The following is a 1,094,356-nucleotide window of genomic DNA, read 5'->3' as shown; positions in this document are numbered from 1 at the left end:
CATCTGGTCGTTGTTTACGAGATTTGTCAGCATCGTTGTACGTAGAGTTTAAACGTGTTCTTCTCGCAAACTCAGTCTGGGGTTTGCCGACCCGTTCAATAGAATCCAAGAGCTGAAAGAAAAAGGAAAACCCTCATGAACTAGCAGGCTCGATCTTTTGTTAAGAGGGTGTTTCGGGACTTCTCCCTGAGGGGGATAAGCTGACAGTTCCCACCCCAGACCACGCGTATATAACAAACTTGTCGATGTTCTTCAAGTCGGCTTGGTCTCGGGGAATGGGGGTTTCCCGAAGGAAGCTAACATCCCAGTAAAAGGATGGCCGTTGGTCTGTAAAGCCACTAACGGCCCAAGTAAGAGTTAAATGATTAGCGGAGAAGTTGCTAATGACAACAGAACTCAAAGCAAGCAACGAAAACTTTTTTCAGTCTTTAAGAAACGTTGCTTACATTGGACTAGCCAATTATGATTAAAAGTTTTACGACTTAATGAAGAGACGTAGGTCTGTAAATGTAGAGTTCACTTCTTCTTCGTCTTCTTTATTTTTTTGTTTTAAGATGTGTTTCGAACTTAGAAGGTTATATGAGGAAATAAAAATGAAACATTAGACATATTTCATTAAAACATAAATGTTCTTCATATCCACTTTCGTATACGTTATGTGCAAAATGGTCGGAAAGCTCGTGTCAAACAAATGATTTGACGAATAACGTGGCCGAAATAAAATAGTTCCTGAAATAATTTAGAACAATGCGAACAAAATTCGTCGCTTGATTTTATGTATCTTATTGTGTTTACTCAATGTATTCATTAATTTGCTCCTCTCTTATTTAACGACATTGTTTTTGTATGAGCGATTCTATGGCAGTTCATGTAAGAGTAAAGCTACTGCTGAGTATCGTTTTAGTATTAGAGATGTTAATTCGTTTGTTTGGCGTTTTTAGTTGGATGTTCAGTCAGTCCGTTAGTCAAAAAACTGTCGCAAAATCCGTTTAAAGTTCGAAGGAAGAAAAGTCGAAGAATATTAAGGAGAAGTAGCAAGAGGCTAATAAGTGGAGAAGATAAGAAAAGAACAGCATCTTCATACCTGTAATGTTCAGAAAACGATCAATCAACAAAAACTGATTTCTCCGTGACGTGGGTCAACGTGGGTTACAAAAAGTCTGTATATATGTACTTGAATGAAAATTTGGTACTTGTGGGTTATCGGGACACATCGCTTTAAAAATAGGTTAGGTTAGGTTAATGTGTGTGGATAAATGACATATACTTGAAAGTTATTATATTTTTCAATAAATGACAACTAACCTAACCTAACCTATTTTTAAAGCGATGTGTCCCGATAACCCACAAGTACCGAAAATTTAAACTCTGAGAAAAATTAAACATTTAGTACGGATCCTTCAAGTATTTACGTATTACCAGAACTGAACGCTAAAGTTCATTTGTCTTACAACTAGGCCTGGAGAAGGCTGCACATCGAAAATAAGGGTTTCAAGTAGATCGGCTCACACGCACCCCAGGGACCGACACGAAATTGCTGCCGTCGCATGACGAGGAGGTGTAACACGTTCGGAAATCAGATTGATTCCACCACTTCGATTTGGGAACGAGGGGAATCCCATGCGAGACCGACCAGGAGGTCTTCGGGTGCGTGTCGCGTAGAAACTACGGGGTGACGGTGCTGTATTACGTGCAGAGAACAGGAAAAACAGTCGCATATACTTAGGAAATATTCATTGTCGGGGTATCGTGTTTGTAAGCCAAGTTCTCGACATTGGAAATTTCTTTGATGTGATCTTGTTTGGACATTAAGTTCATCATATGCTCTGAAGAACGATGTTTAAGCCATGGGTTTGTTCAGTTCCTCCACCCTAGGAACCTGGTTGAGTAATAATGAAATTGTTATTTTTTCGTAAGATAACTGAACAGTTCAGCTAGAAGGATCTTCCTCAGTCCTTCCTGTCTTATGACATTAATACAGTTCACGACCACTTCCTGCTATATCTTCCATTTCATTCATTTTCTGCATACCCAAATCAACGTTAGATAACATACGTAGACTTACCTAGATGTAATAACCTCGTGTTAAAGCTGCATTGAGTCATATTACTTCCTTAATTAAATTCTGGAACTGCAGAATAAATGATTTATTTAACTAATAATCAATCGTATGAATGAGTATGAAAAATTGGGACATCCACTTCGTTTGTTGTCGGTTCGTTCCTTCGCATGCGTCAGAGGCGGTGCACATGTAGTTAATTTTCTCTCTCACAGATGGCACCTCGTCTTTATATCTGGCGAGAGATGGAGTACTAGACGCAGATTATGCAAATTGCTTGACTCAATGAACAACTTTCTATGCAAATTATCTTAACGGCTTGCATGGATTTTGCTCGTCGTTTGAATATGCATTCCACTCTACATTGAATTATCGCACCCTGATAATCGCCCTGGTAAGAGAGACGCCGACACTTACTTGATAGGCACAGACGATTTTTGTAATTACTCGTCTGACGTATTCGTGCGATCCAATTTGTTTCCACATTGACTTACATCGCTGTGGGCTTGAATAATTTAATGCGACATCCTACAGCTTATAATGTAAAGAGAGCTGTATACCCCCTTCGTACCTCTTAGCCAAGAATTTGATGTCGGTTTCGGGGATAGCTCTCAGACCACAAAATATTCCTCATAATATGTTTGCAAATTATTTAAATGCTTTATATAATTGTATGGATGCGTCGCATGAATTTAGAACACATTAATAACGAAAACTAGAACAATTATCAGATAAATAAGGGAGCTGCGTTATCTGAATTTTGTATTAATTTTGTGCTGATAATTGATTTTTTGCGAGATTCATGACGCAAATACAAATATCTTAGGAAATCCTTTAGAATGAGTATTCTAATACTATTTTCACACGTTTAATGCAAATTATTCCACTGAAAACTTTCTCTAAAGCGCACGTATAAATAGAAAATGAATTTTATCATTTGAAGAGCCTAAAATATTTTGCAACATTTGCAATGTTTTAAAGTCCGGATATAGATATATACAAGTATACAAACATTATATACATATATTGTATTTTCAGTGTGGCTGACATAAACATTTAATAAATATTTTAATTCAAACCAGATTTCACATAGGCCCTAATTTGATAGAACTTCAGTCAGCGACATTAGTCCTAGGAATAAACGTGGATTTCGCACTGTCGCTTTGTTCCTCACCATACACAGGATTATTTAAAGCTGAAAAAATTAATTTAGAAGACCTTTGAATTTCGTCTACATTTGATGTGATAATCTCACACTGCCTGGCCGTGTTTTCGTTCCCAGCTAACAAATTCAGGACGTTCACTGCACCGGCGATGATGGTGACAGAGGTCCGGAGGTTGGTTTCAGTGTCATAGAGATATTGTACGGAAAGTTACCGGCTACTTTAATAAAAGCAGGCAGAGTAAACAGGGTATGGAAAATCTGAATTGTTCAATTAGAAACAAGAACAAACTCTGTAACAGAAACCAATAGGCAGATGACTATTAGCCTAATAATGCTTACGTAACTGTCAGTTCAATAGATTTTATGACTTTCACCGAACGCGTTAATAGAGCGTTAGAAATGGTGAACCGTATTCTGCATGCCCCAGGTTTAAATCTCGGCCCGGAGATCGGCTGTCTTGTCCGAGGTTTTGTGAGTTTTCTCAAGGACTTTTACCTTAAATTTGCCCACGACCACCTCCAGTTCGTTGTTCATTAATAATCTACCATTCAACGCCATATTTTCTGAGCTACTAACAGCATCGTTACATAAACCTTGAATAAATAAACTAGATAACTGTTGCCTTGCAAATGACAGTATCTGTGCTGGAGGGATCTTAAAGGGGTAAGTGTGTGCGGAACAATTTGGGTCAACGACTTCATCTGCACAGTTTCTATCCCCCCATTTCTTCCCTCTATATCATCACTTTATCTTATTTCTTTATGGCCACAAGTGTTGTAGGGCAGTAAACAGAGGTAGTATATTTTTATAAAGCCTTAAAGCATCAGTGTATTCTTCTCATTATCTCTTATATTTATATGATATGGCTGTATATTATAACGATGCCTCAACGTGTATAATCGTAAGAGGAAGTTTAGTGGTTACGTGGCTGATTGCAAGAAGGCTTCAACGTATAAATACTGCGTTTATGTTTAATCTTACGAAGATACAAAAAGTCCGCAAACTGTGATCTTTGCTGAGACTTTAGATTAATTTCTTTTTGAGGTATATCTAAAGCCGAGAAATGACGTTTTTTAACTTCAAACTGTCGCATTGTTATTTATAAATTTACTTGATTCGAACTTTGTATCTTGTCTCTATTTTAAAGAAGTGTCATGAAATGAACTTTGGCAGTAATTAAAAACTTTTAAATCTTCATGTGTGATTCTGGAGATAAGAAATTTATTTGACCTCAGTGTGTTATTTCATTGTCATACACAAGCCTAATTTTAATGGTTTTAAGTGGAGTATAGAAGTGGCGATAAATAGTTCTGTTCTGTTTCCCATATTTTCACAGTCTTCGTTCTATCAATTATTTTAAATATGAAAGCTACCGTACCTACGAAACATCACGTTCAGTCTTATTATATGCCGTTTGAAAACGAACATCTCAGTTATGTCTACATAACCGCTATCATTAAAAATTACATACAAAGAACATTGGCTGTTCCTTGGAAATAAACATCAAGCAAGAAATTGCTAGTATGGATTTTAGGCTTAAAATATGTGAATAAATATATGCGGAATCGCATTAAATAAATTTTACTGTTGCCCGTCAAAACAATAATCCAACCATTTCTTTAGGCGATGAATGCATTAAGTACACAAACTATAAAGAATAGCAAGTCCTTTCTGTTTACTTTGATGTTCGTATTTAACGTAATTGTAAGATTTCATAATTATGACGATATCAGTAAAAAAATAATGTTAATATGTTAGACACTTGCCCCCAAAATTGCAGTATAAGTTTGTTTTTATTATATCAACCATTTGATGACCATGCGAGAAGAGCCTTCCTCTGACATCACTACATCCTCTCGTCCTGCACCAGCAGTGTTAGACGTGCACATTTATTAAGTCGTATAACGTTGCGTGATTCCTATTTTAGTATTATGTGCCTTGTGAATGAAGTCGGCCCGTAATTACGACGTCATCTGAACATCATACAGGCATAAACACGGAGATGTTTTGTGCCTTAATCATCCAAATAATGACTTTGGCTCTACATTTGTGTCAGTTCGGCTGTCTCTATAGTGGTTCTGATTTGCTACGTATCATAAAACATCTAGCAGATTCAGTGTTCCGCAAAATTAACCCATCTAAATTTTCTGCTATATAGTGCGACCTTCACGAAGAACTTTCAAAATTATAGTTTTCTGATGAAAGAGGCATTACATTTGAGGGGAGTAATAATGGCCATACACAGTTCGCTCCTCTCACTGACTCTTGAAACGTTTTTTTTTTGTCCCAGTGTGTGTATTCAGGGAATTACATTTTATTTACAGATGGCTGCATATGTCATTTCATGTCTCATTTCACAAACCCCAAAACTAAATGGAGATACCAAATTAAAGGCTAATATATCTGAACTAATTAACTCCCTTGCATTGTAACAAATTGACTAAATTTAGGGGTTTATTACATGGTTTTATAGGTGCGAGTGTGTATGTGTGGCTGCATAACTAGGTTGGAAATTGTTAACAATCTGAGGCGAATTTCATATGGCTGGCTGTACACATACTATGAGTTGGAAGAAACTACGACATATTGACATATTGAAAATGATATAATGAAACAGTACTTGAAGGTCTGAAACTTTTAAGGCGACTAAGAATGATAATATAACCTGGGATGATAGTGTCTGTTCGGAACAGAAGTTTATCGTTTCGAAAATCGTCTCTCACCGTCATCAATGAATGATGCAATGGATGAATACCCTTGAGGATAGAGCTTAACAACATTTAGAAACCCACCTTCAAGGATAACCATTAACCTATGAACGTTGACGGACGGAGTCATTGTACGTAAACTGATCACGGCATCTTGTTCTTGAGTTTTCGCATCTGAGACTAATGTACACTTTGTCTTTATGGGATAAGCTGTGGAGAATATTGAAGTGTCAGTTTAGGAAACATAACAGTTGATATCTTCAGTGTGATTGCTTCCAAATCCGTTAAGACACCTTGACCGTGAAGATGGAAACTGCATTGTCCGTCGAAACGTTGGACAGCTTCAACATTCTAAGTGAGTTACTCCGAAGGCTGAAATCGCTCATGTTAGCATCGTCGTCATCGAGCCAGAGTGTCTCATCTCATTACTGAATGCCAAAAATATTACGTGTCATTACATTTATAGAGTTTGTACCTGCAAATTTTGAACGTACTACTTTAGTTAATTCTATTGCATTATCAAAAGTTATTGCGTGATGAAAAATATAGGTGAATCTATTTGTATGGCTGGGAACTATTCATGTATATCGTAACAGAGGAGCACCGCTGCTGGCTCAGTATGTAATCAAAATGTTGTGCAAATTGTGATAAAGTGCAAATAACGCGGCCAACGTAACAGAATGTAGGTTTGCGGGTCATGCAGTCACTACAACTGATACAGTCTGATAATGTCTATCCTGAGCCATAGATGGTCGACCTAGTTTTCTGGGTCAAAATTTACACCAAAAGGTATTTACCAATAAGAAGTGGTGCCATATATCCTACAGTACCGCCATGCTGGTTTTAATGACATGTCTTCCGTGCATATTTTTGGATACTTCTTTGCTTGAAGGTGACAGACTTCTGGGATATTGCGTCATGCAGTTTCGTAGAATTTTCCTGGCAGAGGTGCCTACTGTCTCCATCATCACTGCGATGTGTGTCGCCGTGAGAACGTGAAATCTTATTTAGTTACATGTTGCCTTGAATATGGTCCACTCGTTTAGCTTTTAAATGTGATTTGGTATTGATCCCTAAATCCCGGATGAAGAAAAGTGAAATAATAGGTATCAGAAAGAAAATGGAACTTTCTCTTATAGGTATCGTCTGGATAACCATAATTCTTGATATTTTTGGTTGAAACATATTATCAAACGTATCAACAGTCCTATGAAACATGTTTAAGCATATTTCGACTTTGCACATAATGTAAAACTGAATTTTTCTTTAAAAAAAAGAGGACATGTATCATGTGTACCATTTGAATGAGAGTTTTTCACAAAATTAAATTCCTGACTGACACGTGATATTGCTCCGGCCAGTTGTTGCATATGCAGCGTAGACGTTCTGTTCTGAACTGAGGTCGATATCGATCGAGAAGTGTAGGTTACGATATGATATTAGAATGCAGGTTGCAGATTCGTTCCGAGTCCAGGGGATTATATTTCTGTTCGGTTTCTTCTATACTTTGTAGGTATAAAGGAGGGAAGAGGATAAAGAATTGTACGAAGAAGGGAAGAAAACTTTGTGGCTGCAATTATCAGGTGACTTAGAGTCTGGAGCTTAAATCCCACGTAACCATAACGCTAGTCCACCAGGACATGAAAGTTTTGAGCCTGGGGCTACGTTCCCTTACCAACAGTCAAGTTGGGACCAAGAAAACTATTGTTTTATAGTTTAACGTCAAGAATTGAAACTCTTTGACGCTTTGGGGACTGTAAATCGAAAATAGGTTTGATGTAACGGGATGTAATTTTTACCCCGACGTGGTATAAATCCGATTACATTACGAGACACTTGATTGAAACACAACTTGACAGATCCACTAGCCCATTATTGCATTAAAATTTGCATATGATTTTCTTATCGTGTTTAGTTTCTGAACTAACTCCGTGAATCAGAGTTCTTGAGAATTTACGACTTCCATCACCTGCTCAAGGAAATAACCCCCCCCCCCACTCTTTCATGGAGCCGAAGGTTCAGTAACACTTTTGCAAGAGCCCGATAAATGCAGTCCACACCCTCCAACCCTAATTCTGAAAGATTAATTTTAATATTATCTTTACATCAATGTCTTTCTTTCTTGCAGGTCTCTTACTTTCAGGAATCCCATGAACAGTTGCGCGTATTTCCTGTATACCCCATGCATGTGACATGTTTCTTCCATGCCATACTCCTTACTCTCCATTTTCTTCGCCTGTCACTAAGAACATTGTCATTTCGTCTGTTTTAATTTAGAATTAAATCTGAAGCCATGAATCTTTCAGACATTTGGCTTGTCTACGGGGTTAGTGATTCTGACCTATCGCCAAGGCCTGTGTGTGTAAGAGGTAACACAGAATGAAGCAAGCGGGAATAAATCAGTGCCTTGAATGGGATTCGATCTTGCTGTTTTAGTGTCTGGGCGACCCAGGACCGCTCAACCAACTTAATCGGCAGTTGCTATCAATTGATATTTACGGTTGCTATTAATAGGAAAGTGTAATGTTTAGGATTGGGCTATGAGAGGGATATAACTTCGCTCAAAATATAAGTATTGGAATTCAGTCTATATAATATAGCTCCAAAAAGTAATGTCTGTTACGTGCCTGATAAATGCTGAAGATTTTGATTCACAGAACGATATATTAAAAGGAGAGACAGTGGCTTAATGTCAGGGTGTTGAGAGATGACAAAAGCATACTTAGTCTCCTTGAATTTAATAACATGGCTTCTACTTATCATCCGCTCTCTACAGAAAGTTTACTTTCTTCAGCTTAACACTGTCATCCATCTTGAGGGGGAAAGGTGAGGGGAAATGAAAAAAAATTAAAGTCATCGCTAAAAGAAATTTTTCATTGCAAGCTCCAGAATCATTATAGTAAAAATTCTACTGTGCCGTTCCGTTGGGAAATAATATAGGTCGTGTCTGTAATCCACAGTTATAAATGAATTCTGCCGTTTAAGTATAAGATTATTTCAAGCTTGTAGGGCCAATGCTACGTAGCAACTAAATTCGAAAGGCAACTATATGGAAGCATATCACCAAACACTTTCCCTTTAGTATAATGCAAGGTTTATGGAGCGAATGAATTTCTTTTTGCAGTTATAACGCCTTTTTTCACGAACGTTTAGATTACGGGGATTTTCACCCCTGGCACTTTTCTTTATATTGTTGTGTTCTTGGTTACGAAGGGTAAACATGGGCTGAGACTAGGGTAAAGTAGGGACGGGGGTTTAAAAAAGGTTAAACCAGCAAAAGAAAAAAACACAAGGGAGAGAAAAAAGACATACTGCTGGAGTCATCCATTTTCTCTTTGCCTCCTAACTCGAGGATTCGCCTTCTTGAAGACTGCTTCGTTTCCTAGCAACCAAAATTCGAAATTGCAGAGGACTGAAATATGTTCAGCGCTTTTGTCTTATTAAGACGACTTTGCCAACACTAACCGAACAGCACTCAATAATCTTGAATCACTACTATACCAATATTATGGAAACATATACTTCTTGAATCTAAAAGGAATTTAATTACACAAATCTTGGTTTTGGAATCTCAAGTATTTTGTTATAAAGGAATATTTACAGATATTATCCTCTTCAGAAAACAATAATGCATTTGCAAGTCCTGTTCTGACACAAAGTGGCGTAATTCGCTGAAATTTACAACGTTTAAGCTCAACACAGGTTTGGACGCCATGGGAAAAGAAAACTCTTTGCACTGCCCAGAATCGAACCCTGGACGTTCAACTCGTAGCCTGGTCAGTATATTGACTGAGGTGCTCCGACAGAATAACGGTTTTGCAAAAAAAAACTATAGTAGTAATTGTTTTCTATGTGAGTAGTTTTTGAGATAAAATAATAATCATATGAACATAGTAGACCTTTATCATATTTCCGCACTTTTATTCAACTCGAAGCCTCATTGATGTGGTTACAAGAGCCCGCTACTAGTCCCTGATCTCAGATGAATTTAATACACTCCCTTACGTCCATTTAATATTGTCCTCCCACGTACCATTACGTCTTCCAAATGTTCTCTTTCCTTTAGGTTCTCCACCAAAATTCCGTGTGCGTTTATCATTTCCCCCATTCATGGCACCTGTCTCGCTCATCTCATTCTCTTTGATTTGATCGTCCTAATGATTTGTGGTGAAGAGTGTAAATTATGGAGCTTGTCATTATGCAATGTTCTCCCTATGTTCTCAGCTACCCCTAATCTCTTTGTTTCCGTAACGTGAAAGACCAAGTTTCATAGCCACAAAAAGCAATAGACAAAATTAAAAATTTGTATGTTCTAAAATTAACGATTTTGTGTGGCAGACAAGAAGGGAATAAGATTTGGGCTGTGCGATATCAAGCATTCTTCAGATTTAATCTGTGAATGAGATTCTGTTTTGTAACTTTTGTCTGTAAAATTCGAAATTTGCCGCATCTTAAAAGAATTCATTAACTTCTTTTAGACCATACAGTATAACGGTTTGGTTCTTCAGTCTGGTGTCAAGACGTGAACTAGTTTTCTCTGCGTTTACTTCTAAACCAAGTTTCTTACTAATATGTAATAGAGCTTCTGTGTTTTTCTTTAAACGTATAAATACATTAATTAAACTCCAAAGTGAGGTTGGAATTAAAGCCTGTTTAAACAGAAAACGGACTTTCGGGTACGCAGTGTAAGTTTTAGGAAAGAAGTAGACTGATTAAATATGTAACTTTTCACAGAAAGGGGGCACTGAAACTTTCGTGTTCCACGGTGATTTCAACGTCAGTAAAAGTCTTACAAGTTTTGAGATCTTCACATTCCAGTTTATTAGGAAAAAAATAATAAATTTCTATACGATGCCGTGGACGAATGGGGCATTATCGAGAGTAGTTGTCTTTTACGGAATTTATTGCATAATAAAGTGTCATAGAAATATACTATACGAATGAAAGAATATGGAATCTTTAATATTTGTATTAGTATACAAAGAAACAGTTCATTCAAATTCTAACTATCAGCTTACACTATTCTAGTTTCCATATCCAAAACTTAGTATTATGCGCTAATGGAACTTGTTGAGCAAAATGTATATCAGCGTAATTAATTAATCCTTCTGTCAAGTACCAAGCCATATAATAGTCCGCCGTGCCATTACTGAAACCTCTGTTACCCTCTTCGTTCGGTCACAGTGACAATGGCGTCGTCGAACAATAGAAGGACATGAAGACTGTAGAAACAAAGGGTATGACAATATTTCAACTAAGTTGTTGAAATTATAATCAGGGTATCGCGTAGAAAGTCTCTTGTTTGTTTATTACAGATTTCAAAGAAATGATCCTAATTTTGTAGAAACTTTGTGTGGTTTATAAAAGTGATGAGCGTTTTCAGTTAGCTGACGGATTGAGTTTATGCTGTGTGTACTAGGCGTTAGAATGTCACAGTAAAGATGCTGAATAAGTGAACTTGGATCCGGATGGGTGAGGTCATATCGCCCAGCTATTGCAACAAATTCTTCCTGAGTCGAAGCAGTTAATTATGAAGCAGTAAAAGTAAAGTAAACTTTGTCCCACTTTACGCCATGTAGGCGTTTGGGGTGAGTGGAGGTATAGCTCCTCTCCTCCTTGACCCCGGCACTAGATGGGGTGAGTGGTCAGCATCACGCCCCGGCCGGCTTTACCCCCGGGAAAGGACCCCCGGTACCCATTGGACAGGAGGCTGGGTGGGCCCCAGAGCCGGTCTGGACGCAGAGGCTAGAAGAAAAATCCTCTGCCCCCGTCGGGAATCGAACCCCGGTCGTCCAGCCCGTAGCTAGTCACTATACTGACTGAGCTTTCCCGGCTCATAATTATGAAGCAGTGAGTTATAATAATTCTAAAAAGTCTCATATCGCTTCCCTTAGGGCATTGTTTCTTAACCAGTGTGCCATAACATCAGTCTAGAGTGGCCATACATAAAGAATTTAAATGCTATTTCACAGCTGTTTCAAAAAAGGTGGTCATAGAAACTGCGTGTATTTCGGCCCTGTTTTATCATCCCACGTTCCTGCGCGGCTGCTTATTTTGTAAATTGTTGGTGCCAGGATATTTTTCATATTTATTTGTATCTGTTACATTCTCATATTTTTTATATTAACCGTTTTAATTATTAATATTATATTTGTATATCAGCCATATTACTGCTGCTGATGATAATAATCAATTCTTTGCTGGTATTTAGTTAAAGAACCCTTCTCCTGGTAAGAGGTGTGTATTTTCTTGTGGTCGTAAAATATCTGCTGCTGAAAAGCCAGCGAATAGTGATCAGCCTCACACAGTTCAATAAAAACTTTATTTGCCACCTGAACATAGTCTAAGTTAGACCGAAACGTATACAAGTATTATGAAAATAATACGATATTAAAATAAAAGTTTGTAGACGGATATTAACGAATAGTGACTTTGGATTTTAAGAGACGGAGAAAGACTGCCTCTAAAATATATTGCCACGTTAAGTTCTAAACCGTGAGGGCCAAAGCTGAGAAACAGTATATTTCACTCTCAGCGTGGAAAGGTTCCATCTGCTAAATGTTTAGCTGAACTACAGTGCACGTTACAAAGACTTCAACATAACAAAATATGAACAAGCCTGTGAATGCTTACATGCTTACACAAATACATAATACATAAGTACATGTCTACACGTACAAACACAACGTAGAGTAAATACATGGTTTGGTGTATCATAACATATTAAGAATACCTGTGCGTGGTCACATAAAGAGCCCGATAAACATTAACAAGACCTGAGACATAGAAAACAGTTTGGTGTAGTGGTAACAGTACAAGTCTTTGTAGTGACGTCTGTGAAAGTTTCAGTTTCATAACAATAAGTAAGATTAAAGAAATATTTACTGCTCAGATAAGACATATTAGAGAGTACATTCGTTAGTTAATTAATTTTGTTTCGCTGCGTTGTCTGTCATTTCGCCCACCGTGTCTCAGCCGTTGGCTATTTTTCCCCGAAGTGCCTAACTAGAATCTCGACGTGTTCTGTTAAAGGACTGTGCCTAAGAAGTGAAACATTTCTTGAGGACACTGAAATTGATAAAATATGTCTCAAATGAACAGTAGTCTCAGATGTGCTAGAGCTAGACTTAAGTATCTGTAATAGCTTTTCCTATCCGCGATTATCGTCCAGATTTTCCGAAAGAATCTTGGTGATCCATAAATCTCAGAGCTTTTGTGACGTGGCATGAATGACAATTTCTACACAACGCCTGTCTTCAGTGTCACAGGCTTGTTTGCGTTGAGTACAGCCAGGTCTCTTCGTCACTCCACCGCACAAGGCAGTGGTTGACTGACGGTATCAGAGCATAAGAATATTATTCTCCCAGAGATTCGATAACCCAACCTTGCATCACATCCGAGATGTGCAACACAGCCCAGACAGAAAGCTCTCGATTGGATCCTACGAAGATCCACGTCAATCCACTTACAATAACAACCTACTCACCTCAAATTTGCTATAGACACACAAAATACAATACGATGCAGGCGTAACACAGTGAGGTCTTTATTCAAGAAGTCATGGCTTCAAATCTCGACCTACAGACCAGATAAGTTGGGTTCTTGAGGTTTTTCCCGCTTGTTCCATAAAATGATATCGTATTGCGTTAAAGTAGGCCACAACGTCTACCTTTGATATAATACGTTAGAAGAAGCGTACGCGTTGTTAAATTTATTATTATTTTCAACCCAATACATGTCTTAGACTAAAATGATATAGTCATCTTTATGTAATTACTTTTCATTGTAAACGAGAGACAAAAACTGTGGTTACTAATCCAATGGCGCTAGAAAATGGTAAATAAAAATTCGGCCTATGAAAGAATAGGCCTGGATAATATTACTGCTCGTATGGTCAATAAGACCATATGTTGCTTAAAAATATAAGTTTGCAGTTTCTGTAAGAGTTTTGTTCGAAATAGATTTAAATTTTTCGGTAATTAAGTTTTAAATGTGGTCGGTTTTTGTGTGCACAAAACTTGGCACGTTAGCCTAAACGTTATTCCTCTTTAGTCAAAACTTTAAACTTAACTTAATGCATGCAGCTGAATCCTTGAGAATCTGACAGACACAGCTAGTCAGCCAGCCTGTTTGGTTACATGCATCCAGTACCTACTTTAAAGAACTATATCCCAATTGTCTTTTGTTTCTGAATCATTTTATTGTGCATTTGGAAAAGAAATTTCGAAAACCATTCGGAATGGTAAACCTATAATTTTAAAGAGTTGCTGTGATTTTAGTTTGGTTTGTGCCATTATAATGGTTTCTTTACGTAATGGACTACATGTCCTTTTTAATAAATCTTTCAGATGTTTCGACATGCTTTGATAAAATCTGATTTTATTTTTATTTTATTTTAACAACAACTTTTGTGTGAGGCACAAATTCATTATCACGTGTATGTCATGAGTAATTTGAGAGATTAGTTCCATACACGTCAGTTGTATTATAAGAGTAAATAAGCGAGTAAGTTTACTTAAATTTATTGTAGGGATAATTTTATTGCAATGTCAGTAAAATTGCACATGCATTTTTCGGTAATGTCACGCAGGGGTTCTCCTTTAATTTAACTTGGACATCAGACATACGTTATGCGTATACAAAATACGCCATCTTCATGACAATACTGAATTCACGCGTTACTTTTGGCAGTTCTGTAAAGATTGTAATTAAAAATATTAAGCTTGGAACATAATGGCCTGCAGATTGAGTTCAGTGCGTTACAGAGTTGTAACATTTTACAAAAAGTAACTTCACGATGCACATCAGAAATGTGTTGTATTGAATTCAGCTCATTCCCTTATTCGGAGTTTTGAACTTTGAATACAGGTAAATCAGTTTGAAGGAAGTCTATAGACTTGCTTCAGGCACGATAAGAGCGATGGTTTCCGAGGTATTGACAAGCCGATAGATGGTTCCACGTGGTTAACAATACCGTCACGCAGACACCAAAATAAGAATTACTGAAAACGTAACGTACTCAAACTAGCCCTTCGTTGAGTGTTTATTTTTATTTTTCTGAAAGAAAAAAATGTATTGGACAACTTTCGTAGGTTAGGAAGGCATGTACACGTAAAAGAAATTTCTTTCTGAACTGAAAAACAAGTTCAGTTGCAGTTTGGTTCTTTCATCGCGCGTAAAAAGATTCTGTGCCAGACATAAATGTACTCAAAATTCTTTCTCAGATTTTATGTGTGCTACTATTCGCTTCTAGCAGTCTTCTGAGAAGGGATACTTTTCTGCATTGCGTTTTAGGTATTGTTTCTGCTAACTGATTCAAATTAACGCATAATAGGGAGGTCGTATTTATCTATACGGGCGATTGTATCACTTTGGAAATTACTGATGGATTTCGATAAAATTTAGTATTTCATGCGAGTATTGAATTTGTTCGGATTTTAATTCCGATTATTGTCAGTTTGTCAGTTTGAGTTGAATTATAACTGTAGCTCAAATCCTACACTATCATTTTCTCAAACCCTTTTCTTCGGACGACGTTTCGAAAATGATAAAATATATATAATAATTATATAAACGTGCTTATAAGCCTATACATACACACTGTAGAATAACACTGTTGAATATTATGAATTTGTTTTTCGCAGTAATGACGCTAAATGGTAGAAAATTCGATTTTACAAATGTTGCTACATTTAGGCAACCTTTAGAAATGCTTCTAAAGGAGATAAATTTACAAACATCACGCAAAATGAAGAAGTGAAGTAATGTATGAAGTTACGAAAGAACGTATTCTCCTCAGATTTTATCTCCACTAGCATGCTTGGATATAGTTTACTTCAGACCTACAATTTCTATTTGAAAAGTTATTTTAAATTTAGTTCAAATTTAACATAATACAGCGGAAATAGTACGCAGATATTTTGTATTCTCAATACGGTACACATTTTTAAAATTTTATCTTAAACGATTTACAACAATAATTTTGTTCGTAGCTTTGAAAAACATTATTTTCTGTCTAATTTATCAGAATTTCAATTCAGCCGCGTTGAAGGAACGGTTGACGAACTCGTGAGGCAAAAATTCTCAGAGGAAGTAATTTCTGTTTATGCAAGGGCTGGAAAGCTTCGCCATTGTAGCTTACACATGTCTGTCACTGTCAAAACCTCAACTGACTCGTGTTCCGTCATTGACTGTCTGTCCATGTTTTAAGTACATACTTCGCCATGCGGTCAGAAGCATTCAGTTTTATTCGATATGATAAAGGAATGCGTGGAAATGTAACTGGGAAGAAATTGCAAGTGGACTGTGTTACGTAACGCAAGTCACATCCCGTTGCTTGTCACTGCACACCTCTGTGTACCTTCCCTTGAGCCATTTCAATCGCAAAACTAGAACAACATGGACGAACTCCATAGTGCAATTTCTTAGAGCTTGCTCAACCTCTTCTCCACATTCCACGCACACAAGACATTTCCCAAGAGAGCAGCCCTGTAAATAAAATATAGAGTTCGAGGCGGGTAATCGAGTTGTAGGGGCAGCAAGTGGCATAGGTCTTATAACCGGCGATCATACTCCTCCAGCCCTAGGGTCCAGAGCCCTTGATGGACATCGGATAAGCCACGGCCTGGCACCTAAGTCAACGTCCCTTTCTTACGTGGAAATGCAGAGATTGGTTAAGGTCAGTAGTGTGGGAGGGGTGGAAATTCTCTCCCACCTTACGTTAATCTCCGCTTCACCCCTTGTTTCAGGCCGTACAACCACTTCATCTGGGAAGAAGGTACAAGACGATATCAAATGCAATCAAAGGGATTTAAGATTGCATTCTCGAGATATGACTGGAACAAGCATGTAATTATATTTGGTGGAATTGCGTAGGAAAAGTAGGGTAAATATATTCTCTGTAAAATTAGTAGGGCGTGTCCCTTCATAATTGGAAGGGGAAAGAAGAGTCTCTTAGTAGATACGAACATTCTCCTGGAAATTGGTGTGAAGGTTTCCGTCCTAAAGCAAAGTTACATTCCTAATTATGTTTTGCAATATGCATATTGGATTTTATTAAATTTGTTCACAATTTCTCACATTTGCATAAGCGTGGCTTTGAAGGTATTACGCAATTATCTCCATACATTACACATTAAAAAAATATTTTCTGCTCTGACTTTTCGAACATAAATCACATTCATATAAGTGCATATTCGTGATTTGACTGCAATAAAATAATGCGTGACTTTAATTTGTAAAAGATGAATAGTGATGGCGTACGGTAACGAAAATTTTGTTAAATATCGATAAAAATGTTTCCTGCTACTTGTATTACCTGAATGATTCTTACCACATTTCGTTCACTTAGTTATAAATAAAATGGACCAAATAACATTTCTGTAAGAGTGTCTTAGTAATTAGCTAATCTCTAAAGTATTTGCATACTGAGTACACAAAATAAGTGTAACGACACAAGTCTTTTAACTAACTCAATTAAAAATCTGTTAGTGATTTAAGACTATTCAAGATATTTCCGGCCTTTTGTGGAATTTAAAGACTCATTAAAATATTCACAAGAGCCCGCCACCGGTTCCTATACTGAGCCAGGTGAATTAAGTCATATCCGCCCACCCAACTTCCTTAAGGTCCATTTCCTTGTTATCTCTCCATCAATGCTTAGGTCTTCCGAGTGGTCGCTTCCATTCAGAATCCCAAACCAAGATTTTGTGTACTTTTCATATCCTTTATGCATGTTACATCACTCCGCTCATCATCCTAATAATATTTTGCGAGGAATACAAATTTTGAAGCTCATCATGAGCCTATGCAATTTTCTCGACTCTCCTGTTACTCCATCCGTCTTGGGTCCGGATATTATTCTTATCACCCTGTTCTCGAGTATCCTCAATATACGCAAGAACTCAAGTTTTTACCCAAACAAGACCACAGGTAAAATTATGAAAGCGTAAAATACCCACTAACATCTCCAGGTGACTTTGTTTCAAGTTATTCCTTTATTTGTCTTGTTTATTGCAGTTGTATCTGGATATTAGCTCTCTTGAAGACTTATTGTATTGTCTGGTTGAATTCTCATCTTTCCGATGGCTATTCTACGTTAGGTAGAAACTGCAATGTCCATAATTATCTTCTTCAGTGGGCCCCAAGACGTCCGTCTGCACTAATGACCTATTAGATTACGTAATCCAGTGTTGCAGTGTGCTTCGTTTTACGCGCAGTAAAACTAGCAGCTTAGATTTAATGATGATCAGGGGGGGGGGGGGTGAGGGGACGTGTAGAACGTGGGACAGCAGCAGCTCCAGGTTCAATTACAGGAACATTATTATAAGTTAAAGGAGACAGATGGCTGTTGGCTTCAGGAAGGGTGGCTTTTGTCTTGCTTAATTTTGTGAAAGTGTAAGTAGGTGAGATAATAAAAAAATATGGTCGAAAATTTCGTCCTTTTAAACGTATTACTGGACTGAATTAAAATTGTCGAGATAGATTTATATACAGATGAATAAATTGATCGGATGGTCTTGGGTGATTTTATTTCAGCCTGATCCTGAGAGACGGCAAGTTCAGTTTGCAGTTATGAATGTCTAGCGTGTTTGTATTGATCGTCATCTCGATAACGTTTCTAACTACTACCTCTCACTGCACATCTCCCATCGTCTGTCTCTCCCGTCGTTTTATCTTCTTCTTGAATTTATATTTCTTTTAAAAAAAAGAACTTTTAATTTATCGGATTTCAGTCTGATACAAATTCATATTTGTCGGAGACTTTCCAGTCTCTACATGTCATAAAACAGAAGAATACCACGTCCTTGACTCTGTCAAGCACGAAGTCTACATAAGTATTCTTTAGAATTTCATTTCTTACCTCAAAAAGAACTCTATTTTTCTCCACACTCCCATTACAAAGACCAAATGGTAAATGCTGTTTAAGGAAACAATGGCTGTTCAAACTGAGAATCATCAGAAACACATAAATACACTCTGTGGACAAAAGAAAGCTCTACTGATTTTTAAGTTGGTGGTACATATAGTTATCACTGTTGTTTAAGGGGTTAAGGTCATTCTGCTTTACAGTATACCTGTATCTAAAATATCTAACACATTTTTCAGACGTTTTTCGAATGTTAGAATGTTACGTTTGAGCCTGTGTAGGACCCTATATTGTCAACTAACGGCTTGGTGGGGGGGGGGGGGATGATTTTAGAGGTAATTTCGAATAGAAAAATATTAATACAATAATGCACCATTGGTACTACTTCAAACCGTTGCAGGGGCGTGGAAGATTCAGAACCGACAAGTAAGAAATGCCTACTTGTGTTTAAATCCATAAATAGCAACGCTGATGATGGTTTAGGTTAAAGATATTACAACCCACTTGTGTACGTCATCGCTAAGTTAAGTTGAGGTTACCCATTCTTTACTGACACCTCTTTGAAACTGGCGGATACACTGCGTAAGAAATCTAAGAATAATTGCTCAAAGCTTTGTTATAAAGTATCATGTGGTCATTGCCTTATTTCGGAACTTTCTTTGACAGACGATAGGCCTGTAGCTCAGTAGTGGTCTGAATCTGTAAGTGTCAAACATAGAATGTTTAAAAGACGAAGCGAAAGCGATTACTTCTACATGGCTGAATCGGGGTGTTATTTTGAAAATAATAATCATGAAACAGAAAATCATGCTTGACTCGATTTTTTAAAATATATAATTAAAGGACCGAGAATTTTGGTCTGCACCGAAATGCACGTCAGCGACTTTAAGATGTGGGTCCTATTGTATCACTGCACGTATTCTCAGTGTATTGATGCTACTAACATCTGATGCCTGATGCGGATTGCCGTCTTTTATTGTCCGGACATGACGCTCCTATTTCCGTAGTACTGACGCTTTCATGGGCCCCTCAACAGATGGGATTTGAGATCCTTACGGCTGGTAAGATGTCAGTGTTGATCTTCTAGGTTGCAAGCCGTGTGGACCTTGGGTAGATACCAACGTTTCGCAGGAAGACGCTGCCTCTTCATCATTTCTAATAACAGGGGCAGTATGTTCTATATTTTAATTTTTAGAAGTGTATTCTATGACCGAGTTGTTAACAATTCTGCAATGCACTTTGGAGATCTAGGATTCTAATAGCTACAAGGAGAGGTTTTTGTGTGTGGGGAAAAGAGTTCTCTTCGTTATAATTCCAGTCCGTTTAATAATGCTTCGGACATTCGACTTTACATAACCTATGCAGATGTTGAAACGCCTTTAAATAAACCTATAATTTTCATGGAACTATATTTCAAAGTTATGGTGCGTTTGGAACATTTTACGTAGTAAAATGATACTCTATTTTGAACCACTATCTAAACCTGGTATCTCCAAGATTCAATTTTAGTTCTTGACTCAGGATCGTAAAGCTGCATTCTCGTAGGATTGCTATCAACTAATCAATGGTAGCAACGTAGTCCCGACCCAACGAGACTAACAATGCGGTAATGAATGGCGATCCGGATTACGCGGTGGTTTCAACGAAATGACGTAATCACAAGACCTCGCTCCGTGGCATATGTATCACTGATTAGCAACAGCCATTGCTGATTGTGAGCGTCAGATTAATGATTAAGCTGTTTTATGTTTTCCGTCTGTGAGAGAATATACATGAAAATATAAATGAATTAATCGTATACGTCTCTAAAATTGTTACATTCTGCACTAAATCATGTCATACGTCTGCTGTTACACTTATGAAGACAATGAATGCATGAAGGTAAAAATTAATAGATATCAGTAGGTTTCATGCGTGTAAACAGGGATTATTTTCTTAAACAGAGAAATCGAATTGATTTATTACGATGACGAAGTGTTGTGTCTTCTTCACGGTACGGACTGAATCCTTAATTATTATTTAGACGAGCTTCGGCTTCATAGGGCTACGGCGACATTGAATTCTTCTTAGGATGCGCGTTATGATAGACTGAGTTTAAAAGATTTATTTTCATATCGAGATTAAATGCTCAGTCACTTTAAATTTCCTTCAAGAAGGATGTCGTGCTATGAATCTAAAACCTAAAGATTTTATGTAGGCAGATTTTGTACATATAGAGAGAATATTATGAAATTTCTGTTGGCCGTAGTGTGAAGCAAGCTCTGGTGAACGTCATTTCCATTTGGTTAGAAATAAATTACTTTCTTGATCAGGTTTTAGGTTATTTCATCACTGTAATATGTGAATAGGTTTATAATCTAGCTTTGCTCTATAAAATAATATTTCGTCCCAAGAATTACAAAAACGTTTTATGTTTTGAAAGCTATCAATTTTGGATTTACTTACGTCAAACGTCAGCAGTTCGGATGGAATCTTCAAGTATGTTGGTTTTCCCCACATCCTCTCGCCTTCATCACTCACAATTGCACTGTCTGTCTTCTGGAGCCACGTGTTTTCTGTGGTTTACAGACTTTACTAAGCTGAACTAGGAGCAGTTAACACAATCTCGCTCAGTTTTTGTTTGTCGCTCTGTTGGGATTGAATAAAGGTAAGATTGGTTTAGTAAATAATACGGTGATTTTGGTAAGATTTCAGTTTCTTACGGCAGAGATAATGAAAATGATGAAAAAGACTGGCTTTGGGGGTGTTACGCCATGTTGTCTGGTGGGGGTTTGCTGACGTTTCAAAGATGTTCGCTACCTCCATCCATGTGTGTCTGCTAGTATCTCTTGCTGCTTTTCAGTAGGCTTATGTGTTAATTCTGTTGTTCGTATGTCCTAAAGTTTTCACTACAAACTACTGTTCAAACCTATCTATTATCGTTACATATCCTGTCGGGAGTATATTTAACATGCAGCGATATTTATAATTTTTGTGATTGTGGGTTATGCTATTTGACAGTTTTTAAATATAGTGTTAAAGTCGTATAAATTCCATTGATATTTTATTGGTCAGTTTGTAGTTCCAGTTACTTATTATCAGATATTTTTACAGTTAAAGGACATCATCAAACTATCTGCTGCGAAAATAATTAATGAGGAATTAAAATTAAACAACAGAAAATTGACTCCGCGATTCACGTGTGGTTCACGCGCCGTAAATTCTTACCGTGTTCTGTTGAAGTTTGTGGCTAATGAATGGGCAACCATCTGACAGCTCACGCGCTGTCAAAAGCATATTGCATCTTTTCTCTTTGTGTTCTCGTCATTATCCTGTCGGCTCTCTTCTGCTCCTGAGCATCACCAAGTTCTTTGTGTGGACTGTACCGGGTACGTCAATAATTAAGTGGTCCAGATGCTCATTAGTTATCACGGTATGTAATATGAACTTTATTGGAATTTGTGTTTTCAAGTTATGAGGATGATACTAAAGAAGTATCTGGAAGCAATCGTGATATTGAGTAGTTGTCAAAACAACCTGGCTTTAACTTAATAAGCTTACAAGCAGCGTAATACGCATAACAAAAGATAAATTTACTGATTGAATATGTTTGTATAGTTCTGATGCTTTGTTGGAGAACAACAGACTACATGAACTTATTGTGTAGGATGAAACTACCAAACGCATGTAGAAAGAAAGTTATTTGCATTACATTTAGTTTCGATATTAGTAGCCGCGGTGGTCTAGCGGTTAGAAAGCTGGCCTTGTAATCCTGGGGTCTCGGGTTCCATTCCCGGCGGTGCCCGAATTTATAACTTCTGTTGGGCAAGGCCGTGGTCTAGGCAACATGGAGTTTTCCTCCGGGGGCTTCCCCGGTTTCTCCGTGGCATCCCAACAATTACTCCATTCACACACAGAAGAAGGCAATGGCAAACCACTTCTGGATCATCTGCCAAGAACGTATATGAACAGGTCCCAGTCCGAGAAAAGGATGGAAGGATCCTGTTCATATGGACCTGTCGTCAGACAGAACACTAAATAAATAAATAATAAAATTATCAGAATCGACAAAGTCGTACTGCAGTAATGAAAGATAAAACTGAAACCTATGTTGTTGGTGTGATGAAAACCCACCCACAAACTTTGCAGCGCTTGAATGTCTAATATGTAATTACATTCCCACTTTCATTATGTTTGTGCCGTAATTTATAAAAGAGGATTATTTAACAGAAATACACATTAACACTGGCAGATGAAAATACACGGAATCTAATTTCTTCACCACTGTGTGCAAATTAGTGTTTAATTCGATGTTATCTAAATGCTTAATTTACTCATAATTAATTTATTTTCATCAGCGAAATTATCTTCATTCATATGTAAAAATGTAAATTTCGGTCACAGGATTTGGAATTAAAAATTCTTGTTTTCTGAACTGTGTCTGCGACGTTAATATTCGTTTGTAGTGTAGTATTTTTTGTTGTTTAGAATACAGAGACGTTGTGGTTAGTGTGTAGCGGTAAAAGTCACGACTTGTGGTCGAAATTGCACACTTTAATGTAGACTGGTATACCAGCTATTACGAGTGAAGTTTTTCTGCTTTATACCTCCATCCCGCCAAGTGAATTCAAGACAGCACCTCCTACATTCGATGCTGTATATTACATGCAGCTGATACAACTTTGCTAAATAACCTACGAATTAATTAATTAAATAATACAAAAAGTAATCAAAATCAAAATGTTAATACGATATTCAGTTGATTGCTTCGTAAGATTACAGCAGAACACAACGACATTATGTGTGAAATATTTTTTTATCTTCTCGACGCTTTTAATATAGTTTCATGTACAAATTTAAATTCACTAAACAACAGTGCTGCGATTAGATTTACAGTCTTACTTTTCGTAAGTACACGCAAGCCTTTACATGTCACTAAAGTAAACACGTTCCTTTACAAAGTACATAACAAACCGTGTTGTTTGAACTGTGTAATGTAACGTTGTGAGTTTTGCTTTCTGGATATACAACATGTAGTGCCATAGCGCCTTGATGTAAACAGTTAGTTGCACATAAACCGGTATTGACTGACGAAGTTACGTCACTTATATGTAATTAGTTCACCCTTTCTTTAGTCTGTTGCACGCAGGAACAAATGTAATGAGCCTACACAACGAGAACTTTGTAGTCACTAGCAGAAAAGCATAAATAACTATATTATTTCGGTTTGTTGATTTATCTACACTATTTCTTTATTCTGCAGCAGAATAAATAGTATACGAAGTACATAGCTTTTAATGAGAAAATAATGTTTTCTAATAAACATCCCTTATTTTATTTACTGCGATACTGACATTTTATAGTTCGGCACCGATCTTATGGTTCACGAAAATGAACGAATTTTCACGAACGCTTGGATAAAGAGAGAGTAGGCAGTCCTATCCATACGTGCAAGAGTGGCTGACGTGAAATTTGTTCTGAATGCGTATTTTGTTTAATATTTATGTGTGAGAGCAGTACAAGTGTTTTATTGCATTTACCTCAGTTTATCTAAACGTGTGAAGTTTAAAAACTGATCCAAATGCAAACTGAAATCGTTCTACTATGAATTTGGTCACGCTAAAATCTTGATGCTTGGTTGCTTTGTGGTGCTTAGTCACACAGCCGAGTGGAATGTCGTACTATGAGAGTGGCTGAGGTGAGTAGACACGGAGTTTACGTTTAAGTGGGTTGAAAGGGGCAATGTGTTATGATGTTCAATTTAAAAGTTTATATCGTTGAATATTAAAAAATTAATAAAATATAACAACAATACTATGCGATGCTAACATCTAATGGATATATTTGAAGTTTTGTTGTATGAAAAAAGGGTAATGTACAACCAGGATTTTACGAAGCTACGAAGCGCTGTCTTAAATGGCCGTTTTTAATTTTACACTTAACCCTACCTTAGGTCTGATTGAGTTGGTTTACTGTAAAGTGAGGAGAAGTGTAGTTAGATTAGCTTAAGTTAGGTGAAGCCATCCTCATGCTTTATCGAAAAAAATTGTGGTTGTGATGTAAGGAACCACACCTAATTATCGAAAACAGATTTATCGGAGTCAAAAAGTTATAATTTATAATAGTTTCTTTAGGAGTTATAAATTAACCTGTTTAAAAGCAGACGTATACTTCACGTATTTTAACGGAATGTACCTTTTATAGAGAAAAATCACTGTTGTCGGAAATTTTTCTCGAAATAAAATTTATCTAATTGTAGTAGATACAAATTCAAGTGAAAACACTTAGAGTAGTCGTCACCAAATTGTATGATTGAAGGCCACGGAAGAACTTCACCCCATCCCAACCTCCCTTTACCACCCGATTCCTAGTCAGAGCAGCGTTGCTAGCTTTGGTACGCTGCCTGTTCTAAGCTCCATTCTCTCTTCTGGGCTCCCCTGTTTGTGTTGCAACGTTGCACGATATTGCCTTGACCTTAAATAATGCAATTTGATGTTTCTTGAAACTTTACATGATTAACTTCTGTTACGCAAGAAGGCATACTTATAGCCTTCTGTAACTTGCGAGTGCTTTTTGAGTGTCACTTATTTTAAAGCAACTTTTCTTGTGATGTAATTGAGGTTCTGCTTAGAGGCCTGCGCGGTCTGTCTTTCGATAGAAGTCGAGGGAACTTGAATCAGTACTTGTGTTATGCAGGCCATGTGTAAGGTGTCAAAATTGTTACTTAACCCTTTAAAGTCAAGAGGTAACTATGCGTACCAGTTGCTTAAACAATCAGTAATACTACATTTTATTTTTATGCGTTTTGTATGACTCTCAGTGCAAACAGAGATAATTTACTTAAACAGCATTAACCACCTGAACTTTTCAACAGTGAAGTTTTCTATGCGGTACGGACTTATTTCTTAAAGATTATTTATTATTATGCCGATAAAAGGTGGACTGGATAACAGTTGTTCACACGGAGAGGCGCACGTCATGAAATGGACACACAACTCATAGATTCGGAACTCTTTTTGTCTTCCAAGAACTCCATTACGAAGAGAAAAGTGCCGAAATATTTCACCAGCATTTGTTCTGAGTGTGTAATTTCTTAAAAGTTCGGATATTGACATCGATTTTTGTGCTCGCTAGTGACGTATAGGTGACTCGAAACTCCCCAGCTTTGAAGGAGCTGCAGTCACTTTCAGACTGAGAGCGTTATAAGTCAGAGTGGATTGAGAACGGATCTTTTGCTCCTGCAAAATGGAGGCTAGAAGTAGAGAGGAGAAAGCTTTATCGTCTGAAAATCTGCCTCTAAACGGCCAACTATTTTTCAATTTAAAACCTTCATTAATGCCAAGCGACATTGATATCTTCAACAATTTGTGGCATGGCTCGTTTCTGACACAAATAGGTGACTTTGTAGACCTAATTTATTGCCCAAGCATTGAAATACTATTCTGAAGTTTGGTATTTGTGATGCGTATCAGGAAATAGGCAGGAATATAACTATGTATGTAAAGATGACCCAATTTATTATTTATTTCAGAGTTTATATTATAATTATTATTATTTTGTGTTATTATTCAGGTATTTTGTTTGTTACATAGTTTTACATAATAACCATCTTAATTTTATACATATATATTATATATTTATCAATGTTGTCATTTGTAAGTATGTAGTTCTATAAATTATTGTTAAAAATTTATATAAATGAAATGCGTAATGAAGTGTGATGAATAAAAGGAAAACATTTTATTAATACATACATTGAATACGTGTACATAGATGAAATGCGCTGTACATTATAAGGTCACAGTCGTTCAGCTGGTTGTGAAAATCTCCATAGTTCATGGAACCCTCAGGTTCATTTCAGTGTTTACAGTAGCTCGTCCTTGGACTCTTATCTTGAGCCAGTTATATCCATTTCACATCACTAAACTCTAATATCCTGACGACACAAACCTTTTAACCACCTCTGCCTATGTTCAAATAATATGTGAAAAATAATAACGAATTAATTTAGTCCGAAATTAATTAGCGTGAATCTGTAAATGTTCCACTTTTTAGGATATTTTTGTCAGTCACACTTTATACCAGACAAGGTTGATAATTTATAGTTTAACGTATTTAACATCGCTTTCTCGACTGCATAGATCATCTATCGCAGGGTGTGGTGATGTCTGGTTAGGCTGTAAAAGAAATGACAGAGGCCGATTTTAAGAAACTATAGCAGATCTGCCTAGACGCTCTGAGGGAAATCATGAGGCGTCGTAGTCAGCTGCCTTCCGGATCTAAAAAATAACCCTAGATATCCATAATAAGGCATAGGAATTCTAACCATTGAACGGCGAAGTTTATACCGATATTAAAATGAAACAAGAAATATTAAAAATTGTTTTGTCTGGCATCGGTACACATTTTTGTATCCTGAAGCACGTAATCATAGTAAAATATCTACCTAGTGTCCTGTATTTTTTTAAAAAATAGCGGTCATAAAGTGTAATATAAAACTTAAGTGAATTAATAGACAACCATGCATAACCACTGTGTGGGGATTTATCGCGGTTCAAAAATTCCGACAGAGTTGTCAGATTCATACAATAAATTAATCCTGACACAGATGTGTTGTACTGCGAAACATGCTATCTCTTTACAAAACTGTATGGTTATTTGGACTTAAATCCGGAAAGTGGAGTGGAAAGGATCTATCTGGATCTATAACAATTGTGGATCGAAAATCCAATTATACAGTGAACTTGGCAAACGGCGTGGAAAACCTGAAGGCGAATCCTCATCCAGCATTGGACGTTTGTTGTGGACGAGGGTTTTCCATTTGCTGGTTGTAGTATGAGAGAGAGAGAGAGAGAGAGAGAGAGTCATCGGCTTTGCGACGCTCCAGATAGCGTAATCCTTTTGCCTTATCCTACTCCAACGTAGCTCGTACAACTACAACCTTGCCCTGCCTTCACCACGTTGCCTGTCTCCTATAACAGATGTTGTAGGAATGAATTTACTTTTCCCCACAGTCCATCCTTTATTCGCTAATCCCGAGCGCAGGACGTTGAAGAGCTCTAATATATTATCTCGTTTTATTAAATTGTTCAGATTCTTTAGAAGGGGCCTCTAAATCGTAACAACTTAGCACGCTGGTCTAGGCACGTATGTTGGTGGTTTTTCGAGAGGAAATGAATTAACTCTGTGTTTATGAGGTGTGGATTTTAACGAATTTGAAGGAGGGTGGATTTTTCAGACACTTCCACCAAGATGATTTTCTAACGAAGCTGTGAATAATCCAGGACGTTATTTTAAATAACAGAATAATGCATAGAATTCAGGGAACAATTTGTCCGATAAGAGAGGATGCGAAAGAAAATGTTTCCCCTACATTGTTTTACCTAGCTGCTGTACATCTTCGGTGTATACTGAATAGCTGAGTGACTAATATAATTTTAGGTTCTCACGACGTTGAATATGAATATGTCTGCCGTCTGCAGCTGAAACGGGCATTTCCAAGAAAGATGGTATTTGGATCGCCAAAGTTTTTCTCTCCCAACGACTATAATTACTTAATTGTGTACTTATTTAAGTTGAGACGATAGTTTCTACATTTGAATGTTATCTATAGGTTCTACTATTCTTCTTCTTTTTAAATTTATATTGTTTTTTGTTTTCCTCAGTCATCTTTCTAGCTGTTACCAAACACTTCAGTAAACCAAGTTAATTAATTATTAATTAATTCAACAGAAAAGTAGGCAAAATGAGAACTTTCTCTTCTTATGCACACCATCAAGAAATTAGTCGCAACCTTGAACCCTGAGGCAGTTATAACACTTGGACAGCCCCTCGTACCACTTTGTAGGTTAGTAGGGGACGTGATGCAACCCACGGGACTGCGTTTCCAATGGCACACCAGTTTCATCTTCGTACGTCGTTTTCGGATCGAGTGTGTTTGCTTACCTTGCAATATGACGTGTTCAGCCCAGTCGTATTTTACTGGATTTAACAATATCATAGATACCGGTGTTTATTAAATTGTTGTTATCCGTAGGTATTAAATGTCGTGTTGTCTGTCTCTGTCTTCCTCATCCTCTGCTCTCTTCTGGCTACCGATTAGTGATTCCGATTGTATCAGATTATCTCTACCTGACCGAGCGGTTCGTCTCTCATCGCCGGACTCCTGACTGGATGAGAGAGATTAGCGTTGCCTCTGCATTCTTATACTGCAGAAACATCTCTTGCAGATTTTGGATTTTTACCAAAAATTCAAAGTCGGTTCTTGCTAAGAGAGTCATTGATTAATCTTGATATAGATAACGACGTATTTGTGCTTTAAAATTTTTTACTACAATTTTAGGCTAGTGATTATTTTAAGTATTTCTACAATTATTATGCGTGTAGGAAGCGATTACATAAATATGAAATTTATGGAACTAGAATAAGTAGTTTTGGGAACAAGCATGATACCGAATTTTCTTAATTTTCTAGAGTATCTTTTGTATCAAGTTCATATTGTTAAATCTACTTAGCACCTATGTCATTTTTACGGTTTAATTCATAAAAGAATAGTTAAATACGTGTGTTTATGATTTGCGTTTCTTTGTATTTGTCTTTATTTATTTAGTGTTCTGTCTGAGGACAGGTCCATATGAACAGGATCCTTCGATCCTTTTCTCGGATTGGGACCTGTTCATATACGTTCTTGGCAGATGATCCAGAAGTGGTTTGCCATTGCCTTCTTCTGTGTGTGAATGGAGTAATTGTTGGGATGCCACGGAGAAACCGGGGAAGCCTCTGGAGGAAAACTCCATGTTGCCTAGACCATGGCCTTGCCCAACACAAGTTATCAATTCGGGCACCGGTATTTGTCTATGAAACTAAAAATTGAAAACCTGCTAATGTTTGTGAGGTCATGATGTTTTATATTTCCCAGAGTGTAACTGAGTTACATAATTTTTAAGAACCATTGTAGTAACTACATAAACCAGCGCTATTTTAGCTTGAATTACAGAAGTTCAAAATTCGCTTATGCCTAAGCACCACAACATGAAGGCTTATAGATGATGTAGAGGCACGTGACTGGTCTTCTGGGTTTTGGCGCCATGTAGACTCGACGGTAAGTTTACACGTTAAGGAGAACATGCTGTCGCCTTCTTCAGGATTGAAGACCCTTCTGTATATGCCGTTGTGGAGAAACATACATTATCCACTTTCAGCCCTGAATATGGCGGCAGTATGTTCTCCAAAACGTTTGCATCTACTGGCGAGTGTACACGACGCCAAAACCCAGAAGAATATCATCATCATCATCATCAACTACATCGCTGAAAAGTCCTGAAATCTTATAAAACCTGTTTTGATTAAGTTTTTGGTTCATGTTCTGGTCGAAAGCAGTGCAGTTAAAGTCTAGAGTGCCAGTTCCCGCAATAGGAGCTTCTGCTGAGAAAGAAGATTGGGCTTAGCACAGACAGAGATGACTTAGTGAGGCAATATCCTGCCTGGCTGTGTCCGACACTCTGCATATTCTCTTCGCTGTGGCCACACAAATTAACTCCCGTGATGCATTGCGCCGCCTCTCCGACACTCACGCTCAACTAACTGTTCACTTATTAAGGTACACCCACTAGCCTATAAAATGGCAACTAAATAAATACACCTAAAGCGAATCGTTTTACAATAATTTCTGTAATTTAAATATTAACCGATTCGACTTTGACTCCGATTATAAATAAGATTATACTTCTCCTATTCAGACAAATTCGCCTTCTCACAACTAGGACATTAGAATTCCGTATGCAGTTTGTATTGCACAGAACTTTCGCCATTTCTCCCATTTTCACGCCTTTGACTAGTGTTAATTTCTGCGGCAAAATTTCCCAGCAAAGAACGGACCAATCAAATCCCACTAATGTGATGGTCGGCTTCCGGCCTAGCCAAAGCTGAAGTCCAGCACAAATTAAACAATATAAGTCTAAATGAACTTTAACTAACATAACAGAAAATAAAGATACGAGAATATAATAAACATGATCTAGTACAGATAATAGACAGAGTACGAAAATATTGTGGTATTTAGGCAGTCGATTTGCTTTGAATTCCACTGGTATCCGTTATTATGCAAGGAAAATTCATTTAGCGAGCAAGTGCACAATCAATCTGGAACCCTGTGTGATCGGAAAGTGCAGACTGTTATTAGTAAGGGCAATGCGATAAGTACCGGCTTGCAATCACTTCCTCTATAGGGCATATTGAGAGATTTAACAGTATGATTGAATATTTAATTCAGCAAAAAAGAGTGGACTCTGATTTTGGGTCTGTGTGTGAGGTACGATATTAGGTTTTTCTATGCTAAATATCTGATTTCTGTATTTAAATCCTATGGTAGGTTTGTAACGACCGAAAATTTTATCAATCTATATCATGGATTAAATACAAAGTATCTGGATACTGGTACTCTAGATCACAGTGATACGAAATGTCTTGAACTGTGGACCACTTGTTAATAGGCTTAGCCAACTGCGTGAGATTCAAGGAATACAGATGTTTGGTGGTGTAGAAAGTGTCGCACGACCGGTGGAATCTTTTGAACCCGTTGCTTGCAGGCTAGACCGAGCGACAGAAACCGTGGAAACCACGTGCTCTGTTGTACAGGAGACGTGCGTGTACAATGCCAGGATGACTGGGATTTATCTGCCGTCTTTATAGCTTGCGGTGGTTGCCGAGGTTGTACGATTCCCCGGTTACAGGATTCTTGGAGATGTTTGGTCAGGTGACAATTGTATGCAAATTAACTTCTCTCTTGAGGATATTCCAGCTTTGCTATCTGTCTTGTATTTAGTATTATTGTTGCACTCCTGGCTTAGATTCACTGCTCTGATTTCCTTCTATGTCCAAGATGTCTGCTGATACTGAGACTGCCTTTCAAGATATCCGAGGATACTTTCCGATTTCCACACTTCACAGGAGTCCGGTTCAAACACGGTGTAAAACGTCACCTCATTTCCGGCATTCCAGACCAAATCTTTGCACATTTAACACGACTCTGTTATAACATTTAACTTCAAACGTCAACGCAAATATAAGAGCAATAGCAGTACGTTCGTACAGAGAGTTATAAAACTTTAAATGCACAGCCTAGCATGCAAACATAAGCCTCTGGCTTTTTATCGCTTCTGCAAGTGAAGTTTGTGGGCGAACATTTGCACTTGTTTTTATATGTATATTTGATGCTTATTATATTTAAGTTTTTCAACGATAATAAGCCAATTTGTAGGTCCCATACCTAACGTGATATTTAAAATTATGTATCCTCCGACAATGGGATGCTAACATTATCGCATGTTTAGGAACAATAACTTAAAAAATTTGAAATCATCGAATAAAAAAGTTACGTCATTTGTTTACTCTGTATTGTTGTGTTGGTATATTGCCTTCAACAATCCCCTTCCGTTATTACTTGTAGTATTTTAACAGACAATACGTCTTTATCGAAGATTGGCAAGGGGAGTTGGAAGTAGAAAGTTGACTGACCAAGAACAGCTGGCCTCTGAACAGCGACGTAAAGAACTAAAACATCAGACCTTTGAACAGCGACGTAAAGAAGTAAAATATCAGATAGTAAGTTAGAAAATTTACGAGCGGCATAACAGTTATTGTGCGATTGTTTTGTTTCTGTCTCTACATTTCCAGTTGATTGTAGTTTATCTTTCGTTGCTTACTTATAAATAGCTTTAATAGCTGAGAAACTATCATCTTCTGAACTGTTTCTTTGTTTCATGGAGATAACATGTCTTATTGTGCTAGTGCGGAAAATTTCGTAAATTGCTAGTTGTACTACGAATGGCATGCAAGGGAATTTGTAGACCTATCTGTGAAATTTTAACTCCATGCTGTGTCCAGTTAAGTGTATCATGTTATTTGCGTCACCAGCACTTCAGCAGCAAAATTGTGTAATTTTGGAACATGGCGCACACAAAAATGAGACCCCGCTACAGATGATGTTCAATAGCACCACCATCGCCACCCCATGGCACATGGCATCCAGATATATGGGAACCTCACGCTCATGTAAGCACCAGAGTGCACCCTATTTCCGCGGCAATTGTCGGTCTGGGTTGTTACCACATGGAATGAAACTCCATGTGTGTATCCGTGTTGTATTTATGTAGATGATGTGGCAACCCATTGCATTGCACCAGAACGCATTGATATTTAATTGGATGGAACTGATATGCTTTGTTGAAAACTGCATTTGTTTTTACCACGGAGTGCATTCTATGTGGGCATTTATTTTGAATGTTTTGTAACTGCTATTACCGTACGCCAAATCTAAGTGTTTTGCTATAAAATACTGTTTAACTGACGTTTTCATAAACACGTATCCAACAACACAAGTTGCTTATGTTACCGTTTATGCTACCAAAGTTACTTACAATTTCTTTGATGATACTCTCATTGACATAAACAAAGCATGTCCTATTTTCACATGCATATAGCGGTTCTAGACCGCAACTTTTGAAAATAATTTAAAGTTGTCAGTAAAAATATTTTTCTTTACGTTTCAACTGACTCCCAGACACTGAGTATAGTTTGCCTGAAAACCTGCATGGGCGATACCAATTGGAGACTTTGGTAATTAGAGACTGAAGGAGTTTATTAAACCTTCAGTACTTCTGCCCTACTTTGTTCTTCGGAGACAGCTCTGTTTTGTTACACACTTGTTTTCCCAAGATGGTGGTTTTTCCTAGTCACTCCATATGAATGCCGATTTCTATCAATCACCTACACTTTCAGTCACCAACTGTAACTAACTCCATTGAGGAGAGTCCTTCTGAAGCTAACCTTAGGTTATTTGGTCGATAAATTTCCCGGTTTTACGAAATTCAGTTGTTAATTACGGTGCTCGCAACATCCCGCCGCTGAACCATATACTGAGCCAGTTGAATCCAGTCACAAACCTAACAATATATTCCTTTAAAATAAATTTATAAGCTAATTTGTGTTCGTCCCTCTGTATCTTTTATCTCCTAAGATGGTTTTAGAGTGAAGTTTGATAATGTGGGTCTACACAAACTTATCTGATTAGATAAATACTATTTTAGTTCTCATCGCTCGAATATAAGACCTAGCTGAATTTTATTGATGTCAGAGAATAAGTTAGTATATAGTTCTTCTATGTACCTAAATATAGGCCTATATTACATCGTACGCCCTAATGAATTGAGAGAATATTTATAGTTATGTTTCTTTTGGAGCACTGCGGGCTTTAGCAGCACACAAGCGTGCAGCTGTACGAATCCCTCCTAATCCTCAGTAGCAATTCGCGCTGTCGTTGTCACACAATAAATACTCAAAACAGAGCCGAGCTTCAGACTGAGAGCCACACTGCAGATAAACATAATTCACCAATAATTTTACTACAATTATGTGACGCTAGTTGCAAAGCGCGGAAACTCTCATCGCTGCCCTGAGTACCCACAACAACACATGCGCCATTGTGTGCGTGCGTGCGTGCGTGCGCGTGTGTGACAGCACGGAAAAACGAAATTTTCTCGTCTGTATAACTGACGTGTAACAAAGTGTCCGACTGTCGAATGAAACGTCGCGTGTTCGGAAGGTGCTGGGTTTAGAGACATGTTGTACTTATTGAGGTTTGTCGTATTTTATCTCAGTCCGTCCAGGCAAATACCTTAATGGACTACGATTTCTTCCTTCCACAACCTTTCCAATTCATTATTCATTAATCATCCGATGCTATGTAAACGGATATATTGACAGCGTCGTTGAATAAGGCGTTCGTCTACCCTCTTGTACGACACTAATAACGCCCTTTCGAGAGAGGACCGATTTTTGTGAGATGTTCTATTCAGATGCAACAGTTTAGTCTGTTAATAGAATATTAGTGGAATCTGCGAGCCTTTATCGTGTAAAGTGTTGAAGTGAGAACTTTCCAGCATGAGCTAGTGTTAGAATCGTTAGAAAATAAAGTTTTTACCAAATTAGAACTATGATAATCAGATGATGGATTCTTTTTCATCTTCCGTGTCTTGTGATGCTTTACTCGCCGACGTTTCGTTTAGGTTCTCTAGTCTATTTGTCTTTGTTCTTCCAGTTATTGCAATTTTTTATTCGCATTTATTTCTGTTTTTCCACTTAGTGTAGTTGGTCTCTGCTTATCTCCCTTCTTTCTCATTCTTATTCTGTGTCTGTATTTCTCTAGGATAAATCTGTCCTTCTCTTCCATTTCTTATAACCACCTCTTTGTCGTCATATCTCTCTGATTTTTTAAACAATTGTCTTTTTTTTCGTTTCTTTCAAGTGCTTTATTCTTTTTTTATCCTTACAGCTTCTGCTAGTGTTTTTACTACTCTGCAGATTATTACTTCCATTACTGTTACATAAAAAACAGCTTATTTCTTAGTTGCTGCCTCCCTCCTCAAAATATTTATAATTGTCATTGAATTGTTTTCAGCTTTAAGTAATTGAAACTGTTCTCTCAATGACTGCACCAAAATAATTGTGGGGCTGACTATAAGAGTAAATTCTAACGGAAACTCCATAAATGGAGCTTACAGCTAAAATTACTGTAGTCTATGTACACTAGTCGTTCTGGAACTTGCCACGCACCACGTGTTATTATTCCTCCTCTCACACATTATTAGAAAGCACTAAAATTATCGCATTTTTCCTTTTTGTTCCTTTCTCATAGTTAATAAACTTACACTTTAGCAATAATAACTTCACATTCTAAAAATATAAGAGTCATGACAATTATTAGCCAGACGTAGGCAGCATGGTTTATCGGTCAGCAAACCATATGGCCGGAAATCCCTTAGCGTCGTTACCATGGGAACGGGTTTAACGATTTTTGGATTACACACACACTCACACAAGTCATAAACACTATCCAATTAATAGGGTCTATAGAAGATTTTCCTTTTTATGTGAATTAAAAACGTGGGCTGGACTTACCTGTTCACATGAATACTTCGACGTAAGGTATCAACTCATTTATAAGGTTACTGCTATTGATTGTAGACCGATTTATTAAATTAATTCCAAGAAGAAGAGTCACTGAGAGAGCTTACAATCGCTTAGCTACTAAATAAATTCCCCGTTTTTCTATATGGGTCCAGAAAAGAGCCTGGATCTGTTCCTTATTCTGAGTTAGAAAAATCCAGTGCATACCCTTCCTTCCTCCCTCTCCATTACTTTAAAATTAATTTTAATATTACACTTTTCTCCATTGCACTTATCTGCAGAGTAGTCCCTTTAGCTTCTGCTTCAAACATTGTTCACGTCTTTGTAGTCTCTGCCATGCGTGCTACGTGTCCGAAAATTCTCTGTCGTCGTTGGTTTGTTCATTGTAACGATGTTTCACGAAGACCTCAGTTTTATGCAGTTTCATGTTACATCCAGGTATTTTCTTCTGGAGCCGATTTTCAGACATCAGCAGTACTTTTTCACCAGTTAATGAAAGATACCACGTTTCGCACCGACACACAGCAGCAGGATTATAAAGGGACAGAATGCTAAACTTCAATTCTTAAAGCCGGTGTGAATAATTTTTTTCTAGGTGAGATTTGAGATTTTTACGGCGGTAAAGATGTTATTTTTTCAGGGTTGTGACGTCGTGTAGACAAAAGCGTCTTTATCCCTACATAAATTTGTGTACTTCCCACCATAGTCACTTCAACTCTGAAGATGGAGACGGTATGCTTCTCATAAACGTTTATATCTTCTGCGGCATCACAGCAGATATCGTCATCAAACTTAATGATGTTTGAACGTGACAAGAAGAAGATATATTGATACGTATATCCGAAAATAAGTTTATAGTTCTCATTTCAGAATTACGTATTTTATGTATCCTAATAGTGAGTTTAATTTATCTTCCCTGCTTGGGTACTAGACATTACTCTGTAATAGAATACATTTTGTTCTCTCGTCTGCCTTTTCTCTGTAGAGAGAGAGAAGCTGACGGTCGGAGAAGAGGGGATTGTACGTGTGAAATGTCACCGAGGATTAGTGTTGTCTTCTCTTTCTCCCTTAGCAGAATAGGCAATTTAGCGATGGCGGTCGGTCCTAGCGCCATCACCACCAGCAGGTAAAATATGCAAAGCGCATACACAGGGACCACAGAAGCATGAGCTCTACCATAATTCTTAACCAGCGGTGGTGGAAGCTCGTGTCCGGTTTTATTGGGCATACATCCCCCTTTCCCTTTCCCTTTCAGTCCCATCTTTAAGCATCCCCCATACAATTCAGGAGAGTTACCCTTCCCACCCATCCACCCCCTCACCTCCAGCTACCACTTACAGAAACAAGACTGCCATCAAGTGGCAATAAATGTAGCAACAGCTAACGTACAGACTCGTCACAAAATTTAAAACTCACGCTATTTTTAAACTAATCTCCTGCCACTTTAAACTTACTCTCAATCCTGAACTTAACACAGACATTTGTCACTGGCATTGAAATTGATACTGTGGTGTGTAATGAGTATTTTTCTTGGTTACTGAGACATTACAAATACAGCGCAACGTGCTTTATATGAATGAGGTACTTGTACCCCATTCTGAGTAATGTAATTAGATTAAATTGGCTGAGAAGAGTATTTGGGCCTCAGCAGGAGAATGAAGAAAATGGCGTAACAAGGGGTATTAAGAATGACCAAATAGGTTTGACACACACCTTCAGTTTTGTCGACCTCGGTGTATGCCAGGACTAAAGATGGACTCAGCATGTTCCTCACGTTGGTGTCTACACACGAGTGCACAAGGCGTCACAAGAACAACAACGTCGTCATGTGAATTGTACAATTTTTGATTAGATACTCTACACCCATTTTAATTAGTCTGAAAACACATAAACAAATGTATTAAATTTTCCACTTTCTACTATGATAACACCGTGACTTAGCGTCTTGCTTTCTTATATACCTTTTAATTGCACCAATGTTAAAATTCCTCCATTAATGTGCCTATTCTTAGGCTAAATCACTGAGGCGTGTGAGGTATGTGGTTTGATTGTACGCTAAAAACGAACGTGGAATATTAATAACGGAGTCTTTTCCCTTACATTTCTTTGTTCTACATATGCGTAGTATAACTCACATGCATAGTATTGGCTATGATTTACCGCTCCTCATATTCGCTTTTAACGTTTTGTCTCACTTTTTTCCCTCTAATTTTATGTCTAAATTTACACCATACTTCAAACGTGAAGGAAAGCATAACGCATTCAGATTTCTATAAAAAAATATTTTAACATATTATTTCTGTCCAAAGTGGGATGTGTGAATTGGATAGTTGTGATTAAAGTTAAATTAACATTGAAAGATTTGAGGTTTTCACAGCTGTGAGTATGAAGATTTCTGTCTTCTGGGTTGTTGCGCTGTGTAGTCTGGTAGATGTTTACCAACATTTCAGAGGTCATACTGCCTCCGTCATCAGGGCGATGAGTATGAAGATTTCTGTCTTCTGGGTTGTTGCGCTGTGTAGTCTGGTCGATGTTTACCAACGTTTCAGAGGTCATACTTCCTCCGTCATCAAGGCGATGAACATTCTTATACGAGATTAAACAAGTTATTTAAACAAATGTAGGTTATGTATGAGTTGTAGGGTTGCATTATGTTCAGAAGAAATTTAAAACTTTCGCATAAGATGATATCACAAATACCCTGTTACCATAAAACTAGAACGTTCGTTAACACATGACAAACTGTTTTATAAGAAGGAAGTAGCTGCTTTATTTAATTAGCATCGGCGAATTTGCAAGATAATTTTCCTTTTTCGAAGAATATTTGCTATAGTCCAGTACCGATCATCATGTGCGACAAAAGTAAATTTATTTCTGTAAGCAAATCTCGTGTTTCTATATAAAAGTTATAAAATTGTTAGCAGTAGTTAGCTTGTGAGTATCAGAAGAAAAAAACAGTTTGCTTTTACGTTGATATTTCAATAATGTAACGTATAGCAAATGCTGAATTTGGTGTTTCGAGATCCAAGCCCGTTACTTGGCATGGGATGAGCTGCAAATCACCCTGATGGCCTCCTCCCTGCAGCTAGCAAGTGTAGCAAGCACCAAGGTGATCTGCCCTACTCGTCTCTTATCTTGTTTCTCAGCTCTTCCGCCTTCCCATCTCTCCTGAAGCAAGAAGGCTATTCTGCTAGGCCATAAATGGCAGCTACTAGCTCTCCTAGTGATGCCTAATTCCAAATGTAATTTTCATCAATGGCAAAACTTTGTTTACCTCACACTCTGTTAGGCAATTATTTCTTTTTTTTTTTTTGTCCAGAACTTTTAGTTATCAAGGGTGAACAAATTATAAGCTGTACTGATTTTGAGATTCCGGGTTTCCACACAAAGTCTAAAATAATTCATAGTGTACGTGCTATTACGGTCTTAATGCGGAACACTCAGTTTCTATCAGTGGAAAACGTTGTTCACTTCACACGCGATTACGAAATTTTCTTGCCGAATCCCTAAGATGAAGTAATTTGGCTCTGATGATTCTAGGATTCCGGGTTTCCACACAAAGTTTTACATAGTCTGTAGTGTATACGTGTTAATACTGTCGTAATGCAGAAATAGTTTCGCACAATAACATACAGTGCAGTATCCACGATAGAATATTTTTTGTGCCATTTAAATTTTCGTATGGATCTATGTTTTCCACATGGCATTCTTTCATTTTCTTATTCTGGCGCATTCTCTTTACCCACCCGTTTTCCTCCTCTAGTCCTAAGTCGGTGCCTAACATCCCTTTTTATATCCATAGTTTTTAGTCTCCCTGTTAGACCATGGCGTTCTCCACGTCTTCTTTTTTCTTTTAATCTTTTTGCAGCTTTTCTTTTCGTCGTAAGGTACTTTGCAGTTTTTGATAGGAAAGTTTTGAAAGACAAAATATATTCAAAGTTGATGTTAACGTTTTGTTTTAAACAAAAAGGCGGCATATTTCGAACACAGACAAGATATTGTACCTTGTCTCTTCTATCTTCAAGTGTTTAGAGTCGAGGTTTCTCTCTGTCCACAAGTCCTTTCTGGGGTTCGGGTGCCTAGATTTATTCGCTCGCGAAAGGATGTGCTTTGTAATGCCGAGAAGCAGGACGCTAGAGCCACGCTTGTAATACGGACAGAATTTCTGAAACTATAAATTCGTTAGACATTTGGTGGGATTCTTTTGACGGCGGATCGACCTATCTCCTAAACGAGATTACTGAAAAGCAGGGCACTTATATTTTCCTGTTAAGTGTTCGTGTACTTGTCTTAAGACACAAATAAGAATATAACAAACCTTAAGCTCTTAGTGGGACGATGAAATGTCATTATTACAGTTCATATTCATTTTGTTAACATTAAAAAACAGTGATAGTTATATGTATATGCCACCTGCTTCAGCGTTCAGCAACCCATGAATTTTGTGGGTGTTGTATGGTTCCTAGAATAAGCATCTGTTATTTCACCTAAACAGTTTATCGATCCTTGATCCTTGTTGTGCTACTGACTGAGGAAGAAACGGAATTTCTATAGGCTGTGTAGTGTAGACTGGATCCCTGCTTGAAAGTATTAACTGAGACGACTCATTTTGTACGCGGTTTTATTTGTTATTTGCGTACGTATTTGTTGGTCTGTATTTATTGGATTTTAATCTGTGCTCTCTTTGTATTAACCTGTTTATTTTAGATTCCTATAGCTTATTCATAATGGAATACCGTATTCAAATATTTATAACATGTTCGATAATGACGGACATCTATAGAAAAAGTAGGAGCTTCAGTGGAAATGAAAATGAATAATTTTTTTATATTACAATGAAATTGGATTCTGGGTAGTTTATTAATGCCTTGGATATAATAATGTTCATGTTTCCTGCACGACATTTAAAACTTTTCAGCTTTATAGTAACAAACCGTGTTCAGGGTTTGGAACAAATGCTGACCGGGTGGTTGCGTTAGTAGCTACGCGGAGAATGAATCTCTCCTAACAATAACTCTATTGTAAGAGCCCCATACCAACTCGCTGATGTTACAGGCTCGCGTGCTACTGGACCGTGAAATGACGCTCCCCCTACTGCTGCTGCTATTTTGGCAACAGTTTTTTTTATTTTGTTCTCTTTCGATGTTGAACATATTGCATTCCACAAGTAATAATGGTACCACTGGTCAGATTATATTGTGCTCAATGTAGTAATTATTAGGTTTTATTTTAAAATGAACTTTGCATTAATATTGTTTGAAATCCAACATGCAGGACACAGTAACGAGGTTCTGCGTAATAGGGTCAGGATGATTTGTTTAATTTTCATTTGTGTTACCTAGATACAGGTGGTTGGAATATAAGTTCATTTGTATGAGCTAGAAAATGTAACGCCGATAATCTCAGCTTCAAAATTACGTTTATAAGGTACAACTCGCCGTCTATAGGTAGCATATTTTAAAAACAAGATTACAAAATTATTTAATATTTACAGACTACACAAATATCGTGTCTGTATATTTTGTCATACTGAAGGAGTCCGAAGATCATTCGCTACCGATGTGTTTTTTTGGAGTTCTGAAAAATTTAAAAATAGACAAATTTTCGCTGTAAGTATCCACCTAGAATTAACATGTTTTATTTATAATTGTCTCTTCACAAGGAGCTTCAAGAACGTTTAAGCTGGCCAACATCAGTTTCCCCAAATGTTACAATTCCACATTCATCACAGCTTATCACAGGAATACACAAATATTTGGGCAACATTTATGAAATGTTACTATGCAAATTTTGTACCTTAAGTTACAGTGATTAAAAAAACATTAAATGTGTATTAATATTGCAAACGAGCTATGCACTTTCGCGAGTTTAACTATTCTGTGACGAGTTTAGATCAGTATAGTGTATACCATGCATATACATTTACTTCAGTTTCTATTGGAAAGGCTGTTGAAAATATCTTGGTCAAAATGGCCGGTTCCACAGCTCGAAATAAATTTCGGTAACGATCTAAATATCAGCAATTTGACAGGGAGGTGCACTTGCTGTAACAACCAGTCTTTTCTTGAACCTTTATGGGGATAAAGTATCGTAAATCGGACTGACCTATTGAATTGACCATTCGGCCTATTGCTATGCCAATCTACGTGGTGAAACTTTTTTCTAGTAGAGCAATAGCAAGATATGAATTTTTGTATTTTTCTCTCTCTCTCCTGCTCTGAAGATTGGACGTCCCTAATGTGATGTCTGTTATGGTTATGTATTAGGTCATCAGACGGAATGCAAATGCGTAATGCTCCCTGTAGAAACATTGCTCTTTTTTGGAAAATAAATATCACAGAACTGCTTATTTTACAACATTTGAAGTTGTTTAAGAGTAGTCTTCCACTATACATTCTTATTGAAATGCCATAAATTGAATATAATGTCTAATACGCATATAACTTTGCTAACGACTATAAATTACGAGTAATAATATTACAACCAATCAAATCCTGTACTAATGGGATGCCATTCTATATTGTTTAAAACTTTCGCTTAGTTTTAGTTTCAGTTTCCATCTGGTTAAGAATTCGTATAATAAAGCGAAACTCGATCACGATCATAAAATATATAGACATCACATGACGTGTTGTAGTTATTCATATGCTACTTGTATTGATATATTATGGTAGTTAAGTATCAAGTAACCAGTGTGTGTTTGTGCTCTATAAATTCCAGTTTATGATCAAATGCTTTTGAATTAAATTTTTTTTAGGTTTGTTAGATGTAGGCTGAGCTGACGTTGGTGCCTCTGTAGCCGCGATTATGTCACAAGCAGTGCGCCTAGTTTGTTGACAGGGAACAGAGAGGAGCTCTGGTATGCTTCATACCTTCAGAGGACTCGTCATTATTAATGCTGAGTCAGTTATCTCGCACTTCTTTTCCCGCCCCAGGACGTTTGCTGTTCCCTGCAGGAATATTAAAACTCCCCCCCCCCCCCCCCGTCCTCACATTACCGCCCGCTACTCACTCGCTGTACGGCTGCAGTGTTTTCGAGAAGCTTTAAAATATTGTGCTGTACCAGAGGAGAGATCTTGCTACAGCTTCTTATAATGCGCGCTTTTACTGACTTACCTTCAGCCTTAACAACAGTTCCATTTTTTAACACAAAAAGATCTTGCCTAGGGGTCGATGTCGTACAGTAGGTTCTAAATCCTGTGTTCCAGAAGTAGCGAGGTATAAGATTTGATGGGCTTCCGTCAAGAGGGAACATGTCATATTCTCACTTTGCAATCCGTATCACGTATTCTTTTTAAGCAAATGTGTATCCTACTAGATACAACATCGTTTACAAAATTTTGGATTAGCGGCTGTGTAGTATTTAGTGCTGAGGCTAAAATGTGTGTTTTAAACTTTTCAAAATAAATGTTAGGGAACACGGAATTGAGCAAAAGAGTCCAAGGAAGAAAGAGACATTAACATTGACTCCGTTTCCACCAGTTTTTTTTCATTCTCTCTGTCTTCGGAGACCGGTGGCTAAGAACTCTAAGCGGATGTGATTATTGTTTTATGCTTGATATTACTAAGACCTGTAGCCATAAAGTATATTTGTTTATATGAATGTCGAGAACATGTAACTTGTACTGGGAGGGGAGGTTGATAATAAATAATAAATGAATCGCCCTGATGACGGAGGCAGTATGGCCTCTGAAACGATGGTTAACATCTACCAGACTACACAGCGCAACAACCCAGAAGACAGAATTCTTCAAACTCTTCGCCCTGATGACGGAGGCAGTATGACCTCTGAAAAGTTGGTAAACATCTACCAGACTACACAGCGCAACAACCCAGAAGACAGAAATCTTCATACTCACCGCTGTGAAAACCTCAAATCTTACATTATTTAGATAAGCTTCTGTTTTAAACTGTTGTTTATGTTATCTAGAACTCTAAAATATTACGTTCGTAAGGGATGAAAAAAACGGACTGGTGATCTCACTATTTCCCCCACCAAGCGTATATGAAGTACTAGCGCATGGAAAATGAACCTGCAATTTAGCCACCTTATGCACTATTGCAATTAGAGCTCCTGTGGATTCGTGGAGTTTTAAATTAGTTTCTGGTTGCAATTTTCATAATCGAATAGTGACCAGCAAACTTCCTAACAACGCTAATTACAACATCCATCTGCAATAACAAAGCCATAAAGGATGCACGCCTTCCACAGAGACAAAATTACAGAGATGTGCCATGGAAATTAGGCAAAAGCTACGCATTGTGCATAATTTCAGTTAGCGGACGCTGTTTCAGCGGTTCAGGTTTTGTTCAGCCTAATGTGATGTACGACGAAAGTAGTAATTAAAATAAAACAGTTCATCATATAAAATATCGTATATTGTTATAAAAATAACTTATTTCCGAACATGTTTTTGTGTTTAAGGTACTGCCATTTTATAGCTAATGATTTTTGTATAAATGCTGTGTACTAAATTTATTGCGATAACACTTAAATATGTAGATTTTTCTCTGAAGTGTTTCTTTTTACGGTAACATAACTTAATATCACGAATCAACGCGCAGAGGTTTCTTTGAAATATTACATTGACAGTACATAGTTAACACGGCCGTAGTAGTCAGTGCCAGAGTTCGTTAAATAAATTATAAGATATTGACCATATTTTTTATCCAAAACTTTAAAGGTAGATGAGATTTCTGGGCATAGGAGTGGAGGACTTAGAATTCAGGTGGAGACGCTAGACGAAAAAGGTTAAGAAACACTTACGTAAATTAACAACATGTTTCTTAATCGTGTAATGATGGACACATTTCAATCACAAAGATCATATTCATTGACATGTTCATGTACAAATTAAAGTCGTGAAATAAAATGTGTAAAACAAGCGAAATACAGTGTCTGTAGTTTGTGTATCTGTGATTGTGTAAGAAAATGAGAGCGGATCATGACACTTCTGTATTTCTACGTGTTTTTATTGATAAGGTCTGTTTGATTGTGCGTTGTGCAGAACACAAAATAAGATCTGCAACTTTTATTTTAAATATACCTATAACTATTTAACGTAGATATATTTGTATTCATAATGATATCCAGTACAACGATGGGTTTATATTAGCAACAAGTTTAAATAAAAAATAAAATCAATGACGTAATCAAATTCGCAAGAAATGCGTTTGGAAAACGTGTACGTCACCTTTGCTTCCTCTCGTGTTACAATTTTCACCTCATTAACCTCTATAATGTAGGTGAAGTGCTCAGCTCAGCCTTACATGAGGTACTCAGGGTGTTTGTCTTCGTATTCCGCGCAGCTCCTCTGGTCCCAGAAGACACCGGCAATGTTTTCCAACAGGTAGTAGGCCGAGGGGAGGGGGAGTTCTTCCAGGAAGACGGTAACACTGGGACACAGAGGGGAACGTTTTGGGGGACAGAGGCAGTGGTAAGTGAAGAGAAAGGATGTGATGCCTGGATGTACTGGGAGAAAGAGAAAACAAGTTTTAGAGATACTACGGGGAAAGACAATGAATAGCAGAAACAGACAGACTGTGCAAGAAAGCGTGCAGAGAAGAAGACAGCGGCTTCATAACGTGATCAGAAACAGGCTGTGTGAGAAAACCTCGTCTACTTGACTTCCCCGCAGATAATTATAATGAATCCCCGTGATGGTGGGTAGAGAGTGTGTAAAATGTCTGAATGATCACGTTCCTTAGCTGTAATAACGATTTGATGATAGTGTTAAGATCCAAATGAACACTCCGCTCGCATTTATCCTTTCCTTTAGCTGGTACCTTTCCCGCAGGGCCCGCGTCACTGACAAGATGTTGTAATTAAGAGGTTGCATCGTAAATTCCTTGCGGGATCGTTTAATCCTTTTAAAAGAATAAAGCGTCTTTCCACCGGCAAAGATAACACAGACAGTCAAGCTTTTATGGCGATGTACCATTTACTCAAACTGAAATTCGAGTGAACTAAATAGCATGCTTCGTCAATGGAAATTATTTGCTTCACTTATCATCTAATCAGTTTCTCTTGCCTCTACGTTATCTGCAAGAAACGTATTCTGTATATTGCTGAATTGTCTTCACATAAACAAGTAATTTTCTTTTAAACTTCTGTGGGCAGAAACGTGAGGCAAAGTAGTGTCACTATTCAGTTGTCCAAGGTTTGATTTTCAGTCAGAGACCGGTTACCAAGACTTAAGATTTTACTGATTAACTTCATTTGGCCTAGAAAGGGCTGGAGTACTACGCTGATTGTAAATAAGAGAAAATGCAATCCTATTCCACATAATTTCCTGTTTATCATAAGTGTACATGTCACAGCAACGATATTTACTTCTTCGGGCTTAGTCGCTCAGATGGACGAGGGCAGAGGGGTGAAGCAGCTCAGTTCGTTGCTTGCTTTCTGTAAAGTAAATCGCCTGGTAACGGTTACACTACAGAAGTGCTATCTGCATCCTGAGAGGAACCCTACAGCATCCCCTTGCCTTATCCTCCCTCGCTGAAGAACAACGTCATTACACGTTGACTTAACTCACTGCGACATTCTCATTGTCTTTGCAGGGATTTACTGGTGTACGCCTTTGCGTGAGAAAAAGGCGGCAACACTATTTTGGCTTATCTTGATTTACTTGTCTATAGTTTTGTGACAATTGAAGGGTTCAGTTTTTTCCTTGTTTTACTGTTTTATTGATAGAGTGTTTGTTTGTTTGTTTGTTTGTTAGTTCTGTAAGAAATCGGGGAGTACATATGTCAGTTCAAATATTTCAGCAAGATTGTCGGAAGAACTCCATATATATTGGAACAGCTAATGGCTACTGATAATGATTGATTCTTTTAGCACGATCTAAAACTATAATTTTTACTTCTCCTATAAAAAGAATTCAGAGTTCCCTAGACGTAAAGCGAATGTTAAAGTCATACAGATCTGCTTTCTTATAACCAAGGAATTACTCAATACTGCTTTGAAGATGAGCGGCTCCTAAAAACTTGTTCTTCTCTGTATGAATTTGTGAAGTTGTATTACATCAAACGGCAGATGGATGTGGCGTTCTGATAGTGACCTGTTTTAAAATGAGATAATAGCATTCATCTGAAAGGAATATGAACACAAAGACATTAATTTCAGGAAACTAGTGTCGTTCAGATTTTCGAGCGAAAGAAAGATCCTTAAAGGCCAATGCCAATTGTCGCGTAAAACACGTGTGCCCTCCCCGAATTTAAAAGCAATGTATGCTGCACAGTGTTGTTATACGGCATTATACATGAAAGAGAGGGAATTAGAATTACGTACTAAAGGGTAGGCTTCACGAAAATTAATCGAAATGGCTTCTATGTGCCTCATGCTGCAGAAATTTGGCGTCAGTAGTAACATTCTTGACGCAGACGTTCGATCTTGTGGGTTTCCTTACTCTGTAACTGCGTTCTTCTCTTATCAGGCAAGTAGCAGAAGTCGTAATGGGCCGTTTGGCTGCAATCCCACGTTCTTTAGGTGATAAAACAGACTTGTTGGTGGAGGGAGGAGAAAGACACATGCAAATAAAATGTTATATAAGTGGGTCTACACATGGAAGGGCCACCAGATATAAAGCTTTATTCCTTTATGCATTTCCTTTTGTTATATAGATTGAGCAAGCCCATTTATTTTACAACGACAACAAAATAAATGCAAATGTTCGAGATTTAACCCTCGAGGCAATGACCTTATTTCTTCTGTTCTCTTTGTCTTGAACGAAAGAAATCATGGTTGTTTAAACTTTTGAGTTGTTTCTACTGCTACTCCTTTTTGGTAGACAGACTTTAAAGTATTTTATTTTTGGTATCCTATTTTTGGCATGGTAGTTTAGGTGGAAGAAAGAGAGAGAGAGAGAATCTCTTTTTCTCTACATTGCGAGGCGAAATATAGTAAAATGGAATTGAGTTTGTGGGCGTCTCAAAGAGACGCGGGCTGCGATCAGCCAGAACATGGCCTAATACAGACACATTCGCAGCTACTTCGATTCATAGATCTGAGCACAGTGTCACATCAAAGTTTCAGAGAAATAAAAGCTAGTGACTAATTGAATCCAGGAACCAAATTTCCATGCTCCTGTGCGAGTTCTTATTGAATATTCGAGTCTTACTTTAGAGACTCATATAATTGTAAATAATTCACATGGAATAGCTCAGTAAATGTCATGACTGTTTACTGGTTGGACGACAGAGATCGATTCCCGAAAAAGGCAGAAAATTTGTTCCTTAGCTGCCGCATCCAGACCGGCTCTGGACCAATCCAGTTTGAATTGGGTGTCCTTTCGGCGGGCTTAAGGCTAGTCACTCACCTCCATCTAGTGCAGAGGCCAAACACTGCTCCAAGCGTCTTTACGGTGCGGTCTTTAGTATCAGAGACAAATTTACCTTGAACGTAACTTGAAACATCTTATGGGGAGGTGTGTTCTGTTAGTGGCGTTTCAGATGCCAGACCGTCAAGCATCGTCAAAAGGAGCACAGAATACCTTGTGCACCTAGACTTTTGAATAAGAGTAACGAAACATGGATAAATATACTGCTTGGTTTTCCTTTATACTTTTTTCTGATAGGTGGCAGTCGCTTCCTTCCACATCTTATTTTATGATTCATGAGCGTGCCGTCAGTCTATATGAGCAGCTAACAAAGCGTAGTTAGATAAATGACGAGGCAAAGACGCCACAGAATACCTCTATTTCTGTACGAAATTGAGGTCCTTATCGTAGTGATTTTAGACGTAGACATCGATACTGGTTTCCTGAGATGTAATGCTGTGTGAATTTGTTGGCAGATGGCAACGTTTCGGAGGTACATACTGTCTTCATTTTCAGCCACGAAGCTTTCCGGGCAGGAAATTTGTCCGTACCGTTGGTATCTACCTAGAAATTCATGCAGCGTTGTAACCCAAAAGACCGACATCGACATTTCTGTTGCTGGTTCAGGGAAAAGTTCTGATCAGGAAATTGCAAATGGCGCTGAGAAGCTTCCTCGTGTCTTGGATCCGTGACTATAGATTATAGATGTTGACACATTAAAAAGTACGCATTTTGTTATATTCCTGAGAATTAAATTAAATATAATCGAAAAATTGTATAATTTATTTCAGGTCAGTTAAAATCAGGTTATAAAACGCCTACAAGAATTGAATTATAAAATTTGGATGATTGAATATTTATTACAAAACATACTTAGTAATCACTATTTTAAATAAATAAATGTTGATGTTGATTAGTTTAATGCTTGTTGTCACTTTAGTCAAAATAGATTTTATTATTAAATACAACTTAAAACTACGCGAAGGATCCAAGTTGAAATCTGCGGTAGTGATAATTACATAAATGTACTGTGCACTACATTTTTAATTATTAATTGGTGATTTATAATATTCTTGTCATATGGCCTAAACCATTTAAAGGCAAGTAAGTAGGTGGTATAAGTCCTTCCCGGGACATATTTCGCCCAACATTTAAGCGAGACATTTATTTCAGACACTCTATGAATGATATTGCAATCCTTTGGAAGAAATAGGTAAACAAGAACTTTCTGCTCCTCTGTGTTTATTTGTCGGATATTCTTAAAAATGCCCTGTTTTTATTTTCTGTTCTTGCAACTACAGAGTGAAAAATGTCATGTTGATTCTCTCTCACTAGGGGCAAGAGTATTAATTATGCATTGGCGAAAATTACGAAATTATATTTATATCCGCTTAGACGTGCAAAATATTATTAAAATGTATCCGGTCGTATGTGTGCCAAACACAATAGAATGTTTATGCCATATAAATGGAACCAATATGTCACTACATTCCCGTCACAAACTGGTCCATTAGAAGTAGTCACTGTCCCACTGCGCTGTTGTTAATTGCTTCATAAATATCCCCTCGGACTTCACTCGCCGTCAAGGCTTGCACGGTTTTTTTGTAGCATTAGTTGTGAATTTGTTGTGATTTGCTAGGTGTAACGACCCATCACCGCCAGATTCATTTCGAAACGTCGTCAGATTTACAGGAAAGAATCATAATGCATACACAAGCACTTCTACTGTAATATGTATGTCATTCAGATAGACGCGTTAGTGAAAAATACAGCTGAGGTAATTAACTACAGTAGCATTTTCTAGCCTTCGTAGTCGAGTTTAACTGAGAGGCGTGCACTATATATACGGTGATGCATGTATCAGATGCAAGTTACGTGAATTATCTAATATCTGAAATTGACTTGCACAGGTCTCCCCAACGCACAAGAAAAAAGTGAAAATGAGTGCGATATTAGTGTTATGTTTGGCATTTTTTGTAATGTTTGTGTAAACTTTATCTGGAAAAGCTTAAATAAATTTAAAAAATTGTCAGAAAATTATTGATATTCGTAAGATAACTATTTGGCATATGAATAAAATATGGTGGCGTGGGACCAAGAACCTTATATAGGAATCATAAAACGTACTTACGGCCCCAGCTTGTATGCATGAGGTGTGCAACATTGTCAGTTACGACGTTTGGTTAAGATTAGTATAAAATTCTTTGAATACAAGTCATTAAAGTGATGCATATTCTTGGATATTTCCCTTCGTCCGGGATTTAGATTAGAATTTTCCAGCGAGCCTGTCTGATTAGGTTATTCACGTGATGACGGAAGCAGAACTAGCTTCCGAAACAAACGCACATTTTATGTGAACCACGGGCATTACCGACAGAGGAACTGAGGTAGCAAGCCACAAAGTACTGCCGCTGGGAAATATTGTTTGTATTGCGGACAGTACATGATCCTTTTTGCCCCTTCTGCCCTTCTGACCCCTTTTGATTTTGATTTTAACGGATGTAGAACGCACATATTCGTCCCGACTATACAGTATAATGTGTAAACTCGATGCAGAATTTTGTTAATATCCAGTTTTGTGTTGCGATAGACATGATAGAACACGTCATAAGGTCGCCAATTTTTATAGGTACTTGACAATTTTTATCACAAGACTGTATCTGGTTTGGGACGGACAGACGTTATCGACGACATCCTAACTCCACCTATATTGCCAGGTTTTGAATTAATAACACTGGCTAAGCCCACCCCTTCCCGCCATTTCCTCCCCCTTTATGCAGTTTCCTGGTTTTCATTTTTATCTTCTCTTTTTGAATATATTCCGTTGGATCAGTGTTTCGAGACTGGGGTGAACCTGGGGTAGGAAAGTCGACAGCGAATTTCGAGCTGTGATTGAAACATGACGGTACGCGGTGAGGGTTCTTTCCGGAATTCCATTCTGCTTCGGGGATACTGAGATTATTGGAAGCCCTCGTTAACGTGTTACTAGAGTAAGTCTCATGAACTGCCATGAATTTGAAATTAATATAGGCGAAGGTTGGAAGAGTAATTCTACAATACAACTCTGAATGACGAATCAGACTCCAATATGTTCTATACATACAAGTAGAACCATGCAATACATCATCATGTGAGGCTCTTAGGAACGACGTATGAAATTTCACAACATTTGTTTTTATCCCTTGTCTGATTTTATCTATGTGTAAGTCCGCTCATGTACTTCCGAAGCGCCTTTTAAGATTTTCTCTGCCCGTCTTAAGCATGTAACAAGTTTTGAATCGCTTAACAGACTTGCAAAAGAAATTATATTGGTGAGTATTTTTACTATGATCTTTTGACGTGTTCCAATTATAGTTAAGATTGTACAACTAAAGACCGACATTAAAGTCACTGAGTGGAGAATTCACAAGCGAGGAATTGCTATGACTTTCTGAAATGTCAGATCCTGGCGAACGTGTCGGATTTGTTACGCTAAGCGCACGTTTCCTATCTTCTTAATTACGTACATAAAGCTGTGCTGGTTTGTAGTCTGGAGACAAAATTTGACTCTAAAGTAGGAGATAGGTTATTCTGACAGTTTTGTGTTAAGAACTAAAGTGTGCTTTAGCTGTCAAGACAGACATTAATTTTTTACCAAACGCGAAATCGAATTCCATTCACAGTGAGAAAACAGGGAGATGATGCGAAACTTCCTGTGTCGTTGCGTTGTCAGAGGCATGTCAGGGTGTCTGATAACAGTTTGAAGGATGCTGGGTAGTAAAGCAAGGTATCTGCAAAGACCGTCCATAACATAACGCTGATTACTTTTATGTATCAGTAAAATTAAGAGCGTGCTCCAGCTTTCTGTTAACATAAAACAATATTTAACGATTGATATATTAATTGTAACTTCAGAAATAAAGCAAAGTAGCACTAGATTACTCGCCGGTTAATTATATGAATTTTATTCTTTTTTTACGAATTTGGTATTGTCAAATTTCGATTGATAAACATGAAAACCAAAGTATTTTGTTTTAATATTATATTAAAAGCTGAACTTGATTTTTTAATCTTATTGTATGGCCGAAATAGAATCGTAGTCCTTGTTTTAAATTAATAATTAGATGAATTAGATTAATGAAAACATTTTCAATAACATTTAGGAATGACGAAGGAGAACAACGCTTATGGACGCAGAAGGCGGCCATGGGGGTAGAATCGAAAGAAATTTCTTCTTCTTTTCTTTACGGCTTTCCACTTCCCTTTCTGGCAACTTCCGCATAGTACCCCCCCTCCCCCAATCTCTTTGAAAAAATTTGCATATTGCTAAAGTATTGAACAGGTTGGTGCTATTTATATGACATGCAAATCCACTGCTGCTTCGCGTCAGGGCGATGGTGACAACGGGAACAGTGTGGCAGGGGGAACTCGAGACTGAGACAGGGGGTGAAAACGACGTTTTAATGTGTAATGAAAACTTAATTTAGCATGGAAATTCTCCCTCCGCACGAGCATGTAATAATTCTTTCTTTTAGCTGAGAAGATGAAGATCGGTTCTTTTCTCTTCCCCTATCGAAATGCTTGTCACAGGAGATGAAGTGGAATCTTGGTTGAAGTGTCACAGGAATTGCACCTCAACAAGAACCTTAAAATGTCCGCTTGAGTTCTGATATATTCCAGTTGTCAAATATGTACGCTTACCTAAAAATTTTATATTGATCATTTTTTACAAGTCTGTGTTTATTGTAAGAAAAATGGCGGCCTTGAAAAATGACGGTAGCGAAAATGTGTAAGTCTGTTGTTGTCAGAGATTCACAGAAGCGTACTAATGGTAAATATGCACAGATGACTAGTTCTTAATAATTTGCAATCTCTGCTACATGTATAGAGAATTGCCTACATTATGATTTCCCCAAAATATCATATCATTATTGATTAGGACAATAAAGTTATTATCGGTTTTAAAAATCACTGTTGTTTTATATGTACATGCTGTTCTGAACAAATTAAAACCAGTTTAACAATCTGTACAACCTGATTTAACATTCATGACTCTCTGCCTTTTGTACACAGAGTGTTATATTTATTGCTTTTATGTTATTCTCAGAATAAATGTAATTTACAAACTAATCCTTATAATGGAGCGCGTTATATTTTGTAAGCGGTAGGGAATTAATGTTTAGATATTAGGCCTGTGCAGATGGACTTCAGCTTCAAAGCTTAAGGTTTCGAAATAATTTCTCATTTAACTTTCTTCAGTTCAAAACATTCGAACAGATTACGTCATCAATAAAGCATGGTACCTGTGTTTGATATTTGACAGAACAGATCAGCCAGAAACATGTCATGCTGTTTGTATTTCATGTTGATACTCAGCACATCCGTGAGAATTCTAGATAGTACTTTCAGAATTGCCGTAAATATTTTGTTCTAAATCCGTGATGGTTCATCTTTAACAGTACGTCTGTCCTGAACCCTTGATCTGTCTGAAGAATTTTTTTTCTCGGCTTTTTAGAATATTTTGGACAATTGGAAGGAGTATTTTGGCCTAGTGAATTACCTGTCGCAAGGTCTAATATAAATGTACAGGACGCGTACACACGTCTATACCGCAAATGGTATTCGAAGACCCATGCCTTAGAGCAAGCAGCCACTGTAATTAGCCTCTGATTCATCCTGTCTCATATAGAAGTCCACGTATTTCACTAGCCGATACAGTTTTGTTAGGTCTACATGACCTGCGGTACAATTTATAAAACTGTTAAGAATTTAACACTAAGTCATACCTGAATTACGTAAGTGTAATGCTTTATGTGAATTATTGAGTTTGTATGTATCCGGGTACCATTACCTGCATTGATGCATTACCACGCATGATTTAGAAGGGAGGACAGTGCGATTATACTTCATTGAAAGCGTTAGACACAGTCAGCTTGAAAGGTTCTGCATTGCGTGGGTAGGAGCTTGCGGTCTCTTCTGTGACTGTGTTAATTAGTAATTTTGTAAGCATTACCGTTAGCGCAGTATAAATAAGGTCGCGGTACGTCAGGCTGTATTGGTCCCTAGGTGATTGGCTAATCCGTGGGTTGGATTAAAAGTTACGTACTCTGACCTCGAATATAAGATACAAACAAAGGCGATTTTGTGATAAATATTCTCTGTACTACTGTTCATATGTGACTCAGTTCAGAATATAGAATGCTTACCAGCTGCAAAGTTGTTTGTTAAATAATATTTTTATTACTGAATATATGTAGCGTTTTTATTAACAATTTAGAAAATGTGCGTATATAGTAACAATTTTAGTGCGTCTGCCAGTATCAAGTCTTTGGCCTTTATGAATGGCAGGGAAATTCCCCAGGTGGAAACTTCCCATCTTGTCACTTGGAAGCGAGAAAATGTAGATCTTCACGCAATGTGCCCGTTATTGTTTTCCGGTCTTAACCAAAACTGGAATTTCAGTAAAACTCCGCAGCGTAAAATTTCAGGAAACACTGTTCAGTCTTGTTCGAGCTGTGACATGCACACGGACGGTTGTACTTTATCAGGCGCTTCGTAGGGATATGAGCAGGCCAAACATATTTGTTACGGTTTAATTATAAAATTCTATGAAACATAAGTTCTAAATTTTAATATGACGATATATATTTATATTCCAAGGATCGAATTTCCAAGTGTGTCCCATAATTTGTGAGCAGCTGATAGTAACATTATTGTTAATAGATACTTCATTTACTAAACAGTAAGCTTCGCCCTTTTTTTAGTGACAGTAAGGTTGCCGACTCTCTTGATAAAATTTATTGGCTGTTTTCACAAGTCTCTTCATAGAATGTCATGTTATTATTTTCAAACACATCACGACTCCGTGAGTATAAAATTGTTATTAGAGCAACACAGACGTATAGACTAACAACTAATTATATAAAGTTTTCCTGTATGATCTGTGATCTGTTGGCACATACTCCTTCGAAAGCCAGTATTTTAGTTTCAGAACTGTACGCGTTAATTAATTTACGTGTGTTCGTCTTTTCCTATAACGCGATGAAGGCTGTGTGGGGGAGGTTACAAGTCTCCCACAAAAGCTGCATGCTGCAGGATTACAACAAAACCATTTTCGCCTGACACCATTTATCTCTCCGATGCGGAAACCACACGTTTCTGCCGACAGGTGTCTCGTTATAGTTGTTTTCACTTTCAACAATTCATAGATCATAATATTAACGTCCAGTATCTCTAAGATTAGCAACACTTTATCGAATATTATTACTGGTATTTTTAATAAACCTATAGTCCATTTTCTTGTCTAAAATTTGAGCTGCTTGCTGTCGACATCTTCTAGGAAGAAAAACAAAACAATTATGAAAGCCTGTCTTCACGATCTATCGTACGTAGGATCTTAAACAAGACGAAGCTGATCAAAGTTTGCTCCAGTTTACCTGGGGCGATAATTAAAGATTTCAAGATACAAGTCTGGTGCACCTCCAGTTAACAACAGCAGAGTGCAAGACATAACAAAAAGTACCACGTGTATAAGAGAGCGATGCAAGGCGAATAATGCAGGAACAGTCATATTATAATGATAAAGGCCAATTAAACTTTATCATGAGGGCGATATTGAATGTGACCTGGAAAGTTGATTAAAACGTAAACCATCCCTTCGCAGACTATAATCTGGAAAAAAATAAAGATTTTCTAAATCAGTCAGTCAACCATGGCAAACGTTTGAGTGCATTTAATAATAGAGACAATGTTTTTGGTCATTGATTGCCACAAATCCTAATATAACTGACTTCCCAAATACCTACGACTACCACTTCCGAGCTTTTTTCTGTGTTGCGTGCGTCCTCTGACATCACACAGAATCCCATTCAATTTGTAGACGTAGTTTATGAGACAGTTCTTTATGCAATTACATTAGAGATTGATGGTGAATTGATAAGCAGAAGTATTGTGTCCTTTCAGGACACATTTAGAATATTGGTTGCAGTCCTTGACCGGGGGAAGCTTTCTACTGTTTTTATTCAGTCCATTCCCAAACAAACACCAGGCATTTTAATCTTTATTTGAGCGAAATGCTGAAGGATCCTGGTTTCCTACAGCGTCCCAAAATTTCGACTGTTACAGAAAAAGGAGAACGGTTCAATTTTGTATGTCACTGTATGTTCCTTCCGAGTAAATTGTTGGGTATGAATACAAGTGAATTTAATTAACTTTCAGTTCTGAGTTTGAGATGTGACTGTTTATTCACTTTGTGAATAAATTTCATCTTTTAACGTCACCTCAGTTTCACCCAGAAGAAACATCGCGATTAAGTGATTAAAGAGGAGGGAACAAGGATTTGTTGCCCAGCGTATAAAAGCTGTCGCTCTGTCCTTTCAGATTGCTCCTGGTGAGTCACAAACACCTTTTTATTGTTTGTAACATGTGCAGTAAACCAAGGGTTTGTGTTCATTGATTATTACGGAGCCCCACAAGGATAAACTGTTACCGTTTGTAAGTTTTTTTGCTGGAATGCGGCAGAATCCAAAGGTTCTAGCGTTCCCACTAACCGACCTATAGCTTCTCTCTATACATAAAGTTTGTTAGGCCCTCGTTGCAGCCTAATTGCCTTCACCACAAAAGTTGTAGCAATGACAGATCTCTCAGAGACGTTGGGATGGAGGGAAAACTTTGAACGACAACTTCCACTGTGTTTGAAGCTTCTTTAAAGTGACATGCAGAAAGAGAGGAAGAAAAATAAGAAGAAGAGGAAAGGAAGATAGAAAAGTTTTCTTTTATTTTTTTAGTGATGAATGACTGCGCGAAACTTGTCACTATCCAGGAAATAAAGCTTTCGTTTTCAAGAACCAAGTAATCAATCACGTAAAAAAAGGCATTGGTTGAAATTCATAAACTTTTTAACTTGTTTTATTTCCGTTTCATTTTCTCCGTGATGAAAATTGCTATACATTTTATCTTACTTGATAAACGTGAGTCTCAATTTTGGAGAAGAATGCTCCGCTTTTACGTGTTTTCATAAAGTTTTCGCTGCTTTCCGAGCATAAAACATTTCTCGGTATTCTTCCGACTAAACACGTAAATTGAAACTGGTGTGCGATTGCTTGTTCATAATTGAAAGAAGTTACCAATACAGACGTCGCTCCTGTAAGTATGTATACACTTTTATTTTTCATCAATGGCTGAGAGTCTAGGCAGGTATTACTTGTCGCTCTTCGTCCGGAACCCACAGACGCTATGGATCTCTGTCTGCATCCCATAAATGTCGCATTGCAAAGTTTAAAGAATATTTTATGTTTGTGATAGCTTTTAGACGATGATGGCGTATACGCGAATGAAAACTAGAATATGAAATTGAATGTTGAATATGACTCGGTTTTTTTACACGCTCGTACAAGAGAAAGTACGTGGACATCAAGACAGTGCTCTTATGTTAAGTGGGCTGTGAAACTGCACGACCTAAATTTAAATGGCCGTACAGCTCTCTTGCAGCCGTATCTTGTGTGTAGACAGACGGACGCCGTAGCAATTACAATTGGCGGCCCGCAGGATTGAGAACGAGCAAAAAGTCTTCAGACGTATAATCGTAAGTGATTATGTTAGGAAGCAAGTTTTAAAAATGTAATTTTTGTCTATTTAGAGAATAGAGTAGGCTTACCAATTTTCTTCAAAGTCTACATTTTTGAAGTGAGTAATAAATATGCAAAGTTACCGAAAGCTTCTAACCCCATGTACGGGTGGTTGTCGGTGGCTGGGTTGACTATAAGAACCCCATTTAAGTTTATGTTGGGTCCTGAATCAATACCAGCCCAACACCGGCCTGCAAACAAATGTCTACGCTTGAAGATCTTATAGTATGTTTTTTTTGGGGAGGAGTCGACGGTCTGTAGAGGATTAAATGACTCTTAATATACAGAGTGTTGCCTGAGTGCGCTGTAAGGTGTTTTTGGAGGGGTGAAGGAACTATAAGTAGCATTTTCGGAATATATGAAGTGTACATTCTCCAAGATATTGGGGCAAGGATTGTGAAAGTTCATCAGCGACTACGCGCGAGTATAATCGTGTGTTCGTGACAAAACCTAATACCAAAAAAATGTTTTACAATTAATTATAATATCTGCAGCAAATCATTATGTAACTAACACAACACAACAACACCCCGAGATATACAAAAATCTAAATATTTTGTATTTTATAGTTTACTGGTCTCTGTATAAAAATGTTATTATTTCTAATTGAAAACGAATTATGACAACACTGCACTTTTTCAATAATATATTTGTCTTTCTCCTTGTTTGAAGGCAAAATATCAGAAAAGCGAATCGTCATCGATTTTCTAATGGCTCTTAAAACAAGCCCTACTAATAAGAAACTTGAAATGGATGTTAAAATATCACCATATCACCGAGCTTAAGAAGTAGTTCAATAGGGTGTACAGGAGATTGGAGATACATTTTTAACTTTGGTGTTAGAAGGAGGTGAATAATTAATCCGTTCCGTGCTGCTTGATTTACACCAACTCTCGGGAAGAGAACCCGGTACTGTTAGGACTTCGTCAGTTGGTAGTCTCTCATATGTGCTGTGTGCAGAATGAACGGACAAACCTAAAAATGATGCTACACATAAAAACAATAACGCACTGGAACATCCGGTTAATAAATGTTCTTGTTCAAATACAAATGTATGCTCGAAACATGTTTTAAAACAAGCGTATCAGACGGATGTGATTTGAGCTCATGTATGTTTGCATACACCATATTTTAATTTGCGTCTTAATTATCTGCTTATTGTTTTATAAAATACAAAGTAACTTGCCAGTACACTTATGATTCGTACAAAGGGACACATAATTATATTTTTGTTTTGTAGATACTAACTCACAGCATGCGCTAAGTTTTGGTTCTTCGTGGTAACTTAAGTTCACCATACCGAGGCAGCTCCACAAGGAGTGGTAATTAGCAGTTCCTTCGTTACTTCTACTGCGCCCTCAGAGTTAGCAAGACAATGCCCCCTTTGTTCACACCGCACTTAATTCGCTAATTTCTCAGCGGAAGGGTGATTTAAACAATAGTATGTGTTTCTTGTAACAATAGTCAAAAGAGTGAATTAACCCAAAGCTAGCACTCTCCATTTCTAATTTAGAATTGAAAATTGTAACAGAATCGCCATTAACATCCAGACTTAACTATTTACAAGTTACTGTCTTAAATTAAGGTTGTTTCGTGACTCTGTGTTATATTTCGTGGCTAATTTAACGTAACTTTAATTAGTTCAAATATGCAGCATTTTAGCGTTAAAAGTAAGGAAAATTAGTGAGTAATACATCGAAGAGGATGCTGGCCTAACTTAAAGCACTTCCGAAACTTGTCTGGTGGGACTACATCAGGGAAATCTTATCAGGATAATCGGTCTCAGGGCCGAGATTAGATCTCGGGAATATTTCCCCCCATGCAGAATACGAAGCATGGGTGTTATCTACTCGTCAGCGATGCCCGGTCCCAGTGTATTGTGTATTTGATTTGAAGTAATTAAAATTATTTCGTCGATGTTGGTGTTGTCAGTTGTAACTTCGTGTGAACCAGTTGGCAGATACCTACATTTCGGAGGGGCAACGGAGGTCATGATGCCTCCATTTTTAGCAACCCTCAGCTCTGAATATGGAGACAGCACATTCCTATGAAACGTTGGTACCCACATGCAAGTCCACACGGCGTTGCAAAGCCCGCCTCTTTACTGCCATGAGGACTTCGCGTTTCAAAATAATGAAGATTTGTGGTGTTTTGTGGCACGATACAGCATCGACTTTCATTACATTCGGTCTATCGGTTAAAAGCATTGAAGAGGGAAGATACCCATAGGCACAGAAATGGTGATATCGTAAGTCTGCCTGCCTGCCTGTCTGTCTGTCTTGAAGAAACAAGAAAAGCATTCGAGCTGTAGAGTACATGTTTCCAAATTGCGGTTTGAGAAAGAAATGGTATGTTTGTATACAAGTAGGATTTAGTAAGATACACAAAAAGAAAGTAGACCTAGGTTTCATGTACATGTACTTTGTTTTATTCATAGTTTCATACGATTTGAAGGGTTAGAGAAACATTCATTTTGTAATAAAAGAAATACGAGTTACTTAAGTCTTTCTGAAGGACAAAATACCTCTTCTCTCACATACTCTATTGTGTGGATACATTTACAAATATGCTCTCGTTAAAGAATTGTTTCTGTGATTTCAAGCTGTCTGGGAATTTTAGTAGTATGTGTGTGTTGTGACTGACTAGGAATTTCATGACCAAACTGAATTTCGAATAAAATGCTTAATTTCTATTAAGTTTGTGTGTAGATGGAAGGGCTTTTCCTTGTATTGAGGAGAAGCCTGCACTATCCGCGTTCGTTGTAACATTCGTTCTCTCCAGACACGACTCTAGTGTCTCATAACAGTGTTAATATCTTCCAGTAATCATCATTTATTTCCCCTGTTCATTACTTCATACTTTACTACTTTATAATTATTTCATTATTGACCAATCTGACTATATTTAAGCCTTTCTATAACTGATCTAGTAAACTGAGATTGTTGTGTGTTTTGGCTTGTAAAGTGCACAGTTGATTCCGGAAAATTATAAAAGAAAAGAGTTTATTATAGGGACAATTCGTGTGCATTGCGTTGTTAAATGTATTGCACCTTAGGAATTTGCGTGTTATCTATAAATTAACGTAGCAAGAAGTAAAATTTGCTCTGGTGTTACAGAAAATCAGAGATACAGAAGCTCTTAAGTCGTGTAGATTATCGTTAGATGATATTACACATTTCGGCAAGCTGACAAGCTGTTCTAATATTTAAATTATTGTTCACAATAAATAATGTTGAAGAAGGAAACTGAGTTTATGTTTTAACAGATGTAAGTTCTTTTGGTCCTTTTGTTGATTGCAAGACGAAAGAATTAAGTGAAAGAGTAACGTGTTTCTCGCTTTCATACGGAATTCGTGTATGAACCAACGGAGCAAACTATTCGTGATGTGACGCTAACATACGTATAATTAGGGCCGTTGCTTTTCTGTCAGTACTAAAGGTTGGCTCGGGTTAAACTTTAACAGTTCGTAATTAAGCAATAAGCAATAGAAACCATCTCCACTGCCAGTCATGAAATAACACGATACTTTTGAACTTTTCACAGAGCGTAATCACTTTGTTTCGTTGTGAATTTGCAAACTTCATGGAGTGGAACAACGCGTGTTTGTCACCACAACTGCGACAGGAAAGAGGGTGAAGCTTACGAGAGACACACGATTTATACAGTAAAAGTTGTTACACATTTACCAGTGTGAGGGTCACAGTTCGATATCGGTACGAAATTTGTTACCCAAAATAATCGTTTGAGAGCTAATGTGTTCGTTCTGAATTACGTATTATATAAATGAAGCCTCTTCTTTCCTTTGTATAGCCAATTTCGTGGCTGGTCAATTCGACGCGAGAAAATATACGAACGATCCCCACTCGTCTCCATACACAGCTGACGAAGTGTCGAATTTTGATGCTTTGCTGTTATGAATTATCTAGATTTCCTGCTATTTGTTGCAATGTTTCGATCTTCGTTGAGGGACGAGAACTTCTGGCCTTGCGGAGGACGGCTTGGATTCGCAGCAGATTGCGTCTTGTGGAAGTTGTAGAGGCCTGGGGGGTCTGTCTGTGGTTGATTCTGTGCGATGGGGAAGCCGAAGCAACTTTCAGACAGGGGGGGAAGAGAAGGAGAACGTTTGGCGTTTATTTTGGGTGTGTGCCAACTCCGGAATCCGGGATGTACTCAGCTAGCGACCGGAGGCAAAGAAGATGAAGAGGAACAGAAGGAAATGCGTAAAATAGAAAGAGAGATTGCGGGGAAGAGAGGTGAAAGACTACGTGAGGAATACGGTGGAAGTTGTGAAAATGTACGGAGGAGACGGAAAATGAGAGGGATGTTTTTTGTCCGCTCGGATCCGGCTTCTACAACACCAAAAATGTTTTTATCGTTTGGCGACAAGCAAGCAAGGAAGTAGAATGGAAAGAGAAGGGAAGGGACAGACCCCCTGAATCTTACACACCACTTGGTGTGGAAAACTCACAATGCTGGCGATTGCAAAAACAACGGTTTTCGTGAAAATCACCCACACCTAAAAAGGGACAGAGTCCAGAATGGAAACTTGTGTCTAATAGACTGCGATGTACTGATAAGATATCCGCCAGTTGAGTACTCTTAGCTTCTGCGTAGTTTTACCATAAATAGAAAACGCTACGTAGTAAATATTATGTTTTGTAACGAAGGGCTTTGCAGTAACATAAAGTAATCCAAAGTTGTCAGCAAAGAAGAAGGTCTCATTTTGTAGTCAACTAAATGCATCGCACTAATAACTATACGATTTATTTTTATTAAGATTTAACAGTTGTTTGGGTAGAATGAGGGACAGTCGCTTGAGTGGCAACTTGTGAAGAAAATGTCTGTGTTCTGTTTCAGCCATTATCACCCTCTTAACCTAGATGACTGACGAAACGCACAAACATTTCAGACAGGATAGCTGATTCTAGTGCCAAGATTTAAACGGGAAAATTCCCGAAGTTCAACATGTTGTTTAATTATGTGTGTAGCAGCAAACGTTGAGATAGTTCCATTTGCGCTTTACAACCGTATGTTCAAAATTTATGGTTTTATTAAAATTGATTTGAGTTTATTAAGATTATTTCTTATCAGACGTCCCTTGTTTGTTTTGGAGGTCTTCTTTAATTTATTCAGCAGAATCAGAGTGTAACACCGTAAGGTATGGTGCGAGTACACAGCATATCACGTGTCACTAACTGACAAAAACAAGCGAACTTTGTATAAAATGATAGTAAAAGTCTATAATGGGTGGAAAGGTCTCTCACGAGCAATTTAATTTGTTTCAATAGTTCGGCTTCAATTTGCCACATTCTTCTTCAGAAGCATCGTAAGTTGAAATTTATGCCGGAAACTTAGAAACGCGACATGACACGTCCATTAGAAGTTCGGGTGAGTGGGATCGGGAACTCGGGTAGCCGCAGGTCACCTCTTGTTGTTCGGACGGGTCACAGCAGAAAGTGCGGGCTTCGTCTGTTTCACGTTATTTTAAACACCACTGCTAGAGTTTTAATCGAACGGCTTTGGTTCTTTGTGTTGGATATATTTTACGATTTAAAGTCCTGTAACCAAAGGTTTGTGCTTCTTAAAACTTGTTTATTAAACGACAGTTAGTTTTATAAACATTAATTCTCGAATTACTGGATAATACGTAAGAATGAGGAATATCTTTGTTGGTTGTATAAGATGCCCCCGTCCTATAGTCTGAGGTCACAGTAACAGCCACAGGAAAGTCTCGTACTGTTTGCTTCTCCTTTGAATAGCGGATATTATAAAGCTCTTTATTATGTAGTTGTCTTTAACGTTCTATTTCCTCCTCCCTGTCAGCTTCAGATAAATCTGTTCTCATAGGCACTTTACTTTTAAATGCCAATTGGCGTTCTTATCTTCTAGTGAAAACCAAGTTTCATTCCTGTATGATATAAGCACAATTTTAAATGTTTTTAATTATTATAGTCTTTGAAATTTTGAATAGGATATAGAAAATGAAAGATCCTGGACTGGATGAAGGCAAGCATTTTCCGAAATCGGGTTGCGTTTTAATTCCATTAATGTAATCTGTATCTCTTACTACTTACAGCTACGTGCTGGTACCTAATTCTCACACCTGCAAATTAGTACGTGAGATGTACGTGTTTTGAATTTGTAATATTTTGATTAGTAAACCTCGGTAGTTGACAATAGAACAAATTCGCCCATCGTATTTATGTGTGTGAGTAACATGTTTTTATATGTCTATGAAAACATCGAACCTTTCATGCCTTGGAATCCTGGTCCATTAACTGTCACGTGTTTAAATGTATCTGGCCATCTTGTTTTAATATCGCATTTGTTTATATGTGTTTGATCTTTAGCAACTGATGCTGAAATAGTTGCAGTTACTATTTTTTTCAGTTGCCATACGAACTTAACATTTACTGTATGTTGACATAAACTAAACTGAATGTGGTGGAATTTGATTCAAGCACATTTCGGAATTATTAGACAGGCATGTATATATGTTTTTCATCTAATTGGGATTCAATACAGCTTCATAGGTCCTATCCATATTAGTAAATTTGATCTCTATAATTGAAATAATTACTGACTAGAACTTCATTAATTAAAGTAACGAAGCTAGGGATGTGTAGTATAACCAAATGGTGTAGTAGAATGAAATTTTTAACTGGATTTGATTTTATATGAAGTAATTGTTGCGTGTTATAGATTACGAACAAGTGAAATTGTTTGCTTTAAGTCAGATTTACAAATGCGTGTTATTTGTATTCTGTAAAATATTTTGTGAGTATTTCTGAGCCAGAATATAATAGGATACCAGCAACGGTGGTGGGTTTTGATCTCAAGAGGGGCCAACACTTTTTGGTTAGTAGCTACGCACGTCTAGGACGTCTCTGTGTCAATTCCAGGACGCTTTCTCAAATGATAATGCGAACGGAGCGTAAAGCTCTCTGCATCCCACGCAAGACATACCTTAATGACATGGTGCTTAGGTACAGAGAGCTCTGTCTCTTTCCCGCTGATCAGATTAATGAAAACTAAACCTATAGGTACTAATATATTCTGAAGTGTTCTGACGATGGCTTAATAGAATGACAGTTGGGTTCTAGGACTTTGTCCATCGTATGATTTAATAAAATTAGCGTTTCAAGGGCTGGATCTGTCTTCGTCTTCAGGTGTCGTGAAGGCTGCCTACTCTGTGTGGTCCGTTAGAATGAGCTAATCCAAATCACTTCACCAAACCTGAAGACGAAGACGGATCCAATCCTCGAAACGTTAATTTTATAAAATCAGACGATGGTAAAAGTCCAAAGACTCCAAAATTCTATCCCATAGGTTCTTTAGCTTATATACGGGCTCAAAAAATGTTGGATCAGTTTTTCAGGCTACAAAATTCTTCTCTCTAGACATTTCCTCCACAAAAGTAACAGTCGTGAACAGTTGTTGATGGCAATCAACTGATTGCGTACACAGTGGAGAGGTGTGTTAACTACTGTCGAACAGGTGTCGAATCTGTCGTACTAAAACAGAGCGACTGATCGTTAACTCAGTAATGAGTAAAAACAACAGGAGAATTAAATTTCACTAATTTCCCCCTCTGCTTCCTGACGCTCAAACATGTCAGTGCCGCATTAACAAAGGCCGACGCCAGATAAAATTACTGTTCGACATCTCTGGAGAAATCAGAATAGGGAATCAGAGAGTTTATTAATGGTTCACTCGTCATCCTCAATTTTTTGCTTGTCACTGACCAGCAGTTGTGAGTTTTTCAAACCCTGACCGTGCAATAGTTTATGCAAATAAACTAAATAAGTTTCTGTTATCAGTACCAGGTGGTACGATATATAAATAGAAAAAAATAGTCATTCTGCACTATCGTCAGAAGGCTCAACCCAGTACATATCACAGAATCTTTCTCTTAAAATTCCTTTTATTTTTTGGCCAAATTTGGTTTCTTGCTCTTCGATAAATTAGCCCCAACGAAATGCCCATTTTTCGTATCTAGCTCAGGATTCTGACTTAATTTCATGTCCATATCTTAAGACTACACCATAGTTAATTTGATGTTCCATAATTCTTGCATGTCTCTTAAATTTTTAATCACAAATACAGAAATAGCTGATGTGTAAAATGGAATCCGAACCTCGTGATTTTGTTTAAACTGATTTATTTAGTATTGTTTTCATTGTGTAATTTGACATATGAGTAGTCCACAGATAGTAATAGTTTCATGTAGGTCAGTTGTTACACGAGAGAGAAGTCGTATCTCTCCTCTTATGACGTAGCTAAGCAAGTCTATAATCACTGTATAAACATCTGTTGTTGATAAGCAGGCTTGCAACGTAATGAGCCTTCCTGCGGTATCTATTTGAACGTGTTCAGGCGGGGTTGATACTAACTGCAACACATGTGTACACACAAATTGCATAGTGTAATTTGCTCCTGGTGTCCTCAGCTTTGTGGTCAGATGCAGTGGCCAATCATGTACATGTCAGGTCAGCGTAAGCCCGTGTCAGTAATGTCCTCAGCACCTGGCTCTCCTGGGAACTGTCGTCTCTCGTCACCACGGGTTACGTGGCAGGTAGCGGTTGTGTCATCGCTGGGTGTCCGCTCGCTTTAGCTGTCTCGTTGTTGCAGGATGAGAAGACCAATTGCTTCTTGCTGTTTGAACAAGAGGCTCAATTTATAAAAGTAACAGAAAGCGTCCAACGAAATTCCGTGTCCATTACTGGTTTTGTGCTGTAAATTATTGATGTGTATTAGTGTAAGAAAGGCTTTCTTTTTATCATCTGACACTTCGGGTTAGTCGTTTCTGTGAGATTTTAGGTTCTCACGGGTGCGAGCATGAAGGTGGCTTGTCTTCTGGGATGTTTCAGACGTATACCAGACTACAAGGCGCAACATCACAGAAGACTGTCATCTTTAGTAATTTATTTTTTTCCTTTGTGAAGGCATGTGATTGAAGGCGTTCTGCTCTGCACAGACTCGGATTGAAACGGGTTTGAAATATTTCTACTTGTCATGATGCATTAAAATTTTTGAAAGTGTTAGGCCCTATATTTTCTGGAATTGTCTTACTTCCAGCGTTCTGTACATATTTATAACGTTAGTTGAATGTAATGAACAGAGTCTTTCTTATGAAGCAGATAGTCACTCATATCTTGAAGATATTTTGATTTTCTCTGTGGAAGGCAGAGTTTCAACACATTGTTCACAAGAGACCGGAAGACCAAAAGTCTAACATCGACATCGTGAAACTTGTCAATGTTATGTTTCTTTGTTTTTTTACGTTCAAGGAGGAAATGACGAGTCTTTGAATAACTCTGAGTGGATAAATGGCTAGTTCCACCTCTGCCTGCAACAGTGCCAGTTTTAGTTAAAACAGAAGGATGGGGGTTGTGTCATGTTTACACGAGTCTCGTCATCTGTCTGGCATGATTCGGTGGGCATCATGTTTCCACTTTAACTAACCTTGCGGCGCTGTGCTCAGTTGTCATTTCGGTTTCATTGTGGCACATCAAATTGTCAGATTGTAAACGAGGTGGGTGTCTGTCTGGACAGTCGCCAGTGTCAGAGACAAGATCACTGACTCGGTGGCTGGTAACGCGACCAGTCCAATTTCGTTCACTATGTCACGTTTCTTGCTTAGTAGGTTGTCTGAAACACTTTGGTGCTCTGATCGGTTCAGAATCAAATCTGTTCACATTCCATAGTCATTACTACGACACATGTAAAGGCTGTGGAATGTCAACTGCGACAAGAAGATGAATTTATAGCAAGTGGAGAAATGGAAGGAAATGTGAAGGAAGTGGCCGTGACCTCTTTAAAACACTGTCATTGTCAAACGAAGGAACCGATGGAGACTACGGAGACATTAGTCAACACACATGATAGCATGATCAAAACTTGAACTACTGTCCTGAAAGTAAACCAAATGCATTACCAATTCAACTACGCCAGTTGGATTTTATTCGCGTTTAACTTTGTCCTCGGTGGGGTCGATATATGGAAAGGATACAGTTATATCCTTAATTATGCGTTATCTGTTTTGTCTTTTTTTGTATAACCGGTGTTCACCTTAGGAAAATCCTGTCTTCTTCCTACATGCATCGAGACCGACGCCTGTCTCTCATTTTTTTTCGTTTGTTTAGACTTAACCCTTTAAAAGTGAGTGATAATTATTTGCCACATGCGTTTACTATCATAACTGTATATGTGGAGCACAAAGTCTATTTATATGTTTCGTTCTCATAATAAATGAGAATTAATCTCATACAGATCATTAAAATAAATTTATAGCAATGATGTAGTGTGGTTTCTTGAATGTAAGAGCTACCATTCCTAAATACTTTCAGTTGAATTTTACAATGTAAAGAGTTAAGAAACTTTCAGTTTCTCGACAATGCTTGTGTCATCCTCTAAATCTCTCCCAAAAATATTTAAAATATTGTTTCTTCCACTCTACGCAAGTTTGTTACACTCGTGTAGTGACATGTTATTTCAAAACAAATTCAGTCATATTACAATTCGATCCTTGCAGTTAACACATTTGGCAGACTAAAGGGTGTACGATAAGTAAATAACAGAACTTAGAAACTTGTTTTATAAAGCAGAGTCCAACTTTACACGCTAAAACTCACTTGCAAGACCAAGAAAACTTCAACGTTCTGTGAACTCTGAAAAATCATTATCATGTTTACAATAGCCAGACAGATGATTCTGTTTGGAATCAGTTTAATCCAATCAAAGTCGTCACATTATGTTCCTTCAGCGTCGATTTTGACATTACCTTCTTAATAGTTTGTTTTGCATTTATCGTCTCTCCGTGCGGGGTTACATGGGCTTCCCTTTTACCACATCCTCATTGACCTCATCGCCCTAATAATAAGTTATGTGACTAAGAGTCCTCCCTTTACTGCGTTCCCGCATGGTAACAGGCTTCGATTTCACAAATGTACACGGATCAAGCAATAGGTGTAATATCAGGCCACATGGTGTTGAAACACGTGGAAGATATTTGCAACAAGCGATGTTGGTGTCACTCCATGTACTTCGTAACTCAGAGTTTTTACTTATAACTGAAGGAGTGACATCAAGAGATGGATGACGTAAACCGTGACGAATTTTATTTTCAAATACACACCCCAAAAGAGGGATGTAGAAACCCTTTCAGCTCTCTCGCTGTGACACTTTCTACCCAGATTCATATAAATTTAGGGATGCATGAGCGATGGTTTGGCCATCATAGTTATTTCCAGCCTGACCAAGGGTTGCCGATTATGTCGGAGGGCGCTCGTCAGTGTTTACATCGAACGAATCCTCCTGAGAGGAGCAGAGAAGGTTAGGTAGAGGCTAAACCTACAGTACTGTATACATTGTGTAGTTTACGCTACCAGTCAACAAGCCAACGTTTTTGAACTGCACCACTGTAAATGCTTGTTTGTACTAACCTTTGTTTCACGACAAAATATAAACCAACTACAAGAGCAACTGTCTATCGCATAAAATGCTCAGTGCTTGTGTTGAAGAGTGATTGTAGAATGTGAGAAGGGGAAATAACAGATCTGGTCTAGAAGAACTTCATTGGCCAATTTCAGTAGACATTTTGACCAAACTGCATGTTTTATTTTGTGTAGGTCAAACTATTGAAAATGTAAGCACAATGACAACAACAACAATAATATGTAAGATTTGAGGTTTTCACAGCGGTGAGTATGAAGATTTCTGTCTTCTGGGTTGTAGCGCTGTGTAGTCTGGTCGATTTAACCAACGTTTCAGGGGTCATACTGCCTCCGTCATCAGGGCGATTTCTGGGTTGTTGCGCCGTATAGTCTGGTAGATGTTTACCAACGTTTCAGAGGTCATACTGCCTCCGTCATCAGGACGATTCTTAGTATGAAGAGTTTTGTCTTCTGGTTTGTTTCGCTGTGTAATCTGGTCGATGTTAACCAACGTTTCAGAGGTCATACTGCGATGAATCGCCCTGATGACGGAGGCAGTATGACCTCTGAAACGTTGATAAATATCTACCATACTACACGACGTAACAACCCACAAGACAGAAATCAACAACAACAACAATAATAATAATAATAATCAAGCAAAAACAATCCCAATAGTTATAGGAGCGACAGGAACTGTCTCCAGTTCACTCAGGAAATATTTGACCAACATCTCGGGCAAACACGACATCAGGGAACTGCAGAAGACCGCCATTTTGGGAACATCGTATATCATCCGAAAGACGCTGGCATAAAATAAAATTATATAATACATGTGGCACTTGCTAAAAACAATATGTATCCCGGAAATAGCTGCTGCCCTATGTACCTTAGGGACAAGGTCTGTCTCGGGTACATGGAAGTACGTACCCCATAAAGTGGTGAAGAGATGGGATAATTATATTATTATTATTATTAATAATAAAAATAATAAAATGTCGTTGCATTTCTTTATCAGATCGTATTGATAAGTCTAACAATTCATTCCAGGCCTAACATTTCGTAGTGAATGCTGGTTCTTCTACGCTGTTCTTTGCCACTGATGTTACTATCTGTGTGTATGAAATTATGTATAGAATCACCCTAAAGGCAGCCATTGGATGTCGAGATATCTGATAGCTTATAGAACGTCATAAGGCATTAGGTCGTTGTAACGGGGCAACGTTCATCGTAGCACAAAGGAAGGACGTTCTAAAAGTTTTGAGTTGTATAGACGCAACGCAGACACACATACACGTGATAAGCCGTGAAACCGCTAAATGGATTGGAAGCAGTGGTACAGTATCATCACTGCCAGCTTTGTGCTTCAAGCTTACATTGTTGTTTTTATGTTCAGTCTCGTATTTTCTCCCTCTATCTGTTTTTTCCCCTCTGTCCCTATGTCTCACTCCCAGTTCGTTAGTAACTGGAAAGCTTAATGAATGGAGCATTTCCTGCTGTGATGAACAAAGAGAATTCATCCCGGTCATGCAACAACAGACCGCTCTTCATGTGAAAGATCACACGAACTTAAAACTCCGAGTGTTGGAGTGGGTAGAACAATCGTTCAATCGAAACCTACCTCTTCCTTTTTGTAGAATCCGATTTTCACATAGTAGGAATTAATTAATTAGCTCACCCCAGCTCATTGGCACTCTGTTTGTCAAGCAAAGAAAGGAATTTCAAAAACTCTTCTTCATTATTTGATTTCGTTGAAAATGATACATCAAAGGGGAAAAAAAATGTATAGCTTGGAGGAAAACTGTGATGGTATCAAAGTGAAATGTGTGATGCATGTAATATTCACCCAGTTAATATGATTTTAAAATTGCAAAGCACACAAAAGCTAAATTCTGGGACAGTTTTTATAAAACAAACCGCCAATAACATCGAATCCCTGAGGACATAGGAAATTTTCAAGTGGTAAGTTTACATAAGTTTAAGCCGCTAGTTTCGTAGTTTTAATGAAAGTGATGCTGGAATTTCATTTATGATCGGATCTTAACTAGAAATGCCGAATATGCAATTTTTTATTCAAGTTCATGACTAAATAAAGTTTATAATAAAATATGTTTTATGTAATTCTTTACGGCTGTAAAATTAAGTTTTGGACGCAATAGTGTTAAGCAGTATGTATGAAAACGCAAATTGTGTGTATGTTTCTAGCTTCTTGTCGTCCTGTTTATGTTTAAAATCTGTGCATGTAGATATCCTCACACATACGTACTATATTATCTACTTGTACACTAAGTCAGTTTCCCCAGTAGCAAGTATTTGACGGTTTTTGCAACTGCAGATCAATTTAAAGGCCTCTATTATGATTCATTTTACCATCTTGTTTGTGCATGTTACAATTCTGATATTTATGTCACACAGTAGTGATTAAAGTCGTGATTTGTAGCAGAATCAATTATTAGGCTTTATGGGAAAATTAACCGCTCAAAATCGAAAGAGAGAGAGAGAGAGAGAGAGAGAGAGAGAGAGAGACCGTAAACGTGATAGAAGTGATGCAGATTGATAAAAATTCTTTACTTTTCATTCAACGTTTTGGTTTGAAAAGCGTAGAACTGCAAGTTTTATTTCTTATAAACATAATCCATTACACTGATGAGAATTTTTATACCGGTACACTGAAGGTTCATGGTATATATAAAAGTTTACTTGTCGTAACGTCGTATTAAATGAGATTTTAGGTTTTCACGGCTGTGAAGATGCCCAGGTTACTTTCCTGTGTTGTGACGTCGTGCGGGCTTACGTGTGGGTGTTAACGTTTTGGAGAAACATATAGCCTTTGTCTTCAGGGCTGAAGATCAAATTCTGACACCTACATGTAAGTCGCTCGGCGCCAGAACCCAGAATACCAACACCGATAACGTCGTCTTAATTCTGTAATGATCAGTACATAAATCGAATTTGAAATACTGTTATTAAGACAAGCATTGTAACTTATGTTTATCCAAGAAGTGAGACGGTGGGAGTAATTTTATCGCACTGTTTAAACTAACAAAAGATGACAAAATTAATCATTACCCGTGAACACTTAAACATGGTTAATTACTAAATACCAAGCATTTTACGTTAAGAATTAAACCACTCAAACTATGCACTATAGATAAAGGAATTCCTCTGTAACAAGGAGACTGCATGTAATTGGAATGCTATGCCCCGCTGAGACGTTTCGCTGTGTGTTTGTATGCTGCTTTAATTAAATAATCATCATTTGCTTAGTTGCAACGGCTGGTGACACGAGTTTCCATGTACGAGGCATAAGTAAATTGTAACATGATTACGTACTGTTCTCTCGTAATAAAACAACTTTCATTTACCACGCAAAATTATTAAATATACATTTGTTTAAACAATTAAGAACAAGAATGTAATAAGAGGAAATGTGACAAAGCGACTGACTTAAAAATCATTATTATCGATTAAGAAACAGTTGCTCTTCAAAATGTGAATTTTTCAAGTTTATGGATCAACACATTGGAAGCAAATGTTTATGTCACAAGTTTAACCAACTTGAAAGTTGAACACTCATAATTTGAAACAACCCTGAGCCAGTTCTACCTACAGTCTTCACACACTTCTCTAAAATTTATTTTAATGTAATACTATTTATACATAGGTTATCAAGTTACCTTTTTTGTTAGATTAGAATTTTATATTCGTTTGTATTCCCTTGTTCCTACATGCTTTAATTCTCACCTTCCTTGCTTCGATAATAATACTAGGTCAAGAGGATAGTTTATGACACTATTCATTATACACTCCCCCCCATAATTCTTACACTTCTGTTAATAAGCGCGTCTGTCTTTGTGCACTGTAGGTCCAGAATTACATGTTGCATGTTGCTCTGCATAGTTGATTTCAACTACAAGAAAATATACTACTAATGAAACGACAAACTGAGTTGTATCTGTGACAGATCCAGATTGCGAATTTGCAAAATGATTCTGTATAAGTGTGGGCAACATTCTGTTCAGTATTATGTCTCAGTTTCCCCAAGCTTCAAACGTGACATGAGCAATTCAGTTCAGTTTCTACCCTCCGTTTCGAAATACCTTATTTACTGCCACCACGATTCCAGTCAGTGGCGAATCCTGGTCTAGAAGTTGGGTCGTGTGGAAACGCAATATCAGTAAATCCCCAACCAATCCCACCACAATGCTAAAGTGTTTGTCATAACATAATAGCCAGTGTCTGTGACGTTTCACTGTGCGATGTGAGGAAACAGAAAATTAAGTGAAGTTCTGACGGCGATTCTGTCAGCAAGGAATTCGAACGAGGCGTCTTGGTGGCGTTTGGCGGAGTCTGGAGTCGAGTAGCTAGTTTTGTGTTGGTGTTTTTAGCAGGAACCTGATTTTAGCCAACGTAAAGAACTTTTCACATTTAATTTACGCTTTAAAGAAATTTTATAAATGTTGTATTACATTCAGTGCCGCGGTTTACAAAGACATGTTGCAGTCAATTATATTACAGTTTAACACACAAAAAGTTAATTTCCGTCAACTTCTATAGGCCGTAAGCTGGGCTAGTGTTACTGTAGATGATATTAATAAGTTTATGCCACTGTTGGGTTATATTAATATAATAAAATATTTCGTATATATGACGCAAATTTTAGATGTATTACTAGCCAGGCAGGAGTATTCGCTACTGATTCCAGATGGCTAGCGTTGTTATTTACAGTCGTGATGCCTTATATTAATATGCATTAAACAGTGCTCAAAGGAACTGAAAACTGCGTGGTTAATTCGCCTTTTTTGATTATACAACCGAGTATGATCTATCAGCGGTACGGAAACACAGAGGTGGAGGCCACTGACCCAATGCGAAATGCAGGGAGATCCCCGTTTCGCCCAAACCGTATCTGTACCACGCTATTAGCTTGTGAACAGGATGAACCATTGTCAGTGCCAAATTGCATTATTTGTTTATCTGCGTGAACTGCTGGTAGACGGCGCATTAGTCTTTGGTATTGTAGAACCTTTTTGACTTGTATACGGCCCGTATTCTTGAGGGCTGGGGTGAAGGAGCTCTGCTTCCGTTGAAATTCCCTCAAAGCCAAATTAAATTTTCATTCAACGCCTTAATTAATTATTCCCCTTGACTTGTTTGTTTACTGCAGCCTGGAGTCGCGTTTCCTTATTGTATGGAGCGTTTTCAATCCCACTTGACCGTTATTCAAACCACAGCCCACAGTGTGTAAATAGGTAGGAATGGTAACAGAAGAAATATGTTTAAATTGCAGAAAAAAGGGAACATCTTAAAGTATTGATTGATACCACTGAACGCTAACAGAGTTTTTGCTATGTTTAAGAGGCTATGAATTTTACGTTGTAAGTAACGAAATGGGTTGTCCTTTCAGAAAATAAACCAACTTCCCTTGATGTAAAACTTTTTTACATAAGACATTACATAGCGTTTTAATTCGCATTCGTTCCGAGTAAATTAATAAAATAAATTTAAATTTAGTTGACCTCATAGGTGATTTTTGCAGCATTAAAAACGTGGCACGTGTAAATAATATAAACTTTCCCTTATTTGCATCTAATTAATTGTTATTGTTTTTCAGTAGTGAGATGATAATCAGGGCTGCTCCATCGACGGTATGTACCAAGAAGAACAACGACCTATGTCGCAATTTTTGTTGTTAGAGAGCATTGTATTTTGTGTGGTTGCAATTTACGTTAGTACATACAAAAATCTGGAACAAAAAAATTGACAGTTTATTGATATTAGTGTGATTAACGTCTTTTGAATGGCCTTCCTATATATTCGTATCATTTAGCTTTGTTCTCAACGTTGGAATTTAGAAGATTTCTGTCGTCCGTTTAGTTAAGAGGCTTCAGAAAACTGCGCGGTGTTTTACCGGATGAAGAAGTATCTCTCAAGAAGTATTCTGATCCATTGGCTTTGTTATCTGTTGTTACTTTCGTCGAGTAAATACTTAGTTCTTTTCCATATATCTTCATTTGTAATTAGGCTGTGCGAAAACTGTATTGTCCTCGTCATTTATCTTAACTTCTGCAGAGTGCGGCAGGGGGCTTTCGGGAAGGAGGTCAGAAGGCCCGTAACATGCTCTGCGCATGCTTTGCTCAGTACTGCCGTGCAAAATAACATCCGTTGTAACAATGCACTTGTAACAAGAGAGCGAACATAACAAAGTCGTATTTTTCGTGATTGGCTACTACCTAATTTGCCGCCCAAGCGGTAAAGAGCTAAACCAAAATTCGTAATATGGAGTACAGACGTCAAGTAAACTGATGTAGACTATACATTGTTGTATGCATTGTTTAAATTATTCCTCTACTCTTTAAGTTATGTAAATCTTTCAGCCTGGTTTCATAAACGGAGTATCCTCTTTAAAAGGCTACGTAACTTTAATTAAAAACAACAGAAATGAAAGCTATTGTATGTGTAAGGACTAGTAGCTTGTAAAGTTTCTACAGTAAACATAATGTTTCTCTGTACTCTGCCTGAGCGGCCTCTCCTCATTACTTTCTGCTGCCGGAGCCATTAACAACACACGAGTTGTGGGGAGATAAGTAACCCCCCCCCCCCCCCAAGAAAAAAGATATGCCTATAGAATTTTCGCAAGTTGATATCTTCACATTGTCGGAAAGACCTCCTTTTAACTGCCTAGCACATTGTCTTGTCCACATTTGTGTTTCACAGTAAAACCGATTCTAGCACCGGACTAAATTCATGGCACATAAAGAAACGAGTCTTAATTTTGGAAAAAAATACTTTTAACAATTGTTTAAGCTAATATTCACAAAAGATTAGCCAGCACTAAAATGCGAATATCAGTTAGTCATTCAATTAGAATCGTACAACGTTGCAGCACAAAAAAGCGGACCCTAGACGAGTGAAGATGTCTCAGAACTCGCAGCATACCAAAGCTAGAAACGGTGTAAGCTGAATTATAATCGATCAGTAAAGAGGGTGAAGCTCTTTTATGGCCTCTATTTATTTCTTCGAAGTTTAACATAAATTTACATTTACTAACATAATTTACTAACATAATTAATGGATAGGTTCAAAACAGAAATACGTCCAATTGGCTTACTTGTATCTGTCTGTAGTCTGTATATGAACTGTATTTTTGTTCTTAAAATTAACACTCTTGAGTGTAAAATTGACGTTTATAACATACGGTTTTCTCCATTCTTCCAAAATTGACGGGCGTGCACGTAATTGTTTAACAAGCACTCTGCAAAGCAAACGAATTTAACACCGAACGCCTGTAAACCAATCCATCGTCTTGAGTTCATTAGAGCTTTTAACACGAGGAACTAACGCAGTGAATCGAAGAGGTTAGGCCCTAGAAGCTTGAACCGCAGAGTCTAAGAGGAAATTCTTCAAGTTTGTCCAAGCTTAAATCCCATCTCTTTGCATTGGATTTGCATTTTGCTGATGGAACGACTCCCTCTGGCCTCCCACCCCGAACAACGTCTCCGTTAATAAGGAAATAATTGCAGTAAATAGCAAAGTTTTGACGTCGTCTTTGGCTTAATTTGCCCCCGGGATGTAATTCATTACTATGCATGAGCTAGACTACTCTAAGGCGGAGTTCCTCTGGCTGCTAGCTAGCATATTGCTTCGGATGCATACAAATTTAAATAGTTCATTACAGTGGTTGTCATCGGCTTTATTTAAAAAGAACCTCTATCTCAGTCAATATGAAGCGTTTATACACAGGATGAATACCTTATACTTTCCGCATCCAAGACAGTAAATTCTAAATTACATGTCTGCGAAGAAACCACGGAAACATACACTCATGTCTATGAAATTTTAAAGTGATTTAGTTCTGAAGATTTTTGACTTTACTCCGGTATCCTTATTTTAGAATTTTCTCTGGACACTTGTTTGTCTGGATAGGCGATTTAAATTGCTTTTCGAAGGCTGGGTCTCTCTTCGTTTTTAGATAATCCTAGACCAAGGATCAGCTGCCTGAAATTTTACCCGCCACAGGCTTAGATGGCAAAGGTACCTATCTGCTCATCTGTCTTTAGATACAGGCACCTTTTTATCATATGCCAGTGAACTTTTATTTAATCTTTGTAAATACGTGCAGGCCTGTATGCAGTAATATTCTACATGTAATTTTAATAAAGAAAGTGGAGAGTTTCTGTAAACCTCTTCAGTGACAAGTGGAAATTTAGGCATTTAAAAACCAATGCATTATAAAAATAATAAGTTACTAATAGTGTGTCATCAAACCAATGATGCAGTAAAAGTCTAATAAGAGTGTCTGAAACCAGACAATCTTTTACGAATTCTTAATTACAATTCTTAAACAAAGTCTGACATCAAGATACAATTCCTTGAATGTACGCTTGGATTTGGTGTGTTGAACTAACACCAAGCATGTTTGCCACAGTGAAAATTTAGAATATGCCTTTCTACACCCAAGCCAAATTTCAAATTCACACAGTTCTAAAGCAAATATATGTAACTCAAAATTTTAAAAAAATAAATAGTAATTTAGATATCCATATATTAAAAATACAATTTAAAATTAATTTTTTATAATTTCTTTTCATTTGTATCTCACACTTAGCATCCGTTTGCCTCAAGTCTTGTCCAAGACATTCCCTCAGTTTATTGATACAGGCTGTAGGAAATGTTTGGACTAAATAGGATTAGTACGAAAGTACAGACAAGCCAGTTTCAGTTCTGAAAAAGAAGGCATGCTGTTTTGAGTACAGCAAACAACAGAATGGCGTTTATACTTCTTGTTAGGGTTGTAGGCGACGAAACTTTTTTTATCACATATAAAGGGAATAGGAGCTACATTTTTCGTCCACTTTCGTAGTGGTAGGAGTATAATCCTGTGGGGATGGGATACAGCTTGTATCCTTTAGGTGCTAGACGTGGACCATACATCACGTACAAGAGCGCAGAGAGCTGGCAGACTCCTGGCCTGCCCAGCTTTCATTCCTGTTCCGATTACTCGACCATTACCCGCGTTGCACCAAGCCCCGGTCGTATCTACTTCACGGGACAGTCCATTTCCAACACCCATGGCTCCCGACAACGATTCCTAGAAATCAAGTTAAAAAAGAGATAGAATTGAGAACTCTTCATTGACTAATTGTTACTGGCCTCAGGAGTAAGGATTACAGTATGTGAAGAAAAGCACGGTGATATTTGAATTAATTGATAATGAGAGTCAGTTCTTCAAATATCTGATAAAATACCAGTCTCGTGATGAGAACAGTTCTACTGATGTTTCTTAAGCTAGAGAGTTCTTCCTACAAATATTACTAAAACATTTGAAATATCTGTGACGTGATATTTAAATACGACAGAACTGCTGTCTGCTTCTGATATAATAGCCGGTGTCCGTCACACTTGATTGTATGAATGCGCCGTTTGCGATGCGGGAAAAATAAATTTAAATTAGGTTCTGATGGTGGCGGCTCTGGTATCAACAATTGTAAACGAAACTGTAGTGTGGTTAATCATGTTCTCAGAATTTACAACTGATGTGCCCTGTTTATCTTGGTGAGTTTCGTAGAGACATTTTTATTGTATCCGATTATTATAATATGTTAGTCAAAATCAGGAACTACGTGGGACGAGACTTGTTCTGACTCGTATATTTTATAAGCTTTCTGTTCCGTTTTCCATTTCATTTGTCAATGTTTTGGCAAAGAAAGTGTTTTGGTTTATGCACATATAAAATGCACACACACTACGACCCGTTTAAACACGCGGGTCCGATGATCTCGCTGAAAGAAGAATTATGGGGTAGCGACGACGACCACGAATATAACCGTCCAATACAATTCTGCAAAATGTTCTAAAAGGTTGTAAGCTACTTCTTAGGTCAGAACGTGCCAACGCGTTATTTCTGTTTTCATCACGTCGATGTAGTCTTGTTTTAAGAGGTTTCGTAATATTTGTCTGTTCTGCATACACTCGACATTAATTCTTTATAACACATGTCGTATCAGCCATGCCTGACCTATATTTTTTATCTTTCTGGTATTATTACTCAAAAGTTGGGTTCGTTTCAAATCAGAAGGAAAATTATTTTCTTAAGACGTTCTTCGTCTCAGTATCCAGCCGACGTGCACATTCAAATTATTTCGGGTACGTTATTTAGATTACGTATGGCATTTCCCCTTTTGCTCTAGAATAATTTATTCGAGTTAAAGATTTCCATTTCATTGTGAGTTGCATTGTTATGTAATGTACATAATGCTCAGTTGCATGGTGGCTGAAATACTCATCGCAGTATGTTCTCTAATTGTGCTGATAGGATGCTGTATATTTGATCTCATGGTGGAAGTGGTCTTATGAGCTTATTAGGGCCTTCATTACAATGCCTGCCTCAAATTATCCGACATTCCGTTCTAACTATTTAAGAGAATTTCTAATTCTAACCGTGTTCGTGATGCTCATTCGAATGCGATTTTCCGTGATTTCTCCTGTTTTCTGTAGCGGCACAGCCCTAATTTGACCGAACATCATGGTGTTATGACTCCTCTGTCGTTTGGAGGTTTCGGATTTAAATCTCTGCCCGTAGACCGGATATCATGCTGAGGTTTCTTTGTAGTTTCACTCAGTCCGTGAAAGCAAGTAACGAAACAATACCTTAAATTAATCATTTTCAATTAACCATTCACTAACCATAATCATCATTTATGGCTTTTTAGTCTAAGTTACGGCGTTAATTAAAAAAATTATAAATCTGGCGGACTGTGATATTACCATAAAATATTCTGTGGTTGCGTCATCCCATAAGCTACGAAAAAGAATATAATTCTAAGCGGCTTGTTATTCCTCAAATTCTTATACTTATCCGCTGTAATTGTTATATATTGTTAAATTAGGTAACTCCATGATGCAAAATCTTTCTTCAGAATTTTGATTTGTTACTCCTTTAAGAATTCTAGGTTTTCTGGAATCCGTACATTTAACATAGTATTCACAAAATCATGGTTCCTCTTCTAAAGCTATGTTTAATATAGTCTTTACTTCATATTCCGTTTCATTAACATTAATTTTAATAACATTATCGCTCCTACACTTAGGTTTTCCATTGAATTTTCCCGGTTAAAATTTTGTAAGCACATTTATAACGTCTTCAAAAAATTAATCTTGTGTCCAGCTATGAGGATTAATATGTGTCTTGTCATAAGGAAAATTTGAACGCAAATCCACCAAAAAATACTGCATATTAAACGTTAACAACGTCGGTGGGTGCAGTTAAATCGCAGTACAATAAACATGTGTACGAATTTATGGTGATTCATTTCACAGAAAGATCGGCTGTACTTAAAGAGTCACGCACTGTAGAGAATACTGACCTACGGAATTATGTTTGGGGAACTTTGGCATATCTGAAGACAAGATGGCTCGTGTTGGGAGTCGCATTATAAGAAAACAGTACCTTCACGCGTTCTTTGTAACCCGTTTTTTTGTGTTAGTAAATCACCTTGGATCTTGTTTCGAAGACAGAGACAGGTCATAGGGCAAGTATAAAGGAAAGATTTTCGTAGAACGCCAATCTGTAGAGGCAGCGAGCCGTGAGTGGGTTCATGGGGTGTAACAGGACGATATGGGGTCATTTCCCTTCTTAGCTGCTATCCCCCACCGTACGGTTCAATAACGTAACTTTTCTGAAGTAGGAAGCAACTTCTAAAAATATACAATACTAGAGTTTGTCAGTTTTTTGCGTGGGGGACGGTCTTGAAACACGTGTTTGCGATGCGCCTTCAACACCTTTACTGCCGATTCGATTGTAGTTATTTCTTGTTACTTGGTTTAAAGATGCAGTCTGTAACGTGGGAATTGTTACAAGTTTCAAATAGAGAGGTTCAGAAAGGCGAAGAAAGGCTACATTTATTTCTGGCACACATTAAGCACCTTGAGTTGAAGTGTGGGGTAGTGGAGATATAGTATCATTCATTCTTTACATTGACATTAGATGGAGCATTACGCTACGCCCGCTTTAACCCCGGGGGAAGGTGCCATAGGTACCCGATGGATACGAGGCTGCGTCGGCCCCAGAGCCATTCTGGACGCTGAAGCTAAAATATTTGTTTTTATTCTTGCCGGGAGTCGAATCTCTGTTATCCAGTGCCCAAATCATGAACGACAAAATGATGATGATGAATATCATGTCTGATTACGAAATTTTATGAAGAAATATGGTGAAATTCCTCGTGGCATAAAGTCCTGTAAATTGGCATGAGATAGTTTAGAACTGCAACAAAAATGTTTAGCTAGTCGTGCGTAATACAACGTTAATTACAAATTATACTGCAGTGTTCAGGTCTCCACGGAATTAGCAGCTGTCACCAATGCCAATTCGTAAGATCGTAGTGATTACAGGAACCTATTTTATTTCATGAAAGTATACTGACACTGTCCTTGGCGCAATAAAAATTTTAACCTTTAATTTAAATCAGCTAGAAAACAACACTGAAAGAGGAAAACTTTGCTTCCCTTTTGTGGAAACGTTCATACTCGGTATAAGGGTCTGGAAATAATATTCGTTATATTTACTTTGTGTGGTGCTCATCTGTTTCACGTAAGTGTGTTTTACGTAGCTGACAGAAGGTCAGTTGCCGCGAGATAAATCAGAGCATTGGAAGGGAAACAACCGCACATCGTGTTTACGACTTCTTCGACATGTATAGCGGGCGGTCTCATCGTACGCCACAGGCGTTAGCCTTGTCGGTTGTATTATTCCACATTTTACTCTTACTACAGAATACATACATACAGTTCAAAGAGAAATCTGTTTTGCCGTGTATTTTTTCTGCGTGTAATAGGACATTTGTGTGTAATGACATTTGCTGATCCACAATAAGCTGTCTTTGTCCGCATACGCATGCAGTAAGCGTATTGGACTTTGAGACCTGACCATAGTTTATTCTTTATAGCAACATTATATTGGGCATTGTCCATTTTCTAGGGTGTATTTTATATCATAACAGTTGCCTGAAGACGGAAGTAGAGTTAACTCCCGAAAAGTCGTTTACATTAAATATACCTCTGACAATGGACAGTGTCCAACATAATGTTCACACTATTTATACTGTAATATTTCGTGAATTTCACACAACACCGACTAATTTTGTGAGATTTTATTTAATAAATTTCTTTGAAGTACGCCTATATTACAAGATTATGGGCGAATGCATAATGAGTATGTCCATAAGTTGTACATATTTTATTAAAGATCAAGAAATAATATTGTTTACAGATAGATCTTACTGTAATATATAGGTTTCTAGATTGCATAGCTGCATGTGTAATACTGCTTTGTCACATTTTTATGAATATATATTAGATACATTTATTTCACAATTTTGCCATGTATTCTGGTGATGAGACTTGATTTAGGCGTATCAATTTTATTTGAATTTGCTTCGAAATCAACCAAGCAGGCACAGAGATAACATTTAAGTGCTTGCGTCTTTATCTTGAAACAAGAACATGGAAATATGACTACGTGGACGATGTTCCTCAAGTGTACACGACGTAAGTCCTTGCAATCATTGATTTAGTTTAAGCTTTCCCATTGGGCAGTGTCGCAGTTTCATGAATCGTGATTGACAAGAATATGGCAGGCATTACAAGTTCAATTATTATCTATCATGTTCTGTCAGTCTAAATCAAGTTCCGCGCTTGTCAGGTACACACGAACCGAAGTCAGATACCTTTTGACAGTCTTGTCCGATGGTACGTCTGTTTGTTTTATCGTACGATTAGACACAGTTGTGTTTTTGAAGGTTTTTGAAAAAGTCTGAAATTTTAAATATTTACCACAGGTAACGAAGTATTTAAAACCAATTATACCAGCATATGGCAATGACGTGGATTTTTAAATGAAACAGGTCTGCTTTAAATTCTGTTTAAGATTCAGAATATTTAGGTTTTTAAAGAATATAGAGAAAACTTTTTTGGCGAGGAAATAACTTGTATTTGAAAAATATAATTGTTATGTAAAGACGTAGAAGTAACTGCAAACGTAGACGACGGGATGTTGTGGAAAAATTATTGTTTATTCGTTAATTGAATATAGAATGTCAGTTGCTATTTGTATTCTCATTTAACTGCATAATATTTAATATAAAATAATGAGACAAAATAAAGTTCATGATAAATATTAAATTATTTAGACTGCATATTTCAAGTTACTCTTTTTTTCTTGTTTCCCATAGATAGTTTCGAATCCTTAAAATAAAATTACATTTATTATCCCCTAATAAATATTACTATTGCTAATTCTTGCTGCCATAGGCTTATGTATTATTTGCCCACAAAAGTTTTCTGAATAAGAATCAGCACGTACAGAAATTCAAGTTGTTAGGACTACAAAAATATGAAAGGCAGGTGAAGTGGCTACTGTGGGTTAGCACCATGCCTTCGAGGCGTGTGGGGGGAATGGAGGTAGAGTCCCAACATTATGCAACGAAAACAGACGAAGGTGATCAGGCAAAATAATGATATATCTTCGGGGAGACTATAGAGAATAAGGAATACGTAGAAGATAGAACCGTGAGTTTTATAATTCTGTTTGTACCTGTATTAAGAAGACGGTGATATTCGTGAATATTAAAGAATACTGGAGCAATGAGAAGGCCAGATGAAGGAATGATGCGGGTTATTCTTGGTCACCTGGCGATTATTCCGCTTCGTGAACTATTCACGAAGCGGTTTTGCGTCCAATGCCTCCCTGTAAATGACTAGATATGAGGCGGCTTTTGCTTCTGTACCGGAGGTGCAGCGACTCGTTGAGCCAAAGGAGATACAGTTTTCTTGCGCTGGTGAATTTGTAAGGGAAATTAATGTGATGTAAAGGATTATTCTAAAGAAAAGTAAATTCCATTATTCTCATTCGTGGCAATTTGAATTTCGTTTCTACGAGCACACTGGAAATATCTGGTCTTTAGCGTTGTGAAGTGGGAAATTTACTTGAGGATTCTAACTGCCTTTCGGGGGAAATAAATTTTCACGTGTAATTAACGGCACTGGATAATTTACAATGTCTATTTCTTTACTTACAAATCTAGTCGTTTATTTTATAGGTCAGTTTATGCGCAATTGGTCTGTGTCTTTATCGCCTTGTGGAATATATTTTTGACTACGTTATAAGTCCTTAATAAAACAGGTGAGCATTACGTAACACTTAAAGCAACTACATCCTTGTATTTAATTAGGCATGATTCCTGCCTAGAATAGCTCTGTCAATGCGGTGACTGGCTGTTATCTGGAGGACAACGTATCGAGTTTGGCAGAGCATGGATTTCTTTTTCGCCACTCTATTATTCATATTGAGGACACTATTATGTTTTACTATAAATAATGATTGTAATTTTTGTATGTAATTGTACATGCAATATAGAATGTGCTATGAGAAATAATCCTGCGGGATAAAGTGACCGGATTGTGACGTCAACCACTCACAGCCACCCAATTCCAAGGTTCAGAAGTCGTGAAGCTATAGACCTATGTACATCGCCCCCTCCTTCACATTACGAAGTACTTACAGATAATTATTTTAATACAGCTTTTCGGTTATATATTAACAAGATCTAATTAATTGCAAATATAACTTCATTCCGTCAGACGAATTATCATTATCATCAATATCACCATCATTCTTTGCCGTATTGAGGTCTTCCAAGCAAACATTGTGTAAGAATTTCTTGTTTACCCTTCTTAAAGTTATAATTGAATCATCCTTTTGGTCGGTATGTGTCTTGTTTGATTTCCTAATCATCTTAGATTCACTAATTGTTCTGAGAACTCTGTTTTAAAACTACTGAAATTCATAGTATTTATCTAGAGAAAAGTGTGATGTTTTAGGCACGGTAAAAGGATTTCTTGTGTCTTAATTTATCATGTGTTTGAAAGTACAGGACAACGCCGATTTTCCGAGCCCAATTATCTGCGGAGTGGATTATTTAATATGATGTTATATTGTTTTCTTAATTACACAAACACCATATACTTCCAGCTGCTGAAACATTACTTTACTTCATTGAAAATCAAATGACGTTGTGCTGGCCTTTTCACATTAGTGGGTACAAAAGACAAATAATAAATAAAATATCCCAGCAGAAAAATTAAACAAAACTTACGGACGTTCTCTTAAAATTAATTCAAGAAAGAATGTTAAGTAGTGTTTACATGTTCTGCTGTTTGAATACGGATATAAGTTGTGTTTTGCTTACACGGACGATGATAATTCTTGTAAAACGTTCCTTCCATTAACCGTGTTTGCGCATATATAACTCCATGGAACAGAGCCCTTCATGAAAAGCTGACTGTAATTTTTGTAAAACCCAAAGATATTTTCCTTCGTTCACAAGAACACGCCACAGGCTGTTATCCTAAGCGGGATGAATCTAGTCCAAGCCGACATCTCCTGCTCCTTTTAGACTAATTTTAGTATTATCTTCCATCTACGTCTACTTTTACGTTTGCTTTTATTTCCTTTCAAATTTTTTTATTTTAAAATGTGAAATTTACTTCTCATACCTTCCGAACCTGTTACTTTCTCTGCCAATCTTGTCTTTATTTAATTTCTCGTCCTAACAGTACCTGGTGGATGACACAAATTACACCGCTCCCTGTGACACAGTTTTTCCGTCTTCCTACTTCTTCCTGTCTCTGAGGTTAAAATATTTTCTTAGTTTCTGTTGTTTAATAGCTTCAGTCCATGTTCTTTTTTGTATGAGGGACGAATTACAAAATAAGTAAAATGATTACTTTTAATCTTTGCGTCTTCGGATAGACAGCAGACGGGAATATATTTTTGTTTTATGATTCTCGTACTTGCACATGTGCATACATAAACGTGCACGCTTCCTGAATATTAAACAACTTTGCATCTCGTATTGCATATGAATTTACGATTTTTTGCAATCAGTTTTCACAAACGAATCTCTTTCTTTGGAATAGATTCTAATTTAAATAAATTATGTCACAGTATTTGTCGCGTTAGAAATGCGTTTAACACACAGAGGTACAAACTCGTGTTGGATTCATTTTGCTTCTTGCATAACTATTGTTAACGTGAAACCTCTTTATAATGGAATGTATTTTAAACCCACTTGTATAGAATCTCATTTCTGCCAGTTAAATGGAAACTCTCGTTTAATTTACAGAACTGCCGAAGTTTCCAGAGGAATTGAAATCATTATACGTTACACCCACGGGTATTTCTTGCCTACCGAACGTTAAAACGACTGGTACACAACTTCGTTTTGTCTTCCCCTCTTGTTAATAACTTATATTCTTGACACCCACATTTGAATTTCCTCATTGGAGCTCGCATTATAGTCGTTCTCATACGTAGAAAGTTAACAGTTTAATGTTGTGCATATTTATTAGAAGACACGTAGCCAGCGTAGGCCTAGTTACTGACGAATATTTCCAGTGAAGCGATTTAATCATTCTTCGCAAGCTTCTTGTACTCCGAACGAGGCACCGAAAATGTTTTAACGTAATAAAACATATAATAATATGGGCTAAACAATATTATTTCATGTTGTATATTATAATAACCTGAAATGTAATTAATATGTCGTTATGTTATGTAATTGATTTGGTATGTGGTTAATACTACATCGATTGACATAATTTAACGCTTTCTTAAGTAAGCTTGCGTTTGCTGTGAAGGTATGTGTCTTATCTACTAACACACATAAAACTATAGGCTATATGTTTTATACTAAAATGAAATTTTTTGGATTTCAAACGCAGTAGAAGAGCAGAAGTTATTGTAATTTGCTGAGAGGTTAATTTTATTGTGCGGAATTAAAGGGTACATAATGTTACATCACTTTACGAATGTCTATTTAAGAAATAACTTTACTTACCTGTTGTAAAGAAATGAGAAATACTTGTAGGGACAAGTCGGTGCGGAATCATTTAAGTAGAACTATTTCGCGCTACGATCCCGAGAAGAATTTATTAATTTCTAAACTCTTCAAAAGAAGGACTGTATTGAAAGAATAGCTAGGACTCTGTTTTTAGGCGTATGTTTGATACAATAGTTGCAAGCAGAATACGAAGTTCTCGATGAGATGCGATGACATTTTGGCTTAATCTGAGTTGTCGATACGATTTTTACATTTTTTAAGACGGTAGAAGTATTTTTCATTTTTAGGAACGTCGAAAGGAGACTGTGTTATGATCTTGACAGATGAAAATCGGAGAACTATATTAGAAACAAAATAAGTAAAGAAATACGGTTTTCGTCGTCAGTCCTGTACAAGATTTAATCACGAGAGCCGGTCTGTATTCATATTCAAAACCATACTCGGGACAGTTGATTGGGAAGTCTTGATTAAGATGTGGGCGTAGGTAAAGCAAAGCTGAAAGAAAGGACACAAGGAAAGTAAAGAAGAGTTATCGTAGAAATGTGTGCAGTGGTACAAATAAACAAGAAAGTTTGCTGTTCTTTTGACCACAAGTAATTAAAATGTTTCCAACTCTTTCTATCTATGTACCTTTGTACCAAGGAGACGAAAAGATAACGCGTGTAAGAACACAAAGAAGAATGAAAATATGGTCTCTCCTTGAGTCCTTTCGCACCTTCTGCATTTAAGAAATCACATTCTAAACTCAGGTTTCAGGGACTTGAACTTCAGATGATGATTAGAGATCGTTCACTTCTTAACTGGCGTTCCTGCTTCGCATTGGACAGGTCTCGAGTGGAGATTTGGGTGGTTTTACTCAGTTTTTCTAGGCAAATACTGCGATAATACCTGAAACTTAGCCACGCTCACTTCCTTCACCATCATTTCCAATGCAGTCTTCATTAACCATCCTGAAGATCATTGTCTTCCTGGACGCTGTGATGCTGTGTCGTGTGAGGTCCTTGCTGCCTCCATCATCAGTGCACCCTATTGGTGGAGGCAGCAAGGACCTCTGAAACGAAGGTAGAATTCTACGCGACTACACTGCGCAACATTCCAGAAGACAGTCGTCTTCAAGGCAACTGTTGTTTGGACTGACAGGTAGTTTGCCACTATTACTTGGAATGGACATGACGAAAGTAACAGACGAGTTAGAACTTTTTTCTATAAATGCACTTGAGAACTTTAATAGACACCCCTTCCACACAAGATCCTGATTCTTAGGTAACTCTGATGTTACTGAGGCGAATTGCAAAGATCATATGTCATATTTTAACGGAACGTGCAGCATCCCGTAACTATTTAAATACGCATTAATGTAATAAAAATCTAGACAAAAACAGTGCGAATGCGCCCTCTTTCTAACTTGTTCCGTGTTATTGTGCTCATATCACAATCGTTTAGACGGTTGAGAGAAGTGGGGTTGACTGGAGGAGGGTTTTGCCTCTCAGAGGCATTTTCTACACAGCTCACGCCTCGTGGTGACATTTATTCGTTCGTGAGTAGGATAACTTTGGGCTTCTCAGCCCTGTTCCCTCCTAAGAGATTGTCAGGACCCTTGTCCGGCCTCCTTCCCAGTTAGTCACCTTCGGGGAGACGTTGGTGAAGCCTAAAGTATCATACAAGGGTTGGCAAAACTTTTCTGCAACACCATCACTTTTATTTTCTCTTCTTCCTTCGAAGCTGATTAAATTAAATTGATTCTTCTGTCGTTAAGATTTCTTTCGTACTCTTTCTGAACTAAATAAACATTAATTAAAAAATCATGCTAAGCAATATGTTGTCCCTACTCTTTAAGCTTATATCTTACACTTTGAAACTGTTGTGTTGTTTGTAGCATTGTTCTGTATTCTATGTTTCTGCTCCTTTTTTGTTTTTTTAGTATCCCTTTCCGTGTTTCTCTGTAACTAACTTCTTTGTTGTCAAGTGTTTTTGATTAAACTGAATTGCAGAACGAATTTTACAAATGCGTGAAGTGTAGGCAATTTAACTAAATAACAAGTACATAATTACACACGAAAAATGAACATTTCCTTCTAAATAGGAATCATAAAATCATACAGTTGTTCACGCTAATAGGTGTGGTTCGTAATTGTCTATTATTCTAAGAATTTTCTGTTGATATTAGCGGTACTCAGTGTTGGAGCCTTCTGAATTCTTGTGAAACTATATCAAACAATCTTAGTTTATTTCATTAATACTGATGAATTCTCAATTCCTGTAGGCAGATATCAGGTCTTGAATTCTGGCTTTCGTAGTTCATGCTTACGTTTTGTTACGTTACTAATATCGTCTATCAAAATATTTTCTCGTCGCACAAAATAACATGAAACTTTAAATCTGTCAAGCTCCTTAACCTTGCCATTATTTTAATTAACAATGCACCAAAATTGCGGTTATTTTACGTCATCATATCAGCTCACTATTTGTATTGGTCCTACGCGGCAGTTGACACAGGTTAACCCGTAATATACAGATCCCCCTGTGGCGCTACCGCTGGAGGTTTTCGTAACTGCAATGGACTCTTCAGCACGAGTGCGGTCTGCTCCCACAATACAGACAACGTGTGGTTTTTTTCAATTCCAAAATATGGACAGTGATTTTCTGTTATGCGGTATTACTCGTGCCATTTTTGGGGGAAGAGTTGAGTGGGGAGAACGTTTTTATGTCTCTTTACGACCCGGCATGCTGGATGGAGTGGGCCACAGATTGCTGGAATGGCAAATTTGTGGAGAGAGAATGAAGCAAAAAGTGTTTTATATACGTCAGTAGAGAGTGGTGTCGGAAGTGGACAATATTTTATCTCCGATTCTTAAATAAATCTTGTACAAAAAAAAACACTCTGTACCACGAGCTACAGAATGTTGTTTATTTCATGCGGGTGTGGAATCTGGTTTTATTTAGCACTTCTTTTAAAGCTCTGTGTAAATTTATTGGTATATATAATCCTGTGTTTAATTTTTATTATTAATTGTCAGATTTGTTCATTTATTTATTACACGTCTTTCAGAACAGCTGTGACATTCCGATAGGATGGCAAGTTCGCTGCTATAGTTTAATTTTTTTTATTTTCAAAAGAAAATGAAGTAAACTGCGTGTCTTATGGTGTGTTATAAATACTGCAAGTTATAAACCAAAATGTTATCGCTCTATGAATTACCAGGCAAACATATAGCCTTAGTTTGTATATGCAAAAAGCGAGAACCATAGACTTTCATGAAATGCATTACAAAAGATATTCACATAGTATATTTTGTCTCTTCTCTTGTATAGAAAAAAGTTGGCCTATGTCCCTCGTTTTGTTCCCGCTAAAGGCTTCTTCATCCATGCATAATGTGCGTGCTGCATGTAATTCATTTTAAGAATCTGTAAGTTTTATATCTTGTGGCACCGAAAGTCATGAATAAAGTAAATCGACATTGAGTTATATACACACACAGAGTCCCCTTTGAGACAGATTTCTTTCAGGAGTACGGTAAAGTAATAGAAAACATAAGATAGATTTCTCAGACTGAAATCCTAACAGAAACCTTACACTCCTAGCTCCAGAACAGAGTTCTTTCTGAGGATCTCGTAGCCTTTAAGGCAGTCAAGAAATTCCAGCTCTTTATATTCACAATGGCACGTCACTGGAGCCAGATAAATTCAATTCATACTCTCAGCCCTTTTCTTTCAAATACAATTTAATATTATCCTCTCATACATACCTATATTTCCGAAATGGTAGCTTTAATTCATTTTTTGTGGCCAGAATTATGCGTGTCTCGTGATTGCTCTCTGTTGCTGATTTTTTTAATCTTCCTTCACTTTATCACCACAGTATCTTTTTATAAAGTTCAGGCCTAGGAATTATGAATGTAATTAGTATTATTATCATCGTAAGCACCTCTAAAACGCAGGTAAACGTATGCCAGACTAGACGGCGCAACAACCCAGAACCGATTGCATGGAATATTGCATAGTGAGCTGTGTGTACACGAGGTTCGGCTTGGAGCAATCATTGCCTGGTTCCCCGTGATATTACTTGACCTTGCTCTCCCCGGTTGAGGTCTATGAAAAGATTTACGGGCTCAAAGATTTAGCGCACAATGACCGCTATAATGGCGGACCTTTCACTGCGGTAATAGAGCGCGGCCCTGGAGCGTTATAGTCCCCCGTTCAGTTTATTAACACTTCACAAAAGCGCTCACGAAGGAAATGCCTGACGTTTAGGGAGCTGTTGATTCATTTATTACTGCAGAATATTGTATTGCAGGAATATTGGCAAATATAATTGCCGCATGAGGGCATTAAGTGTGTTATCCTGGACAAAGAGATAATGACAGAAGTTTGTTATTGGTAATTTACGGACGTAGTTTTTCTGTAAGTTTATGTTATAAGGAGAAAATATAAAATTGGTAACACCGAGCGAAATACATCATGAAGTTTTGATTTTTCACTGCGGTGGAGACGTTTATTGTGTTCTTTTGGGCTGTAACTTCGCGTAATCTTAGGGCGGCCGCACACCAACTGCGTCAAGACAAGCATCAAAACATGAGACAAAAGACGCAGTCTTGCTTCATTCGTGATTCAGACTCGAGTCCGCACACCGAAGTAGCACGTGTCTGCGTCTTATCATATCTTCTCTAGTTGAATCTTGGAACGGCTATAGCGTGTAAACCTAATAAAACAGACGCTATAATACGGGCAATCTGTGTCCTCCATAACTTCATCAGGTTAAAGGACGGCTTATTTAGCGAGCAGAGTCTAGGTGAAGATGATGATGACCATGACAAACGCAGTTGTGAATATATATTCCAAAACTTGCAGCCCTGCTGCAGAAGAGCAACTACTGAGGCCGTTGAAATGAGGAACCATTTGTGTTCTTACTTTTTGAAACCAAATGTAGCTCTTCATTGGCAGAACAAGTACACTTTAACATAAATCTTTTCGTTTTTTGTGTGAGTGAGTGCAGACTTGTACGAAACTAGCTTAAGCTCAATGTGTATAATAGTTAATTCAGTCATTAGCTCATTAAAATAAAATTAATCAGTGCACTTACCATCTATGTTTACTTCTTTTGAAACTGCATGCCAAGCTTTATCAACCTTCTCCTTGTTTGAGTGGCCCGGGGTCGAATAATCGTATATTACCGGGAATTTCTCAACCTTCTGCACTATCTTAATATTTGTTTACTCTTCACTCATGTCGATAACGTACACTGGTGCCGTTACTTGAGTACTGATGTCTCAGTAATGACGCACAGAAAAGCAACATGCCGAGTTTCGCTGCACGTGTTTGCAGCATGAAGCTGACGTCAGCATCATGACTCAGATCGGTGTACGGCGGTTTTCATAATCTCATTCGTTTCAACTGTGCTCCTTTCTTTGCGTCATGTCGCAGACATCGTGTCTTGACTGTTACATGCCTTGACGCATGCCGGTGTGCGGCCTACCTTAAAGGTGCTTACAACTCGGATGGAGATTACGTTTCTACCAAAATTTGCCAGTCAATTACAGAAGTGTATGACGTCACAACCCAGAACAACATAATCCAGAAGCTCCAAGCCGAAGTGTTAATATACATGTAGGTCTATAGTATGGGTCCTCTGTAGTATATTACATTGATGTCTGAAGATCTCCTAAATTGTCAGACGTAATCAGTGAGATTCACACGGCGGTAAGGATATAATTGGTAGCGCGTTCGATGGTAATATTTTGTAACCATACATGATAAGATGAAAGAATTATTTTGTGGTACACTTGTCTTTAGAGTCCAGCTTTATGGAGAAACATGCTGTTTACATCTATAGCCCTGAAGCTGGGGCAGGAGTTGTAAAGAACCGTAACAATTTCATCACTATAAAACACCTAGCTATCGACAATTTAGTTCTTTTGGAGCATATTTTCTGCTCTCCGTGTAAGTGTGTTTGGACCCTATGATATCACAGTACTGTGATAGACGGAACAGAATAAGAATTTAGATGGTCTTGAAATCCTTTATAGTGGCAGAAGTTTTATAGTCCGCAAGTGTATAAATATGATCTGACGACAAAGCTATTCCTGTGTGTGAACTTCATAAATAGCATCTAGTGTACGTGCAGGGTAGGACAAATAGTGTAATCAGAACTCTTTGCTTTATCAGTATTACACCGCGCAGTCAGGCGTAACAAATTCTCATTATTCGTCTACGAACTTACCATGCAGTCGCTTATTCTGGTGAACGTAAATAAAAAAATCACAAAACTAGAAGATGGCTGTTTTATGGAACGTTACATCGTGAAGTCTAGTGGGAGTTTTCAGAGATTTCAGAGGCACTCTCTGCCTTCATCATCAGGTTGCCCTGAAGGTAGAATTAGCATACAGCTTCTAAACTTCGGTAAAAATTTGCCAGAGTACGCGGCGCAACATATCAGAAGACATTATTACTCGCCGGTGTGAGAATATGAAATCTTATTGATAAGTAAGCACGTATATTTCCTTCAAATGGGCCTGCGTTCTCCGGTCTGTCACAAATAATCAATGTAAATACATATACTAGCTGTCTTAATATAAAAATACTTTGTTATGGCAAACAGACGATATTTATTTCCGCATTTCGTTTGATCCTTCATTGTTTACCCAAAAGTGCACTTGCGTATTCAGTTTATTCTTTTCAGCAATGACGAGGTTCTTTTTGTTAATGTAACAATTGATTTTCGCAATAAGCCTTTCTTTCACTTTCTTCTGAAACGTTTATCGAAGTAATTTCTTTTAGAGGTCTGGCGTCTGAAACAAAATGAGCAGGGAAATATATATTCAACCAGATATTTGACTGAAAATTTAATCACTTAGGAGGTATATATGCGCGGTTTGTTTGCACAATAAATTTGTCTTACGAACGCGACTTCAAAACGCCTTACATTTCTTGTTTACCTGAAAGTTTACGTACCGCTGTCTTCCCCTATATTTGATCTTCAACAGGCGATTCCTACTCACAGCTCTGTTTAATAGTCATTGATGGCAATTGTATTTACAAAATTTAGTTGCGGGTTCGAGGAAAGCATTTACACCGTACGGGATGTGCTTTTAAAAGTTGCTTATAATAAAAAATTAATCACAAAAAGTGTTATTACAAATAGACTGGGTTTAGGTAAAATTCTCAATTTGATCTCTAAGGCTAGATATGTCAGAGTTGATAAAGATATAACTCAGTAATTGGTAGTGAGGAGTGGCTACTCGCGGAGTGGATACAGCAAAACTGCCAAGGGCGTTTGGTTAACTTCATTACTACTCTTCGAAGGACTCTTAGACTCGTCGATGATATTCCAGTCCAGTTGAGTGGGTTCAGTCCTTGGGCAGTTCTCTGGTACAGAGAAACTTATAAGGCTTGTAAGAGGGAAATGTAGCACGCATGGACGAGTTAGCGAATGCTTACATAATTATAGTCGAAATACTTGAAGGAAAGAGATCAGGTTGGGAGAACTGGGAATAGATGAATATAAAAATGGATGTATAATATACAGAGTATGTAGCATACCTAATGAATTTATCATATTCAGAATAGGTTTCAGTGTCAAGCTTTTGTTTAAGTAGAAAAGGACATTTGTGTACCCCATACATGGAGTTTATTGACCATCTGAGTGGCTATAGGTTGAAATCTGCTCCGTGAAGTTAGATGGATATTTGTTTTGGTATTGGTATTGATAATCGTGCAAGTATGTTTGCAAGAGTTAATATTTTTGGTGAGTTAATGGAATACACGTGTTTGAAATAGTTTATGAAATATATTATGCTTTCCTTGTTTTTATCGAACGTAGAGGTATTGTGGTTAGCACTTTTGCTTTCTACTCGGGATATCCAGGTCCCAAACTTAGACCGGCGAACGGTTGTTTAACTACCTTTACTAAGATCTTTCAGGAAAATACTGCGACAGTACACTGAACACTGTCACGACCGCTTTCTTCAACTTAATTTTAAATATATTGGTCATTAATAATCCTATCATTCCACTTTATTATGAGCTAAGCCACTTAAATAAAGCAAGAAAATAAGTCACTGTTTTTGTTTAATCAGATTATTTTCCAGACCTAGAGTCACAGTTGATTAGTTATGATTCAATTATTGTTTCCTTATCGCAGGATTCTTGGCTCACATCTGTAGGCCATTTCACAACTTGTCTGCTTTTATGTAAAATTAATTTGTTTTTGTCTGAAGTAAGGAAAATTAGTTTTTGTGACTAAGTAGTGCGAACTGTAAGCATTAAAAAAGACGTGCTTTACAAGAATAAAGTTACGTCTGCATGCTCTATATAGCGAAGTGTATTATGCGAATATGCAGAATCATTGATCACTTTAGTTCATTTGCTCGTCACACTTAAACGTGCGGCTCTGCTGTATAATTTCCCCATATTCTGTTAATCTAACACGTTTCTTAGTTCTTAGTACAATTCATATTCCGTGCAGTGATTCTGAATGTTTTGGTAAACTTTGGAATAAGGATTTCACGTTTTAGAACACAATAGCTATGACTTAATTAAATACTATGTGTGCCGCGTAGACGCTGCTAATCAGCAGTTACTAAACCCAAAGATTCCTTATTCAGAATCCGCTTCGAAGGAGAAAACGTTCTGTGAAATGGTAACACGGGAGAGAGTGTGACCCGCCAGTGTTGCTTTCAAGTACCTACCATTGTCAGGGCAAGCAGAAAGGGACATGATCACTCCGGATAAGATCTCTGCTCAAACTCGATTACCCCACCCAGCAGTATACATTATTTATCCGCCGACCTTACGGCGCTACCTTGGGGTCGGAGGGGTAGCTTCAGGGAATGGTTGGGGTATGATGGAAGAAAATGGAGCTTTGCAATGGTTTTAGGGTGGCTGGACAGAGTAGGGAGGAAATTGGAGCGATGCCGATGTCGGGGTAGACCACGGCGTGTAGACTCGCCCTGGCTCGCCTAGAGAAATGGACCGGTAAATTTACCGAATCCGTCGCTCTCCAGTTCTGTCCCCTATCCAGCGATAGTCTTTGATACAGGAACACGGAATCAGAGAAAGCAAAGCAGAGACGCTTCTAAATCGCAAAACGTTGTCTAACGATAGGATGCATAGTAGCGAGATCGTATACGGAATTATTGTTCAAATATGCCATGGGGTAAGTGATAAGGATCGTATCGAGGGTGGCTATGGGTTCACCGGCTAGCAGACGGAAGGTTTTTTTTTCTCCTCGTTGCCATGTCCAGACCGGCTATCGATGCCACATAATCCTCTGTCCGGTTGGTACCATAGGCTGGCTATTCACCCCAGAATAAAACTGATCACTCACTTCCATGTAGTTCTAAGGTTAAGAGTGCATGGAGGTATAACTCCACCCCGTACATATTTTTCCTTCTCTGCCATGCTTACTGCATGCCCAGTACATCTTATTTTCTCGATTTAATTATTGTAATAGTCCCGCGCCGTAGCCACGCGGTCTGAGGCATGATGCTTTGGACCGGCGATACGGAATGCGCGCTGGTTCGAGTCTCGGGGGAGAAGAAATTTTCTCATGAGCTTTTAACCAGTGTATGGGGCCGGTGCCAACCCAGCATCGTGAGGAAATTGGGGAGCTACAATGAGTAGCGTAATCCGGTCAGGAAAACTAGCAATGGCTGGGGGTTCGTCGTGCTGACCACACGTCACCCTATATCTGGTTGGATGATCGTTCACCTCTGCTTAGGCATGTGAACGTGAGGTTAGCGGTCAAGCTAGTCGGCTTTGGCTCTCTGGAGCTGTTACTCCACGGATTTAATTTTTTGATTATTTGATGAAGTCAGCCGAGACCTATGTGTATTATGGTGTCGCTCTTTATGTGATGTTCTCAGGTGCTGTTCCCAAAGATCTCAATCTGTGGTTTGTGCTTAACTTCACATCCATGCAAAGCAACAAATTAAGCGCGCTTGTGTGCGTTTGAATATTTTCGTCTTTTATTAAATACGCGTCAGTATTAAAGTGGGCTGTGTGAACAATTTTTTGTATTCAGATAAGAATTAGTCTTCGTGTGTAAACAGTTTCAGCACACTTTGAAAGCAGATTCACTTCGTTTAACTTTTGTTTGGATCTTAGTGAGAAGGTCGATACTCTAATGACTTCTTTCCTGATTCTATTTAACCGTCTATTTTAAAACTAGGCCTATATATATGCGGTCTCTTTACACAACTTCTAGAAGCCTTTGTCGTTCTACGACCCTGTGCTGAGCACCGGTACATGTAAATTAATCCTATTTTAATTGCTGAAACCAATATATTAGAAAATTACTCTGCGTCCTACCGCAATGTCTCACACCCATTAGAGTACTGTGCTGAAAGTACATTACGCTGTAACAAAACATTCCTTTGTAGGTCGTTCAGAATTAGTTTCAGCCACTTCCTCTCATTAATATAATCTACCGCAACGCTGCTGCATGTAAATATATTGTAGTTGACCTATACGTCTTAAACTGCTGTATACAACACATCTAGAATGCAGCAGAATGGACCATATTTACGTATTTCTCGGTTTAAAATTCGGTTAGGTCGCAGGTTCCGGAAATGTTTTAGACAAAAAGCTAGAACGTGTCTGCCCTATTAGATTAATACGTAGTCAGAATACGTAACCCTTAAAGATGCAGAGCTTTGTTATTGCTTGTCTCGCTGGTAACAACATTTCAGATCTCAGATGCCGTGTGCATTCTCTGCAGTGTGCGTCGTAGTTTAGCTCCTCTGGGTGCTCGTGTAAAGACCGGTGTAGGAGACGCCTGCATAGTCATTCTTCTGCCTTATGTATCCCTCCGCACATCTGAAGTTGCACAAATATTTTACCTCTCACTTTCATAATGTTAAGAGTTGTTTTCACTTTGATACATTTAAGAGAATCACTTGATTGTTCTTTTGACCTCTTATCAGTGTGTATATGTAATATATACACACACACACACACTTGGATACGTGATATATAACCAATGCATTTTTTGTAGCGTGAATTTGGTTTGTTTATATGCTGGTATTGATATATAAAAAGAGGAGGGAAGGAGAAATAGCGAGGGCTTGTGGTCAGTTTGGGGTCCATTAAATGAGTTCAGATTCGGGACACCGGACTTTGAAACCCAGACCGTGTCGTATGTCCCAAGCAGTAAAAGCATGTCTGTAGGCTTCATTAATTTCCTCTAGCAGCCTTCGCCTTTACCACCGTGGTCGAAAGAAGAGCCTCTGCTCCTGTCACATGATTAATGACACTTGGTCTCGCCTGACGTGAGTAGGAGGGACCGACCATGCTTTTAACACGGACCAAATTCCGGTTCACCGAACTTCATGAAAACTAAACACACACTATAACAATGTTGCAACATACGAAATGGCTGTTGGCTGGCGATGATGTTAGGTTTTCGTATTCCACATCTTCGTCAGAAAATAAGGAAGGATTAGATATAAGTGTGGATCTGACATGAGTGAGTATTGTTATGCTCCGAAAGTCTGTAAGGTTTGTAAGCGGTACTTGTAGCATTAGCATCATATATCCTGTTTATCCGTGCTTTGAACTGCCAGGGTTTTGCCCATATAGTCATTTGCCATGAGGGATATCGTTGGCGTGATGAGACTTAATTTCTAATTCAGAGTATTGTAAAGCCTCAGAGGATTATCCGTCAACTGCAGTGGTGCGCTTGCAGATGGGGCTACGCACACTCAGGAGCGATACAATTAATTAGATCAGTATAGTGAACTCTATTGCTTCAAATGCTGCTTCTGCTGTTACCAAGACTTACGTCCTCTTCAGCTTTCTCATATTGGGCCCTCTGGCGGTTTCAGATACAGAATTAATTACGAAATTATGAATTATAAGACATTTGATAAAACTCTTGTACATTGCAGATCGGCCCAAGATGCCACAAGGGCAACACATCACAAAAACGGCTGTGAGAAATATTCGATATTGGAAATTTGTCTGTGGAATTTCCGAATTATATTGAAAGTTTTTATATGTATAGACAGCTACTTATAAAATGAATTAAATAATTATATAATGTGCTTAGGAGTTTTATTTGCAGGTAGTGCTGTACTGTACAAATAAGTGTTTATAGTGTTGTGCTATACTACAACCATTCAGTAACAAAATGGCAAGTTAAATTTGGACAGGGTCGTACACTAGCCGGAAACTACGTAGTTCTGCTTTTCACCTTTAAATTTAGTTCTTAAATTGCCTTTCTTTTAACAGCATTTTTATGTGGCATAACATATTCGTAATTTCTTTCTGGTGTCGATAACATTTAAGGACACTGCGAAGGAAACCATTTGTTTGATAGTAAAGTGGGACGGGGTCGTGCTGTCTTCACAAATAATTTATGTTCGGTCTGTTCTCTCAGCGCGTCTCTTCTTATACCACAGGCTCATTTATGTGTTATATTTATTTCAATTTGTAGCCTGCAGGTAGATGTAAATGTTGTGGAAGTTTCTGAATACATGGGAAAAGAGTTACTCGTTTCGTAGTTAATTTAACGACGTATTCTCAACACTATACGTTATAAAGGGTTGATTGGGAATTTGGAAGCGGCCGTGGTCGATTTTAAGGAACTTTTCCAACATCTTTCTGGCCTCGCTACTGAGGAAATCACAAATAAATCACGAGAATGAACCTCCGCAATTTTGACTTGACCGCAAATAAGTAGCTCCAGATAACTTTACGTTTTCTGTTGTGTCTCGGGTCAGGGAATCAACGGATTTGTCGAGCGATTTATAAATGCTGAGTCGTCGCTGATGGAGCAATGGCTAATAAAAGAAAAAACTTGAATGAGATTTGTAAACTATACATTTTGTATAACATTTTAGCCGAATCATTTTACTGGAAGATTATTGTCAATTACCGGCCTCGGACAATATTAAGAGCCATTTCGATTCTGTATATTCTATGACACTACGGTTCTGAGATTCATTTTAATATTATTCTCTCACGCTTGATGTATTCGCCATTATAGCGCCACGTAGAAGAACACAAAGAAGGTATTTGTTGCGTTACTTTATAATTTTACCATGTATTTCGTCCATCTGAACAAATTTCTGAGAGAATTATCTTCGCCTATAAGTACATTTTGGAATATTAACAAATAAAATAAATAAATTGTGAGTAGACTGGATTCATTTGGTCGAAGATAGGGTACGATGTAGTTGTGGAATGTCGTGATCACAGTAAAGCAACTTTGGGTTCCATTAAAGATACATTTCTTGATTAGTAGACATAATTTCATTTTTTCAAAGACTTCTCTATGCAGTTAGTTACTTGGGCACTACATTACTGAATATTAGCTTTGGTTCTACTTACTCAGTAGCCGGTACAAAACTGCGCGCTTCGCCTTCGTCACTAGTTTGCGGGTGTAAAAACGCATATGCTGTGTGAACCAAATACATAACCGGCATAGAAAATGATGCATCGACCTATAAAATCCTGCAGCTAGGAAATAATGTTTAGCATGGATAGCATACTCACCTTTGTCTGATAATACTCCCGTATTTCTAATCCTCTTGTGTTTTATTTGTAACGGACGTGGAACGCAAGAATAGCCCCGACTACTGTCCGTGGGTTGCTACACGTCAGCAGCTGTTCTCTTATGTATTGTGGAAAGCAACGGAAAGTGTAGTGGTAGAATGAACTCAGAGAGAATGCGAGTCACATCTCACCTCTGTACTGCAGTGAGATAGAATTATCATCAAGAATCACATTGATGAAGCTGCTGAGATCTGGTCCGTTGCTGTCTGCACTGCGATTAGTTTAATGCGACCTAAGTAACTGAACACAATAAAACTCTTCCTGGAAACACGAGTGTCGTATTAGGAGTGAAATAAAAGAATCCCCACACGTCTGGCCCCCCACCAGTTTACGTATTCGACATGTCTGTCCTGTCCCATACTAGAAGAAGCGTGCTACGTCTTCTAACATTCCTGTCAATGTTTGAAATACTAGACGTCTAGGAAAGTGCAGTATCTTGTTTTACGTTACATTTCGTGGGGCAAGTCCTAGTGAATCCCCCGAGGAATACACAGTATAGCTGAGTGAGAGTCGTTTTGTTGCCGTTTCTGAAGCATCCAGATGGCACTTCCTTACAGACATAGAGGAAAGGTATAGACTGAAGACAGCGAGCTGCTCCTCCGGTGTTATGCAATGCTTAATGCGTCTCTTGTAATGAAGGGGCGAGCGATCTACTGGGAAGTGGAAAGACAACTTCTTGTGTGCACCGAATTAGTAGCACGACCTAATGTGAACGGAATGTTGGCTGTGTACTTAGCTGCGAGTTGTGTTAGGTTTATCTTCGGGTTACTCAGATACGATAATGCTTCCGTTACGCGGTAGTAATAGACTACCTGAAAATTGTTCTTCACATTAACTCGTAATTTTCGAAAATGAGCACACATTTCACGATAACTCTCACAAACCTTCGAATTTTATCGCAACTAAAATTGCTGGCCCCCTTCCATGGTACCCTATTGCCTGAGAAACAAGTGTTTATATATATATATATATAAATTGATTTTGAGTCATAGCAGACCACAGTGCACAACATTTGGAAGGTGAAGAATAATAACAAATTTTAAGTAGTAAATGAAAATTCATTGTGAGTCCTTAGTGGCGGTGGTAAAAATTTTATTCCGAAACTAATATGTATCCATAATTGAAATTGTTATCCAGAGGATATCAAAATATGCCTCGCTTCTATAGTGTCTTGTACTGAGAATGATGTCTGTTTAAATGTCGGTTGAAAATACAGCTACACAAGTCCACTGCAATTTGACACTACCTGTTACTATCTGAGTCTTATCGACAGATACTAACGTCACGGGGGCTGGTCCATTGGACAGAGACAAACGTATTTCTACGCCTGAAACAAACTAAGAGTTTGCTTGAGTGCATCAGAGAAAACCTTGTAGTGTGTTTTGCTATTTCTTCTCTGGTTCCACTCTTCCTTCACTGGCCGTAATAGCATTACAACCATCATCCGTCTTCCCGTCATTTTTAATTTGGTCACCCCTAGCAAGATCCATCAATCACATGCTTTCTCTCTAAATGAGCTTGTCGGAAGTTTGTGACAAGTTATATTGTAATTAGTGTATCTCACGAGTGGGGTGAGGAAAATGGGAACATAAACAACCAAGTTTTGACTTCGCAGCTTTTTGTGTTCCGAATTTTTGTAGGGTTTCGTTATATAAAACATACGCCTTCTTTCTTGCGACAGTGTGTAGTTGCTGATTAAAACCCCAATACAAAATAAATGATTTCTTATTGGAGTTTCTGCATTGTGGTCTCAATGAAGTAGTGAAGAACAGCAAAAATAATGTTGCTGCAGTGTGTAAACATTGAGCCATGAAGTGGTCTAGGGGACATGGAGGTAAAAACCTGTTCATTCTGTACCTTTCCACTGCTTTGAGCGAGTGACCAGCTTCATTGTCCGGCCGCTTTAACCTTGGAGAAATAATCCCAGAAAACCATTGAATAAACTCCAATTGAAGGTCTAGATGCGCTGGCGAAGAGAAAATCACACAACCTACCGTGATTTTAACCTGTCTTCCGTTGCTAATGTCCGGATAATTACTTCAAATATTCAACTACAGTCTGTTTTGAAATAGGAAAACAATTAGTATAATTTACGATGGTTTATGACGCGTTAATAGCGTTGTTAAATGACAGAATAATTAATGAAAATGAAAATTATCATGTAGTAGAACATGACTTTTCAACACCAATCTCCAAAGCCACAATTTTTCTCATCCTAAATCAATTCATTTCACCTCCAATCCTTACAAACTTTTTCCTTTGAATTAATGTTAATGCAAAACGAACATTTGATTCTCTGGCTTCATACGAGTCACAATGTTATTCTTCTGGGCAGTGACGCCGTGTAGACGCGTAATAAAAACGTTTTGGAGAAACACCATGCCTCCATTTTCAGGACCTTTTCCCAAGATGCTTCCCCAGTAAAAATGTGTACAAATCCCATGTTCCTCATATTCTTCCTACATTTCAAGCCCAATATTTATACATTTTACTGTCCAAAAGAGAAAAAGAAACTAGATGAACTCTATAATCTAAAATGTTCATTGTTACGTAGACTAATTGGATCTGTCGTAAATTGTCCGCTCACTTGTCTCACCCTTCTCATTATTCATTATTCAATATTTTTATTGTTACTTTTGTTGTAAACACGTAATTTATGACCTTACCTCAAAGAAAGATAACCACGTTTCACAACTCAAAAAATGATAAAAAATTTCGGCTCACGCACGTGATTTGATACTTGGCAGCATGAAGTACGGTTACCGGAAGGTGGCAGGCAAGTCAACAAACAGTCTGTATCAGAATGGATACAGACTCTCTCGCCTTGGGGCCAAACCTCAGCGGTTTTGTGGCTCTCCCCCCCCCCCCATACACCCCCACAACTCCCATTTAACTTCCCGTTTCCCTCCTTTCTCCTCCCCCTCCTCCTCTGTTTGTTCTTTGCCTGCTCTACTACGGAGACCACAAATCATACTTCGAAATATTGGAGAGGTCCACGTTGTTGTTTCCAACCAACTGCACATGCGTGCAAATTGTTATAAATAGGCCATATTGCCTTTAATGACAATTAAAATATTATTATTATTATTTAGTGTCCATCCTTTCCATATACGTTCTTGGCAGATGATCCAGAAGTGGTTTGCCATTGCCTTCTTCTATGTGTGAATGGAGTAATTGTTGGGATGCCACGGAGGAAAACTCCGTGTTGCCTAGACCACGGCCTTGCCCAACACAAGTTATAAATTCGGGCACCGACGGGAATCGAACCCCAGACCCCAGGATTAGAAGGGCAGCGTTCTAACCGCTAGACCACCGCGGCTGACAATTAAAATATATACTTAAATCCAATTGCAACGCTCCTCAAACGTCTGGTCTCACACAACAGAAGACCATATTTAATTTCTACCTAGAAGTAAAGGAATAAGAATTGAAAATAAACAATTATAACACAGGCTTAGGCTTCTTTGTTCTCCTTAGGACAGACAACATTTATTCCAGAATGCCATAACTGTGTAAAATGTGTTTAGAAAACAAACAAAGAAAATACAAAAAATAAAATTTGAAACAAAACCTGTCCCAGTGATTCTGGTTAAAACGCACGTAGTACAAAAGCTGTAATTAAGGTATTTTGACGTTTAAATAAGTTTTACGACTGCTTCTTTAAAACAGGGCAGTGAAATCAAAGCAAAGTACCGAAGTATGTTACTAACCCCTGATGTTGTGAAACGGACAGAAAAGTAATAACTGCTTTATGAAACACGAACCGACAGCTAAGTTTTCCTTAGTCCCACCTAGTTTAAGGTTCCGCTACGTGAGGACTATGAAGGAAAAGAAGAAAGTTCATCATCCCCCACCCATAAGTTTTTGTTCTCCCACCAACCCCACGCAACCCCTAAAGCTCCGCGCTCATGTTTTCGTGAGAATTTACTTTCGTTGCAGCCGCGTGTGAAACAAAAGATCTTACACTTGGACTGTATGCGTATTTCTATACTTGGCGTCATTCTGTACGCGAACAGACTGTGGGATGTCGTTTCGGCAAAGCTGATCTTAACACGAATGAAAAGAGAAAGCGACGATGTGCCCAGAAGGAGAAGAAATGGATACTTTTGTGAACTGACATGAGCGTCGCTGTCTGTGTATGAAAGCAGCGGATATGGTTTTGATCCTCTTTGGCTGCGTGAGATTTGAGGTGTTTCGACGGAGAAGATGTCGATGTTGGTCACCTCGGTTGTAAAGCCGCGGACTTTTGAGAACTTTTAGGTGAATACAAATGTTTAGACGAACAGACTGGCTTTATATTCAGCATTGTTTCCTCTTTATCATTGTATTTCGTAACCAGGTCTTCACTCCATACAAACCATCATAAAATGCCACTGACATTTATTAACTCCGCTTCCAGTTTTATTTCCACTTGGTGGAAAGAACTATTGCGATGAGGACAACCAACAGACAGTATTTTGTTCTTCTCTGGTGATTGTTTGCAACTTCACCAGTCCTCTGTTCATTTTCTGTGTTCGTAGGAACTTTTTTAAAGCTTTTTCAGTAGATTTTCTGTATTGTTTAGAATTCAGTATTGTGAACCGTGTAAGAGACGTAGTTATAACTATTTCCTAAGATTGTCTTTTCATCTTTTCTTGCTTCTAGATGTAAGTACTTTAATTGTCTTTTGTTTAATTAGCCTAAAAAGACTATCGTTATAGTAACTGATGACATCACAATAGATGAGCCCTGTTTCTTACTAGGAGTTTACGTATTTGGGACTAATGACCGTGATTAACAATTCAGATTTCTACACATTATCTCAGTAAAGGACGAAGGGTTTATTTGGAACTGTTTTATTCTGCTCAAATTCTGTTAAAATTTATGTTGAGGCAACTAAGTCCAAGAAGAATAGTCCTTTAGAAGCTAAATAATTTATCACCTAAACAATAAATAGATAACATTTTACGAAGCCCATAGTTTTATAAAAGCTCGTCATTGGTCCATAACACGAGCCGGATATATCCAGTCTAACTACACTTGATCCCTTTTTAATATTACACTGAAACCTATGTTCTCCAAGTGGTCTCTTTCTTTCAATTATTTTGATTTTAATTTTGGGGACATTTCTCATCCTTTACACACAATTTACATGTCCTTCCTATCTTATCCTGATTTATTTTGGCCAGCTTGATGTAATTTTGTGAAAACTACAATTTATGAGCTCTTTAACATGAAGTTTTCTGCATCCTTCTGTTTCTTAATATCTCTTAGATACAAATCTTCTCCATTACAACCTGTTTTCTAACACTCAATATTAGCGTTCTTCTCCACGTATCAGAGACCACATTTTACACATCTGCAAAGGAACATCTAATGAAATACCTTAGTATATATTGTCTTTGTGCCTTTGAATTAGACCGGAAGGTAGAATACTGATCTGATCTTTAGCACTCGAATTGAATCTGTTTCTGTAATAACTTGTATATAGGCTGCGCATGAAGTGTTATAAAAAACTATATTTTTTCTTGAATTGATAATTAGACTTTTACTCATTTTCGCTAAAATTCTCAATACAAACGTTCTTATAATAATTCACAGTAGAGTTAGGCGTATTACATGCATTAAAGCAGATAGAAGGATACAGGGCTATATAATGTTTGCTCAATGTTTGCGATTCATTACCTAAAATGTATTGTAGTTTCCTGCAATAGTCATCTGATGCAGATAATGAGGCCTCTCACGATGTAATCTCTGTGTTGAGCATTTAGAGATTTTGTTGTATAATTTGTTTTTTTTATTTTGTTTTGTTTAACTGTGCGTGTGGGGGAGATAGCGATATTTGACTCTTACAAGCTGAAATCGAATGTTTCATTACAAAGCCAAGCTATCAATTTTTTAAACTGTGTAGTTAGTATCAACGTTCAAATAATTTGTCTCCTTGCTGTAGAGTTAATTCGTACATTTTATCACATCAAGTAACTATTTTCTCTCCATTACTTGCCATGTACCATTGAAAAGTATTGATATCGATTAACAAAACGGATTTCTACAAAAATACTTTCAAATTATGGCCTGTGTATTGCAGGGAACCATATTTCTCGCCAGTACAGATTTATAATACAAACTTTTTTTAAATTTAACTAATTGGTTCAAGTTATTGTGTTGTTCTTCTCACTTTTTTCCCATTCTTTATTTATATATTTGGAATTGTGCTACGTTGAGTTTTACGGGTTGTATTTGCTTGTGTTGACTGGAGTTAAGGGACTCGATAATTGGCTCGTGGTCTGTCCGTAACGATATCTGAACTGTGTTGCCTGAAGCTGAAGCTGATTCTGGACACTGATCACTGTTAATTTAACAATTGTAATTAGTTTTTCACCTAAAAATTGTATTTTCTATCCTTTAAAAAGCGAGTTAATGCATATTGTTTGAACCAGCTTTGTACGTCAAAGGATTAAAAATACGAAAATTAAATTTATACATATTAGAAATCTTTTCCAACGCTTTAATACTGAGTTTACGCAAGGGGATTAATGGAAATTTGTGAAGCACTTCGTACGAACAGACGAGGCTTGAAAACGAAATGACTCTTCTCGAGCACGAAGAGATAGTAACACCAACGTCACACAGCGTCTCGAATACAAAGATTGAATGCTGAGAGCTGTCTAAGAAAACAGTCGATATATATTCTGAGAATCTTACCAAACACGTAAATGAAGTCTTTGGGTAAAATACAAAATAAATGTTTGTTAAGAAAGTGGTACATATACTTTAAAGTTGTGCTCTAAATGTTTAAGCCATCTGAATATGAAAAAACACAGCTTAAGTAATTTGGATTAATATTTTGAAACAAATTGGCAATCGATCAATGATAATTTTTATACGGTTTCAGATTTAGATACAGACTCTGTGGAAATAGTGACCTTAAGTAATCGAACCATTGTAAAGTACTTTGTGGAGGAGAAGAGAGACCACAGGTGCAGCCATTTCAGAACGATCAGTGTGGGATTTGACCAACAATACCGAAGCCGTGAGGATTTTTGCTCATTCCCTCTGCAATTTCTAAAAAAAAAAAGCATGTTTCCCGTTTCTTCGATATAAAAGGAATAAAAACGACGTTTGGCAATTATTGAAGCTCGGTTTTAGTGATGATCCACAGCCAGGCACTGAAAAAAATGAATCCTTCGCGGCCCCGAAGTTTCCCTCCCAGCGGTGGGAGACAACCGATTCGCCGATTCGGAAGATGTGGCCCACCGGTCCGGACCAAACTCAAACACCCAGCGGGCAAATATATCACATGGCAGCAGGCAGGGGCTGCTCCATCCACCCCATCTGTATCCCTTCCGTAACCACCAATTTGTAAAAAAGAGATTTATCTTCAAACCAGAACCATTCCCAAAGTTTCCTCCCAGGTGAAATGCTCAACTTGGCTTGCTTCAATACCGCAAAGTATTTATGAGATCGCGTCACACTGAGGGTAGATACCTGTTCCTCTTCCTCTTTTCTCCCCATTCCCACCCTTTTCTACTTCAGAATGTTTTACTTCTATGTTGCTTGTGGAGAGGGAGGTAATTAGGGGATGAAGTGAGAAATGAGGATCCAATATCATGGTTCCCCTTAACGTTCCTGATCTTTCCCTTCCAACGTTTAGTCATTCGAAAGAAAGGCGTATTTCATATGAATTTTTTTTTTTAGGATCATCTTTTTCTGAGGTTTCAGTAGTGACCAAACTTAATCATTTCGTTTATCATCAAATGATTCAGTAAATTTCGCAAAATCGCTTTTTCAAGGGAACCGATTATTAAAGACGAAAGTAATCTGCACTACAGTCAGAGCACGCATATTTGAAACGGATGAATACAAGCTCCTATTTGGACAACTTGAAGGGAAGTTTATAAGATATAGGCGTGGGTAAGTGGATAATGTTAAGAGAATCTTAAATTGGGTGTAAAGATCTGGACTGGATTGTGTTTGAAAGGAGAATAGGGACCAATGGCAGACGCTTGTGATAACTGCAATGAACTTTTGAGATTTTATGAGACGCGCGACATACCTTGACTACCTGATTGACTAATAGTTTCTTAAGTAGGTTTGTGCCCTATGGAGTTAGTTTCCTTGGTTTGTTGTGTGGCTTATGGAGTTAAGGCAATATGAGGCCCAAAACGGAAAAAGCTTATTATTTTTATGTGTCTGAGGAAGAGTCAACTTATTGTTATAGAAACACTTAATTCTGGGCCTAATTTTGTGTCGTAATAATCCTCTGCTAAGTAAAAGTGTTTCAGATTACAACCTCGACCCTTACAATTACATAATGCATGTCAAATAAATTTGACTGAATCAGCGTCCGGATTTTTGATTAATTATTTGGTTAATTAACAAACACTAATTTATTGTGATATATGGTTTTAAGAGGGCGTGACAATATCCGGCTGTGTCCTCATTCAAGGCACTATTCCGAAAATTTCTTAGAGGGATGGAAGAAACCATGAAAACCACCAGTCAGCATATCAGGTATCCAGGCCAAGTTTCGCTGGATTTCTCGAATATGAAGTTGGAGAGCTGCTCATTTAATATCTACGTTTGGTCTGCTTATGAATCTTTCAAAAGTTTGTAATACGTGCAGCAGAGAATGATGTGTGAGATGCTTAGTTGCAGGGATAAGACGTAACACCTGGATGCCATTAAACACGAGGTTCTCTCCTGCAGAAGCAATGGCAGCGTTGTGTGAGGTTCGTATCTCCTTAAATTTCTACACAGGATCCAGTGAGAAGCGTGCCTAGTGAGAGTGTGTCGTATTTAAGTGCAGAGCTTTGCATTGGCGAAAGATTCGGTTTCTTGCATCTAGCAGACGACATAGACAGAGGATGTCGATGTTGGTCTTATGGGTTGTGAAACGGTGTGAACGTTTATGTAGATATCAACGTTTCGGAGACACACTGCCTTCATTTTCAGTGTTGAACCTCAACAAAGTTCCTTTCATAAGGATCCTTGCTGTAGATTTTTTAAGTTTGTTAAAACGATAATGAGAGAAATGGGTGTATGAATTTGACGTTTGTTGCTGTTAGGAAGACGGTGGTCCATATCTTGTTTATCAATAGAATGTCTTAATTAGAATGAATTAAGTGAGGAAAACCATGATAAATCTTAACAGGATCTTACCTGAATATCTAGAATACAAAACTGGACATGTGGCCACTACTACCAAATTTACTATTTATTTTTATCGGTATTATAGCAGGTTGTTTGACAATATTTTGCCCCAATTTGATTGTATAGATTTGAAAGTTTTTCAAGGTATTGCGTATTGAACTGTGGGAAATGTTTCAATGTCATTCATGTACGATTTGCGCTAGATTGAATGCCACATAACGAAGAAATGTGAAATCGGTTAATGCAGGAAGTGCATTCCTGAAATTCGGGATTCTTATTTTCTTCAGTCTTATGTGCCTCTTCTTATTAGGAAGGTCATAGTTTGCATATCAGGAGAAAAGCAGGGTATAAAACACTTGAGCTGGAATAACCTATAATAAAATTATTGATCGAGCTATCTGAAAGAAGATATTTCTGGCGTTTCTGCAATCATGCGGAGACGCTAGCGGGAGAATTGCTCTGAAGTCGTTCAACGAATGGGCTATTACCGGTGTCATCTGCAGTCGGCACTCCTCTCCCCCCCCCCCCCGCCCCCATCGCCCCCGCGTGCTATCTCTCAGTCCGCAGTACCCCTTGCCAAGGCTACCCTCCGCCCCATCTCAATTAGAATTCCTTGCAACTGTATTACACTCACATATATACATACGAAAGTAGGATAGTTATTAAATGTTATTGTTATTACAAATGATATGCATTTATGTATGATGATGTCATCACAGACCGTTCCGTAGTAAGAAGACAGGGAGAGAATTTGACCCAGAATTCGCGTTCTTTGAAAATAAGTAAGAAATGTCCTTATCAGATTTAGACGGAACTAGTTTTAATTAAAACACGTTTTCATTCGGAACAATCAAGTGTCTTGAACTGTTTATAAGTCGTGGTTAAGTGTGCACTTTATATTAAATTATTCTGGTTCATAAGTTGTTTCATCCGAGGTTAGTGTCGTTATGTATAGATCTCCTGTTATTTTTGGAATACTTTGTCCGGCAAGTCGGTAGACGTATTGAACGACGTGCGTGTATATATTTACATAAAGTGTCATTTCGTAATGCTTAAACTGAATGTACCTTCTCTCCAAGGACATCGGGTCAGAGATGCTCCTTGGTCTGTCGGGCTGTCTTGTACCGTATGGGGAAAGTCATCTTTTTATTTTTAGTGTTCTGTCTGGCGACAGGTCCATATGAACAGGATCCTTTCATCCTTTTCTCGGACTGGGACCTGTTCATATACGTTCTTGGCAGATGATCCAGAAGTGGTTTGCCATTGCCTTCTTCTGTGTGTGAATGGAGTAATTGTTGGGATGCCACGGAGAAACCGGGGAAGCCCCCGGAGGAAAACTCCGTGTTGCCTAGACCACGGCCTTGCCCAACACAAGTTATAAATTCGGGCACTGCCGGGAATCGAACCCGAGACCCCAGGATTACAAGACCAGTGTTCTAACCGCTAGACCACCGTGGTTATTGGGGAAAGTCATCGATGGATATAAATCAACAATGGAATGATGATACACATGGGAAAAGAATGTTTTGACCCAAGAGAGAACACGAAACAAGAGGGTGGACAAAATTACATAATAAAGAGATTCGTTAATTATACCATTCACCGGATATTGGGAAAGTGAGTAAATGGAAAATAATGATATTAGCCAAACAAGTGTAACATACAGAGTAAAGGAGGACTATCTGCAGTATTTAACCTAGTCCCATGTGGGTTGTGAATTCTAAGAGGAAAATACCTTTGCGGGGTTTGCAGTATTTTATAAGAATAGCGCAAACATGAAACTGATTTTAAATGCCACAATGGAGATATTGTAATGGGGGGTTGTTTCAGATTCCATTGGCACAGGATAGATTTTAGCAACGGACGTTTGTGGTTATCGTAATAAAAACTTTGGTTTCCATAAATGTGAGGAATGACGTAGGCGAAAATTATTGTTATAGTAAGAAGCAGAAAATAAGGGAAAGGCGAATATAAGTGTGTATAAAACTCTTTCAGAACAATGTATAACATAAACGTACCATTGCATTCAAATCGTAAAGTTCTAGATTTATTGTGGGTTAGCTAGAGGCTGTTTGAAAAAGTACCAGTAGGCCTATAGGCCTATGTTTAGCCAAGTTGTTAACGGGAATCGAACTGAAGTTGCCTCGTGGCTGGACGATGAGAGATTGAAAACGTGTGGTAAAGCTAATCCTATTATACGCTGTTCTGTAATCACCTCTCCGACGGGACTGAAGCGTATTGCCCAAGGCGACGAAGCTTAACCGAGAGATCTGCTCTTCTGCAAAGCTTCGACGTAGCTCGGCAGAATGAAGTGTCCTAGAAATCGGTGCTGTTGCTGTATCTATAGAAAATTCCTTGATTTATGAACCGACTTATTATGAAAACGTTTTCTTCTTTGCATTTTTAAGACTATGGCCTTGCTACATGAAATGCTGTGCGTATATATGCACAGTAAACATACACTATAGAATTCGCATGATACAATGTTATAAAGAAAACAGATAGCTTACTTTAATATACGCGATAAAACACTCGGAAAATTTGCATTTCCAATAAGAAAACAATAGTCAGTTCTTTAAGTGACTACGCAAATGCTCTAGCATCAGTAAGTTCCTGAGAATAAAAATGGAAGGAATTTCACATTTTTTCAAACTAAGAAAATCCAAGGTAGCTAAATTTTTCACGGTTTTGGGCTTTGTATTAACCGGAGCTAGGTGAATACGCGTTTGTTTTTTCCGTTAATAATTCTGAATTTTTTATTAACTTCTCTGAAAGACCCATCGTATTCGTTACTATTACGTTCACGAATTAGGACTTATAATTTTGTTTCTTTACGTGTATAATATTATCCATTTACATCGAATATTTTGGCGTGGGAGAACGCATATTATAATTGTCTCGTTAAATGGAAATTTTTGTCCGAAATTATTCTTGCTAGTGCTATCATTAATTGAATAATCAGCCCGTCTTCCCCCGATTTTTATTCTGTAATATCCCTTCATACTCCGTTCCTTTAATTTTCCTGGGCTGTTTTCGTGAAAGAAAATAAATTAATTGGTATTATATTTCTGTCTTCTTAAGAATTTTTCTAACTTCTCACTTCAAGTTTTTAATTTTTTTCTTAGTGTCAGTGGAAAAGAAACGTGTTTCTTCCCATTTACTGTCTGAAAACGATACGTAGGACGTATCAGCTTCCTACAACTCACTGTTCTGACCTCAGATATAACTTTCGAAATACTTCTCTGCCCCCACAGAAAGAAATGTAGTGTTTGTTGTTTAAAAGTGGAGCCACAGAACAGCCTACACGAACGTAAGGCATAAAACTCAACAGGCTACAAGAAAAAGTCCATGCTTCTGACATTTATTTTGAAACTCTCCACTTCCTGACAGTGACTCATGTTTCTGAGTATCACTCGAATGGAATGTACACGGCATATTAAATGTATATGAAGGGGACACCAAGAACAGAAATTGACAATTGAATTTAGTGTTTACTACAGAGCACTAATATGACGACTGTCTTGTATTGGTTAAGTCCTATATTCTGTAAGTCAATAGACATACTAAACGAACATTCTACAAAAAACGTGAAGTTCAAGTACCGAAAGCTTTTAAGAGAAAAAAAAACACTCCAAGATAAGTGGACTTTTCTATTAAATGCGACATATTGACAGAAAATAGTAAGTAGAGGTACGATGCCTCATGTGACTCTAGAACGCGAAACCTTTCAGGTGTGAAAAATGTCAAAATAATGCTTATTCAATAATTAGAAACTTAAAGGAAATTATATATATGACACACATATTGGTGTGCAGTAGGTGGGTATTAACACATTCTAGTTATGCCTGTATTTGTGTCTCAGAAAAATCACGCATTCTAATAGAGTTGTGCACATATGTATGGGGATAAATAAATGAAGAAATCTGAATTTTTTATATTTCGGTATTAAAACGAAATTTTTTCGATAGTTAGCTTAATGATCTCTCTAAAAAAAAAGAATTTGAAATAAATCAGCAACGTTACATTAATAAGCGTGTGAATGGAAGTAGATAAATTAAACTTATGATACGCTTTTGGCGTGACTTATTTTAATTTGTTTAGCCTTTTAAAGCCTAAGTTCGCCTAAAATTATTACACGTGATTTTGTGTTTGTGGTTTTAAGTATTTGTTCTTTTATAAATCGATGACGAATGAATCTATTTTTGCAAAACTTAGCATGCCTATTCCTTTAAATCAATAATAGACCGTAATGGGGCCAAAACCTCTGTGTTTTTGAAGACGACGAGTATATATTTAAATACACGAATGTGTGGACACTTACTGACCGTTATCAATTAAATACAGAATTAATAACTGTAAAATAACTGAATGCATTAATTAACTACTATGTAATATTTGCCACAAACCACTGAGATGCTCTTGTTAGGAAAACCGTGTTTACTAGTAATGCGGCGGGATTATTTTGTTTCGAATTGGTTTATAAATTAATTAATATAACAAATTTCAGTTTATATACAAAAATATTTAAATATATTAACTAAATGTCTGTCATAAATTACTTTCGAGATGTTATCGGCGGTTCCAGGCGTCATGCAGGCCTGACTGTAACAACTATTTAGAACATCGAATACCTTCCACTCTTTCCTTTAACGTCGTTCAATATCTCCAGAAGAGTGTTAACCTCTACGTAACATAGCAACTTTAAAGCCCATATATGGCCTGCACTTCGCGACTCGGCTAATACTACTTTCCATATCGCATAAACATCGCGTCTCACTCCACAGCTACACATCACAGAATACAGATAGCAGAGTCCCTGCGCTGTGGTGTGAGGTTGCAGGTCGTGTAGAAACTCAGAGATACCCAGTCGTCTTCAAATAACATCGTGTACAGTTGGGGCACGTTCTTACATTAGATTGATTCTTCCATCTTGATACAAGACCGATACAAATCTTGTTTTGAAATCTAGCTTCCTCGAGATACAAGGCTGGCATCCACCTCGTAATGCAATATTAATAGTGCTATAGTTCCGTACGTAATAGACGTTATGTATCTAAGTATAATACTGATAAAAATAAATTATAACCTATACGACTATACCAATAGATCTATCAGCTGAGTATTAAAAATTAAGTCCATACATGTGGTTTGAGGACCTGGTCAATTGATATAAGTCTTAAAGAGCTGAGATGTTTAAGGAACTGCATTAAATGTTGTAGGATTTGAAATCTTCACGTTGGTGTGAGAAAAATTGTGGTCTTCTAGGTTGCTACGTCTTATAGTCATCTGACTAAAAACTAACGTTTCGGAGTGACATACTTCCATTATATTCAGGGTTGAAGTAAAGAGAATTAGTAAGTGGACGGTTAAAAAATGTTTAGAGGAGAATGAAGCCAGGAGAACTGAAAAGGGCGCTTTCCTATGGATAGGTCGTATGGGTCTTAATGTGTGGAGTTTGCCTCCATTATCATATGACATTTTGTAACACGGTTCTAAAATACTTTTCTTTCTCACAAAATTATTTGCATCTACAGAAAATCAACACCAGATCAGTAAGATAGTTTCATATGATTCTCACTGCAAACAGGGACCAGTTCTTGAATAACATTAACAAAGTGATCTTTGTTATGGTGTTCTCTTTGAAGTACGGAGCAAGTTCATGAACGGTGTTATTTAGACAGACGTCGACTTCAGAGGATTAATCAATAAGACATATAACCATTTCATATGCGTACTCCCTTCTTTATTCAGAATGCAACGGATTTCATATTATATATAATTATGTTATACAATTCTTAATGCTATATGAACAACGCTGGACACATGCACGACTTCGTTGGAATCTTACACATCTCGGCCACTTATTTGTCAGTGTTTACAGGAATAGCATGTCAATATGCATAACTGTATTCCAATTTGGTCGTGCTACATGATGGAAGATTATTATACATATGAAAACTACACACGCTTAATCGACACATATGTTTACCTATAGTTTATCACTACATAATATCAGTTCTGCTGCACAAAGCATCCATCAGCTGCAAAAAATATATTTTAGCCTATGTAAAACAACAACGATCGTATAGTACGTGAATATATAGGCCTATATATAAGTCTACTAATCTCTACAAAGAGTACACATTCTCTCTCGTAGACTCGTACGTCACACAGCATTCTTGTTGCTGACCGTTACCTTTCGAATGATAAGTATCTTCTTAGGATTTGAAGTTCTGACGGCTGTTAGTACGAATATGGCTGTATTGTGGGTTGAAGGATCGTGTTGCGTGGTAGAATTTTACAAAAGTTTCAGAGGTCCTTGCTGCCTCCATCATCGATCTGATAATGGAGGCATCAAGGACCCCTAAAATGTTAGTAAACATATATCAGACTATGAAGATTTCTGTCTTCTGGGTAGTTGCGCTGTGTTGTATGGTTGATGTATGTCAATATTTCAGAGTTCATACTGCCTCCGTCATCGCCCTGATGACGGAGGCAGTATGACCTCTGAAACGTTGGTAAACTTCTACCATACTACACAGCGCAACAACCCAGAAGACAGAAATCTTCATACTCACCGCTGTGGAAACCTCAAATCTTACATATACCAGACTATACATCGCTGTAACACACAAGAGAGCCATCTACGCAACGACCCTCTGTTTCGTGGTTGTTTGTAGTAACAGTTGATTCATTACATAGAAGTTACATTCGGCATTGCCTGTAGTCTGTGGTATATTTAATGTACATTAAGATCTCAGGGAGTTGACTGCATTCCGAGAATGTTCACTGATTGTGCTTAACCTGATATTATTAATTTCTTGTACCTGTGTCGACGATTGGTATCGATACCGAAAACTTTTGATTAGTCTCGTTCACTCTAGAAGCCGTCACCAAAAACCAAGAAGGACTTTACGCCGCCTTACCGAGTTAGTCTTAGTCAATGGTACAGCGAAGTTAGCTTTGATACGCTACGAGTTTTGAGTTGTCTTCACTCTCCTGGGTCCCGCAGTTCGTGTTGAAAATTTTTACTATTTTTCCGTGACTTTGAAGCATACAATTTTGTGATTGATATTATTATTCATTCAAAGGCGGGAACAGAGCCAACTCCCAAAATGTTTATTTTTATTTTCAAATATACCTCAAACAGTGTAGAAGGTCCAGCATATTATTGAGAAATGTATGTTTTTAAATGTGCAAGACATAACTGGAAATGTCTATCACAATTGGAAACTTTGTATCTATTCATCACTGGTCAGGTGAAAATTGGACTCCAATTTTAGTATTACTGTTGAATATTTGAGTTTTTATAAAATGTGGAACCGAGCCCTTTTATCCCATTGAATTGGTGTGCTAGACTCGAGTACTACGATTAATTCGTATGAAAATGCGAGCGAAATCTGCTAAAAATGTTTGTGAATTGAATTTTAGCATTATAAATTTTCCTTCTAAATCTTTGAATAATTATTTAATACATGTGACCCACTACTAATGCAGTGATAGATAAAACAGTAATGCCAATCATGGTTTCAAATAAATCCGAAGTTAGTCTCGGTGTTGGAGTTGTTAGTTGTGATTTTAGTGAAATATTTTATTGAACGGTAACATTAAAATCTTTTAATTTGAATATTTAGGAGTGAAGCTCGATTTAAATTAGACTTTCTATAACCTCAATTAAACTGAGAACGACAATTGTTAATGCTTAAATAAGTGCTTAACAGTAAGTTAGTATGTAATAATCACTATGTTAGATTCAATAATGTGAATGCATCGGTAAGCATCATCAAAGCTTGAAAATTATATTATTAAATTTTGGTTACTATTTCTATAGTTATATACTAACATGATACATTTTAAATGTATTGTTTTACTCCTAAGGGTGTTTCGTAAATATTTTCTGGCTCAAGAATGTTGCGCTGAAGTATTAATATGTGGTTGTGAAAATTCATGATATTTAATCACTTTACATTCGATTAAAATCGAAAAAAACACAATTACGGCATCAGAATTGGGTTTTGTTTAAAAGTTCTTCCATAGTTTATTAAGTAAGCGCTTTGTTGACATGTTATTGAGATTCCCTAGTTATGTGATTTACAAGTTTACGTTTTGAGAACTGTTTCAAATTCATTTTTACGTAGATCAGTGGCAGTCAATACTTTTTTTACAAGTGTACTAACGATGTGATAACCAATTACCGCCATGACCAGAGACCAAAGCAGTTTGTCATTTAAGAAACAGCACTTAATTTCTTGCGCCTTGGTACTTCCTTACAAATGGTCCACACCACGAGGAACACTCCTAAAAGGAATAGAGGAATGTGATGCAACTAAGGACAATTTTCTCTGTACGGTGTGTTACGACATCTGATTATAGGAATCAAAATTTTCTTTCCTCGAAAAAAGCCTATTGCATTTGAAATACCATAATAAAATCTAATTTGCAGAAATTATTGTATAGAATATTTCAAGGACTGACAATGACAGCACTGATTCCAAGGAAGTAAAATGTACTAATTTTAAGGTAAAATTTATTTAATTGATTAATAAACACCCTGCCTCTCAGCATTCGGACTGCTGTCGATCGCTGACTCAAATTACTTACATCTGTTCCAGAATGAGTACATTAGCACTTCAGTTCTACATTATCGATAGTATAATTATATGCAAGTAGTAAAGGCTTTTCACAGGCTAGCAAGTAAAGTATTTAAGTACAATTTTTATATATGTAATATTACACAAAAATAACTTAGAAGAAGCTTCTCTTTCTTAATAGCAGGCAACTTCCTAAGATGGCTTTTACAAAATCCTGTAGTTTTCAGACAGTCTACGTCACATAGGTCTATAATAATTATGTTTTAATTGCGGATATTTTAAATAAATACGGGGGACAGCAAGTTTCTTTACTTATGTGTTGCATGTTGAAGTATCCAAATCAGTACCTGATGTTGTAATAATTAAATTGTCTTGGATTTAGAAATGGACGCAGCGAAGAACTTACTAACGAGCTAATGAAATTGGAAGACCAGTTGGCCACACAACAGAACATTATTCCACCACCTCGTCAATAAATCGAAATTTGTGGTCAGTGTTGTTAGTACCAGCGACTTTCGGTAGTTTAAACTCGGCGCCTAACTATGACTGCTGTTTTTATAACGTGTTTATTCCTCTGTATGTAATTATTTTTCACACGTTTTAATCAGCTTCATTGGCAATTGCATACACATCCTTCTTCGGATGATGAACGTTTGGAGGAATCAAACTGTAACAGAGCATAAACTTATATATATATATATATATAGTTTATATTTAGAAGGTTGATTAAGTTTAAGGGACATGCTATCACACTTTTAAGCTATTATCTCTCTCCCTCACAATGACCGCTGTAGTTTCTGTAGATATTCTTATCGCATATTTTAAGTTGAGTCTTATCCTATACGAACAGTGAATTATGTTATCTTTTTTTAAACTTATTTTTGTGGAGCTACGTATTGAAATCCGTTCTCTTATTATGAACACCCTTACCTAATAATGCTTGTTAATAATATAAAAATGCCTTTCATTACCATCTACATACGTATGTACCTACTTTCAAATCCAGTTGTCGTCGCATTGATGAGATGAATTACATCACTTGGCTAACTCATTTCTGATTTACAATTAAATACATCACTAATCACCACATAGAACACGACTTTAACACAATAAATGTGTGTTCGACAATGACAGTTAAGCATCTGTTTAGGAAAAGTCTGTGTTGTGATAAAAATCTAAGATGCTTCAGTAGTAATTCTGAATAATATTCTTACTTGCAGAAATTGGTTCGTCTCAGTCATCACTTTTTTTTCTGTCCCTGTATTTCGGAATGTGGGCGTTACAAAGAATTTGTAAATGAGTTTGCAGAGCACATACACTTTCGACTGCACACTGTTCTTCTGTTTTAGTGTCTTGTTGTGAGTATTTGTTCGTCCATCAAACACTTTGTCCATGAACCACTATAATTCTATAATTTCTGAAGACAAGTTTTATTGACTCTGTCATGGCACATTGTGTCCGTTGCATGATCAGCTGTAACCACTGTACAGAACAACCCAGCAAATGAACCAGGTGAGGAACCAAGTTCCGCTTTTCGTACAGACGCATGGGGGGCATGTGGTAGCTGAACTGCGGGCCCCAGGATACCTAGCTGGCGGAGGCCCGAAAGACGGAAGTGTGTAGTCGTCATCGTAGTCTGGAACACACGAAAATGTCAGTGAGATTATACAGCGCTTAAAGTTGTTTTGTACTGGATGCGAAGGAGTCCATGTTACCACTTATGTCTGGGTCACGTCATTTGCCTTTCCTCGAACAAACATATCGATATGTTAATACGTATACCTCTCAGAACATCTGACTAATACTGCATATATTTACATATCAGGAATTTGTGTATCTGAACACTTCTCGTACTACCAACGAGATATGTCGCTTTGAAGAAATCTCTGTTCTTCTGTTCCGTATATTTTATGTATGCGGTATTATAATTGGAAATAAACCTTTCCTACAGGCTCTTCACATTCGAGGCAAGTGATTTGTAGCATATTACAAAGTGAATGTATTATTCCTAGGTCCTTACGTTCTGCTATGAATATCGTACTTATTTTTAATGTCGTTTCTAAGTACTTGACTTTGAATAATAATTATCGAAGGATTTGTTATAATTTGTTGTGAACGATTCCATCTGTTATAAATCAGCATGTTTAGTAGTCATATAATCTCCTTACATAAGAGTAAAGACAGCAGGAACGCACAAACAGTTTAAATTTAAAGCTTATTATTTGTGCACATTTTCATGGGATTATTTTCCACGCAGTCTAAATCCTTTCGTATGAAAATACGTTTTTCGTAAATAATTTTGCATAAATGAAATACATATTTTGTTCACTAAATGTGAGGCTTGTTCGTGTGCTATTTTAAACCGATTTGGATCTGATGCGATAAAAATGACAACAGAATATTGTAAATAGCGACGTGTGTAATGCAGTGCTTCGTGTTTGTTTGAGACTGATTGCCATTAAATCCGAGAGAGAGATTACGATTATTGGCCATCTGATAACGTTATGAAATGTGATTGTATCATAACATTGATCTCTGAGCCGAGAATCTGACACAGCGTATTCTCATATAGCTAGTTCTAAGTAATTAGAGGTAATTAATGTAATTGAATTACGTTTGTTGAACAAACAGAAATTAGTTTAGCTGCGTTTATTGGTGTTGTTCTTATGGGTTGTAACGCCGCGTGGACTAACATTTTAGAGAAACATGCTGAATCAAACTTGAGTTTATAGTTTATTTAACGCCACTTTTTCAGTACATCAGACTATACAGCGTCGAATGAGAGGATGATAGTGAATAATAAATTGGAAAGAATGTGGAAGGAAGTGGTCGTGGCCTAATTTAAGGTACTATCCAGACATTGCCTGGAAGGACTGAGAAAAATCGCGAAAAATTGTAGTCAGGATAGACCAACAATATCTTTACTGCCGTGAGAATCTCAAATTTTACACAACTAAGTATAGAGTTACTTTGTTGTAAAGTGTAAGTGCCCCTCCAATTATCAGAGGCAACTGTTGGATCCGATAGAAGGACCTAACGTCAAATATTGAGGTCCGATCTTCCTCCTTGACAGGACGTGAACACCTTTAGTTTCTAAGTAGTTTAATCATTGTGTTCTTTTGAGGACGTTAGTGCCAAACGACAAAAAAAATATCTAAATAAAGTAATAGCAATATCTAAAGAAATTATTTAATTTGAGTACTTAAAATTTCACTGTGATTGTAAATATATTTCTTCTGTTTATTGTATTTCAAAGTTAACCAGCATTTTTTCCGGAGCTATTGTAATTAATTTATTTAATTACTTTAAAATATCACTGTACTTCCGAGAACTGCTGTGGCTTACTATAATTAATTACTTGTACTTTAAGGAGCGGTAACCTGATAGATAAATAGAACCATATGTTCAGAATTCGTCAACATTTTTCACGCTTTCGATAAATGTGTTGCCAGAGTACAATAATTTGGATGCTAATCCCTGACAAGCCATCTTTACCACCCATTTTAAGTGTCTCGTACAAATATCACACGAATCTAATTACCTTCCATGTACAGTGTTACATGTAGCTTATTTGACAGTTATGCATGATAATTAGTTTGTAACAGTTAAGACAATTTGATTAAATGTTGACTGTAAATAACCCATCATAAATGAACCAAAAAGGATTGATTGTAGTTCCAAAAAGATTACAGAGCGCAGAATAACCTCTACTTTAGGGTGTGTTTATATTTAAGAGTTATTGTCAATACTGTTTATGTATGTGTTCCTCGTGAGTAAATCTTATAATACCAGGCTTAATAATCAGTGGTGTGTACATATCAAAATATGTCAGTGTGTAGTGTAGCATAAATGTTATTACACATGGAAAATAGTATTTTATTTGCCAAACAGTTACCTAGTCTCTAATCTCAAAAATCACGCTGTGAGATAAATAAGTGAATTGAAATAATATTTTGTACTAGTTCTTATGGGATTGAGAACTGTGTTCTACGGAAACTATGTTCTGCATCTTTTGCCTCGACGAAAATTCAGCATTTGTCAGCAGCAGAGAGCCGAATAATCGATTTTCACACGGGGAAGTGTATTCTACATGAATTATTACTTTGCCAGGAGAACCCCCTACACTGTTTCACATACTCGCCGTGTTTCAGATGCCATAATTTCAGAGAAGAACTTCAGGCAATCTGTATTTTAGACACTCCCGATTGTTTACATTACTACAATTATTATTTCACTGCAATGGATCGTAATTCAGTGAATGTTATGTAAGTTGTGATGTCATACGGTGTTTATTCTACATGGCGGTAGAAGAAATGTTTGCGATTTCTGTAATTAGATAGAATATTAAATGATTATTCCATTTTAATACCATTTTCTGAAACCGAACAAGAATGTTTTTCTTATTTATTCAGTTTTATACAAGATACACTGATGCTTCTTTATACTTTATTAAAACAGGATATTTCACCAGCATGCAGAGTTACATTTTATCTTTTCTATGCAAAATACAAGTGATACAGGAGTTGTAAATTTTACTGATATTCCATGTTTATCGCACTAAGTCTAGCAAGATAATTATGGTCGCTAGTTGCATAGATGTTATGAGTTCCAGGAATAGCATAAGGGGATATCATTAGCGTTACGTAAGTTAGAGATGAACTTCTAATAAGATATTTACAAAACGAAACTTTAATCAGGAATGCTCACACTGGGAAGACATTTTAATTGCGCTCAATTCCGTATTTACAGAACATTAAGGCTACTTCTCTTCTGGATTTAAAATAACTCCAAGTTTGTTAAGAGAGAGAGGAGTGGAGAATATAGGAGAGCTATAAGCGTTAGTCTTTTTAACACAGTTGCAGTATCTGCGAAAATCAGTTTGCCTCCGTATTTATACGCAATTACACAGGAAACGTCTTATGTGGCCATAGATTACAGAAACTATGTAACTTATTTAAAACATTGTTTCTCGAATGTGGAAAATTAGGACATGGATCAAAGTGAACTGCCACGGAATGCGTCTTAAAGTGCCTGTAACATGACACTTTAATTTAATCAGGGGACGGATTAATAGACGTCATGACTAGACACACACAGCTAATTAATGGGTTCACGAACAAGTTAGGAAATATATGTATTTCGTAAATGATTTTGAAGTAGTTTTCAGGATTTGAAATTTGGCCTTTGTGAATAAAGCCGGCGACTTCAGTTCTCTGACGTCAACGACCTGAATGGTTGGGGGGTGGTAGTGCCTGTCTAGCTGGTTTAAGGCGTCATGAAGTGGGATTCAAAACGCGGTTGCATGCTGCTAGGGACTCCCCACTCTGGAATACCCCGGCTGGGGATTCCTCATTCGCGAATTTTCCACCCAGTGATTTTAGTTCCCAGACGCGTAAATTGCCAGATATTTTCATCCAATGTTAACCAAAGTGGAGTGTTTTACACATTTTTGTAAAATAATCATCGGGAAGACCACTTACATTTCTGGTAGAAAATTTAAGCGTGCACTATTGTGGCTTTGTACTTCATATACATTCGTGTTTTACAATTGAGACTTTCGCAAGTTCAGTTTGTGGGTTCTAAAACTATGTTGCACAATGAAGTTTCGCTTCATTTTTGTGTGTTATCTTGAAAAGGTATAGGCTTTCCAAGGGGCTGATCACTCATTAATTTTACACCGTGTTACTCAGAATTAATTATGAGGTGTAGCAGGCTAAAGCAATCAATCACTCATAAAGAGGAAGAAATGCAAGAAGAAATTAGAAAACTCACAGATACTGATATGAGTTTTAAGTAAGTTCTGTGGATACAAGATGGTAGCTTCTCTGAAGATGCTACATATACATTAGGCGTGCTTCGTAGTGTACGGATAAAGTAGAAACTTTCCAAGATAGTCAGAAAATCACGAAAACAACTTTTCAACCTAACACGGGTCTACATTTTTAGTACAGTACTTATTTCTTCTTAGGAATAACTGTATGCCTGTGGAATACTTATTTTTTGAATACAATAAAAAGTTTTGTGGCTTATCTACTATGACGGTCACACGGATGGACATTTATTGGACATTTTCATCGTGCATGTGAAGTAGCGGAATATGCATAATCAAGATTTCCGTCTTCTGGGTTGTTGCGCTGTGTAGTCTGGTCGATGTTACCCAACGTTTCAGAGGTCATACTGCCTCCGTCATCAGGGCGATTCTTAGTATGAAGATTTCTGTCTTCTGGGTTGTTGCGCTGTGTAGTCTGGTAGATGTTTCAGAGGTCATACTACCAGACTACACAGCTCAACAACCCAGAAGACGGAAATCTTCATACTCACCGCTGTGAGAACCTCAAGTCTTACATGCATAATCAACACCGTGAAGTACTCCCAAAGAGTTACGAGTCTCAAATTTGTCCTTCCTAACGCATCGAGAGGTACAAATTACTCCATGTCTTAACGTTGTCCCTTAAGAATGCTCCAATTGTTACATGTGTTTACCTGAGACCCTCCAACCCTCCACCTCGTAGTCTAGTTGGTTTTCTGAATGGCGTTGTTTCCATTGCCGGCCACGACCTGTAAGGTGAGCAAATAGTCACATTATAATGCTTTCCGAAACCACGCTTTCCAATTTACTTGCACTTGCCCACACGAACATGCATGTAACTTGTCATTTACGGCCATTAGCAGACGAGCGCTGAGAATATTAGATGGTAACGGTACGCGAAATTGCAGAGGATGAAATAAAAAGGAACATTAAAACTTTCTGTAAAATGAAGCATAACTTCGAGTTTCTGTGTAAGAGAATGCCACAATATCAACATACGTCTTCGATACTTCCGTCATACTGTTAAAAATATAACAGGCCTGCCATCCTTATCCATGATAGGCCTACTTTGATTTACTAATTTCATTATGTAAATACATGGGAATCTTTTGTATACGGATAATAAGTCTAAATGGCTATAAAATATAACATGCCGTTCATTCTATTGTAGCGATAAAACTTTTTAAATTAATGTAAAGTTCGATACGTTTATTTAGACCATCTTCAAAATAAGATTGGCCAAACTGAAAATAATAAAATCCTATGAGATGCGCTACTACGTATTCAGAACTTTAAATATTCCGACGATAAGTTCCCTCTTCTGTGTTTTCATTTACACACATCCCAGTGCCTTTGCCTGAGACACATTTGATATACACGACGATTCGAGATTTAAATCTTCTCTCGTTTTAAGACGATTGTTTGTCACTTGTATTGTTATTAATGGCAAATATTGAAATTGAAGTCGGGACCTTTTGAATATTAGGCTAGTGTGCTACCCACTGGGACCGACGGAGTGGCGCAGAAATAATTACAATGTTTCTCACCCTGTTTTCCTAGTCGAATCCATACAGAAATTAAGTCGAGGGTTAGTTGACTGATGCCCTGTTCTGTAGCCCTGAGGAACACTTTTTCAGTGTCCTAATGGTTCCATTTTCTTCTTTGTGTATGATTTATGCTTAGACGTAAGACCCAAGAATTGATATTTGATGCTCTCTCAGCGGTGAAGATATCGATGATGTTTCTTGGGTTGTGAAGGCGTGTAGATTCGTGAAGTTCACCGACTGAGATGGTTACGCAGTTTTACTCAACCGCCCGTTTTTACTACACGTGCCAAAATAAATGCGAATGAGAGTTGGTATGACCAAAGAGTCTCTGCTGTACGACCCAAGTGAAAGCTGATGTCACGCGGAAATGGTAGTAGAATGCTAAGGTCATCTGTTCCCCTACAAAACCTGTCTCGACAACTCCTAGTCAGTGGACATTTGGTGGGTACTAACGTTTCGAAGAAACATGCTGTTTCCATTTTCAGGGTTTTTTTATGGAGACAGTCGCAATCCAGAAGAACATCGACTTTTCTTGCAAAGAAAATTGTACTCAGACACTACACATCATAGACTGGGAACCGATGTCTTGATTTAGTTATATGTGTATATATATATATATATATATATATATATATATACAGTACGAAAATGTATTTAAAGTGGAAGTTTCGACTTAATTATAGACCAAAGTATAACGCACCAAATACTTGCAGGATGGGCCGTTATTAGAAAGTAATACATTTTATTTGAACTTAATGTAACGTAGGGATTATACTGTATGGGAATGGCACCAGCTTAGTGTAGCAAATTTTAATATAATTCCGAATTTCGTATTGAGTAGTTTCATGTTGAAATAAACGAAAATGCGGACGGCCACGACTTACCTGTTAGAGGGTGAGATTTAGGTTCTCACGGCGCTGAGTATGAAGATGGTTGTATTCAGCATTGTTGTGTCGTGTGTTCTGGTAGACCAGGGGTCGTCAACCTGGTCCCTACCGCCCACTAGTGGGCGATTCAAGCTTTCATGGTGGGCGGTGGGGGTTTTTGTTCTTCCATATATCGAATACATTGCTAACAACTTCGCGAGTTTGACTTTTTAAAATATGCTTTTGTAATTTACTTTGGAATTCCATCTCTAAACTTTGAATATAGATAATAATTCACCGGACACTTCTCGAAGTATACTCGTGGACGAGGGAGCAACGAATGAGCTCCGTAGCTAAAGGCACGAGTTTAGTGCGAATAACGAGGACGGGGCTTATCACCGGCCATCACTCAGTCTTCGAGCTGTACCTCTTTCATGGTGGTGGGCAGTTCGTGCGGCACCGGTGGGAGGTAGGTATAAAAGGTTGACGACTCCTGTGCTAGACGTTTCAAAGGTGCTAGCAACCACCCTGAAGATGAAGGGAGCAAGCACATCGGAAACGTTGGTAAACTACCAGACTACACGGCGCATCAACCCGAAGACAACCACATTCCTACTCATTACGAGTTCACTGTGTATGTACTTAGTGAGTTAACACGTAAGAAAAGGATATCCATAACACATACATACAGGACACATATATGATATTATAACCATTTCTAATGTATTGACCTTAAGTAAAATGTGCAAAAGAGAGGAAAACTTTAATAGTATAGACAAATGAAGCATAGTTTAATTAATAAACTAAAAATGTAAATGACGGACACCAACATCGATTAATAACCTGACATTCCAAAGAATATATAAATATCCTTGAACTAGATATCAGCGTTTATTCCTTCATCAGAATACATATAAAACTGTACCAGCAGTACAACACGAACAAAATCAAGATATCGTACGCGCACCCCCCCCCCCCCCAAGCGCATATAGTATAAAGCAGTGGTATTCAATCTGGGGTACGCGTACCCCCGGGGGTACGCGAAGACATCTTAGGTGGTACGTGAAATTTAAAAAAAATTATCTTATGTAAAACACTGAATAATCAGTAATTTAATTTATTTTAGATGTAGATTATATACTATGTATAATTTGAATTATACACCAACAACTTTGGGGGTACAAAGTTGAAGAGAAATTATATCTGGGGGTACGCGAACAAAAAAGGTTGAATACCACTGGTATGAAGAACTGAAATTATGTATAACCTTCTACAGCAACTATGTAAATGGGATATTTAAAATACGACTCTATATTTTACAAAAAGATAACGCGACACAAATAAGTAGCCCAATTGTGCATGTGGTAATAACGATTTTATATATTCTAGTGGTTTTATAGATTGAAACAGTGTGAATATTATTTACGTTAACAGTGCATGGACTAATGTGCGAGAAAATTCGCGTGTCGAATCTGATGATGATTAAATCTTAAGCGAAACATATAGTTCAGAATGACACCATAGAACTGAATCTAAACGAAAGTATGACTCAGTAGAAATTTTTGTGTGCAGTGACGGCAGTTTCGAAGGATACTGACACTCATAATGCAGTGTAATTTTTGAGCTGCACATCCTGCCCGGGGGGACTCTATTCGAAAAGGCCCATTTGCAGTAATAGCGTTAAATGCTACTCTTTTCATTTTGTCTGTTCAGACCGGAATTTAGTTGACTTTTTGTATTTATGTATGTTGTAGTGGAATGAAATGGACTCTCTCAGAAGTCTTTGTTAGTAACAATCGTCAACAAAGTGTGTCACGCCCAAGGTTTCAGTTAAATTACTCGGGCAGTTCACTTGTTTGACCGCTTATTTAGACTAATTGTGTCATAGAGGCTTAATAGACGTCAAAGTCTAAATCTCCATTCATTCTCGTAATTAGTAATTTCGTTAAAGTTTTTGAATTGTGCGGGGAGTTAAACATATATTTTTACTCGAAACTTGACCGTTCCACGCCCCCATTCAAAAATCTGTTGAATGTGTCATAGCAGAGGTATGGGGGTTAGCATATTTACTACAGCTTTTTACGCTTTCTGATTGGTTCTGTTGAAACAGGTTACTTCCTGTTCTCTGTTGCGGGCTTCTCTACACACGACTCTGACCTGCCCGTACGTATATGTTGATTTGATCCAGAGAGCATGAAAGTAGAAACAGGTATGGAGGGAGGGGAGGATTCCCATGGAAGATCAATATTGACTCATTTCCCATATTTATATTCTTGGCCGCTTCAACCTTTATTCATATATGGAATACGAAACAAGGACAGTATTTCGCTACTTCGTTAAAGGCGTGATTCTGCTATTGGATAATGGGAATTTCAGATCAGTGTGACAGGTCTGTTAAAGATAAAAGCAGCTACGAGTAAAAATGAACTGAAGTTTCACGAATAAATGCCATCACATCCTTTGCATTAAGAGACGCGCATTTGTTCTTTCGTGTGACAGATTAGTTCTTGGTGTGCGTATATTAATTCTGAATTTCAATTTTTTAAATGCTGTATATTTAATGTAGATAACTTTTGTCGTCTTGTCAGTGCACGTAAAGTGTAATGGTACTGAATCCATAACTTATTATGACCAAGCTGGCAATTGAAAATGTAAACCAAAAATGATAAATTAACTTGTGGAAATAAATATTGTTTGTTTTCGTATCATTGCAGCTCCTGGTGACTAATTCTGTTACAATATATAAATAAAAATCATATAGCAGTTGGACTACGTATGAATGATTGGTTTCTGAAATGCCATGAATTATAACTGGTCCAGTTTATCGTGACTGATTTGTACGTATATTTTCTGCAGTCTAATACATTACATTACAGTTCATTTGTCTATGCAAGGAATAAGTCTCTTCAAGGGTGCTATGATATTATTTTTGCCGCTAACGAAATCCATCTGGTTAATGAAATTCATGTTCACAAAAAGACGAAATGAATAATTTGATTGGATATTATAATGTAAAAATAACACCAACTCGCCCTTTTAATTAATAAATTAAGTAGTATATGAGTGTCTGAAGAAGGACAGTACAAATTATAATTAGAATATGTACGGAAACGGCGTGTCAATATGCTAAACTACTACTGCTACTACTATTGCTACTAGTACTACTACCACCACTACTACTACTACTACTCCACTACTAATACTACTACCACTACTAATACTACTCTTCTTCTTCCTCTTCTTGTTTCATATAGCTTTCCTGCCTAAGCATAAATTTTTCCATTTGTAAATCCTTTGCATAGGCTGCGTAGGCATTATTTTACTATTCATGACCACCTTTTCATATCTTTCAACGCTGTTTGACCTACATAACTTAAAACATTAGTAAATAATCTAGGAATTATAAAGAATATTGTCTTCTGGCTTGTAACACCGTGTAGTCTGGCAGACGTTTATCTTGAATATGGTTGTATTCTGAGTTGTAACGCCATGCAATGCGATAAATTTCTACCAGACTGTACGACGTTATGATCCAGAGGACAGCCATCGCCATACTCTCCACTGTGAGAAAATATAATTATACGACCCCGGAATTAAAATACGTTATTATGTTTGTGGTGCCCGAAAAGTGATTTAATATGAATACATAATTCATGCAAAGGCAACCAAGGTGAATTGTCTTTTAAAGGATAGAAAAAAATGGCATCAATTATCTTCGAATATAAAATATATCAATTTACGAGGATCGCTGCTCTTTATAGTCTGAATTAAAAAAAAGACGTCGTTAAATAAACTATAAGAATAATAATGATAATTCACAAGGATCGAAATCGAGAATGTTGTATAGTAATTTAGTGTATGAAAGGAGCAATTTACAGCATGTTTAAGGACTTATACAACTAGTTTATTTTAATGGTGGACCTATAGTCGCTTTTTGTTACGTGTATAACGAGCACAGAGCGAAAGAGCACATGAAAAATCTTACTACAACGAGCACGAATTAAATATCAGGTTACTTAATTGAACACACCGTTTAAAACGGCACATAAGACGAGCATTATCGTAACATATTCTGAGAGTGCCTGTGTCCATTATGTAGTTGAATCTTCTGTTCTCTGAGACACAGAAAAACAGACAACAAATTCGAGGGTGCCAAGTGTGTTTCCCTCTCTTTATCAATATGATCTCCGTTCTTCGTTTTTTGTTTGTAAAAAGATAGTGCAGTTTTATGTAATCCTAACTTTGTACCGAATGAAACAAAAAACAGAATTTATAACTGAGTCGTTAAAATGGTGAGAATTCTACACTTCTAAATACTGTTAAGAGGAAGAAAGTAAATGAAATACAGTGAAAACAGCATATTAATGAACTTCGTAATTTGTAGGTGTACTTTTCATCAGTAACATTCTTAGTACGATAAAATTAAGGATGGTAAAATGGCTGTGTCATATTTTAGTAGGCTACGCTAAGGGAGGCTTGTTGGTAGCCCTTGTCATAGAAGAGGAGATAACAGTCAAACAAATCTGAAGTAAACAGGCGTGAGTGTTTGAACTGGACAGATCTAATTCCGAAAAGAGATCAGTGGCTGAAGATTTCTGTCTTCTGGCCCTGATGACAGAGGCAGTATGACCTCTGAAACGTTGGTTAACATCGACCAGACTACACAGCGCGACAATCCAGAAGACATAAATCTTCATACTCATCGCCCTGAAGATGGAGGCAGTATGACCTCTGAAACGTTGGTTAACATCGACCAGACTACACAGCGCAACTAACCAGAAGACAGAAATCTTCATACTAAGAATCGCCCTGATGACGGAGGCAGTATGACCTCTGAAACGTTGGTTAACATCGACCAGACTACACAGCGCGACAATCCAGAAGACATAAATCTTCATACTCATCGCCCTGAAGATGGAGGCAGTATGACCTCTGAAACGTTGGTTAACATCGACCAGACTACACAGCGCAACTAACCAGAAGACAGAAATCTTCATACTAAGAATCGCCCTGATGACGGAGGCAGTATGACCTCTGAAACGTTGGTTAACATCGACCAGACTACACAGCGCGACAATCCAGAAGACATAAATCTTCATACTCATCGCCCTGAAGATGGAGGCAGTATGACCTCTGAAACGTTGGTTAACATCGACCAGACTACACAGCGCAACTAACCAGAAGACAGAAATCTTCATACTAAGAATCGCCCTGATGACGGAGGCAGTATGACCTCTGAAACGTTGGTTAACATCGACCAGACTACACAGCGCAACAACCCAGAAGACATAAATCTTCATACTCATCGCCCTGAAGATGGAGGCAGTATGACCTCTGAAACGTTGGTTAACATCGACCAGACTACACAGCGCAACTAACCAGAAGACAGAAATCTTCATACTAAGAATCGCCCTGATGACGGAGGCAGTATGACCTCTGAAACGTTGGTTAACATCGACCAGACTACACAGCGCGACAATCCAGAAGACATAAATCTTCATACTCATCGCCCTGAAGATGGAGGCAGTATGACCTCTGAAACGTTGGTTAACATCGACCAGACTACACAGCGCAACTAACCAGAAGACAGAAATCTTCATACTAAGAATCGCCCTGATGACGGAGGCAGTATGACCTCTGAAACGTTGGTTAACATCGACCAGACTACACAGCGCGACAATCCAGAAGACATAAATCTTCATACTCATCGCCCTGAAGATGGAGGCAGTATGACCTCTGAAACGTTGGTTAACATCGACCAGACTACACAGCGCAACTAACCAGAAGACAGAAATCTTCATACTAAGAATCGCCCTGATGACGGAGGCAGTATGACCTCTGAAACGTTGGTTAACATCGACCAGACTACACAGCGCGACAATCCAGAAGACATAAATCTTCATACTCATCGCCCTGAAGATGGAGGCAGTATGACCTCTGAAACGTTGGTTAACATCGACCAGACTACACAGCGCAACTAACCAGAAGACAGAAATCTTCATACTAAGAATCGCCCTGATGACGGAGGCAGTATGACCTCTGAAACGTTGGTTAACATCGACCAGACTACACAGCGCGACAATCCAGAAGACATAAATCTTCATACTCATCGCCCTGAAGATGGAGGCAGTATGACCTCTGAAACGTTGGTTAACATCGACCAGACTACACAGCGCAACTAACCAGAAGACAGAAATCTTCATACTAAGAATCGCCCTGATGACGGAGGCAGTATGACCTCTGAAACGTTGGTTAACATCGACCAGACTACACAGCGCAACAACCCAGAAGACATAAATCTTCATACTCATCGCCCTGAAGATGGAGGCAGTATGACCTCTGAAACGTTGGTTAACATCGACCAGACTACACAGCGCAACTAACCAGAAGACAGAAATCTTCATACTAAGAATCGCCCTGATGACGGAGGCAGTATGACCTCTGAAACGTTGGTTAACATCGACCAGACTACACAGCGCGACAATCCAGAAGACATAAATCTTCATACTCATCGCCCTGAAGATGGAGGCAGTATGACCTCTGAAACGTTGGTTAACATCGACCAGACTACACAGCGCAACTAACCAGAAGACAGAAATCTTCATACTAAGAATCGCCCTGATGACGGAGGCAGTATGACCTCTGAAACGTTGGTTAACATCGACCAGACTACACAGCGCGACAATCCAGAAGACATAAATCTTCATACTCATCGCCCTGAAGATGGAGGCAGTATGACCTCTGAAACGTTGGTTAACATCGACCAGACTACACAGCGCAACTAACCAGAAGACAGAAATCTTCATACTAAGAATCGCCCTGATGACGGAGGCAGTATGACCTCTGAAACGTTGGTTAACATCGACCAGACTACACAGCGCGACAATCCAGAAGACATAAATCTTCATACTCATCGCTCTGAAGATGGAGGCAGTATGACCTCTGAAACGTTGGTTAACATCGACCAGACTACACAGCGCAACTAACCAGAAGACAGAAATCTTCATACTAAGAATCGCCCTGATGACGGAGGCAGTATGACCTCTGAAACGTTGGTTAACATCGACCAGACTACACAGCGCAACAACCCAGAAGACAGAAATCTTCATACTCATCGCTGTGTCGCCCTGATGACGGAGGCAGTATGACCTCTGAAATGTTGGTAAACATCTACCAGACTACACAGCGCAACAACCCAGAAGACGGAAATCTTCAGACTCACCGCTGTGAAAACCTCAAATCTTACAGATCAGTGGCTGGTTTCTGACAGTATCGATTACATAAAAGATGGCGAATAGTCGACAAGTATTTGGTCTTTAGTTTATAAAATTTCTCCTTTCCTGTTTCTCGCAACTTTAACCTGCTCTCCTAGGATCGCTCTTCTTTGTTACGTGTGGGGGAAATATTTTTTCCTGTCTAAAATCATTTTTTAATTTATCGGCTATATACCGTCTGACCAAGGGCTGCCGATTTGGGCGGTGGGAGCTCGTGATTGTTTACATCGCACGATGGCTCCTGAGTGGAGCTTGGAGGCAGGGAAGAGGCTGCTTGCACCGTGCTGTACAGCTCCATAGCTTACGTCACTAGTCAAGCAGCCAGAGTTTCCGTTGTGCGCCAATGGCTGCCCTTAGACGGGATGCATAGTGAGACACTGAATTCCATGGTTTAATGTAGATACAGTAACCGATTCAAAGAGATCGTCATGCGAGTGTATGAATAACAACTAATTTTTACCTTTCTTTCTAGCAGTCATTGGTGACGTCACAGACAAAACCGTCGACGTTGAGGTAGTTGAAGGAGCTGGTATCTCTGAAAAGGTAGGAAAATATTCTTAATATTATTGTGTTCTAGATTAGCGTGTAAAATGTACACTGATAGTCCTCATATTATTTTAACAGCTGGTGACTAAATGTATTACGATGCATTTGAATCAATATAAATAATATGATGTTCGAAAGCACAAAAGAGATACAGAGTTTGATAATCTGCTTTAAGTTGTAGTGGAATTGAGGAGAGTTGTCGCTGACATAAAAAATAACTTCTAGAACAAGTTCGTGGAGGGTAGACAGAACAAATTTCTATGTGGATGAAATTGTTTCAAAACGATAGTGAAAGGACTATAGTCACACGACATCTTCGTGATCTGATCCAAATTTGGTCGAAAAATTGCAGGAAAAGAACACAAATAAGGACACTGCAAGATTTCCCTAACTAAAGGTATAAATTCAGAAATACATATCAAAATTCTACTTATAAATTTCAGCGGATAAGAAGAAGTTGGAAGATGTACGATATCCGTGTTAAAATCAAATTTCAAATTATGATGATCTTCTTTGGATGCCAAACTTATTATTTACTACAAATTTGTTCGTCTGTTTCCAACAGTCTATCAGACATTTTTCCTTCATGTTTCAGACGTTAAGAGTTCGCCTTTCTATACATAGAAATTCATGACAACGAAATTTTATTCGAAATGAAGGACCCGTGCTAAAGAATCTGCTTCACTTGCCTATTTCGTTCTGTGTGACTTTATGCTTTTAAAATAAAATTATTTTCAGCAACATTTCAAGGGATAGCCTACAAGAATCTTTGAAATGTGTGCAGAGTACCTAGTCAGAATTGGAGCAATTGGAAAGTGAGTACACTTACTGAATATTGTGTGTTAATTCTTTTACGCAATCAGTCTATTTGTCAGCCCTAAAAATGTTATTAAGGGTACAGGTCTATAGGTAGGCTTACCATATAGTTTTATGACTCCATCTGTCTCTCCCAACGAGTTCTTGGCTACACACTTGTATGATCCAAAGTCACTCTTGCTTGCTTTGCGTATCATCAACATCATGAATTTGTTATAGCCGTTGTCAGTCGTCACGGCTTCGTGTTTGTCTCCTGTAATAAAAAAAGAAAGAGTCGTGTTTCCACACGTCAACGGCAATGTTATAATTCTCTAAGGTTTGTTTGGATTTCCGAACAAATTTAACTTCGTGAGGCCCAAGCTGCTCTGCATTTTTTGTGTTCAAAAACTGGTATTTGAATCTTGACATTAGTCAAACGAAGCCATTATTTTTGTGGAATTTTCAGATTTTACGTCAGCGAGCATGTAAATTACTAACTGCTGAAATATTGCGCCGTGTACTCTGGTAGAAAATGTAGGCATTAAGTACCTCTGGAGGTGACTACTACCCCCATCATCAGGGCGATGAGTAAGCGCCTCTGAAATATCGGTTAACTTCAGTAATAGAAATGTCTGCTGAACTCCCAAATTCATCGATGTTTGCTGAAATACATTATTCAAAACCGAAGGAAGAATTAGTGTTCATTCAGTACTACAATGTTTATGATATTTCTCCGTGTCTCGTTATAAATAGTGTCTGATGTGTTTTTATAAAGTAGGACAGTATTATATATTTATTAAATGTAACGATCGTTTTAAAGTCTTTTCTTTAGAGTAAAATAAGGCGCCATGATATTTATCCTGTTGATCTTCCGCAGTGGTCTTTGTTCCACTCATTTCTTTTGTACTTTATTCAGTCTCCTTCAGCTTACATTTTGGAACTCATTTTGACGTTTCTGTAAAGTGGTATAAATACGGAGGAGGGAATAGGTTTTGAAGTTTCTTACAGTTAATACAACAAAATGGTTTTAGAAGAGCAATATTATCAACGTCAAAGTCCAGTATTTCAAATTGCTGGAGGCTACGAGCCAGCGAGATTAGTTCTGTAGTCTTCAGATCTTCGTCTTGTGCAGCCAAGGGAGTTCTTTCATTCCATCTTTATTTTAGAACAGTACTGTATTAAATTTTATTTCTTAGTTTCTATTTCTGACCCAAACAATGAATTATTACTTATATTTAGACGTTTAGAAGAAAACTATATAAAATTATCTTAAATATTTTGTAATTATACTGTAATTTTACAAAATAATTACTAAACATCCGTAATAGGATCTGTATTCTTTCCTCAACAAAATGAGAAAGTTCATCGATTTTTAAGTTGAGTCTGTCAGTTACAAACTCAGCTTAGAGAATGACATTCTTCACTCGTCGATATATAAAAGTGGGTTAATAAGAACAAGTATTTATCGTAATGATAATTTACTATTACTGAGACCAGTGACCGCAATGAAATTATTTTTTCTTCATGTTCAAATATTAAAATTTTTACCATCTCTTGGTGTAAATTGATTCTGGGAATTCAGAGAACATTCATTTTCCACTCCGAATACTTTACCATATCACAGCGGCAATCTAGAACCAAATACCATCGAAATTGAAACGGTACAGGAAATTAAACGATCATATTCGAAGCGCTCGCAACAAACGTGGAAAACTTACAGATTGCATTTTTGTACCTTTCCATTTCTCATTTCATCGCAGTCTAATCCCTACATCCATATCCAAGTTATTACGGAGCAATATCAGATATAAACGCTAGCTAATTAATGCATTTTTCTGTGCTATTTCTTTTAATCGCATTGCAGTAAAACATTATTCCTTGTCACTGTACAGTGGGAAATCTTTTGTGGTAAAGGCAAGCTATATGTTAACAGGTTCAAGAAAAAATTTTGTTCATTATAAATAATTATCAGAAAATTCCCGCAGGAGTTCTCGGGGAATGACTTTTTATTTTATCTTCTTCACTCTCCTTCTTCCATGTGTTTATCCGTTTTGTACAGCGATGTAATTTCATCGTGTTTCCTTTCTACTGTCATACTTTTCCACCGCCTTTAGTTCAGAACAAAAGTATGTATTAGCCGTGCTATTTACTACGTCATTTCAAAGTTTTGTCCAACGTATTAGAAGTACTTCTAAAACCTGTTTAAATGGATCATGGCTTGTAACGTAGAACAGGTTTTAGCGTCAAGTGTTGTTATTGAAAAATTTAGGCCTCTAAGTGCAAATATGCATCTGAACAACTAAGTAGGAAACAGTGATTTGTGCATAATGCCCGTATACGATCTTTACAAATATAATCTTCTATTTACAACAGCGCGTATAAGGTACAGTTGAAATATCAGATTGGAATAACACAAAAGTTTAAATTTGGCACCAAGGTTACAGCCCTCTGCGCTAGATAGGCCCACATCGCAAAACAGTAAATTTATTTAAAACCATTTTACTGTGTAAAATGTCTCTGTAACACGAATATTTACCTTATTTATATCAACACATTTATAAATTTTCGTAACGTTTAACCACATAAATATCGTACAAGTGTTACGACTTTGTGTTTTAAGGACTGGATTTTTAAAATAATAATGTTTTACCACGTTTTATTTTGTTTCACTTCTTAATGATATACATTCTTAGCAGAGAAAACTTCTTTCTTAAATCACATGATTCGCCCGCAGGCCATATATTTATGCGGGAAACATAAAGACGTACCATTTTTAGCAATTTATGCAAGTAAGTCTTTATGTGACTTGTACTTCTTTTTAATACACCTTATATTTCTTCGCAATGTGAAAAATATCGATCCATTATCGATATGTTGTTTTGATAGCACAAGGTATAATAATGACTCAATTGGAAATTAAGTACAGTGGATCATATTGGGAAGTGTTAAATAAATTTACGTCATTTATTATCAGTGCTACATGTAAGCGAAGGAAAATCTGGTTTGTTCACTTCGTTGACCAGATACCGGCTTCTGATAGAAGTGCATTAAAGAAAGTAATTCCAGTAATCGTCAGTAATTTCCTGTGTTTAATGGATCAGATCGCTGATCAAATAATCACATATAATTAATTTAAATTACTTCAGTTCCCGAATATTTATTTCAAATAGATCTAGCTATAGGTTTTTGCGGCACAAACTCGGTAAGCATTAATGGCATATTTTATTCAAAATTTGAGAAAGTATTCTAAAAATACGTAAGAACTATCGAATGTAGTCTCACAGTACCACAACCTCCTCCTATAAAACGAGGCACTGCCAATAAACCCTTTGGGACATTACAACATCGCACTCTGTTTATTTAAAATTAATTTTAACATTCTAAAGCTTAATATTTTAACTATACAAACCACATGATATGATATTAAATATCTAATTTTTCGTAGAATGTGTTTATATGAATCTTAGAATAAGCAACAATTATTTTCTCAAAACACCATTAAATGGCTGGTCTGTGTACTATGACACAGACATGTTGTGTTTGTTTTGAGGTAAAAACTATATGTATAAATATTAATTAGATGAGCTTCGGTTTCAGAGCTTTAATAGTATTCTCCACAATTCTTCCAGATGAAATCTTCTGAGTCACGTACGATAGGCATTCTAGTCTCATTCATGCATGCTATATTATACCTACTGTCTCTGAACAAATTTGGCTTAAATGTGAAGGCTATTGGTTAATCAATCCAACAACTACCTGATACTAGAAGCCAAACAAGCTTTAGGATCGCTGGAGAAACATGTTTGCTGCTTGTAGTGACTTCTGTGTACATGTAAGCCAGTAAGACAGCCAGGAAGTGAACTTAGTTATACAGGCAAAGGTGTGTAAATGCTCACTTTTCAGAGAGTTGTAAAGTACTCACCCGAAACAATCATGTCTCCTCTTTCCGTAGTCCAGTAGTTTATGGACGTAGGGTAGGCCTCGGTGTTGCACATCAAGGTAACGTCTTGGCCTACGTAGGCTCCTTCGAGCTGGTTCGGTATGGACAGCATCGGTGGAACTGAAAAGAAAAACGACAGGGCTATTTAGGGGCACAGTTAATTAGTGTAGTTTCAGAAATGTACTACTTGAATTCGTTTGGTTGTGCCTAGCCTAACCTCGTTTGAAAGCACGAAGTTAACACGGGGGAAAGCCGATATTGTAGCAACCAATTTGAAAATAAATCTGCTTATTTAACTGTTGCCAAGTGTATGTATAATATGGAAATGCTGGTAATAGTGTGTGAGTACTTACATTGTACCCGGAGCTGCACCCGTTTACTCATAGAGGGGGGGACGCTGTTGGACGCAATGCAGAGATACGCGCCCATGTGTAAGCGACTGACTTTCGTAATGTGAAGAACTTCGCCGTCCACAACATTAACTGAAACCAAGAGAGAATGGTAAATACCTAGTAAGGAACTGAAAGTTTCTACAAAGCTTGCCCAACAAAAACTGAATGTTCTGTGCTTCGGTGTGATACGTTATTTCCTAACCCACGAACCTTATTACACAGTGTGTGGTATTGGCTATTTATTTTAAAATAGTAGAACCCATCGTTGTAAGTAGAAACATTCGTGATTAAGAACGTATTAACCAAACTGAATGCGGGGCCAAAGTGGACAACATGATTGCCAACATGGACATTTTCAGAAATATTAAGCACTTCCAAAAATATTTCAAGCAAAATATATAGCACTAACGAATTTTTCACATGTTTTCTTTAGATAACATACCATTTTAAAGAATAAAAGAAATAAATGTTCTATGAGATTCAATAGCCAGATAATTCACGTGTTATCTCTTACTCAACTTAGAAAATGATACTAATGACATGTTTTGTGGATTAATTTAGAGTTTGGGATGGGATAATTTGTTAGTTTTAGGTTTCTGTGTTTACTGTAGAGTAGGTCTGATAGTGTGTAGAAGACTTAAAGTGTAAGGAAAGTGAAAAGCGAAGGAGATTGTGGCGTAGGATTAAACTTGCCTTCAACTGAGAGGAGAGGATTACAGTCCACAGAGTTGTCATCGGTGCACCGCTGGGTGTAGTCGCCAGTATTTGCGTTAAACAGCAAACGGCTTAACTTTAAATACCAGTTAAGTTCGTGATACGATGAGACGCGATTCCAAGTTTGCTTGCGTTGTTTAATGACCGCAATATTTCTACTAAAAAAAACTACACATACGTACTGGTCTGCCTGACTTGCTGTGGACATGAGGCTTTTAACGTAAGCACTGGACACTCATACGAGACGTGAGTTACATTAGATCAGCGTTTATCAACCTTTTTGCCCTTGCGGAACCCTTGAAATAATATTCATGTCTCAGGGAACCCCTACATAAAAATTATTATATATCATTATTGATATCTTTCTTTCTTTTTTATAAACTTAAAGTTCATAAGGAAAACTTAATATATTTTTTCTGTTAAAAAGGCATAAGATAAATCAAAGCAAACTGTCATATGAACAAATATATGTGTCAATGATATGTTATTTTTGAAGCCAATTTAAATAATAAAATTTACTTGAGTCACTCGATGATACGTGAATCCACCACGTAGAGCTCCTGTACACTGACCACTAAAGGCGGTTTCACGCTGGCGCCGTATAGACGTCGCTAAATATATTTCTAAATGACATAACAGGTTGAAGACTTTATTATAATACACAAGAATTTTCCGAGAATATGTCGTACGTGTATAGTAAAATTACGAATGTGAAATTAAGCGTAAAAATTACTCAAAAATACATTTACATATGATTAGCATATTCATCACTATTTCTCGCGGAACCCCCAGCGATTGCTCGCGGAACCCTAAGGTTCCGGGAAACCCCGGTTGAGAAACGCTGCATTAGATGTTCGGGGTCACGGATGATAGACAGGAAGGCAGATGGTCAGCATAACGTTCTCATTACGGGGCATTCTATTCACTTGATATTGATTATTTATAAAGGCTGGTCCCATGTTAGGTATTACCGAATTTCGTTACAATCTTAGAAGGCCATATTTAGTTTTCTATTTGCATTATTCACTAGATATTGTTAGGATTACCGAATCAAGGAGGATGAAGTAGGCAGGGCACGTAGAACGCATCACGTAGATGAGAAATGTATACAAAATTTTGGTGAAAAAGCCGAAACGGACGGGACCACTCATAATGCCTACGAGCTGATGGGAAGACAATATTAGAATGGTTTTGAAATAAATCAGATAGGTTTAGTGTGCAGTGGATTCATCTGGCTTAAGATAGTGATCATTGAACACACTAATAAACCTTCTAGTTCCATGAAATACAGTAAATGTTTGACTGTGAGACTATCAGCTTATCAAGCTTATAATATATTTTTGAACAACTAACACAGTGTTGTATAAAATTGAACACGGCTATTGATATGCAAGATTCTAGCTTTCAAAAATCTGACCTAATAATTTTCAGAACCCAGTTCTAAATGAAACATCCGAACAAATTCATCAGTTCTTTAAGATTGGTCCAATAAAGTTTTAACATCCTTACTCTTCCAATTTTATTGTCTGTTCCTGTGTGACCGTTAATGTAGGTCGTGACGCATGTTTCTGCACTTGTCGCGTGAAGTTGGGCTGACAATCGTCGATCTGGATGCTAGACTTGATAGATCATCGTCCTGCTGGCGAGTGTCACAGTGACAGTGCACGGTATTGGGTTTGTTACTCTCGTGAAGACGTTTCTTGGTGACAGGTTGATGACCAAGCAGACACCGAACGGCGACTTGTAGACACGAATAAGTAGACTATCTTCCCCATTCCCCACTTGCGAACGTTTTTCCCTGAACAGACATTCGACTCTGTTTGCTTTCATGCGGTTCAGATGAGAATCTGTTTTAGTAATTACGTGTCCCACCTGCTATAACAGTCGGCGACGCAAGCAGCTTGTATTTTGGTTTTCTTATCATTCTCACTGATATCAGGGATTATTTCGTTAAACAGCATTAACCATTCGTAATGATGAAGTGCGGTGTTTTCTTTGCGGTACGAATTGAATTATTTAAAATCATTTAAATGAGCTTCGGTTTCAAATGGTTAATGTGTTTTTGTATAATGAAGTGGTTTAATTACTGTTTTATAAATAATTATTTTAAAACAAGACAATAGACGGGCGCTTGTTTATTGATTAACTTAACGTGACTGGGAAATAAGATGGTTAATATGGAGCAGATAAGGATTGGAAAGAAGACATTCTTGAACTGTTTTAAGATACTATCAAATAATGTTGATGGGGAGACCAAAGAAAGGACTAAATTCATAACATAGGACATCTGATTTGATTTTAAATGGGAGGCTATGCAGATGAAAGAACTTCGGTGTTATTAATGGAGCAGCTGCAGTTGTACGCAGTCATGACGTTTAATTATCATCATTAGCATTTTTATCATTGTTTGTGCGTTAGGCTTTAAACCTGTCTGACTGATTGTAGTCTAGTCATCGTGTTTCTGGGCGACAGACGTCTCATTTTAATACGAACCATAACTTGCTAATTGTTGCTTGTTCCAAGCTTTGTTGTTACTGCTTCAACGCTTTTCTCATGCTAAATAGGTAAGGGAAAATACGGATATCCGAATACATTTTGCAAACATGTTTATTGTACTGTAAAATGATTAAGTCACCTATTCATAACAGGAAGCGACACACCGGAAATTGTTCTTGAAAGCTCAGTGAATGATGTTAATTGAAGAATATTCTTACATGGGATAAGACAAGCTACACGATACCAAGAAACGAAGGTCAGAAAATGCAATTATTAAGAGAAAGTATTCAGTTGCTTAGGAAACGAAAGAGGTATATGATATGTAACTTTGTTGGAAGTTCGAGTCTCACCTAGCAAACGTTAGTTATTCAGACATTCGTGTAACTAAGAACGTGAAGAAAAACAGCTGTAATGGTTTTATCCCTGTAGAGAATTATTGAACTGAAAATGTTGCCTTTGTATTTTCCTTCCGGCGTAGTTCTGGGTAAATTTAATCCGACGTGGAGGAAAATGAAGTTCGTAGTTTACAAAAACTTTATAAGGAATTATGATCGTACGTAACAGTAAATTAAAATGTTACTTATTTGCTGAGCTTTCTTAAAATCGTACCTGTTTCTTAGTAATTAATCTGAAAATTAAATCTCATTACAGTTGAGAACATGTATTGATACGTAATTTTAAGTCAGCTCTACTTGAGTGTTTGCTCTAGCCATGAACTGAAGATGTGGGTAATTACATATGGTGAAACGACAGTGTAAAATTTATCTGCCTTATATAATAATTTCTGATGCACAAAACATATATTTTGGATTATCTGTAACTATGAATCATATAGGTAATAAACTATTTTTAAATCGCATTGTATTTAAATATTGGTTAATTGGAACAGACGGAGAACAACAGATTGAAAACAACAACTAGATTCTTAATAAAAAGACAGGTGTCCTGAATACGACTTGATTCTCCTCCAGTCTTTACCCTATAAGTGATACAAACTGTACGTGTCATAAGTATTCTTCGAGTATCACAAAACCCTTTTCACCGATTCTCATGTGTGAAAATTTGTTTTTGTGTATTGTAGGCGATTCTCTGGAGAATTTATCCAATACAGGAGACATTTGTTTGCGTTAGGTTTACAGTACATGCTGCTGCTTCACCTGTTCATGTAATCGGGTTTTTGTAAATTTGATTTTAGACGGGGACTACGCGCGCGGGATAGACTCTTAAGTTTTCTTCTCTCAACCGTTCGTTCTCTCTCTCTCTCTCTGCCACTTCCTTTCTTTCTCCTCCATTCCTTCCGTTTCCTTGGAGGAGCAATCAGGGGGAGCATCTGGTAACTTGGTTAGCGAGTCTGTGTGTTATCTCCACGGCCCTCGGAGGTGCCTTCCCGAGGGACGTCTGGTTAGTTTACAGAGAATCCGCTCCAGGACCAACTTATGTAAGCTAAATTTCTCTACTGCGGAAAGTTGGCTGCGACATTTCCCATGATCATAGGAGCCATGTGGCTATATTTTAATCAGTGGCTTATTTCAAATCCTGTCTCACATCGTACACATTCTAGTCTTTGTCGCTGTCTCGCTGTAATTTTCTTCCCAGTGCCACGGATAAGCCTTCGCCGTTTTGAGATGCCCTTCTGTGTCCTTTACAGAGAATGCGAATTACAGTTCAGGCAAGTTATCATGGTTGTAAAATGAGGGACAAACGAGGTGGGTAAGAACGCAAAGAGATGTCTGTACGAGTCTGGTAGCAAACATTTGCCCCGATACTTCGACCACTTCTTCATACTACTGAGTACGATGACAGACGTCAGCACATGCAGGTTTAACAAAGTAAATCACGTTAAGGACAGGGGGGATTGTCAGATTTGTAATCTTTTGTTGCGAAGATTTTTTATAAGTCAGTAGAATGCGTAGTCGCGACTTTGACGCAGCCTGACGAACGAAGGAGGTACTAGGAAGAAAATTGTCAAGATTAGTTGCGCACGCATTGCGCAATTAGGCCAAGTCCGTGTTCGGAATAGAATTGTAACAGTAAAACACTCTCACCAAATGTTTGTGTTCATTTCTTAAATTGAATAAGCGCAAAGCATAATGGTTAGGATTCCACTAATTGTTTCATATTCCAGAGATGTGTAAAGTGACTGTCGATGCAGATATTTTTGTTTACCCCGTTGATGTAGCCAAATTTAAAAGATTGCTGTCTTATGGGCTGTTCAGGGCACCCTGATGACGGAGGCAGTATGACCTCTGAAACGTTGGTGGAAATCTACCAGACTACAAGGCCCAACAACCCAGAAGACAGCAAACTTCAGACTCACCGCTGTGAAAACCTCAAATCCTACAAATTTAAAAGACCTTACCAGAAATTTAAACAGGGTGAAGAGGGCTTATCTGTTGAGTCTCCTGATTGTACTAGCTTCAGACCTGGACCAGATCGGCTTTTAACAAAGACCAGAAGTAGAATTTTACGCTAATTGTGTTCAGTTTAGTTAGGCTTTATTTACAGACCGGCATGTATCCAACCTAAAGGCTAATTCAGTTATCGCTTTGCTCCTTCAATTATACTTGGGGTAACAGCAGCTGTAGCTTCTAACTGTTGTAGAGATGTCAGTTTTCATAAGCGCGATTTGTTTATAATCCCACAAAGAAAAGTCTGATGCACTGGCACGATGTGAACGGAGCTATCCGTGTCTGTCCAATTATTCGGAGATTGAAGATTCGTTATGATTTTGGAATACATTGCGAGGGTCAAAGTAATTTGGTTTCCGCTCAGATGTATGTGTAAATGTATAATCGTTTTGTGCATGTCTCGCTACTCAGGAATTTGGGTTTCATTAGTTTCGACATGACAGGAGGAGATTTCCAATAAAACACCTCCCATTCTGAGGTTGGTTATGAAGTCATCGTTAGTACAATTTAACAAAGACGGCACTATGACAGATATTCATTTTGGAGCTGACCAGGACATGCGCTTTGATCAGACTTCTGATTCAGACATTTCACATTCAGTATTCCATCACATTCCCGTCTGAACAACTGAGATACATGGATAATCTGTCATGATCAAACGTACATATTGCTTTCCTTTTGTCGTGTTTATATTCCAAAAGCTACAAACGTACAAAGCAGGAGACCAAACGTTTGTCATCATACTTAATACATGTGACGTAAAGGATATTGCTAGGAACACAAGTTTCGAGAGCACACACGACTGAATGGTCATGACTGTAAACACTTTTGTTGTCACGGGCCTGATTGTGACTTGAGAGTTGCCGATCTGTTGATTCTCTTTTGGCAGAGAGCTCATGTGCCGTACGAACTGTGTGTGGCATTATACTCTCTTCTCTGATGAGAATTTGAGCATAGAATTCACGACAGTATGGGTCTATTTAGGGGGTTTATTTTTACGACGTCTATAAGACCTTTGAAAATCCATGAAATTATTCAGAAATTTAACCTAAAATATCATATAATATCTCTAGTTTTCTCCACCTTTTATTTGCTCTGTAGACAACGACAGACCGATTTTTATGGTATATAACAATCCTCACTGTTGTTTCTAACAGGTTTTGTAGAGAAAAGTTCTGTTTTCACCACTGTGTTGCTTGCCAACTGTTTAACGTGTGGAGAGATAAACGTTACGCTACTGCGGCAGTAATTTCAAATACCTGTGACGTCATAAATTTCTTTTTTTCTGTACGGTTGTTAATCAACGGGTGTGCATATATCCCAGAAGCGGCGCTTTCATGTTAACCGTGTTAACACTTTAAAAAACGAAAAATGAAGTCTCTCGTCTTAACAAAATGGGAAAGTGGTATTCCATACTCTGGAAAATAGCAGAACAGGTAAGATAAAATGCGTCGTTAGCCAGTTCGAGCCTGCAAGGTATTGCTGCATAGCTAGTCGGCAATTACGCTAACTGGGAACCCAATAATTTATACACGCGTCTCAGGAGCTGTTCCAAATTCTGTTAAGCTCTCCACGTGTGGTAGCCGCGATGTTAAAGCTCCTGGTTTCTCTTACGTATGAAGTAACAAGCCCCAGCTTGGGCAGGGGGTTTCAGCGCGGTTGTGACCTTTTTGCTTGAACTGCAGTCGTGTAACCTTGCGATAGCAAGGTTGCATAGGTCAGGATACGTAATAATGTTACTAGCGGCAAGAAAAAGTCATCAGAGCTCGCAAATAAAAAACAAATATCAATATGCATGGAAGACACGTGACCGTCGGCCAATGCTGCTGTTAGTAGATAAGGTGACGCAGTATGTACTGATCCCAGATTAGCCATTTTCACGTGAACTTACCGTTTTCGCCATTGTAGTTGATGTCTTTGCCGTCCTCTCTGCGCCACATGACGTAGGGTTCCGGATATCCCGTTGCCTTGCAAGTGAGTGTCACATTGGCAGATTCGCGCACTACCATATCCGTACTTGTCTCCCGGTCCACAATACTCGGAGGAACTGGAACACACAACATTGTAAGGATAATGAGAGAACAGCCATGAATGTCTCTGAGTGCTGTATATTTATTGAAAGTTATTACAAAACTTCCTTTCCGGACAATGAATGAACTGGCAGCAGTCTTGATAAACGCGTATAAAATGTATGTTGCTGTTTCTGTCCTCCGATGGGCTAACGAGGAACTTCAGCTGCTGCGTCAGTGAATAATTGTTGTTAATTTCATGGCCGAGTGGACCCGTGAAGTTTTGGAATCCTGTTATCTACCAGACCGTGAATGAATCCGAAAGGGCTTTGAGATCATAAACAGAATTAATTAAATTTTGCTAAGCAATTTGGTTTATGGTTGACACGAGACTTCTCAAACTCTCTTTAATGATCATATTGTTTTGTCAGCGTAGTACTTTCTTAGATGGTGGTTCCGGTCCGACTTCAATTCTCTGCACCATTTCTAAACCAATTAACATATTCTTTTATATTTTAAAACGATTGCCACATAATTATTAGGAAGAACTTTTGTGCGTTTGTAGATTTTATTAATAATTATTGTAGTATAGTCGTAATTTTTATCAGTTTTGGTTTATTCTGTTATTCATTTAAGCTCGTGCAGTGCAGAATTTTTCACTGAATACACCACTTTTACATTAATAAATAAAGAGAAGTCAGTAACATACGTATACGAATGTGAAACATATTTATATGTATAGGATTTGAGACTTTCGCGGCGAGTACAATCAATAAAATCTCGGGCAATCAGCCGCGTCAACTGATTACCGTAGTAAACCGACGTTTCGGGAACCAACTCTGTCCAGTCACATCAGAACCCTAATGATGGGGACAGAGTTGGTTCCCGAAACGTCAGTTTACTACGGTAACCAGTTGACGCGGTTGATTGCTAGAGGAGAATTTATTGATATTTATATGTGCATTAAGCAAACAAACAAACATATTCTATTAAACAATTGTAAGAAATGAAATAAGGGATAGGTGGAGATTTACGATTATAGCATCAAGAATAATCAGAATATGATGTTGGTCGTGATACGTAGTAAGAATTCTAAACAATTAATTTGTGTCTAATCACCAGTAACCTGCTGCTACTTAAAAATACCGTATTTTACTTGAGGCAGAAAGTATTTTATCCCGAATTTCTTTAACCCCTCACAGATTAAGAACTGTGAGTGTAACTTGTAAACGTGTATTTATAAAGAAACGGATTTTATGAGGCTGAAATAATGTTCTTAACAAACCATAAACCTTGCATACGAAAGGATTTCAAATACCTGCCTTGTCTCTGTTGAGCTAAAATGACAGCTTAAATGGCTGAAGTACAGATAGAAACATTGCATGAGGAGAAATGTTTAGCTTAAGCTTATATTTTGTCAATTTTACTTAAACATTAATAATGGACAATAATTTATATGAAAATCCTGAAATCTCTTGGTGAAATGTTTTTTCTCGCTTAACAAACATAGCGGTCCTCCCAAGTCCTGTCAACGAATACACACCCCACAGTCTTTTGTTTCAAAAAGAGAGAAACATGTAGCGGATTGTCATCAACTTAACAACCGCAGAATGAAACTAGGGGGGGGGGGGGGGGGTAAGTAAAAAAAAAGCAAGGGTACCAGACCTTGTATTGTCCCTACGCCATCCATTGGCTGACGAAGTGATAACATCTAGCGCTGATGACGTGGCGAGAACAAAACGTAACGTTACAATTCGAAAATAAATTGACATGGACGTTAACCGAGCCAGATAATTTTGAACTAAATTATGAAGCACTAGGGACCACGTTGTCTCCTGTTTGTGACAGTTTCTATTATCATTCCACACGTTTTTTGACTCAATCTCCTTTGTAGTTTTCACGACCATTTGTTCCCTAGTGACGTTTAACCTGGAAATCTACGAGTGGGTTTTGTAATTTAGTCTTTTTTTCGATGTTATGTTTTTGAGCTTTTCTGTACAATATAGCTTAAAAACGACCATCGACACATCTAGATTGTTCGTACGTTCGCATAAATATACTCTAGATACTGAAAAAAGAGTTCTATGAATATAATAGTGAAATTAATTGCACTAATATGTACTGTTCTGTTGGCTTGACAATGGACGCGTAATAGCACGTAGCCGAGGCGAAAGAAATGAACCGTAGAAACACTGAAGTTGTGTAACTTGGTAACGGTTTCAGGATGACGGCTTCAAAAGGTACAAAGGTTGACGAAATATTCATTTATCTTCCTATGACAAACGTTCGATATATCGACGCAGCTATTTTCCTGTCCATTCGTTTTGAATGTGTAAGGGTAAGGTTAGGAATATGCGTCGAATGTGTTACACTTTCATCCATTATGAATATTATTATAATTTTGTAATGGAAATAGATACTTATCATCATAATATTCATCACGTCACGTGATGTCACTGCTTAGTACATTCTGTCTGTTCTGTCTCCGGATTTAAGATCTGCTTATCCATTGCTTCTTTGGTGTTAGAATTTGTCTTGTTCTTAACTTAGGCCAGTCTGGGCTTCGTTTTAGATTTTTGTTTAGGACGTGTTCTAACCAATTACTTCGTAGGGGCTGTTGGTATTTGTAATCTCATTAAGTTTTTATTTTCTCGTTATTTTTAGGGTCATGTAATATGTATCCTGCCAAGGATATCAATAATTTTATTTCTGCAGCTTCGATACATTTATTTTTCTGAACAGCCATCTTCCATACTTGAGAACAACATAAGTCTATTTGTTCAATTCTCATTAATTTCTTCCACACTAAGCTTTTAGTTAACGCACATAGTGACCATAAGACCACGGATTAAAATTCGCACTACTGCGCTTTAAATTTCACATCCTGATATCTCTTATTTCCTATCTTGTGATTGGTAATATTCCCTAAGGTTCTACATGTCTATTCGAAAATAGTTGTGGTTATTATAATTATATAATTCTGCTTGGAGTAAGATCCGCGTACACAGTGCTGCCGCTCAGTGCATTGAACCCTTTCACATCATAATAAGATTAATATAATTATAACGGGTGTGTGCAGTTTGATACCCACTCCTGAAGTCGTGTCAATAATTTCACCATTGCTCCCGTTATGTTGAAGTACAATGAGTAAAATTGTCACGTTTTACACAAATTTATATATGTATATATATATATATATATATATATATATATATATATATATATGCGTTCTATGATCACTGCAAAAAGATGATCACAAAAGTTGTGACCAGTGACCCATAAAATTTAAACCCTGACACATCTGCTGTATAAGTGAACTTGGGCTGACGTGAGGTGGTAAGATAAAGTGTTTTGCTACTGAGATTTTGTATGCAGTAATCCAGATTCTATTCTGGTAAACCGGTTTTGTTCCGAAATGTTATTATAGACATGTCTTATTTAGGTTTAGTAGAACACCATTTCTATTATATTTCCATAAATCTTAAGGGATTAAGTTGGGGGCGTGACGGACAGTGGCTGTTATATTAGGAGCGGATAGGTTAATATCGGGGAAGGTATCTGTATATACAAGAGCGCAATCTGATTCTATGAGACACAGTTTCTTATGCAATTAATGCAATAGTGGGTATTGATGGTGGTGGTACTTACCGACAACTTGCAGGTAACCCTGGCGACTGCGCATGGGGTCTGTGTTAACCTGGCACATGTACCACCCCCGGTCTGCCTCTTGAACGTTCTTGATGTGCAGGTACCAGGACCTGTGGTCGTTGTATGAGAGCGAAATTCGGGGGTTCTGGGTGATCACGTTATGATGGATTGACAGAATGGTCTGCGTATCAACACGCACCCAGGCCACCTGCAAAAGACGAGAGTACCTTGGACTAAACACTTGTTGAATTCCGGAAAATGCTACAATAAAATCCAGTAACCCACCTGTAGTATTTTTTCGGGCGGAAGGTCACAGAAAATAAACTGAAATGCGTATATAACAGTCTACATAATTTAATAAAATTGCTATTCTGTAGTTCCCACATGGGTTGTGTACACATGTGTTTCATTTTGAAGACTTTGTGCACATATCTCATAACGGCAGTACACATGTTAAAATTTCGATATTTTATATAGTAACTAAGTATTAGTGCTGTATGTTAATATTTTATAAGTTTTCAAACGTTGTGTTTGTAATATCTGGTGTACCTCCACGTGACGTACTGCCTCCATTAACAGAAGACACGTTTGCATGTAATTTACCATTCTCATTCTCGGTCAAAACGAGCAAGATAGCCTACAGTAGTTTCTTATAAATAACTCCAGATGTATTAATCTGCATGAAATTATCTACCACTTTCATCATACTTGACGTCTCTTTCCGGTACAAATTGCTGTTTCTTTTTATTTTAAATTGCCCACTTTCTGTTTTGCACGCACGTATCGGGCCTGCACTTGTCTTGACGGCAGCGTTTCCTGTCTGATTTATGGCGTGTCAGCACGCCCGTATTCAAAGATGGCTACTGACTTGCCGTACCTTGAACATGTCCGAGGACACCTTATTATTAAATTATTTTTTAACTGCAGCTCAGTTTTCGACATACTCTTGTTGTTTCATTAATATTTAAAATTAGATTATTCGCAGTTGAATCTCTTGTATGCTATCTTTGCAAACAAAGTTTGTATTACAAAAGATACTAGAATATTCTATGGACGTGTAGCCCATATAATGAAATATCTATAGATACAGAATTTTACAGGTACAGGTAATATATTTATTTGTAGTTAATTTAACGACGCTGAGAGTAGCTTAGATTATATACCCTCGAATCATACGATGATTAATAAATAATGTAGAAGAAACTGCTGTGTCCTAATAAGGTACGATCCCAGCATTTGCCTTAAGGTATTGAGTAAAATCACAAAGCACCCAGATAAAGATAGCCGATTTCCGTATTATAATGCTACAATCTCCCACACATTTGACCAAATAAAAGAGAAACTGTGCTAAAAGGAAAAAAAATTCACGTTCGTTCTGTTTTCAGTGCAATTATCGGTAATGATAAAATATATTTTTCATATAAATTTTCGTCAGTTAGTAAGTTAGTTAGTTCTGCTTGGAAATGACAGGTATCTTTGTAAGATGACTGGGTGGGTGAATCTCAGTGCTACGTTTGTTACTATGGCAAAAGGTAAAATTCTGGCTAATGTGCGAGAATTGTTAAGCTTTAGCACATTGTCCCGCTTACCAGAAAGGGCTGATGTAAATATAGATGCCAAATATTTATACTTTTCTGTGTAGTTTGTGAAATCAGTACTGGCTTCATTCAGCACCAGTCTAGTGAGTAAGCCTAACAAAACCTTTATTCAGGTCTCACGTTTTCTGAAAATTTGTCTGGAAAATGATACGTAAAGCAACTTGCCTATTTCGAAACCTTCGCACAGTACAAATGAAACTATAAAACGTAATCAACAGGAGAAAAACAAGTGTGTATTATTATTAGGCTTATGTAGAACACAGTTCGATTGGAAACAACATTAATTTGCATTTAGATTAAAATTCGGTTGCAAATTTAATGCATTCCGTAATGGTATGTGCTCATGTGCTTCGGGACAGGGACCTGTGGCGGCCCTTATTAAGACGACAACGAACCTCCTGGTTTCATAAAAGACGAGGAATTCCTTGACCAGTTGAGTGTTTTTAGCTTTGCAAGAAGGCCTGCGCATCAAGGAGTTATTTTTATTCCGTCAAAAAATACACAAAGAAGAATACATAAAGACGGGGAAGCATTTTAATTTAATTAAGGGAAAAATTCAAAATATAGTGGGTTGAAGATGGCTGTCTTCTGGGTTGTAGCTCCGTGTAGTTTACGACGTTTCAGAGGTTTTATCTGTCTCCATCATCAGGGCGTAACGACCCAGAAGACACCAGTCTTGATACTCGTTGCCTTGAGAACTTGAATATCAATTTTATACTAGGCTTTTTACTTAATACCTCGCTGTTAATACCTTATGTTGTTTGGTTACGTACTTTTTGGAGGGTGTGTGTCAAAGAGAGTAAGTGAGAACCTCTTGTAGTTCGATTTGAAGTTGACGTTGTAATAGACTTGAAAAAGTAAAGGTAGCGATTTCTTTTCTGTAGAAAGTAGCTGAAGTAAAGCCTCATATAAACAGGAACAAAAAATCGGTTTAGTGCACGAATCTGAACATATTGGCATTTTATTCAGATCAAGCAGATGTTAAACAAATGTTGACATTGGTACCTTCTTGTCGGATAGCTTACCAATCTCTCGCTCTTCTAAGCTTCACACGTTCTGATCGAGTTTGGTTTAGAGTTCCAGTCGATCATGATGTATATGACAAAGAGAGAAGAGAATTCAACTCACGGAGTCTTCGTCGTCTGTCCTTCCTATCCGCTTACTTCTATCCTCCTCACCTCCCTTCTTCTTTCCGATTCTTTCTGTCTTTCCTTTATCTTACATTTTATCTTCTTTTTAGATGTAATGTCATTACTTTTTCGCCGATCTGTGTAATCGATTCCAAATACAATCTTTCCCCTCGAAATGCGTTTCCTTCTATTCTTTTTATGGGGATTTTCACAAAACGTAGTTTTAGGCGAAATTTGGTGTCATGTCCTATAGCTGGGTTTTGAGCTGTGTCAAGACGCAGTGGAGGAACGCTGGCATTTTATCGCAAACAATCTGTCCTGCTTCTTTTTACTCGTCAACTCATTTTTCATACAGCTAAACTCAAGTGTTGTGCCGTTAGAAACTTTTAGTAAGGGTAAAAGGAATAATACATCAATGTTCTACTTTATAAGTCACATTCCCCGTACATTTCATTGTTAAGTGAACATTTGCGATATAAACCGTCTATAACGAAACGACACATAAGGTGGAAACTAAATATATCATTTGTCTTTTGTTGAAGATTTGCCAAAACACTAATCGATAAACGGTCTTGTAGGAGAGTTACTGAGATTTCGTATTTTATTAAGTTATATTTTTGGTCAGCCAGTTTAAGGATATGCATATATATATATATATATATATATATATATATATATACATATATATATATATATATATATAAAGTAAAGTAAAAAGTAAAGTTTGTCCCACTATACGCCATGTAGGCGTTTGGGGTGAGTGGAGGTATAGCTCCTCTCTTCCTTGACCTCGGCACTAGATGGGGGTGAGTGGTCAGCATCACGCCCCGGCCGGCTTTACCCCCGGGAAAGGACCCCGGTACCCATTGGACAGGAGGCTGGGTGGGCCCCAGAGTCGGTCTGGACGCAGAGGCCAGATGAAAAAATCCTCTGCCCCCGTCGGGGAACGAACCCCGGTCGTCCAGCCAGTAGCTAGTCACTATACTGACTGAGCTATCCCGGCTCATATATATATATATATATATATATATATATATATATATATATATGCCGATATGCCATTTTAAAACTAAATTTTACCTTTACATCTGTTTGAAATATGCTACTTACATTCATTTTTATTTCTGTGTTTATGTGAAATATAGGTCTATTTTTACAATTATGCCACATGTATAATAACGCAACAGTTGTTTATTTTAAACGTACTTTTACCTACATAAATTCAAAGCACAATAGTGACCATTTCAATTTTATTTCAATCATGGGCTTCCGTATGAGTTGTCACATACGTTACGAGTTTCCGGAAACCGTTCGTCTGGGAAGGCAAGCGAATTCGGCTGGTAGGTTTGGCCGGAAATAGATCCTCGAATAAATATGTATTTGCATGATTATTTGCCTAGAGATTCACACTGAAATTTACAGGTCGTAACGTGTGTGGGTAAATATGTGGTAGAGGTAGGACTTGCAGTCATCTCGATCACCTTAAACTTACGTTAATTCTTTCTTAGATTATAATTATTGGTTGTGATGGCCGACATGAGATCGTAGCTTCTCAAAATTCATAGAATTGTACGCGCCATGTTTGTACGACGTAAGAAACAAGCGGCAATCCAACGAACAATTGTACAATTCTGTGCATTCGGAGCCAATTGAAAGCGTGGGATCTCAGAGAGTTCAGGCTTAACTTCCTAATTAATCTTGGAAAGGAGGCCGACGACGAGTCGAAACGTGTATGATCATACCTTGTTTGAAATATAAAAAAGGAACCTGCACTGTTAAAAGTGTGGATAACGTAGTTACATAATTTTTATCGGAAAAGTTTCGGTCATGTATATTAATGGCTGTGTAGGACTGTGAACGTTTAAGTACGCAAATTGTTAGTCGTAAGTAATCCGTTAGTCAAAATTCATAATTTGTCTTACATTTATAAATCCGACAATTTCAAAAGCTGAGAAACACAAAAGCATATAGAATATTGACAGAGCTTTATGTTTACATTTTCATAAACAAATATTGGTTAAAGCATATAATATGCAAGTGTGCAGTTTCAGAAGTTCCAGAACCAGAAATAGGTTTAGTATCCCTACTTCATTATGTAGTTTGTATAGAATATCAAACGTTCAAGAACAATTTGGTGAGTTTATTGAATAATTTTATTATTTTACATACAACTGTCCTACTCTAAGATTAATGGATACAGTGAATATTAAATTGATACTTTTAGAAAAGTTTTATTAAGTGGTTATTTTATATTAACTTCTATCTTTTCTAGTTGAGCTAGCAGAACTGTTATTTAATTTAAAATAAAACATTATTTAAAAAGAAAATTTAACTGGGAAGCAGTGGAATTTTTTAATTCAAAGGAATGGTACCGCATGTCTCAGTAAGCACAGAATCAGCTAATAAAGCCATGCATGTAACAAAATACTGACTAGGCCTAAGTTTTACACAAAATTCCCTAGGAAGTTAGACAATTAAAAATACCCTGCCAATAAACTGTGCAGAGCGCCGAAAGATTAGTTACAAAACAGAATAGAGTGACTGTGTTTCTAAGACCTCAGTCGGATTCGCTGAACGTTATATTGCAAGAGCTACATATCTGCCAGTTCTGCGGACGTGCATTCTTCTGATTTTACCGGCAAGATGACGTCGTTGTGACGAAGCCTGCCACTCTGTTACCTACCTTATAGCCTCGCAGGTTGTCTACCACGCAGGCTAGAAGGGCATCACGGCCAATGGTCACTGTTACGTTAGGAATAGGCTCAGCGAAACGTGGTAACAGCGCCTCTGGAACAAAAGAAAGAAAGGAAATCATCTTATTGAAGTCGTTGCTGAGATAACGAAGGCGTTAGAGCCAAGCTCATTTGAAATTTACGTGACATTCGTAAAAAGACTTAATTCTTGTGCAGAGGCTTGAAGGTGAATGACTACAAGCTTTTTCTTTAAAAAGCTCCAAAAATGTCAAGTACCAGTTGACATTAACATTTAAGGCCGAGTAGTAACTTTGTATCTCACTTACTTCAACAGTTAATAACTATTAATTATGGATTTTGTACGATTATCACTGTAAACAACATTAACAAATTGATCTTTGTAATGATTAAGAGTTGCATTTCCTTTGCGGTAGGGACTGAATCCATATATATTATTTAGACGAACTTCGGCTTCAAAGTATTAACAAGGGGTTTGTGAAAGTAGACAGGAATTAATTTTATAGAGATAAAACACTTAATGACACAGGAATTAAGTGAAGAATAAAGAAGGAAATGCAAAAAAAAATGACAATAATATGTCTGAAACGACACAGATTTTTATCCGAGAGATAAAATTAAGTATGTGCGAATATGTATTTGTTAGTAGTATTAAGTCATTAAAGCTGTGAAGTCATGGCCGAATGTAATTGCTACAATCATGTTCTAGAATTATCTGTCGTTTTCGATTCTTTTTTTTTTCATTATTGCAGCATCATGCCTTAAGTAGGCCTAACACTAAGTAATGTAGTGAAATATTCATTTGAGTTGAATTTATTTATAAATATAACTTATTGCGTGATAGAACACTGCTTAACACTTGTATACACAAAGTAGTGTAGTCATTTTGTATATAGCCTTTGTTTGACTCAAGTCAGTACCGTTTGCCGGAACTAAATTTCATGCTGCATGATGTTAAACATTCAATTTTCATTATACCTAACTTCCTCCCTGAAACAGAGTACTTCTTAAGAATGTCTGTCTAGAAACACGTAAGGAAACGTTTTTGCCTTTTATTGAAATCGAAGCTTCATTGCCAATGCGCACTGTTCTGAACCAAATTCATTTACTCCGTGTGTTAAAATAATACTTTCTCAAGATTTACTTTAATATATTCCTTCCGTCTATGTCTAAGCCTCACAAGTGGTCTTTTCCCTTCAGGTTTGACGACCAATACTTTGTACTCATTTCTCATCTCTTTCGTACGCTACATGTCCCAGTCTTCTCATCCTTATTGATTCAATCACTGATAATATCTGACACGAACTATGAAGTTCTTATTATGCACTTTTGTAAAGCTCGCTGTTACTTCCTCTCTTCGCATTTATTGTTTTCCACTAATTGGTGAAAGTAACGAGATGGCAGGCAGATGAAGGGAAGTCAAAATAAGCATTCCTCCTTAAAGAAGTTGGTCTTCCTGTCACAACGCAGCGGGTGATCATTAAATATTGACTTGCGTTCAGACGACTTGACCTGTGTATAGCAGTTCTTAACGAGGTCGGTCGCTGTTTTCTTATTGCGTTCGTTATGCTCGACGCGTGTCTTTTCCATACTTTAGAAAAATCACAACTTTCGACGAACAGAATTTACATCGTTGTGAAGACGTTCTCTGGCGAGCTGTCTGGAATGATCGCTCCCTTGCTTCGAGGGTCTAGTACTTATTGCTTTTATATGCCTTGAGTGACATCCCTAAGGCTTGAGCTGAACTCATCGGTCTTAACAGGACGTAAATTCGAATGGACTGCAAAGGTGATTTTATTAGAGGTGAGGTCTATTTTTACCCCAATGAAATAAGTATAATTACGTACGAAAATTTATCAGAAATAGAAAAAATACGTAACACAAAAATATTTATGATTAAGTATTACACTAACAACACAAATTTTGTAATATTTATTTTAGACACAATTTAGAGAAATATATTTTTATGTTCAGCACTTCACGGAACTATACATTTGGTTTAAAATAATTGTGTTCTTCTGTACTTGGTTTTCCGAAATGGATAACTTGTTTTACATTAAACTGAGGTCAAATTCTCTCTTATTCAACACTGACTGGATTCTTACACGTTGCACAAAATGATCTTGCCTATGCTTATTGCACATTCGACTGGTCAAACGAAATTTATACTAAAACGCATAATAGGGTCCAGTTGCACATCGATACACAATAACATTACTAAATAGAATCATGCTCTAGTGAACGCGGTAACACACCTCCTGAGTTCCATAAAGGACGCGGGATTTATTGACTAGTTGAAAGTGCTTTTGGCATTTCAAGGATTCTGCGTCATGGAACTTAAGATAAAACTGTTTTGTGAATGATTTATATAACTCATTATTATGCACGCATAAGTCACGTTAAAATCGGACAGCATTAGGTACCCACGTTGACTGAGCATTCGCAAATCGATTGTAAATAAACGTCGATCTTGCTAAAGAAATTAACCAAAGACAGAACTTAGAGGACTCTTATCTGAATATCATCATTATATAGCCCACTTTTTTGGCAGAATCGTGCATTGAAAACAAGGAAACAAATCTTCGCCCATATGTTGGAAGAGCCTGTTTGAAATTCCGTACGATTGACCAGATATCTAGGCTTAACGGATTAACTTATTGCAGTTTCCGTCAGCATTTAGAAGCGCTTTAGACTGCTCTTCAAATCATGCAAATTGTCTTGATAATCAAAATTCGATTGTGCGAACCTTCTGCATCTCATATAGGATGTTTAAAGTAATCTTCGAATTCAGTACGTTTAGCACGTGTGTGTGTAAAACACATTGTATGGAAAGTTGCGAAGAAATATTCGTATCATTTGTTTCTGAAAGAGGTTACACTTTTACATGTTGCACATTCCCGTACACAGATCTTGGAATCAAAAATAGAGTTGCCTATACAGGCATACCTCGTTTTATTCCGCTTCGCAGATATTGCGGGTTTTTTTTAAAAATTGAAAGTTTGTGACAACCCTGAGTCGAGCAAGTCTATCGGCGCCATTTTTCCAACTGCATGTGCTCACTTCGTGTCTCATGTCACATTTTGGAAATTCTTGTAATGTTTTTTAGACATAATGCTATTGCACACTTAATAGACTACAGTATAGTGTAAACATAACTTTTATATGCACTGGGAAACCAAAACAATTCGTGTGACTCGCTTTATTGCGGTGGTCTGGAACCGAACCCGCAATATATCCGAGGTATGCCCATATAAGACTAATTATGAACCTGCAAACGATGTAAACCAAACTTAAGTACAGAAATGACGCATGGGGTATCCGGACACCAGATGTTAATGCGCTTAGCAGTCTTATTACATAACTTTTACAAAGTCAAGAAAACTGTTGCCTTAATTTTAATATCTCTAATAATACTCTAACATTTTACTGATACATAAACATGATGGCCGAAAGCGATTAACGGCGTTTCTTAGGTGAAAGCTTTTTACCAAACAACCATTTAGCCGTTATTCTTTAGTAACCTTCAGAGTAGAGAGACTGATATAGCCACATGGTTCTGCCCGTTGTAATGTAGAATCGATCCCTCCAACCGGGTGTCACTCAACTTCACGCTGTCATCATGAATAATTAAACATAAGTTGTAGATAATTCAATGGGCGTCGACATTCCCTGTTTTCCGGTACGTTCCATCCTTCGTAGGGCAGCCTAGAAAGTATTTATTTCTGTAGCTGAATGTAGTTTGGCCCCCGCTGCAGAAGACATGAAGCCACGACACGGAAGCAGAACCAACAGTGTCGAAGCTTTATACAGACAATGGGCTATTAGTATACGAATAGTATGGTGTGTAATTAACTTCCTGATAATAATTATGTTACTTTGTTTGTGAGAAAATGAGAGAGAAAAAACAGGAGTGACCACACATATCTACGGAAGAAGCATACCACCGTTATCTATTTTCAGTTAAAAACCACATTTATGATATATGCGCCATTTTAAGAGACTTGTTTAAAATTGCCCTGTGAAGACGATTAGTCAATTAAAACTATTATAAGTAAGATCTGTGACTTTCATGGCGGTGACATTGCATCTACTGTTTAGTCTACATACTTTCAGAACCTTTGAAAAATATCATAATAAAAATTCCAATATATTTACAACATGAACCTAAAATATAATGTTAAAATATAAGTTTTTCAGTTCTATTTATTCATACGTCGTTAAAATGTTTGTTGACTTATGATTCTCATGTGTTCGAGTTTAAATTTGGACCACAGTATATTTAATATTCAGGAGCATCTACCAAGTTTTCCATATCATATTATATATACAGTGTCCCAAACGATTTATACGCACAAGGTTAATATACCTTATTATAATGTGTATACGTGTTTGTGGGACACTCTGTATATATCCCTAATAACTTTACTGATGATTACAGTGTTTTCGAAATAAAAATGTTCAACGTCCTCAATAACTAATTCGGACTATTAGGGGGAAGGGGTTCTGTTAATTAGTGAAAAACTCGAATTATAAAACATATGAATAGCCTATTTGTAAATGTTTTCAAGTCGTAGTTCATAGAAAAAAAATTGTTTCAAAAGCCAGCAACACATGCTAACTTACATAGCTTTGAGACACAAACTTTACTAAAAAATGAAATTTAATGAAAATATTTATATTATAAAAAGAAGTTAGGGAAATCTTGTTTTTAACAAAGAGAATATACACTTAAATAAAGGCTGTGCGAATTATATGGGGTCTGATTAGTAAGGTTTAACTATACATTATTTTGTCTCTAGTGTAAAATTATTTTAACGTCCGATTTGAACAGAATTTTCAAGACAGAGTCGTAGCGTTATTTACGGCGCGTAGTAGATCCATTACCGTCATCAATCCTAACCTAGAAATGCACAATAAAACTTTAAAGTTAAATTTTGCTTTCCTGTCCTTTGCTCTTGGAAATCGAATATGCTTTGTGTTTTTGCTGTAAAATTTTGTAATTTCCGTTTCTACCTGTAATTTTAACTACATTTCACGTCCAATTAAGGCCTCATTCAGGATATTAATTCTTCTAAAGGTATTGGTTGCAGCAATTAAAAATTATTACAGGCATCTGTAATATTTTCACTTCGTGGTTGTCAGCCTGGAAAGTTAGTCTGCGCGCCCCACGACAAATGCGTAACCATGGACTCTCGAAAAATGTCAGATGTAAATTCATTGATAAGATATTTAACGACGTTGTGTCACTTTCAGATTTAATTTACGGTCAATCTAACTGAAATTTGGAAAAGGGTTCTACAAGAACTCGCTGAATTCTAAAAATATTTTGGTAATTTGTCCATTCTTAAATATCCAATTCCTCGGAGTGTAGTCGTATTCCGTCCCTTCTGAAGAGCGTCACATGACTTAAGGTGCTCCTCCTATGTCTTTAATGAAGAAAACCTCTCTATAAAGGAATCAGAAGAGACGTCAAATTTTACAGCATAAGAGAGATTTATGTTTAACACGAGAGAATGTTGCACAGAGCATACTCAATGTATCCATGATAAAAATCGCAAGTGAACATGCCCTGTCTGACACGATGCAGTCTCTACCGTTACTGAAAGTAAACATGTTCAGTTTTTGTACTTTCTTATTATGATTTTTGTTGCTAAATTAAATTCCGTGGTTGACAGTTTGTCGACGGTTCCGCTTAAGTCTTTCCCTTCTTGACACAATATTTCCTTTTCAGATGAACTTCAGGCGGCGTAATGTAAAACTATGCATCCTATCCGTTAAACTTTTGATTAATGTGCACGTTTTCGCGTTAAATTATTTTCGTTTATCCGAGGTTTTCACTCTGCATTCACGGGTGCTGATGCATTTTTCAGTGAACAGATTTCCACTTAATTTAGTCTGGATTTACTGTGTGTTTATACATAGACCTGAATGCACGTACTAGTAAAGGGACACTGTAGTAATTGAACATCGCGGTCAACGAAATTATTACTGTTTCACCATATTTATGCGGTAAGCGACTTTAAAAATGCAACTGTGTATTAAAAAGATGTACTGGAGTGCCGACACCGGGTTTTCTTGAGAATCCTGTAATTTATATAAATTTGAAATTTAAACAAATGCATTTAATTTAACCACAGTTGTTTATGATCATGCAAAACACAAATCGCGTTGTTTGTCGGATTTTGCCTGATTTTCGAAAATTCTAGTTTGTATCTTGAACAGTTCTGAGTCCAAAAAAAAAGCGAAATAAATACAAGTAGTTAGGGTGTTGTATTTATTTCTTATATGTTTATAGACACACTAAGTTTCTTATATGATCTGCATTGATTAGTACATAATGTACTGGGAAAATATCGAAAGGATTATTGGTAACCCAATTTAAATTAATATTTATGCATTTTCACTCTGCTTTCTCTGGTACAGGTACATTTCTCGATAAATAAAAAAATATTCATTTAATTAAGTTTCCTTTTCAGTTGGAATTTGACTGAGGAAAGTCACAAAAGACCTGATTTTGTAGCTGGTCATTGGAGTGTCATATGTCAAAATACGAGATACTTGGACCGAATAAGTGATTAGGTTTTAGAGTTCTGGCATGCGTGTGCGGACATAATTAAATACTTTATATACTACCACTCCGTAGAAACCTCCATGGAGAAATTCAATTTAGTGTGGAATAGTCATGATAACAAATTTTATTTTCTTGTAGCTGACTGCTATAGGAAGTGCAGTTTCCGAACATTTTACAATAGAATTAACTTTATCAGCTCTTGTGTGTGTTTTGTCAGTGACGTGGCGTGACTTTCAGACAGACTTCTGCTAAAACGTGAGGAGTTAGGAAGTCTGCATCCTTGGTTTTAAATTTAGAACACAATACTACATTAGGCGTAATGCCTGTTACAAAAATCGATCGACGCCTGTGATTTTTACTGAAAGCTTAGGTTTTATGACGCTATCTCTGCTTGTTATTGTAGCCTACAGTTCTATAGTAATTTTTACATGTGTAGCTAACGACGCGTTTGAACTGAGAATTTGGGTGGATGAAAGGAACACCCAGGGGCCGAAGTACAGAATATACAATTTAAAATGGAACCTAACAATAATCACATACTGTGGGGAAAAAGAAAGAAACAGGCCTACCCCGTGCAACAGACTGTCCCGCGACACTCGAGACACAAGAAGTGTTTGTCTATATTGGAGAAGTGGTAAACATTTTCTGCAAAGTTGCCTCCTTAACTCTTTCTAATAAAAGTAAGAAGTAACTCGTTTGCCTTGTTATATCGATGTCACGAAAGTTTACAATAACTGTCGTAGTTAGCGCTGCCTTCTTAAATGTACTATATATTTTAACGTTACTACCGAGTAACATGAAATTTCATCTTTGAAGTTAACAATAATATTGTTGAAGTGACACACACAACACATTTCAATACACTCTCTGGAAATAAAGAAATATAAAATAAACTGTAATTTTGCCTGTCGTTTTTTATGGATGTGAGAGAAGTTCGGATTGTTAGAATTCAAAGTGCCAAGAAGAGTATAAGCAGCTTATAGATACGAAGTAAGATGAAGATTTGTATGGATAATGAGAAACTTCTTAATTTGTGCAACTCACCAAATACTATGATGACAAACGAATAAAGAATTATTAGATCGGGTGATGGGAAGTCTATAGTCGTAAAACCAGGAAGGGCTACTTGGAAGACATAAGCATAGGTGGAATTATATTATTAATATGAATTGCAAAGAAACACTGTGTGATGAAATGGTTTGGATTTTCTGGTTCCTAATTTCTTCCATTTCGGACTTTTGTGAAACCGGCGTTTCACAATTAGGTTTTATAAATGACAAAGAATGTATTAGAAGGCTGAAATGCAGAAAAGGAAAATCGGTTATTTTTAGTACCTTGGTTGACCTTAAAACTGTATTGATGAGAAATGTATTAATATAATATTGATGTAATGGAACAAGACATGAATATAAATATGTATATATGTATATATATATATATATTTGGTTGCGAACTCTATACAGTGATCTGTGGCCGCCTAACAGTGGCATTATCGTAACCAATGAGGAACAGGACATATACAGAAGGGGAAGCTGCCTTATCGGTTGAAACCTAAAATCCTACACAGCCTTAAAGGCTCATTCGAAGGGTGTGAGAAATCTGTTCACAGACTTGTTGCAAGAACAGAGGACAACACTGAAAAGAAAAGTAACAAAGGGAAGGGACAGAAAGCAAAAAAAGAAAGTTAGATGTGTGAGTTGTATTATTACGAGAAAAGAATAGACGAAACTGAAATGTGCGCTTAACTTTGGTAATGATTATTCTCGCGGTGTGCCAGTGAAATGAGTTTAAAAACTTTTTGTCCACTTCTTTAATTTATTTAGCATAAATTTGCATCATAACTTTTCGAAGTATTACAATACAGAAGATTCTGAAATGACATATATTTCAGTCTAGATAATTGACATAAAAGATTCTGGTTGAGATTTGCGATTATGGACTCGTCATTGCTAGCGTAAACAAAATACTACTTTCCTTTTGAGTAGCCCACGACACACCCCTGTTACCCTAAAAGAGTGAAACAGCAGCTCTTGATTTTCTGCCCTGAAAAATAAAAGTTCGGGTCACTTTCGAACTGCCTTTGTTATTAATTCTTGTGAGTTCCTGATATTAACGTGCGTTGTTTGGCAGTGCCCTGTGGGCGGCAAGCAGTGACTATCTCTCAGTAATAAACCAGTTGTTTAAAATATTTTTCCAGTAACATTTCGTCAAGCTGACAGCGATAATGATATAATGTTATTGATAGTTCTTTACGGATTTCGTTGACTGTCATGGTTTCTGTTTACACTTATCGGTGACATCATTACTAATAAGAGAGTCTGTTATCGAATTGCAAATATAAGTGAAGTATTTTCGGTGACGCGATACGAAACGTAAATAACGAGGTTGGACGCTTTTATAAAAATAAACGACGCCATCTAGTATCATAAAATTAGACAATTACTTTTACGTAGGATTAGTGGAACGTGTAATTTGTGATGGGATGACGATGTTGTTTTTATGGGCTGTAATACCAAGTAGATACCATTTTCACCACCATGAGAATACCATTTCAAATGAAAAGGCAGGAAAAAATGTAGAAACTGAATAAAGCCACAACATTTTTCTGGAAAGCCAAGATCAATACAATTCGAATCCAGTGTTTGCGAATTATGAAATAATTAGGTCTAGTATAACAGTGTTTGATTCCAGACTTTTGTTAAAATTTGTAAATTAGTTTCATGTTGCAGCTTCATTTCATTGATTGTACAAAAGAAGAAAATATATTCCAGTAGGTCTAAGCATGAATGTATATCTTAAAATTACAATACGTAATTCAAAGTGTTTTGATGTGGTTGCATTGTTCATTGCTCCCAGTCCCGATTTTATGGTATAACATTTGATTTCATATCAAAACTCGATTCGTTGGTAAAGTAAATCGGTTACTGCAAGGTTTCAATAGAAAGAGAACAAAAAATTCCTCAAGCCACAAGTTTGAAGTTTTAAGAAAAGAACCAGCCGAGAAAAGTAGAGGAACGAAAAAAAAACTTGGTGGTTCGATTTTTAAAACCCCGTTAATTTATATTCAGTAACTGTATTCGGTGAGAGCTTATGTTGGGCCTTCTGCTTCTATTGCCAAGTTGAGGGCAATCAGTCTGCAGGAAAACGTGAGTTCCGCAAGTGGCTTTGGGTTCCGGGTGGAGGGGGGGGGGTTCCTTCAGGGGTTTCAGGGGATTGTGCATGGTGTGAGGTTAAAGGGAACCGCCATGTCACGGTAGTTACCTTGCACCTACCCTAACCGCCGCTACAAAGTTTGAGTTTCACTTACAACGACATACTGATCAGGTTTAACTCCCCTGAATGATGGTTCCTGTATCGACAAATGCTAGGCAGACAAACAGAACACGGCAGGATTTTACTTTGTTTTTTAAAAGTTGGACTATAACACTGATCGATAAGTTTCTGCAAATAAAATAATACAAATTGAAATTTTAAGTTCTCACAGTTATGAATATGATGTATGTATACTGGACTGTTGTCCCATGTAGTGTTTTAGACGTTCGCCGACGTTTCAGAGGTGCTTGCAGCGAGCACCTCTAAATATTCGGTAAACTTCTACGACACAACAAAACAAAGGACAGTTATCTTCAAAATGAGACAACATGATTTTTACTCTTAGAGACACTATTCGCCAACTGTCTGTGAAATATCCGATCCATAGACAGAATTTGTTTTATGAAACCTGACATCCTGATTTTTGCAACCTATTAATAAAACTTAGTAATCTCAAAACATGGGACTGGAAATAGTAAATGGTAGCAGATTGTTTCAAAGATAATAGCCATTTTTCTCTCACCTCAGCCTATACATTTGCACCCGCTCGGTTTATCGCTACTTTGTGTAAAACAAAGAAAGACGTAAATTTCTGGTCAGTTAAATTTATAACGTTTTCGCTTTTCAAAATGACCTTTGCATATAATGCTTTCAGAATTGTATATAATAGAAAAACCCAAAAGATTTAATCTCGGAGAGTACTTTTGTTCCAGTTTCAGTGGAAACGTTTGCATTTTTCATTTCATTAGGAGTTAGATTTTTTTGTACAAATTTACGAAGCCTTCCACTTGAATCTTGGATTACATTTCTTGGAAAAAGGCCAGTATTGTGCAGCGGCCGTGCTTCTGTGTGTGCGCGCTGTATAGGCTAGTGAACGAACCTAAAAATCATGAATATTTCGTTGTAGCGCTGCTACAACAAAGAATATTCTGCTTCAGTTCTTCACAGTTAACATTGTTCTCAAAGAAACAGTAGGTTGATGAGAATGCCTTCTAGCCTATTGCTAAGTGAAAGTTGAATTATCCATCGAAAAATACAACATGCAATACATCCCGCATAAAATATATTAAGACATTTAGTTTTATATCGTGACTCAAATTATTGACTGATTGTTTCGTAATCACTTTCTCCAGAGAAAATCCCTTCTTTCATGTGTGTTCTCGGGTATGTATATTCCCTTATAATCTGTTAGCGATATGGAATTTCCGGGAATGAGGAAAATTTTAATGAGTTACAGTGGCGGTGATCTGCAGTCCATAAGCTTCGTAATGTAAGTAAACAGATTATGTTAGTGTCTCCATGCATTTATAAACATTCAACTACTCTGTTACTTTCTTCTCCCATTGTACTTATTTACATACACAACGCAGAAGTTTCAGCGATAAATCTTCTGCTTTTATTAGTTAGGTATCCAGTTCAAATCCAGGCACGGCTACCGGCTATTCTGATTGAGGTTATCGTAATATTTTTTAGTCTGCTTAGGCGAATGTCGTAATTGAAAATAGGACACCTTCTCATAATTTATGATAATGTTGCCATCTCTGCTGTAAAACTTCTGCTTCTGAAGAATTGTCATTAAATGGTAAAAAATCATATCTAGTTATGAATAATTTCACTTAATATTGGCCCTATCGGCCAAAATGTGCGCTAGCAGATAAGGCTACCTTGGTTTGCAGGACGAGGCAACACTACAATTAGATTGATTTTTAATCTGATTGTAAACTGTCTGTCTGTCCATTGCTGCTCCCATATGTCGCGTCATAGAACAAAGTATAACGCAAAGAAAATGTTACTCATGGAAACAGAATCCCCCCAAAAGTATAAAGATTTTCTTGTTTCCACAATTAGGCACAGGAATGCCTGAACACTCATACAAAGGAGGTTTGTAAAAAAGTGGTGAGTACAAAGAAACTTTATTTTCGGAGAGACAGGCCCCGTAAAATTATTGGTTCCTTTATATCAAAAATTACGGAGAATAGTGTCCGAATATCTTGTTGCTTGTAGTAGAGAAATATTGCATACTTTTTCGCATGCTATGAGGATTTTGTTTTTAACTAGAGTAACATTTCTTTAAAAAATATTAGCTTGAATTTAACATATTTCGAAGTTATATTTTATTTTGTTATGTTTTACTTTAAATTACAAGTGTTTTGTATTTGAGATTTAATTCATCTAAAATATTTCCTATTCAAATTGTTATAACAGCATGCTGCCTCTGTACCTCATTGCTAATAAGAAATTTGTAGTGTAATTGTAAGGCTTAGGAAGGCGCTGTTTGATTTTAAGAAACGTTTATTTAGTTTAGTAAACATCGTTTATTTTAAAATGTGAAGATTCAAGTCCAATATATAACGAGTTATTTATGTTTTAGAATTCACAAATTTCAGATTTTTTTAAGTAAAGAAAATGTAGGGAGGAAAGTTAATAGTCTCCGTTTGCTATCAAATTTCGATTTCTTGCTCTTTGATGTTATAACAAATGCCCCTGTTGCATGCTGCGTCTCTCGAATAAACGTGATTAATGACAAAAGCAAAGCGACGTTTATTTATCCATCGCTCACTCGAAATTCTTCCTACACGCAATACCCAAGTCCACTACTGAACCAGTGCAGACAGGGACGAGATTACCGTAATAAGGTTTACGTGTAATTTGTCAAGAATTTAGTACGTCTACTTGTCTAGAGAAACTGAGAAAACTCCAAGAAGGGCCTTGGTTTTGGAGGATAAAAAATGATACCCCCTGCCTCACAAATTCACAAGAGTAATTTTTACGAATGACCTAAGAAGACAGGGAAAATCAGCCTTCCCTAAACACAATTAGCATTTTTGTTCAGTTCCAGAGTTCTTATAGTACGTATGCAAATGTTCCAAGAATAATGAAAACATAGTGTTAATTTAATGTTGATATTAATTACCAAATCCACAATTTTTTGTGAGCTTGGTAATATCACTGCTGTAGATTACTTTACTGTGAATTATTGCCATCTTTAGAATTAAACTATATTTTCAGAATGTATTTAGGAAGAACACAAATGACACAGAAAAAATATAATTTTAGAGTCAGGAGTTGGAAAGGATATCAGAAAAGGGTCGTGCAGGTTGTCACATCACATTATTTATCTTCACATACGAGAGTAACCATGTGGCTTTGATGCTTAACTTATCATAAATATATTTACCTCGTATCATTGCTATTTAAAGCTATACATTAATGAAGTATCTATACGATATACCTCACACGTTTCTATTAGATTTCAGTGCTGTGCGAGAACGTTTTGAAATCAATCATCCAACGCTGTAGTTTAGGATCAAAATATATATTGATAATGAGGTATCATACTAAACTTTGTCACATAGATTATCTGATTGTCAGACGCACGTTTTCTATGTCATAATATTCGTAATCACACTTAGAATTCTCCTAAACGGATGACACAAAATTATATTGATAATATTATAATTGAAAAACCAGTAAGTTAAAGTCCTGCACAAGAACTGCGTACAATTCTAGAACATTTTGAATAATAATTAAATTTATTTCAAGAAACGAAGGGACACGTTGATTCCCATCTCTTGAAGATGTAATCAAATGAGAATTTTAAATCTGGGTGTGAGCCGTTACTACTATTTACTGCTACCACCAATTGCGAAATGTTAACTGGTTGGAGGTTGTAGAAATCTGGTCTGTCTCTACGTCTCATGTTACAACTCGAGTAGTTGATCGGGTGGGGGGGCCTATTATCTCATCACACAGATGAAGAGCGGCTAATGGAGTCGGTGAGCGCTGTAGTAGTGGCATTGCCACACAATCAATCACCTTACCTACCGGTCGCTTGCAGCGCCCGACTACCCACTCGAAAACCATCGGATCCAAAGAGACAAGTGCTAGTGTGCTGGTCGGATATTAAAGTAAACCATCTAACCATCTCCTACCTCATACGTGCATCGTGTTCGGTTGCAGGACGGTTTGGAGGGTCAAATTTATCAAAGATTTAACTACACTCACCCAGTAATGAATTTTTGTATAAACGAAATCTAGAAAAAGTGTTGACTTTGTGACCACTAATTGAAACACCTTAGGAACATGAGTAAAATAAAGTAAAAGATAATACAAGTAACCCCATAAGATTCTAATGGTTTGTTAGCCGAGAGGAATCCCAGTGAACAAGTACACTATAATTAAGTTTACGTGCATTTATTATAATGACTATTCAAAGACTTATTAATACAAACGTGCATCTGTGTTTTTGAAGCCGTTTACTTTTAGGCAGCTTATGTTTATCTGCTTCTCTGACACACTGTAGTATAATAATGAGTTGTAAGAGGGAGATCCTTGTTAGCAATTTATATCATTTTATAAAAATAAAATAAAAATTATTAACACTCCTGGCTTCTAATGACGCGATATCTGTCCTCTTGATTGGCGTTAAATCGTTAAATTGTATATTAATTCCCTGCTTCTACATTTCGCTCCCATCCGAATATATATCCGAAAAGAGACAACGGAATCTTTGGAAGAAAATATCTTATAAATGTGAAATGAAGTCTGTACAAGGTTCACAGTTGACACAGTTTCTTTGGATTTTAAAAAAGTCTGTATTAAATCATTATTTTCATATTACAAACAAAAACAACATATTATCCAGTAGTTGGTGTCCCTTTAAAATATATTATGTTAGTATTGCATTATTATTCATAATTATTGACGAGTTTACGCATTATTCTGCATCATCATAAATGCCCATGAGCCGGTGCTGACCGTTGTCACTTAAGCTCATTACATAGTAGCTTCTGGAAAATACATTTAAAATTAATTTAACTTATTATTATATTTACCCGATTTTATTTCTTCAAGCAAATAAATAAATTCATCGATTTATTATTACGAACACGATGATTATAATAACTTCGGGTATTTAATGTTATTTTCAGTTAGTGCTGTGGTTGACTACGTAGTTGGGACTTATTCAAGCCATAATTATTATAGAACTTAATTTTGAAGTGTGATAAGTTATGAGTTTATATGTCACATAACTATTTATTCTACCGTATGTTTATATGTGGAAATGTATACTTTGTTCTTTGTTGCTGAAATATTTAAAAGTGACACATTATTTAATATTTAGTGCTGATTTAGAGGTATTCATCTTCAACTACTACGCTGTTTTACTCATGTACATTTATGTCGCACTTCTCACTACTGCTCATGACTAATTCTCGCCACAAGCATGGAATCTGATGTTTTTTTTCGGTTTTAATTATGACATCCTTCATGCCATTGTTACCTGTCAGCTGCCATTATTAATGCCTCCAGTACTGTGCTTTTCGGAAGGAAATTTATTCGTATATGAACGTGTTGTTGTAATACAGCTGCATAGGGACTCGATGTATTCAGTTAAGAACCTCATATTAAAAGCAGACTCATGCATTATTTGGTTGATGTACCAACAGTAGACGTATCTCATCTGTTTTATTTCTCACTGCGTTGAAAGCATTTGGGTTAATGGCTGATAGACGCGACTTCAAGAGGCTGCCGTATCAGACAAGGCATAGCAAAGAATTTGATTTTAATATATTTATTTTGAATTGATGAGTTCATAATAGAAAAGTTATATATTCAACTCAGGAAAAAGTGATAGTGGAACCACGGTTCCGAAGAATTTGACGTAAATACGTCTATACGGAAAGGAAGTTTATATATTGGCTTTATTCTAAATATTTCCTTTATACATGCTTTACAATTGAGGTAAGTTTGATTAAGACATTGCTTATTCAACTTCAATTAGTTACGCTTGAAATGGTAACTAAATTGTGTACGCAGTTTAAGAGTTGTCGGTATATAAGTCTTCTGGTTTGGAACACGCGTGGACTTGTAATTATACAACAACACACTGCCTCCTTCTTCAAGAGAGGGTTGAAGTTAAAGGAAATATTCTCATCCGAAACGTCGGAATCTAACTACAAGTCCACGCAGTGGTACAACCCCGAAAAAATATCTACATCTTCACCGCCATGAGAACTTAGTTTTAAAATAAGTCTATGCCTGCTGATAATTCTAATGAATGTGTGTTAATATTTATCGTAGTTAAGTATTTGAGTCCTTTATATTTGAAGAATGTAACAGAAGATCAAATTTTAAAAGAAACAAACGAATTATATACAATACGCTGCACCTGAATTTCTGTCAATATACAAAAATAAATGTCTGAATGTAGTTAAAACAACAAAGTAATATAATAACGGTTTTATATTGCAACTAATTACATTTTTAGGTACGATCCTTATATGTTCTTATCTAGTGAAGAAATTTTCCGCCTTTTTAAATCCAAATGTTAATTACCCTATTACTGGACTCTGTCCTTTAAAATGTATTTTGTTTGTTTAATGAAGGATCGTATTCACAGTCAGAATAATAATAGACCACAGACTCTCTCGTTGAAAGGTTCTTATATTCTCCTGATGGGAAACCCCGCGTCGTCTGCAATAGGAACCAAGCACAATTTGTTCCGCTTTTTAAATAGCTGTAATGATACTGATGACGATGGCCCCTTCACCACGAATTGCCGGTCAGGTACTCTGCCTGAGAATGCGGTAACGCTAACAATGCTGATGTACGGAAGCTCTTCTGACGAATATTAATGCACCATGTAGAGCAGGAACCGTGTTCAAGCTTTAGAAGCTCTTCTTCAACTGAATACCTTAACAAATGAAGCACTTGCGAAACGCACTCTCGTTTTAGACACAGAACAGACTCATATAACCTAGATCCATCCATTAGACGTTACTAATTATTTCAGCTTGTACATAAGAGGCTTAGGTAACTTGTAATTTCACTGCAAGTTACACGTTCGTGTATTATTATCAGATGACGAATGTTTCGGTCAACGATAATTAGTAAATACAGACAGTTTTTGAACTTATTTTAACACAATCAATCCTCTGCCTTAAATAACATACTTAGTGATAGAGTGTGACCATTCCAATTCCAATTAAAATTTATTAACATATTACTGTACTTGTATGAAACTCCATCACCCACAAGTAAAAACTACAATTATGCGTCATATGCTGTTTATATAACAACGCATTAAACTCTTCTGTTTAAAAAGCCAGAAAACGAACACACAGACCGAATGCGGTGTATTCAATATCAGGCAATAAATCCACTGTCTATAATCCAGAAAACTAATACATGAGTCGTGTGCGCTGTAAGGTAAATCCTGTTTTAACTCCGCCATCTACCAGCCACAAAACGAAGAGGGAGATCATATTTACTGTATTCACAACCTTGAATTAAATCGAATATGGCTGTTTTCTGCGTTGTAGCGTCATGCAGACTGTTAGAAGTTTACCATCGTTTCAGAGGTCCTCGCTGCTGCCATCAAATGGAAGTAATATCCATCCCAAACCGGGTTCCCATTCATACAAAAAGATGTTTTACCCGATTCCAAATCTTGTGTCCATGTTCTAATTCCAAGGTTAACGGACCCGTAACACAAAAAGAAATTGCAGATTTTCTGAACTTTCATATGCTAATGTCAAGATTAAGAGCTGTATCTTGACTCCGTCACATGTCTGCATTGCGCGTTGTGCTTAATTAAGCTTCAGGGGCAGCTTTGTTTTTACTAACGTACTTGGTTTACTTTTCGAAAGGAATAGACGCAGGTGATTTTAATATTCCAGATGCTTTTGGGGTTGTCCAAAGAGGTAGTTCAGGAAGCATTAGTCCATACGTTTAAAGTGCAGATCTTAAATTTATTTTGCATTGTTTTAATAGCTTTATAAACGAAAATTTGTTATAAGTTTGTCAATACAATATAAACTAATTTGAAGAATCATTACAATTTTAACTATAATACAGCTATTGCCACATGTGTATGAGATGAAAAATATTAAGAATGTCAGCATTTCAAAAGTCTCTCTTCAACAGCTCAGCTGTAAAATCATATTTTAATACACAAGAGAAAATTGTAGAAGTTGTATTTTATTGTAACACAATTTTCCATAAATTTAACAGAAAATTAAAAATTTAACTACGTATATCTGCTTTCGAAGCCCATTTTTAAAGGTATTTGTAAGAGTACGCATTTTTTTAAACAGGGTCTCAGAAACGTTTCGTATAAAGGCTGACATAGTTTGAGACCTCGAAAATATTTCTACTGAAAATGGCCTATATTTCTCCAGACACGCTGTGCAGTTACCTAACTTGTTCCGTCACATTATCGCCATCTCCCCCTTTTCTAATCATCAGGCGCGTGCAAGCCAATATTTTTAATGGGAGGGTAATTACCTTCTTGGCTGAGAATGTTATCCGAACATTGCCGAAGAAAACTTTTAAAAAGTTTAGAGGAGTGGGAGAGCGGAATGTTGGCACGATAGTCGTAATTTTTCAAGAAGAATAAGTTTGACGGAAATTGGCTCCTCCACTTGGAATATGTCTGTGATATAGATTTATATCTCTCGTAAGGAACTGCTACAAATGACCAGGAAGTTCAATTTCCTTGTTGGTATGATACCTTGGCCATATTCATAAATTATTTCGTACTATAACCCCACTGTGCAAGTAACACAGTTTCTATAATCTCGAAGCCGGACCAATAGCCATTAAATGAAATAATGTAACGATACGACCCAATGACATCTGCCTATTAAACTGGCGAGCAAGATGGCAAAATGTTAGCTTTCAGCTAACGCTTTGTGGTGGATGTCTGTCTACATCACACGCAAATTCAGTCAACTATGAATTTAATAAATTGCCGCAACAGAATATCTGAACCGTTAGTGACACAACGAAGTAGCAGAGGGGTCGTACCGGACACTGCGTTTCAACAGGGGTCACGACCCTGAATCCTACGTTTTTTTTAATTTTCTGTTGCAGGTCTTACTGCAAACATGTTTTCAAAGTGCGCTTAATGAGTAGGTTGAAATGTTTATATGAACGTAGTGGAAACACTAACGCACTATTTTATGCTCTTATGAAGTCCTCAGTAAACTTTTAAGATCTACGAAAGGCGAGGAATATCTCGGCCAGCTGATCGACTGTCGTTTTCTCAACAAAGACTCTTAATTAAGTATCATATCGATTGTAACTTATACTGAAATTTTTGAATATGAAACACCTTTTCTATGTGAATATTTAACGAAAAACAAGAACCTAACCCAATTTATCGCTCTAAATATAGTGAGTAGCTTTGTATTAACGCGCGTGTCTCTGCAGACAATGGATACTACACTCTTATCTGTTCTGCGACGTGTACGTGTTTTACACAAGCCATTTCTGGAAAAGATAGATATAGTTAGATTTTATTTTAATCGAAGATGAGGTTGATATGAACCAAAACTAATTCCATCCATGACTTTTAGTACACAAATCAACAACAGAGAAAAACGAAATCTGATAAGCAGTATCGGAGATGAAATTTGCAGACACGGACAGACAGACTGATAGTTAGAAAACATCGTAGTGGTGGTTTATTTGTATACAGATGACCTACAATGAACTCAGTTTCGGGCAGTCAACGTTTAGTAAGAAATTAATCTGAATTCTCCACAACCCTGTCAGTATCCATTAAACTTGCATGATTATATGAGTGTGTTGTTACGGCTGAGTAATTGTTTGTTTCCTTTCGTCTGTAGTTAAACCACTATTCTTTATTGGATTCAGTGAAGTCCCCCCGACCCTTACGCCGAATACTACCCCTTCTGTCCATGACATTTATTTCTTCTTTCGTCTCCTTCAATCTCCTTAGATAGGCATTCATCTTGTCCTCCTGACAAGGGAAAAATCTTCTTTGAAGGATACACAAAGGGACCATTGAGACGGAAAGAACAATAGTTTTCTTTTGTAGTGGTACTATCCGTTTCGAAGAAGGAAACCTGCTAGATGTGAGCTGAGAGATTGAATTATTGATCTGCCATCTTCTTAATAGTGCCACATATATTAATCAAAGCTGGCGTGTGCGATTATATTAACCTCTTATGAAAGTACGTGGATAATAGACAAGAAACCTTATACTTTAAGGGATTTGAAAAAGATTCTCGAGCAGATATTACTAAATTACACTTGTATGGTGTTCAAATTGTTAAATTTATACTTTTAATCAGTCCCGTTTGAAGAAGTCTCTCGACTCATACTGATAAAAGAATAAATAATTAACTCATTGTAGCAGAATCATCTTTGAGAAGCTAATAGTCGCTCAGACAGTTTATAATACGAAACTTCGTCCTTTATTGAACCCAAAGGTTTGTTACCGTTTATGAAATAGCCTATTACTTGAACCTGTTCAGAACTAGATTAATCAGGGCAAGTGAAATCCATTTTAGTAGTTTGTCAAACTGTTCGTTTTAGTTTACCGACTAAATAATTATATTAATATATAATCTTCCATTTTTTCTGTATGTATCACCAATCTCATATGCCTTAATTCATTACAATGGCATTTGAGATTATTACAATGATGAAGCTTGTCAGAATTTAGTTTCCCCCACTCCCCGGTTAATTCCTCTGACTTAAGTACCCATATTCACATATTCGTCTTCTTCACGAACACCTGCATTTAATTCCATTACTAAGGAACGCCAAATTTAACACAAAATAAATTATTTGACCTAGTTTAATATTTACGGAAAGACAGATGAGTATGAACTGATCATCTAATATTATCCGTCCACAACTTGTTCGTGAATGTTACGTAATATCATCCCTGTTTCTTGCTACAGAATTGCTTGAATCCAGAACAACATTCTCTGCTCTCAATACTTTCGTGTGTATTATTACCCGTCTCTCTCGCCTGTGCATTGCCAGTGACGTAAGTTGATAGAATGTTTACCCCAGCGGAGTTGTGAACGTGTTCGGAAATACGGGTGATTACATCCGTACAGGTCACCCCGGGCGTGATCCCGCTTAACGTATACCTGCCTGGGGTTAGGTTCAAGATATCGAATTACCATAGCCACTTGAATACATTTGAACACATGTTCCGTTTTATAAGTAATGCACATAACTATATACGTGCGTATATATCTCATTGAAATCATAATTAGTGATATAGAGTGTTAAAGTGAGAATTGGATTAAAGTAGGTCTGGATAGGGTCAAAACGAAAGTTCTCGTAAATGTGACAACGAACCTGCGGGCTACATAATCGTCAGGAAATTTCTTTACCACCTGAGTTAATTTAAGCTTCTTAAGGAAGTCTGCAACTGTGGACTTAGTTTAGAATCTCGCATCTTGTGAATATTTTTTTAAATATTAAAACGTTTCTTGAATTAAACTTGGATGAAAATGAGCGTGTTCGGAAAGTCTACTTTTTGCTGTTGCAGCAAATATGTATCATAGGCTGGGGGATGAATAAACAAGGAAATTAGAGAAAATTATGTTTTACTTTGTCGTCATTCCCGCTTGGGGAAAGCGTTACACATTTCTTTTAAAAAATACGCTTATTCCTGATTTCGTAGGTCTGATGCGAATGGGGGACAATGTACCCACACAACCTCACCAAATTGACCGTGTCTGTTAGAGCGTTGCTTCATAAACTTCGATCTTGTAACGTGTTCACGGCGTTGAATCACAGAGCAGTCGTATATTTATCTTGTCAGAAAGGCGGAATGAACTTTTCGCATTGTTTGTCCGGAGGACAGGTGGACAAACCAGCCAGCCGGACGGTAAGTCAGAGAAACGCCCATAATAGGGCGAGAGAGGCGATCGAACTGCAGCTGAGTTGTAGAATATACTTGTCTGCTGCTCTTCGGTACGCGCCGGGAAAGAGAAAATAAAATACAGTACGGGATAAATCAGGATTGTGTCCGCTCCAAGAGAATCCTCCCTTGGCGCACAACCAGTTCACACAAAGATCAGTATCCTTTCTGCGACATTGAGGGCTGTGTGGGGAAAAAAGTCACTGAAAGCCACCCCCGTTACATCCGTTAAAACGACGGACTGGTGGCTTCTACACGGTACATTTAGGAAGTGAACACAGCAGGTTCATAAAATTTCCATTTTCACAGAAGAAAATTTTGTAGATTTACATTGATCATCATTGTGATCACACGTTAGTATCATTCAAAGAGCGGAAGTGAAATATTTAATAACGTTCAAGAAGTTTACGGATTAGATACTTTTTTTAAAAAAAATTTGTAAAGGTAGGAAAATAATCGAAAAAACAAATAAGTACAGAGAATGTACGAGATCTGAGGTTCTAACGGCGGTGAAGATGGCAGTATCGATCTCTTTTATTACAACGCTGCGTCGACTTGCTTGTATATTTAATCGTTTCAGAGGAAAATATTGCCTCCATCTTCAGGACTGAAGACAGACATCAACGACTGCAAAGAACATTTCTTCCGTTAAGAGATCTTAACGGAATAGACAATAACAAAATCAGTATTTGCTCTTCACGGGTTTACAGCCATAAAATTGTTCAAAAGTTGGCTATGAAGACGGAAGTTGGTTGATCCCAGTACTTGCAGAAGGATAATCGAAATTTCTTTACGAAAAAAGAAAAAATCTTAGCTTCTCAGTGAGAACGAGTTACGTGAACAGAAACAAGGTTTGCCTTAAGTCCGTCTCTTTAAACACGAAATGTATATTTTAACTATGAAACCAGGGTCAGTTTAAACCGTAGTGCGTTCGACGTGCCTATTCCAACTTCTTGCTATCTTTTCTAAAAATCATCGATGGTAAAAGTGAAATTGAAAGTGAGTCCTATAATTTAAGTTAGATTAGATTTCCATGCATAAATTATTTCCCTTTAGAAACGAAACTTCTCTGTGCTGAATTGCTTTCCGATCAGACGTAAATAAAGAACTTCCCTTTCTGAAGTCTGTGTCTGATTAGCTCACTGGCTTTAAGATGGACGTTCGATTTCTTACAGGACGTGTTTTTTTTTGTCATGACTTTAAAACGAATTTTATGGCCAACTCAGTTATTACAGGTGGCTGTTTCCGACTGATAAGGCGGGAAGTCCTTGAAGGTTACTACATTTATCTAGTGATGAGGTTAACATCTACCTCCATTCTTCCACACATCAACGTGGCGTGGTGCTTAACTAACCATAGGGCCAACTTGACCTTGAAGTAATTTTAGAGTGGTAAGCTACACAACTTTATTTCATGTGTCTGAAGTGTAGTTTAATTATTTTACTGGAAGGGAAATTTAGAATGCGAAACATCACATCTTTAAAATATGGCGTTGCTTTTCATAAGCCGTTGTCATGACAGTAATGATAGTGATATTTTTTAGGAGAGAAACTCGAGATGTACTTGAATAATATATTTAGAAGCGCGCAGATTTGTAAATGTTTCAGGCAGACGGGTGGAGCTCTGAAATGTCGGCATCAAAACCATGAATCAGTTTGTGTACACATAGGTCTAGTTCCAAGAGTGGCAAATTGCGTGTGCAGTCCCTGCTTTAATATGTGATACAAACAATCTCTGGTGAATATGAACATATGGACGTTAAAGCAATGCGCGCTACTTTTCTACGTAAGAATTTTTCGTAATTTGTTAAATAAGAATTTTAATATTCCATGCCGTTTGTTAGTGGCAAAAATGGAATTGCTGTGCTTACGGAGCAGCTGAAGAAATTGAAGTAGCTGGCGTTCTCTACAGTTTCTTTGTATAAAACAATTTCTTCGTTGCTGAATCACGTATACAAGGAAATAAGTTCTTCTAATATAAATTTTCCGCAGCGTTCAGATGAATGGTTTATTTTGTCTACAGTCAAAGAATTAGGTATTTATAAGATAAAGTAACTGAGCGAAGGGAGTAAATTATGTCGTAGACGCTCTACGAAGTAGAAAGTAGAATATAAATCATAAATTATATTGAAATTTCAGAATTGTTACTTTCGGATATTATTAGTATCTAAAATTATTGTTTGCTTTATTTTATTTTATTACGAAATTTGGGGGGGGGGGGCTTGTCATCAGAGGCGCTGCTTTTGCTAGGTGTTGGCAGAAAGAGCATTGATGCTAACAACATATATATATATATATATTGGTTTACTGAGTTTTTATGGATGGCGGTTACAATATCTGAAAAATTGATTAACTTATTTATAAACACCGAAGGTTTATAATTGTACACAGCACACGAAAGGAAAATGAAATATTTTTAACATTTAGTTTTATACTTAATTACATGAACACATTATCACCTTCTCTGTATTACTTTTATTTTGTCGTATTGAATATTAAATGTCATAAAACATGTTTACTTATCACAAGTGTAACTTCATTCGTTAGAAGTTTTGAACAATCTACTGAGCAGAAGCCACCTTGTTAACTTGATACTCGCTCAGCTGGTAATGAATTCAAAGGTTCATTACTGTGACCATAAGCAAATAACACTCAAACCTCTCCTGTGATAGTTGAATGCAGTCTACGTCCTAGGTCTCACATATTGCTTGCTCCTTGCATGTTTTTCGGTTGTTAGACAAGACTCGATTGCAAGAGAAAAATTGCTGAAGATTTTCCGCATCTTACAAAGTGAATGTTTTGTGTCAGGTCCATTAGAATTTTCTTGTAAGCCTTCACAAATAAATACTAAAACTACTTTTCTAACATACTTTCGCACAAGAAGCTTGTGGGTTGCGCTTCTATAATCCTCTTATTAATGTTTATATAACGGAATTAATTCTGTGCGAGAAGAGCCCACATTTTCCAGCAGTTTTAATAGACTAGTTTCTGACTGTCCAAAGTTACAACCCCATCAAGTCGGTAATGGTGCTATATCTTTGTTAGAAAAAACATAAAGTTATTATTCGTTGTGGGACTAATTATCTAGGTAAATGGTGTTTTGTAAATGAGTGTAGAACATTGTATTTGCATTTGGTATGTTTTGACCCAAATTAGATTGTAGTTCAAACGAGCGTGCCTAAAGAAACCTTCCAATGCATTACACGATGATGCAGACCAGCCAGTAGATGCTTGATAATGTTCGTACAGTTAACCTCCAGAAGCTACGCATAGGTGTTGGCGGTATGCGAAGAGAAGAGGCGGGTATGTTGGTAACATTAGCGACCCATTAGCCACTCCATGCGCCAAGATAATTACTAACATGCGGTTTGATGGTGTCATAACATCCAGCTGGGTCGACACTATCCGTAGTCCAGCCTCGTAATCTAGGAATGCTCTAAGCAATTAGCATAAGGCAGAAACATTCAATTGATTTCCAGTCCGTGTATGGTCAAAAGGTTGTGTAATCCACAAATATTTAACCAAATGCTGTAACAGCAGGAGTTCAGTACCAGGGCGGCTATGAGATGTCGATTTTCATTCTCTTCAATATGTACAGTAATAAAGGAAATACAATAAGGAGTACTCAACTGGGATACTGGGAACGACCCGTTCTTCAAGTGCCTGACCACTGCGGGTTCCAACTTTCGTTGACTTTGTTCTATTTGTCAGTTGGACGAGGCATCGGCCCGTCGCAAGGCCTCTACCTGTACACAGGACAACACAACACAGAAAAACGCGGACAAACATCCATGGCTTGAGTGGGATTCGAACCCATAGTCCCAGCGACCAAGCGGCACAAGGCCCACGCCTCAGACCGCGCGGCCACTGCGGACTCCAAGGAGTACTCACTTTATATAGTTTATAATTTTATTATTATATATGACTCGTCATACGGAAGTTTTTAAGTAGCCTCTAATGTAAAAGCCAATGATCATCACGTTTTATTGTAAGATCGTGCATTTCGTGCAATGGGGAAAAAATTGAAATCTGTTTTGACTGCGGCAGCTCTGGTAGCAAGAAATGCAAACGAGGCTGTGGTGGCGTCTGGTGGAGCCTGCGTTTGACGGGAGTGTGAAGTCGGGCGGTCGGTTTTGTACCGGTGCGTTTTTCAGAAATCTGTCTTCAATCTCATTGAATTTCTTTTCATATTCAACATGCCCTACCAGCATTTTCCTGAAGAATATGAGTATAACCACTAAGTCACTTGGTTTCCAGTATCCTGAAGGATCTGGGAACTGCGCAGGCCCGCAACAGTAGTGTAGAATGTCACTCCTGGACTTCAGTACTTGCGAAAAGGAACAATCAGACGGTAAAAATAAAAGTTATTCTTGGGATCTTAATGTGTGCTAATTCAATGCAGTCTATGTATTATAACCAATTTCACTGAGACTCATTTTAACTGTATCCTTCGCGTGCGAATTTATAAAGTAAGGTATCTTTTCCATGATGTTTTCCAAATAATTTACTATTCGAAGATAATTCTTCTGGGTTGTTGCGCAGTGCAGTCTGGTAATTTAATGACGTTTCAGAGGCGCTTGCTGCCTCCATCATCAAGGTAATGAGTAGCCTAGGCCGTGCCAATTAATCAATGAACCCAAAAGCTAATTAAGGTAGGAGATGAGTTCACTAGCTGGTTTTCTGGTTGGTTGGAAAGGCTTGCTTATTGCCCTAATGTTAGGAAGAACGTTTGAAACGTCAGTTTAAAGTTCTGTTTCAATGTTATTAGATTATGAAGGACCTTTCCAACGAAAAAAGGTTTGTAAATTGGCAAGATGATTTATATAGTTCTCAATTTATTAAAATAGTGGAAAGATGAATAGTTATCAGTAATTCTTTTTAGATTCTCCAGTTTAGTCTTTTGAACTTCGTCGAAAATTCATGGAGGTCAAGTTTAATTTATTGAGTGTTTATAAACAAGGCTGGGAATCACGTATCTGACACATCTCACATAGACTTATGTATTTAAGAGAATAAATATGTTGAGGGAAGGACACTTCGTAGTCATGTGTGCAGCTGAAGTATCATAACGATTATGCACTTCTTCTGATTGAAAACTGGCTGGCTCCTGTAGTGGGATGAAATATTTGACAGAAGTTATTGCTAGAGTTCTTTAATGAAATGAATATCCTACTTTTGACATATTCTCTTGTGTTCACGTATGCTGACGAATTACAGAATCGGTTAATGTTTTCACTTTTGTTTCTAAATCATAAGAAACAAAACTTTAGAGTATAAGAGGATGTTAGTGTGTGAAATTCATTCAAATGATTCAGGACAGGGGTCTGTTGACGGACTTTTGCAAACACGTTAATGAATTTTCTGAATGTATAGAAGGCGAAGAATTTCTTGAGTAGAATAGTGGTTATCATTCCTCATTTTTTTTTGTTTCTCCATTAATGCGTTGTCAATTTAGTTTTACCCCCTTCATTAAGTTCTAAGGCCTGACATTGGCTATACATTTTGTAGATCAAGCATGTCAAACTTAAAGGCTAACACGGGCCACATAAATAAGGTTCAAGTTTATGCGGGCAAAAGTAAAAAAAAAATTTAAAAAATAAAAAAATTGATTTTCATAGAAACGTAGATTTATTTCGAAAAGTATAGTATAAAAAAAGAACAAAAACAACGATAAAATTAATGTTTTCTTCCTGTCACTTGGCATCTCTTCTCTGCTACTATCTTTCCTACTTCGGGGGAAATCTTGTTCGCAGCGATTACTTTCAAAACTAACCCAAGGTGAATGTCAATAATTCTGGATCTGACAGGAGACTTATTTCCTTTCATAATTGTAAATAACTGCTCACACCGATAAGTACTTCCAAACATGGAAATAATTTCATATGCAAATTTTCGAGTATTTTCAAACCTGACAGGTAAATATTTGTAAAATCCAGGCACGCCAACTTCACAGAATTTTGCCTTCAAATTAAGTTACGAAATTTTTATTAGAACGTTTCATACATATCGTTATATTGGCTGGGCCGCAAAAATATTCGTTTTGGGCCGCATGCGGCCCGCGGGCCGCGAGTTTGACATACTTGTTGTAGATGTATGATAAAATTACCTGTTTAGATGAATGCAATGCTGATAAACCTCGCTTCTGTAGATCTAATCTCTAAACGTGATTAACTTGCTCGCAGTAGTTCCTAAATACAAGCATAATGTTTAACAACATCTCCTGGGTCCAATTATCATTTCGTCTTCATGGGCTTGTGCCACCTACAAGTAGTATGAATAACACAAACTAAATGACGTGCTTTTACGTGAGCCGCCGTCTCGTGGCAGTTGCCATAACCTTCTGCCTCAGACCTCCCTTTCATTGCACTTCCCATCACGTCAGAGGCTTGTACCATGTTCTAGATATAAGTTCGTGGAACATAAAGCTGGCTCGTAAATCTTAAATCGTAATAATGTGTAATAATTCTGAATCTTTTACACGTCTTTCGGTCATGGATGTTAAAGCACTTCTTGCTGTAATTAAGGTCTGATATCCAGTACACACAGATAATATCTTTGTAAATGGTGAACACACTTACTTGAATACTGGAAAAAAGCTTTTAAAATTTTTCCTTTATTCCTCATCTGTTAATGAATAAGACAGAATATAAATGGGAAAAATCGATAATAGTTGTTCTGTTTCCAACTAAAAAGGGCAATCTACATGCAGTCCTTCTTGAGAAGCTGATAGTCGCCTATAAGGTTCTTAATGGTTATATTTATTCGCCAGTAACAGTGTAAAGAGTTGTAAGTCCGAGAATTACAACCGAAGTATGATTGTTACTTTATATCCTGTATTTCATATTACTGGTAATTTTAGCGAAATTATGACTTTATCCTTCCATTTTTGTAGAAATTGTATAATCATATTTCTGTTTGTTTTGAAGAAATCAATACGTATTATTTACGAAAACGTTCTTAAATTTGTTTTTTGTTCCGCGGACTCCAAGGACTTACACCTATTTGCTCTGTAATCGTCGAATTGCTTTCTTTTCAGGACAGAAGAGAAAGCGGATTAGCAGTTTGATGATATTCTAAAATGTCTACTTGAGATCAATGGGCAAAGTAAATGTTGTGGTATGCGAACGACCCCTGCCGTTCCTTGGAGTAATTTTTCAACTGTCTCTCGTGCGGTGGTTCCTCCAGGATTGCTCGATTGAATTTGGTCACGTAATAGGCATGCTTGGGTGAGCCCGGAACGGATATTCACAAGGTAGTTGTCTCTATCCGCACCGAAGTTTATACAAGAGTAGCTCAAAAGGGGTAATTTATTTATGATTTATTTAAGGACGCTGTCGGTAACTCGGGAGTCTGAATGTCGAATGATGGGATGATTAATGAACAATACGTAAACGTATGAAGTTGTTTTAAGGTTTTATCTGTCTGAAACTGGGATTAGTAAAATTGGTAAGAATATAGAAGATTTTTTTTTATTTCTTGAAGTTACTGATGAAAAGTAGGAAAAAATATGTCAGGATAACCGCTCTGCGGGCTGATATTTAAACCCGGGGGGGGGGGGGGGCTTCCGAATAAGAAGCAGCAGCACTAAACCGTTCACAGCAATGAATGAGAGGAAGACATTGACCCATTGTCGTGCGCAGTAAAAATTGTTTCTGCAGACGCCAGAGATTTTGCGTATTACGAAAATTTGTCACTAAAGTAACACACCTGAGAATATAGCCATAGCATATCTGGATATTGCGTTATCATTCTTAAATCTTGGAAGCTTTTCAGTCAAATGTTCAATGGGAAAACTAAATATTTACTTTTTTAAAACAGTCCCTAGCATTCCGGAGATAATCGGTACTACTGGGCGTCACCTGACAGGTAATGAGACTGTAGATTACGCGGCGTCAGTAGAGCATGCTCAAAGCTTAATTTCACTAATAGATTAGAATGTCGCGTCTGACGCATAATGCTGTTGATGACAGTATTATAGTTATTAATATCATGATGATGTAATGAAAATGGACGATGGTAACAGGAAGATGGTGTGCTACATGTGAAATGCGACAGACAATACAGAACAATTGTCTAATATTACTGTATTTTAATAATAAAAAATTGTTGTGCTAAGTTCACGTCTCTTCTTTAAGTTCACATTCTGTCCCACATACACGTTTGTAAATTGACTGACACTCTGTTAGCAGAAATTGAAAGTTATTGTTTAAGTATGAAATACTTTTTAATTTATAAATTTAAAATTATATTTTTTTGAATTTGTATTTTATGGAACAAATAAGATATAAAGTCTGTTACAGATATGGATAAATGTGAATAGTTCAGTGGGGATAAATATTAAATATCATAACTCATCAGCTAGAAAACGTATGGATAATAATAATGGTAACGTGAGTATAGAATTCTGAAATTAAGGTATGTGATGAAGGGGATCTATACTAAAGATCATGGTCTATACATTAAGGCATTATTTTAGACTTAGACAGGAGCTTATAAGTAAAAATAAATAAAACCTCTGGATGTAGGGGATACAGACCAAGATTTGAAAAAAAATGCAAAATCGACATTTCCCATGGAAACAAAATTGAGATGGAGGCGATACGTTTATCCCAGCGCCACTTTTCCCCATGACAAATATCCCGTGTTGACTGCCCTGGGCGTAAAAGAAGGTTTTCGCGCCTAGAAACTAACCGCCTGAGCTACGGAACAACCTTGCAGACAATTAGTAACATTTGTTTTGTTCCCCTCGTTCAGTTTGCTTGATCTCTGGCCTAGTCAGCTTCATCCATTCCATTGTTTCGTTTTCCCACCAACGGCCACTCTAAAATGGAATCATTCTCAGTTCGACATTCTGCTTTGTCCAAAAAGCATTGGGGTGGGCGGTATACCTTTACTGCTTGAATTTCAGATGATCATCGTTAGCCAATCACAATTTTGGCTAGCAAGGATAAAAGCATTGGCAATGGAAACGTACATTTTCAGGTCAGGCATGAGTCATAATAATTGCACACAAATTAGTGGATACAAAATTTTGATGCACAGGTAAAGTCGGCAGTAAAAAGAATTACACGACGCCATTCCAGTAGTACGAGTGGGCTATATTTTAACAAATAATTTACAGAGCCCCGAGTAGGTTTAGTCTAATTGAGTCGTTTGAAAAATCATTTCAGGTTCCAGTAATTTTCGTGCTTAATATAAAACACATTCATCTTCCACTTACTTAAGTGGACTTATCTCCTTTGTGGGTTAAAACTCGTCCGTGATAACTTTCTGTTCGGATTATGCAACTTCAGCTTGCTTGTAAAAACGCTTTGTAACACCACAGCTTTGTTCAACTGTTGACTAAGTTCAGTGATGTAATGTCGTACTTGTGATTATTGTCACAAATGAAGGTAAAGTTATTTTAAAGTAGGATTTGAGGTTTCCAAGGTTGTCGCGCCTTGTAGTCCGGTATAAGTTTGCCGACGTTTCAGAGGTCTTTGCTGCCTTTATCATCACTCATTGCCCTGGTGGTGGAGGAAGCAGGAACTTCTGAAACGTCGGTAAACATCCATCAGACTACACGGCGCAGTAACCCAGGAGACAGCCATCAAAGTTATTTCTCCTTGCAGACCAAAGTCAAAATAATTAGAACAAATTTTATGTAGATCCAAAATTAAAGTTTGATGGAAATCTACCGTTTAGTTCCTCCCCCATTACTTAGCCAAGATGAGATGAAACAACAAGTGATTTTTGGGTTACCTTTTATAAACCCGCTCAGAGACTATAACCACTAATTCGGAATTAGTAAACAAAAACTTTGTGAAGCCCTGGGTGTTTTCGAATAATCTTAAACTCATCCTAGACTTCATAGTTTAGAATATGGACAAAATACCATCCACAGAAACATTTATAACATTTATATTTATCTTTCGGTCGTCATAAGGGATATAGTATCGAGTTTTAATAATGTACTTTATTAAAACAAAATTAAATCTAATAAATTTGTTGCCCATTACTAGTCATGGTAGTTTTATTTCAGCCATTATAATTTGCAGGTTTTGATCGTTTTTTATTTACAATATTCAGTGGTGACTTTTTTTAATTGAACATTTAATAATTACGGTTTATGGAATTTCGTCTTGTTGGCTACCACTCCGATATATTTCCGCATCTGATGGCCATCATATTGTCCAAACTGTCGATATGGAAGTATCCCCGATTGGCTTGTGGCCTGACAACTACTTTTAAATTAATTTAAATGTAGTAATCACTGTAAATAATGTTAACACGCCGATAACTGACAAATCAGTTTAGAGAAGCAAAGTACAATTGGTTTTATTATGAACACATCTACAGTTTTTATTTAACTTGATTCGTATTTTATAAATTCGATATACATTTTGCAGTCCAAAATACGATCGTACCACATGCAGGCCTGTAAACTATTCATATGTTCTTCGTTGTTCTTTGTCTTATTCATGATATACAAATGTAATCATGACTACGAAATAGAAACTTTAAAGATCTCAAACCCCACGACATCCTCGTCTTCACAGGGCAGGGCGGCTTGTAAGGCAGATCGAATATGCAAATTATGCCGTCTTTCGTCGACTAACATTAACCTATCAGTTGAATGGTTCATATAGAATGGTAACATTTTGATTACTGTAAGGTAGAGTTTCTTTTTAATATTATCCTTTTTAAGACCTTTGTTCTACAGATGAATAACTTTTGCCCATTCCGTGCACAAGATTAGGCGTTGAAGCAAACCGAACGTTTTGAGAGCAGGGTAGTATAATGGTAAAAACCTGGAAAAAAACCCACTCTCATTACGCACAGTTCATTCGTCCATTCCTTGAAGCATGCAAATAAGCCATAAGTCTTACATATTCAACAGCGTGGTTTCTACTTGCGCAACGTATGTAGTAGGGTCTGGATTCGATTCTCTGCGTGAAGAACGACTATCCTGACATTCGTAATTTTTACTCGGTCTAGGATTGTACTTTTCTCTAGCCACGACCCCTTACCTTGTTAATTAACAATTCCACCGTTGCTCTAAACTCATCTGTTCCCGCCCGCCCAATGTGTTGTGCCTTAGCCCTGGCCAAGTAGAAGATTTTCGTACTCTCTGCCCTAAGTTTGGGACTTCATCTCCGAAACGGCACTTGGCTTGTGTCGGAGTGAAGACGGTAGTTTGGTTTATGCCTGCTGCCAACCTCGCAGGCACATCGTAAAAAAAGAGAAAGGAAACTGGGGTGACGAAAGGAGGAAGATAAGAGGAAAGGAAACACAAAGATAGGAAGGAAATTAAAGTTTCCTTAATATTAAAATAACCTAATGTTATAACTTGCGAAGATTTCAGAAGTTTTACCTAAGATCCAAATACTGTCTTCCATAACATTTAAACTATGTCTCCTGGCAAGGTAGTTAGGCGAAAGCTCGTCTAACAAGCATTAAAAATTCCTGACCGAAGACTGAAGTTTGTGTACTTCCAGAGTCCCAGCAGCGTCATATAATGACTGAAGAACAAAGAATTTGGATATTAAATTCTATAAATTAAAAATGTTGGCACATTAATAAGATATTAACGGTGTTCAAGTCAAAATCTTCGATTTTGGGCTGATCGCTTGACAGGATCATACCGAGTTTAAAGTCGGTCAGTTAACGTTTTCAACTCGGTCGCTTTTTATTAATTAGACGTACAGACGGATGCAGGCAGATCCCCAAGAGAATCCGGAATGTGGTCTATTGTGTCACCTTAGCTGGTTTATCTTGTGTAATGGTGAAGCCGAGTATCGTATTCTGACATTTGGTTATAAATTTAACTGTTAGTTGTCTAGAAGGGTGTTGGGACAAACCTTCCGTCAAGCGATTACTGAAGGCTCCTTCCTCGGGGGTAAAGTGGCCGGGACATAAAGCTAATAGCTCACTTTCTTCCAGTTCCAGGGTTAGGAACGCATGGAGCTGTACCTCCAAACCGCCCCCCCCCCGTTCGTAAGGTTTCCTGGCGTAGTATTTTACTTAATTAGCATGAGGTTAAACCTGTGTCTTCTTGATAGGGTATTTCTGTCGCAGTAATATTATGTTACATTATAATATGCTGTGTAGCGAGGGGAAGCTCCGAGGATCGTCAGGTAGAGTTAATTATGCGTTACATTACCGTGAGGTGCACGGAGAAATTACGTGTTTGTATATGGAATGGGTAGAAATCCTGGAGAATGCCGAGTCAGCCCGCGATAGCTGTAATCTTATTAGAGTCATGTTCCTTCCTTAACACGTGGAAGCCGAAGAGAGACAACGAGGTTTTAATTTTCTGATTTATGTACTCGTGTATTCAAGTCTAGAAAGATAAGCAATTTGATGGTCTCCACAGCAAAGAGGCAATATTACTTTCATTGCATTTTATAACACACCCCCTCCCTCAAAGAAAACACAAAAGTCGCTATTACAAACATCAGCTGATTAAATCTGTTTATGGAAACATTAGCTGTTTACTCCGATAATCGCACGGAACCCAAAATGATGAGCTATTGATTATAGTAGCAGGTAGCACATAGCAGTTGCCACTGACGTTAAAGAGTTAAAGAGGATGAAAAATCATCCGGAAAGTTTCTTACATCATTTCAGTTGCCGTCACATTTTCATTCTAGGAAATGTTTCTCTCTGTACTTTTGATATATCTTCAGTTTCACGGGCCCATTTCGAGATTCGCTCGCCGTCCCGCCTCCTACAAAACACCCAATAACTCAGCACTGCCCATTAAATTTTCAAGGTCTTGTTTTCGTCTTTATGGTCCGAAAAAATAAAAACCCATGGCCTGCCTCGTCTACAAGCTGAAATGACATCCTATATGTTTTACCCAGATTTCGTTTCTTGCAGTCTACCAGCTAAACAAAATAAGCTCTCTGCAATACATTATTTTCAGTAATATGAAAGAACAACAAGAACCGTAACACAAGCATTCCGTCGCCTGAGATGAAAACTGTTTCCTGTGGGTGCATATTCCCAAAATTCGCCCTACTCTTCACATCACATATTCATCGTTCCATGCAATGCGGTCTTGATATTTCCTTTGTTTGTCCTTCCATTGAAGTACCCGGCAAAAGCCACGATGAAAGCTGGAGTGAGGCCCTGTAATATCTAAAAGACGCACATATTGACAGGCAGAAAAATTAACTACACGGGATTTGAGGTTCTGAGAGTATACCATCGTTTTGTGGAATCGTATTGTCTCCATGTTCAGGGCTTAAATAGGAGTGTTAGGAAGTGGATGGTTTGAATAGGGTTGGGGGAAGGATCAGGCCATGGAGATTGGTCAGTTGGAGGCAATGGATGAGGAGGGGTGACTGAGCAGTGTCAGGGCGCAAAAGAAAAACCCTGGATCGCGAGACAGGAAGAGGAAACCATGTTCTTTAACGCAACGCAAAAGAAGTTAGGACCAAAAGAAAGTATTGTTTTTGGAGAGAATTTTCTGCGAACAAGGGGCTTCCATGACGTCGTTGTTCTGGGTTTTAACGTCGAGGATACTCGTGGGTAGATACCAACGTAACGGAGATAAAATACTGTCTTTGATGAGAGACCGTCGGATTTCAAGGCATACACAGGACAGCGCAACAGAAATATACATTGGACAGACATACATTCTTACTGCTGAATTGAAATCCGTGATCCCTGTATTTGAGCGGATCAAAATCGTGTATGATTCACAAGAAGATCGTTGAAAATTAATTTATCTTGAAATGTTCTTTGCTTCTTTCGCTAAACGCTGGATTATTTTCTTCGCTGACTCAAGATAAGGGCTCTACGTTCTTATTAGTACGAGCTTTTATTTGTAAAATTAAATCACATAATGCATTAATCTCGTAATTAGTTAGATTTATTTTAAGAGGTTCGGATATGTTTAAAATTTATTTTGACTGACATGTTTATAATTGGTTTATCCGGTCAGAGATGTGGAACTAAACTCCAGAATAAGCAAGTTGTTTTATGTCTGAATCCTAGGTAACTGGATGATTGCGCTGTTACAAATGTAATGTCATCAATAAGAAATTTCGCTTTGAGATGGATGGGGTACCATATTGAATCATATATCAGACACTGTGACCACAAAAATCCAAGTGTTTCTGCAGTATCAACCAGTGAAATAATTCTTTTAACTATGAAAGTGTTTCACGAAGGTCTGCATTTATATTCCTCTGAAAATTCATCCTTACGAATCTTATTACGTTGTAGGCATAAGGAAATGATTCTTAGTTTGCAACCAACTGTATTAGATCAGTAAGTCGTGAATGCGGACGGGCGAAATATGCTGAACGAGACGAGAGGGATAGGATAGAATATTTGAATTGGAAAATAAGTTTCTTTTTCTTATTCCCTTAAGAATATCCCGTTTCGGGAGGAGAGAGAAAAACTGTTGAGTCGATCAAAATTCGGGTTCGCAGATGAAGACATCAGGGGTCTTCGATACTTTGTTTTAGTGCACGATGCTATCTTTTATTCATTGCTCCAGTAGGCCGTTGGTTTCAGGGGGTGAGGGCGGGGTGAGAGTGAGAAGAGAAGTCTAAGTGATGCCCTGCCTGGAGGCTGGAGTCAGGAACCACTGCGTTCTGGATCAACGCATAAAAGCGCCTCAGGGAGATTTAGTAAGGTGAAATAGAGCCCCTTAGAATCATCCCGGTTGTGTCTGAGCTCTCATTCAAATTTGAGATGTTCTTCAAACTCTCCACCCCTACGCCCTTTTGTAACAAGGGGACCATTATAACTGAATACTGGTATGGAAACGTCCATCCTACAAAACTTCGTGGTAATTTGAAACACGTGCGTTACTGGCAAGGCCTCACTAAAAATACAGAACATTTAATGGAGAAGCAGCGTACCGTTTTTGAAAATGTTCTGTGATGCACGGAGGAGGCAATGAATGCTAACACACGATATGTGGACCAAACTTAACCTTTATAGCAGAATTCTATTAGGAAGGTCGATAATATTTTAGCTGTTGAAAAATGTATATAATTCATGTAACCAGGAAGTTCCTTAGCTTGTTAAAATGTGTCCTGCTCTCCACTGTGCCTCGTCCAGAGCCAGATGAATGTAGTACACAAGTTTTCGTCCTATTTGTTTAAAATCTTTATTAATATTATCCTCCCATGTACTCTTATGTGTCTGAGGTAGTCTGTCCTGAAATTTGTTGCATGTTTTTCTTATTTTCCCTGTGCGGAAGTGTGGGATATTCTTTAATTAAATACATATAATAATAATAATTTCTATGTTACGACACTTTGGGTCTCATGTTTCTGATACCTCTAGATGAATGGCTATAAACGTATTTGAATTATATTAGACTTTCATTTTAAATAATCATCTCTGAATAATGACATTAAAATGCTTACTGTATAACGTAATTAATCTTAATTTCCAATTAGTTAAACATGGAATGAATATCACAGACTTAAAATCTTTGGAAATTTCAGTGTAATAAAATCAGATTATAAATTTTAATGTTTTAAAATATTAATCTCTCAGTAATTGTAATGAATGTAATGAAATTAAAACATATGCTGGTTTATAATAGATTAAGAAACCAGCCAAGAAAGCAGAAACAAATAAAAATTAAGTTATTTTGGATAAAAAGAAAGTCACAGTAAGCAATTTGGAAAGAAAATTCACATATTCGGTGTACAGTACTGAAATAGAGCTTATCAATATACACCTTTATTCTGCAAACTATATCTGCCTAGAGTCTGAAAGGAAACTTATTTATCACTGTTATAAACGAACTGTTTCTGTAACAAGTCTCGCCTCAACATGGACCCAGTTAATATTATATTTATAGGGGGAAAATTGCAGGAAAATCCGACTATAGTAGAGGGCAGCTCATTTGCCCTGTCAAGACCATTCGCGTTCTTCCCCTCCGTTCTTGTACTAGCTTCTCCATTTCAGTGTCTACAGCATCCGGAGTTATAAGTGAACGAATTAACGGGTCCGCGTGAGCTTGGGCTTGCTACGTCACGTGCTGGGGGGGGGGGGGGGGGGGGGGGAAAGCAGCGATCTTTAATTCGCAGCGATTCGATTTCTCTCGAACCAAAACAGTATTGTGCAAAATGCAAATTCATAGAAGCCTATTGTCTTCCAAGAATCTTTATAGCTGGCTTCACTTACCGTTCGTGAACTCTTCTATTGCTGTCGGGATACCGTTCGACTCCAAGTTCCGAACTCTCCTACCTGCAAATAATAAAAAAAAATGTAAATACTTATTTCTTATTACAAAGTCTGACATTGGCTTAACACGTGCCCGTTTTCCTCGACTTCAACTATAACTTCATTATAACTACGTGAGAACACATATTATAGTGCTGCGAAATCGTTTAAAAGAAGAAATTTTAACTAACTCCCTGGTAACAGTACCCGCAGGTTCAACACCGATAGCACCAAAGCCTGCCACCGGCCAGGATCCTGAGCCAACTCCATTCATTTGCCATCCCCACAGTCCACCTTCTTAAGATCTATCTTGACGTTATCCTCCAATCTCCTTCTTGGTATGCTCAGTGGTCGTTTTACAGATGGATTCCCTACCCAAATTCTGTATGCACCCCTTGCCTCTCCCATTTGTGCTACATGCCTAGCCAAACGGAGCCTCCTAGATTTCACTATCCTCACTATGCTAGGTGACCCGTACAATTTACGTTAATAATAACAATAATAATAATAAGCAATACCAACTGACAGGAATGTGATTAAGAAGAAAGCGGAGAATATTTTGAAATACAAATACCTTTTCATTGAAATACAGCGAATGTGGAAAGTAAAAGCAAAAGTATTTCCAATAATTATATGAGAAACTGGAACTGTCTCCAAGTCACTCAGAAAATATTTGGCCTACATTCCGGCCGAACACAACTTCAGGGAACTTCAGAAAACTGCCATTTTGGGATCTTCATACATCATTCGAAAGACGCTGTCGTAAAATATGTAGTCATCTCTAATAATAAAACTATATAGTACAGGTAGCATGTATTAAAAACAAAATGTATTTCGGAAATAGCTGCTGCACTGTGTACCTTAGGGACAAGGTCTGTGTCGGGTACATGGAAGTAAATACCCTATAAAGTGGTGAATAGATGGGATAATAATAATAATAATACTGAACTCAAATTGCTTGTACAAGTTAATAGTACTCTGAATGGGTGATGGGAGAGCGTACAAGTGGAACGTCAATGGATGAAATTGTCTCGCGTGGCAGGAGTTAAAATAATTCTTAATGTTCATAGTTGCATTAGAAGTGGTCTTCTTCTATGGCTCTCCGGTCCGTATTCGCTCCATGGCCTCCTCTCCTCTTCCATTCGGTCCTCTGTTAGGTCCGTCTGTCCGAGGCTATGATTGAGGTTTCGGAACATCTTCATTTTTACGGTGCAAGGTTGTTATCCTTGCGACCAACCCCCAACCTGGAAGACCATGGTACCTATCTTAGTCTGACCTTTTCCCCTCGACCAATGTGGCTAGGGAGGTCCTACCAGTAGCTATGCTACCGCCAGCATAGCTCTTGGGGTCGCTGAGGTACTCAAGCACCACCACCACGACAAGGTGCAGGTACCATTACGTGGGCATTAGAAGTGTTATATGATATATTCTTCAATCACAAGTATCTGTATCCATGGACAGGAGTCTGCCTCGAGAAGCTGATAATTACTCGGCTGATCAAGACATTTTCTGTATTTTATGGAAGACAAAGCTTCATATTCCTGATGATGAAGGAAGTAAGGGCCCCTGAAACGTCCTCAGTTATTTGTTAGACCACGGTACCATTCGAAAAAGTGACTAACGAATAACAGTTTCTTCGAAAGTGTAAAATAATGCAAAAGCACAAAGAGAACTTATGATCAATGCAACAGCGCTTTGCATTTCTAATCAATAATATTTTCGTGGTATTCAGTCATACAATAGTAAGAGAAACAATGTAAATATTGTGTGTTTCAACGGCATTAAAATTGCGGCTTGAAAATTATGGAGGTTTGAGGTAAGATTTATTAAATACAAATTAATGAAGAAAGATGGCTAATTTGTGGGATGTCGTGTCATGTTCAGAATTTGCATTGTAAGTACCAGATATTATCAGACTTTGCTCAAGTGAGCGAATCTGTAGACCTAATTTACTTCAGACTGGAGACGAATTCAAAGCGCACGGCGTAGTTATAAAACAGGCCTAACACAAATAGAAGTTGATCCCAGCTCCCTGATTGTCTGTGATACTGAATAAGCAGTGCAGTACAAGCAAACAGCCCATGGGTGTTGCCAGAGGGTTGGTTAGTTTGGCTGTAGTTCAAACGATGTGCTGTGTCGATAAACCGACCAGAGAAAGAACCAATGTTTCCTCATGAACCTACATCTTGTCATCGGATAGGGATTCAAGGATCTGGCACGTCTAGTGAACCTAAGACTCAGCCCCAACAAGTGACAACGTGTTCGGAATCGATATTCATGAGAAGGGACGAAACGAGCTGCTCTGTAGAGGTACGAGAGAAAAACGTACAGATTCATGCTGTTTTTGCATTGGAATGAGACGCTGCCAGTGGCCTGGTAGGGTCTACCTCAAGATCTTAGTCGGTTCGCCGGTAACAGAGAATTTGGAACGTGATTCTTAGCGGGGAATTCGAAGAACATAATTTTCATTGACTATAAATTTTATGATTGGTTTTGTACTTAATTCTTATTATATCTGAAATCATAGTAGAGGCGACTATAGCCTACCATCTTCATGGCTGTAATTTATGCTGACGTCATTGTACTTCCATATTGTTTGTATATATTTTTGGTTTATTTAAGGACGTTTTAACAAGCGTTTGCTGACGCACGTCGACAAGCGTTTTGTCAAAGTCTTGCAAACTTCAATTATTTTATAAATCTGAACAAAAGTGCTTTTGAAAAATTCATTTATTACGTATGACACGAGGTCTTCGTAAGTTCTTATTTAAAGTTTACATACGCGTTGTAATTAAACAGGAACTGAGAAAGGAATGGAGCACTTGGTTCAGTGTTCTCATTCGCCACCCGGTCGTCTGTCTTCGACATTCCACAAGCCAGTAGGATTCACAGTTGATAGACTGCTACAGAATTTGCCTGCAGTGACGGGAAACGCATTAGGAACATCTTACAGGCTAATTTAACTAGAAGGTGAAATTGCCACTGGAGACGACACTGCTTTCGACGTGCCTCTATGAACCATACAACTTCATCGCCGACTGCCAATGCACTGGGATCGTACTGGATAATCAGAGATCGAGGACAGATACGGGCTTCTGAAGTTTATCCTTCATAATATGTACTTATACATTATGGGAAATGGTTTCAGGGGTGGAAGTGTGGTCTCCTGAAAGCGGTTCATATTTATTGGCATAACAACTAACTAAACAGAAAATCGCCGAGAAAACTTCACTGAAGACGTAAGAGAGAAGCACAGGAGACGAAATTTCCTTTCGAACCTCGATTCTATATCAATTCATCATATCAAATATTACAAATGTTTAAGCATCTAAGTTCTTTGGCATATATTGTCGAAACATTTATGTGAGTTGTAAGGGAAAATGTACATTTTCGGATTCTATGAATAGAGTTTTACTATTTTTTTCGAGTACAATAATGTGGCTTTAGGCGTCTGTATTTGTCTTGAGTCTGTGGCTTCTTGAATTGCCGTATTTATGTCTATAACTTTTATTTAATTTTATGTAAGTATTTTGAGCCCTGGACGAAACCATATAATGAACTGAACACCGAAGTATGCAGTGTTCGTCCATAGAGGGATTCTCCAGTCTGTAAATTATAACATTAAATTTCAAAAGAAGTTTTATTCTTGTAATTTCATTTCATTCTACTGATGTGCGAAATATTAATTAGGAGTGTGACCGCGAAAAATAAGTATATGAACCCCTGAGAGTCAGGGTTTGGTAGTAATTTCAGCACTGCTTCAATACCAGTTACAGCAATGACAGTGATTTTTATGGGAAACTGTAGTTCTATATTTCGTAGAAAAACTTACAGATTACAGAAAGGAGCTCAAATAACACGTTTCGTATGTTTATAAAACTCTTCTTTGCATTTGATGGCATGCTGTAATTTTGTATTTAATTTGACTGCATTCCGTTTTAATAAATTGTTCTTTACGCAAAGTAAATTTGTTATTAAACTTCATAAAAGATGTCTGAAAGGGTGTTCAGCTAGAAATTATGTAGGCCTATCCAATTTGGAATTCCTTTCAACAAGACTTTAATAAAGACGTTCAGAATAACATTCACTTTAAGTCGCTTCATATCGATTATATTACATTCCATACTATCAGACGGAAATACAGGGTAAAGTAACAACGCACTCTTACGGCCTGTACGAACCTGTGCCGCCATTACGTAAAACGTTAACATTTAAATAATTTAAAAATATACAATACCGTAATTGTTACAGCCTAATGGCATAAATGTGTCTCGAATGCGATAATTTATATGTTGTACAAATGTCCACACATTTCCCGGGCTTCGTACGTCTTCTAATGATAGTCACAAACTTTGCTGCAAATCAAGTCAGAACACGGCAAACGTGAGTGGTTAAATAGTTAATACGCATAATGGACTAGCGCTGTAGGATATATGGCCAGCGTTTGGGAATGTTGGTTCATCATATGCAACTGAGGGAAGTCCTGGCCTACTCCGAGCTCAGAATTCTGTCTGTATGAACGAGGAATGTAAACCTGTTTTATAAAATAATACGTTTACACAGTACACACTTAAGTAATTTTGTTTGTCAATAAAATGAAATTTAAGAAGTTTAACAATATACCTGTAATAAAATTTTAATACAGTCTCTGTATGTGCTCGGTTAGGCGTAGATTATGGCTGTATTAATTTTCTAGTAAACATTACTCATTCAGTGAATTTGAATTCATGTATGTATCTGTGTGTATATAATCATTAGGTTATCTCCAGACGCTGTGTTAAAATGCAGAGAGTATGGAGCTGGGGTTGTGAAATTTAAACACCCTGGAGCCACGTACACTGTTCCTCACAAACTCGCGAGCAGTCGGGTAATATTAATGTATTGGATGCTCCTTGTAAATTATTAAAAATGTTTCTGACTGATATCACATACAGGTTCAGAAATTACTGAATATCTTGTTTGTCATATTTTTATTTGTTGTTATTACCAATTATTCACTGAAATTAAGGGTTGATATCAGAAGTACTCACGGCGGTGAAAATGGAGATTTTGGTCTTCTGGGGTGTAATGCCGCGTGGACTTTCAAGTAGATACCAATGTTTCAGAGGAACAGACTCCCTCAATTTTCGGTGTGAAGCGAGGTTGGAAATAGTATGTTCCAACGAAACGATGGTAGCTACCTAACTAAACCGTACATCACTCACAGCCCATGAAAACACAATCCATATTTTGATCTCAGTGAGGGATTAAAATATAATTAATTAAATACGACTTTGTTCCAGAGATTATATTAGGCTGTTTGTAGCAAGGTTCTTAAAAAATGTGTCACATAAATGTACCTTAAATCTTGACCCAGGAAAATGGGAAAGAAAAACAAAAATTAAAATTCTAATATTTATTCATCTGTTTCGTAGAAATAAAGGAATCGGACGTACCATCCCCGAAATCATAATGACATTTTTAACAGCACTAAAATCTTTTCCTTCACTCAGTTTAAATTGTAGGCTTGTAAATAAATCTGACTTCTTGATTATATATTCTAGATGCTTATAAATATATTCACACAAGGGGTAAGGCTAAGTATAGGATAAAATATTAAAATATATTGCTTAATTTTTCTTTTCTACGGTTTGTTTTTGGGGATTTTCAACAGATAATATGCTATTTGTATACCTGCACATGTCGAAAATTGGTAACCAGAAATTTCAATCACAGACTTAATCTGTTACATTTGTGTTGCCTATAAATAACTAAGCTGTGAATTATTGCTGAGATTCTCCATGATACTCATCAGAGATTCTGATGAGTGAAATAATAGTTATGTTTATTTTGATATTTTACAAACAGAATCACTGCTTGCTCCCTAGCATACATCTGTATTTTGTTATCGAGTATGGTCTAATCCCTATCAGTGGAATTAACATGGTCCCGTTGAAATTCATGTCTGATATAGCACATTGCATCAAACAGCTTATGAATACAATGGCCAACAATAAAGAGGTTTATCGGTATATTTTTACGTAACAAATCTCTAAATTGAAACATGCCATATTGATGAATTTTGCCACACGTTTGAATTAATCCCAGATAATCAGCAGGGGAATGGAATCTACAACTCTTTGAAACGTTGTGGGTGGACTTGGAAGAGAATTTTGATGGGAAAGCTGAAACATGATGATGATCGTGTCTAGACTTGTACATACGTAATCCGCGTCTAATCGTCGAAACAGATTTGTTACAATTGCAGATGCAAGTATGACCATCACACAAAGTACCTCTTGTGTAATAAATCAAACATTCAGTAGCCTGATAAATAGAACATCAAAGACAACCTACACTGATAATTAGTAGAAATACATCTACTATGAAATGCTATTCTGAATTAAAAACCGATTAAAATTAAAGTAATACCTTGTGTAAAATACAAGTATTTAAGAACTGTACGTTTCAGTTTGAAAAACTGTTATCTTTTATTTCACATAATCTCTAATAATTAATTAGAACCAATTATTTGTTGTATTTATACCGCAATAAATCACGATATTATGACATTGCTTCCATAATTAATATCTTGCGCTTTTGCACTGAATTTACAACAAAATATCAAACAGTTTCAATGCAATTCACAATTTACTATTTACCAAAGGTTCATTTTAATAGTATCATTATATTTCAGGTAATCCTTACGAGATTTTCATACAAATGCTTTGCAAACATATTTGTTTCATTACTGGTAAAATTACTTCTTTATTTCTGTTTCACGCTACGTCTGTTGATGTCAAAGAGGTTAAAATTAACCGATCATTACTGATCTCATAGAAATGTATTGATTTTACTACAGAATCAGAGGGAAATTTCTTATATTTTATGAGTAGATCTTTGGCAGAATTTCTTTTCTTCGGAGCTGTTAAAAGATACATAATAAAGAATTAGGCTATAAAAGCAACGAAGTATTAGAGAAAGGTGGGAGTAAATGATATTAATACAATGATATGAGGAAGTAGGAAAACTATCCGGAAATTTGGAGAGAATACCAAATACTAAACCTTCTCTACGAATGTAAGCTGATGAGAAGATGATGTTTGCGACGCAGGCAAATACATAGAATAAACATTTTAAATCATTGAACAACAAGCCAGGGATTTATCCCGGGATATTGGTTATCAGGAACAGATATATATATATATATATATATGCGTGCCATTAGATTTTATATTTTGTACACTTAGTTTACAATGATCTACAATATAATGGTGCCAACTGATTAGAATAATTCGTGCATGTTATTGCAAAGAAACATCGTCTGTTTCACGTTAATGACTGTTTGTTAACTAACATTTTCAGTTTATTTTCTTCCCCTGTTGACAGTTCTAAGAATCGACTTTATACTCGTTGCTATGTTAGAAATGGAAATGGTGTTACAATCGTTTCAATATGCTTCATTAATCTCATATACACTTTCTGTATATTACAGTATTTTATTCGTTCAGCGATGCTTTTCCATTAACGAGTTCATAACTAATTCCATTGCTTTCATTCGGAGCTGGACGCTCGTACTCCAGGTTGGGCGTCCGATGAGAACAATGCAGTAGACGTATCTGTACAAATAGATCGAGCTGTTCACAGTGGGATGATTACATTATGGAATTATAACAGAAACAGGAAGAAAATGGTGAACAGATTGCGAGTTAGTTAAGTCCTCCTCGTAGTGACTGCGGATAAATTTTATCTTTTCATAAAAGAAGAACCCCAGAGATATAATACGCAGCTAGTTTTCAGTTTTTCACCCCGGAGACTCGAGTTCATTTCCCGGTGTCTTAAAGTCAGATCTGTGGTGGACATAGTGATATCGGAGCGTTGGTTTATTAAGATATATTATTTTCCCCCCGGTAATTGTTATTTCATGGTTGATCCATTTTCATCTATTCCCGCGCAGGGGTGTTCGAATCAATGACCAAGCAGCACATTATAATTTCCGCTGTCCTAAGTCAAGAGTTTAATCGTTAACTCAGCGTTTGGCTGTTGACAGAGTAAAGTTACTTTAGTTGAGAAACAAATACTTAAGACGTCTCTTTTCTGGGATGCTGCACAGTGTAGTCTGGTAGATACTGACCAGCGTTTCAGAGGATCTTATTGCCTGAATAATTAGATTGTTGAGGCCTTACGCTCTTCTGAAACATCGTTCAGTATCTGCCAGACTAAATGATCAACGTCTAAGAGTGCAGACATCTTCATATTCCTCACAGTGAAAACTTCAAATCTCACCAAGTATTTGTTTGTGATTCAAATGTTGTGTGTGTTGTTTTTTTCTTGTTGGCACAGTCACTAAAATGACATGGGTAAGAGAGTGGGGTTCGACTCACAATATTTCATTTTAACCACTACGTCATCACCTGTGGCTTCCATCCAACCACCTGTCCTGTGGGTAGTTATTTTTCTGGCGATGAGATTTCTATGTACTAAGCTAATGATAATATTCTGTCATTTTCTGAGATCGAGAATGTGTATGAGTCTCGAAAATGTAAAATCAATATTTTGTCGCTCACACGTCTGTAATATGTTTCTAAGGGCAGATTTAATGCTGAAGTTTTCAGTTGTGGCAATGTGAGGATGAAAAGAGTGTGGCACTCGCCTGTATAGCCGTGCACCAGCGTGTGGCGAGTAGATCTTATTACGTATTGCGAACCCCTCTAGTTTCGAGTCAGCAGCCAGCCAGCCAACCATAAAACATAACCCGCTTGCTAGCTCTCAGGCTAGTGGCAACAAGAAAGATGCAAAGAAGAGGGCTCCCACAGCGTGATGAGAATGAGAAAGAGGAAACAAAAGGAGTTCGTAGGAAGATGAAGTACGAAGCGGCGTGAGAAACAAGAATCTGGGAGATTTTGTGGATTCTCTCGGGCATAAAATGTTTGGGACTCAGCACACAAAAAAGTCAGTGGTCAGAAGAGGTATAAAACAAGAGAGGAATATAAAGCCCTTTTCACTGATACTGTGTGATACCTTTTTTCGTAACAAACAACTATCTCGACTGAAAGTGAAGATTTTTATGCTTATCTCAGAGCTTTTGTTTGTACTGGATTGTGAAGATTGCTAGTACATCGCAAGAAGATGTGTACATATTCTAATGGACCATAGAAGCAGAGAATATAAATGAACAGTTTTCCCAGCAAGTTATGTAATTCATCCTTCTTTGCACGCTGGTAAAAGGAAAATATAACAGAATATTTTTATTGCTGTCTTCTATATTGTAGCGCCGTTTAGTCTGGTATAAGTTTACCGACGTTTCAGAGGTGCTTTCTGCCTCCATCATCAGGGCGATCATTGTGTTGATGATAGAGGCAGCATGTAGCATTCAGTGTCTACTGACAGCCGCATGAAAGAAGGTGAGTGTTCAGGAGCGATTACATAGGTCCGGAAAATCATTAACGATTAATTTTAGTAATTCTAAATTAAAACTAAATACATATTTTTCGTTTCTCTGCTTTCCCAAAAGCTTGTACAAATGCTATTTTATTAGAACTAGTTTTTACTTTAGACTATTTAACTGAAATATAAAACAATTGTTTAACGTGGATTAATAAATTATTGGAATTGGGACATTTAGGGTCGTATAATCATATAATTGAATAACTGAGTCGGGCTTCATAAAGCATAGAAGAGAGCTGCGAGTCTGACACGTCTGCAGTAGAATTTTAAGAAACCATGAAGTTTACTCTATTGGTATACAGAGGTAGAAGAATTTTCTGAAAGTTACCCACACTGTTCTGCCTATTCAGTTAATGTAGAAGGCTAACTAAATAACTGAACTAAAAATAAAGGTTATTTCTTTTCAACGGTTCCAACTAGCGAGGTTTTTTCCACCTTTTCATGTGAGGACGGAACATTCAGCTTCTGAAACGCTGCGTTCTTTTCAGAATGCCAAACGACGGACTATCCCAGAAACACAGTAACACTAAAACCCCAAACCCTCCACTAGCTGCACAGAGAAGTTCTCTGGAAGCCAGGTCGGTGTACAGTTGTCGAGAGGGGTTTATGGCAAGCTCATGTCCCTGATAGCGTGGAAATTGGAAGGGGAGAAATGCTGCCAAGCGTACATTGTCACCACCGATGTCGCACGGTAGCCTACCACAGTACAGACTGCAGTCAAATTCAGTATCCTCAAAACATCTGCATTAAACGCCGCCATCTTAGTAATTGTATATCGAAATACGAGGTCTTCTGTTGGTCTTTATTGAACTGTAAACCGCATCATATTTTTGGGTTGCAATGAAAGTGAACAAATTTCAGCATCGCATGAGTCTGCTAATAGTACATTAAAATCCTTGTTGTCTGAGGTTTATTTAATTATGGTACATAGTAAAATTAAGTTAAAATAAAACCAAGGTGTATGTTCACAGTGGTTCTGTTGTGTTCACTGTACGAAGTAACCTGAGTTTGCGAATAGAGACATCCTCTTAATATGAAGGTTAGCCAATAATTTAATGTAACTGTGGACTGCCGACAGAGAAACGACCTCCTGTTCGGAAGTTGTGCGGGTGGCTAACAACCTTCTTTTCGTGAAATTAAAACATGTTTCAAAATATTGCATTTTCCAAACTATACGTTATGATTATTGGACAATTTTTATCTTCAAGATAGTTTTCAGCGTTGGCTTGTGAACACCGTAATAATCTTCTGAATTCAATAAAAGGAGGGAAGATTTTGTTTAACATTTAAGCAACTATTAGCTTCGCAAGAAAGGCCGCACTCCAATGAACTACAAATATACAGCCTACTATTCGACACGATAAATATTCGATTCGTTCCTTTGTATCAGGACCAAGGGTTGCCAATCATCCACTCGTCTGTGATGAGGAAAAAGTCAAAAGGAAGAGCGAAACAAAATATTAATTTTTTGTTAATATCATTTCCTGTACTCTTTTTCTGTTTCTCAACCGATATCGGGCAGAACATTTGTAATTGATGAACTGATGTGTTTATTCGCCATTATGATTAATTAGTCGCTTTGTTTTTCTGCGACTGTTTTGAGACTTTAAGAGCTTCTGATGATATACGTAGTCTCCCCTCTCAACTACAGAGACCAGTTGTGATCAATCATTTCATTGGATGTAAATACCTGGCGAGTCGAACTTTTGCCTCAAAACTGAACCAAAATTCGTTCAAAACTGATTATGGTTATTAATTTCTGCAGAAGTTAACATTCTCCGTTAATGCTCCAGGCACTACGTTGTCCACGCTGCTTGCACCTCGAGATACCCTGCTGATCTTATTGAGTGTCAGGGAGAGTCGGCGAACTCTGGTACGAACAGTCTGAATTTTGCATTAAGGGATTAGACTCACATCTCCAGCCAATGAGAAATGCGAGGAACGGGAATGAGACAGTTGCAGCCATTAAACGATTACAGGACAGCCAGACGTCTGGTTAAATATGAGAAATTTTCGTGGCAGAATAACGGTCACGTGATTTGTTCGGAGAACGTTCCAATTTACCCTTATAAGCCTTATCTTGCTTTTATTGATTCTTTATACTGCCTAAAAATTTGTGTAACTGTAAACGTTTGGGTTAGTTTAATGTTCACGTAAACCTGTCAGTTTGAAAATATGATGTACCTATACACATACTACACTGTACATTTTCCCGTGTTAATTGTAATTTGTGTTTTCTGGTACATTATGTGTTTAGGAGAATATGTAACGTAGACATCTTTGATAATGTATATTTAATAAGAAGCAGTTTTTATTATTACATTGAAGATACAACGCTGTACTAAGTAGTAAGTACACGAATGGTTTAAGTCCACCTATTACTTTTAATTTCTCTTAGTGAGACATGCGAGAAATTTTATTCCCTATAAATATTCAGCGCTTAACACACACTTGTGTTCTTTTCGAAGTAGAACTAGCTAGTTTATTTTAATAAGTAAACACGATGTCAAAAATATGTGTGCCTTTCAAAGAACACGTTTATATTTAGAGTCTGTACTCCATATGATGTACCACTAAATCCAGTAATTATAACAGATATGACCTCTTCAATAAACCTGCGTGTCTCATACAAAGCGTAGTCTATCTGGATCGACAGGTTATTTCGCTCTGGTTTCCGTGATGTTACGACTGTCCTCACATAAAAGACAGAGACTTTTATCTGCTCATCTAGTGCACAGAGAGGACATCTGAGTCGAATTATCCTGACCGACACTGAATAATTCACGTGGGGTTGAAACTGCGAGGTTGGGTGTTCCAGAAAAATAGTTGGTCGTATTATCAGATGGTCAAGCTAGTGAGGAGTAACCTCTGTTCTGTGAATTGAATATACTGAAATATACGCTTCACTGGTTGGCGTTTTTTGATAACATTAACTGAGATATCAGATAAATAGCATTGAAGTAGCGTATTCTGCTCATGATAAACATTATTTTCAACTAAATGTTTTTACGACATCCTGAACACATGCACGAAATGTTTTCTAAAAATCATGAATAGGAAAAAGATTGACTTTGGCTTACACAATTATAATCAGGTTTTACCTTTGTGAAAATATTTCCATTGAAGTAATTTTTTCTGCAGTAAAAACATGTTGGTTCACAGAAGTTCATTGTTAAAGTAGCCTACATTTATTCTACATTTTTATCGCAAACTGCGTATGAAAATACAAAAGAAGCCATCTGCGAACTGAGATGATAGTATCAGCTGGCATTAGTTAAGTCTCCATTAACACGTCCTATAGGCCAGAACTGAAATTGCCACGTGTTAAGGTGTTTCAAACAAAATCAGATAAGCAGTAAAATGTACAGATGCAGGATCTCGTGGACTACACATGTAATTTATTTTCACTTTGTTGTGAGTTATATTAGGAAATTTATCTTAATGAACAATTTTGAAATCTCTTTCACACACACACGCACATACACACATACACAGAGAACTCTCCCCACGTTGATGATAAATTCCAGTTACACAGTGAAGTAAATTACTAATTGTTCGAAAGAGTTTACTTCGTCACATGAAACCAATCCTCAAGCTGTATCTCCTCAAGATTACATCTAATTGGAAGTAATATTATGCATGTTTACATCTTCTGTTATCATTAGATTAATGTTTTGAAAAAATTGTGATGATGTTAATGTGTTTTCCTTAATATTAAATGTTCTAAAACGAAGCTGTGGCATTCAGAATATTTCTGTATAATAATTGTAAGCCCCCATAACCCAGGTCCCATGTCATGGGTCATTGAAGGCCGCGGTTGAGGAGATGCTGTTTGGTTCAACTTGTCAAGTAATCTTACTCCCAAATTGTCTGCTACGCGCATAAGTCCCCGCGCAGATTGGTGAAGGGTTGCGTTTCGTCAGGGGAACTCAACAATGATTAAATTACTACCCTTCCACTTCTCCATCATTTTGACTGGGTTCATTTTTCAGACCTGTCTCCAAGTAAAAATGCCAAGATAAACTCTGTGTATATGCAGGAAATGTATCAAGTCTGCCAAGATATATCTTTCCAGCAATCATCATGACTTTGCTTGGTCAGCTGATTCAGAGAGGTTCAGAGGTGAATGGAGAACGTTGTTGCTTGCGTGTGTTCTTCAAATAAGGAACTCTTGTTTGAACTTTCTTCAGTCAGCTTCATCAATAAGAAGAGAAAAATCATAAAAGAAAGAGAACAAAATGGTTTAACTCTCCGATGCCAGAAGCATGTCTAAATAATTTTAAAGATTCAGATTTTACGTAAAATAAATCTCAACTCATGTCCATTACACTGTAATCAATTTATTAACGTGTTTAAGGAAATCATAGCTTTCTCACGGCAGCGGGTATGAAAATTGGTGCTTTCTGGGTTCTTCGGAAGTTACTCGACGTTTCAAAGGTGACTGAGACCTCCACCACCGCCTTGATGATTGGAGGCAGCAAGAACCTCTAATTTTTTTGTAAACTGCTACTAGACTACGTGGCGCAATAGACCGAAACATTGCATCTTCTTTCGGTGTTTGTTTTTAAATTCATGCAAAACCAATGAAAACACGCTGCGAGACAAATGCAGAGTCAGTGAATGTTAAAGTAAGTACAACTGTACTTCAAGGGATTACACAAATTGTAAATTTATAACATAAAGTCAGTGTATGGATTTGTAGTGGAGTCGTACTCCTGACTCTGATTTTCAGTTTGTTCCGATAAATAAATTATAGCAGAACATAACAGTAAATGAGTGTGAGATAATAAAGCATTGTATTGTTTTACAAACATATGTACATGTGTTGTGTTTTATAGCACGGAATGGTAGTGTGCGCGTTAGAACCATTTTATCGTATTGAAAAATAAATACAACGATTCATGATCTTAATTGTAATTTCAGAATCATGATGTTCGGATAATCAGTGTAATTATGACTGTTTTATAATATTAATCACTTGATGAGTGGCCCATAGCATGTGTTTCTTGTTAGCAGAAATCTAAAGGGAACCCTATAGGTTACCATGAGCTGGTTTAGTCTAGTCGATTTATTCTTTGTTCCCATCATCTGCATTCTTGTCTCTGGTACGTTGTCAACTTCAACATAAATTTACATTCAACAGTCTTAGAAGATTTCTGTGTTTTCCACGCGTTTAATCTCTCATAATTAATTAGGCAAATAATATATTGATGATGATTACAAATTAGAAAGTGTCTTTACATAGTTGTTTACCAAACTTCTACTCGTTATTTTATGCTTCCAAATAACCTAAAGCCTCTTTCACAACAATATAAAACAACGATAAAATTATATCAAATAAACATTCTAATTTTCGCTCTTAGAACAAGGATATGCTATATTTCATGAGGTAAGTTTTCTTGTTTTGTCGTCAACATTAATTTAGTTTAAGTCTCTATCAACAGTAACAAATTTCTCTGTGATTTATGCAATATTTAATTATAATATGTCCGATGAACAGCTAAAATTAGTCTCTTATGCAAAAGCAATTAAACGTAACAGGTTTCTTGTGCAAGATTTATAGGGCTAATTTTTAGTAACTTTCTTTTATATTTAGTTTATACCCTCTGCATTCGATACACCCCATTTAATTTACAACAGCCCCTGTGAATTTTGTTTGGTTAAAAAGAGTATGGCACTCCAAATATATGAGCTACGCCATATTTGGTGTTAGCGTCAATGCACTGCATGGTTTTAGAGTATTTCTGTCAGAGGAGAGACGTTATCTCAAATGACAAGCTAATTATAATCAAATAATCGTTGTTTGTGCAACATATTTTATAGTATGGGATTTTGCGAAAAATAACCTTTACTTGTGGGACACCAGCGTCATGAAGATAGCTATTTTCTGGTATGTTACACAGTGTAGTATGGTAGAAACTGATTCACGTCTCATAAGTGCTTCTGCCTTCATAATCAGGACGATAATAATAGAGATAAGACGGTTATCTGGTACTTTGGTGAATTTCTACCAGACTACTCAGCGCAAAATCCCAAAGACGGTTATCTTATTTGATGCCGCCATAAGATAAATATTTAGGTGATATAGTTACCAGCATTAGAAGGAATATACAAGGATCTGGAATTAGGAGCTGCTAAAGTAGGGCTACAAGGAAGACTAAATGGATGATACAAAGTAGAGATAGACAAAGAATAACGATCCAGCCTAACATGACATTGGAGATATTCCAAGAAGTACAAGAATTTAAATATCTTGGAATAATCCTGACAAGTAATAATGATGAGTTGACTGAAGTACAAAGTAGAATAACAGCAGCAAATAAAATATATTTTGCGTTAAAAAGGATTATGAAATCTAATTGTGTACATAAAAACAGTAAAATAAGGATATATAAGACCATCATCAGGAGTAACCTCTGCTATCCAAGTGAGCTCTGGACACTGACAAAGAAAACAGAAATGATGCTGGGCGCACTTGAGAGGAAGATTTTGAGAAGAATCTTTGGACCAGTTCAGGAAAACTCGAAGTGGAGGATACGCTACAATCATGAGCTATATAGACTATATAAAAGTGATGATATAGTAACTCACATTAAACTGAGAAGGTTGGAATGGGCTGGACATGTCTACAGGATGGAAGAGTATAGGTTACCCCAAAAAATATTGGAAGGAACAATATATGGGAGAAGGCCAGTGGGAAGACCTAAAGGTAGATGGCTGGATGCAGTGACGACTGACTCCAGAAATCTCCTTGGAACAGTAGCTTGGAGAAGGATAGCGTTGGATAGAGAGGATTGGAGGAAGAAGATAGAGGAGGCTAGGGCTCGATTTTGGGTTGTTACGCCATAGTAGTAGTAGTAGTAGTTACTTATGACATGTCGTCAACAGAATAATCCATGCAGAAAGAAATATAATTCAGCCATAACAACCATATTACCATGTACGAAGTGTTGCATAGTTAATTTCTACACGGGATTGTTTTAAAATGAAACAATAGCCGTTTAGTCTTCAGCAACTTTTTCATGTTGTTATCATTTCCCAATTACGATAAAATCTGTATATACATTACAATAAATGTATACATTTCTTACGAAAGGAAGCTCGTTCCAGTCTGATCTGCGTTCGTCTGCACAGAGGCACACACAGGAATTTTCATGAAATCCGTTTGAGGTGTAACGCGAAATTTCCTGCCCTTCCCATTAAGACATTAAGATCCCCACTTAGAAAGGGATTGTCGGCCACTCATCAATCAAGCCCACCTTCTCTTCACTGGAAGCTCCCATTGCGGTGACGTCAATGTGATTACCGGAAACTGAACCCCTGGTGATCGCCAGGGGAATATTAATGAAAGAAGACGTCGCGAATTATAAGATCGCTCTCCGACGCTCCCACCCGTCTCTCCTCCTCTGCCCAATCTCTTCTGATTTGTGACGGTGATGTGGGTGAAACTTTTCATGCTTGGGGAGGAAGGTCTGTCTCCCACACCCAGAATGAAGATCTTATTACAGGCAATGAAAACAAAAAGTTCTTCCTTATACGTTAAGTCTTAAGTCGGAGCCGTGGTCTGTCTGTCTGTCTGTCTGTCTGCCTGTCGAAGTTGCTAGGAATAGTCTGGCTCCAGGATGGATGAGGTTATACAGTACGTGGCTGTGTGGGATCTGCACGAACTAATTCTTTCATTGGATTTACGTCCACTTAACACGCCATTTGACCACAGCAGTACCGACCACTTGTGACCCTGAACTTGTGTTTAAACATATGAAAACTTGCAGCCAAAATATTTTACAGCGGTGTCGATTGCAACTTTACTTTGCACAATGCTTAATCTCTCTTAGTTCATTACCTTTTACCCTTTTCGTATCACACATTTAAAAACGACATTAATTTTCTGCATTAGTTTCTACGAAAGCTACACAGTAATTGGGCATATAAAACATTTCACGTTCATAGTTTTAAATATCCTATAGACGCTGACTACTGCTTTTGATACGCCATATTCACTCTTAATTTTGAATAGTCGGAAAACCTTAAAGAGGAGACCAATTGGCAGGGCTACACATTGATGGAAAGATAATATTAAAATAAATTTTAATCAAATATGGTAAATAAAGCCCCCGTCATTCACCGAACATGAATTTTTAATATCGTGTTATACTGCAGTCTTAGCCATATTAATGAAGTCCACAACGGCTAGTAATTTCGTCTTTAAGTTCAAATCATGTTTCATGAGGTATCATCCAGGAATTGTCATTCCATTTCTTTCTAAAATGACCTTTATATTTTCCTCCAGTGGGTTTGTAGTGCAATAATAACCGCAGATTATTTTCTGCATTAGTTCTCCACTTTTTCTTATTTCTTGATAACCACTACGATATCCATTATATTGTGAATTTGCAGTTTTATCTTGTATCTGTATCTATTCTTTGATGGTCCAGTTTTGTAAATCCCACTAGTGGATTTAGAACAAATGATCCTGACCTCATTCAAGGGAAAATTCACGAAACATGTAAGTCAAGAGATCTGGCGTCTGGTGTCTTATCTGTGCTGCTTCCAAGCGGTTGTTGCATCTCGATATCAAAATTCTCATGGTTGCTTTCCAGAACATTTAAATTTTTATAGTGGTTCTGTTAGCTTATCGTGTGGTATAGTCTTACACGTGTTGTTAATCATTTTAATATTTTTTGAATGTTTTCGTAATTTGAATACGTACATTCTTAGAATGTTTATTTTACAAACAAATGCTGTTCGCATACATCTTTCATAACCATACGTATGAAGATTTCTATCTTCTGGGTTGTTGCGCTGTGTAGTCTGGTCGATGTTAGCCAACGTTTCAGAGGTCATACTGCCTCCGTCATCAGGGCGAAGAGTATGAAGATTTCTGTCTTCTGGGTTGTTGTTCCGCGTGGTCTAGTACAATTTTACTGTTGTTTCCATCATCAGGGCCATCGCAAGAATCTGTGAGACGTCGGTAAAATTCTACCAACCTACACGGCAACAACCCAGAAGACGTGTATGATTTGAGGTTTTCACAGCGGTGAGTATGATGATTTCTGTCTTCTGGGTTGTTGCGCTGTGTAGTCTGGTAGATGTTAACCAACGTTTCAGAGGTCATACTGCCTCCGTCATCAGGGCGAAGAGTATGAAGATTTCTGTCTTCTGGGTTGTTGCGCTGTGTAGTCTGGTCGATGTTAGCCAACGTTTCAGAGGTCATACTGCCTCCATCATCAGGGCGATGAAGATTTCTGTCTTCTGGGCTGTTGCGCAGTGTAGTGTGGTAGAAGTTTACCAACGTTTCAGAGGTCATACTGCCTCCGTCATCAGGGCGAAGAGTATGAAGATTTCTGTCTTCTGGTTTGTTGCGCTGTGTAGTCTGGTCGATGTTAACCAACGTTTCAGATGTCATACTGCCTCCGTCATCAGGGCGATTCTTAGTATGAAGATTTCTGTCTTCTGGGTTGTTGCGCTGTGTAGTCTGGTAGATGTTTACCAACGTTTCGGAGGTCATACTGCCTCCGTCATCAGGGCGATTCTTAGTATGAAGATTTCTGTCTTCTGGGTTGTTGCGCTGTGTAGTCTGGTAGTTGTTTACCAATTAGACTACACAGCGCAACAATCCAGAGGACAGAAATCTTCATACATACTTTATCTACGAAGATGCCTGGTCTCTATTTTATGAGGCTTTGACATAAGCATATTTTGAATACATTAGATTACAGGTTTTCCTCAGTCCCGTGTGATAGTCTCAAAATTCCTTGGAGTTTTTTACGTCAGACCCCTTCAGCGCCAACCAGCCGGACGAAGATAAACCTACAATCAAATATGCTGCAGCCACCATGGCACTGGGCCTCAAAGGGATATGCAGTCCCCTCCACCAAGTTACGCTCATGTGCCTAAAACTGTACTAAATAAAGTAAGAACTGTTTGCATATACTTAGCTTTAAAGCACATTAATTAATGATTGCACTTTCTTTGTGTTGCAGGTGAGTATTTGATCGTCACTTCTAGTGTTCCTGTTGTGACGTTAGCGGTTACTATGGTAACGTATTTCGTACAAAGGATCCAAGCAGCTTGCTCTTTGCCTTTAGTCTAGCTAAGTGTAATGTCAATAAGATCAAATGAGTTGTAATGTCCCGAATGTTTAGAGGAAGATAAGAACTCGATTGTAACTGGTCTTGTAGACCAAGAACAAAGAGCCATACTTTTGTGAATTAGGGAATTACAGTTTTTATGTGTCGGGAAAAGAAGTAGATGTAATATCGGTTTGCTACATGAATGAATTTATTTGTTAATTCATTCCTTCTCTCTTGTATCTCTTTTTAATTCCTTTTGTTTCATTTCTTGCCTCATTATTTTTAGGACTTTACGCTGAGCCTGTAAATTTCGTTGAGGTTAATTATCTTGCAGTAACATTTTTGACTCATTTTGCAAGATGTTTTGGAATTCTATATTACTCGCACACCTGAAGCACAAATTTTAGAGGCGGGGTTTCGAACACAATGGCTACTGAGTCACACATAATATCGTGTATGTTTCACTCGCCGATAAGTGAGGTTATAGTAACGCCATGCCTAGAATATTATATAAGTCCAGGGAGCAGAGTGTTTCTTCATAAGCTGTTAGTCGCTCACCTAGTCAAGACATTCCCCGCTTATTATGACAACAGAAGAATCATTACCGTGCTCACAAGAATCCGCCACCTACCCGTGTCTTGAGCCGGATAAATCCAGTTCACACCTCTCACCCTACGTTCTTCGATCCCCTTTAATAATTTCAGCCTATCTACTCCTAAGTCTTCCAAGTTCTTCAATCTTAATTCTGTACGCATTTCTCATCTCTCCCATGAGTGCTGCGTGTTTGCGTCCATCTAATGGCCCTTGGTTTGATTATATCATTATATTGATTTTTATATTATTAACATTAAAATATATTAAAATTGTCCGTCAATCACAATAAAGTAATATAAGATAATTAAATGGTTAAATTATTATCTTTTGTTCCGTAAGTTTTGTTCTGGTAAGTTTATACGTTTACTTTCATTTATTTATTTTGTTTTTTATATATTCAATTTCATTAATGGTTTTGAATCCTTTAATTCACAGACCAATATACGCAGAATTAACATCACTCCGACAATACGATTGTATCAATGATATATAATACAACAACAAATGTTGATACAATGTGAAAAACGAAGAAATGATAAGAAAATTAAAATTAATAATTGAATTAAGAGTTTATAACATACACCTGATGACGGCTCAATAAAAGCCGAAACATGTCGAGAATGTTCCATATGTAAATCGAGTACTCGATACGGAACAAAAGATAATAATTTAACCATTTAATTATCTTATATTACTTTATTGTGATTGACGGACAATTTTAATATATTTTAATATTATTTTTAAATAAAATCACAATATGACGCACCTACAATATCTTATTATTAACATTGTTAATAGCACGTTATAGCTGTGTTCTATTATAAATAGAAATACAACAATGGCGAGTAAACAAATGTTTGTTTGATGACTTCATTTTTTGGCTACAAATAGGTTGGCGACGACGACAAATCACAAATTTTTATAATAAATAAGAATAGATAGAGAAGAAGATTAACATTGTTAATAGCTTGAGCAGAAGGCCGTCTGTAGCGGTCGCCTTTCTTTGTTATTCAGCTTAATCCAACTGCTGTCTCGACAGAATCAAATCCCCCACTAAGTCGGATAAAACGAAATGTTGTATAACCGAAGATCGGAGAATCTGGACTAACTGAATATGGAATATACGAATTTGAACTGCGCTTTCAGCAGGTGTTTTCCATTTCACACTTCCATCTCTTTAACACCTATGCAACTTGTTTTAGCGTTGAATGAATAACTGAAACAGAAGTATTTGATTTCAAGCAAAACTTTTAATGCAAGGATCCTGTGTGTTTGTGTGAGTGACATGACGTAGGATTTGGTGTTGTTCTTTCATCTTGCAGACAGGATATCGGATCGAACAGCGCAATATTTAGCGAATTGCCGAAATACGAAAGCATCAGGTGTTTGTAGCAAGTGGCGGGTGGGTTGGCGGTGAAGGGGGGAAGGAGTGGCTGTGGAAGAAACTGACAGCTACTAAAACGTGAAATATTATCTCTGTAAATTCCGAATGTGTAGTACGGAAGTCTGCAACAGCAAATGAAATATAAGTACAGGAATGTGACAGCAGAACGCAAAGTGATATTCCTTTATGTTCTTCCATTTGTGCATGGAATGCTTTAATCTAGGATTTTGTATCATTAGTTTCCTGCGGTATCCATAACAGACCCACAGACACTGTGATTCATTGGGTTCTATCCCACTAGTAAGTCATATGACACTAAATTCTTTCAAAAGCGCAAAGCCACTGACCAAAATCTGTGGACTGAATCTGTCTCATCTGTTGTATTGTACATACGCAGTTTTGTCTTTAAACGCTCACTGGTGTTTTGTTTTGTTTCTGAATAAATACATGCATGACTCTGCTCTGATAATTTATTGTTTACTTTGTATTACAGCATAGCCTTCAGTGTCCCTTCGCCTAATCTAAAAATTATAATGCAACGAACAAGACATTTTTACGGCAATTATATACATTTGAACATATTTGTATAATAATAGGTGATTTTAAGACATTATTCATGAAGTTATCTTCTGGTCACCACCCTTTCGCCTGATAATTCTAGTGCATCCATTGCCACTTTTAAAAAAGGCGTGTAAATATGTGAACGGACAAACACACAAACGCACAAACGTTTTTGCATCCATTCTGTCTGACTCAGATCGTGCGATCATATCACTATGATGGATATTTCGACTGAAAGCCTCGGCTTATGGCTTACATGTAGATTAAGGTATTATTCTACATAATTTAGTATTTTGTTGTCCTGTGTAGGTAGAATCCTTGCGATGGGCAGATCCTCCGTCCGTGGAATCCGATCAATGTGTGAGGCATTTATTGTTTAAAAGGAATTATGAATGTAAACAGGCTACAAGATATACTGAGGGACTGATGAAAAAGATGTTTTAAAACAAGCAGCTCAGCTACTTGTTAATTATCGTAATTTTGTTTTCTCAGACGTGTTTCAACTTTGTTTCATTGATGTTTTAAGTTATTAGCTTGTCTTACTATTGTTTTGCTCGTAAACACCTTAGTTTGTGCAGACTACATGGGGTCTTTTTACATCGTGTCTAGCTATGCAATGTTACGTAATACCGTTATGAGGACGGGACGTTTGAGCCACGCCGTACTTCAGTATTCTGATACGTGCTCCTCTTCCAACAATTCAGAAATTCAACCGTTATTCGTCTCTACAATATTTTTATTCCCGCCTGGCTTCCCTACCTGCAATCTGATCACGAATATATCCCTCCCCGATGGTTCGTTTCATTAGCTGGTTTTGTCAATAAACATTTTGTTTTTGTTCTGCGGATTTGTGACTGCAAGTTTTTATATATGTATGAGGTGAGGCCCCATGTCGATATATTAATTTTGATTCCATGTAACAATAGAATATGCGGTTACCATGGTCGTTGAAGTGTGGGTTTTCCGGTCTCATTTCGCTTGGTCGCAGGTTTGAATCTCACCAGAGAATTAATGTCACCACCATTCCCATGTTTTGGTGATAATGGAATTGGCCCATTTCCGATTATGGCAGAAACTGAAATCAACTTTAACCAAACAACCAACTAACAAACTGACAAACTACATTGAACAGGATCCTTCTTGAGAATCTAATAGCTAGACAAAAAATCCCCCGTCTTTTATAGAATCAGAAGATTCATTACCGTGTTCACAAAATCTTTCCATCGTTATATCCACGAAGCCAAATAAATCCAATCCACATGTATGTATTCTATCACAGAGGCCTTAGCGACACTCGTCTGTCTATGGAAATCAGTTACATTTTATTTACTCTACTGATTTATTTTTATTTATTAAGAAGCTTTATAAATTTTTTACAATATATTCTAATACACTACACGGTATGCAAAGTTTTAAGATTTTTTAAAAAAAATTACAGTTTGGAAGCTCTGAGTAGAAAAATTGTACTTAAGGGATCTCCTTTGTTATGTTACGTTATGTTGTGGTAATAGTATGTATTTAGCTTAATAAATGATATGGAGGTTAACCTAAACAGAATGTATATAATTATGTCTGGTTTAGAATACGTTTAATCCGAGTGTGAAGGGCTCCGTGTTCGCTTTGAAGTTAGCAACGTAATAGGCTGAAGCCATTTCATTCTACGTCCACTTTGTATGTTTCGCTGTCTCAGAGAAGATACATTCTTATAGATGCGCTTTGATTTCGAAATGGCAAAATCGATACTTGCAGGGCATTGTAACGGGAATAGTCGATGGGCACATTTGCGTCTATTTACCTGTTATCTCATTAACGTGAAGCTTGTGAGATAAAAGATCCTGTGTGGTGTCACAGCGACTAGCATAAGACTCAAAATGCTAGTCAATATTTGATCTTCAGGTATCAGCTAATTGATGCGGTTGTTTTAAACCAGGCAACATATTTAATCAAAGTTCTTTACGTTGTTGAACTAATTAGGTTTCCATAAATTGGCGAGACGTAGTAAGAATTGTGGGGACTGTTGTGTTTTATTAAATCTTAAAATTATGCACAAGTTTATTTTTTTCTATATCATATCACGTGAATATCAATGACCCAACTTTGCGAGTGATTTTTATGGTGGTCAAACTTATTCTATTTCAAGTTTGCAAAACTTCATTGCAGCCAACATGAAAATCACACAGATAAAATACAGTTTACAGTTTTTGGCAATATAAAAGTCTGGTTACGGTAAGTATTGTTATGTTTTATGTAGGTTTTATGTTGTGTTACGTATTACACCAAAATTGTTCAAAAAAATATTTAATTGGCAATTAATTCCAAACGAATCTGCCCCGAGCTGCTTTGTCATATTTTGCAGACGGACTTAGTGGGGAAGAAATTATAGGCTCCTGCATCATTAATTTCCTACATATCTCATATAATTTTATTTAAAACACGTTTCCGCCAAGTCTTATTCCCATATCGAAATGTTTTCAGCCAGTAAAGTGTAACATTTTAATTGAAAAACTCTCCGAAGGTAGAACTGGTCCTGGAACATTTCTCAGAAGCTGGGAGTCTTGTAACATACATTTCGCAATGCACGAGATATCTTAAGGGCAACGCTCATTACTAACAATCCGGCAGCCAAGTGACCGTTTCCCTTGGGGATCGCCACAACACAATGTGCCCTGACCCTCCACAGCCCAGAGCTATGAAAAGGAGGCGCACACACGCGCGTACTGAGATGAAGGATCATAATCTGAACAAATTGGCCGTTTCCACATAAACGTTACTACTACACAGACTACTTTGTATGTATGGGAGATGCCCATCGCAAGCTGTAAATACGAGAAGATTCATAGAAAGGCTCTACATTAACATTTTAATGATCACGTAAAAGCAATTGTTCTTCTCGAAGCCGGCACGAATAAGGCAATTTCATACATATTTATTGAGGTACCTCGTATTACTAACACAACTGTTGAATTATTATGCTCTTATAATTAACTAACTCCATGGAACAGTCCGTTAGGAGATTCTATTAATTGTATAGTTCATTAAAAATTCCCAGCCTTTTATGGAAACATAATGTTCATTACCTTGTTGACAAGAGCCAGACGCTGTGTCATATGATTATGTAGATAACGGTCCGTATTCTCAGACCTTTCGTCGGCTTTGTTTTTATATAAATCAGAAAATTTTATGAGAAATAAAAGTTATAAAATGTTCTTGGGTGATCAACTGCATCAATCCAGAGTAGAAACCGTAAGTTTTGGAGATATACCTCGTTTTATTGCGCTTCGCAGATATTGCGTTTTATTAAAATTGACGGTTTGTGGTAACCCTGCGTCTAGCAAGTCTATCGGCGCCATTTTTCCAACATCATGTGCCCACTTCGTGTCTCTGTATCACATTTTGGTAATCCTCGCAATGTTCTGGCATTGTTTTTTAGACATAATGCTATTGCACACTTAATAGACTACATTATAGTATAAACATAACTTTTATATGCACTGGGAAACCAAAAATTCGTGTGACTGCCTTTATTGCGATATTCGATTTATTGCGGTGGTCTGGAACCGAACCCACAATATCTCCGAGGTATTCCTGTATATCTATCGAGACCTAGCCCTTGTGAATAACCACTGATTCATGAAATAATACCAGTCGAAGTGGCGGCGTAAAACCCATGCCAGCATCTTGAATTTCCCTCGATTCAGCTGGATTATTTTTTCAGAGTAATCCTAACCTGACAATGAACGGCCCAATGGCCTAATTTAAGGTGTTATCTCGGTATTTTCCCGTACGGTCTGAGGAAAATCTCAGAAAACCTCAGTCACGGTAAACGGTGTAGGGTCCGACATTTTAAACCGTGAACTCCCGGAAACTAAACGGGACATCTACTCATTTCGCCGCAGCGTTCGAGGTGTATGTACATTTATGAAGCGTCGTTAAATAAACTTAGAAAAAAGTTGTCAGTGGAACCACGGTTCCGGAGAATTTGACGTAAATACGTCTATACGGAAAGGAAGTTTATATATTGGCTTTATTATAAATATTTCCTTCATACATGCTTTACATTTGAGATACGTTTGATTAAGACATTGCTTATTCAACTTTAATTAGTTACGCTTAAGATGGGTTCGTGGTAGCTCAATATAATGTAATGTAATTTAATGCATTGAAATGTAATGTAATGTAACGTTTCTTAGGTAACAACAATGCCGAGTAAACACGACGTTCCCTAGGTAACATAACAATGCAGTTACACTTTTTCGTTTCCCTATTTCGTAACACTTTTTTGCCGAATGACCCTTCCTTATAGACGTATTTACGTCAAAAAGTAGCACTAAATTAAGTATTGAATAGATACTGTTTTTATTCTATTATTCTTCAGTTGAGACTGTGACTAATGTTTTCCTAGTGCCTTAAACTGAAGAAATAGAATAAGCGGAAATTTATTGCGTTTCCGAGGCAACAAAGAATCTATATTGATCACTTTATCGATAGCGTAAACAGAGATGCAATCGTTTCACTCAGACGGACGTTAATGGATAAGTTACATGTTAGAACGGGCAGAGAATCACCGAATACTTCTTCTTCTTCTTGTTAACCTCCAGCTAATGTTGAGGATCGGCCACGGGTTTCACGCAGCCTGACGTAGATTGAGGTGGTAGGAGATTTATAGCCCGGTAAATTAACTTGAGGACGAGCGGAGCCAGCGATGTGTTGCGTCTCCACTACCAGCTCTCTTAGCCGGCATGAGGAAAGAAATGAAAAAATGTTATTTCAAATCAATAAAAAGGCACTGCACGTGAATGTATATGCGATTTCTGTTGGTCGTATTCGCTTATGATAGCTAGTTGACCTCTTAACACTAAGGTATATAACTTGGAGTCAAAATTCTTCAAGTCTTCTTTAAAGTTCTTTACAATTCACATACTTGTAGCTTAAACAATTACTTCTTTTTACAATATAAGACCTTTATTATTATTATTATTTTTATTATTATTATTATTATTATTATTGTTCTTCCAGGGCTTGAATATTGATCTTTCGCCTTGAAGTAAAACCAAAGAAATATTTGTGATGTACTGAGAACAGTTGACTCAGGAGATTGTTTGCACCAAAAACGTTGAAGTGACAGGAAGCTGCAGAACATTTTGTGCTGAATTCCATAATCTGTTTTGTCCACCTCTTTGGTTGCTCAAATCGACTCTTTTCAGGTTAGATTTTTTTAAGACGAATCTTGACTTACACTTCAGTGGCAAATGCTCCGGTCCGGATCACTAAAATTATGGAATACAGTTATGGAATACGAAAGAAATGTTATGGTGTGTAATAAAGCAATTATATACCATTATTAAAATACCCAAGCACTGTGATACTATTTGGGGGGGGGCGTTATAATGCTACATTTCCCCACGGCCTGATTTCTAGTACAGAATTCGCCACTATTACGACTACTAAAAGCGTATTCCATAATTTTTCTCACATTTCTCATTCCCTGCCCACTTTCTTCTCAAGTTAATTTATCTTTGCGTTTTGACACATTCTTTATTGGTGTATAATATCTGAAATTTAAATGGTTTAATGTACTAAAGAGCATTGTTGCAAATTACTAATTGTTTAAGGACGAAACAAGCTGATTATATTGGGATATTTGTTATATGTTCTTATTTAGCATTTTTAGTGGCTGAACCATTCTAAACACCTATTTATATCTATAAATTCTATAGAAGTGAAAGATTGTTACTCAGACGTAACGATACGAACATCTTGGAAAGTTATTTTTTTTAATAGAAAGGACTGTGGGCCATTTTGAATTTGCGCGGTTAAAAAGGCGGGGATTGTGTCCCAGGTCATTGAGCCCCAGGACAGGTATGCCAAACTTTGAAGCCACTATGTTTAAATATGTGCTCGGAGGTTAAACATGATGGATATTTTAAGTTTTGCAAAGACTTTTATTGTCACCTAAGGCGTCTACGGAAGAGAACTGAAATATTTATACATTATGACATTTAAAGATCTCAAAAAGATTCTAAGCCCTTCGTTGTAGAAGGCCTCAAGTGAATAGGATTGTATAATCGCGTTTTTTTTATGATTTATAATTCGGTTTACTATTGCATTTTACTCATTCATAAGCAAGTCGACATGTCCAATTACATTTCGTCATGGCTAGATCGCGTCTAAAATTTCATACCAACAATCTACGACAACTGGTAGTTATGTACCTCAAAATCTGGGTTGTGTAATGTTCTACTTTGAGTAAGCAGACATGAAGTCGTAATAACGTATGTCTGGTTGCGCCTGAGATAGGAAAGTATGCAGTTTTTTAAAAAAAACAGCTCTCAATATTAAAGTGTCAGTTGTTTGAGATTTGAGTGGGAAATATACCTAAATACGTAGGACAAGCGATATCACATCGCCTGCAGTTTCGCAAGATTGCTAATTTCTATAAATTTTGTTGAATAATGTGATCATTGATCTTACATATTTTTTTAATTTGCATGAACATAATATTTCCTTGTTCTTCAGTAGTTATGATGACTTTCTACTGCGATACGCGGTGCACATGATGAAACATTGGATGATGCAATAAGTCACTACAAGCAACCTCCGTCCACAGGGGATATTTATCACTTAACGATATAGTAAAAATGTTGTATTTGACACGTAAACAAATAATTTTGAAAACAATATTGCTATAATTTTGGTGTGAACTGTTCACATTAAAATGGAATGTCTGATGCTTGTTGCTTCGGTGTAAATCCTGCTTTACGTACAAACATACTTAAAATGTTACCTAAGAAATACCGTTGAATTCAATTAAACACTTTTATATCCGTGACAACAAATTGGACTTCGATGAAACTCGTTACCAGAAATCTTAAGGGCTGATTTTCCAGTCCAATTATTGACTCTGAGTTGTGTTTGAAGGAACTGTCGTGAGAGCTTTTTCCGGTGAAGTCACGTAATTGCATTGTCCTACTGGACAAGTTGACTGCATCATTGACGCTTGTGATCAAGGAAACTTAACTAGAAGTGATAAGTGAATGTTCACATACTGAACGTAGTCACTGAAGCATGAGAAACTGGACTGAAACTTTATTAATTTAGTCACAGGTTAACTGACTTTTACGCATTTCAATCGGAATGTGTTCCGTATAAATTTCCGTGAAAGCAGAGACCGGCCGTCTGAATGAAGACTGTCTGGATGCTTTTATTGCACAGTGACAGGCTACCGGTTTCTCCTGCTTTTGTCACAATAAAGTGTCAGAAAACGTTCTTTGGATCTTTAATTTCAACACGAATAAAAATTGCCTACCACGAGAATAACACAATTCAATTAAGAATATTTTATGATTTAATTGTTTCCAGAAAACAAATTTAAAAAAAGTTGTAGTAAAACATGTGTTTCCTACGCTCGTACAATTTCATAATTTAGCCCTTCGTCCGTTTTATGACACGGCACTGGAGTACTCTGAAATCAGAAACGAACTTCCTGAAAAAGTCTGGGCCTGTATGATATAATACAACGCAATTTCGCCTAGGATCTTAATTACAGAGTTTACGATCGTTGGTAACTGCCTGAGTGTCATACGTAGGAAACTCGTTACTTCTGCGCACAAACTCAATAAGCCAGGACTTCGGTTGCTACGTATTTAAGTATGCTGATTCAGTTAAAAACTGTATTAATCATCACAGGTTAAATAGAATCGAATCGGAAGGGTGTAGAGGGCAATGAATTCGTAATTCTTTCTAAGTAAGCAGACACGGCCTATTATAAGGCGGTTTCGCACAAGACCAAGAACGACTGAACATAATCGTAGTTATTGTAGCCGGTTTGTGCTGGGATTTGAACGCGAGACTAAAAGATCCAGATTGATTACCCTACTCAGTGAAGAGTACATATCTTGAGCCACTCTTTAACGTACAGCTTTCTAACCACCCATTAAATTTACGAGAGAAATGGTAGAATAGCAGAACAATAATGCATTAGAAGACAGTAGTAGTTAAACATGCATACTATGCTGAAACTGTGAATAATATTAATTTCTTAGGTCATGTACTCTGAAGCAGCCCTATCGCTTTAAAAGTTTCTTGTTATACGAGGCCATGAAATCAGTTCCGTTCTGCTTCCAAAACTGTTACATGTTGGGGAAGGTAGAACCATGGAGCCCCTTTCGGGTTTGGTGTTGTACTGACAAGGCGAGGAGCAAACGGACTGTAATTTTCTCGCCAGTCGCACACGTGGACGTTTAATTTATGTCTTTGCACCTAACTATGAAACATAAAACACACACACTCTGCAAATAACAGCTACTCATTCCACACGACCGCTCATATAATAACTAACCTAGTCATTTTTCTAAATTAAGACAGCAAGTCGAAATGTTAATTAATCACAAAACGCCAGGGCCTTATTTGCATGTTTGGTCGAAAACGTGACTTCATTTTGCTATGCACAGTACAACCCCGGTCTTACATTATGGCGTGAAATTATTGTAAAGAGAATGCTTGCAAGAAAGATGAAAGCTGTTGGAAGGGCCCTTATATTAAGGCGAAAGAGGCAGAGATCAACTTGCTTCTCTGCTTACTGTGCCGTATTTAGATTTTAAGTTCACTTCTTTCACACGCCTTAACATCGCCAAAAGTATGGAATTCATTTCGGCAGCTTACAACCTACTGAGAAACACGCTTGAAGCACGTTTCGCAACAAAGAACTCACACGCATGTTTAAGAAACTGACGAAAAACATCTCCTACAAATCTTACGCCATTTGTTTTGATTTGAAAAATAATGTTTTCTTTTATATTTTTCTCTTTTGTAAGAGAAATTTTCAGACCTCGCTCTTCATTTATTTTGACTGACGCGACATGTTTCCACGGCAGCGTGTCTTTTATTTCTGTTTTATTTTTGTTCTAACGTTATTCCTTTTTCGTACCTACCATTTTTTTTTGCTTTCGTCTTTTCTACATCGAGCTGTCTTTAGAAGATTCAAGTTCCTTCACACAATTTCGTGGTGAGATTATTCCACTCCCTACGCTCTTCATAACATCAGACATCGCATGTCGCATCATCGGCATCACAAAACCAAGAAACGCGAAAGAAATTCTTGTTAAAGGCTTTCTTTACTGTGAGTTGCCCTTCAGCCTTTGGAACCGCATTTGTTTCTTCCCCAACGCCTCTTCTTTGAGTATCCATTCCATCTTCTAGTGTGTCTTGTAGTTGTATAAGCGTATTTGCCACTCTTCATCTCCAAATCCTCGAAGGCTTGGCTCTAACAGGAAGGGTTGGCCGTTACAAGTTTATTTGGCATGGCCACTCACAAGACTGTTTTCCTTTTTGAGTTCCGCCCTAAGACTAACATCTTCGCTTCCGTGTCTCTTCTGACTCTAAGCACATTTGCTAGCCTCAGAGCCGTCCATTTCCGGCTTGTTTTTACAGGGTAGCCCAATTTGGGCTTTTCCCATGCCCAAACTTTCAACAAAATATTTGTATCTCTAGTTTCTAAAGGAAAACCAAAGAATGGGATTTAACACAAAATTTCACAACTCTAGAATTATGTATCAAGTATGGCTAGTATAATGTTGTAAAAGGAGCTCTCGTCTTACGTCTGGGAGATCGTCTAACGCTCGTCGTCATTCCATGTTCTAACACGGGTCATTGTTTTGTCCTTGCTTGTGTTTAAGTTCCACTTTACAAGTAACTGATCCCATCTACTAAATGTAAATTGAGTGGGATTGAGATAAAGCAGCCTTAATTTTGATGATACTCATTGCACAGTAAGTTTTAATCTCAATATACCCACTAGCTTTAAGAAAGTGCCGATCATTAAGGCTGTGGAGAAATTCTATAAAGGAAACACAAAGTTTGTTACACAGTTCAAATGAGTCCCGCTCTGTGCCATGATACAAGCCGGTATTATAGTATTCTGATACATTTATCAGAATACGAGTTTTTGTAACGTCATTGAAACCTTTGGTGATATTTAAGTTTCTGTATTTTTCGTATTTTTTGGTGCAGCTGAGTGTACCGATGTGAATGGTAAAATTTGTGAACTCTCTACCTGTGCTTATCACCAGTGTCTGAAATTATTTTTCATTTGTAATGCATAAAAATCAAGTTGGAGGCAAAGTCCCTGGGTTTTGTTCTCTTCCTAAATGTTCTGATTTATTGAGGTCTTGAGCCTATAGTTTTGTTGTAGGAAACGTGTTTCTGAGTGCCCCTGTCTTCCACACGGTCCCGTTGTAGCCGTTTATTCTGGTTTTCAACAGGCGGCTAGATTATATTTACTAATGCCTGTTAGCGGTTAACTAGAGAATATACACATGAACGGCGATACAACTTTGGTCATTAATAATACCTATAATAGTGAGTTTCTGTGGGATTTCATGAATGTGGACTGCAGTTCTCACTATATTAATGTGTTTTATGAAAACAGCCTATGTCAGCGCTAAGAGCTCGCGACATTTGAACTTCGCATTGATCAAAGCTGTCGATTTAACAGCATTTCCTCGCTTTAGCTGTCCCCTGAGTAGTCGAAGGGAAAACACTGCGATATCATTTTTTCTTTCTGTTTTTTGAAATAGGATTTTAAAATCTGCTTAAAATATTTCATCATATAAAATTTATTAAATATAAACTTTAATGCTGTTGCTAGTATAAATCACTTAGTAATATATTTGAAAAAAACATTATTTATTTTATTTCTAATTAGCATTACGAATCAGAGTTGTTAAAAAGCTGATAGTTTAAATAGTTAATAAATTATCCGACGTGTTAGAAGTTGAATGTTATTTTTCACAAGAGACTGCCATTAATGCATATCGTGAAGAAGATAACTCCATTCGACACATTTACATATACCACCAGCGTAGTTCAAACAGGCCTATGCTGCAAAGTGTTCTGGGGATAGGCTACAGTTGTTATTTAAATGTAGGCTTATAATAATTTGGCGACCAATATATTTGGGAAGTCAGCAATATTTTAATCGCTACTTGAACACATCTACAACACTGAAATATCAAATTATAGTTTACATTTATAAATAATATAATTTCCGCTTTGATTTGAACATCGCAAGAATGTTGAATAAAGAATACAAACTATGAGGGACATCATCATTCAGGTTTCCTCAACCTCCTGTTACTTCCTGTTACGTCTAAATATTCAATTCAACAACCTCTTGTCAGTTACCTTCAACCTGTGATCTTCCCTCAGTATGAGAGACTAAATTTCATAGCCAGAGGAAAGAACATCAAATTATGTTTTTATATGTTTCAACATTTAAATGTATTTATAGGAAACAAAAAGTGGTAGATTATAGAGTGAGTAGTGGCAATCTCGGAGTTTAATCTGTTTTTAAATTCTTCTTGACTTTAGTTTTCGATGTCTTAACTTCAGACTTTTTCTTTAGCACGAACTATAAAAGGATGTGTTGATACTTTATACGAGTGCAGTTTTAAACTTACGTGCAAACATAGAAGCTATTGATGACTAAGATGCAAAATATAGGCTTATCGTAGATGGTGGGAAGACGTCGATGTATTATAACACTGGGACGACCGAGGATAATTTATTTTTAGAGTAAGTAGTAAAATATGTCAAAGAAGGTTAGATATTGAAGTAGAGAAATAGAGATGTTTTATATCTTAAAGCATACATGTTTCGCAATAAATAATTTAATACTTGTATGCGAAAAGTTAGGATGTTAAAAAAAACATGCTTACGTATGGCGTGATTACATTACGTTTAGTTTGTCTGTAGTTATTTCATGCTGTATGCGACATCAGCGTTAATGTGATCACGACAGCTCGTTGTGGCCTTTTTAATTTTCCCTGGGGGTTTCAAAGGCGCCATATTGTAAATGAGTACCTTTGCAAAAACGAAATGTGTTACAACTTTGAATACTAAATTAGGAATATTTGCAAATATAATTTCCATAGAAATCATGGCATAGGATATTGAACTGCTGTCTGTACGGGTAGATGTCTTACGAAAGGTTTGTTAACTCACGGCTAAGACTGTTCATTCCCTTTGTGTTCCTGCTGGAATGTTGTTTTTATTCAACCAGTACGATTTGCTTTGCGACAGTAGATCTGTTGTCGCAATAAACCTACTTGAAGGACAAGGAGGTTCGCAAAGAAGAGTTCCCGTGTCACGTGAACGGTTTACCACACGAGATACAATTGATTTGATTGGTAGAGGAGAATCGGGAAATGTATCCCTAAATTCATTGCGGAAAGTTAAACAAAAATGAGATGGTCAGGCAATGCTCGACAGTGAATACTCGTTGCACTTGTGAGAAAGACGTCCTTGTACTTCGACTGTTGAAAGACAGTTGAAGGACTGGCTCGAACAGGTTATGACATGACGTGACCTGCGTGGGCTCTTACATAGTCACAGCGATACTCTGTGTTCATCAGTCCAATCGAATTGTATTGAATTACAGCCAATTATAAATATTGTAATTCCGGTTGATTGACTTTTCGATCACTTTGTGTATTTACATCGGCTACGGCTGATATTTATTGCCAAATTTCCTTCCTATCATTAGTACAGGTCTTGATAAGAGTAGGTTTTTAACCTAGAGTGTGGGCATCTGCATAATCGTTTATAAACGTAACTGCATTATTAGATTGATTTTTAAAACGTATTTTTCAGTGCAGGCTTTCGTTTACTGAAAACAAGAGAACACGTAAAAAACTATTTGCAGTTTGTTAATATTTTCTTTGAGATTGGTCTTACTGCTGAATGGAGACACAAGCAAGTACCAGACCAAAAGAATTCGCCGCCAAATTGTATGCCCAAAGGCCACGGAACGCGAGAGTTGTACTACGCTGCGGGTTCTGAACTGTCTTCTCTTGCCTGGGTTCCGCTATTCGTGTTGGAACGTCATAAGATTTTGTTGTGGCCTTGAAGCAAGCAATTTGGGGACGGCTGCTATAGTGTTACTCAGTAAACTTCTTATTTTCAAACAATTTTAAGCACTTTATACCTGACTTTGCTTGTTTCCTAAGGGAAGAGAAGCAAATGATAAACCAGCAATCATATCGAATTTCCTTCCCCTTTACTATCGTTTCGAGCATCTGATGTACTCGTATAAACGTCGAACTGAAAGAATTCTTGCTTCTGAACTACGTAAATTTGTGTCAACAGTAATATCAGCATGGAATTCTTGTGCATTTCTGAGTTGGAGGGGCAGTGCTCTGAAACATTGAAGTGATATGTCAATATGTCATTACCTAGTGTACTGCATTACTATAATTTGTCCATAAATTTATCATCGACAGAACTGAGTACCTTATGTGCATAATAACTATTATTTAAATCGAAGATGTACAATAACTTTGATAAAATTTGGTACAACCTGACGCTGATCGTTATCGTTTGAAACATGTAGTTTAACATTACGAATATTTGTAAAATAGTGGAAAAGTGACAGTGATAATGAAGTCAAGAATACTTAAGCAAAATATCGGGATGCTGCATTACAGTACTACTAAAGGATTTTCTTATAGCAACATTAACCCAGCAGTGATATCAGTTCCAGTTTTCGAAACTGCGTGGAAGCGGCTAAACTGTTCTGCTACCCGGTAGACAGTTACGTATACGCCATAGAGGCTTTGTACAGTCATAGCAAAAATCAGACGTTTCATACACGCTCAGTTATAATTGAAACGGATACAAATAACGAAATATTATATGAAAGCTTTACCCAGTTCTTTACTGAAAAGATCGGAAATTAACCAATTTGTTTTTATAACAAAAAATACCAATTGTCGTTAATTACAACAGTGTTTACGAATCATATTAACCATAATTGTCCCTCAGAATAAAGTACGTCCTAGTGTAGAATTCTGTTTACTTTAAAAGACGAACGTTTACAGGAGTTACCGAAGTGCCCCCATGACATGAATGTTGCTGTATAGACACTGATTCTTCGCTATTTACTCAATTTGTGTTACAGTCTGTCTGCATTTACTCCTATGCTATGAGAATGTGTAAACTCATTCGTGTCGATAAAAATGAATCTGTCAAAGCATAAAAAGCAAATTACTGTTGTAACAGAACAAAGAAACTAATTTATCTTTGACATTTGCAGTCACTACCAGGTTTGATATAACTCAAAACAGTGTAATTGCTTAATTTGGATTTTCTATTAAAATAATATTTCTATATAAACTTTGTGGTCTTCGGCGACTTCTATCACGTTGTTAGACAAATCGTCCTGTTAAAAAATTGCCCTCATTTATCAGGCGGAAAAGTATAAGGTTTTTTGTGAGGTTGAATCAAATAGACCGGAAACATAATTATTTTATATGATTGGTTATCACGTAACAGAAATGCAAAATACAAATTCTGATTGATCACGTATACACTTAGTTATTAACATCGATGTTAGTACCGACTTTGTGTTCTTTGTATCTTATTATAAAAAAAATTACATGTCTAGTCGGATTTCTAGCGCCAGCGATCCAGTAACACCTTCTTCCGTAATATATAATTGATTCAGAATATGGATATGACGTCTGAGAGCGGTTTTATTCTTCATCGTAAACTCGGTTTGTTTTCACATAGCCTTTCCTTTTTTTAATAAGCGCTTTTTTAAATAGTTCACACTTTCTGAGAATGTAATCTCCAATAAACTTAAAATATATGCATTGCAGAGTCTGATAAATTATTTCTACTTAAAATAACACTAAGGAATCTCAACACCTTTCTTCGACTGCATAAATAAGTGAATAAAATTGACCCAGTATGAAATTTGAGGTTGTCATGGCAAGTGAATTTGTTGATATTTGTTATTGTGGCACGCACACATAAATAAATTAATTGAATTATTATTATTATTCAAAATTCTTCATTTTGACCATATTTTATGGTATTTAATCTTGTAATGAATTGAATTATTGTATTACTTAGACATTTTAATTAGCCCATTTTCTTTTGAATTATCACACAATAAAGGAATTGAATTTAATTATTATTATTACTAATATGATACATTTTTATATTTAGTTTCATTTGTTTGATTTTGTATTTGTAATGTTTTACTTTTATTATTATTGGAATGAATGTAATCATTGTATTATATTTCGTCCTGTAATGTTGTTCAGTGCTTGACTGTTATTGGCCTTACCTGGCTGTTGTCAAGCACTTAAATGAATTAATTGAATTGAATACTATGTTGACTTACAGATAGATACCAACGTTTCTTAGAAATGTACTGCCTGTTTCTTCAGGGTCGAAGTTCACACGGCGCATTTAACCAGAAAACCAACGTCTTCAAAATTGGTTCAGATTTCACCACATTGTTATCCAGTTAATAATAATTCAGTATGGATATTACAAACATAATAGAATATTCAAGTAAAATAAGGTAGTAACAATTAAATAAGTTATTACCTCACTCTGTAATCATGGTGTGAAACAGACATAGCTATTGTTATTCAATCATTCAAATATATTTGTGACATATCTCATGAAACAACAGAACATCGATTGGGTGGAATCAGTGACATACTCCGATATAATATTTTGTTACAGTGCCATTTTTGAAGACGTGTTGCAATAAATCTGCTATCGACAGCAACACAAACTCCCTCAAATTATAACATATGGTCTCATAACTAATTCTCCCATTTGCGTTAGTAACTGTACCATAATTGTACGATTCTTTATAATCATATACTATAAATCATTCTTGCTTGAAACTGCGGCAGGAAGAAATTTCACATAGAGACCAAAAGATTGATGTGAGATGCAAAATTGTACGTGTACGTCTATACAGCGATTATACCACGGTATCTAACGCAGGAGTGCCTTAACATTAGAAGTGAGTGTACTTCGAAGACATGTTCCAAGGCGAGGCACTGGTGTGAGTTAGCAGGTGGGTTATGTGGTAGAAGAGTACTCGTAATAAAGATATATAAGCGACAATTTAGGGAGTTACGTATAGCAGCAGTTAGTAGCTGAGAAGTTAAGATTGGGCCCAACTGAGCGCTACCGTGGTGGCGAGAAGTGGAGAGAGGGTAAGTTAGCTACGATGGTATATTCTGCTGCGTGGACATACGTTGAAACGGAATGGAGGCACGCTAGGTGGGATAACCGAGGTGGTTTTATTTGGATGGAATGTGCGTCTCGAGGAAAAGAAAACTGAGGGGGTGGAGGACGTTTAGGTAATCCAGAAACCAACTAAGACACCCTATAAATGTGTCAAGTAGAACCTCGTTTCGCATTATCGTCCCGTTTTTATTCTTAGCAGATAAAAATAACCCATACATTGCGGACAATACAAGTATTTAAGAATAGTAACAAATTTCGTCCACTGACACGATGCAAAAAACAAAGAATTATGACATTTTATGTAACTAATTAATTTCCTGGTAGCATAAACCGCGGGTCCAACACCGACACACCAAAGCCCGCCATAGGCATTTTTCTATTCTTCATTTTTACGTTGAAGGGTTGTTTCCCTACGCCCAACACCCAAACTGGAGAACCACCCATTATCGGCTGTTCGCGACTGCTTATTCTATATATTCTTAGCTAACCTCTATAACTGGAGGCTGTTACTCCATCCGCAACCTGAGAACGAGCCATGCCATGGTGATAGAGACCCACCAAACATGGTCTCACATTTTATTTGCCAGTTGTAATGAAAGGGTTATGATTTTTATGTGTGTTTGCAGAGCGATCTAAAACAGTCTGGCTGAACCTGGATTCAGTTTCATTATGAAGGGCACGCCTAATATACTGCAACATTAAACCGTAAAATATTTACATTCTGTATGTTTAATATGTCAGTGAATTTTAACAGGATCGAGGCCACTCTAGTTAACAGAAAATAATATTAGAAATTATAATCCTCAGATGGTTAAATAAACAATTTGTACTGAGCAATGATAACTATTTCATGTTCTTAAACGTTTTTGTTAATGAGTACTACAATGACACTGCATTTTATAAGTTATATAATTACACGTCAAAATATCCCCCAGCATCTCAGATTCATTTATTTCATCAGACATGAGCTTGAAGCGAAAGTTATATAGTATTTATTACACTTTCAATATGGGCCTATCTTATACCCACGACTAGTTTTATTTCAAGCTTTGTTTTTGGGCTACGTGTAGATGCTTTGTGAGGAATGTGTGTGTTTGACGGAGAGAGAAACACAAATTTCATTGACTCGTTATGATCAAGTAGGCCTGAAATCTTTCTGACATCTCAGGTCAAGATATCTGCGTTGAGACCAGCTGCCTTTGCTGACACGTATCGTGATTTTGGTAAATCATTTATAAAAAAGCAGCTGTTATCTATATTCTGCACAGTCCACTTTGACTTCGTGCAGATAGAAAATGTGTTTGTAGATGACGTCATTGTTACATATCTCCCAGGTCTCGATCACATTGATGACCATTTTAGTACTATACAACCGAAAAGCAAGCAATATTATAATAGTTTTTAACAAGTTGCTTAAAAAAGCTCTTTGTAATGGATACACGAAGTATCTTCATTCAGTCAGAACTGAATTCTTAAACGCAATTTAGAAAAGTTTCGTGCTTCAAAGTGCTAAACCAAAAGAAAATCAGAATAAATCCTCTTCCTTTTGAAGAGTACGAATATATGCAGGCACGACATTGTAAAGTTAAGCTTACGAACTTTAAGGTGACTTATCTTTAGTGGGTCCATTCCCCTCTGTGTGAACCGCTTTTAAATTTTACGTCTGTGATTATTAAATAAGTGATGTCTCAGGGAATGTGTACTGCAAATATTTTTTAATGTTGCTCTAAAACTACATTTTCTTTACACAATCATTTAATTGCATTTTAGGTCTGTGGTGGTATTTTACCACATTTCATACTGAAAGTTATAATGTGGAATTAATATAGGCGTGATTTTAATGACATAACAGCGTCACAACGTACTTGTAACAGAATCGAGAATCCATTACTAACAAGTGTTGCCAATCACCATCTTCATCAGTTATTTACAATGTTTTAATGCGTTATTATAGGGTGGGGATTGAACTTGTATCGGCATATTTCGGAGTCCGCTCCTCTTTGCAGGCCTGCCAACTAAACTATAAATTGATGGGATCTCGTGGCAGCTTGTCAACAGTCTACCACCGTCACCGCCACCATGAAATCAAGTTTTGTAATTAAACATTCATAGTTTTTAATCACGTGACTTCACACAGCCTCTCTCTCTCTCTCTTTCGTGCTATGATCATTCTAACAGCATATTGCAGGATACTGAAAATGTGATTTTCAATCAATTGGTGACATGATGCCGTAAACATTGGGTGGATTATTTGCCTAATTATTCAGCAACATGTGCTGATCTGTGTACAGGCCCCATTTCGTAACATCCTTGTATGAAAATAGTACGATTAATAATCAGTTTCGACGAAATGTGGTGCCTGTTCTGTCACATTATGTAGTCACCCTCATCATGCCGTGCGTATCTGAATTTTACGTGGTGTAAAATACAATTCGGAAGTATTTACGAAACTTCTTGATCAAGGTTTTCGAGAGATCCTGGGGAAAATTTTGATCTGGATACCGACTGTCATGGCGGAAGTTTTCCTCAGGCCTTCCTGCGAAATTTGCGGGATGGTACGGTTCTGTTAAAAGCGGGTCAATGCTACCATCGCTTTGTTCTACAGTCTTTCGAATTTATGTTCAGTAAAAATTTTATAATTCTTGTAACTGACTATGTCATTCATAATCCACACTAGTACGCTTAAATAAAATATAAGAAACATTTAAACACGGTTCTTTGCTTTATACAATAGCAGCACGTTAAGGGAACATACGGAATTACAAACACAAAATACAGTAAAGCAAATATATCTACTTTGTCACCGTGTGGGTGCAAATGGGCTACTCTGGAGGCTAAAAATTAGACGTGGTGATAGTTAGTATTTATTTAAGAGACATTTCGTTGTTGATGCTTGGTAACATTCGGTGGTTGTCTTGTATATTGAAAGACACTTGAGTTTTATGATAAGAGAAATTTTCTTTAAGACAATAATAAAATTCACAATTCACTAACACTCATGAACTAAATTTAATTAAACTCGACTAAAATGAAATAAATTTAAATAAACTGACATAAACTTAATTGAACTGAAAACTGAACTAAACTTAATATAAGTTCTGAATTGAATTTCAAATTCGAAGTAACTATAGCACTTTATCAGCATCAAAAATAATTTTTGTTTGCATTTCGTTCTCTACCATACCATAAAGTGTAATTAAAATTTGCTACGAATCTTCTTAGTTATTACACCGACTTTAATCAGTAAAAGCCGTCATATGGTTGAAGGTACAAAATATAATAAAGATAGTTTAACATTATTATATGTATAAATTATTGCCAATCAAACATTTTAGCCTAATTCTTAAGTCCTTTTCATAAAACTGTTGATTTCAAGAGAAAAATCCGAACAACTATAAAGAATATTACTTCGCCTCTTCGTGTTCTGTCTATAGTTGCAGGGGATAAACAAGTGAGTGACAAATATGCATTTGTTTTTAGCAAATTTTAGTAAAACTTCCTTTCGCTAATTATTTACACAAAATACTTAAACAATGGAATAATGTTGAAATGAACGTTCAACAGATCCTTGACAATCTGTAACTGATTAAGTGTGTTTTACAAGAAATAACTTTTTGTCGTGGCAAGAAAAGGAAGAAAGAGACAGTTTCCACCATGAAGCTGGTTTCAATCGATTTCAAAAGTTGAGTCGTTAGCTGTCACATTTTATATAAATGAATGTCATTAAGCTGTCTGCACTAAACTCAGTTAGATAGGTCAACATAAGCAGTCTTGAGGTATTAAAGAATAAAATCTCTCTCTCAGGTCACATAGTTAAGTGAATCAAAGCAAAGAGACGTATATTAAAATAATCTACAACAAATACATATATACTTATATAAAACGGATAAGATGTTAATTTTTTAAATGGATGAACATGATAATAATTTAATTGAACATTCATAAATCGACGAGTTGTAATAAGCACGTTATTCTCTGAGTTCGGACTAATTTGTTAAAGAGTTTGTGGCTACGTTACTGATAGAGCGGTAGACCCATTTGAGTGAGTGTTGATTTTAAATAAGACTTTAAATTATGGATATTCTCTAACAGTATTTCAGTGTAACGCGAAACCTCTCCTATTCTGCATATAAATTAGGCACGGTGGGTATTCTGTCGGGACACAGTGATTGACATGTTTTATTTAATAATACGCCCAGCCGTGAACTGGTGTTGATTGTCGGTACATACTGCACCTGATTGGATTACTGGGATCCGCGGGTAGGAGTTACGCAGGCTGGAATTAGCATGATCTCATCCCAGAAATTAGAATCCACGTGCCGAGCTGTACAGGTGAAATATTCTCTTGTTCTGGGTCATTAGTTTGACAAATAACACAATATTAAAGAATAAGAATAATGGGAAATTGCATTCAGATATTTCAGTTTTGTCAGATACTGTCATTTGCAAAATTTTCAATCAGTATATGAGATGTTTTATATCCCTAAAAATAATGTTTACCACCATAACACGGCACTATATTTTCCTCAGTTTTTAACAGCCAAAATTCCCATTCTTCGCCACAGGAACTTTTTGAAATAAATTATACTAAAAATCATAAGAAAACGCATATTCTACTAACATAGTTGATCTAGAAGTAAACGCAGAGAAAAGTAAGTGTACGGTCAGGTCGTAATATAGCTAAGGTGGTTAGTCGTCAGACTGTCAGGGTGGAGGCCTAGGTTTGCACCAGGACTGTTCTTGGTGGAGAAATTGGCATTGGGACAGGTCTTTCAGCGAGGCCTTCGATTTTCCCTGTCATTATCGTCATTCGTAAAAGTTGGAGGTAGAGTTCTTCCAGGGTCTAACGCCGTGATATGGTGAGCAAAAACGTGCTCCACATATTCTTAACATCGACACTGAATGGAGGTGAGTGAGCTGCTTTTAGAGCGCTTTATCCGATGTAAGAATCGCACGGGGGGCTGAGGGGGGTGTCCCCCTCAGGGCCGACCCATATTAACAATAAGTAGCGACTGCCTAAATGTTTTGTGAAACGTGAGTTAATACTACAGCCTGAAACAGGCTATACAAATCGATTATTTACTCGTATAACTTCTGAACTTCAGCTTTAAGATGAAATACTCTATCTTTATATCTCAGTTTTTGAATGAAACAGTTTGACTTTAATTGTTGGTATATGAAAGTAGTGGAAAATTTTCGATTCTTTGTCAGTTACGTCTTCGAAAATCGTAAAAGTTCTCCTTTACCTTTCTGCTTTAATAAACGCGGATGAATTAAAATCTTTTTTTTTCACGTCCTCCGTCTTGAATCTTACATTTACCAACAAGTTATTGTATTGGCGCCAAATATTTTTGGCTAAGCTTTTGTAAATTTTAAAAAGTGCGATTGCCTGTGCTCGTACCTAACATTCAGTGCCAGCACTTTTTCCAAAGTCCTGACCGTGAGGTTAGCATGAGCTGAGGCTGACCGAGATATCCTTCACCTCTTAGCCCTTTAGATATTCCAGAATCTAATATTCTAGCGATAAAGAAATTGGCATATCATTCCTTGTAATTAATGTTAATAATTTCGCTGTGCAAACAGAAATTATGGAAATACAGAATTATAATAAACATATTGACTATAATAACGAACAAGTTATCATAAAGTTTTTCTGAATGCATTATTTCTAAATCGGTAGACTATTTTCGTTTAGATTTCTTCACCAGAATTTCGTGTTTTCTTTCATCCTCCGTTGCTTAATTTTAAGAATATATTTACCTTGTCTCCCCAGAAAGGACTTCGTGTTTCACGATCAGAACTTCTAAAACGACGTACTTCTATTTTATATCTACATTACTAATAATCTCAGAAATATTTCATTATGTGTGTCATAATAACTGTTTGTACATCACCCCTCTGCCACTGAAGTTTCTTTCAGACATTTCTGAGTGAGAAGGAGCTATATTAAATCGCTGCTGGAGGAACATGGATACAGAGTTAGTACACTCACACGACAAAGACCGTAATCTGAAGATGAATTTACACAGCAACACTGAATTCGCACTGAAACTTTCAGGGACGACGTAGTAAAGACATTATTTGCTTTTTTTAGTAATATTGTAGGCTACCATTTCGTTTGTCTGAAGACTTTTGAAAGTTTTTTCATAGTTTATTTAACAACTTTTCCAGTTACATAAGTTTTATGATATCGAAGGGGAGGATGACTGTAAACGATGAATCTGAAAAGATTTGTAAGGAGTCTGTCGCGACCTGTTTTAATGTAGGCTCACTATCAGAGCATTTGCTTTAAAACCAACAAGAAATCAGTGTAGCCGGTGTCAGGGCCGATAACCGAATCCGAGACATCCAAGATATGAATCTGAAATATGAATATCTCAATCGCTACGTTCAGTGCTTACTGACAGAAAAATCAATTAAAGAACAACTTCTCTGTGTTCCTATGAAGATATGAGTTATGATATTATGCTATGCAGTAGCTATACCTCTTCAGAAAGAATATACAACGTTAATTTTAATTTATCCGTAATATAAACGCGTACAGAATGATTTAATCTCTTATTATCTAAAATAGAACGTAGAGAATTCTGTAACTTTGGTGACCAGACAGTTGTTACGTTTCGTGTTCGTTCTGAGTATAAAATGACGAGACTGTATACATATATACGTAAAGAGTAATTTATTATAGGCTGATTAAGTGTAAGTTGGTCTACTGGGGTGTTACGCCTGTGGACTTGTAGGTTGATATCAACGTTTCGGAGGTACATACTGCTTCCATTTCCAGGTTTCATGATGGAAGCAGTATGATCCTACGAATTTGGTATCTGACCACAAGTTCCCATTGCGTTCCAACCCAGAAGTCCAACATCTTCATCGCCGTGAGAAACTCAAATCTAACGTACGCTTATGAAAACTTTTAGCAATGTGATAAAATTTTTGTTATATTAGGTGTTTTAGCGCGATAGAATATTACTTTGTATCGTGAAAATACTTATGAAGAACACTTGTTTTAGTTGAAAGGTCAAATGTATGGAATTCTTATAAACCGCTTTCCGGGTGGTCCGTAACATCGCTGTCTTTTTGGCTGTCCACGTGTAGCAACAATTTTCATGTGTGAGAAGTGAACGTGATATGTCTCTGGTGCAGCGTTCATCGTCGGAAGTTCAAAGGTGGTTCTGTTGGCAGGCCATTAGCTTCAAAGTAATTTAAAAGACTGAGACTGTATTGCCTGTCTGTATATTTCGTTTTCTCCTCGTAACCGACGTGTGGTGAACTGCAAGGAACATGCTATGACTTCTTACCGGACACGACAACAATGAAGAATATGAAGAGTGATGCTACGAGCCGGCGGGCGGACATGGCACTGTCAGCGTGCCACTGCACCGGTCCACTGAGATCATGTCAGGACAACCCACCCACTGAACACAACGCTCGTTCACTTGCTCACAGTCACTTGTGTCTTCGGAGGACGTCGCGAGTCGCGGTCGATCGGTCGGTCGGTCCGCCTGTGTCCCTCGGACGACTACTGCTTTGGACCGTCTTTCGGCCTCCTTCCGGCAAAGCGTTGCTCTGTACAGGCAAGCGCACTGACTTCCTATAGACGAGCGTAACTCCACCTACTGCGCGGGTATGCACCAACTCGCCACGTGCTCCGCAGTCTCTCATAGACACAAAAGAACGCGCTCGAACATTAGCTAAAAGTAGAAACTAAGCCCGTTCATTTCTCTAATTGCAATGTTAAAAGTACTTTCTAGACTGTAATAAGCCGAGATCTCCGAAGGTATTAAAAAGACCGCTTCCCTATGAACACATATATCTAATTTAACTTAAATTAAAGTAAAAACTCATGGATTTTAGGTTCAGCCGGTGTTGCCTTTACAGGACCTTTAATTATATTTCTGCTAATTACAGTATGAATATTTCCCGTGAGAAGTAACCGACATGCCTTCCATTACACCGATACTGCAATTAAACTCCTGAAAATAGTTCACAGTTGTTAAACTAGTACGGAAATAAGGTGTTAAAGAGTTAGTGTTATGTAATTATCTGTGCACTTACGTTCCACGTGATTTGCAAGAGCATATATCTGTTTCTCAGATAAACGTCTGCAGCAATAGCAGAGCCTTTTAAAGGTCGTTAAATGTGAAGATAAATGAGTTCATGAGATGATTTTACACCAACATGGAGCAAAACTCTTACAAACATATTAGGGTATCCCATTACGATAGTCTCCGTCGGATTCTGCTTCTGAATCTATGTTTTCATAGCTCTGCAGATTAATTAGAATTGATAAGACAAGGCATTTGATTTCTTATTGGATTTGAATGTATACTTCAATTTAAGGAATGGAGAGCACTTATTATCGTTAGTCATTAGACATTATCAGATGCTTAATAACTTAATAACTCCATTGTACCTACGCTGACATACAAGCATCGTTAAATGAAATATAAAGAGTTATCCATTCGTTTGCATATATATTTTTGGCGCTGGAGCTTAATTTGAGTCTTATCATCTGATAAAATGTAGATTATTAATAAAAGATATGTTAGAACTTTGAAGGAAAACAACTTCAATTTACGAAAAAAAAAATCGTAAACGTCAGTACTTAAAATGTTTAGTATGTGTGTATTACACATTTCAATCACTTATAGTGAGTTCCGACGATGGCATAAGTCTAAGGCAAATATTAGGCTCGTTGTAGAATTTCTTAGTTTTGTCCAACGTCTGTCATTCCGAAATAAACAAACATTTCGGAAACTGGATAACTTACCGCCTTTGCGTGAAAAGGTTGGGTGTATTGAAATAGCTATATTACTGACAAGCGTTTATGAGACTCGATGGTTTACAGATAACGAATATCATTAAGACATTTAAATTTCAGTAGGAAGGAGTTAGGTTATATTGCCAATATACAGCGGTAGTAATGTGTTAATTTCTGTAATGATACTTTTATCAAAACCGCCCGGTGGTCTAGCGGTTAGAACGCTGGCCTTGTAATCCTGGGGTCCCGGGTTCGATTCCCGGTGGTGCCCAAATTTATAACTAGTGTTGGGTAAGGCCGTGGTCCAGGTATCACGGAGTTTTTCTCCGAAACTTTCCCGGATTCTCCATGACATCCCAACAATTACTCCATTCACACACAGAAGAAGGAAATGGCAAACCACTTCTGAATCATAATTGCCGAGGACGGACCTGTCGTCAGACAGAACACTAATAATAAAAATAACTTTTATCAACTGAACATATATATTAAATGCAAAGGCTCAGTTGGGAAAGATGCGAAAAGAGCGCCTTGTGGATTGCATTATTGCTTCAGTTTTGTAGACGTACCAAGCGCCAGGCGTGACTCAGAAAATCCTCTAGTCAGATTGTTCCGGTCTTAGATTCTGAATAGTGAAATTCCGAATAAGAAGCAGTAATTCTGACTACAGCGTCATAGTGCATAGATAGGCTTTAGTAATGAAAACTCTAAATTAACTTATTTTTAAGTAGGATTTGAGGTTTTCAAGGCGCTACAACACAGAAGACAGCTTCAGAGCACTTTTAGTTGGTCCGTCGAGCACTTTGGTATTCGAACGCTTCCAGACGCGGGACGTTTTCAAATCACTGCTGTGATTTAGTGTCGTTCTGCTGCAGTAATCCAATTCGACCTCCTGAGAGATTTCCTTATGGAGGCATCAAGCCTAAAATGGACTGTACGAGAGAGGCGAAGCCCACGAAGTAAGTTGATGACGCCCATCTGGGGTAAACGACTCACGCTCCGTAACGCCCGCAAATGGAAGGGCGCGAACTTTCTGACGTGGCGAGGTTAAAAATACAGTATTTTGTTAGTTTATGTTGTAAGTGAACATAGTCTAACGATTTAACGTAATCAGGATTATTCGTCCCCTGTGATTTATCAGCGTGTTGTGTCATTGTATAATCCTTCCTTCCTTCCTTACTCCCATAACGTCTGTGAGGGTAAGAAAAAAACTTTATTTAAATATTTAGTAGGACATTCCATTTGATTACACTTTTTACGTTTCTCAATAAATATTTGTTTTATCCACATAAAAAGCTGTCGCATCTGTCTGTATGTGTCGCATGGTGCATAGAAAATAAATTAAATTGTTTTATGATTATATTTTATATTTCCACGTAAATTATTACGTCATTAGTTCATATAGTAAGAGAACGTCTATGAGTTTCGCTATTGTTGTGAATATTTCAAAGTAAAAGAGTTAACTATATTAAATTAACCCTATCTTTGGAGATTTGTGGTTTCTAGAAATGCCACAGATTTCAGTATTTGGCAAGGACTGTAAACATTTAAACTTATATCCACAAGAAACTGAAGAATAGAATAAATTTTACTGTCAAAAATACCCGGGCTAGCCATTACATACAGAGGACTTCTTTGTTTGTAGGTGTAGGGTCTTCGCATAAATACTTTAAATTCTAAGAACCTAAAGGCTCGCGCTGTTTCCTAGTTTTACTTATCAACGCTCAAGAAGTGTTTATTAGAAACCTCTTAGACATGCTTGTAATTTCCCGTCGTTCCAAATACAGTGCTTTTAACTAAAGTGGTTCATTACCTGTTTCCATAGTTACCGTGTATTTACTCCGAAACTGATTGTAGAACTGAAATGATTCAGTTACACGTGATAAGGGTATTGAAAGGGAAGTCTTCCTTGTCAACTTAGAGGTAAGTCTTTGTACTTATCCGATTCTATCTCCTATATACAGAAACATTCCCTTGCGAAGATCCCCCAAATTAAACGAAAGCTCAGGTTAATGAACCTGTTAAATTCTGACGGAACAGCCGTCAAACACAAAGGAATTCGGTTTATCTCCTTTCCATTTAAATAAGACCAACAACGAAGTAAATTTCTTAAAGAAAAATAAGTCATACATCAACATTAGACTATACCAGGGGTGGGGAACCGTTTCATGTTGGAAGGCCGCATTAATTTAGCTGTAATCAAATAAGGCCGCATTCAAGAAACTTCAATTAGATATACTTAAAAATATACATTATTTTGTAAAATTCTAACTACTATGTACTTAATGATATCAAAAAATGAAAACTATTTGTTAATTTTAAAGATAACTAATCTTTTAATGACTTTGTTGTGTCTGCTTTTTGTTGGAAAGCATTTGAATGTCTGGTTGCAGCATGGAGGTCCGCAGTTTCAGTTGATCCTCTAGATGGGTATCCGTCATTTGTGACCTTTAGGGCGTCTTGAAAAATGTATTAATAAAAATAAAAGCATTTGTTCTGTAAAATTTGGATTCAGTCAAAAGGCCTCACTTAAGGACCTAGAATGCCATATGTGGCCTTTAGGCCGCAGGTTCTCCACCCCTGGTCTATACGCTTAATCACTTTTATTGTATAAATTTATTTTGTGACTATTTTTCACCATCTGAATTCATGATTTGAACATTCATTTGCATATTAACATAAGATAACAGATCAAAGAACATAAATAACTAGTGGATTTTAAGTACAAAATAGAAGTAATACATTGTTTTGTAGACGGTATTAAGTATTTTGCTATAATTACACTTCGGTAAGCGTAAATAACGTTTCAAATGCGAGAACGAATGTTTATTATACATCATCTTCAAGATATTCTGCCACATTCTTGGTTATTTATTGTAACGTTATACCAATCTGTACCCTTCCTGCGTGTTGTATAGGTACCGGGTTCGATTCTCGTCCTTAAAAACGTGACCGTTTATCCTCAGTTCCTTCAAGAAACTTCTCAGACAACAAGCATTCAAAGAAACTGCATCCCCACACAACTTAATTGCGTCTGATACAGTTATTTTTCTTTTATTAGTGATGTGATTATTTGTGTTTTCTCTCAATAAGTTAACATCATCAGCACAAACAGGAAACTGTTGTGTCGAAGCTGTTTTGTTCATGAAGTGATAGGTTTCCATGAGCAGGAATGTGTGCAAAATCAAGGCAACGCAAATATTTTTAAATCTCTAGGTACCTTTCTTTCTTAGAGGCAATGATCATGGACCGATGATTCATCTACGCATGTTGATCATGCGTGATCAATGTTTAGCTTGCAAAGTTTTGTCGCTTCGTGCAGTATTCTTCCGTTTAAGCGTCTTTCAGTAGCAAATACATTCACATTAACAAGTTTTTAAGTTCTATGCAATTTTGTTTTAATTACGCTGTTACCAATCAATAGCGATCAAAGATATCAACTCTCGCGTTCGAAAATCACAACGGCCGCTGGATGAAGTGGACCTGGAGGTGCAGATAAAACAGTCCCCTCCTGTTACAGCTACTAGATTCTTTTTCTCAAACAGCTCCAGAAATAGGACATAAAAATTCAAATGTTGCCTTAAGCAAAGCGTCTCCTTATGAAGGGGACATGGTGTGCAGAGCGGGTAGCCCTACCCGAGGCGTTGGTTTTTTTTTCTTATATATGCGTCACTCTAAAGAAAGAGAAATGCCTTTCATTTATGCAATCTACCCCCCTGTTTCCGAGCTTTCTCTCATTCTCTCATTCTCTCCGCAACTGTTCCTATTACTGTCAGAACGTTTACAGAAACTGCAAGAAAAAATTGTAAAAAGAATTTAGTAAGAGAGTAGAGAAAATTTGTTGAAATATGAGGTCGCTGTTCTCTTGAGGACGCTTGTTTTCAAAAAAGCAAGAACGACAATCTATACAAATAAACGGGCCTTTGAAGTTCCATTTACAAATAATAATACATCCATATAAATATAGACAAGTGGGCCTTACATTTGCACGAAGGGGCAAGCAGTCTGATGATTTTGTATTTTCTTTGACATTCCAAATAAAATGAGAACCGTTTTGGAGTCGTAAACAGGTACTTTAACAAGCTCTTCGTCATTTGATAAAGGCTAATAAGACTAAGTGTGTGCTTTCGACAACTTCTGGTACGTTTGTCTAGGGACACATTTTCTTATTAATTAGATGTGAGTTTTATAAATTTTTGAAAGTATATTTAACTTTATAATTAATTGGTTAAGATGTCTACATGATATTGTGGATTATCCCCAGGAAAAATATTCCCTTCCCCATTCTGCTTTGTCTGTAGAGTTCATTTAAGTGCACTTCTATGCTCCGTATCCCTATTTATCACAGATACTGTACATGCTTGCCAAACCTTCACAATTAACAAGAAATTGATGTTATGCCTCACATTTTAAGACGAAACTCTTTCAGTCTTAATGGCTTGTGAAAAACAACGCTCTACATAGTCTGCGATAAATAAACTTATCGCATCAGTCTACATGCAGCAGAAAAAGCATAACTGTTAATACGTCTTTATTCGTGTTGATGTGGGAGTGAATTGTTCCGCCTTCACTTGACGCCTCGTGAATTAAAAGTAAGAGGTTCTCTGCTAATTAAAAATTTCTTATCCTAATGGCAGCATTTTACTTAACTATCTTCTCTGTATCAGAACCATCAGTAGCTAAAAGTGTTTACCGATTTTCTCGTCTGTGGAATCCATTTCGAAACTTAGGCTTAACAGAAATTAAAATACCATTGAAGATGGCTGTCTTCAGGGCTGTTACGCCCAGCAGTGTAGTAGAAGTTCACAACCCATTTATTTCCTTCCCACTTGTCATATCATACATCAATTCCTGCGACGTATTATTCATATTTTAACTACCGTTTAATTGTGATTTATTTTTATTTGTAGTGTTCTGTCTGACGACAGGTCCATATGAACAGGATCCTTCCATCCTTTTCTCGGACTGGGACCTGTTCATATACGTTCTTGGCAGATGATCCAGAAGTGGTTTGCCATTGCCTTCTTCTGTGTGTGAATGGAGTAATTGTTGGGATGCCACGGAGAAACCGGGGAAGCCCCCGGAGGAAAACTTCGTGTTGCCTAGGCCACGGCCTTGCCCAACACAAGTTATAAATTCGGGCACCGCCGGGAATCGAACCCGAGACCCCAGGATTACAAGGCCAGCGTTCTAACCGCTAGACCACCGTGGCTGGTTTTAATTGTGATATTTAGATGTAATTTATTTAATTTTTAATTGAAGAAAACTTACTCAGTTGTCAAAATATGCTTCTCTTTAAACACGTACGTATATTTTATTTGACAGAGAGAATAAAGAACGGCAGCCAATTGTCGGTTTTATTACAGTGCAGTTACAAATACAAGTGCAGACATTAATGTGACATGTTTCGCGTCACGGATAAATTGTGTACTATGAGTCGTTTCTAGGAATACCCATGAATTCGACTTGAGTTTACGTAAAGTAAGGTTTGTGTTAACAGCTACGAAACGGGATTAATTTTGCAGGATAGGTATTTGTTTAAATACCAAATACTAAATTCAAACGAAATCTTGAGCTGTAACATGGAGGCTCTGAGGAAATACCTTCCCTTTACTTATTCACTTTATATAATGCATACAAAAAAATAAAAAACAAAGGATTGTAAGTAAGCCGCTTTCATTCCATAGACATTTTAATGAATTATTCACAATTTTCAGAAGTTATTAACTTAAGGCCTGACTCTGGAATGCTTTTTATGAGTCTGTCATTAATACATCATTATAAGAAATAAACTTGAATCTAATTATCTTTAAAATCCTGCAGGCTCTGATATTGAAACGACGTGTTGCAAAATAATATTGGAGTGTAGTTCTAATTAGCCATGCATTGGCATCAATGACTGATCCACTAAAGTGTGTCTGTCTTTTCTTTACAGAGACCAGTATGGCGAAAAAGAGGTAAGTTATTGGACCATTTGTAAAATATGAGTAATGTTTAATTAAACCCCTTTGATTTGTGAGTCCTTTACAGTTAACTGTATTTTTCCCTTTATAGTTCGTTCTAAATGTCATTACTTTGTTATAAGCTACATCTTAATAATTCAAAGCTTTTGATTACTAAGTCTCGCAGGAAATAGAATTCCATACACACGCTCTTCAACGTCACTAGAACAGTGTACTGCGTCTTCACCGAAACAAAACAATGAAATGAGCAAATTAGGAAACGTACCTACAATTGTTTGCTTTACTCGTAGAGCAATGATATCGTATTCTTGGCACCATTGTATATATATTCATATTTCGCTTCTTCCTATATGCAGAACGGATGTAAGGACGTGGTGTAGAAGAGAATATTATTATCGTTATAGCGTGAGTCCAGAAGTACGAATATAGACGCATGCGTTGTTCATTATATCACTTTGAAAAGAACAGAAGATGGTAGCAAACAAGCAGTTACGAGCGCTCTCTGCATCGTCGTGGAATTACTTGCTGTGTAACCTTATTGGCACAACTTTGTTCTGAAGCAGACTGGCACAACAGACTAGTGAAGACTGAGATATGTCTGTTTGTCTTCCACTGCAGTGGAAAAATACTTTCTCTGCTCTAACTCAGCAAGGAAGCTGTTAGGTCTATCTCCCCATATGGTCTTTTGTTATTTCAGGTTGTGTCAGAATGTACGTGGGTCTTTGAAAGGTTTTGTCTTTAAAGTGTGCTATTAATTTTAGTAAAATATCGCTTTATATTTTGTGCTGAAAATCGATTTATTTTAAAGACAATAAATGGAAGCAAATAGTCCTATTCTTAAATGAAATGTTACTTGGTTATTGAAGATTTCTGTGTTCTGGTTTGTTGCGCTGTATAGTACGGTAGATGTTTACCAACGTTTCAGAGGTCATACTGCCTCCGTCATCAGGGCAATTCATCGCCCTGATGACGGAGGCAGTATGACCTCCGAAACGTTGGTTAACATCGACCAGACTACACAGCGCAACAACCCAGAAGACATAAATCTTCATACTCATCACCCTGATGACGGAGGCAGTATGACCTCTGAAACGTTGGTTAACATCGACCAGACTACACAGCGCAACAACCCAGAAGACAGAAATCTTCATACTCATCGCCCTGATGACGGACGCAGTATGACCTCTGAAACGTTGGTTAACATCGACCAGACTACACAGCGCAACAACCCAGAAGACAGAAATCTTCATACTCATCGCCCTGATGACGGACGCAGTATGACCTCTGAAACGTTGGTTAACATCGACCAGACTACACAGCGCAACAACCCAGAAGACAGAAATCTTCATACTCATCACCCTGATGACGGACGCAGTATGATCTCTGAAACGTTGGTTAACATCGACCAGACTACACAGCGCAACAACCCAGAAGACAGAAATCTTCATACTCATCACCCTGATGACGGAGGCAGTATGACCTCTGAAACGTTGGTTAACATCGACCAGACTACACAGCGCAACAACCCAGAAGACAGAAATCTTCATACTCATCGCCCTGATGACGGACGCAGTATGACCTCTGAAACGTTGGTTAACATCGACCAGACTACACAGCGCAACAACCCAGAAGACAGAAATCTTCATACTCATCGCCCTGATGACGGAGGCAGTATGACCCCTGAAACGTTGGTAAACATCTACCAGACTACACAGTGCAACAACCCAGAAGACAGAAACCTTCATACTCATCTCCCTAATGACGGAGGCAGTATGACCTCTGAAACGTTGGTTAACATCGACCAGACTACACAGCGCAATAACTCAAAATACAGAAATCTTCATCCTCACCGCTGTGTCGCCCTGATTATGGAGGCAGTATGACCTCTGAAACGTTGGTTAACATCGACCAGACTACACAGCGCAACAACCCAGAAGACAGAAATCTTCATACTCACCGCCCTGATGATGGAGACAGTATGACCTCTGAAACGTTGGTTAACATCTACCAGACTAAACAGCGCTCTGAAAACCTCAAATCATACATGGTTATTGTTTATCCCCGATATTCATTAAGTAAATTACCTAAACTATGCATACATCTTGAAATCAGCAAAGGATGGAAAGAAATTTGTTGTTTTCCATTTTATTCTAACATTCTTTGTGACGTAACTCAGCTGCAGAATTATTCATCCGAGTGGCAGATACTCCACAAACACGCCAGAGGCGAAGTTCTTCATTACACTGCTCTAGTGTTTCCTTGTCATCGTCTTCGCCGTCGTCACTTTGTGGTGAGGTCTGATGTATCAAAAGGGATGGACTCGCCATTGTGGCCAGGGAATTGGAACACTGTTGAAGGGAGTGTCACATGGCAGAGTAAATTGTAAGTCCTTAATTCGAACACAGCCGTTCAGATTATCAGGGCACAAAATTAAGTCTGCTTGGCAGACTATAGCAATGCAGACTACATTGCTGAGCCGGGTTTTATCACGTGGATTACTATCGGGAGTGTGGGTCTTACAACAGTAAATCTTTGTTTTTTTATTTAAGCCATGTTGCATTAAAGACTGCCAGATCTAAATTTTAAGAAGAGAGTTTTATGACGTTTTACTTGGCACCAAAATATCTTAATGTCGTTCCAACCTACTCAGCTGCAGAAACCTTGTTAGTGATGGAAGACGAGCTGGAAAGTAGACCTGCTCATTTTGTTAAGTTTGTCTCTCTCTCTCTCTCTCTCTCTCTAAATGACAAAGTAATACCTACCTTACTGTCCTCCTGGTGGTGGTAAAGCGAAGGTTCAATATCGCTGATACTGCAGCCAACCATGGAAGACGAACAAGAGTCAGTTCCATCCAACTGTCACCCTAATAACCCCCGTAGTTACGAACAGTCTGAATGTTATCCTCTTTATATCCTTCTCACTCTCTCCCTCTCCCTCTCTCTCCCAAGTGGCTTGTCACCAAGAGCATTTCTTGTTTTTTTTCAGTTCGAGGTTACTGTAACTTCGTAGATTTGAGTTCCTAACCTTACAAAAGTCCTGTGTTAGTCAAGAAATTATATAATATAATCGTATTTTAATATTTTACTCGTTATTAATTACCAACTCGGCTTCAAATAGCATGATACTAGCTAAACGTATATAGATTGATTTAGTATGTGAAATCGATAGTTTTTAATGAGATTCGGTGTATATTGTGATAGTTAATAAAATAAGGTACTGCTCTTAGTATGAAGAAGTTTTGATATAATCATGTCGTCTGAATCCTGTTTTCTATTTTAGAATCTTGATTGCACTAGTGAAAGTTTACACTTTCATTCTCAATCTGAAAGTTATTTAAAATTCCAAAATAAGCGCTATTGTTATAACAGTGTACATTGTTTAGCGGCTTCAACAAAGGGCAAAAATAAGAGAACTTTGATTACTTAAACGCTTTCGTAATTTGTTAATATAACATTTTTGTCAGCGAAAAGGTAACTTGGGCCAAGAAAGGGACAAATATGAGATGTGTCCATTATAGTCCGAATTTCCTGGTTGTTGTATTTTGTAGAACACAGAGGTGGGAACAAGCAGAGTTGCGGTTTACCAATTAGGAGCGTGAATGATAATAATTTATTATGAAGGCGTATTTGAGGGGTTATGTTTCTTGGTAAACTCTATACTGTGCCCCAGTATCTCTAACATTAATGGTCGTTGTGTTGAAGAGATTCAGACAAACTCCATCTGAAGGATCTAGTTACATCAGAGTACCCTTAAGATTCCTGGGTCAAATATCAGATTTAAAACAGGTCAAGAATTCTTTTCTTCAATTTCTCTCTATAGTGATCTTAGAAAATAGAACATCATCGCCGTTCCATGACGTAGGGAACACGTCTGTGTGTACGCCGAGAAACTCTCTCTGATTTAAATTGTTTCATAGCAAATTAGGTTATATTCATTAATCGACATACCGTAAAAATAATTGTTATTAACCACTCTAATGAAGTTCATGTAGTGTTTCGTCTGTTCATTGGCCCGCGTATTTCAGAACCGGAACTAATAAATGGGTTTCGATGAAATTTGGTAATGGGGATCTATATCGTAACAAAACTAAACTGTTCCCATTGAACAACTTCCGCTTGACAGGCTGCTCGTCGCTAAGCTAGTAGACGATTTTCTCGTTTTTATGAAGCTCGGCTGTTATATTATACCCACAGAAGCGCACAGCTGGGCCCTATACTGAGACAGATGGGTCTAGAATCAAGACTCATCTGTCTCAGTATAGGGCCCAGCTAAACTCTAGACTCTAGACTCTAGACTCTAGATTACACCCTGATATCTCATATTGGTTTTAATAATTATCTTACCATCTGAGCGTATGACTATCAGGTTATCTCTTTCTTTCAGATTTTCCGACTACATGTACAAACATTCTTTGATAGGAATGTAGGATACGTTAAATGTAATACGAGACATGATAATCTCTGTCTCGTCGCAGCGTGTGGTATGTAGTGTGATAAGTTTTGTAAAAATATGTCTGTGTTATCAAGAAAATATTTGTGTCTTCAGCAAAAGTGGATATGGAGACGAATGACGTTTCTAAAAATCACAAGGAGAGCATTTAGGAGAAGTTTACTCCATCTGCGTAGATGTAGAAAAAACATACCAAAAAGTTGTATTCCATCAATGATGTTTTAGGTGGAAGTAAATTAAGAGGGCTGAACCCTCGTGAGAGGTAAATGCCCTCTTGACGTATGGAGTAATCACAATTTTAAAGGTTTTAAATCAGAAGAACGTTTTTTTTAAGTAGGAGGGTTACAGTAGCCTCAGGAAAGAACAATCATGCGTTGAGAGTAGTGATGAAGGGTAGTTCGCCCCCTCAATTCCCTCTACCCCGCCAATGTCATCGCCAACGGGTGCCGCCTCCCGCTTCTAGACAGATGGTCTAGTTATTGCAAAGTCCAGCTTCATGCAGTAAGACGCCCCATGGTAGGGATCGCGTGTTTTCGCGCCTGGCGATTTATAGCGTCACATCTCACTAGCAGGAGCCTTGTCCAAGTGTCGCATGGAGGAGGGATCTTCTTGCCCTTCATTTCCCGTCCGTCCTGGGCTCCTGTGTCTGTTCGTAGGTTTACCACTTAATTTGGCCAACCATTTAATGCTACCACAAATTCTCTCCTTAACCACACCCTTTATTGCCTCCACTTACATTTACAGTCAGTGATGAAATGATCACGTCATGTGATGCAATACCTACAAAGTGAAGAAGCCTCATTGACAAAGGAATTTCGTTTTTGGAAAATCGTGTATTACCGATGCACTAATTTAAAATTGTTCATTAAGTAATATGTGATTAATAATAATTTAGTTCTTCTCGTCTATTACAGTGTTTGCAAAGTGCCTACAAACGTTGGCAATTCTGAGAACAGCGCACAAATTGAGAAAGGTTTTGACATTGCACTTCAATAGCTGTGAATGTGCCTTCCAGAGGGCATACTCATTGAGTTTAACGAACAAGGTTGTTGTAAAATAATAACACTAACAACTATACAATTGTGTTCAAATGGATAAACGAAAATTATTGCAAACAGGACTTTGACCAGGAAAACCCTTGGAAAACAACGATGTTGTTTGCACTTAATCATCTTATTCTACTAAAAGAGGGTTAGTTTTAAATAATGAACAGTTTTCTCTGGTGCTTATCTGCTAACCACCACACCGGGCAAATATATATGGGAGTAAAGGTATTGTTCCATGAATTCATAACCTCGGCACGAGACGGGGTAATGTTTAGCTTCACGTTCCGGCCTCTATATCCGCCAAGACAGAACCCCGATGTCCACTGGATAGAAACTGGGTTGGCCAATCAGGTCTGGACGTTCTGGTTATGAGAACAATTCTGCCCTGTCAGAAATCGAACCCCGATCGTCCAGCCCGTAGCATAGAAAGTATGGTGTCTTATTTACCTCGGCTCAAAAGGATTAGCTTTAATACTACTAATAATAACAACAACAATATTATTATATTGCATTAGGTCGAGGTAGACTGATATAATGTTTTAAATAACTGGATTTATTATTCCAAGTGACGTGTTTCCGAAATTTTATAACACACACGAGATGCCAATAATAATTGAAATCTAGTGTGTTTTATAAAATTCTTCCGAATATGATTATTAACTTTTACTGAACGGACGTCCTACTTCTGCGATAAAATTATTGTTTCCTTTCATTTTTACTATATGCGACTACGTACGTTAATTGCGTTGTCACGATCGGTGCGCCAGCCGTCGTATGGACTCGCCCTGTGACTTTTCCACCCGGAAAGGCCGCCTCGCTGCGCTGCCACTCAAGGGACACAGATGCACTGGAGCAGTGAATGTGATTTTTCACTACGAAGTGTTGTTTATTTTCTTTCAGTATGTTGCGCAGAATAGAACCAAGTATAAGGAGTCTGCGAAGGCCCCTTCTTAACTTTTTCGTATTGTTATGAATAAGTAATCCCACGCCCTTCACTTCGTTTCCTAATGTATAGACATCCAGCGTAATGATTAAAATGTAAATATTCTGACTTATCTGTTATTTCATATGGATGCTTAATTTATTTTCCTTAAAGAAATAACATACCGGGTATTGGTTGGGAAGCCTGAGGGGAAGAGACAGCTGGAGAGACCTAGACGTAGATGGGAGGATAATGTCAGGCGGGATCTAAGGGAGATAGGAGTTGAAGGAGACTGGATTTTGTTGGCCCAGAACAGGGTCCGGTGGAGGGCTTTGGTTAATTCGGTGATAAACCTTCGGGTTCGGTAAGCCATCTAGTTAGTTAGTTAAAGAAATAACATATATTGATGATGTGTGGGAAGTGATGACGAAGATAACACACATTTGGACTAAGAGACAAAGAGAAAATCATTGAATTTTGGAATAAATTACATAAGGAACTTCAGAATTTATGTTTCGTTTCATATTATTGTAATAGCCAAATTAATTTGAGTGAGTGTAGCTTACAAGGTGATTGTACGAAATACTCGCATTGTCTTAATTGAAAAAAGTTTTCATTTGTTGTAATTATAACTTTTTGGTGAATACCATTCGTATTCTTCTCCAAATGAATACACAATTTGACGCATAATAGTTGCAATAACATGCGGCTAAAATTGGAGACACTAGAAGAGCATACATAATTTTGGCGAGAAAACCTATTGGAACCGCTCTTTAAAGTTTCCTTGCTTGCCTAACACCTTGTTTGTTCAAGTTACATTATTAGTATACCTCTTCATATACTTCACCTTAAAGTTGGTAAAAGGATTTAAAATCACAAGTAACCAATCTCAAAAACGTTTTCTCAGAAATTCCAATGTCTGTAAAAGGGGACGAAAGAAATGACCTATCGTTTTGTTGCTTCAAATAGAGTTGCCGAGCAGGGAGTGAGTTTTCAAACGTCCTATAGTGCATTTTCTGGAGAAACTTGTTATGAAACAGGCAGGTAACACTCGCCCAGCAAGACTTGATAACGGGTGTTACCGATTCTCCTCGCAGTGTAAGCTAACACCTCGTTCGTCTTGGCGCCTTCTGGTGGACCGGCCGTCAAACCCAGCTGTGCCACCGATCTAGAAGTAGAAACCGAGCCATCCCCCATCCTGAGTTCAGTCACGATCTTCTGTAACACACCCAGCCCCAAGCTACTTTCATTTTAGTTTCTGTGCTACCTTAAGTCGCCGTATGGATTCCTGTCGCCCGCCACCCACAATTCTCTTCCACTCAACACTGACTGCAGACTGCGACATAAGAAAGTCAGTATATACCAATACTGAAGCAGATTGTAACCCAGGCACGGGCCGTCAACTTGCGCCGTGGATTAAAGAACATGTCTTACACAACGGCGTTTCGAAAAACTTGTTTAAATTCAAAGACACCTTACTTGACTCACGTACGTTTTCGTCCTGTGACTCTGTGTTTAATCAGAATTTAAATAGCTCGACAATTTTTCGTAAAAAACACAGATTTCAGATATCGTAAAAAACCGTTCAGGCGTTCTCGTTTTACGGACTGAGCTTTTCTAGTAGGCGCTCCGCAGGGATGTGAACTGAAACATGTGTAGGGCGGCTATAAATGTTTTCTTAACGCTTTTAAAATACGGCCGTGTCAGTGTCCATCTATTCAACGAGTTTAGACTCGACATTTGAGAAATTACGTGATCATTTGTAGCTAAAGTTACTATCCCAAACGTTAAAATAAATTTAATGTAATTAATATTATTAAAATTCCGTAAAATGCTATACATGTTTGTTAAAATAAAATGCATTTTAAAATTTATTTTGGGTACTATCGTGTTATATGTTCAGCGATTTGTGCTATTATCTTCAAACCGATGAAGACTGCATATTCAGTTGTTCTGAAATTCATCGGCCCACACTCTCCTCACAGACTGCAGCAGAAGAGTCAACATATGGCGGTACAGATATTACAAAATAATTGAAAATAGATGAAATTCAGAAATTTGATTTAATGTCTACCACACTAGGTTTTGGTCCGAAGGAAGATATGTATATATTTGTAAAATAAAAGCAAAATATTTTCTGAAATTAATTTGCAATGCTGCGGTAAAATATATTGTCTACATATTTTAAAGCATACAATGTACTGGTTAAGACAATTAAAAAATACGGTAGTGATATATTAGCTGACAGAAGCAAACATTAATATGAAATGATAAATTTAAGATCCTTTGCTGTCTATACGCGAACCTTAATGCGTGAGGAATTTCTGATCCACAGAAGACTTGGAGAGAGATATAAGTCCCATGTATAGGTAGAATGAAGGAAGATAAATGTACAAAGATAACACTGATAAAGTTCTAATAATAAAGCTAATGAGATGTTTAAAACTGTGTTCCTTTTGCATTACTTTGCATAATAGAGAGAAAAATAAATGTTAAATTATGGTAAGTTCAACGAATTGGGCTATCATATGAGGCGAGTGTTCTGCATGCGATACTCCGTATATCAGTGCTTGTTACGACTGGAAGTTAACTCGATAATACGGAGTCATATTTAAGGAACAAATAGAATTATTAGCTGTGTTTTAGATCTCAGCATGTATTCCATTTTTTTACTAATGCATTTCTGCATTACCTCTTCCGCACAGCAAGCATTTCAAGGTACTTCAGTAGTATCCAGGATAAGCATTTAGAAATACATTTCTAGATTATATTTGTCCTTAGACCTCCAGGGTCTATTTGAGGGGGTGAGAGAGAAGTCTGTTTGCTGTAGTACGCGGATCGTGACTTGAGGGCGAAATCTTATGATTAGACAGATCTGTTTCAGTGGAAGAACTTGCCGACGGTACTGATAACACCCATTAAAGGAGATTCGTCACGTTCAGTTGTGTGAAGCTTCCATACACAGCACAGTATAAATGACGAGGACGTAACACAGGAAGCAATTCAGTCACTAACGGTATCATTATTACAAGTTCTAAGGTTTCTTAAATTTCTTAAAGACGTCTAATGGAAATTATAATGCTCTTTAACTGTCTCCATGCAATTGCGTCCTGCTTAAGAAACTGATACTAACATTATTAAGAAATCTTCGTCTTTTATAGAATTATGGAATTATAAGATTAATTAACGTGTTCACAAAAGCCAGCAGCTGGTCTTTATCTTGAGTCAAATGAAACCAATCCTTTACATCTCACACTATTTATTTATTGTCCATTAGGACAGCCAGTGTTCAGATCACATCAGTAACACTGACTTCATTATAATATTTGGTTTTCTTCCAAGTGGCCTGGTTTCGAATCCAGAAGCTCTGTAGACAACGTTTTAGAGATTTATTATAGCGTATAGTTTTCAGATGAAAACACATTACGAGTATCGTGCTATATTGGCATCGCTATTATTTTACTCATAAAAGAATCTACATTATAGCCTACATGAAAATCTGTCTGTAAATTTTCTCGCTCATTCTTGTTTCACAGATTCAACGCTTAGAGAATGAGACAGATAAAATCCAATGCTCGAAACTACATTGAGTATTAGAATTTCCATACTGAAGAGGGTGTGGCAAGCGATGGAGAAATAATAAATGTATAAGAAATTTTTATTGTAAAACTTGAATAAAAGAGACTATTAAGGCGACCTAACGTAGATAGTGGGGTACTATTATGGTAGAGATTAAGAAAGAGGTGTAGTCTGAATCCGTATGGCTCAGGTATTGTCCAGCGTCGATCTCCTCTGGACACAATCATGAATATTTGGATCGCGTAAAAGACAAGGAATTTTTGACTAGCTGCACCAAGTTAGCTTGTCAAGAATGGCTCTGCTCCGTGAAGTTAGACGTATCTCTGAATGTTATTTTTTGTCAAAAAGCTGCAATACAGAAACTAAGTGACAAGACAAAAGGAGTGGAGAAATCGGTTTGCATCAGTTACGTTCATGTCTCGTAAAAGGTCTTTTTCGTATGAGTTATAGCATCATAACACGGCTGGATAGTATTTTATGGAACTTTTCTTACAGTTGCTTGCTCTTTATCGGCAGTCGTATCATCCACAATATCACCAAACTGTTGGATTAATTGCACAGTATCTACTAAAATAGATACAGAGTTATATAACGTATTATGAAAGTGTGCTTCGTTTTTCCACGAAGAGTGATCTCTTCCATACGAGTTAACCGTTCCCACCAAACCATCAAATTCCTACCACAAAGCAGACGTCAGCACCGAAGCTCTCATTACGACTGTATTGCCATCACACGTCATAAATCAGCTCCTTTCCTTTGATGCGTCTACCAGAAACGTGTAACGTCACTTAATTGAAAAAATGGTCTGCTTTATTTTTTCTGATTATAGTCTTAGTTATTAGTCGGTTCTTCATTAAATGCTTAGGTTATTGAATCGTAATTCTTGAGTAATCTTAGCATTTTTAAAAGTGAGTTTAGTCTACCAGATTTATAATGTGTATTATTTCCACGCTTTATATATTTTCCCTGCTTTTAGGAACTGAGTAAATAGGCTAAAATCAGTACTTCAAACATTCTTATGTTCATGAGACAAATAGATTTAAACAAATTCTTATGTTCACATATTGAAAAATATCTACCCTTAATATCTTCAGTATGTTACAATGCATGTACAGGGCAGTATAAAGTACTTACAAGAATACATTACGAGGCACTTCAGACCAGAAAATTGTTATAGACAGAATTTTTATCCGAATTTAATTCTTTCAGAGGGAGACACATTTTATGTTGTACGTTACGATTTATAAGTTAAGTGCTATACTATAACATGTACGGTTATAGTTTACAGCGTTTCTGGGCCTGAATAGATTACGTAAATAAAAATGTAAATTAGAATAGATTATTAATTTAACAAATGTCACCGTTATTTTTATAAAATTGGATTGGTTTAATGGGATAACTTATCTAATAAGAGGAAAGTATGTTTATATTTTTATGATTAATTTAGATATCACTCTATGATGACTCAAAAATTAATTTAAATGTTTCTAGAAGAGACATTATATTTCTCATTCCAGCTAGCAACTATAAAATCTCGTTGCCTTGTATATGTATTGACAGTTATCCTGTTTTGATTCTAAAAAATACAATTTTTCTTACATAAAAGAGTAATGCTCTTTACAATCATAAGTTGAAAGATGTAACTGTTATGATATACACAACAAATTGTTTCACAAAGCTTTAGAGAATAATTGATTTTCTTTGCAAAGAATATGTAAGCGAAAATTTTATAAAAAATCGTCATAGAGCATCTGTTCTCTAGAGCAAAACTTGTTGATGGAAATAATTTCAAGGTTTATTAACCTTTGTTCTTAAGTTCACTCCTACTGAAATAGAAGGACTTAATAAAACTTATCTTTTCCTACGGAAATCACTACATGCTCTCGGATACAACCAGTGTTATTCTTACATAAGTGCATTTTACGTATGTTTTATGATACACGGTGTTAAGTCAAACATATATCAGATGGTGTTTCCAGTCAGTCATTGCCAAAAACATTTCTTTTTGGCCTAAACGTGCGTTTAATTCACAAGATTCGCTATCATCTTCCATTTGTTGATAAAATCGCATGTCTGGTATTCACATTTTTAATTAAAATCATATTGATTTTATCAGAACTAAAAGTTTATAAAAGTTTTGGCGCTTTCAATCTCTGAGAAGACTCGGAGGATAATGGGTTTAGTCGGCTGGCACGCTAATTAATCATCAGTATGTATATCAAACTCAGCTGATCCATATTATATTTTTCCGAGACTGTCTGTCACAGTTCGAAAGTACCATGTATTCCGATAGGTCCTTGGAAAGGACTCCTGAATTAGATGTTACCTCTCTTTCCTTTTCCAATTTAAAAACTGTCTAAACAAATATTACTTAATTTTACAGATAATTTAAAATGTTTATGAAATTATTACAGGCTTATGCGTGGCACTGTAGTAATTAGAAAGGCGTTATTTTATAGAGAGGAGCAAAGTGTTATGAGTAAATCCGCGGAATCAGAATTGATGTCTGTATTCAGACTTGGAAGCTGAAAAACCTGGCTGGTTAAAGAAGAATTGAGAATGCCCCCCCCCCCATGTAAGCATACAGCCAGTCTACAGGCTGTAGAGTAGGCTTGTGGCCCATTGGTTATAAAAGTAGAATGCACGTCATGTATCTTACTTTTGGGTAGTTTTTAGGAACAAGGAGAATAGGAGAGTGTATAGTGGTTGCACATTCATATAAACAATTTCCTGTATATGTTATATAAATTAAATACAAATAAATAACTATTTAAAATGTGTTCTGTTGTCTTCAGTATCATGCCGCATACAGATATCACAGCATATATATTGAAATATCGTTGGTTTTTTGGACTTCATTTATATTTTAATATTCTAAAAAATAGACAACACATATCGGAAGCAGGCTTTGCTCCCGTCTTTAGGTGAAATTTACATTCTGATGTCTCCGACAGAACGGGCTAATCGCATGGATTGGGTTCCTTTCTGTTCCCCCAGTGTATGTTTCGTCCTTTGGCACTATCAGTCGGAAGAAGTAGTTGGGTGCTTTCGTCATGTCAGATAACAAATATTGAACGTATATACCACACATAGGCCTACTGTATTAATTTACGTACACACCGACACTGTCGAACAGACTTCAACACCAAACAGACGGGAAACAAATTTGTGTAGAGATTCAAATAGTAACAGATTTCCTTTTGAGTGTATATCAAAATATACTGAGAATAGAAAAATGTAAGTTGCAAGTTCCTATTGGGTCCATGTAGTGCCAGTGATGTGGAGCTACAGAGATGTCAGACAAAGGTCTTTGCGCCAGAGCGAAATGAAGGAGACTTCTACTGCTTGTATTAGAAAGAAGTAATCACAAGAATATCAAGAGTATAATTTTGCGGTTCGTCTCAGAAAGTTTAATTACTTTTCCCGAGTCTTACCGTTAGTTATCTTAAAACATGTCTCTTTCATAAACTTTCAAATATTGACTTACTTATATTTCCATATCCCACTGAGAGATAGGGAGGGATTATATACAAAGGCTGTGAAGAGCAAGCTTATTGCCAATGGATTCATTTTCTGCGAAATGTGACGTCCGCATTGGCCAATTCATATTGGCCACCCTTAATGTTACTAATCATAATTTTTTTTATATAAATGTTAAAGAATTAAATGTAGAAATAAATAAATTAAATTATATGAAAATAGGCTAATTATTATAAGTCGAAACAGAATACGTGTTTATAAAGGTCTGTATCTTTGCCTCTTGTAACGTAATTACGAGGTACACCAGCCTTCTACCGTGGTCCGTGTCTTACATTAAATCTGTATAAATATTCAGAAGCCTACATACCCAGAATATACATAAATATTATAATGTATTGACCACAATTTCTACAAGCCCGTAGAGGATACACAGGCCTGCATAATGTTCCAGTTAACAAAGATGGCAGTTACAATAGTGTTTTCATATTAATCACCAAACATGAATAATTCTCGTGAGGACTATTTTGCTGATTCCCAACGAGCTACATTTCGGCGTGCTGATATGGCATCTATTTCGAGTCTATCAGTTGGAAATGTGTGTTCCTAGCTGTGTTATACTTATATTTACATTTGAACATTACTTTTATATTTACTTTTGGGATGCAGGAAAGTCGACGTGTTTTTATATTAAGAAATATTTTACTTCTCTTGAAAGCCCTCTTTAGTTTGTATACATTGCTTCCCCTAAAAAACAAACACTTGTTATAATTATAAGGGGAGGGCTTTCCCCTTGTGACAGGGTGAAGATCTCGTAATAGACGAAGCCAGTTTGAAGTTACTAGAAACAGGGTACGCACAGAGTGGAAATATTCGGAAGGATGTGGAGTATTTTAGAGTATGGGGCCTTACATCAAATTCAACAAAAACAAAGTATCTATCAACCGGGAAACATGTACACCGTTTATCTGTTGAAAGAAACGACTTTATCGAATACAGCAGGAATTAAAGTCTAAGTACTTAAGGCGATAATTAATAAAATTGGAAAGCATGATTAAGAAATTCATGGGGGAGCAATTTTGGAATGTAGGCAAGTTTGTCGATAACAAGGGATAATAAATAAATATATACAAAACAATAAGAATAAAAACTGAATTTTATATGGTTCAGAACTGTGACAATTTATGAAAAAAACAAAAATTATGTTTTATTCAAGTTGAATTTTTGGACTGAATTTGTAAGCAGGCCCTTACTATACAACACAAAAGTAAGTTTTCATGTTGAAAATCTCGAGGTAAATGTGATTAATTCAACATAATAACTGAGCGAGGAATATGTCTGTCAGTACAGTGACTGGCTACGGGCTTGACAACCGGGGTTCGATTTATGGTTGGTGTAGGAGTACTTCTCTTCGCCGCTATGTTGATACCAGCATTTTGGCCTGCCCAATCTTCAGTCCAGCTGGAATCAGAAGACATTCGCTCACTGTAATATGACCGGAGCCTTGTCCTATCCACTCATAATGTAGTATTTATTACATTTAACAATGTATAGTTACAGACTACAGTGAAATAGTGAAACACGAGGTGTGATATTTTATTGAAGATGGAAAGTAGACATACTTAGAAACTCACGTGATGTTTCTATATTTTAACAATTGTAAACAACCTTGCTAGCATGATACGAGATGTTTCGTAAGCAAAATACAGCGGCCATTTCTCACACAAGTCTCTCCTGATTCACTGATAGATGGCTCTGGCAGTCAAATCAGGATTGAGTAGAATTTGTGCAGAATCATTGGGCTAGTCGCTCACTACTCTTAAATGCACACTTTAAGGACTATGAAACCACCTAAAGGAGGCCCTATGCTCCACTTAGAAGTTACAGGAACTATCAATCTATCTAAACACAGCAATTATGAGAAAATTTTGTCTGACAAGTTAAATGCATTTCTTCTACTGAAAATCATATATAAACGTGGACCTTTGATTATAAAAGGTAAAATTTCCCCTGGTGCTTAATTAAGCACTGCGCCAAACATAAACAGGAGTGGAGGTGTAGACTTACGCACTATAGGTAGAGGTGAGTGGTTAGATTCACCCCGCGACCTGGGCTGACCGCTGAAATATTTCGAGCGTTGTTGCGAAAGAAAGAAAATCAAACCCCGAAAAATACATTCCTCGTTTTTATCCCCCTCAACCAGCGCTTGTAATCGTAAGGTAACCACGAGAAATATGCGGGTACATAGGGATTTTTGAATCATACTGTATAATCACCTTATTCTACATACATTTTCCGCTGGTTTATGAATCGTTTCTTCATGTTATAGTCTTTAATTAAGCGCAGAGAAAATTGTTAGTTGCTACTAGGTCATTGTGGAACTCAATTAAAATCGAAGTTTATGCAAACAGCCGCTTTCACGCGTCCTTAATCTGTGACCTGTTTTCCAGCACCGAATTTCCCATTGCCCCTTGTTATCAGGCACTATGCTACACCTCACCACGACACAGATGTTCGCCTATTGATCAGGGAAGCGTATTTCAGTTTCAATATCTGTATTTGTATTCGTTAACATTTTACTCTTAATGTCCCGTAATTAAAATGTCAAATGACATGAAGCATTATTCTATATGTGTAAATTTGAATTGAAATTATAATTTACATGAGGCTTTAAAAGCATGTTTATCCAGACTAGACATATCCCATAATAAAAACCTGTCTTGTACTATCCATTATTATAGACCAATGAAACGATTTATTTTGACAAATTAGAGAACATTTACTGCCAAGAACTAATTAGAAAGTGTCCAATTTTAATCAGTTACAAAATCGTTTAATGTCTGTCACATGTTTATATGTTAACTCTCTTAGAGAGTCTTTAACCTTGGATTTCTACCTGTGAGGCATTCTCAGAATTAGGTTTGTTTACATATAAAAGTCAACGTATTGGAGCTGTGGGCTCAAGTACAACGGACAGTGGTAGACATGAGGATGACGTCACATGTGCTGCAGTGTACGACGGTCGTGGAGGCTCGCGTTAAAACATTGAAAAGATCCATGACGGTATTCAAAATTTAATAAAAACGCCTTTGAGTATTGAGCATTAGGTAATAAAATTTCTGTTATAAATATGCTTATGTCAGTTTTTCCGAGAGACTTGAGAAGTCTAATACATCTTATTTGTGTTAAATGAACGTAAATAAATAATAAAATAAGTAGATAAATCCGTCTAGTGCCTAAGTTAAAAATTCTTTGAGCTTTATATTTGAAAAGATACGGCCGTTGTGAACGTTAAAGTAGGTAATGTGATCCCTTATTGAACTGAATTTTTGTTCTTGCATCAAATTTTTTCAATCATTTTTAATTATGTGTATTAGATTTGAAAGTTTTACACGCCTGTTTTTAATATTACGTGAGGTTGAACAAAATTAGGCTGATGTCTTGCAGTGTCCACCGCATTGTCTGTAGAAGGACTAGTTCTCTATCTGCCATGATTCATAGTACAGAAGATTACACTGTAAAAGACGTTGAAGTATGTTTGCGGGCAATGCAGCCATGATAGTCCCCAGTGAAAGAAATAAAGAAGGGGTTTCCTGGAGAATAAACAAGTCCCAGTTGCAAAACACGCCTTACTCGAAGCAGCATCAACGAACAGTTGTCAGATCCTGCAGATAGACGGAAGCTGGATGTGGCCCAAGATGGCACCAGACCTTGAACACTTGCCAGAATGGCATCCACTGCGTATATTCCATCGCCAAATGGAATATCGCATGTTACCATAACCCAAGAAATGAATGCAATATATTTCGTTGACAAAGAAACATTTATACACTTTGTGTTAACGTTGTATCTTGTAAATATTGTTAGAGAAGAATCTAAGTTATACAAAAATTTCGTCTCAAAAATATGAAGTGTTTTGGAGACGAGGCTAAGTTATTAATTCTGACTAAACATAGAATAATATCAATTACATTTATTATAAAAGCCTTTCATTATTTCGCGATATGATAAAGAAATAAAATGTATCACAATGATACATTTATAATTTAATACACGGGACTTTAAACTAATAACTGAAATTCTATTATTACTCTTACTTTTGTGTCGAAGCACCTTTTTCACAGTTTGCACTGATGTTAAATGTCTGCTTTCGAATTTGATATTGCATCGAAACGTGCAGTAATTGAAGTTTGACAGAACTGTTGATGACTAATTTTATTAATAAAAACGCGTAGTCTAACACCAAAAATAAGACGTTTCACGATATTGCAAAATATTTGAAAACAGAGAGATGCGTCAATTGACGGCCCTTAAACAGGAAAAATAAAAACTGACAACACGTCAGCATGCTACCCTACAGAATTGTATTATTGTGTTTGTTCCATTTCTTGTTAGGCTAATGTATTCTATCGTTTTCCTATTTAGCCTGGGCGTCTCAACCGGTTGTTCGCCTTCAGAATTTTGTACTGAACTTCCTTTTCTTAGAATATTTGTTCAAAATACCGTACCAGATCTTTCATAGCGGAACTTCGGCTTCGAGTGGTTGGCACTCTTACTTCGCATACAGGAGGATTCGGTTTTGAATCTCTGTTCAGAGAACGGCCTAAATGATTAATGTTCTCCTGGTTTTCCTCTGTCACTCCTGATAATGCTTTGATAGAATATGATACCCGGATAGAATATTCCTTCTATAGGCTGCAGGTTATATCAAGTTATCATTCCTAGTCCGTTAAATTTTATAAAATGCGTTGTAAATTAATCCAAAAATCAATTAAACAACGAAAGAAAGAAATAAACTCCATTTTAATTCTGAAATTCTGAAAGCTTTTCAAAATAGGCATTTATTTCAACGAAGATGTAGAATTTGTGATATTATCCAATATCGAAATTTAGCCCTTAACATAGACTGTGGCCTGCGATGATTGATAATTATACATGACAAAACAGAAGAAATACAGAATAAATAAATCATGACTATAAAGAACAATACTAACTTCTACACACTTCTTTCTGTAATTGGCACTTCTTTGAACTTGTTATTGATTTAAAACTGTGATGTTGTTCTATCCTTGGGTCTCCAACATTCATATCGTCTTTGAAATAAAATTCATAGTTCTCTCATGTGTTATCTTTATTTATATTCTCAAAATTTTATATTGAAATAAATAAATTTGTACATTTTGATATAATAACATATACAGTATTAATATTTTGTTTATTTACTTCCCATTCCGCATTGAAAGCAATTAATAACTCGTTCTTGTTTTCCAATTATATTTAATATGCAGTTTACACATTCAGTAAAGCCAATGCGCTTTATATATCCACTCTTATGTTCTGTTCACTCGTAATTGTGTTTCTTTTGTAGAATTATTGTAAATATTAAATTTTAATTGATTCCTTTGTGATTTATTTCTATTATTCTTTTCATTTAAGGGTTTGTTAACAGTCCTTTTAGAGCTTTGTTTCTGGTTAAATGGCTAATGATTATGTAGCATAACTGGTGGCATGTTTCAAGTTTGGGATAAAAATAAAGTACAAAATTAATTTTTAATATCCTGCTTACCAAACGATTGAAATTCTAAATTTTTTGTCCCGTTGAGGCAATGTATTGAGTGTTACATTCGTAAAAAAATTAAGCATGAACAAAAATAATTGTCTGATTACTAACCAAAAACTAAATGTGGAATATAATATTACACATTTCCATCTGTTGTGAGAAACATAAACTGCAGATGAATCCCAGCATGAGATCGGCTTGAGTGACACAAAACTGTTATCGTTCTCAGGAACTCCAAGAAATTTAATTAACAAGACAGTAAGAAAAACATGGCTGACATACAAGTTGTTTTATTTGAAGCAGTATTTAAACTCAACCAGATTTTATGATTGTATAGTCAGAACCTATGCCGTTTTTCCTCACAGGAGATCCGGGTTCGAATTTAGAACTAAGACCAGTTACTATCTCTGAGAATATTCGTTGTTTTCTTAGTTCCACTAGGACAGTGCTCATAAACGTTTTTTACCGTCGGCACATCTTAGTTTGTCAAAGACAAAGACAGCACAAAGTGATAACACAAAAACTATAAAACAAAATTCAGCGTTATTATTTGTAACAAAGAGGTAAATATAGTTATCACTGTATTTAAGAGGGTTTATAATGCTTCAAAGTTTTATTGTGGGAAAACAGAAAATTAACATAATAAGATAAAACTGATTTCTCACCAGTCTAAACTCAATAAATATAAAATCATTACTTCATTTGTTGTCTTGTTGCGATCTTATGCTAAAATAACTGAAGGATTTGTTTTAGCGTAGAATATGATGTGATAATATTTTATGTTCTTGTGTAAAATGGTCACTTAAATTGTCCTACATGATCGAAAATTAAGATATATTAACAATATTTCTTAAAACACTCCAATATTGAGTTCAATCGAAATCAGATTATCTGTTATCGTGTTTTTAACATATTCGGACATACAGACAGACAGACGTTGCGTTCTTAATGGCGCTTCTAAAGGTTTGTAACACGTCATAAAGGGCGTTACAAACTGTGTTGAAAAGTGCTAAGAAAATATGGATAAACTGTTATGTAGGCAATGGAACATGACTAAGGGTTATGCAGGCGAGTTCTATAAACTGCGCACAGTGTTAATTAATATTACCAGTAACCACAGATGAACCCCCTGCTATAATGTAACAGAACAGCGTAACTAACTGGTTACCGTATCCAACTGTAGGTTGCTAGGCTGACCAGCCTCTGTTCCTGCTCTGGAATAGTTATTGCTTGTTCCATTATTAACCAGAGCTAGAACATGCACTACCCTGCCTGTTAGTGCTCACCGCTTTGCACCCTCTCGTTTGCACGAGCTCCAGTGAAACTTTAATGGTTCGTTAAGCGTTAACAAAGGTCTCATTGGCACACCGTTAAATTGAGCGATTCACCAACAGAAATAAGGTAATGCGGACTGTAAAGAGGAAGTATATTTCAACAGTTGATGCAAATGTTATCTTGGTTATATCCCAGGATTGTTCTATAATTATGTCTGTTTCTTAAGTTTTCTCGCTTAAAAAATGTTTGCCAATAACGTAAAAAATATATCCCACAAAAGTATAACCGTGTTTAGTGCAGAGATATATGAATTATTTTAAATTGAAAATGAAAGCTCGTATGAGTTACAAGACGGAGACACAAACACATTTAATTAAGCCCTAGTGTTTAGTTTTTTAACTGAAATTGTTTCCTCCATATGTAATGAGATATATTGATATCAAAATCTTAACATTTCCTATCCCGGATCACATTGCAATAAATTGAAGTACAACCATGCATTTATTTGTTTATTTTACGTAAACTGAGTCTTGTAAACAAAAACATAAAGATCTCGTCGCTTTTATTGTCAAAATATTTCACGAAATTATAGTACAATTGTCGCTCTCATAATGCTGCATAAATTATATTATTACATATTTGTCGAATAACGAGAAATATTCAAAATTCTTTTCATGAAACCGGATTAGAATGTATTTACAACTAATTACAAATAAGCTTCTCCAACACATATTTAAACTAGTACGTATAACGGTTCTGATAACTTTGAAATTAAAAATGTATCTTAACTATGTTCGTTTCTGATTAAATAACTGTCGTGACTCTAAAACATTATCCAAAGTCCAGATTATACATACTACCAGTTTCTTTAATTAATAAATTCTTATTAATACTGGGTCTAGGTTAGAAAATTTCGTATGCAGCATAATAATACCTCTTGGAATTATGTTCCAACAATGAACCAAGTTCTGTGGGAGGGGGGGTAAGCACGAAGAATGTGGAATATCTACCAGATATAGATATACCAAGTTTATGTATATATCTAGGCCTGTGTATGTAGATGGTTTGGGATCAAGTTCATTGTAACGTACTTCTTTTCCGAGAGGAATAATGTAACACATTCCTCGGATTCCACAACAGAGGAGTCAGTACGCAATTCAACTGCAGAGCAGCGCCATTATTGAGAAACTAACATGTCTCTACCACAATGGAAGAAACAAATCCTTTCAAGGTTAAGGAATGCACACATAAACGTACTTGTAACGAAGTCGCAATGGGCGTGAACTTTTTTCCGTTTTACGCGTTACAGTTCATCGCGGGTATTTCCACATAGAAATATTATATTTTACATAGTCTATGTCTACATATTTATTGTTTAAATTACAAGCTAGAAATTCATACTACGCTGATTCAGTGCTATATTACAGGGTAATTCAGATTTTAAATAGTTTATTTTGTTTCTCCCTCTTTCTGTTTTACACAGGCTTTATTTTAAACTTTTACTATTATTTTATGTTACGAGAGACCTAAATGACAGGGAGTGTGTCTGCTCTTTAATTACCATAACAGACATTCACACATCAACGAGTTATATTTTCGATGTATATAATGTCTCTTACGTTCAGGGCCATAGGAGACGCTGTTATTTGACAAAATATCGAAAAATGTTTTTGATTGATCCCAGTTTGTTCAAGAACGCATTTTTGAATGTATATATTTATAGTTCTGGACTAGGTGGTAATTAGGTTATTAATGGTGAAACATAAGATTCATTGTGAGACAATTATGTCTTCTTTGAAAGTACAATCCTGTAATTTACCTAGTTGGACTGAGAAGAACCGCGGAATACGTTATTGGTATAACCGATAAACTAACGGAACTTAGAATCAGGTTCTTCTGAAACACAGATCTAGAACGTTATTGTCTTACCATCTATCAGTAATAATAATCGAATAGGGTGATGACAGGTTGTTGGATTAATCTGGCTCAGGATTAAGATTCTAATTACCACGTAATTAATATTTGGATTCTATTTAGAACGATGAACTTACGTATGAGCTAGGCCTATAAGCTTGGACGAGTGTTATAATTGTTTTACGATCTATTTAATTCGTTATACTCCTGTTAAATAGACAGTAAACAGTCAGAGTTCATATGAGTTTCATGTAAACCTACAAAAGGGGCTGAAACGAACTAAGGTTACATTCATCCCTACAATTCATATGGGAATTACTTTCAATTAAACATGCACTAAAATTACATTTATTACAAATATCATGGGTATCATTGAATTAGCTTGTTACTGCGTGATTTAGATTATTTGCAGTATTATTCTAACGTAAAGGTATGCGAAATTTCAGTGTTCGAATCGATATAGACATACTACAATATGAAAATATTAATTATTATACATGTAAATTATCTCTTTTACTTAAAGTGTTCACATTTATCTCACTATATGCAATACGCCATTATTAAATTTTGGTCCGAGAATCCAGGAACAGTCTATTTTTCTTGACATTAAAATAAATGCATGGCAGATTATTAGTTATTATATCTACAACTGGAGTGCATTTACCTAAATACCACATTTAATCAAAATGTTTTCATTAGTTTCGAGGATAAAATGGGTGGACAATCAAAAGAACCTGACCTTTCCTACATTAGTTCAGCTCGTGTACCTTATTCAAACGGTATCCATTTATTATGTACAAATCAACATACGTTACATCCACGGGCTTGTCACAAAAACCGACCCGGTGAGCTGTTGTAGGAGGACGTGCAGTGGTTTGAAACATCTCACTGTCGAAAACAATGCGCCACACAGTAGCTCTCATGCATCTGTCAGCTGTCCAATCTTCAGCAGCAGCTGTCACAGTTAACTGAAAGCTCTGGGCCAAAGCGAATTGTCTACCTTATTGACATGTGACGTAGTAATCCAAAAACTATACAAATTAAAGCGACTAATTTCACCTGGTACCGATTGTCGGGGTGAGAATTAACCTAATAACATCGCAAAGCTTCAGAATATTAAAATAAAAATTATAATACTAATCGCTTCACAGTTCATTTGAGAATATAAGTCTCGATGGATTTAAGATTCTACTAATTTGATGGTTGGTATAGATCTCTTTGTGCCTGTCGAAGTTTAAATAATCCACTTGTAATATATTTTGGGTGTGGGATTGGTAAGAGTAAATGTGTGTTTGTGTGGTGTCTCATTGTTTCTCGTGTTTGTGTTTGGGGGTTGTGTTTTGCAAGGGGGTTGGTGTGAGTGAATCTGACCAGGACGTCCCCACAGGGACAGAAAGCAGGAAACCCTGACCGGGTTGTATGCAGAACGGGTGAAGATGAATCGCTAGGTAAAACACAGCGGAGACGATTAATCGTAGGCAAGACACGGCCAGTCGTGGACCTTCTAAACACTGGACAATAAATTTTGTGTCCTACGACCTCTGCTGCTGTTGGCTTGAGCCGCTGTTAAGTCTTTCTGTTCTGTCCTGTTGCAGAGACTGGTTGTTGCTGTCAGTGTAGGACTTGGTTTGTTGTGAACGTTGTGAGTTACTTTTCGAACTTACAATGTTACTGCAGATATTTACTTTGAAACATTTACTGTTCTAAGGAGAACCTGAAAGCCAGACTGGAGTGGTCGAATTCGAAGGGTCCTGGGGTTGAATTTGGCTGTCCTGACTTGAAATTTTTATTCTTTTCCTCAGTCCATCAATTCAAACGCAGAATTAATAACACAAATTAGGTCAAGATCGTTTCCTTCTATATTCCTTCCATTTATTTGTATTATTCGAAGTTGTGTAGTTTGAGCTACTGGCAGCATCGTTAAGTAAACTATAAACAAATAAGTAAATAAATGAACATATTATTACAAATGATTAGGGAAAGTAAATATAGAAGGAAGTCACGAAATTAATGTGATAACTCCCTTCCACATTGAGTTCAGTTTAATGAGAATCGTATCTTAACATCTTCGCCCTGTGCACTGTCTAGTGGCTTGGTGTTTCGTTCAGTTGTCTATTTTGCAAACACGGAAATTATGTCTCCTACTTACAGTGCCCTTGTAAAATTAAACAAGACCTAGAATGAGCCTACAGTCTCTGGATTGGGAAGTGACCTCCATAAAGTCTGATATTAGTATCGTTAAGATGATCTGTTGAAATTACTTACTCTTCGTAGAAATGAATAGTAAAATGTACATCATTTTCTCTAGTCTGAAATGACGTACTCCTGTAACTGAATGTTCCACGGACTTCAGACAGTCTACATTTTACTCTCAGAGAGTATTTGTGTGATTCATATGATTCTGAAAGTTAGCAGCTAATATTTATCGAAACGCCATTAACCATTTGATTTTTTTGTACTAAAGTCGCGTTCTGTCTTCTTTGTAGTAGAAATTAAAATTTGTTAAATTATTTAGACGAATTTTATGGTTTAAATATTAAAGCAAATAATAGGTAGAATGAATAAAGTCAATAGTTTTACAGCATTTATAGGCAGTAGATTATAACTATGGTGCAGAAACTTGTCATAAAATATGTTTTGAGTACTTTTATTATGTTAACACTTGCATTAAATTTCTCGTTAAAGTGAGTGTAATTCTGATTTTAACCCTTCATAGGTAAGTCTTTAATGAAATGGAAGGTGTTTCAATTGGACAGAACAGCTTCTAGAATACCTTTGAAGCTCTGTCATTCGTAAACCTAATTTCCACTTAATCTTTAATAAAATTATGGACCATCTCTTAGTCTGTGAAATCCTCTCGCATATAATAATGGGTCCCCGAGGATTTGCAGTCCTCCAATCACACCAGGTGGGTTTGGTCTGCTCATACATTTCACGGACATAGCAGGTTAACAAAGCTCACTTCCGGGGATTATCTGACCAACTTAATCCTCTTACTCATTCCTGTCTGCCTTGCAGCTTTGGACGTCGTAAAAGAGCCGCTCTATATAGACTCAAACGTCTTGGCGAGTCTATTTCAGAGCTCGGAAATTCATATTAACACGCTGTTTTAAATGCTCCGTAAACTGACTTTAAGCTATTTAACCATGATTGCTAGAACATATTATGGCGTCTTGAGGTTTTAACGGAGAAGAAAATTTATGCATTCTTCAATACGAAAGAGTCTCTATTCAGCTGTTTAACGCTTGACTGAATATACAAGGTATGTTATGTAGATGCCCGTATTATTTTTAAGAGTTTAAATTCCACTGAGGTCTGCCTGTAAAATATTAACATTTAAGAATAATTTAAAAGTAGCAATTTTCTCCGAAGGAGCTCTAACGATTAACATATTATTTTGTCGTTGCATACGATATTATACAAATTCAATTTAGTTCATTTCCTTTGATAGAGTGTTTTCCAACAGGCAAACATTAATAATAATAATTCAATTCAATTTAATTCATTTATTTAAGTGCTTGACAACAGCCAAGCACTAAACCAGAGTACAGGATAAAATATAATAAGTAATTAATTTATTTCAATAATAATAAAAGTAAAACAAACAAACAAATGAAACTAAATATATAAATGTACCATATTAATAATAATAATAATTAGATTTATTTATTGAATCATATTTCACAAATAAATGGGCTAAATACGATACCTAAGTAATATAATTCAATTTAATAATAATAATAATAATAAAACAGCAGTATATAGCCTTAATATATTTTGTGTCCCTTCCCCAAATTGTACATTGTCAAACTCATCATACCTCAGATGTACTAATAATCTGAGAAATGTAAAATTTACGTATTTTATATACATTTTTAACTGCTTATGTTAGTCTGTGAAGTTTTGTGTGTAAGGAAGCGCACAGCCCTTTCTTCCACTTCTCCTTTTATCTGATGTCACCCACTGGCACAGCTCGATTCAGCGCGGTTTATGTAACATTTGAGACGTCGGATGCAGTACTTGTAACATTTTCCTACTATATGTTACTAAGTCCTTCAAGTTGGACTTCCTACTACCTTAAGTGTACATGAGATGAACCTGTGGTATAGTCACTTACCGTTCCATAGTAAGTGTATGTCTTTATCATTCTCCAAGTCTAATGTTCCTGGAAGTTAGTGATTCTATGTTCTTTATAATTGCGTTATATCTGAAGTCAACACTTAAATCGAGTTTGGGAAACAGTAACGATGGCATGGTAATGCGTTGGTTTAAACTGAATTTCGGGGTCATTAAAAACATACAACTTATTTAGAAATATGTAGATTTATCATCGAATTAGTCACTTAGGGTACCACAGTTCGTAATAATGGTAACTGATTTTCTCTCTACCTCAAAGAAAGCGTTTCATCACATGAAGAAGTTATTTCACGTCGAGTATGTCAGACTGTCAAAAGAACACATGCAATTTATGTTCAAAACACTATGTTAATTATGCAAGATGGTCAATTGTGTCCAACCCCAAAAGAAGACGATTAAGAAATCTTTACTAACCTGAATTTATTCAGAATTATAAGCCTGGCACTGTCCCTCGACTGAACCACATGATATCAGATGAATACGGTGTTACCTGAAAACTGTGCACATTTTAAGATATCGTATATTTTTAGTGTAGACCTACATATATAAATACATTCGTACGTTTCCTTTTTCAGAAATAAAAAAATATTCGGCGTCATTTGTAATCTGTTGGAAGTAGACCATGTTCAAATACTATTGGCCCTAAAGTATTTTACCGTGATTTTAATATCTGAAGTTTCATCCTTAATTTGAAAATTTGAGAAAAATAGATTTTGGGAAATATAGATAATAAATAAGTACTGTTTGAGAATGTGGACTGAATAGATCTGTCTCGAGACAAAGTCCAGGGTCTGTGAACACGATAACGAAGCCTTTTGTTTGATAAAAGGCGAAGAAATTCTTTACTGGCTTAGCGAATATTAGCTTATGAAAAAGGGTTCTGTTCCGCGGAGTTAGTAATTTACTTGAGCTCTATCGACTGTTCTGAACCGTTCAAGAGATGAAACAAAGCAGTAAGCAGAATGCAGTGGGCCCGTAGTCTATATGCAGTCTTTGCCTCTCTTTCTACTCCCAAAACATAGCCCCAGCTTCCGTGTCGAGCTCAGCGGCTACCCGAGGCGATAATTAAAGGTTTTAGGTTAATTACAAGCAGCAGCCGTACAACCTCCACAGTGATGTCATCTATTGAATGTCTCTGTGGTTTGAGGCAGAACTACCAAATTGGGTCTCGAATGTACATTGGGTGTAACTAGATTAGAGGCTTTTGGTACCAAGGAGTCAGGAAATCACAGCAGGGTTCTTTTATAATTTCATTCCTTTCGTCAGCTTAATTGCTAATACTAAAGGAAGCTTTATTACATTTACTAACCATTAGCATCTTCTTAAGTTGTGAGCAAAGGGATGATGGTTTGAATACAGACATATTAATTATAAGTGCATTTATGTTCTATGGATTAAATAATGTGGCTTCAGAATTAAATATCTGATTTATGTTTAAGTTTCCGTGAGTTGAGATACGGACATTTGCTATGAACATGTGTACAGTGGCAGTAAGACGATTACACAGTGACAGATTACAAATTTCCAACGACATATTCAAAGACCTATTATTTTTAATATAAAATCTTTCAGCGAAAATAATTCTGCTACTGTTCAGCCGTTGTGGCAAGGTATAACCTACACCTACACCCACTTAACAAGTACAATGTACACTGTTTTCAGATGTAATAGCAGAACAAAGCATTTTGTTATTAAAGCTGTCCTCGTATATAGCTGGCTCCTACAGTTCGCGTATTAAGACAATGGGTAAGTGCGGACGTGTGAGTTCTTCCTCTTACCCTAGAGGGACTGAGGCCGGAAGCTTGAGTAGCCCATTTCCTTGCTTATAACTACAGTGCTACTGTACACAATTAATTCGATTTAATCATTGTACAAGGTTCTCTTCCAGAACGACATACTTTGTTTTAACCCTCTGAAACTGTAGTTCTTCCAAATAACATTTGAAATTTCAGTCCGTACCGTAAAGAGAATACCACACTTCACAATTAAAATTTTTTTTGATAATGCTGTTTACATTGACAATGACATGATCCTAATATACTACATAGGAAAAATACGGAGTTACTGGCGTTTGAAGTGGATGGTACCTATAGTTACCATTGAGATTTAAAGCCTTAATATGTTCAAGATGTACAATTTCATAAAAAGTTGGTGATTAATTATCTAGTTATGAATCTCGCTGCTTTTATGTAATTGAGATGAAAGGACAAGAATATAAAAATAAAGGAAAAGAAAGGAATGAAAGATGAAAATACTAGAAAGAGAGAAACAGTACAGAAATAAAAAAAACAGATGCACTTTTGTTAGAATTTAGTATGGTATTACAGTTGCATTTAAGATTGAAAAATCTTTCTATACGTTCAAAATAAATGCTGGTTCGTGGAGAAGACACAGGTTGTATTTTTAATTACTGAAATCTTCTAAACAACGCACAACGTAAAAGTGACTGTCGCTCATATGTTCTAGTACAGAGTGTCTAAAAATGTGTATACATTTTGACAAAGAAAAAATTCGCATTACATAATCCATAAAAGGTCGATATTTGGTAGGTGCAGATATTTTGGCACATGGGAACTATCGCAGACGTTAAACATTACAAGAGTCAATAAAAGTGGCGAATAATCGAGTGTCAAACGTTCAGCTTGGGATGGCTAAACACGATTGTTCAAGTACATGACTTAGTCCTTGCTGTGTTGATGGTTTAGACTTGTACACCGAATCCTTCAGGTAAGTTTACATATAAGTCAAGTGGAGTTAAATCAAGTGAATGCGGTAGACACCCAGTACATCCTCTTTGGCCAGTCCACCGATGTGGGAAAGTGTCATCAAGGTAGACCCTGGCATCATTATGGTAATGTGGGAGTACCCTTCTTGTTGGTAGTAAATTTCCCGATCTTCCTACAGCTGATGAATTGCCGGCACAATGGATGCCTCTAACATTTTGATATATGCAGCATGAAGCTCTGTAAGATTAGCTACGACTGTAGGAGACATGAGAATGCAGAACAGATCAATAAGCAGTGGGTGTGTAACCTCGTACATTGTGCAGGTTGCTGCAATTAATGGCAACTGACAGCACAGAGCATATTCTTTGAGAAGTTAATAAATATTTTCTGTTCAATAAATTACCCGCCATTTTTGCATCTGGAGGTTATTTCTCGTATTTATACAAGCCATCCACAGGTTGCCACCCTCAAGCTAAATGCTTTCTGCTCACAACCTTATATCCTGCTTCTTTAAGGTGTATTTTAATTTTATTCTCCTGTCTGTAAAGTGTTGTTTGTAAAGTCTGTTCCTTTCTTGGAGATTTTTCAACTAAAACGTTACACTGCCATGTCATCCTTCATTTGACCACACTGACAAAGTCTGGTAAGTACGTAATACAGATTATGGATTATTTATTAGTATCATCTACATAATTATTTTAACAAATATTAATCATTTATAGACATTCGTAGCTACATATTTCGATGTTAAACATAACATATTTGGGTCACATTTTTGGGCTATTGCTAAAGTACGAGGTGCGATCGGAAAGTTTCAAGACTGTGTCAATAGAGGGAAAACCGGATGCAGTACGAGCTTCTGCCTTTAGGGGATGCGACCTACATTCATAGTGAATCAGTGTGCCAGCCGGCATCATCGAATTAGCATTTGTTTCTTAGTTACGGGCGTATTGGTAGTGCATTACACCGACCCTCCTGCGATTTCGGAATGGCGTGTGCATCAAATTTTGCCAAAGACTCGCCAAAACGGCTACGGAAACCTATGAAATGCTAAAGCAAGCATTTGGGGAGTCCGCAATGGGTCGTGCACAAACTTTTGTGTGGCATTCACGTTTTAAAAATGGCCGAACCTCTGTCGATGATGACGAGCGTTCTGGACGACCATCTTCGAGCACAACGCCCGAAAATGTTACGAAGATTCGGCAGGCCATTCACGAAGATCGACGTCGTACCATCAACGACTTGTGCGACATTGTTGGGATAGGCTATGGGACCTGTCAGCTGATTCTAAAGGAAGAACTCCACATGCGACGCATCATGACAACGCGCCAGCGCACACCGCCCTCAAAGTTCGGTAGTTTTTGGCCTCAAACACCATGGCCGTCATCCCGCACCCTCCTTATTCGCCGTGTGACTTCTTCCTTTCCCAAAGATGAAAATTCAGCTAAAGGGAAGGAGATTTGAGACGATAGAAGAGATTCAGGCAGAATCGCAGATGGTGCTTGACAGGCTGACAAAGAAAGATTTCCAGGGATGCTTCCAGGCTTGGCAGCGGCGCTGGGATCGTTGTGTTCACTCCCAGGGGAACTACTTCGAGGGTGATGGATGAATTTAATACCTGAGATAAGTGTACGGGGTTTTATACGCGCAGTCTTGAAACTTTCCGATCGCACCTCGTAACATACTGAGTCACAAAAAAATTGAAGCCCTCTGTTGTACAGTTCTTTCAAAACTCCTGTCATATCCTTCCTTTAAGGCCCATTTTCTTCATCGGCATCCTCTTATCAAACATCCCCAATCTTCATTCTCCCTTATTTCCATAGAAAGATACTATATTGACTGGGGAATGGGTGACAGGATAGAATTAGTTGTCTGGCAGATAAAGTAAACATTTCTAAAGTAGCTTATACTCTTTCCTCCATTTCTGCTATGTGATCTTATTGACGTATTGCAGCAGGTAACTATGATTCCCGCCGTCTTGAGCAAAAATCCATCCAGGAAGGTATTAGCTTCTATAAGAAACTGGAAGCAAGGAAGTCTCTGAGAAGCAAGAAATGTGGAACTCGTTCTTATGTCCCTTGAGGCACATTGGATACAAGTTTAATTAGTCACTTCACTGGCACTGCTATCGGTCTCTTGAGAACGAGTCTACCTACTACACAACGCCAAGAATTACTGTGTTTTCCATTTAAAACGGAACCCTAACTACACCAGTGTTTGGAGCTTTGGTGACATCAATATAATAAGACAAACGAGTTGATTTGTAGTTTTCTATTTTTCCGGAAGTACTTAACAGAACGGCTTTACAGCAGATGTTAAAATGTTCGCCATATTCTCTAAGACAAGCATCTACTCAAGATATTGTTTCCAGTTGGTGTATTGTTGTTTTATTCCTTACTTCCATTGTATGCTTTACGAACAGCAGCAAACGATTTCGTTGCTAAGTAATATTGCAGAATGAACATGTGCTCTGCTGATGTATACACCGTGTTCTCTCGTGTTCAGTTTTGCGGGCCTGGCGTAGCAGCGGTCTAGCAAGATTAACGTTTACTCTAGTGTCACGCGGGTGATTTGTAGTGAATATTTCACGGGTTTGAATTTCAGTCTGATTTCAGTTTGTGTCTTACCTTATAATTTTCTTTGGATGCGTTTTAAATGATTCGCCATGTAGTTAAAGCGTCCGGTTACGAGATACTCCAATTCGGTGAGAGCCGCGGTTCTGGCCATGATGTCGAAGTTACATGTTGAATTCCTGCCGCGAAAACCTGCGGACAACAATGAGATACCCAAGTTTACGTACCATTTTATAAAAGTAGAAAAAACTGCAATTGTAGTAAGATCGAAGATTGTAACTTTTTCATTCAGACATATTTCTATTGTTGTCATCAAAGTTTCTTGTTTGTTCAATTAAGTTTCAATAAAAATTAGTTTTTAGTTGAGTTTCCTTTGATAGAGGCATTAATTCTATGTACAGAATGAATTCCGTTCTATTCGAAACAGGATTTAATTGGTAATCATTCACTTGCAACATATAACATAGGCTTACGCGTAATAAAGAAACATCTGGGTCTAATTAGTTTAGCTTTTGCCGATTTTAAATTATTTGCTTTATGTATCTCTGTCTTCCTTCGGTCCCTCTGTGTTTCGTTTATTGATACAGACATTTATATGAATTTTCATCCTTTAATGCGGCATAATTGCAACTCTCTAAAGTAGCCTTGTACTAAAATATATTTTATTTTTATACCAGGTTTGGGACATCTAGCATAATATAAAATCAGAAACTGAAAATCGTAATTCAGTCTCCGATTTATTCGACAAACGCTTCGTAAAGGTCAACATTTTTCGTGTGAGGAATATCGCACAGTTCTAAGCAGGAGGCCCACAGTTTTCGTGATTGTTATTTGATTCTTGTGTGATAAAAGCATTAAAATTTACAAAAGTTGAAGCTTAAATTTGTTTTTCTAACGACTTTCGGTGGTGCTGTGTAGGTTACTCTGTTTCAGCTGACTTATATTCGTTTCTAGAAACACTCATCAGTTTCTTCGAATTAATAAACAAGCGACGTAATTGAACTAAGTAGCTAAAATGTATTAATATAATGAAGTTCTGGGAAGAAATTATGTATCTCAGATGTAAAACTCTCTGTGTACACGCTATTGTAACGTTTAGGACTAGAGGAAGCACACATCGTTCTAATTTCCCTATTATGATTTCTACTTTCCTTCAAAAACTTTATATCTAAATTATCAGTTAGACCTATCCAATTTAGTGGTCCATTCCTGCACATAATTTCCAATAGTGCCTACTGACAAGACATTTCGGTACTATGTAAAAATTGGCACTAGTATTTTTCACATTTCAGAAATTGGCACGGCCATAATGCTAATAATGTTGATGGCGGTACATTAAAAGAACAACAGTAAGATCAAAAGCAAGTTTTATATACTGTATAGTGCCTTAAAATATTATTATAAAGCAGTTTTAAATGATTCCATTTTCATACGAAGACAAGAGAAGGCTTGTGAGGCGATAAAAATCAGCTTTCTTCTGAAATAATTTTTCAAGAATTATTACTTAAATTTATACTATTCGTTTGATTTAATTATCGCAGGTTTATAATTAAACGTGTTTTAGGTTTTGCAAAAAGCACGGAATTTCTTAACTAGTTGAGCTATCATTTACACAAATTTGACATTGCTTTATGAGTCAGATGGTTGTACAATATTCTGACGCGCATATAAATTAAGTGCAACTGTATTTTATTAGTCACTGTCAAATAATTTTAAAATGTGATAGACGATTGTTACTACAGAAAGGAAGAACAATTTCTTCTGTATTCAAATTGGAAGACAAGTCTCAAAAAGTAGTACGAAAACAAATTAACGTGATGCTTGAGTAAGTTTAAAGAGGTCGTGGGAGCAGTGGGAGAAATGAGCTGTGATTTATTAGACCTGAATCTCGTCGCGAATGAAGAATACGACGAAAATTTTATAAGGGTATGGAAGAGAATAGAGAGATTATTAAATAAATCTGTAGGTTAAAATAAAAGGAAAGATATTTTATTTAAGAGCAACCAGATAACTGCAGAAAGTTGAAAGGAATCTCCTGTAAAATAAATATCCGTGAAAGAATGTATGGTTCATTTACGCTCAACTTGAATTTCATGTGGTGAAAGACGTCGCAGTTTTACTGCTCAGCATGACGTGGGTATAAGACGGGATGTATCTTTCAGCCTCAGAGTAACAGAAGGGTAAACTTGCATCCATGTTTAAATGCCAACAAGTCACAAAGATGCCACGAGGAAGAATTAGGAGGGGAGGGTGGAGGTCAATGACGAATTCTTCGGTCAGGCTAGGGACGCGTCGTCAGACCACTTCAATTTGTAGAAAGAAATATAAGGGAAAAGTTTTACTATGTAACAAAACAGCACAATAACGGTAATAATATCTTGTCAATGCGATGTGATTGGTAGAGGGATTTAATAACGTTGCATTTCTTCACGACCTGACGTCTAGATCAGGGTTCATCGCTGGTGGGGGCACAGTTCACGCGACTTGGTGACTTGGAGACAAATCTCTGCCCTGCTATTTTTTATCCTCAACAAGGAAATACTAATCAAGCTTCAAAGTGATATCTATGACTTCCATAATAATGCGTTATTATGGGTAATTGGATAACTGAATATTTGAGAACGACAGTAACAAATGAAAATTAAAATATCGAAGAAACGAAGACCAGATTTAATCGAGTTCTTGCATCTGATCAATTTTATACTTTTTCTCTACAGTTTTATGTTTTATTAACGTCAGGGGAAAATTTTGGTGATACTTCGTATCATGGTCTTGGCAATTCATGGAGATGTGGCCTTAGTTTCCTACTTAGGCTGCGTTTTATAACCCTGAAGCAGGCAACGAGTGTAAGGAACCCATATTTTCCTGAAAGTAATGGTGAAGTAAAAGACCCTGTCGGGAAGTAAACATTGTCGTAGTCTCGTATTCGTGTAGCTCACTAAGCTATCACGACCGTCAGCTTCAATTATCAGGATGAATTTTGTTACACTTTTGAGACTCGTGTCCATATTTGCACAATCATTGAATTCAAATGTACGTTGCCACTAGAGGCCTCTTAACTTCTCTGATTTCGCTGTGCGTTAGGAAACCCTCTGGAGGATGTATCGAAATTGGTTGATAAGCATTTAAAGAGATACTATAATACACCTTCAGAACATTTCCTATTTGTACTCTGATATTCAAGATAGGAAAAGAATATTGGCTTCAAAACTAGTACAATAGAAAAATGGTGTTAGAATTTATACTACCGTGTTGTAACTACTAACTCACTCACTCCATTGAAAACAAATATTCTTGAGAAGCTGACGGTTGCTCAGCAGCCAAGAAATAATTTTCTCCATCCTCAGGGCTGAAGGCAGTATGTTCATCTGAAACACTGGTATATAGCCAAAAACTACACATCACATGCCAGAATATCGCTCGCTGTGAACACCTCAAATATTGTAATATAAATCCAGATCAGGACAACAGGTAGCCCATCCTAGATTTTTGCTTTGAAGTACATTTTGTCATGAAGACAAATGTTTATTGTGTCGTTACAGACATTCAGAATGAATCTGATCATTTATTCGTACTATAAATACTCTAATGAAGTTTATTTCTTTCGGTCAGTGTTTTATTGTCCTAACAGGATTAATTATTTCTGCGTCGCGTCCTCTGTGACACGCCGTTGCGTGATCTAATCAAGGGACGCAATGAATCAGATCTTCCAATATTCATCTATCTTGCTTTAAATACATTTGGTGTGCAATCTAACCTCAATCCCTTATGTTAGGTCACGTACCATAGGGGTCGAGAACTGCAGTATAGGTCGACTCTAATATCGATTGTAGCAGTTAAGGGTAGGGGTTGTCCGGTTTGTCTGTGTGTGTGTGACTGTGCTGACTACATCAGACAGCCACCCTCCTCGAACAAACAACGACTTCAACGGAGTACGAGATCACTTCGCTTGACTTTATCCTCAAATTAGTACGCTTATTGCCACAGGATTGTGTCTGCTGTTTATATGGGATTTATTTAGTATGAAGGTGAACGATCCACTGTCTATACAGAAACACACAGGCACAGCTTAAAAATTCATCCGCAGATGTTTCATAAAGTAAATCAATATCCTCTACAGCCTTTGGATTCGTGGACATTCGACTGTAATATTACTGAATCCGACAAGATCTTCCACTTTCATTTATGGGAGAACAAAGTACTTGCACAGTGCGTTTAGTGATAAAGTTGAACATAACTGTCACTTCCCGGCTCCCGGGTGAAGCTGCTCCGATTCACCGCTAGGCGCTACAAGGCTTTCCCGATACAAGTATAGTATCGTTTCATAAAAAACAAAAAAACCCACGTGCCTTCTTAAAAGTAATTCCTGTCGTGACCTGGGAAGTGACAATTACGTTTATCTTTACCAGTGAACGGACTGTACCAAAACAGTATAATTTATCATAATAGGCTACTGTATTATATTTTACGTTTTCTCGGCGTTGAAAAATTGGATAGTTATCTTCTGGATACGACGTCGTGCAGTCTTGTAGGTTGTTACCGAAGTTTCGGAGAAACATACCGCCTACATATTAAAGGATGAGCTCCGTCGAAATGTTGGCAAGCACCTACAAGTCTAACGACGTCATAACCAGTCAGACCATAATCGATACACATTGTTATTTGCAGAATTCATGGAACGAGAATTGAATTACTCGCACAGTCATGAAATACAATGAGCCTCGTTCCATGAAATGTTCTCATATACGTAACTATTACGAATTTAACACCACATTAAGTGTAATTTGTGGCACTATAGTTTTCACATTGCACTCTTACTTCAAGAATAATTAAATCTAAAATATTATATTTGTTGAAAAGAAGGACTTAGTTTAAGTCTAACTCAACTTATTTCTTGATATGGACATAAAAATAATTTCACAAACAAGTTTTGGTATTAGTGGTGATTATAATCGTGTTCTTCTACGGTGTTCGTTAATCTGAAATAACTTTATAAAAACCAGAAAGCAAGTCGGTCTGAACACGATGGTAGTGGGAAAGAGATTAAATAAATGCGATAGTTAATGATCTGTTTTTAACCACAGAGACAGGGTAATTAGATGTGAGGAGAGTTTTAAGTATGAAATGAATAACTATCGTACATAGAAATAAACCATGTCTCCTCCATATAAATAAATTACGTTTCAAATTTCACGAAACGTAAATAAGCAAAGGGAAACTAATTTACTTCTTATCTCCAGTTACAAATCCTGATTAGGTTGTACTTATTTACTTTGATGAACTGCACTGTCACGAAATACAACATTAATGGATAGAATTCAAGGAATTTGTAAATGTCTACAGTGGACAAGCGTCCTATTGAAGGGAAAGTGTGTGGGACATCAGTGCGATCAGAAGAAAACTCATCAAAAAGCAATATTCTTGTTAAATTTAGTAATTTGAGATACGATAAATAAACTACAAAAGGTCACGTTAGGCGCTTAACCATCTGTGTTATTGAAAGAATGGTTTCAACGGATAGTAATATTAGTCTGTGTCTTGTCCGTTCATAATGTTTAACATTTCTCTTAATACCCCACACTTTTTATTATACTTAATACGTAATTTTATTATATTTAATACGTAAATATTTATTTTCGAATATAAAAAGTGCATATACATACCTTTCTCGCAGCCATTTAAATAGCGCCTGTACATAATTAAGAAAGAATCACGGAAGTTTTACATATTTATAAAACGACCTTTAGTCAGATGGCAATATATGAAACAAGCAGGAGAACCCTATTAAAGTGTAAATAAATAAGTATCTATATTATTAAATTTGTACCGAAATATTGTTATTTTATAATGTAACAATATTTCGATACATGTATTTATTAAGTTTTTATTAATATGCACTTACATGATGTGTGTAACTACAAATAAATTAAATTAATATATGCATACATAATAGACTTTGTAAGCAATTAAATAATAACAGCGTGAGACTTCGGATTTCCGCTGCTGCAGGCATGGCGATAACATTATTCTGGGTCATTGCGACCTGTAGTCACTTAGAAACTGACCGACGTTTCAGATCTATTTACTGCCTCTATCATAATTCCGCCCTGATGATCTGGTAAGTAGGGATATCTAAAATGTTCGTCAACGTCAATGCGTCTGCACTGCACAATATCCCAGTAAGCTATCATCTTCAATAGCAGCACACTTTAATTTCTTCATATAACCCAGATATATTCCGCAACTAAAAACCTAAGTATGTGACATCAGATGTGGATATTTTATATTATTTACGCGGTCATTTTGTGTCGCATAAATTTTTTTATTTGTAGTGTTCTGTCTGACGACAGGTCCATATATTATGAACAGGATCCTTCCAACCTCTTCAGGTTGTCAGGGACCTGCTCATACATATATACATTCTTGGCAGAGATGATCAGAAGTGGTTTGCCATTGCCTTCTTCTGTGTGTGAGTGGAGTAATTGTTGGGATGCCACGGAGAAACCGGGGAAGCCCCCGGAGGAAAACTCCGTGATGCCTAGACCACGGCCTTGCCCAACACAAGTTATAAATTTGAGCACCACCGGGAATTGAACCCGGGACCCCAGGCTTACAAGGCTAGTGTTCTGACCGCTAGACCACCGTGGCGGTAGCAATAATACCAGTAAATAATAAATAAGTTGTATTCCTTTGTGCAATAAAATGCGTACGGATCACTAAAAACGAAACGTATCTTTTTGTAACTAGGCCTACAGGTTAAATAAACTACTGGAAATAATCAGGTAACCATCACGGAAGTAAATATATGTAACAGAATAGTGGTTAAATAACTGATATACTGGATACTGTTAAAATATTTAAAAATTACAAATTAACATTGTGTTAGCAACAGTATATGCTATTGTTAAAGTATGTTCTATTTAATACTGTTGCTTAACAAATAATAAAATATTTTAAATGAAAAAGTGTAAATAAAATGAACTTGGTTTTCCTTAAAAACTAACACTAGTGTTAAAAAAATGCTATTTTTATTAAATATTCAAAGGCAACTGATGAGTCCAGATGGAAATGATATCATAGGATCGAAACTAGGTCACTGAATGCTTAAATGAAAGGAGTAATAAAACAATATTGATCTTTGTCTTCGGTCACAACATTATATGTCGTTATGAAATGATCATCCGGAAATATTATATCGACTCCAGCAAAACCAATATAATGCCAAGTGGTGATCTACAGAAGGAAGTGGGCTCTGATGATTTTCTTTTAAATTTCACCCATCCCATTTTGTCGCCCATTTTTAAACTTTTCTACGACACTTTTCCGATGTCTGTTTCATAACATTAAGATCTTAAGTCCTTGCCAGGGCCGTCCCTTCTTCCGAACCCAGACGAAATACTAACAACATTGTAGAGCTCGCTCCTTTCCGATGAGTTTCTCCCTCTACATTACAGGGTTCATCATCTCAAAGCTCTCTCGTCTCTAGACCTCACCCTAGCAGTCTCACAACTCCATAAACACAGGCGTTACAGCGTCTCGCCCTTATATTACGATATCATAAACTGCTTTATTGATATTTTTTCTGTCAGTCTTTTTACAACAACAGCAGTAGAGAACAGAATTCTTTGTCTACAAACTAGTGTCCTATTATTGCTTTAACGACACTTCTTGCTACTGCAGCTACTGAATTTTATCCAGGAAAATAATAACCTTTTATTGGCGTCAGGGTTTAAAAGTTGATGTTCAGAAAGCAGATTTGTTTTGAATAAAAAATGTAGCATCGATGTAATATACTATATCCAGCACAACTACTTAGCTTGATTGCAATAGAAATTAGTGAGCCATAATGCATACAATGTGGGTACCAGTAATAGGCTGTGGGACGTAAACCTGGCTTAAATCATAATCGTATTATTGTCACATATTGTTCTAAAAGGTTTGTGACAGTGACTGATTTATTGCTCCAATATTACGTTGGACTATCACTATTTTACATGTCGTTATAATAAAAGTTTGTAGTCTTTTTAAATTACCATGTATACAAATAATAGACGAATGCCATAACCCCATGATTTGTGTCGCTTTAAGATGTAAATATTTTACCTGCAACATCTTATATAAAGGTAAATTAATAAAGTACAAGGAATACATTCTATTTCTGTGTACAAATTGATAATTCGATAATTTAAAAAGACTACAGTTGTATATTCATTTTGTGGAACATGGTATCCAATTAATTATGCAAAATAGTAAAGAACGCACTTATAAATATATGTTCTTCCATGGAGTACACCGATCACTCGTGTGTTTTTACAGGATTCCTAAAATGGCGTACAGATGGAATCCAAGTAGATCAGTAGGACATTTAACGTACATACATTAGCTGATAATTCTTATATATTCTTCCATGACGTTAACACTAGTTACACGGCAGGTATGATGTTCTTGTTACAAATACGAAGATTGTAAGAATCAATTTAACACATAAGCAATTGCACGTATACTGTTCTCTTCTGATAAAAATTACTAAATCCATTCCTGACACATGTTCTGTTTGTCAAAGAAATAAATTGCATTCAAATCAGAAAAAAAGACATTGTCATATCAAGTTTCAAAAATGTCCACCGCGTTCATGGATGATTTACCTCGTGTTTTATGCAACCCGGAGAAGAATTCCTGCACGCTTCCTGTGTCTCGAAAACGGTTCACGAGACGATGTATTGTCTACGTATTTTGCACAGGAGAATCGGGAAATGTGTCCCTAAGTTAATTCTGGCAAGTTAATTAAGAACGAGATGCCAGGTAGAGTTCGACAGCGAACACTCGTTGCAGATTTTGATAAGACATCCTTCGCTCGTTGACTCTTCGAAGACAGCTGGTGGACTGTTGCGATCAGGTTACAACATGACGTGTCCTGCGAAAGCTGTGCTGAAGTGCAAACGTACAATAAATATTTTAATTTCGTTACTTTTCGATCCACATATATAAACTTAATGACATCTAATGGTATAATAGTGTGCAATCATAAACGTCGTACCAAGTGGATGTTAGGGGCATAATTGCATAGAATAGTCTGTTAGTTAATCTGTCCCTCATTAAGCGACTTACTAGTATCAGATTCCCTTTAAGACCACAGAGTAATAACGAAGTTACAATGGTCAGTAGACCAATAAAGTTTTAGAGCGTTACAAAAGGAAACTTTGGAAATTATTTCTAACTGTCGTGTTAGTAGATTATTGAGGCAGCTAGCATTTATTTTACATGAAATTGCTCTTCTAATCTACATAAATATCAGCTAACTGCAAAGATGGAAATATTTATTGCCAACATTAAGTTTTCTCTATGCGTGTCGTTCAAAAGACGAGTACCTTTCTATAATAACATTTATGCTTTTTCTAGACGGTATATATTAGATACTTTGTTTAATACAATACTTAATTTGTTTATAAACGTCTCCTAGCACCTAGAAATTTCATTTTAAAACCACAAATATAGTCTCATATACTGTCATATTGTGTAGATAAACTGTGCTTGAATCATGCATTACTTTTCCAATTTAACCGCGCGATTAAGGCGTAGGTCTTGGTGTGTCAAACAGCGGCATTGTGGGTAGAGAGACCTTCCGACTAGCCGATTCCCCTCCGAGAGGACCCATCAAGTGTCTAACGGAGCCAAAATGTTATGATTATTTGTGAAAAGGTACCAGCATAATTCTTAATCCGTAAATAGTTGGAAGAATGTTGTAATTTAGAAATTTGTATCAATATGGTTTTTTAGTAAATGCAGTCTTCTTTAATTTAAAAACATTTTAAAATGATGCTATAATTTCGTTTTGTAACTAGTCCAGTGATTTAGGGTAAATTAAAAATTGAAAAAAACCCTTTATAATCCACATATTTTTATCAGGTAATTTCACGCTGGATATCCATTGTGACAAGTCCTAGGAAGTATTTAGAACAGTTACTTCCTTTGAAATCTTTCATTGTGTACGATGAGGGTAGGAACAATAATGTATTAATAATTATACAACAATTTTACTCATTAATGTGCGTATTTTCACTGGTGGGCCTGCAGATCACGATTAAGTAACATTTGCCAGGTATTACTTCAAGGATTATCACTGTCACCATATCTGTTATTTTCAACATATAAGAAAGTCTTATACAAAAGTGTGTGTATTTGAAATGTTGCAAACCCATGGGATTACATAATTATTATCACAAAATTACACAGTCTAACTCCAATTGTTAACTGTAAACAATCATCAAGTGGATAACTGGAAGTCTAAACAGGCATAAAACTATCATCTCATAAATCTTTTAGACAGAATTTATAAATACATATATTTATTTTTCCAGTCTATACACAAACTTGTTTTAAAATAATGTTGTTAAAATTATTTATAACATTTACAATATAAATTGCATTACGTTATATTTTATGTCGTCAAAATCAAAAGCGCTGTGATAGATGTAATATTATACGACACAGAAAAGCGCCATAAAATATAACATAATGCAATTTATATTGTAAATGTTATAAAAATTTAAACAACATTATTTTAAAACAAGTTTTGTGTATAGACTGGAAAATAAATATATGTATTGATAAGATATTGTAGGTGCGTCATATTGTGATTTATTTAAATAGTATTAAAAATATATTAAAATTGGCCGTCAATCACAATATAAGATAATTAAAAGATTAAAATATCATTTTTCGTTCCTTATCGAGTACTCGATTTACATGTGGAACATTTACGACATGTTTCGGCTATCAATAGAGCCATCATCAGGTGTTATGTTATAAACTTTTTAACTGAATTACTGAATTTTGCTGATTTTTTAATGATTTTTAGTTTTCATTTTTCTTAACATGTTCTCGTCCTTCATATTGTATCTTCATCCGTTGTTGTGTCACATGTCACTAATATGATTGTATGTCGTAGTGATGCCAATGTTGTGTATATTGGACTGTGAAGTAAAGTTTCAATACTATTAATGAAAATTGAATTCAGTTATAAAGTTTATAACATAACACCTGATGATGGCTCTATTGATAGCCGAAACATGTCGTAAATGTTCCACATGTAAATCGAGTACTCGATAAGGAACGAAAAATGATATTTTAATCTTTTAATTATCTTATATTGTGATTGACGGCCAATTTTAATATATTTTTAATACTATATGTATTGATATAACACAAACATGACGCAATTAAGATATAAATAGAATTTATAAACTTTAGTGCCTAAGAAGAAATTGGTAGCTGTCGAAGACGTTTTTCAGTACTCTCCGTAGGAACTCTTAGTGTCGCCATTTTCATATTTTAATTGTAGGAATACTTCTAATATGTTGTAGCCTTTGGTCATGATAATAATCATAGGTACAAACGATAGTGCGTGATAACTAAGAATGAGTATTATATAAACTTAATGTCATTCGAAATTCTTGTCTTGGTAAGAACTTACCAATTCCAGGTTGCATATACACACACGAAATAAACCAACCCCTTGAAAAGCGTACGAGGTTTTTCCCTCTAATGAAGAGGGATGCTGCGACAGCGTGACGTCGTCTTTTCGTCCCTCCCTCTCTCAATCTCTCTCTTTCTCTCTCTCACTGTCTGTTCAGAAGAATGTCAGCCCCCCCCCCCCAACCTTATTTCTTTCCATGTGCAACGTTAAACACATTGAGTTGATAAATGGTGGGTTGTAAGACCTATGAAAGGCAATAGCACGATCAACATTGATTGACTTGTTCCATCATCCTTTTTAGATACCAGACATGAATGTTATTAAAATGTCCTTGAATATATTCATAGTATAAAACACCGGCATTTTAGAAGCAGAGGTTCTTGGTTCGGTATTAAAATTAACGGGACAGTGAAATGGTTGGTACAAATTTATCACTCAGGTGAGTGTACGCTGCATTATTATACAGATTGAATGATAAAGTGCTGTTATTATTATTATTATTATTATTATTATTATTTAAACTTTATTACATTTATGTGTTTGCCTGTAATTGGTTACTATACTCAATACGGGAAATGTTTGATGAATCTATTATATATATTCATTTATATATTTAGTTTTCTTTGTTTGTGTTTCGTATATGTATGTATTATCAGTGTTTTCCTGTCATTGGCTCCTTGCTGTTGCCAAACACCTTAATGAATGAATTGAATTATTATTCCATCTATTCAACAATTTATAGGGTATTTACTTCTATGTATCTGAGACAAAACTTGCCTCTGAGGTAGATAGGGCAGCATCTATTTCCGAAATATATTTTGTTTATAATATATGTTACATTTATTATATAGATTCATTGTGAGGAATCTCTATATATACTATATCTTTTACATCAGAGTTTTTCGAATGATGTATGATGTCCCTAGAATGACGGATTTCTGAACTTCCCTAATGACGTGTTCACCCGGGATGTTGACCAAATATTTTTTGAGTTTATTCTTATCATCAACATCATTGGAAATTTAGGCATGTGCAACGATATCTTGTACATAAATAATTGAACAAGAAACCCAGTTGTTCAACTGCGCTAAGGATGCTACGCTAATAGCTACCTTTCTTATAACTTATTTCCATTTTATTCTGTTTTATATTTTCTTTGCGTATTCATATTATTATACGAAGCGAAAGTTTAATAAGAAGTTTCTTAATAAAAACTCTGTATTCATGAGTTTATTTACATGTGTTCGTATCGATAAATTATAATAATTACGTTGTCCGTCTTCGGAATTTAGTAAAATGTTTGTACCCTTACTGTAATAATCGATAAGACTTTTTTATTCCTTTGCGAAATGATTGATCGTAACTAATTTAATAACATTTCCAAATAGCATACAGAAGTTATAATTATATTATATTACAGTGACCGATGTTGCCGCCTTCAACAGCTCAGTATTTCGTCACTATCGAATAACTGTTTTCATGCACAGTGGAAGAAACTTATGTGATTTCCAATTTCTACAAGAAACTGAGATCACTTTCCATGCTGTTAGACTGTTTCTTGCACCAGCTTATTTGTTTATTAATTTCGGATTAAAACTGAAGTTCATTCCAAGGATTTAACTGTATAAAGTAAAGTATTTTACCGCTCTCAAAGACGTTAGAAGTAAATGATTTGCCATCGACTTCGCAAGAATTTCGTGCAGTTATTACATACTACCATGTTAAATATTAGTTATATTGTCCTTAATTACTTGAACGTAGTTCTTTTATCTTATCGCTTGGCGTTGACATTTTGTTTCGAGGAACATGGAACTAGTTAGTTGGTTCGTTAGTTAATTATAAACTACAAAATACATAAAGATTTAATAATTATAATCCTTTAAAGGTTCTTTATATTAAAGTATGCGAGTATACGCAATTTTATTCCATGTGAACGGCTTTTTCTCAACTCTTTAACCTAATTCAGTCTGTAAACAATTTATGTACCTATCCGGGTGTGACGAGGTTCAGCAACTTGTAAGCAAGTGTTTTGGGAAGGGGGGGGATGCACAAGTGTGCACAATTTTCTGCCTGCAAGTGTAGAGTTTGTGTAGAAATCGTGTTTCGCTTGAGAGTGTGTAATTCAATCTGCAGCCCGATGTAATGTCTCTGTATAACTAACGGGTGGAATCTGTTTGCTCTAAAATTTGCCCTGGAGCGATAATTAAAGGATTTCGAATAATTACAAGGCATTCGCTTTCGTGAATCCCCTCACGCTACCCTCTACACGATTCTGTGTAAGAGTTACAGAAACAAAGGAGGTTTTATGTGTTGGGTGCCAAAGGGAAATCTCGGAGAATAGACTTTATTTTGGCGTGATTGCAGCTGCTTTCAGGCGTCTGAATTCAGGACGTTCTGAGTTTCAGATTTTGTTTACCGATTTGCAGTGCTTACAGTGAAATTTGTTTCTGTAGGTTGTGGTTAAAAAATTCGAAAATCTAGTGCGGAAATAAATTAAATCCTTGAAGCATAGTTTCTTCTTGAGAAGCTAATAGAACGCTGTGATAGTTAAATTTCTCATGATCTGTGGAACCCGAAGGTCTATGAGAAACCACCACCGTTTAATATCCTAAGCCAGATATTTTAAATCTACACCCACCAAACTTATGTCCCTAACATCAATGTTATTACAATGATTTTATCTACGTTTAATTATACTGTGTAAATAGTGCATTTTGATGGTATATTTAGCTTCCTCTCTGCATTCGAAAGTTGTTTGATATCTCTTTATAAGCGATCAGGCGCGACTATTCATATCAGAAGGACCAATCGCTCCTGATTACTCGAAATATTTTAACGTTCAGCCACGATAAAATTCATATCTCGTACGCTATGGATTCGTTTGATAGGAGGGTAGGATTTCCTCCGGAACGGTTGTGTCTACCTACGATTTCATACCGTGTTATAACTCAAGTGACCAATCCACATCGACACCTTCACTGCGGGTGAGAACTTCAAATCTTATGTTATTTACTGTGATAATGAATTTTAATAAAGTAGTAAATTATTCCTCTGCATTAAGTAATTTCTGCATTAGTACGAAGTAATCGTACTCTTTGCTCTGTAGGCAGTGAAAAGTAATTGTATAAGCATTTCTATAGTAACCGTTGCATTTATAAAATGTAAGCATAGTGATATACTTCTGGTGCCTTAGCTGTTATTACCTGAAGATTTTCACTTCTTGAATGACGTTTGATGCTTTACTTAGCGTGATGTAGACAGGTCGACGACCTGATCAGCGCAGTGGTTCTCGAGTTATGAGACAACAAAGCTTAACGTTGCTTTTGTATAATTGTCCCAAAAACCGTAAGACTTGAGGAAAATGTATATTTGGCACAGAATGTGTGTTAAATTTTTACTACAACTTTCAGTCGAAATATTTCTCGCTCTGAGAAGTTTCTCATGAAGTTTGGTCGAGGTGTCCACATAAACACATGTAGTTCTTTATGTACGAATGAAGATTCGATATTGTTGTCCGATTTTAACCAGGATCGGAATGCATCGACAAATATCAATAAAATTCTTCATTGTCAGACTTAATAAAACTCTGTTTAGCGGTTCTCGAAATGTTATATATAGACAGACAGAGATATAGGAGCTGTTAGAAATATTTTTGCAACGTTTTTTACACACCTAAAATTGGTGTAGATAATAATTTGTTTGGTGTAAACAACAATACTCCACATTATATTTTACCACAGACAGTTTTATAAATCTCATATATAACACGCCATCCTAAACCTAAAGTGAAAGAGAATAAACCTCTAACAGAAATTGTTTTTCTGTGTAAAATTTTAAAACAAGAAAGAATCAATGGACTTTCTCACACACGGAGCTGATGAACTGGTACGTTTCTGATATGTATGAGTTCTAACTGTATCAATGCCCATTGTCATCATGACGTCACTGACTACCTTCTGCTGTCGCTGACATAATATATACGTGGCAACTTGCATTTGTTTGGGATGTAGAGGAGTGCTACTCCCGTGTCCCACGGGCTACACTTTAATTAGTAACCGACCATCGTTGTGATTGGACCCGCGAGAGAGCGCATAGCTCGGTGTATAATATGACTACGGCAGAATTCAGAACAACCTCCCTGCTTTAGGTTTCTCTGTGGGGAAAAAAATGTTTATATATACACACACATTATATAAATGGAGCTTCCACAGTTAGGTTTATTCTCTGTTCTCCATACATGGCTTTTATTTCTGCAGACTTCCGATCAAATGTCCCTGTTCATTAGCGATGTCCTTCGGGGAAGTTAGAGAATGGTAATTTTTTACCCTTTTCTACTCCCACTGGAAGCAATAATCCCGTAATTCTTGCATAACCGATACAGAAACTGAAGGGGTGAAAAGAGAATAGAAAGATGAATGGAAAATGCTGAAATGGTTTGTTTTTGACTATTTGACGGCGTTGGATGTGATTGAATTCAGTTCGAATGATTTTGGGATTCATTGTCTCATAGTCTAAACGATCTGAGTTTCAACTCGGTGGAACAGGGGACAATACAATCTGGAGCCTATTGTCGGGTTGTAATGTGAGAAAGAAACATTGTTTCTTTCACTGCAGTTTAATTTCCAGAGAGCTGAATTGTAATTTATTTACTTAATTAAATAAATTCCAGTAATCTAGAAGAATAGATTATATTAATAAAATAGTTGTTACCGAAATTTAAAGATCGGATGAAAATTAATTTTGTTTGTTATGGTTTAAATTAGATAAAGGAAAATGTCTTCATTGGGTTATATATTGCTCTATCATATTGATATAAACATCATAGAAAGGAAGAGAATTTATTTTCACATTATTGTCAAATAACCTTCACGTCTAGAAAAGTATTTTCCGCTTCTGAGACAGAAATCTAACTCTCAGAATGTAAAGTGTTAAAAGATTTTAATTTAATTTGTGTTTATTGCCTAAGAAAGAAAGCTGAAAACTTTTATGAAAAAAATTTAAGTGTGTTTGAAAGTATCGTGTAACAACTCAAAACTCAAAAAGAGAAGAATACAAAAAGCAGCAGCACATGAATTTGGTTTTTTCCCTTCCTAAACTGTAGATAACTGACTGATTGAAAAATTACAAACGTACAGGGTTTCAGAAAATAATTTATTCAATAATGATTAAATTTCATATTGCAGGATTATATTTTTCGAACTTTCCAGCACATTTTGTGTAAATCACGTACCTAACCTAACAGTCTGATACTTTCCTAACAACTGAAGGTCACTACTGTGTATTTAACAATTTATTTCGTATTCTGAAGGTCCCGGACTCAAATCTCGGCACAGAGATCGATTTTACTGAAACGTTTCTTCGTGGGTTTCGTCAGTATCTCAAGACAAATTCCGGAATAGTATCATAAGCCACGAATGCTTCCTTCCACATCTTTCTCAGTTCATTCCTTATTAATCGTCCTCTCATTCGACGACGCTGTCTGTAGTCTGATCTACTGACAGCGTCAATTAATAAACCATTTTTAGAAGAGATGCATTCTTATTAATCCTTTGTATTCAGTTACGAGAAGACAATTTAAAATCCTTAGATATTTGCTATGAAAATTTTGCTTCTTCAAGAATGAATATCGTTTTCGGAAGTTGCCCTTATTTTTTCGCAACATCTTTCATACAAGCTTTAAAAATTTGATTAAGTATCTTGCTTGGTTGACAAGAGAAGCAATTTGTTTATCATTTGTGGCCAAACATACCACTTTCCAGTGTAATTTATCATCTTTGTTTTCTTTCAAGCACAGTAGAAGGAGTTTCTTACTTTTCAACTAACATAATGATGCTCTTATTTTTATGTTTATTCTTTAGTTTTGCTTTATCGCGATGTTCGCTTCTGTTCTCAACATGTTCTTGATGAGTTTACATCTACACACTTTGCATTGTAATGCGTCTGAAATACGATTGTAATCTTTTTTTAAATTATTGTCCATTCTGAGGGAAGTAAAGTTTATCACCGTATATTTGCTGGTCTTTCGTCTTAAAATAAAATTTGAATCAACTGAATTGCCAAAATTTAACTAATACTGATCGTCAGTACCAATGCACTGAATTTTCTACCATTAATAGACAAAACATAGCTTCCGAGCTTCTTTTTAAAAGCATGCGTTCTTTACTTTTTAAGACATCTTAAAACTTTGCATACCGTGTAGTGTATTAGAATATAGAGTAAACAAACCAACAACTATTAACACTATAATAGACACTTATGACAATAGTGTCTATTATAGTGTTAATAGTTGTTGGTTTGTTTACTCTATATTTTTAAGACATACCATTCTTTGAAATTGTAGAAAGCGTTTTTAGTTTCCTATAATTATAAATGATCTTAACATTATATGAAATCTATCTACATTATCCAAATTCTATAAGATATTATTCCTATCAACCTCTAGAAACAAGTAAATTCCACAAAGTCTTGGTTCTTAAAACTTTTGAAGCAAGACACAGATTGTCAGAAACTTCAGATGTAATTCCAACGGACCATCATAGTCATAAAAATCTAACTTCTTTCGTTACAAGCAACTTTTGCTTAAGCGGTACGCCCTGAAGACTTGTAACTTAGTCGAGGCAAAGTTTCACTTATTTTTGGCCTCGGACCTACATGGAGGGGAACTGTCAGCTTCATGCTCCGGCCTCTTTACTCTGTGGAAAGAGCAGTCGGTTTGAATTAACTAGGATACTGTTTTGGTGCCAGCGACTGTCTGAATAGAGTAGGTAAGAGAAAAATGTCCTGCTTCTCGTGGACATCGAATATCAGTTAAGTAGGCAGTGAGTTATTTATAAGTAGGGTTCGGATGTTCACAACATGTTGTATTTTTATTGGGGCTTCTATTTTGATTCTAAACTGAAATGAAACACTAACTGGGTTACCCTAATCACAATTATGCTTTTCTTATTTTGAATATAAATGCATATTTAGGTCATTTTTATGTTTTTGGTCATATTTATAGATAAACGCATTTTTTTGTTATATTTTGAGGATAAAATTTATAGTTTGGTTATATTTTGGGTATAAAATTCTTACTTGAAACTACATTTCTCAGATATTTACAGTGAATCCTTCAGTTAGTTAAGATGCCGAAAGTGAAGTGTTCTGAAAGTGCGAAGTTAAGAGGTTTCGTTAAAGATTTCGGTGAGAAATGTTTTAGTTCTGATGGAACAAGGTATAGAAGAAACTGAAGGCAGCACAGAAATGCAGAAACAGTAAACATTAAATAGTGGCCGAGTATAAAGAATCATAGCATGTTTCTTTGTAAAACGGACAGGGTCCTTTTTTAGTAATAATATGCCAGTAGTTAATTTTGAGAGCGTTCAATGTACCTTCATTAATTCATTCTTGTGAAACACTTCTCCGGACCTTCTACGGCACGAAAAGAATAATTAAATTTTGCGTGCGAAAGAGACAAAAGGATTTTTTTATCTTAGCCGAGTGCATTATCTCTTTGGAAAGTGTCGTTCTTTCGTGCGTGCGTGATCTCCTCATATCCACGTCATGACTGGAAAAGGCGTTGAGCCCCGTGCAATGTAGGCAACCCATCGAGTCTCCTATTGTACTGTTAAGTTTCACTATGCTAGTTTCTTCATTGTTTCATTGTCTCTGCATCAGATGAAATGTAGTACAGTTGCCACTGCTGTTTGTGAACCAGATTTATATGCTAATTAGTCATCAACACTAGAGACATTATTTAAGCGGCTTGTGTGTACCAGAGTTGTTCGGAGTGTTTGCTCTCGAAAAAATATGCCACAAAACCAACCACTGAGCCAACTCGCGTTGGTGTTTTTTATTTGTAGAATTTTATTTGCTCTTATAGAAAAGAGTGTTTTACCCTAAGTGAAGAACATTGATACACTCAAGGGACAGTTAAGAAATGAATACATAATTTTAGTAGGGAAATGTGAAAGGAAGATATTATTTGTGCAGATGTATTTTGAATAATAAATTTTAAGTGTTTCTAAAAATTATAGAATATGTTGAAAATATGGAACATTACTTATTCTGAGCACAGTAATAAAGCTTCATGCTCCATAGAAGATGGGGGAATTTCTCGACCAGCTAATCGACTTTCAGCTTCTAAAGAAGAACCGACAATCTTTTAGATGAAATTGATAGGTAACTTGATTCCTCTCGTAATTTATTAATTATTTGTTTCCGATTGGTTATATCTTTTGTTAAATGAATCCTGTTTCGCACGATTACCCAAAGGAAGTTAGGCCCACAGATTGAAGTATTACGACATATAAAAGCCGAAGGTAAAGATGTATAACAAATGACATTTTTTTTATCAAAGATTAATAAATATAAAGTTTCAAAACATCTGATAATATAGAGACTATTAAATTAATTTGATACGAATGAAACTTAAAAGAACTGTTGAAAAAAGTGGGGAAAGGATGGTCGTAATCCGTGGAAGGCAAAATATTAATAATAATAAATAAAGTATTCTCAACACAGCTGTAATTTAATTTGAGAGAGATTATAATAATAGTTCGTTTTGAAACGCAGAATATCCAATGGCTATAAAACGGATAGAACGAGAACATCACAGAATTGGCACAGGAATACGAAATTCCAGGTGCCAGAGATGAATTATAGTATTGAAAGCAGGAGTGGCCGTCATTCGGTACCCAGAAAGAAAAAGGAAAAGAAGAAGAAATAAGTCGGGGGAAGTAAAAGACGAATAAAAAGAGATGCATGGTTTCCACTAATATGACGTTTGAAATATGGTGCAACTCAGGTTAAGGTATGAGGGGGTGAAATAGAGAAAAGAAAGTTGAGAAAAGGAAACGGAGGTGGAACATGGAGGCCAGTAAATCTCCATAGCTGATATCTCCCCTGCGACTTGACCTGGATGCCACCGATTGAAGGAAGGCTTCATGTTCCTACTTGCGGGCTTAGGTTAAAATTATTATGCATTACTCTCGAGGCCGCGTAAATCTTCTTTTATACTAATCGTCTGAGAATGTATGTTTATATAGATGTTTGTATTCTACCCAAAGATATTTTTCTGCTGTTTTATTTTTCTCAAATTTGGCTGAAAGCCTATTTGAGATGGTGTTTAGATACAACTCTTAATGTCCATTATAGTTTTGAATCATGCCGAGGTCAAGAATGAGTAGGAGCTATACCTCCACTCCCCCCAACCGCCTACATGGCGTATAGTGAGACAGCTTTACTTTACTTAGCTTACAAATTTGGAACACACACACACACACATCTACTGCCAGCTGACTCGGTAACATTAAGGTGCGAATTTTTTCCTTAAAAGCTTTAGTAAGTTGCTAAGATTTTGTTTAATTGAACTCTGTGCTTAATTAACACTGATTTGCCCATTATTTAAAATTATATGCACAGATGAATATATATAGAGTGACCAAGTTATTTAAACGTTTCACGATTCACTTGCAAATATTCAAAAATGCGGGTCTTACCTCAAAGAAAACAAAGCACTTCTCCTTTATAAATATTATTTGGTGAATGCTAGTTAGTGAAGTAATCACTGTTTCTTCTGAGAATCGAACAAAACTCATAAACGCACATTGTTGGGAAGACGAAGAATTAATAATTGCTAACTCAGGTGGTAAATGTAGCTACCATTGGATTTTAAACGGTAAACTACGTTAGGATTTAATCAGATAAATTATTGTAAAGTAATATGATACTTTTACTTGGTAGAAAACTTCTAGCAGTAAGGAAAGTAACAATCTTCAGACTAAAATAACTTACAAAACCGAAAGTTACCCTCTCCCAAAAATTTAGATGTTACCTATTGATGAATCTAAAGAGAAACATGAACGTTTACTCGGTAACATAAGTTACTCGTTAACAAGAGTTATGAATGTATTTTGCTTTTAGTGACGATATTTTCAACCAGGACTGTACTCAGAACAGATTAATTTAATACGCATATTATTCGTTTGTAATGTTATTTCTGCACAGTCTGCGTTATTTGTTCTGTCCGTGGGGGGATGCCACTTGGCAAAGAGGCCAGAAAATCCTTTTCAAAGGTTATTTCTCAATTTAGATATAAGGTTTGGCATTTCTTGGCCACAAAGACTGATGACAAATAAAATCCTTGCACTTTACTTCACAATAGAAGAAAGAACAACTATGGCTTTACTAGGAAATGAGATGTTTCGACTTCTGACTGTGAAGAAATTCTATGGCGTGGCAACCATTTAAATGGTGAAGTAATGTCTTTCTTCCTGACTGTGTCTACAATTAATGATGGCGCCCATACATTGCAAAGTTAACTTAAAGACGTGAAGCATTTGCGTGACTTTTAGCTATCTGATCTCGGTACGTGAATACCACTATGTTTAAAGTATGATATCGTATATTCTCATTGTCGATGCCGCCCTAATATTTATATTTCACATATTTCCATATATATTTCCACATACCATATTTTATTTGGAGCAGCTACATATAGGAAGCTAAATATACATTTCATGCAGTCACACTTTTGTTGTAACGTTTCAGAATCTTACAGAACCTTATAGAAATAAAATTAGCGAAAAGAAAATATCTCTACGGGAAGAGATTCATGCGGTGAATACTCACATGTAAATGATGCATTGATTCTTAAGAATTATCTAGGGGGTACACTGATTGTTTTTTTTTGTTCTGATTTATTTACCTAGTGTCGCTCGCGAATATATTCTGTTGTTTTCAGCGTGGAATTTCAGATATGGTGTATGTGTTAGCGGGTAAAATTAATAAATTTAAATATCTTTGTGTATTATAGAACCAGACGTTCTCTTTAACCACAACTGGGTAGGTCTTGGTCAAATATATTATTCTATTCTGCCATATGAAATTATTTGTATTCAAAATTTTGAGAACAACTGGACAAAGTTCTCTGCGAATTTAGTGGAAAAAGACACCTGCAGAGGGTAAAAATATTTCTAAATGAACAGAAAGTGAGTCGTGTGAAGAGGCGTGAGGTGGTTGGAAGTGTCGACAGACATCACAGTTGTGGTGGTGGTGGGGGTGGGGCGATAAATCTAACAGAACCGACGAAGGGAAGGAAGCAGTGTAATAGGGAGACGGGAATAAGATAAAGAGCAAATGACAAATGACGGGGGAAGGATTACAACGTAATGGAATGAGTTTCGAGAGTGATACCAGTGTAAGATAATATGCAAGTCAAGACTGTCAGTGTTGGAATGTAAATACAAGCATTGCATAAAGCCGACCGTCCTGCCATCACTCGGCAGCGTCTGTCAGAACGTTACACTGATTCTGTGGTAAAAAGAGAAGGATAATAAAACAAAACTGATGACATTGAAAGTAGATCTTTCCCTTTTCTCGCCAAAGAGAATACATCAAAGTTTTAAATTACACTGCATCACTTATGTAAATGAGTATCCTAATGAAGTCTTCTTATCTTTTTACGCTCAAGGTGTAATGCATTCGCCCTTGTGGTGTTTTTTCAGCTCTGAAACAGGAAAAACGAAAACAGCTTCAAAGAAAGGGAAGACTACGTCACTGAAAATTCGTCATTTAGAACCTTGAAGATTGGAATGGTTACAATCTTTGTGGTTTGTAACATACAAAAATGATTACCTAGAATTCTTATGAATGTTTATGATATATCTGTACACAGAATTTGGAATATCTGACTGAATAAGTCAAAATGAAAAGTTAAACATAGATTTCGCGCGCCCGTTATGTTCTTCTGTTTATCTTTTTTCTGTTTACTTGTTCCTTTCTTTATTAAATGTCAATCTCTGTTCGATTATGCATCTCGGAGAATTCTATACATTATGCAGTTATTTAATTCTGGCTTTGTAACTCCACTGCGAAAGTTTGCCTTGTCTTGGTATAAGACAGAATTTCTCTTATAATAAGTACATGATTGGCAACCTTAATTTTATTCAGTTCCTGCCAAAGCAGGTGGTACGTATATTTGCATCCATGTAAAACGTTTCCTTTAATAGGCTACTATAACGGTAATAATGGCAGACTGTAGAAATGTATTCCGCTCGTCGGATTCTCAGCATGTTCCCTTTGAGGACATTGCAAGGGCGCGTGGAAGGCACATTCTTTGCCACCGTACTGAAGTAAGGAATACATAACACTGTTGTTTGTATATGTTACGGTTGAAGACTTGATCTTTCCATTGTTAAGATTATATTAGGCTGGGTTAGGATAATATTTTCCAACAAAAGAGGAAAAGTCCAGCAAGGACGTTTAGGACATTTGCCGGAAAACATAACCCAGCCTAAAGTAATACAGCCTAACTTATTATAATCTAACCTAGCCTAACCTAACCAATGTGAACTCTTATAACGTTTGTAGTCTACGCTAACACCCTGGCGCTCATGTGCCCCATGATCAATACAGAAATACGGAAAAAGGAATACGAAGGGGACAAATAAAAATGGTAGTTCGTGGGTGTGAACTACCAAGAAGTGTTGTATTAAAAATGAGGCAGTGACAAAATATATCCTATTTATTAACTAAGCACCTATGAACGTTTCAAGGAAGATACTGTGAAATGAGATATTTATTGAATTGTTAGTTGTATGATAATTCTTAAACAAAACATAAACAATCTCTTCATGTGTTTAGGGACAGGAAAGAATAATGTTAAAGCTTCATATTAAGTTTCACACAATGTATATCGGGGTTGGAAACAGATCAGTTGTAATACAGAAGCGTTTAAATGGGAGGATTATAGAAAGATTGGCCTGAACCTTCATAAATCTAGCTCGTGAGAGTGAATTATATTTTTGAGGTCATGTCATTGTCTTGTTTGCAATGCGGCATAGAACATGTGGTGGGTGATGCATGATAATTTAGTATAAGCTCTGGAGAAGACCGTGTACCTACTTTGATCAGCCATCATTGCACACATGAGTGAAAGCGGGTTAGCATAGCTGACACCATCACTCCCACAGATGGGATCCGCTACCAGAGCCTCGGGCAGAACTTGCAGTTTTTCACACGGACTGTCGCTCCGATGACATGGGACTCCTATTCGGATAATGGTATCTATAGCAAGAAAAGAGTTTGTTTCAGTACAAAAAACTAATAAACGAAAACAATTCCATTGATTTTAATGTTGGTAGTCAACAGAGACAACTTGGAGTAGTCGTTTAAGTTAGACACCGTTTAAAACAGTATGTAGTGATGATGATGATAGCCTTCTGACGTTTCTCCATGTTTTGTGGTAAAAGTTCACCACCATATAAGAGGTGCTTGCTGCCTCCATCATCAGGGCGATGTATCATAAGGTCGTTACTTACATTGGAACCAGCCGCCGTTGGTCTTCACAGCACATGCGTAGTTTTTAGATGAATAATAGGATATGCCGTCAGACGCGCAGAACAGAGGCTGGTCTGTCCTATTTAGGGACGCGATGGCATTTTGCTTCTCCTGGCACGGATCGTACTCTTTCTGTACTACCTCTTCTTCCTCTAAATCTTTCCTACAATTTCCCTCATGCCGAACCTTTACATCTGCAACATTTAAGTCAATACAGCACTTTAATTTTGAATCTTAACATTTTCGTCATGCTTAGTGCATAAATAATACGTGAGAGTTATAATTATTCCATCATCCTACTATTAAATTCAAACTCCAATTACATTGCTGTATTTCCTTAGTAGCATGTTTAACAAATTTGATATTTTGTGTGTCTTTATTTTGGTGTAGCTTATCCCCCAATTGAAGTTACTTTTATGAATACATTCAATATTTGTGTCATAATGTCGTGTCGGGATTTACGTTAGAAAAGGCGTACGTATTACTGAAACTTTTCAGAGTAACACTGTGAAAACTGGTTCCCATTCCGAAGAAATTAAGACGTCTGTAGCATTAAATTGAGATAATTCATTGAAGAATCTCTGTATTTTAAAACATTTTAAGGATATCTGATACCTTTTCTCAGATTACAAACAACACAAAAAGTAGGACATTCTTTCTCCGTGAAAATTTATTTTCCTTCTTTGCCAGTGTTATTGTGAAACTGAAGTTTACAAATCGCCTCTCACTTACGAAACTGAATGGAGATTGGCTTAGTACTTCTAATTGGAGGACTGTTACTTGTAGGTAAGGTGTGCTGATGAAAAAGTATTCGAATTCAGGACTCAGCTACCCCAGAGAGCGAGCATCACAGACCAAGACCACCTTGTAGCAATGTGATTAAAAAATAGATGTTTTAAACGTAGTACCTCCGGACACCACTCCTCTTTCTTTTGCACACTTTAGAACAAACGGATTGGGGTACGTTATATTATTTGAACCGCAAACAGGCATCATAATTGCGTTATTATCCGCTAGGTGACATGTTTGTTTTACATCTCTTGGAAGGACGATGTCTCTATACTTGCAAGGTCCGTCATGTAGAATGCGTAAATCTGAAAGAATAATTAGAAACTGTTTTGAACTTGTTTTAAAGTTGTTTGATTGTAATTAAAGTTACAATTCGGAATTGAGCAACAGTCAGCTTTGAATCGCACCATGGTTGTAGATTCGCAGGCATGCTAGCGAGTTGTAGTGTTCGTAAGTGACACCATTATTTGCACAAACAGGATTCGTCGGCCCTTTGTATCGACTGTTTCTTGGTGGCTGGCAAATGGATGTAATTAAGTCTGCATTCCAACATGGGCCTTGCTTTTTTAGAGTAATGTCTGAAAAGGCCAAAGAAAGCAATACAAAATCTTAATTATGCTGTCTATTCTTTCTGTCTCAAATCACGTTTTGCAAGTTTTTTGTGACATATAAGGCTACTTTTGAAATGACTTCTAAAAAGTTCTTATATTTTATAGAAAAATCTAATTAGACTAGGAGTTTTAATTTGTGTTCTTAATTGTCAAACGTATGTCGTCTCATACTTAACAAAGTTTCTAAGCGTACTAACTTTGCCCCTTTAAAGACGAAAATATATTTTAATGACGAACTTCACGCTGAGAAATTGTAATCTGTAAGGTTGGATTTATGGAGAAAATGCTTTTGCAGGAGGTCGTATTACTGTAAGGGAAATTCTCAGTAGTAAAACAAGAAAACTTGTTAAAATTCAGTAAGATTTGAGGTTTTCACGGAAATGAGTCCGAAGATGACTATCTTCTGCTTTGTAGCGCCGCATAATCCGGTCGCCCTGATGATCATCAGCAGCAAGGGCCTCTGAAACGTTGGCAAACTTCTACTAGACTACAATGCGTTACAACCCAGAAGACAGACAACCGCTTTATTAAAATTTGTTTCTATACTTACTTCTTTCCGGATTTCTCATTGCAGAACATTTCAAAGCTTCCATGTTGGCGTAAACTACATTTTCCGAACTGCATACTGGTTTATACGCGAGGGACACGGTGCACTGGGCCCTACAGAGCCCTTCGTACTGGACACTGTTCCCTAGAAACAGATATTTAAAGCCGTTGATTAGCACAGGAGCCTACAGCATCACTTATTCTAATTACCTTCATCATAATCTCTGCCATATTCTCAGGATTGTGCGTGTAATTTTTTACTGTAACTGAATCATAAAATACAAATAATAGAACAGAGCAACAGATTTCGTAGAATTGCCCCCGAAATAATGCAACCTCAGCTTTGCGTGTGTTTTCAAAACAAATGAAAGCTATTTTACAGCTAGGCAATGTTACTTGGGGTACTCACACATGCGTAGTCGCTGTGCCTCACACATCATTTCCCATACGCTGCTGTACGTGACGTTGTCCGAACCACAAACTGGACGCCACACGACGAACGATAAGACGCAGTGGTCCGGTTCTGGATTCGTGGAGCACGCCCCGTGTCGTACTGATAACCCATGCACTGCAATGCGCAATTGAATGTCGTCGTATCAACTGAGATGGAAATATGACTAGAATTTATTTGTCGGCAAGGATTTAGAAAGAGTCGGTCTTCACTTATTTTGATGTTTCGTCTCAGAATTCATTTGAATATAATGAGTAAAATTTGAACAGTCAAGTTATGCTGTTGAAATTCGAACTGGTTCTTTTTGAATGCATATCTAGAGTGTTGGCTTCCGGTGATACACCTATGTGAGAATTTATAAGCACTTACATAACTCATAATCTGAGTTTGAATAATGTAATGGTTCCTTTAGATTCGGTCTTGTAAGCTAGAAACTCAATTCGTTTTAAAATTTTAGAATTCCAAATGCTCTTCATTAATATCATTATCGGATATACATCGCCCCGCCTACACAATCAACACTGTAGTTGAGGATTAATATATACAAATTATTTTTGTTATTAATAAAATTCAAAAATATTTTAGTTAAAATATTTTAAGTTCTTAATTTGTGTAGGCTGTAGTGTATTTGTAGTTCGATTAATACATAACCTAATTGTTAAAGCTGTGATTTTAAAAACCTAGACAAATTACTTTTATGATAAAACTAATGTATAAAATTCACTGTATTCTTTACTCCTAGTAATGTTTGGATTATATGATAATGGTATGTGGATGTTCAGTTAAGTGAAACATGTACCTCTTATCACATAATAACAAATTTTGCTTAAATACGGAGTAGTTTTATATCTGGTTTTAATTATTACATATTTATACAACAGGGTGCTGCGATAAAATATTACTTTATCTGAAATTGATCATAAGACGGAGATATGCTAGTTGAACACGTCATATGCACATACACTAGTCGTATAAAGACCAACTTGAAAATAAAGAATATTTATAACACTTGTTCACTGGGTTAATTTGACAAATTAAAGGCAATTAAAATACAAAACAAAAGCGAAATATTTTGATATAATTTAAGTAAACTTACCATCAAAATATCGTATGAAACACTGAAACGCTACAAAGTTCTGGAAAGTTTGGTTGTTTGATGCACACAAAGGATCGTAGGTAATGTTCTTTGCCGCTTCGAGACAGATAAACTCGCCCTTGGTGTGCCAGTGAGACGATGTACGGACCACAGCTGTAATGAAAACTAGCACAAACGTTCACTTAAGTGCCATTGGACTGACATACAAAATCAACTAAATACAACTCCACTGGACACATTCGAAAATGTATAAAATAAATATTTGTAAATTAGGCCTACGAATCAAAATGTAGAATGGTTTTAGGAATATATATATATATATATATATATATATATATATATATATATGGGGTGCAAAGTAGACCTACCTCCTTGTGGTGCACCCTGGGCAACGTGTTTGACGACAAAGTGGTCTACAAGCTTGGCAAAAAAGGGTCAAAGATGAAATTCTATATACCTGCCATTTGACATAAATAAATAAATAAATATATGAATCCAAGATTTGTATGAAGTCAACACTGGCTTGTTACAACAAAATCATGAGTGAAGGTTTTGACAGTGGTCGATTCGTTACACTACGATTGCGTCGACATTGCACATTATCATAGATCAGAGAAATAATAAATACACGACGTTTCGGGAGCATCTAGGTAGTTGAATTGTTAAATAATTTCGAATTATTTCTTATGTACACTTATATTTGGTATAAATAAAATATGACGCATAAAATAATTAACATTGTAGGTAGTTTGCATACCAAGAAGCGAAGTCACGATCATGGCTGTTTTCTGTTCACTTGTGTAGAAGCTTGAACTTCCTTCCAGCAGTTTCTTGGGCCTACATCACAATACACAAATCACATCACGTAACCCGTCAGTTTGGTAATAAGAACTACCGCTCTTTGAGTGCCATATGTGACCCAGAAAATCCAATAACTAATCTTCTCCTGACGTCAGTTATATTTAATATTAGCGCTTTTAAAAACGCAACGTTATGTTTACTCTGACATTTCCTGTTGGTTTCCAGGATGTTAAATATGTAGGATAAGGTCAGACTTTATTCACGCATTTCGAAGTGTAACGGATGTAGAATTTCACATAAAAAAGGATTGGTGTCCCAGCTGACGTCTGATGCGTAAATGAAGCTAATATTTGTCATAGAATCTGCACGATACCGGCCGTTTTACAGCGTATGATTCACAATAAGGTCTTTGTTCTCAAATTGAATATTGTTGTGATGGATTCAATCGGCCTAAGGTTATGTGTTCACAGACGAATATTCAATCTTATACAGTGTCGATTCTTCTGTTGCATATGATTATGAAACTAGGGTTTTTACCCCCAGAGACGAAAGCAGATTGAGAGTGTTTCAAAACAAGTTTCTGGGGAAAATATTTGCAGAATGGAAAAAAAAAAACTACACAATGAGAAGTTTTATAATTTGTGATTTTTATCAAATAGTACTGAGTGATGAAACAAGGATATGGTATTGGTGTTGCATGTAGCACGCATGAGGGCGTCCATAAAGACATACGTATTTATCAGAAAATGTGAAGAGGAGAACCAATGGGAAGTCCAAGAAGTAGATTGAAATATGGTATTAAAATATATCTAATTTGTTGGCATTTGACTAGGTTTGGTTATTCCTATGGTAGGCGCCATCTTAAATGTGACGTGGGGAGAGGAAGAGAGAATCTGCTAGCGATATCAAATCTCACCAAAGCACCAGGAGTGGCGTATAAGATGGCACTACTGTACAAGTTTGTCGTGAATATCAATCTCACCAGTTCTCGATTCTCTAAAGGCTATGAGTCTAAAATATTATCATATGTGAGAAAATGTGATATTTTCACCAGATGGAACCGATCATAACGTTCGAGTACAAAAAAGGAAAGACAGGCTTGATACATGGCGTCAATATCTCTGCTCTCTGCCACTGTCGAAAAGAAAGATAACTCTTCTTCTGTTTTGGAGTGAACGGAAGTCAGAGCGGGGGGGGGGGGGGCTGCTCTGTGTTATTAGTTTCACTTCTCACCGCCCAGCCTCCCCTCTACGTGAAACATCGCTATATATTTCCTGATAGGAGGAACATAGGAAGTGCAAGAAATACAAACGACTGTCTAGAGATTTTCTTCTGTAACCGTCTTGTCTGCTGTTGTTGGTTTTGCAACATGTCAGTTTTATTTTACAATTAGATGCAATTTACGTTCGTTTGTAAAATATTTTGACACTTAAGCTACTCACGTTTACATGAGTTCAAGAAATTCTTACGTAACTAAGAGGAAGAGTGCCCTGACATTTTCTGTTATCTGCCACCCAGTTGTTGGCAGTGTTTCTTGAATATGAACTTTGTTCTTCAGCCTGATATTTGAACAGAGGCCCGATAATGACTTTTCGCCATAAAATGTTTGAACGGGCGTTTATTATAAAATGGTAATTAGGGATGTAATATTAATTTAGATTTTTAGACGATAGAGCAGAAGAAACCAGTGGTTTGACCAAGATGAACGGAAGTGGGCTATATAAAGTTCTAATAGTTGTAGAATCCAAATAAATGGAGATAATCTGAACATCGAAAGACATTAAATCACTAGGGCATGCGGGAAGATAAGAGGAAAGCTTGTAAGGATAAAATTAATAATCTTGAAACAATAAAACAAAACTAATAGAAAAATGTTTTAGTCATAAATACATTTATAGAGGGAGAAGGAGGGAATATTTTAAGTGAATATGTTATATTTAGGTTAATTATGTGTCTGTATAAGTTATCTAGTTAGCTTCGTACGGGCAGACATTTATTTGACTCATTTTTATTTCGCATTGGTCTCAAACAAGACGATGATTTATTCCCAGTGTTTTATTCATGCCATTAGTATAAGCCAAGAGAATCAGGAACTGTCGGTATTAAATGACAAATATCGTACTTCTTTGTAACAGAGATGTTAATTTGATGATTAAAAGGCTTAAAAATTAGTTGGTTTATTTTAAAAAGGAACTGTTATGTGCTTAACTATATATAATTACTCATTTGTCTAGACTGTGGCTTTCCTGTACTTCAGTTACAAATCCAAACTATTTAAGACGTAGCATACAAGCTTGTTTTGTACATATATATCCTTTGTTTCTGTAATATGGGTACTGAAGATAACTTCAATTAGTTAAACGTAAGTTTCATTATGATTTCATGCTTCTCGGAGGTGTGTCGAGAAGCAGCAAGGCTTGATGTAAATTCCGCCTTTATGGAGGATGCGTGTGACAGTTGTCCCATAACAGAGCCCGACGTCGTCTTGGCTTTGCCCAAGAGAATACAACGGTTAGACAGACCCTGCGTCTTCAAGCTTCGGCTAACAGAGTTACTGCTCCTTCTCCAGATTGCTCTGGAGGAAATGAAACAGAAGCGAAACCAGAAGGTATCTCACAAATTGCATTACCCATAAAATTAATTATTATCGAAATAAAACGGATGGATCTCGAAAATCGTTAATCTAAGCAAATTTATGCATTTCGCTGAACGCGGTATGTGCACTTGAAAGACCGACTTAGATTAGGTGGGTGATAATGAAATCTCTTTAAGAATTAACACGAAATCTGTAAAAAAAATTAAGGCAGATAATGCGCTGTCTTGTAAAGGTTAGACTTTCTGATGAGGTCTAATTCCAATTGAAACAGGCACAATTTTTCAGTATAATTGCTTATTAAAACATTATGTAACATAAACGTGCACTGACTGAACGTCACAGGCCTACAGATTTTAAAAATAAAAGTTATAAAGTGCCTGCAGATATATTGATGTATATTTTTATAAATGTAAAACTCTGCCCCAAATTATATTCGTTATAAAAAATATGGAGAAAGGGAGGAAAATGAGAAGACAGGAATGTAAAAAGGAAAAGAATAACCGAAAATGAAAAGGAAGTGAAAAAAAAAGACAGATAGACTGTAGGGCCTATGTCAAATTAACATTTATTATTTGTATAATATGTACTGTGCAACTTGTAGATTTTATGAACATGTAATATCGAATTTCTGAAAGTTAAAGATATATCAGTCGCTTAATTAAGCACCACAACATACGAAATTATCGATCAATAAGGTTTATAAGTGTTTGCACATTTTGACAAAAAGGAAAACCCTGCTTTGTCGGAAATACAAGCATTCTCGCCCAGCTCTTTTGGATGTAATTTGGGTTAATAGTAATGGACCTTCATTTTACACGTATTTCTGTCTATTACTACTTAAATTGTTCTGAGAAAATGGTAAAATTTCGTCATATATTTATAACGCTGCTTTAGGTTTCAATTTAAATTAGATAAAATATTTTTTTAGAGGTTTAACGTGAAGTATAAATTTTTAGGAACTTAAATCAAAATTGCTTCAGACATGTTCTTTAGATTTATTCCTGTAACATATAGAAAACAACGGGTTTTATTATTAAATAATATTAAGCTCCTGTACAGTAACAATCCACTATTAGCAGTCAGTATTATCTGTGACAGTACTCCATAAGCCCACATAAAACCTTTAAGTTTTATTTATTCCGCCATAGACTTCACCAAACCGCCATGGTGGTCTAGCGGTTAGAACGCTGGCCTTGTAATCCTGGGGTCTCGGGTTCGATTCCCGGCGGTGCCCGAATTTATAACTTGTGTTGGGCAAGGCCGTGGTCTAGGCAACACGGAGTTTTCCTCCGGGGGCTTCCCCGGTTTCTCCGTGGCATCCCAACTATAACTCCATTCACACACAGAAGAAGGCAATGGCAAACCACTTCTGGATCATCTGCCAAGAACGTATATGAACAGGTCCCAGTCCGAGAAAAGGATGGAAGGATCCTGTTCATATGGACCTGTCGTCAGACAGAACACTAAATAAATAGACTTCACCATCCTAACAATACCAAAATATTATATATTATTTTAAATTGTTATTAGGCTAACTGTCTCATTGTCGCCGATAATAAGTTTGATTAAACCGAAATTACCTTGCGTACAGCAACATGATTCAGATTCATTTCCAGTAGTAAATTGTTTCACAAATAAGAATTCGATTGATAAATATTTACACTTTTAAGCGTGTTACATATTGAATTAGTGATGAAGAATGAACACACTTAAGAGGACTTAACTGGACCCGACTCTCTGGAATACGCGAGAGTCTCAAAGATTTAAACTTGAAAGGTTCAAAAGGTAGGTCTCTCGTCGCGATTTGACGTTACAACCTGACCCTTCAGTTTATGACGCATAAAACGCGTTCTGCGGCTCTTAAAGTGTCCATTACCGAGGCTTTTAACATCTATAGTCGTTCCCCCATCATGTGCAATTTTATCGCGGGCGCAGAGAATTCACCGCGTTGCTCACAAAATAAGTCACACTCTGCAATGCACAATATAATCTGGAGTTCTTTAATTGTTTAAAGTAAGCGAAAAATATTTTTCATATTGTTTAATTAAAACCAACTATAAAATGATAAATATTGCATGAAGTTTTACAACTTAAATGCATTAATGCATTTTAAGTTTATTTAAGATTGCTCTCACTGGCTCAAATTCTATAGCGTTGAATATTATAAATGTTAATGAATGATGAATTGGAAAGGATGTGGAAGAGATCGGTCGTGGCCTAGTTTGAGTTATTATTCAGAACTTAAATAGAGAGAAGGGAAAATCACACAAAACTTAATCGGCATATCTGAAGTAAATAAATATACGAGAAATAAACAAAATTGAATAAGTATGATATTTAGTAGGAGTACAGTATAAATCTTCTTCTTCTTTATTACGCCGTCTCCTTTACAGGAGGTTGGCGACATTATGAACAGGATCCTTCCATCCTTTTCTCGGACTGGGACCTGTTCATATAAGTTTTTTAGGCAGGTAATGCAGAAGTAATTGCCTTCTTCTGTGTATGTGGAGTATGGAGTAATACCACGGAAAAACCGGGGAAGACCCGGAGGAAAACTCCGTGTTGCTTAGATCACGGCCTTGCCCAACACAAGTTATAAATTCGAGCACCGTCGGGAATCGAACCGGGACCCCAGAGTATACATCTGTACTGTGAATTTATTTCTTGTGATTGGATCATACGTACTTGCAGTGGCTGTGTACTATATGTGGCAACCTGAACCGTGCAGAATAGGGGCTGGCAATCTTTTCACTACCGCGGGCCGCAGTGGCCGGCGGCCCACACACAGAAAACGATATTTACAGTAAGCTGGTACTCACTTGAAAATGGACAATAGTTGTATTTCTCAGTGAAAATGAGTTTACTTTAAAGACGTTTTTACTTTCAGTTTCGATTTCAAACAATTCTTAATAAAGAATGTGATTATTAGCACCGCAATAATTTTTATAATGTTTTGTTAAATTTGGTTTAAACAATGTAAGACTGTACCTCAATGCAATAACGACATTTTAAAGTTACAAGCCTCCATTTACAACGTTTGTATTCAGACTCATCCAATCTATGGTACAGGATAATTTTTGAAAAATCCATTGTATACTAGGCTTGTCAAAGAATAGCCACTTTCTTTATGGGACCCGAAGGTTTATCACCGCGTCCACAAAATCCCGCCACCGGACTCTATCCTGAGCTAGGTGCATTACAACATTTATATAAGTTTCATTAAATATCTTTTTTGCGATTCCTAATTCTTGCGCTTAGATAATGAAAATTTATTTTTTGACGTAAATACGTCTATATTGAAGGGTCATTCGGCAAAAAAGGGGAACGAAAAACGGAAACGAAAAAGTTTAACCTGGTTACCTAGGAAACGTCGTGTTTACTCGGCATTGTTGTTACCCAGGAAACGTCAATTGTTTACTCGGCATTGTTGTTACCTATAAAACATTACATTACCTTACCTTACCTTACATTACATTCAGCTATAACAGACCCATCTTAAGCGTAACTAATTCAAGTTAAATAAGCAAAGTCTTAATCAAACTTTACTCAATTGTAAAGCATGTATAAAGGAAATATTTAGAATAAAGCCAATATATAAACTTCCTTTCCGTATAGACGTATTTACGTCAGATTCTCCGGAACCATGGTTCCTCCACTGTGAACTTTTGTTCATCCGAGTACAATTTTTGCCCTTGTCGCACTGGCCAATTCCCAAATATATGACAGGCAGCATGAAAAGATTACGAGGGCCACGTTCCACGTGCGGGCCGTAGGTTGCTGACCCATGGTGTAGAAGGTCGTATGGATCATAAATAAATACGTGTGTAATGTCGTCGCTCCAAAACGTTCCGGTCCGTGTATAACCGACCAAAGAAGGAAAGATATTTTAATCTGCTGCTCTCATTCCCGTAGGAAGTGGGCCTAATAATTATTTCGGGCTTGTGGCTGTCCTTGAACACTTCTGTCATGGCGTGGTTTCAATGACATCGCCTAAATGTGCCAGACGGATGTTATACAATTTAGCACATGGACCGCCTGCATGTTTCCTGTCTGGTCAACAGATTATGCTATAGATATCGTGTTTTGGAAACATAACATACACTGAATTAGCCGTGTAATAGACGTGCATAACATTATAATTAACTCCGTGGAGGACTGTTTTACTTAAGAAACTGTATGTCGCTCAGCTAGCTAAGATACTAGTTTCCGTTAATGGAAACCGAATGTTTATTTCGGGTCAACAAGAGCCCGCCATGGTGATCTATCTTGCTATGTGCACGTCTTAATACTTCGTATAATCATCTGCTAGTATTTATTGTCGAGCGCAGATAACGAGGATTTAGCTCATATCACCCCACGTTAGGACACTAGCTGCAGTACAGACCTTGTTTTCGAAACAAAATCATGTTACAGTTCTTCGCGTTCTTATACACGAGATGGATAGATTGTAATGTGAAGTGAGAGAAAGGTAACAAGAATTCGTTAAATGTGATCTGGTCTTAATTGCTTTCTAAATGTAGTTTGAGCTAGTTGTTGGCTTTGTATATTTTCAAATAATCGTTTTATTATTCGTGTGTTAAATTGGTCTCTATTCGGTAGGCACATAATTGCAAGTCTTCAGCATGCAGAGATTGGAAACAAGGTTATTTATGTCAGAGACGTTAGCACGGGTTTATGAAATTTATTTACATGATGAGAAGTGATTATAAGTTTGGCGATGTTTCGGAGACAAATATAAATAGAAGTAAATTTCCTGTTTTCTAAAATATAAAAACTTAATAGACATTTTGTATTGTGATGTTGCCGAGCCCTGGAATAACGAGATATGTGGTTAATATTATTTATGTTTACTTCTAGATCAGGTTCTTAAATACTGGCATCTAGCCTAGTAGACGTTCTCTGTTTTCTTTATGCTATAAGCTTTGCTTTGTCAGATTAGGATAAACAGGTACATTTGGAAGTTTTGAAGTAACATATGGTAACTTTCCACAGATTAAATTCAAGAGCACGGCGGTAAACAAGGCGTGGTACTTCTCTTTATAAAAGCTAGGATGAAAAGGGTTACGGAGACTCAATATGACCACACGATACCTCATTCAAATCTGCCATTCTCCGTAATCGTTCCAGAGGAAGAATTCAGAGATTTTATGGCGGGGTTAATGTTCTAAACAACTCTTTCTCACTGAATATAGACAAGCAATGCAACAGTAAAGTCAGAATGCGTATTTCCACATGTAGACTGTGATGTCACTAACTACAAAGATAGTCAATGTAACTTAGGAACTTGTAAACAGGGCTCAGTCTGGATTACACTGATTGTTTACACTTGTCTTCTGTGTTACCTTATTTAGGATTGCACTCACAGAAGGACTAATAGGCAATTAGCTTAACGTTTCTGTACACTTACCTGGCCATCCGTGTAATGAGAAGTGTTGACAGTCGGCTTACCTTACTCTTTGCGCTGCGTCTTATCTCACTGCAGAATTCCAAGCTGCAGAAGGCGGGTCGTACTAAAACAGGCATTTCAAGAGACTAAGAATTTTTAAAACACACAAATTCCTATATTTAATAAAACCTTATATTATTGTTAATATAAAATTGCACAGATTTTGACAGTTGCTTGAAGCCATACATTGCATACTGTTGAGGATATGCAATAAACAAACTTTAATAACATTCTAAAGTGTAGTGGACGTAATTGAGCAGAAGTCAGTACGAGATTGCAAAAATGCATTCAGATGAAGCGATCGGTCACAGGACGCATGAAAACAAGTAATAAACGGAATGAAAATATTACACAAATAATGAGAGTAGCAGACTGGCCTATGAACACCACAGTTAAAATAAACTACTAAAGGAAATGACTAGACATTTGGAAAGAATTCCTAAAAACGGGACACTAAAACTGCTCCGTCAACGGAAACGGAACAGCAGAACATGCCTTGGACTTCCGTCAGATGACTGAGAAAACTGTTTTAGTCATTGTAAATGGAAGAAGCCAACATCTTAACCCATGATGTTGCCGGTGACTATTGGTGTCTGACATTATTCTTTTCATTTTAATTGTCACATTTATCCAGGAAAGTGGTCATATTAATTCTTAATTCTTAACGAACTGTCAAAAATTTGATGTTGTAAGTCTCGCAGTTCCCATGTGCGTAATGAGGATTATACTGTGATTAACGCCCGCATAATACCACGTGGAATTTAACGGAAAAACCACAAGATTTACAGTTTGACGTAGGTTATAAATCTTGCACAAGTCAATTTGGAATTTAGAAGTAGCATACAGTAATAACGTCAAAAGTGTAGTTTAGATTCAACATTTCGTGGTAAAGGCTAGTCTAATAAAATCTGATTAATTATTCAGAACCACAAAATTAGACGTACATAAATAATTAGTCCACTCCACTTCATCCGCTGACTACATACAGCTAATTAAAAGAGTCTCACTATTCAAGCTAGCTCTTAATTTCCTCCTACGAAATTAGTTGGGCCCAAATAGAAGTATAACATTTTGTTTTTATGACTCAACATGTAAGTGAATATATTCAACACTTATTTATGACACATAAAGTTGACAACCTTTTACTCGTTTTGCTTTGAAGATAATCTCTCACTTCGACGAAGTCCCTGTAGCATTAATTTCTAGAGTTATATTCTGAAACTACTTATTTCGAATCTCGGAATATTAATGGTTTTTCTCAGTTCTCGAAACGAATACTGAGGTAGTATCTTTACACAGACCGAGACTAGCTAATATGGTTCTTCTCTTTTAGTTGATGTTAATTTTCAGCTGAAACAGCATTATTAAATACAATGTGAATCAGGCAATTAGCAAATATCTCCCCAAAATGATTAGTACTGATAAGGGAAGATTCATTATTCCATTTAGATTTACTGGGACGTTGTATGACTGATAAATTTTGTACCTTTAAGAAGAAATAAGGCTTTCCTTGGTTTAATAAAATGAAGGTTCCGTGTAGAGTAGTCTAGTACTGTACGGAATGTAGACATTTCGTATAAAAAGGTATTATAATCATCACTGACGAAGAGCGGGTATTTTAACTAGTATTCTAAAGAGAACATGAAATTACAGATTTCTGTCCGACCAGTCTATGAATTGTACAGTACAGAAACGTTTGAACAGTGGTCAGTCTACCACATCTTCTTAATTATTTTAGAACACCACATGTTTTCAAACAGTTCCATCTGAACCGATGGATGTATCTAGTTCACAGCTTCATGATTCTTCTTATATTATTTCCCATTTATTTTTTGGTTTGTCAATATAATCTTCTTCCTAAGATCGGATCACTTCTGCAGGACCTGTCGCCTAAGAATATTATTGCAGTCTATTAGAAATCTTTGTTGTTTATTCTCACTGTGTCATTTGTCTTTCAGTACCTCGCATGACGTTTGAAATTCATATACATTGTTTAACAATTTCATTACATGCACATAACCAAACGACAGCCCGAATTTATAACTTGTGTTGGGCAAGGCCGTGGTCTAGGCAACACGGAGTTTTCCTCCGGGGGCTTCCCCGGTTTCTCCGTGGCATTCCAACAATTACTCCATTCACACACAGAAGAAGGCAATGGCAAACCACTTCTGGATCATCTGCCAAGAACGTATATGAATAGGTCCCAGTCCGAGAAAAGGATGGAAGGATCCTGTTCATATGGATCTGTCGTCAGACAGAACACTAAATAAATAATAAATGACCAAACGACAAATAAATAATGAATATTTTCATGCCCGTTGTTCTGATCCAAGTATCGAAGCTAGACGAGCTTTTACATTGAAACTGTAAGCAGTGCGTTGTGCTTCAGCAGTAAAAACGTCGACTATTCTGTAACGTGAGTGCATGTTTATTCATTTCTCAGCAAGAACCCTCCTGCTCAGGTGTTTGTGGGATGCTATCCACTCTTCAGACTGCCTGTCACCTAACATTATAATAGAAGATGGATGTAGCTTAACATCACACCTTGATTGTTGTACTTCTGAATGTCCGCAACGTTTAACAATGCATGTTCCTAGTCATTTATAACCACTGACGTCCAGATGTACAGTATTTGCGACAAAGTTGACGTAATTAAATTTTCAAAATTAAATGTCGTGTAGAAAAGTCTCTAACTCTTCTCGTAGTACTAATTTCAAGCAACAATCTTCTTTAATTTGTCTGAAATTATAATTGCTGTACGATGCAAGTTCATCTGTGGGAATTTTAAGGTAATAACGAGTCCTTGGCAAAATTTTGTACTTATCTGACGTAATATGCCACAACGTTAACAGCATTCACCAGGAAAATAAATGTTTGTTTCTACACTACATGTTACAGGACTCACAACTTTCTCCTAATGAATTAGTTTTGCAAATTGAGGAAAATAATTCACTCATACATAACACTTCACAGACGGAACACTGGTGTAGTTACTGTAATAGAACTGAAAGAACCTCTCACTGCTTAATGCACGTTCACAATAAAAATTCCGAACATGATTCGTTATCCAATAAATGCAACTGTCTCCATTCTTTGAGCTTCGTGCATCGGCAAGGACACTTCTCGTGTACTTTTACCCTCCAGGGTAATGGCTCTAGAAACCATTCCCTTACACTGATTTTCCTTCCATTTCAATAGAATTAATCCCACATGCTCTTAAACTCCTCCCAATACATGGCATGTCTTTTCAGCAGACAATCTCAGTGCTGTACATTCTCTGTTGGTCGGCTGGACGGTAGACGGCTGACCATTGAGAGCTTGTCAATACTTTGTAAGCGTAGACGACCATTCCTTCTCGTGCCACTGGAAGAGACGGGCACAGCTTCTACTGCAGCACAATACTTGCTTACACTATTCAAATTACCTCCCTTTTCAACAAACCATGTTCAATAACAGGGGTAACCATGCTATTCCTTTACTTTTCTTAAAGTGCTAAACACCATTTTTAATTACTCCGTTGTACGTCTACCGAGAAATAATATAAAGCGTATAAAACTGTGTATATAGGTCTTCTGTCGTGTGTTTTAATATAAGTAGTTACTTTAGATATCAAAGAGCCAAGACGTTTAAGCATTGTAATTTTAATATCATCATACGGAAGTAATATTTATTAAAAGAAGGACACTAGGATTCAAATTATCTTTCATCCAAAATTTCTCTAAATTCAAGTAAAATATCCAAATGTTTTCTCTTAAATATTTGATTTGATATCGTTTCAAAGCCGTAACCAGCTTCAAGGTATTCGAAGACATACAGCCTTCATTACGTTCATATAAATAAAACTTTATGTAAAAATTTTAAAAAATGCAAATAAAATTCCTCATTAATTACGTAAGTAAAACAGGTCCCAAGATACTCTCATTATTTACAAAACACATTTTAAAATAATAAGAACGCCTTTGTTAGCTTCTAGCATTAATGGATTTCAGATCATACACAAATACATCGTCGGGCGCGAAGATCATTTGACACTTGTCATGTATAATATGTCTAAAAATACTGAACCAGGAGAGCTATAAATGTGTTTTATATCAAGGTTTTACAGCATTACATATATCATAGTATGAAATTTATTTTGTAGTAAATACAGATGTTATTGATGTCAGATTAATTTATGTAAAATAATTATTTACATCTCATTTACAGCCTCTGAAAAGAATGAGTTTTGATGCTTGTTTTGTAACTTATTAGTTATATCTATATTATTTCGCATATGATAACTGCTTATAGTGGAAATAATATCCTCAAATACTTTTAAATGTAATAAAAATTATAAATAATACCACTACAGGAACTTGAATTTAATTAAAAAATATAATAACAATTAGTGATGTATTTGGTAGAGGAAATATATTTTATTAGTCAATTGTGACGGTTTATATTTTAAATCTATGTTTTTTAAATTTAATTTCTTTCTGTGCCATATTTAGGGTCTTTAATTTTGTCTAAAGGAATTACACAAATTGTCACACAAAACAGTTAATGATCACCTTAATATTGACCATGAAATTAAGGAGTTTTGAATTCAGGACTTGCAATTTAGAACGCGGAACTTAGAACTTTTTTACTGTTCCGTTGTCGTCGTTCTTATGTGTATACCCCTGTTATGGCATGCGTATGACATAGGTGTCTTCGGAGTTCAGTGAAGGGCTTTCTTAGGACAGAGCTTTGAGAAGTTTAAAAGTGAGCGTTGATCGCGTAAGCTCTTTCAACGTAGCCTCATTCTTACTAAATTCGCTTCTCAAAATCTTATAATCCTCGCTGAATTACGTCCAGCAACTTCTTTCTCTTTTCTTTCTGAAGAAAAGTGTGAATATTTTGCAACGAATAGCAGAAAATCCTTTCCTGGGTTATCCCAGACAGAAAGACTTATAAGTTTGTTGAAGCGTTGTCCATTAACAAGTTAACATAAACTGGTTGACTTTCTTCGTGATGTAGGGCGCTCCGTAAAGAATGGAGTTTGCGCTGGCAGAAACGAATGTGTGAGCAGAATATGTTAAAAGTGTAAAAAACACTTGCGAATATTAAATTAGTAACTCTCTTACTGCCTTGTGCTGTGCTTTGAAGTCAAGCAGTGTCCAGATTTACTGTTAACAAACATGTTAAATTATTTGAAGGTACCCATTTTTGTGTTTAAGAATTCTTTAGAATAACATGCATTGTCAGTGTTTCTTAATTAAAACACGATATTTTGGAAATAAAATATATATTCGAAATGTAACAACGCACACTGGTGATTTGTTTATATTTAACGATACATACATCCGTACTGGTAATTTAATAAGCAGAAACTTAAAGCAGGAGCAAAACTAGCCTGTAAGCGCCTTTCATACTGTAGTCAAGCATTTAAATTAGTAAATACATAAATTAATATAATTGAATCGAACTGTTATTCTAATTCTCGTTTGTTTAACTGGGGCACTGCTGAACAATTAAACAGATTATTATAAGATATCAATGTCGGTTGAAGTTCAGAATGGAATATGCCAAGTATTAACCATCACAGATTTAAGCTAGCACACTGTCTATTTAAATTGTTCTCAAAGTGTAGGTAAATATTAGGCCGAGTCAAGTTACGCTGGACGTTTGTCGATAGAAGCATTATTTCTTTATTGTTTCGAATTTTATTCTTTAGTGTAATGCTTCCCTGTCGCCTGATACAGAAATGATTCTGTGTTCAGATCATCAGCGGCTCAATATTGCATACTTTGCGTTATTGATACAATAGTTCACAGTAGTTGTTAACGTCGGTTAGGAGTGACAGACATCGATTAGCAGCGAGTGAACTACTAGCGGCTGTAATTATCTGACTCATGTATAAATAATGAACATTACAGTCAAGATCATTTCGAATAATTAACTAATACAGTGTGTTACGTATTAATGTGGCTTCTTAGACAACTATAACGTAATCACCAAATTGAGCCCTTTATTTGATTACGTTACACGTACGCTACGTAAACATGGCTAGAACGCTATATAGTTTGTTAGGATATCAAGCTTGTTAAAATACACAGTTTATTCAGCCATGGGTAAAATGTGCTACTGTTGAGTGAAAAATGATAACTACGTGTTCCGTCTCCTTTAAAAGTCAGTATTTTTCCATTTTTACACAGTGTATTTATGTATTTTCGTCAAGTATATGGGACTCAAATATACGGAATAAAGTTATTAAATATCAACTCATTACCAACTACTACAAGGATTGGGCCCATTGAACTGTTCTGGGACAGTTGCGCAAGGCACGTTTACCTTGTTAGTCTTGTAGGGTGCATTTGAGTAGTGAGTGACAAGCTCACTGCCTCTGCTCAATTTCTGCTCAAACCTAATTTGTTCGCTAGAATCAGGAGAGACGTGGGTAAGAAATGGCCACTGAATTTTGCTTACGAAACATCTCGTATCATGAAGATTTCCGTCTTCTGGGTTGTTGCGCTGTGTAGTCTGGTCGATGTCAACCAACGTTTCAGAGGTCATACTGCCTCCGTCATCAGGGCGATGACGGAGGCAGTATGACCTCTGAAACGTTGGTAAACATCTACCAGACTTCACAGCGCAACAACCCAGAAGACAGAAATTTTCATACTCATCGCCCTGATGATGGAGGCAGTATGACCTCTGAAATGTTGGTAAACATCGACCAGACTACACAGCGCAACAACCCAGAAGACAGAAATCTTCATACTCACCGCCCTGATGATGGAGGCAGTATGACCTCCGAAACGTTGGTAAACATCTACCAGACTACACAGCGCAACAACCCAGAAGACGGAAATCTTCATACTCACCGCTGTGAGAACTTCAAGTCTTACATCTCGTATCATGCTCTTAGGTTCTTTTACATGACGTAAATCTACGGCATGGGACCGTCGGCTTTACTCCCCCTCCGAAGGAATTTGTTTTAAATAATAGAATATAAATAAAGTTATTAAATGAGATTCAGTTTTACACGCTTCTTCGAGGCAAATACCAAAGTAGTGTCTTAAATTGGGTTCTGACAACTTTCTTCCTCAGAATTTCCTATTCATTATTTATTAATTATCCTATATCCGACGCCATATGGCCTTGGCTACTGAGAGGGTTATTAAATAAAAGAAAAATAAATAAATATAAGTAAGAATAAAATACAAGAGGACTCTTTATTCGCTTATACTCGTACTTTGCATTTGACGCTCCCAGGTGATCAGTAATGCAGTATATGAAGAGGAAATGTAATTATGTTCGCCGACACGCGAAGAAAACTTCGTGACCCACAGTTCTCTTGGGACCTTTTGTTTCACTACGTAAAGGTGAAAAGGCTGAAGTTGTCCCTACGCTTAATTAAGAACCGTTTTATTAAGACCCTTTTGTTTCAAAACGAATTATATGCTGTTTTCATTTTACCTCGAAAGTTCTCCAACAGGAATTTATGAACAGGTTAAGTTATACCAGTGTTTGCTCTCTACATTATACGCGTAACTTGTAGATAACCCATTTTTATTCAATATTCTCATCGAAAACACTGTTGGTTTTAGATGCTTTATATTTGTTTTATCAATAAATGTGCAATAACGATAAGTAACGGAGGTCTTAACACTTGTGACTACACAATTCTAATAGGCACGTTAACCCATAAAAATTCAGTGGTAAATATATATCATCTATATTACGTTTAGTATTCTTCATGATGTCGACAGAATGTAATTATGGGTTTCATATGATTCTGAGAATAAGCAACGATTATTTTTTTTATCACATCGGCAGATTAATCATTCTAATAAAGACGTATTTTTTCCTTCGGTTTTAAACTTTTATTTTAAACATTTTTTAGTTGAGCTTCAGCTTCAAAGATTTACAATTAATTTATTCCAACTTACGTTAAACCTACGTATGAGGTGCGATCGGAAGGTTTACAGACTGCGCGTATAAAAACCCGTACACTTATCTCAGGTATTAAATTCATCCATCACCCTCGAAGTAGTTCCCCTGGGAGTGAACACAACGATCCCAGCGCCGCTGCCAAGCCTGCAAGCATCCCTGGAAATCTTTCTTTGTCAGAATGTCAAGCACCATCTGCAATTCTGCCTGAATCTCTTCTATCGTCTCAAATCTCCTTCCCGTTAGCTGAATTTTCATCTTTAGGAAGAGGAAGAAGTCACACGGCGAATAAGGAGGATGCGGGATGACGGCCATGGTGTTTGAGGCCAAAAACTTCCGAACTTTGAGGGCGGTGTGCGCTGGCGCGTTGTCATGATGCGTCGCATGTGGAGTTCTTCCTTTAGAATCAGCTGATAGGTCCCATAGCCTATTCCAACAATGTCGCACAAGTCGTTGATGGTACGACGTCGATCTTCGTGAATGGCCTGCCGAATCTTCGTAACATTTTCGGGCGTTGTGCTCGAAGATGGTCGTCCAGAACGCTCGTCATCATCGACAGAGGTTCGGCCATTTTTAAAACGTGAATGCCACACAAAAGTTTGTGCACGACCCATTTTGGACTCCCCAAATGCTTGCTTTAGCATTTCATAGGTTTTCGTAGCCGTTTTGGCGAGTCTTTGGCAAGAGATTCAGGCAGAATCGCAGATGGTGCTTGACAGGCTGACAAAGAAAGATTTCCAGGAATGTTTCCAGGCTTGGCAGCGGCGCTGGGATCGTTGTGTTCACTCCCAGGGGAACTACTTCGAGGGTGATGGATGAATTTAATACCTGAGATAAGTGTACGGGTTTTTATACGCGCAGTCTTGAAACTTTCCGATCGCACCTCGTAAAATCGTCCAACGAATAAGAAATTTAAATATATTACTAATTAACCTGCGTAGAGTTAGAAATACAAAGCTACGCCTTTGAATTTCCAACTTTATGTAGCGCTGTTTCTTTTTACCTCGCTGTATTTTGAATATGAGAGTCGTAGCGCATGTAAATCAGGTGCCCCCTCCCCCTCAAAATGCCAACACTTTGTATGCTCACCCGTATTTTGCCGCAAGCTTCTTCTGTTGGGATTTGTTTTCGGATCCGTGTATCGAACTTAAGGTATCGTCCGGATTTCAATCTGATTTCGTTACGTGATTCAAATGCACACGAGAATATTTTGCTTGTATCCCCTCTGTTCACCGTCCGTCTGGAGACTTTTCTCGATATATTCCCTTACCACGCAGTACAGCGAAGTCATATTATTCATACGATACCAAACGAAATTGTTCTGTTTTTAGCCAGTTGCGAAGCAAATGCGTGATGTTGCGTGTTTCCTCTCGAGAGGCAGACAACTAAAGGCCGTTGTTGTGGTCAGGCACCGTAGGAATCTGAAGACGACGGCTTGAATTTCGAATTTATGTGATCGGTAATAGCAGGCATCTGTAAACTCTTATCTAGCGTGTTTAAGTATCGAACAGGTACAAACGTTTCCGTATTTTGTTTTGGTATATTTTTTTGGTTATTCGTGAAAGGCGTCTATAAATGTTGGTGTTGTATCGGTGTATCTGACTATGCTTTATGTACGGAATCAAAATACTGTAACCAGTAAACTACGAAATGGTGTTATTACCTGCAGTGAAGCCAGTAACTACTTGATGTGATTGAAGGTTCCAACGGCCAGAATTTGTTATTTGACATCTTCTTGTTTCTATGCCGTAGTTCTTACAATATTTTCTTAGTGTTTCATTTCTTAACTGCAATTGTATTATGGCCTCTGTTTGAAATTAATGTTACACACATACTTCCAGCATCCTAAGCCAGGCACTTGGGCGTGTGTTCTATTTTACATTCGTAATTTTAGTTTAATTCTTACGGTAATTTACACCGTATAATTTGATTCAGGAGCCATAATTATTAGAAGTTTAGATCTAAATATTGTTTCCTGATAAAACATAGGATCCGTATTCCATATAAGTAGCTGTGTGCGCGTGGGATTAAAGTGTCTTGAAACATTATATCACTTGAATTAATTTAATGCTTACCGACGGTTTCCATATTCAAGAAATGAGAGGCAAAAAAACAATTGCCCAGATAACCCTCACAGTATTCTTCCAGAAAACACCGACGTATTTTTCGCAAGTAACCATTTTATAACGGAATAACTGACACAGGATCTTTTTAAGGGTATTATGAAAAAACCCAACCGAACAACGCCTTTAGGAATTTATTACCTCAGACAGGTTTTAACTATTGCTTCTAGAGTAATTTATCTCTTGAATTCAAAAGGTCTGAGGCATTCAAGAGCGATGTAAGAAACTATTTGGATGTCATGTTACAATGGGATTTTGTCAGCAATTCCTTATGAATCATCCGCGGATCGACCACTGGTTAGAATGCACCTGTCAAAGTCGATATTCCCTTGCTTGAAATCATAAAATATTGGATTTTGATCTTTTCCTATATCGTCTTTGTAATGGAGAATAAGGTTCTTTATGCTGCCAGAAGTGTTTTGAAGATACCTTTTAACTACACACGGAGCGATTTGGACGTATTACGAATTAAAACACTATTATCGCCATTTTTCATTCTCCTTTTCATAAAGTGCACGTACCACGGAGATATTTGACCGTCTGCAAAAGGCCCATTATCACGTTAAAGCACAGTGGTGACTATATGACCAACCTTCTATAATATTCAATAACCGAGCGGGTATTTAAAAGTTTCATATAATTTTTCTTAAATAACATTAACATATTTTTGTTTTTAATGGAAACGCCTTGTATTTTCTTTGAAGTACAAAAGTGCATTCTTACTATTGTGACTCCGTGTACATTGCAAATCTGCCTCATAACACAGAAGACCATTATCGACAGATTTGTTGATCGAGTTCTTATAAAATCTCACAAATATATATAATGTGCCATAAGGCGTCAATGTTGTTGCTTCACGTAAAGAACGCCTCAAAAATATAATTGTATCAACGACGTGTATTTGAAATATAATTGTGATGATAATAATAGGCTGCTTTCCCTTTACGACGGTCAGTTCTATTTTCTATCAATAAAATACACAGTAGGGCGGCTTAAGTTTCCATGCACATTAAACAGCTAACCGGAAACATCCCAGAACAAGCTTCAGATTCCTATCTGCTTCATTAATTGAAGTTCTCGCCTGTGTTACTTGATTACGGGTTTGGGGGGAACCTGAGTTGATTTCTGTTACATGTCCGTAACTGTGTAAGGATGTCTTCCAGATCTGAGTTACGGTGTCCTGTTTGGTCACGTTGAGAAGGATTTCAGGTGAAGCGTGTGTAGCCTCTTGGGGTTTGCTTCAGTTCCGCCGAACAACATTCTGCAAACTTCAGCGTAAGGACAGACGAATGTCCCTTCGGGTGACATCATTCGTGTCAATTTACTTTGTGTTTGTACTTCGCAGTAGTTGTTTTGGCTTTTTGTGGCTTGATTTATACAAAGGAACGACCAAGTACGTATTTACCAATCAAATAACATGTACGCGACGGTGTTCGCTCCATTGTTTCACGTGCACAATGTAATACCGTGCACGCAACGGAGTCATGTTATTTTGGGACGGCAGTATTGAGCAGAGCATGCGCAAACTGTGTCATACTAACCTCCCTCCGCTCCTCTCACTTCCCACACTTTTTGACACGTTTTACAGACAATGGGAAAATATTGAAATGATTATAGAAACTATTGTTTCAAGACAGAGTTTCGAATTGTGGCCCACAAGATGAAAGGATTGTTTTCGGGCCAATGAAAACATTGCCTAGCCAAAGAAAGTTTCATTGGGCCTGAACCTTATACTATAAGATGATGACGACGACGATAATAACGAATTTTATGGGGCTGCTCGAGCCATAGTTAATAATGGCTCCATGATTTGTCTGCAATCACGACCGTCCTATGAATTGTATAGTTTCTCATCTTCTCTGTGAATATTTATTTTCTTTCAACTAACTTTGCCATGTTTGTGTTGTGTAAGTGAGCATGCAAGATGTTACACTCGAAACCAACGCGAGTGTTCTTATCTACTCTTCAAAGTTAACTTTAAGAGGGGTGGGAGAGACGTGTCAATATGAATCCATTATCTGATTTCTGAAGAGCGTTGTTCTACAAGGTTGAAAGGAGTCGTGAGAAGAGGAGTGGGGAACTTCCAGTGGAGGGAGAATGTCATCAGAGTGCCTCAGGCTACGCTTAATAACGTTGTTTGGAACTTTTTGTTTAGTCAGTCTTCACTTCATACTAAAACGAAGATGGAGTCCTTCTTTCAGAGCATTTAGTTCCAAAGTCTCCATCAGATTACTCGCTATGCTAGATGATTCCTCTCACCACAACATAGTTTCTAAATACACCGGTAGATGGCTGTCCATGACTGGTGCCTATCGATTCGGTTCTCGATACCTCTAGATGTCATAGTTGTCCAAAATAGTTATATTTTTCTTTTTGTAATTAAGTAAAGAATATATATGGTATAACAGAAATATTGGGATGATGAATTCGTACATTGTCTAATGCAGAGGTTCTCAAAGTTTTGCTGACCTGGGACCATGTTATTCCTTTCTTATCGATTTATGTACTGCAAGATTTAAAGAGGACAGTGATTTTTTTTTCCATGTTGGATTTATGGTTTTCACGGCGGTAAGTACGCAGATAGCTGTCTTCTCGGTGGTAGGGCCGTGTAGTCCATCATCAGTTAATTAATTTGTGCTTTGAAGATGGCTGTCTTCTGTGCTGTTGCGCCGTGTAGTCTATTAGAATTTTACCGACGTTTCAGAGGTCATCATCAGGGCGATAATGGATGCAGCAATGACCTCTGGAACGTCTGTATACTTCTACCAGACTACACGGCGCAACAACCCAGAAGGCAGCCATCTTCGGACTCACCGCCGAATAAACCTCAAATCCTACAAATTTGTACTTCGTTTTCTTTGGAAGTAAAGACTACCAAAACTTCAAGTGTCCAGAATTAATACATGGATCTAAATACAAATTAAAGAAAAACCGTGCCTGCAGGGTTAATGTGAAGATAAGTTGTAAACCTAACATGCACAGTTCATGATGTTATATTTGACCAGAATTATGTCCTGTAGTATCAGCCGACTTACAAGCATTTACACGTGTCACACAGTACCAGTTCGACCTTAACGGAAATTGACGAACTTTTACGAAGGCTTGACCAAAGAGACAGTAGACAGTCGCGTTCGTACGTGCAAGAGTGGTTGACGTGAAGTTTGTTCTGAGTGTTTATTTCGTCTAATATTAGTGTGTGCGAGGAGAACAAGGTGTTTTATTGTATTTACTACAGTCTATATAAACGTGTAAAGTTTAAAAACTGATTCAAATGCAAACTGAAATCGTTCTACTATGAACTTGGGGACGCTAAAAACTTAGTCCGTTGGTTGCTGTGTGCTGTTCTGCCACGCAGCCGAGTGGGAACGTCGTCCTATGCGAGTGGCTGAGGTGAGTAGACATGGAAGAAGTAAATCTGATATATGTTAACGTTAAGTGATCTTACTTAAATCTGAAGATTTTAATACATTTAGTAGGTACCTGTATACAAATTACAATAACGACGACTCCGAAAATTATGCACAGAATGTACAAATTTATTACGCGCTTTCTTTTGTACGTTCACAGACCCTGCAGATTTATAAAACACGGAGTATATGTAATTTTTTATTGATTTTTAATAAATGAAATGGCACTTTTCCCATACAAAACCGGGAGAGAAGTCCTTGGTGTTACTGCTCGGAGCTAGTCTCACACCGTGGCTCAATCTTCGTTCTATCAAATACCAGAATACGCCCAATAGAACATGGTCCTTGCGTCGACTCCTTATAACACCTGTTGTTAGGTGGCCAGTATATGAGGTCATCACAAGCGCAGTGGGATGCCCAAACTTGGAGATATTCTAATTGATCTGGAAAGAACAGTCTGTCGCTGGTCTTCACGTTGCAACGAAAATGTGACAGAGCGTTCGCCTCGTTGGTTATCAGAGCAACAAGTGTATTGAAGAGCAGAAAACTATATGATGTGGGAGTCATCCTTAAGCAACCGGTCATGATGGGCGATCCGTATTTCACAGAGCCAATGACCTCGACTCTTAGAAAGTAGTGCGACTGCTACGTAACCTGGAATTTGAAAAAGTATAGTCAGTGAGGATGATTCAGAGGTGGTCTCAGACTGAACTGAGTTGAGCTGGTCTTAAGAATTAAATACTTTACAGTATCTTGGGGCACTGAAATTCTCATAGAAGTGTAACGATTGATAATCGGGCATTCGATTAAATAAATTACTCATTTAATAACATTCTGAAGTTTCGCACACGTTTCGCGGAAGATTTTGTGTAGCGGTGATTTAATCATAGTAGGGTTATATGACGTCAGTGAATAAGGAATTGAGAAGGATATGGAAGGAAGAGATAGTGGCATGATTTCAAATACAATCCCCGTATTTGCCTGGGGGTATAGCCAAGATTTGAACCCACAATCTTCCAAATAAAAAGGAGGAATGTAAAACATTCGACTGAGACTTTTGTTATGTTGTTTGTGACTCATCTGAACAGTCCGAAAATAAACTCCGGTGTGTGGCATTAGAATCCAAGTGACGTCACAGTCTCACGCATCGGACATTTGTAATTACAAAATATTCAGGAGACACTTGCGTTTGTCAGTATTTTCCCTTGGAAATGTAATGTAAATAAAAAGCAATTGTAACTGGCGTAGCTAATGAGTCTGTGTCTCCCCCACCCACAGAGTAGCAATTTCAACTCGAAGCTATTAAAAGGAATTTTATGTTTTAGAAATTTAAACACATTCTGTGTATTTCAACTTCTAGGACTGCTTATAGCGTTTATTTTTACGCAGTCTATAGACCCGCCATCAGGTTTGCATTACAGCAAATAGTATACGAAATTAATTTAATTTAATTAACACTGAACAATATCTGAACGCTGTTTGGTTCAGCTTATGATAACTTAATTACATGCATGGTTAACGTACCTGGCCATCATTGCCCCACTGGTTTAGTCGTCACTGATGAGTATCGACCTAACGTCAGAAGTTGCCACACTGAACCCGTGTAGTGACTGACATCTCCTGGTCAGCCACTGTTTTATACTGAGAAGTCACGACTCTGACTCGCGAACCGGAACTTGGCGGCACTGCCTTCTGCCAGGGGTCTCAAACCTGTTTCGTCCTTCAGGACTCTACAGAGCAATTTATTTGAAATTGCATGCAGCAGTGATTCAACTTTTGCACGTGGCGGCCTACGCAAAGTATATTCAGTATCACACTCAACTCGTGCACGTAAGTACTATTACAAAATGCCTGTTGAGATTAAACGAGAAACTTTCGTGTCTCCATCCAGTACATTTATTTAACCTCTACGTGTCTTCTGCCCCTCTATTCTCCGTATGTCTTTTAGAACCCCATCGAAGTAAGACAAATGTCTGCCGTGCAACGTACATCACTATTTATGCTTCTAATTGCTCTCTAACTTTAGCAGCAATTGTTAAGATACTATTGTTATCCTGTGCCATTATAGAGAACTCTTAAGTTTCTTCGGGCGTAACAAAAAGTGACAGTGGAACCACGGTTCCGGAGAATTTGAAGTAAATACGTCTATACGGAAAGGAAGTTTATTCTAAATATTTCCTTTATACATGCTTTACAATTGAGATAAGTTTGATTAAGACTTTGCTTATTTAACTTGAATTAGTTACGCTTAAGATGGGTCTGTGGTAGCTGAATGTAATGAAATGTAATGTAATGTAATGAAATGAAATGTAATGTAATGTTTTATAGGTAACAATAATGCCGAGTAAACAATTGACGTTTCATGGGGATCCAGGTTACACTTTTTCGTTCCCTTTCTTGCCGAATGACCCTTCAATATAGACGTATTAACGTCAAAAGATGAATCGAAACAAGCAAACATCCAAACTGGGTCATGTAATTACACGGTGTGATCTAAGCCTATTTTAAAATGCTGTTTGAGATATTTTCCGTAAGCACTGTGGAAAAAGCACGGAAAACCTGAGTCAGAAGTCTTTTACTGCCGAGACTCTAATACGCGTCACAAGTTCAAATCTGAGGTAACGTGCTCAGTAGGTTGATAGTTAGACGAAATGCTGAAAATATGACATCGGAAAACATGCCTCTGACCTTTGAGGTCGAGTTTCTGTCAGGTCTGGTTGTTACTCGACGGACTTTTTCAACCTCAGGTTGTTCCAAACTCATTTAGCTGCACGTTTTTAAAAATGTATCATTTATGTAGCGACAACAGGGTTTTGAAGGATGTGCAAGGAAGGCGTGTCTGATGGAAATCACGAAAGCATATCCGGTCCTGCGGCAGCGAACCTAACCCAGAACCTCTCGCCGTTACATGGCTTGAGACAGAATTCTCAAGCGATTACTTCATTCAGTGGTGGTGGAAAATCCTTGTTAATCGTGACGCAAGAGGTACTGGAAACTTCGATCGTTTTGCAGTCCAGCGTGTCATTTATTATGCAGTGGCCAATCAAGCGAGGGGAGGGAGGAAAGGCGTCTTAAAGAAGTAACCTGTTTCCTTGCTACACGGCCATTCATAACAACATTCAGTTCCCGGTGTGAGTTGGTGGACACTTACGGCAATGAAGCAACTTTACTACGAATGATACCAGCAGCTGAATTACGAGCTATGGCAGATAATGGGACTAATATTTTGATGCAGAAACTAACTGAGTAGTGAGGTGTGTTACGGGCTGGTTAGCTAGGGTTTTATTCCGGGAGCAGGCAAGAGAATTTATTTTTCCAAAATTAAAGCGAGAAGCCGAGAATAGGGACAACTGGAGAGCTCTGTTTGGGCAGAGCAATGGACCTGTCGTAAGACAGAACACTTAATAAATAAAAATAAATAAACCACGTCCGGACGGGCTGTGGGGCCCGCACAGCCTCTTATCAAGTGAGCACTAGCGTCTGGTGTCATGGTTGTAAGGTGACCGAAGCGAGAAGCTAACCACTAGCACCGAAGTTAAGAATGCGCTGCGTTGTGATTCACTTCCCTTGCACATTTATGAACAGCATAACATTTTCCTTTAGATTTTCTGTGTGTAAAGGCGAGGGGTTTAAGTTTTCCTGAGAATAGAGTAAAACATGTGGTATGAATTTCAATCAAAACCAATCCACCGATTCTTGAGTTATACGAGAACACAGCATAAAATACCTTGATTTTTTCCGAAAACATTAAAATTTTAGTACACCTCTGTTGGAATCACTTATTACTCCGATCAACATAAAGCGAGTTACGCTGGGTCTGGACCCTGATTATTATTTATCGCCGCTTTCAGTGGCTCAGACTGTATTCAAGCTGATTATACCGTTGAATTTAGGATGCTAATAAACAAGGAATAGGTTGGGATTGGAGGGAAACCATAGTATCCACTTTGAACTAGTCCTATCCCGGAATTTGTCAGAGGGGAATAAAAACACTAAAAATCTCAATCAGGATTGCCGGTCTCTGGACAGAGTTTTGAACCCGTGATCTCCAGAATAGAGTGTGGCAGGAAGCTTATGTCTTGTACATTCCACTGTGAATCTTTCTAAATTATGCGCCCTAACTCAGATGTGACACAAACAAATAACTAGGTGTAAATGAGGAATCGGGAATCTACCGTGTGGTCCAATGCAAATACGCATTAATCACACGAACGTTTCATATAAACAGCGGGATAATGTTTGTTGTCGCAAGCAGACGGGCCGAACGTAAATGTCGTTGAGAAGCACTTTCCCTGCGTCGTATCGAAACTCTGTAGTAAATTAAAAGTGCGGATAGAACTCATTAATCAGCAGAGGATGGGGAATAGTTGACAGGCAGGTGGAAAGCGGACATCTTTACTGACGAACAATATGCTTTAAGACTTAATGTTAGAAGTTTTCTATCAATACATTGTTTCAACTTTGCATCCCAGTTCATAACCAGGCACTGCATGTTTATGTTTCATTGTTATAAACGTCAGAGATGAGTTGCAACAACGACAGGATTTGTAGTCACCTCAGATTCAGATGTTCAAAACATCTGTTACAAAAACTTGCTTACAATTTAATCATTAGCGAATTTGTATGATTATTCACTGGAAAGCTTGTTTTAATGAAAATTAAAAATTCTAGTCAGGCGTGAAAAGTGTGCTCTGTTACGTATCGCCGTCATCTTACCTGGTTGTGTGGACGTTAGTGATGTCGTTAACTTACGTTCGTCAGAAACGCCTAAATTTATTTCAAACAATTGATGTCAGACACAGAGTTGTTTATTTGTATATTTATGTTGTCATGCAATTTGTTAACATGGATTAGAAACTTAAGTGACCAATTCAGTCCCAGTTCTCTTCCTTCCTTAGCAATTTAAAAAACAATCGGAGTGAATTATTTCGCTGTATACCTGGCTGTAAATAGGAAGTGGCACATAAGACAAATATTTACTTATACGCGCTTCGCTGATAGTTTCGTTTCAACACATTTCGATGAGCTTAACCAGTTTCACGTGTATCCAGAATTCAACGAAAATGTTTCTGGCATATAATACATCTGTCCCAGATGAATCAAAGAATTTCTTGCTAGAGTAAGTCAGAAACTTTTGTTCAATATCATATTTTGGAAAAGGAATTCCATTTATATTTCCTTCTGTTGGTTTAAAGGTAGTCGATGTTGTAAATATCCCAGAAAATATATACTTCCGTTTTAGGGTAGAGTAATCTGGCCGTTGTAGGAAAACCAGGATATAAAAATATAAAATAATTTGTATAATCTACTATTAAACAAGACTAACCTATCAGTATTTTTTAAATATGAATGCATTAAAAGTAATAAGCCTACTACATGGTAATAAATCACTCGTTTAGACATATCAAATAACCCACGTGTAGAGAACAGAAGCATTCTGGCGTATGGGAAGTTCACGGCACTCGATACAGAGTATTCAATTAGTCATGTAGTTCCTCTTGTATGAGATCCATGCCCTGTACTCCCTGTTCATTGATTCACATAATTGACGCTCGTGTAACCGAGTCGATTTGACCCGGGATCACGTAACCTGTCCCCTCTGTTATACTGCGCCCATTTACGTCATATTACGCTGGCTGGAATCTCTCCTTTCCACATTAAAATCGGTTCACATAGCGTCCCCTTTTCACTGCAAGATGACAGAGCATGTGGGAATAATATAGGGCATTTTCTTTTGATTCTCATAAACTAAACACCGTGCATTTGTTACAAGTCTACCGTGGAGGATATTTTAAGGCTAACTGAATTATTTTTGGTAGATTTCGTTTTTACATGAACTATCTTCATGACATACGCGGTACGTCAACCACTAGCCGGTATAGAAGTGCACTGATTTTATCGACCACAAATATTTATTACCGTATTCATAAAAGCCAGCCAATCGACCTTATCTTCAGATAATTTTGTTAGTCTACACGTCCTTCCAAGAAGCCCCTTCCTTTGACGTTTTTTCTGTAAACTTTCATACGAATTTATAATTTCTTCCGGGAGTGTTACAGATCGTCTGTCTTATCCATCTTATGCTGTTGTACTAAATTTGCGTTGCCACTCTGATAGAAATTTATGTACTAAACTAGAAAACTGCCACTAAAACAAATCACGAGTGTGTTTCAAAATGCTCGCATCACTTACTAACATCGAAACTCTGAAGGTGTGTCACAAGCATGGATTTAAAGAATGGCCAATTTCAGAATTTATCATTTCGGAGACCGTTATTTATTATGTTTTTTTCTCATAATCTTTCTCAGTTCCCCATAAAAATTATTTTTGCAATAACTAATATAGGTTGAAATATTTAATATTATATCTTACTTAATTTCGAAATGATTCCGAAGACACAGGACCACAATCAAGTAATCGGGTAGGAAATATTCCATTAAAGTTGGTAGTTTTGCTGATTAGGTGTTAAGTTTCTTTAAGTCTCAGAGAGGTGTCACTTCCTGCCATCTGTTAGATTTGTAGCGTACCATTTCAACTGGGAACTTGCGTCATCAATATTTGGCTCCTGTGTATGCAACCCGCAACGAAAGATGGAAGCACGTTTTGTACTGTTCTTGGCATTTCGTGGACGAATGGACCCTCACTATCAGAGTTTGTGTGTGCATATTGTACATCCTGGTTGAATGATGAAAGATTGCGGCATTCAGTAACGCAGGAAGCAAACATTCCCCAGAATCGTGGAATAAATCCGTAGGTAACACTGGTTATGGTAACTTTCGAGTGAATTTTCATGAATATTTAGTCCGGTGTGGTTACAACAACGGTTGTGTCAGTATTTGTTTGAATTTCATCTGATGTTTATTAGACCTATACTTTGTTATTTATACAGCGTCGCTAAGCCTTTACATGTTGTTTATTATGAGATGATAAAGTTGCGTCATATTGTGATAAATATATATTTGTTTAAATCTTGTCAGTCTAATCACAATAAAATTCCTATTAAATATTAAAATATTATTAAAATATTACTATAATTAACATTTAAATATTTAAAATACATTAAATGATGTTCTCTATCGAAATGTTCGATTTACATTAGAACATCACTTTTTACACGACATGTTTCAGTTCTAAAAGAACTATCTTCAGGTGTATAAATTATATAAACTTAAATATAATTTCTTAAATCGAACATTTCGATAGAGAACATCATTTAATATATTTTAAATATTTAAATGTTAATTATAGTAATATTTTAATATTTTAATATTAATAGGAATTTTATTGTAATTAGACTGACAAGATTTAAACAAATGTTGTTTAATATAAAAACGCTAAGTCATTTGCAAGTTTAGTGACTGTTAAATTAAATTAAGATAGTTTGACTCGACGTGAACCACTAGGCAATGGAAATTGTCCGAGAAAAATATCGTAATAATGTGTGATGAATGGTTCAAACTGCCTTCTACATACGTTTTTCCCATGTCATTTGTATGTCAATGTATCGACTTTGAATGTTTCTTCCAAATCTCCTCGATATATAGACAAGTATCATGGAGTATTCTGATAATGTTTAATCAAGTAATTACATCTACACTGAGCGCTTCTGTGACCGTAGAAAATGTAGGTTACTCTAAAAGATTAATATAATTAGCCAGTGGACTACTGTCAGATGATTGCAGTGTGGAAGCTGCAGGGTTTTTGTAAATTAAAAATTCATAATGGGCGAGACACATTATGTTTGCCTTATTCCTGCCACACGTTTCTAATTTATATGGAGAGAATCCCATGTGATTCGAAAACCAGCTATTAGCATCCTATGGCTGTTCTCCGTGTGACTAACTCATTTTATGGTAGCTCGCTCGGTGCTGCTGCCGCATACTGTCCTAGCGGGTTCCACGTTAAATAGGACACCTTCTAGATTCGCCATAAGGAATACAGCACTTACCGCTTGTCATGAATACAAAATGGCGTGACTTCACTGTGTTGTCTGTTACATCACGTGAACTTTGATTCTGAATGAGTTGATGAACAAAGCATTTTTAAAGTAAAGTAGGCGCTCTTTTTTTCTCTTACCTCGTGCATGACACCGCCCATTCTTCGGGAATTACGTCATCGATTATAATTCAGAGTCGTGTGTAGTGTTAATATATTGCCCTGTTGCTGTTGGTTGTATAAGACTGAATTTATTTATAACGGATATCAGTTACGTTTTTAATTATGCTGTAAAATTGGATTTATTCTTCGCTTAATCCTGTGCGTCATCTGAGTTTGTAATTTATTAGCTGAACGTGAACATCGCATACTCTTTGCAGCTTTATTTGACAAAAAACAAACACTTTATCGTAATTAACACTTTTCCATCCATCATCTTCAACATTTTATCATTGGTCCGTTAACTAAACCTGTCTCGCTGTCTCCTAGGTGTGGGTAATATTTTGGTGTCGTTGTTATCGTAAATCTGCTGCCATATACATTTCTTGACATTCCTCGGCTTGGCAACTCAATATCATCATCTGTCCCTAGATGTACACACATGAAGTGTGTGTGTGTGTGCTGACTTCATGTAACAGGTTTAGTTTACTATGTACATAAAGAGGGGAAGATACAGCGCTGTTGGACATCAGAATGACTTCGTTAATGGAACTGGAAATTTCCATTTAGTTCGCAGTGTACATACACATTATACAAACGCAAGCAGGTGAATGCGGATTTCTGTCATCCGTTCAGTCTTCAAAAGTACCGCTTAAAATGCTATCTTGTATATAGTTACGCTGTTAAGGACAGTGCTGTTTTAACAACGGACTTGAGGTTCTCAAGGTGGCGAAAACAAAGATGGGTGTAATCTGGGTTGTAGCACCCATGCAGTCTGGTAGAAGTTTACCAACGTTTCAGAGGTCCTTGCTGCCTCCATGAACTTGGCCACCTATCATCATCATCGTCGCCCTGATTATGAAGTAGAAATAAATTGGTTTTAATATGTTTACCTGTGACGATCTTGAATAAAACATTACAGGTGTACTGAAGATTTGTGTGTTTACTATTGTCCTCACAAGAATGGAAAAAATTGGCGCTGCTCAGATAATGAATTAACCAGCTCTTTTGACTCGACTGGATTCATATCATGAAATCAAGAACATTATTTGGTACCAAACTTTTCAAGATTTTGTATTATTAAGAATGCAGAAATAACCAGCTTCAGTCATTTACGTAAGATACTTGAGGTGTTTTATTAATTTAAGGGAGTGCCCATTTTACAGATTTTAGAATTAATTTTCATCTTTCTTTGTTCACGTTTAAGTTACAGACCTTTGAAAATTAGTTAATTTGCCTAGTCACCTACTTGTTTAAATTCCAGACAAGAATATCTGCAGTAATTGTAAACTGACAGTTTTGAAAACACTCCTTACTCTTTCAAAATGTTCCCTTGGTACTGGGAAAATCGTATATATTTTCATAAGACTGGAGAAAGCCAGGTGTACTTCGTAAACGAGGTATAAAAAGGTATAAAAACACGGTAAATGTAAATTTATCCCGCGCATATGCATCGCGCCATGAAGGCATGAAGACGGAGTTAAGTAAACGTTGGCGAATTCTTAACCCGGGAACTAGATAGAGGTGTGTTGTCAACTTCACGCTGCTCCTTCTCTGCTGTCCTGATGAATGAGCTTCTTTTTCCGGTTGGATGTGCTCCGTGTTCGCCGTGAAAGTTTCTGAGACGCGACTCGCCAATGTCGTAAATCGAAACCTGGCGAGATATATTGTTTCGGAAAAACACTATAATGGAACGCGCGATGATAATCCAGTGAAATTACAAACCTCAGTTTGTGCCATTTATAATTACCGTTATGTATTCAATACCTCGGAATAATATAATAGCGTGTGTTCTGATGACTGATCGCATTACGAGACAACGAAATAGTAATATTATCCTGTACATGTTACAGAAAGCTGACTTCAGTTGGCGGAGAAATCTCACTAGTAATATACGTAAGAGATATTACATTATTATTTAAAATTTCCTTCAGATAAGCTAATACGTACCTTGCAGGGAAACCAGAAATCGCACTAAACTCTGGGGAATGGGTTTGTGCTCACGGCATGAGTAACAAAAGGGCTTTAAATCTACAAACATCCTTTGAGCAAAACAATTACGTTCTTAATTGGTTCTTCCCGAAGCGTTTTTGTGTACTCCACAGCCCGAAGTGCCCAACAGTGAAAGTATTCCTACATTCTGTGAAATTTGACGAAGGTACATGAATCAACTGATGCAACGACCCGCTTATTCTGGGCTTCGACAATAAATGGAATCATGTTCTTGTCGGATTTAAAAATCAGGGCTTTGGTTACTAATGCGTAACGTGTTTCCTTAAAAAAATCTTGTCTTTGTAGACATTTAAGAATAATGTATATGTTCCTGTCAATTTTTGTTTGCATTTTAATTCTCTAGCAATAATTCAGTTCAATTAAATTAGTTTAGTTTATTTATTCTTGTGATTGACAACCGCCAAACAATTATAAATACAGCCGATCGCTGGAAAAATTAAGCCTGGTGCATTAAATAATGTAATAACTCCTACATGTAACGTAAAAGATGAAGAAATGTCATGAACAAATTAAACGGAATAATGTTTAAATGTACAATATGAATCCAGCAGAAAATATACAAATAAGAGCAAAAATAAATTTTAATTACAAGAAATGTTATAAAAGTCTGTAAGCGAAATAATCATGTTTGTTGAAAACTTTGTTGTTCGTAACAAGCAACACTGGCAGCAGAAACACATCTAACTGGAGGGCTGACTTTTGAATTGTGGTTAACCATAAATGTAGAGTGCTCTCTAATTATTCCTTTATACTGACTGACAGAATCAATTTGGAATAGAAACTAATTTTGTTCTGATATACATTAAGAAGGAAAAACGCATTTAATGAAGTGTTGAAAGATTCAGTCTAGTTTTGTACCTTCATAATTATTGCAACATACACGCAATAAACTGCTACAGCATATGACAGCGAATTTTCTTTGAACTCTCGGTTTTTGCACGAATCCGTCGTTTTAATTGAGACTCTGGCATCGAATAAACTTTCCGATTTAAGTTGTAGAAGGCTGCCGGCAGTGGCGATGATAACAACAGCAACAACAATAATGATAATTTTATGTTTAGTTTCGACGAAGTGTGTGTGTGTCAGTGGAACTTTGACCGATCGTTATAAATAGGATAATCCTACAGACATTTTTATGAACGCTTTTCTGTGAAAGTGTTCGTGTTAAAGAGGATCGCACTCTAGCCAGTAGCAAAGGGGAGGGAAAGGGAATTACAAGGGAATCGAGATTTCATGTTCCCGCTGCGGGGTTCATTCAACCGTCACACATTTGCTCACTGCTGGAAATAATGTCTAAAAAAGTAAAGAAGAATTCTGCTGTGAATAATGGATTTAACTTCAGCTAGAAATTCCTGTCTGTTGCTAGCGTCTTCTATGGCCTATTCACATAATATAATAAAATAAAAATTGAAGATATGTACGTTGCTGAAGATTCGTATGTAACATGGCGTAATGGAACACTTCAGAATGGTTACAGAAGTTCCAAGTCATATTTACTCTGTAATACCGTCTGCTAATTTTAGTAGTTTATTGAAGACGAAATATTTTCATTTGCATGCTGCTCCAGGTATCGAAGTCTGCATATTGGGCCGCATTCTTCAATGACCCCCAAACACACGGCTTCACACGAGCCTTTTTAATAATCCATAGAAGTTTTGAGCAGAAGATGGCCTCTCACAGGCTTCTGTGTTTCATTAATCTGTTATTTGCCTAGATCAAAGCATCGGTGGTATCTGCAGGGCGAAACATACTGGAACTGGAACTGGATTTATCTTTTTATAATTCGTATATTAACGTATATTGTGTGATAGAAACTCTTTTCATATACTCGCGCTTTTTTCAATGTGGGTTGACTACGCTTTCAAATTGGCTTCAGATGGCTGTCTTGCCTAAGTTTTTTTACACTCTTGCAGTTTTTAAGTTTTATAATCATCATTGCCTTTTAGTTCTTATGACCACTGTAGTTGGAACATCGTCGTTAAGTAGCCCAAGATTCAATCAAAACCTGATGATTTTAATTGTGTAATAGTCATTTAAAATTATTCTTTGTCAGGACTTTTTCCATCGTGTGTTCTTTAAAATCGCGACGTTTCGGAGGCTTCAGGTGAGAGGTACCTACTCTGTTGGGTCCCTTAGACAGAGCTAGTCTCTGTCACAGAAGCAGACTCCGAAATGTCGTGATTTTAAAGAACAGACGATGGAAAAAGTCCTGACAAAGAATAATTTCAAATGTAAACTACCATTGTCAAAAACATTTAGAATTGAATTAATAGCTTGCGATTTTATGCAAGGTATTTACGTGTGGTCGGCTTTTAATGGCGGGGCGTGATGAAAGAATGGCAGAAACGAGGATAACTTCCACGTTCAACACATTCTCCGTCAGCGCTGTAAACAGAGACTTTGTAATGAAGCTAAAAATCACCATTTTGCTTAAAATGATGAAATAATTAAAAGTTTAAAACACGTAACGCTGAAATAAGCCGATATAGGTCTACTGTTTGACAGTACCATTTTCCACATTAAGAATAACTGGAGTTATTTTAAACTCCAGTCTTTTAAAGTTAGAACCAAATGTTTGTTAGTCTACGATAAGCCGTAAGTTTTACATTTAACTGAGAAGAGCGGATTTAATTGTGTTCTTGAGATGACGATTTCGGAATATGCAGCTAATATACCCAGCTTGTTATTGCTGTTATTATTATTATTATTATTATTATTATTATTATTTTGATATAACATACGAAATTTTATATACTTTATATTGCGTAGACGAAGCTGTATTTATTTCCATGTTTCAGTGCCAAGAAGTTACAGGTTACTAAAGCTGGCCTGTTATTTGAAGTTCTACGATTATACTAAATGTTCAAAGATGGCTGTCTTTTGGATTGTAGCGGTTGTTGGATTTATGATTACTTTTAAGTAAAAATATTAATAAAATATTTATATGAAAAATTGTACTATTGCGGTTACTGATAATTATGGTTTGACAAAACGGGACTGTGGAGTAACTGATACTCGTTTTTATTGACAGTTGCTTCACAAGTTATTTTACAGCGCAGTCGTTCTGCATTAGAGCTGATTGTTGAGTCGTAGTCCAGAAGTTGTCGCTGTCTTAATATCCCATTTAATATCCGAGCACGGATTTACTTTATCGACTAAAAATTTGCTGAATTGTGCTCGAAGTTTCAAAGTTAACTTGGTGGGAGTCTGTCCAATTTTAAATTAAACCATTTTCCAAGTAGGGTTTCTTTCTTGTCTCATATAAGAATTAATTATGACATTCTAATCATAGGCATTAGTGACCCTTAAAGAATTGTTCATTCTTTTATAGTGGCATCCAATTGTAATACGTTGCGACGAAAAATAACACAGAAGTTTCCTTGAAACATTCTGAGTTTAGTTGTCAAGTTACTATTGTCCCCGACTTCCTGTGAAAGAAAGTTTACTTCATTGTCCCATCCGAACTGATAGTTCTTTGTTTTTTTCATTGTCCATTTCATCTACTGCAACTTTGAATTTCAGTAACATAAACTCAAGATTACTTTTTTGTATTTAATCCGGGATTTATCTCACATGATTCGTTAACTCCGTTCTTACCATGACATAGAATCTTAAGTAGCTCACAAGTGGAGACAGAAAACAAAACTTATTTAATAGAACATTAGGTCAGTTGTTACTTTCCCAGCACATAAAATGTTTTGTACGTATTTATAGATGAGATTTATTTTTATGCTTATTGGAAAAGTCAGCAGTAGATTCCAGATCCACTGTTCATTATCTTACAGGTTTATCTTAGATTTCAGAAATCTTAATTCGATTGTAAAGTTTCAGAACTATAGTTTAAGTCTACTAGTCGACCACTAATGTACTGTAACATGACTTTCCGCCGCTCCTTTCTCTGGGAAGACTAAGAATTAGTGCTATTTTAGATAAATCACTACTGCAGAACACTAAACTTGAAAAAACCTCATGTCATAATAAAACAAATAGGTCTGTTACAGAACAGTGCATCAGTCCTGTCAGTAAATTCCCTTATTGTATTTAACAGGTGAATTGACTGGAAACCTGAGTTTGTAAACAGTTTTTAAATTATAATAAGCCAATGGATATTACGCTACTACCTAAGCTGTTAAGTTTATTTCACATCAGTAAAAATATTTAAAGAATTACTATTAGTTTTTTTTAGTTGCTTTTAAATTCATAATTGTTTAAATCCGTTTTATAAACAAGCCGCAAATGCTTGGCTTTCTTTCAACCAATTTGCTAACACAAATCAGAAGACAGGAGTTATATATTTGTTGTGGGAGTCTGAAAATCTTTGACGGTGCAGCATTATAAGTAAAATTGTTCTGTTATGCTTTGTCAGTCGTCTAAATTATAAGATTATAAAACTACAACTTTTGAAAGCTGGATTTCACTTCCGTCCTCAGGTAAAAATATTAGGGAAAGAAGTTTCTAAATGACTTCCAGCGAGATTTAAGTGCAGAGAATTTAATTTGAATCAGAAATAGGTGTAGGAGATGGACAAATTTCTGTAGGAGTTTTAAAGATTGTATGTTTACTTACCTAATGTGTGTGTGACTCGACTTCTTGTTTATATATTCGGCATGAAATAAAAAAAAACAGAAGATTTCTTTCAAATGCACGAGTAAAGAAAACTTGCAGCAGATAATTGTTTTACAAACTCGCACAAAAATTTACCAATGCATTACACATATATGCACATTCTTGTTATAAGGGAATTTTTTGTAAATACCATAGAACTCAATAACCAACTATGATAACAATCTCGAAATGTGTCAGAATGACGTGCCTCAGTTGTTTGGTAAATTTGCTTCCGTTCCTAATTAAGTCACGGAAACAAATGAGACCTACATAGTTTTTGACGTTAAGCGCTTTCACACCTTAAATAATTCGTCACCCGGGTTAGAATGCGAGGGATTTGCGATGAGATAGAACGTGGATCCATATATTATTCCTTTTTTAGCTGATTGCGAGGATATAGAACAGGTAGTGTAATTACAATTATCAAGATTTTACTGCAGGACGCCAGCTTGGATCAGTAAAATCCCCGAACATCCAGACAAAGCTTTTCCAGTATTTTATCCTTGCAGTTAGAGGAAATTTAGTACGAAGAGTATTTCAGTCAGGAAACACGTTTCCTTCAACACATTATTATTGTTAGTGTTCCGATTTTAAGAATCTTTTTAGCCATATTACTGTGTTCAAACTCAGTACAAGGTTTTAACGCTACAAGTTACTCTAATATTACCTGGATTACACTTACATTTTATTTGTGTTTGCAGAAATAAGAACTCCTCCATTAAAATGCAATGAAACATGTCTGAAGTTGAACTAGGATTAAAACGTTAAACCAAGCTAAGTAAGAAAATTCTCTGATTATCTAGGATACAGAGCATAACGAACGCACAATGACTAATGTATGCGAAGCTTTTAATTATGAATCGTAAAACAAAAACATTTTACCTGTAATTGTTTACTTTCAATAGTCAAAAGCTTTCTTTCCATATAATTTTCTTGCCTAGGATCTGTTTGCGAATGTACATTCCTGTCAATTCAGAAATTATGTAGACCAGTTTAGTTCCTGGTGAAATTAAGTACTCTTAAATGAGCAGATATTTTAATTATAGCTACACATGATGAGACATGAAGCTGTTAATTTTACAGCGATATTGCTGGGCCTCATACCAGTTTGTGTTCATATAATTAGTACTCCAATTCATGCTCTTTAATTGCATTTAAACGAATTTACAAATCCATGGCACTTTTGTGGACGCCATCCGACAGGATGTACCATCGACAACAATATTATTTTAACGTCATCCTTGTTGACGCTTCTCGTGGGAAAAGCAATCTGAACCCGCAATAGGATATGTGAGAAATTTGTAGATTTCATTAGCTGGTTTTATGCGTGACAAGTACCACAAAATTGCTCCCATATAATATCACGTTTTCGTTTGGAAGCGAAAACTGGATTTATGAAAATATGAACAGAGCCGTTTATAAACAGACCTAAAAGTTTTGTTAGTAAACGTGATATGACAATGGTGCCAGAATTTGAGGCTGTGTACGAAAATATTGAGGAATACAAGGTGTGCTCAGAAAAAAAAAAGTTTGCAAGTTTGTGTGATTATTTAAATACAACCAGTGAGGGCAATGATCAGATGTAAGTCCTTAGGTGCTTATAAGGACAGTTTAAGTCGTAATTTTTATTCAGAATTTGGCGTTATTTATTATCTTTTTCTCAGGGATATCATATATATATCGTAACAACTGATAGTTTGGCCGATCAGGCTTAATAAACATAGTCATAAATTTATCCACGTGATGATATTAAAATGTGAACATGTCCTTGAAATTAGACTACGGTCGTCCGTTTGGTTCCCTCTTCGTGGCAGAAATTCAACTTGTTGAATGCAAATAAGTATATCAAATCTCTGCTATTGACACCTCTTAACACAATTACAATTATTATATCAATTTAGTAGTTCTATTATTATATTATTCCACTCAAGCCATGTATGTTTGTCCGCGTTTTTCTGTGTCGTGCTGTCCTGTGTACAGGTAGAGGCCTTGCGAAGGGCCGATCCTTCGTCCAAGGAGTCCTACCGAATGTCTATAGATCAAGCCAACGAAAAGTTGGGACCCGCAGTGGTCAGGCACTTGAAGAACGGGTCGTTCCCAGTATCAAGTATGACTATATTCCTGGAGATACACGAAACAAATGATCTTAAAAATTTCACCGTCGTTTTAAGTTATTGATTTCTCCACACTGAACTTAGTTTTTCTGTTTTACCATTCAGTGACGGTAGCCTTTTAAAGTGTAACCTACCTGTGAATGAATGAGATTCACGTCTCATTTACCTTGTGTATATGAGATGTAGAGGACAGCATCATATGATGACGGTGAGGTCTGTACTAATTACGGATGCCGAAACTAAAGGGGTACTCTAAATAGGGCACAGTTGTGCCAGAAATTCTGCTTTATTTTCATTGTTGTGATTGAGATTAATTTTTCTGAGTCACAGCACGTTACAGAATGTTCCATGACCAAATCTTAATCAGAAACTTACCATATTGAAGAAAGGAAGTCACACATTTGTTCTTCGCTTTACTTATTTTACTCTGAATCATTATATTTCACATAACTATAAAATTTACATGTGTTTTATTTGTTTCAGGAATAGAGTTTTACGTGGTTTTATTTCTGTTTACAATAACTGATTTATTACCATATTTAACAAACATCTCGTGAAGCCGAGTTCTCCCAATCAGTTTCCACTTTCATTAAATTAATTACTAATAAATTATGGCGTTCACAAGATTATTAATTCTTGAAATTAAGTATAGGAATGATTGTCTTTTGACATGTTAAAGTTAGAGAAAATAAACAAGAGATTATTTTTATGTACGATGTACATAAAACGAGTTAACATGCACACTACATCTATAAAGTAAGTAAGACTCCTTTCTGTGGGCGGGACACGGTGATAACGAAGACGTTTAGGTGGATATGAAGTGAATGACATAGGAATATATTTATCTCTCTTGACCTGTTCACGTATGTGTGTAACACCATTTAAAAATTTGACATTACTTGGAAGAAATATAATAATTAAATGCAAAGCAAATATGAGTGTAAAGTGACTTTTTCTTGAACTGTGTTAATATGCAGATTATGTTACAGCCCAAGAAATTAATTTTTCATCTTGCTTTCTCACTTTCAGCTATGTGAAAAATATATTTTAGGCAAGAAGAACTTCTTAAATTTTACACGCCTTTTTAACAAGGTAATGACAGTCATTGCACAGGTCACGTTGTTGAGGCAGATTTAATGTACATTAATTGAATGTTAAGGAAAATATTTTCTTTTAGCTTATCACCTAGGTCGATATATATAATTTAAATAATTATCGGAAATTGTATTTGTTTGAAATTATATTACAATGCCAGCTCTCAAAGAGCTATTAATTCTCATATTTTATTTTATGAGGCATAAAGACTTGTATTAAACACAGGTACAGAAGTTCTTCTTGTCTGAGGTCTGTATATCACAATAAAGATGATAAATTTACAACTTCTTAAAAAGAAAAATGGCTTGTGTTCAGTATATACGAATTAGTATTAAGTACATATCCACATAAGTCACTGCTCACCTCTAAAACGAATAACTGTAATGATTCACAATGTGTAATTCCTTCGTTCATGAATTTTTTTGTGGCTGGAGAAAGTGCAGTAATTTTATCACACACGGATAGGTACATAGTAGCTTTCCGAACACAATCTTGCACGTCTCACAGCCATTACTCACCATCTCACTGTACGTTGCGTTCAGATGTACGTCGAACCGTATCGCCTTCCTTTAACACTTCTCTTTAAGCCTCCAATTTCATCACGATCAACTTCGTTCTTACGTTCAACTACCGGCCAGGCCAGGGGTATCCAAAATGCGAGGACAGTGACTTGAGGTAACAAGCTTAGGTCGAAAAGTCTAACAAATATTTTATACTGATTTTAACACGTGCATTTAGTTTATATAAAATGATTCATTTGTGTAACTCACAATGTTGAAATTTCAGACTCTTTTAATGCAATATTTTGTTTACTAAATTCTTATTTATGTTAAGTATATTATTCAGAATAAGCATATCCTCATAACAACACAGGGTTTAATTACGTTTTACGAAGTATATATTCTATATAGTATTAAATAAATGCAAATAAACCTACTGTGTAGGTAGTATATGACTTTTTTCAATTTGACTTGCTGTTTGACGGTAAATTTTGTTATCACAGTGCTTTGTTAAACATGTATTGTAATGCAATGGAATTTGATTGAAATCCCTTATATTCCCATAACAAGTACCCTTTTCTACTTGCACTGAAAGACTTTAATATATTAGGTGTATGTGGCTTATGGAATTATATTACAACTGCTCCATCGCCATCACAAATCTGAATCTGCAACACAAACCATAAATTTCACAAATACCAAATTTACAACATTATATGGTTATTATATGAAAGGGAACGGCGTTCTTTAATATAGTCGCACACTAACAGACATTAAATTAAAGACGAAATCATGTAATTGTTTTATGAGATTTATATTTTTGCCATAGCTTCGTTTGTTTCCTTTAAATTTGTTGCTAACTAATTATGAAATGAGAATGAATTAAGTTTTGGAATGTGTAAGATCTTTTGTTTTGTGTTACGTTCTGAATTCTGCATAAGTTTCGTATAGGGTATTGAAGCATATACTTCGTGCATCTGACATGTAAAATGCAACCCTCGGTGATCTTATGAATGTTCTGGTAAGTGTCATTGATGTTTCGGTATGAGCCATGGATTGTAGCTGGATGCTTTGTGATCGGAGTGATAACGTGATAAGTTTACATGTAAGGGTTTTGTGATTAGGGCATGTTGTTAAACTTAATTTGACTCACCAGTCCTCTAATTTTCGGATGAAAACAAAGTTTTAAAAGCTAGACTCTGCTTCAATAATTATATGCGAGAGTGAAACGTGTTTTGTTGGGTCCATTGGCTGGAAACCGTATCCATCCTGGGTCGTCAACAGTGGTATTCATCATTGTATATAAATTAAATGGGTCCGAAACGTCTTATTTTATCAGACGATGCAATAATTGAAATGGTCTAATGTATGTATTCTGATCTTCAATAACGCTTTTATAATTCACTGTTTCAAGTGTCGTTACAGAAATATCAATGTATTGAATAAGTATTTAGACAAAGTTCTTATCAGTTCTGCGTTAAGGCAAAAATTCCGAGTGGGAGAAAGTAAGGTCAAAAATTAGAGTGTTACTGAACCATAGAGGAAGTGTGGGATTAATTCAGATTTGAAACTGTGTTTTGGAAAACTGGTCTACGAAATCTTGCGAAAGAAAACTTTTCTATGCTGGAATTTACTGCTTACTGGAACAAATCGTTCTCTAAATGTGATTTAATTGGCGTACAAATTAGTTCAAATATTTAAACATTTTATGGTCTGTATTTATTCTGCTTTTCACTTTGAAATTTCCACAATATTTTCATGTAGCAAATACGCACCACGTTATACTTCGCCAGTACTTATATTATACCAAAATAAATTCCTCGACAATGTTAAAAGATATGTTGTTTTCGTAAAATTTATCTTCCTGTCTCCATAAGTAAACACCTCCATTTATACAGTAGACATAATTTACAGTAGCCAACGTATTAATATTACCAGGACCTTTATCATAAACCTGTTAGTATGTTTAAATAACTTTTATCACTGAATTTCGAAAAAAAATATGTACACACACAAACGCGTTATAAATCTGTTTCAAATATCTCTAAACCAATTATTTAATTACACCACATAAGTACAATTCCCACGTTAAAAGCAGTGTTCTCATGCATTACGATGCATTCATTTAAGAAATCTGAATATATAACATTGTTTAATATCTGAGCAACATGTGAATAGTTTGTGATCCACACATAAGCCCGAGTAAATTAATCTGTAATTATACTTTATTGCCTGAGTTAAATTAAGGACTACAAGGAATTAAATGCAATATGGACTATACCGTGCTAGGCTTGTAGGTTGTGACGCCGTGTGAAACTGTAGCTAAATATCAACGTTTTGGTGGAACATATTGCTTCCATCTTCATGGTTTGGTGGACTCAGTGCTTTACTCTGAAATGTTGGTGTGTACCTTCAAGTCCGCAAGACGTCGCGACACAGAAGACCACCACAGACATCTTCATGTCCGTGCGAACCTCAAATCTCATGTATTAGACCAGTCCTTAGTAACTGTTGGCGTTTGTGAAGAACCAGGATCGTGTTTATAGGACGTGTATTACAAGGTATAAGACACGTATTGGAGTTCCGAGCGTGTAGGCGCCTCTAAACATTGTTGAATAACATGCGGATATTCTCTGGATAATAATCCAGGTTGTAATTAATATATTGTCATCATTTATTAAAATATTTTTGGTGAGTCATAATGCAACGTTTCAATGTAAGTAAACAAAATTAATGTGAAAGCTGCGTTTGTTTTGTTAAGCTTATATAAACTGTTTGGTGCGGAGATGGATGCTAATTGAAGTCGGAAGCTATATGCCGAGGGGCGATTTAGCAGTCTCCAATGGCCGCCCCATCATTCAGTAGCTGCAGGACATTTTCATTACATTCCGTTCCCAATGACATACAAACGTCTACACAAACATGCAATGCCAAGCGATAGGAGCCCAATGTCAGCGGAATTAGTTCTGATGCCAAGACCCACAGAAATAGTTTTCAGATTCGAAATTAATAGTTTTTTATGTTGATGTTATGCTTCTAATACTTTATCTTAGCGATCTTTTTGCTTTGAATGTAGTGTTCTGTTATGGTGAGGAGAAACAGGTGTATAAGTTTAAGTGTTCTCTCTCTGGAGATGTAATATTGAGACAGATCTCTTAGTAGGTCTGTTTACTTTCAAAACATACTTCCAGTTTGCTACAACATAAGTAGAAGTTTCTTTTTATAAAATCTGTGTCAATTTTATGGAGCTATACCTCTCAGTTAACTGTGAATGTGTGCTGAATATTGTCATAGAGATTTTCTTACAGATTCATTAATTGTGTTTTATAGAATGTAGTGTTCACATTACTCACACTTGAATTATTATCGCTTCTATCTTTTTCGATGTACGTTCTTTGACTTTCTTCTGATGTGCTGCTCAAAATCGTATAATTTAACAGAAGAAGATGACAAGTTTCATAAAATTGCACAGAATCTGTGTCGTGTTGCGTCGCTTGTCAATAGCAAGGTCCCCCGATGTCCTCAGATATTATAATTTGATTATGTAGTAGGCGAAGTAAATAAATTGTAGGCCTCTTTTCCTTTTGTAAATTCCACATTGAATGCTTATTATATGGTGGACATGCGTATTTCAGCAGTCTAGTATTTTGTAATTTAATTCGCGTATATAATGGAACAGACAGATTCGTAGGAGCACAAACACGTGTCACTAAGTTTGTCCCGAGGTAATTTCCACTTTAAAGTACTTATTTCAACGAAAAACAATAGTACCCACCATTAGCCGTTTTAGAGCCGAATTATTATTAAAAATGTGAAATGTATTTCAAAATATGTGTATACACGTGTCACGTGTTTGTGTGTGTGTCAATCAGTGAGTGTACGCCTTGTATAAGCATAATACTCTTACGTAACAAATTTTAATTTTTCTAAAAGTATTTATATGACTTAGTGGTCGTTATGATAGCTAAAATTTAAAACACGTGCATTCCATGAACAGGTTAGTTATTAGCTTGCCAAATAGTGAGAATTTCTTACGGTAAAAATGCAGCTTAATAATTAGTTATAATAAGGTGACAATAGAGGCCTCTCATTATCCGGAAGTGTCGCTATTTTCTTTTCTACCCGTCCACCTCTGTAAAGATGTGGACGACAATAAGAAACAGTGAATTATTGTCTTGGTAACGACACGATTTCAGTTGACTTAATTCCAGTACACCTCAACCGAATATGCTTGACCATACTAAAACTTTAAGGACAGTGGATTGTCTTTATCATAAAATGAAATTTTCTTAAGTGTCTCTCTTTCACTTACCAGAAAGAAAAATCAACCTGGACGGATATTGTGCTGCAATTGTTTATCTGTTAATCAGTTAGCCTGATTAGGGAGACAGCCCAGAACTTGAATATGTGCTGAAATTTTAAATGGAAGTAAACAAGATGCGTTTGTTTCCATGGAAGTCGCCTTTTTCCTTAGAAAATGCGGGTGTACTTAATTTGTCATACTCCATACGGCAAAGGATAACAGGGTTTCACTTGACGTGTTGGCTTACTGTCTTTCTGCTTGAGATGAAAGCACACGTTTGTTGTCTTTACATATCGATACAATTTCTTTGCACAGCTTCAGGTTACTCGAGTGTTCGGCCCAAAGTAAACTGTCTTAACAAAAGATCTTACAGCTTAGTAGTTCATTCCGATCATGCAGTTGTATATATAGTTATATCTGATGGAGTAATTGTTTGGTATTCTAAACTGTAGCATTATATAATTAAATTCTGATTTAAACTAGTCTTGCAAAACTCGTGCTTTTAATTAAATTGTTGTGTATAGTATTAAAAGAAATGTTGTACTTTGCAATTATTCATATTTTTAGACACGTTAGTAAAAGTGAATTTTGGAGTTGTAAATTATCACGTATTTCGATTATAGTTTACATACTTCAGTATGGGAATTTTAATAATTGTTGTATCACAACATTAACACACGTCCGTAGTTCGTGTTGCTATAAAATCTACATTCATTAACGAATTTCAGGAAAGTTTGGGGTTTTGTCATTTTGAAACATTTCTAAAATATGTTAAATTGAAGTAGGTACGCAGAATCTATCTAATTGTTGTTTGTATCCGGATATGACCAGCCCTAAAAAACTGCCGTCAGTGCAAGGTGACCTTTAATTTTTTCGAACCTGAACCAAGAAACCGTTTCTGTTGTATAAATGAACTTCGATTCAGAAAAAAGGTTGTTTCACAAATATAAATATCATTTATTATTCGCATTTCAGAGCTTCCATTTATATTTCTGCATTAGACCAAAATATATCCGTAATTTACATCTTTCCCTTTAAGTGAGCTTTCTCTTACCTTACTGGAAATTACTGAATTTAAAAATTATTAAAAGTTACAATCTCTGCATTGCAAAAAATAGTGTATAATTTAGTTTTAAGCTTAAAAGTTTTCCGCATTTTCAGAATTCACTTTTAATTTTAAAATAATACAATTCCTTTTCTGTTCGCCATGTGCCGTTTTAACACGGATCTGTAAAATCGGATGTGAAGTTGATGCTGATTTTATATAAAAAAACTACTCATTATTTCTTAACTGAAATAAATACCTTTCCTGTTTACCATAATTTAAGAATGTTGGAAGCTGTCAACAAAACAGTTCACAAACAATAACTAAAATGCCGGCACACAAACAAGGTGTTGTAACATACACGGTATGTTAAACATTATAGGTTCTTCTGCCAAAGCCGAGATTTTCCTGTGGGAAACGTCCTCTCATTTCATAGTGTTTTGTGTGAACTGCACGGTGCCAGATGTTCTGATCGTGTCTGTACGTCTATATCGCGATATTTTGTGTTTACGTTATTAGGCCTTAACGAAGTTACAATAAATTAAAATTGGTTTAACTTTCCCATAGTCTGTTGTTACAAGACTACTCTGTTGGTTATAATATATTGTTCTTGGCGTAAAGTCTTAAATCTACCTATGTACCTTCTATCTACAGCCACTATCTAGTTCCAAACGCATTTACCATTGCCCCTCTCACTTCATGCAGTTAGCTGATTTGGTACACAAATATTCAACAGCGTGGAACATACATATAATCACAACTATAATAATTTACATTCTCATTAAAAATTAAATTTGAGCGAACTTCGAACAGATTACACATTGTTTTTTGTACGTAAAGTTATTTCCGTTACTACTAATACAAATTTAACACTCATAAATGGTAACTTTTATATTTTTCCTTGGGGCTTTTAGCACTTTAATAACATCTTAAGCAACGCGGTACTGCAAACCATTACCATCATGACTAGCTATTTCATTCTACCTAAGCCATTATACAAAATTGTGGAATGACTTGTTTGGATCATTGTATTCCATTTACTGTCTTATTGTACCCCTTTTTGGATGTGGAATTTAATTTTCTCTTTATTTTAGAAACTTTAAACTAGAAGCCACTGTAAAAATTTGTTCTCACTTTCAGAGACAGATTTTAGGCTATGTACAACAGTTATAATCTGTTTTACAGAATTCTTTCCCAGATGTAATTAATAAATCATTAAAGTAAAAATTCTATCCGTAAATAACGTTTTTCTTTCTAGTGTTCTGTTAAGTTTGCAGCAGCTTCGTCTGCACTTCGTCCTACTGCTTATTATATGTATCTGATTTGCACTGAAGCTGTCTCCAAACTTCCTTCGAAACTCTAAGAGCCCTGGTAACGTTTCTCGGAAGCTAACAACACTTTGTCCATTTCTTATATCCGTACATATTTCTTCCTCATTCTATTAGTCATATTTTTAAGTTGGTAACATTTCACTTGACTAGTAATGTTATTTCAGTATATTTTCTACGCTCTGAATGTTGGTAACACTGAACACATGTGACATACAAACGTTGCCGAGGTCGGTCCTGACTTGTTTAGACCACGAACGTGATGGAAAGATGGATTGATTGCTTCTGATCTTGGAGCTATCTTGCAATATGGCCGCCCAGTATCAACAGCAGAAGATGGACAGACGCTGCTAACCGCCATGACGCATTCTGTGACGTAACTGTAAGCCCAAGAAATTAAAAATTAACTGGAGTAGTATGACCCGTCAAAGTTGACGGGAATGAAATATTTTTGTGTTGAACAACAATAACATTTACTGCAACATTATATTTGAAAATCACATTTAAAGAACAAAATTTATAAACTCTCGCTATGGAGTAAATTCAATTTGGAAACATCTCCACGGCGACTGAAGCCAGATTTGAGCGAAACGCACCAACATAAAATCGATCGCTTGACCCTGGACTCCTTATCAGACGCAGACTCCACCAGACCCACAATAAGCATCGCCATAGCCTAGTTTGCATTTCTTGCTACCAAAGTCCCCACCGTCACAACATAATTTCAACTATCAAATCTAAAACTTCTTGACGGTGGTGAAGAGTCAATTGAATAAAAATTTTCTTGGATATTATCCATCGTCTAGTAAATATAAAACGTAAAACGACGTTTCGGAGATGGAGCTCTATCTCCGTCTTCAGGTTCCTACACAGTTGGGCCCACTAGATAGAGCTAATCCCTATCTCCGAACAAAGTAAAAAGTGAAAGTCCCCCCCCCCCCCAAAAAAAGGCATTACCATTGGGACTTTCACTTTTTACTTTGTCCGGAGATAGGGATTAGCTCTATCTAGTGGGCCCAACTGTGTAGGAACCTGAAGACGGAGATAGAGTCCCATCTCCGAAACATCGTTTTACGTTTTATATTTACTAGACGATGGATAATATCCAAGAAAATTTTTATTCAATAATTTCAACTGTTTCCACATTGCACGAACTGCACACTCGTTCAGCGTGACGAACGTTGGCTATTGTGTTAGGACTAGACGTTCATGTTTGTGGAGAGAATAATAAATTTGTTTCATAATTTGGTTATTATTATTATTATTATTATTATTATTATTATTATTATTATTTTACATCTTTGTATACTTTTTGTGCTGTGTCTGTAATTGACTGTTGATGTGGCGCACTAAAATAAAGAATTTAATTTAATTATTAACATTTATTTTCGCGTAAATAAACACGTCAGAACAATTTATTACCTCTTAACTGTCGTAATGTAGATGCACAATGAAGCATATAAGATGAATGTTATTTCTTTTCGTACTTAATGTTAGTAGCTCAGTGCTTGAGATGAATTTGTAGGATATATGATGAAGAAATAAATGCGTTCAGTTTTTACTTTAGCTCGAATGTGGGTAATAAAATATGGCAAAGCTGAGTAGCGTCACACATTTTTTCCTGCTGTTCTCAGCTGGAACCAGCGCAAGGTTCGGCTCTTCGGCGAATAGTAATAATACGAAGATATTGTGAAGGTTAATTGTGACCACGAGCAGCTGGAAAAATTAAAGTTCCTGAACGAGATATATTTCCCGCCGCCCCGTACCGCCATCTCGCGTTACTAATCCGTACTTTGGCTTCTCCTGCAAGACTGAAGTCAAAATTTATGCACCGGCGTATTGAAACTGAAAGAACGACGGGAGTAATTGAAAATATTACTCTTTTACGTAAATTAAAAAAGTTTTTTGATCCACAAAATGCATAATTGGCGTTGAAAACCCCTCCACCCTTATTCGCTTCCCGTCCTCTCCACCCTCCGACGTTACTGTCTGGCTGGTTTGGCTGGCGCCTCCCCGCTAGTGCAAGAGATCTTAGAGGAAACGGAAGGTCCTGAGAGGCAATATTTTTAGCGTTAAAAGTGAGGTCGAGTCCTTCTACCCACCCCATTGGCCTCTGCTGTCTACTTTAAGGCTGCAGGATACAATTTGAAACAGTATCCCATCACAGCTCTTTTCTGTAAATAAAAAAGCGTCACTTGAAGTTTCGAAACGACGGTAATCCTTTAAAAAGATTAGGTTTGTGAAGAATTTTCGTAAAGACGTGTTATATATTGCATCACTTTGCTAAATTACGTTTGTGTCTGGGTAGCAATTAAACTGATTTAGAATGGATGAAACTGATAACATTACGACTTGCCACAAAGCGAAAACTCAGGCTTTTGTCAGCAGAGGTGAAGCACATCGCTGACTTTCATGACGCATTAATGTGAGGGGAGACTGAAGAAGAATTACTGGATATAAATTGTATAGGATGAATGCAGAATAATGGTATAATCAGTTTGTTAACCAGGGCTCAAAATGGAGACTATTTATTCTGAAACTTTGGTATATACGAACAAGTCCACACGGTATCACAACCCAGAAGACCAACATAGACGGCTATAATCATTGTAACAGTATAAGTGTTCATTAGAAATACAATCTGTAGTTGTTTAACTACTTTCAGTATGTAATATTCACCCAATAAAGCGTAATGAATCAGTATTACTCAGTAAGGGAAAAATTGTGCCAATGTAGCGTAATTTTCTGTTCTTTAACCATCTTTCACAAGGAGATTTAATATTTAAACTAATTAGGTCCAAAAACGAGTTTCATAGAATGTGTTAGCAACTGCTAACCTTGCAGAAATATATAGAAGCAAATACATACGCATACATTTAATGTCTTGTAAATATGATGTATTCCCATATGCGTGTTATATATTATAACTTTTAAATTTTGTGACATTTAACTTAATGTATGAAATTTTTAGAATATCTATCGTCGTAAATATACAGAGATTATTTCTGTAGCATCTAGATCACAGTAATGATGTTTTGACAGGTCTGTATTTAAGTATGTAGCCGAAGTAATTTAGCGTACGAACATGTTACTATATATTGATCCCTCATCTTTAAAGCCGAACCGTAGTTGCTGAAATACGTCTCTGTTCTCCCTCGGACTTACGCTACCCAAGTTTAGCGATCCGCGGCAAGTGAATAATGTTCGTATTCTTTGATTTTAAATCAGTACTTCCTCAAAAATCCCTAACGATAAAGAAAACTGGCTAACATAGAATTTCGACTTGTCTTGGATAGAGACTGAAACACAGTTATTCTTAATTGAAGTGAAATTTCACGGCCTGGTATGAACTGAAAACAAGAATTGTGATATTCTAATTTCAGTCAAGTGCAAACTACAAAACGAAGTGTTAGGCCTAACGTGCCGGTTGGTCAGGCCTGTCCCATGCTTCGGAGGCAGTGATAGATGAATGTGGGGTTTTGGGGTGGATTGATGAATTGCAAGCAAAACAAGAAGCCCTCGAAAAAAAATCACCCAAGTGCCACATTTTTTCCAACAAATCGAACATGTACTGTCGTGGAGTTGAACTCGGACCTGTGGTATGCCGTGATTTGTCTCACAAATGAAACCGCGTTAAGACAAATACACTAAACGCAATCCGTGTGACGTTTTCCTGTGCCTTACGCGTGTAAAAGACGACAGAACGCTTGTACTATATATATTTGGCACTATTTATTTAGTTTTAAATGAAGTGAAATATTTTACCGTCTAGTATTCTCGGTAGAGTTTCTGTGTGGAACATGGTTATAGGTGGATCTGTTCGACATATGGGCTACTTTTCCCAAAACTCTGGTGTAATGAATAAATATGAAGGAATTTAATATTCCTTTGACCTTAACCTATAGCTCCCGACCTCTCACTGTGATAACAGTTACAAATCCTTGTACTGTAGAATCGATATATGCATTAAAGAGCAGAGAGGGCAGACTTCTTTGCGTGGATGCTCCACTGCCGATTCGTACTTCATTATAGCGGAGTTTTGTCACAAACAATCTCTGCAACTCCCTCACAGATGATCAGTTACTTTCTAGAAGGCATGAAACATTTATTGTGTTAAATTGTTTTTTGAACATTACCCATCTTCTTAGTTTTTGTTAGACACACAGCGCTTTGTCTGCGATTCGGTTGAGGGTTATAGATTATTGTAAGTACTGGATAATGATTTTTTCTTGAGCTTTTCAGTAGTGATAATTGTGAAATAACTAATTTCAAATATATCGTTTATTTCAGACGATTGATGGATATATCTTGTACGGTAAAAATAAAACAGAGAATGCAGAGGGTACCCTGGAAGCTGCTTGGGGTAAGTGACCTTAATACAAGCTTTCTTTACCTCGTCTTCATGAAAATTATTTTCTGTTGTCACAATTTTCGTAACTTCAGGAGCTGCTATCAACAATTCATTGTTTGTATAAAGGGGAAAACTGTTTTAATATTTCATTACCGATCGTGTTTCTGATATTTCTGTAAGGTACAAAGTATTTCGTGTATAAATTACGTAATAAAGCCAAGAAGTTACTGTTTTTTGGAACCCAATTGTGGGTTTTCGCCGCCTCTTTTTCGGAGGTTTCGTAGTCTTTTTAAATGTGCATTTGCGAGTAGTGAGTGACCAGCCCACTGACTAAAGCCAAGAAGTATTTTGATTTTATGGGAATCTCGAGTACATCTACCTGCCGATAGTAGATATTAGATTACAAGAAGATGATAACTTCTTCGAAGAATTTCATAGCACCTGCATTAAGCAGTAATGTCTTTACGTCGACGTGGCAGAATTCATCAGCAATGTTGAACCGTGACGTTTCAAAAGTTAGAAACGTGTTGTGTTATCTCACAAGCTTAAGGCATGGAGTCGATAAACACTGTTAGACGAACGTTTGCTTGAAACAGATTATTCTCATAGTAATTTGTAATTTATCTTAGACCGCAAAGTAAATGTTGCAACTGTAGTGGCTATGGATGAGAACAGTTACTTAGGAACAAGAAGACTTTTTTATTTTGAGAAAAAGTCGTAATGCGATTTGTTATAACGAAAAACTGCGTAAAAAGAATATATGACTGTAACGTAAATATTTTTGGAGAGTGTTAGAACTTCCGAAAGGACGTCATTATAATAATTCTCTTCGTTCAGACAGAATAAAATGGTTTCTGGTTGGCTTCAATCCATTCCTGCGTCGCTACTTTCCATGACATGCTTACTTCACATGCAGTTTCAACAATACTGATTCTTCGATCTGCTCCTTACCCTCAACATATCTTATAGCTTACGGTGGCCAAGATAGCAAGCTAAATCATCAGCAACAATCATCCACCCTCATTGGAATATCCCCATCCATTCGAAAACTTTTCTCTGACTTATACAGTTATTGCCATACTGAACTATCATTCTTTGGCGAATTTCGTTAGTTTTTCACCCTCTGACCACATGAAATGCTTGTTGTTTAGCACAGTCTGTCTACAGGCAAGCCACTTTAAACGCATATTAGTATCGTATCTACTGACAAAAGACACTAAAGTCAAATGAGGGGAAATTTATATTATATGTCCATATATCCGCCATATTGCACCGTGCTGTCAACATCGTATTTGACTTAAATTATAGTTGTCTTTACTTATCTTCTTTCCCTGGTATTTGGTTTTTTAAGTACTGTGGGTGGACCCACTATTAAGACAGAATAAATATAAAATTGTATAATGTCTTATTAGAGGTCACGCAAGGTGGATGCAAATAAATATATCATCAAAGCAGATGTAAGCGATTCTGTAGAGATGCTTGTCAGATGAAATAGGAGTGCCTGGCCTATTAAAGGTGCTGTACCGGCATTTATTTTGAGACGGGGAGCTTCATTCCTGTTTATTTGAAATAATTTAAAGGCTCATAATACAGATATGGCCTACATCATTTGACATTTTTCGATTCGAAAATATTTTTATTTTGTTAAAAAACAGATTATAGTTTTATCCTTGTTCGGTCAATTACTTTTAGTTCACAGAATTCCGTTTAATAAATAATGAGTAGTTTGTAAATATATTAATTCTGTCTCGCTATAGAACTTGTTAATTTTATTCAAAGTTTATCGTGTTTATTACCTATCAGTTATTTAACATAACCTAAAAATTACGTTGGCTGTAACGGCATTTTAGAGAATAAATATTAAAAAAATTTAAAACAAAATCTTATGTAGACTCTTATATGCCTATATGTAACATGAATGTAGTCTATAATTAACTTGGCTGTGATTAAATTTACAGAATTTTTTCAGTGTAAAATCTCATCACATTACTGCTGTTTTAGATAAAATAGTACGACCTGTTAGATAAGCAAGAACTCTCTAAAAGGCGATTTCACACAAGTCGCTGCTTTGCCCGAGAATAAATTTCGACCAATTAGTAATTTTGTACTTCAAACTTTCATTTAATTAGATACCGTTTATGTATTGCTACATGTTTTTACGTATGTTACATAGAAACCAATGCTACAGCTAATCTGAATGACAGTTTTATAGTTCTTAATTATGTGAACACTTTATTTTTCAACTAAAAGACAACGGGGATAGTTAATTCATTTGTTGTTATTATATAATGATAATGTTTTTTATCGTAAGAAATGAAACTGAGAGGTTTTGTGGCTGTGGATTATATATTTAACGTTGACATTGGAGGTAAACGTAACACAATGGAACCACGAGTACACTGCCATCTCACAGTAAACGTTGTAAATGTTTACTTCACCGGGAATGGATCCCGCTGTGCTCGGAAACATTTATTTTATAAGACGTGTGTTTTTGCCATGTTTTGCGCAACCGCAGTGAAGTGAAGTAGACAGAGCATGATTGTTATATTGAGTGAAACTTTAGTCCCTGCAGTGGCGAAAGACTTCTGACCCCTACCCATGAAAGGCTTGTTTATGGCCTTTGGAATCTTCACACACCGTCAAACACAATCTCATCGGAGAGGCTTTGTCTTCACTCCCGAAACAGAAGATTAAGATCAAACTGAATGAATGATACACGCAACAAAGGCAACATGTTTTGATGCTGATCCGTGAGAAAGCTGGTTTTATCAAAGTTGAACGTTGGTTGGTCTGAAACTTTAGCTTGTATCAGATAATCCACTTTTTGCCTTCGGAACGTATCCTATTTGCTGTAGTCAAGCAAAGTTGCACTCTGCAGTCCCGCGGTAAAACCTTTATAACGTCTGGAATATTAACGTTCGCATACTCAGCACCTCAACTTTAATACAAGCTTAGAAATTGAAAACTGGATTAAGTCGAAACATGTAAGTGCTGTTAGAGATACAGGACTTCGTATAGGCCTATTCCAGTAAGTTGGTTTTATCATACGCAAGTTTCTGTTGTGTTCTTCCTTCCTTTCGTGCAGACCTCCTTCGTGTCAACCACTTTTGTAACTCAATTGGAAATTTTCGTTAGGTCGACGGGAAAGTGTAAAGAAAGTCTTTTCAGCTCGTCCTCCTAACTTCCCCCTGTAGTAGTTTTACCCCGAACTCATAGAGCGACTCACTCAAAGAGAATTCCCAGCAGAAAATTGTCAATTATTGAGTTGGAGAAGTACTTTGACATGGAGTATAGGCAACGAAGGGAGGATGACGATCCCATCACGATTTTGGATCAGAAATTACACAACTTTTTAAGATGATTGCTGTACTGTCCAGAGTTTCTTTTGCCTTTCGCTTTCACGTTTGTAAGGAACCTAGAAAATTGATTACAGAAGTAACAAAACACGTATATTTAACAACGTCACACATTGGAAAAAAATTTATTGGCGAGTACTGGAAGCTGGCATTTCGTTTCTTTTGACTGAACGAAAAGAAAGTCAGAATGCAACGGATTTAAATGCGATCCTCCGTATAAAGGTAATGAACTCAACATTCTTTGTGAAACGACGCTTCAAATGGAAAGTACTGAAATATGACTGTCACAATAAAAAATAGAAACAGTCCTTTTGTGTTAGAGGACACATTTTGTATTATGTTTTAATGGTTTCACGATGAATCCCTCCTCAGATTGAATGGCGTAAAACCCTAGTGAAAGAAATGGATTTATTCTATCTTTACGAAGTTAAAGTTGCTTTCCTCGAGATAGCGGTGTGAGGGATCTGAAAATATGGAATTGATGATTTAGATTTTGCCTCGGATTTAAATAATAACTTGGAATAATATAAAGTCTATTTCTGTACTTTGTGATTTTCAGTATATATATTTTTATTAATGCAAACAGCATGAAACATGCGCGCATTTTCTGCGTAGACCTACATTTCTAAACCACGCTGTAATTATGCTCAAATATGACATTGAACGCGTACTGCAGCATAGAATATGGAAGTTTAGTGGTTAGCATATTGCTTCCTGTTCTGAAGTTGCCGGGATCTTTAATTTGGACTAGAATTAATTGATGTAATGAAAATTATAAATATTTTAAAGGAAAATAATTTCTGTACGTTTGGACTATACATTTTACAAAAGACTCAAATCTAAATGTCTTAGTAATCATTCATTCATAATGGAATTTATTAATGTTTACATTTATGGAGTTAGGGTAAATTTAGAAGGTGCCCCTGATATGTTGATGAATATATCTGACAGTTAAGTTCTCATCTTGTTTAAATGTGTCAGTCCCTTTATGAAAATCTTACGTATGGAACAGGTATAGAGTTCATGTAGTTTGTTTTCCTTGCGACTCGGATAGATTAATCTTCTAAAACGCGGTTTTAACTAAACGTACGATCTGCATTACCATCCAATAACTCTGCATGGTTCCTCGGTTGTATTTATGGGGTCTGTATAATTATCTAAATAAACCGATTATTTACCTGAAAAGCTTGAATAACTTGATTTTCGTGATGTAGACGCGTTGTGCTTTTTTTAAAAAAAAATATGAATGTTTATGTTATTTAGATGAACTTCAGTTCTAAACGGAGATGACCATCAAGATTAAAGTAACACGTGATGTAGGACGGTTTGTAAACTTGATGGGAAAGAAACCTAAGGTTGTTATTTCCGCGTCAAACGCAAAGAAACCGCTGGAAATCATATCTTCACAATCTTAAAAACAAAGCGGCAGGGACTAACTAACGATAGAGCTCGCGTATTGACATTCCAGACCGCTGTCACGACTGAACTTTCTCGCTCAGTCGTTCGTCCAATCGGCTTCAGTGGGTTAGAAAACAATCCCTTCAATTTAAACGTGTCGCCTGGAACATTTGTGTCTTCGACTAAAATATTCGACGTTGTTTCTAATTAAATAAAGGAATTGACAACAACATAAATTTGTCTCGAACTTACAGCAATGCTACGTCTCTCCTTCCCCTTGCAGTGGCTGTTTCATAATTGAAGATCTGAGAGCAACAATGAACTAAACCGCAAACTTGGAAAATATTGAATAATGATACAGATGTAACCTATAACCTTTTTCTATACTGTACGCAGAGGCGGGCTAAGCCAAATGCTATTTGTTTTCTTTAAATTTCAGTTACTCGAAATTTTTTAAAGTGGAATTATAGAAGCAATGTTTAGTTTTTCTCAGTCTTAATAAAGTGTGCGTTAGTTCACTGTTAGTCCCAGGCGGTCAGTTCTTTTTTTTTAATTATATTTGTCCACTAGACAGAAAACAACCAACCAGTTGTCTGGACACGGTGATGGAGTCCACCCTCATGGCATCCTGCTTTTCCTTCGTATTGTTCTACTCTTACAATGTAGGAGAGAAATTAACTGCACTTTTTTACAGATACGGAGACAGGAAAGCGACGAAAAATTGAAAAACACGAAATTTCCATTTTATATTAAGATTTTTCCATCAAGACATCTCGTATCCACTATTTAGATTTGTGACCTTGTAGCATAGAAAATGCAAGATTGTTTATTTAGCTCCTGTTATAAACTCATATTCTGAGGGCGTCGTTTTGACGTAATTTAGTAGCCATGTATTGAATAGAGAACCTACACATGGTATTTTTTTTAGAAAAGAGCAATGAATTTGAGAAAGAAAATTAAAGGGACTTGACTGCCAATATCTAGAAGATGTATGGACGGAGCAGCTTTATTGATCATTAAAATGTGACGGCGATTGCGAAGTGCTGTTATTCACACGATACCTGGCAATCGAAGTTTTTTTCTCCGTGTTTAAGACTAAAATCGTAATTAAATTTAATGTTGTATCACTGATGGAAATATTTTCTTTCATGAATATGGCTGTCTGATGGGTGTTAGCTCCGTGTAGTTTTGGCGACCGTAATATATAATAAACATTTAAATTCGGTTTTGTAAATTAAAAATCGTTTCTTTTTTTACGTTTTATTTTAATTTATATCTTGAAGTGGGGGTGAGTGATTTACATGAATCGAATAAACAGGTAACAGGTGTTGAATATGCATGTAATGGTGCATGTGGTTGGTGGAATATGCAAATATAACAAATACAAAATAATAAAAAAGTCACGAATGTTTACTATTGCGGTGTACTAATCTTTCGTAGCAAACGCCATGACGTTACTGGTCAGAATTCATGCACCACACGAAAAGCAAACAGCGATGTGCAACGGCTACAGCTGTCCGTTTTAGAATCAGTCCGACAAGCGTAATTTCTAAACCTCACCCATCGGAAAATTTAAATAGTGTTCTGATTCTTCAGCGTTTCCTACACTTTTTGTGCCGTTATTAGGTTCAATATGATAGTCATCTTCATGAACTAGTTGGGTTTAAGCCATATAAAGCCCGTTGCATCAATTCTAATCCAAAAACAGTATTTTATCTCTTTCTTGGACGACCTATATTTCCTTTGCTAATGTGTTTGAGTACAGTGCTAAGTTTGGTTATCTATTTGTCTGCAGTTCGTGTTTTTAAACTCTTTTTGATAGCCACTTCGGTTCTGAATTACATTTTGAGCTTGAACTCTTTTCGTTATATCTGTTTTTTATCGAATTTTGTTAAATCACGGCACTGTCCTAATAATGTCATCTGTGTTGCTTCCGAACGTGGATTTTCTCTTACTTCCATTTCTGAATTAATGTTAATATGTGTTTTGCAGCGTAAACATAATTTAGTCTGGTCTGCTGAAATTTCTTTATATTATACCGTTAATTCATTTGAATGTTCGCAATTTGTACTCTTAAATTCTGAAATTCTGATCACCGAAAAATTTGAATCCACATCTTTTCAGTGACCCTTCCTTCTATCGCTTATTTAAGCCTTATGATATTATAGTCACGCGTTTCCATTGCTTCTGTTTTTAATGCTAAAATTTTAAATTGTGTTTCTTTCCAGTTTTATTTAAATAATATTCAGAAATATATGTATCTTTTCTTATGATTTTGAAGTAATTTGAATGCAGAATTATATTTATATTGTGTCTATTCGTTAGTTACACTCCATCCATTTGTTCTTAAATCATTCTTTATCCATATATGCACATATTTTATAACGGTAACGCCATTTACAGTCTCCATTTGATACAACGTATATGGCCAGAACTTCAAAACGTTTATTGACTGTTCCAAACAAGTTCGTTAATATGGTGTATGCTGCAGGCACTAATAATGTGAAGGTTCTGAATATTTTCTTTGTTGGCCAGGTTATTTTAAATTATTGGCGCCCCGGGTAATTTAACAGTGTCTGAAGGGTTATACACATACATCAGAGTTCGACACTTTGAGGCTATAAGTTTCTGTAAAAGAGCAGTTCTGACGTGTCACTCTGCGCGTTGATGTGTCGAACAAACGTTTTAAAAAATGTGGTATGCAGTTTGGATTAACCTCAGTTGTAATTCGAATTACTTAAGTGATTCAATGTGAAGTCTTGTGGGGACATGTAACATTCCTAATATCCAGTAGAGAAAGTAGAAGTTTGAAGCATCTGAGTAACTGTAACCAGTAGTTAGTAGAAGAGGATTATTTATTTATTTATTTATTTATTTGACTGCAAATGGGTTTTTACCCGGTGGCAGTGGTCCTACAATAAGACACAACAAAACATAAGACAACAAAAACAATAAGAAACAACAGAACAATGAGACAGAACAAAACAATAAGACACAAAAATCATAAGACAACAAAAACAATAAGAAACAAGAGAACAATGAAACAGAACAAAACAATAACACAAAAAACATAAGACAACACAAACAATAACAATAAGAAACAACAGAACAATGAGACACAACAAAACAGTAAGACAAAAAGACATAAGACACAACAAAACAATAAGACAACAAAACAATGAGACACAAAAAACATAAGGCACAACAAGAACAATAAGACACAACAAAGCAATGAGACACAACAATACAGTAAGACAAAAAGACATGACACAACAAAAACAATGAGACACAAAAAGCATAAGGCACAACAAGAACAATAAGACACAACAAAACAACACACCACACTCAAAATAAAACAGCTCATAATATTACAAAACCGTATAACCTAAAGTACATAACTTAAAAATTAATACCAACTAGACATAAGTCAGTAACAGTAATGAATCACACGTTTCATCAGGACCTTCTCTTCACTTCACTACACTTATGAAACCTTCCCATCCTCACCCCAATTTACCCCCCTTCACTGCACCCACCCATCTATTCCCTTTACTTCACCTCATTTATCACTTTCCTAACCTTCTTCCTAAACGTACTTGGTTTACAGGAGAGAGTCCCTAAAACCTCAGCAGGTAGCTGGTTCCAGAGTTGGATGGTCCTATTTACAAAGGAATATTTTCCGATATCTGTTCTTTGTTTTCTGCTCCTAACTTTCCGAATATGATCGACTCTGCTCAGGTAGTATGGCCTTTGCAATCTGACACCTATAGCTTTCCATGCCCGATCTCCCGTGTACGCCTTGAAGAGAGCACATATTCGTGCTATCTTTCTACGCTGTGCCAGGGTTTCCCAGTTCGAATCGCTCCTGTGATATGCAAATTTACATGCTTTCCTTTGCACCCGTTCTAACGCATTTATCTGCCCCTCCCTGTAAGGATCCCAGCACGCCGCCCCATATTCCAGAATCGGACGCACTAGTGATGTGTAGGCTAGACTTTTAGTGTTACTATTCCCCTTTTTGAGAACACGCATTGTAAAATGAAGTGCCTTCCAGGCTTTTTTCACCGTATAATTTACTTGATCAGCCCAGCTTAAATCGCTGCTTAAGATAATTCCCAAGTATTTACAACTGCTCACTTCCGGAATTATTTGGTCCCGTAACGAATAGTTTAGTGGTTCCTTCACCCGACTTCTCGTGAAACTAACTGCCTTACTTTTACTTGGGTTAATTTTCATATCATTTTCAACCGCCCACTCCCCCAGACTGTTTAGATCCATCTGCATCTTTTCTATATCTTTACTATTTATAATTTTCCTATATATTATACAGTCATCTGCAAAAAGTCTAATAGTCGATTCAATGTTCCTCCAAATATCATTTACGTACGCGAGGAATAGAAGTGGACCCAATACACTCCCTTGCGGTACTCCTGATGTTACTCTGACTTCCTCTGATAATTGCCCTCCTACTCTAACTCTCTGCGTTCGGCCTAAAAGAAATTCTCTTATCCATACGACTATCCTCGAGTCCACGCCCGATGCCGCGATTTTCATAAGCAGCCGATCGTGAGGAACTAAATCGAAGGCCTTCGAAAAATCTATTATAATCGCGTCTAACCTTCCTCCGTTATCCAGTGTGTCTGCAATGTCCTGACAAACCGTGATTACTTGACTTTCACATGAATATCCCGGCCTGAACCCATGTTGACCCTCGAATAACCAATTCTTTTCCTCCCAGTTTTTCCTCAGGTACGATGCTATAACGTGTTCCATTTGTTTGCAGACCACCGATGTTAAACTGACCGGTCTGTAATTTGTGACCAATGATCGATCACCTCCTTTGTAAATAGGAACCACTATGGCTTTTTTCCAGTCCCTTGGTATAGTGGCATTATTAATTGTTACGTCCAATAATCGCGCCAGGTATGGAATCATGGCTTCCCCACCCAGTTTTAGAATTTCCCCAGAAATGCTGTCAGGCCCTACTGATTTGCTTTTTCCCATCCCTGCTAGCCTTTTTCTAATGATTTTAGTACTAATGGCGAAGGGTTCGCCTGAGTTATCGCATTGTATCTGCGGGATGCTACGCTCGCAGCTAAATACCGAAGAATAATAGAAATTAAGGGAGTTGGCCTTTTCTATCGAGTCAGTAATGAGCCGTCCATTACCATCCTTGATCGCCGGAATATTTTCCCTGTTTCCTTTACGTCGTTTTACATACTTGTAGAAATCGGTCCAGCATTTACCTTCATTTCTTAATATTGTCCGTAAAAATGTTTCCTGCGCATTTTGTTTAGCTAATAGCAACTGCTTTGATAGACGTTTCAGTTCCTCTTGGTGCTGTTGTCCTAATTTTCTGCTGTTATATGCTTTTCTCACCCTTGACTTTAACCGTTTCACCTCCTTATTGTAGTATTCAGGGTCCGAATTTTTTCTCAGTATTTTATGTGGCACAAAACGTTGGATACTCTGGAATATTATATTCTTGAAATTATCCCATATCTCTTCCACGCTACTACCATTTCCAGCCCACAATTTAAACTTTTCCCGAAGAAAGGTTTGTAAACCTAAAACATTTGTTTTGCTGTACACCGGGACACTTCTTTCTACCTGAGGTTCACAGCTATTTTCTTCCCATTCCACTTCTAATAATACCCCACAGTGGTCACTGATCCCCTGTACTATGCTGCAAGAGGTGAAGGAACTTTCAGGCCGGACCAGGTAAACATCCAGCAATGCATCCCCTCGGGTTGGCCTCTCTACTACCTGCGTGTACCCATTTTCCCATACCAGTCTATTTATAAATGCCTGATTTCCACTTGTACATTGCACGTTTCCATCCCAATCTGCATACGGCAAATTTAAATCACCTCCAATGATGCTACGCTTCGTAGAATTTCCTAAATAATTGGTTCGGGCTGCCAATCTTTCCATAAGTCGCATGTCCTCGTTCGGAGCCCTGTAGATGCCTATAATATCCCATGTGAATTTAGGGTCCCTACCTTTCGCTTCAACTGCTAACATCTCAAAATCCTCGTCCACCCATAGTTCCGCGCAAGCTATGTAATTTTTTACACAAATGAACACTCCGCCACCTCGTGCATTTCTATCTCTCCTGAAGGTTGTGTAATCGTCCCTAAATACTTCGGCATCACTAATTTCCTCTCTAAGCCATGATTCCGTGCCTATTACAACATCGGGATTGTATGTATCAACTAAATTCCAAAAATCCAAAGACTTATTTAGGATACTCCTGCAATTTACCTGCAGCAAAACCAGCGAATTTCTCTCCAACTGCTCTACTCCTCTCTTGGCTACCCCATCATCACTTATCCCGCCTTCTGTATCGTCCCTAGCTTGAATTGCCCTCGCTTCCTTCCTCCCGTTATGGTATATTTTACTTTTTATTAAGGGCACAAGAAATTTATGGGATAATTTTCAGTGGGAAATTTCACCATTAATTACAATTAAAATATCATTTGACTACGAACCCCGCAAAATTCTAAAATGTGCGTCAACATATACTAACGCTGCCGTAAATTACACCCGTCTTGTTAAATTTCTTCCATAAATTATAAGTATTAGATCTATCCTGATGTAAAAAAATATTCTTGGTTTTTATGTTTCTACAGTTATTTTCTTTCACTCAGCTATTAGTTAAACATTATCATGTCGCTTAGAGAATATGAGAAATGTATGTGGCAATTCGTGACGTTAATATCCCAGAATATCCGCGAAAATGATTAGAAGCAGAGGCGGAGACCATCGCTTGTGATGGAAGCGTGTAACGTACCCCTTTCAGGAATAGGTTCTCTGGCCCTTGCGCTCAGATGCACTTCTGTCGTCTGGCGGTACAACGTGGCTACGTGGGCGGTGCATTTGAGGACGAGTTGACCGTTCTGATAATGCATCGGGTACAGTGTCGTTGAGAGGGAAAGGAAGCTCATCTGTTGAGTATCTGGCATTGCTCTGTATTGACGGACTTCAGGCACACCCACCTGAAAATGAACGGATATTGAAACATATAGAAAAGAACTGCAGCGAAACGGAACATATTGTCCTGAGATTTTATCTAGAGTTAATTAAAAATTTGTGACACCACAGAATTTCGTAAACGACGTGGTATTTGGCGGTGAAAATTTTACTTAGTGGTTTAAAAATCCCTGTGCGCCTGTAATAAAAAGTTATGGAAGTGGATTAATAGTTTCTGTGCACACACACACACACTCTAGATAGCACACGTGCTCTATGGCAAGTTTGTGTGTGCAGATTTTTGAGTCACTTCCAACAGTTGTTCTTACATGTGTACAAGGACTTTTGAATGTGTCGGTATAGGATACAGTTTTTATAATACGCAAGCGAGGTGTGAGAAATATTTCTTTTACGAGAACTAACCATTTTAACCAAGTATAAAACAGCCCAATATATAAATGTATTTGATAAACAGTCAAGGATATTTAGGCCTGACATATATTCGGAAAGTCTGTGGTGTGTTTTTTGAAACACCGTTACTGAAAGTTGTAAGTTTTTGTGATAAGTTCAAGCAAAATCTGAAATGTTAGTCCTAATTACGTTTTAATCGCCCTGCTGTGTGCTGTGTATACATTACATGTATTGTAATAGCTAGGGCATACGTTGCCTTTAATATATTTTGCTTTGTTTCAATACCGTAAGGCAATAAGAAAATGTATTGAAACTTAATTTACGTTTTTGTATTTTTAAATATGAATTTTATATTTAATTAGTAAAACCTTATATTCTTCCTACGTTTATGTTCTTTTGGCAAGAACACAGATAACCATTTGTCTGTATGGAATTCAGGACTATCGTATGCAGTATCGTGAAGTTGCGATAGAATTCATGTTCACGGTGTTAACATATATTTATTTATATACCGCTACAAACATTTTCCTGAAAAGTGACACTGTTTCCATGACAGTGCTAAAAATCTGAAATTTTATATGACACATTACAGAACTAGGCTAAATGAGGAGTCATTTTTCATAGGAGCTCCGCCAATTTTAAAACCCACTTCAAAAAAATACGTGCTCTTCATCATGAAAGGGGTCTTCATTTTTTCAGAAAGAAACACAATAGTATTCAGTTTTGATATTGTGGAAGATATTACGATAACTAAAATATATTATACTATAATTCTGGAGTATGTAACGATTTGTGGTTACATTACAACATGCTTTCTTAAACCAGTTGTAATTAACACTAAACCATGGATTATCCTAATTCGATAGTATGGGGTAAGTTGGAATTACCCAAAAGGATTCCAATTGTGTTTAGATATGTGAAAAATAATTTAGCTGAATAATACAAGTTCAATGTAATAATATCTAGCAGGTATAACAAACCTGTATTATGACAGAGCCATGATTATCCTGTTGTTTATTACAGGGCGAGCTTAAACAATATGCAGGCTTAAATGAAAATCTGTAAATGTATGTAAGCTTATATTAATCTGTCTTTCTGCAATTATACCTCTCTTGTATATCATGGTTAGAGGGAGACATGGCAAATAAATTAATATATTCTAATAATATGCATGGTCTACGTTTTTAAATTTGTTACGTTTATACATGCGCTGTTGTCTTTTGAATTTAAAATATTGTTTTCTAAATCAGTATACTGTGGTGTCAGTACCTCGACCTGGACTGTACAGTACTCTGGGTACCTGGGCCAGTTGCAGTTTTTATTGTCCGAACTGATTATGAATAGTTTCAACTGTAGAATTTTTCGCTTACTTGACAGTAAGAGAAATGAAGCGTTTGTAGTAAACAAAAAATATCATTAATTTATGTTCCACTTGACTTTGTTAGAAAGAATATGTTTCATAACACGTAACTAAAACAACTTTGGGGTGTGTAAACAGATAAAATTTATTAATTTAGTTTTCATGCTCTTGGTATAAGGACTATCTTAAGTATAACCTTACATACACCTGAGCTATTACGATTTTAAAGTCTTAAAGAAAAGTAGCAGATACTTCAGTTTAAGCATAATCTTTATTATACCCTATTACTTTTGTACTTGACTAAAAATTAGGCCAGTATATCTTGATTTTATTATTTATAAGACAGATAATCTGTGTGTAAGAGAAGTTGTGTAATTTCTGTGGAGGAATATGCTCTATAGCTGTAGGAAGAATTTAAGGATATTTGCAGAAGAATGAAAACGAAGGAAAGTGCACGAAGGAGAAAGAAAGAGACAAATGAAATGGTTCCTGACCGTCATGGCAGCAGCTAAGGGGTTGTTGATAATGGCAGAGAGCTTTACGTTGCTTCTGCTGCAATAGCACCACCGTAAATAACATTTGTAAAACTTTCAGCGAGCCTTAATTACCCCCAAGACCCCATTTTCGTCCAGACAACAAAATTACTTTCAAACCAAGATGACGCAAGTGCTGACTTGGTTACGAATACTTTCATATTTCTTCTTGATGCAGATATGGAAGTTGTCATAAATATTAACCTCTGAAATATTCCTTTAGCATTCAACTCATTTGTAATTACGAGTTTGAAGTTTTAATTTAAACAGTCTAGTTTATATTTTATGACCGTTATTGAAAACATCTGTTTAATTAGGGAGTATGCCATAAATTCCAAACACAAAATCTTTATTGGATTATACATGAAGAATTAAATGCAGAATTCATTTCGCGATGTGCCACGTATAGTCAATAATGATAAAGCCTTGACATTATGACTTATTGCAGTCTGAGGAAACTTTATATTTCCCCATGTCCTTAAACCAGAGGGTATATCTCTGACTATAACATTGGCTATGTAATATAGTTACAATCGAGAAATTCAGTAAGCGTCTTAAAAGATTCGTCGGCTGGTTTATGAATTTATTCGCGGAAGATTTTAGTTTACATCCATTAAAATATTTAAAATATCATCATCGCTTGAATTATTCTTTCGCCTGTGGCAAGCAGAAACTAGCAAGTCATTTTATCTTAACAGACATTGCTTTAGCTTTCCAAATTTATAAATAAAATTTTAAATGTTTTAAAATTGATCTGCTTCGTCACGGAATCAAAGTTTACACGAATTAATTAAGTTGTAATTGATCTTGAAAATTACGTATTGAAGAAAAGATAAAATCTGCAACAATAAATTAAAAGAAAGGTTTACCGTTATGAATCACGCGTAGCACTCAAAACCAGTATTACGCAGAGATGTAGGAGTTCTGAAGAACAGTGGTTGTTTAATGTGAAAATTGAACAAGCATCATTACGGAGTTAATGTTGCATGTTGAATTTTAGTTCAGACTTAGAAAGTGATTAAATTGTATCAGGTGATTATCTGTCTCGGCTGAGGTTTTATGAACACTTTCATGAACCCTTGACTTCTGTATGAATCAATTTCTTCCGTAGCTGAGTAAATATTAAGTTGTGGAAAAATAAGTCATTTGAGTGTCCTATGCACAGTATAGCTGTGTTGATAATATATTTGTATCACCACAAGCCATTCTAATAGCTAACTGGAATCGTGCTACCAGGTCTGGCGAGCAAATTGAAATATCGCTATCGTTAAAGTGAAATAAGCTGATGAATGTGGTGTTGATGAGGTTTTGATTACGACAGATGGATGCGCGTTGGAACATCGTAATTTGTTCAGTGTCATACCAACCTTGTGTGACGTATAATTGTGAACGGTACACTCACTGGTTTTCATCCCCTGTAATTTCGAAAATCGGTGTCCTCTGCCTATATTTTGTTATCAGAAGTTTCAAGGGTCGCCATGTACCGATGATTAAGCTGTCGTTATGGTCGATGTGCAGTTTATCAGAATTTGTGATAAGAATAAAGTAGCATGAAGGATGCATGTCATGCGGGAAGAAGATGAATCTAGAATGATATAAAGTTGTGGAAGAAAATAGAGTTTTACTTTTTATCATTGTTATTAGGAAGCAGGTGATGAAAAAGTCGATTATAAATAATTTGAGGCTGAATGCAACCATTCGTTGACGTGTGGTGTACGGGTTAGAATCTCGGCCGGTAGAGTTGCTATACTAACTAGAGTTTTACGTAGTTTCACACAGTTTGTGCAGGAGAAAGCTATGTTTGTGAGTTCAGTGAGGACGCAATTTCTTCTTCTTACAACTAACCTGTTATCATTTGTTTCAATTGTCACTTCTGAACTCATAATAATCATGTCTATGACGATGGTATATTGCGCGTTTACTGACGTTTTAGAGGTGCTCTCTGCCTGAATCATCAGGGTAGCAAACATCTGTGAAATGCCAGTAAACTTCTACCAGATGACGGCGCAAAATCCCAGAAGGCAGCCATCCTTATATTCACTGCCGTGACGACATGAAATCTTACATTATATATATTGTTATTTAAGGACGCTGTTTCAAACACAGAGGTTTTGCGTTGTGTCACATGGGAGGAGTAGGTGATTATAAATGTTGCATGAGTAAGGATTTAGACGTGGGTAATGGCGTATTTCTGGATAGTATTAATATTTATAATTATTATTGATTATATGTTTATGTTGATAGAATACTGAAAATATTCTGGGGTGATTCCGTTCGGATTAATTTATTTTAATTTAATTGTACTTTGTTTTGAACAAATGGGCGTGGTTATTTGAGCTGAACGTAACGTGAAACATGTTTATTTCAGAATTTAGGTGTATGGTGCATATCGAGTCGTGCTATGTAAAGAAAATATAGTTGTGACCGTTGTTGTAACAACCGGAGTAGGAAGGGTTGTTTCAACTTTTTATGTCCCGTCCTTGTCCTTATCGTCGTCTTATCTTGTCACGTTGTTTACTTCTATCGCTGGTAATTATTTATCTCCTCTCGCCCTTACCCCCGCATTCTTTCCACAGAGTACCGTATTTTGACGTTTCTGTGTTTTTGGTTAGGTTTTGTTGTTTTTGTTCTAGGGAATGGATAGTAGAGTGGAGAAACAGTTCCTAGGCAGGCGAATGTTTCCTTGTGTTATTGTCCTCCCTTGTAACATGCTGATGTTCTCTAAGCGTTTTAAATCGCGAGCATTACACTTTCATTTTGTTCGGTCTATGGCACTATTTCACGCCTTAATGGTGGCTGCAGTTCTAATTCACGTCTGTCGCTTGAAGACAGAACTTTATGTAACAATTTTAAAAATGCACAAACACATAATTTTGAAAAGTAGAAACATTTAACACGGTGTAAGGAAGAAGCTGTAAATTTGATGTACGAGTTTGTTTCAAAAAGTAGGATATAAGCGCTCCAATATGATGAAACTTACTGTTGCATAAATGCATGTGTGATCTGCAAAAGTACTTTGATGCACAGCAGGTTTTCATCAAAGTTACTACAGGTGGTTTAACATTTATTTCTCCGTGACACTGAGGTACCTATCCCGACGTGAAAAAGATAATTCTGGAGCGCCATTGGCCAGGAAATAACGGCATAGAGCACATACCGTTCGAAGCCAGGTGCTATTACTTGAATTAATTACCCGTTTGATTTTACTTTAAGAGAAAAAGTTTTAAGATCCGTTTGTGTAATGTTCTTCATTCTGCTGTCAATTCTTATTAATTGCATTAAAATAATTTCCTCTTGAAACAGCTGCGAGGGCTCTCAAATGTGCTTATACGTTTTAGCTTATAATGACAGGTTTTAACATAACCTGCTGGTTTTACAATATTGAATTAAATATGTAATGTGTAGCCAGTGTTGAAGGTTTCATGAAGCCGAAAGTCGTTTGGCAAGTAAATAAATAAGTAATCAACAACTTTGGTAAAAGAAGTTGGTTTTACGTTTGATCTCCGTGCTTTCTTCTCAGACATCTTCATTCATTATCTTTGATTAAAGCGATAAATCTTTTTTCTCGCCCGTATACGAGAATAGTTTACGTGGATGTGTCACAGACTATGCATTTTGGTCGCTAGGCTTGTAGGTCCGAGACTTACTGTAAGTTTGAAGCTACTGTGTTTAAGTAATGCCTGTAATTACCGTACACTCGCTATAACCTGTGGATTGTTGTTCTGCTGTTGGTGGTTATGCCTCAGGCACGCTACTAGTCTGGTACCTACCTTCAGCAGCTAATGAAATAATTCATGTCGTGCACACGGGTAACACATGACCGCTGAGAACACGTCAACAGTTATGGCTACTTCGCTGTCGACAGTATATACGATGTCTGTAATTACTACACACAACTCGACAACCGTACCCATTAATATTGCACAAATTAAATCAGTTTAATCCTGAGTGTCCATCTCTGGGGAAACCGGATTTATTTGCATTCATGCGATGCCTGATTCGAATTTCGGTTGAGATATTCTAAATTATTACGGGGATTCTAACGCCCTTCAAGACAAATTCTGGGATATTATTGTGAAATAGACGACACATATCCCGTATTTTTTCGATTTAACTGTGAATGGTTTTTTATCGTTCTAAAACAACATATAACGTTAATCAATTATTAAATATATAGACGAATCATCAAGTTTGATGGAGCTTTTCTAAACTGGTGAGTTTAGACTCAGTTGAACAATACTAATTTATTCGAAAGGTCATGTGACTATAGCTTATACTTTATTGTTACAAGACTGTGGTAATTACGGGAAATTTTGGCACGTATTTTCCCAATTCTATCCGTCTCGAAGTTACAAGGAAATAGTATGGACACTAGTAACCGTGAAGTTGGGTATGGACAAAGATATTTCGTTATTTGCGTGTAAATACTTATCAAGGTCTCTGTAATAAATGGAACGTAAGATTCAGAACACGAGAAATACATATTTATTTCTCTCCACTACCAGGTGTGACAGCACAAGTCTGTTTATAGTAGTCTGTAGTCGGTAAGCGCTATCTTTGGAAATTATAGAAACTTCTGTACTTTGTTCACTTTACTTACTGTGTGGGATGGGAACAATTCCTTAACTGATACAGTAGCACTGAAACTTGTGAGACGCAATTGAAGGGCACGAAGATACTCGAAAGAAGAGACGGTGACGTAACAGCTGGAGAAACAGAACGTTTGATAGTAGAAGGAGCAGAATTCAGTACAAAAACAGAACTATGCAAGTGATTAGTCAACTTTCAGCATTTATTGAAAAGCGGGCTTACCGATTTGACACATAGATGGCAAATGAATATCGTAAGAGCTTCTGCTGTAGGGATTTGGTAGGAAACATTGATTTCTGTGGACACGGTAGAAGGTATGGAAAGCAATGAAACAGTAGCGACCCATCAACTGCTGATTTTCTTAAAAAAATTTGAATAAAACATTACTTCAATCTGCGTGTCAAAACGAATTCAATAACATGTTCTGGTTGAACGGTTATGCATAAAACGTAACAGTGGCAAATTTTGTTAACTTCTTGGCAACCAAATTTAATTTTGTTTTCTATGGAAAGTTTCTTCTCTCACGATACATGACAACTTTTTCACAACTGTCACTAAATACAGGAAGGCTGAAAATAATTATGTAAAATTCAAGTACAAGCTTAAAATAATATTTTCAATTTGATATATTTATAAGCAACAGTGTTTTATAAGGACATTGTAGTTAACGAAATGTGTAGCCTTAAGAATATTATTATGTGTTTAAATCAAGAATGGCTTTGGAAGGTATTTATTTCACGTATGGGGAAAATAAGAAATACATACAGGCTGGTGTTTTCCTACTGGACTCGATTGTAGGAAACCACTTCATAGATCTATATGTAGATGGGGATGATATTAAAATGGATGTGGCGCAGTTATGTGGGCCGAATTTATGTCTTAAAAGTTAAATTGGCAGGATTTTGTGAACACGGTACTGAACTTTCGAATTCAGTAAGACAGGGGTTTCTTGACCAGCTGAGCGCGTGTCAGCGTGTTTACACTGGGACAATTTGTTTCCAGAGCGTTATTAATTTAAATTAGAGTTCAGGTATATTGACGGAAGTCGCGTGTAAAGTAGTTTAGACTTGCTGAGACATGACCCATCGTTCATTACACTGGAAATGTCACACGTGAATGAGAGTAGAAGTGATTTTTCAAAGACGAGAATAAACTTAAGTTTAATAATTTATGTTGCAATGGAGTATAATAAGCTTAATTGACATTGGAAGGAATTGAACAAAATGGAATAGAACTGAATTATATTCTGGCGGCGCGAAATGGAGCTAAGTGAGGTAGAAAGAGCTAATCGTGAAAGCGAAAAAGTAACAGATGAAGAAGAGAATGCGACAGGAGAACGTTACGAGTAGGAATTTTCTCCATTATCATGAGTGTTCTTTGTGTCTGATCCACCGTCATCAATTATTCATATTTTAATTTCCGTATAAAAATGGATTTTTTTTCAAATACTATAGCACTCTTTGTCTTATTGTGATGTGAAGTGTACATGCTGTACCAATTTTGTTTTCAACGGGACACTTTTTAATAACAGGCATGTAAATTGTTAAAAATATTACAATCTTTATTCACTACCAGTGCCATTTAATGTGTAGGAAATGCATAGCGTTATAATTTCCACCAGGCTTTGATTCTCTTTACGTGTTTAAAATGCGCTGTTGAAAAAACTTAATTTACTCTCAGCATCTCAAACCTTATTAACGTGCCTACAAAACTGCCGTGCGTTATATCTGGTATACACAACATGATTAAATACAAAAGATGAATGTCCCCATAAGCCATTCTTTTTGGTTACTGCACAAAAGCTCAATTATTTTGGAACGCTTCGGCGTGTAGGGTGTGAACAAGTTGTTTGTATGTGACCCAGACATCCGGTGGTAAATGCCTTCATATATTTCATCCCCTCTTGTTTCTTCTGTGCTAATGATGAATCGCCCTTACACCACGTCGCCATCTGAGCCCAGCTGTTCTTTACTGTTAAGAGCCTACCCCTCCCCTCACCATTTAGGATAGGGCACAGTCAGACAGAGACATCCAGTGTTTTAACACACGTTCAAGTTTTAACAGATATAAGTACATATTATGTATACACACGGCTGGCAGAGATTTGAACGAGGTTTTCCGGGCTGCAAATACAGGCTTGTGTTATGTGAAGCCACGCAGACGTAATACGTCACGACTGTATTGGTCTTCTAGGCTATAACGCCATGTGGGCTAATAGGTAAGTTTGAGAGGAACATGCTCCCTCCATATTTGGTGTTGAAGAAGGAGGCAGTGTGTTTCTGTGAAAGGTTGGTGTCCGTGTGACGTAATTACCTAGAAGACTAATATCGAGAAGGCTTTGGTCCGCTTTTGAGGAAACTCTTTAGCTACACAAATACATAGGTTTGCTGTCAACTAATTCCAGGGAGCAGAATCTCCTTGGGAAGTTGGTGTGCGCTCAGCTGGCAGAGAAATTGCCCTCATTTTATCAAAATAGGATGGTCACCGCTGTGTTCAAAGGGGTTATTCACTAGACCGTATCCCCAGCCAAGTAACTATACCCAGGCCTTGTTTATCCAAAATCTATTTTGATATAACCGATATCCTCCGGAATTTAAAGAGACTTGAGCGACATCTTCCATTCATGTTCTAAACATCTCTCATTTCGGAAATGCGTGTTACATGCCCCTCCACTCTAATCTACTCTAATCCTTATCTATTTTATTAACTGTACTCTGATAATATTTACTGAAGAGTACAGATTATGGCGTTATTAATTATGTAATTTTGTCAGTATGCTCTTACTCCATCTCTCACGCATGCAAATATTTTTTCTGCATCCCATTCTGAAACATCCTTAGCACATGTTCTTTCCTCAGGTCGAAGACAAGTTTAACCCATACAAAACAACAGGTACAATTATACAAATTATCTCTAAAATGTAAAGATTAAAATGTTTTATGACGTGTTCAAGTTGAATGCCATTGTGGTATTCAAGACATTTAGATTCATACGAAATCATTTCTAGAATATGTGGTATTCACTCATAATTGTTGGGTTAACATATTTGTCTCTTTTGTCTACCAGCTGCAAGCCAATCAGTGGTCAAGGAACTTGCGTTTGGCGTCAGCACACAATTGAGCTGGGGGAGCTGCATCTCTTTAGTCTTAAGTTTACACTTCCAGAAATTTCATTAATATTAATCTTGGGGCTGTATGAAATTAAGACTTTAAATGTCTCAAAGAGACGTTCTCGTTTTATTTTGTAACAGAAAGAATAAATACAGTATTAAGGAAAGCCCAATAATTGGGTGCTTGTGTTTGACGTTTCTCCGGTCTTCAGGGGCGTGTCGTTTTAGTATTTATTTTCGTTAACAGTGCAAGTGAAAAACCGAAGAGCAGTCATTAACGTGCAGATCTAGTATTTTTAAACTTCATCGAACTTTGTTACCTTCGGGCAACATGGACTATCCAGCGTTGTTTCTGTACACGTTAACCTAATGATTGTTAATAATGATCTGACATTCTTGTGGAACTTCAGTGCGTTTAATCTAGTCTGCGGAAAGCGTAGATATCCGAATATCAAGCCGTCAATAAAACAGGAGGTAGGAGTCCTTCTAGAAAGTCTGCGCGTGACTGGAAATTAACTATCCCTTCTAAGCCTTGAAGTAGAGACACGTTCAGAAGTCAAGTAATTAATTTCCTCATTCTTCTTTTCCGTTTTTGCCCTTCAGACTCCGGGGTCGTTACAATATTTGAAGAGCCAAGTGTGCTCGAGGAAGCTGCTACATTGTTGATTATAACTCTCCACTCCAATTATTATTAATTATAATGTTTTATTGAATACGTAAGCAGGTTATTCTTGGATTTCATGTGCCATATAACACTTTTCGAGAGTTGAACTGACTTCTTCGTGTTCCAATGGTTATTGGTTCGTTTAACAAGAGATGCAGTACTGATGGTCAATCGAAGATTTCTATTTTGGTTTTATTTTTTATAATTTCATATAAAACATGACTAATTAACTCAATGGGGCATATTTTTTATTGTGAATGTAGTAGTTAGTCAGCTAATACTGCTGCTGTAATACATTATACCGATGAATCGGTCCTCACCCTTGCATCTAGTTCTTTAAGATCAATTTTAATATCATTCTCGTGTCTATTGTAATGTATCCTATATTTCTTCTTCCCTTTAGATTGTCCGACTAAATTTGCATTACAAACCCCTTAGAATGTTTGTCGGCCACTCTGTATTGGGACAGGTAATTTAGCAATGTTCTCAGATAACGCAAATCGTTACAGAGGTACACAACAAATTAAATGTTTTTATCGTAACATATATTTTATTTGTGAAACGAAATTTTATTTTGAATCTTTGCGGTCAGAAGCAGGAATAATTCCCAGTGTCACTGTTGTGATCATTTCATACATTTCGGTATCATATTTAAAATAATTATTTAAGTCATTCATAGACTATTAGAACAGTAATTAGGCTAATACTGTGTGAGAATAATTCATAATACATATCTGCTTACTGGTAAGAACAATTACAGTGGATTATCAGCCATATGACAAAGCTGATGTGTACCGTTAGGAGTTTCTGTTTGTCATTATGGTTGCGAGTTGTCAGTAATGTTTTGTACCGTACTGTTACCATATTGTATCCATGTTAAACACCATTGAACGTGACATTTAGTTTAACACAACGTATGTATTGCTGAATGACCTTTGGACTGTTCGTGCTCTGTGAATACTGCTGCTCGCCAGATTGTGGGAGTAGTGACAACTCACGAAATGTGTTTTATTAAAATTTAACCCCGATAATAGTCAGTGTATGACATAAAGTTGGTATAATTAGGGCTACTGCGTAGTGAGTTAGTTGGTAACAGTGTATCGCTTGCACTTGCTGTTTGATACAAAATGCCCTCAGGTATTTCAACTGCCTTTCCTAAATTTATTTTACATTGTGGTTTATGTGATTGTGGAACTAACATGGTTAAAGCAGCAGGTTTTTCTTTAAGGACGTGTGATAGTAGGGATTTCAGCTTTTTAAATTAAGCATAAAATATTTATTGCAGCGTATGACGTTTCAGCTTATTATGCCTGAATAAGAGCCTAAACATTCTTTATTTTTTCTGAAGGCCGTTATCCGGATATTTCCGACATTGTTGCTCCTTATAGTCAAATCGTCCTAGTATCACTTTCAAAATTCTGGAATTAAAATGGGGAGGTTACAAATACATATTTTCATTTGAGCGTGAATTTGCGTTCGTACGTTTTCAAACTGATGCACGTCTTTACTTGAGGGCACCAAACAGTTCGAATGAAGAACTTGATGTGCGTTTGCTTATTTAGTAAGCGGTAATGATAATACGGCTTCAGGAATGTCTGGAGGTGGGATCGTTATTTGCGGTCCACTCCAAGTTTCCTCCGCTGTTTCCACGACAAACAGCGCCCGTCGCGTTGGAGCGGGGTGGAGTGTTGCGGGTAGTATACAGACGAGGGGCGCCGGCACGCGTGGCGATCCCAACAAAAGCTCCCATTAGAGCAACGTCGCCAACGACGGAGAAAACGCAGCAGTACGTGAGGAAGAATTAGAATCTCTTATCTCGCTTGTCAGCGTGATCCCTTTTACTTACAGTGTTCCCTTCAACACTTCCTACAACCCCTCATTACAATGTAATATGCATACACAGACTCGTCTTCAAGCACTCTCTGGTGTGAGCCTGGTGTGTGATTTGAGTGTGAAAGAACACGTGGTGCAAGTGCAGATTGCTTTTCAGCTTTTCTGTAGTTTTCCAATTTAAACCACATTAAGTGGGTGTGGCGTAGGCCTACATGCCTCGAAGGAATCCATACGCCACCTACAAGAATTTTAAACAATAAGTCGATGGAGGATTTACTTCTGCACAACATCGTTCCCATAACTTGACAGAGTCTTAGGGTTGTGATACTCACAGTATATTGTATTATCATAATTAATATTGATATTATTATTATTTTGTGCAATGTTGCCCGTGAGCCATGGGAAAACCTTGCCCCTGTGGCTCTTCACATAGCAGTTTTTGGAAAAGTTTTGAAATTAGCGAAGTGTTGCATCAGTACCTTTACGATGAATGGTGTTCTCAGAGTGGCTGTCTTTCTATAGTTCTATATAAATTTCAATATATTTTAGCCCTGAAGAAGCCGGAGGGGTGTCTGATCTGTTACATCAAGAAGGTCAGTAATTTTGATGTGATGTTAATCGAGCACATTTATTTTTGGTAATCGAGACGGACCGTAACATATATTTATACATTAAGTTTTGAGGTGGCATTTAATCTATATAAAATGTTAACTTTAAACATATAAACTCCGTGTGAACTGCTGAGAACGCGTGGCCTGTAGGAATCGAACCTTGTTTGTTGCATGGAATCCTTTATTACAAACCTTTCAACGGGAATAAAATTGAATAGATACGGGTTGATATTGAAATTAAACGTTTGGTACAGGTATTGAAAGTTACATTTTTGTAATTTTTCCATACTGGATACATTAAAATAATTTTATATGTACGATGTCGTGGTACAACAGTGAATTATTCCTATACGTTCCACCCCCTGTTTCGTTGTCTCACAGTTAATTGGCTTATTGATCTTCTATAAAGGTAATTAAAACTGAAGTAATAACAATTTACTGATTTATGAGCACCGTAGGATCGTCATTGTACCGTGATTATGCCTATCATATGATTATGGTATAAGTAAGTATGCTGAAATAGAGTAAAATACTAAAACATACAACGAAAGAAAGAAAGAAGAAGAAAGAAAGGTTAGAAAACTGACAGAGAAAGAAGTAAACATTAATTTTAATACTTGTCATTCTTTTACCATATTTGTTTTATCCAGAAAGTCGCCTTTCGTATTTTGTCAAAAAATGTAAAGACGAAAGCTGCCTGTCATTTTGCTCGGGCAAGAACCTGATTGAAAAAGAGAAACAGGAAAGGGGTCAGACATATGAGAATGTTGGACCGTAGTCGACAGGTTATAAAGAAGAATTGATAATAGTTTACATTGTACAGGGAGAACAGAAAACTATGCTAGTAACTGCTGTGTTTCATCTTGAAAATGCACCAGTACTAATAAAATATAATCAATTAAGCAAATATATTATTATTATCACATCTCTTCACCACTTTATGGGGTACGTACTTCCATGTACCCGAGACAGACCTTGTCCCTAAGGTACATGGGGCAGCAGCTATTTCCGGGATCCATATTGTTTTTAGCAAGTGCCACATATATTATATAATTTTGTTTTATGAAAGCGTTATTATTATTATTATTTACAGGTGTATTATCGAAGCCGTCGTAATGAGATATTTTTTCTCAGGGACGATATTTATAATAGTACATCATATTGTCTATCGAAATTCCTGTATTTCTATATCTCTGTTTAAAGAGGAGGATGAGATTTATTCTCTTCCGCGCCGAAGTGTGACTAGATAAAAATAATTTTCTTACATTTTATGTAATCTTGACGTAGTTTTAACGTTCGTTGTTAATAGCTTTACGAGTTATACCACTACATTATTCAGTATCGATTATTGGGTTTGGAAGTTGTTAGGAAGCAGCATATGGACATGGCTGCCCCTTGAAGCGTCTCCTCTTATTGAAGAACTCTCAAGAGTTTGGAAGTGGAAAAAGGGTGGAAGGAAAGTCCTCGAGACCCACAGTAAGGCACGAGCAGAAGAATAGTCTCTAAGAAGCTGAAGGTGAAGAAGATCATGAGACACTTCAGAATGTAAAGAATGACGAATAATGCAAAAAAAGGGAAGTTAAAATAAAAAAAATAGTTGCTGTATCAATTGGCCATTAGATCCTCAACACAAAAGGTTTTATACAACATAACGAAAGTGCAAGTTGAAACGTTCAAAATTACCAGAGAAAAGGAATTTTCGCCATGAGAATATGTAACGCATTTTGAAATATGGTTTTAAAACAGATGGTTTAGAAAGAAATGAGACTGTCATAAATAGGAACATAAGCTGGGAAAGTAACAATTAAGCAGGAAATTTGAATGTAACTTGTAAAGTTCAGGAATATTATTAGTGGCGATATTTTCAGTGGATAGTTTTATTATTCAGTAGTTCTTACGTTAGGTCTTATATACCTGTCTTGAGGTCTGTACTTGATGGAAACATAAAAAAAAATCAGAGAGTGAAGTCATAATTTCGCCCTTCAAAACTCCCAGCGTATTTTGAAGGTAGTGCATTGCATGCTTCTTCTTCGAATGGATGCGAAACATATTCCTTCTCCATATTTTAAAAAGCTCTTCTTCAGATATCTCCTAAAGCTCCCAGTTTACTGCCTACTTAAACATTCTTTGAATCCACTGCAGTTCTTCAACTTTTAAATCACAGGCTTAGCGTGCCGTGAATACGAAAGTTTTTACTGTCTGAATTTCAGCGCAGATCGACGTATTTGTTGTCAATTGTGCGGGATGTTTTGTCAAGAAAAAAACATTTCACCTTACGCATTATATTCCTCACCAAATTTTTGGACGGCAGAGATTAACAGTTGGATGCAACTACAAATCTTTTTAACTAACTTTATGGTGCACAGTAGTTCTGAAGCAGCTGATAGTTGCTCAGTTTTTAAATTATTTCACACATTCAATAAAATGTAAATGTTCACCTTACTGGTGACAGCCGCACGGTAAGGAGGTGAAGTGCTACCATGACATCGAAGCATGCTTTTTCGAATACTGCTTTGTTACTAAATTTCACTCAATTCAAAATGAAATATATTTACACCTTATACAGCCAACGGTCATTATTTATACATTTCTTACACAACAGAATTTCAAGTCGTCATAATGTGACCAAATTAACAAATTAAATTTTGTTTTATATAAACAAAAGTGATTTCTTGTGTTTTAACCTACAGAATATACTTTCCCTGCGACTAGGATTATAGTATACTTAAGAAGATATTAGTGGGGCAATATTTGGGGTCCAATTTTAGTTTACAAGATGCTATCGCATCTTTACGATAAAACATATATAACTTAAAATCTAGGACACTGCTGTTCACGTATAATTGCCTAAAGCGCAGCTCTGGCAAATGCCTCTGTTAACACAGCAAATAAATGATACAAGTTGTAATCATTGTTTTCAAATTTCGTTCACGTTTTTGCTCTGTAATATATTTAATGTCTCTTGGTAGAGGCAGGGAGTTTTTGTATTCTAAGGCCATAAGGCGTTACAAAGTATCTTCCAGTATGCTGTAAGAATAAGAAGCTTGATTTATGAAAATGACCGCCTTTTGGACTGTTGTTCGGTTTGGTCCGGTTCAGATTTACGGACGTTAAGGAGTTATTACTGTTTTTATCACCGGGGCGATAAGAAAGTAACTTACTGGCCTGGTGATATAGGCAGTAAGCACCTCTGAAACGTCGGTAAACTTATACCAGACTACTCGGCGCAACAATTCAGCAGGCAGTAATTTATATTATCGATGAAGTAAATATTTAACTAAATGTAAGGGCGAGCACACTTTGACCTTGGTCTGTTGTGATGTCTATTGTGTGGGTACCTTTACAACAGTGTGTTTGTATGTGCAATAAATTATCATCAGGGCCGGTGATATGTGGAGAATCAAAATGAATGTATTCGGAAAATATATATTTTCAGACTTACAGCTTTTCTTATTTGACTTGAACGTGTCATGGAGAATTGTAATTTCGCATTCTGATTAGAAGACATGCTTCATGACTAACAATCTCTATTCACTTAGCGTCTATCCTCTTTAAAGCACATAGGTAGCTTATTTATCCGTAGAACGGCAAATACTCGTTTGTTCCTGTACTAAAGCTTCAAGCGCAGAGAGCTCTAATTTACTGGTAGTTCGCTGTGTTTGGCGCCCATGGTTCGTGGCTCTTGATGGCTTCAGGTCCGCTGTAACCCTGGACTCACTATACATTTATTCATGTATTCAACAAGCGACATTTTGTTACCTCCGTAATTCATAGAATACGCAAGTTCAAAATTATCGCACTTTATGTTTAACTGTGACCCTTCCTACGCACGTAATATATCGCAGTACTGACAATTTATTCGCTTTTTCGCTCCCTTTTTTTGCTTCACGTATCCTAAATTTATCAGTTCTTTTTTCCCTCGTCGACCATCCCCTTTTCACTCATTTTCTTTCTCTCTCACCCATACGAATATCAGGATACATTCTTCTTTTATTTTGCCAACTTTGCCGCGAGAGGCAAGTCACGTCCAATCAGGTTTCGCGATAAGGAAGGGCCCCTGCAGCTCCCAGGATCCTCATCTGTCTCCGCCAAGACAAGTGGCAGCTAGTGCCCGGCTCTGTGACGTCACAGTGGCTCTGTATAACACTTTAGGTTTTATATGCAAATGCATATTTCCTTGTGTCCAAGTGTTAACTGCAATGTTAATATGAAAATGGGCGGTATTTCATAGCGTACTGATAGCAAAATTTAATCTCAGCGGACAGCAGTAGAAACTGTGAACTATGGGCTACCACGGTCTCGGTGTAAAACATATTTATTTGAAGGTGGAATAGACAGTGGAATTTGTGACTTTATGATATGTAATTTTGAATAATGGGTAAGGGGGTGATTTTTATTCATTTTAATCGGATGGGCTGCAGTAGAAACTTGGAACTTGGGAACCATCTCACCATTTTCATGAAGACGGAAAACGAACAAAGTAACATACATCGATTCGACAAATTGCATGGCCATGACCTTTCGAATGCATATTAATACGAACAAATTCAGTTCCCATCTCAAAGAAATCACAACACGCCTAAATTACAAAGATGAGTTTGTTAATTTTGTTTAGAATAATAACAGCTATTTGTTCTTAGAATCATACAGAATTATTGAATGTTAAAATAGGTGTTACATATAGTTACCATTGTGCCTTAATGGTCTGAACAGCAAAACGATAACTAGTATCGAAATTAGAATGCATTTTAAACAACGTAAACATACGTTAGAATGTTTACGTTATGTAACATGGTGTTCCTCATAATGGGTACGAAGTACCGGGCACTGGACGTAGTGTTAAAGAAATCGTTGTTACTGCTACGTATTCGGGGGTTTCCTGAGTCCAATCATAGCTGGAGGCCGCCTTTTCTCAGTTCCACTAGGCAGATGCTGTGAAAATAGGGTGTAAATTGAAATAGTCTACTAACGCATCATTTAGATTTTTGTAAATCTCTGTTTTATAGTCATCTTATCATTTTCAGGTACATAACATCTGCAATTGAGAAAATGTCGCTAAATAAAATAAAAGTAAATGAAGAAGTCGTCTGTTTTAAATTATACTAGGCAGAGACAACCATAATGTATAAAGTTTTAAGTGTGTTGATTCCTGGAAGAGATGGGTGACGAGAATTATCTCTAACTCAGTTATTTTTAGTTGAAGCCCGGATATTCAGGCCATCGCCAGACTGATAACCGACAAGCCCAACGAATTTTCATCACAGCACATACAAATCACGGAATTAAAATGATATTTAAATTGAAATTTGTAATGGAAAGAAAAGCTCTTTGCAAGTGTTTGTGAGTTTGAGTGAATATAGGGACCTATAATTAAATTTTCATCTCAGTTCTTTTAGGGTTCACGTAAAACATTCAATACTGCATTGGAAAATGAATTATGAACTAAAGAGGTCGGCGTGGAAGGAAGGTTCAGTACATGAACAAATATGCTGTATGTTTGAATTTATTGGACGTGTCAAAGCCGTTAAGCCAAAATGTAAGGTTAGGTTTGGTGTGTCATTATTTGCACCATTAACATTTCTGTAGCAGAACAAGGAACGGTGTAAAAACTCTGCGATAAGAAGTTAAGAAATTCTAGACGTACTGCTTCTGAGCGAAGTGTGTAAGATTAACGTGGTAGCCTTTCTTGAAAATAACGTATTGGGCGAATAGCTATTTGTTTTAATACAGGTGAGTGTTTTTATACACGAATGTTGCGTTTATGCGAATCGCCGCATGTAATAAGGACGCGTAACACGATAAACGTATAAAAATTGCTATTTTAACGTTAAGCTAACGCCAGAAATTTTTATGCTAAGCTTATCGCCTGCAGAACGTTCTCTGATAATCCTCGGGAAGGTTCGACGCAGGTTATATAAGCTATAAAATTTGGCCGTTGATCGGATATTGATTACGCTCTTAATACTGAAATAAATCCGCGGATAGTGAAAACGCGCAAAACGGTATTTACCTGTGTTAAACATTCCGAGTTTGTTTGAAGATAATTTTATTTTTTCGTTACGCCACTCAAAAATTAATGTCAGACTTATGTGGTTTCTCTGAAAATGAGTAAGCATACTTATAGTTATAGCTTAAAGCTTTTATATTACTCTCCCGATCAAAATGGTCCGTAATAGTCAAGGGTTTTTAGGGTCTCTTTCCTTCTCTACGATTTTTTTATCGATTTTCAATGCAGTCCATTACGTCATGGCTCCAGGACCTTGGCACGGATTTATATTACGATGGATCGATGCGCTATTGCGCAAATACGTCAGGCAACCGAATAAATTAGAGATATGGCCCTGCTGAATAAATGTCAAGCTCTAGTTTGCCTAAAACCATCTAAATTCATATGGGAATTCTTTTTGTTGGAAAACCTACGTTTCGAAAGTTGGCAACATGTCTTTTACATCAATTGAAATTCTATTTGATATCATAAACGGATGTTTGCTTATTTTAAAGGAACTGAAAATATAACGCTTAGTGTGACTGGTAGACTTAAAGGTTTACGCTTGTGAAGTAACATGCGGTTGAGGAAAACTACGTAATAAGAAAACAATTTGTAAAAAAATATCGAAATTTGTACTGTTTTGGGGTGATAAAATCAAAGAGTATGAGACTGGTGGATACGTATTAAACATACAACATTTTAGCTGGAATACCTTAAGGATATACCAATTGTGAGACCTGGGTATAGATGGGATGGTAATGAAATATATATCAGAGAAATATTACCTGATGGCTGTTGTCTGGTTTGCTGTGCCTTGTAGGCTGGGAGAAATTTACCGACGTTTCAGAGATGTTTCATTCCTCCATAATCAGTTTTTTTTGATCATGCAGATGATAGAGGCAGTAATAACTTCTAAAAGCCGGCCATCTAAACATTGTTGGTTTGAAAAGGGTTTAAGGATTACACGCTCATCCAGTAGCAGTAGAAAACATACAGACATAAATTCAGCATATAGCAGACGCCATGTCAACACTCATCAACACTCACACTACAATGAGGGTTCTGTAAATTGAATAGTAGTTTGCATTTATGTGAGGAATTGGCTATCGCACCCAATAGTTTCTTGGATGTCTGTTTTACCCGAGACTTGAGCCTCCACTGAAAACACTGCATGTTTGTCTTTGTTGCACTAATTGATGTAAAATGGGTCATTATATAAAATGCCTTAAATCTCAGAACTTTAAAATGCTAGCTATTGTTCCAAGAATATCTTTCAGGCCAAAACACTTCTGAGAATTATGGCCCTCTCTGCTGGGCTTCGAGCAGATGTTGCGTCTACAAGAATCTGATGTTTTGTGTATTTGGTTGTCTACAGCTGGGGAGGAAAGGTCAGGGCTGTAGTTTCAGTGAAACGATAGTAGACAAGAAAAATTGTTTGTTTGAAATGTACATACACATTATACAAAACTATAAATATATGTCGCCAGTAAATTCAAAGTAAAGACAATGGCTTATTTTTTTAAAGAATGTCTGTAACTACAGAACTTATCGTTAATGTAAATGAATTTGAAGTGAAGGCAGAGATTTTTCTTTTTTTAAGACAGTATCTAACCACGGAATCTCTCATTAATGTGTGTATAACTCGCTAGTAATACGAGTCTACCAACTCTGAAAACGGTAGTAAGTACCTCTGAAACGTCGGTAAACGTCTACCAGACTATGTAAGACTTGAGGTTCTCACAGCGGTGAATATGAAGATTTCTGTCTTCTGGGTTATTGCGCTGTGTAGTCTGGTCGATGTTAACCAACGTTTCAGAGGTCATACTGCCTCCGTCATCAGGGCGATCGCCCTGATGACGGAGGCAGTATGACCTCTGAAACGTTGGTTAACATCGACCAGACTACACAGCGCAATAACCCAGAAGACAGAAATCTTCGTCTACCAGACTACACTGTTACAACCCAGAAGACAGTCATCTACATATTCCTTGGTTTATTACGACTGACTGCCGATTTATTAATGTATAGATTTAACAATCCTGTTCCAACTGTTGGGATAAATTACGTGAAAGAAGTAAAAAGCTGATCGTGGCTGATAAATAAGTAAATATTTTTAACGAAGCTGCCGTGGCCTATTTCGATGCACTGTCTTAGAATTTGCGTAAACGGACCTGGTACTCAGCCGATATGCCCCGAGTACGTGCCTGGAACTACTTTTTCCTGCTTGGTGCAACGCTCTGCTGATTGTGGGTTGGCATCGGATTACATGTGAAAGGATACAAATGGTTGGCGAAAGACGTGGAGGGAAATGGTCGTTGTATGTTTTAAGATTATCCCGTCTGACAAAGGGCTGCCTATGGCAAACTTCGCAAGCTGCCTTGTTGGCTGGTGACGTAAGCTACACAGTCTATATACTGCACTGTGTCGTGCAATCAGCCTCTCCATAGCCTCCTCTGCTCGTATCAGGAGCACCCTCCGACGAAATCGACAATATTTGATCAGGCAGGATTTTATGTTCAAAATTAACTGGACGTAATGAAGCCAGAATTATGCATAATTCTCGTAGGATGTTCCTTTCCAAGTACATCGACACAGCGTACCGATCTAAATACGTAAACATTTAAATGTAATATCTAATTTTTACCTCTGATTTTGTATGGTTGTGGAACTTGGTCTCTCAACCCAAGGAAGAAACAGAATCAGAGAGAAAGAGAGAGGGTGAGGGAGACAGAATAAAGACGTTTTACAACGAGGAGCGTTATAATTTGTGTTCAAAAATTATAATTTACGATGGGCAAAAAGCATGAGATGGATGGAGCATGAATGGCATAACAAATTCATTCAAAAATTTGAAGACAAGAGACTAATTGCCTGATGTAGGCGTATATGAAAGGGTAGTAATTTTATTTTAATAGCGTGTGACTATGTGGACGGGATTAGTAGGGTCCAGGATGGGATAGAGTTGCGGACTTTAGTGGACACAGAAATGGACCTTCGGGTTCCATAAAAGACGAATAATTACTTGACTACTTGAGAGACTATTATTTCATTAAGACTAAGCCTTCTCTGCAGTGTTATAACACGTGATATTTTTCTATGTCCCCCGGTGTATCTGCAAGTTACCCTCAGCATTTGGCTAGTAAATCAGTACACGTGTAGTTATTGTTTAAATTCAGTTTTGTTTTAAATTCAATTGCAAGAAAAACAATGACAGTCATTCTAGACCTGACACGTAACAGGCTGTTGAAGTTGACTTGACCGCGCACTGAGAGATCCCACCTTATCGAACCTACTGTTGCAATGTTTATACGATTAGAAGCTTACATAGAGAACATATCCTGTACAAATATCCCCGACAAGCAAGAGGTACACTGATATATGGCACCTGTGACCCAGGACCAACACACATGTAATGGCGGCGTTTAGCTATGTCAGTATGCGGTATACTGCATTATCTGAACTGTTGCCTTCGCCCAGTTTTTCCACAATTCTTCAGAGCTTCTATTTTCTGTGTTAGTTTAAGAAGAATGTACTAGACCATTAGTTGTATTTCTTATTTTAAAGCACTGTAGCGTAGCTAAGGGTAAAATCCATTCCTGTAAACTCAGTTTAATTACAGGCGTCATATTGGCGATATTAACTGACAAATTTTTGCCGATAAATATCACGAAAGGAAACCATTTTCGTTAAGTTTTAACTTCGTGTTTTTAGTGATAATAACATTGTGACTGTCTCTTCAGTGTGGGTAATTGCATTTTTGAATAACTCCATGGAAGCAGAGTCCCTGTTGAGAAACATATTCGCTCAGTTACAAATTTTATGGAACCCGTACGTTAATTACTGTATTTACAAGATCCGCGACTGATCCCTGTCTTATTCCAGCTCACTTCAATGCATGTGTGTACACACTGTTTCCTTAAACTTCATTTTAATATATTTTTATCTGTGTGTTCCAATTGATTTCTTCCTTTCATGTTTTCCGATTTGAATTTCACTTCTCACTCGTTCCACCTACACGTATGACCATTCTCATCATCCATGTTCTTCACTTAGCGTGAGAATCCAGTTTCATACTTAGCAAAACAACAGGTTATGGATGTTTCGTATTATCTTATTGTAGACTTCCTTCTGCATCCAGAGATGTTATTGTCGCTACTAATTCTGTGAGTTTTATCTATTCAGTCGTGTGTTGCAAGTTTAGAAAACCTGATGATGATGAATTTATATAAAATTGTTCATATACTGTTCTTTGTTTGTGTCAGTTTAGTAATGTTTTTTTTTGTCTTTTAAATCTTCTTTTAAATTTTTCTTGTTACAGTTTCAAATTTAATCTTAGAATTTTATTATAAAATATTTATAACGTTGCTTATGGCTAAAGCCGGCTTCCGCATTCCAACTAAAACTTCCCATTTGACTTCTTTAATTTGGTTCGTTGTCATATAATATAATATTGGAACAAGGGAAGTTCCCCTCTTTATAAACATTTGATATATTATTGTAATCTGTTTACGTAGTACAAGTTTTGTTATCAATCCAGTTCGGTGACATTAAATACCCTGAACACACGTTTGTATAGAACGCTTTAGGCACATAATTACTTATTGTAAACTAGCTTTAAAATTTTTTTAAAAGGCAGCCTTCTTACATGCTTTATTGGAACTTGAGGCTAGTCTTAAAATTCTGCAATATTGCACCTTAATTTCCGGTTGCAGAATTACATAAAATTTCGACTTAGATTGCGGCAAGCCTCCAGCTTTTACAAATCAGCGTGAAATGGAGGTATGAGTTTTTACGTAGTCATATTTGGTTTGTAGGCGCTTCGTTCTGAAGTAATGTTGCAAAACAAAGCTTATGTATCGGCTGTACGTGCCTACTGTGTTTGTTCTATCTAAACAGGTGATCTCTGTGAAATTCAGTGTATGCCGTGTAGTTGTCGGTATATGCGGGCCTATTGTCTTACGCAGCGGAGCAAGCAACTGCTGGTTGCCATCAGCAGTAAGTGCAGTGAAGGTGTAGAAGGCTGTTTTGTGAGTTACGCGAACATTTTTCATCTTCTTGCGGATCGATTTCAATTTTCTTTATGTAATCAGCTTACAATGTCGGTAGCCTTGCCTTATAAGTCTCAAGAGGATCTTCACGAATCGAGGGGTTATCCGTTCTAGGTACACTAGTAGGAGTTATTTCTAATTCATCAGATCCGTTTTCTTCTCGCTTTTCACAGCCTTCCGCTAGGTTTAATTCCCTTAACAATATTTCACTTCTTGCAACAAATGACTCCATCTTAATTCTCTTATCTCTTGCTATTTCTGTGTACATGGTAGAAACAAACTTCTACTTTCAGTGCGACTACACCGAGTAATACGAATACTATACTTGACTATCTTCGTAGTGAAGTATCTGAAGACGCTGTTAAACGTCTTTCTTAAAATTGTTTTCTTACGTCTGTTCTAGAATTTATTGAAATTTTACCTTTTATAAAACATTGTTACAGGTAAGAAAGCCTTTTCAACACTTTAAATGGCTCTGCTTATAACCTCATAAGCCTTAAATAATTTTAAGTTATAAAACAGTTTATGGTGTAGGAATGCAAGTAATTAGTACTTCTTACATGTCATATTTATTGAATAAATACTCTATAAATATGTATTAGGAAACTTTTATGGTGAAAAAATTAAGAAAACTGAAATCAAAAGAAACTTTTTTGCACATAATTGCAAAACTGTGTTTCACATACTGTTTTCGCTTGTTTATTACGTAATTTGGTAAGTTGGAAGAGGTCATGTTAGCAACCGACTCCACCATTGCTTCCCCAAAACAATCGCAATCTCTTCCTTATTATTACTGGCAAAGACTACTCGCCATTTACGTGTACATATTTTTATTTCATAATTCATGGACTCAGATTTTACGTAATGTAACTAAAATATCTAAATTGAGAATGATACTGTTTTTGGCTATTGACCAAGTCCTCAGTAATGACGCTAGATAACAAAATGTTATATTTTATGAGAGCTGCTACCATTAGGCAGCTTTTATAAGTAGTTTATCAGGAGATAATTCACGAAATGCGTTCCATTAGTCAATGTTTTGTATAATTCAGCCTGATGATAATATTTCATCTACATTATTGTTGTGATCATAGGATTTTGAGAAAAATCAAAACAATTAAAGACGTTGAGAAAAACATGTGAAATTGTTATATCGTCAGTAACTGAATTCAGTAAGTTTTCGCTTTCAGGAGATATACTCGTATACACACATAAGAACATCCTCATGCAAATTTTGCTTGATGTATTTGTATGAAAAGTCTCGAAGGGGCACAGCCTCCCTCCGCCTCCATCCAGATATCCCCCTGTTCATGTGCCAGTGTTTAGTTTTCCCCCACACTGAAACACAAACATCTTTCGCTCAGTTAGCGTAAAATAACCTTGGTACAATATGTCCACAAAAGTTTCACAGTGGGAGACCAAATCCCCTCACGTTGTGTGATATTTCCCTAATTCTGCCACTTAATTGTTCCATTGTCCGTGTAGTTATATAATTAATTGGACGGGAAATGGGAGCCAGAACGGTATCTGAGGCAGATATTCTTGAAATGCGGTTGGCGGACGTGTGGGGGTAGAACGAGACGGGATCTACTGCCACAAGTCAGGAAGCTGACCACCAATGCTACCGTGGCCAGCATGTGCCAAGACCATTGTTGCGCGGTCTTTATGTCACACAACTTTGCAGTAACATCTGGTGCAATGAGCAGATCCGTTTAGTTGCTTCGAATTTAACAGATAAGGAAGGAAACATGTTTGATGCTGCTAAAGTTGGTAATGAAGCCTGCACACGTGTAGCATACTATATATATTTGTAAACTTTAATCGCAACTATACAACTTTCGCTTTCGAGGATAAGCCTCGTCAGTTGGTGAAGGTGTGGCAACATTTCGATAAACCTTACAGTAATTGTCTTCAGGGTGAATATTTGTGGTAGGCTAACTGAGCCCTTAAATAAACATATCTGGCGGTAGGTGTGTGGTGTGTGTGAGCAGAGAAGCTGGTTGATACCCCATTGTATTTTTTATTATATTATATATGACTGCTAAGCAGTAACATGAAAGCAAGCAGATATGACAATTGGTTTAATTTAGATATTACCTAGACGATCTGTGTATCTAAAGACTTAAGTAGTTAAAAAGTTATTTGTACAATATTTATGTCCCAGAAATCCGTAATTGAACACCCCTTTATTCTTTTATAAAGTAATTAAATTATGAGTAAGATTTACATTAATTTAAAATGTCTTTCAGGTAATTAAATTGAACTGCCACCTTAAAATTTAAATGAGCGCAAATCGTGGGTATCAGAGAGTTAGTTGAAATGTGTGTTCTAAAATGTGAAGCTGTAATACCTGTTGGTTACAGGTCCTGCGATTTCTGGGAGTGAAACTCTTGGTTATGTGTATATTCCATGTGGGAACCGTTTCATATTAACTGTGTTGCCTCAAACGAGGTACTTAACAAATTGTTGGAGCTTTATCCTTATTTAAGTAAACGTACCGCTTGTATTTCTGTGGTTACAAAGCGATGCACAATTATCTAGATTCCCCACCGTCAAATCCGTTCGTATTCATTTAGCAAATACCAGCACTGCAGCTGGTGTCAGTGCTGGTATTGTTTACTTAATCCGTGCGAAGTTTAATTTAATTTAAATAATTTTTAGAATATTTTTGTATCCAATAAAAACAACATTGTTTCATAACAAGTGGTCAATGCTCCTAACTGTACACAAGTTATAATTGGTATTTTACCTCTATATTTTTATGTAATTTTAAAAGCATTATTCTTGAAATGTAACATTGATTGATTGGCCACAGAAAATGACCCCTTGGAGTCGAAACGTTTTTGGCATATTAATATTCTACCCTTCAGTGTTAATAGTTGTTGGATATAAAGCGGATTCCTGTTAATTCGGGCACATAGGGACTATAACACTTTGGCCCAATTTAGCGTCTGCCCCAATTATACAAAGTTCCACGTAAAGAGTTAAAAAGTTTTGTTCTTTAAGATTTGTCCCAATTAAACGGCTGACCCAATTAACCGATGACCAAGTTAACCGGAATCTACTGTATAATTTTATATTGATGATCATTCAGCTGGCCAGCAATTCTCTATATAAAATTTGAATCAAAGTTCATTATCGTTTTCACAAGATCTCGACAGCGGAAGTCTTCAGAGACACTTTAATTAAATTCATACCTTCAGGTTTTGTTTTAAGCTTACTTATAATATTATCATCTCGTCTACGCCTAGGTTTTCCTTCTGGTCTTTTCTTTTGTTTGAATTCATATATTTATAACATTGTTTATGATTATATGCTAAAATTCGACATTAACGTTAAAATTTGAAAGTCATGTGCTGATATCGATGATAACAGTATGTAATGTTACTATAACTCGTAAGATTTGAGGTTTTCACAGCGGTGAATATGAAGATTTCTGTCTTCTGGGTTGTTGTGCCGTGTAGACTGGTCGATGTTAACCAACGTTTCAGAGGTCATACTGCCTTCGTCATCAGGGCGATGAGTATGAAGATTTCTGTCTTCTGGGTTGTTGCGCTGTGTAGTCTGGTCGATGTTAACCAACGTTTCAGTGGTCATACTGCCTCCGTCATCAGGGCGATGAGTATGAAGATTTCTGTCTTCTGGGTTGTTGCGCTGTGTAGTCTGGTCGATGTTAACCAACGTTTCAGTGGTCATACTGCCTCCGTCATCATCGCCCTAATGATGGAGGCAGTATGACCTCTGAAACGATGGTTAACATCGACCAGACTACACAGCGCAACAACCCAGAGGACAGAAATGTTCTTACTATAACTCGTTTCCTCGTCCGTCATTGATGACAGTGATTCTTTTCAGTTGAATTATCATAGAAATGTTATGCTCTTGCTAACAGATATTGTATAAATTTCTGTAGTATTAAGCAGCACTTAGAGCCAACTAATAGATAGCAAATAACTTACCTCCACCACACGTAAAGCACTCTCGTATCTTGTTAAGTTAATCACGACAAGAGTAACGAAATGTATACGTCCCATAACTTTGTGGAGGAAAGATAAGAAGTTAATTTTAAGGAAGTGCAGTTGGTCCAAGTTTTTGTTCTGTTCCGGAGACGGAGGCGAACGTTTCTACGCTGAATTTCTGTGCATATGTCTAGAGACGCTCTTCCCCTTTTAAAGAAGCGATGCCGCGAAAACTTGACGCAGATAAATTTTGTAAGACTCAGCAAGCACAAATTGCCGCATACTGGGGCATATCTTGTAGATGAATTCTCGTGCATGTTTTACGATTGAAAGTATTGCCCGAAATCCCCTGCACCTATGTGACATTAGAAATATTTGCCACAACTTCAAATATTGATTTATATGTATGTGTTCATGTGATGTTTGAAATCATTTCGTCATTTTTAACAGAAATATTTACAGATTTTTTCTAATTCTCTGTACTTGATCTGGTTGTATTTTCGAATTTTCAGTAGTGTACCTCTTTTTTGTTAAGAAGAAAGCATATTCATAAATGTGCCTTAATAAACAATCCATTTCACTATTTCAGCGTAATTTATTTTAAGAAAACAAGGAAAAACATAGACGCTTTCAATACTATGTATATTAATGTGTGTTAATAAATTGGATACATACTTTGGTCCTTAATCCAACAATGTTTGTCGCTCATTAAGACAGTTAATTCTACATAATGCATGCGCTATACATTAACAGATATCGCAGCATAGCAGGGTTCGGTGATAGCCCATCCACCTTCATAGTGTTCTGGTGCTCCGGGTATGAAAGCTGAAGAAGATTTTGGCTTCGTACTTGCGTTGTCATTACCTTATACACACAGAGTTCTCAGCTACGTACCAGTGAAACGCATTCCCTCTTGTGAAATGGTAGCACACAGTACGAAACAGTGGAAATCTTCTTAATGAGGAAGGTGTATGAAACGACCTACTTTAGTCAAGTGTGTTTTCAAAGGATCAAGTTGCACGTAGGTTCTGTAGTGGAATATTAAGTTTATCGCCCAACTATTTCCGAAGTTGTTGATTACGACGCTTGTTTTGGATGTGTTTTGCGTACAATTATCATGGCTATGTCACGCCGCTGGTGGAATGAATATTGAGGAAGTAAGTTTGCTCTCGTTATTACAGTAACACGAGTGCCTGCGGATATAGTCCTGAGTGTTGGTGGTTACGGCTGTAGTAGGAACTCTATGTAGTGTCTGGAAAGGGTAGCTAGTCACATAGCCTACACCAGAGAATTGGTTACAAAAGGAAATTTCTCTTATCGCAGTAAAGGAGAGTACCGGAAACCCACGATATCCACAATAAGAGACATACTGATTTATTCTTTGGGTTTTGCTCGTTCGATCATTTTATGTAACTTTTTCACATTTATGAATTATTATGGATACTGATTAATTATAACAGTGTCATAGTTAACTTCTCGTTTACTTATATCTTTTCAATTTATTCAATGACACTTTCTCAGCTGCATAATTACGAAGAATCTAGAAGGATAATTATGATTGATAATTTCAGAAGGTTGAGAAACGAAGCGATATGGTTTGTTGTAAGATAATGCTCCGACATTTGCTAGGAGGTGCTGAGGAAACCAACGAAATCGATAGCTCCTGGGCCCAGAAATTCCTGAATATGACCGAGAATGACACAGACTAACAGCGTGTTCGGCATATAGTTGATTAGTTGGCTTTAATTAAAGACTTGAGAGGTTTAAATTATCTTGAATGTAATATAATCTGGAATGTAACAGAAATTATGTTTGTATTACTTTTTTAAAGCATTCTTTTTATATGTAAATTATATATTAACTTTTATGACTACCTATATATACGCAATTGGAACTACGGGATACACTGAAAGCTACTGTTTCCGGTTTACAATTTTCCGTACTGTGTAAACGTAACACGGACATAAATAACATAAAACAAAGATTGCTGTTTTCTTATTGTGTCACCATGTAGACTGATAGATGTTGCCCTGATGATGGAGGCAACTAGGACCTCTGAAACGCTGGTAAACTTCTATCAGTTTACATGGCGCTACAACCCAGAAGAAAGCCATCTTTGTGCTCACGGCGGTAAAAACCTCAAATTTACCATAGATATATATTTATGCTATAAACAGAGATCTTATACATGTGTTGAAGACCGCGTGACTCACCGGAATGTTGTTAAGGAAGAAGCTGAGACTGGCTGCCGGTTTGGAGGGTGGCGAAGTGCAATTTGCACGCAGAGTGTCTCCTGGTTCATAGCGGTCGTGTTCCGTGTGGATTACAGGAGGGCTTTCCGGCAGCGCTGTAACACAAACACCATGCATGACACCGTGATGACCACACAACAAGCACTCTCTGGGGACGCAACCCATTGATGCAGAGAAATCTAATGAGCGGTAACCAAGGCCCGGAACCAAGCCTGATACACTGAAATTACTGCCATGGGCCCCCTCCGTACATGTTTACATCGAACTTTGTAGAAGACAGACAGGGAATTTCCCTGTGTGTGTTCTTACCGGTTATGACTGACACACCTATTAAAGATTCTGCTAGCTTAGACGCAGAAATAAGATACTATGTTTTGTAAAAATTTAAAGTCAGTAGTTATGAATGAATCAGTCGGTGATTAAGAATATTTCTTTAGTTTCGAATCTCACGCGTTCGTTATATGTTTAAATTTTCAATTACAGAGAGATAAAGTGAGAGGAAGCTGGGAGAAATTAAATAAAATCATAAATTTTTATTGTTTACCAAATTTTGCTATTTTGAGATGGCGTGGCATGTTGCAGGCTTTGGGGGTGCGATGATAAATACGTACAAAATGTTGGCTGGTATGCCTGAAGAGAAACAGAGTTCGGCTTTCCAGGGTATACATGGGAAGAAAATATTGAAATGGTTCTTTGAGAAATAGTGTGATAGGGCATGGACTGGATTCAGCTTGCTCAGGATAGGAAGAGGAGTCCGACTCTTGTAAACACATTAATGAATATTCGCATTTATAAGAAGATGGAAATATTTTGACCAGAGTAGCGTGTTATGAGCTTCCCAAGGACTCTGCACTACGGAGTTAGTTATTTGTTCCTCATTCTCGTTACGTGAAATTTGAGTGTAAAGTGAGTGACATTTGTGTCCTTTGTTTCCATAACTTTCCCCTGCTTTTTCAATTTAATTTATATTCAACAAGATATAGCCTACTTAAACATAAGTTAACCCTTCAGGTAAAGTGACAACCCTAATTACATTACTTTAATTAAAACATTGATACAGGTGCTGAATAAAAAATTGCCTGAATCCACTTAGATATATTGTATGTGGTTATTTGAAGACGCTCAGATTATGTAGCGTCAAATAATAGGATGACCTGTAAATAATATATTGCAAATGATGTGGAAAGAATTGATCCTGGTCTAATTTAAGGTTTGTCCCAGCATTTACTTATAGTGGCTAAGTTAATGTACGTAAAGCCTCAGTCACAACAGTCGGTCTGGAATCCTACAAGAATATAACTGATGGCCAATCAGAATTTGAGGAAGACGTGCTTACTAGCTGTGTTAATTAAGGTTAAATTTACAAATATTATTTGAAGACGTTATTGTATTTCAGAGTTTCAAAGCTAATAATTCGTTTCACCTTGGGTGATCCAAAATGTACTCGGCTTTTACAGACTTTCACCACATTCGTGAAGAAGTAAGTACCCTGATCATGATCTTATAAAACATTCTCGCCTGAAATGTCCCCAGCTGCTTCTGTATATCTCCTTAATGTTGCTTCCTTGGTTGAGGAAACCTGTCGTTTGATATTACCCAGGAGTCAAATTGTTGTTGACACGGCATGGCGTTAAGTCAGGTATGAATAAACAGTTGCTTTCAAGCGAGTTTATAGCAGGTTCCATCTGAGAGTGCGAGCACTGGATAGAATCCGATTACCGCTGTCACTCCGGCGGTAGTAACAAATAAGTGCACTTCGTTTCCAGGCCGACAGAGTTATGAGTAATGCCCGGCTCCTTTGAGTGGGATGCAACGAAACCCGCCTTTTTAATGAAAAATTCCTGATCCCAGATAGTGTAAGTCAACAAATGTGATATTAATTAACTCTAATAAATGTAGATGGGCGAAGCATGCAGCAAAAGAGATAAAATGTATAAAAAATGTCTGTCCGCAAACCCTTCGTTGTCGGGGGCTTATAGAGTCTGGATGTTCGTTTCCAGGAGTTTATTTCTGGAATTCATCTGAGGTCGCGCGTATGGGAGAGAAGAATAGTTTAATTATCTACTAGAGAAAGTGCGTAGGAAAGAGTAAAGAGGAAAGACAGCCGAGTATTATTGATGCTATGTTACAGTGCTGTGTACATACTTTGAATGAATTTCTCTGAGTTGTGATATGAATCATAAATAGATGTGGTTTGTGCTGTGAAATGTTGAAGTAAGTGGGTGTGTTAGGCGGAAAATAGTCTGGAAGGAAAACATGTTACCTTTCCCTTTGTATTGTGATATGAGGTGTACATGGGCATGACCAATCTCGCTCTATGCCTGAGGGAGGGGTGAACTCACGCCGAAGTGTGTCACATCTTGATTGATCGGATTCGAGTACGGAGAGACACAAATGAGGAATTACGGGATTTGTAGTAGAAAATGAGAACATTCTTCTTCTTTCAGTGTTGGAGTTGCCATTGGAGACACCAGAAAATGTTCCAGTTTTGTTTCAATTGTTCGTCATAATCCCATGATTATCGAAATTTAAAAAAAAATCATTTTACGTTAAGAGGGAGAGTTAGCCTTTAGGTTTGGCAGACAGTTTTACTTTTAACAGCTCACTTACGAAATGATTACATTTTTTCGCCGTTGATTTAGAAGGTTTAATTGCTTTGTTATTAGCAAACGGAGCTCTAATATTTTAATTATGAATGGGGTTAATTACCAAGAGTTCAAGGCTTCTTTATAAATGGAAATTGAAATAACTTGGTAGCATAAATCATGCTCAGTTCAGTGTATGCGCACGCTGTTAAATTGTAAATAATTTAAATAATTTTTAGTTTTGGATAAAGTTCTGGATACAGATGTTTTTTAATCCTGAGACTTTGTATTAATTTTCGAGACACGGATTCGGGTCATTTCTTGCTCGTCGTGATGAGCGAAGCCAGAAGAGAAATTTGAATTTTGAAAGTGTGATTAACGCATACATAATCTTTCCACTATTAATATATTTCAAGTTCTTGAAGTAGGCATTTTATTAATGATTTAACAAAAGATTGATATCGCTTTGCGACATAGTATTAAACGACGTATGCCCATAATTAAAAATCAGCTCGTCATTGTTTACTTATTCTGTACACCCTCACGTATTATATAGACTTAAAGTCCAGAAAGGCAGATCTTATTTTGGCGTCTTCAGTGGTCCATGTGGGGGAACAGAAATCGAATGAATGCAGAGATGGGATTTATGTGAAGGACAGAAAGTTATAGCCTGAAGGATTTGAGATATTCAGATAAGTTCGTAGAGAAAGGCAAGAAATACTGCGTGGACTGAAGAATAAGGTAAGAAATATGACTAGAAGGAAATTGCCAAAGAACAACCGGAAAGGGGGGAGGGAGGTGAAAGGAATTGCCTATGAGCTCAAGCAGCATACGTCATATTCTGTGAACTGAGGAAAGAACTTGTGGAGTAGAGTCATTGAGTTGAAGTTTATTCTACTGTGTCTTATGAAAACTATCGGATATCGTACCTTACCACACACTCATAGGACCTGGCCCAACGCGACTGGGGTGGAATAAATGTTTGTTATTTTAACGTTATCTGTATAACGTGTACCATGCAACCGAAATTTGTGCATTCAGTACAGATGGTAATAATATTTAAACTTGCCTGTGGATTATGTGAGATTTCACGGCGATTGAATACAGTCGTGTCTTATCAGGCAATGAGTAGGTTTAAAATGAAGTTGTGATCCAACGTTTCGGAGACTGTTATCATCAACCCTGATGATCATTGCAGAAACAGTCTCCGGAACTTTGTTCTCACACGCATGATCGACCGATAAGACTTCATTAGCGAAAGATTGTATGCGCAACTTGCAGACCTATTGAACCGTAGGCCTATGTATAAATGCGACAAAACTAAGCTCTCATATTCCTTGTAGACAGACTGAAGGAACGTGTACTCCACCCTCTCTATCCGTCTGTCTTCTTGTATCCTCATGCGAACGTAAGTATTACATTTTCTTTGGGAATTATCCGATTTTTATGTTTCCTCAAACATTATGGCTTGGGCTCACAGACCTTTTCCAGACTTTGATATATTCTTCCGACCTGTCTTACGTGTAACTCGTGAGCTTTTTCCATTGCCGCCAACGCTGGGAAAGCCTGTAGTTCAGTGAATCTGACGCCGAGGCTATAATCGCTAAGCCTTCAGGCAAGCTTCCCCGTTTATACCCCATGGGGAGGGAGGAATACTGCTTCTAGTGGATATGCCAAACGGGAAAAGAATATTTTTGTATAAAGATTTTAAATTCTAAAAGTTGTAGGTATGTTTTCTAACGGACCATTCAGGACATTCATTAATCTTCCCCTTTATTGTATTCTATTTGAAGGAGAAGGGAGTGCTGGTCCACAAAACATCGAATTTCTTTTAGGGATTCATATTTTGAATCACGGGTGATGGATAATGTTAAAAGAAATTGCTCGGACATTGACGGTACCAAGTTGTCACCAAATAGTAGAAATATATAAACAGGCATTGCAGATACATACACTTGTTACAGACACAAATTGAAAATATTACATTAAGCTGTGTGTGCTCTTGAAGTCGTACAAACCTTGGATTTTTTCAAATAGCCTACCTGCCTTAACAATACTAACATGGCGGTCGAGAAAACTTGTAGCATGGTAACTTTATTTTCATTGAATGTATAGTTTTTAAATTTAGGTTATGGCATTACGTAAATCTCAATAATATATTACTTTTTTCAGATAATATAACACTTTATTTATTTCTGTGTTACTAGACGCCGATAATAGTAATTCAGGTGGGTTACAAGATAATTAATAAATACTGAACTGAGATACTGGGAACGACCCGTTCTTCAAGTGCCTGAGAACTGCGGGTCCCAACTTTTCATTGGCTCGATCTATAGACATTCGGTAGGACTCCTTGGACGAGTGATCGCCCCGTCACAAGGCCTCTACCTGTACACAGGACAGCGCAACACAGAAAAACGCGGACAAACATCCATGGCTTGAGTGGGATTCGAACCCACGGTCTCAGCGACCAAGCGGCACAAGGCCCACGCCTCAGACCGCGCGGCCTTACGGACCCTACCGAATACTGAACTGGAATGAATGTGGTAGGAAATGTATCGTGACCTAATTTAAGCTGCTATCTCGGTGTTTTTCTGACCTTGCGGCCGTTAGCCTTGCCATACGGTCTGACCGAACTGGTTTCATAAAGAGTTATATCGGCGTAGCTCCATTAAATTGATTTGTATATATTCAACTTCTGTCTGATGGGGATAATTCTTATGTCACTTCACTATATTATAAATTGTATTTAAATCCAGCAACTTTTGGTATTGGAAAGTCAGGGATATTCAGAATAAAATCTCAACAGACTACATTTAACATAAAGGTAATGATATTTATAACGGATGTAGCATTCAAAGTGTTAAATTTTCATGAGATATAATATGTAACGGAAAACGGAAGCTTATGATGTTACGGAATGACAGTAGAGTCCCGATGACATAGGATTAAGTCTTAAGGACAGAATTTCATAACCCACGTTAGCGTGCAGGATATGTTTTTTGCTGTCGTACGCATATGACTACGCCAAATTTGACGTAAATCTGTGAGAATGAACCTGTTTTTACAGCTTTTTAACATTGACTTACGTCACCAAAACCGAAAATGTCCTAATCGTTGTACTGTCTGTTCGTTGTTAAAAGACTGGAGTAAAGTGTCAACATTTTAAATGATTCTGATACGTGTGTTTCGTACGCAGTTCACAGGAAACAGGTGAAAATTTCAAAAGGAAGAGACTCACAATTTGTAATCTTCGCCATATATATTGTTAGGATAATCAAATAAAGGAGAAAGAGATAGGCGGATCATGTTGCACGCATGGATGCGATAAAACGCGTACACAATATTGTGTGGATGTTTGAAGGGAAGAGACAAAGACAAAGCCTAGATAATCCTGGTAAGATAATATTAAAATGAATGACAGGGAGCGATTGCTGGAGGGTGTGGATTAGATTCATCTGGATGAAAATAGGTACAGGTGGAGAGCTCTTGTGAACGCGGTGATGAACCTCCCATCTCATGATAGTCTCTGCTACATTGAATAAACCATATATATTAACATTTATCAGATACATGATATAATATTTATATGAAAGTTTAAGTAATATTAGTTTCAAGAAACCACATATTTTTATTACAGTAGCAGTATGTATTAGTGTTCTAATTGTGGTATGCCTTAATGAGCATCCATACGGTAGGCCTACTCTAATTTCAACAATTAACGGTAGTATATGTAATCAACTGATACTATCGCTTTTCTCGTTTTACCCTGACTGCTATCCTAATTAACACCCAGGAACCTAGTAGAGATGCACAGTACGAAACAAAATCTAATACCCCTATTACAGTAGGGGATCGAATCATGTATTAAACGCAAAATCATCAGGTATCGACGCTGATAACTTTTTAATTACTCTTGCTTCAGAGTAACTTATTGGGGATTGTAATTCTAACTCAGTATGGGCTACTATTACCGAAACGTTGATTATTGTATCGCATTATGAAGAGTCCGAGTTCGATTAAAAACGCAGGCAATTAAATGATCCCTGTGTGTGATATTCGTATGTAAGATTTATTTAATTATAATAGAGTTGTCTGCTATGTGGATGAAGAACCAGGATTAAAAGTTGAGCGGATCGCAATTGTACAGAATGATTCAAAAGTAGCGCAACCCAAATGATAATATCACATATATTACGTGAAATTTTTGAACGTACGTAATAATTAAAAGAAAAACGCTGTGTGGTTACATTAGATGCTGAAAGTGTGCGCCATGCCCTTGAATACAGGCACATACGTTTTGACCGCGTTTGCAACAAGTAACGTCTGAAATTGAAGCCTCTACATTCGCCTTAAGTTCCTTCAAGGTGTTTATTCTTTGAGTCAACCTCACGGAATGAAAATTTGAGCTACGACATTCTGGAGATATCGCCGAAGAACTCCCACAAGAAGGCCAAGGTTCTATCAGACGTCTGACACAAGGCCTAACAGACACTGAAATACGTACTACTGCAATTAACTACGTGTCTATTGAAATGATTTTATTCTCAGCGCTTTGAATTCCTTACCACAGAGTATAGGAGCCATTAAAAGACCTTTTATGCCTTCTTCCGCTAGTACCACCATCCTCTGAATGGTTTCCTTTATTTAAACAAGTTAGGAAATGTACGCATAGCGGAAGTTAATGTAGAGATGGATGGCATATGACCTGAATGTCAAGGGAATTCCTGGAGAGGGTAAAAGAATGTAACATTTCATGTAAAGTGTTCGTTATCGTTGTTTGATCTTAACTGAAATTTTAAAGTGCGGTATTATTTAGTAAAATATAATATATAAATATAAAATTTATATAAATTTGTTTTCAGCTATTCTCCAGTTGTTACACGCGTACAGACTGACGGAAACACGGAGCGATTTTTATTAAGCGATCTATAGAGGAGCTGGAACATTGTTATGTGGAACGGAAGATAAAACCATTGCGGCCACAAACACTGTACATTTATATTTTGGCTTCATGTCGGAAGCTGATAAACTTGTTAGCCTACAGATAATGATACGAAAGCGGATATTGTAGGCCGACGAGTTTACAAAACGTTTGCAGTTCATCTTTTTCCGACGTAGATTACAAAAATGAAGACTGATCGAGTGTGTGACGTTATGTCTGTTCAAAGTCAGGCACTGGAAGTTTTAACGGCGAGCATTTTAAAGGGATGGAACAGTATAATTTTCGAAATTACTTTTTAAGTTCCTTTGTAAGTATGGAGGGCAAGTTAAACCATTAAATAAAGTATTCATAAAGAACGTATGAAATAGGACAATTGTCAAAAATTCTGACTTGTACGAGGGATTTTAAATTTGCAGACCTCCAGACGATGGCCGCTGGATGCCACTTTTGGGCTTAGAACTTGGATTGTTGTTGGCGTATCAGGCGCTGGACTTCAGCCTGGACTGTGCCAGCACTCAAAACCAGGTCCAACATTAATAATGAATCGCCATGAAAGCTTGAAATTCAGTGTTGACTTCTTTCTTCAGTATTAAAAAAACAGTTTCATGTGTTCTGGCCCTAGAATAGGTCTCCTCGAAATTAGATTCTAGCCATAAAAGTAGTGAATTTTAACAGAAGAATCTATACAAACAATTAAACAATTTTATCAAACCCTCAGCACGTAACAGAATTTAGAGTGATCTCAATTTATTAGTGTCATAATCCAGTAACTAAGTGAAATAACATTATGTATGTGCTTGTAAAGATATTTGAAAGGGAAGGAAAGAAAGGTTAATAAATAAAATTAGAAATTGTAAGGAAGACGCATACTCATATGTATTTTCGTGTCATGTGTGTATCAACTTCTATAACTTTCTGTATTATTGAGTCTTGAATACGAGTGTTAGAACTAAGTACGACTTCGGAACATTCATTACCTGTAGCACGTTACGGTTTACAATTGGTATTCGTTTTTATCTTCCAAACAATTTGACTAAGCTATTTAATATAGTCTGCTCCATGGGAAAGTTAACTTTTTTATATGGAACGATAACAAGAGTTATTACCGAGGCTTGAATATATTGTGGGTTGGAAGCCTTAAGGGAATCTTTTCATAGGGCTAGTTACCTCGCGGGTTATAAGCTGGAACAATTGGGTGGTAATATGATGTATTATGCACGTGGCACGTGAATTGTTTAGTGATGCTTAAGAGAATAAAACACATAATACGTGGAGTGTTTGGAGGAAATTAATAAAGGAGGCATTTTATGGAATATACTGGCGTCATATATCGTATGGTTTGATATGCTAATGTGTGTGGGGGGTCCTCATGCACACTTTTGTCCTGTAGCATTTTATGAATTAACCGCCTCTGAATAGAGGTAATAATGGCTTTAAAACAGCTAAATTAATTCTGCTCCGCAAACAATTGTTTTACATTTGTAGAAAACGTACAACCGCAAGCACGTATATTGGACACACGGAAACTTTTTAATATAATTTGGAGTATATTTATATTTAAAGAGTTTGGTTGTGTTGTTTCCACTTAGTACACACCCACATTAATTTATTCGTTCGAAATGTGGCGAGCCATACTAAGCATGAGGAAGAATGGAGTTTCAGTCGTGTTAAATGCCGTGTGTCTATATAGTTCTGTGTAGTAGTGAATATAACGTGCTGAGGTGTTTCTTTCTACATATACTGTTATATTCAATTTTCTGAATTTGGTATTGACACTTTTACAAAGTATCCTGAGTTCGAATCCCACTGAAGCCATGAATGTTTGTCCTCATCTTTGTGTTCCGCTGTACTGTGTTGGTATAAGCCTTGCAATGGCTGATTACCTGTAGAAGGAGCCCTGTCAAATGTCAAAACTGATTTATAATTACAGAAGTAGTTCTGAATTTAAACAGGTTACAGGCCTGATCCGTAAGACCTGATAATTATGTTGATACAAATTTTTGTAAGCTACTGCAGCATTCAGCTAAACTTTAGTCCATTAAAGTTGTTTCTTCCACCTGAGAGGTTTGTACATACGACATAGGTACTAATATAATACCTCCACAATCTAGACCAGTGGTATTCAACCTGGAGTACGCGTACCCCTGGGGGTACTCGAAGACATCTTAGGGGGTACGTGAAATTTAAAAAAAATATATATTATTTTATAATAAACACTGAATAATCAGTAATGTAATTTATTTAATCTATTTTAGAAGTAGATTATATACTATGTTTAACTTGAATTACACACCAACAACTTTCGGGGTACAAAGTTGAGGAGAAATTATATCTGGGGGTACGCGAACAAAAACGTTAGAATACCACTGATCTAGACGGCTGTTGTTTCAGAATTCTGATACGGAACATCTTTGGTAAAACGATGACTGGAATAGAACAAGGTGGTAACCTATAATTGACTCGTCTTCAGGATGGACGTGGAGGAGACGGCTCTACGTATGTATGGTAACTGCGAATGTATTCAATAAGCTGTATGGCCGAGAAGGGATGGTCCTTCCCTGGTTGGAAGAAGGGGTTTAACATCTTCTAACTTTATAAAGATACCAATTTACAAAATAATACATAGAGCCTCAGAAATGGACTCAGGATAGAATCAAATGTTGGGCTCTTGTGGAAACTGTAATATACCTTCGAGTTTTATGAAAGGGGAGGGTAAAATATATTGACTATCTGAGCGATTTCTCAAGGACCCTGTTCCGCGGGGTTACTTAATTAAAATGGAATGAAATTCTCTGATAGGGAAAAGTTACAGACTGTTTCAACTCTATGACGTAGTAATAACTGTTACAGCTGCTTCAACGTTCATTAACTCGGCATTCTCGCCACAGGGTGTATTAATTGGGTTTCGTTAAAATAAGCAGCATAAGCGGCCAACTCATATTCGCGAGGGAGACGAGGAAAGCCAGATTATTGGCTGTAAAGTCAGTATGCGGCATGAATGTCCTGCCATCGACCATCATCATTTTTCTTTGTCGTAAAGCAAATCAAGAAATGGTCTAACATACATTTGCTTTTCGTGTAGCTCTCTCGATTTCTTACGTACAAATCAATATCAGTAGATATATATCTGTTTAAGTCAATCACTTTCGCCCTGCCTGTTTTTCGCTTTGTTTCCTGATGGAATATTCTAAAGCAGAATAACATTTTCTGGATTAAACCCCTCCTTTAGCCAGTTTTGAAGTAGATAATCATTCGATGCGTGGGTTGAAGTACTCTAGAGAAGATGTCACAGTAACTGGTGGCAAAATTATAGGTTTTTTAAAGTAAAGGCCTTGTTCGAAACTACGTTTGCCGTTTGAAAATAATGTCATTTGCGAATGGCGTTGAATATTTTAAAGGGGTTTTTCGGCACGGTTTTGTATTAACCTTAGCGTAGATTATATTCATAGCAAATTAACGAAGTTGTTTTATGAAAAATATTTTCAGATCAATATCTTGTTTTAATCTGCATTCTTATACGCATACTGTAATGTTAATTCTAAGTCTTTCCTTGCAAAAGGTAAGCGCGTTTACAATTAATTTGTTACATTGAAATCTCGCTTACTAACATTAACCCCATATAAATTCGATACGTTCACTGCTGACTCTAATAAAGTTTACTTTAGTGTAGCTATGCCGACTTCATTGATATTTAGTGGCTTTCTCCTCTAAACTTCAGGACTACTATTGTATAGCGTACGTTCTGCAAATATTGTAGTCACAAAATGTGTACAAACAGCTATACACAGAGCCATTAAATTTAATCCTATTGAGTGAACTGAAGTTGCAATACAGAGACTAAATGATTCAAAGTGATTCATAGATTCACTAAGTGAGATTCATTCTGCGTAGTGTAAGCGACAGAAAACCTGTCAAATTGCCTATTCAACCATATCCTAATAACATAATTAACCCTTTCAGGTCGAAGCTTGTACAAATAATATTTAAGATTATAGTCCGTACCGCAAAGAAAGCACAGTACTTCACCATTGCATCGATTAGTTGGTTAATGCAATTTAGGGAAATGTCGCTGTTTATTCTCAGATCGACAAAATACAGAGTTACACGTTGTTTCCGTTGATGAAATCTGGATTGTGATATTCTGCATAATGACGCTGTATACTACTGCAAAAGTTTTAGAGGAAACTGTTTCTACATTTTCATTGTAAAGGATGGATACGATGGATGTCTGCAAAATGATGGTAACCACCTACAAGACTACATAGCGCCATAACCCAGAAAATCACATTCCAGTAAAATTACATTCGGCAAGGTTACTGCTACGGTTTTCTGTATTTATTGGTTACAATAAGAGGAATGCTTTTTTCGTTTAAATGATATTACAGCAGTGATTTCTGACCGACATAAATCGTGCTGAATCATCGTCTTCACACATTGCTGTATAGGCGAAGAAGTTTATTGCGTTTTGATAAAGAAGGACGCTCTGAAGTACCCGGTTACACAGCTTTTGTTTTTATACTTCCGGTTGGAAAAAGCCAAGGTTTATTTTTCCCCAACTTGAAACATCAGCGTGTTTTTATTGCTCCATAGCTGTCGTTGTAAAGTGACCGCTGCTGTATTTGCCTGACTGCTGTGTGGGTGTTAGAAGGAACATTTTATCGCGGGTGGGGCTGTGGCTAGATGCAGCGGTCGAAGAATGGACAGGAGCTAACTCTTTGCTTCTACGCACGGTTAATTTTACAACAGTTGAATGACACACCAGCATTTTGTATGTGGGAATATCACTTCTGTTGTGTAAGATATGGATTATAGCCGAGTGGTAAGTATATGTACCATCATCTTTATCAGTCACCAACCGCATATTGTTATTGTGAATTTTGTAATAACTTTTTTCTTCGTTGGCTCTTCTCTTCTGTTATCCTTCCTAATTCTCTCTGTCTTCGGCTTTAAAGGATTAAGAGAGATAATCCAAGGTTCGTGATATGTGAGGAGGGGACAAATAAGAACCGATTAGGAGTATAACGCAGGTAATGAGTTGGAAATACACAGAACGGGGGCTCTGTGTTTCTATAGAATTAGTCCCTTGTGACAGACTGTCTTTAGACCTCCGGTGTTATACATGTGTACATGATGGAACTGTATAGTGTAAATGCAAGATTAGTGGCGGTGTAGTTTGGTACCAGCTTCATGTATACCTACAATAAGGGCCGTAGAAGACGTGTCTGATTGCAATAAACATTCCCGTAGGCACAGAATATTGACAAATCAGATTATAGGCAGCTTCAACATAGGCAGTCATGTGACTGATTTACCGATTTCTTCATAACTTGCATAATGACTTTGTGTCATCTGAAGAATTTATATAGATTTGAATGTGATGTTAAAATTATTATAGACGTAAGTAAGTGAGGATATAAAGGAGAGATTGTGGAACATTTCGAGGTACTTCCCAGTCAACCACTCGAAAGCATAACAAATGTGAATATCCGATAATACCGTCGGAATTCGAATCGGGTACCTCCCCAATGCTGGGTTGTTCGTACGAAATTTTGATGAAATTCTTACGTCACTGCGTAACACAAAATGAAATTAATTTTAAAAAAACATCACTTTTGTTTGAAAAATTATTCTATATAATTAATAATTAGTGAAGGAAAATAAAATACTTCCTGATTCCATTCGAAGTTTGATATGTATTGTGATAAACTTTTTAAGAAATCCTTTGTGACTGTAATGATTTATTGCTACCCTCAATAAATAAATATCAGAAACCGTGAGGTACTCAGTATTGCATTCAAAGCATTTTAAAACTTTCCGTACTCCACTGGAGTAGGAATTGCAGCCCTTGCAGAATTGGGGGACGAAGCAGCTTGTATTACTCTTTAATTTTACGTTTGTGGTAAGAATATACATCCGCCGAAAATTGAATAAGTGATTTCCAAAGTCTACCAAGTAAACAAACATTGAGGTTACGATTTTAACGTTTTAAAATTCTTTGTTACTCTTGCCTGCCATAGGACGAAGTATTTCGTACAAATATGCCGTGATAACGTAAGGAGAAAATTTGATTATTTTAAACCTACTACGCTTGCTTATGTTATCTATGCGCGCCAGTGAAAACGCTGTATTTCCTCACATGGTGCTTCAAAAACTTACCAACTCCAAAGGACGTAACGAAAGAAGTGTATCGCAAATGAAATGAAGAAGTTCATGAACGGTGACTATTTTAGAAGTAAATAATAAAATCCAGTAAATGGTTTTCAGAATCTGAACACAAAGGACGACTCCTTTAAAAGAAAATTTTAAAAAAAAATACCTAAGCAGTTTTCGGAAGTGGCATATGGCTCTACGTTTCTGCGGTAAAGATTTGACAATTTCCAGGCGTCGGAACAACGCGTGCTTCGGACGTTAAATAATGCAGGTGGTATTTCGTCCCCCATCAGCCATGTCGATCTGCGTTTTGACATTTATTTACTGATTTATTATAAAACATGTGGCATTGGTCTCATGACATGAATGTAAACATGTCTGCTTGTCTGTTTGTCATAGCCTCTCACTAAATATCATAATTGTGTAACATGCTTTTCCACTCATAGTCGCTAACAAAATAATGTGATTATTGTACTAATTAGTTGTTATAACGTGATGCATAAATTAGACTTCCATGACCAGTTTCAAAAACACATGAAATGTATTCCGATGTAAATACGAATGTAATGATAGATCACAACATACAACATTAACATAGTTTCTAAATTACTTGCGCTGTGGCGTGGCGTGTCGTGTGATTGTAATGGTTATCTAGTTAATAAAGTACTTATAGTTCAAAGTATGTTTGAAACTCTCAATAGATCATGAAGAGAGATGAGTCTAGATTAGGAGAGGAGTTGTTACAGATTCGATGTATATTAGAAAGCTGAACTTAACTTATTAAAGCCCAGTGGTAACTACGTATACCACTTCTTTAACAATTAACACTGCTGCATTTTGTATTTATGGGTTTTGTATGATTTGTAGTGTAAAGAGGAATTATATCCTTAAACATCATTAAATAGCTGATCTTCATAATTACCAAGTACTTTGTTTTCTTTGAGGTACAGACTGAGGAAACACCCATAGCCCATTTAAAAGCACTCCCAGCATTCTTCCTAGAAGGATGTAATAGCGTATAAGAAAAAATAAACTTGTAGATTGAGTACTCCAATCTCTGACTTAATGTCAGAGATTAGAGATTAATTACTGAATGTACTTGTTGTTTTGTTGGTAAACTTTGAAGTATAAGACAAGTCTATTTATGTACTTGTTTTATTTTTTACAGAATGTTGATGTTTCATTACGTCACATGGATAGGAAGGTGATTTTATCTGATATTAACAGCTCAGTCTTCAGTGTGGTATTTCAATTTGAATATTGATCTTTATATTCCAACTTTGAGTTGTCTCGATTAAATGATCCTTATTTTAGTATGTCAAAAGTATTTACGTATTGGTTAATGATATGCATTTGTGAATTTTATTAGGGTTATAATATCGTAGAACCTTTCCTAGTACAATATGAAATATATGTCATTTTGGAACGAATTTTTTAATTGTGACAGTAGCATATATTTTCACTACTTCAGAGAACAACATCCCTGGATTAATGATAATGGTAAAGGGCTTCATTTTAAAATGAAAGTTGCTATAACGATTCGCTAAAGATTAATGCGCTACTATATCTGTCTCACATACCTTATAGCAAAGTAGCAGAAAGTTAAATTTTACTTGCATATCCAACGGAATATTTCCTATAATTTGTGTAATAAATTGTTAGATGTGTGACAGCCTAAAGTTCATCTTGTGTTCTGTGAACTAAAATGCACCCTCGGCATCAACATGGTTCCACTCTGCGTCTCTGTGAATGACAGACAGCCTTGTTTTAAATACAGGCTTTGTACGCTGTCGGATTTTGTAGGAAAGGGAGGCGTACCCACGAGGTTTTAATAACACGAGCATCTCAAATGCCACAACAGCAAAAACGTTTTCTGTTTTGCTTTGGGAGAGATTCTGTCAGCGGTTAATTTTAGTATATAAGCTCTCTGAAAATGAAATTTCTCTTAAGAATAAAGTAGAAAACAAGATCTCCCGCTGTGTTATTTCAGTGGTCTCTTTTTAATGGATGAATAGTATAGACCCTATAAGATTTACTTGCAAAGTGGAATTGTATATTTGCGCAAAAAAATACCCTTCACTCTCACGAATATTGATTCAAGGATTTGAGAGCTGGCGCCTGGCATTGCTGTGTCGCTCCACGGAAGAACGTCTGTGGCACAGAGGATGACTCTGAATCCAGAGGAAGATAGAAGGCAGAAAGGGACAGGCATAGTGGAACGAATCGTTTGTAATTTGAGCCACAATGGCGTTACGGGTTGGCCGACCGAGTGTCTGAAAACTTAGAACTGCTTTGTATTCGCTTGTCACACATTCCCAGAACAGGATTTTCCATGAATTCCTCATACAGAATGTCTTACGGTGTAACCGAATCCTACTTCACTGAGGTGATGCCGCTATCCGGTTACAGGTGAGGTACAGGAAATCATTAAAACACGGTAGTAAATCTATTACGTTCATTCTCTGTACCGACTGGAATTAATGAAGCAAAGGTATATGGGCTCCTGATTGAACGTGTAAGGTAATGATAGTATAAATCGCCATTTAATTCCTATTTCGGTATTCATTAAGGAGTTTGTTACATTTCTTCGTAAGTTATCTCACTTTTCCGAAACTGATGTTGAGATCTGTTTTGGTTAGAATCCATTCAAGTTTAATAATAATTAATTCAGTTAACTAACAAAGTTTTATATTTAATTTAATCGTTTCCTAGGTCCTTGCTGCCTCCATCTTCAGGGTGATGACGGTGGAGGCAGCAAAGAACACAACCAGACTACACAGTGCTACAACCCAGAAGACAGCCATCTTTGGACTCATCGCCGTGAAAACCTCAAATTCTATATGATATTAATATTTTATATTATATATCGATATTGAAATTTTTCATGAAATATGATGTGATTGCAGAGAATACTTAGAAACGTGTTATTTTGAACTATTATTTACAAGACTAAAGGCAGAATTGTTTCACAAGAAATGTGTAAACGCAGTTGCTAAGGGAATTCAATTGAATTGTCTCGCTTGAGCTTAATTCGAAATATTGAAATAAATAAATAACTATAAAATGTCTCAGGTGGGCTACCCATAAATCAAAATATGACGTTGAGTGGAATTTACATAAGCCAACTCCGATTGCTAAGTCGTTTTGAGTACCTGACACAAGTAATTGTATTCTCAGTATAAGCCGACCACAGACTTTGCACCTGAGATTAATATAAGTAAGTGTGAGAAAAAGATTTATTATTCTCAGTTGAATTGGCTTTTTCTTTATCCCATTAGTCAGAAGAAACAGACAGAGACAGATAACGGGAATTTGTGATACTATAGCGTAATTAAATTTGGTTATTGTAGGGGATTATATCACAGTCTGTTATAATCGTAAGACTGTGGATTTGTTTACTAAAGGTACCCTCTTCGAATCCCACTCAGATGACCTTCCCTTTCCGTGGTTTTCCTTGGTATGACTCACTCTTTCTATATGAATGTCAGGGCGGTGTGACTTTTCTTTAAAGCGACTACAATCGTTTCCTTTCAAATTTATACCTATTCAGATTTATCTTTTTCATAATCAAGATCGTCATGATCGTCAGATGATCGAATACAGAATCAAACATGTATTTTTGCAGGGAAAGAGGTGACACATATATAATATTTTACATCAAAACACATATTTTAATTACTCGATAAATTATGTTGGATTTATTTTATCTTCATGTTCTGGCTCTGTATTTGACTCCTGTAGGTTTTGTGTCAGCACATGAAAATAAAAAAAATAAATTAAATTGAAAATCTTAATTGAAGGCGTTAATGTATGGTACTAATTTTGACATAGTTTCCTGCGTTTGGAATATTATTTTTATAGTCATATTTATCTCCGGACCCTGTTTGATGGCTTCTCATCTTCGACTTCTTACACTACTTCCCAAACTCAATATTCTTTGCTGAATTTTGTACACTATTCCTGTATTTAATGAACTGAAGCAAAATTAAAGTGTTTCGTCGGTGTTACGCGTCTGTTTCTCAACACACTGTGCTATGTCTATACGAAACGTCGTTTGACCTCTTAGCCCACTGATGTCATTCAGTTTATTTTATTTACGCAAGAAAGCTACAATTAATCTTGCAATTTTCGCCGTCACTTTGCGATCACGTGATGATTGAAGCACAAATGTCCTTATGTGTACGTTGTAGGGACTTCATTTGAATATGTTGCCCTTGGGAATACAATACGTTGCTGTTCATGACGTAGCACAGAATATGAAACGACCATGTCCCTATATTGATATCACTAGTAAAAGCTGTTTGATCTTCTCTAGTGTTGATTCTCGATTGTGGTACATCCATTTCAATTTCATTACTCAACACAGAGATGTACATAGATGGCGTTTACTAATATATTCTGCCGACTGGAATAGGCTGTTTACTGCTTTTAAAATCTGGGAGAGTTTCGGACCGTACATGAACTTCAAAGGTTCCTTGACTCCTAGCAATGATAATCCTACTGTATACATTTATTACTAGACCTGCTCACTAATCTACCGGCGTGTTTCAGAACGTAAACTATTCTATAAAAAATTTCTTGGATATTATCCATCGTCTAGTAAATATGAAACGTAAATAGGGATTAGCTCTATCTAGTGGGCCCAACTGTGTAGGAACCTGAAGACGGAGATAGAGTCCCATCTCCGAAACGTCGTATTACGTTTCATATTTACTAGACGATGGATAATATCCAAGAAAATTTTTATTCAATTGACTCTTCACCATCGTCAAGAAGTTTTAGATTTGGTAAAGTATTCTATTTCAAAATTGAGGCAAGCCTCAAGAAAATTGTTTCTGGAATCATACGTTCTGTTTAAAAATATGCAGTTCTGAAACACGAATATCGGAAAGATAATTGTTATGGGCTCAGTAGAACAAGGTCACTAACAAATTCAGGGGTTGAATTATTGGATCCAAAATTATTATTGTATTCAGAGTTTCTCAGAAAAGTGTTAAAATGAGTAGGTAATAATAAACAAGGTGAATTGGATATTTGTCATAAAAAACCTATCGCTTTTCTTGTGTCATAGTTCGCCTACTGAAGTATTAAAGTCACCGATGTTATGTCTAAAACCGATATATGCTTGTTAGTAGGCCCAAACTGTTACAGATAATCGAACTTCAGAGGTTGCTTAGAAGTGCATGAGTTGAGGCGATTGTCTTGATGTACGTTTTTTGTTTACCAAAGCTGACAGTAGAGCATCGAGGAAAAACGAATAATGAATTAAAGAGGATATGTAATGAAGCGGTCATGACTTATTTTAATGTACTATCCAGGCATTTACCTAGAGGGAGTGAGTGAGGAAAACCAAAATAACTTAGGCAGGATATGCAGACTTAGGGCTGAGATTTGAGTCCTGGGCCTCGTATTCACGGGGTCCTGGACTCAAACCTCGGCCGCAACGTTCGATATGATGGTCCTATGTTTCGAAATTAAAATTAATGAGCTGGAAGCGGTCATGGCCTATGCCAGTGTTTTACCGTTGCTCTGGCATGGAAGGGATGAAAAACGTTTGTCTAGACAGCCAACCCTTCGGCACAGACTCGAACAGAGTGCGCACCGAATATAGATTGTTCTCGTTACAGTCTGTCCCTAATTATTGTGTACTTGTACGCCGTCTGACGGAAGCGTATTAACGCGATTTAACTCAAGTACTGCAAATAATCAAACAACGCATTTGATAAGAGGAGTATTTCGAAAGCCAGAGCGATTGAAAGGGTTGATTTTAGTGGCTTGGAAAACGCGGACGGTACAATTAAAAGACTCGTGTGTTTGTTTTTGTTACAGAATTTCTATATCATGCCATTGGGTAAAACAAGACCCCCAAGGCATTGTACCTCTGGGAATCGATGGAATTCTGTTTCAAAGGTCAAAGATTCGGTCAGGACTTTCAGTCGGTCGTCATGGACGGTCGCGCAAAACGAGCATTCTTTACAAATGTTAAACAAAGTGAAACTTAAACATACTTTTATCTGTATTTTTATACATGATAGATTAATTTTCCATGTAGGTATACTTATGAAAATTAAGTAAATATAAATTTGTTTGTAGGGAAACTTTGTTTTTTCTTGGCATTACAATTGGAGACATTCAAATGGGCTGAGTACGTAGAACGACGGACAGTACTAAATTATATTTTTGGTGTTTATGTCACTTGTATACAAAATTTATTCCACTGACACAGAATAACTTACAAAGGCACAGAAGCTCTAGCTGCGGGTAGTTTTGTATTGTGCGGTAGAAATAATTGTTAGTAGGTAAGTAAATATTTATTACAACATAATACTAGTTGTAGCCATGTGTTAGGTCTGTAATTTTACGCATTTTCATACGAAGTGCATAAAACTTATAAAGAAGATACAGTCCTTCCGTCTATCTGCATGTTGAATTTTTGGAAACTAAGCGAAGAATTTCCGTAAATGTTTTTTGAGCCTTGTTAATATAAATTTGAGTAATTAAATTTTAGTCCATACCAATCGAATATCGGCCTTGTGTAATACGAAGGTCAAATCAAATATTTTCTGTTTTTTCACACAAATTGATACAATATTGGTACATAATCATAAACTTTAGATCTCACAGAGATCGATTTTAAGATTTTATTCATAACATCTTTGATGAGGCGAGTATTTAACGAAATACAAGGAGAAATAATTTTGTGATTGTCATGTGATCAGGTTTGAACCAGCACATTTGTGTTTTTAATAAATGAAAATTATGGCGAATTGGTGCACGAAATAGAAAATAACGCGTTTGGAAGCTAAAAAAGTACTTAGTTGCAGTTCACCTCTCGACTCTTGAAGAGTGGTAGAGGAAGATGTGTTATTTCTTTAGATGTATCACCTTGAAGCTCTTTCAAGTAGCTATCATATGCTTGTAAGAGTTTCAGTGTTCTGTATGACTTCGGCCTGCAGACTTAATGCATTGACACCTCTCCACTTTGATGATAGTGTAAAGAGTCACAAAGGACCTCTTTGTTATTTAAGACGTAGTTAAGAACACAACGGAACACCTCTGTTTGAACTTTAATTAGCAGAAAATTCAACACCCCCAAGACTTTCGACACAACGATGGTAATCACATCTTAGCTCTTTGTCAAATGACATTTCAACGTCGCACTTCTTTAGCCTTCCAGAGATATGAAGTACCCGGCGCCACTCAATTCCGATTGAATTTCACTTGTTTTGTTGCTGACTGTCATGGCGTTCCGTTTAGATTCCCCGCTACGTTCCAAGTCTGTCCGCGCTTCTAATATCGGCCACGGGAAAAGTTTAGTGGATTTCTGCATTCGCTCCCGGAAAGTTTCTCGCTAATGGAATACCTTAAAATACATTGGAATTACTTTTTCTCGATTATTTTGCGACACACAGTTTGTAGTTTTCGCAAGTTTTTCCCATATGATCTCTGAAGTCAAGACATTGTCGTTGCTAATATCAAGAGGCTGTAAGCTACTAGTTACGTGTAAGCGCAAGAAATTTTCCATAACCGTAGGTTATTTAACAACGCTGTATAATTTTCAGAGTTCATGTAGATTAGAATTGTGTGACAAGAATTGTAAAGAAGATTTCTGTCTTCTGGGTTGATGCGCTGTGTAGTCTGGTCGATGTTAACCAACGTTTCAGAGGTCATACCGCCTCCTTCATCAGGGCGATGAATCGCAGACTACACAGCGCAACTACCCAGAAGACAGAAATCTTCATACTCACCACTGTGAAAACCTCAAATCTTACAAGAATTGTAAATATTGATTAATAGGAGTTGGGAATAAACGACAAAGTTACACTTAAAGGCACGCTTTCAGAAGTCTGCCTATGGAGACTGAGTGAAACCACAATGATCCTCGGATTAGGCTGACACAGAACCTCACGAATTATAGACCATACCCTTACCTAATTTACAAAACTATTAAATTGTACATGTATTCTGATTGGTGGTAGTCACAACGGCTGTTATCATACAATACCCTTGCTTTCATCGCTGTAGAAACTGTGGAACATATAGCAGTGTTTCTGAGATTTCATGAGAAGATATTTACCAATTCTTTTTGTTTCCCAGCATTTTGTTCCTTGACCACGAAATGGCTATTTGTATGTCTAAAATAATATTTAATATTCTGGGAAGTTTTGATATTTGATAGGAAAGTGGTAGACTAGAATTTTAATTTTATATATTTACTTGCAGAAACAGTGACTTTGAGACCATGATGAAATATAGAAGAAGCAGAATAAATTCAAGGGATTCGTATTAATATTCACTCCAGAAACTTCTATCTTCTCAAGTTGGCCTGTTTCCCACGGGGATAAATTGTAATGGGTTATCTCGTGTGTGGGATGGAAACTTTGGATTGAAGTCTGTAACGAATCTTGTTCTCTACGTGCGCATCTCGCCACATTACTTGCTCTAATTATGGTACATTTTATAGGATTAGTGTACATAAGCTACTTTGTGTTTAATGCAGTTCTTTTAATATCAAAGTAATTACCCCTCTGTAGTTAATATTTGCTTTGGCGCCTTGTCGTCAGTTTGCTTGTATATGGATGTTCCTCTCAAATACCGATTAATACTCATCCGAAGTACTTTTAATATAATTAGTTTAGTAAGCCCATGAACTTGTATATAGGAAACAATAAACAAATACGAAACTTTATTTCGGAAGCTAGTACATAAATCATTTTGGAAGATGAATGTGGGTAAGTGAGGATTCCTATTGAAATGTAAAGTTTTGAACATCCTTGGAGATCTGTATATAGCATGGAGAATTCTGAAATTTATCACGTGTGTTACTGGACGAAGCTTCCGGAATTTTGGAGGACTCTACTGGCGGCTATCCTCAGTATATAATATTACCCTTAATAAAATGTACTTGTTTCTCGGTTTAGTGAAAAATTGCAGTAAAATACAACAGAATGGAAATTAAGGTCAAGCTGTTATTGTGCCTAAATATCACAGCATGTATTTGGGGCGTTTTATCTCACCGTCATCACTCAATGTAACATGTACCAAGTTCTCATTTTCTAAGTGACTGTTGCACTGATAGGCTAAAATCCGAAAGTTCAACATCATTGATAAAAATGTGGTTGGACAAGATCCTCATATATTTCCACTACCATTCTCAGAGCTAATCTCTGGAAGATGTTATCATCCCATCTCCATTTTGGTCTTCAAAATGGACGTTTCTCTATAAGATCTCTCATATAAAATAATTTATACTTCCCTCGTTTTCCCAGTTATGTCCGCACACTTATCCTCTTAGAATTATATGTCCTTGGAGTACCGACACGTTTGTAGGTACCAGAATTACTTAGGCAGTGATGGTGTTGTTAATGGCAAAGACTAAATTTGTCATGTATCTGCAGGGAATCTGTTGTCTGTCGCCAGCTATGTACCCTGTCACATACATGTTTGGTTTTAATTGATCGCGGTATAGAAAGGTGTTCATATAAAATGAGGACATACTGCCAATGCAAACATAGACAAATAGATACCATCAGGAATATGTCCATACGATTTCCAGCAGTTTTGATTTTAAAAATTTAATGTAATTGTTAAAGCATTGCCAAATTAAAAAAAATAAACGAGAAAGGAAGAGGGTGGGATAATGAAAGCACGTGTGAATTACATTTGCCAATAGAGACCTCCCTTGGCATACACTGGTGGCTTCCAGAAGAAAAGCTTTACTCCCACATACAAACTGTGCTGACACGAATTCCCTTAACAATATGGTGTCGAGAAGGAAAACTTTTTACTTTAAATTCGTGAAAGGCGCCTCGGAACACCGCAAACACGCACACACAGGATTAAGCATTCGTCAAAGGTCTGTGTATAAGGTAGTCATTATAATATTGTGAATATACTGAGAATGTTTGATAACTGGCAGAATAAATAAAAAATATTACTGAGGAAATTACATAATTAGGAGCTTTGTGATATGCCTGTCTCGGATATTATCATGGAGATGAAATGACTACGTCTAGTAATATGATTAGACCTGGAGGTAAGGGGCCAAAGAAGAGACAGAGGAGTAGATAAAATGATAATATTGAATAGGGAATTAACCAAATATGATTTTAGGGTGGATTCCTCTTGCTCGAGGTACGGTCCTGTGGTTAGTTCTCTTCAGCTCTCAAGGAATCTGATCTGTGGTGTTAATTAATATTTACGCCAATAATTGGAGCAATTTTTATAATTCTGTCTTAAAAATCGACGTGTATACCTGCTTCTGTGTGTTAAATTCTATCGAATCTTCTTAGTGTGTTTAATTAGGTCTTATTATCAAAATTCTGTATGCATTTCTCCTCTCCGCAATCTGAGCTATACAGGTTGTCCCAGGAGGAAAGGTCAATATTCTGGGAGGTCATAGTATCGGTCATTCTAAGCAAAAAAGTGTATATGTGCATGTGTCCTATTCCGAACGGTTTCCGAGATAGAGCTATTTCACTGTACAGTATTTCGAATTTGGCACCCAAAATTGTCCTACCCTATTGGATGTTATCGCCCGCATAAACGAACGTCAAGGTGCATTCAGGCGAGCAACGCGCCATGTCCTTACACGAGTTGTAAAGTGCAGTGATGTTGACGGTGGAATTTTGGAAAATGTATTATACTAGGTAAACTATCAACTTTGTCACTTGAACAATAAATACCGGTATTGGAAACAGTACGTAATATATCTTTCTTTTTTGCAACTGTACAGTGAAGTAGCTGTATCTCTGAAACCGTTCGGAATAGGACACATGTACATATTCACATTTTTGCTTAGAATGACCGATACTATGACCTCCCAGAATATTTACCTTTCCTCATGGGACACCCTGTGTATCGAGTAAATCACAATGTCAGTGTTCTAACTCTAAATGACAGGTACAAATAACAAAGTTACTCGTTGAACTGGGTAAGCGTCTACCATACAGAAGACCCCCCACATTCATAATTGTCGTCGTGAGAATCTCAGATCTCACTAATTTTCACCTTACGCTCTCAGCTTTGAGTACCACACCTGAAAAGTCCATAGTTACGAAATATCACAGCTTGTAGCCATGCGCGACCTCTAAGTTTATCATTTATTTGTACGTTTTTAACGACGTGTAGGTCCATGAGAGAAGCAACAATTTACACACGTTTGTTCTCTTTCGACAAACAGTGTTTATTTGGCTCATCGGTTACTGTACTAAAGTAATATGAAGTATCAGATTATTTATTTTTGTAAGGAAGCATTTTTTCTGGTCCTTTAAAATGTGTGTGAGATTATTTCCCACATAATATTAAGCTATACAACGTCAGAGTGGCCGATTTATGTCCAAAGTCAGAATCAAGCGTACAAAGTTATCTTTGCACGGAAGTTAATGTTGTAATGAAATTCGGTTTCACTTGATTGGGAGACCAACGTAGGCCTGAACTGTTCCATTGCACTCTCGACCTCACAGCGTGGTTATCTTAGCTCTGGAAGCACCACTTTCCTACTCCTCGCTGCCTATGCCACCTGCAGTGAGAGGTTGTGGTCGAAACGAAGTTGTTACTCGAAAAATCGTTTAGACTGAGCACGACTTCGACAGCTGAAGCTAAAACATGCTTAGATGTCGTATTGATCAGCAAAACACATTTTGCTTGGGAAACTCCGTAGAAAAATGTCGCTTTTACAAATATCCATCTGATATTTTTACATTATCCGTATTAATATCCGATCCTGACAGTGTCTTAGGCTTTACTGAAACCGGAGACGTATTTGATGTTTTAACGTTAAATCCTCCTCGAACTTATTCTGATATTACACGTCTCCATGTTAGAATTTGCTTTAAAAATGACGTTACCTTAGCTGTAAGTTAACAAATAGCAGTCAGCAACACGTGGCACAATTAAAATGAAAATCTTCATAGCGATAAGAATAGAGTAAACAATCTTTTAGCTCGAGAATCGAAAAAACCGAGTGACACCAAAATTAGAAAGCTTGCGCATTGATGCCGGGAAGAGATATCAAAGGGATTAAAACTCAGAAATTTTTCTGGATTCGAACCCCTGTGAGGGTGTTCACCATAGTTGGAAACTAAGCACGATAGAAGTGCGTAAATAACATTTTTTCGGCGAGGAGATTTTCGGACATGAGGTGACAAACCCGAGAACTGCCCTGGCTTTGAGTCTCGGTAAAAATGTTGGGTTTGGGTATTATTAAAATGATTAAACTAATAATTTCTGTGATATCGAACGAAGCGTGTCGAATGACAACGCCTAGTTGAAGCTTTCAGGCAACAAAGACATTAAAAAAATGTAAACATTTATCGAAATTCTCCGTAGTAACACTGCGGGACAGTCTATTAATTAATGCTTGATATTTGGAGCAGAATTCACGTAGCTGAATGTTGACGTTGCTTGAAATATCAATAACTGGTATAGTTTACATATTTTCTGCAGACTGATTTATCGTATCTCCGAAACAAATACGTCAACCGTGAACCCTTTCTTCTCATGATACTACTATACAGATCTCAGGGAACTGAAGCCATTGTGGTAGAGTTGAATCGAATGAGTGGCGCATACGTTAAATAGCTCAAAGTATTCGTCGATATGGTTTGATTGTGTGTGAGGAGTACGTACTAGTTTCGGCTGCTAACGCAAACAGCTGTGCATTGGTGAGTAATCGGGCGTGAAGCGGTGAAAATTCTGGAATACGGCTATGTAATGCGATAATTTTATATCAGAATGTTTTCAAGCATTCCTTTCTGTTGAATGGCCACCTTCCGTCACAGAATTTGAGGTACGAGATGAGAAGTAAAATTATTGTGGCTGTCAGTAGGTACGTAACACTCATTGAAGTTATTTCGATGCCGTAGTGGTATGAAATTTAGTTCCCGCTTTTGCCAGTGTGAGCTGATTTTGGATTGGTATTATTCACGTGATATAGCATCTGAGAGTCGTGGCGTAATAATTCCTTTGTGAAAGATATTCCATCATTTCCCACATAAAACACGAAAGACGCTTTGCGGTCGTGTTTAATCCTTTGAAGTCGAATCTCAACTTAATCAAATTTGAAAATTCAGTCCGTACCTCAAAGAAAACAAGACTAGTACCCGTTGCAAAAATTAACTGGTTAACATTCTTTAGGGATATAATAACGGCTTATTCTGAAAATCATACGAAACCCATTTCTGCTCTATGGGGAAAAGCGGAGTTTGTGATTGTTGAAGATGATGGTATGTACACTCGCAGTTACCACCCGGCTGTAAAGAATTACAGTGAGAATTAAGGATTACGTTTTCATTAACGTAAAGTAATTATCAATGATGATTCTGTAATTAATATTAATGTAACGGTATATTTATAATGGTCGACTCTGTAGTGTCAGACACTGTCGACAAAGGAATATTGAAGCAAAGCATCACGTTAGTGCGCTACTACATTTGTCAATACACAAGGAGAAGTGAGGTACTGTTAATTATCAACCGACAATTGCCTTACTTAACTCTTTCTTTTTACATGAATAAATGTTTTGTCTCTGATGTCAGAACGTTTTATTTTCATCTCATTCTCTGAATTCTTTTCTAATATCCAATTTATTTTCGCGTCAGAATTCTATAACCAGTCATTTTTCATAATTCTTTATAGTTTTACTTCGAACATTTTTTATCAGTGGCATGGAACACAATGCGTTTGAAATATGACTTCTTTTGGATTGTGCAAGAAGGACTGCTGGGCCGTTTCAGAACTCTCTGGAGGAAACGGAGAAAAAAAGAACTTAGGTCACGATATCTTGTATTTCTTCCGTACAATATTTAACACGCTTAACTGTATTTTGTGCCACTTGAATAACATGCAGTTTATCATTGTGTTAAATACTTTATTACTTAACGTTTCTGTTTTTATGGGATCGTTTTGTGTTTGTCGTAACGGAAAAAAGTTCTTACGAATGCCTCAACAAGGTTCTTCCTATGCGTCAGTCAGTCTACATAAGTGTGTAGGGCTATATGCATACATACATGCCTACTTACATACAGAATTTCACTGAGAAGGGTACTTTTAATACGCTTATAGTCTTTCAGCTGGTAAATAAATTGCTCACCTGTTGTGGAACTCGTTGGTTTATCATCGTATTCACAAGAGCCCGTCACCAGTCCATATATTCAGCCATTGAATCAGTTCCACGCTCTCATATATTACCTTCTTAAATTCACTTTCATGATATCCTCGTATTTATGTCTAGATCCCTACAGGTATTCCGATCAAAATTCTGCGTACATTTTACAGCTTTCTCATGATCCATATCACCTCAATCGCGTGCTCCTTGATTTTATTACGTTTATAATATTCGGTGAAGAATACGAATTATGACGTATCTCATCACAAATATTCTAAATCTTGTTCTTTCTCCTTAGTCCTAAACATTCTTCTAAGCATCCTGTTCTGAAACAGTGGATTTTATTTCTTTGAGGTGTGAGGTCCAATTTTCACACGCATGCAGAAAGGTACTTCAAACATACATTGAGTCGCGTATAATAAACGCGCCTGTAAAATATATCAGCCACGACAGTTCGGTATAAAAGTCCTACAGCTGGCATATTACACTCAGTGACTGACCCATGGCCCATCACGTTGGTGTGGAAAATCATACTTTCAATAACTGCAGGCTTTAGCTTAATATTATTTGTCGTTCGTCTATTATCCCAGAAGCAGACACAAACGTTAATTTAATTTAAACATTTTATTTAATTTACATTTAAGACAGCGTTAGACATGTAATTATTTGACGAGAATTTAAAATTTATTAAATTTGTGGGCATTTTGGGAACCATTTTGTTCAGCAGATCTCATATCGAACAGGGCCGCTAGGTTGGCAGTCCTGGCCTACAGTTAAGATCAGAGTGGACTCGATTGAAACTTGAAAACGGTGTTTCATGGGCTTCATTCAAATAAAGTGCCTTGGAACAATTGACACCGTGCATTCTGTATGTATGTTTTATGCCAGCATTACATCTCACAATGGTAGGAAATATCAGTTGAATGAAGGCAACAAAAGTTATAACATTTTATAACTTTTATAACTGCGTTTAATTCAGAAGAATATTTTGATGTATGTTAGAACCCAAAAAGTTAATAAAATTACATATCAGACGTGCCTGAAGAAGGCATAGATTGAATTTCCATCAGAATATAACGAAGCTAAAGAGCTTTTTATTCACGTCCATCCTCTTTGCCTCGCAGTGGAGAATTTTGCAGTGTTCGGAACTAAACCTTGCGAGAGACGGAAAATAAAACCAGCAGATACACCACGGTGCTGGCGGACGTTACTTAATTAAGAAATAGGGATGTTCTAATGCAACACCAACCTCCCCCCCACTCCGTCTTCACAGCCATTATCCATTGCTACAAAACCTTAAAAGCGTTGCATTACAGAGGTTGCCACATGAACGTCTCAGTGTGATGGATCGCGTCTGCATCTGAAGATGACTGCAGTGATACCAGCTGATTTTATCATACAATTATAGTAGGAACTGACCGTGTTTCTATTACTGGGATACTGGAATATTGGGAACGACCCGTTCTTCAAGTGCCTGAGCACTGCGGGTCCCAACTTTTCGTTGGCTTGATCTATAGACATTCGGTAGGACTCCTTGGACGAGGGATCGGCCCTTCGCAAGGCCTCTACCTGTACACAGGACAGAACAACACAGAAAAAGGCGGACATACGAGGTGCGATCGAAAAGTTTCAAGACTGTGTCAATTACGGGCGAACCGAATGTAATACGAGCTTCTGTCTTTAGGGGGTTCGACCTACATTCATAGTGAATCAGTGTGCCAGCCGGCATCATCGAATTAGCATTTGTTTCTTAGTTACGGGCGTTTTGGTAGTGCATTACACCGACCCTCCTGCGATTTCGGAATGGCGTGTGCATCAAATTTTGCCAAAGACTCGCCAAAACGGCTACGGAAACCTATGAAATGCTAAAGCAGACATTTGGGGAGTCCGCAATGGGTCGTGTACAAAGTTTTGTGTGGCATTCACGTTTTAAAAATGGCCGAAACTCTGTCGATGATGACGAGCGTTCTGGACGACCATCTTCGAGCACAACGCCCGAAAATGTTACAAGATTCGGCAGCCCATTCACGAAGATCGACGTCGTACCATCAACGACTTGTGCGATATTGTTGTGATAGGCTATGGGACCTGTCAGCTGATTCTAAAGGAAGAACTCCACATGCGACGCATCATGACAACGCGCCAGCGCACACCGCCCTCAAAGTTCGGCAGTTTTTGGCCTCAAACACCATGGCCGTCATCCCGCACCCTCCTTATTCACCGTGTGACTTCTTCCTCTTCCCAAAGATGAAAATTCGGCTAAAGGGAAGGAGATTTGAGACGATAGAAGAGATTCAGGCAGAATCGCAGATGGTGCTTGACAGGCTGACAAAGAACGATTTCCAGGGATGCTTCCAGGCTTGGCAGCGGCGCTGGGATCGTTGTGTTCACTCCCAGGGGAACTACTTCGAGGGTGATGGATGAATTTAATACCTGAGATAAGTGTACGGGTTTTTATAGTCGCAGTCTAGAAACTTTCCGATCGCACCTCGTACATCCATGGTTTGAGTAGGATTCGAACCCACGGTCCCAACGACCAAGCGGCACAAGGCCCTCGCCTCAGACCGCGCGGCTAATGCGGACCCCTCTTTATATTAGTAAACTAAATAAAATTTAAATTTGTTAATTATCCGTCAGAAAGCCTGTTTATTCGCTGTTTGAGAACAGGTTGCTTAGGAAACCTAAGAGGGATTAAGTGACTGGAGACTGGTTAAAACCGCATAATATAGAGGTTCATAATTGATACTATTCAATTAATATTATTTGGGTGAATCTAGAAGGATAGATGGCGAGACATGTAGCACACGTAAATTACACGCACAAAATTTTGGTTGGAATGTGTGTGTAGGGAAGAGATCGTTTGGAAGACGTAGGCAACATAATTTATTTTAGAGAAATCAGGTTTGAGGTTGTGATTTGGATTAATCTGGTTCTGGGTAGGGACCGGTTACGGGATATTTTGAAAACGGTAATGAACCTACGATTTCCAAGAAGTGCGATGAATTTCACGACTTTCTGACTGTCTTTTAGCTTTTAGCAAGCATCCTTCAAACGTCGTTAAACGTCTGCCAGACTACATGGCACAACAGAATGTGTTCTTAATATCTTTGCCCCATATCTCAGCTGATGGCACATAGGAAAATCACTAACACTGACAGCGAATGTAGCACGGCAGAGATTATAATCTGGTTCCTCACACAAACGTATTATTATTAGAATTTAATTAATTATAATTTAAAAATATAATTATGAACTGTATGTTCCATTCGTTACTGTGTTTTGTTTTTGCGATTTCGATGTCATCGAACGGTCGATAACTGTGGAATAGTAAGAAGTGGCGATTTAGTTATCTAATAAAATTTAGATATATTCATAGAATTAATTATTAAAAAATATTATATTCTTCAACAAAGACCCTCAGAGTACGGGTCAAAAGAGCCGAAATTTAGATGCAATACCGGATCAGCGAATCAGGGTGCATGTTATATGTAAGATTTATGTGATCTGATACATACGCGCGAGTATTTATCTCCCAAGGGGTCATGTGAGTGTTACTCTTATGGCCACCGCAGGCAATAAGAAACTCACATTTTTCCATTTTCAGAACTCTCCTGTCTGTACAGCCGTATTCTACATCCTTGTGTAGAAAGAGGTAAAGAAAGATAGAAAGTCGATCTCAGGAAACGTCTCTGAAGATGACGCAATGCCGGGAAATAGGCCCCGCCGACTATTCCCAAGAAATTCACATGTTCGCAAGGTGGCAGTAGAATTTGAACCATTACTATCACCACCATCCATCCACGGAGCTTATAGAAATGTGAGCAATTTTATGGGATGTGGAAAAAAGGACGGATAGGAAAGAAATACGAGGGAACTTGACAATATTATGTGTCAAAATATTTTATTTCCCATCGTGAAAATACTGCGAAAGTTTTATATGTAAATATTAGAATATGCTTGACGAAGACGTTCCGCGTAATTGCATTTGCATGTTCAAAGTTTGGAGTAGTATTCGTTGCTTACATTAGTGTGTCTGAGGTAGTTTTCTTGGTTTCCCCGCATTTGTGTTTTGCTAATAAAAACTTCGAGCAGGCATCACGCTGACATATGCAAACTGGAGTCTGTCGTGTGTGGATGTGCTGTCGTCTTGAGGACATGAAAGTGACAGCGAAGTCGCGAAGTTTGGAAACAAACAAACAAAGAATCCTTGGTATTTTTATTCTACTGTACGGGTTTAATGTAGGTGTACCTCCTTTATAATAACTGACGTATCTACGAACGACCAGCGATCCATTGTTCTTTGCGTATATAAATCACGTATATTAATTATTTTTCATTATTTATTTTTCTTTATTTACCGTGCTGGTTCTTATATCGTCCAGACCGGTTCTGTGGTCTACCAAGCCTGCTAAACACTGGATAACGGGGGTCCTTTCTTCGGAGGTAAAGCACGGCCGGAGCGTGACTCTGATCTGTCACCCCTATCAATTGCCGAGGTTGAGAACGAGTGTGAGCTATAACCTCTCCCCCAACAGACATCTGCATGGCGTGTAGCGGGACAGATGTTTAAGCACTATTCCGATGTGTAAGTAATACTTCATTACCATCACATCTTCGGCTGTGTGTTTGCTTCAATTTTATACGATTAAAATTAGAAGAACTCGTCTCTGGTTACCAGCTTTGTCTGTTGTGCTCATAACCCTTTCTTTACCAGTGAGCTTTCTGTAGACAAACAGGTTTTGGCTAAAATTGCTGTTCATTTTCAGCACCGATTTATCTTTAGAGTTTAATAAAGCTGGAGTGTGTATTTTCTATTTGTTACAATAGTGATAAAGAATGTTTTTACGTATAGAACTGCTGAAATGAAAACATTCGCGTGATAAACAAGAGGAAGACAGAAATCATAGCAAATATCCCTTGGCTAGTATTTTAAACATATACATAAATAATTATATGACAGTACGGATAACAGTGTTCTTTGCTTATGGCAATTGACTGCATATTATTGTTTTCATAGTTGTTGTTTATTTAATTATTTTATTTGTGGTTAATAAAGAGTCGCTGTCAATACGGCAGGTATACGTCGAGTGATAGGATGATTAATGAAATTGAAATTATGTGAAGGGAAACGTTTCTGCACTAATTCAGGGTAATAACCTGGCATGATGTTGGAACGACTGAGTAAAACCACGGACTTCAGTCAGGACAGCGGGGTCTCCAATGTAAATCTCAATGTCTTATTTATTATATGTCTGTACTTTGGTGTCAGATATTTGAAGATGTTCCTGTTTCCGAAGCTGTCCTTGACAATACACTTCTTATTCCTTTGAAATCCTGTCTAAGTCTGCAGTTCCCACATAATAAAGACAGACTACTCACTAGAAATCCGTCCCATTCCAACAAGACTTCTCTGAAATTATCCCACCACCTCGCAAAAGTTAAAGAAATAGATGACGAAGATAGGGCGGCAACTTATCAGATGAAACGAAGAACTCTCTAGAAATAAAAGACTAAATTGTCCAAGGAGAAGCAGCAGTAGAACGAAATAAGAAGAGTAATAAAGCAAAATGTCAAATATTCTCTCAATCCCTACTGGCGAAAATGACTCCAGCTGCAGACGTAGAGAGCAAAGCGTCAGTCTGCGAGAGACGTAGATGATTCAAACCGGGATGAAGAAGGAGTTTCCTGCAGCTTTTGAGATATGAAGAAATCTCTTCAGAAGGGAATTGGATTCGATGTCAGCAGAGTAGCACACGGTCTTGTGATATGTAGTTAAAAATAATATCGCGTTACTGATCACATTTACCCTATACTTACATCGGGATTTCCACGCCGATGTTCGTATTGCTGCATTTTGCACAACCGGTTCTTAATTCGCTCTTGAAAAGTGATCATTTGATTTCATTCCACTCGTTTTCAATAAAACTAAAACGCCGTGCGCGTCAATATTGTAATAATATTTTTGCGTGGAATTTGGGTAGTGAAATTGAAATGTTACAGTATTCGTGAAATATCTTAACTCTTCACAGAGCAATTGGGCCTGTGGGAACTACCCTCTTTAATGTTCAATAACGCGACAGTTTGGACATAAATTGTATTTATAAAATGGTTGTCAGTTTAAACAGGGAACATTTATCTGTTACATTAACAGATGATCTTCGTAGCAGAATACTGCCTTGTTTCCTGCGAGGTAGGAACGAAACTTCAGACTCATTGTCATCTTCCTTTAATCAGACGTTTTGCTTTGTTTCTATTATTATGTTATGCGTTTGCACAGCGTGCATCAAAGGAACATACAGGGACCATTGTGTTTTCTGTCCGTCCGTCCGTCCGTCCGTCCAACCTCGCCCGTACGTTTTCCCGCGTGTGTGTGAACTGTTCAAGAATGGTTATAATATTAATGTTCTTCTGCAACCTGAAGGTGGAGACAGTATGTTTTCCCCCGAAATGACAGTGTTATTTACGAACCCGTACGACGTCATTTCCCAGAACAACAACATCGATATATTCATCGCGATGATCATGTTTCCGCATGTTTTACAGGGCATCGCGATTAAGTGATAGTTTCGTTGCTTGTAGTAAAATAAATACTTATTGCACGTTATGTAAGTGTTATGTTTATTCGATTAACAGAAGAACTACTACGGTTTTGGTCATAGATGGCGTACAATTCTAAAAATTTACACAGTATTACATGTTAACTCATCGTGTCTGAAGTAGCAAGATTCACGTTTATATTTCTCGTTTTTTTTGTGTGTGTAGAAATTCGTGCCAAACATTTCGTACTTGAATAATGTAAGGGGAAGGAAGTTGATCAAGGGGAAACATTAAAGGGTGGTTTTGAAAACGTGAAAGTTTCACACCGTTGCAGTGTGGGTTATTTTCAGCAGACATGCAGTTTCCCCCCATAAAATGTATAGACATATTTATAATCTCCGAAAATTTCAAAGTTCCAATGGCTCATGTGTATCATAAACACCGCCATAAAACTCAGTGCATTTTATATACGCATTTCGGGCTATTTAATGTTCTTATATCCCGGTGTATGAAACCCTTAGTGGTAACGCCGTGTTTCCAGTGTTCTTAAATTAACCCTAATATTACCCCTGCTACCTATCGCCAAACATACGAGTTAACATTTACCAGTCATAGCCCTGATAACGGAGGCAGCAGGAACCTTTGAAACAATGGTAACTTCTACCACATGGCGCTACAGCGCTGAAGACAGTCATCTTCTTTAACAAATTACTTAAGAGATGTAATTAATTTTCAATCCGAAAGATCGTTTATATTGCATGTCTTGATAAATTGACTAATCGGTATTAACTCGTCGTAGATTAAGCTTAATAAGTTAAGAGATGGAAAGATTGTCAATTGTATCCGTGTATTGCGGCTTAGTGTAGGAAGGGGTTCATGTTAGTGAGAGCGGGTAACATACACACACAGGTACCAAGCCCCAGGCCTGGGGCGCCGATTTAACAGAGACATGTTGCGAGTTTGCAGTAGTAGAAAGTCTTCTGTGAAATGGCTTGAATAGTGCGTGTGTTGTCTGTGATTCGTTGGCAGTAGCTCCCCCCTGGCTGTGTTGTAATTATGTAAAATATATTGTGTATTCCCAGCAGGTACATATACGTATTCATGCTGTACCATTCTACCCACTACATATACATGTATTTTTAAACATGGATGAATACAACTTTATATTCTGCATGTTTAAGCTAGTAGCATCATTAACTATTATTACAATACCGTTTTTTTGTTATTTAATTACCGCTGACGTGTATTCAAATATTAATTACCTCGAATACAATCAAATTGGGATTTTTTTAAATATCAGCCCTTTTTAATAAATATGGATGTTATGTTCAGGTAGACCTTTGCGTGTACGTAGGATACAGTTCACGATATATTACAACAGTAAACGTCACGTTTTAGGATTGGCTGTGCAGGTAGTAGGAACGAGTTGTTAAAGTAGAGATGTTTTCTTAACCGAAGGCATCCTATACTGTGTAATACATTGTGACGTCACGGCGTGCGAGAGTAAACATGAGCAAAAGACAAAAGTTGAGCTGTTTCATCTTTATGTTCCTTTGTGTTGGTTGAGCTTCGTGTTATAATTGAAGTGTTTTGAATTTCTGAAGTTTGACGCTTCTGATTTGGAAAGTTAGGTAAGTTTTTTATTTGTGTTAGAAGATGGATACGTATTTGATTAAAATGGTGTCTATTCTGGAGCTTTGCTGTTTTCCTGGGAATCAGTGAATGCCAACATTTTGCACTGAGAATAAAAAACGTTTTATTCTTCGAATATAATAATTGGACAGGTGATTTGTAGGGTTATTTGAATAGCTCTTCACACCTAACGAGTTTATGTCGAACATCGGCTAGGAAGCAGTATATGGAGACCATTTGCAAGCTTCATAGTTCACATAACAATTTGGACTTTCCTGGAATTTTCAGCGGGTGTCATAGCCCTTCTACATGAGCATTGCAGGGAACTATCTTCCATGAAACTAATTAATTTTCGGACCATACAGGCCAAGAATAATTTATTTGGTTCATTAAATGACGTCATCACAGTACAACCACATTTTTTAAAATAAACAAATACTTTCTCTTGTTTTATTTTTAGTTGCATTGCTGTTTGCTTCTATCAGACTTAAAATACCAACATCTTGCCTTATATTCGTTTACAAACATATATCTGAGAAGCGTTGAAAAAAATTAAATCATTGTCATTTATAATTTAATGAGTCATTATGAAATGTAGTTCTATATACACAATACTGTGTCCGCCTGATATCGAGTTAGATCGACATAATTCTATAAAGGATTTAGACATTTAATATCGATATTCTGAAGTGTATACAATTATTTTAATATGTGAAGAACCAGTTTATGTAATATTACATACTCGAATTGTTTGTTTTATTTTAAAAATGTATCTGCACGGTTTGAAACGGTTGGGTAATGAGTTCACGAGTTTATCTTATGAGCCTGCCATTTGGCGTGTTTTGTAAGAAGATATTGTGAAGAAGGGGCCAATAAACCTTGTGGCTTCGACATAGATTCCTTAACACAAATACGCTTGCAGGAACTGTTTTAAAAAAAGATGCAGACGACACAAGGAACTAATTTGCGATGTGCGGGCGAGAGACGTGAGTGGGTACGATCAGCTAACCCGTTGTGTGGGTTTCGTACAGCCGTCTGAAGAGGTCGATTCGCGAGGCGACGTTCTGCGTCATGTTCAGACGACATTCTGATGGGAGGGCGAGTGATAGAACGTGCAGTCGACAGTTTTCTTCTCTTCACTTAGTTACACACCATCCCACATGAGTTTAACCTTACGATACACGCCTGGACAAACGTAACCTTAATTTTAACATCGCGCATTATTTGTTATGAATGAAGTATTCTTTGTGTGCTCTTGCGCTTTGAGATACAGTAAATTGTGTTTTAACGAACAGAGGTCGCTTTGTTAGTTCATCCATTGTGTTTAAGAACACCACCGAATTAAATGAAAGCAAAGATGCAAGGTCCCTGAGAGAAGCGAGGGTTCTGGTTCCGATGTGGCAAGCTGATTCGATTGTCTCCCGCCCCTAATCAGTGTCCTTGTTCCCAGAACTACAAGAAACTCGCGTGTAAACAGTTTGAAAGAATAAACATACTTGAATTAATCTGTACAGAATTATTCAGAAACCATACTATACCATACTCAGCGAGACATGGCATTCCGTTGGATCATCCCGTAGCTAAATTGTAAGCTTTGTGTAGATATTCATCTCTGATTCATGGAAGTAGTTAATTATTAGCAGTAAGACTTGTGATAACATGTACTAGATGAATTTGCACAACTCGAAGCAGCAGTTCTAGGTCTGATAAATACAAGTCTGCAGTAAATGTATTTATATGCTTATACGAGGCGCGTCCCAAAAGTAAGTTTCCCTGGGGCCGTTTACAGAAACAAAACACAATTTCATGGAAATATTTATTGCAACAGATACAGCAAGTGTCCAGCTATTTTTCAACATATTCGCCACCGGAATTGAGACATTGGTCATACCGTGGGACCAACTTTTGAATACCTGTGTCGTAGAAGTCTGCCGCCTGGGATTGGAACCACCGTGTGACAACCATCTACGCCTCTCTGTCATTCTCAAAACGCTGACGCTGACCGGACAGGAATTTCTTGAGGTGTAGGAAAAGATGGAAATCACTGGGAGCGAGGTCCGGGCTGTAGGGTGAATGATTAAACACCTCCCAGCTGAACTCCTGCAGGAGACTTGCTGTCCGTCGAGCCGTGTGCGGCCTAGCGTTATCACTGACCGCACTTCACAGTCGGCGGGAGCTGGAATAAGAACCTCCATCTTCAACAGCTGCAACGATGCTACTGTGAGAACGCGGGAAGTACCGTTAGTGCATGCGCCATGCTACGTCATTGCTCTATCACGTATGCACAGTCGCTTCGCTCAATATAAGGTTTGCTAGCTGTGGGACGAGTGGGAAACTTACTTTTGGGACGCGCCTCGTAGATCTCTTTCATAAATTTCAGTTTTTTAACGCAGTGACCGAAATAAGAAAGATAATATTTCTTGATCTCTATACTACAGTTTATTCCACTTCAGACCACGAGAAAGTATAAAGAATCTCACAAACATGATAATTTTTTGGACACTTCCCAATTTCTTTCCTCCATTGTGAATTGATGACGGACGTAGATGTTTTTTGAAAAGTCATATTTGAAGTACGCTAAGACATAGTCCTTCAGCCAGGTGCGTAATCGCTGCAAATGACGTATGTAAATCTTTTGACGTATTTAGCATAAAGATTATCTCCCTTGAGGACACGTTCTCAATAAGGGAAATTATCTAGATAGGTTGTCTTGGTAGATGATATAGCTAGGTTATCTGTTTTTTTGTATTTCTTTAACGTTTTACATTTATATTATTGTTCCCTGCGTGTATAATTTGTTTTTATTTATATTTCTAAATTTATTTTTCTTTGTGTATAATATTGTTTCTATTTTGGGCTTGCCTGTATTTGGCTGTTATATTTAATACTGTACATGTATAAGTTTAGTTAATCTGTTTGTGTAATATTATTCATTATTATTTCATTATTATTGTATGTATTATCAGTGTTTGCCTGTTATTGGCTTCTTGCTGTTGGCAAACACGTAAATAAATTAATTGATTTGGATTGAATTATGACGATATAAAGTGCACAAGGGGACTGTCGTGTTTGTGACGACACACCAGCATAATCTCGGCCAGAATCCTGAACACTATACAGAATAATAAAATATGTATAAATAATTTTTAATCGATCCATTCCTATGAAAATATTTGTTTGAAAATTCTGACCATTTTATACAAACAAATTCCATTGTCCAATGAGCATATCAGAAGGTTACAAGCTGGGTGGCTTGAAGAAACGTTAGCGCCCACCTCAGATTCCTTCATAACACGGCTTTCTTCCTTACAAATCAGACAACATAATATAAGAAAATACTACCCACAGGAATATTTCTGCTTGAGAATTGAATTTTTACATGATTTCTCTTACTGCTGTTTCGACACTTGGTTTCCAGAAGTGAACCACTCACACGGTGATTTCCATAAGCAAATGTGTTAATTTAATCCGGACAGATATGCCTTTAAAGCCGTTTGTTTTAATTATTTTTCTCGCCGTTTCGAGGTTATGAACCGGTGAAATGAAATGAACACGAAACACCAATAGAATGTTGTAGTCATATTCGGCGACGGTGATTATTTCTAACAACTTCATCTTCTGCTCATTACAATGCACTCTGTTTCAATTTTGACCTGTCTCGTTTATGGTTATTGTTTATTCACAGGGAAAATGAACATGATGCATTATGTATGTCTGTGAGAATGTAATTTAAATACGTATTAGTTTAGACTGGAAATTTAATTCGATCTTTCTGTACTGCTGCACTGCATAGTGAAGGCCTCTGATACAAAGTTAATATGAAGGCAGGCGGGTGTTTCCGGCGCCGTATAGTATGGTAGAAGTTTACCAACGTATCAGAGGTCCTTGCTAATTCCATCATCAGGGAGATGATGGAGTCAACCTGCCAGACTACACGGCGCTACAATCCAGAAGACAACCATCTTCGTACTCATGGCTATGAAAACATCAACTCCTACAAAGTTAATATTCTTGCGAGTTGAGCTTTTTAAGGTGTTTGAAAATGTCAGTTGTCATCTGGATTGTGACGTCACGCTGTATAGTCTTGTAAGTTACTGTGGCCGTTTTGGATTAGCGTATCGCATCCATTTTGAAATGCTAGCAGCCAGTACTTACACGACTTCAAGCCACCACAACGCGGAAGATAACAATAAACACTTAACATGTTAGACGTTTTCTGGAATACCCCAGGTAGAGACAAATTAAAGAAATATAAAACATTCTTATTCATAATACTGCCAGTTAATTTCTAGTCGTACTGCTATCTCTCGTTTGGTTATTCAGGGCTGGGACTGACGCTGCTAATTCTAAATGTTGGTCGTAGTGGTTAAGCCGTCATATACATCTTTTGCTCCAGAACATAAATCTTCTTTACAATGCAAACGAAGAGACCACGATGGTATAGGAAGGCTTCATTTACAGAGATTAAAACAGTTATTTAATTACGTTACCTAAGCCGACGAATCTCTCCCTCTCTTATTATAAAGGCGGCTAGCAGTATGATACTGCTAAATAAGTTAATAAAAATTAATATTCTGTGTTATTAAGTTTATACAAAATTTTATTTACAAATATTTCAAGACTGTAAAAGATCTTTGTAGGAATTAAAAGTCGGGGTGTTGGTTAGATTCACTATAAGGTGAAGTATCGTAACTAAAAATTGTCAGTATTTGTAATTCGGCTGTGTTTAAAACCGCTTTGACTAAACGCCCCTAGCTAACTACTTAAGTACTTAATTTCAACTCCCGGCCTTGTACTAAACCCGACAATTCATTGCCACGTTCACAAGAACCAACTATAGACCCTGTATTGAATTCACTCCAGATCGTACCCTCTAAACTTCTTGTACATGGAAAACTGATAAGAACTTACCCTCCCGATACGCGTTTCCTCGAAAGGTTCTTAGCCCCTTTTTCAGTGTTTTCGTGACCGCTTAATGACGACAGAACGCATTCTCTGTTATTTTGGTATAACCCATAGAATTAAATTAACAACTCAGATTCATGTGTAAAAATCAGTTATAATGCACATAACCACGGTTCTTAGCAAGGTTATACAACGTTTCCGTATATACGAGGTGCGATCGAAAGGTTTCCAGACTGCGCGTATAAAAACCCGTACACTTATCTCAGGTATTAAATTCATCCATCACCCTCGAAGTAGTTCCCCTGGGAGTGAACACAACGATCCCAGCGCCGCTGCCAAGCGTAGAAGCATCCCTGGAAATCTTTCTTTGTCAGCCTGTCAAGCACCATCTGCGATTCTGCCTGAATCTCTTCTATCGTCCCAAATCTCCTTCCCTTTAGCTGAATTTTCATCTTTGGGAAGAGGAAGAAGTCACACGGCGAATAAGGAGGGTGCGGGATGACGGCCATGGTGTTTGAGGCCAAAAACTGCCGAACTTTGAGGGCGGTGTGCACTGGCGCGTTGTCATGATGCGTCGCATGTGGAGTTCTTCCTTTAGAATCAGCTGACAGGTCCCATAGCCTATCCCAACAATGTCGCACAAGTAGTTGATGGTACGACGTCGATCTTCGTGAATGGCCTGCCGAATCTTCGTAACATTTTCTGGCGTTCTGCTCGAAGATGGTCGTCCAGAACGCTCGTCATCATCGACAGAGGTTCGGCCATTTTTAAAACGTGAATGCCACACAAAAGTTTGTGCACGACCCATTGCGGACTCCCCAAATGCTTGTTTTAGCATTTCATAGGTTTCCGTAGCGGTTTTGGCGAGTCTTTGGCAAAATTTGATGCACACGCCATTCCGAAATCGCAGGAGGGTCGGTGTAATGCACTACCAAAACGCCCGTAACTAAGAAACAAATGCTAATTCGATGATGCCGGCTGGCACACTGATTCACTATGAATGTAGGCCGCACCCCCTAGCGGCAGAAGCTCGTACTACATCCGGTTCGCCCGCTATTGACACAGTCTTGAAACTTTCCGATCGCACCTCGTACTACTTATTCATCGTTTTAGTTTCACTTTGAAACATGTTCAGTGCCCATTCCTTTATATTCATGTACGCCTCTGTAATACCGAGATTAGAAAAACAAATACCGTAATTTTATTATTCACTTATTTTGGTACACTCTATATATATATGTATACTTATATGGTTAGTTATGAACTTGCTTGAGGGAATTATATCTTATAGTATGGAAGTAATTTTTTTCAGAAGTCAGTGTTGTTAAAACAGTACGTAGAAGATGTTATTTTATGTTCATATACCCTTCAACTTTATACAATACTTGTGTAACGCTGTGTTACATTGACCATTTACTGCACATGACATGTTAGTAAATTGCACATATTAAATTCACTGAGTAGTCGGAATTTCGTGCTTTTTCTCGAACATAAAAGTTAACTGAAATGCCCTTAAAACTGAAGTTTTATTTGTTATGAAACGACTAAAATGTTTAACGTTTTGGATTGGCGGAAGTAATGGACGAAACTAGTTATATTAATAAATTTTTCCTCCTTGATATTATATTATAATATTCCTCTCTTGCATTTAATTACCGTTTTTCGAAAGTTTGGCTGCTGAGTTTGACATCGTAACAAAATTATTGTTCTTTCTCGCAATTTAAGCAAACCTGAATATACCTTCCTACCTCAACCACAGTCATGTTCATACTGAAGTCGGACGATGCCAGTGTAGTAAATAACAATGTTCCCCAACTTTTAGTTATGTGATAATACAACATCGTGTTCCGCGGCGGAAGACGAAGTCATGTGGCTTCGAGCGAGAGTCCACTTATGTTCGTAAGCAGTGGTGGCTTCGTCATTCATCTACGACAGCGCTGCATATGTTAACACTGCATTACACGTATGTTAATTTCTTTCACCGCATGCCTTAGTTCACACTGTCATGATGACTGACATGCAGTTATATCAACAGTAGTCCTTTGCGGGGGGCCAACAAAGAGATTAGGAAATTCTAGTTGGAATTAAAAATATTAGGCCAAGTAAATTATAAAAACTAATGCCCTGTTTGAGACCTGTTTCAGGTTCCATTGACATAAATACAAGTACACTGAATAATTTATTTCAGCTATTAATTTGGTAGGTACAGTGAAAGCTGGAAAGATGTGAATAAAGGATGTATTTGGTATATTAATTTATTTGGATGACGTTTGAGATTTAGAATTCATAAAAAATATTGTTTCGCCATTTTAATTAAAAATCGGACAGTTTCAGCAACCATTTTACATAAGAGCACGCATATATGTAAACATGTTTTTGAACGAAAACCAATTTTACTGGTGACGTCATTTGCCTTGGTTAAGTGGGGAGAGGTAATCCCCCGTGATGAAGTCATTATCTATCCATACACCCAGTCCACGGAACTCTGACGTCATTATCGTAATTCACGAAGGTCATTGCAGTTCTGGCGAACATCCTATAATTGTTACGTATGTGCAGTTTCGACCTTGTTTTATTCTGTTAGCAAATTTAACGGCCGTGTTATTTTAATTGAATACATTCGAGGTCGTTCACAAGGGCCAAGATCAGTACGTACTTTGCGTAGAGAGTGATGAAGCGGTGTGTGAGACAGCACAGGATTCACTGGCCAGATGAGCGGCTGTTAGCTTCTACATGTAGAGTCTGCTTCATTTACTTCGGCCAAAAGGTTATGCCTTGTCTTCGACCTCTCGAGTTGGCCTTTGAAAACATGTCACTTTTCGGCAGGATGTAAATCCTGAGGTGTCAGGAAGATACTTCTGCATAACACTCAATGATCCCACACTCCAGATGATGGAAGAAGCATCGAATTTATCAGTTTGGTGTCAACTTGAGTTATCATGTAGAACTTGAAGGAAATGTGCAAGACAGAAAACAAGACATGACACATGCATTTCTCGAAATATAACAAAAATAAGTTTTGGAGGTCGATTCTGCATTCTGTTTAAAGCGTGACATCACACATATCAATATAAAACGGTCGAAAGCCCAATTCATAACTTTCCAGGGGAAAAAACTACCAGTAATAAGTTTTTGTGGTATTAACTTCAGCCTTCCTAAAGGAAATTTATCGTAATTTCTTCACCATTCTAGCGATCCAAGTATCTAATTGAATCTCGTATTAGACCACTCTACCATCCACATGAAAACACTGTGCATCAAATATCCCACACATTAGGCTCGAAGAACGAATTCGTATCTCAACTGGGAAAGATTTATGAAATCTGTGTCATCCCTATCTATATGATAAATATTCTTGTTGGCTCATGTAAGAAGGAACTGCTGATTTTACTGAGTATGTGATAAATTATGATTTAAATCAGTTTAAAGATTTTACAATGAATTTCTATCATGTAGCAGAAAAATAATTTATAAAATCTTACATCAGATACAAAATCACTAAAAGCGTCACAAAAAATTATGAATTTGTTACAAAGCATTTAGACTGTTAAAGTAGAAATATTGAAGTTGTATTAAAATTAGATTCTAGTAAAGAATAGAGTATTTTCCTTTGAAAGCAATGATATTAATCAGATTGCCTGAACAAGTTTTGATTAACATTGTGGCTTCGGTTAGTCGAGATTTCTCAAAATTCATCTTCCTAAAAATCTGCAAAGCTACAATGCCGTGGATTCCACATAAAGGAATTGATTATAGTGCTACCACAATGGCAAGGCCGTTATGCAACCAGGTGCACTTCACACAGCGCTATTAAAGAGAAGCACCTTTCAGACACTGCGTGTGTTCAGTAGGCTTTCTGCTTTCTTCAGGGCGATGGCCCATTCCTTTCAAAACTTGTAGATCTCTCTACCTTTTTATTCCTAGTGATATGAACAGCGCAGTTATGCTGCAGGCTTTCGATGTTCAGAAGTTCTTGTGGCACTACCAAATGCTGGCTAGACTTGTTCCACATTTGTGGTTCCAGTAATTTAAAATCCAATTTTTTTTTATCTGACTCTTGAAACTGGCAAGTGGCTGCGTCTGTATATGCCAGTTGAACTTAACTTGAATCGCATCCAAATTTTCTTTGCTGTACGAGTAGGTATACTCGCAGAGGAGAATAAACTGTTTTCTTCCAGTAGCACTGAGATACTGAAGGATTGTCAGAAGTTACTACTTTGTTGGTGATGTATTAAATTCTTCTATGTAGATCCACGACATGATACCTCGCCATGTTCACTCTGTTCATGTAACTACATTTTTATTATCATTGTTACTGTTTTTAAAAAGCCCTTTAAAAGAATTAAAATTCATATTATTTAAAATAAATATCCTGTGTTAGATTACAGGTGCAAAGTTTTACCGATCCCATGTGGTCTTTGTTTTCCTTAAACCGGAGTCAATGAGTTGACCCCGTCAAATGATCTAGGGGTAACATATTTAGAGGAAAGGTAGTCTAAATGTATTAGCACTGACGACTGAGTATTTTCGTATAGCTGTTGTGCTGGTACAATGAATTCAGCAGAATTAATGACGTTCTTTTATTTTACACTTTTTATTTTATTTAACGACACTTTCTAAAATGTGTAAGTCTAATCAACGGTCGAATAAATTATTATGATTGCTGAAGTTCATATATGTGGAAGGAACCGATTGTGACCTATTAAAAAATATAATGTCAGTATTCACAATGGAGGTCACACGAAAACATAAAATATGTGAGAGAGGTCGCTGATAATCGCACCAAGATCTCACGACACGAAGCAGGAGCAGTGTTCAGTGAATGACAATGACTGGTGTGCAGTTTTAATAACATGACTTTGAAATATTAAGTAATAAGCCATGAAGATGTATTGAGAAGCGGAGATCAATTTCCACGCATTTAACTACTAGGTGGAGATGAGTTGTCAACCCTACACTCCGACCAGTTGTTTCCATTTGGATAGGAGACTGGAAGGACCCCAAAGCCAATACGGACGTGACAGAATTATCGTTCTACGGTTCCTAACACCTAGTTCGTTGACTGAGCCACCGTGTTTAATAAGTGTAAGAATTGCTTCAACGTTTCACTCTATATGGCGAAGCTACACACACACATACAGCCATAATGTGAAACATGTGACCCTTTTGCAATTAATAATTCTAGAGTGCTTTTCTCCTACTTCGAGAATTATTCCTCGGTGCTGTCTTTGTGTTGCGCACGAACTGAAATTGTCTGCTCACAGATACTATTCCTTTTCCAAGCTGTAACCTGGAAAGGTCTGAGCTGTCTGGGACAAGCCGGGGAATTAAGTTCAAGGAGATAGCGATCAGAATGGACACTTCACAGGTTCGTTACTTCCGCGTTGAAAAGGAGAGGCGTTGGTATCGACGTAAACTATCTAAAACGTCATTGGACCCAGTCCATTGGAAAGTTTATATCTAACGAACTTGGAAGCAGAGACAATCTGACTGAATCTGCTTGAAATACCGCTTAGCAACACTCAGTTTATTACGTTGCCAAATGCAGTTTAGATTATCGCTGGACTCAGTGCTGCCGAGAGGATGGTTTGATCTGGCGCTGTGGGACGGGGATCGGTCTCGCGATAAACAAGACAGTCGCATACCGAAAATGCGAGAAACGGAACTATTCATAAACTGCTGCTATGTGACTTCACTATTCCGTTTATTAACCTGTACCTTCAGTAGTGTCTGGTTTTCGCCTTTTTATACTGGAAATGGATCATAATACAATTAACTGGTTATATTTTAGTGTATTTTTTCTGACATAAGTTTCTAACACTTATGACGCCAGGAAGTAGTTGTTAAGATGCTTAGAGACATATGTGAATGCCGAAGATCAGAAGTGGTAAACGAAGTCTGTGGATAAACTATGAACAAGTTATAAACAGGTGTAAGCCTCCGTTAAAACGTATGATGGCACCAAACGTCTAAGCAGAGTGATTCTCATGGCAGTCAAAGTCCTGTGTAATTAAATAATGTAGCCACTCATTTAGAATCAGCTAAAATAAATACACTCACACACTATTCATTAACGTTTTGCCGCTTAATTTAAGTTGTCAGTATCATAACTAACTCCATAGCAATAAATCCTTCGGAACTGATAGTGTTCGTATGATTAAGAAATTTTCTACCTCCCACAAAATCGATTAATTTAAATAAATGTTACAGTGTTTTAAGCGCTGCATCGGGATTTTAATATTAACTTTTATGTTATTTTAAAAAGTTATAATACTTGGTAAAAAATATATTAATTGAGATGTTAACAGGAGGTGCTTCACACTAGCACAGTACTTATTTAAATGCATCTTTATTTTATATTTGATATAGGTGGTTCTATATACCGACAACCACTGATGGTTTCAATACCATCATGCTCTTCATCTCCTCTTGAGGAACAAAGGAAAACTTGTTCAGACAACGCAAGAACTTGTGCACAGTGAATCACAAAACACCCTTGCGTTTAGGTTCTATATACCTTTGTATAAGAGCTCACAACAACAAGGAATGTGTAGCAAAGATAGCGAATGACGAGACGGCGAAGACTCGCTAGGTGGCGATCACGACGTGTTTTGTAATAGGCCTACTATTAATATATAGGCGTTTGTGTATAGAAACAAGAGAAAAAATTCTCAGTAAGGGTAAATGATAAACATACCGGGATTTGATGTAGTAAGTTTTTAATACAGTTTCACCACCATACCAACCTGATTTACTTGGATTATAGTAATATTTCGTATATACGTGCGTGTATACACATTAATTTATTTAGTGTTCTGTCTGACGACAGGTCCATATGAACAGGATCCTTCCCTCCTTTTCTCGGACTGGGACCTGTTCATATACGTTCTTGGCAGATGATCCAGAAGTGGTTTGCCATTGCCTTCTTCTGTGTGTGAATGGAGTAGTTGTTGGGATGCCACGGAGAAACCGGAGAAGAAGCCCCCGGAGGAAAACTCCGTGTTGCCTAGACCACGGCCTTGCCCAACACACGTTATAAATTCGGGCACCGCCGGGAATCGAACCCGAGACCCCAGGATTACAAGGCCAGCGTTCTAACCGCTAGACCACCTCATCTTATTATTATGTAGTGTTCTGTCTGACGACAGGTCCATATGAACAGGATCCTTCCATCCTTTTCTCGGACTGAGACCTGTTCATATACGTTCTTGGCAGATGATCCAGAAGTGGTTTGCCATTGCCTTCTTCTGTGTGTGAATGGAGTAATTGTTGGGATGCCACGGAGTGACCGGGGAAGCCCCCGGAGGAAAACTCCGTGTTGCCTAGACCACGGTCTTGCCCAACACAAGTTATAAATTTGGGCACCGCCGGGAATCGAACCCGAGACCACAGGATTACAAGGCCAGCGTTCTAACCGCTAGACCATACAGAATGAATATTTGAAATCTTCGAGATTTTACCGTTTCGCGTTGCACAATCATTTTTAAACACATTTGACTGATAACACATTTCTTCTTTGTTTCTTTCTCTTTATACTATGCCTAATTCCATACCCTCATTTCTGAACGGGACTGTACTGTTGGCATTGAAACTACAGTCTGGCTCTTAGTCGATTAATGCACAACACACATTGTGGTAGCGTTATATTTCCATACAAAGCGCTTGAAAGAATAGCATTACAAGAGACTTTAATAGACTGTGCTGGGCTGCACAACATAAACAATTCGAAGGCTTTGAGCATTCAATCTGTATAAAAGTTACGCCACATTTGTGTTAGCTATGTGTGTTGCAAGAATGTATTTAGGTTCCCACTGTGACATGTAATTCATGGAATTATATTATAAGGTGAAAATAGCTTAATTTGCTGTAGGTTTTTCGTGAAATGTGGAACAGGTGATTTAAATGTACTTTACGTAAGTGAATTCTTATTGGAAATTTGTAATGTGCGCACCTGGTCAACTATATTAGCTACTCAGTTTACAGCCTGTGTTATCTTTAGTTCCTAGTATTTGTAGCTTGTTCCGGAATGCTAAGATACTGATTTATAACAGTAACTCCCGATAAGCGTTTCATGCGACATTAATTATTAGCTATATTAACATATTTTGTGAACTTAAAAATGTATACTATTTGCCCGAAATGTAAATCGTAAACGTGTTAGTTTCTTTTAGGATAAATGTATGTTCTTCCTCTAGATAATTTCGTTATAAAAATTCTTTGTTGGTGGCATAGAAAGATATATTATCCTAACTGCTTTCGAACACATAATTTGGCCGGCATATAAGGTACACTGCGGGCGTGTAGAATGACCACCACGTTCGTAACCTTTCGCCTAAAGGATTTCCTCTTGCTTCGGGACCATCAGTTGTGTACGTGACCTTTCAGGGGGACTCATTCAGTGGAAGGAAACCCAGCATTCTTCAGCCTACTTGTTGCAGTTCTGCACACCCTGACCTGAACTACACTCATCAAACAGCAAATTCTTTTGCGTTAACGGTAGCATTAATCGCATACTTTAAGTCAGTTAAACAATTCAGTTTAAATATTACATTTCTGTAATCATACTACCGGAGCCCTTATTAAATATTATAGTTCACATTATAATTAACAAGTTGTGTTACTGGTTGTATGATAAAGCATAATGACAACATAAAGAACGCTACAGATCTAACACAATCTTGTATTTGGCTTACTTAGAACAATCGGAATTCAGTACTGAGAAATGGGCAGACATATTTAACATAATCAGAATGTTTTAAATATTTATGTCTGTGAATGAAATTACCTAAGGAAGTCTATTGTGGTACACATAATATATTAAAAAAGTGTACTTAATTAAAATTAAGAATCTTATTTTTAAATACAAGTCTGTTGTCATTACATTGAAAATAACTCGGCCACCTAACCGACGTAAACATTATAATTTCATTCGGTTGTAACATGTTCTATAATATTTAATGTTTATGTTAATGTATAATTCGAGATACGTGTTGTAGGCCAGCGATATACGTAAGATCTGACAGTAAAAGAGATAAATTTTTAAGTGTAGCAAATCTTTGGGTTATTAAGTTGAGCAAAGAAACATACAATATCGATTTTCTTTGCATGTTTATATTCGATAGTGAGTCTCTAATGTGCTGTGTGTTTCGTATAAACGTAGTAAATAAACGACGTTTTGTGAATAAAATGTAGGAGTATGAACTAATTCACCAGGCTGCCTGCCGACCCATTTGTCGATAAATAAGAACTTTTTTATTTCTAAGTTATTCACCTGAAAATAAATATTTACGAGCGTAAGCCATATGAAAATTGCATTTCAAAGCGTAGGGATGCAGGTGAAGGATTTTCTGTAGAGTATCTACTGGGAAATACATTATATTATGCTTTGATGTTAAAGTAGCAGTGGAACCAGGAACATGTTTCTGCTCAGCACCGAACTGGTGGTTGTGAACACATTTACACTCTTTTACCATTGCAACTTCAAGTGCTTATCCACTATGGTTCACTGGATTTCATGAAACCTGAGAGCAAAGCTTTTCCACTGTACTTGTGATTTACATTTTCTGTATCGCAGGAAAAGTAATATTGTCTACTACACATTACGACTTCCTCTTCAGAAGACTAATATTATAGGAATTCTGTTACATTTATATGTAGATTTCTCAGCGTTTCCAATATGTTTCTGAGCTGTGTTAACGTAAAAATATGAGGACAAATGTACGTGATTCTAAAACTTTCAAACTGTGTAATAATGAAGTAGTAATATGACAAGGTAGGAAATGTACGCACAGCGTAACAATTCCACTGCATTCCATAGAATTATACCTTTGCGACTGGTGTTTGAAGCGCTGTCATACGCCTGGGGATTCACCACGCGGGGATACCCAATTAACCATGCTAAATAACGTCGCTTAGGGATACCACGCGAAGTCTTTTCTGTGCACAGAAAAGCGGATAGGCTGTAGGTCTTCGTGTGGATTGCCCGCATGTGCCGGCAAATTTCAGTTTAACTCCGAATTATCAGACTTCATGAAAATCATTTGAGCGGCTTTCGAATATTTGCTTTCTAATAGACAAATATGACAAAGTTAATTGGTGCATTTTTTAAATTTTAATTTGAGACCGCGTCCTGTTTCAAGATATTATCCCGACATTTGCCTGTAGGATATGATGAAATGACAGAAAGCTTAAAACAAGTTACTCTGACACAAGAACTCGTTGGCTACCTCACGAGCGCCCTGCGGCTATTCGCTGTGAGTGGAAGAAGCCACACTCTCTAGAAGGTTTTATAACAGAGACCTGCTACTGAAAGGAATCGAATGGGAGGTGTGTTCTTACACCAAATCTGTCTGTTTTAGACCGAGAATCCTGCTCGATGTACCGCTTCACTGTTCCACTTTGTTTTTCTGGCAGACGAATAGATGAAGGGGCCATCTAGTTCAGTGACTACGTAATGCTGACTGTTTTTCTTGGCTTTTTGTGTCGTTTTTGTAATGCTTGCCCACGTAAAATGGCAGCTTATCGTGCGGGTTCATGATTATTGCATGCATTGCTGAAGGCTGCATATTTGCATCTACTAAACATTTCCCCCTTCTCACAAACATGGCACATACAGGCCAATAAAGCATCGCTCGGTACCTAAACAGACGCTAATGACATTCCGAACTAAAAAGGGGCAAAGACAAGGACCCTTTTGCTGTGCAAATGAATGAGGTATATTTATATTCCGCCTGTGACAAAGGATTATTTCCTTATTCGCTGTTGACCTTTTTGACTCGGCTTCAAAGCGATTCTGAAGGCCATCTACGATGCCGTTAAGGATCATGAAAATATATGCTATATCGCAGTCTGTAGAGTGAAGGAATATAGACAGTGGCGGTTTCTGCTTCCTAATATTCTTCTTAACCAGAGATTCTTTAAAATAGTCTCACAGATTTACTACCCGAGGTGATCACGAGATATAAGAGAAAATTATGCAGTAATGCCACAAACAAAAATATAAATTGTGAATTTGAGAATGTATGTAAATAAATCTGTAGCCGATAACCGTTATCATGAGTGGAATTGGGAAAATTTATGAAATAATGAACTAGTTTCATTGGATCATTTTACTGTTTTTGTAGTCACACGCCTTCATTGCGTCGGCATACATAAGTTATTTTGTCTAGCGTAAGACCCCATGGTCTTAAAATCTTGCAATAACTGATGACCTTATTTCCCCAAGGAAAATAAGGCGAATACACGTGTATTGTTAGAGATTTAAAACTAGCTTTTTAATTTTATATGTAAGTGATTCTCTTAGTAATTAGTTCATGCAAATATTGATAATGCGACAGTTATTTTAAACCGGCTAATGAAATTACTCTGTTTGAGGTTCATTTGTGAGCAGTATTATTATTGTGCAAAATGTTTCTATAGTTTAATATCTGCTGTTTTGCAGTTTAACTTTGCTGGGGCATGTAATTCGTGACACTGGCTGTCAGAGTGCATCACAGTTCCCTGTATGTTACTGCCAGAACGTCACTGAAAGTGCAATTTTTTATTTGTCACCATTTTGAAAACGCGTATACCTAATAGAGTGGAGGGGGTATTGTTAGAATGGGGTGTGGCAAATGCTTATTCTTTCTTCTTCGTTATTTTTACTCGTGTTCCCCTTCATTCTCTCCGCATTTTCTCTTGTAATCAAGTAGCGTTACCAGAGCAATGCTTGGTTGGTACCGGCTGCATAACTACGAGTTTCCAGAGCTTTCTGAACGAGCTGGGACAGCCTTAAACTCACACACAAACCCCACTATAAAAATGAAGCCATTCGTATTCTTTGAACTAAACGGAGCAAACGCAGACTTTTTACCAAAATGAGGAAACGAGTTTTTCTTTCTATACAGAAGCGCAATAACTAAACATAAACTGCTAAATCCTAGAGTAAAAAGTATACAGCGAAAGGCTGGCGAATTGCGAAAGTCGTTGGAGTGAAATGAGAAATGTAAGCTGTGGTAGATTTAAAGGTTTGATAGATAAAATGGAAATTGTATAAAAAAACAGTGAGTTTTCTGAAAATTCTAATACACGCCAGCTATAGAAAATATTAATCTATTGGGTTCGGTTTAAAAGTACAAGATATAGGGCAAATGCTGAATTGATAAACGTATTAAGGTAGACTAAGGTCACGTCATGTTGTCATATGGTCGTAGTATTACGTCAGTTGTATTTCAACAATCAAACTGTAAGGATCTCTTTGACAAGTGCCACGAGTGTTCATTGTAGAACATTACCTGAAACCTCGTCCCTGCTTAAAATGCAAGAGTCAGTATAGGGATTTTCATGTGCCAAAAAAACTCAACAATATAACGACTGGTAAGCCGTTTCCGTGACACAGAAACTGTTCAACGGGTTGCATCGGATATGAGGATAACACAACGTACGCGTCACTGAACGCGGTGGACATATACAGCTCTTAATAAAAAAATATTTTTTCGTTGGTATTAAAATGTAATTTATTTTATGACAAACAGAACATATGTAGGAATAGACTATGTTTCTCTTTAATCACCCGGTATTTCCCGACGGGAATCGATCCCTGGCTGAAGACTGCGCTGTCATGGGACCGTTTGGCAAGCAACGTATTCTAACTTTGAGAAAACGTTGGAGTTCTCAGCATGATTATCCACATTCGATCCAGGATGAAGATGTCTTTATTCTGGGTTGTTGTTCCGCGTGGTCCTGTAGAATTTTACTGTTGTTTCCATCATCAGGGCCATCGCAAGAATCTGTGAGACGTCGGTAAAATTCTACCAACGTACACGGCAACAACCCAGAAGACGTGTATGATTTGAGGTTTTCACAGCGGTGAAGATGAAGATTTCTGTCTTCTGGGTTGTTGCGCTGTGTAGTCTGGTAGATGTTTACCAACGTTTCAGAGGTCATACTGCCTCCGTCATCAGGGCGATGAATGTGCCAATTGGTATCTACCATACTACACAGCCCAACAACCCAGAAGACATCGAACTTCATAGTCGCCGCCGTGAGAACCCTAAATTACATTCAATTACGGATAATAGCTTGAAATTGGTAGCTGTATATCTATCGTTGCTGTTCTTTCCACTGTCTGGTGGCTGTATGTGGCACCGAATTTATTCCTGATTCATCGTTGGAATTAAATACGTGCCATAGTTCTGAGAAATGAAAACGTTTTGTAGTCAGATCCATTAATAAATTGGCCTTTGATTATATCGTTTCAAAAGGTTTAGTACTTTGTTAACCATTAATTATTGAGTAATATTAAAATACGATTTAATGTAGGAAAAATTCGAATAAAATCCATTCCACTGTGAAAAGAATTATCTTTACATTTTTTTCAAACGATTAACTTTTCGATGATCGAGTGTGAGTCTGAAAATGTCTGTCTAATTGGATGTTACGCCGTTTAGTAGGGTAGATCTGTCAGACGAAGTATTTCGTCCGATTGGAAGTTTTGCAGTGCAGTAGCTTTGAAATAAAGCAAGGTTCTATTTTTTTGTCATGTTAGCTGTTTATACTTTAGGTGTATCTTGTCAGGATGAAAGTAAGACTTTGAGAGTCTATAGAGAAACGACTGACATATTTAAACGTGTACTGCTAGTACGTGTAAACTTTTACGATTGGTATCCTGGATTTTAAAGTATTCTTAGAATCTGAGAGAAGACGGGGAGACGTTAAAAAGGAATGAATTGAAAAGACAAGTCAGCCTCTTTGTTAAGTAAACGTTTGAAGCTGGCGGATCGGATGCGAACAAATGGTTGCAGCTGTTGGATGATGCAGTGGGAAAGAAGGACGCAAACATATCGAAACAGCGATTCGTAGAAAAAAGAATTCAAGTGTTTGCACTCCTTTCTTTCAGTCTGTTATTTGTATTCCTTTTACGAACACTTGTAGTTTGTTACTGAATGTTGTTGTTAAACAACGTCTCGTTTCACGTATTTTAATATCGGAAGACGCAAAATATCTGCCGTGATTTTCTTTTTCTATGAATGTAGATAAAGCTGTTAAAAATGTGGATTTCTGCACAGTGGTTCGGTGTCACAAAAGATGCTGTACAAAAGCGTTGTCTTCGCATTTATTCCAGTGACTCTTTCTCTCTCTGTCCGTCTCGTGTCCCCGACCAGAATTTTGCTCCTAGAAACCTGAAGCCAGTGCCACCGTTACCGTGACGACAACAAAAAGTTGACAGTTTCGAAGGGAAAAGATGAAATATGACGCTGAAATATTGCAATGGTGAGGTGAGGGCTTTAGTTCGTCTGTTTTATTTCACAAAATGTGTAAAAACGAGAAGGAATTCTTGAACAGTTTCAGCACAGTGTAGGTCCCAAATTTTGAGTTCAAAATACATATACTTTCGCATGAAATTGAAAGATAACTTGTTTAATAGGTTTCTATATTAAAATAAGTATCTGAATTTACTATCGCTGCTTGTTTTGAGGACAGTAATACCACTTTTTTTCCGAAACGTTGATGTCTACCCACACGTCTACACGGATTTACTGTTCAGAAGTCAAACAGCGACATCTTCACCGTCGTGTAAAACTAAAATCCCATCTGCATTCGCTGTTTTCACTCAACGGAAAATTTACAGAGCACGAAAGAAATATAACCGAACTTCTATGTTCAAGTAACTGGATAAGAATGAGTCCGGATTGTAGGTCACAAACACTAATAGTATGCCCCTGTTTTTAGGCTAATAGTGTTTCAAATGCATGATTTGCAATTTTGCTAGTAGTGGCTGCAATAGATTCTTTACAGGTCCCTGGGCACAGGATAATGCGAAGTTCTTGTTGTCAGTGAAATATATTTTCATCGCTTTGTAGCGTCAGGAATTAGCGTGGGTTTCTACACCATTTGAGAACGAAAGTTTAATTGAAATGTCATGCCAAATGGCCCTTTAGAGCAATAAAGTTTCATAGTGTTAAATTTACCCACAGCGTACTTGAAAACAGAGTTATCTGTCTTTTAAATGGCATTTAGGGAACCCTGGAGCCAAGATAAACTATCATATAGGCGTTTTAAATATTAGTGAACTGTAAAGTCTTAGAGATTGTTTCATATTGATTTGGAAGTGGAGAACGAAGGTTGAGGGTGTTTGAGAAGAGGGTGCTGAGAAGAATATTTGAGCAGAAGGGGGAGGAAGTAACAGGGGGATGTATTTAAAAGTCTAAGTTTCTTCAACGTCACAAGCAATAAACCTTCCCCGTTTTTGTAACTATTTTTATGAATAGAGGTGTTCTCGCAGTGCTTCGCTTGCTGAAATAAATGCGAAACTACCTTCATGGTTCGGCGTACCTTCAAAATTCGATAGTTACCAAATTGGTCTACAAATATCCTGTCTTTAAAGAATCCGGTGACTCGTTATCGTGTTTAAATACTTCGACCATTATTCTGTATTCCAAACCAGATTAATTCAGTGTACAAGTTCACACACTATTTCTCTGGTATTAATATTATCCTCCCATACAACTTTAGGTATCTCCAAACTTCTTTTGGTTTAACGAATTTATTTTTCTCTCGAATATGAACTTTCATTTTTGTGATTATCCTACGAAATGGAATACATAACAATTTAAAAGTGATATTTAATTTCTGCGATCAGATTAAACATCTTTTCCTGCATTTGTAGTTTTTGTCGTAACAGTTATCACACAAAATCGGCCAAAGTCAACGAAGAGAATTAAGTAATATTTCGGCAACATTCAAGCGCCAGTAGCCTGCAGTCTCTTTTGGGCCCTCAGTAAATGTAAGGTTGCAAATGCGACACACCAGCAATAGCTTAATACGCCTGACTTTTAGTCTTAAATTTCCCATTACGAGAGTGAGAAAAATATTTTAAAATCCAGCTGTCAGAATTGCTGTGATTTCTCCATGCAAGTCTCAGATTTACTTGTGTTTAAAGTCCGAAGACTTGTGAACACATTCTCTGTTCTGAAATATTCGCCTCTTAACATGGAAATGTTTGTTAGAGGCTGTGGATTACAAAACCACAGCTAAACAAACGTTGTCATTGGGCACTTAAACTATTCCGTTCAATATCTTGTAAATTAACTTCGTTTATTCACGTATTTTCTGTTGACTAAGAAATATTTTTATAGTAGTAAGTAGTATTATATTATTAACCCACATTTTGTAATTGATATCAATGCAGTAGAAATTAAGAAAGAAAGAAACGTAAGAAGTTTGAAAATCTCTCAAGTTTAGCCTGGGCAGGGCAGATAAATTTGTATTTATTTGTGAGACAATTTGACAAAAATAAAGGTTCTCAGATTTATTACTTAGGAGATGTGAAGTAGAAGAATATATGAGTCGAAAAACTGTATCATTTTTCTAGAAATATCGATGGAAATTAAGATGTGCTTAATTTTAGATAATTACATCTAGAAGTAGCCCCTAAAATTTAAACTTAAAATGAAAGAAACGACAGAAAATGTGTAAAGTAAGTATAATACTGTAAGTCTGTTTCGTATTTCATCAGTATTCTATTTCACAATAATTTTCAGCTATTCGTACAGAATTAAGTACCCTGTGTTCCCTAAAAGCCTATCTTCTGTAAGTTATAGAAGTGTATTGAGGAACATTTATATGTTTTGCTGCATGTCCGGTGGTAATATGTTAACGTTGTTTGCCGACAGGCTGTTGCCACACTGTATGGTGGCATTAGAAAAGAGAAAAAAAACTGTTTCTCAGAACTACCATAATTATTAAGCAATAACAGCCGACTCGCAGGCTAGATTTATCCACTCTGGGTCAGTATTTGTAGAACTGCTACCAAGGACAAAGCCCTCGCCAATAATCAATCCACTGTACACAGGAGACTCGCGAGTCAGAGACCTCATCACACTGACATACGCCAAGGAATGTAGTTCGTAATGCGCTAGGTAGTCCTAGCCGGTCTTCAGTGACGTGCGCAGTTTTGTTTCATGTTTTGTTGAAATTTCCATTCGTGGATTAGTATTACAAATGCAAAAATCCTTTATCTGTCGTAACATAATGGCGAGGGAGAGTTCTTGTAAAGATCCACTAAGCCTCAAAAGCGGTTTACAGAGGAGGTTAGCGACGCGTTTCGCGTTTTACGCTTCGGCTGTCTATACCTACAGAAAAATGCGTAGAAATCTTCTAAAATCTTCGAAAGAGACCAACTAATAACGAAAGGATACCACAAGTATGACTTTCATTGAGGTGTAAGAGAAATCAAGCTGAAAATGAAGTACGCAAACTTAGCTGTTCAGTACGACATTAACATTTTGTCATGCATTATAGACAATTGCAAGTATAATATCCTTCGAAGCCACAAATAGCATTTACCTACCATAAATGTCTTTATACAATTTTCGCCATGAAAACTTTGTGGCAGGTTTGTTTCTTACGAGCAGGTTGTATTTTACGTTTTGATATTATTTTACCGTTTTACAGTCTGATTAACGTAATAAAGCAACAACAGAGAACAACGAGACGTAAGAAAATGCATTTAACTCACACGAGGTGATTTATATTTGCAAATGAGCTGTGTTTTGCCTCTCAAGTTAGCAGGGCGATGAATATAAAAACATGAATGCTGCGCTGATAAGAGATAGAATGCAAATAAAACACAGCACAGCACACAGTTGTTGGGCAGCTTGCAAAATTAACTGACCTATATATAATATAACCTGTCGTTAGGAAGTTATGTGGCGTCCATGTTGAAATAAGGTTATGTAGTATGTTTATTATAGCGATTCTGGCGAGGAGTAAGTTGAAACACATGTGCATTGTGTTTTTGGGAGTGTTCATACATTAGGCGCCTGTGCTGAAAAGACCCGTGACATGGCTACTAACACTTCAGATGTAACTAAAATACTTGCAGTTATAATCACGTGTTGACAAATGGCTAGGAACAAAAGTTGCTGGCAAGCGTAAACTTTATGCAAGTATTAAGACTCTTACTGTCTATTTAATAGATTCACTGACAAAAATAAATATTATTTTACTTGTACAATTATGACATAAGATAAATTGGCACTGAGATTTTATTCACCTGAACAGTCTACCGTGTATTGAAGTTGAATGTTTCCTTTAAACTCTTCAAGAATATTTAAATCCTTTCGAATCTGAAAGATCCCCAATCCGGCAGTATTTTGAGTAGTTTGTAGGGGCACAAAAATATGTAATATATGAATGTAGTATTATTTATTTTAGTATTATGACCAAATTAAAACTAGTTCCATATTTAATTCCTTCTTTACTAAAAAATGAAAAGCATTAATGGGGCAGAAGTATAATTAGCTCTTCGAACGTAGGACGTAGAAACAAAGTTATGTCAAAGGAGTCTGCATGTGGCTTCTCGTGGAAAATCACATATAATTTGCAGAACAGCAACTGCCGCATGCCCCGTGAACTATTTGTGTTTGACCATAAAGTGCGTGAACAGCAAGTGGGCGGTTCTACTTACCGACAACCAACATTTGCTGGTAGACTGTGGCTGTAGAAAAGGATGGGGCTTCTACTGTCACCTCGCAGCTGAAGTTGCCAGACAGGTTGAATCCGACCTTCCGGAGCACCACAACACTCTCGTTTGACACGGACAGCTGAAAACAAATACACCAGTTTTGATCATCTGCGGGCAGTCGGTGGTAATGCTGAATTTTGATCTCTTGTTGATCTAGTTTAGAGGTCACTCTTGCCACTTTCCTAAAGGTTCTTATATGCAGGGGGTTTGAGGACCGGGACTGTAAAGAATTTTCTTTTGGGGGGGACACGACTTGAGGAGGTCTGCGCATGCTCACGTGATATCCAAACCGGAAAGACAGCGTGACTAGAGCTGAGTAGCGTGATTCCGCTTAATGTTTGCAAAGGATAACGCACCAATTCAATCATGAGGAGTGTATCATGGTCTATCGTCAACATGCGATAACGCTTCACGACAATGTAATTTCACACACAGCCCAGCTGACGGAACAATGGTTTCAGCCGTATAGCTGGGAGGTGCTACTGAAACCTACGCGCTGTCCTCACTTGGAACTGACAGACTTTCATCTGTTTTGGCCCTTCAAACATAATTCATTAGGGCAGAGGTTTGTGATTGATGTTTGCAGTGAGACCTTGAGTATGTAGATGTTCTTGTCCAGGATTTCTTTGCGAAGGGTGTTCCACTGGGATAAATGCCTCAGCAAGGTGGTGATTACACAGACAAATTCTGTTATGATGTCTGAACGTGTGCAAGCAGACGTATCTCTGTGGTAATAAACCCCGTGTCAAAGTGCCCTGGTGTACTTTACGTCGGGGCATCTCGTAATACGAGATTGGAGAAGAATATATGATGATGAGGTTAATAATTTGTGTTCTTTATCGAATGTTACAGAAATGACGAGATGAACGAGGTTTGTATCTCATATACCAGATATGTAAAATACATGCAAAATTGTTGTCGGGAAACCCAAATGGAAGAAACCATTTTGAATAGAGTAATATTACGTTGGATTTAAATAAATATGGTATAAGAGTGAGGATTTGAATTAGTTCTACTTCCTTAAATTGTATCACGAGCTATTTGTAATGTTATTCAATACACCTGACTTCTACGAATACACATGGTAACCTCCTGTCTTTCCAGATGCCTATTAATATACTGTCTGCAGCTCTTGTCTCTTATAGATGTGACATGCTAAACTTTCTTCATCCCAGAATCTATAATCTAGCTTTGTGGTTGTGACATGAAAAGAGTATGAACAGATACTTTATGAGTACTCTGGCTGTGTCAATAAGTGGAAATACCACAGCATATCAGTCAAGTGCGAGGTCATAGATAATACTTCTAACTTATAGCCGAGGGTATGGTAATATGCTGCTTCGTGTCCCTTATGGGGCAGTGATAGATGAGACAGCTAAGGATTTCTGTAGAGATCGTAGGTTAGTTGTACTGTATACACATAATATCAGCATTGAATATATTAAAAATATTCAGTGCAAAGCCCCACACTCATATCATCTGGACTGTGAACTGATGTATTTTGTTGAAGTAATATTAGGGACTTTATAGATTTCGGCAAAGTTATTGTTGATAAAAGTATTTGTACACAATCACAAACAGCTAATTAATTTCGACGTGATTTACTACGACGTCTTTATGTTTCAGGTAGTGAGAAAATTGAAACGTAGTGCATTAACATTCCCGCTGCATGAACCGAAAAAATAATTTATGATAATATTCTTCTGAAGACCGCTTAGTAATTAATATATGTGCTTTCTTCCTGCTAGAAGAGAGATTTGATAGAGATCAGTAGTCTTTGAATCAGAAACGTTATCTTCCTTTGAAATTTTGACGGAAAGATTGAGAGCAAGTCTTTGTGGAGGAGGAGTATCATTAGTTAGCTTTCTTCTAGAAGAACACACAGAGTTGAGGTCGGAAAGGAATAACTGCAGAACAGGAGTAGAAAGTGGTAAGCTATGAGACCTGAGGGGCCAGGAAGGTAAAGCGGAGATGGTTAAAAATAACTCAACAGTAAAAATGGGAAGGAAAATTAGACACAAGAAAAGATGTATATAAAGGAAAGTAGGAGGAAAACATTTACTAAAAAATATAATCCTTGGTAGCGAAGACAATAGATTTAAGAGAGGAAGATGATATACACAGTCAAAAACAGTGTAAAAATGGATAAAAGCAAGTAGAAATTTAATTAAAGGTACTACAAAACAACTGGAAATCTGAACAAATTCAAAATTGTTTTTAATCGTATATTTTATCGTAGATAACAATTCCAGTGTCTTCAAATGTAGTGCCCATATGGGTTTAGTATGTTGCGCACGTAATTTATTCTGCGACAATTACATTATACGCAGAAAACTCCTTTCCAGCGGAATTCTAAGTATCAGAAGGAAGGGGTAAAGTAAGTTTTAGTAGGGTGGATGCAGAATGGGATGAGTAAATGTAAGGAGTTGGAAACGACAGTAGTTCGGATGAAAACATGTAATGAAGCTCAAGTCTTGTATGATTTGAAGCTTTCACGGCGACTAATTATAATAAGATTTGAGATTTTCAGAGCGGTGAGTATGAAGATTTCTGTCTTCTGGGTTGTTGCGCTGTGAAGTCTGGTCGATGTTAACCAACGTTTCGGAGGTCATACTGCCTCCGTCATCAGGGCGATAAAACGTTGGTAACAGAAATACCTGGAGAGTTTTGAAATGTGGTGTTGGAGAAGAATAGAGAAGATCAGGTGGACGGATCGAGTGACCAACGAAGAAGTATTGAGGAGAGTCAACGAGCAAAGAAACATTCTGCAGGCGATTACACGAAGGAAAGCTAACTGGCTGGGACATATTATGAGAAGGAATGGATTACTGAGTGATATCATCGAAGGCCAGGTTGAAGGAAAGCGAGGACTGGGAAGAAGACTGATACAGCTAACTGACGATCTCAAACAAGGAAAGAAGATGAAGTTTCAGGATTTAAAACGAGAAGCTGAGAATAGGGAAAACTGGCGAACTCTTTTTGGGCAGAATAATGGACCTGTCGTCAGACAGAACACTAAATAAATAAATAAATAAATAAAACATCTACCATACTACACCACGCAACAACTCAGAAGACAGAAATGTTCTTAATTATAATAAGTTCTTCTCGGGTTCAATGAAGACACACATACCACCTCTTCATTAAGCCACCTCACACGGCTGGTAGCCCGAGAAGAATTTATTAAGCTAAAGCCATATTAGGTTGGATGTTCCTGTTTTAAAAATGTTATGCCACAAACGAGTTACGGAATCTCTTAAATTAAACTGCCTTAAAACATGGAACGAATAACTACAAGCTACAGCTGTCTGTATCGCTTGTAATTGGCTATTTATATGGAAGTGCATCTGCGTGATTCTTGAAGACTGGGGTTCGTGATGCTTTGTACGAAGACAGGATAGAAGTGAAGTTCTTGGGAAGTGGAAGGAATGAAGATCAGTTGTTTGTCCATAGCTTAGTTAGCCATAGTCCTAACTCTATACTGACTGTCTGCTTTCCGAAGCAAACTCATTTTAGTCATGAAGATGGAGGCAGTGTGTTACTTCGAAACATTGAAATCTACCTAGAAGAGATGGATTTCTTCCACAGTCTGAGAAAGATTTTGCATCTTCTGGGAATCAAATCCCCGCCTTCCAGTCTACTGGGTTGCTTCATTGGTAGAGACGTTCCATCTCATCCTAAAGTCTGGTTTGGCAACAACGAAATAATCTTTTACCCTTTGTATGCATTAAACGAACCACATCTCTCACCTCTGTATTTGTCCGCATTCCAGTCTTCCTTCAAGTTTGGTTTGGATGTCACGTTTAATTCAGTAACTGAAGTTCCTAGTATTTCCCAATAACTAAGCGCGTTGGTTCCACCCTTCGTTGCCTCATATTCTCCATACTGTTGTTTAATTAAAGACATCTCGAACTTTATTGAAGTCAGAGCTCGATGATGTCTATAAAACCTTTAATTTGATCCTGTATTATTATTATTCATTATTATAGACAATAATAACCATACAAATGTTTACAGCGCAGTGGATAGCGCGATGTTTGTAATCCGAGGATAATATTTAAAGTAGAATGTAATCGAAATTGGTTTGCATTTATTAATATCGTCAATTTTGTTATCGCAGTAGGGTGAACTGTCGACTGGAAATTCATTGTTCATTTGAAAGAGTACGTCATAGAGTAATTAAGTTTTCACCCAAGAGTAGCTGCTGAGTACAGAAATTGGATCAGTGGGATTATACTCACTTTGTGGTATATTTGATAATATAACGGCACAGAACTGGTACACAAAGCCAGCCCAATTAATTCGCGTAGATGATTAAACAAATATAGAGCATACCAATAGTCTTTTTTTGTAATTCTAGGTGTTATTAAAATAACGATGGTCACGATTTCGTTGCTTAAAGTGCTCAAAGCGAACACGTAATGAAAAGATCTTGCCTCTAGTTATGTTTCATCTGCTAAAGTAGGTTACTCTGTGAATTTTAGATGAAATTTTACATTGCCGTTACATACGTTTCAGATGGATTTCGGTTTTATTTCCTGAATGTCCTTTCGTATCTGTCTAATATAGATTAATCTCTGATTTACATGAGAATGTTTTTTAAAGTTTATCGATTTTGTCGAAAAACTTATTGTTCGAGAAAGTTGGTACAGGAAATGAAAACATACCACTTTGTTTGATATATGTAACTTTTAATAGAATCTTAGTTATGAATATTAGGTTAATTGAATTGAGAAGGGTACTAATTGAGAAGCACACAGTCGCCCAGATAGTTAAGAATGTTTCTTCTGAATCTTATTTTAAGTGATAATAATGCTATAATCCTTATAATTTTGAAGCGTTGGGACAAAACTAGTGGATTCCTTGTTCTTCGCCTTATAGTTTTCTTGAACCGTTGAGGATTAAAGTGCAGACAGAATAATAATCTTCGATTTGTGTGAGAGACTGGAGTGAGAAACATTAATCGTGATCTACCGCGATGGATTTCACGCTCCAGTAGGCCAAATGATGAGGCAGAGGTCAATTAGAATTTTACTCATGAGCACGTAGACGATTTTATGAGAACTTCCATACATTTCATTCCGAGTCAGAGCGTGGGAGAGGGTATGTCGCTGGATTCAGCCATTTTATTTTAATTGCTTGAGTTACGAGACGCAGCGAAGCCAGGAGGTAGAAACACGGGAAGATGGGTGGTCATCCTGTGTTCTGGTCACTGAAGTGCTTTGTAATTGCCATCATTGTCCTGAGAGTCACTGATGCTCCTTCTAATGGCTCTTAAAACCTGTAAGCACGACCGACCTACGTCAGGAGTTTATCGACTAGATCTTGTGCCCGAAAGTCGGGATAATTCTGAAAAGTTCTTTGCATCCTTTCACGAACGCCAGTGTCTAATTTTCATAATGCATATCAGAGTTATAACTTCCACACAAAGAGGAAGAAGTGATATTGCCTGTCCAAGATATGCCCACGTCGAGATGATGATGATGATGATGATAAAGTTTCGCATGCAGCAATGGAAAGGAAAGATTACTACTCGCTAACGTTCAGCATAAATTAGAAAGTTCAAATATCTAAGTGGCGTGTGACAGAATGCAAATTTCAGTGGCCTACAGCCGCTCTATTCCTTTGATTACAAACGTTTCGTCAGTGGCTTAATGATTTCTAAATACTGACTCCTATGTTTCTTTACGAAGGTATGTACGAGAATCCTACTGTTCACTGTAGGCTGGTGCATATAACACTTCGTCGTCAGAACTTTTAACATTACTATAATTGTTATCGTTTAGACACAGATATAAACCCACAAGAACGTACCCTAAATCTGAGAATAACATACCAGTAGTAGGCCAACATATAAAAAATGATAAGACGGTTTGAATTCCATCAAAGTACATCTATCGAATGAGGTAAACAGTTCTGTATTTTATCATGATTTTGTGATGCGCATTGCTCTGTCCTTTCCATACAGTGACTACAGGACCAACGGCATTTCAGCCGAGCTGTCTGTATATACAATCACTATTGTAATGCTAATTCATATCGACAAAGTTGAATGCGTTTTTGTTTACATTCATAAATAAATCATGCAGGATAAATTCAAATCGGTCATCCATCAAGTAATCATTTCAATAAACAGCTAGTTTACACGTCAGTTATGTATCTGCAGTATTGACCAAGTATGAAGGACATAGGATAAAATATTTGTTGTCAAGTACAGAACGTGCATTGTTACGATATGGTTTTGTGATAAGTGGTACGTGTGGAAAACATTACCAAAATAAAGCTTACATATGTATATGGGATTCAATAACAATGTGAAAACATTCTACTACGATAAAATCATACCAATGTTGTTCGTGAATATAGGGTAATGTGAGTTTTATTTAGGTGATACTCCGTGTTCATAATACACATCCAAACTTAACGATGTCTGGGCAGTCTCTACTGATGCACGTCGACACATAACTTACGACAGTCCGTGACAACCTGATCTGTAAAATGTTTTATATGAATCTATGAAAAAAGTCACCCTTACCTAAAAGAAATTTACTAACTACTTTCATAGAGTAGAGTGTTTGAAAAGCAAAGAGTCGCTCAGCTAGGCAAATTTCCGTCTTTATGGAACACGAAGATTCACAGAATCCCAGTACCGTCTTCTGAAACAGACCAGTCCGGTTCACACACTCCCACGATATTATATTTATTAAGTACCATTTTAATATTATCGTTTTGCCTGTGCGTAAGTCTTTTTAATTACCGTTTCACTTCATTATGTTCAACCCAACGTATTATTTTTTATCATCTCGTGCGTGCTGCGTGTCGTGCCCATGTTATTCACTGGTTTTATCATCCGAATAATATCTGGTGAAGTGTAGAAATTACAGAGATTCTCATGATGCAGTTTTCTGCAGCCTCCTACCATTTAATTAGTCCTAAGTATTCACTGACCTTCGCTCAAGCACCTTCGCCCTGTGAAGTAAATATTATTACTACTTAAAATTATGGACCTTGCTCTTGCAACTTAAGGTGTGCTCTAGAAACCGTAATATCGCCCTTCATTTTTCGAAACCGAGTGCATATTTGCCGAATATGGGCCTCACATCCACATGTTCTGTCATGTGAGTGAATTTATATACATAAAAAATTCTGGATTTCATAAACTAAAGTTATTTTAGAAAGTTTTAGATAAATTTATATGCCTTTATTTAAAAGGCTTTATATCCTCTGATAGACTAACTGACACATAAGGATCAATGCAGGCGAATACGTTCCTCTTTCGACAACGTTATGAATCAAAAATATTTTGAAGATTTCTGTCTTCTGGTTTTTTGCGCTGTGTAGTCTAGTCGATGTTTACCAACGTTTCTGAGGTCATACTGCCAATTGGCATATTCATCGCCCTGATAATGCAGGCAGTATGACCTCTGAAACGTTGGTAAACATCGACCAGACTACACAGCGCAACAACCCAGAAGACAGAAATCTTCATACTCATCGCCCTGATGACGGAGGCAGTATGACCTCAGAAACGTTGGTAAACATCTATCAGACTACACAGAGCAACAACCCAGAAGACAGAAATATTCATACTCATCGCCCTGATGATGGAGGCAGTATGACCTCTGAAACGTTGGTTAACATCGACCAGACTACACAGCGCAACAACCCAGAAGACAGAAATCTTCATACTCATCGTCCTGATGATGGAGGCAGTATGACCTCTGAAACGTTGGTTAACATCGACCAGACTACACAGCGCAACAACCCAGAAGACAGAAATCTTCATACTCATCGCCCTGATGATGGAGACAGTATGACCTCTAAAACGTTGGTAAACATCGACCAGACTACACAGCACAACAACCCAGAAGACAGAAATCTTCATACTCATCGCCCTGATGACGGAGGCAGTATGACTTGCGAAACGTTGGTAAACATCGACCAGACTATACAGCGCAACAACCCAGAAGACAGAAATCTTCATACTCATCGCCCTGATGACGGAGGCAGTATGACCTCTGAAACGTTGGTTAACATCTACCAGACTACACAGCGCAACAACCCAGAAGACAGAAATCTTCATACTCACAGCTGTAAAAACCTCAAATCTTACAAAAAGATATTTTGTATATATGCATAAACCCTGAACTCCATGTAAACCTCAAATGTCGATCCTTAAGCAGTGCTGCTCTCTGGATAAAGTGCTGTAGATTGTTGGTGCCTTGTGATGAATACTTTGGCGTTGTAATTGCATAATACGCGAGACTGTGTCTTCCTGATTCAGCCAACCACTAGAATAGGGATTACGTATTCGTGTCAGTTTGAAGAATTGTCCTTTTAAATGACAGTGTCAGGTCAGCAATTCGCAGTCTTACTCAGGTGGTTCATGTTAACTCCTAACAATTCCTTGGTTCTGTACTGTCGCATTTCGTGGAAGAAGCATGTTACGTTTACCCCAGAAGAGAAATTTCAATGCTCACCTTGTGGTAATAAAGCCAGTTATGGGTCGCTCGACGTCTTTGTACATTGGTTGATGGCTTCTGATGGAGGAACTTAGTTAAACTCATTCATATTATTCGATATTATGTTGATTAAAAGTGCGCACCGTTTCGGAAGCTGGCTGTACTTCTGTCACCAGGTGAAATCATAAAACCTGATAGGTTGGGCTGACGCCGTGGATTAAATTTGAGATTAATTTTCCTGTGAAAAAAAATTGATTCGGTTTTCTACTTCCACCTGTTGAAGGAAGAAAATCTAACTTTCGAAACGCATATTTTCAATTTAATAGATGAGGGAAAATCTCCAATAAGATGTATCAGTTTGACTGTGTTAGATGTTCATGCTAGTTCACGCCCTGCAAATAATCTTCTAGACCCTCCATTTTGTCAGCGAATCGATAGTAACAACTAAGTGAGAAACTCGGTGGTGCCAAGACTTCGTTAAGCTTAGAGCACGAGCGGTAGAAATAAAAAGAGAAACTAGAATTAGTTTCGTTTGGTTTCTTTCAAGAGAAGAAACTTTAAACTGAGTGTACGACATATGGCTACAGCTCCATGCAATGGAAACTTTGTACGTTCCCTGTGTAGGGCAGTGACACACGATGCAGTTTAAGGGGACAGTAACTAGTAATTTTCTTTCTTGTGTTTCTTTCTGTAGCATTCTCTATTTCTTCGATGTCTCGTTTTCTTTCTTTCCTCTGTTCTTCCATTCGATCAAGTTTCTTGATTCGTTTCTAAGCTACCACTACCCAGAGTCTCATTAATCAAGCTGCTTGTTCGTGTGTATGTGTCTTCCGTGTTAATTAAGAACACGAGAACTATGGATATTCATTAACAAAACTTCGAGGAAACTGGGGATAAATTAGAATGTCATTGTGGACCTCCGGAACTTAGTATTTATAAATCGGTTGTCTTTGGTATCAAATTGACGATCTGGCAAACTTGAAGTACAAGTAACGCCTTTAACGTTCAAAATAGAGTTTGGAAGTTTGTGTGGCGACAGATTGTTGAAAAGTATGCAACTTTTATCGAGTAATTTTTCAGGAAACCCGAAACTAACAGCTTGGCAACTGGAAAAATATTACAGGGACATTAGAAGTACTGAATCCATGTTACTTGGAATTTGAACTTTTATAGTAATTTATTATAATCACTGCTAATAGTACGTTAGGTATGACACGCAATTTGTTTTTACTCTACGGTGATTTCTGTAATATAAATTTAGATGTTTTCTCTGTTTTATATGTATTTTTCCCCTTTATTCTATCCACCATCTTCCCATATTCTCATAATAATTTTCCACCTTTTTCTTTATTTTATTTACTTATCTATTATTTTCTTTTGGCTATAATCTCTTTATCTTCATCACTGTCTTATAAATATAGTAATAATTTAATTTCAAACTTTTAAAGAATTTATTGTATTTTGTGCCAGAGAAGAAATAATGAGGCTAAGTTTGATATTTTCTATACAGGCCTACGCCTTATCTCCAGTTTCCTAATGCGCATGTTTTTGTTTCAAGTAAATAGGCATACATTTGTAAATGTAGTTTTGGAATGACATTATATAAGCAAACACGCTCATTACTCGTACGTCATGGCTTTATCACTACACCTTTCCTTGTTTAATAGCTCAATTAAACGGGACAAAATGTGCGTGTATATCTAAGGGCCTGTAGTTATCCAGATGAATGTCTCGCAATATTTCATTTCTTTGAATGCAATCTGCATGTTAATCCATACTACTTGTGACTATATCTAACCATACCTCTGTAGTCTGAATAAAAGAATCAAGCCTGACAAATAGACGAATATACGTAAGAGAAGTCCATAATCCAGTAACCAAAAAGAGAACACATAAATTAGCTGTCACAACTGGATTTCCTTAAGATGTTCGCTGGAATGTCCCCCTTCCAACCTGCGGTTGCTGCTAACTGCCAAAGCGGTGCAGATTATACTTTATATCCCGATTTTCTTGTTGTCCCTGAATCCATTTGCATCTGTTTAAATATCAGAGCCAAGCACAAGAACTTGGTAATAGTGTTCTCTATCTCAAGCATTCAGAGACAGTACATGTTTGTAGTTTCTACAGCTCTGTCTTCATGGCCGGACCATGCACCGGACGTCACAAGTTTATATTTTCGAAAGTATGACCCGTCAAAGTCGACGGGAATGAACTTTCTTTGAAATGCTTAATAAAATATTTTTTTTGACAATATCGCAATGAAATTACGGGATTTATAACAATTATTCTAATTTAATTTAATGTAATACGAAAATATCTTCATGACGACTGAAGCCTGATTCATGCCAGATGCCCCAAAAAGAAACCGATCTTTTGACTCCGGGATCATGCCAACCGTAGACCCCACCATAAAGAATGATTCGCTGTGTTCCTCAAGTCAAGATTAGTCGTTTATATTTCCAGCTCATTAGCGGCCTGGTCATTTATGAGTCGTGGCAATTGCTGCAAGCTCATATGAGATGCCACAGGATTGCACGAGATCGTCCTTTCACTGACTGCAACTTTTAGTGGAACTGGAATAAGAGAAATAGAAAATATGGAATCCCGTCTCACAATTCGAATACAGATAAAATCCGTACGCTTTTCGTCGCAACCACATACATTAGGTTTCACTATTTCCGTTCTGTATTATGTCAGCGTAAGGGATTGGCTGGAAGTGAATTACCTTCTTACCCGGTTGCATAAGTAGAGTACTAAAGGGTTAGGATCCAAGTTATATCATTGTACATGGAAAATATCTACGTTCCTTCACCATACAGAAAGATTTTGTGCGTGTATACACACGTAAACACATACATATATTACATACATACATACGTGTTCATACTGAGTTATTAATTCCAGGAGACAAATTTGTTTGTTAACATAACAGATCACAGCTTTAAAACATATAAATAAAAACTTCAGGGTCTCGCCATTTCAGGTTGAAAACAGTTCTAAAACTCATTTTCTAAATGCATTGATGGTTTTAAAGTAAGGCCAATTTTATTTGTCTTGTGCTGAACATTTTTATGGTACGGTGTTTTAATATAATTTAAATGATTTAATAATAATGTCGTATGCGGCTGGATTTAATAATAAAGTTATTCAATAACAAATTCATTTAACGCTTCGTACGCGTCCTACAAAATCACATTCCTTAGTCGACTTTCACAAAAATCGATTATTGGCATCATGTAGTTCTAAGGGTTTGTCATAGTAGTCATATATATTTATTTTAGTTTTGTTTGTGTTTTATTTAACGACTCTGTAGCTTCAAGGAGTAGGATGAAATGTGCGATGAGTCGTCCTGATTACTGGTGTAGAAGGGACTTCCGAAACGTCGGTAAATTTCTACCAGATTATACGGTGCAACACCCCAAATGATGGCCAACAGGACACTCTCGTCGTGTTAACGTCAGTTCTCTTTTATGAACGTTCTTTTCCAGAATGTGGGAAATCCTCAAGGCAATGAATGAATTAAATTTTTGTTCCTATTTGTTGACTATAAGTAATGAATCACGTTACATTTTCATGTGAAGTGTTGTTTGAAGATAGGACACAAACATGTTTTACATTACATGTGTCTTAAACAATAAAGACGTGGCGAATGTACGATGCTCTGTAAATTTTACGCAGTCGAAATCTCTGATAGTGGACATTAATCATTTTAATGAAACATAATTATGAATTATCAACATTTATGCGCTTTCTAATTATTCTAAAAGCTGCCTAGCTCTTGTAAATTAGAATATTCTATCATCTACCGTCAAATCCTAAGAACTTGTTCGGCCAAGCATAACAGTCTAATAGTAATACTGTTATATTTTGGCCTAGAGATCATTGATAGCCCCCTCCCCCAAATTCACTGTTGAAGTTCTTTATTTATAAAGGAAGGCGTAGTGATTTCTTTCTCCAGAAGTTTTTTTTATGTCGTACACGTCTGAAACTGTTAATTAGTCTTTGAAGTAAGTTCGGGCGATCACTGAAGAGAAAAGCAGAGAGTGTCATATCGTATGCAAATCATTAACACAGATGCTCTGCAGGACACATCTCTTTGAGTTTGAAACCCAGTATTTGTCTACACTGACGGATGGAAATAAAAGAGAGGAAATCGGCTTCGAACACCAATAAAATCGGACTGAGCGATAAAACTGTTTGTTTTGAGGATCAAAGTGAAAGCTTTGAAGGGATCTGTGTGATATGAATGCGTTAATACTCGTATATTGGTGGACAAAGAATCATTTTTGTTATCAGCATTATGATAAATAATGGAAAGCTGAAGACCAAATAAGTTATCCCTTATCTGCCTGCCCGGAAATCTGCATAATACAGTGTCATAAAATTATAATATAATTAATGTTAATTATTTCGGTGATTCTAGGCTTCAACCACAAATAAATACAATAAATAAACAATCAGATTCCTAAATCTGCGGAACAGATTCGGTAAACTAATTTCATAATTTTTTACTGTAAAAATAGGTTTTAGATTTCACAATAATTTATTATACGTGAGGTAAGAAAATTATTGAAGCGTTTACAGGATAAAAAGCTTCGAATACTTGTATACCGACCGTCCATTTTCCATCGAACACTCTAGTGGCAGAATGGTACACATTCCAGTTATATCATCGCCATAGTCAACTATGTGTACTTGAATATTTACACTGTGCACTCATATTTATCTAAAAACAAAAATCATTGGCTTTTCAGATTGTTTCTATTACAGTCATCATGCCACTTTTACTCGAATTTAAGTTAGCATTAAAAATCTTCTAATACGTGATGACATTTGTTTTCTTAGTGTAGCTGTTCATACTGTTTCCAAGACGCAGCCACACGGCCAAGTAGGTAGATTTTCTGATCTCTCCCCCTTTTGCCTGATAATGAAAGCAGACTACAGCTTTTGAAATGTTGTAATTGAATAATTTAGGTGAGGACGAAAGTCCAAAATAACAGTTTTAGAGTGTATTTATGGTCGGTGTTTGTCTTGACCGTATTCAAATCGTGCACACACGATTGTTTCTGTAACGAACTGTGAACATCACAGAACTGTCTTCAGAACAGAAATCTATCACATTTATACGAAGGCTTAGAGTCTGGGTAAACTGGAATAATTTTGATTAAAGACGTGGTTTATGGTCTCGTTAATAAACTTAAAGTTACTGCCTGCATTAATTGAGAGGATGATTGGCACATTGGGGCCTTCTGCTGAACCAACCTGTTAACCCGCCTAGTAGCTGCAACGAGTGATCCATGACGCGCCATTACTGGAACTGACACTTTACAAATTCCTCTACACGTGTTCTACAGCACTCTGCTGATACGCCCTCATTTCACTTCAGAACATGGCGTAAGCTCTTCGCAGAGGTCATGTCTCTAATTTGCATCTGACGTTTTCAGGTCACGTGTTTCATTGAGAGAGTTTCGGTAAGTAATCAGTAGTTGCGTATGTGACCTGAGTAATTTTGCTTCGTATACGTTTACAAATTTTGAACTCGTCGTTAGCTTGGCAGTGCCAAAGAAATGGTTTAGGCGCTGAATTCAAGGAAATTATTGTTTTAATACCGAATGTGTAACTCCTCAATGCTCAAAGAAGGTAGAAGTTTACTTGCTTTTCAGAAGTCCCTGCTGCCTCCACCATAAGGGCGAGACTCATCGCCCTAATGAAGGATCTCTGAAACGTTAGTAAACGTCTAACAGAATACAAGGTTTTACAACCAAGAAGACAGCCATTTTCCTTAAAGCGCGTTGCTGACTATATGTACCACCTGCTTTGAAACCATCTATAACTCTACATTTTGTTCACTGAGTGTATAAATCAATGATTTAGTGTGATTCACAGAACAAAGGGCGTAAACAACATTAATTAGTTTGTATTTTGAGTGCAGATATTTTTTTTGCTGTGGGAACTGAACTTTTAATAAATATTAAGATAAGCTTAAGCTTCAAAGTTTAAAAATGTCATAATAATATTTTGCGACTTGCCTTCATTTAAATCCTTAAATCTTTGTAGAAATGATAACATGAATTACGAAATAATAATTACACAAATTTGCTATATACTTTACGCATAATTTAAAATTTATATATATATATATATTTATTATTGACTGCAAATGGGTTTATACCCGGTATATAAAAAAGTAACTCACCAAAGTCAGGAATGGTAATTTAAAAGGTGGGGGTTAGAAGATGAGAATATACACGTGTTTTCTTTCTTCTTTCACAGTTTCTCAAGACAAACCGCGTGCTCCCCTTCTCAGCATGCTTCGACACAGTCGTGGCATCGTAGGTGAGTAAATTGTTGATATTTTTACTTTAGCAAAATATGAATTTATGTAGCAAACATCGCCCACTGCAGGGATTTGATCTGTTAGTCTGTTCCGACCGCAACAGCGATCTCTCCGGAACTGATGTCTTCATTCTTTTTCTATTTCTACTTCGAAGAGTACGTGTAGACCATTTTAGGGAATCTATGTTCCTCCATTCGTTCCACATAGCCTGAAACTACCTTAGGTAACTTATAAACTTTATATATGGAAACTTTATTTGTTCGCTAATGTGTTCGTTGTGAATTAGACCTGATCTTCTATGTCGCATTACAGGTCGAAGAAATGTTATCTTGGCTGCTGAAAAATTCGTTTGAGATGTTTTAAATTTAAGATCCCATCATTCCGACACACGTGGCGATGTGAACAAAGTCATTAATATCCGCAATTTTAAAATTGCATATTTTCTTCTTACACTTAATATTATTATTATATTAATACAATAAAGAAGGCACTGAAAAATCTGAATAAGGAATGTTATCACAATGTCTTTATATGTAGCATATACTATAGTTTGAATGTCCGTCTGTAACCTGAAACGTCGGTGCACTGGCTTCGTCGTAATGCCAGTGTAATGCATTATCTTCTATGTCATTAAATGCAGTGAGAACATAAATTTAACTTTGCACATTTATGAGAAAAGAAATTACGAAATCACGGTTATGTAGGGAATATGACAATGTTTGTCAAACTGTTTAACTCCGACTGAAGGCTGTATCTGAAACAACTATTGATAGTACCATTTCCGATTTAAACCTGGTCTTTAGCGTTGAGCACCATTTTTCATAATTGAAAGAGAACTTCTACATTGAAAGCAGAACAATTTCGATGTCTTAAAATTGTAGCAAAAATGCAATAAATCGTGCCGTTCGTGTTAATGTGGAGAGACTATAAGTCAGGGATATAGATGAAGCAGACATGGACTTAACACTAGCATGAACTTGATACAACAATTTTCGTAATTGCAATAGAATATTTTAAAATCTGATTTGAGTCATACTTTTGTGTTAAGGTTTATATATTAATGTCGTAAACGCGAAATTTATTATGTTGTTTTTTGATTAATTGCGCAAATTTGTTTACTGTTTCGGCAAAGAAAATGTTTAAAACTTGAATTTGAAATATTTGGAGATTTCATCCTCATCCAGGACTAACGTTAGAAATACAGCAAATACTGATTTTACGGTTTTTTGTTGCCTTAATTACCTGTCCTTTTATTTAGGTACAAATCTTTCATGCAGGAACGGAATATCTACGTCCGCCATTTTAGGCGCTTCGTATCTAAAAATTACACAATTGCGCCTACTAGCTTTGTCTCGTCTGTATGTATGTCTATCCGTCTATCCGCATGCAACAACTCGAAAACCGCAGATTGAATTTTCTTTATATTTGATATTGGGGAGGTTTACTAAAAATGTCCACACAATCCAATTTTGGTATGATCGAATACTGATGACGGACACATTTCTCCATACGGGTAACAGGGTGGGGAATCCCAGTGCTACCTTGTTTAATGCGTTTTTAAAAACATGTTAATAAATACGATTGCTGTAGGTTTTGGTCGAAGGCGTAATAACCTGATACTTTCTAACGACTATTATCAGAATGTCTGCAATCAATTTTCGCGTCTAGTTACAAGGTAAGATGTTAAATCGTAAACAAACGCTTTCTATCTTTGCAGAGTTAGGAGTGAGGTAGTTTCTGTCTTGGAGCTTGTAATTAAACGACTCACTTTGGACAAGCAACCCAATAAATTCGGGAAGTGTACACAATGCACATTGTTTATTTGAGAATTTCCCACAGAGCTGCTGGTTTGACAGTTACATTGCAAGGATCTACGACACACTATTGAACACAGAACTTGCATTTCAAAACAATAATAGGGTGTACTGTCTTCGTATGTCTCTTTGCCTTCCGCTTCCAAAGCGACGCGTTGAAGTCAATACCGTGAAGTTTTCGCGAAATAAATCGCAAATGAAAATGCCTAACAAATAATAGGAAGATAAAGTTGTCGGGGGTGAACTGAAGGCATTTATTCGGCGTTGATTGGTAACTCGCGGTTTCCAGAACCAATATTCTGCCATGTTGTTTTGGTTTTGTTTTTCATTTATTTGTACCATAACGACCTGGTTTACTTTGTAAGACGAAGTGTATTTAGAAGTTCATGAGATTAAACGACAGGTGTGATTTTCCACAAAGGAAAATTTTTCTTACCTGTTCCAAACACGTTCCAGAAGAGTCACATTTAGCAATATAACGTGTTAATCAGGTTACACTCTGCGGTCATTACTTTTAAAATATTTATATTTCAGTTCGTTATTCTAATAAAACATGAGGGTTTGAATATATTTAAATAGTTCTGATAGATAGTTCTAGTAGATAGTCTTCTCCAACTACTTAAAATTCTTTATCTATGCATTTTTGCTATGTCGGGGGAAACCCTTTTTACACCAAGTGTAATGATTTGACTAATGGTGATACAGTTTCTGTCTCGAGGGTGGAAGTTTCCCCTTCAAAAGGAATATTTCACATGGCTCAGGCTTTCAAAATGTGTTAAGGCACTGTGCCACAAGCCATTGATCCAGACGTAGGTTCAGAGTAAAGCATTCAACCACCCGCATGCTGGGAATAAAGACGTATGTTTGCAGTACTCCTCAAATTGAAGCAATCCACTACTACTCGTTGTTCTATTGCTTCTCCCAGAGTTTGGCACCTCTATATAATTATTACAAAGCAAATAGACATTGCACCTCAAGACAATTAATTCCCCTTTAATGCCTTGTGCATCTACTGCCACACGTACCGAAGACGTGAAATGTTAATGTGACTTCCGTAAACTGAAGTGAGTAAGAGAAGGCTTTGTATTATCCTAAACCTTAAGTCTCGTAGCTGAGGGAGCGTTTTCTTAGATCGTAGAAGGCATTTTTCTTTTAGAGTTTTCGTATAAAATCTATTGGAATATGTCTTTGTGGTATTATTCATTACGTCAACTTATATTTTTCATTTAGTATAATCTTAAAGAATTAAATCAAAGTCTCACAAAGTAGCGTTCTTATTGATATTTCAGTTTCACTTATGGTCACCAAATTAATTCCGGACATTAATTGTCATTAATCGTACTCCTCACTTGCGTTTTGATTGATCTGATTTCAGAATCTTGTAATTTTTCTTAAATTCTTATTTGTTTCTCAGGGACAAAACCATTAATTTTCAAAGATTTTATTTGTCACCAAAAACTACAGACGTTGTATATGAATAATTCTTGTCATAACAGTAGCATCATCAGTGATAACACAGTAGAATTCAAGTTTCTATGAACTTAATATAATTTAACTTCGTCTTTACTAAACGCGTGTGCTGGGCCTATCATTTAAGATTCTTTAGACCAGTGTTTATCAACCTATGGTACGCGTGCCACTGATGGTACTCGAGCCAGTGTTGAGTGGTATGAGAACTAAGTAAGAAAATTAAAAGATAAGATTAACATAAGTAAGTTTTCCCTGAACGCATTTGGTTAGTGGTACATTTAATGTGTTAAGCTAGAATTACTGGTACGCCAGCGAAAAAGGTTGAGAACCCCTGCTTTAGACCATTTAGTCGGGTTGCTTGAACGTGAGCTAATGAATACGGCACATCCACTAATTAACATTGATGTAAATTTTGGCGGACGATAGAGGCTACTAGATGTGGTTACGGATTCGGTGAGAACACACATGAATGGCGATTGAAATGGAACGGAACACGGGCCAGTGTGTTTTAACGACACGTTTCATCAGCAGCGCCATTGAAAGCGAATTCGTTTCCGTCTGTCAACGGCATTAATACAGAAGTAAGGACAGTCTTTGTAATATGTGTGCGTCCAGTATGAAAAAAGTCTAAAATCACATTTCACTTCATTATGGAATGATGAGCTGTGCACTGAATGTCAGTAGGCTGTTCTTGCATCGTATTCAGAAGATAATGAAGTCCAATCTCATTCCAGAGACCGGCTATGCGGATAGAGGTATTGGCTTCAAATTTATAACAGCTAATTTTCCTGCACATTACTAGATTCAGAATTTTACAGCTTCTGCACAACCTTACACGGTGTAGGCCTGACTTATTAGAATTGTTGTTGAATAAACCAGTAATTAAAATACTGCTTCGTAAGGTGAGGTCGGAAATATTGAATAATCGCTTTGTTAAAATCTATTGTGGTACCAGCACTGCTGCGTGGTGTTTTTAAGATAGATATATAGATAGATAGATAGATAGGTAGATAGATAGATAGATAGGTATGTAGATATATATATATAAAAATAGGTAGATAAATAGGTAGATAGGTAGATAAATAGGTATATAGGTAATAGTTAGATAGGTAGATAGATAGATAGGTATATAGATAGATAGATATATAAATAGGTAGATAGATAGATAGATAGGTATGTAGATATATGTAGGTAGATAAATAGGTAGATAGGTAGATAAATAGATAGATAGATAGATAGACAGACAGACAGGCAGGCAGGCAGATAGATAGATAGATAGATATATAGATAGATAGATAGATAGATAGATAGATAGATAGATAGATAGATAGATAGATAGACAGACAGACAGACAGATAGATAGATCACTTATAAAATGGCATCCAAGAGCCACCACACCTGCATTCACATAATTATTGGATATACATACTTCTTACTATTAGTGCTATTTGTATGTCTATATAAGTTAATTTTTGTTGTTGACTGTACACAGTATGCTCAGTGGATGACGTGCATATTCTACGTCCACTGGCAATTTCATTTTTAGCGAGATAACATACAAACATATGTCAGCACGGCGTTTCACTGTCACTCATTGCATTCAACTTTTATTCTCACCTGTCGGTCAACAAAGTCCCGTTTTAATAACCCACTTCATAACATTTTCAATCAGTAAGTTCTCAACCTAAAAATAAATTGCAAATAGGACAAATTTGTTCCGGGATTATTTAATTGGAGTTACCAGATTACCAACAATGAATATGCCTTAGTTAATGCTGTTAGTACGAATCGATTAAATAAAGTATAATAAGTTTGGCTTCTGTGATGAGGGTACGCGTTTTGAGTACTGGGAGTGGAATGTTGTTCCGTGGTTCCCCTCAGCTTCTTCCTGTTAACTCTAAGACGGTATTTTCAGATAGGCTTCGTCTTCTCTTTCGAACTTTTTACCTTCGTAATTCTGTTTTAAGATCTCATCGAATGCATAACCCTTCATGTAGGGTGAATGTTCAGTACGTTAGAATTTTATGCAGTCCCGAATTCTTGAGATTTTCCACTTTCAAGCACTTGTTATGGAAATACAGCGCTACCACAGTTTATGTTGCGCATAAACCGACTAAGAGTTAGTTACTGATTTTACTGTATACAGCCAGTGAAAAAAAAAAATATTGGAGTACAGTCACGTTCAAAATTTTTACAAGTCACAGGATGAAAGGGGAAGAGACGATGTTTACTGGCATGAATAACCCAAGAATGTTATGAGGTCGAATACCTTTTATGGTGGGAAATAAAAGATGGTGTTTTTAAGTAAGGGTGTACTATAACGTTTTTTGTACGGTTTGCATAACAGAAAAATCGAAGGCATTGAACATTCACTCAGAACAAGGCCGTTTGTGCATCCCAAAAGGCCGTCTCGGGCCAACATGGAATAAAAGGGAATCCTATATACAGGAATGCATAGACGTCGTCACCCCAGACACGTCCTATCGTCTGTAAAGGGTAAAAGCTGTATGTCCTCTGCAGGCGTGGACGCTGAACGTTGACGTCTGTTTGATATTTGTAATTGATAATGCCGAAATAAGACACGTTAAAGAAAATTAAAGAAGGAAGTAAGATTTACTTAAGACATTTTCCATTTACGAAGCATCATATGTAGACTCATAGTGTACAGAGTCACGTACTCTTTCAGGTCGCCGTAATCGTTCACAGATTAACAATAATACTGAAATCACAAGCAACAAAGAACAAATATTACCTAGCACTCAGCTCGACTCATCATGACGTAAAAGAAAGACACGTAATACTGAAATAAACTCAAGGGAGACTGTAGAAAACCGGATATAAACTAAGGGTACAGAGATTATCCTCTCAACAAAGTGCATCTCCCTGACGATTCTTTGAGGAAAAAATCCCACGCCTTGTGTTTGTACTTTATTTCTGTACTCAAACAGAACCATGCCTCGAGCGACCCTGACAGTAATCTTACGAGAAGAGCTAGGCTATGTGTATTTCTGTTAGGATGCTCCATGCCGTCTCTTAGTTGTTGTGAAAAGGGAGGTCGACCTCTGCAAGCTCATGAAATGTGTATAAATTTTTTAAACTTGCCGTTTTGTTCTTTTGGCATAGAGGAATGCTTTGTTTCGCTGGGGCTTTTTCTGAACATTTAGGGTCGAGAAGGAGACTTTCCATTACAGTAACGTAACTGTTATGAAACCAGATGTGTTGTAACCATAATTTCCCAATCACCAAACAATAAATTATTTAAAGATAGGCAAATTTATGGAACAAAATTTTTTTCACTTGTTTTGGCTTATAGTTGTGTGCATGGACTCTTACTTTCAGAAAAGTTGAGTTTTGGATGAATTAATTTTCCAGGGCTTGTTCTCAATTGAGTTCATTCTGCGCAATTACTGATGTTGCATTTTATTCACCCGAGGGTCACACAACTTGAACCACATGATTTGCAGAATTAATATTACTTCCGATTTCGTACCAAATGGAAAGGACTGAACTTTAAATGAAAGTTCGTGCCTCTTCATAGTTTTCACTTTCTTTTTTAAACTTTTTTCTTTCGTCTGTCCTTGTTTCATACTTTATTCTGAGTTTTCATCCAATCTTTGCTTCTGATAGCATATTATGAGCAAAAAATAAAAAGAAACACGGAATAAGTATTGAAAGACAAAGACTTTTGTTCGCATTATGGTAACAAGTAATTTATTATAAAGAAGATTTCTTCAAGTAAATTAATGTTAGCAGAAATTAAAAGTGTGAAACCGGTAAAGAACCTTATACGAACAGAAAGAATGAGCACTGAACACATTCTAGAAAACAGCACATCAAATTAATATAGAAACTATTGTGCTGAACGCATGACAATAGTCGGATATAGGAAAGTTGTAGACCTGAATCTTGTACGTCCATGTGGGATACTTCGTGAAGGGTAGATCGATAAAAACAAAAAGGAATTATTTGTGTAGGAAAGTGTATGCCCTAATACACTGAACATTCAGCGATGTGATAAATATAGCATGCCCTTACTTAATTAAAGGGTTGACACACATCTGTAAAAATGGATCCGAGAGTTCTGACAAAGAAAATATAAACAAAAAAGAGAGAGAAGGGATGTGGAGATGCTAGAAATCTTGAGTCATAATTAAGTGCCAGCAAGACGGTAATTACTACAATAATTAATATATTATTTTTAGTAAAAATGCGTCATATTGTAACGTAGCTATTTATAATTCTTTAACCGCAAGGAATATATCAGGGTCTCTATAATTCAAAACGAATAGTAGTTTACCTGGCTTAGTGCCCATAGAAGGAGTATAGGCAGCTGTTGAGATCGGCTATCCTAACCTCTGACCTCTTTCCATTTTCCCTAAAGTAGGAAGCGATGTAGAGCACGCACACACGCACATAAAGATTCAGTCTGCAAGGACCGCGGTAGTCCCTCCCTTTAATTTAGGGCATTCTGTCCTTTTTCGTTTAGTTTCTGTTCCTCCATTTATCTGGCTCTATTCCAGTTTTCTAAATCGTTTTACCCTCAAACCCATGCGCAATTTTTGAAGGGAAAATACTCTTCTTTTTATGTTTTTTTCGTATAAATCAGGCACATGAGGCGTATAGTGGAATAAGCTATAACGACCTGTCATATCGCTTTAAACTTCTCAGCTTTCTAGTTCCATAAGAGATGTTACTCTATGTATCCGGTTTAATAAATTCAAACTAGCTTCAAACCTACGTTGGTAAGAATAGTATGAAAAGCTTACCCATTAAGAATCGTAGCTTTTCACTGAAGAAAAATGTATCTGCACTTGTATAAATATGTATGTAAGAGAAGGGTATGACGATAGTATTTGGGAAAGATTCAAATTATCTCATTCAATGAGCTGGCTGTGTACAGGGAACTACATTGTTTTGGCAGAGAACATGACAGGCAAATGTATTCATAAAGAAGAGGAATTAGAAGGAGAGGGAACGCCAACAGACATCACGACTACGATCTTGTATGCTTATATAGTACAAGAAATCCATGTTAAATGTTTCAACACTTTTCTTTTTGTTATCTTCCGCTCGTAAGGAATGTTACAGCACCACAGATCGTTTGGTACGAACGGAAATATTTTTTTCCTCTCCTCGTGTTGTTTATACATTTATATTTCCCGCATCCATAGTCCGAATTTTGAATTCTTAAATTATGAAATGCATTTGTTACCACACTTTAAAATGATATAAACCCACATTATTCTTCGAAATACCGGCAAATAATGATGCCTGGTCTGATCTTTGTTTTGTAACATTACGTTGTTGGCTGAGCACAGATTTATTGTGATATTTAAGGGTCTGTGATGATTATATTCCGGGTTGTTTCACCCTGTAGTGGTAGCGTGTAGAGGTGCCTACTGCCTACATCGTTGGGGCGATAGCCTTAAAACTTCGGTGAGCTCCTGCCAGACTACACGGTTCACCAAGTCCAGAAGAGAAGCATCTTCAGTATATTTTATTGCCGTAAGTTAAAACAAATATAGCTTTCAATAAAATGGTAGGATTACTGTTTCAGCGATTTCTTTACGCTGAATTTCACTTGGGCGAAGGAAAATAATATATATATATATATATATATATATATATATACAATCCATTTTAACATATTTAACAACGTATTTCACTTAAATGTTAGAATACTGTTTATACCTACCCTGAGTGGGGTGAAAAGGAACGAGTTAATGCTTTCGAAAGCAATACCACAATTCTAAATGTGGAAGTGTAGTGTCACCATCAGAGTTTTTAATCTCCACTCTCGTTTTCAACACAATGGTAAATGGTTTATACACAAGGACTCGGAGAAGGGGGCACAAAAGCTCTGACAGTCGTCTGAGGAGAGTTTTACCGATTTGGTGTAACTGTAACACAATGACGAAATAGACCTGTTTTGGAACACAGTCGAATGGAACGACGGTGGTTTCTCCCCCTGCCCCTTTCTAAAGGTATTGCCCTGAAATGGGTTTCCGCCCATTTGAATACGTTTCACTTCTGTGGATCGTACTTCATGTACTGGTTTGACGTTCACCATGGCTGTAGTAGTAGCTCTTGTTTCTGCATTGTGTATTCATTCCCCGATTTGGCGAGAGGACGAGGAAGATGTTTCACTATCGACACGACGGGAATGAATATGGAGTAGGATCCTAGACACACTTCTGGGATTGCCTCGCGTGCCTTTGAATTCAACACGCTGACATTAACTTGTACTTCGAAACCAGCAGCCGTGTAATAGATAAATGCATAGCACGTAGTAAAACAGGTCGCGAATATTTTTCAGACACACGATGTTTTAAAAAATTGTTAGGTTTCTGTTGGTGAAATAAACAAGACAAAAATCACTTGAAGTTATTCTTCTATTTGCAGTTGAATACTGTATTTGATTTCTTGTCTCGGCTGTATGCTTCTCTGAAATGTTAGTATCAACAAGCTTACATGGCGCCATAGCCCGAAATGGCAAAATCGACATCTTTACCGCCTAGAGAACCTCAAATCTCAGCTACATCTTTGTTTACTGTAGCATCGTAACCTACGTTTAGGCTACTGACAAAAAACCTAGAAATGAAGAATTAAATTTATCTGTAAAAAGTCATGAGGTATGAACGAAGGATATGATATAGATAAATAAATTTTACAGACAGAATAAATGGGATGAGAAATTTAGGAAAATTGGACATGAGTGGGGAAAATAAGGTGAGGAAAGTACAGTAGATAGGAATATAAAATAATACTGAATATGTGAATGAAACTGTACACCTCAGAGAAGATATTTAATAGTGATCTGTTAGTTCCATACAAATTGACTAATTTCATATTTGATTTAATTAAAAATATTTTATTCGGGTTCACAGTGCGAGAAGCTGTAATTTCTGTCCACATTTGAGCTACGTGATTTATCTGAAAATTAGGCCCAAGTACATTGAACGTATAATGAATAACTTAAACGTCATAGTTTCATCATAGTTCCGAAGGGCAAGAGGAATTTTTCTCCGGCACTACTCCTTCTACTAATCTAAATTTCTCTTATCGCTTCCGTCCTCTTAATTCTTCTCCACACGCTTCTTTAATTAAACCATTCTCTGATTGTAGAACACGAGTCAAGTTTTAAATACGCCTCGCCGCCATACTTGTGTTCTTTATTCCCTGAATGAAGACTGCGCGTAGAAGTTCCTACAGCCCGTGCATTCATTCCATCTGGATGTGCACCATGGCCATTAAAGACTTGTTGTCTCTTTCACAGAGAATATCGAGTTTCACAGAGACACTTCTGCATGAAGCAGGTCTGACATGAGATCAAAGGTCTGCAGCCGCCCCCTTGTTACTCGATTCTGACAAATGTAACGCGAAAAGTGGTTATGAATTTCAAATAGCCAAGAAAAGAGATGACATAGTAACATAAATCATGTTACCGTCTATAAACCGTCATCCGATATATTGGCTCTCATATGTAGAGAGTCAGAAATGTGCCAAAGTGGTTTTGGGTTTGAATGTGACTTGTCGGTCTTTTGGTTAGGGGTTCAGAGCAACATTAAAATAACTTTATGCGCTGTTGCTACACTATTCGACACCCCGTAGTTTCGCAAGGGACGGACCGATCGATTTATCTCCGTGGCGTGGTCATTTATAATCAGAGTATGTTAAATATCTAATGTCACGGAGTAGATACGGCTCAGCGGTAGACTTGCAGTACTAGGTTTGAATCTAAACTACTTCTCCGGTATTTTTCTGGAATCTTCGTGATTTTATTCCGATTCCTTTCTGGTAATTTCTAAAACAGTGTCACGAAGTAAGCCACAAGCTCTTCACTTCCTAAAAATTCGAGTTTTTCATTTAAAATAATCATTCATTTGTTCTCGGATACAAATGACATTATACATTTTATGCTAGAGTGTTTGTATAAAATTGAAGTAAGAATAAATGTCTTCATAAATTTTCTCGATAATTTACTGTCTTTTAGACATTTTACGAAGTAATGCCTTGAAATAGGCCACAACGCCATTCTCTTTACTCCGTTTTCATGAGAGAGTCTACGTCTGCTATACGTCTCTTTGGTTTGTTTACATCAGCTTTATTTCGGTTGATTTGTATTTATGTCGAAACAATCAACCAATGTAGTGGTAAACATATGGATTATCAGAAGCAAATATTACTCCCAGGATGTAGGTAGTTACTTTTATTCTTAACAGTTTTAACATAAATTTACTCGTATTTCCATTGCCAGGTTATAATTCCTTAGGCTAACAAAGTGGTTTTCTGTGACTTTACATCAAGAGTTCTCAATGCTTCTGCTGTGTTAATAATACAAATGAAGCAATAGGAAGTAGGAGATGCTTCTTGAAATCCGTAAGAGGGACTTAAAATATGAAATAGCAGTTAGTATTCAGAACAGATGTAGCATGAAACAGCGATACTTGTGTTATTAATCTAAATCCAGAATTTCTCAAACTTTCTTCCTTTTGATACCCACACGGTGTTAACCGCGTACAAGCATTTCAAATTTGCAGACCTGACTGACTTGACAACGGGTAGAATAATATGTAAGTAACAGTGTAAGCGTGTAAACTCGTATACATTTGATTTCAAATTAGAAATTCTTATTTCATTTTTATAATTATCCTAAGATTAATTGCATTTTCTACTGTTCGATCATTTGATCTTATATGCCCTGTTTCTGTTCTTGAATATATTTTTTCTGTTCTTATTTAAATTTTACGTGTTTAAATAGTTTAATCGCTTCACAAATAAGCATAAATTAAACTTTTTCCTATAAACATGTAAATATATGAAAGGTAAGGGCATTTTTAATTTTGAAGGCAGTTATCAGGTAACAATGTCAAGCGCTCATTGGCGAACACGTGCCATGAACAGAACTTAAGTAAGTTAGAAGGGAAAAGAATGCCTACCCATTGAAGAAAGGAAGAGGGGGATGATGAGTGATGGGGCGGGGTGATAATACCACGGTTGTTATGAGTATAATACATATTTTACGGGAGTAAACATAATATTTAAAAACTCTTACTAATAAACAACGCGTCTTCTTCACAAAGATCTGTTGGTTAATTCACCTCAGGTAAATACTTTGTTTATCCTGGTAATCATAGAAAACCTATGCAAAACTCAGAGTTATTGAATGTTAAATCAAATAGTACATATAGTTTCCACTGTAATTGAATGGGTAACATTCTGCAAATACCATAATCGTTCTCCCCTCATTTTTGGCACCCATATAGGCTGTGCGTGTCAACCACAGACTTTTAATGAAGCTCTGAACTATTTTAAAGATAGAGAAAAATATGTACAGGGATATGCCCTATATTAATCACGTAACTAAATCATTCGAAGGGGCATTTCCGAATATTTAGTCTGAGTTCTTCAGCTGTCAAGAATGATATAGATGAATGAACGAATGCAGATACATTTATTTGTTCATTTCTCTGTGTTTCATGGGCTCTGCCATTTTGACGATAGAGGAGGAGGCCATTAATTACACTTGTTTCTAGCTCCATTAATAAACCTCTTTTTCTTGCGCTGACTTGTGTCTGAGAGGTCGGTCTGTAGGGCATCTCACTAACTTTTAGGAATCACAGAACACAATTGTGTAAACCTTGAAATACTTCGTGATGTTTTTTGCCGAACTTTTAGAACCACTGAAACTAAGAACGTACGGAATAAATCAACATGAGACAAAAGTAGGCTTGTTACGTAACTCGAGCTGTCTAATATTAAGTTAACTCTAAAAGCATTCGGGCTGAAAAAATAATGCTCTTGAGATTAAATTAGTACTGTCATATATCATCTTTGGTGTGGTATTATTTCGAACATTTTAGTTCTTTAATATTTGATATGAAATTTAACCGGTCTGGAAAAATTCGCAAATACAGAAGTCTCCCGAGAATCGAGCTCCGACCACTTAGTCCAGAGAGTCATTTTACTGTACGTTTGTGCGATGTGTGTGTGTAAAAAATAGGTGTCAGTCGGCAATTTTATGTTAAGTTTGTAAAATTCTGGATGCTGCAATGTTATCCCAAGCATTATGTTATAGGAAGGAATCCATCTAGGTATTTGTTGTACCTCGTAAGCAGTCTGATGGTATGAATCTGTATGGATTTAGATCATAATTTGCCGACTACTGGTGTTTATTCTGACATTTTTGATGTTGTTAATAGAGGCCGTTGCTGATATATTCGGGTATAGTCAGACATGCAATCAGTTACTTCATTCCCAGTGAGGAAAAATAATTTTCTGGTCTGGATGGTTTTAATCCCGGACAGCGTTGAGATGTAGAGTACTCAAGGTGAACGGACATATGTTCGTGCAGCATATGAATACAGTAAACAGAACCGCAAGTAACAGTTTTGGCATATTGACACATTAATTACAATTATTCTATGCTGATGTGTGACTTATTTTTTTAGTTTATTAATTCCTTAAGGCGTAAGTGTTTTATTTAGAAGCTGCACTGTGCATAGTCGATTAATTTTCGTTCTGTGTTGACGAAGTTCATAATTTATCTGGACCTTTAAGTTTTTTGTATAATTTTAATTTTAATTGGTGTAATTTTAGGTTCTCACGGCGGTGAGTATGAATATATCTTTTAGGATGTTGTGCCTTGTAGCCTGATAGAATTTTATCGAAGTATCAGAGATGTTTGCTGCCTCCATCATTAGGGTGATCGCGAGACTACACGGCGCAGCATCCCAGAAAACAGTCATCTTTAAATGTTTACAATTGTCTGTAGTTTTTCCAAGTTTTGTGCACTTCATCTTGAGGAAAAGTCAGCCGGAAAACCATAATTTTATCACCTAATGAAAGCAGTTTATAGGCGAAGATTTCTGTCTTCTGGGTTGTTGCGCTGTGTAGTCTGGTTGATGTTTACCAGCGTTTCAGAGGTCATACTGCCTCCGTCATCAGGGCGATCAACCAGACTACACAGCGTAATAACCCAGAAGACAGAAATCTTCATACTCACCGCTGTGAAAACCTCAAATCTTACACAGTTTATAGGCGCATATATTAACGAAATGCAAATATTGTTAATCTAACAGCACAAAATACCTTTTATGTTCAGAGTTAATTAAGATGGTTGGCACAGGCGCTTGTAGTCATTTTGTACAATTACTTTTAAGTCCACTAAAGCTTTGTAAGTAGAGCTAAATTTTCAGCACAAATTTTGAATTAAAAACTCTTTATGTAAATTGGAGTACCCTAAGCCATTTACTTTGATTCATTAAATGTTAAATCATACGAGTAAACTGAACTCCCTTTCGCCTCTGCAATTGAAGCAGCAGTTACCCACAGGAGGTGAAAATTATGGATTCACATATCAACTGTGGCACATGTGTTGTATATGGAAATAACTGCATGTTAACGAGAGAAATTTCTCTGAATTATTTCTAAATATTCTGTATTTCGGGATGTTGTTCGCATCTTTCTACTACCATCTAGCGCAAGATTATGGTAACCTGAGTAATACTTAAAGGCGCAGTATGATTGTGGGGATAATTTTATTTTAAATTTGAGTCACATGTTTCTCCTCTGAAATTTATATCCAATAACATTATTCTTGAAACAAATTAATGAATCTGAAATATATTGCTATATGTGATTATACAAAATGATTTTAATCTTTTCACTGGTATGCACCGATCGGAGTTTGGTCGGTTGGTGCTTAATAACTACGATATTTAATTTTATCTGCCGATTTGGTTTATGGCCTTTTCCAATGCAGTGATTCAGTTTTGAAACGGGAAGGTCGTCTGATGTAATCGACAGCCATTTAATTAAAAACGTGTCGCCTTTGCGTACGGCTCATGTATCTGTATCCGTGTATGTGCGTCTGTGGGTATGTTACGAATCTGCTAAGAAAGAAAGGATTTTTGTTTTAATAATAAGCACAGTTTTAAAGAGAATAACCATTGAAAATAGTTTATAGGCAACGGTTATAACGAAGTTAAATTATGACCCAAACGTATGAACGAGGTATGAACATGAACGTCATTATCGGTGAGATACACTGTACGTATTTTGTGAGAGTTATAAGCCTTTAAGGCAGAACTTTGCGCTTTAAGCATACATGTCTATTTCTGTGTTATAATAACCCAGATTTCGTGACTCAGGGTTCATTTAAGTTTGACTTGAAACTAAATTGGCATAGCTTTAGTAGATTATAACTGAATACCAAATTACCCAAAAGCAATTCTCACTCTTAGGTCTATATGCATTCTCATTAGTGAATAAGAAATTACTAACATACTACTAGGTCAATTAGTGTAATTTTATCCCGGATTCCTCATCGGTGGTTAAAAATAATTTCTCATAAATTTAGCCGATTGGTTTTTACCGAAGTAAAGTTCATGTAAATCTTGTTCGTTAAGACTGACAAATACAGATTAAAAAGAGATCAGCTGTACGTGCACTGTTTCGTTGTATGATTGGCAACATTGCCGAGACCCAGTCATAATATAGCTTGAGGACACGCGGTGATATGTTGCGAGTGTGGTTCAGCTGTAGTCAGTTTGTGGCGAGTGAGCGCGTATAAAAATGAATTTTCCTCTAGAGGTTTGCACCAAGGACTAACAAAGTGCTGCAATGCGTTCTTTTTTGTCGCCTGAAGGAGTGCACCGGCAAATGGCTTCCAAGCACTGACAGAACTGTTTGACACAAAGAAATGCGCACGGGAGGATCGGAATGTTTAAAAGCGGCCGAGCCATTGTTGTGCGGGAAGGTCGGGATACCATTTCTCATCCAAAAATAAACAAGGCGTCGAGCGGGCTCAGACAGCGCGGAAATTACTAAAAGACTGAATTCAGATGTAAAAACTGAATAAGTAATTCGTAACCATTTTATCACAAAATTACTCTAGTCGTTTTCTGTTTAATACATTTATACGTTTAGTTTATTGGAGCTTTCAACAACTGAAACTAGAAAGTTTAGTTATCGCATCTGAAGTGAATTCTAATATAATATATGAAGGGTTAGTTAATAGTGACTCAGGATATTATACAGTGGGACTACGTGGAATACACGCAGATGTACATACGCGAACATGTTTTCATATTCCCACGAACATGTTATATTCCATTTGGATTTTGTTCAGTTGGCAGAACAGAATTAAACCAAAACTCTTTTGAAGAAGCAGATGAAATAAGCATAGTCCATGTGTGACTGCAGAGCACAGTTTTACTGACTGACGCAATGGTACAAGCTTTTTGCCTGTAGCCTGTTGGCTATACTACGCCTCAGCGTTCACAATTCTCACCAGCTGGAGGCAGAGATCAATAACAGAAAAAAAAACTCATTATTGGCTGATAATAGCAACAAAAGTTACAGTACAGTGACGCTGCCAACTCAATGCACCATGAATTCGGCTGCTTCTCAATTCCATTTGTGACGACTGTATTTCATATGTTCCATGAATTACAAAGGATGTGTTTTTACTTTTTGCAAACATTTATTTTCAAAAAGTCACTATATGTAGTTATTCTTTGCATGTAGAAATGCTACTAACTTACCTGACTGCATGGGATAATGTAACATCGCGGATAATAATTTGTAAATAAAATTGGTGTTCTCATATGCTAGGCTTTTGAGAAATATTATACAAACATTTTATTCTATATGACCTCTTACGTTACAATATTTGAAACTGGTTTCAAATGTGCCATATAATATCTTACTTAGATTGATTTTTATTGAATATGGAGGCAGCATGTTCCACTGAAACGTTAATAACCAGTTGCAAGTATGTTAGGTTTTATGACGTTTGAAGACCACAATCTACATATTTTTCCCGTTGAGTTATTATGTTATGATTGTAATTGTTATTTAGGGGATTTGAATAAAAAATTGTCACGGTTTTAAAAGATTTGATATTATAACAATATTCCGAGTAAAATAATTTTTTTAAATGCAAATAATGAGAGCAGTTATTACTCGAAGCAATGAAACCATTAATCGTGCAATAGCCCTTCAAGTAAACAGAAAGAATTGATGCGATTTGTAATAACATATTTCACTTTGTGCAGTTTGCGCACTTTAATGGTCATCGAGATACCTTTTTGTTGCCTGACGTAGCCACAAATTCTGCAATGGCTTAAATCTCTCCTTAAAACTAAGGGGCGGAATGGTAGCTGCCCTATGCACCATCGTTCCACGATCTGAGTCAATGTGTGTTGCGTCGTTCTGAATTTATATTAGTGTCTGTACACTTAACAGCGCGTCACAAAGTGTGGTGTTAGCAGTGACCTCTTACGACTGGTTATATCGCTTCATTGTGTTTGTTGCTGCCTAGATGTTTTCCATATTTCTTTGTATTCTATGCGTACACTCACGCAACTCTGCAAAATTGCATGGCGTGCTGCGAAATATACGTCCAGCTGTTCTTTAGTGTTCCCTCAAATGCCAGAAGGTTCAGAGATACTTGATTGCGTGATTCTTGTGGCAGTGAAACAGAACTGGACTGAGCAGCGAATGAGATGAATCTCAAACTCAATTCTTGGTTCTCATTTTTGGAAATATATCTTTGGAAATGTTTTATAAATTGCAGTACAGTTGCCACACAAACGTGAAATATTCAGATGACAGTTTATTTAAAATTCGATAGGACTCAACACTGAACAGGGTGACAAATTGTATGTGTTAAAAGGCACTATTAAGAGAAGTGTAGCTCTACACCCGTCATGTATATGAGTTTTTTTTTTCTTCCATGCGTCAGGTCCTTAAATCTGAATCCGTGATTTGTTACAAATATCCTGGTTTCGTTTTTTGTATCCTATAAATATCCTCTGCTTTACCAGTTACAAAATTGACTATTCTTATTGGCGATTATTAAGATTATAATTCCACAACAATACTTATTTATTTACTTATTTTTGCTAGTAAGAACGGAAACTAATTTGTTATTCGACCATTTACCGTCGCATTTTATAAAGAATTTGTCACTTGGCTTCAGTGTTATCCTTGTAAGAAAATATGTGTTAATTATTGTATTAAAGGAGAGAAATAAATAATTACTTTCAGCAATAGAATAATTTCGTGTTCTGTTCGTTTCATGTGTTCAGTTTTATATTTCAGTATTGATTTGTAAAATTGTACATAGAATTGCAGGTTAATTTATTTTATTTAATTTTTGAAACTTAGCAGCATAGTTATCTACATTTTTATATAGCAATGGGTTAGATGTTCGGCTGATTTATATCCACAGCTACACGATTATGTTCAGATTACCGTTATGTTCAGTGTTGTGATTTGTATGACTCAACTGTGACGATAATTCCGGGATTACATTGGTTTTCGTTGGCTCGTTTGTACGTTCGCTTCGCCGCGTGGCAAGCACCCATAATTTTTAATGTAACAAGTTACTAGTTCCATTAACGTAGCTCTGTTAGGACGTGGAAACGTGTAATTTTGAACACAGAATGAACCCTATAGGAAATTTGTCAGAAATGTCACGTTGTAGAAAGGATATCTTATTTCCACGTACATGAACCTTGAGCTGCAAAACCAAGATTCGGAAACAGTGAGTTGGAGCACTTTGAAACTTAAAATGAGTCGAGTATTTTTTCTATTGATGGGTTGGTACCAACAGCACAAAAGACTTCAACGCATCAATCAGCGAACGAACCTCAAAGAAGAGTGAGAAAGTGTAGAGAAGTAAAATGAGAGAAAGAGGGAAGCCGTTGCATTCTCAAAGTTAATGACAGAACTAAGAAGAATCATTCATCTTATCTAGAAAGACAATGTACCTTTCGAGTTTTTGTAAGAATGAAAGGAATGTGTATTGATTGCCTGTAGTATATTATGATAACAATTAATTTTTAATCTACCGATATTTTAGAATTTAGGTATTTTCATCATAAATTCTAGTGCCCTACTGGCATTATCAAAATCAGGTCTAAAAATACGAGTCATTAAAAATATAATACTTTGGTGGAAGAAGGACACATAGGCATCTAGTGAGATTTAGGTTCTCACGGCCATGAGTATGAAGATGAAGATCTTCTGGGATGTTTGCTGACGTTTCAGAGGTGCTTACTGCCTCCATGATCAGGGCGATGAGTGCCTTAATCAATTAGTAGAACGACTGCAACCCTTATTCCGCTCTAATTAATTAGTTACACTGAGCGTTGTTTGTTCAAATTTGCCTCAAATTCATATTTTCAAATAGACTTCCTACATATAGGACCAAATTTCATTAATGAATCCATTTATCGTGTAAGCATGTAGACCGCTAGGTCTTGAAACGTCGAATTAATTATCAGAATGGAAACTATTCCTTTCAGAAGGGGGCGGTGCAATTACCGTGTGGTTAGGTAACCACAGTGTCTGCCCTTCTTTCAGTCCTGTTCCAGAAAATAAGTTGAATGTTTCTTTTGTGACATGGACAAATGGGAGTGCTTGCAGTTTGTAAGGAAGAGCCTGACGGATACAGAATACACAAAGAATAACGAAAAAAGACGCCATTTGAAATACGAAATTATAATTCGTGTCCGGTTTCCTCTGCCTTCCCTTAGTGGCAGCCAGAAAAGAGACCCGCTTCAGTAATATTTCTCTAAGGGTAATTTATTCTGAGCGTAATATGTTCCTTTGGATTTCAACAGTTTTTATTTTTCATCAGTTCGAAGAATTAGTTTGTTTACGTATTTGAAATGAAGCAGCTCATTGTCCAACATGTCACATAACCTAGTAAATAAGTATTATCTTACTCCTTGATAAGTCTGTGTTCTTTATATTTTCGTCTTTAATAACGGGCGTTGTGACCCTTGTGACTTACTGGATCATCGCCTTGTCTCCTAGGTCACCGTGTTTTGTCTCATGAAGACCAGAAATTCTAAAGCTCATTAAATTGAAATGAAAAGCAGGGAACAGTGTTTTAAAAATTTCTCTGTTTACAAAGATGGCTGTTGTCTGATCTCTGAAACGTAGGCAGTGTTCTATCATATTACACGGTGCTACAAGCCAAAATAATTCAATCTTCGTACTCACCGCCAGGAGAATCTCAAATCCTACTTCCTATGTTTACTGCACATAGAGCTGATTTTATTTGCTAGTACTCTTGTTTATACTTACGTCTACATGGATTCCAGGGTATGGGAAGATCTTGGTGTCTGGTTTCTCTCCAGGTGAGAATCTGTAGAATTCAAAGTTCCCTCGGTACCATTTGACGGAATAAAGAGGTGCTTCTTCCAAGTCGTACTGGCACAAGAGTGACGCCTGACTGCCCTTTTGCACGGTGGGCGGAAACACTAGCAAACTGACGTTCTTCAGACAGTGGCAATCTGCAAGGTAGAAATTATTACATTATTCAAAGTACGTAAAAAAAGGATCTTGTGAGATGTCATTGTATTTGTTTAGTTTTCGTTAGGCTTAAAAAAAATTTCGTAGAAAATATGAAGTTATAAAAATTCTACAATTTTCTTCAGATAATTTGTAATAAAACTGCATAAACTCTGTGTTAAAAGAATAAAAGATTAATATAGCATGACGGATGTTTGAAATACAAGATTCATGCTTCGTGCTGCATTAAAAATTCATTACGTAGTTTATCTTTTAATTTTACATTCTGTTTATACATCGTGATTTCACAGAAATTTTTGGGATTTAGGTCCGGTGAAGTCAGTGGCCACACGCACGATTAACGAAGATGTTCTACGTAGAGCTGATATCATTTTGAATTTAAGATATCGATAGATCAATAACAGCTGAGAATCGGAACTGAGTTCGTATGAAATTTCTGACTAAATATGACGTCAGGAATAAGATTTTGAAGTGTTGACACAAAACCATTCAGCAACGAGACCCCTTACGTTTATGACTTACGTAGGCTTATGTTAGCTGTCCTGTGGACTCCAATGATTAGGTATCTTAGTATAAGGGACGCCTGAAACCGAAGCGGATTCAGTGGGCTGAACATTGTTTTTGTATTACGAGAAATAGACCAAGGTGATGGATCTATGAAAAGAAATTAAACTTTTTGCTGTGCAGTTTGGTTATAAGTAGCTTTGAAAAGGTCGTGCGTCAGCAGCGTCTGGAACCACGTCAAATAATTCTAAAGAAACTCTCTTTACTCAGAGGTCAGGAAAGTCAGAGACTAAATCCATAACGGGGCTATCACACATCTTATGGAGCGTTGACAGACGAGTATGGGACAATTATGTAATTGTTATTATAAGGGGAACACCGAAACACCTCGGAGATGAACCTGTCCGGATAAATTAGAGCCATTTCATCCACCATGGATTTCACTATAATTTACCCGAGATTGAACCCAGGTCTCCTTGCGGATTAGCCAGAGTCTAGCTTCGAAAGCTCTGGTGTAAACACAAGAAATTTTGCTGACTGAAACTTTGTTTGCATGGAAATAGTGACGAATCACTGTTTTTAGCTGTTAAGTCATTGCTTGAAAATCAATTTTGACACATCGAAACGTATTAATTGGTGCACAGAACACTCGATCGTTAACTAGGCAACTTGCTTTTAAATGGGGAGGTTTGAAGTTCAGAATTTTTCTCTACAGTTATTTGTCTCTTGCGTGTTGGGGATTTAAACTCGAATCAAGTAATTGTATGTTCAAGCTAAATACCATTCCAACTCGTACCAAAATTGTTAGGCCATAGTCAGAGCTAAAATTAATATACGAAGAGGGGCGGGTGGTTTGAATGTGCTGGGGAAAGGGAAGTGTAATAAATGGGGAGCATGATTTGTAGACCTGCGCTACCGAGGGAGCCGGGTTTGTGGGACGTCTGCTCATATTTCCATCATTGTGCTTCTTTGTTTTTGTTCTGTTGCTGTGTTTTCACGTATCAGAGTCAAGTTTTAATTAGCGAACGCCACCTGGCGCCAAGTATTTACCAATGTTTCTTCTTTCTTTCTGGATGGTTTTAAATGGTTAAACGGCGCACAAAGTTTTCCAGCTTTGAGCATCTTTATGTTTGTTTATGCGCTGTAAGAATTTTATTTTATTGTGTTTTTTACAACTTTAGAATTTAAAATAAACACCAGCTATATATTTTCTGTATTGCCGCTTTGGGTAACCACTGCGTAAGCTATTTGTCATACGTATTAAGTTAACACGGGCGCACTGCGGTATATGACACAAATACATTTACTGTAGACGTGGTAACATACGCCGTTATCATACACCGTCAATACGGAAAGAAAGTTATGGAAACTTTCATTTCTAATAATATTCCTGTTGTGTACAGGCATCAAAATAAAAAGGAAAAATGTGGTATCTCGAATTATATTAGTTTTGCAGCCATAGATTCTAACTTGCAATAGATGAACTTCAGCATCTGTGATGTATTCTGTACAGAATCTCAAAGATGACGATTACGTAATACACTTGTTAATACATGAGTAGTAAAACATAATTTTGACCCGATATAAATAGCTTTTTCTCTACTGTTACATCATAGTGTAGCCCAGGTTGTTGGCACGTTGGCTTTGCTATTATAAGGTTAATCCTTATTGTAATTATGAAGTCAGTAGGGACGGCGTGAATAAGTAACTCCTGTGTGTTGCATATTCTTATCATATCAGACTGGATTAAGTTTAATGAATGAAATCACACCATGTTTGTCATAAATTGCAAATTTGAATTCATTACCACGTGTAAGAACGTTTCTTCTGTTAGTCAAATGAGGGTTATATCTGACAGTTTTTCAATTCTCATCCCCGTAAAGCATCATAATGGTGTTTATCTTAGAGATGTGGTGAGAAAATGCGTGCGCTGTGTAAGGAACTTGCTGTTATGATTTATGATTAATTTAAACGAGAAAACATTCAGACACCTTTAGTGCCGAACAAAACATTTGTATTTCCTTAATGACTGCTTTTATGAATGTATAATATATATAATCTAGGACATGTGTTTGCTGGTTGAAACAGTATTTTACCCAACTCATTTACATAATAGGTTCTTTAATAACACTGTATCAAATGAGGGATTTACGTTCGGTACTTGATTTTCTACAAGGACTGCAGAAGTTCTCTATGTAGAGTCTAGCTAGATCCAATGCAAAATTTTATGCGTATCTTTACCTTACTTGAAAAGAATCTCTTACTTATGTGTATGAGGAGGCATCAACCAGAAACAACCGAAGTTAAATTGGATAGGAATATGTTCATAACTGAAGGTGACCATCTTCTGGGTTGCAGCGCCTTGTAACCTGGTAGAAGTTTGCCAACGTTTCAGAGTTCCTTGCTACCTCCATCTTGTTTCTGATGGTAGAGGCAGCAATAACCTCTGAAACGTCGGTAAACTTTTACAACGCAGACGAGAGTCATCTTCATGCTTGACAACCGTGAGAATATCAGATCTTACATATTCAGAAATGTTTAATTTAAGTTTTAAAAGTGGGCGGTCATTGTATATTACAATGTCCAGTCCAGACTTTCGCATTGAATAAATGACTTCTAATCACATGCAATAAACTGTATAAACGGTATTCTCGGCTAGGCCTTTTGATTTGATTCACACCAGAATAATTCTGTGAAGTACCTTATAATTAATATTTTCTTAAAATAACAAGTACCGGAACAATTAAGCGGACCAAAACTGAATGCAACCTCGCACCTCAATTGGCCTTCTGTCTGTGGAAGGAATCTGATACAAGTAGTCGTCACTGCGATTGTAAAAAATAGCTACATTTTCTTAAAAGGTCTATTAATTAAATTGACAGTTGATGTCTTTTCTTGTTGCAAGGCCGAATTTCTTTCTTTTTCGGTGCTTAAAGGTTGTCTCCACTTCAGATTCTTGTAGATGATGCTTTAGAATATAAGTCAGGTATGACCAACTGGTGTACATCAGCTTGAAATATGGGTCTCTAGGATTTTTTTCTGTCATGTTTAAAAGTAACACGTACTTATAATGAGTTTTGGTATAAGGCAGCGATTTGTAATTTTATTTGGCATTACGCAACCCCCATTTCGCCTGCTGTGTCTGGTGTACCGGCGTACAGACCTAGGCATATTCTCCATAATGTAGAACAGTGATATTCAACCTTTTTTGTTCGCGTACCACCAGATATAATTTCTCTTCAACTTTGTACCCCAAAAGTTGTTGGTGTATAATTCAAGTTATATATAGTATATAATCTACATAAAAATTAATTAAATAAATTACATTACTGATTATTCAGTGTTTATCATAAAACAATATATTTTTTTAAATTTCACGTACCCCCTAAGATGTCTTCGCGTACCCCAGGTTGTTTACCACTGATGTAGAACACAAAACTGACATTTTATTTCCTTGTGAAACTTATAACAAACATGTGAAAACTGGAAGACGACTGCATAACTTTATTTCTGCGTAGAGGTGAGAAATAACATTTATATCAGGCAGCTTCAGGCGAATATTATGGTAAAACGGTACAGTGTTCTGTTTATATAAAATATCATCGTAAGCCGTAACTGCTTCCTGTCGCATACATTCCATTTCACCATTAATCACGCTATCATATTTTATTCAGTGCTACCAGCAGCTCAGACAGCACCGCAAATTCCGAATAAACATAGCTACATTTTGAGACAGTTAGTGTTACGTAACAAGTGACAGCTGTTTTAAGTGTAACTTTTAAGCCGCGTCGCCGTGATTGTCCCGATAACGCTGTATCATTAATGGTGTTTTAGCCTACATTTTTTTCTGAAAAATATAAGCATACCGAATGTAAATTTCGTAATGAAAACATAACTTGTAGACGGAAGGACACTTTCTAAGCAGTAGTGTACTGTGAACGACCCGGTATAACGAATTGTTAACACTAACTGCAAAGAGCTTAGCACCCCTTGAGAAGCTAACAGTTGATGGGCTAGTGAAGATATAATGTTCCTCTTCAGGAACTAGTGGTATTATCTGCTGGACACACATTTGTTCAGCATGGAAAGTGCATTTGTATGTTCTATAGATGGAGTTCATTTCGGAAGAATTACTCATTCTGTTTTTGGGAGTTGCGATAGCCATTCAGATACCGGAAAGGGAAGGAATATTTCTATTCACCGCCACGTCCAAACCGGCTCCATCAAAGTTTTGTGAAGCCTGTCACTGACCTGAGATTTGAGATTCTGACGGCAACAGCTCAGAAGACAGCCATCTTCTCAACAGTTATACCCGCTTAGTTCCCAGGTTGTCTGTTCGTTCATTCTCTCGTACATGGGGCGATTTTTAATAAATTACGGCATATAAATAAATATATAATTTCGCCGCCATTTAAAGTTTAAGAAAATTATTTTTTATCACATTCTGTCTCGACTAAACGTTATTTTTTGTTTTAAAAGTAAAGTTGCTTTTTGTAATAGTTTCTATCAGTAGTATAAAATGTATAAGAATTAAATCGGCTCTACAAGTGACAGAAAGTTTATCCGACACACGTTATCTGTTTCTGTAATCTCGATGTATGATGATGATGCAGGTGTGATCTGGTCTGTTTGTTCAAGCAGTGGCTTTGAAGTGGCGGCTATCGGCGTAGACGTTGACTTGCATCGTACATAGTCCATCGATTAAATGCCTGAACCGCTGGTTCTGTAGACGACTATTGTAACTGAGCACAGCAAGACAAGTCTACGGACTCGCTATTCAGCTGTTGACATCAAAAGTCTCCTCAGAGCTGTGAACTTCGTACTGCATCACGAAATCTTTCTATTTAGATTTCCCTCAGAGGTGAATTGGATACTCGCCTTATTTCCAAATTGAATTGTTGAACATTGTGGTTTATACCCCATCCATATTGCCAGAGGGTTACGAGCTCTGCCATGAAGTCGGATATCAAACTTCCAAACTCGGAGAAATAAGAAAGTTGAATTTTGTGTTCGAGGCGTTAATAGATTACGAAGGTATGTCCCAGGATCATGTGACTTTTTTTGAAGTTTTCGAGTTTCTAAATAATTGTATTGTATGTAAATGAAATATAGGGATCCTGTATCTTTTGTTCATCCATTCGTGTGTAGAGTAGGAATTTGCAATTAATGATTGCGATATATATGCTAATTATAATGATAATTGTACTGTTTTAACAGACTTTGGTTCTTGGTAGAAAATATTTTTCACAGGGAGAATACCACCGACATGTCCCCAAATCTGCTTGCATTAAATGCGTTTCCTTATTTCTTACAGAAAGTCAGCATTCTGGTGAATTTTAAGAAACGTTGTTGAACTTTTACAAGTTTACAAGCCTAAAGGTCCGATCTGATTAAAAATTCTAACGGTTCGAGAAGTTTTCTTTAAATTAAAAGCTGGCACATCAAATTTAATAAAAATCGGTATTCTTTCTTGAATTTTTTTGATATTTGTAGACGGACGAATGGTTTAAAATGTGCTCGTCATAGTTGTTAACATGCTTAAAAACAATATCTTCGAAAATTATTGAAGTTTAAGAAATATTAACAGTTATATATAGCGGCAACTATTGTCTTATAAGCCAGATGAATGTTTCGACCGTGAATAGCTAAAAAGAATGAAATTAGTATGGACGAATATTGTCGGTGTCATGTGTGGGAGGTATCAACTGCAAAATTTTCGAGATTAAACACCAGATCTATTGGCGCATCCGAGAGGAGAGAAGGGTAAAAATTAATAAAAGTGCGTCATATACTTAATGAGATATGGAAAGAGGATTTCAATTGCTTAAGGCTTAACCGAAAACATCTTATGGCGGTGAGATCAGGGAAAATGTGAATGGTCTAGTGAAAAGAAAGCTATTACGTAGAGAAATAAGTTTTTTCTAATAACTCTGTGATTATTTTATCGTAATTTACACTTATAACATTTTATTTAAATTTTTATCTTGTTTTGTAATAAAGATTTTACTAGAATTCTCACTTGCGTGACGTAAGTTTTCGTTAATACATTGACGATCTCTAGCTTACGTATAATTACTACTCTATTCCACTGAACTGAGTACACGACATGAAGTGGACGAGGCTGCAATGATACAGAACGGACTGTACTCGTCTGCAGAGAGGTGATAAAGGTTTATGGGCTATGTATATTTGTTTTACATTTAGACGTCTGCACGGTCTGATGAGTTTCAGTCTTTCTGCCGTCTCGCTACAGGATAGGGTTCCACTCGTAAACCGTGAAATTATATACCACGATACATGTTACGTTCTTCCATGCATTCTTCATGTGTATTTTGTGGTAATTTATTAGAATAGCAGTAAAATATCCGGCGCATAAATTGTACCCGCATCTTAAAAGTGTATGGTAATTTATAATGCAGTAACAGACAATAAGAGGAATATTATCATTACTGTAGAATAGAAGGCTTCATTGTCCTTTGTAGAGGAAAAATTGTGTTGACACACAAATCCATTATTTGTAAAGGATGATGGGTAATATTAAACCAGAGATCAGTTTTGGCATCGAGATCGTCTCATGTCTAAACTGAGTCTTGTTTAACGAGTCCAGATAAAGTACGTTTTGAAGGAAAAGTCAGGATATATTGACGTCTGTGGGTGTCCTTTTTGGTAGCAAAAGAAATGCTTTTTTGACACAGCAATTTTTTTCCTTGATGTTTCCACGTTATGACTCATATATAGCTTACCGGATTCCCATCTGCAAGCGACAACTGCTCAGTATAATAAATGCGTTATATTAAGTATGCTTGACCTCAGAACAAGAAACAGGGTGAGGAGACCAATAACCAAAAAGTCACACAAACATTTATATTTCATTGTACATTATAGGCCTATTTTTGGTTCTCGGTAAGAAGGGCTTATATCAGTAATTTCTATCTGAATACGAAAGCTTGGTTACTGAGACCGAAGACTAGAGAAAAAAATAATCAGGCGTATTATTATTGCATCTGATTAGGTACAAAAGTATGGGTTAGTATGCGATAAAGTTAATACGTCAGAAATGGATAATAATCATTCCCGGTTTGCGTGCGTTCACTCTACTACATGCTGTAAATTCTGGAAGTATTTAAATTGATGTTTCAGAGGCATTTTGTAGAGGGAGCAGAGCGCTGGATCGAGAAATCTCATCACGACGGTTCTGTGATACTAAGAGAAAATCCTTTAACCGTATAAGCTGCAAAATAAAACAAAACAAAATAAATATAATTAAATAATAACTAAAAAATTCGTTTTAGATCCGTAAGGTTGCAAATCCGCCTACAGAAACAAAGGACTGTACTGGATGCAACAACTCGAAAGGAAATAAAGGAAAACAATTCTACTGACAATGGAATTAGGAAAATCGATAAAAAAAAACTAGCCAGTAGGTTACTCTGTAGGGTTTATTTCGTACCAAGAGCAACGTTGGGCCACTTAATGGTCCAACCTCCCAATCGAGAGGTTTTATTTACCTCCGCCATCATGGTCAGTGCTGAGAGAGTTCTACAGTTTACGATTATACCACGATGCACAGAGTCGTCGAAAAAATTACGGTACTTAACCGAAGAGTACTGAATTGAACTTTTGTTTGTAATGTTACCATTACTGACATTGTTTCAGTTGTAGTAGTTTTCCCAGACTGCGCGGTTTGTTTCACATGTCGGTCTTTACGTTATGTTACTTGTTTCGTGTGAACAAATAGGGAAGTTTACTTTTTATCAGTTCAGTCCCCTTTTTTCAACCAATGGGTAGGCCCATATAGGCTATTCTCATGGATGTATTAATGGCTAAAAATGCAAGAGTTGTTTCTTGATTTGGTTCCAAATACAAATACATACTCAACTACGTTTTAAGTGTTTTGCAGAATTATATTTATCTCTGATACGTGCTATGATTATAGAAGAATTCACAAATCGACAGCTGGTAGATGTGATGGCATTATTCAGATATAATTTGTAGTGAACAATGACTATCGTTGACGTTTATATAGAGTAATAACAGCCGTCTTCATGCTTGTCGTCATGAGAACCTGAAATATAATTAATGGTTTCCTTAGTTGCTTACTAAGTTCTGAATCTAAGCCTCCAGTTCAGTACGTGTCTTTCTGTTTCCTTTTACCCCGTTCGTCGTTTTTCCTTTTCTGTTTCGTAGTTTCGAATTACAGTTTTCTTCAAATGGTTTGGATACGTTCATGTTTGTTCCAGTTTACAGACAGAGTGAGTGCTCTGTTAAGTACAGCTCCTAGAAACAGTTGCGAACAATTTTATGTGACTAGGAAACAATAAACATTCAAATAGACTCTTTTGATTTAAATTCTTTTTAGTTTCCGTTTTTAGCTTAAAAAATGTTTCCTTTAATCCGAGTTAAAGTACGTAACATTGTTCTTTCCCTCAATATTCTCAGAACCACAGAAAATTTGAAATAAATATAAGCAGTTTTACCACTGTTTCTGATCTTGAATTAAAACAAAGTGTTTCTTTCAGTTAAACGCTCTGTATGAATTCATGACTGCATTGTGTAATGGTTGTGACAGCTCTCTCCTTGTTTAGTTATCTTAAAATAAGAATTATATTGAGGCTTTATATACTTCTTTTATAGGAGCCATCCAACCAGCTTACGTCAAACAACGGGGAGAGTACTTTTATGTGTCCTGTACAACGCAAAGAGATGACGTTTCTCTCCATGGCAGTAAAGATATTGGGGCTCATGCTAGAACAGCAAACAGACATACCTTTTTATATTGAACAATAAAATATATTTTCATTCCTTCCAAAGAACACGATATTTCTTCAAGTTTGAGCGTTACAAAGTATTATTTTGTTGTTTTACTGAAATACCTCAGCAATCATATGAGGTTTACAATACAACTGTTGTTTATCATCTTTTATATGAGCAACGTGTAATACTCAACAAGCAGAAATGTCATAAATAATATTTACCGTGGACGTTTATGTTATGAAATATTTTCCATCGTAGGAAACAGACAATTGGTCCTTAGACGTCGTACTTGAAAAAGACGTTGGCTGTTGTTAATTTCCATAGGTCTATAACCAGATTAAAGAATAATAATAATATGATACGCCAGGTCATTAGAACGAACTTAGAATATACCTTCGTTGCAAAGTATTTTCTACTCGAGGGTTCTGTATGATTCTCAGTGTAAACGTGGATAATTTCCTTAAACAGCGTTTACAAATTGATCTTTTTAATGTTCAAGTGTTGTGTTTTCTTTGCGGTACGGACTGGAGTAATAAATATAATTTATAACATCTTCGGCTTCAAGGGTTAACAAGATCATTTTTCTGTATTTAGGACTGTAAAAATTTACGAAAATAATTATAACATTCAATTATCATTGAAATCAATCCCACTTTTCGCTGATGGTTAGAGTGTTACGTCACGTGTAAAGGTTTTAAACGAGACAAAGAATACGTTAGGTCCTTGTATTTTCAGCTGTCAACAGTCGATACTGATGGTCGTTTCCGTAATTACCAATATCGGCTTATGACTCAATTTAAGATTCGGAAATACTAATAGAAACAAATCAAGTTATTTCTTTACAATACATAACCACCATACCGCTGTTTATTCTGCGTTTTTACCCATTTTCAGTTGATACAACGTCGTAAAAGTAAGTATATAATCGAATACATACGGCATTAAGATGCTAAGCTAATAACAGTCGCACAAGTTCTGCGAATCCCGGTTGAAAAAATGATGATTATTCTGAAGTGGCGTAACATTGGTCTGTACTTCAGACGGAAGTGTAACAGCGTCCCAAAGTTCTTGACAGAGCCAGTAACGTCTCAAGTATACATAAAGCCCTCGTTTAGCTGATTTCCGCATCTTACTACTTAAACTGCCGTTTGCAGAACCCTGAAACGCTTTAATGGTTAAGATTTACTCCATCGGTTGAAGTAGAAGAGAATTACAAATTTCTGCCTCTCCTTTTGTCAGTACCCATTAGAGTTCAATGAACCATGGAATGTATTTTTGAGGCAGCAGATTTGTCTGAAGGGCTACTTCCTCTGTCCTTTATGAACCACACAAGTAGTTCAATGTGATGTCGTCGTGTGAGTTCAACTTCTATCATGTAGATGATGTTCTCTGGAATTCTCTCATCTTTTTTACGCATTAGAATTCCAACCTTACTTCACCATCAATCACCTCCGTTCCATTTTACTTTAGTACGTGTGAGAGACTGGCCGAGTCAACACTTCATATGGAATTCTCAGTTTCAGAGAATGGATTAGGACTATAATTTATATATGTTTTAATATATAGTATAAAACTAATGTAGGAAGTTTTTATACCCTTTAGAAAATTTTCAGTATTCCATCACCGATATCTGAGTTCTGAAGGAACTTATATCGTACGGCTACAGAAATAGCAGTTCCACAGAATTACGTAACTCACCATTGAACAGTCCTGTTTGAAAAAGAAAGTAGTTTTAAAAACGGTCACGTAACCGGTTGGTAACACTGTTCTGCCTTCACTCGAACAAGACGGTTGTTTGAAGCAGTTCCTTTGCATTCTTTGGTCGTAGCGAATTGTATGACGGTCACAGTGCCATTTCCAACAGTGCAACGCGTGTTTATTGTTGGGCATTATTTTAGTGTGCAGTGGTGTGATGCAGTTAAAGAGGCTAATCTGTTGAACATTTTAGATGCAGCTGTATCGAATAAGTCAACCAGTTTTAAGCTTGTTAATTGTTTTTGAGAAACTTTGCAGAGCTTCTAAGAATTTGTTGAAACGGGTTGAGTTTTGTCTACAACAGGGTGAGGAACACTTTCAACACGTGTTGTATGTATATATTATATACTTAATTTTGTGTTATAGTCTATTATGTATTATAAACAGCATATTCAAATTGGATTCCGTGATTTTTTGTCACTCTGTATTTACTTTAAATTTCCTTGTTATTTTATAGGCTCTGCTAAAATGCAGACGTTATTAAGCATTGAAAGACACAAAATAATAGCAACATATTACAAATATGGGGGATTTCGAACAAATTTCCTATTGTTCATTAAATGTGTGCGATATTCGTCTACAGAGACTTGGGAAATTATGTAAATTTTCCTTACGTTAGCCGGATGCCTGAATGAGACAGGGTCATTTACTTTGTGAATAATTCAGAAGCGTTATGGTTGTTGTCCTCATTGGAACTAGATCTTGTTCTGTAAGGACAGCGGTGATCGTCAGACATCCTAATAAAATCCGTCCTATAATTCCTAGTAATTATCTTCTGGCCCACATATCCAACAGCAAGCAGGCTGATAAACACTTTGCACAGTGTCGTAAGTGGACTATTTTGTCTGAACTGAAAGCCATGCAGTAGACACAATCCCAGAACCTGTGCAGTGCCTGAACTGTGTTCACTGTGATGACAGTGTATTATGCAGTTGTTCTGTGGAGTACAAGATAGAGGTCGTTTTCGTAACCTACAGGATGGGTGGGAAGAAACTAGGCATTAAATAATCGCTTTGCATTGGAAATATAGAGGTTATAACCATTTCTCATTGCCTACTTACTTCCCACCCACCCTGTAGATGTCTAATTAATCGCATGTCAGTATTGAGGAAGAAAATTGACAGAAGAGAAACAGTGATTGTCGCAGGACCATGCGTGGGTTACGCACAAGAGCATTTCAACAGGCAAATTCTGCCCTCTACCTACGCTGCGTCAAACATAAATTACACACGGGGCTGCTTTCTGTATATTTCTTGAGTGTATGCATCTGTTTATTACGTTATTGATGTCTACCGATTACAAATGGCTACTTTTTTAATATATCTTTTGCTTTGGGTAATTTGAAGTCTTCGCAGCGGTGAGTATGAAGATTTGTGTCTTCTGGGATGTTGCGCTGTGTAGTATGGTAGATGTTTACCAACGTTTCAGAGGTCATACTGCCCTGATGACGGGGGCAGTATGACCTCTGAAACGTTGGTTAACATCGACCATACTACACAGCGCAACAACCCAGAAGACAGAAATCTTCATACTCACCGCTGTGAAAACCTCAAATCATACACGTCTTCTGGGTTGTTGCGCTGTGTAGTATGGTAGATGTTAACGAACGTTTCAGAGTTCATACTGCCTTTATACTTTGCTTGTTAGTAGATAATCATTTCGAAACGAACGAAGTATACATGTGTAAGGGATTAGCAATTTAAGTTTATGACAAAACCATAAACGCTTTAAGTGGATTAAACGTGTGTTGTTTTTGGTAACACGATAATAAAATTATGGACTACGGTGTTTGAGATGAGTGATAATACAGGAGAATAAATGAGTATATTTTTACTATATCTCTTGTTGACGTGTCTGTCTTCACAAAACAATATATACTTTACAAGTGACCGGGGCTTTATTGTTTGAAACATCGCGGTTTCATACTACAGTTTTTACAAACCAGGCCTCCACTCGGGCGACAAAGCATTGATTTGATGAGCGTACTGTTTATTGACATACCAACAGAAATGAGTGAACAATATAGTATTGTCGGACAGAATTACTTTCATGCGTATGACGGGAAATTGGACTATAGTCAAATTATTAGTACAGACTCATTGAAGATGTAACGTCACATACAAATTACTACCGAGTTTGAAGATATATTTTGCAAGCATTGATATGTTTATACATTACACAATCATATATTACGTATCCTGGCGAAAGCCGTAATTTTCGTAAACATTCTGTTTCCAGATGGCTCCCGTATTATTTATAAAATGCACTTAGGTTTTGGAAAGTGGTATATAGTGTTATATTCAGTTTGAGTCGGTATAAAATCTTTTTCGTACATTAAGCCTGTAAGTCGGACTCAGTATTTCATAAACATTTACTCGTAGGACAGACTTTGTTCTTAAACGCTTTTGCGAAATATGTCAAAACATGCATGCATGTGTTATTTTTATGATTAGGTGGTGAATTAAATAAAAAATAAATATCGGTTATGTTCTAGGAAAAATACTACAAATCGACAGATAATTCTGTTACTAATCCTTGCACAAGAGTAAATATTTGTATACTAACCGTTTTGAAACAAAAGTTTACAAATGTATAATTGCTCACATTGCGCTCTCTTTTGCTGTTTATTAATTATTCAGTTTCCTGTAAATGCAATTGACATACTGAGGTTCCTTGTTTCATTTGCTGTTACACTGAAACCAGACATGGAAACATAAAGCATTGAAACCGACCATTCATAGTAAACCTCACAGAAACTATTTATGTATCTGTGTATTAGCGGCCGAACGTCATAGCTTCCCGAGTTTGATTGAGGATTCTTTCAAATTGAACATTGAAATGACATTCCATTAGCATCAAGTATATAGTTCATTAAAAACACTTCCAAATCAAATAATGTCCTTTACCACTCATGTCATATGTTGTTAGAAAATCGAACTGAATACAATTTATAACACAAAACCTCTGAGGGGCAGTAAATTGAATATTAATAGTGCGCATGTAAAATACATTTCAAGTGTTTTTAGGAAAGAAAAATTGTACCTGTGTTTGATTCCATTGTAAGGCATTGACCCAATTATTTTAATGATGATACTAAAACATATACTTTGTTATTATATATTTATGGTATACATGTTTGATTATGATGATAAACAGAGTAATAAAATATTAATGAGGTTTCGTATTTTCTATTGTGTCGTATTCAGACAGACACTTACGTTGTTTTGGTGAACAAATAAATCATGTCGTTGTGTTATTTTATAATGTTATTCACATATGTCTATAAATGTGCAAAGCATATGTATTTGCATTACAATTTACGTATACAAGTAAATACAAAAGTTAGGCACAAAATCTTGAGTTATTTTTGGGGCATCTGACATACCAATTATTATGTGTGACTGCATTAGCTGTCAATGAACAAAACGTACTTACATCAACCAAAATCCAGTTTTGAAAATTCTATACGTTATGCTGTTTGCTCCCAAGTTAAATTGTTAAATTGGAGTTGTTTGCAGAAAATTCCGTATATATTTTTGCACAGATTATTACACGCAAATGTAACAACTGACATAGTCGATTATTTTGGGACTTAACTTTATTAATACTATTCTAACTTTGTTTAACAGCTTTATGTTTTGAATTTACGGGATAATCGTCAGTAATTCTCTGTTTAGTAATGAAGAAGTTGACTCAGTTGATGGAAAACGCGATATAAATACAGCCACAGGAGGAAATGTTTCCCTTTTACAACTTCATGTATAATTTTGAGCATTTGGTAGAAATTATCCTTTAATTGTTAGGGAATTACGTTGCCACAACTGCGCATTTAGAGTGTCACTTGTCAGACGAGTCAATGAATAAGAGGTGAGTCACTACGAACAGACTGAAAGAGGCAGTTTTTCTGGTTCTCACACATGTAATATTCATGCCTCAGAAGATTAATTATTACCTCTTTCCAGCGTCTTCTTTACAATCTTCTCCTATAAAACTTTCACGTTTATAGGAATGGAAACAAGAGAACAGTTAAGTTTTGAAAATAGTTATCGCACAATGTTGAACACGAAAAAAATGATTTGTGAGAAACACCTTGAAATCTTTCAGTTTTTGCATTATAACGTGAACTGAATGATACGACATATATTTAAACTGTCTAATGTTCACATGCCTAAGCAGAGGTGAACGATCATCCAACCAGATATAGGGTTACGTGTGGTCAGCACGACGAACCTCTGGTCATGAAAACTAACAATAACTGGGGGTTCGCCGTGCTGACCACACGTAACCCTATATCTGGTTGGATGATCGTTCACCTCGGCTTAGGCATGTGAACGTGAGGCCAGCAACCAGCTAGTCGGCTTTGGCACTCAGAGGACTGTTACGCCACGGATTATTATTATTATATTAATGTTTGCTGCATAAAACCCTATAGCCGTAACCCATTATACACTTTTTAAGATTATAAAAAATGTTGCAAGTATTTCCTGGTTTCCAATTTAATGTAGGGCGATGATGGAGGCAGTATGACCTCAGAAACGTTGGTAAACATCGACCAGACTACACAGCGCAACAACCCAGAAGACAGAAATCTTCATACTCATCGCCCTGATGATGGAGGCAGTATGACCTCTCAAACGTTGGTAAACATCGACCAGACTACACAGCGCAACAACCCAAAGACAGAAATCTTCATACTCATCGCCCTGATGGTGGAGGCAGTATGACCTCTGAAACGTTGATAAACATCGACCAGTCTACACAGCGCAACAACCCAGAAGACAGAAATCTTTATACTCATCGCCCTGATGATGGAGGCAGTATGACCTCTGAAACGTTGGCTAACATCGACCAGACTACACAGCGCAACAACCCAGAAGACAGAAATCTTCATACTCATCGCCCTGATGACGGAGGCAGTATGACCTCTGAAACGTTGGCTAACATCGACCAGACTACACAGCGCAACAACCCAGAAGACAGAAATCTTCATACTCATCGCCCTGGTGACGGAGGCAGTATGACCTCTGAAACGTTGGTTGACATCGACCAGACTACACAGCGCAACAACCCAGAAGACAGAAATCTTCATACTCATCGCCCTGATGACGGAGGCAGTATGACCTCTGAAACGTTGGTAAACATCGACCAGACTACACAGCGCAACAACCCAGAAGACAGAAATCTTCATACTCATCGCCCTGATGACGGAGGCAGTATGTTCTCTGAAACGTTGGTTAACATCGACCAGACTACACAGCGCAACAACCCAGAAGACAGAAATATTCATACTCACCGCTGTGAAAATTTCATATCTTACACCCTTTATATGTTTTACTGTCTTCACTAATTGTAACTTACGCACCGCTTGTGTTTAATAAGGACAGTTGCGGAAAGCGTCAGCAAAAGTTAGACTATCTCGTAGCCAATTATCATCGGCAGCAATTTGGCGACGCGCTGACGTCAAAGCCGCCACGTCGCCGAGAATATAGTTTATCGTTGGCTGCGAAAGTTAGTCGTAAGAGTGGAATGAATATGCTGGTATATAAGTCCGTGATTTATTCTTTCTTGAAACATCTATTTTGAATGACAGTTGAATCGATCGAATTTGTAGATTCTTCAGTTCTGCAGCTTCTACTCTCTGAACGCGTACGCAAGCAGATCCTGCACGTTATGCAATCTTGTCACACACAAAGACGCTCTCAGTGTGTCAGAACTCCCCCCCCCCCTCCACAACTGACTATCGGTTTCGAACAGGGCTTCATCCCAGAAGCCCCGCACGGTTTGAGGTACACGTACAATTTTTGACACTCGACAGAAATTGTCTTGACAAGCAGCGAACACGTAGCACAATTGAAACTGACTAGTAGTCGTACATGTACCAACGGCAATCAAAAAGTTAAGTTTCAAGTGGCATCATGTTTTTAGAAATGATATTAGTTGTGAAGTCTGTTCACCGGTTTGTCCAGTTATAAAAGTTTCCTTGAGGACAAGACAAGAAGCTGTGGATGAACCTACAAAGCGACCAACATTACCATAGTCTGTCTGGACGATTCTCATCCGAAAGTGCTGAATGCTGAAAGTTTGCATCAGATTTTGTCTCCGTCTTTAACTTGGTCTACATCTGTCGACATAACACATTTGTAAAGTCGATTGCGGCAGAAAAGTTAAATTACGCCTTAATTACAGATTAATGAGGTAATGTATAGTGTTGTTTCGTCCTGTTTCTAAAGCCTGCTTGTTTGTAATACGTCTTGCAGATTTCAGACTTGTTTTATCGAAAGACTGTCTCTGAATATTTGGCGTTTCCGCAGCTCTAAACACATATACGAGTTCACCTAATTTGCTGATCGCGTGGTGTTATGGTGCAGAGGTGTTCACAGACTGAAGCCTGAGTTTCACTTAGTAAGAACCCATTATCATGCTAACGTATTCACAGGACTTCACGCTCATCCGATATACACTGTTTACAGTGACGATAAACTGTTTGAAGGGGTAGCGTGTCTGTGTTCTGCAGATGGCAGTTTAAACATCAGTTATTTATCTCTGCATTTCAGGCAGGTATTCGTCATTGGCATTACATAAAATTTATCAGAAATAATTCAAGTCAAGATGTGACTATTTATTGCGGTTCGTTATCATCATCATCATCATCGAAACCAAAACGCTTTACACAAAAGAGGACTAATACGTACTTCACCTGTACGTCTCTAAACTATGCTGTTCCTGTAGTTGAACTGAAACGCGAAACTTTATCGTTATTGCTTTCGCTCATCTCTCATTTCCTTTCCTCTCTCTTCGCTTCCTTTATCTCTTCGCCCACCTTTTTTCTTCCTTTCAGTAAGAGAAAATGTTGAATAACTTGTTCATCATGTCTTTCACCTTCTTCCTCCCCCTTTAGATGACAGCTCATTACAAGTCATGGAAAGTTTCCCCCTGCCATAGAAACATAGTTAGTTCTGTTCTGTGCTGTTGATAGAGCTAGGAAGCCATTTGGTAGTCAAATTCTCTTTCTAGTGGAGTTAGGCCTCTTTCTGCACGCACACACACATTCAAGTGATTCTCTTCTCTTAAGAGTCACATGCCCTCACTCTATACTAGTCCAGTTAGCAACCTAGTTTCAGGCCCCTTTATGTAGCCTTGCAATCCATGAAATTTCATAAATTTACTGCTTTGAGTATTATCTCATGTTGTATAAACCGCTGTCGCTGTATTACTCTTTAGACCTACCATATCCGTAATCCCTAAAAGACCCATTATACTGTGTGTTTATATAAGCATAATCTCTCCACCGAAAAGGAAGTTTTCCCTTCAGGCAATATGTAAATGAGTGTAAGATACACTAAACTTAATGTTAACGGTCAACGTATTACGTTTATGTGAATTATATGTCCTGGTAATTAAAACCTATAGCAGTGTTTTGCTCAGTGTACTAACAGACGCTTTAAATTGATAGCATAAAACGTTGTCGTGATGCTGTAACAGTGAACAAGTATTAACAGCTACCGCTGGTTTGCGTTTAGTCCACGTCTCTGAATTATATAGATTTTTTCAGCGAAAATTAACAACCCACGAAGAGAGAAATCGATATTAGTGTTCTTTTTTACTACGGAGATTTACTTGCAAATTAAAAAAAGAAGATGAGCAAATTCGTTATACGATATTCATCGACGGAGAGGCGAAAAAGAACAGTGAACAAGAGTATCCAGTGTCTTCACTTCCTCTAAAAAGACTTAGGAAAATATAATACATAAGTCTACAGACTTGCAGAAAAATTATGAGCATCTAAGTAGAGTGTAGATTTCACGAAATAATGGCAAAAAATCCAAGATATTCTTATATTATAATCTGACAGTGTTTTAATATACGAAAGAAATATTAATAAACTGCACTCTGGAATTTCAATAGTTACGTTAAAATTATACGCGCATTCCTTACTGCTTTCAACTATGAACACATTTGGCCATATTTTTAGCCGGATACCATAACGCAATTGTGCAAGTAGAAACTATTTTGGGCAACATTTAAAACCTCATCATTGATCGGACAGTCTTACAAAATGGAACCATTTACATTATTACGACATTATAACAAAGGAGATATATTTATGTTGTGGTCCTAATTACGATAACCACATGTTACTGCTGCTGAGATAGATACTGGAAGATCTATGATGTTCGATAATGGTGATTTGATCGAGATCATTGCGGTATAACTAATCATTTGGTGATAAAGGTGAATTTTTTGTGATCATAGTTGATGTAGTGAAGATGCTGGCAATGGTGTGATAGACGTGATAGTTCTTGAAGGGGACATGGTGAATATGTTTTTGTTATAATGGTGATGGTGAAATGAAGATTTACTTAGTGGTGATCCTTGAAGTAGTAGCGAGTGGTCGTTGAGTATGTTTAACTTGTGATACTGGCTGATATAACGAATAAAATGTCGATCGTAAAGCTTCGTATTGCTGCTAAGTTGTCAGGGGGCCAGTAAGAGTGAAGCAGAGCTTCGATGTGGATAATGGCCGCTGTAGTGGGACGGTGGTGGAATTTATGTGTATGTTTGAGCCGCCGATGACGGGCGTGAGGGTGCAATTTCCATCTGTAACCATAGCGTGTGAAATAGTCTAACGTTCACCAATATATCGATTCTGAAAACAAAATATTTTAGCTTCGTTCCTGTACTTTAAGCTCTCAAGCACGAACTCATTTTTTGGGATTTCGTGCGTCATATTTTTGTACTAGTTGCGTATAATGGAAGATAAATATTTCTGGAAAGACGTTCCAGCGTTTCTTTCTTTAAAGCTTCTCAGACTAGGAGTGTGTGGTCTGGCTAGCAAGAAATGCATATTAATAATAATGATGTAATTTAGTGACCCATTTCTGTAAACAGCTTCCGCTATTCAAATGTTTCTCATCGTCTTTATACATTTGAATAATAAACATTTTTAAAAATTATGTAGGAATGTAAGTGAATAAGTATACACAATTAATTTGACATTCTTGGCTAGAGTAGTTTGTATGGATCAACGTCAAACCGGAAGCAAACATAGACTTTGACAGGCCACCGTGTTATTGGTTTACATTAACACAAATCGCATATTCGCTAGTAATCTATTACTATTAAAGTTGCAGGGCTACTGTAGCGGTGCTTTGATTGCTCTCTGTGTCTTTAGGCTTCAGAATTTCATGGTCCTGCATCTGTTATTGATGGTAGGAAATTATAAAATACTTAAATGGAGTAACCTCTATTGACATGATTTTCTTATAAAGTTTTCTTTAGTGGTTTTAAATGGGACAGACATACAGGCATTATAAGTTAAGTCTGCCTTTCCTTGTGATGTTAGTTAAGGGGAACTGAACGTGATATATTCTAACACGGCAATTTTTTGGCATCAAGGGGCGAGGGGGGGGGGAAAGATCGAATTACAAAACGACAAAAGATGAGAGATGCTTCGTCGCTGTGACGAAATAAATTCGGGAAACTTATTACTAGGAGGTTTATGCCTCTTTTATGGACTTATATAACGCCACAGTATAAAGCACAGTAAATACAACCGCGTATAATAGAAATGCATTTCTGTTTTCTAAAATCTTAGAAACTCTGCTCCCTTTGTTGTGTATTTGTTTAAGTTTATATAGAAGCCTTACTTTAAATAAAACTAGAATCGATCTTCGTACAGTAGATTTAAAGAAAGCGTTACTCTGGGCAAGAAGTAACACAGATATCTCGTCAAGTTCTGAACCTGTGTTTAAAACATTCTCCAGTATGCTGAAAGGCACAGAACGTGTTGCGCGCAAAATTTTATCCTGGAAGATTATGCGAATTAGGCAATTTGTTAGATCTGTCGTATGAGGATTATATTAAAATGATCATAAGAGATTAAGCGTGTGGGTGTGTGGAATGGATTGAGGTGACTCAGGAATGGATCCAATGGAGATTATTTACAAGTACAGTTATAAGCCTTTCTGAGAATTTCTTAGCTGGTTGGTGCGTATCAGACAATGAAGAGGATCACAACACCACGGACGTTGTAGTTATACGGAGTAAGCACCAGTTTTAACATCACGGTCCATCAGCTGCCCAGATTTGCTGATCAGGGTTTACGATCAGTAGCAATTCCACGCCGATCGTGGATTTTGAGTGAGAGGGGACTCTATCTGCTGGCGCCGAGTCAGCAACATTCCCCGGGAGTTTGCGTTATAGCAACTACTGCTCGGGGACTGAAGTAGGCAGCGACAATTCCAGTTTACTCGCCGTTGTGACCTCTCCAGGGGATGGAGGGTGGCTACAATCGTATATACCAGAGGCCTCATCTCTTCCGCGTCATAGAACCAGTTACTCGCTTCCTAATTAACACGTCGCTCAGTTATTCAGAGTAACACACGAATGGTACAGGCAAAAGGCTAGTCAAGTGACGTCCTCAATTCTGAAGAATTCGTAACACGCCGCCAGGTTGGAATATGGGATACCAGAGCAGCAGTAACGATCTAGAATTATATTCGGGAGGTAGCCATTTAAAATCTCAGCTTGATTAATGCAATACTGAAAGAGGTATTGGCAATTTTCCTGTCTCGACGTATGACTGCTGGGATTGTAGGTTTTAATAGGCCACTGCCACGTTTTCTTTTTCAAATTTTTACCTGTTGGCTTTTCTTGAGAGATAATCTTTGCATCTAATACGACGCTTTCTTTATCTTAGCTTCTAAAAAGATGTATGTCCTATATATTCCGAGAAGGAAGCCAGTGTCCGTTATAATTGAATTGACCAGTTCTACGTACTTCCTGAAGAGTTCATATTAACAGTCATTCAAATATTCGACTTCAATTCCACCAATCTAGAAGACCACGACTTATGTTCACATGGTCGAGATAGTATCACTTCCTACTAGTGTCAGTATTTGAAACTCTATTCGTAAAACTGACATGATGTAACCTTATAAATAAGACTTGCCAAGTATGTTGTTACACTTGCTTGTCTCTGTGTAGAATTTCACTAAAACCACTGCACCCGTTAGCAGAATGTTGATAAAGGCTGCTCTGAAGTTTACTTCTGAAACACGGTGAAACTAGTACGGTGATATAATCACCTGGTGACTTTATCATGCAATTTCCTTCAGGAAACATGTGAAGAATTAATGCTTATATAGAATCTCTTGCTTGAACGTCAGTGACTCGTAAATTTGTCAGACTTCATGCCGATCCATTTTAGTTAGTTGCAGTCTCGTACGTCTAAAGTTAAATGCATGATGGGGAAAGGTTTCACGGTGAAGTGAACGCGGTAATATTCCTCGTCGGTAAGTGAAAGAGATGAACATACTTAGAGTAAGTTTGTATGTACGTATGCAACTCGGCAAATGACAGCCGTCAGCTTGTCTGTCGCCGGTTTGTTGTCTGCACGTTACAGAGATGGTTATTAGTCTGTGGGGCTCGACCCTTAAAGAAGTTTCTGATGATTCCAGATATCGCAGTTTTGTCTAAAACTAAATTTATTATAATTGTTCTCCAGTGATGTATATTATATTCTTCTTGTTCTATGATTGTGAATATGTTATTGGTCTAATTTTATACATAATATTTTAATAACGTTTATATATTTATTCTGTGCTTTGTTCTGCGGTAGACAGTTTGTTCAATGTCTATTGCCTTTAGAGGCCTTTAAAATAAATAATTAATAATATACTAATAATTATGTTTTTTTACGCGTTTTAAATCTTTATTCGGTTATGATCATGTTTTTAAATATCATGTGAATAATGATACTACTCGTTAGTTTGTTATTTAGTTGGTAGAACTGAGTTGGTGATAAGAAAGATGCATAATTGCTAATCAGAGCTGAGTATCATATAATTATCTTACATGCCTGGGTCAGCTCATGTCGTAGTACTACAACGTCCAATTAGTGATGTCATTTAAGACATTTGGAGTTATATTGTTATATATTAACAGATTCTGTAAGTATACAAACGTCAATTTGTTTCAACGATGTTGCGAATTTTGACGTAGGCAATGAATATTACTTGTGATAGCTGAAAATCGTGTTCAAATTAATGCTAACAGAGGTAGATTACCTTAACAGCCAACTTGCTATGCTCTACTGTCGCTGTCACAAATGCAGCATACGTCATACTATATCCGCAAGACAGTAATATGTCAGCTTTCCAATGAAACAGTGTGTTAAAGCTGCAGAGACGTATATTAATAAAAGTACAGTGTGTTTTCACTTTGATATGAGAAAGACAGTAACAAATGAGAATTACGTCTAAGAAAGAATTAAGTACAGATTTAATTCAGGGTATGCTGGTTACTATTGGCATCAATATTTTGTCTTTAAAATCTCTTATAAAAACTCAAGAATTTAAGTATTCAGAATTATAATTTTACTTGCTGTCATATGTAGAATGCACTCCTTTATACTAATTTCAAATCTGATGATATATTATCACTTTAAAAGCAACCGATTTAGATTTTTCGACTGACATGATATTGGTAAGCATAGTTATAATTCTTGTAGTGTTCTGTAGACTCCTGTACCATTTTTCTGTCTGAGGTTATTATGCTGTGCAACTGCTTATTATGATACAAATAAAACAAATAATTGACTGTTTAAATGATAATAACTAATATTTTTTTCCGTTTCGTTATTATTTGACAAGCTCATTTTATAAACGCACGTGGATATGAAAAATATTAAAATCAGTAACTGCAGTGCCCTTTTTTTCATATTGAATTTATATTTGTAAAATCCACACACATTGTTCTAATTGCCTCAATCGGGGTTACTGAGAAGTGTGCTTTATTAAAATATGCCGTCTCGTATATTCGGTAACTCTGTAGGAAACTGCTCCATAGTCAGTATTTGATACTATATTGCACCGTATAGCCTATATGCAATTCAAGAAGGTGGCGAATTTATTTTGATGAATTCCAGAGTCTGCACGTATCTGTAACATCTTGCTTGAATACTTAGAAGTCCTAGACGTCAACACTTGATGCAGAATTGCATTATACTATTACAGGGGTATTAAAACTCAGAAAATTTACAGGTTTCGAGAGGAGGGACTGAAATAACACAGCCAGTCTGGCTGAATACGAGTAATAGTCTATTGATATTACTGTGTCCACAAAGGAGAATGCAAAGTGGAAATTGTCATCTACTGTTTATCTATGGCCAAGTAGTGTATATTCAGCATTGTTTGTATTAGTAACACAGACGTTGATATCGATGGAGTCTATTGATGAGAAACGTAACGTTAAAACAATACTGTCTACAGGCACACTTGTACATAAACGTTATGATTCATATTCATATAGTAATCAGTGAAAAGTAAACGTATGTCAGCAAAACTGGAGATGGCATAAATGCATCTTACAACTCAAAATGGTTCTAAACATGCCTGTCATCTGCGTTGTTAAACCGTGTAGTCTGCTAGAAGTTTATCGATATTTCAGAAGTGCTTCCATCATCAGATCGATAATTGCCACGTCAGAATTTCATATTACAAAATTATTATGATTTTATTACACATGTTCACTCGAAGTCGAGCAGTCTCAGAGCATTTATAAGTGTGGGGATATTTTCTACAAAGTTTTAAACGGCATTAAAAAATTCTTGATTAATTTCTCCTCTGAAATAATAAATAATATAACAGGTTATAAACCTTGGATCTCAGTTGGGCAGTAACAGAAATTATGATGTTAAAAATAAATTGCGAAAGTGCGGAGAAATTAAACACACTGCACGCACAGTAAATCTGAGTAATAGACAATTTTAAAAATCTACACAGTTTTAGCCGTAGCATCTCTCTTATGTTAGCCACTTAGAAGGATTGAGAAAGAGGTGGAGGGAGAGAGACCGACCATTGTAGAGATTGAGTGATCAGTTCGATTAGGCTTGACATCGGAACAGGTCAGAATTCCTAAATCTAGTAGCTGATGATAATGATGACCGTCCTTTGCTGTCTAAACTGATTGATCATAAGGAAAACATGAAAACAAACACAGAACACTTTTCCTGTAACGGAGCTGACCAGCTCCCAATTATATTAAAATCAGTACCTCTAATAGTTTCAAGTGTCTTCAGTAGGTACAATTGCAGTCCTGCGGAGTACCTGCTAGAATCACTTTGTCCGTTCATCGATCTCTCTATACCAACTCGTAACAATTTGAGAACGGGTCAACGTATCCTCATAAAATAGTATATTGGGGAGTTTTATGAAAATTAGTCGACATGCTCTATTTATGGTTAAAATTTCACGTCGATAATGAGCGCTTTACATGGAGACCTACATGCGTTTTTTCTCTTCGAAGTGACCGGACACGGACTTAACCATACCACGTTAATTATGGTGGTTGCTGTTGTTACTTACGTTTAATTTCAAGGTTCAAAACCTGTCGAAGGCGCCCGAATTGTTTCTCATTGCCTAGGCGTGTATTACCTAACTTGTTTAAAATATTGAAATCGCTATTCTGCCCATTCTGTTTATCATCATGAAGCCTGCAAGCAAAAATCGATGTTCGCTACAAGATACTTTTAGGGAAGTAGTTTGACTTTTCATGTTGTTTAAGTCCTTTATTCGTATACTGTTGTAAAATTTACGCATATACGACAAGCACACTGACACACACTCACGTCTATACACGTAATGCACATATACACAAATCTGTAGATTGATGCGTAAAGGCCGTGTCCCGTAATATTAAAGTACAGAAACTAGTATAGTTTGAGGTGGTTATTATTAACTGTCTCCTAGGAACAGAGTTATCCTTATCCCTCAGCTAAGAAATTACTCGCATTTCATGTAACCCAATTCTCCATGATGTAACATTTTCACAGAAACACGCCACTGATCCATATCATCAGCCATGCAAATTCAGCTCACGCCACTGCTTTCTTGGGTGTATTTTACATTTGGGTTACAGTGTTATGCATATATTTTTCAAGCAGTCTCTTTATTTTTGATTTTCTGAATAAAATGTTGTATTCATCATTTATCTCCCTAAGCTCGATACATGTCCCTGCCAATCGCTTAATGAATATTCCTTTGAGTGATGTAACTGGTCTACTCATATTCACTACTAATGTCTGCCTCTGCATTGTGAGATTTTAAAACAAGTTTATATAGAACTGTGTATAATTTACCCATTTAGTTGCAGAATATAATCCTTAACTGAAATCGTGATCTTTGTGACTCTTTGAAAAGATACAATCTGCACCTGGAATAAGGTAATAGTGTCTATTTTCACAGCGGAACATCAGTAGTGCAGCTAATTGTGGTAACATGTCCTTCGAAAATCGTTTATTTGTTTAATGGTAAAAATAGTGTGTTTTAGTCATAAATCAAACAAAGCTTTCATTATGGCAGCAAACACTACTGAAATATTTTGGATTATTAATTTGCCCAGATAATTGGACCAAACAGTAATTCAATTACATGGACATGTTTTATAATGATGGCTTTGAGCTAAAATATTTCAATAGCATAACTAATAATCATAAATACGTCGATTAATTAAGTTTGAAAACAATATGGAATTTAATTATGGAAATGCGGTTATTATTAAAAATCAGAGGGATTAACCACTCATATATTTGGGATACAGAATTTCGCACGGAGAGGAAAAGGGCATAAAGTAAGTTCATTTTTTTAACTTTTGGATATTCTATACAATGTTCTGACACCAAAATTAGATCATAGACAATCTATATTAAAATTACTTTTTGTTCCTGTCGTACATCACTTTACAGGGCTGTGAAATCTGTACATTAAACAAATATATATAAGAAAACCACAGACAGTGAAAAGTCATCTAATTTTTCATTTACAGTGAATTTGTCTTCTATGCAGCAGCCTCTTAACAGAAAATGTATTTCCTTTTATGTTTCTAAAACGGTTTGATAGCCAGTGACTAATTACGTGACGTAATCATAGTTTATCGTAAAAAATGTGATGTATTAACATATTTTTGGAAATGTACTGTTTAATTTGACATTAAAATTGCGACGGTGCAAGTAGAGACTTTAAACATTTATTGACAATTATTCGGAGCCGAATGCCTGATATCTGATTAGACGTTCCGATTTTCATCCTATTTGGCTTAGTGACTATAAATAGGTTCTATGTAATCAAAGGAGAGAAGAAATCAATCAAAAACTGCAATCATATGTGTCGTGTTGGCATGACTGACATGTTTCTGTGATTGATTCTACATTACGAACAATTAGTTCGGTAAGTAAAGAAATGTTTAACGTACGGTTGCCCACTGGCGTTGCTAATATTCTGTTTTTTGCAGTTGGGATTATATTTGTTTTTCACACCGTTTCACTTTTGAAATGCGCTAACAGATTACGTGAACACGAATAATGGTCCATAAATATAACTACGATGTATATTACTCATGGAGTATTTCTGTTGCTAAAATTCTCATAGATTTAATTACATTAACTCAGATGTTAGTGAATAACGGATTAAATTTGAGGCCACTATCATTCAGTTTACAGTTTTATATTTTTGTTTCCAGTTTTGATATCTGAAACCTACAGGCAAATGCAAATGCAAATTATTTTAAAACGGACCTCAAAAGTAGAAGAAGATGGATGAAACTGTATGATAAGTAGCGCCTTTATTTATATTAACCGAATATTATTAAGGTGACAAAATTAATGATGAGATGAGAGGGCACGTAATGCACATGGGGAGATACGAATTGCGTACAGCATTCTAATTCGAAAGACTTAAGAGCCTCTTCAGAAGACCTAGGTATAGATGGAGGATAATATTAAAGTGTATATTTGGGAAATTGAATTTAGGGTTGTGGATTAATCTATCTGAAGACAGGGTCCAGTGGAGGGAGGGCTCTCGTGGACACAATAAAAAACTTTGGGTTCCAAAAAATGCCTAGAATTTCTTTGGTTAGCTCAGTGTACTATGAGCTTATTAAAAATTACTCTGCTCTGTGGTGTAAGCGTGTTATTTGCTGAGAATCATGCAGTAGAAATTTGTCCTATGAAGAACATACGCCATAATTCCCGTAACTTTTGCGTCAAAATATTTGTAATACCGAAGGAATAATGTAATACAGAGTTACGTAGCGCACTGTGAACATAAGTTTTCTTTAAAATATGAACTCATCTTAGAGCTTGCTTGTCTTTCAGTAATTACTGGAACAAAGCAAGTACAATCTCTTGAGGTTCAAATCTTCCAGGAAGATGTAGTTTAGTATGTGGTAGAGATATCCTTCCGGGAATTAAGTTACTTCGTTCAAGTTTCTATAAGCGTAATTCCAGAAAAGAATATCCTCTCAACAGACAAGCTTCCTTCGAATTAAACCTGCTGAACTAGAAACCTAGGCTGTATTCACACATTTTGAAAATACATAATTTATTAAAATCGTGGAAAATAAGGCGATCATTATAGCCGTGATTTAATTACAGTTTTATTTTGCCGATAGTTTAAGTGTTTTTTCGTTCTTGTAATAGTCATACACGTGTGAGATTATTTTTGTAATACTTCTATATTTGTCTTCTGTTACTAACGCTAGGAGAAATAAAATAATTAATTGTATTGAATTTAAACTCGAGGATTATTAGTACATTGAACTTTCAACGTATGCGGTCATTGATCAAGCTTTAATTTAATGCTAGGTAAATTCTATTCTATGTCGGCTGTTCTGACTAAGGATGTTACTGTTTTCTTTTGTCCTTCCGGTCAGCCGCTGATTTTTGTGCGCACTTTTTACGTGGGTTTCTGCTGGTGACTATTCAGAATCTGGTGTTTCGTAATGAATATGAATATCATTTGGTTGAGTACTCCATACAGTGGTCTGTGGCCGCCTAACACCAGGTTTTTACGACCACAGTTCTTACACATTCCTTAATACAACTGTACATAACTATTCCTTTCTACCCCAGTTACAGTTCTAATTTCCTAATTTTTCTCTGTCCTTTACATCTTATTTTGACAGGGCGCTGACTTCAGGTGAGTGAAGTGGAAAGTCGTTTTATATCTTTTGGCGTCTGTCTGAAAAGCGGCGATTCAACCCCTTATACTGAGCATGGTGTCTCCTATTACGCAGATCAGTTGAATGTTCTGTAGTTCTCTTACGAATCACAACAACCGAGATTTCTTAATAAATCTAAAGAGGTGGACGTAGAATTAGAGAGCAACAGCTCGGCAAGTCAAGTCATGGCTCGGTAATAAACGTAAAACAGTAGAATTGTTACGTAATTACCACGATACTTTGATTGAAAGTTAATGTCAAAATTACGACACTTCTTGAGCTCAGTTTAGACACATCTGTCATAAAAGTAATTTGTAGTCCTGTATACATGGAAAGACTGTGCTAGGATGATGGTGGCGAAATTAATTTTAATAATAATAATAATGTTCAGGCGATAATGTAAAAGTATTTTCTTGGTAATAGGACTTATAACTATGCAAAAATTCGTTTGGATTTATCGTAAATAATGAAACCAGCTAACAGTCAGCAACAAAAAAGCTCCTTCATCCCTGTGAATTAAGAGAGTTTGCTGCTGTATTCATTACTGAATCTGTTTTCTGAGAAACGTAAGGATGTTTTTTTTCATCGCGATGTACAGTGGTTTTAATGAGAGTCGTGTTACCATCTTTATACTACACTTACAATCACGTGCAGAATATACATTCAATGAGTGGTGTATTCCGAAACTAATTAGACACTCGAGTTTGTTCTCCAGCTGGAAAAATTGTGGGAAGGGGTGAAAGAATGTAGCGACGTACTGAGTCTTTTCTGAACCAGAGACGTGGACGTAGTTAGACTACGTCATCTTAACGTTGTGCACCTGGTCGAAATAAACCCTACTGACGTTTTACTGCTACTGAACATGAAATATTGGGAATATCAGAAGGGTGAAGGACGACGTGGAGGCTGTGTTAAACGAAACTGACGTAACTTAGAGAACATTCAGCTCATTCAAAACCAAGATCACACGGAAGCACGTGGGATTTGCCACGACGGTGTAACCGCAAGTAGCCTTCAGGAATTCTGTTGCGTACAGAAGACCTGCGAGATGGCTGGAACTGGGGCTGTAAGGAGCTCGCACGCTGTGTGGACATGGTGAAGGCTGTTGTAGGAGTGGATCGTGAGGCTCGTTATATTGTAGCCGGAAGCGGTGCCTCCAGCGCCATGGCAACTATAGCAGTGGGATACCAGAGTAGTAGCTACTCTGAATTGTTGCCAAAACGACATAAAAGTCCGGAAACCGAGAGGATATTTAAGACCAAAGTAAAGATTTCCTTTTTGTGGCAGTTTCCTTCCTTCGCTTTGCCCTGCAGTAATTCATTCAGTGAAGTATTTTTTATATTATTAATATGTATACGCATCTCGCATTATAAAGGGCATGCAAATGCCAGTTATTTACAAAGACTTTTTATTTCCGTTGATTCATTCTGTCATTGGTATGGTCTGGTAGAATAGAATACTGTATCATAAATACCTGTATAGATCTTTGTGAAAAGAGCTGCCTGTTTATTTTTGTTTTTTACTCAATTTCTTTGTTCTTCCACCGTCTTTATTCATTCTACCTTTCTTTCTATTTTACTGTCATGACAGTTTTCTTCTTCTTATCCAGTATTTTATTTATTTACTTTTGTCACGATCTGTTTACTGCAATGCGTGAGAGTCCATTATCCATATCAAATTTTATTGTTAATATTTACCAAACCTCAATCTTATGCCATAAATTAAACTTTAATTACTAAACTTATTGAGGCGTTAGAGGAAATTGTTATTCACATTCGGAGTTTCAAGTAAAGAGTAACAGAGGAATTAACATAATAAATACAAAGCTAACGGGCTTGAAGTGGATTGAATGTTAGCTTGTCTGTTAAGATGGCTGTATTTGGATTGTCCCGTGATGATGGTCGAAGAAAACCTCTGAATTTTTGGTAAAATTCTACCAGACTACAAGGCGCAAAACCGAGAAGACGACCTTCTTCATACCGCCATAAGAACCTGAAATCTCGTCGCATGTTTTTCTTATATTTCACTGAAAAACAGTCTTTGACAAAACTGTAGTAAAATTACGAACTGAGACGCAAATTGTAGGCGGTTATTCGTATCGTATACCAAATACGGATTCGTTAATGTCCTAATAAATTTGTCTTTGACTTCCGCTGCTAAAACACTCCTAGAGTACAACTTATTCTGCTGGGACAACATTGCTTTTACCTAACTCTAACTAAATAGGAAAACTTTGTAGTGAAATTGTACACTTTGTCTCTTGTAGGCTTCTGCATGGTTACGTCGAGCACCCTACAGCAAACCGGCTTTCAGACCCCTATCATATTGAAAGTCACGCTTTGTTGACATAAGCTGAAAGTGTTTGGCAAGGCTGTGGCATGGCTCCCTGAAGATATGTTTCAAAACTGGAGGCGCTAAATATTCAGAAGCGAGACGTTTGAGTTTGTACATAAAGAGTATTTCATAACGAATCAATGTTACAGCGACTGAGATCTCACCTGAAGCTCTCCTTCATAAATGTGACAGAAGATTAAATTATTATTCGTTCTTTCCACGCAGTAAAATAAATAGACGCATGTAGCAAAACTCGTATATGTTTGTAGATCAATAAGTTTTTATCTCTGAATCTTCTGTGAACGGATTTAAATAAATTTATTTTTGTGGGGTCTACACAATGAAGTTACTGAGCGTGTCAAATTATGTTTTTATTAATTCAACACAACAGCCACATCTTTCTTTGAGCGCAAAACTAACTTCATTGGTTTCCTCAAAATGGTTAGCCATAGAAGAATATCTATTACAAGTGAGTATTTCTGGAGTTATGTGGAGGAAAGTAGTATTAATTTTATGTGAACAGATACCCTATTATTACGGGTTGTTAAATTCAGCGAAAATAGGCTCAGATATTTCTATTCTCACAATTCTGTAACTGTTTAAAACACCACAATACAGACGCTTCATATGAAATGCTGTATTTGAGAAATTCAACTGCCATAATACAGGTTAAAGGAGCAACCTACTTGGCTACTGTTATTGAATCTAACTCTAAGGTACCGAGTTCATATAATGACATTATTTTGTAACCTTCTACGAATAATACTCGATCGTTTGAAAATATCGGTCCTGTAAAATTGAATTATTGTAATCACCAGGTGTATCTCTTTACAGTCATGGTTGTATGTGCTGTAATGATGCAGTCACAAAATGGTGTTTGAAAATACACAAGAGAATGGGTAAATTAACATTTGACGATGTTATTTAAATGTAAGTTTGATTTACCCGTGATGTCTGTTTGCTGTAGGCCGTATGTGTATGCAAACTCTTCTAAGTCGATAGGAAATTAACTATAATACAGGATGATAGCAGAAGGTTTGACATCGATTTCGATGGTTCAGACCTCATTGGCGATATCATACTAGAAATCTACTTGAACACATAATATTTTGATTCAATGGGTAAATGTAACTTTCATTCGATATATATATTTATAAACATCAAGATATTATTTTATATACATTAAAATTAATTTTAATGCATCTATAATGTGGGTCTCAGAACAGATTATAGTGAACACAATTCACACATGACAACAATTGTGTAACAGACATGTCTGATGAAAGAAAACATTAAAATGAAGCGAAGTAAACTAAATGAAAATGTCTTTTGTGAAGTTGCGCAGTGTATAAGTTTACCGACGTTTCAGCAGTGCTTGCTGAATTTAGTGTAAATATATCATAACTAGTTTGATTGAAACGTGTGAGATTTAATTTTGTTACTTGCAAACGTGACTTCTAAAGTTAGTTTGTTAACCCTTTAATGCCGAGAAGACAGAGGGAGTTACTGCAATTATCAATGCAGATGCCTCTTAAGGCACCAGTACTTCGTCCATCATTAGACCCGAAGCTCATGTAAATAATATTTAAGAATCCACTCGTACTTTTAAAAAACAGTTTTGTTGGCTTGTTAATACTGGTTAAGGAAATAATCCCTGTTTAATAGCGAGAATTAAACGAAATCCGTAATTTCAAATCACAGAATAACTTTCTGTTATAACGACAGAACATTAAAGGATTAATAATAATGGATCATTGTCAACAAACAAATTGACCTAAACCAAATTTTATGCAAATCGCGTAAGTAGATAACGCGTTAAGATTATAGACCTATGTCGGACATTCAGAATTTTTTCATGTTACAACATCGTACCTTAGATAATAGAAGATCCAAGGAGAAATAAAACGACGGAAAACAGGCTCCCAAAACAAACACAGGCAGATGTAGAATATTTGCACAAAGAAATTAAAGGAGAAGACAGAAGAAAATTGCACGTCAAAAGAAGTTACACGGGGCATTAGGAATTCACATACATATTGCAGGAGTTAAACAGGAAAAGAATTCTTTATCAAAAGGTACCGCGAGAGTGAAAAATGTTTACAAAAGGCAAAGATAATTATGGAACCAAAGGAGAAACACGGGGAAAATGTTGAAAGTGTGTGTGTGCTCCATCTTACGGTGTTCCATATTTTCCAAATGCATGGCTATTGGCATTGTGTAAATTATAGGCCTTCATGTTCAGTACTTGTTAAGCCTATAAACATTCGCAAGATTAAATATTTATATCATGAATTAATTGTATGTAGTGATTCACATTAATACACGTTTTCAGTAGAAATTATTAAGTTATCAACATCAGGTTAGTACTTAACAAAAATATTATTTTTCAACAATAGGGCACGAGTAGTCAATTCCGTACCTAGACAAGGAAATTATGTTTCTCGTGTATCAGTGTTCATCGTGACGAAAAATGTTTCAAGTAGCGTAATTATAATAAAATTTCAGTTATTTAAAAATGTTTGGGTCTTCAGCAGAAAATTCACAGTCGGCTATTTAAATGATCTTAAGTCACGTTTTTGACGTAAATACGTCTATAAGGAAGGGTCATTCGGCAAAAATGTGTTACGAAAAAGGGAAACGAAAAAGTGTAACTTCATTGTTATGTTACCTAGGAAACCTCATCTGTTTACTCAGCATTGTTATTACCTATAAAACATTACATTAGATTACCTTACATTACATTTCATTACATTACATTACTTTACATTACATTCAGCTACCACAGACCCATTTTAAGCGTAACTAAATGAAGTTGAATAAGCAATGGCTTAATCAAACTTATCTCAATTGTAAAGCATGTATAAAGGAAATGTTTAGAATAAAGCCAATATATAAACTTCCTTTCCGTATAGACGTATTTACGTCAAATTCTCCGGAACCGTGGTTCCACTATCACTTTTTTCCTAATAATTGGGGAACGTAAACAGCACGCTAACATACTACATACAGTTATGTAATATTGATGAACTTTATGTATCTTCAGAGATTAGTTTGTGCAGTTTCCTTCAAAACAGCTGATGGTATCTCGGTTTCAGGTCCAGGACATTATAATGGGATATGGCTTTATGATCATGGGGAACAGAATTGGAAAGATTTACCCTTTTGTATTTCTTCCTTAAGGAAAGAGTACTAGTGACGTAAATAATATCCCATTTGGGATCTGTACACGTGACCTGCTTACTGCTCTGTTGTATAAAGGTTGTGCTCCTAAAGGTCTGGCGATAAAATAGAATATGTATTGAGAACGCTAAAGGAAATTGGCAAGAATATTCATAACTTACACTTTTATCTGGAAGCATAAATGGTTATCGAAACAAAGGATGCAGTTACCCAGGATCGGAAATTTAAAGCCAGATACTTCCATCTTTGTACTGTGGTGACACGAAGACCTGAGCGGCCACCGAGGCAACTTTGTAACTCGATCTGTCCGGCACAAGGTCGAATGGAAGACGCCATTCTCCTGTTTGAGGTAAAGAAATCAGTGACTCTGTGGAAGTAGCCCTGTTAGATAAAAAAACAGATGATTTAGGGTCTTAAAGAAATTATTCTCGCCAGGAAATGGCTGGACTGTCAGAAGACGAAAAAGAAAGCAATCGTGAAAAGGAATAAGCGATGAAGACAGACTTAAAGGACTTAGAATAGCACATGGAATGTGAGAGCAATGAAAGATTACCAAATGATAAGACATGAAGGTTGAGGTAGCATGTTTTTACGAAACGGTGTGCAACTAGAACAGTACACGGCGCAAGAACCCTGGAGACGGCTTTTTGAATCCACATCGCAATGAATGTCTCAGATCATACGAATAGAAAGTTTCATGTACCAAAGAATGAAGACGTAACTTAGTAGTAGATACAAACATTGATGATTCACTGAATGAATGCATCTGAATGTGTGGTTATATCAATTTTTAACTTATGAGAAATTTTGGAGTGGCCAATATAATTTTATGAATGGACGAAAAATTGTCTTTAGTGTTTAAGTAACACGCCATATAGAGTGGAGGTATAGCTCCATGCATTCTTAACCTCGACACTAAACTCTACTTTCTCTGGGCTACACACAACACACTAAATCATAAGGCTCTCGTACAATATATTTCGCTAAGCCTTCATTTCGCGTATTGAGGTACTTCAGTACCAGCGCAGAAATTGGACAAGGAAGCCCCAAGATCATTCTACATGGAAATGATTGTTTTATAAGTATTTTAATGACTGTGTTTTAAGTGTGGAGGTTATGAGTTTCCAGTCACAGGAATGTTAGGTAACTATGAATTTGTAAAGAGGCGAATATGACCTGTTTGAAGGCAGGTTTGCCTGAAATTCGTCTTAAAATACCTAGGAAAACCACGACAAGCCTTAGTCTGTCAGTCGGATGATTAGAACTTGTTTTCCCCCAGGATAAAATTATAAAACTTTGTGGCTACACAAATCAACATTGTCGTCCAGGTAGAAATATGCGAAAGTGAAGTTAGGTAACGCTCAAATATTGGAGCTCTCACTGAGTTTATTCTTACAACATGCACCGACACAAAGATACATGGCTAATAGGAATATTCCATTCCTCATCCACGAACCGAAATCCGGCATCGCCGGCTTCTTCTCCCTTCTGAAATATGTGGAAATGTGGAAGATTAATTAAATGTGTAATATATGGCTTTTCGAGTAGCAGAATGTTAGTGTTGAAAATGGTTCGTGCGTCCCAACGTATTTCCGAGAAGACGCAGATTGGGATGAATAAATTCGTCGCGCCGAAAACCTTACTTTCGTGTGTAGCCTATAATCTCCTGTAGGGCCTACTTTGCTTGATGACTTCTTCCATGTAGCCTACACGTCTTCCAGAATTTTCTATCTGACTCTTTTCTTCAATATCTGGGATAAGGAGCGCTGGATAAGGAAATCATGTCTTACAGGGTTGCACAAAAATCACATACATCACGGAATAAATTGATGCAGTAATTAAAGTGCGTTAAGAATTTATAGATTTAGTTAATTATCTGCTAATTGATTTCCGTTATTTTGTTTCAGAAACAACTCTTATCTTTTAAATTCAAGAAAAATATCGCCTGGGAATAAAACGATATTTTATTGATATTATCGCGTGAATTGCAAATATAGGCTATTGTTTAAATTAAAGTAAGGAAATGTATTAGATAATTTTGGGGTTAATTGTGTTGGCTTTGGTAATCGGATCCCTCTTCAACACAACATGACTCTTTCTCACGTCCCGATTGGCGGAGACGTTCTCCTGATATGGAGTGAGTGTAAGAATGGCTTGCGGTGTAATTAAAAGGAAGTCGCGGGCGGCCATTAGCTCAGGTGCTAGGTAGAACAATACCAACACCTCGCAGTAGAAAATAACATGTAATTAAGTGATACACCGGGCCTTAGAAAGACTTATGTGAACATATTAATGAAAATTGGTCCTCCATAAGAGGAATTTATTGAAAAGCTGACAAGTCCTTCAAGAAGGACCCTGTTCTCTGATGTTGTGTTTAATTTAACCGAATTACGTCACAGTGGGTGATGTTGGATCAAGTTGGATAGGTTCAGGCTGGTTGCTTTGTGTAAGTTTACGATGAGCTCTCTGTGACTGAATTATGATGGTGTGTTATGGATCAGTGCATTGATTAATTTGTTTATATATTAACAAATTTAAAAATTGGCTATTTAACCAAAAAAAAATCCTTCAACATGAAATATTAGCATACGCTAACATATTAAAATTTTAAGACGACACTCGTTCAAAATGTAAAGCTTCATCTTAGAATCTATATACGTTGTAAGAAGTGAAAAGTGCTGTATCATCTACTCGTAGAATAGGATACACTGGTCATTGTCCCCTTTCGCTGACGCCGTACATATAAGAGGTAAAATTACAAAGAATAGAAGGAAGGGTAGAAGATGAATGCCACGAAAGAAGTTAACGATCAGTTTTGAAGAAATTATATGCAGCATAAAAGAGAAACGAAGTTGAACATTAATGAACACACAAGCGTTAATCTGAATCCAGAGCGACCCGAAAATTAGCAAATATCAAAATACTTTGAACACGGTATGCTCATGTACAATGCTTGCGTGAAACAATAATATATTTAAAATTTTTATTGAGAACCACTGTGACAATAGCCCGCTTGCAACAGCATTCGTAGGAACAGTAATTATATTTAAAATGGAGTTTATATTGGAATAGATTATGTAGATCTAACTGGATTGAGTTGGCAAAAGACAGGGACCTAATCGGAACGGCTGTACATTTTGGTCCTATAGAATCAGACAAGTAAGTGAACTGTTATTATAACTAATCCCCGACGGGGACAGAGGATTTTTCCTCTAGCCTCTGCGTCCAGACCGGCTCTGGGGCCCACCCGGGGTCCTTTCCCGGAGGTAAAGCCGGCCGGGGCGTGATGCTGACCACTCACCCCATCTAGTGCCGAGGTCAAGAAAGAGAGGAGCTATAACTCCTCTCACCCCAAACGCCTACATGGCGTATAGTGGGACAAACTTTACTTTTTTATATAACTAAGACTCATTCGTATGAGAAGCACTAAATATGAGACCAGAAATCCCTGAACCCAGTTGTAAATCTAAAGTTTTAACATTTATTAATATACTGTTTTATGCCACTATAAGTTTTAATATTATTACTTTCATCTACTGAGCTGCATATATACCTTAGCCCGTCTTATAATCCCATTCGTCATCGTCAAGACTTCTTATATAACCGTTCCATTTACAGTGTGGTACGTCTGTACCAGTTATTTCTCATACCGCACTTATGTAATAATTTTTCAATTTTACATCTTAACCCTACGCTCAAGTCTTCTTTAAACTAGGAATTTGTTTGTTTATTTATTTATCAGTCTTACACTGCATTGATGTACGAGTGCTGAAATTTCGCTGCCACGCTTTAAATCAATAAACTTATGCATTTATCTAAAGCTAAACTGATCTTTATATCAAATATTCTTTAATATTCGCGTTGTTTGGGATCATAGATGTGATATCATGAGTGGACAAAGGGGTGGGAGGAATAATCAAGTCCTATTCGTTGAGTAGATCAGAACATAGCTTGCGGAGGTCCTTAGGGACACCTTAAATGAAAACCAATATCGTTCTGGAGCAAGTACATCAAGTCGGTGGAATCTGGCACAGAACCCATCTAATAGAAGTGGAAAAGGAATATAGTTAGGGACGGTGCTCATAAGTCTAGTTCCTTTCTGTAATTGAAAATTCCGGTGTTGTAACCTCAAGGCTCGTAAGCCTATTTCAACTGATTGAGTTCCCCAGTTTCGTTTCACTCACTGATCGATGAAAGTGATGTGATGTTCGTGGATAACAGATGTTGTAGAGCGATGGCAATTCCACACCTTAAAACAATTAATTACGTGGGAGTGGATCTCTTCTTGAGACTCTAATAGTCTCTCAGCTAGTAAACAAATGAATCGCATTTTATTTAGCTAGATCGTTCATGACGGTGAACATAAGAGCTCGCCACTGGTCCTATTCTTTAATAAGGTAAATTAATCTGGTGCATGTCGTAACACCCTGTTCGCTAAAGATTCATACAAAACAAGCGGTAAAATTATTATATTGTAATCGGTTGTTTTATATCGGTGTTGGGAAGTAAATTGATTCTGAAATGAGTGATATTTAGCATTCCCGAATTTAGCAAGAACTTGATAACTTCGTGAACGTCGTTTTCATTTGAATAGGATTTGTTGTTCTCACAGCGTTGACTACGAAGATGGCGGTCTCCTGGGTTGCAACGTCCTGTATTGTAGTAGAAATTTACCTACGACCCAGAAGCGAGCCATCTTCGTACTCACCACCGTGAGAACTTCAAATTGTTTTTTGATTGTAATGTTTTTATAGGTATTCTGTGCGGAGTTGCTGTGTGATGTTACCACGTCATGTGTCGGTCTTAAGTTCGCTGTTAAAAGGGTAGTAATGCATTGGTGGAATGTTGGTTAGTAGGGGAAACCAAAGGCCACGAAGACAACTTTGACCCAGTGTCACATCATCCACCGCGATTGTCACTTGAAATCACCTGGAACTAAACCCAGGTGTCCATGGTGAGACGTTAGCGTGTAGCAAGCCCAATAAGCGATTAAAATATTACCCTGTTGTGGCAGTTCTTAATATTTTCCGATTTACGTACGAACAATATAACAATCAGAGTAAATGCGCCTGCTAATTATAACGAAAGTAAAGCTAAATTTACTGGTCTTGGTTTCGGTGTTTAAAAATATTGAAATTTTGTTCAACCCTCATTTCCTTTTCATATAATTCTTCTACGTGTAAATAACCAGTGTGAGAGACTTAGCTTCTTCCATGTCACAACGCGAGGATCTGCGAAATGAAGCATCAGGTACCCCCCCCCCCCCGACTTGAAAAAGTAATTCCTTCAAGTTTTGAACTCACACAAAAAATATATATAACTTGTAGCATAACGTGATTTCATTAAATGTAATGGAAATGCGGTCCAATTCTTCTTACTTTTTCCTGTATAAGGAACATGTTTTGAAACTAAACTCTATTCGAATTCTTTTTAGAAAGAGGATATAACTCACTGTCTTAAGCATCGAGCCAGCCACAGTAATAACAGAGGAAGAATATTACTGTCATGTGTACTCCTCTGTGCATAATATCCAACTCTGCCTTCTCATTTCTCTTGATGGTTTCTTTCAGATTGTACTCGCACACAAGTTTAAAATTACGTTTTTGACACGTGTATGGGGCTTAGATCTAGGTTAAATAAAAAACGAGTTTAATTTGTGTAATGTAATTTTATTTTAGTCAAAGCAGATGTTTATGTAGGGAGTTAATTAAAGAAGTCAAAGTAGCTCTAAGAAAGAGGGATATTTACTTTGAACGTACTCATTTTAAAGATATTTATTCTTCCGCGTTATGCCTATACTGCAGATTTACGTAATGCGTATTTGAGTATAATGTATAAATACGTTTGTTTTGTGTGTGTGTGTGTGTGTAGTGCAATATTAATGGCTACATTGTAGACGAATTTGACGGATACTGATTAAATTTTTGTTGGTATAATCTACAAAAGAACCCTTACTTACAAGCTACATTAATCTTAAGGGATAAATTTTGTTGTGTGTTGATCATCACGTTGACAGTATGTCCACACAACAATTTTGATTAAAGTTTCAGTGCTCATTAAGGTTTCTCTACATATTTAGACCTGAATTCGTCATCTTCAGGTCGTTCTTAGTGACATTTAGTTATGGTTTGAGAGGTGTTTGCGTTTTTGGAATTTGGAATGAATTCATAAAACATAAAACGTAATATGTTTTTTACAGATATTATGTCAGGGAATAATTAATGTTATTATTTGTTTAAGCTCAAAGCTTACAGGGAAATAGAACTACTGCATTTTCAGAGGTTAGTACTCCACACTGTTTAATATTTTGTATTTCCTAATCTTCGTACAACAGTAACTATTATATTAATGGTTTATAGATCTTCGACACGTTAATTGTTATTAGTTCCTTTTGAGGAGCTGCAGAAATTAAAACCAGATAATTCAACTTATTTTTACAAGACATGTCTCTTGATTCATAACACATACCACACTAAACAAGATGTATACTATTCATTATTCCGAATATTAACATTCTGAAGTCGAGGTTTACGAATTTTTGTACTTTAAACTCTCCATGATCCTTCCTAGCCCCTTGCCATTCAAGATGAAATTAGTGTGGTCTCCTACAGACGCGGCAGTAAAATTGTTATCCCTCTGACTAGCGGTGGCTTTTATTAAAATGACACATCTAAAAATACCATCATGTTTGCTGCTCTGTATTTTTTGAAGTAGTTAAAACACAAAGTGATGTGTAATACAGACATATTCTAGGCCAGTGGTATTCAACCTTTTTGTTCGCGTACCCCCAGACATAATTTCTCTTCAACCTTGTACCCCCAAAGTTGTTAGTGTATAATTCAAGTTATACATAGTATATAATCTACATCTAAAATAAATTAAACAAATGACATTACTGATTATTCAGTTTTTATCATTTTATATATATATATATATATATATATATTAAAAACTTTCACGTACCCCCTAAGATGTCTTTGCATACCCCCGGGGGTACGCGTACCCCAGGTAGAACACCACTGTTCTAGGCGACCCGTTTTCTGGCCAGAACTGTTCGATAGCTCTGTCGACAAAGCAGTATAGGATGGGGATCGACCCTACAAAGCCGAAAATTTTCTCTTGACTCGCACGTCAAAAACCCTTCAGAGCCCCACCCACTTTCCTATGTTATAGGTGTCTTGAGATTCTTCCCCTGGCGGTAAGCGAACCGGAGCTTTCAGCTGGTCATTCGCTTCTGTCTAGTTTCAGAATTAGTAATACACTCTATGTTCTCCAAGCTACATAGCTGCTTTGATAACTTAAGTACTACTTCACATTTACCGACTGTCTGAACGGAGAATTGACAAAGCTACAGTTGGTGAGTTTTTATAGAGCCTGAGCACGAGAGGCCGTGAAAGATTCTCACAGAGACGCGTTTTTATAATATTCTGGAAGGCGAACAGTAAAACCTCCACTTGTATCTCTACAGTAATCCGTTGGTGCGTACGTAGGTAGGGGAAAGGAGAAAAGGTTTTATACGTCTGAACTCAGTACTAGGAGTTGAAGATGGACGTCTTTAGTATTGAGCCACATTCAGCCCCAGGGAAAACTACACAAAATAGAAGCTGAGAAGGTCCACGAGTACTCTCTTTAACATGCGGAAACTGTTAAAGAGTGTATTCACGTACGCATTATACAGGATGATACAAAAGTCACGTACTCCATTCCTGACACATGTTATTTTTGTTAAAAATAAATCAAGTTGAAATAAGAAATGAAAACTATTGCTATATCAATTGTTGGAAATATCCACCGCATTTAGCGATGTATGTATTTACGTATTTCTTCATGTTTTATGCAACCCGGTGAAGAGATCCCGTGTCACGTGAACGGTTTACCACACGAGATACAATTGATTCGATTGGCAGAGGAGAATCGGGAAATGCATCTCTAAATTCATTGCGGAAAGTTAAACAAGAAAGAGATGGTCAGGCAATGCTCGACAGTTGCACTTGTGAGAAAGACGTCCTTGTACTTCGACAACTGACGGAGTGGCAAGATCATGTTACAACATGGTGACCTGCGTGGGCTCTTTTGTAGTCACAGAGATATTGTGTGTGATTTTAATAAAGTCAAATTGTATTGAATTGTAAGTACCAGTAAATATTTTAACAGAATTTTTTTTTAACTTTACGTTTATCCTGTAAATGGTAGGTAGTGACGATGCTATCTCATGTTATAATAATTAACTGTTGTGGAGTTATTTAATGAATTTCCCGAGCTGCTATTAGCAGCGAAGCAAAATAGCGCTCTAGAAAACGCCCTAATGAACTACAGAACTCGTGGGAGAACTTTGGCGCCCACAATGTAAGATTAATTAGCTACAGCGATGAAAACATATTGCGATAAGTTAATTTGTAATTATTTCTTTCGGGAAATACGAAGATAAGTATATAAAAATTAGTCAAATTTAAAACTTAGTAACAGGATAATTATTGCCTTACCACAATATTTATTCCATAGTTCCGTCAGAGACCACGCTCTTTTGTAGAATGCCTAAAACGCAAGGCGAAGTAAAACGAGAATCTGACACTTAACAAGTCCATCGGGACCGTTCTTGAATAGTCACAGATTTTCAGATCTTTTAAATCCATTGCGCCACCTGATTTAGTTTCCTTGGAATCAGTACTGATTTCAAACGGAATATTCCTGAATCAGTCTAAATTTTATTAAGGAACCAAAGGACCGTAATTGTGCTCACCGGGGTTTCCAGGTTGGCTTCGGATTCGGTTGTGACAAGTAGGATGGAACTGAGTGGGAGACAACCGTCCGGATGCGAGTAGAGGACCTTAATGTTCGGCATGTTTACCTCCAGGGTTTTATTGCAGCCGTAGGTAACCATGATTTAGAAACTGCTTGACATTCTAACCATTCCACGGTTATTAAATTCCATTCCATACGTATTAGACAGAATGCAAACAAGTTCTGTCAAGATTGCTTTTTTACTCCGGCAGCACTTTAAATAATTCCTTTGGTAAAAGAACGCTAATCCAGGGAAAGGAGAAATGTTTGTATCAGGTACAGGTGTTGAGTAAATATACTGAAAGGAAATTAAATTACACGTACATATTCTAGAGCGTTTCCACACACGGATAGTTTACCGAGTCATTTCGGCACATTTATTTCGCCGGAGAGGAAAACGTATAAACGTTGTGGAATTCATCTGCTTGATACGTAATGTGTGTTACAGTACACAGAGTACGGACATGTGACACTTGTTTTAGAAAACCATATTCCTTACCTGACTTATGTAAATGATTCTTCATGTAGATTACGTTTTGTAGGAATAATTCGATCATTGTCAGTGGAATATATGAGAAATAGTGTGCTGAAGATATCGATTGTGGTGTTCTGGGTTGTGACACGGTTTAGTTCTTCAGGTGGTTACCAAAGCGTTAGTATCAACACTACAAGCTGTCACAAGCCAGTGGACTAAAAATCAACGATACTTAGTCCTGTTACATTCTACTTACATGACGTAAGAGTCTAATTTCTCCTTCTTATTCCTTTCCGTTCTCTTTTCTTCTTTAAGAACGGAGTGGTAATTACCAACAATTAAAAAATTGCACGTGAGTGGAGCAGGCTAACGAAGGAAAAAATACTGTGTTAAACTCGATTCTTTACAGTTGGATTATCAGAAAATGTAGACAGTCATTGACCAATTCGTTCGTGTTAAGGAGTGAAATGAGAAGAGAATGAATAGAAAAATGAGATAAGAAGTTGTTTTCGTTTGAACATTTTCAAAGAAAGTGGCAACAAGTCTATCATGACAAGCTGGAAATAAAAATTTAGATATTAAATTCCATAACTTATATATAAACACTTCAGTTTCATGGAACAAGTTCTTAGGACTGATAAACTACTTCGTTTAACCTCTTCAAGTCGAAGGAGGAAATTGAAGAAAATTGGTACTTCATGTCGAAGTTCATCTTCATAATTTTTAATAATGTAGTCCTTACCGCGAAGAAAACGCCACACTTTACTATACCAAAGATTACCTGGTTAATGCTGTCTAAGGAAATAATCGCTGTTTATTTCGATAAACATAAGAAGTTCATAAAACAAAATTAAGAGTCATTGATTATTGTAGTATGTGAGGTGGTTAGCACTGGGCTTTAAAGGGTTATTTACTGATAATGTGTCTGAGAAATTAAGTCTTTATCAGTGTCGTGTCGTCATTCATCATGTTACGTCAGAATTCTCCTCTCTCATCCTCGATGTGTTGTTATTCGTATAAGCAAGCCAATATACGCCTCAGTTCAGACTCCGGGGATACGAAATACAAGTGGTCTTTGTGATTTAACTGATAATGGTGAGAGATGAAAGGGCCGGGAGGCTGTGTAGCTTCACCTTAATGCTCTAATGATATGCTGTTTACGGTTAGGAAGCTTCTGGAATCTCTTATAGGTTTGAACTTTAATTTTATATCGTGTTAATATTCACAGAGAAAATTGTAGTTTGACGTAAAACTTTCAGCTTAACTTTTCCTTATTCTACATCCTAGAGTGTGTATTTATCTGATTATGTTTCAACCAACGAACCTGCTAACGTATGTTAGTATGAAAATAATGCATTTTAAACTTTGTATTAGCATTTATGTATGTAGTTAATAATAAAAATAATAATAACAAAAACAACATGTATCTGTCAAATCTTCAGGGGAGGTTACGTTTAATGTCAGCTAAAACATATCATTTTATGTGACTGACAAGCCGTTCAGTTAATTTATATAATTTTTCACAGAGATTAAAAATGTTGAAGCGTCGAAAAATACCGTGAAATATACAAATATGTCGACGGATCCCCGAAATATATCTTATTCTTATGTCGTACAGACATTAAATGGCGCATTTGGAAGCAACCACGTTTAGAAAAATTTCTTATTATTGTTTATTATGGAACTTTGATCAAATTCATTTCAATATTTTCCCACCATTGAAATGGCGCTGAAAATTTGAAGTGAGTAGCAACTAATTTCATGGTGCCGAGCTGATAGTTGTTCAGCCAGTCATGTGAAATTGGATTGTTTATTACCGAATTCAAATTTTCCTGCCAATATACACTTATCAGGCAGTTGGATAGAGTCGACATATTCACAGAGAATTTATATAAAATACATTTTAATATTGTTTCCCATCTACGCCTTTGTCTTCCAAGTGGTCTTTTTACTTGGAAGTTTTCCGACTGATATTTTCTTTGCAAATTTGAAGAGCTTTAATATCCCTCATCTCGTCGTCCCTTATTTAATTATGCAAACAACCAGGAACATAGATTATGAAACTCATAATTATGTAATTGTTTCCATGCTCATGTTACTTCTATTTTTATGTGATATGTAAATTTATTTTCTGTATCGTTCCATGGTTTATCCCTTCTTTCATTAATCCTGATAAAGAACGCGCCCTTAGAATCCGTTTTAAAATAATAAATGGGTCGGGCTACAACTTACATGGCACAACGTTCAGATCTCGGAAGTAATCTTCTGTCGCGTCGTGTTACCACCCATATGAAGGCTTAAGTCGGAGCTAGTTAGACAGGAAATGTTGTTCGTGGAATTCAAACAGTGAGCGGGGTTGTATTAACTTTGAGGATGTACGAAGCCCTCATCCCATGGGACTAGGATTATATTACCAGTGTTTCATCTTGAAAAACCTTGATATCAGTCCTTTTAACTAAACTAACTCCACACAGCAAAATCCTTCTTGAGAAACTAATAATCGCCCAGCTAGTCAAGAAATTCACCACTTTTTATGGAAGCAGAAGGTTTGTTACCCTGTTCACACGTGCCGCCATCGGTCCGACACATGAGTCAGATGAATCCAGTCCGTTTAAACTTTTAATATATTTTTAAATTAATTTAGTATACATACATAAAAACATACCTCGAATCTCCCGTAGACCTTGAAACAAAGAGGAGTTTGTTTCATCTTATGATGTAAATTAAGTCAGAATGTATCACTTTTATTAATATACTCTCAACATATTAAAAATAAGTGGTAACTATATGTAACAACGGCTTTAACAGACAGTAAATCAGCATGTTTTCTTCGGAATGTATTTATGTGTTTCTATAATTCTCGGATTAAATACAGATTATTCTTCAAAACAGCATCAGTCATTTCATCTTGGAATTAGAGATGCGTTGTTCTTCTTTTGATGTGTGGACTGAATTTCTAAATAATAATTAGACGAGGTTATTGCTTCGAAGAGTTAATCTGGCTTCCTTCTTTTGATACCGTGTGTTTGGAATAAGATGTGCATGGCGATGGTAATCTTGCTCGAAATGGCTGTACACGTACTACTAAAACGTGATGCAATATGGTTTCAGTTTGCCGTTGACACATATTCTTAAAATTTTAATAATATTTCAGTGACGATGGGTACAGAGGCTAACACATTTGCATGTGTTGCAATGCTACTGTCAAGAAGGAGGCTAATTTCTTATTATCGTACTCCATCCTGGGCCCCGATTCACTCCAATTACGTCATTGGTAAGAGAAATTCCTGAAATAGGATTTCCGTGTCGCCGGCCTTTCATTAACCACACTTCGAATACCAGCTAATTACTCTGTGAAACATGAAGTCGGCACAGAAAAACAAATATTGCCGTGTTAACCAACCCTTCACTGTCTCTGACTACTGAGAAAATTACGTTTCACTGAAATGTTGCTATGATTAGAATACGATATTTATTCTCCAAAAATTCATGTGATTGGCACTGAGACAGCAACAGCGAATTTATCCTGAAATGAACGTAATCTGATTATTTTATGTACCGTTTTCCCAGAGTTCTGTATCACCTCTGCGTGTGTATTGTGGGGTTAAGCATAGGTAGTATCCTTGTCTCGCAGTGAGAGCACAAATACATAAATGTGAATGCGACGGGCTGCAGAACATGCACCACGTGCGTAAGGAATGAGAAATGCATACAAAATTTTGGTTGGGATAATCTAGAAAGCACCTCGCTTTGAAAACGTAGGTATAGGCAAGGGACATTGTTACAATTTCTCGTAGATGTAAGATGTGAATATGTGGACTGTACTCAGCCCTCTCAACATATGACATAAAATGGCCCTAAAAACATAAGATTTATTGACCATTCTGTCAACCTACTAAGGAACCGGTTGATACCGTGAAGTTGTAAGCATAAGTAAGTGATTATGACAATTCATATTTAAAAGGAAGAGGCAAAGATTTTAATATTCGTTAACTACAAGATATATTTGATGTTATTAATGAAGTTCAAGGCAATTGTAGAAAACTCGCTTTTCCATTTTAACATTAAAATTTAGAAAATATTCTCTTATAAAATACCAGCACGTAATTACAAACTCACAAATGTGCTTTATAATTATGATGTCTTTTTGATACACATTTAATACATACTGTATATAACTTTATACAAATCTAGGATTACGTAACATTATTTTCATAGACGTGTCTCCATGCAGAGCATCGACGGAAACTTTTTGGCTGTGTTTAACTCCAACGTTCTCTGGAGTTTGGATATAAATTAACTTTACAGCAGAAAGTCGATGGGTTTTTAAGTACTCCCCTCTTCATGAACAAGTAGAGGCCGAGGTACACCACACATAGTTTCTCTGTAATCTAAAATTGAAAATAAACTATACCAAGCGTGAATACTTGAAAGAGAATTTCCTTCTAATTAGAAGCAATGAACAATCATCCTTGGTGTTCCGAACGGAACAGCATCCTAATAGCACCCATACGCAGGAGCTTCTGGAATTTGTTTAGTAATTGAATGAAATAATATGGTTTTTACTAAACGTATCTGTAACAAGAATATAACAGCCCTATCACATTATAATTCTAGTTATATAACCCTTGGTATACCAATGTTAGATGTTAAATTTGTTGACAATTATTTTAATATGCATACAATATCCTATATAACTTTCAGTAAGGTTTTAAGGTTGTGTACCATAGGACTAGTTTGGCTGCACGCCTAACGAATGTTTACTGATGGTTTACGGAAGGAAATTGAAGGCAAACGCCTCTTAGATAACTGTCTTCTGAGTTGTTGCGCCGACGGTAACGTAATGGATCCAAAATTGTAACAGTGTTCAGAAATATATATATACACACACACGCAGTAGATTGTGGTTAATTAGGCCATCGGTTAATTGGGTCAGCCGTTTAATTGAGAAAAATCTTAAAGAACAAACCTTTTTAACTCTTTACGTGGAACTTCGCATAATTGGGGCAGTCGGTTAATTGGGCCAACGTTTTCTAGTCCCGATGTATCCCAATTAACCGGAATCCACTGTATATACTTATTTTATTTTTAACATCAACATAATGTTTATTTGTTACTGTAAATGCATGTTACCAGGACATTATCTACTTATCAGAAGAGTTATATTGCTCGTATGAGTAATCTTAAGGCTGGTTTTAAATTTAAATTGACACGTCTGGTGCTGGAAAAGTTTTATTGTCACTCAGTTTAAACGGATAACCTTTAGAATTGTTAATACTTAATAAACGAAAATGCCTTTACTATGAAGAGCAAGGAGTGTATAAAACTGTAAAATGAAAATTTTATCAGGTATGGGAGTAAGTCTATCAGTGAATAACTTTTAAATCTTATAGGAAATAAAACTACGCAATACACATGCTCCAGTTCCGGTAGTATTTATTTATTTGTGTATATTTGGTGTATTTAATGAAAGACTCTAAAATACCTCACGCTCTATAACACTCAATGATACGAAGAAGGGATTTGAATTAAAGTAATCTTAGGCTACTTTATGACATTTAAATGTAGGGACTGATGAAAACAGCTGGCCATACAGCACAAATAGAAATGTAAATGCATAAAAAATTTTGGTTGGAAAGTCTGAAGGTAAGAGACAATTCGGAAGACCCAGACGTAGATGACAGGCTATTAATATGGATCTTTGGGAAATAGTGTATAACAATGTGACCTGGAACAATAATTTATCAAGGACTATGCTCTGTCGCTCTGTTTATAACTCGTTTTGTTAATACTAAAATCTTAAGTTATATTCTGTATTCATTAAACAATATTGATTGGAAATTGATTTCAGGCTAACAACGCTTGCTGTTTGAAACTGCTCATAAATAAACAAATTAAACCGCCGAGGTTGATACACCCACGAATCCAACAACACAAGCGTTAATATTCTTTCTAAACATCAATATACATTGCCGTCTTTGCAGCTACGTTTAATAATATTCACAGCTCACAATCTGTTTATGTGGAAAGAACTCAGTATGTGCCCATATGCTAGCTTCCATGATACGCGATGTAGTCACTATAATAAAACGGGCTGTAGTTGTTTTATAAACTACCTCTTCAATAATAACCACACGAGTAGTTCAGTTGAATTTCTGAATCTTGTCCACTGTAAACAATGCGCCTTACAATCGGACGAGTAGAGTAATGAAGTTAAGGAATTTGTTAAAGTAGGTTATGGGTTACTTAGGCTCCAATTTTTAACTTACTCACTCTACCCTAAAATTGAATTTCCAGTTCTGTAAGTCTCTCGTCATCATAATATTAGAAATACCAGAGAACAGCGCGGTGACAGTATTTGGAACTAATAGGAAGATGAAAATCAAAATAAACAACAAATGAAGGCGGAATTTATAACAGGAGTTCGAACTCCTGATCCCATTTCTCGTGTTGTCGAGTACCGTTTTCAGGTTAAAAGGTGGGTCCACAGGCGTAATTTGATTTATAATGCAGTAGTACAAGTACACATATTAAATTATCCACCAGATATAGTCTTAGGTTTGCAAGAACAACGTATGAGGTCATATTTTCAAACGTTTCTTTAAAAATATTTCTCACTACTTTTCGAAATTACTGCAGTCATTTTCGCTGTAGTGGCATTCGTAGTTTACTGAGTTCATTATATTACATATTCCACGTTTTGAACACATTAGGACGTATTTCAAGTTTAGTAGCCCACGTTGGGTACACGTTCTAGCCCAAAAAGCGGATACTCAAGTTAGTCAAGCTTAGAGTGGTCTTGTATATAAATTCTATTACCTCGCTTTTCCTTGGCCCTAAAAATTACATTTGGAAGCATTTAATCTTTTTACATTACAAAAGCGTTTCTCAGTTACGACCATTGTTCAGTTTCTTAAAGCTGTAAGTATAGAACAGTGTTCATTATATAACTTGCGTTGTCGCATCACATAAACAATTTTATATTTCTTTTGGAAAAGAATCAGCAGATCACGACTTATCGTTTCCACTGTGACCACTCAGTTCAGCAGCATTGTAATCTGTAAGTTCCCTTAAACCGTACGCTGAAGAAATTCTCTTTAATTTGCTGCATGGATTGAATCCAAGGCGATTTGCCAAAAAGGGACATTTTTGCGCCCTACATTAGTGCACCGCTAGGAATAAGTGCGGCATCATGCACTAGACAGCATTGAAGAACGGTGATTATAAAAAATATTATTTTATGCTTATCAACAAGACAGAAAACATTCTAATCGTTTGTTTTATTACAAGTATGTTGGATCAAATACATTTTCTGAGGTATATTTAATTTAAACGTTGTTTCAAAACTTGGCTCTACTGTTTTCTATACCAAAATACTTTTACAATAATTCTTCAGTAAAAGTGACAGCTTTCTTATTGTAATCCACTTTCCTGTAAATGTTAAATTTGTTTGCTAACAACTAGTCTACAGAATGAGAAATAATAGCAAGAAGATTGAAAATTCTAAACTGTTAAAAATGTTAACAGTAATTAAATATAAGTACAAGAGCGGGAATATGTACTAAAATGTAATAAATATATTTCCAAATATATATTTTACCTGATTTTGATGTTTGTTTCCTACAAATACGGTTTAGTTCTTCCAGATAACACAAACTGTGAAAGCGCCATTTTTTATACACTGTAGATTTTCTGAGAAAGTTCACTACGTTTTTTAGAGCAAATCTGTAGGACAGTACATCTTAGATTCTGTCTTCACAGAACTAAGATAAATGGTGACAAATATTAATGATTTTATTGGAATTTGAACTTGCTGTGCACTTGTATACAATAATGTATAATACATAATGTAGTTCGTTACATGGGCAGGATTACCAATGGGATCGTTAGGTTTTTATTAATGCAATCGTAAGAATTGTCCTATAATGCTATCAGATAGTAATTTAACCCCCCAGTTGGTTATTATCTAAGAAACTGTAGCTATTTTTTTGTGGACGGAGAAGAGGTCAGATCGTGTTAACAACACGACTTTTCACGTGTAGAAGATTATGATCCATAAGTGCGTTTCTTTGGTATAAGATTTTATCTTGTTCTAACTCGGTATTTCAGGAAAGATTAATCATTTATTCGGAGATCTCTTATTGGTTCTGATTTCGCATAGGAATAATGGCACATCCTTCTATTCACTGATGTACGAATTATTATGGGTCATGTTCCTTCTGTTGAGTTATACTAAGTTTCAATCTGCTTTATTTAGAATCCTACAAAAAATTTAAAATCAGTCATCCATGGTTGCTGACAATAATACAATCGTAATATAAAGGTTATCATCATATTAAAAATTCTGAATATCGAAATGAATTCCGGTTTCTCCTGTGTAAATGTGCTATATCATTTATCGCCTGAGTTACCGACATCATAGTTAAATAATACAATTTCTTTCTTTCTTTCTTTCACCCGTAGGTGTCGAGGTTTAATTATTCATTTAATTGATCTGTTTGGACAAGGGTAGGACTCCTTGGATGAGTGATCACAGAAAGACGCGGACAAACATCCATGCCTTGAGTGGGACTCGAACCCACGGTCGCAGCAGTCAGGCGCACGAGGTCCATGCCTCAGACCGCGTGGCTACTGCGGCCGGATAACTAATACACAAATACATAAAATACTGTATTATTGAACTCGTAATTGGTGTAAATACGCAGCCAGTGTGAAATCTTGTGTACGCGGCATTAATCCTTGAGGTTCCATAAAATAAGGGAATATTTTTGCCATGTGAGCGACTGTAAGTTTATGAAGAATGCCTCTACATCTCTAAGTAAGGGGCTAGTATTTTGGACTCAACTAAAACAATATATTTTATAGATATATAACAAAATTACGCCCATAAGTCACCGTACATTGAACACTCATCATAAGTCTGAAACTTAAGAATGCCTTGGCGGTTGTCTCAATAACTTCAGCACGCTATGAAAAAGTTAATTTTAACTTCTTTTGTCTCTCGGCCTTCCGTGTACTGTAAATAAACTCCCTTGTTCGTCTTCGTTTCTGTATATATGTGGCCGTTTTATCCTCTCTTTGAACCCATTTAGTATTACTGAGGCATAAACGCTTCTGCGGTCAGCCATCCAAAGTTTATTTAATTTACTTTAAACAGGTGCAGTCAGCACCTTGCGTAGTCAGTCTGTTATTATCCTATTTTTACCCACGGAAGGTGTCAAAATCATGTCGTCAATGGACATTAGGCGAAGTAAGTCTTTAGTACGAGAAGAAATTCTCTAGATGCTAAATAAACTTTAAATTATTCACACCGCAATGTTTTATCCCTGTAGATAATTAATTGTTGCAACATTGAATTTTTAGACGCTCAATGTTTGTATCGAATTCCTATTCTACCTTGCGAACTGTAAATTTTCGTGTGTAATTCTAACCTACTTTCTGTACAAGGCTGAAGTTAGAAACAGTAATTGGAAACTAATTGGCCAGAACCTTCATGAATTATCGTGTTGACGGGCGGATGGTTGGGACAAAAAATCCAGGCAAGTGCTTTCCGTAGCAGACTTTTGCCAAAATGTAGCTAGCTAGCTGTTCTCTTCGAACATAAAGGCTCCTTGCCTTTCTACCCAAAAAAGGAAAACACGTCCTATATCTTCAGGAGTTGAGTTGGAAAATTAGCAAAAGAAACCCGTCAAAGTTATATGGTATAGACCGCATTTGCTAGCGTTTGACTAAACAAGCCCCGTTTCTCTCAGAGATAAATACACGTGCCTTTAAGACTGACCACAGAAGAGAGAAAAAGCCTCTTTTGTTTAGAACATCCATTGCAATGTCAACAGCAGAATTTAACCTTAACCGTCAAAGAATAAAAAAGAATCACTAACATTTTAAAAAGAGCTTTGTCATTAAGTTACATTGCTAAGCACAATATCCTGCCACTGATATATGGAAACTATATTTAGCGGTAATTCCACTGAACCTCTATTTATTGCCACCCCTAGTTCGTGCTTCAACTACATAAACATCTTATAAGGAGACAATTAGCGGATTTGTAAGAAGTACAAAGTACTTAAGAAACAACTATTATGTTTAATGTACAGTCCTTTGAATGGCTTCTTAAATTTAGACTACACTGAATGATACACGTACATGTACGTAACAGACTATAGACATTTAAAATACTATGGTTTAAGATGACCTGTTAGGTCAGAATGTGTAGTAGACAGCAAAATGAAGTTGGAAAGACAATTATTCATACACCTCTATTAGCATATACCTTTATGTTTCTAATAATAGCCCCTCATGTTAATTGGATACGTTGCAAACATCACAGTGGGGCAGACTTCGATTGAAGTTGATGGTAAACGCTTCAAGTTAAAGGGGGTAGTTTGGAACATATTAAATTAGCTGTCGCGGACAGCCGACAAGGGCAGGTCTCGCAGCACAAGAGTTGGATGGGGAGCGAAGAAACTCCCAAAATGAAAGAGTCCTCTTGACTGCGTTATTTCCTGCAAGGATGTGAAGTAAGTGAAGAAGTGTTTTCCTGTAGGTATGAATATTTCTTAATTGAGTGTTAACCTCGGTATATAGATCGTCCATGTTCATAACTGTTTCCAGACGCAATTAGGAAATTAGGTGGGGGTATTGATTAAATAAAAGTGCGGTGACCGGAAATTAGGCCTTAGCATGAAAATGCATATTTTAGAGTTTAAATTGGCATATCACTTACACGAAACCGGAACACTTAAGATGACAGAATGAGTACGACATGTAGCATGCATAGAGGAGCTAATAAATACATAGGCCTACAAAATTGTGTTTAGAAAATTACAAAGGGCGGTACTGCAAGGGAGACAGACAGAATTTAAGATTATTAAAACAAATGCCAGCCAAATTTGATGTGGTGATATGGACTGCAAAGAACCAAAGACGATGAAACTTTGAGTTCCATAAGGGCAAGTATATCTTGATTGGCCAATCAGCTACAAATTGTTTAAGAAACACCGGCTGCCGCTGTCCTAGTTGCAAGGAATAACTATCGATAAAAATCCCATTTCAAGACTAATTCACTAAATCCAGTTCTAGATATACATATATTTTTTAGAGAAATCGATAGGTCTTTTATGGAAATGTAATACATATATGTCTATGTACCTGTATGATATAGGCTGTACGTGGTTTAATTGCAATTTGTTCGAGAGTCAACGTTTTTACGTTGACAGATAAAAAAACAAGATTAATCTACGAACGTATTTCTTCTTTGGGATAGTTCCAGAAACCTGAACGTGTATTTTCTGTGCTGTGGTGGTTAGTGATATGACTTGTTGGCTGCAAAAAGAAAAGTGAAAGCTTAGTGGAAAGCATAAAGCAAAGCCGAACGAGAACCCAAAATTCTGTCATGAAAGCTTAGATTGTGAGAAGAGTATATGAAAAGGAATGTGTTAAAATCTCTTGCACGTACGGCGTGTATGTAAATATAAAATAAAGTGTTGAACGCTCATTTTTAAATTTTAAATATCAGAAACCTGATCCTTAGGATCTGATCCAAATCACGGCTCAGAAATCGAATAATTCTGGAGTAGGTGTACAAATATCCTGGGCATGGAACCAAATTTTATAATAATTTAATCCTCATGACTGAAACAAAATTTGTTGTTTGTGTTCCCTGAGGAAATAGCTATTAATTTTAATGCTGTTTCGACAGAATACTGACGTCGGTTTATAGCTCTTGTTAGTGAAAGTAGCAAAGTCCGATCAAAGAATTAATGTTCGGGCGAATTAGATCAAACACAAAAATTGCAAGGACTTTTTTTATGGTGTTTAATTTATAGTGCATGTGACAATCATCCAGAGACCTACGAATTATACAATTATTATAGATTAATAATAAATAGCACAACCTTATCTAACATAATCCAACTAAACCGAAAATTTATAAAAGTAAGAAATAATGTTCCAGCAGCTGTCAGAGAATGTTAATGGGTTAAGTACCTACAAGATATTGATGTATTATATTTATCTGTTACTTTTCGACCCGGTCAGGATGTACCCAAACCATGTCCATGTTTACATGCAAAGCAACTCCAAGCTAGAAGTTCATCTTTGTATTTAATAATGGATATCTACGTCGTGTTTCCTAAACATTAGTTAATTAGAATGAGGAGTGAGCATAGACGGACAAAGTAAGCATATATTAGGCACTTTGCCATTTTAACAAAACACGTCAGAATTTGTTACAGAAAATGAGGACGTGATTGCATGTGTACGTGTGTTCCTCTGTACTAAGGAAACTAAGGATGGTTGAAATAATAATCTGGAAGGTGTGAGGGAGGGCAAAACTAATCAGCAGCTTTTTCGTTCTGTCAAAGTTTAAATGGATTTCGCACATTAACTTCAAACTGCCAGATCACAAGACAAATTTTCACTTCATACACACCCTCTAGAAAATGTCTTACGTAAAATCTTAGCTTCGCATTTATTCAAACGAAATACTTCGATGGATTCAGTGTTACGTCAGAGAAGTGACAGACTGGTCTTACTGCGTAAAATCTCGCTAAGATCAGATTTTAGTTAGACTGAAAACTGCCTTCCCTTTCATTCCAGGAAATGTTGTGTTTAATAAACCTAAAGTGTTTAGCGCGGAAGCAGAAATGAATCACAATTACTCAAAGAATTTCGAGTTGCTTGAATATTTCTTGTTTTCTGTACACGCAACTTTATTTTGTACTGCGTTCTTTTAAATTTATTGAGAAGAAACATTCCTGCCACAAATATAATTATCGTCAATAAAGTATGTACATAATATTTCATAGGCTACTAAACGTTTGTTGGTAGGCCTAAATATATGATAAAGGAAATGTATGCTACACAATGGCTGTGTAACTGTATTGCTCATATGTGTTATGATGTTCGTAGACTGATACATGATCATTGTAGCATTATTATTTACCTAGGCATAAATATTTATGTTAAGAAGAAACGTGTATGGAACGGAAAACGCTCAGGGAAATTTTTCTGTATATAATATGTGTGTCAAATATAAAATATGTAACGAGGTTTTGGTTCATGTTTTGCGTATACAGTTTGTGAAAGTACAATACATATCGTCTGCATGAGAGTTACTGAAGGAACTTCCACGTGGAATGCAGGAAAAGGAATTCGCTGTAGGGTAAAAATCCTTGGCGTCATGAGATATGGGTTTCCTTTGAAAGATGCCTTCTTTCAGGAGCAGTGAATTTGTCAATGCTATTTTTCTGAGTGTGTGTAAATACCACCGTTTCGGAGAAACATAGGGCATACTGTTTCCATCGCCAGCCTGGAGAGCCGAGTTTACACTGCGTCATAATCCAGAAGAATAACTTCGCCGTCTTCACCGTCATGAGAACCTCAGATTTTTCGAATAATAAATTAGTCCGCAAAGTAAAAGCACTGTTAATGTTGTAAGAAACACACATTTTGTAATTTTCAACTGTGGGTTCTGCTCAGTGAAGAGTGGATCTTGTGTCACATACGATTGTGTGAGTGACATAATATATGGCCACTCAACAAAAAGAGTTTTTCATACTGGTACATAAAAGAGATTATTTGCTGCTAAGTAATATAAGCATATAATATTTATTTTATCTTAAGAGAGTCATACTAGTTTTTTTCAGATAATTATATAATGACCCCTCATGTACATTCGATGGTCTGGATCAGTTGTTCTAAACTACATTTTTCTGTCAAATTGAAAATTATTTGGTGTCTTGACAGGCTACCTAATATTATTGACTATAGGTTGTAACGCCCTGTGCTACAAATGCTAAGTATGACATTAGAAAATTGGTATTCCACGTAATTTGTAATAAAGTAACTGCATGAAGCATAGTCTTTCATGAAAAAGTAACTATTTTGATCAGTTGTGCAAGAAATTTAATCACAGATATTTTGTCACTTCCGTAATACTTTATTTTGTATCGATTTTAATTTTGTTTTGTATTTGTTTCACGGATTATTTAAATGTTAAACTAAATTTGCAGACCACTGGTGGACCTCCCACACTTGAGAACCTAGGGTCGTGACAACATAAATAAATGTGAATTTGTATATGACTAGTTGTGTCTAGAAATTGATGGATTTCGTTAAATTCTTAGATTTTCTACCGAACAAAAATTTAATGCCCAAACATATACAGCGGTCTGTAACGTATTTGACAAGCGTTAACACCTTACAGACAATATAAAAATTTATATCTTAAAAATAATATGAAGTTTCGTAATTTCTTTTACTTTCAGCATGAACTCTGTTGTTATTAATATTCGACTAAGGTAAATATTTATATAATTACGAAATAGCCAAAGTCGATTACAAGTAAAAAGTTTTGAAGTCTGATATTTCAACTAATTGACGTTTGTGATGAGTACAAACTGCCCAATGTACATTTCCCCTTATTATTACTTCCTCTGCCTTTGGACAAAAGACCAGTGACAATTTATTTGTTTCAAAAATTGTTGACGTACATCTAATCTTCAACCTCTCAGAAAGGAAAACTTAATAATAATTCTAATTTCCATTCGATGAATGCGGTTGCATTTGATTGTGTGTACAAGATGATACTCCGTTATTTCTGGTACTCGTTTTATCTTTCCATGAAAAGAACGGATCACAAAGACTTCATCTACCAGTAGTTATTATGAAGGACCGAAGACACGCAAATGTGATGAAGTTTTTATCTTTTTCCTTTTTTGATAATTAGACGAAAGAAAGGAATCTGGGAGGCGTGATGAAGACTTGAGGAAGTGATTATTGTGAGAAATTTCTTTTCCTCTAGATTTTAATCTATTTCCTTAAAAATGAAAGGAAATCTATTTGTTGCGCAATTGTTTTGTCTTATTCTCCCCATCGCCTTTGTTTAGTCTGTATTGAATATATATTTGTCTAATTGCGTTTGTTTCTTAAAGACGCAAAAACTTCCGATCGAATACTGCTAGTATTTTGGCCTACTCTCTTTATGCGAAACAGCCGTTGAGCCATACTATTACTCGTACGCGTGTCCATATTTTTCACCTTCAAGTCTAATAACATCTACGTTAATGGGGTCCATGCATTTTAAACACGTGCTGCGATGTTAGACCAAGTACTGCGATAAAGTGAATGACATACAATTCTTTATAATTTCTTTGCCTACCTTTTCAAATTAATTTTATAGACATAATCTTACGTAAACTAGCCACGGTGGTCTAGCGGTTAGAACGCTGGCTTTGTAATCCTGGGGTCTCGGGTTCGATTCCCGGCGGTGCCCAAATTTATAACTTGTGTTGGGCAAGGCCGTGGTCTATGCAACACGGAGTTTTTCTCCGGGGGCTTCCCCGGTTTCTCCGTGGCATCCCAACAATTACTCCATTCACACACAGAAGAAGGCAATGGCAAACAACTTCTGGATCATCTGCCAAGAACGTATATGAACAGGTCCCAGTCCGAGAAAAGGATGGAAGGATCCTGTTCATATGGACCTGTCGTCAGACAGAACAATAAATAAATCATACGTATTGTTTAGTGTCGCATAATCTCTTCTGTTCATTGTGAATATTTAAATAACCAACCAGACATGGCGAATTTGTAAGAGATGAAGTGGATGAGCCGTCAGAAGGCTGTGTTTTGAGGGGAGGGAAGCCATCATGGTGTGACCCAGCACGTTTAGGGAATGCTAATTGGGTAGGTCAGGCCTGTGCATCAGCTACTAATGCCTCTTAAATCCAAGCGGAAACTGCTGCAAGATATTGGTTGGTCAGTTACTGATACAGATGCCTGTTATGCCTAGTAACAAGTTTGTACACTTTACCAGAGATGCTCCCTTTTAAAATCCCTCAGCAATTAAAAATTCATTTACATGAAATATATTTTCATTTTATTTTAGAGATGATGGTTACGAATAAATTGATCTGGTAAATAAGTAAACAAAAAATAGATAGTAAATATTTTAATTATGGTACGCATATGCATTTATTTACTAGATATATAACGAAATATAATCTGGATTAAAAATTGTGAGAAGCCAAATCACGCGTTCCAAATCCGCGAGTTTCTTAAAATGAACTGTACTAAAGAAATAATGAAACGTTTAATTTGCTATAACAAAATTGTGAATACATATTCCTGTCAACCATCACAGTTTGCTGAAAGTACGAATTCTCCCTATAATAAAACTGAAGTGATGAAAATGCTTATTCATTACATTTATGTAAATTTTATTCATATGACTGGTCGTTACGACGTTCTGATCCACATAATTTTGCTCTTAGTGATTCAAATGGATATTATTCTGAAAATTGGTTTGATGTTGAAATAATTTACATTCGTTAGTACCGGCATTCTGATCAACTAATTATACTGAGTCATAAACATGTAATACTCATTAATATGTGTTTTCACTTTCAATTTGCATGGAATTAACAAAAACCGACTAAATTAATTAATTTGTCCTTGTCATTACCGGATTAATTTCGTTCAAAGATAGTGTTGATTTTACTTGAAAATATAACGGATCCATTCATTCTTTGATTATAACTCATTTTAAAATGTAAAAAACCATAACATTTATATGTGTTTCTGAATACACCGTATTGTTTTAAATGAGTACCATGTTCTGTAAAAATTAATGTTTACATCTGATTTCACATTCTTGTGCGTTTCACTGGTCATGATTAATATTTATGTAAAATGCGTATAATTAATCGTATATTATCTTCAAATTCTAAAAAAGACATCGTAGCCGCAATGTGCGGTTCGTACAGACATTCCTTTTGTTCAACTGTATCATCGTTATCAAAATAAGTCACCATGGGACGCTAGGTGGAAATAGTTGACGACTTCATTTATATTATTTACCATAATAATATCCTCGCATATAAACTTTGATCTGCTTAGTTGTTTTAGACGTTATATTTCTTGCTTTTCTGTGTTAGTCACTGTCTGATTTAATTTTTGTAATAATAATTTAACTCCCTCTTCTTTCTTGGCATGGACTGGGTGCTATAATGCCGGTTCCGATGTAATAATTCATGAATTTATAAATTTTTAAGCAGTTCCTTTCCTAGGTCAACTGGTTATAATCATTATTTTTACTATCATAACATCCGCACCTAAACAAACACGCCCTAAACTGAAGGGATACGTTACTATATGAAAGAGGAAGTGTTTATCGTGAGCTGCGTCTGAAATTCGCCTTCTTTTTACGTTTAGTCACGTATGATGGATTGCTCCTCAGGGACTCAGTTTGTTTCATATCAGCGTGAAGTAGTTCAACACAAATGGGCATAGTTAAACATTAATTTAAAGGCGAAACGTAATCTACAAAAACTTTATATAAGTAAAATAAAATCTTAAACGGCTTATGTCTGAAAGTATTGCAACAGCTAACACTCACTATAGTATAAGTGTACTCTACAGAGATTGGGTTTTAGAGTGTGTGATCTTTGCCTTTTTCACTACACTTCGCTGATTGGTAGAATCCTGTTCCTGAATGCACACCTGAAGTCTTTCTACAATTTATCAATACATTGTCCATTTGTCATAGCTAAAATTTTAGTAGCATTTTGGTGTTCAGCTGGGTCTGTAGTTCTATACAGCAAAATGAAAGGTTCAAACGGAATAGGCCTTTGACCTTAAACCAACGAAGTTGTTGACATTGATAAATTCCTGCATTTTAAATTTCCCTAGACATGTCACAGATTTCTTACCCATATTATTACGTGCAATATAACACTAAACTTCTTTCCCTGTGGTTGTGTACACAGAACGTAGTACCAGAGACGTAGCTTGCCTTGCAGTTGGCGAACTGCCATAGCAGAAGCCGGTCTTTTTATTCGTGGTTCATATATTGGGCAGCTGCATGTATGTTGAGGTGGTTGCATCGTCCAGGGGGAAGATGGAGTGGGATTTTCGTGTGCACTTTCAGTAGCCCCCATTGTCATTATTTTACTCATCCGCTCACAAAACAAGCTACATCGTCAGACAGTAACAGCAGCCGTAGACAGTAGAACATCGTAGTTTGTAATTTCGATGATGTGTTCTGGGAATGTTTTCTCGTGTGCGCTAGCCACACAGCAAGAAGGTTTGTTTACCCTGGGGCAAGAGAATTATGTGATCGCTATGTCACAAGCGGACATCGACTAGTTTGTGTGTCAGTGAAGAGACCCTTTTGTTTTTAAAGCTCTTTAAATGTGTATACTTATGCGTTTCTATTTACGTCCATTTCAACAAGTATTTCATAACATATATAAAAAGGTATCGTGTTCTTTTTAAACAGAAACTTTATTAATATTTAATACAGAATTTAATGTGAAGCTTGATATTAACTTAATAAATCTTTTGCGAATGTCTGTGATTTCTTAACTATCAAATGTGCAACATGTAGTGAAGTATAAGGTCTTTGTGTCAAGATGTCTTCCAGCTAATGGAGTAGGCGGGCTCTTGCAACCGATCTTATGGTAAAACCGCATGCTTTACAACATTACACATGGCCTCGTCCATAGATAAGTTTTCTGCATTGCTTTAGCAACAAATAGATTTAGATAATTGGATAATATTAAAATGCATCTTAGGAAGTGGATTTGGAAAGATTGAAATGGATTGAACGCTCTCAAGGCAAGATCTAATGTTAGTCCCTTATGAACACCGCAATGAAATTTATGGGTTATAGAAGAGGAAATTCTTTAATGAGCTTAGCAACTGTCAGATGCACAAGGCCTTTACTGCACAGTGTATTTAGTTGGTTCATTTTCTGTGAAACTGAGATATGCGTAGGCGTGCGTCTTGTCAAGTAAAGGATCTTAGCAGCTCATCATTCTCAGGTGACAAAGCTGGCTGTGAATTCAATTAATGTCACATGACAAGTTGCTTGGTGAACACTAAGTCGGTAAAATTATCCAACTATGTTATTAATTGCCAATATCATTAGGGAATATCTGAAGATAACTCAACACCTCAGGTTAAAATGTTACCACTTTCCTAGTGGGGGGGGGGCCTTCCAATTTCAATATAAATATTAGTAAATGCTTTAAACATTTAAGACACGGCGCTGTCTTAACACAAGCTTCTTGTGTAACTAATTTCTTGTTCGTTGTGTTTCGTTGTTTAACACTGGGTTTGTTCTAGATAGATCTTTATGTGGTTTTTACTTCTTAAGTAGCCCCTTGCATGTAGTGAGAATCTTGGCTGGAGTAAACCTACTCACGATTGTGATTCTGAACAGTAAGTAGCTTAAAAGATACGAACAGCAAACAAGCAAGCGCGTTGGTTTATGACATTCAAGCGGAAAATTACGAAACTTTATAACATGAAAGTCTGCGGCTCATCATTTCTGTATAACGGCATTTGAGAAGAGGGTATCGGAAGAATTGTGTTGAAATAAAAGTAGAGAAAACATTCATGTAAATATTACGCGGAACTGGTATATAATTGGTTGAGTTAGAAGTGCTAATGTTGAATTACATTTCTTTAACTCAATTTGTGGAATTATTATGGATTTAATCGTATTTTATAGATTGTAAGAGTTACATGTTTTTACATTGTCGTTGTGTCTACTTATTAGCCAATGTGTTAAAGAAGTATAATATAAAATATGTGGTTTGGTGAATATTGTATAAACTGGGAGACTAATAAAATTATAGGGGCCTTTAAGATTCACACAAATGATTACGGGTAGGAAACCATATGCTATCAATTTCGTCTGACGAATTTTGCTTCTATAGAATTGTGGTCGTGGCTCTGATTATAGGACAATGTATGGAATTTCGTAACGAGTCTTTGTATCTGATGAGATCTTATGTAGCGTTTACAGGTAATGGAAGATTCTGTAAATGAGAACTTACCCATAACTCTGTATATACATTTAATTTTGAGAGGTTGGACTTATATCTTGACGCTTTTACGGGTATAAATTACAATAAATTTTCTAGACAGTTGGCGACGAATTTTGGTTGTGATGTAAAATCTGCTGTGTTCTGATCATGAAAGTAGGACAGTAGCTTTAACAGATTTAGGTGAATAAAGACATGCATTTCTCGGCCCGTCTGCATGTAATTAATTAAGGTATCACTTGCATTACTCTCTAAGCTGTTCAAATTCCTGGTTCAATTACCGACACTTCAGAATTCACAACTCGAACGTCAGAGAGCAGAGCGACATTTTCCACGTAAACAGCGTATAGTGTGGATTGCAGTTGATTCTCGCTGGAAATTTGCTGCTGATACAAAAACAAACCTGTTTGTCACTTAGTTTTTGTAAACACATTTATTATTGCTATTACTATCATTATTGCACTTAGCTGTAATTGGCCTTCTTTGGCTGTTGTCATGCACATGAATAAAAGAATTGAATTTAATTATAACCGTATTTTCGTGGTACTGTTACATTTAAATTATTCATATAACAATAGTAATAGAAACGAACGTCGTGGTTGTGTGATTAATACTTCTGCTTCGTGTTTCGGACGTCCTGGGTTTAAATCTCGGTCCGCAGATCGGTTATCGTGACTAAGGTTTTCGTTGTTTTCCACAGTTCTTCCACGAAAATGCCGGGATAGTACCTCAAATTATACCACTACAGTTAAGTTCAACTTCTTTTTCAATTAATTTTCTGTCATCCTCTCGTTCGAAGTTGTGTAACTTTAGCTACTGAAAATGTCGTTAAATAAACTACATGTAATACTAGTAGGATGTTACTTCTAATGCACGTATTAGTTAATGTCCTGCTGGGACGACTGTCAAAACTTTTCGAACAGATTTTATGTTTATGTATACTAATTTATTATACGTTTTAATTTAAGGGAAGTTGTAATTAAAATATATAAAATTCCTCAGAATATGGCTAATCTTTAATAATAAATTGTATATTGACTTCTCGACGTGTAGAATATTGTAGATTCAGTCATGTGGTGTCATTAGTTTACATTAATAAATTTTCATCTGCCATACCTGGACATTGAGGCATTTGAGTCACGGAGACCATCATGTAACGCGCATACAAACGTAAAAACTACTTGAGAACACACCGTTTGCCTATTTCTTATTCGGGAAACCATTACAGGCGAGCACTGAGGGTAATTGTGATGAAGCCATTCGAGACAGTGGCGCCGACTGTGGGAGGTTGGTAGGGTGGTTGTGGCAGTTTGGGTTTCTGGTTGCGATGGTGACGGAATGAAGATGAAAAAAGACCGAGAAGCTATCCTTATTTCGCTTCGCTGGTATGTAATTAAATTGTCTAATTATTTCATTAGGAAGTTACGTTAGAAACAAATAAAATTGATTTCGATCCAAAATAATAGTAACATTTCGCTTCAGTGAAGTATTATGTGTGAGAAAGAAGCCATATTACTCAGAATTGCATCTTTATTATATATTTGCAGCTTTCAGACGCAGAAATAATATAGTTGATAGGCATGTTTAATTGCATCATTTACTCGTAGGTCTTCGATAATTTGTATTACATAAATGCCAGACTATGGTTGTCTTCTGGTGTAGTAGAATTTACCAACATTTCAGAAGTCCCAGCTGCCTCCATCACCATAAATTTTATCAAACTCTTGTATCAGTATTTAACGCACCATTTGTTTGCCAAAATTTCCAAATCATTTAATATGTATTACGTCATGATACTTTGATAATTTTTGGTTTTATGTTATGTTATAACATCAGAATTTGTCTGGATTTGTTTTCAGAACAATATCTATGCTGTAATGAACTAGAATCATTACGACTGTAAGTTACTTAAAATCTGGTATATAAAATTTAAATTGTGTGTGTTCGCTCATAGCTCTAGATTTGTACCACATTTGGCATGATTATTCCTGAAAACCAGAAAGAGACTTTGTGAAAGTCAGAATTTCGAAAAATGTCCCGGGTTTGAATCCCGATTAAGATGGTTTCTAAACGTGGAAACTTAGGAGAAAAAGAACGTTGCCAAGATCTAAGTTGTTTGTTTCGACGGGGAGGTTGCAGGAACAACGACAATAAACCGTAAACACTGTCCTGGGTTCGAGACGCGTTGATGATATTTTATACCGATCGGAAGAAATATGGGGCAAAGAACAAAATTGTTTGGTGACGAAATGACAGGAACGGAGATCGTAAACCCAAAACCTCTCTTGGGTTCGAGCCTTGGTGGAGATGTTTGGTTTAGGGATAATTTGCGATAGAGGTCGCGCGAGTAGTGGTGGCACCTAAATGTTTGATGTGTAAGCCGAGAGAGGGGAGTTCAGTAGTAGTGGGGGTCGCACAGCCTCAGCTGCGGTGACGCACCGATCTAAACACAGCTAGAGCTACAAACCAACAGAAGCTGACATCCCTCTAGCGCGTGCTTCGGACGGGTCCATCTCATACGACCAAAATCAGTCCTTTGCGCAAGTGCCAGCACTTCTCGCGCGACCTACTATGACGGACGATACATACCTATAAGCTTTAAAGTAATAAAAGTTGGTAAGAAATTTAAGCATTTGTCGAATTTCCTCGCAACAACACTGTGGTCAGTGTTATTAATAAATGATTATAACTAACAATAATAGCTTACATTTAAGTATTATATTTATTCATGGAGAGTGTTCTTATATCTATAGGTTTAAGCGAGGACAACTTCCTGTAATAATATTATTCAAGTTATCCTGTTTACCCAACTAGATCGATACATTTCCAATCAGGCGTCGAACTGTATGTACCATCAAATAGAGTCTTTATGTCAGGGGCGTGGGCAATCACAATGTACTGCTCTCTTAAGAGAAGTCACTTGAACTGTTAAGTAGCGATGTTGTAGGTAGCCATGTTGGGACTCGCTTCCTGTCTATCACAAAGGATTACTAATTAGAGTCTTAATTAATCCGTGCTGGAGTGACACAAGCCTGTAGAGGTAGTTCAGTGTTGCTATGTGACGCGCATGTATAAACCGAGAGAGAATATCTGAATATCAAAGCTACTATGAGAGTTATTTACATACACACTCGTGCACAGGCGTATTATCGAGACCATTTATGAGCATAAGTCAGACAGAACTCGGGGAAAATTGCAACAGGAAAAAAAATACACTTATGTTATTCGTATGTGTAGTTTATTCCAGTCCTCCAACCTTCTACGTAGGCCATTATTCTAGGCGTGTAGGTCTGAGAGCAGTAGTCAGAATTAAACTTAACGCTGTTATACCAAAGTAACTTCCGTCTTATTTGAAGGAACATGACTGTTATGCAGTTTCCAGAACACTGTGCTACATAGCCTTTTCCCGGTGTTACAAATTGGTATACGACGTTTTTATGTACGGGGTTTGGATTTATACAGACCGGCGAAGAGAAATTTTAGCTTGAATTACTTACACTAAATATAAATTAAATTATGACCAGAACACGATTCTACTGAAGTTTATGGGTATGTAGGCTTTCATTCTGTGGTGTTAAGGAAAGTAGGATTAAGTAAAAAGAATGGTCAGAATTAGGTAAATACATCGTGTACCTCCACTTGTTAAAATTGTCGCGATAAAACACAGTTATGTCACAAAAGCACACCATTTTACAAATAATAATATTACAAAAAAATGTGTTAACCTATGAAGCAAAACTTATCAATACACACCACCTCACCATTAAAGAGACCAGTTTTACTAATCAGTTAAAAAAATCGTTGTTTACTCTAACAATCATTTGAAACCCACACACCCTAAGTGAAATGCAGTCGTTGAGTGGTATAGTTAAAACTGGGCTTTGCAGTTTTAAGTAAATTACTGCATAAACCTTTAGACACCTCTGTTCTTCGCCTGCGGACTGAAAAATATGTGATTATGTAGTCCACTTTAGAATAGATTGATTGCACAATGCATTGTCAGTAACTTTCATAATTCTGCCTGAGAAGTTTCATGAACAGACGAAGACCACTCAGTTGCGTTATCTGCCTGCATCTGAGTTATTAATTATCGAGCTGCTGGATCTGGAAATATTTACGTAAAGTGAATATGAAGGTAAACAAAAGAATTGTTGTGTAGTGCGTCACACTCTTACGAAAAGCCGTTCGAAGTCGCGTTTGAATTTACGTTCTGGGGATAAAATGACTGGCTGATTGCATGTCACGTAGGTACAGAGGTCGGCAATAATTTCCATCTTTGAAGCAACGTAGAAAGTACGTCAGTTTCAGCGATGTGGTTCTGTAAAACTGTACCACGCAATTTACGAATCTCCTTTAGCTTTAAGGGTCGGAACCGCGCAGACTTTGTCCCGAAAATCTGTGCTCGAGCTATAAAAATTTTAATCACTACTTCAAAGTATTTCAGTGTTTCCATTAGGTTAATGAAATGTGTGAAGCTTCTTTCTTGTGTGTCAGTTGTTAGAATGAGTGTGCGCAACTGAAATCAGGGGTTCCCAATCTTTTCCAGAACTGGGGCCACATTTATCCTTTGTTACGAACTCGCGGGTCGTCGCAACGTTATAAATAAGGGTAATTTATTGATAATTGCAATTAGTTTTAAAAATACGACCAAATTAGGTACATTATTGAAAATGTATTTGCATATTACTCGGTAATTTTTGCTAAGAAAATCGGGAGTGCTTGAAACTGCCTTTTTTCAGTTACCTAGCTGCAGGTTTAATTTATCTTATTTCGACTCAGTTGTTCTTCTGCATGACGCGTCGTAACACTTGGTTTGACGTTAGTTAATGCCTAAGCTGAAATTTACCCACAACGATTCGTAATCCATTGCCAAATACAGCCGACGTTGAAGTAGGCCTAGTAAGCTTCTTCTTCGATACTAGACTGGCGAGTGAAATTTTATATCGATTGTGGTCTTTTTGGTTGTGACGCCGTGTGGTATTGTACGTTCCGACGGAACGATGATAACCACCTACAACACCACATGGCGTCACACCCCAGTATACCACAATCGATATTTTCACTGCCGCGAGAGTCTCAGGTCTCAGACGATGTATCATACTCGAATCTACAAGTACAATTCTTATGTGTAACATTGCGTCTGTGATCAAGATTAAAGGAAATACGAAAATGTTGTATATTATCTGAGACATAAATTCATATTTATTTAAATTGTCACAGTGATGGAACAAAAAATGTTTACTTAATAATTTATAAGTTCTGCGTGCAGAGTAAAGTAGTTGTACAGCTTATAACAGGAACAGGATTACCTATGGGAGCTCCCACCTCGAGCATATTATCTGAAATATTCTTACAATATCTCGAGCATGATTACATAGTAAATATATTAAACAAATATCAAATTAAATACTATAGTAGATATGTTGACGATATACTCATGATTTTTGATGGAAAAAATACAGATATAAAAAATGTTTTAAATGAATTCAACAACATAAATCAAAATATACAATTCACTTTAGAAAAAGAACAAAATAACAAATTAAATTATTTAGATCTAACTATAATACGAAACGAAAATAACTTCGAATTCAAAATATACAGAAAGCCCACAAATACAAGCACCATAATTCATGCCTCTTCATGCCATCCGAATGAACATAAACAGATGGCTATTAACTACTTAATAAACCGAAAAAATACATATCCCATAACCACAATAAACAAACAAATTGAATGTAACACAATAAAACAAATTCTAATAGAAAACGGATATAATAATTACGAATTAAAACCCAAAAATAAAATAAACAATGTAAACAACATAAATGAAGACGAAAACGAAAATAAACAAAACAAATGGGCCACATTCACATATATAGGTAAAGAAACCAAATATATAACAAAAACATTTAAAACAAATAACATAAAAATAGCATTTAGAACAAAAAACACTATAAAAAACATCTTGAAACAAAAACCACAAATAGACACAACAAATCAATACGAAAAACCAGGCATACATAGGTTAAAATGCAATGATTGCCCGTTAACCTATATAGGCCAAACTGGACGCACCTTTAATCAAAGATATAAAGAGCATATTACAGCAATAAAACATAATAAAGATCATTCAGCATATGCAAAGCATATATTAAACACAGGACATTCATACAACAAAATAGAACATACAATGGACATTATAAAAATAATACAAAACAAACGACATAGAGACACCATAGAAAAATATCATATACGAAGAACACATAAACAAAACCTTGCATTAAACGACAGTAACATTTACACGAACAATCCGATATTTAACATTCTACAGTCCATCGACCCAACCCCCTAAACAACTTTCACCCAATATATATAGCCATACACGATACTCACAACTTAGTTGCTGTCTGCCATTCCGTAACATCGGACAAGCACCTCACACACAACCCGGTATGTTATAATACTTTATATTTTGTGATTACATTTCTTTTGCTTGTATTACGATATATTTGAGAAATTCTTTAAAATAAATTTAAAATTAGAGTAAAATTATTCCATTTCCTATGTCAGTAGCCAGGATCACGATATGAAAAATAAAATTGATTTTGCAGATATAAGGCACCCAGGCGCAGCCTCCAAAATTAAATGGAAGAAGCCTGGAGATTAAACAAATAAAATCTAAACGGGTAGAAACAAAATCAGTATACGCAGAGCAGCAGATACAAGAGTTTTAATTTTAATTTTGATTGATAGACCTGACGATGATGGAATTGAACATCGAAACATGTCGTCATTTTAAAATGTAACAATATCAAAAATGTTGAAATGTTATAATTTTATGTAATTTTAACAATCTATAAGCTTGTGTAAGGACGGAAAATAAAATTATTATATAAAGTAGTTGTATACGTAAGACTTGAGGTTCTCACAGCGGTGAGTATGAAGATATCCGTCTTCTGGGTTATTGCGCTGTGTAGTCTGGTCGATGTTAACCAACGTTTCAGAGGTCATACTGCCTCCGTCATCAGGGCGATGAATACGTTTCAGAGGTCATACTGCCTCCGTCATCAGGGCGATGTATACGTTTTGCGGAGAACTACTTTTTACACATTAACTAACTAACTAGATGGCTCACCGAACCCGAAGGTTCATCACCGAATTAACCAAAGCCTTCCATCGGACCCTGTCCTGGGCCAACAAAATCCAGTTTCCTTCGACTCCTATCTCCCATAGATCCCGCCTGAGATTATCCTCCCATCTACGTCTAGGTCTCCCCAGCGATCTCTTCCCTTCAGGTTTCCCAACCAGTACCCGGTGCACACCTCTTTTCCCATACATGCGCGCTACATGCCCAGCCCATCTCATTCTTCTCGACTTAATCACCCTGACAATATTGGGGGAGGAGTACAGATTCTTAAGCTCATCATTATGCAGTTTTCTCCATGCCCCATCGTCTTCTCTCCTAGGCCCAAATATCCTCCTCAATACCCTATTCTCACCTGCAATGTGTTCCTCCCTCTGAGTGAGAGACCATGTTTCGCACCCATACAAAACAACAGGCAACATTATTGTTTTATACACTTTAATCTTCAGGTTCCTATAAATCAGACGGGAAGACAAAATATTTTGAACTGAGAAGTAGCAAGCATTTCCGGATGATTTTCCGGTTGTATATTCCTCATCATATATGACTCCATTGTTTCGCTCTAAACACGAGACTTTATATAATTTACGAGTTGTATGTCAAAGCACGCAGAATTCACCTGTATATTACACGAATATTAATTATATAATGCAGAAAGTAATATTGCCGTGTGCTTAATGAAGAATCAGCCTCTGAAGACGTATGAGCAGCTTCACGTATTTTAGACCTCGTCACTAGATGGATGTGGTTGGTTCCAGTTCATTTACTGCTTGATAAAGAATCGTCTAAACCCAACCGGTTGACAGGGAGGAGGTAGATTTCCGGTTCTGTCCCGAATCGAACATTTTTTGTCTACGTCAAAACAGAAATCTCGAAGGGATTATAGTAAATCCTCGTAATTATTATTCTCACCTAAATGGCTTTGTAAGTGGAATAAAATTAAAGTATCGTGTGTATGTAAGCTGATACAGATGGTATGCTTTATTATTATTCGTTGTAAGTTATGTGTTGTGTCAATAATAAATTAACGATTATACGGGTTAAAGCTGCCATTTAAACCAGTTTTGGTTGTTTGGCCTCATAAGGGATATTTTACCAGAATCCTTATGTGATTTAAAAGCAAGCTGTTCTTTCAACGAGAGCTAGGTAATCTCACCCTTGGGTTTAATCGTGCCACCCTCATTTTCCTTTTGTAACTTCAATTATATAATACTACCTAAACATTAATTTATTGAATAGGACGTCGCAAGCGGAACAATTAGCAAATCGACACTTTATTCAAGGATTTGTAAATCGAACATATATACAAGGAATACCGCATGGATCCTGCGTTTATTAGTCGAATTATATAGATGTAGAAATAAATTAAAATTGCCCTGTTATTTATTGTTAATTGTACAGTATTTTCGTTATGATACTTTTAATATTTGTTTTATTTCACAGCTTATCTGATATAAACATTCTTTCATGGAAAAGTACAGTAACGTTTATAAATATTTTGGCATACAGTACAGTTTTTATATGGCACGTTTCTACATCAATAAGGAGTATTCCGAATTACAAATTTTTAAACAAACGCATATAGACATTCTGTTTACAGTAACTTTCCAGTCTTGTTTAGTTGAGCTTCAGGTTTCAAAGTTTTTATTATTTATTTATTATCTATCATAAAATTTTATCGATAACGTAAGAATGCAGGAAGCAATGTCATTCATCATTGTCAGCTATATATCAATAAACATGTTCATAAATGAAATTAATCTTACTACAATGCAACCCTTAATTGAAGTTTCGGAATATCATACATTTACTAATTCAAATCCCCACTCTGTGTTCTGATGTTTGATATTGAGAATTTCGACCACGAAGATGACTTGTGTGTGATTTCCCTTTGTCTGGACAGGATTCCCATGTGAAGTCCCGGGTATGATATTCTGTACGCGAATTAATATGCGAGACGTTGCAACATCAGAATGGATTTCTGAGTTTTCACCCAGACACGTACGTTGGTCGAGATACGCTAATCTAATTATCACTGAGATGCTTGATTAAGTTTATTGGAGACACAAAAGGGATATATAATTCCATACATACGTAGGTAGTTGCTTAAATACTACCGACTTTAATACATATTTCCAATTGTTAACTTCTTTTAGGAATAAGGAGTGGCCTTTATGTTGATTTCTGCATTAATGTGAACTGCACCAGTATGCGATTTGGCTTAATGAAGAGACGGAAGTTTGCAAAAGTAGTGTATTATGCCAATAAGTAGACGTATGTCGGTGATAGGTTTCCTTATAATCGTCATTGTTTAACCTAAAAGACTAGAAGGAAAAATTTAAAATCATACTTGCGTAATTTTATATGTCCTTTTGGGATATACGACCGTTTGAATGAATATCGTATGATTAATTTGTCATAATTTCGTCGCGTGCTTGTCGGCGCTGCTGTCTGGCAGCGCTGAAAAATGTGTCCATTGCTGGTGTCTGAGGGCATATGGACATTCTTAGCTCTTTATAAGAAAAATTCACAGAACCCATTCTCGTAATGAGTATTTCCGAGTTATATATGTGCTTGCTTTCTGACAAAATACAAAATGACCCTCTCCTGTCCTTATTTTAGTGACACCGATATTTTTAAGCTGATGTCTTCGTCTGAAAGTTGGCTTTTTGAGTTTCTATGGGATAGTTCTTCATTGTAAACTCGCATAGGACCATTCGCATGTCTCCGTTATGAAATCAAGGAAAAGATGGACTCGAGGTGCGATCGGAAAGTTTCTAGACTGTGTCAATAGAGGGCGAACCGGATGTAGTACGAGCTTCTGCCGCTAGGGGGTGCGGCCTACATTCATAGGAATCAGTGTGCCAGCCGGCATCATCGAATTAGCATTTGTTTCTTAGTTACGGGCGTTTTGGTAGTGCATTACACCAACCCTCCTGCGATTTCGGAATGGCGTGTGCATCAAATTTTGCCAAAGACTCTCCAAAACGGCTACGGAAACCTATGAAATGCTAAAGCAAGCATTTGGGGAGTCCGCAATGAGTCGTGCACAAACTTTTGTGTGGCATTCACGTTTTAAAAATGGCCGAACCTCTGTCGATGATGACGAGCGTTCTGGACGACCATCTACGAGCACAACGCCCGAAAATGTTACGAAGATTCGGCAGGTCATTCACGAAGATCGACGTCGTACCATCAACGACTTGTGCGACATTGTTGGGATAGGCTATGGGACCTGTCAGCTGATTCTAAAGGAAGAACTCCACATGCGACGCCAAGGCTCCTGTCTGAGGACCAGAAGCAGAATCGACTTCTCGTTTGTCAGGAGCTGAAAGATCTTGCAAGAACCGACCGCAACTTCCTTTCTAAGCTCCGTGTGACTTCTTCCTCTTCCCAAAGATGAAAATTCAGCTAAAGGGAAGGAGATTTGAGACGATAGAAGAGATTCAGGCAGAATCGCAGATGGTGCTTGACAGGCTGACAAAGAAAGATTTCCAGGGATGCTTCCAGGCTTGGCAGCGGCGCTGGGATCGTTATGTTCACTCCCAGGGGAACTACTTCGAGGGTGATGGATGAATTTAATACCTGAGATAAGTGTACGGGTTTTTATAGGCGCAGTCTTGAAACTTTCCGATCGCACCTCGTATGCATGAGATTCTTCAATTAAAATTTCAAAGAAAAAAAATATTGCAGTTTAATTTTAGCTGTAGTAAAATACGTTAATACTCCTGCAGATTTTTCATTTATGATATTGTATTTTGATAAGAGTTTCTTGTTGTAATTGTGTTTCAAATGTCATAGGCGGTTTATAACATATTTTGGCAAGTCTTATTTATAGTAGTATATCGATCTACTTTTAATTCTTAGCTACCTTTCGTCCTTGAAATGTGTTTTAAGACCGCGGGAGTTCACTCGTACAGTTTCACTGCAACGCCCCTCTCACCGAAAGGAATAAGGGAATTATAATTACCATCACAAGCCTGAAATTTTGCAGTTAAAAACTACTTTCATCAATATCAAAATATCTACAATGTTTTTGCAGAATTTTGAATAGAATATTTAGGCCTGCATTTAATGTATTTATTCTTGAAGATTTCTGTCTTCTGGGTTGTTGCGCTGTGTAGTATGGTAGATGTTTACCAACGTTTCAGATGTTTTACTGCCTCCGTCATCAGGGCGTCTTTATTCTTGTTTCTCCAAATTAAGAAATTGTAATATAGCGACTCCAAGAGAAAATGTAGCTAATGAATGCCCTCTTTTCTCTTTATTAATTGTCTTCATAGTAATAGCGTAAACATTTTTATAAAATAAAGTACATATGAAACTTCTTAGAAAGACGTACCGGACTTCAATGCTGTAATGTCGGCAGCCCTGTTTCGGATGTACCAGTGGTTTAAATAACGTTGCCCTCTAACCATGCAAGGTTTGCCTCAAGCGACTAATTTTTTGTGCGAGAGGTAACTGTTTTGAGTCTGGACCTGGGAATTGCTGTCCTTTCTGAATTTTTATTAGTTCCCTCAGTTTCTCTAGGTAGGGGCCTGTATAGGTCTTTTTAATAGGTCGCAATCTGTCCGTATGTCACTTTTAGACGTTTTATTTCATCTCGGACAATTATGTGCAGACGGATAGACTTTCGATAAGCCGTAGTCAACTTTCGTGATTATTTAATACGCACCACAACAACTTAATGAAGGTAGTTATGTCCAGAGAGCAAGTGCGTGGATTTCTTCTTTATTTTACGACACTTTCAACAGCTCAGATTAGGTCTGTGTAGAATTATGGATGACTAAGGAGTTAGAAAGGATGTAGAAAGAAATTATCGTAATCTAATTTGAGGCAATATCCCGTCATTAGTTGGGTGGGAATCAAGAAAAATATTAAATTCCGCCGATATTTGTGTCCCATATCTCCCGAATACAAAGCTTGAGCTCTTAATCAGTCGACCACAGTGTTCGACTGTGTGATTATCGATCATAGAAAGAACATGCCTGCAGGTTTTTAATTAAAGTAAAAGTATAAGGTTTATGGAATGCCTTTTGCAGACTAGCACCACTTTATGGCAAATAATTGTATGAAAGAGGACGCCTTTAATGGAAATAAATTTGTAGCACATAATTACCGAACATGATATTCAATTACAATCCCTTTTCTTTTGTCAGAAGACTCCACGAAGCTCTTCCCTCGTAGTGCTGACATAAAAAGGCGACCGTGCACGAATATCAGCTCAAAATGCCATTTCATGTATCATAGAGAAGTAGACAGATTGGATTTTGTGGGCTTTATAACATACTCTCCCAAGAAATATATTTGTGTATCCGATATCACAATAGGTCTGATGCTTCTAGAATTTTTACTTTACTAAAATTGGAAGTAAATGTCTGATAAAGGGCTCTTTGTAGCCAAACACGCTGAGATTTTGAATACTTTTACAGAATGGCTGCTACAGGTTGCAGCTATGACAAAATCAGAGATACTTTGAAGATAAATGAGTGACAGCAACATTTGTGTGTATTCATAATTGTATTAAAATTGAGTTGAGTTCCTCTGACCATGATAAGATATATACCGTAATTAACAGGTATTTCTTTATCGAAGTTGGTGCTAAATAATGTTCTCTCTGTAAAGTCTTGTCAGAGGCAGACAATAATTCCAGATAAAACATGTGATATTAATAAATAATAAATTAATTGCTAGATTAGTTATTATAATGAAGAAATATATTACACCTCTAAAGAAAAAAATATGATTGATGTAACAAATACAATTAATTTAATTGAGTTTCTACGACAGAGAATAATACTAAATTCAGGCGACATTCCTTTTTTGAAATATATTCTATAGGTTAGTAGGTGAAAGACAAGAACGGACAGCCATTACACAACATTATGCGTTAATTTATATACTGTTTTAAAAAAGTGTGAATGTGTATGGTAAAATGTGCTTTTCTAACAAAAGTACACTGTAAGGAAGCTACCCCAATGTGTAGCAGCATCTCAAAACATAGGCGGTCTTCAGCGTAAAGGTTCGGCGTGTAACGTCCAAACAGCAGGGATTTTTTTGCTTCTTGAAGCACCCAGCTCCAATTTTAACAATTGGCTGGGGAAGTAATTGGGAGCGCACAGGTCACGTAGCGGAGGAGCTCATCTGCCCTGCCCTCTCAGGATCTGGGGCTCTCACTTGGTGTAGAGCATAATGGCGCCCTGATTTTGCTTGATACAGCGCTTCAGTTAGAAGAACCACTCAGCAGAACGGACAAGAATTCGCGCCTCTCCGTCCGAAAATATCGAGTCTTTAACTTATATCAGTAATGTTTATATGACGGTGTTGGATATGATTATAATTCAAAACGGCGAAAATGGCACATAACGTTTGGAGTATTTCCTAGGGTTTAATATAACAAAGCTTGGGCGACATATCTTGTAGGCACGGGACAGAATGGACCAATTTTATTTCGCGGTATTTTTGCAAATTTGTTTGAATATTAGGTTTTACTGATTTGTAGGTCGTCTATTTTTTATCTGGGATTCATAGGAAGAATCTTGGGTGAAATTTATTTTTCAAAATGGCATCATATAGATAAGAAACATTATTACAATTATTCCGTATTAATCACATTAATTAACTGGTTTACGGAGACACAGTGCAAATTAGAAGTAGTGGACAGGCAGAAAAGCGGTTTTTGAGTATTATGGCAGCTTTGGTAATTGATATTAACTGCCCTTACTTTACCCAGCCAAATACCGACATAATTCCGAAGGCCGCGACCTCTTCCTTCTCTGGCTCTCTCAAATCACTCCCTAATTCGTACGGTCCATCGTCCGTGCAACTTCGACGCTTCATAACACTTCAAGTTGTCACAGAAACACTCTCCATGCTGTAAATCAGGTAATAAGTCATTCTAATATGAGATATTCCCTGTCCGTGTATTATGTGTCCCCTACCACGCACCGACATTTTCACAGCATCGCTCAAATTAAATTAATAAGCTGTATAATTGTACCATAAAAGATTCTTCCGACTATGACAGGAAAATTTGAAGTATTAAGTAAAAATTAATTTTTATTGAACAAGTGTAAGAAAGCGATATGCAAACATTGAAACCATTTTTTATCTTTGCTTAATTACGAAGGCTGAGAATCGTTAAAACGTAAACATCTGTTTCTCTGAGTTGTGCACAAAATACGTGTACGAAGTACACAATTAAAATGTGAACAGTATTTAGTTTCACTGCATTGTTTCCACAAATCAGCAATTAAAAATTAAAATAAGTAAGTTTGTTCAACAAAAAATTAAAATCATTGCTTATCGTTGCTTAATTGAAGAATGTAATGCGATTTATTGATCTTATATCGAGGTTATAAAAACTGGTCTGCTTTGTATAGAAGCACATGTATGTAGTAGGCCATGGGCGAACAATCGCCAGCCGTACATTTTTCTGTTACATACCACGTGGGTGGATGAATGTGTGGATGGGTAGATGAGAGACACACAGACAGACAAATATATATCATCTCTCTGGTAAATTATTTAAACTGCAGCCAAAAATTCAAATGTGAGGAGCATACACTTAGTAGTTTAGACAATGGTTGAGCCCACATTCGCATATACATAAAGGGCATTTTTCAGAGATTCACTCTTCAAGATCGTAGCAGGCTAAGTTATGTAAAGCTGGACGTAATATGTCGTTGCCCGCCTGTCTCATAGAGAAATACAAACTGCTGTATAAGAATTGATCCTTTTACTGTCTGGTATACCTCGACTATCTCCTGGGTTATTTCACAATGTAGCGTTCTGGCTTTCAGCTAATGTTTTAAAGGAACACACTTCCTACGTCACCAGTGTTATTCATGTTTATATTTTTAGAATCTCGGAGTTTTGTAGAAAATATATTTAACTGAATGTATATCCTGATACATATACGAATAAATATCGGTATATATGATTATATCAAAACACAAAATTATTTAGCATGTCTGTAAATGTATACATTGTATTTATTATTTCCAATCTCCACACACAACATACAACAGTAATGTTGTGGTCTGGCAATAAAGGTTGCCCCCCCCCCTCCGAAATACATTACTGATACACGTAATGGCTGAGTGTACATCTTTTTGCAACACTCTGTACACATTTACAAACCTAGGGTGCTGCACATATTTGTGACATTCCAGTATAAAGTCAGTGAGTTATTGCTGAAGTTATTAATGGTACTGGAAGCTTTTTTCTCTCTCTTGCTTTCATTTCTGGGTATAACAGCCAATGTCTGTCAACAACTTATGTGTGCAAGGAAGTAAAGAAAATAAATGATAAAAGAAAATCTCTTAAGAAAAGTCTGAAAGAAGACGGACGAATGAAGTCTGAATTGTGAAACACTGACATTTCTGTCCCTTTATAGGTTTCAGCAAATGTCTTAACTCGGTCACACACACACACACAGTCCTCAGATAACAGTGGATTCTAGGAAAAAAATAAACTTAATTTGCATTTACATATAAATTTATCACTAAGAAACACGGAAGTGCTCTGAATAACGGAAGGTTAGTTAATTTTTCTTGTGTATGTGGCCGATCGTATGTGCAAGGTCTACACGAAACCCTATTTCCAAAGGCTTAACTGAAGAAGCATATTTTATATACCAGCTTAAAAAAATACATTAAATAATTTTCGACGGTTTGTGGAAGACAGGTGATGGACTGGTGAGAGCAGGTTGCAACATGTCATGACGTGCGTGATGTGGGCTCGTGTGTAGTCTCAGCAGTATTGTATATTTATTAATCCAGACACACTTAACTGAATTTCAACCATCAATAAATATTATAATGTAGTTTACGTAACTTTATGATCTCCCTGTATAACGCAAGCATTTCTCTTTACTTCTCGGGTATCTCTTTCCACAGGGCCTTGAACTGTTGTATCTTTATTAATACTGTAGAAGCAAACAAAACTAGTTACGCTTTGCAGTGACCTTCATCATTCGCCGCGTAACAGTTTAATAAACTTCACACAGAACATATCATTAAGCTCTTCTCGGACAAATTGATATAGTTCAAGTTTAAACCAATTCCAAGTCACTGGAAATAGTTATTCGATCCCCTTGCAACGTGCGTAATTTCAAATACGTTAAATAGCACATATATCCATTTGTGAAGGAAAAGTATTTGCCACCTGCTTTCTATAAGATTATAAGCACGAAGAGGCTTAGTCAGTTACTGGAAGTGTTGAATATGACTGTATTGTGGGTTGTTGCGCCGTGTAGTCTGGTAGAATTTTACCAACGTTTCAGAGGTCATTGCTGCCTCCATCATCAGGGCGCAACAACCCAGAAGACAGTCATCTTCGGACTCACCGCCGTGAAACCTCAAATCCTCTACAGCTGGAAGAATTGTTTGTGAAATTCAAAATCATATTTTTAGTTCAGTTGCTATTGAAATGCAAACGTCAAACATAAAAAGGAAGGCAATTACTAGCTTCCATTCCTCTCCACAAGCATAAATAAAACATAGCACAAATGTTAGAACAACAAACGCGTGCTGTTTTATAGCACTGAGAATATTCCCTGTTCATAAAAGCAGTGAATTAGGTCAGAGAAAAAACACGTTTTTATGAGTCATAGAAGTAAGAAGGAGTAAGCTGCAAACTTGCTAATGGCTCTATGGAACACCAAAGCAACAGTCCTGTGAAATAAAATTATCTGTACTACACACATGCATGTACCATTCCTCAGGGGGATGCGGGTTATATAGCAGGCTTTACCCAATTAGCGACGTAACGCTGGCAGGTCTGTGATCTGAAGACTTAATTACCTTACCGAAACATTGACATTGAAACTAACAACCATAAACTAATACCTCAGGCATGAATCGTGTTTTTAATTTATAACCACAAAAGTACTGGAAGGGGGTTTTGCTTGAGACCGTGTTTGAATGTGTCCTAACGTTAAAGCAAAGAAACGAGAAAGAAGCGTGCTAATACATAGGTCTAAAGGTAATAGGCTGAATAATGTGTAAAGATTTCGTGTTGTTTTTCAAATACGATCCCTTAATACTGAATCACCTCATAGAAACCAGATTACAGAGACATGCACGACATTAAATATTTTCGTATGAGTGTTTATACATAACTACCAGCCCTATACATAAATTATAGTAGCTTTTCTTTTAATCAGCACAATCAAAAGTTTCGTAGATGACATTTGATTTTCTTACAGCGATGGGTATAAAAATGAATTTTGAAATTTTGTGACGATGGTGCGCTGTTGAAGCAAACTGTTTTCTGGACATTATCCTTCGTCCAAGACTAAATAAAACCAATAAAGCACGGAGATAGGGACTAGCTCTATCGATTGGGCCCAACAGAGTAGGTTTTACCTGAAGACGGAGATAGACTCCAATCTCCGAAACGTCGTGTTTTATTGATTTTATTTAGTCTTGGGCGATAGATAATGTCCAGAAAATAGTTTTCTTCAGTAGAATGATGGCTGCTTCTGGCATGTTATGCTTTGTAGTCTGGTAGATATGTACCGACGTCTCAGAGGAGTTTACTGCCTCCGGCATTACCTTCGAAACGTCGATCATAAAATACCAGCATACACGGTACTACATCCCAGCAGACAGCCATCTCAAAAGTTAAATAATACATACTCTTTACCAAATATTACTGGGGTGATAAAATCAAGACATGAAACATTCGGGTCGTGGGTAGCGTAGAAGATACGAGCACTGTGTATAGACATACCTCGGAGATATTGCGTGTTCGGTTAGAGACTACCGCAATAAAGCGAGTGGTTTCCCAGTGCATATAAAAGTTATGTTTACACTATACTGTAGTCTATTAAGTGTGCAATTGCGAGAACATTGCGAGGATTACCAAAATGTGACACAGAGACACGAAGTGAGCACATGCTGTTTGTAAAATGGCGCCGATAGACTTGCTCGACGCAGGGTTACCACAAACCTTCAATTTGTAAAAAACGCAATAAAGCGAAGCGCAATAAAACGAGGTATGCCATACAATTTGGTGCATACGTATTAATGGGTCAACCAAGCATTACCTTTCTTTGGTAGAAGTTCTTATTGACTCACAATACCGACCCGACTATAGTTTCGACGCCGTGTTTGGATCACTCGTTAATACTAAGTACCCGGCATTGTAATTTGGTTGCATAGTAGAGCATAGGAACTAGTGTTACTGTTAGGACTTATCACAGATTTGCTGCATGTTAAGTGTGTGCACAAGCATAATATCTGCAGTTGTCAGCCGAGTCATCGTTCCCATGAATTGTGGGGAGACAGCTTTACAAGCTATCACGATAAATCACATTAACCTGATAATAATCTAGCAGTGTTGTTGCGTTACCGGTAATTGAATGATTGCGAATTGAATTACTCTTGAAATTCGTGTTGCATTTATAAATTGTATCTAAATCAAATTAAATACAGGAGTTAGTTATAGTATTTTATTTTACAGCACAGAGGGAGACAATTATTTGTGTGGATTTAGAAATATAGTCTATGTAATCTCAGTATGTATGAAACGTTTGTACAGAATTTATATGCAATACTTTTCATCACAGCTATTGTGACTAAGTGAATCATTATGTTTGACGAAATTCATCTCCTAGGTATAACGTTACGGAAATAGCTCCTGTCGTAATGAGGATAATTAATATATACACTGTGAATACAACCTTTGTCGTCAGCGTGTTGATCATATAGCGATTCGTCCCGTCTCGTGGAAACACCACTTCCACTCCAGTCATAAATATTTTTCGTATATTTTTTGTTTAATAACAGTAAGTGCAACATATAGATATAAATAATTTATATACTAGATGAATGTGTATATCTACTACAAAAATTTCATATCTTCGTTCTTCACTTTACAATGGCAGGGAATCTTACTGCCTTCCAGGTACAATTAAAGCATCTGAGAACCTCTGCTTTCTGTTTTCCGTGGACGTGTATGTAGAGGTGTTTGCTGTACGCCAACATCACGAAGGTACTAAACTCATCTGTACTCTAATGAGATCATGTACTTCCGAAAATCCACTGTGGATCTCCCGGGTGCAAATATCAGAACGTGACTGCCGTTAGGCCTGTCTGATCAACCGTAATGTGTGCGTACTCTGAATCTAGATCTTAGATCACAGTAACCCCGCTGCAATATTATGTGAAGGGTAATCCGAATATATGTATTGTCAGATGAGACTAATTTCATGTTACATTCATACTGTACATAAGGCGTTATTACGCAAAAGACCATCCTCCATACAATCAGTTTCAATGTAATAAGTAAACAAGCCATAGTTTCAGTTTCTAGAAAATAAACTATATTAAGTAAGATTTGTGGTTTTCACAGCGGTAAGTATGAAGATTTCTGTCTTCTGGGTTGTAGCGCTGTGTAGTCTGGTCGATGTTAACGAACGTTTCAGAGGTCATACTGCCTCCGTCATCTGGGAGATGAGTATGAAGATTTCTGTCTTCTGGGTTGTAGCACTGTGTAGTCTGGTCGATGCTAACGAACGTTTCAGAGGTCATACTGCCTCCGTCATCAGGGCGATGAGTATGAAGATTTCTGTCTTCTGGGTTGTAGCGCTGTGTAGTCTGGTCGATGTTAACGAACGTTTCAGAGGTCATACTGCCTCCGTCATCAGGGAGATGAGTATGAAGATTTCTGTCTTCTGGGTTGTAGCGCTGTGTAGTCTGGTCGATGTTAACGAACGTTTCAGAGGTCATACTGCCTCCGTCATCAGGGCGATTCTTAGTATGAAGATTTCTGTCTTCTGGGTTGTTGTGCTGTGTAGTCTGGTAGATGTTTACCAACGTTTCAGAGGTCATACTGCCTCCATCATCAGGGCGATTCATATTTTCTTGATTCCCACCCAACTAATGACGGGATATTGCCTCAAATTAGATCACGATAATTTCTTTATACGTCTTTTCTAACTCCTTAGTCATGCATAATTCTACACAGACCTAATCTGAGCTGTTGAAAGTGTCGTAAAATAAAGAAGAAATCCACGCACTTGCTCTCTGGACATAATTACCTTCATTAAATTGCTGTGGTGCGTATTAAATAATCACGAAAGTTGACTACGGCTTATCGAAAGTCTATCCGTCTGCACATAATTGTCCGGTGGTAAACATCGACCAGACTACACAGCGCAACAACGCAGAAGACAGAAATCTTCATACTATATTAAGCTTTTATTGTTTCATGTTAGTGCAGCACGCTATAACATAATCAAGGAATGTATTTACTTATGCATTTGAGGTATACTTAAATTAAATGTGAACGATTCCATAATTTTAATAGAATTACCGGTACATCATTTTATAATATTTTACTTATAAGCAGTTACTAGTGCTGACAACGAACTTACCAATTCCATGATGATATCCGTGATTTTGGTTTAAATGTGCTGCTTCTAACCGTTTTTTTTTTGCTTATGACGGACGATACAAGAATATATTCAACTCCCTGCAGCACAGTGGTGTGAGTATGAGCATTACCCGATTTAACAGTCATTAGCTCTACATTTTGCCTACGGTGTGTATGTATTTATGTGTTTCGTTATGTTTCTCGGAATAAATAGCGATTATTTCCTTAAACAGCATTAGCTAGTTAATTGGTAAATTGGCATGTGCGATTAAAATGAAAATCAGTACACTTTATTGAATCAAGTAAAACTAACACTCCAAGCTCAATTTCAGAATTATATTAAAACTTTAAATAAATATATGTACGCTTAAATGTTTCTTTTAACGTAAATTAGACTGTTAAGACCGAATTTTATTGCCTTTATATTTGAAGTCAAACACTTTATATTATAAGCTAATACAAAATTAAATACAAGATTTAATGTTACGTAAGAGGAAATGAAACGCAAATTTTCAGGAGAGAGTAATTTTATATCGGCTTATTGGTTCAGAGATTAAAATAATTTAATTTATCTGTTAAGAGTAAAAACTAATTTTATAATATTTTAATAAACGATTTTATACACATCTTGAAATTTAGTCTGCGGACTGTAGTACAGAAACTATTGCTATAAAGAAAGGCGGATGATTTTTAGTGCTGTTTTGAATTCTGTCATGTCATTAATAAAAAGTAAAGTATTCTCATCCCCTGAGAGTCTGAATACATTTTGCCTCGTACAGCGCTCCTCATTCTACCCGCCTCAAAAATGTCTTCAAAATATCAACCACAACGAAGTGCGTGTAAAGTGTGAGCGAATTTCCTGTAGTAACTCGTTGAACGTATTTGTGAGTCCATACTTCCATTTTCACTGCATGATAATCATTCTGCCAGTGGGAATATATTTCACGAAAGGCTCTGACAGGTGTGAAGTCGTCGGTATAGTAGCTGTCGCCTTATTCTTATGAGTGACGGACGGAACCGACAAAATACCTAAATAATATCAATTTGATCTCCGGTCCCAACCGGTAAATAGCAACGCATTGTCAACAGACGATATATTCAACATTTATCGACGCTGTCAATAACTCAGAATATGTAATATCAAATGATTGGATTATTCATCAGTAATGAATTGAGAGGAATATGGAAGGAAGCGATACAGATCCAATTCAAGGTAATATCTCATAATTTGCCAAGGCTGTACCAAGGAAAGCCACGAAAATTTTAGTCGGGGTAACCGATCTCCGGGCCGGGATTTAAACCCGGGGCATCTCGAATACTATTTAGGAGTGATAAAATCTCTGTCCCTGCATCTGTATAATTATTAATTAGTCCGTAAACATAATCTAATGAGTTTTAATAAAAAAATACTTACATATTTAATACCTCCTAAATCAGACCAAGTCGTGAATTAAGATTTGCTTGATGAATTTATTTGTGTTGATGTGTGGAACAGACTGAGAGTGTTGTAGTTAATCCCTGGATTTGTATTTAAATAAACAATGTTCGAATCTTGCGTCATGTTAATGATTCAAGCATTTACATATTTTTCCTCAACCTCACGACGTGAATATTAGTATAGTAACATGAAATATGCCAAGACGACCTCATTTCAGAGCCTTGCCTAATTACTACTCGCGATCATCTTATCACCTCATTAAATTCTATGCAACCTGTAAAATCGTAAGAGCGTCGTTAAAAACTGAGAATCAATAATTTATAGTAGGAAGTTACTAGTGCCCATTTTGTACGAAAGGCTTTTGTTCACATTTATCAATATTTCACCCAGGAAATTCCACCCACTTAACGTAGGCAACATTAAGCTATTTACCTGGCACCCTGGCATCTTTCTCTGCGGGTGTGGAACTAGTTTTAACGTCACAGTGGTCTCGCAGAACGACCTTATGCAAGGACGGCCTAAGGTGTTCATGGTACATAGTTCGATACAGAGACTATTTCTGTGAACATGGAACCGATGTGTGTCTGCCATGATCCATACATTTTGTGCACACGTACAGCCACAATGCTTTTCACAGTGTCCCGCTGCTTTCTTCTGTGCAGACAAAACCAACGTTTTTCCGTAAAGACTTGTTAGTTTCTCTTTGCATGTATAGCCGAAAGTGTCAGATGCATCTAACAGAACCTGTAAATTCCCGCGCGTATGGTTCCAACTTTCCATAAGTACTTGGCGCTTTCTTTCGCAGGAAAAGGCAAAGTGTTTCATAAAGATCTCTAAACTCTGTGCTCTGTAGGTTTCATGATGACAAAGAATTTATTGCAATACTGAAGAAATATTTTCTCTGCAAGAACTTGTTAGTCAGTCTTATTTCAGAATTTAAAAAAGCAGACAAGTTTAAGTTTTAACAATGTTTATACATTTTTCCGGTACCCTTGGTCTATGGACATTTGGTAGGACTCCTTGGACGAGGGATCGGCCCCTCGCAAGGCCTCTACCTGTACACAGGACAGCACAACACAGAAAAACGCGGACAAACATCCATGGCCTGAGTGGGATTCGAACCCACAGTCCCAGCGACCAAGCGGCACAAGGCCCACGCCTCAGACCGCGCGGCCACTGCAGACCCCAGACAAGTTAAATACATATTGAAATAAAAAGTTGAAGCATAAGACCTTTTTGCAGGATACGTAGCTGGAGAATGTTTTAAAATGGATATGAGAAGAATTTCCTTAAAAAAAGGTAAGCCATATATAGTGAAAAGGCCAGATGCTAATAACCTTAGCTTGTCTTCTACTATTGGTATAATAGCTAATGTCCTGCACGTGTGTGTCGTTCGTACTATGGGGGAAAAAAGTAGTTCTAGTGGTGGCGACTCTGGTAGGAAGAAATATGGACGAGGCTATGTTGGCTCTTATTTTGGGGTCTGACGGGAATGTAACTTCAGTCATCGAGAAGATGTTTTCACATTTCATTTACTTTACAAGGAAATTTTATGAATGTACGTTGTACTATTATAATCCAGAAGAACTAGGAAATAAAAGCAATGCTAAAGAATTTGGGGATTTTTTCCAAAGGCATTGACCGATGGTACGTATAACGGCTTGGATAGAACGGAAGTGGAGCATCTACTCCACGCTAATGTACGATAAAAGCGACCTCACATCGTTATTAATGTATAAAGCACGTCATTATAGCTTAAGGTTCTTGGTCTTTCTCTAGTACCGTGCTGTACATAATAATGTTAGGGCTATTGCATTAGCAAGTAACCATTCTATTAAATATCCTTTGTCCTTTATATTGACAGACTCTCCCAGGCGCCACTGCCTGCAAGTCCCCAATGATCCTTCATACGTCCAAACCACTAATCTGTATCCAGCGAACTGACGTCGTTTACTGATTATAACATCGTTATTATGTGAAGTAAGCATACGGAGATGACGTGAGAGAAAAAGTGACGTAAGTCAAATTTATTCTAACTTGCGATGTAACGACCTTTTCATATCCGGGTTTCTCCCTCCGCTATGAATGTCCTCTTCTTTATTTTGAACTTTATCGATCTTATGTTTTCGAATTATTTCATATCCATACAATTTTATGCAAACTTACACCTGATACATTTGATAAAACGTTATGTTCAATATATCATGCTTCTATGGAATGTTCATCTCCATTACAATTACGCATTCGTAACTTATTCTGAAGAAGAAATGATACGAAGTTGGGTAAACACTTTTTCTTGTGAGAGGTTTTTGAATGTATTTCCAATTGATAAATCTGAATCTATTTGCGTCAGAGAAAGAATATTGACTCTCAGGACGGAACGAAGGCCCATCTAGATTGCGAATTGTTCTAGCGGCGTGGTGTAACAAGGTTTTAGTCAGGTCATACGCTGATTGGTGCACTCTAGCAATCATTGCCATTGTTTAACCTCCACTTTAGTGCCTCTTTCTTCCTCGTATGGATTAAGGAGATTAATGATAGGGTTCCGTGGGCGCATTATAAATTCCACCTCGAGTTTGCGGACCGGAGAACCATCATTTAGAATATTTCTCTTTGTGTTCGGACCTGCATTACCGAAAGCCATTGAAAATTGTTAGGAAGTTTAATGATACTATAACAACTTTTGACAAGCAGTAGTGTCATATTGAGATTTACGCATAGGGTAATGAGCTTTCAAATTTCTTCTAACGTTGCATTTATTGGGGATGGTTTTCATCTGGAATTTTTCGCCGTGTAGTCTTGTACATATCAACCGACGTTTCGGTGTAGTTTGGTGCCTCTATCACCAGGGTTATAAATATATATTAGGCCTGCATGATTCACCTTACAAAAAGAAAATCTCGTTATTTTTATTATCCCTAACACGTAGGTCATGTGACATGAAGTTAGTTTCGTAGTTGTCGAAGTGGCGCCACTCTCAGATATGTGCGACAGTCATTACCAAACAGCTAATTATTATACTCTCTGCACTAAGTTACTGGTTTATCTTTGGCCCCTTACTTGGCTGGTCTAGGAGTAAAGATACTTTTTATGAAAGTGTAACATTAATTATAGTGTTCGCGTATTCCCGTCTAAAGCTTAAATTGAAATTTAGTTTAACACACCATAAACGATATCCTTCACTTTATACAACAACAACCATTTTTCGTTACTATGGATGCCCAAATCCTTCACTGGCGCACACAGTACAAAGAGTAATGTGTCAACTGGGTATGTTCCCAACCAAATTAAATAAACGAACAATGCAATAATAATATATTTAGTTATATGTTGGTTGAAAAAGTGTCTACAAATTATTGTATAAAATATTTTTTTTTAAACTACTCATATAATTAATGATGGGAAAGTTATCAAAAGCAAAGGAAGACCACTCTTTATCAGATTACTTCAACCATAATTGCTTCCATTATAGATTTTAGTCTTTAAAAAAATAGTTTTATTTACTAGGTCAAATCTTGGAGATCCCAGAGAGAAGGGATTAAGCTTCATCCAAACAGTTTCATGTGCGCATATGGGACACTAAATTTTAAATTTAGCCTATAGGATGATATCAACACGTCGATATTTTGTAACGAATGATGCATCAACTACTGAGTTGTGTTTTAAGTACGTGGTAACTAGTGATGGAAATATTATAAATCTGCTTGAAATTAAGGAAACTAGAAGTTTAATGATAGGAAGTGAATATGATAGAGCATATTGTGTACTTTGTCTGGATAAAATGGTATAAAGCGCCATTTGGTGCAGGAGTGTCGCTGGGCTGGGGGGTGAGGTGAATAACGGCTTTGTGGTTTTCTGCCCGCAACTCTTTGTTAAAATATGCACATCTATAAAAACAAATTACAGTAGCCAATTACATAACTAACCCCTTTCATGTTTTGTGTGTGTGTGTGTGTATTTGCGATAGGTGGAACCAATATTTTGAATTGGCAAAATTCGCTTAACTAAAAGTGATTGCCTTTTTAATTGCGTTTGGCTAGTTTAGGTACTTTTCCAATATCATTAAGACACGAGATAACTGGTAATGTACTAACAGCAGCTCTGTTTAACGCATTGCAGTGGAAATATGTAACATGCATGTTACCACTGTTATTTCGTCACAACAACCCTATTGTTGAAATCGATCAGAAGAACTTTGTGAAGTGGCATTGCAGTATGTACTCATTCAGCGGTGGAGATATTTGTTATACTACGTTTGATGTTATCTATGCTAACTGCGCACACAAAAAGTCTGAGCAATTCTAGTTTAGCTTTTATTGAATTCTTTTGCGATATAATTTAAACAGCGTAAGCTTTATAACATAGAATGTTGTTATGACAGTGATTAATTGAGATGCCATCTATAAGTAAGCTGTCGTAGTTGACATGTCGGTACAAGTCCAAAAACTTTTTTGAGGGCTAAGGAAATAGCCAACTCCTTCAGAAGCTGGTAATTATTCAAATGGTGAAATATTTTCAACCGCCTCGGGAACCGAATAGGCTATTCTGTACCATTAACAAGAGCCCACTACTCGACGGTATTGTGAGAGAGATTAATCCCGTCCACACTCCCATATCCCATGTCTTTATGAATCAAGTTCATATCATCTTTCCGACTATTCCTACATTTTTCAAGTGGACTCTTCCTTTCAAATTTACTATTAAAATTCTGTAGGCATTTCTCATCTGAGTAAAGTTACAAGAGTCCTCGGTAGGAAACCCGGTCATCGGCCGAGATAGGACCCACCCCCCCTGCCCCCACACACGTACACGAAACTCAGCGTCACAAATCTTGAAGTCACTGGACTGGACAATATTTATGGTTCTATGTTTACTTTATACACTTGCATGCTCCATTATTTTCAACTACTATTAATCACGTTACACGATAAATGTAAGTGTTGTGAACAATTTAAATTTCATATTTTCCCAGCTGATTTCGAAGAAGTTGTGTTTGTGCTTTTGATTTCAGCCACTGATATCTGATTGGCTGATTTCAACAAATCGAACAAATCGTGTCATCTGCATATACCGCAAATAACAACGTGTATTTTGTCTTTCCTGGGATACTGGGAACGACCCGTTCTTCAAGTGCCTGAGCACTGCGGGTTCCAACTTTTCGTTGGCTTGATCTATAGGCATTCGGTAGGACTCCTTGGATGAGGGATCGGCCCGTCGCAAGGCCTCTACCTGTACACAGGACAGCACAACACAACATCGATGGCTTGAGTGGGATTCGAACCCACGGTCCCAGCGACCAAGCGGCACAAGGCCCACGCCTCAGACCGCGCAGCCACTACGGACCCATTTTGTCTTTATTAATTCTTATATGTGATCAAATGTCCAGCTTTGCAAATTACGTATGATGTACGAGACGATCTGTAACAAAATTCTGTTACTAACGTTAAAATACGGGTGTGTTCTGGATTGTACCGCCATGTCATCTGGTAAAGTACTAATCGCCATGATGATGGAGGCAGCAAGTGCATCTGAAACGTTGGAAAACTTCTACCAGACTACACGGCGCCACAACCCAGAAGGCAGCCATCTTCATACTCGCCGCCGTGAGAATTCCTATTCCTAACGTTAAAAGTTTCGAAGATCCTAGACCATGTGCGCGAAAACACATTTTTAGTATTGTGTAATTATTCCGTTCTCACTTTTACAAAATTCACTTCATGAAGGTCAGTATCTGAATTTTTTTAATAATTATTTATTTGTTAACCTCTGGAATGTAATCTATTAATCTTACACTATCAAAGCTCCAGTGCTGTGGCTGGCAAGTTTGTGATTAGACAACTAATATTCGTATGTCTGCTGGTAATACGTTCACTTTGCGTTAAAGATTCAATAGCGTCGCATGGCGTAAGCCACCTGAAGAATTGCTGTGCTGTAGTTCGATAAGGTATTCGATGCGTGTGCGTTTGAAGTAAATTGAATCTCCACATTTAAATGTTGCACTAGAAGAAGGTTTCATTGGATGCTCGAGTGATTGTGAAGTTCACTTTGCAGTAAAACAAAGTAAATAAGTAAAGTAACGCTATAAAATGTTCGCCAGGTGCAGGAATGAGAACTGTGTGCAATCTTTCGAATTCTGGCTTTAGACTTGTTGTGTTCCGTCCTGCTTGCTCACTGATTGCTGACCGACCACTCGTAAGTAGCTTCTTGCTTCATTACGTACTCTGTTTCGCTGTGTTCATGTTGTTCAGACTGTACATAAACAGCGTTCTCTAGCAGTCCAATATGGCGTCTGTCCCTGTTTTTCACGTCCCCGGATCTAACTCCGGGGAAGACTAACCTGATTGTCCTGTCCTCTGACACTGAGGACAACACAGTCCAGAATAGTTGGTTTGTTTCCACGTATATATCGATTTAAATCATCCTGTTTGATTTTCTTTCGTCTAGGAACGCGGCTAGAATATTCATATCAGAAGAATATCTTACTGTAAAGTAACATTTTCATTAACAATATTGGAAAGGTATAATCTTGGGGTACACTTCAATTTCAAAGATGTTCTTCACGCCACATTTCTGAAGGTGATGTCAGCAGGTTCCTTAATTGATAAACATGGTCCCAAGGATTTGTGGTCACACATCGACCTTTATAAGATTTCGGGCTTTTACATGGCGAATAAGAATATGTCTGCTTTCTGTGTCGTTTCGCCGCGTAGTCTGAGAGAAGTTTCCTGCAGGAAGCATCTCTGAAACGTCGGTAAATTGCTACCAGACTACTCGGTGCTAATTCCATGATGTATGTTATGTCGTAAATTTAAAGCCATTATCAAATAAACCAAGAATCGATTCCTCAGAAACAATAATTTGTTTTATATAAACGAACAAATGACTGTGCTTCTCGCGCTGCCTATAAAATTAGGACAGTTCTCATTCTCAGTTTGCATCACAGAAGTAGAATCTCGCCTACAAAATGCCAAAGGAGAGGTTTATAAATCGTAAAGGAACACGTATAAAGAGTGAAGATCAATGGCTTTACTCGAAATGGGTTTCGATTTCTTTTGTAGCTTACAGCTGAGCCATTTTATTTCAGGATGAAGATCACATTCATTTGTCCTGGCATTACTGCCGCTAAAACGGAATGAAATCTCTTTCTTTGTTTGGATTTGAGTATGCCATTACGAGCTCAAACCACGATATAAATGTGTGTATCGCATTCGTTATACAAATAACTTGTTCTGTTCCGACTGAGGACTCTTAGGCCTATAGCCAGGACGCTTTTCCATCGGTCTGTTTTCACTCAGCAGGATTTGTGTGAAATTACACACACGGCATAAAGTTATGAGCGATAAAGTCCAATTATGACGCATTGTCTACAGTACATATTACAAACGCCACAAAAAGTGGGATGTTGAACAATATAACGTCACTCTATTATCCTAGCATTCGTTATAAACACTTGGACGACATTAGTTTTCGTCATAATTTAATCCACCCGTCTGATTGAGCCGTAGATTAAATTTTAAAACTGTGACTTACATATATTTATATCTTTGATAATATTAATATACATCTTAAGCAAATGGTGTGGACTAAATCCGTCTGGCAATTGGATAAATTCCAATAGCGAACTGTCGTGAAGTTGATAGTATAATAATCCTGGGGTTCCATAATAGGAGCAAATTTCCTGGCCAGATGAATGATTATTAACTTCTAAATAAGTTCTCTGTTCTAAGGAGTTAATTACAGAAGGATAATAATATAATAGGACTAATTAGTTAGTTTCTATTTGTGCTTGGAGGATGTTTTCATTTTGTCTAGCATGCAAGTTTAAACAAACTATTGACAATTCTTTGATCTTAAAACCTGCAGTTCTGTTGGATTCAATAGCCTACTAGATAATCACTGTTCATCATATAAATTTAGGAGTTTAGATGTCTGGCTACTTGTTAACCTGTTCCATCCTCAGTTGTCCACAATTACATACGCAATATGCCCCCAACCCACCACGCTTCTTCCAAGTACAAAAGCACAGCGCAAAGTCTTTGGAAAGCTTCAAGCGAGTTCCGTTCCTCTCAGCTGTTTATGTGACCACAAATGTCAGAAACAATCTCATTTCCTCACTCGTTGAGGCGTGAAACTGAAGCTAGCCGAACGACAAAACCGCTTTAATACGGTTCAAGTGGGTCTGCTTTTTATCTGCTAATTCAGTGGTAGAGGTGAAGGTCACTTCGCAGAGTACAGCCATTTCTGCGAAGTTTCTAGTCGTTCAGTTGATGAAAAAATGTCCCGCCTTAATATAATTTGAAGGTTTATTACCGAATTCACAAGACTCATCTTCCGGTTACTATCCTGAGCCAAGAAAATAGTTTATCGCCCTTCTACACTATCCCGTAAACCTCAATTTTAATATTATTATCATCCCATCTGTACCTAGGTCTCCGGAGTGGTCTTCTTCGTTTAGGCTTACAAATAAAAAAAATTATACGTACTTCATAACTCTCTGATATATATTCTTTGACCATTTCATCTTCCTTGATTTGATAACCCAAGTAATTATCAGTAAAAACTCTAGATCATGATATCGGTATCATACAGATATTTCCAGCCTCTCCTCCGCCTTCGGTCCAAATCTTTTCCTCAACCCCCTGTCCTCGAATACCCTCTTTATTTATTGTTCCTTTAATGCGATAGGCCAAGCCGAACGTCACGGTCGAGTGGTTAGCTCTCCTACTGCTAATTATACAGCTCTCTGTTTGAATCCCGGCACGAGACCGGTTTTCCTGGCTTTCCAAACGCCGAGATGGTGCTTTAAATTCGGTTAAGACTACTTTCTTCCATAACCTCAAAATACAAATGTAAGGACCACTAGAATTACATAGCTTTGGATTGTGATTTTAGTGGCACATGGATCTTTAAAAATCCGCAACCTTTGTTTCGGACATATATTTATTTCTGTAAACAACATTGCAGCAGGGCTATTTGTACATTTAGTCTTGGGTTTCGCGGCGATAACCAACACTCCATTGGAGATAACATTGTGACCATTTGTATGGCAACATTACAAACATTCCTACGCATTCTTGCGCATTGCAATGGAAACATATTGACGGTACAAAATTTTTAACTTATGCCAAACAATTTAACGTATTTCAAATCCATACTAACGGAAATATGCAGCTAAATGGATCACTGTATTTTTAACGTGGAATGTGCAGTTGTAATTCTTGGTTGGCTAAGCGTTGAAGTGAACCTAGAGTTAGGTGGCACACACAATTTCGATCATCTTGAGGAAAATGCTGATTATCATTATTAAGAGCTATGTCAGACAACGAGCGTGAGGCATAAGGACGCATTGACATTTCACATTTATAATTGTGTTACAGTTTACTCTTGAAAGCTGTCACTTTCTCCGTATCGAAGACTTTCCTGGACAAAGTAATTGCTCATACATAACAATTCAGTGTGATAATGAAACACTCGATGGAAGCCCCAGATAACACCCCAACGAAGAACCTGTTATATATATACATATATATATATATTGCAACTATGTGTGTTGATACTTATGTCTTTTACCGCACGCTGTATTTTAGTGGTTGGTTATTCTGCTTCTTACTCGGGATGTCTCAGGTTCAAATCTCTGTCTGGAGACTGGATATCCTGACTGAGGCTTTACGTACTTTTCTTCAGTCATTCCAGGCAAGTGCCGGGGATAGCAGACGCGCCTTAAATCACGTCATGTCTGCTTCCTTCCATTTCTTTCCAAGTCACTGTTTACTAATCATACTATCAGTCGACGATATATAATCTGAGCAATTGAAAGCGTCCTTAAATAATCCATTATATAAAATATAAACCTTCGCTTTTTCCGTCCTTGACTCGCCTGATTATCCCGGTCTAATCGGTCTTGAAGTTAACCACATCATTGTGTGTGCCCTATGTCTTCCGTCCTGCTGACTGATGGTTACTAAGAAACCATATATGTTGCATTAAACGATTTTCAAAATCCCTTCGTTACGGCTTAATGCACAAAGTTACACATGTAACGGACTTCGCCACCGCGTAGTAAATAACATAAAATGTGTCTGATGTCACGTCCTCTTGTTTTTGGAACTTGAACGTAATGATTAAGAATTGTTTTTCTTGTAGTGTACAGACTTTCATGTGTCACTTGAGAGGGGTTAATTAACTCTCCTTACGTCAATGGTTCATGAGGTTCATTAAACATGAATGTACAAGATGGATCTAATATGCACGTAATTATAAGCGTTACGTAAGTGTTTGTGTGATGTCATAAGTCCAGTGGCGATGGTGTATTGTTATAAAATAATTACAATTTAAGCCACTTTGTGTTCCGGCGATGTTGAATTATTTGTAAACGACAGTGTCTAAGTATATTCGTACAATTTTTCAATAAATAATCCATTTAAACATATATTTGTAATGTAATGTTAATATTGATGTTTTGTTAAAAAATAACAAATATGTAGAAGAGCATTTTATAGACACCACATGAAACAAGTACCAAACCTTTGTAATGAAATGTTAGAATAAGATAATTATTAGCTATAAATTGTGTCACTGGTTCATATTTATTTTTGATTTATATAATTTAATAACGTTACGTAAGAGCCTGTACTCAATAACTATTAGACCGAATGTTGTGGTTCAGGGATTAACATTTTTTCTTCGTATTCTGGAGGTACCGGGTTCAAATGTCGCCATGGGGGGGGGGGGGGGGGCTGCTGGCCTTTCGTTATTCCCTCTTTCGTTTTTGGTTACTTCCCGGACGAACTTTAAAATAAGTCTTGAACATTTGCTTTCATATCCTTTCCAATTCACCATTGAAATAACATCATTTTGTTTAACTTCATGCATGTATTTAAATGTCGCTGTTAAATGAGTCAAATATCTCTGAACAACTGATTTTAATTCAAAGACTTTAATTGTCTGTGTAGAACTACACAAATAATAAGTGTAAATAAATCTGTACTTGTATTTCAGAATCGGGATCGAATGCGTTGGACATAAATAAATTAGTCGTGGACCGATTTAATGGATGCTGTAACGTTTTGTTTGTGGTGAATCAATGATTCGCTCAGGTGTGGAGTGAAATTGTCTTTCTTGCACTGCAGTTCAACTCATTGTGGTTTGTGGAAGCGATGGAAATAGTCACATTGAGGCAGCGATTTGAAACCTGAGACATAAATGCAGATGAAACCCATCTCATGAACACCAATTTAGTCATAATATATTAGGTTGTGTATTAATTCTGGAACGATTTCTAAGTACTTTTTGACTAGAAATGCGTAAAAGTTACACTTTACGTGAAACATCATTTATACACGTTTATAATATGTAATATGTTTACGAACTTTCAAAAATGCAACTGGAACTCATTACTCTTCGAGAAGTGTATGATTTCTTAACTTTTAAATCAAAATTTCGTGGACTAATTGAAATGTATTTTATGTTTTTTTATCGACTGAAGTCTCTGACCTGATATTTGGAAAACAAAAGTCTATACCTTCTAGTCATTATTTTTGCCATTATATTTCAAACCATTTGCAGCATGTGAAATAGGTTAATTTTTAATTTCGTTCCACAAAACATGTTCAGTTTCTATAATAACTTATATACCGATCATTTTAAAATATTTCTAGACGAGTAATTAACGGAAGTATCTGCAACGAAACTAAATAATATATTTATTTAAAATATGTTACTTTATCGTTATTACCCTACATGTTTCGGCGTATCGCCATCATCGGATGTACTATGGGTATTCTAAATGCCAAACCCCATGCTTTAAAATACATAATTAATAAAATTGAATGAATCCATATTTACAATTAGTAAAAGTTACAAATATTTTCAAAGCTTTGATGACTTACAAAAAATATTTAATAATTATAAAAAATGAGGATATGAACATTAAAAATAATAAAAAGGGTGGATATGCTGTTGAAGAAATATGGATGAGAATATAAATCTGTATTCTTCGTTACGTGATACCAAAGTTAATCAATTTCCCTTTAAAAGCGATAATTAAGGATTTATGACGATCGTAGAGGAAGTTACGATGTGACCTTTCGGTCTGAATTATATATGGCCGATGAACCTTCAGTATGATCCCTAATATTGTCTAGTATATGGGGTACCGAGTGGTTACAAACAAAAATAATATAACAGATATGAAGTTTTACTTTAAGTTAACAGAAACTAGACTCAACTCCGTGTGTGGACCCTCGAGAAAGTGATGGATAGGGAACCGAAGTTTCTGAAATTAGATTCTTGAGACGTGTTGCCAGGGTGAAGTTACTGCTAAAACAACGAACCGAACACATGACACAAATATTAAACATTTGAAAACAATAGGATTTATTTTTTCTTCTATAGACTTTTAATCTATCACAATGAAAGTCTCAGAGTAAACTTTCATTGTGACAAATTACGCAAAGTACGAACGTTCTAAAACTTTAACATTAACACATAAATTAACGAAACTTCGTAGAATCTATAATTCAGAAACTCTTTCGATAAAAAACAGCTTTGCCCCATGTTTCGGTGAAGATAGTATGGAGAACGTCATTTCGTAAGATATATTACAGAGAAAGTTTTATACCTCCTTTTTACGCTCTCGCTTTCATGCAAAACTTTTCCCTTCTATTCTAGACAAAAAAGTATCGCCATTTGAGTTTTATGCATCAAGACTTTCTGAACTCACCCTCCGTCCCGAATCCGAGCAGGACAAGAGAGATCAGCATCCACAGGTGGCGCCAGGAGCTTTCCATTGTCAAACAAAACACTGCGGTGACGCGGCCAGCCGTGAGACACAAGAGAAGGATAAAAGATTGTCTTTTCTTCCTTTTTAATCGCCTTTTCTTCTTCTGTTCTTCACAATGCGATTTTTACGTCTTGTTTTACAAAACTTTAATCCATTTTGTTCTACGATTTCCGTGCTTCAACTCAAAACTTCTTTCCAGTGTACAATAATTAGGTTTCACTGTGAATGAAATGCCTGAAAGTTAATGAAACACACGCTGTCAGCAGTGTCGTCACCGGAAACAACATTCGTGTTTTTGAATCAGATTTTCAACGTCACATTTCACCTTCCGGTTTAGTTTATGCTGGAGGAAGATGAGGTATATTTAGAAGCTGAGAGGGTGGTAGCAATGAACTGAGACACGTCAAATGGCACGCGACACGAGCCTCACGCTATAGAGACGGGAGAAGTCCACGCCACAACAGGACAGAGTCGGCCAGACAAACCAGAAGAGTCCCGTACAGCGGCAAGCACTTTACAGTCGAATCGCGGGATCTTCGTTTTCTCTCCTCCACTCCCCCCACCACTAAACATTCTGTACTTCCACCACCGCCCACCGAATATTCACGCGCATGCGTCAAGATTTAGTTGAGCAGTGGCATCCCTCTCTGCACCCCGCAGAGGACAGATTCTCGTCTCTCGGTATATCTCACTCTCTGTATTTTCATATATGCATCATCCGGTCTGTATTTTCCTTTTGTCCCTTTCGTGTTTTCTATCTGACAGTGTCCATGCCATTCATTTCTTTATCTTATTTTCATAGTCGCGAATTGTACTTTGTCCAATACGTTTTGTTAAGACGAATACGGCAAACACATCTGAAACTTTAGTAAACATCTACCAGGCTACACGGCGTAGCAACTCTGAAGACAGGAAATCTTCATACTCACCGCAGTGAGAACCTAACGATAGGGTTTATATTATGTACGGAGTCTCGTAAAATCCCCGATTCTGGATGACCGGTTCCAGAGTTCGAAATAAGAACCCCAAGAATACGCGCCAGTCTCATTTTCAGTATTTTAGTCCACTCGGACTAAAATTCATGATGGAGGAGACTTACTTCTGATTTAGTGAGCAGACACGATAAAACAACACGGTGACCCAGAATCAGTATATACAAGCCTATTTGCTCTTGTCCACTGTATAACAAACAAAACATTAGACCAGTCTGATTGGCAACTGGAAATTGAGAGGTCGTTTGGTTCAACAAGTTATTTACGTTTCTAGTTGACATTTGTTCTTGGAAACGATCACTACAGTGGAAAAGCAGAATATGGACAACTCACGTTACACTGTCAAGAGACTACTAATAAATAATCGTCTTATTTGTATTTTTGGAAATAAATTATAAGTTTGCAAAGGGTCTGAGCCTGTGTGCGTTTTACTACGTAAGTACGTAGTAAAACTATATAATACAAAGTAAAAGTAAAGTTTGTCCCACTATACGCCATGTAGGCGCTTGGGGTGAGTGGAGGTATAGCTCCTCTCTTCCTTGACCTCGGCACTAGATGGGGGTGAGTGGTCAGCATCACGCCCCGGCCGGCTTTACCCCCGGGAAAGGACCCCGGTACCCATTGTAGAGGAGGCTGGGTGGGCCCCAGAGCCGGTCTGGACGCAGAGGCTAGAGGAAAAATCCTCTGCCCCCGTCGAGGATCGAACCCCGGTCGTCCAGCCCGTAGATAGTCACTATACTGACTGAGCTATTACGGCTCATATATAAAACGGTACCAGAATTAAATATAAAACATAACTGAAAAGAATAAAATTGAAACGTGGCTGGTTTTCAGTTTTTGGTCAGTGATATTATTTATGGAATTTATTTGGAAAGAAACATTCCTGTCGCAGATAACTTACAGCTAGCTGACTTTCGACAGGTGTTCAAAATACTTTAATGGACTATAAGAAAATACTTAATAGAAATACAGAAATAAATAAGGGAACAAGGAACACTGAAAAAGCAAGCTACTGCTCAGAAACAGCCTGGTTCGTTTTTCGTATCTAATATAATAAACATTAATAATAAAAATTAGTTCCTGATTGAGAATTGAAGATTTCATGTCAGTGAATATGTCTGTTTTGGTTGGATTTTAACGACGTGTGGGCTTGGTTGGTATCTACCAAATCAGCGCAGGTCATTCATTACCGTCATCAACGTACTTCATCATTTTTTTTTAAAAATTGTACTCTAATTATATTTATGTAATGAACAGGGCGTATAGTTTTGGTCTGTACTTGTATATAATTACTTGTGTTGAACGGCGATGCCTGACCTGATTCTGTCACAGACCTAAGTAATGTTAGTATGTAGCAATTTACTGAAATTAGTACACACGACAAAGGCACCATTGAAATTGCTGGCACATCTTGAGTGTCGTATTTGTAAGAATGTGTGAATCAAATCTGTTCCGAAATAAGCACTCACAGACGAAGAACAGGGAACATATGAGTTATCTTGGATTCTCAAATTGGCGCATGTTATAAAAATTAATTTGTGGTCCATTATAATTTCCTGAAATTTTTAAATAAAGTCAGCTAATCACCAACTCGAATCTGAGTGTGCTACTATGTACAGCACGACAGTCTGATTTACCATACAATTGTAAAGTAATAATATTTGGATTTCTGTTTATCATGTTTTGTTCTCTTGTCTGTGGACACTTCACTCATGGAGTATAATGGTTATCAGTTCTATTGTGTGTTTAATGCGTTTTATGTCTAGAGGAATAACAATAAAGTTAATTTGTTTACTGTTCTAGGGAATGGATATGCAGATTATGGAAATCAACAGCTTCACGACGTATCGTTTCGTGTTGGGTGAGTTATTAACTAGTATTATAAAAAAGAATTAATTTGTAGAACGTATACAATTTTGAAATATATGTTAACCTGATGAAAATAAGAAAAAATATGGAATTATGCTCTGTAGTGTGGGTTATTTGTATAAACGTGTATTACTATATTTGGGTCGGTGGTGAGACAGCTCAGTTCGTTAATACTTTCTGCAAGCTACAATCTGTTATTGGAATTTTGTTTTAATAGGAAATTGTATTATTCCACTGTCATAAACTTGTTTTTTCTGGAAATCTTTTTAAACTGTTAAACTTAATGTTAAGAAGAGTATACAAATTATTTTGGCCATGAATACATGAACTCAAACCCATATTGTGGGAGCGAGGGGGGAACAATGTGTGTCTGTGGTTAGATGTCTGATGCTAGTTGCTCAGATATGAGATCGTGGGGCATTCATTTCAACAAAGACTTCGATATGTACGTGGAACGGGTGTGTCTTCCTTATCCAAGTCTTCAAACTACAGCGCAATATAAGAGTGAGGTGTATTATGTTTTCAATTTTCAGGCTTTCCTTTATTTCAATTGAAGTGAAATACAAGATCGACTTGGTGACCTCTAACCTTTGAGCTCGAGTTTCTTGTATTTTACCTGTGTCGGGTTTAATTCAGTTCATGAACGAATGAATAAATTTGGTTGAGTACTCTATACGGTGATCTGTGGCCGCCCTACACCAGGCTTAATTAAATCTGTAGTAATTTACTTCTAAATAATACTGTTTTTATTTATATGCATTTTGGGTAAAAATAAAACTTTTTCCGTAGAACTCTGGATGTTGTCTATCAGAGGTTCATTTCGTATCTCCGTTTCTCTGCATCTGGTCTAATTGCTAGTCGATTCGGATGTTTTATAGTTAACGGAACACAGCGATAAATAATACAAAGATTTGTGATGTCACATACTTCAGCACTGTAGATATTTTTCTTTTATGCCAGCTGTAGTAATATTCAAATGATTGTGACAATAAACACATAATTTACTTGGTGTCACACAGTTTATTTTCTCATACTTCCAAGCTAAGAACGGGTTTAAAATCTTTTCAAGTTTGTTTCTCACGGAGCACTAATTTTTATGTAGTGTCACTTAAGATGTTTCCTGTTACTCTTTAGATTTTGATGTAGTTTAATTAGTATATATTAAATCTTGTCCGTCTAATCACAATAAATTCTTATTAAATATTAAAATATTACAATAATTAACATTTTAATATTTAATAAGAATTTATTGTGATTAGACGCACAAGATTTAATATATACTTATTATATCACAATATGACGCAACTTTATCATCTTAGTTTAATTAGGTTAGACATACTGTAAGATATACACAGTTAGAATCATTAGATAAAAAGTTATTTATATTAATTTAAACACGTTGTTAGTAGCGTTGAACGTTATGGAATTGGTAAAGAATTGGAAAGGGTTTGGTAGAAATCGATCTTGTCGTAAGAAAGGTAGGGGACAATCCCTACAGTTTCGTATGGGATTGAGGACAATTACAGGAATCCTTAATCAGCAAGACTCCGAGATGAGATTTCTTATTCATCCCGAAAACGATACACGAGTGTTAGCCACTCAACCATGACCTTTGGCGAGTTTATCATTGTTTATTATATGTGATATAAGACAAAATGAATTTCGTTATTCTTGTATAATTTTCTTTGAAAGATAGTTTCTTAAAGTTAATTATATGCAAACTATGTATGGTGTTACAGTATCACTTTCGGAGTTCTTGATCTCGCGACAGCTGAATCTTTCATTAAGGTTTAATACAGCTTTGAGCATATAACGGTGTTGTTAAGTCTGTTCGCGCGGAATAATTTGAAAGTGAGAGCTCTTCTAGTGTTAGGTACTTCTCTGTGCTTAACAATGCGGTAAGGAAACCTCTGCTGATTGCTACCGTGTAAGAGATCAAACTGCCAAGCGCAATTTAACCGTTAGCACCAACTTTCCGTTCCAAGCACAACTTTACCTACCTAGGACGTAATTAATCCTTTTCGGGGTATGACTTAATGCAGCAGCGTTAATTTAAGTTGTTAATGCTTGAAATAATTAAACCTGTGTTGGTGATATTTATGACACACTTGTCAGAGAATATTTGTTATTGTTTTTATAAACGTCTGCGTTCTCTGGCTAATTTTTAAACTTTTGATTGTTTATTATTATTATTATTATTGTTATATGTTCGTCTACTCAACTTTTTTACACGTGCCCTTTCTCATTACTTTCTTCTTATCTTGTTGCTACTCTCTGAAAGGTTTCCAGTGTTCCTCTTACTTTTACCCTGTGATATAACATAGCCGCTCACAATTCCTGTTGTAAGTGAAAAAGTTTGTAAGTGTTCGATCCGGAGTGTTCCTTACATATTTCATGTTCTGATATTACTGATAGCCAAACGTAGCTTTGCGGCTAATCTTGCTGAGTTTTGATTTTTCGCTGGTAAAAATATTTTCTGAAAATATAAAATTCGATTACCTCTGCATGGATCAATCACTTTCCCTACAAAATGGAAGAAATATGACCTCATGATCTCAGAAATATTTTTTATCAGTAACAAGCCTGAGTCACTGTTGATTTCTCTTCATTAAATTGTTATGCTAAAGGAATCAATTTAATACGTGGTTTTATTTTATCAGAGGAATGTATTTGTGTACTTCTCAGGGAATAATACATTAATTCATCCTATACTGACGTCTGTATTTCAGCACCGTACGTTCTGGTGACAGGTGAAGGTTTCTTTTTCGAAATCGGGATATCCCGCGCAGTGGGTAATGTGAAGTTTTGTGAATTTCCTCTGTCTCATCAGGAAAATGTGTCCGAATCTTTCCGACTTCACGATTCATATTCTAAGATATAGAATTTATACAGCTGAAAAATTTGTTAAATATCTCAGGAATTAGTTTATTTAAATTGTGGTTAGTAACAAGGTCTCTACCGCCATTCTGAATGAGGTGAATCTATTCTCTTCCCTCCAGCCCTGTTTCCTCGAAGCAAATTTTAATATTATCATCCCAGTTACGCCTAGGTCTTCCGGTTGATCTCTTTCCTTTAGGCTCTACAGCCACAATTTTGCACACATTTCTCATTACCCAAGTTTGCTGTGTGCCTTGCCCATCACACCCTGTTGTGTGTGTTCGGCCTTGGAGAGTGCAGATTGTCTTATTAATATAATTCATTGTATGCACCCTAAATCTTAGTTTAACTTCAGCATAGACATGTATTTATTCATGCAGGAGGTTTACAATCCAACTGTTGGAGCTTCTTCCTTACACCGTAATTATAACTAACTAACTATTTGGCTTACCGAACCCGAAGGTTCATCACCCAATTAACCAAAGCCCTCCACCGGACCCTGTCCTGGGCCAACAAAATCCAATCTCCTTCGACTCCTATCTCCCATAGATCCCACCTGAGATTATCCTACCATCTACGTCTAGGTCTCCCCAGCGGTCTCTTCCCTTCAGGTTTCCCAACCAGTACCCGGTGCACACCTCTTGTCCCATCCATGCGCGCTACATGCCCAGCCCATTTCTTTCTTCTCGACTTAATCACCCTGACAATACTGGGGGAGGAGTACAGATGTTTAAGCTCATAATTATGCAGTTTTCTCCATGCCCCATCGTCTTCTCTCCTAGGCCCAAGTATCCTCCTCAACACCCTATTCTCAAACACCTGCAATCTGCGTTCCTCCCTCTGAGTGAGAGACCATGTTTCGCACCCATACAAAACAACAGGCAAAATTATTGTTTTATACACTTTAATTTTCAGGTTCTTAGAAATCAGACGGGAAGACAAAATATTTTGAACTGAGAAGTAGCAAGCATTTCCAGAATTTAATCTCCTCCTAACTTCCTCATGAGTGTCATTTTGATTTGTTATTGTTGTTCCCAGATATTTGAACTTTGTAACCTTTTCAAAGGACTTATTAGCTACACTAAGATAATTTTGCCCGCCTGTCTTCTGCTGACGAGATACTAACATGTACTTAGTTTTTTCTGAATTTACTTCTAGCCCCACTTGTCTACCAGCCTCTAGTAAAACTTCTGCGTTCCTCTTTATTGTATTCATATCGTCCCCCAATAAATTAACATCATCAGCAAATGCCAATAGCTGATGTGTCCCATTCAATTGTAAACCCTCCTGCCTATCTTGGACTTTCCTGATGACACCGTAATTATATTAGACATTATTTATTTGTAACGGGAATATGACACATACGACATTCCGGGCGTTGGGATTCCATAAATTGGGGGGAGGGGGTTAATTAAATTATTCTTTGTAGTTCAAAACAAAGATTTTTTCGTAGAACTACTTTTGTTTTTAGAGGACTTTAGAATGCAGTTTACTGGGCTTCTTTGGATTATAGAACTGTCGGAGCATTTGAACTCAGCTCTGGAGGAATACTTACCAGCTTTCTGTGATGTATTTGCTGTCCAATTTCTGTCGGTTGAAGCATAAACGAACACGCCTGCTTCAGTACTACTGTCATTGTGTTTGGAGTAGACTAAATTCCTAAAGTTCCAATAGAATTTAATTCCTGAGGTACGAACGGTGGCTATAACAAACCTTTGACTCCTCTCAAACCTGAGGTTCAAACCGTTCACACACAGTCTTCTCGGATCGTAACTGTGTGACAGAATGATTAAATCAGTGATGTGAGGCCTATTGTTGTGTACACTAATGTAACAGATGAAACGAGATTTCTTGACATCTGTCTTCTTCATTTTTTTAAAAGACACGTTTTGAAGATTTAAATCTGTTTCCGTCCTCACGGACGGTGATAATGTCCATACAGTCCATTACTTAAACAATATACCATAGTTACAAATCTTCAGATTTCGTTAACTTAACGGACCTTAGATATTTATCGTCTTTAGAATTTTGAGTTCATTCTGTGTGCAGTCACATATAATTCTTAGCAGCATATAAGCCTGCTGAAGTTAGACTAAGTTGTTACCTTTGGAGAGTACTGAGAAATTAAGAAATAAATGGGGTAAGAAACATGAATATATCTGCAAATCTACTTTGATACAGTCCTGTTATTGAAGAGTTACTATAAGTGAAGTACCAATCTCGAATCCAGCAATTTTTCATGCACTTGCATAAGTTTTTATTACATAAATATAAATTTTACAGGCGAGGTTTATTGGTAAAAATAGAGAGATTATCGCCTAAGGCTTTTAAAATAAAGTATTCAATCAGATAAAAAGTAAGTACGGTTTACCCTCCATTTAAATGTTTTTGGATTTAGCGGACACTGTCTGGTAACGTCACTTTTCTTTTATGGACGTGAGGCATTAGCGAAAATTGTCCGCTGAAACCGGCAGACTTTTCTTTTAACTAGAAATCTCATAAAGAAGTTACATAACACAATTAAAGCTTTAATTTAAGCTGACAGAAATTGAGTTCAGAAACACGTATGGATCCACAGAACTAGAGATAACTCAAAAGAGATTCCGAGATGAAGATTTATTAAACAATGGCAGCGAAGTGTATGGACGTGAAATATGGACGGAGTTTCGAAGTGACAGATAAGGAATTCAAGTTTCTGAAATTAGATTTCCTAGACTGTTGACAGGGTGAAGTTATTGCTAAAGCAACTAACCGAACACACGAGACAAATATTAAAACATTTTAAAATCGCTGAATGATAAGACTCATGTAGATTGATCACGTTTGAAGAATTGAAGAGGAAAAATGTATATAACATCTATTGAAGTCAAACTACAAGGTCGAAGAAAGTTCGGAAGGCACAAAACAAAATTGGGTAGATCAGGTTCAAGAACATGGAACGGTAGCTGGCCAAAGAACGTAATCCGTCGTGTTGAAGGAGGACACGAAATGAGTCGATTTTAAAGGTCACTGACGTTGGTGTGTTACAGTCGGGACTGTTAATTCTTCGACTATCTCCATCGTCTGTGTTTTTAAAAATAACGAAATAATGTTTGCATTAGAAGTAGGATCGCATTCGACATTCCTCTATTTGTTTGTTTCTCTCTGTCATTCCTTTCCGACGTTGATTCTCGATTAAAAATTTATATCAGCGTGATGTTTGCCTCATTTCTTGAGTTTACACAGTCCTGGATATTACATCCAGTAATCTTAAATTAAGTGTTAAGTGGGCCACTTATCCCGACGGCTTCTGGCGTCCTCATGTTGCGGATGGAGACGGCTTACATGTATCGTATGGAGGGTAGTTTCAGCTGTGCATACAACTCCAGCTTCGGGATTTCGCAGGTGGGTAACGACTGCACACCGTGAAAATATAACATGATGCGAAAAGTTAAGGGCCATGGGTAGGCTTTTGAAGATGGTTATGATTTTTTGGGTTCCATTAAAGACGGGGAATTTATTGAATAACTGAAGAACTTTGCTCCGTGGAGTTAGTTATTATTAAGAAGGTGCTTTATCCCCCTCGACTCCATTTTAGAGATTTAACATCTGCATTATCGGCTACGTATGACTTGGATTATTCTCTTTATAGTGTGTTAAGTCTTTGTGTGGTGTTAATCTCGGTGTGTTTACAAGCTGTAGCAGAATTTTAAAGTCTGTGTGCTTTATATGTTGGAGAAGCGAAGTTACACTTGAAGCAGTTTACTCGTTTCTGTATCAACGTTAGCAGTACTTGCAGGGAATGTGGTAAGCATAAGACAAACAGGAAGTAAATACAAAATTTGATTCAGAAAACGTATCTTCCAACATTTTCGTCTGCCATAAATTTATATGTCTTGTACTTATATTTTTATTCAGAAAGTTTAAAACGTATAATATTTGTGTCATTACTTCAGTTCGTTGTCTTAGCAATAACTTCATCGTGACATCATGTCTCAAGAATATAATTTTAGAAATGTTATTACTTAGCCACCATTTTCTTCCATCACCCTCATTTGACGTTCATACAAGTCGCCTGGCATTGCTTAATGAATCGTCATCATATTTTCAATTTCATTAATTTATATAGCCTATTCTGGTGGAAATGCTTGTATACGCCTTTACTCCACTCTTTGCAGGCTTGTTTCTGGTTGCTGGGACGAGTATATAAAGGGCTGTTTTATTAAAAGCCTGTGTATAGTAGAAAGATAACGCCCTCTGCGGACCATTATAAAGCCGTTTGAAATTAATACAAATACCTATTTACATTTGATTGTATGTTGCGGTAGTGGGCGGAGGAAAGACCTCAGCAAAGGAGAATGCAAACAAATTTCTCACCCAATAAAACAACATCGTCTTATATACATTTCCCATCCTCCCAAGAAGCCAAATTCATTATATTTAGCCGTGAGTTGGCTTCAACTGAATCTCTCTTTCCACCGTCTTCCTTTACTACCACTTCCAAAACTCCACCCCCGAAAAATAACGGTCTCACTTTACGTAGTTTCTCTTAAGACGTGTTAATTTAGCAGCAATTCTTGCGGGTGTGAGCTCGAGTAGGGGAGAAGAAGGGAATAGCTCCGCAGGAGAAGTTAAGGCGAAATTGGAACGCAATGATAACGGATAAATAATGGTGCAGTGCTTATTCCCTCTAATACACAGTTAAATGGAGCGAAATGGATTAGAATGCTAAGGATGAAGTCTACGTAGTGTGTGTTTAAGTACCAGCCAAGTACGTAGATGATTTGGTTTTGGAATTGGGAAGTTGAAGAAGAAATGAGGGTATTGTCAGGTTGCGTGGCTTGGGATCCGTTGCACACTGAGACGGGACTTCTCGCAGGGAGCATTTAAACAATTCCAAAGGGAAATGTACATGGGTGAAGGCAGACAGACCATGACTCAGTCTCCAGTGTTTTGCCCGACCTCACATTCTGTTCGTTGGAACGTGACAGATGCTTCAACCACCGGAATGTGTCCATTATTTTCCGAAACAAAATGGACGTTGGATAGACTAATCCCTGTCTATACTACCTTTTAAATGAAGCAAGACCTGTATAGGGTCAGTTTGGAAACAAATTTTGGTACTTTTGCTTAAATTGAAAAATTAATGTCACTTATCTAACTTAGTGATTCTAAAAGGATGTGTCGGGATTTGGTAGAGGAGTGGAATAATAACTCGACAAATGTTAGAACAATTTTGACAACTTGTAATATACAGTAATGAAATAACTCAGTTCAAAGCAGAATGGACAGTTCGTGTACACAATTGTGGGAGACATATCAACTGTCATCTTACAATTATTATTGCTTCATGACATGGGCTGAGCTCACGAACTGCGGCCTTTGGGATTTCTTGCGATCTAAGCTTGGTCGAGTCTACCCCGCAGAAACGAAACGTTTAGGTTAGGATAGGTTGTTTTTTTATACATGCGAGCCAAACCACAGACCTCAGATCATTTCCAGCCAATATACAAGGAGCAGAGTCCTAGAAAAGTCAATAATTGTGCGGTCAGATATATTACTGTGTTTCTGTAAAGTCTAATTAAAAATTATTCTCCCAATTACACCTGTCTTCCGGGTTCTGTTTCCTATGTTTTCAATACAAATTTTGTTCCCGTTTGTCATCTCTCCGTGCTTGCTACATGCGCCACTCATCTCATCCTCCTAGATTTTATCACTCTAGTAATATTTAATGAATAGTATAAACTACGTCGGTCTCGTTATGCAGTTTTCAGCAGCTCCCTGACATCACATTCCTGTTTGTTCATAATATTCTTATAAGAGCCTTGTTTTCAAACATCCTCAATTTGTGTTCTTCCTTTATTGTGCGACCTGGTTTCGCATACGTAGAGAACAACAGGTAAAACTGTAGTTCTCTGTATTTTAATATTTACATTATTAGATAGCAGAGGGTAAGACAAAAAACCTAACCGTTTGCATCTGATCTGGCAATTTATAATTCCGTGCCAAACAACGTAGTGGATTAATTAATCTGCCGTATGATAACCCGACAGTACGGCGCATGTGTGCGTCATGAAAGAGCAGTGACCTCCCTCAGATTATTAGTTGCTACACACCACATCACATACAAATTCAATACGGGGCCTTCGTTTAAATAAATTAATAAATTGCTTTAAAATTTATATAAGCTCATTGCTCAAATACGTTTCTGTTAGCATCTGTGTCTGTAGGACTCATTTCTTCTTGATAAGCTGATTGTCACTGAGCGGGTTAAGAAATTCCCCACCTTTTATATAAAATCATTGCAGATACATTTATGGCTACAGGAAGAGCTATTTAGCGAGACTACTAGCCATTTTTGCTCGTGTTAATTCGTACATATTATATGTTTATTAGCAACTGTAGTTCTGTGCAGAGATGTAATAGTAACATCTTAAGGGATGGAATTATTTGGGAAAGATAGTCATAATGGAAGATGATTTTGAAATTATGTTGAAGAACTAGGACAAAACGATGTGATTTAAATTGACTTGGGTCGGATACGATCAAGTGTCTGGCTCTTGAAACCACATTAATGAATTTTCTATTTTGATAAAGTGTGGGATAATTTTAGACCAGGTAAGTAACTGTTAGCTTCTCAAAAACGGCTCCTTCAAGTACTTAGTAGCAGTTCGAATACGCCAGAATTTTAACAAAGAAATAGTTTAAACACGAGATGAAAATACATAAGTCTGCGGTTAAAAATGTAAACATTTTAAAGGTATATAATTAAAATCGAACGTTTTTTAAATTATAAATATAACAAGACATATAATTAAAATCCGTAATCTATTTTGGTGAGTGTGTTTAGTGTGTGGACCGTTTTTGCTGTAAAAATATAGATAGATAATTATGTTTATGTAATTTGTAGTATTTCAAACGACAGCCGTTTAAATTCGTCACAAAATTCCTTACTACAATTGGGAATGCATATTTCCCATGCGTACCCTATGCTGTCTTGAGACCTGCGGAATTTTCCCGCCGTCAGTTAGGGAGTACGCATAGTTAGTGGCAACAGATTGGAGTGACAGGTACGCAGAAATGGAGAGGAGTAAGTGGCTTAGTGTCGAGAAGTCCAAATGTGTCTGCTGCTTGCTATCCTCCTCCTCTGCGTCGATCGATCATGTGTTGTAACTACTGTATAATCGTCCAAAGTATGAATATATACTAAATTATCAGAATATCGACAAAATTCGATTTAACTTCTAAGGAAACATAAGACGTAAAAATATTTTTGAGTTTCTTTTCTTCAAAATTTAACTACGGTTTGTAGCCATTATTCTTCCATTCTTGTGTGATGATGCCGTGTTGTTTGAGGCTAATAAACGTTGAAGATGGAGGCCGGAAGGTACTAAGAAACGTCGGAAAATTAGCCCATTAAAGCCGTAGAATGAAGACAGATCTTTTATTCATAATTTTCACCTGTAATTTTTAATGGTAGTTGTGAAACAGTCACATTTTATCCCAATTTGATTGTTGAATGTATTTCTCAAACACGAAGGCTTGGTATATGCGTAACACCAAAACCCCATATACATATAAAATGCCCTGATCTTACCGGCATTTTCAAACCTAATACTTGTCAGAGATGAATGAATCTTTAGCCTTACAGTTTCAACGTATTTCTCGTGGCTTAAAATTTGCATTGGCTTTTAAATGTCTTTGCGCAGTGGCTGTTCATTTTTGTCTGTGTGAATTTCTTTCATATTTTATACCGCATAATATACGTAGGTCGTTTCTAATGTGGTTATAATTTATCCTTTGACGCTACTTTAAAATTTTATTTCAGCAGATTTTTTTATCTGTCATTATCACAAATCAACTATCATTGCCATGAAAGAGGGCTAGGAAAGAACCGGTTCTTTTCAAAATCTAATTTGTATTTAGTTTCCTGCTTTAACATTCTAAGTCTTTTTGAAAGTCTTAAATTATGATTCCTATTTGTATGTTTTATTGTTAATTTTTCTTATACCTTAGTCTCCTTTATGTACTTTGCTACATTCAGTGCAATTACAAAATTAAACTTTTCTAAATGTCTTCAATAACATCCTTTGTTGGTATAAGATCATCTTTATCTCAGTGCCATGACCTTAGATTCCACTCGTATTGCAGAGCACGGGTTAGAATTGCATGGGTACTTTCACACAATACGTGAGTGGAAATTTATGTAATATTGAAAGAATATTATGAAACGTGAAAAACGTATGTTTAACGATTTGACGATGTTTTATGTGACCATGCACAAAGAAGAAATGACGAATGATTCTCTGCTTCCAAGTGCAGAACGAAGCTATCGCACCGCTGATTCGGCTGGGGAGATTACCCGCGAGCTAACTTCGTTATACACGGCAACTGGGAGATGAGTAGGCCGCCGCTAAAGCTGATTAAAAGCGGGTGAAGATGTTGATGCAATAAGAGACTTGGAGAAACGAATTGTGTGAGCTGCACTATATATGTATGTACACGAGTAACGAACTAACGCCTTCACGCGGTGTTTCCACTATTGGCCTACACTATTTGAATCGAATTTGCGAGCACAAAGTCTAATGTGAAACAGACAGTAACGTAACAGTAAGTGTGTACGTCAGTTTGAAGGCGTACATTAGCGAGAAACCTTTTATTAGCTTGCTTCGTTTAATGACATTGTGAGGGTAATTGGATTCTAGAAAGTATTGAGTGATGTAGCATAAGGGAAGTTAAGGATCATGTAATTGCCTATGAAACTGTAATCCACTCTTAATTTTGCTGCATTAAAATCTTATTTCGTCATAAAAGTTTAACACACACATTCGTATAATATGAATAATTAGGTGTACATATGTATAGTACTTATGTACGTCCTTATATATGATATGAATTTGGGTTACATACATATTTGTGCAGGTACATATAAATGTGATTTATTATAAATTCCAAGTGCCTCGCTTTTTGTGAATCCTATGCCATAAGTTTTTTGTGAACAGTAGTTCACAAATTTCATTTAGGCTATCAGATGAGTGTCAACTGTGTGAAGACATTCAACCTATACCACATTTTTTGTGGATTACAATGTTCATATGGATTTTAGTGATTTCAAACGTTTATCTAACTTGCATAATAATATCACGTAAATCGAAAATGTAATAAATGTTTGATGTAATTAATTTACGGTTTTGGCTTCCGGGATAAACCGCTTCGTTTATTAAAGATTAATCCGCGTTTTTGCAAAGTAGATTCATACGTGTAGGAATTGTAAATGTGTATATATATCTATGCTCGCCTGTATGCTTATATGCTTACAAATAAACCAACTTGCGCCAAATTTAAAATGCTTATGCCCGAACTCCGGTCTGTGTAATGGCTGCCTCTGTACCTCGTAAGCTAAGCAAGACAGAAGAACGAATCCAAGTTGTTTCTTTCGACGCGATCATAGAAACAAAGACAAAAATCCCGCAAAATTCTCGGTGAAAGTTTCTTCATTAGCTTGGCTACTAAATTCGATAGAAGCTACGAACCTGACATTAAGCATCGTGAAATAGTCAACGTTGACAAAGGTCTGTTTAGGAAAGTAGTCTAACTTGAAATGGAATTTATCCATATTAACACAAACTAGATTGATTGAAACAAAATAAATCCGTCACAATCTAAATTAAATGAGCATAACAAACTATTTACAGCTGACGTAACGTAAAATAACGTACCCGTTAGAACCTAACTCGACGTAAGTTACCAACGCAACAACACAAATCCAACTCCAACTCCAACTCACCCCAACTGAACTAAACATGAAGTAAGCCTTCGAGCAATAAAGATTGTTATGAAATGTAATAATTTGTCGAATTTCCCCGCTGTGACACTGAGAGTAGTTTGCTAATAAGATACAAGCTTACGAAAGTTTGTAACATCTATTTTATACATGTTGGCTTGCCTTTATTTTGGTTTCCGTCTTATTGGACTTTATTTTGTAGTTTTCGTCAGGCGTTCCGGCACAACATGAACATATTGCTTTAACCTTTTTTGTGTAGGAGTGTGTAATAGAGTAAATTACATTTTCACTGGTCTTTTCATGCCATCATATGTTATCGGATCAGCTATTGTCTGTCTGGATGTTCTTTTCTGAAAATACACTTCTGTAGCCAGAATTCTGTCCAATTTCCTTTTATGTATTTATTGTCCTTACTGTGTGCAACACAAGAATGTATGTTTCACGATTGCTTTTAGTTGTATTGTTTATTTGTCTGCTGTATAAATTTAATGCAATGTCCTTGTTCCTTAGCCAAGTCTGAATCGAATGTACGTATTACATCCCACATCTTTCGTGATATACGATGTTAAGAACCACCCATTTGGCTGCAATAAACTATTATCAGAGACACCTTTCCGCAGGTTTAAAGATAAAGTGAAGTTCCTGGCTATGAAGATGGTTGTCTTCTGGGTTATAGCTCCGTGTGGTCTGACAGGCGTTTACCAATGTTTCAGAGGTGCTTGCTGCCTTCATCATCAGGGCCATGTGTTGATAGAGGCGTCGGTAAATATCTACCAGACTACAAGGTGATACAGTCGATAAGACAGCCATCTTCGTACACGCCACCTTGAGAATCTCCAATGTGTTTTGAGTCTGAATGTAGCAGAAATCGATTATTTTCTTGAGTATATAATCATGTACATGTAATCATACCAGAAAATATATATCGCTTCTTCAGTATTTAATTCTTCATCCCACTCATAGGAGTGCACAATTTAAAATTTCTTTAAAATTTCAAGTCAGCAGATTGTAATCTAATTTTATTCCTCTTTGTTGCGTTTTACTGCAAAAATTAGAGTAGGAACTACCGGTGCATTATAAACTATAATTGTATATTCTTCTTCTTTAAATTTGAAATGATGTTACTCACTTAAAGCCCAGTAGTAACTGTACGTACCACCTGGTTTAACAATCAGTTTCTCTACATTTTGTCTAATAAATGTATGTATGGGTTTGTATAATTCTCAGCATAAACAGAGACTATTTTCATAAAAATTATTAACCGATTGAACTTTGTAATGGAGACGTGATTTCTTTGTGATGGAAAATAAATTTTTAAGTAATATTTGAACTGGCTTTACCTATAAAATAATAAAATTTCACATTTTGAATATTAATTATTAATAACCATATTTTTCTTTGCGGTTTCTTCGTTTGAACACTAGTAATATTTTTTTCACAGAATTATGTACTTTCTAAAAGTGCTATAATTATATAATCTTATTGTTTAATATGTTTTTATCACAATATTCAGGAACTTGGCTTATAAAAATTGGTTTTATTTTTTATTTCAGTGCTCTATGTGTAACGTTTGTTATTTTACGGTACAGCACATCATAATCCCAAGACACAGTATCCTCTGCACCCTTAAACTGTCGTTAATAATTTTTTTAGGTGAAAGTTCGTTTGTAAAATGAACAGAGCAAAAAACCTTTAAACTATTGGAAATGTCCATCATTAACATGAATATACTTTAGGCTCTGTTTACCACGAATTGCTCAGCCCAATAAACATACGATTAGTCTATTACGTTCGGTAATATGTACTATCGTATTTGCAGAGGCCAGACTTTCAATTGCACTTCCGCGTATGACAAACGAATTTCAGTTACTGTGAGAAAATTTCTTAACAGGAAGAGCATTCGACAGAATAACACTGATTTCGTGTCCTTTCATACCGTGATAATTAAAGCATAAATAAAATGATGAACGATAACCTTTATCACCAATCTAATTTCATTAACTGCTCCTGTTTCACGAAAACATCACACTAAATGAATAGAAGTGAGAAAACAGAACGCAAAATTTAACTCAGTTTACCATAGAGTGAGTTCGGTTTAAACTATTCTGATTATGGTAAATAGTGTACAATGAATGGATTGGGCAAACAAACGTATATCGGTCATCAAAGGTTTTTGGAAATGGAATGCACATTGTGAATACGAGGTTTGCGTTAATATGATGCATTAAAAATGCGTTCATCATAAGTCTAACTATCTCTGCGTCAGTTATATGTTCATAATTGTGCTGACTAAGCTTTAATATAGTTGTCCGATATTTTGCCTAAATATTATAGGTCTCACTGCCAGCAATTTCGGTCACTCAAAACTGCAAACTAGTGGAAGAGAAGATTTTTATAAATTTGAGTTCTTTAAAGCCTCGTTAAAATGCCGCAGTAGAGCAAAGAAATAATTTTTTAAAAAAAATAGTTACTTGATCACGAAATACCAATAATTATTTGACTGTAAGCTGTATTTATTTTAGCGAAAACAGAGTTATTTAAACGAGATACCGATTTAAATCCTATCGAAGTAAGGAAGTTCAATCGATCACACAGGAACTAACGGAAAGTGTGATCAGATACGGTTACGTTACTGTAATTATGAAGTGCGCATGGATCTCTGCTTCAAGAGTGTACATAACGAAGACATTCTACCACAGCACAAGGGTTAGCCTTCAGGAATGGAAATTGCGTGTTATGCGACAATGCAAATGTCTTCATTTTACCTAAGTTCGTTTGCTTTTAATAGAATTACACAGAGTTGAGAAGCATGCTGATAATCGGGACCACTAGGAAAATAATCTTAGATATTCTGCTTATGGGTAAGGGCGAGTATTCTAACTTTGAACAGACGTGAATGGTTACGTGGTCCTTCGTGTAAGAAATCTACACCGATGGGAATTTTTGCAGGAAAATGCACTAGTTCGTAATAACACGCAGAATTAAAAGCAGTCAGCGGGGTTTCGTACACGGGGAAGTTTAATGTGACGAATTAATGATATAATACTTTATATCTTAATTGCGTCATGTTTGTGTTTATTAATACAATAATTTATTTACCGTCTTTACACAAACTTAAAAATGGAAGGAACTTAAAAAATCGGACAAATAAAACGAATCGGTATACGCAGAGCAAGAAGTGCAACAGATTTTAATTGATGGACCTGATGATGGTGGGATGACATCGGAACATGTCGTCGATGTAAAATGTAACAGGATCTGTATCTGATGAAAAAATGTTGTAATTTTGAGTGATTTTAACAACATTTTTAAGTTTGTGTAAAGACGGTAAATAAATTATTGTATTGGATATAATACTTGAAGCAAATAATTGCAAATAGTGCTCGATTGCTGTATTATTATTATTAAGTGTTCTGTCTTACGACAGGTCCATTGCTCTGCCCAAACAGAGCTCTCCAGTTGTAGCGCTCATAATTTAAGGCATAGATTCAACTTTACATTTTATGTAACACTGGAAATAATTTAAAATACTTACGTGGTAGAAATGTCGACTGTGGTCTTCTGAGCTATGACGTCATGTAGGCAGTTACCACCATTTCACAGGAACGTAACTGATAACTGAATAAGTCTTCAAATGTTGGTATTCACCAAAAATAACACACTACATCAGACCTAGAAAGCCACAGTTGGCAATTTTTTTAAAATTTTTCCTTGTATAGTCATCTATGACTCAAAAGAAATTATTCAATTTAGATTTTCATAAAGTTTTTTTATTTGACTGTAGTCTCATTTCAATGACCCTACTTCAGTTTTATTTTTTCTAAAAGGGACGAAAAGTGGGTGATATGCTGTCTACGCTTCGTGTTTATCGTTCGTTCTTTTTGTGTTTAAATTTCGTATATTTTATCGTTGAATTTAAATCGTACCGTACAACAAGAATTTACACAAGCAGATGCCGTGAGTTAGGTTTCATGGACTAGCTCCATGTAACAGCGATTTTGAGAAGCTGCTGGTCAGTAAGACAAGAAATATCTGTCATTTAAGGAAAAAAACAGTTTATCATTTTCTTCGTAAGATCTCGTATAAACTCGTTAATAGTCCATCGGAGTACACAACATGGGCTGGATTTTCATGCGGTGGACTTCGTGAGAAAGTATAAAATTTTGAAATTATAACGTACACTATAGATTTAGTTTATTAGTTACATATACACAGCCATGTGGATGTCACGTTGATGTATGTATGGATATGACGTTCTACAAAATATACTTTTTCCGAAATATGGAACACATTCTTTTTTAATAGTGATGACATAATTTTTGAAGGAACGTCATTGTCAGCTGTCTGCCCTCAGATATTTACCATGTGAAGGGAAGTTTTTTGGAGCGTTTGTATAGAAAATATTACTTTTGTTATCAAACGGAAGAGACACACATGTCAAAAAATGTATGATATCTCGTGAAAAAACATGCGTATGACTGTGAATACTATTCTTGTTTATTGTTTCGGGATATTGTTTCTAGCCTTCTGTATGTAAAAGTGTACGGCTAACAGGAATTTATATAACTGCACATTTCCCATATTTTCGAAAATTTCTTTCATAACCCATGAATTAATAAAAGTCATGTTTGATTCACAACTGCTTTAGAATTATATGTTCATAATTGTTACCAGTTGGCCCGTGTATATATGTGTATATATATATATATATATATATATAATCTGTCCGTCCTGTTCATGCCAATGCGCCCGTCGTAGAAAAGGATTGAATAGTAGTAGTGTTTCTTTTGAAAAGGAATCCCCGAGAAACTGGATTTTTCTTTTTGAAAATTAGATACAGCACGCTTGTTTCTATTTTTCTTTCTGTATAAAGATGTGCGAACTCTGTGGATAAGCCATGTCCATAATTGTTCGTAAAATTACAAGTGTATTAGTGTTGGAAGATACAACACAGCTCCCATGTCCACCGCAGTGCAATGATGTCACCAGTATCGTTAATATAATAACTTATTTGTTGTTTTAAAATTATTTATCTGTAGTTTATGATTGTAGCTAAGTCTGATGCCATATAACGTTACATAGACCTTTATACAACGGCAAAATGCATTTTAAGGAAATAAAGAAACAATGCATCTAACGAGGAGCAAATAATTTAGAAACCTAATTTTATTCGTATTTTAAAATTTTTATTTACTTTATTACTGATATTTAATTTAATTTTAACAGGAATTTTTGGTAAACTAATGACGATTTCTGGAAATTACTTTTGAGCCTTCGTCACAGTGTCAGTGATCCATTTCTTTTAACAATTCATGTCCTTCATCTGAAATACCGCTAATTCATTACACACACGTATATATATATATATATATATATATATATATATATATATAATTATTGAAACATAAATACATAATTGAATCAGATGACGAAGTTCTGTTTTATCTCTTGTCTAATTTATGAAACAGTTTTAACTAGCTTTTATACTTACGACAGATTCATTAACTAATTAACGTTCATAAGTCTCAACATTCATACGTATCTCAGGCAAACGTACTAGAAGGAAATAATAATCTAAATGGCTCGTCTACACAGTTTCATTCGTAGGGAATTCTGACCCACGTACTAAACCTGCCGGTCTGCATAAACCGATTTTTCATTAAGCCAGATACCGTCTGTTCGATTCATTACAATTGAAATTGGACTGGACATGTGGGCAGCGGAAACGACACAAGAATACTAACACAATCATTGCCTTGGTTTGAAACTCATCACCAGAAGATAACTACGTCAGCTCCTGGAGGCACAGATGGCACCCGAGTCTCTGTAATTGGAGGAATCTGAAGACGGAGTAGGTCGTTTCAGAAACACGGCGATTAAATCACTTTACAGTAAATAACATGGAGTACACCAGTGTATTTGAATATTGTGAGATATGGATATATATTCAAATACATATAACTTTCTGAACGATCGATTACCCGAACTTCTCTTATTATATTATAATAACCATCAGCAGGAAATTATGGCTACCCCTAAGTCATCAAATGTGTTACTGGTAACTAACTACCTTACTAACGCCAGTTGTGAAGAACAATCCGTTCTGAATACATGCTAATCTGTCAACTAGTCGTAATATTCTCTTATTTTATGAATCCTAAAGGTTCAGTATCGTGTTCACAAAATAAGCCACTGGATATTAATATACTTAGCCACATAAGTGCATTTCCTGATTTTACGGCCTGATTTTTAAAGATTCAATTCAATATTCTCTTCACACGTATTCCTAAATTTATCCAGTATGCTCTTCAACTCCTTAAGGAGTCCGCTGCTTTTGCGTCATTGATTTGATTACTCTAGTAACATTTGATGGTGTGTAAAAAGAAGTTATTTATAAAATTTAATTCATTCATCTTTCAGTTTTTTTGTGAAAGGTAAAAAATATTAGTTTTCAGTAGACTGGTCTGAGGAACCCTCTATGTATGTCATTCCAACATAACGAGACTGTTTCACATCCATGCAGTTAAAGCAAATCTTCAAGGAAAATTTCGAACGTTTGTCCAAGCTTGTTCAGCGGACGCGGCAGTCATTTCGCGAATTTAATCTGCTTACCCATTAAATGTTTTTTATTTAACTACTGCACTGCCAATAGTACAGACTATGTGATATCTAGTAATAGGATGATTAATGAGTAATGAATTTGAAAAGAGTGTGGAAAGAAGCGTTCGCTATCAAATTTAGGGGAAGCCTACTATCCCTTCGCTTTCCCAGAGTGACTGATAAAAACAACGAAAAACCTCAGTCAGGATAATTGGTTTCTGGGTCCACATCTGAACCTTCAGAATAGGAAGTAGAAATTGTAGCCACTCGACCGCGAAGTTAGGTATTAATTTGCTCTTAGTTTCGTAATGAATGTAATTTTGATTTGTTGCTGTAGCTCCAAAGGGCCTGGACTTTACAACTTTATAAAAGGATTTGTTATACATTAATCTGTTACGGCTTTGTCGTATTTCAGATTAACAGTAATCTACATTGCGGCCTGTATAAGAAATATTACAATTACAGTAGCAAATATGAAAGCTTAAAAGAGAGTTTTGAAAATAAACTAAGCACTTTAATAAATATATACTCAGTGAAATTCACAGGTCACAAAGGTCTCTTTTTTCGAAATATCTTTATTTAACGTAGTAATATATAGTTGATTAGAAACTTAATTGACAATTTTTCTCTTGCGTAATGAGATGGGCCTAATGTTTTGTTTCGTTGTCCTGGTGCTTTCATGTCCCCGAGTGATTTAATGCAGTTTTATAAGTGAATCGCTTGTCTCTTGCTTCAATATTTACGCAGCTCCATATCTGTTTCAGTGCTCCGCTAACAGTTCTGTTTAAACAGAACATGTAGCCGGCTTCTGTATAATCCAGCCAACACGTACGTTTCTTCATTTAGAAGCAGTGTTCATTTTGATACATTTTACGGTATGCACTACAGAATAACATGCAAGGAGTCCAGGAAAGCATGATGTACAAATATCCAGTGAATGTTAGAAATACGTTTATTTTGGCAGTAGAAGTTCATCTGGGCGTACGTGTACTTTAAAACTTGTACCTAACCATCCAAATGCTTTCAGGAAAATGTAACTAATTTAATCTTACCTAAGGTTTATTTATAAGTTGACTGTTTCTTTACAGGAAACGTTTTGTTCAGTTTATATTATCAACCGATTGTTGATTTCCTGGTTGTTGCGTTACGTACTTTTGTAGATGGATACCAACATTTCTGAGAAACGTGCTACCTTCATCCTCAAAGTTGAAGTTAAAGCCGTGCGTTTTTCTGAACCGTCCATAACGGCGTCGCAACCTAGGAAAAGACAATCAACGTGTTATTACCGACATATCCTCATATCTCGGACATAAAGTAGATACAATTGATTCATAATTTAGTATCCAATACAAATTGATAACAGTAAAGATAATGAATAATTATACTGGGAGTCGCTGCGTCATATAATCCAATAATGTTTTGCCTGAACTCAATAAGAATATAAATTAAAAATTCCATGAAAATTCCTTTGCATTTTTCTACTGCGGATACAAGCTTAATCACAGAGGCAGGTTTTGAGGTAATTAGGAACACCATTGAATATAAATAATGAACTACAGTTGTTGTTACATCAGGAGTAAATTATTTTATTCTGCAAAGTAGTTAATTTACATAGTTACTGCATTGTGCAGTTAGAAACTAACACAAGACATAATTATAATAGTGAGACTTGTTTTTTGGACTATTTCACGAATAAGAAGTCATGATCTATTATTTATGAAAATAAATAAAGGTAGAATTCGGTTAGATTTGAGGTTATCACAGAGGAAAATATAAATATAAGCGTTTTGTGGGATGTTGCATTGTGTAGTCTGGCAGGCGTTTGCTGACGTTTCAGAGGTACTTGCTGCCTCGACTATCAAGGTTACCTGATAGTATGGAACCCAGTTTTGATTCTGAAGATACTCGTGACTAGGATAATACGAACAGTTTAAGATTTCAAAATTGTGTTTTTCCATTGCTTATAAAACACATCAATATTAAATAAAATCAGAAATAAAACTAATAAAAAACTTATTAGACGATCCAGTCAATTTTACTGCTAAGTACTTTCATACATTTTCATGAATATGTAGAATGGCTTGAGAATTATCTGTATCTTTGAAGCTAGCAAAGATTTAATTTCTTATGTTTTATGTGTGTTACCGTTCCTTATCGGTAAACTACAATAGTTTCACAATTAATATGTGAATGGGAATATCATATATGTGGAATGAACTAGTGGCTGATAAACTGTTTATGATAAAGTTTTGTGGAATATGGGCAGTAGTTGCCGTACCCTATTACAAGGTGATAGTTGGTTATTCGTCTGGAAGAACTGGTGGAACGTAGGACGTATTTTGGACATGTCTGAAACTTGTTCTTGTGTAATGCAGGTTGTGTTTAGCATCTAATGTATATTTGCGTTTTAACTTTTAGGTTTGAACTAAAGTAAAGCAAAAACGGAACTATATTTCAGTGCCATCATGTATTCCAGATGTTTTACCTTGAAAGCGTTTTATTAGAATCTTTGGCTTTGAATCTCTTCGTGATAAAATCCAAGGATAATGAAAATAATACCCGTCTTCTCATCGCAGACAAAAAGAGCAATATTTGCTGAGTGAAGATTCTCGAAAGCTAGGTAATATGTTTACACAGCGCCTCCCGCCGATCCAATCAATAGCATCGCAGCTTCCGACTGGAAGCCTTTAACTCTCATGAGTTTTTTAGCTCGACATTTCCTTCGTTCGATTATGCCTTAGCTTTTAAGGGACCGTGTGCTACATGCCCGAAATCAAATAAGAGTTTTCTTGTTTGTTCATAGGTTTCTGCACCGTTGTCTCTCTCTGTGCACTGAACAGAGATGACATTAGCGGGAGACAGTTGAGTCAGACATGGACGAAAAAGGTGTATTGAAGGAAATCGTTACAAATACTTTTATTATTAATAATTGTGTGTTTCCCTCACACTGCTTGTGAAGTATGGCTCTAAGGATGACGTAAGACACTCATACAGATAGAATCGGTTACAAAATTTTACTAAATTCATCCACAGAAAAATTATATCTTGACGCAAGGACATCTTAAATTGAAATAAAAAGTTTTCTGGATGTTTTCCATCGTCTAATAAAATCATAAAATTGCACGGCGTTTCGGAGATGGTCTTATCTCCGTATTCAACTATACCTACTCAGTTGGGCCCAATCGATAGAGCTAATCCTTATCTTCGGACAAGGTAAAGGTGAAAGTCCCGCAATATAAGCCGATCAGAACAGCATACATCCGTGGGACGAAAAAATAATAATATTCTTCAAAAAAGAAAAAATATAAAACAAATGTAAAAGTTTATTTTAAAAACGCACCATCGTCACAAACTTTTAGATTTGAGCTACATCTTAATTTTTTTACAGTGGAAAATTTTAATGTTGCTAAAGTCCTAAAGTACACTGCCGGCATCTGTAGACGCCATAAGTCAAACATGTTTTACAGAAAATCCAGTTCAGGTCAGTAAACGTGTTTGTTGGTATTACAACGCAAATCACAATCGCCATATTTCATCGTGACTCAGGAAATTCAAAATCATCTGTCAGAATATGAAGATCTCCTGAATCTCATTTAGATGCCTCGCGGCCTTTCCAGTTCTCTTGATAAATTTATGATAGCAGATGTAGTGTAACTGGCGGTAAAGTCACGTGAATTCGTGTTAAAAGAGTCCTAGGCACAAAATACAAATCTATATTCATGGCCTTTGTATTTGCGCTTTGTATTATATAAATCTAATTAATTCGAGGAACACTGAGACGTCGGGTGTTTGAATGTGTTGCCTGAACTATGAATAATTAGAAAGAAGATATGTGAAAATCATGTATATTTCTATTAGTTATAACGTAACTTCAGGTGGTACTGTAATTAATCTCACGTAAATCCACAGACAACAGAAGATTACAAAATCGAAATATGAGGTTTTAAATTAAAAGCTCCTCACAACCTTATTAATTAAAGGAATATTAATATTGTTGGTATCGATTTAAGGGAATTCATATACACTTGTATCGATATGTAATCAAAGTCAGAAGTAAGAATGAAGGTGATCGGATAACACAACACGTGTACGTGCTGGTTAAGTGAATAACTGCTTCATTATTTGTAAACATTAACACTGGATGGTACAGATTGCAGTTAATTTGGTAATGAGTTCAGGGCGAGATGGAACATATGCCGTGCCCCCTACACACATACATGTACGAGGTGCGATCGGAAAGTTTCAAGACTGCGCTTATAAATACCTGTACACTTATCTCAGGTATTAAATTCATCCATCACCCTCGAAGTAGTTCCCCTGGGAGTGAACACAACGATCCCAGCGCCGCTGCCAAGCCTGGAAGCATCCCTGGAAATCTTTCTTTGTCAGCCTGTCAAGCACCATCTGCGATTCTGCCTGAATCTCTTCTATCGTCTCAAATCTCCTTCCCTTTAGCTGAATTTTCATTTTTGGGAAGAGGAAGAAGTCACACGGAGCTAAATCCGGCGAATAAGGAGGGTGCGGGATGACGGCCATGGTGTTTGAGGCCAAAAACTGCCGAACTTTGAGGGCGGTGTGCGCTGGCGCGTTGTCATGATGCGTCGCATGTGGAGTTCTTCCTTTAGAATCAGCTGACAGGTCCCATAGCCTATCCCAACAATGTCGCACAAGTCGTTGATGGTACGACGTCGATCTTCGTGAATGGCCTGCCGAATCTTCGTAACATTTTCGGGCGTTGTGCTCGAAGATGGTCGTCCAGAACGCTCGCCATCATTGACAGAGGTTCGGCAATTTTTAAAACGTGAATGCCACACAAAAGTTTGTGCACGACCCATTGCGGACTCCCCAAATGCTTGCTTTAGCATTTCATAGGTTTCCGTAGCCGTTTTGGCGAGTCTTTGGCAAGAGATTCAGGCAGAATCGCAGATGGTGCTTGACAGGCTGACAAAGAAAGATTTTCAGGGATGCTTCCAGGTTTGGCAGAGGCGCTGGGATCGTTGTGTTCACTCCCAGGGGAACTACTTCGAGGAGGATGGATGAATTTAATACCAGAGACAAGTGTACCTTTTTTTTTTTTTTTTTTTAAATACGCGCAGTCTGGAAACTTTCCGATCGCACCTCGTAGTCGTACACATAGACCTCCAGTATTTATTTAAGTGTGCATTTAGCTTGCATTTTAATTCTTTCTCAGGTTCGTGTGTTAAAAATAATGTTATACAGGGCATTTATTAGCATCTAAATCTCGCCCATTAACGTATGTGTATATAGTAATTTATATGTTTACATTCTTCTGCAATGTATATGTGTGTATATGCTTGTGCGCTTATATATATGTATGTGTACGTATATGAAGGTAACTCAGGCATCAACGGTAATTTTATTATGCGTATTAACAAAACAAACACACATAGCTAAGCAACGTATTTTTCTATGTAATAACCCTCCTCTTTAATGAATTTGGTCCATTTGCCCACAGGTTTTTCGTTTGATTCAAAGCACTAAGTATCCCGTTGTGAGTTAAGTCGTCTTTGAAGCATCTGTCCTTGATAGATACTCGTTTTAGGTGAAAATTTATCAATGGCTGCCCTTCGGTTGTTGCAGATACGGTGATGGACCTGTCGTTAAAGTTCAAAAAGCTTTCCAAGAACACTCTGTCTGTCTCCTTTGTGTCTTTTCCTTTGTCCCTAGACTTCCCTCCGGCCCATACATTTACCAACCCACTGAACTGACCTGCAAATTTCACTGCTTTTTACGCTTTCTGATTACATAAATCCGATCACAGATCGTTAGTAGGTACATTCAATGAATGAACGCTTCACGGTGCTATCACTACCCAAAAGACAATGAAATCGAACTGGATAAATCCATTTATCCTCGATTTTCAATGCTACCAATATTAGCTTTTAGTTTACAAATATTGCCTTTATTTTTTTACTCTCGGCTGTATGTGCGTAGGCATTGTAGGCCTATATAACACCGCTAATTCATGCAGTACATTCTTTCTTGAGAATCTGATAATTTCTCGGCTAGTCAGTCATTTCCCTATGTTGTATAGAACTCTAAGATTCGCTACTGCGTTCACATTTATATGAATCTTCATAAAATTGAGAGAGGCCCATATTATTGTTTCCACTTGATACAGCAACCTTTTAACACGGTAAGATTGGGAAAAAAATATTTTTTTTTGTACAAGTGACGGGATTTTAAAAATGGGATAATATTACAAATAGCTTTATGAGAAGTTGATTCTGAAATCTAGCACCGTTCTTAGGGCAGTGAAACATGAATTATAATGCAGGGGAGATATTTTCAAAGTGTAACATGTCTTTGTAGACCTAAAGGCAGTTCAGATGTTGAGACAAGGACGTAGATGGTCACATCAGGTTTGAGTCTTGGAACGTGTTCTCAAATTCCAATCCTTTAAATTGCAGAAGAGTACATACTCTGTTATGTTATATCTTTTTATTGATACTTTATTTTTTTAGATAAGCAGACGCAGTTTACATTAGAACCGTGATTCAATTTTTTTTATTTTACATTCTACGTGTTTTCGGTTATCGCCATCTTCGGGGATAAAATATTTGCAACCCTACCTGTTAGTCTTAGTCATTTGGTTGAATTGCAAATATCGTATTACCACTGAAGACGATCATACCCCTGAACTTCAGGACGTAAAATACATTATTGAAACCATGGCTACGTTATGATTGTTGGTACAGCATGAATTAAGATATTAACGCAATATATTTCAGGGAATAAAAACTTATATTTCTTTCTGTTGATGAGAATTGCTATTTCGTTCCTGTGCAGAAACCCCTTGTGTTTATAGAGAGGGCTCGGGGTGCTGATACCTGTTGTGTGCAATCGTTCGCAAACAACAGGTTCTTTCTCTTGTGAAGTCACATCTACACACGCGACATGATGAATATCTCGTTCTGATGCTACGAAAATGATGTAAAATCGATGAGGCACTAGCACAGTGAAGCGAAAGAATTGGAGCGTAATGTAATAGTCTGATGGGTATTGGAACAGAACAAAAGTGGGAAGTAGTAGACATGATAATGAACAGAATTCTGTCTGTCTGCGTGTAATAGATTCAGTCTTGTATTTTATCGAATAGTACAGAACGAAATGAGTAAAATTGTATATGTGGCCGAAATTAACTAATTAGAATTGAATTATTGAGCTGGGTAGTTATATACTACAGTCTCATTCTCAATAATTTAATTTCTCTAAAATTATTTCATGAATATTTCACGTTATAAAGTTTTGTTTCAGACTTTTTTCAGTCCCTAAAGATTATTGACTTCTGGTTTATCAACAATGGGCATTTCTTCTATTGAACTGAAATGTAATTTTATAAGTTTAAGAACAGTTCATTGTCACTGTTAGTAGCACCAACACATTTCGCTAATGACGAATGACAAACGCTTGATTTTTATGTTTCAAATTATATTTATATTCGAATATTTAATGATGAGATATATTTATACAAAATAATATAAATTAATATATCTTGCATTAAATATTGCATAATGAACAACGAACGTACAATTTTTTTTCTGCATGTATAAAGTTAGTGAATGCTTTGATAAGTTGTTTTGTAACTTATACAAACTAATTAATACAGACACGCCAGATAACAAATACTGTACGCTGATTTGTTTCTGAAGAAATTCTGATCATAAAAGAATTGTCGGCTGAACTCCCCGCACCCCAATGATTCTTTACAAAAGGCTGGAAAACTGCTGTGTGTTGGTCTTGACTTAACATCTCCACAGGGTTCTAAATTTGACGTCTTTTAATTTCGGTTATGTAATACCGTATCCGTGTAGAAGAGGAAAATATATTATCGGAAACTGGAGCGTTTTACCAAAGTAATCAACCCGTGTTTATATACAGGCTAGAGACGATGTATTTTTACTGCAGGACGTTTTCGTTCAGGAATTGGCCTATAATGACGTGGAACGTCGTGAATTTCAACACAACTACTTAGGTTCAGAATATACTACCTCAACGCTCCTTTCATTAAATCAATTAAAATGTTTTGCAGGGGATGTTTTCTCAAGGATCCCTGCTTCCTTGTGCTGTAATAAAAGGTTCACATTTTTTTATAATTAAAATGTGTGGTGTAAGATCAATCACTTCACAGGCAGAATCTGTTTACTCTTTGCGCGGACCCACGTAAGTAGCTTAAAAAACGTTACTTTTCTACCTCTGAAATAACAAAAGCAAGTTTGCTCATTAAAGCTTGCCTATAATAACAGGGATGAAAGAGAAGGATTCAATCTCATGGTGAAGACTCTTAATACATTTTTGGTTCTATGTTAATAAGTTCTGCAGAGCTGTAGGCGAAATCCCTTTTTCCAAAACAACTAGCTATACTGTTGTTTCCTGTACTCGTAACGTGTAACGCAGGGAATAAGTAGGCGTATTTTATATGGCTTGGAATAATATTTAAATACACTTATGTTTGAGACCTAATATTTTCAAGATGGTGATCAGTAGATTGTGATCTTCTGGCCTGTGACGTTGTGTTAACATCATTTCGGAGCAACATATCGCATCGATATTGGTGGTATAATTTCAAACCACCTAATAAATTGAATTTTTTGAAAATAATTATTTTATAGTGCTGGTGTAAGAGGTAAAGATTATAATAATTTTTATTGCAGGTAAGTAAGTCCTATAGTTGGTGCAGTTCTAATACCATATCTGTTACTGGCAAGTAATTTACTAAACCATGTAAGTACTGTAAAATTTCCCGAATGAAAAATCATTCACATTGTTACTTCTTGTTAAGTAGAGTGAGTATGAATTCAGAAGACTAAAATAAGTATATAAATAAATAAAATACAGGAACATACGTTTACTCTTCTATTCCTGGCTGATTCAACCGAGTCCCATAACAGGCCGGGAATTTCTTTGTCAGTAGAGTAGAACTTTGCTTGAAAAAGTTATTCATACTTATAAGACACACAGAATATGCTAATTAGGAATATACATCAATGAAAGAATGTTATTGTAAAATGGTCAATTTTCAAGAGACTAATTGATTTTAATTTGCGATATTTACATTATTTCTATGTGTATATTATATAATGGTATTTATAAAAATGTAACAAATTGAGCCTGGGTAACATTGTCATAAAGGAAAGTTGATTTAAAAACGTTTTTAGAACAGTTAGTGCACAGGACAGAGACAGGTGATTATACCGATCGCAGTCTTCGTGGCAGTCACACGTAGCTAAGCTTTCGAATGTACTTTGTGTTATCACCTGTTTCACTGTGATTTTGTATTATATCAGATTTCACCATATCCTTCCATTGCCTAATTCATCGATGTTCAGATAACGCGGTTAGCATTTTTTGTATTCATTACGCTGTCGAACATTAATTTCGCTGCAAAAGTTGCAAAACCATTTTAGAAATTTAAAAGGGATTTGGACTATCAAACAATATAAGTTGTTTACTCCGAATTTTAATATTTCGTCTAGCTGTGCTAATTAGAAATATGATTACCTTTCTATTAGCTCTGTGTTTGATTTCAGAATATGATTGATTGTTTCATCTAGGAACGTGACTATGCTTTATCTAGCCATATAGTAGTTCAAAATATGATTAAATTTTGTGTAGCTGTGTTGGTTCAGAAATGCGATTGGCTTTCATTAAATACTTCTTGTTTATAATTACCCAGTTCTCTGCTGAGAATATCCGCGACATTTCCTTTTGTAGCTTTCTCTCGTTTTACTCGTGGTTATGTATTAAATTGAAGAGACTTTCCTTTGGGCGATCCGCATTCCAGTAGACGCGTACCAAATTGCAGGAGAATAAATTGTTCCATAATTAATTCTGAATGAAAAGCGGCCAGGGGCCTGACTCGTAATGATTAAGGGAGAATGATATTCTGACAAAAGTATATAAATTTAATTACATTTATTTCCTCAGATAAATGAAAATTTGCAAGTCATTTATCCATTAGAGAATGACTGGATCAGAAAAGAAACAATAGGCTAGAGTTTCATTACTGATGATTGTTCCTAATGCAATATTACAGCTTATAGATTTTATTTAATATAATATCCATCTTCTGTTACTGATAGAACTAAAATACAAACCATAAGAATCCCTTTGTCAGAGTAAATTACCTGAAATGGATACTGAAGTTTGAAAGACTGTAAATGTTCCACGATTCATAATAACCAAATGAAATAATTGGTGTTAAATTTTGAACATGTATATATGTGTGGTAGTTGATTATATACCTGGGGATCTAGGCATATGATACTTTACAGCCACTTAAAATAAAATATGTAACTGGATATTTTACGAACAGTGTAAGATTGTGTATTTTCCAATCATCTGTATATAGCGAATGTCAACTCTCGTATTGTATTTCCTTACATTTAAGCAGCTTAGTTCCGTACATTGAATACGCTAAGGAATTTATGAGGACATGGCATTCATCATTCTATTGTATGTCTATCGGAGTGTCCTTGTTAGCGTCTGATTCACATAAAATTTTATTAATAGACACATCCTAAGTCCTTGCGTAAATTCAATCGCCTCTCGAAAAATATGATTACGTATGCCCGAATGGTTAATGCTGCTGTCCTTAGACCGGCTATCTTCGTATTGATACTTCGTAGTTGTCGAGATATCGCACATATTCGTTCTCGGCGAACAAAGTAACTGGTCAGGCAATAACACGTGGCAAAGAATTTTATTAAAGCTTATCTCGAAAATAAGTGTACAGAATGACATAAAAATACCACATTTCATAACAAGCCCTTCAGTTTTTGGATTTTTTATACGTACATACTAACTCATATGGACGGACGGACAGTGGATCTTAATCAAAAAATCGCGCTGCGAAAGCTCCTAAAAAGAGATTGGTCTGTTCGCTGGAATGTAAGAATACAGTTAAGGAATGCTGCCTACTCAGGTGTTCTTCGTTAGTGGACTGTAAATTTATTTACATGCACATTGTTTAAAATTGCAGAATCAGTATCCACATGACGTAGCATGCCAACATGCTTTCAGATAAATGCAGTTATAACATGAATTATTTACATCATAACTTGCTGGCCACATGAATTATGAATTAAAACGATAATAAAATTCTAAATTCCAGTTGATGTTATGAAATTTATTCTCGACTGTTAATTAAGGTTAATTACGCTCGTTAGCTGGCAAAGGCTGCCTTCATGTCTGGTAGATAATGGATGTAGCTAGTAGTTTTGAATCAAACGCTCCTCGTCAGTCCGTGTCTTATGCACCACTCTGCATGAAATACACTTTTTTTTCTTTAGAAGGACTTCATATCGACTCAAGCTCAACGAAACATTCATCTGTGTTCTCGTTACATGTTACTAAAGAAAATTAGCAGTATGGACAGTACTTTTTAGTTATTTTGGCTTGTTATCAGTGGAGTGCTGCTCCATAAAATTTATATCTGTCCTGTAAGTACCTATGATATTTTGTACGATATTTGGTTCATGTAACTGTACTGAAGTAATCAAATTTATTTCCTAGTGTAAAACACATTTTTTACCAAACCTATCCTAATTATTTTAAATTAGTTATTAATCTTCATTTTGTAATATTTAATAAAATTAATAAAGATACACATAATTCCAGGACACCTTTATTTTTAACCCGACCCATGGAAGTTGGTACATAACAAAACTCACGTAAAAACACGCTGAATTATTCTTACTTATATTATGAAACGAGAGCATTTGACATTATAAGATTCTTACATCGTGTTAGTATTTACCACTGAGGTGCCTTATAGTGATAAGGATTGCTAATTTCAAACAGGCCTAGATCACTTTATGCATTAAAAGTGTATGGCTGAATATCCATCAAATGGTGATGTTCGTTGTGCTTTATCACATTTAAGCAGCTATAAGGCATTGCCCGCCGAGATGCAGTGGTTAGCACTCTTCCATCCTATTTGGGAGTTCTCGTGTTCAAATCTCTGCCTAGACACCCGATGGTCTTACTAAGGATTTCAGTGATTTCCCTCGCATCCTCCAAACGAAAGGAGATGACCGTTTCCTTCCGTATTTCTTCCAGTTCATTGTTTATTATTTATCATGTGCAATATAATCGGTTAAATAAAGGACGGAAAGACAACGAGGAGACTTCATGATACATCATATTTATTGAATTATACAAGAAGACAAATTAACAGTTATATTATATCGGTGGTGTGAATTTAGAGTCGTAATTTGTTACTTGTTTTGCATTTAGGAGGAAGAGTTAGGTTAGCGCACCTCGCACAGTGACTGTTGAGAATTATGTCATTAAAAGTTTATAATATGTAAGACCAGAAAGAGATTTCTTCTGCCTCCCTGAAACTGAAATTCCTGCGAAAAGTTGCACTGCGTGTAATCGTTATACTCACTAATTCTTTAGACTCCGCAATTTCGTCGCTGAATTTATGGAAAATGGGGTGTACGTAACATAAAAAATAACGAGGTGATTTATTTTCAAGCTCGACTTTAGAATATGTTTTGTGATGCTTTTCAAGAATAAGAAAACTATGCCGTCTGACTAAAAGTGACTGTTTTATAGAAGGATAACCAAATGTCTTTCTATAGGGCTGCTACATTATTAACTCATTTTATTCGGAATATTTCAATGCACATCTTCAATTTCATAAATTTCTTATTTGAGAGGGAATAAAATATCAATACCAATTTTTCATTTATTCAAAGGCAAGTTTGTGAATATATGAAAGTGAAATTGAAAATTTTCGAATCAATGGTTCATAGTTATGATTCGTGACGAGAAATATATGAATTCAGTGTTTTGATACGCATGAGCGGTAAAATGAATTATGTGAATATGTTGTTGCCTTGTCTGGTTACCTGAGTTTTTCTGTAGCTCAAAAATAACAGCTGTTAGAGAAACAAATATAAAATTGTTATCAGTTCTTCGAACAAACATGTACTGAAAAACTAAAAAGAATAGATTGTCCATGATGGAGGCAGCAAGGTCCTCTGAAACGTCGGTAAACTTCTACCAGACTACACGGCGCAACGACCCAGAAGACAGCCATCTTCATACTCACCACCGTCAAAACCTCAAATCATACACAGAATAGACTGTGTTTACATTCATTAAACTTGTTTAAATTTAAATGTATCGGCAACATTATCAGTTTGTAAAGCCTACTGCTTCGTTCGGACGTTAAAATATTTCTTCAACACGTGGCATAATATTCTTTAACTGATTCACTAAGTTTATGGTGCATAATATTCCTTGAAAGATGATAGTTACTCATCAGGTCAAGAAGCTCCCCCCCTGCTTTTAAATTAAACAACAAAAAATGACTATTGGACCCATCACAAGCCAGTTTAATCCAGTCTCTATATAGTGTATATAGCTTACATATCGAATATAGGTATCAATTTTATCCTCCCATTTGTGCTTAGTTCGTCCACGTGGATTTTTTTTTTGATGTTTATAGACTGAAGTTTTGTATGTTCATGAATTTCTGGAAGAGTAGGTACAATGGTAATGAACAAGTTAGGGAACAATCAGGTGTTGACTCCCATTAACACTAACCTTTAATGATCAAGGTGCGTGACGTAAAACACTAATAACACAGAGACACTTAAATATTTCTGAGCAAATAAAAATAAAAACGAATTACATTTACCATTGATTGCAGTTAAAGTCTACAGCACAATGGAGTGTTAATGCTATGAAGCATATAAAATAAATGGCATCGTTCCGAAGTTTCAGTAAAATCGTTTCTTCCAACACTTGGCTGCATTAACATCCATTACTTTAGTAATTCAAAAGATGAAAGTTATAATTTGTGTTCATTAGGATTTCAAGTCGATCCATTACAAGGGTTTATGAATTTCGCTGCCGTTGCATAGAATAACGTTTCCCTACTTTAAGAAGCGTAGACTGTCTTGAATTCGTTTAATGTTTAAATAAGCATCAACCACATAATTTTAAACACGAAATTTAAACAAAACTTTTTAATAAATGGTATCTACTGCGGAATGGCGTGATAACATATATTGAAGTGCACGTAAAATGCCCCTTTTTAGAGTATGTGGAAGATGGAAGTAAAAAGAAGAGTAATGTTATTAAAGGACCCGGGTGTTATGCGAATACATTAACGAAGAATCTGAGAGTACGTTAATTTCGCTGTCAATCTGTTAAGAATTTTATGCCTTCAACTCTGTTGTCGAATGCTAAAGATTAAAAAATAAACTACAATTTTATCTCTATTTTTAAATGGCCATGAAACTTCGCCTTTCGACCTGAGGGAGGGATACAGATTGAGAGCTTTAGACAACAAGGTGCCGATGTTGCTCGTCTGGGTTGTAACGCCTTGTGGAATTGTAGGTAGATACCAACGTTTCAAGAGTAATATATTGTTTCATTCTTCGGCTACCATCCATAACTCATGCAATTTGACCATTCTTCTATTAACGTGTTCGTCTTTTCGTGGTTTTCCTCAGACCCTTAGTGCAAAAGCCAAGATAGTACCTCAAATTAGGCCATAACTTCTTTCTGTGTTATTGTTTCTAGATCGTTATTGATTAAACATCCAATAATTTAATCTATTGACAGTGTTACTACATAAAAGGTATATAAATACTGAAATAATATTGCCCTATTGTTTTCAATGGGTCCGCCAGTTCTAACTTTCAAACAACTTTGTCAAATCCACTCTCACAAAAGCACATCTTAGTAGCTTTTAAGATAACCATATTAAATGAATTTTATAATAATTACAGTAAACATTTTCTAGTTAATCTATGTTACGATGTCAAGAGTTTATTTGCTGATTAACAGTGAATTAAGTCTGCATCATCACATCATCCTTCTGTAATAGTTATTTTAGTAATACCGTCCTGCTTATACCGTTGGTAAACATCGTGAGTGTATGGAGAGTTGGTTTTGCAGAACTTGCAAAATGATAAGTCATGCATGCGTTGGAGCTGTAGGGATTGAATGGCATTAGACGCTTCTGTCGACCCCAACAGAATACGTTTTTTCACCTGAAGATGGGATCAGAGCCAGCTCCCGAAACGTAGTGGTCTTGTTTTAGAATATTGAACGATGGATCGAGTCCAGAGAAACTGCAATATCGATTGTAACGCGCCATCGTAGAACCCTTTAAACTGCGTTTCGTGGTGAGGGTCCTTATGTAGCGCCTTTGTATGCCTAGTACAGTGTGAACTTCATAGTATATAACGACTTCATGATGGTGGGATGTGGATTTTTTGTATTGCTATAAAACACAGATGTTACCGAAGAATGGCTATAAGTGGACCTCATCCACCGTCCAGATGTTAGAGATTGACTCTCACCATATAAAAGGCTCCGGTTCGATGTCGCAGAAACTGTTCTTGGTGCAATATTAGTTTTGTACGTCATTATTGCTTTCGGCAGGGTTTATGTTCAGAAGTACTGGAATGCGTTGCAGTTGTAGGGTGTTATAAGCCTTGTATGATAAGGTTCCACTCGAACACTGGGGTTTCGGTTCGATTCCTTCTGTAGTCTTAAATGGATGTCTGCATTATTTCTTTGTGTTTTCTGGTGTTAGACCTTTCTTTAACGTTGTCAAAGGTGCGAGGCTTGCAATCTTTCAGTTCAGTAGGATCCACATAGAAATCTGGGAAAGTTAGACCTAGGAAATTTGTCGAACAGAGGTAATTTCTAATGGCCCAGGATTCAAATCAATTGGAGAACTGAGGGATTTAATACAACATTTGATTACATCGGTGTATAAATTCCTGTTTGATGTGTATTGATAAAAACCTCTGAACTAGCTTGTAAGAATTTGTTATACATAACAAAAAAGTATATTAGTTTGCTCACTAATTTTTTGATGAATTTTTTTTGGCTCTTAATTTGTTATAAGTTACATTTTCTATATGAATTAGTCTAAGTATATATATATATATATATATATATATATATATAAAAGGAGACAACATCAAATGTTATTAAATATTCTGTCGTACAACTTTATAGAAAATTTTTGTAATTTCTACGAATATAATTAAGCTATATATTACTCTTTAAATTCGTATAAGAAAGTTGATACATTAAACTTAAAATTGGCCTATATCAAAGTTACATATACTTCAAAATATGAAATGTAATTTTTCAACGTAAACATATAATGAAGAATTGAAGGTAACATTGTTTTAATTATTGTAAAACTACATAATTGTGTAAATGTTGGTAATTTAATAATTCATGTTTCCCGCTGCTCTTGAAATTAATTGCTGTTTTCAGGTAGATTAGTTGGTACTCATCTGTGCTGCGTTATCTAATGTTCCCTGTATGGGCGGCAGTGTAATGGAATGTAAACTGCGTAGGAGGGCAGGTAAACAGACCTTGCCGGGACTTAATGTATTTCCATTTCTTTGCCACAATTAACTTTCTGTTCTTCCTTCTTCTTTTCATCTTCCCACTTCCTTTTCAATTTTGTCTTCTACTTTTTCAACGTCCACAGCTACTGAAAATGTCAGAAAGATGTACCGTCATTGTACAAACCTTCTCATAAGAAACTTTTATTTATTCGGTGACAAAATGTCCTTTTGATCCCGAAATTTTGTTAGCGTCGACTTTAAGACTAATTATTCGAATGTGTTGTCAAATGGATAAGTGTAGTTCATATCTACACAACGTACTTACGTAATATTTATTTAAGTATTATTCTCTTTTTGTGTGTACTTCCAAAATTATCTCTTCGAATAATACATTTTAATACTAATGTTGTAGAATACTTTTTCAATATGCAGCAGATTGTATTTCTCATACTTATATTTTCAGGTAAGTAAAAATAATTTACGAATTATTGGATGAATTTTTATATAGATTACTGTGAACATATAAATATTTGTTTAATTATGTAATCGTAATACGTAACGAATGTGTCATGTTACTATAGGTTTATATTAATAATGTTGATGTTTATTATTCAAATGAAGTGGAAAATGTATTAAGGAAGCGAGATTGGAGGTCAGCACGGCGACGAATTGAAGACGGCCCCGTATTTTGGAATGTAGCACAGTGTAATCTGGTAGATATTGATCGATGTTAGAGAAGAGCTTTCTGCTTTCGTCATCAAGGTGATGAAACATTATCTACCACATTACACGGTACTACTTCCCAGAAGACAGCAATCTTTATATATAAATCAGTATTAAATTTATGCTAAAATCGTATTTGCCTCCCACTCATGTTTATCTAATACTTATCCTCCAACACGTGAAACAGACATTCATAAAAAGGAGTTTGTAACGAAATAAATTACTAAGAGAATTTTTTACATTTCTGATTGTGTGTCACGTTCTTGTACTATGAGCGACTAAATCATAAAAAACACTGATTCCTGACGCAGTTTAAATCTTATTTAAGCGTTGTAATTCCAGTATGTAAAAAAAAAAGAATCTCCGAATGTTTCCATGGAGCTACATTATTAATTAATAATATAATTGCTTCAAGCCGTATATAAATTGTCACATATTAAGTTATTAGACGTGTGAAATAAGTATCATGAACGTACATGTGCTGTCAGATATTCCATAAATGAAATAGCTGTGACAAGCATCTGAAATCCCTGGATGATTTCAATCAGTAGAGCAATATTATTGCAACTAAATCAGCCAATAGAAATTGGGATATTATTTATTCAGAGTTACGGAACATCGGGCCAAAATACGTCTGTGCTTTGTTAAAGAAACTGAGTAGGAATTTCAATACCACTGCCCTTAATAACGTGTTGTAAGTACCTTCCATTTATCTAACGTATGTTCTTACCTGAGTGTCATAGACCATATAAACCAAGAGGAAAACTTGTAGATTTTAAATGACGTAGAAATTAATATCTCTCAAAAATTGCAAGGTAATACAAACATACTAGAACAGCGGATAGTCATAGAGCGAAATAAACTTGTCTATTTGTCCTTTGTATTTCTTCCAAATGATGTAGGTTATCATTAATAGAACGGTCTGCAACGGACGTTCTGTATTCATCAAACGAATTAACACGCGTGTCTGGGTACCTGATGAAAGCTACGTGTTCCTAGAAATGGCTGAATAAAGTTACACTTCTGATTGGCTACCCATTTTACATTTCATTCTGATTGCTACAGGCCAGGAAGCGAATAAAAAAGTCTGTATAAAATCAGAACTGTTGTTATTGAATACAATGGTAGGTAGGAAAATCCTGATTGAAGTATTATTTACATACGTCCCAGTAGGGAGTCAAGCACTGAATTTTATGAAATATCCGAATTTAACAAATTTTTAAGGGTAAAATTTGTGTAGTTTATAAGTTTCGAATAATAAGATTAAGTCTGATATCTGATGATAGCTTAAAATATTTTACAGTTATAATAGCATTAAGAGTCGCTAGTAGCTAACTCTTAAGATACTAGGCGTCCTTTAGTGTCGAAACAAATTTCTTGAGTTTTCATCCAAAAATTAAGCTGTTTTCGATTTGCGTATTTTTTTACATTCATTCCCGCTCCTCTGAAGTGTTTATTCCATTTAGGTTTTCGACTCAGTCTACTAATTATTTCCATGCATTTTAGAATGCTTACATATAATCTTCACCTTTATCACTTTCTCTGTATTGTCTTACCGATGTCACGCTTTCTTACTGAAGTGTATGTTTGTAAGTGAGACGTGTTACTCGTGTTTTAGAACGGATAACCCGATTGTAATTGAATTTAATATTGGAGGATTTTATGGAAAGTTAAGAAACGACTTCAGTTTTCATTTAGACCTGACTTTGCGCAAGAAAATATGTACTTTCTTGAGTTTTTTGAAAGTAGGATTTGATGTTTATCCAGCGCAAAGTCCGAAGATGGCTATCTTCTGGGTTGTAGCTCGTGTAGTCTGGTAGACATTTACCATCGTTCAAAGTTCCTTACTGCCTCCATCATCAGGGCGACGAATAGGAGGTACAAGGCGCTACAACCCAGAAAGAGCCATAGCATGAACTTATTTCCAACTTACTTGGATACACATGACAAAAAGGTTGCTTACACTTGATTTTAGCTTACTCTGATAAATATTTACTACAGAGTTTATTAATTAAAATGTGTGATTATGATGAAATGTGACGCCATGTGCAGTTCAATTCAATTCTCGTTCTCCATTTTAACATGCCATGTTAACCCCAACCACAGGAATCACTGTTTAGGTGGTTTATATTTATGTATAAACATTACCTAGTATATATTGGTACCACATTATGAACACAATGAAGCCCGAAGTTAATCTAGATGGTACTTAAAATCAGTTCTTACCCAAATAACGCATCTCAGCTACAAAATAAATTTATGCTTAAGGAAATAATCGCTAAATGATAACCGCACGAAACCAGTACACACTCTTTAGGCAAAATTCAAAGTTGTGATTGTTAAAGTAGGTGGTTCATATAATTACCACTAGATTTTAAAAAGTAAAATTTAATAGTGCATTTTCGTACTGGTTCTATTTGTCTATTGGATAAATTACTTCAAGGCTTACAAGTTTATTGTGTATCCAATTGATCACAGTCACTGAAGCCATGAATAGAGTTAATTCCTGATTAATGTGCTAATTAGTTCTAATCGGATCACAGTTTATGTGCTGCATGTGCAACTACTTAGCAGTAATTTAATTGGATACGCGACTTACATAGGAGATTTCCTGTTTCATATGTGCCTGTCTTATGTTACATTTTAAAGTATTTCTCCGTTATAGTTACATATTAGACGGTACGTGTACAGTCATATTTTTACTAAATTTAAAGTTTCACTCTTTGATAACAAAGCTCGTATAAGTAATATTTGAGGATTTATCCCGTTCCACAATGGAAACTTATTTCACGATTACGAAGATAAATTGGTTAACACTGATAAGAAAATAATTTATGTATGATTTGAGGTTTTCACAGCGGTGAGTATGAAGATTTATGTCTTCTGGGTTGTTGCGCTGTGTAGTCTGGTCGATGTTTACCAACTTATCAGAGGTCATACTGCCTCTGTCATCAGGACGAATATGATATTCATCGCCCTGATGACGGAGGCAGTATGGACCTCTGAAACGTTGGTTGACATCTACCAGACTACACAGTGCAACAACCCAGAAGACAGAAATCTTCATACTCACCGCCCTGATGACGGAGGCAGTATGGACCTCTGAAACGTTGGTTGACATCTACCAGACAACACAGCGCTACAACCCAGAAGACAGAAATCTTCATACTCACCGCCCTGATGACGGAGGCAGTATGACCTCTGAAACGTTGATAAACATCGACTAGACTACACAGCGCAACAACCAAGGAGACATAAATCTTCGAAAAAATTTCTGTTTACACCGAAAATCATTCGATAACCATCTATACCAAATGCGTTGTTATTAATATATGGCATGTATAGTTACCATTATTCTGTAATCTGTTAAACAGATGAGACCAGAAATGTGTAATCCTTGAAAACTGTTCGTATGGATTCTAGTACTCCAGGGCGATGGCTCGTCTTTCACTCTCTTTGGCTCTCTTTTCTACTAACACAGATTTAATTTCCTTTTTCGAAATATGACGACAGCAGAGGGGTCGAGACGGTACTGAATGTGAGACATGAGAGGGAACAAAAGATTTTCCTCAACGCCAGGTGGAATACAGGCTGATGAAATGAAATGAAATGAAATGCCGAAAGACAAAGAATCAGATGAAATTCTCTTAATAGCTCCCATCCTCCTCGCTGACATATACGAACTTTGAAACCGTATAATGAAGTTGCACATAATATCCACGCTTGAGTTAAGATATGAATCACGAATGTAATATTTCATAATGTTGATTCGTTTATGAGATTTTCCAAAATTTGCAGCCATCTTCTCTTCGTTGCTTTGAGACACTTATATATCACTTTATCTGTTTATTCTTGTAATTCATAGCCAACTTTACTGAGCTGTCAAATTGATGGTCGTCGTGTCGCGTCCTGATTCAACACTGCCGCTTCGTTGCTTCTACCTGGTGCTCATACTCAGAGGAATGCATGCAAACTGGCCTTAAAAACTTACCACAGCACACAGCTATTAAGATCAACTGCGTTCCAATATTCATACTCACCCAAGACATTAGGACACAGAATGGCGTATTGTCCACTACACTGCATATGAAAATTCAGCTAAAGGGAAGGAGATTTGAGACGATAGAAGAGATTCAGGCAGAATCGCAGATGGTGCTTGACAGGCTGACAAAGAAAGATTTCCAGGGATGCTTGCAGGCTTGGCAGCGGCGCTGGGATCGTTGTGTTCACTCCCAGGGGAACTACTTCGAGGGTGATGGATGAATTTAATACCTGAGATAAGTGTACGGGTCTTTATACGCGCAGTCTAGAAACTTTCCGATCGCACCTCGTATTACTAAATATACATGGAGTTCGGACATAACTCACAAAATCTATTTTCCTTTTAGGCCTACATAGATCTATAGCACAGCGTAACGCAGAAGGATTCGTAGGATCACATGTGGACGAGGCGGCGCACATTCTGGGGAACGCCTACACGTGACGTGTTACAGTGTGGATCGGGCTCGAACCGAAGAGGAGAGTTTTACAGCAAAAGCGTCCACACATTCGTATTCACCGTTACGTTTCGTTACTTTACGACACAAGGAGTATAATGTGGACCAGGCTTAAAAAGTAGGAAGAGCATTCTCCGATGTCTTGTATTTTAGGGTTCCGATGTTCGTATGGTAGTCGGAATTTATTATAATTTCGCTGCGATTGTTTCATAAAGACGTTCTTACTCGAAATTTAAATTTGTGCTACGATGTGTTGGGAGATAAGACGGTATGAAGGAGATCTGTTGTTAGTGTTCCGCCGTTCTGGCACAATTGTTCAACACTACACCATAAGAAATGAAGATGAATCTCTGCAGATGTGTGTGATGAAAATTTCTTACTTACGTTACGTTTATAATATAACACTAAAATTTGAACGATTTTTCAAAATATTTCGTATAAGATTTTCAAAACTAAAGGCCTGATAAAGTTACATATTTATAGCTTCCTATGCAACTTCGAGCCTCTGTCTTCAGTGATGCCAGTGCTGATCTATTCAGATTTATATTTGCCACCTGTTATTGTTTAAGCGTATTCTTATTTTATATTCAGAACCCAGTCACAGTAACCACGGGGCAAAGTACTGAATAATTTCAGTAACACGAATTACGTAGCCATGACAGTTTTTCCTCGTAAGGTTAAACTTTTAGCTTCACGCTCCGCCAACTTTAACTAAGTACCCAAGGGACATGAGGCTGTGAGAGTCACAGATTCGATCCGTTCTTGGTGGTGAAAAAGTAATTTTTCCCTACTAGGATTCGAACCGTGATCGTTCACCCCGAAGGCTAATCACATTACAATGTGTTACTCATGATTAAATTTAAGCGGGTTTAAAGAATGAGGTATCTCGTAGAGTTTTCACTTTGCGTTTATAAATACAATGTGGATAAGTACGAAAATAAAAGCGACCTGGAATTCTGAGTGAACTTTTACTCTTGAGGAAGCTCTTGCTGTGTTCTGAAGACCTTGTAACAAAATAAGGACAGTTCTGTGTTGAGAGCCTGCATACGTAACATCCCATCTCTTTGCTTCCTAGTTTCTGACTGAACCCAAAACAGTGGCACATACATACATGCACACATTCGCCACTAACCGCCCTCCGATCCCCTTCCACCTCCACTTTCCATCTAGAAACAAGAGCCCAAGAGAATGGAACAAGGCTACGTGGTTTGAATTTGTGAAAACTTAGCTAGAAGGCATGAAGCATCAGGACTGTGTATACGCGCGCACAAAGGGTTACAATGAGCTTTGATCCCATTCGCACACCGCCTATTCGCCCTAAGCTGCCTGTTTGCTGTACTCACTCAGCCGGCCAGGATAAAGAATGACTGTGTTTTGGGTTGGCCCCTGCCATCAACACCGGATATAATGAATCAATACGATTATCGCCTTATCCAACACACAAGATAAAGGCGGTCATTCGATGCAGAGAGAGGCAGAGCACGAAGGTAATCAAAAGGCAAACGGTCAAAATGAACTTTCTCATCCCCCTACAGCAGAATGAGTTGCCTCCTAACGGTGTTCTCATTATTATGGTTGTACTAAATTGGACTCTACAATGAAAAGGCTATATTTTTTTAACTTCCTCATTGTGTCCCTCCAAGCTATGCTACTATTGAGTACAGTCACCGTCATGCTGTGCCCCTCAGTAGCACAAATTGCGTTGGTATTTATGTTTATGACATTTTGCCTCTGAATTAGTTGTCAGATAAATACAGCCGTCGGAGGAAATAAGTAACTGTGAAATTATAATTAATTTTACTGAGTTTATAGCAACTTTTTGAATAAAGTGCTGGACCATTTCAATCTTTTTTGTCTGTGTAAGAAGTTTTAATTACACCACAGACTTGTAAAAGCCTATCTGAAATGTGGATGCCGTTCTTTGAAGGCGTTTAGAGAACTAGGCAGTAAAGTTCGATTAATTCGTAACTTTGGAATGAGTGCACATCCGAGTTCAGACCGCCTCTACCCCAGCAAAAGTCTCCTTGGAAACTGAGTAGGCCACAGACATGTTACAGAAGAGGCGTCTGCTCGCTGTCAAATGCTTTTATCTATACTTTGAGACTGGCGAGAACTGTAAAGTATAAAATATGTGCATTGTTGATTAGTTTCCAATATCACAGAGTTTTAAACTGTTAAAGATGTAAAATATAAGCCCATTGCTTCCGATTTTGCCATTACATGTTTAGGTCCACAGTTTAAATTTTTAAGTATGGCTTGTAGATGATTTGTAGGTGCGTTTATGAAAATGCTGAGCTATATTTTCTTTATTTAACATATTGGTTATATTTTTATAATGTATTAGATTAGATTACTCTAGGGGCAACAGCGCAGTATTTTGAAGCTGTGACTAATATTTCCGTAATTGCTGTTTCTTATTATATCTGAATTATTTCTGCTTTTTGTTGTATTTACTATAGTTGGTTTTAGAGAATTTGTTCTTATATATATATATATATAATTATTTTAAAAAATTTAAATTGTTTTGGTGATACTACTTACGAACTGTATTTTTTTATATTTTCCATGCCATACTCAGTGATTCATTGATTACATCAGTGCCAGTTTCGCCAACCGCCATGTTGTTTTACATATTAGAAAAAAGAAAATACGTCAACAAAGTTGCATAGTTTTCGAACATTCCTTAATGTACAAAATTTCATGTTGATATCATTGATGGTATAAAATTAAGAAGTTCACAGATAAGTTGGCTTCAGCTTAGATACTCAAGAAATTCTTCTCCTTTTGTGAAACCGTAAAGTTCAGATTTTTGTTCAAAATAACCCTCTACTGGACCGTATTTTGAGTCAGATGAATCCTTCACATCCCATTAAAGTCATCCAAGTAATTCATTTCATTCTCATGTTCTAACTAAATTTTATATGCATTGCTTTATCCCATGCATACTACATTCCCCGCCCATCTCATTCTCCTTGCCATACTCACGTTACTTCGATTGAGTTTCATATACTGTCACTATTATTTTCTCAGAACGTTATGTGAACGTATAAAAACACGTTAAGTGTCAGTTTTGAGTGACCAAAAATCAGATTAATCTTATAGCAATAAATATTTGTGAGAACTACTTTATTACTCACTTAACGTATGTTTTAAAAATACAAAGCTTAAATAAAACTGTCGTGACTAATGCAGGTATGAGAGTTTCTTTACAGATTGATCGAACAAGATGCCGTCTGGTATTACAACGGGGTTATTTTTTCTGTTACACAATAGTGTACACGCGTATCGGAAGATAACTGGATTCGTTTTTGCTCTAACCACGTAACTGCTCGTTTCGACTCTTCGTGAACATTCTTTATTATTCCGTAAGGAAGGTTTTAGTAGGCCTGCGTTTTAGCTTCTTCAGTGCTCAAGTTGTCAGGGCCAGAAGTTCTGAAGTTCGGCAGAAGTATCAGTTTGAGCGCCTGGAGGAACGCCACCTGGCGTGGCAATGTTACACGGCACTGGACTCGGAAATGGTTTCACATTTATTAAGACAATTTTCCAACTCGTTACAAAAAAAAAATTAGGTCTACTTTCTCCTGAAGTAAACTTAATTTCGTTGCCTAATCAATTGAGAAACACTTCATAAAGTTACAATTTATATTAAAGTTTGTATCAAATGTAGACCTAAAGGAATATTTTGAATCATGGGCTTTTAAATTTTTAACAACAGATTGTATGAATTTACAAAAGCAATTTTGAGTAATTAAAGGGATATTTAACAAAATATAAGAGGTTATAGATAGCTTAATTAGACTATGTTTACTGAATTTAATTTCTATTTACATTTGGTAGATCATACGACCCTGACTATTCCTGCAAGTTTATCACGTGACTCAGCTGTAAGTTGATGACACTTGTAGGCAACCGTGAAGAGTCTTCTCATTTACATGTAAGCTTAACTATCCCTTTTGTAACTTGGTCATGTGTAACTGCAGAACTGGTGCTCATTACAAACTGTCTGTAACGTTACCTGCCAGGTTACCAGGGATGTCCCTGCGGTACGCGAATCGGTATGACATCGCTTTAGTTTCACGCAAGAAACAATCCCGATTGTCTAATAAACTTATTTCGACCGAGCAGCGGATGTTACCTTTGTACAGTAGCTCCTGATCTCCAGCTGTGGCCTACTTCTGAACCTGTCAGTTAAACGAAAAAGGAACGTCGTGTGAGTGTAAAAATGTAATAAAGTTATATTCCGTGACTTTAAACACTAAATCGTTTCAGTGATCAAATATATGAACTCAAGCGAAACAGTTTTATGTAGTAAACACACACATTACCGAGTGTAGTCATTCTTGCGAAGCTAGTAGTCGCTCAGCTGGCCAAGAAATTATGCGGCTTTCGAAGATTTATTTCACGCCGTATATTATTCTACATTCTGATTGTAATTTGGTCTCTTCTGTTCGGGTTTCCGACTAAAATTCTTTGTTATTTCGTTACATGAATTGTGATTTACATTATTTATTATTTGTGTAGAATATATGAATGCAAATATTCTGGTCTCAATGGGTATTAAACACTCGTCAAATTTAATATTTTCTTAATTTATTTGTGAATAAAATACTGGTTTGTGGCTGTTACATCAAAATTTTGTTTTGGATTTGTTCTACATTTTTATGACAAGTCGTGGACTTATAAGATTTAATTTATGTTTTACGTACTTCTACAATAAACTCCTAAACAGTCGAAAGCTATAGACTTTATAAATTTCAGAAATAAAGTTTTTGTGACGTGTGATTACTCTACAGGAGTTGAACTCATAGTCCATTAGTAGTTTATGTCTGAAGAGCGTGGGATGCGTTTAAATTCATGTTACAATATTAGCTTGATCATATTAGGATAGTTATAAAGGTAAACTACGCAAGATATTGTGATCTGACTTTCTTAATTAATGATAAAGACCTTGTCATACGCGATAAGAAGTAACAAAATATATTACGAGACAAAAGATCTTTCAGAAGTATCCGAAACAGTTCTCTCCTTCGGCAGATTGCCGGTGATCCGAATTAGCTCTCAGGGGTCTCCTGCTTTTGTAGCTAATCCTCCAAGAGACCGGTGTTGTGTAGATAGGCCGATGCCCTGCTCTGCCATTTGTGCAGGGGACGTTCTTTCATTTCTGATACAGTGTTCAAATATAAATGTTTCCTACAAAGAAACTACCTTAAATATGTATCTAAGGTCTAAGTTGTGAACAACGGTGCATTAATTATTTGAAATACTCATCATAAGCTATATCAGATAAATATTTTATTGTATAAACGTATAATGTTCTAAAATATAATGTCAGATCTTAAAAAAAATTACATCCACACAATTTGAACACAAATTTTACATATGAACTCAGTTGGAAATTATTTAGAAATAAAAACACTTGATTTACTTTAATCTCTAGACACGTTACACGGTATTGAAGTGGTTTCACTTAACCAACGTTCCGAATATCTGTAATTAGCCAGTTGTTCTAAATACTCTGTGAGCCTTGCTACGGTCAATTAGAAACCCCTTACAGTGTCCGGATATGGATGTGGAGGGCGTGGCAGGCGGCTAGGGCTTGTCCTCTGTCGTGTGTCAGCTTTAGAGCTCTAGGGAATATGATGTACAAGAACAGTGGCGCTACTGGCGGTAGCCAGAGGAAAAATGAGTTACAGTTGACATTGCGACCAGAAAATGAAACAAGGTCAATCAAAAGAGATTGAGTTCGAAGTTAGTGTGGAGAAGGGTAATGCCAAGTGGAGAAAGTGGGAAGGAAATAATTGGAGATGAATGCATTGTAATAAAGAAATTTAAATTTAAAATATAAATAGATGCTTTTATCTTTATAGTTTGCACGAAACATGAATCCAGTGCATAAAGCTGTCGATTCACATTAATGTAAAGCCGGGCTGAAGAAATAGTGTCTCTGTGCCACCAATACCCCATATATCATTTTAAATTATAATTGAAATGGGTATTGATGAAATCTGGTCGAATATGTGGATTGGATTCATCTGGCTCGGAGTAGCGGTAGGTGACAATACTGAATATTCGGCACTGTTATTGAAAATTTGTGTCTACGAACATGAGAAATTGAATAATGAATATAAAGGCATATATATTATCCATAGTCCTGCGCCTTAGTACAATCATATACACTTTATTCTCTCATACTATTAAGGTCTATAATTGGCCCTGTATAACTTGTGCATGGTACAGATTATGTATGATCGTAATTGAAGAAATAACGCAAAAGAATTGAACACGATTCGTCGAGTTTAATTATATAATCGATTGCGACTTCGATATCCGAGGAGGAAAGATGGGATCACTGAGTAGGAAATTACCTCATTTCCTTCTATCACTGTTTTTTCTCCGTTCCTTCCACAATACTTTGTGCTGGAGCAGGTATGAGGGTTCTTGTGTGAGCTGAAACAGCCTGTCTGACGCAGTTCGAGCAACTAGGTCATAGTCTACTTTTCCCCTCGATACGGAAGGTCTAGCTCCCAATTAGATCGAAGTAAAATGTAGCTTCGTAAATAATTGGGCAGGTAAACTGTTGTGATCCGATCTCTTTTTCTAAACTCTGCCGCTTACTGTAAAACCTTAGAGAATTCTTAAGCTTGGAACTCATCAGAAAACTGCAAGGAGTCCGGCAATGACGTAAGTAAACTTTATATGTAGGGCCTCTTCACAAAAATTCCTAGTTGTCTCATAAATGAATGTTATTCTTGGCTAAGGTCTTCTTGCGTTCAGTATGATTCATCAATTTGAGTGTCTTAGTGTAAGGACTACTGTATCGATATCGGGAGGTTGCTGGTTCGAATCACACGTCGATTTCCAGCTATCTTGAGAAAATATCTTGAAAATACCGAGACAGTATGTTAAATTATACCACGCAGGTCTTAAACACATCACCATCTAAATCCGGGTAGTCAATGTAGCTAATACCAAATCCTGTCATTGCATGAGATCTCGAGCCAATTCCATTTACCATTCATTCTAACATCCTGTTTCTCTAATATCCGTCTTGCTGTTATTCTTTCGTATACTTTCTGTTCTTCCAGGTGTTTTTCGTGCCATAATTTATGTTATCTCTTGTCCCCACACCCCCATTATAAAGCTACACGCTCAATCCATTCCAACCTCCGATATTTCGCTACCATAATTGTACAGGGTGATTCATAGGTATGTTTACAAACTTCGTGTGCGTGTTCCAGGACAAGAATAAGAAAAAAAATATCCTATGAACATGGGGTCGCAAATGTTTCATTTTCGAAATAATAGCCAAGGATAATTTTCAATGAATTGACTTTATATCGAAGTGAATCCAGCTTCCTGCAAAGATGTTCAATTAACGTTTGGGCAGGAATTGTTGGCGACATGCTTATTGGTCCACACATGCTTCCATTGCGTCTAAGAGGACCTTCATATCGGCATTTCTTAAGAAGACACTTGCCACGTCTCCTGGAAGATGTACCACTGAATACAAGACAAATGTGGTTTATGCACGAAAGAGCCCCAGTACACATCTCCCATCGCGTCAGATATCTCAATGAACAGTACCCTCAGCGATGGGTTGGGCGTGGTGGCCCAGTAGCATGGCCACCGAGGTCACCGAACCTGACTCCATTGGACTTTTATCTGTGGGGTCACTTGAAGTCCGTGCAGCACCCATAAACAATGACGACGACAGAATGCATGCCAGATGATTCGAGGAAACCCTGGTGTGTACGAACGAATTCGTCACCCTTGTGTACGTCGTGCTCGTGCATGTGTGGAGAATGAAGGAACAACCTTTGAGCATCTGTTATAAAGAAACATCCCTGTCCTTATACTTGGCAATAAAGGCAATTCATTGAAAATTATTTTTGGCTCTTATTTCGAAAATGAAACTTTTGCGACCCCATGTTCATAGGAACATTTTTTTCTTTTTTTGATCCTGGAACACGCACAAGAAGTTTGTAAACATACTTCTGACTCACCCTGTATATACTAGAGCATTGTGTTTATATAAAAACGGTGTACTGGTATATCGTTTAAAAGTCCCCACCAGTGAACCGAAACTAAATATATTTTCGCAGTAATGCAGTTATAATGCAATTACTGTGTAGTTTGTATGTTTACTTCAGTAATACAATGTTATTCCTGACGTGTTGGTTTCCCATGTCGTTTATAAATCTGTATTAAAATGAGTACAGTAGAATTAAATGTGTTGTTTTTTCCTGTAAAGAACAGAAATATAAAACGTTTTTTTGTCTTTTTTCGCTTTTATTGTATTGGGACACTCTGATTGGCTAGTTAGCGTTTTAGGAAGGAACAATGTCATGAAACTTTTATCAGAGGAATTCTCTGAGAACAGTTTCCTTTCACATTCTGACGAATTCTAGGGTCGTCTTCAGTTAAATAAGACCTCTCTCTGGGACCATTTGTGTGAACATGTCCTGTGTCTGATATGAAGGAAGTGGCACAGGGACAGTCTATACTGAAGACTCCTAACTAGATACAGCAAAAACACTTCCTATTCATTTGGGAATATTTTACTTGTTTTCAGGGTTTCCAGACTTGAATTACTAAACTGTTATTATCTTAGATAATTTCGTCGGTTCCACACAGTATGGTTCTTAGGTCGTTGTTTTAGACGCGGTTAGAAATGTTTTATTAAGGACAAGAAACTCTGTTTATTTCGGATATAGGCCTTATAATCTTCTAAGTAGTGTCAGTACATTCACATATTTTATAAGACTTTCCTCTTCTTAAAATTCTATTTTTTTCTGTTCTGTATGAGTGTAAAACTTGGTCTTTTACACTAAATGAAATATAAGGAATGATGTCCTTTGAGAATATGATACAGAGGAAAATAAGAAGGATGGAAGAACACAATTTAATGAGGAAGTTCATAAATTGTAATATTTACCGATGCTATTAGGGTCAGATAATGAAGGAAGATAATGTGCGCTGTACATGTTACACGCAAGGAAAGATGATAAAGTCTCATTGGAACAGACTGAGTGGAGGGTCTGGGAATAGATTGGCAAATAAATGTAAGGTGGAACTTACAGAAGAGACTGTGATAACATGAACTGGATTCATCTGGCTCAGGATAGGGTTCAGTTGAAGGACTTCGTTAACACGGCAATAAACCTTCGGCGTCCGTAAATTTCGTTGCGTTTGTTGAGTATCTGAGCGACTATCAGCTTCTCAAGGAGAGCGCTACTTCATGGAATTAAGTTATGACAAGTTACTTACAGAAAATATGATTTAGATACACGTACTTAAATTTTGCAAGATTATCACGAAGTACCAAATTTGTGAACCTTTTTACTTTGCTATGCCTGATATAATTTTATTTATTATCAGTGGTGTAGTCCATTAATAAAATTTCACACAGAAGCCAACATGAATAACTCGTAATCAATGCATTCGCTGCGGGATACAATTTAATTACTGCACGTAAAATATCCACCCCCTGTTCTACAGATATTTCGCAATAGCACTGTTCTAACATTTGTTAGTGGCAGTTTCAATTCTGTATATATTTCATAAGGTCGTTTAGCCCAAAAGTGTTGGGATCGCTTTGGGGGAATCATGGAGGCCTTTAGCCAAAATGATCCCCCTAAACCGCAGAAGCCACCAGCCAAAGCCATCCCAAGCCTTCTGGGTTCAACTCCCACGCATGTATCCAACCTCTGTTTCTTTCGTAAAGAACAAATTGAATGATGGTATCATCCTGCCACCTAAAGAAACAATCCGTAACTGAACGTCAAGACATAAATCCCGCTGGCAATAGTATTTCCCCATTTACATTTTATAGGACATGGTTTGTCATTTCGGGCTTTAAAATTGTCTAACCTAGCAAGGGACAATGTCTCGCGCTAATCGCAGGACTCCAACCTTTGTGAGCTCTTTGGTTAGTTTGGTTGAATGGTAATTATTACAGAATTACATTTGAAGCATTGACTTCCATATAAATAAGAGTTGTAGTTAACATTACATTTTATTCAATTTTCTTTCGTAACTTCGCATTTCTTTTTATTTTATTAATAAACAAAGTAGATGGTAAACATAAATGTTCTTGCTAGAAGTACGACTCATAACAATGCTCACAATATTTTAAATGGGACACAATTATAAATGGGCTGTATTTAAATGGTTATGACCATGTGAATTTAAATAAGTATCCTTGGATATCTTCAGTTGGAGGCTTCAGTTGGCGATGTAGATAGAACCACTTGGTTCTGATTGCACAAAGTAAATAAGTGGGTGAAAAGAGGTGATGAAAGGTGGTTAGGTGATTGGGTTGATGTGTGACTTATTGGTATCTCATAAGCATAATACCATGATTATGCTGACAGCAGTGCGCACAGGATGCATGTACATTTGCGAAAACTATACTTACTCAAACTGTGGCTGACGTAGTCATTTCCATTAGGGCACACTAACTTGTAGTAAGGTGAAACATGTCGACTAAGATCCATAGGCGATGGTAATTTCCTCAGTACCTCGTCAGACTTTGTAATCTCATTACGGTTCACCAGACGGGATGAAGTGAGCGCTTGACAGGTTAGAGAAGGTTTAATTACATCATTCTTATCTTAAGATGCTTTGTTATACCCCTCGTGGTCAATGGTGCGTGGAAGATTAAGTGAGCGATTAGTCTAATGCTTAACCCTGTTTATTTTCGTGATACAAATTGCTATGTTTGCCTGCGACTCACACTGATGTTGTTTCATCGTGTTTTCAACCCACGCCATTTGTTGGTGTAATAGACGGTATTGTGTTAGAAATTTCCTGAAACAGGGAATTGCCTGTGTGCAGTGCAGTCGACTTAAGGGACAAGTTTAATTCAGAATCAGTTTTCTGCTCGTATCAGGACCGACAGTATTAGGGGAGTGGTTTAGCTATATGCTTGCAATTAATATAAATCTGAAAAGAGCATTGTTAATGCTTTAAAAATATCGTGAATTGTGTTATTGTCAATATAAGACATGTAAGATTTGAGGTTTTAACAGCGGTGAGTATGAAGATTTCTGTCTTCTGGGTTATTGCGCTGGGTAGTCTGCGATTCATCGCCCTGATGACGGAGGCAGTATGACCTCTGAAACGTTGGTTAACATCGACCAGACTACACAGCGCAACAACCCAGAAGACAGTAATCTTCATACTCATCGCCCTGATGACGGAGGCTGTATGACCTCTGAAAAGTTGGTAAACATCGACCAGACTACACAGCGCAACAACCCAGAAGACAGAAATCTTCATACTCATCGCCCTGATGACAGAGACAGTATGACCTCTGAAACGTTGGTAAACATCGACCAGACTACACAGCGCAACAACCCGGAAGTCAGAAATTTTCAATATAAAACATCTATATCCCAAAATAATCAATGTCTGTTAAGCTTTGCTGAACGAGTGAGCCTTTAGTGGGACGCAGAGAAATTTAAATAAAGTCTTGACGGTGGTGACTTTGCTAGAAAGGTATGTAAACGACACTATGGTGGCGCCTCTGAGAAGTATTGGCGGAGTCTGCATTTTATGGGAGTCTGTAACTTTGGAAGGAATCTGGCTTCTGTCGCCTTGAAAATGTTTTCACATTTAATTTACCTTAAAATGAAATTTTATACACTTCGTATTTTCAATGCGATTTGTAGAGATAATACTACAATAAATTTTGTTACTGTTCAACACAAAAAGGCCCATTCCCGTGGACATGGACTGGTCATCCTTGAAAGAACCTCTACCTTTTTATAACATAAAAGAATTTAAATTCTATGTCTCTCTCTGCCTTTGAAAAGTGTATGATCGTAGTTTTATAAAAAATTACACTTTCTTGTGAACACTTTCCTCGTATTTCTTCCTACGGTCTGCCGTCCTTGATACTTTTCTTGGCTCTTGAAGCCTCTGCATTCTTGTAAATGGTGAGGAAGCCATTGGTTAGCCGTGCGTTGGAGCGGGTCCGTCCTGACAGAATCAGAGAGCTGATGGCATACTACTGGCAGAACATACGAGAAGTCGCATCGTGTGCTGAGCTTTCTGATGTTTAACTTCCGTCATTTCTTTAAAGTAAGTAGTTACTCTAAATTTATTTTTTGCTCATTTTAAGTTCATTTCAAGCTTCAAAATATAGGCCCTCCATCGGCAACTACTCAAACGTCACATGGCTAGAAGCATTTCAAACTACTAATGGACCGAATGCAAATTTTTTTGAACGGTTCTGGAGTTAGAATATTTTCGCTGGCGCTCTAACAGCACTACATTGTTTTGAATTATGTTTTTAGATGAATGAATGAAGTATTAGAGAATGAGGGATGAGACGTTTAGTTCTCACATTTATTTTGTAAAGTTGTAGACTCCAAAGGCTTCGAAATACCAATTGCCGTGAACGAATATTAAGACTCCCAAAATGGTACCTCCAAAACATTTTCCATTTTCTACTTACAACTCTATGAAAGTGAATGACAAGGAAGCAAGATTTATAAGTGTTCACAAAAACTTCTATTGCACCATTTTATGTCAATATCATTGTTTATCAGGAAGTAGTTTTTGCTATCGGTGGGTCAAATGAAAAACATTGTCACTATAGGGATCAACTTCATTGCTTCACAACGAACGTTGCCTTCGAGTAGTTAGAACTCCTGAGGTATATTTGTGAGGCCACGAGTTCAAATCTTAATTCCGGATGCCGGCTACACTAACTGAAGTTCTTTGCGGTTTCTGTCAATCCCTCCAGTCAAACGCCATGAAAGTAACTTATATTAGGCCACGCGTGCTTCCTTCCACGTTAATCTTGTCATTAAACACTGTATAGCTTCTGAGCTGCTGAAAGCATCGTTAAACTAACCATATGATGATGATAATAATAATAACAATAATAACTAATTACAGCCTGTGTTTTAAATGAAAGTTTTAATTGCTATTGAAAGAGGTTGATTCATTGTATGGTGTACACTTATTTATAATAGTGATCGGTTGCTTAGTTTTGGGTTCGTGATTGGCATATTGACCAGGTGTATAAATGAACTAAATTTATTTTTGGAGGGTGAAAGATACACACACACTGCCCAAAACGACCATAATTCATTTCTAAAAGCCGTCTAAATTCCTACAAATTAATATTTCATGTTTTTATATTTATTTTTTTATTTTTTATTTCGCTCGTAAAAGTTGCTCCATTAGCTGAATATCATGTGCACGAGGGTCTGGGATTTCTTTTTTTCGTATCGATTCATTTACCTTCAGAACATCTCAATACATTCTCTCGTGGTTAGGAAGAGAGTACAGTAAAGAGGGGAAAGGATAAGAAGTGTGTGATGGGGGAAACTAGTATCTTTGGTAAAGTTTTTGCTGATCTTTTAAAGTTTTGCTACCGGAAACTTCTTGTCTCAGTGGAGTTGGCAACAGTACCGGTAAACAAACTGGCTCATTGTGATTGGTCCGAAAAAAGGGAAATGCTTTCCTTGAAACATTTCAAATAGTAACTTAGACGTATGAACATGGAAATACTGGAGGAACTCAGTGGCTGATCTTCGTCACGGAAAAAAAATAATCAGGTATATGACGTAGCTTGCGAACAAAATAAAACTTAAACCATTCTTTTCTCTCTTCACCATGGCATTAATCCAGCAATAAGTATTATTTACAGGGTACGCTGGCCTTGTAATCCTGGGGTCCCGGGTTCGATTCCCGGCGGTGCCCGAATTTATAACTTGTGTTGGGCAAGGCCGTGGTCTAGGCAACACGGGGGCTTCCCCGGTTTCTCCGTGGCATCCCTACAAATACTCCATTCACACACAGAAGAAGGCAATGGCAAACCACTTCTGGATCATCTGCCAAGAACGTATATGAACAGGTCCCAGTCCGAGAGAAGGATGGAAGGATCCTGTTCATATGGACCTGTCGTCAGACAGAACACTAAATAAATAATAATGTGAAGGACAAATTCTGCAAAACAAACCGTCATACGGGACAGAATGTTCAACACCTTTCATGAAAAGTGTTGGTTGATTTTGTTGTTCTGATGGAGCGATACTTGACTCGTGTCAGGAAAATCTTGTAGCTCTTGTTGTGAGTCATGCAGTTCCTGCCGGTAGCCGGGAAGTGGCAGTTGCTTTCGTCTTTGTCAGTGAACGCAATAAGCTGAAGGTATAGCAGTAGTAGCTTCTTCGAACCTACCGTCTCAACTTCGCTTTGAACAAAACATTTAAAAATAACTCACCACTGACTTATAATAATGTCAGCAAAAGATTTTACTGTCGTCTCTCCAAAACTCAGGATTCGCGTTTTACTTTTTAAGTAAGTTGCGAGTTATGTGCGCCGCTTACCGCTTGTCCTGTCTCCTTTCGAACGATGGAGCACTACTTTGCTTCTCGCAGTGAATGAAGCACTCCTGCTCTGGCAGTCGATTGATCTACGATTGATGACGCTTGGATTGAGATCGAGCGAAAGGTAATGCTTTCCGAAACGCGACAACAGTTGCTTGATTGACAGCGGCTGTAGCTGGCTGAGAACAAGCGGCTGCCTCCGAGAAACAACGGCGTAAGACGGACCTTGGGGAGTGGCAGTACTCGGCTCGTTAACGCGCATTGTAATTTATTGGATTCCAATAGTGTTCGAGGTCTGATTCATAACTGGCGTGATTCTGTAAGTCTGAATTGACCGATTTGTTATTTTTATTTAACAACACTGTTGGTAGCTCAAAACGTTTAGTCTCCCTGTGTAGACCTTTGTACACTGTATTAATTATTCTTTAGTGAGCGGGGTCCACTTCATGTAACGTACTTATTCTGACTTCGCACATGCATTTAGACTTCTTTGTTGCGCCGAAAACCATTTTGGGACTCATTTTCCGGTAGTCCTTTCAGTAATGTCTTCACGTTATTCAGAAAGAGACCCATTAAAGGAGATTTTTAGTGTAGGAAACATAAAGAAGTCGCATTTTGATATTTGCCCTTTTTATGATCTCGGTGCGTACGAGTTTTTTTTTGGTGGATTCGTTGTTTTGTTGGCCACACTGAAATACCCAGGTTTCACCACCAGTCACTGTTACGAACACATTATGGAGCCGAAAGCAGACGATAAAATTCGTGACCAGGTGAATGACTTTCTGATTATCTGCCTCATGCAGTTACTTATATATTTAATTAACTTCTGTGTTATTCGTCAATAATGACCGGTGAATCTAAAATAGTGCTTAGAAACTTTCATTTGTTGAAATGTCTGTCAGAAGCACACAATCTACGGTTCATGCAAGATAGTTAATTAACCCCGTTTTATTGTTATATTGCTACATGACATGAATCCTTCATCAAACATATTTAAGGTTATAATAACTGTAAATAGTGATTTAAAAATAATGACCAACCAACACACAAATATTTCAACATATATTTTAAGCTTTGTATTACATATATTGATGAGTTTATAATACAAAACCAAAGCCTTATGACTACGGTGTTATGACAACAATCACTTTCTCTCTAATAATTAATTGAACAGTAGAGAAGAAAAAACATTGTTTAAATCGTATGTTTATTTTTTTCGGTGAAACCTGTGAAAAGTAAACAAATTATATTTGCCGTTCGTTTTTTAATAAGAAGATAAGAATCATTAATGTCTCGCTTGTTGAAGCGATACGCCTCTGTTGTAACATTGTGTGCAGTTTGATTTTAATTTTAAAAAATGACCAACTAAGCATCCAACACCTGTCTCTTACATACATAGGTCATCATCATCATCATCCATTGCTGTTTCCAGCCTGGGGCCGGGTCAGGTTGGTAAATCCCCTCCATCTCTTCCTCTCCCTCCACCATTCCTCCTCTATGTTTCCCTTTATACTTCCGTCCCTATTGCGAATTTCGATTGTTTTAACTTTTATCTTCACTAAGCTACTGAGTCTTCGTCGTTATCATACAAAGAATTCAATGTATTAAGTTTTCCTAAGCGAAGTAAAAGGCAATCATCAAATAGGTAGGATTAATAATGACGACAATTGAACAACGGCTTGTTTAGAGAGTTTTTGGCACATTTTTGTGGTTCGCTCAGTCAATATTTTAATAAAAGTGTTTTTCTTCTCCATGCGAAAATTTTGCTATGAGCTCCTGGAATAATTTACATTAAAATAATGTATTTTATATTAAGGGAAGTAATATTTAAACCGTTGTCGAAACTGAAAAAAAAATAGACATGAGAAAAGTAGGATGCTTAGCAATAATAGAAGAGGAACCAAATCAGCTTTCTTCCGGTTTGATTGAGAACCACGGTTTCCACATTTTCTCTAGGCTGTGAGATCCTAGCGTGGTCTCTTCCAACTGTGTTGTATTCCATTTGGGAACCTGAATAATGTATAACACATACGTACATTCTCAACATTTGTAGAAGTAACTCGTAATGAGAATTAGCAGAAGCTCGTTATTGTGCATATTGCAATGTTTCATCCAACTCTCGTCATGAGGAAGGTGTCTCTTAAAGGGGAACGTCACATCGTAGCCGATAGCCGAACGTTTGAACTATTGATAAAATGACGGCTTCCGTGCGTATATTTGGAATATCCGTCTGATAACAGACATAATCCATTTCGTTTATACTGCTAGACTATATCAATGACACTTAAATTTAAAGGTTAGTCCTTCTTAAATAAAGCAGCAGAACTCCTTCAAAAGAAAGTTTACCTTGACGCTTAAGTAATCACCACTCCATGAAGACGTGTGGAACAGTGGAGATATGGCTCCAGTTTTCATGATATTGGTGGTTACTGTGATCTGTTCAATTAGATGAGACAGTGACACCGAAGACGCAGATGAGTACACGTTGTTATGTGGTGTTCTTGGCCCTTCAACCCTTGAATCCCGTGATTGACGCGTGCTTAAGTACAGAACTGTTCACGTAAATCTGCTCCGACCGCCTATATATACTATACAATCGGAACGGGTAAAGAAAGGTGACAGAATATTACCGGGCCAGAATGTCTAAGGTTGAGCTGAAAAGATTATGCCCAGTCTAAGACCGATTAGTTCCATAAAAACTGTGCATATTTAAGATTTTATTAAATTGTCATGTAATGTACCTTACAACGTATCTTAAATTTCTGTTAACATTTATCTGTTAGTTTTTCGAAAAAAGCTGTAACTTTAGACTAACAGTAAGAGTTTTTACAAGTTTTTCTGGGTCTGTGGTATTGAACGAATTTCTCGACAAAGTGATAATGTATAGGCCTACAGCGCTGAAATTATAAACGAGTGGAGGCATAAAACATTGTTACTTTAACCCTTTCACTTCCGAGATCTTGATCTGAAAGGAAAAGTTTGTTCTAAGTTTACATTATATCATAGATTGTAATTTGGTTTTAAGGAAGTTGCAGATACTTAGCTTAATTTATACAGAATGGTATAACATACGAATTTAGATACCAAAAATTAACAGAGATAAAATATCAGTTTCGGTTTTAGAAATTTATTTTTCAGCATAAAACCCTCACATTCACTTTTCTTTAAATCAACCTGTGGAGGTGAATTGTTAATTCTGTAATCTAGTGAACGACGCTTTATTATTTATGCTGTATCAGAAAATACATTCATGCAAGTGTGTAGCTGTTTATAATTACTCTCTCTTTCCTCTTACACCGCTGACATGTAACGTTTTTACGTGTCACGGCAAGGTTTCTTAGTCCCTTGTTACGCGCCCTTATTGGAAAAGTGAGCCGATGTAGGTGGGTTGGTGTGTGTGTGCGCTTCTGTGATGCTACATCCCTTATACCAACGATCCCTGCCCTAATATAAGAAAGGCATGGAGGAATAGCGAGGAAATCCTCTTTTTCATCTTGAAAACTCCATGTGATCCATCGTGTCACGTAATAAAATGCACGAGTGCAAATCAAATTGAAGATATTCCACATCTGTGGATGAACTCGAAGGACCTCCGTCGGTTTCAGTAGGCCCTGTAGGTCCCTTTTTGTTATGTGAAGGGTGTGATTACGTTGGTTCCATCTTTATAAATGATTTTTTATGAGATACAGCTCCCGAATAGAATTCTAAAATAAACAATAATAAAATGTTGACCTTTGACCGCTAGAAGGACATTAAAATATTTGTCTTACATTATTGTCCCTATTATGTACACCATTAAGCGGTAACTCCACTTAAGCCACCAGTAGTTCTTTGTTTTGTATTTTTTTCGTTTCGTGTGATTTTCACTGAAGAGAGATTATATCCTTAAACTTAATTAACAATCTGATCTTTGTAATGGTGAAGAGTTGTGTTTTATTTGCGGTACGAAATAAATTCTTAAATATTATATTTATACCAGCTTCGACTTCAAAGGGTTAAGAACACCCGGGGTAAACTTCGGCTTTATATTGGAATAGGCCTATGTTTTTAACACGTGCTGGGGAGAATATTTGGACCTAAGTCAAAGAAGTAACAAGAGGCTGGTTAAAATTGCTTTATGGGAAACTTAATAAATTGCCTTCTTCACGATATACTTCTAGGATGATGAATTCAGGGAGGATAAGACAGGCATGTAGCATGCATTGTTGAGGACCATACAGATATTAAGTAGGAAACTCGAAAGAAAGGGGCCATTCTGGAGACCTATTCATACATGGAATCAAATTATTGAAGTGTATCTCAAGGAAGAAGGTTTTGGAAATGTGTAATGGCTCACAAGAGTCCACTGGTAGGCTCTTACGGAAATGGTGCCATGATCCCCAAGAAGTTTTATGAAAGGCGAGACATATCTTGCTTAGTTTGGTGACTGTTGGCTTTAGAAGAAGGATTTTCTCCACGGGTTTAAGAAGTTATTTAATATTAAGAAAACAGCGGTTGTCGAAAAGCGTCGCAGACTTTACTGAATGGCGCCTCGCTTAATACTTGCACAAAGCGAACTGTCGTGTAATACTTACCCTTTAATGCTCATTCATTTCGCAGTTTTCACGCCTCCATCGTCCTTCGAATTCTGCGTAGTGGAGCTCGAATGAATGATTACCAATATCCTAACGTATGATGGATGTGGCAGAATTCTGACACAGTCGAAAGTGTAGAAGGGCAGACGAATCTATCCCACGGACTGAGGAACGTGATGTATTTCTTCTTCGTATACGTAATAAGGAAAATTTTCTCAGTTTCGTATTTTTCTCAGACACGCTCGTTCCTGTTACTACAAACAAGTTCTCAGAAATCGTTATTTATGAGGCCTATTAAACTACTTAGGCTTTTATGTCCTAGAAACAAATCTGTTTCAATTGGTTTCAACATAGCGAGGATGCTGTCAAATTATATTGGATTATTATGTTTGTTTGTTCTTGCAAATTTCAAAGTTAGATCTTATAACCTTTTGTATAGTTCAGGTGAGTTATATTTATCCAGGTTCAGTTTAATACTTAAATAATAATTAAATTAAATTCCTTTATTCGAGTGTTTGCTTGGAGCATAGATACTACGACAGAAACCTACGAATGAATATCTACATTAAAAAGAAGTTAAAACAAAACCAAATTAAATGAACATTAATTAATCTAAACATTTTCACCAACCAAAAAATTATCCTCAAAGCGGATATCGTCTGTTGCAGAAATGATCAAAATTCTGCAAATCATTTTCAGCAGTGATGCACGAAGATAAAGGACAATGTCTAAGCACTTCTTACACTGTGTGTAAAAAAATCTTATTTTCCTTGTAGGTACACGAATACCAACAGTCTTTCTTATGGAATGGTACTTTAGTTTGCGTTTAAACATTAATAATAAATAAATCATGGAGATGTCTGGAATAGTGTTCTGAAATTTATGCAATTTAAAATTACTCCGTAATTACGTGAATTTCAAACTTAAAAGGGGCATGAACATAAATTAGCAATTTTCTTTTTGTAGTATATTTTATATTTTATTGTAGTGAGTCCGCGTAAGATTATTCTACAGAACAGATGCGAACACTAGCCTTGACCAAATAAAAGCTTTTCATATAGCAACAAGACGATCTAAAGAAGATAAATTAATAACAATAATGTATTCCTAATAATCTGGTACACGTAGATTCTTTGTTATCATTATTTAAACTTTGCTTATTGTGTTATTGCAAACGGACGTACGGAGACAGACAGACATACGAGACCACTCTAATGGACGCAATTTTACTAATTTCATTTGCGCTCGATTCTAGAAAGAGAAATAAATCTTTAGTCCCAATTATTTTTGTAATATTTTGCATCTTCTGCTAATTGTCCCCACTCACGTCACTAGTGAGTGGTCTCTGTAATACGGAGTATTAGAGGACAATAGGCAGATGCGATTGTCGAATTCCCATTGTTCGTGGATTCTCTGTGGTTGAAAGGGATCATTGTAGCATGGATTTAGAGCAATGAATGCGTTGTACTGTATTGGAGATCCCAGGTCTTGTACTATTGAAACAAATAGGTCATTTCATGATACGAACATTGTACAATTCAAATCAGATTTAAAATTAAAGTAACTGTAATTCAATTAATTAATCTTATCCTTCTAATCACAATTTAAAATTTAAAATTAAGATAGTTAAAATATCATGTGATGCTCCTTATCGAAACATTCGGTTTACATTTGGAACATCACTTTCTCACTACATGTTTCGGTTCTTAGATGAACCATCTTCAGGTGTGTAAAAATTACAATTATATAAACTTAAAACTTGATCATAATTTCTTATATGCAACTTTTTTGTAGTTGTTTATCAGTTATTAGTGGTGTTCACTTCCAGATTCCATTTTAATATATTTGAAGTTGTTCTATACATGTGCGTCGTGTTCAAATAAACTTTTAGGTTGGTGAATGTTTTTGTTGATGTTTTTTATATCAGTCTGTAATGTAAATAATTCAAAGAATAAATGAATATTAATGAATGAATAAGAATAAAGAGAATAGAAAACAAAATAATATATTTGAAAAGTAAATATGAACATATCTGAGGTAAATTATGATTAAGTTTTAAGTTTATATAATTGTAATTTTTACACACCTGAAAATAGTTCATCTAAGAACCGAAACATGTAGTGAGAAAGTGATGTTCCAAATGTAAATCGAATGTTTCGATAAGGAGCATCACATGATATTTTAACTATCTTAATTTTAAATTTTAAATTGTGATTAGACGGATAAGATTAATTAATTAAATATATATTTTCACAATATGACGCAACTCTATCATCTTATAACTGTAATACCTTCTACGTTTGTGATTGTTACAATCATGGTCAGCTCTGTAATGGTTCATTTTATTCATACTGCAAATATTCAGTTCCTATCACAAATAAAACCACACGTCTCTTTTAAAAACATAATTCGTTTTATTTTGTTAAAGGAAATTATCGCTGTTTATTCCGATAATAATCAAAATTCGATAAATACATTCTATATAAATGTAAAATTATACATTTTTAAGCAGAGGGTACACATAGTTACCACTGAGCTTTAAAGTTCTAACAGTGGTTTAAAGGCAGCTTGAAGTAGGCAAATTAAGCGCTAAAACATCATTACATCGTTGAAATTTCCTAATGTAAAATTGCCCAAAGCATGAGTAGATACATCCACACTTAATATATTTTATTTGCCAATCCAAAGGCTACAGCGCGAATTTTCTTACGTTTAATTGATTAATTAATTCTCAATATTTAACGCTGTTCATCACCGAAGGCCGAAGTTGGAGCCCACTAGAACTAGAGCCGGGAGTGCCTAAAGACAAGAATTTTTTTATTTTTATCGACCAACATGTTCTGTTGTCTTGAATTAGCAGTTTTAATACTTTGGAAGTTATAACTTTAATTGCAGTGTTAAGTTTACACAATTTTTAAGTCTTATGATATCTTAACCCCAAATTTTAACAGAATAAAATTCTCGTTTAAATAATTGCTGATGAGATCACTAAATAAACTGAAGCGCGCCTATACATAGGCGTTCAACATGACTCTATTTGTAGAGAAACTGTCACGATATTATATAGTTAATATAAGAAATTGAATAGAGAATTAATTGCTCAAGCGTAGTGAGACGTCGAAGTAAATTAGACTACTATATATCCAGTAAAGACTATAAAAACTATCGCAAAATATTACTATTTAGGTGTTCAGGGAACATGATATGCTACAGACTCTAAGGTAATAGTCGCTCATCTGAGACCCGAAGGTACGTACCCACAGCCACACATTTTAATATTATCATCCCACCTACGTTTAAATGTTCCGAGTGGGCTGTTCGCCTACGTTTTCCTTCTACAGTGTACATACATTTTCTGTATGCTTCGTGAATGCTATACGCCCCAGCAATTTTATCTTTTTGGTTTATTACCCCAATTACTTAAGGTTATCGCTACAAACTATAAATATCTGTATTATCAGATTTCCTCCGTTATGGCCTTACTTCAGTTAATAGACTACTGGAATAAAGTTTCGGACCAAATGAGGCCCTTACGTCAATATGTTAAATTTGGAATAATTAGATCGCTTCAATTATTCATCGGCTGTACAATTCCGGAATGTGGTTTATTTGGATACAAAAAAACCTCATTAAAGTTTCAGACTTCTAACTGAAACTTTGAATTCACAGCAGCGTGTTGTTTTAAACCCAACTTTGTTGCTAGAACTTTCTTCCTTGGAACAGGAAATTTCGAAACATGTGCTGTTTCCACATTGTGTTCCAAGATTCCATCACTTTTTGGTAGTTTCGTCACAAGTTGACACAAATTCTAAACTAGTTTGTGTAATAAAGCTCAACTGTTTTCCCGTGATATCGACCTGTTTTCAGAGCAGTCCATTGAATGACGGAGTCCGTATTATGGTCACCCAACACGCTGATAAGACATTGCAATGGCTGTCATTCATCAGTCGAAGTCTGTCTTGATCTTGATGCCTTAAAGAACATTGGTATTATATGTATTCTCTGCTTTAACAATTAATAACTCTGCATTCCCCCTCCCCCCTCCCCTATATATGTATGGGTTTAATATGATTCTCATAACAAACAGCAAGTATTTCCCTAAGCAGCATTAACGATTTGATCTTGCGAAACATGGTCTCTCACTCAGAGGGAGGAACACAGATTGCAGGTGTTTGAGAACAGGGTGTTGAGGAGGATATTTGGGCCTAAGAGAGAAGACGATGGGACATGGAGAAAACTGCATAACTGCTTAAAAATCTGTACTCCTCCTCCAGTATTGTCAGGGTGATTAAGTCGAGAAGAATGAGATGGGCTGGGCATGTAGCGCGCATGGATGGGACAAGAGGTGTGCACCGGGTATTGGTTGGGAAACCTGAAGGGAAGAGACCGCTGGGGAGACCTAGAAGTAGATGGGAGGATAAAGTCAGGCGGGATCTATGGGAGATAGGAGTTGAAGGAAACTGGATTTTGTTGGCCCAGGACAGGGTCCGGTGGAGGGCTTTGGTTAATTCGGTGATGAACCTTCGGGTTCGGTAAGCCATCTAGTTGGTTAGTTAGTTAGTTAGATGCAGACGCAATATGGTTGAAACGAAATTCTGAATTGGCAAGACAGTTCTACAGTGTCGGTTTAACTCGTGGTGAAGAATCCATATCAGTTGCGAACTTTATTTGCAATGAAATATATTATTTCCTAAATGCGCCTACAGAACAGCACAGTGTCAAAGGTCAACAAGTTATTCTCGTCACTGTCCACGATAGACAGACAGATATGGCTTAAGGCGTGAGGGTGACCTCCATGCACATGTTACTGTACACGCGGCTATGCATAGAAAGGGTGGACCGTTCTGTGAGCTGTGTAAAAAATAATGAACAAATATCGTGGATGACGTCATAGCCGCAAGGAAACCTTAATGAGAACAGTTATATATACCACCAATAGCCACATTGATGGTGCAGTATTGAAACTGATTCTGCTATGTAGGTGGTCCGTATTGTAACCGCAAGTTAAATCTGCTGAGCTGCCAGTCAGTTAATGTCCGTTCGCCGTATTCATATGAAGTCATATCTGTATGTGTTACAGTTCTGAAAAAAAAAGATCCACTTGGCAGACCACAGGCTAGCTGGTTTGCTTTACATAAGCGAGACCACAGTTCGATTCAAACCTAGACCACCCGTCTAACCAGACAGTGGATTTTTGTGGTTTTGTTCCATGTACTGGAATCTATGTAAACTAGTTACCTGAAGGGCTAACACTTTTACTGTTGGATTCCGTAAAACATTTTTAACATTTTCGGAGACATAGTTTAAATTACTTGAATATCCGGTAATCATACGTCTTTCATGCGTTATTTGCACGATGTGCATAGGGAGAACGCATTATGGGCGGATTGTGTCTAACCGTACGTACTCCGTCCTACCCGTTCAACTCAAGAACCACTGGAAGAATTTGGATAACATTTTATAATTTAGTGAGCAGCTATTAACGTTTTGTTAAATACGCTGCATTGTGGAATTATATATGTTTCTGAAAGTGCATTTACAGTCATTTGTTTTGTTGATGTCTTGAAAAATGTTCTTTAAAAGAAACAAATAATATTAGCCTTCCTTCCACACGACTACAGCGCCTCGTAATTTCAGTACATCTGCTTCAATGGTAGAGACAACATTGCATATCCATTGGCCGCATGAGGTACAATGTTATTAGTGCTACAAATGAGGCCATAAATTAACATTATACGAACACAAACACACAAACAACAGAATGGGGAGTGTTTGAAGATTAACGTCACTTAACAACTGAGTTCTGTGTTGGTCTCTTAGGTGCTTGTCTTTGATTTATTGATCAGGTGCAAATGAGCATTTCCTACGAAATAGAATACAACAATCCTTCTGAAAAGTGTAATTTTACAGGAAACAGAAATACAATATTTTGATTTAAATTTTTAATTTTTTAATAATTACTTGCAGTCAGTTGCAAATTATTGATATTAAGATAGCGATTACCTTGAAGTCAATGAACATTAACGTATATTTTATGCAACTGTACATGTTTTGTTAAAGACTTTCTTCCTTAAATATTTTGCAAGAATCATAGGCTTCTGAGTGCCGCGAAACCTTTAAAAAAATGAAGTAAATAAAACTTACACATATCAGTTCTGGTGCATTAAAACACAGTGCCACTTATAAAATGTCATTAATGTCAGATCAACGATGCAGCTAAGCTCACTTCAGGCCCGATGATGGAGGAAGAATGTCACATACGCCAGTCAACAACCTAGATCATCTTTATTTATATCGACGTGAATATTTAAAATTTTGCTTACTTAAACTTGTTTCTAATTGGCGTTATTGGGTTTAGTTCACGCGGATGTACATGCATCTATAGGCGAAGCAGAAAGTTTTTAGGAGTGCAGACGTTGTCCGACTTCGTAATGGATAAGACGTTTATTGTCACGCCAGCTGAAATGTTTTGTATGAAACTCTACTCGGGTGGATTCCCTTTCTTTATATGCACGGCGGGTCGCTTTCGAAAGGGAAACGAGTTATACATTACAATACCTTTCCAAAGTAAGCTCCAGACGTTTTGTAAAGAAAGGGCTTAGGCGGGTTTTTCGTTTTTGTAATGTAGAATGGATGAATTATTACGCTTTTTTCCAAATAGTTAATGCCTACCGACACAGAACTTGCGGTTTCTATGTAAGAGACGGCTTATCTGCTTAAACCTGTTTATTTAGGGCAAAGTTTTGTAATCAGACTCCAATTTACAACTTGCTATGTTCGAAAAATAAAGAGCAAATACGCTCCGAATCAGTCATTGTCAAATACGAAATTCCATTAAAAATAAATTCAAGGTCACACGCTGTCAGCCAAATTTCAAGAAATAACAAGGGAAATGAATATTTCTTGTTGCAGTAGGCACCAATAAATTGTATTATCAAAATCGCAGTAAATTTTTACAGCGTTAGAAAAGGAAAGGAAGTGAAGACAGCTGAGAACTTGCAGCGTGGCAAAGCTAGCAACGCTGTACGGATGAAAGAGCAGCGCAGTAAAGAAAGTTCAAGTCTTTCCATGGCCTTGAGGAACACAGTTTGATGACAGTTAATATAAGCTTTGTTTTGCATTAATATTTATCTCACCTTTTCAAGTGCTCTTGCACCGTGATTGATCAACAAATGGTTTTGCGGTCTTTATGTCCTAGTAACGTTGCCCTGTTTAACCAGCCATTTAAAATTTAAAATTAAAATTCTTGGCTTATTACTGAAACTTAACTACTATACAAAGTTCAGTCCACTCGTAGCTTTACGAGAAATTATAATTATTTTTCTTAAATATATTCGGATAGGCTTGATAATTCAACATAATTTCCAGTGACTAATGATTTTGTGGGTGTTGTAAATTTATGTAAAGCGATGTTGTCAGTCACAAATATAACAGGATAGGCTATTTTAAATAGTAATAATGAACTGCTTAAAGTCGATTAACTTTCGGTTGTTTTTACATTTCCGTTTTATGACGACACTAAGTGACGTTGCTGTTCGGTACACAGTATTTTAAAATTCACACAAGATTATTGGAAAATATATGTGACTAGGTAATGTATTCTCTTTAAGATAATTTTCTCTATATTATTCCTTCAGCAATATTGTGCTAAACATAATCTTTCATTACGAAGAATAGCAATTCTTGTTATATAATGTAATATTTATTATGCATATTTTATACGGTGTTTCGATAAATATTCTTTTAGCGGTGGGGGGATTTCTTATATTAGCGTTCGAATACGTGTAATGCAGTACCAAACACGTAGCCTATCGCTGTCAAATAGACGTATCAGTTATCTTAGCGACTGATTCAATACGTGGTAAGATTCGTCTTGTGCATAAACCAACCGAAATTATATAGAAGGTATTATGTGAAGGGACGTTATATTTTATTCCTTCTAATCAATGAAAAGAGACCTGTGTTATCAGAGGTTACTCGTCATTAGCAAGAGTGAGATACAATTAAAACGGAATAGATTAACTTTGTTTTATAATTGCACGTGGGACTTTCTCTATCACTACAAGCGTATAACGCATATTGAGGGTCTAAGAAAATACTTGGATCAAAGGGGAATGAAGTGGCTTCATAATTAGATGTTCCATAATTTGTACGCTTCACCGAGTCTTCATGTGACTTGCTTATTATTATTGTTTGATTTTAATCGAAACTGGAATGTATCCATTCGTTTTAGTAAAACTTCGAAATACTAAATTTCGTCGAAATCCGTTCAACCGTTGTCGAGTTATTAAATACCAAACTGATGGATAAACACGACTATAGTAATATGCCCGTTCTTGCGACTTTGCGAACGCGATGAAAAGCTGGTTTTCTAATTTAAATTGCAACTGTGACAAAGCAGTAGAATCCGTTGAATAATAGAGCTACGCTTAACAATGGTATTAGTAACGATATTTGCAAGAAATGTCGATTAGTTGAGTGCGAAATTTTAGACGAAAAAATTTACAGCTCGAGGGAATGGCAATGTCAGTTCTTCACAGAAATAAAATAGTGTAATAAATATGGTCGTAAATTCCAGGATTATTTTTTTTAAGTCGGTGTTGTTAATTTCTGTTCAACTGGAAACTAATTAATAGCACTGCTTCGCTCATCACAGGCTTAACATTTTCATTAAATTCTCGTCGCAGTTTTTCGGTTTCCTGAACTTATTGTCAGGTAGTCATGTTTCATACCTAACAGCAGCGCAAGTTCATATGGCACATGCTTAAATTTCAGAGAACACACTCATGAAACACGTGCGCCATTAATAAAGAGGATAGTGATTACGGATTCAAACGTGACGTATTGTAGCTCTTCAAAAAGCACAGTCAGGTGAGGATAAAAGCGTTTCGAGACTACGCGACGTCACTGAAAGCGAGTAGGTCGGCGCAAATATGGGATAAGTGACATTTTATGTTTTTGTCGTGAAGGACAAAAGTTATCAAAGAATGCTGCGTCCCATCCAGATATGTTGTTGTTTTGCGTTTTTATTATCATTATTAGTGTTCTGTCTGACGACAGGTCCATATGAACAGGATCCTTCCATCCTTTTCTCGGACTGGGACCTGTTCATATACGTTCTTGGCAGATGATCCAGAAGTGGTTTGCCATTGCCTTCTTCTGTGTGTGAATGGAGTAATTGTTGGGATGCCACGAAGGAAAACTCCGTGTTGCCTAGACCACGGCCTTGCCCAACACAAGTTATAAATTCGGGCACCGCCGGGAATCGAACCCGAGACCCCAGGATTACAAGGCCAGCGTTCTAACCGCTAGACCACCTCATCTTATTATTATTTAGTGTTCTGTCCGACGACAGGTCCATATGAACAGGATCCTTCCATCCTTTTCTCGGACTGGGACCTGTTCTTATACGTTCTTGGCAGATGATCCAGAAGTGGTTTGCCATTGCCTTCTTCTGTGTGTGAATGGAGTAATTGTTGGGATGCCACGGAGAAACCGGGGAAGCCCCCGAGGAAAACTTTGTGATGCCTAGACCACTGTCTTGCCCAACACAAGTTATAAATCTGAGCACTCCCGGGAATTGAACCTGGGACCCCAGGATTACAAGGCTAGCGTTCTGACCGCTAGACTCAAAATAAGAGTTTATACGTCTCTTAACTATAACATTAGATTACTTGTGTTGCTATTTTAATATTATATGAATAACCAACAAGAAGATTTGGCCATATTGGAGTTGTCACCCTTTTGAACGAAAGTCTTAAATTAAAGGCTATAAATCAGTTCAGTTTCTGTAGCAGCAAGCTTCAAGATATTTGCTGGAAGTAATGGAAGTTAGCGGTATTAGGTGAACATGTAGAGGGTACCTGAACAAAAAACGCGTGTCGGGTGGTGTCTTGGACAAGTGCAAGGGTGACAGTTCAGAAATTATTGTACGAGATATTGAAAAAGATACCTTGAAGTAATTAAAGTAATTTAGCAGGTGGGCCTACTATATGTTGGTGCAGTAAACAATATATTATATGACCTGTCTGTTGTAAGCCCATCTATTTTACAGCATAGTTTCCGCACAGTTTTATGGGTTTTGGGGTTACTATTTGTCGAACGTTTCTCAGTTGTTAAATGTGCAGTTTAATCGGTTGGAAATCTGTTGAGATTACAGAAATGTTATGAAAACATTTCGTAATTTGGTGTGTTTTTACGATGAGAGCATTAGATTATGTTAGCCATTAGCCCAAACCCCCAGTGTGGAGGACCACCCCTTATCAGCTGTTCCCAAATGTTACGCATTACAAATTTTCAGTCTATATTACCAACAGTAAACCTAAATTTCAGAAATGGCGTATAGCATATTCTATTCAGTGATACTGTTATTAACAAGTGAATTAAATTTTAACTACCTTCATTGAGCAGAGCCCTTGAGAAGCTGATAATAGTCCAACACAGCCTGGAAATTATCCTTCCTTTATGAAACCCGAAGGTTCATTACCGTGCCCAGAGGGACCCCCCCCCCCCCCAAACCTAATTTGAGCCTGATATATCCTTCAACATTCCCCACACCACTTTCGCTGTGATCTATTTTAACGTTGTCTTTCATCTGCGTTGAGGACATCCGAGTTGTTCATAACAAGGGAATAATTTTAGAACTGCTAATAGACTTACTTCTTGCCCCGGTAGACCAATAAGATGTAGCTGAAATTAGAAAGTAAAGTCTGCATGCCTTTTTTTTCGTTTTGGGGCTGCAAGCCACATAAAAGTTTGTCGCTTTGCAGATTGCAGGTCGACGAACACACAATCTTAAGAAGTGAAATCAATGTTGGAGGAATCCATCTAACTTTAGAAATGTTTTTCTTAAAATTAATTTTACGTTTGGAGACAAAATATGGTAATTGAAAACGTGGCAAGCTGTAGTGTAATAGGGATAAATCCTGATTTGTTATATTAAAACTAAATTATTGCTATGACGGTATCGTACGCTAGTTAATCGACTCAATTATTCTTCCTAATTATTTTTCACTATCACATTTTAATTTGTTATAAAATTTCGTTATAATATTTGTTTCTGGTTTTCTTAATGTTTCTCAGCCGTTATCAGGAGAAGGTATTTTATCTGCATTGGCATACATCCACTCATGACAGTAGTATTAAGATGAAATTATGATTTTGAATAGGATGGCTGTAGGTGATAAAATTACACGGAAAGACCAGAGTTATATGTGTGCTTCGAGCCTGGGATCATATAACACATAATATTCAACGGTAACAATTATTAGCGTTGATTCTCCTAAATTTTTTGACAATTACTTATATCAGTATCGTGTTTGATATTCTCCGTATTTTATGTACGCGGACACTCTATAACGTTCGCTTTTTTGTATAGTTATCATCTACATAAACTATAGAACTCATAGTAACCGTATTACACTTATCAATTACTGTTATCGTTGCCAGCACTATCAATAATTATTTACCAACTGCTGATCGCTAATTATTTGTTGTATAATTGCTTAATCGCTGATTCTGTAAGCGATTTAGCAATGAAAAACGTCCTTGCGTCAGTAATTTTGCAATAGTTGTTACTGTGTCCATAAATTTTATGTTCATTTAATGACAAGATAGTAAGAGATGATTCTGGAATATCGATTATTCTGCAGATTTCCTGCTGGAATGAAGCGTAGTTGTGATGCTGGTTTGAACAGTCTTGTATTCTAACTCATTGTTATTGTTTGTGATATTTTGTTATGTGAACATTTAAAGCAATGTACATTGTATTGAACGCATTGTGATATATTTAGCCTAATAGTATCACATATGAAACTAAGTAAACAGTCACTAATATTGTGGTAATCACACGTGAGAATCTGTAAATATTAATTCCACTATTTACTTGTTGGTTAATGTATTAAATTATATGTAATGTTATTTTGCAATTGTACAGTTTCCAATGTAATCATGCATTTTGTGATATCTGATTTTTGTCTCCTAGTTTTCGTTGTAAACTGGCAGTATGTAACTTAGAGTAAGCATAGGTATATGAACTGCCAGATCACCGCTTTTTAACGTCTCGGGTGCATAGATTGTCTTTAACTTTGTCTCGATATCTGGCCATCACACCGCATGTAGAATTGTATACTTGACACTCTGATTGTAGCTTCTTTATGTGAGTCTGAGTAGTCGCCTACTGAAATTTGTACACGTCTCTTCACGGTGTCTCTATAATGATGATCAAATATATAAATATATTCAGCGTCTGTTTTAGTGATTGTGAATAGAACTGGGAGACAGAGTTGAATATTGGGTAACGATTCCCAAATACCAGTTTAAAGAGAATATCAACAAGCTCGATCTACAACACGAAAAGGTTATAAATGTTTCACTCTGGGGAATGCACACAGGTGTCAGATGTTGAAGAACAACTGGACCATTATTGATTACTTAGAATCTAACTTCGCTGCCTAATGGTTTTTGAGTACCTGAGTTTGGATCCCGGCCCGAGAATCTATCCTGACTGAGAGAGTTTGTAGTTCTTCTCAGTCCCTCAAGGCCAGTAAATTATGCTATGAACGCTTCCATATCATTTTCAGTCCATTATTTATAAATCACGTGTCGATTTTTCAGTTTATATCCGATGTTACTAGTCATTCTATTTGTGAATAAACACTCTGTTTTCCTTGGACTTCCCCAGATGGCAGAACACACAATCAAATAGATCATGTTTTAGTAGATAAGAGAAGGCAGACAAATGTAATTGATGTGAGATCATTCAGAGGAGCAGATTGCGACACTGATCATTATCTGGTGGTAGCAAAAGTGAGGGAGCGGCTTTCAGTAAGTAGACGAACTAAACAAAATTTTGACACAGAAAGATTTGATTTGAAAAAATTAAGTGAGGGAGAGGCAAAGGAACAATATCAAGTTGAAATTTCGAATAGGTTTCAAATTTTAGAGACAAATGAGGATAATGAAAGTGTGGACATCAACAGGGAGTGGGAAAATGTCAGAAACTGCATCAAAATTTCAGCAAAAGAGAAACTAGGATACTACAGGAGAAAGCAAAATAAACCGTGGTTTGATGAAGAATGTTCAAAATTAATAGATCGAAGGAAGCAAACAAAATTTCAATGGTTGCAGAACCCAAACAAAACAAATGCGGATAATCTATGTAACGTGAGACGTGAGGCTAGTAGAACCTTTAGGACTAAGAAAAGGGAATACCTGAAGGGCAAAATTGCTGAACTTGAGACAAATAATAAGGAAAAAAACATCAGAGACCTGTACAGAGGCATTAATAACTTTAAGAAAGGATATCAACCCCAGACTAATTTGGTAAAGGATGATAGTGGCAATTTGCTTGCAGATCCAATAAAAATTGTGAATAGGTGGAAAAATTTCTTTAGCGAGCTCTTAAATGTTCATAATACTGGTGATATTAGACAGATTAAAATGCATACAGCTGAACTGTTGGTGCCAGAACCTAGCTTAGATGAAGTGGAACTAGCCATTGGGAAGTTGAAAAGTTATAAATCTCCAGGAATTGATCAGATTCCGGCCGAATTAATTAAAGCAGGTGGCAAAGGGTTGCATATGAGGATCCATAAGCTTATTCAGTTAATTTGGGATAAGGAAGAGATGCCACATCAATGGAAGGAATCCATAATTATCCCTATTTATAAGAAGGGGGACAAGACTGAGTGTGGTAATTACCGAGGAATATCGCTGCTATCAACCTCATACAAAATTCTATCCAACATTCTTTTGGCAAGATTAACCCCATATGCGAATGAAACTATTGGGGATCATCAGTGTGGGTTCAGACGAAACAGATCAACGATTGATCAGATCTTTTGCATTCGTCAGATACTAGAGAAAAAATGGGAGTTCGGTGGGACTGTACATCAGTTATTTATAGATTTCAAAAAAGCCTATGACTCTGTGAAGAGAGAAGTGCTATATAATATTCTTATTGAATTTGGTATACCAAAGAAGCTAGTGGGTCTAATAAAAATGTGCTTAAATGAAACCTGCAGCAAAATTCGAGTAGGTAAATATGTATCTGAGACATTCCTCATCAAGAACGGTCTAAAACAAGGAGATGCTTTGTCTCCCTTGCTCTTTAACTTTGCGCTAGAATACGCCATCAGGAAGGTCCAAGGTAGGCAGGAGGGTTTGCAATTGAACGGGACACATCAGCTATTGGCATATGCTGATGATGTTAATTTATTGGGGGACGATATAAATACAATAAAGAGGAACGCAGAAGTTTTACTAGAGGCTGGTAGACAAGTGGGGCTGGAAGTAAATTCAGAAAAAACTAAGTACATGTTAGTATCTCGTCATCAGAAGACAGGCGGGCAAAATTATCTTAGGGTAGCTAATAAATCCTTTGAAAGGGTTACAAAGTTCAAATATTTGGGAACAACAATAACAAATCAAAATGATACTTGTGAGGAAGTTAGGAGGAGACTAAATTCCGGAAATGCTTGCTACTTCTCAGTCCAAAATATTTTGTCTTCCCGTCTGATTTCTAAGAACCTGAAAATTAAAGTATACAAAACAATAATCTTGCCTGTTGTTTTGTATGGGTGCGAAACATGGTCTCTCACTCAGAGGGAGGAACACAGATTGCAGGTGTTTGAGAATCGGGTGTTGAGGAGGATGTTTGGGCCTAAGAGGGAAGACGATGGGGCGTGGAGAAAACTGCACAATGACGAGCTTAAAAATCTGTACTGCTCCCCCAGTATTGTGAGGGTGATTAAGTCGAGAAGAGTGAGATGGGCGGGACATGTAGCGCGCATGGATGGGACAAGAGGTGTGCACCGGGTACTGGTTGGGAAACCTGAAGGGAAGAGACCGCTGGGGAGACCTAGACGTAGATGGGAGGATAATCTCAGGCGGGATCTATCCGAGATAGGAGTTGAAGGAAACTGGATTTTGTTGGCCCAGGACAGGGTCCGGTGGAGGGCTTTGGTTAATTCGGTGATGAACCTTCGGGTTCGGTAAGCCATCTAGTTAGTTAGTTTAGTTTCCTTGGTACTAATATGCTGCTGAACCACATATACAGATTGTCCCAAAAACATGTATACACATTTTCAATGAATGATGTAAAGAAATTTTAATAAAATAAACCTCATGCGTCAGCATTATAAATTAGTGGTTCAAGCGTAGGTGTTCAAAATGACCATAGTTTGCTTCGTGGCTCAGTTAACAGCAGTAAGCAATTTTTCTGACAAGCCGCCACCAAAGTTTTTGCTGTAAACATATTTTTGAGACACTCTGTAGTTATAGTTGAAATTTTAGTATAGTACGTTCTTTGTGAATCAGTACCTAATTACACACACACACGGACGTGAACTTGTTTTAGTGTTGACGTGACGTCTAACGTAACTCTGAAGTGCCCATTTATATTCAGTATAACTACACTCCTCCTGCGTCCGAAAATCTTATTCTTCGGTAAAGTTTTATCGAATTTTCGCATTGATTGTACTCACTTTTGTCTCGTAGGAATGTAAGAAGACCGACTTTAAGTTTTTTTTGGTTCTTCTCGTTAATATAGATTCAAAATTACTATGGTACATGGGCATCATATAGTGTACAGTATTTAATATTTTTATCGAATATAAATAATTTTGAGTGTCATTTTTAATCTCAGTCACAAATGAAACACACATGAATAATTTCACGCGCCATATATGCTTACAAATTTCGAAAAAAAAAATCATTGTTAAATGTCAATTTATTGCTAGAATAATTACGCTAGTGTTTCTAAAATAAAAGAGAAGAGGTACATTTCAGCCATTCTTTTGTTTAATTAAACCAGTATTGTATTTTGGGTGGTAGGAGACTTTGTCGATATGGTTATTTTGAAAATATTAGATATCGTTGTTAGTGGCAGACAGTTGCTGTCAATGAGCGTATCTTTCATGCAAGGTTACGGAAATATACAGAAAATGAAAATTTGGTCGTTGGTTACATTTGGCTGGGTGAATATATCGCAGCTCCTTGAACAAAATCTTAAAAAGGTACTGCTGAATGGATGAAGTGAGGAAAGGAATTGAACGCTGAATGGAGTGGAGACCCCATTAGGAGTCTGACACTCTTGTGTGCGGAGTCGTTCGCAAGACCGGTCGACCTTTTCCGCTATTCTGACTCAGTTGAATTGGCATCTCACTGTCGCGAGACCTCCTGAAGCTCAAGCCCATTCAAGTTGTCCTCCATGTGGTGTATAATGCCACAAAATATACACTGTCATTGTGTAGTGGTAAAATAAAGTACGGCCTCCTTGCAGTTTGTAACAGAAGCCCTCCAGTTCTATATTCTCCAGAAGATGTTGGAATCATCTATCCTAATTTGAATAGTCTTGTTTTGATTAGATGGATAAGTTAATTATTCGGTTTTGTCCGTCTAATCACAATTATATTTAAAATTTACAAATAAGATAATTAAAATATCATTTTATGTTCCACATCGAATAATCGATTTACATTTGGAACATTTTTACATGTTTCGGTTTCATCGAACCATCTTCAGGTGTAAAATTATATCAACAAACTTAAAACTCAATTACAATTTCTGTTGTGTAGCTTTTTGGTGATGTTTTCTGGTGATGTTCATATCCAGATTATTTTCACATAGAGATACAATAGAAAAATATCATATACAGCAAACATTTAAACAAAACATTTGCCTAAACGATAATAATATTTACCTTAATAACCCCATCTTTAATGCCCTTCAGATCCTTGACCCAAACCCCGACAACCACCTTTCACTTACTCTCCCTACAAGCAATCGCAATCAGTATTGAACCATGACTGTTCGGATACGTTAGTACTTCTAGACAACTCCAGACACATCAACGTGTCTACACTCTCATCTTTGGTATGTTTAATTTTACTTTTCAATTATATAATTATTATTTCATTTTGTTTTCTATATTCTCTCATATTCATTAGTGTTTCTTTGAATCATTTGCTTTACAGGCCGATGTAGAACATCAAAAGCATTTCACTTCAAAACAATACATTCGCTCCAATATGTGAAAATAATCTGGATATGAACATCACCAGAAAACATCACCAAAAAGCTACACAACAGAAATTGTAATTGAGTTTTAAGTTTGTTGATATAATTTTACACCTGAAGATGGTTCGATGAAACCGAAACATGTTGTAAAAATGTTCCAAATGTAAATCGATTATTCAATGTGGAACATAAAATGATATTTTAATTATCTTATTTGTAAATTTTAAATATAATTGTGATTAGACGGACAAAACCGAATAATTAATTTAATATTTGATTCACAATATGACGCAATTATACTATCTTATAGATGGATAAGGTCTACAGTGAGGATTTTCGTATGAGTAACAGTTTATAATTGCGTCATACGATGCAGATTACTGATGAAACTGAAGGTTTTTGACAGTGATATCTTACACCACACTTTTGTTTTGTTTTAGAAAATGTAAAGTAAAATTATATCAACATACTCTTCTGACTCAGCTAGTGACATACATAAACAATAAATAATTTTAAAATTTATTGTACTCGCCACCGAGTTCTTTCTTCTGAGATGAAAGTTGTAGGGGTGTAAATATGTCCACTTATCTCCACATACACAGAGAAGAAAACTGTGGTTAAACCTTCACTCCCTCCAAACATGTTCATAGCATTTTGCTTAATTAATCACAGGGTAACGTCTTCATGTTGTGATGCTTTATCAAGGACTGGAAGCGTTAACTCTTTACAGAACGGCTGTAACTATATGTACCATCTGCTTTAACAGTCAGTAATTCACACACTGTCCCAACTTTGTTGTCATGGTTTCGTTTGATTTTCAAAATTAACAGCTATAATTTTTCTAAACAACGCACGAGGCAGCTGGTCTTTCTAATTTTTTGGGACGAGCTTTGCCTTTAAATGTATTCATATAACAGAATGCTATTTAGAGTTTAGAAAATCACGGAAGGGTCTGGCTGGTCAACTCGATCAAGGTTTTACGTTGTTTTATTTGGTTCTGGGGCAAGTGTTGTGTTGGTACCCAAATTACACGTTGCATTTCATGCCTTTTATCCAGTCCTTTCAATGTTAGCATAAAAATTTCACTAATTGCTGCCGTCTAACCGTTAATACAAAAATTAAAATTTCAGATCGAATGCAGTAAAACCATACTGAACTTCTTTTCACTGTAACTTTTCCACTTCCGAGCGCTTTCTCTCCGGTGTACTTACATCAGAAGGAGAAAGAGCAGTGCCTAGGAACTTTCACGGCCCAAATTTCTCTCTACCCCTTGGCTTTAAAACGTTCATTACCGTCACTTTACCATAGCAGTGTTCCACAGGAATGCCTTCATTGTTTCGACTCCTTGAACTCCGTCTTCAAGACGACAGAAATTTCAGCTGGCAATACAGATTGCGATTTCTACACAATGTTTCGTCAACTTAATCTCACTGCTTCGTTCATTCATGGTTTCTTCAGGAAGCAATTTTTGACGTATCGAAGACATTCTGCCTCGTAACGTACATGTTTTTTTTGTCACGTCAATCGCCCGTTTTGTCAGTTTAATTTGAAATCAAAGACCAGTTTCTGAAAAATATTTAAAAGTATCTCAGACATTAGATAACATCTAACACAATTACGATGTAGTAGATAATTGATATCATGGAACATAGACATTAGACGCATTTTCAAATTATTCTTCTACCTACTCCGTACATGTGCGGAAAGCAAGAGACCCTCTGTGGTTTACTAGGATAAGCAAACGAGGGTTTGGTAACCGAGCCATGAAAATGTAGCCATTATTTCTCGTGCTTAATAAACTGATGATATAATTCTAGTAATTCCAGCAAAAAACTAAAGAAAATGTAGACATTCCGCCTTGTGTACAAGAATGTCATTGCCATAGTTTAATTGCAAAATTACTGTAAGCTGCGTATTGTGTAATACGTGCTTCTTTCCCTATACCATATTAGTACTAAATTAATTAGAACAGGAGATGACAGACAATCAGTGTGGCATTTATTTGCCACTAACATTAAATTAATATGTAATTAGTCGTAATGTTTGGTCTCCTATTTCCCATTTCTGTCACAGTTTCATTGCATGTGTAAATTACATTATTAATGGGAACATATTATCGCCATTATCCTAACCCACACATATAGCGGATTGTTAATGATCAATCCAAGACTAAGCAGACTGATATCCTTTTATTCATACTATAAGTTCGTGCGTTTCAGGTTTTATTGCTCATTCAAACAGTTGAGCTCAAAGAAGCCACGCAAATGAATGACGTGAACAGCGAACACAGTGGCAAACAATTAAGGGAAATGGAAGTTTGTGTTGAAGCTACTGTATAATCAGTCTCTTGCAATTCATTAAAGTGTCGTCCACAAGTCTTTATGCTGTTTCCATAAAGTACACACAATAGACTCACACAGTCGTGTCTGTCTGTACGCATATTTCATCACCGAAACTACTGGACGGTTTTATATTATTTCACTTTCAACTTTGCCCTCTAACTCTTACTTCAACTGGAGCTTATATCAAATATAATATACTTAAATCAAATTAAATCTATTTGAGTTAAGTCCATTAACAAATTCGAGTTATTGTGTGACAAAACATAGTTCAAAAGTTTTCTTTCGGTCAAATTTCTCTTCATTATACAAACTGTTATTTTACATTTAGTAAGAACCGAATATCATTAACATTTTCACTTTCTCTTTCTAATTTCCCATGTGTATCACTAACTTTAAATTTGTTAAATTTGTTATATGCGCTTTATTTGTACATCGCATCTTAGATCATTTGTACATAACTACTTCTTACTCATAATTTACATTAGTATTACAGTGTATGCTTAACATATTTGGGTTCCATAGTTGGCGGGTAATTTAACCATCTGAGAGGTTGTCTCCTTCTCAAGAACAGCTGCTTTCCTTGAACTTGGTTACGCTTTTAAGCTACGTGGAATCGTGGTCACGTAATGGAAATGAAAGAATGTCGAAATTACTGATTTTGGGTGGTCTAAAATTTTGTGTAACAGTTGTGTTTTTGATTGACCTCAACCATTCAAAGAATAATTAGTAGACTGTTTGGATAGGCTATTGTAAGAAGAGGTTCCAAATTTTGTAGCCACGTTTTCAACTGAAAGTAGCAACAATAAGTGTCATTTAATTTCGCATGTGTCAGTATGTCTGTCTGACCGTCGGACTCGAGAACCGATATACAGATTTTTAAGAAATTTGATATTTGATAGTTTTGTCAAAATTTGTCAATACAGTCTGATTTTTTTTAATATCAGATAATAATATGGGACACTTTAAATGAAGACCAACATGAGCTTTTGCGTGCTGGTGACTCGTTGGGGAATCCCCAAATTCGCGAATTTCTCGGCCGTTCACAAAGGTTAAAAGTACAATTCTGGCGAAAGCTGCAGAATTGTTAATGTACGCATACATTTCCTAACATATTAATCTTTTTATATCTTAATTGCGTCATGTTTGTGTTATATCAATACATATATTTATTTTTCCAGTCTATACACAAAACTTGTTTTAAAATAATGTTGTTAAAATTATTTATAACATTTACAATATAAATTGCATTATGTTATATTTTATGGCGCTTTTCTGTGTCGTATAATATTATTACATTTATCACAGCGCTTTTGATTTCGACGACATGTTTCGATGTTTACCACATCATCATCAGGCTTATCAATTCATATGTTTTTAAAAACTATTGTACATTTGTGCATTGCGTTTATTGATTTTTAATTTTCAGTCTTCATCTTGATTTGGAGTATGCATTTTGATGTTTATTATCAGGTTGTATTGTGATGTGTCGGACGTCTGATATCCACAGACGATAAACTGAGTTGCAGTTAGCTGTTATATTTAATACTATACATGTATAAGTTTAGTTAATCTGTTTGTGTAATATTTTTCATTATTATTTCATTATTATTGTATGTATTATCAGTGTTTGCCTGTTATTGGATTCTTCTGTTGGCAGACACTTAAATAAATGAATTGAATTATCAGTAGCATAAAACATTATCTCATCTTATCTACAAGATCATCTGTGTCAAAATGCACGTGGAAAAATACATATTAGATTGTCAGCATTTGAAAGCTGGTATTTCATTAAATCTGCATTGCATATGGATGGTATGTTTCATGATTTGTGCATTACTCAATTGCGTAAATTCCTACATTGCATAGAGCTTGAATCAAACGCTTTCGCTTAAAATATGTTTGACAGTTTCGGTGCTGAAAACTAAACACGTCAACAAATTAGTGACAGCAATTTGTGGAGAGAGTGTTGTGTGCACTAATAGATGAGTGTGACCGTGTCTACGAATTATTTATTCCTCTCTTTTAAGATGAATTAAACCCCGTTAATGGAACATCAGAGCGATCATGTTCAAAATTTCCGTACTATCGAGATGAAAATAATTTCATGATACGTTCACAAAGCATATATGGTGATTGTGGAACATAAACTACATTATCCGCACGACTAATGTTTATCATCTTAAAATATTTATATATTACATGTCAACGATGTACTTAAGATAATTTAAAAAATCATAATATTTACTCTCAAAGAATACACAAGACATGCTAATTCCTTCCTAGTGATGTAAGCTTATAATGCAGTGAATGGAATAATACTCGTTTACATTATACAGGCCATTTGATTTTGTCCCTGAATTCGGATGTAATCCTACTTCAGTATTTTCCTGTCTCTGCAAATAACAGACTGAGATCCTTCAATGTCTCACGGCTGTGAGCATGAAGATGACTGTCTCCTTAGATGTTGGGCTGTGTAGCTCATTGTAATTGACCGTTTCAGAGGTGCTTGCTGCCGTCATCATCAGGGCGACGAGTCACTTATATATCAGCCATCGTCCTTATGATAGAGGCAGTGAATGCGTCTGAAACGTCGGTCAGTTTCTACTACAATTCACGGCGCATCGCCCCAGCACACGGTTTTGTTCAGCACATAGAGATATTTAATCTATAGAAGAAGATTATAAAAGAAAAACTATTTCCTGTCTGTTGACCCTTGTTAGCAGTCTGTTTTGGGTTAGCGTATGTATTATCCCAGAGCTAAGATATGTTACTTCCTGCATGCATGAGGTTGTTCTACGAGATCCAAAGAGTAAGGCTTGAATAAGACTATAGGTGACTTATGAACTTCTTCCGCGTCACACTAACGATGTTAAGTACGAGATTTACTTTCGTTTACGATATGTATTTTCCAACTCTCTAACTTAACTAAAGCTAACTCCTTGAAGCACAGTTCTTCTTGAGAAGCTAAGAGCAGCCTACGCTCAGGTAGTCAAGAAATCTTCCTCATTTTGTAGAACGTGCGTTCATAAGAGCCGGCTACTGGTCCCTGTTTTGAGCCAGATGAAACCGTTCCACACCCTCCAAACGTACTTAGCTAACATCTATTTTAATATTATCCTATATCGTCGGAGTCGTATCTTCTTCAACTTCACAACCAAAATGTACGCATTTTTCATCTCACTCATGCGCGCTACGTGCTGGTCCCGTGGTTCGATGATCCTAATAATATTTGGTGGAGCTCATCATTATGCAATTTCTCCAGCCTCCTGTTACGTAATCCCTCTTAGGTTCGATTTTCGCCATAGAAACATGCTCTGAAACACTCTCAATCCGCCTTATTTAATTAATGCGAGAGACCACCGTTCACACCCATACAAAACAACGGCAAAATGATAGTCAGTACTACTCTGAAGAAATTAAAACAGTAACATGCAATTGCTTGAAAGAATTGGTTAATTATTTAGGTGCCGTAAACAGATTTAACTTTGGTACAATACACTAAGAAAATGTAGGTTGTTACATATTTATTAAGTAAATATTTGGATATTACAGTTCATATCATTGCATCAGAAAGCGGACTGTCTAGATGCGAGTGAATGGAACTTCGGTAAGTTTGCCCTTCATCAAAAAAGACACTAGAGAAATTAGTGTTTACCATTCAAATAATAAGTCAGATGTTCTTTTAAGGGCTAGGGGAAGGTGGGGAGAGAGAAGAAATTGAATTTCTGCATTCAGCATCTCATATTCTGTCCATTTTCCCTGTAATTATATTTATAAAACCGAAAAAAAAATTGTTTCTTGCATATTAATTAATTTTCAGTTTCCTATAACCCAGTTTTATACAGTTAGTAACAAATAAGCTACCAGCGATATTATATTTATCAATCAGTAGTCTAGTTTTATGTGAGTAGTAGAATTAAATTTGAAAATAGCATTTGACGGACTCTGAGCATTAATAATGACAATCACACAATTAAAGTGTGCGTGGTGACCAGTTTGTAAATGTAGAGTCATCAGACATTTACAAACTTATGAACTTTTACTTGGGGTTAGGGGTTGGAGGAAAGGACAATATTGACGAGCACAATTGACGATAATGCCAATTTTCGAAGGCCATATATAATAGCCTGACTTCATTGTAGGTGTTAAATCTATTCGTCATCTTCAGTGTACAGTGTAAATAAAACGATTAAAATTTCTGATATTTTATTTAAAAGTTTCGAGTTTGCACTATTTAATATTTTGTAAACGAGAACTTATTGAGCCTGTTGGAAATTTTCATTGCGTGTTATAAATTGGCATTTACATCGGTGTTCAACCGAAAAGCCCTCTTCATTACTCCATACAAGTAGCTTGTATAAGTATCTTTGCATTGGCACTTAGTACAATGTTCGTATTTCTGTATACTGGTATGTAATTTTCTGCCTGGTTAGCATTTTCCGAAAACAGATTTGTTAAAATGTACACAAGCCTCGCTATTACTGTTTACGAACCTGGACACTGCTCACACCTTGTTTAAATGTACGCTTGACATGATTTTTAAACGCTTTATGAACTAAATTAAGTTAACTTTGCGATAATAAATATATATTCATCAAATCATAGAAAAAATATTTATAGGCTTAATTGATTATGTACATGTTTATTTTGTTCGGAGGGGAAATTTAAGTAAAAACTATTTTCTCAAAAACCAGCAAAACGTTTTTTATTCGTTTTTGAATGATTTCCCATGCAGTAATTATGCAAATATGACAACATATGTTACGAGACCAGTATCATACACGCAAAGAAATAATTTAAGGCTTTATTTGTTCTGAAATCAATAAGGCATGAAATATATGCTGATCTTTATCAACTTAAACAATTAGATGCTCTTAAAATAATTATGATTTGTTACACTCTTCTGATTCCTAGGTGTGGAAGAAAACAGGATTTATTTTTCAGTTTGATATCAGGACTTATAGAATAATTTTATGAAGTAGACCGTAAAACGAGAATACAAACTCAAAGCATTTAATAGGTCCCAATCTGACCAGAGAGAACAAACTCTAAAAATTATTATGATTTCAACTAGTAAATTGCCCGTCGATATATTTCATTTATAGTTTATTTAACGAGTCTTTTTGAGTACCTCAGAAAGTCTGAAGTAGTAAACACACAGTCATAAATGTTATCAAGTAATACCCAAAATCTCTTAACGGCAATACCATGGCAACAATTATAACGACATAGTCTTCATAAATATTATCCCATAGTGACCAGACTTACTTAAAAGTAGGTGGAGGACATACGGACCAATATTCCTTAAAGGCATTACCATGGTAACCATCATAACACACACATTTTTAAGTTTTTCTGTAAAGCATAAAATTTCATAGCAGAAAATGCTCACCAAACAATCAACTAGTTTATACATACGCAGTTACGTTTTAATCACACAAAAAACAATTAAAACTGTTTAATTCACATTTCACCCGTTGACAGACGTTTCAAATCGCTAGGTATTACGTATAAGGCAAAGCAAGAACTCCACAGTAAATAAATAATAAGAAATACGACTTTTGTGAGTTGATTCTCTTATCCATCGTACAAGCCTACACGGGTGTAACTAGAGGTGGCAGATAACAGTTTAGGCATGCCGTTTTTATGATCTTAAAATGACCTTGAGAATTCAAATCCCAGTATTAAACCAAGGACTGGTCTGACTTTGGCGTGACTTTGGCATGACCTTCACCTACCCATGGCCTAACCTTGACATGACTCTCGCCTTTCCCAGACATATGGCTCGGCAAGAAACCATGATCGATTTTCCATATGAGATCGTTGCTGTATAGCAGTTTTGTGCGGCGTCTCTTACAAATTTCCTGCAAGCAAGCATACAGCATAGCTGTCAGTAGGCATAGTGAATAGGGATTTCACCAAAAAACAAAAATATATTATCCTGCACAATACAGAGGTTTACGTTATACATCTTCCTGCAGAAGCACTACCATTATCACAATTCTACGGAAATGTTTTTATTTAGCCATTACTGCCATAACAATATGTGAGATGTATGTGACATGAACACTAGAGGCCAATAGCTTATGTCATTTCGAGAGGCAATTTTAAATCAGAAAGCACACGGTTCTTCGTTTTGTTCGACACCCTTCGGAAGGATATTTTCTCTCTTCCCCCCTTTTTTTTCGAAGTTTTCCACAACGGCCCATTTGCTGTCTTCTCCAGCTGCGCACACGGCACACAGTTAAAGTACGATGTTTGGATATTTTGAGAGACAAGGATGGTGTCTGCTAAAGTGTTCGAAATATCATCTAGAAGAAGAAAAAGTTTGGGATAGGGAGGATAGAGGTTGAAAACGTGTCGCCTGCTTGTGATCGGCGACAAGAACACCACCACCACCACCCCCATCTCCTATTCTTACCCCACACAAACTACCCTCGGATCCATAGTTATTTTATACATACACACTCACCACAGCGTTGTTCCGTATTCGCAAGAAATGTGTAGCTCATAGAAGACCATGCGTGAACCCGTCTGTCATGTTCTATACACCATATGCGCCTCTCTCGTGATAAATGCCTACTCACATTAGTGTCTAGTATCAGTTTCAACGCTGGCACTTCGGGGATAAGAACACAGAATACGCACGCTCTTGCGAATTGCACCACTGTAGCAGGCCAGCAGCGTTTTATGCCTTTAAAGCGTAGTGGTAACTATATATTCCACATGCTTTAACATTCATTATCTCTGCATTTTATTACGTTTTCCTTAAACTTAATTAAGCAACTGATGTTTGTAATGCAGACGTGTTGTGAATTTTTAAACAATGTAAATATAAATTTCAAGCTCCAAACTAATGAACTCTTAAGAGCCCTGTGTATGTAGTATGATCTGCTTTAACTATTTTAACTCTGCGTTTTTCATTCAGAGTGCATGTTTTAGCTTTGTGTGATTTTCAGACTAAACGCCGTTTAAACAGCACAAATAACATTATATATGTGGCGGAGACGTGTTATGTTTTCTTTGCGGTACGGACTGAATGTTTAAATAATGTGTTTATTATCATCGTGTCTTCATAGTGTTAACACACCTTCGAATACGAACTTATCATCATACACTATTAAATACGGCGAATAGAACTTCTGGCCTGCACAGCGTTTTAGTTTAGAATGTGTCAATTTTGGAAGTACGACCCAGAGATACACAAAACGTGTTACAGCCATCGTAAAACGATATGATCGGTCACAGGCCATAATGACAGGAAGAGAGTAGGAAATTACAGTAGAAGCTGCAGCAGCTAATACTGGGATTCCCCTAGGTCGTTCCGTGCCTCTCACTCCAGCCTCCGCTGTCAGATCCAACGCCTTCAACATCCATTTTGTTTTACAGTCGATCTGGAGTGGGCTCGACTGCCTGCAGAGCTAACACTGAGTCACATACAAATAACTGATAAAGCACGTGGCTTAGTCGCATTTGAGTAGGCACAGTCTATGCGACCCTACGGCGACAATTCTAAGATTTATCAAACATCCATTTTGTGTTGCAAAGTTGAGAGTAACGCTATGCCTCTAAATTATAAAAAACACTACTTCTACACGGTTTATTCAGGGCTCCGATAAATTAGATTAATATATGGAATAAATATTTACTTCTATTCAAATAAAGCCAAAACATGGGAAATTACCTTAAATGACCTTGAAAATTTTAAAGGCTTCCATTTTACAAATCCTTGGGCTGATATTGTAGTCACCTTGACGTGACCTTGACCTATCCGTGACCTCAAATTGACATATGGTCATTCAGAGGCTACAGTTCGGCAGAAATAAGTATGAGAGACATTGCCTAGAAATGAACTTGAACATTTTAAAGCCTCTATTCGGCAAACCCTTTCGCTGATTTTGTCTTAGCCTTGGCATTTCCTTAACCTAACCGTGACCTCAACTCAACATGTGTATGGCCATTAAAAAACTTGTCTGAAGCAAGAATTTCTATAATTTTAAATGTTTGCTCTCATCTTGGGGCTACTTTTGAAAACGAATATTTTTAAGTCTGAGTTATCGTTTTAAATCTAGGCCGTGAGAATACTTTTACAGGTGTTTATTGGTTAACGTCTTATGCTATGCTATTTATATTTTCATTTAATGAAATAAAACTAATACAACATCAACCTTCTAGTTTGATAAACAAATCTCTGAATTATAAATAGGCCCATAGACTGCATGTGAACATAAATGTTCAAGTGCAATAGCTCCCGTCATTCACAGGCTTCAGTTGTCTGCATTTTTCATTTTATTGTAGAATATTTTAATTTCATAATTTCATTTATTATAATATTAAATCATACGTTGTATAGTAATCAATTTGTTTTTTAATATATTTCTTGTTGACTTACAGGTCTAGTTTTACTATCAGCACTAATCTTACTTAAAATTCAACATTTGTAGTAAAACCAAGGATGAAAACCGGTGAGGAGGGGTGGATACCTGTACTTTGCACACATCACAGCCGAGTGCCACCTTAAAGCCATGCGTGTATTCTCTTTGTAACCTATCGTTTTGTGTTTTCGTGTTATTCCGCTAGGAGATATGTTTTCCTCCCATTCACATAGATCGGTTTATAATGCATAATTCAGCTCCTTCATTATACCTTCTTTAAGGTTCATGCATGCAAGTTTATAAAAAGTTAAGTACAGTATAAATACACTTCTCAGAATCATTTGAAATCATAAGAAAGTTGTGTACGGAGCGGTGTATGAGTTCATTATATGCTCCATCGTGATTTGTTACGCACGAGGATAATTGTTCTTGTCAAAATTTACTCTTACATTTTCATTAGATGGTATGTATACTTACTTGAAATTTTCAAATCCATAGAAAATCTTAGTTTTTTCATTACTCCATACACTACATCAGCAAATACAAGGATCCGATATGGCCATTGTCGCTTATTTTTCAAACGTTCATATTGATGCTCACTTTCTAACATAACTCTCCATGGCGTAATTTGAATTCATAGTAAGGCAGTGATTGAGGAGTAACATCCCGCTTTCCAAAATTAACATTAAAATTCGTACCTAAATTAATTGCTTCCGTGTTAAGATCAAACGTTCAATAAATTTCGATTTTCCAAACATTAAATTCTGATGGAATGCAATAAGGGTCTGCTTAACTTCTATTTTGTTCCAATTTTTATATTTTCCCCTTCTCTGTTTCCGAATCGCTCATCTAAATGTTCAACAATTCAATTCGTATCTTAATGAAAACACTTCACCATTATGAATATGATCTGGTTAATGCTGTTTAAGGAAGTAATCCCTGTTGAATGTAAGAATCGTACATATACATACAGAATATTCAGTTACTAATTGTAGAAGCAGGATTTAATTGTTTTAACTAATATAAAGTTTTAGGTTATGTGTTTGTAATCTTTTCATATTCCTGTCGCTCTTACGGACGTAAAAAGATATGCTGGCATCATCTAATCATAATTATTTAAGGAATATTAATAAGGGAACCCCAAGTTCATACTCGTCTTAAAACAGCCCTTTACAGGCCAATTACATTAATGAGATTAGGTCAACATCTTCACACTCAACGCCTTCTTCAAACAATTCACTTCCACTCAGATTGCTTCTGGCTGTGTTTGACGACGTGTATTCCAGCAAGCGTGTCTTCTTGTGGCCAAGCTCATCCTAAGTACAAGGAAGCAAAATACAATAGCACCATACCCATACCTCCACGTGTGTTTTGTGAGGTCGGTTGAGTTAGCTCATATCAGTCCTTCAGGTCAAATTTTTTCTCTCAAGTGTGTATAAACTCTAAAATAAAATTCACCACACGTCTCCTCTGCTGCCTGATACACTCAGCTTTCCGATAGTTTATGTACTGTTCATGGTAGTGTAAAGTACATAACTCACCCTGCAGTAATAAACATCGAAGTAGACACCATCAGAGCTGATAGTTGGCTCTAGAAAACCTGAACTGTGCTGTCTGAGTTTCGATGTGCCCTCGGTAAAAATACCTCCTTTACTCAAATTGCTGTAGAATTTGCACATTTTCCCAAAACTCTTCGTGTTAAATTTTCTGCGCGAAATAAGTAGTGATTTAGAAATTTCGTGTTTTCACTGTGATTAAAATATGGTTTCTCATCTTTTGAAATATCATGCCCTGTAATCTTATAGTCAGCTTTCTAGAGAGGGCGTGGACCGAATTTATCTGGCTCTGAACGGCCAAGAGTAGCGGGCTCTTACGAATACGGTAACGAAATTTAGGGTGTTCCATTAAAGGCTGAGAATTTCTTGGTCAGCTGACATAATTACTAATGTTTTAAACAGGTCTAAGCCCCAAATCCCTTAAACTCTCGGATAAATTAAACAAGTATTTCAGTGTTATTATTAATGTTATTTAATAAACTGCAAACTGCAATTAATATTATTTAATAAACTGAAATCTGAGCTAGATAGCAACGTGCATAAACAAATTAATGATATAATAGTAATCACGATAATTTTATTAAACTGGTCGATTAAATAAATCCTACAAAGTAGAGATTTGTCCACGAACATTTGTGTGTCAAATAAACTGAAATCACACCAAATATTGTTAGTGGGAGTCACTGTTTTACACATATTGCGTTAACGTAGGGCATTTCTCGATGTGCGTTATTTTTAATATTGATTACGTAACACGTTTGGTGCACAATATAGGATGTGGTACGTAGAACTCGCTGCACTCAGGTTTTATCAGGTAATAAACGAAGGTTTGGTGGCCGAAAATAGAGAAGAAGATACACAATAATGTAGCTAGAGGGGGGGGCGGGCATCAGCAACATTTCCTGTGCCACAATTTATGCTGAACGGACGCTAAAGTAAGATACGCTTTGTCTTCCATTGATGCGCAGTTTGCACTTAGATCACGCTTATTTTCTGCGCCGTAGTGGTAGAGGGAACGTAGAATATACCACCTTTTTCCGAGTCTTCCATGTTACATGCAGAGAAGAGATATAAAATATCCTAAGCTCGTTTCATACATGATGCTACGCTCACAGAAGAGCTGACTCAGCGAACAGATAATGCCATACACAGATAGTTTGTGTTGTGTCTTGGGCTTTAAAGTGATGGAGTTTATAGACAGTATTATCCCTTTAAAGCCCAGTGGTAACTATATATACCACGCTATAGTGGTGGGTAACCCTGCATTTTAACCACAAAATATATTTAAGACTTGTGTATGATTCTCAGAATGATCAAGTTTTCCTAAACAGCATTAACCAGTTGGTCTTGGCATTCGAGAAGTGTTGTGTTTTCATTTAGGTGGAATTAAATTTTTAATTCTTATATAGATGAGCTTAGACTCAATGTATTGTGAAAGTAACGCTCCTATAATTCAGAGCAGGAATTGTATCTGTTCATTCGGAAACGTTATTTTAAACAATTCTAATATACATCCTCATGCCATCACTCTGTGTCAGATCGAACAGTTTGATATATTGGTACTTTTGTGTTCGGGAAAAAATTTGTGTCATATCTCTGCTGTAGCACCTGCTATATTGATTTTATCGGAAATTATGCTTATACAGATTGTTCTATTTGAAACGCAGCCCTGACTACCACATAAACCCTTTACGCACAAAACGACTAAATCAATTGATATTTGTATTCTTGCAGCCATACTCCGTTTCTGCAGCTGATACCCTGCTTTAAATATGTAGGACTTTAATTTAAGTTACTCTGTTGCTTAGTGAGCACAAATAAACACTTCCTCTGTAAGTATATTTTGTTACATTCTCTGTTTCGTTACAAAGTAAAGTAAAGTAAGTAAAGTTTGTCCCACTATACGCCATGTAGGCGCTTGTGGGGAGAGGAGGTATAGCTCCTCTCTTTCTTGACCTTGGCACTAGATGAGGGTGAGTGGTCAGCATCACGCCCCGCCGGCTTTACCCCCGGGAAAGGACCCCGGTACCCATTGTAGAGGAGGCTGGGTGGATAAATACATTGCTAATTCCTTTATGAAAAGCATAAAACCATTTCGATGCGAAGTGTTGTTTGGAAATGAACACATGTTGCACCTGCATAGCGTTTGTGCTTTTGCGCAGCTGACGTGAGCAGCGTCCTAGTAACCAGGGTGACTCAGATTGGACTGTCGGAAGAAGTTTTGGACTGTAGTACTTGACTTCCCTTTGTTTGCGTTTTAAATTATATGTTCTGTATTACCACCTTGTACCAGCTATTAAAACTGAGAATGAAGAGTGTATTTATGTACGGACCTATTACGTAACTATACTGTATCGGGTAATACAGATCCGAAAAAGATTTGAGGATGATAATGAGTAGTGAGAGAAGGGAATGTGTTGATAAATCGAGCTGTTTACTTTAATACGGGTAATTTATCCCAGCATTTCGTGGAGTGTTTGAAGAAAGCAACATAATTTAGTAACTAAAATAGCCAGTCTGGAGTTTGAATTAGAAATTGTAACCACTACCAGTTAGTTGGTTAGTTAGTAGGTTAGAACATGATGTATAACCAACGAGTTATTCTTATTAAATAAATTGGAACATCCACAAGCCGATCCTACAACAGGTAGTTTTATAAGCATTTTTCATTTCACTGACGAGGACTGGTGTGTTTTAAAACCGAAGGATTTATGTCATGATCCATTAATATCAGGCAGAACTTGTCATAATAAATCATACGTGCGACATGTTCCGCATAGACGGCTGGACCAGATACACTCAGTCGGCTGCTTGTCCAAGTCAAGGCTGTTGCGTGTTTCTGGGTCATCTGGGGAATACGCTTGTTAAATTCCTTGCTTTGTTCCGAGCCATAATTGTTTCACTCACACGATCTTAATGATTTTTCAGTGGTCGTAGTTAGCTCATGAAATTAATCATTAATTAAGTTTGACTTTAGTTTTACCGCTAATCCAGCTTTCTTAATTTCAGTACCAGCGTGTAATACGTAGAGCTGTGGTTAACACTAGACTCAAGTTTGGCTTGCCTTGTACTTATCATGTCTCCAGATTGAGACTTTAATTAAGCACCGTGATAGCAGATTCTGTGGAAAGGCAGAAATGCTTTTTATGTTTGAAACTTAGAGCTCGTTCCTTGTGATCAGTTAAGCTTTGCTATAACTAATTACTCTTGTGAATTAAAATGTTAAAGAACTAATTAAGACGAATGGGGCTGTGATAAATTGGAATTCGCCGCTTGTTTGAGCAGACATAGGACGATAAAGGACTGCACCTGCTGAGAATTCTGTAGGGAAAATGCATTGCGTGCTTTTTCCAAGTTCCTACAACAAAAATGTAGGTTGGCGCCTTCTAATAGACACTTCAGCTTTGTTTTGCGTCTTTCCTAGTGTGCAACTGTTGGATGCTGTGTACTCTCCATAGGTAAGAATTCGTTAGGTTTCACAGCATTAAATAACTGATTGAAGGAAACATTTTAAGCACTTTAGTTTTTCAAATTCGGAGTTAAATTCTAAAAGACAGAATCCTCTCGAGATTTTTGATGGTATTCATTAAGACAGGCCTCAAATCTATGAGCACGAAGCTACAGGTTCCTCTGTTTTGTAGTCCGCAGGGCAGTAGGTACTTACCACTAGTGCACAGTAAGAAAATTGTTATTGAATCTTCGAATATGTCAGTTAAAAGCAGCTTAACCAGGATGGTACCGGTGTCATACAAACTTGGTATATATTTGCATGAACTAAAATAAACTTTTTACTGTTCGCCATGGATGTGTGAGCCTAAGTACGTACAAGAGAGAGACAGTCAGTGAAAACGAAAATGTGCGATTCCGATAAATACTATGAGAGACACGTTTTGACAGGTGTCGGAAGATTGTTTGTAAATGAGGAAGACGTGAAGTGGTTTAAGTCTTTTATGTCACAACAAAAGTCACATACACTAAATAAATATGTTCCAACTATGCTAATGAACTAGTTGAACTGATTTCCTTCTCGCGACTTCTAACATTTTTTTTAGATTTTTATTTTTCTATATAAATACGTTCCTCGATGATATTTTATTTAATTAGGTACCGGAATTCTTTTGCTTAAAAGAAGCCATAAGGAATGTCACAGGATACCCCAAAATCATATCTACTGACGGCGTAGTAAATATTATATCACAATTGTTGGGCATTACCCATCGCTGAGATATAGTTCATGTCACCACATGTACCCTTCTATATAGTGCAGGTTTGTTTTATATAAAACGGAACCATTTGTAAGGAATCTTGTTGTTGTTGACAAATGGTAGAAGACGGTTCATCCATGTCACTTGTTTTTCTTGTATTTTTATAATCTCCTTAGCAACTTTTGTTTGATTATTTGTGAATAAGAGACGGTCATCAATATGAATTTCTCTGCCATCATACAACCATCATATGAACTCTACATCCTTCCGTTTCCATAACATAAATAAAACAACCACGAATAGAGTGCGCACACAGTGGGACAGGAAGTGTCCTCCGGAAAGCCCGCATGGTAGAATACAAGCAAGTACTTCATCACGTTTCCCCTCTACCCCTCACACCCTCAACATGACGGTTATATAAAGTGAAATAGTGCTCATAATCTCGACTAGCGTTTATGTATGAGCTGTAAGCACAGGTTCACATGAACTTTCTTCCTCTGAGAACGACAGCGAAACAGCGTACTGTTGTGTGACCGCCGTGGTAGAAAAGTTTTAACCCTTTAAATCTCTGTGGTAACTACATGTACCACCCGCTTTAACAATTAAAAACAAAGTGTATTTATGTGTTTCGTGTGATTATCAGAATAAACATCTGTTATTTCCCTCAACAGCATCAAGCAACTAGTATTTGTATTGCAGAAATGCTGTTTTCTTTGCGGTAAGGACTGAATTTTTAAATATTATTTAGACAGGCTTCGGAAATCAAAGGGTTAAAATATGCGCTGGTGATATTACGATGATAATAGCTTTAAGTCAGGGTTTTCCATCGTCTTCAAGACCGAGAGCTAAATTTCTACAGGCGTATCGACTTCCGGATCTCAAGGTTTTAAATAAGTACTTGTAAAAACTGTTTATGAGTTTACTAAAGTCGTTAGTAAAGTAGTATTATAAATTAATACACATATTACTGAATCATTTTCTTTAAGGAAATTAGCCATTATTAAGATACTTAAATGTGGTGCCCACATTTTAATTTGTAGACACAGGAAATGGCCAGTATATTCTAGCTGTGGCTGATTCATTGCAGCTACCAGTTGATCAATGCATATTTCGGTTGCATAGCAAATATGTACTTGAGGCATATACATAAAACCGGAACTGTATAGTTTCTACTAACCAAACATATTTATTATGATAAAATCCACACTTGACTGCAATATTATGCAATATACCAACATTCATAGGGTAGTATACGACTCTATCGTGTAATGATAGCATGCCATGATGCTGTCCAGTTGTAATTTGTGTAACGTTTAGGGCTTTTAGATATATCTAGTCATACTGTAAACTTGAATCCTGTATCATCTTCTTCGCTCTGAGCGTATTATTTGACAAATCCTATTTCAATGAAACACCGGACTGAATGCAACAATTTTAAATTGCTAAGTAAATAAATTCGAACTCTTGGGGTATCATCCAAAAGGAAATAGATCCTAAGAACGGTTGAAGAACACAGAGTTACTGATAATGAAAATGTTAAACAGAAACTGTTAATAACAAATAGAAATATATATATCACCTGAACAATAAAAATCACTAAACCTTGGCTAAACAGTTCTGAAGGAAAACCAGAAATTTGATTGTCCTTTCGTTAGGCTTCAAGGGGAAGGTTGGAGGAGTTCTCTAATCGTAATAGGCGAGGAATTTGAAACTGAAAGGTGCCGATTATTATTATTATTATTCCACTTTATAGGATATTTACTTTCATGTACCCGAGACAAACCTTGCCCCTGAGGTACATAGTGCAGCAGCCATTTCCGAAATACATTTTGTTTTAATACGTGTTACGGATATTATATAGTTTTATTTTATTGTTGTTATTATTATTATTATGCCTAATCGTATGCCAGGCATGTACAGTTATCATAATTATATAATTTAGTCAATTTATGCAAGTGGCATGCATCTAACTCTGAATTTTATATCCGAAAAGCTTGAATTGATTTCCAATTATAGGACTTTGATCAGTACGTTAGGTTTGCTTCTAGAAAGATGAGGAGCTGTGACAATGTGCACATAAATTAATTCGAATCTCATAATATATCAGCACATTTTGAATTTATTTCCGAATAAATTGATGCAGATGTGTTGTTGCAGATAGGAGTAAATACAGTGATGTAAAATTGGGTTTATGTGTGAAATATATGCCAGTTTATGGAATGACTACTTTATCTGGTTCTTATATCATCTACATGACAAACAACATGGACGTTCAAACTATGAGTTTAATCACCAATATCTGCAGAACGACATTTTATTCGAATTCGGTGAAATTCAAGGTTTTTACATTGCGAATGCGCACACGACCAGATGTGAATATGTGAAATATCCGTTAATGACCAATGTTAGCAAACTTCACGTTTGAACATACACTGCTTAGTTAAGCACACATCTTTGTAAGTGTGTTTGCTTTACACAATTTCTTATCGGATACTCTTTGATACGTTCCTTTCTTGATATTTGTAGTCTATAAATTCAACAGTTAGGCTAAATTCAAATATGCTTGACACAATATAGTAATATGTTTTACTGGTAATTCACATTTCCATCTTTGTAAAGATACAAAACTCATCAGTGTGTAGTACGTCAGGCGTAGAATCCAAGTAATGAATAATTAAATCAACAGTATATCTCTGAAGCAGCAAGACGGATCTATTAACTGTTCCTCTTGGATACCTCTGCGGAATATAACTTGTTTTCGTTTTTATTTATCTTACTTTCTTTACATATTAAAAATTACAAAATATATTTTTAATTAAATTTGAGGTTATCAGGACAGTTAAGGTGACGATGTTGTTCATCTGTAGTTGGACGCCAGTAGACAAATGCCAATATTTCGGAGAAACACTGTCTCCAACTTCAAGGCTGAAACACTGGTAGCTACTAGTCAACACGGCGCCAAAACCCAGAAAAACGATATAGTCACATTTTATGTAGCTTTACAGCACACATCATACACATTTCAGTAATAGCTGGTTAACTAAAATGTAGATGGAGTTTCTATTACACTGTATTCAGTGATTTTCCATTTTATTATACATTCCTCTCTCTCAAATTAACTAATATCTATTGTATTATCTTGTACATTTACCTAGTTTACTAATAAATATTGTTGTTTTTTTCTTTCAAAACCGATAAATTCATTAACAATATATCAGTTAAATTTGAGATCCTTTCAAGAGGACATGTTCTAGTTTTGTTTGGCATTTATTCAAATATGAGAAGGAATCAGTTGGATGAATTTTCTTTCAAACTGAAAATTAATGTAAGAGTTAAAGTCCATAAAATTCAACATGGATCGACACGAAAACAATGTGATCTGAAGAGAAGAATGTAAGTTGGGACTGTGGAACAGTTACGAAATTTAAATGCCTAATGCAGATTTAAACTCTAATAAAATTCTGGCGTTTTTCATCGAGAAAACGAAAGAAATAATGTCACAAATACAAGCCACCTCGAGATTGTGAATATTGGTGAATCACTCCTCTTGCTGGTCCTGGCAGATATGGGTGTACTCACAGTCGTCACGCCAGGAGTTGTTGTAGTTCTCGTAGATTTGATTGTTGCTGCTGTTGTGGTCTTATCTTTAGCAGTTGATTGGCTTGTAGTTTTTTTTTTGGACAGAGATTCGTTTATATCTGGGAAAGTGATCAGCGTCGGACTTGTGGTTGTGGTCGTCGGAATTGTGGCTGTGGTCGTCGGAATTGTGGCTTTGGTCGTAGGAGTTGTGGCTTTGGTCGTCGGAATTGTGGCTGTGGTCGTCGGAATTGTGGCTTTGGTCGTAGGAGTTGTGGCTTTGGTCGTCGGAATTGTGGCTTTGGTCGTCGGAATTGTGGCTTTGGTCGTCGGAATTGTGACTGTGGTCGGACTTGTAGTTGTTTCAGTTACAATAGTGGTGGTAGGTGTGGTAGTTGTAATTGGTGTTGTACTAGGAGCAGCTGTAGACGTATGTGCTTCTGCGTCATGGTCTGAAAAAGAAAAGAAGTTAACAAAACCTTATTTAATTCCAAAATTAAGAAGCCAAAGAATTAGAAGATGGTTCAAAGTAGGAGAAGGTCATTTCGAGAGAAAAAAATCTATTATTGAGACCTGAGGGAACTGTGCTGTTGTCAACGAGTACTGAAAATTGTGTCTGGCATAGTTTCGATCGAATTTTATAACATTATGAAAATATTTAGATTCATAACTACATGCCGTACTTATTGTATCTTCTTTTCGGGTGAAATCTTTTATTTGTCACTTATTTCGTCATAAATACGCCATTTTGTTAAAAACTTGTTAATTGTTAGGTAATAAAGTTTAATACATTAACTTTTCAGGAGCTCTAAAGGTTTATCACACATAAAACACGTGGGAAAGGAGCCAGTTTCAGAGTGACCTGTATCTTATCGGGCATGGAAAATTCCTGTTCTTGTGCAAGTAAGTACACATCATCGTAATCTTATTACTGCGATAAATAAATAAAAGAATATTTCACTAAGCCAGAAGTAGGTACCACGACAGCTGCTATGGAAACAGGGCGCGGCCATATAAGAGCTGAACATTCTGTTCGAAATATTGCATGGACAGCATTATTCCGAATAGTAACAAAAGTTTATGATATTTATGATAGTTACTGGATTGCTGGGAACGACCCGTTCTTCAAGTGCCTAAGCACTGCGGGTCACAACATTTTCGTTGGCTTTGATCTATGGACATTTTGGTAGGACTCCTTGGACGAGGGATCGGCAGCACAACACAGAAAGACGCGGACAAACATCCATGGATTGAGTAGGATTCGGACCCACGGTCCCAGCGACCAAGCGGCACAAGGCCCACGCCTTAGACCACTGCGGACCCCTATTTACGTTAGAAGCGGTTTGAAATTCAGATGAGAAAGAATTAATATTTGTAAGTTATTCGTTTCTCTTTTTGTTTGCGTCTCTGCATTAGTATCAATTGAGGTTACCGTCAACTGTCGCTGATATTTTTCAGTGAGGCTGAAACATGTGCAGATGATTGCTAACCTATGTAGTCTGAAACTGCTTCCAACCTTCAACATATGACTAAAAAATTGAGACTTGTGTATATTCTCTCTCTCTCTCTCTCTCTCTCTCTCTGTCTGTAGAAAAGTCTGTATTGCCTTTATTTTCGACAAGAAATACCAAAATTTACTAAAGTAGCATGTCTTTATATTATCATCGGTTATAGAGACTAGCTCCACTTGATGTATTCAACAGAGTTGGTTCTCATACATTTTACTGAACAAAGAACTAGTCTTACTAGAGTCACTGATTCCATTTGTATGTATATGTAGGCTTCAGAAAGTTATTTTGTTGTGTATGTCGTATAATTTAATTATCCTACTGGGAAGTCCCGGAAAGCACTTCTGTATGAAGAACGACCAACTCAGTGGTAAAAGTGAGTGGCACGCAAAGAACTGGATGGAAACCTGCAGAACTTGTTAGAGGTGATCGTAAATATGAGTCCCACGTAACAGTGGGTGGTAACAAAGGGAAATTTATAAAGTGCAGTGGAGTTCCAACAGTTCCATGATGTCAGGCCTCGTATCGTCGTGGTACGGTTGGACTCCCCTAAAAGGGTGTTCAGCTGGATTCAGCCCAGAAACTTTTAAAAAACGACCTCGATTTAGAATACAATGTCTGTGGTTAATTTTACCAAAAAACATTATCTTCGGCTAATATCTTATTATGCAGTCCTGTGTCTTGTAGATTAATTGATTTTTGTTATTGTTTAACAACGTTTAATACCTATATGAAACAGGTTGGGAAGTTTTGAATGATGGGACGATTATAAATTAGAAAGAATGAGAAATTAAGCTATTCTTACCAACTTTAAGGGAATAAACATAGCACATGCCTGGAAGGTCTGAGGAATAGCACGAAAATTATCAATCAGGATGATCGGTTTTTGATCTACGTTAGAAATACGGATCTAACCTATTCGGAGCAGGATTACTAAGAAATCTCCCACGACATTGGTTGCACGTCTTGCCTTTAGCTATTAAAACGTTAATATTATGTGGCCTTCCGTTTCTTTGTGAAGAAATTAAGGGTTTATTGATCGCTGAAATAAGAGTGACAACGCAAACCACTCCTTGTTACCCTGCACTAGACTGAGTCATGATCTTAGCAAGAGATGGGAAGGCAGTGATCAGTAACTGTGTATTTTTACCCACTCTGTCACAATGAACTCTTTTAAGCGCGTTAATTTTAACATCTTTTGTTTTCTACCACTCTTACTCAGGATACGGTTAGAGAAAACCCCCACAAAATTTCACAAAGGGTATCCAACGCATCCGGACGAGTCCACTTTGGAGCTCTAGGTTTATATAGGACAGTTTTAAAACGCGAGATGTTCCTTGACCAAATTACGTTCTCGAGAGCTCTCCACCGTGTAGTTAATCACCTCCACGAAAATATTCGGTATCAGTTATGAGAAGAGAGGACCAGACGAATTCATAAAATAGTGGATATTCAAGACACAAGATGGGGCTCTTCATAATGTTATAACTAAATTTAGTAAAATGGCTTTTTGTAGTCCTTGCAAGGCTACTGGACGTTTAAATTATATGATCGAACATCGTGCTTGTTGAATGGTTGGTACCGCTCGTCAGATCTCAGCGTGGAAGCCGAGTTACCTGACTATTTTGTGGTTTTCTTCTGAATGGAAAAGTGGACCGTGTACATGATTTAATGATACATAAACTGTATACAGAGATCTGTGGCCGCCCAACACCAGGTTTTCACGGCCACAGCACTATTAGCACTTCTTACTACAACTATTCCCTAATGCTACTCTACATAACTATTCCTTAATCCCTAATACTATTTACATAACTATTTCTTATTGCTCTCGTGCCTTCTATCCCAGTGGCAGTTCTAAATTCCTAATTTTGACCTGTCTTTTAAATCTTACTTTATAGAACAGGAAGTTCCCTACATCCCTGACCTCCGTGTCATTCGTAGTGCTTAAAATTTTCTTGAAGGCCAACTCTTCGCCAACGGTGAACCACTTGTTCCTCAGGAGCCGTTCCCTCCACCTCCCGGTTTCCGTACACTTTAATAGTATGTGAATATCATTATCCTCCGCCCCTCATAAAGGGCATATTCTTTCATACATACTTGTTAAAGAGTCATGAAATTAAACAAGAATAAATTCATTAATCTTAAACTACGTAAGACAATATTTACATCTTGTGTAATTAAGAAAAAAGAAAAGGAGTACAAATAGGTTATATATTTATTTGTTTCCGATGATAAATTAGATCTGTAGTACAAATAAGAAAGTAGGTTTTAAATTTAATAATGGAGGACATAGTTTAAGTTCGAAAATATAATAATTTAATTGATTCTATACACTTCGACACAAGCAGCAGCCAATTTAAACCCCGAAATTTTTGTCATTACTTACATTTGTTGTTGAGAACTATCACTGTTATGAGGAGAATGAATGTTGTCACTGCCAGGACTATAGACAGTACAACCAGTTTTCTCTCTAGAGGCGTCCGATGAAGGCAGCATCTTGAAAGAACGCTGAAACCAAATGCGCAATTAGCACCTCTCTGTTTAACCACCACTCGCAGAACAATGGTGTTCAATCATGCTTTCTAGTCATTGCTTCACTTATTGCCTACGTCTAGTACGCATGTATCTGCCTTTTGTGTGTAGTTAAATATCCTTCTTCAAGAGAAATTCAACTTCTCTATTTGAACAAACCTGTTACGAAAAATAAATAATTTTATTACAGTGTTCAAATACAATCAACCGTAACATGAGTCATGAACCAGAAGTGTGAGACGTGCGTGAATTATGGCGTGGCTTAGTTAAAAACCAATGTTTGTAATCCTTCATGTGCTTAGACAACAGCAAGAAAAATTTCTAGAAAATACAACAGAGATGGACAAAATGTATTTCAAACTCCCACTCACCATCGTAGTAAGTTTGTTGATGGCATATTACAGTATCTACATGGAGCACAGTCGTAACTGAAAAACTGAAATAATAGCTCACCTGGCGAAGAAATTTCTGTCTTTCACGGAACCCAAGTTGTCATTTCCGTGTTCATAAGTGGGCCAATAAAATTTAACCTGATGAGGCTGAGTTCATTACACATTCACATCTCGCATCTTGTATCTTTAAGTCGCGTCCTGCCATGTAGGCCTTGGGCTCTCAAGTGAAGTTTTCCCGGCTAACGTCTTATATGAACTCACCGTCGCTTCCATAAATTATACGCGCCCCATCCACTGCGTCTTCTCTGATTTGATTGTTCTAATATTGTTTGAGATAATACCTTAAATTAGGTCACGGCCCCTTCCTTTCATACCGATGAATACAAATAAATAAACAGATCACCTAGACCGCGTAATACGTTATTGTTTTAACATGAGTGCTAATTTTTAGTGCTCTGTTAGAAATTTGTGAGACACAAGACGTATATTCATAATTTTGATTAGACGAATCAAGTACAGGGATCGCTTATAAGAAATTTAGACCTGACTGGAATAATTATGTAAAAATTGTGTATTTGAGAGGAATAGTGTGTGGAGGATACAATTTTTGTGTAGAAAACTATAAAATTGAACTTTAAGTTTGAAATTATTTTAGTTCACAGTATGCACTTGATTAATTACAGTTCAAATTGTCAGATTTTGAAATTTTAAGAATCATATGAGACTCGACGTTTTCACTTCGATAAAATAGTGGATTGTAGTGTTCTGGATTTTGACACCGTGTAGTCTTGTGGGTGGTTACAAACATTTCCGAAGAAGGTACAGCAGTCATTTCCCAGGTATAAATGGTTGCTGTGAAATTGATTTCTTTTTTGTTTGTCTTGTGACAAACTGAACTGAACGATGTTTGTTGGAAAACAGTAGATTTAGCTAATCTTATCAGGTTTGGCCTGATGTGTTCGATTAGGCAGTGCCAAAGTACATGATACGTTATCACCTGTAGCTTTCCCATGCATAGGAAAGCAAGGAAGGCAAATATACTGTTCTTGGAATAGCTTACCTTCAATCAAGAACTGTAACTTAAAAATTATAAAATTGTCTTATCGTTTTGCAGGCATAATTTACACACGTACAGGTTCATAGTAATGTAAAATTGTCTTAATTATGCTCGTATCCTTTGTATTAACATTTGAAACATGTTTATAAAGAGTGATTCAAAACTCATACGAAACCGTACACATCTGTTAGTCACGCGACTTACTTTTCCCCCTCTTAATATTTTTTTCGTATTTTACCACAGAATCATGCATAATGTTGTTAACATTTATTTTGATGAATTTAAAGACTACGTGTTATTTATTTGAGCCAGAATTTTTATTATCAAATTGTTTGTGTAGTCAGGTCACCATTTTATATCAAACTGCAAGTTAGATTAGCTTTCAGATACTAATTTGTTTAAGAAAGAGCAGTAATCATACACATGTATGCATACTTACGATCTGCTCCCAGAATCATCCAGCAACGGAGAATACGCGTTACCATCATTCATCTTGCCGTTCGTTCTTCACTGCGAACAGAAAACAAGTGTAACTGGACGCAGAAATGTTGTTGCAGAACTTACGAAGCAAGCTTCATCAGCAGCTTCACAGGATCATAAGAACGGAATCTTACCAACGCAGCTGTTTCAGCGATGTGGTGTCGTACTAAAATTACAAAACAATATAGTCATCAAAAGTAATCTCCGTTGGACTTTATCCTCAAGCAGTGAGGATCAGTTTATATATCGTGTGACTGTTTCTATGAAACCTACTTGTTATTATCCCATAAGTGACCTCATCTCTCGAGACCCTGCCAACGGTTGTGTACTTTGCTTAAGGAAGGTAGTCCAGATGTAAAAGCTGTGAAACGAGAAGTGCCCTAGTTTTTGTTTCATAATAAATCGTCAGGCTAGAGGATAACATAAAAATATTAATAATAAATCCTTTGGAAATTGTCCAGAATTCAAATATTTCGGAGAGAGGGTGAAATATCAAAGTTACATTAAATAACTTATGGTTAAGTAAAATTCTTCGTCTCTGATAAAAACGTTTGTCCCACTATACGCCGTATAGGCGTTTGGGGTGAGAGGAGGTATAGCGTCTCTCTTCCTTGACCTCGGCACTAGATGGGGGTGAGTGGTCAGCATCACGTCCCGGCCGGCTTTATCCCCGGGAAAGGACCCCGGTACTCATTGTAGAGGAGGCTGGGTGGGCCCCAGAGCCGGTCTGGACGCAGAGGCTAGAGGAAAAATCCTCTGCCCCCGTCGGGGATCGAACCCCGGTCGTCCAGCCCGTAGCTAGTCACTATACTGACTGAGCTATCCCGGCTCTTCCTCTCTGATATAAGGAAACTTAAATAATGAGAGACCAAGTTCAACATCCAAAAATAACAGGGCTAAAATTTTGGTTCTGCATATTTAAATATTTAATTTTCCTTATATCAGAAATGAAAATTAAATATTTAAATATGCAGAACCAATATTTTAGCCCTGTTATTTTTGGATGTTGAACTTGGTCTCTCGGAACAAGGGAATAATACGCACAAAGGGCTCTTTAAACGGGGTGCTAAGGAGAATATCTTGAACTAGGAGCGGCGAAGTAAAAAGCGGAGAACACTGCACAATGAGGTGTTTAATGATTTATAATGTTCAACGAATATTATTAGAATAGAATGAAGCAGGATGGGTGGGGCATATGACACGTATGAAACAGGTTGCATATCCGTATAAGATTGTTTTCTGAAAGCCATTGGGAATACGTAGGTGTCGTTGAACGACAGTACCAAAATGAATCTTCGGAAAATATAGTGGGGACGTCGATTTGATTCATATGGATCAGAAGTGACCTGTGACGGGCCGTTTTGGATAAGGTAATGCATCACCTGGTTGCATAGAAGGCCTAGAATTTATTTTCTTTTACTGGCTGATCGTTTTTATCAGCTTCCCAATAAGGATTCTGGTTCTTGGACAAAGTTCATTCATCACTGTCTCTCTCATGTGGTTTTCTTAATTGTAAATAATGACTAATATGGCCCAGACTTGTCAAACTCTGCGTCTGCCAAGGGCCGCTTCAAAAGAGGTCACTGATCCAGAAGCCATTACACGCGTCTGGCAATTCGTAATTTCCTACTTTTACTAATTCGAAACTTAAGATATAGTTTTCTTTTCTCTATTTTATCACAAGCAGACACATTGTGAATTTCATATAAAAATATATTCACTTTATTTACTTGAAACATAAAAGAGATATACACGCAGCTATTTAAGACGCATTTTGAACTTCATATTTATTTAAAACTGGGGCATTTGAGACCGCATATCATGTACAATTTATTAAGCGAGTTGGGCCCCACAAATCATCGAAGAGGTCCCAGTTCGATATGTCTGCTCTAACAGTGCTCTGTCTTTAGCCCGTGTTATACAACTGTTTTATATTCATATATTCTGCTGCGACACAAAATTAATGTAATATTGAAAAGCTGGTCAAGTATGCATAACGACAAATGACACCCCGTGATGCAGTCCAGTATTACTCCATATTGATCGATAATTGAAGAATTTATGTGTTAAAACATGTGAGAATGCATTTCGTCATTAGTTAAATTAAAAAAAATTGTAGTTTGGGTGATTTGGCAGCATCGGGCACTTCTCCGGTTACGTATATCATCTGTGGACGGAATGTGAATGAAGGCGTCAGTTTGCGTTTCGTATAAACGTCGGTGAGATTTATTAGAGGACATATTTTGGGCGCCCGGGATTGATTTTTCAGTCGGAAAGACTGTCTAGTAAATCAAACGTTGCTACTAATATTAGGACAAATTTGAATAATGTGTACTACCAGTGTGTTACAACTACATTTAATACGCATATTATGCAATGTTAGGACGCATTTAAAATACAGAACAGGACAAAGTCTAGTCGGGTGACATGGGAGACATATATGTAACCGAAGCAGGATTTTTAAATGGATCTTAAATAAATATGGTACGGACTGAATCAGAATGGGACCCAGTCGTTGAATCTTGGGTAAATGGCAATGAAATGTCGGATTTAGTGTTATTTCCTACGTCAACTGAGATGTTAGTAGATTCTTAAGGACTTTGTTCCATGTCATAAGTCTTTGGCGTGGAAAGTACTCGGCCGGATGAACGAAACGTCCATCGAGTCAGCAACATGTTATTCACTCCATTTATCATGGCACTGATAACTTCGTTGGTTTTTTATTATTGTGGTTTAGTCTGCGTGGAAGTATAGAGTGGGGCTGAGCTGAAACCTAAGCGGTTTTATTAGTTATGAGAATCAGGAATAGGCGTTGATCTTGCAGTAGCCCCCTATTAAAGCATCATTTTTCATGCACCACTGCACTACAAATAATGCGTTCATCTGACAAAGAGGGTTCTTTGAGATGCAGAGTGTAATGTGTTGGAATTAGCTGTGTATTTTTCGTAATTAAAACAAATGTCTATAACAGATTTCGATGACTACAATTTGGCCTGATTTACCGCTTTAGGGGTGAGCATATCACCTTTCTTTCTAGTTATTCTGGATTTACTACGTTGAGTTTGTCTTTCTTGATCATAACAAATGTATTTTATGTTACCTATTTCGAGAAGGTAAGGGTTACTTAACCAGTCTAGTCTCTGTGTAGATAAGATCGCCCCATTTAACATGGCAGAATTTCATGGGAGACTTTGATTTCATCTGATGATGACAATAATATGGTGAATTTTGCATGTTAAATGCAGAGGTAAACTTTCATGTTTTGCAAATTTCTCGCAACCTAAGAAGCAGGAACTCAAACTGTGTCAGCAAAGTGTTTCCTGTTTCTGTGACAGAGAACAGAAAATCGTAGAGGTACTTGTGAGTTATCGGGACACATCGCTTTAAAAATAGGTTAGGTTAGGTTAGGTTAGGTTAGGTTAGGTTAGGTTATCTTAGGTTACGTTAGATTAATGTGTGTGGATAAATGACAAATACTTGAAAGTCATTATATTTTATTTAAATAAATTATAAAATATTATATTTTATTTTTATATGCATGAGATGTTAATTGTTGTTACTACCTGTCTCCGGAGGCCAAAATTCGCTTATAGATTTTAAAATTGCTTTAAAAATATCGCCGTTATCATTTGTACGCCGCCACATGAACTCAGCTAAATATGAATCCAGATGATGTCGGGCCGTGCCTCCCTGTTTTGTGTCCCGATAACCCACAAGTACCAATCGCAGATACTTCTCTGACGTACGATTTGTTGTTTATTTCTTTTGACAGTGCAGCGAATCAACATAGCTGCACGTCGGTAGTTCTTGGTTTATGGGTTTCCTATACTCCTGACGACATTTGATTTCCATAAAATTTGCTCAAAAATAATAATAGTAGATTTTATTTTAATAACTGAAATGAACAGTTTGTGATTTATCGTTTCTTAACATGTCTATAAATTCACTGTAAAACTGATACATGCAACTGGCACAACGAACACGGTCAAGTGAGGTCGCTATAGTGAGTGATAAGTATGACAACTGAATCCATTACAAACGTCTCAATGGAATTTTGCCTTCAGCTTGATGTGTGAAAAATACGAAGGATATTTCTCGTTACGGAGTGAGTGACGTAGGACACAGTGTATCACATTTGGTTGAATTGAGATTGTTTATCGATCTGAAGTAATGGACGTTGTCTCGGGGATGTGTGGCCTAAATGTCGTCATAAATGTTTACATTTTAATGGAAAGTGTCACAAAAGTAACCATGAAATAAAAATGTATAGACGAGGAGGAAAATGTTTAAAAATATCTTATTGAAATAACTAAAATATGTCCAAGACGAAGTTTTGATGCAAAACTAAAACCTAATTGCCTCTAATAAACGCAAAATAAGTTATCTAAAGTAATCAAACAAGGAGATACAAGAATTTTACATAAAATACCGTCTCTTATCATTTTTATTTTCCTGCTTATAAAATGTAATTTCGTAAAATAATTATAAATCTTAGATGGAAAATTCCTATCAAAAATGGAAAGGAGCGAAGTTCGACTGCCTACATAATATGTTCAAAAATGCTTCAACGTACTGAAAAAAGCAAAAGACAAATAGAAACGAAGTAAAAGATTAAAAATGTACACTGCTTAGTAACAATAAAAATCTGACCTATGGTTTGGGTTCGGAATGTATAAGCGGAAATGTGTGTATGAAGCAGGATATATTTACGTTTATCTCGACAAGAGCCTGCAGTAATCTGCAAGGGAGTGCTGATGTTTGTGCCTGACTGACAGAGTGATAAGACTGTTTAGTTTGCTGCCTCATAACCATTCGCCTGGGTTGTCATGTATCTTGTGATTACCTGAAAGCCAATTTTGTTCCGTAGTTTAAAGACTCAGATTTGAATGTAGGAACCTTCATACAGAATATGGACGGGTTAAGTACTGCATATGACCTTTCTCCTACGGAAGGTATAAGTAATTAAATACAAATGAAGTGTTTCGAGGGATATCTATCTCACTGGAGTGTGGAATGCTCTAAGATTTATGCATTACATATGGGATGAGAACACGTCCTAAAAACAGCCCATCAGCCCACACATCTTTTATTCGTATTTTTTCAATAGAATCCATATTTTACTCGAAGCTCAATTTGAACTAACCAGTCATCTCAAAAATCAGCACTTAACACACACATTTTTACGTGATATTAACATAAATTAAAACAGTATAACAATTTTTTTAAAAAAATTCTCGTTCAGATGTGCATTTGGCGAAAAACACAGAAAATTGTTTTCTGACTTTGTGCATTGCAATTTCTGTAAAAGTCACAGATATTAAACATCACGTATGAAAATAAAAACGTAAGTCACATTAGAAAAATACATATTTTCTCAAAAATATGTAAGCACATTATAATACGGAATATAGTGTGCAACATCTTTTAGGGTCACTGTATGTGTAATTGCCAAAGTAGGTCAGACCTATCCAGGATTGTGTTAACAGTAGTATTTTTTTCTAAAAATCTGAATTATTGCCCTCATTAGTGACAAATCATAAAATATTTTGTTTCAATGGCCGCTCACTTTGGAATCTTTTCAACCTTTCTTTGAACATATTCGCTGTCCAGTAATCCAGTTTTCATTTCCAGGGTAATTTGCCCCTGGCAAGAAGCAAGAAATTGGCAGAGTTTCGTTGGGAAATTGAGAAGAAAATAAATGTAATATAAAAATGTAGTTGTCAGAAATAAATTTAGGTATTGAAATTGTTAACGCTTCAAGGTGGGAAAGGGCTTTCTTTCTGAAACTACTTAGTCTTTGAATTCATACAATACATTGAGTAGCACATAAATTCGCATATCCGCCATATTTTTATTTTGGAAAACCGATAGTTTGGAAGGCTGGAATAGGTTGGCCTGCTGTGGAATTGTTGCATTAGGGTCCATAATATTAATATTAGAATTACCTGCTGTTTGCATCATCAGTACAATCAGTGAAGCGTTGATAAACTTCGATCAGACTACACGGATCAACAACCTAGAAAACATTTAGCTTCATATTCGTCGTGAGAACCTGAATATCACCATGTTCTTTGCGGTTTAGTATCCACACATGCTGTTTCAAAGATAATCGTTCTACAGATATCACACTGCATACTTTATATTATATTTCTTGTATTTCATTAAATATTTACCTATCTAAAATTATTATACTTAAGTAAAAATCTAGATTTTACTTATTTTATTTATCGACATCAGTGGCTTAGACTCTACATTATTCAATGTTTGAATGATTAATATATAATGAATGAAGGTAACATGACGAAAATTAGCTGCATAGCTGAGGAAGGCGACGGAAACCTTTCAGGGTACCTGGTCTGCAGACCGAGATTGGAAGCCGAGACCTCATAGTACAAAGCTGCGATATATCACTTGGCCTGGACGTTCGATCTTCCAGATTTTAATTTAATATTGTCTTAGCGAAAGTTTTATTTCACGAATGTCCACGAGATTTTTTGTAATATACGCTGCATTTTGAGGGAAATTGATGCAGTTCCATTTGAACTTCATGAAAAATAACTTATACGAAGAAAATAAAATTTAGCCTACAGCTTTGGCATGCGGTCCAGAAAATTCTGTCTTCAAAACATTCCATATTACCTGTTCTGTTTTCTTAAATGCAAGTAATGAAACAGATTGCATCTTATTAATCGAGTGATATAATAAATATTATTATAAACACATCATAGCTGCTCAAGGTAATTTGAAACCGGTGTTCATGTAAATGAAGTTATTCTATTTGTAAAATATAAACGTACCATACACTAATACCTTTTGCGGTGTGTCGGGTTGGTAGTGTTAGGACAGTCGTGTTGAGCTGCACTAAAATACACTCACCAATGCTCGCGTTGAATCAAGAACTACGCGCGCCTGGTCAGTTATCTGTCTCATTGGCTTCAGCACCGCCTCCCCTACCCGGCCTTGTGCTGATAAGGAAATCAGACTCCCGGGATATAAGTAGGGAAAAAGCAAAGTTCCTCAAACCAGTAACACAAAACTTGTAATCTGTAATTTCTGACAAATTCTATAATTGGATGAGGAAAATTAGAATTTTGTGGGGCCATACCATGAACCATAAGTCCACTTGGGCTTCTACTCTTTAAAAATGTTACTTTAATAATAATATAACTGGGGGGAAAGTGATGTAAGTTGACGAGTAGATGGATAAAGATGGAAATGGTCGTGCTTTGGTTATTAAAGACTCTGTAGTCCTACACGTCTCTTGATGAAGAATAAATCAGAAGCTGAGACTACTTGTCAGGGCTGAGACATGGTATTTATATTTATTTATTTATTTAGTGTTCTGTCTGACGACAGGTCTATATGAACAGGATCCTTCCATCTTTTTCTCGGACTGGGACCTGTTCATATACGTTCTTGGCAGATGATCCAGAAGTAGTTTGCCATTGCCTTCTTCTGTGTGTGAATGGAGTAATTGTTGGGATGCCACGGAGAAACCGGTGAATGCCCCGGAGGAAAACTCCGTGTTGCCTAGACCACGGCCTTGCCCAACACAAGTTATAAATTCGGGCACCGCCGGGAATCGAACCCGAGACCCCAGGATCACAAGGCCAGCGTTCAGGTACAGCACAGGAAAATTGGTGTTGCAACAGCATTTGAAACGCGAGGCAAAATTCAACGTTGCCATGTGTAGCAAAAGCCAAAATTCGCTTCCCAAAAAATGGACATTCCGTTGGGTTCTCACAACGATACTACCAGAGAAATTATCGTTGAAGGTAGAAGCAGTATTATATCGCATTGTTATTCTCTTCAGTGTTGTTTCTTTACGATTTTAAGTTGTTTAATACTACCGTAGTATATGAGCCGGGATAGCTCAGTCAGTATAGTGACTAGCTACGGGCTGGACGACCGGGGTTCGATCCCCGACGGGGGCAGAGGATATTTTCCTCTAGCCTCTGCGTCCAGACCGGCTCTGGGGCCCACCCAGCCTCCTCTACAATGGGTACCGGGGTCCTTTACCGGGGGTAAAGCCGGCCAGGGCGTGATGCTGACCACTCACCCCCATCTAGTGCCGAGGTCAAGGAAGAGAGGAGCTATACCTCCACTCCCCCCAAACGCCTATTTGGCGTATAGTGGGACAAACTTTACTTTACTACCGTAGTATGTACTTCGGAGGAGTAGGTCTGGCAACAAAGCGCAAGCTTTAATTGCTTTGACCATGGCGAAAATATGAATGCATGTATGTAATATTCACTTCTAATGTGCATTTTTAACCATGCACTGCAAGCGTTCTTTGAAGTGATCATTCTGAGATTCACAATCATATTGTTAGCATATAATTATGTAGAGTGTCTAAATAGTCGTTACATTAAACAAGAAATATGGTATTCGCAGATTTCTCAGTGGACTTATTTAAAAAAGGACAGGAGGGATGGAAAAATACATGGGCACTGCTCAGTCAAGAGTAGTATACTTGTACCTGTTATGTAAATTTGTGTCCTGTCATTTTCACCCCAAAATACATCGGAATTAACAGCATCATTTACCATGTAATATTTCCACACAGAATAGTTTGCTCTGTGTTAACGAACACGAGCCTAAAACAGATACGTTTTCAAACCCTGTGCAGCTACGTTGTGTAAGTTTCGTACACTGTTTAATCGAGTAAGTAACAACCTGCTCGAGGGCCCAATTAATTCCAGCTTTTGATACAGAAAACTCGTTCAGACGTGGATAACCTAACCTGTATCCTATGATAAGTGTATTATATACAAAAACTCGGTTTTTCCTGTCCCTCGAGGCAAATGCCACTATAGTACCTTAAATTAGGCCAGACCACTTTCTTCCATGTAATTTCCCTTTCATTATTCATTCTGTTATTCCACGATACATAGTCTGAGCTACTGAAAGCGTCTTTAAATAAACCACAAGTAAATACGAAGATCGTACTTTAACATTCATTTCCTTGTCGTCTCTTTTCATCAAAGAGAATACGAAGACTCGAAATGATTTTCGTTTTGATGAACTGTGTAGCTGGCTGTGTAAGCTTGGGCATATCTCATAGTTCAAATGTGATTGATATCCTTCTGTATGAAACAAAACAGACATGAGGCATGTTGCCCGCAGTATAGTAAACATTTTGAAATTTAACATTTCCAGCGTGTTTACACACAAACATAGCTTTGAGCGAACAGAGGGGCAGCTCACTTTACGTTATATCAGCTTGGGATCTGATTGGTTGTTGTTGCCAATGGTGGATTTTGTATTATATAACATCTGCTCTCTTGGTACACGTGATAAGCGAAGAGCTAGTCTCTCGATGTCTCTAGTATTCTCGGGAAATGCAAATTCTTTTGTTGTGGGTGTGAAATTTAAAGGAAGATTACATCGTATTTATTTATGCAGAAATGTTATTTTTCTAGTAGGTAATGGCAGGCAATGTTACATGAATACTTGTGACTAGACATTTCAAGATATGGTAAAACCTGCCTAAAGTGGTACCTGAATTAAACGGAGCTTCTTTATATATATATATATATATATATATATATATATAGAGAGAGAGAGAGAGAGAGAGAGAGAGAGAGAGAGAGTTGCCATTGTGCATTAACACATTTACCCTTTACACTAACCCAGAGGTTCCCAAATTTTTATACCTTGCGCCCCCTTAAAACATTTCATAAATTTCACGTCCCCCTTCCAGAACAAGTGCAATAAAACCGCTTTTTCATAAAATTTAGCTATGAGTACACATTTGTTTATAATTTAGTATATATTATTCAATGCATTTAAGTTAAAAAACTGTAATAAAATGTACGTTTCATATCTAGATTAGTGGGATGGATGTGATTGCTTCTGTGAACATATTTACCGTTTACTACTTAAAACCGTCGATTCTCTACGAGTCTGAATTCTACAGCACTGTAAGACAACTAAACTGCCTCGTCCAAGCGAAGGATACAAAAATGTTTCTCTATATTTCGTTAAAAAAGTTTTTCATACAAGCAACACGCCCCCCCCTCCAGAGAACCACTCCCGACCCCCAGGGGGGCGCGCCCTACAATTTGGGAACCTCTGCACTAACCTAATCCTGCAATTCTCATAGCTTCGCTCTGAAATACAGTTCAATGTACACACATTATAGGGTTACCGAGCTTCGGGTTCGAATATTAACAATTATTTAATAAAGCCCAGTTATGATATTTTCAAGAACGAAATAGCGCTGTAATTACACACAAAACATGAGTTTTAATTCGACATACGATTCACAAATTTGATCCGGAAATTTGGTTAACATGTTTTCATGGGCTCAGTAACCGCGCACACCCATTATACAATACACCGTTCTTCAGAAGACTTGAGTGGTCGTTTTAACGATGATGAAGTTGGCTGTTTTCTTGCTTGAAGCGCCATGTAGTCTTGTAGAAAGTTGCCTACTTATGCAGGCAGCCAGCACCTGTAAAACGTCGGAAAATTACTGCCGGACTACACGGCCTTCCAACTCAGAAGATAGCCATTTTCATGTTCTCTGCCTTGAGAACCTGGAATTCTAAATAACCATGATCGTTCGTATCTATCGCCAGTTTATTTCTTTGGTAATTTGACGAAACCGTTTTAAGTGCTTAGGTTATATAGCATCGAATGAGCTGGATACAAGATTATCAAGTACTAGCACTTCAGGATTTGAAAGGATTCAGTCCTGTTCTGTTTTAAGATATTCGATTAAATTATTCTTCATATTCGACGAAAAAGCTGTGGAAAATTACCAAAACGTTGTGTGTGCCCTTTTACATTCCGTAATTTTGTTTAGTGTATGTCTGGGCTCTTGTGAATACGACAATAAATCTTTCAGATTCCGTGTAAGGCGAAAATTTTCTTGACTATGTGAGCGACTAGTATCTTTACGTGAAGGGCTCTGATCCATGCAGTTACTAGTTCTGTCTTTATTATTCATTTGTTTTAATTTTTTATAAACGGCTGTGACGTTACCTTTGTACCACCCCTATCCAAACCTTACCTTTCTCCCATCAGAGTGCGCCCTGGTCTTCTTTTGTTTTCCTGTGTCATACGGGGACCACTGTGAGTCTATGCCCGGTGGTCTGATGCTTCTCATCTATTCCATTTCTTTTGGTCAAATTTGGGTTTGTTTTTTGACTTAGAAAGTGTATCGGATAGCTAACACAGGTTCCCGGGACTGGTTTGCTGTTCCATAATTATTTTTTTGAGTGTCATTAGTTTGCGTTTTTATAGGTAAGTGTGTTTGGTTTGTATTCTGCTAATAAATAATAGTCTGATTTTGGTCAATAAATGATAAGTTTTGTTAAAGTTCTCGACCAGTGTGCGTCTTCTGGTAAATATACAATATCGCCGTCTAATTAACGCGGATATAGTAACACACGTTTGATAAACATTACCAAACTAAACATCGTATATTAATGAAGAAACGTAGGGCAATGTTGTTGCGTAATCTCTAAAAGATCCTTCATTGGAATGCGGAAACGTGACTGCTGGATCAAGAAGTGTGCAGTGAACATCGATGGTGAGCATTTAGGTATTGCTTTAGGTTTACCGTTGATGAAGAGGTACTTACAATTAGATTCCCTTGCCCATTATATTTCCTTAGTTCGCGTGTATCAATCCCTAAGTTTGTGTCCCACATTCTTTAGGCTGTAGGATGAAGTTGTGGACACAGTAATTTAAAATATTTTGTTCGTTGAACAATTAGTGATAAAGCTCTTAATGTGCTTCGAATTATCATTCACTGCCAACATGCGTAGGTAATCTGTCATTTAAGGAGCAAAAACTCAGAAGACATAGATCTACAAGTTTTCCTAAGTTTTATAATTTTATATTGCGATGATGGTGCATATATTTAATGAAAACTTTAAAATGTGTGGCTTTAGAATAAATGCATAATATCTCCAGAAACGTCTATTACGTTTTGCTTAATAAATTTTCACGTGACTGGAATTAACACAGCAGCAACTGTAATGAGTTCTAAGCTGACATGGTAATAAAGTGTCAGACACACGCACGTTATAGTGTGTACATTGAAATGAGATATTGATTTCATATTCCGCTACGAACTTACATAAGTACCACTGTTGTACAATCGCGTTAATGAAATAACATCTTGCATGTTTTGTACTTTATAAGCAAAATATAGCAATTTCGAATATGTTACCTCGCATTTCTTCAGAGAAATAACTCTTACTGCATTGGTGGCTTTCATTAATTAAGTCCATGGAAATATTCTTACTTGAGAAGCTAATATTTGTGGAAGCATTAATAGTTTAAGCAAAATACAGGTCTGTACTGCAAAATCCATATACAGAATGCCCCGAAAATATGTTTACACAGGAGCAACTTCGATGACCGCTTGTCAGTCAGTTGGTCATCGCTTTAAACTGTCACGAAATTAAGGCTGGCATTTTGAACATCCACACTAGAATCTTTAGTACATTAAGTGCCATTGCTGACGTGTGTATTGATTCATTTAATTAAAATGTCTTTATTTAATTCTCTGAATGTGTGCATACATCTTTTGGGGACACCTGTATTTGCCATGCTGTTATGACTAGATGATGCTCCTAGTTTTATTACAGTTTCTTCGTCTGGGCGCTAAAACCAATCTTTCCGTTGAGGAGGCTTTATAAATCTGCATAAAACAGCAAAACCCCTTCATGAGAGATTAGTCACAGTATTATTACCATCACTAGATAAAATAAAACATCGCAAATAAACTTATGTTCCGGGCCGGATTCAAACCCGTAATCTAAGCTTTTTAAATGATGCTTTTGCTTATTTTGTGACAGACCACACAGTTGTTCCGATCAAAGACTTCTACTATTTTAGCAAAAATTTTACTTACGACGTAAATATTATGATGCTATCAGGCAGACTTTATTAAACTAAAAGTGTCATAAATGCAAGTCCTTAAGGCAGGATAAGAGTTGAAGTCTGAAGCTTGAAACTGTAAAAGGGGATATGCTAAGAGTAAATATGGAGATCGTAAATTTTTATCTTCATCGTTTGACGATCATTTGATGGTTCAAACGAGCTGTGACGAATATGGCAAGCGTATCGAACCTTCGCTGTATATTTTGTTTCACACCCTTCTATCACACAACAAAACTATCAGAACATCATTTATTTGATGATCTACTTAATTCCGGCTTTAGGAAGTGCAGTTTCACCAAGATACTAGCTGCCCAATGTTGACGTGAAGTAGAAGACTGTACGAGGTTGTATAGAATCTGTAATGGAGAAGTCAGAATTGAATTATAAATATTTTTAAAGAAAATCGCACTGTGTCATTTTGTTGTAATGGAGCATGTACAGCGACTGGATTATAAGCTTCACTGAATTACAAACGCAACAGACAAACAAGTTACGCGATTCCAAGAAAAATATGGCGTATGAATGTAAGTAGGTAGAGGCCAGTTATGTTAACCGTGAAGTACACAAAAATTATGTCAGGGATCTTAGAAGTAGAGATTGGTTGATACTGGGATGTTGGACGAATAGATACTACAGGTGTATGAGATCAGTGAATCCCATATTAAATGAGAGGAAACTTAAATCGAAAATGAATCAGTCGAAGAAACGTTCCTTACTATTAATTGTAAGTATAATATCTAAGTTGCATTAATGCATCGCGGTTAATTGTGGAATAGAAATATTGATATTTATGAAAAGTGGGTAATATTTTATGCATGTTGCTTGGTAAAAACATTAGTTTCTTTGATAACAAAAACATTGTAATAAGTATAAAATTTTGGTCTTACTTTAAGAAACTTGCATTCCTGTGTTTTTAAGGCGTTTCTCTTTTTCGCGATAAAACTGATAGAATTACATGCTGTTTGCCAGGATTGTTGCTTGTGAAATAGGGCATTAGACACCCTACAAGATTTATCATTCACAATTATCTTGTCATGAAACCAGTGCAGTTGAAAAAAAGTCGCTAACTAAATGATTAAAAAACATTTCGCATGTGCGAAATCGTAAATATTATAAGAAAAGACTTGAGTAATTGTGAAATATTATAATAATAGTTTCTCTTCTCTTACAACTAAACACTGAAGATGCGGGAGGCAGAAATATTCCCTTTAAATAGCATTTACCATATAACGTTATTTTTAATAGTAATTTCGCGTGAAGAATTTTGCTGCACATAATTTCCCACACTAAATTCTCATCACAAAGTTTGTGTTACACAGTACGAGACAACCTTTTCGTAATATTTGTCTGTCGTGTGCGTATTTGATGTTATCTGTCGAACAGCTGTTATTACAGTCATTCTTAATCATTTCCCATATTCGTGGATTAACTTAAAACAAATAGTATATGTGTTAAATTATTAAAACAATGCATTTGATTTCTTTCCCACGTATTTAAGCCTTGTTTATTTTAGGTAAAATATATCAAAATTAACTGTTATGCTTTTTAAATCTTGGCTTTATTATCGATTCAAGCCGTTTATTCCAATGTAGTTACAAATGTAGTTTATTGTCCCTAATTACATGAGATTACAGAAGTGGTGTTTTATGTTTTATGACTTCTAGTTGCATTCACATACGTGTGGCTCAGAGCATCAGAACACAGTAAAATATCCATGTGTATGATATAAAGCCTTTTTGCCAAATTAATGACTATGGAAACAGAGAATTCTTTCGATGATCGTAAATAGTTAATGTACCAAAATTCTTCACGTGAAAAATTTAACGAAGATAAAAACGAGATCATTTCATTAGTGATTCATATTATGACGAAAAAATTTGGTCGATTCCTATACTCTTCTATTAAATACAAACTGGTAGTAATCAAATATTGATTTATCAGTCCTTTGATGTCAGTTTGACTTGAGTAATTTATATATTAAAGACTATATAGCCTTTAATGTAGTTTGTGCAGTTAAGTCCGTTCTGTAATTAAGTATCATGTAACGCACTCAGTTGAGTAATGGCTTCTTATTTCATTTCAATAGTCAGTTCCATGCGGAATTTTTTCGAACTCACTCATGTCTGTTCACTTATGCCCATCTCGTTTTATGTGCTTTACCGGTCTATTAAAATCAATTTCGCATCTACTGGAATCGATTCGGCTTTCTTCATATAGCCTAGAGTGAATAAAATATAGGTAATTTAGTTATTACATTTGACTACTGAGAGTTTAAAGAGTTGTAATAAATACATAAATCATTGTGATGTTATCCCTGCTAGAAATCTTGTAACTACTGTCATATTTATTTCGAAGAAAGAAAATTGCGTATATTACATAAAATATTATTTTTATTAATTGGCTCAATAATTTTATTTATTTGTGTTCTAATGTTCATTTTAATTTTATGAGCAGGAATAAGTACTGAAGATGAATGTCTTCTGGTTTGTTGCCCCATGCAGTCGGAGGTTCACCAACATTTCAGATAATGGAGGTATTATACACGTCTAAAACGTAGGTAAACGTTTAGCAGACTGCACATCGCAAGAATACAGAAGTAATTTTCATACTCACCGCCGTGAGAAAATCAAATCTTACAATAATAAGAACTATTCTGAGCAACATTCGTTTTATTTCATACTCATAAAAAATTCGTGCAATAACAAGTAATTTACTAGGTCTACTACAGAGCCACTTGTCATCTAGTTAAGTGGTAATAAACCTGGGGTACGCGTACCCCCGGGGGTATGCGAAGACATCTTAGGGGGCACGTGAAATTTAAAAACAATTTTTATTTTATGATAAACACTGTATAATCAGTAATGTAACTTATTTAATTTATTTTAGATGTAGATTATATACTATGTATAACTTGAATTATACACCAACAACTTTGGGGGTACAAATTTGAAGAGGATTTATATCTGGGGGTACGCGAACAAAAAAGGTTGAATACCACTGGTCTAGTTCATATTCTGACACATAGTCTAGTTAAGCTACTGACTTTATCACCGACCAATTTATGAATTCATTTTTTTACTAATTCTCTTTAATGACGTTATATCTGATTGATTGACTAAGTGGTTGTTCATTAATCAGTTATTTAAATGAATGACAAATAAATGAAAGGTGAAGCCCTCCGTGGAGTGTGAATAACTTTTCGTGGATGAATGTAGTTTGCAGAACACCTTTCTAAATTATCATCCATACAATTAAAATAGTCTCTCCTAAGTTTTCACTTAAAATTGTGATGAAAATATTTTAACATTTCGGTCCAATCTGAAGTAGTGGTAGGTGTATTATATCCTTGATAAAAGCAATCTATCAGTCTGGCGTCATGGTAGACCACATTGTGATTACACCGAACTGGCCTGCGGTGAAATAATTCTGTTTCTGACATGCGTATAGAATGCACTGCAATCCATTCTCGTTTCGTTTGTTGTTTTATACTCGGTTACATAAATACTATGTTTTGTTACATGTTATACAATGGTCCGGACATAACAGATAGTCAACGATTACACAAATGCAAATCCCCCCCCTCACCACATCCTACATGTTGTCATCATGTATGGGTACAAATGCTCTTCTAGATTATTCCAGTGTGAAAGAGAAGATTATTCTTAATTCGGCGCGGACATGATTTTCAAATTACACTATATTCTGTTGGGTGAACCAAACCTGTATTAATAACCTGTCGTCAGAATAAAATGACCTCATGACTCTGGTGCTACTGTGTTCTAGGAAGTAGTATGGAACTTTACTAAATATTAACTGCAGGCTGAATTTATGGATGGCGAAATATGTACCATTCTTAATGTTCTGCTGAAATAAACTATTTTATGTTGGGAATAATGCGTAAATAACGCACCGTAAACGTCAATCTCGTATCAAAGCTGACAAGTTAACATTTTCGGTACGAAATATAACACATATTTGTACACATTTTGATATGTCATTTATTGACTACCTTCGTCTACATAAAATGTAAAATTATGTATCATTTGACAATTTAGAATCCTGTCCTTTTGCGACAGGAGTCTAATGTACAAATTCTGCTTTCTGATATAAGCCTTGAGGAATCTTGAGGATTTTTTAACGCTTCGGCAGGAATTGTTATTACCGTCTTCAGAGTGAAAATGGCAAAGGCAGTGTTTGCTGAAATGTTGGAAAAACATTAAAGATTCGGAGATGCTTATCACCGAAATCTGAAGTTATGAAACCAATTATATGTCAACTTCACGTTCTTAATATTTTCGGGAGAACAAAATTCAAGACAGAAAGTCGCCATTACAGATTAATGACACCGTTGTATTCTTGAAGGTGACTGCAGAAGATAAAGTCTTTCCACAAAGAACATAAATCGTGGTGGAGGGATTGCACCTTCCTCGAATGCTGTCTTGATATATGTTACTCTGTGAAACATACCAAAGTTTTAAAGATTTGGTCTCCAAGTATCGTGCTGCAGCATCTGACGGAAATCGCACCTCATTTTGTTCTACTTCGAGCCTACGCAGCCATCCCCATAGCAACCAATCAGACTACAGATTGTGCAATATATTAAGAAGTCACAGTCAGTTGAACACTCCATTGTATAGGGTTTCCGTCTTTTGTCTTGAAAGAATTCTGAAAACTTCGTGAAGTTTGTTTTCACGACTTTTTCACATTAGTGTCCATAACGTCAAAGAGAGAACTCTCCAATCCTTTAGAATCGCTTTAATGTAAAAAACCCAGTAAAATATACACATCGTTAATAAGATCTGTCCCGTTTCATACATTATAAACAACTAGAGCAGAGCGCTCCATTCGGAGCTCCTGGGGGGGGGGGGGAGTGGTCAAGTTCTTAAAACGCAACTAACCCCCCCTTCGGGGAGGTTGGTTGAGTTTTAAAATCTTGAGTAAGAAAATAAACTAACCCCCCCGAATGGAGGGTTAAAACACTTGATCAACCCCCTATTCGGGGGGGTTGGTTGAGTTTTAAAATCTTGAGTAAGAAAATAAACTAACCCCCCCGAATGGAGGGTTAAAACACTTGACTTAGTGTCTTACTCAAGTCATTTGTTAAGGCATTTGTTTACTCGGCATTGTTGTGTTGGTACAAGAATGCCGAGTAAACAAATGTAATGTAACATTGTTTGATGACGTCATTTCTTGACTACAAATAGGTTGGCTACAAATAGGTTGACGACGACGACAAATCACGAATTTTTATAGTAAGAAGATGCTTATTGACGATGTGGACACTTCTTGACAAAACACAAGTCATCAAGCTTTTTTACAGGTTGTTATATTTAAATAATACTGAGAACTGACATGTTAATATATAAAATACTGTACCAGCCAATACGGCTACAAGTTGCGGATTGTATGAGTAATTTTTTTTATCCGTAATCATAATACGTTAATGAATTGGTTCGGCGTCGGCTTGTTCCATGCTCGCTTGGCGTTAATATTTACGATTTCGGTCCGGTGCATTTGACACTCCTCTCTTCGCCCCCCGTCCCGCAGGAGGATAGGGGCTGGAGGGTTGTTTTTAATAGGCAATATCCTAGTGTTCATTTTATTACCGACATTCCATTAGTGGGAAGGGGAGGGTGATGTTTCGTTTCGATTATATTTCACAGTTTTCACCACGGTAATTCTGCTACTGTTATCCGCGCAGGCCTTTCCGGCTCAAGAGGGATACATGGGGTAGGTTTCTCGTTCGATTGCACAGTGTAATCGAACACTTGTGATTATTTTATTGACACAGATCATGTTTTGGTTTAATAATAAAAAGCCTACCCCGCATCAGTATGGGGAGGCTATGAACATGCGTATGTCATAGGTGTGGTTCATTTGTTGGTGAAATGATTAATTAATGGTATTTTATAAATGTCTTGTTCATTAAACATGACGAGAGTTCAGTGATATCGTGTAAGTTATTCACGACGTGTGGCATTATAAAACAGATGTACATGTTTTAATAATTGTCTTGAATGAACTTCAGCGAAAGTAGAGCTACGTCCCTGTAAATTAAGAAAAAATTCTTTCCTACATTATACAGAATATTCTATTTAGTACGCATCTCAAACTACTACACAGGAACCGCTTCACGCACAAAACGATAAAATCAGTTAAATTTTGTTAGCCATATTCTGTTGTTGCAACTGAAGTATGGCGTGAAATAAGTATTGCCAAAATTTCAGCTGTCTTATTGCTCCATGATAATTTGTCACAGAACAACACTTCCTGTGTTACCAATCAGTACTTCCTTTTCAGGATATGCGTTGCTAAATGCTTCACTAGCAGCATCAGACGATTTCAGTGCGAAATAGTGTTCGAGAACTAACACGCGTCCTGATCGTCAACACACCGTGTTCCCACCTGCACAGCTTCTGCGCAGCTGTAAATCTGTAACCTTGACTGGAGTGAAGTACGTAAGCCGAGAGAGTCTAGTTGTACGTTAGTGGCCATGTTTATGTGCATACGTTATAACTATCTTCTGTAGGATTAAAATGGTAACCATTTTAATATAGTATAAAAACGTAATTACAAAGAAACGTCAGTTGCTAATTTATGTCATTTTCAGTCTGTATACGTTTATGATGAAAGTTATCACTTTATAATAAGGGACCTTTGCAGGCTGCATTTTTTGAGGTTATGTTTCTCTAATCGGTCCCTCGTCTTGATCTTCCCTTCCCTTGTGTCTTGTATATCCTATTCAAGCGTATGCGTAGGTATCTCTAATGTTCTCTTTTTCAGGTATTCAAACTAATATTTTATAATGCGTTTTATATTCGTTTGCAGTAATGATTAGAATTTTTTGCTATATACTGTTAGTGAAAGTACACATGAAATAAACTAAATAGTGTACAGCGTATTGTACTATGCGTCATGTCGCTTGAACCAGTTCTGATGGAGAATAATGCAACGCTGTCAAATACGTATTCATAATCTTTTGATATATCGAGACAACCATCCAGCAGTATCGTAAAGCCATAGTTGAATATTGAAATTTACTGCTTAACGTTCCGACATTTCACTTGTTTTAATGAATAAAATATGTTTTGAAATCTGTCTTCACGTATCAGAAATATGTTTTATTGTGTACTCCAATTGCTGGTGTAGCCATGACGGAGTTTCAGGAACACAGCAACAATTTTGTTTGTATGCATGATTTTATATATCATTACACTGCATGGTATGCAATCTTTTAAGATTACTCTAAACCCGGGAAGGATCTATTTCTGTTAAAAACTTTGACCAATATTTAACTGCATTCAGAAAATAGTTTACATATTCGCAGCTACCCTCCATATCGGGAGACAGAGTCTTCCATGTTCAACCTGAATACGCGTTAAGTTCTGGTGAGGTGAGATCCAACGAACGTCAACCATAAGAGACCGAAATTAAAGTATTATATGAAATGAAATGCTGCTTTCGGTATAGGATGCGTCTCCGACGTTTTGGAGACTACACGTTTCTCCATCGTTTCTGACATCGAAATTTTATTTCGTATCGATGCAGATGATCGATTCAGAATACTGCTTTGCACCAGCCGTGAAATTTTCAGATCTTTAATTCAACGACAAGACATTTGATGGAACCGAAAAGAATATTAAAATTTTTGCTTTATTTTGATGACTCTTCGTTTAACTATCCTGTATCAACTACATATTTTATAGTGTCACATGAGAATGAGGAAAAAATTATAGAATACCGTATTGAGATGGTGGCTTGTTTTGTGGTATGCTTTGGTAATGAATTTCCACTTGAATCATGTATCTATCATGGAACACAGTTCACATTTGAAAGATTCCAAATTTCATACTTGCGGCAGCTGTTGAGTAAATGAATTTTCTAAGTTCGTCATGAGAGTAGGTAGAAAACCCTTTTTTCGAAAATATACCCGTGATAAGTCACAGCATACCTGGCGGTTCTTGGTTTTTCTGTACGTCACTTCCCACACATTCTGTTCAATACGTGGTCACTTGGACAACGTGCTTCGTTCAAGTGTGGACATCATCAGGTTGATTTCTCTGCCTTCATGTCATTACGCTAAGGATATGCCACCGAGTCCCAGAAATAATGATAAATTTTATATCAAAACATTCGAAATGACTTGAAATAATCAAAAGTTAAAATAATAATTAAAAATGTTTTTAGAATAGCTAGGCGTGTTTTCTCTGAGTTGTATGTGTTGTGCTCCGTCGTTGTAGAATGACCCCTGACAGTCCCAACCCTCAAGCTCTCTCTAACTTTCTCTAGACAATTTCACTACTATTGAGTTCCCTCAAATGCCTATAATTAAGGCGACTTAACGGAAACTGTTCCATTCTTCGACCAAAGTGAATGGTAAATCCAGGTGACGACTGGCTAAATGGAAACCCATTGTGCGTGTCTTTGTTCTGCTTCGTAAGGAGAAAATTGCCTTGAACGTTTTATCACAAAGTACAAAACTGTTCCTAGCAAACACTTTCATCAGGTACACAGGTACATTGTTGTATGAAAGTCTAATAATAGTCCTTATAGAACTTCGAGACTGGTGGATAATGCAAAAACGTAGACTGTTATTAAAATAATACATATTCCTTGACATGTCCGCATGTCTATCAATCCGTGTAGAACTTCTTGGAAATGTCGTTTTGCATGAAATGTTTGTTTTCAAACATATATTATGCTATTGCATATAATTACAAAATTACGTGTGAGCGGCACGAATACAGTCGTAGAAAGGTTATTGGACATATCAGAACAGGACTTAAAAAGGTTCTCACACAGACATAACAGTGTCACAGTGCCCACGTTAATATTAATTAACTTCGTATTACCAAGGTAGCAAAACACAGCCATGTAGTGCAATGCCGGTCGATACCATTATCTTCCGATTTACACTACAATATCCCTATAGTTTTTACAGCAAAAATATTCTGGGCCTATGCATTTATCTGCTTCATGCAGACACATTTCATACCCATTTACTTCCGTGGATTTGATTGGCTTAATTATGTTTTATGAAGTTTAGGCCGTGCAAATTATGAAGCTCTAAATAAACATTTTTCTGAAGATTTCCGTCTTCTGGGTTGTTGCGCTGTGTAGTCTGGTCGATGTTAACCAACTGCCTCCGTCATCAGGGCGATATCGCCCTGATGACGGAGGCAGTATGACCTCTGAAACGTTGGTTAACATCGACCAGACTACACAACGCAAGAACCCAGAAGACAGAAATCTTCATCCTCACCGCTGTGTCGCCCTGATGATGGAGGCAGTATGACCTCTGAAATGTTGGTAAACATCGACCAGACTACACAGCGCAACAACCCAGAAGACAGAAATCTTCATACTCACTGCCCTGATGACGGAGGCAGTATGACCTCTGAAACGTTGGTTAACATCGACCAGACTACACAGCGCAACAACCCAAAAGACAGAAATCTTCATACTCATCGCCCTGATGATGGAGGCAGTATGACCTCTGAAACGTTGGTTGACATCGACCAGACTACACAGCGCAACAACCCAGAAGACAGAAATCCTACTACTCACCGCCCCGATAATGGAGGCAGTATGACCTCTGAAGCGTTGGTTAACATCGACCAGACTACACAACGCAACAATCCAGAAGACGGAAATCTTCATACTCACTGCCCTGATGACGGAGACAGTATGACCCCTGAAACGTTGGTTAACATCGACCAGACTACACAGCGCAACAAACCAGAAGACGGAAATCTTCATACTCATCGCCCTGATGACGGAGGCAGTATGACCTCTGAAACGTTGGTTAACATCGACCAGACTACACAGCGCAACAACCCAGAAGACGGAAATCTTCATACTCATCGCCCTGATGACGGAGGCAGTATGACCTCTGACACGTTGGTTAACATCGACCAGACTACACAGCGCAACAACCCAGACGACAGAAATCTTCATACTCATCGCCCTGATGACGGAGGCAGTATGACCTCTGAAACGTTGGTTAACATCGACCAGACTACACAGCGCAACAACCCAGAAGACGGAAATCTTCATACTCACTGCCCTGATGACGGAGGCAGTATGACCTCAGAAACCTCGGAAATCTTCATACTCACCGCCGTGAAAACCTCAAATCCTAAACATTTTTTCTCTATTTTTGTACTCTCTACTTACCTCAAATATTCTCCTCAACACTGCGTTCTTAAATACCCTCAACTGGTGTTCCCTTAAGGGGTGGGTATAATTACAAGTTTCACACCCATAGGAAAAACAGTTAAAGTATATTTGTGTATGTTTTATTCATGGTATGATTCAGAATAGTAGTCATTGACGGGCTGTTATCAGCAGGTTAATGAACCTTCAAGTTCATGAAAAGGCTTTGAATTTTTTGATTAGCTGAGCAACTATTACCTTCTTCAAGCACGTGGAGGTTGTGAATTATTTTGCTTAGCCACTTAGTTTGATTTTAAAAGAAAGAAATTTGTCTATACAAAATTAAAACAGCTCCAAGAATATTATTACACATGTCTCTTATTTTCTTTTAACAGCTTTCGCCCCAGATTGATACTGCCTTCTCCCCTTTGCTGTTGGCAGCCATATCGTCTATTCGGTGAGTATGGAATCGCTATTGAAAGAATAGAAATATATATACTACTTACTTGCCGTTTAACTTAAGAGGATTAATGGCGTTTAATTTAAGCGCATGAAATATATGATGCTAAGAGCAGAATATTCGGTTTCACAAGTGTGAATTGTAATAGTGCGTGAAACTGTACTCCCACTCCCCCATACGCCTGCATGGCGTGGTGCTTGGTTAAGAATTTCAGGGGAGCACTTATCCGTTGTATTCAACGGATTGTCTGTTGTCATATATTTAGTGCTAATCATTGTCGTTTAATGGGAATGCGTTTGTTTGGACTTCTCGAATCTCGTATCTAAGTAGGCCTGAACGGAGTGATGAATGTATGTAATGAATATTAATTCATAATGAAGCCACGGTGGTCTAGCGGTTAGAACGCTGGCCTTGTAATCCTGGAGTCTCGGTTTCGATTCCCGGCGGCGCCCGAATTTATAACTTGTGTTAGGCAACACGGAATTTTCCTCCGGGGGCTTCCCCGGTTTCTCCGTGGCATCCCAACAATTACTCTATTCACACACAGAAGAAGGCAATGGCAAACCACTTCTGGATCATCTGCCAAGAACGTATATGAACAGGTCCCAGTCCGAGAAAAGTAGGGAAGGATCCTGTTCATATGGACCTGTCGTTAGACAGAACACTAAATAAATAAATATATTCGTATGCTGTAGGTTATTTCACACCGACAGTGTGTTTACATAAATGTTCTGCTGTTGTGATGGAGATTAGACCTCATTCATTAAATATTCTTCGGCTTCAAAAGTAATTAAATCATATTGATTTTATCTTGTTAAGGAACGGCGTTTATGTTTAATAGAATTTTAAAGCGTTGTATTGCCTTATAAAACTATTAATATAGAAAAACTCTGTTATTATATGCAGTTTCGGTGAGTGCAATCATTTTATATTCTAACATGTGATATGAAATATTCTGAATGAGATAATAACAATTCACCATAGTTATCTTAGTTTCAAAACTTAATTTAAATTTTGTAATACTTCGCCCAATATTACTACTTCTCCTGCTGTTCCTACATTCGTTACGCAGTGTCAAATATGAGGACGGTATTCTTCCAAATTTAAGATGAATTCTGACTGGCCAAACAGAATTTGGTGTACCACTCTTGAATCTTGGTTAGATTTCAGGTTATCACGTCGGGGATTACAAATATGTTTTCTAGGTTGTTGCGTCGTGTAGTCTAGTAGAAGTACACCGACATATAAAGGTTCCTGCTGCCTTCATCATCAGCGCGATTACGATGCATCCTAGAAGACAGTCTTATTCGCTTTATTTTTGTTTTGTTTGTTTGAATTTTACCTGGGTATTTATACTTTGCAGTGTTTAATAAAACATGTAGAGGCTTCTAGGATATGGGTACCGCATTCATAAACAAAATCAATTGAAACAATTTTGTGACGTAATGCGAAGCGGGTCCTTTTCTTTTCCTTGTTTTGTAAACACAACATCGCTTAACTTTTGATAAAATTGGATATTCCTCCTCCTGCCCGCGTGAACATAATGCTCCTAAATGTACAGGACTTCTGCAGTTACACGACAGCATGTAGTATCCTTTCACACACACAAATCGTCATTTTAGTGAGGATAGAACAAGTTTCAGGCTGAGATAACATTTACGCACCAGAAGAACTCTGTAAGAGAAGATTGCGCGTTACGTAACAGTTAGGTTCAGAAACTTTTTCTTTCCAACGCAAAAGTAATTTTACGTCTCTGATCACTTTCTAGTTAGTCAATACTTGATCATATTATCTTGTTATGACGTGATAACATTCACTGACAGAAGAGATAGCGTCTCTTGGAGGTACATCAAGGTTCTTTACTGTAAAGTCTGAGATACTGAAAAAGCGTTTATAAGTAAAAAAATATAATTTCGTAACTTCAGGTAAAGAAATACATGTATGATAATTATTTTCGTATCAAAGGTACCCATATTTCCGCTATGAATATTCTGAAGGCCAGTCTCCTTTGAAATCTAGTTAAAATTTGAATTATGACATCTCTGAAAATAGTCTGATACAAAGCATTTTATTATTAATGCATCGTCCCTAATTCTTATAGGTACAATAAATTATAATCAGGGAATACATAAGGGGTATGTTTAAATTGCAATTCTATGAATGGGGAAAGAGGAAGGTGTTATCACTGCAGCTGCTTGGATGTGCTGAGGAAAGGTACGAATAACCTCAGTCTACATAGCCGTCGTATGGGCAGAGATTTGAAACCAGGGCCTCCCGAGTATGAAACATGAGTCTTACTCACTCCACTGAGGCAGTAGCGGGTTCTTCTGAACACAAGGGTTCTACAAAAACGCAAATTTTAAGCTCTTTTAGCGACTATCAGCTTTCCGAATAGTATCTTACTCACAGTGTCAGTCATTTGTAAAGACAGATATTTGTACGCCCTTTTAGTGATCGTCCGACCGTCCGTCTCCTGTACAGATATGCTTGTCAGTATTATTGACGCTAATAAACTGACACGAAAATCTATTGAAATCCATGGACTCAGACTTCAATTCGCCGGACAGATTCTAAACCACAACAGAGAGTCCGAAAATGCCACGCTGTTAGGTCAGCGCCCACTTCGATCAACATCAAACAACAGTTGCTGTCAACTTGTGGAGCCTTTATATAAGGAAACCCAGCTATTTCCTGTTCCCAATTTATTCCACCTTGCTTATTGTCATACAAAACCACCGCATGAGGTCTAAATAACAGTAAACTCTTGTAATAAGCAAAGTATAAAGTTCATATTTTACTACTCCATTGCAGATTGTTAATTTACCATAGCACTTCTTTAACTGCCAGCAAGTCATCGTAACCCCCAGGCAATGCAGTTCGCTGTAACAGAGATGGAAAGAGGGCGGGGTTCCAGCACCTTTTAACTGGAAAATTTGGATAGGGGGATAAGCCTTAACAGAAAATAAGGGCAGACAAGAAAAGCTCTATGTTTGTATTGGCATTTAACCGGTTTGAATAAAGACTGTCCTAAATGAGTTTTCTGTGTATTTGCAGATTCAAAGGCCTAAAACGACTGTAGGCGAAAATTTTTCTTCAAATATAAAGAAATGTCAATCAGTACACAAGTTAAAAATTCGATAAACATAAGAAAAAATTTTGGGAACTGGGAAATTAGGATAGAGATTGTGCAGAGTTCGAAGGTTGTAAGTGGATATTTCTTGAACAAATATAGTAGTACGTGTGAACATCAACACTAATCTCGCACACCACTTTACTTTGAATTCCTAAAATCCATGGCATGTAAAATTTGTTCCCGCGACCCTTACGAAACCAAAAAAATATCATCTAGAGCGCTCCGTTGTATTGTTCTTGTTGCCGCTGGTGTGGTGGGACACGCCATATCCCACGTGTATTGCATTTGCATTATAACATTTCAGTCTGTTATTATTGTTACGTAAAACTTGACTTAATTACTGCCTCAGGGATTCGGAGTGTTTCGGACACTTGTACTGCTTTAAGATTCCTGTGGACTTTGTTGAGTTTAGCTGCCGCATTCAGGTCAACTACCACCCAGAGACCGTTGAAAACGGGACGTAGTGTGCGGGAAAGCTAAGTAACTCTTGACCGCAAGAGGTTAATTGCCTGTTGGCAGTCTATAATTTACCAAGCAAGCACAGCCCAGCGTCACTTCCAGCGCGAATTGCTTTCTACAAAGACGGATGGAAAGACATTCAGTGAATACTGATCTGTTACTTTATGGTGACCCTTGGGTTTCAAAGCCAGCGAGGCAGGTCGAGTTTCAACATTTTAACTGTGTGATAGTTCAAGCATAACATCAGTTCTTAGTATGCCGCTCATACAAAGTGTAGGCATAGAAAAACATCGCCCATTTATACCCCGAATACCATTACGTATGTTCCACGTCGTACACTTATAACGCGTGTACTGAAGGTGCCTCTGACGTCGACGTTATGTCCACGTGTATGCATACTAACTAACTAACTAACTAGATGGCTTACCGAACCCGAAGGTTCATCACCGAATTAACCAAAGCCCTCCACCGGACCCTGTCCTGGGCCAACAAAATCCAGTCTCCTTCAACTCCTATCTCCCATAGATCCCGCCTGACATTATCCTCCCATCTACGTCTAGGTCTCCCCAGAGGTCTCTTCCCCTCAGGCTTCCCAAATAGTGGACCCAACCAACTAGATGGCTTACCGAACCCGAAGGTTCATCACCGAATTAACCAAAGCCCTCCACCGGACCCTGTCCTGGGCCAACAAAATCCAGTCTCCTTCAACTCCTATCTCCCACAGATCCCGCACCACGTGTATGCATAATTTAGTTATTCAGATGTCTGAATGAACAACATTAAAATATCGTAATAGTATATGGGTACCGTGTGCAATGCTAATGTAAGTTAGATATTTTCCATCAGGTTCGTAGCTCACAACGTCTGCTACCGTTATTGGAGATCGTCGCATGATCTTCTCCCCACTATTCTTATTTCCCTTCCCCTCTCGCGCGGGCGAATGGTAATCATAAAGTAGGAGATCAGTACCAACAGCGTGGGTCTCTGGCAGGCAGAGACATGTCGTTCGTTGTTCGTGCATCGCCACACCCGGCCCAGCCCATTATTGCTCCCCGTGTCCCTACACACTCGCTGCTTTGACGCCGTCTCTCGCTTGTCACTCCTGACAGTCATCTGCTACAGTGATAGGAAACAAAAGTTTGTATTTAGAGGCGTGTTTCCGCCTCTCAATTTCATCCTGATGCACTCCACGGAGATCGGTCGCTAGTCATTCTTATTCAAGTTATCTGGGTCGCTCGAACACTGGGACTGAAGGGTCTAATAATATAATTCATAATATTTTATATCTGCAATGTCAGATTCAAATAAACATTGCTGTGTGCATTCCAGAAACGCTTGTGAGTGTATGAGAACTGTTTCACCACACTGACATATTCTATTGTTTCCAAAATAGCAGCATATATACAGGAATTTCGTCTATGTTTCCAGGATCCAGTAATTCTCTAGGGAAATTTTAACACTATTCCATCTGAATATATTAAGTCTCTCCAGAACTTCAGCATTTTCGAAGTAACTCGGAATAATCTAAATAGGAGGTATTTAATTGATAAACATGAAGTCAAGAGGTCATCAAATTTGTACTTCCATAAATTAATCGTATACTTCGTAAGAACTGGAGAGAAATAACAGTAGAAATACTTTTTTAAGATCAAAGCCAGGGACAGAATGCACAGGTGATAAGTGTGTTTTACAAATGCTTTCGTCCACAGGCATCGCTGCATTAACGATAGAACAATCATAAAAACAGAATCGGCTGTGTAAGGTAAATCAGTGAAACTTTTTTATAACAGCGGTTTAATATAAAAAGTCAGTTTATTTAATTCTATGTGTTGTCAACACAAGAATAAGAATAACGTTTGTAATATAAATGAATTTTATAATATATCCCATTCAGTCGTAAGATTTGCCTCCAACACGAACATCAGTAATCTTAAAATTATAACAAATTTAACAGCTTAGTGGAGCTGTATGAACGCATTGATTAAGACAGAAATGCGAGTTTGAAGTGAGCGGTGTACAGTTTGTGGACATAAAAAGTAACTTTGATTTGCCGTTGGTAGTAGAGTAGGTAATCGTTGTATTGTTCATACAATTTGGCATTGTGGCAGTGTACGTGGAGACCGGTGTGGAGGCCTGTCAATATGGCATGCCCTGCCCATGCTATGTTCCTCTCTGCCGTCGAAATAACATTACACCCCTTGTACGCACCGTACCAAGCCACGGTGGTCTGGAGGTTAGAACGCTGGACTTGTAATCCTGGGGTCTCGGGTTCGATTCCCGGCGGTGCCCGAATTTATAACTTGTGTTGGGAAAGGCCGTGGTCTAGGCATCACGGAGTTTTCCTCCGGGGGCTTCCCCGGTTTCTCCGTGGCATCCCAACAATTACTCCATTCACACACAGAAGAAGGCAATGGCAAACCACTTCTGGATCATCTGCCAAGAACGTATATGAACAGGTCCCAGTCCGAGAAAAGGATGGAAGGATCCTGTTCATATGGACCTGTCGTCAGACAGAACACTAAATAAAATAATAAATAACGCACCGTACGAGTAGTGTGCTCTTACGGCAATGGAGCGAACACAGCCGTACCGAGCGGAGCCAAATCAAAACCGACGCGAACAACATTATCTGTGGTTTTCAAGCACTATATCTGTCTATCCGCGCTGTAACCACACCCTGGCTGACGAAATGAACCTGCACGGAAATAAGTACAGTGTCATCGCTGTCCGGTAATCACCTCACCAGCGTGACCCTGTATCTTCCCGTTAATGCATATGGGGGCTTGTTTCAGCTGCCGAGCGAGCTAACATTGACAGTGGAATATGTAGTTAGTTGTCACAACAGAGAGAACATTTTAAATATGTTCCAGACATGGTAACGGACCTCCGAGGATATTATTCTGCAATCCCGAAAGTTAACATGATATACCTACCGGCTAAGTAACTTAACTAAAAACGATAATAAGCACGAAGGTTGTGGTCTGTCTTTAAAAGATTTTTTTAATTCATATCTTATCTACACGATAACTTCATATGACAACGCCATAAATATGTAATAGATAAATTTGAATGATAAAAATTATCGTAGAACGTCTGCTTGTACCCGGTACGCATGAAAGTTTATCTTTCGTTTGTCTTCTCCACCGTTTACCGCGCTATGAGATCTTTACTTAGGTATTGCTTGATGGACATAAAATAACTAGGGCAAATTATTATTCTAACCTTGTATTTCATAGCGTGCTGTTAAGCAAGCTTCCAACTTACAGCATAATGATGCTGTAGTTTTCCACAATTTCCGGTACCATACGAAATGAAATTTATTTATTACAGAATAATATGATTTCTCAAATTACAAATCTCAATTAAACATGTGCATGGTGTGGACCCTATAGTTTTATTTACATATTTATTAAAACGTCGTTTGTTTCTACATATGGATTCGAGACAGAAAAACGTTGATGGCGATCTTCTGCATTGTTTCTGAAGTCCTTTCTGCTTCCATTATCAGGGCGATGAACAAGCGACGCGCGTGGAATTAGTTTAATGGATGTAATTACTTACTTACTCTACTTATTCACGACAATGATGGAACCTCAGTGACACTCACACATTCGTATGGAATGTGAATAAATTCAAAGAGAGTCATACGAAATTTTAGTTATTTCATTTTTGTAAACAATCTGAAAGAAACTTTTGTTACTCATTGAAGTTGAATCTCTTGTAACGCGTTCTGTGTTCTGTCCACTGCTAGATAAATGACATAACGTCAGCGGTCAAATGTGCGGTTAATGTATGTGGTTTGCCACAGGTCAACTATCTATTTTTTTCAATCATTTCTGCAACCACAACACAATTTACGAGCACTTGTGACCAATCCACAGGTACCATATCCATTGTATTGAAATTCAAGCTTTTTATTTTTCCAAAGGTTTCTTTGTAAATGACGTACATACCGCATATGCCTCGTTCATATAACTATCACAGCATGACAATTTTTGTAATACGCGTGTTTCATCGAGATAGAAAGAAAGTTACTCTTTCATTTAGTAAATCACTTTATACCAGCAGTTTTGTGCATTTATACACTGCTGTGGAAATCTAGAACCACCAGACAAGTGTATATGAAACAACTACGTTCTGAAATTGCATTCGACAATTTGCTTCTCTCGACAGTGAATTGTAACAGATTTTAAAAATTACGCCCCTACACGACGCTAAATTAACTTATATGTCGGAGAATTAGAAACAGGGGTGAGTGAATAATTGCCAGAGGCTACAATACAGCGAGACTTTCTAATTAAGAGGAATACGAAACATGTTGAATTTAATGAATTTTTTAACTGCACCGTGAAGCATAATTCTTCCTGAGAAGCTGACAGTAGTTCAACTAGACAATAAATTCCATTACTTTTATACAACCCAAAGGTTCATTACCGATTTTTTAAAAGAGCCCATCACTCTCCCCTGTCTGGAGCCAATTGAATTAATCCCACACCCTTTTACCCTATTTCTCTGAAAATAATATTTTCCCTTCATCTATACCTGGGTTTTCCAAGTGGGTCCTTTCCTTTGGGTTTTAGTGTCATTCATGTCTCCCATGCATGCTGCTTTTTCTATCTCATTTTCCTTCATTTTGTTATCCTAATTCTTAAAGAATACGAACAATAAAGCTCTACAGTCTGTAGAATCTACTTCCCAATCTCCTGTTCCTCTCTGCCTCTTCGATCCAAATACTCCCCCTTTTTCCAAATACCTTTGATCAGTGTTATTCCGACGAATGTCAAATTATATGGTCAAAGACTCTCGTTATTTAAGATAAAAACCAGACTGTCGACATAATATGTATTCTGTGATGTCGGGCCAATTCTGATTATTTGATTATCACATTTTAAACAATAAAAACAAATTTGTCTTTTTAATGGGGAAGCTTTGTTTTTCTTTAAGGAAGTAATTACATTTTTAAAAATTATGTATAAGACATGCTTCAGATGGCACATACTTCAGTCAAAATGGAATGATTTCGTATTTCCATTTTCGTATAATGTTATTTAGGTTATTTGAGTAATCTGATTCTCTTGATAATGCGGGCTGAGGAGATATTCTGGCTTGTGGGCGTAAAGATGAACAACATCCTGACCGCCGATACATAGCCGGGAACCGGATGTAACACAGTTGTGCGTCGACAGGGGACAGAGCGGTTGATGTACTGCGTTCAAAGGGGAAACTGAATGGTAGACCATATTTGACATATCGTGAAGGTTGAAATGTCGTAGCAATACGCTCTGCTACGTTTGTTATTTGTACTCTAAATTATTGTTGACATGACTTCCGCCATCTTAAATACTCAGTGTGACAACAAAATGTCATTACAAAGGTACGCGAGACGCAAGCAGTCAATGTATGTAATGTATTGAGTTTTTATTATTTCAGAGACTGATGCATCATATCAATAAATTTACGCAGTTTATTACATTTATGTCTCGGATTGATTATTCAAGCTGTATGAAATATAACTTGAAAAAATTTTATGTTAGATTTACCTAGTTCCTAATCAAGAATCTTTATTTTAAACCTAATGCCAAGCTTGGTTATCGGCAGAAGCTTCCTTGATGTTTATGCTAATCTGTTGAAGATTACGTGAGAGTACAACGTTTAAAGATGAAATTTAATTAAAATTAAATTCTTGTTACGTAATTTATGACAGACCCTCCCGACATACGTTGAGTAGTGGACTTGTTTAGATAAAATATTCCAAATTCTGGACGACCGTAGAGACACACAGCGATAATCTGTGATTTATATGTTTATCTTGTGTATATCTTGTGAAGAATTCACGTAACACAAATGGTACCTACAAACAGTGATTAAGGATACCTGGTGAAGAAATTGTATAGTCTGTGGAGGACACTATGTTGAATTCTCTACAAAGTTGGTCGTTAAACAAAATACACGTTTCAATCCATGATTTTAAGTACTACTGAAACTTCTGCTGGGAGTCGGTTACGCTATGCTCTGTTGGAAAACATGAGTCATCTCCTGCGTCTCTGTTCGTGTCAGCAATACACTGCATTACTGGAGACTGCTGGAAACCAATGTTTTTGGAACAGGAATAGGAGGACTACGCATGCGCAGTAAGATCACCCATTTCTCCCAGTAGTTCACGTTGCGCGCTAGCAGTTGGTATCTAACAAATACAGATGAAAATCTGTATTTTAAAAGAAGTTGATCCAGAGAATGTTCTGAGTAATAAATTTTTGTTGGGAAGAAAGAATGATGTGATTAAAGCCTTTGATGAGGAGCCGACTGTCGCGTGTCATATAAAGTGCTTCAGTCGTTGTGGGATTTAGGGTGACAATTCAGTAGTCACGAAGTACCTGGATGCTGAATGATATATCAAGGGTGTGGTTAGTTCATGCTAATGTCAAGAGGTCACTGGCTACTGAAAAGGTTATTTAACCTTCGTGTAACCTCTAAAATGATATATTTGCTTATGACACGTCATGACTTTGTATTTATTTGCTTCTGCAGAAGAAATAATTTGTATTACAATAATGACTAAGATGAAAATTCACCAACCAGTAATTAAAATACACGACATTATAATTACCAGCAGGAGATAATGACAGCAACAGACCATTTTAAAAATCGCGATATTCTCCACAACAGCCAACATTATCTTATCATTACTAACCAAGTACTTGTCGTTTTTTCCGAATGTAAGGAGTGACGCTCGTCTTATATCCTGATATTTCAACTCCCCTGGAGAATTTTTGCGTCTTTCAACAGGGACAGTTGGCAGACATGTCGGAAACGAATAGTCGAACTGATCGACGTTGGCACTTTACGCATTTATTTTACCTTTGATCTAATCCATATTTTCAGAACACGTGATTTACATTAATTCGTCGATATTCTGAAGACAATTCGACTAATTCCATTTCTTTTTCCACGAGAACTTAAAATGAATCTGATTTGTTGTTCGTGATATACTTTCATCACACGTAACTGACTGACCTGCGTTCTCTGAAAGGATGCCTACTCGAATGTGACGAAGCGAGAATAGGAAAAAAGGAAATCGTGACTCGAATTAATAAGATGCTGAGACTTTAGAATGGGAACCATTAACTCGTTGAAGACAGAAGGCGTTAGAAGGCGACAAACCGGTGCGACGAGTGGAAAACACAATAAGCTTATACGCGATTCCTACGAAAAGGCTGTCTGGAAGATGTGGTTACGATGAACGAAAATATCAAACATCCACAAAGACATTTCTTCTGAAACCTGTTCACGATCCGCATCAAACAGCTGTATTCTCCGCTGATGTATCCTTTAAAGCCCTGTTGTAACTATACAGACCATCCTAACAGTCAATTACCGTGTGTTTTACCCGCAATCAGAATAAACAGCATTTATATATCAAACAGTGTTAACCAGATAATCTTTGTAATGGTGAGGCGTTGTGTTCCGGTTCAAACCATTCTCGCTGCATCATGTGACACAGAATGAAAATTCCCATTGTTTAATCATGTCAAAACCGATTAGACAAGGAAGATATGAAAGCGTATTCACCATAACTTCTGTTAGAAATACTTTCGGCTTCAATAAATTGTGCCTTACCACCGAGTGGCGCGCAGAAGCGTATGTGGGTGTAAGTCTTGAAGTGAGGCACTTATAATTTTCGTCAGACTTTAACCAAAATTCGAATTTATCGACAAATTCTGCTAAAATTCTTAAGTGCCAAATTTTGTTAAAATACATTAAGCGGTTACCTGCAGACAAACGTACGGATAGATGCACGTGATTAAACTAATACGTCCGTTTAGTTGCGAATGCGCCAAATATCATATTTTATTTCAAAGTCAAAAACGAGTGTCGTAGTTGGTGAGCTAAAATTTCAATGTGGGCATAATGATCATTGAAAATAACGTTCATTTTTTACTGTAAATTTAAACGATTAGTAATGAAAGGAGGGAAAGAGAGAAATAAATGTAAAGCAACGAAAGTGTGAAGGTATTGAGAGAGAAAGGAGGGAAAGTGAGCTGATAACAGGTATTAATTTATCTTCAAGAGTAACGTGTTCTAGAAGATAATGGGAAAATTCTTTCTAAGTCGAAAAATTACAAATTCCAACCCTTAGTTTTCTCGTAATAACTATTATTACAGGCACGAAAATAAATGCTGGTGCACAAACATCATTATAATTTAGTTCAGTGTGGATCATCGCTTTAAATCTTATTTCATACCACAGAATTTCCAACAAATCTGGAACCATAGTCAGTATTGATAGAGCTGTTACAAAATACGCTCAGTATATCCACAAATTTATGAATTGTCTCGCTGTCAGCGGCTTCGACACACCAGAATTTCTTTCAAACTCTCGTCTTTACTTATTGTCATCACCCACAACTGGGATAAAGACAGGACGTGTATTTTCTGTAGTTACACATTTACGAGACACACTATATATATTCCTCCTACTCATAAAAAGAGTTCAAATTAATAGCGAACAGTGGCTTTTAAGCTGAAACACGCCCTGCCATAGCGTGAATACGTGTATAGGAATCACTCTAGCTCGAAAAACACAAGAGGGGTTTGAACGGGTCCCATTAAAATTTTAAAGGAAAAAAATTTAGGTCTGGGAATAGAACTCCCAGGCAGGAGAGTGGAGAATTTGAAGCTTAGGAAATTGTTTGAATAATTCAGAACTGATCTAAAATTGTACCATGCAAAGGAACTAAGTACGACACATCAACAAACTTGTTCTATAAATCACTTGTTTTTCTTCTACGTAATACATTTTATTGGCTGAAAGAAATTGAATTACAGTGTGTAAAACCTTTTCTGGGGAAGTACAATAGAAAATGTCGATTCAACTGTTTCCTTAAAAGTACAAAGTAACAAAATTACATTTACCTAAATCATATTACCACTATAACTTTCCTTTCACTGCTAGTACTGTTGATCAATTTTATTTTCACGGATTGCATACTCTGGACGTTTGCGACCCACATTGAGTCCTGAGACAATGTGTATTTTTGACATGCGTGTGACTGTGGATGAGGTCTCAGCCGAACATGTGGCTCTTACAAAATAGAGGTTTCCTTTAGAAGAATTCGAGCAAACTTACCATGCTTTTCTCGGGATTCGAACCGCTACCGAGCTCTTCCTACAGACGATATCATGTCCTAATGCAATATATAACAAGCTAATAGTTAAATTTTGTCAAAACGGGGAGTCACACAGAGTTTAAAATATGTAAATGGCAAAGAAAGAAAAATTATTGTTTGTTCTAAAATAGTTTTATTATGATAATTAAAGTCAATCATGTGTTATAAGTACATTGACAGCAGTTTTTCCGTGCAGTTCTTGAATCAAACTTCAAGCCGCTCGGGGCGATTAATTATTGTGCTGTTTTTACGTGAGGTAAAGACTTAAATGATGGAAGTACGTGTTTAATTGGACTAGTGTCAGAGCGATGACGCCAAATGCAGTTAAATGCATGAATCTTCTGAATAAAATGTTGGTGTATAAACACATGGAAATCTAAGCCATAGTTTGTGTATTAACCTACATTGACACTTACATACCATATGACGAATGTTCAAAAGAAAAACAATGAAGAACACTGAAGAAGCAGTGGTCATGAACTAAAAAACATGAAACAGATTTCTTTTTTTAGAATGGTGAATTATATATTGTGACCCAACGTGTATGAGATAGGACAATATAATCCGTATATGTAATGCTAATATGCGTAAAGTTATTAAAAAGGCTTTGCAAAGTTCCGTGGCTACTACTGTTTTAGAGTTAACGTCCATTTTGTTTCTTATTCTTGCACAAGAATTGAATGCTTTGAAACTCTTTTCGCGGTTCAGAATTTGCTTTTTCGAACTACATCCTTATATTTTATTCCCTCTGCAATTTAGCACTCTACGTAACTTTTTACTCTGTGGGTGTGTTTGTCAGTGGTGAGTGAGGAAGACAGTAATGTGATTATTGTTTATAACCGGAAATGCATTAGCCATCATTATCGACTTTTACCTTCCCTAGGAATATCAGTAACATGTCTTCTGTGTTAAATCAAACATTAATTATTCTGTTGTGTCGTTATATATGTGCAGTTTTCCGATACAGTTTAGTTGAATTTTGTTTTAAATTTATTTCTATCTCCTGTTTATACATATCCTTCTTAGGACAATCCAGGCCCATGGGACGGAATGTTTAAACAGGGATTAGGAAGTAATATGTTGTCAGTAACTGAAGTTCAGTCGTGTCCCGAACGTTAATTAAGCTTTTAGTTCATAGGTCCAATAATTATGTTACATTTACGAACTCTGGCTAATGCGCTTATTCTCTCGGAAATTTAATGAGCTGTCAAGAATGGTGATGTAACCGATATCTCAACTTCACATGAATTCATATTGAGTAAATGTTTCTGACAAGCACACACACACACGCTTGTTTACATATAGAATACATAAGTCAGTGCTAATATAGAATTACGTCCATTAAATGATATGGTTTAATAACAATCGGTAGAAAATTAAACAGTTAACTAATAACACTTCACTCCGTTCAAAATCGAATGAGCCAATTTTACGGTTTTGTTCAACCGGCCCCTAAATCTGTAAGGCCTTGTTCACATTACGCGGTTGTTTTTACCATAGATGGCTCATTTAGGCAATGTCCTACGTAAGCGATAACAGGCGAGCTATGCGAGCTGCATAAGCAGCATGGGGTGTCTTGTGACATAAGGAGATCGCTTGTTGTGTCCTACGTGAGAGAAACACACGGCCTTCCTTCGCATGCACCTGCCGTGTACTGCACGGTCAGAGCTTTCTTGAGCATGCGCCTTACTGGCCAGCACAGCGATTTGCGCGAAAATATCAAAATATTTGATCTCGGACTTTGGCCGCTGACCGCTTCGCTGTAACCTATTACAGCGCCACACAAACAGCCAGTTTGATATTTCCGCTTCACCCACGCAACTCGCACAGCTCGCATTTAATCGCTCACGTAGGACACCGGGTAAGTGTTCACATTCAACCGCGCGGCCATAAACGCGGTGCGCCTAACCGCGCGGTTGACGTTTCCCCGCTAGCCGCGCGGCCGACCGCGCGGTTGTGTTACCATGAGTTTAAATGCAGGCGTTCAGTTGCCTCCTCCACGTCCATGGTGAATCTGGCTGTCGCGTCTGAACACTATCATTGAACCGCGCGGCGCAAACCGCGTAATTTGAACAAGGCCTAACTAGAAGTTGCGTTACCATCGTGATTAAAACAGTTCGTAAAGATTTGTCCTTCTGTATATCCTATTAATTTAAATATATACTGTGGATATCACTTCATGACGTTATTTGATCGGTTATTGACTGAGTGTGCATGCCGTAGCGTGTGCTGATACATGGCGTGACATCTGAAGCCAGCTGTCTTCTGGGTTGATGCGACGTATGTTCTGAAATTCATATTTACGAGTCTTTGTTACGATATATTGTGGGAATTATTACCCAATTTTTAATTTAAGAACATTATTTTCTCGACAACAAAGAACACGTTCGTCCGGGGGCCGAGTGTCCGCTTCTTATGTAAAGTACTCGGAGGTATACAGCAAGTTTCCATGTTTATACTGTAAGTACGTAACTGATGTACAATGAAAACCTTAGATTTAACATTTTAGTAGAGTTTCGCAGGTTAAATACATAATAACTATATTATAAAATAATATTGTAATTGTCGGGAATCAGTCAGAAATTTTAAATTGAAATTAAAATGAATTTTTATTTTCAATTGATGAATTTTCACTGTACGAGCAGTTTAATAAAACGAACTAAGTCTATAAATCGAGTGATGGGTTTACTTCCGTTTTTAACAAAATAAAGAGGAATTTTATCAGAAAAGAATATTATGTGATTTGTTGGATGTGTTAGCAACAGCTTACATTGGCAACACATGCAGCGGTGTTGCATACTAAAGTTACATTAATAATTATTTTAAAAAAGCTTGATTTATTCTAATCTTACAGAAAAAATTATTTGCACCGGTTCGGGACATAAAATTGTTGCTTAGGATATAAACATATTATTGGAAATAAAATTAAAAATTTCCTTGTATTCTAACGCAAGAAATATATTCCGAAGGACATTTTACGGGAATATTTGATAAATCGAGAACGAGTGAAACATGATAACATGATAATTACAGTTAAAAGTCATCTCATGCGCCCACATTTCAAGAATTATTTCGTGCTTAAAATGCTTTGTTGGCTTTAATATGATTATTATTTTCATGTCTAGTACATGCATTTTTATTTCCGAGTGGTTGAATGTCCAGCAAGTACTTGAAACGTGAAACCAACCATTTGACACGCTTCTGACAGGACTCGGTGAAACGACTAATCTGTGATACAGACCATTAAACTGCACTTCAGCAACCCTGACTTCGGTCAGACTTTCATACTGCAGACCGACACTTCATACCTCGATTCGACAGTTAACAATATCGATGATGGACATTTGGGTTTGTTGGTTCACAAGTAACACACAATATGATAGGCATAAAAGGATTATCGAATCTAATCATAGATGTTACAGGTCAGCATACTAGTAACGTGGGAGTTATCGGGTGATACAACGTCTGAGGCTGTCGTGCGCGATGTTTTTTGTGTAAATAAAGTGACGTTTAGGTAAAATGTATTTTTAGAGCGTAAACTCCAATTAAAGTTTCCTGAGGTTAATCAACAGAAGGGGATTAAAATGGATTACACGACGGATAAAGGTAATACATGTTTCATTCCTTTAAACATAACCGGATGAAATTAATGTACCAAATAAATTGTTGTATGTAGTGATGAAGTCTTAATTCCGAACCAAGGCGGTGAAATCAGGTTTTAATATACGACTTAAAAAATATAATTTTGTATAATTTTCCGTGATGTGTTCTTTAAAACAACTAGTAATTGTAGTTTACTTCTCGTACATGCTTTCCATATACGTAATTTAGCATGTTTCGTAAGCAATACACAGACTGCTTGTCGAAAATATTTTAATAGGTCATTATGAAATCATATAAATCCCCAAACCTCACTCGAGAAAGCAAAAGAAAAAATTCAAGAAAACTATTTATTGTATTCTTTATTAATTTTTCCCGAAGAATAATATGAAATTTATAATTTTCGTCACTAACATTTTTTTAATCTAAAGTTATAAGCTAAATTATTTTGTGCAAATGCTCATATATTGAAGAAACATCGCATAACTTATGTTGTTATGTGGATAATTTTACTGCTTGGGTGACTCTTTAAGTCGGCTATTTTTAGTTGATCCATTATGGTCGAAATCGAAACAAAAACCTAGTAGTAACGTAAGGAGTCTAGGACTCGTGTCATTTAAATAACATAAATTAAATTTCAGAAATTTGATATCGGGAATTAAGCTGTCTTTAGGAGGAATCACTTACTTTTTAACGAAATTAAGGAATTTAATATAAACTTTTAGAAATTATATTGAGCTGACAGTTGTAATTTCACGTAATGTTTCCTCATACGCTAAATGCTACGCTTTATATTCTGTGCGCAAGTTCCTAGGGCTTACCTTTGTAGTACACAAACATTACCCAGTTCTCTTAACCGTCAATTTCGAAAATTACGACAAAACATAACAAATTAAAGAGGAAAGGAGACAGAAACAATAATACACTTGTATTTGTATCCGTTCCGTATTTTACTATATAGTTTTTGTGTGTGTGTGTGTGTGACATGAACCTCATCAATTGACTACAAAATGTGATGCCTCATTTGAGTCGATTGATTGCCAAGCCCATCAACTTTGTGTATGAGTGAGTGTACACAGCACGACGAAACTCTGTTGAGGAGAGGAGAGGAACGCAGGGCAGGGATTGGTACAGCAGTGACACATGATATCGTTGCAGTGGGCATATCTGAAATGATAGGGGTGGAAGGGTAATTCCATGGTCTCATGCGGCTAAAATCAAGTATGGCCAGTGACTCTGGGACGAGGGTGTGGCAGGCACATGATGAAATAATAATTTTACAGAGTGTTTTTTCAAGTTGAGTTTTGTAAACTCTAACGTAACCCTTCCAACATAATCTGCGAGGAAGATGAGAATGTTTCAATGGGGTAAATAATGTAGCTGTCAGACTCAATTAGGACGACTGTCGCTTAACTAGCTTGAAATTTGTGTCACTTTGGCTCTCAGTTTGAGCATTTTACTGCCTGTAGTTTGGCTAACTCGTCTCCTATCTCTGTTGTCGATCCCAGTTTCCAGTTTCTGTGGCTTTGGGTCACTGTTAAAGTTTCGCAAGACCTCGCTGCATTTGCTATTAGTTTCTTGATAAACTATGTATTTCGGAGGTAGAGCATTATTTTTGTTTTTATGATTTAGTTTCCAAAGCACCCTTTAATACCCAGGAGGTTTTGAAAAAATGTCGCCCGTTTCCCTGAAACCGGTATTAAGGCTTACGTGATATATCTTGTTTATTTAACGACGTTGTCAGCAACTCAGACTACAATAATCGAATAATGACAACGTTAATAAATACCTGTGTCTATAGTGGTCTTCAGATGGAGGTGACAAATTTTATGCCAAACGTTGGCAATCACCCAACAGAACACACGGCGTAAGGATGCAGAAGGCCGCCATAGTCATACTCACCACCATGGAAGGGACTGAGGGAATCCACGAAAAAATATCAATCAGGATGCATGGTCTATGAGACACAATTTTATCCCCGGACCTCGCTGATTCGAAGTAAGAGAGGTAGCCAGTAGGCAGCGACATTCGATCGAACGAGTGCAGAAGTGTTCGGAACGAAATGAATTTTTCCAGGCATACACAAAAATTAAACAGAATAGTTTTATTTCTGGTCAAACTGTTTAATCTACTGTTTTTTAACGGATTCAATTTGCGTCCTCTCATATAAACAAATCACTAAGTAACGTAATCTATTCAACTACATGTGACTACAAATTTGATATTCATGATACGATGAAAGAGTCCTCTTTTTTAAATGGGTTGCCTATTGGCCATGTGTTTTAAATCGTAAATTATCATTCATACTTTAAATCTGTATTAACTCCATATACATTACAACACAGTTGCAATATGGGCAATACGTTGGACAGACAGACGGTGGAGACTGTCTCCATCATCAGATACCCCATCATTGCTTCATCGTCCTGATGTTGGAAGCAGTAAGGACCTCTGAAAAGCTGGTAAAATTCTACCAGACTACAGGACGCTGCATTCTATCTGACAGCCATCTTCTTACTCACCACCGAATGAACAGCAAATTCTGCGTACGACTTCAAGTGGCTTTTCTCGATCCATTTGGGATAGTATCCACTCACGACCGCTTCTTTTCATACCCTTTTCGATTCATTACTCTTCAATTATTTTATTATCCACACTGTATAGACTGGCTACCGATAGCTCCGTTAAATAAACCGCAAATTAAGTAATTAGTAGCCTATTATTTATTATAAGCTATATAATCTGAGCTGATAGCAGTGTTGTTACAAAATAAGTTATGGATATACTTTAGAGACGTAATTATATTTCGATTTATTTTGCTACATTGAAAATCACAAGCGAAGCAAATTACTTAATGTAATTTTATACGCACTCCGTTAGTAGTTTTACCGTAAACCAAATTTGTTTGTGTTCGTGTTATATAATTGTCTCAGTACACGCGTGGCCTTACCGACGCTATTACACCAGGGATTAGACAGCACGCATCGCAGTACACGTGAACTCTGGGAAATGGGTGGAAGCCATGTCTCCCCCCGTGAGTACTCAACAAGCACATCTCGTGTTCTGGTTAAATGTTTCATTTCTATGAGAAAATACAAAGTTACAAAGGGAAAAAAACGAGTCAGATTAAAATATAAACAAACCTATCTGGAATAATTAACCCACAGGCTTCTACGCAAGAAATTTGCGAAACGAGAGAAATATTCTAAATATTTTTGAAATTCATTTTCTATTTTTGTATTTGTGTGTAAATTTTTTAGTCAGAAGGCGCAGTACATGTCTACGGGCATATAAATGATTTCAACATACGAATGTGTAATCCTGAAGACGTTTCCCCTTAAAACGACGGAACACGTAACTCACAATTAATCGTTATCTTGTTTATGACAGTTAGACCTGTTTCGAAGTTACAAAACTGTTGTAGCCATTTCGTACATTGCTTTGCGTAATTGAAACATGACCACTAAGTCCCAACTTCCATAATGCGTTGTGGTTTAGCGTAAGGGTTACTTTACACCGTGTAATGCAACGTTGTTCATGTAAAGGCTTTTGACATCAGCTGTCAGAAGAGGCCTGCTTTTCGTGTCAGAATCTCTTTTTTCCTTTTAGAAAATGTTTATCTTCTATGACCTTCCTACTGTTCAAAACATTTTCTGTATTTCTACATTTCTTGATTCTTTCGGTGTCGAGGGTTAAGGAGCGTCATTTCTTTCTATCCGTTGTTATTTTCTTTCCTTCTGTGAGACTGAGACCTCGCTCCTGCAGAGCGTCCGAAACGTCGTCGTGCCACTTCCGGAGGGGACGGCCTCTCGATCTACGTCCCTCATCTCTGGCTTTGTGCACTAATCGCGGGATTCTGTCGACTGGCATTCGCATGACATGGCCAAACCAGCGTAGTTGACTCTGTATGACAAAGTATTTATTAAAATCCATTCGATTATCACATATCAGCCTATTAAAATGGCGTCTCACGAGAGTATTCGTAGCTTTAGTCCCGCGTATGTTTACAAATTTGGTCCACTCCACTCTCGTGTTTAAACCCTTCACATTCGTATTCTTCAGACATGTGAATTAATTACCTTCATGAACTAAACAACAAAAAATTACAGAGTTTCGCTTTACTAAACTATGAATAAATTAATATAGCGATTCAGCCCACTTTAAATAATGATCATTATTGCCTGTCTGTCTTTGATGTCACATACTATTGTATTGTTGTATATGAACACTATTAGGAAGACTTTTTCGTTGTGAATTTTTTGTGTAGTTGTCCTTATTAATATTCTGTTTGTCTTCAGCAATACCAGTTTTGGGGTTGTGTCCCCCTTGGTAATAGTATTAGCGTATCTCAGTGTGGGAATAGTTCCTTGCCAATGGAAATTATCTCGCGTGAAGTCTGTACCACAAGTTCCAATGGTTATCCGCCATGGATCTAGGAATTACAACCCCCTTTGAATCGCTTTCGCCTGTAGGCAGACTTTCCCGCCACACAGTGACGGCCGGGGCTGCGGTTTGATCATAGCTGAAGGAGAGACCGATATCCCGCCAAACACGTGAAGGGCCTTGTGTAATTATAGTGGTGATTATATCTTCCTCACTAAGCCAACGTAATGCGATTATATGAAGACTGATTCTCAGGAACAAACACTTTATCGAATAAAATCGTTGCATCAATGTTCAAAATATACACGTGTGCCCATAAAGGCATTACGTATTTTGTTCAAATGTTAGCAGTTTAGGTTAAATAATGATGATAACCGGAAATATATTTCTTAATAAAACTTTAAAATTAGATTCTACATTAGCTACGTTAGTACTTGTGTAAAAATCTTGCAGCTGCGTTGCCTAACACATTTTCCAACATCTGTGGAGTTATTTTTTAACTTTGTTACAGCCGCATACGATATCTTAATTAAATGGTTCTAACACCCAGCTTTAAATTTTAGAGCCCTAATTGCAGGAAAGCAAGCACCACGTTTAACGAGAATTACTTTCCGAATTTATGGGCTGATAACTCTACTACATTTATGCATTTTAGATGATATGGCAGGACTGTAAAATTGAGCGATTCAAGAATCTGGCTGGAAGATTCTCATTCTTATTTCTCCTTCGTTTCCTTCTCTACCTCGAGCTGAGAGTCTAGTTTGTTGAGAATCGTTGACAATAAGGACGAAGATTGGAATGGAATCGTATACCAAGACAGGGAATACGTACAAAGAAAACAGCGCGGCACACAAGTGGGATTATCGCGTGTGAACAATATCCGTTCCACAGTTGTAGTTTTTGTAGACCTTTCTTTTTAGAACAAACCTTCTTTCCGTTCGTTTCCAATCCTCGTATGCTTTGTATTGTGCCAGATCAATGTCTCGCGTCATTGGTGGATAGGACAGGGCACTTAAAGTTGTCTGTTCGGCAGCAGTAAGAGGTCCCCAATACAAACATTACTGTTTCTAATTCCCAAGAAAATAAACTACGGTCGTACCATGATGTACGTAATTTCTCAGAAATGAGACGTGATACTACCAATGGTATCACAACAATAAATGTTGGAACAGTTTACATATATTTTTTTGCATTCGAAATACGAGGCGCGTCCTCAAAGTAAGTTTCCCTGGGGCCGTTTACAGAAACAAAACACAATTTCATGGAAATATTTATTGCAACAGATACAGCAAGTGTCCAGCTATTTTTCAACATATTCGCCACCGGAATTGAGACATTTGTCATACCGTGGGACCAACTTTTGAATATCTGTGTCGTAGAAGTCTGCTGCCTGGGATTTGAACCACTGTGTGACAACCATCTCCGCCTCTCTGTCATTCTCAAAACACTGACGCTGACCGGACAGGAATTTCTTGAGGTGTAGGAAAAGATGGAAATCACTGGGAGCGAGGTCCGGGCTGTAGGGTGAATGATTAAACACCTCCCAGCTGAACTCCTGCAGGAGACTTGCTGTCCGTCGAGCCGTGTGCGGCCTAGCGTTATCACTGACCGCACTTCACAGTCGGCGGGAGCTGGAATAAGAACCTCCATCTTCAACAGCTGCAACGATGCTACTGTGAGAACGCGGGAGGTGCCGTTAGTGCATGCGCCATGCTACGTCATTGCTCTATCACATACGCACAGTCGCTTCGCGCAATATAAGGTTTGCTAGCTGTGGGACGAGTGGGAAACTTACTTTGAGGACGCGCCTCGTAGTTTCATGGAAGTATTATGACGTTTTTAATTCTTTTGGAGCTAAATATTAATTAAAATTGATGACTGTAATTTTAAGCTTATGAAATAACTACTTGTAACGTGAGCTATTATTACGTGGATTATATTATTAAATTACACTGTAAGTTATCACTGTAAGCTAATGTTAGTAGTTGAATTAGCAACTTCTATGTGTTATCTTGTCCTTTGTGTCACTCGAAATATGATATCGGATTGTTCAGATATCGAAGTCATGCTCGTATATTTCTTGTCTTTGTGTTTTGTTCGTTTGCCCGTTGTTATGATGTAACGTATTGTTTTAGATGGGCGAGAAACTTTGTCTCTGGCCATAAGACAAGAATCATTGACGGAATTTGTCTGAAAACTAAGTTTTCAAGAAAATACAGTGGAACCTCGATATACCGCGCCTCGTTATACCACGGCTGTGATAATGTGATAATAATACGATTATATATGTTTTGCATATTTCACATATAACTCGGGTACTGAAGCTGTCCGCCGAAACCCGCGTTATACCGAGGTTACACTGTATTTGCGCTCACTATGTGTATAGAAAACAAAATGAAGAAGCTTATTAATTTCTGCCATCTATTATCAGAATGGTAAAATAAAATATGAAGGTATTTTAGTAATTGAATGGTTTAAGTATAAAGTTAATATTGAAATGAAGATGTCTGTCTTCTGGGATGTTACGCCGAGTAGGTGGTGAGTGATGGAAGCCGTACGCACCTCTTAACGTAGGTAGGTTTCTGCTAGACTACAGGCCGCAGAAGACGGCATTTTTTGTATTCGGCTCTGAGTACCTAAAATATCACGTTCATTAAAGAAGTCGCCTTGAAATCTTAAGATCTTAACTCTGTGCATCTTCGGTAAAATATTGAAGTAAATAGCATCCTACAGAAACTTTTATCTCTTATTATCGTAAATGTAGAATTTATTGCTTATGAAAAATGTTCATGCCCTCCCTCAACGACGTACTGAACTGCAAGTATAAGTCTAATGCTGCGTTATTTTGTGTTGGGTATGTGTAATTATAGTCGCACTATCAATCATCTGTTGTGACGGTAACACGTTACCCCGTCAAGTTGACATCTCTCTGCTTCTTCTTGAGCCCGTATATCGGTTACTGCTTTACTCAGCCTGATTCATGTTTAATCTACTCCTAGGAGTCGACATTTGGGGGGGGGGGTAAATTTACTCATAACGGCTTACTAATCAGTATACAAGCTACGTTTCCCTGAAAGAATAACTCGTTTCCCAAGGCTGTTCTGCTGATTACGGTCTAAAACTTTTATACGGTATGTATTAAAATCGCCAGTACGTGATACTGAGGATTTCCAACGCACACTTTAGTTTTACTTTCGTGTTCGGGTGCGGTATTGTTCAGGGGAAGGCGTGTACCACAATTTTAAAAAAGTAAATATCTACTAAAATTCCAAATTTTATTTACAACGCACTGATAAAGATGTAATACTTTCAAGCATTCTTGTAGTGTTTCTCCACATGTCTGACTCTCTAAAATGTTTCAAATCAGCTGACTGATTTGTGTGAAATTTAGTGTGAGGATCGTGCTATTAGATATCTCCCAAATTATGTATGAAGGAATTCAAGAAGTAAGAGCATTATTGAAATATTTGCGTTGTGTGATTGACAACACCGCTGAGACCTGGTTATTCTGTATGTCAGGACCAGAAAGTGGGATGCTGCGAGTGTGGTTCAATTGTAATTCATCTGTACCAAGTGAGTGTGGCACAAGAACGGTTGCTACACTGGAGCTTCACACCAGGGACGAGCATCATTATTACCCATTCTCCGAACAATTTCCGCATTAGTTACCCTACAGTCTCTAAAACAATTATTTCCACACTCTACGTCTTTGTTAATTTGTGGATGTGGATGGGCATTTATTACCTGTCTGCATCAAACAACACAGTATCTTTTATAAGATAGATTAATTGCGTCATATTTTGAATCAAATATTAAATTAATTATTCGGTTTTGTCCGTCTAATCACAATTATATTTAAAATTTACAAATAATATAATTAAAATATCATTTTATGTTCCACAACAGGAATTGTAATTGAGTTTTAAGTTTGTTGATATAATTTTACACCTGAAGATGGTTCGATGAAACCGAAACATGTTGTAAAAATGTTCCAAATGTAAATCGATTATTCGATGTGGAACATAAAATGATATTTTAATTATCTTATTTGTAAATTTTAAATATAATTGTGATTAGACGGACAAAACCGAATAATTAATTTACAGTATCTTTTATTTTAAAAAATTGTTTTCACTCATACACACTTTATTGTGGCAAACAGTTCTGTCCATATTTAGCAGCAAGTTCTTATGTATTTATGGTCTTTTATTCTGTCAGATATTAAAAAACGCCTTACTGCATGTCCCTTATCCTTGGTGTAAATATCTTGTGAATCAGTGATTCTTACGCCATGCTCATTCCGTAAAAACGGGCTCCGGCTGAACCGCACTCGCAACATGTCACCGTCTGACCTTGCGCTACAGCACTTCCAGAAGGCTTCAGAAGTGTTACCAATAAAAGAACGAAATTATTCTAAACTTTATCTTATTTTCTGAATCCGCTTCGTAATAATTCTGTGCTTTCAGTGATGTAAAACTGGTGAACGAAAGAAATCTGAGTTGGGAAGGACACGGGCGCATACAGATTTATATTTACGGTGTAGTAAACTTGTGAGAAGTAATTGTTGACGTATTTTTTTTAGACTTGAGAACATGTTAACAGCGCGAAATTTATATCCCTAGTTATATTTTCGTTTGATGGTGATTACATGCGCATCATCGGACTAGGGGTTCGTGTTCAAAAATGTTAAAGAGATTAAAACGTACAACAGTGTGGCCGTTTCTAGCAACATCATGTTAATACCAGTTTCAGCATGATTAACTTCTATCATTAAGTAAAAATCGCCCTGATTGGCAAACAGGAACACGTCGCTCCACGATTAGGATATTAACATTTCTTAATTATTTAATTCATAACTACTTAAAGTTTAGCCTTTTGTGTTTTATCTGTTTCGTGAAGTGTGGATATTGTTGAAGGCCTGTATTCTGTACTTGTGGATTCTGTTCTGTCTACCATTTTGGATATTCCTTTAATGTCTCTGTATATTTGGTTTTGCAATTAATTATTCTTCAGTACTTGTCGTCCGAACCAAACGATAAGTAGAGTCTGTGTTATCCGCAGCCTAAAATATTACAAAATTAATGGGAATTGTGGCAAGTACATTGTATATGACGTGTACGTATTATAAAGGCTTCAAAAACTGGCGATTATAGAACACATGAACTGCCAGGGGCGATGTTATACAAAAACGCAATTTTAAACCTTCATATCGAGACCCCTATAAAATGTGATTTAAAACAAAACACGGCTACGTTTTCTGAAGACTGATTTTAATTAAGATGAGATTGTCTCCAACCCTTTCAGCTTTTTGTAATCAGTGTTCAGATACTAAGGTTTCGTGTTTTATGTAACATGAAACAAGCTGTCAAAAACACAGTTCGAAGAATGACTAGAATTTTTAATACACTTTTCCTGTAGCTTCTTCTTTGCTTTTTAACAAATATTTTACGGCTAACAAAGCAATAAGTTTATTCCTGAAATTTTATCCTTTCAGTATCTTGTACTTTTTAAAACATTGTTGGAAATCTGTTAAGCTACCCAGCAAGGGGGCTGCTGACTTTTACATTTTACCATCAAAATCCAAATTTTTAACATTGCTAATATCTAAGTACTTAACTAGTTACGTCAGTATTTAACTGAGATATAATATATAAAATAAAACTTGCAGGCCGAACTGAATAATTGTTCTAAATGGCATTTGGTAAGTGTAATTTATTGCTTTTAAGCCGAATGAGGTAACATGCCGGTAATGTCAATGAACTTTGGCGTGGGAAAAAAATGGCTGAAGCTTAATTGAGAAAGCGAAATGCAAGTTCCATATATTTTGATATTTGGATGAATTTGTTGTTTTTGGAAGGTCCTGAGTTCGATCCGGAATGTAAATGGAAAATGAGATTCTGGGTAGGGAGTTTTGCCGTCATAAATACAACATCTCTGAAATCAGTCACTGCTAACCCTTATGCCGTAGCAGGATGTCACGAAAGTGTGCATGTGGCGTAAACATAAGGCTCTACTCATTCTTAATCTCGCTAGATAAGGGAACTGAGTAGTCAGCCCTGTTATTAAATCAGAGCTGATTAGTTACAGAGCCTTGTGTGTGTGATGGGTATAGATCAATCGAAATTCTCGTATCCAGAATCGAACCCGCTCAGAAACAGTAAATAACTACAAGGCTACCAACAAGACGGTTCTAAAATTCGAACACACCAAATCTAATCTTTGAACAGCAAATGATGACTTTGCTGATGATGATGTGTCCCTCCCTACCTGTTTTAAGATTAAAGGAACTTTTTATATAATTTAGTTAATTGTGTTGTTTAACGATGCTATGACGTCATTCCCTGTAGTATTTAGAGTAATGTCGAAAGATTTGCCTCAAAATACTTAGGACAACCAATATGTGGGCCGAGAATCGAACGCGGGGCTTCCAGAATATGAAAAAGTTTATATGAATTTAAAATATTTCTTAAAATTAATTGTTACTCAACTGATAAATTTTATACTTATATATGGAACTTGAAGTTGTGTTCACAAAACATATTCTGAAGCATTTCAATAAATTCAACACCTTTACGCAACATTACTTTATTTGAGACATTTTTAATATTATTATAGTCCTTCCACACCTGTGTCATTAAGATTTCTCCTTTCTTGAGGCGTGAGACTGAAAGTTTACAATAATTTCTCGTTTCTTCCTTTCATGTTACTTATTTTGCCCATTTCAGTCTCCTTTATCCTCGTAGTCAATTATCTTTCCGCCATCACTAAAATCCAACACCTGATCTTCGTATTAATTTGTACAGAATGTTGAATATGAAGTGCTGCAATCTTCAAACGGTTTCCCAGCACGAGATTAAGTTGCTTTTGAAGTAACAGTTCCAAGCCAAGTAGGTGCTGTGTGTCTTTAAGGTTCGCTGAGAGAGAAGCTGTTTTCAGGTTGTTCAGTATCTCTGTGGAGTGGTGTGAGGGGTTGAGCTTTCACCCCACCCCGTCTCTCCTACTCTGACGTCGTCGCAGCGCCTGGCAAAGTATCGCTTCCTCGTTCGAACCTCATCCCATCCATGGCAGTTACGCCATCGACATCTGCCGCAATCGATCTGAAGCAAGATGCTATTTCTCTCTCACAAGCCATGTTCACAATTTCTGCCACCGCTGCGCTATTATCTTCCACATCCATAAAAACTGATGATTTCACATATAGCTACCTTCTCGTTCCTTGCGTTATGTAATTAGCACTCTTAATAATTTTACCTCATTGTATCAACTGATCCTTCGTTGTAAGATGATTTCGGAATGATATGGAAAGAAGCAGTTTTTCCTGTTCAGATATATGTTAACAGAATGAGCATGGATATCCGAACTAGTTTAGAAACCAGCAGTCGCATAACTATCCAAGAAATGGCCAGACTTTTCTTAAAACTGGAAGGTTCTAATACCATGCTTATATAACCCAGCTAACTATAATCATATTTCAAAGCGTTTTAATCCAATCCGGTTATAGGTTTCATCGTTGTGATGTAATTGTCTACCTCATCATCTTTAAGACGTTAATCGAATTAATAAAATTTCATGTCATGAGTGGAATGTCTACAGTGTTTAATTTGACATGTCGATTCACATTTACAATTTTTCAAACGACTTTTAATAAATTATTCGATGTTTTAATAAGTTTAGCAGTCTTCTTTTCCTATAAGCCTTTTAGTATGGAGTCACACTTCAAAGATTGTGTATGACTCATCATCAGATCTTCAGCACTTCACATTAATAATTAATATACGAAATGATGTATGCGTGTTAAACGTGAGAATCCATTATTTGATGTTCCAGGTAGTGGGCATTGATGTGTTTTTATCATTGCGAATTATTTTAATTTGGATTTATTCATGTGAACTAAATCGAGCAAAATTTTTAACAACTGAACTTACAGGTATACCAAATTAACATAAAATTTTCGTAGTATATTTCCTTAGCTGTAATATTTAAATTGCCAAACCTCGATTTCGTCTGAAATTACATGTTGGTAACTGTCATACCAGACGTAATCATTAGAACGCCATATTGGATTATCATAAAATCGTCTTTGGAAATTTGACATTAGAAACTGCCAATAAGAGAGAGAAGCTTAATACTGAATCCTGTACTTTATAATTCTAATATACATAAGACTTCAATGGCGGTTTAGGCTGCCTGTGCACTGTTTCATAAAGTTGCAAATTTAATAGGATTAAGGCCGAGCTATGGAACGATATTTGAACACACGGACAGCGGGAGAATTAACGCAATTCCCAGTCCACTCTATGTATGACTGCCTTCCGAAATGTATGCAGTTGTTACCATGCAACTATATATATGTACAGTAATGCATAAAGCCGTGAGTAACAACGATTTATTTATGCATTCATGACTTGGTATAATCATATAATGTTTGACAGCCGCCGAAATGAAATTCATGGAAACAACAGCAAAATACACTTGGATGGATTTGTAGTACAAAAGAAACTATAAAATATTAAAAGAAATAAATACAGAACCTGTATTGGGCAAAACGTTGGAGTATAAAGCCTATTCGACTCAAAATACTTACGGACTGTAAAAAGACAGCCTTCCCAAAATAATAAAAAATTTAAAAAAGACATGAAATGAGGTACAGAGGACGATCTTTAAAGATGATTTTGGGCAATTCAGACTGGAGAGGATAAAATTCACATAATTATTTGAATTCTAGATGATGACAATGATTACGATAATTTGTAGCACATTTGGAGGAAACGCTTCTGAGCAATCTGTTGGAAGAATTTTTAAATTCAGCGATCATTGTGTGCTACAACAAGAAAAGCCGATCGTAGATCGTATGTCAGACTTGTTGAATGACGGGGTTAGATTACTGGCAGGGGCACTGATATATCTCCTATTGCAACCTTCAGGCCAGTTCTAAGGGCCTCACACTTGACCCAATTATTCAGCAGGATAATCGAAAGTGTACCTGTGAAAGAAGATTTCCCGTTCCCAACCTTCATCATAGTGAGAACAAATTACATTAAAAATAGTAGTTCCGAGTGGTAGTTACGAAACTACAAAATTCAAGTCAACCAGAATAATCTCCCTAACGTCCTTGTAATATCATACTTAAAGAGATGCAGATACTAGGTACTCAGGGACGTATTTTACGAGAAACTGCAATCTTAGTCCTACATGGAAAACCCTTTCGTTAAATTATCTACATTGGGCCCTGAATACAGTAACTGACTAATACGTTTCTTCATGGAACAGATTACATCTTGAGAAGTTGAGACTCTCGTAGTTAAGACATTCCCTGTTTTTTATGGAACCGGAAGGTTCTTACCGGGTCCACCAGAATCTGCTACCAGTCCCTATTCTGAGTCACACGAATCCAATTTACACACACCCTCACTATTTTCTTAAGATCCATTTTAGTATTATCATCCCATTTATTCCCAGTTCTTCCGAATTGTCTCTTTCATTCTGTCTCTTCTACCAATATTTTGTAACATTTCTCATCTGTTTCATGTGTATTACATTCTCCGTTTATACCATCACCTTCCATTTAATCGTCCTCGTGAAATTTGGTGCTTTCTAATAAATTTGATCCAGTCTTTCAGAATTTTCGTGATTCCAGAATAACATATTCGGGTTGATTCTTAAACAACTGTAAATGAATGCGACATGTAACACGCATGGGTAAGATAAAAGTTTACACACAAGCAGTAGTCTGTAGGATAACCCAAAAATAAGGAAGTATTTGGGAGACCTAGGCATAGATGGATGGAATTCAATCCACTGTCCAGTAGGTTTGGGCAGTGAAGCCGGCTACGCCAGTTGTGAACGCGGCTTACTATTGCCGTTGGCGTCTTCACTATTTCGCTCGTTTCCACCCCCCACCTCGATGGATTCATTTGGTTCGCTATCGACCCCCATCGCGAACTCGGTTACTGTAACTGGTGGTTTAAAGCACAGCGTGTGTTTTCTTCGGTTACCTCAACATCCCATTCCCTGGAGGACTGCACTGTTGTCCCGCGTGACCACTCCATCTCCATGCTCAATGCCCTGAGACATTCGCACACGTCTTTAAACAGAGCTCAGTCGATAAAGTTCGAGTTTACGCGTACACACGATCACACCGACTCTCAGAGGTGAAAAAAAAATACAGTCATATATGTGACCTTAGTGTCGAAATGAACAAAATAACAAAAAAGGGATAAGAAATCAAACAATGAAAATTTAATGTCAGTTCTCTGACTAGATGCATAAACATCCTGAAGAAATATAAAAAGAGGAGAAGCAGCTTAGGACCTAATTCTAAAAACATATAAGTCATGAGAAACAAATATCTTATACGTTACGTTATACCGACAATATCAATAGATATCAATTAAATAATTGAGTAAAAATTAAAATACATTTACGCCGAGACCAACCAAGTTCTGTGTTTGGAACCCGCAACTAACACCGAAGGAATGGTAATGTGCTGCTTGGTCAGAGGTATCGGATGTATCATGGGGCGGTGATAGGTGATTATGGACCAATGGTGGAATGATGGAAGGCCGAAAAACCTGTCACGGTGTCATTTCATTCACCACAGTTTGTCATCGAATTATTGCATGTTTCTTTTACAGACGCCTTTAAGCTTCAAATATTTAGTTCTTGATAAGAGGAGGCCAAGGCCCGATATGGGCTGTAGAGCCATTGGATGGATGGATGGATGGATTTACTTGATAAAACTTTTCCCACAAGCAAAATAATGTTGTTCGAAATTACAAGAATCATTTGCCTCTCTATTCTTTGCGTGCAGGCCACCAGAGCAGAGCAGTGCAGTGAAAATTAACATCGCTTACAAGGAGAGTAGCAATGCCGAACACTTAAAATTGCAAGGTACAGCTGGAAATTATCTCGAAAAATTTGGAACAAAGTTGTACCACTTTGGTCCGTTATTTCCAGCCCAATTGACTGTGCACTTGCCCGGTGTTGCGGAAGACTGCTTCCTGTCGCAGAATGGCGTCGTCTGAGTAGTTCATTAAAGCCGCGATGTTTGCTTCTTCTAGATTTAAAACTGCGTACTCTATTGGAAGGACATTATTGCTTTTCGCTGTGACGCATTCTGAAAACTAACTACAGGTATCTCGATCGTAGCTCTGATCGATAATATTGTGTAGTTACAGCTCTATTTGCTTGCTGCGAGTCTAATTTTAATTTTATTAGGATAAGAACTTGTCATTATTCAATTCAATTCATTTATTTAAGTGTTTGCCAACACCAAGAAGCCAATAACAGGCAAACACTGATAATACATACAATAATAATGAAATAATAATGAAAAATATTACACAAACAGATTAACTAACTTGTACATGTACAATATTAAATATAACAGCCAAATACAGGCAAGCCCAAAATAGAAACAATATTAACACAAAGGAAAATAAATGAAGAAATATAAATAACAACAAATAATCCACCTAGGGAACACTAATATAAATGTAAAACGTTAAAGATCTAGCTAGATCATCTATCAAGACAACCTATCTAGATCATTTCCCTTATTGAGAACGTGTCCTCAAGGGAGACAATGTTTATGCTAAATACGTCCAAAGATTTACATACGTCATTTGCAGCGATGACGCACCTGGCTGAAGGACTATGTCTTAGCGCACTGCTCACACTAAAAGTAGAAAATTCTCTTATTTGCCTCGCCGGCACACGTAAACCAACAGCGTCCATAATGGAATGGCAATTTATTTTGCCCTTAAACACATTAACAAGAAATAACGTATCGAGATGTCGTCGTCTGGTATAAACACTTCAAGATAACAACACATTCCTATGTGCAAATAAGAAAATATCTCAACCAGAAATAATATATGGCATGTTTATTAAAAATCGAAGTAATAACCTGTCATAAGTTTATTCAATTAAGTTTAAAGTTTAGATTTTTTTGTTTGTTTCGACACGTTCCAATGTATTATGACGTTTAACTTTAAAAAGCATTTAAAACACATCCTAATAAAAATATTTATGGGTGTGACGAAGTCTAATTCCTGTGTAATCATCTGTGATATGTAGCGTCAGACATTCTATTATAGAAGAAAGGTAAATTATGTTTTCTTTCGTTGTAAATTAGGGGAAAGATTCTGTCGTTGTTCGACTTTTGTTTCGCGACGCTGTGTGTGTTTTTCGGTGGATATCAACGTTTCTGATTAAACTACTGCCTTAATCTAATTTATCCTGTCAATGATTTTTATACTTTCTCAATAAAATTTAATTGGCAGCATGTCTGTGTACATCTGGAACATCTAAAACTGACTTAACTGAAGACTTACTAAAAACTGCAAATTCTTTACTGAGTTTAGAACATCCGTGAAGAGAGACACCCGCGAATCCCTGAACGTACTATGTATTCCGCTACACGTAACCTAGTGTGATCTAATTACGCAGAATAATGAAGCAAAATATCTGTTCTTATATTCTCTCTAAAATTAATAATCCGTAGCAGACACGATTACCTTTATTAAATAATATTAAGATCTGTTTCTTATTCACTAGTTTTTATCTCTGTGAATTTTTTTTCGGAGTCCATTTTTTGTACTTTATTGACTTAAAGTCATGGAATCAGTAAGGAAATGTGGAATTCATTAACAGAAAGGTAAATCTTACTTTAATTATGACTTTGCGAATCGTCAGAATGAGAAAGTAGGCACTTTTCATTTTCATACGGTGCTCGAATACTGCGAAACGTATTTCTGTATTTCGTAAAGGCTCACTACGAAACAGAGGGTGAGTGGTTAATTTTTTGCGTGTCGGTATGTGTGGCTCTTAAAACGACTTTCTGATCGAGGGCTGCATTTTGAAGTCCTGCTCCAGGCCTTGATTTTCTGCATGATTAACACAATCACTTGCTTAAATTCGGAGTTCTGTCAGTGTCTCCCTCTCATGTAAATATACACAGTTTAAGGCTAAATAAAAATAAAAATTTAAAGACATGCACGGTCTTTAGAATTCCCTGAGTAATGCCAAGTCGGTGGTTTGACTGAAAAGTTGTACCACCGCGTTTATATTCTACATATAGTTACATATTAATATGTGCTATTACTTTGATATAAAATGTTTCGTATTGGGGAAACCTTGTGTTCTGTTTTCGTCAAGATCTGTATATTACGGATTAAATTTTTTATGTATTTGCTATTATACTTGAGGAATCTACTGGAAGAATATTTAAAGTCGACCATGGTATTATCTTATTATTCACAAAAATATTTTTATTCGAAGTATTAAAATTTGTTGACTTGAGTAAGCTGCCTTAAACAAACATTTATCACTTACAGGATTTAACTCTGAATTCTAATCAATATAATTTTATATTGGTGATATTTTACAGTGTCATTTTATTTAATAGTAATAGTATTAAGTTGTTCAAGCTTATATCTGACAATTTTTTCATAAAGTATTTTAACGGTGTTTCTCCCATGAGCTATTGCTGTTCGTTGGTTGTTTGTTCTCTAACAGAACCCTGCAGTGCTGTAAATATTGACATAATAGAATATAAAGAGTTTATTAAAGTATAAAGTGTGTGGATAATGAACGTGGTACGAAGGAAATCCAATATCCGATAGAGTTCCTCTACGTTGTGTTATTGAGCCGGGTACATTTCCACAAGCTGCTACTTAAAGTAGGGAAATATTAGTACGAATTATTATATATACAAATTTCTAATGTAATCGTTTCTTATTGTAACAGTGATTTACATTGAACTGCGTGCTGTTCTACCTCACTAATGTATGTGTATACATGTGATACTATCACTCCACTTTCAGTACACTCATCATTGACTGTCCTGAATTTCTGTGCTAACTTGTGCGCCTTCTTACGTTGTTAACTAAATTAAATGTTAATTATAATTAACTCTGGTAGCGGGATCCGAAGGTTTAACACTGTTAATACCAAAGTCCTTTATTGTACAGGATTCTAAACTAGTACAATTTCGCTTTTACATCATATTTTTGATATCTATATTAATGTTATTCTCTCCCATCTTCTTCTGTGTCGTCCACGTTAGTGTTTCCTCACCAGGATTCTGTCATTTTTTTGCCTACTCGTGAGTTAAATATATGGTCCATAATAACCTTCTGGATGTCACTGATTACCTTAATTATCAGGAGAAATCACACTGGGGCGTTATGGTTGCTAATTTAAAGTCGTTATTTGCAGTTATGCCGATAATATCTTCTGACACAAAATACAATTAAATTTGTTAGCATGGCCATTATAATATTTAATTCGACTGATACCTGGTTCAAATCTCGGCCTGGGAACCTGCTAACCTGATTGAGTTTCTTAGTTGTTTTTATAAACTACTCCATTCAAATGTCGGAATTCTACTTTAAATTGGACCACGTCGCCTTTTTTCACATCATTTTCAATTCATTGATCAGTAATAATTCTATCCTTCGACACTATATTGGCTGACTTATTCATATCATCTGTAATTAAACCACAAATAAATAAGAATACCTGAAACAGATATAAATTCAACATGTTTGTGTGGTTTGAAAATACAACCTATTTCATTTCCCTAAAACAAGATAATAATGTCTAAGTTGATGTCTCGTAGACCAAGTTCTGATAATTTCCATAGACGCGCAGACACATCGTTACTCATTGTCGTTGTGCTCTCACTGAACAGCCACGGGTCGTCCGTGTGTGAACCAGCGCTCTGTCTGGCACCACAAGTACCAACAGTTGGTGTTTGTGTCCGCTTTAATGAAATATCGCAAGTTAGGAGGGGAAGAGAGATTTCGCTCCCTTGATTTCCTCGGTAGAAGTATTGCCACTGGTAGTTTATTTACCCCAGTGTTAGGAATCATTACAAAGAGTCAGTTTCTGTTAGATTGGCAATACAGTAACGGTATTATGAAACGTAAATAGGATATTCAAATGATCAGTTATTTTGTCTTACCAGAGAACAAAAATGTGAAATTCTTCCCTGTGCTTAATTAAACAACGTATCAGGTAGTTTGATAGGTGGAGTGGAGATAAAACTACAGAAAATTTGTATATAGGACGTGGATTCTTATCTGCGACTTCTGATGTGCGGACACTTTGCTGGAGAAAAATAAAACAGACCAAAAGCTGTCTCAATTTCAGGTAACCCGTTCGGGATTCGAACCTGGCATCTCCCAAATACAGGATTAAGGTGATCATCATTCAGCTATGGCAATTCTCGGTACACATATAAGAAAGGATGGGTGGACCGTAGAACATTTGATTATGGAATCAGTGGTAAACGAGTAATGACATGGATTTGTAAATTACCCATTTAGATATACAGGGAGAATTATACAGTATTTATAAAGACTACGTTTAGTAAAGTACCATCTAGGTTTACGAATGGGCTCGGTTCTAGTTTCTCGTTAATTTCATATTAATAATAATGGCCAACTTAAAAACCACTAAGAGTGTCTTAATTTAAGCTTGTTTCAGCTCGTTTCTTTCTTCCACATTATTTTCCGATTTTCTGAGAAGGGGATTGGTCACTCTCAGATTCTGTATCTAGAAATGAAAGCACAACACAAAGAAATGCAGTCACCCATGCGTCGAGTGAGATTCGACCTCACGATTTCAATTTTAGAGCGGCCAAGGCCCACACGTCTTATATTACGGAGCCAATTTAATCAACGAAGGGTTTTATGAAAGTAAAATCGTGTGAATACATTCTGTAGTACACATACAGCCATATTGATTGATATCTATTATGCTGCTGTTGACAAGCGCTTGTAATTATGATGGAAGGCGAAACATTCTGTAAATGAAGCTCGCAAAAATCGATGCACTATGAGTGTGCAGCAAACAAGGACTGGGAACTGGCTGTGATAGTTTGTAGGCATTCTGTACAAAACTGCTAATGTGACATAACTTGGATCCTTTTCATCATATCAAACACTGGTTATGCGCAAGCCTGTTTCAAAAGAAATATTAATATTTCAGATGAAAACATTCGGAGAGTACTGGCTCAGGATGGGAACAGGTGGCGGGGTCTTGTGAATATAAAAATGAACTGCCAGATTCCAAAAAGGGTGAGAGAGAAATTTCTTGGTTTCATGAAATTATTCTTAATAAGGACCTTGGCTCAAAAAGGACTCGTTACTAACTGGAAATTTTCAAATGAATTCAACACGAAAAATCACATAACGTTGAGACCGAGCCTCCTGCTTCGTTTTCAGATGCCCTTTGTTCAACGTTCGGTCCGAAGACCAACTATCCTGGTTTAGATATTTCGTGGCCTTCATCAGTTCACAAAAATTACATAGTAGATCCTTCATTCGGGTTACGACCGCTTCGTTCTTCATATTCTCCAAATAATTATTAATTATATATCTAATCATTTCAAACTGTAGTCCTGTTGTCTAAGTTACTGGCAGCGACTTTAAATGAACAATAGGAGTTAAATAAATAAACCCAATTACATAAATATGGATTTAGTTTATCCATTCGACTGTAATATGACAATAGTAGACGAAGCGTATTTCTGTTCGCGACTGTTTTATTGCTTTCAGCATAACAATATGCCATACCGTGTTTCTACAGAAACAAAGTTTACGCTGAAACACTTTTGTATTATGCCATCTCAAGATATTTCCGTAGCGCTTCACGAAACTCATTCGCTGGTCTGAGAAATTTTAAGTCAACTGCCAGAAATGTGCATTGAGCTCAGTCGCAGAACCGCAGAGTACTTTAGCAGAATCCTGCTGCTTTCTCAAGTAAACTTCATACATGAGGGACTCTTAACACTGATAGAGGAAGGATTGTTAATCCCTTCATTGTTTCGAATCACTTGGCCTACCAAGATCTAAGCCCTCGAGGACGGCCCTTTGTGCAGTCGGTCCCACCATTCGCTAGGCGGAATCTTTCATCTTCTGCGTACACTGTTATCAGAATATTCTTACTTACACCTAACAGACACTGAGCATTACAGAAAGCCTAAAGCGATGTTTGTGCTACATGAAACGTAGCTAATTGGATAAGTATTTATGAAAGTGCGGTGAATTGTAAGCTGCTTAAAGTCGCCATGTTAATTATACTAAAAATTTACGGTTAGATTTTCACATTCATATGTATTGTTTCTCTAACGATGCAACTTAATATAAGACAGGGATAAGTTCGATTTTGTTACATAATATAGGTTGTATGCTAATAAATATGGACCAGATAAATGGTTGTAGAATCGTTCTTTAGTGTTACATCGTGTTGAAAAATAAAAGTCCTTGTCTCCTTTTTCAGTATCTGAGATTTCGATACAGCAGGTGACATGTTTAACTGCAACAAATCTGACACGAATGTTGACAGAAATGAGCACACGTAAATTGTCATACTTAACACAGAATTTAATGACATTGTTTATTACAGGTTGTACAGGTACGCCTGTTCAAAATACATTGTTTCTATATCAAAGATGGTTGCTGTATATTGAACGCGTTATAAATTGTCTTTCCTGTTTCCAAAGTTACGTGCTTCAATATTTCATTTGAGGTGATGATAAAGGATTTAAATACATAATGAGCTAGGAAAGCTTTACAATTTAAATTTGTAATGCATTATAATATTTTTCATATGCCAAGACATTTTGGAAATTGTTTAGTCTACTACAGAAAAGCAATGTTTATAATTAGCAGTGATTTTACGCTTATTAATATAACCAAATGTGATTTAGTGCCATGATGAAGAAATTTAGTCTTTTTATTCTTGATTTGTAAACATATATTCTGCCATTCCTTGTAACTGTCAAACATTATCTGTAGTGTGAAACTTATCAAGCGATTGTTTGTAATTTTACAGCCACATAATAGTTTTATTTTGTACATTTGCCTCAGCTGTAGGCCTAGAATTTTTTTGTTATAAATGTTTATGCTAATTAATAGCGCGTTTCTTGAAGATGCGTCAGATCAAATTTTCAGAAATTCTTGTACCTCTGTACGATTTCGGAATTATAAAACAAGCATTTATAAAAGGATTTTAATTTTCGTTAGACGGTGTGGGTTAATTAGGTTATAAACATTGCATTATTAATTCGTTTTTCGTGTTATAATTAACCGCTTTTTGCAACATAAATTTTTAGTAGAGTATAGATCGTTAAACCATATTATAAAGATACATTTTCCCCGTATGCAGTCTACGTTGTTTATTTTTCAATTCAGACTGTATAAGCGTAAAGAGAAAATAATTAACGGAGTTCCTTAATGAATGTTCACCACTCGTATAGTTGATGAAAAGATAATAGTTTATTCGTTGAAACGATTCAGGAGCTACTCGGAAAACTAACAATAATATTCGAAGCGGCCATGAAGTACAGCTACTACTGAACCCATTATCATGTCTTATTACTGAGTACTGAATTAATGGCGTGCACAACTGACAGAAATCCAAATAATAATGTAGAAGAATGACTCCACTTCTGAGAAGATGAGTTCAGTGTTTGTTAGTTCTAAGTGAACCGTAAATTTTAGACGCTTTACTCTCTTCCAATTTTTTTTTCTCTTTTTTTTTGTGTATCTAAGCCATTAATTATTATGCCATGTATAGAGAAAGGCACTTCTTTTTAATATACGGGTGTTTTACAGTAGCAAGTTCTGTGTAGCTTCTTGTATGGTTCTGTAAATGTACCTCTGTGCCTGTTCGGAGGGGGCGTTTGCGTATTTCTTATTTATAGCATCCGGATTTTTGTTACAGCTTTTTTATTTTTTTTTTACTTTTGGGTGAGAAGGAGGTAGTGGAATTTTGGGGGTGGGGGGTGCAAAGAGCAGAAGGAAGGGTAGTAGCATGTATAGAACATATAGGCCATATGTATATATGTTTGTGAGAGCGTGTTTGTGTAAATCGACCAAAAGATTTAGTATCAAGGTTCAGAAAATAGTGGGGGAAGGTCAGTTATCGAACGCGCTGTGAAAACTTCCACATATAAAAGCTAGAACTAACATAACATAAAAGAGGGGTTAGGTGGGGTGGGACGGTAGTAGACGCATCATTTCCGTGAACGAGGATAAAAGGAGAGTAGGAATATTTCTGATTGCCAGGATTCGAGAAAAATATAAACAGCGCTGAATGTTGCGCCTGGCGAACGGCATTCAAACTTCCTCTTCAGCACGTGGAAATTTCAGGCTGTCCCACTTGGCGTCATGATAATGACGCTCTATTATCTTCTAATGTAAAGGCAAGATTCACTGGCGCCATCGGAGCGAATGGAGACGTCATTACATGGCTATTTGCGTTGAATGTGTCATTCTCTTTAATATGACGAGTTGATGATAATGTCGGCCTTTCCCGTTTTTATTTTACTCCATGTTTTTTGAATGGAGTGAAGGAAAGATGAGGAATGCGAAGTTATCTTGAGCCATTGTTTTCAACCGATGGATGGTAGGAAATATCCTCTGGGTCTTAGGGTATTTTCGCGGACGTTTTAGCTCAAAAGCAGAGGCTGGATTTAACTGTAACAATACTGTAATTATGGTCGAGTTCTTCTATATTTACGCAAATAATATCAGTTCAGGTCTTTCGTAAATGTATAAGGAAGTTTTAAGGCATTTCTTTATATTTTCAAAAGGCGTAATTAGATTTATAATAATGTATGTGTACAATATCTAATATAATAAGCGTCTTTCCTGTAAGAAAATAAAATAATGTGTCTTTTTCCTCATAACAGTTATCGTTATCAGTAACATTGACACTGATTCTGTCTCTTTGCTTCTTCCGGTCTTGTGAATTTGTCATCCAAAAACGAAAAATCGGAGTTTTATCTCTCTTTTTGGCCTGAACGAGGAAAAATTGCAATGACAGAACTTAAAGATTCGAAACATTTTGTTAATATTCAGAAATGTTCAGATTTAATTCTTGTGGTTGTGTTGAGTGGATATTTTTTCTCACATCTACATCTCCTGTAGTATAATGACAATGATGATAGTCTCATTTATTTTAATTATTAAAATAAGTTAATATTTTGGCGTTCTATTAATTATTTTATTCATGGAACAATCGGCTCGTATACACTGCTAGTTACAGAGACACTAAAATATAGCTTTACTGGACCCGAAAATTCAAATATTTTAAAAGGCGAGCTTACTTAAATAACACCGACATTTTCTTCATGTTTTTAAATAATATTTGTTCAAATCATAAAACAGCAAGCCAACAATGTTCCTAAAGAATAAATATGTTTTTGATTTGAGAACCAAATGTTGCAACAGGTGGTACATATAATTACCGGAACATCAAAAGTATTTGTATTCTCTGGACAGCTGGGATAGCTTATTCAGTAAAGTGGCTGACTACGGGCTAGACCATCTGGATTCGATTCTCTGCAATGGCAAACCTCATCTTTTGGACCGGCTTTGGGGCCCATCTGACCGGGGGCCTTTTCCTCCGGTATTAAAGTGGCCAGGATCAGGTCAACGGAATATCCCCTTTAACAAAACCGCTGTCGCGCCAGCCTTGTAGGAAATGGGAAGGGTATTAAAGTAATCAGTGTCAATCAGTCACTACATATGGGACTTCACTCTCTCGTGTTAGTTACTTTAAATCAGATACGCGTGATTTGCATGCTGACTTTGTGGTGGTTCTGTCACTTCTGTAACCATGTCTACTGACTGTTCCAATTAATTAACACATCAATATTGTCATTTGTATTATAACTGTTGCTTAAAGACTCATTTAATGCAAATCATATCTTCTGACAACGTTTCGAGAGCCATCTGTGCTCTCATCCACAGGGCAACTGCGTAACGAAACTGGTCCTCTGTAGTGCGCTCGCCCATCGGCTACAGAGCAGAGATGTCTCTCGAAACATTGGCAGAAGATATGGTTTATTCACCATTCAGCCATCTGACACGGCTTATAACGCGAGAGTCTTTCATCAACTTCAGTCGCTGCGAAAGCTTCACTTTATGCTCATTTAATATTTTGAATAATGCGTTCGGAATCCAAAAAAAGCAGAAGATATATAAACCGTTTGGACAAGCCTTTACTACGAGACCAAATGCTGGGATAGAGATAAAGTATCTAGATGCAGGGATTGTCACAATTAGCTGCTTGATAAGTCCTAGTAACTCTGAGAGTCGTACGGAAGTGTCATTTTGTCCGCAACGAATCTCATGTAGTCACCCGAGATTGAACCAGGACTCCGCAGTGGGAAATCAGCATCTAACTTCGCGCCGCGAACAGAATAGGAACTAATGTTACTATAACATCGTCTACACCTGAGAATTCACTGTTACATTACTGCAGAATGCGAAGGTGTGGACCCTGTTTTAAATGTGATTTGCTATTGAACCTCTTAAGCTTATTAGAATGAACAATCGAATGTTACAGATGCTCCGTTGTACCTCTTGTGTACTCCTAGGAAATCAAGGAAGACCAAGAGATCACACAATGTTGATCATCTCAGTTTTCAAATTAGGAAAATGTAGCTTAATTTTTATGGCTGAAATTCAAGTACGGATTGTAATTTTAGTGGAGGTTTGAAGTTTTTAAGGTGACGAAAAGAAAATTTATGTCTTCTGGGATGTAGCACCGTGCATTCTGTCAGATACTGATCGACTTTTTAGAGGGGCTTACTGGCTCCGTCATCAGGAAGATGAATGACCCTGATGACGGGGGCAGTAAGCTCCTCTGAAACGTCGGCCAATATCTTGCAGAGTATACGTTACAGCTTCCTAGAAGACAGCCGTTTTCGTAATTTTAATGCCTTGTGTGGCGTTTTCTACATGCTCTGAAAGGAATTGACTACAAACAACAAAATAAAACTATGAAGAGTTACACCAAAAATGTGTTAACTGAATTAAACTCGGCTGTGTACGTCTGAACTAATTTACTTAATTGATGAAATTTCATTTTTTGCTGCGTATTTCTTTGTGATATAAGTGAAATATTTTAAAGAACTAAAACTTTGTATTATAGTTAAATACGTTCTCTCACTTTCCCTGATTTGTTTTATTCAATTCTCTCAGAGTGTTATTGAAATAAAGCCGTCATGCATCACTCAGGATAAGAAATGTCACTTAGCACCATTCATATATCATAGCCCCCCTATGTTTTAATGGCCACGCTGGGAGCAGTTTCACTGAAAACTCCATTCACGAGCAACGATACCCTAGCGGTCAACGGGGTGTTACTGAACATTAATATAGGTTTCGACAGTTGCTTTCTGCATTTTTTCCACTTCATAATTTACAGTCATCCTGACGTTTGGACGCTATGTGACCTATATTGTTGCGACAGCGTTATTAAATTTAGAAACCATTGTATGAACCTGGGCTGAGAATCATGTGTCAGAGATTATGACGTTTCATTTATTTATACAGTAATTACTTATTGATCTGATATTGATTTCAGCTGTGAACAGTTCAGTGCTTAATGAAGCTTGTCTGATGCAAGGATACTAGAAGGGGTTAATATTAGATTGTGCTAAACATTGTTCGAACAAGATATGGCAAGCAGAGCAATCACGCACTGTATCATGCGAATGTAAATAGAATCAATACAAAATTTCCCTCAGTAACCACACATTCCGATGCCGATGGTTGGAACTGGTTCATACTAAACAAATTTCAATTTTAGTATGTATTAGCATTTCAGAGTTAAACATTTGTAAGTAGTACGAGGTTAAATAAGTAAGTTTTCGCAATGTGGTTATATTTTTTTCCTTTCCGATTCGCCCCAATCCGAAATGTGCACACAAACTTAATTAAGCCTTAAGCGCTGTACCGCCCATCCGCACACGACCTATCGAGACATAACGAGACATAATTAATTTTACAAACATCAGTAACAGAGGCCGATGAGAAATCAAGACAAATGTGTAGGAGCTCACTATTTACCATGCTCTGTTAAATATGGTTAATTAAATAATCATAAACGGACACGAATTCAAAATGTCTCTCTACACGCAGACTAAGATGCCAACAAACTTTGCTTTAAACCAGTGGTATTCAACCTTTTTTGTTCGCGTACCCCCAGATATAATTTCTCTTCAACTTTGTACCCCCAAAGTTGTTGGTGTATAATTCAAGTTATACATAGTATATAATCTACATCTAAAATAAATTAAATAAATTACATTACTGATTATTCAGTGTTTATCATAAAATAATATATATATATATGTTTTAAATTTCACGTACCCCCTAAGATAGCTTCGCGTAACCCTGGGGGTACGCGTACCCCCGGTTGAATACCACTGCTTTAAACCATTATAATATTACCTGCTCTTGAAGCCTTCCCAACGTTACTGCCAACCACATCAACACTTAACATTTTACTGAGGGAAATTCCACCACCTAATTTCAGACAGTGAAGGCGAGGCTGTGTAACCATTACGTCTTATGGTTTACGCTATGTAAATTACAACAGCAAAGTCTAGGTTATGTCAGTTTTAAGTGTAGTGGAATTTCTGGGTTGGTGTGTTAAGAGTCATGATTGTAAAGTACAGCTAAATCAAATATAAACGCAGCATTTTGAAACTACATTTACAAATCTGTCACCTGTTCACAGTTCGGAGTGTCCTACAAATACACTCTTTATTCTGTTATCTCGTCAAGTTTTTATTCATTAGATATCCAATTCATGATCATCTTTCCTGTCCCAATCGATAGACTCATTTTAAACCGCAGCAGTTGAAATATCATCGTTATAGAGACCATACCTCCCTCAAAAGAAAAACATTACTCAAAGGTATGTAGTGTGTGTAAGTAGAATTTGATTTTTGATTTTCTCTACATAATTAATAATTCAGTAGAATAAATTAATCCTAGAATCATGGCCGCTGTCTTTCTGTTTATGGAGTAACACTTGGCTCAAAAGCGAGACGACTTCAAATGAAATTTCACTTGTTACTTCTACCCCCTACGTGAGACTTCATTAAAGGACGTGAACGTATGTTAAACGCCTCTAGGTCTGTACGGCGGGGATAGCCTGAAGTGGAGCGAGTTGTTTCTGCAACTTTGCGGTTTCTTCCACACAACACTCATTACAAAGAACAAAGAAACACTGCAAAAGGGCACAAGTGGATAATACTGCAATGGTGAACGAAGAACATAGAAATGGGAGTTTTTATTGTCGTCAAGACTAAGCAGGGAATACAAAGGAAGAAAGTAGAAAGAAACAGGAAGTAGAAAGCTATTTTTCGGAGAATTACACGAGCGGATGTTTCAATGTCGTGGATATTCAGTAAAATAGTGAAATGCAAGGAGAATAAACCGTTATTCAGGAAAGAAAAAAACAGGACGAACAAATGAGGGTCGTGAAAGGGGAAGGGTTATATGGAAAGGCAACAACACTTTTCGTTCTGACTTAACAAAGAATGCAAACACAAAAATGTGGAAGAAAGAAACATTGTAAATAAAAAACACACAGGCCCAAAGTCTGCAAACCACACTTCCCTCTAACTACGTAGTCGGTAAAATACACATGAAAAATCAAGTCAGATAAACAGGCGCTAGCATTATGACGTATTGAACGCAGTCCTAGCAGAATCAGAGTGAAAACCAACCAAGAAGCGATGTATTTTATTTGCATGCGGCACAGAAAGGAGATATTCGTGGGAGTTGGGACTTGATTGAGTGATGACAATAAAGGACGGTGGAAAAAAAAAAAACGTTTAAGGTGACGTGAAAGAAGAATAAGTGTAAGTCCATTGGGATAGAAATTTATAACGCAGAGCATCATTTTCTAGATTCTGTGAATCACTGAAATACGGTCGTCTAAAATACTGAAAATATGAAAGATTTACGATTCAGTGAAACCACTGGTAGTCGATTCTAGAAGGCGGTGTGTGCCCTGCCATCTTCATGAACTTGAAAAATTGAGCCCATTGGTCTGTTTCTTCTCTAATAAAGTTTCATTTGGTCAGTCTAACCTTTTTTATGACACATACTTTTCCTTCGTGGGCTGTAATTCAAGGTCCCCTGTGAGATATAATTTACGTTCATTATTTATGTTTATATTTATTTTCGTGATCTTCAATCTTATCTTTATTTAATCTAGTTACCATTTAGTATAGTTTATTCCGCTCTATATTTGTAAAATAAGCCTACAAAATGTATAAGCTTCTCGTGTTTTTTATTTAAGGTTATGTTTCCCCAAAAACATACCAATGTCCGTTGTCACACACATTATTTTCTTGCCAGTAAAAATTGTAACTCGTCTTTTTTCCGATAAGAAACTCCACTTCCGGGGGGCTAGAAATACAGTAAGATAGTTTATATTTCACAGTTGTTGTGCAAGTGTTATCATTCTAACCCAGGCTCACTTTTATGTTTTGAAACTTCCAAGTATTTTCCGATCGAGCTCTTAATTCAAACGTTCAAGGTAATTGCAGTCTGAGCTCTTTTACCTTTTTTTTTTTTTAGGTTTCCAGCCTCTCTGGATCTTCAGCGTTTCCAGTATTGTTCGTGTAGTCTTTTGTCCGTCTTCCTATCTTAGAATCGTCAATTCCCGTTGCAGACAGTTGATTCAACTCTGTGAAGTTGAGGTACCCTGCCGCTGACATTCAATCGTCAACAGTCAGCAGGGGTATACAATGCAACCCAGTAGACATTCGTCTTCGTACATTTATGTGAACGCAAAAGTGTGTTACAGACTAGAACAAATTATTGACTGAACCGTTCGTTACAGCAGGATTTTGGTTTCCAAGCACACAGATTTATGGTGATATACGTGTTCGAGGAGAATAGGGTGAGCTTTATTTCTGTTTTTACAATATTCATTATCGGATCATCTAGTTTACTGTCAAGTGCCACGAAATCAGTACTGCGTAATTGAAAGCTACACTCTTCATTACCTCCACTAATGTTAAGGGAAATAAATTCTTATAACTTTATTCGAGGGTTTATTCTTTCTTCTTCACATGCGTTGGTTCTGTGGCAGATTTAGGATTTGTACGAAAGCTTTAAGTATTGAAATGAGAATAGAAAATATTCGTCAAACAAGCGAGATTGGATCATATTCTGAATAAACTGAATAAATTTATGGCTCGTATTTTGTTTTTAAAAATAAATGTTTTTAATTTAAATTTATAATATCATCACCAGTTCTATGTAGGGTTAGCATTTATATAATCGTGACTTGAAATAAACTGGACACCACTTTTTCATAAAATATGGAATAGAACATCGTTATTTTCCTCTCTCCATTTTAGTACACAAGGGTTTAAGAAATAAATTGTAATCGTAAATCGTTTATAGATGTCAGTATCAGTTTACTTGACATCTGCGTTCCACAGTAGTAATTTTGGCTTGGTTCATTTCTGTTTCCGTTATGCAAGAACACGGAAAAGCAGATAGTAACCGATCGCATATCATACTGTTGGCTGTGTTCGCTCCGTTGACACTCGTACGCATTCTTTATGTTGAGTGCACATCAAATAAATGCCTTTTTGACTTCTGAGCAGATCATAAGCAGGACGTATGTGATAATCAATTAGATTAGTATCTAAAATTGTTTACGGTAGTATGACACGTATCTTCAATAGTAGCAGAAGAGTTTTGATGTCCACAAATCTGGAGGAGCAGGGAACAAGTTTGTAGAGCACATAACGTTCTATTCCTGAGGGCTTAACGCATGGATCCTAGGGTTGTAGTACTGTGCCTGCTGGAGGTTGAGGTTGTACTTTATGTATGTGTTCCCGGTGAAGAGATCGAGGGGTGAGGGCGTTCACGCCGTCGGACGCTGGAAGCCGCTTATCTGGAAAACCAGCCGATAATGCGCGGAGCTATATGGCACTACACACACACTCACTCACTAGAGAGTATAAGGGAAGCGGGGTTATCATGGCGATGAAGGGGTAAGGTAACATAAATGTTATTAACAACAGGCCAAGCTTGCAGATTCCCAGAATTGCCTCCAGCTTCTTTCCTTCGAACGGAGGAGTAAAAACCCGTCCACTTTGTGTTCGACAGATTATGGATTATGTTTGTTTTCTTTGTACTGCCTAAATATACGTTTAATTTCGTTCCAACACTTTGAACAAAGAACACAAAGCTTTAGCCAGTCCCTCATTCTGAAAATCAACGTAAGCTGTATCCGGTAATGGAAACTGTGGATGAAGTCTGAAAAGAGGGAATGTGACAGTTGCAATAAAACCGATTCATTTGTTGTTTTTTATAAATCCGACAGAATGCATTCGATAACATTACAGTGGGTTATCTATCATTTCCATTAACAGTCAACAGAGAAATCTCTCGTTCATTTTCACACCTACCACAAAGGCTTCCTATTTTTTGGCATTCTCTTTAATATCTAGAGCCCGAATACAAATAAAAATGAATTGGTAAACCGAATGATCTCTAATTATTTCCCAGTGACAATACACCGTATCCAGTAGCTGTAAAGTTAAAATTTATTGGTCGAGTTTGTATAATTGAATTGCTCATTTATAAAATGTTAAAAGTCAATTTTAGTAAGTTAATTATTTTGTGCAAAATTAATGACACAGATAATTTTCAACGACCTTGAACTCATTTTTCATCTGAAATCATAGCTCTGAGTGCAGTAAAATATCTCTCGTGTTTATTATCATTTATTAAATCACTTTTGAATTATTTAAACATATTTATAACGTATTGAGCTGCAACTACTAGGCAGCTTTTAGATGTGATATCCTTCTAATATGTATGATGAAGACTGTTAAATGTCGTAGTGACTGGTAGTTTGCATTGTTTTAATTTAAAAGGGGCGGGTTGAGTGTGGGAGAGTGGATAAAAAGAGACAGGGATTAACAAATAATAAACGAAATAAAAAATTGGGTAACGAATGAAGTAATGATAGAAAATACTCCTTGTTGAATTTCAATAAATACTTTACATTATCAAATGTAATATTTAAAATACAATACATAGTTTCTCTATGCTTCTTTCTTTAATTATCCTTAATCGCTAATTTGGGACTGGTACGAATTTCAAGTCCAGAAAGAGAGAGTAATTTTATAACTGAACCTAAAAGGACACTACAATTGAAGAAAAACACGGAAGAACTCGTTCAGTGGAGCCATTGCCACTTTACGATGAGCCATAGATTCATCAGCGCTTTCGCACCAAACCCACATAGGTTCGTTTGTCACGAAGTGACCCGAAGATCTTACATTCCTCCTGCAAATAATGTGGAAAAAAATTTGGTCCATTTACATGAGTTTGAAATCTTGATTACGCGACTACCTTAAAGATGATGACCAGCAGGACATGTGGTTTGCTTTGCAGTACCGATATTGAGCAGTATGAGGTAACATTTAACTTTGTGTATTACGTTTCTATTCTTCAAAGTGAATAAATTTGTGTATATTTGGGTTCTTATGTGGCGTTAAACATTAAATAAATAACAGTGATAGTGCTCGTAGTGAATTTGAAGATGAAGTGCCAGTCGCCATGATAAGAAACCACATGGAACTAACAATCCTTCGATTCTCAAAAGGCTTATAAATATGTTTTCACCAATTGTTTACGCTTATGACAACTGAGAATTTTGGTGTCAGTGATGATAAGCGGAATTATGGCTCTCAGGAACGTGACTTATTTATCTTTTTCACGTAGTTATTATATATACAGGGTGATTCAAAAGGTTAGGGCCAAACTGAAGGAGCGTATAGAGGGACTCAGAGAGAACAACTATTGAATAGGAATCCATGTCCTCCGAACTTATCCTTAGTCAGGCGAGGCCATTGAAGGTAGTTAAGTCTGATAACATACCGCTGAAACAATCTTACTTTGCTCTTCTCCTACTAGCTTAATTTTGTTTTTTATTAATGTACAAAGATTACATTAGCAATCTTAAAAACCAAATTATTTCAGCGGTATGTTATCAGACTTCCCTACCTTCAATGGCATCGACTGACTCAGGATAACTTTGGAGGACATGGATTGATATTCGAAATTTGTTCTCTCTGAGTCCCTCCATACGCTCCTTCAGTTTGGTCCTAACCTTTTGAATCACCCTGTAGATGCGTACACTACGTATTGGAAAAAGCAAACTATATCAGAGTCTGTAAAAGCTCCAAAGTTCAGAAATGACTCTGCTGTTTTTAAAAGATGTCTCTTTGCCTTTACTTTGCTTATGGTCAGAATAAGAATGGTTACACAAAACGAATACTGGTCCACTGATGCCTTGATTTAAATCCCATTTTATAGTGTTTAGAAATAGTAATAGTTTTATTCATTTTTCTGAGAAAATGCAGACTGAGAATTATACTCAAGCGGTGATTCAATGTGTGTGAACAATGTCATAATTTGTTTCGTGTTTTAATAATGCTGTAGTTCTATTATCTGCTGAGTTTAGACAATGCCAATAATCCTTAATGCAAACACTGAACTATGGAGATAATGGCAGAGTTTTACAAACGAGAAACGTGAGACAATGATAAAAAGTTTCTGTCCAACCTATATTTACACCACAAATCCCGCATTGATGGGCACGGTCTTCAACCCTGATCTGCTTGAGGCAAAGTGTCTTTCCTTGCCACAAGAGCAACGAAGTGGTCCCATATTACTGACGTCCAATTCTACCACGAGAGAGCAACATGTCTGGTTGAAATCCGTACGATGTAGCGTTTGCAGGCCACTTAGCAGAGTCGATTAACAAGTAACGCGGGTATTGCTCTACCAATTGGAGATTAGGAGTGTACAGCAGAGAATTGTTATAAGTTCCGTCATTAAAATGTTTACTTGAATAAAACACTGTCACTAGTTTTATTTTATATTACCGTGCATGAGTGTGTGTTGACGGAAATGCTACGCAAATAACTACGTTTTAAATCAGACATTATATAAAGACTCTGAGCTTTTTCTGATTCAGATTATATTGAGTTTAATACAATATTTGATTCGTGATTTTTTTTTCGTGACATGTTAAAATCGGTAGTGAACGCTGATATTCGGGAAAGTTTTATATAATTGCTTACCTATTTCAGTTAAACATAAAAGATTCAACTACCATACTCACCCGTTAATTATATTAGTATCCACAAAAGAAGTAATAAATTAAAGATTTAGTGCATTATTCTGTGTAATTGAAATTATGCAGTGGCACTAAATTCCTTCAATCAGAGCAGAGAACTAACTCAGTGTTGAGCTATGGAAATTGTTATGAAGCTCCTACGGTGTTCCATTTAACGTGAAACCCACCACGACAGCATGCGGTAGCATCAGCTATTCAACTGCCAGAACATGAGCCAGTCATAACGCAGAACAAAGCTCAGTTACGCAATTCTGTATTTAACTATACGAATGACCAAGCTGAGGTAAGCAACAGTAATAGTTAAATAGGGTGGCCCGGTTGAGATTCGAGCTGGACACTTCCGGTATACAAGTCTAGAAAATGTTACCGCTGTGTTCTCCTGCTCGAAAGTTTTCGAAGAAGAAAGAATTCATTGAAATTTAGTTAACGTTTAACTGAATTTCTAAAAATTGTGTTAATGTCGACTATCGACTAAACATTGTTCTGTAACGTACTTACAGATACAATGTTTTTTTAAACGACTTCAATAGTACACTGAACATTATTACATAAATACCTAAGCTTAGGTCTGATCAATGTAACACCCTTTTAATATAATGTCGACTTCTTTGTTGAAACCAATTACCGTGTCCAATCTGTAGCTGTGCACAACGTTTGGTAACGGGACGTAAATTTCAAGCGAAAATTAATGCCCATTCAATTTGTTCCGAAAACAGGAATACGTTCATTTCAACCCGTCTTCAGTGAAGAATTGTACGACGGTGGGGGAGGGCAGAAGGAATTGAAGATGGGAGAAGAATCACAGTAGGGAAAAGAAAAATCTATGAAGTTGACCGAAATGCTGAGGTCCGGCAATATGGCGAAAGAGAAGAAGAAAAATGAGAAGAAAGGAGGATGGATGGGTTGTTGGTTCTGTGTGTGTGTGTGAGTAATTTACACACACGTAGAAGGAGGTTTGTTCGTGCAAGATTAAGATGAAGCGTCTAAGTTCTCTCTCCTCCGCGACGTCACGCGTATGGGCGGCCAATGATGTTACAGTCTGCATGCCCGTAAATGTCCAGAAAGGAACATTCCACCTGCCTCCGATATTCTCTTGGCGTCATTTTGTTCGCCACGTCTTCTTTACCGAGATTGTGACAGCGAACAGTAGGAACATAAGGATGGGATGCGAATTTTAAATTGATTTTACTTATATCAGACTCATGTTCAATTTGCATTAGTCCAGAAATATTAATGATTGTAACGGTGACTGGCATATATATGTGCATTGAATGCATGTGTCATTTGCCGGCACCTGGTTAGAATTTCATGACTAACCACCAAGCGCTACAAAATTTCCGTACACGAGACAAGTATTGCTCCAGAAAAACTATGAAATCAGCTTATCTTTTGTACAGCAGTTCTGCCAGAAGCCGGGAAAAGACATTCGGTTTAACTGCTTACTGCCAACAATACTAACTGGACTGCCATAATAATTTAGAAGTATAAGAATATTACCACAGTTTTATGCGTTGCCCTGTAATTTTGTAAAGTGATACGATATTAAGTAATGTGTGCAAGTTTATTAAAGTCGTTGTGGTAAATTCAGAATAGACGTAAGAACATAAGGGCCGTGGAAAATATTTTGCTCTCTTACCTGTAGCAAATTATTTGTGTGAAGAGTGTATAGCGACATTTCAATACCCGTAGTCTCGGTACAAGCTATTTTAAGACAAACGTAAAAATGTACAGTACTCCAGAATTTTAATTTAACCATGTCTTTAATAATTGTTCCGAAAATGAACCAAATCAAGAATTAACCGTTAATATTATTCACTACTGCCATACATCGTTAGTCTACAATTTAAATAGAACCGTTTTCGTTCCGAAAGCAGTATGTCTTAATTTAGCAATTTGTTACTCAGACAGACATTTAAACTAAAACCTTCAATAAGTCATAAAATAATATATCGTTGCTAAATTTAACATTGAATCAAGGTTTAACATTTCCCACTAGACTCACTTTCACACACTCGCAGTTTCATTTACACCTGATGTCCTGTTATTGCCAACAGAATTACTGTATTCATAAGACTAAAATATTTATCAGTGTGTCTATGCACATTCAGGCATATGTATGTGATGAATTTCTATCCCGTTTCAGAAACGCTTTCATTCCCTAGAATTACCTGTTCTAAGCTAGTCTATAGAAATTCAGACGCTCTAAAATAAAAATGGAACAAAAAGAAACTTCTAAAATTTATAAACACGCTTCACCTCTCGCCTAAGATTAATTTATAGATGTAGATACATCAGCTTACAGATTTTAAACATACTACAACGGACTCAGATATGTACGGGTTGTTCATGGATGACGTATCTCTTTAAAAGAGTAATTTTCACATTTCTGAGTGTAAAGTATCCTGTATCTTCTTTCGTTTGATTATTTCATCTTTATTCTTTTGCTCTGCTTCATATCAATATATAATAACTTACATAAATCCGATCCATATGTACGGTTAAAAAATCTGTCTCTTTGTAGAGAAAAGGTGATACAAATAGGCTTAAATGACACAGGGAAGTGTAACATCAAAACACTTTATTATCCTCTGTGCAATTACAATCAGTTCCACACATCGGCGGCTCAGCGTGTGAGTATTCATATGCGTCGTAAAATGGAATTAAGACACCGTAAATCAGCGCTGATACTGAACAGTAAAGCGTAGGAAATACTAACACTTTCCTTTGATCGTGTATACACGTTGTCTAAAAATTATATTCTGTAAATCTTTGTAAAAACTACACAACTTTGACGCCGAAGCTGATATAGGATTTATTAAATTTACTTTTATTCTTGGTTTAGATTTATATTAGTTCAGGCATGTTTGTTAATAGTCCTAATATTTATTTCTCATTTTACCTGTGTCCGTAGTTGCAATAAGTAATATATGCGTATGCCTCTTTGCATGAAAGTAAAGTAAATGTTAACATTTTCCAGAACCTTTTAAACATTTCATACTTATTCATATTGCCACACAAACGTTTATGTGTTTATTTGTTTATAATTGAAGTAGGTTGTTACGGAGAGCCCAGATTAAAATAAATTCATTTGATTTTGTTTGAAAATACGTAAAATTGTAGGTTCCCAAGGCGGTACAAATATTGATTTCATCTTCTAGACTGTAATACCGTGTACTCTGTTAGGCAGATACATTTCGGAGAAACACACTGTGTCTATCTCTAGGGTTGCCCTGAAGACCAATATGGTACTGGGTCCCTACAGCATTCGTTTATAGTAATATGCGTATATTTATTTACATTATTTCTGAACTGATTTATAAGTCACGAATAGTGTACTGCTGTGTGATACTGTCCTTATTAACCAATGTATGTTTTATATTTTGGAATGTCAGTAGTCTGTGAATGGAAGGTTGTCGCTTTAAAATAATTCTTCTAATCTGCTTAAAATGTGCATACATAAAAATGCATTAGAACCTTTTAAATACGAAAATACTGTGGGAAAATATTGTATTAATAGCAATCAGGTGGATATATGGCTTCATATCTAGGCCATTTTTGTTCCAGATTAAGAGTTTTTAATTTCGGTGCATAGGAAATGAAGCCAAATTCTGTCCCTTAAAATTCAGTGTATATGTTTTGTGTTAAAATGGTTGATGTATTCCAGGTATACTGATATTCTTGGAAACGTTGTTACTATTAATGAGCTTTTAATATACCTGCTAGTTACATTAATTATGGCCGATGATAAAGATTGCTTGTTTAATTTTGCTCTTACACCTTCAAGGAAGACGAATTTACTACATCTATTTTATTCTTGGAATATTTAATTCTGTGTGGAGAGACAAAAAGGGAAGGAAATTAATTATAATTTAGTGGTCTATTTTAGTTTATTATTTGTAATAATACTACTGTTCTGACATCGTTAATCGTATCTAGTAAAACCTCAATAATTCGATTGTCGCTATGTTTGTAATAGATTGTTGCTATCTTATAGGTTAAACCTGCACGCATAAAGGGGCAACATAATTCCGGAAAGAATCGCATTAGTCTAAGAAAATAAGTGGTAAAGAAAAGGCTTTCTGCCTGTGCTGCGGTATTTTTCAAACAAAAGCAGCTTGCGTCCATTACATTTTGACTTACATATGTAAAAGTAAAGTACCTACATGCTCAGGACAGGGACCAGTGGCGGGCTCTTGTGGGCACGGTAATGAACCTCCGGGTTTCATGTTGGGAATTTCTTAAGTAGCTGAGCGACCTTTGGCTCCTCAGGAAGGACACGGCTCCACGGAGTAAGTGGATTAAGCAACTACGTACATAAATATGAACTTATTCCTATGTTACAACACATAAAAGCTTTGATGAAAAATAAGAATATCAGGAAATTTTCGCTGATTCATGTGCTGGAAAGTGGTTTTCCCAAGAATTTTAATTCCGGACTAATGTCGGTTTCCCTGAAACACTTCAATTATTATATATACAAGAATGTTTCGTACGTAATTTGTGTGAACATTTATTGGTTCTTTAATTAACGTCGTCAAACTGGAATACGGATAGATATTGAGCTATACTAACTTTCAAGGTCAACGATTATAAGCTCTGTTTGTAGTTCAGCTGTCTCAGAGGAATTTAAAACGTGGGCAGTGAAGTACCTCTTGAGCAGTGACATTATTAAATATCAAAGGCAATTCTTTAAGTGGTTCAAGAGTTATTAAGGCGGTAGATCTGTGGGCATCATGAGATTCTAAAGCCGTACTGGTCAGAGTTCAGTTCCTCAACGCGGCGATTATAAAAATGACCGCGTTCTAGGATGCTGCGACCTGATTATCCAGCAATAAACACTTATGTAACACAATTGTTTTGAAGAAGTTAATGATCGTTTATCTAGTAAAGACATACATTTATGTTTTCACAAAAACTTGCATGTTTTTCCTGGTATCTTGATCTGTTTGAGTTTCGAAACTAGCAGCTGCAGGAATCGAAATATTGTACGCCTATAATTATCGCAGTACACATACGAAAAGCCATGCAGTTATCGGAGTGGAAATAATGTAGCTTTCATTTTTAGAACGTATTATATCATTCGCCTCCCACAAAAGATGTGTCACTGCTCATAATATAATCACGAGTTAAGTAAAGTTAACAGAGGCCAATGAGAACTTTAAAAACAACCAGTGGTAGCCATGCGCAAGGACAGATTGGTGTTGACTGGCACCCAAGATAATCAAGCATTGTAACACATCAGAATTCAGCGCGTTAATTTTGTATTAAATTGCAGATTTGCCCATATTCAGTTTGTACATGGCTATTTCAGATTCTATCAAAGTTACGTCTAACTACATTAGCAAGGATGGGGTTCAGTTTCGATTCCAAACATGTTGGTTCCTTTCACGAGAATCGTTCGTCAGCAGAAGAGACATTCATACCATTCCATTACTAACAAAAGGGATGCAGACATAAAATTAGTTGATTCTAAAGAATGAAACCGGGTGAGGTTTGTTGAATTCTGTCAGGCCTCCTTTTCCATTTCCCTAGGAATAAGAAAAAGTAGAATCTAGAGATGTCGGAAATGAGTGATGAGATCCGAAAATGAAGAGGATGTTGAAAACATTGAATTTGAGTTGAGTTGATATATATATATATATATGACCACGGTGGCGCCATGGAAGTTTATTCTAACACGTAACAAGTTTTTTAGGAAGAGAAAGGCAGTTCTTTAGCGGAAGCAGAGTGACGGGGATTCCCATTCATTGTAACGCGACGGAAACGTGTGTGTCGAGGGGTAGAGGGTCTAGAAAGATGACTGACGCAAGAACAAAAGATTTAGCAGAGTTCTTTATAACACTGCGTGTGTTTGTTCCCTGTCCGAACATCGCCTCTCTTCAGCAGTCTAGTAGGCCAACTGTTATTTCAGTCAGACAGCGAGATAGACCAACTCCGGATGAAATGAGACGAATATCAAGAGATGAAGGGACTCGGCGGATGAGGAGAGGAATGCTTAAGATCAGCAGTTCTTGCTCCCCCCCACCAAACCCCCAGCTCTACATTCAGGCTTTGTTGTTTTTGTGATACACAAAAGAAAACTATTCCTGGTTCATTGTAACCGTCCACTGGAATACAGAATGCTTTAGGCTCAGAAGGTAGATGTGTTAAGGATCAACATATGCGTGTTCTGTCAATAAATTTTTGCCAGTGCTCTGTAGTAATTTGGCACAAAATCGTTTTGGGATGGAGGAATTACTTGTCTTCCCATACCTTTGTTCTTTCTAACGCGTGTGATATAAAACTTTTACGAACTTTCAAGTCGACACGTTCACGAGTCAGCTGAAACGAAGAATCAGTTGTATAGTACAGTGTTTAGTCTGTAACACCAGATGTTCACACTCAAGTATGTCAGAGTTAATTACAGCACAGATGAGAATTTGCAGTGAAACGAGTGGCCCTCACATTGGACCTCGCTTCCTCCACGTCATCTTTTATATATTGCCTTCCGGCGCTTTGTTCCTTGATATTGCATTTAATTTGTTTTTGTGTTTGCGACATTTATAATAAACAGTTAACATAAATTTAATCTCGTTAAGATATACACAGTTTATCTGAAACATTTATTGCTGTTATGAATATGTAACTGGTACATTCAAGGAAAACTAATTTATAACTGCGCGATGTTATGATCTTTACAACATTGCATTTCTGTCCGCAGTAAATGAACGAGGTATGCAAATACGTACAAGGAACGAGTTGGTATGTTGCGCGGATCCCAGTGGATTACGCAATACCTCTTCCTGTATACACCGGAGGACATAGCATGATCCTATTACATCAGCATCGTCCACGGCAATGGAACTGTTTCTTACTCATGCTTTTTTTATCACGGTACAAATAGAGAATGCATTATATTTTAAAATCCAAATTTTTCATACAGCATACTTCACTTCTCTTAAAAGTGCATTTATTATTATTACAATATAAACATGTCACTCGTTCAAATCAAACGTTTTCTTCTACATCCAGAAACGAGTTTAACAAAATGTGAATCTGTGCAGAACTGGCTTAAAGCGCAATCCACTACATTTTATTATAATTGAATCAGGACAATTGTGGACCGCTGGAATATGTGAACTGAAAGGCAGGGCTATTATAAACAATAATAATAAATTCGCAACTACTGGATTTTGGAAGACGTATAATAAATTTGGCTTTAATATTTTACTTAACTTCGTAGTTAATTGCTGGCATTGCACAGACACTCAGATTCAACTATATTTAAAAATAAAATAAACATTTGATTCCATTTTATGACACTGCGCTAGGATATGATTTCGTAGTATTCTAATAATTAAAATCTAGAGCAGTTGGCTTGAAATATGTTCTACCGCTTTTTCCGAAAAACACCTAGCATTCCTGAGGAATGAACGGACTTAGAAGTTCTGTAATGACGGTACTACATCCAGCGTGGATTTGGCTATGACACAAGAGATGATGGCACTCGATTATACTTACGATTAATGGCGTCATAATCGGCCAAGCGTATAGAGTGATGGGAGGGGGGACAGAGTGCTACTTTACTTGTAGCGTATGCCTCCTCATTTAAAGTAACCCTCACTCTTGTCCCTTTCAGAGCATGCAACATAAAGGAAGGGATGAAGTGTAGTAGGGATAGTGGAGTAACACTCTACTCCAAGCATGAAGGAGTCTGTTCCAGTTTATATGTTGTCCCTGTGAGTGTGAAAGGGACACAGGGATACCAACTGAGATAACCGAAGAGGGTTTTTGTGAGGCTGTGAAATCTATGACCAAAATTGTGTGAATGAGTCCTTACTGAGAACTTCATATTTCGTTGTTATTAAAACTGTCAAAAAACTAGTGGAAATTTGTACATCAGTTTCGAGCTTCAACATTCTCCAATACCTTGAAACGCTTCGGACATTTAGCGGCTGTGCTGGCTGCACGATATTTTCGTTATGTGTAATTCCTATGTCTCTTGCCGCATTTTAGATTCCTAGCAGCACAGCAGCAAAATATCTTCACTGTACTTACACATACCTCATTGCCTTGATGTTTGTATTTCTCATAAATATACGAGATCTTTTGTTGTAGAACACTAATATACAATTTTATGGTAACCTCTTTAGTATTTTTATACGTATAAGCTATGATGTGGACAGGCGGACGAAAACTATCCATGACATGCCTGTTCTATGAACTTAATGCGGAGAATCCATATAAAGCAATATTTGCATTTTATAAACATCAGTCTGAAGGACAGAAATTTTCCGTAATTTGGAATGTATCTGGTGCTGTGGGCTTGGGTGCATGAGCACCCTTAAATTATGACAGGTGTGTAGTTTGCTTTCCTATTGGGTTCATAAGCAATTCGAAAATGTGCGTAACCATCAATTTCGGGCCGCAAGAGCTGCTACGGTGACAGTGAACTGCTACTATTGCTTCAGCTGTCCTCTTTTACTAACACAAATCACATCCTGCCGAGTTCAATATGACATCTCGTCCTACTGTAGCATGCATATTTCTAGAAGCATTCTGTTTTTCGACTTCACTTGTGTTTCGTTCGCTGTCAGCAATGGATTTGAATAATGTATGTCAGAAAAGAAACAGGTAATTGAGTCTTGGAAGCTGTATTGCATTATGAATGAGGAAACAAATTTGGAGGCAGAACGGAATGATTTTTTTTTATGAAATATGTAACTGAGCTCTAGAACAAAGGTTGAATACTTTCGATTCTCCCACATTTCATGTGTTTCATTCGCTTTAGTGTTTTCAGTCGACGAGTACAAGTTTCAGAAGTACATTTTTTTACGTATCGCGTATTAGCAAACTGTCATCCGTGGCCTACTTTAAACTATTCTTACGCAGTATATGTAAGTAATTAAAAATATAAGGAAGAATCTTGGCTAAGAAATATAAAGCCTGACGTTTAAAATCAGTATATGCTGAAGATTTAATAATTCGGTTCAAGTTCTGCTTCACGGCGAAGTGATGTGTCTACAACTGATTCAGCCAGATTATTAAATTGAGAAGTGAAAGGCTTGTAAAACCGCGTATCTTGGTCACCATATCACTGCATCTCCTTCACCATGACCATTCCAGCAAAACACTGCGAGTGATAACTGCAATTGGTTGCTATCAGCTTAGATTTGGAAAACTGATTAAGTTTGTCGAAAACTTTTATAAGAAGGTGCTTCGGAAATTTGTTCCGTCGTTTAGTGGTTTAGAGGCGTTTTAAACCTTTACCTTAATGATAATGCCATGGCTCAAACTCTGATTCATTCTTTTCATCACGAAGTCGATGTGATGGTATTGGCTCCACACTGAACGAAGTTTACATTTGTATGCTTGCAGCATCGGATTACATTGAGCAGGATCGAGGTAGTGTTCAATAGAATCTGCAGGATTCGAATATTTGAAAGATTTGAAACACAACCATTACCAATATTAGTCATCACTGTTTTAATGGTTTTATCCTGGACTCAGTATCTAGTGTGGTCGAAATTACGCGTACATTCATTTTGATGTGTTTTAAATGTCAGGCAACTTCATAGTTATATTTGCAAAAAAGAAAATCGTACTCTTTAAGTTGACCTTTTGATGTGAGCCAACTGAAGAGGGTCACAGGTTAATCGAAACATGTAGTGGTAAAAAATAAGACACTATTGGTAAACACATGGTGGCCTAGGTGGAGTAATACTTATAACTTTTTGCGTTGCACAACAGGAAACCTCAAAAGATGATATAGTTGCGTCATATTGTGAAATTTAATTAATTATTCGATTTTTGTCCGTCTAATCACATTTCATATTTAAAATTTACAATTAAGATAATTAAAATATCATTTTATGTTCCTCATCGAACAATCGATGTTCCAATTGTAAATCGATTGTTCGATGAGGAACATAAAATGATATTTTAATTATCTTAATTGTAAATTTTAAATATGAATTGTGATTAGACGGTAAAAGCCGAATAATTAAGGAAACCTCAAATAAAGAATTTTAATACAAATTAGGCTGACCTTCCGTTCATGAGATTTTTTCTGTTTTGGAGGATTGAACACAGCGAGTCGGGTTTTGTCCATGGGTATTGTCGTTAACAAATTAAAATTAAATATCCATTGCTGAAGTAAGATTCATCTGCTTCTATTTCTTACACTTCAACACTTCCATCTATCGACAACTTTCAATATTTTGCTTTCAAGAGACTTTATTTTCGAATACGTATGCCCCGGGCTATATATACTTTACACGAATCGAATGTAGGAAAATATTTCATTTCCTGACGCTTTATTTTGTCTTTTACCAAGAACTTGAGGAAAGTTGCACAGCAAACTTCGTCGATCGGAGCCTGCCGGAGGCCGTCTTAACTGCTTGTTCCCGTTCTTGTCTGCAAGGTATATACCTTTTCACTGCCTCTTTCTGAGACCTTTTTGAAAGTTACTCTAATTGAAACTTCCCCAAGAGCAGTGCCAATAGAGTTACAGATTTTACGGTCATGTGATACTGTAATGAACCCCCGCACGTAACGTATGTCATCTCTGTTGGAAAATTTAAATTTTTTATCAGCTAGAGTTTAACAAAACTTAAACTCAGTTGTAAACTATACTTTAAATAGGCACAGTCTTAATGTTATAGATTAAACTCAAGTGTAAGACAGCGTTTGCTTTCAAGCTCGGAGCAAAATTGACTGATTCGACATGTTGTCTGGTTTGTTGATAAAGATCAAACACACTTTCTTCTTCTGTCGTTAAACCACAAGCGTTAGGAATGTCAAATATGATAGCGTATGTTGTATATGAGTCTCTACCATGCAGTGATGCTACTCAGTCCATGTTTACTCACTATGACAGCATATTTCAAGCACTAACTTTAATACCGATATTCAGTTTTCTCAGTTGAGATTTAAAATGTTCATTTTCAGTGCATTCTGTTACTATAAGATGGCAAAAATATAGAAACGAAGACAATAAACTTTTAATATCCGATTTTTAACTGCATACAGACCGAGAATTGTTTAAACACACAAAATATTAACATCGCTGATGATAAAGCTATTTTGGTTTAGACAAAATCCTCAGATGTGGCACTTGCGTGAACTGTTGAAGTTATACATACAAAATGTAAAGTAAGTAAAATAGTTATTATAATAAGTTTTTTATGGTAATTTGTAACGTCATAAAAGTTATGTGCTTCGGTGTATTATTTTCCGTCGTAATATATTCTTCTAAATTAATGTTTCCAGTACGAATATTAATTTTGTATGAATTTTTATTACGTGCAGTTAAACCTTCGAGCGTGTGAAATGCAGTAGACTAGCCTCCATATTATTCCATTGAATAATTTAAGAGCAAAGCTGGCATGAGCGTGGTAATATGAAGTCAGACTTTGACGTGGTATATACTGGCTTCTTAGTCATTATTATTTTGAATACCATAAAATACTACTACTATCACATGCTTGTTTGTAAGAAAAGTTGAAGTAGAGGTTACTCAGTGAAATGGTAAAAGTATTGCCTAATTTTTATTTAACTTGAAGGTTTATTGCTATTGTCACATCAGATATCACTGAACCTTGCTATCGGCTGTTTCAATCTAGTTCATGTCTTTACAAACGATACAGTTTATTTTTAACCTAACCATCAGCGCGTAGGTTTTTGTCTTAAATGGTCCCTCCTTTCTAATTTTTCTACCAAAATACCATATAAATTTTTCATCTTTTAATGCTTGCTACATTCTTCACCAATCTCATCTGCCTTGCTTTCCTGTTGTCTGTATGTATGAGAAGATTTAAAAATAATGCAATTTTTCCTTCATATGACTTGCATCCTGTACACGTATTAAATACGTATTTTATAATTACTGTGTGTTAAAGAACAGTGAACGTTTATAGCTGTAATTTGTCTTCCTGATTTGTAGGTCTATTCCTTACCTACGTAAGTGATACTGTAGTAACAGAACTATAAGATTCAACGTCGTTAGACCGCCGTTGGGCCCACTCATGAGCCACTTTAATCCACATCCGATTCACGTGACCTATCTCTGTACGATACTCCTATGTTTTCCTTTCAAAATATTTTCTGAAGTAAATATTTTCCAAGCAGTTTCTCCTATAATATTCTGCGTCAACGTAACCTTGTGTGAATTTTCTCTTAATATTGTACGGTAAATTGCAGACATAAATATTTTCGTTGTCAATCTGCTTTCAGACGCTTGTAATTTACATTCTTCACTCAAAGTAAGATACAACGATAACTAAACAGAACATGACGAAATTTGTTATTTTGTATATCCTAACCTGCAACGTTTGGGACACTAATGTAATTGTACCTTATCAAACAACTGAGGCGCATTTCTGTTTTCTGTCATTAATGGTAGAATTCAAATAAAGGGGAACTTGTTTTATTTTTGTAACCAAATATGTGGTAGAATTACTGAGATATAACAATGGACCACAGAGTAACTGACTGATAATATTATATTACTCTGCAGCGTTGTCACTTGCATCGGAACATATTGACCTAATTGAACAGAAACAGGATTAGATATAGCTTTGTATAATTTTTGTTGTGTGCTCAGCATTTACTTGTGAATTAATTTATTTTAAGAATTGAAGACTGGGGTCCGCAGTGGTCACGCGGTCTGAGGCGTGGGCCTTATGCCGCTTGGTCGCTGGGACCATGGGTTCGAATCCCACTTAAGCCATGGATGTTTTTCTATGTTGTGCTGTCCTCTGTACAGGTAGAGGCCTTGAGACGGGCCGATCCCTCGTCCAAGGAGTCCTATCAAATGTCCATAGACCAAGGGTACCGGAAAAATGTATAAACATTGTTAAACCGGGAAAAAAGAAGAATAATTGAGGACTATGCATTCAGTAATTATGTTCCTGATCGTCATTTTAAATTATTATCAGCGCCTTAATTTATTTAAATTATTATTATAAATATACTAATGTATTTAGTAGCAATTTTCTTTGTGTTTTAGCGTCCTCCTTACTAATGTAATTTTATATTCTGTTTGTTATTACCTTCTATGTTTATTATTGTGCTAGTGTGCTCATCTCTTGTCCTGTGTCTCTTATTGGCTTTCTGGCTGTTGATACAGCACACTAATAATAAAGAATTGAATTGAATTAGTATCGCTATTAATATATTACATTCATGATGCGGCCAGAAAATTTAGGGATAAGAAACTACGTTAAAAATTACTAGGAGATCGTTGACGAAGATGATTCGGTAACTGAAGTATACTTTCCTTCAATCAGAGTTCGGAGTTAAGTTTTGGGATGAAATGACTTGATATTTTATGTCAATATTTACGGAAGGAAAAGTAGAAAAGAACGAATAGTAAAATGAAATAACGTTTACATACTATAACAAACTCCATGCAAGTCTTATTATCCTGGACCACATCCTCAGTATAAGAATTACGTGGCTTATTTGCATTACTCTATTTTACCTTTTTGAAATACATATACGTATAGGCCTCAACATACAAACGCGTTTCATTTATTACACTGGCTTTTTCTGTGTATGTACAAGAAGCAGTATTGATAGAGTTGCAGTCGGAAGCTAATACGATTTCTCTGAAGTCTGAAACATTGCCGATACCTGACGAGACTTCTCTTCTTCATCAAGCCACTTTTGACAGTCGGACAAAGAGAGAAGCAAGAGAGACGACGGAGAAAAGGAAAGAACTTTACTTTGAATTCAAGCGTCCTCCAGAAGCAAAGAAGCATAGAAGCAGAGTTACGAGCTGCGCGCTTCGTTTCCTCAATATAGAGAGGGTTCGCCTGAATTCTGTGCAGTTTCTACTGAAATAATTTGATCAATGGTGCGGAATGAGTCTGTGGTTGTGGTCGGAGCTCTGATAAAAGTAAAACTCTTATGGAGACAGAAGGAAGAATTCAACCGGGCGAAGAATTGGGAACCATTACCACATACAGAACTTTTCTTAGAGGCATCGAATCACAAATGTACATATGTTCAGGAAGTAATAGAGTTTTTATGTTAAATATGTTTTTTGTTCAGTTACACGTATTTTTTAAAAAAATATGTTGTGAGGTTTACGTCTTTGAACCTGGTGAGCGTTATCGATAGTAATAATTAAAATTGTAGCCCAGATGTATCAATGAATATTATTTTAATATCTTATACTATTCGGTATCACTTAGCCATTCTGTGGAAATTAAACGGGGTCCGCAGTGTCCGCGCTGTCGCTGGGACCGTGGGTTCGAATCCAACTCAAGCCATGGATGTTTGTCCGCGTTTTTCTGTGTTGTGCTGTCCTGTGTACAGGTAGAGGCCTTGCGACGGGCCGATCCCTCGTCCAAGGAGTTCTACCGAATGTCTATAGATCAAGCCAACCAAAATTTGGGACCCGCAGTGCTCAGGCACTTGAAGAACGGGTCGTTCCCAGTATCCCAGTGGAAATTAAACTCATTGGTGACTCTCTGAAAATAAAGATCTAATTTCATAATTGACCCATTCATAGCCCTGGGGTTCCTTCAATAGACCATGTTCTTTCCATTGGTTAACTGTAACCTAACCTAACCTAACCTAAAATAACATTGCTTTGCCTGTTTCTAATGTATTTTAATTTTATTCTCTCACCTTCTAAGATACGACTTTAAATAGGGCGTTTGAGAACATGGCATACAGCATTTACGTAAGAAAACTTCATTTAAAGAAAGCGTTTTGGAGATACAGAGGTAGCCATAGAATGGCAGATAATATTAAAATGTTTTTTCTTCTAAAAGTATGGTGTGAATATTTGTCTTAGCTCAGTCTGTATTAGCCCTGTTGTTGGTACGTGTGAGCACCGAACTTTACTAAGCACGGGAAGTTTCACCGTTTGAGCGATTACAATCTTCTCAAAAATGAATTTTTTCTTGTAGTTTGTTACTATTCGGTTATTATATATTAAGGTGGAAGAATGTAGTATGAAGTAAAGCGAAACAGGAACAAATGTTTGTACAGCTTAACGAAGAAAGACGTTTCTTCGGAGCAAAGGAACAGAACAAAGAGAGAAGTAGATGCGCGCCTACATATGAGTAACTACAAACGAAAGCCAACGGTTATAGAAGTAAAACAAACCATATGTCAGTGGAATAAACTAGGAACAGATACCAGTTGCTATAGAAATATCGCCGTCAGTCTTCTTCGCTCGCTTTTCTTTGTTGTAGGAGAAAATCTTTTTGACGATCAACTTCAGCTGTGCACAATAGAGTTCATTAAATTCCTGTCCTCTGTTCTGAGACTGGTCGCTACACGGCACAAAATGGATCAACAAGTCCTGAAATGTTTCTGACGAATCGAGGCTCATATAATTGCAGCGTGAAGTCCAGTTTCGCTTAACTGTGACCCATAAGCCCCTTGTTAAGCTCTGTCAATCGACTGTGACAATGTGAAACCTAGTTTTAGGTACGAGATTATTTTAGACAGCTTCAGATCCTCCTATTAATAAACTGATTTAATATCTGTTTAACATAAGCCCAAACAGATTATCCACACGTCATCGTTATTTAACTTAAGAGAAATTATTAATTAATTCATAGGTGGACTTTGTGAAACTGTCTTGTATTTTTCGCAGAGTTAACAGCAACACGTTAAAATCACGAGAGGGTACTTCGAGTCTGTGGAAAGGAAAATATGTAATCATAAATATATTAGAAATTGTAAGATTTGAGGTTTTCAGAGCGGTGAGTATGAAGATTTCTGTCTTCTGGGTTGTTGCACTCTGTAGTCTGGTCGATGTTTACCAACGTTTCAGAGGTCATACTGCCTCCGTTATCAGGGCGATGAATAATGTTAAAATTGTTTTAAAATAAATTTTGTAAACTGTATCACAGTTATTCTATTCTAATGAACCTTTTAATTAAATGACAAAATTGATAAGAGTTTTAATTCCACTTCCTATGACGGAGGCAGTATGACCTCTGAAACGTTGGTTAACATCGACCAGACTACACAGCGCAACAACCCAGAAGACAGAAATCTTCATACTCATCGCCCTGATGATGGAGGCAGTATGACCTCTGAAACGTTGGTTAATATCGACCAGACTACATAGCGCAACAACCCAGAGACAGAAATCTTCATACTCATCGCCCTGATGATGGAGGCAGTATGACCTCTGAAACGTTGGTTAATATCGACCAGACTACACAGTGCAACAACCCAGAAGACAGAAATCTTCATACTCATCGCCCTGATGATGGAGGCAGTATGACCTCTGAAACGTTGGTTAACATCGACCATACTACACAGCGCAACAACCCAGAAGACAGAAATCTTCATACTCATCGCCCTGATGATGGAGGCAGTATGACCTCTGAAACGTTGGTTAACATCGACCATACTACACAGCGCAACAACCCAGAAGACAGAAATCTTCATACTCATCGCCCTGATGATGAAGGCAGTATGACCTCTGAAACGTTGGTTAATATCGACCATACTACATAGCGCAACAACCCAGAAGACAGAAATCTTCATATTAGAAATTGTTGTAATGCAACTGTACGTTATTCTTCTGTCATTGTACCTTATTTTCGTTTTAGACTTGAGCTGTTTTCAGTTTTTGACACATTTGTAATATCGAATTCATCTGTAGTAATCGTCTGTGTGATATAACTCAAGATAAAATGTTTGGTCCATTTTATGTCCCGTGACGGCTTTCTAACTAAACTCGCCAATCAAAACTTTTATCAGCGGGGGAGTGTGGACTGTAACGGATCTTCACTCGGGTGTCTTATAGATGGCAGCCTGCTTCAGCACAGAAGAACAAAAGACTCTCAAGGAAAGGGAAAGAGTTTTTCTTTTATTGTAAATATAAAGGATATTTTGGACTATCCAGTGATGAGAGAGAAGTTTCCTGTTAAGTGTCTTCCTTCCTCACAGAAGTTCTTCAAGTCCTCGGTTTTATGTGATTTGATTCTCTTAGAAATTTCTCTCCACTGTGGAATTGTGGTTTTATAACTTAAAGATACTCTAGTAGGAATTAAATTTTTACGTCATTAAGATCGGAATAATTTTGGAATCATTTAACCCTTTGAAGAACGAAACTTACCTTAAAGATCCCCAAAGAAAACTAAGCTAGTAAATGTTATTTAGGGAGATAATCTCTTTTTATTCTGAGAATCTTGCGAGACACTTAAATATACTCGGAGTGAAAAGTAGTTATTGAATATTCAAGCAAATGTTGGGTGCAAATGTTGTTTAAAAGGCTAAGATGAAACTTGTGTATGAGCATTTATAACGAATTTATTTCGTGATGAAGATAAAGGTGGACCCATCCTCACCACCAGCCAGCGAGCGTAAACCTCAACTAAATGTCTAACCTGTTCCTAATGATGCGTTTTATCGAATCGATTGTGATGTGTTTCAGTGTACAGATTACCACTTAACCACGAGAGTAAGGCAGAAGGCATTTTTATTTTTCAAAGCGTTAGCCGGAATAACGCGGCTGACACTATTATCATCTCTCTTACAACCGAAATTTAAATGTTTATATCACATGTTCACATATTTGATGGAACATTCTAGTTAGTACCACAAAAGTTTGCACACTGCGTGTAAATTATTTCTGTGCTCGGTATAAATAATGATATTTCTGCAAAAGTATCCCGCAAAAATTGCTAAACAGCACTAGTATACGTTTATAGGTTTTTGACGAAGCATGTTATTAAATTGATGGCATAGTCCTGGACATTTTATTATATTTATTAATATAAAAGCACGCAACGTTTCGGAAGCTAACTCTTCTTCCATCATCATATGACACTACACAACCCAGTCAGTTCTTTGTAATAGGTAATCAGAATTGAATGTTTCACGATTTGGAAGTAACTGCAGAATATCGATATCTGGGTCTATATAGTGACCAGGCTTTAAGATTTACGACCAGGTTTTGATTCCTAGAACTGCAAGATATTTGTTTTTGCCCCAACGTTTAGAAAGACTCTGCTGCCCACCGAGCCTCGACTTTTTCCTTCGGGTTCAAAAGCGACCAGGACGCGAATCTGACCACTCATCTCCACCTAGTTGCAAGGTTAAGAATAGATGGAACCACAACACCATTCCCTGATAAGTCTACATACGAGGTGCGATCGGAAAGTTTCAAGACTGTGTCAATAGAGGGCGAACCGGATGTAGTACGAGCTTCTACCGCTAGGGGGTGCGGCCTACATTCATAGTGAATCAGTGTGCCAGCCGGCATCATCGAATTAGCATTTGTTTCTTAGTTACGGGCGTTTTGGTAGTGCATTACACCGACCCTCCTGCGATTTCGGAATGGCGGATTTTCATGAACAAATCAAATTTTGCCAAAGACTCGCCAAAACGACTACGGAAACCTATGAAATGCTAAAGCAAGCATTTGGGGAGTCCGCAATGGGTCGTGCACAAACTTTTGTGTGGCATTCACGTTTTAAAAATGGCCGAACCTCTGTCGATGATGACGAGCGTTCTGGACGACCATCTTCGAGCACAACGCCCGAAAATGTTACGAAGATTCGGCAGGCCATTCACGAAGATCGACGTCGTACCATCAACGACTTGTGCGACATTGTTGGGATAGGCTATGGGACCTGTCAGCTGATTCTAAAGGAAGAACTCCACATGCGACGCATCGCAGCCAAGTTTGTGCCAAGGCTCCTGTCTGAGGACCAGAAGCATAATCGACTTCTCGTTTGTCAGGAGCTCAAAGATCTAGCAAGAACCGACCCCAACTTTCTTTCTAAGCTCCGTGTGACTTCTTCCTCTTCCCAAAGATGAAAATTCAGCTAAAGGGAAGGAGATTTGAGACGATAGAAGAGATTCAGGCAGAATGGCAGATGGTGCTTGACAGGCTGACAAAGAAAGATTTCCAGGGATGCTTCCAGGCTTGGCAGCGGCGCTGGGATCGTTGTGTTCACTCCCAGGGGAACTACTTCGAGGGTGATGGATGAATTTAATACCTGAGATAAGTGTACGGGTTTTTATACGCGCAGTCCCGAAACTTTCCGATCGCACCTCGCATACATCGCGACGTAGTGCATAATTATGCAGCAGAAGTAACTTTACCTCACTGCGGTATAAACACATTGACCTGTGAGGTTTCCTCGAACTCCATGTTGCATCTTATGTGTTATGTCGGGGCATTAAAGGAACCTGCACTTTCCAACCCGCAAAGGTTATGCGTCCATGGGTAATACGAAAACTCCAGGCCTCATTCTTGCTTTTATGTCTCTGTAACCTCACCTCGACTTTACTCCAGGTTTCGTTTAGTCGAGTTTCGCGTCAGACTTTACGGCACTCCGCGTTAGTTTTGATGATGTTATCAGCATATTCTGTATGTCATTTTAGACATGACTCTGCGTATATACTATAATCGTAAACGGAATTTTGTCAGAAAACTGTTGATTACAAGCATCTTCTCATATATCTGGAAAAAGACTTCACATAGGCTTAGCCTATGCACGATACCCTTTGAGTGAAAAGAAGGTTTAGTCTTTGTGACAAGGCTTTAGAAATAAAAACAAAATTAACAATTTTTTATCAAGTAATGCCATGGAACAGGGCCTTTCCTAAGAAGCTGAGGGCAGTTCAGGGGTCAATAAATTCATCGTCTTTGATGAAATCAAAGAATTCAATCTTGCTTCTGGATTCTAACATTATACAGATAAATTCAGCCTATATAATCTATTGTAAATATCATCTTTGATAATATCTGTCCACCTAATTCGGGGTCTCTCAAGTGGCATTTTCTCCTCAGAATTTATTATTTTTTCAATTGTCATGTCATTTATGCGTTCTACATCTCCCGTCTAAATCATTCTCCTCATTATTTAACACTGACAATATTTGGTGATGACCACTTTTAAGCTATTATCAGAGCGGACGGAAATAGGTAATGTTCGACATACCTAAGATTTTTCACTTTTGTCTTTTAGTAAATCGTGAAATTCACATTAGTTAAGCTCACTGACGTACGATCACAGCGCTGCTATCGAGCACAGTATCTGCCACACCAGTCTGTCTTCATAGTAGTGAATCGATAGGCCTGCACTTCTGAGCGGTATATTAACTGTAACTTAAAAGATGTTATGAAGTATAGCGTAGCAAATTCCTCAACTTTCCAAGCAATATGAACTTTTAGAGAGCTGTTATTTCGTGGAAATCAAACTAATCCGGAGAAGATATTCCCAAATTTAAAAAAATCGTAAATAACCGATAAGAAATTGGTGTAGGCAGCTCCGCAGATAAATGAATATTCTTAACATCTTCCTGTTGTTTCTGGATCACTTGCAAATGCCCCGCATCAGAGAGATCTCTACATCAAATGTTGTATTCCTGCATATAGAATCTGTTCAGGCGGTTGTGAATTCTGACACGTAATAATTTATCACCTCCTACAGGTCACTTCGCTGATTTAGTGCTTCAAAGTATATCTCACTGGAACTGTTGTAAATCCTGTTGACCTCTAGGTAGCATGAGGCATGGCAGGTTTAAACATAGCGCTCAGAACTTGCTTCTTTTCAACTATTTTCTCAACTTATTGAATTAGCAGTAATGAGTAAACATACCTCACAGATTAATGTTAGTCCTCCTTCAGAAGATGGTAGACACTGAATCCTTTGTAACACCCTGTGGTTCATTACAGTGTTTACGTGAGGTAGCCACAGGGTTCTATTCTGGCCCTTTTGAATCAGGTCCACACCTTCACAGTTTCTTTCTCCATGATCCAGTTTAATGTTATCCTCAAATCTGTCTCTTTCTTCGGATTTTTAGATTAAAACTGTGTATTTTTTCTCAATTCTCCCACCTCTGCAAATGTCCCACCAATTTCATCCTGCTTGATTTCATCAACCCAAAAAGAACTGGCGAAGAGATTATGAAGGAATTCGCAAGTTGAGACTTTGTAACGAGTAATGATGACAAAGTATTTTCTAGATTGGACTCGAAACTTCGAATTGTGAAAAAATATTTTAATTAAAATTTACTAAAATTTAAACTGTTTTGAACGTAAGGGATCAGGACACTGGAGACCCTGGTTACCGTCAGGTAAATCTTGCATTGGCGAAACTGCCATGAGTGCCCTACTCATGCATCATATTTCTAAATTAAGCAGACGGAAGTTTGAAATCTTGTGTTTTACTTTGGTGGGGTTGAAATCTGCACACCCTAATCATGTAAGCAGAACAACGGTATTGCTCTTTAATTGTCTCATTTCCTACTATTCATGACGACACAACGTATTTCGTTGTAGACATGTGTGGTTACAGTGTTTAAGAAAGTTTAAAAATTCATAACATTTAATATCCCGTTGAAATTACACCTGTCATTAAATTTTTTGATTCAACGAGTCTAGAATTTGTCACAGTCGAAGCGTAATTGACCTTACGTAGAAAGAATTTACTTAAGTAGAGTTGCTTAGAAGACATAACAATTTTTAAAAAAAAAAATTTAATGCAAAATAAACTATGATTTTTGGACAGCAATAAAACAAATTCACTTCACATCTGTGAACTATACTTTCCCGATATGTTTCAGTACGAACACGTTCAGGCAGTCAGCTGACATAGCACAGATCGCTTTATGGGACTTCCGTTTAATTCCTATCTGGGCGGGGTTGATTCACATGGATATAACGTAAACTCGTAGCTTTCTCTTGAAAATAAAGTCACCAGGCCACGTATGCGAGCAAAGTGATAAAAGCATTTGGCGAGAGTAAACACTCGTGAAACTCTCTGTCGCTATAAAAACCTCTCTACCAATAGGCTACGTCAGAGAAACTACACAGAGGTGTAGATGCGATGGGGCAGCAAGGCGTCCTGTCAGCCCCCTGGTTACTGCTACCGCTTGCTACTACATGCATTTACAGCCTCTTTCACTGGAAAATGACCGTACATTCAGAGGACTCTGATCAATCCATAACATAAAACATATACACCTGTGAAAATATCACATAAAATCACCCCGTGTTTTCAAATGAAGTTACGGAGATGCTGTGTTGTCTGTCTCAAGAGAGACATTTCTTCTGATTTAGCAAGTATGTTCTGCTAACACGAACAGTTCCAGTTTGAAGACGGTATTATGACTTATGTCGACTAGGCACATATATTTTAACGACAACTGTCAGGTTAGTTCAGATTTTTCATTTAATGATCATTATATCTTTGTTACTACTGTTATGATGATTCCGTATATACATGTGCACACTTCATATATAATGTGTGTGTGTGACGGTTTGCTCTTCAACTGTGTATGACTTTGCATTTTGGTGCAGATAAATTATAGATACATTTCATCCAATATTTAATTAGCTCTATAGTTCGAAAGTGTTATGAAATTAACTTGCTATTAATTTTGGAACTTTAAAACTGTCACATTCTCTGTGACTGTGAACAGACTTACAAAACAAAGAAACAGGAAGATCCAACAAATTAAGATACAAGAGATTTTAATTTCGCAGATTAAGAATTTTTTAAATTTTAATTTTAACCTGTTATTAATTTGGTGATATAATACAAATAAACTTGATCACTCACGTTGAAAGATGAACACAGTTTGAGGGTTAAATTTCAGATTTTCTCGGTGGTCTGTATTGTAGGTAATATTAAAAGGAAATTTTAAATGCATAGGATTAGCTTTTTTAAGATTGTCGAAAAAGAAAAGAACACGTTTGGTTTTAATTTCTTTGTACCTCCTTTTTAAAATATGAAATACCACGACGTCGGTCCACCTGCACATGCCAACTAAATTTATTTTACCTTTCTTTCGCGTTATAATATTATCTGCTCATTTCCATGTTCAGAACTCTACGTCCAACGGGATATTTTTGGGGGTAATAAGATTCTTATTTCTGTTTTTAACGTTTGTGTGTGTCCATGTTGGTTTCCTGCGTTCTAACAGTGTTAGACTTGTAGGTAGATACTAACGTTTCGGAGAATGATACTGCATCCATCATCAGGGCTTAACCACTCGGTGTTACAACCCAGAAGATCAACATCCCTATTACCGTGAGAACCGCATATCTCCTTCAACATGAATTCGTAGTAACACTCTGCAAAACTAATAGATTTTCGTAACACAAAGCAAGAATTGTGATAAAAGTTGTCCATCTTTCCATCCACGTTGTTTATGTTCTTTTCGAAGGTAGCAAAAACATGATTGTGATAAAAATTCCAGCACTTTTTTAACATCATATTTTATCCATTAATCCTCAAACAGTACTCTTGTGAAAGTTAGCAATATGTCTGGTGTGTTTATACAACGCATGGTCTGGGTGCAATTGGCAACCAGCGTTCTGACACCGCAAAAACAGTGGAGTAGTGGAGGGGCAGTAACAGCGGTAGACTAGTTGGTCTACTTTCTACCCGCTTTTTGTGGCGCTAATTAACAGTAAAGTGTTTTAAATTGAGTCTAGTGGTAGGTTTTGCTAGTGCAACTTTGCAGCAAGCGCTGTGTGGATTATGTATGACGCACTGGATTTTCAGCCGCGTTCATTTTGTATGCTTGCTCTTGAAAAGTGTTTGTGGTTTGTATAAAATAACTCAACCCTACGTTTCTCTAAACTGTTCCTCTGTGTTTGTCGAAAAGGAATTTGTGAAAAGGGTGTAAAATCTTGAACCAGTTGTGAATGTATCCCTGTGATTAAATTAAATAAATTCTGTGTATAAAACAGGCCAATAGTAACAAACTAGTAGTTTTGTATGAAGTTCTTACTGATTGTATTATAATTGGATTAGTAATTAATTAAGAGTTATTAGTTAAAATATAATTATAGCCCATTCCCCAAGTAATTATTATGAGTACATTAGATAAAATGCAAATAATTGTTTGTAGTTACGATATACATTTCTTTACGTTTTATACATTATTTTACTTCCGAATTTATGAGTCAAAATAAACACAACTGTTATAAGGCTACGTTTGAAGCCCAAATATACTAATTCTGAGAGGGCCCAGAAAATTCTTTAATTCATTTTCAATTCCACGTTTTAGTTTTCGCACACTGGTAGGGAGGATTGACGAAATAAGAACGAAACTTTAGCTACATCACGTTCTACAAAATCATGTTTAAAAACGTTCTCTCGTATAACGATATAATCACAAAATTAACATTTCATGCAGGCTACCAAAACTCAACTAATTAAAGGAGAAGCTGTGAGAGCTAATTGTCAGATTGTGAAGTAATTCCTCGGCTGCTAGGTAATCCGAAGCTTCATTACTACATTTAGAGCAGCTCATCACTTAACCCTATCCTAAGCCAGATGAAGAACGCCCACAAATTTCCATCAAATTTTCCTACGATCCATTTTAGTATTATCCTACCTCGGCCTTCTGAGCTGTCTCCTCCTTTTGGACTGTCCAACAAGAATGATGTAAGTACTTAGTTTGCTTCCATGCGTGCTACATGCCTTGCCCATCTCCTCCTTGATTTGATTATCCTAAGAATTTTTTCATGGTGTACAAATTATGAATTTCCTCACTATGGAGTTTTGTCATTTCTTCTTTTTTTGGGTCCAGACATGACTCCACAACACCCTGTTCTCGAACACTCTATGTGTAAGTTGTTTCGTTAATAAGAGAAACCATGAGTCGTGCCCATAAAAACACCATGCATTTTGATGTAGGTCTAAGTCAGGCTTAAAATCTAGATAAGAAACAGGGACTTTAAGTACAGATTATTAACCGTGTTGCAGATAATATGATTTTTCCCTCCATTCTGGTGACAAGAGACACACCCTCTCTATTTCGTTGTCTCCTTTGACTTTTAGACTACGTTCCTTACTACAGCAAAGACAAATAAGAAATTAAGAATAGTGTCTTTAAATTAAAGGAAATACAGTATTACAAACAAAAATGTACGGAAGGCGTTATTATAGGCAACACAAAAGTACACTATAACACTGACACATTAAAATGTAGATACTAACATTCATGTAACTTAATGTACGTCGTCCGCTTAGTGGAAATTTACATAAACCTAAGTGTGTCCTTCAGAATAACAGTCTTGATTAAAATTCATGGATGCGAAAAGCGCTTGAGAGACACAGAATTACGGATAAGAAATGAAATGAGAATAAACTTTGTGTTTTATGTAATTCGTATCCATAGAGCGCATTTATTTCTAGCTTTGTGTAACATACATCTGTGTGTGTAATTGGAGACATTAAGTTGGTTCGTGTAAACAGACGATTCTAATACTATGCACTTGTAATTAACGAAAAAGCAGGATTTACGATTCATTTTCTAATTATTACAGAAGTTCGTGTTCAAGTGTAACAACTTGATTACGGAAAATATACTATCATGTTAATTTCTACTGGATCGTTCATGTTTTGCTACCTACGTGCTTCTTTCCTTTATATTATGTCATATGATTTGTACAGTTTCTAGCATTAAAAGTTGTGAGTGTATAGGATTCAAATTCTGAACATATTTCTCTCTTAGATATTTTAATACACATCCCAAGTCATTTATATTAGTGGCGTTATCCTCATTTTGAATTTATCTCTGTAACATTCTTATTATCCAACATAAACCCAACATTGAAAGAAGTGGATATAACTGAGAGGTTAAGCACAAATATCATCTGCCTCCGTCGGTCTAAAACATCTCTGCTCCCTTGAGCACTCCACGTGTGTGTTCTCCATACTTGGTTAATGATTTGCATGGAAGTAGAAAGTTTTTGCTGCTACTGTGAGAGGTAATTAGCAGCTGCTGGTATGTTGCGGTGATGAAAAGACAGTAGCCTACTGGTGCTGAGCCTACCAGAAGATGCAGAACACCGCCAGCATCTCTTACCCACTCCGCTCAACTCACTAATTACAGTCGCAATTTGAATGGTTGTTCTCAACAAAACACACGCCACCCTCATGGCTCCTGTGTGGGTGAAGTCAGCTTCAGCGTCAGACGAGGCGTCCCCCAGAATCAGTATATGTCATTATTGCATTTTATGAAAGGAAACGATGTTGAAGAGGATTGTAAAGAACGAAAGAAATGTGGGTTAGACAGTACGCTTTTACAGGTGGATTTCAGGGTAAGGTTCGTGTCTAACAAAAGCCAAGAAACCGCTAGGAAATCCACTTGACATTGGTGGTTTCTAAAACTCATCTTCCTTAAACATACATTAGGGATGAAATACCTCTGTTTCTCTCTCTTTCAGTTCTTCCTTGGTCCCTTGGTCTTCGCCTTATCTCATTAGCTTTGTTTTAGAAATTCGAACTTTCTGAAACTGTTAGCTGAGTAAAAGATGGCTGTCTTCTGGATTGTTGCGCCGTGTAGTCTGGTAGAAAGTAGTCGACGTTTCAGAGGTCCTTACTGCATCCATCATCAGGGCAATGAGTGACTGATAATGGAGGGTGCAAGGCACTCTGAACCGCCGATAAACTTCTAACTACATGGAGCTACACTCCAGAAAGCCGGCCTCTTAAAATTCACCGCAGTGAAAACGTCAAATAAAAAAAAAAGAATAGTTCTGCAGTTCCGGGGAACTCCGTGCAACAAACACAACACATTTAAATGAAGGAGTGACTGAAAGAAACAAAATATAATCGAACTTAAAGTAATCTGTTATACTTGAAACGATGTTCAAACAATTCTGCTGTAAGTTTTCAATATTCATATGATAATAAATATTAATTCTTACATGAAAACGTTTTCAAGAAACCATTGCAGTTCAATTACGCACATTATCCACTCGAATAACTTTCGAGTACAGACTAATTCATAAAAACAAATTATTAATATTATGACTGAAATTTAAAAGTTACTTTATTTCCATTTTCATATGACATAAGGAATGAAGAATGTTGAATCAGTAGCGCTCAAGAATTATGTACAAAGTGCCTATTTCGATTCTCGCTACGGATTACTGGAAATTCTGATTGAGGTTTTTCTCAGTCTGTCCAGAAACATTTCTGGGTTGCTCATTATTAGTCTCCTATAACCTCTTTCCGTAGCATTCCATATCCGTTTCAAAATCTGGAAATCAATCGTCGCGTTTGTCTTAAAATTAATGTTTGCTTAATTATGTCCCATATTATATGTGTCAGGTTAATATGTAGGTTCCATGAAAGGCGGAAAGTCCCTTGAAATGTTGGGCGACTATAAGCTTTTCATTAAGTAAGTTTTCTGCACCATTGAATTTCTTTCGACTTTATGTCATCTCCATGGAAGGGTTGTTAAATATTATTTTAATTTAATTTGAAATTTGTTGATTTCTCTTGCTTTATTTGACGAAAAATATCAAAATAAGAAATAGGCTTGTGTATTTTTGTTCTAAATATATTATTACAATTTCTCTCAAATATTCCTTGTGTTTCTGGTACGTGATCAGAAAGTGGGATAATTTCTTCCAGTAAGACTGAAGATACACACACGCGCGCGAGCGCTCGGTTTACAGGTTCTTGAACGTAAGATTATATAAGAAATATTAGCATAATCAGTCACATTTTATCTCTCGTTAGATTGAAAGAGACGGTTACAGGTCCAATTCGCGCGGAATGAGTCCTTATAAATAATTTATCACTCTCAGTCACCGAGTGACATTTCCATCTGTTTCACCTGTGGTTAGAATAACTCAGCCACGTGCTAGGGACATTCGATTGTTTCGTGTATGCCAGAACCCGTGTTACACGCCAGTGTTCTTTTAAAGCGCACGGTTGCAACAATGGACTATTCTTTTGTTCCTTAAGTAGTTCTGACTTTTCTCACACAGGAAAACCGTAAACAAATACAGATGTTTACAAATTAACTGTTGTTGCTTTTTAAATTAAAATCTGTGTCATACTTTAGTTGTGTTAGTCTATAATACCTTTAACTGACCATTTTAAAAACCTATTAATTCAAATGACAACACGATCTAATAGTGTTTGTGGTGAAAGGATATCATTATAGAGGGACAGATCAGTGGGCGATGGAAATAATATGTAACGTAAAGCATCGAGCAGCTTGTCTGAATGTATATATTAGAATATAGCGGACATCATCCGTTGCTGAGGAACAAGATGCCTGAAAGAGTCCGATGGGGTTAGGGCTGGAACAGACGTATGTATGGACCTTGGTTGACATTTTTGCCATGTGAACTTTATAACGTGTAAATCTGTAAACATCATTGCACAAATTCATTTAAACTTCGTTTAAATGGCATTAACAAGATTGTTAAACACTTTGAAGCATTTCTGTTTGCTTATAATTTTTGTGTAATAAAAATGTACATACTAAACATATTTCGGATGGTTATTCTGGGTTGTAACGAAATCTGGGAATATGGTGGTAATGTGTTCCTCCAAAACTTTGATTCAAGTCCACATAGCTTTAGAACACAAAAGATCAACATCGACATCTTCACCGTCGTGGGAACTTCAGATCCCTTATTGGAGGTACAAGCGATAAAAGTGGAATGTAGTTTGCAAAATTTCTGTATATGAATGCAAAATAAATGTGATAACTCATTCCCCATTTAAATAAATTATGGTTTCAGTTTATGTGAAACACACAGTGTTAGAACGCTCGTGATGTGTGGAAGACTGACTCGCGTTTTATAATTCCTGGTTTATAAATTAAATTTAAATAGTAATATGTTACGTCTTCGCTCTCGACACTTTCGACTCCTTTCTGATGCATATAATGTGCAGTCAGATATGAGATAATAATCTTTTCGATCAATAAACACGTCGTCATAACTGGATGTCATTCTACATAATACAGGGACATATCAAATGGGTGAAATTAAGTCGAGTTTCAAAACTTTCTTATGGGTGGAATAGAATCGCATAAAAACACTTATTTTCCGTTCATACACATAGCTTCTATTCATTCATCTGTACAATGGATCATCAGTTCTCTTTGTGACCCTCAATTTTCATCAACCTTGGTAAAAGCAACTATTCATGCAGTTACCCTGTTAAATTAATTTGATTCCTTGTATAAACCAAGGGACTCTGTAAGTGCTTCTCGTAACATTGTCCCTGTGTGTGTGTAACAGGAGCTCAGCTCCGCTCAGAAAACATGCTCTGCGTAGTAGATCCCAGATATTTCTGAACAAATATCGCATCACGCAGGGGAAATGAGGGTAAAGTTTGAATGCTAGTTTTTATCCCAAAGAAAAAGAGTAGAACAGGAAATGATGGAATGTTATGAAGAGGCAGAGTGGTTATCGTGGACACTACTCGTCCGTATAGCCACTCGAACAAGCCAGGTTTTGCTGGTTTGTTTTTCCTAGACTGTATTCCGTATGTTTTGAATATTAATTTCCAAGTTTTAGCAGCTAAGATAATTAAACTGAGGTAGCGAGAAAGCTTAAATACAGAGAGATATTGTATAATCCTACATAGATCAGGAACTTTGTTTAGAGGAATTCTATTCTAAATGGACATATTACTCGTGTATATTAACAAAGTATAATTTGTATCTGATTAAGATCGCTTTAATCCGAGTGGCAGCAAAATATTTATATGTAGATATGTATTTTAAACGATTACTTATCTAACCTACCTATATAAACTCTGCACTTTGACAACCACTCAGCTCAACAGATACAAATAAGCTAATAGTTCAAACAGTTGTATATCATGAGCAGACATGCAGTAAACACGTGATGCTAGTGGCAGAGATTCTATGTAGGCTTCATTGCACACCACTGTTTGTCCTGAAGCATAACTGAACCATCAGTGCAACACAAACACAGTAATTTACTGGTATTAGCCGTATTCAGAACTAAAACACTGACCACTTTAGATCGATAACTTGCCATAATTTAGAGCTCTTATTTCAGAAAATTAACAGATAGTTGTTATTCATTTATGGCATTGGCTGCATAAGTGGACAGTAAACATCAAACTCGGTTATTGGCCCATTAGCTTGTCTTTTATCGCCATTATTGAATAAACAATATTTGGTCTATGTAAATATTTGTGTATTACGTATATATGTATGCATGCAGTGCATGTAGTGCATGTAGTGTATGTATGTGCGAGAATGTGTATTATCTCTTTAAAATATTCCTAATCAACTACAATTCTTGACACTTAGAGAAAATGTAGTATATATATATATATAAATTAAGTCTTTCTAATCTTCACAAACACAAACTTCCTTGTACCGATACTTTTTATCGTTTATGGCATGCATGTCACATTCTAAGTACTTCATAAGTGCAAGTTACTTTATAACTTTAAAATGGCATAACCTGAATAACATGTAAATGTTTGAACTTATTTCAGCTGTTTAATTTGTAGGTAGGCACGGAGAAATTGGAATGTCGAGAAATATAAAATATTCTTCTAATTATGTATGAAATATTTTTATAATCCTGAGAGGATAGGTTAGTGGCGGTAAGTGTTAAGTAATGAGTTCAGTTAGAATGATGCTGTCTGTTACTAATACACAATACGGCATTTAAGTATTTTTAGGCATATTCTCAGGTTACAGTTAGAATAGTTCTGTGCAGTAGAAGTTCAATATCGTACATTTTGTTCTTGTTATATGTTTTAAAACCACGGAGCTCTACTGATAAACTTCACAGACTGTACACGGTTCCCCTTATGACGTGTAGTCGCCATGACACCGCAACGTCTACCGGCATAAGGCATTGGGTTGAACTGGGGTTTTGTTTCATATTAAATCCTCTGTAGGCCTCGGCATTTGAGCCCTTCCCACTGAAACGTGTAAAAAAATCATGGCTCAGGTTTTTCAAGAGAGACTAGCAGTTCGATGGTGGTGAGACCGGTTGTAGCTTCATCCCCAATAAGCCCTTCTCTCTCTTGACTGCCGATATCTTCTGATGCACCTTGAAGTCTACATATCATTTTACTACAATATTATTTTATGCAAGATTAAGCACAGTACGCACATACTAATGTTTAAAACACATTTTAACCATTTGAATCTCAAGTTCATCTAAAATTATTTAAGAATCCATTGGATACAGCAAAGAAAACATGATCCTTTACCATTGCAGAAAAAAACTGTTTAATACCGTTTAAGAAAATAATGGCTTTTGAAAGCAAGAATCATACAAAACCCACAAATACAAAACGCAGACTTGTGGATGCTGAAACAGATGGGGCATGGAATTACCATTGGGATATAAAATGTTAAATGTGTAGAACGAGTAAGTAGAAGTTGGAAAACAATTCCTTCTTACTGAAGAACAAAGACACCATCTTAACGCATACTTTCATTTACTCTTCATGTCGTTAATTCCAAGCCCACATACGTCGCAAATCAGACCTTTTATTACGTAAATCATGTAATTTATAGCTAGGTATGTATGATGTGAAATGTTATTAAATGAACATAAAGACTAAGCTTATAAATAAAACTACAGTTTTAATATTACTCAGTCGCTATAAAAAATAACACTTTTCATAGCGAAATTAACATAAGTGCAAACCTTCGTAAATGATTGGGACGTTCTAAACAACTACCACTAAACGAAGAAGTAATTCACACATTTTCCGATCCCTTTCTGCGGTATTAGATATAATTTGATCCAGCCTGACCTCGCTAACAGACTGAGGAACAGAGTCACAGGTTTCTAACTATGATTATTTCTACACACTCTCAAATTTATTGGTCAGAATCACGGAGCCATTACGGATACACGTTAGAATTTTACGTTTAAAAAGAACGACAGAAAATTGCTATTTAGGTCAGAGAAATCCCGTGACGTGGATGTGATGGAGAGCTGTGGTGGAACGTTTATTCCATTCTTCATGAATGGTACGGTTAACCCTTCTCCCCTTTTCTGTCCGTTGTTGTCTGCCTAACTACTTCGTGGCTTTGTTTGTGTTTCGGATCGTACAGAAATCCAAATGAAGCAATGAGAAAAACTGTAATGGATGAGGATTCCCATTCGTCAAGCGAGAAAGAAGATTTGCCCTGTAACAGGATGTTCAAACGTTCTTCTTTCCTTGGGCCTTGCTTAACTTTGGCGACGTGAATACTCGTCACCTCAACAAATGCGAAATTCGCTTCAACATCGTGACTCCACGGTGCTACGAAGAATGTGAAACTTGATGTCCAAGGGTCAAATAAAGTTCAGCATGGTTCACACAGATCCATTTATCTGATGTTTCGCTTTCTCCTCTTCCCTCCCAAACCTCTGGCGATGTTTCGGTTCACGCCAATTGCTATGCGTTTGTCTAAGACGCCACATAACCCCACTCTAGCGTTTCACTGACACTGGACGTGGAAAACTACGTATTATATATTTTCATTCGTTTGTTTCAGAAAAGTTAATTCCGTTAAGTACTTGCAATAAAGTTTTGAAACACTGAACTCGAATTCAAATTAAGAAAGAAGTTCTTGCTATTGTCACTTTTTTTGATCCTGGAAGGATTGATTGCATGTATTTATCATCGGATACATCAGTTTCCTTAACTGATCACATGTGATTGACCACTAACTCATTACATAAAGCAAAATCCTCCGTCAAAAGCTGATAGTTGTTGACATAATCAATAAAACCACTTGTTCTGTGGAAACCTAAGCTTCATTAGATTCAGATTAGCCTACCACTGGTCCAAACTAATACAATCTATATCCTTCCATCTTATTTTCATAAGGTACATTTTAGTATTCAACTCCCATCTACTAACAGGCCTTCTTGTATTCGGGAATTCCAACAAAAAATTCGTATGTATTTCTCATCTCCCCCATGCGTGCTATATTAATTTCTAATCTATTGTTTCTTGGTTTGCTCATCATAATTATTTTTGGTGAAAGGTACACGTTATGTATAGTGCTCTTATTTAACTGTCCGCACAAACGTATAATATTATAATAAAATATCTAATTCATTCTTCATATGAGACATCAACTTTCACGCCCAAAGAAGTGTTTTTATTCACCGTCAGTAAAGTTTACGAAATTTCATTGTGATATGATTAATCATTCAGGTATAACTGAACACCTAATTTATGTCAAATTTAAAATACTACTCTGAAATTTAATTCAGTCGCATTTTCCGTAAAAGAATAATGGACGCCTTCACTCATAAAACAGTTTGCATGAAGATATATATTAATGGATCAAACAGACAGATGGGAACAGTGATACGTAGATGTGTTATAAAAGTAAATTGATTCAGACGAAGGAAAGTTAAATCGTGTAATTTAGAAATGGGGATGCAAATACGCAGAAGTAAAGAGACAGAACTCGAAACGCACAATTTGAAGGGAATTCTATCTCAAGAGTTTGTGCAGATCCATCGATATGTTTTTATGGCCCTCATTTTTTACATATCGTTTTCCAGAAATATTCCTACCATCTCACACTGATGGCATTGGCGCAGGCAGTCCAACCTTATACAAATTTTGAATCCTAATTTCAACTATAAAATATCCTCGAAATGTTACAGCTCGTATTGCTACTCATTTATTTAGTAAGGCCATTGCGCAATGTATGTGCCGTTTTTTGATTCATTATAGAAGCAAATATAATGTGTTGGTTTCGAGTTTCATTACACCTAAAAGCCAAAAGCTCTCAACCTTAATATAGCGGTACAGTTTTCACTTGCTATATATCCAAACGATCTCTATTGGTAGTTCTGTATTCCACAAATAGAAATGACACTGGCGGTTTATATATTTCGGAATGTTCATGTCCTTCACTGAAGGTAGTTTTCTGAGAGACCTCTCTTGCCTATATGCGTTATACTCAAGTTCTCCAATATACCACAACACCGTAGACCACATTAAGGCATTCTGAGGTATACCTGCAACGCATTTACGTTTCTTTCGTCCTGTAACTGCCAAATATATTCCTTCTCATTTTGTTCTGAAGCATTCTACATCTATGCGTTTTCCTTGAGATAAGAAATAAACGTTCTTGATAGAAAACGGAAAAAATTCTGAACTGGAGTGAGACAAACATTTCCGAGTTTAATCCGTTTCTCAATTAACCGTGAAATGTAATTTTGATATCTTCTTATATTATCTCCTATTATAAGTGTGACAAAGTTTAAACGTGTTCGTCACGTTTTGTAATTTTGTCATTGCTATGTGTTACTGTTATTTATTAGTTGTGGTTAAAACTTTGATCAACATTTGTTAAATTTTTCACAGAGATTTTAACAATGCATTAAAACGGATTAAGGTGTGTTTTGCAGCAGTGCATGAGAACCCTTCAGCTCTGCTGTATTCGTTAGTTTACGAGGATTTGCTAATGTAGGAGCACCATTCAGCCTGAATAACAATTGATTTTATTTGCTATAGCCAGCCCTCCTGTAACTTCGCGGACAAATTTTAATGTTGTTTCAGATTCTACAACAGAGGCTGCTGTTATACGTGAAAGTTAAAAATTATTTTAAATACGAATAGGTACATCTACTAGTAAATATTTACCAGGCTGAAACTGGTCGTAATAATAATCACAGGCTTCAATAATATAAACTGTTTTTCCTGATTTCTCTTTACTCATCGAATTTTTTCCGACAGAGTGACATTCAAGTACAAAATTAAAGTAATTAATATGCGCTAGTGAACACAACAACTTTATCTGATTGACAACTTGACTTGTGTTTCTGTTTATTGAATTGTGATAGCGTATATACCAAATTCTTGCAGTATACATTCGTGGTTGTAGTTTAAATTATGCCACGACCACTTCCTTCTATACAATTTCCAGTTTGTTATCGTTCATTCTGTTATTTGACTCTATATAATCTGAGCTGATGGCAGCGTTGTTATGTAAAACGTAAATAAATAAGAAATCACATATATGTTCTAATACTTTAAATGAAATACATCTGCACAATTTATTTTTTGTACAGTAATTTATCTTATATGTACTAAGAATTTTATAGAAGTTATCCTTTCACTTCTTCGTTCCCTGACAGAATGAATGGGTTTGACATTTAGCATTTTTCTGCCAGAGATATTAATTCCTTTATTAGTTTATTAGCTAGTCTTTTTTCAATCAGTATCATTTATTTATTATTTAAGATTAGAACGATGTCTTCTGACTATAGAATTATATTTATGATTGTATCTTCACTTATATAATTTTAAACAACAGAATTTAAAAAAAGTAAAATTCCTCCGTTTAAAAAAATTCCTATCTACACAGTCTCTTTACTGAATTTTCCCATCGTACCTTTGTGTTATGATATCACAGCACAATAATGCAGATTATTGACTTTATTTTTTTGTAATTTAATTTTTACAATTGCGTATATGTACAGATAGAATGGTAATTTAATAATTTCTAGTTCTGTTTCATATTTCGTATTTCATAATTCGTGAAACATGTCGGCTTGTTTAAAATCCAGCAAACCTGTGACACACAGACATCTCGGGCGCCAGGGTAGTTTCAGAAAACGTGTAAATGTCATGCCTCGGTAGGGAGAGATGTAAACAAACCCCAAATGCTCTGTTGAGAATACACAGTCCACGTATGCTTTAGATTCACACATAAAATGTTTGCACCAACAAAAATAAACTGAAAGTTACTGTGTAAACCTGATTACACTGCTGATAATATAGACCCTACCTATTTATGCTCTAAAACGCTGACAAATCAGTCGTGCTTAGGTTTTGAAATATTCACGACGACTGAATGCAATTAAGCCATCTCAGTCTCTCACCCGTGACGGCATGGAATGCATTTATAACATTTCGGATACCCTGCCTCAATTGTTAAGGATGCGTTGGAAATGGACTGTACGCTTACACGACTGATCTCATGATAGGAATTTATTACGTTTGGAATCTTATAAGTACATTCGGAAATTACAAGTAACATAGTACACGAACATGAAACATAACCAAAGTGAGCAACATAAGCATAATATAATAGTATAATAAATAATTTCTTGGTGCTTAAAAACTTATCATTGAATATAGAAAAGAAATTTCTTTTGAAATTACAGGAAGAATAAATCCTGTTCAACTCGAAAACTGCAGTCATCTTGTCTTCTTCCCAAAGCGTTAAACAATAACTTTTCCAGTTGATTTTGTAGTGTGTGAACAGCGGTATATCTGCTTTGATAAAAATACAAGAATCACAGCAGTTGAAATAATGTATTAGGTAAACGTGTAACATATCACACAGTCATTCAGTATTGTAAGAATGATTAAATCTAGGAGACTGCGATGTGATAAGTGGCTCTGATGGAGAAAACAATAAATGCTTAAAGGATTTGGGCGAAAAAACTCTTTAAAAAGTCCACTTCTAAAATCGATTGAAGTGGGCTCAGGATCCTGTGAAATGATGGGCTTTGGTTTTGACGTGCTGAAACTTGGGGTTCTGATACAACATTAGTTACGTTTTCGAATGTCGCGTCTGTGTGTTACAAAAGAACTTAAATAGAACATAGTATTGTATATGGAGCAGGACACTGGTTACACTGCGTAATAAACATCACGATACCTAAAACAAGATATCTACTGACAAGCCTCCTACTAGTTTTGCATACACCCGAGGCAAATGAGATACACCACAGAACCTTTGTGCTCTGTCATTATGATGGTTTCGACTTGTATCAGAGAAGGTGAGATGTTCCAGGGCTTGTGTAGTAAATGTATCCTACAGTAATGCCCAATAACAAAGCTACAGATTGCTCTTCTGTATTTCAATCGAACAACCGTCAATCTCGACTACGTTCTGTTCAACGTTATTTTTCGTCAGGCTATGAGCCGGGATAGCTCAGTCAGTATAGTGACTAGCTACGGGCTGGACGACCGGGGTTCGATCCCCGACGAGGGCAGAGGATTTTTCCTCTAGCCTCTGCGTCCAGACCGGCTCTGAGGCCCACCCAGCCTCCTCTACAATGGGTACCGGGGTGCTTTCCCGGGGGTAAAGCCGGCCGGGGCGTGATGTTGACCACTTACCCCCATCTAGTGCCGGGGTCAAGGAAGAGAGGAGCTATACCTCCTCTCACCCCAAGCGCCTACATGGCGTATAGAGGGACAAACATTACTATTAATATAATAGCCAATGGCCGTCACTCTTGACTGCACGTCTTTCGCGCTATGCAGAAAAAATTAAATTAAGATCTGACGGTGGCGACTCTGGCAGTAAGAAATTCAAATGAGGCTATAGTGGCGCCAGTGGCAGAGGCAAGGAATTTAAGGGCGTATGAGTAATTTTAGCTGTTGCTTTACGAGTTAACTAAGTCTCTGCACCTTTAATTTCAACCCACTCTTTTTCCCATGTCTTCCTCTAACGCGCATCTCAGTAGCTACGCCTAAAAAAATTAACTGTACAAACGTCTCACTTACTTTGTCGTTATTTTCCTGCATTTTGTTCCCGTTATATCCAACTAGGGCTGCTATAACGTTTGTTCGGAAGGACTGAACCCAGTTAAAGTCATCACATTCAAATTTATTCCAAATTGCTAATCGCCAATCGGAAGCCTTTTAGATAGACTCCAAGAGTGGTATATTCATGCCTTCGATGTTACAGTTCCCACACTCTGCATAAACGATACGGATTTACAAAATGTGCTCTCCCCAACTGGAATCCATTTTAATTTTTCCCCAATCAGTAAATAATGTGATTGGTATATAAATTCAGTTTAAATTTCAAAGTATTTATGGGTAAATAATGAGATGTACGTCTGATGAAATAGCCGACACAGCACTAAATGTATTTATCAGTTGATAGTTGATTGGCTATGCAAATTCGCAGTATTCATGTGAAACAAACATCCTTCCTCATTATAGTCTGATGACATTTAACCAAAACAAATCAAGTGTTTAGAGCCACAGAATCATACTGTATTTTGTTTAGCCAAGCAGCTTCAAAAGCGCTTAACATTTATTCTTCCTGCGAATTTGCCTGAAACATAACCTATTGATATGACGATTTCTTTAGTGGAAATAATATTTATAACTTAAAAGCAGTTTCATTAGAATCAGTTCTTTATCCAGTGGTGATTTTCATTTCGTGCATCTCAAAATGCCATGTTATTAAAATAAATTTAATTAAACTAAGCACAGTAGGGTAAAGATAAAACTTCTTACATTCTTCCATCTGAAATAAGTTATTAATTCACTACAGTCACTATCAGTGTATAACTAGTGGTTTGTTGCTGTGAAGTTTGGGTCTATAACGAGGTGATAACGAGATGGCTATTTGTGTTTTAACACAAATTTAAACCCCAAATATTCATCCGGACTTCTGTATTGTAAATTGTGTTGTTATAGTTTCGTTGTTACTTAAAGAGAGTATATTACTCGTGTGGGGAATATTATCGCTAACAGGTAGACCACACCTCTTTCTTCGCATGAAAACTTTCTCCTGGTCGAGGTGGTTTTTTTCAGATCATTGCTTTAGCATTCAGTTACATCCAGCCACCAACTCAGCAATCAGGACGTTATCCTAAAATTATGCTAATGGAATGTTTCTTATTGTTTGATGCTGCTGTTGACAGTAGTAGTAGTAGTAGTAGTAGTAGTAATTCAATTCAGTTAATTTATTAGTGTGCATGACAACAGCCGAACAAGGCCAATTACAGTCAGGCACAAAAACGACAGTCAATAACTATAAACCAATACATAGATAACATAGAAAATAAAATAATAATATTAAATACAAAAATAATTGTAATAATAAGGGGCCTTCTACTCACAATATAGTAGTTTGACTGGAAGAGTGCTACAGACCGAAATTCCTTGCTAATACAGGATTTAATATTTAAGCAGGGAGGATGGAAATATTCTTGAATTTAAAAATTGCAAGTACGTAAATATTTAGTTTTACAGTCAAATTAACAGAAATACGTCACTAAATTTCTCATAATTATTAATTACAGCAGCTTTAAAACGGACTGAATAGATTTAATTTTATCTGCCACTAGATACAAAAACAACAGCAAAAACTGCTATGTGGAAGGGCAAAGGGCCGTGAGTGTATTTGTTGTCGAGTGCAACCAGTAGATTGTGCTTTTAAGTGAAACATCCAATATGCATGGTCGGTTGGTTACTGTGAATTAGAGGAATAGCTGACGGGGACTGGTCGTTCAAGTGGTAGACGTGACAGGACGCTGCAGTTGGACTGTGCACTGCAGTGTTTATTTAAAGCATGACAGCTAGGGGTGTCTACCCGAATATGGAACTAGGATCACATGAAGGCCATCATCCGTGGATGAGCCCATTTTATGGCCAACACTTATGTATGGACACAAAAATATAAAACACGAAGGTGAAATAGGAGAGAAAGGACAAAGGTTTTCGTGCAAGGGTTGGAAGTCAAATAGTGGAACACATACAGTGGTACATGGTATGAAAACATTATGAGGTCCTTGGAAGGTACTACATTCGGAAAAGAAAATACGAGAGATTTGACAGTGCAGTCTCTTGGGTTGCAGCGCTCTGTGAAATTGCAGCTACAGTCATATGACTTAGAAAGAGACCAGATGGTTGCGTAGCAACTATGATAACGTGACAAAGTTGGAGGTTTCAGGAGGTGGTTGGTCAATTTACGCTTGTCTGAATACGACGAACGTGAGTTTCCCAAACCATCAGTGAAATGAGATACTGTATATACCGTACTCATCTGGACATGATACAGCCGTAAATTCTCATCGACAAAGTACCGCCAGATACAAACGTTTCGGTGGAGAATATTACATGTTCCATGTTCCTCCAAAACATTTATATTTACCTACAAATCCAGACTACAATACAACCCGGAAGGCCGAAATGCTACTAGTACGTGTATTTACGTCTTGTATCAACATTTGCGTCAATCTGATGACTCACCACCATCTGGTGCTGAGGTCAAAAAGACTGGAAGTGTTCCTCCACTTCTATAAATCTTTATTTTGTGTTGCAAATTTACGTTTTACATTCAGGCATAAACCCAACAACCTAACACGCAGTTAAAATTGGCTGATGTTGGAGGGACTTAGGGAAAAGGCTTTCTTGTGCTTCTCTCTGTAAATGGAAGAACAGGCTGTGTTATTTCATTTCTGCACCCCACGAGGTTGGCTGCAGGGAATAACCTCAAGCCTTGACGGGGCTTGTGCTGTGTTACAAGGGAGTCCAGCCAGCCCCGGGGTAGAGACAGTGCCTCGCCGTCACACTAACTGCATAATGCAATCAAGTCAAGTGACCTTAATGAAGCTTTTACTGACTATGCCCAGGCACTGCCAGCAAGGGACGGAAGTGGAGTGAATGTTGCCGGGCAACGCCCTGTTTTCTCTCTTGCCACTATCTACCTACCTTCTGCTGTTTTGTTTGTACTCCTGAATATTAATAATTGTAACTGCGAACTCGGTGTCCGCAGTGGATTAACCACCACGCCCCTTCTTCTCTTTCAAAACCGGATTCAAGTGTCAAATCCCTGAAGAACGCGGCAAATAAAGAAGGTTTCATTTTAACAACATCCGATGTGTTTATTCATGTAGAGGACTTCGTATAGTTGAGAACAATCACAAACCCTGTAGTAAGATCTCGTACGTCTTGCATAGATTACTATTTTATATTCCGGCATTCGATTCATTCATCGTATTTCAACTGCGGTTGGAACGCAAAACTTATGTAGCGCCTAAAGATTTAACATTTGATCATGTGTAATGTTTAGAAAATGAAGTGTTTGTGTCTGATTTGAAGGTACCAAACCGTTATTCACATGTGTACACTCTGAAAAACCACGAAAAGCCCCAATCTTGGGAGCCAGCATCCTGTGTATGTGTGTGGTTAACTATAAATGTAGTTTTACCAACAGACTACAAAAATTGTCAAATAGGCAACAATGCATTCAAGTCCCATTTAATTGTAAATATTCCACAGTAAAGTTTTTCAGAACTACTACTCCCGAAATATAAAACTAGATATTTTACTGACTTGCGAATCCGATTAATAAATCTATTGTTAAATAATTAACTATTCAAGTACTTTATTTGTGTCCTGTATATCAATTTTCTCATTTATAATACCAACTTATCATTTATTCATGCCTTTAGCTTATCGAAAAAATTCTCCTCTAGTTCCTTATTTATTTACTATAATTTATTTGTATTTATTTATTAACCGTAATTTTGATGTACAGAATTTTGAAAATAACAGCTAACACTTCGCGATTACAAAGACCAATTCGTTGTTGATGTTATTGGAAATAAATCCCTGTTTACAGTGCGAATTATACGAAACAAGTAAATATAAAACGAAGAGTTATTGATTGTTAAAGCAGGTGGAAAGCTTTAAGCGATTTTCTAATACCACCATCAACAAACAAGGTTTAACTATATACAGTTGAATGATTTAAACAAACTCTATGTCCTCGAATCTAGTGGCAGTCACAAATAATTTTAGTCATTTTCTTCGACATGAACGGTTCGTAATGCCATTTGTATGGTTTCATGTTATTCATTAGGGATACTGAAGTGAACATTGCAACCAAAGCAGTGTTCATTTCCTGATCATAATCGCAGTAGTCTACAACCAGTTCATAATTAATCATGCTGTGAAGGGAGAAGTATATCTTTTAAAATAGACCAATATTTTTATAACATTAAATAACAGTCTGGAAAGCTAACGAATCATTAGCGAAATTAATGAATCTATATCACCATTGTTCTGCTTTCTCATTGTTTATAAACAACAACAGTCCTGTTGAATATATAACTGTTATGTTTGTTTCACTGCATGCTGGGAATAATTTGCTAATTTATCCGTTTTATTCCATGTTATTACACAACGATACATGTAATGCATATTTATCTACAGGAAATAATGTAATGGTCATACTACTTATACTAAATTTGTCATTGTTAATTCATCTGTGTTCATTTTATTATGATCGCTTTATATAACTAATAATTTCACGAAGCAGAAACATTGCCCGGAAGCGGGTAATCTCTCGGCAAATCCAATTCCACATTAAATAGGCGTTAAACATATTCGGCTGAAGTTTTTACAGGTCCATTATTGAATATTAGTGTACATGATCCTTTAGCAGGATGAAGTTTGAAGCACATAGTGAAGAGGAATTTTCCTTCACCAAGTGAATCTAAATAAACCTTGAGTGCGTGTAGCCTTGTAGGTAGCTACAGACATTTTTGAGGAACCTACTGTCTTTATCTTCATGGACGCTACAGCTTCCTCCATAACGTTTGTATCCGCCTACGAGACTGTACGTTGTCAACTTACAAAACCATAATCACAAGGATTGAAAATGGAGACGTGTTCCTCCGAAACGTCGGTATCTACCCATCTTACTACAGTAATGGGAGGAACTGCATATACCAAAATAATATTTGCTTTTATTGCTAAAAGAATGAAGCTCTGAGTGAAGAACTGTTTGCACTTCTGTGACACTCTTCAGATTCAAATATCTTTGTTGACGCTGAGGGAAAGTGAAAGTAGAAAAAGAATGATTTGTATAATCGACTGAAATATATTTAACAACTTATGAGAAATTTTCATGAGTTGAGAGGCTACTATAATTTATATCCTGCATCTAAGAGCGTTTCTGTTTCATATAAATATGTTCACGCATAAATTTAGAACAAGATAAATTCTTTTGTGTAGGGTGAAACAGATTCTGTCTTTCTGTGACTCGTGAACTATTCTGTTAAAAATTTAACACTGTTCTGTATCCTCCCATGCGTTTCCTACTACATTGTGGGGCTAATAGAGACAATGATATATGATGTGCATTATTGATTAGGGATTAAATACAATGCGGACCCTCATCCATTACTTAGATCAGTCAGCTCATGTAGTGACATTGAAACAATTAACACGTTCGCGTTAGAATTGATTCGAGAGACCAAGATTTCTTTCTCTGTTCAGACATTAAATAAATGTTAATTATTAAAAGAAAGCGACGTTTTATAAGCTACAAAAATTATGTATATTAGAACTATGTGAAGAGAAATTATGAACTGTGATATGAAACTGTTTGTTGATGGACCGGTGTTAGTTTATTCCAAGACGGACCTCATCTGCTAGATCGGTCAAAAGCAAAAAGACTGAGAAAATAAATATAAATAACGAGTAAATTACGTAACTAGGAAAGTCTCGGAAATAGTAAGCCTAAACACAAGGAAGACACAAGTAAGTCTCTAATAGATGAGGTTAAAATTAATTGTTATAATCAGGCAAGGAACGAAGCTCCTCTCTGTGTAAGTTCTCTTAATACGTTGCCTTCTTAAGTCCAAATATCCTCTTAGCACTGTTTCTTAAACACCCTCAGGCCGTATTCTTCCTTCAAATAATGTACTTCTTGTATGATTTGAGGTTTTTACAGCGGTGAATATGAAGATTTCTGTCTTGTGGGTTGTTGCGCTGTGTAGTATGGTAGATGTTAACCAACGTTTCAGAGGTCATACTGCTTCCGTCATTAGGGCGATGAATCGCAGTATGACCTCTGAAACGTTGGTTAACATCGACCAGACTACACAGCGCAACAACCCAGAAGACGTAAATGTTCATACTCATCGCCCTGATGACGGAGGCAGTATGACCTCTCAAACGTTGGCTAACATCGACCAGACTACACAGCCCAACAACCCAGAAGACAGAAATCTTCATACTCATCGCCCTGATGACGGAGGCAGTTTGACCTCTGACATGTTGGTACACATCTGCCAGACTACACAGCGCAACAACCCAGAAGACAGAAATCTTCATACTTTGATGACGGAGGCAGTATGACCTCTGAAACGTTGGTTAACATCGACCAGACTACACAGCGCAACAACCCAGAAGACAGAAATCTTAATACTCTGATGACGGAGGCAGTATGACCTCTGAAACGTTGGTTAACATCTACCATACTACACAGCGCAACATCCCGGAACTCAGAAATATTCATACTCTGATGTCGGAGGCAGTATGACCTCTGAAACGTTGGTTAACATCTACCAGACTACACAGCGCAACTACCCAGAAGACAGAACTCTTCAATGTACTTCTTGCTGATATATTATCTTTGCACGTTCACACTTGCACTTCTCAAGCTTTCATCATATTTAAACTATGGATCTTGTGAATGGCGCTGTAAATTACAGTTGACAGCCGTCACATTTCTTTGCGCCAACGTGCATCTGAGAGTCTCAAATGAGACATACGGCGTTTACAATAGATTTAAACCTTCGTCTTTTAGTGTTGATAATACGCCTTATTGATGTAACATGCATTAAAATATTCTCCTCAGGCGTCTGTTTAAAACTCTTCACAAGACCAATCAGGGAATTTTAGCGCATTAGCCACTTATTACACGACATTTTTACATGCTTGTACTGTGGAGCGGTGTGGCGTTTAGCACAGTCATTGAGACAGACCTACCGGCTTCAGCTGGCTTGGAATAGGATTCTGTTATTGGCTCTTGAAGATGTTATAATAAAAGTTAGCTTTTACCTTTTACAGCCAGATGTCTTCAGGCGTATTCCATTCATAACGTATGAAGAAGATATTTTAATGAGAATTTTTAAGCGATTAGTAAGCTTAATTTATAAAATATTTCCTGAATATATCCGACATATATACTATACATGTTCGATAAAAGACAATACGAGGTGCGATCGGAAATTTTCCAGACTGCGCCTATAAAAACCCGTACAGTTATCTCAAGTATTAAATTCATCCATCACCCTCGAAGTAGTTCCCCTGGGAGTGAACACAACGATCCCAGCGCCGCTGCCAAGCCTGGAAGCATCCCTGGAAATCTTTCTTTGTCAGCCTGTCAAGCACCATCTGCGATTCTGCCTCAATCTCTTCTATCGTCTCAAATCTCCTTCCCTTTAGCTGAATTTTCATCTTTGGGAAGAGGATGAAGTCACACGGCGAATAAGGAGGGTGCGGGATGACGGCCATGGTGTTTGAGGCCAAAAACTGCCGAACTTTAAGGGCGGTGTGCGCTGGCGCGTTGTCATGATGCAGCAGCCAGTTGTGGTTGCGCCACTTTGACGGCCGCTTCCGTCCTTTAGAATCAGCTGACAGGTCCCATAGCCTATCCCAACAATGTCGCCCAAGTCGTTGATGGTACGACGTCGATCTTCGTGAATGGCCTGCCGAATCTTCGTAACATTTTCGGGCGTTGTGCTCGAAGATGGTCGTCCAGAACGCTCGTCATCATCGACAGAGGTTCGGCCATTTTTAAAACGTGAATGCCACACAAAAGTTTGTGCACGACCCATTGCGGACTCCCGAAATGCTTGCTTTAGCATTTCATAGGTTTCCGTAGCCGTTTTGGCGAGTTTTTGGCAAGAGATTCAGGCAGAATCGCAGATGGTGCTTGACAGGCTGACAAAGAAAGATTTCCAGGGGTGCTTCCAGGTTTGGCAGCGGCGCTGGGATCGTTGTGTTTACTCCCAGGGGAACTACTTCGAGAGTGATGGATGAATTTAATACCTGAGATAAGTGTACGGGTTTTTATACGCGGAGTCTTGAAACTTTCCGATCGCACCTCGTGTATGTCGATGTTAGTTTTTTGTGTTGTAATGTCGGCGTTTTGGAGGAGCGTACTGCCCTCATCGTCAGAGTTTAAAATTGAGTATATGCCAGCAAATGTATTTCATGCTGGATATAGATACCAGTTATCAGTATATGTAAATCTGCTGTAACAAAACGATAAAAACTTACAGGAATGAAATACTTGACCCCTAATTACTATAATCCGGTAATTTATTCCTTTATTTGACGTCATTACTTGAATATTTTCGTAAAATAACCTGCAAATCAATCTTGAGCTAACTGCAAGCAACAGACAAAACCTGGACAATTTTATTTGGTGGGGTCATCCATAGTCAGAAAACAGCAGTTAGTGGTAGTAGAATGTTCTGTAAAAACGTGGTGGAAAAGCATATGAGACGAGTCAGTATTTCCTTCTCCTTTTTTTTGGCACAACCGCACACTAATTTCAGTAATCGCAGCCTCGACTACAGACAACCGAGGACTAATGAACAGACTCTGTACTCATCCTCGCCAAAGTCCATTCGACGCAGCGCACAGACTCGAATTTGAATAATACTCGCCCCACCGGATGATGAAACAACAACCACTTTGAGCTTCCCATTCAGTAATTGTAAAGGGAAGAATTTCAATATATCTTGAAACAGAACGGCAGTGACCCTCAACCGCATGCACGTGGTATTCCAATTGGTGCATTAAGTAATTGGCGAAGGCTTTATATGTGCCGAGTCACTTAGCAGTTAATAATAATCGCAAATATGTCGTAACTAAAGGCAACGCAGCTCGACATAGAGACACGGGACTTTCGAATGACAATATTTTAGCATTAAAATTAGGTTACGATCAGACTGTCTAGATACTGCCAAAGTAATGTTGGGCCGTGTGCGACTGAAGTGTGTTGTTAGACCTTTGTGGTTATCACATTTATTTATTTAGTGTTCTGTCTGACGACAGGTCCATATGAACAGGATCCTTCCATCCTTTTCTCGGACTGGGACCTGTTCATATACGTTCTTGGCAAATGATCCAGAAGTGGTTTGCCATTGCCTTCTTCTGTGTGTGAATGGAGTAATTGTTGGGATGCCACGGAGAAACCGGAGGAAAACTCCGTGTTGCCTAGACCACGGCCTTGCCCAACACAAGTTATAAATTCGGGCACCGCCCGGAATCGAACCCGGGACCCCAGGATTACAAGGCCGGCGTTCTAACCGCTAGACCACCGCGGCTGTTATCACATTATCACAACCAAAAATATCATTCGATAATTCTTCAGTAAAATTGATAGTATTGCTTACTACGGCTTTACATTTTCAATGATGTTTCATTTCAAAACTTTCTGGTCACATCAATGTTGCTTTTTATTTTTTACTTTCCTTAGTTCAATAATGGGTGTCTTTCACAATATACATTAATACATTTCCAGTTGTCATCCATCTTATAAAAGATCTCTGGTTTTCACGACGGCGAGCTGAAGATGACAGCCTTCTGGCGTGTTACTGTGTAGTCTCGTTGAAATTTACCTACATATCAGAGGCGCTTACTGCCTCCATTATCAGTACGATGAGTGATGATGGTTGCAGTAAGTACTCCTAAAATATCTTAAACTTATAACTGGTTATAATGTGCAAAAATTACAAAAATCTCATTCACAATAAACACTTTATGCTGTTCGTCATTAGACCTACAACCCCTATTGCCAAATTCTGACGAGCGAATACGATTTTCGCTGTTCTAGTTCGTGTTCGGCACAACGACCTTCTTATTAAAGACTCCGCTCAGTGAAGTTAGTTAAAGTATTGAAGTTTACTTTTATGCATTTAAATATAATTACTTATAAATACAAATTGTGAAGGTGGCGAAATGGATTGTTGGTAAGATGTTTGGGACAGACATGTAGTGTGTGTTACAAATGATGAGATGTGAAAGGACGGTAGAGAGAGATGGTTGTGACCCATTTGATCAGAGAACTCCCAAGGGAATGCCGTAATCGGTAAGCAGGTGTGCTGTGTGTAAGTAATGTTAAAATAAATTATATAAGCGGTACCGACGGATCGGATGCACCATTTGTCATCAACCACTCTCACAGACGGCAGCAACGTCCTCTGTAAACATGTACTGTAAGAGACAGCAAGTAATACACGTGGAGTATATTCCCTCAGCTCTACGTGCGTTCTTTCATATGACAACATTTCTGCAAATTGTTAACCTACTTTTGGAATTGTATTGTGTTATTTAATAAAAATAAAGGTGTTAATAAGACAAAGTAAAATCCCCGTGCCCGAAGTAGGACACATGGACAAACAAAATACTTTTGAAATGTCCACGATTTTAACACTTAAACTAAAATAACGTGCATAGAGGAAACTTCTTGATTGTCTACGGGCATGTCTAATAGGAAGCTGTCATTATAAACTTGATTTCTTTTAAAAAACACACGTATGACCGGATGTTTGTGGGTCTGTCCGTCAGTTTATACGTGTGTCGGCCACAGCGTGATTACATTGAACCAGCTGCCGGATTTTCATTAAACTATGCATGAGTATCACTGGTGCTGACCATCCCATCATTGTTCTTTCTTAACTCTTTACGAAAGCCTGATGTTTAAAAATTACTACAGTAGTAGATTTTTGGAACAATGCAGCTTTGGTTTATCCAATCATGGTGGTCGTGTCATATGTGTTTTTTTATTCTCAGTGTGATTGCAGCTTAGGCTAGGCATTATAAAAATACGCTTATATTTTTTCATGGAACAGTTATTATATAATAATTGTCCTTAGGTTTTCGCGGCTGGATTTCAATATATAACTTCGGCTCTTGGGTGTAAATCCTTGCTTTTACTATTTTAAATACATTCTCTTCGCCATTTAAATGTTTCGTAAACAAGTGATCTGTGAAGAAAGACTTCTACACTTTATATTTCTATTGTCTATAACCTGCGTTATATGTATACTTCTCTCATTCTGGTAGACGTTTCAAACCCACGGTGTTTCTTTAACGTTTATGTCGACATTTCTATCATATATTGCACAATTAATAATAACAATACTTGTTTATACTGTTATTGTCCGTCTAATCACAATTCATATATAAAATTTACAATTAAGATAATTAAAATATCATTTTGTTTTTCTCATCGAACAATCGATTTACAATTGGAACATCTTTTTACAACATGTTTCGGTTTCTATATAAACCATCTTCAGGTGTAAAAGTTAAAATTATAAACCTAAAACTTAATTACAATATCTGATATGCAACATTTTTGGTGATGTTCACTTCCAGATTCATTTTTATTGGAGTGAATGTTTTTGGTGTTTTACATCGGCCAAAGATGAGAGTGTAGATACATCTTAATGTGTCTGGAAGCATGTTCCAATTTTAAATCGATTGTTCGATGAGGAACACAAAATTATATTTTAATTATCTTAATTGTAAATTTTATATATGAGTTGTGATTAGACGGACAATTAATTAAATTTCACAATATGACCCAACTATATCATCTTATAACAATACTTGTTTATACTGTTATTGGATTGTTCTATCAGCAGTACGTGCCGCGATTAAGTATTTCGGGACGTGCGAACTCAACGTTGTTAGTGGTAAAATAACAATATTCACGAAATTAACTATTTTGTATCCATTACCAATGCAGACGATAATCCTGAATTACGGGTATTAACGGACTTCAAGGAGAATTTCACAGACTTGATACTATCCCAGCAGTCACCTAGGGAATAATGAGGAAAGCTATAAAATCTCGTAGTCAGGACAGTCTATATAATCCCTGCGAAATTCGAACTGTGCATCTTCAGGATACAATTCAGTATTATTGCTGCAACATGTCCGGTAACGTTTCCTGAGTTCATATTTTATTGAGTTTTCTTTCTGTTCCAAGTGTAAAAAGAGCATAGACTGTGCTGTACGCCTCCTTGTTTCTCCTGTTTCGTGCACCAGGTCTAAACCTTCCGTCAGCTTTTGGTTAATTAATTAATACCTGCAAGACTTGTATGACTAATCAACCACTGTCACATACCTTTGGAGAATCTTCTAGGTCTCCGGTTACCGTCCCTTCACTGTACGCGTTCTGAACTTTTTGTCTGTGTTTTTTTTTTTTTTTTTCATTTTCATATTTCCTGCATTGTGAATTCTGTCCAGCTTGGAATTCGAGTGGAATACCATTTCTTCTGTTATACGTATACCTAATTTCCACAAACATAAACTGGATATCTCTTCTTTGACTAACGCAGCAAGGATAACTTAAAGCAAGCAACAACAGCTCTGACCTCCCTTTTATCGATAATAACACTCCGAGCTGTCATCGTACATGATGAAGTGATCATTCTCTCATAAATTCAGACTTGTTACTGAGCTCACTCGCTTTAGGACGCCCTCTTGAAGCCAACACGCATTTAAGAGGGAATAAATAGTAAATCACATTGTATTCGATCAACATTTGTTTGTCACGTTTAATGATATCGTATAACATTTCTTCTTAAGAAATATTTTCGTTGAGACTCACGAGAAAAATATATTATTTGTTGTATTGTGCTTGGAAAAAACTTCCTCGTGCACAATATGAGCAGGTTTCAGAGTTTGCTCATGCGCTGCAGAAAGTTTTGGTCGAAAAATTACAGAAAGAAGTTTGTGGTCGGAGGAAATTACTTGAGGAGACACAGCGATATTTAATCTTGATTAATAACGATAAAACATTTATGTGATAACATAATTTTATAGGTAGTAACATGAAGGTTGCACTGGATTCCTTGAAGCTGAAGCTCATATAAATATTATTTAAGAATTCAATTTGTTTCTTAAAAAAACACTTTATTATAAAGATCAACTCGAATTAGCTGGAGAAATAATCGATGTTTGCAACGAGAGCCATACTAAAAATATAAATTCAAAATGCAGCGTTGCTGATTCTTAAAGCGGATGGTGCATATATTTGCGACAAAACTTTAAAAGATTACTAAGAAGTATTATATTTTGATTGTGATTTGGGTAAAAGAAAATTTGATGTTTGATTTCATTGATGCATGTTTGGTTGCTCCCACAGAGGCCTTAAAATTTCTCTGTAACGACTCTAAATACCGAAATCGTCTAGTGTTATAAATACAAGTCCACTTAGCACAAAACTAATCAGGTTTCTGACTCAGATTCTTTAATCATTTCTAGCCTGCAGATACGGAAGATTGTTGACAATATATTGAATAATGTCATGGACAGCCGACAAGAGGGTCGTTCTCCGAAATTTGAAATAAGACACGGGGGCTGAGGACGGCCGCTACTAACAAGTTACTGAATGCGACACAGACGAGTTTTAAAATGATGAAAATGCATTGTATGCAGACAAGTATAGCACTGTTGGCTGTGGGCTACTGTAAATAAACATGCAGTCCTGTGCTTGGTGTGGTAACAGTCTTCATCTAACGTCGCTGCCGACTTGTTAGCATTCCTGCTCCACTTTCTGTGGCTCAGAGAATATCCCGGCAGGCTGTCCTGAAATATATTTTTCGTGGTTTCCCTCAGTTCCCGCGTCCAAGTACTGGTATAATGTATTATCTGATGCTTTTACGGTGACTAGGTACAATAAATTCTCGGGATACCATCTACCGATGTACCCTTCAGTACCCTGAGGACGAGGACGACGGTGGTTCTCGAAACGTCGGTGTTTTCGCCTTGCACGTCTAGTAGCCCGAGAAGAACTTATTATGCTGGTATAGTACCTTAAATTAGGCCATAATATGTTGAGAACAGATGTTTGCATTTGAATAACATTGCTCCATAATTATCTTAACTGTAGTATTAAAACTATTAAATATCCTGTTTTGTTTTATCTCACTTTTTTATAGGCTTCTGATCCTGTGACAGTTTTTAAACTGAGATATTTGGCTCAGGCTTATATTTGAGAAATGCCTGTTAAAAACTCAGCCGCAACAACTAGACCGACACTAAAAAATGGCTTCTTATTTTTACTCAGTATCTTCAAGTAATGGTCGAAATTTATAATTTGAAATAGGTAAGGACCGCATCTCTAAAATATTTTACTCTTCACCTAACGCCATTGTCCTGTCATCATTAGACGCTAAATAACAGCTGAAGTGAATGCAGCGTCGTCAAATAATGTATCATATATTATTCCACAAGTTGCACATGGATTAATGAATGTATTTTCCAATACTGTTCTTTAAAACTGGGCGCTCTGGTGAAACCTGAGCATGTTATTATACTGTTAATTTGCATACGTTCATTATCTGCAATGCAGTATTGAGCCTTTATCTCTCATTAGCGTGATGCTATAAAACTAATGATATGCATTAATTTAGAAGAGCAAGATATTTTTCCTGCACAACGATAGTGTTGGAAGCACATTATAGGTCTTACACCCAAGACTTTTAAACGAGAAACCTCATCTCTGCTGTACTGTGAGACTAAGCATTTGACTTTCCATAAAATAGCTAGTCTCTGACTCATCTAACAGATGTCTGGGTACTAATTATTCAGAGTGATAATGCTCACACGTACATACTGGGTGGGTTCATAAGCATACGATGTTAACAACAGTCGCAGAATTTAGGGTGTGTTCATAATATGTGCAGGGGCGTGGCCTCCGCGACCGACACACAATCATTATCATCCGCTTCATTGAAGGGCAGTGTAGAGTCAGATGATGGACTTTGGATTCTACCCAGCAAATCCGCTGACAGCGCGTTTTACTGAAAATGTAAATTTAAAAACTCTGGTCCCCAGAAGCATCGATTTATAACACCGAAGTTTTCACAAACAGAAGTACTGTAATTATAAACATTGATTTTATATATATATATATATATATATATATATATAGTGATTTAAAATAGAGTCGAGTATAACTGAACCATATGTCCTCCATGTTTGAGTGATGTTCTTTTATGATTAAAGTTTAATGTATTTTTCTGTAGTTCAAAAAATGTCAACGGTCTTCCTGTTCCTATAAAAATAAGTATTTTAGTATAAAATCTAAATGTCTGTCATACGAGATGGCTATGTATTTCAGTCTTGAAACCTGTTTCTTAATCAAGAATTTACACGAAATTTACGTGCTGTTTATAATCTTGGTGGATAATATCTGTGAATTCTCAAATTGTGTGTGCCAACTTTATTTTCGGATAAAACCATTAAATATCTATGTGCTAGACTATGTTATATTCCGTCTTTAAATATTGACGGGTTAATTACTTAGGCTTCGTAAAACGTGAAACTTCTGTTAATTGTTCTATGTAAAACGACTGTTTCATTTTAGTTACAGCATATTTAACCTATTCAGAGACGAAACATTTTATGAAAGATGATATTAATTAATGTATCTTGTTAACAGGCTACGTTCATTATTCAAGCCGTGGTTCTTATTACTCAAGAACTTGAAGTAGAGGTCCTCTGAGAGAAGAAAGTTTTCAGAGCCGCGGGAGTAAGAGAGAAAGAGAATATAATATTATCAAGTCAGAACTGTATCCTGCGCAATTTATTTCCAAGTTCTGAGACGTTTATTGTTCTACGTTCTCTCTGAACGTACGCAACATTTGTATACATTCGGTTTAAAGAAACCTCCGCCTTGATTCTTCTGTTGTGCTGAAGTAACTTGTTCTATAACACTTAGGAAGGACTCAGATTGTGACCCTTGAAGAATATTCGTGTTTAAGAAGAAGAAGAAGAAGAAGAAGAAAGATCAGGTAGCTGCATGATCCATGATGAGAAGCTTTATAACGTGTAACTTCACCAAGCTGTGCTTTGGCGTTGAAAATAAGGATGATTTCATCTGGCACGCGCGAAAGGGTTAGGGCATACATACAAAATTTAAACCACAAAACGTAAAGTAACATCTACCGATATACTATTTATTTATGGTCTGTTTAACGACGTTGATTAACTACAAGCATAAATAAATTTATTCTAAAATGATTACATTAACCGGTGTTTGCATTCATTGATTTCGTAAGAAAGCTAGTTACGGATTTTTACATTCCTTTACGTTATTCTACTTTTACTTCTGAACTGAGTTTTTTCCAGTTCAATTGTTTAAGTCCGCACATTCTTTCCTGATGAATTTGCGATATATAACTCAATTTGTACGTCAATCGATAGAAATCATTCACTTGGCTTACAGATAATATCGAGTTACATCATTCCGTCTGTAGACGTAGTAGTATTATTTTCTCATCAGATTTTTACGATCTGATTGAAAGATAAATCCTGCGTTAAAATATTAGAATATACCTATAATGTACTGTCTTCATGGTGCAGAGACCTTCTTCATAAGGTAATGGTCGCTGAGGTGCTTAAGAATTATCCCGTTTTTACGGGATCATAAGATTTATTTCCGTAGGTACAAGCGTTTGTCACTGGGTCTTTCTTGACCCAGATGAATCTATCCCACAAACCCTCTCCATACTCCTTTAAGAGACCCACAGTACCATCTCTACACCTAGCTACTCCTACAGATATGTCATGTTCAGGTTTTAATTCTAAACTTTTATGCACATTGTGTATTCCCCATGTATGCTTTACTCCGATATAAATATCACAGCCTAAATATATAGCTTAACCCCGTAAGGCTCAATGGGAACTGAAGATCCTCCTCTTTCAACAATTAATAATTAAATTTTCGTCTTGTATTTATGAGTTTCGTACCATACTCACTTTAAACACCGATTATTTAATTGAATAAAAATTTTCTTGGATATTATCCATCGTCTAGTAAATATAAAACGTAAAACGACGTTTCGGAGATGGGACTTTTTTACTTTGTCCGGAGATAGGGATTAGCTCTATCTAGTGGGCCCAACTGTGTAGGAACCTGAAGACGGAGATAGAGTCCCATCTCCGAAACGTCGTTTTACGTTTTATATTTACTAGACGATGGATAATATCCAAGAAAATTTTTATTCAATTGACTCTTCACCATCGTCAAGAAGTTTTAGATTTGATAAACCGATTATTTACTTAAACAGCATCAACAATTTTATCTTTGTAATGGAGAAGTGTTGTGTTTTCTTTGCGGTACGGACTGAATTCTTAAATTTTGTTTAAACAGGCTTTGATTTAATAGGGTTAATATGCATATAAGTTCTGTAGTTTTCGTGGTGACTAAATTTAACGAAGTCGTCTCGGGAATTCAGCTGCGTTCTGAAACATTTTCCTTAGTGCATGTGCTTCAGTTAGAGGTATAACTTAAAATTCAAATGAATTCCTAAATATTATTTCAACAATGTACAAAGGAACCGCTGGATAAAAGGCATTCCTAGCTTGACCAAAACGGTTTGCTGAGTAAGTGACTAAGGAAGGTATGATTGAATGCGACCGTGGGATGAGAATGGTAGGAGCTCTAAAACAGCACTGCCAGAACCAGCATCAGTAAATATCAAAAAGTTAAAATACCACTTTTATATGAAGGAGGAAAAGAGAGTGGAGATTGTTCTTGTGCGAGTTCTTTACGTAACCTGCTCAATGGAGGAACGAAAAATGGGTTTTCAAAATATGAATGAATATCAACTGCCAATAAATATAAGATAGCAGTTACGGAGATGTGTGACGAAACGGAGAAGTATCCGTCTGTAACGATTGTTAATTCAAAGTGGAGAAATTTTATTAATTGTCTTTAATATTTATAAGAAATTGCTAGAAAGAACTACTTTGAGGTACCCTTGCTAACTGAATTTAAGATGACGTGATGACTCTTATTAGACTATATTATTTTAATTTAGGTAAACCGACCGTGGTAGAGTGAATCAAATGGGCAGTGCGTACTAGATTAGCCGTGTGCAAGTTATGAAATCAGTTATTCTAAACACAAACGTTCTACCGCTCTTTTTTAGTTGACTTGTTTCTTTGGAAATAAATATTCATGTATTTTGACTGAATAACCTTTATGACATTACTAGTAGTCACTCAGATTAGTCAGGAAACGTCGCTTATTTTATGTAATCTGAAGTTTCATTACTATATTTTCAAGCAAGCCACTGGGACCTATTCTGTGCCAGACGAATCCATTTCATTCTGTTGCTAATAAATTAATTTGTCCACATTATTTGGAATTGTAATGGCACATACAGGAAATAGTTACAGTAATTTAAATTACTGAATTTCAACAGTAGTAGTAGGTATAATGTTAGTATTTTTAAGTACGATATTGTACTTTGTCAGCCTACGTTGTAAAAATAATTTTTGGTGTAGGTTAATTAAATTAAAAATGTCTCAACATGAACTGTACTTCATAGATTATATTAGAGACTGAAAATAATAAAAATATTAAATGAAAATTTCTGTCCGTTTTCAGAAATAATAATGTATGCGTATATTCACTAGGATTTTCTTCGTGTCGTTTGACAATGTGAACATGATTTGACAATCCTGCACAAATGTTTTATGAATTTAGCAGTCGCCTCCATGAAATTGGAGCCACGAAAAAATATATAATACGTAGAATGTTTTAAGCTATATCGTGAAAATTATAGGCGCCATGGCAACCTGGCCTCCAGAGTTTATGCAGGCCTGTCAATAGGAAATAATTTTTTTCAGGTACGCCTATATAAAATATAAGTACATTGATTACATTCGTTGTTAAGCTGATAGTTAAAGAGTAAAAAAGTCTCAAAGTTTTACAGAACATAAGGTGCATTACAGAGTGCATAAGTTAACCACATCCTGAGCCACATGAATCCAATCTATACTATTGCACCCTGATATTTTATATCACTTTTAGTATTATCCTGCATCTACACCAGGTTCTACCAAGTGATATTTAATATTCATGTATTCCGTATAAAATGTTATATGCAATTCTCACCTCCCTTATTCAAACTATATATACAGGTCATTTAATTCTATTGCTTAAACAAATGGAGGCATTGGTAAAATGCTATAATGTAACAATAACGCCATATCGCTGTGATTATTCTCAAAATAACTACGTGCAGAAAAAAGTGAATGGTTTGATGAAGTGTAATGTTGGTGGCTACAGATGTTCGTTCTTTAAAAATTGAAAATGCATTAATATTGATGGTAAGAGCATACGACGAAATACGGCGAAAGAATAGGATCATAGGCCTAAGTGGATTCAGGGGGTTTATGAGCGTGAGAAATTGGTCGTGCTAAAGAACACTGCATTAAGATATTGAGATGTGTTAAAGTGACTGCAGAGAGACGGTAAGCGTCCCGAACTGTCTCCTGAAACAGCAGAGAAATACTGAGTAATGCAGCTGAGTTCGAGGGAAGTGGATAAAAGTCTTAGTATACGTCAGTTATTCAGACCAAACTAAATGGAACTGAAGTTTTGAGAAAAAGTTGAAAAGAGTTGAATAAAAAACTGAAATGGAATGAGCGAGTGAGGAAACTTCTTTTTTATCCTTGGAATCTCTTCTACCATTTTAATCCATTTGACCTCCCCCTTCTTTTTAAATCATTACGGCGACATTTTTATTTCAACTTGAATCGTAAGAAAGTGGAGAGAGTTACTGGTATCCGGTCCATGGGGTGGGGGAGAGGCTGCAGTCTGAGTGTTTGAGGCAGGCAGCAGGATGCCATCTGTCTTCTCATTAGCCAATACTGAACAAGATTTGTACGACAGTTTCTTTGTCTGTATTTGGTATACTGTCGCGTCCATTTTATCATGACACGACGAGTTCTGTGGTTTTGATGAGAAGCCTTTCTGTCACAAGGTCCCAAAGGCGAACATTTAGTACATTATCACAGCCCAGACCTGAACTACAATAATGGGGCCTAGGTGAGATTTAAGGTTCTCACGGCTGCGAGTATGAAGATAACTGCCTTTCGGGATGCTGTGCTATGTCGTCTTGTAAAAGATTACCGACGTTTTAGATGTGTTTTCTAGCTCCATTGTCAGGCCTGATGGAGGCAGCAATACGTCTGAAATTTCTGAAAACACGGAGCAACATTCCAGAAGAGAGTTTGTTTTATTTAAATTGTTGTAAATAACATTAATAAGATGAGGTCTGTAGGAGATAAATCAAATGTTGTATTGGACAGCAGATTTCTTTGATACACAACAGAGAATATAATGCAGATTTTAAGAATAAAATGTAAAGAAAGACATAAAAACGAACAAAACTTGGTGTATGACACAATTTGTGTAGGGACTTAGAAATTGAATGTCAGTTTATAAACTTATATTGCTGCATTACTCTTACCTAGTGCCTAAAAACTTGAAGATTACAATTTGGAAGACAGTGATTTGACTTGTTTTTACTGGCGTGAAAATTGGTCTCTCGCACTAACTATATTGAACAGTGATTGAGATCACATGGTTAAGTATAAAATTTGAATCCAAGAAAGTCCAAGTGGTAGGAGTGTGAAGAGAACTGCTTGGTTAAGAGGTCCGCCATTTTTTCTCTTCATCAAATATAATTGGAATGAATTAAGAGGAATGTGGTGGAGGACATGTAATATGCATGGGAGAAATGCGTACATGTGTGAAAAACCTGAAGTCAAGAGAAAACTTGGTAGATCTAGGTGTAGATGGGAGGATAATGTTACAATGATAAGGTAGTATGGTGCATACTGGACTCATGTGGCTCGGAATAGAGATCTATGGGGAGCTGTTGAGAGCGACGGTAACGAAACAAGGTTTCATGAAGAAGGACGAAATTTTTTGATCAGCTGGGCCACTGCCAGATTCTCAAAGGCTTTCTTTTGTGTTTATTTCCTCATAATAAAATATTAAATTGTTCTCAGTCTGGTCTGTATTTGAGCAACAGACTGGAGTCATGCATAAATGGAACGTTCATTCCAGGAGTTGTTCATCAGATCAGTGGTCCTACATCTTAGTCTCATCACCAACTCAACTGCGGAATGTGAGTACGCACGTTTTACGTTAATAGCTTACATAATTTGAAATGTTTCGAAATAATAGTTCTTATTTTTCCCATCCGGCTTATATTTTGTATTATCTACCAAAGTGTTTTACAGTTAACCGTTTTTGACAAAACCCGTAAGTTCGATTTCATCTGCACATTAAATTATATTTGATGCGTACAAGGAGAATTTCAATTCATGCAAAATTTAATCTTAATTCGTTCGGTAGTTTTCGACACGAGATGTGGTAGCGATTAGTTCATTTCATGTTAATAATTGCTTATCATATTTTACAATTTATTCCACGGAATAATACGTTCACAACCGGGACTTGTATTAATTTGAATCGGTAGTCAGTCATATAAATTTTGCGTGCAATTTATAGAATGAAGAATAATTTCTCGTTCACTGAGTGAAATCTATCCACTGTTCTGAAACAATCGCTGCTCTGCAATAGGCGTTGTCTGCCTCTATACATCTTGTGATTCTGCTGCTTTATCCTTTGTTCCTGTTTCTCTTTGCACTCCCATAGGCGACTAGATTGTTAATGGCTTACAAAGGTCCATACTGTATCCCCATTTCGTGCTGTATTTCCAGCATTACCTCACACTCGTGGACATTCTTTCCCACTAGACACGTCACAGCACTCACACGGCTCTGGTAATGCAGTGCTGCTATCACCCTATCACTGTTATCACCAGACATAACCCCATGTGCTTACTTCAGTATAGGTTTCAGAATCAGCCTTAAAAACTTGATGATTCTCATTAACTTTTATTTATATAATTGTTTTCTTCAGTACCGTAGTTCTCTGTATTTGTTAAAACACTGCTTCTTTCTGAAATGTCGCTTAAGAATATTAAAACTGTTTCTCCGTACACATTATAAATTAAGAAACGTTTGGGTGATATCTAAAACATATTATATAGTGGCTAGGGTACAGGCTTAATATTTATGCGTTTGGAGCTTAATCCTGGCCGTTGACCGACGTGAGTATGAGAGCCAATTATCCAGAATGAGTAAAATCCTGCCTAAAATGTTGTGAACATAAGATTTACCCCAGGCAGTGGTTAAAGCCCACCAAAAATGTAGTGTAATTAAACAACAACTGCCACAACGTTTATGAAAACAGTGCATTTCCGTAAAATAGATTGTTGGGTTTGTTAGTAATATCAAAACCGCAATTAATGTAAGGATTTGGGTGGAAAAGTTCAAGTAATATGGAATGGCCTGCTTTATCTTCAGATAGGCCAAAACATTGAGAATTACTTGTTGCGTAAATATATATGAGCGGTACACGAGCATTAAAAGTACATTTTTGATTTTTGTCCTAGTGACGACGTTTTGGATCGTGTTTTCTGATTTTATAAAGTACAGTTTGCTTTCGAAGCAACTGCATATAGTTTATTTAGTGTTTTGTGCCCTTTACATAACTTCAAATCTGAAACGCCACGTTTTACACCCTTGTTACATTATGAATTTATTTTCGTTTCCCTTGCATCAACATTTGTAGTTGGTTTCTGATCTCGGTCAGACCGTTCGTAAGAGCGTGTTGTGCCCCGTCAGCTTAAAATAGATGTAGCGTTTTGTGTGGCTTACATCCAGAATTGCATGCTACATAGATCTGTATTATAATTCATAGAAGTGATCCACCCAGAGAGAATGTAAGTCCACTTTGCGCAGAAGGTTTTTTTCATGGTGAGGAAAGAATAAGGAATGAAGACAGAGAAGAGAAGAAGTCTTCCATTTTCTCGAAGGGTCCATTACCGTGAGTCCTCTCTCTCTCTCTAACTCAGAACTCTTATTCTTCCTGTCCACGCTCGTTTTGTCACGAGATTCAAGGTCTTTATCTGCTGACCTCCTGCACCACCGTTCCTCAAGCGACTTTCTTCAGAGATTTATCGCATATTTCAGACCACTGCGTTGAGTCACTTCTCTCGCATTTAAATATAACTTTTACATAAAATGAGGTTACGAAACACAGTACTGTAACGCTGTAACGTATGTCTTGCAGAGATGATAACACGGCAGCACAATCAGTAGCCCATGTAATTCTTAGCGTCATGAGATGATAATGTTGCGTCATATTGTGTTGATTATATACTTGTTCAATTTTATCAGTCTAATCACAATAAAATATTATTATTAAATATTAAAATATTACAATTAACATTTAAATATTTAAAATATATTAAAATGATGCTCTCTATCGAAATGTTCGATTTACATTAGAGCATCATCTTTTACACTACATGTTTCAGTTCTAAATGAACCATCTTCAGGTGTATAATCCATATAAACTCAAATGTAATATCCTAAGTGCAATCCTTCGTCAGATGTCCATCAAATATCACAAAGTTTTCCTCTTCCAGACCTATTGTACTTTAATATCGCATTCAAGGTCGTTTCATAATGTATGTCGCGCTTAACATGATCTTGTGTGGGTGAAACGTTTTTCAGTGGTTTTTGTATCGGTCATAAATGAAGAATGGAGGAGGTTCGTCCGTCTGGAAGTATTGCCGTGTTTAAATGTTAATTGTAATATTTTAATATTTAATAATAATATTTTATTGTGATTAGACTGATAAAATTGAACAAGTACTTAGCGTCAGTTTAAATATACTTTTTTTGAAAATATCAACGTCACCCGCTCTTCTCTCCAGACTGCGACTACGCAACTTCAAATAGTAGGAGAGTTTTGAGGAAGATCGTATGAAATTTAGGATAACTTTATTTAACCCTTGATTAATTCATATTTTATTTAACGACGCTATTTTAACAGAGTAGTATTTCTGTAATTGAACAAGATGAGAAGATTGTCATAAATGTAGGGGCAATGTTATGTGGAAATCGTAGAAAATTTTTGAAGCTACAATTGAAGATTTGTCTTAGGTGACCGAGGAAAACTACAAAAAACCTTAGTGAATATATCTCTGTACTAGGTTGAAATTCGAGCCTCGAGGTGTGCAAAAGATAAGATAGAGTTTACCACTGAATTAGGCCATAGAATTATAGACATTTCTTGATGTTATACAACGTTATTGAATTTCCTTTTAGTAAGTCAACTTCACTTATTCTCTTATAATTAGTAGTTATATTATAACAGTTGCATATAGACCGAATAGGTAGCTAGTTTACCTTACGTCAGATGATGATGAGACAAAAGAATATTACAAATTAAGTACTGAAGCTAAACTAATATAAAACTATAAAGGAGAGATGTAATACGATTCTAAGAAGAAAATTTCTGCTGCTAAATTTAAAAATGAAAGAATTTCTAATTCGGTTATATAACGGAAAAGATGAACATTTACACTTTGCTCTACTTCTAAATCGAATTAAGAGTTGTAACAGAGAACAGACAGTCTTGCACATTTTATTTTCGATCGTTTTTATTTTGCTTCTATCCTTGGTTCTTTCTTTCCATTGTCTTCTTATTTCACAATTGCATTCGTCGCACACGCGTTTCCAGCGCCAACAGTATGTCTCGGACGACCCGGATTGTGATGATGGAGACAGTATTTTTGTCCGGAACGTTGGCACGACGTCCCAAGCCAGAAGAAGGTTATTAGGGATTGTGATTGTGACTGCAAGAGTCAAACGTCCGTGGTTGAATATCAAATGACAGTACCAGTAGTAATCATGGTGTCTGGTTTGTGCATTATAGGAGCTGTCTTTCTAAACTTTGATAGATTTTATTTTGATATTTTTAATAAATTCCGCATGGATGTATAAAATAATAATCGAGTTTAGGTCGTATAAGGAAACAGTGACACAATCCTTTATACAATGAACAAGAGTGTATTTATTTTCCGCATAAATATATAGCAGTTTTTAGTTTTTGAGTATGTAATATGCTCAGAGAGGGGATTTTTAAAAATACAGAAACGTTATGAATATTTCTACCAACCTATCACAGTGGATGCTCTTTAAATAACTTTTAAATCCCTTATAAGCTTTTATAATAGACGTAGATATTATGACAATTTTGATTTCTAGAAGGAATCGTTGCTAAAATGAAAGCAAACAAGTAATTTTTCTTAAACGTTTCATGAAATTTATTTACCGCAGCCACTAACTGTGAACAAACAGATGTGATCGCTTTTATTTATAGTTTCCACTAGAAATTTTCAAAAATTGGAGGACGAATTGTGAAGTAAATGAAGAATACTCCTATAGAAAAAATAAATATATAAATTAGCGTTTATACCTGTAACCAGGTATAAGCGTCGTCTTCATGTAAGCTTTGAAAGGTGGTTCGTGTTGCTTTTGACTTGTGGTTAAACAGAGACCAACCGATGAGGTTACCGATCCGCGAGTTTATTATCCAGAAATGTTTCGCCCAGTATCGACTTCTCTCTTCTGTCCTGTCTCTTTCCTAATTGTTTTCTGTAGTCTTCCCTGGGAAACTGTGGTAGTCCATGTCCCATTCCTCTTTATTAAAACAGGAAGCAGGAATAATGGAATAAAACCACGAGACGGAAAAAATGATAAATAGGAAACATATAATTTGAACAACTGATTTTAGCTTTCAAATTATACGCTACATCATATTGAAAATACTTAATTTTATTTTACGAGAGATAGAAGAGGAATGCCATCTTAATTAAGTATTCTGTTGCAAAATAGTAAACAAATTGAGGATAGTCGTTGATCTTGATAGACCTTATATTAACATTTATGTGTCAATTTTAATGAAAACAAGAGCAGAGCGCTCCTATCGGAGCTCCTCGGGGGGTTGGTCAAGTTTTCAAAACGCAAACAACCCCCCCTTCAGTGGTGGGGGTTGGTTGCGTTTAAAAATATTGAGTAAGAAACTAAACCAACCCCCCCCCACCCCGAATGGAGGGTTAAAACACTAGACCAACCCCCCTTCGGGGGAGTTGGTTGAGTTTTAAAATCTTGAGTAAGACACTAAACTAACCCCGAAGGGTGGGTCAGTTTATTGTCTTACTCAAGTCATTTGTTACTCGGCATTGTTGTGTTGGTACAACAATGCCGAGTAAACAAATATACCATAAAATTGTTTGATGACGTCATTTCTTGAAGACAACGGGGAATCACAAATTTTTATAGTAGATTCTTATTTGTGTAGGTAGTAAAGAGACTGCTGGGGAGACCTAGACGTAGATAGGAAGATAATGTCAGGCGGGATCTATGGGAGATAGGAGTTGAAGGAGACTGGATTTTGTTGGCCCAGGACAGGGTCCGGTTGAGGGCTTTAGTTAATTCGGTGACGAACCTACGTGTTCGGTAAGCCATCTAGTTAGTTAGTATACGATAGTTAGACAGTGAGAATACATAAATTCAACGTTTGGTCTTTTTTCCTCATCGACGTATTTTAGTGCTAAAAGTGGAATCTGTCGAAGAATTCATGCCCCATCGTCTTACAGTAGTATGACCTGTCAATTTAGTCCGCGATAACATTTCGATTCCCCATCATTCCTTGCGGATAATTCGCTCATGGGCAGGGAACAAAGAAGGAAAGATTCATTACAACTTCTTCTTGTTTCGTGTGATGGCAGACAACAGCTATATTTCCCCCCTTTTCCTATTTATCTTTGTTTCGTCTCACTCACCATTTTTCATCATTGTCCCCCCTTCTCATCCGCGACTTTGTTTTTCGTTCTCCTTAACTCACACCGTCTGTTATCCAATTTCCTACATCCTTATGCTTGCTCCGTTTTGTCGCTGGTCTCTGCCCCACGTCGTGTTCAACGCGCCATCGTATCAGCTAGGGTAATGGCGGTGCAGCCATTCTCACCCTCTGTCTGCCGTCTTCTTGCCTTTTCCATTCTTCACCTAATGCCTTCTCTGATCGCTCTTTTAGAACACCCATTTGCTAAGGGTAAAGGTCGGTTTGGTAGAAGGAGGAGTGTGAGAAGGAGAATATAACGTCAAGTCAACTATTGAACAAAGTTTTTGGAAGTGGAAGGTATGAGTGAGAGAAGGAAGACACTTAAATGACTTGCCCCGCGTCTGATGATGAGTCAACCTCATTTCCCCGTCCTACAGGACAACTTCAGTCAGAAATCCTCCCATCGTTTCACAGGACGTGAAGATATTTTTTGAGAGAATCGTTGAACCTTACCAATGTTTAAGGTGAATCGGGGAGAAAAGAGAATTGAGTAAAGGAGGAAGCAGAAGGAAAGATATTGATTGGGGTTAGGTTTGATTTGGAAACTCGAGGACCGCCCTCGATGACACTTATCTCTTTTACACATCCCATTTTAATAGATCAGATGCTTCAGAGACTCTACAGATGTCTCTCACCATCTTGATGAGCCCCATAAAAAGAACATGACTCGTTTCTACTTGATAACACCGTATAATGATCAGTTGAAATTGCTTGAAATAAAAGTGAGTGGAAGAGAAGCTATTCCGCACGACTCATAAGTTTTTTTCAACACATTACAGACATGTCAATCTAATATTACCGTGTGCCGCCGTTATTTTTAGGAAAATATAGAATTTCTTTTTAAATTAGAACCTGAGATTTCAAGATTGGATTCATCCGACCCAAGTTAGGGACGTTTATGGGCTTTTATCAATACGGAACAGAACCTTTGGTGTACCTGACTTTGAGTAACATTAATCACATTGTTTAGGTTTGTTATTTAAGACCGTCATATTAGCATTTTACATATTATTCATTGGGTTCTTGTTTAAGAAATCACTCTGAACAAGTGGTGATTCACAATTACGTGCCTGTATAATACAGTGGAACCCCCACGGTGGTCTAGCGGTTAGAACGCTGGCCTTGTAATCCTGGGGTCTCGGGTTCGATTCCCGGCGGTGCCCGAATTTATAACTTGTGTTGGGCAAGGCCGTGGTCTAGGCAACACGGAGTTTTCCTCCGGGGGCTTCCCCGGTTTCTCCGTGGCATCCCAACAATTACTCCACTCACACACAGAAGAAGGCAATGGCAAACCACTTCTGGATCATCTGCCAAGAACGTATATGAACAGGTCCCAGTCCCAGAAAAGGATGGAAGGATCCTGTTCATATGGACCTGTCGTCAGACAGAACACTAAATAATAAAAAAAATAATCTAGTGCACACTACTAATTACTGTAAGATTCACTTTATAGTTGTCTTGTCTCCAAGGGATTAATTACATTGCTAATGTGTTTTTTGCCTACGCCGTACCAAACAAAGGCTTAATTACTGTAACATCATAAGTTAAAAATAGTACGATGAGAACAATACAAATGTAAACGAGTCATCATTCTGAATACAACGAGGATTCTGATAAATTGACGAAGAAGCATTCTCGTACAAGTTTCGCTCTGTACGAACGTAGCAGCAAACGTAGTGACGGTTAGCACTGCTGCTTCGTCTTCCGGAGATCCTGGGTTTAAATACTCGGGTCAGTCACCGGATATCCTGACTAAGGCCTTTATTTGCTTTCCTCCATTACAACAATATCGGGACAATGTCCTAACCCTTTCATATAAGCTTTAAATAATATTTAAAAATTTATAATTTCCTCAAATAAAACACTACTCGTATCCATCATGGAGCTCAATTAGTTAATGCTGTTTACTGGAATAATGGCTGTTTATACTCACGATCTTACGGATCGCGTAAGTACACTCTGTGGACAAAATACGGAGTTGCTAAACTATAAAGCGCGTGATATATTATATATAGTTACTGCAGGGTTTTAAAGTGAAATTAGTCCACGAAAACCCCTAAGACCGAATTTAATATTAGCCATGCCCATTTCTGTCTCAGTTAGTAAAATTTTCATAATTAAGATTTGTAAGGTAAAAATCTGATATGTTGCATTTATCCTTAATGTTAAAAGCAATTTAGAAGGATTTGAGAATTTCATTTCGGTGAGTAAAAAGATGACTGACTCTCTTCTGCCTCCAGCATCAGGGCGATGATGATGGAGGCAGCAAAGACATCGGATTCGTTGTTAAACTTCTACCAGACTACACGTCGCTACAACCCAGAAGACAGTCATCTTCTTAAAAGTTATTTGTTTTAAATTTGTGTAGAAATTTCGCTATGAATTATTTCTCTTTTAACATTCATATAAGTGATACAGTCAATATGGCATATGATATATTATATTTATGCAGTCTGTCATATGAAATTTTGAGATGGCGGGTAATGGCTTCATGCTTTTTCATCCTCTTCTGAATTACATCCTTTTGTACATTTTCCTTAGCTTAATCTGACTTTCTGAAACTAACCTTAATCTGTACCCTATCATATAGTCTATCATAAAACTCTTATATTTCACATAAACTTAAAATTTCAACCTAAGATGAGTTGTCTGTTCTTTATATTTCTCTCATACCGTTTACCTTCAAGTAAGCTATCTTCATTTATTGTCTACTCGGTCCATATCTTTGCTTCAGTCTGGGTTTTATTACTTTGTTACACTTAGCCAGTAAGAATGTTATCTTCTGTAGGCAGCTGGGGACGTCATTTCATTTAAACATGTTATTTGTGGTCTTCTGGGATGTTATACCCTGTAATCTTCTAGTTTATACCATTTTTATGAGGAATAATTTACTGCCATCCTCAGGGTTGAAGAGAGGATGATTACAAAGTCGATGGGTAAAGTCAGAGTTAGTGGAGGATTAGACTGTGAATCGTTTATTTACATTATACAGGTAGCCCTCGGTTTGCGCCGGTTCAATTTTGAGCCGATTCAGAATAACGCCGATTTTTAAACCAGCAAGTCAAAAAGTGAAAAAAATATTTTTTGCTATTATTTATAACATTTTACAATGTTTCTCGTACTGCTGCTTATACTAAATCGTAATTCTTACATAGCTGATTTTGAATAAAAATTATGAAAAAGGTCATCTCTGCAATTACGTATGTTTCGTTAACGCGAATTTGCTCCAATGAGATCGATGAATCGGTAAAAGCTGTTTGTGAAATACAAACTTTTGCATATGCGAGTTTGCTCTTATGCAATTTCATTCCCGGCGCTTTAAACTTTCAAAGGACTGATTTAATCTCTGCGGAGGTGGCGGGGTTATTTTTACTACGCGATTTTCTATAATTCGGCGTCTTACATGAATGCAACTATCGCATAACAGCAGAGATGACTTTACACATCAATCACATGAAAGAATCGCAGTCAACCGCGGGGACTAACGAATTGCCGATTGTAAGTGTATAAAATATATTTTTTAAATTCCATTTGTTTTATTTACGTTATTTCAGAGCTTTAAATGTAATGTCATTATATTACTCGTCAATGTTTTGGTGCTGGGAACGCACTCATTGACTTCCCATTGATTTACATTATAAAAAGAGTTTCAAATTTACGCCAATTCCGTTTACACCGGTTCGTCCAGGCATAAATCGAGGGCTACCTGTATTATTATGTTATTTGTATTTACTGTTACTAACTCCACAGAACAGAGGCTTTCTTTAGAAGCTCGACTACTCAAGACGTTCTCCAACCTTTATGGAACTCAAAGATTATTTTAATAAGAGCCCGCCACCAGGTCCTAGTTTGTGCCTGAGTTTGTGCATTCAAGAAAAACAACAAATGAAGTCAGCCAGTGATTGTATGCGATTAGTCGACTAGTATTCTTCTGGTTCTGTCTCCGTTATTTTGCCAGTTGTGCAGTAGCCTAAACGAATAACCTCTAGAGAATAAGTAGAACTGTGTTATAAGTCTGTGATTTTATCTGGTTAAAATTTCATTGGATATAGACATAATATGAGACTGGGCTTGTTACATGCAGATCATTAGGTTTCCAAACATTTAACTTTAAAATTCCAGAGATTTATCACGTTAATCCTCCGGGATAAGAACATGTTCTTCTTAATTGGATCCCGCCAACTTAGCAAGAAACTCTTTATCTTCTCACAAACAAAATAAAGGGGAAATCAAGTGTAAAATAACTGTTAGAGAAGTTTAGTTAGTTCTATGTTCTTTCAATTATTGACTGTCTACCTAGAAAAACACTCAAGTTTAGTACTTAGGAAATAAGTACTCCTTTTATGATTCTGTAGTTTTTATATAATCTTATAATCTTCCAAGATATAAAAAGTACCATCTTAAAGGAAAACAGAAGAGATAAGAACGCTTCTCGATAAATATGAAGCATGAACATATCTTGTCTTTATAGTACCAATAAATTGTTTTACAAATGTAATGCTGTGAGATTAAAATGTAAAACCAAAACTAACAAATCTTCTTTTCTTACTTAAAGCGAGATTCACATACTATTAAAGTGTACGGAAACCGGGAGGTGGAGGGAACAGCTCCTGAGGAACAAGTGGTTCACCGTTGGCGAAGAGTTGGCCTTCAAGAAAATTGTAAGCACTACGAATGACACGGAGGTCAGGGATGTAGGGAAATTTCTGTACAAAGTAAGATGTAAAAGACAGGTCAAAATTAGGAATTTAGAACTGCCACTGGGGTAGAAGGCACGAGAACAATACGGATGAGTTATGTAAATAGTATTAGGGATTAAGGAATAGTCATGTAGAGTAGCATTAGTGAATAGTTGTAGTAAGCAGTAGTGCTAATAGTGCTACGTATGTAAGGACTGTGGCCGTGAAAACCTGGTGTTAGGCGGCCACAGATCTCTGTATATAGTCTAAACCAAATATATTATTATATACTTCCGACATAATGCTTATTGTTGTTTTTCCCCTTTAATAAGTAGAATATATAAGGAATACAACAAAGAATTTATCGTGTAACTTTTTATAATCTAGGTTTCTGCACATTCTTAGTTAATTTTCATTTAATCTCGACTGCAGTATTCTGCTGGCAAAATTTCAACAGATGGTAAAAAGGGCCACGAAGTTATTAAGTGAAATCCTTTTCGTGGGAAACTTATTCCCACCTTCGTTCCTGGGCTGTAATACACTGGCAGGATGGAGCATGGCTGCAGCTACATTTCCTGCTTGCATAACAACAAGCGAACACTAAAATCTACCGAGGCGTCGTCATCACCTTATGGTGGGATAAAGCCTCGCCTTTGTATTCATCACACATTTCATACGAGAATACTTCGTATCCCCATATTCGCATATGCATATTTTATTTTATTAATACATTATTTACATAACTGTAATATTAGTTCTTACCCCGACTGCTAAGCTATTTATTCTAACACTACTACCATGCGTTATATGTAATATTCAGATACATTCTGAAAGTAATCAAAATGTGTTCCTTTAGCTCTTAAGAGACAAATAAATTCTATCTTCCCGACTATCTGTGTAGCACAAATATTAAAAGATACATTTTATTTTCCAATATACGCTGGTATTACAATCCACAAAACTAACCGCGACTATACATCTTTTTGTTAAATTTTGTTGTTTGTAAGCTAGAATATTATAGGAACTTATTTTAAATTTATTTTACTTTAATGTTTATCTAGGGACTATTTGTTATTTTGTTTCAGTTCATATGCGTACTTAAAACCAAATGTAAAAACGAAAACGGCAAATATATCATAATTTAAATGATTTTTTTCGCTTGTAATTTAAATTGTGAAACAAAGGTTTGGCCAGTTCGATAATTTAACGTCTTATTAAATTATCAGCAATTTTTCTTAAGCATCCAAAATTATGCACTGTCCTTATTAATATTAGAATGCGGTTTACCATCCTCTGAGTAGGCACTTTCGCAAACCGAGAGATTTTATATTAAACTTCTAACCCCTTTTTGCTCATTATAACAGTTCTTGTGTGGTAAACGCCCGGAGTAATTGAGTGAAACCAACAACTATAGTCAGATGCACTTTGTGTTCTCTTTCTGCCATTCCCCTACTTACGACAATGACTTACGAGGAAGTGTTTCAGTCCTTGAAATTTAATATGATTGTGGAACTTAAATACAAGGATTTTCTGTTTAAACACTGGTTATTTTCTGAAATAACATTAACCGATCTTTGTAATAAAATGGCGTTGTGTTAATTTAGATTAAATTCGGCTTTAAGGGGTTAATACCAGGTATACTTTACACCTTTAAAGTGTTATGATTATCTGCAATTTACCTACAGGCCTAATTTATAATCCGGCAGTATTCACACAGTTAGAATGACACAAATTAATTTTTTTTTTAGAATCGATCATATTCACGATAATGAGTTTGGTTAGGGAAATGATGGGGTGACTGACAGACGAGAACGTTGTTCGTGTTGGAACAGTGGTGCATATTGAGGTGCAAATTAGTTTGTAACATTGGCCGAGCCACAGTTGCATGTTTTAAATTACTACGCCGAAATTTAGAGAGAAAATTAGAATGACAAAAAACAGGTACATAGCAGAGGAGTAATTAAATTCAAACGTACATTTTCCAAACAAACCTGTATCCACACTGCCACATAAGCCGGGACACTACTTTAATCATTTTGGAGACTATTTTACATACCTTTGACTTCCTACCGATTCTTATTAATTTCCCTTTGGTGTTTTAGGAAGTTACTGTGATTAAATGATGAATGGAAACGTGTACCGTGTATTCTTTTAGAAGCTTTTTAGACTATGCATATTACATAGGTGAGCAAGTGAATTTAATAGGAGGCTAAAATTTTGTTTCTACATCATAATTCTGCGCAAACTCTCATGGAATACTAGCTGAATGTTGAATATCATCTTGTCCTGTTCAGTACCTTCACATAATCTTGAGTGGTAAAATAATTTATGAAGATTTCTGTCTTCTGGGTTGTTGCGCTGTGTAGTCTGGTCGATGTTAACCAACGTTTCAGAGGTCATACTGCCTCCGTCATCAGGGCGATTAAAAATATGAAGATTTCTGTCTTCTGGGTTGCGCTGTGTAGTCTGGTCGATGTTAACCAACGTTTCAGAGGTCATACTGCCTCTGTCATCAGGTCGATGAGTATGAAGATTCCTGTCTTCTGGGTTGTTGCGCCGTGTAGTCTGGTTGATATTTACCAACGTTTCAGAGGTCATGCTGCCTCCGTCATCAGGGCGATTAAAAATATGAAGATTTCTGTCTTCTGGGTTGCGCTGTGTAGTCTGGTCGATATTAACCAACGTTTCAGAGGTCATGCTGCCTCCGTCATCAGGGCGATTAAAAATATGAAGATTTCTGTCTTCTGGGTTGCGCTGTGTAGTCTGGTCGATATTAACCAACGTTTCAGAGGTCATACTGCCTCCGTCATCAGGGCGATTAAAAATATGAAGATTTCTGTCTTCTGGGTTGCGCTGTGTAGTCTGGTCGATGTTAACCAACGTTTCAGAGGTCATACTGCCTCTGTCATCAGGTCGATGAGTATGAAGATTCCTGTCTTCTGGGTTGTTGCGCCGTGTAGTCTGGTTGATATTTACCAACGTTTCAGAGGTCATGCTGCCTCCGTCATCAGGGCGATTAAAAATATGAAGATTTCTGTTTTCTGGGTTGTTGCGCTGTGTAGTCTGGTCGATGTTTACCAACGTTTCAGAGGTCATACTGCCTCCATCATCAGGGCGATGAGTATGAAGATTTCTGTCTTTTGGGTTGTTGCACTGTGTAGTCTGGTCGATGTTTACCAACGTTTCAGAGGTCATACTACCTCCATCATCAGGGTGATTTTTAGTATGAAGATTTCTGTCTTCTGGGTTGTTGCGCTGTGTAGTCTGGTTGATGTTAACCAACGTGTCAGAGGTCATACTGCCTCCGTCATCAGGGCGGTGAGTCTGAAGATTTCTGTCTTCGGGGTTGTTGCACTGTGTAGTCTGGTCGATGTCAACCAACGTTTCAGAGGTTATATTGCTTCCGTCATCAGGGCGATGATTCATGGCAGTATGACCTCTGAAATTTTGGTAAACATCGACCAGACTACACACCGCATCAAACCAAAAGACAGAAATCTTCATACTCACCGCTGTGAGAAACTAAAATCTTACAACATAATTTATGTTATAGTTTATAATTATGTATAGTTATGTATATTTTGTAAAATGTATGGATAACGGTGTGTTCATCAGCATATTTCATCTCCGAAATTAATGAACGAATTTCGACTGAATTTGTCATTAGAGGTCTACACGAAAATTTATCGGACGAATTAATGCTGGTTTCCATCCGTTCTGTAGGTGTATGACCCCTGAATTTTATAAATCTTAAGCGTAATTTAATCAGTATTCTGAGAAAACGCTCACATACAAAAGTACACACATATCATTACTTTTAAGTCATAAAGATCTGCAGGTATTGTTTGACATATTAATAAATCGTTTGAATAGTGACAAACTTTAAATATTTATTAAAAACGGCAAAGAATCGATATTATATTCGGGAAGAAATTGACGGAATATTATATTACAAAAATGCACTGCAAATTTCTTCCACCTTGAGTTTTGAGGTTTTCATTGTGGATAAAATGAATTTGACTATCTTCTGGGTTGTTGCACGTAGTCTACTATAAATTTACCGACGGTTCAGAGGTGATTGCAGCCTCCATCATCAGGACGATGAATGTTGTTTTCCCTTCTGCTATCTAAAAATATGAAAATTATAACGTATGAAACTATAGTCTTACCATTTGATTTATTCGAGTAAGAAACATTGTTTCTCACATTAAGACAAGTACAAAAATTGAGGGATTTTGTTGACAGGGTACTAAGGAGAATATTCGAGCTTAAGAGGGGTCCGTAGTGGCCGCTGGGTCACTGGGACCGTGTATTCGAATCCCACTCAAGCCATGGATGTTTGTCCGCGTTTTTCCGTGTTGTACTGTCCTGTGTACAGGTAGAGGCCTTGCGACGGGCCGATCCCTCGTTCAAGGAGTCCTACCAAATGTCTATAGATCAAGCCAACGAAAAGTTGGGACCCGCAGTGCTCAGGCACTTGAAGAACGGGTCGTTCCCAGTATCCCCAGTAAGAGGGATGAACTGACAAGAGTCATTGGTTGATGGAAACTCCATAGATAATTTTGATTTGACAGCTTCGAGGGAAGAGTTAAAAAGGAAGATGTAGGCGTATATGGGAGGATAATATTAAAATTGGTGTTAAGGAAGATGGTGAGACTGTGCGGACTGGACTTACGTGACTCATAGATACAGATCGCAGAATTTTGCGAACACTGTAATGAACCTTCGGGTTTCATACAAATTGCAAATTTTCCTAGATACGCGTCGAGAAGAAACCGATTCCATGGAGTTGATTTACTGCAGAAAATAAGGAATATCATTCAGTTGGAATAATATGTATACTGGCCGCGATTCGAACTGGCTTCCTCCCGAATACAAGTCTGGGGAGTTACCGTCATATTAGACCCCTCGGTCACATTCGTATTCAATTGCCTCGACTGTGATACAACCAGAACTTGGGTACGTTTCAATTTTGCTGTGACACTTGGTCATTGTGTCTGTGTGCCGTGGTAAGTGTTTACATTGGTGTCACGAAATTTACTGTTTACCCGTCATGAATGAGGTCGCACGTGATCAGAATTAGAACAGTCTTATTTTGTAGTACAGACGGTTATATTGCAAATGTTTTTCATCTTTATCATTGAATTGCGTTTTGTTATACTGCGTTTTATTAACAATTTTTTTATGTTAATTAACGTTCCATGATAATCACGAATATTTTTTTCACAGACATTGGCGTTTATGGTTTTTATCAATAGAAAGTAAACAAAACATTAAAATGTACCATCGGCGGTATTATAAATGAAACGGTGGCATGACAGTGGTTAAATCCTATGCTCGTTGAATTCATAGGGCGAAGTATTTCTTGGGATGTAATTACTGGTTGAAGTATTGAAGAAATTTACCGCTTTCTATAGAACCTGAATATTCATTATTCTCTTCAGTCATAGGTGTCTTGACCCGTATGGATCTAGTTCATAGCTGTTACCACATTTCTTTTCACCCATTTTAAATTTTATATTTCCATCTGCGATCGGGTCTTGGAGCCCTTCCATCTCATCTTCCCTGGTTTGATAAATCTAATTACAAAATGTGAAGTTTACAATTGCGTCCCCTCGGCACCCTGATTTGGATAGCACTGGTCTATGTATACTGTACATAGAATTAACAAAAGAATTTTTAGTATTCTGGTTGCACTGTGGGCAAAAATAGCTTAGCAATTTGTGTGTGCGTAAAAATTAAATTTATTGAAATTATATTTTGTGGAAATTTTAAGTAGCATTTATTTCCCGGTAATGGATTGACATTCCTCTGCGAATTCATTGTAAACCATAGAAGATAAAGTAAGTGAACTAAGGGATTTCGAAAAGTAAGAGATCGTGGGGCGGCGATGGTAATCTGTGACAGTAGTCAGGGTGGGGTTTGAACGTCGATACTTCGAGCCACATTGCACGTTCCTCACCCCCACATAACAGCGACAGCAGGGAATTATGAAAATCCAATACCGTGGATGGCTGTTATTGTTTTTTCGCAGGCTTATTTATGTGACTTGTGCGGTTGTCGAATGCAATATTTGGAAACCACCAAAAACACTGGCGCCATTATTTTTGACATGGTTTATATTGTACATGCGTCCCTTCAGTTCCCTTGTTTTCCCAGTGCAGCATCCGTTCGTGTGTGTGTGTGTTGGAAAGCACGCCCTGGTTCGTATACATGCCAGCAGACAATACCAGTGTTGCAGAAATGGCAGCTGGGATGAGTTCAGTTCGTAGTTGTAGTGATCAGGTTTTCAATGAGGCTACAAGTAACTTTGGGCTTCAACCGCAGTTAAAAGTTTAACTTTTGATATTTAGTCTATAAAGAACACTTTTAGACACATTACTGTAGTTCATGCAATCGTTATTCTTCTGGGTTGTGATGCTGTGTGGACTTGTAGGTAGATTCCAACGTTTTTGAGAACACACTGTCTCCATCTTCTTCTCTGAATGCAACACATCAGCAACTGGTCTAAAACGTTAATCAATGAAGGAATAACAGAGAAACTCCAATAGACTGCTATAAGGAGATTGGTATAGAAGTAAATGCAGATAAATAATAAGAAAATATTCATAAATCGATCCCAGAATGCAGGTCACCAATGTGTCATAAATTTGATAATAAATACCACGAAAATATGGAAATTTTAAAAATATTTGGTAGCTACTGTAATAAAACAAAATTTCCTTAAGTCTCCTATCTAATAATCTAAAGATTAAAATATGCAAAACGAAGGTATACTTGTTTTTTGGTCTCTCATATTAACAGAAGAGTATAGATTGTAGGTATGTGAGAACAGGGTGCTTAGGAGAAATTTTGTACGTAAAAGGAGTAGAGGGATAGGAGGATGATTAAAATATGGAAGTCACAAACATTCGTCAAGTCGACAAGTGGCGACGTGGCAAGGTTACTAGGACGCCAGTCCACTAGTTCGCCAAATGTAAAAAAATATTTAGTCGCCAATTATCCAACTCGCCCACGAAGCACAACAAAACCTAACCTAAACTGTGCTAAACTAGCCTAGCCTAGAATATTCTAACTTAGCCTATCCTAGCCTAACTTACCATAGCATAGCATAACCTAACTTGGTCTGAAGTAACCTAACCTAACCTTACCAGAGTATGATGAATGACATTATAACTTATTGCGGTGTTTCATACAGTGTGTGCTACCGCATATGTCTTAATTTTATATTTAATTTCTACTACGTTTCTTCAGTGTGGTCAGAAATATAATGATACGGAACAGGAGAAACAAATATTAACTTACCGGTAATTATTTTATTGTAAAAGTATTTTTTGCAACATAATTTTCTTCTCGTACAGGGCAATCTTTTACTTTAATTGTAATGGATAAACTTTAATTGAAGACTATAGTTTTGTTTCGTTTTGGCTAGAGAGTTACAACCTCTGGAATTTATTTCCAGTGGCGATGACAGTTAAAGTTGTATTGTCTGATTAAGTTGAAGTTACCGTCTGAGAAATAACACAACTAGCATCGTGATATCTGTCCTTTATTTTGCTGAAGTTTGTAAAACTGCAAACCTTTTACTTCGTGTTGTGTTAGTCGTGATGCATTCCAGTGAACACGTACAGAAACTTTATCTGAGTCTACATATATTTGTACTTTGCTATAATCGGATTTAACATTTTAGAATGTGAGTTAATCTGATTCCAAGAGACATATCTTTGACAATAAAGGATTACAAAGACCACTATTTTTAGTATGATGTCACAGAATATTTCACTTCCGGCCCCTCCTCTTAAAATTTTCTCTTCGCATTTTTCTCTGCAACTTTTAACGTGCGAACCTTTCCTTACTTCGGCTGATGCAATTAAAGACCCCACTCTCGCTTCAGCCTTTGACGTGCTATAAGCTTGATACTCATTTGTCATATAATGTAGGAACCAGGAGAGGTTATACTATAGTGCAGGCAGATAATCTTGGTAGCTAAATGTATATAGCAGGCCATGGATAATGGAACAGTGATAAATTTAGAACAAAAATTTCTCATAACGATATTAGATTATTATCAGAAAAAATTATGGTAAATAAGACGAAATAACTAGGTCTTGGGATGGAGCACGCTGAAATGAAATCCATTTTTCATTAATTTAATTAAATATTTTGTACATAAGACTTGTGTGCACTTCTGTTGTAAATTCTTCATCAAATATAATTTTGTATAATGCTATCAAATAGGAATGAGGTAATAGTTCACATTCTTACCGCGACGATGACTGATTTCTGGGATACTTAGTTTTGTAATATGGTGATTTACCGACGTTTAAGAGGTGCTAGCAGCCTCCGACGTAAAGGCGATCATCGCACTTCTGAAACGTCGAAAATTTCAGCTAGACTACACGGCTTAACAGCCTGAAACAAATCCATATTGAAGGAAAAGCAAAACCTTCCGTATAATTTATCTCTTGATAATTTCAGTTTATGTGAGAGGGTTGTACTATAATGAACTTTGCGAATAACAAGGGAAGTTTCTACATATAATAGGCTTAAAGCAACACTCGAAAAATTTTGTTATAATCCCGTAATTCAGATGAACTAAAAACTCGAAGAACCCTTTTTACGGCGAAACCTGTATTCTGTTATAATTTTAAGGTTGTGCAGTGTTTTATAGTCATATTTAATGTCACTGAATTACGTATTTCATGCGTTGTAAAGAAAGGTCTGTATTTTAATAAGACATTTTACTGCATAATAATGAGCTGCATTGGGTAGGCGGTGACTCTCATTACTTGTTTACGTACGTACCCGATTGTAGTCTCAATTCAAAAAAGCTGTAAATTTTTCTTCAGAATCTCTAACAAAAATGCTTATTTTAATTAAAGTGGGATGGGATGAATGACAGATTATATTTTTTCAGGAGGGAGAACACTAACTTAAATATTCAGTATTCTATGTAGGTGTATTCCTAATTAATAATTTTGAAGCTTAAACACATATAGGGCTTTAGCAGCCTCTTTCCCCCAAAATCGGTTTTTTATTTCTGTTACTTCAATAGGGGTAGTTGGATTCTTTATATGGAATGCGTAATACTTTTTCTGTAAAATGTGAAATCTCTTTATTGCCGTCATAATGACTCTGTATCATTAACACGGTGAATATAAAACACATCCTAAACTTCACAAATAAAATGTTTTATTTACGTAATCCTTACATATTATCTAGTAATTTTTTCTGACAAAACACGACTATCAACCTTCTAGAACCAGTTTGACTAGACGACCTTGAACTCATTTCGTAGTACCATCAACCTAACGTTCTACACACAAGATTAAGAAGTTCATGTTCTCATCAGTAATCAGGTGTAAGGTAACTACTGATATTCTAAAGTCTGCTTTGCATACGAAGTTGGTTAGCATTCATCCCACGAGTGAAACTTTCTGCATTATGCTTTTGTACTTTAAAGACAAGCCTAGGTTCATAGTGAGTTGCTTATATTCTGGCTTTATGCATCAAACCTAGGTAGATGGCACCACAAAATTATACATTTTCATACCCTCCATGTTAAATATGTCACGTGGTATATTAATTTTTGTTAGTAGACTAGACCACATGTACATCACTTGCAAACACAAAATACGAAATGAAAAGTTATGTTTATCCTGAAAACTGATGAGCGTTGTAATTGAATTTCACTTTTGTTACTTACAGAATTGAAAGTAACGAAAGGAATAACACTGCACCCCCTTTCCATCAGTGGCCAAGATTATCGATTTGTGTATCGCTCAGTTTCAGCAGAATGTTTTATAGCTCATCTGTTTCTCAGCTCTACATCATATTTGGAGAAAAAATATTATAAAACCCTGTGTGATCACCAAGACAGAAAGCTATCCGTCCTAAAATCCTTCTTTGCACATCAAAAGTCTTAAAATGTTTTGACGAAATTAGTCGTCAAATAGCTTTATTTCTGCAGCAAATCAACACTGAGACTGTGAAAAGAATATACAGTAAAACCTCTCTAACTTGGACACTTGCGGTTCCATGATAATGTGTCCAACTTACAGGGGTGTCCAGGATAGAGGGAAAGGGGAAAATCATCCTTTCAAATTGTCGTGTAATAACAATGTGGTAATTGTAAATTATTACGGAGCCCTTCACAAAAAAGGAAATTATTGATAAGAAAAATCAAAAGGGTAAATTAAATTTTTACAAATTTTGTTTTCAGTAAATTAAACTTGCATGGATAAGCTCAAAGGGAAGGGCACCAATACTTTACGTTTACCGACAATGTAATCTATTTACTTACATAATCTAACTACTGTAGGCTTGCTTGAATTAAGAATAATTTAATTATTAATTATAATAATCTTTTGAAACCCACTCTCGTGGTTGCACATTATACCCCAGCCTCAATGAAATTTTAAATGTTCAGAATGTATTCTTTTTAATTATACTTAAGGCATTAGCTCAACATATGATGTCACTTATTTCTTGTAAAAAAGTCCATCACAAGACACTGCTTTTTTGCTTTTATCTTTGAATTTGTCCATTCTCTTTCTAATTTTTGACGCAATCCCAATAAGGTTTCAACCATTCCTTGTTGGTTATGAGCGAAAGCATACCATTCCAATTTCTGTTAACACTGTTTAACTCAGTTGCAAGCACAGTACTGACAAAGTTAAAACTGTACCAGTAATACGTACTGTAGTCCAGTGAAGGGTTCAACAAAATAATTCCATTGATGTGTTCAAAGTCTCACACCTTCAACCATAAGCTAATCCTCAGGTAGAAGGCATTCATAAGTCATAAATTCAAAGCAACAAAATACTAACTGTAAATGTTTCCCATAAAAGCATTGAAGCTAAGTGCATGAACCTGTCCAACTTACAACAAAAGGGGTGTTCAAGTTCCAGGATAAAGGGGTGTCCAAGATATAGGGTGTTGTGGACATGTAAAATTATAGGATATTCGCCGGTTCCAATTAAAAGTGTCCAATATAGAGGGGTGTCCAGGATATAGGGGTGTCCAACTAGAGGGGTTTTACTGTAATATTCCAAATGAAATATCCGTAACTTAGTGTTGGATTAATTATTTCTGCCCTTTATTACCTTATTTTTATAAACCCTGATTATCCATATAATCCATTATTTGTTTTCTCTCGATCGAATTCTGTGAACTTCAAATGATGGTCTTAGTTTCCATTTTTCCCCGAATACAGAGTGAGACCACAAACGAACTTACATTTGCAAAGTGACACATAACGTTGATAGTTTTCTGTCGACTTATGTGGGTGTGAAGTTCAAAATACGCCATACTTGTTTTCCGTATCTTTTTAAAAGCGTATATTTATACCCAGTTCCATCTAGTGATTTTGCCCGCTGCATTAATTTTCTTCACCCATAACGAATGATCCTGTGTATGCATTTCTCGTATTCCCGAGGTTCGCTCTTTATGTTCCCTCCTTTATGGCACATTCGTCTGTGATGTGAATGTTTCCTGAATATCGATCTCTTTCCGAATCTTCTTAGTTTTTTCGGGGAACTCTGGGACTTCCGAAAGTCTTTTGATATGCTAACATATGCCGTATTCATCCGTGTTGTATATGTCGTTCCGTGTTATTCTCCACTGCACGGCGTACTGAAACCTTCGCATTATCTCGAAACGTTTTTCTAAGGGACATCCTGTCCACTAAATCTTAATACATCATAATCGCCCGACCAGTCAGTATAAAGGTCGATGTACCAGTAGTTCATTTCTGTTATGAATTCTGAGTAGGCCAAGTGGGTTTATGAAATGTAAGATGTGTTAGAATTAACTCATTAATAATTAACTATTGGAGAGAAACTTTGAGTTTTAAAATTTCGTGATCTTTGTTTAATATGTAACATTGAAATAAATTCTATTTATACTTGAGTCACATTGACTACATATATCAGCCTTCTATACAGCCATCTCCGATAATTTTTTATACTCTACAGTTTTCAGTCAAAGATATTGTGTAATACTGTAATATTAATATGTTAAGAAAACATTTATAGAGTTCTTAATGTTTTACTTAGTTTTGCTATTTACAACGTCTTTAACTTTGACAAAGTTTTAAAGTAATTTTAGTTTAAACTAGTTTTACTTACCTTAAAAGGAGCTTATTATTTATTCTACTGCCTGTTCTGATAGGAACTTAATATCATTATTTCAGTGGGTGGTATTTTTTTAATAGTTTAATATTAAATAAATGCATCTGTTCTTATTTTTATTTAAAATTACCAGTGTATTTTAAATTCCCGAGTTATAATGCTTTCGGGTAAGAAATAAGTGTTATAAAATTTTCACATGCCTATGTTTTCATGTTCTTTCGTGTCCATTTTGTGGCTGAGAAGTTAATTAGAGAAGAAGCTTACGAATTTGGATTCCAGACTTATTTCTGTAAATTGAAGTCTTTACCAAATGATCAACACACATTGACACACATTACGGATCTTGCATAGAATTCCAGATGACGCACAATACTACATCTGCAATCTAGAAACAGTTAATCTGACTAAAATGTAAAATTATGGTTATAAATCAAACTCCTAAGTCTTTAAAAGTTTCTGAATTGCCACCATAGTTAGTTACAAACTTGGTACTGGTACAAGATTCATTATCAAGCCTTGTTTCCTTAAATGAATGCACCATTGCAGCCGAGTATGGAACTTACGAAGTTATCTTCATCCATCATTAAAACGAATAATTAACCAAGACCTCCATTTTGAATTCACGAGAAAGAAACAATCAAGCAAAGAGAATAATTATGAATGCTTAAACAATGTGGCCTACTGTTATTGCTTTGTGCACAAGCCAGAACATGTAATCTAACAGTTGCTCAGTTAGTCAAGAATTACTTTCTTCTGTTGCTCGTTCTAGTCAGTATTCTGTGCTAGATTAATCCAGTCCAGAATCTCTCTTCAGATAGTCTTCCAGGTGTCTCAACGAGGGACAGATGATAGTAATTACCAAAAAACGAACGTGTATTTTAAAGGGGTGTAAAAGAGAAACACTAATTTCCGAAAAATAAATCCAGTAAAAAGTGAAAATATAAAATTTCAAACGCATTGATTTCGTGTCAACATTCTATAGGGATTCTTAATGGATTGGTACTGCAGATATTGCGCTGTCTTAGGATTTGATCTTCGTCGCTGGAACATCAAAAATAAACACAAAACTTATCGATAGTTAAGGCAGTTGAAACACATAGTTTTTCACTAGGCTATAAAGTGTTAAATAAATTTTATATTGTATTAAATAGCCTATATTATTTTTGAAATAATAAAAATTGCAGGAATAACTAACAATTTACCGTAGAAAGTAAAACCACATTTTAAAGGATTCTTAGTTGTTACGGCGACTAAAATGGATAGAACTTTCTTGAGTTATCAGCCGTGTCAGTTTGGAGCTGACGTGCTTTTCGGAGCTTTTCTTTGCGTCCTCGTTGTTTTGATGTAAGTACCCGAAGGGATAATTTTGTAGTCTCTTTGCCCTGAAGACAAAAATACTGAGGATTTTCGGATACTAAACAAATGCTAAGTCTCTTTTTAAATAATGTCTTAAATGAGACATTGGATGTGATAAGGATGCTTTTTAGTTTCAGTTTAATTTTTACCTGATTTTAGTTAAATGTAATGTGATTATTAACATGAAGTGCAATTTCTTTCTGAAATCCTGCTGTGGAAATAACTCCCTATTGGCGCTACAAGGATCACAGCACCTAGTGTTAAAAGAGAGAGAGAGAGAGAGAGAGAGAGAGAGAGAGAGAGAGAGACTGTTGCCTAGACAACGCACGCGACAGTCATGCAAGTCACAAACAGGCCTATTCGTCTGGAGCTGATTCTGTCCTCACAGTGAGATCCTTGTCATTAAGTGCTTTTATTATAACTGCCAGACTTAAGTCAAATTCAGAAACTGTATTAATTACAAACTTGACATGACACTTCAGCCATCTTGTTTGTTTGTAAAATGAAATTCTGTATTAGAGACAGTTATGTGAGTGTGAGATTCCTTTTCGTATGTCTGTCATGAAGTTATAGTATTGTGTTTACAAGAAACTTCTGCAAAACTTTGTATTACGTATGCAGCACGCCAGGCCTCAGAGATCTACGTAACGCCAGATCGATGGCACTGTAGAATGAAATATGACTGAACTCCGTATGTCGTTTGTCGCTGTTCAGACACTTAGAATTGGGAGGCTGCTGATTTACGTAGGAAAGAAAGACGGAAACAAACAAACAAATAAACAAAGTAATAAATAAATGAAGTTAGAAAACAGGGGGGAAAGGAAGTGATAAGTAACTCGATAGAGCAGAGACCTCCTTGAGAAGATGACAGGTGACCAGTTAGACAAGAAATCCGCCAGCTTTTAACTGTCTTCTTGAGAACCTGCAAGTATAAATTATTGATCATGGCCTTCTGGGTTCAAAACAAGCAGAATCAATATTTTTTGCGCCGTGTGAAGCTCGAATTTCAGATAAATATATAATTTAAGTAATCAACAGTGAATTAAGGAAAAAGAGAATTTGGAGGATGAAAAGAATAAAAGGAAGAACGGATAGAAAATACTCCATGGTATTAATAAACAATTTTGTTAAATCAATGATATCGTCCCAAGTGTTTTCAGTAGAATGCAGATTTTGTTTAATTCAATTTCCTTGCTACTGTTTCTCATGGCTAATATGGTGAAATTTAAATAAATATTAGCAGAAAATTCTCATTGAAATTAAACGGAAAATAGCCTTCGTATACATATTCCCCTCTCTTCTTCTTCTTCTTCTGTATATTTACCTATTACGTACCCGCATTTATTAAATTATAAATTAAAATATTCATAATTGATTTTACATTCTAGGTATTCCTGTCTTTCAAAATATGTTGTTCTAGGAAAATAACAATAAACACCATTAGCCGTTTGCATATTATGTTAATTGAACGATTTACTTAAGATCCGTACTAATTTAAATATCTCCTCGTGTTCAAACGAACATGAAATGTACTTTTGTTTAATACGAATTCCATTGATAGTTTAATTAACTAGTAAGTTTCTCACATGTACTCCATATGATAGAAACTGAACACAATGGGATTCTACTTTCTCGTTCAGATCTTGATTGCTGTGTAATGTAGTGCAAGAAGTTTCAGAGACTTCTTACGTCTTCGAATTACAATTATTGTCAGATTTTGCCAGAAATTGAAATAGAAGAGATCAGTATTTTGAGAATGTTCGGAAATTCTTGGCTAGACTATGTGAGCATTTTCTAAACACGTAAAACATGGATGCGTTTATTTGCTGATGAACTTGAAGAATCGGTCATGGAAAAGACTGCAAGATTTTGTGTAATTTTCAAATAAAAATAATGGTTGGCGTGTGATTGAGTTCCTTACCGCTAGGACTTTAAATTGACTTATGCATTAATCCCTGATAATAAGATGAATGAATGTTGGTAGTATGATGAGTGGTAAGGGATAATATGAATGCTTGTATAGGCCTATAATCGTGCCACATTGCAATTTTTTATACCGAAAGTCCAACGCAGATTGCCCTGTGATTGAACCCGGTTCTGCCCTTAATAATTAGGCTTTTTGAGCATCCCAGCCTCTGTTACATTCCCAAATGTCATTTTGTAATAAAAAATTCTGTATTATGGTGACTGTTTTATTTTTAAAGAAAGTATCGCTTGCGACGTGTAGCTCCGACAGGAATATTAGATATCACAACTTGGCAGTATTCGCATGAGCAAATTTCATTTGATTCGTAGGATGATAAATATGTAAAGTAAACAAAATTGTCTAGCAAACACAATTTTCTTCTTGAAACTTGCAACAGAGTGGAGTTGTGGCTCGTCGCTGTTCAGGGTGGTGTGTTTGTGCGCTGAGCCTGTGCTTCCTCCCGTGAGCGATATGATGGCGATACACCCGTGTCATCAGTCAAAGGCTTTGCGTGGTCGATGGCAATGGAAGAATGAACAGAGATTACGGCTAAGATAGATTGAGTCAGCAAAAGGAGATTTTTGAACGAACAAAACGAAGGTGGTAGTGTGCGAATGTTCGTGTTTGTTAAACAACAAAATCCATATTTTATGAAAATGTGACAGTTTTCTTCTTCTTCTCTTCAAGTGATACGCCTTGGCTTAGTCCGGCTGTAAATAAATGACATTGTTATGGAGACCTTTCCCAGCCACTGTCTACTCATGCGCATTAATGCATGTTCTCCAATCTAAACATTCATACAATTTTCTTTTTAAAAAGATAGGATTATCTATTTTATATATATTATATAGTTTAAATGGTTTAAAAAAAATTATGTGGCGATTGATAATGTGGGTGATATTAGAACACAGTTTATTAACATCAACACTGATTAATCTAAAACACCTTCATGAATGAGAAATGGAGCCTCAGGTATTAAGCTCAGAATCAGAGCTCTGCCTTTCCATACGTGTAATCTTTAAAACCCAGCAGACTTCTTGTACCAAGTTATTCATGAAAATCTAATAGTCTATCAGCTACTTAAGAAATTATCCGTTTTACAAGAAATTCAAAAGTCCGTTGCCTTGGAAACAAGAGCTTACCATTGGTACCCGTCCTGAAGCGAATTAATCCATTCCACAAACTTAAACCACATATCTTAAATATTAATTTTAATATTATCCTATCTACGCCTGAATCCTCCAATTTATATTTTTCCTTAAGATGTTATGACTAAACTTGTGTGCTATTTTCTCGTCTATATCTCTGCTATATGTTCTGTCCATCACACCTTCCTTGTTATATGTTCGCGAAACCAATGACTTCGTCTAATAAATCGTTCAATGTCCTGCATTACGTGCTATAGTTATCACAAGTATTAAAGGCCTTCGGTTCACAGTTTTATCAAAAACTAAAATTAGATCGGTCTAAGTTAATTTTCAACACAAAATAGGTTACAGACACTGTTTTTATTTATCTATAACTTCCATTGAGCGTTACACTGTACATCGCAGAGGCTTTGAAATATGAAGGCACAGTTCCCTGCAGAAACTTTCGGTACCTGTAGGCATAGATTGGCACTCTTTAAACATTCTGTGACAGCTATCTATCGATTAGCAAGTATAAAATATTTTCAACATGTAAATAATACACCTGGTACTTTATGCTATGGCATTTCGGTTCCATGTAGGTCTAACTTAAATCTGTAAGCGAGAAGTTTCAGTTTTGGTCCGATTATTCGATTCTCGATGTACAGATCGATAAGTAGAGAGACTAATAGTAAGACAAGTTAGAAAACTTTAGATAAACGAGAACATGAATAAAATATACTGTGTTAATGTCAGCGATTATTATATATTTACTTAATTTTCGCATTTATTTCTGAGTTTAATTTAATCAAGTATTATAAAATTATTTTGTGTAATTTGCAGTAAACTGTAGTAATAACCTGTGCTTTAATTACCATGCATATCCAGAAATTTGTGAATCTTGGAAATATTGGAAGATCCCACTTGGGCGACCGCTTACTTCTACCCGTAGTAAACAAAACACCGCATTAAAAATAGGGGTTGTCGAATGGTTTCTTCCTCAAAACATTGTAATGACCCTAATCCATACAGATGCGGATAGAAGTCTCTGTTGAACTCGTCCTATAAACAGGAGTGTCTCTTACAGGAAGCAAAAAGTACAACAGATAGAAACATGTATTGGACTCTGATGGAGGTCACCTAAAATCCGTTTCTAATGTGTCATTAGGAATGATGGAGTTTGTCGGACTGAACTGGCCTTCTGGCGGCATCAGCATTTCTTCTTGGCCAAAGAAATGGGAGCGGATACAAGCACTGCACGACATTTCAGCCTAACGAGCACCCATTCCTTCTAACTCACAAGCATGGAGCTCCTCAACTTCGAAACGAAATGCCGTAATAGTAAAAAAGATGCTTCCGTGTACTTGAAAACAAATTCAAACATCGACTTCGAAAGTTTTGCTGCACGAAAGTTTATGTTGAAATGCAGTTGCTGAGTCATGGGGGATGAAGGTTTGTTTTTGATTGCTATCTTTTTACTCGTAATCATCGTCCATAAACGTAGAAGAGAATAAATGACACATTCACGTTAAGTTTCTTTCAATCAAATTTTTTCAATCTGATTGCATTCTTAAAGTAAGATGCTAGTCTTCTCAGCTTTAATGATTAGTCATATATCTATTTCACACAGCACGAAACACAGTTATATGAATGTATAAGTAAATGGACATAAAACCTGAAATTATTTAATAAAAACGCCATCTTAGTTTCTTCGCATTTGCCTTTTTTTCGATAAATTATCGTAAAGTGGACAAATATCTGATTTATTTTTCCATTATATTGCCACTTATTCTTCAGCAGCTGATAATGTGGAATATTTGATCAGTATCTGATCTGTTACGTCTAAAATTAATATATTTTTAATAATACAGAATGGTACTACGAGTAAATCGGCATACTTCTACTTTAAGCAAATTTTCATCACTTGTTTTCGCACATATTCCTTGCTCACAGGAATACAGGACTCTCGTTTTGATGACGCAGTACCGTAGATTATATAATGGTGGGTAGAAATTAAGAGTCACAATTAATCCTACACAACAACGAATGTTGAATATGTTATTTTAATTGCATGTTTAAAATTATGACCTGGAGATATTTGCTCCATTAATTTGATATGCTCTGTTTAATGTTTGTCATCGGGTGGGACGTGTGTTTAGAAATAACAAATTACACCAGACCAGAGATATTGTATTTTCTTAATTATCTTAAATCTCACTCAGACATACCAACTATTGTACCTAACTTATGTAATTTTGTGGCAGTTGTCAGTCAAATATGTTTTGCGTGCGTAGTTTTCCGAATGCATTAAACGAAAGCTACTGATTTGTAGTTCATGTTATTAAAAGAAACTGAGCTGGAGTCAAATACGGTTTTTTTAAGTGGGCTATTTTACACCTACCACCTCTAATTTTAAAGTCACAGAAATGCTAATGGATGTTTTACCACAGTAATATTTCTATTACCTATGACTAAATAGTATGTGGATTACATTCGACCCTCCATAACAGTTGGAATTAAATATTAACAAGTTTTCGGTTTGGGGACTCACTGAAGGGTCATTTTCCAACTGTAAGTCTACACAGATTGGAGAGACTCATGTTAGCTTGAGTTACATAGGGGGGGGGGGGATTTGAAATATTCGGTGCAGATGGAAAGTTTTATCGCCCTTAGCCGTAGTTCATATAATTATCCCAGAGGAAATACTTTAATTTCTACAGTTCGAACCAGGGTATCAACAAGCGGAACATCAGCTGGGAGAAATTCATATTAAATTCAGTGTCTGTGTGGAAATAACACGTTAAATTCAATAGATATGAACGTGTTAAACAAGAGATGAATTGTGTGCTTCATTTTGCGGTTCAAAATGTTTCCGAAAACGATTCCACTGTTCCGGTATATCTGTATACGAGCTTTACTTGTAGAAGTAGCAGGACGTTAGAGAAAATGTAATAATGACATATTTAATTAATCGTGCGCTTTACCAAATGTTATTGGATTGATAAAACAAAGAGGATAATATGGGCGGAACACGTCGTATGGAAGAGTGGAAGAATCTGCAGGCCTTCAAAATGTTGGGCGGAAGGTTTTAGAGGAATAGGCTACTTGGGGGGACTGACAAGTAGATGAGAATTTCATCCGTGTCGTAACAGCCCTCTGAGAGCCAAAGCCGACTAGCTGGCTGCTGGCCTCACGTTCACATGCCTAAGCAGAGGTGAACGATCATCCAACCAGATACAGGGTGACGTGTGGTCAGCACGACGAACCCCCAGCCATTGCTAGTTAAGTAGATGAGAATACAATATTAAAATGGACTTCAATGAAACAGAACCGACACATATTAGTGTTAGTACCATGTCAAAAATAATAGCATAAATGACGAACATTTTTGTACCCATCAAAACACATTTGTGTATTCTCTGCGGGGGAGACAGAATTTTAATGAGCGAGGTATTATTAAAAATAGCTAATTTCATATGTATTCATAGCTGACGCCTCCTGATAATATTATATAATCTGGACATGTGTTTATATACAGTTATATTTGATTGTATTATTTGCTTCCCGCAGAATAAATCACAGTTGTAAAAGCTCTATTGTGATTAATTTTAAACTATTTTATATTCACCAGCCACAAAACAGATGTAGGTGCTAGTAATCGGGGGGGGGGGGGGCTTCATGGATTGACAATTGTAGCTAGCGTTCATTGACTAAATGATTTTAGAACAATATATTCACAACTGATTTATGGAAGTATACAATTTTATTTTCTGGTCTTCAGGTGTTTTTGAAGAATACCAAATAGGCCTCATACTATTGTAAGTACATATCCGTGATATAATATTTCCCTTGGAAATTACGTATAGTTACATTAAAATTTCTGGTCGATTCGGCAACGCTTAGAACTTTCAGTCGAACATTAGTAGCCATTGTTAACTGATCTATTGATTCTTTAAATACTTCTTTAAATATATGTACTATGTAACTTTTTAATAACTAATTTATTAACAGATGAATAATAAATATATTAGTTGACATCTGACTGAACAGATTATCAGCTAGGGAACACAGATAAATAAACATGGTGTAAGCTGACGAAGCTCACACATCAGTACCTGGAAGTGTAGTGCTACATCTAGGGGCTCTCGACATACCTTCCCATACTTTCTTCACATCTTTTCGTTCTCTCTAATTCCCCTTATTTCGGGAATTCAGGGGCGGAAATGAAATGAGGAAAAATGATAAGTCAAATGAAAGAAATTTACCTCTTTGAAGTCGAGAGAGAGAGAGAGAAGAAAGATAAGAAGGATAGCATAAGAGTAGAATTTGCAAAGAGGAAATTGGTGGGGGGAGAAGTGAGAGACACTTAGATTTCAGGGGGGGAGAAAGAGCATCTTATAGTTAGAAGGTCTCCAGGCAATGCCCGCTTGTCCTTCTGTTAAGGATAAAGTAAGCGTGAAGACGTTAGGGCGATAATTTGCAGAAACGACGGAATTTTGAATTGTGTATTAGAAAATGCTGAGGCTATTGATTTGGAAGTTTAGTACATAATTTAGAAGTTCCTACTGGGGGGGGGGTAAATTTTGACGGCGTTAAGGGGTGGTAAATTTTGATTAATTTATATCGGGATGGCTGCATGAGAAGCATCCAGTAGCAACTTGGAACTTGGGAACCATCTCAGCATTTGCTTGAAGACAGAGGAAAACCAAGGCCGATCGCAGGACCTCCCGGATGCGCACTGACTACTAGCCAGCGGTCCGGCAGACAAAAGAGGAATTTATACGACCCCTAGGTTTCCCTAACACGTGCCATGGGCTTTATTGATAAAGTCAGGTACATGTGGTGCAATAATACAACATAAGATGGTGGATGTAGATCATCCGTGTTTCCATGGTCTTCTTCAGCTTGGTGGTCTGGTCCATGGCAGGGCTTCCGCTGGAGCGTCCTCCGATGAACGGCTGGCTAAAATGGGTACAGTTTCGCCCAAAAAGGACTTTAGTTTGTGCAGGATCAGTCCCCTAGTAGGGCCCACAGTCACTTGTGTTTGTCATAAATGGGGTCATATTGACCCAATTGCCTGATTTGGGAGTTCTCTCTTAATTGACTTTTAGCGTAAAATTTATTTGCTAGCTGTTCTGAATATTATTTAGAAATTCAATCCGTACCGCAAAGACAACATAGCACTTCAGAACACATTGCTCGGTTAACTTCCGGTTTTTATTTATATTTCTGCGCAATTTTTGTCAACATAGGTGGCATGCTGTTCTCTTACTTACGAAATGACCTAGTGGTTTTAATAACACAAATATAGATTTGTCCATACCGTGGTTTTCTGCAGTATTTGTTAATAAAGTAGCAGATATATCCCAGTTATAATTATCTTGTGTTGTTTTGAACGAAACGAATGCGAAATAAATATTATTTCGAAAATTTTGAGTCCTGTAACATTTGAGCCTCTCACGTCAGTGAAGATGTCTATGTTTATCGCCTGGGTTGTTACACCGTTATCATGCAAAAGTGTTCTAAAGTATATGGTACTAGAGGCATAAATTTTATCTCGTCTTTTATTGCAGGAATTATGCAGGCATTCGTGTTTATTTATATTGTTGTCAAAGCCACCTACCGGCTGACGCTTTGTATTGCCATACTCAACTAGCATGATAACGTTTTTATGTTATAGAGACATGAACGTAATCACGCCTCACTGCCCTGATCATTAAGCTTTGACGCAGTCCACATTTCATTGTTTTTTTCTTTCTGTATGGACACACGCAACCACTAATGTGACCATTATCTGTACCGAGTTTTAGATACCATATTTTGTTTTTATTCTCGCCAACACAGGGTTTTGAACTGCCAGAAATAATTCTGAAGTTTCGTTTCTTTGTAATGTTTGAAAAATGAATCTCTGTGAAGTTCCACCCCACAAAGAAGTCATATTCCAATCACATTACAACACATAACAGTGTTAGTTAATTCCATAGAAATTGCTGAATAATCCGACTACAATGTCTAGCTCCGAGTATTCTTGTAGCATAGCCTGCTCCAAAAGAGTGGTATATACTTTTCTAATTCCTATCATACAACACACGCATGAGCTGGAATTATATCACTAAATGACAGCATTATTGGAAATTATAAGTATAATAAGTATATTTGAAAATCAAAGCTTTGGTAAAGTAGCAATTATAACAGCAGTGCTTATTCGTGGACATGGCTTTCTGTCTCTTCAGGCTGCACAGTGGTGCTTTATGTGAACAAAGTGTAACAGCACTGTTTAATCATATCATTTATGACGTGTTTTGGGGGAAGCTGATATAACATATGTAAATGTCACTGTCCAGTACATCTGTAATATTCATGTCCCGTTGTTTCCTGAGCACATATGAATGATTTAATATCGCTGAAATACGATAAACGTTGTTCCTAGTCAAGGCGGAATTTTAGATTTTATAGGTCGTAAAAATACGAGGTTTGCGTGTGCAGCAAGCGAATGTTTCACACTCAAATTTGACGAGAATTCTTGGTTCTGACGGAATATATTAATCAACTTGTGTATTTATTTATTACAGCTACGTTGAAAGTGTTATTAAAACAGTTTGTTACTAACTAAAATATTAAATATTAAATCTTCGTACTCACCGCTGTGTAAACCTCAAATCATACAACTAAAATATTGTTTTCATTTTTGTCCATCAAACTCGCTGATGACATGGCACTAATAGTGACATAATGTGATGAAGAATAAGACGTTGGTATGCTTTAATACTATCAGTCTGAGCATATATTAGCATTATAATGCGACGAATAGCTGAATATTTCAGCAGTTGAAATTATGATCGTTAATTCGGATTCCACTCGGGCAGAACATTTTACGTGTAAACTCAAGAATATATGTGTGTGGGAGTAACTGCCGATAATTTAAAACATGGGAAACATGTTCTAAACAGGGGACACATGTATACTTGAAACATAATAACAATATTCCAAGTAATTTAATTAATTATTCTTGTCCGGATATTCACAATTTAAAATTAAGATAATTAAAATATCATGTGATGTTCCTTATCGAAACATTCGATTTACAGTTAGAACATCTTTTTCTTACGACATGTTTCGGTTCTTAAATGAACCATCTTCAGGTGTATAAAAATTAAAATTATATAAACTTAAAACTTAATCGTAATTTCTTATATGCAACTTGTTTTTATAGTTGTTTATTAGTTAATAGTGATGTTCACTTCCAGATTCCATTTTTTATATATTTGAAGTTGTTTTACATATGTGCATCGTGTTTAAATAAACTTTTTTGTTGGTGAATGCTTGTGTTGATGTTCTTACATCGGCCAAAGATGAGAGGTGTAGATGAGTTGCGATGTGTCTGGAAGTATTATCGTATTTGAACTCAAATACGATAATACTTCCAGACAACTTCAAATATATAAAAAATGGAATCTGGAAGTGAACATCACTATTAACTGATAAACAACTATAAAAAAGTTGCATATAAGAAATTACGATTAAGTTTTAAGTTTATATAATTTTAATTTTTATGCACCTGAAGATGGTTCATTTAAGAACCGAAACATGTCGTAAGAAAAAGATGTTCTAACTGTAAAATCGAATGTTTCGATAAGGAACATCACATGATATTTTAATTATCTTAATTTTAAATTTTAAATTGTGAATAGACGGACAAGAATAATTAATTAAATATATATCTTCACAATATGACGCAACTATACCAACTTATGAATTCCAAGTAATGTTTATAACAGATCCTTGGAACATTAGGTTAATTCTAATAGTCGTAAAATTGTACACGAACAAGTTCATAAAATCTAAATGTCGTGCTTAAATTTGTATTTCATCTCTTGAATTACGTTTGGTTACATATTCTGTGAGTACACTTTATATTCGAAGTGTTTAAAAGTATCAAGTGATGCTTACATTGAGGTCAGTTCCAATAATATTAACTTTGTGTGCCATATTTTGTAATCGAAGGCCGATTTGTCCATGTGCATGTCGAATATTTGACAAAATTTCGAGTTCACTGATGTCATTTTATCTGTGGTACGCATTGTTATGCACTTTCTTTGAAGTAAAAATTAAACTGTAGTTATCTATTGACTGTAGCAACTGAACCGAAACATTCAGACATGGATTAAATGTATCAAACAAAACACGTATCATTCAGAGAAGGTTTTGAATTAACTGTATATTACTTTACTCTCACAGAACTGAAGATAAGTATATTTTGATGTGTTTTTGTCATATTTAAGCACCACGTAGCTAAATGCAGAATAAACGTGGGAAATTTTGTGGCTCCAGGCATCTCATAGTTGGTATAGTTCACTTTCATGGTTTCGTGTGTAATAAGGTTTCATCTTCAAGGCCTAGAGGCCTCTCGGCTGCATTCCTCAGATTTAAAAGTTGGCCTACAGGCTATAAGAATAACCTACTGTGTTTTACCTTGCACATTTATATGTATTTATAGTCCTTCTAAGTATGACGAATAAGAATGCCTTATGAAGTACGGAATTATTTGCGGGTTAATATGAATGTAATCAGTGAAATTAAACTACTTCATAATCTTTAGCTGTGATGAATACAAAAACAGAATTTTCTTTGTGGAAGAGGTTCCTTCGTGAAAAGCGAATACTCATTCAGCTGTCCAAAAATATAACTAACTAACTAGATGGCTTACCGAACCCAAAGGTTCATCACCGAATTAACCAAAGTACTCCACCGGACCCTGTCCTGGGCCAACAAAATCCAGTCTCCTTCAACTCCTATCTCCCATAGATCCCGCCTGACATTATCCTCCCATCTACGTCTAGGTCTCCCCAGCGGTCTCTTCCCCTCAGGCTTCCCAAGCAATACCCGGTGCACACCTCTTGTCCCATCCATGCGCGCTACATGTTCAGCCCATCTCATTCTTCTCGACCTAATTACCCTGACAATACTGGGGGAGGAGTACAGATTCTTAAGCTCATCATTATGCAGTTTTCTCCACGTCCCATCGTCTTCTCTCCTAGGCCCAAATATCCTCCTCAACACCCTATTCTCACCTGCAATCTGTGTTCCTCCCTCTCAGTGAGGGACCATGTTTCGCACCCATACAAAACAACAGGCAAAATTATTGTTTTGTATACTTTAATTTTCAGGTTCTTAGAAATCAGACGGGAAGACGAAATGTTTTGAACTGAGATGTAGCAAGCATTTCCGGAATTTAATCTCCTCCTAACTTCCTCATGAGTCTGTCCAAAAATATCCCACTTCTTATTAAACCCGAAGGTTCATTACAGTTTTTCATGAACTTTCCACTGGATCTAGTCCTAAATAACAAGGATCCTTTCCGATTCATTGCAGTCTATTTATTTAACATGTTTTTTAAATATTGTCCCAGCTACGCCTACGTAACCAATGTGGTGTCTTTCCTTTAGAATTTTCGTCTAAAATTTTATGCCCATTTAATCTTTCTTAGTTCGTAAATACAAAAAATACATTTTCATTAAATGAATCTTGGCGCGTTAGTGGAAACGAGAGCTTTTCAGTGGTATGTTGGTACCCAAAGATTTTGTACTTTGTTGTTATCCCACTGGATAAGACCCAAGGCTATTTTCTGTGCAGAAACTATGTTAGTGACGAGTTCTGTCCACCGTGTTCTCAGTGACAACTCCCCATATGACCTACACCAGATGATGTTTACAATGGCTGTGCCTTGAAGCAGAAACTGCATTCAGAGACTGTATAATTGCCATGAATGTTCTGTATAGAACCCATGGGACCGTGTAATGTGTTCTGTTGCTGATAAAGCATTAGTTACAACCACTTCAAACTGCGCAATGGTGTGCAGAGTTGGTTTGGAGTGGACTGCTTCTCCTCCGACCGGTTACAAAGGAACTTCTTCCGAACGTCTTGGGATGGAAGGTGATAAATCAAACTTAAGCAATTTCCATGACCTAATCTTGCAAAATGAGTTAATAGAAATATTTTGTATGTAATATATTTTATAATCTGTGTCCATCAGACTAAGTTCGTCAGAGTAAAATATGCGAAAATTGAAGTAAAAAATAAAAACGTGTTTTAAAAGTAGAAAGATAATTACAAAATGTAAACTTTGAAAGATAATAAAATCAACATTAACCTCTTTCAATTCTACAACAAGACAGTGAATTGATAATTAAAATAATTCTTGCATTATGTCAGTGTTCCTTATTGTAGTTACGGTTCCGTCCGAGAGAAGGACAAACGCACACAAAATGAATTCAGTTGTTCATATCGAATATTCGTTCTTGTGCGAAGAGTTCCGATATGCTCAGAACATAGAAAGTGATGTGGAAGGCTGATACTTGTTTTTTTTAAGAATTCATCTTGTGTAATTTATTTTATTATAAGTTTGTGGATATCTATGAAAAAGCTGGAATTAAAAAACACACTTGTTGCCCCACCAACAGGTGATCTTTCAATTAATTCACTTACTTAGTTAAATATTTACTATGAAAACTACTGGACTCTCAATCTAATGTGTCTAAGTATTCAATCTGAATCATTTAAACCATTATACATCTTTTACGCACTATCAAGCCCAAATTAAATTATACTTATTTAGCGGATTACGTGATCAGAACTCATCTAATATATGAGTGTCTACGCTGTGTAAGGCTGCTTGAATTATAGCGTTCCGGGTTCGAATCCTGCTCAGACCGTCGATCAGTGTAATGGTATTTGCTGTCTTCTCTGGTAAAGACCTACTAGTGGATTGATCAGATTCTGTAAAGAGAACAGAGCAAGTTACCTTGAATTTATACTTTGATGTTCCTTAGAAAATAGGTTGGGGTAAAACTGCAGTTGTATGTGTGTTTCGGTATGGTTCTTTGAAACAGGCCACAACATGTTCATCTCTCATTCTTTGCCGTACTTTAGTTTGAACGACTTCACGCTATGTAACCTGTGCAATTTATAAAACGTCCTTAATTATTCTGTGAACCTGTAGGACAACATTTCACCAACACTGACTGTCACCGAGCATTGCTAAGTAATAGGTAGATGCCCTGCTTCATATTCTGTACGTCCCAAGCTGTCCTCTTGCCTTCTGGGTATTTCCATTCGACAGACGCTCGGATAGTTACTTCATAGTACATCCCGACTGCCTCCTTTCGCATCCTTTCCCACTTCAGAAATCACAGTAGTGCCATAATCCGACCCCTGCCTACCTACTGTCCATGTTGGGTGACTCAGATCGACATTTGTGTCTATAAATTGTTGCGATATCTGAGACTAAAGCTTGTTTTGTTTTCTAAAGTAAACAGAAATTTAATAGGTCCGTGATGGAATGGAATTGTAGCTCAAATAGTTGAGGCAATTCACAAGCCCCCAGAACTCACACGATGTCCACGAGGAAGACAGAGAAGATAACATATAAAAAAGTTACGAAATGTAGGCATTGCGTTGACAATTATGGTGCGTTCTGTCTTGTTTTCTTTATATTCTGATTCGCTTTTGCTAGCGTTTGATGTTCTTTTAACAGGAAGGAAAATGATCAAGTATCCTTATAATAAAACCTGAGTAAGATGAGAAAAAGGATTTTCGAATTATAAGATGACGAACAGTTTCCTGTACTTAATTAAGTAAAGGGCGACAAGTTATTGGTCCATATCATATGCCAGCCACCAGAGCAGATGTTACTCTGACGACCAAAATTAATAAATAATAATTTAGTTGTTCACCTCAAAGAAAACATTAATAAATTCGTTAATAACATTAAATCAAGAAAATGCTCTTATGTTAAGGAATAGTTAAAATTGTCGGATACAAATCGGAATTTCAATTAGTCGATAACTTATAGTAAAATTTTCGAACGTCTCATTTCTTGTAAATCCAGACAGACGTTCTTGAGTTATTCTTGCGTAAAGATGGATGAACATCCGAACGGATGGGCACTTCTAATAGGTGTTCCTCAGAATTGCTAATGCGTCTTATAAAGTAATTTTTTATTCAAGTAATTCATTTATTTTAAGCGTGTTCTTAGGTGAAGGTTAAGGTCTGTGAAAGGGATGAGAATGAAGAAGATTGTATGTAAAGGGGGAAAGCAGAAGCAGTGTTTTATAATAACCCTACATTGGAGATTCTGTTTCGCCATTATTCTGAAGTCCTCTAATGGGGGTTTCCATTACTCTCTGTCACGTACGATGGAACACCAGTGTCACGGTATTCCGCGGTTAATCAGCCCTCCCGCATTAATCTGCAGCCAACACCAAGCAGCTGCTAGCAGTCCCACGCACCGCTACGTATGAATGCTTGCTTACCTCCTTGTAAAATACATTTAGCGGAATGTGGTAAGCACATGGCTGGCCAATCCATTGCGGTCGTATCTGATTCCTACTTAAGGAACTGGATACCAGTTACGAGATGTCGTCTTTGGGAGTTTCTGCTACAATATTACATCAAAATATGTTTTCACCACAGGCACAAATCGCAATTAAAGCACAAATATCCATGTTCAACAGAATTTGATCCGGACATCTGAAGATTAGTAAAGTCGTGATTTTAATTTATCACATTTTTGTGTCAAAATCTGAAAGAAGGACAAAAGCTACCCTTGAAGAAATATGATTCAGGGTGTGGTCAGGATTCAATTGACTTACGAAAAGTTCCGGAAGTGGGCTATTGTCAATACTGTAATGAACTTTACAATTCAATGGAAGACGAGGTATTTCTTGACTAGATGAACAACTGTTGGCTTCTCAAAGGAGGATCTGATTAATGGAGGTCGTTCATATCTTCGATCTAAACTTATTTTTAGAGACGTTTTCTAAATTGTTCTGATTTTTTATGCACTTTCAATGTCATGATTTTTATAACGTAATCCTCCTATGAATGAAAATATTAAACAGAAAGATGTAAGAAGTGTTTACAAATATTTAACTGACTTTTCAGTTTTGCCAAAAGCTGCATTGAAACGGACGTTTCTTGTTTCATTGTTTTCTATGTATTACAAATTTTGAGTTTGCTGAAATTTAGGGTTGTTTCTAATTAACTAGTCAATCATACTTTAAACTAGTATGTGCATAATTAATTTGTTTAAATAACGGTATTACTATTAACTAGAAATTTATTATTATGACGTAGCAAGAAAAATTAAATACCAAAAAATCTTATACATTCACTTTTACATTTGTAACTGTATATGATTCACAGAAAATGAGTGAAATGCGAATCTTGAATCAGCTGGTCTTCATATTGTTGGTTTTTCCTGTCGTACATTCAGTTTACGCGGGCAGTAGACTGACATTCTTCCTACTGCACTTTCTTTTGTAGGGACGTGCCTTCTCTGTCATCTTAATCTTGATTTCCCAGACACTTCAGCTCCACCGCAAGGCATTACTAAATCTTTCTCGAGATCTATCAGAAGACGTATGAAAGAAAAGAAAGGAGATTGGAACAGACGTACTTCTGCTTCATATGTTTGGAAATGTTCTTCAGAAGAAAGTGGAAGACTTCGTGCTATTTTGCTGGTTTTATGCTGACGTGTCAGATACAGAAGTCCTTGCATAGTGGGGATGAGGCACATTGATGATATAATGCTGAAACAATGTTAGAAGGCGATTGAATATGATATTCGGCCCAGGTCTAACGTTTTTCTTCACCATTCTGTTGTGTTTAATACTTTGTGTCAATAAATTGTTTGTCGTTAATTAATTCACTCTGCGTTAAAACAAATTTAATTAAGATAAATGTACACTTCCTTTTGTTATTCAGTCTGAGTTTCTTATGAATAAAGTTAATACTCTTAAATTAGGGTACTGGAGACATCTGTCAAAGTAATGACGTGAGTTGTTTTAACTGGCTCGATGGAGCAGTGTCCTTCATTGAGAAATTAATGCTGACTCAGCTAGACAAACCATTCCACCCCTGTGATGGAAACCAGAAATTCATTACTTTGCTAGTAACAGCCCACCACTGTCTCCTGTCTTCAGTCAGGTGAATCCAGTCCATTCTTTCCAATCCTATTTTTTAAGATCAATTTTAATATTGTCTTGCCACCTGCTCCTGGGTCTTACAAGTAGTGTAACAAAAATACTGTGTGTATATCTCATATCTGCCCTGGATCTTACATTCTCCGTCCATTTCATCCTCCATTGTTATATCACCTTCATAGTGTTCGGTGTAGAATATAAAGTTATGACATTCTTCATTATTAAGTTTCAAAATAATTTTTAATTGATAAAATTCCTAAAATAATCCTGGGATTTTAATCCACGAGATGGCCGAGTAATATGTGGTATGGCCAAGCCTAACTATGGCCTTGTCCGAGAATGTAATTAAAGTGAAATGAACATAAACATTCCTTTGTGTCGAGTTTGTTAGCGAGGAAATATAACTTCAGAGAAAACATAGTTCACACTGGCGGTCATCTGCCATGAACATTAGTACCCCTAGATTGGTGGACTGTCAAAACAAGAGGCAGTTGATGGCAGGAACAGCAGACAGGCGCCCTATCTTAATATGTTATGCTGTAACTTAATAACGTGTAGCTACATCAAAGGGTTACCGTCGTTCGTCAACAACGTGTAATTATATTAACTGCCATCCTTTCGAAAGCTTTCTACAAGCGTTGTGCGTCGTGTCATCGCCACAACAAGGCTAATAGGGACTCTTAAGAAGCTGTTATCCACTTAGTGCAGTGATGATGGAAACCTGTACAGCTCCTCAACATTTTCGCGAGCAGGATAATAAGATGGCAAGCTTCTAATTGGAATAGTGTTTCCTTGGGAAAAGTTATGGGGTTGGTGGTTAACGTTTCCAATTTATTATTTTCATTAATTTCATACTTTTAATACGCTTTCGCCGTAACAGTTTAACTTGCAAACTTTGAAAGAGACACAAGCAGAATAAATATTGTGTAAATATAATAATGATTTTTTATATAACATAAAACAATTTTCTGTTTAATGACGCATAATAAAAGGCATAGGTTAAAGCTATTTATGTTCGCTTTGTTATAATTACGTATAGCAAAGCGAAATACATATTGGTGACCTCAAAATATATGAAGGTTTTATTATTATAATTTAAGAAAACTGTGTAGTGTAACCTGTTTCAGTTAAGGAATATGATATGAGAAAATAAAGCATTTACACTTTTGGCTGTCAAACTCAAGGAAAGGGGTCATGTAAGTGACATAGGCATAGGCCATCGTTTGAGGATAAAATAGGTGTTTCAGGAATTGGTTGTGAAGGCGGATATTATATTAAATTGACTGAGGATAGTGAGGAATGTCTGGCGTCAGTAAAACCGTTAATGTAACTCCAAGTTTATTAAGAAAGTGTAAAACGTTATCAGCTAAGGTACTGTCTAGTTCGTAAGTAAGTAATTTACCGCGAAGTTAGTCACTAACTTTATATTTTTCAACAGATTACAGTAATGCAAAGGAGGCATTTCCAAGGGTCTTGTGTAAAAGGCTGGAGTGTTATTTGCATAATACAATAAAACATTAAATAAGAACGTAGCATGTGCAGTTAATTCGCACTACCAGGGTAAAGGCTTAAAGGATAAGTCCAAAAATTGAAACCTAAGTATGATTACTGATTTAAGACGTGTTCGTACCTCCAATTTAGCAAAACAAACACTATAACCTGAAGTTCATGTCTCTAGTATTTAATCATTTTTTCATCATCGTCTTTAAATCAATAAACGTGATTTGTGAGGTAATTACAAAAAGTGTTTTCCATTTTTTTAACTCTAGGACATGTGACCCTTTATCCAACTATCGGTTAATTATGGGTATCTGCTGATAATAAAATAAAATTCACATTAGCTATTACGTACACCTGTAACTGTGTACGAGATTTTTACGGAATCTTAAGAAAGAGGGAAGTTGGATAGCGCCAGTGGCGACACTGGTAGCTTGTCTTTGGGCTTCGTGAGATTATTTTCGCCCTGCCTCCAATCCCCTGAATCCGTCTGAGTTTCCCCCTTTTTCATTATTTCCTCGATGAAGATGATTGTACTCGTGAGAGACTTCTGTTACTTGATGAAAGAGTATAATTGTCTGCTTTGTTGACTCATTGCACTTGGCCAAACACAATTGTGTTATTGATTCACAAGACGGGGTAGTTATGTTGACAATGGAAGTAGTCAACCCTCATGTCCCTATATATACACCGTCCACTCTACTTCAGATACACCAGTTCTTTTAGTGCTCTGTTTTCTCCTTGGCTCGTTGGTTGCATTATTAGAAATAAATGGCTACAATCATTATTAGCTTTATTCAAGATAACATCTCTGTTACCACTGCGAATTTCATACTCTTTTGGGGTCTTTTATAAAATGATCTTCCATTGAATCTATCTTTTTATCTTTCCTTTTCCTACTTTCTAATCATTTTATTTCATCTTTCGGGCAATGCTTTCGTCTCTCCTTCTAGAACCTTACCAACCCTTTCTTCTTGCTGAAGAGTAAAGAATTTGGCGAATTATTTGTGTTCTGAAGGCATCAGTTTCGAGACTTTACTCGAAGCTGTATGGTTTGAGGTACGGAAAACATCGTTAAATAAATTATAAATAAGTAAAGTGAAATTTTCCCTGAGATATGAATATGAGGACCATCAGCAAACTATTGTATTATCAGAACCTACTACATGTTTTGACACTGTTACAATTACTATGACGCCGTTATTAAGCTGGGGCAATACAAATCAGTTCTTACAGTTTTTAGTATGCAGTTAACACATTTAAATTTGTGATGTCCACTAATATTGGCATATGAAAATGTAGATATAGACCTATTAAAACTAGGCGTCAGAACACATATTTCCGTAACAGATAAAATTTCGATGTGAGATTGTCTGTTAAGATTTAATCCTGGCTGGTCAAAGTCATAACTACCTCTGGTATTAAGGGACGAGGTATATGAATCTTTAGAGGTTAAAATATGTAATTTCATTTTTTGAAATTTATAGTTGTTTCCTATAGTCAAGATGTGGTGGTACCAGTGTGAAATTTCTGTCGTTTTTGATTGTTTTATAGGTTTATTTCCGGCCTTGTGAATGGAAATAATAGAAATTTATGTGACCTACAATTCTTATTCACGTGTTCATGGCTTTTATTTTCGGTCATTTTAGGAGAATACAGGGGAAGTATATCGACAAAGCTATGTCCCTGTAGGTAAACACGAACCCTTAAATGCACAGAAGTTCTAAATGCGTTGTCGCACACTTCGAGATGTTCGATGCTGAATGCAATAATACAATTCACAATTAATTATCCTTTCATATCCTTCGTCAAGAAACAAATTTCGAAGTTTCTTTGTTCCTTCCAGCCTTTAATTCTTCTTTATATCTGATCTTTACTTGCCGTTTATTTCTCTCGCTCCCCCTGTCTTCATTCTTCTCACTTTCTTTCGTCTCTCTTTTCGTTCCGTGCCACCCCGCTATTTCTCCGTCCTTCTTCCTGTCGTCTCGTTCCGTAATTTTCTTCCTCATTGAATTTCGTCATTCCCTGTTCTCCTCTCATCCAAAGTTCCCGGGATCTTGGGCCCACTGCAACGAAGCGTTTGTAGCAGAAGGCTTCTGCTGCCTGGGGACAAAAGTGTCCAGGTGGTGTGGGTTGCGGAGAACAAGGAACGGGTGTATAAAATTGGATGCTAAAGTGTTGGAAGAGAGATGGCACACCCCTACAGATTGTTGAAGAACGCAACGTTATATGCTCAGAAGGAAGCGAACTTTATACAGTGGCCTTAAATAAAGAATGTGCATCCAGGCGCAGCGGACAGACCTCGCGCCGCTTTGCACAGAGATACCAGGCTTATAATAAGATTACTCACTTCCTCAGTGGGACTTATTGCTTCTGTATACAGTGTTTTTGTCTTTGAGCACGTACGTTCTATTCGATTTTTCGTGTGTTTGCAGAATTATGGGTTTGTGCTGTACAAAACTGTGTCGTGTTGGCTCCATCAGTAAGAAAACAGTGGAACTCGATGTTTGGAAGACCACGGAATGTATTTTATTTTGTAACAATACCGTAAAATAGTGTTTTATATCCGTATATTTGAGTGTTACGGATGTTGAAATTAAATATATCAAAATGGGCTTGCAGATAATATTAAAACAGAAACTCCTGACATAAAACAGGAATATTGAGGCCAGAAAAATATTATTTATTTGATCTCATCCAGCCGTTTTAATCATCCGTGTATTAATTTAACAACCACAAAACCAAAAATATTTTTTTTGGAAAGTTTAAGATTTAAATTAGTTGTGCTTTCACGTGTTATCAGTGCTACATCTTTTAATTACCGCACTAAAATTTCTTCTTGTGTTCAAGCATCATCTGTCTGAAAGAATGGGCATGTGGAGGTCTGAAACTCCGCGCTATCTTAAAGTCGGCGTTAGATGGAGTTGAATGGTCATTTCCTCGCTTTGTCCTGTGTATTCTCCAGGAATTCATTCGTCGGGAAACCGTATAGAAGCAAACTTTTCTTCACATGGTGACGAAGAAAACAATTCTTGGCACTGCTGGGTATCGATTTCTGGTCGTCCGGTACATGGCCAGCCACTGGCTACCCCTGTACATTCCATTACATTAGAATATTAAAATTACCATGGCATAAGTTACAACTTTATCTAATATTTGGAGAATGAAAGTAAAATATCAACTAAAGCATTATATGGCAATTAATGTATACTCAAATTAAAGTGTCTTTTAGGTGTAGGTTAAGTCTGATGTATGTTTTCCAGTTCCAATCTGATTGCTTAACTACGTAATTCAGTTTTATGTTTATGTTCCTGGCTTCTGTGTGTAAGAAGACCCACAGGTACATACTCCTAGTATACTAAGCCCATGATATCCTCAAGTTGATAAAAATAACATTTGGATTGTGAAATATGCTTTTTTCAGCTCCTTTTGTGGTTATATAAATTTAGGTATACACTATACCTATGTTTAATAATACAGAAATGTAACTATAATATTGTAAATGCCTTCATTTCAAGCTGCGATATTTTCTGTGCTTTTACATTCTATTGTCCTCGCATTAATTTCGTGATAACATCGTAGTAGAACATCGATTCTGGGAGCGGAAATATTGAAAATACCAATTGCCCAAATATAAAGATTCCCTAAACATTTTCATATTGAAACAGGGTGCGTTGTTAATGTTGTAGGAATACATATGTGTCATTTTTTAAGCGTCTGTAATATTACATGGGCCTGTGAAACAATGTTCTTGTGGCTGACGGCCTGCGAAACCTATCCGGAAGGTGTTTGGAGCGCGTTTTTATTTGGCCCAGGATGACTAAATAAGTAGAAAAATAATAAGTCTTGGAAACGAATGTACTTTTCCATATTCTTAAATGTGAGTATAGAGTTCGGAATTTAGTGATGCGTAGTATCCACATTTTTCAATGATATAAAACAATAACTGCTTTAGAATTTCCAGACATAACCTCGAACTATCTCCCTTTCACCGTACTCGAAAGCTTCAACACAAGACAAACGTTTTTACAAATCATTTTAGATAATCAGTACATTTAAAATTCCTAGCTGCACATTAATTCACGAAATTCTATCAAACTGGACGGTACATATAAATGTCATTCAGCTTCAAGGCTGTGTTGACTTATATAAAATACCCGAACAAAAACGCATTTTTTTTTCAAAGATCTCTTACCACACAGTCTTTCAGGACCAATCATGACTCTCGCTTTTCACGTTTAAGCATGTACAGTTTGAATGTGCAATGCCTTCGACTCTTTTGTTATGCAGTCCCGCACAGCCACAGTCTCTTGTTCTGGTCGACTTGGTATGGAAATACTCAGCCCCTGCCATTAGGTGTTTTGATTGTGTGCAGTCTGTATAAAACCTTTGTACTGGAGTGGTAAAGTTCAGAAAATGAAGTTACGGAATATGTCATAGCATGGGGGAAATAATAAAAAGTGCAGGACGAAAGACTGGAGGTATTCAAGAAAATTACGAAATAAAGACTGATGTTTTCAAGTAAGAGTGTATAACGGTTGCCGTACGAGCTGCCCAACATGAAGTACTTGAAGGCATTGAACATTCATTCGCCCTGTATCAGTAATGCTGTTCTTTAACTGGTAAAGCGTTATCGTGCATTCTGTCTGACTGATGTGCACCGTTTCTTTGGGTAGCATGCTCGAGTTTCATTTAGCCAACGGTCGAAATCAGGATACCCATTTCCACTTGAATTTTGTTTCAAAAGATTAGAGTTTCTCTATAATCTTCTCGCCGTATATCCGTGTATTCCTCGAGATAAAATTCTCAGAATAAGGTAGAATAATAACCGGCCTTATACTGCGACCTACTCTTCCCTGCTTCTTCGCTCAACAACTATTTGCTAGTGCATTATGTTACTCAGAGGATTATAGACTTTTTTGAAGTTAGAGAGGCTTAAGGATGAAAGAAATGCGGGTTGTTTCCCTTGAAAGCGATGTGTTTGTGGCCGGATATCGATGTATTTACGTTTTTCTTTCGTAAACCATCCTGCGTAGGTTTTCTGTGGACTTTTACAAAATATTATAAAGCGTGTCCCACAAATCAAGGCCATAAGATAACTCTGTTATTTGGCAGAATACAAAAAAATATACACAGTGAAATATGTTAAAAATCTCGTGTTTTAATTCCAAGTGTTCGATATTTTTTAACCTAGGACGAGTAGTTACGGTGACATACTCTTTTCGACATCAGTAGTAAAAATTTCCGGCGATGTTGTAATGCATACATCAGAGCCCGCTAGTAGTTACTGTTTTTCGGGGTCCCTTAACTTCACGATTTCTTTAATACGTTTGTCTTCCTCACTTCCTTTCCTCCTCTTTTGCTGACATGTCCACGTGGGCCTCAATCAGATCGTTTCGGCCACGTCTTTTTGAAGACTCTAACAAGATGGAGTTGCACAATGGACGTACCAGTGGTCCGAGTGCCCGGAGCGACTGGAGGTTTAGCTCCATAGATCAATACAATACAATACAATGCAATACGATACAGTAGATATGTAAAGTTGTACCTGTGATTAATAAGCACTGTTTCATGAAGACGTATTTGGAGGTGAGGAACTTCCTCATTCATTCTTAACCTCGACGTTGGATGGTGAATGGTCAAGATGACGTTCTGACCGTTTTGACCCAGACGAGGTTCATTGACCACCAGAACCAATATAATTTCCACTTTGAGAACTTAAAAATTTCACCAATATAAGCCTTCCTAATGTTTTTGTAGACGTTCTCCATTTAGTACAATAATTCATCGTTGGATTGTGGTAAAATAGTGCATTTACTCTAATAGTCTTTTGATTGCATTGTTAAAACAATCTTATTAATCTTGTCGCCGTTACTGCACAACACATCGAAGTTATGTGATGGGCTATTCTATAAAATAATGTATTGTACTTAGAGACAAAAAGAAATTCAGTGCAATGTGCGTTTGTTGACCTGTTAACTACTACTGGGGTATAGGCTGTACAGAGAAAGTAGATTGAATTGAGGAGTGAGGTCGTGCAAGTTTATGGTAATTGTCAGTATTTCGGTGTGAGGAGAGGGAAACGTTGAACGGTTCTTTTTATTATTTCCAGGAAACATATGTGACCGAGGAATTGTTCGCTGATAAATAAGTGTGGTAGCCCTACGACGCCATATTGTTCGCATGGTTGCTGCGACTCGACGGGGGTTGAGAATTTAGGGGAATTATAGGTAACGGCTGGATCTGAGCTCAAGAATAATGAAGTAATTCGGTTCTCTTGCGTTTGATTCGCGAAATTTACTTCTGTGCAGAGTCAAAATAAAATGTTCACCCCATTTCACACACCAGTTTTGCACCATTGATTTCACCGTTCGTGATATTAGTGTATTTTTGCACAAATGGAACTTCGGCAGTCACTAGCCATATTTCGGTTCCTGTAATAAGCAGTTACTAAAGTTTGTATTTGTATTAACCTTCTGCGTATCGTTCGCGTTAGTAACCAGTTAGAAGTGGCTAGAATTCACTTCTTAGTATTCTCCTTCCACCTATTCCCCGTTCACTACTGACCTATGACCTATTTCTCTTGCTGAGGCTGGTCAATGACCCAGCAATAGACCGGAGACAGCGAAGTCGTAATGACAATTTTGCTGTTTGAAAGATTCAAATTATAAAATTCACCGACACCAGAGACATCGCTGTAAGAACGTTTACGATGAGATATAAAGCGTAGTGAGGAGAAATTTTATACTGAACTAATCTCAACAGCGAAATTTCAATCTAAAATTCTGTAGAACAGGTCAGGTACATGAATGATTAAAAAATAATTACTCAGGGTAATATATAATGAAAGTCACGTCGTAATTCATAGAACATACGAGGAATCAAAATTGATTACGTTGACATTCAGTTCTTACAGATTTTTAAGACATAATGACTCACAGGCAAGTACAAATATAGGAACAAGTTCGTACAAATAAAAACTAAATGTGTGTTATATCTTCTTCATCAGATTCCTATTTTTGTTCAATTTCTTCACCTCCGCCCGTTCACTTACACCTTATTCCTTTTCCTTCAGATCATATTCTAATTACTCTCCTCCTTTCGCGTTCTCATTCTTCGCTTTCTGCAATCAGAAGGAATAATTAAATATTGCCAACACAGGAAAAGCATTTCACAGTTGTACGTAAGGTAGCGTATAGAAGAAGAATGTGAAATACCTGTAGAGCCTAATGATGATGTAATATCAAAACATATACCTGTAGAATGAAATTATTGCTAATAAATTGAAGAACAATCTAAACTATTACATACGTCATCATTGGCGCTTAGTTAATTGGCGAATCTAGTGTAGGTGTTTAAAATGACCACCGTCCATGTCTTCCATAAGCACAGCACATGGGTTCGATAACATGGTTAACAGTTCTTATTACAATGTCTGTATATCCTCTTGGGACAGCCTGTATATTCGTTCTTTATAATTACATTTGTTAATAGAGCCACAACAGGATACAAAGAACAGACATTGCGCTAAAGGGATTACTTTTCAAGCTACTATTTGTTCGAATTCTGACCCCTCTCGTTTCTGCGGTTAAGTAATAATGACGAAAGAGTGAATGTTTTATGTACGAAGTTGTTAGGACTCGACACTCTACAGATACTTGTATGTCCCTTCAAAAGTCACACGAAAAAGAAGACATATTTTCATGACCCGAATCCGCGAGTGCTTTAAGAGTGTTTTCTCAGAGTTCTGTCTGATGTTGACAGTAAACTTTTAGTTTCATGTTTCTGACAAACTGTAGTAGTACATAGGAAGAAGAATCCGTTCATCTTACGCTACTAAAATTTCCTCAGGATCATGTCTCTTTTAACAGTAACGTTAGAATAATCAACATAAGGCATATTGTTTAACAGCAATCCGCCTCGTGTCGAAAGACAATCTTGCAATTTGTGAGCTTAAACCTAGAATTATTATCTTAATATAATTTTCCCTCTCAGAGTCTGGTACAGATCTATTAGCATGGCACTGAACTACACCTTACCTCTACAAATTTAGATATTTGAATGTCTCTCCAGTGCCTTCGTCTTGAGTACTTAAATTCAATTACACCCCAAGCAATTTTTCAATAATGCCAACCATAACTTTGTTCTGAGAAGCACTGTACATCATTTTGTAGAGGGGATGGGTGGAGTGTGGAGGGCGGCGAAGAAGGAACTCCCATCAAAAGACGTATTAAATGTTTGACAAATGGTTCAACATGAGTTATACGGCGCGGAGGAAAATAAGCATGACAAACACTTCCTTCCCTCACTTTGATACAGCCGCTCCATTATTGTGGAATAGCTTGTTATAAATAGAACACAACTTTGTCTCTGTCTGAATGAAATGAACGACTGATTACATGAAAAGGGAAGACAAGTAGTTAAGATTAACTGGAGTTTTTTGTGAGACGAAAATTAAGATCCTTTAAATTATAATTAATTTAAATGCTAAAATCTCTCTTATCCTCATGAGACACCATTAGTCGTGTTTGTTTACTTTATAAAGTTCAAGCGGTTCTCTTTTTTAACATTTCATATATTTTTAGTGACATTGTTATAAATTGTTCCCAAATATATAAACAGTAGACAGTCATTTGAGACTTGCGACGAGATTCATATCCAACAGCAAAATTGTTTTGGTCCTGTCGTTGGGAAATAATGAAATCACGGATATTTTCTGTAAAATAAGCCTATGGCACAGGATTTAGGCATTATTTATTTTACGTGGACTTTGTGTATGTATTTATAAATCAGGTTCTTCAGGAACAGGTGGGCGCAGAACTCTTTTTCGAATCTCGTAATAGTTGGTTCAGAAAAAATACGATTAAATTTCGATGTTGTTTTGTGTGTAGTAATGCCGTGTTGACTTGGAGGTGTATATTTCGCGTTGAAGTTAAAGGCAGTATACTATTCTGAAAAGTTTGTACCTACGTTGAAGTCCACACGGCATTACTAGCTACCCAGAATACCGACAACTGACAACTTTACCACTCTAACAACTTACAAATTGACTGTAATGTGTCGACACAATGCTGTATATCAGTCTCTTCTTCTTTTCGCGAAAGAATAATTGTATAGCTCGTCTTCATTTTTTATTTCTTTAAATTTTCAGCTCACTGACTGCTTAATCTACAAGAGAGAACATGTATTAAAATTAACTATTGCATAGAGCAAAGTGTTTAATTGTAGTCTATAAGGGCCTGGCTTTCATAAACTTGGTTTAAAGTTAATTTAATTAAATACTCCCTTTCCCGACTCCATTTTCCTGTAGCGTAAGAAATATAATACATGATGCGCACAGTTTTATTAAGAAAATAGAACACGAAGCTTGCACAGTGATGATTCCTATCTTCGTGTTGTGTGTGCACGAGAAACAGTGCAATGTTTCACAGCACTAAAACCATTTGATATAATTTTATTGTAAAGTAAAGTGCCTCAGTAACACGGTTGGTATGTTTCAATGTATGTAATGGACACCAGACATTAAAGGGAATAGTTTCAGAAGATAGAATGTTCCGCCTTAAACGCGACGTAGCCAGGCAACTATATTCATAAACAGACCTCTGGGGAGACATGCATTATTCACTTTGCGTGATTTGCCCATGGAGGAGGTTTCGGACAGAAATCCAGGGATGAGGAATACGAAAGGAGGGGGGTCTTCTCGCTAACTTCCAAGTTGTATTGTGGTTAGTTAGAGTTTCGTTTCAAAATGTTTGGAAGACGATAGAAACAGTTCCATGTTAACCAACTTACCGCATCTGAAGTGTTTTCATCATTAGCAACCACATTCAAAGACGGATTGCAACCGCGTTATAATTTTGTTGCCACCATCGCAGAGCACGTAGAACAATTACTTCACGATCTCAATCGGTAGTGTCCGGGGGGGGGGGGGGGGGGGGGCAATTCTCAAAGCTTTTCAGCTCATTCACAGTCCTACTAATAGCACCGGAGTTACTTTACGTTAAAATAGTATGGTCCTGAAGGAAAAACCAGAAGTTCGTCGTCCTCTGAAGAAAAAAGAATTAATATTATTAAATGCGTTTACATAAAGGACACGCTTTTGTAAATTCGATTATGTTAGATCAGTATTATGTTACACTAGAGCCAACATAGAGTTCCTCTTCATGTAAAACAACAAGAGATGCAGATCCCTCGACGACCGTCAGTGTTTTCATAATGGCTGCCACACCGAATCTTTACCTGTCAGTTCCGAATCCGTTGCCAGTACGCAGTTCGCAAGGCGTCTGGCGACTACAGTAGAAATAGTGTTGAAAATGCGCCCGCCATGTTGGTATTACAGTGTAGAAATTTGAATAGTATTACCTTGAGACCCAATGGCTCAACGTCCATACAAAATGTCTTCCAAATCTGTCCAGCTCTTCTCGATTTAAATCTTTCGGGCAGGAAGGCAAACGGACAGGCAGATGGGACCAGCCCTATTTAAACAGTATTAACATACTTATTTTAATATGCGATATTCATATATGGTTTCAAGAAATTGTGTCAGGCCTATAAAGCGATTTTATCATGTGCCGAAATTTCTTTCGTCGGCCTGTATACAACTTTTGGTTTGAAATCAACGTTTATTAGCCACTAGATAGATCTGTGGTGAGTGAGAGGACATAGGAGGGGAGGGGAGGGGAGGGGGAGTAGCTGCTTCGTTACCGCAAAGGGATTTAGACCATTTCTTGGTATGCAATGCAGCATCCCAATCTGCTAAATTGGAGGCGTGAAGCATGAGTGTTTGTGTGTGCTGGCTTGAAGTGGCCGGTGGTTGGCGCTTGTCCACAAACAGGCGAAACATACAGGGCATCCCACTGGCTATACCGTAGGAACAGATACTGGGTTACTGTTATAGAATTACTCTATTGACACTTGATTTGGTTGCCTTAATGCAAATGCCATGTTGTATAATCTACAAGAGCCAGGGAAACATCCCCTATTCATTACTGTTCAAACATGGGGCTTAACATATAAAGTGGGGAAGTACCAACTTCGCAGTGGAGTTTCTGATGGGCGTGCGATACTCTTTGGTTTACAATCCTTCTCATTTGGTCAGCAGAAACGGAAGCTAAAGCCTTTCTATTTTCATCTGTATTTGCATTTAGTGTTGGTTAAATATAGACTACGTGGAACACACATTACCTGAAGTTTTCTTCGTACGCACGCGCAAATGTTTGTGTTGTAACCATGTTGGAATCAAGATCGGCCCTGAATTGAATTATACCTACCAAGTTCTTTACGAATGGAAAATGGAACTGGATTTTGTTATTCTTATTTGTGCTGTCAATAGCTCAGGCTTTGTAGCCCCGAATGATAAGATCATTAATAGATTATGAATTTAAGAGGACAAGAATTTATATGTCGTGGCTTAATTTAAATTACCATGTCGTCATTTGTCCGGAGGAGTTGAGGAAATACATGAAAGACTTTTGCCAAGATAGCCTGGCCGGACTCTGGGTCGATATTTTGAACCCGTGGTCTCTAGAACATGGAGTACGAATGCTAATTAGTCAATCGCAGTTTTCAGGCAGTAACAAAGTTTCTGTGGTATTATTTGGAAATTCGCACAATTGTAGATACTTGTTTAAGTTTCTATAAGGCAGTTTCAAAAGTATTTCACACCTGACATTGTGTCAAGTAGGGCGAAAACCATTTCGACGTCCACGTTCCTCCACCCCATATTTTACTCTTTTTAACGACTTTGATTTTACTGCAGAAGTAATACAGCGTGTAATTGTACATGACGATATTTGGGATTGCACCTTCTTTTAATAAGGAGAGAGAAAGTCCTAGAATATTTATGTACTAATTTCTCAGGTGGATAGTCATCACTATCACAGAAGGTGGTAGAATGCAGCTCTAAATAATACACCGCCTTCCTATTATTTTAAACTTTTCGTGTTATGTAAGGGTAAAATTACCCGGGTACTTCCAACACGTAGTTTTACAAACGCAATTCTGCCTGCGCAGTCATGGTGGAATAAGTGTTGTAGGGACAGATGGACAAACATAGACATTAAATCCATCCCAGCTACTTTAACAGAAGATTTGTCCTAAATAAGTAAACGCAGTGCAGGCTGGCGCCTGAAATACATTCCTGATAAGTTTGCTCATTGTTAAACTGCGTTTAGTAAATAATATTCATTACATTTTTAGTTACAGAATAAGTTACTACATGTGGAATTTTATACACACTGGCAATGTTATGCAAGTTTAGTTGGATTTCCTTCTGTTTACTGCAAGATATTCTGTCATAGCTTTCCGATTTGATGTCAATATATAACTACGTAATATGAAAATATCGGATGAATGACTAAATAAATAAATAAATAAATATGAATACGTAATACAACTAGGGTAAAGGCAAATAACTCTGTGGACTATGTCGTCGAAGAAACGTTTCAGCACAAAAAATATCCATACATAAATGAATGTGGACTGCAAATTTACTAGGGCGTGCTGAAAGGTAATGACTCCATTTTTTAAAGAAACGAACTCAGATAGCGGTGTGGACGAATCTAAACTCTTTCAATTAGACTTTACGGCCCACATGTGTTTAACGTCATGGTTCTACCACCAGATGTCTCTGAATCACAGCCGTGAAAATGGCCCAGTATGAGAAGACGAAATCCCTCCAAAATAAACAGCGTGCTCTGATTCAGCGTTCGACTGAAGAAAAATTTCCATCGATTGACATTCATCGGAGAATGAAAGTTCTTAATGAGGACGATTGTGTCGGAATTTTCCTACTATTGGCTCGAAATGAACTTGAAGGCGTTGAATTCTTGCGTAAGATTGTCACCGGAACGAAAAATTCTGGGATCAGTTGAACCTGAAAACAAGAGACAGTTGAAGTTGATGGAATACTATCACAAAGTTTCACCGCTACCAAAAAGTTCATGAAACTCGCCTGTTGCTGGAAGAGTCATGGTCATGCCTTTGGGACATTGGTGTTGCTGCGAAGTTGAAATTCATCCCTAATGCCTCTACGGTTAACCCTGAGGAGGACGCCGATTGATTCGAATAGTTTATGCTGACATGAAACAGATTTTCGTCTATTAATACGACGTGGAGCCACACTGAAGTATACGAATAGCTTTACAGCTTCGCCGCCTTGGCTTTACTGCCTTAGATCACTTTGTTGTAACTCAATTTTGCTTCTGGTCGTACAATATTTCTTGTCATGCGATGAAGGTAAGAAGTTTTTCCGTAATAACTCGAACAATTCTATCGTGACGGACTCAAGAAAGTAGCTGAAATATGTGAAACTCAGTAGTGATTTTGTTGAGAAATAGTTTAAAATTACGCATCAGAGTTGTACAAAAGTACCCACTTTCTGTTTTAATGAAATGTATATTCGCCTTACGAGAAAATTAGCTGTAGATGTTTCTAAATATATTGGAAATGCGCAAAATCGAAAATCAACCTGTGATCTGGAAGCAAATGTGTAATGTTTCGTACAGCTTGAGGGAAGAATGGTTGCATTGAAGAATCAAGTTGCTGTACTTCTAAAAGTTAAGACTGCGAAGTTTGAAAATTGCTGTTGTGTGACGTGAAATGATAATAACTTATCATCAGGTGTCTGAATTAGTTAGAACCTCTCCTTTGTTGTGTGGAGCCCCACTTCGTCACTCAGCAGTTTATTGTCTTTCAGAAGTCGTGTCAAACATGTTCGTGCCCTGACGTCAGCGAGTGCTAAGTAACACGGAAAATGAGAAAGGACTTTGTAGACGTTGGAAGATGAAGGTACTGCAAGCGTGTGGGTGTTGGAGGAAAAGCGAAAAACAAGTCGGTGGAAAAACTTAAGTGTGGAGAACAAGCGGAGTTGAAAGGTAAAAGTTTAGACTTGAAGGTCTTAGGCTTTTCTCTGGAGAGTTGAGTACGATCGTGAGACAGGAGGTCAATGCAATCTTTGGCTAGCTACAGCAATATGGATACCGGAAAGAGAAGTGCTGATCAGTGGCTGGGTGGACCCGTAAGAGAAACTTAGCCTACGGGGTTCATGGGGGTGAGAGTGCCGAGGGGGTGGCGTTATGGGAATTGTGCCAATAGCAGCAAAAGGAAAGAAATAGAAAATGTAAGAAAAGTTACGTATACTTTTGAGTTGCCGGTCTTTCATCTCTTTTCAAAAACCTTATATAGACTCTAGCTGCAGCAGGGTCTGACCTCATCTACCGTCTCTGTCTCCTCTTCAGCTCCTTCGACGTCGTCTTCTTTTCTTCCAGTAGCATGTTCCAATTTGAACCTTCTTGTGTTTTTATAGACGTGGACAGAATACACAGACGAACAATTCAAGGGGATAAGATCCAGCCTTCTGACCACTTCTGTAGAAATATACTGGATATGAGTGAGATATTGTTATTTTGTTTGAGTTTTGCCTGAAAGGGTAGAGAGATTGAAATTGGATCATAGACCATGTACCAGGTTTCATTGCGAAACATTTTCGAAGTTGCTGGACAGAATGAAAATGGATCGTGACATGTTACTCGATTCGTTGCCACTTTGTCCACACTGCCAATCAAGTTAGTCACAAGACCATTCATTAAATAACTTCCCAAGAAACTGCGTGGAGCAGAGTCCTTCACGAGCAGCTGATAGTCGACCATCTAGTCAAGAAATTACCACCTCTTTTAAAATCCGATGTTTCATTACCGTATTCACAAGCCCTGGACACTGGAGCCCATCCTGGATAGACATGGATCGAATCTACACCCCATCTCTATTTTTGTTAATATTATCTTGTCATTTACGATTAAGTATTCCGTGTTGTCTGTTTCCTCCAAAATTTTGTAAGTATTTCTCATCTATCCCATTGCCTTCTACATGCACAACCCCTCTCACCATCCTTGATCTGATGATCCCAATGCTATTTGATGAACTAAACAAATTTATGAATCCTCATTATCATTTCTCTCCAGCCTCGTGTCACTTTGTCCATTGCAGATAAAAAATTATCTCTTTAACAGATTACGTCATTCGACCCTGATGCTTTGTACGTGTAACGATGTCGCTTTACTTTTTATTTTTTCTAAGGCCACAATTATTTATTTAACCAAAATATATGTTGAATTGGAAAATATAACCTATAAATTATGGTATGTGTTGGGTATATATATATATATATATACATATGTAGCCGCTTTATAGCAATGAGGCGTTAGAATGTGAATATGTGTCTCTGGGGGGGGGGGGGGGGGGGGGGGTCCGTAGTTGCTTCTTGGAGTTGTCATTTCTGACGAAAACTTGTATTTTTTCAGACACTACTCAATAAGACGTATGATTTTCACGTTCTTTATTATGTATTATCTGCTTGAAGTTTATGAACCCAAGTAATTTTTCTGACGTATGTGTATGCATACGTTTCATTTGTGAATCTAATGAAATGATTTCGACTGCATTCGTTTAATTTTCTCGTCCAAGGAGTCCTACCGAATGTCTATAGATCGAGCCAACGAAAAGTTGTGACCTGCAGTGCTCAGGCACTTGAAGAACGGGTCGTCAAAGTATCCAAGTTTAATTTTACTTCTTGTGTTACATTTAACTGCAATTAGACATCGATAATTTCCTGATAAATGGTTTTATCTTATTTTACTGTTACTAAGTTATACAAATTTAAGGACAGATTTTTAAGTGTAGTAATTATTTAAGGAATGAAAGGATAATACTTTTTGGTTGTGCAAAATTGGAATTGCCTGTTAGCTTTAATAACGTGTTATACACTCTTCTAAAACATAACAAACACAAATGAGAAGGCACTCGCTTAATTGTAAGTCACGATAATTATTTTGCCGCGACTTATAGCAGTGTATAAATATTTAAATTTTAATTATCGCAATATTTTTATAATGTACGCACCTCTAACTTGAATAACAAGATAATGCATACCATAAAGGAGAAGTGATGTGGTTTGGCGTAAACTGCAGTAAGTTCTCATACAAATAAGTACTTTAGTTAAGTAAACCGCTTACTAATTTCTTGGCCCCTCGTTTATTTTAATTGGAGTTGTTAAGTGCCAAGTTTGTCAGGAAACACATTAGTTCCACCACTACACTGTAATAATCATAGTTATATTTCTGTGTATACAGAATGTATGTAAACTAAATGTATTAATTTGGAGGGATATTCTCCGAGAACGTATAATTTAAACCATTTTTAACATTCAACAAACCCTGTGTGAAACCGCCACAACGGGTTTAGACCAGAAGTGTCATATTTAGGTGGTCCATACCTTTACCTTGTTCGAGGTGACACCGCTGGCCCTATGTTTAGGTGCGTTATAATCCTCATTATCACAGCTGAGTTAAACACCACCTCATGCCAACTTACATTCGTATTTTGTGTATGCATGTAGTGTACATCAGGGCTGTAAACACAAGATAATACTCGACATTATGAACACTTTAATGCTCAGTGATAACTATTGCCTATATGTAGCCGCTACTCAATTCTTACTTGTCAACAGAGTTTATTTATGGATTTCATATAATTCTCGTAATAAACAGTGGCTATTTCTCTGAACAGCATTACTAAATCGAGGTTTATAATATTAATTTTTAATACAATGACAATAAATGTCTGCTCTACGATATATAAATCAGACGTGACTAGATTTGTGGTATTATGCTGGCATTTTTTTTGTAATAACTGATAAAACCGTTAAAGTTCTTAAGCAAAATGTCGAACTTTCGAGCTTATAATCAATCATAGGACCCCTAAAATTCGATTGATGAATTTTAATCCCCCAATCGATATTATCAGTCACTTGCTTTTTAAGAAGTATAAGATTATTAAGAGAAAATGAACTTATGAACTATTTAAAAACACAGACAATATAGCGATTAAATGCTAAGATATTTACGTATTTTATGAATAATATTCGAGGCAGTACAAATATTGTAATAGAACTGTGACTTGAGGTTTTGAGATGGTACTAAAAAGATAATAGTCGTTCAAACCTTCTGAAACGTAAGTAATGTAGAGAGACGATGGTGCTGATATCGTTCGTAAATGTCGGTGACATACATTGCCTGACAGCACCACATCTTGTTGTTAAAAGTGACGATTTTCATGTTAAATGTTGCGGAAAAAATGTTATGCAGAGAAGTTATTCACCCAACATTTAACAACTAGTTTAAGAATGAGGTTTAGAAATATAATGATTCACGCGGCACAAAACCACATACACAATTGGGCAGGGTCTGTACTCCATTGGAGTAGTCAGGATGCGCGATGCTTTACTTTGGAAAAGTCAAATTGTTAGGAACGAGCACAACTTCCGTTAGCGCGAGTTTTATAAGTGGCTTCTGCGACCCTCATTGAAGTTTTCATGGTTTTACTCAATTCCTCCTGGAAGTGCTATGATAGCAGTTGCAAACTTGATAGAGCGTTGTACTTTAAAGTCTTTCTGTCAATCTGTCGTAGTTCTTTCAGTTCAAGCAATGTAAAATATCACGTACACTGATAACGCGTCTTAAAATAATCTCTGAACCATTCAGGAACAAATTTAATTAGTCATATTAGTCATTCAATCATATGTGTGATCATGCAGGGATATGTGATTGATATTTATCGATTACTTCGGATGTTTTATGATTAAACAACTGACGATTTGTGTGTGTGCTAAATATTAGATGCAAGTAAATATTGGCGTAGTGCCCTTTCCGAGTTTTGTATTTCTGTACGTCAGTTACAGAAGATAGACGTCTCATAGGGGAATTATTTCTGAGGTTGACACGTTAATAATCCGACCGAAACACAAGGAATCACGGAAAGCGACTCGTACTGTAAAAATGCAGGAAGTTTTAAGTATGTGAAGTGTTTAAGAATAAAATAATTACTTAACACCTTACTGTGGTAATTTAATACACCGGTTCATGTACCAGGCTACAATACGACTGCGATATTTAGAGTTTCCTCTGACATTTAAACTTTTAGTAATTTGTACGGATCTGTTTGTGTTTCTCGTTTTATTAACAACGCTCTTTCAGTTAATATGTAGCTTCAAATTGGAGGATAATTACGAATAATGGGTCGGTAATTTTGTAAAAGGAAGCAGTCGTTGCCAGTCAGCATTTTCCTGGGACGCGGGGAGGGGGGACTGCAAATGATGCCACAACCGATTAACAGAGAGTTTATCGTCGAAACTACTGTAACAAATGTAAAATAAATCTTGGACATGTTAAATATATTTCCAGTATCCGAAGCACTCAGTAATAATTCAAGTTTATGTCATTCAGTGTTGTAAGTAAATTCCTTCTCTGAGGCAATAAAAATTATTTGTAGAATTTCTACAACAAAACACTGTATCATGACACTATTGTGTTATATATTTCATCAATGGATGTCCTTAATAACCGCATCTAAGACAAGAATCAGATCAGTATATTGTATACTACCTGTTATTACTTTGGTAACGATGTCAACAAAACATATGGAAAAGAGACTTACTCGTGAAATTAGCCTATTGAAGCTTCCAAGGAAGTTAATGTAACTTTTTCGAAACATAATTTTTATTACTTTTTCAACACTCATGTCACACAATTTCACACGTTTCATATGCCATGATGGTAGGTCAAGTTTTACAAGCTAATTGCGGAATAGAATTTTATTACAGACTTGATTTGTGGCTATAGAAAGTCCGTTCCAGTGTTTGATTCTATTTGGCAGACGGCGGTATTGTAAATATAGATACATTAGTTACGAATAACGTTGCTTACTGCACATTTGGTTACTCACGTGTTTCACACAAAACTCAGTTTGATATTTGTTTGCATTGATACGTGCAAGTTTTATTTGCTGAAAGAATTCTAAAAGTTCGTAATAATGACTTTAGATGACAAAATGTTCTACACTACAAGTGATCACCATTAAAAAAAACTTTTAGAATTTAAGATGGATGTCTTCTGGGTTGTTGTACCGTGTAGTCTGGTAGACGTTTATCGACGTTTCTGAGGTTCTTGCTGTCTCCATCATCGCCCTTAAATACTACAAGAAACAATTTACAATACGTTCTGTTCATAAACGTTTTGGGTAAGAAACGCTGTAAGTACAGATTTGTACAATTTTTTTTAAACTCGTATAACAAATTTTGTTAAAATTGTTTTTACGCAAAGTTTGTGACAGTCGGGTGTGTATGACTTTCCATATCCACCCCTGTAGCAAACAGAATTGAAAGAATTGTAAAACGAGTGAATATATGTCAGAATATTTACTGCTGATCAGATGGTAAAACTTATTACTTGTTGGTGGTTTTCAGAACACAAAGTGCTAATTCGATTATGCCGGCTGGCACACTGATTCACTATCAATGTAGGCCGCACCCCCTAAAAGCAGAAGCTCGTAGTACATCCGGTTCGCCCGCTATTGACACAGTCTTGAAACTTTCCGATCGCACCTCGTAAAGCGTCATAAGTCCGAAGGTATACATCGACATCTTTACCACTGTCATAATCACAAATTTTATAAAAATTTGACATTTAACCATAAATTCGCCAGTGTCTGAAAAATAATATAAATACCTATACTAAGTTTAATATTGAATTGAGCCATAGATTGGAAATAATGAATAAAAGAATAGTTATACTTTTATTTAAACATTGACAAAATAGCTGGTTGAGAGAAGTGGTATATGTGTCTAGAAAATAATTAATTTAATGAATAACCACTCAAGTCATTTGTTTGACTTGTATCAGAAACTGCACAGAATGACGTACGCGCCCTGTTAAAATAAAGGGATTCAATTTACCTCTCGTCCGAATATAAGGTCCCGACTGGTTACAGCGAAATCATTAGTGTATTTTTAAAGTCATTAATGAGGAAGTTTGAAAGATTCTCTAAGGAATCTCTAAGGAGCAATTAGCTTAAGAACTTTTGCAGGAACAAGGAAACTTTACGGGATTTACGAGTACATAAGATATATACTGAAAGAGAAGGTATTTATTTCTGTATAAAACTCTTAAAGTTAAAACGCTCTTGAAGCAAAAACACTCTAAGAAGGAAGTTTTCACGTCCTGCTAATAAATAAGTTGGAAGTGCAACCATGTACATTGATCAGCCATACAGTAAATATTCCAATTAAAATAATGTTTCTCTTGAAAATACTCCCCCCCCCAAAAAAAAAAAAAACGTGCGAACCGATTTGCAGCTGTAAACTCCCATTTTACTGTGTAAAGTTGAGTTCTCGTGGTAATGTTACTCGTGCGATTAGGGACTGATTATAGTTTCTGGCAATGCAGACATACAGTTTCCGAAACCTCGGAGTCTCTTATCTCTATCTGTCTTCCTTAAATACTTAGATTAATACGTGATTCACAGGAATCTCCCATTTCATACTGTCCTGAACAAGTTCAGTCAGATTATTTCTTCATATCCTCTATCTACACTATCCACCTTAATATTTTTCTTCCATCCAGTCCTTTGTATTTCACGTGGTTCTTTCCTTCAAATTATCCAACTTTAACCTTTTTGAACTTAAAAATCGTCACATCACACATTCACCTTCAAAATGATAACTGTAATGTTAGCCGTAACTTTGGTTATTACTGAATATTTGACGTACGTATTTTTTTCTAGTTACAACACATTGCTGAGGCACAGTTTCACCCTTCACAATTATTTATGCCCATCTTAAACTGCCTGAAATCGCAAACGTGTACCAAACATAATGTCAGTTGTAAATTTGTTAGTTAATCTACAGTAATTTTCCACTACGAAACACCGCACATGCAATGCAGGGTCCTGTACAACCGATAGATCCACTGAAGCGTGCTATGTCCGTGTCATCACAAGTCTCCGTATCAATTGGTGGCGGCACGGGTTAACAGACTTTGAAGTGATCAGAAGCTAGAAGTTCAGTGAGGGCCTCAAAGGTGGCACTGTTGTCAGTGTGGTTCAGCAATATCGATATGGACCGATTATCGAATATGAATGAATTCGGAAGAAAGTACGAAATTTAAAATACTCCTGAATTTATTAGAACGACTTTTACTGTTTTCAGTTTGTTAAAAAAATAAGAACAATAACAGTAGGAACAATAAAATGTTCACACTGTTATTTTATTATATATGTTTGTGGGGAATTAAACCGTATGTGCTATTACGTCTCCCGAAACATAAATTAATATATTGACAGTATTCATAATCTATGGGCTTCAGAATTTCTACTGCTCACCAAATACTATATTCCCACAGCCAGTGTGCCACGAATTTTAATAAGAATTTGTTTATTCGGGAGTTGTAGTTATGAAAAGGCGATATATTATCCTTCGTAGTTGGAATTCGCAATACACACACATTGGTTAATTATCGATAATTTTGTTAAACATGTGTTGTTTTCTTTTCATATGTTTTCATGACCACGTGTATGTGGTCGTGAAAAGTTTCTTATTCCCTTTTCGTTAAGCGAAGTTTTGTGGTGTGCCATTATGGGTCTTTGACAAACTGCGGTGTGCCAAGGGGTGATAAAACGTTTTGTAACAAAACTGTCGGTTGATAACATGGTGGAGGATAATTTAATTAGTTGCATTACGTTAGGATTTTTATCAGCAGCTTATACATTTTTATGAAAACCGGCCTTTCGTTAAAAAGTAGTTGAGACTGAGGTCCAAGCTAAATTTGTGAGAGTTAACCATGAAGATTCATATTATTTACTGAGACATCACCACACGCCGCACCGAAGTCGTTAGCACTCATAATTCGTTTTCTGAACGTCCAGACTTACAACGTCAACACGGAGACTGACTATCTTGACTGGTGTTCTCCGTGGTTTTACTCAGTACACCCAGGCACATGCCGGGATATTACCACAAATTAGGCCACGACCTCTTCCACTTCATAATTAATTATTGATTATCTCATAATTCGGGTCATAAAATAAGAATTAAAAAATCAAATTCCGAAAAAATTTGAAGAATGCATATTTTCACAGAGATATGTCATTCTAACAGAGACTTTCCCAACAAGTTGGATTTAAAACCTGGGCTGGTGCGATTATGGTGCAGAGTCTAGAAGGCAATTTGTTGGACCATTGTTTTTTTGAGGAGACAGTTAACGCGGAAGGATATTAGAATCTTCTGACACAAGTCATTTCTTTCTTGGAAAAGAATGAAAGCGATTTATGGTTACGACACGGTGGGGTGATGGCGCACACTGCAAACACAGTTGCATTTCTGTGAGAGTCTTTGGAGAGCGAAATGTTGGTCGTGGACTTTGAAATCTCCAGACCATTCCATGCCGGAGTACTTTCTGTGGGAAAGAAGGGATTTACTCGACTAACCCAGGAAGCTTGGAGGAACTGAAACACAATATTCAACACGCAGTTGCCAAAATTGGAAACTTGCCTTCGGAAAGGTGGTGGACATTTTCAGCGTCCGGTGTAAAGTTGCTTTATAGGTTGTTTCTAACAACTAAAAACAAAAGGAACAACTGGTTTGTCTCGTTATATTGATGCAACCAAAGTTTACAAATAATTCTGTAGCTGGGGTTGCGTTTTAAATGAAAATCCCTCTGCCTAAGGAGTTACGTAACTTCGAAATTTGTTTGTAGCGTTCAAAAACAAAACTGTATTAGTGGGATTTAAGGTTCTCACGAAGTCATGGGAGTCATTTGGTATGTTACACCTTGCATTCTGGTAGAAAATGACACAGGTTTAAGAAACGTGGGCAAACTCCTACCAGACATGGCACAGCAACCCATAATGCAAACATATTCAAAAATGTAATAATTTGGGACTAAAATTATAATAGGGCAGTTCAGTTTTGTTTATAAATGTTATGCCCCGGTTATTTTTTATTTTCTCCACTTTCCAATATTGAAATCAGTTTTATATATTCCGACCTGTAGCTGGTTATAGAGGTACAATCAATTACATGACGTGTTAAATATACATGTTGGCATATTGGTCTAGTGCCATTAAAAATGTATGCCGGAAAGCAAAAGCACTGTGGAGTAATGGTTGTGTTATGCTACCTGATGTTCATATAGGTGACGTATACTTCAGATGAGTACAAAACAGTGACATCTATCGAAACGATTACAAAATGAGTTGATCAGAGCAGAAGTGATATAAGTTAACAACGTTAAAGAAGGACACTTTCAAGCGTATATTTTCAATTTATTTAATGTGATCAACGAAAACGCATTTGTACTACTTATAATAACTTTCAAAACAAGCACACAAAATTTTTTTTTTTCTGTATGTCTCATTTCGTATTAACGAGAAACCTCATGTTACAGGGCTACAACGTTAAAATAATTCAGTTCATGCCACTTTATCTTCGTGTAATTAAAATATCTCCACATACATAACTCGATTTAAAAATAACAACCATCATTCGTATTTTTAATTTAAAGTTTTACAAACGATTTCAGTGATCCGTTGTTTACGTATTTTCTTAAAACACGTTTTCCGTAATTTACAACTAATATTACCGCTTTGTGTAAGCCGTCGCACTATAGAGGCTTCCTTAATCCCTTGAAGCCAAAGCTCGTCTAAGAAGTATTTAAGAATTCAGTACGTACAGCGAAGAAAACACTACACTTTACCATTACGAAGGTAAACTTATTAGTGATGTTTGAGAAAATAATCCATATTTACACTGAGAATCAAACGAAACACACAATTACTCCATTCACACACAGAAGAAGGCAATGGCAAACCACTTCTGGATCATCTGCCAAGAACGTATATGAACAGGTCCCAGTCCGAGAAAAGGATGGAAGGATCCTGTTCATATGGACCTGTCGTCAGACAGAACACTAAATAAATAAAATAATATCTTCAGGAACCGCCACAGTGATCTAGTGGTTAGAACGCTGGCCTTGTAATCCTGTGGTCTCGGGTTCGATTCCCGGCGGTGCCAAATTTATAACTTGTGTTGGGCAAGGCAGTGGTCTAGGCATCACAGAGTTTTCCTCCGGGGGCTTCCCCGGTTTCTCCGTGGCATCCCAACAATTACTCCATTCACACACAGAAGAAGGCAATGGCAAACCACTTCTGGATTATCTGCCAAGAATGTATATATATGAGCAGGTCCCTGACAGCCTGAAGAGGATGGAAGGATCCTTTTCATAATATATGAACCTGTCGTAAGACAGAACACTAAATAAATAAATAAAATAAAAGTAGGTGGGACATATACTTACCATTGGCCTTTAAAGGTCTAAGAAGAAGAAAGACCACACATGTTTTGCTTGGTATTAAAAACTTGAGCGTAGACGTGACTTTATACTGCGCTATAAGTTTCGTAGACATAACGTTGATGGAAGTGAGATCATAGGAGCATGGGCAAGACTTCTAATAGCCCACACTCGCATAATACAAATGGTTTACATTGGCTATTCGGTAATCGTCATATTTATCTTTGGTTAATGTATATTTTTATTAAAGCTTACATAATCGTAATAAATTAATATTTAAATATATAAGTGGAGTCTATATTACCTTAGAAAACTGACTGACAACGAACATGTCAGGACTCGATATAATTACGCTGCAGGCAAACGCACAAAAGTAATTTTTGCAAAGTTATTACTATAATATACATAAACATTCTTCACGTATCATTTATAGATTTTAATTATCACTTTAATTTACATAATTTCTTGTACTATAAACATTTTCTGTGAAATTTGGCAAGCTTTATGTAAAGTAGGGTTTATATTTCATGAGTAACAACCGGAATTAAACTAGATCAACATTTATCATAAGGCCACAAATATCATATTTTGAAATCTGTGTAGTATATTTGGCGGTAACACCTACATACAATCTTAGCATCATTATTATTTTATTTTATTTTATAAACTTTGTACAAAGAACACTTGTATTTTATAAAAGAGTGGCTATAAATACAAATCTTGTAAACTCTTCTCAGCAATTTGAACTGTATTGATACACGAAGGAAATTATTCTTCGTTTCCAGCATCTGAACTGGATATTTTATATTTCCTAAACATTCATTGATGGTTCTTGGATTTTAATGGCGATGTTTCAGATGTAGGCGATATGTCTTGAATGGAACGGGGAGATTACAGTGGAAACTGAGTAGGTAGGCATTTGTAAAGACGTAGCCATAGACTATTTCAAAACTCTCTTGTAGTATTCGCCTTCAGAAACGGAATAATTCTAAAGCAAGATCTGCATCACATCGACGAGAATTTAGCCGGCTACCAAATTCATCAGTCTGTTAATTGTTTATGTCAATGTAAATTACTGAATAACCTTACACATTGTTAGAACCATTTTAGATTTTATTATTATTTATGTTCTGTCTTACGACAGGTTCATATATTATGAAAAGGATCCTTCCATCCTCTTCAGGCTGTCAGGGACCTGCTCATATATATACATTCTTGGCAGATAATCCAGAAGTGGTTTGCCATTGCCTTCTTCTGTGTGTGAATGGAGTGATTGTTGGGATGCCACGGAGAAACCGGGGAAGCCCCCGGAGGAAAACTCCGTGATGCCTACACCACTGCCTTGCCCAACACAAGTTATAAATCTGAGCACCACCGGGAGTTGAACCCGGGACCCCAGGATTATTAGGCCAGCGTTCTAACAGCTAGACCACCGTGGCGGCTCCATTTTAGATTACAGGGCTTTAAATCATATTGGGTACATACATTTATTTTCTGTTTATTATTCATTTATTTACTTACCACGATAAAATGCATGGGTTTCATTTTAATTGAAGGGCTCTCTCCCAACACAATATTTTTATTGACTACATAGCAACAGACCGGAGTTTTTTAACACCACAAGGCTTCGTTATTTCTGATGTAGCCGAATTACCGTGTTGGCTAAATTCTGGATGGTGCTGCCATCTTACAGCATTTTCTACTAACCATCTTGTCGTGTAGAGCGTTTGTCAGCCCCCGGGTGTTGTAGAAAAATTCGATTTTGTGTACTGACCTCCGAGAAAAAATTGGTATGGTTTCACTGATTGTTAAATGCGATAAATCGAGTAGTTGACGGGAAAGATGAGATACTGTCAATCAGAATATACTAAATTTCAGTGGCTAAAATGCTGTCTATTATTGTGAAGTGAAGAATTTCGAAAATGGAGCTCATTTCTTTGTCTCTGTCACGAATTTAACCTCATATTTAACGACATACAGATAAGTATGATATTTTACAATCTGTTGATGACAGCCGATAGAGGGTGGTACCCCGACTTAGTGAAGTGTAGAAGTCTAGAATGTTATTAAAAGTTATACAACGCCTTGGGCTTAGCCTTTGATGCGAAAATGGTGATTAAATTTGGAGTACATTAAGAACTGGTAATTTGACTAGCTGAGTGGTTATAACATTGCAACAGAGTCTCTGCCTGTTGCAATTATTCTATATAAACTCTGTAACTTAAGCTGTGTCGTAAAATAACTTAAGTACGTATTAGTAATCATAAATTTCCTATGACTGCGAGAGAAGCAATGTAACTAATTAATGAAAGGGATTTTCTTCATAAAATCTCACGAGTAAGAATAAAATTAATGAAATCAGAATTAGATCCCCTGACCATTTTATTTCTGTACTGCTTAGCCTATGTCTTGGTTGAATACGTAACGTTAAATTTGGCTCCGACTTCGCTCCATTAACTCTTGCCTAGTGCCTTTATAAATTTCTCGTCTACAGCGTCGTAGTCACTGCTACATGCATTCTTATTATCTCTCGACTGAGGAATGCTACGTGGTAACATGAAAATTTATTAAGTTCATTCGACATTGCCTGTGGCAACTGCTGCTGTAGCAAACCAAATCTGTATACAAAGTAGGTAAATACGACATGAATCACACCGGTTCGTCACTGCAAAAACAGTATTACCCTATACGATGATTTCATAATGAACAGAATGTTATATCACGGGGGTCCGCGCGGTCTGAGGCGTGGGCCTTGTGCCGCTTGGTCGCTGGGACCGCGGGTTCGAATCCCACTCAAGGCATGGATGTTTGCCCGCGTTTTTCTGTGTTGTGCTGTCCTGTGTACAGGTAGAGACCTAGCGACTGGCCGATCCCTCGTCCAAGGAGTCCTACCGAATGTCTATAGATCAAGGCAACTAAAAGTTGGGACCCGTAGTGCTCAGGCACTCGAAGAACGTGTCGTTCCCAGTATCCAGTATCCCAGAATGTTATATCACAGAGCAAAGGTTTAATACTTAATACAGGTTCTTGTAAATTACAGTATCTGTTAGTAGTTGACCATTAGAGCGAAACCGGGAGAAATAATTTAACAAAGGAAATTATAAATTTCGTAAACGAAATGATGTGATAGATTTGAAGTAACTGGATTTATTCACAAGCTAATAGTAAACTTATAGAGTATTTTCGTTGTCATACCGCTTATAAGAAAATAACAAATATATCTCTTTATGCATTAAACCATATCTTTATTCCATTAAAAAAACCGATGGACGTAGACCGCCTTATAAATTATTTCGTGTATAGTCTCTTAACAAATACCAGATAAAGCACGAGAATTTTAATATCTTGTTTTGGATTGTTTGTGTCTGCTTCATTCTCAGATTCTGTCCGCTTTATACGTCGTTTTCGAATTTACCAGCTCTGTTATAACATAAAAATCGCACGATCTACTAGTCAACGTTAAGAGATGGATAATTAGACTAATGCTTCTCAATAAAAATGTTAATCGAAGGTTTATTAGGTCTTGCATGTTAACGAAAATTATGTTCAAGCTCGTTGCGCAACCTTTCAATTGGAATTACGTTAGCGTAATCAAATGTTGATCAATGTAGTATTGTTCTATGAATTGAATGGAATCATGAAGAAGAAACAGAACAATATTAGCAGCATATTTTTTATTCTGTCCATGAGTCGTGGAAATTCAGTGCCTAAATTAAAGGAGTACCTAATTCAAAGACTTTTAATTAGAGTTATTTACGACATACATCGCTTTTTATTGCACACGATGTATTGTGTTCTCAATTTTTATTTGGTCTTTGTTGGTAAGCTTTAAGTATGAAACATTAAATTTGTTGAATGCCGCATGGAACACAAATCATATTCTCTGAAAACTAGGAAAAAAAATTGTGCTCACGTTGAGAGAGCGAAATTTAGACCTGATGTCCCATGGAAGACTGCCATAAGCCATTACAACTTCATTGCCACTAACCTTGCTCGTCTCCCTTAATTTGAGAATTGTGAAGGAGTGAGACGTTGAAATATGGCGAGACAAGCGGTAAATAGTGCCAGACGAAGAGAGAGAGAGTGGAGGAAATAGGGGTAGCTACATTACGAATTCAAATCCCGAGTTGGACAGATCATCCGCGGTCCATGGCGATGACACGTCACAAACTCCAGCTTATTTCGATAGTGATATGACACAATAATTAACACTTCTCTCAGTAACCCCGCCCGCAGCCTGTACTGATGTATCTGGCCCCTGTAATCAACACTGGAGACGTATCACACCTCGACATGCCGCCACGCCATATGGAGTCCTCTATTCAACACCGCATTTTGACAGGAGTGATTTATGACAACAAGGTCCCCCCCTCCTCCAAAACACACAACAAACATACTGTTATGTATAGGTATAGTTGACGTGCTATGCTCTTACCCATTCCACTAACCATTTGTTGAAACTTTCCAAGTTTGAAGCTTGAGTTTCCTCATTCAACATTCCTCGCAACAAGCAATTCATTCACTCGAACATAATCCAATAAACACGATAATTTCATACAAGCATGCAGTATGACGCAAATTATGTTTCATGGCGGCAGGCTGGCAGTTCAAGGCTTGGAACTAGACACATAATTTCTGCATTTACTTATAACTGTTCTTAATAATACGTTACTAAATATTAATTCCTAGAAATAGTATTAGCTGATTAAATCACAAGGATTAGTATTATGGATACTAATTGAAAGATTTTCATGAAAAGGACATCATTCAACTGAATATCTTATCGTTGTACAGACATACCTCGTTTTATTGCGCTTCGTAGATATTGCGTTTTTTTTACAAATTGACGGTTTGTGGTAACCCTGCGTCGAACAAATCTATCGGCGCCATTTTTCCATCAGCATGTGTTCACTTCGTGTCTCTGTGTCACATTTTGGTAATTCTCGCATTGTTTTTTTATACATAATGCTATTGCACACTCAATAGACTACAGTATAGTGTAAACATAACTTTTATATGCACTGGGAAACCAAAGAATTCGTGTGACTCGCTTTATTGCGGTGGTCTAGAACCGAATCCGCAATATCTCCGAGGTATGTCTGTATTGGTGTTGCTATTTTGGATTGTAAAGCCGTGTAGTTATCCACGTTTCGGAATAACACGGTGTTGCAGCCCAAATCACTGAAATCTGTACCGCTATGAAGATTGTACGAGTAGAACGATGCGCATAATTACTTTACTGGGAAACCTTATAACTCATATTTATCGTGATACATTTTAACTCTGCGAATTTCACTTAAGTTACTTAGCCTTGGTTATGTTACGATGCTTTCTGTAATTCAAAATGTAGACATGTCTTTAATGTTTGGTAAAAATCTCTTACGTCAAAGTAAGTTAAACTGGTATAAGTCGTTCTTACCGAATATTAAAGATTTATTTTTTTATTTGTAGTGTTCTGTCTGACGACAGGTCCATATATTATGAACAGGATCCTTCCAACCTCTTCAGGTTGTCAGGGACCTGCTCATACATATATACATTCTTGGCAGAGATGATCAGAAGTGGTTTGCCATTGCCTTCTTCTGTGTGTGAGTGGAGTAATTGTTGGGATGCCACGGAGAAACCGGGGAAGCCCCCGGAGGAAAACTCCGTGATGCCTAGACCACGGCCTTGCCCAACACAAGTTATAAATTTGAGCACCACCGGGAATTGAACCCGGGACCCCAGGCTAGTGTTCTGACCGCTAGACCACCGTGGCGTATTAAAGATACTGCGCCTAATAAAAATACATTGGAAAATATGTTGAACGAGCAATCTGGGTGTAATTTTAGTTAGAATCCTGATCTACTGGCGTTATACTTAATGTTCAATACTGCATAAAAGACAGAGTTTCACAGAAGAGATTGATTTTCTTATTTTATACATTTATTTATGTCAGATTGTTGTCCCCCCCACATCAAGATTTTTTTATCAATATTTCAGATATGTTAGATTCCGTGACGCCGATCAAAACTTTATAACTTACTATGAAACTGATATCGTTTCTTGTTTCGAAGTGTCAGCCCTGTCTTGTGTTGGCGGTCCAATGCATGTGTCATTCAGAAAGTACCTCATCTAGTAAAAAAATCAGATTCCAATTGAAGGAAGACTTACTTCTTTAAGACTCAGACTGTGATGCAGCCACTTTCTAGAATATCCTTTCCTTGTTTGTTTCATTTCTTATTCTAGTCCCTCACACCAATTTCCTCCTCCACTAGCTTGACATCCCTTGTGCTGCCACCTTGGGTTATCTCTTCTAACCTTAATTCCCTTGCAAAACTGAGTGTCAAGTCTTTTCACTTGCCAGTTCTCAAGACAGACTCCTTCCTCCTCTGTGTCGCTCACTTGGTATGTATCTCTTCTCCCATTCTGTTGTCCTTTCGCTAGCCTTTCCTCGTCTCATAGTTCGTCACCGGAGTTCTACATGTTCTCATCTGGAACAGTCGACACAAGTTGTTTTTTTGCCTTAACAGTAAATGAAATTGCGATCTGTATCGCACGAAGGAACGGGCTCTTGTCAGTGCTGCCAACGTTCAAGCGTTAAAAAAGTTGCCATCAATGGAAGTTGGCTTAATGAAGAAAAAACCATTAAGCCACCTTACACGGCTAGTAGCCCGAGAAGAATTTATTATAATAAGACATCTACTCAGTCTCTACATTCCGAAGCTCATGTTCGTTGGACACATGAAAATCTTTTAATGAGATTTGTTGTGCTACGGAAATACATCAAAACCACACATTTTAGACATTACAGAAATTTAAAGAAAAAGATGGAGGTCTCAGAATAGAAGGACAGAGAATAGAAGAAAGGTTTTACATCTCCGGGAGCTGGCAATCGCTAAGCTTAATACCATGAAGCAGAATCCAGCCACGAGGAAACGTAATAAAAAGTTTCTAGGCATCTGAAAGTCTGGTTGAGTACGCCGATTTTTGACAAGGAAATGAACGGCGAAAGTCGATAAGGGTAAACGGAGGGCAAATAATTTGAAAGGAAAATTACATTGTATTCAATAGAGTGGGTGAGGTAGTGTACAATACACAAGCGTCAAGACGGGACTCATTCAGACTTGAGAGACTGAAATGATGCACAATAAATGCAGGCTTACTCTGTATATTTTGAAGAGACAGTGACGGTGTTCCTCTGCCCACAACACAACTTAATCTTGTAGCCTATAGCGACCACCATTGGCATCTTATCATGGTCTAGATGGTAACCAGGACATTCATTTCTAAACAACTACTGCCAAGTGGTAATTATTGTTTAACGCTATAGATAAAGTACTTTACGTCTTGAAGGTGATTGCCTTCTGGGGTTGTCGCCCTAATGTTCGAGACAGCAACAACCACAGAAACTTCGGTTTTAACACGATAACTGAAGCGAGTGTACAACTTGTGTGAGTTAGGTGTGGGTAAGAATATAATATTAAAATGGATCTTAGATAAACTGGATGTAGCTTTGTGTACGGGTTTTCTCTAACTCAAGACAGTGGCCATTGGCGGTACTTTAGAAACACTGTAGTATAATGTACCTTTATGTTCCATAAAATAATGAGAATGTCTTGACTATTTGAACCACTGTTACTTGCTTTAGAAGAATTGTGCTCCGTGTACTTTGTTATTTTCACAAAACAGTGAAATTATTTTCTAGTCTCCTCGCTGATCGCTGAATGTCTCAGGGCCCTCTGGCCTTCCTACCACCAGGCGTTCTGATTACTAGCGGAAACGGCAAACCTTCAGCCTAACACATTAAAAATAAAACTCACCCTAATTCCTCCAGATGCTTGAAATGACCCCCGTTGCACGCATACGTAGCACCTCATAAAACATTTATATCTACACGTTAAAATTCACAACAGCTGCTCCGCAATTTTCTGGGGCGCTCCGAAAAATCTCGCTGTACCAATGTGCTGCCTGTTAGCTTTACTATTTACGTATTGTGTCAGTTTCCGCTGTAAGTTCTATGAAATGCTGTTCATGGGATGATTACAGAGAAAACCGTAGGCAGTGCACGGATATCATGTGTACTCCATTAAATATTATTAGGGCGATCAGATCAAAGAGGGTTAATTGGGCAGGATGTATAGCAAACAAATAATATGAGAAATTATTGCAAAATTTTTATCTATAAACCCGAAAGACAGACGAATAACACTGCTATGTGTGTTTAAATTAGTTAACCAATGACATGTGAAACACGGGCGATAGAACGTCGAAGATTGTGGCGGAAGGAATGTAAATTCAATTGTTACATTCATATAAATGTGTTCATTGCAGCACATAGGCCCGCATCTCAAGAGAAGAGTAGTAAACAGATCAAAGAAGCTCAGGTCTGTTCACTTGAAGCGTTTAATGTATATCTCACATCTGTTTGCTCTGTATTCTCATTGTATTTATTGGAATATGAATTTCGAAATGTAAACTTCATGACGACGAGGAAAATAATTTTACACGTTAACATGTACGCTTGTATTATTAGAGGGTTATTTAAAAATCTTTTAGTTGTATATTTGGAATCGAACACGAACATGAGTACAACGCAGTTAGAAATAAATGGAATTTGTTGTAAAAAGGATTTATTTTGGTTCACCAAATTTGATTCTGAATAAAAGTTGTATTTCTACCTGTCTTTACGCTGTAACTGTGGCAGCATTACAATTTCTGTACGGCTGAATGCGTCTGGAGGTACTTTAAATTATATTTGAACTGACATTTCAACTGCTAGGTGCCTGCGTATATATCACCGTTGACAAGAGGGACTGTGCAATAAATTATACCCCACTCCGAGTTATTGCTTGTAGGCATTTTTTTATATTTTTCATTCGTTGCAGCATGGATTTTCATGTAGTTACATTTATGCCACCAGCTTGAAAAACGTTGCCACTTTTATTGCTTGTTTCATTCTCGTTTCCATAACTTAAGGTTAATATAAGCTTCGTGAATTTGCTCCTAAATGTTCATTCAGATGAGACATTCATCAGTGTTATATTCACATATTAATATTAAACACTGTGGATTTCTGTCGCTCACTATATCAAACAGTGAGACATTTTTGCGGAAACAGTTTTGTTCTTGTTTGTGGTTAGAAATTAATTTTGCAGTTAGATTGAAAGTAACTGCTGTATAGGTGTCTGCGATTCGACATGTGAGCAATCAAATTCAGGATATTCATAGTAAAATGTTAACATTCATGTATTCCATTATGTTTTATGGACATTTCATGTTTAATTTTGTAGTTCTTATATTCTTTCATTTATGAATATTGATAAAGGTTAGGGATCAATAATAATTATTGACTATTAAATTGTAGTTTGCTATTGCAGAGTTTGAACAATAGATTAGCAGTGAAGAATTAGAATATACCAGTCATTACAACTACTCACACCAACCGATGGTATTTTTCCCGAGGCTCTGCGTCCAGGTCATCTCTGAAGCTCGCCCAGCCTCCTATCCAATTGCCGGACGTAAAGCGTGGTCGGTACATGACGCCGACCACCCACCTCATCTAGCGGCGAGGTGGAGAATGAATAGGAGCTTAACCGCTTCTCCATTCAAGCGCCGTCATGGCGTAGCGGGACTGATGTCGGTTGAACACGTAATAGCACTGATTCAACGCAGAAAATAGCCTCTTCTTTTAAATTAAAAGTCCCCAGCTAATCAAGAAATTCACCAACTTTTATGGAATGCAATGTTTACTATGTTTGTGGTCTCTGCAACAAGCCAGATTAATCTAGCCCCGTGGTATTCAACCTTTTTTGTTCGCGTACCCCCGGATATAATTTCTCTTCAACTTTGTACCCCCAAAGTTGTTGGTGTACAATTCAAGTTATACATAGTATATAATCTACACTAAAATAAATTAAATAAATTACATTACTGATTATTCAGTGTTTATCATACAATAATATTTTTTTAAAATTTCACGTACCCCTTAAGATGTCTTCGCGTACCCCAGGTTGAATACCACTGATCTAGCCTAAATCCTGTTGTCTTATTTCTTCCTTCACTTTACTGATACTCTCATATAATAATTCAATTTCTCGACGTTTAGAATATCAGGAATCAAACACTGATTTCCGTCAGTTCATATTTCTGAAATGGTTTTTGAATATAATTTGTCCGAATAAGGCAGAAATATTACTATCTCGATGAAAGTAATTTATAAAGCGATGCGTAATTGTTACAGTTTAATTCATTCATTGTCCATAGCTTGTATTAGGGTAATAACTAACTTTAAATCTTTACCTCGTTACTTCAGAGCGAAGACTATTCAATTTGTATTCTTTATGACTAAAGACATCGTTTCTCGATCGGTTTCTTCCCACTACTTAAAATTATTATTGGATTTTTTTACAGGTTCTATTGCAGATTTTGAACATTTAGCAAAGTTTGTATAATTATAAACTTTCATGTGCCGTGAAGCAAGTACCCTTATCCGTTATTATACGCTTCTGTAAAATTTATCTCTAAAACGACCCGAGTACGCTACTAAGCGTGTCGCTAACTATTAATTAACAAGTTGAGAAGTGTTCCCGTTATAACAAATCAGTTTCCCTGCACATTATTGCCACTAGACGGATCAAAGAAATTTGTAAGCAAGATCATTTCGACTTTTTGACAACTATTAGCCTTACTCAAAAGACTTTACCTCCAGTGGAATGTAGGTATAGTACATATAATTTGTCTCAGAGCTTTGGGACATGGTAAATATTTGCAGAGTTATTAATGAAATTTGAAGACAATTAGCATTAGAGGTTGAAGATACGGACAGCCCCTGAGATTTATTAAGCTGTCATGTATTTATCTTGTATCAGTAATTAGTAAGGGGCAAAGTGAAGTCCTGGAATAATTTGTCTCCAAACCAGAGAATAAGAATTTAATACACAGCAATACTAGAGATAAAATTTTTATCTACTTCAATAGCAACTATTTTCGGAAAACGATGCTGTTAAATACTGTCAGTAGGGCTAAATGTAATTCTGTACATATCAAAATTGATAACATTCTGAATATAGCGATAAAAAGACAACAGCTAGGCAAATTTCTGTATAAATTACCTTCCATGTGTTCTTTGCACGATGTACAGAAAATTAAGGCTTACAAGACCCATCGTGTATATTTGCATGTCTGCATTGTCTTAGCTCGATATCTCCTGGACGAATTTTGTTGGAATTTCGTATCAGTTGTGTGCCATTGCAATCTGCATCCTGCGTTTAGTAATAACAACATGGCTGATGTGCGAATTAGTGAAGTGACATCGACGTTAGAGGTCTTAAAGCTATGTGTGGTAACAGATGTTTGAAAAATATTCAGCTGACGTCAAGAGACTCACTTTCTGTTGCCATAACAGGAAGAAGAGCTGCATAATTTGTACTTATTAAAATATATTAATAAAATAATAAAATCAAGTAGGATGAGATGGGCATGTATCGTGCATGTGGGAGATGAGAAAAGGTAAAAATTCTGGTTGAGAAGCCTGAAAGGAAGAGATCACTCAGAAGGCCTAGACGTAGATATATTAAAATGTGTTTTGCAGAAATAAGGAGGGCTTGGACAACAGGAGTTCTGGATTCTCAATTCAAAGTCGTTTCTGTAATTAAGACAATGAACATTTTGCTTTATAATAAATTTCTCCGGAATTATTTGGCATTAGCCCAGGTGTTTCATAAAAGACGACGAATTTCAAGATTTGTTCCGACTAGCTTTATAGAACTATGAAAATCCGTGTGTCCCTTAACACGATATTAGTAACAGCCCAAGGGGCTGAGATTAGTTGTTATATTTTAGTACGTTTTGCAGAGGATTTTAAACAGCTTAATCATGATGACGATGGTTTGTTTCCAGGAAACATTAACTCCCAGATTTTCTTTTAAAATAGAAAAAATATTTTTCTGTCTGGAGTTTGAAAGAACTGCGCTTTTATGAGGACATCTTTTTCTCTTATTCATTTCAAGTCTATCTCTCCATGAGCGTTGTTCCGTGTCTTACAGTTCTTTTCTGAAAGTTGTGGTTTAGATAACAAAAGTCTTCTCATCACATACCTCCCAGTGTGTCTTTTACGTACACGACGAATGAAAATAAAATACATAAAAAGTGGTCCTTTGGAAAGCTAACAACCAATCGTTTCAGAGAGAAGCTGACGGAGACCCTCATTCAGAAAGCAGCAGGAGGGTTGTACCGCACAGTAAACAATCTTTTCTTCGTTTAACTCTTTTTAACTGCTTTTGTACCTAGACGAGATTACAAGCTACTGAAAACAAGTGAACATTGTTCATATACAATAAATAATTTCCATCTTCCACCATTATTGAGATTAAAATTCAAGCTGTTCCTGTGCTTAATTAATCACCACGCTGTTGGGGAGTATGGGGGAGAAGAGATACAGATCCATTGATTCTCAACCATGGAAGGAATGTAATGTGAGTGACGAAATTCACGCTCCGGGCGTATTATCCTCGGGGAGATCATCTTTACCAATTGCGTAGGAGCTTTGATGGACTCATTGGATGTGGCGTTGAAGATAAAATTCTTATCTGTGCTAGTAATCAAACCCAGGTCGTTTGGCCTATTGTCAGTTACTATTGAAAGAACACGTCGCTTGTAAGAATATGGTAATAAACTATGTCGTGAATGTGTAGTTGCAAATTCAGTCAATGTCAAATTGAAATCCGCTAAAATTTTGGCCACTTTACATTAAGAGAAAGATTCATTTTACACATTTTATAAGAAACTGGATAGTCTGAGAATTGTTGCGAACCTTGTAATGCACTTACATGGAATCACATCCGGACTGTCTACTTCAAAGCCATCCTCTTTTCCTTTCATGAGAGTGTGCATAAAGTTAGCCGTGTCCCAGTTCAGTCGGTTAGTTGCCAGCTTCTGACCGCCGAGGAACGGATACGGACCCAGGTCAGTCCATGTGGGACTTGTGGTGGACAAAGTGGCACTGGGGTAGGTTTTACCCCAAGTTCTTCGCTTTTACCCTGTCAGTATTATTCAACTGCTGTTCCACATTAACGCACGGCATTTTGGAGTCGGTGTGTCTTCCTTTTTTTGACGAGGCAGGTACAGTTAACTCCCTAAACGTCGTTTATGTGGAATATATTTTAGGCGATGGACAATGGATAGTTAAATCAGAATCTCGTGTCGACGAAGCTGGAGCATCAAGTATGATAACCACTCGACCACGACATTCCGCGCCAGTTGAGAATATTATGGAATATTCAATAATATTTAGCTCTGGGGTTAAACTGCAGTCTGACAAATATGACGTCGAAATGTGCGAAATACTGGAGATATATTTGTTTGTTTGTGTGTTTCCTAATGAGCTTACTGTCTTTCTCTGACACAGACAAAAACGCTCATAGGATTGCCAGAAGACTGCAGCCATATTTTTCGACACAACACACATTTTAAAAATAATTTCAGTGACTTTTATTAAAATGGAAATTGTTGTCATGGTTTTACAGGACACGCCATGGTAATATATTTTAATTTGCAATTATTGTTAGGCTAATACCAATATTGCCTCCTTAGCTCCACCGTTTTTTAAGACGGGAACGTCGTATAAAATCATGCACTGATTTTCTTACTGGGATATGTTGCTAACGGACTCGGAAACCCATGGCACACCCCTTCAAGAATACCGAGTGACAAAATAACTACCCACCTTAAGCTACAACCTGTATTACATTATTCATATTTAAAGCAAGGCAGATTACTTTCGTCTGATAGGGTTTTTTACTAAAAAATATTGGATTCCCATTTGGTATCAGTATTTATCTGATGTTGTGAACTTCAGTCCGAGACATTTGACAAGGTAGTATAATAAAAATAAATAATATTATATTGTGAGCGAAAGTAAAACTATGCAATGATTTTTTAAAGTGAAATGTTAAGTAAATCGAGCACAAATAGTCCTGTGTTTTTGTTTATAAATTAATGTATTCATTTTTCTCACACTCATACCACTATAAAAATATTTATTACATGCGCAGTAAATGTTCAGAGAAAAAAACAAAATATCATTATGTAGTCGATATGCCGCACGCGTGGGAAAAATTTAAATAATGCATACAAATTTTTAGTCAGACAACCTATAATTTAGAGTTCACTTGAGAGACCATCCCTCATTGAGGAGGATAGTATTAAAATATATCGGGAAATTGTGCGACTGCATGGGTTGGATTTATCTAAATAACGATAGGGTCTATGACAGAGCTGTCTTGAATATGATAATCAACTTAGTGTCCCATAAATAACAGTGAATTCTTTGTTAGCTTAGATAATGTTTGAAGAAACACTCCGTGATGTTAACTTGTTCTTTTTTTTTGGATAACGCTTATATATGTGTAACAATTTTATAAGAATATCAGTATCAGTGAAAATGAAACACAGATAACTGAAATATGAGTATACGTTTTTTAACGTTTCCTATCATCATTTGCACAGTAACAGATTCCAGGCACCGTTTGCTATACCCCTGATGAATTGAATTCTCAACGTCCGCTTGCAGAACCACTTTGCATACGTTTTTCCTCCGTGTTAACACCTCAGACGGTCGTGGCATTGTAATTCATTTGGATTCGCCTTCTCACCAGACCTGCAGATTATGTACAGCAGCAGTGAATGAATTAAACATTCATTCTCTGTCGGTGGTACTGTGTATTTCAAAATATAAGTCTGCCTCTAACACACTTTATTTTACACTATTTTAAAAACACGAAGTTGTAAAGAATATAACTTAACAATATAAATTTTATATTATGTATATAAAACTCTTTTTAATCTGTAATTTTCCCCTGTTCTCTGTATCTGGTCTCTTTATTGCATAGACAGTCTACAGTCTACGTACGTGTACCACTGCTTGGCTACTGTCGAAAGCATTAATTGAACAATACTCGATAACATCAGTTAAGACGAGTACTACAACATCGCGACATTCTTTCCACGTTTGATACTTGTCTCGATCTAAGCGAATATGTGTTATAAGATCTTCATTGTGTGTATATATATATATATATATACACACTTCGTTATTGTAGCACAGTTTATTTGAAAAGAAAAGTAAAGGTTTGGCATTTTCCTTTCTGTAGTCTAGTCAGAGTCGTCGGTAGATGAATTACGCTTTCTGAAAGTACATCAACTGTCTAGAAATACGTTTGTTTTCATATGTCATGAAACGACGATTGCTGGGAAAATTTTTAATGTATGTAAGAAAAATGATATCATTTATTCGAAATTGTTTCAAAGATGTATTGTTTCAGCCACAGAAGTGTATTCCTGTTTAACTTAAAAAAATCACTAACACCCCTAAGAATTCTGTCAACTCTCATATAGAGCTATAATGTCATTTACTGGACAGGATTCAAATCTGTAAGTTATGTTTAGAGAGGAAAAGCTGACATTTTATGCAGCTCTATGGTCAAAACTCGGTTACAGACGAACGGAATTATTCCTTTGTAAACTTTAAGAAGACTTGACAGCTACATACCGCTGATAAAATTAATAAAGCTTAGGAAACATACACTGACAAGTCACGTCATGAGAATAGCAAATTTACACTTCAGTAGAACAGAGAACGGTTAAAGCAGAGCGTGCGGGATATCTGAATATCTCCTTCCTTTGTAGACACTTGTGTTCGTGTTAACAGGAAGGAACTTATTTTCCTATCTGGGCATTATAAATGTTTTAATGCTTTCAACAGTAGTTTAAGTTTGAGAAACAACTTAGATTTTAACTAGTTTCGAACACAATGTAAATGGTTTTTATTTTAGAAACGAACCTGTTAACCACATTTATAATGCGAGTTATTTCTTTAGTTTGTAATACAATCATATCGTTGTACAGGAAGAGACAAAAGTTGTGTTCTATCTGAACTTGAGTACGGTAAACGTACTTTGCATATCCGCTCTTTGCAACTTCACCTGTCTTGTTAACCTCATTTATTCGTGCTATAAATCTGTTATAACAAGCTAAATACACTAATGGTATGACCCAGCGTTAACAGCCAGATATTATTGTTACTTGTATTCTGTTAAATATCGGGAAAAAAATTAAAAAAGAATTGTAGATGTTAAGGATAGTTATTTTTTGTAACGTAAAAGTATTTTGTACGGTTAACCGATTATAACAAAGTCGAAAAAGTTTGATTTCAGCATCGTATGAAGTATGAATTGTATTGGATAAATATGGACCAAAATGAAATTCTCACAGCAAATTTAAAAGTAGAACACCCACCACAAAATTCAATCGTAATACGTCGAGTAATTTCGTATATAAAACGTGCAGGAGGAGTAATGAATAAAAAATTTATGTAAAGAATGAAATACAAGTAATTCCTAGTCGCCCTGTATGGCACTTATAAGTTAAACGTTAAAAATTGAACTATAATCATATTAAGTCCGGAGTTTGAGATTTAAAGTGTTAAGTCTGGGTAAATGTTATTGACAATGTACTAATAATAGTAGAAATTTGTAATAATAATAATTCGCTTCACATTTACGTGTTAAAAAGTGAGCATGAAAGCCAATTGCAGGCAAGCCCAGTGAGATGGAGGTTCAAGAAAAATGTATCCTACTCAACTTTCTAGGTCAGGAAAGTAACTAGAAGAATGATTAGGTTTGGGGTGCATGCTAATGATCACTGAAGAAGTGTAGTAAAGGTTTTCGAAGTTCGCGACTATGACTTTGAGTTAGTGACGCTAGAAATTACTGGCTTTACTTAATTAGACTGTGTCCTTGTGGGATTGCTTGAGAGGGAAGGTAATGCGTTTTCTTAACTGCAGTTGTGTCTCATCCAAGACTAAGTATACAACTTAAAGCCCTGCTAATATGAAATACAAAACAGAAGTCAGGGGGTTGTTAATAAAAAGCAAATACCTTAATGTTAGATTTTGTATTGTCTTGTGCTTTTATTCTGCAAATAAAATGAGTTCTAGATGAAGCTGGTTTCAAGTTTCGTCTTTCGAACTTCAGGCACCAAGAAGTCATTAAGAGCTCGTGTTGTGGATACTGTAAATTATTGGCCTACAATTATATGGTCTGGAGAGAAATTATGAGGTTTTGTATTGTAATCTGTTTTAAGATATGGTCTTTAAAGAACTTAGGATGCCTAGGCTCCGTACAATGTTTCAGTCACTATGAATAGGAATGGAATATATTATTATATAGATAATAATTATATAATTAATAATATAATATTATATATATTTATAGGAATATAAATGAATAGATGTAAAAGTAAAGTAAAGTTTGTCCCACTATACGTCATGTAGGCGTTTGGGGTGAGTGGAGGTACAGCTCCTCTCTCTCTTGACCTCGGCACTAGATGGGGGTGAGTGGTCAGCATCACGCCCCGGCCGGCTTTACCCCCGGGAAAGGACCCCGGTACCCATTGTAGAGGAGGCTGGGTGGGCCCCAGAGCCGGTCTGGACGCAGAGGCTATAGGAAAAATCCTCTGCCCCCGTCGGAGATCGAACCCCGGTCGTCCAACCCGTAGCTAGTCACTATACTGACTGAGCTATCCCGGCTCATAAATGAATAGATGTACAAATTAAATTATTATACTTAGTGATCCATTATTTCCTCTAGCACAAATTCAGACTACTTAATTAATCTTTGAAATGTAACCAACAATATTTTATTCTGGGTTTGTAGGCGTGTGTACGATATTTCTCCATACAAATTATCACATGGCTAGCCATAATGGTTCATAATTTATAGTCGTAAAAAATTAAAACTGTAGATTTCAACATAACACTATGTGCTTTGAAAACAAGATAACAACAAAATATGAATAACAAAGATATGTTAAATTTAAAACAAGTCTCGTGTATATTCTTAGCAATTTTTAACACCGCGTAAACTTGTAGGCGGACATCAGCGTTACTTAGTAACATATTGTCTCTTTCTTTAGGGTTCCGCTGACTAGTCACCGCGATTAACTCTCTATAGCTGAACCACCTGAGCGCATAACAGTGATGTGAAAGACAGCAATGGTACAATCCGAGAGTCTTCGCATTGTTAAAGCACTTTAATTCAACAATTAATTATGTTCATAATGTTGGAACAATGTATTCAAATAATTATTTCGGTTTACATTGTTGCAACCAGAATCGTAGAAACATATCGGTGCCAAGGTCTTGTGGGGAAGGCACAGAAGAGAAGACTCATAGGGCCAGGCGCCTGGAGCAGCAAACCCCAGTTGGCCAAACGTCTGATTGGCAGTCCCGTGTGGCCTCACCCATGAAGGTGGAATCCGTCTTCGTCCAAGCTCAATGGGAGCAAAGCTATGAGTTTTGGAAGCCCGGAAGGCGGGTGCAGGCCTGAGGAAAAGCCAGTAAAGTGAAGAACAATATATCGACAATGACTGCAGACACCAGACTGTTAAATGGTTTGTAATATTCGCTAGACCGCCACGGTGGTCTAGCGGTCAGAACGCTAGCCTTGTAATCCTGGGGTCCCGGGTTCAATTCCCGGTGGTGCTCAGATTTATAACTTGTGTTAGGCAAGGCCGTGGCCTAGGCATCACGGAGTTTTTCTCCGGGGGCTTCCCCGGTTTCTCCGTGGCATCCCAACAATTACTCCATTCACACACAGAAGAAGGCAATGGCAAACCACTTCTGGATCATCTGCCAAGAACGTATATGAACAGGTCCCAGTCCGAGAAAAGGATGGAAGGATCCTGTCCGTATGGACCTGTCGTCAGACAGAACACTAAAAAAAGTGATAGTGGAACCACGGTTCCGGAGAATTAGACGTAAATACGTCTGTACGGAAAGGAAGTTTATATATTGGCTTTAATCTAAATATTTCCTTTATACTTGCTTTACAATTTAGTAAAGTTTGATTAAGACTTTGCTTGAAGATTTCTGTCTTCTGGGTTATTGCGCTGTGTAGTCTGGTCGATGTTAACCAACGTTTCAGAGGTCATACTGCCTCCGTCATCAGGGCGATGAATATTCATCGCCCTGATGACGGAGGCAGTATGACCTCTGAAACGTTGGTTAACATCGACCAGACTACACAGCGCAATAACCCAGAAGACAGAAATCTTCATATTCACCGCTGTGAGAACCTCAAGTCTTACAAGACTTTGCTTATTTAACTTGAATTAGTTACGCTTAAGATGGGTCTGTGGTAGCTGAATGTAATGAAATGAAATGTAAGGTAAGGTAAGGTAAGGTAAGGTAAGGTAAGGTAAGGTAAGGTAAGGTAAGGTAATGAAATGTTTTATAGGTAACAACAATGCTAAGTAAACAGATGACGTTTCCTTGGTAACAATAATGCCGAGTAAACAATTGACGTTTGCTAGGTAACAATAATGCCGAGTAAACAATTGACGTTTCCGAGGTAACATAACAATGCAGTTACACTTTTTCGTAGCTGGATTAGGAAATCAAGACCGACCTTTACAGAAAACGTTTGGCGACTGAGCAGGTCGGCAAGCGCTCTAATCCATTGACTGCTAGGTTATTTGAGGCTACATGAATGTCTACTTGTTTCAACGTAAGAGTCCGACGATGGCAGTAGGAGACTGGGCGTCTGTCTGCACACAATCACCCATCTTTCTCACATTATGATGGTCCCCTGTGGTGAAAATATTACATGGCAGTCCGACCGCTGGGTGTGAGTGAGGAAGGAGACGGGAGAACCCATCTAGCTGTGTCAACACGCTTGGCGCGCGCCAACAAAGAGATCGCTAAAACTAACAAAACACTGTCTCCTCCATTCCTTCAAACGTCATCACACTCAGAGTCTTATAATAGAGAGCAAACGTAAAAATAAGGAAACAGAATAAAAAGAAAATCTGAAGATAAAGAAGAACACTCAAGATTCCAATTATTATGTTTTGTTAGTGGATGATGCATTGAAGCGGATTGGGGAAAAATTCACGACCCCTCGTCTTTTCCGCAAAACATTCGCCTGTACCTACTTTTAGTTTTACTAATTGTGCTCCTTTTCATTAAGAATGCAAGTGGCCACAGAACTATGTCGAAAGTCTTCATTTTGTGCTCACTTCGGTGATATTTTCCCCATACTCTTCTGGTGGTGTTTTGGGGATAGGTGAACCAAACTGTACAATTCTCGAATCAACGTCATTTCTAGGAAATACGTAATATGTAATATATATTTCGGTTGAGAACTCTATACAGAGATCTGCGGCCGCCTAACACCAGGCTTTTACGACCACCTCTAGGAAATACATTTTTATATTAATTCCAAATTCATAATTGTTTTAAATATTCCCATCGATTATGCGTTCGAACAGGGCTTGAACCAAGAATGCATCAGTTTTGGAGGCAGTCTTTCTGGAACATCAGGTGTTTTATACGATTTTACATTTTATTTTGTGAAAATAATAAAAGTTCTTCGACCTTACCAATATGCAGTAATATTTGAAACCTATTTTATTCACTGATAAAACAGGAATATTTATTCTCAAAATTTAAATTAATGACCGGAAGCCCATGTTAACTTGTGTTTCTTTGCTTTTATCGTGTGTATTGTAACAAATGAATCTCATGCATATCACTTAATATCATTTCAACGTAATGTTTTCATAGCTGTCAGTCTCATCATCCCTTCCCAGCGTGCCGAGATTAGTCTACAGACGATTACAGTTGATGAGTGACTGTGAACAAACTAATTAGGAAGAAAGATTTTTCCAGCCACAGTAATTATAAAGTGGGGAGTGTTCAAAAACAACATTAATCTTTAGTTTGTTTCTTAAATAATAGGAATATTCTGTATATTATGTTGATATAATTTTAAATACGGATTTTCAATCGAGGCCTTACTAATATTTTCACTATTATGTTTTATACGAAAATACTTTTGAATCTACTTTTATTGATTTCGCCACAGTTTAATACAGATGCAACTTTAAGATGATATTTAAGTTTGTGATCGGAGGCCTGGGTAAAGTTATATTTACATCCTTATCAACTGAAATTGTCAACTACTGACTTTTATATTATTCTTATTGTTAAAATTAAAATATATATTAATTTTCTTGAATGCCTAAACAGCATTTAGGTCTAACATGACAGAAAATATAAACCCCTGATTTCTTAATGAGCAACCATAATTGCGATAGTATGTTTGTTCATCGAAAATTCTGTTAAGTTAATTATGTCTTTAAACGTGGAAGGAACCATCCAGTGTACAAAGAGAGTTGCGTTCTCTTCATCATAAAATAAGTGAATGCAGAGAGAACTTTGTTATTTGCTTCATTATATACACTACGTCAATAGTAGGGGCATATATAGTCATTGGGGGAAAATTAATGACGTATTTAGTGGGATCAGAAGATACTATCATGGGGTGTGCTATCGTATTTTGTCGGGAAATACAGATGAAAACTAAGATAAAACTCTCAATTAGAATCCTAACTCCCAGACAGATATTGTTGGTATTACAGCCTTCCAAATACTCGTACGTAACGTGAAAGATACTTTATCCCTCTTATATATCTCTTAATTTTAATTCGTTTACAAATGTCAGCGTTATACCTTAAATATTACGTAGTCGTAAATAATGACAGGTAACACATTTCCTTTTGTCTTGAATTTTCTTGCCGCGGTTGAATATTACGTATTTTAGTCTTGATGCTAATACACAGAGACCATCACTTTTATAACCGCATTTTGTATTCATTCAAATAAATTATGAGCAACAAAAATATTTGGGTAATGAATCAAAGTTTTAACATAGATATGTTGCCAGGAAACGAATCACGATGCAAATTAGTGACGTAGATATTGTGTTCCAAAACGGTAATGTGGATTTGCGACTAATGATCACGAATGTCCCGTTACTTAACTGCATAAGTAACTGTCAAATAAATTTGGGCCTATCAAATGCGTTAAATAATTAGAAACTTGGAAATAATTGTTTTATAGAGAAATCCTTGTTTTCCTAGGTCTTAATTTATTCAAAAGAGAGTTTATTATCTTGGTATTACATCAACGAATTGACTTCATCATGTTCATGCTATGTTATGTGTACAGATTCTTTCATATATCTAGAACTTTAATAAATTCCGCTAGAATATTCATTGTCAGTAGTTTTATGTATATAGTACATACGTAGGAAATCTGTAAGTTACACATTGATCATAAGAGGCACGCTTGAGTAGCGACAAAATTGGGGGATTACTTACGAAAAACACCTTACATCAGATTTGTTCAGTAACACAGAAGTCGAAAGCACCATTCCATGAAGGAAATGCAAAATGTCATGTTACATTCAGGTGTAACGTGTAACAGTTTTTTCCCTTAAGACTGTACCTCACATGAGTGACTCTTTACTCTCCAGTGCGTGTACTGCTAAAAAGTGTTCTCCTTTGCTAAAATAATTTTTCATGCTCCATTACTTTGTCAAATAGTTAGTCTGAAAAGTCGACTCACTGAAGTGAATAAGTTCAAAGCACATTTTAAAAATACTGCTTTTGTACATGTTCAGGGAACTGAGGGCGAAAGAACAAAGCACGGCCTAACGCTCCGGCAATATAAGAAAAAAAAGTAGCTTCTAAAAGAAACTTTATTTTATGTTGTTCCATACGTTTCTCTTGTGTCCCTGTGTACTGTAATCAACCACGAATATCTGTCCAACAGGTTCTTAGTTCAAAAGCCGTCAGATCTTCCGAATTTTTCAGAGGACTTATTTGGATTTGGGTGAATTTCCTGTATCAGACACCTAACAATTCATCACCTTTACAAACGTCTCGGCGTAGTGGTCGTCGTTCTAGGAAGATATCGAGTTTCATTATCGACCAGGAGCCTGGGCGTTATGACTGAAATTGTACATGATTTTTATCAGTTACTCTGAGTTAATAATTGAGTAATAAGACTTACCTTATAAAATGTAGCGTTTACCTGTTTCTTTGAAGTGTAAAAAATAAATAAAAGGTACTTTTAAGAGTAGGGTAATGAGGAAAGTATCTATACCCAAGGGAGAGGAAATAACATAATTTTGGTAATAAATGTCGAATTCTGATTTCATGTGCCCGAAAAGTTCTGTGACATGGAACCCTACGTGGTTAATAATCGGTTTTGTGTGATTCCCGGTGTAAACAACTATTATTTCGATTTCCGTCTTCTGGGTTGTTGCACTGTGTAGTCTGGTCGATGTTAACCAACGTTTCAGAGGTCATACTGCCTCCGTCATCAGGGCGATGAGTATGAAGATTTCTGTCTTCTGGGTTGTTGCACTGTGTAGTCTGGTCGATGTTTACCAACGTTTCAGAGGTCATACTACCTCCATCATCAGGGTGATTTTTAGTATGAAGATTTCTGTCTTCTGGGTTGTTGCGCTGTATAGTCTGGTCGATGTTAACCAACGTTTCGGAGGTCATACTGCCTCCGTCATCAGGGCAATGAGTATGAAGATTTCCGTCTTCTGGGTTGTTGCACTGTGTAGTCTGGTCGATGTTAACCAACGTTTCAGAGGTCATACTACCTCCATCATCAGGGCGATTCTTAGTATGAAGATTTCTGTCTTCTGGATTGTTGCGCTGTGTAGTCTGGTCGATGTTAACCAACGTTTCAGAGGTCATACTGCCTCCATCATCAGGGCGATGAAGATTTCTGTCTTCTGGGTTGTTGCGCTGTGTAGTCTGGTCGATGTTAACCAACGTTTCAGAGGTAATACTGCCTCCGTCATCAGGGCGATGAATACGGAAATCTTCATACTCACCGCTGTGAGAACCTCAAGTCTTACAACTATTATTTCCTTAAAAAGCATTAACAAATAGAATTTTGTAATTGTAATTGGCATGGCTGAATTATTAAACGTAATTTTTAGGCGAGATCTGGTATCAAGGGTTAAATGCTAACAATTAAACGTGAACTGAACTCGTTAATTTGAATGTAAGTCATCTGAACATTCCTGTCACTCACATGCAGGGAATTTATTATGCCTTCTGTAGGAATTCAGTTGCGAACACAGACTGAACATTTTTGACGTAAATACGTCTATATGGAAGGGACAGTGTCATTCCGCAAAAAAGGGTAACGAAAAAGTGTAAGAAAAATGTGTAATTTTGTTACCTAGGAAATATAAACAATTTGTAAATATGGACTGACAACAATGGTCAGCTTGTATGCATTGTTATGTACCTAGGAAACGTCATCTGTTTACTCGGGATTTATGTGTTATTGCGGAAAGAGCTGAGCTGTGAATCGCTTGTAGAAGAAGTGCGTCGTGGAATAGATAATTTTGCGCTGGTAAAAACGTTTTACAACATCACAGGTACTTATCTTATATAAGAATTATTAAGAAATGTTTGTTGCGTCATACTCTGTACAATATGGAGGACATTGAAGCTAAAAGACTCCATAACGCAGAATATATGAGAGTACAGAAAACGTAAAAAATTGAAGTATTAAATAATGAACTCCAGAGTGTAATGTCAGTGGTGAAAACGTTTTAATCGTAACCCTGTATATTTGTAACCACAAACCTATTGATGATTGTAAAAGACTTATTTTGAGAAATTATACAAAGATGTTTTCAGTTATGGCCACTGAAGATCCTAATACAATGCCGATAATATTAAGAGGAGATTTTAATATTGATTTAAAGAAGGAGGAAAATCAAAGCTTTGTCACATTTATGGAGGAAACGTTTGGCTTAATGTTGATGTCAAATCCTCAATGTAGTACTAATAGATCAAAATCTTGTATAGATATGGTGTTTGCACGGAATGTTGATACTCTAAAATGTACAAATTTTATAACATATTTCAGCTATCACAGACTCATCTTTATCGTAACTAATTCAGGTTAAATAAGCAATGTCTTAATCAAAATTTACTCAATTGTAAAGCATGTATAAAGTAAATATTTAGAATAATATTATTATTGCCTAAATATAATTTAAATACAAAGACGTATTTACGTCAGATTCTCCGGAACCGTGGTTCCACTGTCATTTTTCCCCCATCTTTATTGTTAGCTTAGAACTGAAGAACGGTTGTATTTTCTGTCATTGTTGATTGGACCGTTGTTAGGATACATGCTTGTTATTCGAGTTGTTGATGGCAGATTGGTTGAGGAAAGTTAATGCATTATTTGGAAGCAGTGAAATTATAGTTTTAGAAGTTGAGGCACGATTACTAAGAGACCAAATCTTCGAGATACCGAAGTCAAGTAAGGAAAGGACCAGAGAGAATCTGCAGAGATTTGCGTATTGATTAAACGTTTCTTGAAGAGGAAGGGATAAACTTTGGGTATCAGAGGCTTAAGATACGCGATCTTCACATTGTAAAATTATTCTCGTGATTAAAACTTCCATTTTCAAGGTATATTTTTTACCACCATTCAAGTATGCCGCATGAAACCTTTATGAAGTGTAAAAAAATGCTGACCCCGGAGTTTGGAAATCATAATTCGTTTTTTCTAATATTAAACAAAATAAAATGTTTGCTGTGTCTGTACGCTGTTACTACAATGGGTTATAAATATTTATCAATTATGATTACCTGATTCTAATATTGATGGTCATTTATTGAATGCAAAAATCAATTCTGATACTGTATTGTACGCATCTACAATGACTTTCTTTCTTTCTTTCTTTAAGGTCTGAACATTGAAATCTAGTAATGGATTCCGGCTTAAATGATCTCCTAGAGGAGTTGGAGTGTCCAGTATGTGTGGAGTACATGCTACCACCAATCGCCATGTGCCTGAACGGGCATAGTACTTGTTCCACCTGCAGAGAGAATCTTCTGATCTGTCCAGTCTGCAGGAGCCCATTTTCAAATGTCAGAAGCCTACTCGCAGAAAGTTTGGTTAAGAAAATGAGGTTTCCCTGCAGATTTTCAAAAAGTGGATGCGGAAAGATATTTGATCAGCAGCGTTTAAGGAAACACGAAAACAAGTGCGGTCAGCGTCCGTTCAAATGTCCATTCTCTTCTATCCCAGACACATTTTGCTCCTGGGTGGGCAATGTGACCAATATTAAAACTCATATTCGGAGGATGCACAATATATCTACTATGAAATTACAAAATGGAAAGCTGTGTTTAGAGTTAGAAGACTGCAATACTCCAGATAAAGATATCGACTGGATGAGAGCCATTTTCTGTATGGGCGAAATATTCTTCATGAACATCAGAGCGGCAGATCGTAAAATACGGTTTTGTCTCCGCCACGTGGGGCTTCGGTACAAAACGCTCAATTATAAATACAAAATATCGATTACGAAAGCCAATGGGCCTGGAAGTATCTCCGCATACAGCACGTCAAAATATTTTCTATGTGATGTGGATAATATATTTAGAGAAAATAAGTGCGCTGTTTTCGGTAAGAAATATTATAAATGGTACATTCGAAAAGACGGCAACTTGCAGTACGAGGTACACATATCGAGAATTGCTAAAATGTAGTTTTTATATGGCCCGAGCGACGTCTCAACGGCGCTTTAGATACGTCTTTATGTACGGAATTTACGTACTAATATTGAATTAGTACTTACAAATAAATAAAAGTTAAGATATTATGAGGTTGCTAGCTAATAAAAAGGAAGTGTAAGATATTAAAATACTAAAAAAATGACAGAAAATTGAATGTGGCGAATATAAATCTAGATTATTCTTGCCTGGGTAGAATGATAAGGCTTCGATGGTCAGTTATCATGTCAGGCTTGAAGGCCTGGAAAGTCGACGCCGTCCTGAATGTATTTACCTGCAGGTGAAATCGATGCGATGGCCTGATATAGGAACAAAATCGAATTAGAATAGAACAGGGGATGTTGTATGCAAATATCCCATATCTCCTCCTCCTTTCTATTATCAAACCCTTGGTACATTAACTCTTATTTAGTAGATATGAAGTCGGGCAACGAACCAACCAAAAGCTAACTAAGGGCTTATAACTAAAGCGCGAATTTGCTTACGCTAACGGGGGTTTTGTCGCGACTTTTCATTCAAATTAGGGTCTGTCGCTGCTGATGAGAGGTTATCCTGTTAGGCAACTTGTCCTTCGGGTAAATGATTGAATGGTTCTCTGGGGTTTGAACCCGGAGAGGGTGGGTCCGCTTCGGCTAAAAGAGTCTCGTAACTAAAATGAGAATTCCTTATATAGGGCAGGTGAGATAAATGCATTGGTGCTGATTCTTGAGAGAGGAGCTTGTGGTTGAGGAAAGGCGGGACAGCTATGTACGGGCGGGGAGGTGACAGCAATAGTGGTAGGTATAAACCCACAACAACCATGAGGGTCTTCAGATAAAGTGATTTCTCCTCCTAAGTCGCAGAGTCCATCAGCCAATGCGACCCTAACACTTCTGGTTTCAAATCCGAGACAGCCATTCAACCAAAATCCTTCCCACAAAGGACAAGTTTCTTGATGTGGATAATCTCATAATCCCTAGTTTGAAAAGTCAAGGCCGTTCGCGAAGATAAATTCCCGTTAGCATACGCAGGAATGGCGTAACCTAGCAAGGAACGAAGTCTTGCGCTTGAGCTACGCTCAGTCCTTAGCTTTTTGGTTACTGGTGATTGACCTCACTTCATACCACCTTAAACACGGAAAATGCAATGTGTGCCGAAACGTCTGTTAGCACATATTCGACACAGTTCTTACCCGAGAGTAACTTATATATTGTATTGTCGGCATCAAAAAAACTTTGTTGTTTAACGTATTAGTAAGATCTCTCATGTACATTATAATAAAACTGTTTCGTTACTTTTAAACTTTCTCTTCTATGCTGCCTGCCTACTTATATTAGACACCTCAACCAGTATATTTCCCCTGTATTTTATATCGAGGGCATAATGCCACAATGGTGTACCAACACATTTTTATAACAGGAGATATTTGGTCTAACTTCATAAAACAGTGGAAAGAATGTCATACCAGAAGTGCTGCTCTACACAGCGATACACTTACATTTGGATGTGAGAACACTAACGACTATACTCAAACAAAAGCCAGTGGTTATCCAACCAATGACAGATTCGTGAATCTCGAGGTCACGTAGCTCGCGGTCACTTGACTTGCCTTCGGGTGTCTTCGCGTTGTGCCCCTATGCGTCGCGACACTCGTCGTAGGGATAACTAAAGACCTCGGTTTGTTTACCGTCGTCCTTATCGTCGTCTCTTGGACCGTCGTCGTGTTGCATGTTGCATTGTGTCGGCGAATGGACGTCAGGTGCCGCACCGACGGGTGTTAAGACGTATAAAGGAAATATTTAGAATAAAGCCAATATATAAACTTCCTTTCCGTATAGACGTATTTACGTCAAATTCTCCGGAACCGTAGTTCCACTGACAATTTTTGGCTGAATTTACATCTTTCTTCTCCGACGTAAGCCGGACGTGGATAGTGAGAACGTGAGAGAAACAGCTTTCACTTTCTGCAGAGGCGAAGAAGGAAACAAAATGAGCGAGACAGTGAAACTATTGCATTGATCGCTATTTTGCATTCAGTGTGAAATCCTTGAATTGTAAGTACAGTATGTAACATTCATACGTCTGTCCAACCTGTCGGATTTATATTAGCTGTAGAAAACGCTTGCGTAGTTGAATACAGTTAAATTCTTTGTAGAAGGAAAATTCCAAAATGGGATTTAGGAATTTATCGCTTGCTGACGCATAAAAGAAATAAACGTACATACGAATACAGTGTCTTGAAACTGCACGAAAAATATTATTACCTCGCAAAAATGTACCATTGGATTTCAGCTGAAAGGTAAAGTCGCAGTTGAAGTCTTTCTCACATTGCTTATATTATATTATTTATGTATATTCCTTCTCTTATACCAGAACTACTCCAATGACTACAAATATATTGGGGAAAAAGCTGCTAGTACATTCCATTTACTGCTATCTCCAATATTGTACCTAATCTAACCCTACTTCTTTCGGCGTGATTGGACAGGTAAGATGTCGACAAATGGAGGACGAAAATTGAATTTATCTGCGAATGACGAAATTTTTATTATTGGAATCAATTGTACTTAATCGTGTAATGAGTACTTGTCGAAGAGCACAAATATTAGTTAATATATCTTATTTTTTATGTGGCTCCAAATAAACTAGGAAACATATTTATACAAACATTCTTTTGCAAGTTTTCTTGATGAGCTAAAAATTATTAGTGCTCTTATGTAAAGTGGTCGTCAAAATTCCTCGATCTAAATGAGAACTGAAATGGTCCGACAACTTTCTGTACAAATATAAAATATTAAATTTAATTAAATTCATATAATTTTTTCTGTTGTTGATTTTTGCGTGCGGTGTGAGATTTACACGCTTTACATCACATCAGCTGTATCTAAACTCGTTTATTTCTCCCGCCATCGCTCATGGTATGAATCCTACGCCAGTGTCCTAACAACAAATGAAGGTAAGAAAGTTGTTACCTTGCTAACAGCAGTTTTACATTTGCAGACAGGTGCGATACTTCCTTTTATTTAACCGCGATTGTATTCCACGAGAACAATCGGTGACTTCCGCACAAAGACATTCACATTTTCTGAAGACTAGACTATAATCACTCACCATAAAGTTTTATATATCTTCCAGATTAACACTTCTGTGCGATTTTGGTATTTTGTATCTATTGGACCTTTAATTGAGTGGGCGCATGTATAAGTGACAATACGCTCTTTTGCTATCCGCGTTTTCGCTTGTTTGCTTTTTTTTCAGAATCATATGAAGCATCAGTAATGTATCCGCGGCCACAGTAAGTTATGCCGCGCAGGACCACCAAGTTTCCCTAGCGCCCTGATGATTGGGGCTGAAAGTTTATTGGAAATATTTATAAACTTCTACCAGATTACACGGCGCAACATCCCAGAAGATAGCCATCTTCATACACGCCGCCCTGACAACCTGAAATCTCATTTACATAATACAGGTTTTGTTGAGCATATTTCACGGTAGAAAGTCAAGACTATCAAATACAAATTTCAAGGAACATACTTACAGTGTTCTGGAAGGGAGACTAACAAATTAAGTCTTTTTTGTTTTATAATAACGTTGAAATGTGTGTCCAGAATAATGCAACACCCGTGTATCTTCCCGTGTTTCTGTCGAGTATCGATCACAGAGCTCTGGTACGTTAATTGTCCGCGTACCAACTGCCATGAATCCTGTATAAGCCAACATTAATAAACCCACAGATTAATGAACACTTTGGGATATCTACTTGCCTGAGCACGTGATAATTACACTCACAGAGCAGCCAATATATTATTCTTCCTCATAATTTATCTGGTAAGCTCACATGGGTACTAATGTTACGGAGTTACGCATAAGCCAATCAAAATGAACAAGTTTCCAGATAACGTTTCTCAAGTTCAGGTAGTGAACGTTACGTTCGGGTAACACGACTTCCATTTCGCAAATTGTTTTTGATTTGTTGGTCCAGTTATGGCTGTAGGAAATCGTACTAGGGTATAGAAGTTCTGGAGTGGCACGTATTTATCTTATTTCCCTTTCGAACAGACCACAAAATCAGCTTTTACCTTAAGTAGTACTCTTGAAGTTGCGTGTACAAATCCTCGTGAATTCTCTCTTCCTTAACTCCGCGCTTCGTAGTGACCTCCAAAATCCAGCAAAATGCTAAGGGTGAAAGTTCTCCCAATTGCGTGATACCTCAACGACCATACGCTGATTCAACACTGACGCTGTAAAATTTACTTTCACATAAATTAAGGCGTTTGTCTCTGCTATTGTTCATTCACGGAGATTCATTAATATTTTGAAATGTAACTCACAGTACTAAGAATATTTAAAATTTGTGGGTGCTATACTGGTGTAACTTGTAGCCTGCCTCTGAAAGTATAAGGTGAATTACAATATGAAAATATAAATTATAATTTATCTAACTAAATTTATCAATAATTAAATCCGTCCAGCTTAGGATAAGTGTCACGTATGGATCAGTAACTTAATGTAGTCATATTTATTTTCTTTGACCATTATTTAATAATAAAGTTTTATTTTATATTTAATACTCTATTCTCTTTCATTTATATTACTATAAATATGTGGTTATTAATAAAAAATAGAATCTTTGTAAATATATAAAAATTCTTAAAATTACAACGCAACATGTGGACAAAATAATAATGTATTTATCAGTTATGATAGGAATTACATTGTGAATTAATGGAGAATTTGGTGTGTGTTGTTGCAATTCATATTACACATTTTGATTAATTTAAGATAACATTAAAATCTCAGTGAAAAATTAAAGGAATAGAATTTGACTACTTAATAAAACTGCAACTTAAAACTTCTGTACCAGAGTTTTAGAAACTTTGTGAACACGTTAGAAGTAGCTACGGTCGGACGCGAAAGTCGATCTTTCCGGAACATGAGGCAAGAGCAGAGGACTATAAATTCTTATACTATATCAATTATCCCTCGAACATAGTTCTTTCTTTTATGACTTTCCCAGTTATCCGGCCATATATTCTACGCATAAACTTTTCTCGTGTTCCCTTCTCTGACCTCATAGAGTAGCTTACAAAATATCCCACTTCTTTGTTTACATGCCAAAGAAAAACAGGCTTCACTTATTTCGAACGATCTGCAGCTTAAAATTATTCATTGTCAGGACTTTTTCCATCGTCTGTTCTTTAAAACCACGACGTTTCGGAGGTTGGTTTTGTCACCGTCTTCAGGTGAGAGATACCTACTCTGTTGGGTTCCTTAGATAGAGACCAGTGACAGAGACTAGCTTGTGCCAGTCCAGGTCCGTGGTTCAATTCCCGAACGGACTGAAACTTGAGATGAGGGGTAAACCAGACTTTGGCATATTAATCTGGTTTATATGAACGAAGGAGGTGTGATTAGATGATACTTGGTACACCTCACTTCATCAAAATTTGAGTGATTTGATTAAGTTTTGGCTTTGTCCAATGTATCACATTGGGAAAGAGAGTGGCGCCATCCTGGCGTGTGAAAGTCTCTTCCCCCAACATTCGGTTTAGTGACCGTTGGTTTGGGGCGCCCTAGTAGGTGTGAAGTGACGATTGCCAGATGACCGCTGCTCCACTACGACTCGGACCAATGAAATTTGAATGTGGCTGTTCGGCACGTTTCCGACGTCATAAGTGACTTTTTGGGGGACGAATCGGATTGTCATATTCAATTCAAAATTCAAAAACTGTTACGATCAGGGAATATAAAAAGCGAGGTTGCGTTGGGGCTCGCTCTCTAAAAGTTCGGTTCTTAAAGGCAAGCAGACAGTTTCTCCTCGATTCATTAAACTTCAAGATCAAAATACAACAGCCGAATCATCGCGCTGCCCAAAAATAAGAATAACTTGTTAAAAGGAATTAAAAGGTGAAATATTTCCAAGGTGACTTCGGTGTGGTCTGCAGTTTGTCATCCCCACAGATTTCACGTCCTTGGCGCACGGCCGCTCCAACTATCACAGTCCCCGTATAATCCCTGAGGGTCGGAAAATCTTGCTCGCCGACAAACCTTACCCCAATTATTATCCCTTATATCCTTCCGCTTTATATCAAGCTGTAACCGCGAGCAAACCGGGCACGCTACTGGGTTTGATCCCGGGGCAACCAGAGTGAGAAGAAAAACAGTCAGCGGAAGGGCGGTTGCAAGCTCTATCTAAGGGACCCAACAGAGTAGGTACCTCTCACCTGAAGACGGAGACAGAACCAGCCTCCGAAACGTCGTGGTTTTAAAGAACAGACGACGGAAAAGTCCTGACAATGAATAATTTTAAGTGTAAACTACCGTCGTCAAAACCCTTTAGAATTGGATCTGCAGTTTGTACTCTTCTCAGCTTCTATATTTCTTCAGCGTCATATGTGACAACACAAATCATAAGATATGACATCATTAAAGGACATTAACGTTGTGATGTTGTCTCTAATTTTCCAACTGTAAGTTGTTGTCAGGTTCCTTTTGTATCTCCATTTTCTTGAAGTAAATTCTGTATGAATTTAGCATTAACATCTGTATTATTTTTAGGATTTATTTCATGTATTCACTCCTTGTTGAGTCGATTACTTTAAACCGTAACTTGGCCAATCGTTAGACATTTGCTACCGCTCAACTATTTAAGTAATTTTATTTTGAGACGCAGGGTAAATATTCCAGCTGTATGTAATAGTACAACTTGTTTCATAACTTGAAAGAATCTATTAATATTATGCATGATGGAATGGGCTTATACCTTAGAGTTTTGTGTTGTTTATTATATCATAAAAGACCTTTCCCAATATTGTTCAGTTAACGAAGTAGTGATTTATTTCAAACCTCTAAACTGTGACTAGTTTCACCAACGGTACATACATTCTGTACTCTGAAACAATGGAAGTGAGAGTGCAATATCTATAATCAATATTACTTTTTATACATGTAGAATAAAGATTTTTGTACACTTACTCAATACTCAACCGTTCACACGTATCATACTTTATTTTCTTCATATAGAGATTTCACGTTCTACCAGACTGTCCGGCGAAACAACCTAGAATACAATCATCTTTTTATAAGGCCTAATATTTGTTGGTATAGCACTACGTTCGGGCTGAATATTATTTTTTAAAGGAAAACGCAATATTTAACTCTAGATATGCCTAGGAAAATGATATAGCAAAATAGCATAGAACTCAAAATATGATAAATCTTAAAATGGACATTATGAAAACAAATTAAACACGCTAAAGAAATATAAATTTCTGACGTTCTGGTCAGACCTAAATTCGTGTTCAGGTGCCATAATTAAAAAAATCCACTGCATGAATTTCACCAGAAGCTCCTATGTGTTTTCTAAAAAAAATGTCAATTTTGATGTAAATAGAATTATCTCCAGCTGTAGAATAGAGTTGTAAGTGCGTTATTTTCTTCCTTTGGTATTTAATAAAAATTTGTAGCAAAATATTTCATTATGAGGATGGGTCAGAATTATAATTACAGAAATCTATTTATAAAGTAAACTATAAAGGCATTGACACCAAAATGATATCCAACATGGCAAATCTGATATCTCCTTTAAGTCTCCTTTTTCTACAGAATGTAGTAGCTTCTCTTCAATATTCCATTTTAACGTTGTTATATTAACTTCTCGTCGTCTCCTTCATAAAGACAGTGCAGGTCTCTTTTTTATTTGAATCATTTTCTCATTTCAATATGTTGGCTCATCAGTTCCATTCACCGACATTCTTGTTATCCGTCTTTTGTTAAAACTCACAATTACCCGTCTTGCTACTGTCTACGTGTGCATTTCTTACAATGGCTTTTGAGTTTATCCTCATTGATTAGCTACTCAGGGCAGTTCAAGTCCACAGTCTTTGGAGGAAATCCTCACCCCACCAATTCAACCGAAAGTTAAACCACATATACTCTTTATGTTCGCCTGATGTCACAACCAAAGAAACTGCACTATCCTTTCTTGCGATGTTGAAGAATCACGCTAAAACTTTACGCGCTGTTTGTTAGTATAATGAAGGTGCGTCTACTCCCAATTGTCTTTATTTTATAAGCACGCTTTCTTGGAAAACTTTTCAATTGTTCTGCAGTTCCGTTTCTTTAAAACTTTAGATTCTCCACCTTGTTTTGCAGTCTGAAATTTCATTACCTTTTACTCCACTTCTCTGTTTACAAGGAGACGTCTTTTTCATTATTATTGTTGACTGTAATCAGTGATACGAACGTCAAGAGACCTGTGCTGTAGATATTTAAGTGACGAACTCCTGGGAAATCCTTTAATTTTCTTATGCGAGTGCACTGAAGATATATCATAAATCCACTTCTGTGAATTTAGTAAGTACAACGGCTCGACATCGCAATACGAAGCATTAATTAAAACCTTTTAAATTACAAAAATGTATATATACATGTTGATAAATATTTATTAAGGATGTTGTACTGAAAGAGGGTGACATTTACGGGTAATATAGCACATATCACAGCTGATAAATGCACACAGAAATTTGGTCGTAAAACATTAAAGAAAGAAGCCTCATAAGACTTATATGAGATCTGAGGGTGTGGATTGGATTAATCTGACTCAGGATAGGGACCAGTTGTGGGCAGTTTTAAGCATGATACTGAACCTTCGGGGTTACATATGAAAATGGTACTTTTTTGATTAAAGAAAACTATCAAATTTTCAAAAATTACTGCTGAATGTAATTTTAGTCAACTAAACATTAATTTAACTCAGTCAGACTACACATTTTGCGTGCCGTGCGCATTTTCTGATTCAAACTGTTTTTTTTTGGTTTTATGGTAGAGACGTAGCATAATGTTACTCTCGGGTGAAATAAATTAATTCTCTCTGCATTATGATGTCGGCCTACAGTGTAACTCAAGAAAAAGAGGGCGTCAACCAAAAATATTACTATATCCGATTCCTAAAGGAAAAGACCGTGCATATATATATACACACACACACGCACACACATACAGAGTGTTGGGAAAAATGAAGCATAATAACTGGAACTGGTGGAAAACCTAAAAAAATTATGAACGAAAATGTAAATGAAAGAATTCGCTAGACGGAATATTTACGTTACCGCCAAATAGAGCAATCACGTTGTGGGTGAATAAAGCTTATAGTACGTGAAGTAAAACAACAGGAAATACAAAGATAGCTCACTTCAATACGAGGGTCGATAGTGATTAACACTCATGGCTCAGTTGTAGGCCTGCTGTTGAACTGAGCAGTCATCACGTGGCAGTCGGACACCAGCAAGAAATGGTACGTCACATGAACTTCACGTTTCTCGAGTGCTCTGATTCGTATTTAATTCTAGGTGTTTGTGGTAACCAGACCTGTGGTGTAGCCAGGGCTGATGCAGAAAGATTTCCAACACGCCGCTATCCAGACAGTAGTATGTTACACCGGCTGGACTGTTCTGTAACAGATTCAAAAATATAGAAATTTATGTCAGCAAAGTTTGTTTCATTATTATTACAATAGTCAACTACTGTCCATCTTCAAATACAACGTACGATTCACTGTGAGTAACTGCTGTTTTATTTGTCTCCTTACATAATTTCCCCCATTTAAATTAATTTGTAAGATTTGAGGTTTTCACAGCGGTGAGTATGAAGATTTCTGTCTTCTGGGTTGTTGCGCTGTGTAGTCTGGTCGATGTTACCAACGTTTCAGAGGTCATACTGCCTCCGTTTTCAGGGCGATGAGTATGAAGATTTCTGTCTTCTGGGTTGTTGCGCTGTGTAGTCTGGTCGATGTTACCAACGTTTCAGAGGTCATACTGCCTCCGACACTGATGACGGAGGCAATATTACCTCAGAAACATCGACTATACTACAAAGCGCAACAACCCAGAAGACAGAAATGTTAAATTAATTTGTTTTCAAAAAATTATTTTTACTTTGCTGTTTAAGAAATCTCTCTGCTAATAGAAACAGACGGTACATTAGCGCTTTTCTAAGAATCTGTCACTGGACTCTTTATTTGTTTACATTCTTTTATATGTAGGCGCCATCTACGTCTGGGTCTCCCAATTGATCCCTTCCTTTCAGGTTTTCATATTAAAAATGTAATATTAAAATGTAACGTCATCTTACCTGCGATAGCTAGAGTACTCCATAAAATTTAACACAGTTGCAAGAGACAAGGCACGGATATGAATTTAAACTGTTACCGACTGCAACTGTAGCGGTTCTCGGCTATAGTACATTCATGTCCCGACTGTAATTCAAACCTACGATCCCAGAGACTGAATAGCCAAAACTCATTTCTCAGACCGTGCTGGCGTTATGATCGGCAGAGAATTTGCTGTTGGTAGTTTATTATAAAGAAAGTTATTGTTCTTAAAACTGTCATAGAACTTGCGTAACTTCATCAGTCAGGAATTAGTTGACAGTTGAATTGGTCGGTATTGGGGACAAATGAAGAAATGTAAAGTAGTTTCAGAATCAACTCCGAAATATTTTAAGAAATAAATATCTTTGAGTGCTTTGACGTTTGAAAATCGTGTGAATATAGTAAACAGTCCTATGAATTTAACGATGTTATTCAAATATAACATAGAATGGGGAATGTTGGAATTATTTACAGGTACAATCTGATTGGGAAGTAAGTTTTAAGGATATAAATTACCGTGACCTATTTAACATGATGTCTCCACATTTACCTGAATAAAACTTAGAAATAATCATAGATGTTACATTCTATCTCATAAAACATGGCTTTGTACAAATTAAAACAGTTTGAGTCATTACGTATTATAATTATCTTTAATCTTATCATAATCTTTAAGGATTAGATCATTTTTCTTTTTGTTCCGACTCCAGATGTGAAAAAATTCTGTTATTTCATTTCACAATTTCGAATGCCAGAAACGTGTGTGTGAAAATTTACCTATTATCATAATCTGTTATTTTTGATAATAATTTATAGACTTACTTATCTGATATTAAGAATGTAACGTAGGAAATATTAGACGATTTCTCTTTGGACTAATTATTACTAGTCTGTGTGACCCCACTTTATGATGGATTTAGTACAATATAACAAAATCTACACCAACATTAAGGATAGTAATCTTATGCGTATTCAAACCCATCATTTCAGATCCTTGTCATCCAATTATCCAACGTCCGACACCGCCAATTTTGCCTTTCATTTAATTACTCTCGCTTCAAAGGCTTGACACTGGCAATTAGCCGTGAGAGAGATGTTAAGGAGATCACACTTCACCTGAATCTTGACAGTGATCAAGAAGTCGGACATTACTAAATCAAGATTTCCTTCTCTTTGAATGCTTAACAGATGGAAAATGGCACACTTGAAAGATTTCATGTATTCTGTAGGGCCTTTCAATCTGGTACGATCGTCACGAAAATTAAAATTAATTTAATTATTTCCTTACACAGAAAGTAACTTGTTAAAATTTAAATTGGCTATGTATTTCATCTGTGAGAATGAAGCTCACTTAATACGGACTACCCTAAAAACGTACACACGATGAAAATTAATACATCCCTTGTAGAAAACGAACTCTAGACTCGCTTTGTAGTAATTGGCGGAAGAAATAAATTTATTTTCTAACTACACTAAAATACAGAACAATCCTCTCGCTTGATGCAGCAGACTTGAAGCAATAAAAGTACCATTTGCAAACAGTTTGTGATGAAATGTACGTACAAAGCAAGAACATTACCGTATCTCCCTCCATTTCTCTGCACTGATGAATGTAATAAAACACTTTCAGTTTGCGTTAACGCGATATCGAATTGAGGACGTGTCAATCATACATCTGCTCAGCCTTATCATTGATCAAATTGCACAGAGACCTAGCAGTCTGCAATTTCGAATGTAGTTTTCATCACAGTTGCGTCAATTCTGTGTTTGTATCTTACAGCCAAACACGTCAATAGCGACCCAGACGGCGTAGTGTTTCTCCTTCTTAAAATCGACGTAGATCATGGATTCATCGCTTTAGATGAATCTGAATGGATATATTTAAGAAGTGAAAAGACGTAACATCCCTAGTTGTACGAATTGAGATCTTTACGGCGATGAAGTTCGTCTTCTGGGATTTGGCTCTGAAGATGGAGACAATACGTTTCTACTAAACGTCTGCATCTACCGGTGAGTCTACACTGCACCAGAATTCAGTATAAAAATATAACATATACAGTTAACTACAAGATACAGAAACATGCAATTTCCATTGACGTTTCTGTAGTTAAACTCAGTTTTTTCAATAAAATAATATTATTTTAGCCCAGTATGCTTCTACCTCCATTGTCATAATCACAAACAGAATCTAATTGAATCGATCGTTTTTCGCTGCTTAAATGTCCTACTCAAGTAGCTATATAGTTTCAGTTTATGGTCAAAACCTAAATTAAATCATATTAGTATATATATACAGAGGAAGTTTAAATTTTCTTTTAAATAGGGGAGTAGGAAAATCTGTACTCCTCCCCCAGTATTGTCAGGGTCGAGAACAAAGAGATGGGCCGGGCATGTAGCGCGCATGGATGGGACAAGAGTGTGCACCGGGTACTGGTTTGGAAGCCTGAGGGGAAGAGACCGCTGGGGAGACCTAGACGTAGATGGGAGGATAATGTCAGGCGGGATCTACTGGAGATAGGAGTTGAAGGAGACTGGATTTTGTTGGCCCAGGACAGGGTCCGGTGGAGGGCCTTGGTTAATCCGGTGATGAACCTTTGTGTTCGGTAAACCATGTACTAGTTAGTTAGTTAGTTAATAGGGGAATAGGCATATCTGTTATAACAGCGGCTAGTGTAACAGAGGATCTTACCCGTTTAAGAGGTGACAAATGTTCACTGGACTTTCGCCAAAGAAAGAAGTGCAAGGGAATGAGAAACTTAGTTGAAATAAAAAGAAAAGAGAATGGAAAGGGGAAGTAAATAATCCAAACACCCCGAGAATATTTTGGCAATAATACAAGAACCGGAACGACACTTTTCTGTGCTTATTCTGCAGAGTAAACAACCGAGTCCTGAACTAATACGAACAGTTAGTTATTTCATGAGTACTTGATTGTCAGTAAGATATTGTTACATCGTAATGCATCGTCGCTGTAGCTTCTAAATTCACTTCTATCTAAAAGAAGAAACAAAATAGAATGTAAACCAGTGGTCCCCAACGCGGTGCCCGCGGGCGCCATGGCGCCCGCCTAGGCTTTTTTTGGGTGCCCGCGTTGATACGAAAAGAGGTTATACTGAATAATGAAGGTCGTTCAACCATGAACATTATAAAATAAAAGCACAGATCTCTACTTACTAATGCCCATCTTGACAATTGTTTGCGAGCAGCAACATCACCCTACACTCCAAAATTTGAAACAACATGTCCGATGCCAAACATCACACTAACTTCCCACTTGAGTAATAATAATTGTACTTTTGAAAGTACGTATTTTTGATTGCATGTTTTCTTGTATCATTAAACGTCGTGTTGTTTTGCGTATTATTTGGTGTCCATATCTTATTTGTCCAGAGAAAAGGCAATTTCGCTTTGTTAATTGGTTGGTGCCCGTCACGATCTCATACAAACTCTCAAATTTGCCCGTAGGCACAAAAAGGTTGGGGACCACTGGTGTGGACTAGCAGAATATGCTACTCATGTATGTAGATGTCTAACAATCTTATAATAACACGAGAGCCAATAAATCATATAAATATAATTGACATAAACTGTTCTCGTTGAAATTTTGAACAAATATAAAGGACCTATAAAATGTTCTGTTCTTCCGCAAGTGTACACAAGGTGGATGCTGATTAAAATGCCCAGTCTTTATAGCGAAGCATGCGCAGTAGGAACTGTGCCTTATAACATTCGTGCAGAATTATTTTTATTACGCTGATGCCCGAGAGAGAACACCTGCGTAGCGGAATAATGTTCAAAGTAATGCTTGAGTTGAGTCATAAAATTCTTGAGCGTAAGTGCTTACTTACTCTAAACGATAATGAAATATCAACAGTCCTGATGAAGGCGACAATACAAGTTGAAATTTCAGTTCATGCTACATGATGCATCTCGCTATTAGACTACCGGAATTAAAATACTGGCTAGTCGCTTCGATGGTCTAGAATTTCCCCGCGTTTTATAGAATTCAGATGTTCATTGTCATGTTCACAAAAGCCGGTAGGGTCTCTGTCTCAAGACAACCGAATCGATTTAACACCTTCACACCTATTTTTTAACACTAAGTTGATATTTCACTAAATCTCTAAAGTCATCTCCTTTATTCAGGATTTTAGATCAAAATTTTCTGTGCATTTGTTTTGTACTCCATGTGTGCTGTATACCCTGCCCATCTTATCCTCCTTAATTTGATTGTCTTTATAACAACTGACGAAAATTAATAAATTACCCAGCACGTGTGGGTTTCCCCAACTTTATCAAAATTATGCGTTGTCAGGAATTTTTCCATCGTCTATTCTTTAAAATCACGACGTTTCGGAGGCTGGTTCTATCTCCGTCTTCGGGTGAGAGGTACCTACTCTGTTGGGTCCCCTAGATAGAGCTAGTCTCTGTCACTAGGTGACCCAACAGAGTAGGTACCTCTCACCTGAAGACGTAGAAAGAACCAGCCTCCGAAACGTCGTGATTTTAAAACACAGACAATGAAAAAAGTCCTAACAACGCATAATTTTAAGTGTGAACTACCGTCGTCAAAACCCTTTAGAAATATAATTACTTTCACTTAAATCCAGCTAATCTCCTTAGCACTTTGTTTTTAAACATTCTCAACTTTTGCATGTTATTTAATTATGACGACAGATGACGTTTGATACCAAAAACACAACAGATAACATTATAGTATTTCATTACTATTGATATTATTAATAATATTATTATTGTCATCGAATCGAGGGGAATGGGATGGAAAGGATATACAGCACGTATGGAATACATGAAAAATGCTTAGGGAATACATATTTTGACATTGAGCGTTTTAGACAGGAAGTGGGAATTCGAAATATTTGATAGTTCACGGTATCAAGTTTTCACCATATTTACTGTGCCCCTAAAATTTTCCTGAAGAAACTTTTGATTTCTTACTATCGCTGAGGTTTGTTTTAGCAGAACATTGAGTACACCTGTCATTCAAAGAGGCCCGGGTTTGTTTTCTCGTAAGTCTTGGTTGCAGACAGACGTTCCTGTGATGAGATCAAAGTAATATCTTATGAGACAGAATAGCAGTCTCTTCCTTCAGACTGTGGGTTCATGTGTCTGTCATTGTCTCACGTTAACGGAGAGATGTGGATTGCTACAAACACTTCGAAATTCATTTCACTCGTGCGACACAAGGATAAGACAAAAGTCGTTTCATATAAATTAATTACTAGAGTCTTATAACATTGGTTATTACTCTGTTACGTTTTATTACTGTAATACTTACTCCCCGCTATGAAATAAATTACGTAACATTAGGTAAAGTGCAAAACGCTGAATCAGATACCCATTTTACTATAAGACGTAAAAATTACCTGAATTCTGTCGTAGTGCCACTTTGTCCTTCAGAGACCCCACAATGACCGAACTGGGCGCGAACCTTTGTCTCCGCGGTAAGAAACCGGAGTCTGAAGTCTGAATTATGGTACGACCTGAAGAGGGTCAATCTTTATTATGCATAGCTGGGGACTTCCTACGCCGTACTTGTTACAAAGCACGTTCGAGACTCCAAAATTTAACCTCTGTGTCTCATGTGGGCCTCTTCATGAACATTACTTGTGTCAGTCCCCATTGTCGTACACTGGGTCTTTATATGCAGCAGAAATCCCTCTTACTTGAACTTCGACCGCATGTCATCATTGAAAGGTGTTGCTTTGATGACCTAGAGTGATCGCATTCTTGAATACTGAATATGAAGTAGGTTTGAAACTTGTAAGGTTGAAGAATGCGTCAAGATTTCAGGGAAAGGGAGTAACACAGATCTGATTCCCGAAAGTGTCAGTCGGAAACCAATGGTCTTTGCATAGTGTAGACTAGTTGTTCTTAAATATGGGTTACGATCCAAAACGGGGTGACGAATTTTATACCAAACGCAGTTAAGAACGACTGGATATACTGACGTCAGTTGAAAGGAAACATTTCTGTGTCGTCAGGACTTGGAATTATGGTAAAAATTGTCTACATGTTCTAACAAATGAAGTATTAATAAAAAATAATATGTATCATAAGTTTTATGTCGGCTTTAATTCTGGGAATTATAATTCCATCTGAAGGCATTGCCTAAGAAACTCGGTGGTTCTAGAGCTTTCCTGAAAGTGGCATTGAAAAGGAATGACCTCAAGCCTTGATTTTGAATGAGGAACAGCCTTTCAGTCTGGACTACAACGCTTTATTTTTAAAATTTTTATATTATTATAATGAAACGTAAACTACTTCCAAATGCCATTAATGAGACTAAAATAATTTGTGATTCATTTCTGTTAACAAACCAGATCTATAAATAGACCTCTGGTCTGATATCTGTGTATACAAATTCGTATAAAAATTATTTCATAATAATTCTGTCGCTTTGACCAGATTTACAACTTTAACCTGTAACTATATTAATCACAATAAAAAAGTTAATCTGGGGATTCCCCACCCGTAAATTTTGCGCGCAGAGAGGCGTAAGTGTTTTAATGTATAAGTTCCAAATATACACCGAACCTTTCTTAAGTTGCAACATGCATAGAGACGGACAGACGAACGCACGGAGCGATTATAATAGGTGCTCCGATTGGCTAACGCGCCTTGTAACAATATTATTTACGACTGTGCGTGTGTGTTATGTCATCAGTAATGACGCTAGATGGAAGGATGTTTATTTAACAAGTGCTGTAACCATTATGCAGTTTTTAGAATTACTTCTAAAGCATATTAAGAAAAGAAAAAAACAAAGGAAATGGAAAAAGGGCAATGGATGAATATCAGAAAGAAATCGTTCACCGTTGCATTTCAATGGGCCTTGTTCATTAGTATTGTCAAAATACCAATTGACACGTATGATTAGTTAGTTTAAAACCTGTTTCTGATTTACGGAGCGTGGGGCAAAATTAAATACAAAATCTGCTAATTTTGGAAGCGAAACATTACATTCTTTCTCAAATGAAAACAAAATTTGACTGACTTAAAATGAAAGGTGCATTAGTTGTTTTTATATGCCAATAAACTTAAATGCGTTATTCACCAAGTATGTTTTCATGGAGTTTTTAATATTATTTGCGAATAATAAATGAGTCAGGTTTCATTCAGGTTCGGTTTATCAGATGGTAAGGACAGTATTACGAAGAATTTATATGGACACGTATTTTACTGCCCACCATAATAACACTGAGCTTCCTTTTTAGTGTGGTACATCTACCTACAAGCCGCAATAACGTGAGGTCAGTGTACACATAAAGGTAACATGAAAATACCTAGTCGTTCATATGTGCAATTTAACTACTGTCCCTTTGAAGGGACGGTTTATACCGTCCCTGTGTACATTTAAAGGTCAATTTCGGTTTCTAATCATAAATATTGAATTCTGTAGACCTACGTATGTTACACGAAATCATAAAATGTTTTGTTCGAAAATTTATCACGGAAGTCCGCCATTATCACTCTTATGTAGAAATTAAACCCAGTTCTGATCTCACTGCTTGTTACACTCGCCCACACAAATCAAGATAGACGAGGAAGGGGAATTAGCTGTATCTTGTATGTGAAGAGGAATAGCTTGTATACAGCGTCGCCTTGAGCGACACAGAGTGAACTATGACGTACGAACCGGGACCCAAAACATGTTCTGCGACGCCCTACACAACAACAACTGCCTCACTGACATGTTGCTGTCTGGAGTAACAACCATGACTGAAATGTAATTTGAATAGCTTTACAGGTATTAGTGTTGTCTCTCGATGTACGCGAGAAAAATTCGTACCAAAACTAACTCCATAAAGTAAAGTCGTATTTGGGGAACTAGTAGTCGCTCAGATTGTTACGAAATTGCCAACCTTATTATTACTTTGTTCAAAAGAACTGGTTGAATCCAATGCACATATCTCCCATATTTTTAAGATCCTTTGTAATATTGTGTTTGAGCATATACCTGTTTCTCCCAAGTAGTTTTTCTCTTCATATTTCTGGAGTAAAATTTTGTACGCATTTCCTTGACTTGATAAATATAAAATTTGGTGAAGGGTCCAATCATGGAATTTTCTCATTCTTTCTATTACATAATGTCTCATAGGCCAGGATATCGTGCGTAGTCAAAAATTATAGGCGTATATATATACGAGGGTCGCTCATTAAGTAATGCCCCACATTTTTTTCCTCAGAACATATTTATTCAAGATGGCTCAAATTTAGTGACAATATAAATCAATGTTTCCTTTACACATACTATTTTTCCACATAGTCCCCATCAACTTGTACGGTTTTACGCCAGCGTGGAACAAGTGCATGCATGCCTTGCCGGTACCAGCTCTTGTCCTGTGCACGTAGCCATGTCCTCACTGCTTGAATCACGCTCTCGTCATCTTCAAATCTTGTTCCGCGGATAGCATCTTTAAGTGGCCCAAAGAGATGGAAGTCGGAGGGTGCCAGATCTGGACTGTAGGGTGGATGGGGTAGCACCGTCCAACCCAATTTGGTGATTTCTTCCCGGGTTCTCAGACTTGTGTGAGGGCGTGCATTGTCGTGCAGGAGCAAAATTTCTGCTGGATGCTTGTGAGGCCGAACTCGTCGAAAACGCTTCTTGAGGGTTTTCAGGGTCCTGATGTACGCGTCTGAATTGATGGTCGCACCTCTTGGCATCACATCCACAAGAATGACCCCATCACTGTCCCAAAAGACAGTCATCATGACTTTTCCGGCGGAGGGAGTTGTCTTGAATTTCTTCTTTCTCGGTGATTGAGGATGATGCCACTCCATTGACTGCCTTTTTGTCTCTGGCTCAAAGTGGTGTATCCAGGTTTTGTCACCTGTAATGATCCGGGACAGAAAGACCTCTCCCTCAGCATCAAAACGCTCCAACAATTCAGAAGAAATCGTTTTCCTTTGAATCCTGTGGTCTGCTGTGAGACTTCGTGGAACCCATCTTGCGCACACCTTCGAATATGCGAGAGCCTGGATAATTGCAATCACACTTCCATTGCTGACTGAAAGCTGTTGGGCCAATTGTCGAGTTGTGATGCGCGAATCCTCACGAATAATGGCATCCGCGCGGTTCAACATGTCTGGAGTGGTGGCTGTGGCAGGACGTCCAGAGCGCGGCAGATCACGGAGCTCGGTTTCTTCACTTCCTGAAGCTTTAACTCTCTTAGCCCAGCGACCAACGGTGCTCCTATCGACTGCACAGCTTCCATACACAGCACACAAACGTTTATGAATGTTCACCACCGTTTCTTTTTCAGCAACAAGGAATTCAATTACAGCTCGTTGCTTGTAACGAGAGTCGTTCACAGACGCCATTTTAACAGTTCACTACAGCTCCGCTATCGGTTGGAATCATTTGAAACTCCGTACACGAACGCGGGAAACATCAAATCTCAAGCATGTAAAAGTACACTTTTCTATCTTCATTATTGGCTGAGAAAAAAAATGTGGGGCATTACTTAATGAGCGACCCTCGTATATATATATATTGGAAGTTAACCTACTGTTTTTATTTATGTGATCTATCGTTCAGTAAGCGAGAATTACTACTGCAGATATTTATATGGGAGCTTTTGTCAGCAGAATTCCGGTATTAGGCGGACACTGACTTCTTTTTCAGAATTCGACTTAATAAATGATTGAAGATTTATTTAGATAACCCACATTATGTGTAAACTTAAATACAATTATCGACATTAAACATGACGAATTATTATATAGTGAGGAGAGGGTTTCTTCAGCTATTTTCCAATAAGTGGATAATTCACATTTTAACTAGTAATGTATCTCAGTCGTCAAAAAATAACAAAACGGCTCAAAGAAATAAGCTACATAAGCAGACATTAAACTACGAAAATTTTTTGTAAGTAATATGATGATACTGTTCACTCTTGTGATCATTTTCGACACTGATCATATGCAACATCGTTTAAGTTACGAATTTATAGTCAAAGCTTATTATAGCCGAAATAAATGTTAATCACAATTTTTGAAGTAGGTCTAACGAATGTGGTTTTCTTTGTATTTAACCAATATGCATAAATTTTAATTTTGCCTGATTAAAAAATGTAATGGAAATCGGTTTAGTAGTGTGGAAGATTACACCTTTGAAAACTGGGGACAGATAACTTTTCATTATGGGCCTTATGGGAACATCGCATAGGAAGTATAGCGTTTGTAACATAGTTGATTTCGTATATAGCCTAATATTTCTCTTAACAGACGTTTCTGGGACTGACTGATTTTAATAAATTATATCAGTATACTGCGGAAAACTGTAAAATGAATTTATTTTTAGAGAGGTTTATATCGTTTTAGAATAAGTCCGAATTTCGCATTTAGAAATTACGACGAAACTGTGTGAGGTATTTGCCACAAGATAAGAAATAACCAAGTCTTTGTAGCTGTTACTGAGTCAGTCTGTAACTATAAATTTGTTATATATGTAGGCGTGTTGAAAATTTCTTTATTATCTTATTCCGTTTTTGGGCTGCCTAAAAGAAGCAGCTTCATGACAAGGTAGTAAGTTGGAACGACACGTTTTAAATTATAGTCCAGCTCCAGCGACTTAGACACATAATCAATCTCAAAACTTCTTTCGCCAAGGACATATAGGCTGCATACCACAAAAAGTTTTGGGAGGAAAATCGAAACAGGGGGGAGGGTTTGAAAATGGAATCGCCGGAAGGGAGAATACTTACAGATAATAAGAAAAGTAGCCAGTCGAAGAGTTTGAGTGCAATCTGGCGGTGAGCCAAGTTACTAGGAAATTGGAAAGCCATGTCTTGTTTGACATGGACAGGACTCCACGGAATGGAGGCAACAACTTTTCCATGTAGGGATGCTGCGGAATGAGATACACGGTATTTGTGTAGTCAAATGTCAGGATTTGTCTCCCGTGTACGCCAAACCCGAAACGGAATTGAAGAATTAGATTACTCAGAACTTCTAACAGGGGTCAACCTTGTTTGAGGTCCATGTGCTGTGAGCAGTGTGTCCTTCACATTGGTCTTAGTAATTATGTGTAGAATCATACAAATGCGATGCGAAACTTCTAGGCGCATTCCTCTCTAAGTGCAGTTGGGCTATTCTGATCTGTTCCTTTGGATTCATTGTCTTTTGTGGTGAACGTAACATGTAACATTTGAAGTTGACTGAGGCAGAAGAGAGGAAGAATCGATGAAGAAAGCCTGGAAGCAGGGAGAGCAGTGGACAGTAGGAGGCAAGACGAAAATATGAAGCAGGGTTAGAGAATGGCAGGATAAACTGAAATGTCAAATATTGTCTTTGGTGACTGTGAGCGAACTCTAAAAACATCGGAAGTAAAATGTTATGTATAATTAAAACAAATACTAAGGAATTATAAAATGTTTCTAACGATCAGTCGCGTTAATCCAGAGTAGAAATCCAACCACTGAGAGAGGAAAAAGCAAGCTTGTTGGTCACTTTAGACCTATGTATCTACAGATCCATCTAAGCCTTTTCTTCAGAGGTCAGTTTGATTGGAGAGATCTCGATGGTTCTGTAGATATATAAATGTGCAACTTCTCGAAATGTTTTTCATGTCCTTTTCAGTAAGGAACTTCTAAATGCTTTTCTATTACTTTATCCTTTTCGGAGGTCACAGAGACGAAGCTGCTACTTGTTCAGGTAAACTAATAGACGAAAGAATGGAGCAATTTTAATAGACATTTCGCAGGATTTAATACGCGCCTAGGAGACATGATACATAAGAATCGTTGATTTACTTGACTGCTTATGTAGATGGCTGCCTTCTGGGTTGTCCATGGCGCTACAACCCAGAAGAATATTCTTCGGACTCAAAGCCTTGAAAATCTCAAATTCTGCTAACTCTTTGTGTTTTATAGCCTAACAGTGCAGATGGGACGTGGTTTATCTCCAATTAACCTAAAAATTAGCACCGTTCTATCCTTAGAGAAAGTGAGTAAAACTATGGAGAAATTCAGTCAAAATAATAGGTCTTCTGGCTGAGATTTCGAAACTAAATACTCGGGCGCGATGTTTTTAAATATTTATTTTTACTTACTCGTGGAATAAATTTGAGTACAGTAACAACTTTTCATGGAATCTTTGTCAAAAAATTGTGTTTCGCAAAATACAAACAAAAGTATAATGTTGCTGTTAACTCTGAAGTTGTTGCAGAAGTTTTACATGTAATACGTAACTTACTTAATCTTGTTCGTAAGGATGGTGGTGATGTTAACTAACCTTGTACGTGGCTGGTTAGCCGCCCATGTGATATTGGACCCCTCTTCTCCTTAAGCTGCCTTTAAATCAATAATTCACGCTTTCATTATGGGTGCCTTGCCTTAAACGCTCCAGTGAGAATGAGTTGGGAGGGTGCGGAGAGCGATGAGAAAGTGGCAACCCTCTCTTCAGGAATGGAAGATGATCTGGGTGCTATTGAAGAGGGTTTCTTGCTGTCATAAGCAGAAGGTCCAGAACTCAGTTGACCAACAGCGGTGTGATATTAATTGCCAAAGTTACTGTTAAGTTGCACGTCAAATTAATAATGAAATATCGTATCCTGACTGCAGGCAAACTAGCGCACAGTTAATAACTTCCGTTACGATGTACATAAATACGGTGTTAATTACGTGTTATTGGAAATGAATGGTTTCTATTGTGTAACTTAAATATGCATGAGTTTTGAGGCCAGTGGTGACTGCACTGGAAAGTTTTATGAGAATCCTATACGACAGTGTCGTATTTTTTTTATCAAAAGTCAAGACAGCAACTAATGTCCGAAAAATTCCTTGTAATTACTTTTGATGAACATATATGATTTTGTTAACAAATTTTCGGTTTTTGCATTTTAATATTTTATGTTATTATGACACGTTAAAAGTCACACTTCTCTGTATGTATGTCTTATGTATGATTTTCATTTACTCGTCCTATTTGCAAGAAGATATTAATTTAACCTGCCTACGTCTTTAAAGAATAAGTGTTTAAATAATCTTTTTCCTCCAGAAATACATAACGATCTATTGTAATGCACACAATTTGATTTTTTTTACAAACAATTCATCTATCTCCTCTTGCCTACCTCCTCCCTGTCAATACAGAAGTAAAACAGTACAGCGTCTACTGTGGATCGAACAGAACTTACACACTAGGAACTGGGCCCAAATAGGACTCTCTACGAATAGCCATAGGGCTTGGCCGTCTACGAACAAACATTCGGTGCTAGTGGTACATCTCGCAGGCTGCCTAGCTATTTCTCATAGTCAGGCTACAAGCCACGTAATCCATCAAGGTTCCCTCGACAACCCCTCACCACTCTCCTCGTGTTCCTATGGCTTCCGATACTTCCAACACAGATGCACGCTTTCAATTCTCTTCTTGAATTATCTATGCGATGTTCTAAGTTTTGAATTTTTCTGCAGGCGTTGTTGCGTTAGTTTGCTGTTGAAACGCAGAAGAGATCTGTCATTTCGGTGGTTTTATGGACGGCATATGCTCATAAAAAGTTGGAATCTGAAAAAATATATTTTTGTGTGTGAATAACAGCAATTACTTTAAAGAAGAGTGTAAGTGCATGCAGCATATTTAAAATCAGACTAAAATAAAGGACGCAATGGGACACAATAAATATTTTAAAGAATTTCACTCAAGTTATTCAGCAACTAACCAGAAAACAGGAAGAGCCTGGGAAAATACAAGAATGGAAATGAATACTCTAAACCGTAATTCACATATTCATGAAAATATAGTGATATTTTATAAACTAGAAATCATAACAGAAAGTGCTCTGGGTATTGGAACACATTTTTTAAAAAATAAACGGATTTTTTAACTGTAAGAAGCTGTTAATTAACACCAGAATTAAATTTCTGTTTTTGTCATTGCTACATTTTTTCAGCTGTGAATTTACAAGAATACTATCTCGAATATTAAACTCATATCTGTACCTAGCTCTTGCCTTTACATTTCCGATAGGAATTTCGTACGAATTTAACTCGGTCATTCCCAGTCCGTCTAATTTCTATGGCGAAGTGTCCAAATCGTACTTGTATTTCAATTTCCCGTTTTATAGCCAATTATTAGTACTCAATATTAACGTCGCTTTCAATCTACATACCACTTTATTATGAGTTGCATTATCTGACTACATGTTTCAATACGAGTTTATCATTTTCAAGCCAAGAATCTAAGCGTGAAAATAAGGTAAGCGTGCCGAAACGTGTAGCCACGTAGTATAACTCATAATAAAGTGTTGTTGAGTTGTAGGATGTGAGATTTTCACGGCGGTGAGTCTGAATATGGCTGTATTCTGGGTCACTCATCGCCTTGATGATGGAGGCAGCAAGGACGTCTGAAACGTCGGTAAACATCTACTAGACTACATGGCGGAACAACCCACACCATAGCCTTTTTTATCATATATTCTTCTTCTTACATGTAAGATGCATTCTCTTTAACAATCTGTATGTGTTACATTTAGTAGAAATTTTGCTAACATAACTTTTCAGTCTGGCTGTAAATACTGAGCTAGTTTGTTGCTTCATTTTTGTTTGCCAGGCAAAGTTAAAGACCACATGTTTGAATTTAATAAAATTTCACTGCTCTTTTATGTACATACTCTTCATTATTCAGCACTCAGTTATTTATATTAAATTTATCACGTTTTATATTTTGTTTCGAGCGATTGAAATAAATAACCTTCTGTTAAAAATTTGATTCCAGAAAATTATTAAGAGTTATATAACATCGGTAACTGTATATTTATTATTGATTCTGAAAACTAATTAAAGTTAGTTTGTCGGCTGAACCAGCATCCACTCCATCATCATGTTTAACAATAATGAAAACGTTTCACGACAACAAATTAGCGAAAATATAATTAGGAACGTCTTGAGCTTGACTGAACCCAGTAGTTTTCACGTGTTCGGATGTTATTCAACTGAAACATTTTCACACCAAGTCAGCTTGTTAACGTCCCGGGTTGAAGTTTCAGCACACCGTGATTCAACAACATTTCCTGTTGTTTCCACAACGGGCAGGAGATTGTTGCTCGTTATTAGATCAAAATCGTTTGTTTAGTTTCCACTGAAATTAACTCTCTCGTGTGGTTCGAAGTTGGGGACCTGTGTATGCTCCAGACACGCTGTAAACTGCACAGGATTTGCCATCATATACGCGTCAATAGTCGAACGTAATTACCGTTTCCTATTTCTGGGGTTATCTGCACGGTTCTTTTCGAACCATACGCCAAGTACACCAGAGGAAAAACCGAAGTGAACTGCCCACTGTGGGCTCTAGTTGGCCAGACTGATTAATATATTTTTTGGTATCATAATATATCTATCGTAATCTGCGGATATATTGAGTAAGATATTCACTATATACACACATGCATGTGTAAAACTATTTATTTTGCCGACCAATTATACAGGCATTGGTTGTGCATTATTAACCTTCAAAATTTACTTACTTAAAAGCAAACAAAATTTCAGAAATCTTGGCATATGGTAGTAGGAATTATATATGAAAAGCAGAAACAAAACTAAAATGTCATGATAGTTGTTCTTTGAGATAATGTGTGGAAGTAAATATTCTAATTAAACTGAATAACTGTGGTTAAAGAGTCGTCTTCCTTTATAAAAAAGTGATAGTGGAACCACGGTTTCGGAGAATTTGACTTAAATACTTCTATACGGAAAGGAAGTTTATATATTGGCTTTATTCTAAATATTTCCTTCATACATGCTTTAAAATTGAGATAAGTTTGATTAAGACATTGATTATTCAACTTCAATTAGTTACGCTTAAGATGGGTCTGTGGTAGATGAATGTAATGTAAGGTAAGGTAATGTAATGAAATGTAAGGTAAGGTAATGTAATGTAAGGTAAGGTAATGTAATGTTTTATAGGTAATAACAATGCCAAGTAAACAGATTAAGTTTCCACGGTAACAATAATGCTGAGTAAACAGATGAGGTTTCCTAAGTAACATAACAATGAAGTTACACTTTTTCGTTTCCCTTTTTCGTAACACGTTTTCGTAACACATTTTTGCCGAATGACACTGACCCTAAAATATAGATGTATTTACGTCACAATAAACATTAAATTTAAATGCAACTGAAGATGACTCTTCTGGGTTGCTACGCCATATAGTCTAGTGGTATACCAACGTTTCAGAAGTAATTGCTAATTCCATCATCAGGGCAATGTGTAAGCACTTTATCATAACTCTGGTGATAGACTCAGTGTGCACCTTTGCAGCGTCGTTAAACTGCTATAGCCGGAAATCTTTTTATAATACACGTTCCGCAGCGTTGCAAAAGCAACTAAAAATAATGTAATATATATTCTAATTTTGAGTACACGGTTTTCGTAAATTCTGATTGGAATAGATCTCTCAAATGATATAGATTATAATATTAAAATGGATATTGGTCAAATATATTGAGAGGGTGTGGACTGGATTCATCTGACTTAGTATAGATACGGGTTAATGAAAACGGGATTTGATAAAAGAGAGAGAATCTGTTGACGATCTAAGCGACTGTCAGCTTCACAAGAAGGGCTGTTTTCTTCGAGTTAGTTTGTTCGTCATACAATATAAAATGCAAGTTTCGTAAAATTTGTTTTACGCTTTATCAACATCATCATTCTACCGATTACTATTAATATATAATTTCAGGTTATAGTGTATCACTTCCAAGAGTCATTATTCGTTTTGTACTTATTATACTTTCGACCGAAATACGTCTCACTGTCTTTGTGAGCTGTTAAAGAAAACACGAACGGAATACAAAGCTCAGTGAATTGTTTATTGTTAATACAATTTATTCGCAAGCGGTTCTGTCTCTTCCATTATGGAATTAAGAGCCACTGTGTGGCAAGAAATTAGATTCTTAGACGAATCGACACGACGTCTTTCATTCTCGATTTACACAACAGAAATTCGAAGTGTTTTCTGTTCGTGTGCAGATGGTAGTAAAACCCTCGCCTTCCCCTCGGCTGTAATGTCGATTCCCTTTGTTTCTAGACGTAATTCTTTTCGAATTATGTCTTGGCTTCCATATTGATCAGCTTCTGTACGCCTTCCTTTGTTTCTCATAAATCAACTCTTACCCTTCAGATTTGTACGTTAAAAATGCTGTCGAGTTCGCCTGTTTCAATCACATCTTTATATCGTTGTTACAGTACCTCAGATGTGTCGTAGCATTGTCGGTATTGATGAGTTTTTATTATTAATTTATATGAGAACAGGTTTATTATTTTGTGAACCAATTTAGTAAGTTCAAAGTAGGATTTGATGTTTGCACGGCGGTGAGTCTGAAGATGCCTGTCTTCTGGGTTGTTGCGCCATGAAGTCTGGTAGAAAAATTCTTCTACCAGACTACTCAGAAGAAAGCCATCCTTAATAAATTAAATTTGGACGCCCAAATTTAACTGTTAAATAAAAATATAGACATTACCCATTTCATAATAACAAAAAATCTTAATGTTGTAAACACACTGTTTTAATCGTGGATATTTGTAAAATCATCTTTATTTGCATGATTACCTTAAACATTATCAAAATAAATTATTTTCTCGCCAAATAACATTATGAATAATATGACTGGACAATAATATTTAGTGAATAATTAGTTTCTTGGGCATTTATGTGTATAGGAAATTATGAAATTTAAAGGAAAACATTTATTTAAATTGTACATTGTATAATTTGCATTCGAAATTTTTCCCTTGTCAACGATTACGAGATTAACTTCATCCTTCAAAATGCTCGCCGGTAAAATGAAGAGGATTGTGATGAAGAAGTGGAAAACGGAAATTAAAATGACTCTTTTTAACCAGGTATTATACGCCTTGCGAAAGTGTAGTGGAGATATTGTATTTTAATATGTAACATTCAAATCTGCAAATTGCTTTCATGAAGTTTCAGTGCATCCTTCTGACCAGTCATTCGTAAACTATTTAATGGTTGACGTTTCTATAAGGGTAGTCACAATAAAAGAAAACCACGTGTTGAAATTAGCTGAATAACTCTCCATACCATAAAGGTGAAACTGACAGTAAGCCATCAGAGAATTCTGATTTGTTGATCCTAATAGATTTCTGTGTATTTTTTCTCAGATTCACTTCAATTGTATAACAGAGTAGAATTAGTTTTCTTTTCACTCTTGGATAGTCACTTCAGCAAACAGTTGAATCCAATCCTTTCCCAGACTGTAGCAATTTCAAGAAAACAGGAAAGAAAAGAAAAGAAAGAAAAGTGGCTTGACTTCTTTCTTCATGTCTCGTCTGACCAACGGACTTAGCTACTCAACAGAATTACTTGAGTAGCAGAGAGACTGTAGTTGAATTACTGCCTTCTTCCTCCTCGTGCTATCCCACTGACCAAAGAAATGTCCCAGAACACTTAATTTCCCACTCGACTACTTCACCAAGTGCCAAAGATAAAAGAATAGTGAGAGATGACAGCACAGTAGTGCTTCTTCTTATTCCCCTTCTCGTTGTACTGATATAAAGACTCCTTTTGTTTATTTGTTTTGACTTAAAGGACAGTACAAAGTTATAGACGTTTCAAGACTGCTGCCTATTTAAAGTAGTTTCTGTTTATGACGTTCTGATCAATTTCGCTGGACTTGTTTCGTAAAACAATATATAAGAAAGTTAAGGTAAAGTTTTCCCATATGTTTCAGATTATTGTAACATACATGTTTCCATCTCCTGCTAAGAAACCACTCAGCTATCTTTCGCTGAATGATATCTTGGAAGTAAGACTTTCTGTGCCAACTGTGTTTTTTCGTACAGTTGAATTTATCCATAATGACACTATTATGATCATTAACGCTTCGTCATGAAATAGGTACTTCAACCCAAATATCTCTAAAACGAAAGCTGTTCATTACACCAAATCTAAATACCGTTAACTTCAATCCAATACAACTCATTCTGTTACAGTCATATTATTATGCGTTATTAGGACGATGTGCATGAAATTATAGTTAAATGGCTGGATATGTCTATCTGTTTGCATGATAAAATCGATAACCGCTGGATGGATTTCGATTGTATTTAGTTTGGACGTTGTGTCATTGTGGACAACATTCATTCCCACGTAGAGAACGTAATCATTCGAGAAACATAGTAAAAATGTGAATAATATATCGTAAATAGGTTCGTACCTCAAAGAAAAATGTAGGGTGTGAGTATTCGTATATGATTTATGCATGAAATTTGGGGGTTTCACGGCTATCAATATGCTAATAGTGGTCTTCTGGGTTATGACACAGAGTAGGCTTGTAGGCGGCTATTACGCTGGTTATCACCTACATTACTTCATGGATTTATGTGACGCAGGATAGGAATTGGTGTCTAGCGGTTTGTTACGCTGTGCCCCATTTGCTAAACGTAATTTTCATGATCTGTCATCAGCAAGTCTTTTAAGGCGAAGGATCGTAAATCACCACAAATGACTTTTCTTCTGTCAATGCAGATGAGAAGGTAAAACATAGTTGGTCTTAAATCCGAAAGATGTATAAACATTATGGAAGAAATGCAACGTATAAAATTTCCCCCTTGCTAAACCACCAGATAAAGAACGTATACTGCTGTTAAATGGAATTACTGTTTAACGTATTCTAAACATCGGATAGGGAGAAATGTTAGCTTTAGGTTCCGCGCTTATTACACCACGAAAAGGGCTACTGTTTTGGCGAAGCTTGGATGAGCCTCGGTGTCCATCTAGAAGTGAAAACTCCTTATTCTTGAATGGAAATGAACCCTGGTTATGTAGCCTGTCGTTAAAACCGTCGAATGGTTAACACTCCTGTTTGTGTTTGACAAGTCCCAGGTTAAAATCTTGTTGCGGAGGCCGGCCATCCTGACTGAGGGTTCTCGAGGTTTGCCATAATCTCTCAAGGCAAGTGCTGTGATATTACCTTTAATTATGTCACGATAATATCCTTCATTATCCCTTCCAGTTCATTATTCATTAATCATCCCGTCGTTCTGTGCTATATAACCTAGTTATTGACAGCATCGTTTAATAAACCACAAATAAATGTTTCACGTTCTCACGGGGGCGAGAATTAAAATGTTAGCTGCGTAGTCTTGTAGAAATTTAAGGATGTGTTAAAAGGTGTTTGCGGTTTCCATCTTAAGGTAACCTCGATGATGGAAGCAGTAAGGTCCTCTGACGCGTAGGTAAACTCCTCCAAGGTTTCATGACGGAACAACCCAGAAGACAGCCGGGTTAAAAAAATAAATAAATAGGAAGGGAAGTGGTTGATCTGTTCTGCTTCATACAGAGATCGTTACGTGAATATTCATAATGTTTCACAGGTGGGAAAAAGCAAAGAATGATTTTTTTTGGAAAAAATCTGTCGTCAGTAATAAAAGTATTTCTCTGCACTTCTAATCTTACTTTTGTGGACTCAAGAAGGAATAACGAAAAGCATAACGATCCAAACTCGTGTTTCTGCACCTCCAACATAGGTTTTGTGGCTATAAAATCTGTGATCCAATTATTGACATAGGGATAATGCTTTTGAACAGATAATAATGCCACTTTGCAGCGTAAAAGAGAAACCAGAGCAGATTCTTGTTTCAGATTTTGTTTGTACGTTGAGCGAATTCTCACAGCAGGGTAAATATTGATTCAAATATCGTACGAAGGAGAGGGTGAGGTGAGTTAGGATGAGCGAAGGCGTGTTGGGTGGTAACAGAAAGGGACGGTGGCTTAGGAATGTTGAATTCCATTGCTTTCCTCAACCACAGATGCTTTAACATCGGAGTGGCCGATGAAATAAGCTGGTATCGAACAGCATCGCCGTACCGGCACGGGATCCGTATCTTCCTTTCATTGTCCCAGTTCTCTTCACCCTGAGTGCTCGTGGCTACACGAGGGCTTTCTTACCCACTGCCATTCTGTCAGAACCATTTGCAATGTGTAGAGCTGTAACTTTTACTTGCAGACCGTCCAAGGCCTGGACATGTTGCAGACAAACGACCTCGCACACTGAACGCGACACGATGATGACAGGCCGATAATGTGACACCCTAACGTACTGTGCCGTCTTTCACTCAATCGCGAACATTTCGGCACCGAAGATAACTTTGCGGAGTTTTGTAGTACGTATTTATGCACCATAAGTGATATACCTTAACTCCAGTCGTTTTTTTGAACTTCTTTTTGTCATATTTTAAAATAATTTAGGTCTGTTAATGCTCTGATTCAGTTCTCTGGTTACAATAAAACTGAATAGTTTAAAGATTTAGGCGGCTAGCAATTATGGACAGCAGTTACATTAAATCAGTTTCACGACACTAAAAATTATTCTTTCGTCAGAGTCATAAAATAATAATGACCAACTATTTTAAAACGAAACTGATGATTTATGACGTTGCTGTGTACTGACATCAGAAGTTTTGCAAGAACGGGTAAAGAAGGTGTCGTATACAGTCTGAAACCTTCAGCTTCTTATAATTCGTGTCCTCTTACGTTAACGTCGATTACTCATTAAACAGAAAGAGTCTCATCTTGTATAAAAAAACAATTTATCTTTATCTAAATTTAATTTTTTATAAATATGAGTGCACAGTTGTATCTATATTTGTTGTGTATGTATGTTTACGTAAAAGGTTATTAAATGCAACTGACTACCTATGTCTTGTGTTGAACTACGCACTCAGTACCTATATCATCATAAATCATCATCATCAACAACATATCAGAAACATAATTCTGTGTGACAGCAGCGTTAATGTTGAAACCACCGATATTTTTCGTGCACAGAAATTGAACCCACTGAAACATAAAACCAAATATCGCATTATCAAAACTGGATACAAATATAAAACTTGGGTTAGGGAGTGACTGCTCTGTTTCTCTGAATTCGATTTCCGGTAGCAGTTATGGCGCATGCTAGGTGTTTCTGAGACAGTTTAATAGCTATTGTGTGGTCATGTACCACAGTTTGATTAGAGATGCAGTGTATAATCATTAGTTTCATGCAGAGCAATTTGGTTTGTGCACAACGCACTGTTATGTAATATATTTGCGCATAGGACTTAGTAAGTAATAATGGGGCCAGGATACAAGACATTCCTCTCAATTAATTTGGATAACATAGATGCAATAACGTAAGACTGAAGCATAAACTGTAACTAAATTAATTTAAAGAGCATACATAATGGGGCAATGCTAGAACAAATTATTATTTTCAAATAAAAGTCATTTTTAGAGATTGTCTTTGGCCGAATCCGTGATATTTGGTAGGGTATCTTTGATGTGTAATCAGCCCCTCGCAAGGCCATCACCTGCACTGGAAGACGAGGACAGACGTCCATGATGTGAATAGGATTGGAACTCAAAAGCCACGACCCAGACCGTGCGGAGACTGTGAACTTAAAACTTTTAACTAATATAAGACGCTCTAGCCTATAAATTTCAAAGGTAACATAATAGTACTTAAAGGTTCAAGAGGTGTAAATATATTCATCTTTCCAACGGTTTTTCTGACTTTTATGGCTATTTATTTCGCCCACAAATAAATTGTTTTAGGGCTAATTACATTACAGTTACCATACTGCAAAAAGGGAAATAAAAGTTGCATTTGATTTGTTAATTATCCGGGATATTAAAATTCTTTAAATGAAGATTGAACACCACAAAATCAGGTGTGTGTATACAGCCTATATTAAGTATGCCACATTTTAAAGTATTCATGATTTTCCATTATATGATTATTTTGTAGTGGATTCTGGTGACGATACATGAATATATACATAGGCTTCCCTTCCCTTCCGCTTCGTTACTGGGACCGTGGGTTCGAATCCCACTCAAGCCATGGATGTATGTCCGCCTTTCTCTGTGTTGTGCTGTCCTGTGTACAGGTAGAGGCCTTGTGACGGGCCGATCCCTCATCCAAGGAGTCCTACCGAATGTGTATAGATCAAGCCAACGAAAAAAAAAGTTGGAACCCGCAGTGCTCAGGCACTTGAAGAACGGGTCGTTCCCAGTATCCAGTATCCCCAGTATATATATATATATATATATATATATATATATATATATACAGTTACTTACAAACAATAATACATGAACATTAAAATTACATTTGTGCTTCAAATAACATACCTATCGGTTATAACTGAACATTATATACCAAAATTAGACTTTACCTGCACGATTTAATAGCTGCTGGCAAACTGTCAAATAATTTAAGACATTAAAGATTAGACTAGACATTCACACAGGACCTCCTAGTTACGCGTTTATTTTATGGGTGTTGTGTCAATTTAGTGTTACGCTCTTACGTGCCAGGCCAAGGCACATTTATTTATTAGTGTCCACTGTATCAGAATGTATGACAAACACAAAGCGAATAAGATGCTTAATTACGCAATAGTTAGCCGAAAATTTACATAAATCTATTAATTATAATTTAGTACATCAAAATTAGTGCGGTTCTTTACACGTAACAAAACGTAATTAAAGTGACTCTCCTGTTAATTATTTGATGTGCAACGCTAATTACAGTAAAACTGAAATAGAACGATAAACTTTACGGTATATTAAACCACATACACTGTTGGCGTTTCAGATAGACCAGCTTCTATATTCAAACGGCGGTTAGACGCTGAATTAATGATAATTTTAAATATGTGAAAATAAAATATCCCACTGTTAGTTTGTAATGTGATGCAGTTAGAGTCATAAAACGTTATACGACTATAAAACAATTATTAGACAGCCACAATAACGTATTTTTGTTAACATAACTAAACAAAGTGCCAACATGTTACAGGATCGAGAGAGCTATGTTACTTACTAACGAAGAAAGATATCTCAAGGTGTTTTATAGCCAGAGATCCAAAAACTAGAGAATATTCTCGGGCCAAATAATGAGTGTTGCTTAATTTTGCTTAATTTAATCTAGACCAATAGACAGAGATCAAAATATAAAATTAGTGACCTGTTTTATGCCAAATTGTGTTCGTCTCCGTAGTTTTACTCCCCTATCTTCTATGGGAGATCGCCATTAAATTAAAACTTCCACGGCCGAGTGATTGGCACTCCTGCGTCGTATTCCGGAGGTCACAGGTTGAAGGTCCACAGACATGACTGAGGTTCGTTTTTATTTTCCTCAGTCCCTCCAGGCAGATAAGGGGAAAGTTCCTTCAATTAGGTCACATTCGCTTCCTTTCCTATCTTATCCAGTCGTTCGACGCTGTATAGTTTGAACTACTAACTAAACCACCAATAAAATAAAATACAAATACAAATACATTCTTTGTTTGTGTACACCACCATTCGATAAACCTTCTTTTCGCCGTAATTTTAATATCACGTCTTCTTACGACTTTCTCTGTAGCATATTTGTAACAGTTGCAGTAGACACATGTTTCACGAATTACTGTTTTCGAGGTACACTGGCCTGCGGTTAGTATTGGATTGGCACGGTATCTGCACAACACGCGTGGACACGTGATAATGACTGGCCTTTGCGGAATTCTGTGTCGGAAATTTCACGTGAGACGAAAAAAAATTGTACAGTTATTTCATCCACTTAAATATCTAAATTGAAAGTATTGTGCAGTAAATTCTCATGCACAAACATAGAGTGAGGAGGAGTCAATACATAATTATAAATAGATAAGAAATATAAGTAGATAATCCAGTTAAGTTTAATATTCTGGGAACATCATGATTTACGCAAAGGAAACAGCTGTTACAATTAAAAAGGATTACAGCTTATAACAACATTTTCAGACTGATATACTTTTAATTTTTAGCCACTTTGGCAACTAAAGCACACATAAATATACATACGCACATACGAACACACAAATTCACTTGGTTTCTTCAAGTGATATACCATAAATAAGAGGTCGGCAAACTTTTCCTATTAATTAACTATTCATATCTTTGTCGAATGCCGCAGGAAGAATTAATCATTTATTTAAATCCGCATTTTATAAGTTAAAGATTGTAACTGGTATTCACTTCGAAACGAAAGCTGTATTTCTCCATAGAACTGAACTAATAATAATTTCTGAATAAGCCTCTAACGCACTCAGGGATCATTGATCTTTAAATAGTTATGAACAAATTGTCCGGATCGGAGTTTTTTGGGACTGATCAGCTTCGCACGAATGAATGTCGCATAGGACACCATAAAATTCACCCATGGAGTAACATTACGCCTGAAGAAATATATTCATGCACGCAACGTTCAAGGTTATTATTAGGCTTCAGATATTTGAGCTTGCAGCACACTTTAGTAACTGCATTAAGCTATTATCTACCATGGCCCACAGAGGGCACTGATTGCTTTTAAAGATGGCTGTCTTCTGGGCTCTTGCACAGAGTAGTCTGGGATAGTGGTTTTCAACCTGGGGTACGCGTTACCCCGGGGGTACGCGAAGACATATTAAGGGATACGTGAAATTTAAAAAAAAATTATGATAGACACTGAATAATCAGTAATGGAATTTATTTAATTTATTTTAGATGTAGATTATATACTATGTATAACTTAAATTATACACCAACAACTTTGGGGGTACAAAGTTGAAGAGAAATTATATCTGGGGGTACGCGAACAAAAAAGGTTGAATACCACTGGTCTAGGAGACATACTTTCGGCTCGTAAGACCATATACAAGGTTAAGGCGCTGCTAGATGCATCATTTGAAACGGATAATACGAGGTGCGATCGGAAAGTTTCAAGACTAGGGGGTGCGGCCTACATTCATAGTGAATCAGTGTGCCAGCCGGCATCATCGAATTAGCATTTGTTTCTTAGTTACGGGCGTTTTGGTAGTGCATTACACCGACCCTCCTGCGATTTCGGAATGGCGTGTGCATCAAATTTTGCTAAAGACTCGCCTAAACGGCTACGGAAACCTATGAAATGCTAAAGCCAGCATTTGGGGAGTCCGCAATGGGTCGTGCACAAACTTTTGTGTGGCATTCACGTTTTAAAAATGGCCGAACCTCTGTTCGTGATGACGAGCGTTCTGGACGACCATCTTCGAGCACAACGCCCGAAAATGTTACGAAGATTCGGCAGGCCATTCACGAAGATCGACGTCGTACCATCAACGACTTGTGCGACATTGTTGGGATAGGCTATGGGACCTGTCAGCTGATTCTAAAGGAAGAACTCCACATGCGACGCATCATGACAACGCGCCAGCGCACACCGCCCTCAAAGTTCGGCAGTTTTTGGCCTCAAACACCATGGCCGTCATCCCGCACCCTCCTTATTCGCCGTGTGACTTCTTCCTCTTCCCAAAGATGAAAATTCAGCTAACGGGAAGGAGATTTGAGACGATAGAAGAGATTCAGGCAGAATCGCAGATGGTGCTTGACAGGCTGACAAATAAAGATTTCCAGGGATGCTTCCAGGCTTGGCAGCGGCGCTGGGATCGTTGTGTTCACTCCCAGGGGAACTACTTCGAAGGTGATGGATGAATTTAATACCTGAGATAAGTGTACGGGTTTTTATAGGCGCAGTCTATAAACTTTCCGATCGCACCTCGTATGTATACCACCACATCACGCTGAAATCGTCCACATAGAACTGAGAGCAGATGTTACCACGTTATGCTAGATCTCTTGCTCTTGCACGTCTCTGACACAGCTGGAATAGAAATCTTAGTCCGGTGACAGTTTTGGAATAGGTCAGATTCACTCAGATAAAGAAAGAATTTGGTAGGGACATCTTCCGCCACATACTACATACGGTTCAACCTAAAGCCTTGACTAGTTTATTATCGAGATCATTACAAACGACGATAATTTTATGATAAGACAAATAAGAAATAGTTGGTGACTTATACACATAAAATGATAATCAAAAATCACTTAAAATACACGAATGATTCCGTCTGCTTCTAGGATTCACAAGTAGTCATTTTCCTTCGGGTCTTTGTACTTTTTTCTGTACGCATTTTGTCCTCTCCGAGGCCTGTTAAAAATTTCCTGTTTTTCACCCCAATAATAAGCGGTGGAATAAAGAAATTATGCAATTTCTTGCTGTCTTTCATCTCACCTTTTGTTTCTTATTCCACATATTTTTCTTTGTTTATGTGAGGAACCAAGTTTAACACCCAAACAGATTAATTAGTGTTTATGACGCTTTGATGTTTTAATTTTCAGGCGCTGGCGATGTGTCTACGAAAGATTCGGAACTATATCATACCAAACTATAACATATACAGCAAAATAAAATTTAGCTCTGTACACAAAGCCAGGAACATGTTTTTACATAGGATTTTTAAGGCTGAGAATCGAACATTAATTTCAGATTTTTGAATTTGTTTCAAAATATAATAGATTTCATAACCTTGTTTGTAGTTTGGAAGTTTTTGGACATCCCTGACGTGGGAGAAGCCACATTGACACTTCCCGGCCATATAAACGCTGAAGTATGTGGTTACATCAGCGTGCCATGAAATGCGCATTGGGATTGCTAGCAACAGTTTCTGTCTTTCATCGCATTGGAAACTACAGATACAAGTTGAGTCCCTCCTCTTCCTAGCTGCTCACTTCTGTTCTAGTCTGGAGTTGCGACCAACACGAGGAAGAGAAATAGGAGGAATTAGATGTGCAGTGAGCCAGGGATTCCCCGGGGTGGTGGTGATGCGGTAGAGGGCCCTAGAGGGCAGGGAGAGGGAGACAAGACAACAGAAAATGGGCTCCACATCAGCCTCATATACGAAGGATTACCTATGGTCGTGGGCTTGCAACACAAAAAAACCCTGCGTAAAGTATTACTCTAAAAGAAATTACTGTCACGCCAACCAGCCATGTTGGTCTTATTCTTTCAAGAATAGCGCGCTCTGCTCCTTGGTTTGTCTTTCAATTTGCCATTATTTGTTCTCTGTGCAGTGAAGCGAAATAGTAGACCAGAATACTGTCACAATGCAGCGTTACATAGCCATCGGCAGTTCTTCCATGTGGTCTATCTGTTCAGAACTTCAAATTTGTTTCAAATTAATTGTAAGTATACAGTCACACAATTCATTTTTCTAACACCTACCCCAAATTAAATGGTATAGACCAGAGGTTCCCAAACTTTTATACCTTGCGCCCCCCATAAAACATTTCATAAATTTCACTCCCCCCTTCCAGAACAAGTGCAATCAAACAGATTTGACATAAAATTTAGCTATGAGTATATATTTCTTTTATAATTTAGTATATATTATTCAAAGCATTTAATTTAAAAAACTGTAATAAAATATATGCTTCACACCTGGATTAGTGGGATGGATGTGGTTGCTTCTGTGAACATAACTTATCATACCGAGGTTGGAGTTTTAAAATGGCCGCCCTAAGGTCGTTTTCCAGGTTCATCGTAGGACGATAATTTGTTTTGATGGCTGCCACTGCTGAACTGCCTTAACCAAGCGAAGAATGTTAAAAAATTTTCTCCATATCTCGTTAAAAATTTGTTTTCATACAAACAACACCCCCCCCCCCCAGAAAACCACTCGCGGCCATCCAGGGGGGGGCGCCCCACACTTTGGGAACCTCTGGTATAGACACATTAACAGACATGTTGCTGTAACAGAATTACTAGGGTGTAACATCGTGTCGTAGCATTTATCCCGCCCACTGTAAAATCTATTCCTACATTTGTAATACGAAAAATTAGACGACACTGTAATTATGTAAATATTAAAGAAACCTTGCTGCAAGTTCCAAATTAATGCATACTTTCAGATAATTTCCGATGATAATAATATTCTGATCAATAGTCTATATTTTTTATAATACTACTTGAACGACGTCACAAGTGTGCTGATGTTGTCACTGAACTTACTGTCAAAGTAGCTGTGACTGAAACTAACGCAAATAAAAATTCTGTTTGTTCGTTGTCATAAAATCAGCATTTTGATTTTAATTAGGTAATAACTTAAACAAAATAAACTACACTTTTGTTTACAATGATCGACCCGTTAATTGTACGTAGATACTCTCTGGTTAATCTGGAAATCAAAATATTTTATAGCCACGTTCTCGTTGATATTTCGAGATTTGAGGTTTTTACAGCAGTGAAAATATCGATATTGGTCTTCTGGGTAGTAATGTCATGGCGACTTTAAGATTATCAACGTTTCGGAATTTATTGGCTTATTATTTATACTGGATCACCTCTCCACGACCAAAGTGTAAATCAAAATTAAGACTTTTATAATGTGTATCTGTTCTTTCAGTTAGGACTTTGAAACACCTTAAACTCAACTCTAACTTCGAGCCACGTGAAAATTGCAGAGAACTTTATATTTTACGGACACACGAGGAAATATTTCGGTAATATGAAAATTAAGAGAACAGTATACGTCAAACTTTTTAATTAAAAATATCTTACCGAGGTTATACCCGCTCACTTCAGTCATCAGATTCACAGACGCTTGACAGGGCTGCCCCCAACTCCACTTCGCTTACGTAGGCGTCGTGTTAAGATGTCTGAGAAAGGGGGACTTCGTGCAAAGATTCTTTACATCCATAATGACGAAGTGGAGTGGGGCCAAGTCGCTGTTTGTCTAAAGTTGCTTTCTAAACTCAGGATAGAATCAGACTTCAGGATGAAGATGAGGAACAGTTTGTTATTAATCTTTGCCTATCATTAACAGTCTTTGACTGATGGACCCTTTCACCAACTTCTGATACAAGTTTTACTATTGACATATGATCGTTAAGAGGTTGGGTTCGGAGCTTTAAGGAAATAGGTTATGTAACCAGATCACGTGGTACAGTGTCTCAGTACCAAGGTGGGGAAATCACAGTGGCAGCTTCTCTCTACCGTCTCTGCTTTGTGCCCATACTAAAAGATTAGGACCTTAAGCTAGGTAGAAACGCTGGATTATGTTCAGACGCCAACAGATTCGAAAAGATGTTCAGTTTACGTACTGTAAAAGGACATCTTGATTGGAGAAACTTCTCGAACTAGAATCGAGTAAATTACTTTGAATCCTCCCAATTTCCGAAACCTTTAACAGCTTAAATGTCGGTCCATTGCCAATGTAAAGACTACGTGTTGCCATACAGGCGTTGCACAGGACACCACAACTGAATATTTACAAGAGTCAATCAGGTTACATTAGAATAAATATAACTACTCAAGCAGGTCCACCCATGCATCAATCAACGAGACGTTACAACTAACTCTACATAACACTACGTAACGTATAGAATAACAAAATTCTTGGACATTATCCGTCGTTGTAACTTAATTAAAAACGCGACGCTTCTGAGACGGGCGTGTCTCCGTCTTCAGGTAAAATCTACTCAGTTGTGCCCAATCGATAGAGCAAGTTTCTGTCTTCGGTCCGGAGTAGGTTTTACCAGAGGACGGGGACAGATTCCAGTCTCCGAAACGTCGTGTTTTAATTAAATTATGACGGTGTGTAATTTCCAAGAAATGTGTTACTTTACGAATATACCATTGTCACATATATTCAGATATATATAATACCATAATGCACTTTGTGGACAAAATCATTATTGAGTGTTAAAACAGATGGCATAAATAGTTGCCACTGTTCTTTAAAGGGTTAAACAAGCCTGTTTTGTCGTTATGATTTTTGCAATATACCTTGTTTTTTTACAGTCGGAAAATTCGCTTTGGGATCTTCACATTTAGATAATGGGTTTACAGTCGGTTCCGTCTACGCCGTTAAGCAATATTACAATTTGCTACAGCACCGAGAAAATAGTCGTAAGTTCATTAAAGAGGAAGTAACGAAGCATCTTTTTGGTGAAACTGGTTTAGACAGAAAGTAGGCCTGCCTTAAAAGTAGAAAGAGGAGTCACAGTACGTTTTATCGTCTGAAATACGATGCATATGCAAGGAACTGATACGCAATAAACCTATTATGTCTTGCGTTCCCTGTATAGTATAAGTTAGCCTCTTTCACAAACAAGTAGAACGGACTGTGTAAGAGTGAGGTCGTAAAATAACATCTGTACTTAGTAGAGCTCTATACTCAAATGCAATTAACTCACTGTCTTCGTTTTGCATTCATTCTACTTTGGGATTTATGTTCATAGAAGTCTCCATTGACCGTTGAAGAAGCTTTATGGCCCAGTTTATTGAATGTAATTTAAGTAGTGTTTTATCTGTTTCCGTTTTATGTTCGGTAGTTAACTTTTTTTCTTGCTTTGGTGTAATAAGATTGTTTCAACACTAATACAAGGTAAACAGTGTGTTCACGTGATTTTTAATACAGGCTACAAAAACTTTCTACTCCATTTTCCTATGCTAGTGTATTTTCGTTTCGCTTCAGCATTCTTATACTGATTTCTTTTCCATTAACTTATGTATGGTCATATTTTAGTGCGATTTCTTTAAAATGTGCTGGAAATTCCAATGGTTGATGACACGGTTGCCTACTTCATGAGAGTACTCGCAGATATAATTTTATAATACACGATTGATCTCTTGAAATTTTATGGAAGAAAATTTGAAACACGTATGTTGAAATTTAGTATTAACAGAGTACATATAGGGTATTTCCAAAATGACGATCGATTTTCAGGTGAAGGTGGTTGTCTTGTGAAATGTTGCACCGTACAGTTTGATATTGATCGTTGTTTCAGAGGTCGATCAGTAAACCACGTGCAGAAAATTTGGGATAGGTAAAGGAGCATGTCTATAGCCGAACTGTCTACACCTGTACTTGGCGCTCTAGAGCGTATCATTTGTTCTTTGAGTGATGATAGTCCTTCCTTCATACTCGTTTAAATAATTCCATTTGTTACTTACTTATTAGATTCTATACTTGCTCAATTTTATCAGTCAAATCACAATAAAATATTATTATTAAATGTTAAAATATTTAAATATTATTACAATTAACATTTAAATATTTAAAATATATTAAAATATATTAAAATGATGCTCTCTATCGAATATTTCGATTTACATTAGAGCATCATCTTTTACACTACATGTTTCGGTTCTAAATGAACCATCTTCAGATGTATGATCCATATAAACTCAAATGTAATAATAATAATAATATTTTATTGTGATTTGACTGATAAAATTGAGCAAGTATATATTCAACACAATAATGACGCAACATTATCATCTCATAGATTCTTCTTTCCCAGTTTGGGTTTTATTGTTCCATTGTCTTCCAGAAATGAAGGTAAGTTCCAAAAAAGGTTAATTACAACCCTAGGACACGTGTACTGAAATAGTAAGCCGTGACAATTGTGTAGTGAGCCATAAGAGACAATATTTATACGGCCAGACAGTGTTACTTAGCATGAAATCTGAAATTCCCTTACAGCGTTTCTATGGCAGCGTTTACAATGGCCAATTAGGCTATCATCGATGGTCAATCAGTCGTTGCTGAGATGTTTGAAAGCTGCCAATGATAAATGATGAAATGTGTATAAAGATATATTGACGTATAAACAAATTAATGCAATTATTAATTATGAATTGATAGAGTCTTCTTCGTGTCGTTAAATAAAGAATGAGTCATGAATATTTTAGCTCATTGTTGACGTAAAAACGTTTATGATATTAAAGACGCGAAACACATGCTGCAGACCTACACTCGGCCTACCTGTTCCATAACTGAATAGAGAAAAAATGGTAATGCTAAGAGAAGATGTGAGTTGCGACGTTTACTAATGAAGATCCACGCCCTCATTCATTACGTTGTGTCCTTTTTATCACACTTGTACGCTTGGGTGCGCTAGTATCGCAGCATCATGGCAGATGTGAACAAAAGGGCAAGAGATCAAGAGGAGTCTTACAGAAACTCGAGGCGTTCGCTTTACTGCTTTGGATCTCGATTCGAGAAAAGGAGACAGTGCAGAATAGAATGCAAGTAAAGGGAAACAGGAAAAAAGGAATTTAGATATTCAAATTATGTTCTCCTTCGTGTAGTCTGTTCTCTGAAAACACGATGGATTTGGACCAGAGAAACTGCTGTTTTTACAGCTGAATAAAAGGTAAACATCCTATCTACGTAACTTAAGTACATTCTGTTTAGCTTTAAAAGTAACATCGATTTAAGTTGCAGTTTTTGTAACGTTTTCTAACTTAGTTTACGAACGTAATCGAATGAGAACGCAAACAAATACATAACATTTTCAGAGACATCTAAAAATATGTGAAGTGGGGTATAAAATGTCAGCAATATATTAAATATATATGCACACTTGAACAAAGTTCGAAGGCTAAGTTTGTTTTTGAATTGTGTAAATTCAGTCTGATTTCAAACGTTTCTTATAACTTAATATTGTAAACTAAAGGTAGGGCGAATATTTACTTATATTTCTGTCTCCATCTGTTTGTTGAGTTAGATTCTTTTGGTATTAATTAAATATGAACCTTACTTACCATGTATCACAGTAAATCATAGATTTATATTTAGCCAACAGAAAATTCTTTAAGTATCGATAGAATACTTATAATAAATTATATATTTACACGGTTTTGCATCTTATGTTCGTGATTATTCTTCGATTTTTTTGAAGAAAGTATTTATATAGTGATACAGTGTGTATAACTTTGTGCTCGAAACTTCCAGGTGAGTCATAGTGGCCTTAGGCTGTGTTTATTCCTTCGGGTTTGTTGAATTGCTATTGAACTTGGAGTTAAATCGAAATAAACGAAGGCTTATGGGTTATGTCCTGTAAGAAGTCAGGTCTACTGCTTTCTGGTTTTAAATGTGCTGGAGTATAAAAGTGTAATAATGTGGCTGTTCTTCTGGATTATTGTCCCTGTGCTCTTTTGAAAGTAGACGCCAATGTTTCTGAGGAACCCTTCGTCATCGTATTCATTTCTTCTCTAAAGATAGAGGCGCTGTGTACATCCGGAATTTTGGTATCCACCGACAAAATTACACAAACATCGTAACTCAGAAGACAACTGCCCACCCTTTCATTTCCGTGAAAACCTCATATAAAGTGAGAATGTGGGTGGTAGTACGAGGTGCGATCGAAAGGTTTCCAGACTGCGCGTATAAAAACCCGTACACTTATCTCAGGTATTAAATTCATCCATCACTCTTAAAGTAGTTCCCCTGGGAGTGAACACAACGATCCCAGCGCCGCTGCCAAGCCTGGAAGCATCACTGGAAATCTTTCTTTGTCAGCCTTTCAAGCACCATCTGCGATTCTGCCTGAATCTCTTCTATCGTCTCAAATCTCCTTCCCTTTAGGTGAATTTTCATCTTTGGGAAGAGGAAGAAGTCACACGGAGCTTAGAAAGGAAGTTGGGGTCGGTTCTTGCAAGATCTTTGAGCTCCTGACAAACGAGAAGTCGATTCTGCTTCTGGTCCTCAGACAGGATGCGTCGCATGTGGAGTTCTTCCTTTAGAATCAGCTGTCAGGTCCCATAGCCTATCCCAACAATGTCGCACAAGTCGTTGATGGTACGACGTCGATCTTCGTGAATGGCCTGCCGAATCTTCGTAACATTTGCGGGCGTTGTGCTCGAAGATGGTCGTCCAGAACGCTCGTCATCATCGACAGAGGTTCGGCCATTTTTAAAACGTGAATGCCACACAAACGTTTGTGCACGACCCATTGCGGACTCCCCAAATGCTTGCTTTAGCATTTCATAGGTTTCCGTAGCCGTTTTGGCGAGTCTTCGGCAAAATTTGATGCACACGCCATTCCGAAATCTCAGGAGGGTCGGTGTAATGCACTACCAAAACGCCCGTAACTAAAAAACAAATGCTAATTTGATGATGCCGGCTGGCACACTGATTCACTATGAATGTAGGCCGCACCCCCTAGCAGCAGAAGCTCGTACTACATCCTGTTCGCCCGCTATTGACATAGTCTTGAAACTTTCCGATCGCACCTCGTATATGATTTTAAGCCTTCACCGCGACTAACATTAATATAATCTACTCGAGTTATCAGCCGTGTCAGTGAGTTAAAAATCCCCCGTCATGGAGACGGAGCTAGTCCCTGAAAGGTTCATTTTTAACTGTCATGTCACTGCTGATAGCCAGAGAATATTGTATTAATGTGTGGTAGTGTTTAAATAGGCAGCCACGCTGGCCTTGTAATCCTGGGGTTTCGGGTTCGATTCCCGGCGGTGCCCAAATTTATAACTTGTGTTGGGCAAGGCCGTGGTCTAGGCATCACGGAGTTTTCCTCCGGGGGCTTCCCCGGTTTCTCCGTGGCTTCCCCGGTCTCTCCGTGGCATCCCAACAATTACTCCATTCACACACAGAAGAAGGCAATGGCAAACCACTTCTGGATCATCTGCCCAGAACGTATATGAACAGGTCCCAGTCCGAGAAAACGATGGAAGGATCCTGTTCATATGGACCTATCGTCAGACAGAACACTGAATAATAATAGTGTTTAAATAAAACTGTGTTGAGAAAGTAAAATGAAATTAAAATATTATTTTTATATTGAGTGTTTTATCACAGTGGTTTGTATTAGCTTTCATTCAATTTAGAATAAATCACGGGGCAAATTTCTGCTGAATTTTAGACATTTGTGTGTCAGTCAAATGTGGGATAAAAATATTAAACACGTGAAGTTTATCTTAAATCATTTGACCGCTACAGCTGTTTCCTGTGTTTTGCGTTATTCATAATTCATAATTCAATATACATATTTTATCTGCCGCTGAATACTATGGTGGTCTACTGTCAAGGCACTTGACTCTTATTGAGAGGGTTCTGAGTAAACCTCCGGGCAGTTTTGTGCATACTGACTGAAGCCTTTACCTCTGTCAACTATCAAACTTCTAGAAAGTGGTTCTGCGCCGATCATCATATTTATTTCATATTCATTAACGCACTGTCGCTAGAAGCAAAAGAATGATACCTTTGTCACCTTTCGTCATGTTCTGTTGCGCAGAGTAGGTATAGTACAGGAAAGGTAATCATAGACTATTCCTGGCGGCATTATCAGTCAACCACTCATGTAAGCAGTGAAGAAAATGTGAACCAGATTATTTGTACGTATTTAAATTTTCATATATTTTTGTGGTGCTGTATCATATTAGCAGCAGTCCCAGAATTATAATAAAATTTTAATATAATCGCAGTTTTAACTGTGATAAGTAAATATTTTGACGTGAGGAATACGTCTAAAAGATTGTGTGATGTTGATTATGTATTCAATTTCAAAAGCTATATTGGTCACAAAAACACAGAGTTTATGTTTTAACGTAATTAATACAATTTGTAATCCCAACGTAAAACATAATGAAGTGAAATGAACTGTGTACTACAACAAAGCGAGGTTGTAACGTAAATTGTCTTTCTCGTGTGCATAATATGCATCAAACATATTTTGCACATAAAAACGTAGTTAAAAGCATTTAAATTAATTCACTTTTCTTTAAAGGCATAAAAATCAACCCGTAATGGTTTAACTTCAGTACAAACAATGTGTGTTTATAGTCTACAACCGAGATGACTACTAAAGTTAACCCTGGGTTACACTTATATATCATTTTGTGTGCAGGGCGTTAGACGGGGTCGGGCGAATGAACAATGCTTAACGAGCGTCAATCCAATTAACAGGACGCTTCCCTGTTGGCAGCGAACCTTCACAGCAGCTAGCCGCAGTTACTGCTAGCCGAATCACCGTCATATACAAAATAAGCCCGAGACGAAAACTCGTAATAATATTACATCATGTTCACGTAAGTTTACATACTTTTGGTGTACGGCATACTGACATTTGGTACCCTACTCGCTCTACCAATAAATCCTTAAACCGCCACTGTGGTCTAGCTGTTAGAACGCTGGGTTTCGATTCCCGGCGGTGCTCAGACTTACAACTTGTGTTGGGCAAGGCCATGGTCTAGGAATCACTGAGTTTTCCTCCGGGGTTTCCCTGGTTTCTCCGTGGCATCCAAACAGTTAGGCCGGGCGCAAACAGAGCCACTAGCCACCGCCAACGGTGGCTCTCACTTGTGGCTTAACACGACAACTGGCAGCCACTAGCCACCGCCACCTGTGGCTAAACACTACCACTAAAGGTCCCCACTTTATGCAGACATTTTCTCCAAGCGCGCGTCAGTAGCAAAATGGATTCCGATATGGAAGCATTGGTCGCAATACTAATAATACGACGCCGACGTAAACGACGACAAAGAAAGAGCGGTTTTTGGGTACATCCAATATTGTGAACTCGCAGCGAACAAGGCCATTTTGATACGCTTTTTGAGGAGCTAACGAGGCACGAAGATAATTTTTTTAAGTATTTTCGAATGAGTTTGACAACATTCAATGAAATATTGTCCTTGTTATAAGATCCTTTAAAACGCCAAGATACCAACATGAGAGAAAGCATACCTCCGGCAGAAAGACTTGGATTGGCGTGGCGGACGCGAAGTGGCTGCGTTTGCGCGGGATAAAAGGTGGTCGAACGCAGTCACAAGAAGCCAGACACGACCAATGCCGTAGCCTGTGGCTCGGACGGGCCACTACTAACGCCGTATCTGCGCTGAATCTATTAACACTGCATACAAAATACAGACCGCAGCTTCTGGCAGCCAGCGGTGGCAGTGGCTAGTGGCTCCGTTTGCGCACGGCCTTAAAAGCAGACAACACGTAAGGCAGAGACCGAGTCCTACAGACTCCGGTTGATGCAGACACCGAGGCAGGCAGCAACCGTGCGAGACAGGGTTAGTCATTCCCCGAGACTGGCAGGCATCTCTTGGGGAGAGTTTGGAAAAAAATATTCAAAATTTCCACCACTTGATGCCTTGCAGGACCAGTCTCTGTCGGACTGTTTCTGATAAACTCTGTCTCTGACGAATGCGATCTGTGCCTAACTCGGTCTCTGCAAGGACCGGTCTCTATATGACACGGCTCTGACGTGCCGGCTCTAAATTCTCTGGTGCGGCAAACAACACGTAAGGCAGAGACCGAGTCATACAAAGGTTGGGTTGTTCCAGACACCGAGGCAGGCAGCAACCGGGCGAGATAGAGGCCGAGTCCGGCAGAGACAGGGTTAGTCATTCACGGAGTTTGGCAGGCATCTCTTTGAGGTGAGTTGAAAAAAAAAATTAAAATTTCTCAAAATTTTCGAAAAAATCAAAAAATGCTAAAAATTTTCTGAAAAGCGCACAAAATGAAAAAAATTTGGAAAAAATTTCAATGCGAAATTTTTCAAAATTTTTGGTTTTGTGCGCTTCTTGGACAACTTGCAGCATGTTTTGATTTTTTGAAAATTTAGAAATGTTTCAAAATTTAAATCAAAAAATGCTATAAATTGTCTGAAAAGCGCACAAAACCAAAAAAAATGATTTTTTTTTTAAAAATTTAATATGAAATTTTTCAAACTTTTTGGTTTTGTGCCCTTCTTGGACAACTTGCAGCATGTTTTGAATTTTGAAAGTTTTGAAATTTTTCAAAATTTCCACCACTTGATACCTCTGGCCCACTCGGCCCTGGATTGAGTACGACTTGGCCGAGTGCTTTAGCGGGGGTGTCCCGGTCCTATTGGCTGGTAAACTCAACGCGAAGCACACGGACTGCAATTCTAGACTGATCTCTGCGATCCTGCGTGATTACGCCAACAGAAATTCCAGCTTGATCTACGGGCCGGATTCCTAAACCACGGCTCCCTACACACACCGCAACCCCCGACGTCCTCATTAAGGACTTCGTCCTACCGGTGCACCTGACTGTCTGCCCCGCACTCAGCTCAGATCACCTGCCCGTCCTCATCGAAACCACGTGCCGATCGTCCTTTCAAAACCTGCCTGATCGCTCGGACTTCGCGAGAATGGACTGGGCTGCATTCCAGGCTTGCCTCGAAAGCAGACTCCCGGGGAATCCCGTGGTAAACGACGAGGAGGCTATCGACAAGTGCGTCGAGGAGCTGACCAGTGCTATCCTGGAAGCCAAAGCAGCGTCAGCTCCCAAGCTTCGACCCCGCGTTGACAGGCGACCGCTTCTGCCCGCTAGTATTCGGGATGAAGTACGCCTGAAGAACCGGCTGAGGAGGCGGTGGCAGGTCACGAGGGACCCCGCTCTCAAGACCCAGGTCAATCAACTTCAGAGGTCGGTGACCTATCGTCTCAACGAGTGGCGGAACGAACAGTGGAGCGACACGCTCGAATCCTTGGACTGCGAGGACCAGTCGCTTTGGAAGATGATCAAGCGGGTGATGCGAGTCCCCACTCCGTCGCCCCCTTTGCTAGTGCCGGGAGGACTGGCTCTCTCGAACTCCGAGAAGGCAGCAGCCGTGGCCGACAACCTTGAGATCCAATTGCAGCCGGTAGCCAACCCGTCGGATCCGGCTGTAATTGACATGGTTAACGAGGCGATGCGAGCATGCGCGTTTGCCCCCGCAAGTGAACCGAAATTAACCAGTCCCTCGGAGGTCGCCCAGGCCATCAAGGGACTCAAGGTTGGCAAGGCTCCGGGCCCCAACGGTATACCGAACAGGGTCCCGAGATATCTCCGGCGACGCGCGATAACCTTTCTCACGAAAGTGTTCAACGCGGTCCTCCTCAGGCAGCACTTCCCCTCGGCAAGGAAACACGCTCGCGTGGTGTCCATACTGAAACCGGTGAAGGATCCCACGCTACCTTCTTCCTACACACCCATCAGTCTTCTTGACACGGTCGGCAAGCTCTGCGAGAAGATCCTACTAACGAGGGTCCTACACGAGGTGAGCGAACGCGGGCTGCTGCGCGACGAGCAGTTTGGATTCCGACCCAGGCACAGCACGGCGATGCAGCTGGCCCTCCTTGTTGAAAGGGTCAACAGGAACTTTGACGAGAGGCGGCTAACCGGCGCGGTTTTCCAGGACGTGGCCAATGCCTTCGACACAGTCTGGGTCGAAGGCCTCCTATACAAACTGACCGTCCTCAACTTCCCGTCGTACCTGGTGAAAACCATCTCTTCCTACCTCGCTGACCGGACGTTCCAAGCGTCCATCCAGTCGGCCACGTCCACATGTCGCTCTATGCGGGCCGGAGTTGTGCAGGGCGGGCTCGTCTCCCGTGTGCTCTTCAGTCTGTATGTCAACGACATACCCATATCGTCCCGCCATGTCGAGTTAGCAGCGTACGCAGACGACACGGCTCTAGTAGCCACGTCCCGTAGCCCAACGCTTCTTGTCGGGTATCTGGAGACTTAACTCAGTAGACTGGAGCTCTGGCTCAGGGCCTGGAGGATTGCTATCAACGTCTCGAAGAGCACTGCGGTTCCCTTCGTTTCGGCGAGAAGACGCATCCTACAGCCCAGAGCATTGCAGTTTCTCGTACAGCCGATTCAATGGGTCAAAACAGCGCGGTATCTGGGGGTCACCCTTGACGCCGAGCTTACCTGGTCGGCCCACGTCAACCAGGTGGGAAAGAAGGCGGCGCAACGATTGGGTGTGCTAGGCCCGCTCCTTAATAAGAGAAGTGGCTTGTCCATCAGGCACGGTGTGCTGCTCTATAAGCAGCTCATCCTTCCCATGATGGATTAGGCAAGCCCCATCTGAAGGTCAGCTGCCAGTGTTGCAATCCAAGTGTTTCGCGTTGCTACTAACGCGCCTTTGTATGTTAGTAACAGACAAATACACAAGGATTTGGGGATTCCTTTCTTTGCCGACCACATCAGAGCACTGACTGAGAGATTTGATTCGAGGTTAGCTGGTGTGGGGAACCCCTCAGTCCGGCAACTCGGGAGGCACTCGTGCCGAACTAGGGCTGTCAGAGGTCACCCAAGGGCAACCGAGGGGGACTGATGTCCAGCAGGCCAGCGGAGGCTGTCCCCAAAAGATGGCCAAGTCGGCGCAACGAGTGGTCAGAACACTCGACTACCCTGACTGAGGTTTTCCGTGCTCTTCCTCAGTTGTAAGGCGAATGCCAGGATATAATTTAATAGGGTTACGGCCCGCCACCCTCCCGATCATGGAGGCCTTCAACCGAAGTGATCTTCCCCCACAAGCCGCAGAGGACTTCGGCCGAAAAGGCCCCTCCCTCTCTGGGTTCAAACCTCATACAACCAACCAACCAAATTCTTTGGACAAGTTGCCTGACGGGATAACCTCCCATCAGCAGCAAGAGACCCTAGTTTGAATGGTCCAGGCTCCAGCCACGACGGAACCGTGTTAGCGTTAGCAAAATTTTCCGTTTTTTATATTAAGACCGTTTACCTTTTCCAGCAATGCGCCTTGTGCACAGGAATGGTTTCACCTAGGAAGGGACGATGCTTGCGCTAGCTCAGGCTTCCGCCCTTAGTTAGCTTATTGGTTGGTTGGTTGGACAACACGTAAGGCAGAGACCGAGTCCTGCAAAAGCCGGGTTGATGCAGACACCGAGGCAAGCAGCAATCGGGCGAGATACGATGTGCGATCGCAAAGTTTCAAGACTGTGTCAATAGAGGGCGAACCGGATGTAGTACGAGCTTCTGACTTTAGAGAGTGCGGCCCACATTCATAGTGAATCAGTGTGCCAGCCGGCATCATCGAATTAGCATTTGTTTCTTAGTTACGGGCGTTTTGGTAGTGCATTACACTGACCCTCCTGCGATTTCGGAATGGCGTGTGCATCAAATTTTGCCAAAGACTCGCCAAAACGACTACGGAAACTTATGAAATGCTAAAGCAAGCATTTGGGGAGTCCGCAATGGGTCGTGCACAAACTTTTGTGTGGCATCCACGTTTTAAAAATGGCCGAACCTCTGTCGATGATGACGAGCGTTCTGGACGACCATCTTCGAGCACAACGCCCGCAAATGTTACGAAGATTCGGCAGGCAATTCACGAAAATCGACGTCGTACCATCAACGACTTGTGCGACATTGTTGAGATAGGCTATGGGATCTGTCAGCTGATTCTAAAGGAAGAACTCCACATTCGACGTATCATGACAACGCGCCAGTACACACCGCCCTCAAAGTTCGTCAGTTTTTGGCCTCAAACATCATGGCCGTCATCCCGCACCCTCCTTATTCGCCGTGTGACTTCTTCCTCTTCCCAAAGGTGAAAATTCAGCTAAAGGGAAGGAGATTTGAGACGATAGAAGAGATTCAGGCAGAATCGCAGATGGTGCTTGACAGGCTGACAAAGAAAGATTTCCAGGGATGCTTCCAGGCTTGGCAGTGGCGCTGGGATCGTTGTGTTCACTCCCAGGGGAACTACTTCGAGGGTGATGGATGAATTTAATACCTGAGATAAGTGTACGGGTTTTTATAGGCGCAGTCTAGAAACTTTCCGATCGCACCTCGTAGAGGACGAGTCCGGCCGAGACAGGGTTAGGCATTCACCGAGTTTGGCAGGCATCTCCTGGGGTGAGTTGAGAAAAAATTATTCAAAGTTCTCAAAATTTTCGAAAAATCAAAAAATGCTAGAAATAGTCTGAAAAGCGCACAAAACAGAAATTTTTTGAAAATTTTGAAAAAAGTTTCAATGTGAAATTCTTCAAAAATTTTTGGTTTTGTGCGCTTTTTGGACAATTTGCAGCATTTTTTGATTATTTGAAAATTTCAATTTTTTAATATTTCCACCAACTGATTCCTTACATGACCAGTCTCTATCGGAATGTTTCTGATGTACTGTGTCTCTGACGAATGCGGTCTGCGCCTAAATCGGTCTCTGCACGGACCGGTCTCTGTATGACACGGGTCTGACATGCCGGTTCTAAATTCTCTGGTGCGGCAGACAACACGTAAGGCAGAGACCGAGTCATGCAAAGGCCGGGTTGTTCCAGACACCAAGTCAGGCAGCAACCGGGCGAGATAGAGGTCAAGTCCGGTAGAGACAGTGTTAGTCATTCACCGAGTTTGGCAGGCATCTCTTGGGGTGTGTTGAGAAAAAAATATTCAAAATTCTCAAAATTTTCGAAAAGTCAAAATATGCTAGAAATTGTCTGAAAGGCGCACAAAATCAAAAAAATTTGTAACAAATTTGAATGTGAAATTTTTCAAAAGTTTTTGGTTTATGCGCTTTTTGGACAATTTTCAGCATTTTTTGATTTCTTGATTCTTTGAAAAATTTTCAAAATTTCCACCACCTGATGTTTTGCAGGACCGGTCTTTGTCGGACTGTTTCTGATGTACTGTGTCGCTGACGAATGCGGTTTGTGCCTGACTCGATCTCTGCACGGACCGGTCTCGGTATGACACGAGTCTGACGTGCCGGTTATAAATTCTCTGGTGCGGCAGACAACACGTAAGGCAGAGACCGAGTCCTGCAAAGGCCGGGTTGATGCAGACACCGAGGCAGGCAGCAACCGGGCGAGATAGAGGACGAGTCCGGCAGAGGCAGGGTTAGGCATTCACCGAGTTTAGCAGGCATCTCTTTGAGGTGAGTTGAAAAAAAAAATTAAAATTAGACTCGTGTCATACCGAGACCGGTCCGTGCAGAGATCGAGTCAGGCACAAACCGCATTCGTCAGCGACACAGTACATCAGAAACAGTCCGACAAAGACCGGTCCTGCAAAACGTCAGGTGGTGGAAATTTTGAAAATTTTTCAAAGAATCAAGAAATCAAAAAATGCTGAAAATTGTCCAAAAAGCGCATAAACCAAAAACTTTTGAAAAATTTCACATTCAAATTTGTTACAAATTTTTTTGATTTTGTGCGCCTTTCAGACAATTTCTAGCATATTTTGACTTTTCGAAAATTTTGAGAATTTTGAATATTTTTTTCTCAACACACCCCAAGAGATGCCTGCCAAACTCGGTGAATGACTAACACTGTCTCTACCGGACTTGACCTCTATCTCGCCCGGTTGCTGCCTGACTTGGTGTCTGGAACAACCCGGCCTTTGCATGACTCGGTCTCTGCCTTACGTGTTGTCTGCCGCACCAGAGAATTTAGAACCGGCATGTCAGACCCGTGTCATACAGAGACCGGTCCGTGCAGAGACCGATTTAGGCGCAGACCGCATTCGTCAGAGACACAGTACATCAGAAACATTCCGATAGAGACTGGTCATGTAAGGAATCAGTAAATCGGTCTCTGCACGGACCGGTCTCTGTATGACACGAGTCTGACGTGCCGGCTCTAAATTCTCTGGTGCGGCAGACAACACGTAAGGCAGAGACCGAGTCCTGCAAAGGCCGGGTTGTTCTAGACACCGAGTCAGGCAGCAACCGGGCGAGATAGAGGCCAAGTCCGGTAGAGACAGTATTAGTCATTCACCGAGTTTGGCAGGCATCTCTTTGGGTGTATTCAAAATTCTCAAAATTTTCAAAAAGTCAAAAAATGCTAGAAATTGTCTGAAAGGCGCACAAAATGAAAAACAATTTGAAAAATTTTTGAATGTGAAATTTTTCAAAAAATTTTGGTTTATGCGCTTTTTGGACAATTTGCAGAATTTTTTGATTTTTTGAAAATTTTTCAAAATTTCCACCACCTGATGCCTTGCAGGACCGGTCTCTGTAGGGACTGTTTCTGATGTACTATGTCTCTGACGAATGCGGTCTGTGCCTAACTCGGTCTCTACACGGACCGGTCTCTGTATGACACGAGTCCACTTTCATCTTCATCTCGCGGAAAGGGGGTCACAGCAGGAGCGTTAAATGTCGCGGTCCCGGTCGAACCCATGTACTGATGGGTCGTGAATCCTGCTTACCACCAATGCACACCATGCTGAATGGTGTGTACTGGATACGAAAAGAAATCCTTTATCAATCTATACTGTCTTATCTTTGTTTGTAATGCTTTATCAACTGCATTGTTTAAATGTGTGGATTGGTTGGGTGATTACGAATGATGAATTTATAAGGAAGCGGTTATGGCCTACTGCAAATTACTGTCTCAGAAGTTGCGCCCAAGAACAGAGAAAACCACGAAAATCATCAAGAGACTTAATTTTAGCGTCTGTGTTTAGAGTATGAAGAGAGAGTATTAATCACGTAAACCGTCTCATCGAATCCCATTTACAAGGCATTGTGAACACAGACACTATGCGCCCTCTAATGCACCCAGTACAGTGTATGCGAGCAAGAAGTGGTCCATTATCAACAGCTGACGCTGCTGCCGAGAAACGGTGATAAGGGCATCTTGGAGTCGAGAAACGTGAACCACTAGCGGTTCCGTATGCTTGGCAGCAGAATATCAATTTGCAGCTGTTCAGTCAGCCTTGTATGTCACAGACCTCGTTATGGATCGAGCTAGTTCACTCGACTCTCGGGACTTCTGACTCAACAAATGTCTGCCAATTTTCCACTTGATATTTACGTGCCACTGTCAAGGATAGTTCAAGCTGCGGTGAAAATCATAATCTTTATTATTTTTTGGAAAATCGAGACTAGAAATTGAAACCCAATATTTTTATATTTACTTTATGCAAACACAAACAAATTCTTGTATTTGCTTCTAAGGAAGGGTATGAAATGCACTGTTGATTGTTTTGTGATTTTAATCGATAAAGAAACAAAGATCCGAAACAGAATTTTTTATAGCTCAGGTGGCGATCACCCGGTTCAATCCCGAGTGATCTGACGTGAGATTTATAGTGAATGAAGTGACACTAAAACTGTTTCTGTCCGGCGTTACCCTCCTAATAATGTTCCAGCATTTCTCCATACTCATCTGTAACTGCCCCATAAAGTTTGAGATAGTTCTGCCCGAACAGCTGATTACGTACCCTGGATTTCAAGTTTGACGCCTCTTACCTCATCCTATATGTGGTTGTTCTTGGAGGCAATAGTTTTATTTCTTAAATAACAAAATTTTCCGTTATAAATTTTCGAATAACGGTATGTGATATTATATAACGGAACAGAAAGTAGACCTAATGAATTATGTTAAGTTATCTAAGAAAGCCAAGAGTTTACTTCGGAACGGCATTATCTACCGAAAACTCTCTCAGCAAGACCTACAAAAAATAGCTGAAGTAATGTAGGAGACATGAATCATGAGTAACTACTGCTGCTTGTGTTTGTACAGTACCTTATCTCCGTACCAGTGTGTCGGATAAGTCTACCTTCACTATAAAATATGGGGTGTCGTGTTTCTGTCATTTTCAGTTCTTCTTAAATTTAAGAATATTTGCCGACTTAAGGTGGAGAAACCTGTTGATTTGTTTTATCTACGCGAGCTATTTATCTCTACAGAACGAAATAATTGTACAACACGCTGATAACATAACGCATCTCTTCCTGGCTTTCAAATACATTTAACAGACGATGTGAATTAACATTTAACTTTATTAATCCACTTTCACTGCATGTCTTATTTCCCCTAGTAAAGAAATTCTTTTGATATCAGTATCAATATTAAAACTCAAATTCATCTGGATTCTTGAACAAATGCAAATAATGTTTCTCGTTTAATCGAGTATGCCATTAATTTTTTGCTACACATTGCATACAACAAACTTGTTTCCTACTTATAAAGTCACTTTTTAAATAGAACGCGTAATACCTGTCGGAACCGGATAAGAGTTTTCTGTATTTGCCAATTGTATTTTTACTGATGCACTTAACAAGGCGAGAAAATCCTCCAGCACTGGAAGAATATGGTAAAAAATTTTAATGAAAAGGCTATCCGTTTGGTTCCGAGTTGATAAGAGCAGTAAGCCATTTTCAAATATCCTCTCTGTGAGCTCCAGTTCCGTTGATTAGCGCAGAGGTTGAAGTGAGAAATCGCTCCTCGTGGTGCGGTGGTAAATCAGCGTAATGACCATGAACATATGAGTGGGGACGGAAAGATGGAACATGTATACAGAGGTGAAATTTAAAATGGATTTCATGCCATTTATAAAGGCAGGGCTGTGCAAAGTGAAAGGCAGGCGTACTTTATATTAGGGTTAGTTACTTGAATGCAAATGCTAGACAGTTTATGGAATGATCTGAGTAGTATTTATATTGTGGGAATGAAATTAACCACAAGGCACACATGTTTTTAAGTCGTAATGTAAAGCAGGATTCGTATTTACCTAACATTGACAAGGGATATATAAACAGACATGCTTGAACACGTCGAATATACGAGGTCTGTTCAAAATGTATCGGACCTTAATTTTTCCCACAGAAACAAATGAAGCACGGGAGGTGTCCTCCGGTGGGGGGTGTAGGGGACCTTCATGCGCATGCGTGAATTTTTTCCCGCCCGCAGAGAGTGAACGCCCGTCGGATTTTCATTTACCGCGAAAAGACGGAACGACTTGAGCAGCGGTATTCCATCAAATTTTGCCAAAAGCTTGGCAATACCCAAGTGGAAACCTTTCGGAAGATTCAGCAGGCTTACGGCGACGATGCCATGAGCATCACACGAGTTAAGGAGTGGTACAATCGCTTCAAATATGGCCGCACGTCGGTGGAGAGCGAACCACGTTCCGGTAGGCCCTCAACAAGCCGAAATGACGATGTCATTGACCAAGTGCGGACTTTGGTCATGCTGGACCGTCGTGTCACCGTCCGAGAACTTGCGGACGAGGTCATCCGTCGCCTTCGTGATGCTGTGCGGCGCAAACGACCGGACCCGTATTCATACGATCTTGTAAAAATGGGATTTTAACTTCATAAAACCTAGTATTACAGGCCTGTGTAGAAAGGAAATTGTTTTTAAAGGATAACAGCTAATTGATTAAGAAGTAATTAACTGACGTGTGCTTACTGACAATTATGGTGCCTTTCAAAATCAACCGACATAGTTTGAGTAATAATTATATTAAATTATTTGTATATTTGTTATATGTGCAACGCAAAGCTTGCTTATTTGTTATAGTTTACAGATTCATTATAAATAGGATGTGAGGTTCTAACTCTGGCGAACCCATGTTCTGGGTTGTAGCTCCTTGTGGTCTGGTAGAAGTTTACAAACGTTTGAGTGGTTCTTTCCTTGTGTCCTCAAGCCTGCTGTGATCATATATTATTTACGCATATGAGCCTCCGAGGTAGCATTTTCTTCTGCAGGTATCTATAGATATTTTTGGTGTAAACACATTGGTTTTTAATTACTGACGTTCATAAATTATGCGCTTGGGTGGAGTGACGTCATTGTGGTCTGCCAATGGCGCAATATATTACAGAATAAATAACTTTGCCTATTAGTGAAACAAGCTACAGTTTGTTTCAAGTTACGTAATTGTACTTGTTTCAGTCTGGGATTTTGTTACATCCCATCAACACGGCTCTTAATCATTCAGCTTCTCACGAAGAAATTACCCACCATTGTTCGTTTAAAGTGTTGTGCCTGGTTTTCATCAGGTTGAGTAGAATAATTGGACTCTAGGAGAAGAAGGTTGAATAAAATTACACAAAGAACTTTATAATTGCGTGGTCTCACACGAAATTGCTAGAATGATTACGTCAGTGAGGATGAGGCAAACATGCGATAAATAAAAAAAATTCTTTCATAGTTTTGGTAGGGAAACTCAAACGGATGACATAACTTAGAGGCCCTAGGCATAGGTTGAGGATAATATTGACATTTATATTACAGGAACTGAAAGAGCGTGCGAAGCTACGGAGTTCATTGAACTGTTTAATGAAACACTTTTCTGAGTTTCTTAAATGTTTACCCACTCATTAACAGTCAATTGCTCAAGAAGAATTCTGAAAAACTCAACGTAATTTAATTTCTTCGTCATTGATCTCAGAAATTAATTTTATTATAGTCTTGAGGAGGCGACCAACCAAACATCTTGTTGACAAACATTGATATTTAACTTTTCTAAGCCGAAGTTGATCTAAATATTATTTAAAATGAAATTATTCCATCCCGCCAAACAAACCGCAAACACAAAGCTTCTCCATTTCAAATATAATTTTGTGAATTTTTTTTATAAAATAATCGTTACTTTTTTGAGAATCATGTGGAACCTATAAATGAACTATGTGGGCAATGTGCAGAGCTACTGAATGTGAAAGCGGGTGGTAAATTAAGTTACCACTGTCCTTACGAGTCTAATTGAAAATATCAAAGAATAAAGAAAAGTATTACGTAGAAGAATACGGTTTTTGATTTCACAAAATTATTGCTTAACTTTCAGTGTTGGAAGTAACACCATCTCCGTAGATCACTAATAGCTGTGGGTGTCATACTCAAAGTTTTGCGGGACGTGGCTGTGTTGAAATGGAAGTGTAAAGAATGATAAAGACCATTGAGAATTCAACGCATTTGATTTAAGTGAAGATGCATTTTCACAACTTTCATGATTGTGTCAACATGCCACACGATGTGGGATTACCACCGCTTACAACGACGTCATTGTTGTGTATTTATATTTATTATTATTTAGTGTTCTGTCTGACGACAGGTCCATATGAACAGGATCCTTCCATCCTTTTCTCGGACTGGGACCTGTTCATATACGTTCTTGGCAGATGATCCAGAAGTGGTTTGCCATTGCCTTCTTCTGTGTGTGAATGGAGTAATTGTTGGGATGCCACTGAGAAACCGGGGAAGCCCCCGGAGGAAAACTCCGTGTTGCCTAGACCACGGCCTTGCCCAACACAAGTCATAAATTCAGGCACCGCCGGGAATCGAACCCGAGACCCCAGGATTACAAGGCCAGCGTTCTAACCGCTAGACCACCGTGGCTATCTCATTGTTGTGTACGAAACCTTAATGTGTAATAATAATAATACACGGCGGAAAATAATTTTTCACGATGTTTAGTGCTGTTTATTATTTAATATTTGTAAATCCCCTTTTACTTCCTCACTCTTAGGTTCTTAGCACGCTGTGTTCGAACACACTCATCGTTTGTTATTCCCTTAATGTGAGATACCAAGCGTTAAGTCAATTGGTGTTTGAATTTGGTAATGACGTTCTAGGCAGCCTTTGGGTTAAGCATGATATCGTACAATAGGGTTTGTCTCAGTTGTTATTAGAAACACACAGATTTGGCCTCAGAATATTGGTTGAGATGTTTATTGAATCAAAATTAAATAATACGACATACAATTTCACAAAGAGGTAAATTATTATGCTTTCAAGGGATATGTTTTAGTATCCGCTTAAAGAGGTTTTAGTTGTTACATCATTGTAGTGTCCAATGAAACTAACCACTGATATTTCATGGGACTGTTGCCATAGTTATATTTACTGAAGAGGACTGCTATCATATTTGATATCGTTACATAAGATACAACATGGAAGTAAAAACATTATTTGAAAAAGATTAAATAGATTTGTAAAACACATAGTTAATTCCCTGGAAACACCTTACGCCATAGCCATCCCTGCTATGCAAAGAAGCAGAATATTTTATCTGACATGAGATTACACAGCAGACTGAAGATACCACTTATTAATCCGGTAATGTAAGGTGTATGTGATAATAAATCTTCGTGTGCTTCCGTATCCTGTCTCTTATCTCTCGTACGCATTCTCGGCTTCGTAAATGTACGGCCTGTAGCCACTAGCTTTGCTTTATGCAGCGTACTCCACAAAGAGGAAAAGCAGTTAGCCGCTGTTCCAGTATTATATGGTAGAAGACGGGCTTTAACCAGGTTAATGGCTTCCTGACCGTTTCTCATGTTCTGGCGACCACAGTTGTAATCTGTCTTCAACCGCACACATTACTAATAGACGGCCATCCGAACTGCATGCCTTCCTTACGCAGCAGATCATACAGGCAGGCACCTTCTTGCTCTGTTCTTCATCAGAGTCCTCCATGACTTCCTAAAATTATAACCTTTATATGCAGCAGTGATGGCATGGCAATTTAGCATCAAACGTTAAAATTTCTCAGCTTAATATTTTGCTTGTATTGAAGAGAATCGAGAAATTAAATCCATAAATTTGATAATCTGGATGAAATATTTTATGTCTTTTTATGTTCGATCTCTCCAAGTACATGTCAAAACAATGCCGAAGAATAGACCATGATAGCTCTTGTCACAGCCGGGATCATCCGCCTAAATCTTGAGCAGAAATCAGTCACATGGTCCTTGACTAATGGCACGAGATTTCATCACTTTTTCAGTAGTAAAATCTTCAGATGTTATAGGCAGAGTGTCTTGGCTGCAATTATTTCATTACCTGAATCTTCTACAGAAACGGTCCCGCCTCAACATTTTCTGGAGCCGACCGGGTGTTAAAATTTATGCAATATTCTCTTGCTTCAATAAAATTGAAATTCTGAAATAACAATTAAACGATTACTGCACCATTCTGGGGTGTATGGCGAGTCATAATAGTTTTCAGTCCTCTACTTTAATTATGAAAAATACAAAAAATAACTAATAAATACAAAATTTACGATATTTCCAGCCCAGCCCAAGAATAATCCACTCAAATCCATGTCCAATTTAGTCCATCACAGCTCATGTGCAGACCAGAATATGCATATCCCAGACAACACCCAACCCAGCCCATAAACTAACGAGCTCATGCCCACCCGACCCCATGACCAGCCAGTGCCCAGCTCATTCCGTGCTCAGCGAAGCCCGAACGCGATTCAGCCCAATCCAGTCCAGGTCGTGCCCAATCCACGAAAAACCGTGCCAAGTACAGGTCATGGCAAGCCAGCTCATGCCTAGACCAGACAACTTCCAGTTCGTGACCAGCAAAGGCCGCACCCAGCCAAGACAGGCCAGTCAAGCCCAGCAAGTGCCCAGTTTAGCTCAGCCCTTGCTCATACCAGTTAACGCTGGGACCAGCCTGAGCCCAGGTCACTGCACGGCACACGAACCATTCCCTGTCTAGGAGACGCTGCAGAAATGAAGACCAAAGCCACCGCTACCGCCACCAAACAACCACCAACACACTAACACACCACAACAAAACAACCACATCACAAGCACATCACCACCACCAGACCACAAACACTACCACCACATCACCATAACCACGCCATCAAACCACCACCACCATTAACACACCAAAACAACTACCACCACACACATACAACCACGAGACAACCATCACACCAATTGCCACACCACCACCATACCACCATTACCACCACACCAACACGACTACAAAACCACCACAACTACCACCTCTGCCACACCACTAGAAAAACCACAACCACACATACCATCACCAAAATCGCCACACCACCACCAACACACTATCACCAAACCAACAATAACACCAACACCACCACACCACGTTCATAAACAATGTACCACCACATCCACAACACTATCATAAAACCACCACCACCACCACATAACCAAGAACACACCACCACCATCATCACCAATCCACCGCACCACTACAATAAGTAGAGAGAGAAAGAGGAAATTATTGGGGGGAGAAGTGAGAGACACTTAGATTTCAGGGGGGGGAGAGAAAGAGCATCTTACAGTTAGAAGGTCCCCAGGCAATGCCCGCTCGCCCCTCTGTTAAGGATAAAATAAGCGTGAAGACGTTAGGGCGATAATTTGCAGAAACGACGGAATTTTGAATTGTGTATTAGAAAATGCTGAGGCTATTGATTTGGAAGTTTAGTACATAATTTAGAAGTTCCTACTGGGGGGGGGGGGGGGTAAATTTTGACGGCGTTAAGGGGTGGTAAATTTTGATTAATTTATATCAGGAGGGCTGCATGAGAAGCATCCAGTAGCAACTTGGAACTTGGGAACCATCTCAGCATTTGCTTGAAGACAGAGGAAAACCAAGGCCGATCGCAGGACCTCCCGGATGCGCACTGACTACTAGCCAGCGGTCCGGCAGACAAAAGAGGAATTTATACGACCCCTAGGTTTCCCTAACTCGTCCCATGGGCTTTATTGATAAAGTCAGGTACATGTGGTGCAATAATACAACATAAGATGGTGGATGTAGATCATCCGTGTTTCCCTGGTCTTCTTCAGCTGTTGGCTTCGTGGTCTGGTCCATGGCAGGGCTTCCGCTGGAGCGTCCTCCGATGAACAGCTGGCTAAAATGGGTACAGTTTCGCCCAAAAAGGACTTTAGTTTGTGCAGGATCAGTCCCCTAGTAGGGCCAACGGTCGCTTGTGTTTGTCATAAATGGGGTCATATTGACCTAATTGCCTGATTTGGGAGTTCTCACTTAATCGACTTTTAGCGTAGAATTTATTTGCTAGCTTCCTGACATGGTTTCGGAACGTCTCCATGCCAGTTTGCTTATGTAAAATGTCGATTGCCGTTACCCTTGGGAGTTTCGTGATAATTCTTAGTACCTTGTTCTGAAAAACTTGCAGCTTACTAATGTGTTTTAGCCGCGTATCTCCAAGTAGGGACTGCGTACGTTATTATTGGGCGTAGGAGAGTTTTATAGATTGTAAGTGCTAGGTTAATGTTGATGGAGGAGGACTTGTTAAGGATTGGATAGAGTTGTCTGAGCCATGGTTGGCTCTACAAACTGCTTTACTTATATGTGATCTGTAGGTGAGTTTGCGGTCTAGGATGACGCCAAGATATTTGACTTCATTTACCCGGGGGATAGTTGCTCCAAAGATCTTCAGGGGAGGTACTTCGCTAACACTTTGTCCAGAGAATTTAAGAGACTGATTGGCATGTAAGGACATGTGAGGACTGAACCTTGTCCGACTTGGGAAGCATGATTATTTTTGCAACCTTCTACTGAGACGGGAAGTAGTTGTTTGTTATTGAAGCGTTGAAAAGCGTGGCTATGAATTTGAGGGCTGGTGGGGGATATTCTGTATGCCATCGGAACCAGCTGCTTTCCGCGATTTGAGATGGCGAATTATCCAGCCTAATTCTTTGTAGTTTGTTTTTCTTACCGACGGTGCGGGGGGTTGGGTTAGAAAATCCCTGACAGTGTGCTCAGTCTGATCAGTGAAATCGCGGTCTAAGTGCGTGATGGTCGTAAAAATGTCCTATAGTGTGTCTGCAAAGAGGTTCACCTTTTCGTCATGTGTGACCTCGAATCTACCGTTACATTTCAAGGGGGGTTGCAGGTGGTGCTGTTTGTTAAATTTTTTGTAATTCTCCAAATATCCCCGTTATTACTGGTGTCTAGCCCTTGCAGCTTACGTTGTCAAGTGTTGTTTAGCTGATTTTTAATGGCCGCGTTTATTTGGTGTATTAGGGCGTTTATGCGGGGGCAAAGTTGTGCATCCTTTGCCACGTGGTTCGCAATTTATTGCGTTCCTGGATTAGCAGTCGTGTCGACAGTACTATTTGCATGGAACTGGAGGTCCTGGTTTTGCTTGGAACTGATTCATTGATGGCTAGTTGTAGCACGTTGGTAAGGTGGGTGACTGCGTAGTCTATTTCCGGAGGTGTCGCGTTGTTTGCTATGAGTGCGGTGTTTAAGTTGTTGTTAACCACAGACTGGAAGAGTTGCCAGTTAGCGGCTTTATAGACAAACGTGGTTTTCGGGAGGTGAGTTTGAACTGGGCCTCTTATTGTTAGTATGACAGGTTTATGATCTGAGTAGGACAGAAAGCCTAAGGTGTTGATATCATGGTAAGATTGGACGTTGTTTAATACCACGAGGTCAAAGACTTGATTCGGAATAAATTGGCAATGAAATGGATTGTTGGTTGGCTGCACGAAGGACTGATGTGTCGGCGTACCCATTTAGGTGCTGAAGACCAGTGGTCTGCTCCAGGCGTTGGTCACACGCATGGCCGGAAAGTTTCTGTTGTTATAACTTGGGGGTCTGGGGAGGGCTGGCTGTTGGCAAGGGTTTTCCCGTGGCCTTCTTTTTGTTAAGCCTGCCCTCTTTTTCCATAAGAGCCTAGAAAAATTGGCAGCCCCGGAATCTGGAGCTGTGGTCGCCGGTTTTGCAAAGGGCGCACGTTGGGATAAAATCCGGCTCGAGTCGAGCCGTGCACTCCCATGAACAATGGCTCCTGGAGCACTAGCCGCAGGCCGGTGGGGCCTGAAAGCTAGCCGCCACGTGGTAGAATTGTTGACACCGCGCGCACTGAGGCGGGACGGTCCGAGTCCTGTATGGCTCCACTTTGGTTTTAATTTAGCATAGACTCTTCAGTTCTAATATTTTATGGGTTTGGGGGATGTTCTCCAGTTCTAAGACATGCATGGACAATGGGTTCTTGTCTCGCCACGCAGTCATGAAGATGACGTTCTGGACAAGAAATCCCATTGCCTGCAGCTCTTCTTGTATGACTTTGGGAGGGGCGGAGGGAGGGATCCATTTGATGACGGCTTTGAAGGGTTTGGAGTTTGAATTCTGAAGAAGATTGAATGGCACTTTCTTGTCTTTGAGGGATTTCTGAAGATTCAGGTAGTCTTCAGTGTGGACGTCTGGCAGGCTATACCAGACTTGATGCGATATGAAGTGAATCCTAAGGGTTGGAATGCCGAGTGAAAGTCTTTATTTAGCTTGGTCATGTCGCCTTCAAAGTTGTAGTGGATAACCACGATCGGAATCTTGTCCCGTGGTGTGGTTAAGTAGGTCCCGGGAGATTGGGATTTCGAGGCTGTTTGGGCTAGTGGTGTGTTAATGGCATCGAGCGACACCGAAGCTGAGACCCCCTTCGCCAAAAGCTTTTTGGTTTTCCGGGAGATTTGGACAGTGAAGTCCTCGTCTACCTGGATCCCGTCGATCTCTGCGGGTTCGGAAGGAGCCCGCTCAGACACTGGGCCTGCCTTACTTGCAGGAGCGTCCCTGAGGTTACGTGTCGCCCTAGTACCGCCCTGGGAACAGTGGATGTCTGCTTTCACAGTTAGTTTCTGTGTGAGTGGCTGCTTGCAGAGGGGATTTGGTTTACTTGTGGTGTTGGTTGGTTTTGGGCTGGTTCCTGTTGGTGGGCAAACCCCAGATTTTGGCTAATTCGTCAGAAGAGTCGGACGAAAACGACGTGTTTAAGTCGTCAGAGTTAATCGGGGATCTCCGCGTGTGTCTAGGTCTTTTGGACAGTGTAGTTTTGGTGGAGATGGCTTTTTCTTTCAGGGAGTCCGAAACGGAGGTCTTTTTGCTTCGAAGTTTTCTTGGTTTGACGCTGGGACTGAAAGGGCCACCAAAGTCAAGTGAACGCCGGAATCCGGAAGGATCCAACTTAACTTTTGGTTTTGTCATTAGTAAGGTGGGGCACTTATCGACACCAACTTACTAAAGCGGGGGAGTGATAGTTAAGTAGAAGCCCGTTCGCACCAAATCGCCCCAGCTGGGGAGGGTGTGACCAGAGCTATCACCTCGGCGTATGTTATCACCGTTAGGTTTCAACCGTGGTGTCTCCGCCGGGTAGGCGTGGCGTGTGCAAGTGACCGCTTCTTATTCTCTTCGGCGTGCGGGGCTGGGCGTCCAATGCCCGCACGGTTACTGGTAGATCCCACGCTGACTGCTGCTAAGCGACGAGGGTACGATGTTACCTGCTCTGCTGCTCGCAGGCGAGTGTTGCCACTACAATACGACCTCAACCAACACATAAGTAGCACCACCACTCTAACACAAAGAGAACCTCACTAAAAACACAACCACATTACCACCACATAAACAATATTACCACCACAGCACCAAACATCTCACCACAACCAAAATAACCACACCACCACTACAATCAACACATCTCCGCCATTACAACAACACCGCCACCACCAGACCTAAACAAGACTAAACCAACAACTCCACAACAGCAGCACAACAACACCTTTATTAACACCACACAAGAAAACAACCACAGCATCAAAACAAATACGCCACCTTCATCACAGCACGACCGTAAACAAATATCACCCCTACAAATACAAAAGAGAAGCTAACAACCAACATCACCATATTACCACAACAAACAATACCACCGGCAAAAAAAAACACCATCGCCTATAGACCTCAAACACAACAGCAACAAATTCACCACAACTTAACAAAAACTCCCACAAAATCACAAAGAAACAAACAGGGCACTGGACGCTACCGGACCCAGTCTCTGACGCAACCGGTCTCTGCCGGACCAGGTCTCAGAATCAGCCGAACGCTGAATCTGGAGGTTCGGGTGTCTAGTGGAACGCCTTACAAAATTCGAAAAAAATTCATTTTTTAAAAAAAGTTCTAAAATTTCATATAAGACGAAAAATACCTGAAAGTTCTAATTTCAAAAAAAAAAATTGTTTGAAATTTTAAAACAATATTGCGCTGTTTGAACATTTTCCAACATTTTTTGATTTCTGGAACATTTAGAAAAATATGGACTTTTTCAAAATTATCCTCAACCGGTCTGTGCCGAACAATGTCTCTGTCCGACCACATCCCGGAGTGACCTCATCTCTACCTGACCCGGTCTCTGCCGACTCGGTCTCTACCTGACTCGGTATCTGCCGTACCCGGTCTCTGGTGGCCACGGTCTCTGTTGGACCCGGTCTCTGCCAGTCCTGGAATCTACCGATCCGGGTGCCTGCAGGAACGACTTCCAAATTTCTAAAATATTTTTTTTCAAAACTTTAAAAAAGTTCACAAATCTCATAAAAACGAAAATAACTTAAAAATTGGAAAATTTTCAAAATTTTATTGAAGTTCGAATTTTTTAAATATTTTTAGTTTTGTGCGCTTTTTGAACATTTTCGACCATTTTTGGTTTTTTCGAATTTCTTGGAAAATAATAAAATTGTTTTCAAAAATTTCTGCACCCGGCCTCTGGATGACCCTGTCTCTACCGTGCCCTTTATCTCCCGGACCCGGTCTCCGCCGGACCGAAGTTTCTGCAGGACCCCTTTCTCGAACTCTCTGAAACGCGGCCAGGCCGACAACCAGCCTCGCAGACACACGGTTACGGAGACTCTGGGCTTCGCCGACTCCTGGCCTCCCACACACCGGGCCTCGCCCACACCAGTCCTCGCTGACACCCAGGCTTCGCCGAGGCCAAGACTCTGCCGGTCCGTGTAAGTCGGGGAACGACTTCCGAATTTCGAAAATTTTATTTTTTAAAAAAAGTTCATATATCTCAAAAAGTGATAATAACTAAGACAATTTTTAGAAGTTTGATTTTTCCATTTTTTTGGTTTTGTGCGCTTTTTGAACATTTTCCAGTTTGGAGTTTTTGAAAATTTTGAAATTTGTTTTCCAAAATTCTCCGCACCCAGTCTCTGCCGTACACTGATCTCGGCCTCGCTGAAACATGGCCACGCCGAGACCCGGCCTTGGAGAGAGGCGGCGTCGACGACCCGGGGCGTCGCTGACACATGTCCTTGCCGACACGCGACCTCGTCGACATCCGGCCTCGCCGAAAAAAAGGCAGCGCCGAGACCCGACCCGAACCTTGCATGCTCTGAACTAAGCACGGGCTGAGCATGTTATGGGCTTGAGTGTGAACGTGCTGTGCATTACTAAGAATTGGCTGGGCTAGATTTGGCACGGTACAGCCTTGATTGAGCACATGCTCTACTGGCTTGGGTATGGACTATCCTGGAATAAGCACGGAGTTTGCTGAATTGATCACAGGATGGGCTTGGTTGAGCCCAGGCTGGTTTGGATTAGTCACGGTCTGTGCTGGATTGGGAACGGGTTTGTCTAGATCGGGAACGGGCTGAGGCGGATTTAGAACGGGTTTTGCAGTTAACGGTCTTGGTTGGTTTTTTTACGATGTCGACTGAATTGGTCACGGTCTGAGCTTAACTAGTCATGGGCTGGAGAGGACTGGACCAGGGACGGGTTGGGCAGGACTGGGCAAGATCTGGGCTTAATTAGGTACCGTATACTGGGCTGGTTTCGGCACGACCTTGGCTGTATGTAGGCTCGTCTATCACGGGCTGGGCTAAGCAGTGGCTGGGCATGGGCTTGTTGTGGACTGCCCTGGGCACGGGCTGGGTCGGGTCTGGTCTGGAATTGGGTCGGGCTTGTTTGGATTGGGCACGGAGTAGATTAAGAACGGGGTAGGATAGATTGGATAAAGGATATACTTGACTGATCAGGGACTGGGCAAAGGCTGTATCGGCGGAGACGGTATTGGTATTGGTAGCGGTAGTGGTGATAATGATGGTGGTGGCGTTGGCGATGATGGTGACTATGGCGGTAATCGTTCCGCGGTGATGGAGCGGGCGGCGGTGCTTGTGGCGATGCGTTGCCGGTGACCGTGCCGGTGCTGGTACTGGTGGTGTCGGTGGCCAGTAGACGTCATTGGAAAATATGACGAGGAAGTGTTAGGCGATCTGAAAAAAAAGTGTAATCAGCACAAGTCGAAGAGATCGTCGCAATCACTAGTCTTTCGAACGAGTATAAACTATAATGGAATGCGAAAATGACTGCAGGAAGATGAGATTCCTTCCAACCGATGAGATCTGCGCAAAGGATGCTGACAATGGAAGAAATACGAAAAATGGAGAGGTCAGACTGAGCCTGAGATCGGCGAAAGCAGCTCCGGAAGTAGGAAGCCTACAATATCTTCGCAGATTTAACATATTAGAGAAAGAGAATGAGATAGCCAAGATCCGATAAAACCGGAGAAACCTAACACAACCTAACCTTATAAAACCTATCTTAACCTAAACTAACCTAACCTATTTTAACCCAAACTAACGTAACCCAACCTAACTCCCAAATGTAACCAAACATAGCCTAACCCAACACAATTTAACATAGCCCAACCTAACCCAACCTCACTTACGCAACCTTACGTACCCTAACCTAACTCTACTTAACCTACACATACCTAACCCAACCTCTGTCACAAAACAAGCAATCGTACAAAATCAACCTAACTAAACTAACCCGACATAATTTAACTATTCATTAACGATGTGAACGGAGCAAGACCATGTTATATGTTTAAGTGGCTCTGTTTAGTGAACTCCGATGTGATCGGCCGAAGACGAATAAATCGCAACGAATCAGACAGTGGACATTGGCTTGTGTGGGCGGGATTAGAAATTAAAACGAGAAAGATCGATCCGATACAGTCTGAAGAAATCGACGTAAGCGGCGCAAGCCGAAAAGATCGTCGTAATATGAAGACCATGGAATGAGTAGAAACTATCTGGGAACGCAAAATGAAAACGAGCCGATTAGATCGGCGCAAGCCGATGAGATTTTCTCAACTCAAAGACAGTCGAAAATGGGAAAAAAATGCAAAAACACCATGGAACTAGAAAAAACTATCGGGGAATGCATAAACGAATACAAGCCGGTAAAACCTAACCGAAACTTACCTAACCTAACCTTACCCAGCCAAACCCAACCTAACCTAACTCAACATAACACAACCTAATGCAACTAAACCTAACCCTACTTAATCTAACAATCATATCCTAACCACACATAACTTTACCAACCTAACTCAAATACCCTAATCCAAACCAACCTAACCTAATCCAACCTAACCTAACATTATCCAACCCAACTTAACCTAACAAGAACTAACCTAACTTAACGAAACCTTAATCAACCTAACCTATCCCAGCCGATACAAATGCAACCTAATCTAACCCAATCTTACCCGACTTAACCTAACCGTATCTAACCTAAACGAACCTATCCTAACCAAAACCAACTTAAATTAAGCTTCCCATAAATTACTATCTTCTGGGTTGTTTAGCCATGTAGTCAGGTAGAAATTTACCAATGTTACAGACGTCCTTGCTGTCTCCGTCATCCGGGAAATTAGAGATAGCAAGGACATCTGTAACGTCGCTAAACTACTAACAGACTACACGGAGTAGCAACCTAGAAGGTTCATCGTCGTCGTGAGAATCTGTAGTCTTAATAAATAAATGATTTTAAAAACTCAGAATTCACGATTGCAGTGCGCTGATGATGCTCTGTCGTAAGAGATCTGTTTGGTTGCAGTCCACAGACTAAACGAACGATTCGGCAGCCTGAGAACTCCAAACGGAACGCGACATTTCTGTGTGGCGGGCCTGCTTATCCCGCCCCGGGCGTCATCTGTTTGTAATAGACTAGATGCACAAGCAGGCAAGGAAGGCTGTCGGTGGTCGCCGTTCTGTGTTTGCGAATATTGGCCCTAAGGGCGACATGGTGGCCACACCGGTTTCTAAGTGAAATCTCGGAAATATCTCTCGCCTGTTTCCTTAAAGTGTGAGTCAAACTGAGAGATATCGCCTCTCTCAAATTTGGCTCGGTTATAGCATGTTTTGTTATGATTCGTATCTGCTGTTATTTATTTGAATGCGCGTTCGATATTGGCGTTCTTTACTCAATTCGCCGCAGGCAATTGCTAATTTAATTTTTGTGTTGGAAGGTTAAATTAATTGGAGACATGAAATAAAATCAAATACGGAGTGACAATTTTAGAGGTTTACAATGGAATGTTGTTAATAAACAAACACAGGCAAAGCACGGAAGAGAATTAATAACATTTTCTGGTGATCATCACAAGTACTGAAAATTTCTCATCTGCGGAATTGTTTACACTTTAATTATATTACTCTGGCAATTAATCTTGTTGCTCTTTTGATCAAACGGCAAATTCAATGAAACTGGTTGACAAATTAGAAAAATAAACTGATACGTTGTCTACCGCACACGCTGTTGAGTTTACGCGCGGAATTCCTTTGCTGCGGTTTCCATACTAGAATTAATTAGCGTGTAGTTTTGTTGCAATAAATTAACTTTTATTCCGGCAATTATATTCTATTCTTTGTCCTTGTATGTGCGTGTGCATAAGGCTACATGAACATATTCGAAAGCGACAGGTAAATGAAAATGTTTAAGTCCGAAATTTAAAAGAATGACATTTTTATAACAGAATCGTCAAGTTTCCAAAATTTAAAAAATCGTCTTATAAGTAAAAATAGAAATGTTGTTATTAACTATAGTGGTACTGATGGTGGTGTTAGTAGTAAACTAACAGCATGTCTAAGAAACGACAAAGCGTAGATAATTTTTACAATGGTATGACGAAGAATATTTAGTATTGAAAGGACAAGAATAGTAGTAATAGTCTGTAGGTCTATAAATCGATAAATTGGGATAATATATAGAACTAAAGCACGAATGTAGTCGAAGTTTAGAGATATGAAATGTATAAGGAAAAAATATTTAAAACAGAAAGGCACATATCCATAAAATATAAACGAATTAAGGGAAAAAAATACAGTTCTAGTGTATAATTCTTGAGAATTTGGACAGTAATTGACTTTCAAGTGAATCAAGTAATATTTAGACGAAAAACGTACTTCTATAAGCTACAATAATACAGCCGAGTAATATAGATAACACTTAAATTCATATTTCAGAAACTTCTCTCCGATAACTAAATATGATGAAATACAATTTGTCTGACTGGAACATTACGGAAACATAGACACCGCAATTGGTCTGGAAACAAAGGAGAAAAAAGTTGGATGTGAAGTTACTTAGTACCTCACACATAGGACTATGTCCGTCCTCATTTAAATTTTAAAGGTCATTGGTTACTGTAAACAGTCAGTATCTCTTCATTTTGTATTTATAAGTTTTATAAAATTCTCAGTGTAAACAGTGATTATTTCCTCAACAGCATTAACCACATTCCACGTGTTGTGTATTTATTTCGCTGTACTGTATTCACTAGAGCCACGGTGGTTTAGCGGTTAGAACGCTGGCCTTGTAATCCTGGGGTCTCGGGTTCGATTCCCGGCGGTGCCCGAATTTATAACTTGTGTTGGGCAAGGCCGTGGTCTAGGCAACACGGAGTTTTCCTCCGGGGGGTTCCCCGGTTTCTCCGTGGCATCCCAACAATTACTCCATTCACACACAGAAGAAGGCAATGGCAAACCACTTCTGGATCATCTGCCAAGAACGTATATGAACAGGTCCCAGTCCGAGAAAAGGATGGAAGGATCCTGTTCATATGGACCTGTCGTCAGACAGAACACTAAATAAATAAAACTGTATTCACTATCAGTCTGACCCGGTCTTAAACCTGTCCATGCCAGCTTTCGTGTTGACCAGTCTCGTCTGCTAAAGCCCCCAAATTTTCCTACAAGCAATAAAGTTGGCGTTCTTAGTTTGAATGTCTGGGTTTTAAAAGCAACGGAATGCACTGTTTAGTTGTCAACAGATTTGTATATACATATAATATGTAGGGAAGGCCATTCCATAAGCTCACGCTGTCAGTCCTCAGCCAGGAGGCCGGAGTTCGCGCCCTACTCGTTCCATGTTGAATTTATAGCAGAGAACGTGTAACTGAAAGAGGTTTTCTTCACATTCCTTCGGATTTCCCCTGTTAAAACCACTCCACCGCTGCTCCATATTCGTTCATTTATCATTTGAAGAAACATAAAAAAGGCGCTTTCGAGGTCCACTTCCACACAGACATAACACCAAAACAATTCAACTCCAATAACACGTATGTGTTTCAAATGGGGAGACAAGGAATGTATACAGAATTTTAATGGGATATATTTTTTAAAGACGATACTTGAAAAACTAAGGAGATAAGAGGACAGTGTTGTCTTGTATGTTTGGAGACATAGGTTGTAAGCGTCGGATGTAGCTCAAAATGCCTTGGATCATGTAAATATTAACATATAAAAATAGTTCATATAACCTATAATTTTTTGGCATGAATGTATTGCTAGTAAGTATAGTACACCACATTTAAAAAAACTTCACTTTCAGCATTATTGACGTTGTGGCCATTTAGTACTGACGTCACAGTGAAGTGAAGGCGAGAGATTGTTGTGTTCATGGCTGTCTAAAATCGTCACCTATTTTACAACCCAGCTCTCACATATAATAGAATGTTAGAAGTAAAATTTAAACCCTTGCACACAATAGATGTTTGCCCCCATTACAAAGCCACACTGAAGCTAAAACGCCAGTTCTAATATAAAAAGACCAAGTCCTTATTTTTTGTTCCATAAAATGTCATTATTAAGACAGGGCAAAAGACTTCCTGTTTAGAACATCTGCGCATGGAAAGTTGACAGAGGAAAATGAGTTACAATGTTGGAATCACTAAAGAAGTTAATTTATTGCAAATTAACGAAATGATGCTATGTTTTATAGTTCGGAACTCTCTTAGGCACGCGTTGAATACATCACTTCTTTCTGTAATTCCATTTTCATATTGAATCGCGTTGAAGGAAGTGAAGGGACGGAAGGAGAAATAAGTTTCGTCCCCCGGTTTACGATGGAAACTGATAATTGTAAATTTATTATGACATCGCTCAAATAAAATCAATTATAAAAATATATTTTCGTAATATAACATGCGGTTGTACAGTTGTTGAATGCTCAAAATAGATACGTACGAGACACTTTCATTGAATGAATGTGAGGCAGTGCATTCAAGCAGGCATTTGAAATGAATTTCTGCATAATTGCGACACATCAACCTACTTTTATTTCATGAGTTTCTGGTACAGTAATATCTGTGTGTCTGTCCCCACTTAATAACTTGCGGATTTTCATCAAAATTTGAATGAACATCATTGCAATGAAGGCATCAGGAATTGTAAATTTCCTATCAACAATTATTCCTACATATGAGAATACTGAGTGATATCACCGAAGGCCAGGTTGAAGGAAAGAGAGGACTAGGAAGAAGATTGATACAGCTAACCGACGATCTTAAACAAGGAAAGAAGATGACGTTCCAGGAATTAAAACAAGAAGCCGAGAATAAGGAAAACTGGAGAGCTCTTTTTGGGCAGAGCAATGGACCTGTCGTAAGACAGAACACTTAATAATAATATAATAAGTGGCCATTAAAACATCTTAATTGGGAGGGACACTATTGACACTTAATTAATTGTTCCAAAATTTTGTGTGGCAAAATATATAATAACTATACCGATTATTATGTGGAATGTTAAGTGGCAATAGCACGGGGAAATTTGACAGTACAGGCTATTAAAGTTGATAATAATTTTCAGCATATGTAAAATTTTGTTTAAAGGTATAAACTTACCTGCAAATTTTATACGAAACGAAGAAAGAACGACATTTTAATGCCATGTGACAAATTTAACTAAATAAACGAAAATTATGCGTAGATATAAACAAATAAATTACATTATTTATTTATTTCTTCCCTCGTCTTAAAGACTGTAGTGTTAAAATAAGATGTAAATAGGCCTTTACATTCTCTCCAAATGTTGTTGTGTTGGTCGTGACACATATTTTTACTAAGAGGTTCGTAAAGGCTAAGAAGGTTATTACATTTTATGACTAAAACGTGGGCCAGAAGAAATATGCATTTATTTTAATGTAACCTTAAAACTTGGTTTACGTATTGGATTCAGTAGGTTTATAATAGGTGCTCAAGTAGTGGTTTAGGTAGATGAGTAAAGAATAATCACAGACTGAGGGTATTTGACAACACGTTGCTGAAGTGAACATATGAATCTAAAAGGGATGCAGTGACAGGGGGATTAAGAGAACTGCTTTATGTGTATACACATAATATGTACACTGTTCATAAGTACTATTTTCACAATTAACCGAAGGAATATAAAATATGCTAGGTGTAACACGAATGAGAACGATGCGTAAAAAATTGGCTAGAAAGCCTGAAGAAAAGAAACAACTTTGAAGACTTACATCAGATGTAAAATGTAGTTCTAATAAATAGGGTGTAGATCCACGTGGCTAATGATTGAGACCGACCTATCTCTTGTGAAAACAGTAATGAACAGGACACGAAACAAATTTTTGACTACCTAGCAGACTATCGGCTTCATGCAATTAGTTTTAGTTGGACTAAATTGAGAATTAACAATTTTAATTTGTACGATTACTTTTCCAAACAGTTGCAAAATATAGCAAAACCTAAAATGCATTACGGTGTATTGTTACGGTAAAATTATTTGTATGCTTTGATGTTACTGTAATGGCATGGTTCGGTATTGAATTGAAACCAAACTATTTCCTTTTAATGACTGTTCCGACCTCCCATTCAAACCTTAACCGCAACACGGAACACGAGCAGTCTTCTGCAGCGTCTTTGCTACTTCACTCCGAGCCCCAACGGAATAGTTCTTCGCCAAGAGCCATCGTAATACCACTACATGGATAACTTTAAGTAGCTCTAAGTTTCAAGTGCACTTCGAAAGTATAATGTAGATGGCCTTGGATGCTCAAGAGTACTCAAAACGTCACTTATATTTTAGAAATTCCTTTCGTTAAATAACGTTGTATAAAAAATGTTACTCTGATTTGGTCCTTTTACAATTACGACAAAACGCAATCAATGTTAATGGGTAGAATACTGTGAGTACCTAAAGTGTTGAAAAACATTATATATACAAGGTGATTCAAAAGGCTTGGGCCAAACTGAAGGAGCGTATGGAGGAACTCAGATAGAACAACTTTCGAAGATGAATCCATGTCCTCCGAAGTTATCCTGAGTCAGTCGAGGTCATTGAAGGTAGGGAAGTCTGATAGCATACCGCTGAAATAATCGTACTTTTCTATTCTCTTACTAGCTTAATTTTGAATCACACGTATGCCGTCAGATTCTACAGAGGCCCCTGGGCTGCTTACATTGTGTCTGTGAGTTGATAGTGACTGCTGTATTGCTGCTTTTGTTGTCTCGTGACTGACTCAGGATAACTTCGGAGGACATGGGTTCCTATTCAAAATTTGTTCTCTCTGAGTCGCTCCATACGCTCCTTCAGTTTGGCCCTAACGTTTTGAATCACCCTATATATATATATATATATATATATATATATATATATATTATACTTATTTCACATATCAAAACCCTTATCACATATGTTTTTATTTTACCGTGCATCAAATTAGTAGTCTTCAATTATTTGTATCGCAACCGTACAAAACCTACCAATACATTAGTGCAATCACACTGTCAGAAGCTTCATACGAGCCAAGTTCCATTTCGATCCACATTTAATATTAAGAAAAAATCGGGGTGTGGCTGTGTCGGGGACACGGCCGTGGGTTTTACGTGAATACGTCTGCGTTAGCGGGTAATATTTTCTTTGGGATATGGGAATGAAATGAATGTAGCGAAATGGATACATGGCTTTTATTTAGCATAACAAATATACAGAGTCATGCTCGCTCCGTCGTTTGCCGCGCGCGCCGCGTCGACTTTCGGACGTTCCCGAAGCCGTCTAACTCGTTCCGCAACGGACATGGCGGTACTGATCGATGGCTGATTAGACGTCCTTTCCGATGAGATGTGTTGCTTGTATTTCCTCTGGGCTTTTCGGTGAGTATGGGCCAACATCAAAAATTTTAAATTTTTCACGACTTATTTTTGATTTGTCATCGAGAAATATGGCTTAAATCGACAGATCTAGACGAGATCTTTCGTTTGGCACCAAAATCAGTGCGCTAGCACATCGGAGTCGCGAGATATACTGCCCGGACATTTTCGAACACGCCCAAAATGGCCGCCAGTCGCCGCGGGCCCCCACCCGCGCCTCGCTCATGCGCGGTGCCAACTCGAGGTCATGCTCGCATCATAGTCGTATACTCGATCGAACGAGAACACATTTATTTCAATCGTGTTATTAGTCACGAAGTTATAGTGTCGGAATGGATCACCCTGCAAACGTTACATCGCCGTTTCCGTCCTGGTACTCCATATGTCGGTCTGATTTTAAAGACGTATTCACGTCAAAATCGTAATTCCTGACTTGCACCCATCCTTTTAACAGAGCCCAGAGTAACATAGAACATAGTGAAAAGTTCTCTAAAGTTGCCTCTACTATCCGTTTCTGTAAAATAAAATCAGGAGATGAGCGGAAAACCTAACCTAGATTAGATCGTTTCATAGTTCAATATTCATGTGGTCAAGAAATTATCTGATTCTTGGAGCCGTCACTGGACCCCCTTCTGAGACATTTTAATCCGGTCCACCCATTTAGACACTGTTTATCTATGATTTGTTTTAATACCAATCTTTTTCTGCCTCCTCAGTCTTCCAAGCCTATATCTAGATCCTCCGACAATACTCTGTGTTTATTTCCTCAGTCCTCCGTATATGCTACATTTCGAGAAAGTAATCTTTAGTAAACCTATATTACTTTCGACCTATGTCGACATTTAATAAAGAAGAAATAGACATTATTTTAAATTCGTTCAAAATAAATAATCTGGAAATTAAAAAATGAGCTAATACATTTAACTTAAAACTTATCAACGCTTACTAAATTTATCATTTATATCACTTACAGTGCAAATGTTTACATCCTCTGTCTATACATGCCGTCAGGTTCAACGTGCAACCAAGCCTTTCTTCTATAGGTTTGTCACTAGATTCAATTAGTGAGATCAATACACGTCCCAGAAGTTGTGAAACAGATTTGTTAGAATGCAGTCGAAGTGAGAATCGAGCACAACAATATGAACCGCCCTAAGAGCAGCATATCACATCGGTACTGTATTTTTCGTTAAAATAAGTTAACATTATTGTCGGTAACCGCGTGTTATAATCACGAGTAGCTGTGACCTTATTGACAAGCTATTGAACTATAGGCTACACTACACGAACACGCGGTTTGTAAATGCTTAACTTTCGAATACAATGTAACTAATGTTGTGAATTCTTGTGGATTTTCATGCACGTCAGTATAACGGGTGCCATGTCAGGGAGAGCAGAAAAGTAAAATTTGCTGTGAAATTAACAGAGTTGTGACAGGATATGCTTAAACTAAATTAGGGTCATGAATCATTATTTTTCTCCAAGATGTATGTGTCACTTGTCAGAACGGGATGGCGCGTTCTCAGGTTCCGAGTGGATAATACCCCAGACATAAACAAGAAGTAGAAAGCGGGTAATCGAAATAAAATGGTCCTCTAATAAGATGGGTGAGTGGGTGGACAATTCCTCGCCATAAAAATCTGTCATGTTATAAAATGTAACATAGGACTTCAGGCTCTGACAGAATATTCAACGTTCTATCTATCACAGGACATGGACCAGCAACAAGCTGTTTTTAACATCGTAACGAAGCTTTGGATTTAATAAAAGACTGGAAATATTTTTACTACCTGGACGGCTATAAATTTCACTCTTCTTCATGGAATGAGTTACGAAATTAAAAAGTGTAGATTTGGGAAACAACTTGGAGTGTGGTTGAAGTCACAATTAAAGTAAACTGATAGCGATTGTACAAGTTATTCAAAAAACATGTAACCTCAAGAAGCAAATGGCTTTGAATAAAAACATAATACTGTAACAAAAAAACATCTTACAATACAAATACAGCGTTTGTGTAACTTACACCATGGGCTGAACTTCACGACTTGAACTGTTACCCAGAACTGAAATGTGACTTACATGTTTTCAGCAAGGTCAGGCCTCAGCCCGCGAAAATTCAGAACCGCTCGTAATGGTCGCTGACCAAGAAGGTAATATTGCCCAAATGGCAAGGTTTTCATGCTAAATTTCATTAAAATTCTTCAGTATCTTTACATGATATAAGGATAGGACGGTTACGCAGTTGCTGTTACAACTAGGAGCCTGTCCTTGCTTCTAAGGAAATCAGGGTAACGTTCAGAGAACTAGGACCTACCCAGAACTTTTTTACCGAATCGGAAAGATTGCGGATTTATCCGATCGTATCGACGTTACGGCCAATGCTGTAACATGAAAGACATAGGAATTCTATTCTTTAAGGTGAGTAGACAATTTATTAAATGAAATGTATTGTTACAGTTGGTTTATATCACAGACCTTGCATTATATACATAGGACGTAACACTGCAGCTGCCTTGTTTGGTTTCAATATTAGGCTTCGAACAAAGAGCCTTATGAACTGACAACGTTGTTGATAATAACTATTATAATCAATTGCATACGTTCCCTCAACTCCCCCCTCCCAAAAAAAAACAAATTAAACTTTAAGATATTACTGTCTTGATGCTACCATTTAGTACAAATCATATTTGAAAATTTCTGTTTTCCGTTTAGTCACTTTTAGTGGCTAGCGTACTAGATCAATGTTCCAAGGGTCCTGGGTTATATTACCACCGTTACTTATAATATTGTAAAAGAAAATAACTGGTGAGGATACTTTAGGGCAAGTGTTTCGGAAAAAGGGGACTGTGAAAGGATTTGAAAAAGTATTGGCGGCTTCGAGTTTTATTAATATTTTGGTGATACTGGAGATATGGTAATGTTATAATGATTACGTTTGTCATTCTCTCTCCTCTTGTAACTATGATTTTCTGAGGTAAAATTTCTGCCATTAACGACTGAAGATTTAACAATCCTATGTGACTCACTACGGGTACAAATAATTAAGTTACAGTTACCATAAACTCTATATAAGAATTTAAGAATTCTGAGTGTAACAGTTGTAGAAACATTGAAACCAGCATTGAAAGTATCGACCGAAGTAATGGTCATTCATAATTGCTAAAGCTGAAATATGAAGAATATTTATTGAAGTTATCAGAATTTTCATTTGAATAAATTACAGACTAATTAAGATCGATCCTAGAATCGTGTGAATTTTGGGGATGGAAGCTTTGAAGGAGCAGCACTTGAAAACTTACATCGTGTAATAGGACGCAGTAGCTAAATGATATTCTGTGTAAACAGTTTTCTTGTTTATAATAAAGAAGGGGTTAAAATAATTCGATAAAAGACTAGGTTTAGGATCTTTTAATTCTCTACTTAACCGAGGTGCTCGCTTGCCACTGCTGGGTACACAGATGTAAAAAAGCATCGTAACAGTCCAATTTAATAGTTGCAGACCACGATTTATGAACGTTACCTTAGTTAAAACAAACGCTGTGACCCATGGGAAGGTGAACAGACATGCAGAGATGGCGTCTACTAATGAAAGCAATGCTCTCTCATTACTGTAACTTTAGACCTAACCTAACCTATCTTTTATCGTATTTCCCACGCTTGGTTGAAATGTCGCAATGGCAGATGGGTAAAAATGAAAGCGAAGCAAATTGAAAATTGTTGAAAACTATAGCATTTTCTCTCTCCTATCCTTGCTTCATTCCAGTTTCTCATCCAAGTCTTCTTTGTGGTGGTATGGGCGTTACTTCTCCTTTTAGCTGTTTCTCAGTCAGATCGTGACGTCATGAAAAGAGAGCTCAAAGAATTTTAAAACATCTGAACTCTGAGACAGCAGGAGCAGAGAGATGCTGTCGATGTGGAAAGAAGGTAGTGTCTCCTGGGGTTGTCGAAGAATTGGATAGACGCGAACAAGTCACATTCTTGTTAACAGTTAGAACGTTCAAGTCAATCCCTACTTGAAATCTACTTTACGGACAATCATTAAATCAATCACTTTTATGTTCAATCTCTTACATTTTTCATCCCCTCACTTCGTTTGTTCGTCCAATAGTGAATGTGCGTTCCATTTCTTTACAGAGATATTACGTATGAAGAAGTCCAAATTGTACGCAGTCTAACAAAGATTGGAGAGACCTCTCTCAATTCGGTGTAAACATATTTTTCAAATGCGTTATTTGCGCCTAATATTTGACATAAGTTAGAGCTTTTCCCATTTTTCTTCATGGATCTTAACGTAAAGTATAAACCTAATTAAGACTTCAATATTTCCTGAGAACGTTTAAGAAATTATAAATTTTAAACAAAATAAATTTAAAAAATATCTGATAATCTTGAGTATGTTTATAAACAGCCGTCACAGTGGCCTCGTGGTCTGAGACGTGGGCCTTGTGTCGCTTGGTCACTGAGACCGTAGGTTCGAATCCCACTCAAGACATATCCATATCCGCGTCTTTCTGTATTGTTCTGTCCTGTGTAGAGGTAGAGGCCTTCCGACGAGCTGATCACTCGTCCAAGGAGTCCTACCAAAATGTCTATAGATCAAGCCAACGAAAGTTGGACCCCAGATGCTCAAGGCACTGAAGAACGGGTCGCCTAAATATCGTAAGTATGTATGTTTATAAACTTAACAGACTCATAACAGGGGGTTTGATATGCAATAAATTAACACCTCACTATTATATTCACATACAGGACTAGATATTTCACGCAGAACCTTACCTTAAAAATTTCTGGGTATAATTTTGTATCTTTATGATCGCAAACTTCAAAATGAAATTTTAATATTTACTTCAGGTAACAGAACAACCCAAAAAAATTTTCCTAACCCTACACCACGTTGAAATATTATATTTCTGTAATTTATGTTCGAAAATGGCATCAACAAATCAGAGAAACAGAATGGCAAGTAATGCATTTGGGGACACTGTGTACTCTGAAATGAAGCCACCTTTCCACGGGTGTCATTTTTCAGAGTCAAATACAGTCTCAGTTTTACTTCATACTCTCCCTTGTGAGGACTAGTTCAAAATGAAGCCACTAATTTGAGGCAACAGCAGTGCGAAATGCTGAGGCGTGACACATGCCACCTCGGTTGTGACAGATGAACACTGGAGATCATGAAATGCAGCACAGGCTTGTAAAATAACTTTCTTCTTGAAGGCTAAACGAAGATCGATTCTGCACTACAGAATGGCCTGAGTCTGTACTTACTTGCACAAACAGCGTAATAAGAAGGAACGACAATGATTTCATGTACCTTCTGCATGTTTCACCTTCAAACCTACAGAATGTATTTCGAAGACGATCAACTAGATAAATCGTCAAGATACTGTAATTTATATTGCTGCGGTTTCGAAGCTGAATGTACATTTAAGGGCCTGCCACTGGACTTTATCTTAGGCCAGTTGAATCCAGTCCTCAAACTACTACTTTAATATCATTTCAGTACCCTAGGTCTCTTTCTCGTATTACGACAAAAAATTATATGTATTTATAATGTTATGAAGTAAATTTACCACGGGTCAATATGGAAGTAAGTTACCCTACTACTTCTGACAGATAGGGACTTTTCATGAGCAATTGTTGAGTTCACTCGTCTCTTTGTGAAATACATTTCTTTCGACGTAAATAGAAATCGATTGGTTGGTTATATTCAATTCTGCAAAGGCAGTAAAGTATCTTCCATGATGACGAGAAATCTTCTCCCATCCCCCAGCTTGGAGAGAAGGAAGTAGAATTGAAGATAGAACCGCATAACGTCGGCAAGAACAGCCCCACAATCCGATTGCCAGCGATCGGAGTTGCCACAGTCGACAATTTCGATACCAACTGGCTATAAGCGAATACTTCATTATAGCAGGGGGACCAATGACCCTAGAAGGGCCGGAGTAGTCTCTCAACATATGAAAACTGTACATTTTTACGATACTTCTAACTAGACATGCTTCTTAATGTCAATAAAACAGAAAATGTTTGTTCAAAGCACAACGAAACTGTAATATAGATAACTTTTTCCTTATCAATGGACATGGACGTGTTTTATTTCCTTAATTTTCAGCATTTTGAGATGAGAAATGCATACAATATATTAATCGAAAGTCTGAAGGAAATATATCACTTTGGAGACTTACGCATGCATTGGAGGATAATATTAAAATCGATCTTCGAGTTACAGAATACGAGGCTGTGGACTGGGTTCTTTCGTCTGAGGGCAAAGCCTTGTGGCTGGTTTTATTGTTGCATGAAAGGCAAAATCAGATGAGCGGTTATTAGCTTCTTAAGGAAAACTATATTTTGATTTTTATTTGTGGTGTTCTGTCTGACGACAGGTCCATATGAACAGGATCCTTCCATCCTTTTCTCGGACTGGGACCTGTTCATATACGTTCTTGGCAGATGATCCAGAAGTGGTTTGCCATTGCCTTCTTCTGTGTGTGAATGGAGTAATTGTTGGGATGCCACGGAGGAAAACTCCGTGTTGCCTAGACCACGGCCTTGCCCAACACAAGTTATAAATTCGGTCACCGCCGGGAATCGAACCCGGGACCCCAGGATTACAAGGCCAGCGTTCTAACCGCTAGACCACCGTGGCGGTAAGGAAAACTATACCTGGTTTTAATTATATAAGCCTATGAATTTGTGATAAAATGTAACAAAATAACAAATACGGGATGACGCAAACAGTGTAGTGACTAGGTTCTGTGCTGTACAAAGTTCGTCCCATCTCCAGGGACCTGAAAATGTGTACAGAGGGTGAGAGAGCTAGCCTACTTCTAGTGCCGAAATTAAGAATGAGTGGAGCTACACCTCCATTCCACGATATGTCCACATTACGTGGTACTTAGACAGACATACAGAAACACATTGTTTTCATTTAACGTAATTATAAGCCCTTAAATATGACAACATACTCTGTGACTGTTTACAAATTAATATAAAACGAAAATGATAATTATTTTTAGACATATTAAATGAATAAAAAGAATGCATGTAAGCATGAAATCTAAACATAAAATTTGTGACGACGGACTTGAGAGAGGGCTAATTCTGTTTAAAGTGTGCAAAAGCTTGAAAAAGAACTGACTTGCTCTTGAGAATATTAAGTCCATTTCATTCCAGTGCCTGATATTTATCTGCAAATTTACTTTTACGAATCAATAAAATACTTGAGAGAACTGATTTTGGTTTTTGTTGGGTTTGCAGTGCCACCTAACCTAAACGTGAAATGGCAAATCAATAATATCTGTCATAGGAACACTGTTCCAAGACATCCACCTCGAAAACAGGCGTTTTAAATTTCCAAGCAGCCGTCTCCTCAGAAAGAATCGGCATATCGCAGGCACACGAGTAGAATAAAGATTAGGCTGCCATCTTCAGTGAGCGGAAGCAACTCGGCACGTGAAGGGGCACTGTTGCAATATGCATTTAAAGTGTTTCATTTTCGAAAATCTTTTAATAGGTAGAATTCTATGAAGTTAATTTTAATCCATTGCGAATACAGGAATAAAATAAATTTTGTATCAGTTAGACAGCTAAAAGAAAGTTCTTAAAAGTGCCCCGAGATCTGAAATCGATACACAGAACATTGCTGAAACATGTCACGAGGATTAGAATGAAAACTATCTAAATAAATTATTTCAAAATCAGCTACACATAATTTGTTAATCCGTAAAATCCAATTATTGAATTTGATACGAATAAACACCAAATTTTTTCTATAGAAACTACGTCTGAAAAGACATATTAATTTTAATTACTGATACGTGAGCGTGTAGAAAGAAGTGCATCAGGCTTTCAAGTCCTTCTTAGTGTAATAAGATGGACGGACGGACAGGGTTGTGACAGAGAAGTAGATTAGAAATATACACACGAAGAGATTGATTGATTTCTATATAGAGGGATAGAACGTGCAGGATTTAAGCTTTTCATGTTGAAAAAATAGAAGGAGTAAAATATGACCACCGATATGGGCAAAGCGAGAATTTTTCAGCAGATGATGTAGGCTTGTACTTTCAACTTATGTTCAATTTTGATATTTGCTAAGCTCGAAGCAAAATTTGTGTGAATTCACAGACGTTGCTATGTCTTGGCTCTATTAGAGCAACGTCTATCAGTATAAGTTACCATGGCAGCAGAAATTCAATTCATAAGCAACAAATGAATTACCGCATGGTAAAGAAAAAGTCAATATGTTATTATAAAACTTAATTAAACAACCACATATGTCCATACTGTGTATTCTTAGATTTCGTGTGACTCTGAATAACGAGCGATTACTTGCATATACATCATTAACAAACTGCTCCTTATACTGGAGACATACTGTTTACTCTTTGTGAGGAGTAAGAATTATGGATCCCCTCATTATGAAGTGTACTCCAGCCTCCTGTCACTTCATCTCTCTCACAGCCACTATGTTTACAAGCATCCTTAATCTGTGTTGTTCCTTTAACCTAAGACACCAACAAGTATTAAGTTTATAACATAAATGTGTACTTGTAATAATAATAATAATAATAATATTTATTACCTGTAGCTTTCACGGAACCTGAGTATAATGAACTCTTCTTGGGTTACCAGCCGTGCCAGGTGGTTGAATTAAGAAAACACCAACGTTTCGATAATCATCAATGTCACGGGGGTACTGAAGTTCTTGAAGACCCGTCCATGTTCTACACATACCTGTCCCAGCCCCGTATTCATGGCTGCAAGCTAGCCAATAGGGACTGGTGTGCGAAGTGACATGCTCGCTATTTTAGCCCAGTTTCCCGATTTGATAATATTTTCGTCACCAGATACCAGGCCGGGCTTGTTATCCAATGGATGGGAAATCCAAGAACCTCACTACCCTGAGGACGAAGACGGCGGTGATGGGTACGGCGACTACGACCAGGACGATTCTGGAAACGTTAGTTTTGTCTCCATTCAACCACCTGACACCTGTTGTAGCCTAAGAATAATTCTTTATAGTAACAAGATTCGTTTTCTTGTAGACCTTAACTTCTGTTACACAAGACCTTGCAATGCGTATAATATCTTTGAAGTTATGAAGGCAATGTTAATAATCTTACTTTGAGTCACCTGTCGTGTATTTTCGTGTGTCCAGTCCCTTCCAGAAAACAACCGACAGTCCCTTACTAAAAATAATTTTAATTTTATTCCACAATCTTCCCCGGAGACTCTGAGTTATTCCTACGGAGAAATAAATAAAAATGCTTCATATGAACCAAGCAGTACTTAGAAAGATTTACATCTGTCGTTTTTCCTTGCCATAATCCCTGTGTACAGCGTCCATCGCTATAATACGCGATGCTTTTAGATAGTTGCTTGTCTGTTTTGGTGTTGGATGGAACTCAACAGACGTACTACAGGACATGATCTCCAACGGGGACCATAATTCTAAATGTGACATTCAGTATTCCGTTGCTTGGTACGACAGGTTTCATTTCCCATGAGAAATGCCAGCCGCCCTATTGGAATTTGAATGGCCTTGGCCGAAAGTTAGATATGCAATTGCGATTCAATATGAAGCCGATTTGCATAGGGGATGAGGTACTGTGACACACTGGTGCAAGTACCATCTGTTTGATTTGAGTTATGGAACGATATGACGTCATAATCACTTTGCGAAAGATGTAGAACATTCCTGAACATAAATATACAAGTGTGCTTGTACATATATGCGTATATTCGACTGTGCATGTTTCCTGAACATTTCTAATGTGACCAAATTTTAAACAACTCATGTTTTATAGGAAAAGCCTTCGTTTCTGTTCTGTTGAAGCAATGACAACGCTGTTAATATTTTAAATGTTTTCACTACACGGGGAAAATCATTTGTAAAACTGATTTCTTTGTTATAAAATAAGCAAACAAACAAACTATTAACACTATTAATGACATTAGTTTTGTAAAGAACTCAACTTCATGCTTTGTTTTAAAACCATTTTTGATTATATGAATTAATTCCCCTTTTGTCACTGATGATGACCTCTTGAGGTCGAAACGCGTTAAAAATGGCACTAGTGTCATTTATAGTGTTAATAGTTTTTTGCTTATTTTATATTCTAATACACTACACGGTATGCAAAGATTTAAGATGATTTCTTTGTTGCTTCAATCACTCTATTCTTTCTAATCCATTCTCAAGGAGCGGTTACGTATTTCATTTAAAAACTCAAATCTCTTTCAAATATAAAGAAATTTACGCACATATGCGACAGTTTGTATTTAAATATAAACAAGTTTGCCTTATAAAATCATCAATACAAACAAAACTGTTTACACATTAAATACCACTTTGTGCCAAACGCGTTTCCATCTTCGGAAGTTGCCAGTAAGAACAATAAAAATGCATTGTGCAGCTCTGTGCATTAGTATTTTGATAATTACACGAAGTTTTTCTAATGTTATCTCAAAGTTCTTCACATTTAACAGTTTTAATCGAAATGTCACCGATAACGAAATATAACAAGGTCGTTATTGCAAAAGTTAACGCATTAAATTCTTTAGCTCTCAACCAATAAACTTTTCCGAACAGTTTTACAAATTTCAGAGGCTGAAATTGTTGAGATATATAAATCAACCCGCTGGAACCAGAACAGATGTATCACTAACAGATACACGTTTTGTCGTTAGCAGGAAGAAACTGCAAATTGTTCATGCGAGTTAAAATAACATATACCACGTTCATTTACGTTTAACTGATAACGATTCAGGATTATGACTCTAGAAACGGGTGTTCCCCTGAGAATTTCTCCATTGAAAGACTTTTTCTCGTGAGCATAGAACTAAATAAACCTACGTCACTTAAAGCAGTTGTGTTATTCTTTACAAATATAAACATTTCATAAGGATATTACAAACGTACAATTAATTGACCTTTTGGAAGAACTTCTTCTTGAGAACCCGATAGCTGTTCAGCTAATCAAGGAAATTCTCGTCTTTTAAAGTGGCCAAAGTTTCGTTACGGTGTTTACAACAGCCCGTTAATATTCCGTATCAACCACGTAAATACAGTCCACATAATTATTTACTATTTTATTACTAAACTTAACATATTTAATATTATCCTCCCACCTACACGTGTTCTGGAAATTATGTTCTTTAAAGTACAAGACTATTTTATGTTTTAATGAATAAGATTCATTGGAATGTTTTTATACAATTTAAACTGCCCGGTTAAAATAATAAAATCTTAAAAAGCATAACAAAATTTTATTATTTTACCCGGACAATTTTACATGTATAAAAACCTGTCAATATCATAAACTCATTTTAAGATACCAGACAAATAAATGCTTAACGTAATACACTAAGATAACCTGACGCAGAACGACAGGCGTCTGTCCAATATAAGAATAAGCTTCATCAATTCATAAATCTGTTCTAGTTTGCATATATAAATGCGAGATGACCACAGTTATCTCCTATTTCAGATGCAGTGCGAATAGGATGATAACATCCACACATATAAAAGTTTAATAAGATGAAGATATTTGGCGGCAGTGCCGCTGATGAAGGAAACACCGCAACCAGTGCAGCTTACTGGCCGTAACGTGACGTCAGAGTAGCCGGTAATTATCTTGACTGTATACTGGACTTATATTTCAGACTCCACTAACAAATCAGTAATAAAAAATTTAAATTTTAATTTACGGCGCAATTTAGCTGTTAAAATGTGTTTTGAGTTAAACAATCATTAGCGTGTGCAATAAGTCAATATTAAAGGAAAACAAATTTGAAACTTTTACGCAGAATTATAGTCAAATTTCGGGTTTCTCTTCAAAATTCCATGCTCTGTGTATAAATGAACGCAATATATTTGGTGAGGGCACATGAGTATTCTGCAAATTTAATGTTAAATTGGCGTTTCAAATGTATATACATTGATGAGTTGTAGTTTCAGTTTAGCGGTGAATTTAATTGCATCGTTGCAAATGCAATTTTCATATAAGCAGAATATTAGAATTCAGTTTCTCGTGGAGGCGAGTTTGATAATGAGACTTCTCGGACATTGTTCCCTGTAGTCTCGTAGATGTTGACAGACATTTCGGAGGTGCCAACTGCCTCTATCATTAGGGCGAAGAGACCTTTAACTTCTACGAAACTACTTGGTGCAATGACCCAAAAGGCTGCACATATTCTGATTAAAAGACATTTATAATTAATAAATTACTACTAATAAGAGAGCGGTAGACAGATGTTGACAGGTCGGGATCAGAACCGGGGACCTTTAGTATCAAATAAGACAGCTATTTCGTAAACTGCGACATTCAATGACACAGAATGACGTACCTTTCTTCAGGAAGTGAGTTACGTGTACAGTACCTAACTCAAAATTTCCTTCTGAACACTTAAAACACTTCTTATGCGTTCACAGTGGTATTACCTATGAACAATAGCGGAGCATCATTCATTTTATATCAAGATCAGAGCCAATTTAGTAAACGGCAACTTCTTCAGCGTTGACACCAACTTTTTCATTATTCGTGGAGCAGTGACCACGTGCAGACGTGAGATGTGCGATGGTCACAGCGGCTAGATACCAATTAACCGATTCTTCGCTACGTACTTCTCCATCGTCACATGTACGTCTCCACGTGACTGTACTGGTTCAAAACTGTTTTATTCAGAACATGGAATCAAAACGTGACCGCTCTGTGACGACAGAATTACTTGGTGGGAGTCCCATGGGATTGCGATTTAGGAAATATTTTTCGTACCACATGTATTGCTTTATCCCGTCCGATGGTACAATTATGTAGACCTTACCATAAGTGCCACCTGCTTTAATAATCAGTAAAGCTGCACTTTGCATTTACGTGTTCTGTATGACTCTTTAGTGTAAATGGCAGCAACTTACGAAAAACAGCATTAAAAACTGATCGTTGTAATGGAGAACTGTGGTGTTTTCTTTGTGGTGCGGACAGAATTCCTAAATATTGTTTATACGAGCTTATTGTTAAGAAGTTTGTATGAGAAATTTGGAGCGTTTTTATAGTTGAGATCTAGACTAATGAAATCCATACAATCGAGGTTATTTTAAGACGCTTCTAGTCACTGGCTAATCAATTACGCCTCTCCTTTTACAGAATTCGGAGGTACATAACCGTCTTCACAGGAGCCAGCGATAACTCCTGTATTAAGGCAGATAAGTACATTATACACCGTCCCTCACTATTTACATTTTAATATTATTCTCCATCTACATCTAGTTCTTCAGAGCGTTCCAATATATTCGGGTTCCTGAAGTTAAGAACTGAACTTTAAAATTTTATAGGTATGGTCTGAAAAGATAAAAGAAAATCAAGTGTTGAAGAATATAATAAGGACATGGATTGTTTATAAAAGTATGGACATTCATCGGATAGACGAGACAGACAGGCTTACAAAAGAGAAGGAAGCTTACAGCCATGCATACAAAATGTTAACTTGAGGTGTATTCAGTCACCGTTTTGTAAAAATAGTGTTAGATATTCCAGAACTATTACGAGGAAGATAATGCCTGGTGGATTTGGAGGACTTTGTGGCCTGGAGATTATTTTTGTCCAGTTTGTGCTACTACACCCCCACCCCCCAATACCCGGCCCCTTTTCCCGTCGGCCCCTTCAACTCCCGAAAGTCCTGGTCGGTCACGTGACATTGAAATCAATATCGCTTCCCCACAGGCCACAAACTCACCCCGTTCCTGTTTGCCCTCACTCCCCTCGCCGCTATCACCAGCAGAGCCCCACCCCCGTAATGATACTTTCACAGCACCAAATACAAACACTGCTTAGTGCATATCATTTGCAAATCAATAGCGGAGTGCTGGAGGTGAAATCCTCAGAGTGGAAAGTGCTCTTCAGTGGCTGCCATGGACCAAGTCTGTGGTGGCTGGTGATAACAACCTTCCTCTCTTACTTGAACACACTCAAGAATTTCACACTGATTGGTCCTTAACGGGAGAGACAGCAAACCGAATCATGTCGCATCACGCCTTCCTCCACATTGAAGTGGAGGTTGAGATAAATCTTCTTGTGGAATAAGAGTACACTCAACCGCGACACAAATGGGAGGATTTGCAGTATATTTCGTATACGTAATTACAATACACTTCTCACATTTAATCAAGTAATATGTAAATACGAGAGATGTAGAAGAAATATTTGTAGCCTTTTTATTAAAACTTTTGTCGTGTTTCTTTGCGAGCAAAGTCACCAAATATTTAATGTCCGCTCACTTGGTAAAGGCATTCTTGGTCGCTTGTAGAACACGAATGTTCATTGCTGTTTTCAATACAGCCAGCCACTAATCCCTGTCTTAATCTAAAATAAACGTGTCTATTCCTACTTATTTAAGAATCATTCTAATATTATCGCAGCATCCATGCCCAAAAGGAAAAAAATATATAAACAAAATTCTAAAAAAATCAGACAACGCGGTGATTTTTAAGTCTGATTCATATTCTACCTACAGTGTGCAAGCGACAGTACGACGTTTTAGTACTACAGTGCAGATCAAGTGGAAATCCAATATAAACAAGTATGTATTTTGCATCTACCATTATGTTTGCTTTCGCTCCCATCTCCCGTGTTTTTCCCCCAGAATGTAGGTAAGAAATTCTGAAATGGTACGCTTAAATGTTGTATACTGCATGGAGATACGCTTTAAATAAGCGAATAATAAAAATGTAGTAGGAGGATTTGAATTTCGGCAAGGAGACATTTATATCACGTAGGCCTACAAACAAAAGAAAAACATATCTCCACACGGGAAATCCCTGATCACTTTTGTTTTCATAAGAACATTTACATATGCAAACAAGAGGACGAAAACATCCCTTCCCTCCCCCAGATGAGAATGGTACAGCGAGCAAATGATGCATAGTCTCTCTTCGTCGTCTTTACACTGCTGGGACCAGCCTCACTCCTACTGTAAACTTTGCTAGTATTTAACAACGCCAATTTATTTTGTCATCCCATATAAAGTTACACTGACATCAGGGCTACCCAACAGGGAATTCAATATGTATGAACCTGGATATATATTCACTGTTTCTACATCGTGCACACAACGTAGAATTGTTTCTATGAAAAATATGAGTAGGGTGATTAAGAGTAATATTTATATGTTGAACGGAATCATAGCGGGGAATTGTGATACGTAATAAGCATGAAGATGTCTTACATACGTATATGCAACAGTAAAAGTAAAGTTTGTCCCGCTATGCGCCATGTAGGCGCTTGGGGTGAGTGGAGGTATAGCTCCTCTCTTCCTTGACCCCGGCACTAGATGGGAGGTGAGTGGTCAGCATCACGCCCCGGCCGGCTTTACCCCCGAGAAAGGACCCCCCGGTACCCATTGTAGAGGGGGCTGGGTGGGCTCCAGAGCCGGTCTGGACGCAGAGGCTAGAGGAAAAATCCTCTGCCCCCGTCGGGGATCGAACCCCGGTCGCCCAGCCCGTAGCTAGTCACTATACTGACTGAGCTATCCTGGCTCATATATGCAACAGTGGATTATCATAAAATAGATAATACGCAGCTATCTGAGATTTGCAATTCTTATGGTGACGAAGATTTCGATAGTGGTTTTTTGGATTGTGGAGCCATGAAGATTTATGATCTGTTACCAGGGTTTCGGAAGAATGCGTCGCCTCCATCTTCGGAGTGATAGTGGACGTGACACGTTTCTCCTAAACGTTTGTAAACACCTCCAAGTAATTAAATAATTCATTTAATGAGTTTAGTTCCATTTACGGAGGGTTGGGTTCTTCTGGCACCGGACTTTTGAGAGCTACAGCTTAATGTCGTCATTCCATCATTATACGGAATTCAGCTAAAGGGAAGGAGATTTGAGACGATAGAAGAGATTCAGGCAGAATCGCAGATGGTGCTTGACAGGCTGACAAAGAAATATTTCCAGGGATGCTTCCAGGCTTGGCAGCGGCGCTGGGATCGTTGTGTTCACTCCCAGGGGAACTACTTCGAGGGTGATGGATGAATTTAATACCTGAGATAAGTGTACGGGTTTTTATACGCGCAGTCTGGAAACTTTCCGATCGCACCTCGTACAGTTTACCGTTCTCTTATAACCTACATCGTCCTCAATGAGGTATTCCTACTCGAAAGTTGATTTTTTTCACTTTCTTGTCATAAAATTTTTTAATGAAATTTGTAAATCATCCCCTCCCCCTCTAGATGAAGGCCTTACCCTCTTTATCAATCATTTCCTCATCCATCTAAGAACAATCATAAACCATGTTTACCCACTTCTCCTGTTTCTTGTAAAACAGTTTGATAATGCTTCACATTTCATATAAAATAACCACCCACAGCAACAATCATTAAACCAAAATCTGTTATACACCGGTTAAGGCTGTGTTTATCTCATAATCTGCATTTTAGTCCTACCAGAAAATCTTCAGTGATAACGTTTTAACATATAGTTCAGATGTAACACGTCTATACTATTAAAAATGTTCAAGTAACAGAAAATATCCCGACGTCAACAATACTCTTAAAACACAGCAAATTAAAGTAAACGCCATGAAACGTTATCATTATTTATTTTCGCCACTGTAGTTTGTGAGAACCACAACGAAGTTATGTTTTGAAGACCGCTGCTCACAGCCTCCAGCCGAAAGAAATATACCTTCATTTGTATGTATGCTTTGCCCAAATTAAAAATCGTGACATTTATCGATTAATCCTAACCTTGAACAGTGAATGTTTCTTTGGATTTCGATTAAATTTTGTGCGTAATACTTTTACAACAACATAGTATAAATTATAAATGTTGGCGTTATCTTTCAGTTGAGTTCACTACCGGTTGACTTCAGCTGAGTTCCGTGGTGGACGAAGTGTCACTAAACCAGGTTTTTCTCCGATTTGTCGATTTTCCTCTGATAATCATCGGCACGCCACTGCTCTGTACTCTCATATGACCACCGCAAGAGATATGCGATAGCCGACCAAGCAGCACATAATTGTACCTTCGGTCCATTGTCATGGTTTTAGTCTCTGAAACGGCAAGTGAGCCTTCTCTGAATAATTGTGGTTTATCGTCCCCTTACAACTGATACCTGGTTACACGAGACAGAAGCCAGTCCGTGTTGTCATTGTTTTATCTTCTCATGTGGTCAACTGTACCAGTATTAAGGCGCGGGGCTAGTTTTAAGCAAAATATTAAAATAAATTTTACAAAATTGAGTCTAACGTGTACTGGATTCTTCTAGCCCAGCACTGGAGGGTTGATACGAATGTAGAAAAGAACTTTCGGATTTCATAAAACAGTAAAATTGTTTGAGTAGCTCAGAAAAAATAAGAATCTCAAGAAGAACTCGGCTATGTGGACTTTAATAAACAGAAACGCGCAGAAGCGTGTTTTCAGATTGAAAAAAACAACTTTCTGTTATATACGTACGCAATGTAAAGACCGAGTTGTTTGAAAGATATAACAGCACAGCTCAGCCTACAATTATGCAAAAGTCTTGGATGTGACCTAGATAAATTTGTGCTACAGAGAAACTTTTGAGTTCATCAGATTTATTCCACACAAATGAACGAAGCTTTAGAAGGTAAGTATAAAACTAGTCTTTTCTTTTCTTAGAAAATAAATTTGTAATTAGAAAGAATATACACAATTTTACCCTAATTTACATTTTACCTCAAAATTAGATATTTTATGCTTCTAAACTAGTTATTTTCATCAGACAATAGTATATACTAAAATAAAACTTGTTTAAAACTCACGAAGATTGAAAACCTTGACAAATGTAAAATGTTTTCAAATATCAGGTTCTGTGTACAATAAAACGACACAGTAAACAGTAGCAGTAAGGATTCCTTCATCTGAAACATTTACTAGAACAACGAAAAGTTGTGTAGAGGTTAGGCTAAACACATTCTTACTTTGCTCGAGGTCGCTCTTACACTACAGTACGTACAGTAAGTCACTGAATTAGAGTTCGGATCAATCCTTGGGAGGTCCCGGGTTCCAGTATCGACCAGAAGACTAGGTTTTTCGTGGTTTTACTCAATCCCTTCCGTATAATGCCCGGATAGCACCTTAAATCAGGCCACAGCCGCTTTCATCATAATTTTTCTTCCAATTAATCTTTGATCATCATCCGGTGTCGATACGTAGTATGAGCAACTGACACCGTCGTTAAATAAACAAAGATCACGTAAATTTCACAAGAGACTATTGCTGAAGTTTCTTCTTTAATTAAGAAAACGTATGTGGTCTTGCTACAAATCGATTCTTATAACACCTGAAATGCCTGCAAAGTCAGTTCATCCATCAGCCAATCTATCCTTTTGTTACATTGAATCTTTAACAACGGAGCCTGGGATTCAACCTAAAAAGGAACGTTCCACCCTTTGTAATGAACCGAAATGACGTTGGTTCTCCCTTCTCGCGACTATCTTTTACCCTTACTCTGTCTTCATCACGTTGGTCCAGAGGAAGTAGACCAATGCCACTAAAGAAGTTTTCGCCCCTCCCCAATTCTCTTCAAATACGTGTGTATGTTTTGAATGCGTATGACTCTGATATAGCTACCCCACGCACCTTTCACTTTATGCATATGACTTTCTATGGTTCAGAATCAATGCCTGATTTTTAAAATTAATATTAGAGTAAGACAAGTTCACGCAGTGTCAATAAATCCTGGGTATTTAATTTAGATGTAGAAACATGTAATAACATAAGTTTCTGTTCCCTGTAACGTGTCTGTCTGTAGTCGGTTAGCTCTGTCGTTAACAGTAAACTTATAAGGAAATAATATTTTTTTCTAATCTCAGATGATACGGTTACATTAGTCGACATTTTCAGCGGTCACTTAAACACTGCACTGAAATTAAGTCTATAAAACGATATGAAGGGTGTCCCAGCCCGATTACTTCAACTTACATGTATCGTCTACGTCATATCACTAGAAGCTCAATACACTAAGAAATTAAATCATACCAAAAAGCATTTTAATTCAAAATATTTCCTCTTAAATTACTATAGCTAAGCAAATTTAAAAAATAGTATAACGGTGTGTGAAAGAAGCCTGCATGGTATTGTGTTCGGTGAGTTAAATTTTGAAAAATGAAACACGGGAAACGTATTTCCACACAACATACGAGTACGTACGTATAAATGCATTATAATGACAAAAGCCAGCTTCACCGTCCAACCGCCTTTACCAACGAAGAAAATTGCCAGTTTATTTAGGTAGAGGCGGAAAAGATACTTCCAAATTATTTATCAGAGGCTAAACTTTGAATCGTAGAAAAAAAATTGCGAAGAAGCTGAATTATATCGAACGTCGTTGTCGAATTATAAGCACCGTTTCGAATCTTCCTCAGTATATTGAATATTCTAATAGATTCAATATCACCAAAATCAGGCCATGATCGCTTCCTTCCAAATCCGTTCAAATTTATTATTCATAAGTTACGTTTACCATTAAATGCAGCATTGTTAAATAAACCTGAATGAATGACAGAATTATTTAAGTTTGTTGTGAGTTCATATGTGTGTACGTAAATGTGAGCATGCGTGTCGATGTGTGTGCGTGCGTGCAAACTTGTTCCTATGGTTCGTAGAAAATGAAGTAATATGTTAGACTATTTCGTTTGATGTAGTACTCAGACTTTGCGGTCTAAAGGCTTGTATTGTTTGCCACAGCCTTGATTTAATCTGTCCATTCCACGACGAGTCCGGCTTGTTGCAGCAAAAACACGTAAAGGAGTTGGTTTGCATGGCACAGTACTGAACTGGTATAATTCTGAAAGCATTTTGAACTACAGGAACAAATTGAATTTGCTGTAGACGTGGATTTGTGTAGGTTTTTACTGAGAATAAAAAGAATTTTGAACTACGAAACGAAATGGGGAAAACTGCGTGGTATTTTCATAACTGAGATACAGAAATCTTTATTAAGATACGTATAAAAATAAAGCAGTGTCTCTACGACACAACAGATGATGGACGAAGGACGACTTCAGAAGGCGCACCTGGCACCGTGGTGAAACTTGAGGAAGTCAGAAGATTCAAAGAACTACGAACATGGGAAATAATGCGAAGAGTGGAAATCTTTAACTCACATCGAAGTGACGTCTCTCTTCGGATGCTGGCAGCTGCCAACGATGCAATTTGGGGAGGGGACAAACAATTTGGACCTATGTTGACTGTCTACTAAACTGAGGAAAAAGCTTTGCTGAAAAACTGTATTATATTTTTATATAACTTTATTTTCATTACGCATCCCAAGTGTTTTAATGAAGATAATTGAATTCCCTTTTTATTGTGATCGCCCACAGTACATAAGACTGTTAAGGAGAGTACTATTAATGGCATACAAGACTGAAAAGAAATAAATAAGAAATGAATTTTACCAATACACTAAAAAGACCAAGAGAAATACAGAACCCAAGGAAAAGCCTCTTTTATTTCAAGCATCAACAAGTTTGTGAAAGCATTCGCAGCACTGAAATACCCGGATGATGGAATCATTTCGTTCAACATTATGATAATAAACACGATTACTAATTTAAAGATCATAATTCTGAATGGGAACTAAATTTCGCACAGAGATCTGAAGAAATAAAGATGAAGATATTTTTAATCAGACACAATAACACTTCGGAATAAAAGACAGGTGAAATGAGAAGATAATGGAGAATATTATATTAATATCTTCATAATATACACTTCACATTATATAGATTTCTAATCATAAAAAGAATTTTAGAATATGTTATGTTTTGAGCAGTAATGAGGGTTTCAGGAAATGCATACAAAATAATTGTAAATGTAACACGAATGAGGTCAAGAATTTAACGGAAATTAAGATTAAATAAGAATTTGAAAAGGGGGAAAACACTTAACTCTAGCGTACAATAGTTGACTTCAGCTTGGCGGTAATTCTTCAAAACGAACCTCAGAATGAACAGCTGACGTATTCTCCTGTTTATGCACAACGTAATTTAAGATATTATCACTGTTGAATTGAATAAAACATGGAAAAAAAATTCAAAGTCGCAGCTATGTATTTATTTTTATTTGTGTAAAATTCGAAACAACTGTTAGATTTCAACATATCTTGAACAGACCTGTGTGTTCTTGACAGGAATCGATACGTCAGTATTACATGTAAAAATAATTCGTTCCTAGGTCTGCTGGAACTATGAAACATTAATTTCCATTGTAACTGGAGGGGTTTCTTCCTACTGAATGATGATTTAATCAAAATTGTAATATGAGATAACTGAATGTTAATGTGCGTTCATGACATATAGATACAATACGTAACAAATAAATTAGAGTTAATTAGATCTTATGATATATAAAACTTTATTTCTAACTTCTGGTTTAATTAAAATATTAAACATATTAGCCTAATGTCCTTAAAATTCTACTGTTTATAACGACATTTCATCGAGTACATAGGTTATATAGTGTGTTTACGCCCACTTTAACCCAAGATGGCTGTTTTCTGGGTTGTTGCGCCGTGTAGTTTGAAAGACGTTTCGATATAGGCAGTAAGCACCTACTCGACTTCTTAGCCAGGAAATTCTTGATATCTCAGATAATGTAGCGTAGTTTTGAACAGCCCTGGTGTAACTACTCGTAATATCTCAGGGAGAGGTTCAGATTAAGACAGAAGTACCTGGAAGTAGGAATGAATCGATAAGTGCTGATAACAGAAATGGGCCCGCCATGACTAAACCGTAAATTGTCAAATGTATTCTTTTCAAGAAGAACAACAAATGTATTATGTAATACTCTGACATCCGATGAGGATGACGTGGCCACGTGACAGAATTACCTGGGCGATACGACGTCCACCGAGAGAATACTTCTGTCCTGCAGGGAACCGACGAGGCGGTTGGTCTCCGTTCCCTCAACTCCACTGGGAAGAAAATGGGACAGAGCACCGACCTTCACTAGCTACAGTGTCAAGCCCACTCACGCCGAACAGAAATTCTTTTGGTCGCCCAACGAACCAGTTGCTCACTCTTGTGTCCGCTTTAAGAACCAAGTTTGTATAGACTCAATGCAAGTGTTTGGTCTGGCATTATTAAAAGAACAAATCGACTAAACACAGAATTACCTTTCATTGAATAATCCGATTATATACGCAAATGAAAATGTGCGCTTTTCTGCACATAGTTTCTAACGACGAACTAAGCACAGTTTTTATCTCCTAGTTCTGGCTATTGTGATACATACATTTAGGTTGGCCCTGGTACAGATTACCCTACCAGCTGGGATTATCTCTGTCAGACTGTTGAAACACACAAAACTTAGCATAATCATATTATAAAATCCAAATCCATCTACTCAGCTTGATGCGCGTCTAATTGTAGCTATACTTTATGATTGTGTGGGTAATATGACAATTTAAAAGCGTGGAACAACACTCAAGGCAGAGAAATCTCTTCCGAAATTGTAGTTTCCTCAGACCAAAAACTGACAGAAAATGAATTTAGGAAAGTTGGTGTTATCGGAAATGAAGAAATTATAACTCTCTCATGCAGTATCTTGTCTAAACACACTGAAGTATATGTTATTAGTTACATAAGTTCTTACAGGAATAATTAAAACATACTGTTACCAGGCAGTAACTGATGAATTTACTGTACAGTTTTCCTCATAATGGAACAAAAATTCTGGATAGGAAACACTGTAATTAATACATATTACTACAGATAAAATAAGTTAATAATGCCCTTTTATCTGTCAGAGTATTGTCAAGTACCACATTTAAGTACTTTGGCTAATTAAAAAGACAATACATTAAACTAATAACCTATATGTTTCCATTCACGGTATATTTAAATCACTGAATTTCTTAATGTTGCACGCATAAATTTAATCAAACCTAATCTAGGACTTATTTCCGTAATGTATTGATAAAACCAACCTTTTGGAAAAGTGATTATTATCTTCCGTACAAGCCGTGGGTCTATGTCAGCCTGGTAACCCGAAGCTACCCATGTCTTTGCATACCTTCTCTTACTTTGGAGCATGTACGAGTATTCGCGATTTATCAATTTCTTTTGATATTTCTTGATATCGCAAGCCATTATTCATCTTCACAGCTTTTCTTACATCTTTACCCTTTTCTCCGCTCATTCTTTTCATTCCACACAGAAATCTTATTTGTGCAGTGTCAAACTCTGATTGATCTCTCAGCTCAATGTGTCCCCGTACATACGACTTTCTTGGACCTAGTTCAACTGTTCTACTCGTTTACCGTCCGAAATGGCTTTTCACGTTTATATCTCCAAGGAGGAAAATACTTTTACAGAATTAAAATTAAATTATTTGGTTATTCCGTCAAATCACAATGTATTTAAATTAAGATAATTAAAATAATTAAAATATCATTCTGTGTTCCATATCGAATAATCGATTTACAATTGGAACAGTTACAACACGTTTCGGTTTTATTAAACCATCATCAGGTGTAAAATTATATTAAATTTAAAACTCAATTACAATTTTTTTAATTACAATTTTTTACAATTTTTTTCCGTAGTGTAGTTTTTTGGAGGTCGTGTCCAGATATTTTCATATAATGGATCGACTTTATTCTTTGAAGTGATGCTTTTGATGTTAACATCGGTCAGAGATGAAATAGTAGACAACACAGTTGTGTCTGGAGGTGATCCAGAAGTATTACCGTATCCGATCAAGGTTTATTACTGAATCGATTATTCGATATGGAACACAGAATGATATTTTAATTATTTTAATTATCTTAATTTAAATACATTATGATTTGACGGAATAACCAAATAATTTAATTTTAATTTAATAAATCACAATATGACGCAACTACACTATTTTACTTTTACAGAAGCTGATAGTTGCTGTGTTAACCAGCAAATTCCTCATCTTTTATATAAATTCCTTGGTTCATTACCGTGTATACAAGAGCCCGAAACCTGTCCCTATCCTCAGCTAGATAAATCCAATCCCATACATTCCCACATTCTGCGCGAGTATTTTACAAATTATCATCTTCCCTTGCGTGTCATTTATAGCATCTGGAAAGTAGGTCTACATACTTTTATGAATCTATGAAAGATTCATCATGCAACTATTTTAGATCGACGGCAATCTTTACCATACCTTAAAATATAAAATTTCCAGACAGTTAATTTGAAAACTACGTGTCTACCCCACTGTTATGGTTCCTATAACACAAAATCAGTCCGCCAAGTCTGACCCCATATGTCACAAAGAATCTAATTCATATCATCATGATATTGTTCAGCCTCCCTGATTTTTGTCTCAGTGTGCGAACATCCCATTATCTTCAGTCTGTGTATTCTGTTCTGTAACTTAATTAATTCCAAGTCTCGCGTCTTTTAGCTATGGAAAGAGCAGGTTTGTCTTAATAAGAACAGCGACACCTCCTGTTCACAATATTTCCGTCTCTCACAGCCCGAATTCAGTGACAATTCTTCAACAAGAAGCTGCAGACAAGTGCCACAGCCCTTTTCTCATCTCCTTCTCGTGTCCCTGAGTTGATTTGAATACATATCTGATCCAGTTGATGCTGAGGGGGATCTACTACTATTTTCATTTTATAAGCTCATTAATGTATCAGATCCATATCATCCCCCAGAATTCCCATCGTCAGTTTTAAAAGGATTTCCTTCTCTGTATAATAATTAGTGTATAACACTGCTACTCAAATTCACCCCATATACTTGTCTCTTTCGTTTTATCATTCCACCCTTACCTCAGACCATAACACTCCATTTCCGCTGTAAATAATGGTCCGCTAACCTCTAGCAGAGGTAGAAACTCCCACCTCACACTACAGCAACAAATCTATTTACTAAAAAATGGTACAGCGATGTCCATTTTCTTGATATAACGGCAACAATAAAATGGCTGCCGTAGCTATGAATGAAAAACATACAGTGCCCCAAAATTATAGCACGAAACGTTTCATATATTCCAGAAGTAATATGGACAATCGCACTGTTTTGTAAAACAATATATCAAGTTCTTATGTGGTAAAATTGTGTGTATGAGAGGACACACTGACTACGTAGTGCATGAAGTCACCCAGAGTTGTTTAAGCCTTCATTTCATCCGGTATGCAACATATAAAATAATTTAGTTTGTTTAACATTAAAATGCCCTTTTTCTGTAACATAATCTACTGCGAGTAAACATTCATCACAACTCTTTACGACAAAGATTCATAAAGAATCTGAGATAGAGAATGTTTTCTAATCGTTCAATATAATTTCTTCTTCTAGTAGGAAACATAATTTTTTGGCAGATTTTGATTGCGTCAGATAAGCTATGCTTCAGGTTTCTAAGTATTTAACCTGGACAATGACGCGTTGATTAAAATACCCTACTGATAGCTTTGTGTGGCAACAAACAATGGATAACAAAAGCGAAAAGTCTAAATGTAAATTAATAGCTGCTGAAATACAATTTATGAGAAGAGAAATCTTGGATTGTTTACGAGAGTGGGGAAAACATTAAAAAACGAAAACTATGTTGGACAAAATTTTGAAATACAAGACCAACTGCATCTAATATGTTAACAGAATGCAATGAGACAGAATTCCCTATCTGTTACGGAACTACATGATTAAGAAGCCGATAAGAACCTCTAAAGATGTCAAGTGGACCATCTCCTTCACTGCTACATGATGATGATGATGATGATGATGATGATAATGACATTAACAGCCAATGCGTCCTAGTCATCGCCGTTTCCAAGATTTTTACCAATATTCTGAGTGTTACAAAGAAGAAACTCGTTTAATCAGTATTTTAAAGTAAATGTGAGTCAACCGTTTCTAAAATAGTACACCTATCATATGAATCGCACTGCGCTAATTTGACCAGTGCTGACAACATAAACAACAGAATGTAAATTGCAGAATTTTGTTGCACGGAATTCAAGTTAGTAGACTTGACTGTTTGTGAACATTTATTAATATAATATATTTCACAGGTTTTCTGGAACTCATTTCAGTAAAAATTACGTACAAAAACCACTAATCCGTATTTCTTTCGAAATGAATTTAATATGATTAAACTGCACGACGCAGCTAATAAAACATAACACTTCCTTTCTACTGTTCTTCGCTTCTAAAATATGTCAGAGCCTGATGACAATAGATTTGAATAGCTCCACGATTCATAGGACACTCAAATTGCAAGTTATTCTTAACGTCTGCTAACCATTTATAGCTGTTTTAACACAAGTAAAGCTGTGAAAACACAACACTTCGCACACAAACGTATGACGTGTAAATATTTTCATTAGTTTCCTTAAAATATAACTATGTTAAAATGCTGAGCGTTATAATATAATCTGTATTCAATTAATATTTGAATGGTAATGAACAAATCAATTTGTTCTCAAACTAAATTGCATGCATTAATCTTTAATGTTGTAAAAACAACAATTTTTAGTAATACGTACAGCAGCTGTTTGTTTCAGTTAGAGGCTATTGCTTTCTCGTTATTGGTTTTTGCATAGAGCAGAAAACATGATAATATACGCGTGGTATATTCGTATACCCGCTCTTAATAACAAAAAAGTTCCTGCGGATGTTTAACCAACTTATAAGTCTTCGAAAAGTGAAACAAATTAAAATATCGGTATTTGGGAAATTCAGGTTTCCATTTTCTACCGGAAATACTATTCTGCCCCAGGATTTTTGCGACTCCAGATAAATGCTGATACAGTACCTTAATGTACGTTATGATCAATTGAATTTTTTACAAATATATATTTATAAATCACCCTGCGTTTAAATTCTCGTTATAACGTGCACAGCTGAACATGAATTGTTATTAAACCAAGGAACAAATAACTTTTTAATTACTAGTGACTAATTACTGTTAAAGATATCTTCACTAGTGACAGGTAGAATTATATTTTTTCTGGCGTCTATATAGAATTTTATTTTATGGTATGATTTCAGGTTCTTGCGGTGACGAGTATGAAGGTGCTGCTACAAGAACCTCTGAAACGTCGGTAAACGTCTACCAGACTTCATTGCGCAACAACCCAAAAAGTAATCTTCTTATTTTATGTATCAGAAGATGATTTTGGAACTTGTACCACGTAACGAAGTTCATTTCGTACTGAGAAAAAATACGCAATAATATTTGTTTATATTCTCACATCTGAATTATTCTCGTTATATGTTCTCAGTTCAATATCTGACGACTGAATTTCTTTTTCTTTTCAGAATTTAGTTCCCCCCTATAACTTCTTCAGCGTTGTTGCACTTCTTGGTACAGAAAATATCATAGGTGTACATAACTTCCATGTTTCCACAATGAGCAGTGAGATATCCCGCGTCTCCGAGGCTTTCGATTGTAATACCTGGGTGAATAACGTGACGTCAAATTATTCCTGTTACTAAGCCATGTTTTGACTACAGTTAAATGCGACTCATGACGTTTTCTATACATAGTCAAATACCCCGGCTAGCTGTTTTACATTCTTCTGTAATTTTCAGTTTCCAAGAAGAAAGGGTGGATTTAACAAGTCAGTGATTCGGATACGTGATTAAATATTCAGTTCATTTCCATTTTATAACGTATATTTGTATGTCTAGGTGGTTCAATTAAACCTTGTAAGCTAAGAATAATTATCTTTCCCATTAAAACAGGAATAAAGCGCTTCAGTGTGAGTTGGATTGGTTCAGTTTACATAATCGTAATATTTACGTTGATATGTTTTGGGAATATGCGACTGACTTTACACCAAATAATTAAAATATGATTGTAGATAAAAGCAAAACCTTCTGGGAAGAAATTGACGCCTGTGTTCCTAGTAATGCTTAAATCTACATGGCATATAAAAATTATAACTTATGTACAATTTAGTAATCTTCTCCGTACGTAATTTCTGCAGGTACAAATTCCGAGTATGATAAATGTATCACATAAGACCTTAGAGCTTCTCATCGTCACCAAGATTGAAACTTAAACCATATAAAATATATTCTATAATGATGCCTATAGATGTTTATGATCTATTTTCACACAACATTCAAGTTAATATAATTTATCCATAAAGTCTCGCGAGTTGAGAAGACTTGTTGGTACCATGCTAACACTAAAATCAAATCAAAAAGCATCTGAAGTATAAAAAACGCTGGTTTTAAATAATGACGCTAGATAGCAATATATTTTATTCCGAAGTGTTGCTACCATTAGGCAGCTGCTAGAAATGTACGGTGACTGTAAGCAGGGAAGTCTCTGACGATCTACCGTTTAACAGAATGTCGTTGTAATCCAACGTTTCGGAGAATGTATCTGACGTCATGGCACGAACTATAATGATGGAGGCAAAAGCAGTCTCCGAAACGTTGGATTACAACGACATTCTCTTAAAAACTGTCTACTTCTAAAATGAACGACGAAAACCTTGAAACATCAAGGATGAAAACGAAACATGAGAGCAAAAAGGAAATGAGGATACGGAAAATTGTCATTCCCTGTTATATTTTGCTCCGGGTTGAATAAAACCCAGAATCCCCCAATACGAAGCACATAACCACTCAATGGTGATGTTCTATGAAGTTGGTAAGGTGAGTAGACTTGTTTCATCATAGAACATTATAACCTGAGATTCTTTTTGGGTACAAAACATCTTCAGTTACAGAGGCCAAAGGTTACATTACACCGAAAAATTCTTCTCTGAAGTCCGGTCCATTGAGGACAAACCTCATTAGGACGTCGTCTGTCCGTGTAACTCATTAGGCAGTGTGAGAGCGGTCTAAAAATGGAGAATGCCACATTTTCTTGACAGACAAGTGGAAGCCGCCTAGGGGGATGAGCTAATCAGGCATGAGAATACATGAATATGCAAATTTCATCCGTACGCTCCAAAGACTCTCTCTCACCTTTTTGGATCAATCGCATTAGACCAGGCTCTGCACATTCTTTCTTTTTCTTTTTTAAGATCGTCTCTACTTCTGACTCTGGTCTGCAATCAAACTCATTAGAATAACAAATGAAGCCTATCGTAAGAGACAAAAGACGCTTTAAATACGTGAAAATGTCCAAAAGTCACGTACGAAACACCAATATCCAAGAACGTGTTAATATCATTACACAAAGCAGTGTTACATACAGAACACATATTAAGTGCTTAGTTTAGGTTAGAGAAAGCCAAAAATCAAGAGTAGTAATATCAAAATTAATAATAAGCAGACTCTCATACAAATTAACTGAAGATTGCTATTTCTGTTAAGGCGTTGACATCCACCAGGCAAGGACATTAAATTCTGTTTATCTGTACGAGGACTAATTTTGTTAAATAATCATTTGCATACCTAAAATTACAATGAGCGCGATATCTTAATATCTCACACCAATTATATACACTAAGTGAGATTTAATGTTATCAGCGACGAGAATAAAGATGGTTCTTTTCTGGGATAATGCGCCGTGTACCATGGTAGATACTGACCGACGTTTCAGAGTAACGTACTGCACCCATCGTCACCCCGATTATACACGCATTAAGCTTCTCTGAAATGCCGATAAATATAAATATATATATATATATATATATATATATATCTTGTTACACGGCGCACCATCTCATTCTTACACTATATGGGATAATATTTTTCATTTTTAGTCAGTCGCCTCGGGGTCTTATTGATTAGAGTCACAATGTTGTTCGTTAGATATGAGCTGCACTATTTGGGATGGCAGCTCTAGAAACAAGGACTGACAACTACATTAAGATAAGTGCTGTAATACCGACTATGATGTGAACCGAAATCAAGATTGCGATCTACCAAGTTGCGACGCCCGTAGTCTTGAACGTCGTTACCAACTTCTCCTAGTGCTACTCGAATTTCATAATTCCTGAGTTTTGAAGAGACTGAAACAAAATTAATTCCGAACCGTCGATATTTAACATGAACGGGGCGAAATATTTTGATCCGTATGTTATATAGAGAGACCATGCGAGAACAATTAACAATACTCAAACAACTTTTTATAATATATACTTATAGTATAAAAACTTTGCGTCAAACACATTCGTAAACTACAAAACTCAAGCATTAATTTATTATTTTTTTAAATTTGTATTTTGGTCATGTATTAATTATGATAATCGTGATAATTTTCGACATGTATCTGATATACCTGTTCACTTCATAACCACCACCTTCAGTTTTTCTTACTCAGGGATGGAGCCATTATCGGTTAGGTAACGTAAACCGGAGTGAGGTAACGTTTAGGTGGGCCCTGGCTAATTGTTAATGGAGTCATGAGGACTTCTCAGGAATACGGGTATGCATTAAATCGTGCTGCAATTGAAATAAGCCAGTAATTATTATTCGAGTTGAAGTTCAGACTAAAAAAGAGAAACTTGAATCACTTTTCTTCCCTCTTGTTCTGGCAGTTCCTCGGATAAGTTGATTAGTAATTGGAAACTGATTATCCGCGCAGCGGCACGGAAGGGCGACCGCTGTCTACCAGCACCAAGCTGTCAGCGTTTTGAGCGTCACAAAAGCTAAGAAAAACGTTCTTTTTTTAAAAAAAAAGTCAGGTTTTAGTTAGTATAAATCTGCAGAATCTAATTGGTCAGCCAGATTGAAACATATTCCGCTTCTTGGTCGAACAAACATTTCAATTGAGAGCAATTCTTCTCCTATTAGCTGGCCACAGTTGGGCAGAAATATGGTGTGAGGGTGGAATACAGCCTTCTGGAAACATCTAAGTCGCCAAACAGTTTATGACCGGGGGGGGGGGGGTGAGTTAAACCATAACACCCTCAACGGAAATTTCCACTAAGTTGGGTTGCCAGCCCATGTTCTGCGTAAAATGTAAATTTTAAAAGTGATATCCTTCATAACTATGATTATATCTTACGGAAACAAGCCGGGGCACGGTCCACTGACCTGTCCTGCGACGCTGAATAAAACGAAAGTGCGTTGTTGGAAATTATCTATCTCAGGATGCGCGAAACATGATCATGTCTCCAATTAAGGATTTTAATACAGCCTGTAGGAGGTTGAGCTATTTTAGGAGAGTTTTCATGCATTTTTCGACATTAGAGCTTCATGAAGCCCGATTCATAAAAAGCAACCCGGAAAGGGGGGGGGATTTTAAAAAATCCACATATATAACACTATACCTTCGCCTTTACTTAAGACTTATTTTACTTCACCGTTTCAGTAAAGGCTTTTAAAAAAGAAAAAAGATGATTTGATAAGAAGAATAAGCTGAATAGTTTGATGTAGCCTTAACGTTACAGATTTGTAATCGTAACGTACTCGGTTAGCATTTCGACTGTGTCATGTGATATCTTCACAAGTTCTTTGTAGTTTTACTCAGTCGCTAAAGCTAATTTCGGGATGTTGCCTTGATACATTCCACGATTGTCTTCCACCAAACCACTAACTATCTACTTACATACCTACCTACAAACTATAAGCTGCCTGAGTTCTCTCAATTGTAACATGTGGATATTTTGGGAGAACTGCGTTATTGTTGGATTTTATAAATATACATTCTCACATTCAGAAGGATGAATGTTTAGCAATAGAACGTTTGTCGATTAGACAGATTTGTATAGTAATTTTGGGTGACTGTGATTAAATCTTGTGCTGCCTATTGTCTGTGAATCGCCATTAATATAAATATGGATTCGCAGGAAATCTTTTATAATCTTGCATACCACTTAAAGTTCTATTACTTCTGTGTTTGTATAAGAGTCATTAAATGATAAATAGATCAGTGAAAAGAGTAAAATAAATATTTGTGTAGTGTGTGTGCTATTTTAATATAACATTTCATTCGAAGACCCACAGATGGCGTCCTTGCTTCGTGTCATACCTCGCCATATATTAATTCTCATTTTCATTTGGTTCTTATTAGAAGGTCTTCAATATTTCGATCACGTAAAATGTCATTGTAAATTAAATTAAATTTTAATCACATAGAAATTGTAATCATATGATGAACTAATCCAACAGAGCAGAGTCCTCATTGAAAACCTGATAGCTTCTCATCTGGTCTAGAAATGTCCCTCATTTGCAGCCTGAAGAATCAATACAGTGTTTAAAAGAATTCCCTATTATAGAACTACCCCGAGGCGGTTGAATTCTTAACTCACAAGGCAATGGTCCTGTTGGTCATGTCGAAACTTTGCCTTAAATTTTACTCGTCTACAGAGCCCATCTAGTAATGATTGTACACAAAATTTCAGCTGGTGATGCGCTGTGCAAGGGTGCGAAAAAATTGCTCAAAATTCGAATGTTCATTTAAAATTCGCGCCATTGCGCATGCGTCTGACGGCAATGCGCCTTGCAGTGGCGCGGTATTCACCGGTACATTGCAACGGAGAGCGTGGACTAGGCGCTGAATTTTGAGCAATTTTTTCGCACCCTTGCACAGCGCATCAGCAGCTGAAATTTTGTGTACAATTATTACTAGATGGGCTCTGTGGAATATCAAACTTTCAGGTGAGGTTTCGACATGACCAACAGGACCATTGCCTTGTCAGACTCTCATTTCCTTACGATCCACTTTAATATTAACGTCTCACATACGAGACTATCTTTCAACTGGTCTTTTTCGATAAATTTTACGATTAAAATGTTTTGTACGTTTTTAACTACCTAACAATATTTGGTAAAGAATTTTTACTGGTGCTTTTTTAATTATTTTTCTAACTTCGTTTAAGTTCTGAAAACTTATAAATTTATTTTTACGATATTTTTGTCTTCGTAATACCATTTATGGAATAACAAAACAATAAAAATTTTAAGTATTTTTCTTCTTTTAATTAAAAATATACCATTACGACACAGAAATTGAACTACGTGAGACACGAACTCAAGGGAAGTGTCAATACAATTTCCTGCTAGCTTTCCAGAGCTCAGTAGCTTATCCCTTGATCCACTTCTCAGATCTGAACTTATAAAACTCCTTCGTACATTACAGATATGAAGAAATTGAGACAGCTTCGCAACGCAGTCTTTGTCACTTTAATTACCAATTCAACATTGATATATGAAAGATCCTTGTACCTAATCTGAGAAAGTGCACTGAAGTGTTAAGTTCTATCACACGATGAGCTAAAAATCACGATTTTATAGATAGCGTTCCCTAAGTTATTAGAACCGGCATTTATCCATTTTAATGTTAACTTCAGTTACTTCTACTTTACTATGAGGCACCAAAAAAAGACTAAAATAGTGAGATGAAGCACTTCTATGGTTGAATATGTAACTACGCTAATTAATAGAAGCAAACAAGATGGGATGCTTGCGACACTAGAAGCCAGCGCACGTCTGACAAGTTTTAATTGGGCTTTCAAGGTCGTTCTTCCACCCCTTGTGCCTCACCGCGTGTTTCTTCATTTATTTATCTGCTTTGCTTCTGACACACGAGATCGCGATGTGATGATACCTGCCCCGTTAATCCACGGCTGTTATTATATGTCCCCCTACGAAGTGCCTAGGAACAAATAGGTATTATGCAATGAAGTCTTCTCTAGCGATCATCCATGTAAGATTTGGGGTCATGTGTAGGTTAACATTTCGCAGAATAACATTAGTTTAGTGATGAGTGACATTTCTACTCGTATTATCTGATCCCCAAAGAAAACTTCCTTGAATTTAATCGCAGTAAAATCTTCAGTGTTTATTATCGGTTGATTTAGCAATGCTTTCACTGGTTCAGTCTACATAGCATCGAACAAAGGTTTCAAGTCACAAATACCGACTGTATACGAGAATGTGGTCATTTTAAACCATCATCTGCACTATATGTAACTGTAGAGCTTATAAAGTTCAACTGTAATGCATCTTGATTTTCAAAGAAGTATACGGGATCATATAAAGACATACATAAAATGAAGAAAGTTATTTATTTTAATTAGCTACTTATTTTGCATATTTATAAAATTAATGAGTACGAGATGAGGTAGAAATGTATCTCACACATGAAAGTTAGAACTAGTACAAAATTGTAGCCGCAAAAGTCTCTGAATGATAGCCCCATTTTGTGCAGGGCCCTCAAATACTGATGTGACGGATCTTCGAAATATAAAACTTTATTGATGAAATTTTTAAGATATAAGGTTTGAACAGAAGGTACACTTGTATCCTGAAGACAGAGGCAGCATGGTCCTCAGACATGTCGATAACCACCAACAAGACGTGTTAAAGTACAGAAAACAAAAATCTAAAATCTGTCTTCTTTGCTACATTATATCAATAACACAGACATGTTAAATATTGAAAAATGTTACAATATCCAAAATACAATTATTCTAAATAGTGTTCAAATAAGTGGATTACAGTTTTGAAGAAAGCTGATTACTTCAATGTTGTGAACAATAAGATCCCCCTGGTGATAAAATCAGTAACCTGCTATAAAATTCCTGTTAATATTTACTAGACAAAATGATGCGACATCTCAGAAGGTAGCCATTTTCATGCTCGATCCATAAGAAGCAGAAATCTCAAAAACATAGTTATGTCAATATCTGGCGTTTTTCCGGTGCTGCGTACTTCTGGTGCAAATTAAAATTGTCTTTCCTTTTCGACATTTCCTTATACATTATTTCGACACAAACGTTCGTACCTAGAGCCATCCATTACAATTACGTGCCTCGGTCATATTTCCACACTTGTTAACATCGAAGACAAGGCCGCTCTTATATCACCGTACCAGAGCGTGTTTCATTTGGCCCGGCTTAATTAAACTGTTCGTCCTCAATGATGAGCTTCAAAGCAACTCAGATCAGCGGCATGAAGCTGTCATCTGTAAAAGCAACGCAGATACCAGGCTACACGCTCGACAAGACCAACTACATGTCAGGCACTTTGTGGTTTCCAAGATACTTCTAACATTTCACTCATTTGTGTTGGTGTCATGATAAAATAGACTGAAGACAAACACTATGCCCGGTGCCCAGGAAACCTGTGTTATATAACTACCGATTTTGTGTGGCGCCACAGATAAATACCAGACATTTGAAAATAATCGGCAGAATTAATTTTAGACGAAATGGGGATACCCTGAGAAATAATTAAACCAAAGGTAACGTTATCCAGGCCAAAATAACAACAGCCTCAGATTTCTGAATTAATTACAACGCAACCTCCGTTTGAAACAGTTCTTTATTTGTTATTTAACTGTATAAGAGCTTGGGTCTTATCCGTGCTGAGCTGCTTAAAACGTATTATAGAAAATATATTTTATCTGGAATCTTTTAATGATCTCCTACATATACTATATCCTGCCTAAGTGGTAATGCCAATATAAACTATTTATTTCATGAATTAGAGACAAAAGTTGAACCATTGCAACATACTATACACTGGAATAAATAGAAACGTATGGAATTTTACTTTTCTAGGACAATTAATTTAGTAAGGATAAGAACTACGCAAGATCATACGCTTAACTTCATTCCATAGATGAGAATCCTCAATGAGCAACTAATATTCTCTAGGTTAGTCACTGACTTTCTGTATTCTATGAAGCAAGAAGTATCATCACCATGTTCACGTTGTCTCGCCATTGTTTCCTGTTCGAGACAGATGAGGCAAGTTCGTATCCTCACACTCTATAAATTTTAAGATCAATTTTAATATTACCCTCAAATGTAAACATTTCTCCCAAGTGTTCACTGCTATATGCTCCGCCAACTTTATATTCCTTTGATGTTTACCAAAAAATATTTATAGAAAATCAGGCCTACAAATCATTAGGTTTCAATCGATTTACATCACATATAACTATACACCAGGAACTATTTAACGAAAAGGCCTTAATAGCACGACAAGTGTGAATTTTTCTGTTCTTGTACTTTCCTTGCCTAGACAATCTTCGGTTTCCGTACGAGAAAGTAGCAGGAAAGTTACTGCCAACGTAATAACATTAATTTTCGGAAATTTAGTATAACTTACTAATGTATAATTCTGCTAGCTAGCTTGTAAAATCAACTTTTCTCAGTCAAGCGAGAGACAGTATTTTTCAGCAATTGACCTCCACGGTACAGGAACTTGTACACTTTTAGTCTGCATTCAGTTATTAAAGGGAGAACTGAGAAATTCAATGAAAATTTTCGTTGGAAAAACAAAAGGAAACAGGCGAACGTTTGGAGACCCAAGCATAGATGGAAGGATGATATTAAAATGGGTCTTAATTTAACAAAATGTGAGAATATGGTCTGAATTAATGTTATTCACGATATCGGTCAGTGACGAGATGTTTTGAACACAGTAATAAATTCTTGGGTACCATAAAATACAGAAAATTTGACTAGCTAAACAATATCTTACCAATTACCTAGCACAGAATATTATCAGGGCTTACGATTACATTTCGACGAGTAACCCCGACAGTGAACTTATCTGCAATAACGATATGATACATCGAAGATTGCTGTCTTCTGGGGTGTTGTACCGTGGATTCATCACTCTGATGATGGAGGCGGCATGGACCTCTGAACCGTTGGTGGACATCTACCAGACTACACTGCGCAACAACCCAGAAGACAGAAATCTTCATACTCTCTGCAGTGAAAACCTCAAATCCTACACTGTATGATACATCACAGCTATCGATTAATTTCAAATGTGTCGTATACAGTTTTGTTTGGTAAGTTAGAGGAATGGGCTGCTGCAATGTACAGTAATCATACCCATACACAGCAATGTCCTTGTGACTCATGTGTTATTCATCACCTCTACATTTGGTGCACCACTCGATCTACGTCTCTGTCGACCAGATCTTAATTAAGACTTGCGCAATCTACCGTTAACTATTGTAATTACATAGGGAACATACGACACAGTCGGTATGATATGTCACTCCACCTCCAATTTAATCTCCATTCCTTGAATGCCGTGTTGATGACGTAGGTCTCAGTCTCTTATTTACTATTTTGCTTCTACCTTAACGGCGTCTTTCTTTCCTAGAGTCATGAGAACTTGTAAGTAACTTAAATGAACTAATAAAAATTAAAATATGGACAAACTGATTTATTGTTTGTAGGACATGTGCTGTTATTAGTTCAGCTTCTTCTGTTCTAAATACAATAGAAAATGACCCGTCAAAGAATAACGGAAAAATAGCATGACTTTCGAATCCTTTAACAGATATATTCGAGATTATAATAACTGCAAATAGTGGTTTTAAAAATTATCACAGAACATCCTCCAACACATATGTTTTAACATGCATCGTGATTGTTACTTAATTAGTGAATATCTAACTAAATTAAGTACGAAAATTAACCAACGCAAAAAAATCCGATATCGAAACACCATACTTCAGCAGCACCACAAATCCAAACTGACCAATATATAACATTAATGAGCGTGTTGGATCGAATCCACAGCATCATACATTTTCCCTTAAATTTCTTACTTGTTATTAAAAGATATTTTCGTATAAATTTCTGTATACATTTCTAGCGTTTCATATACGGGCTACATGTTCGGACCATCGTAATCAGCTTGACTTAATTTCCTCGCCATTAACATGAGACTCAAAACCAAACTTAACTGAAGAAACAAATTAACTTATCACACACACATACACATGTATAACTGCACTTCATCTAACTGTATTCTTTAAGTGTATTGTTTTAAGTCCCCAGCATGATTTGACAATTTCTAAGCAATTACTTTGTTAAGTTGGGGACCGACATCTCATGGGCGTTTGCTTTATTAAATATTTCATAATGAAATAAAAGTAATCCATGATGTGCATCAGGTAATCGCAACGTCATGAAATCAATTATTAACGCCAATTACATCGGTAAATTATTTCATGCAGCTATTATGCTCAAATCAGAGTAACCACTCGGTTCGGCAAATTTTCTCGAAATTAAACTAATTGAATTACAAAATAAATTTTAACTGTATGTAATTTAATAAATTAAAATTAAATTTAAAAGACTTGGAATTCTCACCTCACTAATAATGACAACGGCGGAATGGAATAAAATAATATATTTCTATTTTAAAGTCTCCCAGACTTCTCTGGTTCGTTTCGTTATAACACAGCAGAACGACAGACGATCCAACTCCCATGTGACGTAATTGCATAATTACTAACGCTCCAGCGTGCAGTCTTCTGCTTGTAACTTGTAGCAGTGTAATAAGGGAATTACTTGAGATGAAAGACGGTTACGTCATCAGAGAAATTAAATGAAAGTAAAATGAACTAATTTTATGCGTCAGACCAAACTCGGTGTGTGCCACAAAAATATATGGGCCCCGAAAAGAGTATCAGGCAGAACACCTCAAATCTGCATTATTACTTTCAAAATCAAAGTATCAGTTGCATTTTGTGTGGTTGTAAATAAGGCTTGATAAATGGTGTCGATATGTGACAAAATTATTTCATACTATTTCGCTAAAGTTTACTGGGTCGGAAATTACATTAAAGCCGGTGGAAACAAACACTCTTATTTACGACAATAGCAGTAAATAGCATATTAAATTTGAAAATGTTGCTAATAACACAGTCGAAAAGCTACACAATATCCTGTCTTTGTATGTCAACACGTGATTAAGGTTATTCATACCGTCTACAGTCTACCTCCACTTGTATCTTCTAGTCGACTAATCAAGTGAGTATTGCCCCTAGAGTTTCAGCTGTGTCGGTAATTGTGGGAAGCAGTTTGTGCCGTCAAAATATAACCTTAGGCTTTCGTAAACAGCGCCGGTTAGTTTCTGCCGTCGATAACGTGGAATTTATGTGAAAACAGACATTTCTGTCATTGACATAAACGAGTAAGAAGTAAGAAATTCAGGCAACTTTATGGAGGATATAAGACAAATTTAACGCAGAATGAAGGAACAAAACGAAGAAGGGAATACAACTAAGAATGATCACTACGTCATGTAACGTGAACTTCCGACTTGTAACCCGAGTTATAAACACACAGATTTGAAGGCAATATTTGCGCTGTAAAATTTAAAATATAATTCCTTTCAAAAATTTCACTACAGAAAAATCCTCGCTCTTTCATAATTGCTTTTACACCGTCTGTTTTAATGGGCTAGTGTGTGTACACGTCTTCAATTTTGTGTGGCAAAAAGTAAATTTTGATAACCAGCCTACGAAATGTCACAAGCGTGAAGTATTCAAGAGAGATCAGCCGTGTCAGTGTTTAACGACTTTTCTGAGACTGTTGTTGTCCGCAGTTTCTGATGATGGAGGCACAGACAGTCTCCGAAACGATGGAAATTCATTCCGTATTCATACAGTTTATAAATCTAGAATACTTAATTGGAATTAGTGGTCCTGTAACCGTAAGTTGACAATCATTCTTAGCAGTGCCGCGTAGAACAATTTCAATTAAGAATTAATCCATAATAATTGCAACAAATGTTGACTCTCCTGCTTCCCTTTATGATGCAACGAACTGTTTCTTTCAATATATATGTCTACCCAAAATAATTAAACTTTTATAATTAAAATGCTGTTAGCACATATTCCACACAAAATCTTTCTGAGAGAAAAATGTTCACTAGTATGTTCACTGTATTAAACTCAAATATTTCCCTTACTCACATAGAGTAAAACCAGTTTGTAAAAATAATTTTAATTACACGAAACGTTGAAGCTTCTAATCTTCAGAGACCCTTTTATGGGACGAATTACAAGACAAACGGCTTTTGCGACCTCTGCTGTTTTAGAATATATAGGTCACTGCAATCAAAGTCCTGAAATGGAATTACCAGAACAAACAGATTGCAGTAAACTGTGACATTAACCAAGGTTCGTCCCTTCTTCCGGTCAACAATCCGGACACAATGTCCCACTCTTAGTCTCTCATGTGTTTCAGAGAATGTCCACGTGTAAGCAGCAACACAGCAGAGCACTGATTATCTGAACAATTATACGAAATATCTATAACATGAAAACAGTTTCGATATTATTTAGAACGACGCTCAGAAAAGAGGTTTATTTTATTGCACTGGATTTTGAATGTGTATTTTAATAATTAAAGAAGATTACACACAATTTATCCACGGTTTTATGAATAGAATATTCCACAATCTTATATATATATATATATATATATATATATATATACATATACATATATATATATAAGGTTGTATATGTAAACAAACCCTAGCATCGTCCATGAACACGAAGAAACTAACATGATTCTGTAAATGTGAAATAATCCAAAGAATATGGTCCAGGTAATTAATATTAAGAACACGTGTTCCATTTTCTCTGTTAATAAAATTTCGTCTCTAGTATAAAGTATCAGTGTATCAATGGTAATAGAATATCTTTTGAACATACCACAAACGATCCAGAAAATTCCAAATGGGCTGGATAAGAGTTCACACGGAATGCTCATGAATTATATATACGCGCATGAACACATGCTTTGAATTCTTGCCATTTCTCTCCAAATTCAGTTAACAACAATCTCTCTACAGTGCACAACATTGACGGGGTAACGTGGCAGATTTTGAGCCAGAGATTAGTGTAACTGAATATACAAATTAATTTTAATGGTGGCGCTGCGTAGTCTGATGAAATTAACTGACGTTATAAAGGTCTTACTGTCTCCATCGTCAGGGCGATGAGTGAAGAAGGCAGTAAACATCTCTGAAACGTCTGTCAGTATCTACCAAACTACACGACGCAACATAACAGAAGACGACCATCTTTATGCTAACCGCTTTAAGAACCTGAAACGGTACGTAATATAATCTTATTTCCTTACAGGCTACAGGCTAAACAGATAAGATGTAGCCTAGTTACTTTATACTTACTTGACACAGTGCTCGAATACACGCATGAATACACTTTAGTTAAATCTCATCATGTAACAGATTTCAGACTCTGAAACATGTGGTTTTCTGCAGTGTTCAAACTTCGCGGTTGCAATATTAGCAGGGGAAGGAATTAACGAGGGTAACCTATATTCTAGGGGAAGGAATAATGAGCCGGTCGGCAAGTTGCGGAGGTTGTAGGGGATTATACGGAGAGGGAAGATGATTGCATGATTCTAGTTGCGAGAACAGACGGAGCAAACTTGGCCAAACACTTATTTACTACAGACAGTAAGTACTTGCATCAACTATAAAGTGCCTTGGGCTTGATTCGCCCTTCCTCCCCACATTTCTTCTCTCCAAGTAATGCAATAAGAAGATCTTCTTGAAACGAAAGAAACTACGCAATTAGACGAGACTCCCAATGTTACGATAATGGCTTTCAGTAAAATATGCAAGAAACTCATTAAATTAAAATCAAATTAAGGTACTTTGAAAACTCTCGAAATATCACATGATGTGTGACGTACACACTGGTACTGAGTAGTACCCTGAGATTGTTTTGTATACGTTCGATGTTCGGTGTAGCACCCTAAGAGAAGTATACAGATTGAGGGTGTTTAAAAACAAGGTTCTGGGTAGAATGTGGATTAAACAGGAGAGGAATTAACAGGAAGTCTGACCTTAAAAATGTGCTTTTATCAAATATTATTAAGGCGATCAAATCAGGAGGATGTGTGGAGTATGCAGAATGCAAGGTAAAGATGATAAGTACATTTAACCGGAGAACGTGTAGGAGAGATACCGGTTTAGAGATCAGGGTCAACTTTCAATCTCTTGTATATTCTGTCATGAAACATGGGATTACTTTAAATGTACAATGCCACGTTAAAACTCCTGTTAACGTAAGCATATTCCCGTTTCAATTTTAAGGCTCTGTTTACAATTTCCAGCAATGCGTTTCGTACGCAGGAATGGTGTTACCTAGGAAGGGACGATGTCTTGCGCGTGCGCAGGACTCCGCCCTTAGTAAGCTTTTTGGTTGGTTGTTTGGTCAAAGAACTACAGTAACTCGAGGACGAGAATGAGTCTCAAAACGTTAGTGTATTTTTCATTCAACCACGTGACACGGCTTGTAGACCGAGAAGAATTAATTACCTTTGGTCGCCGTGGTAACTTCAGATCATTCATAGAGAACTTTTACCTTCCCGTCATTTTTGTTCCATTTCTTATTATTTAGGTTTTATATTTTTCTTAATTTATTTTCCCTTTTCTGTATTCCTTTCTATCTTTCGAACCGGAAAATATGGAACCCTTCACTTTTGTTTCGAAAATAATCCCTATGCAGCTTCACTACTCAATCCTCTTGAAGGAATCAATTTTATACAAAGTTCGGTTGGCATTTAAAAGAAGAGAAAGTGAGTCTATAAATTTGCGAGATGCGTGATGACGGAGAACAAAGGAATGCAATCCCGCCGAGCACGGAGCGTCATCATTCAAGCGACCGACGTGGTTCCGGGTGACGAGCAGCGAAATTCCGAACTGTCAATTCGATGGCGATAAGAGGAAATGAAGAAAGAGGTGGAAATTTATTACTAAGTTAGGATTAAAACGTACGTCACCAGAAGTGAGTTCTTCTTACTAAGACTCAGAAGAAACGAACTAATTTCACGAAGTTATAGTTGCGTTAGTAAACTATGGTTTACATAACCGCAAATCCCGACTAGTTAATCGGCGTATAGACAATTTCAAGGAAATTAACAGACGGTTTGTGTGTCTTTTCTTTGTAATTTTCTGCAGAATTTCTTGAGTTTAACGGCATATTTCGTGGCTCAGAAAACACAAAACCGTTAAATATTTGTCTTCTGTAAGTTCGTCATATAAACATAACATAACATTAATTAGGGGAATTATTTATTTTCAGTGTGACTCTGCGCGAAGTTATTCATTTGCACATTATAACCTGTCATAAAACTATGATACAACGGAGAGACAGCAGCAGTACATTAGGATACATATTAATCTAAATTCTGTACACTATGCTATAACAGTAATATTTCGGGTTCTCACTTCTGGATGTCTTCTGGAGAATTGTGCGTATAGTCTGGCGTGCAGACATTTCAGAGGCTAAATCGAAAGCCTTAACATGGTATATAATCTGACACCTTACAAATTTGCTGGAGTCTGTCTCACGTGATAGTAGCTAAATCCTTGGAAGTTCGCACGACCTACATGTTGATATTACATAAGGGAGCAAATTAAAAATATTATAAAATAAAAATGAAATGATGTATACACCATATTCGATGTAAATTCGCTGTTTTGTTGAGCAGTTATCAGAGCAATTGCAATGCTTGGGAGACCACCACGAAAAAAGTTACACAAATCTAGGTTAATTATTGCTTTTTCTGTCGCGTAATATTTCCAGCAACCTCAATCTGGTATCCCAGCGTCCAACGTAACCTGACAATACATCATTATTACAGGACAAATTGTCCACTATAACTTAAAAACACTTATTTTTTTAATTTTACATTTAGAAACTAAGATGTACCTGAGTAGTAAAGCATTGTTATAACGGTCAGTGTTGTTTTAACATCAATCAAAATTAATACTTATCATACAGATGTTAATAACATCTTCTAGCCGCTCTATAAATTTATAATTGATTACGTGTTATATACAGTTCTGTTTTACATTTCTTTAGGGTTTCTTATGAACTCATTGTTTGGCAGATTTGCGTAAGAGAAGAGATTAAACTTTCCCTAGAGCACCGCCTTTAACCCGAAGTTCAGAGTGCTTCTACAAGCTACCTTCAGTTATTCCTTATTTTCGTGTAGTCGATGCAGTTTTTGTACTGCAGAATGCTTTTAAACTAATCTTAAGTGAAAGGTTTTCGTGGTCAAAGAACCGCGTTCTACGAAATAGAAGCCTGAATGTCGATATTGGAGTTACACCCTCACAATGTAGAACTATTTCAATCTGCATCTCAACTTCCTGTTCATACGAAGAATTCGTGTCGTTCGGCTAATTCGTACTGCTTGAACGCAATCTGCGACAAAATACAATTTGTAAGAAGGTAAATCATAAAAATATTAAAGAGTCTAATCGGAAGTCAGGAAGTTGGTTTAGCCATCCCGTCAAATGTTAAAATACTTAAATTAGGGCACAACAGTTTACTTGCATAGACTCTCTAATTAACTATTAATTAATACCCTGTCATTCGACGTTATGTTTTCTGACCTAGTGAGAGCAGTAAGTAATAAATCTAAAATGTCTTCATTTCTTTTATGGTTTAATTAACTGTGTTCTGCTCCGTTATATTAATTAATTAAGGACATCGTCCTTGTGTTTAACAGGAAGATCTTGAAGATAATAACTATACGTACTGCTATTAAATTACAATAAATAATGACACAGAGCATTTCGTGTGATGGCCTGCAATGGCATTAATGTGATTCGGCAAATGCATATCACACATTTTTCATGACGTTTTACTCGATGTTTCTCAAGATTTTCACCTGAAACTTTATCGTCATATGAGATTTCAGGTTCTCAAGATGGTCACGATGACGTATTTCTGTCTTGTAACACTGTGCATGAAAAAGTGGCAAGCTAATTTGTCTTATAAACTTCTAATACCCTTAAAGATAGGGTAGGTCACTCGTTAGGGCAAATGCAGATGGATTCATCTGGCTTTTCACAGAGACTAATTACTGGCTTTTATGAAGACAATAATGAACCATCTGTATCCATAAACATTGTACATTCTGACTAGGTGAGCAACAACGAGGTGCGATCGGAAAGTTTCAAGACTGTGTCAATAGCGGGTGAACCGGATGTAGTACGAGCTTCTGCTGCTAGGGGGTGCGGCCTACATTCTTAGTAAATCAGTGTGCCAGCCGGCATCATCGAATTAGCATTTGTTTCTTAGTTACGGGCGTTTTGGTAGTGCATTACACCGACCATCCTGCGATTTCGGAATGGCGTGTGCATCAAATTTTGCCAAAGACTCGCCAAAACGGCTACGGAAACCTATGAAATGCTAAAGCAAGCATTTGGGGAGTCCGCAATGGGTCGTGCACAAACGTTTGTGTGGCATTCTAACTAACTAACTAACTAGATGGCTTACCGAACCCGAAGGTTCATCACCGAATTAACCAAAGCCCTCCACCGGACCCTGTCCTGGGCCAACAACATCCAGTTTCCTTCAACTCCTATCTCCCATAGATCCCGCCTGAGATTATCCTCCCATCTACGTCTAGGTCTCCCCAGCGGTCTCTTCCCTTCAGGTTTCCCAACCAGTACCCGGTGCACACCTCTTGTCCCATCCATGCGCGCTACATGTCCCGCCCATCTCACTCTTCTCGACTTAATCACCCTCACAATACTGGGGGAGCAGTACAGATTTTTAAGCTCGTCATTGTGCAGTTTTCTCCACGCCCCATCGTCTTCCCTCTTAGGCCCAAATATCCTCCTCAACACCCGATTCTCAAACACCTGCAATCTGTGTTCCTCCCTCTGAGTGAGAGACCATGTTTCGCACCCATACAAAACAACAGGCAAGATTATTGTTTTGTATACTTTAATTTTCAGGTTCTTAGAAATCAGACGGGAAGACAAAATATTTTGGACTGAGAAGTAGCAAGCATTTCCGGAATTTAGTCTCCTCCTAACTTCCTCACAAGTATCATTTTGATTTGTTATTGTTGTTCCCAAATATTTGAACTTTGTAACCCTTTCAAAGGATTTATTAGCTACCCTAAGATAATTTTGCCCGCCTGTCTTCTGATGACGAGATACTAACATGTACTTAGTTTTTTCTGAATTTACTTCCAGCCCCACTTGTCTACCAGCCTCTAGTAAAACTTCTGCGTTCCTCTTTATTGTATTTATATCGTCCCCCAATAAATTAACATCATCAGCATATGCCAATAGCTGATGTGTCCCGTTCAATTGCAAACCCTCCTGCCTACCTTGGACCTTCCTGATGGCGTATTCTAGCGCAAAGTTAAAGAGCAAGGGAGACAAAGCATCTCCTTGTTTTAGACCGTTCTTGATGAGGAATGTCTCAGATACATATTTACCTACTCGAATTTTGCTGCAGGTTTCATTTAAGCACATTTTTATTAGACCCACTAGCTTCTTTGGTATACCAAATTCAATAACAATATTATATAGCACTTCTCTCTTCACAGAGTCATAGGCTTTTTTGAAATCTATAAATAACTGATGTACAGTCCCACCGAACTCCCATTTTTTCTCTAGTATCTGACGAATGCAAAAGATCTGATCAATCGTTGATCTGTTTCGTCTGAACCCACACTGATGATCCCCAATAGTTTCATTCGCATATGGGGTTAATCTTGCCAAAAGAATGTTGGATAGAATTTTGTATGAGGTTGATAGCAGCGATATTCCTCGGTAATTACCACACTCAGTCTTGTCCCCCTTCTTATAAATAGGAATAATTATGGATTCCTTCCATTGATGTGGCATCTCTTCCTTATCCCAAATTAACTGAATAAGCTTATGGATCCTCATATGCAACCCTTTGCCACCTGCTTTAATTAATTCGGCCGGAATCTGATCAATTCCTGGAGATTTATAACTTTTCAACTTCCCAATGGCTAGTTCCACTTCATCTAAGCTAGGTTCTGGCACCAACAGTTCAGCTGTATGCATTTTAATCTGTCTAATATCACCAGTATTATGAACATTTAAGAGCTCGCTAAAGAAATTTTTCCACCTATTCACAATTTTTATTGGATCTGCAAGCAAATTGCCACTATCATCCTTTACCAAATTAGTCTGGGGTTGATATCCTTTCTTAAAGTTATTAATGCCTCTGTACAGGTCTCTGATGTTTTTTTCCTTATTATTTGTCTCAAGTTCAGCAATTTTGCCCTTCAGGTATTCCCTTTTCTTAGTCCTAAAGGTTCTACTAGCCTCACGTCTCACGTTACATAGATTATCCGCATTTGTTTTGTTTGGGTTCTGCAACCATTGAAATTTTGTTTGCTTCCTTCGATCTATTAATTTTGAACATTCTTCATCAAACCACGGTTTATTTTGCTTTCTCCTGTAGTATCCTAGTTTCTCTTTTGCTGAAATTTTGATGCAGTTTCTGACATTTTCCCACTCCCTGTTGATGTCCACACTTTCATTATCCTCATTTGTCTCTAAAATTTGAAACCTATTCGAAATTTCAACTTGATATTGTTCCTTTGCCTCTCCCTCACTTAATTTTTTCAAATCAAATCTTTCTGTGTCAAAATTTTGTTTAGTTCGTCTACTTACTGAAAGCCGCTCCCTCACTTTTGCTACCACCAGATAATGATCAGTGTCGCAATCTGCTCCTCTGAATGATCTCACATCAATTACATTTGTCTGCCTTCTCTTATCTACTAAAACATGATCTATTTGATTGTGTGTTCTGCCATCTGGGGAAGTCCAAGTGTATTTATGAACATCACGGTGTGGAAATTTTGTACTTTTTACAATTAAATCTTTTGACGTAGCGAAGGTCACTGCTCTGACGCCATTATCATTACTAAGTGCATGGAGACTCTCGCTGCCTATTGTGGGTTTGAAGACATCCTCCCTCCCAATTTTTGCATTGAAATCTCCTAGCAGAATTTTCATGTGATACTTGCCAAATGTATCAAATACTGATTCCAATTCTTCATAAAAGCTATCCTTGATATCATCGCTTTTGTCTTCAGTTGGGGCATGAACATTAAGGACAATGGTGTCGCACCAACGTCCTTCCAAAATTACGTAAGACAACCTGTCACTAACAAATTCTACTCTCTTAACTGCTGCCCTAATTCTGCTATGAACAAAAAAACCCGTCCCTAGCTGATGATTGTCATTCCCCTTTCCATAGAAAAATGTAAAATTGTCCACTGGGATCGTGCCCTCCCCCTCCCATCGCACTTCCTGCACTGCCACTAAGTCTAACTTATAATTACCTAATTCCCTACACACTGATTTCAGTGCCCCAGCCCTATAGAGGCTCCTAATGTTCCAGGTACCAAATCTCATGTCCTTTTTCAATTGCCGTGGTCGTGCCAAAGAGTCCGTCCTGATCCGAGGCTTGGTTGATTTTTTCGTAACACATATTTTTTTTAAAGGTGAAAGGTTGTTAGCCCTACACCCAACCCCCAACCTGGAGGACCAGGGTATCACTCTTAGTCTAGCGCATCTCCTTAGACCTGTCCGGCTTGGGTGACCCTACCATGAGCCGAAGCTCAGGCCGGCATAGCCCTAAGGGTCATTTGAGCACGCAAGCCTCCTCACCCGGCAGATTGCCTTCGACAAGGTGGTGATACCTTCGAGAAGGTTGTGTGGCATTCACGTTTTAAAAATGGCCGAACCTCTGTCGATGATGACGAGCGTTCTGGACGACCATCTTCGAGCACAACGCCCGAAAATGTTACGAAGATTCGGCAGGCCATTCACGAAGATCGACGTCGTACCATCAACGACTTGTGCGACATTGTTGGGATAGGCTATGGGACCTGTCAGCTGATTCTAAAGGAAGAACTCCACATGCGACGCATCATGACAACGCGCCAGCGCACACCGCCCTCAAAGTTCGGCAGTTTTTGGCCTCAAACACCATGGCCGTCATCCCGCACCCTCTTTATTCGCCGGATTTAGCTCCGTGTGACTTCTTCTTCTTCCCAAAGATGAAAATTCAGCTAAAGGGAAGGAGATTTGAGACAATAGAAGAGATTCAGGCAGAATCGCAGATGGTGCTTGATAGGCTGACAAAGAAAGATTTCCAGGGATGCTTCCAGGCTTGGCAGCGGCGCTGGGATCGTTGTGTTCACTCCCAGGGGAACTACTTCGAGGGTGATGGATGAATTTAATACCTGAGATAAGTGTACGGGTTTTTATAGGCGCAGTATAGAAACTTTCCGATCGCACCTCGTATGTCCGACTAATATGTAGTTAGTACATTTATGAGACTCATTTTGAAATTATATTAATTGTTCCATTTTTAACTTTATATTACATACGGGGTCAGCAGTGGCCACGCGGTCTGAGGCGTGGGCCTTGTACCGCTTGGTCGCTGGGACCGTGGGTTCGAATCCCACTCAAGCCATGGATGTTTGTCCGCGTCTTTCTGTGTTCTGCTGTCCTGTGTACAGGTAGAGGCCCTGCGACGGGCCGATTCCTCGTCCAAGGAGTCCTACCGAATGTCTATAGATTGAGCCAATGAAAAGTTGGGACCCGCAGTGCTCAGGCACTTGAAGAACGGGTCGTTCCCAGTATCCCAGTATATTACATACAATTCACACCTTACAGTTTTTTTTCATTATAGCTGCGGGAAACTAGAAATTTACACTTTATGTTCTAACAAAATTGTGATGCATCCTTCAACACAGGATTCTGCAGTTAAAAAGGCAAGGCACTATGCAGATTTACCACTACTACCACCATCCCTTTTCCTGAGCCAATGTTGCCTGCCTGGCTTTGGTCCTTCAGAAGCAATCATTGATGCTGTATGCTAGCGCATGCGCGAAATTCAATTTGACTGGATTGCCCATACCACTTGTACAGTATCTCTCACCTCTGAGCTAAACCCCTAGCTAGCTCTGCAACCACCCGATTACATCTCGCCTACTAATTCCGGTCATTCGCTTCTTGTATTCTCGAACCGCAAAAAAACTAAATTGATTTCCGTTCACTACAAAGAGATGTGTGACAACGTTACAGAAGTAGCTGTTCCATGTGTGATTATGCCGATCACAGTACAAAGTGATGGCAATGAAGCATAATAAAGAAGAGACAGTTACTCTCCTTGATTTTATCGTTCAACTACAAATGCAGATTTTACGATACCATTTATTTAGGTTTATTTAAAGAAGTTGTCGGTAGCTCAGATTATATAGCGTCAAATTAAAGTGTAATTAACGAATTTTAAACTAATGGAAGTGGTTGTGATATGTCGGTATATTATGTGAGCTTGACCAATGGGACTGAGAAAAACCACGAAATACCTCAGCCAGCATAGCCGACCATCTGGTACTTACTAAATATATATAAGGTGTGCTAACAACTGGGTGCGAGATTTGGGTAAGATCTCTTGAATCATGAATCCTGTTAATTCCACGATGAATCCAAAACTATTATGGTCACGCTTATGCCCGAATAGAACATTTTGTATTGTGGAAAATCTAGAGGACATGAACTCTCGTCTGTTATATGAGAAGAAAATATTTGAATTGACAGTATGTACTGCATTCCAAAATCAAATTTTAAATCTGTATGATTTGCGGTGAGTCTGAAGATTTGTGTCTTCTGGAATGTTGCGCCGTGTACTATGGTTGATATTTACCGACGTATCAGAGGTCATACTGCCTCCGTCATCAGGGCGATGAACAATCAGACTACACAGCGCAACAACCCAGAAGATAGAAATCTTCAAAATTTAAATAATTTATGTTCGAAAATTGCCGGAGTTGTGTTGGGAACTGTCATTAATCGTAATACCTAGGCATAAGTAGGAGGATGATACTAAAATGGGTCTTTGGGAAATCGGTTTTGGAGGTGTGTAGTGCATTTGTTTGGCTCAGTATAGGGCTCTGTGGCAGGCTTTTGTGAATACCGTAAAGAAATTTCTGGTTACATAAATTTCAGGCAATTTCTTGACTAGATGGGCATATTATTTGCGTCTCAAGAAATACGTATTTCCATAGGGTTATACTATGTTTGATCTGTTAACGTATGCCAACAAAATATTTTAAATATAAACTATATGTAACAAAATATCTTTTATCAGACAAATTTTTCGGAAATCATTGTAAATTAAACGACGGACATGCTGCTGCCTTATGATACATTCGTTAACCCATTTTTAAGTGTTACTAGTACTCGTATAGCACCCAGTAAAAAGCGACACTTGGATCATGAATACTTTATATAATGATGTACCTACTATGCATAACGTCAGAAAAACAGTGTCCTGTACCAACATTGTACTGTTCTAATTGGATAAAGCCAGAAGAGGCATACATATCAAAACATAGAAAATAGTAATTGTAATAATGTTATTATCTGAACCTCACTGAATCCATTGATGGTATTACTTCACATGTTGATTATTATGTAGTACTTTTTCGGCTTCATCATTAATAATAACAATGGTCTCATAATGATGACCAATTAAATTGAATCCTATTAACATATTTTATGGAATAAATGGTTCTATAGACAGATTAGTATCGATTATTTGTTATTGTTTTGCAGACTACACTGTTAGAAAATCGATGAATTTCTGTGAATATTCCGTGTAAGCAAGGATCTGTTAACTGTCCTGTGAGATTTTCATATATGTACTTTCTAAAAAATGTTTCTGATGTGTGTATAAGTGATTGTTTTATCTTAAAACACTGAATTATTTAATTTATTCCATTTCACTATTTAGTGAGGGTGTTCAATATGCAAACGTAAAGACGATTTTAAAATAAAGTTTATTATGCTTATAGACAATCTGGTTTTCAAAATGATTTCAGTTAGCTCTAGCACTTAAGATGGGATACGAACCACGGTTGAAAGCCATCTTATTTATTTTTATTTGCAAAGTTGCGAATGGGAGAGTGGAGGGAAAGATGAGCAAAATTTCGCAATAGTTTCGGGTTCGAACCCAAGAACTTCTGCAAGAAATACCAGTGCCTTACCTTATACCCCCATCATAACACGGTTTATAACAAAGAATTCAAAAGAGCGGGAAATGCATTATATTTTACAATTGATTATTTTTCATTTTAGTTTATGCTTGCCTAATTGTCAGTAATGTTTATTTATTTATAATATAAATGTCATAGATATGCACTTAAAATTGATTCTGTCTCCATAACCTTCCAATGTAATCAAGTGAAAGGACGGACAAAGATCACGTAAATGACAAGGATTTTATTAACTGGTGCAAGTAAGGAGATTTAAAATATTGACAAATAGCGTTTAAGTTTTATTTTAGGTTATTTAAAGACACAGTTTCAATTGGAAATCTTCTATATTATCGAAATATATGGGAAGATTTTATAGATTATACATAAAAACGTCTTTTGAAAAATGTGTTCTTCACACTGCCAAGAATCTCTGAGTTATAACAGCCAGTAACCCAGACGAAATACAAACAGAGTACTTAAGTAAATTCTACAGTGTTGCCGTTACATTAACCCTCCCGGTCGAGAACACAGAAATTAACAGAAAATAAGAATCTCAAGTAGAAGAAATACATAACACATGCAAACAGGACATTAGAGAAGTTATTTATCTACATACTAAGCACGCACGTTGCCAACAAACACTTGCGACTGACATTATCAGACTTTCCGTCCCTAAATTTTGTGTAACACTATGTTTGTAAAACACAAATACAGACATGAATGCATCAGACACATCGAATCTGCAGCTTCGATAGATGCATTCTGTGAGCCGTGAACATTAACCACAAAGCGAATAGCTAGTTGACCACAATCATTTGAGCACGAATCCGCTAACCGCATTAATGTAAGATATTTTACTATGAAATATGTATGTGTGTTATGTCCGGTTACTTAGTGCACGATAAACAATTCCTTGCTGTTGAGGCATTCCAGACTCAGTATCTGCTGACGGTTGCTTAAAAATAGGCGACACTTCCGGGTCAATCAGATTACTGGGGATGAACACAACCAACTGATTTCACGCTTAAAATTAAGATACGTTTCTCTTTCCTCTGCATCCTTACAAGCAAATGTAAGTTCGATTTAAACACATTTCCACTTATTTTCACTAAAATATACAATCAGCCGTATATAGATAACGGTATGAAGTGTTCCTTGTGTTAATAAATCTCATCACGTCGTCTCTAAACTGAAAGAAATTGAGCATCTGTCACCTTATGCTCATCCTACATAGCGAAAATTTTTAATCGAATAACTCAGAATTTTAACTAGAATGTGTCACTAACTCTTGTCCTGTGCATTCTTAATAATTGATAAGCAAATGTAGTAATCTAAATAGCCGGCCGGGGCGTGATGCTGACCACTCACCCCCATCTCGTGCCGAGGTCAAGGAAGGGAGGAGCTATACCTCCTCTCACCCCAAACGCCTACATGGCGTATAGTGGGACAAACTTTACTTTACTTTACTTTTAGTAATCTACATAATTTAGTACAATATATATATATATATATATATATATATATATATATATTATTATTATTCTTTGATTTTCACATGAAACTACGTAATAGAAAACAGCTGTTTTAATATGGATGCCGAAACCGAATTCATCGTGTTAAAAAGATTGTTTGTTCACTTTTCGCTGCACATGAATCTATAATGGCTCAGTTACTAATTCGTTTATTTGAAACTATGCTTACAAACTTTTATTACAGACATTTAAATCTGTACACATTATATGAGACAAAAATAGACACTCATCATATAAACCAAATATTATTTCCAGATCAATATAAACTATTAGGTTTTATCGCACTGCGGAAATACTGATAGATCGCCCCACGTATTTCTAACAACACAGCTGGTACAGTAAAAATGTATGACGTTTGTGACAGCTACCGGAGTGAAACATAGTTCATGCAGTTTTGATTTTTTCCTTACCAGATTAGGAAGACGGTCACCGGTGGGTGACGGTACAGATTTTATGCACGAAAAAATCGTTTGATAGCCAACGTCATACTATGGTGACAGTAAAACAGGCCCAGGAAAAATTCCTCCACATTCCCAACTGTAGTGGTCAAGCATGCACTCTGGTGCTATTAACTGGAAACTTTCCAAGTCACTCTGCACTTAGACCTAGTGGTGAAGGGAAAATTTCTAAGCTTTGTGCCAAAACACGAACAAAGGACATTCAGCCTATAGCAAGTACTTTGGCCACTTAACTATTATGTCTGCATAAGATCTGTGGTTCTAACCACGGTGAAGATGTTCATTGTAAAATTCCACTTTCTGAAGGCACTCAGTAAGATAACTGTCTTGTGTCTTACGTCTTGTAGTCTGGTAGTTCACCGTCTGGCAGAACTTCACTGAGGACGGAAGCAGCAGGAACCTCTTATATGTCAGTGAAGATTGTGTCTTCATGTACATAATAATCTTCTGAGCTGTGAAGCCATGTAGGTGAGTACGCTCATGAAATTGTCTTCTGAAGATGTCGCAAGATAAGTTTGTTTGCTACTGTTAGTATATGTCTATAAAATTATTTCATACGTTTCGCAGGAACATACTGTGACTATCTTCATGGCTGGAGAGCACTGATGTCTGTGATTGCCTAATAAGGTGATATCGTTAGTTCCGTTTCCCGCCACAAAACCACTTTCCTTGGTTGAGGTATACCAGACTTGTAGCTTAAGCTCGTAAAGCATTTGCAGTGTAGCAGACTCGTGGACCAGATAATCGCACGGCACTAATAACGTTGAACTCGGTCAACACTTCCGAGGCTCAGAATAAAAACACAAGTGTATTTTGTACGTTAATTAAACAGAAAGAGATTAATGGAACGAAATTCTAGCCAAACTAAATTGCTCATTATACTACTTAATTTAATCCTATTAAATATGATGCTAATTCAACGTACTCGTGGTTCTAGAGAGACGTTTACTTATCTGAAACATTATTAAGTCAAAAAAGCTAAGTAACAGGAACAAAAACACATAATCATGCTTATTTTTATTTGGTACTTGGATTCGTCTGCGTTTACATAAAACATAATTAATGTAATCTCATTCATGCTTGTAATAATTAAGTTAATTTCACTAATTAGAATTAGTACGCGTTAAAGCGTTATATAGACATTTGCGTAAAGGTACAGAGGAGAATCACAAAAACCCTGAAGCCAAGTCAGTCGATGGTACAACAGACATTAAAGCCTTGTTAGTCAAGCATTTAGAGCGTTTCATGAACCACATTTATATTAAAATATTTAAACACAGACTGACAACAGAGTGATGAGAAAAGCATGTGGACCCAAGAGGGAGCAAATTAACAGAACAGTCCACAACATGGCATGCCATGATTCGTATTTTTTTAATACGGACAATGTATGACATTAAAATAGATCTCACAGTCAAATATTTAAAATCACGGTACTGAAACTTTGAATTTCATACAAGACACGGAATGTACTAACCATCTAAGTTACTATCAGTTTTTAAGGACTCTGCTATAATGTCATCTGACAATAAAAGTATGACCTGATTATGTAGCCTTCAGTTATTTAATTTCTCAACACTTTTCGTACTTCATATATCTCGAAATGCATCGATTATAAGACAACATTCTAGCCAGTCTAAATAATAAATCACTGTGTAAATGTTAACATTCAGAAGCACAAAGCTACGACACAAAACGCGAGATAACGAACTACCTTAACCGTTTTACTAATTCATGCTGACAACTCACGCATTAACGGCCGTGGTAAAAAGTGCTGGGCAGCTGGAAATGAGAGAGGCATCGTTAGCAGATGACGTGTAATTAATTACATACAAATCACTGTATTTTATTTTCCTGAAATATAAATAAACACTCTTTAGTATTCTGATACTTGTATGCCGTACAGTGAAACAGAAATAGGTTAAGTGAGGTAAAATTACAAACCGTTAAGTACCCAAAACCCAACATTATCAAAAATACCTTTTCGAAGCATACAATTCATATAAAATATTTAGTTCTTTCCTCAAACGATACGCAGGACGTATTCATTATAAACATCAATAAATTAAAGTTGATAAGACAATAATCCACGTTTATTCTCAGAATGATAAAAAGATTCTGTGGGAAGACTGCGGAGTTTATTAAAGTACATGTAATTATCAAGTTAAAATTCTGAATTCTAGACGTTTTATTTCTAAAGGATTTGACATACTGATTCTAATGCCTATATGTAAATGGCATTGACGACTTCCCACTTTGGCCTATAAACTACGATACATAGCAATATTTCACTCAATTATCTAATAAGCGTGTATTAGAAGATAAGGAAGTTAGATAAGCCCCTAACCAGCCTGAATTTTCATATTTTTTATTTATTTCTGTCTTATTTTCCTCGGTTCCTTCCTTTCTTAGTTTCTTTCTTTCCCTTGTTCATTTTAAAATTTGCTGTTTTACAGAACAGGCCTATTACGTGTTGTGAGTTTGTCCGCTGGAAATTATTCTATGGTTCAAAAGAAATGTGTCTTTAAAGAAAGAAGTTTTCTATTGAAAAATTCTCTCTCTCCTTCTGCTGCCACCGTACACTTTTTACTTATTCCTAAGTCTTTTAATCAAAATTGATGTTTTCTTCTGTGTGCAGTCACAAAGAAACACTCAGTAAAATACATTACTTCTATTTCATTTTCTCACTTTCCTGAAGGTGTTTACATTCATTCAGCTTCAATATAGACACACGAAGTCTCGTAGTAAAGACTCGTCCTATATGAGAACATTGTTACTTCGTATATTTCTAATTTATTGCAATCTTGCCCAGCAGGATTCAATCGACAGAATTTTATCCGGGAATGTAAAAACTATCTTTACATATTTTATAGGCTTTCCTCAGACACTAAATAAATCGAAAGAGTAAAATCTTTGTACTTTCTAAGCCACTGTATACATAGCACGTGACAATAATTAGTGTTGGACGGACAAACAGTATACGAATGCACCCACAGTCAAGTATAAGACGCATTATAAATATAATTTAGACCAAAATGATGAATAAAATATTACAAAAGTAAAGAATAGAAATTAAAAGATGTTCACTACTATAAACATTTTCACATTTCATTCGACATTATGGCTTCTGCAGTTGATACAGCTTTGTTAATTACGTCAAGAACATGATCTAAAAGTTGCATTTATTCTTATTAGGTTCAGGTACACAATTCCACTAGTTCTCGTTAGAGTTTCTTGTGTGAACCCTCGGTTTTCATAGCCCCATAGTAGAACATGAACATGTAATACGCATTTCTTAACCAAGGTGAAGTTAATGTAATTGGGTTTAAGTGTGATCGCCTTTATTAGTAGCATACACATTTCCAGACATTACAATAAACATTTGGCAACTAAACTTACCCTAGCAACACTGAAACTTCCTTACAACAGAAAGGTGAGGTAAAGATTTCACAGGCCATGAAAATTAACCCCTGTCGGTGCCTTTAAATTTGTTAATCTTGAGTATATAGCAAACGTCACACGACTATATCAAGAAAAGAGTTACATATTGGCTGGGATGCTGTGCGGGTTCAGTCTAGAAGTGGTTATGAAGAGAACAACGCAATTTTTATCCCGACACAACGCAGGCTTAGCTATATACATATGTACTTATTAGGAATATGGAGTGCCAAGACTTGCACCGGCAAAGATCAGACAGCAATTCTGATTGTGTAATTATCATAGGCTACTGAAGCATCACGATAATAGTTTTGTTACACACTTCAAGAGAATCGTCTTCCATGTGTACTTCAACATCAGAAATGCTTGAAACTTCCACGAGGTTATTTCCGCAAATGGCAGACCATATCCGGTTCTGTAGAACTGCAAGTACCTATTAGGCAGCTTCTTGAATACGACCTCTCATTCCCTCAATAGGCAATTCAAACAAGTGAAGTCTGCTGGCCTGTAATGTTTGGTGGCCACATAATTTCTGAGCGAACATGGCTCCCATGTCCTCTTGATGTGCCACTATCGGAGTACTTTTAGAAGGATGTACATGAGAACATTTTCTCACACAACGGAGGAGATTCAACAAACCACGAAGTCTTTCCAACTGATGAGAGGCCCGTGTCTGCAGAACACAGGCCTTTCCAAACTTATTTATGTTTTACTACATGGCAGAAAACTAAACTTCCTGCATTTAAATAATATATATTGTATATTTTATTTGTATAATATAAAATTATTATATCTAACTTACTCTCATATTTTAATATTTATAGGGAAAATTAAGACTATATTCACTAGCCAGTAATAAGATAAACTGACGTAGAAATTAAGAGGAGATTAAATTCAAAGAATTCTTGCTACCGTGCCTGGCTGACTGGAGCTGGGTAATGATGCTCTTTATGTGATCAGTTCCGCTATGTTCCTGTTTATGGAGTACCACTGAATCGCGAAGACAGAAACGTTTATTTTTCGTTTTTTAAAGTAGTTGTCGGATTAACACTGCTAACACAATTAATATACAAGCTCCGCTTCTGCAACAAATTGAATTCTACAATGCCCTTCTTGGATAGTTAGTAGGGCGAAATATTCAAATGCTCAAAACATGCCCTATTTTTGGTTTCAATAGACTTCGATAAGACACAGATAACCACTGAAATAAGTTCTGTGTAACGGACATCGTTAATGTGTATTATTAGATCGACATTATAAAAAGTAGGTATAATTCTGTTGATGAGTTTGTGACGAAAGAAATATTGCACATTCGGATAGCCTGAATGTTTCAGACAATGTGATGAATGTAGCGTGATATGTGAACAAAATAAAGATCAAGGCATGGGAGCAGGAAAGAGTGGACGAAGGACGTGTGGGAATGAGGTGTACAAAGAATGAGGAAGAATGTAGGAGATGAAGGGAAAAGTAAAAAGAGACGAGGGATTAAGATAGGAAAGAAATCTTTCTCAGCGCAATTTTAACGGAAATTTTCACAAGCTTATGAATAACGATTGCTAGGGAAATGCAGTTTTGCAGCTTCACGAAGCGGTCATGCAGGTTTAGATGAGGTGTGAAGAATTGTCCCAATTAGACACTTTTAAATCGAGCCTTAGCGTCATCTTACAGTTAATATTTGCGTTCGTAACTAAATAACTCTCAAGTTTGTCAACCATCAATCCTGTACTGTTAAATAAAACCTGTAAATTTATTACACGGTTTTGCGTGTTGATTCGCTCCCGGTTCGCGAATATGGGATGAAAAAGATTCGTCCTCTGGAGTTCCATGGAAAGTGGTTAGGCTGAGATGAAGCATGGGACTCAGACGGAGTTTCAAGTAGAAGGAGATTTGCAAGACGCGCGATTCGTCATTTTGATTGGCTCCCTCACGATACTAACCTAGCGCTGAGAACATGGTGGGTCGGGTACACACGTAATTCAATTTGAACCCAAAGCTGGAACAGTACTGTTGCCTTAATACTATTATATCCCATGGCTTGCTTACTGGCTGGAGTTATGTGGCGTTTCCTCGTGATTCTCTTTACTGGCTACAAAGAATATTAGCCTCTCTACAGTAGGGTTATTTTGATTCTGTTCTCAATGTCTGGAGACTCCCTCTTCCAATACATCTGTGGGTTTACATGTAAGTTATTACGTACCGCTTGATGTCTATTAATGTTTTGCGCTAAAATATAAAATGAACTCATAATGGGGAAATTGTACTAGCCTCTTCGTATCTATAAAACTGTCGAAGTAGGCAAATTGCAAAGAAAACACTTTTCAAATAATCCTCGTATATTTTAAAACATTGTTTGATACAAAATTTTGTTTAACTCTTTAAGAAACAGTGGTAACTATATGCGACACTAATTTAATGATCAATAACTGTGCATTTTATCCACAGATTGTATTTATGAGTTTCGTAAGATTATCACAATAAACAGCGAATGTTTCCCTTAACGGCATTAACCAAATAAACTTTGAATTTAAGAGTTCTGTATGTTCTTTTAGTTAGCAACTTATCTTTTAAACATTACTGAGGTAAATTTCGTGCTTCAAACGATTTAATTTCTATTCTTTCCGATTTCCAGCTCCGACCGATAGGCTTACGTCTGTTCCTAATGCAAATAAACGCCTAATACGCTTCTTATGGTTTCCCCCTCATTCTACTACGTCTATAACAGTATTTTGATTAATTTCGTGACATTCATTTTGTGTTGGGACAAATTTTAAATCTCTGCCAGTAGATGTTGCAAATGTAAACATAACGCATTTTTATTGTTTTAGTACAGCAACGACATTAATAACATTCACTGTGAAATCCGAGCTGGCAGAGGTAAAATCCGTTCTTCCTACAAGAACTAAAATGTTTCGGGAAAAACAATTATAATCTTTCAGTGGGATCAAGGCACTATATCGTTATAAGAGTAAAGTAATAACAATGCAGCGATGAAATAAATGGCTTGATAGAAATATATCAGAAATATAAATAACTATGAGATCCGTAAGGAATTAGTAATTGTAGAATACGCCTTTAAATTGAATATGAAATATAATTCAAAATTTCAGTTATATAAACATGGCGACTGTGCGAATTTTAAGGCTAAACTTTACTTACTGCAGAACAGTCCTAAATTACAACTACACGGAATTGGATGACTAAATTGTACAACTATAAATTTATATTTCTTATAAACTCATACCATATGCACTGAGATGTAGAGAGAAGTAAGGTTTTAAATTCTTCACAGAACTTTTTATTTCATGATAGTGGATGTTCTTATTCCTTAAACAGCCTTAAGAAAATTAATCTTACATTTATAAGACAATTATTTTTTTACCATTTTCAGAACTTACCGCTAAGGAAGGGCAAGTCCTTAGGTCCTCTGCAGAATACTATCAGACCTTTATTAAAGCACCATTAAGACAATGTTCTCTGCCACAAATCACTGTAGAAGGAATAAGTGTGGAAGTGTGGGGGACGGGGTGGCGCCTCACAGAGGGAGTGCTGAGAACTATCCACCGGGACGGGACAGAGAGAGAGAGAGAGAGAGAGAGAGAGAGAGAGAGAGAGAGAGAGCAAGATTCCCTTGCCGCTGTCTTCAATGGACCTACTGAACTGAACGAGTTTCCTTTATCTACCCTGACGAATAATTACTACGTGATTGCAGCTGCTTTGAATGGTTCTATCGTACTAAGATATAATTGAGTACAAGAAGAAGTATCATTATTACTTCTGCCTTTAGATGACAATAATAGAATTGACTCATAATTCATTATGTAAGTCGTAAAGGCTGGTAGAAAATCAACACCAGCATAAACTACGTTGTAACGTATCATGTAAACTAAAGCGGGTATTAATTTATTAATAGCATGGTGTTATTGCCATTATATTTGGTTGCAACACAAAACAGCAGCCTGATTGGTCAGATAATGGAAAACAGTTATGTTGCTAGCAGGAATTATCAATTATCAATTATAAAATATAATTTAGATTACTTATAGTGAAATATTAGCTGATATTTCTAAATTGTTACCACGCCTGTAACTTTAAAACAATATTCACACACAATTCCTACAATTTATTATAAACTATCACAGATCCTTCATTATTCGCTTCAATTATCCATTAGGTATCGATATCAAACATAAGCTTAATATCATGTTGCCTAGCTGTCATATTGCTATTTGCTTGTCTGCAAAACAATGTAATCTAAACCAAACTTATACTTTTTAAAGTTTATTAGCGTCTATTACAACTCTAGTGTCACGTTTACGTCAAAATCTTTCATGGGTGCCATGTTTATGTCATCAACCATATAGAATAAAATTGGACAAAAGTTTCATAAAGAACAATCTGTTATTAGCCAGTGCAAAGAGAATACGTTCAATTCAATTCAATTCATTTATTTAAGTGTCCGCCAACAGCAAGAAGTCAGTAATAGACAAACACTGATAATACATAAAATAATAATGAAAAATATTACACAAACAGATTAACTAAACTTCTACATGTACAGTATTATATACCTCAAGTGTTAACGTTTATGAATCGTATTTAGGACACAACCGGTTCGAGTCCTACTTGGAGTAACATTTAAATTTAACGACGTTTTCCGAGGCCTTTCTGACTCTCTACAAATAAATATCCAGTTAATTACGCTACCACCATTTCCAGTCCGCTCATTTCAAAGGACAATACAGAACACCAGCGGCTTTATTTATTCAAAGTACATAGTATAATTATTCAAAATATTTTAAAATAAATGGACCCAAAGAATCACAAAACGTCGCATAGCTATAGGCTATTATATCTATTTTTTTTTCATTCTATGACATTTCGCTGTCACTGAAGTAAATGCTGTCACCCAAATAGGATGACGTACTCTGGCCGTCAATGTATGCGAATCGGTTAAATAACGTACAATAAAGCCTACTGCAGGTGTAACAAACGGGTAGAAATAAATGAGATGGCTTCCATATTTACCAGTTTATACAATTAGAAGACATCTGAAAATGTATTATTATTGTAAAAGTACTAAAGAAAAACATTCTATTGTAATGTTGAATTATATCAGCGTGTATCAGCTTTAAAAGAGAGAATGAAACTAAGTTCAAGGTCAGAGTGAGATCGCAATCCGTAAAACTGTAGCAAGGTCATGATCCGAAGTTAAGAACACAAATTCTCTGAATAGATATTTTATGACTGTATATTTCCTTAGCGTTGGTATTTATTTCAGATACTAATCCATTACATCAAACGTAAATGTATTTCATCACAGTTGGTTACACTGACGGAGGCAGTATGACCTCTGAAACGTTGGTAAACATCGACCAGACTACACAGCGCAACAACCCAGAAGACGGAAATCTTCATACTCTGATGACGGAGGCAGTATGACCTCTGAAACGTTGGTAAACATCGACCAGACTACACAGCGCAACAACCCACAAGACTGAAATCTTCATTAGTGTCCATATATTTGCTAACATTTTATTAACGGTTTAAAAATTTATAAGTTATATTTCAATTACATGAAAAACGCAGGGATATTAAAATTAAACAAACAACAAATAATATTATTAACTACACTGTTGTCAAATTAATCACTACGTTTAAGATTCATCGTATATCATTCTCATAAGTTTCATAAACATTTGCATTATCAATTTATGCCTATACATTATACAATAAAAAAATAATGATTATTCAGATGTATGTTTATTGTGGGTTTCTGGTTTGCGACGCCTTGTAGTCTTGCACGTAGTTAACATTTTAGGTGAACTACAGTCTTGAATACAGAGGCAAAACCTTCATCCGAAACGGTGCCTGGTAGCCATCTACAAGCCCAGACAATACAGCGTCACAATCCAGAAGATAAAAATCTACATCTTCTCTGCTATCAGAACCTCATATCTCATATAGTCCTGTGTTCTAAAATGTGTGTTCAGTATGGCTAGATTAAAGTTTATTTATGTTGAAACACATTCAGTAGTTTCAATGATAAAACACGCAAACAGACGGACAGGGCGAATCCCCCACTCTCATTTCAGCCCCGCGTTTATTTACGACATTTGTGCATTGAATTATAAATTCTTGTGAGGTTCAAAATCTTGTGTGGTCATGCTCCGAACTAATAATTCCCCACAGTTTATAACAAGGCGGATTATTCTTGACCACGTCTTGCGGTTTTGAAGGGAATCTAACCTAAAACACTATAGTTCTATAATAATTAGTAGGGCTTACGGAGTTGAGAAACTACGTGAAGGGGAGTTCTAAATTTTCTTTGCGCCTTTCTTGGTCTTAATAGCCTATTCCTTTTGGCTTCATCGTTCCGCGTCACTGCAAGCCATTAAACCTAACTTAACCTTCTATTAGTCTGGAAGCCTCCTGGACCAACTGCCTATGAAGACAACATAAGACTGTCACTTAAAAGTTTGCAAACTGCATCTCTTTGGCGTCGTTTCGTCCTAGCCAGAACCTGTTTTATTATTAGCAAAACATTGTTGAACTACAATCAACACAGCAAACACAGGGAGCCTTGCCTCTTAGTGACAATGTTGCTTTTAAGCGTCTCCTATCTCACTAACGACCAATTAACAAGAAGGGGACCGAACATCTCGGTCGAGTGGTTGGCACTACTGCTTCGTATTCTGGAGGTGCCGGAATTGAATCTAGGCTCGGAGTCAAGTTCTCATGGCTGAAGTTTTTCGTGGTGTCTTCAGCATCTCCAGGAAAAAAGGACGGTACTGCTTCCTCCCATATCCTTTCCAATTTGTTAGTCACTAATCATTCTACAATTCGGCAAAATAAAAGTCCTAGTACAGAGTTTTGTTTATTTTTCGTACACACCATACTAAAGTCAGAAAAGTGCCTTACGGATTTCTAAAACGAGCGAGAATGTATATGTGTTATTGAGGAATACAATCCAAATGCTTTCATTGTATAAGCACGTCGTTAATATAGCCTACATGATACCTACAAATGTCAGGAGAAACTAGTAAATTTAAATATCTATATTTATGACAATATTTTTTAAATAATAAACCTTATTCAGAAAAATGATGAAGCAGCCATATGAAATTAACTGAAAATAAAACAATTTCTTACTGTCTACAAAATCAAATTTTCGTTATAACTTTCGAAGATGCAAACTTTTATCCTGATTATAGCCAAACTAAGAAAGGAAACAACATATATGTTTTGACGTAACGATCCAAGTACAGTACAAGGCACGTAGTACGAAATCTCTAATACACGTATTTAAAAATTATTTTACCCATACTATTGATTCAAAAATGAAACGAACATGTTTCAGTGACAGAAAGAGTATTAGTAGGCGCAAAGACATGTCAGTTTCCTTGAGCAAAGCTGCGTTCTGTGGCCTTTCAGTTCGCCCTAGCGGCATGAAACCAATAAGAACGCACTTTTTTTTTTTTCAGAGTTCAATATTGTGCACTTTGATAAAGCCACTAGGGCACAGCTTATTCTAACAGTTGCTTCAGAAAGTTTTCTTTTCACTTAAAAGTGAAACTAGTTTGATAAAGACCCTCGAATTTCACCAGAATATTTTTCCATTAAATTTCAATTTTTTTTTCCCATCGGTAAGTATATACAGGCAGAAGCACATATAGAAGCAAAAAGGGTGGGAAACTAAACTACTTCTTGTTTGCTTTATCATTTTTTCCTCCAAGCCGACCCTTTTTTCTACTTCCCCACTTCTACTGTGCTACTCCACTTTTCACCCGCTCGAAATCGAAAAACTTTCTGGCTCTCAATTTGTCACGGGTTGATCGCTCGGCCGCATACTTTCTCAACCTTCCGCAACAATTTCCCTCCTTTCCCCTCGTCCGCTTCTCATATTCATCCATTTTATTCACCACGCGTCGCAACACTGAAAATCGCTGTACCTTGACATTAGTATGATAGCCCCACGTTCCACGTTTCGACTTAATTAAACGTATTTACTTAAAACAAACACATACTCAATTGATTGAATTTTCTATCGGACTGTAACTAATTCCAGTTTAATCTAATTTCTGCCACTACGTAAACAGGCCGATCAATGAAGAAGTTCGGTCACAGAACAGTTTTCTACAAACCGATTGTCACATCCAAATTCAAATGTAAATGAAGTGTTTTTGGTGTGATGATAATTCCTTATTTTCACCGAGTTATAAATAAAGTATATCTCTAAAAATAATATTTATACCGCCTATAAACATTTAGTACACACTAACAGTGCATATGAATCTTCTGGTTTTAATTTCATGGGTTTATATTCGTATTCATTTTCCGAAATGCTTTATAGTTTTGTATATTTCGCTGAATTTGATCATCATTTATTGCAGACAAATCCACTGATGCAGAGCTGTGTGAATTATAAACGTAACACTTCAGAATCAGAAAGTATTTTCCCTAGTATTAATTTAAATACACACATCCTAATACGTTGAAACAATAGCTGTAATATTTCAAAGCGTGTTATTCTATATTCTAAATTTTCTCTTCAAGGAGAGTAATTTTTGTATAACTTGATAAGGTGTAATCTGCGATTCAATCATATTTCACCATTTCAAAAAAAATCCTCACTAAAGAACAAAGTGGTTTATTTTTATTTAACTATGCTGTCAATAACACAATATGGCTTCCAATAATAGAGTTCTTAATAAAGTGGAATGTTTATGAAACCAAACTTTTATGGCCAAACTTAAGATACTATGGCAGAATTTATATGGAGGGACTGAGGAAAATGAAGAAGTACCTCAGTCAGGATAGCCTCCAGATCAAGATTTTCGCCCGCGAAATTTTGTGGTCTGTATTTATAACCAAGTGAAGTTCGACTCCTACGGGAGCTTCAACAAATCGGTGTATTAGAAATGACTAGCGGCTTGCGGGAAGACCATAATGTTTGTGCCATAAGGATGGTGACATTTTCGCAACATCTCCCGATATTTTAAATTCCTGTCAGATAATGTGCATTCTCTTTTTCTGGTAACTCTCTCGTAACTTTATACCATGCAGTGGTTATGAAATTGTCATATACTAAAAATTGTCTTCTTCCCCTTTTGAAATGTGATATTTCATGCATCATCCTTACCTTACTCCATTTCCGCCACATATCTATATGTTATTCCATCATTTTTGGTATTCTTTATCTATTTTCTGTTTCTGTCACATCCCATTTCTTCACTCTTCCTACTTTCCCTTCTGCCCTAAATCCGAAACTTCATCCTAAGAGTAGCATTCTCGAAGCCAATGGTCCAATAAGAAACCAATACGCTTGTACCTTCCCCCCTCCCCACGAGTCCTCCACACGTACCGTGATAGCGTCTCTGTGGCTAGGCAACTTATCGTGCTGTCGAGCGTGAATGGTTGCTTAAACAAATAGCTCTAGGAGAAGACTAGAAGAAAAAAAACATTATTGGTACTTTCCTTGTTCTAGCTGAATTCACGCTGAAAATTCATTATCACGAATCTCATTGTATTTCTCATTGTGCGTTAGAACTGTGGACTGTAATTCTAGCATGTGACATTTGCCTTCGAGTGGAAATACACTATGCCTCACGTATTTCTCTTGTATTCGTGTTCACGATAACTTGGCAGCCTAATGGCATAGGCGTTTAATGATACTTCTCATTCTATTCATCAGCGTCTGTTCGAAGTTATATTTAACAGTACCGAATGAAAGAATGCGTGAAATTGTTTGTCGTCGGTACAATCGAAAGAATTTCGAGCTCAAATTTATGCTTTTTAACAAAGTGACAAGGTCAAATTCCCGGGTATTTGTAACATGTAATCGAAAGAATACGCGGAACATTCAAATAGTGTATATTATTTAGACCCATTGACATTCTTTCCAAAATAATGTTTTAAAACTTAGGAAATCCACGACATTAGTTTTCGGCAATAAATTAGGTCAATTTAAATTCAATAGACTGAACCGGTTTAATGTGATGTAAACCGAGTATTTTATTACCACCTACGTTCGATTTGTGTTGTAAATTAAATGACTTCAAAGTAGCATTAATAGCAGTTAAGCAATCTGACTTTATAAACATTACCATGGAGCGATGTTAATAAATGCAGTCTAAAACACTTTGCGCTATAAAGTGACTTTGTTTGAGATATGCGTGCCTACTTGACAGATAGTTTATAACTATTAAATTCATACAGAGCCCCAAAATTCCCCCTCCGTACCGATTTTCCTGCACCGAAACATTATAAATAAAACAGAAGTGACGAGTTTATACGTTTAATTTTTTTCTGATCTGCATTTGAATATTTTAACAAATTGTCAGCTAATGGTGGCCCAATCTTTGGGTTTCTGGCTATCGTAGCAAATCGAAACTGCGCTAAATATGTCTCAAATACTAGACATAATTATATTGAAGAGTATCCGTTTAAATATAATTTTACAAATTTATGGCAACCCCAAAACTAACGTAGGCCTGTAGGTACGGAAATCTAACTGATACAAAAAAATCCAAAACAGAATAAATTAAATTTTGTAAGACATTTTCTGAGCATGCCCTTTTAATCAGGTAGGACTACATAATTATATACCTCGTAAAAAACCAGAAATTTTAACCAGAGAAATAACCAAAAATCTTTAGAAATCGGCTAATAGCTGACATAGGACAGGAGTCATAGAACGTGCCACAGAAAACCTTCTCCGTCAGATTGGTCCACGGGCGTACGCATTAAATTATAAATACAATGAATATTTAAAAAAAACAAGGTTCTAATGCAGAGAAATTATTCTCAGGTCTGTGCCCATATCTCTAGAGGAATTTATGACTCCATTCCAGTAACATTGTCGATAACCAATGTTATAATATGTGCATATGTAAAAGAGAAAAAAACACAATGTTTATTTCAAAAAGAGAATAAACATAAATACAAATATTAATACGTTTCATTTATAATTTATGTATAAATATCATTGCTTTCATTTTAATAGGCCAGTCTTGAGTGCTGAATTTTTAGAAGTCGCTGTTCTGATTACAGACGTCTACGTGGTTACAGTGTGCTGTTAAGATTTTACTACAGCTGATCTAAATCAGAAATATATTCAACCAAGCTTCTCCTGAACAGTTACAGGGATTATTTTAAATGTTTAAATAATGCATAAAGACCCTGTTCCACCTCTAGATGAAAAAATAATATGTAATTCTTAAAAAGGTGCACATGAATTTCTGACACATTGACTCTATCATGAAATCTTTAGTGTAACACGAAAATAAATGGCTGCTGCTTCTTGAATACTCAGTGTAATAATGGTTTGAATAGGAGTATCCGTGTTAGCTATATATATATATATAAATATATATATATATATATATATATATAGCTGTTAACGAGACTTAGTTTATATATGCAAAACTGCCATAAAAACAAAGGAACGAGAATATTCCCGAACTAATTGACGCTGAACTAATCACTCTGTTACACAAACAAGTTAGAAAACGTAAGCATTGCGTAATAATTCAGGTTTGTCCACTAGAATTCGAGCTACCTTTGTGAATGATCGGGAAAACACCGGATGATAACAGGTCAAAGCGCTGAATTGACATGACCTAACAGATAATGTATCCAGTAGCCATTCCCAAAAAAACAATAAACTTGTGTGTATATGTAGGCGTGTCTTTATCCGACAGTAACATGTGTAAATTGTATGTCACTGATGCCATATCTGAAAGAATGATAATTCTTTCTTTCGTTTCTTACGAGCTAGGTTGTTCGCCAAGGTTAACACCTCAAAAGGGGAGGTGCGAGATTTCAGCCAGATTGGCATCGTCTTGGCGTCTGTCTTGAAAAACAGAACAAAGTCATGAGTCAGGTTTACGTTGTCCTACATTATATTCTGAAATGGAAGCTACCATCAAGTTTGAACATACGTGTGGGCTTATAAAACATCAAACAAAGAACGACGCACAATTATATTCTAATAAATTCATGGTAAATTCAGGTCTTTTATAATTGTAAAATTAGGTCATGGAATATAACTGATAAATGAAAATACGTAATAAACATTTATGACATTTTTAAGACAAATAGTTGGCAATAAATTTAGAGATGATATTCGTAAACAAAGGAATATTCTTTACTTTAATAAATTAATATAGATCAGTGATAAGACTGGTACCAACATATGGGAGCCCTCCATATATAATTACAAAATAAAAGCAAAGTTTTAATTTGAACTACTACCCGCAGTTCAAAATATGACGACAGAGTCAATTCAGACCATATGTCATATACTTAGGTGTATAAGTTTAATACACAGAGTCGTGTTAATCTTCATTGTGATCCAGTTTCAAATTACAGAGACGAAGATACATGTCAGGTCTCAGGTGTGAAACGTATGACCATGTGATAAAGTTCACAGTAACTCACTGGCAATGTGACCAAGATCAACCATTTCTAAAGCAGGCCTACAGATGCTCTGATCCGAATAGACGAAACCAAGTTAACACATTAAAGTACAAATGTCAGATAACACGGATCTTAAAGACTGGGCATTCTAAACCAGTGACAGACATAAGTTCAATTTTATAATTTATGAAAGATAACTTACATCATGCAAACTTTAATTTTCAATAGAAAGGAATGCTTAAATTCATTAATTACCTTCTTCAAAATGATCCATCACCAATCCCTATCCTGAGCCACATGAAACCAGTAAATACCCTCCTTCTTCATTTTCTCACGGTCAATTTTAATAATATCCTTCTACTCTACTTCTTGGTCTTCCAATTATCGTCTTTCCCTCAGGGTTCCAGACCAGTTGTGGTCCTTTGTAAACAATATCATGAACCTTCACATTCCACAAATGCCTAAAAAATTCCTGACTAGCCCAGCTGTTAATCTTCTCAAAATTAATTTTGTTCTATGTAGTTATGTAGATAATACGTTAATTTAAATTTATTTGAAGTCAGTTTGATATTCACTAAGTTTACAATTTTTCATTTATTTTCTATTGTTTTCTATAATCTTATTTTTCCTGTGGCTTGGATTTATGGAAATACAGGCAACTCTCGGTTTACGAACGTTCGACTTACGAACATTCACTATAACGAACGTCACAATTCATTCAAAATTTCTTAAAGTCACCAACAGATATAGTTCTTTATAAAACGAAATGCCAAACGTATAGTGAACATAATTGTAAGATTTAAATGAATAAACTTTTAAAAAATGTATTTATTACAATAATTATCAGCAAATTATTATATGATAATTTTGCTGAACTGTTCTTCGTTAACAAAACTAATCTAGCCAGTAAAAAAACGTTGGTTTACATACCACGCCGCGTGGCGTACGTTACGTATCGTATACGATAAACCATAACGCATATATACATTATAATAAAGGCATTGTATAGACCATTCGATGTTTAGTACATGGTTTTAATGCTTTAAGATGGCTGCTAACGTATACGATACGTATCGCAAAAGCTCATATAACAAACAACGTCTTGAAACGGAACTCGTTCGTAAACCGAGACTTGCCTGTACATCTAAATTAAAAGATGCGACCTTTATTTTACTTATAGTGTCTGAGAAAACCCACCTAGTGTTTTCCAAATATAATTGCATTATTATTAATGTAGTACGCACGAGTTTATTCGGTCTTCACAAGACGGTCTGTTCAATTCCTTTCTTAGTCCCTTCCCAAAGCACAAACTACGTAGTCGCACTTAATTAAATCTTACCAAAGGACGAAGAAGACAAGTCTCAGGTTTGGAATGCAATGGTATGCATTAGGCCGCCTGTTACACCGATTGTTCTAGACCAGGAAGGCACCCAAGTGGAGGGATCACAAACAGTGGTTGATGTTTTAATTGAATTCCGCATGAAATGGAGAGAAACAAGAATTCAATTCCTCCTATATACTGTTGAATAATGTGCGAAATTAACTTATATAAGCTCACTGCTCCACATCGTATTCCAAAGTCATGATTCATTTTCCTTCTCCTGAACTTTACGTCGTCAGAAAATCGATGAACTTTAGACCAACCAAAGTTTCGTAAAATATTTGTAAGAGTTAATTTGTATTTTTTTAACCAGTAGGGCAGACAGTTTCTACACAAAAGTTTTTAACTCCCTAGGTATTGAGTACAGACATAACTTCTTCCACCTACAGAACTGAGGGTGGGAACTATAATCTGAACACATGCTGGTATTTCAAAAGTGCCAAGAGCATTAAAGAATTAAATTGCACAGGTAGACATATATCCTAATGCTAATACACCCAATGGACTTCAGTCCCTGTCCACATTTGAACTAGCTATTGAACAAGCATATGAACTGGTTGACAAGTCAAGAGATCCTAAGATATAAAAAATAATTGATATCTAAAATATTCAGTTGCGAGGGAGGTCTAAAGAGACCTATGCTGACAAAAACAGGCATTATGTCTAGACAATAGGTCTCTAAACGTTACCACAAGTGGTACACTTTATCAAAAGGTTCTGTGCTCGCGGGCCGAACTATAAAGACAAAATTCTTAATTCTGGAAGAAGAATCAGAATGCACAAAAAGCTATTTAAGTGTTAATTATATAATGAATTGGAATTAATTGTGATTTTTGAGGAAAAATTTTCACTATGTTCGGTATAACATTTTCTACCAGATGTGAATAGCATTCAGACATAAATGGAATACAACAGTTGAAAAAAACGAATTAAAAAAATGCAACGTAAGTCCTGCTCATTTGTAAGTACAAGTTAATCTCATTATACACGCTTTTGCTATCCGCGTTTTAGCATGTCCTTGGTTTTATTTCAGTGTCGTGAAAAGCATCGATATCCTTTCCGCGGCCAGGTAGAAGCTGCCAAGCAGGACCACTGGGTTCTGTACGCAATTTAACGGACTCACCTTACCGTTTTGATACCGGTTACTACAAATTAATACCTCTTATGGTGTTTTAGTCACAAAATTTATGGGCGTGTTATACGTTTCCCGTTTTACACGTTTTAGATTTACGCGACGATTCCAAGGAATACAGCTCCAGCATGTGAAGAGATTCATCTGTACTTCATGATCAGATTTGTAGTTCATGAACGCCTTGATTGCTTTATTTGACAAGAACAAAAATTTTGAATTAATTTGTAAATTATTATAAGAGGGTTATGGACCGAATTAAATGACCCGTCAGAAAAGTGACACAAAATACAAATTTCATTAAGATCTCAAACTTTTATTGAAGCATAATTCGTTAAATAATTGAATGAAAGTGAAATGATTCCCAACTTGCTCCAATGTTATATCTGTGAAACGATTAGATTTACAACATTATAGCTTGTATTTTCAAGAAATGAGCATTAAAAACAGTGAGGTAAACAAAATATTATAAAACAGAACTTTTGGAAAGTTCCTCTTTACTTCGTCAGTTTGTAAATTTTAGATTTGAACCTAATACATCTCGTTTAAACCATCCCTTTACATGATGTATGTCATGTTTGTGTAAGTCTGTGAGAGATGAAAACACGGATATAGGGCGGAACCGCAGAATGTCTCTACAGTAAAACATACAAAGCATAATAGTACACGTTCATTGAAATGAATAGTAAACACTACTCTGCGTTGTACAGACAGTTAAAAGAAACTTGCGTTACAGTAATTAATACATCAGGTGAACTAATTAATTAGAAAAGACCTCATATCATTTCTATGCACAAGCGCGTTTAATAATTTCAGTATAAAGAATTAACTATCATTGTACAAAATTTGTTCACTGAGTGCCATATCACTGCATATAACACAAAGTCAGAATTTGGTTAAAAAAATATAAATTAATAAAGCATAAGACGCGTGGAGTTTAATGTTATATCTTCTTTGCCACTTTTTATTAACATGTTTCTTTATTAATGTAGTTTAATTTGTTTCTAAATGCTTTCATAACTTTTAGTTCCTTTATTCCGTCATATATTTATGTTGTCAGGACTGTGTAGCTAGGTAGGCAGACTACATAGAGTAAATTACAGTGCATAAAGTAATACAGAATGTCCCAAAAATACGTTTACAAAGCAGCAACATTGGTGGCAGCTTGTACGTCAGTTGGTCACCCATGTCAAGTGTGCCACGAAGCTAACGGTAGTCATTTTGAGCGCCTTCACTAGATTCGCTATTTCACCAAGTGCCAATGCTGACGTATGTAATTGTTTACATTATTAAAATGTATTTAATTTTATTTATTGAATGTATATTCGTATATTCGTGGGGAATTATAGGTATATACAGAGCTCCTAACGATGACATGCGAGTTATAGAAAGATTGGCAGCCCGAACCAGTCAGCTAGGAAATTCTAGGAATCGTAGCGTCATTGGAGGTGATTTAAACTTGCCCTATACAGATTGGAAGGGAAACATGGAATGTACTAGCGGAAATCAGGCATTTATAAATAAACTGGTATGGGAAATGGGTACACACAGGTAATAGATAGTCCAACCCGAGGGGATGCATTGCTGGATGTTTACCTTGTCCGGCCTGAAAGTTCGTTCAACTCTTGCGGCATTGTACAGGGGATCAGTGACCACAGTGGGGTATTATTAGAAGTGGAATGGGAAGAAAATTGCTGCGAACCTCAGGTAGAAAGATTAGTCCCCGTGTACCATAAAACAAATGTTTTAGGATTACGAAACTTTCTTCGGGAAAAGTTTAAATTATGGGCTGGAAATGGTAGTAGCCTAGAAGAGATATGGGAAAGTTATAAGGATATAGTCATTGAGGGTATCGAACGTTTTGTACCTCAAAAAATCCTGATTAAAAATCCGGATCCGGAATACTATACAAAGGAAGTGAAACGGCTAAAAGTAAAGGTGAGGAAGGTGTGTAATAAGAGAAAATCTGGAGGGCAGTACCAAGCGGAGCTGAAACGGTTATCCAAGGAGTTACTGATAGCAAAAAAGAAGGCTCAGGAGACATTCTTAACTTCGGTTTTGCAAAACGAAGGTAGAAGCTGGACAGAGTTTTACAATTATGTTAAAAGACGTAAAGGTAATAGAGAAACTATTCCTGCAATCAAGAGCTATAAAGGAAACCTCATCACAGATCCAATAGAAAAGGCCAACTCCCTAAACGCTTATTATGCGTCGGTATTCAGTTGCGAACGAAATAACCCGCTAATCCAATCAACATTTTCAGATAAAACGTTTACCATTAGTATTAATATCATAAGGAAACGACTATCAGCAATCGGGAGAAATAAATCCGTCGGACCAGATGGCATTCCCGGGGAATATTTAAAGTTAAGTGGGGAAGCAATGATTTCATACCTTGCGAGACTGCTGGAGATAACGATGAACAACAATTCTATCCCAGGGGACTGAAATAAAGTTATAGTGGTTCCTATTTATAAAGGAGGAGATCGATCGGTAGTTGGGAACTATAGACCGGTCAGTTTAACCTCAGTGGTTTGTAAGCAAATGGAGCACGTTATAGCAGGGTATCTAAGGCAAGTCTAGGAAAGGAGTGAGTGGTTATATGAGGGTCGACATGGGTCTAGACCTGGGTACTCATGCGAAAATCAAGTAGTCACGGTTTGTCAAGATATTGCTGATTCATTGGACGAGGGAATCAGGACTGATGCGGTTTTAATAGATTTTTCAAAGGTCTTTGATTTAGTACCACATGATAGGCTGATTAAAAATTGCTGTGTGGACTTGAGGGTAGTGATATGGGTAAAGGAATTTCTCTTAGGACGTTTGCAAAGAGTAAGTCAGGGTAACGTCAGGAGTGCCGCAAGGGAGCTTATTAGGTCCCTTACTATTCTTCGCGTATGTTCATGATATTTGTAAAAAACATTGATTCAATTATACGGCTTTTCGCTGATGATTGTATAATATACAGGAAAATAATGGATAGTAGCGACATCGATAAATTACAGACACATTTAAATAGATTATGGAATGAGCGGTAGAAAATGAAATGAAGATAAATCCAGGTAAAAGTAAAGCAGTCAGCTTCAATAGAGCTAGGATGAAGGATAGGCTGAGGTACTTTTTTGGGGATCAATTAATTCCAGAGGCAAATAGCTTTAAGTACTTAGGAATACTTATTCGCAGCGATCTGAGCTGGGCAGATTATGTAAATTATTCACTAATTAAAGCATGGAAGGCTCTCCATTTCGTAATGCGTATACTAAAAAAGATAAATAACAATATGAAACGTTTAGCTTATACGTCGCTAGTGAGACCGATACTTGAATATGGAGCTGTGTGTTGGGACCCGTACAGAGAAGGGCAGGTAAGAGCCCTAAACCGGGTGCAGAAGCAAAGGGTTATTAAATGGGATTAGATGGTGATAAGTGAAGTGAAGAGTCTTAGTCTCGAAGTGATGAAGAACTTTAGTTCTTTGGGATAAAAGTTTCATGTACTGAGGTCTGACTTTATATTTTACTCTAAAGTATTGTGATTAATTAATTTGTGTGTGTTTTCGTTTTGTGTGTATGTGTGTCCGTGTAAGGTGTGGATGCTTTTGTAGGGGTGGATGTCTAGTTATGTGTGTAGGGTGTTCTATGGAGTGTATTTGTTTATATTATATGTATTTTGTTGTAATTGTGTAGTGTAAGGACCACTGCCACCGGGTGCAAACCCAATTGCAGTAAATAAAATAATAATAATAACAATAATATACATATTTTGGGACACACTGTACATTCGTTAAATTTTACACACAGGAGTGAGATGTAATCACTTACGTAAAATGTATACGGTATTACAGTATCCATCAGTTCCACTAGCTGCAGAACGAAGAGCACTCGTCCTGATTTCTAATATGAAGTCCTAACAACTGTAATCGTAATAATAAAGCGTCTCTTCATTTCTGCAATTTCCACTGCGCTTTATGCTCAGACTGACTGGTACTTTTGATACATATCTCTGTTGGATAACATACACGCATATTTCCTATATAATGCAATGCATCAAGTTAGTTGTATTCGTTGTATTGCATTGTATAAAGAGACTGTATTTATAATACAGTATGATACGTAAATTCTGGTCATGTGAAATGTAATGCGCAAATATAACGTTATAGGAGGTGGTACGCATACTGGAATAATAAAATTACCATAAAGCTGCTTAAATATTAAACGATTTCGTATTTCCTTTATAGAGTCTATATTTCAGTTATAAAACCACTGTTATTTGTATCCGCTGCGTCAATGGATGTATGGAATGGGCGTGGATGAAAGCATACTATTGCTTTCAAAATTTATGGTCAAAATTGATGAAATGTAACATCAAATTGAAATGGAATTTGAGTACAACTTTAAGTTATTCAAAACATGTAATTTAACAGCAATTTTCCGCCAAAACTAATTATTTATTGCTGTGTTTGCCACATGTTATTTACAAAATTATTTGCTTTCATGGCATTTGTAGGAGTGTCAACAGAAAACATGAACGAAAATAAAGTTTTAATTTCGTTTACTGCGCGAAATCCCTCCACCCATACGAAGGTGTTCTTCACGCCACATGACTTAGGTCATTTCTGCACTAATGTTGTTTTGGTTCCCTGTAAAGCAACAATGTGTTCCAAACATTCCCTCGGTTCCAGTTGTTAACAATGCATAGTACCGAGGGGCCCATTGTCGTCAGAAAATGGGTCCTGCTCATGCGGGCTGCTTCGTTGAACCGTCGTACATGGTACAAGTTCATTTCCGGTATATTTTCGACGTGAATAAAAATTATCGTGGGACAGACACATGTAAGTCAGTTCTGTTCTTCATGAGTAACTGAATTAAAATGTTCTTGAAATGTTTGCAATTGTTTAACTGCTCAAAATATTCCATCAGTTTTTTAACGCGAATGTTCGTTGCTGCGTACACACTAGACAGTCAATGGGCCCGATCCCTAGGGATTTGAATCCAGTTCAGACCTTCATATTCCGCTTTTCCGAGATTCACTTTAATGTTAAATAATGTTAATTAAGTCTTTCTCTCTTGTTCTACAGATATTATATGCATTTCTCAACATCTGTAATCAAAAGGATTCCGCTCTCGAAGAGTTTAAAGAATGACATAATTTCGATATAAACAAAACACTGGGGAGTGTGGTTTAATGATTTAAAAACAAAAATTTCTATTCTTATTACCCGTACGTGTTACAGAATGCCAAACACCTAACCACTGTCCCAATTCTATAAAACTGCAGATTACTTTAACATTCATTCCTTTGTTAGCTTCAGAAATCATTCAGATCTCTCCTGATGCTGTGACCGGCAGAACGTTGTGCGATTTCTGCCTCGCGTTCACTCAGGACGAATATTAATTCTGTGGTGCGCATTGTTCGGTCCGTCGGATGGTCTATTTTCACATTCTACCACAAACCATTCGCATACTTACACACACAATCCGCGCACACTAACTTACAAGCACACGGAATGCCAGTGATGGGGTGCACAGCTTCATATATAGACCATATATAAAATCCTCCCCCCCCCACCCCCCGTATTTTGGTCGGACGTTAAGCACCATGTGAGTGAGTGGGTTTTCAAAGGTTAGAGGGCGGAAGAGGCAGATAGCATGCAAGTGACACCTCCATTACTACGCTACCACGAGGATGGACATACTGCCACCCTGCTCTTTGCAGCAGATAGCAATGACTACAACAGACCAAGTACTGCGGCTCGCAAATCAAATGTCGCAGAATTATGCATTATACTGTATTTCTGAGTATTCATAACTGTTTCATTATTCTTTATATAAATTATCAATTCATATTTGTTCAGGATCTAACAGTGGTTAAGTATTATAGTTAGAAATTAATAATATATTACAGGCCCACATTTGTTATAGACGTTCAAAAATTCTTTAAATAGTATGTACGTAATTGCAAGTCCACAACACGCAGAGAAGTTATTATTGTCTGTATTGGTAGCATTGATTTATGACAGCTTCTTACTAGTAAGAAGTGCTTACAAGTTAAAGGACGTAATTTCCAATACTTCTTTTTAAATAAATGTAAGTGTAAGTAAATGCTGTTTTTTTATGTTCAGAAACTTTTCAAACAGTGTACAGACACTGTTGTTATGGTCTCACCGAACTTGCGGTAACAGCAAACTTAAAGAAGGAAAATTACTCTGATTAAAATTTGAAACTAAATTTCTTAGAAAGTAGGAATGAATATTTATGGGTTATAATGTAGGCATCGGACAGTATTGAAAATGCCTTGTATAGAGTTTGAATAGAAAGGAACAGGTAAGAACCTCTTAAAAACCTTTTATGAAATGTACATGAAGGCCAGTTCGTGTTGTTACGATATTAAAGATTAAAGTGTCGATATTATTATAAGTCTTTTCGAAATGTAAGTACGATTTTTATCATGAATACTTTTGCGTTATGAATTTGGAGCCTGCGATGTTGATAAATGTGTTAAGCTACTGTATAATTACAATGTTTAAAAACACTTAACGCTGTATTTACAGTTTTAACTAAACTAAAAATTCCCCGTTTAAAATCGTGTTTAGCATACAACATATCATCACATTAATCACTCCAGAAAAGAATCTACATTTATATTTTTCTGTTATGAAGAAAGTACAGACTTAGTTGCTTAAATTAAAATTGTACTTTCGTAAGTTATATTATTTTAAAGGTGATAAAATTTAACGTGGCATTATACATAATTTATTTAATATTCATATAGCATTTAAATATTACGTCCTGTGAACTATGAGAGGATATACCAGCCAAACGGGACGTAAAGAAGTTGAGACTATTTAAGAGCGATATATGCCCCATACAAATTTTATATCAGTGAGTTTACACTTCAAATGATATGAAGAAGATGTGCATTTTAATTTCCCGGCTATAAGAAGTGCATCAAATATAAATGTAAATCAAAGTCACTGAAGTATATAAAATCATAAAGATTGTATTTGGAAACGTGGTGTACTCATCTCTGCTTCTTCGCTTTTTTATTTCGTATGTTTATCTCTTTTATGAGTACAGTTTTATGCCTCAAAACTCTATACCTGAAAGCAATGATAATGTAATGATGAAATTAGTACATCGCGAATGACAGTACACAAAACTGTGGTCGTCATTTGAAATTGGTTAATATAGCAGTGCATTTGCAATACATTGGTTAAAATGAGCACCTGCAATATCTGATAAGGCAAATTGCCGCCATGAGAAATAAGACGCAGCAAGCATGGGGGTATAAGAAATGCGTTTAAAATAGTGGTCTTAAACCCTGAACGAAAGATGTTACTACGGAGACATAGACGTAAAGGGAAGGTTGAAGAACGAGATAATATGTTCTCCCGAAACGTCAGTGCCTACCTAGAAGTCCACGGGGCGCTAAAATTCAAAAGACCATGTTTGACAACGTTGATTGAGATTGTCCATTACAAGTTTTACCTTTAGTAAGTTACATATGTAAATGAGGTACACATTTTATGAATTAAAATATTTATATTTTGCGTGAAATAACCCGATAGAAATCATAAGATTCACATTTCTACTCCTGTATTTTATGCAATTTTAAATTGATTAAAATGTTCCATCCCTTACGGAGAAAGCTCGATACATAAACTTATGACGTAGCAGTGCTGGTTTGAGATAACAAGCAACTTACGTCAACAGTGATGGTCTGAGAACAATTCGATTTCAATTTCATAGCAATTTAGAATCCTTACCCGCAGTGCAATCTACAACCGAGTCCATTAACGCCATAATGTTACGATACGACATTCCAGTCCAAACAAATTAATTTGGATATCTTCTCCCCTGCTCTAACTCAAGTGTAGTGCATGAGATTAAGATTTCCTGGACTACAAAAGAAATGCCCTGAGGGATTAGTAAATCCCACAGAGATTACCTTGTTGTCATGCGATACTAAGAGAAGGAGGGGCGACAGAAATCAGAAAAAGAAGAATCTGATGTGCAGGAAACGTACAGTGTACATAGACACCGCTGTAAAGCAAATAGAAATGCAAACAGTATCTGCAATGATATTCCAATACTGTCAACCAACCCCTACCAGACGACAGGGACAACCAAGGGACCTGCAAAGAGATCCAGGCGAAGTGTATCGCCCCAGACGGTGTTTGTATGTCGAGTGTGTCCTGAGCATAACACCAGGGATTCCCTTACCCATAAATCTACCGGGTAGTAGTAGATATTTCCCCTTCCTCCACTCTTGTCCCACATGCCATCTCAACACTGACTCCATCCCTCGACATTTTGCTGAGGTCTTGTTCCTGTCATTTGTTTCACAACTTGAAGTTTGAGACAGGCGGGCTCTGGGGACAGTGATGAAGTCTAAAGTATTCCTCCAAGCGCTCCGTTGTACTTTATCCTTCTGAACTTAACATATTCCTACCCTGACAAGCAGTCAACACGTTGGTCAGTACAAATACTATGACAAAACAAAACAAAACCGGATCCCACTTCCTGGTGTTAAAATTGCGTTAAATCTTTCTGCCTTGCCATTCCTTTGTAAAGCCCATGCCGTAACCTCAGAATCTATTCCAGGTGGTAAACAATGCAACAGGCCTGTGATTCGAAATCTTTCCCAGCTTCACTCCAAGTGTCGTGACGCATCTCCATATGTTCAAAATGGCGGGTGTTTATCTTAGTTTTCAAAGTAATACACATTTTCATCAAGCATATAAAACTAAAAGCTCAAGATGTTCATTCACGAGAAGACTAATAAGACAGACTGTAATTATATAGGAATATGACTGTTATAAAATAAATATAATTCAAACCAATATTTTTCTCTCAGGGTTATCTTCATACGTACATAAAATTATTAATATTTCGAAGTAACATATCAACTTCTAATCAAATATTTTGCATTTCACAGACAAAAGTGTAAACACAGGAGCACAACGAAGCGGCAATCAGCTATTTACACATTTCAATAAAAACTATGAGTCTCTTAGGAAAATTTTATTTATAAAATACTTATTTAATTCGTTGTGACCACAAAAACAGAATGAAATATGCAAGAAAATAATGTGACTGAAATTAAATGTTACACGTCAGCTTCTGGTCTATGCTGATGATGTTAATTTATTGGGCCGAAGCTTACATACTAGAAATAATAACGCAGACGATCTATTAGATGCTAGTAACGAGGATGGTATAGAAGTAAACGTAGAGAATAAAGATACTAAATGGGCTAATATGTTCACGACTCGTCTCTAAACTGCAGGAAAAAGTTCTGTGTTACATAAATGTGAGTCTCACGCTTGTTTGCTTTCAGGGAATTGTTTCTTCTTCTCACAGAATAAACGAATGCATACGCCGTGGAAAAAAAATTGGGAAATATTGAAACATACAAAAATTTAATTTTGCCTGTTGTTTTTATGGCTGTAAAACTTCGTTTGTCACATTAAGGAAACAACAATTATTAAGAATGTTTAGGAACATGGACCTAAATGATATGAAGCGGATCCGGGCTTTAACGGGGATGACATTGGAACGTATCTTAAAGACAGAGGGTGGGAATCTCCGCTTTGGATCCATATGGATCACAATAGGGATCTACGGCAGCGTATTTTTGCCACTCTAATAAGCCTTCGGTTCCCATAAACAGCGGGAAATTTATTGATTAGTTGGGAAAATATAATCCTGTAAAAGACTCATATCCGTAGAGCTAGTTATTCTAGAAACTGAAAACCAGAGAATATATGTGCAAAGTATCTTGGAATCCAATGAAAACGTCATTGGAATTAATATTTTGATTCACCTCCGGATAATGCTAAGGAAGTTGATAGTTTTTCAGGTAGCAGAAGATTTCCTGTTTTCATGGAATCCAGAGATTCAAACGAATGTTTACATACGCCCGCCATCGTGCTGAGAACACTGCAAATCAATGTTTTCATTCGTCATGAAGATAGCAACTGCAGTGTATGCCGAAAGGTTGAATAATTTTCGATGTTTGACGCAGTTCAGGCCGAAAGCTGAAGTTTTAGATAGAAATCCAACCAAAAAACCCGAAAAATAAAAATTATTTTCACTTTATTGAGTGTAAAGTTCTAAAAAAAACGAACTCGGGTCAAGATTAAAACATTTATACATAAATATTCATTTATAAACATTATATAAATCCCAGGGGTATGCTTTATGCAAATATCGTTATAATAATAAATAAATAATACTTCAGTGTTCGCAATAAAAGTTAATTTGAACATCGTTTCATTTTTGGACCTCATACAAACATGACAGTCTTTCAAAATGTTAATCTCATAAATTTCCCTGTTCCACTAACAATACTGAAGGAAACTCAATATTCTATACACACAACTTTCCACTTTCTTTCTATCAGGTCGGGTCACTAGTATGCAGCAACGTCTCCATTTGGAGGCTCATTAATAAATCTTTAGATAAGGTAAAGTCCTTCTTCCCTGTAGCGAACCTCACACCACGAACCCATCCATCACTCGGGAAGGGAAAGCTGTACGCCATATATTCACTCGTTATCCTTAGGATTCTAGTTAATCTTGTGTTGTGACACAGGTTCATATAAACACCTCGGTAAACACAGCATAAAGCAGGAGGGACGTGGTGTGGGTGGAATATTTTTTTATGAATACAGCCGATGGATTATATAATGGTGGTGATGTGCTAGTAATCAGTTCTGGGGTTTATACGGACTCAGCTACATCAATGAAGAGTCCGTAGGCGTTCCCACCCCCCACCCCCATCAACAAACCAAACCTGGCGGGAGTAATCCATCAACTTTTCTGTAGGCTGACAAAAGAAACAGAAAGAGGCTACTGTGAAGTAATACAGACTCTATTGTAAAACACGTTCATGGACGTTCATGCTTCCGGCGTGTCGGCTGATCGGCCTACGTGCTCATGTTCTGCTAATGCAACATATCCGTCCTAGGGGTAGTGACAACCCTGACGAGTAATTAGCCCACTTAAGAGAAGGTGGTTAAGTAATATCTCAGCAGTGTTAATTTTTTCATATTAAAGTAATTTTTTTCTCTAAGTAAATACTAAATCTGATAATGAAATTTAGTAAACGCGTAGTTACAACATTTCTGCATCTACTGACTTTTTCATAAAAATGTACTTGTAAACAGTTTATTCATATTCTTTCCCTAAAAGACTAATTTTAAAAAAAATGTCAGTAGAGTTTAGAGTTTATACAGTATAGTTTTAATTGTTTATAAAAAAATATTGATGACAGTCTACACGATCATTACATAGAGCATCGGAATTCATTTCAGCTCTCCGTTCTAAATGTTCGTCTTTGTATGTGACAGGCCTACACGATATCACATGCAGGTACAAAACGCAGAGAGAAGAAATTAATCCCAGTAACAAAGAACCAAATACGATCAGAAATAAATATCAGATTATATAATTATTTACAGAGACGTTTGTCGAAATTATACAAGTCAGCAAAGAAAATGACTGTAATGTGGAAGTATAACGTACAAGAACAAAACTCCTACAGTTCCAAGGAAAGTCACTAAAAAGAGCCAAAAGAATATTAAACAACATACCAGCTGAATAAATCATCATGGACCAGCCTATCTATGTACATGGTATATTATATGATAATCACTTTAAAACTGAACAAACTTCATAACCGTGTACACTTAACACTCATAATTAAACGTTAATTTATCAGACATATGTGCTTGACTGATCTTGGTTTTGAAACGGTGTCCCTGTCTCCCCTTTTCTAAGGATTGCACTTATGGACCTCAAAACTTTGTATTTCCATCATACCAAGAATCCGTAAAAGGACATGAGAAATGTGTAGTAATGTTCATTACAAACTATTTTAGAAGCTAAGTATAAATAAAAATTTCACGAATTTTAAAAAAAAAATTGCAGTTGTCGTCAGATACGTCTAAAATAAAGACACAAAACATCTGCGGACCTTGAACTATCCGCGGGCCACCGGTCTGGTAAAGACATCTCAGTACGATATGGATGAAAGATTATGGTACGAATCACAACCAGTGAACCCTGTAATTGAGTTATTTGTTGCATAAACCCTGTAAACAAACCTCAGTATTACATACAACTCCCCACCGGCGCGTTCTGTCCTGTTCATACAAGCTGACCCTTTGGCTAATGCCCGATAGATGTTAAGCTATTAACTCCATCATTACAAACATGAGGAGACTAGACAGAGGACGAGTGATAGAGAGAGGAAAGAAATATCGAACTTTACCCAGACTCCTGCGCGTGTTAACTTGGTAGAACTGTGCAAACCCCTGACGTGAGCTAGCCGGCAGCTTATTCATCCATGGCTCATTAACTCCAATCAGTGCTGCCAAGTGCGCTCAGTAAACCTTAATAACTTCCACACAGAGGGCCGCGTTCTAATCTTACAAGTCCAAAACACATATATCGTTTGAAATAAAACGGCTTGCTATGAACTTCGGTTGTGACTGTTAAATGCTCGTAGTACTTTTTTCATTTCAAAATGTAATAATCATTAAATACTTTGGAAATAAAATAGTGGTAAATGACTGTTAAAAATAAATGGAAGAATTAAAAATGCAGAAACGTTCTACTAATTCGTGAGGAAATTTGACGCACTTAAATACGGGAAATTCTATATTTAGAAGTTGGTACATGAACATATTAACGTATGGAACAATACCTTGGGCATGGACCAAGTCACAAGATTACAAGAAGCAGAAATGACATTTTGAAAGAATATATTGGAAAGACCCAAAAGAGGGAAAAAGAACAGAGGGAAACACAACTTAGAGTAAAGCTCCTTGGAAGACAAACTGAAAACAGAATAACATTGTTTGGACACGTTTCAAGGAAGAACGATGAATGAATTCTAATATAGAAGTTACAGGAAAATACCCAAAATGGAGACAGTTGCAGAAGGAACAACAGGTTAGCCACGGAGTAACACTGGAAAGGTGTTGTGGAAAAACATATTTGTCGTTATCTAACCTACTAGGGGTATCAATGTTGCTAATAATGTGTAAGAATTTCATTTCTCCTTATCGGAGGTGTTTTACGATGCACTACAAAACTTAAACCTTTTTATCGACAGTTAGGATAAGGAAATGTTAATGCTGTGTTTTCGCGGTAACGATTTGAACAGAAGAAACCAGAAATGCAGCTCAATCCGAGTTCCAGAACTAATCGTTTTTTTAGGTCTAAGTTTTATATATTTTATTTCACTCACCCTTTTTACATATTCCCGCGACAAATTTGCAGAATTTTCGCAAATCTCCATATTTCCCCTGATTACCCCTGGTTGTTTCAGATACAAACTGTACCAAAATAAAATTACCTATCGGACAAGGATAAAATGTATGACTCAGTACAAGCAAAGATAATTGATAAACGAAGTAAGTACAATGTTTTATATTTACTAGTTAATTACATGTTCCTGCGATATTTTCACAAGTGAAGACGCTTCGTGGAGTCCCTATGCTCCAAAAGAGGGATAAGTCTAAAAGAAAATATGGTCTCAGTACATGAAACACTGCTGTGAAAATGTACAGTTTTATGTACGTAACTCCACGGTGTAACGTCTTTCTTGGAAAGTTAATATTATTCAGCTGGTGAAGAAATCCCAAGTTTTAATGGTGTCAAAATATATACTGTGTTCACAAAATCACGCATTTAGATCCTATTCTGGGTAAGCTGAAACCAAATTTAAATTTCCTATTCTAATTTCTTATGAAAAACTTTCCTCCTTTATTACCTCTTACGGATTTCATTTGGTCATTTTTTTCGGAATGACAAACCTTACTTACAGGCAAGTTTAACAAAGTACAGTCAGTCAATTAATGTGTGTTCTTTGAACAAAATGCATAGGATAAACGCAAAAATGGCTGATCACGTCTGTTTACACGCATGATTTAATTCAAGAACCACTAGACGGATTTAGATGAAATTAGATATGGGCATTATTCCATAGGGGACTACCGTAAAATGTTACCTTTCAATTTGCTACAAACGGCAATATTAATATGACGAACGAACAAACAAACTGAGCTGTGACCGACAGTAGCTCCAACTGCAGCAGGTCCATACAGCAATGTATGGTAAAAGGTTTTGGAGAAAACAAGACTTTGTACAAAAAATTTTGTATAATTTAAATAACAACGTAACAACTGCACAAATTGAGAAGGGTTTTGACTAAACCAAGATTCGATCCCATGACGTCAAACATAATTCCGACATCCTTATTGATTTACAATACTTATGGAGGGCATTTAGACCATAAAACTTGTATAGTTGAAATCTAAATTGTGTAACATAACTGACGTAATGTTTTATTTATAATTGTTCTATAGAAATATATCACCTGGGAGCATTCAGAATTCATAGTTTGCAATCAACGCATGTGTTTATTCAGGTACGAATTACGCCTTTCCATTCTTGTTACAGTTTCAGTGTACTATAACACTACAAACAATGTAAACTAACCTTGTATAGTTTAAGAGGGGTCCGTTTGGGTCAGTTGCCACTGTCCCCTGTTCGTTTTGCATCAACATGTTAAATAATTAATCACGACATATCGTGTGACAAGAGCGCTAGTCGAATGGAATGCGATGTCATTTCACTTTAACCGGTCATTCAATTCTAGCATTAATTCACCTCATTCGGGTAGTAGCTGGGTTTAGAAATATTAATGATATGCACAACGCTATGTGCCAAATAATAGATCCATCTCATTAGTGAGCTTTCCAATACATTCCGAATTCCAGACACATTGTCCGATAAAGTGGTCGATTAAATATTTACCATAAACTCCCAACCTGCATTGAAGCGAATTAAATTTCATGTTACATATGTATTTCTGTTCGAAATTATATCTGTTGATATGAGTAGAACAGACAACTAAATATGTTTCGCACGTTGAGTTTTTAAAATCGTCTCATTTATGAAGACATGTGATTTGCAATATTAATCAATATTCAAATTATTTACACGTACAAAAAATACTGATACTGTGCGTTGCCTATGGGTTTATTTAACAATGCTTTCTGAGCTCAGCAAATTCTATAGAAACAGGTGTTAGTATCATTTATAATTCTCATTCAGTGTCTACTGCAGATTATCCGCAATACAGAATAATTAACTTAATTTAAACCTTAATTTAGACCGTTAAGACAATCGCCGATATTCCACAAAATTTAAAAAAATCTGACATTTTTTTCTTATTGTCATGTAAGGAAAGAAAATTAATTCTAATCGGGCTACGAGTACTCTAAGTTGGTTTAATGAAGAAAACACCAGAGTTTCGAGAATCATCTTTGTCCTGGAAACGTTGGTGTTTTCTCCATTAAACCACCTGACACGGCTGGTAACTCGAGAAGAATTCATTATACTTAGTCGCTTTTACAAAAAAAAAATAATACTTCCATGCAACAGGTACTCGCTATATATTTCATGACACTAGAAGACGAACATGGAATTTCTTCTCTACAAACTACATATGTTGTTCAAAGATGTGACACCTCTCGGAATAAAAACAATTCAGAACGTAGACATTCAATATTTGAAACACATCATAAACGGAGGATTTTCCAGGGAACTAGTCTGCCTTTCATTCTTCTCTTTCTTGTATTTCTTTCTGACGTCTTTCTCCCAATTTGTGCAATTCAGTAACAAAGTAAGATACAGCGATGGAAAAACTCCGTCCCTTAATCCCAAGTGGTCGTCATCAACAGACTGTGGCTGTATAGGCTTTTACAGCAGCCACAACCAAGGAGAAGTCTTGTGTCTACCTCTCTCTCTCTCCCCCCCCTCACGTTTATACCTTGAAAACCCGTAACAAATAGGACACATGAGGTTTTTTTAAAAAAATAGTGGAGATATCGATTGTGGTCTTATCGATTGTGAATCTGTGTAGTCTTGTAGATGGTTGCCGATGTTCTGGAGGAAGAACGTCTTCATATTTAACGAGTGCAGGTCATTCCAAAATGGAGGTGATAGATCCTCCTGAACTTTTATAACCATTCACAACATTACACGACGTCAGAAGCCGCAACTGACAAACATAAAATCCGTGTAAAGAAAGGAGCAATTGGATTAGCATAATTTGATACTGAAATATTATTAATAATTAGAAAAAAAATGTCTGCGCCACTAAACAAGACACTGAGCTAGTTCCACTCACATTACACGTTTAACCACGATTCAGCCTAAAATTATTCTAGCATCGTATTCTGAATATTCTGCGTATTACAGGAACAAATAAATTTCTCGTTTCGCTTTTGCTATAGATCAGTCATTGTCAGCTCCATTTTGAAATAAATTAAGAAATCTCTTGGGCACTTGATAGGGACGAATAGCCCATCTCAAAGCTTCTACATAGACAGAACAAAATAATACACAGACGACCTTATCCCTTAAGCGAGATTTAAACACGCAGTCACTGGTGCTGACAGAATCAAATATTAAAAAGTTCTAAGCCCTTACTTCAGTTACTGTCATATATGACAGGAAAAATTTTCTTTAAGAGAACATAACTGTATTATAAATTACAACAAATGAGCGCATAAAAATTAAAGTAATTACTTATACTATCTTTACTTAATTACGAAAGCTGCGAAGCGTTAAGACGTTTTGCTGTGTTGCAGACAAGAATTACATGTACACAGAATTCCATGGATGAGTGAACAGTCATACTTTGGACAGCCCGTATTTGAAGTGTGTATACGCACATTGTTTGTAACTTTATCGGTGTTCCTGTACCAAACACGTTGCTAATGAGTTTGATATTGCAAAGAAATATGTAAAGTTTTTTAATCATATCATAGTAGTAATTCTGTGTTACCTCTATTATTAACGTAAAAGTTGTATTAGTGCCAATTATCTCTTGTGGAATTATTTCAGAAAGTAAAATTGATATTCGCATTATACTTTACCTATTTATTGAATTTTTGTACCCCTTTGAAACGCTAATATTACTAGGTTATTAATTTAAATTATTTCGGTCGCATAACTATCGATCTCATCCAAACGTGTACGTTACATATCAAATGCTACTATCTAAAAGGTTTTTTCACGTGGAAGAAGCCTAATCCGAGATTATTTCAAACCCCCAAATTAATAATGCAATGCATACATTCATATCGAAATTCGACGACGTGTTTACACTTAACTGATATCGAGGTACGTTATTATGTATTGGGGCCATGTTGTCTCAGAGCAGAATGGGAACAAGCTATTTGAAACGCCGTGATCCTCAGGCAAAGTCTGTGGCTCTCTTGTGAGGCGGGTAACATATGTTCGAGAATCTATTCACACAAAATGTCAAATTCACGTCAGGCAGTAGGGTCATATTTGTCCATAATATTACATTTTAACTGTCTAGCAATGACAGTTCCTATTAGCTGATGAAATATAAAAATCTTTTCTGTACACACAACATTCTTAGGGTCAATTATAATTTATATTATATTTTAGTAATACGTAACAAGTATATTATAATGTCACTGGTTTGTAAGGACGAAAAATTAAATGATATGATTTTCATAAAAAGTAATTTTAAAATAAATAAAACATTCTCTTTCAATCCCACGTAGGTTACACGGTATACAATAAGGCTGCAAGTACATCGCAGCATTGTTTCAATAATGTGCTGTATTTCTTCGTTAAATAAAAATTAATTTTTCATTAATTTAATGTCAATGTTTGTATGATTACCAAGGTAAGTTAATACAAATATGTACAGAGCTAAACCAGTGTTTGCTGATATCTTCCCTTGATTCGTATTTATTTTAACCCACAGAGGTCTAAACATGTTCAGTAATAACGTTACATAACAGCATTTATAAATAATTTTGAGTTTATAAAAACATTAAAATAATGTAATCCGTAATACGGTTGATGTTTTATTGTTGTTTTGAGATTAAAAGATATAAAATAAATGCCGGAGAAAGGAGGGCATGGAATAAAGACGCGAAAATAAAATGGAAAATGAGGAAAATTATACCTCAGTGAATTTAATTGTGACTTTTCCATTGGTAAAATATTACTGTACATTAAGGGAAATGTTTATTACACATAAATGTTGGTTTTATTTGTTATAGTGATCAGCAATTAGTTTTAAATGAACAGTACTAGTTCAAATACGCATAGATTGTAAAGAGAGAACAAAAAATTGAAACAAAATTAAATCGTAAAGAGCTATAATTCGAGGCAGACGATGGGTAGATGGACGATTCACTGGTTAATGTAACCGAAACTTAATTACGCTCATCGAAAAAGGGGTATTAATTTCTCAAACCCGTCAACACTAAGACAAAGTTAATCGAACTTTCCACATGCACCAAGCTAATATATCACTATTTGATATTAATGCGTCATTTAAGAACAATATAATTTGTAATTCACGTTTGCGCTTGTATATATAAATAAACTGATACTATTTATCAGTAAAGTTCTTCGCACTATGACAACATCAGTGTGCCGAAGAGAGAAATAAGCACAAGAGATGTGAATTGTAATGGAAGGAAACGAGTAATGTTTTGAAGAAAGTAAAATGAGACGCACTTACCACTGGTGGGTTTACTTCTTGGGGGCTTCTCCTTCAGTACGACTGCTGAAAATGAGCAGCCCCAAAGACGAATGTCACCTCCCAGCTTGGTTCCTCCGAGTGCTGTGTTTATACAGATGGTGAAGGAATAAGATAGTTAGTACATTTAATATGCCACTGAAATAATCTAGTTTGCTTACAACAATACTGCGACTCATTATTCAATGGATCTGTGCCTATAAACTGGAGGATGTGGAAGATCATGGCCTTCAGCAAGAACTTCCTATGATTTTCATAAAATTTAATGAGTTGAAATGTTTTCTTTTAATTTAGCATTTTTCGCTTTGTTCTCAGAGGAAATTTCTGAAGGAGAGACCGCGGTATTTGTGGGGACAAAACACATAAATAACGGATGTTCCTAAAAATTAAAACTCTTAATAAATTAAAACAATCTAGAGAATCGTAAATCTTCGGTAAAACTCTACGACTGTTTGCTTCTAGCATCTATAAATTCTGACAATAGTAATTCACAACAAAGCCAAGGGTCTTATTTTCAAAGATGGCTGTCTTCTGGGTTCTTGCGCCATATGGTCTGGTAGAAGTTTACTTACGTTTAGAAAGTACTTTCCGTCTCCATTATCAGAGTGAAGAAACTTATCGCCCTGTTTGAGAAATGAACGTTAAGGAGGACATTTATACCTGAAAAATGACTGAAAACAGCATGACGTGCATTTTATTTTATGATCAAAAGGAAACGAACGAGAAGACTGGGGCATATAGTCCGCATAAGAAAGATGAGAAATGCATAAAAATTTCTTTTTTTGAAAACCTAAAAGAAAGAGACCACTTGGAAGACCTGATGATGTCGACAATAAACACCTCTGAAACGTCGGTAAACTACCGGACTACATGGCGTAAAATCCTAGAATACATTTAACCTTAACGCCTTGAATTACAATAAACAATGAAGACAAGTTATGCTCATGTACTTGTATTCTTGTTTTTGTGTAAAACAGATTAAATTAAGGAGTGAAAATGCATGCAGGTTACAAGCATGATTGTACTATGCTGGGCAATTCATTTGGCCTATAGTTGTTGTACACGAATGTGTTTTGTATTCCTTCATTGTTAAAGTGATTCATACGCACAGGTCGGAGGGCCAATCATAAGTTTCATAGGCCGAAGCAGTATTGTTCTACCACCATATTACGCCGTCCACTCAAACATTGCAAGCCTTCTAAAACTACATCGGAACATACGTACACACACAAGATAACTTATAACATAAATATAAGCTAATCTTGCTTTGTAGTAGAATACATGAAGGAATAAATATCTTTGAATATTTATACATATAGTTCAATTATGTAATTTCCAGCCTTACATTGAAAGGTTCTATAAAGTATTAACACGAATTTACATAAATAATTATAAATTATCTTCGCAGTAAAATATAATAACTTAGTATCAACTGTTTTATTTCACAGTTTCAGGTATAAAAATATTATAATTTTAGGAAATTTTTTAACATCTGCAAATTTTTATTCGTACAAATTTATTATAGTTCGAAATTTTCGTGAACTTCATTGAGTTAAAGAAAATACAGTATTATGAAACGTATTATACATACACAAAAAATCTCTTTCAAGGCTTCATTATATTTAGGCTATTACATTCTGAAAAGAATCTGTCCTTTCTTTATTCGCAGGAACGTGTTGGTGGCAATGCTTGCATGTCTTTGAAAATATTCCTGACCTCATTAGTCTATGGCAAAGGGTGTAATTAAACACGTCATTTACGACCTCACGAATCGTTTCTCACAGCCACATCTCACCTCTACGACCTCGTAATCAAAATAGGCTCGAATTTATTATAAAAGCCTGCACCTTCAACGAATTCTAAAAGTATTATTAATCGTAATTGAAAAGCAATACATGGTCTTCTAACTGAAACTCCAGTAAAATAAGTAAAAACATCTTATTCCTACAGTCTCTTATTGTCTCCATAAATGTATTGTCATTATAAATTCTCTATTCGCGGTTATATATTCGGATAATGTTTGTCACAATAAAATCTAACCTACAATCAACACAATTATGTATCATTCTGTCTCCTGTCCACAGTTGATCAGAAATT

The 1,094,356-nt window shown here is 37.0% G+C and overlaps 5 protein-coding genes and 2 long non-coding RNA genes across 31 annotated transcripts; 1 reads left to right on the top strand and 6 right to left on the bottom strand.

The window, feature by feature from the left end:
* Positions 1–115,405: 115,405 nt before the first annotated feature.
* Positions 115,406–239,590, bottom strand: LOC110838483 (neurotrimin-like). Of its 2 annotated transcripts, XM_087355358.1 has the most exons (12): positions 239,307–239,589; positions 193,876–193,938; positions 156,131–156,234; positions 150,720–150,927; positions 146,954–147,109; positions 139,406–139,534; positions 139,035–139,172; positions 135,237–135,386; positions 134,232–134,306; positions 124,759–124,833; positions 119,270–119,911; positions 115,406–118,942 (listed from the first exon to the last, which is right to left on the bottom strand). In XM_087355358.1, the coding sequence occupies exons 1-11, from the start codon at positions 239,362–239,364 to the stop codon at positions 119,745–119,747; spliced, it is 1,323 nt and encodes a 440-aa protein (XP_087211484.1). In that variant the 5' UTR covers positions 239,365–239,589; the 3' UTR covers positions 115,406–118,942; positions 119,270–119,744. The 2 variants fall into 2 exon arrangements, with proteins under 2 accessions (XP_087211484.1, XP_021937386.1); XM_022081694.2 differs by lacking the exons at positions 115,406–118,942; positions 124,759–124,833 and having other exon boundaries at positions 119,311–119,911; positions 239,307–239,590.
* A 60,852-nt stretch (positions 239,591–300,442) lies between these two features.
* Positions 300,443–307,761, bottom strand: LOC110838484 (serine protease inhibitor dipetalogastin). The gene is made up of 9 exons (XM_022081695.2): positions 307,437–307,761; positions 306,680–306,844; positions 305,542–305,700; positions 305,137–305,277; positions 304,383–304,553; positions 304,095–304,280; positions 303,168–303,380; positions 302,752–302,913; positions 300,443–301,354 (listed from the first exon to the last, which is right to left on the bottom strand). The coding sequence occupies exons 1-9, from the start codon at positions 307,456–307,458 to the stop codon at positions 301,314–301,316; spliced, it is 1,260 nt and encodes a 419-aa protein (XP_021937387.2). The 5' UTR covers positions 307,459–307,761; the 3' UTR covers positions 300,443–301,313.
* A 20,833-nt stretch (positions 307,762–328,594) lies between these two features.
* Positions 328,595–963,695, top strand: LOC110827981 (E3 ubiquitin-protein ligase sina-like). Of its 22 annotated transcripts, XR_015536944.1 has the most exons (8): positions 328,601–328,949; positions 358,354–358,426; positions 474,601–474,663; positions 596,439–596,496; positions 722,733–722,794; positions 831,686–831,746; positions 936,660–936,889; positions 955,870–956,211. XR_015536944.1 is itself a non-coding variant. In XM_087355372.1 (7 exons), exons 1-6 carry the CDS (start codon positions 328,935–328,937, stop codon positions 831,718–831,720), a joined length of 306 nt encoding a protein of 101 aa, XP_087211498.1. In that variant the 5' UTR covers positions 328,602–328,934; the 3' UTR covers positions 831,721–831,746; positions 923,919–924,050. The 22 variants fall into 22 exon arrangements, 17 of the variants coding, with proteins under 17 accessions (XP_087211495.1, XP_087211500.1, XP_087211501.1 ...); XM_087355372.1 differs by lacking the exons at positions 936,660–936,889; positions 955,870–956,211 and adding an exon at positions 923,919–924,050 and having other exon boundaries at positions 328,602–328,949; XM_087355369.1 differs by lacking the exons at positions 831,686–831,746; positions 936,660–936,889; positions 955,870–956,211 and adding an exon at positions 774,253–776,206 and having other exon boundaries at positions 328,595–328,949.
* On the bottom strand, positions 328,981–330,680 carry LOC110838485 (uncharacterized). Its single transcript, XR_002546131.2, has 2 exons — positions 330,491–330,680; positions 328,981–329,620 (listed from the first exon to the last, which is right to left on the bottom strand). It is a non-coding gene; the product is annotated as an uncharacterized LOC110838485 (long non-coding RNA).
* Positions 346,244–594,204, bottom strand: LOC110838474 (uncharacterized). Its single transcript, XM_087355359.1, has 6 exons — positions 593,584–594,204; positions 495,052–495,260; positions 459,809–459,944; positions 400,461–400,594; positions 369,962–370,166; positions 346,244–354,443 (listed from the first exon to the last, which is right to left on the bottom strand). The coding sequence occupies exons 1-6, from the start codon at positions 593,648–593,650 to the stop codon at positions 354,361–354,363; spliced, it is 834 nt and encodes a 277-aa protein (XP_087211485.1). The 5' UTR covers positions 593,651–594,204; the 3' UTR covers positions 346,244–354,360.
* On the bottom strand, positions 692,033–706,197 carry LOC110836935 (uncharacterized). Of its 3 annotated transcripts, none has more exons than XM_022078665.2 (4): positions 706,093–706,197; positions 699,242–699,312; positions 697,208–697,329; positions 692,033–693,762 (listed from the first exon to the last, which is right to left on the bottom strand). In XM_022078665.2, the coding sequence occupies exons 2-4, from the start codon at positions 699,292–699,294 to the stop codon at positions 693,206–693,208; spliced, it is 732 nt and encodes a 243-aa protein (XP_021934357.2). In that variant the 5' UTR covers positions 699,295–699,312; positions 706,093–706,197; the 3' UTR covers positions 692,033–693,205. The 3 variants fall into 3 exon arrangements, with proteins under 3 accessions (XP_021934357.2, XP_021934358.2, XP_087211504.1); XM_022078666.2 differs by having other exon boundaries at positions 706,080–706,186; XM_087355378.1 differs by lacking the exon at positions 706,093–706,197 and adding an exon at positions 699,417–699,435.
* A 59,609-nt stretch (positions 963,696–1,023,304) lies between the features above and the next one.
* On the bottom strand, positions 1,023,305–1,023,781 carry LOC110827980 (uncharacterized). The gene is made up of 2 exons (XR_002542525.2): positions 1,023,642–1,023,781; positions 1,023,305–1,023,482 (listed from the first exon to the last, which is right to left on the bottom strand). It is a non-coding gene; the product is annotated as an uncharacterized LOC110827980 (long non-coding RNA).
* Between the last annotated feature and the right edge of the window lie 70,575 nt (positions 1,023,782–1,094,356).

This window comes from Zootermopsis nevadensis, unplaced genomic scaffold (assembly GCF_977971745.1).
Source record: "Zootermopsis nevadensis isolate Lab colony 2312 unplaced genomic scaffold, Znev_1.0 Znev_ptg000024l, whole genome shotgun sequence".
In the NCBI taxonomy this organism is placed as follows: Eukaryota; Metazoa; Arthropoda; class Insecta; order Blattodea; family Termopsidae; genus Zootermopsis; species Zootermopsis nevadensis.
Note: the sequence above shows the minus strand (reverse complement) of the source record. Positions and strands in the feature narration are given on the sequence as shown.

What these genes read in the sequence shown, in the direction of transcription:
- LOC110838484 (XM_022081695.2), bottom strand. Translation starts at nt 307,458, where the DNA reads ATGATCGTGACTTCGCTTCTTG. An exon ending in GGCACAGCGACTACGCATGT is followed by an intron (nt 305,278 to 305,541) that starts GTGAGTACCCCA and finishes ATCTGTTTCTAG; the next exon opens with GGAACAGTGTCCAGTACGAA. An exon ending in CAACGGCGGCTGGTTCCAAT is followed by an intron (nt 302,914 to 303,167) that starts GTAAGTAACGAC and finishes TTCTTGCTATAG; the next exon opens with ATACCATTATCCGAATAGGA.
- LOC110838483 (XM_087355358.1), bottom strand. Translation starts at nt 239,364, where the DNA reads ATGTCCGCCCGCCGGCTCGTAGCATCACTCTTCATATTCTTCATTGTT. An exon ending in AATAGAAGAGTTCACGAACG is followed by an intron (nt 156,235 to 193,875) that starts GTAAGTGAAGCC and finishes CTTTTGTTCCAG; the next exon opens with AGGCGCTGTTACCACGTTTC. An exon ending in ACAACCTGCGAGGCTATAAG is followed by an intron (nt 150,928 to 156,130) that starts GTAGGTAACAGA and finishes CGTCTTTTGCAG; the next exon opens with GTGGCCTGGGTGCGTGTTGA.
- LOC110827981 (XM_087355362.1), top strand. Translation starts at nt 923,941, where the DNA reads ATGGATTCCGGCTTAAATGATCTCCTAGAGGAGTTGGAGTGTCCAGTA.
- LOC110836935 (XM_022078665.2), bottom strand. Translation starts at nt 699,294, where the DNA reads ATGAATGATGGTAACGCGTATTCTCCGTTGCTGGATGATTCTGGGAGC. An exon ending in GATGATTCTGGGAGCAGATC is followed by an intron (nt 697,330 to 699,241) that starts GTAAGTATGCAT and finishes ATTTGGTTTCAG; the next exon opens with CGTTCTTTCAAGATGCTGCC. An exon ending in GATAGTTCTCAACAACAAAT is followed by an intron (nt 693,763 to 697,207) that starts GTAAGTAATGAC and finishes TTTCTTTTTCAG; the next exon opens with ACCATGACGCAGAAGCACAT.
- LOC110838474 (XM_087355359.1), bottom strand. Translation starts at nt 593,650, where the DNA reads ATGGAAAGCTCCTGGCGCCACCTGTGGATGCTGATCTCTCTTGTCCTG. An exon ending in CCAGCAAATGTTGGTTGTCG is followed by an intron (nt 400,595 to 459,808) that starts GTAAGTAGAACC and finishes TTTGTGTTACAG; the next exon opens with CGCTGCCGGAAAGCCCTCCT. An exon ending in AGAACCTATTCCTGAAAGGG is followed by an intron (nt 354,444 to 369,961) that starts GTACGTTACACG and finishes TTGGGCTTACAG; the next exon opens with TTACGTCACAGAATGCGTCA.